Genomic DNA, 964520 nt, shown 5'->3' on the forward strand with positions numbered 1-964520 from the left:
AGGCCGAGATTTGGCGATGGAAACAATTAGTCAAAATGGGAATATAGTGAGAAAACACACCAATGGACATCTAAGGACATGGGGAGGACAGATGGACAGGTATGCGGACGATGCTAATGCAGATGCATGGTGCACGTGAAGTGCGAGTGGCTGCGCGCAGAATCTGCAAAGTAAAATATATGAAGTGCTACTGTGCAAGACGTATCCTTGGGATTAGAGCTGGAGTGTGTAGGGAATGTGGGAGAATTCGAGGGAAGTGCCTGTGGAGACGTGAGGCTCTACAGCGCAAGCGAAGGCAAAATACAAACAAGCGAGAGAGACTAAGGAGAGACGAGGTGAGACTACTAATAGCACCCTAACTAAGGTTGGCTGATGCTAAGGCAAAGGGTGGACAACTAATGCGCGAGACTTAGCTAGTCACTGCAATCAACAAGTAAAATTCCCTTGTATCTAAGGATACAGAGAAAGTGGGCGGAAAATTGACCCAGTACATAAGTAATAGAGGGGTATAAGTAAAATAACTAAGCGCCGCTAGGCATGCAGGTCCGATGCGACGAGCTGAACAGGCTATAAATAGTATGTGAGATATGTAATAGGGTCTCGGTTATGTGTGAAGCGCAGAGCCGAGTATTAGCGATGGAAAACAATTAAGCAAAATGGAAATATGATGGGAAAACACACCAATGGACTTCTGTGGACATGGGATGGACAGGCGGACAAGTGCATGAACAATGCAAGTGTAGATGTGCGAACATGCAAAATCTGCAAAATAAAACAAGTGTGCTAATGTGCTAGATGTATCCTGTGGATTAGAGCTGGAGTTTGTAGGGAAAGTGAAAGAATTCAGAGGGAAGTGTCTGTGGAGATGCGAGTCTCTACATCGGAAAAGCAGAGCATACTTTTATGTCAACCTAACTGGATTTGTCTAATTTGCGCCACCCTAGAACAGTAGGTGTTACAAGAACATCTAGACACTTGGGCCCCTACCATTTTTCTCCTAATCCTCCTCGTATCAGCCCTTGCATCATACCCTTACCCCGACCTTACCCTGGTCATCCTTGTCATCCTCGCATTCCCTTTCGCTCTCTACCTGTCGCTTCAGCAGAGCCAGTACATCTGGCCAGATCCTTTCGCTGACGAAGCATACCCATGCTCCGTTCCACCACCTGACTGATCCTGTGGACAGTCCCCTTGCCCTTACCGTCTGGACGGTAACCTATGATATAATGCACGACGCATCCCCTTTGCCCTGTTTCCTTTCTTGATCTCTGACTCGGTGCGCAGTCGCACATGCCACCTATACTTAGCTCCGCAGCTGCACGATCGTGCCCCTGCGTGTTTCACTTCTTATTCTGATCTTTGACTCACTTTCTTATCCGCACGTTCAGGACTCACCCGTGTCTCACCTTGAACGTGCCTTCCTTTTATGGTCATACCCTTTACCATTTACTTCTCTTGGTAGTACGAGTTATCATCCACTAATACGCTTCCTATCCTCTATATAAACTCGCTACCATGTAACATATTCCCTAACTTGAATCTACTTGGTTCTTGACCTCCTACTCTCACCAGAGTGATCCTTTCTGCCTCGCCAGCAGTCTATATTCTATCTTCTTATCTGCTCTTTGCGGATAAGCCTATAGTCTCGATCTTTACTCATCGACTTTGTCGACGAGCAAAGCCCCTGTTAACTAGTCGGACTTCTGTCCTTCTAAATTAACGACGATCTTATGATTAACCTTCGGGTGTCGTAAGCCTTGGCCGATATAGCTTATTGTCTCGCACCCGCTTGACATAAGCTACTCGATTTGGACATAGGCGTCAAATCTTACTTGCCAAGCCTCGCCAAGTAAGACCCCTAACCTTGGGCTAGCCCAAGGATGTCCTCAACCGTTGACAACACGCGCTCTGTTTGAGCGTCGCCAACAGATACCATCCAAGTCGTAACAGTAGGCCCAGAATGCAGAAGCACACCTTAGAGAAATTGAGCAGGGAGAAGTTCAGTTGTGGGTAATGTTTTTTTAGATTAGAAAACACACATTGTCCAAGCTAATGGAACATCCAGAAGAGCATTTGTTGCATGAAACACAAGCTGCTTGCTTAGTTTTATTTATACAACACATACAGTATTCACATGTAAATACATTTTCGGTGTAGAGCCTCGCGCCTCCACAGGCACTTCCCTCGAATTCTCCCACATTCCCTACACACTCCAGCTCTAATCCCAAGGATACGTCTTGCACAGTAGCACTTCATATATTTTACTTTGCAGATTCTGCGCGCAGCCACTCGCACTTCACGTGCACCATGCATCTGCATTAGCATCGTCCGCATACCTGTCCATCTGTCCTCCCCATGTCCTTAGATGTCCATTGGTGTGTTTTCTCACTATATTCCCATTTTGACTAATTGTTTCCATCGCCAAATCTCGGCCTAGTGCTACGTGCGCAGCCGAGACCCTATTACCTATCTCGTGTACTATATTTAGCTTACTCGGCTCGCTACATCAGACCTGCGCACCTAGCGGCACTTAGCCATCTTTACATATACTATCTCTTTACTCTGTTTTCGGGGTTGATTTTCTGCCCACTTTCTGTGTCTCTAGATACTAAGAATTTTACTCATTGTTTGCAAGTGACTATCTACAGTCACACACTTTGGTTCTCGGTCTCCGTCTTAGGCATCACCCAACCTTAGTTGGGGTGTTAACACTCGTCTTGTCTCATCTTTCTCTTGCTTCTCTTGCTTGCTTGTCTCTCGCCTTCGCTTGCGCATGCTACCTTCACATTGCGCACCTCAACCTTCACCTTTCACACTTGCGTGTTGTAGAAAGCTGATTCCCGCTGGGATCAGCAGAAATTGTACTACCTAGACAACAAATATTTAGGTAGATCTTTAGCACGACCTAGTCTGCTATACTTGCAGAGCAAGTGCGTTCGATCCTATAGGGGTAGCTGTTTGGTATTAGTTTTGATAGTTAGTTATCAATAGTAGGAAGCTAATCCGAAGCTAAGAACTACTTGTCCGAAGGGAAACTGTCGGGTCCAAAAATATCGGGGTCGGGTCGGGCGTCGGACTATGTGTCAGACTGTCGTGAATGCGTTGGATGATAAAGGAATGTGTCGGAAGTGTGTTGGATTGTCGCTCGAATGAATGTCGGATGTGTTGGAATGTTTTGGAGAAAAAGAGCAGATAGATATTTCACAATACAATAAAGTACTACTAATATCCAATGACTTCCATCCTACTACTGAGTAGGGAAAAGTAAGTAAGTCAATAGGTAGGAAGTACTAGATATTAAATAGTGACTATGTAGAAATTTGGACTGCTATAGGCGAGAGTAGTAGCGATATTTTGGGTCCGAAATCCTATGTAATAGGACATGTGGTACTGCGGACCATGAGAAAACATGTAATAACACTGTATACAATGCTTAGCAAGTCAAAAGGAGTAAATGTGCACCTAGTGGGGATAGATGCGACTGGACAGGACATAGGGAGGACTGGTGCGATGCGCGGGAATGTCGGGTTGGGATCGGACATGCGTCGGACTGTCGGAAAGTGCGTTGGGTCGGGGTAGTCGGAAGTGCATCGGACAAATACTGTTTGACATCAGTATCAGAATAGCTGGTTCTGAGCCCAGCGCTGCGACCATCGTTACAGCGTCATTGCATGCATTCGCCTTCCATACATCGCATTGTTTCCACTTCGCGCGTTACTTAGCCCTAGTACTTCATTAGTTGTTTGGTGTCCCTCTTTTACAAAGAGAGGTTTCCTTTACTCAGTTAGCTGCCCTTGGGACGACGATTTCACTCGCACCCATGTCTATCTGTGTTTGCTTAGCTTAGCACCAACTTTCCCCACAGTTTTCCTCATCTTCAGCGCACACTACATTTGCATCACGCACCTCACCCTTCACCTTTCGCACTCGTGCATCCACATATTGTATATCACATCGCTCTCACCTCACACTTTGTGCCTTTATTAGTCCTATTACTCTATCTCTAGTTTGGTGTCCCTTTTTTTATAAGAGAGGTTTTCCTTTACCCAGACAGCTGCCCTTGGGTCAACATTTTCACTCATGCCCAGGTCTATCTGTGTTTGCTTAGCTTAGCACCAACTTTCACCACAGTTTAGATTCCTCATCTTCACCAATCTTGGTGGATTGGAGAGATATGTGTTCCCTGGTTCTAATAGAATATTTTGTTCACTTCTGTCTGGTTGTGTGTGCTTTTCTAATATGTGACCTATCCAATTTGCGGTAATATGGAGTAGGTTTATGTGAACCTTCTGACACCACACTCTCAACTGCTCCAGAGAATAGAATGGTTCCTTGTTGCTACCTAACTGATCTATCAGAGTCATGGACAAAGTTTTCCTCTTCAGCATCCTCATGCCTCTGGGCAAGTCTCTGTAGTTGCCGTGAATTTTTTGATCTATAAGGCAAGAGTCTAAAAGCAGCTATTCCCCTTCTGGATATTGTTCCATCCATTTCACTTAATACATATGACCCTCCCTAAGTTCTCTGTTCTACTCTAAAGGGGCCAAGATAGCAGGGTTTTGTCTTCTGATTTAGTTCTTTCTCAATGCAGGTATTACATACTAGTACCAGATCTCCTGGCTGATAAGCCTCTTTTCTTAACCATAATTGCATATCATCTTTCAAACTGTTCCTTTGACTTGAACCTAGTGTTCTTTAGTGTTTCTGTAGCTTGCTCCAAGTCATCCGGGCATTTTTCTAACTGGTGTATTCAAAGTGCTAGCAAGTCAACTGAAGTCATTCCACTTGTAAATCCATCTATCATAAACATGACTTCTGCTAAAGAAAATGGTAATACTGGGTGCACTCCTTGAACAAGGTAGAATGCAGAGAAGCCTGTTACTCAGCTTGTAGTTACCCAATCTGAAAATAAAGTTTGAGGGATCTTATGGGGCCATTGCATAATGTTATCACCACATGCTTTGACTAATGCTTCTCACAATGTGAAATATCCTCTTTCAACTACTCTGTTAGCTTAGGAATTGTAGGGTGAAATTGTGACATGTGGAATGTTCACCTTCTACATGAGGGCTAAAAATGCACCTTGAACCTCAGGTCCATTATCAGTGGTTACCTGTCCTATGACTCCATATCTACAATAAAGATCTTCCCAAAAGAATTTGCTAAGAGCCCTGGCAGTAGGTGCTTTTAATGGTCTTCCTTCTATGTAGCAAGACAATTCATCTCTAGCTAATACAATATACTGATAGCCTTGGGCTGGAGGCAGATGCATAATATCAATGTAGACTTTCACAAAGATAGTAGAAGAAGTAGAAACTATGATAGGAGTGTGTATCTTCACTGTACTTCATATTTGATAAGGGTGACATGATTGTATGTGATGTCATACATCTGAAAATAAGCAGGACCAGAAGAATCTAAGACAGATAGTCTTCTATGTGGCTGCTTCGCCCCTATGTCCAAGTTTCTCATGTGCCTGATTCAGTATAGTTACATGTCTTTCCAGATCAAATATCACTAATAATGGTGGCCTAGCCTGCATTCTTTTGTACATTCTTCCATTCTGGACAAAGAACTTGACAGCCTTATTTAAGAACTGCTTCTTTGCTGAAGTACTTTCAAATGATGAAGTTTCTAAGGTCATAAGGAATTTGAATATATCTATATCCTTTAGGTTCTTCTCCTGGAAACTTGTTTTCATTAATACTGAGGAGAAAGGCATCTTCTTTTCATCTAAAGATACTGTAGTTTGAAAGCATGCTTGGGAAGTCCTGGTAAACAGTGATAACTCATCTAGCCAAGAGTCATCTTGTAGTTTGATACTTTCTCCCTCTCCTAGACCTTGTCTAGACAATGCACTGTTATGGACTTGGATAGTGTCTGTTGACGATACTCAAACAGAGCATGTGTCATCAATGGTCGAGGATGTCCCTGGGCTAGCCCAAAGTTAGGAGTCTTGCTTGGTGAGGCTTCAGCAAGCAAGGTTTAATGCTGAAGGTAAATCAACTCAGCTGTTGGTCAAGCCCAGAGTCACAAGAAACAGAGTTTAGAGCCATATCCAGAGCAGAGTCCAGAGCCGTGTTTAAAACCAAGTCCAAAAGAGTCATAAGTCTTATGGAAACATGAGTACAAGTCCGAAAATTAATAAAACACATCGTGTTAGAGCCGCAAGGAAAACACAACTAAAGCATAGCATTTTGATTCAGAAGTACAAAAACCCACCACTGATATCTACACTTCTCCCAGCTAAATGCACAAAGAAGAAATCCCTCCCTCCCAGAGGTAAAGGTGGACAGTTCATTAAGAAGATAGACCCAACTACAGAATTATCAAAATTTGCATCAGACAACTCCTCACTATTGGACACCCCAGAACTTAGTGAACGTGCCTTGACAGACAATGAGGCATCAGCATCAGAACACAAGGTCAACAAGCAATTGGAGGAATGCAAAGACAATGAGGAGTCACTGCCAGGAGTACCAGACCCATCTCTCATCATTCACATCCCAGAGCCCATACACTCCATTCCATTCCCATCAACTCAGCATTTCCATCAACTCACCGCCCCTACCATGAGCAAACCAAGACCGTTTCTAAAGAAAAGCACCATCTCATCACTCATACCGGCCCAAGTCCAATATCTGCTGATGGCAACTACACCAACACCAGCATTGTTCAGTGGGAGCAGCAATGAGAACCCACAGAATTTCCTACAAGAAGTAGAAAGATACATCCATGTCAGCAGAATCACTGATGAAGCAATGAAAGTCATTATATTCAGCATGTTTATATCTGCAGGTTCACAAGCAGACATATGGTGGGACACCTTAACAGCTGTAGAGACAGCTTCATGGGCAACGGTCAAGGCAGCATTCCAGGTGCAGTGGCTGCCCATAGTAGCAGCAGCAAAGTCCGCACAGGACTATCAGGAAGAGCTCCTCGCACTGAGACTCAAGGAGGAAGATGTAGGGGAACACATCATAGTAGCAGGTGTCTCAACCTGGTCACACTTACACTATCATGCATGCCTGCAGAAATTAGTCCAAGATGCAGGTGTAGAGAGTGCACCAGTATTTATCCACCAAGTTTGCAAAGCCCTTCCAAGTGTCATATGAGACCTCACCTCACCAGCGCCACCAGACTGGACGACATTCCTAGACAAGATCAAGAACACCAGCATCGATGTCGTCAAGGACAAAGCATGGAGAGAAAAGAAGAAGAAAGAAGTGGAAAAGGCACAGAACTTGAGAATTGCGAAACTCAATAATAGGCAGACAGACTCCGTCCAGAGATCCTATATCTGCAAATGCAATGAGCAACCATAGAGCAAGCAAGCACCCCATTCCTGCCAGTAGTCAACATGCAACCCAAACTTATCTACAACATGAACACAATGCACAATGCCATGCCTAGCCCAATGAACAACACTATAGCTTGCCGCCAAGTATGCTATGTTGCAGCAAATTAGAACATGAGGCAATGTCCAAGAGGCTTACCTCCAACTCAAGAGGAACGAGACACAATGCAAGCTCACATCAATGAGCTCATACACCACCCAGACACACCAGGAGGACAAGCAGCATACATAGAGCAAGTACGACAGTGGGAGACGCAATGGGGAGACAGAACCAGATGTTCAGAGCAGATGCCATACCCTCTAATGCCAGGAACAGTGCAGATCTGTTCAGGAGAGTGTTTTAGATGTGGTTCTACGCACCTAGTGAGGCTAGTTCGGATGGACAGGACACGGGATGGACAAGTGCGCGCGAAGTGCGATCGGCCGATGCGATGTCCGAAGGTCCGATGCGCCAGGATCCGATATGGAGTGGCTCGGACATGTGCGAAAGTGCGTTGGACATGTGCGCATATGTTTCGGGTGTTGACGTGAGTATGGAAATACGTGGTTTTGAGCCCAACGCTGTGACCATCGCTACAGTGTTGTCTGGAGCGCAAAAAATACCTCGATGCAGGGAAGTGTAAGTTGGATGAGAACTATAAACTCATCATGCCTAATGGCAATTGCATCGTCGGATGCAAACAGTTATTAAAGGATCGCGTAGATCGTATGATCGAAAGTGAGAAGAGCACAGATGCTAGCAGTGCTCATGTAGGTTTATGGTACCACACACCAGCCGAGGCGGAATGCATTTTGGATGTTGATCCATCCACATTCATACACACGATCATTGAGTCCAAGTCCAAGAAAGACGAGGATGAGTGTGAACTCGAGCGCGCTATCCAAGCCCTAGCATATGCAGAGGCAAAGGTAGAGCAGAAACGTGGAGTGAAAGCTAACGTGAGGGAAAAGAATGTCTGCTTTGACGGTGTTGCTGTTCCTAGCGAAACACGATCACGACCAGGTCTGGCATCGTGCCAGCTGACAGTCGAGGAGGAAATCATCTCCACGGCTATTCAAGCAACATCCAGTAAAGGCAAGGAGGTAGCCAAAATACCCATAGTAGTACCACCCGCACCGATCATGAGCGTGCAAACATCATTGTCATCTTCCGCGAAAAAGACTGCTAACGTTTTGCCCCCCCCAGTAGTAGCAGCAGCAGCAGTGCCAGCAGCACCCACGTCTTCGGGCACTTATTGTTTAACCTGTCCGCTTGAGGACAAAGGCGCCAAAAAGTGCATAACTGACCAGATCCTAGATGTCGCGATCAGCATTCCTGTATACAATGTCCTAGCTGTTTCGCCCGATGTTTGGAAAAACCTCCGCAACATGTCGACCAATTGATGGGTCACTGTCGCGACAGTCTCAGTCAACAAGCTGTCAAGTCATCCCATTTCGCATCATTGGATGCGCGAGTATGAAGATGTGCATTTGCGCAACTACCATAGGCGGCCGGACACTTACCTGTGTCCTCGATCAGGGCACGGAAGTCATTGTAATGTGAAGGGAAGTTTGGCAATCACTCGGAGTTGGTCTGCGCTCAGATCACCACATGCGCATGGAGTCGGTAAACACTTCACGCAATTCGACGCTTGGTGTCATCAAAAATATCACACTCGATTTCAGAGGAGGTCCTATGTACTTCCAAGTTCAGGTAACGGAGCGCGCAAACTTTGAGGTTCTGCTCAGACGCCCATTTTTCACTCTCACTTCTTGTCGCACGTTCAATCTCCCTAGCGGAGCGCAGGACATTTTATTAATGGATCCAAATATGCACAAAGAAATGCGCATCCTGACCCTCCCTTTGGTCAGAAACTGCCAAGTCACTGGTACACGGCGCGCCCTGCGGCAAAGCTATGCATACGCACTCGCATGTCAACATCGCCGAGATTGAGGGTCAGGATTTTTAAGTATCAATGATCCGCAGCATATGCAGGGAGACACTATAGAGTATTCGTGCTCCTCGCTCCGTCCGTCACACTCGTTTTATTCTTCATATATCGCTAATGTTCCTTCGCTCGCATGACAACAACCACTCTCATTTGCTCTCAAGGAGCAATATCACTACATCACATTCATTAATTCCGTCATCATCTCTCATTCCCATCTCTTTTTTGCACTCTTGTTTCTCTCTTCCGCAGTCCGCACTATACACACATCTAACCTCTTCCAGCTCGGCATTTCACATTGTGAACATAGCTGCGTTCAATGCGTGTTATGAATATGATCCTGTTATACACGCGCTGGTATACAAACCAGTCGCAAAGAAAGTTCGCAGCATGCTCGTGGCTACCCTGCCCAAGTATCACATCGTTTGCGAACTACCACCTGATCCTTTAGTAGGATTAATCCCGTTACCCACTCACCCCCCAGATTTTGTTCCAGGTATCCACCTCACGCAAGTGCACGCAGATAAGTTGAATTTCGATCCCGTGAACTGGCTATGGCCAGAGGAAGCTAGGCTAGTATGCTGGCTAGTCCGCACGCACAAACTCGTGTTTACTTGGGAAGCATCCAAGCGTGGCCACCTTGACGAAAAGTACTTCCTGCCGTATAAGATTCTGACAGTTCTGCACGCACCATGGTCGCAATGCAATATACTGGTTCCGCCGTCGACAATAGACGAAGTCACACGCATCATTAAGGAGAAAATCGTGTTGGGCATATACGAAGCCTTTAATGGCCACATATTGTTCGCGCTGGTTTTGTGTAGTCAAGAAAGACGGCAAATCGCTCCACCTCATTCATGATTTACAGCCGCTCAATGTGGTGACAATTCACAACGCATCAGTACCCCCCTTTGTTGAACACCTCGCTGAATCCTTCGTGGGTTACGTGATATATGGCATGATGGATTTGTACTCCAGGATATGACCAGCGCGCGCTTCATGAAGAGTTGCGCAATCTTACTACATTCAGCACACCTTTAGGCCCGCATAGGCTGACCACCTTACCACAAGGTCATACTAACGCAGCGCAGATTTTCCAAGGCGATGTAGCCTTTATTTTACAGGATGAGATTCCAAAGCACACACTTCCGTTCATAGATGATATCGTGGTCAAGTCCATCAAGACGCAATATGAACTCGCAGGACGGTACTTATGAGACCACACCTGAAAACCCCAGCATGTGTCGCTTCATCTGGGAGCACCTAACCGTCATGCATTGCATCTTGCAGCGGTTAGAAAATGTCAGTGTTATGGTCAGCGCAATGAAGTTCATTCTCACCACGCCAAGCGCAGTCATCGTCGGGCATAAGTGTACTTTCGAGGGTCGCATACCCAAAGACACCAAAGTCCAGAAGATACGAGATTGGCCAGAGCCTACCAACCAGTCACAAGTCCATGGTTTCTTGGGAACCTGCGGTGTTTTACGCATTTTCATCCATGATTTCGCGCACAAGGCGCGCCCACTAACTAATCTCACCAGGAAAGATGTTCCGTTTGTCTTCAGACCTGAAGAACGCGAATCGTATCAGACGCTCAAGGACTCAGTATTAGAGTCTCCCACTCTTCGCCGCCTTGATTACGAGAGTGAACACAAAGTTATTCTCACCATTGACACGTCCAACATCGTGATCGGCTTCATTCTGTTGCAAGTAGGTGCAGATGGCAAGCGATATCCTAATCGTTTTGGCAGCATAGTGCTGAACGAGGTGGAAAGCCGATACTCAGCAAGCAAAGCTAGAGCTCTATGGACTCTTTCGTGCAGTTTGCATATTCATTTTCGGAGTCAAGAATCTCACCATCAAAGTCGACACGAAATATATCAAAGGTATGATCAACAATCCGGATTTGCAGCCTAACACGACCATCAATCGATGGATTGTGGGCATTCTATTATTTTCATTCAAACTTGCTCATGTTTCTGCAACTAAGCACAAAGGTGTTGATGGTCTCTCAAGGAGACTGCTCACTGATGAGGATCCTCTCGAGGAGGACAATGACCATGAAGATTGGATAGATTGCACATACTCATTTGGAGTCGCGATACTAAATGATAGAACGCAACACATCACGAGCAGTTGCACAGAACTCATCCGCCATGCGCACCAGAACGCACACACATCCTTTGACTTGTGCACACCAGTACACCGCATCTTCCTAGACATTGCACTAGAAGAAAAGCCTGAACCAGTCATCCCTCGCTCAGAGGCTGCGCAAGCATTAGACGCGTCAGCTCGTCTTAACCAAAGAGTTTCTTATTTCGCGCGAACGACCTGCTGACCTTTCAGATCACAAATTCACAGTGTTTGTCAACTACGCCACATATTTCTTTGTTCTTGAGGGCAACCTCTGGCAAAGAGAATCCCATGGAAAGCACCAGCTAGTAGCACTGCCGCACAAGTGATATCGCCTTCTTAAGGAAAGCGCATGACGATCTTGGCCATAAAGGCATCTACACCACATGCGTGCGGTTGCTACTATGCTTTTGGTGGCCGCACATCATCGAAGACATTAAGTGGTATGTGTGAATGTGCCACGACTGTCAGGTTCGCCAAATGTGAAAGTTGCATATTCCGCCAACTGTTCCAATACTAGGAGGTTTATTTCACAAAGCGCACATTGACACGATGAAGATGCCCAGAGCAGGTGGATTTGAGTATCTCGTGCAAGTGCGCTGCACATTAATGTCGTACCCTGAATGGCGCATGTTGTGCAAAGAGAATACCAAAATGCTAACCGCTTTTATTTTTGAAGAGCTCCTTTGCAGATGGGGTCCGATCACCAAGATCGTGACCGATAATGGCCCCGTGTATAGACTCGCAGTAGATGAACTCGCGCGAAAGTACGGGATTCACCCGATTTGCATTTCGCTGTATAACTCGCAGGCGAACGGTATAGTCGAAAGACAACACCAAGATGTCTGGGAGGCCATCATCAAAAGTTGTGACAGTGATGACTCGCGATGGTATCAAGTTGTGCATTCTGTTTTCTGGGCTGAGCGTGTTACTATTCATCACGCGATGGGCCTATTGCCCTATTTTATGGTTCACGGCATCAAGCCTATATTTCTGTTTGACTTAGCTGAAGCTACCTTTCTCGCTCCATTGCCGAGCTGAGGTGCATTTACCACCGCTGACCTTATAGCATGGCGCGCACGCCAATTACAGAAATGTGAAGCCAATCTTGATGCAATCAAGGCTCAGGTAGTCAAAGCACAGTTCAAGTCTGTTTGCGATTTTGAGAAACACTTTGACGCTGTCTATCAAGTCGTATGACTTTGAACCCGGTGTGCTAGTTCTTGTCCGCAACTCCAAAGTCGAGTATGAACTCAGCAAGAAAACCAAGCCATGCTATCTCGGACCAATGATGGTCGTGCGGCACATGAAAGGAGGTTCCTATATGCTCGCTGAGCTAGATGGCACAATATCAAAACTTCACTTTGCCGTATTTCACGTGATACCATATTATCCGCACCGCGAAGATCACATATCCGTCACAAAGATGATCGGAACAGACAACAAAAGTATAGACCATTTAGAAGCTAACAAAACTATAGAACCCGATGAAGACAAACCCGAGCACGCACAAGATGAATAGCACGCAGAGGCTCGCTCATCACATACTCTGATATCCACACCCCTGCATTCCCAAATTCTGGACACTCACACTTGTACATATCATACCACAAATAACAAAAACATCGCAAAAATAAAGAAAACACAAAAACACAGTCTCGCTAGAAGTACTCACTCTCAGTTTTACCCCGGGTTTTGTCTGGCGACCTCAGTTTCTCTCTCGCACCTCACATATAACCCATGCATTCACTGATCATAACACAAACACAGACTCTATTATATCGTGCGCATCGCGCATAATACCCAAAACAGCATATACAGATAAGCTCTCCTAATTGACTCGCGCGTGCCACATAGACCTTCTATTTCAAACACATGAAGCCACGCTGTGCACATTTTACGTAGACTATACCTGATCACTATAATCACTCACAGCAGGAATAGACGCAGACAGTCGCACAAAGAAGACAAGTCAAGCACGAAGCTCACGCAATCACACGTATATCGCTAATTATCCTTCCTTTTCATCCTAACTATACCACGTTACTCACAAGTACTATTTCATTTATATCCAGGCCCAATGGACTCTTTGGACATGGACATGGAACCAGACTAGGACTTAGGCAAAGATCACATGGACTCATAATTGGCATGACGTAAAATGACTATATTGTACAGCACATAAGGAAAATGTATAGTAAGTGTGATTTGTGCACAGGCAGATGAACATATAGTACAGCACGAAGGCAGCATGCAGAGAAGAAGAAGAAAAAGGGTATAGTAGTATCTATCTACTTCCATGCCTGCTCCTGCCCCACAACGAAGTCATCCATCTCCTGTCCCATCACCCTCCATTCATCTGAGAAAGAGTAGAGGCGGTTTCTCATTGTGATGAGCTCTTGCTGCTGTTTGTGCGCCTGATAGTTCAGGTTGCGCATGAACCGGTCGTAGTTGTCCTGCAAACCACGCAACTTCTCGACCTCCTCCCACAGACATTCATTGTCAGCATGAAGGCGCTCATTGTCCAAATCATCAGCACGAATCCTCGAAGGCCCTGCGGCGGTGCGCACAGGCAATGGCTTTACCAGCCTGGGCACAGGGTGCACCTTCTTCAGCGCTTCCTGGACCTCCACCTCAGACTTGCCAGAGTTGTCGGCATCATCGGCCATGGTCGGCTCGACCGTCAGAATGTGCTCTTCAGCCATGTGAGGCACCTTGTGTGGCACTGCCGCAGTCTCGGACACTTTGCACTTGGTAGCTATCACAAATGTTAGAGTATTCGAAAACTAAAATAATGAGACCACTCACCAAAGTTGCACACTCAGTGTGAGTGTTCGCAAGGCCTGCAGCGCGCGTTCTTGCCCTGCAAGCACTTGACCCCACACTGCACACAGTTCTCGCAGGGAGGGTCTAGAGTCTTCAGCGCAGTCGACATACGCCCGCCAGCCTTCTGTCAACGCAGATCAGAAGTTAGCCAAACACAAGAAAAAGAACAAAAAAGCACTTACAGGTTTGCCCATGTCTGGGTTCTCCTCCCTCTCCTTTCCCTTCCCCTTCTCCTTCGCTGTGTGAGCCGCACGCGCCTCCGCCATGATCTTCTCCGCCACCTCCTTCCACCCGCTCACCATTTTCCTCGCCACTCCAACCCACTTGTTAAGGTCCTGCAGTATCTCCTTCTCCTCATCACCGATCAGAAGGAGCACCTCAGCTTCCAGCGCATCATGCGTGCAGACGCACACATTAGCCTATAAAGATGAGTATGGTCAATCAGTAAATAAGAATAAGACGCAAAAAGACACGTGCCACTCACCTCGAAGTGCGCCCACTCATGGAGCCATGACTCAATATCCTCCAGACACTCTTGGAGGAGCTCTGGATGCGAGCCCGACAACATGCCCACTGACGGAAGGAGTGCATTTCAAACACAGAGGATGTGGTTGCCAGCAGACTCAACAACAGGCGCAGGCTCAGGAATTTTCTGAGCCGGCTCCTCAGCCACCGGCGCAGCATTGATAGGTGCCTCAGCCTCAGGTGAAGGCGAGCAAGGCAGTTCAAGCAAAGATAAATCAAAGTTGGTCATGGTAAAATAATGAAAAGGGTAGTCATGGTTAATGTGAAAGATGAGAGAACAATGTGTTGCCACATAGTGCTCTTTTAAACACGCTAACCACAATTATGTCAGCATCCACGCTAATTCCCGAGGTCACGAGGCCAACCGCTGGCACTTTGTTTTTGGAATACGGACCGCAATCACGTGACACCTCTCGTCAAAATTTCTCTAAGTCCATTCGCGTGCACACGCTGACTGGGGACAGTCAGATTTTAAAAGTCTCCTGCTGTTGTAGAGCCTTGCATCTCCACAGGCACTTCCCTTGAATTCTCCCACATTCCCTACACACTCCAGCTCTAATCCCAAGGATACGTCTTACGCAGCAGCGCTTCATACATTTTACTTTGCAGATTCCATGCACAGCCACTCACACTATGCACACATCACGTACCCTCCTAAGCATTGTCCGTATACCCGTCCATCCATCCTCCCCATGTCCTTAGATGTTCATTGGTGCGTTTTCTCACTATATTCCCATTTTGACTAATTATTTCCATCACTAATCCTTGGCCTAGTGCTACGCGTGCAGCCGAGACCCTATTACCTACCTCACATACTATATTTAGCTTACTCGGCTCGCTACATCGGACCTGCGCACCTAGCGGCACTTAGCCATCTTTGCATATACTATCTCTTTACTCTATTTTCTGGGTCGATTTTCTGCCCACTTTCTATGTGTCTCTAGATACTAAGAATTTTACTTGTTGTTTGCTAATGACTATCCAAAGTCGTGCACTTCGGTTCTTGGTCTCCATCTTAGCATCAGCCAACCTTAGTTGGGGTGTTAACACTCATCTCGCTTCAGCTTTCCTTCATTACTCTCACTTGCTAGTCTCTCGCCTTCGCTCTCACTCGTGCGCGCTACCTTAGCGTCGTGCACCTCGTCCTTTGCTTATTGCACTCGCGTGTTCGCCTTTCGCACATCACATCATTTTCACCTCATGCTTCATGCATTACTTAGCTTTTGTACTTTATTAGTTGTTTGGTGTCCCTCTTTTTACAAAGAGAGGTTTCCCTTAACTCAGTTAGCTGCCCTTGGGACGACAATTTCACTCGTGCCCGGGTCTATCTGTGTTTGCTTAGCTTAGCACCAACTTTCCCCACAGTTTAGATTCCTCATCTTCACTGGTGGGCTTTCTAGAGAATGATGACACTATTTTCACACGACTCACAGATCCTTTCAATGCAAGTCAAATAGCCTTCATTGTTAAGAAAGTCCAATGATTTAACGGCAGAAGAGCAAGAACAGGTAGAGAAACTAACAGCATCATTTGCAGATATCTTTGTGGGGTCACTCGGAGAAGTAATACCGGTTCCAGGAGCTAAACACTCACTCAATATCCTGAATGGTGTCACCTTCTGTCTATGAGTCCATCAAAGAGCGCTTACCCCTCCACAGCTGCAATTTTTACATGGTAAGATAGATGAAATGCTAACAGCAGGTATTATAGAACGAGCACCACCAGACCGAGTGAAATGTGCAGCCACCATGGTACTAGCACAGAAGGTACACAAACATGGAGGCCTCTCACTATAAGAACTCCAGCATTGAGTCAACAAACAATGCCAACAGAACAGAGTACCACCAGTGTTTACACTACCAGAATGAGAAATCCCAGAGCACAATGCACCCCAGCAACCAAACAAACCACAGAAATGGCACATCTGTCAAAACTTCAACAAAGTTAATCGCCACACGGTTATAGCCCCCATGCCGCAAGGAGACATTTGTGCTAAACAACTTAGGCTCAGTGGTCACTGATATGACTCAGTCTTCAACTTTGCATCCGGATTCTATGCAGTCGAAGTACCTGAAGAATCAAGACTATACACAGCATTTTATGTTGAAGGAAGAGGATGGTTCTGGCACAAACACATGCCGATGGGGCTTACAGGCACACCATCCACATTTGCAGATATGACCGCTACTCACTTACATGATTTGATTGCAGATGGTACAATGGAATTGTTCATAGACGACGGGGCATGTGCAGCAGATACGTTCGATGAAATGATAGAGAAACTCATGTGAATCTTCCAATGATGCAGGGATCAGAAACTATCTCTCTCTCCATCTAAATGCAGACTGTTCATGACAGAAACTACATTTGCAGGTGCTACAGTAGGGCCACAAGGTGTTCAACCAGACTTAGAAAAACTGATGGCCATCGTGAACTGGATGCAACCAACTGACGCACTTAACCTCAAATCATTCTTAGGTCTCACAAGCCACTTCCGGGATCTCGTACAAGGCTACGCAAAATGAGAAGGTCCATTAAGAGACTTGGTGAAAATGGCCCCACTCCACCCACCATACACCAAGAACACCTACTGACGTATACTACGAGACTTCAAGTTAGCAGAGCAATGGACTGAAAAACACACCAGAGCCTTCCTAGACCTCAAAGCAGTCCTATTTTCACGTCTGATATTGCAAGCACCTCAATACGGCAGATCATCATTCATAGTGACATTGGACAGGTGCCAAGAGGGCTTAGCAGCAGTACTGTCCCAAAGAACGCGCACTCAGAAGCCCTCGGGTAAATGGTCAGAACAACTTTTACCAATAACATTCACATTGAAATGCACATCAGTGTCAGAGCAAAAGTACAAGCCCTTCCTCCTAGAATTTGCAGCCCTCAAATTCGGATTAGACAAGTTTTCAGATATGGTATGGGGCTTCCCAGTGGAAATAGAAACTGATTGCCAGGCACTACGAGATGTACTCCTCAATGACCATATGAATGTAGCCCACACGCATTGGAGGGATGGAATCCTCACACACCACATAATTGATGTCAGACACGTCCCAGGGAAACTCAATGTAATCACAGATGGACTAAGCCGACCATGGGAAGGACAACCAAGGGACATTGGACTATTAGATGGCAGTGATTGGACTGTTAGTGAAGACTTGGAGGCACACAGTGGTTTAGTCAACAATATTCTGTTTAGTACCTCGATAAGTGAACCACAGCTAATTACAAATTTACAGGAATGATTCATCAACAAACCAGTATTTTGAGAAGTCATTGAGTCTATCACACAACTCTACTCAACAGGATCGCTCAAAGACAGGAAACACGCAAAACACAGAGCATCCCAGTACATGATCAATGATGGGAAGCTATGGCAACTGCATGGAGGCACCACAGTACGAGCAAGAGACAGAGTAGAATGTGTCACACAAGAAGAGGCAAAACAACTTGTGATCAAACAACACAGTGAAAGAGGGCACTGGGGCCGAGACGCAATCAAAATAGAAAGGATTCAAGGGGAAAACCCAGTAGCTTAAGTTAAGGAATACTACTGATGTACATGGGGTTTATATAGGTAACAGGAAGCGGCGCAGCCATGTCAAGAAAGGTAATGAAGATAGTGAAATAGTACAACCTATCAAGATAGCAAAGATAGGTGAAACAACCATGCTGCGCATGATGATAGTAGTCATGATATAATCAAGAAGAGAAATGCGGACAGCCAGCTTGATAAGAGAATAGCCAGGCCTAGATGAGTCTAGAGTCTGTGCTATGGTTACAGAAAGAGAAAAATAAATAAGGGTTAAACATTATTGTAACACAGGCTACCAGGGCTTGAGTGGACGCTCCCTCTTCTATCACCTTCATGATTTCTCCACCCCTGCATTCACGTGGAGACCACGTCGGCACTATACACCTTCCAGTGTCTCCTTTGAGGGTGAGCGAGGGAAGAAGTATGCAAGCGCTAAGGGCAGGATGGTTGAGAGTGCATGGGCAGGCTGGAGGAAGTGAGCTGGTCAGAAAATGATGGAGTGCATAGCGACCATGTCCTTTCTTTCCCTCTGATCTGTTGCTTTTTTGGAGTATGGACCCAACACCATGAAATCATGATTTCACCTGGTCAGTGGGGATCTGCATTTGAAGGATGTGTATGCTAGCTATGTATGGCAGATGAAATATACGCGGTGTTTTGTGACCCCGCTTTGTAAATTTCTCTTATATCTTTGCAGCAATCTGACTACTTCATCAGATGGATCTCATGGTATACAGGCATTTAAAACTGATCAAATTATTCTTGGCTCATGACATTGCAGTGATGGTGGTAATACATTGTGCTCGAAAGAAGCTCTCCTGATGGAATTGATACACTCCACCTCTGGGCTAGTAGGACGTGCAAGGAAACCAGAAGATAGAGATAACACCGATATCATTGTGTTTACAATAAGTGAGCATCTTGTGTGCCTAAACATGATGTTAAACTAGAGAATAAAGCCTGTGATTTTTGGTGACACAACTCCTTGCGGAAGAGTAGTGAATACTGGTCCTAGTATATTCAAGGACTATCCATTGAACGATCAAATCTGAGACGAGCACAAGAACAAACTAACACAACATCAAAAAAATCGAATGCATAACAATAAAAAGCTCTACAGAATATGTCTGATGCATAAGGGTACATACTATTAGCTAGCATGTGTGATAGTCATAGAAGGTGTATGCCTTATACTATATTCCCATGGGTACTTTCCCGTGGGTGGGGGTAAGGGTATGGGTATCATATACCTGAACCCCCACCCATACCCCAGAGTACCTTTACCCACAACCCACATGGGTTACACATACCCATGCTGATCCCTAATTTGTGTTGGACCAAGGTTACAAATTATCACTATTTCATCTCTCGCAGCTGCAACATCCAAGAAATTTGTATTCTACTTGCACAAGACATCATTTCTAGGTACTCTGCATACACCTGAATTTTTTCGATGCCAGTTGAGCACAATGTTGAAGTGTTATAAAGTTTTGCATATTAGCAACTGTGTACATATTACCAGGAATGATAGTATTTATTAAGTTATACATCACGTTATCCTGAGAATTCGCTCTTCATCCAAATTCAAACCCATGTAAGTACCAGTCTATGATGTCACGAACTTTAGTTTCGCACACCTCTTGCCCGCGTACGCGCATTTGCATCGTGCTCATTTGTTTCACGCTATCGATTCCACGACCTAACCTGTTATTTCCCGCTCAATTCATCCTGCTGTCGTCGCAGCAGGTTTCCAAACATACACATATCTATCGAATATTGTCTCTCTCAGGCCCTTGCCCGGACCTGAGTAGTTATATGAATCCGCATGACCAAAATTCTTCTCTTCCATCCACACATCTGACCCTCAAGCCAATTATTATTACTGCTTTAACAGTCTTATCTCGCTGCTAATATTAGCCACGGACTTCTTCTATCCGTTAGTTATGTCTTATCTACCGTGAAGCGTTTGAGCTTCGCCATCTCTCATCTCTAACCCACTATCCATATGCCGCATTGGACTGCTCTAGCCGCAGAGAAGAAACAGAGGCAGCTCAAGTCCATTCCACAAGAGTGGCTTGTGACTCCGCCTCCACCCTCTACTCTGGATGTAACCGGTTTTCCAGAGTCGTGTGGCCTTCTGAATGCCCGAGAAATTGAGATCACCAATACTTTGGTGGATGTCTTATTGAAGAAACTTGCAAGTGCGGAATGGACAGCCGTGGAAGTGACTACCGCATTCTCCAAGAGGGCCATTGTTGCACATCAGCTTGTAAGCCGAGTTTCCAGGCATTTGTTCAACGATGTGGTATTAAGTGGCTGACGAGGTCAATTGCTTGACGGAAATCTTCATTGATCGTGCACTGGACCGAGCGGCCGAACTCGATGATTACTTGAAGAAAACAGGGAAGGTTGTTGGTCCTCTTCACGGGCTGCCCATCTCTCTAAAGGACCAACTATGCATCAAAGGACTAGAAACCACTATGGGTAGGTCTAATCCTGGCCTAGACTTAAAGCCTTGCGATTCACTGGGTTTTAGGTTATGTCTCGTGGATCGGGCAGTATGCAGACAAAAACGCAGTGTTGGTCGATATTCTGATTGAGTGCGGAGCCGTGCCATTTGTCCGCACCAACGTTCCGCAGACACTCATGGTGAGCCCGCCCCTGAAACCAAGCACTACTCCTGTGCTAAAGTATCTTCAGTGGGGAGAAACCTTCAATAACGTCTTCGGCCGGACAACTAACCCACACAATGTTTCCCTGACTCCAGGTGGGTCATCAGGAGGAGAGGGTGCATTGGTTGCCCTAAAGGGAAGCCCATTGGGAGTCGGTTCTGATATCGGAGGGTATGTCAATAATTTGGAAGTATCATTGGTATTAGCCTTCTGACAGCCTTCTGACAGCTCTATTCGTGGCCCCTCTGCATTCTGCGGGATATACGGCCTGAGGCCGTCATACGGGCGTGTACCGTACTGTGGTGCTCGCAACTCACTTGAGGGCGAAGACTCGATTCTCTCCGTGTTCGGTCCTATGACAAACAGTCTCTGCGGGCTCAAGATCTTTATGAAAGCTGTCGTTAACTCTAAACCATGGCTCAAGGACCCTCTTGCGGTTCGGAAGCAATGGGACGAAGACGAGTACGAACTCGCGGACCATGGGTTTGGTAAGGACCTGTGCTTTGCGATCATGTGGGACGATGGCGTCCTTTTTCCCCACCCACCTGTCAGGAGGTCTCTGGAAATGACCAAAGCGGCTCTCCAAAAGGCTGGCCACAAAGGTTCTTCTCATCTAATTCCTCTGCTAATTTATACTTATTGAGTGGCAGTTGTCGACTGGAAACCCATCAAGCACAAATTGCTTGAAGAAGTCGCGGTAAGTAAATGTGTCCTTTACTTTGCCAGTCTATTGATCTATTAGCATCGTGCAGCGGGACATCTTTAATGCCGGCTCTGTCGAGGACTACATGATCACGACCTCCAGCACAGGGGAGCCAATAATTTCCACGATGGAGCTGGACGACGCAGATGCTACGGTGCCATCATTCCGTCCGAAAAATGGTGGTATCACCGCATACCAGCTCTGGCAATTGCAGAAGCTGCGTCAGAATATCCGGAAAGAATATATAGACCACTGGAACGCAACTGCCTCTGAGACTGGGACAGGACGGGCTGTCGATGCTATCATTTGTCCAGTCGCACCGTTTGTTGCAACTCCCCATGGGAAGAACAGGTGAGTGTCTTTATAATTTCAAAGTCTCGCACTTTCAATGAGACGGTGCACAGGGACGCCAAATATACTACCGTTTGGAATGCGCTCGACTATCCCGCTGCGGTTTTCCCTGTGACTACTGTCGACCCTACTCTTGATAGGAAGAAATCTCCTCATAGTTTCTATGACGACTTCGATAAGGAGATATACGAAATGTGTGAGTGGTGCCAGCACTGAACGACCGCCCAGTTGATCAGTGATTTTCTGACACTAACAATCAATTCAGATGACCCAGAGAAATTCAAGAACGCTCCTGTTTCTTTGCAGCTTGTCGGTCGGACTCTGGAGGAGGAGGCGGTTATAAAAATGACAGAAATTGTAGATGCGGCGCTGGCCGCGGCCAAATAAGTTCGAGATATACCGAGACTTGTTCGAGACAGCAGTTATGAATATGTACAATACACCCACATCTCGATCAAGTACAAACGATTCAGAACTCATAACTTCGCTTCACAAAATGGTTGTGCCTCGTTTACGAAGATGCCTGCTGCGCCCATACCACTGCCGACGCACATACTTGTGCACAACAACTTTTTGTCTCTTCGGCGGAGTTCTGCAAGGCCAGTGACAACTTGACGAACCCCAGCTAATAATTGGTAGATGAGTAATAAAAGCTTCAAGACGACAATGAAACTCACTCATTCCCAAAGGGTGTGTCACGGCTATTGCCCCACCACTGCCAACAAAGTATCAGAACAGAAGTACTCAAGCTGGAGTGGCTTACTTCGGGTTGATTTTGTCCATAGAAATGCCAAGCTCTTCGACACAGTATGCAAATTGCGAAGCGAACGCTTCATTTATCTACGTGAAAGACGTTAAACCACGAACAGAAAGAACACAGAAGGCAGTGGTTGACCTCATAGATATCGATATCATCCTTAGTGAGACCAACTTGCGTAAGGACCTTGGGAATAGCGGCGATGGGGCCAATGCCCATGTAACAGGGCTCGACACCTTCGCCAGTAACGGTTCAACACGCCCTCAAACAGAAACAACAAATGACAAACCGACAACTGCGCTTCCAACCCATTTCCCGAGAATTTCCATGTTTTCCTTCTCCGCACGCTCTCTTGTCGTGAGAACTGCATAACGCAGCACCATCGCCAATACCACTTGCATTTCCAGCAGTGGTAGTTGAATCTCCCCAATCTTGGAATACAGGCTTTAGCCCAGATAGCATCTCCATCGTCACGCCAGGCCGGATTGTGTCGTCAACGGATATCACAGTCCCGCGGATTTCGACTGGAATGATCTCGTCGGAGAAGATGCCGGTGTTCAGTGCCTGTTCGCGTGATTAAGATGCAACATTGAGAAATTTGGACGTACAGACCTTGTTCGCGCGAGTATGTGATATGAGGGCATATTCATCTTGCTTTTGTCGTGAGACTTTATAGGTTTGAGCGACCATTTCAGACGTCCAACCCATAGGCTACATATATATTAGTGTTTGACCTATATAGCTCACCCAGACACACTTGAATGCAGTCGTGAGCCCGAGGAATTTTGTCGACAGATTCAGCAATGATAGGCGTAGGACGAGGACTGCGCAAAGATTAATATTAGTGTACCACTGGCACAGACTGTTGGAGACTCGCTTCAGTGTCATATTCTCCACTCCAATTGCCATGCCCATGGATATCTCGCCCGACTTAATATTATGGGCAATGTTCCGGATGGCCATAAGGCCGGATGCACATAGCCTGTTCACTGTCGAAATGGGAACATCGTGAGGAATGCCGGATGCGAGAGCAGCGGCCCGCGAGGAGTACATTGGAGAAGGAGGATGACATGTGCCTGCAGAAAGTTAATGCAGAAACACACAGAAGGGTACGGCTTCCACTCACCGACGCAAATGTCGTCAAGTTTCGCGGGGTCCAGCTTTGTCTTCTCAAAGGTCGCCTAAGATTCAGAAGGTTTTATGAGTTACTGTAGGTAGTCCACAAATAACCTGTCGACCTTGAGCAGAGCTTGCATCATTTCAGTCTACTGGGATATCCTTGAATTGACCCTTTCTGTTCTTCCCCATCGCAGTACGCTTTGCAAAGGTAATGACCACATCATCTGGATTCTTCTGCAGCACTGCAGTGATGCCCTTGCCGCTATGTGTAGAGACGTTATGCATTGTAGATGGGATCCTAGCACGCAAGACCGCAACGCTAGCCAACATGGAGAAAACTGGGATCCTCAAAAGGCATCGAGTGTGAGATTTAAGTATGGATCATATATGCGGGCCGGTAATCGGATCATCGTATGCATTTACGTCGCGTGTGCATTTGGATCAAAATATGTCACATGTGCATTGAGTTTTTACATTCCAGAACATTTCCGAGTTCGCAATTGGCTCATTGTCACAACCTCGCTGTTCTCGAGTTCATCTAAATCATCAACATCCAGCATCCCTCCTGGCAGACATTGGAGACTCGGCAAACTAGGAGTGTGCAGGACGTCCGCTTCTTCAGCTTCATCAGAGCTACAGTCGAACTCAGAATCCTGGAAGTACTAGTATAAGCGAAGACTCAGAAACATCAAGAAAGTTTACACCCACTGCCACGAATGCATCACGCTCATCACTGGCATCATCCGCGAATTTTGGATATGGAACCCAACCTTTATTTACAAACGATCAGCTAGGAAAGCGGCGATAAACAAGCACAGCTCACCCTCGACGTGTAGATAAAAGAAACGATCCTCTCCTGGAATGCAAGGAATGATGGCGGCTGATCCATTGCTCTCAACCTCTGCACAAGGGTCATCCGCACGCAGTGTGTTAGATAACCTGAAACTGGATGGATTGAAGACACTGCCAAGAACCCATGTGCCAATGAAGCGAAGCCACAATACCGTGCGGTTAGGTAGTTCATTATATGCCATGCGATCCATGATGGTGAACTGGCGCTGGTTAGGCCAGACCGCGACGAGAGAGATATCACAGTTGGACATATCACAGGTTAATGTAAAAAAGAAAAGAAAAGAATCAAGATGGCTGGATCATTGATTGCGAACAGGACCAACGATTGTCTCACATCTACTCCGTTTCTTCTCGACGTCATGCAAGTATTGCATCAAGACAACAGTTTTCGCATTGTCGCAGGTGTTGTATACGCGTATAGAGATCTGCTATATATCCAAGTCTTCATCCGGATCATCATCATCGATATCATCGGCAGAATCAGGGTCATATAGAATCGCCCCAGCTATTGTAACAGGGTTGCCTGAGGCCAAGATTAAAATGACTTAAGCATAAAGAAATGAAGCGTCACCTTCGTGTGCGTAAGGTAGGGGGACTTGGGCTCGCGATTTCTCCTGCGACGGCGTGAGATTTAGATTAAACGATACGTTCTGCGTTGGATCCGGTCGAGCCTATAGTGTGGTCAGATATAAAATTTCATGTCAAAGTGGCGTTTGTGCTCACCTCCTCTGTTTTTCTCCTGGTCCAAATGCTTTTAAGGCTGTCAAGAGCTTGCAGGTCGCACGGGACATCTCCTTTCCAGCCCTCGACAGTCCTCTCTGCACCACGCTTGCTCCCACCCCTTAGAAGGACTTCCACGACAAATTCCCTTGTGCTCTTGCTCGCCCACGCACCGGCACTCGTCCCATTGCCTTCAGGGCCATAAACCAGGCGCTCACTTTCATGTATACGCTCAGAGAAAGGAATGAAGACACTCCAAAATTTCTCTGCCGGACCAGCTGGTGGAGGATGTGTAAGATATGCAGAGGCTATGTGCGTAATGATGACTGGGGGATGCGCAATCAGATGAATAAGCGTCGGTGATAGGGAAGTTTGAGTCAGTAATTCAAGAAGAGGACTAGGCTGGAGGTGTAATGCGAGGATCGAAGGTCCTTGAAGAAGATAAGTAGGCACATAGACACCAATCGTGTAAACACACCAGAACGCGTTGTAATTAGCTCAAGGAGTGTCCGAATAAACTTGTAAGTTTTTGGTGTAGATCCGAGGTCAGATGCCAATGTATCCACCGAGTCAATGATCACATTCAGTGATCCCGGAGGTACTATAAGGTTTTTACCAGTCTGACAATCATGCTCGTCAAACGCGTTAAGATACTAACCAGAATTGATGCGAGCCAGGATCTCGTCCTGAGGACCGCACCACGGATTGTCATAGCCGGGAATTCGCTCAGTGAAGTCGAACGTAGTGATATTGGGAGCCTCATCGACATTCGTCAAGTTTGATGGTGGATGCAAGAAGCAGAACAGCAGAGTCTGAGTAGTTGGTCTAAAATTTGAGATCAGATTCCTCAAGATAGGATAACATGTCTGTGCGGAAGACGACTGAAGGATGATAAGTGGTTGATGTGGTTTTAATCCTGTTGGGTTGTTGATGACGGAAGGAAGTAAAGACATCTTCCATCAGTGAATTGACGACTCCTTGATATTGTAGCCGTGAGACATACTAATGGCCGCTCGTATGGTTCAAACCAGCTCATCCACTAGAACCACTCAAGTCCTCGACATAGTCTCCCCTAAACAGACCTTGATAGACAAAGAAGATGGTAGTTTTTAACTACGACATTAAATAATCGACTTTACGAGGCAGCACCTTCCTTTTCCCACTGTGTCCTCCGCAGAACGAATAGGTCAGATTTCCACCCATAAATACCAAACTTGCCAACAGGCTTCTCCAAAGCAAACCCGGCGTCACGTACGCACTTTTGAACATACAGTATTAGGGAATTAGTTGTCACCTTGATCTCTTTGACTGCTTTGTCCGCTTTGAATGCATGCTGTACGGCATGTGCGAGCAGGTCCTCCTGAATTCCTGCTTTCCTATACGGCTCCTCGATATAAAAATGACGGATTGTAGCGACGGATGATGTTCCCTGAGGTATTGTATGCTTCGACTTCAGGGATGAAGATAGCTTTCCCTTGTCCATAAGAGTGTCTTGCGACTGAGAGTTCTTCGAAGCATCGATGGCTATGAGACCGACGAACTTTCCGGCATATTCAAGGACGAAAAGGCCCGAGGAGGGTGATCGTCGATAATAGGTTGCGATGTCCGCGACATCTGGTCTTCGCAACAAGTCGAGAGACGCATCTTCGAAGTCTGCGCGGTTGAACCTGTCCAGTTAAATTATTGAACGATCTGCGATGTGTGCCGCAGGGTCAACATACCAATCCGCGAGGTAGAGTATAACGGCGCCCCAGCATGCAAAGGCTGGAAGAGGTTGCAAGTAACCAAGGAACCCGTACTCTGGTTTAGGCCACCAGTTGAGATACTGGATCATGATGCATGCCAGGGCAACCCAGACACTAAACGTGAATGGATGGAAAAAGGCTGCAAAATTATTTGGTCAACTCGTCGCGAAAAATTCAAGGTCGACACGTACTACTTCGATTTGCGACTGTTAGACCCTCCATTGAAGCCTTTCCGATGTTGAACTTGACCAGTTTGTCATCAGAAGGCTCATACAACCGAATACGCGCATCAGATTCTGTCATGATTGCACCGTGCAGATGGGAGTGAAGACGAAACAGCTCCTAGTCTCACCATCATGATTTGTAGCAACTTTTCCTCGCACGTTTGTCCAGGCAGGCACAATTCTTATACGATCCACAGCGGTGCTACCTTGGGATTCGGAAGTTCAGCAACTCCCTTCGAAACGCAATTTTACGCATGTGCAGTAGATAGTGCTCGAGGCAAACAAGTTCCAATGATGATCATTCTTGAAGACACTGAAATGATTTGACTTCGAATTCGCTTACTCTTGAAGTTACTTCACACACTTCATCGAACGTGGGTTGAACTGTTTTCCCGACCTGCCTGAAGCTACATACCGAACACTTCTCTACAGCCATGCTCATCGCCAAAACATTCCACGACGTGCCCAGCAAACTCGACAACGGGCGTCCTATCCGTATCTTTGTGGTCTCTCCTGTTGTCCCAAACTATCCACAAGCAAAGTTTCCCGGTAAGTGGCATGTCATTATCGTTCTTATTCTCTTGGAGCTGACCCAGTGCTTGTGGACGAGGATAGGTGTAGTATGTTTCAGGTGAGCCTGAGTTTGGTGGGCTGAAGTCACGCACGATCGTTCACATTCGTTAGTGAAATCTATCAAGTGACAGGGCCAGTGGAAAGGTTCGCTGGTCAGATCGCAAGCCAGGGATATGTGGTTGCTTGCCCATCGACCTACCATGAATTTGAGGGACCAGAGGCTATTCCGTACGATACCGAAGGCGTGTCTCGTTCTCTTCATCTTTCTATTCGTCGCTTATCACTGTCGATATCAGGAACCGATAGGGGGAACAAGTACAAGGCAAGCAACTTCACATCGTTGCGGTTTGCATTCTCATTTACTTTTGTATCAGATCGAGAAAGATATAGCTGCGTACGATGAGGTCAGCTTCATGGCTCTGTTGTCGATAGATCTCCAAATATCAAGTGTGGTCTAGGATGCTACGCTCTCTGTCGATCTTCTGGTTTCTTTGCCAAACTGCAACGGTCGCATTGCAGGTTTGTCAATGAGCCTTTGGTTGGCATACTAGATGTTGAGATATTCTTCAGCGACAGGAATGTGTTTGGGAGGACATTTGGTGCGTCTGTCAGTCCTACTTGTAGTGCCACATCTTTGAACATATAGAACACAGGCATTTCGGGTAAGCGATAGAGCAATGATACTACCAGCAGCTTTCGTTAAACTCTATTAAGGCTGCTTTTGATCCCCGCGTTCTATCCTCAGTCTGCTTTTTTGCGACTGATATTCACAGTGCGACTCTTGGCAAAGGCAAGAACGACGACTCTCTTGCACGTGTTCAGAAGGGGGATATGACAGGCAAAGGTGAACTCGTGGTATGTTTTTTTGCCATTTGAGAAGAGCAGGGACACTATTCTGAAACATTTTGTAGATGATTTTCGGGAAACAGGTACGTGAAGGCATTTAGGAGACGAGGCATGTTGAACTTAGTGCTGCTAGGACACGCATGTCCCTCGCGAAGGTCGTGATCTCATCCGCAAGACTCTTGAGAATGCCGAGGTATCTTGCTCTGTAAGTTATGTGGTTTCGCGTGCGTTTTGGAATGTTTACCACAAATACAGTTTCTGGAAGTGCAGGCGCAGCACGCGTTCATCAGAGATGAATCTTCCAAAGGTCGATGGGACGCTGCTCTCACGCGGTCCTTATTTACATTCATGATGGAGGTGTTTGACAGAACTATCGGGAGAGATCTCGGGCCTAAAGTTGACAAAGGGGAGAAAGTCGAACACGTGTGCTAGATCTAATATTATAGCCCATGAGGTATGAATTCAATAAATAGCCTCAGAATCTGGGAAGACACGTTGATTGCGAGGGAAGAGGGGACGATGAATAAAAATATTGATACAATTAAGTCCCTTCGTTCTTATTCGAGACAATATCTCCGCGACATTAATAAACAGGCGAGCGAGGCCACTGGTCATGACCTCGCTGCCAGCTTCGTTAATCGTGCATACAAATGATGATAGTAAACACATTGCAGGTATGAATACCGTATGGGTGGCACCAGAGAGACAGCAAATAGCAGAAGGCCGGAAAAAAAAGAATATGGATACGGCAGTTCTACATCTATTACTTCTTCTTGGTGGCCTTCTCCGCAGACTTCGTCACTGAGGAGAGAACCAATCAGCAAATTTATTCGCGGAAGGATTAGCCGGGGGTACTCACCCTTTCCGCCGGACTTGTCAGTCTTATCGACCGACTTGATGACACCGACAGCAACAGTCTGTCTCATGTCACGGACAGCGAAACGACCCAGGGGTGGGTATTCGTTGTAGGATTCGACACACATGGGCTTAGAGGGAACAAGCTTGACAATGCAAGCATCACCAGACTTGACGAACTTGGGGGCAGCCTCGAGGGACTTTCCACTCCGACGGTCGATCTTCTCAATCAACTCGGCGAACTTGCAAGCAATGTGGGCGGTGTGACAGTCAAGCACTGGAGCGTAGCCAGCACCGATCTGACCAGGGTGGTTGAGGACGATGACCTGAGCATTGAAAGAAGCAGCTTCCTTGGCAGGGTCGTTCTTGGAGTCAGAAGCAACGTTGCCACGACGGATATCCTTGACCGAAACGTTTCTAGAGATATATATGAGCGTGAAAACTAGGGAAACATATGACAAATGCGGACTTGACGTTGAAACCGACGTTGTCTCCGGGAAGACCCTCAACAAGTTGCTCGTGGTGCATTTCAACGGACTTGACTTCAGTGGTCACGTTCGTAGGAGCAAAGGTGACGACCATGCCAGCCTTGATGACACCAGTCTCGACACGACCCACGGGCACAGTGCCAATACCACCGATCTTGTAAACATCCTGGAGGGGAAGACGGAGGGGCTTGTCAGAAGGACGGACGGGAGGTTCGATGGCATCGATAGCGTCGAGGAGGGTCTTTCCCTTAACAACACCACCCTTGGTCTCCTTGGTCCAGCCCTTGTACCATGGCATGCTGTGTGAGACATGAGAATGTAATTAACCAGCTGATACAATAAAACTGACTTAGGGGACTCCTCCAACATGTTGTCACCGTGCCAGCCAGAGATGGGGACGAATGCAACGGCCTTGGGGTTGTAGCCGACTTTCTTGATGAAGGTGGAAGTTTCCTTGATAATTTCGTTGAAACGGTCCTCGCTCCACTGGATCCAAGTGTAAGTGAAATGAATGGTTAGTAGTGTCAACACATACCTTAGTCGTGTCCATCTTGTTGACGGCAACAATAAGCTGACGCACACCAAGGGTGAACGCCAAGAGGGCGTGCTCACGGGTCTGACCGTCCTTGGAAATACCAGCCTCGAACTCACCAGTACCACCGGCAATGATGAGGATAGCACAGTCAGCCTGGGAGGTACCAGTAATCATGTTCTTGATAAAATCACGGTGTCCTGGGGCATCAATGACCTAGAAAATCTATGAGCGGATATTACTAGGAAAGTCATCAGTAAACCTACGGTAACCATGTACTTGGGGGTCTCGAACTTCCACAGAGCAATGTCGATCGTGATACCACGCTCACGCTCAGCCTTTAGCTTGTCGAGCACCCATGCTGAAGATCGTTATCAGTGATATCACAAAATGTAGATTATCGAGCTGCTCACCATATTTGAAGGAACCCTTGCCGAGCTCAGCAGCTTCCTTTTCGAACTTTTCGATAGTACGCTTGTCGATACCACCGCACTTGTAGATCAAGTGACCAGTGGTAGTAGATTTACCAGAATCGACGTGACCGATGACTGCGATGGATCAGATCGGTGAGCTAGATGTAGATGATGAGGTACGCACCGACAACGTTAACGTGAGTCTTTTCCTTTCCCATTTTGAAGGATTTCTGTCCGATGAAGCGATCGTTAGTGATTGATCTTTCAGAAAGGTGGATTGGCAGTGATCATAGAAATCGGAGACCAGGTGATGCAAAGATCGCAGAATGGCATCGCGATGATGATAAGGACATCAGGGCATGTATTGCGCTAGTAACCAGGATCTTTTGAAAGATCAGAAAAGAAAAAAAGACTCACTTAAGTGTACAGAAAGAGAGAAAAAAACAGAGGAATGGGATGTGGTGGTACGAAAGAAAGAGAGAGCCTGATGATTTCGCTGATAGTTATACCTTCCCAAAGGAAAATTTTTATCAATCTGGTGATTTGATATGCCGCCGTGACTCCGCTCGGCACCGGCCGCGTGGCGCCGGACTGGCCGAGTCATCTTGACACTGATTCCCCTGAGGCAGACTCAAACAGACTCGAACGCCTCGATCGCATCGTTTAATACATTCGCAGATATGATTAGTCTATAGGGAGGGTTACGATGTGCTACTAGTACACCCTATCGATAGCAATGCGCGCTAGCTAGTTGAAACAGATCAATATTATGGGGCCTCATGGCAGATCGATGCTGATACGGTGAGATTTGATGGTTTGAGATGAAAAAAACGACATAAAAGGAGGTCCGACAGAGCAAAGATAGGATGAACGGATCCTCATAAGGATCAGTAAGAGTCTGATGGACAAGATACCTGCCTCATTGCCTTCGATTATGTGACACGTGCTGGAAACGCGCTCGGTTGTGGAGATAGGTGTTGATAATTACCGAAGGGCAGCTCCATCCCCCAACCCTTTCCCCCGTTCAAAAATCGACACTGCAGAATGTTCTCAAACGTAGGTCTTGCACTCACTTCCACTTGCAAGCAAGCCCTGACGAGGGCTGCAGCATCCCCTACTGCCCCACCTCCATCCTCCTCTTCTCCATCTTTCTCCTTATCATCGCCACACCGCTCATCCAGCGCAATAGATGCGTTCGCAAACGGCGAGGCCAAACCCTCTTGGGCGTCAGCTGCCGTAACGAAAGGGCATTCTCCTACGAGAAGGACGTATGCCACAACACCAAATGCCCATACATCCTGCTCCTTCCCGTGATATCGCTCCCCACGCAGGATTTCAGGGCCTGCATAATCCAATCTTTATTGGGTAAGCAACTGCATCGACAAGTAAAAGGCACGAGTATGGAGAAAACTTACGTCCCACTGAATGTGTCCCATCCGTTCTTCTTCACAAGTCCCGAACTTCCGAAGTCTATTAAAACGCATTTGCCATTTGGTCCTAGGACAACGTTCTCATCCTTTACATCTCGATGAACTGACAATGAATCAGTATATCGCCAAGAGATCTTGGAGATGGACTACTAACCTATTCCATGAGAGTGCAAGAAACATAGAGCATCTGCAAGCTGTCCGAGATAGCTGCGAATATCAAATGGCAAAAGTCCCTGGGGGCAAGCCTCGACAAGATCAAATAGATCTGTCGGAGGAGGCTCATCGGACGTCTTTTCAGGCGTGGAAGACGGTAGGACAAGATAGTAATAATGGTTGTCTTCGAAGAAATCTATCAGAGGGCAGATATTTGGATGTCCCTCGATTTCTTTTCCTTCTTCCCACCTTTCATCGCTGTCCATGTGAATACAATCTGGCTGAAAACGTGTCGCGTCCCCGTCGGTTCTAGCGGGAGACCGACGTCGTGATGGATCCCATGGCCTTACTGCGGGTAAGGTGTACGACGTTGATGATATAACAGACATGACGAATATTTCTATTGGTATCGTGCCAAACCGTGGATGTCGTTTCCAACAGTCAGCAAGGATGCGAGACTTGATTATTTGTTTCAAGACCAATGGTGGCTTGTCCCATTGTCAGACCGCAAGAATCAAAGTAGAAGTCTAGTGGATAAAACCTCACCCCAAGGGATCCATCTGTTTTGTATTCGCGTGCTCTTTTGACGAGGCCATACGCGCCTCGACCGATCTCACCTTCGATAAAAAAGTCTGATATGGTCTTGCTATCAGGTAATGAGGAAGCTTTACGAGCGGGAGTCGGAGGGCAGGTGCTCGCAACGGAAGACAGTATACTTCCTGTACTTCCTGACCGATGTAGAATCTTTGGCATCGTAGGAGGCGGTGAAGGCGGTTCTATTGGGGCTATCATAACGCGACCTGCGATGAGCGACACCCGCTGCTGTGAAGATCTCCTGCGAGGCCGTGACATGGTAGGGGAACGGGAAAGTGGGGGATGATGTGTTTCAGATAGAAGTGAGGTCGTCGAATGCAAGGACAAGCGCGATAGCGAATGAGACGGAGAGACAGATATCGGAGAGTCCGTTAGGTTGGGAGCAGATGTAGATGGGGACAACATCAATGGTTCACGAGCACAAGAAGTTGCTTGATTTTCGGAAAGCAAACGAACAGAGACTGGAGACATCAGTAGAGACGGTCGGGTGGTCATTGCGGACTTAGAGTCTTCAAGCTTTGGGAGATCCTGGGGAAGTTTTTTCTCCAATGCACATTTAGACTGCGATGTGACTTCAACTTCTTCTTCATCTTTCGTAGACCAGTCAAAGCCGCGACCTATCGATGTGACTCCCCAGCTACTTCCGACACTTGTCGACCTGCACAGCAAAGGGGGAGCTGTGGATAGCCAATGATCATCTTCATCGAAAGTAAAATCGATGGGGGTTGCGGCGAGCATGAAACTATGCACCAGTAGGCCCTTGCAAGACGCAAGGCGGAAAGGAAATATGCAAGGATGAGAACAAAGTGAGCGCCCGAATCACTTCTCTTTAATATGGCACGGCGGAGGAGTTGTCATCCGCCCGCCACTAAGATATTAGACCGGCATTGTTCTCACGCTTCTCCCCCAGAGGTCCAAGCTACCCCACCATGTCACTTACGTCTATTATTGTACTAGTACATTTAGTGATCAAAGTTGCTGGTACTTGACGTGAGTGTCGCCGAGGCCAGAAGTGACAATCTACCAGCAGAAATATGGCGTACCGAACACACTCCACCACATGAGTTCTGCCTTTGCATTGAATTCATCAAACATAGCCGGGACTCATTGCCGCTACCGATGCAAGCGGTAAACTCTAGCTGATTTCCTGCATTGTGACGCACAGGATATGTCCGAGCGCCGGAACCAACGCTCAGGGCCACTTTCAACTTGTTTATACACACACAGAATTGGAGCTGTCCATATTCGTTGACCTGAATAAAGAAAACAATTATCGCCCTCCAGGTATTCTTGCACTCCATGGGACGCCCGTCAGAATGTGCCACCAAACTTGTCTACGATCATCTGCTGTGCAGCGGTACCGGTGCGCGTTATTAGATACGTGAGAACAGGATAGCTATACACACTGGCAGGAAAGATTCGACCTCTCACACACAGCACCATCCGGTGTAAGCAACGTTCTTCATGTGACTTGCTCGTGCACGAGGAATTGTCACCATAGAGAAAGAACACATTCCTTCTATTTTGGACTAGGGAATCAGGAAATGTAGTGGTCTCCGACTCCCTAGACGTGACGGAAGTAAAACAATCGTTCCTTTTCTATATTACGCGGACAGGGTGTGAACTGAAGTCGTTGATTACAGCTCTGAGACTAAGAGCTCGAGAGAGTAGGAGATGGATAAGTCCATAAGACAGGTGTGTGTGGCATTGGTAAACACAGCCACTGCATTGTTTGGTTCTATTTGGAGCTCACACCAGTGGGCAGAAACCAGTGGACAAGTAAGCCGTCGTTCCACAAATCCAAAACTCACGGGTGAGTCTCTTTATGCTAGTGTCAAACGAGTCCATATCACAGTCCGATGTCGATAATATTCGATTCTGGAGAGTTTGAGTCAAAACAAGTCGACGGATGGATGGATTCATACTCGGATGCGTTGATGTGGTCACCCTGGAATCCGGGATGTTCACTGAAAGTCAAGCACTAACCACTCCTTTCAGACCGTCATGGCCATCAAGATCCCCATCGTCAAGAAGCGCACCAAGCATTTCAAGTGCGTATGAAGCAGCAGCATATCTTCATAAACCTAGGACTCACTTTCTGCAACACAGGCGCCACCAGTCTGACCGTTACCACAGTGTCAAGGAAGCATGGCGGAAACCCAAGGGTATTGACAACAGAGTGAGGCGTCGGTTCAAGGGCCAGCTCCCCATGCCTAAGATTGGTTACGGGAGCAACAAGAAGGTATGGATGCTCCTGCGCTGCTAGATGTTCATGCTCATGTTTTGTACTAGACCCGTCACCTTCTCCCCAACGGTCTTAAGAAGTTCCTCATCAGCAATGTAAAGGAGATTGACCTTCTCCTAATGCACAACAAAAGCTACGCGGCCGAGATCGCACACAACGTCAGCAGCCGCAACCGCACTATCATCCTCGAGCGGTAAGTGTTGATTACTTCTGAGTCTTGTGCTCTTTAAGATTCTGATACGTGTTGCTTTTAGAGCAAAAGTTCTTGGAGTGAAGGTGACGAACTCTGCAGCACGGCTGCGGTCAGAAGAGTGATTTGTTGTTGTCGTTTCTCATTTCACGCCATTCTCATGTATCCATTTCATATGCTGGAGATAATCTCGACATGCAAGCATGCTTCAGGCTGAATGATGTATCATCAATCCGTGTAAGATCGGTCACATGAGGATATTGTGCTATTTCTGTCACCTGCTGCTGATAACCTGAGATTGCCTAATGAGGCACACGATCACATCGCTCATTGATTCAAAGGAAATTGGCACTGGCTATCACTTTTAACTGAACCACCCAGCATGTCTCTTAAATCCAGGCATGAAAATGCTCGTCGTATACGCTCGTAGCTAACCAGCACCTCCAACAGACCAGCTGTATTTGCTACCAAGTTGTGGTATTCAGCCGATGGTTCGTTGCTCTGCCAAATCATCTACTTGAATACTGCATGTCTTCTTTCAAACAACAGGCGACACCCTTGACACAGAGCTCTCGAACTGGTTGGCTAACGTCAAGCCTACTGATGAGGACGACTTTGCACCGCCCGTGGCAGGCTGCAAAGCGATCATCGCTCCGTATGTTCTCACTCCTGGCTCTTCTTTGTTCCTCAGTCAGATCTACTAGCCACGCTGGTTACTCCTACTCTGGCCCTGCAGCTGCCTGGGCGTACAAGAGCATATCGACTACTGGAATGTGAGTGCTTCACTCCCAAACAATATCCTTGATGAGATGCACTACCGTGCAGCTCCCGAGTATTCATCCTAGGCCCATCGCACGCGTTTTATCTGGGTGGATGCGCACTCTCGAAATGCGAGACGTACGAGACTCCACTAGGGAACCTCGCATTAGACAGAGAAGGTACATCCTGCGCGAACAAACAGCCACCCAAATCTGACCCCAGATCCAAGTCATCGAAGAACTCTACAAGACCAAACGATTCGAGTACCTCCAACCACGCAGGGACCAAGGCGAGCACAGTATCGAGATGCACCTGCCCTATGTATACAAAGTGTTTGAGGGGTAAGCTGTTCCCCATCCATCCTTTCCCTATTTCGTTTCGAGCTTGGTTCGCAGGTCCATCGATGATATCAAGATCGTGCCGATCATGGTGGGTGCTATCGATCAGGAGCAGGAGGAAGAGTATGGGAAGATATTAGCGCCGTACCTTGAGAGGGATGATACGCTCTTTGTTATCTCTTCTGATTTTTGTCATTGGTGTGTTTTGGTGTTGTTAATTCATTGACATGTGTTTGATGGTGGGGTGCGATACATAGGGGTCACTCGCACTATGGATACACATTCTATTATCCCGAGACGATCCCTAGCAATGTCCCAGGTGTTCATCTACGCCGTAGCGGTCCGCGCCCATCACCCTCCCGACCCATCCACGCGTCCATTTCAGATCTAGACCACGAAGCGATGGATATCCTCACCCAACAACCTGCGTCTGCCGCACACGCCAAATTCGTAGCGTACCTGGAGCGCACGCATAATACGATTTGCGGACGACACCCCATCGGAGTATTGATGGGTGCGCTCGGTGCGCTGGAGGAGAAAGGCAAGCAGGCGAGAATGAAATGGGTGCGATATGAGCAGAGCAATCGGTGTGTCTCGTTTGATGATTGGAGCGTGAGTTATGCGAGTGCGTATGTCACTTTTTAGAGGGATCGGGCACAATGCGATCGTGATATATAACAACACCGTTGATGAACTATGTCTGACTACAGATACGGGTGTCTAGCGCTGGGTCCAGATTGCTGACCCGTAGTCTACCTGATGATAGGAAAACACAGCTAGACACTACGCGCTACGAGTCGATCTCAGCCCTGAGGAAGTTCTCCCAGACGACCATAACGCGTCTGTGAGACTAGAATGGGGCGTGAGGTGTGGATGGAATGAGTGGGAGGTTTTATAGCTCATCGGCTGATTTCGGGTGGAAATTGATTGTGTGCGATGAGAGCTGATTTTTTCATTGGACGCACGATAACGTGTGTGGGACTGAGATTGCGGGGAAATTTCTGATCACATCAAACATTTGCATCATGGCAAAAATAATATTGCATGAACCTCGAAAAAGACAGATGGAGAGGAACAAAGACAAAAAAAACAGACAAAACGAATCGGAGAAAATGATATGTATACGAGCGGGTGTAATCAGCATCGGTGTCAGTTCCAGTCAGTACACATTAAATCAAACCATCAATCGAGCTATTCTGCAACCTTGGGGGAGCCTATTATACGCCTATGAGAGTGAGGGGAATGCGGTCTCGTCGTCCACATTGATGGCAGATGCACCTGGAACGGAATGACCGTTCGCGCCACCGCGACCGCGTCCCCCACGGCCACGACCCCTTTCGCCACGGCTCCGCTCTCCGCCACCCCTGTCTCCACCACGGCCACCACGGCCGCCACGGCTTGGACGTTCGAAGCGAGCTTCGATCTCGATGAAGACTTTTTCATCTTTCTTGGTGCGAGCCTTTGGGGCAGATTTGGCCTGGTGGAGATGTGTAAGGTACGATTAACAGGTATAGCAAAGAGGTACCTTTCCAGCGAAATACTCCAAATCGTCCTTCTGCAAGGGTGCAGCGCCCTTAAAGATATCATCATCTGCGCCATCATTGGGCTTCCTGACATCCAACTTTGGGACGAGTGCATTTTCCTTCTCGCGCTGTTGTGCGAGGTACTGGTCGAGAGTGAGAGTGTTGTCTTCTTCTTCCTCTCTGTCACCGCGCCTTTCACGCTTTTCGCCTGATTGAGGCTTTTCGGTACCTTCTGCTGCGGAAGGAGCAGCCCAGTCATCTGCAGGAGGAGCGTCTGCAGAGGCAGCCCAGTCGTTTGCAGGGGCGTCAGCTGGAGCAGCCCAGTCATTTAGGCCGCTAGCAGCGTTCTCTACTAAAGCGTCATTTGTAGCGGCTTCCTCCGTTTTGCGTTCTGTCTCTCCATCATCGCCACCCCAAGAGTTGTGGACTTTTTTGTCAGAGTCGCTGGGTGAAAAGGTGAGGATAGGGTGAAGAACAAGGGAGAGGGGGGGGGACTTGCGTTTTACCGGTTTGACTGTGCCTGTCAAATGGACGGCCACGGCCGCCACGATCACCACCACGACCGCGACCTCTTCCACGGCCTTCTTTGCGCTCGCCATCGACTTTTGTTTATGAGATATGGATCTAAAAGAAAGAAAGTACTCACATCGCCTTGGTTTTGGCTCTGGAGCTGGTTGATCATCAGTTGGAGGGGCAGCAGATGGTGCAGCGCCTCCACGCTGGTAGTATCTACCGCCACGAGCTGCAGGGCCTCCGCGTCCACGAGTACGAGTTTGTTGTGATTGTGGAGCTGGTGCTGGTGTGGCAGGCTCTGCTGAAGGGGGAGGAGTAGATGGCCTGTCCTCTGTGAGTATAAGAAAGTAAGCAACAGGATGAAACGATAAAATCAAAACCTGCCGTCCAAGAGTGCAAAAGGGTTTCTTGTGGCCACCGACATGGCCGGTTTTTTAAGGATCTGTCAGAGTGAGGGATGAGATTAGAGTGCTAGTTGTGATGACCCCGTAAACAGGAACTGGGGTCCTTTCAAGCCACTGTACAGTTTATGACACGTGCAACGTATAAAAACCAGTCTGTTTCGAATTCAAAGTGTTACGCTTAAAAAAACACAGGTGAGTTTCATGAAAAGACGAATGGTTCTTCAGCTAACTAAAAAAAAATATCATAGCCTTCAAAAGCATCTCGACGAGTTTTACCCGCCTTTTTTTGGATGGTTGTAGAACTATGACCTTGAGACCGTCATAAATGGGCTGAAGAGTGATTTTTTATGATGGGACTTGGGTGCGGTGCGTTCGTAGTGGAGACTATTCTTGGTCGCCGTTTGGACGATATTCGCAATGTCTCGTTGTACAAGCTTTGATGTCCGTAGTAGTTCAATTAAACTCTCGTAAACAAGCATGTTCAAGAGTCTCTCACGAGTTCTTTCTCTTTCTTCAATGTCATGGCTGCAAGACGAATGGACATATCATCGCTCCTCTGCGACGACGACCACAACAACAACAACAACGACCAGCAACAGTCGTCGTCGTCGTCTTCACCATTAATCTATCAACCTGTTATTCTAGCCCCACATCTTCGTGGTAAACACGCACTACAGGGCCCAACTCATAATTACATACCAGAATTAACTTCGCCCAACATGCCACCAAGAACTATCGATGCCCTACTACACCATCCCTCACCACGTCCAGATTCTTCTCATTCTCATTCTTCAGTAAATGCTCTCTTAAATCCAGTTCGTTCGCCTTTCGTCAGTGTTCCTCTTTTATCACACCCTTTATCTCTTAATCCTACACAGTCAATGTCACATCCTCGAACAAGTCTTGACGCTCTCGTTCATGCTGCATCAGAGGAACGAAGGCGCATAAGCGCAGGTTCATCAACAAGTGAATCAAGTACAAGTCCAGTCAGCTTACCCCCGCCACGCCCTTATCCATTCTACATCACAGACGACTCACCTCGTCCACATAAGAGAATAAAAGAATCTCGCTCTCCAACTCCATCACAACACTCAGCTCCAAACCCAAGTCCAACAACGAACGCTCTCAGCTCAAGTCTCACAGGCCCTGGAATTCCACATTTATCTTCTCCATCCAATGTACCCTTGTCAGGTCCAGGAATAACACCTCCACACTATCAGCCACCTCTACATCGTTCCCCCACAATAGCACGTCATTCCCCTGTCGTTCCTACCCGAATGTCACCTATCGTATATGCCGCAATGCGCTCCGACGTTCCTCGTCTTGGCAGGGCAATATGGGATGAAGAGGAAGTCGACGATATCAGAAGGCGCGAGGAACCCCTCAGGCAGGAGCGCCAGCATGATAGAGAAGACTACGAGCTTCGGCACAGACAAGAGCTCGACCACCGCCAGCTAGACTTCCGCCAACTCGAGATCCGCCAACGTCAGGAACTCGACCTCCGTCAGCGTCATCCAAATGATATCATTCTCAGACAGCGCGAAGAGATCCTTCGGCAACAAGAGCTTGAGCGTTGGCAGGGTGAGAGTCTTCTTCGCGCACAGGAAGAAGCCGCTGCATGGAAAGTAGAAGATATGCGCGGGCGGAGAGACACATTGCATCATTCTCCCCGGGAAGACTCCCAACATCGGGACAGATCCTCACGTCGCCAATCATCTCTACATCGTCCCAAACGCGATACCTCTCTCCATCCTACGCGCGATCCCCTCCTCCACCCAGACGATATGGACCCTCGATATCGCGAACAACTGCTGAGGCAGCGCGATCAGGAACTGTTGCGTCAACAAGAGGAGCAGAGAAGGCAGGAGATAGAACGGGAGTTGCAGCGTCAAGAACTTGAGCGTCGGCAGGGCGAGGAACTTCTTCGACAGCAAGAAGAGGCTGCTGCTCGGCAAGTAGAGGAGATAAGAGTACGTCAGGAGCAACGCCGTCGGGAGGAAATGGCTTTGAGGCAGAAGGAGGCAGAGGCGAGGAGGCGCGAGGAAGAAGAGGCCCAGCTGAAGGCCAAGGCTGAGATCGAACGCATTCGTGCAGAAGCCGAGCAGCGTCAGCGTGAAGAACTCATCCGAAAGCGGCAGGAGGAGGAAATCGAGAAGCGACGTTATCAAGAAGAGCTCGAGAAACGGAGGGTAGAAGAGGAGCTTGAGCGCAGACGACACGAAGAAGAAGCTGAACGCAGACGCCAGGAAGAGGAGATTGAGCGCCGACGCCAGGAAGAGGAGGCTGAGCGCCGACGCCAGGAAGAGGAGGCTGAGCGCCGACGCAAGGAGGAAGATGCCCAGCGACGACGTGTTGCAGAGGCTGAACTACGTCAGCGTGCAGAAGCTGAGCTACGTCAACGTGCAGAAGCTGAGCTACGTCAACGTGCAGAGGCCGAGCGCGCAGAAGCTGTGCGTGCTGAGCTTGAGCATCGCCAACGCGTCGAGCGTGAACAGCGCCGCCGGGATGAAGAGCAGAAACGACAAGAAGAGCTCGAGCGGATGCAGCGCGAGGTCATGTTGCATCGGCAGCGAGAGGAGGCTTTGCTCAAGCAGAGAGAAGAAGCACGCAAGATCCGGGAGGAAGAAGATCGTGCACGCAAGCTGCGTGAACAAGCCGAGAGGAAGGAACGGGAAGACCTTGAACTCAAGCGTCTCGAGGAGCTCGAACTACAGGCTCGGCGAGAAGAGGCTGAACGTAGGCAGAAGGAGGAGACCGAACGCCAGCGTGCAGAGCTCGAACGCAGGCAATTGGAGGAACTTGAACGCCAGCAACGAGAAGCAGCCGAGCGATTACGACTGGCCGAAGAGGCTGAACGCAAGGAACGGGAAGCCCTCGAACGTGAGCAGCGGGAGGAGCTTGACCGCCAACGATTGGCGGAGGAACAGCGTCAACGAGAGGAACAGGAACAGCGTCAACGAGAGGAACAGGAACAGCGCCAACGAGAGGAACTCCAGTGGAAACAGCGTTCAGAAGCTCTGCGACGACAGCAAGAAGAACTCGCGCTTCAACAGCAGCAGGAGCTTGAGCGCCGACAGCAGCTTGAGCAGATGCATTTGGACGAACTCCAGCAGGATGAAGATATCGACACGAGTCCGTATACTGTGGAAGGCGACGACGAACAGCCACAGCCATCTATACCTGCCTCTACATCCGGCTCCCCGGCTATCCAAGCTTCGCCCCCGGCATGCGAGGATAGTGCAGAACGTAACTTGCCTCCAATGTATCGTGGTAAGACAAAGGTACATTCTCCGTCGCTCCCGCCTCCTCAACCAAGTAAGGTGGAGGAGCAGGAGGCGCGCCTTCCTTCTCCCATCCACGCCACTGCATCCTCCGCTACGGAAGGCCCACAATCCCCTTTATACCCGTCTTCCACCCGTGTATCTCCTGTTTGTCCCTTCCACTCTCCCAAACACAAGCCTGAGCCTTCTTCTATGGATGTAGACGAAGAGCTCCTGAGTCTTATCGAGGATCGCCCATCATCACATCACAAAGCTTCGCGTCCAAAACCCAAACCTTCGCCTTCTCCACAACGCCCATCTCCTCCAGATGATGAGCTCATGCCTCCTCCTCCTGCAGCGCCTACCAAAAAGAAGGCTGAGTCAGCAAAATCCGGGAAGAAGAAAGGGATGGCTGCTCCCAAGGTGATATCTTATTTCATTTTGCAGTTTTCAGATGACTCATTTTTGTGTTATAGCCCCCTCCGAAACCCAAGCCTCCACCAAAAGGGCGCGCAAAACCTCCTGCAAAGATAAAAGCCAAGGAACCTACGCCGAAAGATGTTCTTAAGAATAGTCTCTTTGCGAAGCATGCTGCGGCCTCACGGTCACGATCTGCGTCTGTCATGCCTGTCGACACAAAGGAGGAGCCGGAAGACGAGGACAGCGAAAGGGAGGATGATAAGCTGTACTGCGTGTGCAAAACACGATACGATGAAGATCGAGTCATGATTGCATGCGATCGGTGTGTGTTCCTTATTCTATTTTTCAAAAGCAGAGCTAATGGAATTGTGGTGTAGCTGTGACGAATGGTATCATACGCAGTGCGTCAACATGCCCGAGCTTGAGGTCGATCTTGTGGATCAGTTCATCTGCCCGGTGTGCATTCAAAGTGGGTCATCACTCCATGCAAAGATCCAACTTGTTCATTCCTTGGATGCGTTTGCAGCTAACCCTCACTTGCACCTTCAAACAACGTATAAGCGCCGCTGCTTTTTCGGGTTGAAGCATACAGATCCGTTGTCGTCGCATGCGTGCCACAAACCCTCTCGAGGTGCATTTTCCAAGTATTGTTCCGACGAATGCGGCATCAAGTACATGCAGATGCGCATTTCGCAATGGGAGCGTAGCGGTGGCAAACGCGACAAGCTATGGGAAAGCGTCAAGAACGCAGAAAAGCGTGAGGGCGTCGTCGTCTGTGCAGACGTGAAGATGGAGATCGACAGTAAGCCAACACCTACGCCTATTTCTGCACAGAAGCGCAAGGCGGATCGTGAAATTGCATGCTTGAATTTGCGCCTTGAAAATGTAGTGAGGGAGCGGGAGATGATGAAGCGTGAGATGGATATGGTGCTGTGGAGGGAAAAATTGGTGAAACTTGCTTCTGAGCGCGCGGAAAGCGTGGATGAATGTGGGTGGGATCAGAGGCTTTGTTTTGGTGAAGAGGAGTGGGATGATTTTGGTGCAGAGGTGTTGGAGAGCTACGAGGAGAAGGCAAAGGAGGAAGCATCAGATGACGTCATGCAGGTGGATGGTGTCACGACGAGTCATGGGGAATGGTGGTGTACGGGGAAGAAAAAGTGCGAGCGACATGCAGGGTGAGCACTGATTTCATGGATCTTGACGTGACGGATCTGATTGTGATTTAGGTGGCAAAAACTACGCGTTGCCGAGGTTGCTTTCGATAAGGAAACGAAGGAAACGATCCTCTCCACTCTCACCACTCGCGAACGGGAAATAAGGAAAGGAATCGAAGACATTTTATACCCACCAACAACGAATGCCTCTCAGGTGCCGTCCAAGCCCTCACTTCCAGATACGCCACTTAACGGCGCTAGCAAACCTCGGGTTAACGGGGAGGCTGTAGAAAAGGGAAAGAAGAAGAAATCTTAATCCACGCACTGTATTTCTAATACATCTTTTCTTGTTTGTTGTCAGAGTATTTGACGTCCTATATCGCTTTTTCACAGTTCTTGATAATGGTGTTTTTGTTTTTTGTAGCTTTGGCCTTTACCCAGTGATACCGCACATTTATGCTAGATCAACTCAATAAACGAATACGCCCATAGGCGGTATGCATGAGGAATGAATAAACAGTACTAGTACGATAGTCCATCAATAGCCATCGCCCTCACCACCCTCCTTACAGAACCCTTTCTGCTCATATAAGACCTTGGATTTGAAGTCTTCGCGTGCCTTTTTATGTGCGATATCCCTCTTATGATATGGATCAAGAACGGAATAGTCCACTTGTTGTAACGGAACATCATCCTCCTGATCGAGATCCTGCGAAAGGGCATCAACAACGTAAATGCACCTACCGCACGGCGCTCGAATACGTACAATTTCGCCAAGCAACACGACATTCTCTCCGCGTATGAGAAAGAGGCCGTGCCAGTGTTCTGCGAATGCTTTACCATGAAATATTCGCTCGACGGTGTCTTCGAGGACGAGGTTAGCTGAAAAAGCGGGCGAGTTGGGGAAGTCAGCGAACCTATCGTATGCTTGACAAAAACGAACTCACCGAATTGATCATAAGAGCGTAGTACACCGTGTAATTTTCGTCCGTCTCTGAGGACGACCAACATCTTTCCTGGGATGGACGAAAGAGTGCATATTATAATTGGGGGGGTAAAGTGATCATGGAGGCTTCAGGTCGAATGGTTGCCGTGCAGTTGACTGTGTAGACGTACTGTCCACGCAATCTACCAGTGATCCCGATGTCGTGAATGGGATTAAAGAATCCATGAAATGCAGTTAATGCTGCTCCCGAGCAGCGAATAAGTACTTCGAGATGTAAGGAGAGACCAAAAGTTAGAAGTCGAGATTTGGTGTTCTTGATATCCTTGGGGATGGCGAGGTTATTACGTTTACCTTACTAGCGAAATACAAGCTGATATGGCCGAGTCGTTAAGGCGAGTGATTTGAATTCACATCATCACTTGGGCATTGCCCGCGTAGGTTCAAATCCTGCTGTCAGCGAATTTTTTCGATCTTTGACTTTTTGTTTCGGTTCTGTTTCGGTCCAGCTTCGGGGCTAGTATCTATGAAGATGTACTCGCCGAATCAGCTCTCGAGTACACCCGCTAGAATATGATTGAGACGATCTACCTCGCTAGACATGGTCAGTGCATCTCTTGATTGTTCTATCTGGTATTCACCAAGTCTTAGGGTTCAGATTGAACTGGATCAACACTAACTGGTAAGCTGATGAAGATCAGGTCAAATTGCAATTTAACATACAGATACTACAGGAAGAGTCCTACGGGTCTTCCAAGAGATCCTCCCTTGGCCGCTTACGGAGAGGTACCATCGGACCGTTGGCAGGGATCATCAACTCATGCATGATTCTTAGGCTCAAGCACAGGAACTTGCAACCTACTTTCTAGCTATTCCCGAAGAAAAGCGCCCCACCATCATATTATCTTCGCCTTACTGTGAGCATACTACTTTTCGGTCTTCTCGGACTAAGACTACCTTAGATCGGTGTCTGCAAACATCCAAGCCGACCTCCCAAGCTCTTGAAGTACCCATCTATGTCGAACACGGTGGGCAAATCTAAGTAGCAACATACATCAGCTTATAGTCGGTCAGGATTGTCTGAATGGTATTCCCCTGTCGCTCCTGGCACTGGCTTGCACCCTAGGCCATCATCCGCTGCAGTCATGCAAACATACTTCTCAGAGATCGACCCCTCATGGTCCTCAATCTGGTATCCCACACGAAGAGGCGAAGACGTCGAAGTCTTGCATGAGCGCGCCAACGGTGTATTAGATTTGCTCGTTACAGAGATAGAAAAGCGCTTTGGCGTCAAGCATAAGAACATTCTTCTAGTCAGTCATGCTGCGACTGTCATCGTGATGTGTCGGGCGCTGCTAGGACAACCAGATCTCCCTTTAAGAGTTGGTTGTTGCTCAATCTCTGAGTTTTCTCGTAAACCAGACTCTTCGGGTGTATTGGGAGCTTGGGAGGCCAAGGCTTTGGCTTCAGGGAGCCACCTGAAGGAAGGTGCGTCCAGGGACTGGGGCATGGAGGACATCCAGATCGCAAATGGCAAGGTAGGTGTATGCGCAGGTGGAAGTCTGAGTAATACACTGACGAAGCGAATCAGGTTATATCAGACCAAGGTGTTCCCGGGACGCAAGAAGAAGAAGACATTTGTGGGCCCCAGATACAACGCAGTAGTTTGTGATAGTTCTCAAAGAATATGCGGTAGTGTTTCGGAAACCTTTGACAAGTTAGACCAGATAGAAGAATCAGTCGAGTCACGCAGTGGCATGTTTTAAATATGTCTGGATGAATGTCATCAATCTATTTTGCGAAAGCTCCCTCCATGACTAGTAGTGGACCTGGTCCGGCAGTATGATATTGCCCCCGACAAATCCCGAGCTATTGAATGACACTACGAAGATGTCGGGCTCGATGTATTGCCAAAGTACTCCCATTGACCAGGTAGTGGCTTCTCTTCTAGAGGCTCCCAGCTGAAGAATAAAGTCAATAAGCGCAGAAAGATATGCTAAATTTCAAAACGCACGCCTTCCATTCAAGCATATTCTCAGCCAACTTCAGCTCATCTTTAGCAATATCCAGCGACTCCTCGATTTGCCCTTCATCCAGCTGCTTCTCTACACTTGCAATATCTCCATTTGCTCCCTGTACAATGTTGAGTTTGTGTTTGGTGAGTGCCTCGACGCCCTGTCTGTAGACGGAGGTCGGCGGTATTGAAGCAAGGACGTTGAGCGTCGAGTTATAAGTGTTGGAGAGTTCTGGAAGCGGATTTTGGTGGACAGCAAGACCGACGATACCAGTCGTCTTCTTAGTGACTTGTTGCAGCAACGGACGCGTAAATCTGAACATGACGGTTGCTGTTTAGCAAGAGTGTTTGATTCTGTCTGAATTCGGAGTGCAAATCGAGAAGTCATCAAAACTTGAAGTTACAAAATTTCTCCTACACCGTCATGGCCTCATTAGCTCTACACCAAACGCGCTCGTTAATATCTACGTTCAGATCGTCATGGGCGCAGCTGCCACTTGCTGCTTCTCTAGCTGCCAATTTGGAGCTACGGCAAAAGTCATTCAGTTGGGCTTTGCCAGGCTTGCAGTCCCTACTCGAACTGCTCCCTCCCATCGTCCTCGCGGTTCCAAAGAGTAAAATTTCTCATTCGCGAAAGTCAATGCGCAGTGCAAATAAAGGACTTAAAGACAAACGGAGTACGCCCTCAGTTTTATTTATTTGCCTCCTCCCTTCGACTGACTGACTGTCCTGAAGATATCGTCAACTGTCCAGCTTGCGGAGAGCCTAAGCTCGCACATCATACATGCAAAGCATGCTATTCTGCAATAATGAAGCGTTTTAGAATGGAGACTAAGAGGCTGGCAACAGAGACGGCGAAACGCGTGAGCGGAGGGAGCTGGTCGGGGGCAAAGGCCCCGCTCATGATTGAGAGCCCGAAGGATTCGTGATCTCTATTGTATGTCCTCTCCTGACCTTCATGCCCCCATTATCTAATTTACTGGACAGTATTTCGCGCATTCCATGCACTGGAGTGGTTTGTGCTGTGGTCCCAACGCCAGTTGGGTAGATGATATTCACCGTACTTACTCGACGACAAACTCGTAATCATCACCTTCAAGCTGTTCGCTTTCTTCTTTTAAACAGAACATGACCGCGTGGATGTAACTTTTGCGATTTGCTATCGCAGTGCCCATTCAAGAAATGCAATGACTCACTGGTCGCCACTTAGGATGATGCATTGCAGTCCGAGTACAATAGTGGGGATGAAGTTGAGTTTAGTTCTCTTGTCAAAGATAGAAACAGGCCAAAGGGTGTTGAATATGGTCCTGTAGTATCCAGCGCCTTGCCGGCACAAAACGCAGATTATCGAGCCTAGCCTGTATCTTCCGTGACCACTTTTCCCGGCAGTGTACTACCTGACATCTGAGCTCTTCCAAAAGAGCACAGACAGGGTTGACATCAGTATCGGAAGTGAATGACGAAGGGTAGTAAGCGCATGGCTAGCATCACCTGCTGGTTGTATCATACCTAAGGTCCCGAACCACTGTCTTCCACTGGGGCAGCTCAGCATCTCGCCCAGAGGACAGCAATACCGTAGCAAGTCGCTGACGCCAATCGATACGTTTACTACTAACGCCTCTTATATCCCTTCCCCACGACTCTTATTCCAAGTCCCTCTTGTGTAATAAGAAGCGTTGGCACTGATTATCAGTCGATGTGCTCTTCATCTAACCGAGTAATCCGACCCCTCAAGTTGGAAGCTAAATTTGTGCACTTGAAGCTGACCACGGCGGAAATATGATCAGCGAAGAATCCGGATGAAAGTTATGACCCTCATTTCGCTGCAGAGTAGGGTTGCGAGAATTTTAATCCGTTGTGTATGTGTTTCTTCTTTTGCTTCGATTCGAGGCTCCCGGTCATCGGCGTGAGTGATGCTCCAAATCGTCTTTGCGGGTGCCGAAAACCAGGTTGCCTATCATTAACAGACAGCTCCTTCGAGATCACGCTCAAGGGCGTCGTCGACATCGAGTATATATGAACATGATGTTACATTGAAAACTATTGTAATGTGGTCATTAATGTCAAGACATGGCCATACTATCTATCCAAGTATGGAATGCGAAATCAAGAAGGCATTTCAAGACGAGGGTCATGCTAGGTCACTAGTCAAGAGCCATGATGTAGAAAAGAAATACAATATCTAGAAGAAATGTTCGCCCATAGGAAAGCTGGAATATTGACTTGCAATGCATCTATCCTCAAAATACAATGGAATAAAAAATAAATTGACGATTCCCTTTCATGGTCGTTTGAGCGATGCGAAACTTGAGAACGCTGCGAGAGAAAAACGGCGAGTAGGAACCCTCGAAACAATGGACCCCGAAAGTCCCCTCGTGTCCGCGGGTAGCGCTGTACGGGGTACCTCAACGACACCCTCAGCGATCGCTGAGGCACGCTCTCTAACGAGGACATAATGCGGAGAGAGCATGGGTATAGACCTCCTGCGTTGTTCAGGACTTTGTGGTGAGATAGGCGGAGAAAGACGCGTGTCGTATGACGGAGGACATGCGGAAATGACTACAATGCTCTCATCATCGCTTCCTGTGTGAGTGGTGACATCAAAAGCGCTGGCTTCGATGACGGCATTCCATCTACTTCTTTTGTCGCGCGTCACGAAGCGTTTGACGCGTCCGCCGATTTTTTTGGCCTTCTGCATGAACGTTTTTGACTTTATTGCAGGGGGTGCATGTGTATTCGCCACTTTCTGATTTAAGCCAGGCGGAGGCTGGCTCGTGCGTTCGGTGTGCTCCGCACTAGAGCCTGTGTCATCATATGCAGAAGGAGTCTCTGGCATGCTCTCTCGTATATTCGTCTGGACTGTGACACCTTCGCGCCATCGCTCAAAACTATCAATGGTAGATGGAAAGGCCGAAGTCGAGGTCGGTGCCAACGCCAGGCGTGCTGTAGTTGGTGAATAGGCTGAAGACATACAATTGAGAGAAGACGGTGCGGAAGGAGACGAAATCGGAGTACTGTTGAGGGATGTGGACATGCTTGGTAAGAGTGTGGCGGGAAAGGAGGAAGTGGGGGATGCGACACTCGAGGTGAGAGGGCTACTTGGAGGGCTCAGGGAAGGAATTGGACCGAAGAGAGCATTGCGGAATATACGGTCTGTCTCTGTATTTCCACCGAGATCGCTGAGCCAGTTGGATCCAGTAGAGACCCATAGATTATCTGGTAGTGTGGGCGGTTTGCCCATCATCAGCGTCATGGTGGCCTGAGGTTTAATTATACGAGATATTTTTGAAGGAGACGTATTTATGGTGGCAATGTCGCGATTATCATGTGCCTCGGGGGTAACGGGCATTGTTGCGAAATTGCTAGGAGATGTTATGTTGTTTGGATCGGATGAGAAGTGACTCGAAGATGGAGTATGGTCAAGACCAGGCGTAGATGGCATACTAGAGCTTGCGAGCTCATCTGGCATAAATTTCTTGCCGATGTACGAGGCTGGCAGGGGGGGAAGTAAAAAATCTGTGCCGAACGGGCAATACGCTAATGGTGGCATAAACTCCGGTGTTGGCACAATGACGCTAAGGGGACGGTCACACGCTGTACTCGTCGTGGGCATTTCAGGGGTCTCTTGCCTGGGCGAGGCAGTGATGACCTGGTCAGCGTTGTGTATAATGATCTGACCCTACTTAGAACTTCAATCAAACGGAAATTACTTTCGGATTATAAGAATCACGTACCAAGGAGGGAGTGGTAGACGAGGAGATGGCTTTGTCTAGCCAAGCACCTGGTATGAGTTTTGTAGGACTGGACATGAGAGTCAAACACAGAAAGAGTTAAACCGCACCTCGAGAAAAATATATAATTCAATTGGAATTCAATTGCCCTCGGACTTAGCACGGGACGTACGAAGAGGATCAACACAACCCAAAAAGGAAAATCTATTTCTCGGCAGTTCTACAAGTCACCTCTAACAGCTGCATCCACACTCTTAGCGAAGTACTCGATGTTCCTACCATTCAATCCTGCCATCGAAATACGTCCGTCCATAGTCATATAAATGTGCGCCTTCTCCGCAAGGACCTTGCATTGCTCCTTATTAAGTCCGGTGAAGCTGAAAATGAAAACCAGTCTGTAACAGCAAGGGTAATATATAGTAGTACACTAACCTGAACATGCCAATCTGGCTCTTTACGTGGCTCCACTCCCCAGGTGTACGGAAATCATTGCTCAACAGCTGGTACAAGCGTTCACGCATGTTGATAATGCGGTCCGCCATTCCCTTGACTTCGCCCTCCCATTCTTGGTAAAGTTCAGGGTCCGACAAAATCGTGTTGGCAATGTGGGCACCATGCAGGGGAGGGTTCGAGTACATCGGGCGCACAATAATCTTTAATTGACTGTCCACCCGCTTCCTCTCCTCTTCACTGGCGGTCGTAAGAGAGAACGCACCAACACGCTCTCCATACAAACCCATGTTCTTTGCGAACGATTGTGAGAGAGCAATCTGGTGACCTTGCGAGACAAAGTATCGCACAGCAAATGCGTCGCGATCAGTCGAGCCCGAAGCGAAGCCCTGGTATGCCATGTCGAAAAAGGGAAAATGTTTCTTCTCGGCAATTATGTCCGAAATATCTTTCCACTGCGACTGAGTGGGGTCAACTCCTGTAGGGTTGTGTGCGCAAGCATGCAGCAACACGATGGAACCTTCTGGAGCATTCTGAAAACGATGTCAACATGTATACTACATTATATGAATTGGGTTGTCATACTTGCAAGTCCTCCTTCAATCCCTCAAAGTCCAGACCGACAGTTTTCTTATCGAAGTACCTGTAATATTTAACCTCCAGGCCAGAATCCTTGAAAAGAGGTATGTGGTTGCCCCATGTGGGCGTAGGAACGTAAATAGTTTTGGAGTGCGGGTAGTGTCTTGCCAAGAAAGTGCCACCGATTCTGAGAGCACCAGTTCCAGAGATAGACTGAGTCACAGCAATCTGAGAAGTTGCGATGTTAGAAATCATGAGCATACTTCCGGGATTCAACCACAGCTCGCTCACCGCATTTTGGTTCCGTGGGACGCTATCAGCGCCATACGCTAATTTAGCTGCGTTGCTCGTGAATCCAGGCAACCCGGTAATTGGGAGGTACTCCTTGTCGAGCTTAGCAGCAGAAATCCTCTCTTCAGCCTTCCGGAGAATACATTATTAGCGTCTGCAGAGAAAATGTACTGTTATCCCGTACCTTCTTGACTGCGTTCAAAACGTACGGCTTGCCGTCTTCATCTCTGTATGCACCGACGCCAAGGTTAATTCTGCGGGAGTCCTTGTCGGCTTTGAATGCCTCAGTGATACCTGTACGAACGGATCAATCAATATTGTCAGTTTTCAGGCAACCCAGTTATTACCAAGGATCGGGTCTGGAGGGCCGGCTGGAACAGCTGACCAAGTCGAAAGAGGTGCAGCACTACGCAAAATGGCAGGCGCACGACGGACAGCGTTAATGGCCAGCATTAGTCCAAGGTTGAAATTAAACCAGAGAGAGAGTTAAAGAAAGAGGATTTGAGCGGTTGTCGAAGGAAAGTAAACTTTTATGGTGATGATAGCGAGGTCGGTCAGCTTTGCCGATTTCGGCGGTAGAGCGCCGATTAGAACGTGGGTTCAACCTGAAACCACCCACGCTAGGCTCATACACCAGTGCTGTTGATCATTTGGAGCCTCTAGCAACACCGGAATGAAGAGTAATGCGCATTAGTAGGTCGTATAAGAGCCCGTCAGCATCAGTCAAATTCTCGCCGTCTAGACTACTGCCGGGGCCCATTGGCAATAACAATTTGAAACCTAACCTCATGATAGGGTTACAGTTGGAGCGTCACAACAACCGCATACAAAATGAGATAAGATTGATTTTGGTTGACTCGACTACCTGACAGTAGACTCATCATCATGACTGACAAAGTGAACGAAATGCCAGCGAGGTACTGTGTTTTTTCTAGTGAATGACTGAGCTGATCATTCTTAATTCGCTTGACAGCCAGGATTCGGCCCCAACGCCGTAAGCTAATGGAATTAGTGGCGTTGCATAGATACTCAAAGATCCTTGCAGGCCACACAAAGACAACTTGGATGGCCCAAATGAATCCGAGTAAGTTGGTAGTACTGGTTTTGTTCCGATCCGTATTCTTACTATGTAGGTTCAGGGCAAACCTCGAGCCTTCAGCAGACAGCCCAAACCAAGAAGAGCAAGGCGAGGGAGGTCTGACTAAGAGTGCTCTGAAAAAGAAGGCAAAGGAGGAAGAGAAAGCTCGAAAGAAGGCAGAGAAAGCTGCAAAGGCCAAGGAGGCTGAGCAAGTCAGAGAAGCCGCAGAAGCTCCCGTAAGTTAGCTGCCATATTCTTGTGTGTCGCGTTGATTTCCGATCATCGATTATCGTAGGACTATGCAGCAGCGCACTATGGAAAGCTTCCTCTGCACCAATCCCAGTCGCGCCCCAATCGTAAGCGCACTGATATTGCAACTCTCAGCGCCAAGAATGATTCCGAACACGTTCTTTTTCGTGCTCGGATTCAAACATCACGTCTTCAGTCAAACAAGATGGCGTTTCTCAGTCTTCGCCAACGGACTGACACAATCCAAGCGATGCTTGCTGTCAATGATAAACAAGTCAGCAAACAAATGGTAAAATGGGCTGCTAGTCTTCCTGACGAGAGCATCGTCCTCGTTCATGGGACAGTAGTAAAGTCGCCAGAATCTATTAAAAGCTGCTCGATCGATGACGTTGAAATCCACGTCAGCGAAGTATGTATTTCATCTTCCCACCTGACTTTACTTCTGATCCCCCATCAGCTCTGGTTGGTTGCAGGCGTTGAAGGTCGATTGCCATTTTCTCTTGAGGATGCATCCAGATCAGAAACTGCCCCTGAAGTCGAGGGGCAATTCAATAGAGTTTTATTAGAGACCCGCTTGAACAACCGTATCGTCGATCTCCGTGTTCGCTTCATTTTCTATTCGATGATCAGTTCGTTTGCTCACTCGATCTGTAGACGCAAACGAATCAAGCGATTTTCAAGCTTCAACATGCCATTGGAGACTTATTCCGTGCCTACCTCAACAACAACGGCTTCACCGAGATCCACAGCCCGAAATTGATGGGAGCAGCTACCGAATCAGGGGCATCCGTCTTTAAGGTTGGGTACTTCAAAGGTCCGCTACTTGCGTTGACTCGTCTGTATCATTAACTTGACCATATCCCAGGTAGCGCGTTCCTTGCGCAGTCCCCTCAACTGGCCAAGCAGATGGCTATCGCCGCTGACTTTGAGCGAGTCTACGAGATCGGACCGGTCTTCCGTGCTGAGGACTCGAATACCCACCGACATCTCACTGAGTTCATCGGTCTTGATTTGGAGATGACGATCGAAGAGCACTACCACGAAGTCAAAGACCTCCTTGACGGAATGTTCAAGACTATCTTCAAGGGTTTGAAAGAGAAGTATGCAAAAGAGATCGCAGTAGTTGGTAAACAATTCGAGGCGGATGAATTCAAATGGAGAGACGAGACCTTGACTCTCACGTTTAGAGAAGCAGTGGACCTTCTCGTCGAGGATGGCGTTGACCGCAAAATTTTGGATGATATCAAGTGGGCGCTTTTAAAAATCGATGATAAATACGCTGATATCTGTGGGTTAGCACGGAGAACGAGAAGAGACTCGGACGGCTCGTGAAGGCCAAGTATGATACCGACTACTTCATCATCGATAAATTCCCCTTCGAGCTTCGTCCGTTCTATACCATGCCTGACCCTAATGACCCGGTACGTAAACGTGTCGAATTCATTTTGGTGTGACGTTTACTCTTTTCATACAGACCGTTACCAACTCTTATGACTTCTTCATGCGTGGCGAGGAAATTCTTTCCGGGGCACAGCGTATCCACGACCCTGAGTTCCTCTGCCAGCAAATGCGAGCAAAAGGTGTTGATCCTGAAAGCATGAAGGGCTATATCGACGGATTCCGTATGGGATGCCCTCCCCATGGTGGAGGAGGTATCGGTCTTGAGCGGGTACTCATGTTGTTCTTGAAGCTGAACAACATCAGGCGCGCCTCCCTCTTCCCAAGAGACCCCAAGCGCCTTGAACCTTAGAACATCCACGAATGGTACACACATAGATTAACACAAATAAATGATATCTACTGTTCGCCACATTTGTATCATCACATCCCAAGTGGCCCCACCCCCAGATTCTGAGTGTTGTGTCGAATTAAATTGTAAGGTGGAAGCGGGAAACGTCCATGCGCAATACATGATATATGTGGGTAGTAAATGTAGAGCAAAGATCGACACACGCAACGAATTTACAGAGCATTACACAGCAAATGATACTGAAATATTCGCGTTCAAATGAAATTCGGAATCAAAGCACTTAGGACTCACCATCATAATCCAGTCATATAAAACCTCGTATGTCACCGTCTGTCTCGTCTGCTACGACGCCTCTCCGACCGCTCGCTGTTCCCCTGACCAATTGCACCAGGAGGAATACTACCGCCTTCTAGAGCTGCAGCGATCACATCGGCTGGTAAATCAATATGGACACCCTCCGCATACGTGAATGCATCCAACGGTGAATATGCTGGCGGATCGCGCCTCATGAACGTCGGAGATCTCGCTTCCGACGCATCATCCGATCCTTCTGTTGATGCAGAACTAGTGAAAGCCTGCAGATGAATATCACGTTGATTGGGCGTGGGCGGATTCGGCGAACGGGGCGAATCAGGCGGTGGATGCACCTGAATCGTCAAGTCGGAACCTGCGTGTTGCATCGCGGCCAGGAAGTGAGTAAAAGATTCGCGCCGGAAGCGAGGGATGCTAAAAAGGCTGCTCGCACCTGCGGCACCTTCGCTTTCTGGCGATTGTGAACGCGAGGAGGTTGGTGACTGGGAGGGAGTGTCATCTCCGTCCTCCTGCTCGCTCTCGCCTTCTGGCGTAGGGTACAATGGAAGGTTGTTGTTTGGTGGTGTGTGGAAAGGCAGATCTGTTGGAGACAGATATCCTTGGACACTCGAAGGGTCTATACTGTCGGGCTCTTCAATGATGGGTGTAATGGGTGGGGGAGGGCTAGGCTCCCTAGTATGTGATGATATGGGTGCGCCTCTAAGTGGCGAAGAAGCGACAGGAATAGATGACGCTGAGATTGCATTGCTCGGTCTTCGAGAGCGGTGAGAACGTCTGCGGGGCGTGGAAGAAGTGCCTGGTGGGGAAATAATCGGTGCGCTGGGTCGTACGCCACCTCCCACGTCCAGTAGGATACTGCCTCGTTCGCTCCCATAAGCAGGTGGGGGTGCCAGAGTTCCCACGGTCGGAGCCAGACCCCACTTCTTTACGTTCGCCTCAATAAAGACGAAACCAGCTTGACCAAGGTTGACATGGACACTGCATGGACCGTCTGCTCCGATCGTGGGAAATAGATTGTAACGATTGAGGCCGATGAAAGCATCTTCCATCTTACGACCGTTTCTAGTGAAGAACACGGTTCCTGTGCGAGGACGATAACCAATGCCAAGAACATCGCCTTCTTTGAGTAGGGGACCGAATGGTGACGCAGTGAAGGGATAATTGTAACACTTGTCACCGTTGGAGTGGTAAGCGACGGAGAAAGGGTTTAGACCTGGAAGTCGGAAAGGTGGGTAGGGTTTGGTGGCCAGTCCAACGGCAACTGTAGTAGTTTCGGGAAGATCAAACATCTTGACTTCCCAATAGTAAACCTCGTTCAATTTGGGGAGGGGTAAATTTGACTGCACACACGAGGCGGATGCAGGATCGGGAAGGAAGGTGATTTCCGTGCGAGCATGAACCAAAAGTGAATTAATAGCTTCATAGTCGGGCTCAAACGACCATGCTGAGACACCTTTCTCCTGGATAGAAAGGAACTGAGATAATGTGATATCTGTAGGCTCCGAGTTCGGAGCATATTGCAATTGGTAATCTGAGTGAAGGAATGTCGCATGAACATGGGATGAGGAAATTTGAGAAACGAAAGAGACCTTTTGCTCTGAGATATGAACGTCGAACATTTTCAGAAACACTCTCGAGCCAGCGAGATTCCACGCCTTCAAAGCCTCCTTCTCCATCTATAAGTTCGTCTCGACTCATGTCGGTAGGGCCATCACTGTCTCGCAAGACGATACCACGTCGCCTACGAATGAATATAACACATACTAGAAAGATGAGGAGAATGAAAAGGAAAGTGGAGAGCACGATAAGCAAAGGCAATATGAAGAGAAGGGCATCTGGTGCAGGTTGCTGAGAACTGAAGTTATCTCTTGAGGGCAGAAAGCTATCCAGGGAGTTGTCGATGATGCTGACTACGGCCTGTGTGGCCATATTGACCAAGGAATTATATTTATTTTATGAAGGATGTGGAAGTGAGGTGAGTACTAGCGCAGTGTAGCTCTTAGCTTTGGGTGAACGGGCAGACAGGAACGTAATCCGGCATAAACCGAACCACTCCGAGTGATATGATTATTAATGAAGCGTGGGAAATACATCTTAAGCATTAACCTCTGCGATGAACACGACGCTCTTACCATCCGCAGCTGCCTCCCCGAAGACGCTCAAAAGAAAGGGATCGACGAGAAGACGCGCTCCCTCTCATATATCTCCACTTCAATCTCAGGAAACTCACGACGCTGCCCTACATGCCATTCGTAACCTTCTCAAGGGAAGAACATCTTACGATGCATTCCCTGTTAGCTTCAGGCTCATAGTCCTTGATACTAAATTGAATGTCAAGAAAGCTTTACAATGTTTGCTTCTCAATGGTAATACTTAATCGCTCCCATTCACCTTTTCTCACCGTTACCACAGGTGTGGTCTCTGCACCATTATGGAACAGCGAAAAGTCAAAGTTTGCTGGGATGCTCACAGTTTTAGATATAATACATCTCATCCAATATTATTACGACACAGCAAATTACGAAGCTGCTGCAGCGGACGTGGAAACGTTTAGGCTAGAATCAATACGAGGTACATATACGGGCTGTGCGGGGATCGTATTCCCGAAACTGATCATCTTCTACTCTGAACTTAGATATCGAGAAGAGCCTTGGCGTAGCCACCCCTCCAATGCTAGCGGAACATCCAAATAGTACCCTTTACAAGGCCGCCAGAGTATTAATTCAAACACATGCTCGCCGATTACCCCTCCTCGACTATGACACAGAAACAGGTCATGAAGTCATCGTTTCGGTGCTAACACAGTATAGACTTCTCAAATTTATCTCTATAAATGTAACATAACGCCCTCCGCCTCACGTAAGATTTTCACTCACATTACCTTTCTAGTGCACGAGAGAAATCCAGCAACTTCATCTCTCGCTCCGGAAACTCAAGATCGGTACCTATGTTTCATCAAATCCACCGCCCCCAGACCCGGAAAACCCGGAAACTCAGAATCCGTATTATCCCATCGCAACCGCTACGCTCGACACCCCTGTATTTGACGTCGTCCATATGTTCTCTGAGCGTGCTATATCTGCAGTCCCTATCATTGACCAGGACGGCGTTGTCGTGAATCTGTACGAAACCGTAGATGTCATTGTACGTCATGTCCTATTATGTGGATACCAAGTCTTACCCCTTTTGCAGACTCTTGTGCGTCTAGGAGCATATCAATCCCTTGACCTTACGATATCGGAGGCCCTTAACCAACGTTCTCCGGACTTCCCGGGAGTTGTCATTTGTACAGCTAGCGACTCGCTGGGAACACTACTGGAGCTAATCAAGAAGCGTAGAGTCCACAGGCTTGTCGTCGTAGAAGGAGATGTGAGACCTTATTTTGACTACACGCTCACAATACCAACCATAAATTTACAGGAGGAGGAGAAGAAAGGCGGAAAGAAAGGGCGCCTCCTTGGCATAATCACATTGAGCGATGTTCTTCGGTACGTTATCGGTGAGGTGGGCATCGGCGAGTCAGTCGAGGAGATTGCAACCCTGTCCACTGCCTCAGGCACACTACTCTCTCCAGATGTTATTTCATGATCATGGCGCAGTGTCAGTAGAATGAAGGGTTCGTCCAGTGTTTGGAGCTTTCGTTATTTTATGTGCCTTCAAATTCTCAGTTAGCTGGATCTGACTAGCAATTGTATGTTTTGCATGATCTGTACCAGTAGATGTCATAGGTTATACGATAATGTTGCCGTCTTTGTGGGAGTGACTGGTGAGCCCCTCTATGTGGCAAGCCGTCGATAGAGGTAGCTGTGAATAGTAACAAATGGCATGTGGACGGTTTGTGGTGTGCAAACTTGTGGCATGCGACCGCCTCATTGCACACAAGGCATTATACCACCAACCACCATGACAGCCATCCAAGCCGTCTACGTACGCGGGCACGAAGAACGCCCCGATCCTAAGCCTCATATTGTTTACCGCATCGAAATCCAAGCCCATGTCCGCTCATGGCAAATGTGGAGACGCTACTCCGAGTTCGTGGAGTTACACACAGAACTCACAAAGTCTACAGATTCTTCACCCCCAGCACCTCTACCACCCAAAAACTCCCTCGCCATCCTTCGCGGACCTTTCAGAGACAGTAGTGGCATGACCGAGGAGCGCCGGGCTGGCCTCGAGACATACTTGCGCGCCATCATCAGCGCAAAAGATGACAAATGGCGAGAATGCTATGCCTTCCGCGACTTCCTCGGTGTGCCAGTCGGCCGCCTAGGCACCATGGCCGAAGGCAGCACATCCTCCAAACAGTTCTCTTCTTCCTCCTGGCTCGACGAGCACCTCGAGCTGCAGGCTAAGATTCGCGATATCCGCGCAGACATAAACAAGCGGGATGCGCTCTCTGATCGGGGAGACGTCAGTGCGTCGCATACTGCGAATGTTCAAGCGAAGAAGAAGCTCGCAGAGACCCTTTCTCGAGTGCGTACGCTCAAGCAGGGCCTGCAGGAACTCGGCATGGCAGCTATGGCGCAGGGAGAGCTGCAGCGCCGTACAGACATGGTCGCACGCTTGCAGGACGACTGTGAGAAGCTGGGAAAGATGGTCACTGTTACTCGACAGGCCTCTCGTCCTGCAGCAGCCCCTGCCTCACGGGACTTCACGAATGTTGCTGTCGCTCCCGAAACGGATCGGGCTGCACTGCTGAACCTTAGCAAACCGGTCACGCGAGTGTTTGGGGCCAAGAAACCTCAAGAGACAGAGATAACGAGACCGCTTGACGATCAGGGTCTTGTGCAGTTGCAGAATACTCAGATGGAGCGGCAAGATGGTCAACTTGCTACGCTCACGCAAATACTACAACGACAGAGGCACCTTGGGGAAGCTATCGGTGCTGAGCTTGCGGTGCACAACGAGTTGTTGGATGAACTCAATAACGACGTTGAACATGTTGGGGCTAAACTCAGCGGCGCAAAGAAGCAGCTCAACCGTCTGGGATGAGCGAGATCAGGACGGTTTTTCAATGTTGAGTAGGGATGTTCGAAGTGCTATACATATACCAATAGTTGACATCTAGAACACATTGAATTAATGTAAATGATGATAATGATGATGCCTCGATGCTCCATGTAAACATAATATAGGTCTAGCTAGTCTCGATCCTTCTTCTCCAAATACTTACCGACTCCCTATGATAACTTGGTAAATCACATTTTTCAACAACATAAAGTAACCATACCTCAAAACATGCAATCATGATTCCGCAAGCTGGGGCAATCTTGGCTGTACGAGGAAGAATACCAGCAAACAAGGCAGCGGTGCCTTCGGTGCGAACGATGTGAGCCAACAGTGGTATTGTAGCTGTAGTCCGTGATGACATGGTTCCAGTCATGAGGAGCGCTTGCCGTCGGGTTTTCAGAACGTCGAAAGGTGAAGTTAATAATGACGCGGTTGTCCCACTGATAGCACCGCATGCAAAGGCAACGTATGCCCCCTTCTTTCCTCGCCTCTCGAAAAATCTTTTCCAGGCCTCGTAGCCCGCCCAATATATGCCACTAAAGGGCACATCACGCCACAAGGTAGGGCCAAGACCACGCCAAAGGAAGGGTATGCCTTGTTTCTGGACGATTATACGCACGGAAGCGAGGACAGATGGAAGTGTATGTGGTTTGTCGGGGGATATTGGAGTTGATTGCAGGTTGGTTCTTATGAGCTCTAGTGGTGAGAGTAGGGAAGTCAGAGAAGCACGAGCAATAATGCCAGCTACCAGAGGGACGAATGTGGGGGAAGGAATAAGGGGAGGGAGTACGTTTCGTAGGAGATGGTCATAAGTGAGCATGTATATCGATGAAGAAGGGACGCCCATGAGTCTGTCACACAATGAGAACTGCGGCTAAGAAATGGATTGAGTTAGCTTACAGTGTCGTGCCAGCACCTTTCCATAATCCTTTCATACCTTCTGCTCGCCATACATGGCGGACAGCATCAAGGAACCCATTCACACGTTCTGTGCGGTAGATGCCATGATCGAAAATGCAGACGACTTCTTCTGTGGCTAGCGGGCGTGCATACGAAGACATGTTGCGTACGCAAGGTATATGTGCTGGCTGACAGCATTTATTAAGTGGTGCTGGTGAAAAAAGAGGCACCTTAGGTTGAGTCTGAAGACGGGTCTTCACGACGTCGAAAGGAGTCACTGAACATGATAAATATATGATAAATTCCAATGAATTGAGAAATGACTGAAACGTACTTGTAAGTGCAGTCATCGTTGACCCCGTCGCCGCAGCTACGAGTTTAGCATGGAACGGATCCATTCCACTCGTTGACGGAAGAGGCTCGGAAGAGGAACAGAAATTGACGGCTTCACGGAATACCGGCAATGACCGGGAAATTAATTTTGTGCGGGCGAGTAAATAAACTTGTTGATCACACACAACAACCGACCCCCGGAAGCCTTCGCCAACTCAAGAAACTGATTTCAAGCTTCATTCGATCTTTTGATCAATATCCATTCAATCTTAGCAGACTTTGATAGTCTTCAAACTCAAAAGCAACAGGATTGCAAGCCTCGCTCACTTTACCTTCGATCATGACTGCTCTACCCGCCTCCTTTCAGCATGCTAACAAGGCTGCTATCGCCGCGGCTCTTGCTGAGAACTCAGCATCATTAGGAGCAGACGTAGAACCTGGTGAAATCCAAGAGGTGGATATGCAAGCACAGGCAGACGACATTCGCACCGTCTTCAGTCACCCTACCAACTTTAATGTAAAGGTGAGCAACCGAATTGACTTGTCGCTCTACGTTATTCAATTTTCTCCTATACAGCATCCTCTATACTCACCCTGGACCCTTTGGTTCGATTCTCCTGCTACTAAAGGCCGTAACCTCCCCCAAACTCCCATTTCTTCCTTCCCCCAAACTCCCGTTCCTCAGACCCCCAGTGCTGCGGCTGCACAGGGATGGATGGAGGATATCAAAAGAGTCGTCAGCTTCGACAGCGTTGAAGAGTTTTGGGGGTAAGTACTTTTCTCCTATCTCGCAGACTAAAAGCTCACCAAGGCATAGTCTCTACAATCATATTGTACCTCCCTCACAGCTCCCTCAAAAAGCAAATTACTACCTCTTCAAGGTTTGTGTGTCGTATCATCGTATCCTTGTTGACATAACGGCGCTTCCAGGAGGGTATCATACCTGCATGGGAGGACGAAGCAAACAAGAATGGAGGCAAGTGGAGTATACAGCTACCGAAAGAGAAGAATCGCAGTCAGGTTGATAAAATGTGGCTTTACACTGTAGGTCTCTCTTTCATCTCGTTCTCTTCTTAATTTAATGGCTCCATAAAGATGCTTGCTGCTATTGGTGAAACTTTCGATCCTCATCTCACAAGCGGAGAGTCCACTGAGCCCAATTCGCAATCGCTTATCACCGGTGTGATCGTATCTACCCGACCGCAGTTCTACCGTTTATCAATTTGGACGCGGCTTGCGCCATCTGGAGATGAGGACAAGTTACGTGACCGGATCGAAACAATTGGACGGCACTTCAAGATTAATGTACTAGGCTATCCCGAGACTCAAAGACTGGCCGGGCCTCTCGCCACCGAGGTGGAGTTCCTTTCGCACAAGGATTCTGAGAAGAAGGGGAAAGCGGCGAAGAAGCTTGTCATTTGAGTGGGTGTATAAGTTTGCTATTATATCGGTTGAGCAGTTATAAATAGATTTGCTGGATATGCGTGACTCATTTGTATGGAATATTCTCATTTCAAGCTGCTGCGACGCAATATTTCTTCGTACCTGAAGCTGTGCAGTGCTGTGCAGCCATGGCGGTGTGACGCTGCGCGTGACGCAATCAATGTGGCTGCGTAATATGATTGTCTCCTGTATAAAGACCCTATGACAACAGCTCCATACGCCATTAAAATCTCCTCTCTCTAACCAGGATGTCTGTATCAGGTTTTTTGTCATCGTTTGCGGACAAAGCACAAAGTGCCATCAGTCAGACCCCTCTCTCCGGCTATATCCCCGGCACCACCGATCAACCATCTGCCAATCAATCAGCAGGTCAGGGCGGCCATCGTTCAGTGGCTTTGGAGGCATTGCAGCATCAATTTCGCTCCATCGGTCAACAATATACCAGTACCACACCGGTGCAAAGAATTATCACCTCTGAAAAAGGTGTTGCAATCGATTGCGATGCTCTCGCTAGGGATGCAAAGGTGCAAAGCAAGGAATTGTACACATGGGGTCAGACACAAGCAGAAGATCTCAGGGATGGTAGGCCATCTCTTCTACAATAACGCAATCTGAGCTGATGATAACGTTCTAGTAACGGATAGATTGGCTTACTTGAACTTTGTTCAGGGATCTCTTGCATCATCGGTTGCGATGAAGCTCGACGGTGCACGGGCGCCGTTTAAAGCTCTTCGCGATGCCGAAGCTGTTCTTACTCCAAAGCGCAACTTCCGTGCTGGATTGCGCAACCAGATTTCTCGTATCGAGCATAATCAGGAGAAGGGCATGGAACGGAAGCTTTCTGAATTAAAACAGACGCTGTCCAAGGCTGAACACGTCGACGAGCCCCTCGAAAAGGAACTTGAGATCTTGAAGCGGAAGGCGGTTCGCGAGAGCGAATCGCAGAAGTGGGACGCTATACGCGAGGTAAATCACTTTGCGCTGCTATGGTGAAAGGTATTCTGACGCGATCCTTTTGCAGTTTGGGGAAAAATTAGTTCTATTGTCGCAGGCTTCTAAGCCTATCATTGCCGCCTTGCCACCAATTCCGCCTTCGCCTTCTAACCCTTACACAGGAGCCCAGGGTACAGGCGCTGCTCGTGCTGCGCTTCAGCAAGCACTTGATAACTATACCCCTGGGAGTACATACTTTGCCACACAGCCCGGCGCAGACCTTTCACGGGCTGACACCCAATCATTTGGGGAGAGTCACGCCTCTGAACTTCACAGTCTCGCATCCCATGATAGTCATCCGGGTGTACCCATCACACCTCCACCTCAAGAAGCAGAAAAGTCCGGAGATGCTCCAATTGACCCGAGCACACTCAATCTATCTCCTGCTCCGATTCCGGAAGATCACTCGGTTTCTTCCATCGTAATTCCGGAAGCTGCACCTCCTACGGTGGCTGAAACTGGAGTTCCCATACCTGCGAGTGCGAGTGGTCCAGGCCCCGCTAGCGGTTCTCTTCGTGACGTACGCCGTGCCTCGGATGCTGCGGGACCACGAAGTGGCGGTCTCCCTGGCAACTCACCATTTGATGATCTATATGGACAGCCACACGAGACCGCAGCAGAAGAGAAGAGTCGGCTTGAGCGTGAAGAGCGAGAGCGGGTATCCTCAACGGGGACACCCGGTACTTCTGAACATGAGTCTGCCGAGGAAGAGAAGAAAAGACTTGAGAGAGAAGAGAGGGAACGAGTTCTTGCTAACGCTGACACTAGCAGCGGAAATGCACGCAACAATGATGGTGAAGAGCTTCCCCCATACCAGGACATTGAATAAGTAGGGGATTTATTTCGTATCTCCAAGTTGTATATAGTTTGTATGTGATTCGTTCTTGACAACGCGGGAAACCAATCAGCAAGCATAACCTTAACCCTAATAAATCCTCAGGCATACTACGCACGGTCCCCCTTCCAAGTTGATTTACTCCAACACTACGTTGAAAATGGACACCACGGAACTCGAGACATATCAAGTACAACTCTCTCAGGTTGAGCTCGCGCTGCAAACCGATACTGAAAATGCCGGACTCCTCTCGCTCCGTTCGGAGCTCCAAGAACTTATCTCTCTCACCCAACAATCGCTCGCGCAAGCAGCTTCCTCATCACGCGCAGATTCCGTGCGTAAAACAGCCAACTCGACACCTTCACACACATGGACTGCAGGGAGCGACTGTCTTGCGAAATACTCTGGTGATGGGGGCTGGTATCCTGCACGGATTACCAGCGTCGGTGGGTCAGCAGAGAACCCCGTATACAGCATCATGTTCAAAGGGTACAATACGACGGAACTGATCAAAGGATCAGAAATCAAGCCACTACCCGCGAATCACCAAGAGAAAGCCACGGCGCCTAGTAAAAGAAAGCTAACGAAAGCTGAGGACGAGGAGAGAGATCGGAAGAAGAAGCGTAATGAGAAGAAACTGGAGGTTAAAGCTGCCAAAGCCAAGGAGCAACTGGCCAAGCAAGCGACGTGGCAGAAGTTTGCTAAGAAGTCTGAGAAGAAGGGCGTTCATATTGCCGGTGTGGCGGGGACTAGTATCTTCAAGACGCCCGACAACCCATTAGGCCGTGGTGCGTTTTTGAGGACTAGACTTGATTTTATTATTGCTGATGAGATGGGTAGTGGGTGTTACGGGGAGCGGGAAAGGGATGACGGAAGTTGCGATGCGAGGCAAGCATAAATTTGCGGCGACGGACGAAGGGAATGCGTAGATGGTAAGTATGCCTCGGAAGCGAGGGGGTATCGTGCTAATTGAGCGTCATATGTGATGCCTTTCTCCTCCTTGATCAGGATCTCATCACCGCTTTTCTTCTTTCACGCCTTTATTTATCAGAGACTTCGTTGCTGTCGGCACTTGCGAAGCCGAGGTGTAATCGTACGTTTGTTAAATGCGTTTATTTTGTTCATCGGACTCACAGTCGTGATACGTGAAACGGTGGACGACCAGTATAGGCTATGCAAACATCAATCGGTGGGCCATTAATAATATTGTTTTTTTTTATTTTTTACAAGTCGGAGTAGATTGCGTTTTTTTGATTTTGAACGATCTGGGTGAGCTGTACTTCTTTACCGCCTTGGACTTTTAAATTGAACCATGTTTGCTTCTCGTGACACCGTCGCTGGCATGTACCTGACCACCTGCGTCGAAGGCGTGATACAGCGCTTAACCATATGGGCAAACCTGTCAATGTAGAGTAAGATTTACTTTTAGAAATGTCGAGTCCAAACTCGTTTACGACGTAAAAGCGGGTCCCCTGATGAATGAAATCTGTTCCGAGTCTGTCGTCGTCTTCCACGGAAATAAGGCCAGTCAATCACGCTTCTTGATCACATGTAGGTTGACCCAGGCGTGGGGTGAGTCCGAGGGACCATTCTTGGATTGCGCCTCGACAGGTCCTTCTTGCGATTAATTGTTGACGGGGGAGTGCCTGCCCTTGGAATGATTGGCATATACGTGTAAATGGAAAACGCATTCCTCCTCGACTTGAATACTGCGTGCAATGAATCTAATGATCCACATGGGTGACGAAGCCCCCTGCCCAGGCCTGTCCATGACGAAGCATGCGCTACCCGACAGATTGATTAAAAATCGCTTGGAGCCCAAGCGTGCTTCAGGTACAATACCAATAATCAATTAATCAGAACGTCATCGTATCAGTCCCTCACATTTCCTCGACGGTCTCTAAATAAAAACACCCACAGCTGAATCATCTGACAAAGGAAATACAAAAGAAGAGGGAGGACAGTCAGAATTTTATGAGCGGGAACCAAATCCATCCTAGGCTGAACGGTAAACTCTTTTCTACTCTGAGTTGACCCGACGTTGGTCAACACCGCTCAACGATATCCCGGTTCCTAAATATTCTCTGCTACTACTACTACTAGCACCGATATTGGCCGACTCAGATGCGTAGCTGCTAGCCGTCTGGTCCATGACGTCAACAGAATGTCGTCTCATCGGAAATCCTGCTCCATGCGCTGCCATCACCTCGGCAGACAGATCCAAAAACTGCGGCAGAGTCGTCCTAAGCGCTCCACAAAGAATGGAAGAAAAGATAAACTCACCACCTGCTCCTCTTCCAGCGTATTTTCATGAAGCCCGCGATTGGTGTTTTGCATGTGCACGAGCAATGTCCTGATGCTGCGAGAGCTCAAACCCCGATAGGTAGAAACACGCTCAAGATCAAGCGGAAGCGTATTGACCAGACGCAGTTGTTCGTGCAAATACAAAACATAATGTTCCAGACATTCCAGATAGTGCCGCTTTTTCTCGTGCGATGAAATAGTATCACTGGAAAATATGGTCAAGATGCGAATTGGTCGAAACGAAATAACTTACGGATCGGTAGGAATGAACCCTATCTCTTCGGCAACGGCACGTTGTCGTGCCTTGCGTTGACTCTCTGTCTTACTCGTGTTAGGTACAGCCGAGGCAGGATGCTCATTGCTGCGTTCGCTGCTCTGAGACTGCTCGCGCTGTGTCGGGTGGGGCAAGGACGAGGAGCTTGAGATCGGAACAGATGACGTTGAAAGGTCTGTAAGAAGTTCCGAGGGGGTTGGGAAAAGAAGTTGGGGCGCATTTGCATAATAATCGAGGATGTCGGTGTTGATGGTCGTGGACGGCAGGGGGGCTTGATTTAAAGAAGGGGGGTATTGGTCATAGTACGTTTGCTCCACGTACGGTGGAGTGAGTTGACGAGAGGAGGTTGGTGGGTCGTATGGGGGAGCATGTAAATGCATCTGTGCCTGCGTCTCTGAGTAGTCGTATGATGGATATGAATAATTCAATGCGATTGATGTATCCTCAGGTAAAGCATAAACGGAATGTCGCCTGGTATAGTCCGAAGCTGGAGCAAGGTGCAAGCCAGTAACATCGGTGAATTGATATTGGGGATCAAAGTCAGGAGAAGGCTGTTGGTGAATGGGATACATGTTTGATGGGATGAAAAGTGGGTGAAGGAGGAGACTAAATACCTGTGGATGAATAATGCGGGATGACAATTGATTAGATTCTGTAGATCGTCATTACATACAAAGGCTAATTCAGTTGTTTTGAGATGGTCGGCTCGAATCGATCCTCGGGTATTCGCGGAGTTGAATTTAGATTGTCGCGGTCAATAATATTCATTGAATTTCCTCCACCTCATGTGCGCCGCGGGCCCGGATCGTGGCGTCAGAAGCACTCCCGGATAAACTGCGGTCAAAGCTAGTACGACGGAGAAGTCAGTCCCAAGATTTGGCGATCTTAATTTAAACCAACTCGGGTCTCTTACTCAGTATATATATCTTATTCATTATTATTTTTTCCTTCATCCCAATCAATTCTACAATGCCTTCATATCATCCCCCTTACCATTATTCAACCCACCAACGAACATCCCCATATCTCTTTCCACACGAGCCTTCCTTCATAAAGTCTAGACTATCCGAGAGCCCCGTATCTACAGACAAATCTTCCGATACTTCCTCAGTCGAACATCCATCCCGTGATAATTCACACAGAGCATCTCGTTTCACCATCGCCCACCCATACGCACGCCTTTACGCAAAGAAGGACGGCTCCAAGCGACGAAAAATATGGAATCACGTCCTCGAGAAGCAACTCTTCTCTCCTCAGGAGTTGTCCGTCCTTCTTTTCACTCTAATTCACCCATCCCATTAATTTCGTTTGCAGATCAACTATGGGCGCACCTCACAGGCGTACCATCTACATAGCCTCTCTCGAGGCGCACATCGATCGGTTACACAACCAGCTGCTCGGGATCGGCCTTTACCCAATCCCTTTCCAACGCCTCGAACCATACCGGGGCCTCAATTCAAAGACGGCCAAGGTAACAAATCAATTCTATATTTTTGCATTTTAATCCGCCTCATTGTTTTTATTTTTTATTCATAAAGAGTATGGTAGCGGGTTTACAACACGACGCTACGCACACAAAACTCAAGTTGCTAGAGCTAGAACGTTCGGTGCATTTTTTTTTCACGTCCACTCTCCTCCATAGTCGTATATTAAACAAGTCCGGCAGAATAATAATCTTCACAAGCTGCTCGGCACGCAAGCAATCTCGACGTCCTCCATTTCTCTCGAAGCAGACGTACGCCGTCATTCTATGGATTCATCCGGAATGGGCCTAAGCGCGAGGACCGCCATTAATTCCACTATCCCGATGATCATGGATCCCCTTGCATATTCGGCAAGATCATAAGTCCCCTATTTTGCTCCATTCCAGGGCTCCATGCGCTCGGAACCTGTCATTTGCATCTTATGTATTTCTTTAATCGCTTTGTTATATCGTACATAACCGAAGAAACGGCATTTCCTATTACTTTATGGTACTGCTTACGAGGCCTCCAGTATATAATACACCTCCTCATTTGCAAGGTTGAATAAACGTGTACAGTAGATATATGACTCCCAAATGTGACTACCTCGGGAAATGCCCATTCTCTTTCGTAATCGGGAGGCTGGCGCGAAGTAGTTGTCGGCAATTAACTGCTGAGAATCGAGCCTGTTCTCGGAAGGTGTCTATCACGGTCCCGGTGCTGCATTCATTTGAGCTTGATATCATTTCCCCCCTCCAAATAATCTGTGAAAAGTTCCAAGATTTGTGGCTCACATGCGCACTCGCCGTTCGACACATGCCCGGTACCCCACTTTTGGCTTGCCGAGGGTCACTGCGTGCCGCAAACGTTTCTATGGACGTACAAAGCGCACTCATCATTATCATTAATCATTCCCCGAGTTCCGGCTAACGCGAAGATCACTAACAAGTCCTTAAAACAGTATAGCCGCCCTCATGGCACTACTGTCCTAGGGTGAGTGTGATTTTTTGCCATTATCAGCGACGACGATCCGGAATTTCGAAAATGAAAGACCCTGATGAAAATGTGATATTATGATGGGAATCCGAACAGGATTGGATCTTGCGTTTAAACTCGTAATTCAACATATGGTCTTCAACCCCAAAAAAACAAAAACAAAAACAAAAACAAAAAAAATATGATTTTTTTAAGTTACTCCCATACTCCGCTTTTGTCAAGTTTGACCCGTGTGTCCTGCTTTGCTTTGCTTCCTTGCGGCCGTCCGGCTCTCTGCGCACCACGTTTGATGTGGTACTTTTTTTGCTGGCGCGAACGTTTTGCAAGGTCAGATGCGACTTTGTCCCGAAAAGCAGCGTCCTGCAGGCTCAGAGAAGCAGCCATTTTGGCCAAGGTGGAAGGCGAAGGCGAGCGCGATCGTGGGGGTGATCTTGACAGCTGAGACATGCGGCTGTTGGGCCGGGAGATTGGCTCAGGGGAGCCGAGTGTGTCGGTGCTTGGCCCGGGTTGCGAACACGATGGCACTTCAGTGCTTAGAGGTGTTTGCAGGTCGTCATGCTCTTGCATACCCGATTCACTGTGCTCGTCACCGGTTTCAACCTGGCCGTTGTCTTCGTGGCCGTCCGGAGTATCATCACCTTCGCTTTCTTCATTTTCTTCCTCCTCTTCCTCTTCTTCAGAGCTGTCTTGATCTGCGTCATCCTGAAGTTCATTTGCTCGAACAACTTCCATATACTACAGTGTTATTCAGGAGAGCTTAAAAAGTGTTAGGTGCAAGGGTTCTCACCTCCTCTAAAGTCTTTTGGTCCTTCTTCACAAAACCGCTGGCTGCAACCATGACATCCAATCGGAAATCATCATGTTCGCCATTTGATTCGGCTTTGACAGTCTTGAACCTGGGGTACAATGCACTTTCGTACTTGAAACGTCGGCGGAAGAAAGTACGTATACATTCCACATCACGATTGAAGTACCTTGATGAACATCATCAGGTTGTATCCGATAAAATCGATTATTGCGATTGCGCACCATTCAGCATTTTCATGCGACGTGCTGACCATCTGCGGAAAATCGATGACTACCGGTTCGCCACTCTCTCGTCGAATCAGAATATTGAATTCGTTATAATCGCCATGAATAAGCCCCGCGCGTGCAAATCGTACAATGATGTCCATTAACGTCGAGTATAACTTTCCCGGCGACGGAACGTCAGCGATCTGTCGTCTGGATCTACTATGAGAAACGAGGAGAGTGTCAGATGCAAGCGTGTACTTACAACGGATATGCATCGATCGCTTCCATAAGAATGCAATGCCTGGCCTGATCAACAGGCCGGGGGACCGGGAAATCATGTTCGTGAAGGATCTGTAGTCATTCCGTCATTAGCACGCTTTCAGTATATTGCATCGCAGGTCCTGCAGAAACCGAACTAGCTGACTTTCATAAAAGCCCACTCTTTCTGCGCCGCTAATCGTGACATATACATCCACGACGCTGACTTGCGTTTTCCCATATAATCTCTTTTTTCCTTGATGGCACGAAATGAAATACGGCCTAGCCTAATTCCATGAGTATAAAGTTCATGGAACCTGGCCTCGTCATCAGCTCACCTGTGTAGTTTGAGAACTAATTGATTACCCTCCGCGTCTGCAACTAGGTATACATCTGTTCCATTTGATCAGTCGCTCCACAGGTGAATATATTGAGGATCGCCAAGGCAAGCACGCACCAGCCTCTTTGCCGACGCCAATCTGATTTCCAACAGAGTACAACGAATCTCGCTTGGATAATGCACGCATAGCCAGATAATCATACCCGCCATACGTCAGCCTATATCCATCATCTGTCACCAAAAGTCAGGCTTACAAGGAAGAACGAACGAAGGGACATGTACCAACACTTTGAGTTTTGCACTTTGGCGACTAAATTGCGTTTCGCCAAACTCCCGATCAGCTTGTTGACGCCTCCATTTCGAAGGCCGGAGATTTGTACGATGAGTGGAGTTGGGACGACTTCATGGTTCTTCGATCCAATTTCTACCTGCGTTCGAGAGTTTTGAGATACGGCCATCATCAAGCTGACCAGGACCCCCTTACTTACTGAAGTTAGTACCCGAAATTCATCCGAGGTGATGTATCGCAGATCTGTTGCGTCGAGCTTCATACTTTGCTTGATCTTCTGCTAGCCGCGAGTATGGCACAAAGAGAAGTAAGACTCGAGCTGCACTGCGATAATCGAGCTGGGTAGAACGAAACTTGCAATCAAAAATCTCCGCAAACTACATAACATTGCCAAATTGGAAACCATAATAGTTATGTAATTGCTTATACCTTTCAATCAAGTAAATTATTGTTGGTTCTGAGCTCGCGCGTCACGGTGAAGACTACTCGTGGTATGTTTTTGGGATGTTGAGGCGATACTGTTTCGCTAAAATCGTCACAGATCGCGACCGTTGAATCACTCAATGATCTCGCATAGAATGCGATCCAGTGCAGTAAATAGAGCCAACAAGGTTTTCCGTGTCCTTGTTTGACAGAAAACCTCACTCGAACCATAGCTTAGGCGACTTCGACACAGCTGGAAGCATGCATTTCGACATCTAGAGAGTTGAATGGCACCAGGTATGTCCTGCCGTCCTGTAAATTGCGACACGTTTGTTCACACAACCCATCCGATTAGATTGCATTTCACCGTGAAGACTTCTTCAGAGCTGTCTGACGTTGAAAGCGAGCGAATATGGAACATTTTTGAGTCCAATATGCACCTGTTGTGAGATCACGCGATGTTTGATCTTGCATTTCATGATTTACCCCGCTCAGTTATACGACCTCTTCATTTGGCTGGGATCCTCGTTCGAAGAAGGAAGAGATGTTTCACCCACACGCTCGGCTCGTCTTATGTGAGCGATGCGATGATGCGCCCTCAGGTAGGGAATCAATTCCATCAGAATCTCGGATAGTTGCATATACTATCTTCCGGTTCGAACGTGAAGCTAAGCAAGACGTAGTGTATTGGTGGGTACAATGCTACAAGTTCGGAGACTCCTAGCTCATCGATCGAGGAAAGTTATGAACTCCAAGTGACCGAAGAATCTCGAAGATTTGGGGTTGGAAAGCTTTTGATGAGTTCTCTGTTCGACATTGGCTCAAGATGGAGGATGAAGAATGTTATGTTAACCGTCTTTAAAGGTAAGCCTCTGATACACGACCTGTACTTGTCCTATCCTCATAAACAGTAGCCAATAGTGCTGCGTCTGCTTTCTACAAATCTTTGGGGTGTGTCCACCTCATCTGCATCCCTTGCACTTCGTTGACCAATGAATTTAGCTTTGATCTCGACCCTAGTTCACCAGGATATGCAGAGGATGACTGGCAAGACGAGGAATCAGACTGCGACTATGTCATCTTGTCCAAATCTATACCGTGATTATTGATAATATCATCCTTAATTACAGGTACTACTAATCTAATAGATCTAAGGACGGGACTTGGTTGTGCGGAAACAGTTCGCGTGACCCTCTTACCTCAAGCCATCGTGTCATGCACTTCACTGCTACAATTCCCATTGCGGGCACGCCGTGTTAGGTGTGAATACCTCTTTCACTCTACCCGCCACATGTGGCGTGCATGCCACTATCAGATAGGTGACTAAGTCCTGTGGCGCACCGTATGTTTGTGCTTCTGGTGATAGGTCCACCCTCTATCGCAGCTAGCGCCGACCTTCCGAATTCTATCTCTATCTTTGCTTTTGGTGGTAGAACGGTTTACGGCCAGCACATGCGACAACTTTCGACGGCTTGCGACTTCTTATCCTCTTATACAACTCATCCCAACGTCTGAAGGTGAGCGAATGGTCCGACATCTCTCGTATATGTATAGACTCAAGTTCGTGCAATATGGTCGCTAGTCCCGTTTGGTTAGCAGTCTTGTGACATTCTGAGTGGCGTCATGGCATCACATCTTGCAAGGGTGCCACCGAAGTTGTCTTGGTAGAGCTATTTCTGCCCAGATGCTTTACGCTAAGGGTTCACATGGCTGTCAATAATCGAATAGGGTGTTCTTTGTCATCCCAAAGCAGAACATTCATTCTTCTTGGCTCCACCTGATGCGATATCCGATCACTTTCCTCTTGTAAGTACCCAAAGCAAGACTTACCGACGACATGGTCCAGAAGATCTATGCCGAATAGGTTCAGTCGACTTTGCTAGGACATTTTTTGCGACATCTGCTACGAGGTCGTAGACAAGTCGGGGGATCTGTGGTGTGGTTCTCGGAAAACATCAGACTATGTTGGTGATGTCCAGAATTCAAAGACCGCAATGTACCGTGGCTTTGCGCCAAGTTGGCGGGCCCCATCAATTCTCAAGCCCCGTTATAACCCCTTTGCTGATAAGTACTAGCCTGCTCTCGACTCTTTGCAGATTGAAAAAGATCATTCCCATTCGTCGCTCCCAACATCTTAAATCGCATGATGCACTCATGAACCTTTGAACCCTGCTTCCGCTCTCTCGCCGCATCATGAAGAACCCTGACATATAATCAGCATAAATATGCGGAGGAACCATTCGTGGTGTGTACCTTGCGGCCCCCTGTGCAGTTCACATATGGTCTCACTTAATCGATGTAATGGATTTGACATCCTGCATCAGATCCATTGTTTGGCTCGGTTGAGCCGAGCGAGATATATACTTCAAGTTGGCCTAGACTGCGATGCACCCCTCCTTTGGGCACCCGTTGGGCAGCAAGTCTCATCCAACGATGGTCACTCCCCGTCTGAGACGCATTGTGCCGATCCAGCCAATAGATCTGACATCTGGTGGTGCTTTGCGATAGCGCCAGGCTTGCCCATCAATGTACTTAAATGAGGCCGGCGTAGTCCAGGGTCATCTCCTCTTGTCTCTTGCAATTCAATCAGGAAACACCGAAACGAGATACACATTTAATTACATAGCCTCTGTCAACCAGTAAAGACTTTTGTTTCTTTTACTAACCTCCCAGGGCCGCTGAAATTTTCAGTATTGTGGATTATATTGCTGCTTTCTAAACGTCGTAAGCTTGAGGCCTGGGCAAATATTGCATGAAGACAGAAAACACAGACGGATTCAGAGTGTGTCGTGTTTGCATCTATTTAGACCAATCCACTTCGAAATTACCCGAGGGACACTGGAGAGTCGGTCAACTTCAAGTCAATATTCCTCATGCTACCGACTTCATCTTTGCGTGCGCTTCAAGTGAGAGTACCGCGCCGCATAGCAGGCAGGCGATTTGCTTCCCATGGCCCACCACAATTTAACGAGCCTAGTGGTTTGCTTTTTGGCGAAAAGGTGATGCTTGTAACGTTTGTTCAGGACCTCTGGGAAGCTGACGGGATGAGTGCTTTAGCCCCTTGCACCAGGACAAAAGCGAGTGAAAGAGGAGTGGGAGAACATCTGGTATGTAGGGATGTTCGGGTCTATGGCAATGGCTGCAGTGTTATTGTACTACAAGCCTGACACAAGGTGGGCGACGCATTTCTTCCGCTGAGCCAGCTCGTTCATCAGTCGACTTGGTCTATACAGTATACAAACATGGGCCTTAAGGGAAGCTAAGGAACGTATGGAAGCTCGCGGAGAGAAATACAAATACGAGCCATCATCATGAATTCTATCAACTACCTTACCACCTCATTCTGACAATCCATACCAGTTCTCAAGATAGAATGCATTGATTTCTAAACATCTATATGATAATATAAGTAATAACAAAGGTATGGCAGTTGAGGCCAGGTCTTGTATTGTCAGTCAAACTTGGAAGGTGGATAGTCGTTTATCTAGTATTACGATTCACGCCTCCCAAGTCGCTTTGTAACTCTCCAGCGTGAGCAGTTTATCCATCTGTTACAATAAGCTGCTGTTAGAATCCCTAGATAGACGTATGAATCACTCACTTCCTCGGGTGCAGAAAGTCTGATTTTGCACAGCCAACCTACAAGCATGATGTTGATGCTGCTGTAACTTGATCAAATATGAAAAAGCTTACCTTTTTCTTCAGGAGAGCGGTTTAAGAGTCCAGGTTCAGAATTCAGGCCCTCGTTCACCTCAGTGACTATGCCAGATACTGGTGCATACTGTATCAACGGACATTCATGAGTTATGAGTTACAAAACAATGGATGTCTCTTAACTATATCCGAAGCCGCCTTGACGCTCTCAACTGCACCAATCTGGTCTACAAATAGGTATTAGCGCGTCGTTCACCTATTCACAGAAAATGGGTACCCACCGCCTTTTGAGACCTTCGAGCCTACGGCAGGAAGCTCCACAAACACAACATCTCCAAGACTCTCCTGCGCATGATCTGTTATAGACACAGCACCCAATCCAGTCTCGTCGTCAAAAGCAACGACTTCGTGTTCTTCGGTATACTTTTTTGCTGGTTGAGACTGTCAGATAAGATTCACTTGGCGGATGGTGAGTTTTACTCACTAACAATAGTCCGACAACTGGGCATGCGCATAATAATGGAGGGACTTGTCCTCGCAGCCGTCAAGGACATCGTTCGCGCACGAGCAGCTTGTCTGATTGCAGAGAACATAATTAAGTTACTGAAGCCTAGCGAGCGTAAGATAGTAGATGCAAGTGGGGGTGTGAGGTGTGACAAACAATATTGGCATTGAACCTTCAAGCTTCAAACAGCCGACGTTGGCGGACAGCTGTCAGCCGTAGGGAAAATCACCAATAGCGGCTACAAGGCGGCTTCGTAAATAAACGACACACACATGTAGTGCAAGTGCAGAATGAACTCTGACTCAGAGTCTACTTTTTTGAACATGATGCTGAGGGGAGATGCAACAACACTACAAGTGAAGAGATGTAAGGATTACGACAGAATAGTATATAATAATCTAGTATTTTCATGCATACTCCAGGATCTTCGTGACGATACCAGTACCGACTGCATTGTGATTGTTCAGCTGGGACCTAGCGGAACTATAAACTCAGAACTTACTTGTCTTGCCACCTTCACGAAGAGTGAAGCGGGAACCAGCCTCGGCAGCAACATCGTGGACCAGCTCACAAACCATCTCGACATTGTCTCCGGGCATTACCTACAAAAGGTGTAAGCAACACACCAGAAAACGGCATAGTGCATACCATTTTCTCCTCGGCGTCAGGAGTACCCTCGGCGAAAGTCAGAGCAACGGTGATATCAGCAGTCCGGAGGAAAAGCTGAGGACGATAGTTGCTCATGAATGGGGTGTAGCGACCACCTTCATCCTTCGTGAGAACGTAAATTTGAGCCTGGAACTTCTTAACGGCCTTCATCGAGCCTGGGGCAATGATAACCTGGCCACGGCGGACTTGTTCCCGCTTGACACCACGTAGCAGGCAACCCATGTTGTCACCGGCTTCACCCTGAAAAAAGGATTAAAATAAACATGACGCGGATCACAAGATACAGTGCTTCGTACTCGGTCAAGTTCCTTGTGGAACATTTCTGTGAATTCATGAGAAATCCAAAATTTAATGATGCATTGGTATTGGTCGTACCGATACCAGTCAATGTGGTTTTGAAAGTGTTGCCAAGGCCAACGACCTCGACCTCAGCACCCTTAGTTGCAATACCACGCTCAACCTGTACAACTGGTGAGCCCAGAGAATACACGTTCCTAACGCGAAGCTCACCCGTCCAGTAGCAACAGTGCCACGGCCAGAAATCGAGAACACATCTTTGAGTAAAGTGTCAAAGCCTGTCCCTGAAAACAAATCTTGATATTACCTTCAATAGGCATCAAGAAAGGCTTCTCAAGGTCACCTATGAGATTGTTTTTTTAACTTTCCTGATCAAGAACCACACAAAAAACTGACGAGGGGGAACATCAAGCCACTCGTCACAGGCCTGGACAAGACTAAGAATCTTGTCCTTCCCTACGCTGTCGTCCCGACCTTCCAAAGCGGCCAATGCTGAACCCATGATGATGGGAGTGTTTTCACCGTCAAAGTTGTAAGTTGATAGCAGATCGCGCATCTCCATGTCAACAAGCTCGAGCATCTCCGGGTCTTCAATCATGTCAACCTTATTGATAAAGACAACCAGCTTCTTGATGCCGACTTGGCGAGCAAGAAGTAAATGTTCACGGGTCTGAGGCATTTGACCATCCGTTGCCGACACGACAATAATGGCTCCGTCCATTTGTGCGGCACCAGTAATCATGTTCTTGATGTCTGTGAGGGGTAGCTGCGTAAAACTGGAGACGTATGTGGGTAAGGAAGGACGAACAGTCAGCGTGGCCAGGACAGTCAATGTGTCCGTAGTGGCGCCCATCAGATTCATACTCGACATGCGCAGAGTTGATAGTGATACCACGAGCCTTCTCCTCAGGCGCCTTGTCGATCTGCGAGTAGTCCGTGAACTTCGCTGCGCCTTTATCAGAGAGAACTTTGGTGATAGCTGCTGTCAACGTCGTTTTGCCATGATCAACGTGACCTAAGAATAAAACCGAGTTAAAGCGCGTCAGAATGCAAAAAAAAAAAACTTGGCCTTACCAATAGTGCCGATGTTCATGTGGGGCTTGTCGCGGGAGAATTTGCCAGCGGCTTCCGCATAACCGCGTCGGTTGCCTGTTAGAATGCCTCAGACACGAACAAATTTGCTCCGAAAAGCATGATCATACCCCAGCTTGCAGCCGAAGGCAAAGAAGGGCCATACGTCGGCTTCCATGTTGAGCACCGGCAACGAGCATACAGTGAAGAAGCCCTCAAAGCTTAACAACCAGGACCCATTAGACATGTGAGGAAAAAGAGGAAAAGCACGAGATACCTCTTGAAGAGCCAGCAAGTTTGTTCGCTATTCCCCGCTGAGCTGCCAACCTAAACATACTTGTGTGCAAAAGAACGCTGGTGGCCCAACGTCTTGCGGGAAAATTGGAGACGATCGGAGAATGAATTCGGAGCGCAAGGAGTAGACTTTCCTAATCGGTATGGTATTTTCTAAGACTTGTACTACATAGACCATGGCAGACGACAGACGAGAGCTCGTCCGTAATGCAGTTTCGTTCCTCTCAGACTCTACGGTGTGCAAATCATAAGTTCCTTGAAGTGTACAACACTCATTGCGTGGATCAGGCCCAACAAGCGCCGCTTGCTCAGCGTGTGCAATTCCTTGAAGCAAAAGGCCTCAGTGGACCAGAGATTGATGAGGCAATGAAGCAGGCGGCAAGCCAGGCTACGCGCTCGCAACAGCCTCAGAATAATTTCCAATCACCATATCTCACATATGGATCAGCTCCCTATCCCAGCTATCCTTCTCAGCAATGGGACTGGCGCGATTATTTCGTTCGTCGTTTCACTCTCCTTTTTGTGGCGCAAGTTGTAACACATTCACTGTAGATAACTGCTGTGATATCGGGGTCAGTGGTGTATGGTGCCATTTCGCTGTTCAAGGTGAACGGTTTGAATCACTCCGTATTTCTTTCTTTTACCTTAGCTCCAGAAATATCTTCAACCACACCTCATTCCTCCCGCAGCGACAGCATACGAACAAGACCGCGATGGACTGACAGCACAGTTTGATGCTGCAGAGGCCCTCTTGAAAGAAATTCAGGCAGAAACCGAAGCCGTCAAGTCTGCGGTGTATGAACAAAATGAACGGGTGAACAAAGTCACCAAAGACGTTGAGTCGGCAGTAGTCGAAATGCGGGAAGGCGAGTCAAAGACGCGGGACGAGATGCGTGAAATTCGTGATGAAGTGGAGAATATCCGAGATATGCTACCTAAGGTAGAGCCGGTGATGTCGGTCATTTTTGCATCTCTCATTTTTCAACACAGATGATCGAGAAGAACAAGGAAACTCAGAAGGAATCCCTTTCTGAGCTGCAACAAGAACTCAAATCTCTCAAGGCTCTGCTGCTTAGTCGCGGGTCTGCTCCAATGACAAGCTCCCCTTCTACACCAATACCCTCGTTGGCCGGTAGACCATCGATACCTTCATGGCAATTAGCTAGCCCAGCACCAGTGCCATCTACTGCAGAGTCACTACCGAGCTCAACTTCACTGAATGGGTCGTTTACATCTCTCACCCAGTTGAATGGAAAAGCCAAGGAAGCAGAGATACTATCAAACGAATCTACATCATAAAATCATGTATTACATTTGTTCGTTCTATAGCAAGTTGTACTTTCAAACTGAACATGTGCTGGTGGAGCAATTTGGACAAGTACATTTCACCCCAACGACGTTTCCTTTGGCACGTGGGAGACTTGTTCGATCATTAATTGTCCAGGACCAAGTGCAACGACCACCACTGCCTACGCAGTTTGGTTCGAGTACTTCTGGTATCCCTGATGTTTTCACAGTTTCGGCAGGCAGTAGAAAGCTTTGCGCAGCCGCAGCCGCAGCCCCGTCGGTTCCAAGACCCCAACGGCGATGATAACCGTTTCACAAGCGGCCCACCTGACGCGCAGTCTACGCGACAGTCGCAATCTGCAAATCAACTCGCGGACGCTACGCTGAGTAACATGCGCAGGTCATTTGCATCACAGCGCCCTGGGAGTCCGCTGTCGCGATCTTCTAGTCCTGTCTCTTCATCTATCTCGAAGAGTAACAGTACTCCCGATCCTGGACTACGCAAATTTACTCTCGAAGAACGCCTACGCGCGTCATTCTCAGTCGGGGATGCATCTAATACTACATCGCCTGCTATTTCTTCGAGAGCTTCGCCAGTGTCGAGTTCAGTTGTGGTCACGCAACATCCACTCTCCCCCACGTCGATTCCTCTGCCAGCCTCACCTGTAATACTTCCAACAACAGCTTCTCCACCTCAAGTGTCTGACACCCAGCCAAGCGACCATCCGTCAGATCCTTCGCCATTTTCCCTCGCTGCAAATCACTCCCAAGATACTAGTGAAGAAGGCCCTCATGTTAGCTCAACAACAGAGGTTCCTCAAGCTCTAGTTCAGGTTCCACTGCCACCGAGCACAGAGGAGGCACCTGCCACAGAATACTCTGTTAGCCTCCCAAAACCCGTATCAGTTTCTACCGGGATAGAAGAACATCATCAGCTACCTAATGATCTTCCTATTGATACAGACACGGCACTTTCGTCAGAAGTCCACAGCTCAGATTCTGGAGACATTAATGGCAACGCCGATGTTCTCATTCACACAGCCCTATCTGCTTCCCATGTAACAGAAGTTCACAGCTCGGGTTCTGGAAATATCGATGGCAACGCCGATGTTCCTATTCATATAGACGCATCTGTTTCGCATGTATCAGAAGTTCAAGACTCGCATTCTGGAGAAACCGATGGAACTGCCGATATTGCCATTCATACAGACGCATCTGCTTCTAATGTACCAGAAGTTCAAGACTCGCGTTCGGGAGACGTCGATGGCAACGCCGATATTTCTATTCATACAGACCCATCTGCTTCACATACGTCAGAAGTTCAAGACTCGCATTCTGAATACATTAATGGCCACGCCGATGTTCCCATCCAAATAGAAGAATCTGCGTCAGACAGCAATGGCGATGGTGAAAAGATAGAACATGCTCCAGAAATCGCTGCTACTGTGCCTTCATCAAAATGCAGCGAAGCCGACGTAGAAGCTCTTCAAGAACGTCTAAGACTTGTTGAACAACGGTTTTCAGGTACTTCCTTGGTCGGACTATATGTTGTGCACATGCTTACTCTTCCAAGATGTGTCAACGTCTTTCAAAAAACTTCAGGCAGAACGGTCGGCTGTGGATGATGTCATTCTGGAATTGACTCCTTTGGAGGATGCTGATGATGCAACCGTGCTACGTGACTACCTGTCTAATATGAACATGAAGACTGAGGTGGGTGACGTGCCAGAATGTTTGCCCAGTTCTAGTCTCTTATCCATTCAAGTAGCTTACACAGGATGAACTGCAGCGTCTCAACGGAAAACTGACACGTAATGAAATGTTCGTATTGCTATAAAAGAATACTGACTTTCTTAAAAACAGGTCAAGAGGAACGTATCGAGGAGCTCAGAGATACTCACAGGCTTGAAACTAGGTCTCAGTTGGACCAGATCCACAAGCTTCGTCAACAGCTCAGCGAAGCAGAAGCCCTCGTTGCAGCCTCTCAAGTTTCAGCTTCTCTTACGGAAGAAGAAACAGCGAAACGGAATGCCGAGATTGAAAGACTTTCAGTCGAGGTTGCCAAAGCAAAAGAAGTGGCAAAAGAAGAAGAAGAGAAACGTGTTAAGGCAATCAGCCTCCTGAAGACTGTGAGACAGAAGCTTGTCAAAGCCGAGAAGGACAGAGATGATGCGCTGAAGGAAATCGGAGAATCTAAAGAAAAGGACAGGCAAGAACGAGAAAAAGAGAGGGTTGAACGAGCAAGGTTACAGTCGGAAATCGATGCAGTCAATGCAGAGCGAGAGAAAGCGGTAACAGGCTTAAGGACCCAGTTCGACAAAGAGGTAGCTGTTGTCAGGGACCGCAGTGAAAAGGAGCTTTCTGCCACCCGCGCACAATTCGAAGTCGAAATTGCAGCGCTAAAGGTCCGTCTAGATGGCCGTAACTTTTCCAATGATCTAAGAAATTGCAATACAGATGTCGCATTCAACGGAATTGACTCTTAAGAGGTCGCAGATCGCTACGTTGGAGGCATCTGTCAACAATCTTTCTAGGGAGAACAGGTCATTCTTTGAGCAACTCCAGATTCGGCAGGCCGAGTTAGAATCCTCTCAGCACCACGTCGGGACCCTCCAGAGTCAACATACTGAACTGCAGTTTCAGCTTAGGGAAGCACAGGATCGCCTTACTCTTCTCGCCGAGGAAATCTCGGATCTTCGAGGGGAACAGGAAACGCGACCGCATGGGCCAGGCGCTCCCCAGGAAGACGTCTCACAGCTCATTTCCACGATGGAAGCCAAGTACGAGGCCAGATTGGCAGAAATCAAGAGGAACTTGGTCCTCGCAGAAAAGGAGCGTACAGAGAGCGAAGCAGACTGGAGTCGCAAGCTCTGCGATAAGAGTAGAGAAACGGATGAACTGAAGATGACTCTGCAGTCTTCCGCAAAGTTACGGGAAGAGAAAGAGAGCACTACAGGGGTGCTGAAAACTGAGATCGAGAAGCTAACAGCTGAGGTGCAAAATCACCAGCGTCATGCGTTGGAACTTCAGCTACAGGTTGACCGTATGAACGATACTGAGGTACGGCTCGTGTAATATGCGCCAGAATGCTTTTTATGACAGGTACCATATAGGCATCGTTCCAGCTTCGCATCTCAGATGCTCAAGCAGAAGCCGAAGGTTACAAGAGCCAGCTTGAAAACCTGAAGGCTCATGAAGTACAGTTACGTGGTCACATCAAGGTGATGACTATCCAAGTTCCTTACTGCTCCATGGTCTCATAGCACTCGCAGACGCTCCGAGAAGAACTCCGCAAGGTGCAAAACTCAGCTGCTCTGCTTGAGCGTCAGCGCAATCCAGGAGTGGGTTATTGGACCTCACGGACCGAGAACACTGATTCTCGCGCGTCAATGTCATCTGGTTCTGATCTTCCATCGCGAGTTGCATCTCCTGGACCAACATCGCCCACCCCGTCCAAAGGCGATGAAGACATCAACCTGGAGTACCTTCGAAACGTGATATTACAGTTTTTGGAGCATAAGGAGATGAGAGTGAGTACAGAAGACCACTGAAAATGTTCATACTAAATCCATTGTTTCAGCCCAATCTCGTTCGCGTTTTGTCCATCATCTTGCGTTTTACACCACAAGAGACCCGGAGGCTGATAGCAAAAGTTTAGTGAAGGGATTATGATGAAGCTTTGAAAGATAGATAGATATCCTTATATTATTATACGTTACCGAGACGTATCAGGATGCGTTGGGACTTGTCAGATTCGCAGCCTCCTGTGGTGGTAACACCGTGCGACAACGCATTGACAACGCTCGAGCTCGCTGTTTACGACAGCGAGCTTGGATACTTTGACTAATTCTTCATCCTTTCTCTAGTTCTTTTGGTGAGACATCAATCGCTCGTCGTTTCGTGTTTACTTGGGAGTCATGGTGTCCGAGTCTGTAGGCACGCTAATACTATCCGCGATACTGAAACACAAGCGTTCAGTATCACTGCATTTTGGCGTAATAGTTGAGCGGACGACAGTCTCAACTACTTACACCTTGTCTGCATTTTGGTGACATCTGAACGATTGAGGTGAGTACCGTCATTGCGGCTAAACGTATAGCATAATTGACGTACTATCATAGTCATGAAGGAACTAGTTAACGTTGGTTCCTCCCGCCTTGCTTGTTGTCTTGGATCAAGAGCTCTCAGACAACGGAACCTCTGTAGGGTCATCATGCGTTCTACACAAGTATTTGGGTTTTTTTCTGAGGTTTATCGGGTTCGCCTATTGGCGTTGAGACAGCATCCTGCGAGTCCTTTGTTACCAATTGCTGTTTCCAGGCTTGTCGAACAATTGTGCATGCACGTGCAGTTCATTGTCCATGCATTGTCGGTAGGTGTTGCGCGTGCCAGTGCATACTTGTGACGCTGACTCTGTTTCTAATCTAGTCATTTTCAAGGTCTTAAAGGTTTCTCCAGCGTCATTTCTCCAATCAGATCCTTCCTCAACCTTTCTGTGAGGCTGAATTAGTAGCCGCTCATCGTGTTGCGCATGCAGGACTCTGAGTCGCAACGCCTCGAGACTTTGGCGCGAGATGTAGACCGCCATCGTGAAAGCCACCGACTGCAAGCTCATCATCGTTTTGATGTTGTTGACTTCCCTGTGATTCGCACTTTGTATTTTTCTTTTTTCTAGTTTTTGTTCGTCTACCTGTATCTAACGCAAGAGAGTCCATATCCTAAGATTGGGACGAACGCACCGAATTGAATAGGGTTAGAGGTCAGTAGAGGTATAGACATCAGAATGAGTGAGTACACAGGAACTTGGGGCCGTTGCGAATTTGAGTAAACAACTGGTCGCACGGTGTTACCAAGACAGGAAATTGCGCTAAAGCGCCCATAATACACAGCCACAAATATTTCCTCAGACACTGCTCGATTTATTAGTAGGCTATTGTCCATGCACATAAATCCTTACGCTGCTTGATTTTTATATTGTCGCAGAATTCCACTGAACAGGTCGTGGAACATCAGCACAAATCAAGCAAGGGCGGCCACAGTAGTTCTTGCCTGTAGCATGTCGCTCGCTGAGTTGACGAGGAACTCGTTTCAATGCGGGGTATCTCCGCAACAGGTGAGTAGTTTCTATCATGTAGTACATGCTATAATGGTGTACTGGAGCTTCTCAGTGGTTAGGATTATGCAAACTGCTTGTACAGCAACAGGATGTCGATGTCGGCTTTAGCACCGCTATTAGCAGTATGTGGCCTGCACACCGAGGATATAGACCCTAAATTGAATACGTGATCAACAGATACTATCCTTGAACTTTATCGTTTGTACCCCGCAGACCCTACCCTTCGCGAATACCTTCAGCTTGCTCTGAGTGACAGATCATTACTTTCGAATGCGGTCTTCGTTTCCACATTTATACGCGCTGCTCGGGATCCGGAACTTCAGAATGGGTCTACTCTGGATATGCTTTGCCGTCTAGCTCTTAATACACATTACACATCAGGATCATCGCCCGCAGGATCCATCATCCTCTTGACGGACTCTCAAGTTTCTGTGCTTTCCAAAGTACAAGATGCACTAGCTCTTTTGCGGATTGCCCACTCTCTTCCCCCTTCTAACTTCCATCATCTTACTGTATCAGCTTCTGAACTCGCGACCCTGCTGCTGTCTTGTGTCACTGACATGTCGCAGTTAACAGCTGCTCAAGCTATGATTTATCTCGGGGATGCGAATGATGTGCTGCAGTCATTGCGCCTTCCGCAGGAACTCCGGCAGATACTCGAGGGCTTCGTGTTATCTTTGAGCTTGCTCATGGGAGATGACGCAAAAGCCGTCAGAGATGCACAGATGCTGCACACTATGCAGCTGACTATGGGAAAAAATGACGTGCTTGGCGTCAATGTTGAAACTGACACCGTCACGTGTGGTCTGTTATTGCAAAGTCTTGTACGTATTTCGAGGCTATAACTCGAGCACCACTTATCCTTTGTAGGTGGCATGCCGTACCTGTGATTTTGGAGCAGGAAGTGATTTAGAAGCTGTTGCAGTAATGACAGGCACATTGCGGTGGACGTCATGGGCCCCAAATGTTTTTTGTACACAGCTACTTGTGGCTGCTCTGACTTGCGTCGCTCAAAGCTCTGCTAAAGATGGTCATGAATCTTCCTTTTCTCTGTGGAGAGCATTTGTAGTTGGCCGTGTAAGTTTTAGCGCAAGCCCACGGCGAGTATCAGTACAGCTTACCACCAACTCATGGTCCATAGCTTCCGCGGCTTCTATTTGCCCTCGAAAAAACTCTTGAAGCTCATGGAACAACGGAGGCGGATTGGGTAAGCATTTTTTTTTTTGGCAAAGTCGGGAAGGCTTAGCATGAACTACGACTCCATCAGCGAGCTGCAATGCATGCTGCATTGTTATCATTATCTCAAAGGTCTGATTTACTGACGCAATGTGATACTGTAGCCCGACAAGGCAAAGGACACGATTCCGGTCAGGACAATAACACATTGTATGTTTGATCGTTGTTCCGCATCCTTTGTGCTAATATCTCATTCTGAAGGCATAAATCGCTCATTGGCGAATTCATTCAACAACTTCTAGCCGTTGGGATTATTGACTATACATTCGCGGTCTCGATGGACCCCATGATGGTAAACGACCCCAGGACACGTTTACAGTCAGAAGCTTTTGATCATGGCTGTTCCATAGAAGTAAATCGTCACACCATACCTTCCTTGCTAATGATGACGAGACCTGCAGACTTATCTGGATTCAAAGCTCACTCTAGATTCAAGTCCAGAAGACACTTTGTCATTGCTGGAGAAGATTCGCCAAGAACCTGGCAGCCACCATTGTTTTGCTGCTGTGGTTCAGAAAGTAATTGCGAGGCCATTCATGATCGATTTCATCTGTTAATCAGGCACCTTTCAGCGATTTACGTCACACTCTACGTCTCTGGATCTTGAGCATTTGAGTCACCTAACGCGGACATTGTACCACCATGACTTCGCCTTAGAGATACTATCACTGCATCTCAAGATTTCATACTTGATTTGTAATGCACTGGAGATAATCTCGGAGTACGATTGCGAAACAGTTGGTATGTTCGCCACCGAAGTTCACGACATTCGTGCTGACAACGACTCATAGGTGATCCACAGACTGCAGTGAGCCATTTGGGCGATATAGTTCTATTTGCAGAGATGGTCTTGGCAAAATTCCGGGTATGTTTTCTGTCATCGGAATACGATTGTTCCTTGACATTCTTTGTCAAGATCTCATCGCCAATCATCAAAGACGGAAAGATGTACCGCACAGAACTTCTCCGATGCACTTCGAGGGTTTATCAGCTGGATGAATTAAGCCTAGAACACAAATCCGCATTTGCCACTTGGTACAAAGCAATTTTTGACAGCAATAGCGAAGGGATCGACGACGCCTTACTCCGGTAATGTGTTTCCGCCTTTACGATGGAACTTATGTCTCATTTCCGTGTAGTACAACAAAACCCCAAATTCTCCTGCAAATCTCCGCCACATTATTCTCGCAGGCGGCCCTGGCTCGCCAGGAAAACCGACTTGACAACGACACGCTGCAAACCGGTATGTCATATTTCCTTGGGCCGTTGCTTCGGTGGACACTCGTTGGCGTAATTCATGCCATGTTATTTGAAATTGGGCACAGAGCGTAAGTGTAACACCAGTCTCAAATGAATTCATTGTCGACACGTTTTCACTGCAGGCTTGTAGCTCCATTTCACCTCGCAATCGTACAAAATATTTTATGCTCTGCCCATTGTCCTATCGTTGTCCGCCGTCTTTGTAGTCCGAGCTGTCTCAGACTATTATCAAGTAAACGGATCCAAGCTTTCCCCCAGAGTCCAGCTCTGGATATCAGCGTTATACGAGCCACGTGCTTCCAAACCCTCGGAGTCAACAAAGACCGTGAGTAATAACTTGGAAGTAATCGTTTCCTCCTGCCAGCTCAATTGATCATCTGACACAGCATCTTGCAAAGCGTTGGAGGATCATCAGATCAGCCCTGCCACCAGATGGATGGACTTCCCAAAGCAAGAGATCCGCGAGGCACTCGCGTTAGCTCGGCGCCACAAGGCTCCTCGCATCGACGTTACACGGTGTCTCTCCGCCACTTCACCCTCTAAATTCCTTGATCTACTCTGGTCAGAGCTCAGTGTCGCTTCCAGTCTAGGGGAGATGGAAACATGCAGACGTTTAGCGACATTCGTTTTAGCCATGCCGCGTCAGCTATCATCGGCGCCACCCCTCCTTCCGATATCTATGTACAACGTTCTCCCTTACCTCATTACGGCTATAGACCAACAGCAGGCAACAGAAAAGGGTATGAACACACAGCTCCTGGTGACAATCATTTCATCCGCGCTCACCGCCGCACTACACATTGAATGGGCGGTGCAAACGGTGTGTGAAGAGCAGCGTTTTGTGCTCGGTCAACCAAGTGCTGCTGTCGCAAGGCGGCTTGCAGCTGATCTCCGAGCGCAGAAGCACAGTTCGTCTACTAGTGCAACTATTTTGCAGCGTCTGGGATCATCCCCTGCCTTCGTCACCAATTTTCCTGCATTTGTGATGTAAAGGGCTGCAATAATGTAGACAAAACTTCATGATAATTTATCTTGTGAAAATATAATTACGTCTTCCTGTCTGCCCTCTACACGGCCTTGCATTACATACTCGTCAGAACCAATTCCGTATATACCAGTGGCTTATAATATCTTGATATATACCAGGGTCTGAAACGCATAAATAGACATAGTAGTGGTGCTACACGCATGGGTAAACGTTTTTTAAACGCCTAGTGTGGGCGGAGCTGGCAACACAAGGTAAGTGCAAGCCGATGGTATGAAAGATAGATAAAGGACTCACGGCAGCAAGCGTTTTCTACCGGATCACAGTTTTGATCCGCTGGACACAGTATCAAACACGATGAATCCATGGATGTCTTGGGGGTGATCAGTCAAATGGGGATAACTATAATCGACGTAAAGCACGCACCCTCAAGTGGTCTTCTGGAAATATGTTTGGGTGGCGAGTATGGTACTCGGGTTGAATAGTACTAGAATGTATACCGTGGTAATGAAGAGCTTTTCTAATTTCTGCTGCAACAGGCATGAAGTCATGGTTTCGTGATGCCATCACGTGTACAGAGGCGACGATTTTGGATTCGGAGAGTTGCCACACGTGCAATTCATGGACGGAAAGAACCCCATCTACATTCAGAATGGATTCCCGGACATCGTCTAGGGATATAGCCGGCGGTACACCTTGAAGGAGAATGAAAGACGCGCTCTCGACTGAGACAGGTGAGTCGATGCCAAAGATACAGATAGGAAAATGCACGTACCCAATGGCAGAGCAGACGAAAAGATAATGGCAGTGATCACAAGACTAATGATAGGGTCGAAGTAAAATTTGTATTTCCACTCTGTAAGCCAGATGACCAAGCCGGTAGCGATGACTCCGACATTCCCTAGGGCATCGCCTAACACATGCAATACTAGGGCACGCATATTCATAGAGCCATGCGCGTGACCATGATGGTGGATTGTGTTACTCTTAGAAGACGGCGCTACGGTTATTTCGGATCCGAGGAGTGGGAGGCGCTCGTCGAACACGTGGCTGGAAGTACTCAATCGCCTCGTGTGCGGAGGCGGGGATGCGATGTCCTGAGCAGCTTGCACGACAGACGCACGCGTCGCAAAGGGGTGTCCAAACATCGACGAATATGAGCCAGAGCGCTCATGATTATCAGGCCGTCCAGATATCTTCCTGGGAGTGACATCATCGTCTACAGCTTGTTCTGACTGGGAGGTGCTCGAAGAACGTGTTGGGGTCGGAGAGGTCTTATGGTCGTGACTGTGTTCTAGACATAGAGTGGTGACATCTGAGCAGCGATAAGGATGGTGATGACGTCAGAACTGACCATGGAAGAGAAAGAGGCCAACAATATTTGATGCTAGACCGAATGACCCTACGATCACAATGAGACGAGGATTGGAAATTTCTGCGGGAGCGAATGGTGAGAAGTTCTAGAGTACATATGGAGTTAGCCCACCTGGTGTGCTGAAGAAGCGCTCCAAGGCTTCCATTGTAATGGAGAAGCAAAGCGCAAGGAGAAAAACCCCATTGACAAGAGCAGCGAGAATTTCGGCTCTGTGCCACCCATACGAATATCTAGAATCGTTGGCACTTTTTTGTGACAACTCAAAGACAAAAGAGAGGTTATGCATTATGCAATGGCCTGATGCGATTGACACCATACCTTAATGGCGTAGAGAGCAACCACAAGACTTATCACATCGCTGTTGAGGGATTTTAGCTACATGTCAGTGTAGGTTGAGGGAATACGGACTTGAGCATGTGAAAGCTGTCGGCGACAAGGGCAAGTGAACCAACAGCATAACCTGCGAGTTTAGCTCTTAGAATGGTCCTACTAGTGTAAGACAGAATATGAACTTACCTGCAATGAGTTCAATGAAGAAGAATATAACATCAATAATGAGCAACAACGTTATTCTCCCTGAGCGAGACATCCCGAAGACAGACATCGAATGGTGAGTAGTAGCTGGCGGCACTAAGTAAAGGCAAGCCATTCACCGCGGCGGAATAACTCACCACCGCTGCTTACATAAACGTATTGTGTGCGTTGAACATTTTTCGGCTGCCTTCGACCATCGTTTGAAGCAGGACTACAGTAGCATCTCGGTCCAAATCATAGACCCATCAGAAACCATTTACATAGGAAACCAAAATGACCGCTCCATCGATGGCTGCAGCTCTGGCTGCCTCACTTCCCGCCCCCCAGGCCGCACCAACACCTGCAGCCCCCACGTATGAAGCCATCCCTGCATCCATGTCCAAGGCGATCGACATCGAGGCTGAGATACCTCTTACATGCGTCCAGCTTGATGGGATAGTGCGTAATTTTGTGGATCGTCTCTGAGCCCTGTATCCCATCATTTACCTATGAACGGTTCTACTACTTCTACTTTTCGAAGTTTTGCGTTGGACTTATATTTATGTTATACTGACTCTTGAATTGCAGGTTATTACCAAAATTTTGAAACACAGTCGTGAGGCATTCTCGACAACCGCGCATGGCCTTCTGTTAGGCCTTGATCTTGATGGCATCCTCGAGGTGTCCAACTCGTTTGCATTACCGAACCATCACAATGATGATGATGAAAAGGCGACGAAATCTATTGGTGGGCCCCCCGTTACTATCTCCACGGATCGTAAGCACTGACAAAACGTTGCTGATGGTAGCCCGCTACCAGCAATCCATGCTGCGATCGCTAAAAGAGGTTCAAGGAGATGACAACGTCGTAGGGTTTTACCAAGCAACCTCACTTGGTGCTTTCTTCAATCAATCACTGATAGATACACAAGCAATCCACCAAGATAGGCTTAGACATGGCGGTGTTGTTATTGTTCATGGTAGTGTCACGTGGCTCTACCTGCAGACGCCACATGCTAACGAGGAGGTTTAGATATCTCACAGACAGCACGCGGAAATGCGTCATTCCGTGCATTCAAGCTGACGCCAGCATTCATGGATGCCTACAGGAGAGCTAATTTTAGTACAGCCGGGTATGTTTCTCATTTTGATCATGCTCCTCGATCGATTTAACTGAGTGAGATTTATAGGTTGATTAGCCATCGATTAACTTTCGCTTCCATACTTGAAGAGATTCCGCTAAGAGTCAGGACAAACGCGCTTCTGAGTTCGTATTTGAACACGCTTGCGACTCCCTCGACTTCCACGTTTTCGGATGCTCATCCGGGGGTGGCAACGACGTCAGCGATACCTCCGTCCTATTCAGTGCTTGATATAGGCAATGTGGGACTGACGAAGAATTTGGAACAAGTCGCCGAAGCGATCGATAATTACCGGACAGAAGAAGGCAATGTTGCGTATTTGTCGAGGCAAATCGCACGGGAAAAGCTTCGTGCGGAGACATATGTTGCGAAACGGAAAGAGGAGAATGCGCGACGGGTGGCGCAGGGATTGAACGCACTACCTGAAGAAGATGTAAGCAGGTTGTTCAGGATCCCGCCTGAGCCGAGCCGGTTGGAGAGCATGCTCTTACTAGGACAGGTGGATGCTTACGCGAAGAGTCTTGAGAGCATTGCAGGTACGGGATTAGTGAAGATGTATGCAGCCAAAGCTAGCTCTGGTGTATAAATTTCCTTGTATTCTACAGGGGCTAACCAATGATGGATTAGCGTTTTTCAAAAAAAAAAAACAATGCGAAGGTTACACGCCATTGTTTAGGGCAGTGTGTGTGACCTGCCATTGTTGGTACCTGACAAAAAAAAACAGGGTGCAGGACAACGGATACTTGTTAATTACCTAATATAGATTATGGGATGGGTATTTAACTGAGGGTATTTTCTTTACCTTTTACACATTACTTGGTGTTTGCCTTGCTTCTTCTTCTTCATCGCTCTTTCTTTTCCCTGGTGGTCGGCTGTCTTTTCTTGTCCACAATCTTTATTTTAATAGCTAGTATTGCTACTATAAAGTCACCCGTCGATCCTTCCAGTCGAACCAGCAAGAATCTTCTCCCCCCGCTCATTACAATGGCTCCCATCACGAAGTGCCTTGCTTTTCTCTCTCTTGTGCTCTCGGCTGCTGCCCTCACTTCCCCTCACATCTCCAGCGATGTTTTCAATCACCGTCGCGCTCTTACCCATGTCAACGTACAGGCAGTCACCGATAGTCAAGTCGATGCTCTGCCGGCTCCCAAACGTCAGCGTGCCCTGAACAAACGCTGCGTACCTAAATCATCTGGTAACTCCACTGTATCCTCTTCCTCGACATCGGCCTTCGCTTCCGTTTCTGCTACAAGCGTCCCGGTTAACGTTGCTCCATCACCTGTTGTAACCCCCTCTGCCCATTCCTCATCCGCTTCGGGGGTAACTCACGAAGCTTCCACTCCTTCGGCCACACCTACGCCCACACCTACACCCACGCCTACACCTTCCCCCAGTACCACCAGCGAGGCTGCGCAGACTACCTCTGCATCTAGTGGTGGTGCTCCGGATGGGTACCTCAGTGGCATCAACGCTGGGCAGGGTAACTTTTTCTTCATCATTGTCCCGTTCTCGGCTCATTTCTTATGGTAGGCACGTACTACGAGACCGGTCTTGGTGCTTGTGGTATCACAAATACCGACAGTGACTACATTGCTGCTGTCTCTCACCTGTTATTTGATGCCTACCCGTGAGTATCATACTCTCCATTCCTAGTCGAAATCTTATTTGGTGAACTAGTGACTATGATGGTGTGAACCCCAACACCAACCCTCTCTGCAACAAGCAAGTTACTGCTACTTGTAAGTCCCTCTGTCTCTTTTTATCGATCATGTTTTGACTTTAGTTCAGACCAGGGCAAGACTGTAACAGTTAAGATCACTGACCGGTGCACGGCCTGTGCGCTTAGAGACCTTGACTTCTCCCCCGCTGCATTCAGCACACTTGCGGATGAGTCATTGGGGCGCATCAACATCGACTGGTCCTGGAGCTAAACGTCTCGCTCTCGTTACGCCTTTATGCTTCCGCGACAAACGGCCATATAATGTCTGCTATGTTTTTATTCGTTATTCTTGCGGTCAAATGGTTCAAGGTATATATGTTCTGACTGCTTTCACGCCGGACGTCTCTCTGCTAGCAGAGAGCTTGGGATCGCTGTCGATTTTGCTATTCCCGCATACCCACACATACGTGCTACGTACTTAGATCACTGGCTGATTTCTATATACCTAGTTGATGGGCTGGAATGAGCGATTGTTGCCTGCTTGCAGTGCTTTTTCTTCTTGGCAGGCCTAGCTTTGGTTTAGGTCTTATTGTGTAATTTGTATAATAAAGTGGAATATAGATGCCTGCTATGTAACATGTAAACCCCGAGTGGTCGTGACTCGTCGCCATCTAAATCTTATCACACGGCATCCGAAATCGGGCTATCAGTTTTCGCATCCGCACTGCCGTTAGAACATATTTCGGCGCAGCAGTAGTTCAGCGACTCATGCCCGATACTTCTGCCCTCGGTCCTAGAATCGAGGAATTAGATTAATCGAGTATGATCTTTCATTTCCGCATCGATGCCGTTGTGCAAGCATTGTAATTACCACATGAATGTAGGTAATGTGATTGGTCCTTTCGGTAAAGTCTGCTGAAAGGCTGTGACTGACAGGCTCCCTTGAAAAAAACGTTGCCATACATCAAATCACGCCAACGAAAACGCGCAGTATCCCCGCGGTCTCGAACGATGTTATCCTTGCAGCGCAGCAGTCGGACCATGTGATGTAAAAAAAAACCACTGCCGCATCGCAAGGTCTCACGACAGCCCTGTTGCTGTCACAAGTTGCTGCCAATAAGATTCCTCGGGGGTACCTGATACTGCACTATCCACTGCAATCATAAGATTCTTTTTCTCTTCCCTCTCCGATCCTGCTGAGACCGAGAGAATCGTAACTACAAGGTCCACCGCTAACCTTCGGATAAGCAGTGAAGAAGTGGGGATTTTGGTGAACGGGCCAGGAAGCCGACCGCGAACAGGATGCGTTATCATGAAAAAGGGTGTGAGGCGGGTTTGCAATCCGATGATTTCCTATAATCACACAAAGGGACGGAATCACACATTCGTCAATTGCCCGTCGTTCCGATCAAGGACGCACCTCATGTTTGATCATGATGGAGCCACGTTGGAGGAGACGTAATAATGATCGGATGACTATCTAGAGCCGGGACGGTCAGCTGAAAAAAATGGCAATAAACTTGGCTAAAAAGATTACCTCGGAAGCAGCCAGGTCGTGAGTACCTATCTCCCAAAGCGTCTTTGGGAGGTGCAATATCCATTCTCGAAATTTATCCTGCTCCCCTGTGTCGCGCACATCGAAATGTCCGCAATAGTCTGCCTCTGTTTCGAGCTTGAAGTGATATCATTTATTCGTATTATCAAGAGGTGAGGGAAAATACATACCAAAAGAATCCGTGCTACAAATTCCACAGTGAGAGCCTTAACAGCAGAGTTCGATGTCGTCCTAATCGCTTGATCGAGCATCGCGGATAATACGGTGTCTGTTGGGGCCTCGCCTTGACTTCGCGTGTGGCTTTCCTTCGGCTGGTTTAGGAGAGCCCATATCGTGGGTAGCAGCGCGATGTACATCGTCGGGATTAGCGGCCTTGATATTTGTGCCCCAGAGTGATCTTCCCCTAGCAGAAGACGAGTGACGTATGTCCTGACTAGGCCAGCCTGTAAGTTTAACTTGCCCTCATGTTTGACATGAGAAACGTTTGATCGAGAAGTTGGAAAACGGGCTTTGCGCAAGATATCTCCTGCTGGTCGGCGGAAGGATACAAGAACTAATAGTGCTGTGAGTTCGCAGTAGATTACATTCAATTCTTGGAATGCATGTTCCACCTAGTTGTAATTAGCTGGGGAATCTCTATACAGATTGACGAATCATTACCTTGATTTCTCGGCGCGCAGGCCTGAATGGAAAGTACCCTGTCATATAACCGAGCAAGGTGCGTAGCTCGTCGCACAGGGTTTCCTCCTCGGCGAGGCTCAAGGAGAACCTGTCTTGCAATATTGATCCATAGAGCGTCCTCATGATTCGCGCCGTCACGGTAAGAAGGCTGAGCTCTGCTTCAGGAGGATTCGCGCTAGGTGAAAAGACAACGGGGGCGCAATCAAGATACGAAGCTAGTAGAGTCGAGTAAAGCGTTTGAGCCAAGTGCTATGGATCATGTGGCGTTGATGAAAGACTAGATGATGAGGATAATCGGTGACGTACGATGAGAGATGAAGTATTACTATTTAAATGCGTCAATGATTCAGTTTGGGCAAGTGATAAATCAGAAAGGTCATTTAAAGACCAAGCTGTGGCTAATGGCCCAGTCGTGAAGTTCGGCATACATATAAAGTCTTCGCGAAGGTGCCCAGCGTCCAGCTGAGGTTGACAATCAACCAACTCAGATTGGAATAATCGTTGGTAAGCATTAAATGGCCGAGCAGAGCGGAAAGAAGGAGCGAGGAACCACGTTGGTAATGTGACTGCGGCTGGGTCCAGGTTAGAAGTTGCATGATTTGACGGTCGCAGTTGTCGCGATACCGCATGAGTGAGGAATGCCGAAAGTGACTTCAGTACGATGAGCTTCGACTGCAATGCATGTCAGTATTAATCCTGTAACATGCTTGACGGTTTGGTCATACCTGCGACGAAAGAACCACACTAGCAGTCGATGTTGCCTTTACTTCGCCTTTGTGGGATGAGAAGTTACATGAGTTTGAGAAGCGTTGTAACCCTTACCTTCGGTGTCACCATATTTGGTTCCTGCGCTCAATATTCCCAAGTAACCTTCTAAAACTCTTTTTCCGTGTCCAGGATTTCCTTGAATCCAGCCATCGACTACGCTTTCTGGGACTAACTCGAGAAACAAGTCTAAGAATCGCACAGCATCAATCCTGATTTCTGGGAAGATATGGGTCTGGGCTGATGTAGTGAAAAGAATGAGCAATGGAACGTGAGGGATCAGGTCCTCCTGCATAAAAAAAACAGCTTAAACATTTGAGTGATCACGGTAAGTCACATAATACATCACCTTAGAAACAAGAGGCAGCAGCCAGCTCAAAAATGAAAGCAGTGTTTTTCGGACGCCTGCATCCTGTAGATGGTTAGATTTCATTTCCATGAACGCATCACTGGACAAACCTCGTCTCCGATCAAGCGGACACAAGCCCCTAGTAGTATGGTCATCGAAGATTCTACAATGTCAGGATGCAATTCAAACAACTCCCGGAAGCTTGAGATAGCATCTGTGAATTCAATAAGCTTTTAGCGTTGCAGGCGAATGACACATACCTTTCCGTGTATTCGCATTGTAGTGTTTCAGGAGCGAAACGAGGTCATCGAATGACTGTTTCCGCCTGGTGGTAGGAAGTGCAGTATCCTTCTCCACAGCAATACTCTGGGTGGGAAGTACAATGCCTTTGGCCATGAGATATATCCCGGCCCACGATTGCAACTGAATCAAATACTCACTACGAGCTTTGAATGAAGTATCCACCGCATTGCTTGGTAGCTGCTTGCCTTTACCAAGTTTCAATTTAGCTTTCTGTTCGTCAAGTTTAATGAATACAAATGGTCGGATGGATGAAGCTCACCGAGAAGTCGACCGCTTTCTCCTTCTTCTTTTTGGAGCTCTTTGGCATTATGCTTATAGCGAGAATGAAGGAAAACGCGTTTTACTATGATCTTGCCAAATGCTTCGGCAAAATTTGTCACATGACTCAGTTCACTTATCTTGCTTGCAAGGTCATATGCCAACCCGTTAATTCTGTGAATCGTCCTTATAAAAACTGAAACGACTGTATACGTAATCCAGTTTAAGCATATTGTAGTAGACTATCGCTGTGAGATGAAGGTAGCTGCAATCTACCACCCTAGTCTTGGGAAGGGATTCCTCATGAAATCGACTTTAAGATCCAAGCACAGCATATCCAGCTCGTCCGCGGTATAACCTTTCACAGCAACAGTGAATTTGGCTGCAAAAGATTCAGTGACTGGATTGACTATAATATACAGACTTGTGCGCACCCTGAGGGATCTCCTTTGGCAATGCAACCGTCTCGACTACAGTGTAATCACCCTCTTTGACTGGACACTGGATAGATGCGTTTGCGTTGCGTCTATATCTGACTTCAATCAAAATCCAGGAAAAAGCCACCAACCGACTTACGCTTCTTCACAGAGATCAAACGTCTTCGAGAGAAGTTTGATCAGCCCAAGTTTCACAACAACGTCGGCGAAGGCTCCATCCTGCGAATAGACGTGATGTTTTGCAGAATGTGATAATAAGAAAACTAACCTCGATTGGTTGTTGAGCAGTCGCCACAACTGTGACTGTCAGGTCTTGGCCCGGCTTAGGTGGGTCGGGAGAGAGGCTTATTGATTTCAACTGAACGGCGTCTGTTGGGGAGCCTGAAGCAGCTTAGCATATAGCTCATGCACTTTTATCAAACAGGTCTCACCACAATCGGACCATGACCAACCCTCCATTGTGTGTACCGGCTGATTCATAACTTCTTGTGACGGAGGAGAACTTGCAGAAGCAAGACCCGCCAACATGACGAGTAAAGAAACGGAAAATATATGAACCATGGCCTTGTAACAGTAATTCGAGTAAGAGCTGGGGGGGAGGCAGAGTACTTGTCCGGAGCTCAGCTAAAGCGGCAGAATGGCGTGGGAGAATTCTATGTTGGGTCGGAGCGATATGTGGCGATGAGTGTAAGACTTGGCATCGCTGCGCACCAAAGCAAACTTGCTTCCTTTCTCTTAACCAACCACCAAGGTAATTAACAATCCTGTAAATTAACCGGAGAATACTGATAGCTTGATCCTACCAAGCAGCGTTTACCTTCAAGGTTGACCTCATCCCCGGGTTGTACTGCCGAAAATGAAAGCTAGAGAGTATTGCTGTTGCGCAATCCCCTTGGTCAAAGCTGGCATATATACCACGTTGATCGAACAATTTTCTCTTGGAATTATCATAGGCACCCTTTCTGTTGGAACGCCTTCCAGTAAGTGGCTGCTACCCCTGGTTTCTAGTATATAACCTGTCTCTGTAGTTGTTGGAGCAGCAACTCCTTCATACGCCCCGACGCTCCTTGCAATAGTATGCTACGTGGGCGCTGCAATTCAAGTTCTTGGCTTCATAGGTGTATTTAAGGTATGGTGTTCTTATAATGTAGTTGCTGATGCTGAAGTTTGCATCAGGAAAAACACATACTTTTCCGCCGCTATGCCACTCTTCACTCCCTCATCACCCTTGCCGCTTTTGCAATTGCTGCGGCGTGGGTCATACTCTCAGCCACTCGTCACTCAACTGCTTTGACCAACTGCGAGAAGAAATACTATCCTACAGCATCCAACGGTAGCAATACTACCGAGGGTCAAACCGTCTGCGGCATCATTACCTGGATTGACGTCGGGCTGATGGCCGGTGCTTGGGTCTTCTTTGCTCTTGTGCAGGTGACTTGCCTATCGATTAATTATCCAGCAAACAGCTGATCGTTGCTCTACAGTCATATCTGTTCTTTGTTGTTTCATCTTACGGGACCGCCCAAACACGGGATTACGAAAAGTACGACGCTCTCAATGATACCACGAAGCCACTGACGGATAATATTCCGATGACTGATCGTGGTGATCCTTGGGATTATAGAGCATCTGCCGAATATGAGGATGGCCGCGGTCATTTGCGACACGCAAGTATGGCATCAACTGCGAATGCTCCTTTACAGAAAGAAAGATACGCCGATGGTCAATCTCATCTTACGCCGACCTATCTCCCTGAACCTCAGCCGCAAATTGAGCGGCAGCAATCGACACGAACTGCCCCTTTGAGCACACACAGCCCTCAGCCTGCTCCATATGCTGATGATTACTACGGCGCTGATAGTCCAGCTGTGCAACCTGCACCCACTCATCCCGGTGTGTATTGATCCTTCGGTCGCTCATCACAATCGCCGTTTGTGGTCGACTTGAATGAGCGGGTTTGTCGGTTCTCTTAATTAGTGTTAGCATTATAAGCTGATTCCTTTTTCTTAGCTTAAGGGTCCCTCGGTCGCCCAACGCCAAAACCATCACATTCTTGTAGCAGAAGAAAATTCTCTGATTCCATTCGTGAACGTTTATCTGAAGACTGTAGTATACCTCTATAGCGACACATTCCTCTATGTGGACTCATCTATTTCTACGACTATATATATTGACGTGGTATCTCTTGGCCTACTTCCAAAGTCATGTTTCTTCGTCGTCTTCCCAGGGCCCTATCTTTAGTGATATGTGCTGTGCAGCGGCAATGTTTCTCCACCTATCTTGTCGGCCATGCTCGGTCATTAACTGACTATGAAATGAGACATATGCCACTTTGTGAGGCAAGTGCCGAAGCAGAATTGTATCCTCTATCGTATCACAAATAACTCGTTCTTCTTCGAATAGGGGTACTGCATACCACGCATGAGTTATTTGTAACTTGAGCACTTGGAGCGAGGGACCCAGAGCTAGAATAAAGTTTTCACGCAGCTCATTTACAGTCACCAATGAGAGAGCAAAGTACTCTAACGTGGGCAAACTGCGGAGGCATGAAGCGATAGCTGCACTCGAGAGTCGGCTACTGCCCAATAGGACGAGTTTACGAAGGCGTGACCCAGGTCCCGCCACAAGAGATTCCAGATGGACGTTTCTAATTTCGAAACCAAGTCGATGACCTTGTGCATGAATGAAGGAATCGAGTTGGCAGTTGGGAAAACTTGTGTTGAAACGTATCTGGTCAAATGCATTGCTTGTGACGGCCCGGATGGTGAGATGGCGCAGGGCAGGAAAAGACGTTTTCTTGAAACGACAATCTCCTGATAAACGCAGCGAACAGATGCGGTCCGAGGAGATTGTTTGGAAAGGATTTGCCCTTGTGGACGGATCCAGGTGAAGTTCATATGCTTGCAAGAGGGGCTTATGACCCTTTGCAGCGGGAAACAAGGCTCCCTCGAAGTTCAGTTGATACCTTGGATATGACATTGGATTGAGTACAATGACACCAGCAGATATAACAATAGTATCTCACCTACATGAGATCGTATTGGGATAATAACGATGAATGTTGAAAACTCGTAATTTCTCCAGCGATACGAACTTTGCTAATACGAGATACAACCGAGAGGCTGGGCCAATCTAGAGAATGACGACATGGCTAATTTAACGACACCCCTGTCCAAGGCACACGAAGAGAATATTACATACCTGGCCGTGTGTACTCTCCAAGACACGTCCATCGTTGGCAACATCAGCCCAACGAACTATGGGCGCAGCTTTGGGCTCAGAATCCAGATAAGTGAGGTAGCGATCCACGTCCCAATCGTTTCGCAGGGAGACATACTTATGGAACATTGCGCGTGCTTCATAGAAGATCTGCCTGCAGGTATGAAGGATACGGATATGGTTATTGGAGGGTTGCTGATTTTGATTCACACGCAGGTGATTGTCCAGGATGGCTTGATAGACGAGGATACGAACGTCGTAAGGCAAGTCTCGTAGAGAGAGACGTTCTGTCGACATGTTGTGAAGGTTTCCAAGGTTGTGAAGCCATCAGTAGTAAAAGTAAAATATTGGTTATGATTATAAATTGCTGAAAAAGGCGTGAGTCAAGTTGATCAGCAGATTATCCCGAGGTTGACATTTGGAGGGAAAACGATCCATCAATCCGCAAGCCTCACCACTTAAGCATGGATCTGTCCTTCCCTGCTTCCGATCCTGGACTGGCATGTTCGCAAGCATCGGAGGCCGCAATACCTGCGCAATTCCCCCGCACGAGGACAATAAAACAAGCAAAACGTGGCAACACGCCTGACTCTACTTATTTGTTCTTGAGTCACCGTTGCCTTACTTCAGGAACTTCATGCTGCCCAAGCTACATAAGATCACCGTAACTTGCATCTCTTCATTCAGGATCGCATTCTTGTTGCCCTGATCATTCGACAGTCCAAATTTGACGTCTAAACACTGCAGTGTTTGGGCACGACTATACCGCGTGCCGTAAGGCAAACAAAAGAGGCCCGCGCATCAACGCTTCTCCGAGTGAAGTGTCATCCTCAAGTCGATTAATATTGCTATTCTGTCTGGTCCTCCTTTCTTCTTTCTCCAATCCCCATCCCAAAAGACTTCTACTTATCGACACTAGTCTGAGCTCCCGTAACTTTCCGTTTCACAACTATGCCTGCAATCACACAACCATATGAAGTCTTACTCGACTTCACAAACGACACGCATGACTGCGCAACGATCCAGTTACTGCGGGATTATGACCGGAATACTAGCGCAGTTGTTCTGCTACACCCGGGAGAAAGCCTCACCCTGGTCCTCGAGGCAGGTTCCATGTACAAATATGCTCTCAAATCACATTCCAAGGTTGCCAACGTGAGGTGCGTATACACTGCAAATATGTCGCTCGTTTCTCACATATATTGTGTACAGTGCACGAAGCTGGCGAGACATTCAGTGCGAAATATCGCATCTATTTGCTGCTAGCCCACCGTCATGGGCTTCTTTACGTGGGTCTACGGGTTCACCCGCCAGCGGCGTCACCGTTGACCGAGTATGGCGGGATTATCGGTTCAATGTTTGGAATGATGCTGTAAGTAATTACCATATCCACTGTCAAGTCTTAGTCTTACCTCCGTGCTAACCAGTGAAGCGAGCCCTTTTGACGAGATACTATACCCTGAGGGGCACCAGCCTTCATACGATACCAATCAGCATTTGCACGTAATCTCGTAACGTAAATTTATTTCTTTATTGTTGCTGGTAAACCTCATCTTGCAATTGAAATTCACGCCGTAGGATGATAAGCAATCAAATATTTATTGTTGTCGTCCTTCCAAATTGCGCAATCGACATTGTTTCGATGACACATTAAGGGTAATCAACCTGCACCGGCTCGTCCTCGGCGAGTGGAACTTCATCGATCTTCTTGGGCAGCGATATAGATGTGAATGCTGTATTTCAAGCCCTGTACAAATCAGTGCGTGAAGTTTTTCGGTGACTTAAGATAAGGTGGGGATGTCGGCCGGACTAACATGCCGGTGTGGGTGGTGCAATACGCAAGTGTTTGCCGGACATAGTAATCCGCCCCCATCATGATGCTGCAGGCTGTACGCTGCTATATGCTTGGACAATACATCACGTGAGAGTGATCATACCCAGCGTCATATGTATGAAATCCATTGCATCATGGCCAAGGATGCATATTTAAATCCCGGACAAGATGCCTTTCAACCTCCTGACACAACATGCAAGCCGCCGCCAACATAGCACAGTCGGTAGGTCTGCGTGGGATGCTCATCTACGTCCGCTGATGAATACATATCAAGCAATTGGGGAAGTCGCCTACTGTCGTGCAGCCGGAATACAAATATCGTGAAGACGGCTCAACTATGAAAGCCCTCGCATGGTTCGGTGCGACAGACGTTCGAGTCATCGATGCGCCTATCCCCGACATCACAGAACCGGATGACGTTATTGTTAAAGTAACAGGCACGACTATTTGTGGATCAGATTTACATCTATACCACGGGGAAATCATGGCCCTTCAGGAGGGTGATATTTTGGGCCACGAGGTCCGCATCGCATCTTCTTTGAAGACAAATTACTCAGTGCCCACATGCTTACCAGTTTATGGGAGTTGTCGATCGGATTGGCCTCAATGTCAAAAACCTCACCATAGGTCAACGCGTTGTTGCATCCTTCCAAATCGCATGCGGAAAATGTCGGTATTGCAAGGAGGGACTCTCATCCTTATGCGACAATACCAACAATTCAACGTCTGTAACCTGCTCTTGTTTCACACTGACGTACTAATATTCTCGTTACTAGTCTGCAGAATTACATGTATGGAACACGCGATGCTGGCTTCTTTGGATACTCCCACTTTACAGGTGGTTTCCCTGGTGGCCAAGCAGAATATGTCCGCGTGCCCTTGGGCGAAGTCAACCTTCTTCCTATCCCAGATAATGTTTCAGACGAAGAGGCTCTGTACCTCTCTGACGTTCTCCCGACCAGTTACCATTGTGTCGTTGATACTGGCGTGCAGGAAGGTGACACGGTCGGAATATGGGTTAGCATAATTATTCTGTCGTATTTTCAACCTAACTCCAAGCAGGGTCTTGGTCCGATTGGACAATGCTGCGCTCGTTGGGCAAAATTGAAGGGAGCATCTCGCATCATCGCTATAGACCGAGTTCCAGAGCGTCTGGAGCGTGCGAAGGAACAGGGTTGCGAAGTGATTGACTTTGGCAAGGTCAAGGACGTTAGTCAGAAGATCCATGAGATGGTTCCTGGAGGACTTGACGTCGCGCTTGACTGTGGTGAGTCTGCCATAAATGCATACAGTTCCATTGTTTGAAAGATTCTCAGGCACATTCCACGAGCCGAAGACCTTACTTCACAGAGGGATGAAGATGCTTATGCTTGAGACTGATGTCCCCGAGATCGCGAACGAGATGATCATGTCTGTGAGGAAGATGGGTCGATGCGGGCTTAGCGCTGCATATACTGGTTTTACCAACGGCTTTAACATCGGTGCGCTCATGGAGAAAGGGGTGAGGTTTATCGGCAACGGTCAAGCGCCAGTCCACAAGTACTGGAAAGAAATTCTGTACGACTACATCATGACAGGCAAATTTGACCCAAAATTGTGAGTTTCTTCGTCCTGCTTCAGGTGGTTCACTTCACCGAGTTTTTCAGCATGATATCTCATCGCGTACGGTTGGAAGACATGGCGAAGTTGTATGCCGCTTTTGACAAACGTGTAGCAGGTGTTACGAAAGTGTTTGTGGAAACTCGGTTCTCCTCACCGCCTTCCGATGGAGCTCCGAAGCTCAGTCAAGTCGATGACTGGGTGCGTTGAGTAAAGCGTCGGCGTCTGGTATCATTAGTAATTTTTTTCATACGTCTCTAGTAGTATTGTTCAGATGTATCATGTTTTTACGCATATTATGTTGAAGTCGTGGTGCTCGAGGAAAAAATCGGCATGCTAAATTTGTGTTGTCGTTACGTTGATCATACATGAAACACTTCACGATGAAGCTTAGAGCCTTGGTATAGCCATCCATGCTTGTGCAGTTGCCTGTGTTTCTAGTGTCCTGCTGTGCGGATCACTAGGCATTTGGATACGGTGGGGATGCTGGCCTAACACTACGGGGAGGACATGAAGAGGGATGCCATGCGAGCGAAAGGTCAATGGGTACTAAAGACACGATTGATGCATCGTGCACAGCATGTAAGCGTATTGATGAGTTCGAAGATCAGTGCGTGAAGAGAGGAGGCACGTTTGAAGGCATGAAGTACAGTTTACGAAGTGAGGCAGATGGTCTTGAAAATGATCGGATCCAAGTCTGTTTGGAGCAAAGATGCACTGAGTAATTCTGTGTCGATTAAAAGGGTACATACCTGAACTATATACATTCGTGGGTGACTCAAAAACCAAGCTGAGGATACGTGAAGGAAGGAATGAGGCGAGCGGGAGACAAAGCTGAGGCCCATCAGAATGTGCAACGAGGCGTGACAACGGTGACGCATGATGTATGTGAAAGTGTGAAATATCACGAGAAACGTGCTCAAGGGAATGTATTTGCGTGTCCCGGATGCGAAAAGTACAATCTCTTCGCACCGACGATACTCGGAGTAGATCGTGCGTTTGACCAGAAGTATTAGTTCGTGGTGTAGAGAATGAGGAGTCCTTACAATCGTACGAAGATCACATACCACAACAATTCACATGATGAGCATATCTGGAGAAGATTGAAGAGTTATACGCTCGAATATTATGCATGAATTAGAACCTAAGATTGTAATCAAACATGCATGAGGTATGATATCATGCCAGTGCATGCCTACCCCTCCAACGAGCGGGCCGACCGAGTGCACCTTGAACGAGCCGCATAGCAGGCCGACTATCTCCCGGTGATGCAACACCTGCACGGGCTGGCAAAACTGGGAAGTTGCCCACGAAGTTAGGGTTCCCTCGTCTCCGAGCTTTCTCCTTCTCCTTGGAGTTAGCCCGAATTTGCATTCTAGCTTCGGCGACTGGCTTGGCCAACATGGTTTCCTGCGTGTTCGCATATAATCAGGGTAAAGAACAGTGACAACAATTGAAATCTTACAATATAAGCTGAAGCCTTGGCACCTATTTCTGTTAATGCCTCTCGACCTCGATACTTCATGACTTTTTGAAGATTGCGCCTCGTCGTTGACCGTAGTTCACTGCTGTCAAATCCACCCAAGTTCAGCTCTTTTGCAATGGCAATCTCTGCGTGTGGGACACCGCTGTTGAGGACACCGCGAGGTGAGTTCCACCGAAGCTTCTCATTCAAGAGTTCCCGCCCTACTGCACGTGCAGTCATCTCCAATTTGAAGTCATGGGGATTGTCGACGAGCTCAAGGAGAGCAATGGGTGCATTGTCTCCGGCTCTATTATCGAGCCTATGAATTCGCGTGTAGCCCCCTGGCCTGTTTGCATAACGCTCGGCGAAGGTGGTGAAAAGTTTAGGAAGGACCGGAGGTTTCAGGATGAATGCTTGGGCCTGGCGATACGAAGTCTCGCTGTTCTTCTTCCCGAGCGTAATGATCTATTCACGGGTAAGCAGACTGCAAGAGATAAAAATGTGATCTTGCCTTCTCTGCCAGCCTGGCGGTGTCTTTGGCCTTGGGTAATGTTGTTCTAATCTGCTCGTGTTCGAAGAGGGAAGTCACAAGATTCCTATGGTATGTTCAACGCCAGGGTAACCAAAAATGAACCTGTTTTCCTACCGTAGCATTAAATTCCGATGTGAGGACGTCCTCGAGAATTTTCGAAAGGCCACTCCATGTTTCATAGCTGCCTAAATTCGCAACTTGCTTTGAAGAGCAAATGACACGAGAGGATGTGGCAGCCGACATACGCGCCGAAAATTGCTCACACGTGATCTAATGATGAACAACGATATGTATGTATAACAGCATGTACTTATACGTGCATAGATTTATCGTCCGTGAGTATGTGTACTACAATGTGCTGTATGTAACGCATGACAGTGGGAGCGACGAGTTTTTACGAGAGGGGAAGAGGGGAAATACAGGCATGAGAGTGAGGCAAGAAGGCGAAGGGAGAAAGATATGAACACGATGTAAGAGAGTTTTGGACGGAAGGAGACGAATGCACAGGCGGGTAAGAGGACAGTATCATCATGGTGTACCAGATGGCGTGAGATGATGCGCAAAACAGAGTACGGCTGAGACAGTATGCTGACAACAGCAAGACAAGAAGTGGCGTGGTGATGGGACATGATACATATGGTACGCGAGTGCGAGTAGGGACGCAGTTCCAGTTTTGAGCAGTCTCCAATACGAAAACAAACACCGAATTGTGTGTATAACAGATTACTCCTCTTGTTGCTGCTGTTCTCTACCGACCCTCCTCTCCTTCTCGCTTTCGAGTTGGTTGTAGAGCAGGAAAAGAGCCTTTTCGTTGGCCTCCGGAGTACCGACGATGGTAAACATCCGCTCACCCGTCTCATCATGTGGAGCTTTGGCAATGGAAATTTTGGACCCTGACAACCGCCGGATTTCAGTAATCTTGCTTCCGCTTCGACCAATAATGCATCCAACCATATCTGATGGTATGGATATGTTCTGTGTGCGCAGGTTGGCTGTTGATTGTGCAACGGTAGGTGAATGGGGCGAGGGTGGTGGTGAACGTCGGGCTACATCTCCATTGGACTTGCGAGCTCCAGCCGAATAGCCATTGGCTGATCGTCTCGTACCTGAGGTGGCATCACCAGCACCAGGATGGAATGGAACGGTGCCCTGACCCCTTTCCCAATCTTCCAGTAAGCACTTGCCAATCTCCTCGATGGCACGACCGATCGAATCAGGTGCGCCTTGTACTTCGACGATGCGCTCGGTTGATTGTGGGAGCATCTCCTTTGATGCCACCATGCGCGCCCCCGAAGCATCCTGGATAGCCTTTATTTTGCCACCGCTGCGGCCTATTATCGTACCCATGAGATTGTGAGAAATTAGAAGACGAATTGAGGTATGAGGCGATGACGATGATAGGGAGATGGGTGATGGGCTGGATGCCACAAGTTGGGAGATTATAAGGTTGTACGCCTGAGCCAGGAGCCACAACGTGTGAGCGCTAAGCCGAGTATATATTTGTGTTAACTTGCCTTTGCAACGGCTTCCACAGATCCGCCAACGGTAAGGACGCGCTCGTGTACACCAGGGATAACCTTACTGACGCCAGCTCTGACGCCAGTCTGCTCACGAAGATCAGCGACATTTTTCCCGCCTTTGCCTATGATGACGCCAGCTTCCTTTGTGTTAACAAGAGCACGAAGAGTTAATGTGTCATGAGCATTATTTGGAGAAGATGAACGTGATCCTGGCGGAGAAACTGATGTGACATTAAAACGTGAGTTGTAAAGATCACCCCTAGATAAAAAGATGAGATTACCAGAGGCGTGTCGAACTGGAGATTCAGCAGACATTATGAGCGAAAAGAAAGGGAGGGAGAGAGAAGTGAAGGGGGATGGAGGTGAAGAAGACCGAACTTATTTAAATGACGATGATGGAGGTTAAGATGCAAAGAAACGAAACTTGTTGGCAAAACTTGCCACCGTCGTCGATACCTTTTTGGGTACCGCTACCGTCCGATCACACAGCCACATCTGATGACGTTTCGTTTAAGGTCGTCTCTCCCAAACTGTTGTCAAAGTCAATTATTATCCTTCAGATTGTATCATATGCATGCCTAAAACTACATCTCTGTTGCAAGTGTTTTCGGTGGGGGTTCATCGTCATAAAAAAAACGCCAGCTCAGCAGAGATCGCATAGTTACATGCATGTCTTATGGGAACCATCATAACATAAAGTAACGCAAGCACATAGAAGATGAAGTAGTCTCTCATCCAACTAGTACCCCAGCGTCGTTAGTTTCTCAAAGGATGGCGCGGCATCCGAAACTGCCTTTTGGCGCAACTTCAGTGCTGTAATCTATGTATCATGTCTCAGTCAGTCTTGTTCGATGGAGCTTGCTTAGTTCACGTACCTTGCGCTGGTGGAAGGCCTCTGCCTTGATCTTCCTCTTCTCCTCAAGACGGTCCACAACATCCTTGTAGCCCCAGCCAACCTCGTGCGACAGGCGCTACATTAATTTTTATTTGTCATCCAAGAGATACGATTGAACGATTGAACAAACCTTAACAGTACAGTATTTCCGGCCGGGTTTCAACCGCAACACACGCAAAGCCTCAGGAACAACCATCCGCTTTTTGTGATCGTATGGTGGTGGAACACCCTCGAAGAGCTTCAAGCGCTCAAGAGCGGCAGCACCCCGAGGAGTCTTGTGGGGAGTCATACCACGAATAGCACGGAACAGAATTTTGGAAGGGGCACGGTGATGGAAAGGCCCAGATTTCCTGGGGTTGACAATATGGCGTTTGTGGAGGAAGTTGTGGTAACGCAGCTGGATATTAAGTGTATGCGTCTCGTTCATTGACTGGTTTAATGAAATAGCCAAATACCTTGTTGCGGAAGAAGCTACCGGAAATGTTGATCTCCTCACACCTCACGACAACAATCTTCTGGCCAGAGAGAATCTGTTTGGAGATTATTGAGGCCAGTCGACCAAGGAGGTGACCCTTGCCATCAATAATGATGGGTGTCGATGAGAAGGTGGCCATTACAAAGTCTATCAGAACGCGCCGGGTTCAGCTTGATAATAAGTGGCATGAATATTCCGCGCTCACCTAGGGGATGGAAATATATGTTCAGGAGTGTCTACACGGCGGATAGGATTCTTACCTTGAAGGTCTTGAGGTCGGTCGTTGTCGAATGTGGGAACTTGCAAGTCTCAGCCACTGTGACCAGAACTATGCAGTTCCTATCGGCAATTTCCGAACTTTTATGAAACTTCGTTTAAACGTTTCATTTGACTTGAACGTTTGCTCAAAAAATACCCAATGATTAAATAACATAGTGCTCTTTCTCTCTCGACCGCCAGCTGTGTTCGAGGCAAGTATCTTGAAAACAAAATACCCCCGCTTGGCCCATGGGGTGTTCCGGGCGACGGAGTCATTTGCTAGAGTCGGGATACACAACAAATTTTAATGTTGAGATATTATGTCTCGTGCTATTGTACACGCAACAGCGTCAGACCCTCAAATATCGGCACAGTTAGATTTCATATATTACCTTGTAGTCCCATGCCATCCGAATACTGCGGCCCCGGCAACTGAGTTAGAGGATTGCATGCAGGCGGTTGAATTCAATTGAATTGAAGGTGGAGGGTTGGGAACGCTTTGTACTATCCATAAGGCTGGCGGGCAACACACTTTATACATTCCCAGATCCGAAATGATCCTTGGCTGCCAATCCACAAATCTACGGGCCTTGGTTGATACAGCTCGCAGAGATGGCTGGTGGCGAACTAAGAAAGGTAATAATGAGTTTCCGACATATTCAGATATTTTGAACTATGAAGTGTTCGGGCATGTGCGCCAATGACAGTAGTTGCCAAGCCGGCATTCGAGTCATCGACGGAAGCGATGGTTCACTAGCATGCACCTTAATGAGCCGAGAGCCATTGAAACAATGGATTTCCACACAGACGTTATCCTCGGGTTTTTGGAACAACGGGTAATGGGAATATCACGTTTGACAGAAAGGAGCCTCAAACCACATAACGGCGTGAGTTTGGGATTGCAGCGTGCAGAACATCTCATCGCGGAATGGTGATGGTACATACGTACACATACACCGGCGGTGGTTCCGCGTGTGCACAGTGAATCTGATAATCGAACGTGCATCTGGATTTCATAACTTGGCCAGCGAGTCATACTTTACTGCTTCCCTTGCAATCCACTCTGCCGTCCCGTACTCCGTCATCGTCCATGCCTTCTCAGTGATCGCATGTTCCTTCCAATAAGCAACAACCCTCGGACGAGTCATTACTGCTGTCCACAATTGCCCGCCCAACGAAAAATTCCCTCCAGGTATGAGCTCCTTCTTGGCAGATGGGAACACTTGGGTTATAAACGTGATGGCTGCCGCCACTGTTGCATGAAGCGCAGTCAGGGGGCCCGTCTCTTCTGGCACTACTTTCATCTCCTTCTGCAGTTCTCTAAGTGCAGCTTCTGTGTTGCGCAGGTATCGTACGGTGATCGCTTTCCAAATCTTATCTCGTGATGGTGGTGCTAGCCAATCCTGTGTGGGTTCAACTTATCAGTCCACGCTCTCATCACAGTGACTTTGATTACCTCTTCCACGCTCAATTGCCATACCCTGTTAGTGAAGAATAAAGATGCTTCCGTGATCATCTGTACGCGCGTACGGGTTTGGAGTGGGAGGTCTTTATTCAACTTCCGGATGATCAATGCTTTAGCGCTGGTGCAGTTTATTCAGACTTACTGTAGCTCCTGGCGGTGCTAGGATCTCTTCAAGGTAAGACAGGATAGCTGAAGTCTCTCCAAGCACAAATTCGCCCCTTTGTTTAGAACTTTTGTTTGTTACTCGGAGAACAGGTACACCGCCGTATGGAAACATCGCGGGCGTAACTTGGCCTGTCTTCTTCATTTCCACCCACTTCACGGGGGGAACTTCCTCATACTCGAACTGGGTCCCTGAGTTTGCGAGAATGAGTAGCACCGGCTCACATCGGGCTCGTATAGGAAAATAGGTGATGTGAATGTGGTACATGGATGTGGATACCATGGAAGGTACGAACTATACGCGCTAGCGGAGGAACGCTCAGCATGCGTGAAACAATACTAAAATGATATATACCTAGCGGAGGAACGCTAGGATACATGAGCAAGAGTGAGATACGAGTGGGAAGAGAAATACACACCTCAGTATGCGTGAAACAATACTGAGGTGATACTACGAGCCAGCACGGTCTATATACGAAAGATAAGGTGAGCTTAGCTAATGAACCGGCGAAGGGAGTAGCGGAAAGATCGTATGGTCAAGAAGCAAGAAGTCTAGAAGACGAGTGCAGCGTAGGTGATGTCTAAAAGGTAAATCACGTCAACAACCGTCAATACGAACACTCAGCTGAACTGTTATTACTCGGACCTTCCTCGGTTCCTTCAGTTCCCCAGCAAACGAGGTACTGACACAGGCTCCCTATGATGTTCAGCCGTCAAGACCCTCCAAAATGGCCCTCAAATAGGCATACACCCTCACGTCATTCTGACTCTTCGGTTTGGGTAACACCTAAATGTGCTTACATACGAATGTGACGAGCGACTACCAAAACTCATCGCATACATCACTGATAGAGAATATGGTCACGTACCAGACCGAGACGCTCTAGATATACTGCTGTCCAATGCATAACATTGAAAATACGTTTGACAGTTGTTTATGCAGTCGTCATCAAATATATTGATCACAGGTCAACTGAGGTGCAGAGAATTGCTTCACAACTCTGTCTCATACGATTATAGAAAAAAACGGTTGTATAAATGAGTAGAAGGGGCTGACTAATGACTGTACTACCAATCCCTCAGTGAGCTACAAAGAAGGTCAGTAAATACATTGCAAAGACAAATGATGTCCTGACCTTCTGGTGTCTTTGCAATATATTCGATAGCTAAAGGACGTTCATTAGTAGACGGCCCATATAAAACGGTTGACGGAAGCGCACCTTGCTGTACGCTTTTTATCTCATCAGCTTCCGCATCTGGAATCTCAATGGCAAACTCCTGTTGAAGTATGTGTCGACGGAGTTCTCTGTGAATATGAACATGGCCACGCACCTCCTCTACCGCCATGACCACCTCAACTGCATCTAAGCTGTCAAGCCCAAGATCATCCGTGAATGAAGACGAAGTTGTGAGCTGATAAAGAGTACTGTCAATAGAAAAAGGTATCATCGGGTAAGATATTCAAACCTTGGCTGCGTCCACCTTCTCGAAGCCCTTCAGTACGTCCAGTATGCGTGTCTGTATGGTTTCCTTCGACAACCCTGCTGCTGCCGAGTAGTTCGCACGAAATGCCCATGTCTGTCTCGAGGACACCGCAAGAACGGGACGTGCACGAGTGACACTGCGAAGGGCAAGGCGAGTGAAAGACATGTTTTGCAAAGGCAACGATTTTAGAACCTGGAAAGAAAAGTTAAGAGGTCCGGCTTTGGCCGAAGGCATGTCTAGACTAGGATCACGTGGGCTCAAACCGCGTTTTTCGATTCTTGATGATTGATTGAGAAGTCTGAATTGATCATTATGATTCCTCAACCTCACCAGCAATTCGAAGCTGGCTCGTCTCGTCGCCCTCAGAATGCATACCAGCTTGAGGACGATAACCATTCTGCGTACACATATGCATCCTCCCAGGCTGCGATAGCAGGAAACGCCATAACAGCCGCACTTACCAACCCGTATGCTCAGCATGGAATGTCCCCTCATTACTATCAGGCATATATGCAGGCCATGCAGCCCGCGATAAATGCACAAGGATATACCTTATCTTCGACTTACATGCCTCAACACACCACTGGTGGAAATACTCTGCGAAATGCATCTCGTGAAATTAGCAATAATGTCCCCGCGCGGATTAACGATAGAAGGCCAAACTCCACCAGTGGCCAAATGCATGGTAGTTGGTACCAGCCTGGGAGCTGTCGCTGTACTCGTCAAGGTTGTGTGTTTACAGGCTCTAAGAAATCAGTTGAGACACATATGATGGACCGCCACTTTATCTTCCCCCCTGGATGGTCGAAAAAAGACGAATGGGATACCGATCCAAGCCTAAAAGGGTATGTTCAACTTGAATTTTGTCGAGCTAGTGACTTTGGATTTAATTCATAGCTTAGCAAACCTATTGCGATTCAGGGAACATCTTTAATCCTCGACTCTCAAGAAGCGATCGATGGTTGGATAGCAGAGCGCAAGAACCGGTTTCCTACTACACAGAAGGTCGAAGACAAGAAGAGGAAGCTGGAGGAGGCCGTCGCGAGAGGCCAGCTGACACCTGAAGACATTGGTTTACAAGGCAGAAGGAAGCGAAGACATGACGATTCATCATTTCGGGGTCAGCAACCAAGGGGTCGAGGGAGGGGTAGAGGAATGGGTCATGGTAGTCACACTAGTTTCACCATCTCAAGGATTCAAGATACATCATCACCGATGAAACGTCAGCCAGCACCTCTTCCCCCATCAATTCCTATGGAGCAACAGGATAGATGTGATTCAGACTCAAGTTCGGATGATGGCGCTCCCGAAGTCGTGTCTTCTAAGCTACCTCCGGCTGCAGAGGTAGCCGTGGTTTCAACACCACAGCTAAAGCAAGAACTGCAACCACAAGCACCACCCAAACCCATAAAAAAGCCACCTCAGCTTCAACCCAAGCCCCCGCCGCGAAATCCATTCGCATCACGACCTACCTTACTCCGGAGTGTACGCAGTGCTTGTGCCCATTATCTGTTGGACTGCGAGCTAATATATTCCATATATTCCGTCTAGTTGCTTCTTCCTGAGATTCGCATCACAGTATCAAACCTGTCTCAAGCGATTCGATTTTTGGTTGACAATGACTTTCTGCGAGGAGTAGAAATGAAGCCAGGCGAGGCGCAACAAACAATGATTGAAGTAGTGGGAAGCACTGGACCCCAACTTCCTCTCTCGAATGAAGTTCCAGGTGACTGCAGTAGAATAAGTAATATTATTGACCAAAACGCAGAAAACGAGTAAGTAGGGATGTGGTGTAGATTTATGCTGATAGAATTATCGTTCACCGTCCCGAGTCGCTCTCACTATCGCTATCACTGCCACTCTCACTGCCACTCCCATCCTCATCGGCTTCGACCTCCAACGTCCGTTTCTCAACTTCGAAGCCATAATCAGTCAATCCGGCCGCAATCTCGTCCGCCTTGGAAGGTGCGGTGACCACTGTTACCATAGATAGCTTCGAGTCGAACACAGGCAAGATGTGCTTCTTCAAGGCAGTAAGTACATCAGCCTTCTTCACGTCCTGGTACTTCTCTAGCATCTGCAGGTTGTGGTCCTGGGCAACTCCTTTGAGAGCTTGGTTGGTAAATGAGTTAACAGCCTATGACCACTGTTAGCATGATCCGAGCTCAAATAAACACACATACAGCTCGTCCAGCCGTTGCGACATTCTTGGTGACCCCATAGACAATGCTGCTTTTGGCTGCATCAAGAGCGGTCTCCTCCAGTGCCACCTTGCTTTGAATCAGTGAGTGCTATGATCAGGAAAACATAAAACACACAGTCCCATCAACTAGTCCGCTAACGACCTCTTTTGCTTGTTTAAACGCTTCCAGGCTGTTGGAACTCTGCAAAAGCATCAGGAAGGAAGTTCGCCATTCGCCAGCAAGCTGCATACCCGGTAGAGCGAGAATGTGAGCAAACCAGCTTCTCTATCTACAGTCATGTAGGCACCATAGGCGAGACCAGAGCCTCGGATAGAACGCTAACACATGCAATAAGCAAGATTCGGTTTTGCTCACAACGAGTTCACCTACCCAAAGGAAGCTTTCTGCAGCATTGAGAACCTCGAGAGCCACCCGAAGAGCAGGGAATTCAGGATGATCAAAGCCCCGTATTGCTTTCGTAGTGTGGTTGACAAACGAGCTTTCGATCGTTGGCAAGCTGACCACGGTAGCCTAAGAACAGGAACCGGTAAGAATACTACAAACCCGCAAAACAAAAGCACTTCGCACCTTGGTTGCAGGATTCTTACCCAATTCACTAAGGGTGTCGCTCGTGAGCTTCAGCGGAGCAAGTTTGGATTCCTGCGTGATCGTGAAATGATGCTGTTGTTGCCAGTCGAAGAAACACGCACCGGTAGAAGGTCCCCGAAGTGCTTTGACCAGACACTGCGTGGCTTGGGTATGTCCAAAACATTACCTGTGACCGATATCCGTACTCCAGTGGGATCCGTCACTGGTCACATTGTAAAATGAATGTCATGTCATACTTTCATGATACGTACGGTATTTCCTTAGTTCCTCAAAGTCCGCAACCACTGTATCAGGATCCTCTTGAAGGTTCTGAATAAGTTTCGGCACAAATTCTGATTGAGGAAGGATGGCGCCAGCAAGCGATGTCGAGCTCTTATCGTAAAGCATCTCGGCCCATATAGAGGAAAGAACATTGTTCCCATCACGCTTCAGTTCCGGAAGCGACTGCGCCAGCTTGGCAGCAGAAATCTGCAATCTACACCGCATGAGACATAAAAACTAATTGAATATTACAAGACCCTACCTTTCCTTGTCAAATATCGAATTGTATACGAGATCACGCAACCATGCAATGGCTGATTCGTATTGGGAAGTCTCGACCTTGAAGCTAACGCGCATTAATTCCGAAAATTGGTCGGATATACCGAGAACAGCCTCATACGAGACTGTCCCATCGTCGAGCTGGTTGACAACCTCTTCATGGCTGAGTACCTCTCCTGAAGCACGTTGCACAGGGAGCGAGAAAAACGCCGAGAGGTAAGTTGAGAGGTAGGGCCGTAGCCTATTGGGCAGCTTGGCCAACGAGAAGAAGGCATGGATAGCGACAAAGTCGGACTGGACAGTCTTGAACGTCATGGTCAAAATGAGATTATGAAACCTTTACCTTGACATGATCGTATTGTACGAACATGGAAAGCGGCGACCCATCAGACTGAATGTGCTTGGAAAGCTGAGATTGTCTGAAACTTTGCACAGTACTTGAACGCCCTTGGCCAGGCTCTTGAACGCACTGGACAGGTATCCAGGAGATGCTCTTCACATCCGGAACAGGGAACGACGTCAAAACATCAGTCGGTATTGGCTTCTCATGTTCAGCTTTTGCAGCTTCCAACTCCCGTTCTGCGACAGCAAGACCATCTGGACCAAGCGTCTCCCGCTGATCAGCAAGGCGAGCCTTTTCATGTTTCTCGAGCATCTCTGCCAGAGTTGCAGAAGGTTTGCCAATGACGACAACGTAAGGGCGGTTGATGATGTACCTAACGACTATTGAGCTATGTCGAGATCATTATCTGTCATGACTTACTTGTGCAGGAGATCCACCCATTGCGAGTTAGTCCATGTCCGCAAAGTCCTGTAATAATTGATTTCATCCAGGGCTGGGTGCATGTCCGAACCATCCGCAGCACCGTACAGGAAGTCACTTATGATGGCGCCCGAAAAAGTGTCACCTTTAGCCGACTCCAATTTGCTGCGAAGCTAGGTAATGTCAATAACTTCAATATTTGGTTAAGGCTTGGTGTTGCCAACCTACCTGGCGCTCATCCCGGTTGATGACCATGGACATTCTCGTCATATCTATACCATCAGACGCGATTCGTTTGAAACTTGCGACAAGCTTCTCATCAAAGTTATTCAATTCTTGGACAGGGACTGAACCAATGTAGATCGGTAGATCAACCATTGTCGCGCGAGTGTCTTCGCTAAAGTAGATGTACGAACTTACAGGGAACATCATCAGTCTAATACTATACCGAATATTGAATCAAGGATACTCACCAGAGAGGTGACTCGATTTCGATGTACTCCTTGTTCAAAGGGGCAACAGGTGATGATGTAAGGTATGTAGCAAGAATGTCTAAAGCCTGCGAAAGATTGTAAGCTCCGAATGAACACGTTTGTTAAACCACAGACTTTTCGCTCCATGAAGTTGTTTGGCGAGGGACCAGTATAAGTAATCAAAAGTTCGCCCTGGCTCTCGTCCTTCTCAGGAAACTCGACGATGTCCTTCGTGATTTGTTTGATGGGAGAACGGTTGGCACTGGCGGTCTCTAGGAAGGGTCTTTTCCAACCGTTCGGGCGGGGGCCATGGTCTTGACCATGTGAAATAATACTAGGTTCAACCTTGTCCTGCACTACAGCCAATAGAGACTTTGTTCCACTAGAAAGCTTCCCAGTAACGATCAAGGACAAATTATGCGGGACATAGTATGTGGCGTGATATTTCCTGACTAAGATCAAAAGGACGTTAGTGGAGGATGGACGCCAAAAGGGATCGACTCACTTTGCTCGACAGAAAGAACCCTGAGTGCTGACATGAGTCCACCAGTTTCGCTACGATAGGCACTCCCAAAAGGGTACAAGAGACGCTGCGAGCTGAGAGGCGAACATAAGCAGCAAAAACAATGGTACAGCATAATGACAGACCGAAGGCCCATGAGATCGCCCGACGTATTTTCGCGGCCCTGCATTTCACTGTACACAACACCACTATTCTCGCCCTTTGCATTGATGTGGTGAACCTAATCGCGCGTCAATATGTCTGGGAACAACAGCTCTGAAAAACTGCCCACCTCAGTCAAGAAGGCTGCCTTGGTCATCGTGGGATAGAGGATGTGATCCAGATATATGGGTAAAAGCTGAAGAAAGCCCTGCTCTCCAGCAGTTGAGGCAGTGTACGCTGGGAGAATAGGGTCGATGGGGCGAAGGAATACGCCACTGCGAAAAAGACTTACCAGTATGATCGGTGTCTGTCCATGCATTGGTTCCATGAGAAAACCCGCGATTTGCAAGATGGTCTATGATGCCTTTGTATGGGTATTTTTCCGAACCCATGAAGACGAGACTTCCAGCAATATTAAGCTACATTTGAAAATCGGTTCGACGTCCCACTTACTGCTCTAATGTGTGCGGGCAGCCGCTGTCATCGAAGACTACCATGAAGTTAGCTCCCGACGTTAGTCACAAGATGGAATGACACTGACTTTCGGTACCAACAACGAAGTAGCCGTTGACGATGGGTGCTGGCCAGAATATTAATGTTGATTATGTCGAACTAGTAGATGGCACGATGCATACCTTCATAATCAAGATGCACTATAGTGAGACCGGTGACGCGGCTCTGCCATCTTGATACGACGACATCAGTGTAGTCTAGCTTGACACGTTTAATCAGGTCGAAATTCCCATAAGCCTCAAAGTTATCATGGGGGGCAGCTGAGCCATCTAGAGAAAGTGACATCGATGAGACGGATGATTGGGAGAAGCGGCGAGAGGAAAGGAAGGGAAGATTGCGATTAGCGCCGGTTTGCAGTTGGACTGGTGATTTTAACAGTCCGATGCGTCTCCGAGAGAGAGAAGTCAGCCGGGACGCCGTTAACAGTCGCTGCATTCACTCGAGTTGATTTTTCTGAGCGGAACAGTGCTCTTTACGTCAGCACTTACTTAGGTCCAATTTTATACTACTTGCTCGTGCATGTGACTACAACCGAGGACGCCGTCTCCTGCATTCTCTCGCGCGCGTTTCTCAAGGCCATTAATGGAGACAAAGCGTATGTTTGATTACAAGCCAACGCCCGAGCAATTGGCTCTTGCAGAGGAACGGCGTATGCAGCGCAAAGCAAAGAAATTGCAGCAACAGAATACCCAAAATCATGCTAATCTCCCTCCACTGTTTCTCTCAAGGCCATGGAAATCTTTGCCAGTCACTCAGACTGCACCCCATTCCACCATCAAGGTCGTGTCCTGGAATGTTTGTGGATCTTTATTTTGTATTTCGGAACCATGATGCATCAATACTTTAGCTTCTTGCTCAATGTTTGATTCGTGCGTGATTTGCTTCACGCCCAGCGTGTGCTCAGTGACGGTCGAGGATAGGCTCGAACCTCTTTCCAACAAGTTCAAAGGCCCTTAAAACTTCTCACAGGGAGCCTATGATACATGCAGAGATTCTGTCCCATTCTGCAGATATAATGTGCTTGCAGGTTAGTTGTCAACCATCTAAGACGTCCACGTTCCCATGCCGAGTACTGCTACCCACAGGAAGTGGATCGCCTAGAAAAGCTTTCTCCTATTCTAGAACAAGCAGGGTATTCCTCCGCTCATGCTGCAGGCCCTGGAAAGCAGCATGGCTGCCATATTGCTTATAAGCAAAACAAATACAATCGAGTGGACGAACTTGTAATTGAGTACGACAAGCAGGAAGTGCGTGAGGATTCTTCCAGTCCTGCTGCACGTATTGGATCCAGTCGCGTTACTAGAAACATCGGTTTCATGGTCGCGTTGGCTGAAGTTGGTGCCGACCACCAAGGTGTCATTGTTGCAACCACCCATTTGTTTTGGCATCCTGCGTTGGTGCAAATCATATATCTTAACTGAGCCTACATTAATATGGGTCCACTGTTTCAGATTCACGTACGAAAGGGCAAGGTATTCCAGCTCATTCGCCGGACGAACATATCGCTGAGCTGGCTCACAGGCAGGTTGGTATCCTCATTCGAGAAGTCCTTAAATTCCGACAGTCTATGAAACTTGATCATTGGCCCTGCATCATCGCTGGTGGTAAGCACGATAAATTCGAATTGAAGGAGTGTGTATTGACTTCCTCGTGATTCTAGACTTCAACTTTACTCCCGATGACCCGGCATACTCCTTGCTTGTTGGCGATCCGCTTACTGAGGCCCAGTCTCAGCGTTTGCATATGTCTCGTGTTATCCATATAACCATTGATCCAACTGTACCACCAACTACCAAGAAGGCAGACGATGAAGAGGGAGATGGTTCAGAGGCTGATCCTGACAAGGTCATTAATAATTCCAGATTAGCCACTTCATCAGACGGACTGCTATCCGACCTTGAACTTGTGTCACTATTCAGAAATGGTGCCAAGCTTCGGAGCGCATATGATGAAGGTCAAAGAGCTCGGAGAGACAACGGCACCCCAGGTGATTTGTACACATTTGGCGAGCGAGTCTCTTTGCACCCGACCAGACTCGGAGCTCATGAGCCAATGTGGACTAGTTACACACATTACTGGAAGACGACGCTAGGTTTCTTCGTCTCTTCCGTCACCTTTTAGCTCGTTGAATTTGATTTTGTCAGATTATATTTTCTTCATGGACACACCCAAACACAGCATAAATGTGGCGGGCTACCTCAACCCACATCGTGCCACTGATATGGAAGTAGGCCTTCCTCAGATTGGCATTTGCGGAAGTGATCACGTCTCTCTTTGTGCGGAACTCCTTGTATCGTGATAGATTACAACGTCGAGGAGGTATGTGGCATAACCTGTCTAGGGTATTTCAAATGGAATGGAGCCCACCCAGCATTGGTAAATGGGCTGAAAAAGTAAAGGAAAAACCTGTTATGATAGACGGAAGGATGAAGAAAACACAGAAATAGGCACACGGACCCAGGTCCAGTGGAACACTACAATGTCCCAAATTATTTCGACCTGTCCGATCCTGCAAGTAATTTATCAAACAGTTCTTGAGCAGTTTGCTCGTTCCGAAGCTGGATCATGTAGATGATGCCTGTCCGTGCACCTTTGGCATCGCTGAGTTCAATGGCAACACCAGTCTTCCCCACTCGTTCCACGCCATCCGTAAGCACTATCGTCGAGATGAGAATGTTCTTCTTGTCTTTTGAGCCCGCTTCGACAACGAGTTGCTTGACATTAGTGGGCTGCTGATGATAGAGAGTCAGTTGCGCAGAGCCCAACGACTTCCATTGTGCGTGCTGTTGCTGATGGAAGACCCTGCACTTCATTCCTGTTATCGTGGGCTTGGCCGGACCCAAAGGCTTTCGCTCTTCAATCGGTGAAGTTGGAGGACTATGATCATGGTATACTGATTCGGTGAACGAGTTTGCTCTGGAACTGATCTGCTGCGATGGTAGGATAGGTCTCATTGAAGCGTTGTTGCCGCTGCCCACAGAACTAATAGAATTTGTACGTTGGCCATAAGGTCGTGATGGTATTGGCAGCCCTCCAGGTAAGGAGGGAAGTGGTGGTGCTGGACCCGGACCTGGGGCATAGTCATACTGAGAGCGGAGAGACCGCGATGATGCAGACTTATGGAGTCTCCCGGAGGACGCCTGCGGCTCAGACGGTGGTCGAGGAGGAGGAAGTCCATGAGGAGGACCTCCGGGACCTGCAGACCGAGAAGGAAATGGTTGAGGGTGATGAGGTTGTTGAGAAAAATTCATAGATTGAACTTGGGAAGGCGCGCTTTGTGGGGGGCGAAGATGTTGATGAATTGACGGATATTGAGGATTGAGAGATGGTTGATGGTGAAGAGACTGCATCGAGGAGTGACGTGACGATTTGACTGACGATTGATGATGCAAGGGTGGTTGTTGCGGGTATCCTTGAGCAGCAGGAGGAGAGTACATCCTGTGGGGTACGCCTCCCATGCTGGGGTCCTGATCAGGGAAGGGATGCAAAGAACCGGCACTCCGAGCTGGCGGCATGACCTGACCCAGACTGAAGGAGGAAGGTGGCGAATGTGTGGAAGCTCCTTGACTGGTAGATGGCTTGCGCATATTGTGAGGGACACCAGAAGAAGCAGGAGCATCCTGCAATGACGGCGCCCTCTGATCCCCTTGAAAATTTTGCGTCTGAGGCATACCAACACTTTCACTAGAACTGATGTTCCCATTCCCCCCCACTACTTGCCCTGAAGCAAATTGTCCTAAACTTGTTTTGCGAGGCGCGAAACTCTGTTGTGATGTGATGCGAGGCCTCGAGAAGTTAGGAGCAGAGGGGAGCTCGGAGGGCTCAGATTTGCCATTCAACACACTAGAACTAGGAGCTTGCTCTTGTGGAACGCCCTGTTGAGTGTTGTTGGCTTGTTCATGCGAAGAAAATACCTCATTTGCAAGAGGAAAATTAGCAACTGGCGATACAGGGGGACCTTTAGGCAAGGGGGGCACTGGTTCCGAAGCAATTCCGGATACTTCTCAAAATGTCAGTGGGCCATGATGCAGTCAGAGGTACATGCACATACTGGTTCTTGCAAAATCGATACAGTCCTTGAATTCCTTGATGATCTCGTCCCGGGATCGCGTTGAGATGGCCTCGAGGATTAGTGTCTCTTTCCTCATGATGGAAATCTGAAGCGCGTTATCTGCCAATATATTGAGGTTTTATTCGATATGATGAGCACGTTACGCACCTTGGTCAGGTACCTCAGTCACCTTCAGGACCTTTCCAGAAAGTGGAGGGTAGCAAAGCCGCATATCGGGACCGTCCACACCCGCTGCGACCCTGTCGTCCAAGGACATCTCCTCGCATATCAAAAACAGATCTGATAGAATAAAGACAAAGCCGTGCTGGTGAACAACATTCACGCCTGTCGAACGAGGAGTAAAATGGACAACGACATTGGCCGACAATTTAAGTTCTCTGGCATAAGGCAACGTTGGCGGAGACATTTGTAGACGAACTAGCTAAAGTATTTAACGTAAAACGATCAGTGAGACTCATCACCACGACGCCATGGGAATGAACGTACCTTGGGCTCCATGGTAAATATGTCGAGTGTCATATCTGTCGCCAAGCGTTTCTCCAGGTTAGCGATAGATGTAGGCATGGCTGGTTTGAAGTTGTGGTTGTGGCTAATGGATGTCATCCCTGTCCCCTGGGAAAATCGTTCTCTAATTGCATGTCAACATCATACACGGCATAACACCATTGTCCGTGCTCACCCGTTTGACGAACCGCTTCCACGAACGGACGTGGTTGCGCTTGCATTTCCTCCTCCAAATTGACCTGAAAGTAACTGGTCGTGCGTTGCATCAAATTGTGTCACCGGAGACATCGCTGGAGAAGCGATGGGCTCAGGCTTCTCGTCAGGGGTGACAGTCGGCAATGCGGAGGAGGCAGCGGGAGGACTATGGCCAACCTTAACCTGACATCTTCCGTCCAAAGTCTCCAATAGATCATCTAACTTCTCAAGAGCACCCGTCAATAGCCGATGATCGCTCCTGCCCGGTGTCGTGCTCTTTAGCAGTCTATTGTATAGTTTCCTGTAATATAAAAGACGACCCTTGGGCAACAGAAATAAGGCATCCAGGGTCCATAACGATGGGTCTACTAGCTGAGAGGACTGAATTGCAGCTATTGATGGAGGGCTAGCAGCAGAGAATGCCTCGATAACGCCAGGAAGCTTCACATTTGACTTGACAGGCTCCCATTGATCGAAACCAGTAGAGAATTTCTGACAGTACGTCGTGTAAGGTCGGTCAAGGTCATCGATCTTTAGAGCATATTCAGGATGCAAGAAAGTCTGCCTAATGCTGAACTCTCACCCATCGCATCAAGAGGTCACCCAGAGCTTTGGGTGAGGACGGATTAGCACCAATTTCTTTCAGTTTCTGTCCGCGTGTTAGCCACGCTATACACGTGAAAACGCGTTCCCTACCGCGAGGAGAGCGCGATTTGTCTTGTAGACACTCTCAATGCTGCGAAACATGGCGTCGAGCTCGGGTGGTGGCAAATTGGATCGTGACCATGCTGCGGCTATCCTCTACAAAAGCAATGAATTTGACGAGTCTGCAATGAATTTATGGACGCACTCGTATTATACCAGTCAAGTACTCCACGTAGATCTTTTCGCTCTCGATGAGATCGGTCAAAGGACTAGATTTTTTTGTCTTTTCTGTTTGGGAGGTGGGGGAGGTAGGAGACATTGGTGAGGTAGCAGGTCCGACTGCCATTGCAGGAGATGTGGGCGAGTCAAATCCTTGTAGCCGGTGTGAATATGTGCCTAGCATGAGATCAGGGCGAGAAAGATGCGTTACCTAGAGATGCTAGGCTTGGTATTGGAGGTAGTTGAGGACCGTTGTCATCAAGATGGGTATCCAATACAAGGCCAAAATTCTTGGGAGGAGGCGGTGGTGATATAAGTGGATCTGGTGGCGGTAAAGGAGGTAACTTTAGACCACGACGTGTGTATCCGACACCAATGGAGCCAGACATTATGATCGAACGGTGTGGCTGAGATCAGAACATCAGTCCTGTAGGCAAGTGACTATCTGTGATTCAATAAAAGAGGTAAGTGACAGTCGCGAGGATAACGTGCACAACGACTATTATTTCAATCAATTTTTGATATCTCGAGTAAGAGCGAAATCAAACATGGAATTTATTTGCAAATATTTTATACAACTACTTAATAACTGTTAATAAAACATTTAATAATCATCACATTGATACTACAAGATGTCATATCCTCAGCAGTGGCTCAAGTCTACTTTCTCCTCGCGGCCACGCACCGTCGAACTCTTACAGCCAGAGTTAGAGAAAGGCGTCATCACAAAACACGATTTTGAACTAGCGACCAGATTCCTGCCTGGAGTGCACAGACACTGGCCTGTTCGTCTGTTGTTCCGGTATCATATTCATATTTGACCGCGCATCCTTACGAACAGGTGATATATGGGGTCGGGGCTGCAAGCATCACCCTTGGTTATGGGCACTCCATAGCGCGTCCCAGGTGGTCTCACCCAAAGCTTGCGTGGGGTTCGAGCGCTGCCATCCTCGTCGGGTTGCTTTTTGGCCGAGTCAGACAAGTCTTGGCCCACAAACAGTTCACAGATGCTCTTGAAAACCCTGCAGGCTTTATAGAAGCGTTGAGCAATGTTGACCGCAAACTTGGCGGTAATGGGCAGTTGGGCTTCACGCTTACACGAATACGAAAGGATGCTGCACATTTGGACAACAATGCTACTTCCGGGACTAGTCAAGAGCATGGCCCTGAGATGGTCAGCGAGCAGAATTGGAAGGCATCTTGGTCTCAATCCGATGGCGAGTGACTGTATTGGTTCTGCTATATGACCTCCTGACATTTTCGCAGCCCCTTCACCCCAAGCAGCTCAACCAAAGAATCGTTGGGAGGAAATACGTGCAGCAAACGCACGCTCTGCTGGTTATGTGTCTTCGTGGGACACTATCCGACAACGTCATGAACGGAACAGATTACCTCACTCAACGTCATCGCCGAGTAGCGACCCACCATCGTCTGGAATGGATGATCGAGCAACAGAGCAAGCCAAGTTTGACGCTATTCTAGAGGCCGAAAGAAAGAGAGGACAGTCACAGGACTTTCGTGAATTTGTCTGATGCTAATGCACCGATGAAATATTTTTTTCAATAAGTAATGAGAACCAGCCACCAATAATTCAATGTATTCTAAGTAAGTGGATATGTGTAGTCCAGAGCAGTCAACTGTACAAGTAATGGTTAGAAACAAAGAAATACAAACTCGTGTGCGGTGACTCCGTCGCACTAATCCTCTCTTGGGAAAGAGCGGCTGCTGTAGCTCGAGGGGGACCAGCTGGGCAGATGACGGCAGTATGAATCTAACGAATCCGAATCTCGTATGAATATCGCGGGATCGTACTCCACTGAGTATGATATAGAGGGATTTGGCAAAGGCGCCATCTGAGCGTTTTCAGGTAACGTTGGCGTCGCAAACAATGTGGTATGAGAGAATGGATACAATGGAAGCCCCACCTCCAATGGCTGCTTCTGGCTTGTCAGTCGTACTATTTCTTCCATAAGACCTTGCAATAACTTCTCTTGGCGAGCTGCACCATGATGAGCGAGTTGTCTTTGATGAAAGAGATGTACGTACTACCTATTGGAGATTTCACCCCGTAGTTGATCATGGCTTGTCTGTCATACCAGTCAATAGAGGCACCACGAGCTTCCAAACGAGGGCGTACCGCAAGACGTTGATCTCTCCCCATACCTGGTCTTCTCTCGCATTATCCCCTATTTCTATGAAGTGCTTACAGACCTGGACCTGAACGACTGCGGCAAGGTACCAACAGATCTGGAGATAGTCAATGAATGAATGACTTCTGATTGGGAAAACTCAAAAACTCACTACGACGAATGGGTGCAATCGTGATATATCCAAAGAGGTCTCTGATAACTTGAAGTAGGCTGAAAGAATGGCTCTTGCTGCATTGATACATCGGCTCGTGGATATGCGATTCAAGTTGGTTAGGTCAAGATAAGGATTATGGAGTGTAATGGTAGCCCTTAAAGTCGATCTGTAAGAATTCATAAGAGGAAGGTAGGGCAAAGCACTCACGCATGCGGTATGATATGGACCATATATAAGTCTGTGTCCACTGAGCCATGATTACCAGGCAGTTCATTAGCGCCTGTCATTTTGAACATCGTCGGGAGGTTTTCTAGGAAGTCATTGTAGACAAGTCGATCGAGATCTGCAAAGCCAGATGATTGGAAAGGGTCCTGAAACTTGCTAGGTGCAGTCGGAGCACGCAAGTTTCGTCGGACATTAAAGTCTGTGACCCGACCAAACATCATGATGGCCTTGATTAGAAGAAGAAAAGAATCGGTGTATTTCGGCAAATGTGTGGTAAAGACGTCTTCCGTACACATGTCTTGAGGATTACTAGGCATTAATTGCTAAGACGTGAGGTCAACCCGGAGCCATCATAAGCTCTCAAACAAACGATAACAAATGCTCACCTCTGAGTCGAAATCTTCTCCTCGAAGAGGAAGCTCAGTTCCAATGTCCCTCTCATCAATTGCATGGATCCATCCACCGACCGATGCTATACGGTCAAAGATGATTGTCGTCCACCAGGTGCGACGACGTGACTCCAAATCTATAAGGTCCTTTGGGGGAGGAAGGTATCCCCCCGGTGATGTAGTGATGTGAGTGGAAAAAGTTCCTGGATAATTTAACCGCAGTGGTATAGCAACTCGAGTCTGGAATCCTGCAAAAATCCAAATTTCAACCCACCGTCCTTCTTGGTAGAAATACCAAGCAAGCAGGATGCACGCCTGAACGACGGGAAAGATGTCTTCGCCAGTGGCCATGGTTTTGTCAATATACTGTCGGGTTTTACTTGCGTGGAACTCCGCAAATTCATCACGTCCCGTGCCGTCAGGCAAAGTTGCCACATTGCGGGAAGACCATCTAGAAGCTGAAGCACACTACCTCTGCCGTCAATAAAATCCAAGATTAAAATCAGTGACGGATTTACTATTGCATGAAGTATGGCCGAGTGTGGAAAGGAAGAATCTCTAGGATCTAGACGTACGGCTGCAAGAAAAGATGGGCGATGAAAGATGCGAGGACCACAAGGATCGCACTTGAAAAATACATCTATACTATGAAAACTTTAGTGAACGCGATGGACAGAGCATCGAACCTCACTAGTGCTCCAAAACACTGCGCTCAGGAAGATCGGGATTCCAACCGGAGTATATAATTTCGAGAATAGTGTCAGTGGAACTCTTGTGCCGAACCTCTGGACTGTTGCTGTTGTTACGGGGATCAGAATCGTGTATATGACCTGGAATTGTACCGTTTTTTGGTAAAGGAAGCGATGGTGTATGAACAGAACTAGTTGCCGGACTTCCGGATTCAGGAGTCAAGGAAGACGAAGCTGATCCAGGGCGGAACTGACTGAAACGGCGTAGTAGTTGCTGAGATGGTCCTGACAGTCCATTGGTTCGATGCTCTTGAAGTTGCGTCTTCAAGTTCGCTGCAAGCGATTCAGTTGGCAAATAGTTAAATTGGTTATGCAACGTACAGATTTCTTCCTCCAGAAGCCGAATTTTTTCCAGAGCATTTGTATCTGGCGCCAATGCGAGACCATCTACTGGATCATAAACGCACTGTGGTTCTGCAGGGTGCCTGGGATCTGCATGTGAAAATCAGGAAACACATGCATTCATAGAGAGCGTACGCGTAGTCGGGCGGTGCAGGCACACTTATGAGGGACTGCCATTGCCTTATGTCCGGTGTGTCAGGCTATCTGGTTACCGAACGCCGAGAGCTATCGTACGCACTTCACACATGTGCCACAGTGGGGACGGGCAGCATCACATTTCTAGAGGTTTGGGTTCAACTTTTGACGAGCGATGACGGCTGATCACAAACTCACAAGTTTTCTCTTTCGACATGGCCGGCAAGCCTTTAAGGGATAGTAGAGACTCGGATTCCAATTTAAGTAGGGTGATATTGACAAATGCTTACCTGGTTTCTACGAAGTGCAGGGCGGTTGGATACGCTGGCGCTAGCGGTCGGGGTTGCCTTCGGCATTGGTTGATGGTATTATTGGCAGTGCCGCTCGTAGTATGGTAGTGATAGCTGGGTTTGTGGTTCTGTCAAGGCGTCGCGGGTGGGGGCAAGTCAAGGAGAGTTCTGGTTTTTCGGCAGTTATGAAATGTAAGCACCGCTCGCAGGGAGTATTTAGCTGTGGTATTGCCGACAGGGAGTTCGCCCTGCATCATGGAGATACCATCATTCAAATATTCATGCACGTACTATTTGGGTGAGCATCCTCGCGGACCTTCAATAATTTCAGGTACAAGAGAGCTGAAACGTTCTTTGCAGCAGGCATACCTACTTACTTGACTCATAGTATGTTAATGTAACGTTCATCCCCGCAGGAGCTGTATCATAGCTGTGCGAGATTTTTACAAATGTGTTCTTGCGTACAGGCTGTCGACAATATGTGAGTAGTACTACGAAGAAGCCACGGTGCCTTTCGAAAAAGAACAATATGGAGCTTAAGTCACCGCGGGGCTTTCCCGGCTGTTCCCACAGTTCGGTCCATCCCAGACGGAAGGTTTCAGTCATTGACTTACTACTAAGATCAATTATTTCCTTTCAACTCGGAGCGCTCACGGAAATACTTGACTGGTTCAACCTCGGTAAAAGGTGACTCGACGTGGGAGTGCGTGAGTCTAGTATGATATTAACACTGAAGAAAATGATCATAGTGGTAAACCATGATGTGCTGACGGGCTAGACTGAATGGTAGTACCAATGATGGTACTGGTACAGTTTGAGTAATCCGCAGAAAAGAATCAAGAACACGCGTGCCACAAGGCAAGCAAAGAAGCGAGTCCGGTGATGCGGCACTGGGAACCACCGTGGTCTTTAATTGAGTACCCTCGGAAGAATCGGCAACAATACGTACATAGTACTATTATCTTGCGTTAGGTCTGCCGATCAATATGTATGGCAGGGGTTACGCGTTTTGGGGCACTCATTTCGTGCGATGCTTGAAACGTACATCACGGCACTTCTATGGCTAGCGGGTAGACACATACCCTAGAGCATCTTTGGCCGAGTGCCACAGCAAGAAGTACGACATTTCAGGATCTCTCCCACCTCGAAGGACTTCTTGGTAGGCCGGCATCGACACAATCAAACATGATGACTGAAATGATTGTAATTGGCCGCCTTCGCACAGGCGTTACATGATGGATGATTAACTTGGTCTCTGAAGGGAAATCTATCGCGAGAACAACAGGATGCACGATCCTGTGCTGTTTTCAACCAAGTACTAGTAGAGCATTGAACAGATTGAAAGCTTACTCACGTTAATATCGAATCGTGAGTAAAATAATGGCTGCGCAAGTTCCCGCGTGACGCGGGGTGCATCTACCTCATGTTCAAGGAACTGTCGCTGTGTCAGCGCGGGCAACTTTCTCTGAGTATGTAGATCATAATGGATTCCGATCGGTTTAGGCAGTCTTTCGATTCGAGCCGATCGATATTTGTCTGAACCACCCACAGGGGATAAAACAAGCACTATAGCACATATGTAATCACAATAGTGCAACAGGTCTTCATCATCACTATGGAATATATGCAATTGCTCCATACGTGTATTGCTGACAACGGGTGACTTATGACCTGTTCTCTTGGTCAGCTGATACTCTGATAATATATCATTCGCTTACAAAACTGTGGCAACAATCCGCCTGGAATGTGCTGCGTGTCTGAATTCGGTCAAGTAGATCCCTAGAACATGAATGAATGTGAATAATTAGGCGAGCTATGCGGAAGAAACAGTGTTGACCTTGCCAGGTGCCGAGGTTCAGACGGCCATCAGTAATTGGGATCGAGATAGTGGCACCGATCAAGGATGTCTTCGTGTGAGATACACTGAAAGCACAGGATTTATGTTTGTGAAAGAGCGCCTTTTGAAAATTAACAAAGCACCATACGAGTCACTGTAGGCCACACGTACGTGAGTCTACGTATCAGCAAGCGGTGAACGTGGAATAATCACTCTGGGCCTTCGTCCGTGTGCTTCCAGTTAAGACTCTCGGGGACGATATTGTCTAGAGCCATGTCCATATCTGTTGAGTTGTTCAGCCAACATAGTCGTCTTCTACTGGCTCATAATGTCTCTCCTTTGCGAACGTCTGGAGCACCAAATAGGATGAGTGCTAACTCACAGACTTAGTACTTCACTAAGAACTAACCTCGATCATAATTTTCATTGATTGTCAACGCGGCTGACGTGTGTTGACTGACAGCGTTTTTGAATATCCAAGATACAGGCTACGCTACACTCACATGAAGAGGAAGAGCATTCCAACCTGTGCGATATATGTTCCGAGCAATGTTGGAGTAAGTGAAAACTAGCCGTACCTTTACGTCCTTGATACCTGGTGTGATCTGGGCGTATACCTCATCCGTGACAAGATGACATCCCTTTGGATCTTTGTGAAAGTGTAAAGGTTTTCTGCCAACCCATCGTAGCGAAACAGTAAAAGAAAGGTCAAGCTTTCACTGGCAAGATTCACACTGACTCTCAGGCTAGAGATCTCAGCGGGCGGTTGCAATTGGGAATTTGAAAATGACAAAGCTTATGTCATCGTAGCGCCCCGGGGGAGGCTCGTGACCAGACTTCCACGGATACTCCCACGGATGCAAAAATCACACCATCTCAAAAAACGCACGTAGCCTTGGGCAGAATTGGTTACGAGTTTGTTGTACACAAACGTTCCACGATCTGTGCAACCGGTGTCCAGCCAACGTTATCCAGAGGCATGTTCAGCCCTCTTTACAGCAAACTAGACTCCAGCTTCTCTCAAGTTCCTTCACACACAGCCTTCCGGTCAACGCCATCTATCTAGTCCGTTCATGCAGAATCTCGTTGGCTTTAGTCCACCCTGCCAGTCGGCCCAACGCTTCTTGTATTCGCAGGCCATCGAGGTCGCCGTAAGTTACAGGTGTTTCTGTTTACATTTAACTGGTCTATTGACGCGTGCGGAGCTAGTGGGAGCCGACAATGCCATCTACCTGCATGACACGAAGGCGTCGTATAGATAAGATCAGCATTTAATGTGACCACAATTTGAAATCAAAGAATTATCCCAGGCTGATGGGCAAAGTGCTGGAATGTCGCATTAGTGACCCAGGTGGGAGGATGGATGGAGGAGTGTAAGTCTGATACTATAATGCAGGTACATGGACAATAAATCTGTTGTCCAGCACACAAATGGTTCTCTCTTTGGCATGGCATGTTATGACATCTGTTTATATCCTGCATATGAATTCTTACTATCCGAAGTAAACAAGATGTCAGGTGCACCAGACAGGGTTAGGCTATCGGCGAGAGGAAGGCCTGAACCTTGTTAGAAAATGGAAGTGCCGCTTGAAGTCCGTGACAGAACCTTCCCCACTTCGTGCGCATGTTGTTCCATGTGTGCGTTGTTTCCCTCAAAGTGTCTGAATGACAGGTTCATTCCAAGGCACAACAGAGTACATTGATATGGTAAATGGGAACCTAACAGAAAAGGCATCAATCTTCCATGCCAAACCTCTTGGCACGATCTAAACCACCACGATTGCCTGGTACATTACGATTCCTACAATGATTAGCATAATGGCCCTTTTCTCCACACTGCATATGATCAGTATTTTCCTCGACAAACAAACACGCGGAGACAAACCTTGAAACACAACACTTCATCGAGGTTTCTACGAGGTGGTCCGCTACCGTTCGGTCCTCCACTGTGCGACATCACCTGCGGACCCATGGCTCCCCGATCGAAATCAGCATACCGACCATACCCTGGTGGCGGCGGGCCAAGATCACGATTTGAAGGCGGCGATGGAGGTTCATATGATTTAGGAGGCGGTAAATTAGGTTTTGGACTACGAAAAACAAAAAGAAGTCAAGCAAGAAGAGTGAGTATGAATTACACGCACTGGCCACGAGGGCAATCTGGACCTAGGGGGCACAAGCCAGTTAGGTAGAGTTGACAGGCGACACGGCGAACATGCTTGCGAGGGCATGCTGGTCCTATGTACAATATCAATACAATTAATCGACTCGACGTGACGAGTAATTTGACAAAGGCACACCTAATTTGCAGAACCCGCGTTTGTAATCAGGACATTCAACACGGCGTTCCTTGGGATGAGCATAGAGGCATTCATCTCCTGCTGAGCAATAACCGTACTTTGCATACCACCAACACTCTGGCATTCGCCTGAGATTGTACTCATGCAAGAACTCGCATGCATCGCCCTTTTTACACAAACCACGTAACCAATGTTTACAGACTGTAGCTAAACGTTCTCGCTCGCGAGGATGCGTGGGTAACTGCTTTGGAGGTTGAAAGTTTTGTGAAGATGGCGTTGTATGTCGCAAAGGACAGTGAAGTGGTCCCAATGGACATCCAGTTGGAGTTAACGACAAGCGACATATTTGATCGTCTTCAGGACTTGTCAGGTCTGGATTGAAAAAAACAAACAAGAGATTTACCTTTATCGAGTTTAAGACCGAGTTCATTTTTGACATACAGTTCTTCCGGAAAGTTGTTCTGATGGAACTGAGGATGGACGATGTCCTTGAGGGCTGATGGACCAGCTAACGGGTTGGTGGCCATTATTAACAACTTGAAGGCGGTGCAAAGAAGAAGATAACACGTCACGGGGTTTATTACATAAAACAGGGGCGACATGTTTATCAAATGTACGTAGTTATTAAAGGTTCGTCACACTAAAGATCAAATATCAGCTGACGAGGCAAAACGTTCCCTCAGGTTTGCCTCGTCAGGCTATCTTCCCTTCCATCATAGAACATGATGCCGCCATCGTTCAGCGTGTCCCTCGCTGATTTTTCAGCATTTTTTCTTGTCCTCATCGCACTGACATGGTTCTTGTCACGCATGTTGCTTGTCGTAAAGAAACCTCTTCCTCCTGGTCCTCCCACAGGTTGGTTCGGGAATTTTAATTTGCCATCCAGCTATCAGTGGCTTCATTATGCGAAGTGGAAAGAATTATACGGTAGGGCACATGGAATATCAAGAGTTATGTTCATGAACGAACTTATCTATCCGTAATGTTTACAGGCGACATCATCTATGTCTACGTTCTGGGCAACCCCATCATTGTCGTCAACTCGGCTCAGGCAGCAGAGGAACTTTTTGAGAAGCGGAGCAGGAATTATTCTTCGAGGTAAGTTCGTTTCATCACTTGATTTGTCTCTTGCGTAATTATGAAAAACACAGGCCCATCAGAACTATGGTGGTCGAACTGTAAGTACTGCTGTTGAATCGATCACTGATGCGTGGCTAAAAAGTCGTAGAATGGGATGGGATTGGCTCTTTTCATCAATGCCGTACGGGAGCAGGTGGAAACAACGTACGTGGCCAATTATAGCAGGCATGTAATAATGGATTTCCGCCCCTCAGACAGATCGCTCTTCCGTCGTCATTTCCACAGGATGTTGACGTCGGAGTATTACTCGGTCGTGACAAAGGAGACTTATACAACTCTTCGAAATTTGGCACATACACCGGATGATTTTGCTCACCACTTGCGCCGAACAGCTGCAGCCATCGTTATGAAAATCTCGTACGGACATGAAGTCTCGGACAAAGGTGACATTTACGTGACATTGGCGGACGAAGCGATGCAAGGACTTGGCATGGCAGGCATATTTGGCTCATTTATGGTAGATTATCTACCAATTTGTAAGTTGGCTACACGAGCTATGATCAACAGTGTTGACTAGTGTTCATCATTGCAGTGAAATATGTTCCTGCATGCATGCCCGGCGCAAATTTTAAGCGTCAAGCGTTGATATGGCGTAAAAAGACCAAGGCCATGATCGACCAACCATTCCAGGCAGTGAGGGAACGCATGGCGAACGGCACTGCTATTCCGTGTTTCGCGCAGAAGGAACTAGAGAAGTTGCAACAGGATGTAAATTCAGATCCCAACTATGAGACCATAATTAAAAATGTCGCAGGTATCTCCTATGCAGGTTGGTCATTCTTTTCATTGCACACATATGTTGACCCTAACGCGATTTTAGCTGGTGCAGATACGGTTCGCTGAAAATATTTGCGAGTTAACGGTCGCCGCTTATTAGAATTTGCAGACGGTGTCGACCTTGCTTTCCTTCGTTCTGGCGATGCTGGTTCATCCCGACGTACAGGAACGGGCGCAGCAAGAACTTGATGATGTTCTTGACATGGACCGCCTGCCAACGTTTGCTGACAGATCTAAACTGCCATTTATTGACTGTATTGTTTGGGAATGTCTGCGGTGGAATCCAGTGCTCCCTATGGGGTTGGCTCGCCTTGTAACTTCAGATGATGAATACGGCGGTTATTTTATTCCAAGCGGTACCTCAGTCTTGCCCAATACTTGGTAAGTCAACGTCGATAGAATGAAAAATAATGAAACTTAATACATCTATAGGGCAATCCTTCATGACGCCGACGTTTACCCAGATCCATTAATTTTCAATCCTGAGCGATTCTCAGACCAAAAGAGGAACGACGATCTTGGTATCAACAAGCTTCCTTGGCCCGCCTTCGGGTATGGAAGACGGTTTGTTACAGGAATACATTCATTTGGCCAAAATTACTCACTTCGTTCAGGATGTGCCCTGGACGCTGGCTAGCTTTTGAAACTATTTGGTTTTCCATTGCGTGCATTTTATCCGTGTACTCGATCAAGAGAAGCATTGATGAGGATGGCTTCGAGATTGTACCTGAAGTTGCATACACTTCCTCTTTGATTAGGTGTGTCATGTCGTTACTTTCAGAAGATGAGCTATTGACAATTACGAATAAGCCGACCCAAGCCTTTCAAATGTCGGTTTATACCTCGTTCGGAAAAAGCTGATCAGTTAATACAGGGTACTGCCCCATGAGCCTCAGGCTCTTTCCTAGTGATATCTTTTCGGCTTCACGTGCTTGGTGGATGAAATTCTGAATTTTATGATGTGACACGATATGGTGCAAGTGGAGCTTGCATGAAACGAATTTATTTGTAATTCTGGTTTACACGAATGTCTATACTACCATATGCCCAGAACTGTGGATTCCAAACCTGCTTGCCTTAATCTTTCGACAGCCTGGTTCACGCAATCACACCAGGTAACATCGCTTTCTTTTCCTCCTTCGGCAAACACTTCGAGAAAGTATATATCATGGAAAGTGGATGAATATGGGGATGGTCGTCGGTCTATGCGGGAGATGGGTATCTTGAGCGCTTTGATCGCCCGTGAAAAGTCCCATGACACCGAGTCTGTATCAGGCAAGAGACGGATCAGAGCACGCTTCTGGTGGATGGGTGGCGTTTGCCAAGGGACTTGAACGTCCACGCCATAGGATACGATATAAAAGCGCGTCATATTCGCTGCAAAATCTCAGCTCGTTTCCGTTGATGCATCGTCAAGATTACATACATTCTCCATCTTGAATGCCGGTGTGCAACACCTCCAGGCCGGGAAATAGCGAAGTCACGACCGTTGAACAAATTGCTGCACTCTTGAAGGGATCAAAATTGTCGGATGGTGGGCCGAGCAATGTACGAGCAGCACTCGCAGTCGAGTCTGTCGGCACAAGCGACGCTCTTGGGAGGATTTCTTTCAAAAACGCTTTACACTGACCCAAGGCCTGCAGTCATGAATTAGAAAGTGCCATATGCAAGAAAGGGTTTTTTTACTTGTTCGTGGCTGAAAACGTATTCGATGTCCTCGATTTTGACGTTTTTGCGAACGACCAGGGAATGTTTGATGGGCAAGTGCGTCTCCCCTCTCACAAAACTATCGCGACCGACGAATTCGCATCTGAGTAGGTTGTAGGTCTCGACCACCGACCCATTGGTACTATTTTCTTGTGGTATGATACCAAAGGGCAGCTCAGAGGATAGTGACTCGACGACGCCTAGAAGCGGCTGAGATCCGAATGAGAGTGACAAGGAGATAAGACCGACTTACCAGCGATAGTCTGCTTTGCGACATAATGTACAGAATCACCAAAAACGTCAAATGCCGCTTGATGGGAATATGTTCCGGGCGGACCTAGGAAAATCAAAGCAGGCATCGATACGGACATCGATATCATACGTTCTGTCCAGGTAGACTGCTCTACATACAAAAACTCACACACTGAGTCCGCTTAACGTTATAACCGTCGCAGTGAACTTCATCGCGGACAGTATCTATGGACACACACACAGTTTCAAGAAACGTTCTCATCAGCCTTGAATTGCATGAGGGCATGCATGCCGACTTTGCTTGCTTGCCACCTCAGTCGTCGTGCAGCCTCGGTTGCATAGTTGTCGAGTCATACCTGATTGTGGTACTATAAATGTTTTCGTATAGCTAAGGTGCATATGTAAACGAGTGACCTTGTAGTCGAAAATAGTCATTACAAAATGAATTGAATACATTCAAACGCATGTAGTGATCGTAGCACATCAAGATTCAAAAAAAACAAAAAAAGTACATGGAACTTGAGCTGCTAGAGTACTTCACGAACAAAGTCAAAACATGGCAAACTTTACAATACATTATATATTGCGATAACTTAATAACGAGACAGACTGTTACCAAAAAAGCTGGGCCGGGAAAGTTAGGGCTGGGGATTTATGTTATTTATCTTAAGGAAGTATGCCACGTCGGGCTGATTTGGACTCGTGTGTGTTTGCGAGACACTGAGAAGCAATTGCTGATCGGTGTCATTAGAAACTGGTCTCCCGTCCGCAGGAGTCGGATGCAAGGCCGTCGAACCAGAAACTTCCGGAATGCAAGCATCCAACATTCTGTGATATCGGTCTAAAAATATAACACTCAGTATTGGAAGCAAAGTCATCCGGACAACGTACATGCAAGGGGAACTCGTTCTGCCATCTTGCTCAATGCCATCCTGAGCCAAGAGTTTATTATTCGGACAATCACCATGCGTCACGCACCACTGACCTTACAAAGTCAAGCTCTGCCCGTAGGGTGTCTATTTGTTGGACACTACCAGTATTCTGGGCAGTGCGGAGGAAGCGGCCAAAACATTGACCGGAAAGATACCAACAAAACTAGTAAAGTAGATCAGATATAGGCGAGCCCAGGCTAGCTGTCACATACTGGGCAGAAATAGTCTAGAAGCCCAATATCATAATTCGTGGACCACACCGCATATATGAGTTCAAGAATTGCACGGGCACTCTCGAGTATCTTGGCAGCGGAAATGCAATTGGCCCTATCCAGATTGGCGTGAGGTTCATGAAGGAAAATGATCGATCTAGAAACACGACAATGAGCTTGCATATGTAATCAGAAAACTTCAACGACTCACACATGCGCGGTGAGAAAAGTCGTGTATAAGTGCATGTCCACCAGTCCATTTCTGAACGGGTCTTTCAGATTACTTGGAAACGATGACCGGAACGACACGAGCAACTGATCCAATTCTAGGAAGGCAGGTGATGACCGGATATCTGGCTGATCTCCATATCCCTGGGTTGCGAAGTTCCTCACCGGTAGGAATCTCGTGTCTCCCAAATTCGATTTGATCTTGTATCGGTGGTTAAAATTCTTGACAAAAGAAAGAAGCATAGTGCTCTTGATATACAGCGTGAACGAATCAGTGATGTCGGGGGGATGAAACAGCACCGCTTCTCTGACGTGACACCACTGCCGCACGTTATAGCTCACAGGTATCTAAGTAGATTATCAGCTAGCAGGAAGAAACGCGAGTGTTGTACTAACCCCAAACTCAAACTGCTCCATTGTGACTGGGAAAACTTGGGCGATATCATCATCATCAAGAGAGAGCGCCCAACCAGTGCCAGATCCATGTTGGCGATCAACCGCATACGCTAGCCAAAAGGTATTTCTCCGTGTTTCGTCCTCGATTGGAGTGCGAGGCGGCGGGATTATCGACATTGTTGGGGAGCTCCCAAGTAACGAACGAAAGGGAGGGCAAATGTTGAGTCCCAACGGTATCGCAACGCGCAAAGATTGGCCACTGCAAGTAAATAACTGCATCAAGGGCAGTTAGCGATATTCCACGAGGTATATGTAAATCATAGCAACCTCGACCCATCTGCCACAAGCTTGTTAGTAAAAAGAACATTCGATAGAACATGAACTAACTTCGAGTGACACCAATAGTACCACGTTAGTAGAACGTACGCTGGAAGACAATTAGTTACTACACAGCCGCTCACATGGATGCACTGACTTTGTACGCATTGAACTAAGTGATGACCTTTGTTCAAGGACTTCTCGACCGCTTCCTTAGCATGCGTTGCTTGTTGCTCTGCAAATGTATCAGGCAGCTCTGGCTGTGCGAATTGTCCTTCATCTGCCACAAGACGATTGTTAGCCAAATAGGCGGTGTAGCAATCAAAAGATGAAGGCTCTACATGGAAAGTCTGCAGCATTTGTCCGAGGTCCTCCAGCTGCAGTGTAGATAGCACTGACAGCGCATATAGCATGTAGAACGGGTGCAACAGGGAAATCTGGATGGTCTGGTGAGTATGATAGCGAAGCTATGAAGTTACCCCTGTGGAAAAGGCGGGATGCGTGCGGGTGGAACAAAAAGAACATATCGACTCTGGAACAAGATGTAAGCCAAATAAATTGATCGCGGAAACGACTTACAAATGACGAGTGAGTTCTGGGTGAGGTAGATTGACAGGCCAATGTGACCAGATGACGTCTGACAAGAGAATTGGGGCCAAAATTATAAGAACGAGGGGCCGCACGTACCCATGCTAGATGCAAGCAATGGAGCATCAATCCTGAGGCTTGTACCTTCCATGAGTTGCGAATTGCCATTCCAAAAGTATGGATTGACCGCCTGAGCATTCACGTCCAAATTAGATGGTGACAATAGTGATTCTAGGTCACTTGGGAAGTTGATCGTGGATGCCGATCCGGGACGTGAACTCGATGGCACAGACTGAATAGAAGCAGGCGAATTCTGGATAGACGAGAGAGCCGAACCGCTTTTTGGATTAGCATCTGGGGATGTCGTCTGTTCCTTTTGATTCAAAAGTGCCTCTAGCTCCTCTGAGGACGAGTATTTCTTGATAAGTCCCATGAATGAAGCAAGCCATATACGTACTTATCCGAGTCTCCAATCGCTCAAACCTATTCTTGGGACTATCTGATGGAGTAGTTGGTGTCTCCGTTGTTGCAACTGATTTGAGATTTGAGCGGAGGACCAATCTACCAGTGATGACGCGTACCTTCGTCGAATGTGCATTCCGGCCTTTCCGGCAAGTTCGCCCCAGGCTGTGCATGGTCGCGAGCATGCTTATGCGAGCGAACACACGTCGAGCAGGGTCGTCTGGCATCACTGGTGAAAGATTATTTGAGCAAAGGCAGCTCTCATCCAGACATGACTGTACCATTTCTTGTGGCGTTATTGGTCAGAATGCTGCATGAAATATCATATTGAAGCTCACCAATTTGCGTCTTCTGCACTGATGGCAGGCCTAAAACATAATTTGAGTGTTTTGGGAGGGAAAAAGAAAAAATATTGGACCTGATTTCTCTTGAGTACAGTAGCGCCGCCTGTTCCCGAGCCGACTGAACCTGGTGCTTTAGGCATCGATAAAGATTGGGAACGTGGTCGACTTGATAAGAAAAGAGAGTATGGCAGCGAGTAATTACAGCATGCAATCTTGGACCAACTAAGTAAGGTCCGCTAGAGCGAATAGCGCAAGTTGGGAGTCAAATGTCAAAGAATACAATGGCAATCCTGAAACAATCCTAAAAGTAACTTGCTTCACCATATCCGGGATAGACCAAGCCACAAGTCACTCAGACTCGCACTAAGCGAGCTACCGCTCATTCATACTAAGAACCCATCATTGACGGGAAGATGCAACATATAGGTCGTAACAGAAGCAACAACATAAATGGGCGTGATATGATAAAACAAAGAAAATCCATCTATATGAGCATGTGGAATGGCAAATCCACTCATACGATAACACAACCACGACCACTGCGCTTCTTTTCCTTCGGGGGAGGGTTCACTATAAGTCTCGTTAAACACATCTCGCGATGAGGATGAATAACCATGCTCACAAACAGCACGGATAACCTCATCAAACACGGTCTTTAGGCCCTTTTGCGATAGCGCAGAACATTCAAGATACTTGACGGCGCCAATATCCCTCGCCATCGAGACCCCTTGCGTGTACTGGATAGGCTGCATACGCCTGGGTAAATCAGGATTAAGAATAGATCTCGGTTAAAATGCCAGCCTTACCGGTCACGGAGTTTCTCGATGGTAGCAGGATCTTCACGCAAATCCAGTTTAGTGCCAACCAAGACCACCGAAGTAGATGGCGCATGATGTGAAATCTCAGGCCACCACTGGATTGCTGGGGTTAACAACAATAGCGAGTGTATTTTCACAAAGAGTGACATACCTTGGTTCTAACGTTCTCGTAGCTAGGTGGACTGACGAGCGAGAAACAGATCAAAAAGACATCTGTTTGAGGGTAGGAGAGTGGACGGAGACGATCGTAATCTTCTTGTCCAGCGGTATCCCATAGACCGAGAGAGATAGTTTTCCCGTCGACCATCACATTTGCAGAGTAGTTGTCGAATACTGATACTGAGTGAGACGGCAGCACTTTCAGGTCACCCACCGATCATACCTGTTGGCACGTATTCTCCCTATGAAATAACTTCAATGTTGCTTCAACATAAGAGTGCACAAAACTCACTGGAAAGGCATTTGTGGTATAAGAGATGAGAAGACACGTCTGGACCACCCATAAATCCCTCAACGCCAGAGCCTCGATGTGAAGGAGAACTTGCCTTGCCAACAGCACCATCGCCGACTACAACACCTGAATCTCGTGTTAGCTTATATTGACAATAAGCAAGCAAAACTCACATTTGATGTTGTGCATTCTGATTGAATCCTACTTGGTTGCCTGAAAGAGAAGCCCTCAAGGAGAGCAATGTGTGCGCAGAATCAGCGAGTGCTTGAATAGACCTGGTTGCAAGGAGATAAGCCCGAGCGGGTTGTGGCGGTCAGCGAACTGAAACAAAACTTCACAGATACGGGTTTAAACATACCTTTAACTTTGAAAGATGGTAGAAGGCAACGTGACGGATGGACGGGAATGCTTTGCACTTGGAATCGGTGCGACTAGGCTGTTCTTGCTTGTATATCCTTCTCTCCGCAAATGTACAATAAATGGATCAACAACACCTTAAATTAGGAATATTTCGTTCATATATCTCCGCTTTTTTCTCACATCCTCATGCGTCAATGAAACACGAAATGTACTACATTTTATTCGCAACGGCGTAATAAATATACTGGTACTGTGGGGCAGTCCACGACGAAGTAAAATTCGGGCGTTTGGACAGCAGTCAGATTAATCATGTTGGTAGATTTGAGATCCCACTCCGGGCGAAATCCGGCCATTGGGAGGCCAAATGACCACAAGACCGGCCGTAGGAACAAATACACGTCAAGGCAAAACAGTATACAAGTAAGGTAGGTTGGGCGGGAGGTACATGTACAAGCTGAAACAATTGCCAAAGCCAAGTGAGAAATTCTGGAGCTGATAAATAGCGGAAACCGTTCAGATAACGACATACAAAGGCAAAGCGGATCGAAAACTGGTAGAACAAACGAACAAGATCACTCATCAGGCTAACCAAACGTCACTCTGCGTTTCTTTAATGGTGGTGCCAAATCATCAATTAACACTCCCTCAACTTCCGCTTCATCCTTCTCCTCTGCTTCGCGATGGGAAGTAGAAAGATCAAACGGTGCCATCAACCCAATGCCTAGGCCGACGAGTCCGTCATTGGATTCTGACGTTTCATTGTCCGGTAAACGGAAATGTCTCATCACTGGGCTTTCCACCTCTGGACTAGACAGAGGCGGCAATATAACCCTTTTCTCGGGTGGGTGTCGCAAAGTAGATTCAAGCGGCTTGAACGGGCTCCCAAAGGGATCATCGCTGGTTAGGCGGGCAGGGCTTAGTATTGCTGGGTTGCTCAAGCTGCTCACCGAAGATGAGAGCGAGTTATCAGAAAGCCAGCCGCCCTGCAAGTCAAAGGAGTTGTTCATGGCAGTTTTTTTCCGGTCATGACCAAGCTTGCGACGTAGACCGCCGCCAAGTGAGGAGTCATTTAAGCGTTTGCGGAAGTCAAGGCGAGTAAAGACTGGCACTGGCGAACGATTATCAGAAATTAGGTGGCGTGGCGAAGGTCTGAAGATGATAGGAGAGCTTCCTTCGCTGAATATGCTGCCGAGGTCGCCAAACGTCTTTCCGCGGAAAGTGGTACTGCAGGGAGTATTCATAACACTCGTCGTACCAGTGCTTGGGGAACTTGAATCGTTAACAGAAGAACCTTTCGTTACAGGAGTCGCACGCGCGAGCATCGACAAGCAAAATTCCCTAGCCCCAGAATGAAGGGGGTGGCTTGGACTCGGGAAGCGCCAGGGCTGGTCTGAAGGAAGACGTGGTGGAGAGTGACGGAACGATGGCGTCAATGTCGGGTCGTAAGGAGACATGGGAACAGCAAATCTTGATGTTTTTGGGGATGCACTCGAGTCATCAGCTTGACCTCCCCGCAAATTATAGGAATCTGTCAGCGTGACTCCTTCGTCCAACAACTTTGCATGTTTGAGGACGGGAGGAGACGAAAGTGCAGGAAACTCATTCTGTTTAATGACAGGTGCAGAGGGAACGGGGGGATCATCATCATCGTCATCTGCATCATCATCGTCGTCATTATCCTCTGGGTCTGGGGTAGGTGTTATGCTATTTCTTAAGGATAAGTTTCTTGACTTTCTGGATTTGTTGTCTGGTCCCCTGGAAGCCCGGCGATCATCTGTGTAATTTTCCTTGTCGTGATGGTTATTTCGTTCCCCTGAAATGAGAATTAGTTATTAGGGGATGCCAACCCTCGAGCGTATGCTTACTGCCAGATCCGCGGCCACCGCGAGTGCGATCATGTCCTTCACGACGATTTGACATGGCAATTTTGTGTTTCTCATATACGTGTCGCCTCCACATGCTTTTTGCATTGACTCCTGCGTACGTTCTCCTGCAGAATGTGCAACGCAGCCTGGGCTCTTCCCCTTCGGGCCAGCCATCAGGGCCCAAAGCCTTGAGATCCTTTTTCTTGGCTGGGCACCATCCTCTAGGCGGTTCAAGCTGCGGAGGATAAGGAATTGCATCTGGACTGGTAGATGAACCGTTGACAAAATCGTTCTGATCTAAGAACCAATCCGGATTCGCAGCCATCAACGAGTAAGAGAGGCCTTCCGGGTACAGGTGAGCATTTGGAAAGGTAACGAACGGGGGATGAATGATAACGATATTCGGATCAGACAGTGAAGGATCCATCATGGGCATATGTTGAGCTAAAGATGACACTGAGTGCGTCCGCATAGAAGGTTGTAATTTGGGCGGCGGCGGGACGGGAACCGAAGAACCGTTTGGTGTATATGGCTTTGGCTTAAATGATGCGGCAGCAGGCGTGAAAAAAGGGAGGTCCGAAGTAGACGTCAAACGTCGTTTCGGAGCACGAGTCGCGTTCGTAGATGACGTGCTAGTAGATGAAAGCGAGGTACTCAGAGTGGGTCGCGTGTCTGACATGGCAGGTGACTGCTAGGCTATGTGTACCGATGATTACGCTTAAGCGCTGTGTATCTCCTGCCCAACACAACCAGTACTCACGCGTAAAAAAGACTTATGATGGTGTCTCAAACCACTTAAGATAATTAGATATTGGCGTGCGTGACGATGGGCGGGCTGGTAGGGGATATCACGGGAGGGGTCGCTGCGAAAACTGTCGAGGTGACGATGTACTCACTACGATTATTTCTCACATTTTAAGCGGAGCTGACACGTCTCCTTTTAACAACGCGTCCATCACGTGACACTGAATTTCGTGTTATTACAGGAAACAAATCTTGACGCTTCACACCAAGAGCCAACCAGAGCAGGGTAGTGCAAACGGTATTAATTAATTAAATGCTGATGAGACGTGGAAACAAATCCTCAGTGCCCCATTTCGATACTGTTGATGAGAATGTGTATCAGTATGGTCACACGGCTATCCTGGAGAGTTTCCGCCACAAAGGTCAGGATCTACTAAAGTACACGATGCAGCAAACAGAACCCTGGCAGGTGATTTGAACGACGCACTAAATCAAACCTACTGAGCTCGACTGCAACTGGAAGTATAAACATTTGTCGACAGAAGAAAGATACGCCCTGCAGCATGGGTGAGAAAAAATAGTATACAATGCGCATGTTTTCAAAGTGTCATATACTGACATAGTATGGGACAATGGCTCACAGCAAGGTCAAGGGTTGGGAACATTCTAAGTAATAGCGAATGGCTGATTTAGAGCGCCAAGGTAATGTACCTAGTCGACATGACAACATGAGCGTGCGCTGGAAGTCTTGTTGTTCGGCTTACCCAGCAATCATAACCATACCGCCCAAGGGAGTGATAGGTCCAAGGAATTTCAATCTGGATAATGAAGATATTAGAGCACAGACATGGATTATGTGTAAGGGAGATGCCGCACTTCCACAGAACAAGCGCTATGATGGAGCCGGAGAAGACAAAACCTCCTCCCGCAATTGCAGGACCAGCAAACTTGTGCGTCGAAAATCGAGGATGCATCGAGATCATAAATAAGGCCAAGCCATTGAATATCTTGGTGCTCGAAGTTAGAAAAGAGTCATAAAGTACGCGAGGAACAGTTGCAAACCGCATAATGAGACGCTGTTTGCCAGGCGTTCAATCCTTCAGGGGTGATTCCTGGCTTGCGCTTCAATCCATGAGAACCAAATGCCCCAGCAATCATTCCTGTAGCAGCTGAGGACCAACACGGCAGACGATATTCAAACTCTGTCAACTAGCTGTGCCAAAAGAGCTAACCAAGGATAGCCCCCGACTTCCAAAGGAGCGAGGGTGTTACAAAAGTCGAATTTCGCGGGAGAAGTGGTGTAGATGAGTTGGGAAACGCCATTTCGAAGAGTACTCTTAGTACCACTGTAGAGGAGTGTCGAGGGCTAACTTGCTCTAGTTGGTGATGTAATCAATGTACAAGGCGTTATATTGTTGCCGAACGTTTAATGTAAAAAGTTAGCATCAGGATTTATAAGTGCTTCCATCCAGCCATGGGTAAAGCACAGAAAAAGACAGGAAAGGGTCGGCTTGACAAGTATTACAAGCTTGCAAAGTACGCATTTTCTAGATCATCAGAATTATCACAGTATTCAACTCATTGCATCCAGAGAACAAGGTTACCGTGCGCGATCAGCCTTCAAGCTAATTCAATTGAACAAAAAATACACATTCCTCGAATCAGCCCGATGCTGCATTGATCTATGTGCGGCACCTGGAGGTTGGCTACAGGTGGCTAGCAAGTATATGCCAACAAATAGCGTTATTATCGGTGAGTGTTTTACAGACACTTGAAGATGATTCTTGATTCATTCATTCCACTCTACAGGCGTGGATCTTGTACCAATAAAGCCCATACCTCGTGTGGTCACGTTTGCTGCAGACATTACCACTACGCAGTGTCGTAACCTCATTCGTAGTGAGATCAAGGATTGGAAGGCGGATGTTGTTCTTCATGATGGTGCACCGAACGTCGGTACTGCATGGGTACAGGACGCATATAGCCAATCAGAACTTGTACTGATGAGTTTGAAACTCGCTGTGGAATTTCTCGTCAAAGGCGGGACATTTGTCACTAAAGTTTTCCGAAGTGTTGACTACAATAATCTTATTTGGGTCTTCAACCAGCTTTTTGGAAAGGTAGAAGCTACAAAGCCTCCCTCATCTAGGTGCGTCTTCTTATCCTGGTAGTGGTATCTGATATTTACGTGGAGATAGAAATGTGTCTGCTGAGATTTTCGTGGTCTGCCGGGACTTCCTTGCTCCCAAACACATCGATCCCAAGTTTCTGGATCCAAGACATGTTTTCAAGGACTTGTCGACTACTATTGCGTCTGGTGCAGACAAGGGTACATCTGCAAATAACGCACAAGCAAATGTGTTTCAACCTGAAAAGAAGCGCCGGAAACGTGATGGTTACGATGAAGGGGATTACCTTTTGTTCAAAAAGGCCTCTGCAGCTGACTTTATTCGAAGTGCCGATCCAATATCTGTGCTCGGACTGGTCAACACAATAACCTTTGAGTTGCCAGAGGAAAAAGAGTATGACCGTTAGTTTGCTGTTGTGCCATTTTGACGTGTTCTTCAGGTGGTTGCGGCTTGATATCACTACTCCCGAAGTTCAGGCAAGCTGTGAGGATTTGAAAGTGCTCGGCAAGGGTGATTTCAAGAATCTGCTCAAGTGGCGGACTGCGCTTCGTCAAGAAGTCAGTGGTGCCGTTTATTTCACTCGTCAAAGGTCGCTCACATTTGCCCATAGATCGGGTTAGATGTGAAGGCGAAGGACACTCAGGATGTCACAGAGACCGTCGAGATCACCGATGAAGTTGACGAAGAGCAGCAAATTCGAGACGAGGTTTGCCTTTTGGGCCTATGATTTTTCGTCCTTCTGACTCGTGTATTAGCTCGAAAGATTGAACGTCGAGGCAGCTGCGCGTACTAAACGTGAACGTCGTCGTGCAAATGAGATTAAGACCAAGACAATCCAACGAATGCAGCTTCAGATGACCGCCCCGTTAGATATCGGTCTCGAGCAAATCGATGCTTCGCTAGGAATGGGCCAAGAAGATATGTTTGATTTGACGTGCACTGAAAGGCAGTTGAGGAATAAAGGCGGGATTGGGATCATACGGGTGGATGATGACACGCCGGAGGATGAAGATGAAGATGAGGTGGTGGCAGGGGACGATGAAGAGGACGAGGTCCTCGATTCTGAGGAAGAAAGGGATCGAAAGGCGTCACGGCTTGAGGCAGAAATGGATGGCCTATATGATGCTTACCAAGAGAAGCTGAAGGAACGCGACTCGAAATTCCAGGCTAGACAAGCAAGGCAGAAGAACGGAATGCTGGAGAAATGGGATGGAATTCAGGACGACGAAAAAAGTGAAAGTGATGAGGAAGGTGGTTGGGATCGAATGGAGACCGCAAAGGGGGACGATGACGATTCCTCGGATGAAAGTGACGATGAAGAACACGAGACGCGAGGTCAAAAGAGGAGAAGACCTGAAGCAACAGAAATGAGGTCAAACAAAAAGGTCAGGCTCGTGACGAAGCTAGAGGAGCCAGCTGCAGGGAGTCGTATTTCCCAGGTATGGTTCAGTCAAGACCTTTTTGGCGGTGTGGAAGGTCTTGATGATATAGAGGGTGAAGAAGAAGGGGAAGAGGAGGATATAGACATGGCATCGGCGCAGCATGATGGTGACGAGGAAGAATGGCAGGATGATGTACGTCTGAAATTACTCATTTTAAGTTCCATGCTTATGAGATCGCCTAGCCTACTGCTTCATCTGATTGTGACTTCAAAGTTGTGCCCCAGCAGGACGGCGACGATATCGAAATGTGGGACGCTGAGGACGAAAACCAAGATGAGGCTAAGCAGGAGCATATCAGAAGTTTGTGCAATGAACCCATCTGGTATTTTCGATGACCACTGACCCATGTTCTAGAGCACGGTCTAACTACAGCGGAATCTGTGTCCATTGCTCAGCGATTAGTAAATCGCCAAACTACCAAAACGCATCTTCTTAATGACGGATTCAACCGCTATTCTCTCAACGCAAAAGACGGCTTACCGTCGTGGTTCTTGGATGATGAGGCAAAATACTACAAGCCAAATATCCCCGTGACTAAAGAAGCTGTAGCTGCTCTGCGAATGCGTCAACGTGCACTGGATGCACGCCCAATCAAGAAGATTGCAGAGGCCAAGGGGAGAAAGAAGCTACGGGCAACACAGCGGCTGGAGAAGGCGATGAAGAAAGCAGAGGGTGTGAATTCAACATCAGACATGAGCGAGCGCGAGAAGGCAAAGCAGATAGAGAAGCTTATGCGCAAAGGAACTGCAAAAACGAACCAAAAGAAGGAAACTAAAGTGGTTGTCGCGAAGGGCGCTCACAAGGGAGTCCAAGGTAGACCAAAAGGCATCAAGGGGCGTTATGTTATGGTCGATGCAAGGATGAGAAAAGAGGTAAATCCTTTGTGTGCGTTGATCTTGCAGAAGCTGACTGCTGTTGAACAGACACGTGCCAAGAAACGGAGAGACAAGGCAAACAAAAAGCGAAGATGAGCATGACCAGCTTACCACTACTACAATTAGTTTCATGCATGCTCGTACTATATTCATCACATTCATGACTTGAGAGCATCGATGATTAGTTCAGTGTATACGATAATGGTAAGCTAAGGGGCTGGGAGATCTGTATCGAGACCCTGGGCAGGGACTGAAACAGTGCTGATATGGTCACACGACATGAGGAACCGAGTCCAACCTTCACGACCTGCAGAATTATCGAGCGTAACCTAGTTCATGAATAAGCCCACTATAAATCCAAATCACATGGTCAACACACCTGACAAGTTGTAAACTTCTGGTTACTCTCCAAGTCCAACACACTTTCTGTTATGACTCGCACAGGAATAGACTGCTCCATGTTCTTGCCAGTCCCCGTTGACAGCTGAGGTGTCTCCGTAACTTTGCGCACACTTAAACTAGTCTGAAGGAAGTAGGTTCGACCGCGAAAGTTGAGTGTAACAGGTGGCTGTGGTTGAATTGCTTCACGATCTTGAGAAGTTAAACTGTCAATGATGGGATGAGTGAGATCAAGTATGGAAAAGATGCTTGAAAGAAGCGTACAAATTTCGAAGTTGCTCAGTATAATCAACGAGCAGCGCAGGCTGGTCACCTGCACCAACATATGCGTGTTCGAAGACAGTGAATTGAACGTCCATTGGACTACCCCAAAATTAGTCCATATCACATAAGATTGGAGATCAAACAAACCGATCAGGCATCATGATATCTAACGCGGATTCAGCGCCTTCGAGGCACGTTGCTTCAGAAACGTTGACGACCGCCTCTTGAAAGTTTTGCTCTGCGTGCTTTGGAGGTCCTCCTGGGGTGGCCGGGTCCTGAGATGGCTCCAGGGGGTGTGGGGGGTTATGATCGGCGTCGAGTTCCAAAGCTAAGTCACCTGCCAATTCATGTTCTGAGTCACTGTACTCAAGTGCTGCCGCTTTGGTCTCGGCCGTATTTGACGTTGAGAACTCCAATTCTAGTTTGATTAATTGCTGACGGAGACCATTCTCAAGTCGAGACTCTGGAAGCGTGCGATATAAGACGCGGTGTATGACTTTTTGGTTGGAAGGTGGCGAATTCAATAATGTAGCAGGGAGACTGGAAGTCCAGATTAACCTATGATTGAGATGACTGTTCAACAGACATACCTGGGAACGAACGTGAGCGCAGTATTTGAAGTGTCCAACCATTTGAGAATTTTTGATAATGTCCAGTTTCCCTTTAAGGGGGGAATAAGGACGCTATGTCCGGTCGGTGATGCAGACCCAAGAACGATGTGCCCAAAGCTTGGGTGACGTCAGAAACAGCGCCCTTGGTCTAGTGAGTGCTTACGATGCAGAGACCAGTCTCTCGTGACCAGGGGTCTTTGGAGCACTCAGAAGTAGTGCCTCAAGATCTGTAGATTCCCTTCGAGAAGACGTCAGTAGAAATCTCAACCTAGCTTAGGGGAAAAGCTAACTCAGTTTTCGTTACTACTTTTCCTTGCTCGCCTGCCAAGCCACCTGTTTTTGTCGCATCTTCGATGGCAGTACCACCGAGCCAATCTGCAACTCTGCGAACCCGGAAAGATGCACCTTTAATCATCGTCCAAGGTAAAGACCGAGGGGAGAGGAAAGGGTAGATAGAGTACATGTGTGGCATGAAGGAAGGCGCTACGGAATCCTCGGGCTTTGCCTTTGCTGGCACATAACAAAGAAGGGGTGAAGAATGGCCACCTTGAGTCTAAGCCGTCTATCAGTCTAGCAGGATAGGCAATATTCTTATAATGAGGCGGCTAACCTCTGTTGAAGCACGGATAGCAAGTCGTTTTGCAGTGTCCATTTTGTCAGTGTCTTTAGCACAAATCCTGATCTAAATGCACTTTCAATACTTGCTTAGATGATAAACAGTAGAACCTGCCTTGCCCTTGTGACCAAGGTTCTCCACATAGGCACCAGCAAGGCGTGATATACGTTGGACCAGGTCTTGACGAATAGGTTGTTTTGAGGGCAGTTCAATGATTTCATCAATGATACCCTCGAGATAAGTTAGTTTTCCAACATTGGCGTGAACTTCGGCAACCTTACCTTTTTCAGTTCACTCAAGTGCTCTGTGAGTTGCTTCATTGTGCCCCTGAATCCCTCCACTCGCAGGGCAAGTGGATTGGAAGCCAGAGAAATGTGGACATTATACTGCATGGAAAGCTGCAATAAGTCGGCGCCATCTAGAAATTTAGTCGTTAAAAGAGGAATGCCGTGAATTGATTAGACTTTACCTTTACCAAGAATGAGAAAAAGTTGACTTGGGTTGACAGAGAATGCTATGGAAGTCAGTTCAACATGGAAACGATATGTGGAACATAACTGACTCTTTATAACAACCTCTGTTTTATCTCTCTGCTTTCTCTCGATTTCCTTCAGGGAGGGCCAGTTCCACTGCTTCTCCATAATGGATTCCGCGTATTCTACTTTACGTCTGGAACTACGCGTCCATATAGGGCCGAGGTTATACAACTCTGTAAACTTCCGTAGCTGGTCCTTGCTGAAGGACCGACAGAGTGTGTCCAAGAGATTGTTATACTCTTCTGCATATTTGGACGACTCCGGTGGCGAGTGTCTCTTAGGTCTGCAGCGCTCTATGTCATCCAAAGTTGGTTCCAAGCCTGCAGCGTGTATCGAAGCGAGGTATAGGTCGACACGAGTCGGCTCTAGTGGATTTCGAGACTGGGAGGGTGTATCATTCTCCACTAGTTGCCCTTCCTTCGTTTCTCCGGAGGCTTTGGCCCGATTGAGCGTCGTTGTCTTCGCTAGCGCATTACTAGGTCCAGCAGATGGTGTTTCTGTTGAATGAAGGTTACTTATTGGAACAGCCGAGGTCGCGAGCGCTGCTTGTGACGAGTAGAGTCTGTGATGTCGCCAACGAAGACACGATGAGCACAAAGAGCGCGATGTCCGTAGTAGCGGAGACGACATTCAAAAAGAAAGCCCAGTGATCCACCCTCAGATGCTAACTGTCGGCAGGCAGAAAACTACTAACTATACTGTCACGGTCAGGTTCTATTTCGGTTCACTATTTCGTAAGTCACACTTATGTCACGAATAGTAATGGGCAGTCACCGACTGCGTTTCCGATGAACTGATCATGACGCTCAGCAAATCCTTAATGTCTAGTGTCAAACGGAATCAGCTAGTGTGACGATACCGTGACTTTCATGACTGCATGAGATGTAGGGATTGCGCAAACTAGTGGTAACTAATACTGTAGTACTGAACCGAAACGAATAGAGTTCATAGACTATACACAAAACACTGCCAAGTAATAAATTTAAGTATGTCTTCAAAGTTATTCAGCAGAACCAACTTCAGCGACATGGTGATCTGTGAGCGCCTTCTCATCGTCTTCCCCTACCTCACCTTCCCAACCATTATCAGCGAGGTATTTCATGAATTTGGCGTCTTCATCGGCGAGGTCAACCCCAGTCATGTCTGGGACGCAGAAATACGTGATCAGGACACCAGTTATGCCACAAATGGCGGCAATGATAAACGTCCACCTTCAAAGGCAGTTCAGTGGGTGGATTTATATCAAGAAAAACTTCTAACGCACTGTTTACCCAGATTGTTCTGTATGGGAGTGAAAGCCTGAGTGCCAACGGCTGCTCCAGTCTTCCCAATAGCAGCAGATAAGCCGTAGCAGGTGCCGCTGTTGACTAGTTTGTACTTTGCACTGGATCACCTGATTATCATGAATGACGTACCGGATTGGAGTCGCATATGACTCGGAGCTCGTTAGACCAAGCATATCACCGGGTCCCTAAGAAATGTGAGATGGAGTGCCACTGGGCTCATAAAAATTGCACAAATACCATGTTTCCGACTGATTGCATGAGCCCATAGCTATAAAAAATCGTCAAAGATGTAAAAACGAAATCTAGTGAGATAGCTCACAAAATGATGAATAGTGGTATAATTTTCGTGATCTTGTTGTAAGCCAGTCCAATGATGAGTCCAAATAAGAGGTATCCAGAGAAGCCGAGCATCATCTAAATACAAATAAGTGTGCACTTATGATCAAGGAGGCACTGCCCACCGTATTTCTTCGACCCAATCTATTACAGAGATAGGCACCCACGAAAACACCAGGGAGCGCGATTATTCCGAGAAGAAGTTGCCATTCTGCCGTCGACTTTATGTCGCCGTTGGGGATAACGCTGGAAATAATGGTACCCGAGAAGACACCGTTAGGGAATGTGACCTGGGGAAGAAAGATGTGAGATTTGCGAAAAGCACAATCGCAATACTTGGCTTACAAAATCGTAAAGAAACCTGTTTGCAAGATGAGATACAAACCAGTGCCTTTGATCCGAGAACGACTCACCAAGCCCCACAAGTTCCGATCAGCTCTCGCCAATAACGCTTGAATACGAGTCCATATGGGACGCGACCTAAAATCACATTAAAAACAAAGGGTATCAAAGTAGACTTACACATACGCTTGATAGCACCCTTGCGGTACAGCTTAGAGCTCAGCATGCGAAGACGGAAGAAGAATACAGTCAAAGGGAGCAATATGCCAATACCAAAGCACACGCGCCAGACCGTCTGTAGATGATTCTCTCCAGCAGCCGATAAGACAATCAGAAACACAGATACAGCAAGAGGGCCGCCGACCTGATTCGAATTGTTGAGATTTCCGTCAGAATAGCGCGAGCATACGCACGGATAGAACAAAGTTCGTGACCATGATGAATACTGCTCGCTTAAGGTTATCCATATTTCGGAAATTGGTACAAACTAACCTGGACCGCGATTTTTCTGTGCTGTCTCGTTCGCAGCTTCGCTAGCACTCGTGGAAGAAGCAGGATATTCGCCTCCAACGCCCTAATAAAATTGATCATGGAGAATGCATCATGAAAAATCTGCATACAACACCCGTGATTCCTCGAGCGATAGTCAAGAACCAAAACAATCCCTGAGCGCTTCCGTGCGCACCATGGGCCGCGGTACCAAGGATAGCACCGACGACAATCAGTAGGGTTGTCGAGACAAGGGCGACTTTGCGTCCCACCCTGTCACAAATCAAACCCACGAATATTTGACCAAGTACAGCACCTTTAAAATGTCGAAATCAGATATGGGCAGGGGCCGCATTCCTACTAGTACCACCACTCACCAACTAGCAAGGAATTTGAGACACGGGTAGACACGATAGATGTATAGTCATTTGGGTATAATTTCTTGAAAATAACCTATTAAATCAAGTCAGGAACTCTCCTATTACCTGCAGCGCCTGATGTTAACGAACGTTGCTCATCGTCATCAGATTATTTTGGTCTGTGGTAGATAAGGTGACCAATTGTTACGTATCTGTGGTTTAAAGCGAAAACATACAACCATCACTGATCAAACCAAAACCAGCGGCAAGGATGGTAAAGTATGCACTGAGCGACTCTTTTTTATCAAGGTCATGTGCTGCAGCCTTTATTTCCGCATCGTGGGCCTTTGGTGTAACCTTACGAAGGTCACCAGTCTTGGCATCAACAGAGTTGATATCTTCTTTATCGACGGACATACTGGGGGCGCCTATTATGATAGAAGAAATCGAGCTAGCTGGAGAGAGAATGAAGCCAAGGCTCACTTAGTAGATCCAACATTTTATAAGTGGATACACGTGGTGCAGTAGTTGAAACTCACTTGAGGACAACTGCATGTTACATATTTAGTACTGTAAACGCTCAATGTGGATCAATGCCTACACCCTAATACAGGATGCTCAGAGGCCTGAGGCCTAAACGTTCAAACATTCAACCATCATATCGATGAGAACAGGTAGAACGTGTCAGATGTCCCATATGGTGCACTGATCACTAGTACTACTTGGCGCATGTGCCAAATTGACACAATAAAATGTAACCCTAACCCTGGTCCTGAGGTTACTGCGTGCTAGTGATGGGAAGTAAATAGTATATCAGCTATTCCGCCTTACAAGGACCATCTATCATGGCCAGACAAGCTATGAAAAAACGCAGCTGCATACGTTCAAGCGTTTCGTCATAAGAAGCACTGTACGCAACGATGTTCAACCAATCCAACCAGTGATGCATCGCGGACAGTAAGTTTAACCGAGACCCGGTTGAAGTTCGGAGTACGAAAGGACAGTCCGCTGAGAAAAGGGATAACGTCTTATCGAAATTATGTAATTCACGCAAAAGGATACTCCGCTTGAACTTTACTTTTGTACTCCAAGCTGCCAACGAGAGTAGTGAGCAAGATAAAATGGCCAGTCTTAACGGCACTTCACACAACCCTATCGACGATGAGCTTGATTTTTCAGACATCGAGGCCAAGTGCGGACTTCTTGAAATTTTCACTTAACTTCTACTTACTCTCTTCCGCTTAGATATCGCGTGGACTTTGACGATGGTTTCGACAGTATAATCGTGGTCGACGGCGTACCCGTCATTGACAAGTCTAAGCTCGACAGGTTACTTACGAAGATCTGCAAAGAATTCTCTAGAAGAGGGGCTGTGATCAAGCAAGATGAGATCTTCGTACCATGGGATGACAATGCAGGAAAATCTAAAGGGTGCGCTCCCCCTAGCCCTATTGCTATATTTTTGAGAACTAAAGTGTGGTAGCTTCATTTTTGTTGACCTTGGCAACCCAGACGCGGCTGCATTTGCGGCCGGCGCAATGAACGGACATCCTTTTGATGCGAAGCATACTTTCCGTATCAATCGATTCACTGACATTGAACGCTATGCAAGCATCGACGAGACATACGTTGAACCCGCAGTGGAGGAATACCGTCCAAAGGTTTGACTTTTTTTCCGCAATTAAGATGTTAGACTCACTTTCCAAAGGAACATCTCCGAGCATGGCTCGCTGATTCTCAAGGACGTGATCAGTATGTGACTTACCGAGGCGACGACGTGGAAATCCACTGGCACGGGAAGCCCTCGCAGTGTGAAGTTGCCTATGCAAAAAAGGTATGTGGCCGTCCCAGCCATTATTGCATCCGCTTAATCTCTTGAAAGAATTGGACAGAACTCTACGCTTCATGGTCACCGCTTGGTACATACTTCGCTACACTTTTTCGTCAGGGTGTCCGCCTGTGGGGTGGGCCATCATGGGAACCCCAACATCGTTTTGCACACCCTCTCGTCAAATTGATGGACTTTTCTCCTTGCGAAAATTATCTTGTCACTTGGTCACATGATCCCATCTCAGTCCCCACAAATCTCCCTCAAGGTCCCGAATTCTTTTCTCCCGAGGACGAGGGCAATAATATTGCTGTTTGGGATATCAAGTCCGGTCACCTTCTTCGCACATTCCCCACCACGACTTATGAAAATGAGGATCCAGCACTGAAAAAACAAATGCAGTGGCCGGCCTTAAAGTGGAGTTCCGATGATAAGTTCGTTGCTCGTGTAACGCCAGGACAGCATATCAGTGTCTACGAGTTACCAACCATGGGTCTTCACGACAAAAAGAGTTTGAAAATTGAGGGGGTTGTGGACTTTGAATGGTGTCCTCACGGAGAGAAGGACAAGGAAGACGCGGAAAAGGCCGCGAAAACCGAGAAAACCGAGAAAGGTGCCAAGAAAAAAGAGAACATGCTTGCTTACTGGACACCTGAAGTCGCCAATCAACCAGCGCGAGTGACCCTCATTAGTTTCCCGACTCGCACTGTGCTAAGACAAAAGAACTTGTTCAATGTCACAGAGGCAGGTGTTGTCCGTCTTTTCTGTGGTTGGTCCAGTATTAAAGATCGATGTTATAGTGTAAACTTCATTGGCAAAATCAGGGTGACTTCCTTTGTGTCAAGGTTGACCGTCATACCAAGACCAAAAAATCGATTTTCTGCAATCTCGAGATTTTCCGGGTTCGCGAGAAGGATTATCCCGTTGAAGTTGTCGAGTTGAAAGGTGCAGAGACCCCTGACCTTACCAGATCATCCACTGACATGCCATATAGACACAGTGACAGACTTCTCCTGGGAGCCTAAGGGGGAGCGATTTGCTATTGTGTCAAGCAATGACCCAAACCTCGGTAACCCTGGGCCCGGAATTACAATTAAAACCGATATCAGCTTCTACCAGCTGGATCGCGCCAAGAATGATTTCAAACTCCTGCGTACGTAGTATCAATATCAGCTAGCTTTGCCTTTTGACCTTTTTTTCTATTTACAAACAGGCACACTTGCGTCGAGGACTAGTAATACGATACGTTGGTCTCCTCGAGGCAGACATGTAGTTCTTGCGACAGTTGGTTCATCGACAAAGTCTGAACTCGAGTTTTGGGATCTGGATTTCAACACTGAAGAACGTCGAGAAGGACAAAACGTAAAAGAAGAATGGGGCAGCGGCATTCAGCAACTTGGTTCTGCTGATCATTATGGTGTCACTGATGTGGAATGGGACCCTAGTGGGCGATACTTGGCCACCAGTGCAAGCGCATGGAGACACACGGTCTGTTGCATTCATGGTCGCCACTGCGCTGTGCTAATCGCTTTTGTGCCACACAGCTCGAAAACGGCTACGCTATTTGGGACTTCCGGGGACAAGAATTAGAAAAGCACATCCTTGATCGCTTCAAGCAATTCATTTGGAGACCGCGGCCCCGCAGTCTTCTCACAAAGGAACAGCAGCGGCTGATTCGTAAGAACCTGCGTGAGTATAGCCGTGCATTCGATGAAGAAGATGCTGCGGAAGAGAGCAATGTCAGCGCTGAGCTTGTCGCTCACCGTAAGCGCCTTCTTGATGAATGGAACGCATGGCGCGCACGGTGCAAGCGAGACATTGCGGAAGAGAAACGGAGTCGTGGACAAAAGCTTAATGGCGAGCATCACGAAGAAGAAAAGGAGGAGATTGAGGAGTGGATTGATGAGGTTATTGAGCAAAGCGAAGAAATTGTGGAGTGAATGTTCTGTGATTGGGGATGTATTTAGTCGGAGGCAGACATGCTGCATTCCCATACGCATACCCTATGTAGTCAGTCTTCGTCCATGGGGTTATCCAAGGCGGTGTTCCGTCAACTCTCGAGAGTTCTGTGTTACCACCTAACTGGGTTTCCGTCGGACTTCCCCACCGAGTACCGAATCTACCGACCCAATATCTAATCTAACATTCAATTCTTCCTCGTGGTCGCCGCTGACAGGCTAACCACGGTACTACCGAGAAAAAACAAAGTCATAGCCCTTTCAAGTTCTCCTGTTTTCCTTCTTGACGACGCTTGACATTTCGTTGGCGCTCATTTCTCAAGCATGGTACCTATCGGACCCTCACTGGCTGCCTCGACATCTGCCTCGATGCTATGGGCAACAGGTAAGCTTGATCTACAATTGCGAGTTACTTAGTTCCGACAGTACCATCCGCAGCCTCAAAAGAGTGGGTGATCCCAGCTAAACCCAAACCCGGGCGAAAGCCCAAGAAGGAGAGCTCTGCCGACCCTCCAGCCCCAAAAGATGATGAGGTAAGTGCTTCCTTATTACCCTGCGCTTCAGATTGCTGATAATGACCGCAGGATTCAGAGTCTGCAGATAGGCGTGTTCAAAACAGGTGAGGGGTGAAGCAGTCCTCTAATACCGTCCGCTTATTCTTAATTCAGAGCCGCCCAACGCGCATTTCGCGAGCGCAAGCAGTCTCAGCTTGCTGAGCTACAAGCTCGCCTTCATTCTTACGAACAGGGAGAAATTGAGCGTAATGTCGCACTCCAGAACATTGCGAAGAAAATGAAAGATGAGAACGAAGAGCTCAGAAAGGAGAATCAGATGTTAAAAGAAAAAATCGCTCGTCTCGAGTGGGAAGCAGATTCGAATGATGGAGACAGAAAGAGGAACAGGGAGAATGTTGCGGTCGTGCCATCACCTAGCATGTCCCCCGAACGACCTATCCGCAACAGCAACAAGCGAGCGAAGATGGAAGCCGAGGCAATGGACTCGCCGCAGGGCATTCCAAGTCATTTTACCTCCTATAGCCCCCCATCCACTTCAATGGCTTCCTCCCCTGATGACGGAACCACCACCAGCTTCTCCTCAGCAGGTCGTTCAGGACTTTTTCCCACACCCCCACCTTCCCTCACACACATGCTCAGCTATTCTTCATCGGAGCCTGTCCCAGCACTAGATGCACTGGATGCACTAGATACACAAGATTCAGCCGATTCTTTCCAATGTGTATTGTGTAGTCCAGAGACTCCTTGCGTTTGCAGGGAGATGGCTATGCAGGATGCCATTACTGACAATAATTTAAGTCACGTATCACTCGAACCAAAACATGATCATTCTGCCATCATGTCACCTATGGACCAATCCACGCAGATAGGGGTACCTGCATCTTCGCAGATGAACATCCTCGAGAACCTCCCGGCATACCAAGCGCCTGTCCCAATACGTCGACGAGTGCCGGGTCAGAGCACAAACCCAGTCTTCTCTGTGACTCCGATTTCAGTCTCACTCTCCGCCAAATGTTCAGGTGACCCTGCTAATTGCATGGCATGTTCAGACGACGCTTTCGGGAAAGCGTTCTGCCAGGCAATTGGACACTCCGTCAATTCGACATCACCGTGCATCGACTGTCCTCTACGGACTAACCAATCCGACAAGATTGTTGTCGGCGGTTGCTGTGGCGACATCATGAAGTGTGGATCTTGTGGCATAGCGCCCATGATTTCGTCCACGAATCCCCGCGCTGAGACGTCGATACCGACTGACGTTGCTTGGCGTCAGCTCAAGTCGCACCCAAATGTCGCATTCGCAGATCTGTCACTATTAGCCGAAGTGGTTGCTCGTAGATCCAAGTGCACTGGCTCACGGGTGGTAATATCACCGGCGCCAGGATCCATTACGCCTGAACGTAACGCACTCACTGGCATGGCAGGACATTCTCATCAGGGTGGATCCATGGCGCCAGATCATCATTCGGTTCTACTGACGGATCCACATGAGCGATACCATCAACAACAAAGAGAGCAGTCCTCACCACTAAAGCTCGTTCCGCAAGAGGTATTGATCGAGTGTGGACGTCGAAGAATGCGGGAGGTGAATGCGGATGGCGTCAGAGAAGCGCTCCGACTGCTAGATTCTAAGTTTGCACATGCTCGATAAGTCTCATGCTTGTAGATATTCTGTATGTAGTATGTATTAACCGCGTCACGTTACGAACATTCATTCCGACTTCCATAAATGAGTTATTTCTATTCCCCTTTATGTGGATATCCATCGTGTCTATCAATCTCACCAGAAAGCGGGCGAGACCCTGTCCACTGCTCAAATCGCATCCACTCCGTTTTAATTGACCTCATCTTCCAATGCAGCAGACGTTGCTGACGCATGGACAATTTGCGTCTCCCATGCTCTGGACTCAAGCCATAGGAGCGAAACGTCACGGCCAGCGTGCGGAGATCCGCGTGTTCCAGCTCGGGAGGGAATGGTTTAATTTGTGCCCACATTTCGCGTAGCACGCGTCTCGCTACTGAATATGCTCCCACAGCAAAATATGCATGGGCAACTGCATCGATGGAGGGCATATCAGGAACGATACCAACACGAATCATCGCACGGAAAGCCCGCATAGCTTCCTCTGGCTTTCCTTGGCGACCGTAGCCATTGACGAGAATGGTGTACATCACTGCATTTGGCTGGATGCCAGCTTCAAGTGCATCTTGAAGCACTTGTTTAGCGCCTCGCATGTCACCCATCTTCGCATACCCGTCCATAAGCGTTGAGTAATGGTGGATGGTTGGGTGAAGCCCTTGGTCCAACATATTTTGGAAAGCAGTTTGAGAAGGCCCCATATCAGACCCAGCAACGGCTTCATGCTTCAGCCTCAGTGCTATGGTAGCACGATCGCTTTGAATAGCCTGCCGGGAGACCGACTGCAGGATCGGTCCAAACCAAGATTTCAACCGTGCACGACGGGGGAGTTTGAGACCGGCCGTAGGATGATAGTGTTCAGTTGTGTCCAGAATACGTCCCTCCGAATTTTTGGGTTTGTAATTTCGCTTCTTGGAGTACTTGGCAGCAGTCGTATCCCACCCACATCCATGAACCATAAATTTCTCGCGACGAAGGATGCTCCGCAAGATGATGTGGATGTGTTGGATGGTGGGTCGAATCGAAGGGGATGAAAATGAACGAAGGACACGTATCAACTGACGAGGACCGGTCCCTTGTGCTCGTTCGAGGAAACTCATAAGAATTTCCACCGTATGACTATCTGGACTGATCCCAACAGTATGCATCGTCCGCAATATATCACGCATCGCTTTGAGGCCCATGACGTCAATTAATCCGCTCATCAGTGCATTGAATATATGCGCTGTTAAGGGAATACCCTGAACGTCAACAGGAAGTGTTGTCAGCGGTTGCACCTGCATCATGCTACAGAAGACCTCAGCAGCAGCAGTAGATCGCGTGTTCAGCAGCATGGCAACAATACTAATAGCTTCGCGATTATGCCCTGCAGCTAGATATCCTCGAATGAGCGCTGCTAGAATGGAGGTATCTGGGTGGACACCAGCTTGTTTCATGTGGTCTAGGAGTTTGAGCATGCGCGAAAGCTTGCCTTCTCTTGCCATATACCGCAATAGAATTGAGAAAGTAGCTGCATTGGGCTTTACAGCAGGGGGGTCTACGAGAGTGCGCTCGCCAACGAGCCCGGTGGTATTGCCAGATCCCATGGGATCTCGGCCGCGTCCACCAGGAAGATCGAATGCTAGAATAAAACGCGCTGCTGCTTCTTCGTCCCTCGAGTCCAAAAGCTGTTGCACGATGCTGTTGAGTACGACAGTGGACTGTCGCCCATCTAAATCGCGCAAACCCTCGAAGGCACGGATTTGCACTTTCAGGTCTACTCCAAGAGAACGATAGGCGGCGACGATAACAGCATGAGTAGAAGGATCCACGGGGAACCCAGCGACAGCCATCTTCTCTATGTACTGCTTTGCAGAATTTAAGTTTCGGTTCCGGAGGTGGCCTGAAATAAGGATATGAAACGTTCGCCTGTTTGGTAAGAGGTCTACGTTTGTGAACTCCTCGAACGCGTGGTCGAGTTGATCGTAACGTTGGTTCTCCACGAGAGCACGCATATTCCAATTGAGGAGTCGGACCGATGCACGGCCACAATGGCGCTTGGCGGTTGTAACTAGCAAGGGGATCAAAGCCCAATGGCTCCGGCTGGCTAGGTGATAAGCAACGCCCTCGTAATGATTTGGTTTCAAGTAACAGCCAAAGTGATGAGCAATATTCAGAATTTGTAATGCTCGTTGTGGGCGTAAAGTCGCGACCGCATCCTGTGCAAGACGGTTGACACACTCCCTGTCGGTAAAATACCGAGAATAGATGGGAACGTCCTTGATCCTTTTTACAGCTTCGCAATCCACCAACCCTCTCGCATGCCCAAGACACGTGTCGATGGCAGCTACCACTTCCTGTGGGTAACTGTCCAGAGTTCCTGTGGTAGGAGATTGCTTGGCTTTCGTAAAAGGCTGCGAGTCTGGACTGTGATAGTGAAAGGTCCGAACACTGAGCACGGGCAGGTTGAAAATTTCGTTTGGCACTGGTCTGACAGTCTGGCGGATGTGCCTTGGATTGAGTCACTGCCCGAGTTGAACATGCTGTATGGCGAAATTGACAGATGAAATGAATTGGGGTTCCAAGAGGAATGTGGCGACCGATTTGGACGGCTTGCTTGAGATGCTGCCTGTGAATGGGGCTGGCTCCCCCTAGCATCGACAGCCAGAATCGGGGAGGCTGTGAAGCTCGACCACCGTGGCTAGAAGTAAAACTTTGGTGAGTACTGAAAGCAAACAACTTGAATGAAAAAAGACCTTACAGGAATTGTAGAGTCAATGATATGGAGTTTCGAGCATGCAATGGCAAGCGTGCAGAGCAAAAGGTTCGATTTCGAAATCAATCGGAAAATTCCGGTATGCGACAAACCACAATGACCAACAGCCAAAGCACATACCTCAACCGCTCTAACTCTTGCAGCGCGCCATAAACAATATTAATGAACTATCTATCAACAGACGACCTGTGTTTGGAGAGTAACAGGTACTCTCAAAAAAACACTTGATATGATCGTAAGTTGAATGAAAGGACGGGGGGATGTCGCATTCAACGAGTGCTCGCACAAATATTAATAGCAGATTCTACTGGAGACGGAGGGAAAGCCTTCCCGACGAGCCTTCCCGATGGAGGCGGCCCACCTTGCTGGAGAGTCGAAACACTCAACGCCACCACAAGTGAGTTTCATGACGACGCTCAACTAACTCAACTTGCATTTACCGACGTGTGCGTGCAGGTGAATCAACGGCTCTCAGCGGTGATCTGTTCCCGGACATTTGGAATATGGTCAAGATGCCTCCCGCGATCATAGGAATAACAAACGGTAGCGGGTGATTCAGTCCGTTCGTCCGGGTCTCGTCGAGCCTAATAGGTTGAAGCGAGCAAGCGTTTAATCATTGAAAGGTCACATAAACGACATCAAGAAAGAATATAATTTGTATTGAGCGACCGCATGCCAGTGCCTTGGCATCGCCTGCGCGCTTGATCTGTTTAAAACTTTGCCTTGTTAATACATTTCCTCCGGAACCTGACCGACGACATTGCTAAAGTCAGGGAGGAGATCTTGACGTCTGAGAGTTTCTGCCAAATGGCTCAAAGGTTCACCAAATGCAGGTACCGAACTATGTGACATATCGAGAACCATCAAGGTACTTGTCTTGTCGGTTATTTTGATCTACAGGTCAGAGTCGGGCTTCATGAATTACAAAAAGATTTGGGGCGGGACTGCCATGCCGTCGGACTGAATTGCTGAAACACGTTTTTTAGATGTCTATGACACCGAGCGAAAGGTACATAGTATTTTTTTCGTTCCCGTTTGAACGAGTCACCGTTGCACGAGTCACTCCGGCATGATAGAACAAGAGCCAGTTGCTACGATGGTAAGAATACAAGGTCAATGATTGGAGGAAGGTTTAGCTCGGGCTGTACATACACAGGCAAAGTCTTAGTCATCACGTGATCCATTAACCTCCGTCCCTAACGGAACGTATCCGATGCGCGATGCAGCCGAGCTAAACTAGCAATATCTAGGCCTGGGATCTCCTCAACCTTCCGTACCAGTCTCGACAGGGTCTGACACGGCGATCGTTCTCGCCCGTGGCGTTTCTCAGGTCTGATCCAAGTTCACGACCTGGTATCCTTTTTTAGAGTCAGCTTATACGTTCAACTCGTACTGCGGTGTTTCGATCGTTTCAATATCTGACCTATCGCCGTGACTTGGAGGCTATCCGCAACGCGCCTAACAACCACCACCCGCATTCGTAAACAACTCCGTACCGGGATATGCTCTGACCCAAGCCTTGGGCCTTCGTACAGCATCTATATAAAAGCCCCAATGGCCAATCCTCCTGTAATCATTCCACCTCCTCTCCTTAATGTCTACTTACCTATCTCACCTCACAGTCCTAGAACACAGTGCTTCTTCCTACCCAGATGTTCCGGTCTTTAGGGTACCCCGATCAGATCTATTAACTGGTCAGGTACATGATTGGTCGTCAATAACTTACAGCCAGTTCAAGGATGACGTCGAGTTCACTGCTCGGTATTGGCGTCAGACACTTCAGTCTGACGGCGTACCAGAGTATTCGGTCGTAGGCTTATGGTATGTCTGTCCAGCCTTTCCTTCAACCTATGTTGCTGACGTCGTAACTTCAGGTTACCGGGAATGACATACCAGGATGTTCTCCATATTTATGGCCTTTCACGAGCTGGATATGTCCCTCAGCTCTTCAGCATTCGTTTGCCGAATCCTGATGTTGTGCTTGAACTGCTCAAGAAGGCAGGCGCCAAAGCATTGATATCCGATTCACAATTCCAGACATCGACTGCATCGTTTCCCCTTCCCGTCCATCTGGCGATCAAAAAGTCGGAGATGGCATCTTTTAAATATAACCTTCCTCCCATACGATCTAACTCCAACCCCGATAAACCGGTATTTATTTTCCACACAAGTGGCTCTACGTCAGGCAGCCCCAAACTCGTTCCTTGTAATTCTCGTTGGCTCCATGCGATTGTGGCAAAGGCCAAGGTGACTAGCGCTCACATAAATACGCGTGGACAAGACGTTTCCGTATGGATGTATGTCTATTATCCAATATTGCCCTTCCCTTCCTAATTCTTTTTCAGGGGCAGCATGTGTCACATTGGCCAAACATTCAGTGAGCCCTCCATTGAATTGTTGTGCTTCATTTTCTGACCTGATTCTAGTGCTCATTGGCACATTGCAGCACGGGTCTTGCGTCATTCAGCCGACCAAAATTGGGTTTTCTTCAGAAGAACTGATCGATATGATCCACCACTGCCAGCTCAATCGTCTGAACCAGTTTTCCACATTCCTTTCAATTCACCTTCGCAACTCGCGGCAAAACCGCAAACTTCTTGGGTACCTCCAAAGTCTTGATCAAATTTTAATCAGCGGATTGTCATTGCCTCGGGAGGACGAGGACTGGGCATACAAAAATGGATTGAAGATGAAGGTGAGATTCATATGAGCCCTTTTTGATCCTCAGCTTGACCTTGTAAAATTAGAACCTATTCGGCAGCACCGAATGTGGTGCAATGCTCCTCTCTATGGGTGGAAAGGGCCGGGATGCACCTCTTCTTCGTCCTATACCGGGAACATCTTACGGCTTTGTGCCCATTGATGCCGACACTCAGATCGAGTCAGGGCACAAGACGTCAGCCCAGATGTTGGAGCTTGTTATTCTATCCAGCTCTGGCGACTGCCCGGATGTGTCTTTGCGCAGCAATGACGGTCACTTCCACACCGGTGATTTATTCCAAGAAATTATGCCCGGGTCATATGCATTCCGTGGTCGTAATGATGACTGGATCAAGAGCGAAAATAGCTTGCGGTGCGATACAAAGTACGTTTGATTTGCTGTGTGATTCGAAGCCATTAATTTACGATGTTAGAGCGATTGAAGATAATATTCGAGCCACCTGCGGTGACCTCATCGAAGAATGCATTGTCGTGGGAACCGGACGTCCGTCACCCGCTCTTTTCGTTGAGCCTGCTCCCGGCGTCGACCACGAGAAGCTCAAGAGGGATATCATCCGCAAAACTCGCCAATTTCACTCCCGGCGCTACCTCCATGAGCAGATCACGAACCCGAATTTGATTGTTGTAGTGTCTTCGGGATCCCTTCCTCGCACTGCGACTAAAGGCAACATTCGGCGCAAGGCTGTTGAAGAGGCATATCAAGCCGAACTCGACAAGATCTACGCCTCTCTGCAGTAAAGCAGGCCACTATATCTTATCATAATTGAACTAATTGTTTTGGATCTAATTTATATCTATACCTTACTTTATTAACGCATATAACTAGCTACGGAACTAACTCCCAATCGACAACTGTAGCAGGCACAACTTTATATCAATCACTACATCCCCTACACAAGTGGAAGTACCTAGTCAAACCGAATACATACAATGTCGAATACTTTAGTATCAGCGGAATAACAATTCAAGAAGTCACGAGGGGCATCATAAATACCTGATATGAACGTTTTCAGGTGTGATGCAAAGAGTCAAACGGGTTATCTCTTGTTCTCCTGTAGTCCTGACGAGACCTGTAATTTCCCCCTTTTGTACCATACTTCTACGATACTCTACTTCCTGTTGGACGGCATCACGCAGGGAAATCTCTGGAGCAAAAGGAGGTGTCGACACCGGGAATAAGGTGATGTGGTGCGTAAGGGGAAGCGGCATGGGCGTCGGTGGAAGATCGCCAGTCATCGAACTGGGCAGAGCGTTCGCGTCACGGTTTTCAGAGTGAACAGGGAATGGATGCAAGTGTTGCATGTAAAACGTCACCGGTCCACTGGATCGCGAGGCGAGATTCAGACCCCAATTGGTCAATATGATGAAAGGGGCGTGGGACAAGCGAAGTCGACCAAGCGCCGTGAGCACATGATGAAGTGGGTTTACTGATGAAGGGTCTGGTTCCCTTTGGGGCACGTTGCGCATCTGCTCCATGATGAAACGGTCGGTCCAATAAAATGCGCTCATCGAATCCACGGCAAGAAGGCCTATTTCGTGTTCTGGTATGGAGGCCTTGTGATACGATGGGAGATGTAAAAGACTGGTGGCGAGTTGGAGAAGCGAAGTTGGCCGAAAGACATGTAGACGGTGCAACGATTCCTCAGCTAGACGTCGTGCCATCTCGATGTTGTGAGGCAGGGCAAGGGACAAACGGGTCAATAGCAACTGATGGAGTCTTGCGACATCAAATGATGCATCTGTGTCATAGATGACTGCGGCCAATCCATTACCCCCAAAGTCGATGGACATTTGCGTCGACGGAGCGATGCAGAGCAGTACGAAATGATACAAGAGATGGGTTTTTCCTGATGAAGCGGGACCCTGAACCTCTATGACATCTCCGCGGCTGAGGGATGAAAGTAGCAGTGGTGCAGGCGCATCACGTTCAGCTGAGGCGTCATGTCCGAAAGGCAGAGCTGATGACGTTCAATCACATAAGATATCAAATGGGGCGATGTGCTAGATCTCACCGTGTGCTACCCTTATGCAGGAAAGCAGCTGACTACTGATTGAGCTAAGTGACCCTTGGCAACGGAGACAGTGAGCTCACATTTTGGAGGGACTCTCGAGGAATCTCTTTTAACAAGGAAGCCATCCACGTTCTAAAGCGAAATGTCAATTCCGTATGCCCTAATGTAATGGACTTACTGAAAAATGTGGTCGATGAGGGCCACTTCAAGCCGCTACTCACAAGCTTATCCGAGTCCGCCTTATTATTCACATTAGTCACAATAATCAATTCGATAGCATTGATTGCATGTTTCTGCCGCTTCATTTTGCGTGCCATTGCCTCTAAGTAAGTACACAGCGCACGACATCACAAAGCGATGTTGAAACAGTGAGGGTGAAACTGAGCAGACATGTGACATAGTGTGACATTGTCCATCTATTGGAGCCTTGGTGTCTCTGGAATCTTCAGCGCTGTGATCATCACTAGCACTGCCCATCGACGTCATGAAACTTGGTTTGGAGGTAATAAGCGACCGGAGGAGCCACAACAGCCAGTGGCGACTCGTACTCGATCTCACGCACGCTCTACCACGCGCGGGCGTGTGAGCGCCCCGCCGCATTCCATTCGCAAATCCAAGGTCAAAAGCAAAAGCAGGCGAAGTTGGTTGATGAAAAGCATTGATCATTGTCGGAAGGAGTACCAGATATGCTTTCTTTTTTACTTCATTCAAGCATTTGCTCAGCGTGTCAGCCATAGTTTCCACTTTCTTCATGGACTCATACATGTTCCCTTTACCGAAAGCTTCGATACAAGCTTTCGGTGAGTACAGTACTAGATATCAATGACCATTTCTATCGTTCTCAGGTCTGGGATAGCTAGTGTACGAGTACGGTGTAGGTGATAGCCGTTTGGCCAAGACGCTCACGAGCTTCGTCTTTCGAGACAGATACGTGAACTACAGCGTTCGATCCGCTTGTATTTTGGGGGGATTTGGCATCAGGCTAGCATTATTGAAGATATGTGTGAGAGCATACGCAGACGCTATCACGATTCGCTCGTCGGTCTTGGATGATGGGGTACACCGCGATATGTCCCTACCAGACTGCTGAAGAAGACCAGTCATCGTCTACTTCAGTGGGATGCAGCCCTTACAGTTGATCCCTGCAGAGGATACATTAGGAAATGCCACTGACGAAAGGACGACCGCGCGAATGGCATCCGGATACCTCGAAAGTCCATTGAATGCACATCCGTACTCCTTCCGAAACCTCAGCAGTTGCGGAAATTGTGGAGTGACTTACTCTGTACTGAACTTGAAGTTGACTGGCTGGACGTTATACTACTAGTAGTGCTGCGGCGGTGTTCTCACCAACCTACCCGTTCTGGATTTGAAAGACATGGTTTCGCATGACAAGTTCAACTCTCACCAAGCACATACATACTTACAACGCATCAACTTATAGCTGGCCTGCAAGCCAGATCCATGTACCAATAACTTTCTAGGGCGCTCAGATACCAGCGTCACGCCACTCCACGCTGAACATCATTCGTTTGAACATTACTACCAGAAGTCATCATGAATAGCGCCCCAACTTCTCGGGCCACTCCACCGGGTTTCAGGCGCTCATCTAGTGCCGCAACGTCGCCTCCCCCCGCGAAGAACCTTTCTACATCCCGTCCAGCTCTGGCTTCTGTTCGTGCCCCAAATTCACAGGGTGCAGCACTATCACGCCGCTCTTCTATTAAAACAGCACCAACAATGGGACCAGAGTCGCGTGAATCGCTGAATATTGCGCTGAAGCATGAGACCGAAAGGAAGGAAGAGGTGCGTTCATAATTCTGAGAGAGAGTGCTTCACTGACCGCCGCATCAGTTGCTCGTCCAAGTCCAAAATAAGGATCAGACAATTGCTAGTCTGACAGCTGAGAACGACAGTGTCATGTCTGCTTTGAATTCAGCAGAATCCCGCTTGAATGAAATGTACGTTGATCAGGCACGGATGGAAGAAGAGATGGCAGCCCGTATCGAAGTCTCTGAAAAGCTGCGGGCACAAGTTAGGGAACTCGAGCGGGAGAAGCGAGATTTGCAAAGGCGATATAATGAGCAGGTCCGTTTTTGTCTCTTCTCGCACTTCATACAGACATGGATGATTTGTAGACATCAACATTCGAGGCAGAGCGCCAAGCAGCTTATGACAACGAACAGCACCTCAGATCACGGATTCAGTCTCTTACGCAAGCCCGCAAAGTTGCTGAACCGCCCCGATCTGCTGATGCAACCTACACGACGAATTCTTCTCGCCAAGATCCCCTCGACACCGATGTTGAGGCGGAGGCGGAGGCATCAGAAGTCGCTGTCCCCCAAAATCGCGAGGAACAACATCATCCTACTAAGCAGGACGTCAACGATCCGGAAAGCGAACCAGCTGAAATGACAGCTCTCAAACTTGAGCTCTCGACACTATCAACATCTTATACATCCTTGCATAGTACTCTCATACTTTTGCAAGCACAGCTCGTGGATTTGAAGAGAGTGAACAATCAATTACAAGAGGACAACGAGAGCTACATGATCTTGTTACGGGAGAAGACGTTAAGCGGCCAATTTGATCTCTTAAAACAAGTCGGTGGCACCCCAAACACAACGGACGGTGGATACAATGACGATGAAGTGATGGTAGACGACGCAGGCAGTCTTAGGAGCACGGGAAGGAGCCTATTGGATAGGGTCGAGGAAGAGATGACTGAGGATGATTTGGGGCAATCTTTCAGAGCTGATTCGCCATCTTCAAACCGCCATGGACGTCATGTACGTAGGAATGACTCGGCGTCGCATTCTCCCAGTCGAGCTCCGCATGGAGAGTCTCTCGCCGACCTCCCAATCACCGGTCCAGGACTTGACTTGGCTGCAGAACTTGGTCGTGCTGAGAACAAGGACATTCTCTGCGGAGATTCCATCGACGGCGATCGAGCTCTTGGTAGCAAAGGAAGACGAAATAGGGTACCTTCGGACACCAGAAAAGTCACCACTTCTGACATGCCAGAATCAAATGCAGACCTGGAAGCCCTACGATCAGAAGTCAAGACTCTCAAAGATGCCAACAAGGCACTTTCTTTATATGCGTCCAAAATCATCGACAGGATCATTGCAGAAGAAGGTTTCGAGCATGTCCTCTCAGTGGACTATGAGAAGTCTCCGGCCACACATTCCAAGTCTCTTTCTCTGAGTGCAACAACCACTGCCAGTACCCTAGCGAAGACATCTAAACCTCGACCACAATCAACCTTTTTCTCTCGAACAGTTTCGGATTCCGCCCCTACCCCCGCTCCCGAGAAGACGCCATCGTCGCCACCTCCCATTTCCGACACCTCTGTCCCGAAGGCATCTCAACGACGTTCTATGTCTATCGACTGGAAGAATTTCTCTTTGTTCGGCGGCGCAGAGAAGAAGCCCGAACCAGCCAATTTACGACCTCTCACGCTGAAGTCAACCTCCACACCTATGACCAGCGCACGCAAACTAGAGACCTATGAGGATGAGGAGGATCGGCGGGAAAGAGAGCGGCTCCATGCAACCATGAAACTCATGGGTATTGAGCAACCTGCTCCTTCTCCATCGGTGTCCATACAAAAGAGTTATTCGACCCCCGAGAGCCCTCAGACTGCTACAGCCAGTCGCTTTTCAATCTTTAGGTCACGATCCACCACTGGTCATTCCGACACTTCATCTGTTAACTCTGGGCCTTCGACGCACAATAGTCATCAAGCGACATATGGGCTTGGCATTATTGGTGACGGGCGGTCTGAACTCACGCATGAGGCTCTGGAGCAAGCCGAGGCAGAGAACTCCCTGGCAGCATTAGATGCGCATGAGCAAATGCTCATTGATGATATTGCCAAAGGTAGACCAGGAGGTTTTACTGAGCCCCCGAGGAGCCTAGGAGAGGAGTGGAGAAGTCGTAGAAGCAGGAGGAGCGGAGGTGGGAGCGGGAGTACGATTTGGAGTGCTGGAATGAGCCGCACAGGGGATGAGCCAGACACCTGAGTCTGACCTGCACTGTATATACCTTATTTAAATACCACAGTATATTTGTGCCGTGTTGTTACCATGTTGCGAATAGACAACTTGTAGATCTCATACGATGTGAGTGTTAATGGTCAATGGTTAATTCAAACGAGAGGTTGTGACTTGGTGGCGCACAATGACCACTACTCCGCAATGGTTTGATTAATAGAAGGGTGAGCCGTAAATTCATGTTGTCGTGGCGTTGGTCGTGCACATGCAGCGGCGGACCTGCAAGGCCGTGAGCGTCATGCCAGTGTCCAGTGACGTTGTACACACAAATACATTTCTTGGCGTCGTTCTAACAGCTGCTGCAATAGAGTTTGCGGACCGATAATCAACGGCCCGGGCAGGCCCCCATACACGAGGGTTTCTAAAAGAAAAGGAACAGCGAGATGGAAATGCAATTGGCACATTGTTGATCCAAGCCTGTATTGTACAAATTGCACTATCAAGTGTTGCCCTGACTGGTGATAGAGGCCAGGTCACTGGTTTCTACAAGGAGAATCGGTTGCTTCATCATCATGATGAAGTTCTGTACAAAGTATAATTAAATTCGCAAAGATGAGTTAAAATACCTACTCTGACCTGGCTTGCATGCACTGGAAACTGAACAGAACCTGAGGAACCTCGGAGAAACTTATGCAGTTGCTGTGTCTCGCGGAAACACATTGTCGGCGCAAAGGTCAAAGCCAGGACTAAAACAAATGCGCTGTAAACATACAGGAAGGTGCAACTCAAGGCAGGCTATGCTGTGCCGTAACCAGTGAGCTCGGGTGTCATGGAGATTTTTGCGGAGGCTGCGTATTTGAACGTACATTTGGCGTAAAAGGGAATAACTTGGACTTTACGTACGAGACGTTCGCGGAATGACGGGAGCAGAAGCAAGAGGTAGACCATGCCATCGGTAGGCGAGGGCAAAACGTCAATGTCAACTTCCTTTCTGCAGAACGTGCCCGCTGAGCATTATGTACGAGATCTGCTTCAATCAGCAAGCGGCTTCGCTGTCAATTTCTGCAAGATCACAAGTTCTCCGTACTGCCACGTTCAGGAATAACATGACAGGTCTGGGATAACAAGCGAGTAGCGAGCAAGACGACGATGCATATCAAGATAGTGCAGACCTAGACGCAGGTCAGGGCCATTTTCGATACAGAGACGGAGTTGCAGTCACCTGGAATTACAGATGTGGCTAAACAGTCTGGATGAAAGTCATCAATCACTCAACCACTGACAGTTTGCAAATCGGAAATAACGCCGACCTACGGAATAAAGGCGCGATCACCAAAAAAACAGCTAGCCGTATCGTATCTCCGTCACATTAAACGAATGCAGAATCCTGAAGTATGATGTAGCACATGCGCTGCGGTGTTTTAGCGCGGATCAAACAAATATGGGACCCGGATCACAACGACAATGAACGCGCGCAATACCTCCGGCTTGGAGACACGGGAAAAAGGTACTGACTCAATCTTGATATATCTGAGATTGTGCCGTTGGGAATTCCAAAGCAACAAAAAATGAAATAGTACTCTCCATGGAGCCTAGGCACAGAATAAAAGGAGATCGACTCATGCTCACCAGGTACATGTAGCCTAAGATGCTTACGTTCCTTTTCATCAATACAAATGCTTCTTATAGCACCACTGACACAGTCATCAGTGGTGATATATCCCAAACCTTCCCAAACGATCACACTTGAAACCTTGTGTCATAACACAGCATACAATACTGCTTGGCACTGTCGAAAGATATACAAGTCAGCGCTTATATCGCGCACTTTTTTTATTTGAAATCGGATGCGCACGTCCTGAGTGTGCATGCGACTGAAATGAATGCTGATATGTAAATGGGTTCGAATGGGCACACTCACGTGAATCATCCAAATTCATATCCATACGCTTCCAGGTTCCCGATCAATGCGCGGCATGACTTCCCCATGAAGAAGCAGATATGTCACTGGATGGTGAAAATCGGGGATGTCGGGATTATACCAGTGGTCACATCACCGTGCAGGTCTCAGAATATCGGGTATAGTCATGAATGTAGTAGCAAGCTCTCGTACATTTATATTATCATACATTGAGGTTATTGCGCATTTGGGACATCAGCACGCTTCACGAGTGTATTCTGCGCGTGAGTGCGGATCGTTTGAAATGGGTTCGACGAGTACAGTGGGTTTGAGAGTATCAATGGCTGTCGAAGTTTCTCAAGTTCCCTGAAAAGCGGATTAACACGAACAGACAAAAGTGAAGAAATTGTATGGACTCACAAAGCACGTTTTCGTTGGTTCTTGCTGAGCGGTATTCCCTTGCCCTCCCCAATCTGAAGCGTTTTTTGTTGAACTTTGTGAGGGCGAGCATCCTTTGTCTCCTCGGCCGCTGGACTACCTTGTTCTGGCGAGTCCACCCATATCTATAGCGGAAAGAACTGCGCCAATGGCATCAAGTCCGCCGCCTACTTGTTCTCGTTGCCGTCTATTGAACCGGCGTCTCTGCACTTTCGAGTACCGGGATGTTTTATATTTCAGCTCTAGAATACAGGATGAGAAGAGGAGCGATTATTACGAATATAGAGCGTACTTTCAATGAAAGCTTCGTGCTTAAGCTGTTGTTTCTCCTTCTTCTTTATTGAATGACGAGGCTCAGTAGCTGCTGTGGACATTTCTTGCAATATTACTTGCCCCTGATAAGCGTCGAGATTAAGCATAAGAGTAGATTTTAAAATCTTGTCATAAACACACTGAAGTCTCTCCGGCTGCACCTATTTCGACCGCTTCAACCGCATTATCTTGCACTGCAAATTGTCGCCGGGCGAGCTTAGCGGAGGTTTCATGGACTGAAATACGTTTTCTGCGCTCTCTAGGCTATAGTGGATATTAGTGAAATGTGTAACAATGAGGTTCATTGCCCACCATCTTGATAGATTCGACTCATCCAATGTCCAGTACATGACGTAAGATGCAAAAAGCTTCTGATCCTAACAAGTGTAAACAGATAGGTCGCTGCTTGACCATGTGCATGAGCGACGTCGAAACCACTTCATAATTTTAATGTAGCGATATTGGCGGTTTTTGTATCGGTTTACCCGGAGTCTCGAAAACCAAAATTATACATTTAGTGCTCTCTAAGTTTGGATCTAATCTAAGTAGTACAGTCGATAGTAACCAAAAATGAACTTTACATGAACCTCGCCCCGCAGTTTGGCACTCAATAAGATATTACTGCTCAAGCCGAACCCGGGCACGAGTGTCGTCCACGAAATCCTCAGAAAGGAGGTCACTGCCCTCGTTTGGCTTTGCGTTCTCGACGCCGACTGCAACGAAGGCTATGACAACCAGCAGGGCGCCTGCCAGTACTCGCGCTGCGGCAGGCTTCCCAAGGAAGGAGTCCCCGATGACCGCGACCGGAATGGTGAGACCGAGACCGACTGTCACCACTAAAGGTGTGGTCTTTAGCATCGCAATGACGTATAGGTAGTCGCTCGATAAGGTGATAAGCATCTAAAACATGTAAACTCCCAAGATTGAGACGTAGACGATGGAAACTCACATTCAACAAAATAATAACGACAGCATTATGAGTAGAAGGTATCTCAAAGCGCTCCATTCCAACCAGATGCAGAATGACACCCACGGGCCAGGATAGGACTATGTTGAAAAATCCCACAAACCCAAAGAATAGTTGCATGTCAATTCTCGACTCTTCCCTAATCTGAACCTTGAGGAAGACGACATAGAGAGCATAAAATATAGCCGACATCAAAGCCAAGAAGTCTCCCAAAACTGGCAATGAGGCAGCAACCTTGTAAATTATTGATGGCCCTATTCCATCTGGCTGGCCATCGAGAGACCCGTCAGATATAGCAACAAGGATCACACCAACAAAGCTTGTCACAAGCCCGTGAGCCGAATCATACATGAAGAAGAAAATAACCACATACGCAGTAAGCACAGCTCCAATCTTGACCAATGTTAGGGTTTCCACGCGGAACATACGTCCAACGGCAAGAGTGAATATACCTTCCAGGGATGTCATATAAGTAGAGTTGTTGAAAGACAATAGTACAACACACTCACCACTCGTGCCAGACAAAATTGTAGAGCTTGCAACGCTGGTGTATGCCAGAGCAGCATTCAAAGCCCAGTTCGCAATAAACCACAGGAAGCAGAATCCGAGTGCCAACCTTGCGGTCTCCTTCACGGTGAGTGGTCCATCGACCTGATCAATTGGAGCTATTAGCTCCACCTAGAGATGGTCAGAAGGGTCCTATCCAAGTGCGATAGAAAGTGTAATTACTGCAGGCTCAGCATCGATATCAAGCTCTTGCTCCAACGGCTGATAAGCCATGGTTGACCTGACGTCAGTATAGATTAGCAATAAGAATAGGTGACACCGTTTAAAGTTACCTTGCGGACTTGGGTGAACCCCATCGATCAGCCCATAATCTTCGTGTGATATATGGCAGCAAGTAAACGACAAATGACGCGGTGTTGGTGTATGTTATCCTGCGTCACGGTAAGTATTAATCCAACCATAAAAATAGGAATCGCTCTTACAGGAATGGCTTCTGGTACCCGTCGTCATACATGTCCTTTAGGCTATTAGTGTACATCACTGCCTGGAAGTGTGCTCGTGTGCTTACTTGCGTCAAAAAACTGGACGCAGTCCATAATAGGACAACCACGAAGAGGAGGCCGAGGCCGACAATGTAATTCTTGGTGTTAGCGTTCCTAAGAGCGCCTCCTGAGGGCTCGCTGCCAGAGTTGGACACGGTGGTCATCTGAATCAAAGGGTGACCAATGAAACAAGACTAGCACTGGATGAGCATGCGTACTTTATGCGATGAAGGTGGGTACGCCGCATGTGACATGTGTGCCCGTGTGAATATTGAGAGAAGACAGATTGAATGTCAGTACCAGTGGCACTTAGCACTCTGCAATAAATCACTGAACTAGATTTACCAATTCAATGATCTGGTCTTTAATGCTACTCTAGAACGAGTTGTTCCATTTTAATGGTACACGTGGATGAGGACAGGTATGTAGATAATACACCACGCTGAAGCGCCTAAAATGTTAATAGTCCGTGATAATGAAGAAATATACGCAGTGTAGCATGAAAATAATGGATCCATGTGGTATAAACTAGGATAGAACAGTATACGTGCCGCGTAAAGCGCTAAAATGGCCCGGGTATTGTAGGGCGAAAGCCAGCATACGACTTGACTTTCTCAAAAATCCTGAAGAGGCTGATGACAATGTTGATGCAATACGTGACAAGGCCAACTCCAACCAGGCAAATCAATGCAAGTTGATAGTCACACAGCGTATCTCCCACTCCACCCTCATTTCGTCCAAGGTTCGGAAGTGTTAGCTCTGGCCGACTGAGTTCGTCATACCATGCAATGCTTCTTGCCGAGGCACAGGGAATAAGAGAAGTGAAGAAATTGTCGAAACAGAGAGAAAACGCCGCGGACCATGCACAGATGAAACAAACTTCGAGGAGGGTATGTGCAAGTTTGGCAGATGTTCGCCATAATCCCATGGGGCGACCGAAATATTCGAGCTGTAATGGAATAAGATGGTGATGAGAAATCAAGGTGGAGAAACTTGCATATATCGCCACCATAACATGAACCAAAGTCAGAGGTGCAAATATTATCACCAAGGTTCTGGTAAATATGTGTTCATCAATTTATCACTTATCAAGCTGCGAAGTGACGTACGGAGAACTTCCTACGATTCCCATGATACTATCGTGCAATTCAACGATACGTATCCTGATAGCCACCGCAAGGGCCGCAGCTGTAAATGTTATATTGATGAATCTAAAAAGCTAGATCGCAGATTTATACACAAAAAAAGTGAATAGATAGCATTGCACTCACCAGTGGCACATATATATTCGTAAGAATGAAAGTTCTAAAACGCTTCTTTCTAGATATCCCAGAGTTAGACCTGTCTCCTGACTCATTATCTGAGTGATCTCCAGTCACCCCAAGATTGGAACAATCATTTGTAGGGAAATTGCGTGTTGGTTCCCATGGCGTGTCCCAACCAGGTGTTTTATTGCAAGGTAAAGTGAAAGGCGCGGAGGACTCGGCATGAAAATGCACAGCACCCTTCTCCGCTGGGGAGACCGTCTGAAATTCGGACTCATTGTGCGACTGGGGATTGAAGTACGATGATAAAGGTGGTCGATTTTGGTAGGCAGCACCTATCTTGCCAGCCGCTTGACTCGATGGCTCTCCCTGAGGTTCTCGAGAACGTGCGAACGTCCCCCACGGTGATTGCTGCTCGGACCAAATTCCATTTGATCCTCCCAATGACGAACGAGAAGCGGCGAGGTCGGATGGTCTCTGGTCATGTTCATGATAGTCATCATCTGTGGGAGAAGGAGGTTCGTCTTGCGCCCAAGCTATGGAAAAGTGGAGGACAAAGTAAGTGACACCGCTCGATTAACATTTAGAAGTTCATACGTGGTGCAGTAATGACTGTTCTTGCCGCTGAAGGTACTGCAAGTGCATGACTCCGGACTGATGCTGCAAGACTGCTATTTGACGGGATCGATGGAGGTTTTCGAGTACTGGCAGCTGATAGAGACATGGGCAAAGATAAAAAAAAAAAAGCAGAAAAAAATGAGGCTTAGGGCCCGGGACCAGCTAGTGCAGATTATATTGAACGCTGGTCGGTTATTGTTGTTCAGGCCATCCGCCGCTGTGCTGTCTATACACAGATTTTGGTAAATGTAGAAGTGCAAATATTGATCAAGTGCCGAGATGCCGGCCATGGTCGCACCAAACTCTGTTCAATGAGTCATTCAATTATCTAACACATGGAAGACGGTTTGCCCTCAGTGTCAGCCAGCGGCGCTGTCGGCTCAAGATTCATTTCTCAAAATGACCTAGAGGAGGCCAAGGCCCGCAGAGACGAACAGTGGAAAGCAGCATATGCCAGGTGCGCAGCAGATACTCATCGAAGTACAATGACACATAAAACTGAACTATACTAGGCTCGGACAGGTTCCTCCGCCGCAGCCTGTGGAAGATTCTTTCGATGGTCGAAGTCTAGCAGAGGTGAGTGACACTGCTTTTGCCTGCTGTGTTCGCTTGAAATCGACCCGCGAATAGAAATTAGCCGCGAACAGGGTACGTTACCACAGCTACTCTTCAGTTTGTGGATTAATAGGTTGGTTAGGCTGCAAAGCAGGAAGAATGGGAGGAGAAAACGAAGTTAGGCAAGTCGGAATGATATATTTTCATGGTAATCTTGACTTGCCCACTTGTAGCAAATCAATTTCGAGCACTAGAAGAGGATGAGATCATGTTTCTAGATTCTATCAGAGAAAAGCAGGCCGAAGAAGAACGCCTCCGCAAAGCACAGGACGGCGAGGAGCTTTCAGATTTCAGAAAGTATGCCTCCGTTCATTATTTTTCCGTCGCTGACATTGAGGATCCACAAAGAGCTGTTGCAGCTAGGGAAAATGACCTCAACAAGCCTACACAGCCTGTGACGCAACCACGAAAACAGAGTGATGATACTCCGGAGAAGCCTAAAGCTCCCGTAGTGACGTCCAAGAAAGATGTCAAGAAATCATTGAAGGGTGTCGTAGTGAAGAAGAGACCAAAGTCTCATGCTCCAACACCCAGCGAATCGAAGGCGAAGGAATCTAGTAAGAACATCGATGAGGATGCACCACCAGTCACAAAACGTCGCAAGATCTCCGGATCATGACACCACCATAATTCCATCTTCTGACATTCCTGTAGTTGTCATCGTGGATTTGTTCACTGTAGTATCATCTAATTCAATAACACGCTGCCCAGTCTTGACATTCCACTGTCCTCTAAATATAACACCGGAAGCATACATAATACATACTCATCTGTCTTCTCCGCGAGCCAGGTCTCATCCTCCCCGAGCTGTCGGTGTCGGTGTCCACCGTACATGGTTGAGATCCCTTTCCCCAGTCTGTCTCGTTCCCCAGCCAGACATTCGCCCCATCGCTTCTGCCCTTCTCGCTGCTGCAGTACCCATCGTAGTTCTATCCAATAATCTTTTTGCTGCAGGTGTCAGATTGCCAGGTGCGTCAGCTCTCCGTGGAGTCCAGCCTGGAGGGCCCATAGAACCTGACTTTGAGGAACCTCCTCGGGCTGGTGTGCGTCCGATGATTGAGGTCGGCCCCCCAAGTAGGACAGCTTTCGCGCGAAGGCTTTTTGAAGCATGTGCGGATAATCTGTGAGATAATGCTTCGCGACTCGACGGCGCAGCAATATGGAAAGGTGTGCTTGGCAGTGGCAAGGCTTCTGCTGGATCATCGGACTTTGATAATATCCGTGGAGTTGCATTTAGGGTCCCCCATGTCATGAGCTGATTAACGGCAGAAGGGCCTAGTTCAGCAGCGGTAGGTGAGGGCAGGCTGGGTACAAGCGAAAATTCATTGGTAGGGGATCGCGGTCGATCTAGGAGGGTGATTAGAAGAAAAACAGAACGATCAACGCGGAATGGAGCTTACATGGCGTTCCAGTAATGGCGGCATCAATTCGACTGCGAGTGGGACTTGGAGGGGCAGATGCAGCTCGTGACTGAGAATCTCCTTCATCCTGTTCTGGTAGACGTGTATTCAAATGCTTTATGATACCGAGATCATCGCTTGCTTTAGCTTTCGATGTACGTGGGTGGTACGGAGACATGTCGGCGTCAGGGGAGAACATGAGAGAATTACGGGCCTGGTATTCAGCACCTCAGCCATGAAATGACAATCTCGTCTGAGCCCAACACACCTTGAAATTCCAGCCATCAACGCCAGCTGGACGAGTATCTTTCCTTGGAGCCATAACGTCCATAGGCTCGCCCTCCTCAACTGCTTCATGAAGGATAGCCACCTCCTTTCCTTTATCGTTGTCCTTCGCATCTTGACCTTGACCTTCTGATTCCGTCGATGACTCTCCACTTTGCGTGATGAGTCCTGCGATAGTAGGGGCTTCGATCACAAACTTCTCTCTCACACCTGGTGCTTGGGCAGGCTCTATCATCATCTTCTCCCTCGCCTCGAGCATCCTATCCCTCTGATCCTCGACTCTCTTCTGTGCCTCCCATGCCCAGCCCCACCTCTCTTTCCTCTTCCGGTTCTCCTCATCCATAATCTGCGTAAAGCTAGCGTTGTCTTCCGAGGTGTACCGTGCCTGGAAGTTGTCTAGACTTATGTCTGTACTATACCGCTGACGTTTCGCAACTGGCTCCCCGTATGGAGTACGTAGCGGTGTCTCCGATGGACCAGCACCGTAAGGCGTCGCGGATGGCGTCTGCCACGGTCCTCTGCGGTAGGTGGCGGGGGTATTGTTAACTTCTTGTAGTTTACGCACAGATGCATTGATTAAGTGGGGGTCTCTCGATGATACAGCATCAAGGTATTCGTTGGTCGCGTCAAGATGTACGAGAGAAGGGAAAAAGTCTCTTGCTATGATGTGAGACAAGGCTGCTGTGTACTCATCTTCTTCGAGGACTTGTTGGGAATTTAGCGAGCGAGATGGACCGGGGGTAGACATTGTGCAGGGGAAGAGTGTGGCAGTACCCAGGCGAATGAACTTTACTAGATTGTCCACGGCGCTTCGTCACACTATTATGTCACACGTCTCCCAGTGAGGAACACGAGGTTATCGTGAAAATGTTTCAACATCATGGCCAGGATCAAGGCATCAGTGAGTATCTATTCAAGGGAACTGTACTCCATGCTGAAATAAATTCATAGCGGCCCATGTTCTGTATCCTCCAATGAAGATATGCGCAAACTCTCATTCATGTTTCTAACCTGTTTCATAGTGTCTCCGCTACCAACTGTGTTCATCTGTACAACGAGGCACAAGCCCTGACGACATGAAAATGTCACCCGTGAATGGCAGTTTAACACGACTGTCACGACCGAGAAAGTAGTATGGGATGCGTTCACCGAGTACGAGTCGCCGCTGGCTGTTGTAGCTCCTCCACTCGCTTATTACCTTCAAACCAAGTCGCATAACGTTGATGGGCAGTGATGTTCATAGTGCTGAAAATGGCGAGACACCAAGGCTCCAATCGATGGGAATTGCGATGTTGGCGCCTTCTAGCTCAGAGCAATTCGCATCGCTCACGAGCTCGCGCGTCAACTTAACCATTGAGTCTCTCATCCTCCTCAACCCTCGTTCCAGCATAGTGGTGACGGCGGCCATGTTTGGGGGGGTGGGCACTAAAGTCTGTAGAATGAACTGAGATGAATTTGAGTTTGGGACAGTGTTCTATTCTCACTTAACGTGCACTCTCCAAACGATGAAAACACGTGGTGTTTTCATCATTTGGAGAGTGCGCGTTAAGGTGATCGTCATATCCGGAGTCACTGATCTTCCTGGGATGTGCAGGTTGTAGTTATGGGTGCTGGGATAGATGATCGTACAATCATAAGGAAGGCTGGCGATGGCTAAGGTAAGGCATTTTTTTGAGATGGTTAAATGGCTCTTTGTGGGTATGTCGACAGTGAGAAGGAGATCGTTGTAGTCGTAAGTAAGCCTGATGGGTTGGATGGATTGGAACTTGCTTAAAGCAGCTCAGATGATTCGGACTCACCTCAGCTTAGTCGGTAATTGGTCCGCTTCTTGTATTACATAGAGTTCGCGCATTTTCGCACTGCCACCAGGCCTTTTCATACTCCACACCTTGAAAGTCGTGCACCCGGGCAATCTGTTTGAAGCAATCACATACAGGCAAAATTGCCGCACCGTCAATTTTTCTCTGCTGTACAGTGGGCGTTCTGAAAGGGCATATGGAGAGTTTAGATTGTGGTTACGTAAATGATCATTAGGAATAATTCACACGATTCCGCTGAGAAAAATAAAATGACAGATGGAAAGAAAGAAAATACGAGCACAGATCGGCTGCAGAAATAAACAAGTAATGTATCATGGTACCAGCGGAAGTGAAGACAAAAGCACGAAGTGTCGCTGGTAAATGGGTATTCGTTCGCTGTGTTCTGTCATGAATGTCATATGAGGCATGGATCAGCAGGTATACCCTGCAGAATAGTTCGTAAAAACGAGTGGGCATGGAGTGATGGTCCTCGAGACCTAAAATGCGAAATGCGTAGTCTAAACGATGCGCCACTCCAAAGTCAGCATAGCATGTCACAGACGAAGATTGAGATATTCAAAAGAAAAGTCAAGAAGCACCGCCACGTCCAAAATTGAGCACGTTGCTCCCAGACCTGCCCCGAGGTTTCTTGTCAGGTTCCAGTAAAATACCAGAGTCCTGACCAGGAAGCTCTAATCCGCCACTCTTCCGCGCACCAGTGATAACCGCAGGTCGACCAATCCTGCTCTGTGATAATATAGAGGCACTACTAGCAGAGGATGGAATTCTAGAGGATGCCCGAACTGTCACATTGGAATGCGACAAAGGGAGTTGTGATGGCGATTTTAAGTCCTTCTGGACTTTCCCGTTGTATGAAAACGGTCGTTCACGAGGACGGAATTCTGAATCTGATGAAGGGGTAGGTGACCCAGCATTGCTGGAACCTATGGAGGAACGTTTCGGTTGACCATATGGACCGCCGTGCAGACCAGTCCCTGGCCCGGTGGATTTCTTGTAACCAGTGACTCCTGGGCGAGAGATCGGAATGGGAAGGAAAGTAGGGGTTGCGGGACGAGATGAAGGAGTAGGGATGGAACTCATAGTTGCAGTCGTGCTGAGGCTTGCTCCGGAGAGGCGTGATTGAGGTCGACGACTATGAGTCATTGTGCTTTGGGCAAATTGATTGGGCTTCGAAAAAATAGGAGATGATGCTGACGAAGGGACTCCACCACGAAAAGCGCTGGGGGGTGAGGGACTGGATGAGCGTCTGTGTTCCTTCTCGGCATCCTTATTTGGAGAGGGAGTAGTATCGTCCATAATGAGAACCCATCCTGAATTATCATGGTTGGGAGTGGTCGCACCGCTCGCCAAAACAGTATCTACGCCAAGCCGCTGTGGAGTCGGTTTGCCAAGTTTGTTGTCTGGTATTACAGAACGTATAAAGGTACTCTTGGATGACAATGTAGAGGATATAGTGGATGTGGAGGGCATCGTGGATATTGTCACTCCCTGCCGCCCAGCATTACTGCCCATCCGCAGGCGAGGAACACGTGTATGAATCTTCTGTTCTAGATTCCTGACACGAGCACGCATTTCGGAAACCATTTGAACACCCTTGCTTCTGGATGCCATCATGGGTATGGCGGTGATGTTGGATATGCTAGAACTGGCAGTAGCAGCGGCAGGTCGTGGGACGAGGGCAGGAGCCCGAGGGGAATTGCGTGAAGTAGCAAGGGTTGGAAGGGTGGTCGAACGGGTCATTGATGAAGGCGAGGAAGTATTAGGGTTATGTTTGCTCAGCTGGAAACCTGCGCGCTGAAGTAGGACGGACTGTCCATAATTTGAGCTGGCAGCGGTAGAAGGGGGGCGAGTAGGGGTAGGAATAGAGGATTTCTCGTTGGAAGAAAGATCGGAGAGTTCAAGATCTGGCGGCGGCGGAGTACTAAGCAGATTATCATCCGATGAAGCCGTCGAAAGAGGAGGGAACAGTGATGAAGCGGTAGTGGAACTAGAGGTTTCGGTCAAAATGCTCGGTGCCCTAGAACGAGCAGCTGTTAGCTGATTCTTGAGGATAGAAATTTCTACAGATGAGTCTAGCAGGAAAGTGTGAGTGTTCTAACCCCATGCAGTCCAAGACGACGCACCTCGTAGCTCGTCCTTGACACGTTGTAGTTCTTCTTCCAAATTAGCCTTGTCAAGGAGTTCGTGCTCGAGCAATATCTTTTCCTCCAGCGCCTTGGAATATCTTGCCTCTATATCCGCCAGACTTGACGCGACCACGCGCTCATTTCTCTCGAGGTCATCGTTGCCCAACTCCAGGTCGCGCAATCTGACCTTCAATTTCTGAGACTCCTGCCTGAGCGTATCTAACTCTCGTTGCAGGGAGGTAGTGGTTGTATTGTGTGTGGTCTGTAGCGATATAAATTTGGACTTTATGAAGGGTTGGTCAGCGAAACTGGTTTCAACAGAAGACGCGTGGAGAAATACCTTCCATTCGTCTCGATCTAATTCTGTCTTTGCGACCTTGACTTTGAGATCCTGTTGTGCCTTCTCTGTACGGTCTATTTCCTTGATCAACTCCTCCTCAAGCTCTTTACTAGAAGTGTGAAATTCGTCGAGTTCGGCGCGAGTCTCTGCTAGCATATCGGCGACCTCATTATACTTCGCTTTCCAGTCCGTGGAGGAGTAACTGTTTGAGAATATCGTTAGAAAACTAGATTGAGTGTGGCAAGAAGGGTATGAGTACTCTAACTGGTTGTCTTCTAAGGAGGCCATTATTGGATCTCTGCGTAGGGCATCTGTAGGAGACAGAACGGCCGTCATGAGCCCTGTAAAGAAATAAAGTACAACCTAGAAACACAACCACTAGGTATCAAAGGAGAAAGGAAAATTGGTGGAAACAGGAGAAATGCTTGCAATTTGGTTCTTGACTTGTGCACTTCTGCTATGTGACATTTGGTTGACTCGGTGCCACACTTTGATTACATAATTCAATGACCTAATTTACAAAGTCTCAGGTTTCGCGCACTTGCGCTTTTCTATTCGTCCTGTCTTAGGACACCTCATCTCTTGCCATGAAACAGGATCCATCGATGCCCCTAGATGATGATCGGTTAGATTTCGTACACCATGGAAGCGAGAACTCCTACCAGCTTCACTGGTAGCAAAAATGACACCGAGGTCGTTCCGTGCAGTAGTGATGTAGTAACTGCGAGCATCACCAAGAGAAATCTGTAATAATTGAGCAAATCATTAATCACCGTGTTGACTGTATCAACTCACCACTACACCCTTGACGACATCTCCCCCACGAAAACAGTCGCTGATCTTTACCTTGTCTTTTTCGGTAGCTCTAACATCTTGAGTGCGTATAACACCATTGAATTCTTCACCAGCCGGTAGAGGGACACCATCAACAACTGAAATGGATACCATCGCCTGCAAGGGCGACAGGCGGGTGACTGTCCCTAGTACGACTGAATTTTCTGCCGGTGGGTGTGATCGTACACGAGATATTGCCAGGGTCTACACACATTGAAAATCGAGTATGATTTGATCGTCAAGAGAATTGACCAACAGATCCTTCGTATTGTGCGACACCAACTAGGCTTGCTCTAACTTGTCCATCCTTTAAGTATAAACCTCCTCCAAGTTTTGGTACTGGGCCACGAGGGAGGGATACTGGTTGACCTGGGAGTAAAATATCGGATGCCATGGGAAAACAATTGATGAGACCGAAAGCGAGCAGCTGCCGTGGAACGATGTACAAGGGAAAAATCGGGAGACCAAGGATTAATTAAGTTAACTCGCGTCGTTCGATCGGATTTGTTGCTATTTGGCTGTGACAACATACTTCAAAAATCTCAGCCCACTCTAACTATACTTCCGCTCTCGAGGAATTGCGCTTTTGCCCCTTCAGCAACAATGGCCTCCTCTTCTATCGCTCGCGTCCTTTCACGGCGTATGATTCTTATTCTTCATGCTGCTCACAACTAACATCATTCATAGAGATGCACATGTCTGCACGGAGACATGCCCTCACCAAGTTCTCCATGCCTGCCATGAGTCCTACAATGACCGAGGGTGGTATCGCCTCCTGGAAAAAGGCGGAGGGTGAAACATTCACCGCTGGTGACGTGCTTCTCGAGATTGTGCGTTTACCTAACCCTTGTTCTTGCTTCTATTCCGTTCCTCATGTCAGTTTACAGGAAACGGACAAGGCTACCATCGACGTGGAGGCTCAGGACGACGGTATTCTTGCTAAGATTATCGTACGTCAGCTTAAAGCTCAAAGCTTTTATCCTCTCATTGCCTTGTGCACATTTAGGCTCCGGATGGTTCGAAAAACGTCGCTGTCGGCTCGCCTATCGCCATCATGGCTGAAGAAGGCGATGACCTGGCAGGTGCAGCTCAATTGGCTGCTGAGCCTTTGGCCGCGCCCCCTTCCGCGCCCAAGAAGGAAAGCACACCTGAGCCTGCAAAAGCCGAGGAGGCCCCCAAGCCTACTGCATCCCAGGCCAAGCCTGAGCTTGCCAAGGGCGAACGGATATTTGCATCCCCCATTGCGAAGAAGATCGCTTTGGAACGTGGCATACCATTGGCCCAAGTCAAAGGCACTGGTCCTGAGGGACGTATCATCCGAGAGGACATTGAGAAGTATCAACCACCCGCGGCAACAGCCTCAGCATCCGTTGCCACTTCTTCGGCACCTGCTGCTTCCCTTCCGGAATATACGGATACCCCAGTTACCAACATGCGTCGCGTCATTGGCTCACGTCTCACCCAATCCAAGCAAGAGCTGCCCCATTATTACCTTACCGTCCAGATTAACATGGACAAGACGATGAAGCTCCGGGAGGTCTTTAACAAGACGCTCGGCGAGAAAGACAAAGCCGCTAAGCTCAGCGTCAACGACTTCATTCTCAAGGCGGTTGCATGCGCATTAAATGACGTACCAGAGGCCAACTCGGCATGGCTTGGAGAGGTCATCCGACAGTATGTACTTCCGCGAATATAAATTTATCAGGTTTAACTTACCTTGCCTTTAGGTACAAGAAGGCCGATATCTCAGTTGCTGTTGCAACTCCAACTGGTCTGATTACACCCATTGTGAAAGATGTCGGTTCAAAAGGATTGGCAACTATCTCTAGTGAAGCGAAAGCTCTCGCCAAAAAGGCTCGGGATGGCAAACTCACTCCTCAAGAATATCAGGTGAGTGAGGTAATTTCATGCTGATTTGAATGCAATTCATTGTTTCGATAGGGTGGCACGTTCACAGTGTCTAACCTTGGCATGTACGATATCGAACACTTCACTGCCATCATCAACCCTCCCCAATCGTGCATTCTTGCCGTTGGTACCACGAAGCCAACAATCGTGCCAGCTCCTGAGGAGGAGCGTGGTTTCAAGACCGTGAACATGATGAAGGCAACACTGAGCTCGGACCACCGGACGGTGGATGGTGCCGTGGGCGCTCGCTGGATGACCGCGTTCAAAGGTTACCTTGAGAATCCCCTCACATTCATGCTCTAAAAGTATAGTGTTTTCGGTCTTTGAGGTCCACCCATTGTTTCTAGACTAGATTACATTTATCTCATGCACACGTTATTTTTTTGTTGATTTGCTTTCAACAAACATAAAGCCTTTTGGCAAGTGCGGAGTTTATATATCCCCTATGAGTGTTCCAGACCTATGTCCGACTCATTCTTTCGCGGAGCTGAAGTACTACAATCAGGATTCAGTACACCCCCTGAGGCCTGAACTCTTCGCGACGACTTGCTAACTCGCCGCATCATTTGTCCTCCCAACAACTGATCGCGAAGGATCATGGATGCTGGGATGGCGCACGATAGTAACTTGAAAAAGTTGAACGAATATCTCATCGAAACTCTGGGGCAACTGGTCGAGGCGAAAAAGGAAGCTGCCGCCCTGCGCGAGCAAGTCACAAATCTAGAAAAGAAACTGACCGAGCACGACCGGCTGAATGCATCGAGGAAATTTGAGAATGATGAAGTACGTAGACGCGATGTTTTTGACGTTCCCCTCGTCTAATCACCTACAGCTTCGTGGCAGAAACGCGAAATTCGAGCTTGAGATGAAAAACACAGTATGTCGAATGCATATTGATGTGATTGCTAGAATACTCTATGTACTGACGCGTTGTTAGAATGCAGCATTACAGCTTGCAACGAAAGATCGCGATGTGTTAAACAGATCATTAGATGCGTCCAAGATGGATGTTACTACGCAGCAGAAGAGGGTGATTTCGAAACTAACAGTCATTGACCTGACGTGGCCTGACATTTGTTTTTCAGGCTAATACACTGGAGCAACAGCTTCGGAAATTAGATGAAGAAAAAAAAGCTTTGGCGCGTGAGCTTCAAGCAGCTGCACAGATTGTACGCGTGGATGTAGGACCATTTTCATTTAATATATTATCATGCCACATCAACTAACACTCCATCCAGATTGGCGTAAACACAAATCCTCTCCCAACTCCCCGTAGCACGCCCAATGACACCAAATTACCAGTCGTACGGGGGCCTTCGACAGCTGGGCCATCTCGCAACCGAAACGTCAAAGAAGAACAGGATATGATGGCGGATATTATCGCAGTAAACCCTCCCTCTCAGTTACCGCTTCTTCGAAAACAAACTATCGAAAACGTGCCACAACTAATTCCTGACCTTCCGGATGGTGGAACTGTATGTTTCACAAGACCCTTCATAACATCCCACATCGGGGGAGGGTCGCAAGCTCTCATTTCAAAGTAGGCTGTCCACTTTTGTGTGTGATCAACTTTGATGCCGTCAGCTAATGAACTCTTCAGCATCGCAACGCCAAAGTCGCTAGCACTAAAATTTGGTATTACAAGCTATCTTTGCCCGAACTTGTGGGAAAATCCTTGGTGTCCAACAAGCCCTGGCATGGCTGGGTATATGTTTGTTGGCTTAGGGGAGGAGATTCATTACTTCGTTCAGCCGGAGGTGCATGAACTCTTCGTTGGAGTTGCGAAAACCAACTACAGACTTATGGGCCGGTATCAGGCCCATCGTGTTGAACCCTTGACTGTTGAAGAATGGTTGACGCTCCCGCAAAAAGTAAGTATAATTAACCTCGAAGACATCCGAGTCATCCCTTGATTTTGGCCCATCAGGTTCGATCCAAGTACTGTGAAACTACACAACGAAAAGCAAAAGACTCACGTTCCATCGAGGGCATAAGCGCTGCTTATGAGCGTGGTGAACTTCGTGCTCCTTGCGTCAAATTGACATGTCTTGACTTTAAGGAAGACCTCTACAATAAACTGAAGGCGCGAAAAATGAGACAGAACAACATGACCCCCTCGTCATCTCAATGTTCCATTCAACAGGAATATCCCGTCACGCGCTCATCACAAAAACGCCGCTGCATCGAGACCGTCAAGGTTGACGAGTCTTCCATGGACTCTGACAGCGACTCTTCTGAATACAAAATGATCAGGCCTGAGAAACGATTGAGAGGGTAGATACTTACATAATTCGCATCATGATGGATTCAATCGACGACTCCGACCACTACATACTCTAGTCCACAAGGCCTAATAACTTTGTATCATAGCTTCGATTTCATTTTCCTGTGACTGTGCTTTTACCAAACGTTGAAGTGCGAGAACTAGACAGACATCTTGAACAATGCCAGGCCGTCGTCGCGAGTCTCCGCTCAAGAATCCAAGTTGAGATTAAAGTATTTCGTAACGAACAACACTCACAGACTTCGCCAGGCAGGGCGTATATCGCACTAGGACTAGAGGGGTCAGCTAACAAACTCGGCGCAGGAGTCATCAAACATGCTGTCGATGGATCGACAGAAGTGCTCTCTAACATTAGGCACACTTACATCACACCTCCTGGGGAGGGATTTCTTCCTCGAGATACGGCTCAGCACCATCGAAAATGGGCATTAACAGTGATTAAAGAGGCAGTTTCAAAAGCAAATATTACGATGCACGACCTCGACTGTATATGTTATACCAAAGGTTAGCTAAATCCCTCATGAAGTCTCATGTTTAAATGTTCCTCCAGGCCCCGGTATGGGTGCACCTTTACAGTCTGTCGCTCTAGTCGCTCGCACCCTCTCATTGTTGTACGAGAAGCCCCTCGTTGGTGTCAATCATTGTGTTGGACGTATGTATATCCAATCACGGTGTGCAACTTCCACTGATTTTGTGAAATAGATATTGAAATGGGACGGCAAGTCACTGGAGCTCAGAATCCAGTGGTACTATATGTGTCTGGTGGCAACACACAAGTCATCGCATATTCACGACAATGCTACCGGATCTTTGGAGAAACACTCGATATAGCTGTTGGAAACTGCCTTGACAGATTTGCCAGAGTGATAAACCTAAGCAACGACCCAAGTCCAGGGTATAACATCGAACAAGAGGCGAAGAAGTATTTTACTTTATGTCTGTTCATGGTATTTCGATTGACCTGGCGTCCACTCAGGGGGAAACGACTCGTCCCATTACCTTACACAACCAAGGGGATGGACGTCAGCCTGTCTGGCATACTGACTTCGATCGAAGCCTACACATCTGACCGTCGGTATCGGGCTCAAGACGAACCTTGCGAAGAGTCAGAAGATATTATCAGACCCGCGGATCTCTGTTTCTCCCTTCAAGAAACGGTGTTTTCCATGCTTGTTGAAATTACGGAACGAGCGATGGCTCACATTGGGAGCAGAGAGGTGCTTATTGTTGGAGGAGTTGGCTGTAAGATATTTGTTCTAACTCGTTATGGCCAACCTGATTGATCCATCTTAAGGTAATGAACGACTGCAAGAAATGATGGGCATCATGGCACAAGAGCGAGGTGGATCGGTGTTTGCGACCGATGAGCGGTTAGTTTTTGAAGCACTGATGATATAGTTTTCTTATTCACGAACTCGCAGTTTCTGCATTGATAACGGCATCATGATCGCTCAGGCTGGTCTACTGAGCTATCGCATGGGATTTCAGACACCTCTTGCAAAGAGCACCTGTACGCAAAGGTTAGTGCCTCAACACTATGGAGTGGTCTTGCAAAAAAATAATATTTTGTATTCAAGATTCCGGACTGACGAAGTGCATGTTGCATGGCGACCTTGAACGCTTGGATGCCTACCTATTCTATACCTATTCTACAATTAAAATATCGTCAGGACCTGTCTGTATTATTATTGTGCAATGTTCGCCAGCACAAGCTTCCAGTCCTCAGGTTCTCCTTTCATGTCTTGACTGAGCTGCTCTAGTCTCTGCCACCACCACCTGTGACTCTTTGCGTACTCTCCTGTATCATCTTCAGATACCCTGGCCTGCCAAGGCTTGTCAGCCAAAATGTAGTGAAGACATCTGATCTCTTCGTCTCTCCACAGCGGTTTGTGAATTAACATCAATGTCTTGAGCGCATTGTAACACCATGGCAAAGGTTTCCACTTTCCCCTAAATAAATCTGACAAGAGATCTTGGTCTGGGAATGACCAAGTTGACACCAGAGGTGAAGTATAAAGGTGATTGCGGACAGTTTCTGCAAGAGCCAGAGAAGGGTTGAGAACCACGATGCCGGAGTTCAGCTGAGTGTGCGGACGTGGGCTTGCTTCCGTAATGATCACTGAAGCAGTCAAACCAGAGGGGTGAGCCAATGGAGTATATGCGCAGTTCTCAGGGACCCTGGAAGACTAGATATGAGCTATTATAATGGTAAAATATCAAATGGCATACCAATCAGCAGGATAGTGGGGCAGCTTGCGTGGATTACATGCACACACATGCGCAGCAGCTATCCAGTCGTTTGGGAGATCAATGTCAAATAACTCGTCCATATTGCGCATCACGATCATATCGGCATCCATAAGGACGATACGCTATTCTCAAAGTACATGTAAGTCATGAGCGCTGCAAAATCTGAACCAAATACTTCATATTCTTTCAATTCAAATGCCCTTTATATCGCAATAAGTAGTCCGTCAGCTTCATAGCTGATTTGCACGCACCTCAGCTTCGTCCATGTATCAGCGAACCTTGCGTCATGGGTTGAAAGTGAATGTTTTCCCTCTGGAGGGCGCAGCGATTCGACGGGCCTCACGGAAATGCCCCTTCGCTCTAGGACACTCCGGGCATCCTGGGGTAGTGTAGGAGTGACCATGACAACAAGAGGGAATGCAGATGCCACAGATCTAAGGGTCGATTCGAGCACCAGAACGCCAGGTAAATAACTGGTTGCTGTGAGTAGAGTCACATAAGCTGCCCTTCTAGCCATCACGATCGATGTTACTGGGGTAAGGGATGGAAGCGAGCGACAAAGACAGGATAAAGCGGCAGTCTGAGTACTTCAATCGATTGATCAAAGCTCAAAAATACTACTGAAAGATCGGACAATCGGAGGTTACGGCCCTACTTAATTACAATCTTCTGATAATCCATTCTATATCGATCTGCACCAGGCGAAAAGGAGTTTTCGCACAAATATCCAACATATGTTTCGTGTACATGGGCAACGATAAAGTAAGACTGTCGCAAGGATAATATCTAAATGTAGTGCAAGAAGCTATCATAGAAAGCACTCAGTTGAGTGCACGACACGCCAAAATTGAAACCTACCGAGTGTCATGCTCGCTGTCCAGAAGTGCAATGATATCTTCCTCCCGTACAGGATCCTTGACGTTGCAGATAATCGTTCGCGTAGTGTCATCCATGAACTTCATAGCGTGCGTCCGAGAACGTGATGTCAGAAGTCGAAATTTCCGGATGAGTTTATTTGCGAGGGGTCAGCATGCATATTAACCTTGATAACCTCAGCGAGTTCGATTGACAGAAGCTTTTGATGAATCCCGCAGAAAACGAGGCAAGAATGGCTCGTGAACTACATGGGCTCGCTTACTATGTTGATTGGGGCTGTCGATAGCGGTGGACGAACCTCTAGTTGTTTAGAGTTTGACATTTAAATTAGGAAATTACCGAGCTCCTTTTTGTACCTTATTTACTCCTTTTCCCCTCGGCGTGTAGGATTTAGTACATAATCGTACGCCTCAAATACATTTCTGTAGATTTCTTAGCATGACCGCAGTGCACGTTTGACCACGTAGGATTCCAGATAAGAGATAGTGACTATCCTTATATCTTATTCGGTATTCTTCTCACTTGGACATAAAACATGCCGGATAATCCTCAAGCTTAGGTGTTTATATATATACTGACAACGGTCGGATCACATCATTCAGGAAATGGCAGTAAACGGGATCCGCTCGTGGATTAGATAGAGTAAATAATAAGACAATATTATACGTTTATGTTGTCTGGGTATGACTTGTCGACGACGCTTCTTGCGTAACGATATTCTTCACCCTGTTCTCTGTGGCCTTTCCTTTCAACATATTCTCTATAAAGTATTCGCCAGCCTAGCAACCATGTGTAAGAAGAATCGTCCGCAACGAAAAATAATTAATAAATGGCTGACCTTGTAACTACTGCGGACAAGAGGACCACTAGCCACATAGGCGAAGCCCATGTCATCAGCAATTTGCTTCCATCGGTCAAACTCGGAAGGTTCTACGTATCGGTCAACCTTCATGTGTCGCTTCGTGGGCCTCATATATTGCCCAAAGGTCACAACATCAACATTAATTTTGCGAAGCTCTGAACGAGGACTCAGCAATTATAATCTTGACACGAACACGCTTCAGCTTACCTCGTAAAGCATCCATGACCTGCTCTTCTGTCTCGCCGACACCAAGCATGATACTTGTCTTGGTGACGCGGACACCTTCCTTCTTCGCGTGTTCAAGCACCTTCAGACTCTGCCGGAAAGTTGCACGGCGGTCGCGCACAAATGGAGTCAACTCTTCCACAGTCTCGATATTATGCGCGTAGACGTCTAGACCAGACTTTGCCACGAGAGAAACATGTTCCAAATTGCCCGCAAAATCTCCTGTTAATGCTTCCACAAGAATCTGAGGCGCCCTGTTTCAAGTATCCTGTTGGTGAGCAGCGCAAACGAAGTCACTATGTAGCGTACTTTTGCTTAATCTTCATGATAGTCTCTGCGAAGTGATGTGCACCACCATCTACAAGATCTGCAAGGATAATTATAGACCTGTGATGTGGTCATGTTTGTAGTCAACGCACCGTCTCTGTCAACACTTGTGAGAACGATGTATCCGAGCCCCCATCGACTAATGGCCTCTGCTGTATTCTCAGGCTCGTGAGGATCCAATGGAGGTGGGGTGCGGGAAGTCTTGACAGAGCAGAATCTACAGCCACGAGTACAGGTGTCTCCCATCAACTAAAAGGAGTGGAATTAGTCAATGGACAGTAATTCCAATATTATGTAGCACACCATGATCGTAGCCGTTGCTGCCCTCTTGCCCTCCTCGGCAGTCGCGCCTTCCTTTCCACCCCAGCAGTCACCAATATTAGGACACCGTGCTTCCTCACATACAGTATGAAGACCGAGCCCCCTTAAGTCCTTCTTGATCTTGTTAAAAGATGCTCCGGAGGGTATCTTAGTCTTTAGAAAGCTGGGTAGCCGCGGTCTGTAGTGGATGCATGAACATTATTCCCGAAAAATCATGAAAAATCATTCGCACCCTTGGGTATTCCCAAGTACTACATGCTCTATGGGTTCTCCTGAGATGAAGTCGTCTAGTGATGGTCCAGAGACCAGCGCTTCACGGAAGCCGGATTTTGACTTCGGCGTCGAGGCTGATGGTGTTGCCAGGTGCCGAACTTGAGATAAAAGTCGACAACTGGAACGGGGGCGTAGAAGTGAGTTTGTGAGGAGCGAATTGGCTGACATTGTGATGGAGGACAGTTAAGTATTGTGCACGCATGTCATGTAATGAATCGGAATGGGACGAGCCCACGTCGACAAAAAAGGCAATTTTGGCCGCTCGCCGTTCGGGATCAAAATCCAAAAGTTGTTAAGTCACCCAAGTATTGGGCTTTCATGAACACGCTTTCCAGAAGGGAGGAGGACACGCTCCTTAAAACCACGAAAGCGCGCGCTTTACAGGAATGTGATCCAATAGTGAAAGGTTTGACCATGCATTCTAGCATGATCAAGAACACTTATACCGGCTTCATGTCACTCAGAATTCGCCAATTGCGCAACAGGACGTACGCTGTCTATTGCATGGGCTTGCAGGGACAAGTACAAAGCCTTACAGGAGTGTATGCTGCAATAGTGAGTCCAACCGCACTCGCAATACAATGTCCAGTATATTGAGTGAATGTATTTTCCAGCACAAGTGAAACAGCCATGGACGATGTCCGAAGGGAATATCTTCGATTAAGAGACCAACAGAAAACGCCTCAAGCAACACTATGAAGATGACAGGATGTCTTGATAGTGTCTTTCGCCTTCAAAACCGCAAGGCGTGCCATCAGGTGTACACACCATGATCATACACTATCCAAAGTCATATCGCTACACCAGCGTCCCCTTAGGCAAGGAAACATTGAATACTAGCAGAAGTACCGACAATAGTATAGACCACGTTTCATTACAGGGAATCTCAGCTTTTCTTTCCATTGTTGATGGTAAGCCATTGAGCACGAAGACCCATGAGAGATGAAATGAAACTGAACAAAACAATCTATCAGCCGAGCATAGTAAAAGAAACCATTGCCAAACTGACCCAGCAAAGCCAACAATCCCGTCGTTGACATTGACAAGACCCAAGTTGGAAGCGGGTATCAAAATGTCGAAAAGGTCGATAATGAATTGGTGGCGCGTATCTGCACGCAGGCTATGGGAATATTAGAGTCATCAGTGATGTAGTACTGATGGATTCAACGTACTTTTCAAGCGCGAGTCGCCTGACTTCTCTTTGAGCTTCATCGCCGAGGTCCTTTTCTCCCCAAGTCTGGGAGTTACGTAACTTCTTTGCGTCGTGAGCTAGTCGTCCGGCCTAGAAAACGGAAATTGAAGTTCAAAGCCATTATCCCAGCTGAATGATAAGTCTCACCTTCAGCAATCCATGTGTAATGCTGAATAAGATCCCAGCCAGCCAGAATCTGTTGGATGTCTTTGTAACCTTCTCGGCAGTGCCAGGCTTGAGAACAATAAACTTTGCGGCGTTCGCCTGTCAAATTATTTGTGAAGTTATAAAACTATTCATGGATCACTTGTCTTACCCACAGAGCTGTGTCATATGTAAGATACCCAAAGTAGGCGAGCTGCCGACCGATGCTGGCCACTTGTTCGCCAACTTCACCTGATGATGAAGCAGCACGCAATGCGGCTTGGAGGTGCTCGACAGGTTTCCCAAGTCGCATGACTGCACAAATGTCAAGCACGATGATGTGGCACACAGACAAACCTTACCTTTACGGACAATCCCTAGGTGACTCTTGAGAGCTGTCCATCGAGCAGCTTCAACTTTGTTGCCTCGAGAGAGGAGGAACCAGGCGAGGAACCGAGAAAAATACTGAACTGTGCGGTAGAGCTAGCGGATGAAACGGTCCGATAAGTATTCCGCTCCTACAAACAATGAAATCATACCTTATCCCGGCCGACATTAAATGATCCAAATTTCAAGGACTGAGAAACATAAGGGTGGAGAATGACCTGTGATGCAATTGTAGCCATGTCTGAGAAAAATAAATGACAGATTCTTGCAAGAAGATGGAGGTGTGCGGTGAATGCTACTTGAAGACTTCAGAGATCTGAGAAGACGGTGACCTGGCATGCCATTATCACGTGGATTCAAGTTGGCTACTTTCGTATACCCGACGATCTCGCATACCGGTGACGACGTCCTTATGCATATGATTTCAGAATTAGACTTCACAAGAGCAAGACAAGACAAGACAAGGGGAGCCATGGAAGGTCTCCTTTCGAGGATGTCAAAGGTACGAACAAAGCGTTTATTGAGCGGCTATCAGACCAGACTCGGACGTAGCAGTGATGATATCCGATGCCGGCGTATAGGCACATGCTGAAGCAGAGAAATACGGACCGACGTTCACGCTGGAATAAGTGACTGACAGCGGCGTCACGATGTCTAACCGAAGGCCACTACTGGGACTCATTCCCAGGTGTTGAACTTCGGTGAGTTTCTTGCGGGTGATTTCGGACGGCAAAAGCCGCGCGTAATTGCGCTGAAGAACTTGCGGGTGACACAAGCTTCTGTCCTGCCCCTGCCCCTCACTTGCTGCGCTTTCATCATTACTAGAGACTGCCAGTCATGACCACAGGCCCTTGGCTTCCCCGCCGAGTGAGTTCTGCGTTCTAGTTCTCACGTGACATACCACTCATTTTGTCATACTTCAAGCTCATCCATGTGATTCCTCGTCGAAGACTGTTCTCATCATCCGTCATGGTAGGTTAGGTTAATGAGCTTGTTGTGACAGGAAATAATGGTTGTGTCAGTCAAATCAAGCATTTCGCAGCGAGCGTGACACCTTCGGTGAGCTCCAGGTCCCTGCCGATCGTTATTGGGGCGCACAAACACAACGGTATGTATCGAGTCTAAGATGAGTGCTACTGAACATTTTCTACAGGTCATTACAAAACTTCGATATTGGTGGCCCATCGCAACGACTACCGCATCCTCTGATCAAAGCTTTCGGTGTGCTGAAGAAGGCTGCAGCCATTGTCAATGTTAGTTATGGTATGGACGCGAAGGTCGGCGAAGCCATTCAAAAAGCTGCTGATGATGTGAGAAATGATTTCCTAGGCTTCACATGTGTTTTTTGAGTTGATTTTCACTCCAGGTCATTTCTGGGAAGCTCATGGATCATTTCCCCTTGGTTGTCTTCCAAACTGGAAGTGGGACACAGAGTAACATGAACGTAAACGAGGTGAGCATAACAAATGCTCGATTAATTAATGTTGTTACTTAGCGTGGTCAACAGGTAATATCGAATCGTGCAATAGAACTCCTTGGCGGTGAACTTGGGTCTAAGAAACCAGTACATCCGAATGACCACGTCAACATGAGCCAGAGTAGTAATGACACGTGAGTCACTGAGTAGCTTACGCTTGTTTGCATGGGTTTAACGGGCATGTAGCTTCCCAACAGCTATGCATGTCGCTGCTGTGACTGAAATTACCCATTCGTTGCTACCGGCGCTGACGCAACTCAGGGATGCACTTAACGAAAAGGCTGAGCTTTTTAGCGGGATTATCAAAATCGGACGCACACACTTACAGGTATGAATAGGACGGCCTTCCATGTGGATGTTGTCTGATCGCTATTAGGATGCCACACCTCTGACGCTTGGCCAAGAATTCAGCGGATATGTCCAGCAAATCGATAATGGTATTGCTCGTGTCCAAAATGTCATTCCTCGCTTGAGCCTTCTTGCTCAGGGTGGCACTGCGGTTGGCACAGTCAGTCCGTTGACATCCAGCGAAAAGTAGAGATGCTCACGTGCCGTGCAGGGTCTGAATACCAAGAAGGGGTTCGATGTCAAAATTGCTGCCGAGATCTCTACCATCACGGGCTTAAAGTTCCTGACCGCGCCGAACAAGGCAAGGCAATTTACAGCGATTGTTTCGTCTGACTACTGACGAAGATCCGCAGTTCGAAGCTCTAGCCAGTCACGATGCCCTGGTTGAGACTCATGGTGCTCTGAATGTCATCGCGTGTTCCCTCATGAAAATCGCCAACGACATTAGGTTCCTTGGCTCTGGTCCTCGGTGTGGCTTCGGTGAACTAAGCCTCCCTGAAAACGAGCCTGGCAGCAGTATCATGCCTGGCAAAGTGAACCCCACGCAGTGCGAGGCTGTAACAATGGTTGCCGCTCAAGTTATGGGTAACCAAACTGCTGTTAGCGTTGCTGGAGCCAGCGGGCAGTTTGAGGTATTTGTATTTCATATGCGGCACATTCGTCATTCAATGCATCTACTATTAGCTCAACGTCTTCAAACCGGTTATAATCATGAACGTGCTCCAGAGCATCCGCCTTCTTTCTGATGGTGAAGTTTCATAACTCGATAACTCGTTGACGACCTGCTGATCCTTGTATGATCAGCCTCGCGGTCTTTTACCAAGCATTGCATAGTCGGCATCGAGGCCAATGAGAAGCGTATAAACTACCTCTTGAACGAGAGTTTAATGCTTGCAACGATTTTGAACAGCCACCTGGGCTATGATAGTGCGTGCTAAATATAACTCCGCGCGATTCCGGCCGAAGTTCATTGTACTTTGCAGACGTGGCCAAGTGCGCAAAGAAAGCGCACAAAGAAGGAACGACACTGAAGGAAGCCACTGTTGCGCTCGGATACCTGACACCTGAAGCGTTTGATGAGAAAGTGCGACCAGAATTGATGTTATACCCAGATGACATATAGTCACAAGATGGCGTTGCTGCATGTTATCTATAAAATGGAGATCCTATGATAGCTATGAAACAATGTGGAACAGCTGGTAACCAGCTCATGTCCATTTAATCGATAAAAAGATGTGTAGCTTACTGCGGCTGGTGTGAAGATCTGATAGAGAGAAGCTCGTCCGCCAAGAACAGCAAGGAAGGAACAGGGAATACAAAAAAGGCAAGAATGCTATATCCAACCGCAAACGAAATATACCACGTCAAATCAGTACAACTTCCCGTCACAGCACTCCCTCGTCTCTACTCGTAATTTGCACAGCAACATTCTTCCTCGTCATCCACACCGAGCTCACTTTTGAACCCGAAAATTCTTAGTCTGTGCTCATCACCGTCAACGTCGACCACAACTCCACTTTATTTAGCTTCTGAAGAAATATTCGGGCATTAGGTTGACTGCCACAGCGTCCTTCTCTTTACATCTCCTGGTCCCACGAGGCGACCTGTCTTTACAACACTTAAGTCGGCTACTGCCTCGTCATATCTTCCTCTCTTTGCATCTTATTTGTCGCTACTTTGGTTTTCTATGTCACTCAGCCGAATTCTCAATGACGAACCACCCCCGGCGAGAAAATCCGCTTCCTCACGTGGTGGTGCCATCGATCCTTCGTTAGCAGACGTGTCGCCTCTCTCCCGAGCCACAGTCATATCTCCTCATCCCCAAACTCTTCGTCGGAGTCCAACTCCTCTCGGAGAGCAGCCACCACTTCCTCGTGGATATTCCTACCAGACACCCTCTTATCAGGGTGCCGGAGGCTGGGATCCATACTCGGGTGATTATGTTCAGGGAGAGATATTCCCTCTTGGCCCAGGAGGCAACTATTATTCTCAGCGTGAACGGGATGGACAGCACCAGCCTCCACCTCCAGAACCGCGCGCATCTTCCGTGGGCGCTTACTACAAGGAAGGTGAAAATGAATCCGCATCGCGAAAACGGAGAAAGGCTGTAGCTCCAGACGACGACCCCGATTACCAACCTCCGATTGTAAAGCGCGTAAGTTTTATCAGTTATACATAGCACTCGATTCGGCTTCACTCACCTTCCTATTCTTATCCCCTAGGCACCCCGTCGAAATCCTCCTCGTGCAAAGGCAAATCGCCCTGAGTCGCCTCTTATGGAGGGAGCGGATCTTCCACCAGCTGCACGGGAGTATCATCAAACTGAAGAGGAACGACGTCTGGCATCTTCTGACCTGTCGGACTGTGAAGAAGTATGGATTGGTGACCTCAGCGATTATATCATAGAGACACATTTACGCCAGCGCAAAGTAGAATCGTGGTTCAATGCCAGTGTTTTGGTCAGTTCTACATTTGTGACTTCCTGTCCGTCGATTCACATTTTATCATAGGAACGCAACTCCAGCACGGCGCTGACACTATCACGTCACTACGTGTCCCGCATTGCACGGATGCCCCTCCCGCCTCCAACACCCCCACCGATACCTCCTTCTGTTGAGGAAGAGCTTCTATCCACTATTCACGCTTCCCCACCTCCCGATGCATATGAGTATGGAGCTCCAGATAACTACGGATCTGATTCCGCTAGATTTGGGGCAGAAGATGCGGCTCGGTTATTCGAGGAGTCTTACCTAGGTCGCAATCAGAAACACAAGGACTCACTCAAGCGTGGTGCAGATGGTGCAGATTCAGACGAGAGCAGTGACCTTGAAGTTCCTGTTTCATCCCGAAACAAACCTGCAGCGAAGAAACGAAAGGTCGACAAAGACTCTGCTTCAATCGCTGACGAATTCGAACGGTCTATCGGCGGGATCAGCCCTTCCAAATTTGCTTCATCAAAGGCGAAAGGGAAGGTCAAACAGAGTCTGCTGCGGGAAGCGAGCACGGACAGTGTTATACCGATTGCGACACCTAAAGGTCGTAAGAGGGGTGGTGGTGGGAAGAAGCTTTTGCCACCTGATACTCTAGAGGGTCTTGGCATTGGCTCCGCTGGAGCATCCGTCGCTGGAGACATCACGCCTTCGGCATCCAGGCCTGTATCGCCCGCGCTCACTGCAACTTCTGTCGTGTACGAGTTAGATGAGATCATTCCTCCTCTCAAGCGCGCTAAAAAGATTGATGAGAATGCTATGGCCAAACGATTGAAGAATTTGGAGGAGGCTCAGAAGAAAGTTTGGACAAACATCGCTCGGAGAGACGTTGCTAAGGTATGTATGGATCTTACAATACGTGTTGTTTGCATTCCCATCTCGTTGCGTAGGTGTACAAGTATGCCGCGATGGGTTACCAGGCTCGTCAAGGTCAGCTCAAGCGCTTGGCCACGCTCTCATCCATTCAAGCACGTCGGCCCTTCACGAAGACCGCAAAAGCTCAAAAAGATGTCCAAGCAAAAGGAAAACGCTTGATGCGTGAGATGTTAGTCTTCTGGAAGAAGAATGAGCGAGAAGAGAGAGACGTCCGAAAACGCGAGCAAAAGGAGGCCATTGACAGGGCCAAGGTCGAGGAAGAGAAAAGGGAGGCGGCGCGTCAAGCGCGCAAACTTGAGTTCTTGATCAGTCAAACCGAGTTGTACAGCCATTTCGTCGGCAACAAGCTCAAGAGTGAGTTCTATTTTTCGGTACTTTAGCGACTATTCGCTGACACTCATACCTCAGCTTCTGAAGTCCAAGGAGATACTCCTGAAACTTCGACGCCGGCAGGTGCTACTCTCGAAGACGTTGACCCATCAGTACTTCGAGAAATTGACTTTGATGACGGTTAGTTTTCTTAATCTGTATCTTGACAATTTGAAAGCTGAACGTTATGATCAGAGGACCAAACCAACCTGCACCGACATGCACGGCATAACGCTCAGGAGGCCATCGCTCTTGCCAGAGAAAGGGCTCAGCAATTTGACATGCAAGCTGCACTCGACAGGAAAACGAACGAGGCTTTAAAGCTTGCCAAGGCTCAGGCCCACATCAGGGATGATGATGAGTCAGGGCTCTCAGGCACTTCAAATACGCCTCTGGTTGACTGTATGTTTCCCGAATGCTCATGTCGAAGAGATTAACGATATTGTATACACAGTGGACTCTGATGAGCTCAACTTCCAAAATCCGACGTCACTCACCGGAGAACTCAAGATCAAACAACCGAAAATGCTCATGGCGCAACTAAAGGAATACCAACTCAAAGGTCTGAATTGGCTTGCTACGTTGTATGAACAGGGTATCAACGGCATTCTCGCCGATGAGATGGGTCTCGGAAAGGTGAGATTGATTAGAATACTGCACAACTTGCCTTACACTCCTTGCACCTTAGACTGTACAGTCAATATCTCTCCTTGCGTACCTTGCTGAGGTACATGACATATGGGGGCCATTTTTGGTTGTCGCACCAGCCTCCACATTGCATAATTGGCAACAGGAGATTACTCGCTTTGTGCCTGGTCTGAAAGCCTTGCCTTATTGGGGGAACGTCAAGGACCGAACCACATTGCGCAAGTTCTGGAGCAAAAAAGAAATCAGTTATGACAAGGACGCACCGTTCCATGTCCTGATTACAAGCTACCAATTGGTCAGTTGCCACGGCATACTGTTTCCAGCTGTGCTAATGTCTGTGTCAGGTTACTCAAGACCAGCAATACTTCCAGCGCGTAAAATGGCAATATATGATTCTTGACGAAGCTCAGAATATCAAGAATGCCTCCAGTGTACGGTGGAAAACATTGCTCGGATTCCAATGTCGCAATCGTTTACTTTTGACTGGCACACCAATTCAAAACTCAATGCAAGGTCAGTGAATTAAGGCAGCAGCTTGACTACTTGCTAAACTCCACATAGAGCTCTGGGCGTTGCTCCACTTCATCATGCCCAGTCTTTTTGACTCCCACGACGAGTTCAACGAGTGGTTCTCCAAGGATATTGAAAACGCTGCAGAGAACAAGGGCAGCAAGCTCAATGAACGTCAACTACGGCGGTTGCACATGATATTGAAGCCTTTCATGTTACGACGAGTAAAACGACATGTGCAAAACGAGTTGAGCGAGAAGGTATATATTCAATCCACTCATCAAGGAGCGATCGCTCACATCTTACCCAGATTGAGATCGATCATTACGTTGACCTTTCATCACGCCAACGTACTCTCTACCGTGCACTTCTGGCGAATGTATCTGTGGTAGATCTATTAGAGAAGGCCGCAAACATAGGAGATGCCGATTCTGCTCGATCACTAATGAACCTCGTAATGCAATTCCGGAAGGTGAGCAAGATCTGGTCTTACCATTTCTAAACACCGACTGACTTGTTTCAATGTAGGTTTGTAACCACCCCGAGCTCTTTGAACGTGCAGACGTGGTAGCCCCCTTCTCATTCTCTCGTTTTGGTCAATCTGGTCCGCTGAACCGTGAAGGCGATCTAATTGCTCTTCCTTACTCGACTCATAACCCTATTGAGTACCAAATTCCGGCGTTATTCCACCAAGATGGCGGGCTCATAGATGTCCCTTGTGAAAAGTCTGGATTGCGTAGGCGGTCGGACTGCACGAGTGCCCTTTTCAATATTTGGTCAACGGAGTGGATACATCGTTCGACATTAGATGATATTGAAGGTGTGTGGTGGTGCTTGAGTGATTGCCCCTTGGATGTAACATGTAACAGCTTCACCCGCGTTCGCATTTCTTCGACTCCTGAACACTACACCGAGTGATGTCCACGGTCTCCAGGTGTCTTCCTTCATGCGCAATTGGCTTCGGGTCCTTGAGGAAGAGAACAGGATTGTTGAGGATAGAAGGATCTCATCGTAGGCTGACTATAACTATTTCTCAACGTCCGACTGACCGTTTTCATAGGGAAGCAGAATTTGCAGCTCATGCTGGCGCACATCCGTTTAGCTTGAGCCCACGTCTCTCTTTGAGCCTGGATACCGCGGGAGGCCTACCACATCTTCTTGATATATCTTTAACAGCTTGGCAGGAGTCCAATCTAGCTCGACCAGCCTTGAGGTGGTTTGTGCCGCCGGCTGTAGCACCTCCAATATCTCTTCACTGCACAGATCGGACGTTCATAGAGCGTCAAGTACAGTTACTGGAGGCACCGATGGAATCGTTGGCATTTTACGGTCTCCCTCAGCACTTGCGGGATTTGCCTACCATTGATCAGGCATACCACACCCTAGTTCCTGCTTTATCCTCGGCAGGACTTGTCGGAAGTTCGCCTGCAGACCAGCTTCCATCTTCAAGCATGCAAATACCAGAGGCAAAGAGACTGATCTACGACTCTGCCAAACTCGCTCGATTAGATGCCCTCCTTCAGGAGCTCAAGGCTGGCGACCATCGTGTCTTGATATATTTCCAAATGACTCGTATGATGGACCTTATGGAGGAATATCTGATCTATCGTCAGTACAAATATTTACGTCTCGATGGCTCATCGAAGCTGGAAGATCGACGGGATATGGTGATGGATTGGCAGACACGGTCAGTGTTCGATTTAGGTTGTGTATTCTTCACTCTGATCAATTTGTTTCTAGCTCGGACATTTTCATATTTATCCTAAGTACGCGCGCGGGTGGTCTCGGAATCAACCTGACTGCAGCAGACACTGTTATCTTCTACGATCACGACTGGAATCCGTCAAACGATGCGCAGGCCATGGATCGCGCTCATCGTCTTGGTCAGACGCGCCAAGTAACTGTCTATCGCCTGATCACGAAGGGCACTATCGACGAGCGTATCATTCAGTTAGCTCGTGTCAAAAAAGATGTAACTATTTTTATTTTTCAAGTGCAGGACATTCAAATTGATGCCCTTCCAGGTGCAAGACATTGTGGTCGGCAACAAAAACTTCACAGACGTCACAAAACCCAGTGAAATTGTCCAGCTTCTCCTCAATGATGACCAGCTCGCAAACCTTGATAGTTCGAATACTGCGGGACCCTCTTCGAAGAAAGCAGGAAAACGTGCTGTAGGGGTTGTGGAAGGCCCTTCTGGTGATACTATGCGAGATCTTTGGAATGAAGAAGGCGATGACTTCTTTGGCCATTCCAGCAATAACAATGGTGCTGCCGCACCCCCTGAAGGCGGGGAAGAAGAGGAAGGGACAACAGTGCCAGCTAAAGGAAAGAAACGGAGAGCTGGTGCTGCAGCACGTCCGCGAAAAACGACCGGCAAGGGGAGTAGAAAGAAGGATCCTGGAACGGGGGATGTGACTCCTGCTGTGGACGCTGAGTGATTTTCTGTATTTTGTTGCTTTTACCTTTGCTTTGCTTTGTTCACGCACATTACCAACTTCTGTAGATTAATTCAAATCCGTATGTCCATGTAGGTCTGGCATTTAGTTACTTATTGCATGTTCTTATAATCTGTGATATTTATGTGGAATCATGATCGGCGTGAGAAATCTTAGATATGTATCCAGTTAATTGCACAAGTCAGTCACGCCCTACACGTCTTTTGCACACTACAAGGCCTAGTTCTTGATTGATCTACATCGACTGGCCCTCATGCACCTTCATTTGAACAGCAAAACTTCATTAATAACCTGGTACACGCTTCACTCGTCAACACTGATAAACCCGATTGCCGAGTCTGATAATTCGTGATTCAAACCCATATCCTCTCGACGTTCTCAATCTCTGCAAAGAATAACGACCAACGTTGAAAGGACAATAGTGTACTGGTGAGAGACGAAGAGAGGTGTTTGATCAATTTGATCGTTTCTGCTGGGAGTGGAGATGGCGAAGAAGAAGAAATCGCAGCTCAAACCGGTTGCGCGTGGATTCGCGACCACATCAGTGCCGAAGAAAGTGGTTGAAAATGAACAAAACACAGATGATACGATTGCCGACGCTGTAGTTGAAGAGCCCTCAACAAGTGATGCATTGCACCCCAGCACAGCTGCTCACGTCCAATCCGATGCTCCTCAGGACCATTCTTTCGACCCGGATAAAGTAGAAGAACAGTCTCTGCAGAACCTTGTCGACAAGTATCAGGAAAAAACAGAGAAAGAGACACTTAGAACCATCAAGGTAATTGAGCCAGTCGTTATGAAATCGTGCTGATCAGTTTATCTTTATCAAGGCTATTGAGGTTGACCGGCGGTTCTCCAAGACATTGCCTTCATTGCAAGTGGATTCTGCTCTAGTAGAGCGCATTCTCACATTAAATTGGGAGAGCCCTGAGTGTGAGTTGGTGTCATGCAACCTGTTGTCATAATAAGCGTCTTACCGTTCTTCACAGGCGAGAGAAAACTGTTAGAGGAGACAGAAGAGAAAATAGTGGCGCGACTTGGAATTACCTATGGAGTTCTGAGAAGGCAAGGCTTTTCACAGGACAGAGTAGATGAATGCCTCAGGGCAATCCAGGGGGTAGATCTGGAGGAAGCATACGAATGGGTTCGTCCATCCTCTACCCGTCAAGCCAGCTCTTATATTATTGTAGCTTTATATGAACTGCTCGGAAGATGAACTTGAAGAGAAAGGTGAAATGATTGTTGTCAATTGTAGCTGCCGTTCTAATTAGCATGTCAACAGTGGCTGAAGACCTTGACGACTCCAAAGTACCTCGAAGAAAGCGTAAAGAGCTTCAGTCTTCGACGCCAATAAGCCCATTGTCGCCATCCACCCCCTTATCACCTTCTCCAGCAGTGACAGCTGCATCAAAGCTTGATGCAAATGCTCCGGTGTTTGTGCCGGCGAGACAACGGCTAGCCTTAGATGTGGACTTGCCGAAAACTGGAATCATTCTTCCCGCCGAATCAACGAGGTCTTCTCCGTCAAGATCCAGTTCACCTGATATAGATGACCTAGTCGCGGAGTACGTCCGTATAAAGATGCAGATAACAGAGCTTACCGCCAGGGGCAAGCCATCGACTCACTATGACCCTGTACTAGTCCAGCAGCTCCAAGAAAAGCTAGTAACTTTGAAGTCGCACTACTTCTTTGACGAAAAAGATGCAGAAACGCAATATCGGTCAGAACGTGCTAGGGTTGATGCTCTTTTACTCCAGTCAAGATTACGAGGATCAAGTCCGAAGCTGCCGGCGACACAAGAGAAGAAAGTGGCAAAACCCCTCGGTGCTGGTTCACATGTTGAAAAACAAGACATATCTGTGCAGTCTGACACCCCTGATATCTTTGATCAACACGAGGAGGGTCTCGGTGGCATGCTTGAGATCTTGGATACTCTTCCTTCCGAAGTTGCCGGAGAAGGAGGGACCATAATTCGTGTGCGGGACATGGTCTTACCCAAGCACTGGTCCAGTAAAACACCGAAGACACTTTTAGCCGAGTTTGTCTTCAAGCTTGACCGGTACGCCGCGGTCACTTACAGTATAATTTCTGGGTCGAGTCGTGCGAAACGCGCATGTGTTATGGTCAACTGGGAGGGAAAAAAGATGGACGAGTGGGACATGCGTGATGTTGCTTGTCCCACTGAAATTCAGGCAGAGTACTATGTCGCAACGCTTGCTTTACATGCCCTTACGTTCCCTGCCACTGATGGCTTTGCGGTCGGGTCTTCTGGTGCTTTAGCCAACCATACGTCGTTCCGGTTACTGCCGCCTGTCTTCAGGGATTTATGGGATGAACTTGAGACAGACAGAAAGTTACGGGAAGATTTGATCAATCGCCAAGTTTGGGCGAATATTAGAAACATTGTTGAACAAAAGATTGATGCTCGTCCAATGGTAACGTTCCTCATTGGAATACCTATCTTTCGCACTGAGCTTTGCTTTTTAGTTACTGGAGAAAGGCACGAGGGCTACCACAGAGTCCAAAGACCTCACAACAGTTCGGATTCCGCCTCGCAATGACATCGGCTCCGATTATATTATTGCGGACTTCAGAGCGCGACAAATGCGACCTGCATATCAAGAAATGCTTGTAAGTGGGACTTGAGAAGTGAAGGTTTGATCAATATCTTAAGCTCTCTTTCATAGCATCACCGCAGGCAGCTTCCTATTGCGAAGTACAAGGATGAAATAATATCCATTCTTGACCGTTCGCAGATCCTTGTGCTCAGTGGCGAGACTGGCTGGTAGAGTGATATCACTTCTTAAATGGTACACCTACTTATTCTCTGGTTTTACAGCGGCAAATCAACACAAGTTCCCGCGTTCATTTTAGAGGATCAGCTGGCTCGTGGCCTCCCTTGCAAGATATACTGCACAGAGCCGCGTCGAATATCAGCGGTGTCTCTTGCTCAACGAGTTTCTCGTGAGCTAGGCGACTCTGCCGGTGCCGTTGGAACTTTAAGCTCGCTTGTCGGATATTCAATTCGATTAGAAAGCAATACTACGCGGAATACCCGCCTGGCGTATGTCACGAACGGCATCGCGCTCCGTATGCTGGAGGGAGGTACAGGCCCCAATGGTCAAGGTACCGCATTTGATGAGATCACGGTGAGCAAAACGTGAATAAGGGTAAAGGCGTAGCTAATGGTATCTGCAGCACATCATTATTGACGAGGTTTGTGCGGCCATCTCGGAAGCCTGAGCTCCTTACACGTTCAATTGTACAGGTCCATGAACGCAGTATTGAGTCAGACTTCCTTCTCATTGTTCTGAAGTCTCTTCTCTCCCAGAGATCGGATCTAAAGTCAGCACGCCTGCCTGAGCCTACACAGTTTACTGACCGAGTGCATCACAGGGTCATTCTTATGTCGGCCACAGTGGATGCGGACAAACTGTCTAATTATTTCAATGGATGTCCCACATTACATGTCCCAGGTCGTACCTTCCCTGTGGATGTCCGCTTTCTAGAGGATGCTATAGAGTATGCAGATTGGTCTATCCAAGAAAATTCACCCTATGCGATCAATCGTGAGCCAGCTTTAAATTATTCTTGAAATATACTCACTTGCTCGAATAATTCATCAGTACATGATAAATCTCACAAGAACAAGAACAGGGTTGAATGGAACGAAGATACTGTTTATGGCAGTGATGACGAAGAAACGCTAGTCGATGGCGGACAGCGGATTTCAAGCCAGTCTATGAGGCTGGAGAAGCGCTACTCCTATCAAACGATCAACACCATCAATCTTCTTGATGAGCGCGCGATTCCTTACGAGTTGATTCTTCGGCTACTGGAACGCCTCTGCTTTGAAGACAAAAAGAGCCATCATTTTTCAGCAGCTATCCTAATTTTCATGCCTGGTTTAGGGGAAATCCGGCGCATGAACGATCTTCTTACTGAACATTTCACATTTGGGGATGAAGACATATTCAGGTTATATCCGTTGCATTCTACACTGTCAAACGAAAATCAGAGCGCAGTTTTTGACATTCCTCCTCAGGGAGTTCGTAAAATCGTTATAGGTTTTTATTCATGCCTGCTCCTCGAAGCCAAGTATCATTTGCTCATTACTCCTTCGCAGCGACCAACATCGCTGAGACAGGCATTACTATACCTGACATCACATGTGTTATAGACACCGGCAAACATCGCGAGATGAGGTCGGTACCACCTCTCCCTCTTGAAGTCAACAATCACTGATAGCCTTTAGGTTTGACGAAAAGCGCCAGCTCAGTCGTTTGGTCGAAACTTTCATTGCAAAAAGTAATGCTGCTCAGCGTAGAGGCCGCGCAGGACGGGTGCAAGATGGATTATGTTTCCACTTATTTACCAAGATTCGTCATGATACATTGGTAAGACTTGGGCATTCCTGCGGTCAAATATTGCTGAAATCCTGTACTCAGTTGGCCGAGCATCCTTTGCCAGAGATGATGCGGCTCAGCTTATCAGACCTCGCCCTGCGCATTAAAATTATGAAGGTGAAAATCGGTACCTCCATCGAGGATGTGTTATCCCGCGCATTGGATCCTCCTACGCCGGTCAATGTGCAAAGAGCTATCTCAGCACTAGTCGAGGTTTGTAGACGCCAAGACCCTCGTGTTTGCCTTCCTCATCTGTCGCTTAGGTTCGCGCTCTCACACCGTCAGAGGACATCACTCCGATGGGTAGGCTTCTGAGCATGTTGCCTACGGACGTGCATCTAGGGAAATTTTTGCTCACCGCGGTATTATTCCGATGTCTGGACCCCGCACTCACAATCGCTGCTGCTTTGAGTTCCAAGTCCCCGTTCATAGTACCAATGGGTATGGAGCAAGAGGCGGACCGTGCTAAGAGTTCATTTCGCGTTGGTTAGTTGTACATTATACTATAAGACAATGAACTCACATTCACGTCTTCAGATAATTCGGACTTTTTGACGATCCACAATGCATTTTCGAGTTGGCGTAAAGCATCAGAGAATCCCAGTTTCGTGCGCAAATTCTGCCGGGTTAATTTCCTTAGCCACCAGAATCTTCAACAGATCGAAGAGTTACGTCAACAATTCCTAGGGTATGATGGTTTTGATACATGATCACTGTTGGGCTAAGAAGTTTGCTGCAGTTTCTTAGTCGACTCTTCCTTTATAACTGTTGATAGAAATTTTGTTCGAGAACTCAGCCGGTATGTAACAGTGTGTCTAACGCCTCCCCATCACTGATGCTTCTATCCAGTGCGCGTTTTGGTCGCAACCGCACGCGCTTTGTGAGCGTACCGCCGTCTCTGGATAGCAATGGATCCAATATTGCTCTAATTAACTCAGCTCTGACTGCGGGACTTTATCCTAAAGTGCTGGCGATCGACTCTTCCTCTGGGCAAATGCGCACTATATCGAATAATCAATCTGCTGCTTTTCACCCTACTTCCGTTAACTTTGGCAGGAAGCCCGCTGACTTTGGTGTTAACCATCTCGTTTACTTCACACTCATGTAATCGTTCATTACGATGACGGCTACAAGTCCTGACAGAGATTTACAGGCACTCCAAGAAGATGTATGCTTGGGAGACCGGACCCATCGACGATCTCGCTCTTGTGCTTCTATGCGGGGAGAGTGAATTTAAGGTCAGTACAACGTTCCACGTGAACACAAGACATTGACATCATATCGTACCCAGCCTCAATCTAACATGTTGTCTATTGACCGAAAAATCAGATATCAGCTTTCCCCAAAAGCCAATGTTGCGCTCAAGGTTCTTCGTCGACACCTAACCACGATGCTTGCACTGCAACTCCGTGGCAAACCGTTAACAGAGTCTCAAGTACTGTGGTATGATCTTGCCACTGCAGCGTTGGGAAAAATCAAACTGGAAACGGAAGATGACAGTGCGAAGCTGATGATTAAACTGTCGTGATGTAGCTTATCGGCCTCCGATGTAGACCTAAATAATATGATGTATCCTAAAGACCTAGCACTCACACTTGCTTGCATTCATGCATAATAAAGCTATATAAAAATATAACAGAGCACAGCAACACTGTCAGATGTCATAACATAGCCAAGACTTGGCTAACAACAAACATGTAGAGTAGTAAGATTACTCTTCATCCTCCTCCTCACCATCACGGCTGCATCTTCTGTGAGATAAAGTGCTTTGAGAAGTAAAGATTACTTACGCGATGTTGTAGAAACGCAACTCGTACGTATCCTTCGATGATGCGACCACCCGGATCCAGTCGCGCAGTGTGTTTTTCTTCAAGAATTTCTTTGTCAAGTACTTGAGGTAGCGTTTTGAGAAAGGGACGTTGGAGGTAACAGTGATTTTAGTGTTACCTGTCAACATAAGTAAGAACATAACAAGCTGATGTTGACAAAGTATATCCCACCATCCCGAACGATTTTGACATTTTCGCCGAGCTGACCAGACTTGCCCTCGACCTTTACACGATCGTGCAAGAACTTTTCGAAATCAGCGCCATCGAAGACGCCGTCGGTTGCTGGGCGAGAGTAGTCGATCACGAATTTGTGCTTTACAGCAGGGGCTTTTCCACCAGCGGCTTTGGGCTAACAAAAGAACAAAACGAGCGGAAGTCCGCAGGACATGAGCCTACTGAGAAGGTAACTCAGCAAAGCGGTGCCGGAACTGACCATCTTGAATCTTGGAAACGAGGGATGGAAGCTTGAAGTCTTGACGTTCGTTTCTTGCAATCGTGACTGAGAAAATTAGGTTTGCTGTATATATGTAACTGTACAGTTCCGAATCACGTTTCGGGAAAATGCCGATGATTTCAAGTTTGGAAATATCTTCTCACATGATATTTCTTCTCTGATCGAACGAAGAAATTAGTTTGATACTTACGGTCCTAGATCACTACTGGTAAAACTTTTGAGTGATGACTTCAACACTCTCTCGCGAGCAAGTTGCTTCTGCCCAGCTGCAGGGTGACTTTGCTATAAAATCTGAGAATTCGCAGCCCAAACTCGATACATCAGAATGGCCCCTCCTGCTTAAAAATTATGACAAGTTACTCGTTCGCTCTAGTCATTTTACACCCATACCGTCTGGAAGCAGTCCACTGAAACGAGACCTTGTCTCATACATCAAGTGAGTGTCCCACATGCGTTTTGTATTCAATACTGAGATCTTTGAAGGTCAGGTGTGATCAATCTTGACAAACCTTCTAATCCTTCATCGCATGAAGTCGTGGCCTGGTTGAGGCGCATTCTACGCGTTGAGAAAACTGGACATAGCGGTACGCTTGACCCTAAGGTCACTGGGTGCTTGATTGTCTGCATCGACCGCGCTACGCGATTGGTCAAGTCCCAGCAAGGCGCAGGTTAGTACACATCGATGCTCAGCTGTTCGAAACTCTCTTTACCAAAACGGTTTAGGGAAGGAATATGTATGCGTGTTGCGCTTACACTCAGGTCTACCGGATCCCACTGCCCTCCCTCGGGCATTGCAGACACTCAGTGGTGCGCTTTTCCAGAGGCCCCCACTGATCTCTGCTGTGAAACGGCAGTTGCGTATTCGAACGATATACGAGTCGAAGTTGTTGGAGTTTGATGAGAAGCGTAATCTTGCCGTATTTTGGGTGTCATGTGAGGCTGGTACATATATCCGAACACTTTGTGTCCATCTTGGCCTTTTACTGGGCGTGGGTGGACACATGCAAGAGCTTAGGAGGGTAAGGAGTGGTGCGATGTCGGAAAACGATGACATTGTGACCATGCATGATGTTCTGGATGCTCAGTGGATGTATGATAACACACGAGATGGCAAGTTTCTCCACTTGTTATCAGGGAATATTCTAATATCATTACAGAATCATACTTGCGTCGTGTTATCCGGCCTCTGGAGAGCTTGCTCGTGGGCTATAAGCGCATTGTTGTCAAAGACAGCGCGGTCAATGCAGTCTGCTACGGCGCGAAGCTCATGATTCCCGGGCTTTTACGCTATGAAGCTGACATCGCAGTTAACGAGGAAGTAGTCTTAATGACGACAAAAGGTTTGCTATATTTAGTCACATATTCAGGTATCCCTCTAATATCCTCGGTCAGGCGAAGCTATAGCTCTTGCTATTGCACAAATGTCGACGGTTGAGCTTGCTACTTGTGATCATGGAGTTGTTGCAAAAGTGAAGCGATGTATCATGGAGCGTGACACCTACCCACGCCGTTGGGGTCTTGGACCCATGGCTCTTCAGAAAAAGAAAATGGTCAAGGAGGGGAAGCTGGGCAAATATGGTGAGAAGAATGACGCAACGCCTGCGGAATGGAGCAAGGACTACGTGGACTATAATCGAGAGGTACGCGAGATTCTTTTGAGACAACTCGAGGACCCTAATCATCTCCTTCATTAGCAATCCGGCCCCTCCACGATTACCCCTGCACCCGCCCCAACAGTGGTAGTCGCAGAGCCTGTTGTCGAAACTGTTTCCCCGAAGAAAGAGGAAAAGGAGAAAAAACGAAAACGGAAGTCGGAGGCGGCCGAATCTGTCGCAGATGTGTCGATGGTGGAAGCACCTGCAGTGGAGGACGATGTTGATAAAGCAGAGCGGAAGAAGCGGAAGAAGGAAAAGAAGGAGAAGAAAGAGAAGAAGGAAGAAAGTGCAGAAGAGGATGATGAGGCCCGACGGGAGAGGAAACGGCTCAAAAAAGAGAAAAAAGCTAGGGAGTCAATGGCAGCTGCAGACGAGTAATTCTTTGGATAAAATCTGTGCTTTTATATGTTATTTCTTCTTGTATTCTGTGGTCGTTCCCCATGGTTTGTCACTCACATAGCTGAGTTTGGTAGGTATGAAGTTCGAGATGACGAAGTAACAGGGAGCTCACTGCTTTGCAATCCTTGACAATTTCGCCAGTGCCGTCGTTACGTTCGGCATATTCACTAAATACCAGTACTTGGTATACTTGGTATACTAAGTAGTAGTGTTATAAACTATAACTTATATACAACTTATTTCAGTAAGCAGCAAATTGGAATCACCGGTTAACCGACGACAGTCCAAATGCCATCCTAGAAATCAGGCGCCAGTTATCGAGCCCTAGCAAGGCTTCCTTCAGTACCTGGTGACTTCCCGTAGGCAAAAATAATGCAGGATATTAGAAACGCACCGTTTGAAATTCAACAGCTGAAACCTCCCCCTGCATACTGATTTTTACCGTGCGGTAAGCTTATCTCCACTTAGTACCTTGTTTTCATAGGCACTGATTTGGACGCTTCGTGATGAGCCGAATCGATGAGCCGAATCCCTGAGCCTGACATTGACGCTCGCCAAGGGACAGCGTGCCTCTCGAGTCCTTATCAATGTCCGACGGACAACTAGCATCCAATGCGAAAGTTCCCTCGGGGAATTTTGATACTCTGGCCCACCGGGCCAAGGCCTTTGTTGGACAGCAACAAGGGCCCTGGTTAAGCTGATAAAATGCACTGATAACCAGCCATGTTACGCAGAGCGAACAGGAGTCATAATGCGCAGGAAAGGTACCCGGGAACTGTCGGTTGTTAGGATGAGCGCGAAAACATGTTACAGACTGATTTGATGCATTGTGGAGTTTAGGTAGCGCGATACGAGGCCGATCCATGTTCGATACGAATGGGTGAAGTTTCGTGAAGCTGGAGATGAGTATGAAGGTGAATTGTCAAAGCCCGTGAATGCTCGCTTGCAAATAAAGCTTGTCAGCCTGGGGGGTACTCGTGGTGTGGTTTGGAGCGTCTTTTTCGGTTTTCACCAGTGCAGAACCTTCGCCGTCGGTTATCTTGTTGTGTGAACTTTAATGTTGTGGGGACGGTCTATGAAACGATATCAGAGACCAAGGCAACTAGTAGCAAAAATAATAAAAATAGACAAAATCCCATGAGATATGTGGCGCAGGGTACAGCCCTTTGATGCATACTACTTTCAACTACTGCCAGTGAGTAAGCACAGCTGATGCGTCAACACGTTCCGTATGCCGCCGCCGACTTATTCCACGAGGGGTCCAGGGCTCAGCGCTCAAGGGGCATGGCACTCCTTAATGTGCAAATGCTGCAAAATCCTGTTTGCACTGGGTACGGGTCACGAAAAAGCCCACTCCCGAGTGCATCTGTCATGGGATCGAATGATTTCCAGTTTTTGACAGGTCACAGCTACCTCCAATTGCCAGTGCATGCCAAATTGAAGGACTTCGCTATTGGAATCCGGCGCTCTGTAGGTTCGTAGTACCCGACTTCAAGGTGCATGCTCTCAGCGAGTGATTTTAACCATTTTGTTCGACAAGGTCTTGCATGCTCAGATAGTTCGAGCAGAACGACGTGCAATCAACTCGACAGACTGCCCCATTTTGTCGGTCCTGTGATCACGGGCCCACAGGGCTGTGGACTTTGACAAAATTAGAACGTCGGCTTGAAGCCTTTCAAGTTGATGGCTTTCTGCAAATGATTTCCCAAAAAGCGCCTGCAGTTGGGCTGTGTCTTGATGGCCCCTGTAATTAGCAGCCATGCGGTGATTGATATACTACCTGCTATTATCGATATGCGAATCATTTCAGCTTTTCCCGGCTGGCGGGTGTTGAAGAGACACATACACTGCCCGTTACCAGTACTGTTTCTGTGCCTCCCAAGCCATCATTCCTCTTCACACCGCAGATGTATCTGCATACTTAGAGTCGCTGTATTGTTTCACGAGAATCCCCAACCACATCTCAAAGTGACGATTTTTCTGTCTAGGCGACTTTCACCAAAGTTCTGAATCCCTAGTAGATCTCGTTTCTCATCAGAATGGTCGCAGCACCTGCACCTAAAGTGAAGATAGTAAAGTCTCTTCCTCGGTTCGACGTCGGTGAGTGGCGGGTTATCGTCTTGTAGATGCCTTGCGCTGAATCACCTTCAAGGTCCCGACTATGAAATCTTGTACTGTCTGGGTGAAGGAGCATATGGAACCGTGGTAGCCGCATCACATAAACCCACTGGCCGACAAGTAGCCATCAAAAAGATCCTGCCTTTTGAGCACACACTGTTCTGCCTTCGAACATTGCGAGAGCTGAAGCTGCTGAAATTTTTTTCGGAGACCTGTGTCAATGAGAATGTTCGTCTGTTCTTTACTCATAAATCAGGGATATGTTATAGAGTGGTCATTGTAGATCATCTCGATATTGGATATAACGAGGCCACCATCACTCGAAGAATTCAAGGAAGTGTACTGTGAGTTTATTCAATTCATCTACCCCGGTCTCGCTGACTCCTAGAAAGTTATCCAGGAATTCATGCAGACAGATCTTCACCGTGTCATACGGACGCAGCAGCTGACTGACGATCATTGCCAGGTGAATTTTGGTGACTCATCTGATATCCGATGTGACCTGATTGTTACTATCCAGTACTTTATTTACCAGATTCTCCGTGGCCTCGAATCTATACATAGCGCCGATATTGTCCACCGTGATCTAAAACCGGCCAACCTGTTGCTCAACGCTAACTGCGATCTCAAAGTTTGTGACTTTGGCCTGGCGAGGAGCGTCAAAGCAACAACCCCGGGCGCCAAGGAGGCTGGTTTGATGACTGAATATGTGGCAACGCGGTGGTATCGTGCACCAGAGATTATGCTTTCTTTCAAGATGTATACGAAGGTTAGTCTCTCACGATTGCACGATAGTCGCATCCCTCATCGTGCATGGTTTTGAAGGCTATTGATTTGTGGGCGGTTGGATGTATCCTTGCTGAAATGCTGACGGGTAAACCTCTGTTTCCCGGGCGCGACTACTCACATCAGCTGAATCTCATCCTGGATATAATTGGTATGTCCTTTTTTGATTTTGGAGCGAATGGCATGATGAACATTTGTGCCAAGGTACGCCAACCTTGGACGAGTTCTACTCGATCACTTCAAGGAGATCGAGGGACTATATCCGAACTCTTCCAATCCGCAAACGAAGGACGTTTCAATCGCTGTTCCCGAAAGCATCCCCCGAAGCCATCGATTTCCTGCAGAGAACTTTGGTATGACACCTTCTTGCTTTAAAACCGTTGAGCGATGGTATACATCTTTCTAGACTTTCGATCCCAAAAAGCGCTTGACAGTCAATGAAGCTCTCAACCATCCATATCTTACTGCATATGTAAGTTCAGATATATTTATACTCTCTGTCACACCTGACTCAGACAAATAGCATGACCCAGAGGACGAACCAATCGTAGCATCCCTTGATCCGAACTACTTCGACTTTGAGCGTGAGTTTTATTCAAATATTTCCGGTGTGCTCACTCACTCGGTTCCTGTTCTTAGAGCTCAAAGATGACCTCACGAAAACGGAACTGAAAGGTACGTGACTCCAGTCCTTTCAATAGCTGGTCTCTTCAACTGTCTGCAGAACTTCTATACGACGAAATCATGTCCTTCGTCCCGGCGATCTAAACTATGATATCCATCATTCGACTCCTAGCAACTGCACAGGTCTCCGCCATATATTATTAGCCTGAACTCAACACCACACTGCGGGATTTATTTCACTGATTTATTTATTTACTGTCGCACTGGTTTCGACATCATCACTATATACTTGTAATCTCATCTGCACGATAGAATGGAGAACGGAGCAAAGTAACAATATAGGAAAATGCAAAAATACATCGGATCTACTGAGACAGCAGTGTGTGTACGAATGATAATCAAGTATATTAGGATAAAAGGTAGATAGTCGAAACGACAGTAGAAGCAAAATAAGGGTCCAACGAGAGACTATTAGCGCCTGCCTCCAGCCCAAAAGCCAGTCGCTACACCCTCAACACCAAAATCACCAAACCGAGTATCCCCTTCTAACTCGGTCCCGTACATGGTACGACGTGCGGGAGGTACTGGAGTGCCCTCTTCCGTCGCCGCCGTGCGCAGTACAGTTAGTCCCAAGCCCGAAGCTACCTCATTGCTCGACGGCTGTCTCTGCATACCACCGGCCCACATCGAGGGATTTAGACCACTTTCTTGTCCACCCGTCGGTCCCCTTGACCTACTCCTGCCGGTCGTTCCAGAACTACCGCGGCGATGTCCGAAAATTCCGACCTGCTCTGATTGACGACTACGTGGTCGATCCACGTTATTTGCTGGGGATGGGGATGTTGGGGGTTCTGGATGCGGGAAGGTTCCCATTGCAGTGGGGAAAGTGAAACGAGCTGGTGTGGATGTAGGCAGACAACCAAAACGGAAAGCATCCAGAGGCGCTCCCATAGTCGTAGACACGCTCATCAATGGAGGTGAAGGTGGCACGAAGAAATCAAGGAGGCTTTCTGTGGGTGGAGGCATCTCTACGTAATCAGGATCACCAAATATGGGGAAACCAGGTCTTGCGGAGGATTGTGAGGGGCCAGAAATGGTATCTTGACTTCCCTGTGCACCTGATGATGGACCTGAACAGTCATCTGCATCCTCCGTAATGGCAGAGGAACTTAATTTCGCTCGCTTGTGAGCGGGACGAGCAATCCTTTTCGCAATCTCAGCTTCAGAAAGCTGTTCCTCCTGTCCAAGCTCAAAAAACGCAGTAGTATTACTGGCAGTAGAATCTCGAAGGCGTTTCCCAAGAGTGGTGCGAAAGCCAGGAAGAAGCGACACCCCCTGATTCGGGTTATCTGTCTCTCGCTCTTGATGACTGATTAAGCCATTTGGATTCGAAGAATCGCTAGACGTTGCCGATGACTCTGGCAAAGCATCACTGAAATCTAGTTAGTCGATGCAGCATGACAAATGATAAAAATTCTCACCTAAGAGGATCGACTGGACTGCGTACGCGTTTAGGGGTTGATGGAGGATTTGGTATCCGATGGGGAGTCTCTTTGGGCTTTTGAATTTCAGCAGCACAATGTCCAGATGCTCGTGCACGCAGGCCTTCAATTTCCGCCACGAGGCCCAAAATTCGTGTTTCGAATGTCTCTATAATGTCCGAGACTTTGTCTCTTAAGTCAGATAACTGAGCTTTCTGATCCTCCAGTTCCTTTTGTACTGGAGCAAGCTGCACAAGTAAGATAAATGTTAGACACCGTACATGTATTGGACTCACAGCTGCAGCCACAGCGTTCTCAACTATCTGTGAGTAGGAAGGCTCTGTTATGCTTGCGGGATGCGTTTCTAGCGGTATGGAGTGTGATTGGGGCACTGGCAAAGAATCGCTCAGTTCTGTTTGTTCTGATGCTATGGGAGAGTGAGCGACTCGACAACTTGAATTCGTTTATTTAATGGACTGACATGTTGCGGCGGGGATTAGCTCTAGCTCTGCAAATGCTGAGATCACTGATGGATTTTCGATAAAGATTAACGCTTACCTTCAGCGATGGGGTCTTCTGAAGGCTTGACATTTTTCATGTTCTTCGTCTTCTTGCTCCCTCGTGAGCCACTGACAGATTTAGTTACAGCACGGGCGCCGCTACCTCCAGCAATGATTGGTCGACCAACACCAAGACGATATTGAGTATCTTTGGCTTTGCGGGTTCTCGGGGTGGGGCCAACAGGGGCCGGCGGAGGTTTGTGTTCTTTCGGCTGCTGTTTCACTTCTATTTCTCCGATAGCTTCTTCACCTTCTTCTTCGTCTGTATCATGGATGATTACAGATCCATTAGAGCGACCACGAGGTCTAGCACCGGGTTGACTTATTATTCTGACAGATGTAGATCGTTGAGGCGGCTGCGGCAGAGTGCTTCGGGAAGGTTGGGGTCTACGCTTGTGATTAATTGCTGGATCGGTGTTAATATTGGGGTTGGCTCACTGGGATGTATCAAGCAGAAGGTCTATCAAAGCTTCTGTCTTGAGGTTGGCTCTTACACCGTATTCCTAATGAAGGGGATTTAGCAACAGGTATAGCATGAGTGATTTATCTAACTTTGCACAACTTCTGAATATCGACTCGCTTCATTGCCTGCAGGACCTCACGGCCTGGCACTGAAATCATTGAGAGATAGCGTTGAGATGAAGGGGAAGTGAAACGGATGGAACAAGTTGGTGCTTGTGGTTGCTGGTGCGCGCGTGGTTTAAGAATGGAAGCTACACAATAAACGGATGCCAATCCACAACGCGAGCCCAACCACAGTCACGTGATATCAGGATTCGGTTAATCCATTGAACCTCGACTTCGCGAGATGTTATTTGTTTTTTTTCTTCTTCTTTCTCTAGTCCACTAACACGATGACATCAACTTCCACAAGGCACACACCTCGCATTGCTTGACTGGGGTCACTTCCAATCTCACTCGCGGACACCCGGCCCGGCATCGACCCATGCTTTTAAATACCGTCATGCTCTAACCCAATTTCGGCTCACAACCTTTCCGCACTTCCGTCAAGATGCAGACGTTCACTCTTGAACAAGTTGCCCAGCATACTACAACCGGGTGTGTTACATACCACGTTTCATCAAATAACAATCATTCATCCTCACATTTTCAGCTCCTGCTGGGTCATCATCCAGAACAAAGTTTACGATGTGACCGACTTCATCTTTGTGGGTTTCGTTCATTTTTTTTTGTTGCGCATACGTTAAACTGATATGCACCAGGATCATCCCGGAGGGCCGAATGTCATCCTCAGATATGCAGGAAAGGATGCCACTGCTGCATACATACCTATCCATCCATCTGATGCTTTGGACAAGAACCTTGCTCCGGAAAAGCACCTTGGTACTTTAGACAACGAGTCAATAAATCGTCTAAAGGAACCAGAGAATAACAAAGTTCAAACCAAAGATGAGTTGCGTGTCGAAGAGGCGCTCAAGAACAAACCATCACTTCAGAGGATAATCAATGTCGAGGACATGGAAGTAGGGTATTCAAGTATACTATATACCACACTCTAATCACTGCAATCTGCAGGAGGTTGCGAAGAAGATCTTGCCGTACAGGGCCATGGCTTACTATTCTTCAGCCGGGGACGACTGTATAAGTAAGCATGTACTTTTTTCTAGTTGAATTGCATTTTCACGGCTGTCAACCGTACAGCGCATGTAGAGAACGGTCGTGCCTTTGGGCGCTTTTTTTTTCATCCTCGGATTATGAAACCTGTGTCCCAATGTGATACCTCGACGATCATACTCGGTTACAATAGCACGATACCCGTGTACATCAGTGGTGCAGCGCTAGCCCGACTAGGCCATCCATTAGGCGAGGCCAATCTTACGCGCGGTGCCTATAAGACCGGCATTATACAAATGGTGTCCAGCAACTCTTCTCTCTCTTACGCAGAGATATCCGCTGCACGTGTGTCCCCAGACCAGCCTCTCTTTTTCCAATTATATAAAAACGTTAACAATGTCACTGCCGAGAGATGCATAAGAGAAATCGAAGGATTAGGCTACAAGGCAATTTTCTTGACAGTCGATGCTCTAGTCGCTGGTAATCGCGAGCTGGACATCAGGATACCGCATTATCTCGAGGACTTTGAGAATCAAGGTCTTCCCACTCAGAGAAAGCCGGATGAGGATCAAGGCGAGACTGACCGACTTGGTACCTCTGGCGCACTTGTCGGAATGAATGATGCTGACATGACATGGGAAAAGGTGAGTTATAGCTTAGTTCATGAGAAGCCAGGAGTGACTTCCCTCTGTAGACGATACCATGGATACGAAGTATTACGAAGTTACCCATTGTCATCAAAGGTTTGTGCATCCACACCTTCATCTGTCACTCCGTTTCATCCCTGTTTCAGGTGTTCAATGTGTTCAGGTTAGTAGGTATGGCTCCTTGTATAAAGGTCCCAGATGGTGACAGGGGCTATCAGGATGCTGTTCTGGCTTGTGAAGCTGGTTGTGAAGGCATTGTGCTATCGAATCATGGAGGTATGCCGCGTATATTCACCTCCTGGAATCACTGAAGTTAACGCTATAAACAAGGTCGTCAATTGGAGTACTCTCTGCCACCAATCGAGTTGTTGTACAGGATACGACAGCAACGCCCTGACGTGTTTGAGAAGACTGAAGGCTGGTCTCCCGAGTATCTGACAACATTTCGCTTGAACTAATACACATCTTTGATAGTGTACATTGACGGAGGAATCCGCCGTGGAACCGATGTCATTAAAGCACTATGTCTGGGTGCCAAAGCTGTCGGTTTGGGACGCGCGTTCCTCTACGCCCAGAGTGTATGTTGTTTCTATCAAGTCGCATGTGAATAATGTCTAACTAGAATACGTAAAGGCATATGGTGAGGCTGGCGTGATTCATGTGGTACGTATCCTTCAACGCGAAATCCGCTTTGGGATGCAGTCGCTCGGTGTTCGAAACATCGGCGAGCTCGTACCGCAGATGGTAAGTACTAGTTGTGTGCTTTCTTACGTCTGTTAAACGACTTTCCTTGCAGGTTGAGCGTGTCGACTGGCAGCCAGTCACCCGTGCGAAACTGTAGATGATTGCAGTCCTGAGCGCTGAGCTACAACATCCTCTGTTATATGTACATGCCTACCGTGTATTTAGATATTGCATCTATAGGGGTCCATGTGGGCACAACAAATATTGTTGCTAAGTGATACCACCAGCCAAAGTTACTGCACAATTGTGGACATGTCTTGAATTCAAATTATGCAGAGCCAGCAGATCAGCATATTCGTCCTAACGGTTTGGTTCCATGGCTGACAATATAAGATGGCTTGTTTTCTTCACACTAGCTTAGACATGCATAAAACAGCGACCGATGCGTAACGTTCGGCTCCCCCATTCAAACGTAACCGAATAATAAAAAGCGAAGAAGTAGGTAGCGGGCCCAGTTGCAGCTGTGACCCTGCAAGACTTATATTTTGAGTCTCGAAATCTAGAACATGGTGTTCGCACAATGCGCCAGCTGGTGCCATCGCTCATCCTAGTATGTACTATTTGCAATTTTGCACAGAGCTGTTTTGAAGTTCGACCAAACAGGAAAGTGACTAGTCATGTGACCGCGACATCAATGTTCAACTGTGGCCTCGTGCGCGTTTTCGGCTCTCTTTACACAAATACTTTGTCTTTCACTTGCGTTTGTCGTGATCTTACCAACATTAACGTTACTGAAGTAATCCTTGTAGGTCAACAGATAAAGGATGGGCTTCTGTCGGAGGTGCGGAAATATTGTCATAGGAGAACGGTGCAAATGTGGTGGTACAGCAGTTGGTTTGTCCCATTTTATGCACCAGTAAACTGCTCATATCAAACGAGGTCTCAGCCCCCGTAGTACAATGGACAACTTCCAAAGAGCCCGCTGCAGACAGATGGTCTCAGACTTACGTTTCTCGTGAGAGGTCTCGACCTCCCAGCCGCGCACAACCATTCAACTCCGACTCCACCTCGCTGACTGCCGGAGAAAGTGTTACCCTAGATGCCTCGTCTTCACCCCTAGAACGTCTACCTCGAAAGTACTCAGATCCTTTCGGAAACCGCACCTCTGTGCACATTGGATCAGCTACATCGCGGCCTGCCTCACCGCTGAAGCACTCAGTGTCGTTAAGCAACATCCATCATGAAGCCCCTCCATCACCAACTACTATTTCCGCCGCTGCAGGAGTACTTCCTTCCCCATACGCGCCCGAACTCTCCAAAGCTTATGGGTCAGTTCTTCAGCCCAAAGAATCCCTTGCATCTTACTGCTGCGCTATCTGCTCTTCTGAATTCCCACCAGATGCGACCATATATCCAGACCCTTCTGCTCCTGCAATAGATACAGACAGATTCCTGTGTCGTCAATGCTTCATCAAGCACGGTGGATCCAAAGGCGACTGCCCTTCGTGTGATCGCCCAGTGCTCATTGTGAAGAGCGAGGGTGGTTTCGTGGAAACGTCAGGTCGTGTTTGGCATAAAAGATGCTTTCGCTGTGACGGGTGTCACAAAAACATTGGCGACACTCCTATGGTCGATCTACTAGGTCGACCATCCTGCGCAGACTGCTTCGAAAGTTGCTTGAATAGGGACAATACGCCTTCCAAACCTCACAAATCTCCAGGAATAGAGAGAATAGAGAAAAATCACGTAGGCCGCTTCCGCAGAGACTCGATAAGTTGGCAAGGAAGTCCTGCAATTGATGACCTAGAACAGCGACTTGGAATCATGAAGAGTAGAGAAGGTAGCCCTGTGATGGAAGAGCTCACCGCACGTTTAAATGCAGTGCTTAATCGCACACCTTCTAATGACGCATCTCCGACACCAAGTGCCCTTGGTGCCTCAACGTCGCGTTATACCAATGCGAACTATCGAGAAGAAAGTCCCATTCCTGGTCGCATTTCGGAGAGGAGGCTGCCCCAAACATTCTCTCCAATGGGGTCACTTTCCTCTGCCTTCGACAGTGTCGACTCAAGCAACAGCTCTCCACGGACTGAGTTTTGGCAGAGCAGAAGTCCCGATGCTGGTGAACGCAGGGTGACACCTAGCACAACCATTCGCGAACGGGTTGGGACTCCAGAGATGAGCGGATTTAGTCCCTCATCTGGGCGACCCTCTGCTGAAGCAATTGAGGAGATGAAGAGCCGATTTTTGCCACGATCACCTTCGTCACCTGGCTCGCGAACAAATGCGAGCATAGCTTGTTCCTCGTCTTCGCCTTCCTTCTACAGTAATTCTCCTGTCGGCAAACCCCTGGAGGGATCACGAATTCCGCTCTCGAGGCGGTCTCGCGGTTCTCCAGCACTTCGTAGCGTAGCTAGCACTTCAAGCCTGTCGTCTCCGCGCCTTTCCTGGGCTCCATCTACACCGGAATTAATGTCCGATATGTCAGACATTACGACAGAGGCTTCATCTCCATCTTCTCCCCTGCCCTTTAGTCCACTAGCGCGCCATGTCGACATCTTCGGCAATGGTAATACACTTTACTTGCCCGACAGACCCAACGACTCTGTTGAGTCAGAACATGACGCTCAAGAGGTTAATTCAGCACCGACACCAAAACCAGCTAAACACGCAGCAAATCAACTTTCTATCTCTGCCACTAGCCTCACACCTGATTCACTGTGCGCGAAGTGTGGGGGGTCCCTTTCTACAAGCAGAACAGCAGGCCGGTTTGTCACTGTCCCTGATGCTAACACTACAGGGCCACCGAAGACTTATCACCCCGAGTGTTTCAGATGTGTGATGTGCGATGGCCCCTTTAAGGTGTCTGGGAGCGGCCAAGCAGTCTTTGCCAGAGGGGAAGGAGGGGCTTGTCATGTGGAAGTCAGTCTCGTGCGTTCACTTATTTACCTGGACTATTGACTCACCAGTTGCAGTGCGCCCCTCATGAAAGGGCTCAGGTCAGATCCACTTCTGTTTCAGGTTCAATCACATCCGCATTCCCTTTGTTGCCCTCGCCCCCTTCACCGTCAGAATCACGTAGGGGCATTGAACGACCGACGGCATCGAGCGCTGCAAAGGCCGTCAATCGAGCCTCGATGGTAGCCACTACCACTCCCTACTCATCATCTCGTCTGGAAAGACCACCACCCAGGCCGTTTGAACCTGCAGTATTGACCACGCCCCCTCGTTTTGGCAGCTCAACGACATGCCCGGCATGTTCCAAATCCGTCTCTCCGATGGAGGTGGGTGTAGTGCCTGGTCCTCAAGGTTCTAGATGGCATGCGTCCTGTCTTGTGTGTGGCGGTAAGGGAGCAAACAAAGGACGACGTGACAAATTGCAACCTGGTTGCGGCAAGAAGCTGGACTCTGCTGCGAAGCGAGATATTGATGGGGGTGTCTGGTGTAGGGAATGCCTCGTAAGTCCACGCGATGTTCATCTTCAGATCTAAAATATTCATAACGTCATCGACAACCAGCTTCTGCTTCCCCTGGATCTGAGAAACCCTCAAGCAGACTCACCCACCAAACCACTTGTGCCATCACTGACGGGACGCAGCATAGGCGGTAGCACCTCCACATCTAGAGCCGTTCAACCTCAGTTCACAGGTACCACCACAATCGCACGTCAGTTTACAGGGTTGCGTGGCGGTGACGCAGCGCTTGCGAGACAATTGACCGGTGGTGGCTTAAGTCCGACGAAACAGTTGGGCACTGCTACACCTCGCCCCAGACCCAAGAGCGTGATTGGCATGAGAAGTGGACAGAGCGTAGATGAGGGTCGGGGGATGTTCTTAGTTCGGCAGATGACTAATGGAGGAAGTTCGTTTGGTGTATAAACTGTTTCAAGGCTCTGGAGTCTAAACTCAAAGGGACAATGATTCTTAGCAAATTCTTGGAGTCTATGATATGTAATTATGATCTTAACATAGTGTTGTGTGGGTTTATGTGAGGTGACGACGGACCACGGACGAGGGTGAAGTGGTGACCATCAAACGTATAAGTATCTTGTGAGAAAAGCTCAGCTACTGTGGAAAAATCCTGGCCATAAGTTAATCGTCAGGGCACTGCATGATAGAGAACAGCACTGATCTCGGAGTTGGATTAGCTTGTTTTACATTTATACTATGTATCACAGAGAAGTCGAGTGCATGCGGCAGCCACCTCAAAACCATTCTCAAGGGCGTAACCGAATGGCGATTGCAATCCTCAAATTCGCGAGAACGTCCGGGAAATGACAACTCCTCCAGGGCCTGTCCATCCAGTAGACTTCTAGGGGCTTGTTTGCATCGAGGTCTTCCAGTTTTATGGCGGAACCATCTGTGAGACTGGCGGCGGCTGATTGCTGGCGGCGAAGAGACGACACAGGTATTGAGCGGGGCGGGAAATGTCACCAACGGATGCGGAACAGGAAGGAACAGTTTTGACGGGCCGGGACGGTCATCACATGCATCACACGTCATCGCACTGTCGGCTCTCGGGAAAGTGTCCGCATAAGGCAAGTTCAGCATAGGGGAATTTTGGTGATGCTCTTCCCCTCTTCCCGGAGCTTCCAAGTAACCTCACAGCGCAACACCTCGAAGACAACATTCAACCCATCGAATACTCATGAGTAGCTTTTCCGGACCCTAATCATGATTACAGCTCTTTTTTTCCAAAGGTCACAAGCTACAAGCGCTCTGAAACTGATTTGACTGAAAATGTACGGAAAATTTTGAGATACGTAACTGGATCAGCTCCAGCAAATAGTAGCCATATGGTATGTGCTCTAGTGAGTTTCACAACTGATATACTTACCAAATACCACAGGAATTCCCTGGTGTGGGAGCGAAAGAATTCGAGATATTAGAACAGGAGCTAGACACAGGCCGCGTATTGACAAAGCCCAGGTTGAGTCGATTGATTTGTTTCTCTTTTGAGTGGTTCTGAAGTGGGCGCTTTAGGTTGACTTACGATTATAACCCAACAACTTCTTGAAGTCGACATGCCATCTATTCTTCATGAAGTGTTCTATGATCAACTGAAAGATTGCTTTGCGCTTGCATTCAACAGTCTCCCGTATCATCGCATGACGATTCGGCCTCGGGTCCACATGAACTATCAACTCGAGATGGAGGACAAGTTGGTCACGCCAGATATGGTCATATCGCTGACCGCCGCACGGGGGCCCGGCAATATTGTGCTTATTCCCTACCTGGGAGAAACGGCAATGACGGAGGAGTGGGATCATGTCTTTGAGAAGATGGAATCCATGATCGTTGAGTATCCAGATACAAAAACCTATATCTCGTCATGCATTCACCGACATGCGTTCAACGCCACGGGATTTCAACGAGCCTTTCAAAGTTGCAGATCACAATTGGTGCCATGTCGAATCAGTCGAGTATTTTATATGGATCAAAGGTGAGAAAGACAAAGCAATTGACATGCGTAATGGAAAGCCGGAGGACAGAGCGCATGGCGTAAGTTATCTTGCAATCATTGTACGCACTCATATATCCAAGTTTTTTGGCAGACCTTGATGCCCGTGGTACGCATGGACGAGGTTTCGAAGATTCTGAACCGAGGGATGGCAGAGATGAGAGACCTCTTCCTTGACTTTCAGAAAAAGCTCGATCCTCGGTCAGAGGCCAATCATTCTACTCTGCAAGATTTCGTCATTCCGCCCTTCCCTGTTGACTGGAATGTTGTTGCGCTCGGAATCCTAACCGCAGTGGACCTTACTGCTCATCGGCGCTACGTCGTTTGGCACTCGAGGCGTTTCAGACGCGCGAAGCGCTCTTGTGACTCGTCTTACGAGCCTTCGGAATCAGAGCAATGTCTTGGCGACCCATGCAGGTCACCTACCTAGTCGTAGATATAACCATGATCACATAGTCCCATCTTTGTAGTACGAATCAGTGTCGAGTATGGTATTGCACGAACTTTACGTTTATTCTTGAATCACTCGGGCTAGTATCCCAACGGAATCCTAGAGTTGAACCCAGGATCGCCGCGAACAAGCCCCTGGAGGCTGGTAGAAACTGTCATAATTATATCCTCGAAATTTATCATCCTCTGCACACTGAATCACTTGTAACTAGGGCTCGTGACCAAAAAATGCTGCTGCACAGGTGCCAAGTTGCTAAATTTGCGCCAGATCGGTACCATGACGGTCTTTCTCTTGCTGATGGGCCATAGATGCGACTGCACAGCCGGGTCGCGTAACTTCAGTGCTCGATAACTGGTTCTATTGATCATATTATAAAACAGAGCGTACCAGTGGTACGTTATTTTCAGGCAAAAGAACGTGTTGTGGTACACGACACGATGATCGGAATACCAGTTCCATTTGCTACGAACCTTAGGCTTATTGATTTCGGTGAAAGTTCCCGCCAGAACCCTTGAAATTACCCATGGAACCCAGGTCCGTGCCTGACGTCGAGAATGTCAAACTCTGGCAAGGTCTGGCTGACCGGGGCTAAAAGTACAAAAAAAATGAGTACAAGTCGTGAAAAGTGACGCACGATACTAAATGTACCACAGTTCTCCTACCTCGTATCCTCGATGGCAAGACTCGCAAATGGAATGCCGAACTGATTAAATACCTCAATTGAGTGATAACCGTGAGGAGCACATGTTGACAATCACAAATCCTCTCCATCAAGTTTCATCCCACTGTGTAGCTCCGTTCCTCGTAGTCCTCTTGTGAAACGACCTGGGTGTTTCCGCCAACGGAAGGATTCTTATCGGTCCAATCATGCCTTGTGAAAATTCAAAATTTGACTCGTGAGGCCTCAAAGCACAATTTGGGCATTGCACGGTGAACTTATTCACCTTTGTTTCCGATCGAAGTATTGTGGGTGCTTAATTCTTATCGCATTAACATTGTCGGATGCAGACTTCAGGATATACTGGGCTGAGGAGTCTATAACCGTTACACCAAAATGTAGAACACTGTTTCAGTATCAGCGGTCGCCGGTAGTTATATATACTGAAGGAAGTCAGGTGCTTACATCTACCGTCCCCTGTTACTTGTCTGAAATTTTTCGGCTCCCCGGAATTGCATCACTTCAAGATATAAGCAATCGCAGGACCCATGATAATCCCTGTGGGGCCCAGCTCACTGGCAGTGACATGAATATTCAAAGGAGTGAGCAACGGGAGCAGTGTGAGGAAGCAAAGCAGCCTATCAGGTGTTGGAACTAACAAAGATGAGCTTGAGGTTCGGGGTCTTGCATAGGCACGAGGGAGCCAACTTCTGGGAACTGAAAATTTTCTGACGAATATCAGGGATAAATGTCAATATGTAGGTAATGACTGCGGGGAAGGACGTCAATTTTATAGTTTTTTATCCATAGATACTCGATTGATGAACCTCTGCATTCTACATTCGCTTGCAAGTACTTGGGTAATAGACTTTCAAAATTCGTCGATGGAGCTTGAGTTTTCTGTTGATCTGGATAATGAGGCTGGTGGTAGTGCATTATGTAATGATAATTTTACGGAGCCGGCCGGTTATTATATTAATATCGATCATAATTTCCTGTTAAGCTACCCCAGGTTGTCTTTGCACAGCGCCTTGTTACAGGTTGTTACTACACGTTCCACATGGCTACATTCCGAAATCTGCGAACTATCCGTTCGTTGCTATTGTCGTTGTCTTCTGTTGTCAAGCAAATGATTTCTCTGCGTTAGAGGATCCCGCGATGTATTCAAGACAAAAAATAGATCCTGGCTTCATTATGTTTGTTTTCGCCCCCCTCATCCTCAGAAGAAGTTCCTAACTTCAAAGTAACGTTCCTTCCAAAAGTCGTTAGGCTAGAGGCGCCATTTTGAATGCTTGATATCATCAGTCTTTGCCCAGCTTTGCTCGCACACTGCCAGCTGGTTTTCACACCAGCTCACTGCTTCCCTTCTTTTTCTCGTCTAACTCCAGTTCATCTAGTTACTGGGATCAACTGTGAACAGCTTGACTCAACGCTTCCACTGCAAAGGCACACACGCCATTTCATTCCTTTTTGGTCATATCCGCTTCCATGTCCAACAATGCATCTGAGTCCTCGACGTGCAACTTGGGATATAGCTTCCTCTCTTCTGTAGCGTCGAGCAACAATGACTGCGATGTGAGTCCGATGACATAAGTTATTCGCCAAGCTCATGAAGGCTTCAAGATTGAATCCATATTATCTGACATTCCCTTCATCTCGGTCGGAATGTTAGCTTTTGGAGCATCTGCATTCTTTTTCTTCGTCAGACATTTCACGCTGTGAGTGGCCACGGTATTTCTTAACCGTCCAGAGCTGATGCTTAATTCAGCTCTGTCGTCTCCCTTTATTTTTCGGTGTTGCTATCTTTCGCAGCTGTCGTCATCGACCTGATACAAATCCTTATCCGTGACTTGACTCAGGTCATCGTACAGCCATTGATTACAACAAGGGAGGTTTTACTTGCCCTATCCCTCGGCCTACGTTTTCTGTCTTACTGGCTGTATGTCTCTGAGCCCCCTATCGGAGATCCCCGACATCCTCCATTCCAGGATCGATGGAACAACTTTCTCACACTCAGTTCTCGGGACAACGTCCACAGTGGCAGCTGGTCTCGGTGGGGTGCTCTAGGATTATATGTAAAGGTTACTTTGTTGGCCACCATCCCTACTATCGCCGCTTTGCAAATAATTTGGCGCGTAATTCAACGATTCCATATTTATGGCCCGGTGTATGCAGCGGATGTTACACTCGAGGTCGTGGTCTCCTTATTGCTTCTTCTGAAGATGCTATTCAACACCGTTCCAACCTCGTCGATTGCCCGATCGCACACTTTTGAGGAGTATGGGTTTCCCATCTTGGCGCTAACGTTTAATACTGGGATTTCCGTCGGAAACTTGATTTTCTGTAGGTTAAATGTTCATGCATGCGTTGCTTAACTGATTTTTTTTTCGGCAGTCGCATTCACAGAGTCAATACTTGGTCGACTTCTTCAAGCAATAGAGCTCTACATCTTGGTCGTCTTTATGATGATTCTTCACTTTCTCCGTCACAAAAAGACCCCAGCTACTTACCAACCCAGGGATTTGGAACTGTTGAAAGTCAAGTTGCCAGAACGGACCCGTGAATCGACATTCAGGCTATCCCCACCGGTGGTGTCTACACCCAGGCTTCCCAGTTCCGAAAATCAAAGCAGAAGTATAAATGCTAATGTCACCCGTCATTCTACGCTTGCCACCGTAAGCCGTGCTCCCTGGGTTTCATGGAGCCTGTCCCATGGTCAGTCAGACCAAGATGAGGAGAAAGCCAAACTATGGAACAAGAGCGAAGCTGGAAAGGGGGCCCCAGATCAGCCTGCCGTGGGTCAAGGCAGTGCCGCAAATCAAAGTATGACTTCCGTCGCTTCTGTTACGGACAGGGTATCCACAGAATGGAGAGACATTGTAAACGATTCTGTCTCCAACTTCCAAAGGCTATCTATGCTCGATACCCAGTCTGCAGGCACCAGATCTAGGAACACCTCATTGAGCAGTGGACAAATTTGGCATGCAGTTCGTGCAGACGTACCCACCCGCCCCCAACCTCTGAAGTTGCAGATGATTACTATCCCGCCGACTGCAACATCCTCCGATGAAAATGGAGCCGCCGTTGTCATGACTGCCCCTCCAGATCCTCCAGCTCAAGATTCGCCTATCTTTGTAATCAAGGGTTTCACTCCTCAACCTCCACAAGTTCCCAGCAGGCAATCTTCATCCGGCAGATCTCTTGAAGAACTGCTAGAACTGCAGAATGAACTAGATAAAACAATCGCAATGCTTCGACTGTTTTCTCCGAAGTCTCCAATTTCCTGCTCTCCGACCTCCACTTCTCCAAGCTCCCCTTCATCACCAAGAATCAGTTCAATTCAGGCTGAAAAATTGCGTCAGTCATCCTCCACCGGCGCGCAGACGATGTCCGACTTCTCTTTGAGCAACTTCCCCTCCCCGCCACTGTCGGCCTCCTGGGCTCCTCTTCCTGCAACATTGCCAGCTGTCAAATTACGATCAAAGGAAGACCATCTGACTCGTCTTCGGTTAGGTCAAGGCTCGATTTCCGACACTCTTGGGCTTCCGCTGCCAAGAATACCTGCAGCTTTGGAAGACATGCCTAGCTCTCCTCGTTCTGACCTCGCGTCAGACTCTCCCTGTCAGGAAGACAACGGAATGGTGCCCGCGGACGCAGGGCGATCTTATAGGTTCAATTCTGGCGGAACGCAGTACGAGATTACGTCTTTTATAGGTGGCAAGTCTTGATTCTTGAATTTTCTGAACGATTTCTAAAATATCTGTTGTAGATCTAACAACTCCTGCTAGCCACAGGAATGCGACTGTGTATAAGCCTTCGGATGTGTCTGGAGAGTGTGCGTTCAACCTTGACGTAGCTGAAAGCCACGGATCTCGGGAAGCTTCCCCCCACTTGTCCGTATTGCCTTTCTGTCCGTCGCCTTTGAGAGAGGCAGGAATACTGAATCTGCCATCACCCTCCGCAAGCCGTAGGAGATCGCAACTCTCAATGGAGACGGGGCTATCGCCTGTCTCAAATTTTGAGGAGGAAGTTTCAGTTCCGGACCTAGAGTCGTGCGTGCCTCTGGCACAACGTGGGATGCGACCTCTAATACTTCCGTCCATGACGCCTCATGTCCAGTCGTTAAATGTCAGGACTGGTATACGGTCGTCAAGAAGGTTGACTGGCCTCTCGCAGAGGCCACAGCTCGCACCGGATTTTAATGCTTCAAATCCATTACCTGAAGATGTACACACTCCTGGAGCATTCGAGCGACCATTGATTTTCCGTTCAAACGACGGATATTGAGACAGGTGTAAGATCATGGTAGCCGTATTTATTTCTAACGTTATGACCTTCGCTGGTCGGAGATGTTGACAGCTAGAGGCCTTATTCGTAGTTCCTGTAAATATGTTGTCGGACTCTTTGTAATGCACTATCTCATTTGTGGACGGTTACGATAACAGCACACGTTCGTGATGCACAAAATGATCTTTGTGCTGGTTAACGATACTATCATTCGACGGGAAATGCACAATTTACACTTATTGCTGAATAGCAACACAACAACAACACATATTCGTATCGGATCTACTGTAGTGTATACTTTAGGTCTCTGTGCATTAGGCCCAACAAGAATTTTTTAATTTTGTTGCGAGCTTGTTGCAGCGGCAGCACTGGAAGTTGAGGTGTCGAAAACACAATAGAAATGCACAATTTCGTCACACTATGTCACGCGCGGCACCTCGGCCAATACACAATGATATTCACAGTCCGACAGCGTGCAAAGCGAATGAAAGTCCAGTGTTCCGCACCGTTCATAACTTCAAGCTTCAATAACGAGCTCCAAATCAAATTTCATTGAGGGAATAATATCTAGTAATAAACACTAGGATGTGCTGAGTGATCATTATTTGCTGAAACTCTATTTAATGGTGCAGGAAGGCTTTTAGTTTCACCCCCACGCCATGTATCGATTGCATCCTTGATACGTTTTTCACGATCCTCGCGTGTGAGAGGAGGTTGTGAATGTGGTGAAGGGCGGTTGCGAAAAACTCGAGCTGTCCTTGGCATTGGTCGACTGTCCTTGTAATGTAACAATGTCCTCTGGTGTCTTCAAAGGAACAGATGCTGGTATGTGCCGATTCTGCCGAATGCAAAGAAAGCGGAGACTCAACCAAGCCGAGAGTGTGATTTCCCAATCTAGCCTGACCGTCACGCTTTGCTCATGAATCGCGAATAGCATGCTGTGGTGGTGTCCTATTGACATAGAAACACCTGGAGTAGATTCAGGATGGTGCATTTCACATATTTTGAACTTTCTGTGTTGATAGGTTAATGGGATCTGGGTGGATCTTGGATTTAGTGTCCAAAAATCACTCATTTTGGGCACACTCGCACAATGTTTCATCTCGGGAAGGCTTCACAGCACCGATTTTAAAATTTTGAATTGGTAGTATTATTGAATGTATGCTAATAATTGTCCACCAGCTGTTCCGAATGAAATATATGTAGAGTGGTGAGCTCTGGAGTGCATTGTGCATTATCCATCGATTGTGCATTCCGAATCAGGTGATAGTATGGGCGAAAGTAGGCTGGATCACGGTAGGACATGTACGAAACACAGTAAATTAGAGTTTTATATACCGACCTCATAGGTACTAGGCGCCGTTGCCGGCGATGACCTTGCTTGGATTGTCTGGGATTTTACTTTATTACTGGCATTTTTACATGGACCGTTGCGACAAGTTTGGTCTATGCGGACCTATCCTCAGGCTGTAACTGTAGTCCAGCTTGACGATTTTAAGAGCGGGCCTATAATCCTGACGATGCACACTCATGATTATTTCCACTAGGAAGGTATGTTTGCGCGTCTACCTTGCAATATCGAATTGATCTCTTTGACATATTTTATTTGTGCTATTGATCTACATGCAAAACTGATCACTTTTCATTTGCGCTCACGATCAGCCTCAGGCGTGTCTTCGAGTTCCGGAGCGCATTATGCAAAGAAATTTGGATTCAAAAACCACAAACTGCCGATATACAATACTGGTCATCATACATTTGTCGTACATATACGAAAATATGGAAACATTGCCAAGAGATAAAAGAAACAAGAGAAATCGTGCCTACATGTTACAAAAAAAATGAGCAGTCTTGTCGAGTACATATCGATAAAAGGAAGATGCGTCCACAAGTCACAGGCGGTCCATGATCTGCCAAGTAGATACCGGTAAGAGAAATACAAAGACAAAAGAGATACATCGAGCCATTTACATGATGGCGAAGATAAGAGAAGAAGCTTGAGATAGATGGATGGGAGCCGCGGGTGTGGCCTTCAACTCCAAATCGTGAGACAGGAAGGAGGCCGTCATCTAGTTGCGGTTGTGTCGGATTCGGTCGTAGGGGACATCCGACATCGAAGGCTGCAGAGATATCCAAGCGGCGCGGAGAGATAGATCGTGCGCGGCCAGAGGTGGCCTTCAACCTCGCGGGCATTGAAGCTCCAGGTCGTAGGGGACAGCGAGGGAGGCCGTTGCAGGTCTTCGGTATTTGGTCGTAGGGGACCTGAGGAGTAGCGATGTGCATAGTAGAGATGTCAGTCTTGAATAATGTCGATCGAGATTCCTGGGTTGGGCGTATTCCGGTGCAGAGGCGGTGAGGCAGTCGACAACGCAGAGGTGAGTCCGAGCTGGGACATGGCAGCTGCCCAGCCGTCGACAAGAGCAGTTTGGTCGCCGAGGAGATCGTTGTGCAGTTGTTCAAGGTGATCTACTTTAGGTCAACAAATAAAGTGGACGTTACCAAAAATCACTCACCTATGATAGCAGTGTGTTCCACTTGTTGCTTAGCGTAAGCGCGTTCGATGCTGCCACGGACAGCGACCACCCGTGTGGATCTAGACGCATGCTAACAAAACGATGAGTGCGGCACTTTGTTCCACAAAGAATGTCTATACCTTGTCTCTGCCCGGGCGGAAATTCCGATGCCGTTTCTTATCCGGGGGTTTCAGCTGAGGCGAGACAATCTGAGGCATATTGCTGCCGAGAGAAAGCGTTGCGATCGTTTGGGGTCCGTCCTCTGGGATGATCGGTTGGAGCTGCGTCCGCTGACTCGGAGAGGGTCCAGTCAAGTCATCGTCGTCCTACAAATATTCAAACATTAAGCGACAAAGCTGAGGCGACTGTACGACTTCATACCTGGGGACAAGTGCTTTCCTGAATGTCTGCGTCAGAGAGATCCCTCACGAAATCATTATCGTGGTCAACAAGAGTGGTGTCGGAATCGATTGAGAAGCGCTTGGCATTCTGAACAGGTGAGGGCGGCAGTATTGGCGTGCATAGTGTTGAACATGTATATGGTGAAGTGCAGTAGTCGGAGTCATTTGCAATGGGGTTCGGTGAAGTTAACAGGCATGGCGGAGTGCTGCAAGATTCAGTTGCGATTGGATTCGATAAAATTGAGTCTGATGCGGTAGAAAAATCGGACACTTTGCTGCCGATGAGAGGCGCGTTGAGCTCGGCCAAATTGTACTTCGGAGGGGGTTGAGCTTCTTTACTGAGGAGTATCCCGGCGGTCTTGTGGGAAGCTAGAACCAGGGCCGCGATAGAGATACATAATTCGGATATAACGAGGCCAGCGGTTACGTTCTCCGCTTCTTTGACGGCCTTGATCGTGCGATCCACCACAGTATGTTTGAGAAAGAAGGCTCCGAGGCACCCAGCGACGGTGACATGGGCAGCACTGTCGAAGATAGCGGAAATCATATTGTAAGGCGAGTTGAAGTTGAGAATAAGTCGTGAAGAAAGTAATGCACGTAAATCGAGGACTGGAAATGGGAGGTATTGCTCGCGGGCACGCTGTTCTTATACTCTGCCTTGTGGTTAAATCAGCACTGCCACGAAATAAACAAGCTCGATCGCGACGCGTTTAGTCACGTGTATGCAAAATCAGTTTATGTCAGCATTGTCGCTCAAGATGGAATGGCCCGAACATGCATGAGATGATGATTAAAAACTGCCATATCTATCCAAAGATGAGCTTCAGTCATCGGTTTCCTACCGACCTCATAGGTATGGTTGTTGCACCAGGGGCTCAAAAGATGAGGGATCTCACTATAAAATCCCCAGCCGTTATATCTCGTTGAATTTTTGATAGTTCTGAGTTGGCGAAAGGTGGCAGGACCGAAGCGAGTGCACTCTGGTCGAAAGCGAAGGTAGATAAGTCATGCTTGGACGGGATCGTCAACGTCAACGATCATTGTGTTCGACGAAGTCAGGTGTTAATTTTTCAAGAATTGTGATGGACATTTCACGGGGGTTGTATGTTTGAGCGTAAATTTGTGACCGATAACTAGGTTGACGAAGTATTAACGATGAGAGAAATGATAAGCAAAATGTATACCAGGCAGTATGCATCGGCAACGAAGACAGAGATGAGCAGGATCTTGACCTCGACAGTAATCTGCAGCAACATTGGTTTAGCATCATGATCATGTGCAAAATGACTCTTGAAGTGCTCGATTAGCGACCAGGTGTCCGCTTAAATGCTAGGTTGTATTTTTTCCGCACGCACTGCGATTGATGAGAGCTTGTGTGTAATATTCAGTGACATCTGCGTAATTTGTCAGCCTGAGTATGTCGATTATGAACTAACCGTCCTTGTTGGATATTTCATCGGTAAAGTAGGCATTGTGACATGACCGCCGAAACAAGCAAACTCTCAGCGGATACTTGTTGTTCATGTCAGGGAAGTAACCTGACATTGCCATGAAAGGGTTCCGATGTTGCTGTAATATCCGTGATAGATAGAGCCGTCAGTGCGTCAATAAGTATTATAAAGACATCTCGTGCTAATGCAGTTGCCTGAGGGTGGTACGAAGATGTGTATGAGAACACAACACAAATAAGAATGCTAGCGTTTTGAGCCAGACGCCGAGGGGTCGCGCAGATGTACGTAACCGTTGCGCTGTAACACATGGATGAATGACTCATACAGAAGATGCACCACGGCTGCACAAGTGTTGGAGACATGAGTGATAGACACATTTCCTTGAAGATGGGACCGGTCAGTCAGTAGAAATGCAAAGATGTCATCTTGGGGCCATGCCGGCCAGGATCCATATCCACCCCCAGGACAATGATCCTCATGACGCAGATGCCTTGGAGAGGTTCAGACTCAAAGTGAGTTGAGTGCCAGTATGATTTTTGCACTGATTACATAAGCGTGTTGACCAAAGATAGTATTTCGCAAACTTGGACTACTTACGGTGACAGTCTCAGCAATTGACAGCTGCTGTAGCTGCGCCAGCAGCAGTTTAACATTTCTATCGCTGCCCATTTATCACCATGCAGCAGCAGCAGGGGTTACAAGCTTATGCACAGCAGAACAAGGGTACTCTTGTCCCAGGTCAAACCATCTCTGTCAATAAGTACACTGTTCAGGTTGAGCGGTATCTCAGCCAAGGTGTGTCGAGTTCAACTGTGGCCTCCTCAAGTGTTAACATTTTGTTCAAAGGTGGATTCTCCCACGTGTACCTTGTCAGGACTCCCACTCCTGTGTATAACACGACACATCATGTTCTCAAACGCATTGGCGTTCCTAATGAGGCTATGCTTGCGGAGGTCAAGAAAGAAGTCGATATCATGGTTCGAAGCACCCAAGCTGCTTATTCGGTGCTTACTGAATCTGCCTGTAGAGGATACTGAAGGGGCACCCAAATGTAGTGCATCTGATCGATGCTGCCTGGCACAAAATGGCGACCGGCATGTACGAAGTCTTCATCCTTATGGAGTTCTGTCCAGGCAAGAGTTCTTACAAGATTTGCACATTTGATGTGGTCTTACTCAGATACAGGTGGTGGGATCATTGACATGATGAACAGACGTCTTCGCGAACGCCTCACAGAAGCAGAGATCCTTCACATATTTGTAGACGTCTGTGAAGGTGTTGCTGCCATGCATAATCTTCGCCCCGCCCTTCTTCATCGTGATCTGAAGGTGGAGAATATTCTCCAGGCCTCAAATAATGTCTTCAAGCTCTGTGACTTTGGCTCTGCCACACCAGTTGCGCCCCGACCGCCATCTACCACAGCCGAGGTTAGAGCTCTCGAGGCGGACTTGAACAGACACACGACACTACAATACAGGGCGCCTGAAATGGTCGACCCATACCTTCGCCGTTCTGTTGATGAGAAATCTGATGTTTGGGCACTCGGAGTGCTATTGTACAAACTGTGCTATTACACCACTCCTTTCGAAGAACATGGTCCCTTAGCGATTTTGAACGTACAGTACCGCATTCCACCATACCCCGTTTACTCATCGCAAATGAACACACTGATCGGTATGTTATTCTTCCCTTCCATCATGTCCGAATATGCTGAGTTATCGTTTAGCCTCCATGCTTCGCGAGCACGGCACACAACGACCTACAGTATTAGAACTTCTCGCTCAAGTGCACACCATACGGGGTACCAAATCGTGCTTCACCTACGACATTCCTCCGCCTCCGCCCCTTTCTCCTCGAGCTTTACAGTCTTCATCCACGAATGCTCTTGACAATCTTGTCTCTTATCGTCGAGCGCCAGGCATAGATACTACCATGCAACAAGCCCCGCCAGCTCAGCCCCAGGACATAGGTGCAGGCGTTCAAGCGCGTGATAGAGTACTAGAAGCTATTGCACCAATGCGTCGTGGCCGGCCATATTATTCGCAGCAACAGAATGACACCACTGTCCCCTCATCGACCTCCCAGCCTCCTAGTCCACCGAAGTTGCCGAAAAGGTCTGAAGCAGAGGAGGACAAGGCGCGGAAAGAGATGAAAAGCTCTCTTGCAGTTCCTGCTGGTGGGGGTATCAGGGCTCACAAATCAGGCGGTGTAACTGGGAGCGTTTGGAGACCCAAGATATCCGCGCCTCCTTTGGATGATGCGTGGAGTGTTGAAACGCGTGCATCAAAAGCGGTCTCAGATGATCCACCCACACCAGGGGTCACTGCATTTGATGACAATTTCGGAGAAAAGCTGTGGAGTGTCTTTCACGGTGCAAAGGCTGGAGGGACTACCGTTGTGACAGGAATGGAGTCATCCTCGAGTTCTGGAAAAGAGCGTATTTCCAAGCTTGCTCCCCCGCCTGAGGGGTCGCGTAACACAAGACTGATAGTCACGAAGAGTAAGGACGCGTTTGATGGTCTAGGTTTAACACCATCTTCGGCACCCACGCCTACTCTTGGAGAGGCGCGAAAGCTGAGGACTGGCCTTGCTGCGGTTAATGGAAACAATCGCGCTGTCATCACTTCTACTCCATCTATAAACCCCGCGAAACCATCTCTGGCCCCAATCAAACCAACGCCTTCGCCCCGTCCTCCAGCACAATTGACAACTACAAACGCTTCGTGGCGTTCTAGTTTATCAATGCAACCCCCCGCTTCCACCCCTCCCACGCTTCCACAGAGGGGCGAAATTTCTGCCGAGGCACGATTTCCTTCAGTAGAAGAGCTTGATGCAACATTTGGCGAGTCGGCACCTCGTGTCAGCCATCCAAGCTGGCAGCTCGAGTCCCCTGAGCATCCCAAGGAGCGCGAAAAAGTGGTTGATTTGTCCGAACCTTTCCTTGCACCTTCCCCGTCGTTTCAGCCGGTCTCTCAGCGCACCGTTCCGAGTACCACCCTTGGTTCGCGCTCAGAGCATGTCACCGGGGTGGCGATGCGCGATTCGGAGAAGGACAAATTTCAGAGGTCCGTTGGGCTGGGTAATGGCATTGGTGAAAACACGCCATCTCCGAAGCCCGCGTCATATCGGCCTATCTCCCGTCCCTCGCCTTCAAGGAGACATCGCAGCAGTATTGCTGTCAAAACCATACCTCAGGCACAGCTCATCGATGACATTGGTACTCAGGACCTTACTACCCCAGCTCCGGTGTCACGCAAACCCAAAGACTGGCTGACAGGCGATGTTGATACCCTCATCTCCCCAATCAAGGACGAATCTTTCGCTCAGGCTCAAACTAGAAACCTCCCTACAACGCCCGTTCTGCGCGAGTTTACGAACAAGCGATCATCATTCATTGAGGAGAACACAACAACCATACAATCACCACAGGAAGCTGTCGCCGCTCAGCAGCCTCCTCATCGAGTGAAGACTCCACCATCGCCGTCCAAGATGCATGCGCGAGGTGCTAGTGTTAGAGAGCGGAAGCAAAGCGCTCCTGTGACGCCGAAGAAACCTAGAGAACTGCCAGTGGTGGCGCCTAAACCCATAATTGCTGCTCTTGTACTGAAGCCGGACCTAGAGTCTCGCCAGGGAGTGACATCGCAGCCATTGAAGCGTTCATCGCAGGATGACTTAGATAGGTGGAGAGCTGTCCCTATCTCTGAGTCGCCAAAGCCAGCTAAGATTCATGATTCGTCGAGTGACGGGGAACAGGAGCCAGAGGATGCTGTTGGATGGGGAAAACTAGTTGAGAAGACGGGTTCATCGCGAAGACGAAAGACAAGGGGCCGGAAAAGTTCCGTGCATGACCTCGTTGATCTATGGGGAGGAGGTGTGGTGCAGACGAAAGAGCGACCAAAGGATTCCGTTCACAGTCCTGCCGTTGCTGCATTCAGCGATTCGACCAGGGACTTTGGTGTAAAACTACAAAAGAGCAGATCAATTGCCGTTCCTTTGATGGCTAGGCCGAGGCCTGCATCACCCCGAATGCAGTCACAGTCCTCAGAGCCCAATGCTTCCCAGCGTCGTTCACCAAGCCGGTCTCCCAGGCGACCTTTACCTCAGACAAAGCAGGCGTCTGGCACAAGCACCCCTTCGTCTGGCAATACCCCCGCCTCATCCTCTCGCGCGAGGCCGCAGTCTATGCTTGCCTTTCCAATGTCAAAATCTACTTCGGATGGAAAGACGGACACGCCGTCAAACCCTACGGGTCTTTCTGTTCCAGAAGACAACCCTCGCAGTCACGGCGCTCGGCGAACCTCAATAACAGACATGGTCCAGCGCTTCGAAGCTATCGGAGGCAAGGTCAAAAGTCCAGGTTCAGGTCAGCCTGTGATAACTCCCAAACCAACAGGTTTGAAGATGCCAACCTCGTCTACTGGTATTGGTCGTACTGTGGATGTCACGGGCACAAGCCCAAGCTCTCCGTTAGTATCGAGATTCACAGCCTCCAGAGCCATTACACCTGCTCCTGAAGGGTCGGGTCCTGGAGTTGACTCAGGGAAGCTACGTCCATCTGCGATTGATTTAGCCAGGGCGGCCCTTGCCGGTCAGGACCAGAGCAAGACAGACATGAATATAAGAAATCCTGTTGTAGGGTCACCCTTTGGCACACCCAGTCGATTCACACCTGGATCATCAGTAGGACAGACCAGTCCCCTAGACGGCCTTCCAGCATCACTATCTTTTTCCCAGAAAAAACCTTCCGCACCTCCGGAGGAGCCGCGCTCGCCATCGCCTGATAAACCTTATCAGGGAGTAGGGAAGCTTATCGACCAATGGCAACGTAAAACGGAGGTTGATTCACCTCGGGCTCCTATCCCTCGTAGAGGTGGTTATACCCCCAAACGAGCTGGTCTCGTCTCTGGGGAAGTTGGCAAGGACAGTTAAACACGTGCAATCACTCAACCTATAATATATTCGCTCGCGTTCGTTCACGTAAGGCTTGCAATAGCTTGTAAAGATAATTTATACAACAATCTGACGTGCTACAAGTTTTGAACCCTTGAGGCTCAACACCCATCGGGAATATGGGACACGCGATGATCTTGCGGGGACCGGGGACGTCGTGCTGTGTTTCCAAGTAATTGTCGGGCTACATCTCTGCCCTTCCCACACTCCCAAGCATCCTGATCAACAGGATAGCGATTGGCTTTCACTCTCTCGGTGTCACCAGCTATGCCAAGCTCTTGCGCCGCAGCATCGGCGCGGGCGAGGTTAGAGTCACCGGGGTGAATAAGAATAGCTTCGGGTTTTGACTTCGTTCGGCGTGTTTTGTGCTGCCATGATTGTGTAGGCATGTTATATGAGCCATCTTCACTCTCAGAGTCCGGGGGAGGACCTCTGATCCTATCATAGCTTGGGAGGGGGATCAACCTCTATAAGAATCTAGCTTGCGAGACAACTTACGCGGCTGACTTTACTGGGGCAGCATCAACGTACTCGAGGATGAATTGTCCGACTGACAACATGACGACCTTTTTAGAGAATAAATTTCTTTGCGATAATCTCACATGATGTGGCACTCACAACGGCCAGGATGAGACTTCCTCAAAGCCTTTTAGGCCAGCTTCCATTGAAAAAAAAATGCAAACTCACCCTATTTGGTATGACATGGCAATAAGCATGTAAATTCTAGTGATAATTCACGGTTCGACATTCTTTTTCCATGGATTGATGAAGATGCAAACTCACAGCCTAAGTGTCGTTGCAACGCCGTATAACATTGCTCTCCATACTGCTTTTGCTAATCGCGAACGACCGATGAAATGAGGGCCCCAATGCTTGCTAATAGCAAACGACAAGAATCTTGTGATGGTTCCAATGACTTGGAGTGGGTGAAAGGTAGAGTTTTTAACACGAACCTCTCAGATAGACATATGACAGAAGTCAGGAGGACACCGAGGATAAATTCCCAGACGGTCTTTAGGCGCAGAGAACTCAAGAGGATGTGTTCACCGAGGAATGAGAAATGAACGTAATCGACCCAGCCATCCATCACGATGTCGTGACTGCAGTGACAGTGGAGGTTAATTATACGTGTCGTGGTTAGTGATGACGTGGGTTCAACGTTCAGTGCCCATTCAATGCGGGACCGCAATAGTCCGAAAGGTAGTGTTGCCAAGTACTGCTACTACCAGATATGCCGTCACAAACCGCTCAAATATTGGAAGAATCGGGCCGCCGTTCAGTAGTACTCTTAGGCTAGTACCGTAGATATTGCATGACCACAAATGATACGGTGACACCGTTTAGTAGATCATCGCGATGACAATGATGAAAATTTCCATGATCTCCTTCAAGTTTGGCCTGAAGGCGTCCAAATTTTCGAGAAAATGTACATCTAACTTGAAGCGGATGACGGTGATGGACATCCTGTAAACTCGCTATCATCATCCCAGCGGTAGATCCAGCCAGTCACGGTGGACTTTCATCTACTACTAATACATGTTATAAGAGCCTTCGTTGGATAGTACAATGATCAGGAAGTACTAACAGTTACTAATTGGCTGACTTGGAGCTGACTATGCCAAAACTTGACATAGGAGCGTATGACATGACGATTGGTCGAGGTGGCCATGTTGTCAAGAACGTAGGGTTCATAACAAGGATTTGTCCGTGCAAGGCTGTAAATCTTCGCCACAGTAGTAAGACGCGAAAAAAGCCTTGAAGACCGGCAAATTGACGTTCACGCACAGGCTTATGCAAGCAGAAGGTGAGAAGAGACCTGTCAAAACATCATGGGGGGCGACGTGTGATGCCGAGAAAAGGTAAGAATAGGCATTGAACTTCTTGCATCTCTAAAAGCCTGAGTCTATAGGTCCACAAAGTAGTCAGTCGTTTAACCGAGTAGCCCTTTATGCATCAAATTGAATACATCCGTAGTTGTATTCTTTGCTTGTTTCGGGTTATAACCAACAAATTTAGCTGCTTGAAGACTATGTCACCTTACGCTTTCCGAGAGCGACACTACTAGCCTCGGAAGCCTTCCGCTTTCTCCATTCGCAACTGTCTTGATATTCGCAAGTGCTATCGAAGCGTGAGCAGCTTTCACGATGTTGCCTACTGAGGTAACTCACCCACACCGACCAGACTGTGCGAGTTCAACGCCTCTGGGCAGACGAAAGCCAAACCACCATTGGAGAACATCTCTAAGATATGCATCGAGCCGGTTCTCGTCCATGAAGAACTTCCTGGTACCTAATATGGTCGAAAGGCCGGAGGTATCTTCCTCGACTGGAGAGTCACCATTTTGATCAGGAAGGGTCCAGTTCTCCCGTAAGTCAGTTAACTTATCAGCCGCTGGAGTCATACGTAAGCGTTAGTATACTAAAATCTTCAATGAGGTTTCATACCGAGATCTTTCGTAGTGATCGACTGTGCATTGCGGTCGGGATTGTCGCAGGTTGCTGCAGGCAACGAACCTCGCACTACCGATATCGGCTCGGGATTTTCACGAACAGTGCTAGTGGGGTCAATAACCTCATCAATTAGAAGTTCTTCGCTTGATGCAGCACATATGATCTTTGAGTTGTGGTTCGCAGGCTGAGAAGTGCTAGCCTCTCCAGCGTCCTGATCAGGCGGGCGCAAACTTTCTTCAATGGCACGAGCTAAATCCAATTCCTCTTGGGAGGAAGACCTCGGGGGGTTATCAACTGCCATTTCATTAGATTCCGCCTTCTGTTTCCGATCATGAACCGAGTCCTTATTGACCCCAGCTTTCCGGTAGATAATTTGCAGCTCGGAATGGATGCCTCTCAGTCGTTCACCGCTACTCCGAGCCGAGTGGACGACAGACACCCATGCGGCAACCATGGAGTTCAGATCTACATGAAAAGGAAGGTCTGTTTGATCTCTTGTTAGCAAACCGATATCTTCCACAAAGTTCTTGGAAAATGATCGATGCGGATCGACAACTTGCTTTGCCCATAGTACATCAAAATCAAAGGTTTCCGGTGAGAGGAGCGGCGAGAGCAGGCGGTGGTAAAGCATAAGTTGCATCTGTGATGATATCGTATCCTCATCTGGGGGTAGCGATGATAGGCGGCGAGTCTTGTAGTCTACAATCGTCAAATCATAGAACGTGGGTTCGGGATGGATGGGCCTTGTGATTGAACTTCCTGCCACAGAAATGTCACAAATTTCTTCCTCGGTTGGGGACTGATCCGCTATGCAGGTCTCCTCGGGAGTAGACTGACGTGGACAAATAGCATTGTTTTGGGACGAGGACAACGATACGCGCTGCTTCTTCTTGACGGGAGATGATTCGGGGGGGATCGGACTACGTTTGACGGAATTGTGAAATTCATTTACTTCGGATGGAACACGCCGAGTTACTTCATCCTGCCAGATCAGACATATGTCAATCGTCCATTGACTGAGTGTGGGTGCGGAAATACCTACAATGATTCCGAAAACAACTTGCCCATGCGTAATTCCGAAAACTGGAAGTTCTCTCTGCATGATGTTATCACTAATGATGGTCGCCTCATCGTCGAAAAATTTACCGTTAGCCCCTCAGAAATTAGCTGTTCTAGGCCCGCAGTCAAATTGAAAAGACTGTTGAAAGGTTAGGAAATTGTTTGAGCAACCGGAATGCGACATTCATACCGTAACGCCCAACGCTCTTCATCAGTTGATGTACGAACATAAACTTTTTTCGGCCGCAATTCCAGCTCCAGAATTTTGTGAATAGACTAAAATAAAAGGTCGTTTCTTCCGCAAAAATAGCAAATAGTAAGACATACGGCCCCTCTCTTGAGTGTCCTGTCCTGCTGCTGTGCGACATTTTGTTTGACCTGAATTTGTTTGCCGTTTCTTGACTTAAAAGAGGGCGGTCGCTTTTCTAGCGGTTTGTGGCGCTCTCCATATAACCCATACTCATATTGTACTTCACACCTGTAATACAATGTAAGAAGGGGTGGATGAAGGACTGCCTGAACAAACCAAATAGGTGAGACAAGGTCTGTCACGGAAAACCCTTTCTTCCAAGATAAAAACTTCTCGAAGAGATTTATCGCATGATGTTGCAGGCGCATTCCAGAAACAGGGGTGCTAGTTAGCTGCAGGGCCTTTGTGTTAGCCGAGAGACGAGACACTCTCGTATTGGAAGTAGGTTTAGGGATTTCCTCAACAGGATTCGCGTCAGTCAGGGACTCAATAGTAATATGAAGTGCAGGTCCACCACCAAAGCTACTGGGACCCGCACGCTGCGATTCCAAAGTTGGACTGTCATCGAGTATCTTCGGCAAGGGAGTTTTCGTGACATGCACATCAAAACGAGCGAGTTCCTCCTCGGTGAATTCTGAAAGGTCGTAATGTTCAAATTCGTCGTCAGACATGTGGGTTGGAAGAATTCAGGTGAGTTCGCGACTGAGAATATATAACGATCACGTGATCCTAAGAATAAAAGATTTATTATATATAATTAAATAAAGGGTACCCGGTGCTTTCTCCTTCATGGATATGGCAAGAACCCATGATGCATCCAACTTCTATCAAAAATTTACATAAAGGGCCCCGGGTAGGTCATCTACAGGTCTTTATATCTTTCTTATCATTGTTCCATGCTTATCGCTCATGCCGACCGGCATGAAGCTTCTAGGGGTGTTGTGGCAGTTCACGTTGAAGGTGTGGAGCAGATGATTTGAATCTAGCCACAGCCGATGTGAGAAACAAATCTAGTACCCGCGTCTCTTTCAAACACTTCCAATATTCACTAATTAACTCTGCCCTGTACTGTCAGGACAACCGTGCTGTGAGAGTCTAAGCCGCTCTGCGTCACAACCTCACTGCCCTCCGAGTCTTCGTCATAGATTAATTTCAACTACAAAGCTTCTTTTACATCCACCTGTCTTTTATCTCGTTCGTTGGAGACTACTTTCCAGGTCTTCTCTATACATCGGTCAACATCATGAAGAACTGCTTCCTCGTTGTGCTTCTCTTTTCGTTTGCAGTCGCTGTGACATCTGCACTCGATGTCCAGGCTCGCAACCCCACACCGTCAAAGAGATATGCGCTCCCCCTTGTCAATCGGCAGCCAGGACCTTCCAAAGTCCCTAGTAAGCGATCCTTGGTCAACCGCGCACCCGATGCGGGGCCCTCTGCAGTTTATGTTGTTCGTGAGGCTAGTCCACGTCTCGCTGCTCGTCAAGCCTTTCCTTCAAAGTGGCTGTCAACTCGACAGTTGGCTGCTGCACCAGGCCTGTCTAAGCGCGCTGCTGAGAACTCCGCAGCTGCACGAAAGCGCAGCTTAGACGAACAGCACATCATGGAGGGTGCTGCGGTTTCTTTCTGTCTCGACGGGCTTGTAGCCTGCCCCGTCTTGAGCACACCTGGGCAATTCCCTCGCACATTTGCCGAGTGGGAAGCGATAGGGTTTGAGTGTGTCGATTTTGCGGCAGATCTCAGCTCCTGCGGGGGTTGTTCCAGTCTTGACCCTATCGAGTAAGCATCTGATGGACTATCTGATTCGACTTGGCTGACCACGGAATTTTTTTAGGCATGATTGCACGATGATCCCACATGTTGAAGGCGTCGCTTGCGTCGCTGGTGAATGCCAAGTCTCATCTTGCCAACCGGGTTATTCGGTAGAAGGCGATGGTCTCACATGTTCGCCAATTGCAACAGAGTAGGCCTGCAGATTTATTGAATATCTCTCATGGAATTTTCGTTCTTTCTATGCTATCTCAACACGTTCTCCTTACAGGACTTCTATCGGCTATTCTTGGACTATTGACGTTGTTGTGCTCCATACTTCTCGATCTTACGTTCCCCCACATGTTTCACGACTTAGCAGATTAGTTACGACTCTGACGTGTGTCTCCTTCGTTCCTATCTAGACATTGGCCACTCGTACCTTTTGCCATATAGTTTGCGGACTTTTGTTTTGATTGCTACTTGGTTGAGCTTCAAAGAAAAATACGTTGCGGACTGCTTCAAATGACCGGATCACCGGGAACCCATTTTTAGGGCAGAATCCTGTAAATTGTCTAGTCCTACATAGTAAATGCTGTATCTAGAGAATACCGGTCCAAGGGAAAATGTACACTCTTGGGAGTAGTGTGGGACTCTGTTCTACCTGGTGACCCTAGCTGTGGGTGCCAAGGCAGAAAACCTATAGGGATGTTAGCCAATTTTGGGTTTCTGCTTCAGACCATGACGTGTCGAGTCTGGCTAAGGTCGTCGGAATGTTCCGAGTGGGTTTGACCATGGCATGTGGAATCTATCATTTGTATTAGCCAGGAGTGGGTTGTCATATCAGGACTTGGCCAAGGGTAATTATACCTATAGCAGACATCGAATATGTTTGCCTTGGGCCAGCCCTGCCCTGTGGCGTAACTCGGATTGTTCAACATGCTGCGGCCTGTGACAGTCCTCAACCTAGATGCACAGTCATCGCTTGCAAAGTCTGGACCTAATTACGCCCCGAGGCACCCGCGTCAACCGTGCTGCCCGGGATTAGAGCATTCCAGACGTAGCATAGCTATAGAGCGTTTCAGAGTGCACTCGATTGCTAGTAGTATAGCAAAAATTTGCGCACCCTCCCATCCTGGCATCGAGTTGGCACGAGCTCGTGACCGGGCCCCTATATCTTTGTTGTCTGGATCGATGTGTGTTCGTTCGACATGTTGGTAGCATGCAAATATCGTGTCCCATACTATCCGAGTGCGAAATCTAGGTGCGCAAAGTTCAAATGTTGTGTATAAATATTCATGTCGTGCGACCTCGGGCTTTGTTCGGGCTCGGGAGAAGGAATTAAATTGGACGTCGTTCCACTTTTTAAGTCTTAGTATGGTTTGCCGTTGTTCGCGTCGAACCACTTCGACGTTCGTCGCCGAGCCCCCACGTCGACCCGCGGCACCAAGTAAATCATAAAGGTCTTATTATTTCCTCTCTCTTTTTCTTTTACGAATTTACGAACAGTCTTTGTGGTTCATCGTCCCCGCCCTGCATTGATACCACTGTTTATTCCATTGCTTTGCATGCCTCAGTGGCAACGTCGTTCACCACACGTCCGAGTCAAATATCCCTCCAGTGCCTTGGTCCATCTGAGGTACCCTACATGGATGCCTTGTAATTTCGTTTCACCGTCTACGCCTCTCAGACGCCGCCTTGATCTGTTTCTGCGACTTTCTCCACCTCCGAGTCGAGGCTGTCCTCACTTCAGGAACCTTAACGATACTTTCGTTCCCATGATCTTCATCATATTTGATAATTACGCATATGAACTTGGAGTCAAAACTGTGCTCGCAGGCATCCTCGCCTTACTACTCGGTCTCCTTGGCTTTGTTATCGTGAGTGACACCCTGATTTATGATGTTTTAAATATAGAACCGTGCAATAGAGCGTATTTACCCTCGGAGTAGTTTGGATCGTCCCTGCGATGGGGACGCAGGCACCTCCCTACCGAGAACCGATCCATCGTAGCCCGAAGAAGCTCCGTGGTCTTATATTGACTGCCTCCCCAGAATCTATGCTTCAGACCCTCCCGCCGATCCCTCCCGCGTCCAAGACTCCTTCCCTTCGGCGAGCAGCATCGTTTCCTGACCTCCATAAAACGCCTTCTCCCGAGCGACAACCCCTCATGACATCGAGGCATGTTTCTTTCAATATCGGAGCTCCAGAATCTCACAATCCAAGTTTGGCGAGGTCCGTCAGCATGAACCCATCCTCTATGCCGCCGGCAATTCAGCGTCGTTGGCCACCTGCAATGTCTTCATTCTCCAGGCGTCGGTCAACACAAGAGGAATCTCCTCCATCCTTACCCACCGTACGAGACGAAAGTAATACCACCGCGTGCAATCACAGATCGTCGCCCACCTCAAAGAGTACCTGTGTGCATGACCTTCGACTCGATTGTTCTGATGAGCGTGATGAATGCTGTCGTGGTGGTCGTCGAAATAGTTTGGCCTGTGATGAAGATGGCAGGATGAACCTACCTCGAGGGGACTCTTTTTCCGAAGGAACAACTTCTACGCGCTCATCCCGAGCCATATCTTTACGATTGCCATCTGTTCGGAAAGCTTTGAGTAGAAAACGTCGTCCAACAAGCGTTCCACCGCATACGCCTGCTATGGTCAACATCAACGCGAAGGAGCAGTCTCAACAGCAAAACCCTACAGCCGTGTACCCCGTGAGGACATCGTCGCCTCCTCTCTCCCCCACGTCCGGTGAAATGTATCATGCAGAATACGTGAATCCTTTCCGGACGAAGAAATCAAAGGTCACCCCCAGTACGTGTGCCTTATCAAAATGATATGATGTCGAACCAAATGTCAATTCACACTTGCAGAATTTGAGGGTTCGAAATCCAGTCGCAGGTCGAGGTTTTCATTGTCTGGTCCATGGTCAAGTACTAAACCTGCGGGTTTGTCGCCTGACTTGGCATCTTCCTCAACATCGCCAACTTGTAAGCACCAAGTTTTTCAGGTTTACAGGGACAATGTAATGATGGTTTTTTGTTAAGCCATTTTTTCGAACTCGCCATCTGCACTTCGTAAGACATTCACGAGCCACTTCACTCCTTTCTTCAAGTCCCCCGCTATCAATTCTCCTTCAAGCTTTGAGTCTCTCTCTCCCATGCCCTCACCGCAGCTACAGGTGAGCTCGCCGAAGTTGGCGGGCAAGTATTCATTGCGGTCTGTGCATCGCACGCAGCCATATGGTCCTCCTTGGAATGCTGTGATGCCAGGGCAATATCACGATCTGGTGAATGGCAGCCTAGATGACGTTCTTATCAAGGGACCACGTCACGGACACAAAGAGGCTGAGGACCGTCGGGGGTTCAAGTTGCACTCTCATACCCTTACGCCGATAGACTCATCTGAGAGCGAATATTCGCCCGACAAGCTTGTGGATGAGCTAGTTCAGCCTCCGTCGGAATTGACGCACTCTCAGGATGCCATTACAGGTGCCACTGCCGAAGTAGCTCAGATAACACCTCTGAGGCTTTGAAGTCCATCAGTGATCATGCGGGATGCGGGTCCACTGCATGCAGGCTTTGAAAAGCTGTTGACGTCCCATCGGATGAGTACAGCTAACTTATCCTGTCAGTTAGTTATGGCGAGTTTCATATGCTGTTTGATTAGTTAACATGCTAAAGATTCTTTAGTCAGATTTTTTCTACGTTGTCGCAATTGCACACACGGGCTTATGGTCGATACCACGTTCTTAGCATATATTCCTTACCATACATGTGCATATAGCATACGCTTGGGTCACGACAATTATTGATATAATCACATTTCGCAGCAGCCTCTATTGAGCTTCTCAACTCCAAGATACACATATTTCGATGCAACCCTCCCTACTTACTCTATAACCAGCAACCACTGTGAATTTGAGAGCCGCATTTTTGGCAGACATTATCCAGACAGTCCGTCATTGGCGAGGAGCGCGCCCATGGCATTGGCTACTGCACTGTGTTGACTCGCGCTTAACATTGATCCCTCTCCAATACATTGTTGCAATTGCGCATCAAGAAGACGCCTGTATATGATGTTCGAATATCAGTGTATTTGATATCGATGGGTGATAGGGACAAGTTACCTGAGGTGGTTCACCAGAATTCCGATGCGGGGCCATGCCTTCAATTTAACGACGTTGCCACCCATTCCAACAGTGAGACCGCCCGCAATGTGATTGACGGACACGGGTCCACCAAATAGAAGTAATGCATACGTCGGAACCTAATCGCAACTTAGCGCACCGAACACGATCACATCGAATCACACACCTGGGTCGCACCGCGGATAAAAACCTTGCTGGTCATCTGTTTCTGGAAGTACGCCAAAAACGGCGACTTCCACGTCGACTCTCCAAAGAGGGCAGACGACGGATGCAAAAAGACGCGCACACCTGTCAGATCGTGGATCTTGTACTCTTTCGCGGTATTTTCGCGCTGAACAGTGCCCGCTTGCACTTTATCGAACTTGATCGCTGAACGTGGAAGATGCACTTGAGCGACGCGAGGCCATAGGCCGCCGAGAATGACGGCTTTGACGATGTTTGTGTTTGCGCTGTTTGTGTTCAGTTCCTCTGAACTCGCTCTTGCGGAACGCGGGATGAAACCGAGATCTGAAAGAGAGGAGAGGAAGTCGCGGCGTAATGAGGTGATCTCCCTGACGGTCGCTATTGAGATAAAGTTCTGTACATGTCTGAGCATTTCTGGAGTTGTATTAGCATCAGAAAGTCATACCTCTTCACAGAAATGTCTCGACGCTTGTTGACTCTTGCCTTCAGACTGAAGGCGCATGCATTCATTGTACGCATTGACATCTGTGAGTAGATCGCTTTTGTCTTCGCCAAAACGTAATTTCGCACTACGTATGCAAATGAGTTCCGGACGTGGACATTGGAACGAGATTATTACTTGGTGGCTTCGTCCCTATTTTCCATAGGACTGAAGAATAGAGGTTTCGACGATAGGCAAGCTACGACCGTAAGAATTGGGTCAAGACATTGAAAAATCGTGCCAAGAACCAGCATCTGAAAGGCATCGTCAACAAGTCACTCTGTTCTATCTTCAATATACCACTAACCTTCCCGAGTCGTAAATCCACAGGTAACATCGACTATACAAAGAGCGCGTATCTTAGTCAAACAATGGACGCGTGATACCAAGCAGCAATCACGCACAATATGTCGCCCGAGAGCAGTCAAGCGGCCATCTGCATCAATGGCTCCAAGCTCCTGAAGGACATCCCAGGCTTTATCCATCGCAGACACTTCAGGAGGATCGATAGCACGATTCAGGAAATGCTGAAAAAGAAGCTAGGTCAATGCACTGTACCTATCACACGGAATCACTAACCTTCACATCCTCACTCTCGCGCATCACCTTCACGGTTAACGAAATGCTCTCCAACGGTGTTCGTAGTATTTCTGGTATTGGGAAACGGCCCATTTTTTCTTCCTGTTTGCGAGTATAAAGCTTGTAGCAAACCCCTGGTTGCATTCTACCAGCCCTACCCCTGCGCTGACGGGCTGCAGCACGCGTAACCCATTGTTCTTTCAAGAGAGACAGCCCGCTTTGTGGATCATAGCCTGTTTCTTTGACTCTTCCAGAGTCCACGACATAGACAACATCTTCAATGGTAATGGACGTCTTTGAAGCATTCAGCTGCAGGGACCAAATGATACAACGAACTGACCTCGGCAACGTTTGTTGCGGCAATGATTTTCCATCGTTTCGTATTGGCAAAAACAGCCAATTGTTCGTCGTTTGACAAGTTCGCATGTAAAGGTAATATCTCAGCCTTCTCACCAAGAAGGCCACGGATTACATTAATGCAGGAACGAATTTCTTGAACTCCGGGAAGGAAAATCAATATTCCACCTCGCTGTGACGTTGCAACAATGTGCTGAACAACAGCAGCAATCAACTAAGACAAAAATGATGAGTTTTGCTGGTCTAGTGTTGCAACATCAATACAACCTGATAGTCGATCCTATCCCCCTGCATAATATTTTGGATTGCAGTTGTCGTCTCTTCGTTGAGGCCCTTGGAACTGCAATAATCTCGGAATGCATGCTTCTCTGATTCTGATTCTTTCCTATTCGGTTTGACTGATGCCGGTTTATAGGAAATTGACGACATATAGTCTTCTAGATACCTGTGATAATTCATTTTGAGTGAGGACCGTCGTAGTCAGGCATTTGAGCAGTCGAGACAAAGACACTGCGTACATATCTGCGATTGGGTGTGTAAAGCCTGGGATAGTCAACATCGGGGCGTTGTTGAAGTATTTCACGAATGTTTCATGATTAATTGTTGCCGACATGAGCACCACCTTGAGCGTAGGGTGTCGTGCCAACAATTCCTTCAATTCTAGAAGAAGAAAATCACCATCTACAGAACGTTCGTGAACCTACATGCAGTCAGTCAGTCGTGGATTGTATTTTATGAAAGTTTGACATGTACCTCATCAACAACAATGTGTGTGACATCCTCTAGCCCATCGCCGGAGCCTAGCCTTCGTAAAACAACTCCAGTCGTACAGAAGAGCAACTTGGTTGCTTGGTTATGCTTGGTCTCTCCACGAATGGCATATCCAACAGAACCGTCGTCTATCCGTTCCGCAGAAACCCGCGTAGCAACGGATATGGCAGAAATTCTGCGAGGCTGGGTAACGATGATCGAAGCTTCAGCTCCGTGTCCCGAAAGTATCAAGGAATCTAGAATAAATTGTGGAACTTTAAATCGACGCCTCTCAGGAAATATTGCATGGACAAAGGTTAACTATGGCTTACGCTGAGTGGTTTTGCCACACCCTGTATATGTATTTCTTCAGCCTAAGGACTGGAGACGGATAACAAGCATCACCTGTTTCTCCAACCACAACAACTACTCGGTTGTGCCCGAGCAAGGTCAAAAAATTGTCCTTGGCAGCAAATGCAGGAAGGCGTCTACGAGCTGATAGCATCGTTGCATATGCCTGAGATTGGCACAATTCCTGAAAATCTAACTTAACCTGCAAATTCGATCGACTGTCACCGCGACGCAGCATTTTGTGACGTGCTGGTTCATTAAGACTGGTGGGTAAGGTAGCAGCCGCATGGACAGTGGGCGAAGAAATGGGCGAAGGTATCAAGAATTTTAATACTTCCGATACATCCGGCGAACCTTGGGACTGAACGTGTGCCCATTGTTCCTCGAGGACCCGCATTGCTGCCATAAGAAAGCCTTCTCCTGGCTCCATAAACTCATCCTGTTTCATTTCTTGCAACAGTTGTGAGAGAAGATGAAGTCGCATGTACGGCGGGACAGACTTGGATGTGATATACACAGGAGGATAACTGTGAAAGGAGTGATCAGAACAGGTCGGTAGCAAGACGTGTAACTCCACGGGCGCGCTGAACAAAGGCATCGATACATGATTCGCGTCGAGAAAATGGGCCCCAAGGGCCTCTACTTCGTCCGCATTACTTCGTAGACCGCCCACGACATTAGCCAGAATTATATCATCTGGATTGGCTTGGGCACCCGCACTCTCACCTAGGAGGCGATGGTCTAAAGAGGCTACCAGCAGATCCATATTCGTTACCGAGTGACTGTCAGCAGTACACTCCTTGACAATGCGTGAAGGAAATCCAGCCTCTTTGATAATTTTATCCTCTACCCATCGCTTTGCCAAGTCATCAGAGCCAGAGTGACCAGAGACAATAAATGGATCAGAGGAATTATTTCCAGGAAAGAAGCGCTCGGGAAGGTCGCATTCTGGGAGATGAAGAACTAGATGTTCTATGCACGCCTCCAGCGGGCTCATTGAATTCAACAAATTACCCCCGATAACCGAAGGTTTGGATAAAAAGGCCAGCGTATTGCGTATTTGATCAGACTTGAAACCTAAGTTACCGAGCTGCTGGGTAACAGCTGGTATGACCTCCGCAGGCAATACAGATGTCACAAGATCGTCACCAAAGTGCAGCGCATTTCCCTTGGAACTTTCGTTAATAACAACAGCATCTATCACTGAAGTTTAATTACCTTCTTGACAACATCTTCCACCAAATCTCGCAATTCAGTGGACATCCTCACTTCAGGGGAATTGGCAAACTCTTTTGACCCCAGCATCATGGAGGTTTTTGAACTTCCTTGTTGTCGATTTTGGGCTGCCTTCGCTTGTCTCTCATCTACTGCTCTACGTGCAGCAAAAGGATCAGCATCATACATCCATTTCATGTGTTCTGGAGCATTTTTATGTTCTGCTGCCAATTCGGTCCAGTAATCACGAGGTCCAGGTGGCAACACGCGATTAAGCTGAAGCCCATTACAAAACTGCCGGGTTACTCGTACTCAATCCTACTGGCCGTGTGAAGCATGACAAAAAGCACTGACACGGTACAGAGCGTATGTGGCACCCCAATGACGCGCTTCTAGTGCAGTCGGTCTCAAATAAAGTGGGTGAGGTTCGAGTCGGACACTTTCTGTCTGCGATGTTTTCTTATCAAACCGGGCGATGTGAACGACAAAAGACCAATCGTTGCCATGTTTACGCTTGCAAATCTTGAGCTATAATATAAGGCTTGATCAAATAGTCGCTCACCGTCTCAACGGTTGGTTTGTCCCAGCTACTCTTTTGGCACCTATGAATAAGGGAGTTAGCCTCGAAATCTGCAGGTCATGATGTTGCAGGGCACGTTAATGCTCTCGAATAAGCGGCAGGCATCATTTTCGAGTGCGACGGAACTCCTACGACAAAGGCGAAAAAGCACGCATGATCCATACCTTTCTTGGAGTAGACTCAGAGGGTACTTGGATCCGGGTGGGAAGAGTGGTTTTTCTTGTCCTGCATCAGCTGACTGCGAAGGTAAACCTGCGCCAGAGTTTTTGTTAGTCTTTGATGAATTTCCTGCGTTCCCAGTTTTCACGATGCCCTTGCGAGGAGGCATTAAATTCTTCAGCTTCTTCAAATTCCAAGTGAGCGCCCAGGATTGAAAGCCTGATCCGAGTAATTGAAGAGGTTAAACTTTTACAATTATGTAAGCACTATTACCTCACTGTCACGGACTCGTTCAGGTGTTACTCTCAACAACTCGAGCTCTCACCACAACCTTGCTATGGCAGACAATGACCTTTACAATCTTGAAGTACTCTCGCTAGTCGCCAAAATTACTCAGGAGATTGACAACTATACTGGCACTAACGATAAAACACTCGCTGAATTTGTCATTTCCCTTCACGACCAATCTAAATCACTTCCCGACTTCAAATCACATCTCAGTAATGCTGGCGCCGAATTCCCCGACTCATTCGTTGAGAATGTGGATCGTTTAATCCTGAGTTTGCATCCGAAACACAAGAAGAAATCTACTTTAGTTACTCATGACGCCTCAAACGCCGGAGAAGCGCTTGATCGTGAAAAGGACAAGCAGAGACGAATTTATCGTGGGCTCGCTATACCAGACAAGGAGATAAAGCAGGATGTACTCATGAAAGAGGTGGACGATATGATGGCTCAGTTTGAAGGTGTTGCGAAGCGGGCAAAAACAACAGACGAGGATGAGAGGCCTGCCAAGCGGGAGCGAAGAGACCGATCTCGGTCACGGTCACCACGTCGTCGTAGTCCAAGCCCTGACAGGGGTCGCAATTACAACTCAAGGAGGGATGATAGGAGGGGGAGAAACGGAGACGAGTGGCCAGTGTTGTTCAAAATATACAGTGGCCGAATATCAAGTCTCAAGGATTTCGGCGCTTTTGTGCAACTAGAGGGTGTTGCAGGGCGTATAGAAGGTGCGTAAAGCATTTTGGTCCTCAGCATTACTTTGTCAACATACTTCCAGGCATGGTGCATGTTTCAAATATTCAGCAGGGTGCACGTGCGAACTCCGCGTCGGATCTTCTCAGCCGTGGACAACAGGTCAAGGTCAAGGTTATGAGCATTGCGGGCAGCCGTATTGGTCTATCTATGAAGGATGTAGACCAAGCTACGGGTCGCGATCTCACTCCTCACTTGCGGATCAAATCTGAAACCGAGATGGAGGAAGAGCGCCAAAGAGCGGCTCGCGCGTCCTCTGGGGCCAATGCTGTGCCATTGCGCTCAAAAGACGAACCATCAGCGACTCGGTCTGCCAAACGTCTGACCTCACCTGAACGATGGGAGATTAAGCAGCTTATATCGTCTGGTGTCATTGATGCTTCCGAGTATCCTGACCTTGACGAAGACTTCGTCAATCCTGTGGCTCGAGCGGAGGTTGAGGAAGAGCTTGACGTCGAAATAAGGGAAGAGGAGCCGGCATTCCTGGCTGGTCAGACGAAACGGACTCTCGATCTCAGTCCTGTGAAAATTATCAAAGCTCCTGATGGCTCGCTCAATAGAGCCGCCCTCGGGGGTGCAGCTTTAGCTAAAGAGCGACGCGAGCTTCGTCAGCAAGAAGCTAATGAGCAAGCTGACTCTGAAACTCGAGACGTTAGTGCACCATGGCTCGATCCTATGGCGAAGGAGTCAGACAGAATGTTTGCTCAAGACATGAGAGGTCATCTCAAGGATCGAAGAGCTGGCGAAGTACCTAAATGGAGGGAATCGGCATTCAACAAGGCTACAACATATGGTGAAATTACAAGCCTCAGTATACAGGAGCAGCGGAAGAGTCTACCCATTTATAAGCTTAGAGACGCTCTGTTGAAGGCCATTGACGAGGTAAATCAATTGTTTTTCTGCAAATCGAATAGTTTCTGACTCACTTTTCATAGCATCAAGTCCTCATTGTCGTTGGAGACACTGGCTCTGGCAAGACAACGCAAATGGTTCAATATCTTGCTGAGGCTGGCTATGCTGATAGAGGACGCATTGGCTGTACACAACCGCGTCGTGTGGCTGCTATGTCAGTCGCAAAGCGTGTCTCGGAAGAAGTAGGATGTCGTCTTGGCCAAGAAGTTGGCTATACTATCCGTTTCGAAGATTGTACAAGTCCGGAAACAAAAATCAAATATATGACGGATGGTATGCTGCAGCGTGAGTCGTTGATTGACCCGCTCTGCAGCCAATACTCCGTGGTCATGCTTGACGAAGCTCACGAACGGACCATCTCAACTGACGTTTTGTTTGGACTTCTTAAAAGTAAGTTTGTGCACTTTCGTTTGGTCGACGTTTTCTGACGCCCTTGCAGAGGCCGTCAAGAAGAGATCCGATCTAAAGCTAATCGTCACCTCAGCGACTTTGGATGCTGAGAAATTCTCGAAGTACTTCTTCGGGTGCCCGATTTTCACTATTCCTGGTCGCACATACCCCGTAGAGATTCTTTACACCAAAGAGCCGGAATCCGACTACCTGGACGCGTCATTAATCACCGTCATGCAAATCCACCTGTCTGAGCCCCCGGGCGACATTCTCCTCTTCTTGACAGGTCAGGAGGAGATTGACACATCATGCGAAATTCTCTTTGAGCGTATGAAAGCGCTGGGTCCAAAAGTGCCAGACCTTCTTATCCTCCCCATTTATTCCGCCCTTCCATCCGAAGTACAGTCGCGTGTCTTCGAACCCACTCCTCCTGGTGCCCGTAAAGTTGTAATCGCTACCAACGTTGCAGAAACTAGTTTGACTATTCCTGGGATTTACTATGTCATTGATCCCGGATTCTCGAAGCAGAACGCATATGACCCGAGACTAGGAATGGATTCATTGGTAGTCATGCCTATATCCCAGGCACAAGCACGGCAGCGCTCTGGTCGTGCTGGTCGCACAGGTCCAGGAAAGTGCTATCGTCTATACACAGAGGCTGCCTACCGGAACGAGATGTTACCTACGTCTATTCCCGACATTCAGCGTACGAATCTTTCCCATACTATTCTGATGCTCAAGGCAATGGGTATCAATGATCTTCTTAGTTTTGATTTCATGGACCCACCGCCAGCGCAAACCATGCTAACTGCATTGGAGTCATTATACGCGCTTTCGGCATTGGATGATGAAGGCCTTTTGACTCGCTTGGGCCGCAAGATGGCCGACTTCCCCATGGAGCCGCCGCTTGCGAAGATGCTCATCGCCTCTGTCGAGCTCGGTTGTTCTGAAGAGATCCTTTCCATTGTGGCCATGTTGTCCGTCCAATCTGTCTTCTATCGTCCAAAGGAGAAACAAGGTCAAGCCGACTCTAAGAAGGCGAAGTTCCATCAGCCAGAGGGTGATCACCTTACCCTTCTGACAGTATACAATGGCTGGAAGAGCGCGAACTTTTCGAATCCTTGGTGCTATGAGAACTTCATCCAGGCAAGAAGCATGCGGCGTGCACAGGATATTCGCAAGCAGCTAGTGGGTATCATGGACAGGTGCGTTTAAATTCTTGAATGGTCGATTTCATAACTCTAACTATCTTGTCAGATACAAGCATGATATTTTATCGGCAGGAAATGACTATAACCGTGTGCGGAAAGCGATATGCTCTGGTTTCTTCCGGAATGCGGCTAAGAAGGATCCTCAAGAAGGCTACAAGACACTTGTTGAAGGAACACCAGTCTATATCCATCCCTCTTCCGCTCTCTTCAACCGCGCGCCTGAATGGCTAATCTACAACGAGTTGGTACTGACCACTCGCGAATACTGTCACAACGTCACTACTATAGAGCCGAAATGGCTCGTGGAAGTTGCGCCTCAGTTTTTCAAAGTCGCCGACGCCAACAAGATCAGTAAGCGGAAGAGGCAGGAAAAGATCGAACCATTGTATAACAAGGTATGTATCGCATCTATTCGAGACATGTATTCTAAAGCTCACGCATTTACTAGTACGAGAAACCTGACGAATGGCGACTATCGAAGGTTAAACGAAGTGCACGCTCGGTATGTAGACATACAAATGCTGCTTCGATTTGTGTACTAATCCTGGCAATAGAGTCAAACATTTGGTTAAAACCTCGCATGATTGTTGGACTATTATATCATTTATCTGTAACTGTAAAATATAATGCCGCCATTGACCAGCCTGCTGCGGTTTGCTGCTCGCTTGATGTCCATACTAGATCGCTTGAAAGATGTCTGATGGTGGCGGCATAGTTCTGATACTGCGATTGCTTGCTAGGCCACCAGAACTCGTGATGACTTGGTGATAACCGACAGATAATGAAAGTCTTAAAAACTAAGAACGGCGATTAGCATTTCTGAGAACGGATCAGCGATGAGATCACATACTGGTATATTTGTGTCGACGAGCATTAGCCCACAAATCGCATAGAATCAGCATCTACATAGTACTTTGCAACCTCTCCCGCTTTGACCACCGGTGCTGTTGGATCGGGCACTAACATGAATGATTGGAAGAAGACTCTAGGCTGCCCATCGACTGATTTGACTGGTGTCGATACTGGATTGCCAGCAGGACCGCGTCCATGGGTGACATTACCAGAGACCGTGACAAGAAGTGAGGGGGGTTGAGAGCCTGCGATGGCATGAAACATGTGTGAGCATTTATGTCGCTGCAGGGTATCACAAGAAACAGACCTGGTATAGGATGGCAATCGTAGGACTGAACTTCATGCTTGGTGCTTGGCATATCTTGGATAAGTTTTTTCACGCCTTCTGCACCCTGACATGGATTTCCGTTCCAGGTGAGGGTCGACGAGGAGCGATAGAACTTGGGGAGGTCATCCACCCTTGTAGGAGAGTCATATGTGGTGTAGTACAAACGGGTGAATGCGTCTGCTGCCCTCGTCGCGATCTCGATGCTTATCGCGGTTAAGATTAGGATTTTGATGATACAGGGTTTGATGATGACACCTACTCGTTTCGAGTAAAAGTTGTAGCCGTGGTCATGGTTCAAGACAAAGAATCATGATTAATGCTCACGCCAAGATTATTTAAATAAATAAAGTAATTTTGAGGAGAGTATGTACTATCAAATCAGTACGTCATTTTTTAGAATTCCGTTGGTATCGTATGTCTAGGAATAGGTAGCAGACTGAATTAATCTACAAAGAACCAAGTTGTTATGATCCAATCGAAAGATCCCAAAAGTTGCCAACGACAGACTGCGTTCTCCCCGGATCAGCGGCAGCGATGGCACAGGATGGTGGGAGATGTGACCCAAGGCACTTGTGGGCTGGTGAAAGGAGCATGGTGGATGCATTGTAAGTGTTTTTGAATAGTGTTTATAGTGATTTTGCGAGCACAGTCGTAGAGCTCGGGCCTTGAACATAAGATGGTTACTTAGTACGCCAGCTGAGCACTGAACACTAAACAAATCTTAACGAGTTGCTTGCCTGATTAACAACACAGGATCACCTAAACGAAAGACTTACACTCTTACACAGAGTCATGGCCTAGGGGGATCAAGCCAAGACTGTTAAAAGATAGACTTACCAGAAAGATAAACAACGGTCTTAATGCCAGCATGCGAGCTCCGGCAGTCTGTTGGGCGCAAGGCTCCAGAATGGTCACAGTTTCAAATACATAGAATCTTCTCACCGGAAGTTTTCTGGTGCACTGATGGCGAATGCCATATATATGAGACCTGGGAGGTTGTAGCCAGAGCTGCTAGATACGGTCACGGTTGTCATTAAATCATTGAATGGTTCACGGGTACTAGTACTGGGAGAATTAATGGATCCTCCTATAACACATTACGTAATAATTCCTGGCGGTTTAACCGTCGGGCCTCTGGGAACAAGTAACATCGCCGTGGGCGCCCAACATGGCGTGTACCGCATCCATTAATGTCATCCAATAACCATCCTATAAATTTGCACCAGTCCGAGTCCGGGGTAACAACCCCCTTGTCGCGGTTGCCTTCCACCACCACCATGGCAGAACAAATTCGAGTTGTTACTCTCAACTGCTGGTATGTTATCTCCGAGTCTCCAAGCTCGCGGTCAGGCTTATTCCAAGAATGACGCAGGGGCTTGAAATATGTCTCTAAAGACCGGCACGAACGAGTTACCGCAATAGCTAATGCACTCGCTCGCTCGGATTACGACATTATTGCTCTCCAAGAAATCTGGGTCGAGGCAGACTACAACGAAATTCGGCAAAGCGTCGTCTCTCGCTTGCCCTACACGAAGCTTTTTCATAGGTATTTCGTTTCTTGTCTGCCAGTAGTGGGTGCATAGGCTTATGCTATCATAGTGGTGCTCTTGGTGCCGGACTTGCTATCCTTACAAAATGGCCCATCATTGCTACCAGCATGACACCATACTCTCTTGTTGGCGAACCCACAGATGTCTTCGGGGGAGACTGGTTCGTGGGAAAGGGTGTCGGGAGCGTAACGATCATGCATCCTGTTCTTGGACAGGTCCAACTTTTTGTCACGCATGTAAGCCCGCCAACACATGTACTGTCTTTTGGTGCTGACAATGCACCCAAGTTCTGCGCAAACGGCGGAGAATCAGGTCCTGAGTACAATAGGACCTATCGCCTGGTAAATTCTTGGGAGTTTGCTAAAGTTACACGGCAAGCCGCTGAACTGGGGCGGTATGTTATCGCCGTGAGTTATATGATATATGCATCTCGAACGTTGCTGACACATAAATAGATGGGTGATTTTAATAGCATCCCAACAAGCCTCCCCATGAATGTCGTCCTGAACCACGCCGGACTGGTTGACTCGTGGGCGACTTCACATGCACACATACCCGCGCCCTCTGGGATGTTATCTCCCATAGAGGGCGTCGTCAACTATGGTGTCACGGCTGACTCACCTCTCAATTCTTATCGCGACTCAGAGCCCTCTGGTGACCCAATTGTTCGCAAATATCAAGGGAAGCGCCTTGATTATATCTTATTCCGGCATCCCAACCCCAACGGATCCAACGACCACATTCCCCGATTAACCTGCCGAGATAGTCAGGTTGTCTTCACCGATTCCATTCCCGGCAACTCATGCTCCTATTCTGATCACTTTGGTGTCGAGGCGACCCTAGCCATCGACACGCAGGCGGAGGTTAAACAAGATGATACGGCGTCATTGAAGGATACCTCGGCAATGTGGTTCGACTCCCCCTCTGAACTCTCTATGAATACCATAACCGAGGTGGTGAGCGCCTTCAACACATCCTATAGGATGTCGCAAGATCGTTCTCGCAAGGAATTGACTATCTTTGGAACGAGCATCTTGACGTTGATTGGTCTCATCATTGGATCCGCATGGGTTGTTGTTCCCTGGCTCAACCCAATTTTTGTCCTTCTTGTCATTTACTTATCGTGGCAGGCTACGACCAAACTTTACGAAGGCTTCATCTTTGGGAACTGGGAGAGGAAAGCTTTACAGAATGTTATAGAAGAGCTTGAGCTTTACAAGCAGATCCTGGCATCACAGACGCCACACGACTGGTAGAGAGTATAGTTTATCGATTGCGAACTTCCTATGTAGACAACGGAATGGACTATTTGATACATATATACACGGATGTGAATTATGCAAATAAAACTATAACGCTGATGCGTTTAAGGTGGTACTATACAAGGTAGGTAGTCGAGGCAACTGATGTCATAGCTGCCCAAGATGTTGCAAGAGCAGGAATATTGATGCCTGTATGCGAGGATTCGGAGGGAGATGAAGGATGAGTCGGTGTGGGTGATGATGTAAATTTTTTGCGATGAGTGGGCCAGTCCTCCGGATATTGAGATGCGACTGATCTCTCGGAGAAAACGGAAAGAGCAGACTTTATTCGGCGCAGAGCTGGGGTGGACGCCGCATGCCGAAGAACTCGGGACGGATCAGGGACGGCTACGCAAGGCGTGCTTGGTTCTGTTTCACTACCGCTGGAATTAGGAGTCTCCAAATCTAGCCAAGTATGACCCCAGCTTGGAGTCACTGCTGAGCTCAATTGCGTTTCATAACTCGCATCGATAGTTTCTCGAGCCATCTGTTCTTGAACCTCTTGCCATCCCGAGTTAGTCTCCACACCATCGCCGCGGACGACACGGACATTATCGTTGTCTGTGTCGTTCTCAAGGAAAGTCTCGGTGTCATTGTCTAAGGCCTGAGGCGAATGGATTTGGATGCGAGGCAACCTGTGTCGCACAAATTCGCGACAAGAGATGAAGGCTGTTGTTGCAACGTTCAAGAAAGGAAATGCTTGAAAAACGTGAACCTTGAAAAAACAATGATTAGTACAACAAACGAGTAAATCAATGAACTCACAGCATCTTCGTAGGTCTCCAACTGAACCTGTACACCGGCCAGTGAAGCTTTGTGTGAGAGAAGAACGATTTCGTCAAGCAGAACCTCCGCATCACCGCATTGGATAAGCATGGGTGGTAGTCCATCGAACTTGCCAAACAATGGGCTGGCGTACGGGTGGGTAATGTACTGCTCGAGTCCATCTCCCAGATACATTATAACGGGGTGCAAGTGAGCGGTCGGACCGGGCGTAGGAATAATGTCGTAGGCAGCATTAGTATCCCACGATTCGCAGCTCAAGGTCAAGTCTGTCATCATGTGTCAGACTACCTACAAAAAAAGTGCATCAATCGTCACATACCAACCCAGGGAGAGAATAACATGGCACCCCCTGGAAGAGTGTACCCATTGTCTCGTAGATAGAGCAGGAGTGCAAGGCCTAGTGCACCGCCCGCACTATCGCCTGCTACAAGTAAGTTTTCTGGCGGTACCCGCAAGTCATCCGTCAGGCGGAAGTAGGTGCTAACCACGTCGTACAACTGTCCAGGAAAAATCGTTTCCGGAGCAAGCCGGTAATCGATTGCTTGAATTGAAATGAGGCAAGAATGGCAGTGCAAGCTGTGATCAAGGGACCCACCAAATACGCGTGCGTTGGTATACTTGGACAGCGGTATGGTTAGCATCCTTTGTGCTGCGGCGCTAGACGAGTAATATGCTCCTGAAAGAAAAAATCAGACGCTGCTTTGTACAGAGGGCGCTACGAACTCACCGCCGTGAATGTAGAGGATGACTCGAGGATTGCCCCTTTCGAGAATCGTAATCGATTTTCGTCTGGTCGACAAAGCTAGTCCATTCCTCTGTTTTGCGAGTGGACTTGTAATCTGATTGCAAAGATTGCCAGAGTCTCTTCCCAATTATCCACTCCCCAGAAAGTTCACGTTTTCCGTCTTCTATCGCATCGCAAGTCTCCAGCAAGCCACGAAGGTTGCGTTTACGCACACAGAAGGTCACTGGAGTGACCAAAGCATCTGAGGGCAAGGGAACTAGCCCTCCGATACTCATTGCCTTACGAACCATAGCCTGGATTTATTGTTATTGCTAAGATTGCAAACGACACAGACGGCACTCACGATATCAGCCAGTGCAGAATGCCTCGAAACATCTCGCATTATACTAGAGAGGATGGTCATCTCAATGCCCCATGATTTCCTGCGGGGGCCCCAGACGTGGTGAGATATCACATCAAGAGCAAGGGATGATGCTGGATGCAAATGTCAGGGTCTAGAATGCATTAAATTATTGGTAGAATACTGTCGATGCTTACCTTTATTGAATGCGAAGGCAGGATATTTCCATGCGTCCCAAACTTTCATAGTGAAACCATTCGTTGTTTTGAGACTCCGGTCAAGGCGTGCAGACGCTGGGAAGACGCCGGGGGAATCAAATTCCTGTAGAAGAGCTACCGTCGAGGGTTTATTTGTTACTACGCTGGGAGAACTAGCATTGGCGCCGTGATACAGAAGTCGCAATGAATCCCGGAGCATCTTCGATGGGCAACGCTGCACCTTGGGACGGGTGGGGGGGGTGTTAAAATCCGGTGCTGTTTGGACGTATGCCAGTTAGAATAATGAAAATGATGACGATCCTTTCGTAACTTCACGGTGGGTGCTGCTCTTGGGAGTGCTCCAGTGTACATGAAACTCCATGACGAATTTCCGAATCGGCAATCACGTGACCGGGCATCACATAAATAATGCTGACTGTGATCAATGATGACTTTGAGCCATCCCTATAAGTTTGCCTATAGTCCCCGCTCAATCGTTCAGAGGTCATGCTGATTGGCCGAGCAGACCGTTGTTCTCAAAACAAAGGAATGAACTTGAAGTCTTAAGCACGTCCGGCGACTCGGACGAGACTGTTCGAATTTGGCAGGAGAAATTGTGGGAGAGCGCAGAACGGAAAGAATGGTGCTATGATTGCACTGCTACTTGTCGCGGTGCTTAACTATGTCAACACGAACTTCCCCTTGAGTCCACGATAACAGCAGCTAAAGTCACTCACAAACCGTGCCGTCCATTACCTGCTCAATTCGTGTGCGGTAATATCGGCCATCCACTTGAAGCACCCACAGTTCTTGCCAAGTTCGCGGTGGTGCATCGACCTTTAATTCTCCCGCGGATCCTGAGGCACTCGGGGATACGTGCAACAAGGGGCTAGATATGACAAGCATTTAGTGTCGAGTGATGAACAACACACATCAACCGCGTCGATGCCGATGTTGGTAGTGGTGAGTCCAAGAGTCGACGTTGGATGCCAAACATTGAAAATGACCCATGTTAGATATGTTCTGCCATCCACGCTGCTGTAGACGTCCCTGTCGCTATATGCCAGCCCTACAGAGTATTAGCTGCATCAATATTTTTGCGAACAACATACGACTGGAGAGCAGGCCACAGGATGATAGAACACTGGATTCTTGTATACCGATGGCGAAGTGAACGAGCAAGTTGCTTTTGTGGCTGATGTATCACATCGATCAGGCCTCAGGCCTCCAAGAGGTTGGACCGCACAACGTGTAGTAACGCGGTGAAGGAAGGCATTCATCCATATTTTTATTGGATCACTAAGGCCGCAACGGTAGATCGTAGACTAGTACATCAATTTGTATCGTTCGACTTGGACATAGTTGCGCAGTTGTTGGTCTAATTCGTTCCGTTCTCTGTGAAGCAACACTACTAGTTTGTGCACACGCAATTCGAACGCCCTAGACCCACATATCGTTATTGTGATTGCGCATATCCTCTAAAATCTTTGAAAAAAGTTGAAGGGACCTTTGCTTGGGATCAAGGAGATAGAGGTCATGCACGATTGTCTCACCACCTTTCACTTCAAATGCAAAAGGCGGGTACTCCAACAGTGGCAATGAAGGGTTGTCAACCTTGAAGTCTTCTAGTATCGTGTTTGAGTCCTCGGAGTCTTCTGGTGACTCCCACGTCTCTGACGATCCAATGCCTTGGAAAGTTGGGTCGCGCTTCTCCGACATGGTGTGAGTATGCGATGATGGGCGTTGAGTGATACAGTACACCCAACGACGACCATAAGCCATGATGACCCCCAAGTATTGTAAAGTAGGATCAGCGTCGAAAGCATGAGCAGCCTGTTCCCCCACTTGATCCTTCCAAAGTCTGGACCAATCAATTGATCTATAGCTATCTTTCGGCTCTGCTTTGATTTCAATTATCATGATAACCCGGCGGATTACGCTATCGGGTGTTGCTGGGTACAACTGCTGCGTGCGCTCGAGCATTTGCACGAAGTCCGGAACTCGGGCAGATTTGTAATTACATCCGATTGATAAACCAGTGCGTGGCCTGGATGGGGTTGATGGAAGGATGATGTTTGAGAAACTTTGTGTGGTCAATGATTGTGGCAAGGGATGGGCATCAACACGGGCGTGAATTATATCGGTGGACGCATGCTGAACACGAGCTCTCAAGGAATTGACATGATGAGTAGTAGGGCTTTCGAGGGCTAGGCTGAGGGCTAGGGGTCAATGTAGGCAGGGGTCCACCGAAGACCTCGAGTGATCTGGGACTGAAATTCAAGGTAGAACTGTGGGGCGTAAAGCGGGGCTTTTGAATATAAGAGGGGAGACTGCCTGCGGATATATCCGATGGAGGACTGTCCATGTTGATGTCCGAGAGAGATCTCGGTGATTCCAATGGTGAGTCAGAAGTATTGGTCTCTGGTGAGCTGCCACTACCATAAGATGCAACCAGTGAATACTGGGGAATGCACGTGCATGCTGTTTGGAACCCATCCGCATCATGAAATATATAATTCTGCAGGACTTTAGCCCATACCCCATACCAGGGGCACTCTCTTCCATCGGCTTGAGCAGCCCGAATGGATAGCGCAAGAGAGAAGTCACGCTTATTCAAGACAACAATCGGAGGAGTCTCCTGGGTAGACAGTTGGTTTTGCCCGGATTCCTAAAATTATGAAATGAGTATTGGATAATTCCAGTATTTGTGACGCTTGACTTACGCATGATGCGTCTGAAGTGGATAGGCCTTCACCAGCGAAAAGCCTCCTACCACCGCTGCGAGATGCGGAGGAAATCTGAATACCCACTGGCACTGAGAGTGGTTGGCGGAGCGCAATGGGAGAATCCAATATCGTAAGTCCCTGGGGGTACGTAGATGAGGGTGCTGAGCTTTGATTGGGTTGGAATGCTCTGCTGGAGGACATAGCTATGGATTGATTGGAAGTGGCTTGCGCCACTGGTGGTTAGTAATAGCGCGGCTATAAAGTGATCAATAGGACATCCACATCCACAGTACCGTGACCATCAAGCGAGAAGAACAATCCAAAGATCAAGATCACATGATATAAGTAGAAGAATTCCGAGTCACAATCATAGGACAACGCATTCCCGCCAAAGTCTGGTTCACAACGTGTGCAGAAAATTCTGATTGGTCACTATCATAGGTCGAGTGTGGTTCGGACCAGTCCGAGCGCGTTTCTAGCGTTCGGCTGCGGTTCCAGCAGCCATGCATGATATTTCTGCCCACAGAAGCCTATTGTTTAGTTCCATCAGCTGGTAGTGATCAAGACTGAAGAGTAGAATGGAGTAGAAAGGGTGGATGGGTACATATCGATGGTGGCGTGGTAGAGTGACACGGAGCGGTATAAATAAATACATCGAGGTTCACTGTTCATTACATAATTAACTCAACCACCTCGAAAATGCCCTCTGCAAGCGTTCATAATTTGGAACAAGATTTAAAAGCACTTCGTGTGAGATTTCGCATGAATATCATCTGTTTGGTTTTTACCGTCTCTCATTCAGATCTCCAACTCAAAAGAAGAGTCCAATTCGGAGCAGTGGGTGCCTGCCAAACGCAAAAAGGGCATACCTCAGTTCGTACTTTTGAGACCTCTCCCAGCTGCAAATGGGCATCGTCAGTTGTTCGGCTTTCCAATTACCCTCGAAGATCTTAAGCATCTGGCCACCATCGCTTTCAACCATCTTCGTCCAGGCGAAACACTTGATACCCCGACGTTCATGTTCTTTAACTTCCCTACATTCATCCAGCAATCTCTCCGTCTCCCCATTTGCACAGTGGCACGTGGCCAGGTGGATGGATCATCTGAGAATATTCCGTCTGAGTGTATGGCGACACCCACAACCGTGCAGTTACTTGTAGTGTGGAAGGATACAGATAGTGATGATTACTGTCCCACACAACGCCAAGTGCGTATCCTGGAGAGGAAGATTCGGCGCCCACCGGGATGGTGGGTGGATTACCATCACCCTCACTTTTGGGAGTACGTACCCATATCTCTTTCGAACATCATTCAACTGACTTTGATGTTCATTACTTATTTTAGTTGAGTGTCTCGCCTCCATATTTCCTTCTCGACGGTGATCGCCATATTTCCTATCTTACTTCAACCTGTTCCGATCAAATGTATTACCATCAAACTCATAGCTCGTGTGGCTCTGTGTATCATGCAAACGAATTCTGCGTTCTATGACCGGTCATGACCCCAAGAAGAGGTTCCAAGGACTCCGCCAGTGTCAAGGAATTTAGGTATCCATTACATGTGTAACATACAAACTCGATTGGAAATTGAAATTATGAAATTTCCATCTAACACTTCACCAAGTCGCAGTGAAGGTGTTCGCGAATTCAAAAAGTCAGTCCTTCGTATGCCGAATTGAATCTTCTCTTAGTGACCTATGTCGAGAACTTAAGGTGCGGCTTAGGCTGAAACCCCCGACTGTCGTACCACTCAGTGGCACATATGCTAGGCCCCCATTGCCAGCTCTCGTTTCCCAATGAATGTCAGCTGAAACATTACGTGCCTACATTGAGGAAGCTACTGCGATAATTATCTCCACTATGGTGAGATTGGTGAGCCCCTCCAATCACATTTTTAAACGAGGGTTTATGTTACTAGGCCAAGAGCGTTGATTGTCGTTCGTCGATTTGTATCACGACATTGTTTTTTGTTCTTGATGCCTATTTAGTTCACTCGTAGAACGTCATACACGGCGACCTTTATCATGTAAGTATTGTTGTCTTTTTGTGGATGTGAGACTCATTCGTATGGCCCAGGATAATGTGCTCATAGATGATTCAGGGAATCTACGCCTGACAAATTTCGGTCTCGCAACAGTCGAAGGTGAAGCAAAGTTACAATTGAATACGATGACTGCAGAACACAGTTTCGACACTCGATGGCGTGCATCAGAGGTAGTTGGAATCGAGGATGACCCTGAAAGACCAAATTTCAAGAGTGATATCTATTCATACAGCGGTGTCATATTTTTGTCACAACTCTCCAGCCCTCTGATCTCGTTGCCCTCGATCCTGCGGCATTTTTTCGTCTGGTAAACTTCTCTGGCAGAAGGACGTCATCCGGTACGAAGAGGCTCTTGAACAGCACATCGTCCCGCTGTTGTCCTTGTTCAATTCGCAAGATTCTGGGGCACCGCTGTCGCGCGTCATCACCCAGCTTCAAGACGACACTCTATCTTGTGTCCCAGACAGAGTATTAAACTCTCAACCTGATCGTGTTGTATCTGCCAGCAATCTCATTCATCTGGTCGCTGATCTTCAAACACAAGGGGACCCGGTCAGTACCTGACGTACCTTTCTTCTCTATGTTCACGAGATGCTTATTCATTCAGCACGGTATCTTCTTCTCATTCGATCGAAGCGATTGCGAATATATGGCCCAATTTTTGAACAACGTGCTCGAGACCCGGGAAGATGAATGGCGCGAAAATAGTCCGCAGTGGAAGCGCAAAATGACACAATATGATGCATACCTCCAAGGCACAAAAGAGTGAGAACGCAAAGCCGCACAAGCATCGAAACATAAGGTCGATGAGGAGGATAAGCGTGCTGACACGCAAGCATCCTTTAGACCTGGTGATCCCCAGTCAGACTTCTCGTCAAAGTACTTCGTACCCTGCGTCAGACCTCGACGGGGATATCGCGGATCTTACAAGGTGGAAACCCCCCTCCACCTGAATGGGCACGTTCCCGCGTTCAGCATGGTGCTTAAGGATTCCTAACATTATTTTAGCAGGTATACGTGATACAGGAATTGCCAAAGGAAATCCATAGCCATATTACACCACATATACACAAATATAACCGAGGAAGGCGTGCTGCGTCATCCATCTCCATCACAACGAGTGAGCTGAGCGAAAAAGGGCTGAGCACCGCAGCATGGGTGAGATGACTGAAAACTTACTCAATATCCGAGAGTACAGGCTGGTCTTGGTAGTTGCTTTGCTTGCGTCCATCACTAAACGGTACAAATCGAAGGCTTTTTTGAGCATGCCGGCCCCAAGAAGCGCAAGGATCAATTTCGTCCTAATTGTTACTTATGATATATGCCCGTATAAACGCCCTTGTATTCTCTTGATAATATTTCATCAACCTTATAGTGTATCTCAGGCTGGCAGCATCATGCAAACGGCTTATTTTACGCTAACATATTCAATAGTCATCGCCTCGACTGATAACCTCTTTAACGGTGGGTCGAAGAAGGATCGTATGCTCCTATTCGCCACGTTGAGAGACCATGTCTGATCTAGAAATTGAAAAGGCTTACAAATTGAGCAGTCATGGACCCCTTAGCATCACAGAGCGGTGGGTAGTCTTGAACGATTCCTTGTTGCACTAGATGGTTAAGCTAATGTTTGGGATGGATAATTAACGATAGAATGCCGAGAAAATTGTGCGACCAACCGCCAGTAGATATTTGGTTTCACCCACACGATCCAAGTACCGTCGGCAAAATGGAAGAGTTCCAAAATTCTTGCCAATTGACTTAAGTAGCGACTTGGCAGACATTAGTCTTTCAATTTATGGACGTCAATGATTGTCAGATTGCAGCAATAGGAACAACAAACCTTAGGGGAACGTGTGGAGCGTCAATGATTTTTGCATAATGCGAGCACTCGCCCTGTCAACGGAATGAGCCCCTCGCAAATTCATCCGCAAGCCAAGCCTACGCTTTCAACCACACGTCCACGACCTGTCGAGCCGAAGGTTTCGATAGCAAAATATTCGCCCTCCTCCATTTTTGTCTGATCATCGTTCTTCACGAGTTGAACCGATTTTCCGCCGTGTATCTGGTAAAGTCCTATAGAATGCCCGCTAAGGTTTTCTATCGACTTGACTGGAAATGTGTCAGAGGAGTCCGAAACACAGGACGAAAGATGAATACCCGGATATATTTTTCCGTTGACTTCAACCTCGTATGACTCCATAGTCTCTTGGATAGCACCTCCAATTTCGCCCAAGCGCGCATCGATACCGGATTCCTATACATACTCATGTGAACTGCAGTCAAACATATAAAGTTGGACTTGGTTTACCCTGATACCAGTATCAGTAGCTGCCTTAACTGCTTCAATGAGCTTGTCATAGGTAGGCTCAAAGTTGAGCGTGAAAGCAGAATCGACTATGCGTCCTTTTACGTGCACTCCTATATCGATCTTTAAAACATCACCGCTTTGAAGAACTTACCATCCATAAGCAGCAAATTCTATCCATTAAACACATACGCACCAATGTTGTCCCCAGCGTTTGGTGTGTAATGAGCAGCGCAATGATTCAAGCTGAGTCCAGTCGGAAAACCAATGCCCGACTCCAGTCCGTCTTCCTCGACCAGGGCACGGCTGCCATCTTCGATGAGGTTTGCAATTTCGGTCATGGTCATCCCGGGACGTATGTGCTTCCGTGCGCTTTGTCGAACCTGCCGATGAACTTCTGCGGCACGACGGATATTCTTGTAAGTGATCTCTGGGTCTTCCATTGCCATTCTTTCATCATAGCGCTTCTCTTCCGACGTCGTCCTCCATGCATTGCTGCAAACAAGACATTGTCGATCTCATTAAGGTATAACTTATGGGATCGCAATACCCACTCATCCTTGTAAGGCTGTATCTCCCCCTCTGGGTAAATACCACTCGTGAATATCTTCGACAGACCGACTCGTGGGGGATCTGACTGTTGCGCCTTTTTCTTTTTAGGTTTCTTTTTCTTCTTCTTTTTCTTGGTCTCCTCTAAATTTGAACATAAACGATAGTCTTGAGATCACTTTCAATTGGCTCACCTCCGGCGCCTGGCGTTTCATCTACAACTTCATCCTCTTCCATATCGTCCTCTTCGTGATCCTGTGGCACGAAGGTGTTCGGCTCAACTTGTTTATCATCCTTTGATATCATTGAAGTGTTCAATAACGAACGATATCAATTTCCACGGACAACTCTCATAAGCGCAGCGCTTACATCAGGGAATTGCAAATTTTCGCACGAGGCCACAAGCCCAAGACAAATAAAAGTCATTGATCTAGGTGACCATGAGAAAAGATAAGAGGAGGCTACGTAGTATACAATAATATCGCAAAAGGAGTCATGCCCCAATAAAAAATATACTCCAATACAAATACGGTTAACTATGCTCCAAAACCGTAAAGTGTGCGCCCTGAGCGCTTCAGTGCGTACACAACATCGAGAGCGGTAACAGTTTTTCTGTGTGCACGTCAATAGTTTAGCAGATACGATATTCACGAGTTAAAGGACGGCTCACCGTTTAGCATGCTCCGTGTAGGTAACGGAGTCACGAATGACATTCTCAAGGAAGATCTTGAGAACACCTCGAGTCTCTTCATAGATAAGACCAGAGATACGCTTGACACCTCCACGACGTGCCAGACGTCGGATAGCCTGCAGATAGTGTCAGTGCCATTGTCACAATGAGTACAGGGAATACACACGGGCTTGGTGATACCCTGAATGTTGTCACGCAAGATCTTCCGGTGACGCTTAGCACCGCCCTTGCCGAGACCCTACAGAATAGTAATGTCGCAAAATAGTGAGCTCTGCGGGTCAGAACCTAACTTCAAGTTACACACCTTGCCACCTTTTCCACGACCAGACATGCTTCAGAAGTGTGATGAGAATTGGCTGAAGAAAATGACCCTACTTCGACGTTTGCGAAGATTGATTGTGGTGGTGAGGAAGAAAGAGTTGTTTGTTTCTGTGCACGCGTTTCGCGTTTGTTTAATGGCCTTTCACGCATCACGTGACATAGAGATGCTGGCATTTTAATTTTGCTAATGTCAGGTCTTGACGTTCCAGAGTTACCAGATCAATTGACTGCTAAGCATCATGCTAGTGAGTGGTCAAAGTATAACAGAGTTCCTCTCGTCGGTATTACCAGTACCTGGTAATGGTCGTTTGGAGCGACCCTTAGTGACCCTCACATTCGCTCAATCTCTTGACGGGAAGATAGCAGGCAAGGAGGGCAAACAGCTTATTCTCAGCGGCAGAGAAAGCATGCTCATGACTCATTGGTATGGTATTGATCTAAAACTCACATATATCCCTATCCCTTACTATTCCCAAGGAAGGATGCGGACCAAGCACGACGCTATCCTAGTTGGCATCGGTACTGCGCTAAATGACGATCCCCAGCTAAATAGTACGTCCTAAATCTCATCTGCGCGTGTGACTTATGTAGGTACCACAAGGTCGCCATATCCCTGAGGATGAACGACCAAGCCATCTGCCTCGTCCTGTGATACTTGACGCAAACTTGCGCCTTAGACCAGACTGCAAGCTGCTCAAAAATTATCGGGAGGGAAAAGGTCGCCGTCCATGGGTAATTTGCGATGCTAATTTGGCCTCCGATGACGGAAGAAAATCCACCCTTGAGGACGCTGGAGCAAGAGTGATAGGCGTGCCCTCGGTGGACGGTAGGTCATGTTCTTTGCTATCTTGCGCAGATCATATCAATATTTTCAGGTTTCATCATGATCCCAAATCTCTTGAAGGTCCTTTACAACTTTGGAATCAAGACCCTTATGGTCGAAGGAGGTGCAACTATTATCGGCTCTTTCTTGGCGGAATCTGCACGCACCAAGCCTAATATCATTATTGACACACTCATCATCACAATTGCTCCAACGCTGATTGGTGACGATGGTGTCGGGTATGGGGGAACATTATTGGCTCCACAGGTACGAGAAAGGACGCGGTCATGCAGGATCATGGATTTTCACCTCAAGTTATATTAGATCCCCTCCTTGAAGCACATCCAAACTGAGGTCATGGGGCGAGATGTTGTTGTTGTCAGTGCATTAGAGTGAATTTTACTCGAGTGAGCGTTGGCCCCCATAGGATAGCAAGAAAGTACGAGAACAAAGAAGCAAGGCAGAACTTCGGACTTGTAGTAAGTTACGTATATACAATGAGATAATTGCTGGGTATAACAGTTGCAGTATGTGATACAGATCGACGCGGCTGTTCGATCCTAATAGGATATTAAGAATAAATATGCGATGCGAACCATTCTATCTACGGAAAAAGGCAGTATCCTGTGCGTGGTCGCATTTATTAGCAATGCGTGTCGCAGCTTCGAGTGCTCTCTCAACAAGAGCGCGGGAAGGAGAAGTGAGGGGAGTACTCTCCAATAGATCTATCCCCACAAGATGTGAAACGAGAAACCGTGGAATGAGAATGGAACATACCTCGATACAGCAAAACATATCTCATGACTCGCTGTGTGGGTTGAATTGCAAGATCCCGTACGCTTTGCTTCCGAGTTGGAGGCTCTCCCTTTGATCGACTGTGGGACTCGGCGCCACCATCATCAGGCACTTTCCAATAGTGGTCAAAACTCCGTTGTCTATCTTTGATTCTACTCCCTGCTTCGTTCATTAACGTTAGAAGAGGAGGAGAGGAACTAGAAGGAGCAGAGTTTCCACTCGACTTCTCCACCACAGTGAAGGGATTGTTTGTGGCGGAGAGCAGATACTTGCGCGAACGCCATTTCCCTCCCGTGATGGCTGACTCGCCTTCGTGGCTACCATCAGTAAAGAAGTTGCCTGCCACGCTGCACCACGAAACCAAAGCAGCTTCAATGTCATCTTCGCAAGCCATAAAGGCAGTGGATACGCCCCAAGCAGAGGGGTCATCAAGGAAGGCCTTTAGCAACACCTCTGATACTCGTATGAGGCCAGGAAGGTATGTCAACAACAGCGGAGGTGGTTGATTCACTGTCTAAATATATCACCTCAGTCACGATATTCCCTTCAGACGTCATATCGGTGACAAACCTGTCCTGTCTGGAGCAGCTTAAGGGCTCCTTGGTATTTTTTCTCCGTCCCGACGAGTTCTCGGATGCAAAGCAATGCCTTTTTGGCAGTAATCCAGATCGCAGCGTCGTCAATGTCCAACTCGACATCATCCAAAATCACAGGTAAGGGCGTCACAGACTCGGACTCCTCCGATCCGCATTGCAAACTCGAATGATTGGCGAGGTGATCTCCGAGTTGAAATGAATGGCTCGATCCTTGCTGAGAGAGTGGTATGCCACGGCTGGTGGTCCTCGGGACAGGAAGTGACTGATAGTCCTTGTAACTCCGTTTCCGTATGATTTCGAGATGCTCCACCACGGCTTCGTCTGATAGATTTTCATCCATTGCAATGGATATATTGATCTCGTCCGTGGGAACAACGCTGGATTGGGTATAATGTGAAGTGCCAGAAAATGTCGAGGCAGAAGTGCTCATTGGAGATGTACCAATCCATGCCAAAGATGCAAGTGCTTCAGTGCTGGGACTAGCTTTTGGAGTGCTTGATGTTGGCAAGGCAATGGATGCACTACTGTAGTGGCTTCTCCGCATGGGTGATAACTCGAATTTTGTTCTCCGATTGTGCCATGGTTGATGTATCGGCTAAAAGATCACAAGTTAATGATGGACCAGGTGCACTTGGTGTTGCGACTCACTATGTCTAGCCGTAATGGTAAGGGATGTTTAATGGGTGGCAGATAACTTTGGTCGTCGCGGACGTCCTTATCGGAGTTTGATCCTTGGTCGGATGACGCAGGGGTACTAGTCTCCTCTGACGCAAAGTGATATAATGATGAAAGGGGTGAACTTGAGGCACAAGAAACCGATAATGAGCGTTTCTTGATCAACTTTGACCCCTCTGTAGTACGAGCCTCCTCCGAAGTAATGCGATGTGACAATTGGGATGGACTTGAAACATGCGACAGTGCTGCTGATTGTTGCTTGATCAACTTTGACCTTCCAGGGGGAACTTCTGATCGAATATGGCCATCCTCTGACTGCGACAACGATGGTGTAACAGCACCGGCGGGATAGGGCGGGATACCGAGGACCACGGCGGGCGAAGTTTGGGAGGAATGAACTGAAGTCGCTGTCGGATGGCGATCGTTAGGATGGACATCGATATCGGTTTGCGATGATGGTTGGTGATATTTTTGGGATTGTGCCTTTAATTGAGGATAACGAAATCGCAGAGCACCACTCGATTCAGGTATATTGTCCCGAGTACGTGGTGCAGATTCAAAGCGAAACGATGACGGAGGGGATTGTGACTGTGATCTTGCATGCGTCGTGTGAGGATTTGGAAGGCTCGGCATCTTCAGCGTTGGCTGGTTGATGACGGAATGTTGAGGCAATCCCAGTTGCTTATGATATGTGCGAGGATCACCAGCCAATTGACTGATAGTGGGTGATATCGGCGAGGGGGGCATGTTTTGAATGCGCCTATATGCATTGCCTAGCCTTCCCTCGAGATCTCCACTCATTCTATGGGAGCTGTGACATGCTCCAGGGTAAGCGGCAGGGAGAACTGCTTCACCAGAAAAAGAGTTGGAATTAGCGCCTGGAGTAGTGCAACCTGCCTGAGAACTCCAGCTGGAGTTATGGCTGTCTCCATGGCCCTCCAACGAATTCTCTGGATGTGACACCCAAGACTCTTCTGTTGAAAAGGATAGAGCGCTTTCGGTACCGGTGATATCTTCGGATGTTTTACGCGGCTCAACTTGGAACACTGGGACAAAGACGGAACTGGAGATCTTGCTGCCACCCGGAGTGTCAGACTCGGAGCGTTTTCGAGGGGTTTCGTGAGGGACAGTCCTCCGGAAAGGTGATCGCAGTTTCGACCAGGATTTCTTCTCGCCTGGCATGCTGCATGAGTGCCGGTGGTAGCGAACGATGACAAGAACCACCCTTGAGAGTGGTTCGCTTCCCCGTACTCAGTTCAGTCCACCCGTCGGGATTTAAATAGATCCAGGCCTCGACTCTCAGAACCAGAAGCGGGGAAGACGGACGAAGACCGTTTTCGACACTTTCGAGTCTTACAAGACTGCTAGGACCCTGAGCCTGAGTACTAGCAGGGTTCTCTGTATCCTTGACTCTGAAGGGTGCTGCCCTTCCTGGGCCACGTCAAGCCTGAAGCGGGAATGACCTTCGTCCCGAACACGGCACAATTGCGACATCGGCCTATGTACGACGGTCAAAGAGTGATGTGATGATACCATCGAAATAGTTCGGCTCTCTTCACATAGTACTATTTGGTGGTGTTTTTTTGTTTTTTCCCCTCATTCTCTCGTACTTGGTGACCAGGCTGGTAAACAGACTGGCAGTGGTAAAACTGGATATTGAGCGGATTTCCAGGGTAACGTGATGTCTGGCCAATGAGAAAACAAGTCTTCGACGTGTGAAATAGAATACAAAAAGTATACAGTTTGTCTATCGACGGTTTACCCCACCAGTCTATCTCGTACTAACAATCTTTTATATTTGGCATATAGCTGTAATATTAATATTGCGAGTAGCGTCTTGCAATGAACGTTGCACACTCCTGAGCTGAAAGTCTTGTGGTTGGAGTGACGTTTCTCGCACATGTCTTAGCCATATGCCAGGTATTTGTACAGATGTGAATTCAGATAGCTTGTAATAGTACATGATAATAAGACTGCGGGTGTGCCGCTGCATATATGAGGACATCGTCAATAGAAAGCAAACAAGTTATCAATATCTTTATTCATCCTCTGAACCATTGCTGTCGTACAGCACAACGTACTCAAGGTTCTCTGGCTGGGAATGCGTATCCTGCCAGTCGGATCCATAGTCATCAGACGAAGGGACGCTGACCAATGACACTGACGATCCATCAGAGGCCCCATCATCCGTTCCGTCCGTCGTAGGTTTGGACGTTGAAGGATATGATGGTTCAAATAAGTGATCAACGGGACCGACGGAATGAGCAGACCTATTGTCCGATGATGACTTTGGCATAACCATAGAGGATGATGCTAAAGAAAGATCATCAGCTTCATCAGCTGACTGACGAGGCTCGGCGACAGTAACACTGCGAAAGCCATTAGTTCAAATGCAGCGAGACAAAGAACCGAACGTACTCAATCCAGACGTTAGGACCAAACCTTTGACCGGCGCCGTCCGTCAAATTCCAGTAACTGACATATCTACCAGGAGCATCAGGTGCCTGATAGGCAATGTCCTTTAGCGATTATAGATTGTGGCACACCCAAAAGACAAACCTTTAAATCACCAGTCCATACGTCAAGAGCTTCTCCGGGATCAACGCGTCCTACTTTGACAATCATCGAAGAGTCAGCTTCAGGTGAGAAAGACTCCCCCGCAACGAAGTGAATCTCAGTCGTCTCTGGCCAAGGCAGCACCCCGTCATTTAACATCCGCCAGGACTTAACGAACTCGGCACCGGGTGGAAAAATCTGGCCGTCAGGAACTGTCGTGTCGGACACAAAAACACAGCTGAGAGGTGTAATTTGGGCCTGTTGCTGTTCCGGGCTGGGCGTAGTAGTTATTTGATCATCTATGACACTGGAAGGGAAGGAAGGAAAAGTTGTACTGGATGGAGCGAGTAATTCAGGGGCTATAGGGGACGGTGTGCGGAAACCACGTAAAAGTGCAGCAAGATCCATCGGAGGACCATCAAAAGACAATGTCGGAATAGCAGGCGACACATCCTTGAGAAGGGACTCCGCAGATTCTTCAGGGCGAATTGCTTTGAGGGGAGAATTCGTAGGTTCCGCCAGCCTGCCCAGATCGGTTTCAACGACTTCATCTGAGTCGGCCACAGAACTAGGCGAATTTACTTCGGATTGTCTTGCTTCAGTGAGATGTTTCATTTCCCGATTAACTTTTGGCCAAACTTCACGAAAGATGTCAAGTGAAGGGTTCAGGTCGAGGGGTGGCGAGTTCACCTCAGCGGAAGGTCGATCGATCGTCCGGGACAAGTTACTATAAGGTGAGGTTGATTGTTCACGCTCAACAGCGAAAGGTTGCTGAGACTGGCAATTTAGAAACAGTCAGAAATGACGCCAAAAGCCAACAAGTGTTACACTGACCTCCACAGGCCTTACTGCCTGGTAGCAGGAACTGACAGAGCTGACACTTAATTTGGTGGGAGATAAGGAAGGTTCTTCATAGTTAGGGACGGGAGACTGCGGAGATTGAAGTAATTTAGCAGGAGTTAGACCATAACCCCAAGGGCCGACAGAGTTTTCACTGACGCAGTCGGGGCATTGTGCTAAAATGGCAAGAGGACTTAGGGACTCGAGAACGACCAAAGACGGCTCCCTTTCTTTTTTCACAGAAACCTCGGAGGAGGTGCGTGATACAGAAACGAGCGGAGGTTTCGGAAGACGGGGTTCAAAAGTATGGGGAGGGGTGCTTCCCTGAGACGTCCTTCGAGAATGAAGTTTAGTCATTCCGACTCTGTACACGGTAGGAATGACGGTGTCAGGAGTCTTCATCTTCAACAACGGATGAATGGAAGGGTGGACCGGGATAGGGAGGGCTTCGCAATTCTGACAGAGGTCGAAATCGGGACAGCTAGGGTGCATACACTACACAAAAATGCATGTGTTAGAAACACAAACATCGCTAATACCCGACTAGTCACCTTGTAACGGACACCACGAATAGGCTTGCGGCAAGCTGATAGCGCAGCTAATTATTTAATATCTCCAATCAATAGGACAGAACTTACAATCACACGTCGCGTAAAAAGTAGCTGTGTTAGTCACTGCATTGCGCATCTTGAATATATGTGAGACGGATTTCTCTTCACAAAAAGGACATTGTTACCATGAGATCGTTCGGCTTGCTCACCCGCACAAAGCCGTGATGGGGATGTTGCTCTCCAGTAATCCTGACCGCCAAAGTGTCAATGCTGACCATGCTTTGTAACAGAACACGTACTTGAAACAGTCAGCACAAGTATCAAAATCTTTCAAATCACCATTAGCACTCTTAGATCATCCAAAAATGCGCTTTTACCTGGACAATTAACACATTTCTGGATAATCATGAGTGGTAAGGAAGTGAGATGCAGAAAGCAGACTCACGAAGCGATCACCAACAATAGGAGAGTCACACATGTTGCATGCTGCGCAATGACGAATAGTCTCTGAGGTGCTCGCTGAAGTCGCTGCGGAAGTGAGAGGACCATCTGCGGTAGCACTACGACTATTTGGGGAGGTATCACGCTCCCCGCTTCCACTAAAGACCGTATGAACGAGCACTCGTCCGGGTGTTTCGATGTCGAAGAATTCATGGAACGGGTTGTGACTCTGTGCAGCACCTGACTCGAGACAGGGCGTGCACAGATCATAGTCTAGAATGGAGAATATATAGAGAGTGTGTTGTGACATTGGATCATATAATCTTACCAGGACAATCCAGGCATTTGCGCCTAACGCCAACAATTATTTCGTTGCAGCTGTCACAAACAATATTTCGGTGAATGACAGGAGAGTGTTGATTAGGCTGAGCATCAACAAGCTCCGTTCCGGCAGGCTGAGACTCTGCGGGTATTTCCGCGGCTGACGGTGTTATGGCGATTGACGGCACAGCTTCACGCTGCTGGACAACGTGAGCTGGTCCAAAACTGAATGTATGCATAGCACCAGATTTGGAGAAACAGTTTGGACACTAACAGATAGGTAAGCTAAGCAAATGTCACCAGCAAATAAAAGCTCTTACAACATAGTGCCATGGACATTTCACACACCCGTACCAACTTCCAGAGAACTCGTTCCTGCAGACAAAACACCAATGTGATGAAGTAGATTCCGTTGAGGTGTTGCACGATGCCTCTGACGAAGTATGAGCCTCGTTGGATATTCCCGATCCAAGAGGGGTCTGGCGATGAGATGTGTCGACTTGTGCTGAAGCATTGCACTGGCCAAAAGTATCGAGTATAATGCGATCAATATCTTGCCTGAAAGATATCAACAGGGTTTCCATTTCTGACTTCCCTTTGGTGATTGAGCAACACGGCTTAGGAGAGGCTGCTCGGGGCGAGAGAGAAGGAAGACTTGGAGAAGAGGGATGCCTATGTGGTTCTTGGAATATGATAGGCGGTGGTGGCGTGAATGAAGGCGAAATTTGAGACGTGAGGGTGCTAGAACGTTCAAGGGTAGGAAGTGGTCTAGAAGAAGGTGGGGGTGGATGAGCCGCTTTGAATGATAGAAACTCTTGGAAACGCGTATCGAAGGATTTAGTGGGAACCAAATTGGGTGGTGCAAGAGTCGGCATAAGTGTAGGAGGCGGGGGAATCGCCATAAAGGACAGAGGGGCAGAAACCTCCCGAGAATCTTCTACCGTTGCACTGGGTGCTTTGTGGGGAGTCTCGTCGAAGATGGAGAACCTGAGCAATGGGTTGGGCCAGCGCCTGCGTAAAGGGGCAATACGAGTGCTGTACTCTTCTGCGTTATGGACTTCTTTTCCAATTAGAATACGAGATGGCTGAGACGCGTCGGGAGAGAAAATGAGTTTAGAAAGATAATAATTATGGCTTATAGGAAATATGCGATACAGCTGCAAATGTGAAACGTCAGCGCTTCAGCAGTGAGAACAGATAAGCAAAGAACAGTAAGCATACCTGCTGGTAAAGCTCCTCGTATGTGGGGAACAAGACAGTCCCTGAGAAAGAAAACTTGCGGGTCTCGTTTCTATAAGTTGCCTTTACTGTGAACATGGTGGTGTTCAAGAGGAGCTGGTGGGGCGCCCGCAGCTTACGCAGTGATTTATATTGATCGCGCCGTGACAGCAGTGTGACCAAGGAGACGTGACGTATTGTGACGTGGGGCGAGTTGTGGCTACAATATTTATATCCCGGGTTCAATACACCCACCCCATGATGGCATATAATGCATGTATCTGATATCATTCCTTTCATTGGTCATTTTCAAGCGCCATCGATCAGCAAATGTCCTGCAATCATTCCGCCGCGACATTCACTAGCTCGGATAATACACCCTAGTAACCCCCTAGGTGAGGGCGCATAAATCGATACCATGATGTCCACAACATCGATTTTTTTTTTGGATTTGCCAGTAGTCTTATTGAACATATGTTCTCCAGCTGTTCCGAATGAAACGTACGTGAAATTGTGAGCTCTGAAGTGCGTTGTGTATTACCCATCGGATCAGCCGGGATAGTAATATGGTGTCACCAATGGAGGACTGTCCATGGGAATTTCAAGCTTGTTAGACGCTCTACAGGAAGAGATATGCCCACTACCCGAAGACAGAATGTATGGGTGCAATGGACTCATACCTCGCGTGCTTAACCATCCATGCTATTGCTTTCACGGAATGACTTGCGGAAAAAATGATATCGCCCTCGTTCTCTCTTCGCTTGACATCCATGACGACTTGAGTGGGTTCACCCCCGCGCGAATGCGTCTAGCGACTACTGTATCAAAGAAGAAATTGGTTCTCAGCTGTGTGACATCCTTCACTTGAGTGGGAAGCCTAGTAGGGGTCTTTGTACACTTCATTCATTTTGGCAGGTACTACCATGTGGCATCGTGCTCGGGAACAGCGCCCTGAACTGCTGAGGCCATTGTAGTGAAAATCAGTTTATTTACTTCCGGCGGTTTGATATTGGCTGCTGAATTCGACAGATGTAATAACCGGCAAATACTGTGAGCTCTTGATCAGTGATCACTGCAACGCTCATGATGAGCAAAAGGACAAATGTATTATGGTAGGCTTCAAGTAAGTGGCATGTGCGCAGCCGAAATATCTTTGTTCGATCGGCTGTTTGCGGAAAGAGTGTTAAATTTTGGTTCGCCGTAACACGGCAAGCACTTCTTTCTCCTACTTCGACCTTGAAGCCCGCGCTTGTTGGGAAGGCTCCTTCAATCAAGGACCTCTATAGATATTTGTCTAGAATCTCATAAAATATTAGCGATGTCGCATCTAGCACCTTCTGGCAAGTGGGACGCAAGGTATTTATTGTCTCGTATCATGTGGAGTTGATTTTCATTTCTGCTTTTCGAAGATACCTTGGCCCTGTCCCTCACGACTCTTCATACTATGCCAAGTGCATGCTCGGTGGTGTTCTTGCATGCGGTATCACTCACGCTGGTATCACACCTCTTGACGTGGCCAAGTGCAACATGCAGGTCAGTCCTATCCTTCCAGACACCGTGTCGCGTCTTATAGCTTTTGCGAACAGGTAAATCCTGCAAAATACAAGGGTCTCTCGTCTGGTCTTGCGACTCTCATTCGTGAGGAGGGTCAGACCGGTATCTGGAAAGGCTTTGGTCCCACCTTCGTCGGTTACTCGTTACAAGGCATGTTCAAGTACGGTCTTTATGAAGTGTTCAAGGACCAGTACATGAACTTGGCTGGCGAAGAGCTTTCTAACAAATACAAGCCCGCCATCTGGCTTGCCGGTTCTGCATCGGCAGAGGTCTTCGCTGACATCGCCCTTTGCCCTCTCGAGATGACGAAAGTCAAGATTCAAACCAGCCCTAGCGGCACCTTCCCCACTGCCTTTGGTGCTGCCCTCGCGGAGATGAGCAAGACCAAGGTTGAGACCCGCTATCCCTTCGGCTCACTTGTTCCGCTCTGGTCTCGTCAGGTTAGAACAGGCTTTTTCTTTTCTGATTGTATTGTTCATAACTTTTTCATACAGATCCCTTACACCATGGCCAAGTTCTTCTTCTTTGAGAAGATTGTCCAGGTCTTCTACACTCACGTCTTCACCGAACCCAAGGAGTCGTATGCCAAGACCACTCAACTCGGGGTCACTTTCGCTTCTGGTTACCTCGCTGGTGTTGTCTGTGCTATTGTCTCCCACCCGGCCGACTCCGTCGTCTCCCTCATGGGCAAGCCTGCAAACAGAGGCAAGAGCATTGGCACAATCGCGTCAGAAACCGGTTTCGTCGCGCTTGCAACCAAGGGTCTTGGCACCCGTGTACTGATGATCGGTACTCTTACCGGTACGTGGGCATAGTACTCTTTCAAAATAGCTAACCAACACATCAATCAAGGCTTCCAATGGTGGATCTATGACTCCTTCAAGGCGTCGATGGGTCTTGGCACCACTGGTGGCAAGTAAACTGCTTACTCGTCTGCATTGGTAGTGTCCGCGCTGTTAGTTAGTGCCCACATCCCTTCTTTGATTTGCTCATCTAATTTATTACGCAGGACATGCGATAGATCCTTTCACACAGTATACAGTTAGTTTACATCCATTCCCTTGTGATCCATACTGCTGTCTATTTACCCCGTACAGTCCGTATGTTCTCTGCCATGCAATAGATCACGATCACCTCACGATAATACCATGGCATCCTCTTTAGAGGTCTGCACCTGAGGGTAATTTTGAGCGAGCTATAAATTGTGAATATTCGCTGCTTGGATTTGTGTGCCGATTTTTTTTATCCCGTGCGGAGAGGCAGGCCGACGGGATCCGCGAGTCGCTTAGGTAAGCTTTGGTATCAGGACTGGTCGATTTCCAAATTGCCAATTAATTGATCAGCTCTTCCAACAGTATCTGGTACGATGTCATACGCCCTCCTTGCGTCCACGCGATATGACCCCCTTTTAATGTCATGCGCTTGGAACAATGATGTAGACGGGCCATCACCCTATCTCCTCCTTCATTACCAAGCAGACCGTCTCATCGCGTCTGCCGCGCTCAATGATCAGACTTTCCGTCATGGAACCACCTTGTCTAATGTCAAGGCATTATGTGACAAGGTTGTCCGTGAGCATAATGATTCTAGGGGGGAAACTGCGTTGAAGGTATTAACATTCAACGCAAGATTTGTGAAACACTAACTCACGGTCTCACCAGGTTCGCGTCGTTTTAAATCCTTCTGGAGAGCTTTCTGCAACTACAACCCCGGTTAAAGCGTTTACGGGCGATCCAACCCTTCCATCTCTCTTCAATCCCTCTACAGACCTACCCCCGACGCTCGTCCTTACCATTCATATTGATACACAGCCAACATCAGACACCATATCGCTGAAGACAACAAATAGGCGGGCCTATGACGACGCACGTATACGAGTTGGCCTCCAACCTCTAGGCTCGCTAGATCCACCAGCCAGCGATGCACCTGATGATGTGATCCTGTACAATACCCGGAATGTTGTCACTGAGTCATCTGTGTGTAATGTTGCATTCTATCGCAACCGTCGTTGGGTCACCCCTCCTTTGGCTGCTGGTTGTATATCTGGTGTTCTGCGACGATGGCTTATTGAACAACACCGCATTTTTGAAGCAGTAGAGGACGAGCTCACACTTGATAGCATCAAGGATGATGAATGGGTGCTTGTTTCTAACGGTGTCATTGGTTGCCAGTTAGGACGGGTTAAATTGCACACTTCAACCAAGACAAGGGTGAATCATTATGCCAAAGACTAGACTACTTTTGATGATATGCAGGAAATGCAATCTATGAACGGACCTCTGTATCTACGTCCATAGTATCTATGTCCTGACCATCAAACATTCCATCATCCATTTCGCTCAGGATATAGTCCACCACGAAACTATCCTGAACAAGGCGGTCCATTCTGGAAAGATGCCGTTCAGTGTAAGGAATCATGCTATCAACGAGTTCCTTCAATGCAGTGTTGCCGCTGGCAGTACTTTTCACGCTCTCTTGACCAGAGGATTGTAAGATACCTTCTTGAGCTTCGTCCGTAAATGCCGCTATGACATCGTCCGCCGATCTCAGCTTCATGACTGCATACAACACCCCTTGTGCCACTCCGCTTGTCTTAGCATTGGGGTTCCAGTCACGAACATAGCGTAGGAGGCGGGCAAGATCAGACCCGCCCAGGGTCCGTAGCACCTCATCAACTGCGCCATTGCCAGTTACCGATGATACATCAGCTGGAGATTCCGATGGGGTGGCACGAATGTCTTTGAACAAGGATAACAATCTCCCAGGCTGTTGCATAGCGAGGGCAAGTTGTATAGCCTTGCGATAGTCATGAAGAGACAAATAGTTCATGAAATCTTGCTCCCTGACGAAAGAGAAAAAAATGAGCTTGAACAAGATATGCATGACAACGTTCAAACCTCAAGACCAGCTCGGAACGCTTAGCCTCGTTCTCCTGTTCCTGTTCCTCAGTGCAATCTTGCCAAAAAGTCACTACAGAGTCAGCTGCTGCAGACACAATCGTACGCTCATTCGAGCTGACGGCGAGTGCCCAAACCTGTAGGTGGATTAATTTCAACTGGAATGAGAGAATGAGAAGTCTCACCTTATCTTCGTGATTGTCCATAGTAGCTGTACACTCTTCTTCGCGTACATTCCACAGTTTTACAAGGCCGTCGGATGCTGATGTAACGAGTTGCATGTCGTGATTGATGAAATCAACTCTCAGCACCGAGTTGGTATGTCCCTCGAATGTTTTCACGCAAGTGAAATCCTCCAAGTTCCACAATTTTACAGTCTTATCGCCGCTTCCGGTTGCGAGCACACGCTCCGAACGACCAAACCTGACCGTCCAAACGCCCCGCTTGTGGCCTTTACAGGTTCCCAGAAGTTTGATCTCTCCATTTGCAGAGCGGTCTCCAGTTGCACGTGAAAAATTGATTTCATATACTTTGGCTGTGCGGTCTTGAGATCCAGATGCCAAGAGGCGGTCGTTGGGTGAGACATCGAGAGAATTAATGTCTTTCTCGTGTGCTTTATGAGTGGTCAAACTCTTGCACTTCACGATGTTTTCGCCATGCTGAGAGGCATCGAATACTAGGGGCACGTCACCGATATACCACATCTTAATCGTGCGATCCTGACTACCGCTGAACATGAATTGCACACCCGTGGTGCCACCTTCGTCGGAAGTTCGCGACATTGCAATGGCGCCTACACTTTCTGCGTGACCTTCACAGATAGCAATGCAGCCCCATTCCGTTGGTAGGTCGTCGTTCGAATGTGCAGGCGCCCATAATCGAACAGAGCGATCTTTGCTTCCGCTCGCAAAGAGTTTGCCTCCCGCACCATGGTCAAGTGATAACACGATTTCTGTGTGACCAGCCAAAAGCCGCGCATCTAGTCCTGTAGCTGAATAAACCCGGATGAGGGATGAATTTGTAGCGAATGCGATGTGAGAATCGACAAATTTTGGGGCATTTGGAGACAGGAAAACCGCATCAACGATCTCGTCGTTGAAGCCGATGAGTTGTCGGTGGAGATTTCGGGTGTTCAAGTCGTAGAACAGGATATTCTGGTCTGCATGTACCGAGGCGATTGTTGATATTGACGGCAGGTAGCTGAAGACGTGCTGTCAGTGACAAAAGTACTCACTAGGGGAGTTGTACTAACACAGCTTCTAGAATCTGACGCTGCTCCTCTTGATCTTCAGTCAGTGGGTCTGCCACCTGGCCGAGGGAGTATAAGACAGAGGAACCCTTTACGTCCCATATCCGGACGATACCTTTCTCCCCAGCAGTGTAGAAACGCAGTTGGGAAGCACTACTACTAGGAACCGAGTCTCCAGCCTGCAAGAACCCAACAGCCTCAACGCGTTCCATAACAGGAATAGTTTGAGCCAGTACAGGTGAATTGCCTTTTCCTTTCCCCTTGGTGGCTTCCGCAAATTTCGCACCAGTCGACTTCGCGTGCAAGTTCCACACCAAAACAACGGAATCTCTTCCCCCGCTTATAAGCCATTTTCCGTCAGGAGTCACGTCCAAGCCCCGGGGAACAGAAACGTGCCCTTCGAGAATAGCGATCGGACGTAGTGCACCTTGATCTCCTTTGTTTGCGGTGGCTGTTAAATCAAATATCCGAATGCGAGTATCCACGGAGGCCGTGATGAGTTGGTGTATATTTTGTGGGACCACAACAGAAGGGTCTTGGGGAAAGTTGAACTTCAACGCGCTCACAATACCACCGTGCCCTTTGAAGACATGAGTAATGTAGCCACGTTTGATGTCCCAAACCTTGACAACACCGTCCGCAGAGCCCGAAGCAAGATATGTGGAGGATGGATCAATGGTGCAGACGTGTACGGGGGCATCATGTGCACGAGCAACCACGCGAACGGGATGAATTTTATTTTTTGCAGCAGCAGTGGGGACGTCGTACACGCGCAAAGAAGGAGTAGAAGTGAATATGATCAGTTGCGACGCCGATGGGGTCAAGCAAAGCGAAGTAATCGATTGAGTGTCCTGGATTGCTTCCGTCATCAATTATGGCGTTTTCTAACGTTTTGAGGGCGGAATAACTCACCCCTGCAAACCGACATATTTCTTCGCCAGTCAAAATATTGGTGAGCACAGCTTCCTCCGCAACACAAGTGATAAGTTTGCTCCCATCACCAGAGACCGCGACAGATCCGCATGTATGAAGTGGTCCAATAGAACGCTTGTTTTTGTAGCTGCTCAGAAACTCAGAGCGCTGGCGCGTGGAGACAATACGCAAAGGAACTCACACTGTTTTCAATCTGGATTTGCCACCTATGGATGCCATCTAAAATGTAACTTGAGTCGAGGCATATACAAAAATCACCGTCTCTGTCAAGTCTATTTGGTTTTGTATCCTCTAATTTCCTTTTTGAACTACTCGTCATCATTCCCCCGCAATATACTACATGTTCGAACATTCCTATGGAGTACTCGTGTGCACCAATGAATTGGGAAAATAGAGAAATTTCGTAGAATATGAATATGTTGAGTCCATTGTCGAGTCCCAGTGAGTAGCTGAAAACTAGTTATTGGAGAAGGAACCTCCACGAAGGATGAGCAGACGAGGAGTTCGGGTTCAAAGTCGCTGAAATGTGCTACTAGTACGAGGAATATGTCAATATCGATACATCAAATGAATACGAGAAGGAACAAACATACTTTATGTAGCTCGATGGTCAACCTGCCACTGACTTTGCATGCGTGCAATTGTGTCCTCTGCTACGCGCCTCAACTTAGCCTCCTGGTTTGCTAAGTATTCAGCTTCCCTCCTCTTTATAACCTCCTCCTCCAGCATCGCCTCGACCGTTCTAAGAGCAGTCTTCGCTCTAGCTGCCTCAGCCTGAGCTTCCGCTAGCTGATCTGATATCTTTGCCGAAACAGATATCGCATCCGCAGACTGCCTGCGTAATCCCGCCATTTCAATCTGCAATCGGTCCACGAGATTCTCATCGGAGTGTGTGATAAGCGCACGGGATGTCGAGGGACTTAGTAAACGAGAAGGGGCCTCGTTTAGTCCAAAAGCCCCAAGTCCTGCAAAGGATGATTGATGAGGGGGAACAACCATATCTTCCTCGCTCTCGTATTCATCCTCACTCATCTCATGTACGTCTGCACCTAGATCCATATCATCCTCGACATTTCCGTCATCATGGTTAGGTCCCCCGGTGCGTACGGCGGAAATGTTGCACGGCGGGATCGAGCGTCCCGAGCCCACAGCCAGTGAGTTAAGGGGAGATAGCAGATCAATAGATTTTCGAGGTCGTCCCCGTTTCTTCTGCTGAGTGGAGTTAGATGGGTCTTCGGCAGCCTTTGTAGGTCTTCCCCGCTTCCGCGGCCGCTTGGTGCCCGGGGGAGCAGAAAGATTTACTGTCCAGTAAGAACCGAAACCAGGGTCTGTAACAGGACGAGGCTGTTTTTCAAATAATCTATTCAAAGACAGGTGATGGCGGACAGATTGCTGCAATTTAAGGTTGGATGCATAAGTTTTAACCATCACACCCTAGTGCACTAACCTTCCATGTTGGCCCTGCAGTCCTAAAATACAAATATTTTTCCTCCATGGCAGCATATATCTCGCGAATAGTGAGACGTCTACGTGCACTGCCAAGAATTGCACATCGCAAGATCACTGGAAGAGTATGCTGTGGTCGCCCATCCGTATCTGGAAGACAGGCCAAAGTGTCGGGACAATTGGGATGAGGAGCATGCTCTTTGTATGGTGGATCGTATTGAGGAGATTCTACTGTTGCGTTGGCGCTGCCGTCCGAGGCGGGAGAGGAGCTTGTGGAAATAGGTTGTTTGGTTGTTGAGCTGTTGGCGAAGACAAAGGGGGTAGCAAACAGAGGTGTCAGAATAAGCCGCCAAAAAAATCCGAGAACAGGTCCACATACTGATACAAGCTTGTGGAGTCATCTTCTGGGTTCAACAGATTTTTCAGGCTCGACATAGTATTTCTGAGGGCGAAACATAGGTTCGCAGACAATTGCAATCGTTCAATTTAGAGGTTCTTGTAGGTCCATTACATAAGTTACATAATCAATGTTGTACCTTCTAATTGAGTAACAGGAGCAGGAGATGAGGGACGGTGGATAATTATTGGTGGCGTTTTACGCTAAGGAAACAAAGGTGATTAGCCCACTACATGCGATAACGATCATGTGGCGCAATCTGATACTCGTATGAATAGTTGGAGATGGGATTTTGGACTCTCCAGTCTTGGTCGTTTGGTAGAGGATAATCCATATTTATCAGCGAAGGTGCACTTGTGGATGATTCGTGATACGACTGAGATGAAGGCTGGCTGGCTCGTGGCCACCACTCGTAACCTGGGTAATATGAGGTCGAGGGTTCAATGCCAGGAATGTCAAGGCCAAGCATATGCGCCATCATTCGGGTGCTAATCTCCTGGATACCGCTGTTCTGTGGAGCACGTTCCCTTTGAAGAACATCACCAAACGCCTCACGCTGCAGCACGTCAGAGCTCCTTTCTCCAAACGCATCATCTGCCGCTCTCTTTTGACGATCAGGGCCATGCACCAAAGGTGGCATGTTGCTGTCAACCTGCACTCTAACACCATTAAGAAGATCCCGGGCCCTTCCGGCGCTAGGCCAAGTGGTCTTGGCTAAGGTAAGATTAGATGCGGATAACAGTGGCCCGGACTGACCTGCATCTCTTTCAAAACGGTAAGACATTGTCGCAGGCCGATATAAGCCTGGACATTTGATGGCCGGAGGGTTACTGGTAAGGGAAGAGGATTCAGAAAGGTGCATGTCCTTCGAAGAAAAGTACATACATGTTACGATGTGCATAATTCTGATGGAGCTTAGGAATTAGAAAGTGCAGAATACTAATACAAACGATAAAACAGACCCAGCACTGAGAATATATGATGATAAGAACGGTGAACTACATTTGATATTGAAGTTCTCGTGATACGTCGTTACTAGGTTGGAATCAGCGTATATGAAATTTTTTAGCTCGAGTACACATACCTATTGTGCTGACATAAGTGGCGGCACTTTGACAGAGATCGAAGGCTTTCAGGGAGGCTGTGTCAGGTCCGTTGGGAGGATTCTGCAGTATCTGTTCCGAGCTAGAGTAAGAAAGTCAGACTTGGACTTTTCAAGGTATCAAGGTGACACATGAATTACCCTTTCCAATCAGGAATACTGTAGAAGCATCAGTGACACCAATTGAATATTCCGACATTTAACGTACAACGCTCGGTGTAACAATAATACTGCGGACCAATATTGGATATGGATAAAGAGAACCGCCAGTGGCGGAGTATTTCGCTTGCTAGCTGGGTCGTACCGAATATTATCAGGAAGTTCGAGGTACCATTGGTCCAGCCTAGACTCCAAACTATTTAAGATTGCCCGCCGCGAGGTTTTTCCCGTCGAGCGAACGGGATAAATCATTGTCACAATGGAACCAATTATAACAGCTGCATCTCCATCAGTTATGCACGCAGTCTGCAGATAAGGAATACAAACATAGTTTCGCAGCAGCCCTGAAGCAGCTCATCGTCAGCGGTGTAGATATGTGCTGTGACGTCGCTAGGTCGCTCGAGATGTCTTCATCGTACTGCAGAAGAAAAGGTGAGTGTATAACCGATATGTCGTAGGTTTGAACGTACTTCAGCGGGATCCGGAAGAAGGGTATCAAAGTCGCCTTCACCGATGGATACGGGTCGACCTAGCAAGATGAATGGTTGGGTGCACCAAAGGAGATGTATGAGACATACCCATATATATAGAAGTGTATCTGTGAGTAGTCGTTAGTACAACATCTTCCCTGAGAGTGACCGATTTCGCACTTGTCTGCGATGCAACAGCCCCACCATATGTGTTTCCTGACTTGGTTCTCCTCAAGGGAGAACATTTTTCTTCCGTGAAATTGCCAGTTATCCGCAGCACGATTTAATCCAAGGTCCTGGGCCTACACGTAGCTAAGTAACCTCCCTGCATTCACACGGTTCATCATACTAACCATCCTAATCGCCATACCTGCAACGGGAAAGCCATAAGATAGTGTGCGTGTAATTTAATGACGCTTACACACCAATGTACAACCAGCCTTGCTCCATTGAACCTAGATAATACTCATAAACATGCCACTCAAATGATTTGCTTCAATCACAAACCTATCCCAAATTCACGATGGCCCAGAAGAAGTAAGGCTTGACAAGTAGTTGCGCGAGAACTGTGATAGACTTGCGCTGTCCCACTGGTAAGCACATGTATTCAAGACTGAAGATATTATTTACCAAGAGCTATCCTCGCCTGAGCAAGGTAGTCATTGCCAGCGTCCCACATCGCATCAATAGATTTAGCAGAGTTGTCATCCAGATAACGAGCGGCGATGGCAAATATAGCCAGCAAAAGCAGCTTGGTCAAGTTTTGTGAAGGTTCTGGGTTGGCGTACTGTGGAGTGCCCCTCGCAGCCTCTGGTGTAGCTGGATTACTACTTTGGCTGGCATGGTAAGCAAGGACCCGATGAATAGTCCTGTTAAGCAGCTTACTTTTGCTTCCTATATCACGGTCAGAAGAACGACAGATAAACACCAGAATGACAGAACTCACCACTCGCTATACTCTCTCAGGAAACGGCCCTTGTGAATTACGGGGAAAAACGGGTGTGCATAAGTGAAATACAAACCAACCAAATGATCTTGCACCGCAAGGGAAGGTAAGTTGACAACAACACCTTCGACTGGTGGAACAGGAATGGTGTTGGACTTTGCAGAGGGCCAAAAACGTGCCATAGGCAATTTCCTGTCATCACAGTCGTGAATACGCATAGAAGGAATCAGAATCAAAAACCGAACCATATTCCCCCCTCATTTCTACTATCCAAACGGGAGCTACGCCCCAAAAGGTGGAGACCGCTGACTTTGCCATGGTACCGAACCTAATAGAAGAATATGAGCATAGGTTCCAAATACAAACTCTACAGCTCGCTGACCTCTTGATTCTCATCCAGAGAGAGTTGACCAAAAGCAGTATCCGGGCCATTATTTTCATCTGTACCTTCTGATTCTATGATCGTGTTGGCTGATCGAATCAAAGGCGCATGAGGTAAAACCCTCACCTGAAAGTGCATCCATCGTGTACATTTCATTCCAATTTGGCTGATGCGGACCACTACTAGTTGACGGTACGTCGAGCCGCCGCCGTTGCTGCAAAGGAGGCCCGCTAAGGTTGTAGGCTGGCGAAACACCATGATGGTCGACACGTCCTCTCGTCAGGCTCGCGGATAGACGATCCTGCCACTCTGAAGTTGGTATGGTTGAAAGTGTATTGTCTACAAAAGGCGATTCGCATGGCATTCAAGTACCCCCAAGGCTAGTTACTCACCTCTAGATGATGATACAATTTCTCTTGAGATCCTGGACTGCCTTCGGGAACGAGGAGAATCACGAGCCGAAGCTTCGTTACTTCGAAATATACATGCGAAGAAGTCTTCTTTTGTCGCCCCTGCTGGCTGTGACAGTCTGCCCGAAGGTCCCTGTAGATTCGGATCAAACAAGTTGATCCACTTAATTGTTGAATGTACGTCATCACTTACAAACGGGCCTGTGTCTACTCGATTGAGAATTTCCCTTGCAAGATCATCTTGCATAATATCGGCTATGACTTGTCGTACTCGGGTATCCGGACAGGAGAGAACAGCACCGAGGAGGGACTCCACCTGATGCCATCGCTGTTCGATTGCTTGTATGTAACCCTTAGGAGGACCACGCTTATAACTGGGACCTGAAAACAACATCGACTTCCTCTTTGGCGCTCATGGAAAGAAGGCGGCTTACCCAGAAATGTACATGCTGCAATCAAATGGAGTAAATTGAGATGTATGGAATATCCCTCAGTTATGTTACGCACTGTTTCCCGCTATCGTACAGCTCTTGCAAGTACCAGCAGTTCCGGATGGCTCGCACTTGCTCTTTGTCTTTCTGCACTGATCACAAGCTAACATAATTCACTACAAGTTGAACAAGTGCCCAGACTGGGCGCACCTCTACTGCTGCGTTTCCTAGTTGCAAATGTTTCTTGATTAACTTCTTCATCAGAAGGTTCTGATTCGTTCCACTGGTGAGCGGACATGACGATCAGAGGAGAGTTTCGAAAGATGTCTGAGAGGTCGCGTTTATAGAAGGATTAATAAGACGCGCCTCCTCCGCTTTTGGGAATGCTTAAGTAAGCATGTACTGGACCGTCAATTTGATTTGAAAATAGACAAGCTTTACTCCGAGGGCGGAACCAATCGGAGGGGTTGCATTGACTAATGTGGCCAGTGAGAGTGAGCGGTGGCGTGGGTGTTTAGAAGTTAGTGGGGCCGTAGGACAGGTTGGAGCGCTGGAGCTCTTACAACCCTGCAGCTGCGCAGATAGGATTTAGGGGGTGTCTCAGTCGGAGTTTCAACATCACAGCCACACCGACATGATCTACAAGCCATGCTGATCATTGAACTTGTTCCAATATATCTCATTTGTCGACCTTGCAAGTTTCTTGCCCATAATATGTCTAACTGTGTTACTACCTACTTCTTATTTGCTTGTTACTCTTGTGTTTTGCAGACAAAGCCAACATTGTCTGCAAGCGCTGTAGTGTGGGTAATGATGACAGAAGGCTGTGATAGTATAATGGGTTTCAAAGTAAGGTCTAACAAAGTCAAAGTAAGGCATACTTGTTCAAACTTTGCAAACACTGCAGCAATATTCAAGCTCCACATGAAATATTCATGTTAGTGATCAATCTGATTATAGAGCATTTCAAAGTAGTAGATAATCGATAAGCCTATAGCTTGATCCTTCACCCTTCATCCTTCATCCTGATGCACATTTCAGAATGTAAACAGGTACTTCAGGCTCTCCAAGAAACCAACCAGAGCATGCAGCTTGCTCAATACCTCGAACTAATAGATATGTTGATGGACAATGACTCATCAAGTGAGATCACCAGTGTAGAGATTCGCACTATTGCAGGTCTGCAACGTGTTATACTTCAGTGCATACCACCTGGGTTTGCAGCACCAACTCGCAGCATCATTCCCTAGTCTTTTCCCAGCTATTTCCATATCAGGTGATGCTTTCCTGTGCACGACAGTTCTCATGCTCGCTTTCCCGCACTTTCATCACCCTATCATCCAGGAGCATCCACCCACTGTCCAGCAAGTCTCCCTGCTCACACTCGGCTCACTTAGCGAGACACATATATAGGTCCACATTTTTCACCCTTTACCAGATTACACCACTCCTTACCTTAGTGGAGTTCCCCATCATGTCCATAGCTAGAGTTAGAAGATATTAGCAGTCTTTTTGTTGTCACTCATTGAGCCTTCGTTCATTGCTACTTTGCATTTTGCATTTTGCATTCCCACACCTTCGTGCGAGTTTCATGCGCTTTGCTCACCCATTGCTCGCCTCGCACAGCTGCTGCGCGACTGTGGATTTGTCTCCCTTGCTTCCCCTTGGATTGAACACTGCTTGTCCCTGCAAGCATAGCAGACTAGGCATCACACTGATCACTATATCAGCTTCTTGTGTCCCTCCCTTGCATTTACCATTTGACCAACAGCTGAGTTGATTCACCTTCACTGGCGAGTCTGAATCTGACGATGAGGCAGAATCAGAGTCCAGCTCTGACTCTGGCTCTGAGTCTGATATATCATCGAACATCAGCATGGAATCCATTTCCTCCATAAGTTCTACCAACTCTTTTGATACTTGGATGTCCCTTGATGCCATCTGGGATGAAATTATGCCATCCTCCAATTCCACAGACACCTCCGGGCCTGTATTCAGTAGCCAAGTCTTTATTGAGTTCAGTAACACAATACAAGCACTTGAAGATGAAGTTGAAAAAGCACATACTCTCATTTCTTGACCCAAAGCCACACATGCACCACAGCTCCATCTACTTGATGAGTGGAGATTGGAAAATCCTCGGAGGTTTTGTCGCAAACTCCGAGTTGACCCCAATGTTTTCATTGAACTTGTCAATAAAATCACCCACTATCCAGTTTTCTACAATAATTCTAACAACACACAATTACCTGTTCCTGTTCAGCTGGCAATTTTTTTGAATGGTGCCGGCCACTACAGAAACACAGCAACAGCTGAAGATATGGGTGACTGGGCAGGTGTTTCAGTCGGGACAGTGTATAACTGCTACCGGCGTGTTATGATTGCAATCTTGCAGCACCACGACAATGTTATTCACTTTGACCCACTGGAGGCTAAAGACCAAATTGAGATAGATTGTGCGAAGGACTGGGTAGAAGAGCATACATGTTCGGAATGGTGTGGTGGATTTTTGTGTGTTGACAGCACACCCTTCAATGTTCACCAGAAGCCGGGATGGCACAGAGAAGGTTTCTTTGACTGAAAATTGAATTACTCACTGTCAGCACAGGTGAGTGATTGAGAAACAGAATTAAAAATTGGTACTAACCTTACATTAGATTGTGATCATGCCTCACAACCTTCGTATTGTCGACTATGTGATAGGGGTCCCAGGAAGTCTCCATGACGCCAATGCATTCTCAAGAACACGAATTGCATGACATCCTGAAAGTTTTTTGGGAGTAGATGAGTGGATCTGGGCTGACTTGGCTTATGCATCACGTACATGGTGTGTTGTCCCTTTTAAATGCCCTGCAGCTGGTGGTCTGAGGCCTGATCAAAAAAAAATTAATACACACCTGTCGAAAGTAAATCATCAAGCATACAGAGACTTGTATATGTGCTCATACCTAAAATGAAGGTCTGTGTTCACTCAGAACATTGCTATGGTTCCCTCAAAGGACAGTGTAGCGATGGTCGTGGCATTGGGCTCAAAACCACGTATTTTCATACTCACGTCAACATCCGAAACATATGCGCACATGTCTGACGCACTTTTGCACATGTCCGAGCCACTCCGTATCAGATCCAGCGCATTGGACCTTCGGACATCGCATCGGCCGATCGCACTTCGCGTGCACTTGTCCATCCCGTGTCTTGTCCATCCGAACTAGCCTCACTAGGTGCGTAGCTATTCCTGTGCACATTTTCTGACATTCGGACCGCATTATTACATGTCCGCAGCACCTCGTGTCTTATTACATAGGACATCGGACCCGAAATATATCGCTACTATCTTCGCCTGTAGTTTTCCGAATTTCTACGTACTTACTTAAATACTCTGTAGTGACCCGTAGCAATCATCATCCAGTAGTTAGGAGCCATTTCCTGACTCTGTGGATCACCCAGAATATTCTCGTAGTTCTTAGTTGCATTGCGAAATATTACCATTCGTTCACCGTCATACTCCGTCACTCGTTATAAAGTTTCCGACCCATTATTGTGAAGTCCGAAAGTCCGAAATCTCGGACATCGCACTTTGGCTTCGGACATTGGATAAGTACCTTCGGACATCATCGGATTACCTTCGGACATCATTTCACACCATCGGACATTCTGTTATTTGCATTACTGACACATTTTGACTACTAATACCAATTAGCAATCCCTTTAGGATTGAACGCACTTGCTTTGCAAGTATAGCAGCATAGGTCGTGCTAAGATCTACCTAAATATTTGTTGTCTAGGTAGTACAATTTCTGCTGAGCACAGCGGAAATCAGCTTTCTACAACAGTTCCAATCACTTCATGAGCTTAGATTTCCAATACAGTCACAAAAGGACCTCAACTATGCGAACATGTGGACACATTGTTGTCTTATTCTTCACAACCTCATTATCAAGATCAAGGAGGAGCTAGGAAAGAAAAGCACCAATCTACACTTTTGCAAGGAGTCACAAAGGCAAGGAAATCAAGATGTAGATGAGGAAGAAGGCAGTGGTGATGAGGGGTTTATCGGAACAGCTGGACAAATTTTTTGGAACACGTTGATGGGTCGGTTGCTTCATAGTGGAGTTTAGATGCCATGCACATCAAGAATGAGTCTGAAAGATAACATGTAATCATAGTACAGCATTGCAAGTACCAAGAATGTGATTAGCAAGGATAGTGAGCATCAAAGATGAAAACAGACACAGGTACAGATGAGCGGAGCGTACTTGTAGATGCTCTCAAAAGTGACTCACTGACCCTCCAACACATCACTGATCATGATGCCTGCCGAAGACTCTTGTCTTCCCGTGACCCCGTCATCTTCAGAGAAGCCCCTAGCGCTGAATCGCCCCACTCTCATGGACAACGTCAGTTCCTCAATTGTTGGATTGATCGCAAGGGTCTCCCTCGTCTCACGCTGGACGAGACTTCTTCAGCACCTTCTTGTCCTTGTCCCCATCCTTGTCCTCAGTGATTCCAATTATCATCCCCTGAGCCATCTCCTGGCCCTTCTCATTGTCGTCAGAAACTCCGTGTATTTGTTGAGGTGCCACTCGCCCCACCCTTCTGGAAGTTGATCGCCACACGGCAACTGGAAGAGGCGAATCGTGAATCTCCTCCATGAACCATACTTGCCAGTAGAGCCAGCATGCGTGGAGAGGTGAGTCCTGAATCTCCTCCATGAACCCTACCCGCCAGTAGAGTCAACACGTGTGAGCTAATTCCAGAGATAGCCCACCTCGGCCAGGTTTCGATGACTACGGATGGCCTTGTTGATGATGTAGGATATATTGGTGAAGTACCATATTCTGAGGGACAACTATAGGAAAATGGGGTGTATTCCATGTAGAGTGACAAATTCTGTACCTGTGTTCAATCAAGACTTGGATTCGCATTACACAATCTGCCGAGAGTTCAAATGAGGCCACTGACGTTAACTCAAAGGGAAGTATTTGATTGCTTTTGTAGCACCATGGAAGAGGAAGAGATCTGCTTGTAGCGTGCCTTGTTACGATTGCTAGATTCAGTCACGACGAGGCTTGTAGAGCACCCTCCTGAGATGTCAGATAGCCAATCATATTGTGAATAAAACTCCTACAAAACTGAAAACATATCTCTGCAGCATGATATAGCCCACTGTATGACTATTATGAGGCCCAGAGTGAAGCCATTATCAGCCTGGTTCAGATGAGATATAAATCTTATGCGCTTTATTTGACACAGACACCTTAATTTGTGTAACACTGTTATAACTTGCAATATTGCTTCATCAAGTTGTGAGTTCTCCAAGTCGTTTGTATGTGACTTTGACCTGATTTTGAATCTAACTTGCTCAGTTCAACCTATCCTCAACTACACAATGCTCAGGAAACATGGCATCAATTGGTCAGTTGGGTGGCTTGCTCCCTAAAGAGTTTTCTCGCCCTGAAACTACATGAATGTATGTTTGTCTGAGTTGCTAACTTCGTCCTTCATTGATTATCATGTAGCTAGCATGAATCAATGTACTTGTAGTTCTGCGCACATTGCTTCAACCACACGATACTCAGCAAGCATGCCATCAATTGGTCAGTTGGGTAGCTTGTTCCTTGTAGGGTTTTCTTGTCCTGAAACTACATGAATGTCTACATTTTGTTTGTCCGAGTCGCTAGCTCCATCCTTCATTAATTATCTTGAGGCTAGCATACTTGAATCATTCCACTGGTTAGTAGTTCTGCGCACATTCCTCAACTACACGATGCTCAGCAATCAAACTATCAATCAGTCAGTTAGGTAGCTTGCTCCCTGCAGGGTTCTCTGTTCTAAGTTTCTTATCCTAAAACTACAGACATCGTCTGTGTTCATTTGCCTGAGTCGCTAACTTCATCATTCATAATCAGGTACCATACTTGAATCAGCATAGTTCTGTGCACATTTTTGGGAGAGTTGAAGAAGTGGATGGATTGTATATCACACAGTAGGTACACTAATTACAAGTGAGCATATATAGTGTCAGAAAGCTATCATGTCCTCCTCGCACATGCCTGGTCTATGGGATCCCCGAGGGACTGCTGCAAGTGCTGCTAAGACCCAGAGACCACAGTCGTAGTCATTTGTCTGCAGAGGATTGAGTATTAGTGGATGGGCTACCCACCCTTTAAGATTAATATTATCCGAGCCACGCCATTGGTGAGCTATGAATGACAATCTTGCGATAAGACTCATAATGTCCTGTTAACATTGTTAGTTGAATAGTGTGTGAATCAAACTGTCACTGACTTTAACATCTGTCTTCCATGGCTGTCGTTCAGCCAGGCTATCGAAGAGATGGAGTTCTTTGGACAGAATATATATAGCACAAAATACCCAGTGTCCGACTGGAGAGGGGCGATGAATAAGTAAAAGCCAGATCTCTCTCTCCCAAAACAATGTCCACAATGTATTCCGCCACAGTATGTCATCTGACACATTGTATTGAATACGAGGCAGATCGTGGGTAGACAGAATAGCATAAGATCACATACGTGAGCTTGTCAGTATCTCAGAGTATAATAGTGCCACACAACCATTGATACATGTGTCATTAAGGCAGGAAGTGGGATGTGCCAGTAAAGACTATTCCGTGCATCGAATACCTGGAGTGGAAAGCCATCTTGGGCTGGTCGTACCTGAGTGAGGGGAGTGTTTGATGCTGACACAATGATACAATCCTGTGGACAGGGAGCTTTGAAAGAATCCGTGCAAAGATTCTATGTTGCTGGATGAGTACAGCTACCTATGGAGAGACGAGGACGTACCTCTGGAAGCTGCCAGTCAATCGTAAATTCAGGTAATCCCACAAGTTTGTCGTCTTCGTCATCACTAGCGGTATTGTTAGGTAAAATGTCCAAGAGGACAGCCTCTTCAGTAATCTCTTCAAGTGCAGAGGCAATATGTTCGTCAGTATCATCCTCAGGGGAGGGATCTGCGAGTGCCAATGAGGTTGGTACAAGCCTGTATGTGATGGCTTGCAATGGTCCTGTGCTCTCGGAAAGTGTAATAGCAAGATTGACTGTCATCTTAGCACTGCTGTTGAAACGAGTAGCAGATGCCAGTGGGGTAACCCATTTTCTCTGTAACTGGAGAAGGTGATCTCATTGTTGTTGGAGTGGGAATACGTATGTATGATCTTGTGAAATAAGTAATGATCATCAATGTAAATGAAATTACTTACTTGTAGGAGAGCAGAGGGCAAGTTCTAGCGCAGCAAGCTCACCTCCAAACCATCGACAAAGGTTATCTGCTTTGAGCCCAATGTGGTGCTGCTCTTCATGGCACTGTTGCTGTTTATGCAATGCTTGGATGCTATCTCTTACATCAGTGTCTTCAATCCAACGAGGGACATCTCCAACCGATGGAGTGATCTAAACATCCTCCATCAGTGTCTGATCTTTGCGGAGATTGGCAAGCTTAGTAGGGAGAGGAGTAGGAAGTGGGACACCCCAGGATGGGTCAAAGATGCTCTCCAGATACTCACAATAGGAGTTAAACTTGTGAATCGCTATCATCAAGGCTGGCTGGCGCTTAGCAATAGCCTTATGTGTCTGCTGATGTAGCTTTGTACCTTGTAGAATGAGTTAATATTCTGAGGCATCAAAACAAAAGGATTTTACATTACCAAGTGCCTGATTTGCACCACCAACTGCACAGTCAAGTTTGTCCCATTCAAAAAAGCTTCCTATCACTCTCTTCCAGATATTTATTTTGAGATCGCGCGCCATAAGAAGGGTTTGAACAAAATCCAAATCAACGCCCTGTAGTTCTGGAAATCTGTCGTGAACGTTGAGTGAGAAATATAATGTTTCAACCTTGCTCATCAAACGATCATGGCTGCGCTCGAGGCTCTCCAGAGCATCTAAGGTTTCTTCACTAGCCGAACCCTTCTCTACAATGGTCCATGTGAGTTGCAATGCCTTGTCCAATGCATCTAAATCAGCCTGCAGAGTAAGGACAACAAGCTCCTTCTTCAGTTGTGCAGGAGCATCTGTCAACAGGGATATGTTGATCTTAGTATGGAAGTGGTACCCATGGACTTACGAGCACGAATGGACTGTTGGGACTTCTTCTGATCCATCCACTGTTCCTGAAGGTCTCGAGCTTCAATACCACAATTATCTAAAACTTCTTGTGCTGCTGCACCCTGACCAATCACTCCACCCTTGAGCCACCATTTAATCCAATCGCCGAGATCTGCTCGCATCTCAAGACCAATGGCACCTGCTTGCCGGTCTATCAACCACAGACACTTCTGGCACTATCCATGAACTACAGTCAACAACTAATTGTCAGAGTACTAGTACCAACTCACCGATGATGACCTTTGAATGCCAATTAATTTGACAAACCTTGACCATAGTCTTTCAGTTCCCTCCCCATCTGAGAGGCCAAGACCAGTGCACATGCAAGGGTTATACTTGAGCTGACACGCCCACTTGTGGCCATATGCATGCATAGCCATGGTTAAAAATTGAAGACGCGAAGTCACTGAATTGGGGAGAATATCATACTATATAGATAGATAGATATAAGCTTGAAATGTATCTATTAAAGAAGCACATACTTGAGATAATGACCATGAGAGAACACAACCAACATCATACAGGGTGATGACAGTGGCTTCCTGCGGTAATAGAGTAAACAGATGCTCAATGAGTGCTACGGTGTATTTCTGTTGCACGCTAGGTGAATCAATGTTAGCAAAGAAGAGTGGGATATTGTGATGGCATATCAGAGCCATGATGCCCGTATCATCAAAGGAATCCATTGCAGCCTTCTGCTTCTTACCATCCACAGCCTCGTATGATTGCTTGCATTGGTCAATTGCCTCATCTGGCACTAAAGAAGTGCGAATCTTTGGTGTACATTTACGCTGTGAGAGGATGTGTCGCCCAACGTTGTCCACTTGAGCCTCGGAAAGAAAATATATGGGGTCGTAAAAGTGTGGACAGTCGCCCGCAGATTGACGATGTCAATGATGGAAATTTCCATCTGTTGCAATGTGTATGTCGCCACCTTCACTAAGAGGTCTACCAAAAAGGACACCTCCAAAGCAGGCTGGGCAATGCTGCATGAGAACGGAGGCATACTGACCTTGGAGCAATGTTGTACTGGATTGTGTGGGGGTGGTTACGCCAGGGTTCTCTTGAGATCAAAGTTTATGGGCCTCATGCACTTGTTCGCGACATATTTGAAGTGTCGCTTCAATCTGTCGTTCAACTTCAATTTGGAGGATGTTGAACCACTGGACAGCTTGGCCAAGTCCATGACAAAATGGTTCTTGAATAAGTTGGCCCTGTATTTTAATGAGAAATTGTCTGAAAGTCTGAAAAGTCAAAACTCACATCTGCATTGGTCATGAGAAAGCCTCTGCAGGGCATAATGGGTCTTTAGGGCATGGGCAAGCGCATGGATAGCGTCACATGAACGCTCAAACAAAGCACAATAGAATGTGAGTAGGTCTGTGGAAATGGCCATGCGTGGTTGGGAGGGAGCAGTAGGAAAGAGGCCATGGTAAATGAGGACTTGCAAAAGTGTCGAACATTGGCAAGCCAATACATCAACAGAAAGGAAATCTGGAATTGTCAATTAAGACAGCAGATGAGGAACGGACTACTTATGATCAAAAAAGAGACAAACTATGGAAAATTGTCGATGCGTACAACTAGGATGACTTGTGCAAGCAGATATGACCGGACAGACTTCTGGAAGAGCATGCCCATGCATCCTTGCAGAATATTTGAGATGAGGTTCTACCAGGTCGGTATAAGCACTTTCCAAGTGTTATATAGATTATTTGACATCTTGTTGGGCAAGATACGGCAATGCCCAAGGTCTGCCTTAGGCACGTCTATAGGGCAAGATGCTACTTGATCAGGCTGTGCTATCTCATCAGCAAGGTGACCATTATCATCGTAGTCATAACTTAGGGTATTGTCAATGTGACTAGTGGTATGGTCAATATCCACCAGGGCTTGAGATTCAGTAGAGCTGGGGGGTTCAGTAGTTGAAATTTGGGGCTGCATCAACGCAGCCATTTGGTTGAGGAGGCACTGATGCTTTGAGTTGATGCCAGGAATGTGAACAAGAGTCCATGTTTTTTTAGGGTCTCAAACTTTCTTTGGGCTTATAAAGTGGTGTCCTAGTCCCATAGATGTTGGTTGAGTACCACGTGTGTGGTAGACGGGCGGCATCGTGATGGACGTAGTGGTGTAGAACAAGAGGTAACAAAAAGGACTTAGGAAATAAAAATGACAAGCCTGAGCACCTGCAGAGCATAGTAGAGGTCTGACAGGTGCACCACATGCATGGAGCCTATCTGGAGGCTCGACAGGACGGGACAGGATATTGGCAAATGTCGTAGAGGTATATACGAGGTGAATGGGGAGGTGCTCAGGAGGGTCGCAAGAGGTCACAAGGCATATTATGTATGTGCTATAAATAGAACATCCACGAGGTTGGGTCTGCGAGACTATATACCACCTACATAATAATACCATCTAAGAGACCTTTATTGATACCGAGAACTAATGCCTGAGGTGGTGCTTAGAAGAATTATGATTCCTGTTAGATGATTGATGTACATATGATGTACTTTTATATAGAGAACCAACTTGGATGTGATGTATCATGTAGTTTTAGTTGTGTCGAAATGTTGCTCAAAAATGTAATTGTTTTCAAAATCCACTATGATCATTAGTAAGGCAAAGTGCCACAGGCACAGCAAGTATTCAAGGTCAAGACTTAAGACGCCCAAAGTAGGATGAAGCCAAAGGCCAGGAAGCCAAAAAGAGCGAAGCACTCTTTTTTGCTTCCTGTGCCAAAGGCACAACGGGTGTGTGCTAGTTACCAATTACCCCCTCAAATGCTCCCGAGCTTCTGTCAACATAGCTTAAATTAGAATGATCTAAGCTTACTAAGAGGCCTCTACACATGAGCCACGTGGCTGTTAATCAACTGCCAATTACGCTAGATATCAGTGACTCACGAAAGTGCTTGACTTAGATCGATCCAGACCGTCGAGCAGCATGAGCGGGCGAAAACTCAACCCCGAAGAGCAAAAGCTCCACAAAGCTGCGCTTTCCAGCCCAGACAAGGCGAGCTCAACTCTCCTGATCACCCATAAGAACCACACTGATCATACTCCCAATCATTCATCAGGTATTAACCTCAAAAGAAGCTGAAAAAATCATCCCAGATGTATCTGCGCGCACTGCAGCAGTCAACTTCCTTCTGGGAGCTGTGAGTACCTCCACACGAAGCATCTGTCGACGATCCTGACATACAAACACGAAGGGCATGCTCAAAGTCCTGTCCAATGCAGCAGGCATCATCTCCTTCCGAGCTGTGATGAAAAAGGAGATAGAAGTGTATGCATAATATCTCCATCGCATTATCCTGAGAAGCCCATGATGTGCATATCACAGGAAAAAAGATATGAGCGGTGAAGAGGCCATGGTACTTGGTCATATTCAAGCTTCGGCAAATGAAGGTGAGTTGCTACGTGTCGAATCAAGCGACAAGACTTACCTTGTTTCATGTAACGCACAGGCATCTGGACGAAACACCTAAAAGCCAAAACAGAATTGCACCAAACTGTCATCGATAGATGCCTCAAATCACTCGTTCAGAAGCAGCTTGTGAAGGCTATCAAAGCTGTCAGGGTATGTTCCTTCATTCAAAGTTTCTGGTACATCTCCTCATACGCCTGTACGCCAGCACCCAACCCGCAAGATCTACATGCTTGCGCACCTAGAACCTTCAGTCGAGCTCACAGGTGGGCCATGGTACACTGACAATGAACTCGACACAGAATTCATCAAGCTCCTCTCAACCGCATGTCTGCATTACATCCGGGACCGCGTATGTCCTTTCCTCTCTCTGCAATTCAAACTCACAGCATTGTTTTCTGGCAGTCCTTCCCAAAACAAAGCTCCAAAGCTTCCCAAAATGAATACAAACTCTACTCCGTAGGCACTGCACCCTCGTACCCATCTGCTCAGCACATCCAGCATTTCTTAAGTAAGAGCAAAATCACAGAGACGCAATTGGGCGTTGAGCATGTTGAGATGCTTTTGAGAGTATTGGAGTTGGACGGAGAGATCGAGAAGGTTAGTTCCTTGCTTCACTTCATCGCTCTCGTTGTACATGTATACTGATTGATTGGTTTATAGTTACCTGCGTTCACAGCATCTGCTTGGGACGCTACAGTCGACCCTGACGGTTCGGTTTCTGAATCTAGCCCAGACTCGGACTCGGAACTCAGATGCAGCTGCTCGCACAAAGCGTAAACGCAGCTCATCAAAAAAGAAGAAAGGAAGTAAAACTAAAACGCAAAAACGGCGGCGTATGGAGGAATCAAGCGGTCTCAGTGAAGGCGACAGTGATGATGACGAGTCTCAAGATGAGGAACGGCAGAGACAGAAGAGGAAGCGAAGGAAGAAGGAAGAGAGCGATGAGGAGGAGGATCGCAAGAGTAAGAAGAAAAAGAAACGAAAAAGCCGAGAACAAGAGGATGAAAGCGGGAGTGAAGATAGTGATGATGATGATCGTAAGTCCTCGACGTCTAAACGCAAGGGCAAGGGCAAAGGGAAGAAGCTGGATGATTCTTCTGACGATGATTCTAAATCTGAATCTGACTCCGACGATCATCGCTCGAAATCGAAATCGAGCTCAAAATCAAAGTCGAAGAAAACGAAAACAAAGACAAAAACAAAGACAGGGAAGAAGCCACCTTCAAGTTCAAAACGCGTTAAGTTCGAGCCTCCGGAGGTAGATGACAATATCATCGTCGGAGGAGCCTTTGTCTACCGAGCTATCCGCCAAGAACGAGTAGCGCTAGGATGGTCTCAAGCTCCATGCGGTAGATGTCCAGTATTTGACTTCTGTCGCGACAAGGGGCCTACGAACCCACAAGATTGCGTGTATTACGGGGAGTGGTTGAATTTCAAGGGGACGTGTGAAGGGGCGTCAGGGGTTGCGAAAGGGGAAGTAAAGTGACAAGAAGTACATGTTGGTAACGCTCGCGTAACTCTGTTCTTATACATGCGATATGTACCCGGTCTCAAGGATTGAGAATGATGACTTCCTTGTCCTTATGCTGAAAGTCTCATGCTGCGACAAAAAAACAGGCCCCGCGATCATTGCGCTCTCCATTTCAAAGCGACAGTGAGTAATGAATCATGCATAAATTTAAACAACTACGCGAAATGGATGAAGAGGTATTGAAGGTAATACAGTTGGAATAGCGAGTCTAGTCCTTACTAGTAGCATGATGGAATATAAAAATAGAGCATAGCCGACGCAAGAATAAGAGATCAGGATCCTGAGGCTCGGGTTTCGTTTGGATTCAATGAGGAGTATGTTCGAAGTAGATAGAGTACATCCTGGAGTATCATCCACATGGTTATATACACCCTCACTTTAGAGGGCTGTAAGAGAGCGGGAGCAGAATGAACGAATCCATGTGCGTCGCAAGCTGGGAAGTCTGAGTTTAACGTGTTACGGTAAGTACATTTCACAGAAAGGTTGTCCCACATACCTTAGACACGGTCTCTGCCCAACCGTCAATCTGCCATGCTTTCTCACGCAACTCTTTCCTTGCCTCGAGACTCCTGTTCACAGGACATCAGTACTATCAACGTGAAGTATCTATTGGTGAACGAACGGGTATTGCCACATGTGGTTCACCTGGTGTAATCTTCCAACCTGCGAGAACCAAGCTCCGACGGGTGCGACAAACTTGCGACGAGCTTCGATGCCCCTCCTCCTGCGTGAGCTTTTGTAAGAACGACATGACTTTTAAGAAAAAAGTTGAAACGGACCATGCATTCTCCCACTCAAGTAGTGTTCCCGGTTTTAACTGGTAGTTCCGAAGTTCGAAGATTCCGCCTTGGGCGTGGGGTGGTGCAGTGGGGAAGAAAGCAAATTCTTGCGTGAGCTGAGATGACCGTGAGGTAACGTAAGGTAGGAGGGCCTTGTACGCTTTGGCGTGCTAACAGATACGCGATGAGTCAATGCATACTCAAGATTAGCAGACTCGTACATCTGACGTTCTTATGAGTGCAGTGGTCTTGTCAAAGCCTGCGTAATTCTCGTATTCAAGTATGTGAACTTGACGTCACACGCAACATCAATACAATAAAAGCTCATGATGTCCTTGAAAAACATACCAAAAGTGTCCTGTTGCCCCACTATGGTTTCCCAACTTCCAGTCAGCTTGACATGTAACTGTGGATCATCCTTTATTCCGGCATAGTATTTCTCACTGGATAAATCAACCATTTTTTAAAAAAAGCGCCCTTTAAAAAAAAGAGAATTATTGTTTTACGCTGCAGCTTTGTACTCGTCAAGTGCCCCTGGCTGAACGCGATGAACTTTAGGATGCAAGTTGTTAGACAAAGTTTGGAAGCTCATGTTCGCTTCTCACCCTCGAAGCCGTGAACGTATTTTCCCCTAGCAACGATCCTTGAGTGCTGTTGAATCTCTATATCTCCTGCTTTCTTCGCTTCTGGAGATCCGTGGAGGATACTCTGGAAAACACTCCATCAGGACAACTGTCACAAGGTTACATGTGCGCTACCTGAACGGATATCGTTCTGCGCGCTCCAGAGAGCGCGACTTTATGAATAGATCTCTTCGCGAAGGCTGACAACATGATGGAAGCTAGATGAAAAATGCAGTGGAGATGGTTGGAGGGTTAACGTTGGAGAAGCGGTACAGGTGACAAGGTACTACGTAACGATATAAGCATTGATGTAAGCGACCCCTGAGTTTGCCCTGAACTAAAAATTTGTTCTAATTCCAGACAACTCCAATTTATTAACTAGAACTAATTAATATATTATGTTAACCACCGTATCCAAAATTCATAGATCATCCAGTGAGGGGAAGATGGTATATCAACCTGTAAACTTGCTCGGAAGAACCGATGGTTTATCTCCTGCGACTGCACGCTACATTCTTGCAATTTGCGAGGCCGGGACCTAAATCCACGAAGCCCAGTCAAATCGGTTTCTTCACATACCAATGCATGCGTAGAGACAACCTTAATACGCCAAGTTAGCATGATGAAGCCAAGTTGACCGAAGCAAATGAATTTACCCAGTTGACAGCATCTGAAGAGGATTCGAACTGGACATTGTGCAAAATGTCTACCGTTTCCCTCGTGACCAGTAGCGTTACTTCAAATGTGGAGCTTGCTGAGCCTATGGGTGACAGTATGTCCAGGCTTATGAAGTCACCCCGTCTTGCCGCTTACAAAAGAGATCAATCGACATGCTTCGACTTACATATTGCCCATCAACGTACGAAATGGACTGCGAAATGCAGTGTCCGGGCGGCCGTCGACAGCCTGAGAAGGAGGGAACCGCAAGTAATGCTCCACGGCATCCTGGCCCAAGGACTGGATGCTTCGTAATTCCTGCCTAACTATGTCATCGGTCAAGTGACTTCCAGCCTTCAAGTTTGATGGTAGTGATGCGATATTCGTTTGCAGTAAACAAGAATCGCCAAGGCACGGTGCTTGGGATATTTGATTACTAGCAGGGGCTACCGCATCAACTTCGATGAACGGTAATTTTGATTCAAGAGATATATCTGAGGCTCTGAACGCGCTCAACAAAGTGTCCAGGTACCGACAAGCATTAGTCTGCGTTTTCATGGTTAGTGTGATTTCATAATTTGCGTAGCAGTGCCAGGAAATTTCACTGACAATATGAATTCGATTACGTTCATCACCTTCCATTCCAGCTGTAAATGGTTGACCACCTCCTAGTTCGATACCTTGGTCGAACCAAACTTCAGGAATCCGATTGCTCAGGATCGTAAAGTAGTTGTCTGCCATCTTCATCTCATCCTCGGATGCATTCAAATGATGTAAGAGCGCCAAAAAGTCCACAGCTCCAGTCCGAGGCAGAATTGTACCATGTCCAAGCCATGCGAACGAAGTATGCGCGCCGTCGGACGTAACCGTTGCACGTAGTTGAGTAGATAGAACCTCATGTGGAGGCAGAAGGTGTATTGAGTGGTCAGGAGTTTCTAGAACCCGAGCATGTAGAGTGCGAATAATTTCAGGCATAACAAGGTAGTCATCATCCTGTAAATTCAAAAATTCAATTTTAGAAGCCCGGAAGAGAACATTATGTACCGACCTGCAAGAAACAGAAACGAGTGGTAGCCTGTTCGCACGCAATGTACCGAGCTTGAAAGTAGGCGTTATGAGGCGAGTTGTATATCTTCAACTTTTCAGAAGGGCAACCCGTCTTCGCGAAGGTCTGGCCAGAAAGAAGTTCAAGAAACGGTGTGCAAGTGATATCTCCTTCGGATTATTGTTCCACACCACAATCTCCGCTATGACATCCTCCAGCCATGGATCGCAAAGAAGACTGACGATCCGGACAACATTGGGGAGCCGTGACCAGTTCAAGATGACTGCCGTCACGTCAGGATTGGATTGAGACACTGAAACTGAGCTAACTCTTTGAACATTTGAAGACCTATTTGCTCCAATCAAGTAGCTCGCCGCAAGGGGACGACTAGGGCTAGCGAGGCCCTCCCATGGAGTCTGATCTAAGTTAGCCAGCTGCACATGAGTGCGTCGACGCGAGAGCAGATAGGCACAGAACAGTGCAGCAGCACAAGTAATGAGGAGACAACGAAAGAGGATCGTCCTGCGAACCATCGAACCAGTTGTCACGATGTTGCTTGTGAACACGCGAACCAATATATGTATAAATTAGCATCATGGCCGGGGTTTGGTAACTTTGTTTGCCGCTGCAGATACTAATTAGAGGCTCGGGTCTAGGCGGGTCTGCACACAACTCATATATCTGTTCCTTCGAACTGAGACTTGACTGAGACCCAAACTCAAAATACAAACTTGAAGATCCAGTGTATGTAACTCGGAACATCGCCAACTGCAGCGATACACTAGTATAATTAGCTCTGCATGCAGGACATACATTTGACTCAGGTCATCATTGCGAAGTGATATTACAATCTAGTCCATTCTACCTTTCAGTGTACGCGTGATGATCTTGTCCTTGGTACTATGAGGTAGAAATGAGATCAACGACAGAAAGCAAGCTGGAGCAGGAGGAGCTCACATGACATGGACAATTGCTCCCCAACCAGAGTACGCGTCTCTATCAACAGCATTTAAAAGCGTTTGCGAGATGGTTTCGAACAGATCTTCTGCCTCCAAATCTGGTTCCCAAAGACCCTCTGCTACACCAAACAATTTTGAACTCGCTGTACCAGCTACCACAAAGTCTTTTGCAAAGTTTAGACATCCTATGAGGTCTGTGGCTGCGATAAAGGGCTTGAAACCTCCAGAAGGCGTTTTCGATAGGCCAGCCATAACTGGTTCGATGAAGTAAGGGCCAAACCGATGCTGATAGAGCGTTGAGGAAACCAGGTGGGCAAACGTCTCTGGTTCTATTTCTCTCTCCTCCTTGATAGTATACATATTGACCCGATAGCGGAAGCGCTCCCGACTAGATGCCACCACGTTAGCCGGTGAGTGATAAAATCGACAGCAGTCAGCTCACAGTGTCGTCACGTCAGTGGCCAATCCAGGCAGGCCAACATATACCCGATCAGTTACAGGAAAGATCTAACAAACAATCACGCTTAGAAGGATGGGGGGTATCACATGAGGACAAAAACATACTCTCTGGAAATTTGAAGATATTCCCAATGCTTGACTTCCTAACCGCAAATCCGAAGCAATAGCGACACAATCTTTCCCTACCATGGCTATAACGGAGCCACCGTTGTATTCCATGATCGACTGTAGACAGTGTAAATCAGCATAGTAGAATATGTTAGGTCAGAGAGTGACTGACCATATTTGCTAGCTCTGGTTGGTGATTCTGTTATTTAGTATGAGAGAGACAGTACTTTCACTAGCGCGGCCACTGACGCGTCGCTCGTTTGGTGTTACATGCCTTTCCTAATTTGGCGTAATAATTCACCAACCATTGGCCCAGACGTTCTTCAGCGCTCAGCGCTCAGCCCTGAGGCCTGAACATGGATAGTAGCAAAAGTTAATACCAAATATGTCGACCTTAGAGCTAAAATGCTTTGATTACAGAGAGCTACGTAGTATGTGTTGAGGAGAGTTATAATCGCTACTGAGGAACGAGAGAATCATGTAAAGTCTGCCTAAAGTTCTGCCCAACCCCCGTCCACCTCTGGTTGACCCCCGAAGGTAGTCAACAGTAATACGATAACGCTAACCCCGAGACGCATACTCATTCCCCGGTATAGTTGCCCGATTCCCGTGTTTCTTAGCCATTTGGATTCGTCTTGCTTCTCCACAAACAGGTCATTAGAATCATTTTCTTCTGCGCGTTCCGTCTGCTGTCTTCTCGCTTTTGATCTTCGTTTAATAGGAAGGTCTGACCTCTCCTCAGTCACAATATGCCACAGTGCGTCCACGACACCATTGTATGGTACAGGACGTGTCTCGGCGCACGTACGCAGCGCCTTCGCCGTACCCCGTGTTTGTACCTGTAATCTTCTTCGGACAGTCTCGATGGGCAACGTGATGAGAAGGCTTGCCACAGATCCTAGCCCTTGAGCGAATGCCCACGTAACAGGGTTGGTGTCTGGAGCGACGTGTGGACCGAAACCAAGTCGAGGAGCGATCAGCGTGGGCATAAGGATGTGCAATAGAGGACGGAGACCATTGTCCAGAATAGTAGGAATGAGGAGTTGAGGATGAAAATACATGCTTCTGATACCTCCCTCTTGGGCTATTATCTGCCTTAATGCATCAAATGGCCCAGTATACGTCCGGTGGCGTTGCATCGCTGATTGGGCAATTAAGCGCGTCCGAACGAGATCCAGAGGCGAAAGCAGAAAGCCAGTGATTACATGCGATGCTACCGGCAAAAGAAGTGGTGGGCGATATAGCCCGACGGCTGACGACAAGAATACAGAATGCATAAGACTGTCGACGAATGTCTGCACATTGCTAAAAAGCACATCGTGAACGCAAGATGTGAATAGTCCTGCGCATATTAACCGAGATCAGATACAGAACACCATCAGAGGATAACGATTCACCTTTCCATAGCGAAAGCCAGCCTTCTCCACGGAAGGCAACGACACGTTTCACCATATCCCAAGTGCCATTCATACTACCCACAGGAATGATATATTCGGGGCGCGTTCCGTCTTCCAGCACAGACGTCCTGATTACATAGCCCTGATCATCAACGGGCTTTGGTGCGGGGTACTTTATGTGCGAAGCAGCGGGGTCCGCGAAGTAGGACTCGTCCTCGTTTGTAGAGTCGCTAAGCTAAGATGAAACTTACAACGATATAAATTACGCATGCCATATGCCCACCTACCGTTTCTTCCTCTTCTTCCTCCTCGTATTCTTGACTGGATGGCGCTGGAGCATCCTTGGGGATCCACTGAATTTGAAGAAGTAGCTTCCCTACTTCCAGTGGCATCACAAGTGCTGTACTTGCATACTGAAGCAGTGCTGAAGCAACTAGAGAGCGCAGCAGCAGGGACACATCAAGACTAGAAGGTTCGCTGAGGTCTAGCGAAGGAGACAGATCAAAAACTGAGTTATGCGCAGGACGAGTAGTCCATTGATAGCTGGTCATTGCAGAAGTGGCGGGTGCAGGTGTGCTTGCGTTTTGCATAGGAGGTGGAGGAGGAGGAGGAATGAATGCCCATGCAGACGAGGGAGGGTTGTAGAGATCACGAAGAGACGGGTTTGAGCTCATTAATTATCATGTAATGTGACCCCCCGAAATGAGAGAGTCGAGGACAGTCGGTTGCACTTTCCAGGGAACTGTTGATCTATGAGATGGCAAGAACACGCTTCTGACTTGATGAGCTTCTAAAACCTTCCAGCTAGGGCTAGAGTAAGTTTAACGGAAGAGTCGGATGACTGTCGGATACTATTGTCGTAAGCTAAGTGTACCTGCTGGCTGGGTCAATGTCACGTGACCATTCAAGCTTGACAAGCTTGAAGCACCATCGGTCCTTGACACACAATCAAGCGCTCCTATGGTCGCGACACTATTCGATCCCTGATGAATCTGTTATGTTTCGTACGTTTGGGACAGCTGTCAATGACATTCTCGGTACTGGAAATGTCAAGACGGGTGACTCCGTCCTCTTGAACCAGACGCCTGTGGAGTTTTCAGTCAACTATTTGTGAGGAGCATGCAGCGAACACAGGATTCGAGTTCCTAGTCTGCATTCTTTATCTTTACGAGTCCGATTCAAAACCTTAGGTGAATATCGAATTTCCTTTAGTTCCGCGATAGCTCACTGGGACACCACAGTAACTTCCTGCCCTATTCGAACGACAAGTCTTCGTATCATAGTAATCTCAAGGACATCACTCGCACGATGTAATCAATCTGCAGTCTTGATACTACATACCATGCAGCTACCAGGTATGCTCAATGACTTGCTGTTCTTGCTGGCCATGCTTCACTGCAGAGTGAGTGGGGTCTCTTGATGTCTACTGCAGTCCTCATCGGTTTTAGACTCTCCGCCAAACTGTTCGTATCCCATTGATGATTGACTCGTCGTTCGGTTCGAATTTATGTCATAGCCGTTCGTCAAGGTTAGTAAACATATCAATCCCGAGAGTTTGTCGAGAGTAAAGTATTCATAGACCTGTTCCAGACTTTTCAATTACAAGAGGTCACTGTCAATATTTAGTGTGCAGTACCGATAAGTATATCATCAATGACAAGGCTTGAAATCTAGATTCAAGAGGGGAAGAGATTGCCCCCGGCCCTTGATTCGAAAGGTTTTGAAGGGTATGTTTGAATTGACGTATTTTTGCCAAACCTTCAACGTGAATGATTGTTCGGTGAAAAACACTCATCTTTGTCTGCTTGTGCCGGACCGCCCTCTACCCACCTGTTCTCTGGTGCAAATGCAAGATCGACTGCCAATGGAATGAAGTAACGCCTGGGGACCGTGACAGCACCCTTGATATTGCACGCTGATAATTTGTCTTGTACCGCGCACAGCTTTGTGAAGAGATTATTGTTAGAAAAAGATCAGCAGGAAGATTTGTGACTTGCGAAGAAATGAGCTAGAGTCTAAATTAGAGTCCTGCATTGATCAAAAAGACAGTGCTCGCTGCAAGGTTCGAACTTGCGACCTCAGGATTACCGAGTATACACTCGTCATATGTATGTATGAGACCTGCGCTCTAACCAACTGAGCCAAGCGAGCCCAGGACTAAAATTAGAATTTGATTATATAATCAGACGTTCTTGAGAAAGTTGTTGTGCTGTGCTTTGGCACTAATAAACCTTGGGACAAGACTTCACAACTTAGTCTTGATCGTGATTGCACACAACCACCGTCAAGAACACGTTGCTTTGACGAGTCTGTCCTCACGGCCATTCATTGAGCACGGCCTCGAGCTGGCTCCGTGCCACAAGTCTTTCAAAATATCCCCCTCCCATCCTTAGCATTTGCTCGGATGACCAGTCGGAAGAGACAGGCCGCAGATTCTCTACTCCCAGTGCGTTCTGCCAAATACCAACGCACAGAAGAGAACCAAGGCATTTGGAATCGTTGGCGTCAACTCGGAACTGACGCATTCACACTTGGTTACGAAACGGTCCGCCTCGGATACCTGTCCCTCATGAACTGTGAGATTAGCTCTATTGCCAGACACGATCGTTCACTGACAACGTGTTTAAAGCCTCTCAAAAACCAGGTATATCTCAAGCCGTATCCAAACCTAATCAAACCGGCTCTTTACCCTCGCAAGCTACCCACCCGGCTTTGCCACCTCGTCCACCTATACCAGACGAGTTTCATAAATCCAAAGACTCGCAACCAGTGGCAGGTCGCTCGCGGCTTTCATATTCTTTACCATCGCGTTCAGAATCTTCCTCGAATGCAGTTAATGGAAACGGAAATTCACCTCCGTCGACCCTCACCGGACACACCTCAGTCACCCCGGTTCCTTCGACATCGAAGGAACACATTCAACACAGCCAGTCGTATGATTTCACAGGAAGTTCCGCGAACAGACGAGGTGTGGTGGGTGGTATTTGCCCTCGGCGGGGTCGAGATCATATATACGCACGTGTTGTGAGTGTATAAGCAGTGCTAACTAGTTCCTATATCTTACTATCCTTGATTCCGTAGCACAAAGCTAAAGTACAAGAAGATAGGAAAAAGGACCGCGAAGAGCTGGTGCAAGAACTCTTCCATTACAAACGTTCCACTGGTCAGCATGCCAGTACTTTTCTTGATGTTCTATCTCTCACTCTGATTAGGATATACCTCAGATTTTGACTCTTTTAAGTGTGCGTCCATTCTGTCTTGTCCATGTCTACATCTAATTTACATGAATCTCAGCTTTGATTAATTACCAAGCTCGACTTGAAATCCTTGAACGACATGCACTTTCCCGTACGTGGTTCGTATTACTTCAGTTTAGCGCACTTACGACGTTGTGCGTAGCTTCACCATCACTGACAGATCTGCGCGCAAAACAGTCTTCACCTGGGCGCTCCCGTAGACACTCGTTCTCAGATGTGAGCGTGTGCATACTTCGTTTGCTGCTGTGCTAAATTGTGCCAGGATGTTGATCCTGACTTCCTAGAACGTGCACTTAGAAAGGCCAAGAAGTCATTTGAGCTGTATGAGTGTATCTCTTGCAGTTTTCTCCGTCACTTAATCAATTTTCTACAGTCCACCACCCAAACCGTTCTCTCCCTCGCACGATCGTCTCCGTTTGTCGGCGCGCCACAAAGACGAGGCTATTGAGAAGCGTCTGCGGCCAAAGCTACCCAAGGCTCTTCCTCCTGACGCTGACACCAAAGTTAACGCGCTCCTGTGCAAGAAAGGAGTCATTTCCAAGGTCGCTCGAGAATCTGTTAATGATCGAGATTTATCTCGGTTACTGCCCAGTCAATGGTTGAACGACGAAATTATGAACTTTTATGGTGCGATGATCTTGACCCGCTCGGAGTCCAACCGCGACTCTACTGCAAAGAGAAAGATGCCGGATGTTCATTATTTTAGCACCTTCTTTTGGCCAAAGCTGAAAAATGAGGGCTATGAGCAGGGGAGGCTAGCGAAATGGACAAAGAAGGTCCGTTAGTGTCCAGTGAAATCGAAGATGATGTCTCATTCCGCACACAGATTGACATCTTTTCGAAAGACGTCATCCTTATTCCTATCAACCACAATAATTCTCACTGGACTGGGGCTGCCATAAACTTCCGTCGAAAGCGGATAGAGTCGTATGACAGCATGAATCTTGACCGACATCAAGTCTTCAAGGTACGTTAACTTGCCTTGGCGTGCCCAGGAAGGTCCTTATGCTGTCCGTCAAGACCTTGCGGAGTTATTTGGACTCAGAACATAGAAACAAACGAAAGAAACCTTTCGACTTCACTGGGTGGCAGAATTACAATCCTGAGGACACACCACAACAGGAGAATGGTTATGATTGTGGCGTGTTCACGTGCCAGTTCTTGGAATCCTTGTCTAGAGGGGAGGAAGGATTCCATTTCTCGCAGCGGGACATGATGTACTTGCGGCGGCGGATGATTTGGGAAATTGGTCATGCCAAGTTCCTGGATGGCCCATGACAATGGGCTTCCACGTATTGCTCTTTTTATATGATTTCATGATACTCTGTATTAGCATTTACTGTGGATACGGAAATGGGGTTATTGGATGACGAGAAAGGTGTGCTGAACAAGCAATTGATGATCCAGATATATCAATAGACGTCCGCAGTGGGTCAACGTCGAAACCACCATACAATGATGAAGAACCAGAATACAAACATGAGAAATACAATGTACCATAGCCATCGACAACCCTGCCGCTGTGCCATGTTGTTCATCCGACGGAAGGTGCCAGCTAGGATACCAGAGGTCTCCGCGAATGCGTCATTCTGCGGAGCACATGATAAGTTGGAAACCGCTGATGATTTAAGCAACAGCATGCACATACCATCTGGCTGAGTTGCACAGTCGATTCTCGGACCTCATTTCCAATGCCAACGGTGATCTTTGTATGAAAATGATGAGTTTAATGGGCGGGCGAGAACGGGAAGCACCACTTACATCCTTGAGCAGCTTCACCTTGGCTGCTAGGCCTTCCAGCGCCTCATCATTCTGACCTTCCAGGTCATCCACGTAGCGGTGGCCAGAAGGTTCTGGGTTCGGGCTGCTGTACGGCGACGAGCGTCCCGAAGCTGGAGGTGTCACACCCAGGAGAGCTGAACGATCTCGTAGCGCTGCATTTGTTGCTCTGTATCTGAAGCATTAATGAACAAAGTGAAAAGTAGCCCCCGGAAGTGCCTCACCTTTGGGACATATAGTGGTGTGTATGATACCAGCTGCAGCTCCACGCTTCCCGACCAACGGGTGAATTCGAAAGGGAATGACAATATAATTAAAAACGCTTTGACGAGACCTGAAGACGATGGATCCAATTAACAAAAGCGGTGAAGTACACTGTCTTCCACGTCACACGCTCTACCCGAGTTGCAATTGGTTCAGCTTGTGGTATATAAATCTAATTATAATGTCATCGATACATGAAAATATCCACAAAGCACAGGTAACCCCAAAGGAAGGTAAAAAAAAACGAATACCAGAAGTAACACAAAGCCTCCTGATCCAGTCGGAGAGCTTTGCATGCTACTGGCATGCGTGCAAATATATGCGTAAATACTTATACCTATAAATCAAGAAATTAAGGAACGCGATGCGAAGATGATATGTGAATGCGAATGTTGGTTGAGGCAAGGTTAGGATGAGAGTGGCAAATAGCGCTATAGAATACAAACAAGTCCGTGGCTGTTACGTACGTGCGCTTTCATTCGATACTCATCCGGTTTGGGTTCGCGCTCATTGGTCCTCGGTTCAAGTGTTGGGATCCATGTCCTTGCGAATGGGTTTTGTTTCTTGCAACTGTCAGACAGCGCATCAGTAAAAAAAAAACCATGAAGGAAAAAAAAACTGACTCGATGCCTTTAGTCCCCGACCGAAATTGCGCATCACCATGACGGAAAAGATGATCGTGATGATGAGAAGGACAATTGCGATTGCAGCTACCATTATCTTGAGCTGCCAGCAAAAATTATATATCAAAGGACTTACAGAACGTGGAGAGTGATTTCCAGTACAAGGCATATTGCGTGTCCCTGTACTGAAGGACCCGGAAAAGCTGAAACATCATGAGCAAACGAGCTCTGCATAGCAAGTTTGTTAAGAAAGCTCACCTTGTACGTAAAATAAACCAGGGCACCCATACTTCCAAACATAAACGTTCCCATCATCCACGTATTCTCGTGACGCGCAGCAAGGTGACCTTCGATGAGGAGGAGAATTGATAACGGGAGAGCAGCCCAGGTGACATAGTACTCCCAATCGTCCTTCTGGAGGACAAACCATATGAACTGCACGGAGAAGCCAACCCAAAAGAAAACGTCGAACTTGACAAGACATTCGAAAATCTGATATGTGGCATACATTTTCTTGATGCGACGGTCGGCACCCAGAAACTTGTACACCTTCCAGCCAAACTCGTTATAGATTTTCCAACCAAGACCAATGTATGCTATCTCCGCAGCGGATATGACGGCAGGTATGATATCAGTGAGAACGTTCACCGATACATGTACAGGCCCGGCGGAAGTGGTGGGAGAGTTCCTGATTTCGCCAATTTCAATAACGGCGTATAACAGGAAAAGAAGATTGAATATGCTGTAAACCAAGTGTCAGAAGTTGCTATTGTAGGCGAGAAGATGTGCTTACATGAGAGACATAAATTGCAGGGTATTTCGTGCATACACCGCATCGACCGCCATGACAAGTTGAAAGATGCTGGACCGTAAAATCGTGTCAGATTAAGACGCTGAAAGATGTTCAAACACGTACTGTGCAAGTGCGAATACGCTGAGATACACTGCCAATTTCCCCGAGTCGTCCTGCAATCGAACAAGCAAGTCGCCCTCGATAGCCAGATCCACTGCGGTCTCGATCACCACAGTCAGGACAAACAGTCGACATGCCCAGGAGTCTGGAAGAATCTAAATGAATTTCAGTAAAAACAACCGGTATCTGTGAAACAGTAGTGCTGACTTTCGCCCAACAACTCCTGGTGTCAATCGGCTTCTCCTGCTTCAGTGTTGGAGGATAGTCATGATTCGAAGGGTCCATTTCAGCATCTTCCTCTACAACTTTATCAACCGAATATGATCCTTTTTGATCCATAGAAAAAGAGCGGTCTCGTGAATCAGAATCATCCAATGGGTTAGTCGATACAGCAAAAGTTTGATGCCGTGAAGTTCTTGAGTATGGCTCCGTATACTGGTCAATGAGGTCGCTGAGGTCGTCATTATACGAAGACTTATAGTAGTCTGAAGAGGACGAATTGGGCTGTTGCGTGGATAGATAGTCTGTTGAGTGATCCCCGTAGGTTGTGAACGGGCGTGACATTGTTGGGAGATAGAAAGAGAGTTAGTTTGAGGGAATTGTGGATGTTTCGGGTCGTCCTGCGAGCGTAAGGGTAAAAAGAGTGTGAAATCCCAGCTTGGGCGCGATGGCAGTACTAGTCGTAGGAATAACCACCACCAGAAGCAACAGCTTTTGTGTTCGCCACCACTGTTCTAACCGTGCGAACAATTTTCCTCAAGCGCCCGAGTCTATTAAATGTGCTCGTGACCACAGCTGCGGACGCGATGATAATAATAAGTTTATATTTCAAGACACAATGTTACGAGCTAGTTATAAGTATCTGATCCGAGTAACAATGGGATGGCATGCCGGAATCATGAAACTCGCAGTTAATTAACGAACCTTTGTTCAAACCCTCGTCATAATAAGTTTGTCGCATTGAAGGTAGGGAGTTTGATTCCACAAACAGTTGTTTGACCTACCAATCTGTGTCTTTCATCTCCAATACTTGCTTGGAACACCGCAAAGGTAACCATCAAACAATGTGGGCAGACTCACGTGTGTCTCGAATCACATGTGCACAGAGGTGGAGCGATCGAGCTTCCCTCTTTAAATGAAGCAAATGTGGCGTGCTCCTGGTTTGACAGATATTTTTGAGCAACGGTATTCCTTGAACCTTGAAAGGAGTCGCCTATCATACCCCGAGTCGGCACAATGATTGACCATAGTGTGATTCACACCAGTCTGTGGATGAAAAAGTCGCCCAGGAAAGATCGTGATAATATGCAAAAGTTGCATGGCCTGTAATGTCTTTTGGACGCGCTGAGCGAACTTGAAAGGGACGAATGCGGTTCCCGAGCGCCTATGCATATTAATGAAACTGATATGTTTGCGCAAAGTACAGGTCACCAGGGTCGTTTGAGTCCAAGTTGCCTCTGGCAAAGAACCTGCGAAGAAGTTACATTAAACTGTGAGTGTGCCAGTGGACGCCGACTCACGAGTTTGCATTCTTCAGTAGGGTTAATTAAGTGTGGATCAACTGGTGTTCCGCGTGCTGATTGTATATGAGCAGCCGAATATGTCGCTGGTGCAAGGCAAACTTCTGCGTCAAGGATGCTGGGAAGGGTCAATCTTTCTATAAGGTAAGTGAAAAAATCCAAGTGTAATCCATACATAATATGGAGCAGCTCAAGTAACTCAGTATGAGAACCGCGAGTGGAGCTTCAAGCTTCAAGGCGGAGTTTGATACTAGTAGTTTGCCTTTTTAGGATTACCTTCTTTCACTTCAGCGCTGACTCCTCGATATCCGAGAACTCTAACTGGTAAGTTCTTGTATCTAAAATACTAAAATCGCTCTATGTAGTAGCATAATTGCTTACCGAAGGTGACCTCTGCTCCTAGATGGCGACACATATGGCCTCGTACGGTGGTCTAACCTCCAAATTGTACTGACAACCAGTGCTCCGAGCCCTGCTCGGGAACTTGAAATAGCATAGGCCCAAAGAAGTTTCTTGATAGGAACATTCTCTACCAGCTATGATCTCACTCTGCGCGCCTCTCCTTTGGCCGCCGATACGTCAGTCTCAGCTGCACATATGATAGGTACGCACTAGTTGCTTGGCCACACATCATATGGTGATAGATAGAGACATGCAAGCAGAATTTCAAGGAATATTGACTGCTTGAATCGAGTCGCACGGCCCGATTGCGACTCCACATAGATTCCAGAGGATTCATGCGCTCATCTCTCTCCCACACGTAGAATCTCAGCACCACTTGGCGGGGCTTGAAAGTCCCTATGTCTACCTCAAAGTTACTATAAAATTCCTCTCTGTGAGTGAACGTCTTTCACAGAGCATCTTCATGGATTCTCCGCAGTCGCAAGCTACTGACTCCCACCCAGAATTAATCACACTTCCTGATCGTTGTTGGTATCCATCCAATAAACTGCCTGTCACCCCATCAATTCTATCACATGATGTTCGCCATATCCATTCACTTGGCGCGAACATTGTAGTCGAAACTCCAGTGTTGACGGAGTCTTCTTCGAAAACCAGCGCAACTTTCAAAAAAACTATTACGCAATTGTCCCATCCTAGTCCCGACGATCACGAAAACACTTCCTCTCCTGAATCTTTGGTCAGAACCCCATCGACGGCTACGTGTGTGGACGTTTTCCCCACTGATGCGCGGAGTCGCAAAAATTCATTCGAACAGGAAGCAGAGATATCGACACCAAGCCTTGAGTTCGAGCATCTGACGCGAAGATTATTAACTACCTACTTCATATATTTTGTCTGCGGATGGGGTGATGGAGGTCAGTCCACGGTTTAAGTTTGGAGGCTACGCTCATCGCAATATTCAGTCACCGCTACCGTCCTCCCCTGTATGTTTGTCTTCGTTTCGCTCCTGGTATTTTGTTCAGCATTGTTTTATCAGATTTTGAGAAAGACTTTGGTCTTAATTATATGACGAGCTCCTTATTGTTTACAGGCAGTACAGTCGGGTAAGCTTCTCTCGCCAAAATATGTATAAAATACCGACAACTATTTCCTAGATCTGTGGTCGGCACCATCCTGCTTGAACGGATTGTCAATTTCCTTGGTCGATTTTATCCGTTTTTGGACCAACACACCTATCTACCCGTCGTTCCATTTTTTGATCGCCTATTCACCAAGAATGTGCCAGCAGCTCTCCCTTGTGGTGTCGGATATTCACCTGCAAAAGCACGATTTTCCTCGCTCGTCCTTGGATGTCTCCTTCATCCTCTGTTCTTTATTGTAATGGGTACCGCTCGTAATTATCCAGCATTACTTATGGCATATGTTATTGCCGCGTTTGCACGCTCTTTCTGGACCGGTGAGCGCTTGTTCTGATCGTAATATCTTCACTTACACGAGTTGTTTAGCGTCATCGTGAGCATCGCGTTTGGTATCTTTCTGACGCTAAAAAGTTGCAGGAATTTTTATGTTGTGTCCACACCCAAGAAGCCCCTTGGGGTTTTACTTGGATGTTGGTGTGAGCAGTGATACGTGTCTGTACAGTGCTGCTGCTCATGTCTTTCAGGCATTGGGTCGTTTTCGGCCCCGCTCGTGTGCCAAACACTTATGGCAGAGGGAATTTCCTGGAAGCATTTTTATCTTGGCTCCTTAGTTATTTCTGCAATCGCTTTGAGCTTGACGATCTTTTCTTTCCGTCCGACGCGCGACGAGTTTCTGGCAGACCGTAAGGTCGCACTCGACACCATGCAGATTTCGCCAAGTGCCCACATCCCGGGGACTGAGACGATGATACAACCATCTAATGCAGAGAAAGTCCGAGAATCCTCTGCCCGCAGTGTTGATGCCGAGCCCCCACCTAATAGTGCGCCTGCTGTTGCTGCACATCATCTGCAATACTGATATTCTACTAGCTCTCCTCTTGGCTCTGTCAATGCCATACCAATGGGCCTTTTCGTTGTTCGCATTTATTTACGGCGGTAGCGAGACTACTTTTCAAGGATTTGTAAGTGTTCATTTGGACTTGATCACTGGACAGAACCTTGAATGTATTCTTTCAGATCGTTACCTATCTCCTTACCAATCGAGTGTGTTCCTGTCGATCTGGTTTGCTACTGTCCCATTTTGAACATGCATCAGGGTTCTAGTCCGAACACCGTCGGGTACGTCAGTAGCGGCTTTTGGGGAGGCATGGCCGCTGGCAGAATTTTATGGGGCTATTATTGCACTGGGTCGGTCGCAGTGTATCGTCACGGCCTTGTCTCATTTTTGATGTGTTCGGTAGCTTGAACTTTACTCAACGCAAACGCATTATTCATGCATGCATGTCCGTAACTCCATTTATGACTCTGAAAATTACTGATTGCTAACCTTCAGAAGTTCGTCAATGAGGCCTGCCCCTCGACTGACAATCCTGACTTTATAACAATATCCAGGCGTTTCCTTCCTGATGACCATCCTCATTTGGCTTGTTGACTCGACAATCGAGAACGCCCTTTCATCTGTCGTAGTGGGTTTGATGTATGGGCCTATATTTCCTGGGACACTGGGCCTTTGTAACGATATCCTGCCGAGAGACGTACACATGGTTTCAATGGCTATTCTGTGGGTGGCCTCATCATTGCACCCCAGACATAACTGACCGCGACTTCCATACCAGCACTGCTGTTGCTAGCGCAGGAAGTGGTACGTTATTCGACTTGAGCCAGAATCTTTCAGGCTAACCGAAGTGTTTAGCCGTGCTCCCGTTCATTACCGGCATAATCTCGAACAAGGACGGCATGAGGGTCTTCTGCTATGTGACCGTCTCTCAAACTGTGTCCATGTTCGTCCTTTGGCTCTTCTTTCCCTCGTCTCCGCCCGCGCGCGTTTCAAGTCCTGCATGAACCTAGAGAAGCTATCAAGGAATGACGTGACTTGTAGATTCGGACATCAAATTTTTGGCCATAGAGTGGCGTGTATCAACTACGTAGTGTTTGATCCTGTGGAAGTAATTTGTGTCTACGTCGTGTACCAACTTCCTTTGGATCCACTTTCAATGCAATCAAAACAACAAAAATCTGCCTGTGTAGCATCCGTGATAAATGCTGTGACTTTCAAACCTCGTTGATGTCGACGTCAGGACCAGAGATCATGACCTTGATGATCCCTTTGCCATCGGGACTCTTGCCAATGCGAGTGATTTCAAATGCCTCACATGCCTGTCTGAATGGGAAACTATTGCGACTTTTAACACGACAATTGGATAGCATTTATAACAATGGGCGTACCGGTGCGACACCAGGGATTTGACGTCGACCTTGCCTGACGCAACGAGGGCGATGGCGAGAGGGTAGTCACCAGGCTTCGTTAGACAGTGATCAAGCAATGCCACGATGAAAATAGCGAGTGCTTACTCCATAACGCAAGGAACCCCTGACGACGAGCTCCTTGCACAAGGACAGCAAACATGTCAATGGTGACATCGCGGTTACCTATGCCGACCTATTCATAATCAATAAAGCAGACCTTTCACTGCTGTGGATTCCAAAGTACTTGGACGAAGGTACCACCACTCTTGGCAATCCGGATACCTGTCTGAATAGAGGCCTCTGCGCCGGAAGCATTCAAAACCAAGTCAATCGCCCGAGGGCCATGCTCAGCAATACCGAGTTTCTCCTTCATTTCCTGCGCATTGCGTATTGAAAATGCGACCCCCGACGCGCCCTTATCCATAGAAGGAGGTAGGAAGGTGTCAGTCACAGCGTATGTTTTAACAAATTCAAGGCGATCAGGAATGATATCTTCAGCAATAATACGGGAAGCGCCCAATGCTTTCGCGAGGGCCATACATAGAAGTCCAACTGGTCCACAACCAAAGACGGCGACGGACTGGTTTGACAGCAAAGCACCGAGATTCGAGACAGCATGGACTGCAACGGAAAGAGGTTCCATCTAGAACAGGGTTGAATGACAATAAATAAAAGTTAGTGTGCATCAGGAAAACGTAATTTGCTACGAAGTGCTTGGTAGCACCCTGTAACACCCTGTAGCGCGATACTTCCCGCTGATGATTTCATTAGCGTCAACTTCACAAGATAGTACGATAAGTAAGCGCGCGTGAATCTGGCCCTTGGTAGACTCACTCTCTGGAACTGGCTTTTGTTGGATCTCGACATCCAGGATGTCCTTGAGCACGAATGATGGGTTGTCAGACATGATGAACAGAACAGCCTGTGGAGCTTGGGAGGCAGGCTGGGGAAGATAACTGGTTCACAGGCCCGGCCTAGATCTGAATAAGTCCGATCATGATAATAACAAATGGGAAATAATGGCAGAATTGGAACAAGCCTCGACGAATCACGCGCAAACTGATCCAGCGCATCAAGTGAATGATGGAATATTGGCTGATTAAAATTGCAGGCCTTGGCGTATCACAAGTGCCATGCGTTGCGTCAATAGCGAGGAAATCATATCGTATACTCTTGAGTCACGTTATTCTGAGAATCCGCTCTTGATCACCTCAGGCTGCGCACTTGCCCACCCACGGCTTACTCAGAACCACATCCTGGCCTTCACCGAATTCCAGATAATTTAACAGATGACCATAAATGTGAAGTAACTGCGACTGGGGTTAGAACAGAAAAACTAGTTATGCATGATCTCAATACAATCACCTTGGTTTCGGGAAAGAGGTTTTTCCTGATGATGTCGTGTTCGTCCCATCCACCCATATCGTTCCCCGTCAAGCTTCACCATACCGGTATCGTGTGAACCTTACCAAGGTCGCGTCAGCGACACGGGCTTGAGTCGCCTTAAATCTCGGTCGGCAAAGCTAGCCAGAACTGCAAATGGAGTACAAGGATCGATCTTTAGTGAATCTGCAACAGCCGTGTCACGTCTGCGGCAGGCAGAAACGTGGCAGCGGACGCCAGGTCACAGAATGAATCAGTTGTTCTCTCAACACTAACAGCATGCAAATAGCATAAGTAGACCAAATTACAAAGAGTGGAGTGCTGCTAAGAGATGGATTCAGAGACGGTTCAAATCAGTAATTCATGCGGGAGAACCCATGAACTATACCTTGAACACAATACGACCCCACAGGTTATGATACAGAGGTCACAATTGAACACGCCCCTGCAAGTTCCACCGAAACTTGTGTCATTTGACAGCAACAACAAATTCTACCAAACCAATCAGAATCGTGCCCATAAGTGTATAAAGCTGGTCGTCGTCCTATAGTGTTCCCCGTCTTCAAGGAGATCCCCCTTGGAAGATTCTATATCACACTGCACACAAAATGCAGTTCTTGTTCCTCGTCATCGTTGCTACTTTGACAGCGTCCATGTCGGTCAGTGCATGTAGCCATAAAAGTTGCGTCACAGATGCAGATTGTTGCGATAACATGAGCTGTGCGCATGACATTGTGAGTATGAGCAGGTCGCAACCAGGATTCAATCACAATGACTCACCTATGCGCCTTAGAGTACAGGAGTTTCGTTGTGCATGATACCCATAACGCGTCAAGATTGAGCTGGCGGCACGTCTTCATGTTTCTGCTTTCGCTTTGGTATCATGGTTGCAACGTTGATGGCACATGTACAACACCTAGTTTGGAGTCAATTAGTACAGTTGTTCTTGGACAAATTTTCGTTTGCTCGAGCAATATGGATGTTTGAATTTATCGACCGTACCTAGTCTTGCTCGTTGTTCACCGTTTAAGTAGATCGAGGTGATTGTCAATATAGAAATGGATGTGATTCACTTCATATTCCCATGCAAACTGTACTCCATGTGTTGACACCCGTAAAAGCACCAGCATTTCCGCATCGTAAACTTCTACATTGAATTAGGACCTCTTCCTAAGTCCTGGCCCAGAACTACGTTGTGTCCTCTATGATACTCGGTTCAAGCTACTCCAGTTTTGTCTTCTTGGTCGATTGATAGGCGGCCCATCCGAATAAATGAGGCGTACGTTTGGGTGTTGCAGACTCGAGGACGTCGATATTGCCTAAAGCCGAAATCAGAGGGCAGCGCGCGCTGTGTGCCGGCGTGGTGTAGGGTGATGAGCAGCAAGCGGCTTGGATCATCTAGACCTGATTCTAGACATGGACTTGGAGTCCACCCCAAACACGGCATGATGTCACCCAGACTGGCTCCAGGCTGCACATCGATTCGCGCTGTCTAGAACCTAGCGTAATTGCAGAATTGACGACAAGATTCACTTTGAGATTCACTAAAACGTTATATAATAATTTTGCGTTTTTGTCATCTATAATTATTTATATTTCTATATATCTATTTGCCACCTCCGTGTCGCGTACTGAGTTGGTAACCACATCATACATGGCGTAGACCTTCAGCTTCAACTGTGATCCAGCCTCAAAGTCGACGAGAAGTACAGACGTCCAATAAATTCAAAAATCAATGTCACATATTGTATAATATATATAACAACAACATCGTCAGCGGAGAGTGTTACAGATTGGTAGGGTATCATGACCTTGCTTTCATAAACATGGTACGCAGCATGACTGGACTGATTCATGTATGCGCAGCAATAAATAGGAAGTGCTCGCACACGCAGCAATTCGGCGAGACGAAAAAAATGGTGATCAGCCGTCTGTGTCGGTCGACGACCCGGTCTCGTCGCCTTCGACGTCTGGCGCCATTGGTTGATGAGTAAGTAGACATGAATGTATGTAGCATCGAACCTACCGACAAGATAGTCTTGTTCAATTCTCACAGCAGGTGCAGGCGGTTGGGGTGGGGGCGGGGGCAGAAGTGGTCTTGGGGGACTCGGGCGCTTCTGCTGGGCGGCCAACGCACCCCTACCTGTCCCTGTCTTACTACCCTTGGGACGCCCACGTTTCGGTGGACCTGTACCTGCAACGCTCCTAGCTGATATCGCAGATGAGGTTGAGGCAATGGGCGTGCCCACAGATGATTGAGAACCTGGGGTAGAAGAGCGATCACGTTCAAGGAAAGAGGCAGTGGATGAGGAACGAAGTTTTGATGGGACTTTGGATTGGGAAGACGATGAAGGCACTTGAAGAGTCTGGATGAAGTCGGGTAAGAAGGGATAAAAGGATGAAAAGGACTCGCACGTTGCTTGCAATCGTACCGCTGCTGTCAGGGTCTGCTTTGAGGCGAGACACCGGTGACCCTGTCAGAGTGTCAGATCACGAAATGACGATGCAAAGCGCAAGTTACTTTTACCTGCTGTTTTAAGTTTCTTCGTGAGCTTTTTCGTTGGTGATGTCTGAGGCGATATGGGCTAGAACGACAACAATTCATCTCGGAGTCAAACAGGAGTTGCATCATCCCTACTCGTTTTCGCTTCAAATTGAAGTCTGTATCATCTACGACAAGTTTATCAAAACACCCCTTGAGCAGCAAAAAATGGAATTATGTTACCTGCTCGCTTTCCTTTGCCCTTTGCCCTGCCCTTACCATTTGAGTTATCATCCGAAACATTGCCATTTTCTGAACCTGGGTATGGAGACGCTGACCGGCCAGGTTCGATGGGAATCCTGGAGATATCTGAGTGCGTTTGATCGGTAACATTGACGTGTAGCTCACTTTGCCTTGAGATTTGTTCCGCGAGGAGCCGCACGCCTGCTTCCGGTCCCTGTCCCCATACAAGCGCTCAGGTGTGGGGCAAATCTATTGGAAGCAACCTAGAGCGACGACTTAGTTCAACATGTAAAGTTCATTGAGCCCTGTGCTCACTTGACGCTTGCAGACCATGCATTCAAAGAAAATGTTGCCGTCGGATTTGCTTCCGTTCGGAGTGTTGGTTCCAGTGCTTGAAGCCGTCTTTCCTGCGACATCGCCATGGAGGACGGACTGTGATTGCGGTGTTACAGTCTGGGCCCCATTTGGATGAACTGAGTTTATGGAGGAAGGATAATATGGTAAGGATAGTAAATGACGGACGAAAGTTCTAACATACCCAAGCCACACCTGCCAACAGGTCAGTGAGTTTCCACACTGGTGATGCATTGATCACGTACCGTGTGTGACATATACGACAAACTGCTCTACTGCGCAGAAGCTGGTGGTGAGCCTGTAGTGCCACATCCATTGCAAGGTCATCCAACATGGCTGAGAAGATCTTGGATGTCTGGTGCATGGGTTCTCGGTTAGCGCTACCGCACTAATATCAAACCGTCGGACAACTTACAATGGCTGATATAGCATCTTCGCGTTCTGTTTTTGACATGACTGATATGTGCCAGAGACTACCACGCGTTCGAGAAGCACTGCCAGTGGAAGCCGGATTGTTCACTGTTAAGTATTGGTTAAGTACTTAACAGACTTCGACGTTTGTGGAAACTCCGTTATCTCCGTGCCATTATTCGCTGGCCTTCAAATCAAATCGGATCACTAGTAGACTCACTACATTGAAACGTACCACCACCATGTCTACCAGTGACGCCTCTGTATCATCTACTCGTTCCCTCCAATCACAGGGACCTGTCAATGAGAAAGACATGCTATCAAGATCAGAGAGAACTTGTAAAGCCCCTGCGCATTGGACACATGAAGAAGAAGCTAGATTTCTCCAGTACCTACTCACCCATAAGGCTCAAGCTGGAGATACCATGAGCTTCAAAAACACAACCTTTCAAGCAGCTGCTGATGATATCAATCAATCATTTCCTGCTCAACATGGTGGGGCAAAGACTGCAAGTGTCTGCAAGACAAAGTGGACCAATGTAAGCACTATCACAATCATCCATTGCCGGCTGCAGCTTACTGTACACTATGTCTTGATAGCTAAAGGATTCCTACAATGCTGTTATCAATATCAAGAAAACATCGGGTTTTTCATGGAGTGATGAGCTTGGAGCAGGAATTACAGACGCACATGGGGACATTTGGGAGAAATATGTCAAGGTAAGTCAGCACACCAATGTTCAATATAGAACTCCCATTGAACTACCTGTGATACCAGAACAGTCCTGCTGCAAAACTGTTCAAAACCAAAGGGTTCTCGCACTTCAATACAATTGACCAGATCATGCCCCAAGGGCCAAGCACTGCAAGAGGAAAGTTCGTGAAGCATCAGCCCCAAGCCAGCTCAGCAATGCCCTCCGTTGCACCATCTGAATCGTCTTCCAGCATTCTCATGCCCCCTCCACTATATCCTCCAGGTCACACTCCCACTATGAGTAATTCCATGAATCTCACGCAACTCGTCTCTGCTACTGATGAGATCAACTTACACCAAGCATCTCCGCTGGCCCAGGTATCCATGATGCCTCCATCCTCAGGCTCACACTCCCGGCCACCTGTCAGTGGGCGGACTGTATCATTGACGTTCTCCTCCACTACAAGTGACTCAGGGCTGACAAGTGTCAGCTGCGCTAAGTATAAATTTAGTGCACTGCCGAATGAAGGAGAATGGCAGTCACCTGAAGCGGTCCCATCCTCCCTCAGCATCTGTAGCAGCCCAGCAGGAGGGTAGCACAATGCTGATGTCAATTGCAGACATCTTACCTCACATCATCAACAACCTTACTGCACCCTCTGAGCCTAGTGTTCAGACTGCTATGCAAGAGCAACCTCCCTCCACTGATCTTGGACGTGCAATCAATTTGCTTACTCAGACTGAGGGTTTGAGTATGGATGATGTTATGGAACTTACAGATTACTTATCGTCAAACCCAACTGAGGCCGTTGTGTTTGCTAATTTCAAGGGCGGAGAATACAGGACCATGTGGGCACAGAGGAAGCTTTCTATTATTTGTTGTGGTGCTACTAGTACTACCTTGTAAGTAGTAAATTGTACTAGTCTTTTGTCATGGTGCTGGTCATACTACAAGTGTTCTCATGTTCAAGTTCAAGTCTCACTGTTATTAGCTGCACTTTTTGTCTGTTGATAGTCTGTAATTCAAGAAGTATTGATACTGCCTAGTTTTACATTGGCACTGGTACTGCAAGTCCATGGTGAGCTCGTTCTTCTAAGTAATCCACCCACATGGCAGCCGCTATTTCATCATGACCCTGATCAGCTCTTCTCCTTTCTCTACCATCTGCTGGCCCATCAGCCAGATTCCCCTCCAATTCCTCAGGCAACCAGTGCACACCATCATCCATGTTATCATCACCAGTAATATCCAAGATCTCACCATCTAAGTTGAAATCTTGACCAAAATTAGGATCGCGGCGATGGATGAAATTGTGCAAGGCACATAGGGCCAATGGTAAACACGCCTGAATGTCCATACTATACTCCAGAGGGAGTTGTAAAAATGCGCCACTGATGTTTCATCACCCCAAATATGCATTTGATGATGTTGCGCAGTGAAGCATGGCAAAGGTTAAACAGTTCTTTAGCATTCTGTGGGCTTCAATAATTGTCAAATGCAAGATAAATAATGAAAGAAAACTGACGTGAGAGACACCTGATGCCATTCTTTGAGGTGATAGCGCACACCACAACATGGAACTAATAATGCATCACAAGTACCAAACCCTGCATCTGCAAGCAGGTATTTTCCTGCAGGTATCCGTAGGTCGTGTTGGCGTGCATCGTTCCAAAGTGCCACATCAGCGGATGAGCCGTCACAGCCACAGAGTGGATAAATAAACAGAGAATCAAAATTGCATATGAAAAGACAATTCTGAGATATGAAACCCTTCCAGTTACGCATGAAGGCCTGGTCAATACATGTGGTGAATGCCCGGATGTGTGTACCGTCAACTGCACCGATACAGTTGTCAAAAAAGCGAAAGTGGGGGTCATTTTGTATTGATAAAGGGATGGGGGAATTGATTGTCAGAAATTTAACTTGGGAGGAGTAGAAAGGGTCATCTGAGAAGAACATCAGCATGCGCTTGAAGTATCTACATATATAATAAAAATTAGTATATATAAATGGGAACAGAGTAGGAATATTTTACCTTGATATTGTGTCAGAGGACCATTGGAAATGCTCGCCAACATGGCAGGTTGACAGACCAGTCACACACATATATAAAAAAATGGCAAGTTGTTCCTCAACTGTAACTAGTGATGTGCCGGGCCTGGCTTCAGAGGGCTCAGGCCTGGCAAAAACCCAGGCCAGGGCCTCTCAATAAAAATCAAAGAAAATGATGAAAAATGATGTTTATTTATTTGAATACTAGTCAGATGGTATATCAGATAGCTCCAAATCCCAGGCAGTCCTCCCTTGAACACCAGAATCAACTTCCTCACCAACTTCTGGCTCTTCTAATGCTAACTCTAAAGCAGATGAAGGGGGAGGCTCATGAAACATAAGGTCACGATTGTACAACATGTCGTAAGACTTGGATAGCCTCCACAATATCACCCTTTAGGCGATTTTGCCAGCTTGGTAATAGTTAGAGCAGCAGCTGAAAAAGCACGCTCACTAGAGACTGATGTAGCCATGATAGATAAGTAGTCACGGGCAAGAGATGCCCATACTGGGTATTGCTGAGCATTCAACTTCGAGTGTAAATTAGTAGTGTAAGACACAAGGATATAAAATATACTTACCCCCCACCATTGTATAATAGACATGCTCTCCGGAATCAAGGTAGCGGTATTGAGATAAAGGTGGAACTCCCTTGCCCATGGTGATTGAGGATCAATAGGTGAGTCTTTGAGTTCACCTTCACTCTTGTCACTGGACAACTCACGAAGGAGTGCATTTACCTTGCCTACCCTCCTCTTTTTTGGTGAAGAAGGAGCTCCATGTTCACCATATAGCTCGACATGACATTCCTGAAACTACAAGGACATTAGTCAATGACCTTCACAAGTGTTTGCACTTACTATTCTCTCGGCCTCGTCGAGGGCCTCAGCATGTAAGGTCTTGCCCCAAAATCTCTTGAAATGGGTATCCTTCTGGGAAGGGTCAAGCACTAGAAAGTTTGATTGAATGAGAGTATGAATTGCTGGAGTGAACTTAACTTACACATAGACATAATATATGCCTCGCTCTCGGAAGTTCAATCATAATACTGCTTGATTTTCTCGACAGCAGCATTCAATGCTATATGAAAAGCCTCGTATCTTGAATTTGCGGAGCGTGATGACCAAGCCTTGTGTAATGCCTCGAGAGCTGGCAATGCTTGTTGAAGGGAAGGACCTCTATCTGAGGAGAAGCTCTGTTGAGCATTGTCGGCATGCTGAAATACAAGTTTGGAGTCAGTGACTGCAGTTGGACATAAAGAATAGACAACAAACAGCTAGAAGAGATGTAAATAGCTTAACACGATCCCACTCGGCCGTACTAAGTCTCAACTTGTCAATTTTCTTACGTTTTGCGAGGTTGCCTTCACGTAGTCCAACTTCGTATACAAATGTGTTGATATACTCAAAGAAAGTTAGTCTCAGAACAAATGTCATTGTTAATTAAAACATACCGCTTTCTTTTTTTCGGCGTGGTCCAGCATGACGTACGTAGATGACCATCGGATAGGCATATCTAGTAGTAGCTGAGATATGACAGGACTTGGGTTGGGAGGACGAGCTTGAATGTCCTTGAACAGCTGCTTGTGTTGAGCTGAAGATCATTCCTTGACTGCGATGGCACGAATGAGACCGACTTCGTCACAGCAACTGTTTTCTTGAGGTACAGAAAGGTCTGCATGCTGAGGGTTGTAGTAGGGTGCTTTGCTGTAGGTAGAGATGAGAGCTCGTGTTGCGAGATGAATGACATGAGCAAGGCACCTTCGTGATGTATATTAGCCAATGCTGAACAAGTAACAGGTGAACTTACCTGATGCAGCGCTTCTCTGGTATCCACATTCGACTGATGCCTTGCTTGATTTGATACGCAAATTCATCAAGCATCGTGTTGTTGTTGCTTGCATTGTCGCATGTAATATGGCCAACCTATGACGAATTAGTGAAAATGTAAGGTAAGAACTGAGTGAGCTTACCTTGTGTGCAATTCCAACATGGTCAACAATACCATACAGGGCTTGACCCAGTCGCTGTCCATTATGCGAATTGTTGAGTTGAGTGAACCCAAGAACTGCGCATTGAAGGTCCCAGGTAACTGAAGACACCTCCTTGATCCAATAACCTGTCACAGCAAAGTAACTGTCGATGTTACTTGCCTGCCAAGCGTCGCAGGTCAAGTTAACCTTGCCTTTGACAATCTTACTCTGTGTGATATAAGAAATGAGTAGCGAAGAAAGAAACATAAAAAAATAACTTGCATTAAGGCGCTCCTTTAACTTTGTCATTTGTTTCTTGAATAAGTCCATTATTTCGGCCCGTGTAGCCTTGTGATTGGGTATGTGGACACCGTGCACAGCACGTTGTCTTAATAACCGAGGGTCTTATATAAAGTCGTGTAAATGTAATGACACCACAATTACACTTTGGATAAGACTGCTTGCCAGTCCTCGATTAACACGGTCTACGACTTTTCCTATTTCATGGTAGATAACGTGTGAGTTCTTGGGAGGCTCGCTAAACCAATCTTTTTATAAAGATCAACCTAGCCGGAGCTTTACTTTTCTTTATTGAAACTCAAATCTCTTGTCTAGGAATAAGCTTCTAGACACGTAATTCGGTTTCTGGAATGTATTTGCCTAGGAAATTTCCTTCTAGGCTCTGGACTTGGATACTGGAACTAGTGAGACATGGTCTCAAATATACAATATATGTTCAAGATCACTTGGTCTATGGGACAACTAGTAAGACATGGTCTCAACTATATAATAGATGACTAAGATCACTTAGTCAAAGGGTACAGAGCAATGAGACAAAGGGGTCTCGAAGATGATATATATGACCAAGAACACTTGGTCTATAGCACTAGATAAGTTTCTAAGGTAAGAAACTTATAATCTCAAGGGAATTCTTTTCCCTGCACTTGTCTCACTTCAAAGGGACTAACTTTGCAAGTGAAATATCTGAGAGGCAGATTGCTACAAATGGGAGATCATATTTTTTGGGGGGAGAATGGGCTCTCCTTATATACATTTTGTGTGGGAAAGTAACCTAGGTTCACAAACAATAAAAAATAAGGAGGACCAATCAAAATATTGGGTCAAACCCAATAAAAGAATAAAATACAAGTGAAAGATGGAGCTATGACATCATTGTGGAGCAGAACATTCTGGAATGTGGAGTAATGACATCATAATGACATCAAGAGTGACATCATTGTGGAGCAAAAGATTCCAGAACCTTCCATGAGTGAGTCAGAGTGAGTCATTGTGGAGCAGAATATTCTAGAAGGAAATGACATCATGAATGATGTCATTGTAGAGTAGAATAATCTAGAGCTTGATGACATAATATCTTTCAACAGAATACCTGCAGGAGTATCTGTGGAGTCTTATGACATCATAATGACATCATACCCTATGGGTACAATTTTATGAAGTGTCAGGTGAGTCAAAGCATCCTAATGAAAAAGTAAAGTAAAGAAACACTAGAGAAAAGTAGGTAGCAAAAATAAGACAGTTGGCAGGAATTGAAACACGGTCTTTTTGGATAGGTTTTTTATAGGCTTTGTACTTTTCTCTATGGTTTTCTCTAGCCAAAGTGAATAAGCCAAAGGCAAGGCTATACCTTAACCTCCATTTCTCTTCTCACATCAACTAGGTCTAAATGTGATTCCCATCTCACATTAGACTTTTTCCGTCAAAACGTATTCAGATCATGAAACTTGGGGAAAACTGGAAATATGAACCATGGTTTGAAACCAAGGTATGGGTTGACTAGTCTGAGGACTAAGCTAACAGACTTTGTCTTTTGAGGGTCACCTAGTATTCATGTCCATGCATGATTCCCACATCATGCAGGACAACGTGAAGTGACATCTATCATCTTCTTGAAACTAGGGTGGTCCACAGCTTGGATGGGCTATGATAGGGACTAGAATAAGTGAATTAGATCAAATAAATGAAAAACATACCTGTCCAGTGAATATGAGCCATTCCACAGCGGCGTCACGAAACAGTGAGTCAGAGTAGGGAATAATGGCCTCATGAGGCTCAATCTCACGGAGATGGCCATCGAGATTATCTTGCTGCACACTCGCAACAGCAGCAGCAGTCTTGCGCTCCTTGATATCTTGAGGTAGCATTGAGGCGAATTTATTGGCCTTGCACCACTTGTGGTAAGCATCCTGATGGCAAGTGAGATGAAGATGTCAAGAACAGATAACAAATAAACTTACCGCATGGCGAAATGCAAGGTGATGGCGGCATGTTGACGTGTCACTAACTATTTGCGAGGGTGACCCCTTCTTCCTATAATTCTGTGAGTCAAGATTTGAAGAATGAAAAAATCACGTACTTGCAAGTTTCACAGTCTCATACATTCCTTGTCTTACCATCCTTCACCTTATGCGCATAGGACTTGCCGAAGAACGTGTTGACGTCCCGAGTTTTCTCCTCGCATTGAATCGCTGTCGTTGTCGTTCTCGTCATCGCCGTCACCAGTGATGTCAATGTCACAATCGATGGAGTCCTCATGTGTACCTGTATGCGCTAGAGTAAGAAGTTAGTAGTAGCATTAGAATTCAATGGTGAAATGAGTTGTGTGCTTACCTGTGTGTGTGTGCTGAATGAATGAGTCGAACAAGCGTCATCAATATCTGTGAAGGATGGCTCGCTGGCTCAATGAAGGCGCTTGACTATGAAAATAAAATAGTGAGCATACCGGCACAAAGATTGATAGTACTTACCCTTGTATACTGATTTGTTGGAATCTTCATTGTCCAAATCCTTGTCCTGATTTGAGAGACTTGGACTCCAGCCAGCGTCATCTGCATTTTGCTTGGCATTGCGTGGATTTGCCATGGGAGCAGTGTTTGGTTGAACCGGCCGCTGGACCTGCTGTGGCTAGTTAATTCGGGTGTTGCACTATTATTGGAATTGAGGAGCCGAGAAGAAGGTATGATTGTTCGTTTAGAACGTACTATGACGGCAGTAACTGCGTCATCATCAGACATGACTGTGAGAGTCATTCTCAGGCTGGGTATGTTGTTCAGCCGACTTCCAGCAGATGCGGTTGTTGCAAAGTTTAATTTAGTAACTACTGTACAGTACATTCTGGAAAAATCCATTTACTATGTAGAAGCCCTGGCCTGAGCCCTAGGCCATGGCCTATGAGACACCCAGGCCAGGCCAGGCACATCACTAACTGTAACACCATTGCGAGATTGAACAAAGCCATTGGCATGTAGAACTTGCAGTAGTTCTTCAAAAATCTCCAAGTTGACACCTAGACTGTGTCTGATCCTGTCTGGATGGCCTGTGAGGAGCTCGAGAACCCATGCATGACCTGTCAAGGCGGATGTATGGTATGGTATACTGACATGTGGAGTTAGAAAGATTTTGTAGTACAGAGCTGATATGTGAGCAACAAGGCAAGTAATAAGTAAAAGAAAACGATGGCGACGGAGATCATCCATCTGATACTAGCTACAGCTCGAGAGTGTCGATAACGCTTGTCGGACTGCGCACTATCTTGGTCCTTGAGGCAAAGATCCGGGATCATCCGGATGAATAAGGTGCTGTCACATGACAGCGAATGTTGAATATCGAATATTGAATACTGTGTCCGTACAGAGCCTTACACCTCCACTGGCTGACTTTATCCGAGTCGGACCAATACTTCAAGCTTCAAATCCGGGCCAACCCTCAGGCTATGATCTTCCAGTATATTTACCAATGGATCATTTCTTTTGCATCTCCACTTGTGCGAGTGACGGTTTTGCCCTCAGGCCATGATCTTCCAGTACATTTACAAACGGATCATTCCTTTTCCTTCACATCTCCATTGTGCGAGCGACAGCTTCGCGCGCAGCTCGCAAGTTCTGCCATTGACTTTATGCTCTCGTTTACGCCAGACTTTTCAGCGTTTGCTCAGATGCGCAAGAGACACAGACATCGTGGCGTTCTCAATGGACGCGATATCCTTGCTGGAACTCGTTTCTTATTCGCAGCTTAATCGCTGTACATGGAGTACGTACACCATAGTTGTCGCTAACCATCCAAGTTGGGATTACAAGGTTTTTGTTGCCAGCAAAATTTGATACTAGATGTGGTAATATCTCTCGTTATAAAGCTAGTTCATTTTGTTAAGAGTTCTCTCACTTGCGCCCAAATCTTTACCACCATGGCCCGTTGGCTAGTGATACTCTCTGCGCTTTTTCTATCGGCCGATTCAAGTGCCCAATCACACACGCGATTAGCTACGCATTCGCGTCCGAAATTAACTGTTCGCTCCCAGACAGACACAGCGTCATCTTCGCCAGCAAACACAACTATCATATACTCGGACCGTGCAAGCTACGTCAATGTTTTCATAGGCACAACCAATGGAGGACATGTTTTCCCCGGTTTGCTTCTACAGAGCAACCTTGACTTCTGCTGATCTTTGAGTAGGTGCCACTCTTCCGCATGGGATGGTGAAAGTCGGGCTTGACACTGATTCCCCGGGAAATGTAAGGCTATTGAATGTTTATTCTTCATGATGCCTCAAGTTTCGGACATCATACAGCAAGCGGGTTACGATGCCGATGCAACATTCAATGCTACCGGTTTTTCGCAGCTGCACGATTCAGGGACTGGTGGTGTGCGTATCTTGGGTGCTGCAAAATACTATACGCACTTAAAAGCTAATATTTCCTGAAGGGTACACCGCTATCCAACTTTAAGCTCTGGCCTCTGCCTGAATGCGACTCATTCGCATCCTGTAACACATCCTTGCTTACCAGAAAGACGTTACGGAAAGTCCTTCCTGATGGTAACCAACCACACCCACCTCATGGTTGTGTGCTAAATATAACGTCCTAATCATACTACAGGTTCTCCTGACGATGCTGGTTCGCCTGGTTACTTTGCGACGAATCTCGTATGTGCGAAATTACTTCACTGTGCTGCCGACTTAGTCCTTGCAGTCTACTGGCGTTCAGGTGGAGTTGACTGCTTCAGGTCGTACTGCACTTCACCGTTACACATTCCCGCCGTCGTCACGCGAACCTCGTATTGTTGTGGACATCACGAACGATGGCATGGACAACACCACAGCACCTGTTGTTAACATTAACCCTACTACTGGGCGCGTCACAGGTAATGTCTCTCAATGTTCCCTGATGTCCCACCTCACCGTCATTCTTAGGGGGAGGCAGTTTTGCTTCAGCGTTTGGTCCTGGAAGATACAAAGTCTATACTTGTGTAGATTTCAAAGGTGACGGTCATGACTTCAAGGCTCCCACTGAATACGGGCTTTGGCTGGGGAATACTCCTGTGCAGAATAGCACACAGGCCAATCAATTAAACTCCGGTATTTACTTGACCCTTCATCTTGGTATCTTAAAATGCATGGCTTGCAGGCTTCGCGTCTGAGATGGGTGCTCTGATGACTTTCCCGCCCTCTCCTAATTATATTCACACGACCATCCTTGCACGTGTCGGTGTTTCATTCATTTCCTCTGGTCAGGCCTGCGCCAATGCTGAATCAGAGATCCCGGACTTCAATTTCGATAAGACCGTCGCAACAGCACGAGAAGCATGGAACGAACTTCTATCCCGAATCCAAGTCGATACTCAGGGCGTGGACAAAGAAATTACTGAACTGTTCTACTCATCAGTGAGTACTTGAAATGTCACAATATGCCCGAGTTGCACGGGCCGTTAGTTTTACAGGACGCATATTTCTCCCGCTGATTGTAGGCTATGTTCCTTTTTGTAAGCACACGATCGTTGACCTGATTGGTAGACACTGGCGAAAACCCCAAATGGAATTCCACCGAGCCTTATTATGATTCCTTTTACTGCAATGTTGGTATTTTTTGTGGCATTGATACAATATCACTAACGCCCCGAGCGCAGTGGGACACTTACCGTACCCTGTATCCTCTAATGTCGCTTCATGACCCCGAGGTGTTCGCCCGCATCGTTCGTGGAATGATCAACATTCAACAGCATGAAGGTACACAATTATACTGTGAAGTATGTATGCAACTGATTCATGGTAGGTTGGTTGCCTGAGTGCCGTGACGCTACTCTTCAGCAGTGGGTCCAAGGTGGAAGCAGTAAGTTCTCGAACTAGTTTGCATGCTTCACCTCTAAAATATGGCCACAGACGGCGACCCTATTCTCGGAGAATTCTTTGTCAAGTCGGCAAGCATAAAAGCCAGTGTTGTATAGTCGCTGACTGCTATCGTAGATTTTATGAGCATGCTAGCGCTCTGAATGTCTCAGCTCATAGTCTGTACATTGCCCTTCTTGCTGATGCAGAAAAACAACCACACGACTGGGATCTCCAAGGAAGACAGACAACTGCCTGGAAAAAATACAGTTAGCAAATCAATATTTATCATGTGCCTCATCACGATCATCCTTCCAGACTTCATCCCTTCTGACATTGATGACTTGGGAGGTACCGCCACTAGGCAAGTCTCACGTACATTAGAGGTAGGAGTGTGTTCAATCTGCGACCTCATTCTCGCTTACTTTGATAGTACTCATTTGATGACTTTTCCATCTCGCAAGTTGCAAGAATTCTCAACAAAACGAATGATGTAGCCAAGGTTTGCCATTTCCCATGTGTGTGAAACTAGAACGTTAGTTTTTGCGACTGTAGTACCAAGCCCGAGCGGGAAACTTCATCAATGTCTGGAATGAGAAGGTCACACTTCCCGGAAATTCCTCGATCAAGGGCATGATGCAGGTAAGTCACTTTTACCCGTAACATTGTCAACGCAGCACAAGACTCGCTGATTTCCAGCCTCGCTTCGCAGATGGGCAGTGGAATTACACCGACCCTCGTCATTGCAGTGTAAATGATCCTCTCCATTCAACCTGTTACCTCGATCCTACAAACATTGATGGCTTCTATGAGTCATCTCCTATGGTGGTATGTATCCTTACTAGACTCCGTAATTATTTTCATCTAACAGCTTATTGCTCTCAGTATTCTCAAGTATGCATATCATGAAAATATTTCTTATCTTCATTGACAGACTATCCCTAGTATGTTCCTCAAGACACAGCCAAGTTGATCTCGTTGCAGGGAGGCAACGAGTCATTCATAAATCGACTGAACTTGATCTTCGATCAGGTAAATACCTCAACTGCAAGTGACGCTCGAAGATTGAATTGCATCCAGAACTACTTCGATGTCACAGATGAGCCATCTCAGCAAATTCCTTTCATGTACCACTACGTCAATCGGCCTGGTCTCAGTACCCGACGCTCCCGGATGATAATGGCTGAGTCTTACAATACCACGGTCAGCGGTCTTCCGGGTAATGATGATTCTGGCAAGTCTTGCAAAAGCTTCAGTAGACGTTGTGTCTGATACTGGCTCAGGCGCCATGGGCAGCTACGCCGTTTTCTACCTCTTGGGCATGTACCCGCTTCCAGCAACACGCCAATACCTTCTCGCTTCGCCCTATTTCCCAAAGGTCACGTTTTATAACCCGCTTTTTAATACCACGACGACGATCATTGCCAAAAATTTCACGGGCAACCCTCACAATGGCGTTGGTGGAACAGTCTTTGTCAAGGTCTGTCATACTTTAATCGCGTGTCTTTAACCTTCTCTTAATGAGAGCGAACTGCAGAGCGTGACTATCGATGGCAAGTCATGGCATTCAAATTGTTACCTAGACTGGGATGTCTTTATCAAAGGCTCCACCGTCGAGCTTGAGCTCACTGATGATATCAATAACACGTGCGGAGAAGGACCTCACGCTCTGCCCCCCTCCCTTTCGACTGGTGGATACAGTGGATCGATTTGAAAAGAAAATTGGGACCGATTAGGTAGACCACGTTCATATCCTGGTGCATTGCAATTGCCTTGTCAGACATTTGAATAACTGCACTTCCAACTCGCTGTATGACCATATATATAGTCTGCAGTAGGACGAAATACAATTTACTTCAGTAAACAGGACAAGCAGGCATATTTACATAAATCGAGACACAAGTGCATTCACTCGCAAAATTCGTGGTAAATTCATAAACAGGTCGTATACGCAAATGAGTGAAAGACAGGTTTGACGGCAACTTGTGTTCTTGTACATATAAATCACGAACAATCTAATGAGTTCCTTAGGGTAAAAAAGGCATTGATGGGCACGGTAGACCTTCTCATTATTTCTTCAATCATGTGACAATCTTGAGATGGTGAACACCGCAATGATCACGGCAGCAAGTGCACCAATACTGGCAGGGAGCAGCAAATCCTTCGGAATGCCCATCACCAGCTCCTCCTGCGGTGGTGCGTGTGCCCTTGCAGGGGGAGTCACAACAGGTTCAGGTATCGTCACAGCCTCTGCTTTCTCGACTTCCCTCTCTTCCTCCTTCGCAGCCGCATTCACCTCCGCGGCCTTTGCCTCACTCTTCTCTGCGCCAGCTCCGATCCAGTGCTTCCCGCCCTGGATGAATAGCACAACCCGATCTGAGCCCGCCGACCGCGCGATCTTCACCGCATCTGCAATATCCGTGTCGCTCGTGATGAGCACTGTGTCCGCATCCGCATCCGTGTACGATAATGTGAAATCTTCGGGGTCGGGCCGCTCATTGGGTGAGCCTGCGAATTCGGTGAAGAACGGGTCTGTCGCGAGCTTGCCTTGCACGATCTCGCGCAACATCTCGACGCTATCGTGTCGCGCCTGGAACCGGTGGGTGCGCCCACTTGGCGTACGGAATTTGAAGACGTATGTTCCATCGTCTACTGGCACGCTGGAAGTCGCACCTGTAATAACTGGAATCGCACCCTTACGCTTTCGCGAGTAGCCCTCGAGTATAGACTCGGGCTCCTCGTCGATCACGGAGGCAGAGTCGTTCGGATGCACTTCGGAGTGTGGGGACTGCTGAAGGCGAGTAATGTTATGCGTAGAGAGAGAAGGGCCGTCGGTGGGAACATGTGAACCAGAGACGACAGACTCTGTGTCATCGTGGCCACCAATAGAGTCGAAGAATCGGCCCCACATTGGTCCGCCTTCGGCTTCCACAGATTCACTAGGATTTTCCGTGCTCATGGCATTCATCTGAGATCAAATCAGCACAGATAAAGCTACAAATAGATTTTACCCACTTGTTCCAGAGTGGCGTATGTGAGTTTCAGAACATCAACGATGGCGACTAATCGTCCGTCGCTCTCGACAACAGGCAAGTTCAGATAGTGGCCATCTGGCGGCACGTTCAGCATAGGCAACAGCAAATATTGGAACACTTACTATGCATCTTCTTGAGCGCGTCGTGTACGCTCATGGAAGGAGGAGCGGTATCAGGATGAGGGGTCATTACACGGATAACACTACATATGCCTGCATCTAGACCCGCAGCGATGACGCGCAGGACAATGTCCTTGCTTGTGAAGATACCGGCGATCTTGGTATAAGAATCTCCAATACCTGGCGTATTTTCCATGACACAAACAGCAGTGACACGACGCTCCTTCATCAGCTTGGCCACCTCACGGACAGTCGTTTTTGGAGTGACAGTTGCAGGTTGCGTCCGCGAGTCCATGACAGTCGTGAGATCTGGCAACGCGGTTTTCTCGCGGAGAGCGTCGACATAAGCAAGCATAGCAGCAGCCTGTGGGTTTGAAGCTATTCCTGGACCAAGCTCGGATTGCACACCCGCAAGAGCAGTGTAGAGTTTCTCGGATGCAGAGGATGAACGCTCGACCTTGTTCAGTGCTTCGTGGAAGACCTTGGTAATATCAAGCAATCCGACGACATTGCCTTCTTCATTGCAAACAGGCTAGCCTTTGCATCAATACCGCTCACGTTCAGAGAATCAGGTGAGATCATACCAGGTGACGGAAATGACGTTGAACCATAAGCTGGAGAGCCTCGGTCGCGCTGGTGGTATCCCGGGTGACCATTGGGTTCCGGGTCATGATCTGACTGACCGGCGTGATATGGGGGTCAAGACCGTCAGCAGTAACCTGTAAACTGTCAGGACTGATTGTCAAGTGGAAAAGAATCAACAACATACTCTGTATGCCAGATCCTTTGCGGTAAATATACCACTGAGTCCTTCTTCATCGTCTACAACAAGGACGCAATCTGTCCGTTTCGCTGCACATAGCTGACTGGCCTCTGCGACAGTAATATTATCGGGAACGGTGAGAGCAGGGCTAGGCTTCAGTGCAGCGACTGTGCCTTTCGCAACAGCAGGTTTTGCAGCGCGTTTTCCACGGCCACCGGCATGATGGGTTGTGGAGATAGTACGTTTTCGGGCAAGCTCTGATTCTATTTTCTTCCGGATGGCCTGTGAAGGAGGGTTAGCGAGTGAAACAGCGCGGACGGACGTGCGGCGGTGGGATATAGTGTTTGCGGAGTGAGCACGTCCTTGGTAAATAGGTGATGAGGAACTCATGGAAGGAGTGTGTACACGTGTACGAAGAATGGTACCGACGGGTACCGTAAAGACAACCGCGCGTCCGGAAGCCGAAAAGCGGAAAGAATACTCACCTCGTCACGTTTAGACTGCTTTCTCCGGGTGTCAGCGACAGACGGCGAGATACCAGATACGTTGGACATTGATGCTGATGAAGGGTATTTGGGTGCTGGTGGGACTGGAGAAGAATCGTGATGGGGAGCTCTGTTAGCGGACGGTGAGTGAGATGACGGGACAGGAATGCGAGACATGAATTGTATTAAAAAACAATTGGACGACGTTGACAACGGTCGCTGTCGCTGCGGATTTGGTCTCTTGCCGTTGTCGTCGACGTTGCTCGCGCTGCCTGAGTCCGTTCGCTTGATCTTGCAAGAAGCAATATTTGGACTTTGGTCATGTTTGGTTACGGTGGCAGTGCATACTACTTTAGCTGAGCGCTTGTATGGGTATAAATATATTACGCCCTTGATGTTGCTCGCCAATCTAGACTACGTTGTCATTCCCAATGGTTGAGGCCTCGAGGGACTCGTTCCTCGGCCAGCACGCGCCGAGCCGTAGAAAAAATCATGTGACCAAGTCGAGACTCATCGTCGTCATCGTATCGTCATTGTAATTTTGCACACATATAATATGTGTTGTCTCCAAACAAGCGGCGCTAGCGTGTTCGACAGGAAACCAAATTCCACAACACCAAGATGAACTTGGGATATCATTGCGGTCTACGTACGCGTCAGTTTCTGACTGCAGGATTATCCAGACAGATTATCCCTTCCTTTCGCCGTGCATATACTGAAGCTAGAATTCAGACAACAGATTCCCAGCTCATCGTTCCTGCTCTCGACGCTTCTTTTCCTCATAGATGGCTGCGAGACGCTTGCCAATGCGCAGCCTGCGTGCATCCTTCTACATCTCAGAAGCTTCATAAAGCATCGGATATTCCCTCTGATATTCGTCCCATTCCTGATGGTGTATCTTTCCAGGACAGAGGCATACACGTCGAGTGGGTAGACAATCACAAATCGTTCTACGAGCATTCTTTCTTGGAACGCTACTCATCACCTTCGCGACTGTCGTCTTTTCACAAAGATGTACAACCGACATCTTGGGATGTATTTACCATCTACCAAGCGCCTGACCTCTATATGGCCTACGAAGCCATAAAAAACCCTTCCCAGCTTCTATCTGCCATCACACAGCTTACTCGTTATGGACTACTCTTCCTCACAGGTGTCCCAAACACCGAGCATACAAACGAGAAATGCGAGCTCCGCAAACTTGCCAATATTTTCGGCCACATTCGCCCAACCATCTACGGGGAGTTGTGGGATGTTAAGAACATCCACAACAGCAAAAATATTGCCTATACTGATCTTGACTTAGGCATGCACATGGATCTCCTGTACGTAGTTTCGGTACATTGTCTCGATGATGCTCTGATGATCCGACAGATACTTCGAACACCCTCCTCGATATCAGATTCTCCACTGCCTTCGCAATCAGGTCGTAGGCGGAACTTCGCGTTTTGTTGATGGTCTTCGCGCGGCGGAGACGTTGCGTGAGACCCATCCAGCAGACTTCGATACCCTGGTGACCACACCGGTCCCATTCCATTACATCAATGACAGACACCACCTTCACTACGAGCATCCCACTATCGAACTCGCTTCGTTGCCCCCAGCAATGGGCACTGGCTCATCCACAACCGGTATCTCTGCACCCGGCGTGCCAGAAATAAAGGACATTAATTATTCCCCGCCTTTTCAAGCTCCTCTGCTGTTAGATTCGACTCCTCCCGCATTTTACGGTGCCCTGGGACGCTACGCTGCTCTGCTTGATGACCCTACGAACTACCTAGAGTATACTCTGCGCGAAGGCGATGCCGTCCTATTCGACAATCGGCGGGTTTTACATGCACGCACTTCATTCATTGAAGATGGCTCCGATGCAGATGCACATAGCGAGACTGCTCGATGGCTGAAGGGTTGTTATTTTGAACCTGATACCATGCTAGATCGGGGAAGGGTGTTGAGGGCGAAGCTTGAGAAGGAATCTCTCTAGGATCATTAGGTCTGTGGTCGCTGTAGGGTTGAACACGACAACGGTAATGTTGCAGATGAGTCGCAAAGATATGTACGAGTGAAATTCGTCGTCAATATGTATGCATACCCTCAATATAACAAAAATGACTACAGCTTGCCCTTTTCTGCATTTTGATACAAGTTCAGCTGCATGTTCACGACGCGTGCCAAGGTTGCCAGTCTACGAGAAGTGAACGTGCACCACATAAAGCGGTTGTAGCCTCACGACGATCGCGTGACCACGTAGCTCAATTAAACACATTTGATACATATGCCTCGAGGGCAGATTCATGTGGATATACTTCTACTTGATGAACCCAGTAATTATAAGTAGCCTCTGTGATACGCCGAGGAAATCCTTTGTGATTCTGAAGTTCTCTATAGCGAGCGACAACTTATCAGCAGGGACGGTCGTGTAGAATAAACAAATAGGCCGCATGCACTGGAATTCTACTTTGTTCGGGTACAGTAGCGAAGACAGAGCCTCCTGAACTTTAAGCTCAGTACTCGCTTCCATTTTCATATGTTCTAGTAGCAACAGCCTTGCCACTCTTATCGATAAATCGATAATGCTTCAAACCAAAGTTGACACACATGTAGGAGGGCAGCTTCCGTAGCGTGTTTCCACCTCGTCAGCAGGACGTGACGACTCGTTCCTATCATCATTCAGGCCTCAGGTCTATGCCGGTCCTACTCAATCGATGGCTTGTACTGAGGGAGACGGTCTCCATGTTGCCCACTCTTACGGATCTTTGTGACCCAACACAGACATTCCGTCACTTCCGAATGATCAAAGTCACTTTCACATCCTGACTATTAGTCCTCGTGTATCCCTCATGCGGTATACGGCTGTGTATACCCTTTGCCCACTGAATCTAGATCATTTAGATGCTTGACTTCAACTCGGGCAGGGTCAACCGAGTTCACACACTTCAACGATTATAAGGCTCCTCCAACGCTTCCGAGTCTCCATCATTTTTACCTTCCCCAATGGATCCTTCAAGAATCAGAGAGAAAATCGGTCGCTTTCGAGTCCTCATCCTAGGAAGAGCGAATGCAGGAAAAACTAACATCCTGCAGAGAGTTTGTAACTCACGAGAGAACCCAGAAATATATAACAGTGCCGGGAGAAAGGTGAGCATCACGATATTAGTAGGAGGATGGGAGTGATGACTTAGCGATGGACATCAGATCGATGCCACAATTTTGACGCCTTCCACAGAGGTGGCTCGTGCTTTCAATAGATGGTAACATGGACTGACACGTTCTCAGCGCGGATCGCACGATATTGAAAATGAGATGGTGTTTCGAAGCAACCCAGGATTTGTCTTTCACGATTCACGTGGGTTTGAAGCAGGCAGCGAATCGGAATTTGAGCAGGTGAAGGCATTTATCAAGGACCGTTCAAAGGAAACCAAAATAAGCAAACAACTGCATACTATCTGGTAATCGCAACTGATCAATCACAAAATGCGCTGTCTCACGCTTTTAACATAGGTACTGCATCCCAATGGACGAGGCAAGCAGGGCGTTCACCAAGGGCGAAATTAAGTTCTTCTCTGAGTGCGACACCGGAAACAGTAAGTTTCCATATCCGACCGTCATTGAAGTTCAACTGATGCGCAGAATTACCATCCTCAGTTCCGGTGATAGTGTTGTTCACAAAATTCGATGCCCTCTACGATACCGCATATGCACAGCTTAAATCGAACGGAGCATCAATGGAGGAGGCTGAAGAACTGGCGCCGAAGCACGCCGAAGAGTCGTTTGCAATTGGGTCACAATTGAAGTTTCTATACCACTCCAAGGAGATTCAACACCGTCCAAAATGTCACATATGCCTCCCTAGTAAGTGGATGATTCTCAACTCGTGGATTTAATACATTTTGACGCTGATCTATTAGACATGAACAAGGACGATGCCGATTGCGGGCCATTAATCGAACTCACAGCTAGAACTCTGGATAACGAAGCGTTGAAGCAATTATTTGTGTCGACTCAGCGGACCCACTTGGAGATCTGCATGAGATATGCAGTTGAGAGGTGACTACTCATGATCTCATTTCCTGCCATTAGCGTCAGTGACTGTTATTATCCAGAATACTCATGAAATGTTTGAACTCTGGTGAGATAACGTATGAGTATCACGATCATATGATAGGGAGATTGGGCGCCTGGTTTCCACATGTCCAGGTAAGATTTTTTGGGATGTTTGAAGGTGACACTCATTTATACTGGGCATTTACTTGCAGGCAGTACGTCTGTTAATCCTCCTTCGAGCTCGAGCCATGCTGATCCAAGTCATTGCCCACTGTTCGCAGGATGTGAGTGTGTCGATCCTCCTTCGAGCTCGAGCCATGCTGATCCAAGTCGTTGCCCACTGTTCGCAGTATGTGAGTGTGTCGATCCCCCTTCGAGCTTGAGCCATGCTGATCCAAGTCGTTGCCCACTGTTCGTAGCGTGTGAGTGTGTCGATCCTCCTTCGAGCTCGAACCATGCTGATCCAAGTCGTTGCCCACTGTTCGCAGGGTGTGAGTGTGTCGATCCTCCTTCGAGCTCGAGTCATGCTGATCCAAGTCGTTGCCCACTGTTCGCAGTATGTGAGTGTGTCGATCCTCCTTCGAGCTCGAGCCATGCTGATCCAAGTCGTTGCCCACTGTTCGTAGCGTGTGAGTGTGTCGATCCTCCTTCGAGCTCGAACCATGCTGATCCAAGTCGTTGCCCACTGTTCGTAGCGTGTGAGTGTGTCGATCCTCCTTCGAGCTTGAGCCATGCTGATCCAAGTCGTTGCCCACTGTTCGTAGCGTGTGAGTGTGTCGATCCTCCTTCGAGCTCGAGCCATGCTGAATCAGGCTGTTGCTCATTCGTTAATAGCACGTGAGCGCATTTATTCTTTGTCGAGTCCCAGCATTCCTGACAAAAATAAATCTGCAGGAGGCAAGTAGATTGATTCTCTACCGACTTTAAGCCACTGACTGCATACATAGTTGCTCCGTTGACAGCTTGTGAGTGAGACTATCTTATGTCGACCTCCTGTCTTCCTCACCGATGCAATCGCTGAACTGTTGTCAGGGTGTGAGTGTATTAATTGTCCCTCGCTCTCGCGCCATACTGACCACAAAAATTACTGCTCTGTTAACAGATTGTAAGTTGGTGATGCACCATCGAGCTCGAGCCATACTAACCGAAGACGTTGCTCATCCGTTTACAGGATGTAAGCACATCGATCTGTGTTCGAATTGGTGCATCACTGACCAATCAAATTGCCGATTCCCGTTGACAGTATGTGAGTGTGTTCATCTGCCATTGAGTTCTAACCGACGACATGCTTGATTCGTTGATAGTCGGCGAGTCTCTTCACCTCTACTCGAGTTTTAGCCTTGCTCACTGATGACATTGCTCATCCGCTGATAGATTGTCAGTGTGCTGATCCTCCGTCGAGCTCGAGCTTTACTTACGACTGAAATCGCACGTCACTTAACAGACTGTGAGTGTTTTGATCTGAGCCTTGCTCGTGAACGACATCGCTGATCCATCAATAGGAAGTTGGTTTCTTCATCCTTCCTTGACTTCGGGCCATGCTGACCGAATATGTTACACATTGGCAGGATGTAAGTGCATCGATGCTCAGCAGAGGTGGACGACTTTCAATTTTTCGCCATGATCTGACCAGCTTGATCGGAGTCATCAAACGGAGATGCAGTCGAGGTTACTCTCTGTGGTATGTGCCATTGGTCGCAGATTGTACAAATTTTTTACGTTGCAAATTTGCCAGGCCTCTAGTCCATCACCCCTGGAGAACACTGTTCAGCTTGGTTCTGGTGAATTTTGAGGCTACGTTGCGATGAACCTGCTTATTGTCGATCATTTAGCCGTCGTCATTATCCTTGAACACTCTTTCTACATCAACGACAAGCGGCGCTATCTTCAGGACCAGCCGAGCTCGGATTCCTCTTTTCATGTCGCTCTCGAGCAGTACATGGCATCTCCGCATGCAGCTACCGTCAGGGAAGATGTGAGCGCTGCCGTCCAGGTATATGAAAACCGCATGAGGACTGCAGGAATCTTGTCTGCTTGGATGGCGAAGTTACCGCTTGAACGCTTCCAGAAGAACACAAAACAGGCCAGGGCAGGGTTAACCAAGACTATTCTTGATATCACTTTAAATCATCGCCTGCGTATGTTTCACCGTCATGCTGTCGTAACAATTCCACTGATCTACTTGTCTTCAGCGAGACCTTAATGGGCAATACAGAACAACGTTGCGGCTGGGAGTGGAGCTGAGGTGTTGTGAATGTTGGTCGGTTTCTTGAATGGTCGGAGATAGATTCAGGATGCGAAACTGCACGAAATGGTTGCATGATCGCACAATATGACGCTTTGTCTGGTATAGCCTAGTGTAAACGTGTTTGGAGAATGTTGGTCACCAGGTCGCAAGCTGCGCGGGTTCATGACCATTCCTTTTATATTTTATTCATGCTAGGGAAAGTCGCTACATCAGCCGATGACTATCTTTCTTTTCCTCCCTCTCTGGACTCCACTCAACATCTAATGAGTAGAAACTCTTCTGAAGCCAGCAGCGGCACAACTTCAGATGACCGGCTCATCTATCAGAGTCGGTCCAAAAGCTCATAACCCATTTGATATGTTTCGAGGGCGGATTCAAGTTGATATACTTCTGCTTGATGAACCCAGTAAGTGCGTCTGCGGTACGCCGAGGAAATCCTTGAAGATGGTCTTGATGCGATTCTGAAGTTTTCTATAGCGAGTGACAACTCGGCAGGGTCGTGCAGAATCCGATGATCAGACAAGATAGGTCGCAGCTGGAATACTTGTTCTGGCGCAGTGAAGACAGAGCCTTGGCGAACTCCTCAACATCTTCGTTCTCCTGAGTTTGCGTGAGATGATAGTATAGTAGAGACCCGCGCTCAAATCGCGGAGAAGTATATGGCGCTCAGCCGCGTTAACTGAGAGATTCGCGATACCGACTCATCAATGATCTTGTTTGAGACACTCACTGACATACAATTTTTATGTCATTTGTGGAGCACGAGGGAGGGGTTGTTAGGCGTGGTGTCGTGATGTAGATGCCCAGGTGGGGCACGATGTCAGTGCCTCGTGCATGAGGCTGATAGCTGCGGCGATGACATCACGTGTATTGAACGAATAAGGAGGGCGCCCTAGGTTGTCCAATGAGGTATGACGAATATCTGTGCCCTGTGGGGCACAGGCCCAGCGCTTCTACGTGCAAAAAGATGGCCTTATCGAAGTCATTAGGTTTGCACTGGTGATTGAAGCGGGACACGAGTGCAAAAGCTAAGTTGTCCAAGGTAGATCAGGTTGCGCCTCAGTAACAGGGCTCATTCCGACCTACCAGGCATGATGGCATGATGAAGTATATCAAATGCGCAAAGAGCGGGGGATGAGCTGCGTGGTGGAAGACAGCGGCTGTGTCTGATTGAGAACCGAACCTTCCGGCGCGCGATACGGCACGAACGGCAGAACGGCAGAACGGCGGTAAAGCAGACGGCACGCCGGACATCGAAATTGAACTAGAGTGAATGTTCCACCGACCTCCTCACTATTCGCTGTACGGGAACTCAAAGGCATCTTTAAGCTGCATGGACAACAACGATTACAACCGGGACAATTGCCTGGACTTCTTCCAGACATACAGGGACTGTAACAAAGCGTGGGTGAGACTAGCATCCTTATCGAGTCCTTGAAACCTTTGTGCTGACTATGTTCCAGCTGGAGCAGAGACGCGAGGATCGTGGAGCTGGCCGACCTACCCCTATATGAACCGAAATACCTAGCACAATATTGATTGATATGCACCTCGTCATTTTCACTTGGACCCGAATTTCTTTGCGCGGCATGATGTATCGTGAAGAAGACGAAATTTTTCCAGTATACGACAGGCTTCTTTAACAGCAACAAATGCATGTATGCAACTACAACCTCACGCAAGTTCTCAGAACATGAATTGTATTCGAAGTTCATACTATTAATCGTGTATGTACAAAATAAATGTAACAAGATCATGAAATAGGTATACATCGCGAGGAGATAATGAAACTAAATGGCCAGTGTCGTACCGGTAAATGAGAATACAAATCGACTGTCTGTAGAGAAGGAATGGGGAAAATGAAAGGATACGTACTACTAGTAGCGTAGTAATTACAAGCTGCGATGAGATAATGAGTTCAATGTCTGTCTCGTAAAAGTCAAGGAAGAAAACCGAATGAGGGAACGAAAGAGACAAATCCTACTGGTACATGCCAGACACGAGTCTATGATGAAACTGACCAGTCAAATGAAAATACAGATCAAGGAGGTAGTAGTGAAGAGAGTAAGGGGCGACTTGCTCTCATAGATGCGTGCGTGATGGTGGAGGTCGCATAATGGTAGGGATGAAGACCGGTTAGTTTGTCGTCAAGATTGGGTCGCAGGGGACCTCCGTTGTCGGAGACTCATGACGTGGGTATGCGTAGACTGGAAGTGGCCTTCAACTTCTTGGGCGGTGAAGCTCCGGGTCGTAGGGGACAGAAGGAGGCCGTGGTCCGAATTGGTCGTAGGGGACCTGACATCGGAGTGTAGGTGTGTCACTAGTAGCGCGGAGCTGGTCTTGAATCAGCCGGGCTGTGGGTGTGTAGAGATCGCAGGGTTCAGCGGAAAAGGCCAATACGTCTGGCTCCGCATTGTTGTTTTGGATCTAGGCTGTCGAAGTACAGTAGTCGTGAGAGGAGGCAGCTTGAGGTGCGGGGTGGCGTGTTTCGTAACCAGGATCAGAGGCTTCAGCTTAGAGGTGGAAGACGGGCGATCTCCGAGAGAGAGAGCCTCCATAATTCGAGTCGGCATGTTGGTGGGATAGCCGGGTCCAGGAAGAGCGACGCCAGGATCGGTAGATGGACTGTCTGAGAGAGAGAACGCCTCCAAACGTCGGGTCGATGTGTCCACAGAGTAGGCAGGCGGAGGACAATGAACCTTGGATGTCTTGTGGCGGTTGACTAGAATGAGTGGTCGAAGCTTCGAAGGACGAGGCAGATCATCGAGAGTGAGAGCTGTCATTTTGGCAATCAGAATATCAAGCACATGTTCCAGTGCATGGTCCTTCTGAGGCTGTATTTTGGAACGATCGTCCTAGAAATTCAAACATCAGGTAATGTGAAGTTTGATGATGCACTGTGTCTTACCTTGTGGACAGTGCTTTCGTTGCTAAGCGACTTCAAGTCATAGTCGTCAGCGTCACAGGCACCATCGTCCGGGAAAACGTCGGGAACTGAGTCGTCGTTATGGGGTACAAGAGTGGTGCTGGAATCGGTGGACAGGCGTTTGCAGTAGAGGTCCGGCGAAGTAAGAGTGATGCAAGGCGTACAAATATTAGAACCCGTGGTTGAGGTGGACGTTGTTTCCGTCGATTCGATTAAACGCAATAAGGGAGATGGCTGCAAATTAAACGGTTTTACAGTGGTGTTTTCATTAGGCATGCAAGTAGAAAATGGGGCGGATATTGTTTTCGCCGATTCGATTAGACGCAATTGAGATGGAGACGGAAATGGCTGCAAATGAGATGATTCAACAGGCTGAGGCGTGACAGAGGCGGTCACGTCATGAGTGGATGGAGGATTGAAGTCGGCGTTGGCGTTCTTTGAAGTGGCTAGCATATGCTTGGGCTCGTTGCCGAGGAGCCTCTGTGCAGCTTTGTCGGCGGCGAGAACCAGCGTAATCGTCGACAAGCAGACAGAGTATACAGCGAGGCCAGCGGAAGGATTCTTTGCTTTGGATAGGACCTGAGCGGTATTATCGACGACAACACGTCTGAAGCAAGAGACCGAAAGGAAGCCAGTGACGGCGACGCGGACAGTAATGGTCATGGCGGTAGAGAGAGTCATAATGGCAGACGATGGTTGAGAAGAATGAAGATCGTAAGAATATGCTGGAACAGATAGACACGGATAAACTGAGAGAAGAAAATATTTGCGAGGGCGCGCCGTATTTATACTCCTCGAATTTTCCTAGAAAATTAAAGTTTGTGTGGTGATAAACAAACTCGATCGCGACGCGTACGTCACGTGCTTGTAAAATCAACCAGTATATAACTCATGGCTTCACGCCACCACATGTGTTGACAGCATTCTTGAAGCAGAGTGCATGTGCTTAGGTTTCCTTCCGCGCCTCCAGCCGCAAATGCCCTGGAGTGGCCGCCCTCCACAGGTGTACCGTTCCCAGCTCTTTTAGCGCACGAGTCTACAGCAGCCCACGCGGAATCCTGGTAAACATAGTGTTGTGAGGCCGCTATCATGTCAAAAGTAGTCCCGCCGAAGCAGCCGTGTGGTGGAAGGGTGAGCTGACAAGATAGCCGATGACGGTCGAGGCGCACACTAAAGGCAAACCATGAGCTTATTGCGATAGCCGTTCACCCTGATGCTCGCAGCCAACTATAATTTTCTGCTTCTGCTGAGACATCATTCCTAGTGATGTGACACGGCACTGACCTCCTGTCGACTACGAGTGAAGAGAGATCCATAAGCCCCTTGCGATTACGCTTTTGCTAGTTAATATCTGTGTGATATGGTACCAGCGTTACGAATAAGATAAGAGACACCTATCAGCCAAGCGGTGGCATTCTTCGACAGGATACATGTCATTGACAATGCGTGCCGTCCACATGTGGCAGCGCATGCCATCCGCTCATGTATTGTGATTGAATCCTTTCTAAAGGCTTGAGTAAAAAATGGAAACTCAAGGATCCGAGATGGACAAACGGAATAAAGAGATTGGCAAATCGTCAAAGTGGGGACCCTTGGGCAACACTGGAGTAATTATCATATTGCCATGAGGCACTTCATTTGCCTGAAATCAAAGCATCCGTACGGAACGACATCAGAAACAGCACAGGACGTACATACGACTGAGCAACTAGATAACCACTTCCGACTCCAAAAAGGAGTGATTAATCAAGAGGTGGGGAGCGGAGGAGGAGCATCTGGCTGAGGGGCAAAAATCGGGTTAAGTGGGGGCGTCGTTTGACTGTCCTCGTTCAAGACTGTAGCGATGATAGAGCGTCCAGCAAGCGCCTTGAGACCTGTCTGTGCACCTTCGGCATCAACATACTTGACATACACACGGCCAACACCCGCAGCTTCAATTGCAGTCTGCTGTCCAGGCTCTCCAGGAGCCCATTTCGATTTGTCTTTCTTGACCGGCCGGGGAATGCGCAGATCTTCGACATTCCTGTATTTGGAGAATTCTTCTTTGACGTCCTCGTACAAGTCGCCATATTCGTCGTCATTGGTGAGATCGTCGGGAGTAAGCATGTTGAGCATGAGAAGGATACGTATGAGCAGGTATGCCTTCATGGATCATTAATACCGCCCTTCTACTGGCAGAAAGTCGTCAACGCCCGGGCTTTGGAAGGCGGTAGCTGGGGCCTGACTCTGGACAAAATGGGTACACCTAGCCACGGATAAATCCGCCGCGGTTCTGCCAGTTTCAAGTTCAGCGATCTTGGCGGCCACTTTTCGTCCGATCGCACTCGAAGCTGATCGATGCGAGCCTCGAATTCATTTGAATGTAACTATAATCAGAATCTGACTCGATGGAAGCAGACCTCTAGACACTGCATGATGCACTCCCATCACGGTTTGCCGCCTGTACAGCACCAGGTGCTTCTTTATTTGCTCACCAGTACAGGTCTGTCTTGCTATCACTGCTTGTTACCCGCTATTAATCGCCATCCAGACTATTAAACCAAGACGAGCGTTTGGTTTGGACTTTGTATCGACAAACTCAGGTGGGGCACGATGTCAGTGCCATGGCGTTGGTCGAAACGAACGAGGAGGTTGTCCAATGAGGTGTCACGATATTTGTGCCCAACAGGCCCAGCGCTTCTACGTGCAAAGAGATGGCCTTATTAGGTTTGCACTGGTCATTACGAGTGCAAAAGCCAAGTTGTCCAGGTAAATCAGGCTGTGCTTCAGTAATACTGGATCATTAATACCTAATCCACACCCAGGCTTCAGACAGTGATTGTTGGAAGGCGCTACTTAGAGAGATCAGCACGTACCGAACACCACCTGGCCGCGGATATATCCGCCGTAGTGCCGTACCTGCGCCAGTTTTTCAGTGATCTCTTCGTCCGATTGCGCCAGAAGCTGATTGATGCCGTGGCATGACACTGCAGCGCTGCGCCTTACTACATAGTCAGTATCGAGGCCACGGAAGAATCCGACTCTACCCTGGCAAAGGCAACAGCCTTGTACAACGATCATTTGTTCATCATGTGCTTCCTCACTCGCTTATCAGTACAGGTTGAGTCACCCGTTATCTTCCTGTATCGAGTAAAATGCTTCCCCAACTGATAGCGACTAGTGCTCGAATGCACACCAACAAATCTACATAGGAACCTCCTTCATATATATTCCTGAGTGCACTCCGCCCTATTGATGCAGGTCAACTTTGTTCATGCCCGATACAAATAGTGAGTCTGATAGCTCGTAATGATTTATGCTCACTATTCTCTCAGAGATCCTATTTGTCTTACTGATGCTCCCATTCCTTAGAGGCGCATACAGCATTAATATCACCGATTGCTTCATCAATCTCAGAAACAATTCAAACAACAGTTCCCATCCATCTGGATTTGTCAATGTAAACGGTGAAAATGTCCTGTCATCAGACATGACTGCAGTGGGATTAACCTACCATACGTGTTACACGTACTGCGGCTCTGGAACACAGAATCCCACCTGGGCAAACATATCACAGCAGTTCGGCGCCTGGCTATTGCCTTACCTTGCCCTCATTTCTCAGCTGCCTTTCGGTGCAAGACATAGAGTTGACAATCTCATGTCTGCCATCCTCACAGTCGGTTCACCAGTTCTCGCTGGTTACTCCATGATTATCACCATTCTCAACGCCAATTGGATCAGTCGTCGGTTCGAAGACCTATCTTTCCCTAACACTAAAGACGCTGTCCGCATCCTTATAAGCCTTCAACAAAGTCCACTGAGAATAACAAATGAAGACTCCCTGCTGAGCTCTCTCGTTGCCCTGCCACACAATGATGACTGGTGGCCGACCATCGCCGATTTTCTCGACTACACTCATACCTGGTCCATCGCATCTGTGACATCCATTGCGTGGGTTGTTGTCGCCTACCTGCTGACCGTCGCCAGCTCGCTATCGGACGTCCCCTCCAATATCAATACCAACGGTCAAGGGACAGGATCGGTGTGGTTGTGGCTTATCCCAATCGTTATAGGTTGTGTAAGGATTCATATCCTTTACGCCCCGACTATAACTTTACAATGAGACACACGGACACATGTCCCGTCAGCCACGTGACGTACTGATGCGAAGAAGCACCACGCTTCCCATCCGAGTCACGCGGATACAATCTTTTCTTCTTACCTTCATTATCTCACTACTTGACGACATTCAGCACGACCATTCAGTTGTCGCCACACGATACCCTTGCCATTACCAACATTCTGACACCTTTCTTTCGTCACCATCCCTCGTTCTACTTCGCCGTACCAAGAACAGTCAAACTTCTCGTCATTTCTGTGCTAACCGCACTGTCTAAAACCACCACTCATACTATACTTTCGTACTCTCCTTCGCTCCCGCTGGTTCTACCCTGTCAGGATCGCCGCCACTCACTTTCCGTCAACGTTTTCACCTAATCATTCGGCTTAGGTATACCCGAGGACCCTTAGCGCCTCACATTCTTAAACACACCTTGTAGATTGCATGAAAATATAAGTCTTCGTCCCCCCAAAACTAAAAACAGTCGTCCCTCCTTAAAGAACGTCCTCTCTCAGCGATTCCCTCCTCGAACTCAACGTCAGCCTTATATATTTGGAGCCCACCGCGAGGGAATTGCTTTCGAGCTGCCCTTGCACCCCTTGTTCGATTTATCGAACTCTCACTCTTTTGACCAAAAAAAAAAAACCCTTCACAATTACTAAGTATTATCATCCAAACGCGCAGATCCGTCTCCAACAGCCAACTGCGCTGGCTCTCCTGAAAAACACCTCTGCCCCAAAGAAGACCAGAACCCGCGCCAATACCATCACCACCGCCTACCCGCATTACTATCTCCAAGCAACGACCGCTCAGACTCCCCCCAATCAAATCGACGCTTATCGAACTCCAACCCGTATCAACAACTCAAGGCAGAACATAGATACATCAGACGTTCCATCCGAATCCTCTATCTCCGAAGACGATACCATAAGCCAGTTACCATATTTTAACGTTCTATTTCCGCCCCTTCCTTCTCAAACCACATTCGTTCTTAGACCCGCGACCTTTGACCCCGAAACCCCAAAACATCCTTCTGTACCTCCGCAACTCCATAACACCCCGACGGCCGCCCTCCCTACAGCCGTTCCCCTCATTCCGAAACCTCAGTTCATTTCAAACGAGTTGCTACCCGCACCAGCTCAACCAGCACCCACGGTAGTCCAACACCCTACTACTTCTCATCATATCCAAAAACCACTTTCGTCGAAACCTACGTCCACCATGTCGACAAACATGAAGGGAATATCCGCAATGCCAGGACCAGGCTCTAGCAAAGCCCCGTCCTTTAGTGGGGAGACGTCCGACTTACTAGAGTTTTTAGAACTGTTCGAAGACTTAGCCTCGTCCTGCGGACTCACCGATACCGACAAATGCAAAATGATAGTTCGATACGTCAACCTCGAGACCAAGAGGTTCTGGGTCACGCTCACGGGGTATGAGAGCAGGGATTTCAGCATCTTCAAAGCGAACATTATCGGACAATATCCGGGAGCGGCCAAAGGTGCAAGATACACCATTCGAGATCTCGAACGAGTCATTCTCAATACGGCGGAATCAGACGTTTCTACCGAAACGGAACTAGTGCAGTACTATCGTCAATTCCGTCCTATAGCAGTGTGGCTAGTAGCTAACTCCAAAATCTCGGAACGCGAGCGAGATCGTTACTTTTGGCAAGGTCTTCCCCATTCCGCTCGAATAGCAATAGCGCAACGACTGCAACACACTGAGGCAAACTATACCCGCAACGAAGCTACTAACTTCGAGAAGGTCGTCGAAGCAGGACGGTTTGTGCTCTCTGATGACGCGTTCGATGCAGATTTGAACGAACCTATCGCCTCTCGCATCAAGCTGATGAGAGACGGGCGCACGCAGAAGGTTCGACCATTGCGACAAACCTGGGATTCAGACGAGGAAGAGGAGAGAAAAGATGTTAGAAAGGAAGTCCACACAAGGCGCGTAGCATTCACACCACCCATCCCTCCCAAAGACAACTTCGACGAGGTCGAAGCCCTGGCTCGTAAAATGCACGGACTGGATATAGGCGACGCAGCATACTCTGGGTGCTATACGCGTCTCGCATGCTTAGCCCCTGCAGCTATTCACGGATGGGCATCCCCTAAGTCACGGCAGCTTGTCAACGCCGTATCAACTCAAACGCCACTATCATACCTCCCCCTTCCATCACTTTCGTCATCTCCCACCTACCCTTCCAACGCCACTTGCTTCTTCTGCGGAGGAGCTCATGTCATGCGAACGTGTTCGGTAGCGGGAGAATACTTACGGGCAGGACGGATCATTAGAGACGGCCAGTACTTTGCCTTCCCGGATAGGTCCCGTTTACGACGATTCGGAAATGAAACGTTCAAGCAAGCTATTGATTCAAGGTATTCGGCGACACCAAACGCGACACCTGCTACAGGAGCTAATTCCATTCCCGTCCAAACAAACCGAGTCGAGACCACTCCGCCCAGCCTCCACGGAAATTCCCTCCTCTGCCTTCATATCCGACTCGTATTTTATCCAGTGCGAACCAGTCGCTGGCAATCACGCAGTAATAGTGATGGTCGAAGAAGAGAACGAAGAGGCAAACGTACTGGCCATAACCAGGTCCAAGTCCAGAGCCGCGTCTGTCGTGGACAGCACCTCCGTTCCGAGAACTACCCTTCCTTCGCCTCTCTCAAAACCCGCCTCCCCGGATCCTGCAAAAACGAATGATACGGACACGAAGAAAGGGCCAGCGTACAAGTATGAGTCCAAGGCAGCCTCACCTGACGCAGCTCGACGCATCTACGAGACCATCCTAAGTACGCCCATTCCGCAACTAACAATATCGGACCTATTGTCGATTAGTCCGGACTTAAGGAAAGAAGCCGTCGAACACTCACGTACACATCGAGTTCCCACACCAGCCTCCACACTATCCACCAACACGTTAGCTGCACCCTCTCCAATATCGGTCGAGCATGCCACACCTCTGCGAGAAATACGAATAACGCTAAACGGGACGCACTCAGAGCTAGGATTGTTGGATGAGGGATCGGAAATTGTCGTTATTCGGGAGGACGTATGGAGGAAGACCAACGCCCCAATCAATCCAGACGTACGAATGCGCATGCAAACTGCCAATGGAGGATCACAGGAATTAGCAGGATGTCTAGAGATGTTAGAAATTGATGTCGAGGGAATTAAGACTTGGGCTCACGCGTATGTGGTTCCCGACGCGCCCTATCGCTTACTTCTAGGACGGCCTTGGCAGCGGCTGGTACGGCTGTCAAAAACTGAAGATATCAACGGAGTACACATCACGGTGCATGACCCCACAGATTCCAGCAAGGTCCGAATCGTTGCAACGACACCTCGCCCTTGGGCTCATCCTTCTCTCGCCTTAACGGCCTCGGTATTCGCACCTCCCCTCCTTCATCAGTCGCCTTCCTTAACTCTACCTGTCCCGCACATCCAGCCAACCAGCTCGACGAACATTTACCATGCTATCAAATCTACCAGCTCGACGGATATATACCATGCTACCCCCAAATCTCGTCTCGTCTTTTCCTCCTTCGCTGAGTTTCTTCTCCAGGCGCATTTCGATATCGACCCAGTCCGTCGCACTTTTGCCTACAAGAAGGTCGCCAATAAAGTCAAACCCGTCGCTACCACGATGCCTGAGCATGCGCGAATCATCCGCAAGTTTCCAGAAGACCCGCTCCTTTCACTTCCCATCCTTTTCCCTATCCCTCCAGCATTCACACCTGGCACTCGTCTCACTCAAGAACGCATGGACGAGCTCGGAATTTTCAAGAACGAGTTTCTCCTTCTCGAAGAACGGAAACTCGCGGCCCACGTCCTAATGAACAACGAGCTTGCTCTCGCTTGGGACGAGACGGAAAAGGGACGCTTCCGGGACGATTACTTCCCTCCCGTTGTCATTCCTACCATCGAGCACGTACCATGGGTACACCGTCAGCCACCTATTCCGCCAGGTATTAAGAAGGAAGTAATCACGCTCATCAAGTCAAAAATAGCCTCCGGTGTCTATGAGCCATCCAACTCATCCTATCAGTCTCGCTGGTTTTGCGTCGCAAAGAAGAGCGGAGCAGTCAGAATCGTCCACGACCTCCAGCAGCTAAACTCCATCACGGTTAAGGACGCTGCAACGATGCCGTACATCGAGCTCTTTGCTGAACAATGCGCCGGCCGTTCAATTTACTCAATGATGGATTTATTTGTAGGGTTTGATCATCGAGCCCTAGCAGAGGAATCACGCGACATCACGACGTTTCAAACCCCCCTCGGCACTTATCGACTCACCGTCCTTCCTCAAGGCTGGACTGACTCACCAGCGGTATTTCAGAACGACGTTGCCTTTATCTTACAAGATGAGATTGAGCTAGCACCGAATTTTCAGGACGACGTTAACGTCCTTGGACCCTGCACACATTACGAGTTACCTGATGGGTCTTACGAGTTCATTTCTGAGAACTCCGGTATCAGACGATTCGTTTGGGAACACTGTGTGGACGTCAACAGGGTTTTGCATCGTCTTCGACACGCAGGAGCCACAGTATCCGCAAAGAAATTATTTCTTTGCGTTCCCGAGGTTGTTGTAGTTGGACAGTGTTGCACATATGAAGGACGTATTCCCGACGAGACGAAGGTCTCAAAAATCATGCACTGGCCTCCCTGCACGACGAAAACCGAAGTACGAGGCTTTCTCGGAACCGCAGGTACCGTCCGCAATTGGATTAGAGACTATGCCCACATCACCTGTCCACTCACTAATCTTACTCGCGCTAATGTACCTTTCATCTGGGATTCCGTCACCCAAGAAGCCATGGAAACGGTCAAGCATGCTGTTTCTACCTCTTCCGCTATCCGCCCGATCAATTACTCCTCACAAGACGAAGTCATCCTATCTGTCGACTCATCCTACATAGCCTGCGGTTGGATCTTATCGCAGGTCACTAACGGAAAACGTTACCCATCGCGATATGGGTCCATCACTTGGAATGAACGCGAAGCTCGTTACTCCCAAGCGAAAATCGAGCTCTACGGCCTTTTTCGCGCACTTCGCGCAGCCAAAGTATGGCTTATCGGCCTCAAAACGTTCACTGTTGAAGTAGACGCCAAGTACATCAAGGGGATGATTAGTAATCCGGACATTCAGCCGAATGCGGCCATGAACCGCTGGTTAGCTGGAATCTCTCTTTTTCATTTCAAACTACGCCACGTACCAGGAACCAAACACCTCGGGCCTGACGGTCTTTCTCGACGACGACCAACGCCAGAAGATGACGACGGACTCCAGGAGACATCCGAGGAGATAGAGGATTGGTTAGATGAGGTTCTGGGATGCGCTATTTGGGCTGAAGGAGACTTAGAAGAAATTTTTGGAGGAACAAAGGACGACAGCCGACTTGTTTTCAATCTCGCAGCGCTACGGAACAGTGCTGACTTCAACCTTCCTACAGATGACACCACACGTCAGCGTGACCAGGATCTCCTCATCATCCTTTCCTACCTCCAATCGCTCTCATTCCCTTCGACAATATCGACTGCTGATCGCACTCGCCTCATCAAACGGGCCCACAGTTTTTTCGCCAAAGGAGACTGTCTCTGGCGCAAGCAATCTACTGGACGCCATCAGCTCGTTCTCTTCGGCTCGAACCGCGCTCACATTCTGATGGATACCCACGATAAGCTCGGTCATAAAGGCATCTACGCCACACGACGCACCATCATGGACAGATTTTGGTGGCCTTCGCTTGACAAGCACGTCGCTTGGTACATCCAAACTTGCCATCAATGTCAGCTTCGATCAGTCGAAAAAGTTGTTATTCCCCCTACTGTCTCTATTCCCGCGCCACTATTCCGCAAAGCCTACACTGATACTATGCACATGCCCACAGCACAAGGCTTCTCCTACATCGTACAGGCGCGCTGCTCCCTATCTGGATGGCCAGAATGGAGGATGTTGAGAAAGGAAAACGGCCGCACTTTGGGTGCTTTCTTGTTCGAAGAAGTCTTGTGCAGATGGGGAGGAGTCGAGGAAATAGTCACTGATAATGGAACGCCCTTCGTCGCAGCTTTGGAGTGGTTAGCAGCAAAATACGGTATCCGGCACATTCGCATCTCTGCCTACAATTCAAGAGCCAACGGAATAGTTGAACGATCGCATTGCACTATACGCGATTCTCTCGTAAAAGCTTGTAACGGAGACATCACCCAATGGCCATCTCTAGCGCCCCATACCTTCTGGGCAGATCGCGTTACTACACGAAAAGCTACGGGACACACGCCGTTTTTCATGGCACACGGTGTTGAGCCGCTTCTTCCCTTCGATATCACTCATTCCACCTTCCTTTTGCCCGACATCTCCAATCTGACCTCAACATCAGACCTCATCGCTTATCGCACTCGCCAGCTCGCAAAACGGGACGAGGACCTTGCACTCATGCACCAAAGGATCCTCCACAGCCGCTTCTCGTCTATCCGTCAATTCGAGAAACAATTCGCAAACGTCATCAACGACTACGACTTCCACCCTGGCGCACTCGTTCTAGTGCTCAACAAGAAAATTGAGGCAGCGTCTAATGCTAAATGCAAGCCCAGATATTTCGGACCAATGGTTGTTGTCTCCCGCTCTCAAGGAGGCTCTTACCGCCTCGCAGAAATTGACGGCACACTTTCCAAGCTGAAGTTTGCAGCCTTTCGCATTATCCCTTACCACCCGCGCTCCTCCACCTCCATCGAAGTCACACAATTCTTCGACCCGCAAGCTCTCGCAGGAATTAACGATGAGCAATCCTAGATGCGTTCTATTCATTTTTTTTCCTTTCTTCTCTTCCTCTCTCGTTTCACTCAAATTATTCTATCTTATTACGCATATTTTAGCTATATTGTTGGGAGATCGACCGAGGGCGGTCGATATTCAAAGTAAGGAGGGGATGTAAGGATTCATATCCTTTACGCCCCGACTATAACTTTACAATGAGACACACGGACACATGTCCCGTCAGCCACGTGACGTACTGATGCGAAGAAGCACCACGCTTCCCATCCGAGTCACGCGGATACAATCTTTTCTTCTTACCTTCATTATCTCACTACTTGACGACATTCAGCACGACCATTCAGTTGTCGCCACACGATACCCTTGCCATTACCAACATTCTGACACCTTTCTTTCGTCACCATCCCTCGTTCTACTTCGCCGTACCAAGAACAGTCAAACTTCTCGTCATTTCTGTGCTAACCGCACTGTCTAAAACCACCACTCATACTATACTTTCGTACTCTCCTTCGCTCCCGCTGGTTCTACCCTGTCAGGATCGCCGCCACTCACTTTCCGTCAACGTTTTCACCTAATCATTCGGCTTAGGTATACCCGAGGACCCTTAGCGCCTCACATTCTTAAACACACCTTGTAGATTGCATGAAAATATAAGTCTTCGTCCCCCCAAAACTAAAAACAGTCGTCCCTCCTTAAAGAACGTCCTCTCTCAGCGATTCCCTCCTCGAACTCAACGTCAGCCTTATAGTTGGCTGCAACTGTCCCCAAAATGCGATTATACACGCGTTAGAAAGGCCATGGACAACGCAGATGCAATGGCATTTGCAGCTACCCATGATGGAGATGTTGTAAAGGCGTCAGATCTTTCGGAAAGGCGAGCAGTGTCCATTGATACCAATATGGAAAATCCTTCGTCTCCCGACGAAATGTTGACTCCGCCCGTCTATAACTACGCCAGGGCCATTTCATGGTCTCGGTCGGCGGAGGATATCTTCGATGCTTTTCGAATAGCCTCCAACAATGCCAGAGTACACAGACCGGTCATGATTGGTGCTACATGGAAGAACACAAATAGAAGGAATTTTATTGAGCACGACAATAGGATGGGAAACGCATCCGAAGTCGATGCTTACTGCAGACTTCCTCTATATGCGGTACGGAGCCCCTGGGCTACAGGTATGTTCTTTCGCATGTTCGTGGCCTCGCTGCTACCCCTAGCTTTGCAATGGGCAACAACTGGATCTGCGATACTAGCTGTATATTTTACTCCGACTGTGGTAAGCATCATTCGATATGCGGTTATCTGCGCCTGTTGCTGATTAGCGGTACACGACAGGGCTTTGGTTGTAGATCTCTCGCTTACCTCGTCTATGGCGCATTGGCAACGATAATATGGGCGATGCTCGTCATGTCGAGCGTCTTGTCGCACTACGCATCCTCATACTCAGACAGACCTAGGAGTCCTTTCTTATCCACCACTATCAGTCTCGTAAAGGTATCATCGAACCTTTTGAGATGGGGAGGGAAATTGATGGCAATCGTCAATGCAATCTGGATAATTGCGACAGGGATGCTGCAGTTCACGAGTGTCTATGATAATTGTTACTGCGACTCGAGCGTGTTGGGGAGAGGGGCCCAACGTGCATATGTTATTGTCTTGCCCGATGGTTTAGACTTCAATCAAACCAAAGCTGCTTGGTTCGGAGCGTTGGCGTTGGCTGGGTCTGCTTCTTTGGGATTCATTTTTTACATGAGTTTGTTGACCGATCTTGTACCTATATGAGGTCTCCGACTGGACTATGCTTTACATAAAGTTGGATGTTCCTTGGTTTACTACACGCCTTTTGGATGACCAATCCGTAGTAAGTACAGGTATAGTAGTCTTGGGTAGACACAAATGGACAGGGGTAGCGACAACTATAGCGGTCGTATTCATGATGTACAAAACCTAGGATTCTCTTCGATTACCTCCTCCTCTTCTGCAGCACCTTTGGTCCCTTTCCCTGCTGTCTGAGTGTGTACAAGTAGTACGCTCCACCGATGACCAAAATTGCAAAGAAATTTGCTAGTAAAGGTATATCAGTTGCCTGCTCACTGCAAGGGAGCATGACATACCAAAAACGAACCCGAACACTCCCTGGAACAACTCCAGCACGAGAGTAGTGATGCTCTGTCCCAGCTTCAGTATGCTCTCAATCGTGCTTTGAACAAGCGCAAAGACGGCTTGGAACACAGCTAGCACAGAATAGAACAACGACACCCCGATGGCAGCCAAGGACTGCCCAAAGTTTGTCAACGCAGAAATAATTCGTCGCCATGAGTAGCTCGGTGATGGTCAAGTTACAATATTTAGATGGATTCTCGCAGTGGACCCCTTTTTAGTCAGTGGAGTAGTGGTCATCAGCGTCATTGCCAAGCACCTCGTCCTAATAATAATCTATCATTATACTTTAGTGCAAAAAAAGATGATAGAGAGCATTGCATATGTGTAGTAAGTGGGAAATGCCTCGGCGAACTACCTCATGTCCTTTCCCAAGAACCCAACATTTCTCATCCGCATTCACGCCCCGATCATTAATCCCTCCTAGCGGCAGCAGGCTCAACGACGGCACTGCCGCCCCACCTGGCAACCAGCTCCCGCATGCGCACCCACACTTGACCCACTGCTGGTGGAAGCGAAGGGTGATTCGTGAGATTCGTGATACGTTTATCCGCAAGCGTAATTGCATCACGCGTGAATTGCGAGTGGAAGTAGCGCTGATGGAGGAAGTTGGCAAACACCAACGGCATCATGAGCGAGTTGCGGAACAAAAGCGCCCCGAAAAGAACACGCGCAAAGATGACGAGCTCGGTTATGGCCACGACGCGCATGGCAGTGTCATAGTTAGCTGGATGACGTGTCACTTGCAAAGTTAACTGAATGAACTTGGGATCTTACCCTTGACCCAAAGGTGGAGCTTCTTCGCCAGGGGATGAGGCTGAGGTGGTCCTCCAGCAGCAAGCGGTGGGCCAGGAGGCAAGAACTGAGGCATCAAGGTCGTACGAGTGAACGTCAGCGCATGGAAAAGGGAAAACACGAAGTAAGGTAACAATGCGACTGCGCTTCATTAGCACCTGTGCCAACTCCAACGATAAAACCTACTAGTGACCGGCCTGGAAGTCCACCAGAAGATAGCCAACAAAAAGTATTGCACGTTCTGCGCGCACCGGTTATCCTCAGGAGTTCGAAAGGAAAGACAAAATAGCCTACCTCATCCGCGAGGGCCTTCCTGACATACGCCATGCTCGGCTGGGGAGTCTACAAGCACGCTTCAGTAAAACACGCTGTGCATTACGTCATGAACTCACACCAAGCGCCTTCCTGAACACGCAGCATTCACATCAACACGCTATCATCACGTTGGTTGGCACGCCGAAAGCACTCACTGGCAAACAATAAAATAGGATGTTAGGGCGCCAAGGAAGCTAGCTGTAAGAATTGTAGAGGGGTTGGTAAGAATGAGCCTTTGAAAGTTGAGCAACGAGCTGCGCACCCTTGTACCACCAGGACGAGACGCTCTTGAACATAATCCATGCTAAAAGATAACGGAATCCTGAGAGAAGGAGCAAAAAGTGTCCACCCGCCCAAAGATAGTGCTATTGAGAGTTTGGATAGAGAGTTAAACAACGGAAGCAAAAGTGCGTTAAGCCAACGTCGTCAGAACAGTTTGTTGTCAAATGAGAAGACTGACCTGCGTAGTTGCCATTATACTTGGAGTAGAACACTGAGTGAGTGAAAGGAGTAGTCGAAGAAGAAATTTTGAGCTGGCAGCAGATGTGTGGTCGGAGATGTCAGGCTTACGCCTGGTGTTCAATTTAGGGCAGGCGCAAACATACTGCTTTACACAATCATGATGTAGGCGCTTATGGATGCTTCCGGTTTCCGGGGTTAAAACGTTAATACTTCAAGTTGGACCTGCGTCCCAATGGCTGTAATATTACGCCAATGCAAAAAAAGTAGTAGACATAGCATCACGTCAAAAACCGTCTCAAATATCATCCGCTCCATTGTTGTCCAGACGCCTTTGCTCTCTTCCTTTCCTTTCCTTTCCGATACATCTCCTTTTCAACTGCTTTCTTGCCCAAAGTCTCAACCCGCCGTTCTTTCCCTTTTCTCCGCGGCTTATTCCGCTGGGACTCCTCCTCTTCCATAACCTCATCTGCGCTTTCTGCACCACCACCCAGTGGCATGTCCTCCCACTCTTCGTCATCTGCATCCACCTCATGTCTCTGCCGCTTTTTACCACTAGTAACAGGTTTCCCCCCACCGATATTGACATTCACGCGTGGGGGAACAGCGAACCCGAATGCTTTCCCTACCTTTGCAAGGTCCAGTGCATTAATGTCAAATATTTTCTTCAGCGAATACGATGCATATGCTTGCAGATACGATCGGAAACCATCCCTTGCCGACTGGTGCAAAAAGTAGTTATTTTGCAGAAGTTTCTCCAGCTATGTACAAAGGTGATCAATTCATTCATATCACAAAGCCCTGGAGCGCCCACCTGACTCTGCACATTCGCAACACGGTCCGTGGGAAACGTAAATTCATTCAGCGGAACCTTTGCTTCTTTGAGGTACCGCAGGAAGCCAAGTTCACTTTCTAGCAGGAACATCAAGCTCTTCCCGACCTTACCAGCACGCGCAGTTCGACCCACACGATGAATGTAGTCCCGTGGGTCATCTGGGGGATCAAACTGAACGATCCAGTCCACCCGTGGAATATCGAGGCCACGGGCTGCGACGTCCGTGCATAGTAAGATTCCAGATTCGGCATTTATGAACTCGAAGAATGTGTTTGTCCGTTTTGTTGTTTTTGCTTGCCCTGTGACGTACTGCGTCAGTCTATGACAGGGAAATATGGATGGATTAGAACATACATGTAAGTCGAGCACAGGCACATCGATGTAATTTAGCAGTTCACCGTGGTACTTGACCGAATTGCAACTCGAGAAGAACACAATAATTTTCTTCTTCAGGTTTTTTCTGAGGAAAGTGAAGAGAAGGAGGAAGCGGCGGTCAGAGGGGCAAACAACATATCCTTGTGAAAGTGTTGAGACGGTGCTTGTCGCTTCTTCTTTGTCGACATCGACGTGCAGAGGCCCGGGACGAAGAGATATTCGCGCGAGGTCTTGGACTTTTGTAGTTTGAGTGGCCGAAAAGAGCATGGACTGTCGGTCATCTATGCTGCAATTCAGTTCTATGCAAATGGGTGGGAAGTTGTAAGAGCGAACCATTTGGAAGAATTTTTATTATCTTCTTCATTTCCTCCTCGAAACCGATCTCCAATATTCGATCCGCTTCGTCTATCACCAAGGCTTTAAGATTTCGGAAAACAAACCCTTTTGTGTTCTACAGAAACAAAGTCAATACATCAATCTAGTATCTGCGAGTTTTTGAGGACGTGCCTCAAGATGATCTAGCAGCCGACCAGGGGTTGCAACAATCAAATTAACACCTTTCTCCAGCTTCTCGGCTTCGGCTCTCCTATTTGCACCACCGATAACGATACCAAAGGTCTGCGAGTGATGTGCCATGAGGTCTTTTGCGACCCCAAATATTTGCAGCGCCAGTTCTCGTGTGGGAGAAACGATAATAATTCCAGTACCTATCATAAACAATTATTCAGCTTCCTCGTAGGATAAAGTAAAAGCAGAACGCACCATTTCTAGGTTTGAACTTCATCCGATGTAGCAGCTCAACCGCAGGTATGAGGAATGCGAGCGTCTTTCCTGATCCTGTGCGTGCCGCACCTAGGACATCTTTTCCTGCGAGGAGAGGTGGTATAGCTTTGGCTTGTACGGGAGTCATTGTGGTGAAGCCCATATCTGCAAGGGCTTTGTTTGTTGGCTCTGAGAGCTCAAGTGACGAGAACGGTTCGCGGTCAGAGACATCTTGCTGAGGGTCCGCAGATGATGCGGTAGAGTCCCCTGCCATAGCTGTGATTCACTGATTTCAGTGAGTAGATATTCAAAAGTTTGAATGTAATAGATTTGTTGGATATAAAAATGGGAAGAGACCTAGAACCTGCAAGCGACGAAGTGTTATGTGCGTCGATCAAAGATTTCGAAAAAGCTACTCTCGGCAAACTCCGACAACTCTTTGGTATCGATGTCTCCGTCAGGCAAGTAATCGGACATAAGACATCAGAACATCACGACTTATACCGTAACCGCATCACTATAGCAGTATCACATGTGGTGGTCGCAGGAGTTGCATTAGGATTGGGCTACTATCTTGGGTTACGACTAGGCACTCAGGACGTCGCACCTGCCGCTCAACCTATACCACCGGAGTCAGAACCCAAGGACAAGGAACCACCCAAGGCCGAACTAGAGGTAGACAGTGAAGAAGAGGATGATGCACTTGCAGACGGGGATCTTAGCGCGGTCAAGGCAGGCTTCGTGCAACCTTGCAAATTGGTATGAGCTGGCATCTCATGGAGACTTCACTTGCTGACTTCGACTTCTGAAGGTCTTAGTCGTGCGAACAGATCTCAAAATGACCACTGGGAAAATTGCTGCACAGTAAGCACCACACGTCTGTCCTCAGGTCAATTGATAATGATTGTTTAGATGTGGGTGAGTGCTTATGATGCGACGCGGCAGACTATGTTGGATGGTCCAATAACTTTCAGACACGCAACACTCGCATGCTACAAGGCATTATCAAGGACAAATCCTGCGGTATGATTCAAATCATCATCCTTTCAACCTGGTCATTGAGTTGTGCTGTATACAGCTCATACAGCATTGGGAGAGGATTGGGTATGTGCTGGAAAAACTCGCTTGCCCTTCACTCATCAAACACTGTATTTCAGTCAAGCTAAAATTGCTCTCAAATGTTCGTCAGAGGACGAGCTCCTTGAACTCGAAGCAATCGCCAAAAGTCTCAATCTCTGCGCTCGATCAATACTGGACGCGTAAGTATTCCTTTCGAACATACATCATCATGCGTGTTCGCTGATCCTTTCTCTCAATGCAGTGGTCGTACACAGATCGCGGCAGGTTCCCGCACTGTTCTTGGTATTGGTCCCGGTAGGGCAAGTCGCTCTTCGTGGTAATCACACTGAGATTCTTTGCAGCCCCCATAGATCTCGTCGATCAGGTGACAGGTCACCTGAAGCTTTTATAATTCCGGCGGGCTTCTTATTTACACGTTGTACAATATGCTGATGTCAATTGTACGCCTGCATCGCCCAGTCAACTAGATTCGTTGGAATATGAGAATAGTGCAGTGCGAAATAATACAGATGAGTAGTTATTGTGCATGTTGTCTATGCTTCGTAAGTCTAGGTTGTGCGTCTAGGTTGTGGAGGCTTCCTCATTACTTTTCACGCTCATAGTACGTCACCGCTCGTTCCCGTCCCGCCGTTTCCTGCATTATCTATAAAGGCACGAACCGTGTCAGATCTCAGCATTGCTGACCAAGATATTGTGGACCTTACTTGAGCCAATGTTGATGAGACTGCCGGGGATATCGTTGACAGAGCCACCTGGTGCTATTCCACCCGTTCCGGTGGACACGTTCTCTGCGGGGGCGCCCTTGATGCCCTTGAACTTTGATGTCCTAAACTTTTTTGACCCGACCTTTTGGATGGCTGCCGAACCTGAGCTTCCCTCCCCTCCTGCTCCAGCGTTGTCTAGATGGAGAGTCAGATGGCGGGATACAAGGGTAATTGCCTCCCTTACTTGATGCGATGTTTACGAGACCGCCATCGCATATAAAATTCCCCAACGCTAAGGGGTCTGTACAGTTTGGGCTTGCACCGTTGATCGACCCGCCAGGTGCTAGCCCGCCTGTACCTGTCATAACGTTACCGATTGCATTGCGCGATGTGACTTTGCGAGGTGGTAGGGCTCTGACGCTGGCAGTGAGAGCGGTGAGAGCGATAATGGTATTGTAGAAATGCATGATGGCTTGGGCAGCGGGTGAAAGGTAAGATGATGAACGGAAAAAGGTAGTGGAAGTTGGCGGTCAAGAGGGGATTAACTAGATGAAATGTATACGGCGGGGTATTTATGGGTCTGCACGGGCGGTTGACCAAAACAAACAAGTGACCAACAGACGCGACTGGGTCACGTGGTTTGATTTCTGTCTAAAAAGTGTTTACAGCCACCTATTCATCTGTCAAAAAAGGGAAACTTCTGGAACACAATTTGATTTGCGTCACAGTTTCCGCTGTCGTTCGTAAGTGCGAAAATGAGTGGAGAGAACACCATCGCCGGCCTCACTTAGAGCTTGTCTCATAACCACTACCATTCAAGTTTTCTTTTATCCCTGCCGCACTCCCTCATTGTCTTGTATGGCCACTCTCACTATCGCCCGCGCCTATCAGTATGCATACCATACTTACCCGAATTATACTCTCGCTGTCACTGGCGGAACCTTGAATGCTCTTGGTGATATCGTTGCCCAGATTTCGCAGAATATCGTGAGTATACTCAATCTTCTATCTCATTCTTGGGCAACTCATGATGGACCCCTAGCTTGTTAAAGATCATGAGCCCAGACCCGGTTGGGATCCAGCACGTACACTGCGTTTCTTTTGTCTTGGAAGCGGCATGAGTAAGTCATGTGCATTTCGATAATCGGAGTAAACCTTGAATCATTTGCTTGCGAGGTCCTCTACTCGGCAGGTGGAATTTGTTCTTGGAGAGACGATTTCCTCTTCGAGCATGGAGAATTCAGCCCATCAGTTTCAGAGCTCTTTCAAAACGGGTGGCTGCCGACCAACTAATAATGTGAGACTTTCATCATTCGATGTCGTCGTAGGCTGACGCCTTGATCGCTAGGGCACCGATTGGGGTAAGAATCAGATTTTTGATCGCTACATTGAAGCATGGGCTCATACGCGTGCTACATAGCTCGTGTTGTTTATAGGCTCCATGGGTGTGATGGAATGTCGAAGTCCCAGGCAAATACACCAAAAATATACTGACATGTTTACTCCCGCTCTTCTAACCAACTGGAAGGTTTGGCCTATAGCGCAAGTAAGTTCAAGGACACTAGTAACTGTTCGTTGATGTTGAACTTGGTTTCTCACAGATGATTAATTTCCGATACATGCCACTGCCATATAGAATACCTTTCCAGTCCACCTGTGGTGTCTTCTGGACGTTATACTTGTCCACATTGAATGCCAAGCCACCACACAGGGTAGACGAAAGGCAAGATAGAGAAGCAGCACTGCAAGCAACAGTGTGTTAGACGACTCCAAAACTGGTTATCGGTAAATCCTGGGTAATATCACGTTCACATTGTACATAGATCTCATCATCATTTTCATATCTGACCTAATGTTGTCTTTACCTGCTCCTTGTTATATTTCTGAGATGTAGTCGCACACGTTCCAATGCTATTCATTGCATATTGTAGCATATCACGCTTAGGGTACATTTTGGGTACAAGCATCGCCAGATGTACTGGATTTTAAGTCTGCCCATATTTCGGCTTAAAGAATGCTGGGGGCAATTTTACCAGCACATCTGCCAGCGGCCGTTCCACCAACACCAGTTCCCCAGGCCCAAGGAAATCGAGTGCCAAGATGGGGCGATAATTCGTCACCATCCGCAACTTCCTTTCACTAGCCATTTCTCCTACTGCGACCGGGCCGGTCTGCCTGCGGCGTTTCCGTGACTGGCCAGTGTACTTGCCTTCCCAGTCCAATTCGAGCTTGCAAAGCCACGAGGACCCCCAAAAGATAGCTTCCTTGGGCTTGGTTGAGGGAGGTGCGATACCCGTCATTTCATCATCAGACGGGGAAGGAAGGGGTTCAAACGCGACTCCGATAACTGGATCCGGGGCGCTGAGGAACTGCGTTGGAAGACGAGAGTTGAACTCCCGTCCCCATGATGGCACTTCGCCGAGTTCTACGTGGAAGATGTGGATTGTGTTGTTGGGGAGAACGGCAAGGAGGATTTGCGGGTTGTTAGGGAGGAAAACCAGGACGCTGGGTGGGAGAGGAAGCGACGGCAAAGTAGTGTGGTACTAGCACAGATCAGCTCTACGCTACATTTTGGCAATGAATCAAACTCACTTGTATGGAATCGAGATTGAAGATGAATATTCGGCAAAGGTCGTCGGATGTGGCCAACCACTGGCCGTCAGGACTCACTGCCATCTTCATGATAGCAACAGAATCTATACCACCAACCGACTGTTCGCCCTCATCTGAGATTCCTTTATTAATTCCTCGCACTACTCTACCACTTGTGATCGACCCAGCGTTGCAATGTTGATTGAATGTCCGAAGTACGCTGGGCGCTTCCGAGCTGAGATCGATAACGAGGATGAGCGACGTTATTGCAGAGGCCATGATCAATTTTGAGGAGTCTGGGGTGAATGTAAATGATGATCCACCGGTCGAGACAGGATTTTGAGAGCTTTGAACATTGATTCGATTCTCCAATATTGATGCAAATGTCCGCACCCGGTTCGCTTTGAGGACACCAGCAGGCTGAAGTAAGGTAAATTAGGTAAAACATCTACATGATTAATTTCTGCACTGCTCACATTGAGGCTGAGCTGGAAAAGCTTGGCCTCGTACAGGTCGGACACGACAAGCCAACGCCCATCATCGGACAACGCGCTGGCAATGATATTTGTGCGCACGTTGAGATCCATCTCGAGAACTTTTTCCCAAGAAGTCCGCGTTTCAGGATCAGTTGATGGATCAACGCCATCCACGATCACATCCGAGTCTGGAATGCCTAGAACTCGCCATATATTGACGCCTGTCTCATGCATGCTTGCCACAAGGCGCGCTCTGCGAGAAATACACATTCCTGAGGTGTATGCGATGCGACGATAGTATGAATCCTCGAAAGTCGCGGTGACTCTTGTTGTGAGAGGGTTGACAATGCGAGGAGCAATGGCAGATGAAGTCATGTTGGCTGGTAGCGCAGGCGTGAGGGCAATAGACATGTCCAGGCCTCCAGAAGCTAGGACAGGTGCGACGTATGTCACATTTGCAGAGGGCTTTTGCTTGTAAGAAAGGGGTATGGGGGAGTAAGGTGGCCAGACCGCAAGAGACCGGACGTCGTGAGAGTGCACACGACGTGAGCCAGACTGAATCCATCGCGCTGGGGCGGAGGACAACACAGAAGAAGAATTTTCTGGACCGGTGGGAACATATGAGAACAACACAATTTTTTGGTCAACACCAGAGGTGAATACGGATGTGCCTTCCTGTAATACGGCAAGTTTAGTCACAGAAGAATATCGTATCAATAAACTTACGGGACCAATTGCAAGGCAAAGCACGTCAGCTCCGTGCGCCGGATAGCTGCAGGTTTGCGTGCAAGTCATGGAGTCCCAGAACTTTACTGTACCCAAAGAATCCCCAGAAACAATGGTCCCATCGCTGCGTCAAATTGGTTGAGTCGAAAACATGAAGCATTTTGCGCGTGCACTCACGCAAGCACGCCGACTGTCCAGACAAGTGTCCGTTCACCCTTCACCTTGTCTGTCCCCATACGGTCAGTCGATCTGCCAGTAGCGATATCCCACTTCCGCAAGCTGCTATCTGAGCCACCAGTGACGAGCCATGTGTCTGTCCATTCGTCTTCATCGTCATCGCTGTCTTCATCACTATCCGTTCCATTGTCAGTCTTCTTCGCCGTCCGCTGTTTTGGCGCTCGAGGTTTTGGCGGACCCCAAGCAATGCTCAGTATGCGACTTTTTATGCGATCGAATCGCCTGTGATGCTGCAAAGTATCCGCAACTAGGGATAGCAAGCGAACAGACCCATCTTCGCAACCCAGGGCAAGTAGTGTTGAGGCAGGATTAGCTGCGATGCTCCAGATGGCACCTCCCTGGGAGCTAATAGTTCTCTATAGTTCAATGTGAGTTTGGTGCTGACTATAAAAAGTAAGAGCATCGTACGCGAACACAGCTGTGAGATATGTTCCATTCCAGCAGTTCAGACCCACCACCTGAGCTGAAGAGACGAAGATCAGAGCACGAAGGTACGGTGTCAGATGGAAATATGTCCGGATAGCGTAGAGTAAAAGCTAGCGAATCTACTTTTGATGGGCATGGACCTGGAAGAGTCTAAATGCAACTTCAATTATTGTATCAAATAACAACACAAAGTGCTCACCTTGCGCAGTTGCCAAGCTTGAGGTGCCTGGATCTCTCCCTCCTCTGCAGTCCACTCGAGAAGGTCGATGTTGCCATTGGCATGGCCGACACCAAGTGTGCCGAACTTATCTTTCACTAGTGAATGCCTTTCCCGTTTCTTACCTTTGAGAGATGGTAATGGTAGCGGAGGAAACGCGAGAGCTGTGATCGGCGATGGCGCATAGTCGACAAATCTACAACGGTGGACAGCGACAGGTTTTGCCATGGCGCGAGCCTCAGTCTTCCTTCTGTCAACTTGGTCTGGTTGTTGGATATGCCTCGACCTTGTACATTTTTCTTCATTGCCTTTCTTGGATGCATCCTTTCAACCACGTGGCCACGCTTCATATTTTGCTCCTTATACATTTTCGTGATTTACTTGAACCTCTGAGTCCTCCAAAATTCTTGCTTTCGATTTCACTTGAATTTCTTGTTCTTTGCTAATATGTCTTTCCTTGGACGTGGTGGCCCTTCACCAGCCGGCGGTGTCAACCATGAACGCGTTGAAATGGCCATAAACGAGTGCGTGAGCTCCCGTGAAATTCCCCCAAACTATTGCAGCTGACTCTCAGGCCATAGAATCGACATGGTATCAGACGTATTTAACCGTATTGTTTCGTCCGTGACAGTTTTTCACAATTTATGTGGCCTTGACTTATTTCACGCGGGGTGTAGTTCATGTCATGCCAAGTGCATCAGTCCTCGCTATGCCGAAGGAGACCTCAACAAGGGCGAGAGCGTCTGCATTGATAGATGTGTGGCAAAGTTCTTCGAAGTTAACAAGAAGGTCGGAGAAAAGATGCAGAGCGCGGGAGCAAGTGCACAGGCTACGGGTTCAACAAGCTTCTCGCTATGAGCATCACCAGGCGAGGACATTTATGGATAGTTATGATGTGAGTTAGTCACTTGACTTTTTCTTTCTCACCTCGCTTACTCTTTCTTCAGAGTTTTAACTTGTTCTACAACGTAATGCATTGGTGCACAACCATTCACATCCCACCCATTAGACAAACATGTATCGGACGCATCCTACTTGGTAAAGTTTGGGAAACATTCCGCCAATGTCTTTGAGTGTCTGTTCTGGGCGTGCTCCTCTAGCCTGAAATGCATGCATGTACACTATCAGTACAAAATGCTTCTCCCCATATTCTCATTTGATGAAAAAGGACACTTACGCTGGTGCACGGGTGGTGAGCAACTGAGATGATGGAATCGATTAGAGTGATAGGCAGAATTTATGACCAATGACTTACAAAGGTCTGTCTGCAAGTCTGGCAAACAATGTTCTTTGCCGCTTCATTAACCTTGGTCCTACTTGTAGGCCCTTTGTCTGCGTTTTTTGAAGCATTGCGTTCACGCTTTTGTGCAGCTTTGGCGCCCTGGAGGCTTGTTAGTGGGCTAAGATCACTCATTCCTGCAAACTGGAGATGACCCACGTTTCCCATGGTCAAGCTAAGATACTGAAAAAAACGGAGACCGAGAGCTGGTACGGAAAGTCAGGAAAGAAAAGCGAAACAGAACTGGTATAACTTTGCGGGTGGAGCTCGACAACAGGACAAACACATGGTTTACGTAAGTCGTCTGATGGACTTAAATATTCTTATCTCCGTTATCTCGTTTATCGTAGAATCATGGCCATGGCCTAGGCCTGGTTTCGCACCAGTGTTGGTAAGCGGAGTCCCGAGAGACATATATGCGGATAATAAATAACAAGTTTCAAGTTCGACCAAGCGGAGTCATTGCAACCAGACTCGAGTCGTTCTTCCCCAAGCCTGGCCCATCAGAATAGTGTCCAGGGTGCGACACTCTTGCCATCATAACCTTCACTTCTCTTCCCGCATACCACCTTCCCTCTTCAAAATGGATCCTAAACTGGCGGCGATCATTGAGCAGGTCAAAGTAGACATCATCACTCCTACTCAGCAGCGCGACAATGCGAGACAACTGGAAGAAGTTTCCAGGAGTTTTATATGTAAGTTCAAATGGAGAATGGAGAATTTATTTAACTGAAGAAACGGTAGCCGATACTATTACAGGTGTGTTCTCCACTTTCATTGCAATTTGCCTGAATAGAACATCGTTCAGTGCCCACGAAGGAGATGTTCGCGTACGCCACACAGGCTTCAATCGGTGATGACGTCTTCAACGAGCCATCTACGATTGCCCTTGAGGCACACATCGCTAAACTCACAGGGAAGGAAGCTGCTCTCTTCGTAAGCAGCGGGACCATGGGCAACCAGCTTGCTATCCGCACGCATCTCCAACAGCCTCCCAATTCCATCATTTGTGACGTCCGGGCGCATATCAATAAGTTCGGGCCGTTGCTTCGTCCATCGTGACCTGGTGGCTGACTTGCCCTAGTTACGAGGCTGGCGGCGCGGCAATCCACTCGGGTGCTCTCCAGAACGCTTTGACACCTAAAAATGGCATGCACATGATTATGCGGTCGCACACTCTATTATTAACATTTGTGCAGGGCACCATTTGACTCTGAAGGACATCGAACCTCATGTAGTGTTCGGCTCTGACATACACAGGTATGGAGGTTCCGCATGTCAAGGATTTTTCTCAATGGTCGTCAGTGCACCGACGCGAATCATTTGCCTGGAAAATACGCTGAATGGCACGATCATGCCGCAAAGCGACATAATTGAGATCGCTGATTTTGCTCACAAGAATGGCATACTGATGCATCTTGATGGTGCACGTCTGTGGCATGTCGCCGCTGAAACTCAGACACCTATCGATGAACTCTGCGCACCATTTGACTCAGTCAGTTTGTGCTTCAGCAAGGGTCTAGGTCGGTATCGGCATTGTACCTACGAGTAGAGACTGACTCGCTGCAGGTGCCCCTGTGGGGACATGTCTCGTCGGTTCAAAGGCATTTATACAGAAAGCGCGCTGGTTCCGGAAGATTTTTGGCGGGGGGATGCGCCAGATTGGTGTTATCGCTGGATCGGTCGCTTATGCACTCACCCATAATTTCTCTCTCCTTCCTAGGGTTCATGCTCTAGCAAAGCGCCTACAAGCTGGTTTAGAAGAGCTTCAGGTCGGCATATCGAGTCCTGCAGAGACTTGCATGGTAAGTCCCATTGATTGTTTCCAGATCTTAACTTATGGTGCGAAATAGGTCTTTTATGATCCCTCCACCATCGGTGTCGAGTACTGGGAAATCATAGAACGTGCGGCTGCATTACCGCATCCCATTAGTCTTATGGGCTCTCGTCTAGTGGTACATATCCAAACGTCCCCCGAGGCAGTGGAAGATTTCTTGTCATTGATCAAAACTCTGAAGGAGGAGAAGGTCCAAGCAGATACTGTTCCCTTACCAGCGGACTCAGACGGGATGAAGAACTTGTACGTCAAGACTACGAGACCCTCTACATGATTCAACACATCAAGTGTGACGCCTGCTGTCCTTGTTAATCAGCAGTGTACTAGCAATTTCGAATGAGGTGTAGGATACCCATCCCCGGTGACCCGTTTATAAAATCGATACCAGTATAGCTACAAACTGTTCATCACGTCATGACACATGAGCTTCACTGCGTACTAGTAGGAACCAATCACCTCTAAATTATTTAGTTGATTTTCAACCTTTCAAATGAAAATACTAATATCTGTATCACCAAGCCGGAAATGATCCAATACACTTGATGATAGGCCTAAAATTGGGATACATCCACTAGTAAACTGTTAAAACTAAGCCGTTCATCGTACGTCTACCTATTGTGTTTATGTTTATTTACTCGAAAATAGACCAGCCTTAAAGCTTACTAGCTTAAGCGCCAGTGGCTAAGTTTGCAAACTCTCTTTCATTACACGTGATTGGGGTGAGGCGAGCATATGTGTTGGTGTCACAATCAACATGTAGTCCAACACTGGGGTAAGGCCAGCACAGGCGGTGCTTCAAGATATATGTAAGCCATCAATACAACTGCAACAGCAAAACCATACTAACTTACTGCTAGATAGCACCTATGTCATGTTTAGCAGTATCAATAATATTGTTGTGACTGGCCATAGTATCTGTGGGGGCCATGCACCACGATAGCAGATGAATCGTTCTCTGATTTCCGAGTCTGTACCAACATAAAGGAAATTAAACGGTAATGTTCAAGTTCATTATCCAATATTGACTAAGTAGGTTTAGATAATTGGATCATCCGCCTACGCACCGGAGTTCCGCAAGTCAGCAGGACAACATAATATAAATACCAGAGATATGGCACAGTCCTCCAATATCTCATTGACAAATGCCTTCCCTCACAGACGACCGTTTCGCTGAAATCGCGCAGGAAATTGCTTGCGACGTGCATACCAAGACTCAAGATGATGACAACATCATCAAGGTCCAAGAAATTTCGAGGACATTTGTGTGTGAGTGGTTTGCACCATTGCATGAGGGATTTGTTTCACAGAGCATCTCCAGCGGACACTATCACAGGTATTCTATTTCAATATGGAACACGAATCCACACTAATGGGATATTATTGTGATTAGTACCGACTGAGGAGATGAATGCCTATGCTCTCCGTGCGTCCCTCGGGGACGATGTATACTTCGAGCCATCCACCGCCTTGCTTGAAACTCACGTTGCGAAGATCACCGGAAAAGAAGCAGGCCTCTTTCTACCCACGGGCACAATGTCAAATCAAGTTGCCCTCAGGACTCACTTACAGCAGCCTCCGTATTCAGTCATCACAGATGCACAGGCCCATATATACCGGTAAGCTTGCTTGTCTCTCAAGAAATATTTCTTCAACGCTTGCTAGCATGGAAGCTGGTGGCGCCGCTTTTCACTCAGGTGCCAACAGTATCCCAATTATTCCCGCTAACGGTATGTTATCTCCAATTTAAACCCGTATTTCAAATTATTTAATGCTTATGACCAGAACATCATCTTACCTGGGAGGACATCGAACCTCGTATCGTATCTGGTACAGACGTCCATGTGTAAGTGCCAAAATAAATGTCGCTCGACCGCTCTAGTGACGCCGCCGTTGAAGTGCCCCAACGCGCATCATAGCGCTTGAGAATACATTGAACGGAACCATCATTCCACAGGACGACGTGATTGAAATTTCGAAGAACGCACGTAGTCGGGGTATCATCATGCACCTCGACGGTGCGCGCATCTGGCATGTTGCAGCAGAAACCGGATTGTCCATGAAAGAGCTCTGTGATCCATTTGAGTCTGTGAGCTTATGTCTCAGCAAGGGACTTGGTAAGACATGCTCAGTGACATTTTGTCGTTGACGATGCTCACCAACTTGCCTAGGTGCACCCATCGGAACTATACTAGTTGGCTCAAAGCCATTTATAACCAAGGCGCGATGGTTCCGAAAGCTCTTTGGTGGGGGTATGCGCCAGACTGGGTACATGGCTGGCTGCGCTGCCTACGCACTCACTTACAATTTCCCTATGCTCCCTCGTGTGCACGCCCTTGCAAAGCGGATGCAGCAGGGCCTAGAACAGCTCGGCGTTGGCATTTTGAGTCCCGCTGAAACTTGCATGGTGGGTGGTACTCTAATAAAGTTAGAGAATGCCGCATGAAATCGATAGTGACCTTCTATCAGTTGTTCTATGACCCTTCGCCTATCGGGGTTGAATACTGGGAAGTAGTCGAGCGGGCCGCACAACTTCCTGATCCCATTAAGCTGAATGGGTCTCGCCTTCTGATGCACATTCAGACATCGCCTCAAGCGATAGAAGACTTCCTAGGGCTCCTGCGCACGCTCAAAGAAGAGAAGACTGCTGCGGGATGGAAACCCGAGAATGCGCCGCCTAAGAAGAAAACCTTGTTCAGAGATGTGTACGTCAAGGCCGTTAGACCAGCGTAGATGTGAAGAGAATCGATGCAAGTAGATAGATCGACAATATGTATATATGAATCCGATATAAATGTGAAGCTCTACCCCTTCCCAATATAGCGTTGTTTTTCATATTGCTTCCAGAGTGCCTTCAACACGCTCTTCCCACTCGCGTCTAAGGCGCTCACCATAACAGCATCACGACTGTGCGTACCCATCATCTCGCACAACGAAAACAGGCCTGGCTCAAGCTCACGCCTCACATCCGCCCGTATGACGCACAACGGGTCGTTCACAGCGTCAATGTGCGCAGTAAGCACATAAGCAGCATGTTTAGCAAACGATTTGGACAGGCTCTCTGCCTTCTGCTCTGCATTGGGCTGCACGTGCACGCGGGGAACACTCTTTGTCGTCAAAGAGGTGAAGAGCCGTGCAAGTGCACGAGCTTCTGGCACACCCATGGGCTCAGATGGTGCTATCCACGATGGGAGGGTGTCGGTGACGATGCGACTCTGCTTTGCAGCTAGCTGGGGCCGTAAACTGCGTGTGCATGAGACCAGTTGGCGGAGGACCATTCCCAGATGAGGCAGAATGTGGATGACAAGATCGCGCCGCAGCCGAACGAGTGCGTTTAGGATTGCGGTGGAGGCGTGGAAGACCGCGGGTGTGGTGGTACTGTCATGTGTTGGAGACCCACGAAGGATCTTAGAGAGCAGGACATGGATGGGACCGGGGTCGACAGGGCGAAGAGCTGCAGGCTGGAATGAAGCGTCAAATTAGGATCGATGATAAAATAGACTACGACGCACCCTATCTGAACATTGCCGAGCCACAAACTCAAGGCAAGCTAACTTCAATACCACATGATCCGCGAAGAAATGTGTGTGTCCAATAAAGAGGTTCAAACACTGACTGAAAAACCCCTGAACGACCTTCAAAGTCCCTACGACAGAGTAAGAAAGGTGTTCAGAAATATTGGAAGCTATGACATCTACCTTGAGGTGCATCATGTAAAAAGACAGTGGCTACATGCACTAGACGCACGCATTGAGTCGGAGGAAATCGCGTGCTTTCAAGTGCTTCATATATTGTGTCCAATAGGTGTGAGAAGTCGTCGACTGAAAGATGCTTGCATCCGCTTGAGACGACTTCATCCAAGGATTTGATGTCTCCTACGTTGACCTCAACTTAGTTCGACCAATGGACCCGAACTGACAAAAACAACCCACCGGCTTCCGTAGAAAATATAGATACTCCTACTGCAAGGTCAAGATGCATCCTGCGGTCGACATTAGGCAAACAACGCAGTTCCTCAAAAAGAAGACCCAGTATTTCTGCAGAAAACTTGCATTTTTCTCTGTTTCGCAAGAGGTTGGCTGCAGCATGTTGACCATACCCAGAACTTGAAGTGGCTGAGAAAACAAAACAAGTTAGCGCTACCGAAATCAAGGATGCTTGAATGCTTACTGGCAACGCCTAACCAATGACCAAATGAAAGATGGCTTGCCCATACTTTGATAGTCCCGCTCGTGGGGAGTGCGTCGATGACGTTAGGGTGTGAAACTCGAGATAGTGCAACGTGCAGTTCTTTCATTGATGCAATTATCAAGTCGGGAAGACTATCGGCATTATCAGAGGAACTTGCATTTATACAGAATGACGAATGGACGCACCTGGAAACAGAAAAATTCTGTCTGAGACGCTCAACAAGCTGGAGCACACATAAACGGGGAACGCTCTCTTCACTAAGAGAACCAGACTGCGCGAGAGAGCAGAAGATCGAAGCACACGCAGCTGAGGCGGAAGGGTCTTTATCTGATGCTCGCAGGAGCGCACTGTTCGGGGGTCGGTAACCTTACAGAGGAACAGCGGGAAGACATACGCAATATAAAGTTCCACAAGATTTATTGTGGCCTCTTTCAACACCGCATTATCTGACACCATGCTCATAAGGTGCTGCACATAGTCCCTGGCGCTCTACAAGCACACGTCAGCCAGAACTAAAGAAAGCCCATGAAGACATACTCCGTGATCAGACATGTTTAGATACCCGAGTTTCCCCATCCGTTGAAGGAATACACGTATGTGCATGAGCGTTTGCCTCACATCTTCCAGGTCCCTTCCTTCGTCACGCTTACGTTTGCCCTTTGTTGTGTTCTCTGCGGTGATCGCATACAGCAACGACGAAATAGTGACATCCCCCTCCATTGCCCGGTGCACCAGTTCCACGCGAGCTTGTTTAGTGAGGTACTCAGGGGGAACATATAAGAGGATGCAGTAAGTGTTGCTGAGCTGATTCAATGCCGAACCTGTCATAGAATTAGGCGAGGATGTGAGGTATGCAAGAACGGAAACTGTTGTCGTTGAGTGGTAAGTATCAATATGGAAAAATGAAAACACTACGAGGAATCAGAGCAACGGATTATCTTACCTCGTATATTGCCCATCTCCCAAAACTGTGCATTGTGCAAGACACCCCAGAGAACATCTTTTGGCTGCAAGCCCCGCACATCCGGGTGACACGTAGACATGGGCGAAATAGAGAATATAAGTCCGATCAGGCGATCGAGGGAAGATTTAGACCCTCGAGCACTGCATGGTTGAGGTGTACATCAATCAATAGAACCACAAAGAGGAATCAAAGAGATAGCACGTACTCCACAAGATCTAACCACCGCTCGACGATTAGGTAGAGTACCATCAAGCCGTCCATGTTCTCCACTCGTGCCTCGATATACGCCAGGGCAAAATCCAACACAGTTTCCACTTCTACATCAGTGTCCGATCTAGAAGACCACGCAAAGAGAAATCGCAACTAAAAAACCCAATCAGGCCCTTCCAACAAAAGAGAGGAGGAAGACACACGATTTCAAGCACTAACTCGCCCTCCGCACCCTCTTCCATTTTGGCAACCCCCAATAGTCCTCGGATATCTCCCAGTTGTCTGTCGCACTTCCAAGCCAGCAGATGATACGCAAAACGAAGAAACGCAGCACTTGTCACTTGGTCTCCCCAGGAAATTTTAGAAGTCTTGTTACAAAGAAGCGAGCGAGCGGCCTCCATGGCCCATACGCTCGCCTCAAGCAAAGCCTCGCGGACCTCCGCGGTGACGAATGAGGATGGGAGATTCAACAGGAATAAAGCCGCAAACTTGAGAGTGAGGGAAAGTGAAAGTGCATGAACATCTACTTCCCACATGGCCTGCGAGGGCGCTGGACTCGCAGATGACGGGGCAGGGTCGTTTTTTCGTTGCTTTTTACGGGGCCTGTCTTGAATCTCGCTAGTTTTTATGAGTGAGGAAAGGTGTTGGTAGGTATTAAAAGTGTTTTTGAGAGTCAGGGTAATCTGAGCTGCCTCTTTTACTTGGGTAGGTGTGAGGAATGTGCGGAATGCTTGCGCGAGTGAGCAAAGGTGGGTAGGTGAGAGGATAGCAGAGGTACGTCCACAGCTGTATAATTCTTGTGGTGACGCAAGGGATCTGATGGAAGGAAGAGAGGTACAGGCATCAAAGAGCGCATGAATGTATGCGTGTAACGTGCGCGTCTTGGAGTGAAAATCGAGGAAGATGTCAAGAAGTACGTTGGCTGATTTGTGTATGGAGGAAGATGGGCGAGTCTGAAGAAAGAATCATCAGGAATGGCGGACGCATTGATTTGCAGAAAAAAGACAAACGAAGCGCAAAGCTTACCAATATCAACCGAGGAAGTACCCTTCCTGCTACAGGTTCAATTACATCATAGTCCATTCTCGCGAGTGCAGCCAGCACGTCCAAAGCCAAACGTACCACCTCTTCCTCCGCTTCCTCCTCCTCCAATATCCGCACTGCATCCTCTCTGACTGCCTCCACCTCTCCCGCACCTTGACTCGCGTAAATGCGCTCGCTCTCGATAACACTGACCAAACCCACTCTTGCATCCCAGCTCAGTTCGTTCTCGGCTAATAACTTGAGGCACGACGCGAAGAATGCCATGGATGACATTCTCATGTCGTTTTCACGGCTCTGTATGTTATTCTGGGAAGCAGGGAATAAACTAGTGCGGTACCGCCGTAGGAAGTGCGTATGGGTGCTGAAGAGGCGAGGTAGGAGCGGGATGGCAGCATTTATTGTGGATGATGAGTTGGACAAAGAAGTTAGGGCCGTGAATAAGCTCTCAGATGAGGAGGATGCACGAAGCGCGTCGAGAGAGAAGAGAGTCTCCGTTCCCTGCGGCGTATATTGTTTTATTCAACTGTGGAGATAGATGGGATGATGACGAGATTGCATGAATCCAGGATGAGAGATGATATTGGAGGAAGGTCGCGGGTAGCTATGCAAATGTCTTAAGTTTTTTTTCGCCACATAAAAAAATACTGGTACTGCGCACCTTCTTTTTGTTCCCAGCATTTCCTAGTGCTTCTCTATACGAAAATACGACTGTGTCACACATATCTCCCAATATCTCATCGTTAACCAGCTCAGCAGGAACGTTCAGTATAGCACCCAGGCACTCTAATAACGTCTCCACGCCAATTTTGTGGACACTTAACGGCCACAGGACAGAGAAGCACGGACACACGAGTACAAGGAGCTCTTTCGCCTTTGTAACTGGCAGCTTCGCCTAGGAGAGTAAGAATCGAGATTATAATTGGTGCAAGCGGTGTGCGATTAAGAAGAGAGCCAAGCCAGACTTTCAGGCCGCGTGCACCTGCCCCTTCGCTGCCATCTAATACCAAAACCTTACGAAGAAGGGACCAGTATCGCGCATCAATTACCGGATTGTCGCTGATTCATCGGTTGTCATAAAAAATGGCTGCACTCCGCATAAGCTGACACACCTGGTTTTTGATTTGTCTTTGAGCAGTCGGGTGAGTATGAACTCGGCGATGAGTTCGTGCTTATTTGGAATGTGAAGAGTAGCATCATCCCATGCTGCACAAGCGATTTGGATTTTTGGTGGGCTCCCTGGATTAGGTGGATCTGTGGGGGCTTTTAGGAGCCTAACAAAAGACTGGGCGGACAAGGGTGTTGTCATTGAAAGGGTATGAGCTCTGCCGCATCAATCATGATGAAGGAAAAGTTATAGATGTCACGTGACGGAATCATACATATGACTTTTTGAACAGATTGCACCTCCCATGGAGGGGTCACTGTATTATGTATATTTGAAACGCGGTTGATGCGTTGGTCCGAGCACTTTCATCGTCTGCTACTTCTCTCACCATGTCTGCTCAGAGCATAGCTCGCTGGAATGCAATTCCCATGTCTCGACCTGATACAGACACTCAAGAACAAGCACAATTTGTGCAAAACCAAACGAATTCTATGAAGGTACTCTGCCATATTTTCTGGCACGAATAAAACACCCCTACTGCCCTCCCGTGCATCCATCCCAGCGCTCTCACCAAGATGTTGATGACGACGACGACGACGGCGTCTCGCTAGTCTCAAGGTCACCGTCGCCTACTCCCGATGTAATGGACATTGAAAAATATGACGAATATGTCCGCGGTCCAGAAAGGGAGGTTATCACCATCGAGACCAAGATCAAAAGCACCAACAAGGGCTTTGCGATGCTCGCAAAACTTGGTTGGTCAGAGGGTCAACCGTTGGGACTATCTGCAGATGGCACGTTCAATCATTCCTGTCGTGAACTATATCGCTAATCCTTCTGCTGCAGCGCGCGTCGATCCTATACCATTTCATGTGAAAAATGATTTGACTGGTCTAGGAAAAACGACTCAAGATTTTCGAATGATCGAGACAACAGTTGCGGAAAGGCGCAAGTTGGACTCTGAGCGACAACGAAAGGAAACCGGGTATCAAAGAAAAGCACGAGAGGCGAGCCCAAACGTGCTAACGATATAACAGAGCAGAGCGTACTAATCTCGTTTCAGGACGATGCCGCCCGTCGGGCTGCACTCAAGTCGGAAATTTCAGACACCCTCAAACCGTTCTACTGTGCGCTTTGTGAGAAGCAATTTCAAAATGTCGCGCAGTATGATGAACACACAAACTCGTACGCGCATCACCACAAGGCACGCCTCCGGGATATGCAAGCCAACACACGTATGACTACCCAAGAAGATGTCGATAAGCGTAAGGAGAAAGAGCGCAAGCGAGAAGAAAAGGAGCTTCGCAAAATTGCCAAGGCTGCTGGGATAAAGATGGCAAAACCTACAGCTACACCAGCCATCGTTCCTCCTGCACTCGCCTCTGCTGCTGCAGAGGCGTCACTTCCATCTGAGGCTCAATCAAGCAACTTGAAGAAAGTTGGCTGGGCAACCGTATCAGCACCAGTTGAGCCTGTGACCGGTTTCAAGCGGTCAGGTTGGGCATCTTTGGATTCCAATGCGTCCTCTGCGCCTCTCGCACCACTTCCGCCACCGCCAGTGGCTAGTCCGCCTCCAACCTCTTTTAGCGCAGCTACGCCAACATTTCGCACTGGTGGCTGGACATCTCTTGATGTCGGTAGCTCTCAGTCCGTCAGACCGCCTCCTCCCGACAATACTGCAGCGCCACCACCTCCGCCACCCTATGTAACACCGCCTCATCCTCCAGTTACTCCTATGAATGCGTTCCCTCTAGGCGGTCGACCTCCAACCCCGCCAGCAATTGTGCGTCCACCTAGCGTACCTCTCCCTCCCTGCATGCCTCCGCCCAGTGGGCCACCTCCCTTGCCTCCCACAACAGGCGGCTGGGGACCTACTGCGCCCGTCTCAGATTCTAAGAGACGCGACCAAAGTTCTGCTTTTGCGCCGACGTTTTCCCAACCCGCGCCTCCAGCAGTAGCTGCTCCACCTACATCAACCAGTCTAAAGGTTGCGGTTCCGCCGCCTGCTGTTCCTCAAACGAGATCAGGCTGGCAGCAGTGGAAGCAAAATTCTGGGTCGAAACGGAGATAGAGTACATACATGCATCTATGTTTCATTTACTATGCTGATTATGTGTTCTGTTGCTCAACTCTTGGCCTATCTACGAAATATAAGGAACTTTTGGTTCCAGGTTTCGCAGAAATACTGGTACTCGCTTGGCGATCACGACGTGACGCTTGAACGCAACAACCTGATCTTGCCGATTCCGATGTCAGCCTTCTTGCTAGATGTTCAACGGCAGCTGGTGGCCCTGAACCGTGATTGACTACTGCCATTTCATTACGTCACCCTATGAATTGAATCAACTTTTGGAAAATCGAGCAGTCATGATTTATTGTAAGCTCAAATTTTGTTCCCGCACACTGGATGTTGATTTCATGTGCGTTTTGAGACTCAGGACTTGAAACCTCTTAATAATTGCTAGGATTGATTTTAGGACAGGGGTGTGATTTACTTATATAACATCTGCTTTAAAACAGCGAAAGTGGACAGCGGCCTTCGTCCCCTATTAAATCTCGTTGTATCACACTGTTTGTACCTCAGCGGTCCTTTCACCAACGTTGAGGTATGTTAGTTTTTATTCAGTTTTCACACTAGCTCATACAGGCTGTATCTATCTCTAGACTCAATATTCATAGTGGTCCTTTCACCACCGAGACCCGTCTTTTAGGTTCTACTCCTAACAGATCGCACATTGATCAATCGATCAACGCTTGAGACTATCATCTAGGTCTCAGTACAGGCATGGGAACTCGCGGATACTACGTGCTCCGCTATCGGAACATTTATTTCGCTCAATACCACAATTCTGATAGCTATCCAGAAGGGCTTGGCGTAAATGTGCTCGAGACCATGCAACATCACAATGCCATCGCGACCTATCGGCAGGTGTTGGGAGAGATACTGGACGGGGTGCAAAGTCTATCAGATTCTCTCATAATCATAGAAGGCGGTGATGATTTCTCGCCCCCATCCCGGGTGCGACCTAAAAATGACATCTTCATCGAATGGATCTATGAAGTAGATCTTGATCGCAACATCTTCCACATAAACGGGATGCCTTTTTTCTCCTTAGAATGCCTTCCGTCGACGTATGATTTTACTGAGTACGTTTCCGAAGACCATTACGGCAACCTAGCTTGCGCATCACGATGCCCCCCTGAGCACAGGTACAAGAGGCCAACACCACCGACCGTCAATGATTCTGGCATCGCAACGTACCAATCTTTTACGTGCACTGGATCTCATGTGGCTTTGAGCGACCTGCTCGCCATTAGTGACTTCCCATCTCCAGATGAACGTATTCGAATCTCGTTGCTAGAGGTCATGATTGGGCAGTGCATGGTTAGCCGAGCCATTGCCAAGCACGTCTACGATATCGAGCTTTTATTTGATCACAGCCAACTCATGGACGATCAGTGGTCAATTGCATGCTTCATGGCCAGCATCACGTTTGTTCCTCAGATATACGACAATATCAGTCATATTTACCATCTCGAGCCGAAAAGAAAAGAGTTCACATGGGTTCGCGAAGACACTGTTGTCTGCATCGCAACACATCTTGACGACGAGCGATGCTTACAGGCTTCTGTGTCACGCCTGATCAATGCGATCATGGAGCAGAAGCATAATCCTGGTGAATACTTTGGAATCGCGTTCTCCGTCTACCATTGTGCAATCGTCAAAGTCGTCAAAGACGCGCACACGACGACATTCAGTCACACAAACGCCCTCCAGTTTCTACCATCATTCTACGCATCTTCACCTTCTACGCCAGGTATCACTGCCCTCGCTCGCCTTGGCTTTCGCATCGACCCCGCACTCTTTGAGCGCGCTGTGGAGATTTGCTACCACAATCGTTTTCGTGATAAAACGAGGAAATTCGTTCAGGGAGTTGATAGCAGTGATGATGTGCCATCCAACACCACATGTCCACCGCTGCCTTTTGAGCTTTGGAAAGAGATCGCCCTCTATCTCTATTATTATGAGCTCACCCCCTTCGGATTGGTTTCGAAACTATTTCGTGAAGTAGCCTCGACGGTACTCCGCCATCCCCACGTCTGTGGATATCGCCTGGTCGCTGATTCCAGAACAAAAAAAATCAAAGATAAACGTCATTCTTTGCGTGCTGCAACTTTTTCTGCTGTACGAGCTGGCAACATTCCTGCTTCTGTGATCGTTGGGTTGCAGTTCAAAGGCGAAGAACCACAGAGAATAAACATGCCGCTCACCGTTAAACATGAATCGCTTTGGGTGCTCTTTTCAGCCATTGACGAGACGGTCCCGAAGACGGCTGATAAAAAGCTCGTTGGAGATGGACAATTAAATCCCTCGTAGTGTTTAGCACGACTAGGGGCTCTGATGTCTTCAATCCGGGTGCACACATAGGTTCTTTTGACTCCCGTGTAGTTGATGCTCCGTTACAAGTTAGACGATAGAAATTTCAACAGAAAATTTATCAACTCAAGTTCGCAATGCCATTTCTTTTTTGTTACATATTGTGCTCGCGAGTGCGATCTATATTGGTGCACCCAGTTTTACTGGCTTGTTGACGCGTCCCACGATCATTGCAGCATGCAGCAGCGTGTACTACTTGTACTCAGCACTCTGCATCTGGTGAGCAAGACCACGTGCTGCGTGAATGATGCGGGTCTTGGTCTGATTACTGTTCAGTGAGCAGCGAGACTCGAGCACAACTCCAGCAAGGGCAAGGTTGGAGCATGGATCCAACGGAAATATATACATTCTGATGAACATAGGCAGCATCATGGGCTGTGAACAGGCGCTGACGAGCTGTAATCAGAATATACTAGCTAGCTACAGGCTCGATGAATGGTAGGCCCATCGGCCCCAAAGCGGGACTGGATAAATGAACATGGTGACTGGTAGGAGTGATTGCAAAAGTTCTGAGTGGTTTCTTGTGTGGTGAGAGGATGAAATATAAGCCATACGCACATATAGCTATGTCATATTGGCCTGACAGTAAAAAATGAGGATCAAAATTGTGAATGATTGAATGCGTGATCAGAAATGAGGGTTGGGCGCTCAGGCTGTAAGCCGTGAAGTCAACTACATGGAAAACGTACCACCTCAAACTTCTAGTGCATTCTTGACCTATACGACCATTGTGAATTGTCAAGATCTGCTAAGAAACATATTGTCGCTAGTGATGATTTGAACTTTGTTTTGGATGAAAGCTGAGATGGAGCTGGGCCCAATAATTCATTATCTCTTCACCCGTAGTTAGAAACGAGACATCGACGATAAAATCCAGCCAGAAATTTGAAAGACACACGGATTGGGTCGAGGGAGCCACATATCTTCCAAGCGGGCAGCGGATGATGACATGTTCAAGGGACGGCTCGGTGCGGGTGTGGAACTTGAGGAGTGGGAAACAGATAGAGGAGGACTGGCAGGATGGGGATTAACGCAGACAATAGTGCTGTCTCCGGACAGGAGGGGAAGAAAGTGGTTAGCAGAAGTGTGGATGGTGAAGTGAGGTTGCAGGATATCGAAAAATCATCGGGAAATGCACGGGACACAAACAATGTGGTCTGTGTGCCGGAGTCGAGGTGATCAGCGAGTGGTGAGCTGATCATCCGATAGGATTGCAAGAGAGTGGGACATGGAGAAGGCAGAGACAATTTCCGGTTCAATCGAGACTGGGTACAGTCGGATAGAAAAACGCTTAAATCCGGGGTCATCCGATTCCTTGATTAGGATATGCTAGGAAGCTGTTTTTTGGCTCTTGCTCAGTCTTGTGCAATATCTCCATCCTCGCAAGCGTATCGTTGGACAAGACAGCTCAATTATGGAACCTCGACAACGGCCCACCAGTTTGCCACTCCACCACCCGTATTTCGTGGACTGTGCGTGATTTTTGGCAGACGGAAAAATACTAGCCACTGGTTGCGATGACCACAACGCGTATACATGGGATGTTATTGCACGATTCACCATACGTCGTTCATTGTGTCTCATCCACTATTGTCATCGTTCTCAGTCTTGCTTCCACCCTCTATCACCACGATCGCATGAAAGCACCCTTCGTAGCCGTGTTTGATCTTTATTACAACCCATACACCCATTTACTCACGATGCTACCCCATCCTGACCCCGCCCTTTCCACTGAATTCGGAATCATCCCTCTGGTAGACCAGGCAGTGCAGGTGTCGAACTTCCTTCAGTAGTAGTTGACGTGCAGCTCGCGTCCTCTATTGTCACGCAGTAATCCAGCAGCCCTTCTCAAACCCAATCATCTTCGCAACCGCATGCTATCTCCACCTCTACTACACCCCTCGTCACTACCACAACTCTAAACGCTTATCCTGATCGCTTATGGCTCTTTATCTACTGTGCCTCTTGAGTATACAGACGGTCATAATTAATATATCCGTCCTTTACGACAATCTATCCCAGTCTATCCCATCATCTTACATCCCGTGATGATACAACCATTATTGCATCTAATATATCTAAGCACGCATAACCGCCGGCATGTTGTCCACCACGTCATGCTGTGTCGTTCAATTCACTCTCTTATGAACTAAGCGTTCTGTACAGTGATAAATCATAGTTTAACCTTCGGTGCAATTCCTTGACTTGATAATGTTGCACCACCGTCAAGAAGGATATGCGCGCCTGTGACATGCGCACTGGCAGGAGACGCAAGGAAGAGTGCTAGACCAGCGAGGTCCGAAGGGTGGCCAACGCGACCCATGGGTTGTCCGGATGCGATTTTTTCTCCGCCTACGGTCTTGAATGCGAAGGACGTCATCTTTGTGGGGAATATCCTGTTGAGGGAATAAGCCGTGATTCAACAGAAAATATGTTAGGTACATACCCAGGGCAGATCGCGTTAACACTACGGACAGAGAAATCAGGACTAGACAGTATCAACTGGAGTTTCTACATACGTGATCTTCTGTGGTCCCAACTTGACAGCCAGTATTGATGTCAGATGATTCACTGCGAAGACTTTCAGCGTAGCTCTATACAACCTGGTCATTTCTTACCTGCGGCCTTACTGACACCGTCTTAAAGAAAACAGACATCATCAGGCTTATCACGTCGCATAACAAGATGACGCACAACTCCATGTCCCATTTCCATCTGCGCTTAACAGACTTTCCACAAAAGGTGTTACACTCGCAGTTGATGAAATGTTAATCACGCGGCCGGGATCGAATGCGCTCGCATCCTTTGCAAGCCAGGTTGATAGTCTACCAGCTCGTGAGTGTTTAAGACATTACGTACGGAAATAATGCTCACCCGGATGTCACTTGGCATACCGAAACTCAATAATGAACCATCGAAAGACAAGGCTTGACTCACAGTAAAACAAGCTTTTCACGTTCACGGCCATGACGTTATCCCACCCCTTGTTTTCCGGAACGTTTTCGAAAGACGCTCCCCACGAGATGCCTGAATTATTCACGAGGATGTGTAATTTCTTCGCAGGCTCTCGGGCCTCTAGAGCGGATATCAAAGCGTCTGTGCCAGCTTTCGACTTGGTATTGTGAGTGAATACCACATGTTGATAGTTTCCCGGGATGTCTACATACGCTGAGATTTGCTACGATGTATGCTGCGGATCCAGGGCCTTTGGCATTAAGCTCAGCCACTGTCTATGGGTTGTTGGAACTTTGACTGCGCTTGGGAAACTGATGCACGCACCTCCTTCAATTGTGATTCCTTCCTAGCCGCAATATAGACCTTTGCACCATTTTGTACGAGTGCTGAAGCAATAGTCTTGCCAATACCGGTACCGCCGCCTGTGACGAGGGCTGGTGGGACAATGCTTAGTGATCCATCAACGTTCAACCGTAGCACTGCCATGATACATACCGATCTTGCCCTTTACACTGAACAGCGACTGAACAGAGAGATCTAGAATACAACGAGCGCTCAAGTTCAGAATTTCGCAAGTATTTCACAAAAAAAAACGAGTACCAGGTGTGGACATGTTGTTTGTGAGACCTGAGGTTGACGGAACCAATTTAAACCCATGGAGGGGAAACACAGACTTCGGCAAGGTAGACGATGTATTAACCGAATACTATGGGCCGGGCCGGAGAGCTCAACGACATTAATGCCTCCGAATCGACAAACACGAATCAATTTCTGGGCTTACACCGTGACTTTGATGATCCTGCGCTACTGCACGAAGTTTTGCCGTACGACGTTCTGCAACATATCACTGTAAAGTTCTGTTCAAAGCAGACGATCGTCATCCATTTTTTTTTGTACACATCAAGCAGAACAAACGGAAATTTATTGTTCTATCTCGCCGATCGATGATCTTGGTGCAGTTCTGCCTATGATACTATCTCCTTGTCTGCCAGCTGTAACCGCTCTGCCTCGGATGGAACTCCTGAGTGCTTTCCAATGACCTATCTTCCTATTGCTGTAAGAGCTATGATTCAAGATCCCTCTGGCGGCAGAAACATCCCATATTACCTAGCACAAGTCACGCGTCTCATGCCTTCTCGCTGTTGCCGCTGCTTTGACAATATCGATATCTATCAGCGCATGCACGACCTTTAACGTACTTTGCGACTCGAGCAGTACGTCCAACGACACAAGCTGCTCAAGCCTTACTCGTGAGACACGTGAAGTATGAGTCATTTACTTTGCACTCGGAGTTCAGCTTCATGACTCACTTCTCGGATGAGCTTGGCTAACTGAACATGTGGTGACTGTGAGTTGTGTTTCTGCGCTGAGTTGCTGGATGGGCTTACTTTTCTACAAATTTCCCCGCTGCCTTGACCGGGCTCTTGAATGCAATCACTGGCATTGATAATTGTCACTCGTGCAAATATTATATGAATGTACAAGAAAACCGGCGAACTCGACCGACATCGAAGTGCTGTACAATATGCCCTTGAAGATGATTCAGAAGGAAGGAGGGGTTAGTGTTGAAGACACTTGAGCTTCGTCATTCCGCAAACACTGTTCATATTTGACATGAAACAGGCATATCTCAACCTTCAATTTCGCGCCTCGGAGTGGAAGATCTACTTTGCCAGATGCGTGCTAAAGGATTTACATTTTTAGAGATCAACAATAGTGTCATTCAGGGCTACGATAAGGATGTCCTCTGGACCTCCCGGCCATAGAGATCGTGTGTGTAATTCCATTGGAATTTATTTCAATACTCACTCTATTATTTATATCGCCTTCAGATCGTGTGGGGTGCTGGCTTGAAAGGACTCCAGATATCTTTATCGATATTGAGCGGCTTCGACGTTGGTCAGGTGCAAGCGTACCCTAAGTGAAACATGGACCTGTCGCAAATTTTATCGCATGCCCACAAGTTACGAGTTATCAAAAAACACAGTGCGCGATGGAGTCGTTTGGTTGACATGCTCCAAGTATGCCCGATAGTTGTTTGGCGGTTGGATAATCTGCCTTTGTGATGCAAATGGGGTGACACGATGTCAGGTAATGATCGATGTATCCACTAATGCTTTCATCGGTTGTGGAATTTGAAGTTGTGGATTGGACTGCCACTGTGCGTCCACAGTAGCCCATCCTTTATACTTCTCAATCGGGATTCCCCACATTTACATACAGTCGACCTCTTAACATCTTCTGCGACTCTTCACCCGTTCTTCATCATATCATGAATCCCTTCAAAAAATGGTTCCAAAAGTGAGTCGACCGACTTTAGATGATACTCATGGTCATAGTGCTAATCAATACTCCTCAGGTGCCAGGGCGAAAAAAAGCCATCGCTTAAGCACTCCAAATCAATGCCATTCAGACAATCACAAGCGAGCATGTTCGAGCCTTATGACGATCCTTTCAAAGCTGTGTACTATGGCAAGGCCACCCCTAGTAAACCTTCCGACATCGTGTACATCAAGCAAGCTCCAGGGATGCCAGACACCCATCCTGTGCAGCGGTACCCAGATGTTCACGATCATGCGCCAAGTCGTGCCCACTTCGACACGCGCGCCCACTTGCCGGACAGTCCCCCGCCACTTCCTCCGAAGGACGCTCGCTATGCTGTAAGAGCGACTTCGTTGAACTGAAAGAGCGTTAGGCCTCAACTACCCCCGCAGATTCGCAATATAAGCGATCAACAAGTCGCAAGGAGACACAGAACTATTCAACATTCCTCTTCAATCGCCTCCTTTTCGCAGCTCGCGGTCACAGCAGACCCCTTCCTTATCCGCAAAAAGCGGCGTGAGGTTACTGCTGATCAAGCTGTGGCGAATCTGCTGCGAACGCCTGATGGCCGGCCTCCTGTATTTGGGAGCAGTAGACAGGCAGAACGTGTGCGCGCCAAGTCGAGCGCTGGTCGCTCATACACCCCCGTCCCTTACGATCTGCTGCCAACAGCTGATGGCGGGCCTCCCGTATTTGGGAGCAGCAGACAGGCAGAACGTATGCGAACCAAGTCAAACACTGGTCGCTCATACACCCCTGTCCCTTACGATCTGCTGCCAACAGCTGATGGCGGGCCTCCCGTATTTGGGAGCATTATGCGAGCCAAGTCAAACACCGGTCGCTCATACACCCCTGTCCCTTACGATCCGCTGCAAACAGCTGACGGCAGGCCTCCCGTGTTTGGACGTAGTAGACAGGCAGAGCGTATGCGAGCCAAGTCGAACGCTGGTCGCTCATACACCCCCGTCCCTCCAGCTCCCCCAGTCCCCCTCATCCCTACCACCCACTACTTACCTCCGATGATCTCGTACTCCGTGCAGAGCTCACGCACAAACCTGAATCGATCCAGAAATCGGCGCTGATTTGTCTTGTCAGATGATATATCAATGAATATGTACATATCTAACTTAGTTTTTGGAGATAGAGTCTTGGAGCTGTTCTACCTACTCATGCACGTTGGATATATCATTATGGATATGGATATGATTATGACAAGAAAAGTATTTCCCGTTTGAAGTCATGATCAGCTTTACGCCATCTCAAAGTTTAACTGCTACGATTTATTTGGTGTAGTCAATTATATTACCGTCAGATATCATTCGCCATTGCAAGCTAGTGCAATTAACAATTTTTTATTTCCGTGATCACGATACAAGTGACAGGGGTAGTTGACGTTCTTTAGGGCTGGTATCGTGAGATCACCGAGTGAGGGGGGCCACGGTGGTAATGAACGAGGCATATTATCGCGACTCGTGACAAGAAGCGGGCACACCTTGAAGCTTGGAGAGTTCATTTACAGCGCAGGTAACTTGACTTATAGGCTGCGCGACACGGCAACGGCCAACTACCGGCCCGGCAGGGCTCCCGTGACCCGCAACTTATCAACACAACGTTGAACGCAGCATTCTAATTTCTGCAAGTACTTCTCTCTGTGCGGCGTAATAACTCAGATATAGCTCGTATGCTGATCATGGTCAGTGACACACCATGTCCCGGATGGGCCTTAGACTAAGTGAAAATTGCGGTGGCATTTCCTGTAAACATAAATTGGAGCTTGGACGCACCTGGGCTACTGTGAGTTACTTACCGTGACTAGCTTCTTAAAAGCAAACATCTCAATGTCTTCTCCGTTCTTATCAGAGTTTGATATCATTTTTGCTGGAGGTGAGTATTGACATTTTGCACACGGCGTTACTCCTTCAACATGGCCCAGGCGGCAGTACAGCTTGCGTTGTCGCGGGTCGCCTAGCAGCATGTGACTCCTCGCTCAGGATCTTTATTCTCGAAGGAGGTCAACACACTCTCAATAAAGCTGCGCATGTTCAACCCTACCAATATTTCACGCATCTGGCGCCGGCGAGTACTACGATGACATTCTACGTTGGAAATCCCTCACCACATCTCAACGGTCGTGCACCAATCGTTCACTGCGCTCGTACTTTATATAAGTACTGAAAGTTCAAAGTGCAGCACGGATCGCTTCTGCGGGACCAACTGATTCGTCCTTACGTATAGACATACAGCGAAAACATCATAATCTGTAAGCTTCACATCATCCTGTGGCGACGGCGATGGAGTAGGCATGCGATCACGGCAAAGTGCTAGAACCGTAAGTTCACGAAATCGAAGTAAATAACATTATCTAGATGTCATGTCAAATAGTCATACCAATCATGGCATGCTTCGCAACGTCCGAAGCAGCTGGCAAGTGTCCTTGATATAGAACGGGAGGTTAGAGGGCCTGGGGAGGAGCATTTGCCCCTCCTAAGGATGTGACATCACCACGATGCCAGTGTGTGCTACTTGAGTTCACTCTCTAGACGGAGTGAACTCGTTCCTTCTGAATAACCTACGAGAAAATCTCCGATGCTGCTTGGGGCTGGGAACCAGGCCTGGCTGATAATTACACAAGTAGCATCAGTAGAGACTGTCATCTTGAGGAAAGTCAACTAACCACTAGGTGTCCAGCAGCGTACACCCGTCTAAAAGACAAAATAATGAAACAATACGCATATATCTTGAAAGCAAGTCGAAAGAAAAACACTTACACAAAGGAAGTTGTCGACATTTTGCACGGCTGTAACAGGCGTGCCGTCGATTGTCATATTGGTGAACGGGGTGTTATGGAGCGTCATATTACCATACCAATCCATTGCTAGGACTGACGCATGACCCTTTCAATTGATGCGATGCTCCAGACAAAATACGTACTGGCCTACCCCTATCCAGTTGCAGCTATAGCCATTGAGAAGCGTCAAGCTCACGCCAAATATTTACCACTGAATATCAGCGTCTCCAGCCTATCCTTCCCCAGTAAATTAGGTAGCAAATGATGGAGTAGATGCACGTACTCAAATCAGGCGACCGAATTGATGAGTTAAATGACTAACTGTTCAAGCGACTGGCATTCTTTGAAAATGACTGACCTTCAAATAGAATCTGGAATGCAGTCCCCGCAAAGGCGCAGCGACTTCCGTGCCATTTACCACATCAGTAGTACCATGGGAGAATCCAAATCCAATTGGGTGGTCGATGTAGATTCACTGGGTGAGGGAGTCAGGTCTTGTGACACTATTGGAGAGCTGATGCTGAGATTATTCCACCAGAACTACTGTTTTGAGTCAGATTACATCCAAAACATGGTGCACAGAAACATACCATGAACATGTTTGTCCCAACGTCAATGTAACCTGAAATCTGCGTAACATTTGGAGTTGTGTCACAGATTTCTGACACAACGAAGTCCAGATGGATTGGCTTTGGATCGAATGTCGATGAGCTCTGCTTATGTGGCGTCAAGATTAGCAGAGATGACGCTAGTTATGCGTACGCCAGCTAATAACGCAATTCCGACTTGAATGAGCCTTCTCAGAACCACAGTAGTGCGCTGGTAGGGAGGTTTTAAAGTTATTAACTCAAGGTAAAAAAAAAATACTCTGGCAAAGATATCCGGCGATCAAAAACAGGTGCCCTCATGGCGGCGAAAAACCGATTTATGGCTAAAATTCTGATGCCGTACGTTGGCGCTCTTAACTTGAAGTTAGCATGAGCCACATGCTTCGAGTACTTACTTAGTCAAAGAGCATCTGGAAAATGACCACTCTAGTCTATGAACTTCTTGGAAGTCTAGGGTCAGTCTACCGTGACTAGGGCCTCGGTAGCTGGTTCAATTGGACACCGTTCGGTGACAATTGAGCCTGATGCTGACCTCTGCTGCGGGGCGGCAAGTGGGCCAGCCTGAGATGATTGCGTTCCTGTTGCTCATCGCATCGATAGATTATTCTCGCCGTTTTATCCATCAGCGGGGTGGATTGCGCTACAGAGCGTTACAGGGTGCTACAGAGTGCTACCGAGAGCACTCTGTAGCAAATTTGTTTCCCTGATGGGCCAGTCGTAGGTTGCACCGGCATTTCCCGTCCCAACACGCGGATGAGATGGAGATCGCGCGCGTTTGGAAGCACTGACAGGGAAAGTACTGGTGCAACTTCAAGCACTTAGGCTGACTCGGACGTGACTTCAAATGTAAGATAATGGAAAGAGGTTAGTTTCAAACCTTGACGGGAATGGAATGCATGGACCTTCAATCAGCATGCAGGTGCGGGCCCGAGCAAGTGCGTGAGTAAGAGGAATCAGGATTGGCGGGCACTCGCGGCACTAGTGATGAGCCTCGTTCAACGGTGAGAGTTTCGAACCTGGCCCAACGAAGGCCACAGTACGGAGCTGGGTATATTTTATCCCATTGTGTACTCCGATGATATTGGATCAGTACTCGGAATCAGACGAAGTCAAGGCATCGAGCAGGCACGGTCTACAATTGTGACAACCATCAGTCACGACTAGAATTAACTAACTACATTGCTGTTGTTTAATTTTGGTGGTGTATGTATGTACGTTTGCTTGCGAGAGAGCGGAAGAGATGAAGAGTAGCACAAATTCTGAATGTTATAAAGATCAAGACGACAGTCGCAATTAAAGGAGAACAATAAGCGGGGGGGTGAAGAAGAAAATTCTACCAACAACCCGACGAAGCCGCGCAAAAAAAAATATCAACCGCATACGATAAGCGACGTCGCAATGCAGGGGAGACGAGTTACTCCGACTCGCTGCCCGAACTGTCGTCTGAAGAAGAGTCCGATGAATGATCGCTGTCGTTCTGATGAGCTAGCGCAGGCGCAGCGTTGGGTGTGGCAAAGTTGTTATCATCGAAGAGCCGCATCCGCTCCTCCAGCTTGCGGATCTTCTCAGCTTCAGCAGTCTCGTCCATGCTCTTCCGTTTAAGGCCACCGGTACCCGTACCCTTGCCAGTTCGATTCCGTTTCTGCGTTGGCTGTCGTAGAGGTCGAAGGACAAAGTTGTACAACTTTGTGAGAACGTGCGGCGGTAGTATGTCGATCTCAAGTTCGATCTCCTCGGTGCTCTGCTTGAGTTGTTTATCAATACGATAGCACATACCTCCCAATTGACTCACATCACGAATTTCAGGAACGCCCTCATGGATGATTTGGATGACCTTCTCAAGTTTGACCCCGTCGAGACTGGTGATGGCCTCACTTAAGTCCTTCTTCTGCTCAAACGATAGTGCATCGTCCTCAGCCATAGGCTTCTTCGTCGTGGTCTTACGCTTATTCCCATTGGTCGCAGGTGCTGCCTTGGGCGCGCGAGAAGTAGCAGCCTTTGAAGTAGAAGCAACAGGAGCCTTCTCTTTCTTCTCCTTTTTCTTCTTCTCCTTAGCTGGCTTTGCCTTCAGAGCCATGAGATTACCGCGCATCGACTCAATTTGAGCCTCCATGGTGGCAATCCTACCTGTGTATATAAAGTACATTAGTGGATGAACGTGTTGGGTACATGAGGTCCACCCACGATTACGTTCTTCCTCCGATTCTTCATCTTCCTCCTCCTCCTCCTCTTCATCACTTGCATCCCGAAGCGGCGGTAGATTCTTCCACTTCTCATCAAACAACCGCTGCAACTCGATCCCTGCTTGGTTGACGGGCGTTCCAGCGGGGTTGAACAAGAAACAGTTGCGGATCATGAGCTTGAAGTCATCAAAAAACTTCGAGGCATTGGGGTACTCCCCGGCCTCTAGCTTCTTCCGCATGGTAGACATGTCCATGGGCTTCTTGATGACCCTATAATATGTCGGAATATCAAGCTTTACAGCATCTGTAGGATTTCATGAGCGGTCTCATCCCAAGGTATGAAATGACTTTGGACATACCAACAGGCTCATAGAACGGAGCAGCGATCGTTTGATGCTGCTTTCGTTGAAGATCACTTAAGATCTTCCCGCAATATTTCAGTTGCTCCCCTGTGCCATCGTCCTTAGGTACCTTGACCTTGCGCATTTTTTTCGGGACATCGGCATATGGTAGGTCTTTCGGAGGAGGTGGGTGGATTTCACGTTTCGGCCGTGCAGATGCCTGTTCGGCCTCATTGCGCCGAATGACAGGAACGGAAGTTGAAGGACGACGAACAGGTGCTGCTGCGACTTTCTTGGGGGGAGCTGGTGGTGGTGGAGGTGGAGGCGTGGCGATTTTCTTGACAATAGGAGGCTTCGGCTGCAACAATAAATCGCGCACGCAGCAAACATCAAAAGGAGACATACCTCGGCTGGTGGTGGAAGCTGCTTGATCTGCTTATCGAAGACAGCCTCTACATGTTTGCCTGCCTGAGCGATCACATGGTCCGGGCCATTGAAGGTGATGCAATTGCTGAACACGAGACGCACGTCAGAGACGAACTCCTCCGCGCTGTAATAGCGTGGAATGTTGGGACTGGTCTCTGGCTTGGCAGGATTAGATGCCATGAGCTTGCGCTCGATGGTGCTGAGGTCCATTGGATTCTTAATTATGGTCGGGTAATGGGGAATATTAAGAGCGACGGGGTCCACGGGATGCACAAATGCAGAAGCGTCTTTGAGCTTCTTCAGCGAGCGTATTGTAGACAGACAAAATCTGTGTTGCACGGGGCTGAGGGTCGATATACCGTTGCCCGTAGATGTGAACGTTGGTATCGGGCTTGATACAACAGTGTCACCATTTGTTTGCACAGAGGACGCTGTAATAGGAGGGGGAGAGCCGGTCTTCAGGGTCAAGAAAAAGAAAAGGGATTAGCACGCCTATACGGCGCACAACGAGCAAACAATGCTTACATTTGCAATGGACGCCTGATCGGCGTCTGAATATTTACGCGCGCGTTTAGCTGGGGGTGGTTTGGCTTCATCATCATCGACGGTGTCGGAGCGCTGCTGAGGAGAATCGAAGTTGGAAGTAGCACGCGATGTTGGTGGGCCAGCAGAGTCGACAGGAGCTGGTGATAAATGGGATGGTGAGTCATTGGAGTGACCGTTGGCGGTAGGGGGGAACTGGTCCATTTGGACATCTCCATCGGCGTCAGCGGTGTGTACGCCGTTAGTTGTGGGGACTGTATCCGAGTCATCAACCATTGTCTCCTCTGCCATCTTTACATCATCCAACAATTCGCCCTCCACTGGTCTTGGTGTTCCGCTCGGAGGATGAATGGGAATGGAATCTGTTCCGATAAGAACAAAGAAAAGAAAGAATAGGAAAAGTAACTAACCTGGATTGAGTGGGGTCGAAATTTCTACACAAGTTGAGAGCGTGTCAATGGTTTCAGACTTTAGAGAAGGATTATTAGAGTCTGAAGTCATTTGGTCAAGTTTCAGGTCTACAGAATTTGTTACATTTTCAAGTTAGCTGGAGATAAGTAATTAAGTTAGGGATCGCGTGCACCGTTGACAACATTGTCGCCGTTGACGGCGATAGAAAGAATCGATCGTTGTTCAGTGTTGGTCGCGCTGTGCTCTGTCGCGTTCATGGGTGGCGCGTGACTAATGTGTCACACAGCGTGACGTTTTCAGAGGAGAGGAGATTTTGGATTTGGGGGAATCGGAAGCCAGCCATTGGGTCTTTATAGGCGAACGGAATTAAGGTTTGACCTGCGCAGGGGCCACTAAAAATTACTCACACCTCAAATCTCACGTAGAGCAAATAATTGGAACTAATTCCTTCTCTAATATCCACAACCTCATAAGTCTGGTGTTCATCCATCCTCCTCTTCCTCCTCTTCCTCTGAGACGTTCGCAAATACGGGTTTGGGCTGATTTTGTCGCCATGCTGGTTAAATCCAAAGTAACGCCACGTCAGCCGGCCGATCAAAACAAATAACCCAAAACAATTATTTTCACACTCCGCTACGGCCCCTTCCACTTGCCGCAACCCCGCAGCCCAGGCTACCATTGAAACATGCTGCTTACCTGAAGTCCATTGAGGATCCTCGTCTGCCATCTTCGCATACTTGAGCAATGCCTCCCGTGGCTACAATCGTCAAAAAAGAAGTATGAAAGAAACAAATAGTTAGCCACCTTGGAAACCATCAAACAAAAGAAGATAAGGAGCACGTGATTACGACACCGCAGCAGCGTACAAGGCGCGAGAACTCCGTACTGCGAAGCGACGTAAGGAAGAGAAAGAGTACTCACATCCTCGTCGCGCGTCGTATCCCGCACCAAGTTCTGTACAACGTGCTGCGTCGCACTCGCACCAACTCGTCCTCCCCGACCTGGTCCTGTGACCGGCAACTCGGGCCTTCTGCTCTTCCTCGGATCCATGCGGTCCTTTTCCCGCTTCCTCTTCATTCCCTTCACTAATCCTTCCCCATCTTTGAACATTGGCAATGCATGTGGTGTCAAGATCGTTGGTGCGGCCAGTGCGTCCGACAAGTCCTCGATCGTCGGTCGCTTGGGGGCTCCCTTGGACAACAAGAGTTTCGCACCGTTCAAAGACCTCTCCGGCGAATACAATACTGAAATAGTACCGTTCGCAAGACCTGTAATAATTTGATTTATCTTGGAATGCCAGACCACTTTGACAGGTGTCGTGTCCATGTCGATCTCCTTCACCACACTGAGATCCTCTCGGCTGAGCAACAATAATTTGCCTCGTGCTCCCTTTGCAGGGGCTCCGGTGCCTGTTAGGATATGCTTTTCGTCAGGGCTGAACACAGCATTCGTGCCAGGATACAACGTAGTAGCCCCCGAATATGATGCGAGCGGTCGTTTAAAAGCCCGTAAATCCCACACTGCCTACGTCAGCCAAGCATGTCAACAAACCTGTATTCGTACGTACGCTTAACGGTGTCGTCCCCTCCTCTCGTCAGCACTGTTCTCCCATCAACAGAAAAAACCAGAGATCCAATATCTGTGCCTTTGGTGTGTGCGCCCTCGATCGTCATGTTTGGCCTCACAAAATTTGACGATGCCTGCCACATGTGCAGTGCGCCATCAAGGCAGGCTGAGAACCATCAATGATTACTTCACTTCGCGATCAAAGCGGACTTACCGCCTCCAATCAGCGTTCCATCGGTTGAGTAAGCGCACGTCGTTACCTTGGTCCGTGCACCACGTTCTTTTGATTTGACAACAATAACAGATTTCTGCTTCCGTTTGTTCTCGACATCCCATATTCTATTCCGTAATGTCAGAAGTTTTTCTTTGATAGCAGCGTGTGAGAGCTTGCCTAATAGTAGAGTCTGCCGAGCTAGTGATGAAATACTGCTTGTCCTTCGGATGCCACATGCAACTTGAAAGTTCCCCGACATGTCCGCTACGAAAGTGTGGAGTAAGCAAGCATGGTCATGAGTGATACAAAATGGGGCGTACGCAGTGTGCTTCATGTCCCTAATATACATATCACCCTTGACGAACGTTGCTCTGAGGTCATTCAAGCCATTCTGTTCTGCAACAAGATAGATTAAACTTACTTCTCCTCGCCCTCCCGATCAAACAGCTTGGCCTGGATCGTCCCTGAAATTACGAGGAACTGCTGGCCATCATTAGAGTACTTGAGATCGTTGACCTATCATTGAATGTCAAATGCATCCTTCCCGTCGCAAAACCAACGCACGTACATAGTAACTGCCTGCAGGTTCCCACGTCTTGAAGGACCTCGTTTGCGTCGTCATTCCACCAAAATCCCACAACTTACAATCATAGTCATGCGAACCGCTCAAAACACGTGCACCACTCGGATCTACTGTAAGCGCGGAAATCACCTTGGTGTGCTCTTTGAGCGTTGCCTCGTGGGTGATCGGAAAATCGGGGGTCGATAGCGAGGGAGCACTTGGGTCATATTCAGGCTCGTCGTCAGTAGAGGCGGTATCGTCATCATCGTTGTCTTCGTCGTCTACGCCATCAGCATCCTGTTGGAGAAAGCCTGACTGCGGAAGGGAAGGCCCGGGGTCGTCCGAGTCTTCGTCAAATTCAGATTGAGCCCGAATAGACACTGTGGAACTTGAAGGTCCATATACAGGGATCAAGGGCTTAGCCTCCACTTTGGGAGGCTGAGCGGATAAATGTATTAGACCACAATGGCAACCGAAAAACGATGAGAACTGACCACTAGCTCCTCACGTTTCGTTTTGTCGAACCTGTTGGGATCAAGCTCTCGCTTTTTGGTAGCCTTCCCGAATCCAGCAATTCCCATCGCAGAAAATACGTCCAAGCCGTCCATTGTGTCAGAGCTGGTTGTCGGTGTTGATCTGTGGTAGTGGAGCCAGCAAAGATTTGCAACCACAACCTAAATTACTTACTCCCACAATAGCCTGAAATGGAAACCCCGCCTAACTGTTGTCTTGAGGCTTTAAGAACGCTACTACATCTCAAGCCTTTCCTTCAACTTAACAAACAAATTCTGACCCGCAGCTAGAATAATTTAGCATGCTCAAAAGGCAACGTCCTGTAACGCCTCCGCCATTGCTGGACGAGATTCCATCGTTAATGCCGTTCCCTGATCGACCTATCAGACCCATACCACACCATGAGACTCCTCCAGACATGTTTCCACATGGATCGCTTGCTAAAAGACGCAGAATACACCCTCCAGTACTAGACGGTGCACAGAGAGGCTGGGGTAAACCACCTCCTTTATTCATGCCTCACACAGATGATAGCGATGGCGAAGAAGATTGGATAGATGGAGAGAATGACGCGGAATCTGGTCACTTCTCGGAATCACCGGACTATACAGAATACAGGCAGGCCAATACTATGCTACACGAAATGCATGCCCTCCACCAGCACAGGCTTATGTTTATCCAACCGAACTCGCAACCACCGTCACATCTATATTTGCCTCCGCACGCAGACTTCTCAGCCTCTCCACCGCCTATGGCCACCCATCCACATAATCTTTGGCAATCTACTCATGGAATTCGCCATTCTCCTTCTATTTCCTCCAACGGGAAATTATTTATACCAACACTGCCGGAATGCCCTTTGCCTGAGTTCTATTCCCATCTTCCCCATGCGGCACAAACCCATACTGAACCGGCTGCGCAAGCCCCGTTGGATTTTCACGAAGTCAAGTCTGTGAGAGAACGTTACGAGGATACCAATAAGTATGACTCGTGCCTTCTCTTCTTTTCATGTGGCGTAGCTGACTATTCCGAACAGATTACTGGGATCAGTATTCCTCTCCCGGAGACGGGAACTTCAAGAAGGCCCTCATTCCAGTACTCCTGTCATGGAGCGAGGCCACAGTGACTAACACCGGAACTTACTATAAGATCGAGCCCTCAGATCAAGTGCCGTGAACAAAGACCTACCATTCACCCGTCGTGATCGGCACCCAGGCTTTGATCCCATCATCATCCAGTCCGTCATCATAGATGTCTTTTTCATTACTCGTCCTTCACGTCTACTTTATTTGGCATGTTTGCATACTCATCTACATATGAGCATTCTGGGGCGCATTGTTTTTACACCACTATCACATACTGTACTATCGTGCATCGCAAATAGAGACTATCTGACATCACAATTAAACCGCAGCTTTCAAAAGATGGAGAAATTCCTACCCGCTATGGGTAGGTAACGAAGCTTCGAAGTACTATCAACGGAATCACCCCGTCAATCTATGGAAGCATCCGTAAGCGAAAGATCTTGCTTTGTATCTGCATAGGTGGAAGAAGTTGTACCCTCAATTAAGAGTTCGCAATGACAATCTATATCCGTAACAAGTCTACTCCTGTATCTGCGCAGATACACCCTCTAGGTGCAGGGAGACTTTCGTTCGGAGCATATCCGTTATCTCCTCCTCCAATAGCTCGCCAAGCCCTATTCCATCTCGTGCATATCGCCAGCCGTCTGATTCCGGTACGTAATCATAGCGCTTGGGACCACTAAAAATTCGCGTTTCATGAGTGGACGTTTATCGGCGAAATCAGGCATACGAAGCAAGCAAAGAAGTACGTCAGTGTGAAACATCCTCAATAAAACGATTGGACCCACCTGCGTGGAGAAGACAGCCATATTTGCTTGTTCGGCGGCTGCTTATTGATCACGTATGTCCCATGGGTCCCTAAGTTGAGCGTTAGGACGCCGCTCTGCAGAAGAAGCAAGATAGTGAGTCAAGGGCACAACCAGAGCCCAAATACAGGTATTTCAGAGCAAACTCACATGGTAATCTACTTCATACGCGTCATTTCCTACTGCGTCAAGTAAATCCTCGAGCCGTTCGAGTAAGGTTGTCATGGTTGCGTCAGAAAGTGCATGGTATCGCTCTATGGATAAATAACTGCATGCAGTATAGGGAGATAATTGGCCATCTTGAGTCGGATGGAGAAACTGAGGCAGTAGAAGGGAGCGGACCTGACATTGACCATGGGAGCAGGTGTACTCAATGTCCGTCTGCACACGTAAAAACGCGTGGCCACCGGAGCCCGTGTTGTCAATGGGGCATATCTTATTAGCAATGAAATTCTTTTCGCAGCTACATTCTGCCAATGCAAGCTCGTGCTTTTTGGAATGCGTCGAAGCAGGTTGCGGGGAAACATGAAGCAGCACGGAGTAACCGTGAGAACGACTTCGATCGGATCACGAGACAACGTGCACGTGCATTAATAAGTGTTCAAACTTCTTCAAACGTCGACCACGCTTTCAAAATCCACGCAGGGTTGAGAACTGGAAGGTCATTCTAAACTCATTTTATCCGCTATGGAAGAAAAATATTCTCGAGGGCTGTATTATGCATGTTGTGTTATTAAAATGTGGGGAAGTACATCAACTTGAAGTAGTAGACCCCTTGCCTCCTTCTCGTGACGTCCAGTCTAGCCACGAGCCTTCATAATTAAAAATGCTAGAGAAACATGAGTGCCCGTTATATCAAAGCACAGTAAAGATGGCCAGTCTGCGATCACTTACTTCTCGTATCCATTCCTCTTTGCAATATCACATGCACTAGCACTCCTCATTCCACTGCGACAGTAGAACACGACTTCTTGTTTCTTTCCTGGCTTCTCGAAACCATGCTGTGCCTTGAAGGCTTGAGGGGTAAGATGGAACGAGTTGGCAAGTACCGAGAGTGGCAGATTCACAGAGGACGGAATAGAGCCTTGCATAACCTCATCGGGCTCACGCACGTCAATCAGGTAGGCGTCCTATGAAGGACAGGATGGAAAAGTGGGTAGGCACAGGCATAATGTAAGAGTGGGACGTACTGCACTGGGACTGAGGGTCTTGGGTTTAACTTGCTCATATGCGAGTACAGGCCCTTGCCAATCCTTCTGGAGCTTGTCCTTGGCTTTGCGAGCGGCTTTCAGAGCATCGTTAGCTTTGCTCGACTCGTACCGCGCGAGGACCTGATAGATTGGTCTCGCAGTTTGACGCGCGAGTAGCGTAGGGCGTGCTGCACAGCGGGTGGTGTTTAGAAATACAGTTCGCAGCATCATATGGAGGGAGTAATAAGCGCTAAGCTGTTACATAACCCATAATCATACTAACCTACGTAAGCTGTATTATTAATGGAAAACTAATCACGTGATTAATTCGCTCTTTTGCCATTGGTTGTCGCAGAAATGCCGCAGTCTTTACCCTCCTCGCCAACACTTTATTCTTCAAATCCCATCATCTTTCATCATGCCTTCATCGCTCATCCACATCTGCGCTCCATGGGTGTCAGAATTCTACCTCCATGCTGTAATATTTGATTTAGCAGCCTATGAGCCTGCAGGTTCTTAGGAGCGAGCTACCGACGGCACTCAAAGAAACCACAGTATTGTGGTTTTTTTCTCTTGACACGTCGCAGCACAAGTGGGAGTGTTATCCTCAACAAACTTGTGCTGTGACGTGCCATTGCCTTACAACTAGTTCAGTCGGTCATCTCGTAGGTTGAATGTTTTTTTCGGGATTCGTCTCAGTTGCATTCCTTGTCCCCGCATCTCTATGGTCAAGGTTATTCGAGAAAGGGTCTACATCCATCCTGCCGTTATCCTCCTCGAGGTTCTGGGTCTTAATCGCTCTTGTGATATGATACTCATCGTACGCAAGTCATCAAATACTGTGAGAATATGTTTCCATTCCCAGTGTTCAGTGCTCATCATTAGGCGTTAGGAGCCCTTCGCAGGGACAACGCAAGTCGGGTTAGTCATCATTTCTCCCGCATATGCCGAGCACGGCTGAACGGCCGAAATCGTACCGATCGGACGAACCGTACGCAGGCTGGTTCGCGCCAGCTCACCTGAGGATGTTCCATGCGGTAACATAAATGCCATGGCCGTGACGTGTGAGCATTGCTATCTGAATCTGACTCACCTGTTGACGCGGCGGTGTCACTCCTGATTGATCCCATATGTTATCCGTCCAACCGCTGATGCAAATGGTGATCTGTCATAGTTTCGGTAACGGCTCTGTGATGACCTCTCCATCCCAAGAAGTCTCTTTGAGTGGCCGATTCACCTATGGCGTCTCGCAAGAAAGAATCTCAATATTTTCACAGAACAAGATCACTTGTCATTCAATATTCAGTGCTCTAGTTGTTTTCCAGATTTAGCGGTGCCTGAGAATAATCTCGGCAATCCCCGTCTTTCTTTTCAACTCTGTGTTTCCTACTTTCTAGGTACTCACGGTCACCTTAAGCTCTTGAATTCATCATGGATATGAACTCTACTACTACGACAACGATGACTATGATGATGACGCCCTGGTTACATTTCAGTGGTGGAGACTACTTGATTTTCAAGACTTGGATGCCTGAGTCGAAAGGTGCAATCACCGGCGCTTGCATTGCGCTAGTCGCGTTTTGTATTCTTGAACGTTGGATTTCGGCGTTCCGACGTCAAATGGAGATTCAATGGGGGTCAAGGTTAGCTATGCTTGAACACATGGCGTGATTAATGCTGATTCGCTTTGATCAGAGTGCTTGCGCTACTCTTACAAACGCAGCGTAATTCGGATGATGCCCAACACATCCACGATAAACCCAAAGATTCTTCCGATGGGATAGATGCGATTGAGAGGTCTTCCTCTCTTCCATTCACTCCAACGACAGTCCGCAGTCGCTCGAGGCTTGTGCCTCCCTTCATTCCCATGCAGGATATTCCACGGGGGATATTGCAAGCTGTTCAATCACTCTTTTCGTACGCCTTGATGTTGGCGGTCATGTAAGTCCCGCAACGCATGCCATTTTAAAGAGTCAAACTTAGCAAATATAGGACGTTCAATGCCTCGTATATCATATCCATCATTGTGGGTCTTGCCATAGGTGAAATTCTGTTCGGGCGAATTGGTCGCCTAAATGGAGGTCGAGTTTAGATGTGTCGAGGCCTACCTGACGAGCACTCTTTTTTTGTTGATTTTCTTGCTGGGTCCTTGCTATCAGTCGCTTTCGTGTGGTTGCTTCACCTATATGTTTATCTTGGATACTTCTCAATATACCATTATTATAATTTGACAACCAACTGTGCAACCCATACTATTGTAGTGGGAACCCAGTCCATGTTCCGAAGAGCAACTCATGATCCTATGTGATCATGCGGTTGTCGCCCGTCAGGTAGACGGGGCTCCTGTGGGATGGCATCTCAGAAATAGGTACTGGTTGAGCAAAAATTATCTTCTGTCTACCCGATCATACAGACCCGCAATGCTGTCTGGATTCTACAAACACACCTTTTTTATATTATGGCTTGTACTGGACGTCAGGTCGCTAACCATGCGTTCCTCCTGCCTGGTTTGTAGTATTGAATCAACAACTTCCCTGACAACCGGACTTCTACACTGTCATGATGATGCGCGTCCCTCTCCTGCAAGATATCATATTGTCGCCAGTCATGAAACTATATTATCGCGTCGTTCGTCTCTACCCAAGTAGATAAAAGATGAATCTCGCCGTATATCTGGACGGTGCAATCAATCTGCACACAGTGATAGCGCCGATGAAATACATCCGGCAAGGATTCTGCGTGAGTGCAGAGAACCCCCGATAATCCCTATATGCAATTAATGACTAGGTTAGAAATGAACAGTTCGGAGTCTGAAGGCGGATGCTGAGGAGGCATAGTTGTGACCCTTCCTCTGGAAGGTTCATTTTCCTCGGTAGATCAAGAAGTAGTTTTTGAAGCCTTTTTTTTTTCCAATTTTTGTCCTTTGCAGAGTGATACTCTATGTACGACAGTTCGTGTTAATCTAAGGGACTCCCAGTGTCCCTTTTTTGCATTTCCGGACGCGCGAATGCCCTGATGTGAGGCGTACCCCCATCAGTCCGCCGTTCCTGCCGGCCGTTTTAGACGCGCCGTCCGTCTGTGTGAGATGACTGGTACTACATTTATGTATGGTGCTATCATGGCGTAATTTGACACGTACTCGGTCGCAATATGCGAGCTGGTACAGGAATCGTGGGGTGTTTGCAACTAAATGTGAGGGTGAGCCTATGGGGGCATGATAGGCCGCTCTGTTGGTTGTTTGGTGACACCGCTTCGGGGAGGACTCCGTGTAGACGAGTTAAGTTGAGGTATTAGGTGAATATGTGCAGGTAGTGGATACAGGTGCGAGGCGTTAAATAAATGGAGAGGTGTCGGGCAGATGATGATGTGTATGTCGAGTATGGTAGAATTTGAAGCCTTTATGATCGGATGCTACTGAGTTCTCGAGAAGCCTGATGATGTGGTAAATCCGGGTGATGGCAATGAATTCAATGGTGATAGTGACTTCCTGTGCAGTCTTTCGATACAAAGTCAAAGATTGAATACCAATGTTATCATGAACTAATTCTAATTTGGATACATTTCAACGAGTCTACAACAGATGTTTTGAAGTCAAGTACTGGATTTCCTTTCGGCCGATAATATTTCTGATGTGCGACAAAAAAAAATTTTCATGTTGAGGGCATGGACCTGGGAGAAGCTCCCAAGACCCCCCAAGTTATAAGTGGCCTACCAGGGGGCAGTCGTTGCGACGAATTTTTCCCCCTCCTGAGGTTGATCGAGAGCAGTCTTTATTAGGGATTATCAGGCCCTGGTCCTGCGCAGCACTGTTCCAATCAGGTGTGCATGCATGACCAGGTAGCACGTACTATTAAGTACTGATGACTCGGACCAGGAACACAATAGACGCTACTGTCTCTCTCGGAGAAGACCGCGAGGAAGATGGAGTTAAAGGGAACCCTCACATTGGTGTGGCAGCCTGACTCAGTAGTACTTACATCAAGTCGCCGGAAATGTAAACTCAACCGATTTTAGAGAACGAAAGCTCAGTTAAAAGATATCATTAATAGAGCATTGCACATGGGTCCTGGGAGGCCTGGTGTATTTAAATCAGAACCAGCTACCATACAATATTTTAATGTTGTACCATAGCATGGCTACCGACTCATGAACCGGTTTGCAAACAAGAGCAAAGTGTGAAAAACTTTTTCGTACCTTGGCCTTAAATATGAATGAGCAGAATGAGTAACTGGAAGGAGGCCTTCAATTCTTTCTTGTGACTCTATAGTTTCTACAATTATCGTAAAAATGTTCCTCCCCCTCATTGCTATCGCTGTTGTCCTTTCCACAGCTGCACAAGCCCATTTCCAGATGCAATATCCTATTCCACGAGGTCCTTTCGTCCAAGACTTAGAACCAACGTTCTGTGGTAAGTGTAAAATAGTCTAGGCGTCTGTGTACATGATCTCATCTGATCTTACATAGACGGTTATACCAACGCCGTGGATAACCGTACCACATTTCCTCTTAGTAACGGGATCATCAACATGAACAGCGAACATCCGTTGTGGACAGGTAAGTAAAGGGAAGCCGCTCCTTCTTCGCAGAAGCTGATCGTTTAAAAATATAGCGGAGGTCTTCATCTCGACGTATCAAAACCCAGATAACTTTAGCGATTTCAATTCTAGCTCTGGTTATCAAGTTGTAGTTCCAATCTTCCAGCAAAGCGGGGAGGGGCTGTACTGTTTCCCTATCGATATCGATGCTGCTGCAGTAAATGTGTCTGGAATTCAAGATGGCGCCAACGTTACCATTCAGGTTCTATTCAACGGTGGCGATGGTAATCTCTACCAGGTAGGCATTTTTTTTCCCTATTTCTTCATTTATTACTATGATTATTAAAACGAACATCATGACAGTGTGCGGACTTGACTTTATCTGCTAACATGACGGTTCCTCCGGCCAGCGCCTCGTCCGGTTGTACGAACGTTTCGTCTTCTTCGACTAAGAGCAGTGCCGGTAAAGGGGTAGAAGTTGGAACAGGAATTTTCATCGCGGGAGTACTTAGCATGGCGATGATGCTACTTTCCGCTCTATGAAAGGGTAGTATACGGCATCTTCTCCAGCGGTGTACTTCAGCACTTCTTTTATGTATCCGTCAAATGAACCTGGGCAGACTTTTCATTTCAATTGAATTCCAACTGCGACTGCCTGTGCTTATGTAATGTAGACTGGATGACTAATCTATGTCCATTGAATATGTTTTGACAATGTTTTGAGCGCAACTCCAGCAAACGTAGACAAGCAACTTCCCTCTTGCTTCGCATCACAACATCATGTCTGGTCTAGATGATGACTACGACATACAGGATTCCACTCAACAGGAAAACGAAGAGGAGGACAACGAGCAGCAGTCACCCCCAAGGGCGAATGGGAAGGCTCGAGGATCCATTTATGACGCATTAGATGACGAGGAGGGAGACGAGGATGACGAGGATGATGAGGATGAGGAAGATGAGGAACCTGGAAGGGACCGTGGGCGAAAGCGCGCAAAGGTCCGTGCCCTTGTTGACCTGCACCGCTGTGGGTATTAATCCATTGCAGCACCGGCACAGACGCAATACTGTGAATCGTTTCCTTGATGTCGAGGCCGAAGTCGATACAGAGGAGGAGGAAGAGGAGGAAGAAGATGAGGCAGGTGGAGGTATGAATCATCTTGCTAGCCCGTTCATACTCACACAAACAAATCATCATCCTAGATGAGTTTATTGCAGATATTGGGCCAGAGGGCGATGAAGATGACGTGAATAGGCGCGCAGCAGTCAATGCACGGCTGGACAGGCGAGAAAGGGAGCTGAATGATCAAGATCTGGCCAAAATTGCCCAGAATCTTCACGAGCGTTATGGTCGAGCGGCAGTGCGGTATACGGGAGACATGAATGAAGTACCGCAGCGCCTGCTGATGCCATCCGTTCATGATGCAAGCTTATGGCAAGTTCGAGTCAAAGTGAGTTTCTCGGGGATTTTTCCTGATTACTGAGGATTAAATTACGTGGCAGCCTGGTCGCGAACGCGACATTGTCTTCAGTCTCATGAGGAAAGCAATTGATCTCGAGTACACTGCTCAGCCTCTCTCGATCCTATCTGCATTCCAACGTGACTCGCTTCCCGGTATGGTATACGTCGAAGCTCGGAGTGCCCAGCAGGTCAACCAGGCTTGTAAGGGTCTTGTCGGCGTGTACCCAAGTCGTGGCATTGTACTGGTCCCCATCGAGGAAATGGCTAGCTTACTGCAAATAAAGAAGCAAGACCTTACCGTGACACCCGGAAGCTGGGTGCGCATTAAGCGTGGCAAGTACCAAGGTGATCTTGCACAGGTCATGGACATCACAGAGAACGGCGAGGTCGTTGGCCTCAAATTCATTCCACGTATCGATCTGAACCCACGGGATGATGCTAATGTTGATGGTCGGAAGCGCAAGAAGGCTAGTACTGGGTTGACAACCATGCGACCGCCACAGTGGTTCTTCAACTACGAGGAGGTTGTAAAGGTTTACGGGCGCAAACAGGTCTTAAAGCGGAACCAGGTCTACGTCTTCCAAAATGACACATACAAAGACGGGTTCATCGAAAAGGACTTCAAGCTTAATGCTCTGCAGCTAGACAACGTCAACCCGACACTGGACGAGATTACGAAGTTCAGCCGAGGGCAGGATGGTGCCGACAACGAAAATCCGGTGGATCTGTCGATCATTGCGGAGGCGTCGTGGAAAGCGGCCATTGCGGTGCTGCAACCGGGTGATCACGTCGAGGTGTTCGAGGGCGAGCAGTCTGGTGTCTACGGTGTCGTCGATTCGATCAATCAAGATGTCGTGACTGTCACAGCTATTGGCGTTGATATCGATGGTCAGAAGGTGGATGTTCCCGCACGCAGCGTGCGGAAACGCTTCAAACCAGGTGACCATGTCAAGGTAATGACTGGTCAGAACGCAGACGAGACGGGACTTGTCATCTCGGTAACAGACAACGTGGTGACTTTCCTATCAGATATGTCAATGCAGGAAGTAATTCAGGTTTCGTTGACCGTTATTTGATTGATATTAATATTCTCGCAGGTTTCCGTGTTTTCCAAAGATCTGCGTGAGGCCGCCGAAGTTGGTTCTGGAACCAACGTTGTTGGCAACTACGAACTGCACGACTTGGTCCAGCTCGAGTAAGCCATTCACCCGGAATCTCTGCATGTATTCATTGGATTATTGTTGTGCAGCTTGCAAACTGTCGGTGTCATTTTCAAAACCGAGCGAGACTCCTTCCGTGTTCTTGATCAGAATGGTCAAGTACGATTGGTGCAACCTCATCAAATCTCGATGCGGCGGAACTCTGACCGTGCCATTGCTACGGACTCTGAAGGTCACGAGCTCCGTGTACAAGACAATGTGAAGGAGATTGAAGGAGAGGTCAGTCTCTTCTCGTAGCTTCTACTAATCCTGCAGTTTCAACGCTTTTACAGGCTCGTAAAGGCCGAGTGTTGCACATTCACCAGTCATTCTTCGCCTTCCTACATAATAGGGACATCCTTGAAAATGGTGGCGTATTCGTAACACGATGCCGCTCACTATCATCGCTCGCTCCAAAGGGTAACCTCGTCAAACCAGGGATGGACTTGGGCAAGATGAATCCCACCGCTGCTGGCGGCGCTCAGGGTGGCATGGTTGGTTCTGGTGCAATGGGGCGCGGGCCACGAGACCGTGACATCGGTGCCGTCGTAACGGTTGTCAAAGGCAATCACAAGGGGTACAACGGCATCATCAAAGACATCAATGGTGCTTTGGCGCGCGTGGAGCTGAATACAGGCAATAAAGTTATTACCATTGAAAAACAAAAACTCTATCGGAGAATGTAAGACAATTGCTGTCTGTCAGTGTTTCTCCTGCTTACCTCGAACTATAGGCCGGATGGCAAACTTCAGCCACTTAGTATGCCCTACCATCAACAAGGTCAACAACGAAATATGGGTCCCCCAGCCGGAGTACCGAGTCGGACCCCGAATCCATATACTGCTAGCCGTACCCCTGGTTGGGGGGGCGGTCGGACTCCGAATCCATTCGCAAGCGGGGATGGCAAGACACCTGCGTGGAATGCCTCGTCACGAACGCCAAACCCATATGCTACTGATGGTGGCAAAACCCCCGCATGGAATGCCTCGTCACGGACGCCAAACCCATATGCTGGTGGTGATGGTGGTAAAACTCCAGCGTGGAATGCGTCCTCACGGACACCGAATCCCTATAGTGAGCCATCGTGGGGATCAGGCGGCTGGGGTGGTAGTGCATCGCCTGCACGTCCAGCGGATTCGAGCTGGTCGTCTTGGGTGAGTTCCTTTTGAGTTTTGAATTGATTTAGGACTCATGAGCAATCAGAACGCACCAACACCAGCTGCTGCGGCAACTCCTGGGTTCTTATCTGCACCGACTCCTGCTGCCTATACAGGTGCACCTACACCGGCAGGCATTATGAATGACCCTGGTTCAATGTCTGCACCTACTCCAGGCGTTTCGGGTAACGAAGATGACCATGACTCAGACTTCGGTGAGCACAAGCAAAACGATTGAATGGCTTATATTTACACGATGATTAGGTTTGGTGCTACGTGACCCTTTGATTGCGAACAAAAAGGTGGTGGTGGAGATCCGAGGCTCGGCAGATGCAGGATGGCTCGACGGAGACTTGGAGTTCAAGAAGGGCTATGTCTCCTCAGCCTTCGCTTCCTTATCTGAGATAACAGCACTGTTCCACCCTCTGGATTCGCCAGGGGCCCCTCCGGTTCACGTACCGACAGTCTACCTTCAGCCTGTCCAGCCAGAGGAAGTAGAAGATCATGCTCTTGTTTTGCGCGGAATTCACAAAGGCAAGCATGTTGTCTTGAGAGAGAGTGCAGGACATGGAGTTTGGAAGGTATCGCAGTTCCAGGACCCAGAAGCATTCACGATTGACGAGGAGAAATTGGTGAAGCTTTACCATGTTTGATTGATCTCATATGTTGTTTTTACTCTAGTTGTTTCGTTGTTACACTAGTAGTTCCATCTTGTATAAATCCCATTTTTGTCCCAGACAATAAAAATGAACTTGTGATCAATTGTATACATGTCATATAGATGACCAAACACGTGTACTCCTGGAACGGGCAACAAGGGCCGTAGTGCTTGGAATCGATTGTTTATATTGCTTCTACAGTCTGAGCTCTCCTAGCCATGGAATCCAACTCGTACGTTGGCACATCCACAATACGAACTTTGCATGCTCCCCAAGAAGAATTAGAGAATCTCCCAGGACAATCCCAGCACTCGTCACCACGGTCAAGCGCCTTGGCCACTTCCCCAAACAGCCCTTCTGATTCAGTATCCTCATTACCTTCTGTCGGCTCTTCGTTCTTCTTTTCTTCCGCAGCTGCCAGTCCACCACGTTCACAGCCTCAGTCTAATTGCTATGCACGAGATTCTAGTACACAGGGGCTCATCATACCGTCTCTGACCCTACCAGCTCCATTGCGTTGTCCCACTCCTTTTGGAAAGACACTTGGAGACTTGAGGCTACTAGTCGTAGAGAGTGGTGCTGATGACCGCGAGCTGGTATTCAATATGCTCTTGGACGACAACGAGGATGTCGTGGACATCAGTGGATGGGAGGATTTCGAACACGGTTCGATTCTAAGAGCATCCACAGACTGGATCGAGCATCGAGATGCTCACGGACTCGAGAAGTTCGAGCCTGCAAAGAATGTCGAGATAATATCTATCGCACGACACGAGTTCGATAACGATGTACGTCATAGCATGCATGGTGACTTTGACTCGAGTTAACCTCTCCTCCTGACAGTTAACGAAATCATCCATATTAACTATTATCCAATCGCCATTTCACTCAGTATCTGAATTAATCGATCCACGATGCCAGCCATCTGCTGCTCTGGCTAACTTAGTCGCATCGCCGTGGTCACCATTGCACACCGCACTCATTATCCTATCCAACTCAGGTGAATACGAGTTCAATACACTGTGGTTACTATTTCTAACTCTTGCGTTTTACAGGCCCGTCTACTTCAGAGGACGGCCCCATTGACTTACTTACTCCACACATACCTGTCATACTCATGCGTCGTGGTCCAGATCATACGCATTTTCCCTCGCGTCCTCACATGTCTTCATTCAGGCCACGTTCAGCAGCTGCTCTTCGGAATGGCCTTTTTCGCTCACCAGAAACGCTTTCTTCACTGCGATTTGAAGCAGCAGAGCGCTTCCTTCGCTGGCGTGAAGTCGAGTGCGCCGTAGAAGGAATAAACGCCTCCCATCGGGAAACCATTTCTTTGTCCTCCAACGCACCTTTATGGAACAAGGCGAAATGGGAAGCAGAATGGGAATCTCGATTGTCCCAGGATGTTGCTGTCTCTTGCGAGCGCGAAGACCCCGTGAGGGTTCCAGAGCAACAGTGCTTTGATCCACTGCACTTATCATCGTTAATTTCGTTCTCTTTGTGCCTCCTTGGTCCTGCGACGAGACTGTTCAGCAGGAGCATTTCTACGTTTGTCGACAAGTTGGCAGATAGCCAGGTCAGGATGGCAATGGTGGGCAGTTTGTGTTTGGGAATTGGGATCGGGATGATGATACGATGAGGGACGGCATTTCAGAAGGCAGTTTGTCATGAGGAGCGTGCGTTCGCTTGATTCTCGTATACATATTGCGTTAATTTTGTAATATCCGTTTCATTTCACTATTACTTACTTACTGCGTATCTATTAGTGGTAGTTGGGGTGCACGATTCAGAGACAGTTCAGCGCGCGATTCAGAGGGGGTTGGGGTTCAGCGATTCAGTGCGCGATCTGAAGGCAACTCAGTTTTCGAACCGCGTGAAATCGCTAGGCACAGACGCTCGAGGATAGAGTGCTTAGGGGTAGTATTCATTCCAGACTTCGAGATCAGATGTACGAACATATTCATGGTTGTGTATTCTCCTGCGATAGTTAGATTCCAATGAACGGGCCACGTTGCGGCGCACATCAAGATACGAGCTCAAGGACGTAAACGATCACCCACATGTCATCCCGCCGACTTTGCTTAACACCAAGGCGAGCGATCAGGGCTTTGCCTTTATCTTCGCATGGTATACGGTGACAGTGATCATGGTTGCAGCACGGCCGCGAGGCTGAAATCGGTGATGTAAAATTGGAGCTTAAAACGATATTTATGTCACGGTGAATGTAACCGAATGCAAGTGGATACACTTAATCTGGGAAATCTACAACGATCAAGTCGGTCAGGCAGAGACATCATCGCCGCACCAACTGCTGCGAGTACACTGATTGGGGCATCAACATGCAGGGAGGCTGTTGCGGGTGGTGTATCGGTGGGTTGCTTGACTGGAACAATCATCCAGATAGGCCTCGGCAAGAATAGGGCTACTTTGTGTGCCTCGGGTATTGCAGATTGTGCCAACACGATGGCCTACATGATTGGCGAAAAGCATGGCGGATTACTGATACGGCACGTTTAATCAGTATGGCATACCACCGTATCTGCTAGTATTACGTGAAAGAGTGTAAATCGTTGGACCGCTACAGAGCCACGAGCAAAACAAAATGGTCTAGCCATTTCCTGTTCCCAGGAAGCCGCGGCAAAGAGCTCGCTGATACAAAGCCATTGCAGATCATAAGCACGCATATCCTGCATTTTCCCGACAAGCGAGCTGTTATTGATTAGTACCATCGTCGATATCACAAATATGAGTGCTGACCAGTAAGATTGTGGGTCTAGGAACTTCGGCCCATGATACCGAATGATTGCACCATTCGCTTCAATTTACCGCGTAAAAATTGGAGCCCACTTCGCTTACAGGAAAGAGTGTTGAGCACCTCGCAGCGCGTGAGAATACCTCAGCAAGCTGCATAATGTGGAACGAGGATATCTTGCCCGTCGCCGCATTCTGGTGCAGCGTGTCAGCCCTTGTAAGTTTTATCGAAGAAAACGTCAGACAGCACGAAATTGCTGCGCCCTGATCGCCTTCATCTGTCGGTGGGCCTCATGTATTGAAATCGCGGTAATCGGAGAAGAGATAAGGCAGATATGAGCAAGTTGACGTCTGTTCTGAAGTAATTTTTAATGTACGAGGCCTGAAGATGAGTCAAGAGGTGACCGTAATACGCCGTAGACACCGCGGTACTTGAAAGTCTCGGTGGTGCCACTGCACCTTCCGAACCTAACAAACATAAACAACGTCCGAGAGTGGGATTCACAGGCTTTATAAGACCAGTTTCCGCGGTTTGATTCGAAACCAGTGCCAAAATCATGATCACCTTATCGTGCACGGCAGAATGCGAAAAATTTTCATATCGAAGCTCGTCGAAACCAATCCCTTCATGTATGAGAATCACATGCCCGAGCAGTGCCCGAGAAGCTCTTGCGCAACCCTGCGGGCTGCGGCATGGTCGGATATTCAATGAGGACCCGTTCTCGGCTACACACAGATTCAAATTTGTTCAAACGTTCATGCACGGGAATTCGATACTGCTACTCATGACCAGAAAAGTATTACTCCCCCGCAGTGAAGCGCTTCTCAATCTCGTAAGAAGCCTTTGTCTCGGCCTCATTTGATCTTATCTAGAGGCCTGACGAAATCAGCTAGACTTGGCCGTCAGACTGTCGCAGTCAGCGCCCTTGCCGACCGAGTGGCAGTGCCGAGCGAGTTCTTATATCGATCCGAACAGCATTTTCCTCATGTTAGCGCATCTGTCAAAGGTAGCGGGATTACTTTGACCTTCTTCGCCGCAGCCATGAAGTGGTTCCGTCGAAAGAACGAGCAATCTTGGGAGGTTGTCGGTTGCGAGTGTATCGATCCTGTATCAATGATCGATGATGACAATGGTAAGTCAGTTTGGTTCTGGGCCTGTGAATCATTTCCCATCAAGCCACTCCCCATCTTACTAGAGCTTGATATCCTGCGTATCAAAGATACGGACACATGCGGGACATACATCTTTGACCTCGGCAAGCGTTCGCCCCAAGGCTCTGATTATTGCAAAGCGGTGCTTTTCGCCAGACAACAGTTGTTTCAAGAGATTGTGAAGAGCAGTTACAACATGTTAGTGTTGGAAAGGTGAGTGATTAGAATGTATACGGCATTGGGAAGTCGCCCTGATACGTTACACCTCGGCAGCTGGACGTTAACTCTTTATCGCAAGGGAAAGTCGCATCGCATAGAGGTACAATATGCAGGGCGACCAGCATATGTGTCAGGTAAACTGCCAACATTCCGCCCTCCACCATTCATGGCCGTCTTGGAGTCGCAGCATCTTTTTTCGTAATTTATTGACCACAACTGTATCTGTCGCCGAGAGTCCAGGCCATCGTATATATATATATATATTCCATCGTGTATTTTTTTCTGCCTCATGCTGTCCTACCACATCCTTGACATCCCAATTCGTTCATCCTTGCTCTACACGCCTGCCGGTCGTAAGGAACATGACGCACCATAACCAGAAATGAAGTACTTCGCAAGATGTGACGATCCCAAAGGACTAAGGGGTATCAGCGATTCATCGTGCATTACCTCAAGGAATTTGCAAATGCAAACTCTTAATTTTGGTGGCCCCTCGTGGTAGGGTTCTTGCCATCAGTGGGACACCTCGGAAAGCGGAAAGGCCCAAACCAGCCATAATTCAGTTCGGCCACTGGAACGTATATAATCTAACAGCGTCACAGAATGGCGCCGTAACTATCAAACTTCCAATAACTGTTCTTCTACCTCTCGGTACTTATGACCCTCAAGGGCATCTTTTCTCAACCACCTCCCATGGTCCAAGTCTGCAACCGCGTCTTGTCCGACTTCTGTCATAATCATTTTGGTACACAGATACATCTCGGTCACAAAAGTCATGCACTGGAGACGGAACGCGTTGAGAGCTCGTCTGGGCCGGCGCGTACACACGCATGTTTAGCAGATTTGAAACCAACAATCGTTGGTCCTAGGGTAGAACACAAGGACGAGTTCATCTGCAAAGGGGGTGTCGACGCTGGAAGACTCGTCAATCTAGCTCGTAAGGGTTTGTATTCGACAGCAAAGGAGATGGGTGGAAATGTACTCCTGGAAGAAAAGTCAGTACATCCTGTTTCCTTGTTCCGTTCGCTGCTAACCTACCTTGTTAGATGGGACTGCGAGATTCGGCATCCTAGATACCAACGCCGCGACCAATTCAAAGTCACAGTGAGTGTTCCGTTCCGTGTCAATTAGTACCAAGATCGATCCTTCCTATAGATTCATTATTCGGCCACGGTGGCTCGATCATGTTGTCCTGATGCACAGAGACCTGTTGAAATTGAAGCAGCCAAAGGTATCAAGGGATTAATGACTGTTATAGATCGTCATCCGGAATTTTGAGGGAAAAATTATTGTTTATCCACGGACAGCATGGGTTATGGTTGCATGGGTTATAGTTGAATATTGTATTCTTAGCCGTGGAGGATTCGGCAGATCATTGTATACCTTAGGTCCACACTAATAGCAGGGAAACATGGGAATAAAGAAAAATAGATATGTAGCACCACATTAGTAATTCATGTATATGACGTACCAGCACAATGACATATACTTGATTTCTATGCAAACACATTCCAAGGTCTTCGATATGGCAAGGATCAAAATTGGGAAAGTTTAGGTTTCCGCCTTCTCGATCTTGCTAGATGCCCGGCTCGCATATCCGGTCCAAGACTGGCAAATATTAATAACTTGCGAAAAATCTCGCGTAGATCATGGCTCACCTCATCATACAATGCCACATTTTGAATACCCAATAGCTTCAGTCCCAACCAGAGGACCCCCGCAGTCATACCACTTCCACAAGTTGTTGTGATTGGTCGTTTGCCTTGAATGACGGCTTCCGCGTGATCGCCTACGTGGCTCACTAATGCATTCCGTAATTCGGGAAGGGATAGGAAGGTGGAGTACTGCACGGAAGAATTAGGGATAGTACGAGTCTGCAGGAATGCAGTGAATGGCAGGGAAAACGAATAAGGTATGTGACCGGATGATAAGCCAGGCCGCGGTTCTGACTCTGTGCCTAGGAATCTACAAGCGTAAGGAGCCGTAAGCCTTGTCCGTGAAGTTCGCTATTAGTTTGCTCACCGACCACGGGAACGAGCGTCAACAATAAGTTCGACGGCTGAGTCCGAGTGAAGATCCGTAAATGAGTTTGACACCATTTGATCGTAGGCTGTTGGAGGCCGCAAGCTTGGACGACATTGGAGGATAACGAACATGAAGTCAACTCACACCGTATCATTCCCTTATCGAAGACAGGAGTGGGATAAACAGATTTACTAGCACGAACCGGCGGCTTAGCCTCAATTGGAAAACCCTCTGCCTCCCAACGTGGTAGACCTCCGTCGAGGACACTAGATTTCTCGTGGCCAAACGCTCTAAACATGAAGAGTGCACGTGGTGATGAAAATACTCCATGCGTATCATATCTGCGCAATGATACGGTTCAAAAGTACGCTTTGATGGGAGAAGTGTGAAACCGTACAAAATTACATGAGAAGTGGGCTCGATGCCGAATCCCTCTGTCATGACAGAAAAGAGGATTAGGAAATATGGTTGCAGTCACCAAAGTCAATTGGTCATACCGCAGGCGTCGGCAAAGTGACGTTCACTCGGAATCATATGTTTAAGACCAAGTTCATGGGGAGACGATACCTCATCCAGGTCTAGAAACTGCGCACCAGGGACACGCTTCTCTTGAAATTCTTCGTTGGCTTTCCGCGGGGAATTGGGCATGAACCAGCTGGAGTCCAGGATCGATACTTGTTTGGTATCAGTAGGAAGATCAGAAAGAAGCAGCTCCTGCAGCTGAGATGGTGATAACAACAATGGCGTCGACATTGATCTTGAAAAAGCTCTCTTCACCGTCAAGGAAGTTATCGGAGTGAAGCGTTTCCCAGCATTCACGCCATTCCGTGTCAGCAAGGCCAACAACATGGCAGTTGAATTTTGAAGAATAATTTTTTTTGAATTTCCACACTTGATTTTACCATGTAAGTCCATATTGGGCGGTACTCATACAGCTATTGGGTGCTGAGCGTCGTCCGTCCATTCACCAAAGTACGACATGCCATCCGACCAAAGCACTTGGTTGATCGCAGTACCGCAGGACGGCGATTCCGAGAGCCTCCTACCAGAAATCACAAACAAGCTACCTCAACATACCAGACTAGCAGAACTTGGCATTCCCTCATTCAAGGTCTTCATTTCGTATTCATCGGAGCAGGGACCAGCCATCTCATGAATCATCGTGTAGACAGGGACATTAGACTCCCTGATCGCCCTGTCAGAGGAGCTGCCAAAACAGGACGCGTTCTTTACGGCGACAGTCGCAAAGATTGTAGATACCCTCCGCAACTTGCTGAATAACGACCCGACCAAGCTTGTCCAGCATGTCCTTGTGAATGAGCTCAGCGCCGATGACTACGTACTTGGAGGTTGGAAATGGAACGATAGTCGATATGGAGTACAACGAAGTCTGCGAGAAATGGTTGATGTCCTGAACAAGGTACTTGCCGTGCATCGCTCCTGCAGGGGAGGTACTCATTTACGCCCAAGGAAATGGCGTCCATAGACAATGTGATGAAGGCCAAACTCAACAACTACAACCTCGTAAAGGGCTCCCTCGTTCAGATGCAGCGTAAGAAAACGTGAGCATGAATTCAAACACATAGCCGTCCTAAACAGTGCTAACCATTCAACACAGTGGAAACCTCTCTGTACGATCCCTCGTCGGCTTAGTATCCAAAGACGACATCATACAGGACTCCGAATACCTGGAAACATGCCTAGTTGCCGTACCAAAGTGGGTGCTCCTACATGAACGCTCGTCGACCTTGAGCAATTCAATATTCACCCTAGAATCCTCGTAAAGGAATGGAACTTAAAGTATGAGCGACTGACTAACATGGTCGTCCCCCGTTCATCATCGTATGTACCATCCACCCCTCTACGCAAAGGCTTATATACCCCTAAAAGACCCATAGCATCAGATAGCGAATACACCCTCTTCGGTGTAGTCATCTTCAAACGCGTACACGACGAGTTTATCCAGAAGTGTCGTGAAAACAAGTACGTCCACCCCACCGTACTCACCCATGCAGTAACACCCCACCAGGTTCATCGTTCGCGACTTTATCTATTCAGAAGAGCAAATAGCCAAAGAAGGAGAAGATCTAGATGTAGCGGACACAACAGAGAAAGAGCTTTGGGTAAGAGCCCGCCATCACCAACACCCTTGTTCTCACCGCCTCCACAGACCGAACTTTTAAGACTATCTCGAACGTATTTCTCCGAGTCTTTCCAGATCTTCTTGCATTTGAAGATTCTCCGTCTGTTTGTCGAAAGCGTGCTTCGGTACGGTCTACCCGCGAATTACGTTGGCCTTGCTATCAGGGTGTGTAGCGTTTCTCGGATCCGCTTCGCTTCCACTCACGATAAATCATTAGCCCGAGTCAAAGTACACCAAGAAGACCCTCTCAGTACTCACGAACCACCTCAGCTACCTCAGACCCCGCTCCTCGAGCCGTGCCCAGACACACAGCACAGCCGACGAGTTTGCAGGGGAGTACCAGTCCTTGATGGAACAAGAATTCTTTGATTTCGTCTTGTATGAGGTACCATGGATCGTACTCTAGTAATCGACACTTCCCCCAACAACCAAGTTAAATAGTTCTATTAGTGGAAGGATAACAATATGATCAGCCCACTACTGTAGAAATATCATTCGATGTAATGTACAAAAGAATCGGAGTGAGTGAGCAGCAATCACGTATAGGACACAGAGCAGCGGAACCGATAAACAAGCAGATCGATGATTGAAGATGAGAAAGGACGAGAAAAAAAACAACATCAATGTGGGTTCGGTTGTGTGATATCAGTCATGATGAGTGCAGATATTGGAAGGGAACGTAGAGAAGATCTCCTGGTACATTTTGTATAGATCCTGGATAGTCCCTGAGAGACCGACACTGATTTTGCGATCGCGTGCGAGCGAGAGCAGAAGAAAACAGAAAAAGAATAAACGATACAGATGCAGCTGTTACAACCCGAGGTTCGACATCACCCTCGAAACCTCATCAACAACATCAGCATCACTCCTAATCGCAGCACGCTGCGACGACGAGCCAATGACAGCCGATGACCGTGGACCATACACGCTCGGGAATGACGGCGCCGTTGCACTCGTCGGACTAGAATCCCCACCCGTGCCTCCACCCGTCGACGTCGTAGGCGATTCAGGCTGCGGCAGCCTATTACTCGCCTCTGTGATGCGCGAGAGCGAATACGTGAGGTCGAGTGACTGCGCACGATTCTGCAACGATCGGGGCTTGCTGATCTGTTCCTTAATTTTTGACTCAAGCAGAGAGTCCGACCCGCGCTTGAGCGCGTCTTCGGTATTTCGTCGTGTAGAAATCCCCGTGCCCTGGGTCTGTGTCATTAAGGGTGTGGGGATCGGAGATAGGAGACTCACGATCGGTGGTAGTGGTGTCCAGTAGTCGAGGCCCGTTCCTGGCGGACCATATGCTGATTGAGAGTCCTCATGCTCCTCTAGATCATATATGTACGCAGGAGCATTGAACAATGCTTTTACATCCGGCGATGAATTTGCCATCCTCAACCTCCGATCGCCCAGTATCTCCGAACGGGTAAGTTCAACCGATTCTATAAAATAATCGTTAGCATCTATATAAAAAAACAGCAAAAAACACTCACCATGCCTCCTCGCAGTCGACAACACTTTACTATCAAAGTGCGGGAATGCCTCCGCAAACGAATCACCCCGTTTATGCGTATGTGCCGTGGGCGACGGGTACACATGGACATTGTGGTTCAACAAGAATTGTTCCAACAGCTCCCTTGCCGCGAGCAAGAAATCCGAATTGCTCCTCTGGCAATGGAACTTGAATGAGTACTCGCCCACGTCCCCGACCGCGACTGCGCTGGAGGACGACGCAGAGGCGCCGTTGGTTGGGCTCGGCGTCGGCGCTTTGACGTTCGGGGTGATGATCACTTGGAACTCGCGCTTGATACGCTCCACAAAGGTTATGAAGTCGGCGGATGCGCATACTTTGGGAAGATCGACACTGGGCGGGACCGCCATATCTGCTTCGAAGGGGACGTGTTCCTGTTTTGACGTCAGCACCAAACTCAACATAGCAAAGAACACGCACAAGCAACATCGCAGCAGCAATCTGCACCTGACTCTCGGGGCCGAAAATCGTCACAACGTCTGAAGCTGTTTCCTTATCAGGGAATCGTACGCGCGAATTAGTCTTGGTCTCGATGTCGTGTATAAATATCGCCTTCTCGCCAAGCAGCGCGCGGTGGTATCGCCGGGGAATCGACAGCGTCTCGTTCACATAGTCCTTGTCCTGCGCCTCGTCAGCACCCACCTCCTAGATGCCGTGTAGAAGGGATAGAAATAGATAACGGAAAAGGAAAAGAGGGGACAAACAGGTGATGGGCAAAGCCGGACGCACCTTTGGGTTCACAATCTCCATCACGGACTGCTTCAGATTCTCCAGATTGATAGCGTTCTTCGAGGGCGTCCTTGCCACGACATTGTCCTCATTGTCATTGTAACCTCCCAGAGCTGCAAACTCTTCTGCGTTGCTAAACTTGACATACACCCCATACTTTTTCATTATTCGTTGGATATTCCGCCCGCCAATGCCGATGATGCGCTTGTGATACGCTTCGGGTACATGGAAGGATATCTCCGCCGGAAGCTCCTCTTGCAAGAGAGTGAGACCAGTGAGTACAGAAGCGTCGTTGCCAGAAACATCGATGAGGAAGTTATGATCGTTGAATGTCTCAAATTTGATCTTAACATTCGTGGTCTGCATGATTTTGTTGACCTTGCCATTCTTCTTCCCTGAGATGAATTCTCGGTGCTCATTGGCTAGCTCGACTTGGAAGCGAATTTCGTGGTGGAATGCCTGTATTGTGTGAGTGCATGGGCAAAGTGAGGAAATAATGCGCACCTTGACGATATCCAATTCTAGAATCATATTCACCGCAGCGCGTACCTCATACTCTAGGCCATGCATCTCGAAGCACATACTCTTGAATACGACTTCGGCACCAGTCGTAAGTGAGATCTGTTTCAGGAGCGTGGTAACTTGAGAAGAGTTGAGGGTCGTAGGCGGGAGAAGGACGTTGAACTGGATGGGTAGGAGCCAGAAGGAGGCGACGTAGTATTGACAGGCCTAGAGATACTCAATGATATGAAATAAGAAGAGAAGAGGACGCACGAGTTGCATGATAGACCGAATTGTACGCTGCACGTTCACGCGGTGATCTCCGAAGACGGTGATGAGGCTGGCGGAGCTGCCTATAGGCGGGAATTGGACGAACGTAGCATTGTCGCTCATGATAGACTTGAGGTCTTCAGCCCGGTCGAGGACCATCCAGTCGAGTTTGCGAGGGACAATGACGGTATCACGCGAGATGACGGATTTCCTCTGTAAAATGGTTAGAAAGAGGCACAAGGGTTGAGTGAAAGACGAACCTTGCTGAGTGACAACTGGTACAACATGTCCCTCGCCCTTTGTACTCCAAAGAACTCGCCCGTGATCCATATGGTGTTCTGAGGGTGACGGACGGTAGGTGTAGGTGTTGTATTTGAAACGATATCAGGACCGACCAATGCCTGCAAGGGCGAGGGGAAGTAAATGTTTGTAGCGGTCTCCTCCTGGATGCTCTGGAGAACGTGCCTCTTCCGACCTGCGACGATCGCATGGAGCTTCTGGTCGATCTCGCACATTTCGGAATGAAGACCGCTCTAAGTGCATTGATACGTCAGGTAAATAAGTTAAGGAAATTAGATTAACGAACGAGTTCGTCTAGCATGACCAATAAGCGGACCCTTGCTAATTCCGTAGCATCGCCTTGACCTGTGATGACGAGTTCGCAGACGCGTTCTGTTTCAAGACCGCTCCAACCTGCGCTATTAACACCGTCTGGGGGAGTTCGACTGCTTAGGGTAAGAGGGGAGTTTACTACTGCGATGTGAGCTAGAGTAGCGCCTGCGATGTCGTCCAGTTTACGACGGACGTCTGGTTTGAGTGTTGGTTTTGAGGAAGGAGCGTCTAGGATGTCAGCGCGGGCGACTTTGATAGCTGTGCGATGCTGTTGGGAAGATGAGATGAAGATGGGGGGGAGAGAAAAAGGAGACGGACTTGAACTGGACAATCTTTGAGTAGCATACCACGAGCAGCCATGACCTGCTGATAGGGTCCTGAAATATAAAAATTTGAAGCGCGGTGAGCATGGTCTGCTGGTAGGTAGGAAATGTGTAGGTTGTGGATCGACATTGCGTGTAGAGCGAGTTTGTCTACATCTTCGGGAGGTGCAGGGTCTGGCGGAAGTGAATTTTGAAACTCTGGGTGAATATGGCGTGTACGACGTGGATGAGTGAAGGAAGTTGAGTAGATGTCCATCGTTAGGGAGAGGAAGAGGAGTGAGAGGGGTATGTATGTTTCTGAAATTTAATAGGAGGGGTAAAGAAATTACCAAGTTGACTTGTTTGTTATATTGATTTAAACTGGTATCACACGCTGTGAACTGAAATAAAGAAGAAGAGGAGAAAGAGAAGGAAAAGTAAGAGGAGGTTAACGAAGACGACGTTGACGAGTGCTTGCACAACGTTGACGACGTTGACGACAAAAATGCACGCTGGGTTTCAATTTTATAAAATTACAAAGAGTCACTGCACAGACCAACGTCTAGACCTCTACATCAAATAACCTTCCGAAACAACCTTGTAGGACAGTGTTAAAATGCTTGTATGGTTCAGACGCTGATAACTTTTCACCGCATAAGTAACAAAAATGTTGGTTACACTTGATGCAAGTCATCTGCCGAGTGTGGGGTAAGGGGGATTCACAAAGAACTTCGAATATACTCACATGATTACACCCCATACTCTTCTCCACTCGAACACCGCATCCAGGACAGCTCGTACTACATCTTGACATCCACTCACGGTTCAATCTCTCCTCATACTTTAAAACGAGTCTCAAAACGTTCCTTTTACCCCACCTCCTCTCAATCTCACAACGTCTAACATCACCCTCTTCTAACCCCAGATACTCCATCACAAACGACTCCGTAACCTCCAACGGACACTCGCTGATCGGCCCGTGCCATGTTCGTCTACAAAACACACAAAATACAAACTCGCACCTCGGACACGTACGTAACCGCGCCCATCCGCTTTCTTCGTCCTCTTTCGGGCTCGGCACAGCCGTCTGGCACACAGGACAATGCACCATCCCAGGATCCCGCTCTAACTCCCTCTTTTCTCTAAGCCACTTCCATCTCTTCACCTCTTCCTCTTTAAGCACTCTTACTACATCCTCCTCACCAGCCTCGTGTCCCGCTTTCACGCATACAGGATCAGCACACCCGACCCGTCCAATATCCCCCTCCCTTATACACGAACCCCAAAAGTCTGTTAGACACGAACGGCAGAATACATGACCGCACCCAAGTCGCACACAATACCTTCCCTTGTATGCAGACAAACAGATCGCGCAGGAAAACGATGTTTCAGCAAACGCAGCATCCTGGGCGTGTGTATTGTAGGATTCAAGCAGCGGAAGGAGCGTCAAAGGCGAAGCGTTGATTATCGTGATGTCCCCAGGTTCCAGGAACTCTCCTCCGCTAATGAACGCTACCCAGACATAGAGAACCCCTTGCGAGTCATGCGTCCACATGCCAGTGAGCTGAGTGTACAGGCGACTGCTCGGATACCATCCATGCGTGCACGTCAGCGACGTAATACGGGGGGATGCACGTAACGGATACTGCGGAGGAAGAATCAACGCAAGCGAGAAATGCGGGAGCGCAATAAGCGGGCTCGTGGTGTGAGAACGGTTTTGAGGTGGTGTAGAAGGAACGATAGTTACACTTCGTGCCGGTGACAGTTCTATGGGGATCTCTAGCTTGATTGTACGTCCAAACGGCCCAGCATCGTTGGATATACATACATCTGGGAAGATCGACTACTCTTCACCAATTAGCTCTTGATTCAGTACTTTAACTCAGAATGCACCTTTAGCACCTCCCACTCCTCCTCTTGTATCATAGCGCACTCTTCATCGGAAATATACTCCTCGTCATCACTTGAGATACTCTCCGAAGAGCGATTCGATAACATCGTAGAGGACGTAAGGGCTGTAACCTAAAGGAACTTCAAGTTTCCACGAAGGTATAGTCCGAGTCACGTGCATTCATTGTTATGTCGTCTCTCAGCTTATTAGTCAGCATTTAGCCTTTGTGCTACCTTTCGAATTTGAAATCTGAAAAAGAACTTGTCTTCCTTCTTTCCCAATTTTATCACATGAAATTCTGCGTCGACTCTTCAAAGCTTCATGGCCAAGCTATCCATTCAATTTTTGAGTACCTGAAGCTTGAAGGGTCAGATGCCTCAAAGTTGATCAACGGTAATGGTTGCGGCACGTCTCAGAGTTGCACATCAAAGGCGCAAGTTCTATTTATTTTCCTTCACCTAGATCTCATGCACCGCGCGAAGGACGACGTGATGAATATACTTCCTGCAGGATTCCGCATTGATAGCGGGATATGCGAAGGGGAAAGGATCCACAGGATCTGTTTGTCACACCATACAACGCGCCAAACTTTCATGGAACGACTCGATTTGCCTATTTTCCGCTGCTGCGAACTCCCGCTGAAACTCTTCCATTCCAGCTTTTGCGAAGAGTACACCGGACGTGCTATAAGGTAATAAAACACCTTGCATCCCACTGTACGACAACAGGGATCGCACAGTCCTACCTGAACCCTCATATGCACGTTGAAATTGACAATGTCTCGGGTCCGACGCAAAGCGTCCTTGCTTCTATCCCTTGCATTTAAATTGCATCTAACATTTTTGTTGCTAATCATCGTCCTTTGAATCATGTTTCACTCACGAGATATGTGACAATGCAATGGAATTGAAGTATGTCGTTACCAGCGATGATGTAGATGTCTTGTTTCGAATTAGTCATGCTGACGGCGCGGGAGGGACTACAAGCTCAGTTGTCATTTTTTTCAAGAAGGGTGCGAGGAGTACGATTGCGTTACGGTGGTATATACCTCAAGTTTATCCTGCTGAACAGGATTTGCCTTGGTCGCTATCAACAGCAGCTCTTCGTCATTACTGGCTTGGCTTGCAGATGGTGAGATAGGCATTTGCGTATTATCTAGCATGGGTTTTATCTGACTAGTTGCTTGATCTAGATGTATGGTTTGTCAATTGGTCTTGTCCAGGTATAACGGGAGCTTGATCTGGTTGAGGCGATTATGCCGTCCTGTTTAGCAGCATCAGCCAGCTTCCAGCTTTCCACGACATGGGAAACTTTGGCCGACCCTATCAGAAGAAGGTCATCTTTCAATGTATACTAAAAACCATGTGGAAGATTGTTTTGATAGGTGGCTGAAATATTGCGCTGTTTCTCATTGACCTTTTTGGACTGGCAGCAGGAGATGCACTAAATTTCGCATATTGTTCTTTTGCCTTGTGACATGCATGGGCTGTTCACTCTTCTCCAGCACGCGCTTGACGACCCTTATCTACACCAAAGAAGAGAGTGCGCTTGTTGACTTGCGTATGTTCAGTTTAATTGGCATTGCAAACCCACTTCGATGCCTCCCCCTTCTATCTTTCAGCACGCGGCGCAGCATCCGGTTAGTCAAGCGTGAGCAGGATATATTGCAGCTTCACGATCATACCCATGTCACTGATAGCTAGCTCATAGGTGGAGGGAAACTTGCGTTGGCTGTGTCGACCACGATGACTGGACTCTCCTTCTTGCTCACAGCAAACAGAATGACGTCTGCGGTGCTCAGGATATTCCTGTACCTGCTTCCAGTTTTACACAGTGCGCACTCGATTCTCACCTCACAAAATACACATGTCGACCAGATACCAAATACATACAGGAATGCGATGCGGGTGATTTATCGAGTTGAGTATCATGCGCTGATTCTTCTTTAGATGTATGGAATTTTATGTGAGGTCTTCCCAACACCTCACCGTGGCACAGGTGAAGTGCTCTCTCATCAAGATTTCCGCGACACCGGTCGGTAGTAGTACATCAGCAGCCACGATAAATGGGTACGTTGTGATCGCGGCTTCTCTGTAATGCTAACGATGACTTTTGAGTTTTGCAGTCTATCTTTGTGTCTGCTGCGTTGTTTATTGTTGCGATCATCTTGACGATATTGCTTCATGTGCATCGAAGTGAGTTCGTGAATCTGGTGATCTGTGTAGTCCTTATCTTACGACTGCGGGCAAGATGGCTTTATGAGCCTCGTGCGCATGACAGACTCTAATATATAAGGTTTGAGACCGGGACGATTCGAATTCCGTGTCTAGATGTAAACATGCATCAAATGATCTATCTGTGATCAGTCGCGGATCAAACCCTTTGCAACGGAACATAACCGAATGAACAATCGAAGGGAATCAAACAACAAAATAAAAGAAAGCGCTGATATATCGTAGCGGGCACGTGCGAGTCCCTGAACTCGCTTGCCTACATTTAAGGTCACCAGGGGGTTGTAGCTCTGATAGTGATTTATGAGATCTGATATTGTCCCCGAGATCATGGGAGGTAGAGGGTGAAATTCAGCTGGAGTCCGGGTGCACGATTATCCACGCGAGACGCAGTGACGGTAGCTCGGCCAAGTCATGGCCCCGGTTAGGTCCATAGAGTCCTAACCCGCAGTAATTATTATCTGTTCGCGGGCGCTAATAGAGGATGAATTCACGACCGCGGCATTTTCACCTGGTCCCTTGCATCCTAGACTAATGTAACACTGCATTAAACTAGGTAATCATGTGCGCGATCCACTAATCAATAGAAGACCTCAAGGTATCCTCATGCGAAGGTAAGCTTGCAGTGATTTGAAACACCGATCCGATCGACTGTCGAACAATGATACCTATTCTGCAACACATCAGGGGTCTTTGTACACATCTGTACAAGCTTGCAGCTGAGTGCCTCCTGTACATGCTGGCACGAGCTGTACAAGTCCATCTTGTACAGCTCGTAGGCTGGTGAATTTTGATCAACAAATGCTAAAACAACTTATACAACCATAATATGGTACATGGTACATGTCACATTAGGCCACTGTAGTATAGCTCCTGAAGTAGCAGCTGACAAAGCACAAAGCAACATGCTTAGGTACAGGAAAGATATCTCTAGATTCTCTACTCTCAATTCAAACTGTATTCTAATTCTAAGACCTAGGTTCCCTGAAGATATAATTTGACGAATAAAGATAATTTGGAGGTCAAGATGTGATTCTGGCACTTTTGGTGTCGAAATTGTCATACTCTGATCACATGATCAAGCGAAGCACAGTTCACTTACGAGAATTTGATTCGTCGTGTCATGTGATTGTCGCGTAGCTCTTGAATAAACTGTCACGCGTTCTGGTCATTCGTTTCTTCCTCTTCGACACAACCTCGCAATGAGCTCGTCCGATTATGGATTTGACGATGAACTTGACTCAGCTGTCCTGAACGAACTGGACATAATCGAGGCCGCTCATCGTCCTCAAATTCGAAACCCTCCTAAGCCACTCCCACCTGCGACCAAGCCACCCAAATTCCTGGATGAAGAGGATTCATTTCTTGATCTTTCTCTCGAAATCGATGACGCGGAGCTTCAACGCATAGACACGTTCATTGATGCGGTGTATAAGGGAAATGCACAGCCAGTGGCAGGCCCAAACAAGAATGAGCGGCCTCCTTCCAAGAATACTATGCAACGAACCCTATTCGGAGATATTGTGCAACCGACTGCATCTTCCAGTAGGCAGAGTCCTAGTAAACGCTCCTCGCTTCAGCGGATAAGGTCGAGTCCCCGCAAAACTTTTGGCCAACAGGCGCCTCGGACGAAACAGTGGGACCATACTGTGTTTGCAAAGTCAGGTTGGAAAAACCCAAAGACTGTCAAGGGAAAGGGAAGAGATGATGGAGACGATGACCTGGAGAATGTCGAATTTGAGCAGTTCCCTGCTCCATTCATGTCAGGTATGTCCAGGGTCTTTTGGTTTGCTACAATTCATAAAACAGTACTGATACGTGTCTTCAGTTGGGTAAGCATGTTCTTTGAACACCGTCATACAATTCTTACACCGCAAATGCTTCGTTATTTCATCAGACCCGTGTGTATTTCGCCACAGCACGTGCACTATTGACTGACGTTCCTACAGCCACCTTCTATGAAACTCAAGGTCGACATGCTTGAAGCTAAACATTGGATATATCCCCTAAACCAACCAAAGCGTGACTATCAGTTCAACATCGTTAGGCACTGCTTATTTGACAACACCCTCGTTGCATTACCCACCGGATTGGGAAAAACTTTCATTGCGGGTGTTGTGATGCTTAACTGTGAATCTCTCGCGCTCTTATCAATCACAATCTAATTTCTTTTAGATTATCGTTGGTTTCCGAAGGGAAAGGTTGTGTTCGTTGCTCCAACAAAACCTCTCGTCGCGCAACAAATCGACGCGTGCCACCGCACGTGCGGCATTCCTGGTTGTGATGCAGCCGAGCTTACCGGAAACAATCCTAGAGCTTATAGGTGTAGGATGGTCTGTATCATTTTTACTCGGTCGACGTTTACGCTGACTCGGATTTTTGTAGTGGGCGGAAAAACGGATATTTTACATGACACCACAAACCCTCATCAATGATCTGAGTACGGAAAACTGCGATGTGCAGGATATCGTCCTTATTGTCATTGGTCCGTTACCTGCAGTAAATTACGTTGATCCGGCTTGCTAAGGGAAACGTGCAGACGAAGCGCATAAAGGAACAGGAGACTATGCCTATGCACAGGTCATTCGTTACTTGATGGCCAAGAATCCTCATCATCGCGTGCTGGCATTGACTGCAACGCCTGGAAGTACACCTGAAGCTATCCAGAGCATCGTTGATTCACTGCACATCAGTCACATCGAGATTCGTGATGAAAATAGTATTGATCTCCGTGAGTATATGCATAAGAAGGTCAGGGTCAAACCCGAGTTTCGAGTTACACGGCTGACGCGAGGATATCGACATCTGGTATAAAGGAAATCAAGCAGCACATCATCAAGATGACTGATGATGTTCTGAAAGCCCAGGAACTCCTGAAGGAGGTGATGATAGTCAGTAATTCTTCCTTTTGGTAACTCTTATTTGACGAGGGCGTATTGATAGAGCATCATCAAACCACTCTCTAGCAGAGGGGTTATAGACGTGGTGGATCCAGTCAAGATGCACCCTTATCGTGCCCAGGCTGTCATGCAACGCATTGGGGCTCAGCGGAACAGTCCTCACAAATGGGCATTTTCCTCGCTGTCTAAGCTCGGCGCATTAGCGCGTGCGATGGGGTACCTAGTGAGCACTCCTTACGACGTATATATAATCTTACCTAACAAGCCCGTGTGTATGGCTAGATGGAAGCCAGCACCGGCATGTGTCACAACTGCCTGCTGGAAATTTCAGCTGAAAAGGAAGACGATTCAGGGAAAAAGAAGGGTTCCGCAACGAGTGGCTTGCGTAAGGACAAGAATTTTATGGCTCTTCTTAGTGAGCTTGAGGTGCAGAAAGTCCGTCCAGGCGGGTACGGCATGCACCCGAAGATGGAGACGCTTAAGATGCTGCTGTTGCAACACTTCGGGGCACGGATGGGGGAGGGGGAGGAGACAAGAGCCATGGTGTTTGTAACATACCGGGAGTGCGTGGATGAGATTGTACATATCCTTAATGAGGAGCAGCCCCTCTTGAAGGTGACGAGGTTCATCGGGCAGGGCACAGATAAACAAGGCCGGAAGGGGTTTGCGCAGAAGGAGCAGCTTGAGGTGGGTCTAGAGTTTTGTCCTGTATGTGCGCTGATAGAATTATCGAAATAGGTCATCAAGAAGTTCAAGGCTGGTGAATTCAATGTGCTTGTCTCTACTTCTATTGGCGAAGAGGGTCTCGACATCGGGGAAGTTGACATGATTGTATGTTATGACGCACAAAAGACGCCAATTCGCATGGTATGTATACCGTTCAAGTCGTCCCTTTTACATGTATATAACTAATCTCCTGTCGTCATGTGCAGCTTCAACGCGTCGGACGCACGGGCCGTAAACGGGACGGCTATGTCCACGTCCTCCTCTCCGAGATCCGCGAGGAGTTAAATTGGGACAAGGCAAAGGACACATACAGCGAGTTGCAGAGATGTATCGTTCGCGGTGATCAACTTGAACTTTATGGCGACATCCCACGACTCCTCCCTGAACATGTGAAGCCCCAAGTACTCGAAAAGAAAATGGAGATTGAAGAGTACGTACGCCAAGAACACGCTCCGCGCAAGAAGAGCACAGCTGTCAACGACGAGGATTTGTCTCCAAAGGGCAAGAAACGCAAGCGAAATGATGATTTTGCTAGGAATATACCTCCAGGCGCAAGCACGGGCTTTGTCAGTGTCAAAGACCTGCTTATCAAGGGCGCAGCCGTGAAGAAGAGGAAGAAGTCAAAGACGAAAGGTTTTGATCCCACAGCTGCAGAAGACGACTCAACAGATATGGAATTGGAGGCTAATCTCATGGATATGCGCCGTACTGCCTCGACGCCTGCTGGTGCCAGTACAAAGAAGGACAAGTTGCGCAATACACGTACGATGGATCCATCTAAGAAACGACAGCCGGCAACGTCATGCAGAAAGGGAAAGGTGAAGCAAAAAGAACCCTTGACCACCAGCCAATTCTCCCGAAAAGGTGATGATGATGATGACGACGTTGAGATCGAGCAGGGCATCTCACTAGCTGCTCGCGAGGCCATCGCTCGTAAAACTCCTTCCCCCAAGAAAACACGCCCAACTTTGACTACATATCACTCGTCTTCACCCGCTCCGATTTTGGCTCGAGATCGTTTGGATAGTTCTGTGAAAACGAAAACATCTGCAGTTCAAGATCTTTCTTGTCGTCCTATCGAAGATGATGTGTTACTTTTAAGCTCCTCGGAAGCGGAGAATCCTTCAGGGCCAAGCATGTTGTCTTCGCCGCCGATGATTTGTGACGAGGACGACGTGATAGAGTTATCATCTTCCCCGCCGCCAACCCAAACTGACCCTGATCAAGCCGCAGAATCTTCATCAATGTCGTGTGGTCCCCAAAACTCTCCGACCGATATGTGCCACAAACGGAACGAGAGAAGTCGAGAAGGATCTCCGGGTCGCTTGCCATCACTGCCATCATCTTCAGACAGTGTGACAGGTAACACGCAAAGCATGGCGTGGCTACTAGGATCAGATGATGAGCCTGGCATCCAAATTCTGTCTTCTCCACGCATGACACCACTGCAGGAGCGCAGTCCTTGCGCGGATCGCCTATTTGACGATGAAAGCGTTGCAGACGGAAGGCGTCTTTCACCTGGGGCACTTGTAATGCAACCACCTCCTCTACCATGCCGAGGTATCGTTCAGTCGCCCGCATACTCTTCTGATTACGATATTCCTGATGCCTCATTCGCTGTGCGACCTGCTGGACGTTTTTTCAAGCCGCGTGCAGTAGCCGCAGATCTCGACTCGCCGGTGTTGGATGTGCCACCTCTTTCTCAACGGCGTTTGAAACGAAAGGATACAAATATCTTTTCTTGGGGATCAAGTCCACCTCCAAAGCGTAGCAAGCAAAGGCGGTTTGTATCTATGCGACATAACCCGTGGCTGGATGGAGAAGCAGCCCACTCTGGTGACGAAGCAAGTGAGGGATCGTCGCACTCGGAAGATGATGTTGAAAGTGATTCCGATCGCCAATTCATCAAGGATATCGCAAACACTCAGGTCTCTCCTTCTTACGATCAGTCGCTCGCTTATCGACGGGGTTTGCTCACACAAGCCCCGCTGGGGGGTCCCATGTTTGCCACCAGACCAGTGAAGAGGGGAGCATACGCCCAAGGTGAGAGCGCAAAGCGCCGCGCTGGTGTGTCAAGTTCTCCCGTACGCGAGGACGATTTGCCGGACGAATATGCCATCGGCAGCTTTGTCATAGATGATGACGAGGACATCATCTAATTGTCATGTCGAATATCCCATGTCGCGGTTCTGCAGTCGAGACTAGGTGTGGTCTTGTATGATCCTCACGGTTTTGATATTTCGTGCACTGACTCGAAACATATAGGGGGACCGGCAAATTCATATTTTTTCGAGTATGATACACATTAGTTGGGTGGATTGTGCTACAGAATGTTACAGGGTGCTATAGAGTACTCTGTAGCAAATTATGCTCCATTGGCAATCCGCGCTCAATATATAGACAATACAGTGGCTATTAGTATTAATAACGTACGTTTCGAAACCTAGAACCTTTCGACAGTCAGCTAGCGCTGGATGTGGTTGCTCATTCAGAAAGAGGGAGTGTGAATTTCTGTATTCATTGTGATATAGCGCAACAAGCAGATTCGTACTGTCAAGATCAAAGGCGGTGCCCGACTCAGAAGTTACGGAACTGGCGCTTGTGCAATGCACCTACTAAGTCGATGATCACCTGAGTACTATAGAGACTGATACCGTGACTTTACAGGTCAGTGGAACCAGTGTTCGCACAGCTAACTCGTACTGCCAAAAGTTTTCAGGCGGAATAGTGTACTCGAGCGCGGCGTTATGTAAATATTGAAAGCCGACGGCTTGGCAACAGTCAGTGGCAACCAGTGGGTAATGTGTCGGGGCGGCCCGTCACCGTCACAAAATCTTCAATGTCACAAGTACTAAGTAAAGTCCTACTACTAACGCCTTTCCTCATCGTCGCTCACGACGCTGGCCGACTAACTCGATATTAGTGATAGCCGATATCACGTAAATTTTGCGAACCGACGGTCTGGTCAGGTGGCGTCCAGACTCCAATTGAAAAGGAGTCGTACTACTTTCACCGTTTAGGACCTGTTAGGACTCTTGACCATGGATGAGCTGGTGCATCATTGTCTGCGAGAACTTTCATTCGATGGCGATCTTGGTACGTCAACACTATGTATTCTTATCCTTTTTCGCGGCTGTTTTTGGAGTGCCGATCGTGAAGAGGATCGTTCGAATCCCCATCATAACAACTCTTGAATATCGATTTTCTCGAACAGCATCTGATCTTCTGCCATTCCTGCAGGTTGTAACGTTTCCCGCTTGCGAGATTTCATCGTAGGATTCCACAGTCACGACGCTACCCACCCGCAGGTCGTCGACGATGCTTTTTGTGCGTTCGTCTGGTCCATAGTCGTCCAGCAGCCCACTGTCCGCGTTGGTACGGTTCCTCCGGGCGTATCATCTGAAGTGCACGTCGCTCCTCAGACCAGCGCAAGGCGTAAAGCGGCAGCTAAGGGCGAGGTACTTGTCGAAGAAGCTCCACCATCACTCACTATCGTTGAGAATGCACGCGATAGGTCATTAGAGGACCTAAAAGCAGAATATGGCGAAAATCTTAGGATTGCTGTTGATCCAGAGACTTCTTTTGCTGCAATCACAGGATCTCATATCAGAGTATGTAGCAATCGTCATTCAATTCAATCTGAGCTCACTGTTTTGCAGTCTTCGAAACTCAGTCCAATGGTTTATAGTGCTTTGCAATTCATCACAAGAGGTCGTGAACAAGGGGTTACGACTGTCGAGCTCGGACGTAAGACAAAGTACGATCAGAAAACCTGCTTTTATGTCATCAAACAACTACTGGAGCTTGGCTTAATGTATGTTTTGTTCTTTCTCTCTACAAGACACGTAATGATGCAAGGATAGTATCAAAGTACGGCGAGGAGGTGTTGGTAATCACTCCTGCATTCACAGATATTTTGTGGAGCGCAGCGCGTTCTGGCAACAGATTCAGCAAGAAGAAGCCAAAGATGACGAACCTGTTATTATTGGAGAGAGTCATCCGCAAGATGCAAATCCTATTGAAGATGGGACTCCCTCTGTTTTATCGTCGGAACTCGACTTTGAGCCTGTGGATTCCAGACATTTGTCTAGTCTTCCACTACTCAAAAATCGAATTATCAAGTTGCTGAAGGCGTCGCCGAACAATATCCACTCCTCAAATAACTTAATTATCACCCTCGTAGGTCATGTTCAGTTATGGTGCGGAGTCTTTGTTGAATCCATGCAGGGCTTTGTGGATCCAAACAAGACAGACCGTCGCTTCTTTGAAACTCGTCTGCGAGAGTTGATTGCACAAGGAGTGATAGAACGTGTGTTGGTTCCGAGCTCCAAAGTCAAAGACAGGCTTGTCAAGTGCATACGACTTGTCACTCCAGACAATCAACTCTCAGAGGGCGGTGTTATTCTTGCCCCTCAGGAAGGCGAGGAGGATGACAAGAAAATCATGCTTGATAATACATCTGGTGTGACACATCATTCATCTGTAAACTGTTCTAATTAGCCTCTCAGCTGGTCACACCGAGGTCAGGGCAAACCGCACAATCCAAAAACAAGTGTCGGATGTACTTGAAGAAGCAGGGTCTTCCGGCAGAACTCTTCGTGTAAGTCTCCACACGGCACGCTAGAGCAGCAATCCGACTTTGTTCATAGGAAATCTGCAGCGCCCTTGGCAACTTCGACAAACGCACTATTGAACTTCTTTTAACCCGAGCAGTCAAGAGTCGCCCTCCCGCTCACCTCAGCGATCTCGGGACAATGGACTTTATGGAGTCGTTTGGGCGGGAAAGACGACATCGATATTATACTCTAGCGGCATATACGATAATCATGGCCAGCGAAAAGCTTGAAGATACGACAACGTCATATGCTAATATTGATCTCTCAAAAGCCGGTGATTTCGCCGTGTTCCACGAGGCGATGTTTTACGATGACGATGAAACTCTTCACTGCTATGAAGACATACTCAAAGGCAAGGAGGGCAGAGTGAAGACAGGAGCTAAGAAGCGTAAAATGCCAGAAACCGAAGATCCAGGAGATGATGAAGGGGTTGAGGGTACTCCAGAACCTGTCCCAAAAGCCAAAAGGGGCCGTCCGCGGAAAAAGCCACGTGGCGAGGAGGACGGTGAGATATCTATCCCTCCGAAAAAGCGTAGTCAACTTCGCAAAAACCCGATTGCTGAGGAGTGTGATGGGACTTCGACGGTACCTAAGGTTCCCAAAAGAAGGGGCCGTCCACCTCAACAGAAGTCCGACACTGAACCAGCCATTCGCCATGCCGAAGTTCCAAGGAGTGAATCGATGGAGGGTGTTAATGACATTGTTCTTGCCGCACAAGTCCCGTCAGCACCTCCACCAGAGACCGGTGGACACCCTCCGGAGGGGTCGGGTATCACCGGCGTAGCTAGTTATCAGCGAGGAATGACTCCAACCACATCTCATGTTGTTCCTGAGCCCTCGACTTCAAGCCCGAAGGAAGGAAGTCATGCGTTACAGGAATCATCTGACTTGTCTTCATCGGCGGTACATGAGGATCCCGGTGACGAGCAACACCGTATCTGTCAAGCTGTGACAGGCACCGATGTCCAAGCTGCGGTACCTCGTACGTCTAATGGCGTCGCGCTTACGGCCGACATTGACAACCTGACGGAATCTCGTAATGGGCTTGTCGTAGAGGGACTCAAAGCCAAGGCATCTCGTAGAAAGCTGAAACCCCCAATTCGCAAGAGCGGTGCTTCCTCTAACCCAAGACTTGGAACTGTGGTAGAAGGAATATCGGCTGAAGGTTCTGATGATCGAATCGATGAATCAGAAGTCGTTCGCATTCCACAGCAAGCAGTAGATGATGCAAGAACCGATAGATTATTTGTCATGGATAAGCGCCCTTCCGAACCTATGATCATCGATCCTGCGCTACTGGATACGTCTTCTGTAAGTGAACCTCATGTTTGCTTTCGTATCACTCGATTAATGTGATAGTTAATGGAGGCGGACGTAATGTCCATTATGATAGGAGAGAAACGGAAGGGATCCCCACTGCCAGTAACACCTTCCCAACACAAACGCCCGCGAAATAAGCCTAGTGACAAGCTCAAAACAAATACGAACATATCTCATTTACGCCGCGAGAACGAATTTTATCGCGTAATCCAAGAATTTGGTGGTATTGTAAATCTGCAAACAAAACACTTTTTTGATGCTCACATTGCTCTGCTGAATGACATGGCTCACCGTGGAGAACCTGCAAGTGCACCCTCAGGAACTCGTATCGACAAGAGAACCGCAGAGGCCACCATAAAGAACATGGAAAGTCGTGGCCGCGTCAAAGTCCTCAAAACCACTATATTCTCCGTCACCGGAAGCACTCGGCCTGCCTCCCTTGTTCACCTCCCAGACACGCCTCAAGAGAAAATCAACGCATTCTTACATCATCTGAGTCACACCATCCCGGCTCCTAATGTTCGGCCTGTCAAGACATTTGAGGAACCTGTGGAATTTGGAGCTTCGAGCAGCATCTCGCAATGCACCACTCTACCGCTCCATCTACTGCACATGGAAAAATCTGGGAAAGATGATGCTGGACATCAGGTCCTTGATACTGCCAAGGCGGAGGAACTCTTCTCGTACGACTCTGAAACGATCCGCGACGTGCTACTTACGGAGAGAACTACGGTAGCGCAATTGTATGGTTTCAGAGTCGGGAAAGCGGCTCGGTTGCGGGACTTTCACGTCTTTACCCTTGGGTTACTCGAACAACACTCTTCGCCCCGTATTGTGTCCCGCGAGCATTCCATGATCGACATCTCCTTGTACCAACTCGACGTCCCCATTGCCGTCTATTGCTCATTCATTACCGTACTCAGTTACGACGAAGAACTATCAAAGCTCATGGCCTCCGTGGAGGGCAAAGAAACATTAGTCGGAGACCTGCCGGACCATATATCAGCAAAGCTGCAGGTGGGAAAGTTGCATTCCAAAACCCGTGTTTTGGAACTCTTAGATGCCCTTCGGCTTCTTGGACTTGTGACTCCCTACGAACTATCCACGGATGACAATGCAGATTTTACATGCACTCTCTCTGATGGCCGGACAGTTTTACTCAAGGCAGCCCCTTTTGACGGGTGGCGGGTAGCTGCACCATCTGCTGCGCCCCGATATTGGCGCTTCAATGAAACAGCGCCGTTACATCTCTGGGCTCTTTCGGATTCTTCCCCGCCTTACTGGAAGCATGTCTCGGTGAAATCTCGCTGTGATGGTGTAGCTTTTTGGGACGAGCTGCATAAAGTTAGCCGAGATGTTGCTTACGTGCAAAGCGCCGTTTGTCCAACGCACGGCACTTCGGGACCTCCAGAAAACACACCTCTTCTGCGGTTCCTTCGCCGGAGAGCATCTTGGGACTTGGATTACCGCTTTACTTGGCACCAGAAGCGTTATCTAGACCAATCTGTAGACCGCGCCACAGCCCGCAGTCCACTCGACGAAGAGGATGTTGACTCACAGCTGCAGCATATTTCCCATGTTCTTGGTGCTCCACGTGCGCCTATTGTCACTTACCTCAAAGGAGCCGCCGAAAAGATTTTGCGCGAAACGAAGAAAGCACGAATGAGGCAGAAACGAGATGGAGCAGAGCATTGTGCGATGCAAAACATTGAAGCCAAAACCATACTTCAGAAGAAGGCCGAGGAAGCGAAGCTTCAGAGGGAAAGCGACTGGGAGGCCCTACTTCAACGCGTGCATCCCGGACCTCTGAAGGGCACCATGGGCATCCGCATTCGAGCTGTTCACAATCGCTTTATGCAATCCAGCTCGATCAGAGATACGGATCGATGGCAACGTGAAATTGAAAACGCCGTACGGGAGGCTGAACTGGCTTCAAACAAGGTTATCGCAAGGCCGAAGGCGCTCGCGCTTACGCGCCCTATAGCTTTACCTCCTGTTGCAGCCAATCCTCCTGAGAAATCGGTGCATTTCCTCATAGCTCAGCAAGGACCACCTATCCACATGCAACAAATAGACAAGACGAGAGGAAAGAGCAAGACCAAGGAAGGCCAGTTTTGTTTATTTGCCTTTCTGCGCATTTAGACGTAACCATCTTTTGTAGACCAATCAGAGAATAAGACCCACCAGAGACGTTCTAGATTCCATTGGACTCGAGAATACGATGAGCTCGCCCGTGATACATCTGCTATAGTTCGTGCTCGATGTCGTGGTGGGGTCAAGATCGATCTTTCGGCTTTTGACCAAGTGTTTCCTGCTGTGCCTCGTAATTCTGTCCGTCTCCGTCTCTCGCATCTTCGAGAAAATACTGGTGAAGAAGTGTATATGTCGCGCCTCGAGGACCGATGGCATGACCTCTGGATTCAACATAGGGGTACTGAGCACCTTCCCGATGAAGATCCTCAAAGCCCGTCGAACTTTGACATAGTAAATCACATAGAGTTTCTTCGGAAGCATGTTGATAAGAACGCCTTGTAAGTTTACTTTTACCTGTCTAATTTATGTGGATGCTGACCGCAATTAGGAGAGTTGGTTATGTTGAGCATACAACTCGGACAAAGCTACCAGCATCAGTGGATGAAATCATACATCATTTCGATGTCCTTTGCAACACAACTATTTCTCCTGCTTGGGAATTTGTGTGGCAAGCTACCGTCGAAGAAGGCCGAGAGAAACAGTTTCTCCGACAGTCTTTCACTCATGGACCAGACGAAGTTCCATATCTCACGAACACAAGTGATGATGTAGTTCAAGTCGCGGAAGCTGCGCTAAAGGTGACAGTTGCTCGTTTGACCTGTCCAATCGCTTCTCACTACCTTTGCACCGTCGTATAGATGGTTTTTGGCATGTCTAGCGAGCATTACGATGCTGATTTGGCAGCGGGAATGCTCCATGGTGTAGGTGATCAGTCTGTGTCACTCGCAACCTCCAACCTTTTGCGCCGTGGAGTCCTGTCAAAGGTGGTTCGTGATCCCCAAAAAATGAAGCCAGGACGCACATTGAAAATATCAGACGTGTGAGCGAAGTCATTGATTGACAATTCTACTGATTGACACAATTGTAGCAACCAAAATGCCATCGGAGGCTCGATACATGGAGACTTATTTCAAGACGCTGTCGCTCTAGATGAAGTACTTGCAGAGCAGGTCGACAATATGGAATGGCCTTTGTTAGCTTCTGATGGTGACACCGCAGCACTACTCCAGCTAGTGTCAGAGGAGCAGGTACGTTGATGACTACGCTGCATTGTAGAAGTGTTGCACAGACAAGAACACAGGTCAATTTCATCATAGATACAGCACAGTCGCAAAATGCTCGAACAAGGCTTGACTGGAATAGCAAAAAAGCAGGTTTGTCTGGTGCCTCAATTGTAATTCCCTCCCTCTCACAGAGAATAGATGACAATGATATAGAGACTAGCATCCAAGTCTGCTTGAAACCACTCGATGGAGACGACAACGAGGGCAACGGATGTGCGATAACGCCTTTATGTGAGTTGCGCTTGGACCCTACGAACACATCACTCGACGAGATCAAGCAACATGGAAAAACGGTAACCCAAGCTGACGCTGCTTGCGCTGAAAAGATACAATCAAGAATCGTAGATTGCGCGCTATGCATCGAGTCGACGTTTTCCAAGTTTGTCGCTGGTCTGGATGGCGAACAACGAATACTGGCTCGAGATATCTTTGATCGAGCTAATGCGTCATTAGAATTAGGCTCATCAAAGTCGCACTACCTAGTATGCTTTCTATTTGGGCGTCGTTTGCCAATTTGTTGATCACCTTGTACTTTGAGGCTCTGGGTGCTGGTGATGTGGTTATGGACCTGTTACAACGAATGTCCCAAACCCTCCCACCCCTCATTCTCTGGGTTGGATACTCTGCGCCAGTTATCGTTTCCTGCCTTCATGTTCATGCTCGTCCTTGGACAGTGGAGATTATGAAGGAACCAAAAACTCTTGCCTTACCTCGACGTTGGCTAGATATCCGCGGCGGTACAATACGAGACACATGGAACGCTATCCTGCACGCTGTGGTGGGCGTCATTTTTTTTCATCCAGGAATTTCTCAGGTAAGGGTTTTGACAAATTTGTTCGTGTGCTTGATCTCAATCCGATAGACCGAGCTGCGGTGGAGGCTCAGGGCAGTATGTGACCGACAGGAATTCGTAGACATCCTATGTTTCTTGTACCGTGAAGAAGCCATTTACGCACGAGTCGGTACAGCATGCCCGACTGGCACCGTCTGGCCGGCGACATTAGATGATGGGGAGGAGCAACAGGTTTTCTGGTTCATTGGTAAGAACAAGTATTGGTATCAAGTCTAAATCATGTTCATTGGACGTTGCGATAACCATATTACTATGCTCATGTCAGTGTCATGGAATAAAGTTTAAAGATATTCACACTGTTTTTTGAACTGGTCTTGCTACATAGATGTGAGGCCATCTGCGCTTGATTCACTCACCAGTTTCGTTATCCGTGACCAGTACCAAGGCCTGAAGTTTATACTCTACCCCTACTCGCTATGCTCATACTCTTACAAGGAAGTCATAGCAATGGCGACCATGGCCTTCAGAGAGGAGAGCTAACAGTGACGTGTAGCAGTGTTTCAGTTTAGTTCTCGTGCATAGTGCTCGGGGTACAATATATACACTAGACGATGGTCAGGTATGTGTTATAATATTCAGATGCAATGAGGGTATACAAAATTTGCGGGGAGGACAAGTTGACATGTGCAGCAGGTACTAGGCATTTTCCAGGACTCTGACGGAGGCTGCCCAAGAGGTGCCTTCGATATTCCAGAATGTTGACAGGTGGATCTGATGAAACGAATACCCGTCTCGCCCTCCGATTTTCCACTGCAAGTGCGAGCTTTGAATGAAATGGCCATTATCACATTGCTGGTTGACAGTACATTAACTCAAATTTACAGAGGAGGAACATGTAAACATACGATGCAAAAGCCAAAAAAGTGATACGCAATTTGACGCGCGAGATCAGCCCTTGTGATGGGCATTTCGTTCGTCCCGATGTCGATCGGGTACTCCACTGTATCATATCCGGGCCACTAACACTGAACTTAGGCTTCGCAATCGATCGAGGGTGCGAACACTCACAGCTATGACGAGTTTGAAAGTCTGGACCTGAGTACGATCGACTGTCGGGAACATAATTTCGTGGGCGTCTTTCAAGTGCGGTCCACCGCCGGGCTGAAGACACTCCTCCAAAGGAACACATAGACTATTCTTTTCTGTATTCACCTGGAACATAACAGTCGAGGAGCCATCTCTGTTATACTGCGGAATGTTCATCGGAACAAACGCTTTCACACTGGGAGAGGTACTACCAGAAGACTGCATGGAAGGATTCTGGTCCTCGTTAATCATAGCGACAAAAACAACTATGCAGATAAAACTCACCGATGCTGAAGAGATGGGTATAACAAATGATGGATGATCACTTAATTGGTGAGGATGTACAACTTGGTGTATACCCAACGTGTTGTTATACATGGCGTAGGGGAAACGTTCATGACTGATATTCTGCTGCAGGTAGGACATATTGGTAAATCTGGATTGGATCGTCGAGCTGGGGTGAGTTACCAACATCCAAGCTAGCTATAACCATGCAGTCCAGGTCGAACCTCTCGAAGACCTCTCGGACCCATGGTCCCAGACACCAATAGTCTGAACTGAATTCATACAGCTCCATGCCAGAATGTTTGAGCCGGTCACGGAAAAGGAGGACGAGGATTTATTGTACTTCCAGTGTAATCTTTGTTCCTCGGAGACGAATAAGACAAACCGGACACTAGACCACCACTGGCATGTGAGAATGCTTGCAGAGCTCAATGGCTCCGCAAAACCTGTGCCGTCAACTGATACACAAAGGATGCCATGAAGTGTCTTGACCTTGTACGTAGACTCAGGCTTTGTCCAAACACTCAAGAGTACTGTCTCACTCCGGAACATGCGGAGTTAGTTGTCGAGGGAACTCGTAGATACAGTTCCCAGTAAACACTGGCAACTAAAGGCTCGCCTAGATGTACTCTTGAAGATGCGACTTAAAGACATTAGACTTGGGTGAGACAAAGCTGAAGGACAGGTGCCTACGGATAAAATCAGGTTGCTCAAGCTTCCAACACATGGAATCACCGAGTCCGGACCCACCAGTTATGTATCATGCCATGTATCAATGATTCAGGCAGAATGACATGACTTACATGTCTTGGCGTCTCAAAGCCAGCACGCTCTCCTACTAGTGGCGACTTATCAACTTGAAGCTGGCCGAATCTTTCAGGCCTATGCTGCACAATACTTGTTCCCCCTCACTATTATTTCCCAAAGGTCTGAGACGAGTCTCTTCTCTTTGTTTGGAATAGTAGTATGAATGAGGATGATGATGCGAGGGGTCATCAACACGAACCCCCGCCCGGGAGAAGAGAAAAGGGTTTTGCAGTATCTGTGAGTTTAACATCGACGTGTGTATCGGGAATTAGTTGGATGCAATGCGTCAAGCTACTCCTAACACCAAGTCTTATACCTCTTGTGCCCGACGCGGTCACCATGCTGGCTGGCACGTGCTCGTGAAAATACAAAAACACACGTCTCTTTGATACAGTGTGGGTCCAGAGAGGTGCTCATGGATAACCTTCTCAACAAGAAGGTACTATGTATAACCCACAAGTCCATATTTGACCATGAAGGGTCCCGCCCGGCGAGAGCGAATACAATAACTGAATACCCTGCGAAGTGAGCGAGTTATCGGACCTACTTTCATTTATTATCACAGAGAACAAAAGTCACGGTTTCCATGGGTGTCGGAGTCGTCGAAACGATCAAATTTCTCATCACCACGTCGTCAACTTGGAATGTCAGATAATGAGTTTAGTATGCATGGACCTACTAGAGCTACTACAGAGATTCAAGGACAAATTCAATCTCCGATACTTGACAGTCCTTGCATGTATGTTGAAACACCTTTTGATGCATCTCGTTTTCAGGCAAAATGTTCAATTACAAGGTGGATTTGAACTCGCCATTACTCGAGGGTCGAAACTGCAGTGTGGTCAACAACAGGTCACGCTGGTTGTCACCCCCAAGCCAAGCAGGTAGGGGATTTGTTTTGTTTTGTTTTAGAAAAATCAATTTCATTAAATCTTCGGTGTAGCATGTGCTGGACGCTTCCTTCATCGATCGTGTACCTGCTACTCGCCGACCGACATTTTTTGCACCAGGTACAGTCACTCAGGAGTGGAACAACCACGCATATGGCATCTTAGCGACTGTGTCCATCTCCGGATCTCTCCCTGGGTCCGATACAAAGTCCATGTCTGTCGACGATGGGCCTCTGAACTCTACACAGTTTCGAAAAAGGAGCTCTAAAATGTCTATTGAACCTTCCCCATCGACAGGCACCTATCGCAAGGCTTCGTCTGGGATGTCGGTTGATTCATTTTCTCCGAATATTGCTCGGCATAGGGCTTCATCCTGCATGTCGGTTGACGTTCCTTCTACTTATCAGAGCCGAGGATCGTCAGACCAGATGCTGATCGATGAGGTTCAGCACCATTATCCTACACAGAACCTCCCACAGCAGGTGTACGGTCACTGTGCTCTTTCATTTACTACTATATCGCCAACCGTGACATGTTCTCGCAATACTTCGGTACATTTCCCACAAGAAGTTGCGCTCACGTCAAGCGTTTTGCCACTCGCATCTTTTCCATTACGACATATCTCTCTATCGCATGAGGAAGTTTCCCCCTGCGGAGAAGCGAATTTGGCGTCGATCCCTTTGTCGCGATCATTATCCCTGCAACATGGGCACGGCCAGGAAAATCAAGTCCTCTCGCCAAAAACATCACAACCTAGCCCGATCACCAGCTCCCTTGCACATGTTTCTGGTCGTTCGGAATTCTCATCAGCTGCATCTCCCGGAACATTCTCCCCCAAACATGGGATTCTAGCTTCATGGGAAGGGAAAAGATCGTCCCACACGAGTTCAGATGCTGTTCATTGTCAATCACCTGCCAGTAGAGGTCGTATTCGTGCGCGAGAATCATCTTCAGGAGACAATGCTAGTTATAAGCGTTGTTGTATCCGACAAGATAGCCAACCTATTGTTCTTCTCTCCATCGATTCTCGTTCAGCACGCGGCACATCTCCGCAATCGCCTCATTCGCTCTCCCCTATCAATGAGGCTTGGCTCTTGCCTATGGATAAGCAACTGGAAATGGCCCGCGAGTTACAGCTGAAAGCCAGGTTCAGGAAATTCAAAGCTATCATCGGTGGGGCTGTCGACGAAATGGAGGTAATTGTGCCTGATCATAAGGACCACCGACAGCGTAAAATCGCACGCACGAACACGAACTCGGAGCCTTTTTCAGGGATTCCAGACTACCTGAGATCTTTAGAGCGTTACAATCCACCAAAAACCACACATGCATCCCGATTCCAACCCCGGACGTCATTTGACATTGGGAAGGATATTGACCATATCGCTCAAACCTGGACGAAGCTCGCGCTGTGCGATTCTCCAACGGCATTGCGAGGGGATGCCAGTGATGGACTCCTTAAGGGCGAAGTACCCTATCTTTCTTTATCCCCCCCAAGAATCAACGAGCCTCCCACGAGCCAAAGCAGATCACTATCCGTTCGTAGAAATGCAGGTCTTGGCGCAGTCACACAGTTCCAGAATGATGATGAAGTCGAGATATACATGGGAGATGCTGTGAACTTGGCCGCTCCCACGTTTCGCCGACGCAGGACTGCCAATGCCTTCGATGCCAGAGTGGCAATACCTCGACTTCCTAATAATTACTGTTCCCAGGGTGAAGATAGTTGATATGATAAGTACACAAATGTATACGGACTCTACACAGTGCGCACAGTACGGATGCCAGGAGGACATTTATGTTCATGTTATGTAAATCTAAACGTGACGAATTACAATAGTCTCGAGTTTCAACAAATGTACTTCACGATAAACGTAGACCACGGATTCACGATCGACTGTTTGACAGACAAAATCGAACGATGATCGGGTGTAACTTAGGGATTTACATGTTGCAACTCCAGGAAATTTTTTCGAGCTGCCAGCCGCAGAACTAAAATATACCGGCACAGAGTACAATACCAAGACACAAGGATCGCAGAGTCTGTACGATCAAAACATGCCCATACCATCTTCATCACCATCACCCCACCCACTGGCAATGACTTCTTCTTCTTGTGGACGGGGGGAGGGACGGCGTCCTGGAGACGGTGGAGTATTCGGCATATCGTTTGGATGAACGCCTTTTGTGGCGGCGGGTTGCGATGTGGACGTGGTGACGCCTTGCGGTTTAGCTTGCGATTGCTGAGCACTGTGCCACGAAATCTTCACTGGGCCTACTGTAGCGATAGTTGATCCTTTGGCAAAACCCTGACAAAATAGTGAGCACAAATCAAATGCGATGGATAATTTCTTGACCAACCTGCTCAGCAGCTGCTCTCGTCTTAAAACTGACGAGAACTTCATCATCGCCAATGCTCTCTGTTGATTCGAGCTGACCGGTAGTCTATAATTATCAATGAGCCACGCAACCAGAAGTGAAATATCTCGACGTACTTCATACCAATCCTGCAACGCTTGCAAGCTGTCTTCACGAACACCCTTCACCAACAGCTTCCTTGGGCGGTTGTCGAGTTTCATACTCGCCCTAGGAGGACCACCTCGCGGTGCTCCGCGATAGAAGGCACCACGCGTCCCGCGACCGCGACCTCTGTATCCACGATACGGTGCACTATACGAGACTTCAGGAGTGGTCTCCGGTATTCCAAGACTTGCTGCCTCCTCCTTTAATTTTGCGAGTTTAGCCTTGAGTTCCTCTGTAGACTCCCCGACGGCATGCAACTCAAGCTCTTTATCTAACCGTTCTCTCTCCTTTTTCTCGTGGTCGTTCTGAATAGTCAAGGCAGGCGAATGAACTTTGGCGGGGGTAGCCGACAGTGGTGACGGTACTGATGAAACTGTCATCTCTTCTCCCAATTTCCGTAATCTTGCTAGAATCACTTTCTTCTCCTCGGGAGAAGAGGTCTCTAATAAGGTCATTAAAGACTTCTGCTCCGATATCTGTCGTTCCAACAGCTTCTGCTTCGCTGCGAGCTCTGATACGGCGGGAGACTGGAGGGGTGGTTTACGAGTGGGAGTCGTGGCGGGCGGTGCAGGAGGCTGGGATGGTGCAGAAGGCATGGGTGTCTCACGTGCAGCCAGGTTGGCCAGTAGTGGTGCAGAGGCTGCTAACATTCGCGATCCTGTTTGCCCATGTCCTTCCATGGGCCGATGCCAAAATACTTTCACAAACCGGTTCCCAAACACAGCATCTTCCGACTTCCATGCAGCATGAGCCTCGGTGTGTTCGGCGAAACTCACAAGCGCCTTGGCAGTGCGAGCATCGATCGCAACATTGGTGACTGTCCCGAAACGTTTGAACCAACCATTGACAGCGTCAAGGCTAAGCTTGTCCTCTGGAATCTTTTCCACCACAAGTGTTTTATCTTGCCGTCGTTCTGGACGGAATGTCTGCGCGTCACCACCGAATATGCCTCGTCCACGAGGTGCACCACCCCTCATCCCTGCTCCGAACCCACCACGCGTGTTGTACGTTGATGGTCCTGGTACACTTGGAACACCCATCTCCACATCCATGTGTTGAACTGATTGCTGCTGCATAGGTGTGGAACTCTGAGGAATTGGGTCTCCTGCCGGTAATGCCGGCGGTGCAGATTCTGGAGGCAGCTGAGGAGTTAGGTCCTGTATGACCGGAAGTTCGCCAGACCTGTCCACCACATGAGAAACTTGACTGCCGTCCTCTTGCTGAGCCCTGGAGAGTAGAGGAGCACGTTGCGTTCCACGACCCAAGCCGATACCGGCCCCATTCGGACGCATATCCATGCGTGCCTCGTGAGGATCATAGGGGGCACCTTGAGGCATGCCGAAAGGTATTCCACCAAACATTGGCAAGAATGGTACAGCAGCATTCATAGGAAACATTTGCGATGGGACAAAAGCGTCTTCGCCGTGACTATACTTGCATAATGCACCACGAGCACAATATCCATTATCTGTAGGGACACGTTAGCGGTGTCTGTAGATCGTTACGGAAGAAGGAGCGCACTATGATAATCACGACATATTCCTTTTCTTTGGTCTGGGGGTTGATAATTTTGTGGTCGTCGGGTGTTCACACTTTGATTGCTCCCATTCATACCGCTACCCACTGTACTATTCATCACCATTCCTTGGCCCCCGGCCCTATTTTGGCCACCACTCCATGCACCAGTGGAGCGAGAGTCACGACCGTTGGGATACCGTGAAAATTGGCCTTCTGCACTTACTCGAGCACCTTTTGTGGGTGGGCGCCCGTCACGTTCATCGTGTTCCAGCGATCGTTTCTGCCCTCTTTCCGTCGGCGAATGATTAGATAGGAGGCCATCCAGAGGTATAGGAATCCCAGTATCTGCGGAATGCGAATGTGAGGGCAGCGAGAAAGAACTTGTTGGGTCGCTGGCAGTGTATGGGAGATACGTCTTAGTTCTGAGAACAGTGAATAATGTATCTATAAATGAGGGTCCCTCTGGGTACCGAATTAGGAACGAGACGCATAGATTGCAGAATTAATGCGAACCTTTCTCTAAAAACTCTTCCAACTGAGAGCTGAGCTCCTTTCGCATCTCATTTTCCGGGACATTGTGCTTCAGCAACGCGAGAACGTATTCAGCAAGTGCCCCAGGCTCCGCATCACATCTGTATATGCCAATCATTGTTAGAGATTATGAAGACTGAGCATCCGGTGATACGCACATTGGCTCCAGAGTTCGGACCAACCAAGGCTTTAGGTGAGTTACAGTGGTCGGATCGTAAAGCATTTTCACTGGAGAAAAAGAAAGAAAAGAAGAGTTAAACAACTAAACTGTGTATCTTGGGTTATCGAGGACACGAAAAAAATTACGGATGAAAGAAAAATAATGGACCGCCAGACTGATGCAAGTAAATGCTCAGGTGGATGCTCTGCTTGAGGCAACTACCAGGGATGATGATTAGTTCGCCTTGACTTATGACTAAGCTATGAGGCACACACATCGTCTTAGTCAGCCCCAGAGCTTATGTACTAGTCGCCAGCGTCAACAGATCATAATGGATCGCTGCTGGTCGATAGATACCCTACACTTTGTATACATCAAGACAATTAAACAAGTTACAGTACATGACATGCAACCATTGCTCCATTGCTTCTCGGTCTGAGCATCCGAATATCATTTAACATCCAATGGGCTTTGGACAAATGTCGGATATACACTGACTCGCCAAAAAGTCGGTATTGTCACACTGTCGTCCAAAATATACCCACGATGTCGTCTTCAAAACCGCAGTCAAAGTCCGAGTCGCTCGTGAGATGAGCTCTAGCATTAATCTGCACAAACGTTAGTGTGCCTCGTGTATCATTTCTGCGGGAGCCCCTATTCCAGAGGCCACCTGCCGCACTCGTTCAGGTCATCCGTCAACAGGAGGAGATCCTCTCGGCACAGATGATTCGAGCTGCAGGCATATTTGGCCGATTCCTGTGACTTGAGCGCAGAGGCCTCCCGTAAAGCATGTACAGCAGCATTAACTTCCATTGTCGTGAACAGCAAATCAGTGCAGATCGAGGAAGATTAGTCCATCGACTGTGACGGCGTGCATGACCACAAGCTATACTCGCCTGGTTGCCGCCGCTAGCCCATCTATATCCCGAGGTGCGCACCAAGAACGTAACCAGCGCGCGCGCCGGGTTGTCTGATCAGGTCCGTCAACGTGACACCATGAGCATGATTATTCGTGTGTAATGCACCGTCAATCGGAATTAAGAACCACCGTTTCGATACAAACGGTGCGTCGGTGGGCTACCACTGCCAGCGGTTTGGATCCGATGAAGGCCTGTCGACCTGGCCAATGCCCCCGAATGCATTAGCACAGTCAACATATAACTCCGGCAATTGAATATTATTCTGTTCTTGATAATACGCACTTACCAATGACAGAGAAGAACCACAGACCTAGACAGGAAAAGTCAGGCTAGCTAGCACATAAGGATGTTATAGAACCTTCAGCGTTACAACTAACTGATTCTGCCATTTTATGATCACCACCAGACAACTCTAGATTTCATTAAAAAGCACAAATAGATCCCCTGTTTGTAGATAAATGGCAGTCGCACTACTGCGCTACCACATAGTTCCAGTCGCTCTTAATAGCCCCCGTCTGGATACCCACCAGCTCTGTCCAAAGAGGTTTCGAGAGAGGACCCATACCGTCCTTACCAGTAGGAATAATGACATCACTTCCGTTGTACCCAATTTTGTCCACAGGTGTGACAACAGCAGCCGTACCAGTACCAAATAATTCGATAAGTCGACCCTCTTTTGAGGATTGGATAATCTCGCCCATATTAATTGGGCGTTCGGAAATCTTGATGGCATCAGGAAGACCTTCGAGACGCTTAACTCCCGAGGCATGGTTACGCGCAAGGGCCAACACAGAGTCGCGTGTAACACCTGGAAGAATCATTCCGTCGAGAGGGGGCGTAATGAGTTCAGTAACTACGAAGGCAACGGAGTCAACATGCGATTGAGACACGGCTGAGGTAAATGCTTACTGCCGTCCTTGTCCTTAATAACGACAAACAAGTTCATGGTGCCTACCTCTGTGAGCCAGTGCTCGGGACCATGTAGCCACAAGTTCTGCGCGTAGCCCTGTTTTGCTGCACTTTTTTGTGCCACAACACCTGGAGCATAGTTCGCGGCAAGCTTATACGCACCGGTACCTTGAGGTGCAGTGATTACAATATCCGATGGGTGAGCTAAGAACTTGACGTACCTCCAGGCGCGGCGCGGATGTAGTCTGTTGTGCCGTGTAAAGGTACAGGCTTGAACCCATGAGGGTAGTATGGTCCCACAGGGCTAGTGATCACGAAGAGTAGTGCTTCGGTAGGGGGCGCAACACCTAACGTGCCATTAGTGCCGACTGCAGGGTCTCTTAGTATGTGTCAACAACAAAGGTTACACTACTTACTGAATGTAGGTCGGATGTAAAGACTATGTCCGGGCTCCTTAGGTATCCACCGGCGGTCAAGGGAAATCAATTCCTTCATGCATTCAAGAAGCGCGTTTCCGTCGAATGCCTATTGGAGACAGGTATGAGCATCTGTTCAAAATAAAAGAATAGAGCGTACGGGAAGCGCTAGCCGCTTTGCGCTAACGTTCATACGTTTCATATTCATGTCGGGTCGGAACATCGTCACAGTGCCATCTTCATGTCTGTAGGCTTTCATGCCCTCAAATAGCGATTGGGCGTAATGAAGTACGGTAGAACTAGGGGATAGATTGATGGTGCCGACTAGAGCATAAGAGCAAATATATCGACAAAGGCTATGAGGAAAACAGTTAGACTCACAAGGTTCAATGCTGGGGGCTTCCCAGCCAGTAGCTTCAGTCCAGCGGATCTTCAGCATGTGATCTGACTGGAATCACAATGAGGTACAACACATGAGGAACCTGAAAAAATGACGCACAAATGTCCGCCCGAAGAGAAGGTTCTTGGAGGGAGGAAGTTCCTTGGGGTTCATTGTTTTGGTGACAGTGAGTCGGGAGAACTTCGTATAATGTTAAAAAGAATACAGATTAAAAAAATTGTCTATACCTCGATATCGAGCGGAACAGCAGCTTCCCCCGTCGTAGAGTCCCGATTAATATTTTGGGAGATGTACCGGCGCCCAACGGCACTAGCCCGCCCTGATGAGCGAGACTGTGTAAGCCTAGCAAAACGGAATGGTAGCCGCACAAACGACATTGCTGAGCAGTGAGCCCGTGGGTATGAATAATGCAGCGGATTAAGGGTATGCTGAGATATAGCTAACCAGTCAATTTTATACAATAACGTTAAGGCAGTCGACACGAGTCACGAGAGCTAAGCGTGGCACGTGGCTTATTACAGCTTTGCCGTTTTCAATTTAGAGCCCGCAGCGGCTCACCGAAATCACGTTACACTTGGTTATTTTTCTCTTTCCCCATCCATGAGTCTCGACTTACACTTTATCAGTCTGACGCTCTTCTCTCACTCTTGCGTGATATTCAGATGCAATTCTTGCCGCCATTCCACTTGCCCCTCCCGACTCTCCTTCCATAGTTACTACGTACGGAACTGCTGCAAGATCATCTAATCCCGCGTCTGGTTCGACCAAGAAACTAATCGTCTCCTCCCCAGCCATATTTTATTTCTCTCCACAGCATCACAGGAATCTGTATCTCTTCTCTTCAAATTGACACATCGGAAAATCTTCCTGTCCATGACGTCGGGTATCTCGCTAATCAAGGAACACTTGAAAGAGTCGCAGCAGCCGAAGCATTTAAAGACGCCACCTGGCAAAGGGCTCTAGTCATAGGGAAAGAACTGCTCAAGGATAGTTGCAATAGTTGGCCCAGCTCATCATGATTGCCTGCTATAAACACTTGTGTCTGCCCAGGAACACAACGTGAATCGAGCCTGGATGCGTTAGTAGATGACCCTGACTTGACCCTGACAAGATTCCTTGTCAACAAGAAAGTGATCAGAGTTTTCGCAATCAACTGTGTGAACGTCACCTTCTTTCATAAAAGTACAGCGCGGAACGCCGCATCGTGAAACGAATACGCAGATATGACGCCTCAGGTGGAAACGGAGGAAATACATTAAACAGCTAAACGCCACACTGGCTGCCCCCTAGCGCTTAGCGGCAGTACCACTGCAGAGCCCACCAACTAGTCAATACATGATATATCTAATATATCAATATCGTCTGCCCATGACGCAGAACGTGTTGTTATGATTGAGCTATCATGGGGCATTGTACGAACCAGATGAATTAATGAGTGTGGCAAGAGTGGAAGACACCAAACTATGCACAATCTTGTGCGGTGATTCGAGTCCACGGAAAAGGAGTCTGGCAGTGTGTGACTCATTGGCGTGCGGAAACACGTACATATAAAAAGAAAAACGTTATAGATGGCTCGATCAACTCATGGAGGGTTATCAGAGTCAAGATACCACAACAACTGTCATATATTATTCGGGCGAGATGCGGTCGAAGACTCGCGAGGTATATGACTCTTCAGAAGATGATTGTGAAACCACGAGAGGACTTCTCGTAGGAGGGTCTTGCTGATGTTGCGTGGCGTAAGATACGCCATTCAGTTGCTGGTACTGAGAAGGAATTGGGGGAACAGGAGGAGAACCAATCACAGATGAATGATATGACGAAGATGGTGTATGGCAGGAGGAGGTCCTCTGTCGAGGTTTAGAGGGTAAAGATCCGTGCGGGTACGTAGCAGAAATTGCGGCCGAATTTGATCCTGACCACACAATAAGCTCGAAAATTTACGGAGAACAAGAATAGTGGCAACTTACTAATATGATCAGAGCTCGCCGACCTGTGAAGCGGGGGTGCCCACATATCGACCATGGTTCTGTGCGTCTCGGCATTCACGCCCAACCTACCTGCTTCTGATCCAGAAAGATATGGATGTAGAGAAGGAGCGAGAGGGGCAGGTAGTACAAGTCTGACCTGGCTCATGGGTCCATGCGGAGCACCTACGATGGTGCTTCTTCCAGAACTCCTGCTTCGGATGGAGGTGCTGGACATTGCTAACGCAGGACCAGTATGACGAGAATACGGATGGGTAAGTGTAGTCTGTGATGGCGAACGTGATGAAATAGAAGCTGAGGGGGGAGTAGAGGAAATAGAACCCGAAGAGCTGCTACTAAAACGCCTGGCATGATGAAATGCGGGGTTTGGCGTTGGCATAACTTCTTCGTCATTCACTGGAGACGGTGGCACGCCTTGGTGATCGTTTTTATCCGCAAGATATAGACTTGATTGCGAATGAAAAGTCTGATTGTACTTTGTAGTGAGACAGGAAGAATCGCTGGCGGCGGGCAATAATTCATTTGACGGAGAAAGGTGTGAGGACAGGGAGTATGTTGACGATATGGGGGGGCGTGCAGCAAACTCTGTCAGCCGCTGCTTACGAAAGTGAGCGATAGGTTGCACGGGTGGTAGGGGAGTGGATCGTCGAGCCAACCGATGGCGTAGGAACCGAAAAAGACCGAACAAGATCAACATGCCCGCAAAAATACAAAGAACCACGATAATGGCAGTAGTTGTGTGGTCGACATTGGTGCCGCTAAATATTTTTGTGGCAAAGGATCCATGTGCTGAATTATAGTCAGATCTGTGTTCCATATTGAAAGGCAATAAAGAGCGTCGGATTATAAATGAATGACAGTGGAGGGGTAGACGGCACTGCTGTCACGGTCGTATATGTATGTTAGCCTCACGGAACCTGCGGAAGGACGTTAATCTATAACGTACGAATCGATGCTAGGTCAAACGGACAGCAGCGAGTGGACTAAGCCGTCTACCTGTTTGATGTTGGCAACGGTGAAAGGTGAAAGTTGTGTGAAAGCTTGTGAACGTGCATCCTGGAGCCCTGACAAGTGACGGTGACGACAGTTACGTAATTACATATCAATAATAAGAATTTCGGTTGCGCACTCGTTGAATGCACGTGTAACTTATGGCGGGCAACCTCCGCCCTCGCTCAACGCATTCTAACAGCATCACATCCAACACCACAAAGCATCAGCAGCCAGCATCACTTGCAAAACGTCTGCTCTTTCCGCATTTGCCACCAGGCTCAGACTTGCCGCCGTTGTTTGTTTCATCAAGCGTGCTCACCCGAACTTAACGCGGAGGCCTATGATTTTCTTGCGCTTGCTTTGCGTGCCTTCGTCAATACGTGGTGGACCAAGATTACTCGTTATGATAAGGAATTACTTCCAGAAATTATGATTGTCCTCACGACCGTCCTTCGGACACTTGAAACACGCCTGCTATCCACTGACTTTTCATTATTCGTGTTTTCAGTCGCCCCTGCTCTGATAACGCAACATTATCGCGACTACCGACATGCTGCGTCCAAAGTGTCTACCTCGTACGCAATGGGTGGTGCTATACCACTTCCACACCTCTTTCATCAACTGCAGCCTCACGTGGCAATATCTCCCGAGGGTAAAATTGACGAAGAATACTTTCGTCAGGCATTCGACCATGTACTTAAATCATGTCTACCTCCTCAGGATTATACTCCAGAGGCTGAGCGATTCATCGTGCGTGAAATCATCCTCAAGGTACTAGTGAAGGATGTTATTCCACGAGTCACCCAGCCTTGGTTTATTCAGAGAACAATTCTAGACTTGCTCGGTCCATCACTTGATGCAGAATCTGACAAGGTCTGCCACTTTATATATTGCTGTATCAAGCTCTGAACAAATGTCATTGTAGCCTCCAAACGTATCGTCACCGTCACATACTCATCACGCTCATTTTTCATTTCATTTCCTCCTTGTGTTCTTCCTCTCTGCTGTGCAATCCATCTCTGGGATGGGCCTATCCCTTGTTCAAACATATAAGCAAACGCTCAATACCATCAAACTGGTTAATCATTCTGCGCGCCCAACAATTAATCAACGACGAAGTGAACCATGGGGGAAAGCTCGTCCAGTTCCCATATCGCCCACAAGATCAATCTCACCACCTTTGTCATCATATGCTTCAGCCGCGTCGTCTACTCTGTCCCTGCATGCAAATATTCCTCAGCCCAACCCTCAGTGTTCACCCAGTGATTATGTTCGAGAGCCTCTAACAATGATATCCGAGCTGTTTACAATGCACGAGCGCTTTGCTACAAGCGCACTAATGCATACGTTATGCATGATCTGTGCGGCCACGACACCGTTCTTGGACCGGTAAGTAATGAACATCTTCAATGACATGCTTTCTAATCCATGTTCCTCAAGACTATTGAACCACTTACTGTATACTCGGATTTTGTGCGCGTCCTCTATAGTATTTGTAATACGACTTTCCAAGCGTACTTTATTCCCAAATGGATACCCAGGCTCGCCTCCGATCGATCCCACTCCAGAAGAACAAATTGCTATTCGCCAGCAGTTACTTCGGCGACTGCGCGAACAGGTGCCGGCGTTTCTGGCTCCCATCCTTGGATCATCGCCAGAACGCACTGTTGAGGAATTAATCAGCCCCCTCTGCGACGCTGCGTGTAATGCACACCTTGCTGTCTTTATCATGGACGCGTTATTATTGTCCATTTTCCCAGAGATGGGAGTCGAACGGAGTGCTGGGAATGCCGACGTGGATGTAGCAGAAAGGTTAGATGACGACGGAAAGGACTGGGTGCCAGGGATAAACCAAACTTCAACGTCGACAATGACTCCATAGCGATGTTAGGATTATTCTGTGCGATTTTTCAGAGTTTCCGATTCGGAATCATGATCAAAGATCCTCACATATTTGTCTGTATTTATTGACGTCACACGGTACGGTATATATGGTCTAGCAAGAAATCAAAACGCGTATTCCCAGCGTTTGTCCCCCTAATTATGTCCTCCATTCACCAACCTCCGAGCCCTCCCGTTCTCTACTCGTTTGAGTCCCAGAATGAGCTGAGCGAGAAGCTCGCTGCCTTCATCGCTAAAGCACAGAAAGAAGCTGTCGATAAGAAGGGCAGGTTCACTGTTGCTCTCTCAGGCGGCTCCCTGCCGAAACAGCTTTATAAGCTCATTGATAACCCAGCTGTAAAATGGGACAAATGGTATGGATTGATTCAAAGATCGTAATAAACATTCATCTCACAAATACAACAGGCAGGTCTTTTTCGCCGATGAGCGCTGCGTTCCGTTGGATCACGAAGACTCGAACTACAATCTTTGCCAGAAAGAGCTATTCAGCAAGGTCCCCATACCAAAAAAAAACATTCACCCCATCGATGTCTCCCTCTTGGACGACCTCGAGGAGCTCGCAGACGCGTACGAGAAAGCGCTTATTACCGAGTTTGCTCAAAAAGACTCTGCTCGTTTTCCCGTCTTCGACCTCATCCTCCTCGGCATCGGTCCAGACGGACACACCTGCTCCCTCTTCCCGGAACATCCTCTGTTGACGGAAGAGGACAGGTGGGTTGCGTACATCGAGGACTCACCAAAGCCTCCTCCAAAACGCATCACTTTGACATTCCCGGTTCTTAACCATGCTCTACGCGTTGCATTTGTTGCAGCGGGCGAGGGAAAAGCTGATGTTCTCAGCACTATAATTGATAACCCAGAAGTGGGCTTGCCTGCTTCTCGCGTCAGACCATCGCACCCAGGCCAGGTGTGCTGGTATGTCGACAACGCTGCCTCAGCCAAGGTCAAGTACCAGAGGTCGGAGTTCAAGCTATGAGTTTTTGGAAGGAAGGAAGGAAGGAAGGAATTGCGGAAGAAATGTGTCTTGTACTTGTACCAACCTTCGATGCCGCATCTTCACTTGTGTTTTGTCTCACTCATGCGTTTGTGATGTACGCGATAGAGAACAAGTATTACTCGACGTAATTGCAAGGGGTAACAAACGGCAAAGGTACCGTAGAGAGCATGACCAACAGAAAAAAAATCCCAGTCCATAGATTATCCATTAACAGTTGCACCCATAATTTTGTGTGCTCTCCCGGTCAATCTGGATTGGGTCCGGGTAATCAACATACCTATCACCTATCGTAAGCGAGATGGCCAAGCATGATCAAATAAACATACAGTTGTTCTTCTGCCTCTTGTTGCAGCGCATTCTTCGAGACGGTCTGGAATGCCTGCTCCACATTGATAGCCTCCTTGGCAGAAGTCTCGAAGTAAGGGATATTGCCCTTTGATTGACACCACGTCATAGCCCGCTTCTGCGTTACCTACAAAGCATGTGAGCAAATGAAACAGATGGTATGACGCTGCCTTCGACGGACCTGTCGTTTGTTCTCCTCCACATCGATCTTATTCCCCAACACGACAAAGGGGAAATTCTCTGGGTCGTGCGGGCTCGCCTGGATAAGGAACTCATCACGCCAGCTGTCGAGCGTCTCGAACGACTTGGCGCTGTTCACATCATACACAAGTACACAACAATCTGCACCGCGGTAGTAAGCCACACCTAGAGATTGGAAGCGCTCCTGTCCAGCAGTGTCCCAGAGCTGAGCATCTTAATTAGTGGGGATGACGTACTTACCCTACTATGATACGTACCTGCATTGTGACCAGACGGTCATCCACCATGACTTCCTTTGTGAGGCTGAGAACGGGTAAGAGCTGTGAACGGAGCCACAAACGGGAAAGGGCACTTACAAGTCGGCTCCAATGGTGGCCTTGTACTGGTTGCTGAACCGCTTGTTCACATATTGGTTCATAAGTGACGTCTTGCCGACACTGCACAAACGAGAGGAGAATGATAAGTTTGAAGTCCACGGGTCAAAGCTAAACGCTTTGCAGCACGCACCCACTGTCGCCTAAGATGATAACCTAACCGGACGAGTCAGCTACACAGTAATAAGACAGATTTGCAAAAGTAGTATAGAAAACAGACCTTGAGCAATACACGACCCATTTGTGAAAATTAACAGTTGAAAGTTATGTGCGAGGAATAAGAGCAGGTCGTCGTGCTGCACAGGCTCGAAATGGACGATGGTCGGTGGGGCGCCGGCACCGGATGCCATTGCCGCCCGTTTCATCTCCGCTTCAACTGCGTTATAGTGTTCCGATGGAAGCGGCCCATCCGGCAATGCTTCATCGAGTCACTTGTAATATTGTTCCTCTCACTAGACATCAACGCTCGCGACGTTTATTGGATCACATCCACTGCAGAAACATGACAACTCGTATTGCGCCTGCTGTCAGGAAAGTGATCCATCTGACCGACGCTGAGGATCATCTGTGCACTTTGCTTGACGAATTCACGCGCCATCTTCAGCAGAACAAGAATATCATAACAGCGTGCAGGATCAACGGTGGATGGGTTAGGGACAAGGTCAATTCGGCCTCTGTCATCGATTGGGCAAGCTCTTATGTTATTTCATTCATATGTTACAGTTACTGGGCATGGAGAGCAATGATATGGACATCTGTCTCGCCGATATGATGGGTATAACTTTTGCTGAAGGTTTCGTAGCATTTCTGTTTGAGCAGAAAAATCTTCATGTGCACAAAATCTCGAAAATTGAAAGCAATCCTGATCAATCCAAACACTTGGAAACTGCACGGACTACTCTCCTTGGCATAGACCTCGATTTCGTGAATCTAAGAAGCGAAGAGTATGCGGAAGACAGTCGCATACCAACTGAAGTTGTGTGTCCAAGGTCTCTTCGAAGATCACGCAGAACTTGACCAGATCGTATACAGAAATTTGGTACACCACTAGAGGATGCTCTACGGAGGGACCTCACTATTAACGCGCTGTTCTACAACGTTCATACTCGTTCAGTTGAGGATTTCACTGAAAAGGTAAACTCGTGTAACGGATGTCACTGGCATTGATGATACTGACACGACATGGGATAGGGTCTCATTGATTTACAAAATGGTATTATTCGAACTCCATTGCCGCCACGTGAAACTTTCCTGGACGATCCCCTGCGTGTGATACGATGCGTCCGCTTCGCAAGCCGCTTCGGTTTTGAAATAGAGTCTGACCTGCAGCAAGCTGCCCAGCTTGAAATAATTCAAGATACTCTGGCACAAAAAATCAGCAGAGAACGAGTCGGGGAAGAAATTGATAAAATGATGAAAGGTCCGTGCTTACCATCCCGCGAGAAACAAATCTCTATTAAGCTGTATAATGGTGCAGGGAAGGATCCTCTCCGCTCAATACGTATTATTAATGATCTCAAACTCTACAAATGCATATATCACGTTCCACCACAAATCACCAGCATTGCCTCGTCTACTCCGAAACCACAGGAGCTTTCTTTGCGTGCCGCTACCATTTTGCATACCCTCCTTTCATCCACCAGTGAGGACTCGATGTCTTTGCATCCTACTCTCCGGTCCTACGTTTTGCAAGAGCCCGGGTGCAAGGCACGCCTTTTCCTTGCAGCCAGTCTCTATTCTTATCATGGAATCACGTACCTGGATCCAAAAGGCAAGGAACACACTCTCGTCAAGTGCGCGATCCAGGATGGGCTAAAACTGGGTAGACAAAATCATTATTTGGATGGCATACCTGCCCTGTATTCCGCGTCTGACCTCTTGAATGGTGTTTCGCTGGAACAGGACAGGCTTAAAATGCCTTCGGAAAGGGTTGCTATAGGTATGCTCGATAATCATGCAAGCTGTATTCGACTGATGATGGGTGCATGTCTGTCGTCTAGGGCTTTTGCTACGGCAAGAAAGTGTCCATAATATACACACAAGTTCTCAATGGGCTAGCTCCCTTGTGTTCTCTCTCGTTTGCGAACTTGTCTCGGCATCTAGCAGTGAAGAAGCAGCAGACTGCGTTCAGCGTTACAACGCACTGACGCGCCGGGTCGAAGAGCTTGGTTTGGACAAAGCAGTGGATGCTAAGCCGATACTAGATGTGAGAATTTTTGATTTCACTACGCCTGCCTTTGGTTGAACTATCACAGGGTCAAGCAATCGCCCGCGCTATGGATGAAAATCCTGGTCCGTGGATGAAAGCAATGGTGAACAGGGTGCTTGAATGGCAGCTCGGACATCCCGATGGTACTCAAGACGACTGCCTTGCCTGGTTGAAGGAAGAGAAGAGTGCAGGACGCATCGACCTGGAAGAGCTAAAAGCTGCAACCATGGGCAACAAGAGAGTGAATCCAGGCAAAGTGATGTCTTCGAAGAAAGTCAAACGATGAGCGATTCAAATATGTACTAATCGAAAGGTATATATACAAATTTTGGACATCTAATGGCATGTATGTGCTAACTGTAACAAAGGGGTTTTCTATGAATACAGAGGAATTTACATGGTATATGACAAGAGTTGTGTTGGAGATCCGTGCTTGCTGGGTATGCAGAAGTGCGAGATGGGGGTAAAGTGGAAAAGAAATCGTCAATGTTGTGAGCGTGAGTGGTATATTACTTGAGTGATGTAAGTGTGTGTGAGAGCACAGAGCGAGTGTGTGAAATTTTTAGTTGAAGTGGATCCAGTCATTGAGGTCAACCTCGGGTTGCGAGTCTTTGCCGACGGGATCAATTCCCTCGAGCGCGAAGCTGGCTATGCCGTTGTCCTTGGAAGGGTTATGTGGGAACGGAAACGAAGATGGCACGGAGTCCATCGACGGTACGAAGAACTCATCGAGCTCGTTGTCCGGTGAACAGGATGTGAGGAAAGCAGTCCAAGGATTGGTGAAGACAACTGGAGACCGAGGAGGTGTCAACAGAGGAGAAGCACTGTCACTCGACAGGGGAGAATTGTTGTGTTCGATAAGGGGAGGAGTCGGGGGCAGCTGCAGGCTGGCGTCGAGGAAGTAGGATTCATTGAAAGGCGTGACATCGAGCTCAGCACCGAAGTAGGCAAGCCCTGCAGCTGGCTTGATGCCTGAGTAGAAGAGGTCAGATGTTTCTTGTTCTGCAACCTTTCCGACCAATGATGAGTGACATTAAGGTGATGGTGTATGAGAAATGGCATACCTTCATATCATATACACCATCGAGATTTAGAGTCGGTATTTCATCAGTAGGAACGAAGTCGTCCAACATATCGCTTGGATACAGCAATTCAGGGGTACCACTGAATTGTTCTGGAGTTGGTGCGGCCTCCCGGGAAGCAGGGGTCAGTGGGAACGGACAAGCACTCGTGGCAGCGAGATCAGGGCCTTCAGGGCGACACTGAGGGGTGGTTTGGCGCATGACTCGAGGACGAGCAGTGACCTTCTTTCTGCGATGTTCGCGCGATTGAACGGGAGGTAGAGCCCTGGGGACGACTATGGGTGCTTGTGGAGGAATGATGGGTTTTGGTATGATCTCGTCGTCCTCATTTTCAGACTTGACGTGTGCCATCGCGTGCGCCAATGCAGATCCCTCGACTCCTTTCTGCAGGAGGGTAGCGATCATGTCACACTTGGTTCTCTCCTCATCGCTGTTGCGTCTCCCCTTCCGCTTCGGTCCCGCGAGGGTACGATGAGAGGGAGAGTATTTATAGTTGGGATACATCTTCGCGTGTAGTGCTTTAGCATCTTTCGCCATCTGCACAAAAGGTTCCTTCTCGTCGTCAGACAAGTTACGCCATCTCTCGCCCGCTATGCGCGAAACGTTGCGATGGTCAGATTCTAAGCTTCTGAAATCCTCGTTACTCCAGAGGCAAGAGCGAAAGACGATGAAGGCATTGGGAGGGCGAGGTATGTGACCTTCCTCTTTTTTACGGGAGTGCGATGAACGATTGGGGAACGACAGCAAGTGGGAAAGGACAGGGGATAGTGACGAAGAGATGTGAGAGGCAGAGATTGGCGTCCCAACAGGAGATGGGGTGGTGGCATGAACCGAAGGGATGTCAACGGTCCTAACGCTTGAATAGCCCGACTGGGCGAAGTATGACCCTTCATAAACATAATCTTCAGCTGCGGAAAAGATTAGCAATCATTCGAAAACGTGTGGACCCATAAGGTCAAACAAGGAAATGATCGTCGTACCTGCAATCGGTGACTGATGTGATAATCGGCGAGATCGACGAACGACGTTGCGAACGTTGGGCATGATAACAAAGCTTTCTTGAGATGAATGTAGTATCCCGAGATAAATCTGAGGTAGGGACGTAGAGGCGTAGAGGAAAATCACGATGGATTAAGGAGCCCATTTGACCACATAATGGAACGCTTAAGAGCGTCAAGGCGAAAAAGCCTTGTATGGGGGAGAGCTAGTACGACCACTTTGCCCCGTCACCTCGAGGCTGCCTTGAGGTCACAAGGCCCTTGAGCCCTTCCATATCCGTCAAGTCTACTAGATTTCCGCTTTGCGACCGTTGTTCTGTGAAAGGAGCAGAATCAAGATACGAATAAGCTTCAAGAATCAATAGATTTTGATACAGGGCGATGTCAAAGTCTACGACCTACCAGTAAAACGTGCCGCAAAACGTGCCGCACTGGGATTCCTTGCCCAAGAACAGCGACCTTGAACTCACTTTGTAGCCTGATTTGTATAGCTCCTGGCGGACTCACCTATACAAAGATTCCCAGGGACTGCCTCGTGGAGATACTTCATCCCAGCGGCGCGGCGTTTTGCTTTGACACAATGCGGTTCGGGAGCAAACCTTCAGGGCTCCGAAACCTACGATAGATCACATCTTTCACATCCTCACCACCCTTCACCCTTTCACATTATCACATTAAAGGATTTGTTCATCGTCAGCCTCGCCATCGATTATCATTATGTACGTTCCGATCGAATAAGTCGTTATCTTGACCAGGGATCGAAGAAAATACATAGCATTTTCGTGTAGCTCAAAGAATTTTAGAACACCAGTACTGCCAATGCCGTCATGACATCTTCATCAATACTTGAAGCGACAGTAAAGACGACGTGCTTTTTAAATTTTCGAAAGAAGAATCATTTATCTCATCTATCCTCTTCCCCGACGTCGGTCTCACGGAGCTCTTTCTCCTTCCGCCTCTTCGAGCCCGCAATCATGTCCCTTTACATTGACATGAGCTAGAAGTAGTGCCCGAAGCTTTAAATGAACCAACCTCTTCTTAATCGCATCATTGCGACCTATTTTGCGGGCCGCATTCACGGTATCTGCTCGCTTCATCTTGCCCATCTGTTTTCGCTTCATTTTTGACGGTTTCGGAAGTTTGAGAATCCATTCTGGGACAGAAGAGCCTGACTGTAACAGCACGTTGGCGATACTAGGTAAGGGGTCACATCAGTTAAATGTCAGTCAAGATAGCCGAGCTTCACGTACGCTTTCAAGAAGGGTCCATCCTCATCTGTAAAATAAGTCACGGCCTTCCCCTCCCGCCCGGCGCGACCCGTACGGCCTGCAAAGATTAGGTTCTGAGACAAGATAATCACAAAGCAGGGGTGTACCTATTCGATGGACGTAACTCTGGACACTGGTTGGGAAATCGTAATTGATCACCTCCCGGATGCCTTTGAAGTCCATGCCACGAGCCATGACTTCTGTGGTCACCATTACCCAACTTTCGCCACGACGCATCCTGCTCACCGCATCATCACGCTGTTTTTTCGTCATTCCGGCATGAAGACAATCCACATTTGAAATGCCGTTCATTATCAATTCCTCTGCAAGCGACGTTGTTCTTGGTTGAGTGGAGGTGAAGACAAGCAGAGGTGGATTGTATGGTTGAGACAGATACGTTAGCAGACTTGGGAGCTTCGAGGCATCATCGGCCACATATGTAAGAGTTTGTGCAATCAAAGGGAGCGGTGTATCTCTAAAGAAACAAGTCAGCGGCTGTACATAAACATTCGGTGATCGGTCAGTACTTAAGACCAACAATAATTCGTATAGGGTTTCTGAGGATACCCATCGCAAGTTTCTCTGCGCCAGCAGGTAAAGTAGCGGAGAAAACCGCTTTTTGTATGTTCGGATGAGTGCATGCCGCGATAACTTCTTGAACTTGAGACAAGAATTCTGAGTCAAGCATTCGGTCGGCTTCATCTAATACAAGATGTTGCACGCTACCGATAAGAGTTAGCCACGTGAGTAGGACAAGTGGCTCGTGACGGACTTATTCAACTCCAAATTGCCTTCCTGAATAGAAGCAACTAGCCGAAGGGGTGTGCTGATGATGATGTCTGTGCAGTATTAATCTGGATAGAAAGTGTACTATGTATGAATGTAGCGTACCTACTTTGTCTCTAACGTTCTTGTCGCTCATAGTACTGGCTGTAGCTTTGCTAAACAGAACCGTACGCCATTTACGCCCAGCAGCCAGTTTCAGGCACTCATTGTGTATCTGATGTGCCAATTCCCGAGTTGGTGCAAGAACCACAGCTCTAACTCCACGACCTCCATCGTTCTTCAGACTAGATATCGGGGAACCGAGGGCAGACATGATGGGCGTCAGATATGCCAAAGTTTTACCTGTACCAGTCGGCGAAATGGCAGCGAGGTCACGGTGCTGCAGTGAAAGTCATCAGCATCCACCGAACCATAAGAAAGAACGTCTGACGGACTCACCTCAAGCAGAATGGGAATCCCATGAGCCTGGATTCCAGTAGGATGTTTGTAACTGTTTTCAGAAAGGTTTGATAGTAGACGCGAAGGGACATTATATCGTTCGCGCAGGTCCTCAAAGGACACAATTGGTTTAGGCACATCTGAGCCTTTGGCAGTCACGCGGTGTTTCTGCGTGGTTGGTGCCTCTTCCTCTGTATCAGTGTGATTATCGTCCAAGTCCATTGATGCATCCTCTATCTTCCGACGCTTGCGTTCCACCTTTTCTTGTTTGTCTTCGGCATGAGCGTCGCTCTCTTTGTCCCCAGCTTTCCGCTTCCCGGCAGAAGCTTTGGCATATTTAAAAAAGTCTAGCTCCGGAGGTAGCTGCGTCGAGACCCCCTTTCCTTTGACATCTTTTGGTGCCTTCTGAAAAGACATGAGCCACTGGAACAGCTAACGAATATATTTTCTTACGTTGAATATTTGAACATCAGACTTGAATCTTTGCTTGTCAAATCGTGCACCTCCCCGAGAAAGAAGCTGAAATGCCTCCATAATATCTGTCGAGCACAGCTAGCGAACGGTCAATGAGGATTACGGTGAACGAGTACGATGAGATGGCTAGTGGTCACGTGGGCTCGGACAGGCACTTTTCGATTCGATTAGAGCTAAAAAATTTGAAAGCAATCCAGACTTGATCCAGACACCAACTATTACATGAATTGCAGAAAATTGATACATAGATATCTTAGTTGCGTGCGCAACAACACCAAGTACTAGCTGTTGGTAGAGAAAATTTGCAGGTCCTAAGTTTGTCCCAAATATGTAGGTATTCTACGTTTCTGCCGGGCTAGCTAGTGTGAGTTCGAGTAAGCATCCACGATATACTCATCAGTAAATAGAGGGTGAAAGTGATATGAATCCAAGGTTACATGTCTAGGACATCTAGCGTCTTAATGACATTCATGTGAATGTTCAAGCGTCAATCCGACGACTTGTAGATATGAGGTGTTGTGTGCCTGACGATGTGCAGGAGGATTGAATATGGATTATGAGGGGACCAAGGAGGACCAGCCGCGTTTTAGTTGCTGTTGGGAACGAAGACGTCGATGTGCGGCCATGGGAGAAGCTTTCTTAACTTACCTCGAAAAAGACAAACATTAGGACGGTGTTAGGGCCAAGACGCATCCAAGCGGGCGTCCAGCCTTTGAACATGAATGCGGGACCTTCCTCGCGCAAGGAACGGACTAGGACCTCTATTGGACTGGCCTTGCCAGACTGGAAGCGACTGTCAAACTCCATCACAGGTATTCGATATTTGAAGGAATACGTACAGAGCCCATGATCCTTGTCCTTATGACATCAGCAGGAGAACATACAGCTTGAATCGTGAAACAATCAGTGGCATTCTGGTTACTTCATAGCTAGCAACTGACTCGTGCCGCATGTTCCAGCTGCAAGACTTGCAACCACGTGCAAGAAGAAACCATCATGGAATTGATAGTTGACCAGGGGTATAGGGTATTGCAAGAGAGTGGATTTAAAAAAGTCATAGCTGTCGAGACCTGATAAACTGGAACGGCGAAGGGATAATAACGCCATACTCACGATCCAACCTGTGATGTCTGTAGAGTATATCACATAAGCATTAACACTGATGGAAGATAACAAATTAATTTACATTCATCAAGACTGCTCGGGTCTTTGCGGTGCCCATGATCAGTGAACGTTAGGTGTGATGTCAAATGCACAAACTGTGTTTGTCCCGAGGCCGCGAGCAAGACCTTTCTGGCCATCCTCTTTCACTAAGGCAATGAATCCAGTGATAGCGTTGCGGTAATTGTAGCGCTTCTCTGGCGGACGAATGGAGTCACTGGTCATCCGAACCAGTAGAATATCTGCAAATAATTTATTTATTATGCATAGAATTAATATCACAGCATGTGTCGTGGACAAACCTGCTGGATTTCCTGCTATTCCTCCCAAACCGCCAGCCACGCTAGCTGCTAGGAGAAGCTTCCCAGGAGATGGAGAACGACCATCCTCAGATAGGAATCTTTTCATCTCCTCGTAGCTGCCTAGACGTACGAGGGAGTAGGTCATTTGACGCAAAAGCGAAGCGGAGAGACCGGTATAAACACTACGAAGTCCATCATTGGATATCGAGTGACGCAGAATATTGAGCATAGATGGACTTGGTACAGTAGAACCAAGACTCTGCATGCGCCTGTTGAGTGAGTATGAGTATGCCATCACGAGGGCTAGATGAAGCGTGCTTACACTTTGGCCAGGTCAAGGGGATGCGTAAAGCATGCAGCCACTGCAAGGTGTCAGGCGCGTTTCATTGGGGATGCACACAGTTGCTCACTGGATGCTGCGACGCCTGGTCATGGTGATCAGTGTGTTATAACCGACAAGTAATAATTTATTCTTACCTCCAAGCCTTTGAAATCAAGCCATATGGCCAGTACTTTAGTATATCTTTGAGGGGAACTGCTATGAAACTCACCAAAACGGATAGTTGGGCATCTTATTTCGGTCCTTCAGATACATGACACCCGCCTCCCCTTATAAACGCGAGCCCGCCTGTGTTGATACTGTACCGATTAAAACCGAGACATATGATGCGCCGTGTGATATCGTCGTTTGCTGAAAATTTAGGGTCTTGAGCCACAAAATTTGACCAATATGTCAATGAAATACACGAACAAATAAAGAAAAATCAAAAGTGCGTAAGTTTAACGCGGGAGACGGGAGGCCGTGCTACGCGTCGTCTGCACTGGCAAGAGGACCATATATTAGAGTGGAACACTTGGGTGTTTATTCTTACTTATCCTCGAGGATTGGGCAAGGGGCAGTTCAGTCACACTCACGAGGGTTAAGCAAAATATGCCCACTGTAGACACGCTTGCCCCACAATGCATAATGTTAGAGAAATACCTCAAAATTATTATAGTGACTCATTCTTGCGATGTGATGGCAGCGCCTTCCAATGCTCTAGTGATTAGCACTTTAGCAGCGACACAACCATTGTTCATGTTCAATTACTTCAAACAGTTGTTCGTCAATCAGTGGTAGAACGGGTCCGTGCACACGTGATTCCAAATTAGTAAGCGCGTTTAGAACAGCGCAGCATTTTTGTGTTTGTTCTTTAATCTCAACCTTCTCCTCCTCTTACTTGCTTTTTCTCCTTTTCTGTCGACGACTTCTCTGACAACCTCCTCTCTTTCTGCACAACAATGAGCTCCCACGACAACGAAGAACTTATCGACTACGAGGATGAGCACGACGTTATCCCCAACGGCACAGCTTCTGCAGCTCCTGCCAACGGGGCGGCGGCGTCCTCAGTGGATGGTGAGATGGGCAAAGACAAGAAGAACTTCTCGGGAATACATTCGACGGGCTTCAGGTTCGTTCTACATACATGTTGTTACAAACCATGGCCATCTGACAATTTGTCTTCTTTTTTCACAGGGACTTCTTGTTGAAACCTGAACTTCTGAGAGCTATCAGCGACTTGGGTTTTGAACATCCCTCAGAAGGTATATTTTAGTGATAAGTAACATGCTGTTCTCAACTCATGGAACTCGTTCAACAGTCCAACAAGAATGCATTCCTCAGGCTGTCCTAGGAATGGATGTCCTCTGCCAAGCAAAGTCCGGGCATGGTAAGACGGCAGTCTTCGTGCTTGCGACTTTGCAGCAACTGGAGCCAGTCAATGGAGAAATTTCTGTCATTGTCCTCTGCCACACTCGCGAGCTCGCTTTCCAGATAAAGAATGAGTACACACGTTTCGCCAAGTATATGCCAGATGTGCGGGTTGGCACGTTCTACGGCGGTACTCCCGTTCAAAAGGATGCGGAGATTCTCCGTGACAAGACGCGCTGTCCTCACATCGTCGTGGCCACTCCCGGACGACTCAATGCCCTGACAAGAGACAAAGTTTTGGATGCAAAGAATGTCAAGCACTTCATTTTGGATGAGTGCGATAAAATGCTAGAACAGCTTGGTTAGTCTCATCCTGCGATTCGATTTCGGCTACGATTCTGCGGTATCTTGGTGCCGGTTGCCGCCGCCGCAAGAGGCACTTGTCTCGTCAACGTCCCCTCCCTCCGCCGAGGGCGCAGGCGCCTAGTGCGCCCTGAAACGCGCTGTAGATGCAGGGTCTTGGAAACTTTGTTGGGTTGCTGAGAATACATACATAAGATATATCATCGTATCTCTCCCTCCCATCCCCCATACTTGTCATATCGTCTTTTGACGATTTTTGAGTCCATTCCCTCTCGAAATGTCGACAACAGTCTAACCGCATCTTCTCGTTGTTCTTTTGTTTGATTCGCAGACATGCGCCGAGACGTTCAAGAAATCTTCCGTGCCACACCTCACCACAAGCAGGTGATGATGTTCAGCGCCACGCTAGCGAAAGAAATTAGGGCCACGTGCAAGAAATTCATGGCAAATGTATGTAATGCACTCCTCCTGGATTTTCCTGCTAATGATTGCAACAGCCTTTGGAGATTTTTGTTGATGACGAGACGAAGTTGACTCTACACGGTCTACAGCAACACTACGTGAAACTCGATGAGAACGCAAAGAACAGGAAGTTGAACGAACTACTAGACACCCTAGAGTTCAACCAGGTACCACATCGTTTTACTTGAAATATGTGTTTATTTACGATTATCAGGTGGTCATCTTCGTCAAATCGGTCGCAAGAGCAGTCGAGCTGGACAAGCTTTTAGTCTCTTGTAATTTCCCTAGTATCAGCATCCATTCAGGCTTAGCTCAAGAGGAGCGGTAAGTAATCACCGTCGGTGGTTCTCTTGAATATCCTTGCTAAGTTCTTGCTATAGTATAAATCGCTACACTGCGTTCAAGGCCTTCGAAAAGCGCATCCTTGTTGCAACTGATATCTTTGGTCGTGGCATTGATGTCGAACGGGTCAATATCGTGATCAACTACGACTGTCCACCAGATGCGGACAGTTACCTTCACCGCGTCGGTCGTGCAGGTCGTTTTGGAACGAAGGGTCTAGCGATTACATTCCAATCAAGTGAGGCAGACCAACAAGTTATGTCTGCCATCCAACAACGGTTTGAGGTCGCTGTACCTGAGCTTCCCGACCACATTGATCCCGCTACTTACAGTAAGTGTCTACTAGTAGTTGTGTTCATGACTTTGAACTTATCTTGTTCCTTCAGTGACGTCTTAATTTCGTATACACGCCTGTTCAGTATTGTTTCCTCGTATCCCTCCTCCCAAACACCCCTCGCTTGTCTCAGCATATGTAATGTTATTTTAGTGGGTTGTCGAGTTCATCGTTGTGCTTTCTATCTCTTGATGAAATCCAAGTTCGGTGTAAGTTCTCAGTACGTTGTTCAGGTTGCAAGTACTGTAGATCAGTGCTACGTTTTCAACGAAACTTGAGCGTTCGAGTGAAATGTTGACATTTCAAGAGCAGGAACGAGAAACTCAGGTACTGTCTATGTTGCTGTATTAGTTGTGAGTCGTGACACCTATATTTATCCGGTAATGGGTGGCTTAGACAAGGCTTAGAAGTGATCTAAGTTTTGAGCTTTGTGCAACGCTGGTGATGCTCGCACAACAGACTTCTGTCGGCATACGGGCAAGGTGCGAAAAGGTCCAAGGCAGCAGCTCCGAGAGAAAGAATATCACGTTATAATCTAAAACAAGAGAAGATGGTAATTGAGTTTATGAACGGCACGTAAGGGTAGGGTGAGATTGTGGCTGAAGGTATACACACAATCCCGAGCGCTCACTGCCTTTTGAGACGAGGACGCTTTCTCGCGTGAAGCTCTCCCGCATGCGCAGAATCTATGCTCTTTCTTCCGGTGCTCTCGGATTCGACCCTGTAGGCGGCCTTCGGTCGGCTCTTTATGCGATAATGTCAATCCATGACAACCATTAAATGTGGTTGTCGCAGAGGAAACTCAACATGCTCAAGTTGTGGTGAAACGGGGATATCATTTAGCGAAGTCACATGGTCTGGCAACGTATATGTTGTGAGATATCAGTCCATTTTCCTGCTTAACTGAAAAGGTACTACGCGAAATTTGCTGGAGAGCGAGCGCCGCGATCGGGAAGGGGTTGTAAAATAGATAGATGAATACTAATTATGTAATACGAAGGCTACCGATAATTATAATCAATCCGCGCAACAAATAGATTTCTGCACTATATTTTCATATTGATAGTCGACTAGAATTTCAAAAATTCACTTAACCGCTTTTGTTTAGTTACTAGAGGCGCTCGTACTGGTTACTTTGTAAGTTGTCATCGAGCACTGAGCACTGGCACAACCGTCATCATCACGCGACATATACGAATAGCAGTGGGTTGCCATGTCCACAAGCAACACGGCGTCGAAGGCCGTAGCACAAGCACAAGCACGACTCACCCTTTCAATGACGACATCATGTGATAGTGTCTTGCATGGCGGGGGCTTCGTTGCTTGACAAGGAAGGTACAGCCACCTGGGTGGAGTATAGTACCACCATCACCATGTGCAGCTGAACGCGGGATCAATGCACGTGCGATGCTATTCCAAAATCTCCTCACTACATTTGTACCGTTCAGGTATGACATAGCTAGCATTATGGAGCGCCTCTCGAACAGTGTTGTCGAGGCAAGTGAATTGCCAATATCATCATATCATCTCATTACAATTGGCACGAGCTGCGGACGTCCAAAATGCTCGAGATTGGATACTACAAGCAGTGCGTTTCTTTTTTTGCGCGTTCCGAATGAGTCATGACTTTTGGTGTCCAGATGGCACTTCATTGTGTAGCGGCCAGAATTGGTAAGGCTCAAACTCAATCGGGATCCACACGCTCAGTATCACAGCGGGAGCTCACCAACTCAATTGAGAGGTGGCTTCTCAATCTTTGTCTGCCGGATACAGGCGCAAGGACAGGCTCAATGTAACTGTTCTGCGCTCGGCATCCACTCCTAGCACCAGCACTATTTCTCAGACTCCCACCATTATCGTCTCTGAACGAATGATGCACTCACCAGCACCAGAAACCGCGGAGGAACGCATCCGCAAGGAGCTTGAACAGGACAGGAAAGTCTCGATAAACTGTTTGCTGTCAATTCATCGTCATTTCTTTAACTTCCGAAGTTGAAACATTGAAGCCGGGGACTAGCACAACAAGTAATTCGAGGGACAATAAGGATCTGATGCACTAGCAAGGTAGTTCCCGACACCATTTGTCTAAAAGTAGAGCCTTGACTGGATACAGGACGGGGGCCTGGAATTCCCACAGCGGAGACAAGGCCAAGTTCAGATATAGGCGGTTCTTCTCTCAGGCTGAACGGCAAGATGCCCACACGACGTGCGTCGCAAGAAGCCGATTCAGTTGTAGTATGTGACGTCTTACCTTCGATGTGCAGGATGAACTGTCGAAGCTGGCGAGTACGAGAACGGCCCCAGACTAGTGACTTACCCGATATAGCATTAGTAGAGCTAAATTAGCCAGGCTGATACTTAATAAAGTGCTTGTGAACACCTCGTGAACGATGAGTCTAGGCAGCCATTGCCAGGGCTCTCCGGCTCACGGGTGTTGGTCTGAAGGGTAGGCCGGCTTCTCACCCCGAAAAAAAATTGAATACGCCCTGATCGAAGCATGCACGGAAGACATTTCGAGGTCCTTCGAGCTCGATGTAAAAATATTTTCCGAAAGAAAAATTCCCATGAGTCCCGACGGTACCTATTATAAGAGAACGAGACGTACCAGCGACCACTGATCTCCCTACTACCCTGTACCAGTACTGGCAGAAGAGATAGGCCGCCGGGACCATTACTAACACGTGGAAGACACACAGTCTTCATGAGACAGCAATCTTTGGAATCCTGTCCTCGGACATTTCAACCCATGTGACTCTCTTTCCTTTGGCGATTGACCTGAGGAGGGTTATTGGATGTCCCTTCAGTAATGTGGCAACTGGTGAGTGGACCAGGGCATAAGTTAGGGTATTGATACTTACGCCGGGTCATGAGTTTACCTGGGAGTTCGCGTAACTGGTGATGTGACTCGGATAATGACGAGTGGGTAAGTCCTTTTGATGATTTTCCCATTGGTTTGATGGGCTTCATTCAGAGCAAAATTTGCTTCCGTGCATGAATCCTCAATCAGTACATCTCTGGCACCTACGGATCAACCACAGGAACGTACCAAGACACTCGTACGATTCTGCTACATGTGATGAAGCTGTTCCAAATCTCCACGCTGAGAATAACCAGTTAGTTTCCCGAGTGACTCGAACGAGCGGGTGAGCGTTGGGCGGGTTCAACCACGTAATATTACGGACTTTGAAAGATATTTGCAAAAGATAAGCCATGAAATAAAATAATGTAGATTTTGCCGTTGAGGCCACACGACTCGATCGTATCAAAACCCGCAACCATAGATTCGTACCCTGACCGTAAAATTCATCAGGCAGTTTGTGCCTGCACGCGCATTAGGAACGACTGCCTTCCTGTTGTAAATTAGTCAGCAAGGGACCCCCTTCGTATGGGGTCAAGATAACATTAATTTACAAATTCAAATTCAAATGAACAGCGGCTTTACTTCCGTAACTGATCTGTTTTTATCCCATCCCGAAATCCGCAGTATTGCAGCGGATAAATATTAAATAGTCGCCCATTGAGTAAGCTCGGATTGCCAAATTCAAACATCCTAGTATATATATAATAAAAGAACTCCTCTCCCTCCGCACTCGCCAACAACTCATCACCCTCGGCTACACTGTGTTAATCCCTTTGCACAAGCTGCAATATGGGTTTTTGGATGGCATTCTCCTCAAATAGAAAGCCATGGGGGCTTCGCTGGCGGTCATCAGTTTGGTTCATCACTACAGGTGCGTTTTCCTTGCAATCATAAATTCATCGATTCAAATTATTTCACGCCCGCCAGTCGTTGGATTCGGTCAGTAAGCCTACATGTCACGATGCTACCCGTATTGATGCGTATTTTAGGCATCACTACAGATTTGTTGGTTTACTCCATCATCATCCCCGTCGTACCATTCCAACTGGAGCGTTTGTCATACCATAAAGTTTCGTCGCTCACAGGGTGGCTACTATGTGCATATGTGAGCTGAATCATCATTCTCATGAACCATCTCACTTATATCCTCTAGTCCGCCGGGTTGGTGTTGTGTAAGTTGGTTCCTGACATATCACTTTAAGTGGGTTTATCATTCCCACAGCCACGATCCCTATTGCCATGCACTCGGAGCGATATTCAATGAGACGAATACCATTGATCCTCGGCCTCGTTGCGCTCATTGGCTCCCAGCTCATGTTCATGGAGGCCCCTAATTATGCAGTCATGGCCGTCGCCCGTGTGTTGCAAGGAATTAGTTCCTCTATGGTGTGGATCGTAGGCTTGGCACTTTTGTGAGAATATCCGTGAGCATCATCACACAAACTAATTCATATTGTAGGTGTGATACTACGCCGGAGAAAGACGTTGGCAGTGAGTTACCCTGAAAACATCAATCTGACTTCCATCGATGAACTTTTGTCAGGGCAATTGGGCATCGCGATGACTGGCCTATCAGTTGGGTGAGTATGCTTCGACACTGTGTCCGCATTTTCTCACTCCTAGAAGTCTTCTGGTTGGCACACCTGCAGGCGGTGTCTTGTACTCTCGCTTCGGCTTCCGCGCCCCATTCATCTTTGGAGCGTCGTGTGCAGTTGTCGATCTTCTATTCCGTCTTCTTATAATCGAAAGGGACGTCGCATTGAAATGGGGCTATGACCCATCGGAACCTACCGCCGTAGTGCTGAAGGAGGCGCCGGACGCTTCTTCTACATCTGATATACAACTCTCTCCTATCCAAATAACTCATGTGCAAGGAAGCACTGATACAGGGATTAATGAAGTAGAAGAAACGATAGTTCCGGACAAGTCCATACAACCAAACGCACGAAAACTCTCCATAACCCACGAAGCTCAGATTCCAATACCACTACTCTCAGTGATTATTAAATTATCGCAGGCACCTCGCGCCTTGGTCGCTTTAACCATGTCATTCGTTTATGGGTAAGTATCATCAAATGTTACCGAAGAGAGTATTCACCGTTGCCACAGGCTTGTACAAAGCATGCAGGAGCCCTCCCTTCCGCTTCATCTCCAATCTCTGTGGGCATTCAATTCGGACCGGGTGGGCCTTGCCTACCTGGCAGCAGTCGTCCCAGCCTTGATATGTAGGTCTTAGTCCGAAAATGTGTCGTCTCGTCTTGACAACAGTTGCAGCGTCACCGCTGGCAGGTTATTACGTTGATCGAGTGGGTTCTCACTATATAACTTTTACATGTCTGCTCCTTGCATTGCCGTGGTGGATTGTCTTGACTCTACGGCATTCTATACCTCTATTCATCTTTGCTCTTGCCGCTCAATGTATGTTTACATCCTGGCTACATGCGTCGAGTTGACCTTTTTTGCTTAGGTTTCTTCGTTTCTGGTGTTGTCGCGCCAGTGACAACTGAACTTGCGTCTGTCTCTCGACAAATGACAGGTGTCGGATGTAAGTGATTTTAATGGAATGCGATTTTTCATTTCCTGACGTCGTACAGATGCTCATGTCTATGGCGCGTTCAATCTCGCGTTTGGAATTGGTACAGCAGGTGAGAAACCATGATCTCACTCTCGCATTAAGTTCTGACTTTTTCCAGTGGGTCCTGTAATCGGAGGACAGGTCAGCATCTATGCTAACAAATGCAAGGCCACGTTTTTGATCGGATGTTGATTTCTAGATATATGATCATGCTAGACATGGGTGGACTGCGCTTTGTTGCATCACCTCGGCGCTTATCGTCATCTGCATCACACTCGCGTTCTGCTACACTGGTGTTGATCCTTTGCTTGCCAAGTTCATGCGCCATTATTACCCAATTGATTCGTTACGAAAGAAACCAGACGAAGAAACCAACAGCACGGATAATACAAGCAGGACTCATATTATCAGCAGAGTTGGATCTGCATGATTTTGCATCGCGTGGACAATTTTTATATTATAGATATCCCTATTCACCTGGAAGTTCAAATGTTCATGTGTAGTAGCTAGCACAATACCGTAGCATAGATAGGCCAGTGGACAATAGGGAACACTGCATATTCTAATATTTTGATGGTACATTGCAAATCTGGACCGTTTCAGACCAGTGGTTGCAATTTGTACCTGCTTGTCACGCTATCGACCCGTCTGTCCCTTTGACTTCCCAAGGCTCACAGTCACATCATTCATTCCTTTATACTGTATCATACTGGTGTCTAGGCGTTAGCGGGAACTTGAAAAGTTGATACTTGATGAACCCTCCCCAACTCGATACCTCAAATTTTTCATCTCCCGTCCCAAACCAATCAAACCTCATGCCGGGTTCTGACCAACTCAATGCACATTCTGTCCCAGTAGACAACTCTGTCAGTATCAGTCGCCGACAGGAGACTCAGAACAGTCTGAGACAAGCCTCTGTAGCCCTAGATGCTGCATATGAGCGTGTCACACAACTCAGACACAACATCAACAATTTGCTCAACCGGATGCCACCGGAGATTGCGGAAGGACCCTCGCCCGCACGCGACAGGACCACAGAGTCCAGTATCGCACCCCAGCATGCTGCCTTAGTCCTTACCGGGTCCCACGCTCCAGAGTCCAACGTGGACTTCAACACGCGCGTTCAACGGTTGAGAACCATTATCAATCCCTCCGCCAGGCAGCGCCTGGAAGATTTCGAGAGCATGTCAAGACGCAGGAGAGGCTCCACTGCAGAGCGTCCATTAGAAATGTCACGCCATAGGTCTCAGTGGTGGGATACACCAGCTGATATACCCTCTCGGATACTCCCGCCTCACCCCCGTTCCCCTCCGCTGCCAGATTTGATTTTTCCTTCAAACAACAGAACACATCTCTCAAGCAGGGAAGAGCGTTCTGTCTTCCGCAGCGAGCCTGGGATCATAAATCCCGAGGATCCTAACACTATGATTGGGCGGCAAGTTGCAGCACGTACTGCCTTAGACAGTCAGAGTGCCACTGCCCCTCAGCTCGAACAACGACTTCAAGATCAGACTTCCGTCATTGCGCGGGATTTAGCAACCTTGAGTACTAGGCTTGTCATGCGGGGCGTTCGCCGCATAGAAGTTGCTCAGCAAGCGGAGTCTGAGAGACCAAGCCTGAACGATAGATCCGGTTTACAGGGACAAGGGGTGTTTCCGACCCCTTCGGGGACTGAGATGGACTGGGAACCCACCATACCACAATCAAACGATGATCCACTCTTGGCTCTTGTGCTCGATGTTGCGGCTGTGCCTGACTCATCAACGCGTCCTTCTCAGTCGTCGAGTGGTACGAGTAGGCGGTGGACTAGTGACCACGCCGACCAAACACTACTTATAGATGAACGGGGCCAAGGCCCCCATAGCGTGTCAGAGAGACCAACGCCTCGTTTTATGAATGCTAGGCCATGGCCTAGAGAAGTAACTGCGAACAATGCAGATGAGGCTTCGACGCCTTCAGGTGTCAGGCGTCGCAGGGGAAGAGGTATGTGAGTCTAATTATTGATTGTACTTCTCTGAAACTCAATTTCAGCGCGTCTACTTAATGCGGATGGGGATGAGGTTATTTCGGATGACGATGATGATGATGGAGTCGAGCGCAATCACCGCTCGCAGCTGCGTTTGATGTATGCGCTACCAGATGCCACTGTTTCATCTACATCACCTAGATCCGAGGAAGACTACTCCCTGCTATACACTTCCGCCTCCATTATGCATCCTCTGGACGATGATCCGGGAGAGGCTATACGCGTGCGTCTCAGCTCCCACCAGCAATCCAAAGAACATATTTTTTCTCATCGGTTATCTTCACGTACGTACTCACAACATGTTGACCCTTTGCCGGCGCCCCTTTCAGAGATGCTTCGTCATCCAACTGTTCCCACACAGGTCCCGCAGTTTATTCCAGTGTCTAAACATGCGAGTTTTGCGGGACGGTGACAAATTTTTATCGCTTTACCGTAGATTTTTATTCATATTTTGATGCTCTCTTTCTATGGCAACATACATACATATTCATATTTTGATTTGTCACTGGATGACTTCCCGTAGGCAAAAATAATGCAGGATAGATTATCATTTCACGCTTTAGCTAGGAAGGTGTGCTGCAATGCCGGTAAGTTGTTACGGTTATTACAGCCATTTCTCCCGCATCTTTTGGCCTACTAAGGAGAACCGTTGTACTGCGCCTAGTTATTCTCATTATCGTCAGTGATTCACCTTTGCTCCACGACGCTCAAGACTGTCGGGTTGCTAGCATTGGGCTTGAAGAACCGCTGGTGTATGTCACTATGTTTGATGCATATCCATTCGACGGCTAATAGGGAGGTACGATTCCACAGGTCCCGACGCACAAGGAACCCATCATGTCCGAGTCCAAAGGAAATGCTCTCAGGCTGGTGAAGCACAAGCCCCATCTCCGAGCAAGACATGCTGCCCGGTACTCGATCTCGAGTTCTTTGTTTCTGAGCTCCGGCTTCGAGGTGACGCACCCATACTGCAGCCTCATCAACAGGACGGGGATGTCTTTTGCTGGAATGGCGAAGTTTTCGAAGGCTTGAATGTGAGTCAGAAGCTTCTACCTTCGTGGCCAGGACTAATACCATTTTGACATAGGTCAATGCACATGAAAATGATGGCGCGAAACTCTTCCAAAGCATACACGCACACTCTGCAATGGACGATCTCCCTTGCCTATTGGGGAGGATCGAGGGACCGTGTAGTTCTTTTCGTTGCGGGCACACCTTTCCCTGCTGATGGAGTCAGTACGCAATAGATATGCATTCGTCTATTACCATGTAGGTTTCGCTGGTAGTATCTTGATGGATCTTCTGACGTTTACATGCATAGGTCGAATCTCCCAAATTATAATTTGCTCGAGACCCCCTTGGACGCCGTTTCTCTCGTGCCGGGTAAACTGGTATGCGCGTCCCGTTTCTTGATACCGCGTGGAAGGTACGAGGGGGATGCAACCCGACACGAACACGAATTCGCCAGCTTTGATGGCTTGGGAATATGGCGCGTTGGGCGTCGAAACGGATGTGATCGTAGACATTTGTCATTGTGTTTTGATAGTGAGTGGTAAAGCGGGGTGTCGTGTATGTCAAGCTGAGTCCATGCCAGACAGTGTACTGTCAATGGCATCAAGCCTGAGTGTACACGGTTATCTGCTACTTCCTCTACAGACTACAGGTACAAGCACACGCCCCAAGAGACATTCAAAAGGTAATTCAGCACATGTAAAGATGGAACCAGTTCTTCGAGTTGTACACCTCGCGTGCATGCCCCACCTGAGCCCTGCCTACGCTCAGCCTACGAGCCAAATTCGCGAAATTTGGAAGATGTTCGAGCCTATCATGACCTGGGGAACGTCGATTTCGCGCCAAAGGCTATTAGACGAGATAGAGAAGCACACCCATGACATTTACCCTCTACAAAATGTGTACGCTTGCAAGCCAAATAATAGTATGTTCCGTAGGACACCATTACACTTACAGGATCATGATGATCAAGTCAAATTTCTCGCGGTAGTCATAAAGTCAGTAGGAGCAGAATTACATCATCCTATTCTTAGCTGCCAGTGCGACGGCTACAATTTCAAGGACTCATGCGTTTGCTGATGCATTGGCTGGCGATCTTCGGTGTTTTCAAGACGATCAACGAGATTGAGGGGAAGTGCGCTGCTGAGTCTTGCCTGCGGCGATGACAGCATGTTAGATTTTTGTTATGAAATGTAATACTGCTCTAGATCTGTTGACAAGTGCCAAAGGCACCCCTCGCAGGAAGGTCTTAGATGATCTTTTAATTCCAAACATACCTGACGAAAAATGAGAGCATCCGAGAAATATGAGGGGAGTGCGCAGTTGTCCTATGTTAGAACAAGGTGACCTTCGCTCGTTGTAATTTATGGACACTGTTACAAAAGTAGACTTTTATATACGATATTCGCCGTATCTTTGTCTTCATTTCCTGCTCCGAATAAGCAAAGCGTATCATCACGGTTCTTCACGCGCGAAAGAGCAGTATACAGTTGACCATGCGCAAAAGGATCTGTCCTGAGATCGAGAACGGTGCGAGACAGCGTCAGTCCTTGGCAGCCGTTGAAAGTGGTCGCATAAGCCAATCTTAATGGGAATTGCTTGCGATTTACGGTCCAGCTAGACCGATAAGGATGGAAAGAAAACGTGATCCGTGGAATACAGTGATTCTCCAGATTGTTGAGTAGTTGGACCTGGACGAATCGACGATGTAGGGCGGTTATTCGTACACGCGCATTCTTTACTAACCCTTTTTCCACTGACAGGTTCCGTTGTATGGCGCATATGCAGTCGATTTTGAGGTCCAGTTGATGTGGCGGAATTCCGGGCGCAGTCAGCATTGCTAAGTAGTCGGGCGTTTGCTCTGGAGCATCCATAGGTGCGTGGTCCGCTTCTTTCAAGATATCCGAGCTTAGATAGCTATCTAGTTTTTTTTTCAGGTTTCATTTAGCGCATTACTATCCATTACTCACGATAATCACCAGGCATGGACTCCAATATTCTGTCGTTGAATTCGTCTACAAACGTGTTTCGTGGCGAGAGAAACGCGCGGTCGAGGCATGCGCGAGCATCGGCAAGTATGTGTTGCGGGAACAGAAAACTTTGCGCATCGTTGATATCCGTTGTCTTGTTCAGCAGCGGAAGGCTCTGTCGACTTCCGGTGGTATCTTTGTCGGAAATTTCCTAGAAGCATTGCAATGATGTGACATTGCAATTGTCATTGAGATGTCACTTCTACGATATCACGTGGTGTTCTAATCGATAAGAATAACTGATAATTGTGACAATTATCTTGTTGATGTTGACATGTTATTCCCACGATTGTGCGCGCCGTTTGAATGCATTGGAATGCGACTCCAGCACATCTCCATCGATAACGTTGATGTCCATATTCCCTTCATATTCTTGTATTCACACTTACTTTTGAGTTTTATACACCTTCATGCCACCCGAACGGACCTCGATCTGTGAAACATGCCGCCAGAAATTCAAAAGTCGCGGACTTGCTGCCCATCAAAAAGCCTGCAGGAGGGACGCTACACGGATGCAGGAAGATCTTGAGAGACAGAATGCTCGAGCAGGTGAGTTTTCTATATTTTGTTCCAAAAACACTGAGTATAATTCCTCTTGACAGCTGCTCAAGCACACACTGAGCTGTTGAACCTGGCTCAATCTCGTCCAATCCTGCATCAATCACAACGACCAGGCGCGTCCCAAGGTCTGATTCATTTTTTCATAGATTCGTGTTTTATTTAACAATTTGTAGGCTTTCATGCGGCTCCTGCTGCTTGTGAACCTACATTTGACGACTCGGAGTATGCACATCTCGATGAACTTGGAGGTATGTCAATTCTTTACTGTCAATAAACCGGTCGGTCATCATAACATTATATAGGTCTATCAAATGATCATGTCCTTCCACCTGCAATACAGCAGGATGATATCAGGACAGAGTATCATCCACGTAGTGGCATCCCTACAAAGACTGATCACTTTGCCGATTTTCGCTGCAACACTGCTGCTCCCTCGCTCGCACCTGAAAATACCACTCCCTGGGAACCGTTTTCCTCGCGTATTGACTTCGACTTTGCTGAACTGATTCTGAAAGCCAACCTCACGAAACTGCAGACGAACGAACTCATCGGTCTCATCCGTCGTGCTGCGCTTGAAAGATTCTCAGTCACCGACTATGACGGCATCTGTAAGCTGTGGGATGCTGCATCTTCACGCCATGCAAAAGTGAGCCTCTTCTGAGTACTGACTTATTACTATACCTCATTGACAATCAGTTTTCCAAGTACAGTTCAAAAAGGAAGTGATTTCGGTCCCACATAGGGACCAGGAGCACAACTTTGATGTCTGGTATAGGCCGCTCTGGGATTGGGCATGTGACTTGTTGAAAGACCCTCGCCTTGGTCCGCATTTTGTGTTCGATGCTCAACGGTTGTACAAATTTGACGGACAAGACTTTGTACGTTTCTTTGACGAGCCATGGACAGCTAATGCCTTTTGGGATTGTCAAGTATGTATGTGCTACTAAATTTGAATGTTCTAACAATGTAAATGCATGTTTCATAGTCATCCTTGCCGAAGGATGAAGGAAAGCCCTTTGCTTTCATTATATATGCTGATAAGGCAAAGCTCTCCTCGTTTGGTCGTCAAAAGGCATATCCCGTCATTGCACGATGTGCGAATTTACCTGTGGGAATACGCAATGGTGAAGGTTTCGGCGGCGGTCGCCTTGTAGGCTGGCTTCCGATTGTATGAGAAATTATTCAATTTGCTGTTGGCTTCTATGCTTATGACTTTTTGTAGGTCGAAGAAGACAGAAAGTATTCCGGGACTCAGTCCTTTGTCAATTTCAAGAATGTCGTCTGGCACGAATCATTCAAGCGTCTTCTCAAATCAATTGCGCTGCTCTCGAAAACCGGTTGTTGGGTCATGTGTTGGGATAACATCAAGCGTCTCTTTTACCCGCTTATTCTCATTTTATCAGCTGACTACGAGGAGCAGTAGGTGTATTGCCTTGTCATTATAGTTTTCTAATGGTTATTCTACAGATGTGTTATGGCATTGATACGCGGAACCAAGTGCAAATGTCCTTGTCCCGTTTGTCTCGTTCCTAGAGAAGAGCTTGGGAATGTACTGACATCGTACCCACTGCGAACAAGCGCGTCTGTTCAAGTGACAATCACAGAGGCTTGAAGTTTCAGTCGACAAGAAGACAAAGAAAAGTTATTAATGTCTCAAGGCCTCCGAGACGTAGACGTAAGTTCCTTTCGCTGTATTCTCATTCTCAACTCTAATTGATTCCTTTTAGAATGCATTTTCAGATGTTGCTCACACAGACGTCCATTCTGCAGTCTCATTTGACCGCTTACATGTAAATAATGAAGGTAATTTTTCTGACCATTTGTGGACTCAGTTTCAGGAACACATCAAATCAGTTGGTCGGCAGATACAGTCTGAAATCGATGTACAGTACGTTTTTCAACTTCGGGTACAGCAGCTACTGACTTAACAACTGGAATAGCTTTGACTTAATGCCTCGTTGGCGCAACATCAATCATTTTAAGCATGTCATGGACATATCATTTTCTGACGGCTCGAAGTATGAAGATATCTCTAAGGTAAGGTGTTTCATTGTCTCTCAATTGTACTGATTCTGATGGTTCTGTAGCTTATCGTATTTGCCGCACATGACATCATTGACCGAGGCACTCACACACTCCCTTATCTGCTCCTTCGATGCATCCGTGAATACGTGAACATCGACATGTATGCTGCTCTTGAAGTGCACACATCGGAAACCATTGCTGCGGGCCGTCTGGCCATAACGGAGTTCACACAACTATTGGAGGTCAGTTTCTTGTTTGAGTTGTGTTCAAGTTTTACTGACAATCCAAATTATAAGCGATATAGCGCAAAAGATGACTCAGGAAAGAATTGGGCATACCCGAAACGGCATGCATATGCCCACCTGTTCGATGATATTGAAGCAAAGGGTGCTACGCAGAATACTAACACCAAGCCAAATGAGAAGTGTCATGGCCCAATCAGACAGATTTATCTTCGGCGGACGAACTTCAAAAATATTGCTGAACAGGTGTGTACTCTCATTTATTCGTGAAGCGGGACAGAATTGCATTGATCTTACACAGGTACTTCGCCTCGACCATCGCTTCCTCATTGCGCATTCAATTCGTTTGGATATCGAGGATTATGATGACCTCATTGTGTCTCAAAAGGACCCTTCGTACTTGAGTGGTGTGGACAATGATGAAGACCTCGACAATGACTTGGACGTCACACTTCATGTTAAGTTGGGTGCAGCGCAAAACGAGCAAACATTTGCGGCCTTGGAGCAAGAGCATGCAAGCGATAATGCATTCAATCGGTTTCGCATCAAGCTTGCAAACTTTCTGAGTGATTCCCTCCCTGCTCACGGAATACCGCTACCTGGCGGAAAATGAATCAAGTTCATGCCTGACGAAACTGTATGTCGTTTTGTTATTTTCTGATTCACGACTAACACATAGAATGCAGGTAACCGAGCATCGCTTCGTAAAGGTCAACTATGAGTCCATTGTGGACTGGCGCACTGCTACAGACTATCTTCGATGTAGTCCCTCATTTCACAACTTCCCTCGATATGACTGCGTCATCCTTCAAACTCAAGCCGGAGTGATATTTGGGCGTTTACTGATGCTTTTCACTTGTGTCGTGGATGGTCAAACTCATCCAGTTGCTCTCGTTCATCCATATGATGCTCTGGTTGGACAACGCTCTCTCAAAGATAAACACTTTCAGTTCTGGCGTGTTCGTCAAAGACCAAGGATCTCATCCGAATTTTTTTCAGTTCACTCAATCATCTGTGGCGCAGCACTTGCAGAAGATCATAGCATCCAGGGTGATTACCTGGTTATTGACACAATTGACACTGACATGTTCTTGTGCATGAAGGTGATGCACAAGTCTGCCGGTCATGTGGAATGAAGAACTGGCATTGTCTTGTCTTATATCTCCGTCATGCTCACTCTCTGCTCGCTCGACTCTCAATTCTTGTATCCCCCCATCATGCTCGCCTTTCGCTCACCCATCACACTCACCTTTTGCTCGTTCGACTCTCAATCCTTCCACCTCAGTCATACTCACCTTCTTGGCTACCATCTCAGTCATGCTCGCCTTTTGCTCGTTCGACTCTCAATCCTTCCTTCTCGGTCATGCTCACCTTCTTGGCTACCATCACAAAACATGCTCACCTTTTGCTTGTTCAACTCTCAATCCTTCCACCTCGATCATGCTCACCTTCTTGGCTACCATTTCAGTCATGCTCGCCTTTTGCTCGTCTGACTCTCAATCCTTCCTTCTCGGTCATGCTCACCTTCTTGGCTACCATCACAAAACATGCTCACCTTTTGCTCGTTCGACTCTCAATCCTTCCTTCTCGGCCATGCTCACCTTCTTGGCTACCATCACAAAACATGCTGAGACGCTTTCCAGATTGGATATCGCAGCCGCTGGCTGCTCACACTCGCCGCGAGGAAGCCCATGTGTTCATTGGTGTCAACATAAGGTAATGATTACACTCTCAGTTGTGCCATGTAAGTGAACCACGCATGATTTTACCTGTTATCATTGGATTGACTTAGTCTATTCAGGGCCTAATTACCTTGTCACCAACATGAGGCATCGCCTAATCCCTTATATCAGGCGCCTCGAACGACTTTTTTTCGTTGCCTTTCCTTTCATCAAACTGCTCTGGTCATTTCTGCAATCACAATGCCACCATCGAGCACCATATCCCTCGCTGATCTCGAACAGGTATGCGTAGGCTCCGTCACTGTTGCTTATGTCTGAATCTTCAAACTTTTATTTCAGGCATTGCGAGAAACACAGCTCGAGTTGCAAGAACTCAAGGACGTCAATAAGGAGTTGACAGAGGAGAACAAGATCCTCAAGGCAAACCAGCCGAAGCGGAAGAAGAAGGGTCAGAATGCCTCCGAGGAGCACATGGCCTTCGATGAAGAAATCCGCTTATGTGGTCGCAAATATGGTGCCTGCTACGAAATGTTTGCACCAGACAGGCAACTTCTTCAGCGTCCCAATCCTGCATTCGCTCCACCTCTCAACGAATCATCACGCTATGAAATGCAGGCCTCAGTGGAGTCAGCCTTGCTCGCAGAGCTATTCAGTTTACTCCCATCGCACATCCACCCTCTGGTTGCGGATAATCACTTTGCGGATGTTGTAAGTAATGTCTTTATTTCATTGATTATTGCTGATAGTACTTTAGTTTGAGGATGCAATGAACAGTAGCCGTGCATCCGAAATCAAGAAACTGTGCTCCAAAGCTGGGCTTATCTTTGGTCTCTCTGAACAGTATTTCGCTGATATAGCGTATGACCGAGCAAGTGTACCTGAGATCCAGGGTCTCCTCGGTACCTCTACATCCCAGCGTATGCCCAAGCCTTTCCCACCCATCCTTTTCCCGAATCTCATCGAAGATCCCTCGCTGAAAACGGTCTTTGGAAATTGGGAACCCTTCGGCAAGGTGTGTGATTGTGTCTCTTAATTTAATACTTATATTTATCATATAATATGTCTTACCTGTCGTGTTTTCAGGCTATCCGGATTCTGCTGTGGGGTGAGAATGGCTTGACTGCGCTACGAGCAGGAGGACCTCCGCGAAATGGTAATAGGTGGGAGGTGACATCTTTAACACCCGGTTTGTTGGCGTGGGTGGGCGTAGTTGTGAGTTTTTGTGTGTCGGAAGAGTCTCACCTGATGTGTTTTTGTCAGGTTGTTTTTCTACTGAGTGCCGACAAGGAATTTCGCTATTCTGGCAAGGGCGAGATGACCAAGATCCAGTACAGCTATATGTTCACCTCATATAAGAAGATTCTTGTCAAGAACTGGAACACGGAGTACACACGCGACATTGTGAAGAAGCTGAATAATTATGTCTTCTCCAGAGGTTCGAGAACAACTAACTCAATGTCAGATGAAGAGGATTTCACCGCGGCTATGGATCGTGCCTTAGTGGGTGTGACTGAAGGCGAGGTGCGCACTGCGCAGCCTGAACCACTTACAGAGGACATTATGGATGAGACGGTTGCTGATGCCGAGGCTAACAGGGAGAGACCAAGACCTAGTAGTCCTCTTACATCTGAGCCCAATGATGAGGATGAAGTTAGTAACATTGTTACAGCACCTGCAGCTGCGAGAGGCTGTCGAGGAGGCAGAGCAGCCAGACGTGTTGTATCTAACACTAGTACCCGTACTACCCGCAATGCTCGCACCACTACTTAGGCTTGACTACATATGTATAATATAAGACCAGATGAGACACGCTTGAGTGGATTATCTAGAAAGACTTGATCACAGCATTGAAGGAGTTTACTTTGGTTAATTTGAAGCTGAAGGTAAATTTGGAGGCTTGCGTGGATACGTGTTCTGAGATTGAGCTGGATAAATGGGGAATTACTGGGGAGCACATCATGACTCCTTTGAGGACTGCGTCGTGTCTTCGAAGTATTGATATGAAAGCTGTAGAGTGGTCCTCTAATAGAGTTGGGGTTCCCATATAATAAAGCCCTCGTAGTCTAATGGTTTTGATTACGGACCATATCTAATGTTACTATAGAGTATATAGTCTAAGTCCCTAGTTCGAATCAACCTAAGTGCAAGTAATAAACAAGTGTATTAGTAAGATAATTAGATAATAGTAAATACATAGATAGTTGGTAAATCGTAGATAGTAAATAACATAGACAGTAGATAAATCGTAGACAGTAGATAAAAATAAGCAATAGATAATAATAGATGGCGAGATCATGATAGGATAATGACGATGGCCAGCCAGGGTACATAAATGGAATTCCCACGGATTGTAAGTTTATTTTAATGCCATTGTAATAATACAAAATTTAATGTTACAATGGGCATTGGCATGGTCATTGGCGCCACATTGCCATCGGCACCTGTCGGCATTTCAAAAACGGGGCTTACATTACTTTCCCATTGCCACGGGTGGGTTGTCATTGCGGCATTAGAATGCATTACAAGGCATTAAAATGAAACTCAGAAATTTCCGACATTCGCCAATGGCATCCACGAACGTGGTGAACTCAACATTATTTGCAGTGCGTATGGGTGTACACAATGACAGGATCCGTATCTTCCGCCACAACGGTGAAGATTTCACTGATGCCGCTTTCGAAGCACATTCTCCTGCTCCGCTCACGACCGCTGCAACTTGTCGAAAGTCTCCTAGGGAGATGAACGGCTTTCCTCCAAAAGCTGTGTGCGGTCGATTGCAAATTAATCGCATAGATCGTCGACGGACTCCCATGCAGCTTTGTTCATCATGGGAAGCTCATCCCAGATGACGGCTGCTACCTCGCGAATGAGATCTGCGCGTGGTGAAAAAGGTTCCGGACAGATTTAAGCCTCAGCCGACCTGGGGTCTTCTCCTTTGATGACCTGGTTGACCCACAGAGGAATTCATCGACCCTACCAGCCCTAGGTGGTTCCAAAGGGGTTCTCATGGGTCCTGAGTACTGAGTGACAGCGGATAGCCAGCAAGGCAAAGCTGATTAAGCATCCCCCTGTTCAGGCGTTCTTCCTGCTACTGCCATAAATAATGATATTCAGCATATAAAAGCAAGGCACTTTCAAGTTCCTAATTACATATACGAGTCGAAGTTCTTCAGATTTATCTGACTCACAGACGATGCACTTATCTCTGGTCCTCACCGTCGTCGCGGCTTTGACAGCATGTGTATATGCCAGTGACGCCGAAGCTGAGGGCTGTCCTGTTTTTTGCAGACATAATCATAATTGCTCTGCCTGTCCAACACGAAAATGCGTGAGGAACTCGCATCCTTGATATAACCACACAACTGACTGACATGGTATTAGCACGTTTTCCTATGTCAAAGATATTGAAGAGTTGAAGCCCACAGCCAAGCAAAAGTGATTATGGCATAGCGCTCCAATTGTCTATAGCATCCCATAACATCGCTTGAGAGCTATTAGTGGGCAGTGAGAGTGGAGGGTATACCGTATACAATATTACCGGCGCGGGTGTTTAAAGTTGGAGCTGTAGGACAGTGGCTGCAATATCAATAGGTTGGGGGGTCTTACGGATGTGGCGAATCCTGCGTAGATGTCTACCATAGCGTTGTCTCGAATCGATGATGCATATCTTGAACACGTGATAGTATGCGGTGCGCAGAATCAGATCTGGTAGGACGTGTGCTTATGTAATTACGTTGGCGGGTTCGAGGTCAGGTGCCGTCACGCGTCGCCCTTGGCCCTCAATGAGTCAAAACCAACTGTTTTATTCTGTTCTTTCCAGTGCCAAGTACCTGGGTTTGTCAAACTGAACAGAGAATTGGAATCTGAGCATGTTATGATCTCCAAACTCCAATTAATCATTATTTATTATCACAACATTCTACTACCATGACATAGCTCATATTGTATTCCCCCAGCAAACGGAAAGAAATATAATTCTGAAACTAAGACATAAAACAAAAGATCAAAACACCCATCACTGGTATCACTGCGCAGGAGATGCAGCAGCCGAAACCTGAGATTGAGGCTGATACGCTCCATAATAATTAGGCTGGTAAGTATACCCCCCTTGCTGTGCAGTACCGCCGGCAGCAGCTGTTCGCATATGCGGAGGGAGTGTTGGAGGGACGTAGCCACTAGCACCAGCTGCTCCTGTGTTCCAAATCGTGCCCGCAGCAGCCTGAAGTGGTTTCGCAGTGACGGTGTTTGCTACTGCGCGCTGTCCAGCTTGTGCAGTATTACTAAAAAACCCTGCATAACTCGTTGGGATCGTTGCAGATGGGGCTGCAGGTGCATTTGCAGTAGCAACTGCGCCCGTCTGAGGTGTCCCCGGAGCAGCTGTCGTGCTAGTACTGGCAGCAGCAGCCTGGGTCGGAGGTTGATACTGGTACCAGGAAGAGTAGGCGTATTGCTGTTGTCCTGATGTGGCGTATTGCTGATTAGCATAATATTGCGTAGCAGCTTGGGTCTGCCCTTGTGTGCCATATGAAGCGGGGTAGTAGGAGGGTGTCTGTCCTGGCTTGTACGGATAATTCCCGCGGTAGCCTGCTGCTGCATAGTTATACGAGTACTGGTAGTTCTGTGCAACTGCGGCTGTTGCGGCAGTTGGTGTAGCAGCAGCGGGCGTTGCAGGGGCAGGTGTAGTCGCGGCTGATGGTAGAGAGGGCACTGCGGTAGCAGTGGACTTGATGTAGAGTGTTGAGTTATCACGAAGGGCTGTTGTACGACCTGTAGGTAGGGTACCATACCAGCCTTGCGAGGGTGCAACAGGGAGCGTGCGATGTAGTTTGTGGAGTGTGGCGGAGGAGGGAATGAGTGGCACATCAGCGCTTCCCGACTGTCGAGGTCGTAGCGATGCCAGCAAGGTGAGTGACTCAAGAATGCTTTGAGCTGTAAGAAAATCTAAGTCTGACGAAAGAATCTCTCCAGGATGCCCTTACCAGTATCCCACTCTTCTGATCCTTCCTCGACTGGATGAAATCCCCCATTTTTCATCAGCCGTTGTCTCTGAAGCTCTTCTAACCGCTTAAGAGCTTTTGTGTTCCTATCCAACAGCTCTTGAATAGCATTCTCTAACTCTAAGCTCTTGAAGACAGACTTCAGGGAGGCAATCTGCTCTTTCGAAAGAAGGCCGTCCAAAGCCTCTTCGTCATCATCAAAACTCTCGTGAAGTGACGGGTCGATGATGTTATTCTGCTCCTGCTCCAACCCTGCCATAGGCGAACACTGTGCATCATCCTCAGCAGCATGCGCTTTCTCAGCAGCCCAGCGCTTCTTCCTATCCTCCCATCTCCACAAGACCTCCCCAAGAGCCTCTCTTCCAATCTCCACTCCTTCTTGGTCAAAGGTTGGAGCGAAGCTTGCATAGGGACCATAGTCCAAAAATGACCCACAGCTCACGTGCCGAGGGCCTAGGAGCTTCGACCGATGTCCTGGAGGCTTCTTCGGTACATAGGCACCCAGCGTCATTGGAGCCTGCATGTCTGTGGGAGTGATGGTCGACTTGGAGGTGACGTCGGAGTATGCAAGAGACGAAGGTGAGGGGAGGATGGCAACAAGTTCTGCGTTGGCAGTTTGAAGGTCTTTGAACTCTTTTGAGTCGGTTAAGAGGTCTGAGCCGAGAGATGACCACCAGGTGCCAGATGGGAGACGTTGCATGAGGGCATATTTCTTACCCTGTCCGGTGTGAGATAGTTTGTCAGGGAGGCTCAGGTTGAGAGGCGGTACATCTACAGCAGGGTCTGGATTGACTGGGATTATGGATTCGATGTCAAGTGGAAGCGGGACGGAGTGGAAGGATGCCTGGTTGAGGAGGGAGATGGCAAGATTACAAAAGCGCAGTTGCAGTACAGCAGCAGAAGATGGACGAGACCTCGCATGATGCACCTCTGGAAATAGACTCTGAACTGCGGACTAGAAGCCATTCATGAGTCAATTCGACGTCGGAGAATGCAAGAAACTTACATGCAGCACCCTGAGTGGGTGCTGTGATGAGTCGCTGAGAAGGGTACGTAGAGAACACGTTCCCGTTTGCGATTTGGAAGTGGAGGGTTCGGATGAATTTGTGGCGGGCACAGGAAAGACACGGTCGAGAAGACCTTGGGAGTCAACCCTGTAGGAGTGATTAGAAGATGAAGATGAATTGATAACAGTATTCGACTCACATTTCAAGGATTTCAAGGACCTTTTGCGCGATTGGAGTGTCTAGAGGGACATCGGCGACATGGTCGAGCTCGGGCATCTTTCCCTTAGACAACTTGTCGTCTGTTGATTCCTCCTTTATGCCATTCTCTCCACGATGCTGCTTTTGTGCAGGTTGATCATCGTCTGGGAGTGAAACGCGCTTGCGTTTCTTTGTGGATTGCTTTGCGCGTTGTGAAACTCCTGGATCTGGCTGTTTTTCCTTTTCATTCTGCTGTGTCGCTGAACGAGTGGCTCTAGCCATGATAGAAGTGTCCAATTCGTAGTTCTTATGGATTTTGAATGTGACGAGGAAAGATTAGGGGATGAACGCGTTCAGGGCTCAACGCGTCGATGGTCGAATTAGAATATTAATCCTCACGCAGACAACTTAGTCGATGTAAACCAAGTCTTCTCTGAGCTCTCCTCGCTCTTTTCATACTCCGATCAGTCTCACCCGCAAACAGGTTCATACTCCGATACCCCTCCTTCCTCGAGTCCAGTTCATGGCTACAAAACAAATCCTTAGAGCTCAGTTACGCTCGTATCCTGCAAATGGCCACTCTACGTACCTATCACAGGTCAGGAAAATAGTATTAGAATACTGCCAGAATCTTCCATCATCCACCAATACCCGTACTTTCATCTTAAATGACCTCCAGCGTGTTGCATGGCAGAACCCGCACGTAGAATTCGTGGTCAAGCAGCGCAACGGTCATGAACCAATAGCAAGGGGGTTTTATGGTTTTGTGGCTTCTTTTTGTCATACCGAACACTCGTCTGACTTGATCGTAGTTAATGGTCGTGACAAGGTCATTCCATTGCAGGAGTTCGAAGTTAATGGTGTTGAGAAAAAAGTTCAATTACTCCTCGACTCCTCGGGCGCGAAGATAAAGCAGCTCAAGAAAGGCCGTATTGTGGAGAGTACGACAGAAGCTGCGAGAGGTATTTGGAGTGGGCTGCATGTCGACACCCCGTTCAAAATATAGACGGGGTCATACTTTCCATATCGTACATTTTATTATCCCGCGTCTAATGGAATTCTGCAGCTCTCGCGATGAAGTCGGATTCCGTCAATGGAACCAGACTAAAGTTGTGATGATTGGCCGAATGATACATCTTTTTGGTGAGTCCGCGGATTCTGGTTCATTTCACCATTCCCCGCTATGTAGCATGGTTCCGCAACTGTTTCAATCTCCGTTTTTGTTGATCGCAAGCTCCACGATATGCTGCATGAGTGAAGGTCGGTGTTGACAAGCACAGGGGTGTAAGTAATGGGAATGATGGTGAGTGGAGTTAATTCACCCATGGAACGGAAAGTAAGCATACGCTTTTATTTTATATCTGAGTGAGTAGCTGATTAAAAACGGTCCAAAGGAGATTTTATCGTCAGTGGAGTGGCACTCTTGGCAGGGCGGGCTAAAAACTTGTTGAACAACTTGCACTGGCGACGGGCAGCGTTTATGGCAAGCCGGAACCTCCAGCTCGGACCTGCGTGTAATCTGACTACAGCCTCGGAGAAACTGATAGAACATATATCGTACACGTATACCAGCAACCGAGAATTCGGCATGAGGCAACCAGAACAGATAAAGGGAGACAAAATGCTATAGGGCTAGAATTCTTTCGTGTATTTTTTGTGTCATATTTCTTGAACAGTTCAATTTTGCCAATATACAGTTGAGGTAACCAGATGTTTCTAGGGTTAGGGCTACTGCTCTTGAACTCATGCCACCTATGTAAGTTAACTGCATTCACAACTACTTAGGTCCAGTGGTGACGCTGTGATTTGCAGTCGAGATAAGTTCACAATCCATTCAAGAGCGGTGGTCTGTCAAGATGTAGAGTTAAAGGGAGACATCACTATTGGGCCAGGCACAGTCGTACACCCCAAGGCTACCATCTTCGCAATAGCTGGTCCTATCGTAATTGGCTCAGGTTGTATCATTGAAGAGGCCGCCATAATAGTCAATCGCCGCAAAGAAGTGATGAGAGTTGGTGACAATAATTTGTTCGAGATTGGCTGTCGTATGTCCTTTCCCCCATGCGTGCCTTCAGTCGCGAACTTCTTCCACAGGCGTTGAATGTCCATCCATTGGCAACTTCAACACTATATCTACGCGTGCACGCGTCCACCATACTGTTCGGATATCAAATTACTGCGTCATTGGTACTGCATGCCTCGTAGTTCCTACAGATGACGAGACCCTTGACGACTACACGTCCATCTTCGGACCCGCTGCAGAAAGAAGGACTTGGAGTGGAAGGGGACGGATTCAAGAGGCTGATTTGAGGTTGAAACATGCAGAGTATCTTCGTGAGATGCTACCGAAGTTCAATCGACTACGAAGGGGAGACGGTGCTTGAGGTCTTTGTGCACGTTTTTTTATTGCCTGACAGGAGCATTGGTTGTGCGTGTTAGTCGGGTGTACATTCGCTGTCGGACGGGCATCAACGACATCGGTGGTGGATCAATACACATAATCGCCTGTCATTTCCAAGGCAATGACCTACGTTGGAATGACATGTAATATGGCATGTACATGGAGAATGACTGTAAGTCTGTAAGCGACAGAGATCCCCGCTGTCATTTTCCATGACTTGCTTCCCATGGTGTGCTGCACACGATGGGCCTAATCATGATCTAGATATTACACGCATGATGTGCCTTAGGTACCCGGAATCATTAACCGAACACGCCTTTGCCACCTTGCTAAATAGATGACTCACTGGCATATCCGGTATTCCGAGCCTTATCTTTATGCGTTCTTCGCCCTTATAGCCTTGCAACGTGCTCTCGGAATATCTTCGAATCACCCTTCCAGAATGCACGCTGGCTCTCTCACTCTCTGCAACTACCATGTCCGTCACTCGAACTTACAGGTTCAGCGTAAGCGCCCTTGCGGATCTCTTATGTCATTTTGGACTGACCATATATCGACTTTGAAAGCATTCAGAAGAGTTTGAGCAGCCCACCTACTTTTTCGCACCCGACGACGAGATTCTGAGAGATTGGCTGGATACTGATACTATAGTCAACGTAAGCTCATCCATCTCGTCGTAGTACTACCAGCCTCTCATGGACCGTCCATGCAGTCAATTACTGATCTCTCTCCCGTCAACACTTTGAGTGATCTAGCGGTGAGTTGTTAGTTCAATGTAACACGTGGCATCCCTAACACAAAGTCAGGACATAACAATTGAAGAAGAGGAATTCCGGGGTAATTACTCTTCAATGCCTTGCAGCCTTCGAAGAGTTCTGGTGCGTCTTACCTCCATGAAAGACTGTAACCCATAACCCACCTTTCTCATATAGACCCCACCTTTGGAGTGCGATGAATCCTCAAGTAAACGTAGAAGCATACTATTTGAGTCATCCATCCCTTCAAACCCTGGAATGCCCTCTTATTCGAGATACCGCTCGGAGTACCCCCGACCTTCGACACATCGTGCACGCCAAAGCGTCTCATCCATCGCCTCTTCCTCGACAGTGTACACAAAATCAGCTCCCGCTCCTGTGAAATCTATCCTCACTCGACACGATTCGGGAATCTCCCTTGCGACGACAACAAAGACATCTCGCAAGAAAAAGCGGTCTGCTCCGTCGGTGAAGTTTGTTGAAGCGCCAACGGTGTATCATAGCCATCAAGCCTATTCACCAATTCCTTCACCTCCACAATCCCCCTTGGCAACTCCGTCAGGTCAGAGCAAAAGTAAACCAAGTCGATGGTTCGCACGGTGGTGGAAACCCACTTTACCTCCAAGACCAATTATATCTGGCCCATATAGTCTAGCGCATACTGCATCGCTGGTCGATGTCTATAGCCATCGTTCCAGACCCACTCGATGTGGGAGACTGAAGCAGTTTTGGGTACGTGTAAGGAGCGTGGTTCGATAGTGTCTAAATCCGCCTACACCACGTAAGTCAATTTTCATCGAGTTATGGCGGTGATTGCAGACTGCGTACCTCCAGGTTCTTCCCTTACATGTCACCGTCGCTTCTCATTTCATGCGGGAGTGGACTTCTGCCTCGGACCTGCGCTTCTAAGAGGATAATTAGAAAATATATGAATTTGCCTAAGGTATTAGTTATGTCCACCCGTACGTAGACCGGACAAGAGCCGTAGATCGAGCTTGCATGTCATGTTTTGTCATACCCACACACTGGTACTCACTGCCCACACGATACACGCAATACTCTTAGCCAGAACATTCATATATTCTCGTCTTAACCATGTGTCAACGCATATAGTCTCAATACATGCACTACGCAGTTGTTCTTCGCGCTCGTTCCGCATCCCAGCGTGCACGCACTAGTATGGCGCCTTCAGCCTTGGAGCGCACAAGAGGAGGAAGGAGTTGCAAACGGGCAGCTTCCATGTGTGGTGGTAGGAGCGCGTCGTTACGGATAACCTGCGTATACGATGATGTCAGAGGCCCACTTCCAGGACAGTTCATATCCCATGAAGAGAAAAAATACATACGGAACCGATAGAAAGGAAGAAAGAGAAAGTCGCGGCGCTGCTAAGCATGTACTGCGAAAGGGTAGCTAGGAATCCTCGAGGACCGGAACCGTTTCTGTGCAACATGTTCGGTGAGTAAAAATGAAGGTGGAAGTCGGTTGGCTTCTTACCGAAGAATGCTGTATGATCCAAAAATGAAACCGATCGTCAGACCGACGCCTCCGCCCATCATCGCGCCCATTCTAAGGTAACGGACGTGTTTGAAAAGGATTATGTTATGGAGTAGCTATAGCTAGGACCTACTTCACTGTCAATCGGTCATAAGAAATTATTCTTAGACTTGAGATGTATGGTTGGACATACTTTTTTGCCATGTAGAAGGTTCTTGTGCTCTGTTCGCTGCGGGCATGGGCGGCATTGTAGTAGATATGTGAAAGTGAAATATGCAACTAGCTGCAGCGAATACTTGAGTATGTGGCAGAAAAGAGTAACTGCAATTGAGGCCGAGGTTACCGAAAACATGTCTGCATCTTCATCCCGCCTGCCTAAGTTTCCCGACGCTCAACAGGCTCAAATTGGTGCGTTATTTCATTGTTCTTGTATCAAGGAAGGCTGATAATTATACAGTAAGGGCGAACCAGAGAGATTTGTTCCATGTTGCATCGTTGAGGGAACAAGCAGAGTCAGTGCTTCGATCGTGGCTTGGTGTGTCCTCATATTCTTCCCTTGCCGCTGGCGCTGATGATGAATGATGAATGATGAATGAAAAGGTATACGGTGGCTCACGCGATGGGACAAGGAGGTTGAGCTAGCTGTGAAACTTATGTACTACGGACTATCCGTTGGTCGAGGTACTATATATGATCTTCTGCCAGGGTTCACCCTTTACTAACCGCACATTAGCCGTCCAGACTCTCGGGGAGGAGTACACGGATATCTGGGAAAACTCTTCTGACGGAAGAACGCCCTCGCGATCTCTCCGAGCTGCGCTTATCCTCCTCCCTACACTTCCTTCATATGTTCTCGCGCGTTGGGGTTCTCACATTGGTGCAATGAGTCCGAGAGTGGGCGAGTTGCTCCAGGCGCTGCAGGTATGTATGGAAGTAGGGACGGAGATCAACCTAGCGTTTTTCTATCTGCGGGGCACATACTATGATCTGGTGAAGAGGGTGCTAGGCATTCGACATGTGTGTCGTGTCTCGCTTTTTGATGGACAAGAAACTGATCTAGCTATTCGGTGACAGATATCTTCCATACCAGAAAACCCTCATGTTCGCCCACCGTCATATTCATTGCTTGGGATACTTATTGCGATACGCCTTCTCCACCGACTCGTCGCATTTTTGCGCAGTAGATCTCAAGCTGCTTCGGAAAAGTCCTCAGGGAAGCGTTCGTTGGACTCAACGAATGAGATGTTCATTGACGATCGACCTGCTTCGACCTTGCTTGGTGTTTCTGCCGCCGACTCTGATGTGAAGCCAGCGGAAGAAGATGAGAACACAATCTTAGACATCACGTCAATACCTTCGCATCAGCGGGCAGGGAGGACGTGCACACTTTGTCTAGAAGAACGAACAGATAGCTGTGCAACCGAGTGTGGGCACCTGTTTTGTTGGGGGTGCATTGTAGGTTGGGGACGAGAAAAGGCAGAGTGCCCTTTATGTAGACAGACACTCAGTCTTACGAGGCTATTGCCGATTTACAATCTATAGTGTGATGTTGTGTTCTGTTCTGTTCTGTTGCATTATCGGTTTGTCCTCGAGCATAGCGCGAACGTTTGGTGAGGTACGTCAGTAGCAGCACAAAATTATTATGATACATTGTAGGAGCACATCATATACCAATGTGTGCAGAAAGACAAGATTTTACATGAACAAAGCCAACATATCATACCACCTGTTGTATGAGGGTGATGTTATCGCCTTTTAGTAGTATACGACCTGGAGCCATATCAGGAATGCGTCCACAGAATCCATCAAGATAAGGGATCTCACCAAGTTCTCGTCGTGGTTTGGCGTCTTTGACGTAGACTTCTGTAGCCTCGTCGATCACGACATTCATGAATTCGTCAAATCCCTGAAGAACAGATGCATTATGTCAGTTCAACGGACCTCGAGATAATCCAAGGAAAGGAAAAAATAAGAAAGATCGCCGCGCGTCACGCAAACGCGGAGTGCCATGGCCTTGCCAGAGACGCGCCTCAACGCCCAACATGTTCGAAACTGAGAAAGTGCACGTACAATGATACGCCCTTCGATCCGCATCTCGATGTTGTCATACAGCCATATAACAACTTTTGTTCGCTATACGCATACGTCAGTGTCAACGGAGAGAGTGTTGCATGGTGGAACAGACCTGCTGCAGGTTTTTGAAGATCACATTCTGTGCAGATAAAGATCATCGGTGAATAGAAATCGACTTTGAATGGGGGGACATACAATGGGCTGCACCAACACTCTTTGTTGGCGTCCAGACATGACAGGCGGATATTTTTACGGGCGACGATGTGACGAGGCGTATTGCTAGCTTGCTTGCCTTGTCGTCGACAAAACAATTGCAGGGGTCTGCTTATGGCATAGTTTCCCACAAGTGTTTTGACATTGAAGTTTCGTTGACGCGTCAAAGCTTCTTTCAGAAGTAATCATGGAGGTAAGCACAAAAAGCTAAATACTTCAAGGGTATCGTGGTCCTGACAGTTCTCTAGGCATTCAGTCCCTCCAACTCATCAACCGCCGCGGCGGTGACCTTCATTACCTTCGTACAGGACCTTAAGCGCAAGACCAAGACATGGGGTCCTATGATAGACCTATGTGCCAACGGCGAGAAGACACTAGAGCGCTTTCGATACCAATTCCCAGATGACTGGCTATACAGTGATCAACTTAGAGGAGAGTGGAGTGCATACAACGAGATTCTCAAGAGAAAGAACGATTCCATTCAAGAGCAGCTGGGTACGGGGTTGTTCTCTTAGAGCTTGCATTATTATTTGACTCGTGATCTATTCTTGCAGCGGGCCTTCAACTTAAGATAGTCGCCGAAGACAAGATTGTAGAGAACAAGATCAACGATATCCTGTCGGAATGGGAACAGACACGTCCCGTACAAGGCAGCCTTCGTGCGGACACGGCTATGAACACTATTAACGTGTTCGAGGGGAAGCTTACTCGCGTGCAGGAGGAGTATGACCTCGTCTGCAGGGCAAAAGAGGCTCTAGACCTCGAGCTGACGCGTCATACACGCCTTGAACCAGTCTTCGAGGAGCTGCGTGACCTCAAAGCGGTGTGGACGGCACTTTCTGGTGTATGGAGCCAGATTGCCGACCTGAGGGAGATGTCGTGGTCCGTGGTGCAACCGAGGAAGCTGAGGCAGCAGCTCGATAGCCTTTTGACGTCGACAAGGGACATGCCCACACGTATGAGGCAGTACGCGGCGTTCGAATACGTCCAAGACGTACTGCGTGGACTTTTGAAGTCGAACTCACTCATCTCGGACTTGAAGTCGGAGGCACTAAAGGATAGACATTGGAAGCAGCTCTTCAAGGTTTTGAGACTTCCATCCCAGATCAGTCTGACCCTGTGAGTTGGTTCTATGCTATCACTTATCGGTACTACGTGCTGATTGTTACAGTATGACTCTTGGCCATGTTTACGATTTGGACTTGAAGAAGAATGATACTCCGATACGCGAGGTTATCATCCAAGCGCAGGGGGAGGTGGGTGGCATTACGATATTTCTTTCATTATGCTTAACACTCTCTTGAAGATGGCCCTCGAAGAGTATATCAAGCAAGTGAAGGAAATATGGACAAACTACACGCTCGATCTTATTAACTATCAGAACAAGTGTCGTCTGATCAAGTAAGCTATCTTCAGCAGGGCCACGCAGAATACTCACCATACTACTTCCAGAGGATGGGATGACCTCTTTAACAAGTGCAGTGAGAACTTGAATTCCTTGACTGCAATGAAATTGTCGCCTTACTACAAGGGTATGAGACTTGATTTCACGTTGATACCGTTCTAACTTGCTCCCAGTCTTCGAGGAAGAAGCAGGGTCATGGGAAGATAAACTCAACAGGATTCATGTACTCTTTGGTATGATTGTTGGTTATTCTGCTCTGTGAAATCCACTGAATGTTGTTTTAGATATCTGGGTTGATGTACAGCGTCAATGGGTATATCTAGAAGGCATCTTCTCAGGCAGTGCGGACATCAAACACCTCCTTCCGGTGGAAAGCTCCCGCTTCCAGAATATTAACGCAGAGTTCTTAACTGTGATGAAAAAAGTGTACAAGTCACCATTCGTCATAGATGTTATGAACATCCAGGGCATCCAGAAGAGCTTGGAGCGTTTGGCGGACCTCTTGAACAAGATTCAAAAAGCGCTTGGTGAATATCTCGAGCGCGAACGGTCTTCATTCCCTCGGTTCTACTTTGTGGGTGATGAAGATTTACTGGAGATTATCGGTAATAGCAAGGATATCGTGCGTATTATGAAGCACCTGAAAAAGATGTTTGCTGGTATTTCAACCATCAAGCTCGATGAGGACCTCACTCAGATCCAGGGCATGGCCTCGCGCGAAGGGGAGGAGGTTAAATTCACCGAGCCTATTTTGCTCAAGGACTTCCCCAAGATCAACGATTGGCTTGCAAAGCTTGAATCCATGATGCGATTGTCCCTTGCGGACCTTTTATGCGATGCTGTCACCGAGCTACAGTCCTTCTATGGCACTCCTTCTCCCTTGGAGGTGGACCAGCTCATGACGTGGATGGAGAAATATCCTGCACAATTGGTTACTCTAGCTGTTCAAGTTGCATGGACTACTGCAGTTGATGCCACTCTCGAATCTGGCAAGCTCCCAGAAGCGCCACTTGAAACAGTCTGCCAGGCACTCGACCTTCTTGCAGACATTGTGTTGCAGGAACTGAGCCCTGTCACTCGCCGCAAGTGCGAGCACCTCATTACCGAACTGGTCCACCAAAGAGACGTTACGCGTACCCTCATACAGCAACGTGTCGCAGACACTAAGGCGTTTACGTGGCTAGCGCAGATGCGTTTCTATCTGAACCGCTCTGTGGACAACCCGTTAAACAGACTTGACATCTGCGTCGCTGATGCATCGTTCCCTTACGGATGGGAGTATCTCGGTGTCCCTGATCGTCTTGTCCAGACACCGTTGACAGACCGAGTATACTTGACATTGACTCAGGCGCTTGACAACCAGCTGGGAGGCTCACCTTTTGGACCTGCTGGTACAGGTAAGGATGTTGTCTTTATTGTCCGACTTCTCAGACTAACGTAAATTCAGGCAAAACGGAGTCTGTCAAAGCTCTTGGTGTCCAACTGGGGCGTTTCGTTTTGGTCTTCTGTTGCGACGAGACTTTTGATTTCCAAGCTATGGGTCGTATCTTCGTTGGGCTTTGTCAAGTTGGTGCATGGGGATGTTTCGATGAGTTCAATCGACTTGAGGAGCGTATTCTCAGTGCTGTGTCTCAGCAAGTACAAAGCATTCAGCAAGGTCTTGTTGCGTTGGCGAAGAACCCTAACATTGAAATCGAGCTTGTTGGCAAAAGCCTCAAGATCAATCAGAACATCGGTAACAATTTTTTGATATACTGTGGAACTAGCTAATATATGCAAAAGGTATCTTCATCACGACTAACCCCAACTATGCTGGTCGGTCTCAGCTCCCACCTAACCTAACGAAATTGTTTAGACCGTACGTTCTGTCCTGACGGTTATGCCTCCCATTCTGAATCCATTGTTGCGCATTCAGGATGGCCATGACGAGACCCGACCGCGAGCTGATTGCCCAGGTCATGCTTTTCTCGCAGGGTTTCCGTACAGCAGAATCATTAGCTTCAAAGATTGTACCGTTCTTCAATCTTTGCGATGAACAACTCTCCCCCCAGCCACATTACGATTTCGGTCTCCGTGCTTTGAAGGCTGTGCTAGCAAGTGCTGGTATCTTGAAGCGTGAGCGTCTGCAGAGTGCGAGGTCCGAAGATGCGGATGGTGTTGTGGGTCTTTCCGATAACATTTCGGAGCAGATCATCCTCATCCAGAGTGTCACGGAAACAATTGTACCCAAGTTGGTTGCTGATGATGTTCCTCTGCTTACAAGGTAATTTTTGTTTGTTCTATAAAAATAAACGACTTACCCTGGACAGCCTGCTTGCTGATGTCTTCCCCGGTACCGACTACGTTCCGGTTGATCTCGATGCTTTGCGTGAGCAAATTCTCAAGGTTTGCGCGGAACGCCGCCTTGTCGACGGTGATCGATGGGTTTCCAAGATTCTTCAACTTTATCAGATTCAGAAGATTCAACATGGTCTAATGATGGTGGGACCTTCCGGTACTGGGAAGACCAATGCTTGGCAAGTTCTGCTTGCCGCGCTTGAGAGGCTCGATGGCATTGAAGGAATTCCCTATGTCATTGACCCCAAGGCCATGCACAAGGACGCGCTGTATGGCACACTCGATCCTACCACACGCGAATGGAACGACGGCTTATTCACCCACATATTGCGCAAGATTGTTGATGACGTTCGTGGTGAAAGCAGTAAGAGACACTGGATCATCTTCGATGGTGATGTTGATCCTGAGTGGGTCGAAAACTTGAATAGGTGCGTATCAGGACTGGGAAGTCCGGCGACTGTCTAACGCGATCACAGTGTGCTGGATGACAACAAACTGCTCACGCTGCCCAATGGTGAACGTCTGAACCTCCCGCCTAATGTTCGCATCATGTTCGAGGTCGAGCATCTCCGTTATGCCACCTTGGCCACCGTTAGTCGTTGCGGTATGATATGGTTCAGCGAAGACGTCATCGAGCCATCAATGGTCTACCGTCACTACCTCAACACTCTGTCGACGGTGCCCTTGGATGCGGATGATGAAGATGCTGTCGATATGCCTGGCCGTCGTACTGATCCACTGGCTGCAGATGCATCTCACTCTGCCAATCTTGCCACTCAAATACAGATCGCGTCCATCCTGGAGCGCTATTTCGGCGACGGAGATCTTGTTGACTCTGCGCTGACGTTCGCCGAATCTATAGATCACATCATGGACTTCACCTCGACACGTGCGTTGCACACTCTTTTCTCGCTGCTGAATAAGACAGCTCGAAACGTCATTGAATACAACCTGCAACACTCCGATTTTCCTCTTGCACCTGAAAAGGTAGAGCAGTATGTCACCAAACGGTTACTTGTGAGCATCATATGGGCATTCTCCGGTGATGCCAAACTCGACCTTCGGGCTGAGATGGGCTACTTCTTGGGCAAGCAAACTGGCATCGACCTTCCAACGATGAATTCCGACAATTCTATCATCGACTTCGACGTTCAAATCGCCACTGGTGACTGGATTGCTTGGCAGTCCAAGGTGCCCTCTATTGAGATTGACGCCCACGCCGTCACATCCTCAGACATCGTTGTACCTACCATGGATACTGTGCGCCACGAAGAAGTTTTGTACTCATGGTTGTCAGAGCACAAGCCTCTGATGCTTTGTGGTCCTCCGGGTTCTGGAAAGACTATGACCCTATTCAGTGCATTGCGCAAGCTTCCCGACATGGAAGTTGTTGGTCTGAACTTTTCCAGCGCCACTACGCCAGAGCTCATCTTGAAGACCTTTGAGCAGTATTGCGAGTACCGCAAGACTCCCAACGGTGTCATTCTGGCCCCAGTACAGATCGGTCGGTGGTTGGTTGTCTTTTGCGACGAGATCAATCTGCCCGCTCAAGATAAATACGGCACCCAACGAGTCATCTCTTTCTTGCGTCAGCTTGTCGAATGTGCAGGTTACTGGCGTGCGAAGGACATGGCCTGGGTCAAGTTGGAGCGCATTCAGTTTGTGGGTGCTTGCAACCCTCCCACTGATCCTGGACGTGTACCTCTTAGTCATCGTTTCCTTCGTCACGCTCCCCTCGTCATGGTGGATTATCCTGGAGAGGTTTCCTTGAAACAGATCTATGGCACGTACAACAGAGCACTGTTGAAAGTGGTCCCGACCCTGCGGGCATATGCAGAGCCACTGACGGATGCCATGGTCGCTTTCTATCTCTCATCTCAGAAACGCTTCACGACCGATATCCAAGCACACTACGTTTACAGTCCTCGTGAGCTGACAAGATGGGTTCGTGGTATCTACGAGGCTATTCGGCCTTTGGAAACGTTGTCTGTCGAAGGTCTTGTACGTGTTTGGGCGCACGAGGCCCTGCGCCTATTCCAAGACCGTCTTGTCACGGAGGACGAGAAAAATTGGACAGATGAACACATTGATAACGCAGCCATGGAACACTTCCCGACGATCAATCGGGATGAAGCCCTCCACAGACCTATCCTCTTTTCCAACTGGACCTCTAAATACTATATTCCTGTTGAGCGTGAGGAGCTTCGTGAGTACACGAAAGCTCGCCTCCGAGTCTTCTATGAGGAAGAACTGGACGTGCCACTTGTTCTTTTCAACGATGTTCTTGATCATGTCCTTCGGATTGACCGGGTATTCCGCCAGGTGCAAGGACATCTGCTTCTTATTGGTGTCAGTGGTAGCGGCAAGGTAAGTAATGCATTCTCATGTGCCAGTCTACATCTGACTTCTGAGCAGACCACACTCTCACGTTTTGTCGCATGGCTTAATGGGCTCAGCATCTTCCAGATCAAGGTCTCCAATAAGTATACCGGTGATGATTTTGACGACGATTTACGGACAGTATTGCGCCGATCTGGTTGCAAGGGCGAGAAGATTTGCTTTATTATGGATGAATCCAACGTCCTTGATTCTGGTTTCTTGGAACGGATGAACACGCTCCTTGCTAACGCTGAAGTTCCTGGTCTCTTTGAAGGGGATGAACATGCTGCGCTCATGACAGCTTGCAAAGAAGGCTCTCAAAGAGATGGCCTGATGCTCGACTCGCACGAGGAGCTTTATCGATGGTTCACTCAGCAAGTTGCTAAAAATCTTCATGTCGTCTTCACTATGAACCCGCCTGAGAATGGCCTTGCTTCTCGTGCTGCTACTTCTCCTGCGTTGTTCAATCGTTGTGTTCTTGACTGGTTCGGTGACTGGTCTGACCAGGCATTCTATCAAGTCGGAATGGAGTTCACGCATACCATTGACCTCGATCTGCCTTCTTACACCCCTCCCGCGCTCTTCCCTATCGCATACCGCGAGCTGTCCATGCCACCAGTCCATCGCACAGCAGTGGTGAACGCACTGGTTTACGTTCATTCGTCATTACACCAGATCAACCAACGTTTGAGCCGTCGTCAGGGTCGCTATAACTATGTCACACCACGTCACTATTTGGACTTGTGAGTTTCATCGTCCTCACCTTGGAGTGGTATTGAACATTTTTTACAGCATTAATCAATACGTTCGTCTCTTCAATGAGAAACGTGATGAACTGGAGGAGCAACAGCGCCATCTGCATGTTGGTCTCGACAAGTTGAAGGATACTGTCACTCAAGTCGAGGAGCTGCGCAAGAGTTTGGCCATCAAGCGATCTCAACTGCAAGCGAAAGATGCTGAAGCCAATGAGAAGCTCAGGCGCATGGTTGCAGATCAACAGGAAGCCGAACAGAAGAAAACTGCCTCAATAGAGATCCAAGCGGCCCTTGTCGAGCAAGATAAAAATATTGCACAACGTCGCTCCGTTGTCATGGCAGACTTGGCTGACGCAGAACCAGCTGTTTTGGATGCCCAGTCTGCCGTTAGCAGCATCAAGAGGCAGCATCTTCAAGAGGTCAGAACTATGGCGAACCCTCCTGAAGCAGTGAAGCTTGCCATGGAGTCCGTGTGTACCCTGCTGGGACACAAAATTGACAACTGGCGTACTGTCCAAGGTATCATTCGTCGGGACGACTTCATTCAGAGGATTGTCAACTTTGACACCAATAGTCAAATGACGAAACCCCTTCGCGAGCTGATGAAAAGGGACTTCTTGAGCCGACCTTCGTTCAACTTCGAAACAGTGCAGCGTGCAAGTAAAGCTTGCGGCCCCCTAGTGAAATGGGTTCTCGCTCAAGTACGTTTCTCCGAGATTCTCGACAAGGTGGAACCTTTGCGCAATGAGGTCCAATCACTAGAGTCGCAGGCAGATATGACAAAGAAACAGGCCTCCCAGATCATCACCATTGTCGCCGAGTTAGAGTCCAAAATCGCGACCTATAAAGAGGAGTATGCATTACTTATTAGCGAGACTCAGGCTATCAAATCGGAGATGGAGCGTGTGCAGAGCAAAGTGGACAGGAGCATGAAACTTCTTGAAAGTTTGTCATCGGAGAGAGGCCGTTGGGAGTCTGGGAGTCGCACATTCGATGCAGAGATGAGCACCATCGTTGGTGATGTCCTTGTTTCAGCTGCCTTTTTGGCTTATGGCGGCTTCTTCGATCAACACTATCGCGAGGTCATGTGGCAAGAATGGTCGAGCCATCTTCACGAAGCAAACATTAAATTCAAGCCAGAGCTTTCGCTTACGGAGTATCTATCGACTGCTGATGATCGCCTGAGCTGGCAATCGAAGTCACTCCCATCGGACAATTTGACCACAGAGAATGCAATCATGTTGAAACGATTCAACCGCTACCCTCTCATCATCGATCCCACAGGACAAGCCACTACATTCCTTCTCAACGAATACAAGGACCGCAAGATCACTGTCACCAGCTTCTTGGATGAGGCATTCCTCAAGGTCCTTGAGAGTGCTCTTCGTTTCGGCAATCCTTTACTTATTCAAGATGTCGAACATCTCGATCCCATCCTGAACGCTGTGCTGAACCGGGAAATCCGGAGAACGGGTGGTCGTGTTCTCATCCGCCTTGGCAGCCAGGATATCGACTTCTCTCCTTCGTTTACTATGTTTTTATCCACTCGCGACCCCTCCGTCGAGTTCTCTCCAGATATCTGCAGCAGGGTAACGTTTGTCAACTTCACCATGACGAGGAGTAGTCTCCAGAGCCAGTCGCTAGACCAAGTTCTCAAAGTCGAACGTCCAGACACTGAACGCAAGAGAACTGATCTGATGAAGGCTCAAGGAGAGTTCCGACTTCGCCTTCGCACGCTAGAAAAGTTGCTGCTGCAAGCTCTCAATGAATCAACGGGTAACATTCTTGACGATGACAAAGTCATCAGCACCTTGGAGACCCTCAAACGTGAGGCTGCAGACATTACTCACAAGGTTGAAGAAACCGATATCGTTATGAAGGAGGTCGAGCAAGTGACTGCGGAGTACCTGCCTCTGGCACAGGCATGCAGTTCCGTCTTTTTCATTCTTGAGCAACTTAACCTGGTCAACCACTTCTATCAATTTTCATTGCGGTTCTTCTTGGACATATTCGACTACGTTTTGCATCACAATCCTAATCTCAAGAATATATCCGACCATCATCGTCGGCGCGAGATACTCCTCAATGACTTGTTCTTAATCGTCTACAAGCGGACTTCTAGGGCTCTTCTTCATCGTGATCATGTAATGCTCGCCGTTCTTCTGGCTCAAGTCAAGCTCCGCGGAATGGAAGAGATCAGCGATGGACTGGAGTTCCTACTGGAGAGCGGGCAAGGCGTTACAGCTTCTATAGCTCCCTCTACAGAACACCCTACCCCTTCGATACTGACGCCGGATCAGATGATGCGTTTGGAAAGCTATGCTAAACAATCCCTATTCAAACCAGTTCTCAACAACATATTAGAGCACCCGGATGATTGGATTCCTTTCCTGCAATCGAGTAGTCCTGAATCTATCGTTCCAACGCCCTGGACGCCCAATACCCGTGAGTGACCACGCACTTCTATTGTGGGCGACCACTGATCAGATTGCAGCTGCTGTTGAAGCATTGCGTTCAATGCTGATTGTCAAGTGCCTTCGGCCCGACAGACTATTGCAGTCCACGGCCCTATTCGTCCGAAATGTGTTCCAGAACGACCTCTCATCCGATTTAGACCTGAGCGCCATGGTCGCGAATGAGGTGCCGGCGGCGACTCCTCTGGCCCTTGTATCGGTTACGGGTTATGATGCCAGTTACCGTGTAGAGAACCTCATACAATCTACCGGTGCACGTGCTTCCTCAGTAGCCATGGGTTCTCAAGAAGGTTTCACGTTGGCAGACCAAGCAATCGCAGCGGCATCCCGCCAAGGGACATGGGTGCTTCTGAAGAATGTGCATCTCGCTCCTACGTGGCTAGGACAGCTGGAGAAGAAACTCCAAACGTTGAATCCTCATCGAAATTTCCGCCTATTCCTGACCTTAGAAGCGAATCCTTCCATTCCTGTAAACATCTTACGCCAGTCACGCATCATCATGAATGAGCCTCTGCCAGGAATCAAAGCGAACCTCTTGGACTCGCTTGGATCCATAACACCACAGCGGCTGGCGCAAGGTCCATCAGAGAAGATTCGTCTGTATTTCCTATTGGCATGGTTCCATGCTGTTGTCCAAGAGCGTCTCCGCTATGTCCCATTAGGCTGGAGCAAGACTTACGACTTTAATGACTCTGATATGGCCTCGGCTTTCGGAACCATCGACACCTGGCTCAATGCAGTTGCTAAAGGACGTGCAAACGTAGACCCAGCAAACATTCCTTGGGATGCCCTTAAAACACTGATCAAGCAATCCGTCTACGGGGGAAGAGTTGACAGTGATTTTGATCAACGCATTTTGGATGCCTTTGTCGACAAGCTCTTTACGCCTGCTGCTTACAACGTCGACTTCAATCTCGTTCCAACCATCGGTGGAAGCCATGGGCTTGAAGTTCCTGATGGCACCAAACTAGAGCATTTCTTGTCCTGGGTTCAACGCTTGCCTGATCGCGAACCACCTGCATGGCTAAGCCTTCCTCCAACTGCAGAGCGTGTTATTGCTGTAGCGCAAGGTACACAATATACATCTACCCTGCCACCTCTCTAATTGCTTTGTTTTTCAAGGTAATGAACTGCTCAGTAAATTGCGCAAGATGCGGACTCTAGCAGATGATGACGAGCTTGGGAGTGCCGCTAGTCCCTCGAAAAGCCAAACCTCTCAGCAACCTGCATGGATGCGCAACCTTCACGAGCGATGCCGTGAGTGGCTTACGCAACTGCCTTCGGTGAGTTTCTTGACGTATTTGTTGTCCGCATGTTGTTCATTGTTCTATTTCAGACATTGAGCACTCTACCAAAGCAATCCAATGACAATCCTGATCCGCTTTATCGTTTGTTCTTCCGGGAGGCCTTGATCGGACGCAAACTTCTCGACCAGGTTTGCAAGGACCTTGCGGACGTGGTAAAGGTGTGCGATGGGGAACTGAAGCAAACAAATCACCTGCGAACCTTGATGAGCTCCCTGACAAAAGGTTTTTTGTCGCTACCCTTCTCTCATGCATCGAATACTGATGTATACTAGGAACTATTCCTTCTCATTGGAGGAGATACAAGGTGCCAAAGGCCATGTCCGTGTCAGAGTGGATTCCAGATCTGGCTCGTCGATTGTCTCAGCTTGATAGCATAACGAGTGTGCAACAAAATCTTTCCAACGTGGAGGTGTGGCTTGGTGGACTGTTCTTCCCCGAAGCATATATCACAGCGACCCGTCAAGCCGTGGCACATCGCAAACGATGGAGTCTTGAGACGCTTCACCTGCGCCTCGACATTGATCAGATGAATGATCCTGGTGCATTCATTGTTGATGGTACGCTGTTTCTTTCCTCTCCCTCTTCGCCAAACTCAAATAATGTGTATAGGTCTTATTCTGGAGGGCGCTGCTTGGGACGCCGAGAATGAAAAGTTGGTCCTCAATGACGGGCAAAGTGTCCGACTCAATGCTTCTCAAGTTCGCTGGGTGCAAGACGACTCCAGTAGCGAAGAACAGCCTGCCGATCTAGTCACGCTTCCAGTTTACCTCAACAACGACCGCAGTGATGTAATGTTTACGGTAGATCTGCCATTCGACAAACAATCAGCGTCGCTGGTAGCAATGAGGGCTGTTTGTCTCACCGCAAGGGGCTGAGTATTCGTTCGGCAGCGACCTAGATCTCTGACTATTGGCATACGTAATGTACTATCCTTATATCATGATACCATTCCTCTGTTTGCATTTCTGTACTTTGTGACAATCATGGACTAACATATGATGAACTGATAATCTCTCTTGCAATGTATGCTGCGTCTAGTTCAAGTCTCGCCTATAAACTAAATAAAAGACTTGGAATATCTTGGAATATGCATGGATGAGCAGGCCTATTGGTTTGCCTGAGGAGGAGCGTTGCGTAGGTGGTTACAAAACTTTGATGGAAATGTCGAAGAGTCGTGAATCTGTATGGACTGATAACACATAAACCGATGGTCATATAAGACGCAACATAAATTTGGATTTCAACTGTACTTTTTGTGCACACAACTCAAGCGCGTGTACGATATATTTGCTGTTATTCAAATTTACATAATATTTTTACTTTTACTCGTCGTCGTGTGCGTCAACTAAGAATTGACGCGTCCACCATCCGATGTAGTTCCGTCGGAACGAAATTTAGACAAATCGTACAACGGCGGAAGGTTTTTCAGGTTCTGAGTGCGTTGTTGTTGGAAATCTTGGTAAACCTGATCTTTGTTTGACCTCGAAAGGAATTGGATCGAAGCGCCCTTGTTGTCATCATTACTGGATGTGAGATTACCAAAGTTGAAGCTACAGTCGGCAAGGTCAGTACCAGGGTGGATATATGTCAATAGAAAAAAACTTACACGGAGTAGACATTGCGCATGAATATATCGCCAAGCAAGAAATCCATATCCGAGCCTGTACTCGACAGTTGCGGACGGAATGCAGAAGTGCAAACAGTGTATTGAGTATTGCCATCAGTAAAAGTTGCCAGCCTCGTCAATTCGAGAGGGTTAATGGGCAAATAATCGTTGCTGAGAGCCTTGTCAGTAGATATTCAAGATCAAAGACACTGGAATCACGAACCCGAATGAGAATGACAAATTTGCCAAGCCTAAACATGGCACGACCCAGAAATTTTGCCCGTTGGTTTGTATATGAATCGATCCGGTAATGGCACCGTATATCGCATCCACAGCGTCGGAGGGAATGTACGCCAAACTGGTTCCGCTGTCGATGAGAGAAATAGCAGTCCCCTTCTTTGAGCCCTTGACGACCGATTCAAGTTTGACGTTGTGGCCATTGACCTGCATGCCCGATAACGCGATAGTCCAGCGCGATGACGTCGAAGGCGCAAGGGGGTATTTGGGTGTCCCGGAGACATCCTTGAATTGTGGGTCGTATTCTCCGATCGTGATAGCACCTCCAGAGGTATTTTCATTATCGGTCGTGCGCTCGAGCGCCAAAGCCATAAAATTTGGTGTTGACGGATTTTGTTCAAAAAGGTTTGCTATTATAGGGCGGCCAGCCGTTTTCTTAATTTTTTTCTGAATCATGGATAGTGATATGAAGCCAATGCCAAGGATTCCATCGGCCCCTTGGTGGTACGTGTTGTCAACATTTAGAAATGCTAAAAATGATAAGGAGAGGTTGAAAACAGCTTTGATGAGAATCACCTTGATTTTGCACTTGATAAGTCCCGAGTTGAACAGCGGTATAAGCGATGTTTCCCGATGCGGAACCGATTCCATATGTGAGGTTGAGATTGTCGGATGTCTTGCTGTTTATGTTGATTTGTTGACCAGTGACCCACTTGCGTCGATACAATTAGTTTCTAATGAACCGTGTAAAGCAGAGCACTGCTCACCAGATCACTGGACCCAGTATCCAGCACCAGGTTAAAATCTAGATCGGAAAGGTCAATGAATGTAGCCCCTATTAAGATGAACTACATACCATGTCCTCCTACGTTGACCTGCCCGAGGTACTACACGGAGATTAAACATACGTTTGTGTTTGCAATGCATATACTCACCTCCAAGTCCGATTCACTAGTAACTGAAACGAGTGACCCAAATGTTGTGTTCGTGGCGTCGTTTGTCGGTTTATAATGAGCATTAAAATAAAATCCGACAGAATGGTCGTCCCTGACGATGGCGAGGGCGTTGCTTTCCAGAAGCTTGCCGCAGATGATGAGAACGAAGGCGAATTGCGTTAAGGACATACTTGCTGAGTTGAAAGAATGAATGAAAAACAGATAATGGGTTATCGGATTATAAGCATTCTATTCGACCTCCAAGTGAATTGATGACGTCGTGGCATTTGAGAACTTCTGAGACATTGCGAATCTGACCGCGGAATCATCAAAACTGAGGAGAGTGTGGTACTTTGTGAATTTTCTTTCATGGCGATCATCAAATCATTCAATCCATGACAACCTGAGGGATATAGCACGTCCAAAGGGTCGATGCAAGTGGTAGAGAAGGTGTTTGGCGAGAATTACAATTCGGACTGGAGCTTCGCAGGAGGCGAGCATGAGCCCGAGCGATGCATACCTAGGCTCTGGTTCTATACAATACAATGAGTCTACGCAATCCGAAGAACGAGCATTGGACGAATCTCGCATAACCTGCAGACTCTTGTCATCTGCCCTTTCATGTCCGAGCGAACGGAGGGGTGACCAAATTGGAATATTCCACTTCATCGATTAAATTCCCTGTATTAAAAGCACACGCCTTCAGAGCAAGGCCATTCACAAAGACAAGATCATTTTTCCTCAAGGGTCTTTCATCAGCGTTCCTCTACATCTATTCGATATCGCCAAAAATCAGGAGAGACAACATTCTTCGCGTTGCAGTGAGAACTGGGGTCCAATCGGTAGAAGAGTAGATCACATACCACTGAAGCTGAGCCGAGACACAGCTCAAAAGTCTACAGTAGTCCCTCCCGCCACCTCCAATATCTTCCAATCTACTTCAATCTGCTCCTGCTGGAATATTTCCTGTATTTTCCCAGCAATGTTTTCAAAATTATGAGTTGCAAGCGCAAGGATGGTCGGCCCTGCACCAGAGAGGCAAATGCCAAGTAGGCCAGGATGTGAAGCAGGCGTAATTAAGGAAGTGACCGCTGGCAGGCCAGGTATCTGAGATGGTGGTCAAGTAGTGGAACCTACACGAAATAAACTCTACGCACAAGAGTTTTTCGATACGGCTGATGCACACGATCTTTCATAGCCTCGAAAATTAACTCTGGATCTGGTGGTGTTTGACCGAGAGCTGTGGTGAGGACAGCTAATCGTTGCATATTAAAAACCTGCGAGGGTATAGGTGTTTTTATTTCAAGACAGTATACTTTATGAATATACAAGAACACATACCAGATCCTTCCTCGAGTAACTCTCTGGCAAAACAGCTCGCGCTTTTGCAGTACTGAGTTCAAATCGGGGTATAATGGCAATAGCTTTGATGCTGCTGTTCCATTTAAATCGGACGTAATGACCGATACCCAAAGGCGGAACAGGTGGGGAAAGACCCCAATCTTCTCCAGCATCAGGCGGGTATTCTGGAAGGACTTCAGAGAGGGGTACTTGTGCTGCCTCAGTAGCTTGTGGGTCTAGCTCTCTAAGGTATGATCCTACAAATCCTCCGACAAGCGCAGCTGTCACGTTGTCGGGGTGACGCTCGACCATGAGCGCATAGTCTAACATTCGCTCTCGGGAGAGATTGAGTTTCCCGAGACTGTCTCCGAGAAGAACGCCTGCAATGACCGCTGCCCCGGACGAACCGAGTCCGCGTCCAAAGGGTATTTGGTTGTGGCAGTGAATACTAAGGTCAGGAGGAAATGACCTATGGCCATTGCAACGTAGCACGTAGAGTGCTACACGAGTCATGAGGTTGCGATACGGGTCTAGCGGGACTTCATCGGCTCCTTCACCCGAATATGTGATCACTGGTAAGGTAGAGGTCTTCCCGATGGTGACAGTGAGGGTGAGATAGAGCGAAAGTGACAAGCCGACGACATCGAAGCCAGGACCAATATTGGCCGAGGTTGCTGGAACTCGTATTATAAACGAGTTGGCCATGTCTAACAATTTGACTACGAGGAGCTGATTTAGATGGTGCGCGCTTTGGAGTAGTAACGTGATCTCTAGCCAATGGGAAAATTTTGACGCGACGCGTCGCGTCAAATGTATTTATATGCACTTTTGGAGCAGAACTACCATCTCATAATGCATGAGTATGCAGGTCTATGCATTACTTATGCACGTGTTCTCGCTGCCCTGCAGTAGTATCCTGAAGGGTATATATTATGAGATTTATGTATTACGAGTCTGTATGCACTATCACAACACGAAGATTGACTCATGTGCAGTATGTGGGTGACACTCATGGTTGCGGGCGTACCTGCAGTGCTGGAATCCGTAGACACGGATGAGACACCCTAGGCAGTTGTAGGAAGCGGTGATTCGTCAATGGAGGTTGTTGTCTTGGTCGTGCCATTCTGGCTAGCGGCAGCAACAGTGAACTGATAAAATTGTCAGTAGCGAATTAAATATTACTGCAACTCGCGACTCACGTAGATCTGATCATCCAATGATCCGTGCTGCGACAAGAAGTTCATCGAAAACACAGCTTGGTCCATCTAAGGAAATAAGGGCAAAAAGAAAGGGTTCTCAGGATCGGACAAATCTACCGCAAAAACGTGAAAATCAACGTCGATAAGACCCTGGTAGCGGGAATTAATATTACAGCCACTAAAGTCTTTAAACACCCACGCCGGTAATATTGTACACCCCACTAATAGTTCTCGAGCGATGTTACTACGGGATGCTACAGACATGATCATGTTTGCAAGCAAACGGACAGCCCTCAGCTTCGGCGTCACTGGCATATACACATGCTGTTAAAGCAGCGACGACGGTGAGGACAAGGGATAAGCGCATTGTCTGTGAGGATGCTGATATGGTATCAGATAAATCTGAAGAACTTCGACTCGGATATGTAGTTAGGAAATTGACAGTGCTTTTCTTTTATACGCTTATGGCAGTAGTAGCAGGAAGAACTGCTTTGCGATGCCGACTGCCACCTGAACACTGACTTGAACGGGGATGCTTAAATCAGTTTTGCCTTTGTCCGCTGTATCTAGGGCGTGACATGGGTCGACCGGATGCTACCCGCAGGTAAGTTGAGAAATATGGTCATACCCGTACCTGTCCCGGGTCAAGTAGGTCGGGTACGGGTCTCTACCCGTGGGTGGTACCTGCGGGTGTGCGAGTCACCCGTGGGTGGTACCTGCGGGTGTGCGAGTCACCCGTGGGTGGTACCTGCGGGTGTGCGAGTCACCCGCGGGTACATTATATATCTACCCATTAACATAGAGCAATAATGAAATTGGGCGGGTACTACAAACACGCCAGAATTACTAGTCCCTATTATTGGAGGCCGAACCCGCCAACGTAATTACATAAGCACACGTCCTTCAAGTTCTCCCAATTCCGTTGTCTTCACAAGTACTGCAGGACGCACCGTATACTATCAAGTGTTCAAGATATGCATGACACGTTCAAAATTCGTTGCGAAGGAGCCTACTACTAATAGTTTTTTTTTTTTAAAAAAAAAATTCAGTTCATTGTCACTGAGCGAGATGACGGGCCACGCGGCTATGGTAGACTCATCTACGCAGGATTCGCCACATCCGTAAGACCCACCCAGCCTATGAATATTACAGCCACTGTCCTACGGATCCTCTAAATTCAAACACCCGCGCCGGTAATATTGTACACCCTCCACTCTCACTACCCACTAATAGTTCTCAAGCGATGTTACAGGATGCTACAGACAATTGGAGCGCTATGTCACAATCACTTTTGCTTGGCTGTGGGCTTCGACTCTTCAAGATCTGACACATAGGAAAGCGTCCTAATACCACGTCAGTCAGTTGTGTGTTTATATCAAGGATGCGAGTTCCTCACGCATTTTGGTGTTTTACAGCCAGAGCAATGCTTATCATGGCGGCAAGAAATCGGACAGTGCTCAGCTTCGGCGTCACTGGCATATACACATGCTGTCAAAGCAGCGACGACGGCGAGGACAAGAGATAAGCGCATCGTCTGTGAGGATGCTGATATGGTATCAGATAAATCTGAAGAACTTCGACTCGGATATGTAGCTAGGAACTTGAAAGTGCCTTGCTTTTATACGCTGAATATCATTATTTATGACAGTAACAGGAAGAACTGCTCTGCGATGCCGACTGCCTGAATACCGACTTGCCTTTGTCCGCTGTATCACTCTGGCTAAACTTTTGTCAGTGAACGCATGAGTCCTTGAAATTGTAGCTATGGGAACTGTAGGAGGACATAATTCTTTTCCTACAAAATATGACCGTGTATTCTACGAGAAATTTGACTTGTTCGTACTTAGCCATGGATGGTGATTAACAGGAGGAGTTCGTGACAAAATCGTGTCGGACTGCCTTCGCCGCATCAGGGGGTTTCGGCTGCTGCATCTCCTGCGCAGTGATGCCAGCGATGGGTGTTTTGATCTTTTGTTTTATGTCTTAGTTTCAGAATTATATTTCTTTCCGTTTGCTGAGGGGTAATACAATATGAACTATGTCATGGTAGTAGAATGTTGTGATAATAAATTGGAGTTTGGAGTGCTCAGATTTCAATCCTCTGTTCAGTTTGACAACAGTCTCAGGCTGTAGCACCCAGGTATTTGGCACTGGAAAGAACGAAGAATAAAACAGTCGGTTTTGACTCATTTGACCAGAGCCCCGCAGCAGGACCATCCTGAAGGGTATGTATTATGAGATTTATATATTACGAGATAGTCTACTGTATGCACTATCACAACACGAAGATTGACATGTGCAGTATGTGGTGGGTGTGGCACTCATGGTTGCGGGCGTACCTGTGGGTATCAAGTGCTGGAATCCGTAGACACGGATGAGACACCCTAGGCAGTTGTAGGAAGCGGTGATTCACCAATGGAGGTTGTTGTCTTGGTCGTGCCATTCTGGCTAGCGGCAGCAACAGTGAACTGATAAAATTGTCAGTGGCGAATTAAATATTACTGCAACTCGCGACTCACGTAGATTTGATCATCCAACGATCCGTGCTGCGCCACAGCGACGAGAACCGGTTGGTGGTTCATCGCGCTGACAATGGTAGACATCTTGTACGTCCCCTCAGGCAAACCACCAGTGATGTTGCCATAAAGTTGACCCTTTGCATCCGCCTTGCTGTTCAAACCAAGAAAATATGCGAACTTGGTGGGGTCGGTTGGGGTAGTCTGTGTAAGGGACTGAAGCGCCTCGATAACGATGTGGGCGTGACCCTGGATTTGCCCAGATGTAGGATCAATTTGCTGGGGAGCGGCAAAGTAATTGGTTTCCGGATTAACAAAGAACCCAGTCTCAATTCCTTTAATCGCCAGCGTCACCTGGAAGGTGGTGTCTGCTGGAAGAACAGCCAAATTGGTAGGACTGACAAACTTGGCACTGGGCATATTCGAGGTGGAAGGGATGACACCCATGGGAGCGGGGTTGCAGGAACCACTTTTGATCTGTTGACCGTTCGTTATAGGGAGATTGGATAAGGTAGCACAGAAGTTGATGAAGTTGTTGGTGGAGGTCAAAGAGGGAAATTGGCCAGCCTCGGAGGTGTTTGAACTCTGACCGTTCTGAGCAAAATTAGAAGCGACAAGACTTGACAGTAAGGTTAGGGAGGTCTGAGCATTTGAGCTGGAATTTGACCCAGCGTTTGTTATGGAAGTGGCTAAAGGAGCCGAGCTGGATGAAGTGGTCACATTGGAGGGGCTGCCTGTCGCACTCGTTCCGTTGGCAGTGGCACCGGTGGCAGCAATACGAGAGTTCAGGTCTGCTTGAGTGGTGCAAGTGATGCTGGTTCCAGCAGAGTTGACAAGAGGAAGTGCAGCACATCTAAGATAAAACATTGGAAGGTCGACTAAGCACCGACATTGGAACATAGTCAGATGAAACAAACTTACATCAAACCTGATCCACATGAAGTGAGGACGTACTTCCCGTTGACACACTGAGCAAACTCCCCGTTGACACAGGCGTTGCCAGATGTACACGGCGAGGATGCAGTCAAGGACTTGAACTGGTTGCTGAAAGCAAGAGTTAGATTATTGTTAGGGGACTGCGTGGAGTCAACGTGACGTACTTCAAGTTGATCGCATCAATACCATTTTGCAGCACAAAGCTTCCCCCACGGCGCTTGAGACTCGGAAGAGCGGTGGCGAAGGAAGAGAGCACGAGAGTGACAAAAATGGAAAGCTTCATGGCGTAGATATACTGGTATGTCGCCGACTTCAGCAGCAAAGGAGTGTGTTGAACGTTTGTCTAAGACCAGCTTGTGAAAGACGGCAGTCAATGCCGGATTGTAAGTTGGAAGCTAAGAAGGCGAAGCGAAAGAAGGCAGCAGACGCAGTCTACTTCGTCACTGACGAGAGTGTGATGAACACGGCGAGTACGAAATGCATGCCGTGGCAGGGTCTTTATACTTGACGCAAAGTAGTATCAGGAACAATGGAACAGGATATAATGGGTTCATGCCTCTCCTCCACAATAAAGAAGCACTCCGGTCATCGCCAACGGGAGAGTGTGTTGTGTTTTGCCGGGACTCATGTTGTTGTTTGAACGTACTTGGTCGCGGTTGATTGTAGTTCTTATTGTTTACCACTGACTAATACCAAACTTGGACTACATCTTCCACATGTCACGCAATTGGTTTTGTAAACCCGTTGCCTACTAAATCTTCTTAAGGATCGCCAGCCAGCGCAGAGGATAGTGAAAGCTAATACAAACAAGATGTTACTATGATTCTGTTTGTAATATCTGAATCAGCTCTGAGAACGACCCTCGTCGTCAACCAACCTTTTCGCGTTCCTAACGAACGGTGGCAGAACAAGGATATCCATTACTCTTCAAGGAAGAAGTAGTTGCCCGCGACTGCCATAACGATATTAAAAAAGTTACGAATGCCTGAAAAGGCTGAAACATACCCTTCTGCTCTTTGTCCTTGACGCTGTTAAGCTTGTTGACTCTTGGCCTGAAATTCGTGGGATCACGTCTGAACGTGACCTCAAGCGATGCCAAGAAGTGGTTCATTCCAGTGAGGAGGGACTGGGGTCTGCAGAGCGAATTAACCAAGGTGTGAGAGCATAATGTAGCACAAATTTCTTACGGCGTAGAAGTTGCTCGAATGGCAGGCTCTCCCTCAAAGACAATCACGCGGTCAGCCAGATATGTTGCCATGATGAAGTCGTGTTCGATGACGAAAGCAGTCTTCTTGGCATGAAGAATGAAGCTGAGAAAATATTGATCAAATCGAGATATAGACGACTAGATCGTTTGCTTACCGCTTGATGACCTTGCTTGCGATGATACGTTGCTCAGAGTCGAGGAAACTTCAGTTCTGTTATAACGTATTCATTTAGAGAAAACAAGATTGGCGCACCTGCTTGGTTCGTCAAGCAAATACACAGACACATTGGGTTTGCCTTAAGTCAGGTGTCAGCCAACGCGAAACGAAATCGAAGAAAGAAAGCACTCACCGAGTGCAAGGACAATAGCCACGCGTTGCAGCTCACCTCCAGAGAGCGTCTTCACATCCTGATCCATAATATTATCCAACGTCATTGGCTTGACCACGTCTGTTTGGAATTGTGGGTGCATGAAGGCCGCTTTAATTTGCTTCAGCAAAAGCATGCGGACAGTTCCTGGGAATTTTGGCGATATCGTCTGCGGCTTCAAGGACACTGCCAACTCCATTTTGTCTGCCTCGATGTCTGGCGTCGTCACGCCGGCAAGTAGACGAACAAAGGTTGTCTTGCCTGTCCCGTTTTCGCCAAGCATGACAATAATTTCCGAATCAGTGAAGCTACCAGACTCGACAGTGAGCTTGAAGTTGCCCATCGTCTTTGTCATAGAGGGATAAGAGTAATGACGGGTCTTGTCAATGATGAGCTCCTCAGCAGTCTCCATCATCTTGAAGCTCAATGACTCCTCGCGGAAGCGCAAATTTTCGGTGGGAATGAAACCGTCCAGGAAGATGTTGATACCTTGTGAAATAGTGAGCTAGTTCACAACGAGTAATTGGGTAAACTTTCACCTTCACGGACAGAATAAGGCATAGTCACAACACCATACATTGATGGCTTTCCGTAAAGACAACAGATAAAGTCTGAAAGATAATCCAATACTGACAGATCATGCTCGACGGCGATGACATAGCAGTCCGGAGTGAGTAGGGACCGTATGACCTCGGCAGCCTTCAACCGCTGTCTTATATCAAGATAACTCGAGGGCTCGTCGAACATATATCTACACAATACCGATTGTAAAGCGTGATTTATAATAGAATTGGGATATACGCACACATCGGCCTTCTGAATACATGACATGGCGATTGCGAACCTCTGTAGTTCTCCACCAGAGAGTGCTGAAACTTCACGATCAAGAACGTTGTTCAGCTCCAATTCATCGCACATTTTTTGCTTGTTGTCAAGCTCTAGTTTCGAGTCCAACATTTGTGAGACAGTCAGGTTGCCTTTAATTGCGCGAGGAATATGATCAACATATTGTGGCTTGATAAGAGCCTTCAAATTGTCTTCGAGAACCTTGGTGAAATAGTTTTGCAGTTCGGACCCACGGAAATAACGTAAGATTTCTTGCCAGTCGGGAGGATCCTGCCAGGTAGTAAAAGTCAATGCCGTCCTGGAACAACCCCACTAATATACCACTCACATCATAGCGGCCAAGATTCGGCTTCTGTTTTCCAGCGAGAATCTTTAGTGCTGTGCTTTTACCAATTCCATTAGTGCCAACAAGTCCAAGGACCTGGCCAGGTCTTGGTGTAGGTAGTCGATGGAGCTTAAAGGCGTTGGCGGTATAACGATGGGTCACTTGTGATTCCAAGTTAGTCGGTAAGTTAATGATGGCGATAGCTTCGAATGGGCATCTAAAAGTTCTCTCGATCATGTGAATGATCTTCGTAAAACGATCTACTCACTTCTTTACGCAGATACCACAACCGATACATAGAAACTCAGAGATGAACGCTATCTTATCTGTCGATTTTACTTCTATGCAAAGTTTGCCTGGAAGGTCAATTAGCATGAGCACTCCGCCAGTGCTCCGGGTGGAGGCGCACCCATTTTTACCACAGGACATGACTGCTCGTGAGCTGATGAGTGACTGATCTAATGGAACTGCTCGAGAGGAAGTGGTGCATCACCTTCTTGCATTCCTGGGCACATCGCTTTGGCTTGCAGCGATTTGCGTCTACAATGGCGATACGGGTAATTTTATCAGCCATCGTTGCAGGCTAGAGACGGCAGCTGGCTCTTGGATCTGATTCTTTGCTTGCAGTGATGACGGATCGGCACTGACAGCTGTAGTATGTAGTGTACTAGGTGACTCGGTGATACACCGAAGTTGATTGGCTGCGATAATTTATTTACATAAAAATGATTTATAAAAACTTGCTTGCTAATTATCTTATCTTATCTTCAAGCCATCAGGTAGTGCTGTCCCAGTTGTGACTTGTCGACTTGGACTACCATGACGTTGCCCGAGATCGTGACTGTCGATGCTGTACGTGTCTATCTCGTCAACGAAAAGGCTGAACAATAATAATCACGATTGTGGATTTAAATCCTCTCGCAGATCCTTTTCGATCTGGATGGGTAGTGGTCACTACCAGTCTTCTCGATCTGCCATAGCTGATCGCTGTACGCCAGGACGCTAATAGATTCCACTCCGGGTGTTATTTCAGCCTGGAAAACATTTGCGGAGGAATACAAACTTGGATCGCATCTTCCTATCGTGCAGAAAACTCATGGACGTAGACTTGCTGATACCCTGAAGGATGAGACAATATGCAATATCCAGGACACAGAGATTTTGAATGTGGGCAAGACTTTGTTCCATGCTTATTGTGATCCCGCTAATTCTGCAGAGCGAGATTTTGCGCTTCGAGGACCTGGTGATCGAGGGTAACCCAGTGGCCCTCGAAGGAGCCATCGAATTCTTGACTCAGGTAAAACTTTCGAAGTTACATATATATTGCATGATTGGCTGACTGCATCGCTCGAAGCTGGACTCCCACAATGACATGCGCACTAAGTGGACAATTGTCACATCAGGTAGTGTGACAATCTTGTCTTGTAAATGGTACACCGGAGCTCCCTAAACCATAGCTTCGAGGTACTATGCAACTCAGTGCATACCGAAATGCAAAATTCCGGTGCCTACGTCAGGATTTGTGACGGCAGATGATGTTAGTGAGGGAAAGCCAAAGCCCACACCATATCTTGAAGGAGCAAAGAAACTTGGGATTGATGTAACCAAGTGTGAGTCGGGCGATACCCGTTTCTTTGTGGTGCCTGAATTGCCCCAGGTCTTGTCATCGAGGATGCACCGTCCGGGGTGCAATCAGGAAATAGTGCCGGTGCAAAGACGCTCGCAGTTTGTACCTCGCATACACGTGAGGACTTTGAGAACTGTTCGGAGGAAATAAAGCGCCCCACGTATATCATTGATGATCTGACTAGGTGAGGCGCAATGTGCTCAGAAGAATTTGTCACTCACGAAAATAACTCGTAGAGTACACGTGACATGGGAGAACGGCAAGATTCGACTCACGATCGATACCCGTAGAGGACCCAATTCGGATTAGCAATTTTATAGAAAGAAATTCCCAATCCCCACAAATTAGTGGTTTCAGGATTTCTCGGGCTTTAAGGAATGATAAAATTTAAAGCGGGAGAGGGTAACAGACAAGCGATGATCAAAACTATGAGACTGAGGTTAGGGCTTTTGTTTGGTCCTGCTGGTATCGCGTGAGTTACAGTAAATCTATAAATCTATAAAGTAAGGGAAAACGGTGACGGGAAGGGACGGACGCTCGCATGGTTTCCACTTGCACCGCATAGATCTATAAAGTAAGGGAGAACGGTGATGGGAAGGGACGGACGCTCGCGTGGTTTCTGCTTGCACCGCGTAGATCTATCTATAAATCTATAAATCTATAAAGTAAGGGAGAACGGTGAGGGAGGGAACGGTCGCTCGCGTGGTTTTCGCTTGGGTCGCTTGGGCCAGTGTTTCTACCGCCAGTGGCGAGCCAACCATAAGACGTGTGAAGCCTATGGGCTAGCCCCAGGCTACAGCCAGTGGCAGTGTTCTGGTGATGGCGAAATACCCGAAATAGAAGGTAGTTCCCATCTGTGTGCAGTCTCATAGATCAGTCTTATCGATGGCAATATCAATGTGCGCTATCACCTCCACGCAACATTGTGTGCTACCCACTCCCAGCTTTTAGAATGAGCAACAAAAAGCCCAAAGACTGGTGGTGGGGATATTTTGATACCCACCCAGATTTTGAGAAGAAACTCCCTGTGGCCTATGCAAACGAGAAAGAGAGACGACCGAAAGTGATGTGTGGAGCCTGCAAGATTAAAAAAACGATTGACGAGCAGCAGAAGGATCGCAAGGAGCAGCGCCAAGGCCTGCGAAATGATGTGCGAACACATGATCAAATTATTGCATATTGTAAGTGTCTCAATACTACTTGCAGAAGTTCTGTTGGTTATATTTTTCAGTGTGGTCATGATCAGAGAGTCTCGTCAGAGACTGAAATTGTCCGTGGATGCATGGATGACCTGATACCATAGTCTCGCATCTCAATTCTTGTGATAATCAACCACTAGAAGTCCGTGCACAGGCACATGCTGTGTGTATCGAAAGGGGGTGGATCAAAGCACCGAGATCCACTCATGAGATTATTAGTTTGAATTCACCACAATTACTGGGAACCAGCCTTGGTCTTGATTCACCCATGTATATTCAACAATCGTTGCAGTTGCCTTCTCCACTTGTCAGATTGTTTGATGTTCCACCAGATTCAAGTAACCCATCCTCACGATCTCAGTCACCGCTATTATTCCCCCCTGCCTCATCTCATACCAGTAGTCCAGCATTTGGTGAAGGATCCCGGCCGGCCCCATTAAAACGGGTGCGGCAGATATCGCAGCCTCGGAATCACATGATAGTAGATACCCCAACTACAGGCGGAGGCACTCCTTCACGGCCGCACTGGACACCAGCTTTTCAGGAACACTTAGAGACTCATATTGCCAACATCACTGCATCATGCGGGTTCTCCCTTAATTGGATTAAAAATCAAGCAGTTTGTAGTTTCATGAATGAGTTTTTCCCCTTCACAAATTCAATCTCGAGTTATCAACTCTCCAATTGCATTATCCCACGTGAAGTTGAAAAGTACCGGCAAGCCGCCAAAAACTGCTGCCGTGGAAGTGATGCGATGCTCCAGACAGATGAATGGATGGGTGTAAATGTTCACTACCTGCTGGCATTCATGATCACAACAGCGAGTCGACAGGCAAGACTATTTTAACTGTTTCAAGTTTACCTATAGTGATTCAGAAAAATCAGGTCCACACGGTTTGAGTAGTAGATGTATCTGCTCAGTGCAAAACTGCACAACACCTCAAACTTCTCATGATCAGTGTCATTGAAGAGGTTCGACTCAACTGGAAGGCAAATATTGTTGCCGTTACATCAGATGCATCAGGTGAGTCTTGGGCAGCTCGAAAATGGCTTGTTGAGGAATTTCCATCATTAGTATCTGCAGATTGCTATGCTCACCAGGTAATTATGTCCAGTGTCTCGTTTGTCACTCCGAATTATTAATACTACTGTCGCAAAGATAAATCTTATTGTTGGTGACTATTTCAAGTCATCTGGTGGCACAGTTTACCTGGGATACTCAAAGAAAGCATCTGACCTCATTTCTTGGCTTCGAAGCAAGACACTTGTTCTAGCAACACTAAGAGATATCCAAGTTGCCCTCAATTCAACTAACTCATCCCGTCCTAATCGTGTTCTCACTGTAATCCGTGCAGTTTTGACCAGATGGACTGTTCATTATCTTGCCTTCAGACGACTTCTTGATCTTAAATTTGCACTCGACATTCTCGTCAGGCAGGAGAAAAGTCTCGGACAGGATTCAAAAATAGTTACGGGTGATGCTGCCTTGTGAAAAAAGGCAATGGAGATGCTGGGATTGATCGAAGACCCAGTGATGTGGATGACCCTGGCTCAGTAAAAAATCATTCCTTTTTCATTGAGTATCAGCTGAATCGAAATTTTCGTAGGATGGTCAGTCACCTGCAGCCCTTATCATTGGTAATCAACATTGCTCAGGCCACACACTGTTGTCTCGATGAAGTTTTGATCATTTTTGGCTTTCTAATATCAAGATATACTGCGCTACAAGGGAAGGCTTCATCAGTCGGAGAAAATTTGATGATTCAGGCTATCATTGATTCTCTCAAAAAGCACTGGAGCAAATGCGATCAAGATGTATTTCTAGCTGCAGTTGTTTTGAACCCTCTTTACAGGATCAAGCCCTTTGCTTGCCTTCGCAAATTTACCAATGCAGGACTCATGACATTATTTGTCAAGTTATGGGGTCGATTTTTCCCTAACACACCCTCTGATGAGTTTCGAAAGGAGTTCTTAGAGTATCTAGAAGGACATGGGGACTACGGCGAAGAATTTATAAATTGGGTGGACTTGGTTCGAAGTGCGGCCAAGGTTGAGGCATGTTTAATCTGTCTATAACTATTTTTCTTGTCACTCATAACATTCTGTAGCAAAAATGTCCCGACCCTCTCAAGATGTACGACGGTATACATTTTCAAGACGTCGAGCCAACACCATTGCAGAAATTCGCTCAGTGAATTTTTTCGATCTGCGCAAATTTGGCCTCTTGTGAACATCTTTTTAGTCTTTTTGGCACAGTACTCACAAAACTTTGTTTGCGTCTCAGTCTTAAAGGCCTCACAGACTTGGCAGAATTGCGCTTGCATTTGCGAGACGAGTATATGCAGATGGGGGACAAAAAGGGCTGTCTGTATCGCATAAGGAAAATCATCCCCGACCCACTACCCCCACCAGCCATTGTGACTATAACTCCTGCAGACTTGGACTCTGTTCCTGACGATCTATCATCAGAGTCTGAGCAGCCGGAAACACAGGATGGAGACACCACTGATGATGACCACTCACTTGGGCACATTGCATCCATTCTTGCACAGCACTCATTGGAAGACGAGGACCCCATAGACATGGGGTTTGCATTCAATGATATCCCCCTTCAACAACTTTTCAACTTCGAAGACGAGAGCTGGGTAAAAATGACTGAAGTGTTCAGGATGAGATCAATTGATGATGAATTCGAGTTTTACGAGTTAGTCAACATGGATGCGGAAGGTGAAGATGATGAGCAAATGTTCAATGACATGATGAGTAGTACAATCTAGCCTTTATCACCAGCCAATGATATCGTGTTCTTCCAGCTTAGTAAGCTTTGTTGCTCCTGGGAAAAGCCAACCACCGTCGTACCACCAGTGGCTAAGCCAAACCTGTTTTCCAGGCTAGTCAGTGGCTGGCCACTGGCGCTAGAAACACTGGCTTGGGCCGCTAACAGATGCTAAATGCCATGTGGTTTTGCTTACCTCGCTTAAAGCTCGATTTAGAAACTTGTGTGGCTGTCATGTGCATCTGCTGCCCGTTAGGGCAGCACACATTTAAAAACATCTATTATCTATGAAATTCAAAACATATACACAATAAATTCAACTACCATAAGAAAAGAAAATTGAGAAATGGAAAATGAGAATGGGAGAATGGGGGAGATGGGAGAACAGAGAAAATGAGGAAAATTGGAGAACAAGAGAACAGAGAACAAGAAAACAGGAGAAACAAAAAATGGAAGAATGGGAAAAATGGGAGAACAGGAAAATGGGAAAAGGGGGGAAAGAGGAGGACGTGAGGATGGGAGGACAAGTGAGATGGGATCAACACATTCAATTTTACTTTTACTTTTCTCATCTGCACAGAGAACAGGGAAACAGGAGAATGGGAAAATCAGAGAACTTATGAGGGGAACATAATTTGCTACAAAGTGCTTTGTAGCACTGTAGCGCAGTATGTCCTGCTGAGAACAGGAGGGTTCAATATATCTGAATGTAATATATCATGCTCAACTTGATGAATACAATATAATTTATTTCAAGACCTAAAATAATTATTAAAATACCCAAAGTAGGATGAAGCCGAAGGCCAGGAAGCCAACAAAGAGTGCGAAGCGCTCTTTTTGCTTCCTGTGCTGAAGGCACAATGGGTGTGTGCTAGTCTATAAAGTAAGGGAGAACAGTGAGGGAAGTACTGGACACTCACATGGTTTTCGCGTAGGGCCATGTGGGTTTCACTAAAGGTCATGCATTTTTTGCTAAACGCCATGTGTGAAGCACATGGTTTCGCTTACCTTGCTTAATCTTACTTTTGGAAATCTTGCGTGGTTTTCTCGCTTGTGTTTGCTAACAGTGAGAACAAAAAAATCTTAATTGAGAATTTCGAAAGGTAAAATTCCACAGTGTCCAAAAAAGCTACCAAACACGATATAGTGGACAGTGTTCTGCACGCCTACTGCGCCGCGCCCATAATATGGACAAACAACTCACTTTTCCTACTATAAGGGAGCAAGCATCGAGAATAGCAAAAGCATAACAGATTTCGGTTACACAATTGGTTACACAATTGGTTACATAATTTGGTGACACAAATCATTACACAATTGGCTGCTGCTTTTGTATAGAATTTCTCGAATTAAATTGCCCTCCCCTGCAGCCAAGTGTAACAAAGTGTGATACACTTTTTGTGGGTTTTGATTCTTATCAATGATGATAGAAATGACTTATTGATGGGCTCAGGCAACTCAAATTTTGCACTTGCTAAACAACCATTTAAATATCAAACATGGACAGAAATATGCCCATTCCGTGAGTTGCTGACTATATATTGCTACGTGCAAGGTGCATGATGCTAATGTCTGCACATGCTATTTAGAGATCACGAACATATTACCCTGGAGCGCGAGCGTCACTCCCAACATGAACGCGATAGAGTCAATCAACTCCAGATGACGTCCCCTACCAGGCGCAATCATCGACATGCTGCTCACGATAGGCCTGCACCTCATGTACCACAGCCAAATTTCATGCCAGCTAATGAACCACAAGCAGGGCCTGTTCCGCAACCTTTTGCATGGCAGCCTCCTGCTCACCTTCCATATGAACCGCTACCAGTTGGACAATATCCTGGCTTGCCACGTAATGCCATTGCGCATGTGCAACATGCTCATCAGCACCCTCCTGTTGATTATAATGCACGCCTGAATGAGCAGATGAATGCAGCTAATAATGATAGACGCCGCCAGTGCAACCATCGTAGGCAACAGGACAGAGAGGAGATAAGAGAGCAGGTGCAAGCAGAGCTAATGGCAGCTGGAATACAGCCCCAACAGGTACCTCATATCCATAATGAACCCGTTCAACCTGCTCCTGCTCCTGCTCCTGCTCCTCCTGTATATGGTGCTATTCATTATGAGGGCGCAGTTGGTCCTCACAACTTTGACAATCCTCTTCATTACTTTGTGCCTAATCCTGCACCGCCTTTGCATGAACCACCTGAACCTGATTATCATCAATTTAATATTCAGTTTTAGCAACATCTCCAGGCAGAGCAGATGGAACAAGAACATATTGGAAATGACTTGCTTCAAAGGCAAGCGCAGGAGGAATTTCATCGACATCAAATTCAGCTACAATTGCAGGAACGGGAAGCTGAGAGGATCAATAGAGAGGCTCAATGGCGACATGAGGAAGCTCTTCACCTGCAGCGGCAAGAAGCTGAGAGGATCCAAAGACAGGCTCAATTGCAGCAGCAAGAAGCTGAGAGGCTTCAGAGACTGGCACTATTGCAGCAGCAGGAGGCTCTTCACCTGCAGCAGCAAGAAGCTCAGAGGATCCAAGGACTGGCACAATTGCAGCAGCAGGAGGCTCTTCATCTACAGCTGCAAGAAGCTCAGAGAATCCAGAGACTGGATCAACATGCTTTTGAAATGCAGCAGCATGAAGAGGAGGAGTGCCTAGAAGAGGCATTACGTGAATACAATGATCCTACTTCTCAAGAAAATCACAAAGCTGATGAAGAAAGGAGAAGAGCTCAAGAGGTTCAACAACGTGAGGAGCATGAGGCAGAGGATCAAGAAGTTATCAACCACATTATTCCTATCCCTGATGGAGCTCAACCATACAGGGAGCCTATAAATATCCATAATCTTGGTCCTCTTAATGTAGAGTGCACCAAGTGCCATGCATTGCACTTTGCATCTGAAAGACTCTCAAAATCCTCCCTACAGAATCCAAAATTCAGTACATGCTGCTTGGAGGGTAAAGTTGTCCTCCTGCCCTTTCCACCATGGCCACCAGAACTGCAGCACACTTATACTGACAGGACATTTGTCTCCAATATTTGGCAGTACAACAGCGCTCTTGCATTCACATCGGTGTAAAGAGTAGATCCGGGCTGGGCTCTACTGAATGTGAGTCCCTAGTCCTGAGAGATGTGAGTATGCTTCGTCCCAAGAGACAACCTAAGAACTACCTTGATAATGCAAGGGAAGTCTTATACAGTTAGAGAGTAGACAAGATATTGGAAGAAAACCTCTTTAATGCTTGTCCGTAGTTCCAAGACTACTTCCGAAGTACTGAGAAGCTTGTCCGATGCGACCGATGGTAGTCCAAGGCTGCGAAAGTGTTGTCCGAAGTAGCACGATGCCTTCTGAGGCTTGCGAAGGCTGTCCGAAGGTCTATATATGTCGGTGTGTCGATGTGTCGGTATGTTGGTGCGTCAAATAACAGTATAAGACTTTGCACAACATCTGAAGGTTGGAACAATGCTAATCTATCGGGACTCAAGAATAAACGAAGTGCGGAATTGGCAGCAGTCTAGCCAGACAATTGTTCCGAATGAACAAGGATTGATTGCGCAGTTTACAATTATACTGAGGTGACTCTACTAATTACTACTCGAAGTATGGGAAGTGAAGTGTCCTATCAGTAGTCAGCGAGCAAGATTATATCCTACTTCCGTGAGAGGCCGGAATCCATAGGCAAAACTAGTAGCGAGATAAGCAAGTCTGAACCTATGTAATAAGCCGCGAGGCGTGCAAGAATGCAAGTATACATGTAATAAGCCGCAATGCATACTGCTTATACGTATTCCAAGGCTCCCGACAGGATGCCGATGGGATTGTTATCCATGTAGCACTAAGACGTAGTCAACATATAGTTAGAATAAAGGAAAACGCACCAGCAAAGTCAAAAGGACGAGGATAGGACATGGTATGGTAACTATGCGAGGTTCAGACGGGTCTCGGAACACGAGAACTGCCTGCGGAAGGTTCGGACAAGTGGGCGCGGCCTTCGGAAGGTCAGGGGAGGTTGGGAAATGGTATGAACATAGGTATTGGATTGCCTGGTTTCGAGCCCAGCACCACGACCATCGTTACATCAGTCAGTGTCGATATCGAGGATAGAGCCCTCCAAGGCTCTGGCCCCAATGCTTTTTGTATTCATGGATCTCTGCATCACCTCATGGGTAGTCTCATACCTCCAGAAGGCATTCAGCCTTCATATGCGCAACTTTATATCTACAATCCCAAGGAAGCCACCAACATTTGCGCCACTCGACCTGGAAATGAAGGTCTTGATTGCGGCATCCTCAGAGAACTCCATGACATGCTGTATTGAATCAATCCCTATGCCGCTCTTTACAAGCAGGCCTATCAGGTCATGCGAGAGAAGCCTCCAGAGCAGCACACGGATGTTTGTGCACGCATTCACTTCCAGCAAGGCACAGATGGTCAAAGATATAATGTTCCCACTGCCAATGAAATTGCTGTGATCATTCCTGGAGATGGATCTGAGCAGGTATCCAAAAAACGGGACATCATCTTGCGGCTTCAAGGAGGTCGACTCCAGCATATAAGTCAGCTCAGCCATGCATACTCCCCACTTCACTATGTCCTTCTCTTTCCATCTGGAGAGGAGGGCTGGCACCTTGGAATACCTCTGATTCTCCCCCCAAATACCTGCATGGTTGCAAAGAATGTCACTCAGCTGTTGTACTATGCCTATCAACTTCATCCACGCCCTGTTCCCATCTATCACAACAACATCTTTCGCAGTGGAAGATTGTTCCAGCAGTATATCGTCGACACTTGGGCCTCCATCGAACAGAGCAATTTGAACTGGATCAGGAGAAACCAAGAGCAGCTAAGGGCGGACTGCTATCAAGGCTTAGCAGATAATGTTCGCAACGAGGGTGTAGATGATCTGGCTCAGACAGGTCACTCCATCATTCTTCCCTCCTCTCACACAGGGAGCCCTCAATATATGCATCAGCTGCTTCAAGACTCCTTAGCCATTTGCTGTGCCTGCAAAAAGTCAGATCTCTTCCTGACGATGACCGCCAATGGAAGTTGGCCTGAAATCACAGAGAATCTCCTTCCTGGTAATGATTCTTATTTTATGTGTTGTGTATGACTTTGTGCTGATAATTTCTTATATAGGTCAGAGCGCTGTGGACCGCCCAGACTTGGTGGCTTGGGTTTTCTACCAGAAGCAGCAAGCACTGCTGAAGAAGGTTCACAAGGGCTACTATGGGAAGGTTGCTGGATTGGTGTACACCATCGAATATCAAAAGCGGGGCCTGCCTCACATGCACCTTCTGTTACGACTTGGATGGTATCTGTTGGCGACGCTCAAACAGAGCGTGTGTCGTCAACGGTCGGGGACGTCCTTGGGCTAGCCCAAGGTTAGGGGTCTTACTTGGCGAGGCTTCGGCAAGTAAGATTTGACGCCTATGTCCAAATCGGGTAGCTTATGTCAAGCGGGTGCGAGACGATACGCTATATCGGCCAAGACTTACGACACCCGAAGGTTAATCGTAAGATCATCATTAATTAGAAGGACAGAAGTCCGACTAGTTAACAGGGGCTTTGCTCGTCGACGAAGTTGATGAGTAAAGGTCGAGACTATAGGCTTATCCGCAAAGAGCAGATAAGAAGATAGAATATAGACTGCTGGCGAGGCAGAAAGGATCACTCCGGTAAGAGTAGGAGGTCAAGAACCAAGTAGATTCAAGTTAGGGAATATAGTACATGGTAGCGAGTTTATATAGAGGACAGGAAGCGTATTAGTGGGTGATAACTCGTACTACCAAGAGAGGTAACTGGTAAAGGGGATAACCATAAAAGGAAGGCACGTTCGAGGTGAGACACGAGTGAATCCTGAACGTGCAGATAAGAAGGTAAGTCAATAGTCAGAATAAGAAGTGAAACGCGCAGGGGCACGATCGTGCAGCTGCAGAGCTAAGTATAAGTTGCATGTGCGACTGCGCACCAAGTCAGAGATCAAGAAAGGGAAAAGGGCAAAGGGGATGCGTCGTGCATCATATCATAGGTTACCGTCCGGATGGTAAGGGCAAAGGGACTGTCCACAGGATCAGTCGGGTGGAGGAATGGAGCATGGGTATGCTTCGTCAGCAAAAGGATCTGGCCAGATGTACTGGCTTTGCTGAAGCGACAGATAGAGAGCGAAAGGGAATGCGAGGATGACAAGGATGACCAGGGTGAGGTCGGGGTAAGGGTATGATGCAAGGGCTGATACGAGGAGGATTAGGAGAAAAATGGTAGGGGCCCAAGCATCTAGATGTTCTTGTAACACCTTCTCATCTTCCTGGAGCCAGATTATAAGATCCATACCACTGAGCAAATTGACTCCTTCATCTCCACTCAGATTCCTGACAGGAACATCCATCCTCAGCTCTATCAGGTTGTGGAAAAATACATGCTGCATGGCCCTTGCAGTCCGCAGCGTTGCATAGAGAATTTGCAGTGCAAAAAGCACTTTCCAAAAACATTCTGTCCCCAGACCCTGATGAAGGATGATGGCTATCCCGAGTATGCGAGACCTGACAATGGTTGCACCATCCAAAAGAACAACATCATCTTCACCAACAAGGATGTTGTTCCACACCCCCCCAAACTGCTGGTGGAATTCAACTGCCACATCAATCTTGAGGTCTGTGCCTCTATCAAATCTGTCAAATACATCCACAAGTACATTTATAAGGGAAACAACCGCGCTACGTTGGAGATGAGAGGAGCGGCAGATGAGGTCAAATCATATCTGGACTTGAGATATATCAGCTCTACCGAGGCTGCATGGTGCATCTTCAAATTTTCGATGCATCTCGAATGGCCCTCTGTCTACCATTTGCCGGTCCACCTCAAAAATGAACAGATAGTGTTCTATGACCCCGAGGATGATGCTGAGGAAGTCCTTGAGCACGCAGAAGTGGAAGATACTTGCCTCACTGGATGGTTCAAAGCCAATGCCAATGAGAACTTGGTGGCAGCTGGAGCCCACAACAGCCTCTATCAGAATTTCCCCTCAAATTCATTTGGAGCAAAGGTGCATGGAAGATATGGGAGCAAGGAATGGCAATTGGAAGAATGTATGCTGCTGCGCCCAGCTCCAGAGAGCGCTTCTATCTGAGATTGCTTTTGACTGTAGTGAAAGGTATGATGTCTAAGACAATTTTTATCAATTAAGCTCACCATAATTTCAAGGGGCTACCTCCTTTGAACGCCTTCGGACACATGATGAGACTCTCTATGAGACTTTCAAGGAAGCGCGTCGGCACAGGGGTCTGCTTGATGACGATTACGAATGGATCCAGTGCTTGCGGGATGCCTCTCATATGTACACAGGAAATCACATGTGCAATCTCTTTGCCATCATCCTGCTGCACTGCAACCCTACCAGCCCTGATGATCTTTGGAACTGCTTCAAGGAAAATCTCTGCAATGATCTGCGTCACCACCTCACTCATGCACCGTTCAACATGCCTGACCCCACGGAGGAACAGGTACATGACTATGGTCTTCATCTCATTGATGGCGTGCTCCGCAAAAATGGCAAGTCTTTGGAAGCAATTCCTCAAATGCCAGTAGCTTGAATGGCAGAAAGATGGGGGGCCATGGAGGGCAACCAGCTCATCACTGAGCAGCATCAGTATGACCCGCAGGAGCTTCAGCAGATAGTGGATGAAGGAGTCCCTTTGCTTAATGTCGAGCAGAGGGTGGTCTATAATGCTGTGGTCAAGGATGCAATGAATCCTAATCAGCAAAGACCTGGACATGCATACTTTGTCCATAGCGCAGGGGGATGCGGCAAGACATATCTCTGCAAACTCATTGCTTCAAAACTCCGTGCTGAAGGAAAGATTGTCCTCTGTGTCTCCTCTGGAATTGCTTCCCTCCTCCTACCAGGCGGACGTATGGCTCATTTGCAATTCAAAATCCCCATTCCCATTAATGAGGACAGCACATGCAACATCAAACAAGGAGATGTCATCCATGAGCTTCTCAACGAGACCTTCCTCATCATCTGCGATGAAATTCCGATGCTCCATTGTCATATTCTGGAGTGCCTTGACCGCACGTTGCGTGATCTTCTAAACAAAGAGGCTGATTTTGGGGGAATAACCGTGCTCTTTGGCGGGGACTTTAGACAGACCCTGCCAGTGGTGACCCATGGATCCAGGGAGCAGATAGTGAGTGCTACCCTTTGCAGATCTCAACTCTGGCAAAAGCTTCGTATCTTCCACCTCAAGAGAAATATGCAGCTTGGTCAAGACCCCACCTCTGATGAATTTGCAAGGTGGCTCCTTGAAATTGGAGCTGGCGAGGGCACAAATGAAGATGGAACTGTGACCCTCCTTATTCATATGTGCTGCCCCAACAATGATGTCCAGTCTCTCATCAACACCCTATACTCTCCAGTTCTGCTCCCTGGGCAGCCTGCAGTGGATGATTCCTTCTTCCTGGAACGCACCATCCTCTCTGCAAAGAACACTGATGTGGATGAGATCAACACCACCATTCTTGAATCATTCCCTGGAGATAAAGCAGTCTTCACCAGTGCAGACTCGGTCTCTGAGAGGGAATATGATTACATTCCCACAGAGTTCCTTCATACCCTCACCCCATCAGGCTTCCCTTTGCACAAATTGGAGGTCAAAAAAGGTGTTCCCCTGATGCTGTTGCACAACTTGAACCCCTCCGAGGGCCTCTATAATGGAACTCGCATGATCCTGCTGTCTTGGACCATTCGCGTCCTCAAGTGTCGCATTCTTAGAGATGGAGTCAATGAAGCTTGCCAAGATGATCAGGACACAGTCCTAATCCCTCACATGACCCTGGATGCCACATCTGAAGATAACCCCATTCCTCTCAAGTGTCGCCAATTCCCCATTCGTGTCACATTTGCTATGATCATCAACAAGGCACAAGGTCAAAGTGTCAAGTGGGTTGGGCTTAATTTGTGGACTCCTGTGTTCAGCCATGGACAGCTCTATGTTGCATTATCTCGCTGCACTCACCCAGATAGAGTGTTTGCTATTTTTCCTGAGAATGAAGAGGGCTCAAAGACAACGAATGTAGTGTATACAGAAGTGCTTAGAAGAATTATGATTCCTGTTAGATGATTGATGTACATATGATGTACTTTTATATAGAGAACTGACTTGGATGTGATGTATCATGTAGTTTTAGTTGTGCCGAAATGCTGCTCAAAAATGTAATTGTTTTCAAAATCCACTATGATCATTAGTAAGGCAAAGTGCCGCAGGCACCTTGCAAAGGAGCCCAAAGCGCTCCTTTGCCTTGCTGTGCCTTTGGCACAGCAAGTATTCAAGGTCAAGACTTAAGACACCCAAAGTAGGATGAAGCCAAAGGCCAGGAAGCCAAAAAAGAGCGCAAAGCACTCTTTTTTTGCTTCCTGTGCCGAAGGCACAACGGGTGTGTGCTAGTCTATAAAGTCAACAGGAGGACAGGAGGGTTCAATATGTCTAATCCCATTAATTGTAATATATCATGCTCAACTCAATGAATACAATATAATTTATTTCAAGATCTAAAATAATGATTATTAAAACACCCAAAGGTAGGATGAAGCCGAAGGCCAGGAAGCCAACAAAGAGCGCTTCGCGCTCTTTTTGCTTCCTGTGCCGAAGGCACAACGGGTGTGTGCTAGTCAAGACGAACAAATAGCAAATTTTCTCAGTCTTTTCAGACGCGCGTTAAGTGCACCTCTTGCTCCACACTATTGCTGGTCGACATATGGACGCGCTCCCGGAAAGCAATTAAAGTCATGCTGGTTCGTATGCTGATAGTAGATTCGCACGGCGAACACAGGGCAGCATAATCATCCATATATTTGATACAGTATAGCATTTTGATGATTTGCACTTTGCGGGTATAATAGATCATATATTTCATAGACGATCCTCCGACTAGAATCTCTCTACTTCTTAGACTTCCACTGGCTTGCCGTGAGCCAACACGTATAATGCTTCTTTGTCCCCGGACTCGTCCACGAGAGCACGCAACATACCCTGTTTATTTTGCAATAGCTCCCATGGGCTGCCAAATTCGACCTGTATAGCTTGGTTGGTATGGAAACACGATACAAGATGAGATACTCACAAGTTTACCGGCATCGAGGACCATCTATCAAACAGATCGTAAGTCCTCAGTACATGATAGCCCAATTTCAAACACGCACAATTTTGTCAGCATCGATGATCGTCTGCAGCCGATGTGCAACGATAATCTGAGTCACGTTATTTAGCTCGTTGCGAAGAGAAGATTGGATGGCAGAATCGGTCTTGTAATCTGCAAAGAATTATAGCATGATAAAAATTCACAACGCGCAAGGTACACACCAATAGCGGAGGTTGCCTCATCCAATATAAGCAGTTTGCTTCCGCGGACCATAGCTCTAGCCAGGGCTAAGATTTGGCGTTGACCAACTGATAGATTCGTTCCCCCGCTTGCGATCACACTGTCTAATGTTAACCTCCCGTCCTCGGACTCGTCTTGAACGGAAGAGAGTCCAGAGGCGCGTAAGGCATCGTAAAGCACCGCATCATCGTGCTGATCGAAGAGATCCAAGTTCTGACGGAGTGTTCCGCTTAGGAGCTCGGGCTACGCGGGATGAAACGTATCAGCAACATGAACGAGCAACGGCACAAGGAACGTACAATTTGAGGTATGATGGTCACGCTGGACCGCAGGGCATTCAAATTGATCCCACTTGTCGGAATTCCATCATAATAAACGTTGCCTTCTGTGAAAATGCAGCGAAGGAGCGAAAGGGTCAAGGAACTCTTCGGGGCAGTCAATATAAGTCAAGGTAGATGACGCAAACAAGCATCACCTTTCCGCTTCCAGTTCGCCCCACTAAATTTGGATTAGCTATTGAATTGAAAGTGGAAGTAAGCTCGCGACATACCGATACCAACGCGTTCACCTGATTTGATGTGGAAAGACAGGTCCTGCAAAACTTTCGGTCCATCCTGCAAGCGATGATTAGGTAGAATACGAAGACATGATCTAATACTCACCGATGAATAGCGAGCCGACAGATTTTCTACGCGAAGATCACCGCTTGCAGGCCAGTACGCAGGCGGCTGACCGCCTTCGGTAGGCTTGGGCTCCTGTTCGATCTTGATATAACTATCGATCCGTTCCAGACTATTTCACGTAAGTAACAACCGGAAACATTTTGTGTCTGTGCTCACCTGTTGCCTACAAAAATCAATTAGACACAGAAGGAGTTATGTGAGAAAGTAGCTTACCGCTGACTTCCACTTCGTTGAGGATGCGAACCCACCAAAGGATCATGGAACTGAAACCGACTACAAGGTGTGAGCGAAATCCGCAATGGGCACACCGTGTAGATAGGATTTACCTGCCATGTTGAGGGAGAACCCAATGTTGGATGCTTCATGGACTCCGCGACCGTACACAAGATAAGCTGCAAGGGCGGCCGAGAATCCACCACCGATAGCATCAATACGGACACAAACCCAACTGAGAACATCCGTTAGCGACCAGTCGCTCCGCAACCAACACAAACGAACCGATTTAAGTTATAGAACATGCGCGCTGATTTAGTGTAGCGGTCGATGCGATTAAGAGATTCTTCTTTAAATGCCTGCTCTGCACCGTACGCGCGAATCGATGCTGTTTAATGACTGAGCTGGCATATCATAAAAGCCTGGTGTTCGCTTACTAAGTCCTGCAATAGCAGCCCCGAAGTGACCAAGGACTGGTGCTTTCGCGTTGCTCATCTCTCGCTTGACTGATAGTTGAGCTTTCATGTAGATACGGCCGATCCATCCACCTAGCAAGCCGATAAAGAGACCAGGCACGAAGAAGACAGGAGTCATCACTACAACGGCTCCGAGTTTCACGATCATAGTCACAGAAAGTTCAACAACCCAACCAATTCCCTGCGCAAACGGACCATCAACTAGATGGCCTATTAGTGAATGTTGACCATCTAGAAGCAAGCGACTGACCGGCTCTTATGTCCTGTGTGCACCGGGTGATAACTCGAGATGTAGGTGTCGTGTCTAACCACCTGTCCAATAATGAATGTACGCTTGACTGAAAAATCCAGAGAACATACCTTAGCGTTGTTCCAAGCACAGATTGAACGAGTTTCTTGTGAATGGTTCGTGACGCCCGCATTGAACCCCAATAGTACATGTAATATCCAATCGAATACATGAGACAGCCAGAGAGCGTAAGTAAGGCATATCCAGAGAGATAGCTTACAATAAAGGTGAGTAACAAATTCACGAATAACAACTACTCTTACAATTTGATATTGACCTCTGAGGGTAGATGATGTTCGTATTGAGATGCCCAGTACCCAAGGAACCAGGTTTGCACAGTGCTGGTGAAGTCCGTCAACCCTATCAGACCCACGAACGCGACCCAGAATAAGATAGGATAGTTTCCCCCCAAGCCGGTCAAGTAGAGCTTGACTGGAACGCAACATCAACAAGGCACCAAGAACTATGGAAGAAGAAACCAACAAGCTGGCCAGGAAACATGGCCCTCGGCAATTTCCTCAGACATCACTAACCTGCCGTCGGACTTGGCCTTCGGTTCTTCTGGGGTGCCCACGACCTGGGCATCTTCAATGAGGACTTCCTGTTCTTTAGTCATTTCGGCTGCAAGCTTGTCGTCCTTTGCGATGGCCTCTGATATCGATCCATGGCTGACAATCCGTCCGTTGGAACCCATAGACACGACGAAGTGCGCTATAGAACTCGCCATAGCAACGTTATGTGTCTGCACCGCCTCAGAAAAGGGGTAGTCAAAAGTAACCTATTGCACGTACCACAAGGATGATTGTTCGATCTTTGACCAGATCCCCTGCGAAACACTTATCTATAATCCACTTGGACGTGTGGACATCCAGAGCGGCCAAAACCTGTTTGTGTCCACTCACTAATAGTTCAGAATAGAGACAGAATGACCAACATCATCAAGCAGCAGTATGTTTGCCGAAGAATAGATAGCTCTTGCAAGGGTAATTCGTGCCTAACATGTTTCAGCGGCCGCATGCCCATTTGTGAAGAATGCGATTACCTTCTGACCGCCACTTTCAATACGAAGTCAGACTTGTGACAAACAAAAGCTTGTTGAACTTACCTTAGCGTAAGACCCTTTTCTCCAACTTCTGTTTGGTCACCCGCTTCGAACAAAGTCAGGTCACGCTCCAAAGCACACTGGTACAAGACTGCACTCATACATTTCAACAAACATTCACAAGAAACGCAACTGAATATTCACCTTTCTTGTATCGAATCTCGTCATAGGGCGCGCCAAAAATGACGTTGGCCTGAGAGCTACTTTAGCGTGTGAATAACTGCTTTTGCAATGTTACGTACCCGAATGGTTTCATTCTGGACCCAGGACTCTTGCGCGGCATAGGCTACACCACCTTTGCGAGGCAGGTTAAACCAAGATGTTGGACCAGACGGCGTGAAATGCATTTCACCTGGGCAATGGATTAGAAACATCTGAGAGAAGGTCCGGCAATTACTCACCGAGCAAAGCCATAAGCATTGATGTCTTCCCAGAACCTGTCGGTCCGACGACAAGGTTGATACGACCGTGTTGGAAGTACATCTCACCATCGATGCGAAGCCTGAACTTGCGCTTCGACGGTGTTAGCGATCCATGACATTCACTAGACCATGCAAAGACAGCGTCTCTGAAGCCGACGAGGTCAGATTCTTCTTCTGACTGGACAAAGAGCCGGACTCTGTCGTCGTCTTGCTCTGCATGGGCATCCAATAGTTCTGTGTCAGTCAGGAAACTGTTGACACGGTCCAGTGATACTTTGGCTGGAGAGTATCGTTTGTCAGTGATTTTGAAGCAAACAAAATAATTACCTTGAGTAAATCTTGGAACGGAAAAGAACACCATGCCCAACTGGTCTCTCAGGATGTCAAAAACTGTCAGAGGAGCAACACCAGTTACTCTAAAGAAGTGAATAATAGTATGAAGCTTACTTGTGATCGACGAAAAAACCTTGGAAGCTGGAATAACTGTCAGTCCAATAAATCACAACACAGCCTATACACTGACCAGTAAGGTTTTGTCCCATGATCAGAGTCTAAGAGAGATGGTCAGAAACTTGTTTTGCGTGTAATCGAATGCAACGTACGAATGTCATGTAAGAAGCCATCATGGTAAACACGGGAATTACGTAACTATATGTGTCAGTTTTCGTTGCCACACCAGTTAACATGGTAGACGTACTTCAAGATGTTGTTCAACAGTTCCAAGATCTTCGTCTTCCACGTCCAGACAAGTTCTACTTCTCTTTTCTCGCTGATCCTTGCGTCCAGTTTCTCTTCCCACCCGAAGAGTTTGATCATACGCAGAACATTCATAGCTAGGGAATCGTAAGCACCAGTTCTACACCTACCATTATACTCGACTTACTTTCAGTCACAGTTTGCACCCGGGCATCCGTCTGGAATCACGATAAGCATAGACCGACCAATGAACAAAAGGTCCAACCTTGTGCATTTTCTCTGCTTGTACCTTTTGGATCCTCTGGGCAACGTACCCAGGGAGAGGGAACAATATTAACATAACAGCCAAGCCGGCAAAGGCACTTGGTAGACGGCCATCAGTCAAATCAGACAGTAGTTTGACGACGCTCACCTCCAGCCGAGAATTTCGTACAACAACCAGATGCACATGCCTACTTGAAGTGGCACGTACAACGCTAAATGAAAACACGCATCAGAAAGCACGCGTGCATCAGAGCTAAAGTGTGACTTGCCGACCAAGAGGAAATCTCGTCCATCATTAATATTGTTCAAGTCAGTTGTGACAAGGTTATTAATTTTCCCAACAAGGTTGTCAGCACTCGAATATTGTTTCGGCGAACTGTCCGGTTCTTCTTTGACATTCTGGGACTTGTGTTTGTATTTTTTCGAGGAAGATGTCGATGAAGTCTCAGCACTGGCCTGCAGCGTCTCGTCGCCACTACCATCCGTACTTTCGTCTGCAGCAGCAGTGCTAGATCCAGCTACAGATGCGCTATCTGGTGTAGATGGTGCCGTAGACTCCCCAAGCTTCTTGTCGTCATCGGGAAGCTCAGCTTTCATTCTGATTCGGAGTGCATGCTCGAAGATCAGTTGTGTGAGAATACCCTCCACGCGCACAAGTGTGCGTGTCTAGAAAGCCTATGAGGGTGATGTCTAGTTATCAAACGATCGCACCCACCGCAATGTAAATATACCATTGCCATGCCAAGGAACCTACAAGTGGTCCGAAGAACAGCCAGGATATCCAGACCCATGGACGGACCACAGCACGCTCGCCTTTCGTTTCGACATAACTAAGAAAATCGCGTGACAGATGGCAGGAAATGTGGTAACCAAACCACTTACAGCAAAAGTTGATTGATTCCAATTGGAGCGGCTAGTTTTGCCAGTACCTGTCATAGGGGAACTGTCGGACATAGTCATGGGTAAGAGAAATTGCATACCTGGAGAACAATCATAATAGATAAAACTAAATACTCGATGCAAAACGTTTTCATCAGGCCAAAAAAGATATGTCGCCTCCGGCTCCCAGAGAAGGGGTCAAGATGCTGCAACGATTATCAACTCACCTCCTACGACAGGAATATCATATACTTACGGGAAAACTCTTCTTTTTGAGGTTCCTGGAATAATCATGGTCGGCCAGCGGGGGAAGTTCTTCGTGCGACAGGTGGGAAACTCGATACGCCTTGAATACAATGGGGTCCAACCAGGTATAGAAAGTCATAGACAGCCAAGAAGAAGTTTGCTCGGGGTGAGGATTTTCAGCGGGGTTCTTTAAAAATAAAATGATGTGAGCATCGGTGATGAAAGATCTATTGAATATGACATACCGCAAGGTCTACTGGAACGTATTGTCTCGGGCTCACGAGAGGGAATACGATACTTGACAAAAAAAGAATAGTCACTTTCGCCCACAATAAGCTCCCTTCTTTAATATCCTTAGGTTGTTTATGGAATGTGATAAGGGGCCAGAGATCCCGGTATGCAAACACCGCAAAGACTGCAAAAAGAAGAGTAGCCAAGTGATTGGACACCAGCCTGCTCCATCGGGGTTTCGTTGTAACTGAAATGAGCCCGAGAATGGATGCATAAGCCTGGAGGGAATAAGCGAATGGCAAAACGAATAACTACAAATCACCAACAGCAGTCATGCACATGGCGAATTGCAACCATTCAGCGCGAGAGAACGGAATGTAGCCATCCGAAGGACGGGGCCTGCGATGCTTTCCTTTGGACAGTTTATTAGCCCCGGTTGTGTGTTCTTCACGTTCCTCTAATATGAAAGAGGCCAATGACAATCCCAGAAACGCAAGACAACCGATAAATCTTGCAAACTTGTGTGCAAAAATGACCCAACCACCATGTTGGGAGATAAACACTTTAGCCTCGGAGAAAAATCCATCAGCTATAGTAGGTTCATCAAAGAAAACGCTGGGCTCTTCCTCAGTTTTAGGAGGTAGGAAATACGACCAAAGCTTTTGGACCGGCTTAGATAGCATCATTAAATGTAGCAAGAGAAGAAGCGCGGATGCAGCGGCAAAATATGCTGGAATCATGAGTGTGCTAGACCACACTCTGAGAATCGAGGGTGTTAGAAACTTCAGGCATCAGTTTGTAATATAATACTCACGCATTCACATTGCCATGACTTATTAGTCCCCACTCGAGATACTGAAAGGCGTCAGACTTCAAGACGACCTGCCATGATGGCACAGTAGGATCGGTAAACCGACTCCAGAGCGACATTTCCTGGGAGACGGGCTTGATCAAGTTGCGCAGTAGAAGCTAAAGCGGACCTGGCGGAAATCAACAGCTTTATAACGGGCACGTAATTAGGATGTCCACATGGTTCAACAGTTGTGGTCGTGCGAATTTCAATTTATCATGCCAAACAGTACCGAGGGTCCTTGTGTATCCCTGTTTGGATGTTGTGGGGAAATCAGGAGCATAGACTGTTGCAACTTGCTCGACACTGTCATGGCTGCTCCAACCGCGGATTCATTTACACCTAAGCCCGCCTCCTCAGAGCCATTCTTGCAACACGGACCAATTCTCCTGTTTGAACATCACCTTAAGGTCTTGACAGACTCATATTTAAGCTTCTTCCAAGAAAGGTTCGTCCACTCAGTCATCCCGATATGTGACACTGTCTAACACTGACATGATTCCCCCAGAAAACGTATTGAAGAAGTATAGTGAGCAATATCTGGTATATAGTATTCCGCGACACGTTCTGACACTCGTTTTAGTATCGAATCCTTGCTCAAACTTCACCGGAAAGTGAAATCCATCGACAACTATCTAGACGATCGGACAGATCTTAGCACTTCCAGGAGAGCGTGGAGTGAGATTCGGGATAACGTCGAGAGAGGTTAGTCGCACCTCAATCTCGGATCTGTAGTCCCTCATAAGCGATACAGAAGCACAGATCAGACAAGCATTTCTCGCAACACTTACGGTAGATGTTGTTAATGCCTTGACATCACTCAGGGTACGTCTGTCACCTCCTCTAGCGTCTTGTTGAATCTCTAATCGCTGAATGCTAGGAGACGCAGGAGCGTACACGCAAACGTATCAAAGAAGATTTGAAAGAGTCTGGCAGTGCCTACAATGACTATGCTGAGAATACATTACCAAAGCTGAAGCGCGCATACCTGAAAAAATGCCAAGAAGTCGAGGTCAGTACTGAAGCAGCGATTTTTTGCAATCACCTATTATGTGTTTTTAAGGATCACAAAGCTGCCGCAGCCGCCGCGCCCCCACAATCAATTTCTACTACTAGTACTACGCCATATTCAGAACAAAGCGGAACTACTTTGAGCACTTCGCGGTCTAATCCTAGTTTGCCGTCCCGACCTGTTGTTACTACCCCTCAGCCATTACGCCCCCTTGATAGACGACCCTCTGGAAGCGCGCCTGGACCACGTAATCGCTCACCATCTACTTCGGGCACTTTTTCTGATTTTGCTCAGCATGGTATGACGTCAATATGCCAGATACTGATTCTGACTTGACTCAACCAAGCACCTATTAGGAAAGAAACAGCTCAATCAACTCATCACATTCTTAGATAAGAGTGGTACCGTGAAGGAGAGCTTGGGTGTACGCTCAGAAAATAGCGCGCTCCGTGCAGTCCGCGCGAAACGAGAGGCTGATGAGGCTGGTAAGTGAAGTGTCGGTGTACGCAAGCTGTGAAAAGCTAATCTTAGCACAGATAGGGAGTACCGAAGAGGCGTTCATTGGCTAGAGACCCTTAGACTCAGGCGCACTAAGATTCTTGCAAGTGGTTACAAGGTAATTTTATCAAGTAGCTGGCATTATCCACTGGCAGCTGACTGGAAGACACCGTTCAGAGTCTGGAGACCTTTGTGTATGAATATTCGAATACAGTCAAGAATGTCTTGGAGAAATATCTTGATAACATGATGTGCGTGTATTTTGATCACATTACTTGCATTCGCAGTTCTGATTTTTTCAGTAGTGCAACTACCACAACACAGACACAGCTATCATCACATGGACGCTCTGTGGTTGACAAGATTTCACCAGAAAAAGATGTATCACTTGTAACGACCTTCATTCCTCGTTCATTGGCGTCGGCAATAGCCAAACCAATACTTTATTATAACTACAATGTTGGCGAATGCAACGACCTCATCTTCGGCTTTAGTCTGGTGGATTATGCCACTGCTCAAGGCCTTGGGGAATGCGATGTTCCAAAAATTGTGCGTATCTGTGTAGAAGAAGTAGATCAGAGGGGATTAGATGCCGAAGGCATTTACAGGGTAAGCTCTGGTGCGATTTTTGGCTTCAGATATTGATAGTCATAGCAAGGTATCGGGCAGGCATGCTGTTGTACAGGATGTAAGTCTATCAGCTTTTGCAAATCACATGCTTTTCATCAGCATTCCGCAGCTGCAACATAAGATAGAGCGAAATGAAGCCAGTTTCAAGTTTAATGCCCTTACTGACGATATTTATGCCGTATCCTCACTATTGAAGGTATTGTGATCTTCTAGCGATTATGTATTGTTATGACATTGACGTTTCATTTCTAGCTGTATTTGCGCGAGCTTCCGGAACCGTTGTTTAGATTTCCACTGCAAGATCGTATAGAGCATACGGGGGACCGAGGCAAGCACTCGGGAGTGTAATCCAGAAAATAATCTGATCTTATAACAGCCGAACACCAGTCGAATCACTTTGCCTTGCTACGTTCGAAGATACGGCGGCTACCTGCCGTCCACCGTGCGACTCTACGCGCTCTGGTTGAGCATCTCACCCGGGTAGCATCTAATGCGGATAAGAACAAGATGGACGCAAAAAACCTGGCGATTGTATTTGGCGCCGTCATCTTTGGTGAAGATGAAATCCCAAAGGGTGGTGACCTTTTGAGTGTTCAGTCATGGAAAGTGAGTCATCATTTATCGCTCGGATTGCCTGAGGTAATCTTGCTGAGTTCAGGACACGCTGATGGAGGACATGATTAACAATGCCCGAGATATTTTCGAGGACATCCCGCTTGCCGGCAACTCCCCTCCTCTGCCTGCTGCACCACTCGGTGAACCCATACCTGTGTACTCGTATGGTTCATCGTACACGAAGATTGGTAGCGTTCCTTTGAGGCCTCAATCTCCGAGAAGCCCAGAAGACTTCACTCCCCGTCTCCCTACACGACCGACAGGTAGCATACATCCTTCGCTCCGTGCAAACCCGGCCTCGCCGACACGCATTAACATGGAAATTCCTATGATACCATCACGAACTACTCAGGGCGGAGACGATGAGTCATTGTCGTCGCCTGCTGGTTCTGTGTCAAAGCGCACAGAATGGGAGATAGACACATCGCCACACTCATCACCTCACATCTCTCCTGTGGGCGAAGTGGCAACTGAACGAATACAATAGGATTACCTCTCTTTTGTTTCCAAGATAGAACTTTTTAACAAACACACTCTCGGGGTAATTGTGCGTTTCTCTGCGGATAATTGACGTCTACCATAATTATATTAGGCATGTTGAAATTGAAATATACTGTTACATGTTGTTAGTTGTGATCGACGACTTTTGTGTATCCACATATCCATGACATCGCTAAACATTACAAAGTTATATCTGTTAATGAGTGATATTGTTCAATCGCCCAGTCCATATCCATTTCCTCCTCTCGAGCTCGCTGGGCTTGCCAGGATGCCTGCCATTCTATGACGCGTGAGTGAGCCAATACTCTGAAAGGACAACGTTATGCATGGTCAGTTGATACGCCGAATAAGAATTCCCAAATTAATCCCAAACCTTGAAGGGTCAAACCCGATGACCTCCAGTCCTTCCAAGCTTGTGGCTCTCGAGAGGGCGACATATGCTTCCCAAAAGGCAAATCAGCTTCCATAGACAACAAGACATGGGCTCAATCATTCACCTTGCCCCTTCTCAAAGATCCTCCTCAGATCAACCTTGACTCGACTCATGGTTTGGCCCTGAGCCTTGTGAATGGACATTGCCCAGGAAAGCACGAGAGGCACCTGTACTCGTTGTGCTTCGTAGTTGCCTTTCAGGCCCTGGACGTCGAATGGTAAGGGCGCACAGAGAAGGTGCAACCCGTTCGTGAACTTGACGAGCGGAAATTTCTGGCGTTTTTCGAACGTGTGTTTGTTGAGAGATATTAGGCCTTGCGCTTTTGAATCAACATTAGCGATCTCGATAAGGCGCTTAATCGCTTCATGTGTGGTGATGAAGTCAACCACTTTGCCGAGTGAGCCATTGACCAGGCTGCCTTTCAAAAGGTTCTTTGAAGTATAGTCAGGCTTAATCAATATAGTCATTTCGAGACACTCACTCTTAGAAGCATTACTTGTGCGTCAACCTGAATGTGTAATGAATCAGGCAACATACTTAGAAATCAGCAAGAGTATAATCGCAACCAACCTTTAGCGATATTTCCCGAGGAACAACTAGTCTTTCTAACTGCCGCTCTGCATCATCAGCTGATATTCGCTTTCCATACATGTTAAAGCCCATAGACTCCATGGCGGTGTAGGTCATTACTTCTCCTGGTAAGACGTCGAGGTGTTCTTTATTACACGACTCAACCTGGCCCTTTAGTGGAAACCTGTGGACGATAATGACTACTGATATATCACAGCGAGGTAAGCTAGAAACTTACAATTGAGTTGGACATATGCCATCGGAGTACTCGACCGCACGGCTCAACTTGAAGAACTCTTCAACGTGCCAATCTTCCAATTGTCCTGACCTCGTCGCAGAGAGCATATCAACAAACTCTGCATTTCTGTAAGATGTCCGGAAAGCTGTATGGAATCTGAAATACCTACTAGTATCCTTCTGGCGGAAAACTTTTGTCAGCACAACTGGCTCGTCAATGCATCGAGACCAAGATAGCGAATCGAAAGTAAAGGTAGGTGGTATCATTGTCGTGGAATCTTGCTCGGGGACAGGTGGAAGCTGGAAGAAATCACCAGATATGATAAGCTATTCAACCTGTCAGAAACTAGAGGGTAACACAAGGACCAAGAGACAACTATTTACCTGTATACCCCCAAAAGGTCGGTCGCTTTCCCGGAGAATCCGACCAATTTCTTCCTACTCAATAAGTCAGTCAAATGAAGATGAAGTGCAGGCATGAAATCATACAAGCTTGTCAAATAAACGGCCATCCAGCATCGAAACTGCCGCATGTTAGTACAGTTATCTAACACTGTAGATCAAACATACTTTCATCAATTATAAGGGCACGAGTGTCTGTCCATCGTTGGACCGCCCTGTCACTTAGAATATCCACCAACTCCTCGACAGTTTCCTTGCCCAAGCCTATACCCGCCCAGGAGTGAATGGTTGAGCCACCGATGTTCATGCCTGCAATGCCTGTGGGTGCGGTGATGGCAACCCCACCGACTTTACGTCGCAGCGACTCTATTATTTCCCTCAATAGAACTGATTTTCCTGTTCCTGGAAAGTTATGCGTTGATTGCTTATCTTTGAAAGTGTACATGTAAGCTTACCAGCTGGACCTGTGAAAAATATGTTTTTGCCATTTTCAACGAGTCGAAGAACGCGTTGCTGTTCTTCAGACAACTCAATTTCTGGCGGAGGTGGAGGCGGCAGGGGAGGTTCAGCCTCTTGAAGAGGAATATATGGTGGAGGAGGCGTAAGTCTGTCGCTATTTGGTGGCGCTCGTAGCGTATTCGAGGGCAATTCGTCGTACTCCATCCAAAGAGGATCTAGTTGAGGTTCTGGATACCGTCTCACAGACTCGCGAGAAATTGTGTGCATAGACGTTGAGGCTGATTGATTGGCTTCATGCCTTACATCCCATGTAACTGTGGCTGTCGAATAGTGCAGCATGTTACCACATTCGAAGGACCGGAAGTAAGAATATACACCTACTACTGGTGGTTGTTTGAGTTACAGACACACTGGCAGATGTCGGTATGCCTGCTATGATAAGCCAATTGTTTGCTTCCTCCAACGTGTCGAATCCCTTCCCGCTAGCACCGCTAAGACCAAGGGTCTCAAACAATAATCAAACGACGAAGGTTGGGCTGACTCGGCAAGGGTAAACTTACTGCGATGCGAAACTATCACCGCCCGTCAACACTCGACCTAAGTTACACATCGATAGTTTCAAGGGACTTACATCATTGAAGTCTGAATAAATTTTTGGGCCTTCGCGGCCAATGCGCACAGCGTAGTATCGCGCTGGCATGATCACCAACAGACTGCTCGAAAGTTTCGCAGGAATTTTTGGCGGCGAACACTTGAAGTAGGTTACAAGTCAAACTTAAGTAGGCTGGCTGGTTGCGTCGTGACTCGTGTTCGCGCTAAACGCGTCTACAACTCCATGTCACGTGATAGAAATATCAGCCGAGGCAAGCCGCCCAAGTTTGTGATCGAGAACGTTCAGACTCTCACGTCGGTCAAACTTGAACTTGAAGGGAAGAAGTTAATGATCAGTCTTGAAAGCTTGACGATTCGCAACCGACATGTGTAATTTAAGGTCCATAATTTTGAAGCCAAGAGTGAAAGCGAGTACCTTCCAGAGAACGATGGCTTGTTTACCGAGTAACTTACAGAGAATAAATGTATGTCGTTTTGTGAGCGAGAATAAATATATATTGTTGTTCACCTGATGGCTAGCGGTTGCCCTACTTGTGAAGAACGACGGTATTCGCTCAGCGAGCGAGGGTCAATATATTGTTACTGGGTGAGCGAGAACATTAATCCATGTATTTCGCGCTTCAGCAGAAAGTCTTTACACGCGGATTTTGCCACTATTTTCTAGGTTTCGTCCTCATCTTACGAGTGCGTTTCCCCTGTACGATATGTCAATGAAAGTTAGTTGATGTCAATATAGTACATACCTATTGACCATAGCCTGTTTATGAGCCAGCTCCTTGTCAGCGATAGCTTTGCTGTCTCCGTTGACGACAGCAATTATCTCTCGGGCTAAACGTTCCTCCACCGTCTTGCCACTCTTGTTTTTGCTGGCGGACAATACAGCGTGAATGCCTGCTCTTACGCGCTGTTTTTCTGTAAGCGCGGCAGGTCTCACGACGCTCTTTCCTGAGCGTTTCTGTGAGATACACTTGACAGCGGGGGAAGCGGTGATGAGAGCATGTCGGAGGATAGGCAGCGGCGGCGCGCGGGTAAGAGCGTGAATATAAAGAAGAGTGCGGGAAACGATGCGCTCTGCCCTTGCCCGTTTTCCGTGATTAAGTAGGATAGATGCGAGGAAATGAAGAAGGGGATCAGATACTGGCGGAATGAGCATTTTCTGGGTTGGGGGTGTGGGAGGAGATAATATATTTGATAATGACGAAGTTTTCAAGTCGAGGGTTGATGAAGACCCCATTATAGAGTCGAGTAAGGATATACTATGGTTGACTGTTCGTGCATCGGTTGTAGAGCTATTAGCACGGGAAGCGAGGACTCGTCTCAGCCCGACTGATGGAGATGTGCGTTGAGGACATGAGAACCTTGACGCGTTAAACGTTGCTAGTAGGCGCATTAAGTCAGTGCTAACGATCACGAAGAAAATGATGAACCTGTACAAGCTTACTTAAGCATTCCCCGCCGGGGCAGCGGGATTTTAGCGATGGAACGGTTCCAGGGGGCCCGCACTGATCTGTGCTTGAGGCCTAGGCCTGATCGATTTGATCCCCCGGTCCGCGTGGTTAATTCTCATATCGAGTTCCTGTACATGTGTGTCCATACACGATATCATAGACGGCTCCCTGTGATGCCCTTCCGGGTACTATACCAAACCGTCACATCTTGGGAAACTCTGATGTTGACTGATTCCTTCCGCAAGAAGAATACGATTATCATTTACTCCTGCATTTCTTTTGCCATCATAAATATGTTCAGCATGATATTGATGAGTTATTAGATAGATACTAATCCTATGATTGTAAATAACCGGTAGATATCAAGTCCAATAGGCTTCCCGAGACTCGTCTCTGTCCATGGCCTCAGACTCGTCATCCACGTACATCTGGTCACTCAGCATTTCACATTCCATATTGTTATGCCACTCCAACACCCGAGGGTGCACCATTACTCTTGCAGCGAAGCGTGGTCAGTTCAAACACGAAAAAGCAGATTTTGAACGAGAAGCTCACTTGTTTGGATGAAAATTTAATACTTCTAAGGTGCTCATACTAGTAGCACGAGAAAGCGCAACATATGCTGAGGACGCGTCATCATGAACACGCATTATGACATTTCAAGAAATGTTTACCTTGGCCTTTCTCAAAAGTTCGCCCAAGGTCTACTTTCACCCTCTCAAGAGTTTGCCCCTGAGACTTGTGGACGCTCAGTGCCCAAGCCAATATCAAAGGAACCTAATCTTGTTCATTCGCCAACTTAAAGCGAACGTCAAACGGCTCACCTGTCGTCTTCTCGCCTCTATACCACCATCTGCATTATCGACGGTGAAGTCAGTTGGCACACAAAGTATTTCTCTGCCACACGTGAATCGGACAACGGGCCATTGCGAGTTGTCATAGTTGGCAGGGACCTCTGACTTGGTGGAGAGACCACCTTTAAGACCTTCTTCCGTGGCAATTGGAGTAGCGGTGCGCATAGCCTCCTCAGATGTACTAAATCTGACCACTTGTCCCACAGACCCGTTTACAAGCTCGCCCTGCACCATGTTCTATAGAGTTTTGTTAAACTCAGGAGCTCATGTTGGAAGAAGCTCACATTACCTTGATCAGCATGACTTGTGCGCCGACCTGCGATGTGTGAAATCAGGACATGCAAAAAAGGAGTACAAATTACTTTTAAATGGATGACTCGTTGTGCCACAAGCCTTTCCAACAAGCGGCCCATCTGTTCGAATGAAACAATATTGTCATTCGAATCACGTCCAGGTGTGTCGGTTGCCGGGTATCTGATTCCATCACCAGGCAGTGAAGTAAGCTTTCTTTGGTTTGCTGAATCAACCTCTGAGCGAGTGGGGTACCTATGAGAAATTTTGAGGCTGATAACGCAAACATATGCAAACCTCGTACAGTTGTGTTGGCCCGATACCATCCTCATACCCGACTGGGCGCGAAAGACTTAGGAAAGCTTGAACAGAAGTCTTATCCAACTTTCCAAAACGCATCGCGTTGAGCATGTCGACGAATTCTAAATTTATGTAGGTAGGTGAACGCAGAATCGTAAAGTATCGCTTACTTTGCTCTTTTTGCCGAAAAACTTGCGTTAGCACTATAGGCTGCTTGATGCAACGAGTCCAACTTTCCGCCTCAAATGCGAACGTTGATGGTATTTGGTTTCCGTCCTTGCCACGATCCGGCACTGGAGGAAGCTGGCAGAAGTCTCCCGAAAGTACCAGCTACAGGTTACAAACATATCAGAAGTCAGAAATTAAGAAGAAATAGTTTGGATTGTACTTGTATGCCACCAAAAGGTTTGTCTGATCGCCTTACAATGCGAGCAATGGCATCCTATTGTTCAAAGATAGCGTCAACTGTATGAGAATACAATGCTTTGGTAGCACCATACCAGTTTATCAAAGAGCTTTCCGTCGATCATGGACACTGTGTAATGATACAGTCAGCCTTTTCATGAGACAACCATTAAAACTCGTATGCCACAAACCTTCATCTATTATGAGAGTTTGGACGCATTGCCACCGTTGCTTGACCCGTTCAAACTTGGGCTGGCCAAGAAATTTACCTCCGAGCTTCTTTGCGTCTTCTAGACCGAGCCCGATACCCGCCCATGAATGCACGGTAGTTCCGCCAATGTTAACTGATGCTATTCCCGTCGAGGCCGTTATAGCGAGACCTGGGTGGCCCCGCCCACCACGCACTCGAATTATTTCCCGCAAGAGAACAGATTTACCGGTGCCTGGACAGAGTCATTGATGATGTAGTCAAGTCAGCTAGAATTACGCACCTGCAGACCCGGTAAAGAACACATTCTCGCCACGCTCGACTTTTCGAAGCACGTTTTTTTGCTCCTCTGAAAGAACAATACTCTCCGTTGAAGGTCCAGGTGTACATGTCTCAATGGGAGTCTCGCGTCCTTCAAAGCCTGTTGGTGGTTGCTTCTCTGCTTTCGCTTGATTGGGTCTTGCCACTCTTGGCTTGAAGGTCGATGACACACTGTGTCTAATAGACGACATAGTAGGTTCCATACTCGAAGCTGGTGATAAAACTTCCGAGATTTAGTAGCATCACCATTAGTCGATGAATTACTCACTTGGTCTAGTTAACGCAAGCCACTCTTCAGCCTCAAGGCGAGACCGGAAGCTCTTGTGAACGGCACCGGGCCAACGCGAAACCTGTTTTCGCATTATATGTTGGTATGTATCAGTCATGGTCTGCTTTATCATAGCTCACGTTCGCGTTGCACTGAAATGGACATTAAGGAGAGGGACGCGCTTCAGCTGAACCTAAGAGAAAACTCACCTCAGGCCAGGAGTCGTATATTTGTGGTCCTTCGCGGCCAACCCTCACAGCATAGTACTTCTTTGCTACCTTTGGCATTGTCTCTTTCATTCTCTCGAGAGCAATTCCAACCTGGTTTTGAACATGTGGATAGGAGAATAAGTTGCACTCCGAAGAAGTGTCCAAACATATGCATAAGTATCCAAACACAGATGTACATAATGGTCAATTAATACTTGTTGCAACAAATACAGTTGGCAATGGTCTAAAAGTACAACGAGATACTCAATACATCAGAATGATACCTTGATCAATGGGGATGCGCTGCCATTGTACTTATACAGTTTCCACAAAATTGGCCGGAAATATTCCCTCCTTGGCACCGACCTTTCCGGTCCACCTGATTCGAGTCATGAAATCGCCGCGGAAAGAAGGTGAAGAAACTCACCAGTCATCAGTACTATCACTCTTCTTTGTTATAATAATTACATCCCCTTTAGAGAAAGAAAGGTCGCCAGCCTACATGTGATCCGGTGAGCAGTGGCTCATCATAAGAGAGAAAAATTCATACTTCAACCGCGTTGAAATCGTAGAGTGCTATCGCACGACTGATACCTTCACCGGGAGCAACAGACGAGGCCAATTCTGCTTTAGTTTTTATGAATGGCGCCGCGCGATAGCTCGTGTGATTGTCTGATTCGAAGAAATTGTCGTCCGGTGGTGAGCTGGAAGCAAAAGGGTTTGTATAGTCCGCAAAGGAATGCCGATTAGAAGATTGTTTGACAAATGGTACGCTCGTTGAGCGCGAATGAGAACCACTATTGTCGCTCAAGCCCGAGTGTGCAGAACTAAATGGTGGTAGGGAGTTGAATGGCGATGCGGGGTCATATCGCTCCTTTACACCTGGTGGTGCAGAGACACTGTTAAAGGACCGGTGGTAACTCTGCGAAGGAGGCGCAGGGTCAGATTCGAACTTTGTATTAAAATCAAGCCCTGACTGTGGGGCGCGATCATCCCATGGAGTAGAGCCAACATCGACGTCCGATCCCCCGCTCGTAAAATACGATCTAGATCCACTTCTCTTTCCCCAGTGTTCCGGGGGAAAATCCACACCTTTTTTCTTCCTGCTCAAAAAGGAAGGGGTGCTGCCTTCACTCTTTGGGGACGCAAATGCGTAACCAGACTGTTCCCGTGATCCTTCGTCGACCCACTTCCGAGTTCCTGGCAAACCGGTGCATGATTCGAGTGTCTTCACAAGAGGCGAAGCCCACTCTGGACAAGGGACGGCTCCGCTGAGAAGCATCTTCGCAGTGACGTCTTGTTTGTATGCCAACGTATTTGCATCATGACGTTCAACGATGACAGAGCCCTCTATGGAAACTCCACCAAATAAGCCTCGCGTTTTAGAATAGCTGTACCTGCATAATTCAAGTTTGAGTTATTAATTAGTATATTGCTGTATGGTGGATGTCAAAGGGTGGGCTTACATGGCAGCAACCTTGCCACTGGAATTCAGGGATCCAATCGCTTCACCATTCCGCCCGAGAGGGCCTACCGCGACACTCATGTTGCCTCCCAAAGTGAGGTTGCCAGCAGACATAAAGGATCTCTAAACCACAAGAACACGAATAAGTGCCTAATGAATACCAAGATTGAATAAAGATTGACATACAACAGCCTAGAATGACATGTTAGCGAAGACACTCATCAATTCAGGAAACATAGACCAACCGAAGTTGAATTAAGAATAATCAAGAAATCTGTCATCTCCGCACCAAGCTGTCCACCAACCCCTACACCAGCTGAACCTATAGCACTTGGAGCTGACCATGCTAATCGTTGATAAGTTGTGAGCAGTACTGGTCACACGTAATATGCGAAGTACCCACATCCGTCATCAAGCTTCGCTATTACGATCCCCGTTCCCGCTCTTGCCGAGAAGAGGAAGCCTGCTTTGAAAACAGTGAAGATGGCAAATCCCTTGGCGTTCTCTAACACACCCCGAGGAATGACCTGGTGGTACGTCGATTGAGATTTTGCCCCCTGTGCTGCTAACAGCTATACTCACGCCGTCAAGACCGTTATTCTTGTTGTCCACGAATGAGGAAACTGGGCAAAGCGTCAGCACGCCCACAAAGAAGCTGGCAAATACTTACAAATCTTTGCTGCCTTGGTGCATTCTTTAGGTAGCGTCTGTGGTAGCGGCGTATTGAACTTCATAGTTCACTACTAAAACAGAGGAGAGAAGTAAGGACTTGGAGCGCCTGTGCTCCAGTGCAACTCAATCATGCACTTGCTGGAATGGGGAAACTGAGTGATACTAATACGTAGTATTACGCAGCATGATGTGGCGTGACCGTGACTCAGACCCATGTGAACACAAAAACATAGCTGCGAACATTTGATTGTCTACGCTGTTGACAATGCATGACTTGGATAATAAACGCCTATAGGACACGACTTCCAGCCGCTGTGATGGTCTAGCAATCTCCAACCGCCCATATTTGAACTCTGCGCTGGTGGCAATGATGTAGTCGGCGCTGACTCTGAATCATTTGTGTATTTTTGACATTCATCATCAAGAGACATTAAAGAATGAAGCCGCTCATTCATCACTGTCAGATCACCCGCATCCCAATGCTGAAATCCATCAAGAAAGGAGATGAAACTGGCCCTCGATTTACTCACATGCGGTTGTAATGGATGCGTGGTAGAGAGAAGCATATCAGATGCTTTCTGCAATTCCGTGAAACCCGAGCTCACCGCCCCAAGGAGAGCGGCCAACCTGTTGTATGCTGTTCGCATCAATGTAATAGCCGAATATCAAATTTGTACTCACACATCGATCTTCTTTGCCCCTTGTGTCTTACCCGGAGCAAGGGTGGAAGCTAGTTGAAGAATTAGATTCTTTCTGAGGCTCAACTCCCCATTTTCTTGACCATTGTCATATGCCTTGATAACCCATGCAGCCCATTTCGCGAGAGCAAGATGATACGAGGGGTCATTTCGAGATTCGTCTGCCTCCAACAAAACGACATCCATGTCAAATTCTGTGTTTGGCTGGTCATAAAGAAGGTTTTCCACAATCCGAGTGGTTAGAACAGATGGGAAGGTAGGATGATATGTGTGTGTGTGTGCCAACAACGGAGTCCATAATACAAGCGACGAGTGATGAGGTACAAATTCGTCAGACGGAAGGTTTCTCCTCCTAAGTGTTCTAGTCAATAGGAAACCCTGAATATGTGAAAACACATACTTTTGCGAGAGAGATACGAGAGCACCTTTCTCAAGCAAGGCATCACAAAGTCTTTCCAGAGCCCACTTTTCTCTGAAATCCTCTTGTTCGACGTCATTGTCATCGATGGTGCCCCACCCGTACGCATCAGCTGCAAAATCTGCAGCTAGTTTGGCTTCTGCGAGCCATCGCTCGATATCTCGCATGATAGCATCGATGTCAGGCTGATTTTGTTTGCGAAGGGAAGCGTCACGCGCGATAATCTTCGACAGTGTCTTGTATTGCTTTAAAAGTGGAGTAACCGGTCGTAAAGGTGGTGCCGTACTCGGCCTAGGAGCTGAAGGATTTATAGTGGGAAGAAAGTAATTGTGCAATAACCACGTCAGCGACTGACCGCGCCCAACAAATATGAACCATGATGAGAATCCTGGCAATACCTCATAAAAAGGCTTACCTCTCGTGCTGCTTCCCTGAGCATTTCAAGACTGGGAAGATCTTCGTGCGTGGCTGAATGCCTCAATTCCACTAACCATGAAGGTAATCCTAGTTGGGCGGCGATAGACGCTATAGATCTCGCATATGCTCCCGCTTGTAAAGGATCCACGAGACCATTTACCATTCGGATGATTGCAGCGGCATAGTTCTGCCTTACACTCAACCAAAAGGGATTCTGTTGTGTTTCAGAAGTATCAATCAATCGGGCCGCTAGAATAGATAGAGTGGATTCCAGCGCGTGAGGCAATGCAGTCACAGCTCTCCATGCCGACAACTAGACTCTGTCAGACAACCATCAAGAATATTGATTGAAGCCTCTCACTCTGTTGATTGCGAACTGTTTCGCCTCGAGATCACCTTCGTCCATGAAAACCCAAGAACAGAGCTGATCAAGCTCATTAATATTTGCCCATGGCACACGTCGTGGCAGTTTCATTTTCAGTGCCGACGCGGAAAAATAAAAATTTGTGGATGATTTGTCTGCAGAGAGGCCTGGAGAGGCTAATGATGTAGTGGCGGTGCGAAGTTGAATCTTGATTCAAACTTCGAACATCAAATTTTCCTCAAATGAATTTACACAATAGTTTTCTGTTCAAGTCGCATATCGCGAGCTGTGATGCATGATGGGATCATGTTGCTGGCGTTCTGTTTCACTGAGTTGGTCGTTATTCTCCCAGTCATAGCTTTTAACCTTTCAGCCCGAGTATTGGATGGTGCTTTCAGCTGGGGACGTGATTACGCCCGCGAGCACCGGATTATACAACGTTATTTACGCCCTACAGGCATCTGGCCTATCCCCACTGTTGATTTGCACGCTGGATTTGTTGCGCTCAGTGTGCGTCCATCAAGTTGCCATGGGATGAGCTGAATACTGCCACAGATTCCAGACGCCTGATGGTCAATCAACATATGACAACCGATTCCGCTTTTCTTGACTCCTCGGCACAATTGCTCTCTCCGTTGTGCCAGGTTCCAGCTCACGCTCAACTACTCAGATTTTCAATTACTACTGTCACATTTCTAGCATCCCCGAGCAGTTGTGAAAGCACCATCACACGCCCTACCCCCGTCACGGTGGTTTGCACAATGCACATGATATTGACTTGACTTTTATAGCATATCGTGGTCGGCGATAGTGGAGGACCGTGCTGTATGGAACACATGTCGGTCCTATAGGTGTTTTTACCGACGTGTTTCAAGGAGGTCCGATGATCGATCGTGCCGTATTGAAACACGTCTGCAAACCCGCGATTTTACATGTAAGCATGCGGTTCCATCAAAATGTGACATCCAGTGCAGTGTGCCTCCCAGTCACAGCACCTCGCAGTGGTCAGAGCAGATTAGAGGCGATAGATAGTGCTTCCCCATTCTGGTCCATATAAATAAATGCAGCATTCGCATACTCTCCCTCAGTTTGATACTCTTTTCCCACTTCAGTTTCTATGGCTCTCGACTTGGACACCCAGGGAATCTTGGCGGCGGCGACGATTGTGATGTATATTCCCTTCCTATTTACTTCGTTCAAGGTGGCGTCCAGGTGCGGTATATGGCAAGGTCGGTGGACCTCGTTGCTGGTTTTCTGCATCAGTAAGTCGTTTGGTATTCTGGTCGTACTTGTAGCTTTAATTCTTTAGCGCGAGTATTGGGTGGCGCTTTCCTTGTCGCAGCTCAAAAGGTTACTCCCTTGAACAACGGATTATACATTGCAGGTTACATGCTAGAAGTACTTGGCCTAGCTCCACTGTTGCTTTGCATGCTTAGTCTGTTGCGCTCGATGTGGGCCATCATGTTTTTATTTATGGATAGGATGAGCTGACACTATCATAGATTTGAGGGGCCTGATGGCGAACCAACAGATGAAACGATTTTCCATTCTTTTCGACTCTTCAACGCTGCAGCTGTACTCCTAACCGTTATTGGTTTCGCCATCGTGTCACATTCCAGCTCAAGTGCGAGCACCATGCGCAAGGCAGGTTTCCTCCTGTTTTCTGTGCAATACATTGCCCTTGTCGGCATTTGCATCTTTCTGTGGACCCAACTCCGCAATATCATGAAATACCGTAAGCAGGTAAGCTTTCCAGAGCACCGGCATATATCCGACTAATGTTGTTACGCTCTATCTTCAGCTCCTAAAGGCAATCTCTTTCGCACTTCCATTCCTGGCCGTTCGGACGGTATACGGCGTACTGTCCATAATCACTACGGACACATTTACTGGTTCAGCGACCTCATCCAATGCTAGCAGCCTGGCAGTGTTCGACTTGGTCACGGGCAACTGGGAAATCTTCCTCGTAATGGATATGGTCACAGAGTATGTGATTGTGATCATATACACAATCTCAGCCTTCGTACTGCCTCTAGACCAAGATTTCAAAGCTCCAGACTTGAGTGATGATGTGCTTCTCTTGAATGGGTCTTGATGGTGAAAATCGAAGCGCCGGTCGTGTTTGATTGCGAAGTAGTAAGTTGGTCTGATAAATATGATGGTATCATCCTGATGAATCATCTAATTTTGGTGTAATCAAGGTGTATCCGGAGTTGATTTCTTGTGCAGGATCACAAAGAAATGTTGTTGACGATCAAGGATCCGGCTGAGGGTGGTGGCCAACTAATGCATCAGAACAATGCGCAAGTTGCTCTCATGCCTCGTTGATGCCACTATCACTGCACTTTCGAGGCAACTTGGACTCATTTTTGGACTTTACGACGCCATGCTTTCAGCCTTTGTCTCGTACCTTTCACAAGTACATGCCATTTTTACTTACTTTTCCTTCACCTTTCATTCTCGTTAATACATGATATAGCATGCATTTTCGTATTTTTATAAAATTTTACTACTTTTGATCTCTAAATTTCCAAGCCCAGATATACCTCTATATTAGTTTATGGTTTCTCTCTCGAACGCATCTCCAGCTAAGTAGGCTTGGACTTTTGGACGACGTCGAGGCGTTCAAAGGTGATACATTGATGTCTCATCATTTACGCGTGGGTTGCCATGCTCGCGGTGCCGCCTTGGTTGTTCAAGGTTGTTCCGAGTCGATTGCGCGCGCCGTAACAATCAAGAGAACCAGTTCCAGATATTTGCTGCTGACGACTGGTCACGAAGGAAACTCGAACGGGTCAGGTTATTGGATCACTTGACCAGCGATTTGAGTTGTCCAAAATTGAAAGTACGGTCCTTGGAAATGATGATTGAATGATTCTTTTATTACTAGGCTCTAGTGGCTACACTCGAAGATGTCAGAGTTGCATAGTCAAGCACTTCCCAAGCTGCCTCGAAAGGCAGTGGCAAAGTCTGGGAGGCGCTCCGGCTTAATTGAACTCCTGGTATGCCTTTTCTTCTCCCATCCAGCCTAATACCCAAAGCCAAGGCTGGCTGGCTAAGAGTTACTCTGCAAAGGCAAAGCTAGCTGAAGGTTGTTAAGTTTGAAAAAGAAGAGAAAAAAATGCGTTCGCTAGTCTCGCATATTGATGACATAAGCGATCGTGATTGGCCTAACGTCGTTCTACGAAACTGTACAACCGATTACCGGTTACCGTCTATATAACGAGAGCAATATTCAAAACAACGCAAGACAGTTTCTATGTGGGTAACGTAGATGATCATGAAGTGGTTCAAGCATTGACTTGGTTGTTTACGACGGTTCGCATGTAAACGGGATCATCAGCCTCTACTTTGTAAAGCCAAAAAGGACCTATGGTGCAAAAGAGCTTATGAGTTTGAGGGTGCGTGATGGACAGATGATTGCATACCGACAGGATCGCCTGTAAAAAAAAACTTGTATAACATCATATTAAAAGTTAACCGATAGGTACTTACCATGATCATGATGAGTCCCTGTCCACGTTCCTATTACTCCGAATGCACTGGCGATGCCGCCGATTTGTACCCCTTCGGAACTAAGTATTGTAGATTATAAGCATTTTGACATTGCAACACCCTACGACTCACCCCCATTGAATGTGCGAATTGGCAATAGACGCCTGAAGTGACTCATGCCGCTTGGGTTTCGTATCTTGTGGAATGACTAATGATAACAGGACTCACAAATCGCCATCGTACTACGCCACCTTCCGACATGGCTACAGAGCCGACGATGGTCGCCTCGTTGCCATTTATGCCCCAAGATGTTCCAGTGAAATACAAGGTTGGGTAGTGCTTGCATGGGGAATCAGGGAAGCGGTTGAGTGTGTAGACTTCTGGGATTTCCTGAGCGTCTATGAGCGTCAGCTTGAGCTCAACAAGCCGCACAGCCTCTTCAAAATCTGGAGGGTCAAAATAGGTGCTATCTCGTTGACCGCGTCCTCTGTTGCCGTACTGCGGAATGTTTGAACATCAGGGTAAGCCTCACAAAGAAAATCATTACATTGAATGCTGATAAGCATGTGAATGAATGTTAGAGCTTAGAATACAAGTATACTCACCAAACAAGTCTCTGGTGGTACAGTGAGACACTTGAGTACTGGGCGAATAAAAGGTAAACAAAAGTCATACCGATAATCCATGAAGCAGACGTATCTCCTCCAGTGACCCTCAACACCAGCCCAATCACCTGTTGCTAGTCCTGTAGTGCCAGGAGCTGAATATGCTCGGGTAGCTTCGAGCCCATAACGCGGCCTTGCATCCGGCCAATCACATGGACGGTCAGAAAGGTTCATAGATACAACGTTGATAATTGACTCTATGTGAGTCCAATCCACTTCTCCTGCTATGACATTGAATGGACCCCAGTCGTTGTCTTGATGGTAATTCCGTAGATCATAAACCTGACAGCGACTCCTCGTCCTTATCAATTTCAATCTTTCCATCCCCTCGTCATCGTCATCGTCGTACTCGTCCAACGTCAGTGCAAGGTATGCTCGCAGACGAGCCAACGATTGGTTACTCCCTTCTTGGAAGAGTAATGGAGAGCGGCGAAGCATGTTTGTGGATTGCAACACTTCAACAACCCACAATAAATTGGGGGATGAAATGCGTTCATGTCCCCATGTGACGGGGGCTGCAGTGCACACCACAGAAATAAAGGTTTCGATGGCCGTCAAGAGGTCTTCAAGGGTTGGATTTGTGCGACAGGCGATTAACTGCGCCGCCAATCGCCGGTGTAGTTGCTTCCTCCAGTTGAATTGACCGTCTTCCTGAAATGGGGATGAGATCAGCCTAGGGTCATCGAAGGGGAACAGAAGGAATAATTGGCGCCAAAGATATTGATCTGGGTTCCCATAAACTAGGTGGCGTGCTTTTCGGCAAGTCTGAGAGAACGACTCAACGTCGTAAGGATGGCAAAGTGTAAGAGCCTGTTCGGTTATCTCTGACGGTATTTGGAGAACGCGACCCAGCCGCGTTGTCGCTGCCATTGTCGACACGAGTTGGTCGTTGATATGATGCTAGTAGGAACAGTGGGAACATGCCATGCACTTGCATGTCGCAGCTCTTCTATATATATTGCATGGGTGGCATACGTACGTATGTACTGCCTCCTTCTACTGACTACTGTCAGGGGAAGTCCCGACTCCGCGAATCTGAAGCAAGCCTATACACTCTCCGTCTATACGTACTTGGTGGTGGCCTCGACGCGAAGTCACTTGATCTATGATGATCAGTGTATGATGAAGTTGTGTTTGTACATATTTGCAAGAACCACGTACTAGTACGTAGTACTACTTCGTTTGTACTTTCTGCTCAGATCACAAGTCATGCATCGTCTCCTCATATACTCGCTTTTCATCTGCACCAGCCTTGCTTTTCAATTTCCCTTTAGTATCCCTCTTTTTAAATCAAAAGACTCTCCCCACGTAGAACAGGATCATGCTTCTCCAAGAATAGCCATCATTGGCGCAGGCGCAGGCGGCTCCTCAGCTGCATTCTGGATATCTAAAGCGAAGGAAAGGTTCGGAATTGACGTCGAAATTGACCTATATGAACGTTCAGATTATATCGGAGGTCGTAAGTTTCTAGCTTCCTGTCTGTCGAGCAGTGCTTATCTTTATTGATCAATTCCGCTTGTAGGCAGCACCGTAGTACATCCTTACGATGACATTACCTTTGCTCCGTTGGAACTAGGAGCTTCTATATTTGTCGACGCAAACAAGAATTTAATGAGAGCTTCCAAGGAATTCAACTTGACTCTGACAGCCTTCGAAGATGATGATGCAGACACTGGTATTTGGGATGGCCAGAATTTTGTGCTTGTGGTGAGCTGCTTTTTAGTCTAAACAAAATCTACCACAAATTCATGCGGAATCGAAGATGGAAAGCGGCAGTTATCTCAAAAGCTGGTGGGCAACCTTGAAGATATTATGGAGGTACGGCTACACCGCACCCACTAGAGCAAAATCAATGTAAGTCTCTTTCGCTCGTTTAATATTTACCGCGGGATTAAGAAGTACAGTGTTCAGTCAGTGATAGACCGTTTCCTCGAATTCTACACCCCCGAGTCTCCTCGTTGGGATGATTTATCAGTCTTCACAGAGAGGTTCCAGTGGGTCCCCATGACCAACCAAACTACCTCGGTTTTTTTGGAAGGCAATGGCGTCGCCCCGCTCTTTGCACGAGAGCTTGTTGAGGCAGCGACGCGGGTCAACTATGGGCAGGTGTGCCATACTTTCCAAGCAGTTTACTGCAATATCAATTAACTGACGCTGCATCAGAACGTGGACAAGATCCACGCCCTCGGAGGCGCCGCTTCAATGGCAGCAACTGGCGCATCTGGTGTTGTGGCAGGAAATTTCCTGATATTTGAACATTTTCTCGAGAACTCGACAGCAAAGGTCTTTTTGAATACGAATGTTAGAGTTTCTTTTTCTTAGAGTCGCGTTTTACCACTGACAATATTCCAGGTCAAGGAGATTCGACGGAAAACTGGCACTTCTTTGTGGACTGTCTACACATCAGCTGGTTCCCAGACATACCAAGGAGTTATCCTTGCTGCGCCTTTCCACCAGACTGATATCACCCTACCATCTGATCTGGCCGAACTCATCCCTCCGCAGCCATATGTGAATTTGCACGTCACGTTGCTAACGACGCCTTCCGAACACCCCAAACCGGAGTATTTTGGCCTCGCCTCCAATGCTCGGGTACCAGCAACAATTTTGTCTACCTACGAGGGTGCTCGAGCGGGCGGGGTGGAGCCCGAGTTTAACTCGATTTCTTACCACGGGAAAGTCCGAAGGGTGGACGGAGCAGCAGGAGATGCAGTCGCAAACCCTGAGTCGACCGTGAAAATTTTCTCCGAAGAGCGTGTCTCCGATGAATGGCTCGAGACAGTATTTGGTGATGTCAGTTGGGTATATAGGAAATTGGTAAATCATCACTATCCACATGGACAAGCTGGGATACTCATGACGTGATCAGTGGCAGGCATACCCTGTGTTGCTTCCTACATCAAAGTTTCCTCCTGTCAAGCTCGATCAAGGCTTTTATTATGTGAATGCTTTTGAGCCGTACGTTTGGAATGATGCTATTTCTTTTGCTTCCATACTGACGTCAACCTCGGCATAGGTTCATCTCGACTATGGAAACAGAAACCATAGCCTCGCGTAACGTTGTCGATCTACTCTTGCATGAAGTATTTGGAATTGGCATTTGTGGCGCTCAAATCTCAGGAACCGAAAACACAACTCAAACCGCAACGCCAGTTGACTTTGTGCTCGGCTGGGATTGTTAGATTGTCCAGGCGTCGTTGAACATGCTACCACCATGAGATATATCCTGTACCAGTGTTGTGAGGACTGCCAGCTGACGTACATAACTTGGTTCATAATAAATTTGTACACTGCCCATTTGATAATCCCTTTTCTTGTGGATGTGCCATAGCCAAGTGAGTACAGAACGGAAAGTTAGCAAAATCCTAATCCCTCAGCATAACGGGTGCAAACGAATCGCGTCAGGATGATGGCAATTTTATCGAGCCGTGTGGTTAGCCCTAATAAGTACTGACGAGCCGTTACGCTGCTTACGCATGTATATAAGTTCACCCTTGGCTGTTGCCTGCGTGAATTTGAGTTTCAAAGAACCTTGAGAAACGGGACATTCGAGCTTGCAGATAGTGTAGACAATAATATTATTTGAAGTTGCACATTGCAGGTGTACGATGCATACAGATTATTTTGAGGTGACGTGAGGCATGATAGTATTCATTCGTCATAGGGTCACCGACCCTAGATGTGGTAAAAAAAAAGAAGATGAAACGAGTCGTACAATGCGTGTAATAAACGCGATAGGGGAAGGTAGACCAGGGATGTGCTCGCTCAGTGAGTAATCCAAAGACCAAGCCCATATCTTCATGCAATCACGGAGATTCTATTCCCCCGCCCGTTCAGCACTTCCAGTTCAACGGGCTTTTCAAGCACATTCGAGTCACGACTGTCATGAACTTGCAGATTGCGCGCTGAAATTTCTTGCGAAATTGGTTGGCTGCGTACAGCACAAGCTATCGTTTCGAGCGTTGATTCGCGTGGATAACAGGAGACAGCGGGGTTCGGCTCCAGAACGTCACGCCATACTTCGATATAGTCGTTAGCGTATTCACCGATCTGGGTTATTTTTTTAGGCTGAGGGAATATTCAAGAGTATATCCATGCCTACCTCGACCTCGTCAAGACCGAGTGCCTCGTTCGCAGCTGCTACGCGTATGTGGAGGCCAGGGACTGTGTCGACATAATGGACGATTAAAGCAGTGACAACGAATGTATATATGCATGTCGCGAGGACATAGGCGAACTGAATGTAAAGCTGCTTCCAATTGTGGTCGACCCAGCCACCAACGACGTTCGTGTTGACGCCATCTAGGCCAATAACTTTTTCAGTAGCAAAAAATGCGTTTGTCATGAGACCCAAGATTCCGCCAATAGCGTGCTCGGCAAAAAGATCAAGTGAATCATCTATTGCGAGAAGGAACTTCACTAAAGGGTTGCGTTAGCATCCGCACTCCAGAGTGATGCAGTAGTCTCACATTTAGTTGCGAAGTTACACACAGCGCCGGTGATTATGCCCATAATGACTGCCGCCCAGGGCTCGATGTATCCTGAAGCAGGCGTGGCCGCAACGAGACCAGCGATGGTTCCTGAACAGAATCCGACCATACTATACTTCCGCTGCAGGCGGAAATCGATAAGGCACCAAACGATACCGCCAAACGCAGCAGCGAGCATAGAGTTCCACATGGCCATGACAGCGCGCAAGTTTGCACCAAAAGCGCTCCCACCGTTGAAACCTAACCAACCAAACCAGAGGATAAAGGTGCCCAGGTTGACCATGGATACATTGTGCGGTCTGAAGTTCTGGAGCTCCTTGTCCTGTCTACAGCCAAGCACCCAGGCATAGGCAAGACCTCCTACCCCGCTTCCGATTTCCACGGGACCTCCACCTGTGTAGATCACAGAATATCAGAAAATATGGACAACAGTGAGACACGACAAATTAACCTGCAAAATCAAGAACACCGAATTTGAAACCCCAGCCGTTTACGTTCCACGCCCAGCAAGCAAGGGGGCAATAAACCAAGGTCATCCAAAGGAATGTGATGACCATGGCTGGGAGTACCCGACCTCGCTCGGCGATCCCGCCCACCAATATTCCTACTGTGACGCATGCGAATTCCATTTGGTACAATGCGTACAATAGCGCGGGAATTAGAGGGGAACCCGGGGAAGGTTGGTTAAGGACGTTGATCAGGCCAAAGTTCGATAGGTTGCCCAAGAATCCGTTGGTTGCAGTTGGCGAAAATGCCAAGGAATAACCCCAGAAGTACCACTGAAAGATACAGACTGCATTGCTGGCAGAAACTACCCAGATAAGCGATAATGCGGATTTTCTTCTAGATAATCCAGAATACAGAAAAGCTGAGAATAACATGGGCATAAAGTGAGTGAATATAACCAAATGTAAGGAGGAAAAAAATGCAAACCGAGACCAGGTATCATGAAAAATACCAAAGTAGATGCCAAAATAATGAAAGAGACATCTCCACCGTCGAACCTGTGAGATATGAGATATATTGGCTTTGGAGACCTGTTGGCAGAATCGCTATTGCCTCACGGTGTGTCACCACTTCCTATAGGTAAAGCGAGATGACGAGTTTTACATCAGTGTCTCTGCTAAGTATTTGCTGGTGGGGACGCACTCTTTTTCATGATAGCATTTGACGCCTCGATGATGCTCGTTAGTGCCATCACGCTGAATGAGTGACGGGAGACGCTTGGTTGATTGTCTAGAGAGTCACGAGTGGGTATTATTCCACAGCCCAAGAATCATTTTATAGTCACAGCGCCTTGCAAGCATATATCTAGTCCGAATTTCATTGCCGAGGAAAAAAATGAATGACACAGCGTGTGAACAGTGGTGGTCACGATCTCCAGCCAAAGGGATGCGGGGATGGGCGATTGAGATCTGACGTGGCAGCTGGTTGCAGCTGATGAGTTACGATCGTCTGCTCGCATCACACTGTGGGATGCCACTACCGGGGACAATGGAGGTACGTGTCATGACATGATTGCAATCTGTCGTGGCATGCATGTGGCAGCATACATAAAAGTGCGATCGTTCCATCGATCATGGTAAATGATTATGGTTTTGAATTTCTCGGAGCTGTCAGAGTTCTTGAGCCAGCTCATACCTTCGTGCTATTGTCACCTGGTAGATTCTTGCTGTGGTTAAAGGGACTCGTGCAGGGCGCGTCAGCTCCTCCGCATGAATGCTCAAGTAAAAAGTGATATTAGTGTCTAATTTCGTGACAATGTAGAATGTTCCGACCAATCGTATTCTTTTGTATCTTCCTTTAAGGAGTCCACTGCTGCCAGTGGACATGGATGGATTGGGAATGTTGCCATTGTTACCATTCGTTGGCATCACGGTAGCAGAGATCGTCGACATCTGAACTGAAGTAGAACAAGACCGTGACAGTCTAATTGTAAGATAGTAAGAGCTAACTAGTAACCCTACTCAAATAATAGTTTATTTCAGGTATGGCAGATGTTGGATACGGTAGACTTGAGTCTGATTGTGTGCCGAGTTGCCGAAGTGCGAAAATTGCAGGGAAAAACCTACTGATATCGAGTATAAGTGACTACTGGAACGAAGGTGGACAGCAGAAGCTCTTACTGCATCTGTCTCTTCGGCGGCGGGCCAAGGCCACCAATGCGAGTGAAATAGCAGTGAGCTGACCCCCAGAGTCTTTTGCCTCAGCGAGGAGTGCAGCTGCGAGAGTTTCCAAGAGATTCGTTGTCTTGCTGCTCAGTCGGCGCTGACATACTGATTACTGAGTTATTGCGCACCGTGATGATTGTAGGTGTTTCCGAGTCTTCACCGCAGAGTGTCGGCAAGTCGTTCGGCCGTTTGTGATTCACTCTCCGCCCGTGCCAGCAGGTACACAATAAACCTTGACAGTGTATTTAGCCCTGCGCGCTCAAAAAAATAAACTGGCGAAATAAACTGTGTGTCGGTGGTTAACTTTCCTTGGGTCAGGATATTAGCGGAGTTTCGGCTAAGTCTGAAATTAAGGTCAGATGGACTATGACGTAAATACAGTCACGTGATTTGACAACAGAGCTACAACGACGTACTATGGTACGCGTCACTTAAGATTGGTGAATCTGGAGTAGCCAAACTGAGACGGACGTGTTATGCGCTTGCCTTCTCGTGTAGCATCCTCACAGCTACAGCCATTGTTCCCCGACAATTTCAGCTAGTAGAAGTCATTCTTGCAACGTTGAATGGCCGCGACAGCATAATTACAGGTGGTACAGGCTGCAGAAAGACATTTGGTAATGTCAATAAAACCAGAGTCCACAGAGCAATTGAGATCGGTTTCGGCCAGCATTGAGAGGTCTCCATCACGTTCGGGACATCCTTGAGACATTCTGGAATCCTCCTGAGTCGAGGAGCTTGACACTCACAACCGCTAACAAAGTGGTAACAATAATGGAACTATAATTGTTACTGGTCTTGGGTTCAATCCTGAAGTACTGATGGCCCGTAGTGGTGGTGATTCTTTTGGTATTCATGCTAAATACCACTCAATCAAATTCAGTGGTTATGTTGTCAATAATCAGTGGCCGTGCCATTAAAAGCCAGTGATTTACTGCATTGAATTCAGTGGCCATGTCATCAACAATCAGTGGTTAAAGCCACTGATATATATTGGGGATTCAATGGCCGTCGATTCATTGTACTATCTTATTAGTTTCAGTGGCTTTCAATGTTTTCTCCTACTTAAATTCGTGGGTTTTCCTTTCCACAGTGTATATGATTATCACACTGTGACGTACCCGTGCCCTCAAAACCCGTCAGAATAGAATCGCGGTGTTACTACCCCGTGCGGTTCCCTAGAAACGAGAGGCCAGACTGGGTGTCAGCGATCTCCGGTGACGTGGAATGGAGCGGTGGCACAGCGCTACACCAAGTTGGAAGCTGATGGGATCCAACTGTGCACCACTGCACAGAATACGCTCCACATGAACCCTGTGGCAACAGAATGAATTATACGCAGTCAATACGCAATGTGAGCAAATATTTTACATCACTGGGAATATGTGAAGAGCGGTAAGAAGATGAGAGGCGGATCGTCCTTTGCAGGGAAGCAAGGGCGTGATAACCAAATGTGCGTACGACAGATAATGACCCACATAGAAGGTATTATTCCCTCTCGTTCAGGAAAGCGTCTAGCTCATCATCGAGGTCTTGCTGCGTTCTTTGTGGACGTGGTGTTCTCCTCCCTCGACCCCTCGCTCTGCGCCAGTCTTCTTCAGCGTCAATTGACGGGTCAGCTAGTCGGTGCGAAAGCTGACCCCTCGCGCGGCGCGGCAACGGCGCAGAAATACGATTTTTTAGCTCCGAAGAATTGGACGCAGAAGTGCACTCCACAGTTTTGCGTGATCCACCCACATAGTCGGAGCGCATTTTGGAAGGTTTATCGTCTCCAAGAAACGCATCAAGATCATCATCCAACCGACGTCGTACAATTGAATCATCTCTCCTTCTTCTCTTCTGCGATACTTCCCCTCCCTCATCCTCTTTCCCGGCGGTTTCTCCATATTTCTTATAAAAGTTGCTTTCTTTCTTTGCGCCCTTCTTCTTTACATCATCGTCCTTAGCCCAACGCATGCGTACGACACCTTTTAGCCCTTGGCCTTTACCCAGACTCTTGGTGATTCGCTCTTCTGGTGGCCATAAGGTAATTGGAATGGGTTTTGCCGTGATGAAGCCATCTGCATCCATATCCTCTGTCGCAGATTTTTGGAGATACCGATGTGCAGTGCGCGCAGCGGCAGTTGATTCATAAACGAGGATGCAGCTATTGTCGTCAAGCCATTCAAGGCCTATGGGGGGCGTGTCGAAATGCGCAGCATATGCAAAGATGCGGGCAGTGGGCAGGTGGGAAATGGGGGTACCGGTGAGTAGCAAAGCATTTGCTCTTAGAGTCGAGGTCTTTTCTGATGAGCAGCAGAAAGTGAGTTACACGACAAACACGAAAGCTAAATGTTCGTCTTCACCTTCTTCCATATCTACGTCACTATCATCGTCCCCATCTGTGTGCTTGCGCTTCAGGGTCAAACAGAGACAGACTCCCGTGTCAGAGTCACTTTCTGAAAGCTGAAATTGACATACTGTTAGCGCACCTTGGCAATTCTTGCCTGGGCAGTGTCAGAGGGAAGGTACACTTTTGTATTCCCTATGCGGTTGAGCAATGTACATCGTTCTCGATCATTGGATGGATGAGTGGGAACTTGTGATTCATATGGAACAGCTTCATCGTATGACAATGTAGTGAGATCCGGCGCAGAGACCCCGTCAGGAAAATTATCCATGGCGTTCGAGACAAAACGAGTTGCTAGGAGCCGAACTTCAGGATGCTAATTATACACGAGGTGTATACCGCACCTGTTACCAAATTGGGTAATTTCTAGGCCGGTGGTGTCCAGTACTCTTTTTACCGCGACAACTTTCAAGCAATACTATTTTGCTTGCAACAATGGCAGCTACTTCAGGGGAGCAACCGGTCGTCAACAAAAACAAGAGACATCGCAAGGAGAAACGTAAGTTGTTCAATCTTAACAATCTATGAAGGCAACCGTGACATTGTGTTTCAGCATGGGACACCGATGACATCGACCAGTGAGCATTATCTGCATGTCAGTCAAATCACTTCTCATTGCATCTCCTCTCCAGTGTAAGCACCGTGATGGCATGTACTGTCGACGCGTGCTCAAATCCACTTTTACTTTAGTGGAAAGTAGATCCGTTTCAACCAGATGACAACAAAGGCGGTGTATTTTCCGAGGAATCTTCTTTCGCAACCCTTTTCCCAAAATATAGGGAGAAGTACCTGAGGGAAGTTTGGAGCGCCGTGAGCAAGGTTTTGGACTCACATGTGAGTGGTTGCATCAGAATCCACCATACTACGCCATTGATTCGGCATCCAGGGTATCGCGTGCACATTGGACTTGGTTCATGGGTCCATGTCCGTCCGAACGACACGTAAAACATTCGATCCTTACATTATACTCAAAGCGAGAGATGTCATAAAACTGCTCGCCAGAGGCGTTGCGATCACTCAGGCTCAGAAGGTAATGCAGGACGACATGGCATGCGACATCATCAAAATTGGCAATCTAGTTCGCAATAAGGATCGGTTTGTGAAACGGAGACAGCGGATTATTGGACCTGATGGGAGTACGCTGAAGGTGAGCCGCATCGCATAACCTCGACGGTCTGCATAAGCATTAACCTTTTATAGGCTATCGAGCTATTGACTCAGTGTTATGTACTCGTACAAGGAAATACCGTCAGCGTCATGGGTCCGTACAAGTCACTAAAGGAAGTTCGACGAATAGTCATCGATTGCATGAAAAACATTCATCCTATCTACCGCATCAAGGTGTGCCAATGGACATTTGTTGTTTCCGCAGCTTTAATGAATCATTCGCAGGAGCTCATGATAAGAAGGGAACTTGCAAAGGATCCAAAGTTAGCAACGGAGTCCTGGGACCGCTTCCTGCCCAAGTTCAGGAAACGACATCTAAAAACATCTGAAAAGACGAGCAAGAAGAACGAGAAACTCTCAGCTAAGGACGAAGCAAGCACCAAAAAGGAGAAACCAGCAAAGAAAGTGTACACACCTTTCCCCCCGCCACAGCAACCGCGGAAGGTAATTTCCTCTGTCGCTGTTTAGTAATTGGCGCTGAAATTATGTTCAGGTTGACCTTCAGCTTGAGTCGGGAGAGTATTTCCTTAAGCCCCATGAGCGGGAGGCCCAGGAAGTTCAAAAAAGAAAACAAAAAGTGCGTGTCTTATTGTGCGGTCCACAACATAAATTTACTTGATCTACAGCAAGCTGAGGCAACGCTTAAACGACGAGCAGAGCGGGCAGAGGTATATGTTGCTCCCAAAGAAGAAGCAGCCCCTACAGTTGAAGAGAAGCGAAAGCGACGGCATACAGAAGTGGATGGCGACGATGGGACGGCGAAGTCGAAAAAGAAGAAAAAGAAGGACGTTGTTGCAGAAGATAACTAGGCACAATAGACTCCCCACACCGTTCGTGTGCCTCCTACACGCAATCATGAGGAACAAGTTTCGAATATGTTGTTTCGCTTTAATTTCAACAGTTCTCTACCAGAATCACGATGGTCTGACAGTTGCTCGAAGGCTCACTTGAATGTATCTGCTAAAGTGTGCCTCGAATCTCTCCAATCGACGATACTACTTTCAACACATTTGTACATGTAGCATCACTTAAGTCGGAACAAAGTGCATTTGAGCAGGTGCTGAGGACTAGTGCGAGAGCGGAGAGCAATAATGACAATAACAGATATGTATGCCTAGATGTAAATAACTCCTGTCTGGTTGTGTGCATCACAGTCCGTCTATTGTACCTGCACTTTCGATCCCTCCGCATTCGCCTTCACTGCTGTATCTGCGTCTGCCTTCGCTGACTTCGCTGCATCCGCCTTCCTCCCTGTCATCGCATCCATCATGCCCCACAAACTCCCACTCATCTCCTGCGCCATTGCCTTCCTATCTTCCTCCAACAGCCGTTCAAACTCATGCTTGTGCGTCGCAATGTACAACTGCTCCTCTTTATACTGCCGCTGCGCCTCAAGGCGTTTCTGCTCGAGATATGTCAAAGGAATAGGCGAGTGCGAAGACTGCAGAATGGTAGGGTCAGTCGTTGCATGGGCAAGGGGTGAGAACAAACTGACTTCACTTGGGCCGCCAAACATGCCGCTCAGCGTAAACCCGCCTTTGGATAATCCACGCGCCTTGGTTTTCCACTCCTCGATATGCTTTTGCTTTGCCTCCGCCTCCTTCTCCGCGTATTCGATAGGAATATCTTTTCCTGCATACGCTTGGAGGATGGGCCGCACGTCAGGGGACTTGTAAATCGCAATGGCTATACAGGAAAATTCGATTAAGGTTGGTTGAGAAGTTTAAAGGTGTGAACATACACTCCAAGAAGGGGATCATGGCAATCAAGCCCTTGTCTCCGGGCGCACCAGTCCATTTGGGGATGACAATGGCGTTCTCGGGATGCGAGCTTACATGTTCCGGATGCGTATCAAGGAGGATAACTTTCGAGAGGTCACGATTGAGATAAGAAAGGTCCTGGGAGAAGGCAAGGTTTTAACGCATAGTTGACGAAGGAAATAAAGTGGAAGTTTAACAGATGAAGATACCTACCTTGACAATTTTACCGTCCACTGATCGTGTGGCTTCGCGGAAAAGCTTATAGGCGATGAAGAAATTATATGGGTCGAGTTTCTCAATTACGGGCATGGCGGTCTGTTGGTTCTGAGCATCAACTATCGTCATAATAGGGATCATACGTACATAATGGTGCTGGGTTGTAAATATCACAATTTCGTAGAACTGGGACAAGTAGGCAAGGAAATAATCAACGCCAGGGCGTTTGGCTGTCCGCCATCCTTGCTGTCGCTGAGGAGATATATAGCATCAGCGACGCTCCTGACTTTGAACGAGCTAACCTACATCCCACGTTGACGTGATAATGAGATCATCCATAGACAGCAGGAGGGTGTACGGTTTTTGATGAGGAGCTGGGAGAGGTGGCGGGAGTAGCTCTGTCCATTGGGGTTTGTTGAAGTACTATCAACGCAATTAATAAATCTATGAGCTGGTGTGCCGTAGGATTAGTTGTGTCACGTACGTCGAACAGTTCCCAAAACCTCGACTTCGTTCGTTCCCACCTTCCTGACGGAGCCTCCTCAAGCGTCTTTTTAAAAATCAGTAAACACGGAACGAGAGTCTCAACTATAGACGCACCTGTTTCCGTTCCTTTAACTCATCCGTCTCCCAATCCCTACCAAGATATACGACTTGCACACCGAGAGCAACTGCGAGTACACCAAGAGATAGACGTCCTAAAAACTGTCTTTTTCGCTCTATACTCGAGAGCGAGTCCTTGGATGACTTTGCACCGGTGCGCTGAGTCTTTTCTGGTTCTGGTTCCGTAGGCTGAAAGTCAAGGCTTGGGAGTGACGTTGGAGATGGAGAAGGTGGGTTTTGAGAAGGTGATGGAGGTGGTGTTGAGAAGTGACGGAGTGCTGGGAGTGCGCGTCGTTGAGCTGCGCTGCGCAGGATCACTGAAAACATTCCACTAGCAAGAACGTGAAGTACTTTTTAGCTGGCACTGCAGAAAGGAATGAATACCACTGTTTGGTTATGTTTGGTAGACCAAGCCACTAATATAGGACGTTTCAACTATGCCAGTGTCCAGCTTCAAGAGCACAGTGACAGCGATACTTACGCGTCGAAGGCCTGGCGTTGACTGTCAAGTGTCACTTTGAGGAGAGCTTATTTCAGTATGTATCTATTTCTCTTGGGCAAAGTCATGCTTTGACGACTAAACGCCAGAGCTTTTGTGTCTTGTCCCCGTATTTGCTTGCAAGTAGTACTTGTACAGACAACTGGTATGTCAGTGCTCACTTTTGCTATTATTAAATGTGTGGTTTGACCTCTATATTCAGCTGAAGGACTAGAACAAGCTACATATGGACTCTGCTACTAGGAATACACATTTATATCATCCCTCGCCGTGTCTTGTAAGTTAACGAATAAAAACTTCACAGATAATTCACAAGATTATTCCCGCCGCCTCACTCAACAGCACCAGCAGTCGATCCTAATCATTATGTAAGTCAAAATAGAGCTTGAATAGTATGGATTAGTACCTTTTCTTCTGCCGAATCTGCGAACATCCGCCATTCGACGCCATCGACAAAGCGCAGAGCAAATGAGTGGGGGATTGCTTCTAGTTCCTCGAAGCCCTCGTACCACTCTGCAAGTGAATCGATCCGTCCGTGTAGAGGGAGGACGTCCAAGGGATTCACAACCTCCTAGACATTCGTGAAACTCGAACGAAATGGGGATGAATTAGGCTCACCCTTGGATTTCCGTATAGCAACATCTTGGACTCTGCGTGGCCCAGTTCAAATGTGTAATATCGCCTCTTCCACGCCAGCGTGTTGGGCGGTTGTACCGTGACCCACCCTGCCATCTTGTCTGTCCCACTGGCGGAGAATAATTCCTCGTTCATGCGAGCAACTCTCATACGTCTCCCTTCCGCTGATCGTCTACGCTCCTCTTCCTTCTCACTGCACTGAGACTCGACGCGCCGCATCTGCTCTGCTCGCCACTGTTCCATTTCCTTCGTGTATTGCAGCCGCCGCTCTTTCTCTAGTCGTTTCCTCTCTCGTAGCTCTTGCAATTGCCGTTCTTCTGTTTCTATCCTCTCTCTCTCTATTCTCGCTTTTCTTAGTGCTGCAGCCCGCAGTTCCTCTTGCAGCATTGCTTTCCTTTCCTCTTCTTCCTCGCGCTGTAGGCGTTCTTGCTCCGCTTTCTCACGTCGTTTCGTCTCTTGGCGTTCATGTTCTTCCCTCAGCATGGCTTCTTTTTCCAGCTGGGATTGGCGTTGCGCTACCAATCTACGGCGCTCTTTCTCTTCGGGCGTCAATGGTATGGTAGGAGGTGAATATGCCTTGATAGGAACCCGGGGCGGCATTTGCTGGATGACGGGGATTGGCTGCGATGCGTGTTGCGGTGGCCGCGCTAGGACGTCAAGGTCGACATCGAATAGAAGGGGCTTCCTGCTACTGTATTCTTCTCCTAGAAAAGTGTGCCGCGTAGACGCTGATGCACGCCTGTAATCTTTGGGAGGTGGTGGTGGTGGTGCATCATCTGCGGGATCATGGATAATGTAGGGCTCGACATGCATGTTTCGATTCCTGCGGCGCAGCGTAAAGAGTTGCGTGAGGAAGCCGCTTTTGCAATCGTGTGTTGGGGAGGTGTTCATGGTGTTGATGTGTTAGTGAAGAATGAATGAGTGGGGTATCTTATAGATGAGCCGGTATCGTTAGATGATGATAGTAAAAAAAACAAAAGATGTGGAGGTGGTTGTAACGCCAGTTGCCAGACAATGCACACGCCTATCGCAATTATTTGTCCCATATGCGGTTGCAGGCAAGTTGTGGTTGCATACCTATTGTGCCTAATCCCCATCTGGCAATTACGTGGCATCGAGCGTCTTTCCAACCATAAAACTTTACAAGTCCGATTACAATACACCATGCTATGGCTTCAGAGTTCTCCAACCACCTTGCACCTTCGTGCCATTGTTTGTCGTCCATCAGCTAGCAGGTATCTTGCTGTGGCTAGATGGATTCACGCAGGACCTTCAACTTCTCCATACGAATCTAAATATGCAGAAAAGCTTCAGCAAAAAGCACAAGAGTGAGATGTGTCCTCCTTTGTGGCCAACTGCATGACATTGTACTGACAAGTGATCTAACTTTTATTCTTCGGTCTACCTGCACATGAATTTTTGACTCTGGGTCATCGTCACCACTCGTTGGCATCACCAGGCAGGGATTAGAATTATCTGAACTGAGAACGCGAGCAAAAGAAGCAGCTCGTCGTAAGGAGGTAGCCAATGTCAAGTCAGCGCGACTGTCGCAGGCGCATCCGCAAAGGTTGGACAAGTCACCTTCAGAATATCGAAGCAAGGTATCAGGAATTTCAAGTACCCGCAAAGATAGCTCTCCGGTGAAAGTAAGTGTCACCTGTGTAATAATTTCCTGGGCGGGACTGATTTATCGCTGCTTTCAGGCACTAGAATCGATCATAAACGTTCCAAGATTGATGTCAACCCCTCATACCGCAGAGCAAATTTCGGCCTTATGGACGACTTATCATGCCTCTCGCACAGGTGGCACGGGAAGGGGTTTTATCTGTGCATCAGTACCGATCAAACTCTATAACAAAATGCTTATCATAGGAAAACAATATCCCATGTTTGTCATGCCTGTCCCTCGGGAGGGCTCTCCAGCTGTATCACCTGAAGGCCAAGAAAGTGCGGTCGCCCACGAATTCTATTTTCTACAATGGAATTTTCACGCTCCCCCACTGCCTCCATCTGCCACCGGTCCCGACCCATTCTCTCGCGCCCCTCCTAGTAACGCAGCTTCCCTGCCCCAGACAGCGACAGTCTTGTTTACACCGCTCCAAGAGTACAAGCTTCGGCAGTCATTCGCTACCCCATATCTCATTCTAACATTCTACCCCGACTTCGCCCAGACACACGGAATAGTGCTACTTCGCGGCGAGATCACGCCAACAGCAGCTACGGCGGCCGCGATCCCAAGTCAAGACACGTCAACCGCTCGTTTTTTGCTGAGTCAGATCGATGCTCAGCTGCTCGCAATGGGCGTCCAAAAGTTTTATTTGTGGGGCAATGAGAGTGAAGGTAATAGTCAGAATGGGGATCAGACCGCTGAAAGATTACTCAGGCAGTTCCACGAGCAGCCCGATGAGTTCAACTGGGCAGATCTGCTTGAACATGCCCGTCTTACCTCCTAGAATGTCTTTATCTGTGCTAATGTCGCGCGGAGATTTGGATCATGGTAGAGCAATAGCATATCTGGGCAATCTACAAAGATAGGCGATCATCGGGATAGTCCTGCGTTGATTATGCAAAGATTGAAGATTCCTAGGGTCAAGGCAATGTGATTAACGGTGCCTTCTTCACCCACTCATTGTTCTTCAATTCTTGCACAACGAACAGTGCGAATCCTGCTCTTGTTAACCATATTCCTGTTTTCCCGTCTCCCACATAACCTGCAACGAATTTCTTGTCATTTGCCCCGCTTAGCAGGGGTACACGGACAATTGTCCAATCTAGATCATTTCCTTGGGTCCGAATCGTTTCACCGATGGCTACAACATCTTCATATGCCGTGCGTGCGAGGGTGGCCACGCCTTTAACTATTATAGACATCCGCAGACTGAATTTGTCGTTCGGATCTGTTATGCTTGGTGTCCCAAGTGCCAGCAGCCGACGCACGCCATGGCTTATCATAAGTTCAATGATAAGAGAATATGCCCGCGCAAGAGGTGTGCCCTTTGGGTGCATGGGTCCGCGCGAAACCGATGGCCCCAGAGCAGAAAGCACGGCGTATACGCCCTCCATGGCGGATGAAAGCGCTTCTCTGTCATCGAGCTCCCCTTTGTGGACTGTGACGCGGGGATCATGCCTGATTTCCTCGGCGAGTTTCTCTGGCGTGCGCGCGTATATGACCACGGTGTGCGATGCTGCCAGTGCTTCCTGGATGAGAAGCACACCCGCGGCGCCTGTTGCTCCCAGAATTAAGACGGGCATGCAGTCTACTTCTTGAATGGTCCGATTTTTGGATAAACTGAGCGCCCAAGTTACCATCGAGTATCACTGAGTTCAAGTTCTCATATTGACGTACCTTTCGGCAGGAAGGTTAATTCACTATGGTGGAGATAGCTGTAAATGTAGGCTGGGGTAAGAATGACCTTCGTTTATAAAGGTCTGCCCAGGGTAGACCAGTCGCGGTGCGGAGTGGGCTAGACAGCAGTGTCGTCACCGCAGCTCCACCTCATCATCGACATTTCAAAACAAGAATTAATCCATTGGATACATGATTTCACGAGCAAATATTCGACTTCTGCTCAACAACGGTTTCTGGGGCCCCAGTTATTTGATAATGCCATCTTATAATTATGTAATGAGTGCTCGCTGTGCGGCACGGATGAATTACAAAACCAATTCATTCAGCGTCAGCGGGTGGGCCTCTTAAGATGAGGTTTTTAACAGCACATAAGCTTTATCACGCACCTGCAGACGTCATAGTGCATAGTGAATGGAAATGATCAAAAGATCCTAGTGCCAGCCGTCTGTAATGAACACTACTGCTTCTATTAGGTCAGGGAAGGTGCCCTCAACCATTCCCCAGCAGCAAGTGCATCTTCCTCTAGTGCAAGAATAGCCTCTCCAAGCTCACCCGCGCTCTGGGGGTATAATTTTACCATATCCCTCCCATATAAGGTACCGAATGCATCAACAATACCTGGTACAACATCCTCCACCCGCACATCTCTTCCATTCGCTTCCGTTATGCATCCAGCCTTGACGTCAACTAACCCACACGCCACAACTTGTGCAAACCACTCCAAAGGCTCCTTTGTGACGTTCATTGCAAATCCGTGTGTTGTGAGTCGATGGCGTACTTGAACGCCGATACTTGCTATCTTCGTCACAGGGTCCAAAAATACACCAGTATGATCTGATGGTACATGAGTAATCCCATGCGTCCGCAGCAAATAAGACTGAATCATTTTTTGCATTTTGCAAATGTAATCACGGATGCCAATCGGCGGAGATGTGCGAGCGAGGTCTAGAAGTGGGTAACCGACGAGCTGGCCAGGTCCATGATATGTCAATTGTCCACCGCGCGCTGCTATGGAGAATTCTGCGCCAATCGATGTCAGGCGTGCGCGTTCTGCGTATAGTTCTTGTTCTGTTTGCCGGCGCCCAGATGTGTACACTGGGCGGTGCTCGAGTAGAAGCAGGATGTCATGATGAGATGATGAACGACGAGCAGCGAGCTGGAGTTGATGTATCTTTTCTTGGAGGAGGAGAGTTCGCGTATATGGTAGCGGTGTGCGGAAGTAGTGATATAAGACGGGTGGTAGTAAGGGCATCGAGTAGAACTCAACTACTATTAGATCTCAGATCATTTGAGTCGTTAACGTACACGTGACCGAGCAAAACATTGGTAAATACTCAAGCTAACTCAAACGCCAACACCGAAGGAAACTGTCTCAAATGTTCCACCCTACGTACGGGTACCCAACGCTGTCATTCCTAGTCCTTTTGTCCTAATGTTTAAATACCTATGATCTGTAACGTGGTGGTAATGAACTATGGTGGTCGTGAGTATATTCAATGATTAATGCTAATTTATTAATTGTCCAAGGCCTCGGGCGGACCAAGCCTTCACACGGAAGGAACGAGTGACTGTGTATAGATCTGCATAGCCTAGCCCATCTTCTGCCATCTGGGCGTTTTTTTGCGGCTGGTGCTTCCCCAAGCCATGTCTTCCTCATCAAGATATTCTGCTTCGACCTAATGGATAGTTAGTCAAGGCAAGTCATACAATCATAAAATGCAGCGTACGCCGTAAATGTCTTTATCTTCAAATCCAGTTGCAGCATCTCTACTTTTGACGTAGTCTTTTCTGGAAGGCTGTAAGTATAGTCCATGTCAGTAAAGTCACTAGCCGGCTAGTATGGCTGGACAAACAGCATCGGCACCATTGAAGCCGTGTCCAAAACAAGACTTGAAGGCTCGTGCGATTTTATTGAAGAAGCGGGGATCTTTCGTTTTTACTCCATGTTCAGCAAGGCTAGCATGGAAATCGTTATTCTGTCGACGATTAGATGTCAGCCCATTATCGACAAGCCCAGGCTACTACGCACATCTTTGCGTTGCATGAAAGTTGGTACAGATGGAAAGTTGACAATGAATCAAAGAGATGCGTAAGTTAGACGTGAGCTTGACGGCGTGGAGTGCGAGTGCAAGTAAGTCACACTCTCAACTCGGTTCGTGAAGAGAATTCTGATCTGCAACATCCAAGTTCAAAGACGTGTCACCTTATATCCCATCAAAAAAAACTGAATGCCGGGATCCACAGGCTTCTGTGACCTATAATAGATGAGTGGGTGTATAGCAAACAACTGCGCCGTCTCAGGCTACAGTATTATCTCCGCTTTTTTCCCATCGCGCTCTACTGATGTCACTGGCCCAGGCAGTGGCCCTCGTAATTGCATTCTTCCTCGGTGCCTCGTGGCAATCTGAATACGCTACATGCAGCGAGTTTGCAAGCTGATCTTATTCCCTCATATGCTCAGTTATGCGAGTTCGTGTACATGTCTTGGGGTCGCGAACCATGCTGACAATAATCCCTCGGACACCATGTAGATGCGAAGCGGAATCCCATAATCTCGCCCGCTTCGGAGCATTCTCGTAAAGTGGTGCGTATTTCTGGATTGCTGTGCAAATTTCCATTAGACCATCTCGTGCGCTAACGAAGTCTCGATCTCATCAAGCAAAACTCTTTAGGAACCAATCCCATTCATTTGAATTATCTGAGAGCTGAAAATGCAGATTCGGCCGATATCATAGTATGGGTCTCGAAATCATTAATATGGACCGCTAAGTCAACGTCTTGACGTCAAACGCAGTGAGTGTTATACTAGCTACTAACATATTTTTGTAGCAGTGAACAATAGGGTATGTCGGATAACTATCCGCTACAGGTCACAAGCTTGTTCCTCCCTGGATTACAGCAGCAATTCGGCTAGCTGACTTTTTGTAGGTGTCCCTCGGACGCATGCTATGTCAGCGAGGATCTTGTTATTCTCGTTTTTGCCGCCGCACGGAACGTCATTCTCCACCAAGTACCTCACAGAGTATTCCGCAGCTTGTTTGATCGTTACAACATTCCCCCGTCATTAGTGTACACGCTAGCCAAATCTTTGTAGGTATCGCGTGATATGTCAGCGAGGATCTTGTTATTCCCGTTCTTGCCGCCGCACGGCACGTCCGCGTCATTCTCCACCGAGTATCTTACAGATCAGTGGTGTACCAATAACAAAATTCTTGTATTCCGCAGCTTATTTGATCGTATAACATTTCCTGTTATTAGTGTACGTGCTAATTGAATCGCTGTAGGTGTCCCTCGGACGCGTGCTATGTCAGCGAGAATCTTGTTATTCCCGTTCTTGCCGCCGCACGGAACGTCATTCTCCACCAAGTCTCTCACGAATCAGTTGTGTACCAATAAGATTTCTTGTATTCCACTGCTTGTTTGATCGTACAACATTTCCTCGTCAATTTAGTGTACATAAGATACGTTAAGTTATATGCAGTCGGGTATTGGCCGATCCGTAAAAAGTCGCATCTCTTTAGAAAAGAGACCGGCGCCCTGACGGGCGTGTGCCCCATGACATGTTGTCATCGCCGAGCATTTCAGCCTTGATTATAACAAAATCGTCAAGTTAATTTTCTCGAAGTTTAGATATAGAACTTACATAACCGCCCACAGCAGGGATCCCCTCAGCAGTTGGGTACGGAGGAGGCGGCATCGAAGGAGAAAATGCCTGATGTGCTCATCAGAAATGATAGCGAAGAGGGATTATACAAAACGTACGACAGCGTATGTGATGTCGATGGGTGATGGATGTCCCTGAATTGAGTCACGAGTTAACTTTGAACTCTGGGAGCTACGACGAGATTTCTGGCAAATGGGCGGAATGTCATTGGCGGACCGTACATCGGCGAGTTGATGAACCACAAACCTTGCTGCTTATGGACATTCTCTTCAATGATTCGAAAGGCGACATTTTTTTTCAGAAGAAGAGAGGTTTTGAAGTGTTTGAAGTGTTTGGAGTGTTTAGCGGAGGAGGTATGAATGGTTTGACAGGGCTTTGGCAGCCTGCTTTTATACCACGAACCGCTGGCACCACGTTAATGAAACGGAATCATTTCCGCATTGAATCCCATCATGTCATCATGCTTCGGATCTAATGGCCCTTCGCAAAGATCTGGCGGTGGTGAGGCAACCTTTTGGTTTATGTTCCGCATTGGCCCGGAGCGCCGCTTGGCATAGTCAAGTCCGGATCCCCATTCTAAGCACGGGGAATAACGCATCGCCATGGCCTACTTAGTAGGTGGATATTGGACAGACCGTGTCCAAAATCATACATTCCGAGGAAGCTGACTAGTCTTACTTACCATTCGTAGTATAATCGGCAAGTCACGTTTATCCTGAGCTCCTTCTCACCGCTTACGCCTCAAGTATATTCTCGTAGTACTCCATATCTAAATATCTAGTGCAACAGAATAGTATGTACCTTTCTGTTCTTGTCGCCTGACCAGAGGACCCCTGATAATCCCTGCCCTGAATTATGAGCGGTCAATTTTAGGGTGGCCTGGAGGCCTCCGATGGAAATTTTCGTCCGGCCGCATGCGACTAAATGTAGTTTTACGCCCCGCTTCAGGGTGATGTCAACATGTTGCTAAGATTGTGCGCTCGAGAAGCTTGATCTGAGTCGTACTTGACAACAACAATTTTCCCTTTTTTGATACAAAGTTGAAAGATATTTGGGGCTAATTCTGACGGATCTTTTTCTATGAATCTAGTACTAGTAGCCACAGTCTGGCAGGGGGCAGGCCTGGCAACGAATTTCACCCCTGTGGACCCATCCTTAATAGGAATTATCAGGGTCCTCTGACCAGTGACGGCAAACGTTCGCAAGGCACTCGAATGATCCATTGTCTAATGATATACAGGCGGGTTTCCAACACGGTCAGGTAACTTTAGCCAAGCCCGTCAATCTGGGGTCGATTCCAACCTCGCCTTCCATACTCTCTTATTCGCCACAGTTTTGTCTAGTCCCGCTATAATTACCTCAGTCACGGACCCTACATAGCTGGATTGTACTAATATTGCCACCGCAGCATTCTGCATTACATAATATTGACATGATATCGCCGACAAACCCTATTTCCCCACACCACATATATAGCCGGGATTTTACCCAAGTTTTGCCGAATGAACCCTCACAATCGCTGTGTTAATATATATTTATTTGCGTGTGTGTGTTTTCATCGTCGCTGTCAAGCTAGCCACCTGACTTGAGACCGGGACTCGATGTCAAAACCGTGGAGAGCGAGGACTCCGGTAAGTGTTTTGGCGTTGCCCAGCAGATCACATGGTGCGCTCAGCGTGCCACATATGAGCAATTCCACGGGTCGTTCAGATGATATTGAAGTCTGTTTGGCCCGCCACTCAGCCTGAGGTTTCTGAATCATGGAGTAACGGTGCTGTGTTGGATTACATTTCAGTGTGCCTTAGGGTGCACGTCTTGGGAAACAACGGTAAGGCAGGCGCTGTGTACTTGCTGTCTAGGTTCTCCAGTGTGGGTTCAACCTGACGTGAGTGCTTTTTTGTCCATCTAGCCTTGGCATCGCGGCGACCAATAAATGAATCACCAAAGTTACTTTGTCTGCCAACCACTGTTCTAGTGCTCCCACAAAGCCATCACCAAGGGCGGAGCCGAGCCGAACCTAAAGAGAGGGCGGCTTTTGATATATAATTCTCCCGAACGTCCCCACAACCCATACTACTGGCTCACTAAAGTGCGCGAACTATACATTTAGTTTCCAGCAAGCTCACAATCGGCACCGAGAGATAGATGCATACATCGTCTGTCCCGGTTGCCTTGAGTATAGCTTACCGTAATAAGATAGATATCCCCGGACTTTTTATTTATTTTTGCACGTCGTACAGAGTCACAGACACCAAAGACGGTATCGTCGTCGTCGTCAGAGGACCCTGGATAGAGTTATCGCCTACAGACGGGGCCCTTGGAGGGCCTGGGCCTTTCCGACCTCCGGAGGCTGTCTGGAAAGCTAAAATCAGGCACCTAGTGCCCGCAAGCCACTCCGAAAGATATCGATTATGTCTCTGTATGAGGCCAGACTATGGGACACCCTCGGTTGATGATGCGCTTACCAGGCTGCAAGAGTGTCAGTACGGTCTTCAGAGCAATAACGCCGTTTGGAAAGAGACTGGGTGAAATCACATCGGTATCAGCCTGAGCTCAAGCAGTATAGCTCAACAGGAGCAAGCGATCGTGCGCATATTGTGTGGCATGCATGTACCGACAGAATGAGAATCCAGCTCTTGCGAATAGATCTGAATGGTTCGCATGAATCTTGATGACCGACAGAAGTTCCTCAAATCATGTATCCTAAATTGCCGCAGCAGAGACCATGAAAAGAAGACAGTCTTCTCTTCGTGAATTTAGCCTGGTTAAAGCCTCGAAGGCTTTTAGTTGGGGTGTGGCCGACTTTTGAGCTAATTATGCTACTAACTTGAAGTCCCTGAGAGTCCTAAAGAATTGTGAACCTTCTCTTCAGGATAATTAAATCCGAGGGAACTCATCCGAGTCTGCGACTGGTATCAACTTGTCCCTGGTTTACCACCGAGTCAACACACAGAACGAACATGATTTTGTCACCCGAAAGTTCTGCAGTTTACTCAGATCAACTTTGGAACGAGACGATGAATAGGAGGCACTTACTTCCAACTGAATCATTTGGGCTGTTGGTCACGGTATTTTTGGCAATTTTGTGCCAAGTTTGCGGGGAATGGTGTAGGTCCCAGGGTGGTGTGATTGGAAGAGGTCGATCGACTGCAAATGTTTATGACGAATATAGACTTGGGCTTGATCAATGGACCTAATCTTGACCGGTCAACAAAAAATACTATGTAGGCGACGACGCGACGTCTATCCTACTAGCATACCGTGACATTCTGGACAAGTTGTGCCCGGCGTTGTGCACAAGTCGGAGTCCGAATCCTTGTCATGTCAAAACCGCGAGCACCATTAAAATACCGTTGTCAGAACGTGGGTCGGCGACCATCACACTCTCCACTAGTACTTTCTTGAAGTTCTTTTCACCCCCAGGCCTCCATATACCTCCAGGCTGAATCCATTGTAGTGGGTCCAATGGAATTCCGACTTTCGCATGATACTGTGAACACTGCTCGCTTCTGCTCGAGTTATGGGACGCGTCACCCTTCAAGCTCTTTTGAATTTCAAACTTGAGACTTCCCGAGGCTATCGTGGACGTTGACAGACTAGCCGCGGCGATCTTCGGGTCTCTTCAGAAGACCGCTGCCATCTTGATGGATGCCAGATGCGAAGGACTCTAGTCACACCGGAAATTCAAAACCTCAAGACGAAATAATAAATTTTCAACCTTCTACTGTGTTTGCAACCCTGGATCATTAATTCAAATTGCTAGGATGTACGACAACTCGGCGCCTGGTGGACGTGGGTGCTCTTCGGTGTGGATGAATACAATTAAGGTGTGAATAACGTTTAACCTAGCCCGGTTACTATGTGCTGATCATGCATACAGAACAGCGATGGGCGGCGGTAGTTATTTCGACATCCTGTCCTTCACGTCATCTCTAGTTTCCCGCGCACTAGCAGCAGCCTGAATTGAGATCAGTGACTAACAACCCGTTTGCACTGCAATGATATATCACCTGATCGGCCTTTTGCTTAGCCTGCTCCATGGTTTTCCGGGTAGTCTGCTTTGCGTCTTCTGTCTTGTGTTTTGCCGAAGCCGTTGTTGAACCTTGTACCGATATATTATGGACAAATTCTGCGCCGCTGAACATTTACTCACCAAGCGTCTCCTTGGTCTTCCCCGCTGCTTTCTCACCTGTCTCAATGGCCGACGCAAGACCTTTGCCAACCTTCTTATTCACCTTGAAACAAATAAGCTTGTGAGGATAAACAGGTGTGCGGTGATATATACCTTGTCAGCCATCTCAGACACTTTCTCGGTGATCTTGCTAGCGGCAGACGTGGCATGAATGGAGCGGGTGGACGGTGCAGTGCAAATGCGGGCGTTGGAGGTGATGATGGTGCGAAACATGATGATATGGTGAATGAACTTGTCCGAACCGTTCTACAGTACTTGCACCAGGTTATGACGTCGGGAGAGTATTGATGTCATCGCACGTGCCAACTTCATCTTGCTCCACGCCGAAATTTGTGCTACAACGGCAAGTTACTAATGCACTGCTAAAATATCTGGCACCACAAGTGTTCACAGGAGCTCATGACGCAGGGATCATCATCTAGTGCCGAAATCTAAGGGTTCAAACTTTCAGACGTGGATCGCAGCGGGAGCGAGTGTATCCAATCACGGTGTTAACGTTGCCTCACTCATTCATCATTGGTAACCGCTACGCGTGGAACGGCTTGTCCCTAGACACATTGCCATGCACGTCGTCGTCTTCTGTTGTCGTAGATACCGGCAATTCTCGACCACAGTAACAGTGATTGACACATAGTAATCAACCATTCCGAACAGCAGCTCACAGGCCATCGTAACGTTCAAGTTATTTCCGTAATGACTTAGCAGCTAGAAATATCGGAACGACGACTGGCTGGAGCGGTTGTTTAAAGGAGAAGACCCTGCCAGAAGTGCAGATGAAGGGTAACCTAGGGTGACGGGAAAGACTGTCAGTGTGAAGGAGATAGTAAGTCTGATCAAGTTCTGATGCAATCCGTAACGCCCCAGATAATTGTGCAACAATAGTCAAGAGATCCTTGATGCGGCTAGCAGGAAAATGTAATGTCCCCAAAAATAAAAGCTGCTGCTCGATCAATACTCTAACTATCAAATATCCGCCATCACATCACTGTACATAGTTGCCTGGGAACACACCCTGGTCGCCATTAAGACGACCTGTCCACCAATCTTCCTGACTCTCTGTCTTGGTCACAATTTCGATGCGGTCACCGGTTTTAAAAGAAAGATCGCCGTCAGCCTAAAATGAAGAGGTGTGCAACGATGCATTCAAGAGATCAGCCGAACACGTACCTGGGCATCGAAATCATATAGGGCTGTAACATACTCTACGGCTGGCTCTGGCTTTGGTTTAGGTTTCAGCGGTGGGGGCGGAGGCGGTCTTTTTGCTGCAGCTGCAGTTCCAGCTCCCACATCATTTGAAGCGGCAGTGTATGGAGGAGGAGGAGCAGGTGTCTGGCCTGGCGGCGCTGGAGGTGGCTTCTTGATAAAGGAAGATGTAGGCGCTGTTCGGGATGGTGGCATTGAGCGGCTGCTCCCACTTCCAGCACTTGTAACGCTGGGCGAACGACCAATGGAAGAACCGACAGTCAACGAATTGCCGCCAGCGGCGCGATTAGCTTGCACGAATTTAGCTGGTAGTGAAAAATGATAAGTGAAGCAGATGACGGGTGAGAGTTGAGCGTACAGGTTGATATGAAGCGCTTGGTGACGCTGAGATCCTCAATTTGACTCCATGCATCCGTTCGCTTCTCCTCATAGTCAGCCTGGATTTGAGCACCAGGAACGTTGGTAACGTCGTATCGACCCTCCGCGAATGAATTCATTTTCTCAAGGAAAAGATAATAAATGTTGAGCCTGTTGAATTGTAAGACACTTGCAAAGAATGCTTCGAATAGCCAAAGACATAGACATACTGCATGTAAAAGAATGAATGGAAAAGAGGGTCGACGAAATGAGTTGCAAGTTGCATGAACCGCGGGAGATCTGTCTTGAGCGCGTTGTTAATGTAATCATACTCATTTGTGGCAATCTCGAAGTCTTGCTCAAGCTAATCATATAAATGTCAAAACGTGTCACTGACGAGAAGACACTCCAGCACCTACCTTGAACAAATTCTTCTCATCACTCAAACTCTTCTCTTTCTTGTCCCTCAATTTAGTAAGTGAATTATTGAATCGATCATAATCGACCAGCTTATGATCTCGTTTTGTAATGCTCTTCCTGATCAGCTTGAGGACACCCTGGAACTCTTTCACGGGTGCAACAATTCGTGATTCGATGAGTTCGAGTTCAGGGGAGATCGCAGAACGAAGTTCGTCGAGAGAAGTCGAGTACGGAGGAGTGTTTGCGATAGTTGCTTCGCAGGAGGGATGCTTGCCTTGCAAGTTATACTCGCTAGCTAGCGGAGAGAATATAAAATTGAAATGGTTGGCAAAACCCACAGAAGAAGTGAAGAGGGCTGAAAGTATGTGTAAGGATGGGGAATAGATGAGACGAGCATTATCAACATACATATAACAGATTCAGAGAATATCTTGGTATCTTTGAGCAACTTCTCTGTGGCTTGCTCGAGGCTGACGAAATGACGATTGTAGTCGTCGAATTCGGGATCAGAAGACTCTGACAGATAGTGATAGTTTGAGCGAGTGGTTGATGGCAAAGATTAGATCTCACTCTTTGCGAAGCCAACTTTAGATGTGACAAGGTGAGGCGTTCTGTAGAGATGGTCGTGAGTCGTCTTCCTCCACGCTGTTGCTCAGGCAGAAAGATGTGACAAACGCCACTAGTTGTTAGCATAAACTGAAAAGGGACGAGCTTACCGCTTGATTGCTTTGGTGAACCCCTTCATCTTGCAGTAGCGATGTCACTATTATCAGGCTCGTAAATTGACCTGATGCGGCTAAGAAATTCGGGCGTTTTCGGATAGATGAAGAATCTTCGAAGGCGGATTGAAGTACTGCGGTTGGTTGTGCTGTGCCCTATCACTGCAGCTGAGGATGACTTGTAACGGGCGTGACAACATCCCAAGTTGGGCTCGCGAACAAACAAATGAGCACAATGTGTCATTCAGTCAGTCACGGTGGTCCGCTCCGCCTGCTATGTAGTGCTCCAACAACTTAAACATCATCGATCTATTCACTGTGTCTACTTGAACCGAGATGCCTATCCAGCAACCATCAAATCAAATAAAGTCAGCGTTGAGCTGACAATGTCTTGGGGTTTTGCTCTGACGCAAGGTGAAGCACAGGCTCACAAATGTATCTATCGTACGCTTGAAGAAGGGCGGTAAACGATTTGAGGTATGGTGTAGATATACCATATAATGACATCGTCTAACAGCCTAGCTTTAGATTGCCTGCTACAAAAATAAGGTGCAGGAATGGAGAAACGGAGTGTATGTGAGCACATCCATATCATCAGTTCCGTGGCTAACGTAAGATCCATGCGCAGTGAGACGAATTTAGATGACGTCCTCCAAATTTCGAACGTCTTTATGAATGTATCCAAAGGCGAGGTTGCCAAGTCTAATGATCTCCAAAAAGCATTTGGTACCTCGACGGTAGATGACGTCGTGAAGGAGGTCTGTCATTATCAGCGTCCTTGGCCCCTTACTTATCGGTGTTGTAGATCTTAAAGAAAGGGGAAGTACAAGTGGCGGAGAAAGAACGTGATCACGATCTTGCTTCCCTCCGCAAGGAGATTGCTACAATAGTCGCTGAGAAATGTGTCGATCCGGCTACTCAACGTCCATATCCTGTCGGAATGATTGAAAAGGCTATGGCAGAAGCAGGCGTGAGTGTGAAAGCGGGCAAGAATGCTAAGAGTCAAGTAGGTGATCGTTCGTTGACATCGCACGTCGCGTTCTCACCAAGGAGTGACAGGTAGCGGAAACACTGCGACTCATCCAGGGTCATTCAACGCTACCGATTCAACGTGCAAGGATGCGGGTACGTATCGTTCTCCCGGCTGCTGAAGGAGAACGGTTGCAGGAGCAGCTTCGTGCGTTGGCTGAGACAGTCGAGAAAGAAGACAAGGGGGAATCCTGGGAAACTGTATGCGTTTTTCATCGTCTTATTGGAAAACTTTGACGAGATTGTTTAGGTTATGCTTATCGAGCCCTCGCAAATCCGCACGATCAATGAACTGTTGCAGAAGGAGTGCAAGGGAAAGGGGCGCGTTGAGACACTTACTTTTGCCGCAACCGCCGATAACAATTGAATTATTAATTATTGCATCGGTGTATCCTCCCGATGTTCAATTATGCCGACCGGAACAAGCTGACATTCGTCCATGGGTGAACTCCCCTCTATAGCAGATCTTATTGTTGATTCTAATTTCAAAACAACCGATGAAGTCTTTGCTGTTCTAGGCATCGTCATGAGGTCACGTAGTTATTTGGATCCAAAGTTATAACTTATATTGCTTGGTTCGCCATGTCCATTAGGTACGTTGGCATCATGTACGTATGCAAGATTAAAGCTAGGCTTATCGGTCCCGTACAGTGATAGTATATTTATAACGGTGTTCTTTGAAGACATGAATATGGATAAAGCCAGATTCTAATGTTATACTGATACGGTTTAAAAAAATCAACACGAGCAGCCTAATCTCTGACGTATCCCGCCGCATGCTGCACTTTAGGGTGCGAGGCCTACCCAGCCAGTCCGCCGGCCGTCTTGGACGCACAATTATACAAGGATAAAGTGACTATGGGGGTGCGTGCGAAGGAAGTAGTTCCAAACTTTCACCACATCCCCTCACAATGTGCCCTCTCAAAGCGCCCGCCATAAACCACCTACCACAACCGTCACATTCTTCAGTAAGTCCCATCGCATCATAACGACTAATACCCATGCCAGCTGCGAGCGCATGCATATGTCCTTGCTCGATTCTCGAGATTGCGTGCGGGGGCGCATCGGCGTCGTATCTAATCGATTGTCGTGCATGGCCATGTAGGATATCTTCTGATCTTGGGATAAATGCTGTACATTTTTACTTTAAGCATAAACTAAAAACATAGAGAGGTTTCGTACCAGAACGACGGCGGTTTCCCCCCACTTCACCGATAAAGGGAGGTGATAGGCTTCCGTTTAGGACAAATGGCCGCGGGTGCATCGAGGAGCGTGAGCCAAGATAATTCATGAAATATGGCACGATCTCAGCATGACCAGGTGGTGAATTGGCAATGATAGATCGAAATGCAGTAAGAAACAGCACGATATTCGGAACGTCTCCTTGAACTAGGGAAGGATGAGACTCATGCCTTTCGAGTCTAGTGAAAAAATTACCTCGTGTCGGGAAGTCAATATACGATGATTCGAGTAGTGCCATGTGTCGTGTCTTGTTGAGATTGACTGGAAATAATGAAGCAAATAGTAGGAAGCAGCAAACATGATTAACGTACTAAAAAATCTGCAGCGGTGGTCTTGAAAGTGACAAACAACCTGTGTGTGGCCAATCGTCGAAGTGACAAATCGTACTGGAGTGGGATGTTCGTGCGCGAGGCCACAAAAACACTCCCAGAAACAGCGTCGTCGCAGTAAGTGTGCTGCGATTCCGCTTGGTACGATGCGGAAGCCTCTGGAGATTGGACTGGGCGATTACGGGTGGGCATCCATGCAGAGAAACAGACAAAGTACATACTATGCAATCTTGACACATTGGCCGGCGTCACGAGAATAAATCACAAGCTCGGTGCTGCTACGCTGAGCAGCACACAGCACAGCTGTTGGAGACAGTGTATTCCGAGCAGGCATGGCAACCCACAAGATCCTATAGGGAAAATGCAAGTCTGTTTTATACGGCACAGCTGTTTACATTAACAATGTTTTGTTAGCCTGTCTGAAATGCATCAAGGTCATCAACAGAGTATTAGGCAACGCCCTTGAATACACAGCTGGCTGGCTGTCCACATACTACATATTCCTATTCTCTGCGGCGGAGCCCGCTGGGGAAGGTAAAGTGGCTTACAACAGTCTTGGAATAGGTTACCAAGCCCCCATATCGAGGCGTCGGTCTCGCACTTGGGCCGAATCGGTCCTGCTTCTCGTTGATGGCACCTGCCAATTTTGAAAAAACTGCAGTACCCCAGGCCATACTTTGATAATGATTATGAGATATCATTTAACCATGAGTTATAGTAAATGTGTGATACTTTTCATATAGCGATGAGAAGCGTGACTATGAGGGTACGGATGGGGCATGACTCGCATGAGGCAAAGAATTCGGTGTTGACGTTGACGTTGATCAACCAGTCGGATAACTTAAATTACAACTTGAACAACTAACACGTGACAAGAGTAAAATCGGGTTGTGGTGATTGGACATATGTAAGATGACCAAGCACATCGGTTTTCCTGAAAGATGCTGACTGCCCTTCTTCATTCTAACCGTCCGCCCACGATGCTGTCTTCACTAGGTCGTTCGTGTTCAGCACACAATGTCGTTCACTCAATACGTGCATCCACCATCTATCCCATTCATCGTCGTGCAATGATGTCCGCCTTAAGCTCTCAAACTCAGAGACCACTGGAAGCGCATTCCAGCTCTGATGCAAAGCAGCCTCTCAAAGATTCACCACCTGTTGTCGTACCCACTGCAAAGTCGCTATCATCCGAACCAGCTTCTCCGCAGGTAGCTGCTCGCCCACCACCTATACCAAAGGTAGAACGACCGCGGCCAACTATTCGGTCCACGAAGGCGGTATTAAGTATGGTATGTGCTGATATGATGGATTCTATGTGTACCAATAAGTTTGATCACTCGTTGCAGACACCGACTGCGATACAGCGGCTGCGTGGCTTGCTCAATAGTCCGACACCACAATTAATTCGTATAAGTGTGCGAAACAAGGGTTGTGCTGGCTTGTCTTACCACCTTGACTATGTGGAGAAGCCGGAAAAGTTTGACGAGGTGGTACAACAAGATGGGATCAAGGTGCTCATAGACAGCAAGGCACTTTTCTCAATAATAGGCAGCGAAATGGACTGGAAGGAGGATGCGCTAAGGTGCGTCGTTCACTGTTTTAGGTAATGCTTCGCTGCAGAACTCACATGATGGATTCCTAGTTCCAAATTCGTTTTTAACAATCCTAATATTAAGGATGCATGTGGATGTGGAGAGTCATTCACTGTTGCATAGTATTGCATATGGAGCACATCTATCACTACTAAATGTACTCTTCTGTGCTTCACAACATCTGTTAGTATTACTATTATCTACACACCACATTCAGTGTATCCCTATCATACGCACCTCACATATATTCAATGCATAGATGACAGCATTCATCTGAGCTTCCCACTCACCTTTCATACTGACATCACTCCTGCGCTGTCAGGCAAGATTTCGAAATTGTGACATTACGGGATAGTGAGTATTACAACAATCTAAGATCACAGTCGGAGTTTCTTTTCCATCTCGTTGTGAATGCTCAACGGCGGACCGCTCTCCATGCCTATGAGATACTCTCAGTCAGATCGGATCGCTTGAGGATCTGGAAAATTACGCACCGAGGAAAAAGTCGCTGGGGTCTAGACTCTCATCCCGACCCATCAAGATGTCGAGATGTATGTTTGACTGCGGCATGCCAGGCATATGAGGGCTCTGAAAGGTATTCAATTTGCATATATTCAGCACACGCGACAATACTCACGGCAGACACAATCTGGCGTTCCATAAGCAACCTCATAGGTACACTGGGACCGTAGAGATTAGCCAGCATGTGTAGCCTCGCGTTGTCCTGCGTCTCTTCCCACTATGAACGCCATCAGAAAGAAACACATTTTATAATAGACTGACAGCACACATTTGTAATGCGGTTCTCGAACTCGCCTCCTCTCGTCTCAGTTGCAATGCTACGGATTCCATACTGGAGGGTGTCATGGAGGCCTAGACTGCCTGCAGTATCATTTATGGACGCAGTTTTGATTTGTGAAGGTGGAATAATGCGATATGAAGGTTCCTATAGCTAAATTAGTTTTATCAGCCAACTGAACGATATGAATGCGCACCATAGTAGTGGTCTGAAAGCAAGTGCGTAGTAATAATAAGGACGCGTAGCCAGTGTGACAAGGGAGTGATCACGAGGGTAACTAAATGTCACGTTGTGTGACGTTCCCCACAAACGTGACCTTTGATGCACTAGAGTCGGTGACGATGGTCTCGAGTGCCTATAAGTAGGCTAGCTTGCGAACGAATCATTAAGCTTCCTGTCGTCAACGCCCATCATATGTGTGTTTCTCCAATTCACTTGTCACTGCATCGCTGATACAGTTATCGGATACAAAACTTTAGCATAGCCCAGGCCCGTTACTTATCCCTCCATTTGTGCTGGGAACGTCATCTACACTCCAATATGAGTGGTAGACCCGCGAGGTCATCTAGCATCCCCGTTCCACCACGGGGAGGCATTTCACCCGTTCGGAATATCGAGTCAGTCATATCAATCCCCTTTGCACCTTCCCCACAGTCCCGTCCTCGCCTTGTGAACCCGGGATGGCCACAACGTAACCCTACTACAGGTATCAGCAGCATCCGTGGATCCAGTTCTATGGCGGTGGCATCAAGCGCCCCAATGCGTTCGACAGCTCGATCATTCCCACAGCCAAGTTCTGCACTCCTTTCAGGCACAGGAGCTGCACCAGCGCACATATACTATGAACCGCGCGTGATTAGAGTCGACACCACTTGTCCAACCTCTCCACCTTCTCGTGCTCGTCGATCCAGTGCAACCGGTATTAGGGCGCCTAGCGCTCAGAGACCAGCTATGGCACACTCGAGTGCAGGTCCGTTCCCTCCCGACACAACACCCTTTCCTCGCCCGGCGTACCTTGACCATTCTGCGCTGCGGCAGCTTTTGCAGACAGACACTCCTTCTCAGTTTTTCTCGTTACCGAAGCCTGATCTTGCGGTCGCCCGTACTGAGTATGCTGGCGGAAGGAGGAGGGTACAGAGATCTCCCAGCTTTGATACCGATGAAGAAGACACTATCCCTCCAGGAGAAATGCCTTCTCGACAACAGCAAGAGAATAATCCTTTAATGTCATCCGCCCTCTTGTGTCTTCCAACTAGGTGGTGTGAGGAATATCGAAGTTCTATGTTAAGTGTTTCTGCAGACGGAAGGGATCTTACCTATCAAGGTCAGTAATACTGAGGCAGTAGAGTTACCAACCACGTTACAACCATTGAAACAGGTTCTCCAAGCAACTCTGACAAAGATGCCGCAGCTGCGCATACGATCTTCCCTATTCCTCCTGCCTGCGGCATATACTACTACGAGGTAGAGGTCACCAGCAAGACAAACAGCAACAAGGGGTGAGTGCCTGGTGCACGGAAATATGTGGTATCTATGTACTCAGACACAAATTCAGGCATATTAGTGTTGGGTCCGATTAAATTCGATATTCTAAAATTATTTCGCTGACATCCCTTTGTAGTCTTGTGAGCCGCGATTTTAAATTGACTCGCCTACCGGGGTGGGAGAAGAACTCGTGGGGATATCACGGTGATGACGGGTCGTCGTTTGCGGCGGAGAAGACTGGCACACCATATGGTCCCCAGTTTGGAGGTCTGTCTACTTCACGATGCACTTGAACAATTAACTCACTTTGTATTAATTAGCCGGAGATGTCATTGGTTGTGGTATCGATTTTAGTCAGAACCGCGCATTTTACACAAAGAACGGTGCTTTACTTGGTGCGCATCTTTCCCTCCGAGGACTTCTTTTATTCTGAATTCTCACAGGCTCTGTTTTCGATAATATCGGCAAGGATTGTGATATTTATCCAGCAGTTGGGCTTTGCCATCCCGGAGAATCAGTGCGGGCTAACTTCGGCCAAGACCCATTCAAGTTTGACATCGAGGATCACGTGCTTCAACAACGAAACACCACATGGTCGCGCATTCAGTCTGCGCCTTGGACGTGGCCAGTAGCTAACAGTGACAAAGATATTACTTCAACGACATCCACCGCAGAAACCCACGTGAAGTCCCAGATCAATGACCTTGTTCTTTCGTACTTGTCGCATCACGGATACGCACGTACAGCGCGAGCGTTTGAGGCGCAGTGTTCTGCTCGAGGAGGAATGTCAACATTAAGATTGTCAAACACGTTCCCTTCGTCTTCCACGAGTCGCGTGTCTGACCATGATCAGATCATGGATATGGACGACGTGCCCCAAACACCTACAATTGCACCTGCACCTATGGATGATATCGAGATCCGTACCCGTATCGTGCGTGCCGTACTCACTGGTGATGTCGACACTGCCCTGTCCGACACACGAACACACTTCCCTCGAGCGCTTGATGCGGATGCAGGACTCGTGCTCTTTAAACTGCGATGCCGTAAATTTGTGGAGCTTGTATTGGAAGCGGCAGAACTGAAGAAGCGGATGTGCGCAGAGGATGCAGAGATGAATGTAGAGGCCGATGGAGAAGACAAAGGAATTTCGGAAGGCATGGGGATGGACGTCGACGATGAGGCAGACATCTCCAGTACTGGAGCGACGAACGGTTTCGGTCGCGGCAGCAGTGCAATCCCTATCAAAGGCAAGCGTAAGGCATCGTTCGCCTCTTATTCGCATTCGGATTTGTCAGGTGTGATTGCTGCCAAGTATGGGACCGCTCTCGAGCGTGCGGTTGCGTACGGACAGGAGTTGCAATCAGAGTACAAAGACCGCCCGGAGATGCGCGCTATTTTCAAGCGTACAAGTGTGGTTGTGGCTTTTGAGGATCCCCTTGAAGCCGGTGGGGATGCAGCGGAGGTGGCGGGGCAGGGAGCAAGAGTAAGTCTTGCAACAGAAGTGAACCAGGCTATTTTGCGTGAGTTTGTCCTCGAGTTGATTCGATTATATTCTCATTTTTCTTGTAGTGTCGCAAGGGCGCCCTGCTCATCCGGCCTTGGAGAGGATATACCGCCATACTGCGGCGTCTCTCACGCAGCTTGCGCTGATTGGAAACGGTGCTGCTGCTTTCGTGGACATGCCCAGAGAACTCCTGGATGCGTGATCATATTTTGCCAATCATTATTTCGCTTCGTCGAGTAATTTTTCTTGTTATTGTAGGTTACATATTTTGAAATCAGCTCATGCATATCTCAAGTTGTAATGTGTCAATGAAAATTGGAAGTCCTTTTAATTGCATTCTTTAGTATATCATGAATACGCGCTCAGAGTCTTGTCACAATCCCCCACTGTGACCTCGCTTTGAATTTTACAGAAACGACTTTGGTTATTCGCATAAATTCTCATGATATACAACTCCGTTGTGCGCAGTGAATTGGTACAAACTTAAGGCCAGCTTCTGGTACTCGACCCTTCACATCATATAAGATGCCTTCACAATCTCGAGCATTTTGCCCAAAGCAATTAAACCAAAACTCTGAGCTCCAAACATCCTCGGTTCTTCTTGGAGTGTATCTTCCGCGACACGCCACGCCGCCCAAGAGCGCTTGAATGTTTCTCCCATACTTCGCTGTTCCGTGTCATCAAATTCTTCGCGGAAGGTCCAATCATCGTAATCATCCTCTTCATCATACATCTCTGTCTCGGATGCCGCCAAATCTTTAACTAGGAGCTCTGCCCTGACCGCACGGACGAGCTCACGCGTCTGAGATTATCGTTTAGGCATTTGCGGCACATGTCACGTTTGAGCACTAGGCTTACCTGCAAGTTCATCGCAGTGACTGCGTCTCGTCGACGATGATGGTCGGACCAATTTGCCATGATGGTCCCGCTCACCAATTCTGCTTCCGAAACATGACTGTCCTTGTTTTTCAAAATTGTGTGCGACTGCCCGATCACCAGCAGCTGTTCACAATAGGCTTCGAGTAGATATGTCATCTCCTCTACTAACTCTTGAGTTGGTTCGGTTAATCCCGAAAGACCAAGATTACGGAGGGCCACGCCAGAGAGCGCGTCCTCCACAGAAGCTCCATCAGATGGAGAGTGGTCCTCATTCCATTCTTGAGGAATCCACCTCTTCACTGGTACACGACGGTAGAGTTGTCCGAGCAGCTTTTTGCTATTATAGTACTGGTCGCTGTTGAGATCAGCGCCTTCTTTGGCAAGAAAATCAGGCCTTGGTTGATTCCTTGACTTGAACCTCGGAAGTTGGGTGAAGTTGACAGGTGTGCCGCTCTTCGGAAAATCGACTGCGTGCGATGCTAATTTCGCGAGTTCCATGCACTCCGCACAACCTGGATCCTCCAGGTCAGAAAACCTGAGGTGTTGTATGGCGATGGCACCGACAAGGTCCGCCTCGATCTACATTTCTTAATTCATTTTACAGACATTGAAAGTCCAAATGGGGCTCACATAGTCAAATACGAAATCCACAATATCAGAAATCTCACATGGGGCTTCTGTTCTTTTGATGGGTAATGCCTGATACTCTCCTGCTTGACTGTAATGCGTTGGCAGCAGTTTCGGCTGCAGAATGTTCAGACGTGCAGAGTGTATTGAAATACTCGGGCTTACATCAAGGATCACGTTGAAGTCGTCGCCATCAAGATCACCACCACCCAGACATGACGCAAGCGCTCGCTGACCCCTGTTGACGATGTGAGTCAGCATGTGTCTGTCGCAAGCCATCAAACAGGACTTACTCGCAAGAAAACACAATAACATTCTTCAGGTGTGCCAACTCTGGGCGGTTTACAGCCATCACGACCTGCAGATCGCCTGGATGAATCTGCGGGCTCCGCGTTACGGCGACCTGGCCCAGGATTTGCTCATTCAATCCTGTCCTTTCATCAAACACGACTGCGTAAACTTCTCCTTCCTTGAGGCAGTCCCATTCATCTGAAACACCGAGCAAGGTATACGAACCCGGCACTTCTATATGTGCGCGATACTTCAACTCCCGCAAGATGTGCGTTTCGATGCAGTGCAGGGAGCTTTCTATGAGCTCGCTTGCCCATTGTGACTGAGACGGTTCTTCTTCCGTGTTTCCAACATCTAGCTGCAAAATAGTCGCCAAGTTTCTGAAGAGAGATGGTAGATGAAACGATGCTCCCAGTCCATGTTGTTGGATAACTTTCGAGGCATCGAGGGACGACGATCGAACAGATTGAGCTTTGGTGATTGCATCGTCCTGCAGTTCAATGATTCGACTGGTATCCACTCCCAAGAACTCCATAAGTACAATGAGCGGACGATTGAGGAACATCGCTTTTGGTTTCGCTGATGTCGATTGGACGTCAAAAGTGAGGTTCTCCTGTGCATCAAATTTAATCTGCGATGGACGAAGGCGAACAAGGTTGCCTTCGAGTGTCGGATCCTGGACGACCATGCCTTTAGCGCCACCGAGACGAAATTGGAAAGCGGATGGAGTATTGCGTAGCTTGGCGGGTCGCTTCTTGCCTTTCTGCAAAGACCTCCATATGTCCTTTGCTAGACCGACCGATATGGGGCTACACCCATCTGTCATAACGTTTCCAGAGGGCGATTTTCTGTCGGGATAGTTATAATCAATCTCTTCGGGAAGAAGTGTCATCGACGGATCGGTGCCAGAAAAGGCTTGAGACCACCTTGCAGCCAAACGAGCGGGTTGGTGGACTAGTTTAGAGAAGTCGCCCTAGCAATTGCGTTCAGTCAGAGTCGATCGAGGCAATCAGCGACTCACCAGGTTCTGCCGGATTGATTCTGCATCCAGCAGTGTACCGCTATCATCGGTGAAGGGTGTCATGAACCACACCGAATGATCTCGCAGACCACTCATCGAATATCCCAAGAACTGGAACTGGCGTCCAGCAACGCGATAGCCTCTGAGCAGAATCGGGCGATACCGCTCCCTCAGAAGTTCGGTAATGGAAGAGTCCAAGTCCCGACGAAGCTTTGATCTATTCTCATCCTGAAAAGTAACGCGCAGGAAGCATTCATGGTGTTGGTATTTGCGCAAGACACTATTGGACTGGTCGGGGAGAGGTCCTTCTAAGATGTGCCGTGTCGGCGTTAGAATCAGATGGTAAGACTGGTATACACCGCTCTGTGGCGGTGGAGCTAGAAGACGGAGGGGCCTTTGATGCTCTCTAGTGAACTCGTGGATGACTTGGCCAAGAAGAGAAGTCAAATCCTCTCGACTGGCAGCCCATCGTGCCCGGCGTCTGCGGCGGGGTTTACGATTTGCGTTGTGTTCTTCGTACTCGGATGCAAAGGACTGGAAGATTTGTGGCGCATCAGGGCCATGTTCAGTGTGCAATGAGGTGATTGCCTCCTTCAACGAAAATATTTCCATGGGGGTAAAAACAAAATTCGCAACGGTCTTTTCTACCTGGAACGCAAGCTCGTATGGTATCTCGGAGAGAAACTCGTGGAGTTCTTCGACAGGATTGCTATTAGAAGTGTGGTCGTGGATCCGAACATGGGGCACTGGGGAGTACCGCAGATGAAGGCGATTGCGACATGCGTACATGAATGTTTCCGCATCTGATTGGCTGCTAAACTCCAGCATCAGACTATGGCTGCCGGGAGGCATAGGATGATGACGTGTCAAGCCCGCCAGACGCTGAGGGCTTGTATTATTAGTTCCATTGACCTCATTCTCCATGGAGAACACCGGGGGCGCGTCGGCACGAATGAAAATAATGTGGGTATCATCATCCTGGTTACCCACTAATGCTGCGATTTTCAGTTGCGCATAGGACACGATAGACGTCGAACGAAGGGCGCCCCAAAAGAGGTCGCCACTGTCATCTTCATGAGGCGTGACAGTGAAGCGCACCTGCCGACGCTCCAGATCACAGGAGACATTGGGTACACCAGGAAGGCTAAATTCTGAAGAAAAAGAATTATCCCGATTGAAGCGCCCAAATGAGTAGCGAAGGAGCGGGAAAGGCCTCGATTGCTGGAGAAGCCTTTCCTTCTCCTCTCGCAGCTTCACTGGGTCGACCCATGGAACAGTGTTCAATCTCATGATACGGGCATTGTTGATCGATTGCGTGCTCTTGTTGAGGAGGATTTGGCGGCCTTTGACGACAATCCCTGCGTCACCATAAGCACGCAAGAGAGATATGCCAGAATCTGTTGTGGGGAGAGCAAGGATGCCTCGTTTTCCATTCGGGTGTGTCTTGTAGAAGAGTTGAACTTCAAAATTAAGAGGGGAATCGGTTGGGAACGGGGGCTTGTGAAGTATCTTAGCAAATTCGAGCGTCAAATCTTCTTGGGTAACTGCAAAGGCGATGTTTCTCATAAAAATCTCCATCTAGCACAGTCCAAGTCAATACGGAGTGCGATTTCCAGCTGGGATCGCTCACTGGCCAGTACTCACCTTGTGCGATTGGTATCAATGGGATATGATTGGGAAAAGATGATTACTATCAGCTGGCCATCGGCAGTACTAGTATATAAGTACTAGTACTTTGCTGTGAGTCCAAGTCCCTGATCAGGGATATTAATAAATCACAGCATGTCCATCACGTGAAATCCTGTGGAACCCTTTCCTACCAACCACTCGATATATAACCAGGTCGAAGCTATCAGGTAGAAAAAGAAGTGCGCTTAGTCCAGCCGCCGTTTTTTCTGCCTAAAACCATCATGGTTTCTATCCGGTGCTCTCCGTCTGTTATCATGGTCTAAACGAGTACGATAAGGTGACCTTGACCGTGATCTTCGACGCCCAGTTCCAGAATTGCGGTAATCGTGATTCTTCTCTCGCGATCTATCGTCGCTGGAGAAGTCCCCCCGGCTCGGCCTTCCCTCCTTTGAGCGGCGACGATCAACTCTATCGTCGGGCCGGTCTCGCCATGATGATTGCTCGCCCCATGCGCGTGATATGCTAGTGGCCGCGTTAGCGCCAGACGCCAAGGAACTGCGGGCTCCTGGAGGAAATTGATCATTTTGAGGACAGTCTGCCCAAAAAGATTGAGTTTAATAGGATGTCCCTTAACACGCATGTCCTCACCCTTCTTGAGATGCGGACCGCCACATAAGAAACAACCGCCCCCTTCCGTGGATCGACCTCCTGTTTTCACTAGAACCAACGCCTCCAAAACCTCCGGTCCCCTGCGTCGTGTCCTGATCCACAAGGTGGGTGTACTTGGTTCTACTGCGTTTACCAAAGTTCTTGACTCGCATGACTTCGGGTAACATCGAGACATCTACCGTAGACTCAGTTGCTTCTGTGTAATCATGTCGTTTGAGGATTTCCTCATCCTAATCAACGTGTAAAATGATGGGAGGACATATATGAAACAAGTGCGACAAACCTGGTGGAAAGCACCCTTATGCCAGTACTTCTGGAGGAACTTCTGCTGGCCTTTAGGCTTCTCTTCTCGTAACTTGTTAGCCCGTTCAAGATCTTCTTTCAAGCGTTGTTCTTCTGGAAGGGCACGTCTCCGCTCAATCTCTTCCCTTTCCTCTTCACGTCTAAGTTCTTCCTCCTTTTCCTTCTTGATCCGTCCAAGCTCTCGCAACCGCCACGCCTCAAATTCCCCAGTGGGATCAACGCCGTCCGTATCATCAACATCAGGTATTACCTCTTCCTTCTCCTCTTCAAGGTATATAAGTATGATAATCGCGGCGGACGGATGAGAACGCACTTTCCAATAGTTCTCGTCGTATACTTTCTGCGACAAGGTCATGACTCTGCTTCTTCCGTTCTTCAGCAATTTCCTGTTTCCGCTTCTCTGCTTCCTCTGCTTCTAGAGCTATTGCATCACGCTCAGCAATCGTCTCCCGACCTCGTCTGTAGGGTCGGTGAATAAATGACTCAACGAAAGTGTGTTTGAAACGTACTTCGGAACAAAGACAGGTCGATATAATGGTTTCGAGGTTTCTTCCTCAGATTCGCTAGACTAGACATAATTTTAAAAAAACATGGTACATGCCTTGAGTAAACGTACCTCGCTCTCATCCTCTTCATCCTCTTCTTCATCTGGTGCTTCGTCCGACTCCTCCTCTTCCGACACGACATCTATAGCAGCGTTGAGCACGAAAAATGAGTCAGACCAAAAACAATGTCACGAACCCTCCTCCAGTTTGGTCCGTCCAGACTCTTCTCGTCCCGCGACAATAACCTTGCCGTCCTTCGAGATATTGACATCCTTTAGAGTGAGATTCATCGTCTTCACCACTCTACCCTGTTCCATCTTCACTGGCAGCGTCGTTTCCTCATCCTCATCCTCCTTGACAATGTCTTGCTCCCCACCAATGAGCACATCTCCTTCTTCCTGAACCTCGAGCTGCTCCTCTTCGTCTTCATCTGAGTCGGATGGAAATTCAGCAGCTCCTTTCGGTGCTTTACCCTTCCAATATCTGCCTGCTGCACGCGTTGGCTTTGATGTGTGTTTGCGAACTTGGGTCGCAAGTACAGTTGACATGATGGAAAGTTCAAGTTATTATGGACGCGTAAATAAGGACAAACAATCTCATCAAATGAATTTTACAAAGGAACGACCTTCGACAGGGGAGATCGATGAATTCACATCTAATGGAAACCATCGGGTATAGTGGTTGTCAACTTCTCAACGAGAGAAAAATGAGCTACGTGTAGATCTCCTGACTCAATCCATCTTTACCATAAGCAAGTACCTCAAGCGAATCTGGGATGGGTCATAAACGATGTACTAGCGAAATGTGAGCCAGAGCAGTAACGTTTTATGGCGATCACGAACCTCGTTGTACATAAGGAATGCACCAGGGGGGCTGATCTGCGATGCCTCTCCCTTGGGCATGTAAACGCCCTCAAGTTCTTTGTGGCCAAGCGCTATACCAGCATCTTGCCAATTGGTAGGTTGTGTTATCCCTACCCCTTTTGTCGCCCTGGCGTTTCGAACAACGTGAGAAGCCTGCAGGCGGAGCAGGTGAAGATTGCACTAACAATTTCTGGCTTTTCTTGCAATCTTCATCTGCATTGTAATTTGCATTGTTCATCTCGAGGAACGGTTTTACAGCCACCTCACAGAGGAGTAACACGCCGATTTTGTTACTCAAACTATCCATCAAGTTTAGTGAGACGCCCTTTGAGAATGCCGCATTACTCACCTAGCGTAGCAGTAGCCTGCAGACTGAAATGGCACAGATATTAAAAATTAATATTCGGAAATGCCTTTCCGAACTTACTTTTGACATCATCTAAGGAACAGGTTAGTTTACGGTATTGAACAAGAATATGGACAATCTAGTACGCACATCTGCAAAGTAGACACCTTTGCCGAACATGTAGCCTAAGTTGTACGTCAGTACACTGTACGTGTATAAGCAATCTGTAGTAACATACCCGTAACGGGCGCCTCCGGAGGGGCGATCCGAAGGCCCTGTTTGAGGATACCTGAAGTAAAGATGTGAGTCCATGATCTGTGATACATTTCACATTGCTTACCAGCGAAGTTGGTCGTCCTGGAACCGTGCCACAAGAGCATCCGATCACCAGCAGGAAGCTTATCGTAACCCTTCGCGAGCCATGCAGAAGTCTCTGTCCCTCTCTCCACCCTGAATGCATGTAAAATCTCCGACCTGAAGTGATGCGTCTGTCCATGTGTGTCGGATGTGTAGTGTGCGAGAGCCTTGAATTCAGAACTGTTTCGAGCGATAGGGTCCATTGAACTGAGACCCAGCGAACGGAAGTGCGCGTCCAGCGGGTTAAGTGGCTTCCCATCGTCATCAACATTGGTGGAGTTATTTATGAGTTTATGAGCGATTTCCTGAGATGACATGAAGTGAGCAAATGGATATGCACATATACGATTCGCATACCATGTCTCCCAGAGCGTCGACAAGGGTCAGTTCCTGTGTAAGTGTAAGCATGCAAATTTGTACGAAGCCACGTTTATTACCCTTTTCAAAAGGTCCTGATCCCTGATTACAGTGGGCCTCGTACGCCCGAACACATGAGGGATGATGCTGCCAGGAACTCAGAGCAATGAAGGATTACATTTCCACTTGACATACGAATAGTATTCCGAAGTAAGCGTTTCACAGGCGTTTTGAAAGCCACCCAGAGACTTCGCCATATCGCCGTCCGGATATTCTATCGCTTCCGCAAGTTTCTGAAATCGTTAAATTGATAGTCCCAATGTTTGCCTGATGATGAGCGAACCTTCAATGCCGCAAATCCATTGAGAATAGTTGACTTCGCGAGTTTGCCTGCAAGACTGTAAATAGCCGAACGACTCCAATTGAAGGACATGATATACCAAGGGGAAGCTTATTGGCGTCGTAATTCATCGATGACAAGTGAGCATCAATGAGTCTAGATTGATCAGTTGAGACTATGAGAATTTAGGCTACGACACTTACTTGTATGAGAAGATGAGATTGCAGAATGCCTGCCAAGAATTGTATTAGAGCAAATGAGAAAGTTGGTTTCTCGAATTACCTGCAACTCAGGTAATAACTTGGAATCCGGAACAGGTTCATCTTCTTTGGGGAATGCTACCACTACTTTCCGCCTTGCTATCTTCATCCTCAAATACACGCTCTGGGAGAGGATATCAGGTTTCTCCTTGGCGTTTGAACCTACGAACTGCGTCTACCTAGCCATGTATATTTCCCTGATTATCCAGTGTTCATGTGTGAGGGTTGAGCTTGCAGACAAATATTCACTTACCCTTCGCAGCCACCATGCCAAAGCGTTGGGGCCATGCAACGCCGGATTTCGACCTGAACTGCTTCTTAAACTCGTTAATGGCAGAAGCAGATGGCCACGGTCCCTTGATGTAATCAGTTTTTAGTATAGAATTCAAACGCTGGGACCAACCTTGGTTTGGCTTGCACCATTCTCACCAACGCGGCCCCAACGCGTAAAGAGGGAGCATTGGGTATCATTGCCAATAGGATGCAGCAGTTGTATCACATAGAATCTGTGTGCCTGGATAAGAATGAAAACTTCTCGAAGCACGCGAGTGCTCACTTATTCTTGTTAGAGCCAACCTCAGTTTGGTTGAGCATTGCATCCCAAACACTTTCAGCATTCGAGTAAACTTGATGTGTTACTAGACACTCTGGTCATTTCCACGCTCTGAACGCATACCTAGGACACTTACAAGTGAAACCGGACGTTGGATCTACCGGAGCAGCACCTCGTTTCACGACAGTGACCTAGAAGTTGAGAGGTAAGGCTATCTGGCTATATAAATTACGGGAATACTTGCCATCTTCTTCCCTTCGTTGTCGGCCTTTTTAACACTTGTGTCATCGTCCTTATTCAGCTTGGCAATTTTAGAAGGGGCGACATCTTCGCCGTCGTCGTCGTCGCGGACGCGCTTCGCCTTGGATGATTTTGGTTTGGAGACGGGTTTTGCTGGTTGGGATACTGAAGCTGCAGTGGAAGCAGGTGCAGCGTTTGCCTGCTTCGTACCAGCCCTAGTAGACCGAGGTGACACTGGCTTTGGAACGCCTGTGACGTCGGTGGAGGAGACGGCTTTCTTGCGAGGCATGGAAAAGTGGGAAGAGAAACAAATGATGAGAGTGGGGTTTAAATAATGTGCCCCTATCACCGACTGGAGGTGAGCGCGTTGTGGGAAATGGTACCATGGCCACCACGCACCGCCCTAAAGACTTATATGGTCAAATCCCGACACCCGCCCATCACGTGAGATGAGTATATTCCTAATTTAGAAACGCCGTGTTTTCGGTACCGCAACAAGTCATACGGCATTCTCCGGACCTCACGATTCAAACGTGCTGCAATGACTTGTAACCGGCCCCATTCCCGGACTTCTTCAATGTGGAGCAAAAATTCTCACCGACCCTTACCAAATGGGTGATGACCCTTACACTCGATGTGCAACGTGCCCCCGGCATCCAGCGGACACTGCCTTGACTCGATATCACACATTTCCATAAGCGGACACTAAATGTGATCACAACGAGGGATGACAGTTTAAATGGAGACTCGGATATCACGATGTGACATTGTGAAAGTGTGAGCATTAATTTTACCTCCAAGTTCCGCCACCTCCAATTTAACAGGTCCTGATTATAAAGGGCAGATATCGATAGTATGGTTTTTAAAATTTTTAGCACCCTACTCTTCTATTCCACCATCTCAGATGACAGTTCCTGACCCCCACATCATTGAGTTCGATTTGAACTCTATCTCATCTTATGGTGAGTACAATAGACTCTTGTCGTGGTTTTTGCTCTCCCGAACTAACAATTTAGCATATGCATCAGATCTTTTGGATCATGACACTGATCCAGCGTATGATTTATTATCACTTCCCCAGTTCGAGAGTCCTCTAGTCCCTCCTGATTTTCAATGGCACCAAGTTGAGTTGGTATCGACGCGCATACCTTCAAGTTCTCCCCAAGAATCAGTGTCCTCCTCGTATGCTTCCACTTCCTCGGCATCAAGTATCAATTCCGAAAAATTGGGTTCCGAACTTCCCTTCCCATCATCCTTTCCTTCCTCCGCAGCTCTCGCGAGCATGCCCATACCATGTTCTCGTGGCTACTCGCGTAGCAAAGACCCAGATCACGTCCCACGTCCGCGGAATGCTTTTATGCTCTTCCGCTCCGCCTTTGCCGCCGCGCAGAAAATCGGAACAAATATCGAGCGTGACAATCGACACATCACGCGTATAATCGCGCACTGTTGGAATCGCCTCTCCGAGTCAGAGAAACAGGTTTGGCGCAATAAGGCTGCAACGGAGAAAGCCGTCCATGCCATGAAGTACCCAAATTACAGATTTCATCCTGTCTTGCGTGCCAAAAAGCCTACCAAACGAAGAGTTCAGAGGAACGGCACAAAAGACAAGAGACGCTGCGAGCAAGTCGCTGAACTGCTTCTTGCAGGCAAGCATGGCGAAGAACTCGAGGTCGCAGTCAAGGAAATCGACGACACTATGAAAGTGACGACTTCCACATCATCCCCTGGTTCAAGAAGTGTGTCAGCATCCGAGGGCATGCAATCTTGTGAAGGCGACTTTGATGGATGCGAGATACAACCATTCCGCAGTCCCCTTTTGCCACCTACTAGCAAGTCTACTAGTCCTTCGATCCACGATATTACAGGTGCCACTCAACGTTCTCCACCGGTACGCATATTTTCTCTTGACATCTGGCATCCTCTCATCGTCTATATGCAGCTCGCGATGATTAAGACCATCCCAAAATCTTACGAATGTAGCGAGCAGCTCTACCAGGCGCCGTATGACACAAATCAATCAACATTGAGTGCTTCTCCGGCGCATCCATTGCTCCTTACCCAGCCTGATTTCCATCCTCTGTACCCACGCGCCCGGCTCTCACCGCTACCTGTGCCACTCTATAGCGAGCCCTCAACCTTGTTCATAAACTACGCAGAGAACGACGACGACAACATCTCCGCATTGTCTCCCTCCCCTCCAGACTTTTCTGCCTTCTCATGGGATACATTTTCAACGTCATGCTATACTACTAATTCATCTCACTCATACGCAACTTTTCCGTCCTATTGAACGTTTGTTGTGATTCAATATTATTACTTCGCTTCCTCGCATTCATCTGTAGCCTTTTACCTTTACTCTGCGATCATTGTATACATACAAAACCATTGTGGATAGACATACGGATATCGGAAATATAACCTTTGCCAACAACAAACCCATTCACAAGTTCCTAGACAAGGTCTCAAAGGCCTTGATGCCCTCTTTTCCCAACAACGTTGCACAACCTACGATCTTCGCACCGGCACGATTCATCCGTTGAACAGCTTCTGGGGATGTCACGCCCCCAGCACCAATGATGACAATTTCCCGCATCGCCGGGTCATCTGACTCCGCAAGAAGTCGTGAAAAGGTGTGCACATTCCCCAAGGAGAGTGCATGAATAGCCTCGCCTGCGAGGCCACCCAGACCCGGAGGCACGGCGAACAGAGACGTGTCCGTCTTAGCATCTGGGGTGGGGGTCTGATCAGCAAAGACGAGGCTGTTCCCGAGGGTGTTCGTGCACGTGAAGTAGGCGATTGGGTTTGTGGGGTTACCAGAACCGGTGAGGGTGTAAGATGAGATACATTCGATGAGATCATGAAATTGGGTAGCTATGATGTATGGTGGGAGCTTGAGCCCGATTGTAAGCGTGGAGTCATCCTGGAAAGCTTTTGCGAAGACGTCGAGATATGGCTTGAGAGAAGGAAGGTGATATGAGGGCGGAGGATGTCCTTTGATATTTGGGCAGCTAGAATTGAACTCAACAGCGATGCAAGAGCGCCATGTAGAGTTTGACGAGCGGATTTGTTGTATCGCAACCAACATCTCAGAAAGCCTCTCGGCGCTAGATTCCGTGATACTGATTATGAATGGTTTGGAAGTTGGTCCTTTTTCTAAGAACTTCCGAATCCATGCAAGATATTCATACAACGGATGGGGGGAATATCCGTACGAATTAAGGGAGGAAAGGGAATCCTTCATGAACGCTACCTGAGCGATCAACCTCGTCAGACATATAGAAGATTGTTGGAACCTTGTCTGCAGTACGTACAGTGTGGCTTTCATCTTCTTCAAAACCGTCCAAAGTAGCTGTTCTCGTGATCACAGCGCCTGTGTAAGGGCAGTGGTACAGTCCACTGAGCTGTTGATAATCTGATGCCCATGCACACGAGCAGTTCACCATGGAAGGTGACACATCAATGCTGCGAATCAAAACCATCGAGGATTGAGCGTTGAGCACTTGAGCAGTGGATAAATGGGATGAGCCGCCATGGCAGCATATTGATACGGGTGTTATCAGTCGAGAAGACCCTATTATTACAGACGTTGTGCCTTAAGTGGTCAACTTGGCTCGATAAGACTATACCGCTATGATCATCAATTCAGTCAGCTCCACTGATAGCCTCTTCTCCGCCGGCAATGGCACACTCGCAATTGTCTTGCCCAGCCGTCTCTCGAGCATCTTCTTTGATTATCTCTCTCACCTTCTCCCACATCGGTTCGATATAGTGCCAAGAAAAGGCACAACATCCTAAGGCATCAAAGGCAGTGATGGATCTTGCCACATTATCTCCTTCGTCTATGCACTTTGTGAATCAATTTCGAGGGATACAAGACCATGATTGGATCCAAGAATGCCCCCGGCCAAGTCAGGAACGAAGCTGTCTACATCTGTACCTGATGCTTTACCCTGTAATCAAACTCGACGTGGTGAACGAGAACCATCGGAGCGATGTTGGAACGATAATTTTGTTGGCGATCGCCCCCAGCGGACCTGAACGTGATGCTGAATAAGATACAGCCTAGAGACGATCTCTGACGATGTTCATGCGAGTTTGAATGCCCGAGGAACCAGTACGAATGATGTTCTCGGACTCTGCTGATTGTGAGGTAGTTCGAGTCACGATATGGACCTGAATATATTCCTCTAGCTGAGCCCATGAAGGGCAGCAACTTATTCTGCATACAATCCACGGAAATTGATGAGCTATCATTGCAGGTCTCTCAGTATGAGGTATTGCTAGTGATTGGTTACACACCAACACTTATCGTGCTTCGTGATCAGAGGATGGAACATGGGAAGACTGTTATACACGTTCACTTGAGTATTTCTTCCCTTTCTAGTACAGACTTGTCAAGTTTAATGAGTATGGTCGTACGCGACGGAAATTGTTGAGTAGGGGTATTATGAGCCGTCACTCGTGCAGGCTTTGCGCGCATATCAGTACAAAGGTTGTCCGGGAATGGAATACTTACCAGTCCTAGTCCATCCAAGACGGCTTCTACGATCCCAGCAGTGAATGAAGAACAGCTGAGTTGATTCATATCTTTAGGGACAGATATATGACGTTCAATTGGAGGATCATTGTCGATGATCATGTCTTGAAACGGAAATCGCTCAGCAGTCCAATAAGACGAATGGAGTGATCATACATTCATCTTCATTCTCAACGCTCTTTTCTATTGCATCTGCAGGGCGTCCAAAGACTGCTCTCCACACCTGAGTGTGGATGGACATGAGAGCAGGTAGAAAACGAATTTCTCGTTTCGGGGCTTTGGACGATGACTCTGCCCGCCAGATCATGAGTTCAAGGACTCGTGTTCCCGCGCGATAACCAAGGGTGTTCAATCTGATCGACACACGTAAGTTTGTTCGAGGAACATGATTGAAGTGCATGGTGGACTCACCGCCGTTCGAGATCATTGATTCCACTTACGCGTTTCTGGGTATATTGAACGACCTCAGAAAAAAGGAAGGCGAAAGCGGAAGCGGAAACTTCTGATGTCCGTGTTTTATTAAGGTTCCTGTCGTAGATATTAGGTCTGAGGCCTGGTTTTGGTGTGCCAAGAGCGGCGTTTATGGATGTCGCAGAAGGTAAAGAGAAACGTGTTGAGCTTGCAGTTGGTGAAAGATGTTCAGCAGAAGAGAGCGAAGAACCGGATAGAACAGAAAAACGAGGATGAGGCTGTTGCATGGTGGAATGAGGTTAAGTTGCAGTTTTCGGCTGCAATAACATCAATTACTAATTGGCGGGTCTGCCAAGTGAGCTCAGCAACCTGCCTGGCAGTGGATCAGTGCACCCTCCCAATATAATTATGCCACTCCTAACTACTTCAGCAGCAGAGGCTGATTTTCCATCTTCGTCTCGTATATTGCACATCTCTCCTTCTCTACCAAACCTTTATTCTTCCTCCCATAGACTGAGACGCAGCCGCAGCCCACCTATGAATACTGCTGCAGCGCTCTCCTCTATTGATTTGCAGCAACACATCTATAACTCTTTATTAGAGTCTCGCACTGCAGATGTCTCTTTACATGTCCATGGTACATGGGAGGCAATCTACGAGTTGCACAGAGTAATTCTCATACAGTCGGTTCGTAAAGCTCTCGTTTCTCGCCTCCCTGCTAAGTTGCACTTGCAGGGGTTCTTCAGTTCGCTATTCACGTCAGGCTTCCTGGAGTCCTCCCCTAAACTACGTAGCCATCTACAAGGACCGGAGGAAATTAACGTAACTTTCGATGACCGCAACATCACTCGTGCAGGTGTGTTCCAGACCCAATGTCGATAGCTCCACACTGATGACGTTTTAGCTTTTGAGTAGGTTATTCACCGCTAACCTTGTTAGCTTGGATTGATAATTTTCAGGATATGCATCGCACGACTATATGGTGGTGGTCCACCCCTATATGTCCCACCATCCCTCGTCCCGACAACATCCCAACCGCTCACTCCTTCCTTTTCTAGTCCTTCATTACCTTTCGATACACCCGAGGGGTATCAAACCGCCAGCCCTCAACTGTTACTCTCACTTCTGGCCACATCAGTCTACCTCTCCATACCCTCCATGGCCTCGCAAGCCGTCAACTGCATCATGAACACAGTCGGACCGTATACCGTTATTCCTTACCTCAATTTTGCTATTGGTAAAGCTATCGAAGCTGGTCCTGACCAAAAAGCTGAGGCAGCAGTGGGCTTGGAGAACATTGCACAGTTAGTTACCTCCGAAAGTCGCGCATCTATTACATCGCGTTCTCCTTTGCGCACATCGAGCGTCAAGCAGGATCCTGCCGATGATTTGTCCGATAAATTATTGGATCTAGATGTACAGAAAGAGGATCCTGCTGAATCTAATGAGGTAGAATCTGAGCCGGATGACGGGCCAATCCGCGAACCTCATTTCCATTATGGACTGTTATCAGACAAGATTGGCGAAGCCGCGGCATGCTGGATCGCCCGGTGGGGCGCAGATATGCTTATCCACGAAAAGAAGGCATCTCGTAATCCAGCACTCCCCGCCACCCCAGTTCCCGTCTTTGCGCAAAATGTGTCGTCGCGCAAGAGAGCCGATACGATGCCTGCCAAACCTTCACCTTCCAATGAGCCTACCGTACCAGAACCGCATGTGACTCCCGTCATCTGGGCAAGGGGTGGCTTAAATTCGAAGTGGGTGCGACATATTTTAGGCTCCGATCTGTTGTTTGTGAAAGGGGAGAAGGAACGTTACGATATGGCTTGCACTATCGTCGAGCTCAGGAGACGTCAGGGTATTGATGAAGAGGAGGAGAAAGACTGGGAAATGTTGTTCCGTGAAGGCATCTACTATGCCAATTTGGTAAGTAAAGATATTTCCTCTAACCGATCTTTGTGGCAAAATCTGACAATGACTTTTAAAGCTTGTGGACGATATCATTGCAATATCGCAGCATATCTCTCCTACCACGGGTCGTCCATTTGTTCCGCTTTCTGTTTTACAGGAAGCTCATTGGGATCAGTCATTACTGCGATGTCAAATTACAAACAAACCAAACTCCTCCTCTCCTTCGTCCCCATCCTCGAGCCCTCCACCTTCACGAGAGAAGGAACTCGGGTTGTCTATCACGACTGCCGAAATCCTTGCTCGATTGCCGGCTTCAAACTCTTCAGCAAACACAGTAGATAAATCATATCATCCTGTTGGACACGATTCATCGACACGCATTGGCGATAGTGGGAGCATCGAAGGTACTTCTATGGACCAACTCTTCGAGTCACCTCCACCATTGTCCAGTCCGATCACAGACAACAAGGCGCCTGTTCGTGCAACAACTACTGAGGCTGATTTCTTTGGTCTGAAGTCAGAACGACAAACCGCAATAGGCTGTATAGCATCTGACGCGACGGGTAAAGTGCGGTGGTCACCTTACCCTCCATTTAGATTTGCAGTGGAGTTCTGGGATATTGACGCACTGAAGGAGAAGTCCCGCCTGCACTCACAGACGATTTGGTACGCAGGAAGCTTGTTCAACGTATACGTGCAAGTTATTCGGAAGAAGGGCATTCAGCTTGGAGTCTATCTTCACCGACAATCGAACATTGATCCTATTCCTGCCCCTTCGGCGCCATTGTCACTCAATCGTACAGGACACGCACACAACAACAGAGTGCCATCATTACCACAACTTTCTACCTCGCAGTCTTCACCCTCTGTAGCCACGCACTATTCCCCCTCCATCCATCCTCCATCACGAAGCACGACGCCCAGTTCATCCCCACCGACATCATCCGGCATTGCTACGTCCTTTACCTCTTCACCGAGCACCATTCCGGCTACATCGCCTGCCGTTGCTCCAGTGCAGCCATATCGCGATCCCCGGCCTGCTATTACAGCTTACTTCACTATCTCTTGTGCCAGCTCTACTGGTTCATCTATTACGCGATTTACGAGCGTTCCGGACGTGTTTTCAGTCAGTCAAAGCTGGGGTTGGAAGTCGAGCTCTTTGCGAACTGAGTACCTAGAGGTTGGCCCTGACGGACAACCTGCCGAGCCTACGGTTCCAGCCCCAAGATTGAACAGCCTTCGCGCCACCATTGTTTTGGGCGTAGTCTAGTTCAGGTCGTCCCTGGTGTTTCACGTACATCGCTATATTTGCTATCAACTTGTATATTTGCCGATATATCACACATCATCTATGTATTAAGTTAACAGCCTGTTCGCATCATCGTCTAGTATGGAATAGTGCGTGGCAGTACATCCACCTAGCTAATGTTCATGTTAATCATTATTTGTTTTTTTGTGACTTGTCCCGATGCCATGGCCCTGAGCGCTGCCGCGTCAAGGCAGTTTGAATATAATCACGTGATTTCAGACACTAGAGGCCAGAGCGGCTCCCGGCTGACAGCTGGGTGTCATTTAAGTTTTTAGATCACTGCGACCATGTCCAAAGGCAAAGGCAAGCAAGTTGAGCCTATGGTGCTCCTGCCGCCAATGCCTAATCCGTCTGCAGGCAGCGCCAACCCCTCTGCATCTCTATCCTCCCTCTGGGGATATTTACTCCCAGCACTAAATCACATCGTCCGCTCGCCGACAAACTCAACTGAAAAGGCGCCCGTCATAGACATTTCATATCACATGGGGATACACACAGCAACTTACAACTATTTCACTATGCAAGTTGAAGCTGTCAGCACTAACAAGGAGCGGGAAAGACTTACGCCAAGCGGAACGGATTTGTATGAGCATATCGACAAGTACTATGCGGAAGTCGCTCGGGAACTGTTACTCGGTGCTCCCGAGGACGATTCATCTCTGATCCATTACATCGTCCCGTGTTTCAACCGCTACGCCGCTGGCGCACACTCCGTGAACCGTCTCCTCAATTATGTGAACCGACACTATGTGAAACGCGCCGTCGACGAAGACAGAGGCTGGCTCACTCTGAATGATATCTTTGATGCTGTTGCGAAGGCTATACAGGACGGGGACACAAAAGAGAAGATCACGAATAAGTTGAAGGAGAGGCGGACGGAGGAATTGAAGAAATGGGGGTGGGATGAAAGAGGGACGAGCGAGCAGCTTGCGCACGCTGAGTCGTGCGCGGAGGCGGCAAGTCCGCTTGACCGTGTTGTACCACTGTCTGCGCTGGCGCTTCGACGGTTTAGAACAGAATTTCTGGAACCTTTGCTGGCTATCCCCAAATTGAAAGGGAATAAAAGGAGGAAGGCAGGGGCACATAAAGGGAACGCTCCCAATTTACCAAAAGGGCGCCTTTCGAGAGCTGTCAGGGAGCTCCTAGAAAAGCAAGATGTGGATGTGGATGTGGAGGAGAGGAGGAGACTTGTGACAGAACTTGCAAACGCAATGCGCGTTACTGGTGTACGCGACGGACATCCTCTACGGAAGAGGCTGGATAAGTATTTATTAACGGGGACTGTATAGATCTATTATTACTGTAGCTTGACACTGGGAAGTAGAAACAATGAATTCCAGTGGTTTGAGCGCTGAACTCATGATCCTCAATGTGTGACACTGAATGTACCAATGTATTCATTGGCTAATACCATAGATTTCATTGACAGAGTGACTATGGGTGATGCTGACAATGGTATATGACTGTGGGTAGACAAAACACTAAAATGTGATGGTTAGGCCAATGAATTTTGATGACTTGACGCATGAATTTCAACAAATTGCTAAATGACATGTCAGTCTGAAAAGCAAAACCATAGCCCACCGCGAGGGTCGAACTCGCAGCCTTCAGATCACAATCGCCTAGCAGTAAGAGTCTGACGCTCTATCCGATTGAGCTAGGCGGGCGGTATAGCGCATCCCATTTTGAATGATTCCTGAGACTGACGTGTTGTGGAAGGCGACCTGGACGATGGTCATTGGTGGACAAGGAAAGTGGGGCACTTAGCTGCAAGCGATCGTACCGGTGAGGATGCCCGGAATACCGGTCAACGCATGTAATGAACGAACGAAATAAAGAAAAGTGAAATACTACACACTCGGTCGCCCGCCCACAGCGCATCCACCACTATTTCCCACAACACACCCCCGAGGCATTCCCCTTCCTCTTCCCATCCCCAATCTAACTCACTTTCATCCCTCACATGAGACGTCCCCGCCTCTAGAGCCTCTTCATCCTCCCACTTCACTACGCGCACCACGATATACTGAAATGCGTCGCTTACACCCATTCTGTCTTTGCGGATCTGAAGAATAGCTTTGGGAGGGTGGGGGGGAAGTCTGGGTCTAGTTGGGGTGCAGTGGGTGGAGTAAGCGGACGTTGGCCCCTCGTGAACAGACTCGGCGTAATAGTAAGTGCAGAAGATGCTGTAGTAGTCGTACTAGACAAACTCGTCATTCTCCTCCCTCATATCGGTGATCCAGGTTGGGACCCGTGAAGCGGAGACGACCGTGCGCTTGCATATATATTAGAGAGGGAGGAAGAGGGGATATGCAAAGAAGAAGAAGTTACACCAGAGCGGAAGGTTCTGTATAGAAATGAGCTGGCGTGGGGTGTCCAGGCCATTTTCCACTAGTGCGTACCCCAGCTACCTGATGCGACTGCATCGCTAACTTTTCCGGTTGATATATGGATAAAGATATCGTGGTTTGTGCACTCCATGAAATGCATCCACCCGACTCGGCAAGTGAGGAACCAATCTTCTGAAGAACACGGTGTGCCTGTTTGAAATATATGCTTGCAACACTCTGTATATATGTGCTGTTTAATCGAGTGATACCAATGGCCGTAATTCGTACCAATCAGTTGAAGCTGTCTCGCATCGTGCTTGGTTGTGTGTTTAGCGTCGTCGTGGCGTGTGCCACTAGTTGCACACAGTGAGCAAGGGTGGGCCAAAGTGGGGAGGATTGTACCATATGGGAGTGGGATTCATTGTGCCTGGCACCAGTCAGGGCATGCGCGTGGTTGAATAGGGTGACCGTTTGAACTGACTCGGACTCAAATAAGCATAATGCTACATTAGCTACCGTGACAATCGGACACCTCCATTGACAAGTTGCAGGATGCGGCTTCAAGAAACTAGCTAGTTGCACAAGGATAGTGTCGGCATCAGAATCACATTCTGACCATGATGACTACACTAACCTAGCGCTAGTGCTACTCAGTTCGAGCGCACCACCGTACACAAAAAGCATAGCCCACCGCGAGGGTCGAACTCGCAGCCTTCAGATCACAACAGCCTAGCAGTAAGAGTCTGACGCTCTATCCGATTGAGCTAGGCGGGCGATATCAGGGCGTCTACTCAAACCATCAAAAGCGCCACCTCACCTGAGACACTGAACCTTATCTCAGCCACTGTACAGTTCTTCCAAACACGGCAACTCTGCCATGGTGGGTGGTTTCTGGATTGGCAAACGCCTTCAACGCAAGCAACAGCCCGGCAAGGTAAGCCAAATCCTACGCCTTGTCGCTACGCAGTCCAACCTTCATTTTAGCCTCAAGCAAATAATCAAAAATGACCCACGACGCCGTTTGGTTCTCTCGTCCTAGAAAGTACGGAAAGGGTTCCCGCCAGTGGTGAGTCGCGCAGCCATCGTCTGCTATCATGAGTCGTTTAGCGATGGTTTGGGGATGCATAGCCGCCTCTGTGCGCACCAGGCTGGTCTCATCCGCAAGTACGGCCTTGACTTGTGCCGTCAATGCTTCCGTGAAAAGTCAGCTGCTATCGGTTTCGTCAAGGTGGGTGTCATGGCGTTCGAGCGTGTTGCAGTAGCTCATGTTCAACGAATAGAACCGGTGAAATGTATCCAGTCGTGCACCTTCATCTTATATCATCATTCTCTCGTCACACTTGATCATTCGGCCGTCTTGTATGCCACTATGATAATATGCCAACAAGACTAGCATGAAATGCACCTACCATCCAATGCGAAAACATTACCACGTACCAGGGGTGCAGGTTCGATGCTTGTTGTAGCAAATAAATGGGTCATCTTACTGGTTTGAACCATCATTGCTGCATTGAGTAGTTCAGTGCTATGAGGGTCGCACAAGAATCTCGTTTGAATGCTCGGACTGTCATTTTGAGCATAAAACCCGGAACACGACGTCATAGATTGGACAATAAGTACAGAAGGTAGTGCTGCGACGGTTTAACCATTAAACAGACATTGCTTTAGATGACGGGAAGATTAGGGCTATACAAATGGGGTGTGGCAGATAAGAAAGATGTATCAGAAAGCAACTAATAGCAATGGGGTTTGGAATATGCCGGTGCGGAAGTACAAATGCGCAGTGGTATGATAAAAGTCGGCCCTTGCTCATGATTGAAAAATCTCCTGGAAGATAGTGAGATCGAGCCGACGTGCTTGTGAGGTATTGAGCGTCGAACGTAAGGACATAGAATATACATTGAAACCATTAAAAGAGTGACTGCGCAGGTGCGCAAAGAACGAAAGAGCAGAAACGTCCAAAGCAACATGTAATGTGCCCGTTCGCTCTACATACCATAACCATAGCTCTGATAAGGATCATTCAATGACCCAGCAACACCAACCGTGCCAAAAGGGCTCACGTTAGCATATCCAGCAACGCCCGTGTAGCCAGAGGCGTGGGTATGAGGGGGTGTCAGACTCGCGCTATGAGGAGAAGTGCCTTGTAAGACATATCCGTCGATCGAACGCGCCTGGATGCCATGCATCTGGGGGCCAAGGTGAGAGTGTGCATAGGAGCCTTGACCTTGCATGCCATACAAGCCTCCCTGGGCATATACATCAGCCACGCTAGAAGGGTGTATTCCTTGAGGGATGTGCCGGGCCCCTGCGGAGTGATGACCGTGACCATGATGACCGGAGTTGCCACCATGGTGACCTTGGTTGCCCATAGGTATCATGCCCTGAGGAGCATGGTATCCGAAGTTCTCAGCGTTGGCCTGTTCCCGCTGCAACTTGTTTTGAATCCGCTTGCCGTAAGGTGTGTTGCGAATTAAAGGAAGAACTGGTCGAATCCCTTCGACGAGGAGCATACGCTGTGCAGGCTCGGCATAGTCCAACGCGGTCTACAAGAATGTCCAGCCCAAACTACAAATGCGCGAAAGAAAAATAGTACCTGCACGCAATAGTTGCCATACGAGTCGCGAAGAAGCTTCTCCAAGCGGGAGCGGTTGAGTAGCTCTTCGATCAAAATTTTCCTGGTACTATGTTCGGCAACACGGATGCACTAGTCCCAGTTGGCATGAGAATGATCATCAAGACGAAAAGGATACTCACTTTCTCAATGACATTGGAGCTGAACTTCTGGACGGAAAGTGCACAAACGTTTCCTGTGAATTGCCGAATAACAGCGTCGCTAAAACGATTGTCGTTAAGATCCAAGATATATTGCACAACCTGGTAACGTAATTGTCAGGCATTTAGACGGATGAGCAATGGGGCACCAACATAGTTGCCGTAAGGGTCTTGAACGAGCGTCAGCGCGTTGTAAGTTATTTCATTCACAAGCTGGACGCGCTGGTGATCCGAAGCATGATCGATGCAGCGCTGCAGCACGCAGCATCCGTGACGGTGGGTAGCGACCTCTACGCAGTTGGCAGCGACTGCGTTGTATATGAACTGCCAAACCAAAATCAGTTTCCCAACGCTACGGTGCAAAACCACCATACTCCTCACCTGGTTATCTTCTGGTGCAAGCTTGTTAAGACATTTTTGAATAACGTGGTTTCCATTGAGATCCTTGATGAGCACAACAACATGAAGGCTGAGCGCAAGAATAATAGAATGAATCTGAGTGTTGTATCTATGATCAGTCTGCATTCTACTGTAAGTCTGGAAGATAAAAATCCGCTAAAAGCGACTTGCCTGACGTCTGGTGGACAAGAAATCAATCATCTTCTGCACTGCCCGCGTACCGTGCATGTTCAACGAAATGTTAACGAGATCCTGAGCGACAGACTCGCAAATGACGTTTCGTTGATCATCTGTGGAGAACTCGAGAAGCTTTTGGCACAGGTAGTTGCCAAAGGGATCAGTCATGAGGTCCGCAAAGTGACCGAATGTTTCGCGGAAAATCATGTCCCTATGTTCAGGAACACCTTCCTCCAGCTTCTTTTGCAGGTAGCGGCAACCGTGCTGGTCTTTGCAAAGTGTGGGTATCTCGCCCTGAAGATCTTCTAGGCGTGTGCCAGCAAAACGGTTCACTGCATAAAAGATTAGTAAAACACAACTAGCTTAAGATGAAAAAAAGCCTTACTGTCCATATCACCCCTCTTGTGCTTTGGACCGTGTAAACCGTTCATCTTGCCATCAGCGCCATTAGCACGACCAATGTGCAGTCCATATCGCGTCCCGTTGTGGTGGTAAAGGGCGGTCGAGCCACTCGCACCATTGACGCTATTACCAGACCGGGTACTCGAGTCCAGGTCATACGAATTAAACCGACCGCTGTCCATCTGACCGTTCAACCCATAAACATCTTCGACGCCGTATTGTTCGAAACCCATTGAAACATTGTCGTACTGACTGGATGACATGCGAGAGAGAGATGGTTGGATGTCACTCTTGCCGGAGTCCTCGATTATCGGATAACTACCTTGCGAAGAAAGTCGTCCGCTCAAAGCCTGAGAATCTGGAGTATGGGGAGTGCCAGGAGTCTGCAGAAGATGCCCGTTGCCACCGTTCGCCATAGACAAAGGCGTTGCTGGCACTGAGCGTGTCGTGCTCATGGCAGGGGAGCCCCGTCTGGATCCAGGTACTTGCGCAGTTGAACCGAGGGACGCTTGCGGATGTTGACCTGCATGTGCAGTCGCAGCGCCACCGCCAAGGGTGGCGGTAGTAGACAAATCAATAGGCGAAGATGTCAGCGTCAAAGTTGGGTTGGTAACGGTGCGGCGATCGTTACGGGAGCTCAAGCCGTCGGGTACGCGTGGGTTGTTGGAGAATTGAGGCCACTCAGAGTGCTTGTCACCTCTTGCAGAGAATGAATTACGTGGGGATGTCTGGGAACGATGAGCGAGATCCAGAGCAGCAGACGAAGTAGTAATCTTGCGTTTGGGTGTCAGTTTAGAGCAACACAGAACGCAGATTAAGTACCCTGTTGGCATAGGATGCAAATTTGTCCTCGTCAGAAGTTGGAAGATGCCTCATTGCGTCTAGAAAATATGAGAAGGGTAAAGCAGGCGTAGATATTACTTACTGTGCATTTCCTGATCCAATTGCTCATCGAGCATCATTCCCACATTATACTGTTGGCCGCGAGAGCGCTCCTCCTCACTGTATCTCCCGCGTGTCAAAAGTGAATGTACCACGGCGCTAGGGCTAGGTGTCGCTCGAGATGGACGCTCTCCAACTAAGGAGATACCTTGCAAATGACTAGCAAGTTCGTCGTCGTGACTGCTAGCTGAAGTGCGACGACTGGCTGGCATGCTTTTAGCTCCAGCAGTTCGTCCATAGTGACCATTCATTCCATGACTAGACCCAAGCTCTGGGGATCGATGAACAGAAGGTGCGTAAGTGACCGACTTTCGTTTGTCCGCAACGGCGGAACCAACAGCCTTGGAAAGCGTCTCCGCGTCCACAGAAGAGTGGGAGAGAGCCGCCCTAACAAGATTGTCACTGTTCAAAACCGCATTCACTCTTGGAGGGGTAGTGGGCGCCGAGACTGCGAGATGGGCTGAAGCAGTCGGATCATAAGGAATGCTAAGCAACTCCTGCGCCTGCTGTTGCTCGAGTGCGCGCATTTGATCCTCGAACATTTTCCGTTGCAATAACCTTTGACGCTCGTGCTCCAAGCGCTTCAGCTCAATCCGCTTCGGAACGGAAGGTCAATTAAAAGGAAAAACGAAGGGTGGGGACTATGAATAAGACTCACAGCCGACATATCAGGCATGTTAGTACCCAGTCTCGCAGCCTAGAGAAACGATGACGTATTGTGAAAAGTGAGACGGTAGAATGAAGAAAAACAGACTTACCGAGTCTGCGAGATCGAGGAAAGCAGGAGGACTCTGCTTTCTCCCATCTGAGGAACGATTATCGGTAGAAGAATTAGGGTTTTCAGCGGTAATCATTGCGAATAACAAAAGAGGTTGACAGCTTTTCTTCCAAAGGTGTGAACGACAGAAAACAGATCGAGGAAAGCGACGAGGGATTAGAAAATAAGCCTAATTGCACACAAAGATCCTGAACGGAGGATGTGAGTCAGACCAACCTAATAAAAGTAAAGCGCGTCGTAAGTACCGACCTGCAAGCCAATTTTGAGCCTGTCTATTAGGATTGATGGTACAAAGCTGCTTAGTGGGCTGAATGATTGAAATGTCAGAGAACAAGTGGAACGTCGTGCAAGGTGGAGAGACACACCTTTTTTTCAATTCTCCAGTTTTTAACGACTGAAACTCGAAAGGGAGAACGTTTGGATTTGAGTAGTTATGAGCAGCGTATTTAAGGCACTTCGCTAGCCGGCGTGGGTGAATTAGCAGAGCAAAAATCCCGGAAGGACCCCGTTTTTTTAAAAGTCCGCTGGAACCGCGAGTTCAGGGAGGACTTACGATACTGACAACCCAATCTTCCGTAATCGCCGATCCTCCAAAAGTTATTCAAGAGTCCTTTCAAAACAAATCTTCTTCAATTCATTCATTCATTCATTCATTCATACACATATACTTGTACTAGACATGCTTCAGTGCTTTTTGGTTCCAGTCTCGATACTAGAACTTTCGACTTCCATTCTCTTTCATTAACCCAGGTTGGACCCTTCACGACGATCGAAATATGCACTTTTGCTAGACTAAACGTAACTTATACCGGCTCTGCCGTTGTATAAACTAACAGAAGCTCATAACCTTGCTTGCCGCCCGCGGTTGTTTTGCGGAACTCGGTCCAGCGTCCGCTGTCAGTCAAACTTTTGAAAACAGCGCGCTTCGCAAAACGAAATCTGTCCTGCAAAAGTTCGCTTTCATTAAGATTCATATAAACACGTCGCGGCCCATCTACATAAGGCCCTAATATCACGAAGCACGCGAAACAACAGTGCAGGCCGCAGCCGCAGAAGCATCACCCATAGCTTTCTCCATCGGCTCCTTTGCCCCTTCACTAATGCTAACCTCTCCTGGCTTAACATTCTTACCTTCCTCGCAATCCATCACAAAACCCCGGATAGTTCGCCGATCCTCGTCCTCCCCCATCCTCAAATTCGGAGCCGGTAACCCTGTTGTTGCACCCGGGACTCCATCTTGCGCCTCACAGCCGGTCTCAGGGTCCAGTTTCACCGACGCCCGACCGACAGCAGAACCGTTTCGTGAACGTAAAAATCCCGGCAGGGGCGGGAAGCCAATTGATAGTTTCGAATACCGAGAGAAGGTACTACCCTCAGTTAATGATGTAGTTGCCGTGGGCGTAGTCGAGCCGCTCTCGGATGGGGTAGTGCTCTCGGCCTCAACATCCGCAGGTAACTCGTGCAAACTATGATTAGCTTTTGGACTGTCTGGCGTAAGCACTAGGGTAGGAGGCAGCGAGTTCACCCGTAGGGGTGTTGCAAGGCCAGAAGAAGCCGGCGAATCAAAAACTCGAGAATTGCTTTATTAAACAGATCAGGTAGTGAGAACAAGTTGCAAGCCTTGACTCACTGAACGCTTGCACATTCACCATCAGTAAGGGTCAGGAGCAAGTTTTTCAAATTAGGTAGCGTATGTCGCATATCCAGCGCTCGTAAATCGCGATCTGCCATGAGCTGCCACCATTGGCAGAGTCAGATATCAACGGACATGGCCCACAATCGAACTTACCATTTCGATATCCTTGTTGAGCAGGAACACGCCATACTCGAATCGATATGTGTCAACGCCCTTCGAGAATAAAGGAAACCTAATGCATCTGGTCAGCTGATAGAAATGTAATGCACGAGGCGTTAAGTTTACATTCTTGGACCAACCATGGCCGAGATGTCATCTCGGATCAAACTCCGACTCCCTATACAGGTGATAGGATACGTGAGGCCTTTGCCCATATAGATGGCAAGGAGCTGTACTAGCTGTGCAGCAAAACCTAGCGCGGTGGCTACAGCATCTTCAGTCACTTCCTTGTGGGAGGCTAGCGACAATGGTGGGGCAGGCTCTGTAGAGTTGAACGGAATAGGCAACGGAACGGTGAGAATCGTAAAGAGTAGCTCCGAGGAAGAGAACAATTCAATAGGATATAACCATGATAGCGTTGAGATCAACGACGTTCGTATGACCAAAAGACGCGCCCGAAGGGCATCAAGACACCGCCTATAAATTTGCTAATCAGCTTCTACTATCGTTAATACGGAGGAGGACAAACTTCTGCTCTGCAACTTCCACAGCAGTCTGCCGTAGGTCGGCCTGGTCTTCTCTATGCATCGACTCGGCAGTCGCAAGTAAGTCTCTCCGCTGTTCTAGCCTCTTTCGGCGAGAAGCAATATCTCCGCGTACTATAAAGTAATAAGCACGGGATACATATCGGCAAGCGTAAGGGTCTCACACAGACATGCCCGTTCCAAGATCTCTTTCGCTTCAGATTGTCGATCGTCGATACGCGCTTCACGTTCCGAAGCCTCCCGGTTCTATTGGATCTCATTTAGAACTGTTCGCGGGAAATAATCCGATCATCATGCACGTACCAATATCGCGAAAACATCATTGTTCAATGTTGTATCTATTTGCCGCATCACATCCGCAAGCGACTCCTCGTGGTCGACGATGCTTGACTGGAGCGTAACGAGCCTAAACGGCGATGTTAAAAGAAGCATAATATTTCCATCATAAGTTACACTGACTGAAGTAAATCTTGCGAACTCGCAGTTCTAGCATTTGTCCTGCGTGATCTGCGCGATCTGTTAGGCTGTTCAGAAGGCGTCTGAGTGATATGAAAGTGTGCTGGTGTAGCCTGGTCGGTAGAGTTTCCGAACTTCCGAATTCCTGTCTCTGGTTCAGAGTTGTACGCAGTCGGAGAAGGAGAGCGTGAGTGCGAATGGACTCTCGAGACTGAACGAGTTGGCAAGTAGAATGTTTCTGTGCAAGTAGAAAATGTTATGAAAAGGGTATTGGATGGGAGGCGTGGCGGATGGGCCTCGAGCTGATGGTGTAATTATAATCTATGAGTAAACAGTTCAATTACGCATACCTCAGGTTTCAATGGGACAAGGTCTGCAAGGTTGACATTCCATTGCTCTAGGACAGTCCATTTGGGTCCTTCTCTAGTGGGATCAGTCACCATCTCCTTTTGCTTTCCTTTGCCCTCCAGTGGAGCTCCACCGGTAGGATGCCGACAAGTCTTCGCCCATAGCTCAATCTTCACCGTATCGGCACACAAATCTGTCCAAGGTGCAAAGTCGAATTCTGACTGTGCCTCGATCACGAAAGAAGGATTCGTCGAGGGCCGGTGGATAGGTGATATATAATTCGGCACGGTACGAAGCAAAGGTGGTTCTGGAGACGGTGGGGAAGCTGGAGGTGATGGGAGTTGGTTCGCTGTGAAGCTGCGTGGAACAGAAGCTGAGGACTTATGTGTTTTAGGAACCATGCGTGGCGCAAGGGACGCTCCTGCTGTTCTGACTGGCGGCGTACCTTTTATGAGGGAGGTGGGAGAGCGGATTGAGGAGGAAGGTTCTGGTCGAGATAACGGTATAGCCTTAGAGGTCTCCACGCTGTTCGGCCGTGATAATTTTGAGACTTTTCGCGCACTTGTCACCGAATTAGGAAGGATGAGTTCATTGCAGGTAGAAGAGCGTGCGCGTGGAGCACTTTCAGCGCGAGTTCGTTGCATGGTGGACGATGAAGACGGGAACGGAAAAACATCCGGAGTGTCCGGAACAGTGATTGTAATGAAGGTCTCCACGAGGCGGGATTGGACAACTTTCTCCAAGGTTCTCTGCGAATAATCGAAGAATAATGAGGAAGATAAACCGGTGGACAAGGTCGAAGGGGGCTCGGTATTCGAAGGTCGAGGAGGGGGCATTAATATTGGTCGTGGATACACTGAGGTACGAGACCACGGAATTGGTGCGTGCTCGATTACTTGGTTTTATCGTAGGTGCGGTGGCACTGGTTGAAATGGTGCGGGAGATGGTGCTGCTCCTTTGCGTGGGCTCTACGCTCCCTCCTGAGAAATTTACCTTAGATTGGGCTCTCCGACGACCTCTCTCATCGCCATTTTCCAATATTAAAGCATGATCATCTAAGCGAGCACTTTGAAGGGTATTGACAGAGTTTGTGGAGATCCGCCGTGAACGTTTTCGTGAAAGTGTTATATCAAGGTCGTCAGAGAGGTTTCCCAGAGGCGTAAATTGAGAGTGTTCAGCTGGGCGAGCGAGAGCCGAAGCAAATGCATCTCGGACGGGAAAAGGTGTTAGATTGCGAACTTGAATAGAACTTATGTGACGCAAACGTCTTTGGGAGCATTCCTGGTTGTGTGACGTTTAGGGAACAAGGGTAAGAAATATCTATGAACGTACCTCAAGTTCGACAAGGACGTTGTTTGAGCTCGTCGTTTGCGCTATATCATGAACAATATGTGGCATATCCTGTAAGTATGTAAGGTCAATGAGAGCGCTGTGATGAGTCGGGTGTCGGAGGACTTGCCACTAGGCAGACTTTCCAAATTGGGTGTAACATATCTTTGACCCGTTTCACTAGCCCTTCAGAATCAGAAATAGCACAGGGCGCTTCATGCCGCCAAAACAAAAACCACGTAAAGCTGTAAAGGCGCCTAAGAGCGCATCTTCCCAGGTCAAGTCACCACAGTCAAAGGACGCTCCATCATCAGACTCTGCCATGCCTCCTCCACCCGTACCACTCAAAGCCATGGCTATCCTCGAGCCTGAGATGAATGCACTCATGGATTGCTTAAAAGTAAGTTTAAACCTTTAAAATTGTTACTATCAAACACTATCTCAAATCCTTTTGACAGAACGCAGTGGTAAAAACTGGTCAAATTTATTCCTTTCATGCCGATTCCCGAAGACTGTGCGTAGCTTAATAATATTCGACTATCAGTGTACTAACTATCGGTAGTGGTATTAACAAATATGCTCCATATCCACCACGTTCTTTGACGGATTCCCTCGGACGTGAGGTCGAAAAATTCGATCAACTTTATGATGCGATGGAATCGCGTTTGGTGAGTTACCACATTCTCCAAATCGTGGTGCGTCTTCCAATAATGTCGAAAGCTTCGAGCGATTGCTGTGCTAGAACGAGACCTAGCTCGTGAGCAGCGTCGTGCTCGCGAAGCCGAGAATGCCGCAATCGCTACTCGCACTCGTTCTAAATCCACATCAGAGTCTCCAACCACACGCAAAGTTCCTTTACCTCCACTGGAGGTCAACACAGATGTCGTCATGGGTCCACCAGCTCTTCCCGCTCAAGCATCTCCTCCCCAAGGTCTTGCGAATCCCAGTCGCCGCGGATCAACCATTTCCCTATCATCCTTACACCGCCCCCCATTCCCTCTCAAACTAGACCTTTCTTCATCCTCCCTCCGAATGTCCGCAGAAGAAGCCGCTTTATTTTCTCAGAGTTTACCTTCTCCGGTATCCCTTGCGCCCAAATCAGCTCGTCCTTCAGCTCAAACGGAGTTAGACCTCATGGCTGCATTTGCGTCTGCAACTGCAGGTTCTTCGCAACACGTTGACATTGACTTAACTGTCGACGATGATTCCCCCCTGCCTCCTATCGATGCGTCCTTAGGAAATTCAGCAGACAAGCCAATTGAGCTCGATCTTGACTCCATCGACATGGAAATGTCAACCATGACAGACCTTTTTGGAGATGGAACTGAAACGGGTTCGGGAGAGAACAGTGGGGTAGAAGGCATATTCTCCCCCATCATCCCTGATTCTGGAGCTTCAAACCCCGCAAAAGAGTCCCAAGAAGGCGGTCTTGACATGGAAATGCTTGGCACACTATCAGCAGTGGATAACAGCAACCACGGCAATGACGTGTTTGGACCATCAGATTCTAATGGACTGCAATCTGGACAGCATTCCACGCTTGGCGTCCAGAGTGCTCACCCTGGAAATGTGGCACCTTCCCCCAGTGCGATTCTCGCAAGTTTCGCCACTTCTCAATCAGATGGGACAAGTCACCAGCCTCCGGGTGGGGACGGCAATTTCGATTTGTCTACTCTTGATCTTGCCAACTTCGACCCTACCTTCTTCCATCGACCCCCAGATATGAATTTGATGGATATGGAAGCGTTGCTGGACTCTATGGGTCAGGGCGGGGGCAACTCTGATGGCCCAAAACCACCACCATGAACTCACCACGAGTAGCCCTTTACTTGCAGTTAAGTAGCAGCTTTCCCAAACTTTACAAGTTAAGGATGCGACATAAGACGTGATTTTACGACAAGCTACCGGAATGGTCTAAGGCGGGCTTCATATCGCTAGCCACCGCTTATCGATGTCCAAATGAGTGACCTTTATAGCCACACCTGTCTGCATATTCCTCCTATCATTGGACATACGGTGAACGTATTCTTTTCCCAAAAGCAACTAAACGACGAATTACGTGCTGACTTCTGAGCTTCGTAATTACAGCCATTACGTTAATGCTGAGTACTGAACGCTCAGATTGGTGGAAACTGATGTGTACGCTTGCACCCGGGCCATAATTCCAAAAGAAGTTATGCATCTTGATCTTAGTAGGTCGATTTACGCATTTGATTCACTGCGCTATAGAACTCGCAAGTATAAAGTAAGATGTTTGGGCTCGATGTTACGACAGCAGAAGCAGAGCGAGTCTCTGCGCGTGGACGGCCATGGTGGTCTTTCGTTCATTCGTTTACATTTCCCTGCTGTGTGTAGCAAATCTTGTGGAAGCAGAAGGGCTTCATGGCCTTCCTGGCCTTCCTGGGCCCTTTCATCGACATGTAGCCCGTCATCTAGGAGAGCCAAGGCAATTCGGTCAGCCTCCAAAGGCAGCGAGGTCAGTCAAGTGCTGGATCTTCTTTCAGTGGTGTTTAATGGTGGAAACGAAGTTATGCACCCGAGTCTTCTACTTCTCAAGCATCCAGTAGCAGCGGAACATCGGCATCGGGATCTCCAGCGGTCACTACACCTTCGGCTTCTCTCGCTTTTGCCCCAGGTGTTCAATTTACGAGTTCTTTCACGTCTATCACGAGTGCACCTGCTAGCAATCCAACCCAAGCACCAAATTCAAGCGCTTTACGAGACATCGCCATCATCCACTCTCGAAGATTGGATACAATCATTGACAGCATCACAGGCGACCCGAGTAATATATCATCTTGGTTCGTTGCTCTCGACAAGCTGCCCGACTACGCTAAAGTCAACCCCGTTTCAGGCTCGCAGATCTTCAGGGCGATGGTAAATGGCCGGACTCTGACATCGACTATACAGCTGGCTGTGGTTCTCGCAATGCAAGCTGGCCAGCTTCAGTTCATTGGGTTCGCATCAGTCAGTTGCCCGACACTCAACACCATGAGATTCTCACTCAGTGTACATGTGCTTCTCCACAGGTACGATAGCTGCTGCTTGGCATGGGGGACTCCTAGGCTACGATCAATACGTCAACAGTTCGACGTTATTCACTGCCATAGGCAACGCCATGGACTACTGGTTTAATAATGACTTTACGAACGTCGGCTGTCTTGTTGAAGGAGGCACCGACAGCTGTCCTTGCGGCACACCTGGTTACTGGAACACGAACTGGTATGCCAACGTGCGCCTAAAATTTGATTCCAGCTTCCCAAGGCCTGATAATATTGCCACAGGTCATCCTCATCCCCGGTCTCGTTGCAGAGTCATGTCTTCTCCTCAATGACACCTTGACATATACACAATTAAATAACTGTAGCAATATATCCCTACGTGCGTATGGCACGTTCGATCACGGATACAGCTTTGAGGCTGGAGCAAATATCTTGGACATGGCTCAGATCGGTCTGGATCAAGGTCTTCTCGTTACCAATGTTTCTTTGCTCTCGGACGCGTACAGGAGAGTCCATGATATCATCGTCATACAGGAAAACATTAGCACAGCAGTTGATGGGGTTTGGATCCCTGAAGTCCTGGTATTCTCAATTTCTGAACGAGTATTTTTGATAGATCCAATCGGACGGCTCCTTCAGTCAGCACCTCGGGTTGCTTTATAACGGAAACTACGGGAAGGACTTGTACGCACATATTTTCTTTTGTTTCGTGTACATGTTTTGAGTTTGCTGCATAGCACTAATGATGTTCTCGTTTTCGAGACTGCGGCAGCCGGGACTTCATTCACGGCTGAGAGTAAGGCAAGGGCAGCCCTCGAGACATTGGTCGACGGAAACCGATGGATGATAAATCTTAATGTCGGAACACAGGTTAGTGCATGGATTTCCTGCCCTAGTAAAAAGCTGAATGGTTATTTTAAGGTTTTACACTGGGATCTTGCAAGTCTCAGCCACAATTACTGCTAATCATCTCTAATGGATACATGCAGAGCTCAGTGGGTCGCTTCATAAGCTCACCGGTGGCCGCTGGGCAGTAGGTAGTCACCTTTCGATGCAGTCCAACCGCGTTGACCTCCTTTGACGTAGAGCAAGTTCTGGTATCCTAACAAACCTCTCGAAGGTGGAAGAACTTGGTGAGAATTGGAATTCGGACGTTCTCGTTAACTTTGCGAAGAGCCTTTTGTCGAATACAACCCATGCAAACGTGGGAGGATTGCTTGGAAACCGTATGTTTCATAAGAATGATTATATGGTAGGCCAACCAGAACATGCACCTCAAAATTACATTCAAAAACTCCTAGGTTACTCGGGGTTCTGGCTATGTTACGTCTCTCAAGATGTACTCAACAAGAACCAAGAATACAGAATGTGCGAACTCACAGAACGTAAGTCCTCTTCCTTCATCAGAATCATCTCACTTATCCCACGCAGCTTCTTGGTTTCCATCTTGCCGACGGCGTTGTCTATACATACCTCCAAGGCGACGAGTACGAAGACATAGCCGCTGTTTGGGACTGGAATCTCATCCCAGGTATCACCGTCGACTACGATGCCACGGTCCTCGACTGCCAACACACCAAATATATCGGAAAGGAAGCATTTGTTGGTGGTGTCAGTGACGGACAAGTCGGCGTCGCAGCAATGCGCTATACCAATCCCATGACCGAGTCCTTGTCGTGGCAAAAGACATGGTTCTTCCTCGAGGACGACGTTCAATACGTGATGATCGCCAACATCTCCTCAAAGACAGATGCACCTGTGTTTTCTGTTATTGACCAAAGACGTTTCAGCGGGCCTGACGTGTTTGTCAATGATATTAGCACTTTCGGGGGGAACTTCACAGACACCCACACATTGTGGCATGGTGATGTCGGGTACGAGTTCCGAGGAGTCAATGGAACGTATGATCTGTCCCTAGAATGGAGCAACAAGACAGGTAACTGGTCCAGCACGGGTGTATTTTCTGGTCAAGAAACAGTCGAATTGTTCACTGCTTGGTTGCACCACAAGGACCTCAGCGCCCCCATCTCCTATGCTATATACCCTGCAGTTGACTACGGTACATTCGCTCTCAAACGCGCATCTACTCACTTGACGGAGATTCAGAACGATGCCTCTGTGAGCGCTCTTTTGGATGAAGATCACTACACTGTCTTTGGTGTCTTCTGGGACGCAGCGGGCGGTTCGTTCATATTCACTGACGAGGTTTACGGTCCCATGAAGATTGAATCAAGTGCTCATGCTGCCTTCATCTACCGCATAGATACGGGCAACGTCACTGTGGCTGATCCATCACAAAGCGCGTCGCACTTGACCCTCACAATTTCCGTGGAAGACGGACTGGGAGGACCTTGTGAATGGGGAGGGAGAAGCAGTGTTACCGCGCATTTTGACCTGACTGGTAGCGTTTTGGTAGGCAGCAGCGTCAGTCAGAACTTGAATTACTAATAAGAACTCTCTACATACATGTTTGTATCATTCACATATACATGCCCTCACGCACATTCATAGACATTGCTGGTCGTACAATCATTAGTGCACTTGAATACTTATCATGACATACCCCAATCATACCATCTTGTCCTTCCAGTCTACCAGCTCGAGGTCGGCGATGTGGACTGTCGGCACTTGCCGAGGGTCAGGCTCGAAGTTGAAGTCAAAACATCAAAGTCAAGCTCAACATCCGGGTCAAGATCAAAATATCGTAGTCACACAGAAATCAAAGACATTTTTTGCAAAGCGAAAAAAACAATTTGTCCAGTACGGTCCCTTATAGAATACGAGTTCAATTCCCTCAGGGCTATGATAAAGCTCCTCCACAACAGTACTGTAGATGTGTAAGACCATCAGGGAATCTGTCCCTCCTGAATTTCTAATAGATCACGATAATTTTCGATAAATCTGGAGTATTATTTCAATTTATGAGCTTTAGGACGACTAGGAAAAATATGTTTCCTAGGAAGACTTTTTTACCTCCTCCTCCATGATTTATAATTATCAAAATTAGTTGATATTTCGCGTAAAATCATCGTGAATTGCAGATAATTGCAGGAAGTATATATCAAACTTAGGTTTGAAAATCATGTATATCAGACAGCATTACAAGAAAAAGACTAATATTTGATTAAAAGACGCGTATAAAAGTCAACACAACCAGGACATGCAAACAGGAGAGATCAATGAATCAGTAATATTTATGGGTATATATCAGCGCCCTTCGACCTAATCCTCAGCCATTCCATCGAGGTCAAGTAGCGCCAGTGCATCTTGATGCTCACTGACCATATGATCGTTCCCCTTTCGTTTCAAGACCCTTGTAGCAGTGTCAGTATTGTGGCACCATGCACACCAGTGAAACTTACTGTACAGCTTCATAAATGTCGGCCATCATGCAGTGAAACTTCCCAGGTGCGTCCTTCTTTAAGTTCTTGAGGAACTTGATGTGAAAAATATATGTTTCACTGAATTGATTCCCAGTAAAGTTGAACTTTCCTGGTGAACCGAGTGTCTTCCAGAATGCATACACCTTGAGAACTAGTCAGTATAAGATGAATACCTAGAAATAAGGATATTACCGCTGTTGCCACGAGTGCTAGTATTGAAATTGGTATTTCTGGGCGATTGGCCTTGTTACGACTGATTTCGATGAAGCACTCAGTGAACTTGACACCAATAGACTTTGCTCCAATGAAGACTCCGTCACATAAGAGAAAGATCAGTAGGTCACCCTGGTAGGGCTTTTTCCCTATGGGTGATGCATCGTCATTGGCCTGTTGAAGAGGGATGTAAGTTGAATGACTGAGGTAACTGAGCAGCGGTAATATGTAGAAGGGAATATGATAGAGGATGGAGCAGTGGACTGAAGCGGTGATATGTAGAAGGGAATATGATAGAGGATGGAGCAGCGGACTGAAGCGGTGATATGTAGAAGGGAATATGATAGAGAGCAGAGGACTGAAGCGGTGATATGTAGAAGGGAATATGATACTAGAGAGCAGAGGACTGAAGCGGTGATATGTAGAAGGGAATATGATACTAGAGAGCAGAGGACTGAAGTGGTGATATGTAGAAGGGAATATGATAGAGGATGGAGCAGCAGACTGAAGTGGTGATATGTAGAAGGGAATATGATAAAGAAATGGATGTTAGGGAGCAGCGGCAATATGTTAGAAGGGAATATGATAAGAACTCACAGCAGTGATATGTAGAAGGGAAGAAATGGACAGATAGCGGTGATATGTAGAGGGGAATATGATAAGAATGAATAAGGATGGAACTAACATCAAACCTCAAGGCATATACATAAGCATGCTTCTCCATAAGTTTTTTTGCCTTGACTATGTTCTGGCTGAGACAAAAGTAGCTATTGATGTTGGCACATGCGGCCATTTTCAAGTCACAGCACAATAAGGGAATGCGCAGCTCGACCTCAATAGTTCAAGATAGTTAGACAATATATTTGAGATGTGCAAAGGACTTACCAAGCTAGCAAGGTGAGAAGCATACTGCACATCTTTTTGAAGACATTGTTTGATGGCATGTATGCCAAGATCCTGAGCCACCTTCAACAAAGATTGCAACGAGATCTGGTTTTTATCAACAAGTTCAGGATAAGCATTGATGAAGACAATGTGACACTTGGCATCAATAATCACATTCCGAATGACTTGACGAGTTTCGTGGTTTTGATCAAGTAATTTGATATTACCCTTCTCCGTTTGAATGAGAGAAGCGACATTCTGAGCTGAACGAGCTGCGGAGGTAGGTTTGGGGGCGCCTTCCAAATCACTGGAGTAGGGTTCTGAGGAATTGCCACATGTTGTACTAGTTTCGTCTACAGACTCTGAAACAGCATTGTCGACATCGCGCCATGTTGGAATCTAAATTGGAGTGTTTGTGGGTGAGGGATTATGTCAGTCAAGTCTAAATGACCAGGGCTCACCTCTGCAGTGTGTTTTTGGTCCCGGGCAGACTGGGATTTTCCACATGATCGAACATCGGACTTGACCTTGTCGGCGACAATGGAAGGGACCTTCAACCGGATCAGTGCCTTGCTTACTAAGTAAACAAGTATCACTAACCTCATCAGAGAGCATCATGGCCATGGTCTCTGGTTCCTCGTTGTCACTCTCCTCACGCCCAGCATCTGAATCATCACCATTGGCGATTTCCACCTGCTCACCATCGGAGTCGAGCTCATCATCATCAAATAATGCAGTAACATCCTGCATGGCATATGTGCGACGGAGTTTGTTAGGTCGATACAAGCCTGTGCACGTATGCCATGAGTAAGACATCCTTTTGTGTTATCTAGCCTACTATCACTAACCTTGAGGTTTCGCAGGTTCAAGTTCTAAGTCCGACTCAATGGCGTCAGAATCACCTCCATCCTCCTCTCTATCATCCTCCGAGTCATTCGAAACTGAACGCTGATGCTTACCATATAGTTTGGAAGGCAATGGGGCCACTTTTGTAGTGCATGGCACATCCTCTGAGTCGTTCAAAACTGAACACTGACACTTACCACTTAGTTTGGAAGGCAAAGGGACCATTTTTGTAGTGCACATTGTAGTGCGTGGCACATCCTCTGATCAAAGGTGAGTATTTGATTCATGCATGAATAAAAAAATGTTACTGTTGGTACTGATGACCTTTTTTGCTTGGTGCTCAAGTGCTGGCCCAGCTTGACGAACTTTCCTTGACGTCTTAGGTATCCAAACTGAACTCACAGGTAAGCATTATATTTCAATCTCATTCAAAGTGGAAGTGCTTCCTTACTAGCAGTTTTCTAAAGCTTTCTTCTTCGCATTTTCGTGGCTCGCAAGTTGAAATACGTGCGGACATGGTATACTATTTTGAAAGGACAGGAAGCTAACACAGATCATTGGAAGGAATGTTAACACGAAAGAGTGGGCAGGAGATTGAAAATTTGGAGGGTGCTATTCAACTTCATTCAATTTATTAGTACATGGCGGTGCATTGCATTCCAGGGCAGTCGTTTTCGGAAGTGTTTGTCGTGAGCATGGGTTCAATTTAAATTTTACCTCAGACTCACCCTAGGAAAATAGGTATAACATTGATCGTAATGCCAGAACTCGGGAGGACATTTGCACAGTGAGCACTGGCAATCTCTGCTTCCCTACCTGCATTCACCCACCACACAATGTCGACGCAATGTCCTGCTTGTTCCCATGATGATTTCACAGTCACCGGTCTCAGTCAGCATCTCGCAAAGAGCCGCAATCCACTTTGTCAAGCACTTTACCATCAGTCATGCTCCCAAATATACACACAAATGGAGCCGAACGATCCATATCATAACAAGTTGGAAGAGTTTGAAATGGATGGAGGTTATGGCAAGGATGAGTTTGTGTGGGCTGCAGAGCAAACCAGTGGTAGTTATGCAGATGATGATGACTCGGATGTGTCCACCGTGGATGATGATGAGCTGAATTTTGAAGCAGAATGGGAGCCTCCGGTTGAAGGGGAGCCTCCAGTTGAAGAGGAGCCTCCGGTGGACGAGGACGAGGATGAGGACGATCAATGCAATAGTACTTGCTGCCAGGATATTCAATTACATGTGCAAGGTCAACATGGTTGTGTCATCGTACCCTACCCAGATCCACGTGCTGGCCAACAAATAACCAATCAAGCAGCCAACTGTCATGCTGCAAACATGGAATATGGGGCTCGATTCAACGCAGAGCAGGAGAATCTGTATCATCCTTTCACTTCGAGGATGGATTGGGAAGTTGCAAGATGGGCCAAACTTTGTGGACTTAGTTCGACGGCATTGTCAGACTTGCTTGCAATTGAAGGTGTAAGGATATCATTTATTCTACGAACATCTGTAATTAATGTGTTATAGGTCTGTGAATGCTTGTCGCTGTCCTTCAAAAATGCGAATGAGCTGGATTCACTCATTGACCATGAACTTCCAACTGGCCGCCCAAAGTTCAAAAGGGAACAGATCATTGTCGCCGGCAAAGCATTTGATGTCTATTACCGCAACGTGATCAAATGTGTCAGGTCACTGTATAGTGATCCTGACTTCGCCAGATATCTGGCTTTTGTCCCTGAGCGGCATTATGCTAATGAGGATAAGACAGTTCGGCTCTTTCATGATATGCATACAGGCAAATGGTGGTGGGATACACAGGTATGTAGGACTGAATTATGTCTACAGGATATTATACTTACGTGACGATACTTTAGAAAAAACTTGATCAGCACAGTCCGGGCGGCACCATCATTCCCATCATTATCTCGTCCGACAAAACACAATTAACCTTGTTCCGCAACAAGGCTGCTTATCCTGTCTATCTCACTATTGGCAACATCCCAAAAGAAATTCAACGCAAGCCTTCATGCGGTGGTCATATCCTTCTGGCATATTTGCCATGCACATGACTTGAACATATTACCAACAAAGCTTCGCTGTGCCGCCGAACTATGGCAAACTTATATCATGCTTGCTTACACTGTGTACTCACTCCACTGAAATCTGTTGGACTTGATGGACTTCGTATGGCTAGCGTGGATGGCGCTCTCCGCCGTTGCCATCTATTATTTGCTAGCTTTGTCGGTGACTACCCAGAGCAGCTCCTTGCTACTGGGATCAAGTTCGGAGAATGTCCAAAATGTGATGTTGATGCTGATAAAACAGGTAGCAACACAGCACCATTTCATCTACAGAAAATGAGCAAGGTGCTTGATGCCCTCGCTGCTCTTGATGATGGGAATCTATCCTTTGTTCGTGCTTGCTCAGCTGCAGGTATTAAGCCCATTGTCCATCCTTTCTGGGAAGATCTCCCATTCACCAATATTTTCCGTGTGATCACACCGGATGTGTTGCACCAGCTACATCAGGAAAACCCTCCCGGGGAAAAAATGTTATAATTCAGATAATTCTAGATAATTACAAGAATTAGGAATAAAATTGCTAGAAGACGATAATGTGGGATGCAAATATCAAGAATTACTTGAATATACAAAAAGTGTATCTATCTAAATACGAATTCAACCAAAAATCGTTACAATCATCTAGAACCGTATCACTCGTCCATTCTCGTGGGACGACAGCACCAAAACTTGGTATCAGATGGACACTACGCACAATGTTTGCCAATGGCACAATACTTGCCAATTTTTCACCACCACGGAACGATCGCGAGAGCTCATAAAGTCCGTGGCGTCGATCGGGAGCTGAAGAGAATGGTGTAAACCACTCGATGTAAGCTAAGTGTTTGGGTACCTGGACTGTTGGCGGCACAAGGAGCAGAAGTGACTTTGGTGGTAATGCAAAAATGACTCGTACTTGGCCAACACGGAAACCTAGACTCAGTCGACGGTAAGTAATTCGTAACGTAAATAGTGGTGGTGAAACATACCTTGTATACCAGCGCTAACAATATCAGTATTCGGACCGAGACTCACAAGAGCTGTATCTGACCGACAAGCCAATGGAGAAGAACCTGAGCTCTGTTGTGGTCTGGCATGCACAGAGTCCAATGTGACTGTTGTGTCGCCGTGATCACGAGTATCCACCGAGAGCCACTTAATCTTGTGGAAAACTGGAAGACTTCGGAACGGGAGATGGACGTCATGTGCCAACACATCCAGTGTTTGACTAGAGAGGCATGGATCATTAGCGTGGCTGAGTTGTGTGATATAGCGTGCAAGTGCTTCGTGGAAATAAGTAGCGCCGTAGTCTTCAATCAGCTTGTCTATATTGATGGCCTTTGCACTAGGGTGCTTTGTCATCGTCTGAAGCCGACGGAAAGACATATCAGGAGGACATGAGTGGTAGGGCTCAGACTTGTGATTGCCAGCAAGTCGCCAGTTGATGTACTTCTCATAGCGCAGAACCTTCTCCTTTCGTTCGAGCCAGCGTGTCATCTGCAAAAATTCATCTTTATGGTTTGTAGCACAGTAAGGGTCCTTGGCATAATCAATATGAAGTCGTTTGGTGTACTCTGTATTATAATTATCCGTCGTACCCAACATCATTATCATGAGAGTGTAGTGGCGCATTGCATGCAGTTTTGGTAGATTGAAATTGTTTCGGATACCCAGCTCGACGAAAATGTCCTTATTGTTGTGAAAAAGATCGAGCGCGTCGTCCAGCAGCTGCAGGGTCTCTGAGCTATGACAAGGATATTGTGCAAGATAGAGGAAATTGAGTAGACCCCACACGGCTCGTAGAAGTCGACCTGCATTTATATTATTGGGCAATCAGATACCAATCACGATACCAAGGAGAAAGTGGCAGATTTGTGCATGTTCAGCACCGCTTATATGTGACAGGCTAGTGATGCCCTTCCTAAACAGATGGATATTATGGTTGGGAGGAAGACGCCGACAATGAGCATCTATTTTGACAGCTCCACAAGCAGCCGACAGCCATCCTAAGAGGTGCTTAATCAAGCCTTGATATAGTTGGTGTAATACGTCTGGTGTGATCGCACAGAAAATGTTGGCAAACGGGAGATCTTCCCAGAAAGGATGAACAATGGGCTTGATGCCTGCTACCGAGCAAGCACAAATGAAAGATAAATTCCCTTCATTGGGAGTAGCAAGGGCATCGAGTACCTCCATAAATGAAATAGTGCAGTATTGCTACCTGTTTCAGCAGCATCGACATCGCATTTTGGACACTCTCCAAACTTGATTCTGGTGGCAAGGAGCTGTTCAGGGTAGTCACCAACAAAGCTAGCAAATAATAGATGGCAACGGCGGAGAGCGCCATCCCCACTAGCCATATGAAGTCCATCAAAACCAACTGACTTTAGCGGAGCGAGAACATGGTTCAAACACGCATGATATAGGTTTGCCAGAGTTCGGCGATGCAATGCTTTATTGGTGATGTGTTCAAGGCATGTACACGGCAAATATGCCAGGAGTATATGTGCGCCACGTGATGGTTTGCATCAGATTTCTTTAGGGATGTTGCCAATGGTGAGATAGACGGGATAGATGGACTTGTTGCAGAACAAGGTCACTTGCGTTTTGTTGGATGAGATAATGATGGGAATGATGGTGCCACCTGGACTGTGCTGATCCAGCTTTTTCTAAAGTATTGTAAGTAGATATCACATAGTCATAATCAGCCCTCTGTACCTGTGTATCCCACCACCATTTTCCTGTATGCATATCATGAAAGAGACAAACTGTTTTATCCTTGTCAGAATAATGCCGCTCGGGGGCAAATGCAAGATATCTTGCAAAATCGGGATCACCATACAGTGACCTGACACATTCGATCACATCGCAATAATATATGTCAAAGGCTTCACTGGCGACGATGATCTGCTCTCGCTTGAAGCGGCTACTCGGAAGCTCATGGCTGACAAGTGCGTTCAACTCATTCGCATTCTTGAAGGAGAGTGACAAATGTTCGCTGACCTGTGATATTCACTGTTAATTAAGACTTCATAAAACAAATAATAACCCTACCCCCTCGATTGCGAGCAAGTCTGAAAAAGCCGTCAAACTGACTCCGCGAAGTTTCGCCCATCTGGCGACCTCCCAATCCATCTTAGAAGTGAAAGGATGGTACAAATTCTCCTGCTCCACATTGGCAAAATGAGCCCCGTATTCCACGTTTGCAGCATGATGGTTGGCTCGATTAGCTATTTGTTCGCCAGCATGCGGATCTGGGTAAGGCATGACCATGCAGCCACGCAGCCCTTGCACACGTGCTTGAATATCCTGGTGAGTATTGTATTGATCTTCGGCCAGGTCTTCTTTGGCCAAGTCTTGACCAGGGTCGTCCATGCTACTGCTGTTGTCCTCTTCAACTGCTTCAACCGGAGGCTCCCATTCAGGTTTGGCATTCAACCCATCATCTGACGCATCATCGTCTGCATCGTCGTGACCACTAGTTTGCTCCCACACAAACTCCGAATCATCAGCCCGTGCAAACTCCAAGTCATCCTAACCATATCCTCCATTAGTATTAGGCTCATAGTAAGGATCGTTGGCGTTGCGACTGATGGTACAGTGCTTGACAATGTGGGTTGCGGCTCTTTGCAAGGTGCTGACTGAGACCCGTAACCGTAAGATTATCACGGTAACAAGCAGGGCATTGTGTGGACATGACTTCCTCCTGAATTCTGGTAGGAGTGAACTGAGAGGACGAAAGGCGAAAACTTCCTCCCGAATTGGTTCCTAACACTGGAAACTTCCTCCCAAATTCTTGTGGAGGGAATGGCAGGTGGCTCCTAGTGCTGGGAAGCGAAAACTTCCTCCCAAATTTTGTTTCTCTATTACGTAGCGAGGTACAAGCGGAGGAAATAGAGCTAAGTCTATGAGCGAATGGTAAACGTGACGTTCACACCTCTTCCTTCTCTGCTGCGACGACATCCAATGCCCTTGGCAATTCGTCGATACAGCATTTTCTTTTCTTCTCTTTCTTTAAAGAGTCAATATCTACACAAAGTCATACCCTACGAAATACACTCAGTTCCTTTCAACTTACTCACTCCATGGCCGACCCATCATTGGAAGTATGCCCTGATTTTGCCGGTGAATTCTACGATGCAATCTGCGCAGATCTCGCTGCAGGCAACCAACGCTGAACCCCAACAAATCATCGACAGACTGGTTGAGACCTGGATGGCAGGCCACGACACGAGAGTCGCAGAATGGAATAGATGCCAGGATGAAGAAGCACAAGAAGAAGAAGAGATGCGATTAGTGCATGCAGCTAGAGAAGAGGAAGAACACCTAGCAAGGCAAGTCGAGGAAGAGAACGAGCACCTCGAATCAGAGAAGAAGAAGCCCAAGATGAATGGTTTCAATGTAGCATCCACTATCGGCAATGCCATAGCGCCGTGTCCCTCCCAATACGCCATCCAAAAACTAAACAATTTTGAATATATAGAACTATGGTACTTCTCCCCCAATGGCTGCAAAGAAGCCATGAAGATGTCGTGTTCCATCGCAGACAATACCTTCAGCCTAACCAAACTCGACTGATCATCTAACCATCCACCCGACCTCTGCCTCCAAGGCCTCCAAAGCAGCGCTCCCAGACCATGAGCTATCCTTCTCCACTTTCCTTCGAGCGAAGAACTTGTTTCTTATGCAAGCAAGCACTGCTAAATGGCCTCAAGCAAACCTTGACGCCCTTGCCATATTTTTCTGGCACCTTGAGAACCATGCCATCCGAAACAACAGCGAAATAGGCGACATAGTAATCCTGCACTATGCATCACGCGTTCGCCAGGAGTGGCATGACCAACTCAAATGCGATGAAGCTTTCAACATCGGAATCATCAATGAAACCCTCCTCCGCACCATTAATGAAGAGATTTGGGACCGAGTTCGCTCCAGATCCTTGAATACTGTGCAGTAATTTTTCCCTTGCTACTACACTGCAACAATAACTAACCAGCCTTGCATATATATTCCCCTCTCTCTCCCTCTCGCCACCACCACCAAAATCCGAATCTTTCTATCCCCGCACCTTGACGTGCAGATGCCCACTTATATTTCTTGTGGATGCCTGCATCCCGTCTCACGCAGATGCCTGCACCTCTCACACGGATGCCTGCATGTACTCTCATGTGGATGCCCGCCTTCATTCTCACGTGGATGTTTTCACCTACTCTGGCATCACGCCCACCAGTTACCCAGCTCTGAACCTCCGTCATCCCAACGCCTCGGTCATCACCGAAGGGCCAGTTATAGAGATTCATTTGAACCTCATCGCCGTCAATCTCGTTCCCACTCCCCAATGTGTGGAAGCAACCCAAAGAGAGCCGACAGATCCCCATTGCCTGACAAAGGCAAACAATGCAACAAGGGTTTTTCCTGTGGCACAGGTTCCCGCAGCCATTCCACCTGCGCCATTTGCCTTGGCCATTTCTCGCATGACATCCAATGCTGCGACTCACACAACTTGTGGGACAAAACCACCCCTGCCCATTCACGCCGAGCCCAAGACGGACAGGATCATCAGTGCAAATGGTCTCCCACTCTGTTACAGATGGCAGAGACCCGGAAGTTGCCTTGCAGACAACCACAACTCCGCACACATTTGCTCCGGATGTGGCGACAAAGACCATGGAGCCCAGTCTTGCCCTCAAGGCAAGAAAACTTAGAGCCCTTACCCCATACCACCCTAAAGCCTGGCGCCTGGCGCTGGAAGAATTCAACCTCACATGTAAATACCCGCATATCCCACTGTGCCTCGAAACTGGTTTTTCTGGGGGCATCCCCACTATCACACGTACATACACACCCGCCAATAATCAATCTGTCATTGTACATGCCGAAGCTTTTAAAAGCATCATTAATAACGAATTCTCCAAGGGCCGCTTCATTGGACCATTCTCAGCAGAAACTCTTGAAGGGATCATTGGGCCGTTCCAAACTGCTCCCTTATCCATCATCCCCAAGCCAGGTAAGCCGGGAAAGTTCTGGATCATTCAGAATCTATCACACCCAGCATCCCCCACCCCCACAGTCGGATCAATCAACTCAAGAGTCGACTCTGATTTATTCCCCTGCACGTATGGCACCTTTGCAACCATTTGCTGTTACATCCGAGCTCTACCTCCAGGCTCCCAGGCAGCCATTCGTGATGTCGCTGAAGCTTATAGGACTGTCCCCACACACCACTCGCAGTGGCCAGGCCTCACGATCCGCCTTCCAGGCAAAGACTCCTTTGCAGTGGACACTGCCTTTTGCTTTGGATTCGGACCATCAGCTGGCACTTATGGAAATGTCGCTGACGCAGGTGCCAACATCCTGCGAGCTACAGGCCTTGGTCCTCTGTCCAAATGGGTGGACGACCACATCTTTTTCCGAATCAGACGAGAATCCCTGGAAGAATACAACCAGAAATGAGCCCTCTGGGCCAGCCAAATTGCGTCCAATGGCAGAGCTATCATCAAAGGCAGACGAAAATGGTACAAGGGCCAATCGCTACCCGATGACTCAACAGAAGAATTCGACGAAGATTGCGCCTTCCTGATCAGAGATTTCTCGGCCTCCTCACCTTGCTCAGCTGAAGACATGCAATTCACATGCTGCATGGCAGACATTGACTGCAAGTCCACTCCTCTGGGCATCATATGGGAGACCTTGAAGGACAAACCATTTAGTCCAACACCCACCTTCACGGGTCTCTTATGGGACATCCCAGAGCTGCGCATCACCCTTTCCCCAGAAAAGATTGCAAAGTACCTGGCAACTATCGAAACGTGGCAAACATGATGTACACACACGCTTCCCGAAGTTCAGAAATTGTACGGCAAACTTTTGCATGCAGCCCTTATCATTCCGTCAGGCCGGGCCTACCTCACCAACCTCGAGTGCATGCTGGGAATATTTAAAGACCTGCCCTTTTCTTCCTCGCACCCCTCCCCTGTGACACCCAAGCAGACCTCAGCTGGTGGAAGAAGACCCTCAATTCTCCACAGCTGTCTCGTCCCGTACCCGGCTTCTGCCTTGTCCATGAATTTCACGCCTACTTGGATGCTAGCTCTGGCTATGGGATCAGCATTCTCATCAACAGGAGATGGCGCACTTGGGAGCTCATCCCAGGTTGGAAAAAGGATGGACAAGACATTGGCTGGGCAGAGAGTGTCGGTTTCGAACTCCTCATCCTCACAATCATCCAGTTCTGTAACCCCTGGCATTTATTTCAAGGTTTACGGAGACAATCGGGGAGTCGTGGAAGGTTGGTGGACAGGCCACAGTAGGAACAAGGCATGCAATGAAGTCTTCAAACGTGTGCATCGTGCCACCAGTGACGCTGGCTGCACGGTACTCACGAGATATGTCCCAAGCAAAGACAATCCCGCAGACAACCCCTCACACGGTGTATATCCCCCCGCAGATTAAATGCTCCCTCCAATCGCTATCCCCCATGAGCTCCACCCCTTCATCGCAAATGTCTCCGAAAACCTCGTTCACTCAAAAACGCGCCATCCAAGGGCATCACACAAACAGGTTCTCCCAATGGGCAAAGAACGACTCCCAGCAGAAACCCAGTGTCGCGCCCACCTCAATCGAGAGCTCGAAAGGCGCGGAGAAGAATGTTTCAAAGCGGCGAAAGACTAGTATGTACATGAATCCTCCTCACCAGAGTTCAACATTCAATCCAATACAGCCTATAATCCTGACCTTGCACCTCTACCTTCGGCACTCAGACCCCAGTGCTCAGCTAAAGACAGACTCTACTTGTGGATTCCCACATCCCCACACACACCAAAAGACTCGCATGGAAGGCATCTCCCAGTAACTCAAGTCGAAATCGAACGGATTCAGCGAAGTCATATTGCATGCCTTTGCTGAAAGCACTCGCGAATCCTATGGTTCAGGACTCCTCGTCTTCCACGTCTTCTGCGACAGCAAGTCAATCCCCAAGAATCAGTGCGCTCCCTGCAAGTCAGTGTCCTCATTTCATTGTTCATCACCAAGATGGCAGGCCATTATTCTGGGAAAACAGTGTCAAACTATGTTCAGGGTGTACGTGCATGGCATATTGTACACGGCATCCCATGAACACTTGGTGGTGATGTAGAGATTGATTCCTTATTCAAAGCTGCCATCTCCCTCACTCCACCCACCTCGAAGAAGGCCAAACACGACCCATACACCATCACCCTAATAACCGCCATCAAAGAATAACTCAGCCTCAACTGATCCCCTCGACGCTGCTGTTTTTGCCTGTCTAACCACCATTTTCTTCACTTGTGCCCGCGTCAGAGAATTCACCATCTGTCGTCTCGACGCTTTTGATCCCGCAATCCATGTCAAACCTTCTGACATCCAAGAGGCCCAAGATCGCCAGGGTCTGAAAATGACTAATTTCCACCTTCCCTGCACCAAGACATCAATCAACGGCAAAGACGTCTCATGGGCCAGACAAGACAGCCCTTCAGATCCAGAAGAAGCACTGCAGAACCACTTGCGCATCAACGATCCCCCACCTGACAGCGCGCTATTTGCGTACCGTCACAAGAACTTGCACCGGCCTTTGACAAAATCAAACTTCCTCAAAAGACTCGCTACTGCAACCAGAGCAGCAGGTCACAAGCCATTGCAAGGCCACGGGATCCGCGTTGGTGGAACACTCGAGTATCTACTCCATAATGTCCCTTTTGACATCATCAAGGTCAAAGGAAGGTGGGCAAGCGACGCCTTCCTCGCTTACCTCCGTCGACACGCACAGATCCTAGCGCCATACATGCAAGCCACTCCTGCACTGCACGAGGAATTCCTACGATATACCCTGCCTCCTGTCCATTGAATCATCCTTTCACCCATCATCAGTGAGTATCACTCTCTCCTCCTAAAAAATGGGATCTTCACGATGTTCGCTGCATGTGTCGTCGAACTCCTAGAATTTGGGATAGCAGCTCACTTTCTTTCCTTAGGCAGAGTCTCTTCGTGGCTGGGAGGCGCTACGCGCCTTCACCCGAAACCTTCCCTACATCCTACCATAATCTCACCCTTGTACAAACTTAACATAGCGATTGCAATTCCACTCAAGTTTGTCTTGTACTCCCTCCCGCTCAAACAACACGAAACATGAACCTCAAAGACTGGTGGCAGGTGGTTCCGTAATGACAGATGAAAAATTCCTCCCGAATACTTGTGGCAGGTGGTTCCTAGGCGCCAAAAAGCGCAAACTTCCTCCCGAATTCTCGTGGAGGGAATGGGAGTGACAAACTTGAAGCGCGAACTGCCTGGTCTGAGGTAAATGTTAAATTGAACCCACAGCTTCACTCGACGAAATACTCACCAAAGTTAAGGGCCCCATGTGGGCCCGTTACTAAGTTGGACTGCCTCTGATGCCCCCTGAAATGCAATAAAAATTCAGCAGCACCCAGCGCCCTCAAACTTTTCATTTCCCTCCCCACTCTTTCGTGTCACCATTCCCTCTAACATTATTTGTTAGCTTCCTGTCCTTTCAATCAAGTATACCATGTCTGCACCTGTTAATTCCCGCGAGCCGCGAAATGCGAAGAAAAAAGCTATAGAAAATGCTGGTAAGCAAGTGTCTTCAATTTGAATGAGAAAAATTTCACCTACGAGCAAGTTCAGTTTGGTTGCCTAAGCCAACAAAGAAAGCTCATCAAGCACCTCAAGTGCCCCCTGGTCTGGAATGCCAAGCAAAGAAGATGAGCAGCCTGAGTACCAACAGTGAATTTTTCAATGCCTACATGAACCAAATAGTACTCACCTTTGATCAGAGGATGTGCTGCGCACAAAAGCAAATGCACTGTGACCTGCAAAACTGAGTACATCAATGAATCTATAGTACGAAATTAGTACTGACTTGAATCACAGAACATCAACACTCATTGGAGACCAACTTGGAGGAAGAGGAGGAGGATGGGGGTCACCTCGAGTCTAGTGGCAGTGAGGCGGACTTGGAACCTGTAAAACCAAAGCCTCAAGGTTAGTTATAAGCTAAGTATTGCAAAAGGAAGTCTTACTCATGGCATAGGTGCACAGGCTTGTATTGACCTAACAAACTCCGTTGCACATATGCCATGCAAGATGTCTCCGTATTAGTTGATACTGACGAGCTCGACTCCGACAGTGATCAGGTGGACTGCCCTGTCATGGCGAATGGTGGTGATATGGATGAGGAGAGTGAGCACGACGAACCAGAGACTACCGCCATGATGCTTGCTGATGAGGTAAGTGATAATAGTTTACTTAAGCAGTGACTCACGCTGTCACAATGACACAAGATCCCTTCGCTAGTCACTGACAACATGAAGCCCAAGCAGGTTGTTCAAATGCACAGGAAATCACAGTCTGCCCGGGATCAAAAACACGCTGCGGAGGTGAGTCTGTTCTTATTCAAAAATGCACTGTCTAGTCTAGACTTGACACAATCTACTAGATTCCTACCTGGCGCGATGTCGACAATGCTGTCTCAGAGTCCGAGGAAACTACTACTGCGGGCAGCGAACCCTCGGAACCTTACTCCAGTGAATTCAATGGTCCCAAAAAACTGACCTCTGCAACTCATTCAGCTCAGACAATCGCTGCTCTTCAAATTACTTGATGTTACAAGAACATCTAGATGCTTGGGCCCCTACCATTTTTCTCCTAATCCTCCTCGTATCAGCCCTTGCATCATACCCTTACCCCGACCTCACCCTGGTCATCCTTGTCATCCTCACATTCCCTTTCGCTCTCTATCTGTCGCTTCAGCAGAGCCAGTACATCTGGCCGGATCCTTCCGCTGACGAATCATACCCATGCTCCGGACGGTAACCTATGATATGATGCACGACGCATCCCCTTTGCCCTTTTCCCTTTCTTGATCTCTGACTCGGTGCACAGCCGCACATGCGACTTATACTTAGCTCCGCAGATGCACGATCGTGCCCCTGTGCATTTCACTTCTTATTCTGACTTTTGACTTACCTTCTTATCTGCATGTTCAGGATTCACTCGTGTCTCACCTCGAATGTGCCTTCCTTTTATGGTTATCTCCTTTACCAGTTACCTCTCTTGGTAGTACGAGTTATCACCCACTAATACGCTTCCTGTCCTCTATATAAACTCGCTACCATGTACTATATTCCCTAACTTGAATCTACTTGGTTCTTGACCTCCTACTCTCACCAGAGTGATCCTTTCTGCCTAGCCAGCAGTCTATATTCTATCTTCTTATCTGCTCTTCGCGGATAAGCCTATAGTCTCGATCTTTACTCATCGACTTCATCGACGAGCAAAGCCCCTGTTAACTAGTCGGACTTCTGTCCTTCTAATTAACAACAATCTTATGATTAACCTTCAGGTGTCGTAAGCCTTGGCAGATACAGCTCATCATCTAGCACCCACTTGACGTAAGCTACCCGATTTGGACATAGGCGTCAAATCTTACTTGCCAAAGCCTCGCCAAGTAAGACCCCTAACCTTGGGCTAGCCCAAGGACGTCCTCGACCATTGACGACACACGCTCTGTTTGAGCGTCACCAACAGATACCATCCAAGTCGTAACACTTGACCAGAACTACCAGACTCAGCGAGTAGTCCGGAATGCAATTCTTGACGCCAAGTGTCACATTATCTTTATCAATGCTTACCCAGAACTTGTTGACAAAAACCAGATCTCACTACAATCTTTACTAACTGTGGCCCAGAATCTTGATGTACCCGCCATCAAACAACGTCTTTGGACAGATGTGCAGTATGCCGCTCACCTCAGTAGCTTAGTAAGTTCTTTGCATGTCTCAAATATTCTGTTTTTTTTTCAACTATTTTTCATTACTTGAGGTTGAGCCATGCATTCCATTATTGCGCCGTGACTTGAAAATGACTGCATGTGCCAATATTGATGGCTACTTCCGTCTCGGCCAGAACATAGTCAAGGCCAGAAAGCTTATGAAGCAGCATGCATATGTGTATGCCTTGAAGTTCGATGTGAGTCCCATCCTTGTTCATTCCACTGCTGCTCCTTTGCTTCACACTCAGGAGCAGGTTTCTTTATCATATTCCCTTCTACATATCACCACCACTCCTTCGCTTCGGTCTAACCAACATCCCTCTTCCATAGACCAATGATGATGCTTCGCCCATCAGAAAAAAACCCTACCAGGGCCAGGGTGACCTACTCATTTTTCTACTATATGACAGAGTCTTCAATGGTGTGAAGTCCATCGGCATCAAGTATGCGGGGCGCTTTGGTGAAATAGCGAGTAACAAGGGTAATCGCCCCAAAATACCAATTCCTTTGTTGGCACTCGTGGCAATGGCAGTAATGTTCTTCTTGCTAGGTCTTCATGCTGCTCTAACTCATTTTCAATGTCTATGCAGCCCTTTTCTGGAAGACGCTTGGTTCCCCAGGCAAATTCAACTTTACAGGTAATCAATTCAGTGAAACTTATGTTTTTCACGTCAAGTTCCTCGAGAAGTTGAAGAAGGACGCTCCTACGAAATTTCACTGCATGATGGCTGATATTTACGAAGCCGTACAGTACGTTTCGCTAGTGTACATGGTGTTGTTTCAACTCAGATACTGACACTACTGGAAGGGCCTTGAAACGCAAGGGCAATGATCATCTGGCCAGTGAACATCAAGATGCACTCGCGCTACTCGACCTTGATGGGATGGCTGAAGATTAGTGGGTCGTATGGTGCTGATACATATCGCAGATTCGTTGTTCCTTGGTTCACTCTCCATACCCATAGATATCGCAGATTCGTTGTTTGCTCGTCCTCTCCATACCCATGAATATTGCAGATTCATTGTCCAGCTCCTTTTTGCATACCGCGGTTGTGGTGATTTTCATACACATCATTTAATCAAATATTAGTCTTTTTTCTGGTAACATTGTCCAATGTGCGTGATTTGCGAACCAGAATTCAACAAATACTTGCTGCAATTCATAACATTTTCGCGTGAAATATCATCAAATTTTTGATAATTATAATTGATGGAGAAGGAGGTAAAAAAGTCTGTCTAGCCTGCATAATTCTTCTAATTTTCCTAAAGCCCCTAATTTGAGGTAATAATCGAAAATTATCACAATTTAGTTAAATTTCCCTGGGGAGGTTTTTCCTGATGTATATGAAGGCCTCGTAAAGCATCTCTTAGGATGGTTGTCCGCTGCTTGTGGACCAGCCGAGATAGATGCTCATTGTCGGCGTCTTCCCCCCAACCACCATATCTGTCTGTTTAGGAAGGGCATCACTGGCTTGTCGCGTATAAGTGGGACCAAACATGCACAAATATGCTGCTTTCTCCTTGGTGTTGTCATTGGTATCCGTTTGCCCAATAATCTGAATGGAAGCCGACTTCTACGAGCAGTGCGGGGTCTACTTGATTTTCTCTATTTCGCACAATATCCATGTCATAGCTCAGAGACCTTGCAGCTGCTGGACGACGCACTCAATCTTTTTCACAACAATAAGGACATATTTATTGATCTTGGTATACGAAACAATTTCAATCTACCAAAACTGCATGCAACTCGCCACTACTCTCTCATGATTATGATGTTCGGTACAACCGATAATTATAATACGGAGTACACCGAACAACTTCACATTGACTATGCAAAGGACGCTTACCGGTGCAACTAATCACAAAGATGAATTTGTCCAGATGACACACTGGCTCGAACGAAAGGAGAAGATTCTCCGCTATGAGAAGTACATTAACTGGCGACTTGCTGGTGATGTCGAGTCCGAGCCTTACCATTCACATCCTCCTGACATGACTTTCCATCGGCTTCAAAAAATGACGAAGGACCCTAGTGCAAAGGCTGTCAATATTGACAAGCTTGTCGAAGACTATGGCGCTACTTATTTCCGCGAAGCGCTCGCACGCTATATCACACAACTCAACCACGCCAATGCCCATACTCAAATACTGGATGTGCTGGCACGCGATGTCCATCTCCCGTTCCGAACTCTCCCTGTTTTTCACAAAATCAAGTGGCTCTCAGTAGATAGTCGTGGTCTTGGTGATGCAGCAGTCACGTTGGACTCTGTGCATGCCAGACCACAACGGACCTCCGGTTCTTGTCTGTCTGCTCGTCGTTCGGATACAGCTCTTGTGCGCCTTGGTCCCAATACAGATGTTAGTATGGGTATGGAAGGTGTGTTTAGCCTTCACTATTTACGAGGATTCATGTCACTCACGGTTTGACTGAGTCTAGGATTGCGTGTTGGCCAAGTATGAGTCATTTTTTCATTACCATCAAAATCACTATCACTCCTCGTTGCGCCAACGGTCCAGGTTCCCAGCCACCTAGCTTATATTGAATGGTTCACGCCATTCCGTTCGACTCCTGATCAATGCCACGGACTTTACAAGCTCTCGCGATCCTTTCGTGGTGGTGAAAAGTTGACGAGTATTGTACCATTGGCAAACATAGTGCGTAGTGTCCATCTGATACCAAATTTTGGTGCCGTCGTCCCACGGGAATGGACGAGTGACACAGTTCTAGATGATTGTAATACTTTTTGGTTGAACTCATATTTAGATAGATACACTTTTTGTATCTTTAAATAATTCTCGATAATCGCACTGTATTTTATCGTGTCTTAGTAGGTTTACCTCTAATACTTGTAATTAGATAGAATTATCTGAATACCAACTTTTGTGAAAATTATAAGATTTTTACCTCGGGAAGGTTTTCCTGATGACATGGCTACTATGATACTAGCGATATCGGTGTGATCGCAATGACGCATACCTGTCGTGTTATGCGCCGAATTGGTCAAGGCGTGATGCACAGACGTTTCAGATACATAGTAGCGCCATTCGCTAACTCGAATGTATTCATAAGCAACAGTCATCTTTGTGGTTACACTGCGCCTCTCCCTTCCAAAGAATTTTGATATCGGGCCATATAAACGGTGAAGTAAATGTGAGGTTTAGCAGTGGCAGCTTTGTTGCCAAGGGTTCGTGCTGCGGCTGGGAAGAACTTTCTACCCTTGCAGAACTGGCAGAACCTGACATGCGCGGAAGTTCTGCCACATTCTGCCACTGGTTCTGCCCACAATACTAGCAATATGGCAATGTGCTGGCATTAATCGTAAATATGTATCCATTTGAAGGCACATCGACGCAACAGTAATTCCGGAGAACAACATAAAAGCCAGCCGTCTTCCTACTATCGCCTTCAGAATTACCTGATCCCGCACACACTATTCGCAAACAATGCATTTCTCCTCCGCAATTGTGCTCGCTGTCATTGCTGCTTTAGTATCATCAAGCTCTGCCATGCCCACTACTAGCGATGCAACTAGGCTCCCCGCTCACAATCCGAAATGTCCCTCAGGCTCAAAATGCGACACGAACCCAGACTGCCAAGTTGAAGGATGCACTGAATTTTGCGTGAGTATCAGCATTTTCCTGGACCTGATAACATAACTCACCTGCATGACAGTACCGCATGAGGGATGGGTGAGTCACATTCTTGATTTTACATCGGTGGAGTATGGCCGTTGACACTGACACGCGAGTTAAGGAAGAATATGTGTCAACCTAAGTGACACACTGTGCATGTAGCAGCGTATCACCGCACTTTGGGGCAAAGTTTTGGTCAGGAGATGTGGGGGAAACGTCAAAGAATTCACATCATAACCTTGATATAAACGAGCAACAATGATCTTACTTTTTGTCCAAGCCGTGCGATTGAGAGATTTCCGACATACACCTGCCAAATTCGAAGACGCTCGAGGTTCGGTTCATTTCGACCGAGGTTCAAAGCCGGACTGCGGCAGCTAGACGAAGCCAACAACGTGCTATTGGCAGATGTGGAGATAATCATGTTTCATTGTGAAATGAGTGAGGACGACTTCGAGATTATGAACTTGCTGATAAAAGATGCGACAAGAAAGAACAACCTCTTCCTGACTCCTGAGATTTACCAATTGCCGCAAGTGAAATCACTGTTCTGGAGTCACCTCTGGTCTTTGATTGAAATCAAGAGGCAAAGTGTGGAAAACCCCGATCAGAGTGAGTTGCTGGTATGCTCCAAATCCGTAGCGGCGGGCGAACCCCCCGACTGTGCCTAGTGCAGGACTGTTCCGATACCAGAACTGAGTACTGAGCGCTGAGCGCTGACTCGGAGCTGCAGCCTTGGCCCTTCAAGGAGGCCTGTCACGGTATTGACCTCATGTCACAAAATGACTCACAATAATACAACATGGATATGACTAAGCCAGACTCTTTTGTACTCTTCCCAACGAGTTTATCCCCGCCAGTCAAAATTATCCTGCGCTATAGTACATACCACAACCACACGTTCCCTACTTCAAAAGTCACAGCCGTCTACATCACTTCTTCAATCCATTCCCAAAATATCAGCAAGATATCATGCGGGCGAGCTCGCGTGTCGCAGCTGGCCTTGCTCTGGCAGGTGCTTTGCTGACTGGTGTTGACGCTGCTATTCAGGCGGTAACTCGTAATGGAAGATACCTTTATACTGCGGACGGGAACAGGTTTTATATCAAAGGTGTAGCTTATCAGGAGCAAGGTAAGGACGTAATGGTAAACATCAAGTCGACTTGATGTTTGCTACCGTCAAATGTCACGTCAATGCTCACAATAACATGCAGGTGCGGTAGTCGCGAGCGCGAGCAATCCCTTTCTCGAGCCATCTACTTTTATTGATCCCCTGTCCAACGGCACTGCCTGCACCCGTGATCTTCCCTACTTGCAGGAGCTTGGTGTCAATGCTATCCGTGCCTATAGCGTTAACTCATCGTTGAACCACGATTCTTGCATGGAAACATTCAGTAATGCTGGTATTTATACTATGTGGGTACCCATGAAGCATTTTCAGCCTACCAGTCCATTGACATCGTCTAGCATCGATCTTTCTCTACCTGGAAATGGTTCGATGGACCGCGACGCGCCGTCCTGGACCACCAATCTACTTGATTTATACATTGAGACCATCAACGTCTTCTCAAAATACAACAACGTTCTGGCTTATAACGTTGGAAATGAAGTCGTCATCGCAGCTAACGGCACCGCTGCTGCTACCTTCGTCAAGGCAGCTGCTCGTGATGTGAAAGCATACCTGTAGGTTAAACCTGAATCTCTAAATCGGCTCCTATGAGGCTAAATGTCTTTTCTCCTAGTAATTCTATCAATTCTGGTGCACTCGTTGGCTATGCGTCTATTGATGGAGATGCTACATGGCTTGACCCTTTGGCTAACTATTTGTCCTGTGATCCCTCTGGGTCAAACTCCGGTGCAACTGCCATCGATCTATTTGGATTGAATAACTAGTCAGTCTGAATTATCAGTATTTCATTTGTTGATTATTAACATCGTGCTGCAGCGAATGGTGTGGAAATTCAACCTTTCAAGCTTCTTATGCCGGTGTAGAGGGTCAATTTGCGGGTTACAATGTGGCAGCCTACTTCAGCGAATTTGGGTGCATTACTTCTCCCCCTCGTCTGTGGACAGAAGTCGGGGCGCTTTTGAGCTCGGAGATGTCTCCCGTTTGGTCTGGTGGTGTCGCATTCTCTTACTTCCCAGCTACGAGTGCTCAGGGACAGTTCGGTATGGTTACGATCTCACCTGATGGAAGCACTGTCACTACAAGCAGTGATTTCACCAATCTACAGAATCAGTATGCTGCTGCGTCGCCGCCTAATTCGCCTTCGCAGAGCGCTGCAGGTACTGCCAGCTATCCATCGTGCCCTCAACAGAACTCAACTTGGATTGCTTCGACCACTCTTCCTCCCACACCTAACTTTGCTGCTTGCCAGTGTCTCGAAAACAATCTCAGCTGCCAGTTCACGCCTTCGACCAATAACTACACAGCAACCGTTGGAGCGTTATTGGATTACGCGTGCAGCCTCATTGGACAGTCTGGCGGATCATGTAGTGCGATTTCTTCTAACGGGACAACAGGGCAGTACGGTGCGGTGTCTGAGTGCGATCCCAGTGAGTCCATAATACAAGACGCTGCGCAACGCAAACTCTAATCATTTCTCATAGCTATAATGTTGTCCTATGTGATGAGCGAGTACTATATAGCAACTGGGGACAACGCTCAATCGTGTAGCTTCGGTGGGAACGGAACAGTCAATAGCAAGGCACCATCCAGTGCCAGCGCTGCGAATGCCGCGGCATCGTCCTGTCTCGCGAGTGCTTCGGGCACGTCCGTCCCCACTCTCCCTGCAGGAGCCCCGAGTCCCGCTGGATCATCATCGAGCTCGGGTAGCGGAAGTGGTAGTTCACATAACGCCGCATCAATTGTTCTCGCTGATGCTAGGACCCTGATGGGCATGGGAGTTCTTGTTGCAGCTGGTATCGTTAGTGGACTCTGGACCATAGCTTGAGGACCTTTTTCGAAATTCAGTTGAACATGATGAACTTTTATATAAATGGATGGTTTTTTTTCCACAGTATTAGTGTATATGCATTGGTCTACTACCACGATACTATCCTTAATATTTGTAGACTTATATCTGCCCTTGAAATTTCGCCGCCCCAAGTCTGTTTGAACATGTTTTGTTTATAAGTGTGGCAGAGTTTGTTTGTTTATGACATGCTCTGTTGATCCCCTGAAATCTTTTTCAGAATATTTTTGCACCAATACCTCCAAGATGGCTGCATCACCGCTAGCAGCGCAAGACACCAATGACAAATGGGGCTTCGGTGAAGACCCAGATAACATGGGACCTATGTCCAGTGCTGACCCCCTCGTCGACGACGCGCCTCTGGCAGCAGACGAAACGACTTCCGGGCAAATGGCCAGCGGCTCTGGTCATAAACGTACTTCCAGCGGTGACAACGGCGTTTCTGGCAGCAAAACCGACTCCGGTCGCGAAAAGTTATCCAAGGTGCTTAGGTCTCCTCTTATTCTTGTTGAATCCTCCGCTAGCTTGGATCTCTACCGCCTGCGCAAAGATCTTGTATCCTGACTATGATACTGGGCGATTAGTTGGTTCTGCGACTAAGCGATTTGCTACACCTGTCCCTGGTCGCTAAACCCTCACGTCGAAATTTTGCGTGCAAATTCCTCTGTTCACTGGTCTTGCCCTTGTCTTCTCGCTGTTCTGATTCGCTTCATTGTCTGGCCTCATGTTAAACACATTGTGCTGCACAGCCGAATAAAGTATACATTGGCGGTTTACCAGACCACACACGCCAAGAGGACCTCCAAAGTTGTTTTGGAAAGATTGGCAGGATCACACATATTGAATTGAAGTACGTTCTTTCATTTTTCTTTAGGAGTTGGTTTTTATCTAACGTTTGTCGTATAGAATTGGCTATGGTTTTGTCGTGAGTTTATAATTGCCTCTATTAACATGAGCGACGTCATGGAGGCTTGTGATAGGAATTTGATACCCGAGAGGCTGCCGAAGAAAGTGTTGCCAAGTACAACGAAGGGTACTTTATGGGCAACAAAATACGAGTGGAACTTTCCCACGGTCGCGGGCGCGCTACCAGGCGCTCTGATGATCCCGGCGCTTGCTTCAGATGCGGTGAAACTGGCCATTGGGCCAGGTATGTAGTTGACGATTACGGTCATTTGTTGCTAACAAATTTGCAAATAGGGAATGCCCTCGTTTACAATCGTAAGTCGTCTTAATACTGCTGCTAAGACTACTCACTCTTTGCCAGGCGTCCTCCTAGGGGTTCTTCTCACGAAGTGGGGTTGATTGAACGATTACCACCTAGGGATTACTTGCCTCCTAGAGACCTTGGTCCCCCGGCGCGATACCCTCCTCCACAGGATGCGAGGTATTATGATTATCCGCCGCCGCCGCCGCCTCCTGCCAGAGATTTTCGGCGTCCCCTCTCGCCTATAAGGGATCAGAGAGATTATTTTACAGGGCCGCCTCCACGCCCGCGCGATTACGATGATTATAGAATGAGGGGACCTGCGCCGCCACCTCCTTCTCGGTATGATCGCCCATATGACAGGGATTTACCACCGAGAGGCTATCCTCCACCAAGGGACTTTGATCGGTATGAAAGGCGTCCTCCACCAGATGATAGGTACCCTCCCACGAACTCCAGGCCTAGGACACCTCCTGGTCCCCCTCCTCGCCGCGATGATTACGATAGATCACTCCGGTATGGCGCGACATCTTGTTTTGTGGTTGAAGTCTCATTATCTCCAAGGGATTACATTCCTAGGCCACTAACACCACCACTACGCCAATCGGACTACCCTCGTTCTCCCGAGCAGTCTCGCTATCGGTCAGTTCTTTATTGTATCATGTTTTTATAATTCCTCATGTAGCCAGAAGTCGCCGCTCAATGAGTCCTCCACCACGCTCTGCACATTATGATACCTACCCTAGCGCCAATGGATATTCTGGCGACAGATCTGGTCCTCCGAGGGACGACAAGCGTGTCAGAGACTATCCCCCTCGCCGTGACCCGGAAATTGGCTATAGGAGGGCCTAACCATGTGTTTTTTTTTTGCTCGGCGACTTTGTTTGTTGAAAATTATATATCTCATTTCTTGTTTTGTATATCTGTTATATGCTTACTTGTAGCTTTCTTGTTTGCCTCTTTCCATTCGCCCCTTCGCCTGCTTTGTTTGCACATTAGCAGATATAAACTCGTCTTAGATTCTAGTAGTGTTGCTATGCAGCTATTTGCCGTAGTGGGATGATCAGAAGCGCACTCCCTGCCCCCTTCTTTCACGTCAACGAGTGGTCGTTGCTTTTTTACTAGCAATAATGTCATTCCACTACAAAAGCAGACATTTGAACACTAATGCAATATCTTTCTCGTCTGCTCCTCAAATAAACACACGGGACATCATTGCAGTATATAGTTGACCATGAGCAGTTAGACTTAATGTAGACCTATTATCTGTATTCCAACTTGTGCATTTCTCACCGATCCCTGTTCGACCGAGAGGTTATGGCACATAGGCAATTTGTTTCGAGATCCAGTGGATGGGGACGAACCTTGCAGTAAGCATCGCCAAGCTAGTTGGATTATTATGTTTGTTCCTTCGGCCTTCTCGTCTGGGGAACGCGCAAAAGAGCTAGCGAGAATCTGACGCACTTGTATGTGATAACCCTGAATTCAAGCCGCAAGCAAAACTTGGAGACGTTTGCCTCTTCGCGTATGCCATTACATCTATCTGGTGTGTAGGTGATAAATTGTAACCAACTAGACCTGTATGCACTAAGTGGAGGTATATATAGATTCTAATTGGCGCCAACATTCTCGACAGCAAAGGTCCTTAGGATCTCTTCAATCGAGAATCATAGAGTCCATATCTTTACTGTGGCGTCGCGTCCACCCGACACGAGGTACCGGTCCATGTATCGTAGGCGCTCGACGGGTTGCGTATGACCGTTCGTGGAAAGAGACGAGTGTTGCATACTCGTGCGATTGTAGATCTGCGGATACAGAGAATTAGCACCCAAAAATACTCACATATAGCCAAAAAGTCCACCTTCACGCCATTTTCACCAGTAGCAGCAATAACTTTGCGGGTGTCGAACTGCAGCGCAGTCACAGCATGATCATACTTGAGCGTTTCGAATGTACCGCCTGTTCTGACGTCCCATATCTTAGGACACAGTTCAGAACATCATTAGCCAAAGAAATCAACGTGCATACCCGTATTGATTTGTCGAGACTGCCACTGACAATATGCATCTCATCGAACTGAAGGCAGGTCACTGGACTGGTATGTCCCATTAACGTTCGGTGAGCCTGTCCCGTCCGCACTAGAGATAGAGCTTTCACATCAAATGCGGCAGAAATGGCCAGAAAAACTTACTGTCCCACATTCGTACTGCCCCGTCCCCGCTACCGCTCACGAGTCCATAGCCCCAGAATTGGACCCCACCCACGAAATCTTCGTACATATCCCAACTACCGTCTGCGGAAGGGGGTGTAGGAACGGCGAAGTGCCCCGCAGAGGCAGCGGTAATTGGGAAGTTGTGATTTGGTATGCCATGACCTGGTATAGTGGGCTGTGCATGGGAGATAGCCCATAGGATATCCATTGTCATGACACACTGTCCAGTCGCAAGATCCCATTGACGAAGTGTCTTGTCCGAAGCACCAGTGACCTGCATGCGAGGTGAGATGACATGAAGCTAGAGAACAAATGAAACATTTACCAAACACTCATCCTCAAAGTAAAGTGCAGTGACAGCCTTACTGTGCCCTTCAAACAACCTGATGCACGGTCCAGTCTGGTCAGTCGTGCCTGCTTCGCTAGGTTCACTTGAACGAATTCCATTCGGCTTTTCGACCAATTCCCCATCATAAGCAGTACCCTCGTCCTCCTCCGCAACATCGGTTAGACCATCCCTCTCCCAGTCTTCTTCATCTACCAGTCGAAGGTCCCAAAGGCGCACGCTGCCATCCTCTGCACCGGTCAAGCAAAGGTTATCCTCAACTTGTATGCACTTGACGGCACCACGATGCCCACGCAATCGTCCGATTTCAGAGCCTGTCATCAAATCCCAAAGCCGTGGCTGGGAGTCTGCTTGCGATGTGCTCACTAGCGTTCCGTAAGGTTCGGAGAAGTCGAGGGCGGCGATTGGTGTGAGGTGGCTTTCTAGGGTCTGCGGCTAATTAGACAGGATTTCAAATGATACTGGATCTGAACGCACCATGAATGCTACTCCTGGTGGGAGCTCGTCATGTTCTGATGGTAAGAAAACGGGACCTTAAGACTTGATAAGTATATGCAATAGCCAAATTCGTAACAGCTGTACCTCTCCGCCGCCGTGAAGGGGCAACATGAGGTGCTGGTGTGGTCTTGGTGTTGTCACTCTGGCGGAACGCAGCTTCCTCGAATTCTATTCGTTCCTGCACGCCCTCGACTGTCCACAGGTCAGTGAAGTTTCATATGCACAATTCAATTGGCTCTCACGCTCATCATCCAATTCCAACTCATCCTCGTGTAATTTTAAGAGGTCCTGTTCCAGACTCTCTCTTATTGAGTCCAGCGCTTTGATTTTATTGTTAATTTCCGTAATTTCACTGTGAATTAGACTCTGCAGCACGTTAGAAAAGTCGGGATGTGGGACATAAACATACCCGTCGAACATGAAGATTCTCCTTGTCAAGTATTATCTCCTGAGTCTGTCGTCGAAGTTCGTCCTTGCCAAGTGCCTTTGCTGCACTAAGGCTCTCCCTACCCCGTCTCTTCCCCTTTCGTTTCCCTCGCTCATCAAGACGTGAAACCACCACCATATCTTCTTCACTTGCAATGCTTCTCTCCTCTTCATCTTCCATCATCAACCCTCTCGCACTCATCCCTAGCTTTTTCAACCCAATCCTCGGAGTCTCGACATTTCGCATTTGTTTGCGCCGTGTCCGGTTTTTCTCCGAACTCGGAACAGTGGCATTAAACCCGCGAAGTAGGCTCACGTCAGATGCAATACCTCCCGCTTCTGGAATCTCAGCATCCAAGAGCTCATCCGTTGCCTCGACAATCTGAAGGTCTCGTGACGTGATGCGGCGGGTACCGAGGGTCAAACGCATTGGGGCGCGTCCGAGAGTTGCAAAGTCCAGCCGGGATCCTCCAGGAGCTGAGGCACCAAGAGAACCTCGCGAACGTGAAGACACAGTTGCCGCTGCATTTATCATACGGGGAGTCATTATTACCGGGGCAACTAGAAAGAATATATTAAGTGGTTGAGATGAATAGTACTGCATGTTGCTCACGGTCTGTAAGAATTCGCGAGGAGTCTTTCTTCTTATTATTGAAGGGCGCAAATAGAGTTTTGGACACCAAGTCCATCTTCCTGTGGACTGTGGACTGTTCCGGGTCCAACGATGCACGGGTAATGTCTGGCCGGTCGGCTGACTTTCCCTTAAACTTTGAGGACATCTAATCGCATTCCGCACGAACGCGAAAGAAGGGGGAACTGAGTGGGATAATGAAGATGCTTATATGCGAAGGAGAGCAAATGCAAGTTTTCTGGTTCTGAATGCCTCTGCCGGGACACCATGACTGAAATTCACACGCTCGACAGCATTCACAGAAGGCACAAACATGAAAATATATAACAGGTTACAGAAGTAGTGCTTGCATAGTCTATAATTAAGATATTGATACAAGCTGTGTTAAGTAGCATGCGTCCTACACTAATTTTCCTGTCCACCTCAAGACCAATGAAAATCGAGGATGAGATCAAAGCCATACGGATTAAGATCATATTCAAGTGGTCGACGAGGGGGTGACGGCGACGATGGGGATGGCTTGGAGCTGGAAACTAACGTTGTTGTCAGTGTAGGTGTCGTTGCCGTTGACGGCTCCGTATCTGTGATGGGTGGTGATGCTTGAGCCTCTGTTTTGCCCAACATCGAACGGAGCGCTGATAATGTGGACTTCTGGGTAGGTATGACGTGCACGGTGTGATGACTTGCTGGGGAATGCGTCTCCTCAGATGATGGTGTTTCTTCCTCAGCGTTTGGTAGCTCATCTGCTCCGGTGAGCTTCTTCGTACGATCCTTCAGCTGTTGTACCATATCTGCAGCCAGTTTCTCCACACTTTCCCTCTCCCATTTCCGCATATCATATGATTCAAAAATTCCCGAAGTGAAATCGCACCAGCATCTGTCGTTGACGCGAATTATGGGTGGAGTGTGTTCACGCAAGTCGAAATTGGGTGGCAAGGTTGCATTTAATGCGTCATAAAAGGTGGTGATATTGGAGGACCATGGAATTGAGAGGCGCGTCTCCAATGGGAATGACTGCCAATAACAAGACGACAGAAAGAGAGCTCCGAGAAGTACAATGCAGTAGAAGCTATAGATATGTCAGTACCACCTCAACGCGCCCATAACATAGTAACTTACCATGGTTTCGCGTGCAAAGCTAATGAAAACAGGAACAGCACCAAAAAGTATGGTTGAGCAGTTGGGAGAGGCAAAAGTAACAGCGGTAGGAACCACCTTGTGCACCTATTTGATACAGAAATCACGATTAATAAGTCGTTCTACCTCTGCTTCAACAACTCACCACATGGATGGCGATTTCTGACTGTTCTTGGTAGTATGGCACAATACTACAATTGTAAACATCTCAACTCAAATGCGTGACCGGTGACGAAAGACTCCGAAGTCACAACTCATTAGCACTCCAAATAATGTACAGGGCATCGATATAAATATAAGGTCATAAAAAAATTAATGTTAAATGCTCCAAGTGCAAGTACTCTCCCGTAGTCAGACCCTAAAAGAAGGAAGTCAGACATTACTTGTTCGAGACGTGGATGAGGGGGGTCATAATGCTGTTCCCCGCTCGAAACTGGCCCGAATTTCTGAGGTGTATTCATCGTATTATGTTACTCCTCAGCTCGTATTGTCAAGCACATCCACGAATGTAATGACACACCTTTTTGTTGGACGCCGATTCCGCTCATTGATACAAATAATGTCGCGTTCATCCTCATTGAGTGTCTTTCGGGAGAATTTGCCTTTCCTGTCAATGCTACGGTGTCACGTCATTGTCAGTGTCGCAAGGGAAAGCAGAAAGTGCAAAAACTTACTCTCTGTTGATCTTGGCAACCACTCTATCAATGGCATCTTCAGTAGGCTTGTTGTCAGCATGAAGTAGAGTATTGGCATCTCGGTGGAAGCTCTCTGCAGTCATCCATTGTTCAGCAGACGGGATAACCCAAATTGCACAAGAGCATACAACAAAAGGGTCGGCAGAATTGACCTGTCCACCTGATGGATCGAAGGCTATGAGAGCAGATGAATTGCTCCCAGTGTTCGCTGACGCTCTAGCCGGGCAGCACTTCTCACCGTCATCTTTGCTCTAGCAGACTCTTGAATGAGGGAAGCACGATTGAATTTCGTAGATGAACGCTGTAGTAGAGTGAATGATAGGTACGAGGCAGGCACTGGGACCACGCACCATCTTGGCTCTCAGCTGCTCCGGTTTTGCTTTTTTTTACCTGCCGTCATCGTGAAGTCCTCTGGTGCCTTTCCTTCGCCATCCAATGAAGACATTTGTTAGCCTGCCCGGCCCCAAATGTCCATCGTTCAATGTTCATGCTATGGAGCTTTGATGGAGCTACTAGTGCTATGGAAGGCGACCTCACGTGACGTTGTGTGGCTGCGTTTGCCGATCTAGCTCAGCAGGAAACCAGATGATTCTTCGTCTTTCTGTTTGATTCGAAGACAACGTTTATAATCTCTCTCTCAAATTTACAATCATCCCAGACGCGATGACAACACATCCTGAAGTTCTATGGGCTCAACGTAGCAGCGAATCTTCTGCCGAGAAGGTGTGTCTTGATTTTCAAATTTCATCTTTAATCATTCCTCACAGTGCTGATGATCCACTCCGCGATTGCGCGCCAGAACGTCATTTGGTTGACTGTAAACGTGCCAGACATTGACGAGACAAGTCTCCAATATAAATTAACATCTACCGAGATTTCTTTCAAGGCAGAGTCAAAAACGTAAGTCAGCGCTCTATTGACCCGTTGTATTTGTCGCTCCAACCTCATCTACCGACATCAGCGACAAGAGAGCATATGCATTCTCGCTCCCGCTATTTGATGAAGTAGACACAGAAGTATGTTTCTTTATCACACCATTCAAGTACGTGCCATTGATCATCTCCTAGGCGTCTTTGAGCAAATTGAGCTCGCGCTCTTTCACGGCGGTGCTACGAAAGAAGGCCCTCAAGGCTGAGTACTGGCCACGACTAACGAAGGAAAAGACGAAGCTGCCATTTGTCAAGACTGATTTCAGCAAATGGGTTGATGAAGACGAGCAAGACGGTGCCTCTTTGGAGGACGATTTCGCCGGTATGGGAGACATGGGTGGTATGGGCGGTATGGGAGACATGGGCATGGGTGGAATGGGAGGTATGGGCGGCATGGGTGGCATGGGCGGTATGGGAGGCATGGGAGGTATGGGCGGCATGGGAGGTATGGGTGGCATGGACTTCAGCAAGGTGGGTCACTCTTGGAAACATCTACATCGTACTGATCACACCCAATCCTCAGATGATGGCTTCCATGGGCGGAGCTGGTGGTGCCGGCCCATCAGGCACAGATGAGCCCGCTGACTCTGATTCTGATGATGATGGCCCACCCCCTCTTGAGGATGCTGAACCTAGTACATGATCGATGGATAGCCCCTAAAATTGGAAAAACTGTACGCTGTAGACACGACTCTGTTGTTTGTCATTGCCAATGAATTTGCTTATTGCACTATCGTTCTTGCAAAATCCAGCAGGAATAAGTAGGCATCCGTGTGTGCAGGAAAATTATTGTGTAGGTATAAGACAACTTCGTAGTAATGTCAGTTTAGGTAGCACGATAGACTAGTTGATTTATTTCCGTGCACTGTCGACCATTGTATCAAGCACCAGATTTGGCTTATGCTCGTACTACATGTGTTCTGAGTGGCGTTTATATATGCCACGAGATGCGGTTCGTATTTCTTGGTGACAATGGACATGCGACTCATCCGAACCAAACCACGTGTAGGCAGCCTACTTACATGTGCATAAACGTAGTTAATATCGAGGTTTTCCCCAACAGCTGCTTCGCCACCGATATAAGTTTCCTAGTGCTTCATAACAGCACACTGATGTACTTTGAAACATCATAACTAAAATAAATACTCCGACGGATCCTCGACCAAATATCTCGAAAGCATCTCTCTAAACAGTATTGCTAGTCAATACATCTACACGTTCCTGGAAGATAATCGAACTCGTGTTAGAGATTCTGCGTCGGAATCGGCCAGGTGTTTAGCGTGATATTGCCGAACGCTAAGGATGAGTCGTGGTCCCAGCACGAACATCTGCACGGACAATAGAATTTGAAAAGCACCATTGAGTATCTCAGCTCCAATAGAATTTGAATTCTACAGAAATAATGAACAGTTATTACAAGCAGATGTCAGTGACAGGCCGGCGCACCTCGAGCTCTGGAGAGAGAATGACAAACTGGAAGCAAGAGACACACGCAAAGCTAACAAGTGCAGAACTTGAGCAGAAAAAAATAGTACATTCACATGGAAAGCTCACCTTGCAAAATACAGCACGTGAGATTTTATCAGCACCCTGAAACAGTCCCGGATGGTCGATCCACTGGTTAATGGGTTGAGTTGTCGCAGATCACAAGAATGTTTTGCAGCGATCCAGACTGAAAGACACAGTGCAAGAACTTCCCAAAGAGTATTGAGCATCCAAATCATTGATATCAAAAGTTGACCATCTCCCTCAAATCCGTCATCACACATATGAATGCCAGAAAGTATCAGCTCCTCTGGTGATTGTCCAATGAGCTGTGTTCTTCGATTAAACAAATAAAGCTTACCCGCTCCACTATGGTACTTCAGTACTATTATCGTGATTACTCCGCCGGCGATGTTTATAGTCAGGGAGATGATAACAAGGAAAATAAGCATCCTCTTAGATCTCCTGTACATGGCATGCAACCGAGCAATCATGATAACTTGCGTCATGTTTCAGTCGAGTCAATATCACTGAGGTATTGCAGCTGGGTAACTCGCCGCTCAACATGGCAGTTACGACCACATTTGTGCCGTTTATTGTGTAGTTTATGATATTGCCTGAAACATCCAATTAACGATCACTCCCATGATAAGATCAAACGCTCAAACTCACACCTATCGAAGCATTATGTTGAGCCAAGTACCATGGTCAAAATCTCACTCACCCCTACAAATGAATGTATTCATCGGAATGGAATGAAATGGTTGCGAAATACTCACTGCATCTGTCAGAGAGACGAATTTCATATTTCCTGTCTGCTGTCGGTCATAAGAATTGAATACGGTGCGCATGAAACATACGCAGTATATTGATACTGATAATAAGAAATGGGATATTGGTACAGCAACAACTTGTTGGCCTCAATGACATACACAGAATATGGTATTCCAATATAGCGTACCTAGAAGATTTTTGAGTCAGCACACCGTCCAATTAAAACATGAGGTACGAACAACCAGGTAAAGCACAGTCATGAGAGACCAGCGTTGCGTCTGTCGCGAATTCGTTGTTTCTCTTCTGATATGGAACTGTCACTCACCCAAATCAGTTCGATCTATAATATCATTCTTAGCAAGTACTTTGGCTGCTCCGGCAATAGAACCGACCTACCTCTTGTCCAAGTGATAGTACTGGAAATATCATGAGAATGAGTGTCAAAGGTTTTCGAACACTGTCCTGCTCACCCCAGTCGTATACCACCACGAGGCCTGCGGCAACTGCAAAACCATCAGTCAAGGCTAGATCGAGACATCACCAACTGATATGACGAACCCGTCCAATAGCTGTAAAAAAGAATGAGATTGGTGAACGGCCACCAACTGGGATCATTTGAGACTACGGTCATATTTGAAGGTGAGTGTAAGCGAATGGGGGTTATAAAGATCTTGTGTTGGGTCTGTGCTGTATGGCCATAATGGTGATGGTCATTTGTTCCACTTGTAATTAAAACAGAGTCTGAGACGACTGGAAAACACATGTTCTTGATTATGTCAACAATATTATGTCATACATAATTAAAAATAGCTAACGCCACAGGGGCTTCGGAAGATATTATCTCCGAAACATCCGTTAACCGGATCGGAACAAATGACGTCATAGTCAGTTCCGTCCGCAAAGTGCTTAGCATCCGCATTTATATTGGCATCACATCGTATAAAACGAAGCTTTTAACATCCATCTGCCCATCACATCAACTCAACTCATTTCTACAACTACTCTTCGATTGTCAACTATGAACCAAGTTCTCAGCATCACCATGAAATTCATGGATCTCCCTGCCGAACTGCTGTTACACATCTTTGGTCATCTAGACGTATACGATCTGGTCCGAGCACGCAAAGTAAGTTCAATTTTTTTTGGCCTCAAATCACTAATGAAGCGTCTTTAGGTATGCAGCGATATTCGACAACTCATTGACTCTTCCTCGGAGCTTCAATACTTGATCGACATTCGATACTACAATACGATTCCGTCCTCGCTGCCTGGCTGCGACAGCGCCATTGCAACACGTCGTCAATTGCTTCGCAACAGCGAAACTGCGTGGCAAAAAGTCGAATACTCTCAAAGGAATTCCATCCCATTGTCTTACTCTCCCGACAATTACCGTTGGTCGTGCGGCATTCTTGGAATCCCAGCAGAAGCTCTCGCACAGATAAAGTTCGTCCAGGCCACACTATCAGATAAAGACACCCACACCATGAACTTGCGACAATGCATCTGCAAAATAGACAACACGGCTTTCGAGGGTTATAGTTTTTCGCCCACACAGGACCTCGTAGCTATCCTTTCCAGAACACTCCGTGGGTGAGTGTACTCTTCCATCTGTCGATGCTATATCATGATTAACGAAAACAGAGAGAGTCATGCGTATGACATCTCTTTCAGATCACTTTCCGAGGATAAAGTTCATCCTGACGCTGCATTCCCCCTCTTGAAAGCACTCGACAATCAAATTCATCCAGAGCGCTTCGACTCCCCCTATACGCAAACCATGATCTTCGGAGACTATTATGGCTTGTTCTGCAAATTTGCTCACAAAGAAGATGATAGTCTGGTCGATTATTTGCAAATTTGGAACTGGAAGTCCAAGGATGCTTTTCAGGTGAGTTCAAGTCTTCTAGCTTTGCTGTTATTTACGACCGAGTTGAACTTGCAGTGCCTCGAGGTTTTTGACGCGTGGTCCGGAACGACGAACTTCAGTTTTCTAACCAACGATAGGATTCTGGTCGCCAATTCCAGTGAACTACAGTTGTTCTCCCTCGACCCAGCCGATTCGGCCAATGCGATCCGGCTCGTTGCCAAATTCTCCTTCCCTGCACTGCGGGACCCCTTCATCTTTCACTATATCACCTTCAACCCTATTCCGTTCCACACCAGCACTCATAACCAACTCATCGCTGTCAACATGTGCATGTCAGCGCCCACGACCGATACAACCCCTTATTTCACCTTCTATATCGAGCGGAAGACTATCTTGGAGCTCGAATCCACCTACATCAGCCGTTATGGAGAAGCAAGCCAAGATTCTCCTAATTTGCCTTGGTCTGCCTGGGGCCCACAGAACACCCGATTCTTCGAGAACTCTTATAGCTCTTGCATCCACCGCATCTTTGGATTCCGTAGCGCGGAGTTGATTGGTGATCTCGTCTCTCATCGAGGGGATCTACAGGCACGATCATTACGCATCCGCGACTTCAACCCTCATATGGTGACGGACTTCAAGGCTGGGAACATCATTTCGCATCAACGACTTGTCGAAGGCGAAACACCAAATTCTGCCCTTTTCTTGGAGCCTCTGGGACCTGGCCTCCCGTATCTCGAGACGATTTCTCAGGAAAAATTCCTTGCGAGTGATATGACCATGGAAGCAAACAGGATAACGTTGTTATCCCTCAAAGTGAGTCATCATCGACTACTGGTTATGGACATGGCACTTACGAAAACGCAGGGAAATTTGTATAATGCTTCACATAGCATCGAAATGCTTGATTTCGAGTAAACATTTACTACACTGAAACTGTTCAATGTACTTCATCATTTCAATATATTTGATTGATTTCTTCCTGATATTGTTGGAAATTCGGATGCGCTTCGTGTTGCCATTACATCAACATTCTTTCATCGTCCTCAGCTAGACTGGCTGGTCCTCGTAACTTTGTTTCAGCAATTAATTGACCTGACAAGAAATGGACGTGCTTTACACTACTAATAGGATGTTTTTGGTTACATCAACTGAGACTTCTACTACGCAGAATTCAGAGTCACAAAGCTAGTCGTACGCTCTGGAATTCAGTCATCAGTGAATCGATGAACAAATGAATATTAGTATTCACATAAAGCAATGTAATTTTAAAGCACCACACCAATCTTCGTAAATCTGCTGACCCAGGACCGCTTTCACATGAAAATATTTGACATTGTCGAAGTAACACAGGATTTGCAAGTACACTAGTCCAGTAGTACTACTTGCTTCGCGAACGAGATTTAGGTGAGTAGCAGGTGCATCTCTAGTAGTCTTTGGAATTTTCTGCGAGCGTTGTTTGTAGGGTGCCGCTGGCCTCTCCTGTGGCTTGTGGGTTTGGGCATGCATGTTTGAGGTAAAGGAAGACGAGTTTTTGAATTTTGACACCTGTATTCACTTACATAGCTGTAAGTATATTGAAGTAGGTACTGATATGAAGCAACACTGCGGGCCTAGACCACCCAAATAAGGCCTCTGATATAACGCAAAAAGTAGTTCCAAGGCTTATGCGTTATGCATGCATGCATTATGAGCAAGTCTACTATACACACTTCTGCTCAACACCTCCGTACTTGACGCTACAGCAAATCGCACAGCTACAAGGCTTAACGGTAGCCATAATGTACCGTACCGAACAGTAATACAAAAAGGGATTGTCGTTGTTATAACCCGCGAGGTATCCGCAACCGTACTCTTCTGCGAACACCCGTACTTAGTACGCGGTTTGAGGTCAAAACACGTATGCTGAAGGTATTCACCAGGAATGTTGCATGGCATGTTCAGGGGGTTTTGCACTATAACCCACAGTACTGGCATTGTGGCAGACATAATCATAATGGTGAGTGAGATGAACTTCATTGTTGCACTTCGGTTTGGATGATGTTTTTTGTTACTGAAATAACAGTGACCACTTCGCTTTTATACATAGCCTGACAGCTGGCAACTTCTTCAAAGGTTTTACAGACAAATTTAAATTCCTGTTAATCCTCAGCCTCATTCCTTAGCCATACCCAAATTTGAAAAGTAATTGTCAACACATGATGATGATGAACCTAGTATTATGGGCAGAACTAGTACGATCAATTGGTTCTCCCGGAAGAAATGTTCTGCGAGCATGGCGGATGATAAGCAACTTGAAGTTTGCCTGCAGGCACGTTCACGTGACCTCGCTGACCTGGCACGTCCCAGTAACACTCTGACAACGTGCATTGAAATTTAAGATACCTGCGTCCAGGGATCGCCACTCGCGGAGCTCGCATTAAATTCAACTGAGCATCAGCTGTGAATCGGTGAACAAATGCGAGTGTTGCATGCACTGAGTTAAAATCACCTCAAGCGGGCGCTTGTCTAAGTAACCAAAATTTGACAGTTCGAATTCCAAACAGTCAAGGGCTTGGCGAAAGAGAAAGCTGACGCCAGCAACTAGCGCGTTTTATGTTTACCATCCTTTTCTCTCGGCATGAGTTTACCTGGTACCACCCATGGTAAAGTTATCTCACAAGTGCATTGCCTCATGCCGTCAGGCTACTTGCAATTGCAAGGAGCCAACATTCAAACCAGAGCCCTCCTGTCAGTCAATCCCTCAACTCGTTCGCACTCTCAGAGTACTCGTATAGTTCCTCCTAGTTTTAGTGCAACTCCGAGTCAGTCAGGTGGGTGTCCTCCACCATTGATACCGTTTAACTGACTCTCGTAGTACTACTAACCACTGCAGGTGTCATTGAGAGTGTTCTCGGTCTGGTCTTCGCACATGGTTTGGCCCTTGCAGGAATTATTGGAGGGGCTTGGAGTTTGGGTTCTTTGGTTCATCCGCACGTGCAAATCCAAGGCAAACGTCACAGAATTCAATGAATCTTCCTCTCTCCTGCATTCTGAACAAATACGAACTGACTTTCAGGTGAGGAACTTCGTGCCATTCACGCCTACCCAATGCCACAGGACTGATCGAGAAGGGTGAACAGAGGGACGATACCACCACGTTAGACAACGAAGCACTACTCTGTTCCATCTGTGCAAATCTGAATTTTTATCAAATCTTCCTTAATGGCATTCCGGAGGAGGAAATCATTACGCTCGATTATCTCTCGTCCATCTTACAAAAATCATATCAATGCAGCTTCTGCCGCCTTATATCCTTGCATGTTCGCCGAACGTGGATGTTGGACGAGTTTCCTCACGTCGATATCTCAGGGCTCGAATGTAGGATGTTCACGATACATTGTGGCTGTCTTCAGTTGGCTTCTTATCCCCCATCCAAATTTCGTTGCTACCGCCTCCAAATCACGATGGAAGGTATAGAGGACCTTTGGAAGAAATATCCAGCTTTCAGAATAGCAGGCGGGCTTAACATCCACCTCATGCAAGAAGACGCTTTCAAGTTTGGAAGACCGACCGATCTTCATTGTCGCAGGGTAAAAAACACTGTGGATATCAAGATGGTGAAGAAGTGGATCAAACTGTGCCAGGGGAGCCATGGAGATATGTGCAAAAGTCTCTCGAGAATAGGCGAACATGACGATAGAAAACTGCCGGGGTTTGTGAGAGTGGTGGATGTAGTATCGATGTCCGTGGTTCCTGCACCTTCTGGTTGTCGTTACATCGCCCTCAGTTACATATGGGGAGGCATCGGCGCAGAGTATTGGACGACGAAGAATAATATAGCAAAGCGCGGAACGCCTAGCGGGTTGAACGCGGCAAAGCTCCCTGATACCATCACTGATTCTATTCTATTCGTTCGACAACTCAGTGAACGTTACATATGGATCGATGCTCTATGCATCATTCAAGACGATCCGGAGGACAAGTTTGCTCAGATACACAATATGGATTTGGTCTACGGCCTTTCTTATCTCACAATAATCGCTGCCGGTGGCTTTACGGCTCGAGACCCTCTTCCGGGATGCCGTCCACAAACAAGAACGCAACAGCATATTGAAGTCGTCCAAGGACTTCATCTCTATGCGGCACCTCCGAGACTTAGGGAGGCTCTTGCTTTGTCCGCATGGAATACACGTTGTTGGACCTATCAAGAGTGTGCGCTTTCCCGCCGAAGGATATACTTTACTGGGCAGCAAGTGTACTTTGAGTGCCAATTTGATGTCTTATGTGAAGACATCATCGCTGAAAGCAAGTGTGACTCCACTAGTTTTCTCAAGGTTTCGCGGGCAGAATACTTCCCTCAGTCATTGAACCCATTCACGAGTTACATGACGGCCGTGAAGAAGTGTACACGGCGCAATCTCACTGTAGAATCAGACGTCGTCGATGCTCTCACCGGAGTGACAAATGCTTTGGCAAAAGCGTTTGGGCTCGGTGACCCGGACAGATCTTTTCGCTATGGAATGATGTTGACGGACCTGCATCACACGCTTCTCTGGCAACACAATCCACATACACCTCGTACTCGTCGTTCACTCCCTGATGGATGCAGTTCACCCTGGCCTTCTTGGGCATGGGCTACGTGGCGTGGTGCTGTTGACTACATGACGGAGCATCGGTATTTGGTGACCTATTCTGAGGATGCTTGGCTTGTGGACTACTTTGGCGACCCTTTGGTGGTAGAGATGTTTGTCGATCCGTGGTACATCGTGGACCATAGTGGCATTATATTGCAGGTTGATGTACGCAGGGTTTCCCGGCGGGTCGTTTTGGTTCGCGAGACAGAGGGAGAAGTATCCGCATATTCTTCCCCGCGAGGGATTATAGACCCAACAGAGATAACCTCAGACATCCATCGAACGCTCGTCCCTGGCACCCTCATTTTCCGCACGACTTCCAGCCACTTTGCCATCGCACGGCGACGTGGTGAAGAATCACATGCATCTATTCATCACGGTCTTTTCGATATTCTCTCCACTTCCTCCCCTCCTACTTGGGTCGGCACTGCCGTCCTACCATTGGACGTTACCCTGCCAAATTCCCTTGAATTCATCGTCCTTTCCCGTACCGATCTGCGCGGCACGTACAACGAAGAGAGGTTTCAGCATTACCACGAATGCATGCTGCATGTGATGGCCGTTGGTCAAAATGAGGCGTTGATGGAACGTATTGGGTTGGGCGTCATTCATGAAGCAGCCTGGATTGCTTCAGGAGCGCAGGAGAAGGTGATATTTCTTCGGTAATGTTTGGCGGTGATGGGCCGTTTTGTTTGAATGAACAATTCCATATTCATTGTCCTTCGGGAGGGCCCGACTTGTTGACTCTACTTGGCCTAAATGCGGGTGTGACAGGATGCAGGGAACTGAACTGCAGGATTCATGCCGTCTGACAATGCAGGGAATCCAGGCAGTGCCAGCATGTCGTGGGCGGTTGTCATCACGGTCCATTGTGTTATTACCGTCGCTTCTCTTGCAATTCCGAGATACTGCCTCATCTTAGTCACCGTTTCACCTCCCTTGTAGTAAGCTAGGAGATTCGAAATATTGGCCCGCCCTAGCGGGAATAATTCGTGCCAATAGCTGTTTTAATTGTGCATTTGTGTGTGCTGTAATGGGTAGACAGTGCACATATGTCGGCGGCTTTTCTGCGCCATAACTCTGTAAAGTGAGCACGAACCTCTTGTTCAATCCGAGGGAGTGTACTCCGCCCAAACGCGCATTAAAGCTACGTCCACAATAGCTACCGATATCTAACCTGACTGGCATCTGACCAAAAATGCAAAACCCATTATTGCGGTCCAAGAATGATGTATGTGTCTAAAAAAATTAAATGAAAATCCTAATGGGGGGTATAAACCAAAGTCATATGCTAAAACAAATCACCACGATCAGGGTCGCGGACGAGGGGCAAACTTCATAAGACATCCGTCTTTAGGGAATAAAGTCGCAATTATCCTGCAAAACTCGTTAGCGTGTGGTCAACACGCGCACTATGATACTCACTGGACTTGATCGCTTTCGGGTGTCGTGTAGTGCTCCCAGTCCATCAACACGCTTGCAATGGCAAGAACCAGTCCGATGTTCATCGTCGCGTACTCTATACCAATACATTTGTGGGGTCCGCTACCAAATACCAAGTAGTTCTTCGGGTTCATGTTAGCGGAGCTGTCGGGATCGAGCCAACGCTCAGGGATGAGCTTGTCGTGCTCGGGGAAAACGGAGGGATCGTGCAGGGAGTTGTAGAATGAGGGTATTACCATGCTATTTACAGGAACAATATAATCATTAGAGATAGGGAAAGCCTTTGTCGTCCTGTAAGGAACCTAAGCGAAGGTGTTTCAGTAAGATAGCGTAAAGTTCACACGAATTACAAACCATGGTTACAGGTGGCTTGACACGCATGCTCTCCTTGACAAACGCCTTCAAATATGGCATTTGCTGGAGCATTTCAAGGGTGATTGGTTTGTCGACGTCTCCAGCGCGAACGTGGTACTGTTCCTCCCTGATTTTGGCCAAGATGTCGGGGTTGTCTGCCAAATGCTGGAACCCGTAAATCAAGCCACTGCTCATGGCATCCTGCGACGCAAACAAGAACGAGAACACAACCATAGCCATCTCACGGTCGCTGAAATCCTTACGGCCCTTATACCCCGGGGCCTCCAACTCCTTGACCCATTCGTCAAGCATACATTCAGGCTCGCAGCCATTGGCGATAGCAGTTTTGGCCTTGGATGCGGCAAGCTCCAGCCACTTGCTGGCGACCTTGCGGGCTTGTATGGCTCTATATACTTTTGTACCAGGGATGGCCAAAGGGAAGTTGACGAGTTCAAGGGCTTGTGTGATGTCCCAGTATTTCTCGCTGATCTCAATAGCGCCATGCTCGGGGATGTGATTGCCGCAGAAAACACGAAGGGAAGTGATCATGTTGAGGTTGCGCGCGGTCATCATAATAGACTGTGGTGAAGGATCTTTCTGCGCATCTGCAAGCCATTGCCTGAAGTGTTGGCGAGCAATCGCATCCTGAATACCAATGTAGATACTAAAGTGCAAGTTAAGAGGGAAAATCGTATGATGTGAATTATTGAAAGTACTGACCTGAGAGCTTTGCGCGTAAATAAAGTGTTCAGGACTTTGCGATACTCGACGTGAGATTTCCCAGTGAGAAATACCCAATTGTCAGGCATGAGAATTTGCTTTGCTGAGTGCACCAGGCAAGGCTCAGCATGGGTAGGAGAATTCAGGATTTTCCGCGAATACTCATTAGATGAAGCCATGACAATGAAACTGAGAGCACGTTTGAGAAGAGCAGCAAATCATAACCAAATGGAAACCAACATATTAAACACACTTATAGCACTTAACGCGCCAGAGTTCCACTGTTTCATGTAGCCCTCCATGGTTGGTTTCATGGAGTCTGCAAACTTTCCGATAATTGGAATTGTCCATGGGTCGCCAGGCAAGTGCTTTTTCTTGAATCTGTAAACAGACTGTTCGAGCACGAGGAGAGCACCGACTATGGCAGCGGTTGTATAGAACCAGGTTGCAGACTTTGATTGAGGGATAATGAAGGTTGGGATGGGAATATCAATGAATGGGTTGGAAGTGGCAGATGCTATAGGCGGAACCACGGAGGATGCGAATTGGCGGATAAATGATGCCATGAGCCAATCAAGTGAAGAGGTGAACAGAAGTGCCGTTCGTAATCCTAGTAACTGCAAGAAGGAATAAGCGTAACAAAGGGCAAACTCAAGAGCTTTAAGGCAAAACAAACCTTCGCATGATTCTGATTGGCTGGAATACAAAATCAGTCGATTGCAACCCTGGGAATGGGCGTTAGAGTGCAGTCCGCAAATAGCCGCATTGCAGCCTGAGGCATGCCAGTATACGTACCATTGAGCCCTGGAGCCATCCCTGAAGTCACTGTCCTTAGATCTAATAGTCAACGTACCATCGAGCTTTGAAGACTGTCCTTGAGTATGTGCCATCTCATCATGATGACAAATATCGAGGACGGAAACCTGGCAGACGGCCCTGCCAGGATGGATTCCCCTGAATTTCTCCAAACCAGTCTCGGATCACCTGGGCATGGGTCTGCATTGTTTTTTTTGGAAGATGTCGGTAGCTAGAAAGGTGAGTTTTCTGCGTCACTGTTTGCTGACAGTTAGTGACGTGGCTACTTTAAGCGACTTGCTCCCTAATATCCAAGTAGAGCTTAGAGACTCAGCTCCATATCGAGACACGACACGAGCGTCTGCGTTAGATGGATGATATCAATAGTGCTCTTGCCAATGACATCCGCGCATGACATTGCTGCTTTCCTCTTACTGGAGGGAACGACTAGTATCATCCTTCTTTTTTCTATAGGTCTAATTGACACCCCCAGCCAAACCATATACAAAAAGGAAGTCGTTCCTTCTTGCTGCCATGGCAAGCCAGGCTCGTGTTCATGAAGTTATTGTGTCTCGAATTTCCAAGTTCTACTTCTTTTCACCACTTCAGTAGGAACAATTATTCAAGCCGCCTATATTGGCGAAGCACACTGGATGGTGGTATTAGTCTGAAAATGCCAGCGTTCCAGTACATCCATTTTAGGGCATGAAGCTCATCGGGCGGATTCTAGAGGAGCTCGTGTTCTCTGGTAACTACCTGTCTCTCAGGGAAATGACCAATTTCTGAGCGTCAAGACTTGGATACTCGGTATATTCTGTGGAAGGTTATCGCACTGTGTTGGTTGTTGGAGGAAGTGTTTTACTGCAACTTGCAGTAAAACACTTCCGCCAACAACCATCGACAGGATCAATCATAGAGGACCGTTTCGCGGCACATGTTTTATTTCGCAAGGTGAGCTCGTGATTTGAATTTTGTCAGTTCTGCGTGCGTTTGCTTTGTCGCTTACTACTTTGGTGATTTCCCTCCAATAATGAACAGGGGCCTTGAACAGATGTCACTTACCTCAATTATTATTTCTGTAGAACTCGCTCTGTGTAGGAAGTCAGGTTGATTCTGACATTCTCATGTTTTTAGGCTTGTGCAAGTGTTTTGTTAGAGAGTTTAATGTCCAGCTTTTGGACGACTCCAATGAAGGGGGGGAGGAGTTCTACTGCTGAATTTCAACTGGCGATGATGCCTCGATGATGTTTAGGACGGAAGTGTGAGGCTAGAATTGTAGGCGACGAGCCTTTGCTTTGTCTCTATATCTGTCACCTGATCCTGATGGAAAAAACAACAAAGGGGGACATCGCAGCTAGCTAACGTTGAACTGGTGTACTCTTCTAGAAACTCCAGAGCCTCGTGTTCGGCCCAGACTGGGGTGGTACCTACAAAGATGATGTTCTCATGACAAATTTGGGTTCACGTTTGAGCTCCCAATAGTCAGTCTGAAATAGCCATCGCAAAGTCCATCAGAGCCAAAGACACTTCTGGAGCTCCATATTGAAATCGCAAACCAGATTGTATTCCGATCAGCCACGATAGGTAATTCCAAGGCCATATGAAATTGATTGCTCACATATCTTGAAGCACATGCTCCAATGATAACCGTCGACAAAATCATCATGAACCTGGTGCCTTAAAACCCTTCAACCACTCCATGACGAAAACAATCATCTCTCCATGAATCTTTCTAATCTCTACAGGCTCGTCGCTGATATTCTTCAATCCGTACTCATCATAATGATGGACAGCATCTGAATCGACAGCCGTCAGATGCACACCCATACAGTAGTCAATACGTACTTGGAATAAGCTTGAAAGGTTGGAGGATTGTATCTTCACGGTCAGCTGCGTCATCGCTGTGAGGCGTACAAGGCCTCCAAGGGTCAACTTTACACGGGAATTAGCATGTTGCGCCCAAGTAAACACCGCGATAGAGAGAACTGACCCTCGCCATCGATGATAGCTAGCCTGTCAGCAGCAATCGCGAAATCACCCAATGCGTTCACAGCAGTGATATTGGGCATGGGCGGTACAACGAAGTACTTCCCAGCCGGGTAAGCCTGGTCAAAGTCTATGTGAGTCCCGCCGCTTGCGCGGACCAACTCCGACGTACCTGTTTGCAAATCTTCGACGAGTATTCCAGCGTCAACAACTTGGAGACGATTCGTGGATGGGCTGGGTCAGGAGGGGCGGTCTAGAATGAAGGTGTGCATGCATTCATGAACCAGCGCGTGTTTGACAACTCACCGAGAAGAAACCCCATTCTGTACAAACCTGGAACTGCCACAACCGCCATTCCTGGTCTAAACCAGTGGCAAGGAAATTGCTATCGTTGTAGGTACCGAAACACTATTTGTTGTCTTTCATCAGGAAACATTCGACATACGAGGATGAGACTTACATCCTCGACAGTCGTTTTGCATTGTGAGACATAGTTCTACTGGTGCTCAGAAATCACGTCCCACAGCCATATTCAGTGGCCCTTACCTCTTTGATGTATTGAGCGTAATTCAGGATCGAGAAGTCGAGCTTGATGCCACCAGGAAGATGAACGAGGCGGTCTTCATGACCGACGGGTAACGACGAAACACTACCATTTCCAAAGATAGGCTTATCCAAGAAAGCGCAGAATTGGTCAAATTTAGTGCTTCCTACAGCGGGGTCCCAGACTTTATCTTGCCAATAACCAAGAGGAGACTAGTTTTTGCACCGTTAACACACGCAGATGATTCACAGTGTTAAAGACGTACCTCCAAAAGGGAAACGAAGTCATCGTCATGCGCCAGACCCTCGAGACCGAACAATGACTTGATAAAGCGCTTTGCAACAGGAACACCTAGGAGGGCATCGATTGTTAGGGTGGCGTGCTCGAGTTTCTTTGAGCATGCGGGGTCTGCAGCATTTCGAATGATCTCGTAATATTCCCAGTTCGATAGCGTGGCGTGCGTCACGCCTGTTGGCAAAGTCAATTCACAGATGGTGTAAATCGTTCTTGTAACTTACCGCTGGAAGCAATTGCGCCATAGACGAGTTCGGGATATAAAACTTTCATATGAGCTGCTCGAGCGCCGGCATAGGAACCCTGTTAGTGCTAGTAAGGAAGGCTATCTCATTCAGCAATTATAATGACTTACACCATAGTATATCCATGGAGTATTCGGAGCTGTCAGATCCTCATCGATACCAGGAAATTGCACATTCGCCATGAAATGAGCCGAGTCAGCCGCAGCTTGATCATTGTTCAACCATCTAGACTCCGTCAATTTTCACATGCGTGTGATATGTGCATGCAGGTAGTTCACCTCAGGTTATCAGTGGAGAAGTCTGAGACGGGTATAGACTTCCCTGCACAAGCATGGGTACGTCTAATGCGGGTGACATTATATCAAGTTCCTCGGGAGCTCACCATAATAACGGTGTTCAAGTACGATTCCGACTCCTCCTGTCGCCCTGGCCAATATCTCGACGATACCAGTATCTAAGAAGGGAATACGGTCCTCGCCGCTGGTCTCACCGCCATCTAGTACGATTACTGGACCACCAGAACCTGGGGTATAATGTCGGGTATTGATCCAGTACCGCTGTTTGAACGTGTCTGATGAGTTTGCAAAATGATCTATGGGCTGCGTGAACCATTGGTCCGGGAACTCATTAGGTTCTTCGATGTTGTTATCTTGGACGACTAGAACTGGTCTTTGGCTGATATGAGTATGCTTTTCTCCTCCTTGGTTGGCGAGCCTCCAGAGGTTGACTCCTTGAGCGCCATAAGCACGAATGTAATCCGCTCCGCTTGCAGATGCTGCATTAGCTGTGAGCAAGAGGGTTGAGGAAAATAGAGCGATGGGCAGCCTCATTGTGCCCCCTTGGTTTCGAAGAAAATTTAGTTACTAACCAAGTTACGCTAGCTACTTAGAGTCGGCGAGTTTGAGTTGTGAGTAAATTCGGTTCCACGACTTTCAACAGTACATAATGTAAGTACGTTGGTGGGAAATGACGCATCTTGGCGGACGTAGGCCGCCGCAGTCCCGACTCTGGATTCGGTCAACGTCCAAGCTACCCCTCCATAGATCGAGAAATTTTCCGCTTCAAGCACAACATCGAATTGAACTTTCTAAGTTCCCTCTTCAAGTTCCAGCTGTGTTAGTTTTATGCACAAGACTCATTGGCGGTCCCAATTGAACAACTAGTACATGCAGCAGAGTTGCGTACAAGTATTGGAACTCCGTCACGACGTGAGGTTGTGAATTTTACTTGGTACTTTCCATCAATCGTCCCCTCCAGGCTTGCCAATTCCCGGATTTTCTGCCAAAAAAGATCTCATCGGAGTCAGGCTGTATAATTAAGTGCGTGGGTCCTTTTTTTCACCGCCAATCTCCAGGGCATAGTTCTGCCAAGTTCTGCCAGCTGGCAGAATTGCTTCGAATAGTTCTGCCCGTAACACACTAGTACTAAGTGCATTTTCCCTTCAGACCGATAGAACTCGACATGGTGAGTGCTCTCGGAGATTCAGAAACATATCGTTTTTCCCAAAAAACAATTTCATGTGTTCACATACAGTTCAAGAAAAGAAACGGCGTAAGAAGGATTGTGGGATGATATTTCGAAACACGAGCGTGTGAACCGCTACACTGAAGGAAAGAGATGTCCGAACTCAATCGGGACCTGAACGGGTCGTCTAGTTGCATGTTTGAAAAAAAGGGACTGCAAATGGACAAGTTCTTCCTGCCGCGTCACCCGGACCATGAAGAATAACTTTATCCAGCACGAAGTATAAAAAGTTGTCTTCCTAGTGACTGAGCCCATACCACATCCACATTTTCTCTGTCCTCGCAGTTGCTGCTTTGATGGCATCAATGGCATCCGCCAGTCCCATCGACTCTAACCTTGATGTTGATCCTACCGGAAATTGCCCTACAACGTGCTACATTAGAAATTGCTGCGCTGGGAAGTCTTGTCAAGCAAAGGGCAGCCCATCAAATGTGAGTATAAGTATTTTGCATCTTGAATTCAAACCACATGACCTACTGGCTTGGTAGCCCGTGTATTTGTGTTTGTAAGTCGAATGAGTGCCATCATGATGTCGCGAAAGTGAACCATAGTGAGTCGTGTTTCTACTTTGATCAACATCGGTGCAGATGATGGCTTATCATTGGTTGATATCAGAATTACTACTAGCTTGGTGTTGAGTTAATCAATGTCTTGCTTCTCGGAGATCTTGGAAATCTTAGATAGTACTCGAATACATGAGTTTTGTACTCGGTGTATAGTGAGCAAGAGGGTTGAGTGATGACCAGGCTCGTTGTGCCTCTTGGTTAGTAGTTACTACCAAGTCATGCTAGTGAGTAAGTTCGGTTCCACGACTTTCAACACAGTACTTTGGTGGGAAATGACGTGGGCCGCCCCCGACTTTCGCTCTGGCCACTGGCAACGTTGAGAGTCGAAAGTCAAGGCCTGGAATTAATGAATAAACACGGTTGTGCCACGTAGCTAACAAAGTTGTCACCGCGTCACCTACACCCGCGCTGGGCCTATTTTATTATTCGAGCCTTTCTTTCGTTCATGTCGAGAGAACTGGCTTAGATGGCGTCATGGGTCTAGAATGCGGTCTGGCCCTTATGACGTCAGACCCCGTGACAAAGGATAAGCTTGTATCAGAGTCCGAAATTCAAAAATTCAAGGCAAGAACGTAATTACATTCCTCACGGTCACTGAGGCCAGGTGCCCTTTGTCACTGTTGTCTGCGATGAGCAACAAAGATTTCTTCACAAGCGTACCATTCTCAGGTCAACAGGGAAGAGGACACCCAACAGATCAGGAAAATGTCGCTTCATTTGCTCATGCTATCGCAGCACGCTTCGGATCCGCTGATCTTCTCACCGCACGTATTCTCCCCGACGAACAACAACAACAACATTCCCAAAATTTCATCTTACCTCCTAAACCCACTCTTCCACCCTCCTCCAAACCCGTACCATCATCGTCGTCGTCATCCACCTTCACACCACTCAACCCCTCCGACCTCGCACCTTACCTCGCAGACCCCTCCACTCTCATCCTCGATATTCGCCCACATGCAGCTCATACCGCCGCCCGTATTCACAGAGCCCTCTCCCTTAGCATACCAAGCACTCTCATCAAGCGCCCTCTTTTTGGTCTCTCCAAACTCATTCAGATGCTCCCTTCCTCATCTGCTCGCGCAAAATTCGCAGCATGGCCGACCGCAAATCACATATTGGTATATGACGCTGATTCTGCCCTCGTTCCAGAAACAAGTAATATTGCTGGTCTGCTCAGAAAATTTCGTGCAGAGGGTTACACAGGTGAACTCGCCTGGGTAAAAGGCGGGTTTCAAGCTGTTTGGCGGGATGCACGTAACTGCGCCACAACCGACCACCCTAGTCCGGATGAGGATGATCCAGATGGCACTCCCTCCTCTGGAGCATTGCGCACAAAGCATCTCCCAAAAGCTGCCTTTTCGCTTTCAACGACGACAGCTTCAAATGCAGCTTCGGGTACACCTGCAATCGCAAATGCTGCCAACCCTTTCTTTGATACCATTCGCCAGAACTTGGAACTCAGTCACGGAATCACGGAACGTATTCCTCTCCGTCTTCCCAGGCGTGTACGGCGACGTATCAAAGACCTCCCATTTCTTTGGCTTCAAGATATCGCTGGTCGTTCTGCCCTTCGTCCCTCCCGCTCTTCTTCATTTCCAGGGGAAACCAGTGTAGAAAGCGGCAGCGAAAGCTCTGATGATCCACATGATTCTGATCCAGACTCGAATGACCCTGACGTTGAGGAAGGCGCTGAAACTCTTGCCATGCAGTTCTACCGCATAGAATTGGCAGAGCAAAGGCGTCTGAGAAGCGTCATGGAGCATCATGCACGGGAAAGTGAGGTCAGCGTGTATGCCCTGGGTGAGGGTGGCCAGGGTATTGCCGGTGCACGTTCTGCCACTGCAACAGGCGTAAAGACCCTTCCTTCCACCCCCGTGCAAGGCGCATTTCCATTCAGTATTACGGCAGGCGTCGAAAAAGGAGCCAAGAATAGGTGAGCCTTTCTGTTCTTATTATGTCGTGTTTGTTTCGAGGTCATTCTGTTCCTTCATGGTTGTATATCTCCCGACGTTTTGGCTCCTTATCGTGTCACCGGCCGGTGTGACACGGCACAGGCTCCACTCACGTCATCACTTGATGCCTTTAACGTTCCGTTTGGCTCTTTTGTGTGCCAAAACCGCTTCGTCAAGCTCTTGCTAATTTATGATCCGATGGTCTTGGATGGGGTTGTCTTGATGGCGATGGTGGTTCTGCGAGTGTCATTGTAGTCATCGCGCATTTCCTTGTATTTAAAAACTTACCCATATTAACACGACGTCTTTCTTCCGCGCGTCCTATCAAAACCACAACCCAAACTCATTCCGTTTCTTCAGGTACAACCATATATGGCCCTTCGAGCATGCGCGTGTTCGTCTTCATGATGTCCGTCACCGAGGGTCATATCCAGGGTATAGCCCCAAGCGAGACAAGGACGACAAGAAAAAAGTCGCCTCCGTCGGTCCAGCTGGTGGGCCCACTGGCCCCGAATCGAGTGTCACATTTGCATCTTCGTCAGAATCCCAATTAGCCTTACCTTCAGCTACTCCGTCGCCAAATGTACCAGAAGAGGATCGGAATATGCTTATGGGCGTCGATAGAAATCTCACATGTACTTCGTCATCGTCAGGTATGCCACCTCCATCTTTTGGGTTGATGACACCGTCCTATTCGCAATCCGTTTTCCACACACCGCTTTCCATGCCCGTGACACCCTTCGGCCCTCCCTCATCTACTCTGACGCGGGGGGGTATACCTATGACATCCCTCCATTCATTTCCACGCAGTAGTGGTGGTGGCGGACGTGACGCCTACTTCCCAGTCGTCCCACATTTAGAGACTTCGCACTTCCCTCCGATTCCAGAAGATGCGCAGCTATCCCCGCCTCGGCTGGACACGCGTGCGCAACAACGATCGGGAGGTTTTCTGTCACCGCCTAGTTTGAGCACTCTACCAAGATCACCTCAGAGTGCAGGGCCCAAAACTGTCTCACCATTGATCATACCCTCTTACACACCCCCTGCCTCTCAGCGCGAGATGTTTAACTTGACGTTGCCCTGTGGATATATCAGCCAAGGAACGATTTCGGCCACGAGCACGATTTTTCCACAATTCAACATGACGGTGGTTCCCCCGAAAGATACGCCACGGGACCCCTCACCTGTAGATGATTACGTGAACGCGTCGTATGTGCAGCCCTTGGGCACACGTAAACGCTACATCGCCACGCAAGGCCCATTACCTGCGACATTCATTGATTTTTGGACGTGAGTTCTGTTTGCTATCAATGTTCTCTGTCTTCGTGAATGCTAATGAGACATCAGTCTTGTCTGGGAACAGAACGTTCATGTAATTGTCATGCTCACGCGCGAGATTGAGAATGCGATGGTTAAATGTGGGACGTACTGGGTAGAGCCATCCTATGGACCTCTTCAATTACAGCTCCTCGACACCTCTCCGCCCATTTCACCTTCTGTTCCCTCCAACAGCTCTGCTGACATTGGATTCTTCATGTCCCCGCGCGAGCGTGATAAAAGCTCGAAGCAGCCAAGTATAGTCGTGAGGACCTTTGTGCTCAGCCATCGCGGTTACCCAGCCATTCCGCCTAGAAAAGTGACGCATCTGCAATATCTGGATTGGCCCGACATGAATGTACCTGACGATCCTCGCGGCGTGCTAGAGCTCGTGAAGCGCGTCGAGCGAGCTGTCCAAGAAAGCACTCCAGGTCCATCCCCCACTGGTTCTCACTCAAATTCCGGCTCCTTCTCAGGATCCTCTGGGTCCCCAGGGTGGAGCTTTGACTTCTCATCGCGAGGAGAAGACTTTTTTTCGTCCCCGCCGCTTGGAGATGCTAGGAAAAAGCACGGACGCAAGGGATGGCGGCATCCTGACCTGGACTCGAAGACGGGCATTGCTGCGTTTGCGCTTGGTTCCCCCCCGCCTGTGCTGTTACATTGCTCGGCGGGTGTGGGCAGGACGGGCGGGTTTATTGCTATAGATGCTGTATTAGATGCGATTAAGAGGGAGTTGATGCAGAGGAGAGAAACCAGGGCTCGGGCTCAGGCTCGTGCGAGCGTTGTTGTTGGCGCTGATAGGCAGGGGAGTGAGAGTGTGGTTTTGGAGAGTGGAAGTGGGACGGATATGGTTATGAACCAGGTGAAAGAGAAAGAGAATCCGAAAGGGGAGAAGATTGTCGGGACTGTCCCTCTCGTTATGGGCGACCGCAAGAAATCTCGTCGTCATCACCCACATAAAAGTACAGTCAAAGAAGGCGAAACGAGCTCTTCAGAGTCGCTTGTGGTGCACGTGCCTTTTACAGAAGAGACTGCGGGTTTAGATACGAGATGGCAGAACATGAGCTCATCGACGAGGGAGTGGGCTGAGCAAGTGTTGGACCACACGCGTCCTGGCGAGGAAGAACAGGAGGCGGGGTTGCCTCCACCTTTGCCCCTCTCGATGTCTTTAAGCTTGCCTACCCCTTGTCGCCAAGGCTCGCCCGGGAGCGCGTCAAATAGTAGTGGACCGTCTGCACTGAACTCCGCTGACGATTCCGTAGGGAGTAATAGTGGCAGTGGCATTGGTGTGGACGTTAAGGCCGGAAGCGGACGGTCTGGCTCTGGCTCTGGAAGCAGTGGCAGGAGCAGCGTCTCGGGAAGTGGTAGCGGTGGGGCCTTCCCACCCTCCTCATGCGTCTCCATTTCTGTCTCTCACTCCGGGTCTCCATCAAATTCAGGTGTCGACTCGATCTCCGCTTGCAACTCGGGCTCTGGCACGAATACATCCAACTCTGGATTTTGGAGTAGCACTGGCGGAGACTCAGGATTAGCGGGCTTCATGCGCGCTCGTCTGAGAGATAGCTCAGCGACCTCGCTTTCGAACATGAGTTCTGATTTTTCGAGCGAAAAACTTCCAAGGTCACTGGCCCAGCCATCGGCAGTACGTATCAGCCCCGAAGAGGAAGATGCCATGGACGTTGATAGGCCTCCGCGTTCTTCATCTGCACCGCTGCAGCCAGCGAAGAGTGATGTTATTTCGAACGAATCCAACGCCTCCCAAGCCAACAATTTCAATTTGCGTCCCCGGGTACGCCAGATCATCGGTTCGTCTCCTATAGCGAGTTTCTCCACGCCCGCATTTCCCACGACAAGTGGGACCGGTGGTGACCCTTTTTTCGAGGGTGAGGACCCTGTTTCGCGCACGAGCTCGGCCCCTAGCTCGGATGAGCTGTTGAGCCCCCCAAGAAGTTTTGAAAGCGGCGGGAACGCGGATGTGGAAGCTGCCAGTGGTAAAAGTAGCCTTTTATCGTCAGATGAGTCGGAAGACGTGGTGTTGTCGAGGAAGGCGGAGAGCAGGTTGAAAGCGACTGAAACAACCTCTGCGGATAGCGCTGCACCAGGCCAAGAAATGATAATCAAGTCCGCCAATACGCCTAAGGAACATAAGCCCATCAACAAGACCCAGCCCCCTGTAGCACAAGTTGCTGCTGCGCCGTCGACAATGCCACCCGTGCCTCAGTTCGTCGAGGAGAAGATTCCTGACGCCGAGCAGGCATCATCTGAGTTGGACCAACGTACGGCGGGTCACACTGTGATCGACTATAAGCTTCCACGACAGCTGCATCAGGATCTGTCACCTGCACCATTGATGTCCCATACCAACCCCATCTGGACGGTCGTGCAAGACATGCGCGAGCAGAGGATGAGTCTTTGCCAGAGCTTGCGACAATATGTATTCGTGCACGCAGCGGTTATCGAGGGTGCCCTTATGATCATGGATGAGGAGAGAGTGTTGTGGGGGGAATTTACTGAAAGCGAGGGGAGTCCTGCATCGGTGAGTGTCAATTATCAGTGGGGGGAGGGGTGATAATGATATCCGCAAGACGCCCTCCAAGAATTCCGGTAACGTCGAGATCCCTAGCGTAGGACGCATTCAATGTTCCCAGGATCGGACGCGCTCGTTCCCTGCGGGCATGCAAAGCTCAGCTAGCAGCAGTCAAGTGCACCATACGTCGTCGCCGTCAAAGTGGAAACGCGGTCCCAGCCCCACCGAACTACTTAGGGAAGACAAATCTTTTGCGAAACGCCCCAGTATCAAACGCAGGACACTTAGCGACGAAAGAATTCTTCCCGTTTTCGAGTTAGCCACCGGCGCCCCACAAGTCTTGCCAAGTGGAACTGGTGGAGTGTCGAAAGTCGAAAGTGGGAACACAGATATGGGACCCATGACACCGGAGTGGAGCACCGCCGCGAAGTAGCGATCCAGCAACTTTTGCTTGCCGAGAGCCACTAGAAGTAAGTCCGCATGCTGGTTTACCCGTGATCTCTTCATGGACGGCTTTTTCAGTTTCACGATTTGATGCGGTCTATGATTGTTTCCTATTTGCTCCCACTCCCGCAACCCACTACCATTGTGCTCCTGCAATCCCATGTCCATGATGTCTATCTCCTCCAATGTTACCTACACCCGGCTAGCAGGCTAGCTTGAACTTGCACCAAATCTCTATGATGCGGAAAGGACACGAACGAGGGAAAAATCTCACTCACAACAACGCTACCCATCATGCGATCCCTCGAGGAGACGTCCTGTCTCTGTTTCCTTTGTCTTTTTGTAGTCATAAATTAACGCGACCCCATCCCATAGATGTACATCACTCACCATCGTGCAACGCTAATATCCATCTAAATATCCACCTCTTGTATCCATGCCCCACCAGTCTTCCGTGTAATCCCCTAGTTAACGAACTGTTGTGTTTAGACGTAGCTACATAGTTTGTGTGCAAGTGTCGAGAATTCCCAATAAAACTTCACTTTTAAGCTGAAGTACTGATGTGACGCAAGCGAGCTCCACTCTTCTCCGTTTTGCGACACCTGCCTTGTTTGTTCCCTTGTGGAGCAGGGTGGAGCTTACTACTTGATATCGTTGCAAGTGTGTTTTCCGAAAACGAGGTTCTACACCTGGATTTGGACCGCCGTGAGGTCTGTCGTGGGTATTGAGCACTAGGGTATCACGACCATAAGGCACTGAGCCGGACAACCATCAGTAAGTTCTGATCTAAGAAGAAATTTATACCGATCCCCCTCCCCAAGAACTTTAATTGCGGCAGTAAACAGACAGGAGTATGAATGGCATAACGAGAGTGCGTCAACTTTGGTTAGCAACTTAGCACGAGGGCCTGCGAATACAGGTGAGCGAGCCATCGACTCGGGGTGCGCTGGGCAGTGGGGTGCATGGAAACACCGAATTCAAAAAACCCAGGCCTATCAGACCAGGGGAGTTATAAATTTACTGGGAATTAGAAGAAACCCGACCGCCTGGCGCGCACTCCTGACCGGATGGAGGGATCGGAGGCGAGGAGGTAATGCAGAATTTGGCAGACGCCGTGTGGCCCAGGTTCGCTGGTTCAAATTCCAGAAGGTCCCGGACTAGTAATGCATGGTACTACTAGTGTCTGAGGTCGGACTGAAATCTTGTCGCGATGCAATCACAGTACCTTTTTTTTTTCCATGGCTGTCAGTCTACTACCAGACGTATCGATATAGGATAATACATGCGATAGACCGCAAAAATACACTACGGATCCGTTCCGCTTTTCCGCAATTTTCTTCAAAGCAGGGAAGCTCACAGGGCAGGGGGAAAGCATTTGGTCTAGGTTCAAAGGGCCGTCGAATGGCAGCAGCTCAATGTAATTGGAATATCGATACCTGAGACTTTTGGACTTGGTGCGCTGTTTGACCATGGTTCAGCTTGCAGAAGTGCAAATTGGAACGTTGCCATGTCATTTCCTGAAGGGATCCGCTATGAGGGAGTTGAGGACCAGCTTGATCACCACCGCTTGGATTGAGTATCAAATTTACAAGGTACCGATCGCCATTATCCATCATTTATCCGTCACCCTTTCACCACCGGTTGAAATGGACAATGCACCTGCCCAGCCCGGGGTGATAATAACCTTCTCCTAGTTTCGTGGTGGTATGAGCCTTGTTGACGGGGTAAGAGAATGGTCGTTATCAGTTCACGAGTCGTACGACGGTGTTCAGTGTTAACGATGATGGCAGCCTGAGAAGTAGAGGGTATCAGAAGCAGAGAAGGTACTAGAAGGGGGGAAGGTATTAGCAACTTGGGACAGACAGTCACCAAGAACTGAGTATGAATACTCACCTTTATTTTCGACCCGCCCGTCAGCCCCCATCATAATCGAGAACGGCTCCGAGTGTGGTATGATTTTTCGTTGCATTGTTTGTCCCCTTCCAAATCAATAATCAAGTACTCAACGAAAACAAAAATAATGGGCAAACATATGGCTTCCAAGTGCCGATAGCATCCTACCATACGTCGTAGCTTGCAATCATTTTGACAGGGACGTTAACAGTAAAAGCTTGTGTGTTATCCAAAGTCATGGCCCGGGCATGAAGGAATCAAGCATTATTAGGCGTCCTGCACCTGACCAGAGTAACGGGGGAGTACATGTCTCTGTTCATTATCCTGTTAGCTATGTACACCGCTCCAGTATATTAAATTTATCTCATCTTCGTTGGGCTGCGCGTCTAAAACGGCCAGCGGGAATGGCGGACTGGTGGAGGCATGCCTCATACCAAGCCATCTGCGAGCCCAGAGATGCGCTGGGGACGCTGGAAGTCCCCTGGACTAGATAGAACAGTCCTCCGGAGTATAACTCTCCATGGGACAGAAAATTTGAATTAAAAAAATCATTAACCATGAGATTAAAACTTGAAGTATAAGCCTGACTACGATACATCCAAAATTCAACACATAAAAATTCCCGTTAGCTAACAGGCTCTGACCGGTTTGGAACACGTTGGCCTTCAAGACAACCATCACAAGATTGTCCGCATCCACAGCCGTCAGATGGACAATCACACCGTCCCCCACAACACTCAAGCTTTGGCACGGTCACTAGTCCGAATGCTGCTCCTCGCTCCTCGTATTCTTTATTTGACTTTGCGAAAAGGTCGGTAGGATATATTGTAATGTTCGTTGGATCAATCTCAACCCCAACTTTACGATTCACTGGAGGAATGGGTAGGGACGCGGCCCGCGCGAAAAATTGGTCGATCATGCTGCTTCCAGTAGCACCTTGCCCTAGAGTTGAAAGATCAATGCCTGCTGAGTGGTCGATGCAGTTAATGCACCCTTCAGCACAATCTTTGTGCTCCTTCAAGGCATGAACAGGCCCGCGATGCTCCACGCAGCCTGGACAAGCACACCGAAGTCCGCAGGTGCACCCGGACCCAGCTATTGAGTTGACAGCGCTGAATGGAGGGATTGTGGGAAACTCTGGTACTGTCATCGAAGACGAAGGTGGCGTTGACGTAAGAGTGTAAATATGGATAGGGGGGAGATCAGAACGGACTGATGGAACGACTCCTGTTTGGGCGTCTATGGTACAGCACGACTTCAAAGATACAGAGGATTTTTCGGAGCGTTGGGTCGTTGGACATGATACGATATCCTCACGGATAAGTGAGGCTGCTTTGGCGAGGATGGCTAGACCGTTTGGAGATGATTCAGTTGCAGGTGGTGGGGAACCACTAAGAGGCATGGATCGGCAGCGGCCCATGCACTGCCAAACATTCTTACAATGGCAAGGGTTCAGCAGTGAATCAACTAGAGCCCTGCAAGTCAACGTGTGCGAATGAGTGAGTAAATGTTTATCATTACCTGTCTGTCTTGTATTCGCAAGCTGCGAGGAAGACGAGGTTGACAAGGCATCTGATATTCCATTTGGCAGTGTAGGCACCGTCTGCATGAAGCGTTTCGCTGCGAGACTCTCGTTCAGAAATGATAGTATTAGTACGTCGATATGTGTGACATACGTTTCCTGTCCGGACGAGCTGCTGGTATAGGAATTTTGTCGATCATCTCCCTAGGTTTACAGGTGCACTTTGAGTGGACTCGCTTTGAGTTTCGCAGTTCGCGGCATGTTCTACACTGGGATACCGGGCGACCTTTCTTCTTCACTTCAAATAGCGGACGTTCAGAGTGATAACAAGAAGAGGATCGATGTCCTTTGATGCAAGACTGGCTGTGATGTCAAAGTCAATACCAGCACAAATATAAAAATCAAAGAGATGTGGCCCGTACCAGGCAAACTTCTTGTCATTGACGTGAACCTGAACAAAAGCGTTATGAGTCGGTCGAAAGGCTTTCGAAAATTATGATAGGGTATTATTCACCATAGTGACCAATGTCTTCTATACAGCTGAGAGTGGAACACCGTAAGTCGGTGAGTGCCAGAAACAGTGTGAAGATATATGTACTCATGATAAAATTAGAATCATGGTTAACCCCTTACGTAAGCTTGGTACTGTGATGGTCCCCTGGAAGCTCCGGATCGGTTGGCTCGGCTGTGGTTCACTTCATCCAACATATTTCTTCGCAAATCGGTTATGCATACGTTCGGCATCGCCTAGAGTCTCTGACAACTCGTGATACGACTGCGTCAACGCCACTACGGCAGAACTGTTCATGTGACATTACGGCGCTTAGAATTCACACCATGCTCCTGTACGGTCAATATCGGCTATTCGTATCAACCCATCCAGTGACTACTACCAGGTTCAAGGCTCCCTTCCAACCTAAAGTTGACCAAGTTTTTTTTTCGATTCCCTTCCAAGATGTCGTGCGCAGCCGCTAGCCCTGCCAAACTGGACATAAGCGGAAGGCTTACTTTGGCACTCGTGACATCAGTACTCCAGGGGCATCATTCATGAAAGTAGGCGATAACCACGCTATTCTCCAGCTACATCCGACCTTTGCATTATTGGCCACAGCCTATTGTGGACTATGATGCAGGTTTCTATGAAAAGGGGAATCACAGGTATTTGCTCAATCCACCCTACTGGGTTATATCGCGTTTAATGTTTCTCCTGAACACACTCGAGACTGGCTTGGCGAGGAAATACACACAATTCGACTTCGCATTGTTGGCAAGACGACTCGGATGGAACCAGTCAGCACTGCCCAGCATGTATGCTGTCGAGTGATAGCTTCGCAAGGCTGGTGAGATACATTCCGTAAGTTCCATTCGCATCGTACTTCTCAGGCCGTGCAATCTTAACATACTTTCGCATTGCGCCCGTGCTCGAATTGGTCCTCACATAACTTTATAAATTTCCTCACCACAAACACGTTAGCGTGTCAACGAGAACATACGACGTCTAGAAATACCAAGCCAGGGAAAGACATTCGCAGCTGTGCGACACTACAAACGCCGCTCGTACCCACTCCCTTCCAGCACACTTTCTAGGTGTATTGTAAGGCAAGCCCTGGTCCACCACAAGACTATCGACAGGAGTCTCTCCCTCCAATATCGCCCATCCTTCAAACTATGCACTTGCATATCGACTATATCCTCCTTCAATGCAACCTCGAATTCGCCTTCCGTTCGAGTGAAAATAACGCTCGAGATTGATTCTTGCTATTCTCGGTCATCATATATGACGTGCCGAATGAAAGGGCCGGAAATGCGGCCTCGAGGTCATCTTTGACGATGTTCATTTGGATCTGTGCAAGTAGGATAATCGGGAACACGGATGATGTTCTTAAACTCGAGGCCATGGTACATGCATAGGGTATCGCAAATCAATTCTGTGCAGATATCGTTACAATGATTTCCCCGTCAGAAAATCAGGGTGACCTCCTGGGGTTGTTTGTGATGTTGATGGTTTGCTTGCAGATAGCTAGCTGAGGAACCTGATCTTTCGGCTCGGAACAAATCAATGTTTACAGTGTGAGGGACTTGCATCTGGTGTTCGAAACGGCCAATTCCCTGCTTCAGCACTGGCCACACACGCATTATCGTATTGGTATGTCTAAAAATACAGAACACCATGCAGATGTGGGTGCGTTGACCCGCCTAGACCCCGACTCGGAGTACAGCCTTGGTTCTTGAGCAGCGCAATACGTCCTACATTGCTAGCACTGACCAGGAGCTTTCTTTTCTTTCCGAATGATTGGCTCGATGTCAGGATGATCCGACCGATTCTCCTCCCCCACCGATGGACAAATACATAAGACCCTTGTCTTACTCCTACAATCATGTCAGGCAGAGCCGGCCATTTTAGTATATTTCACGCACACAGAAGCGGTAAGGGGAACAAAATGAAATCCAGTCTCGATAGGAAAGTAGCTGTAGCTGGGTCTCACACTTGCTGACGTGAATGCGTCCACCATGCTCGCCGCGTCATGCGTTTGGATGCGCTGGGTTACTCAACAAGAGGTGTACCATTACTAGTGTGTAGCTCAGCTTGATGGTGTGTGCATGCCGTGTCTTCCATTTTTACCGCTCTAAACAAGCACGAAATGTATCTGTTTGTTACCTGAGAGGGACATTTATCTACCATACTGTGCAACGATTGGTTTCGCAGAAGCAATTCGCACGACTCCGGTGTGCGTGCTGCACCTGAGCTTTACCTGAGCATTAATGCCCGGTACTTGCATAAAGTATGCAACAAAAGACGTTGCGTATGTATGATAGGGTATTAAGTGACAGGATGCCGTTGTAAAGAAGTGGTAGATCAAGGATGACCATTGATATTTTCAGGAGAGGCACGACAGATAAAAAGCCAGAATCGAGCCCAGCGCAGAGGGTATTTTATCGTTACGTAACTTGAAGTAGCGCTCAAAGTTGTGTTAGCGACAACGGGAGGCATCGTAGAGACAGCGGCATGCAAAGCGCTACTGGATTGCTGCGTGACAGTGCTATTGGAAGGGTGTGAGCTTCCTGCAGCAGCGTTTGTTCGGATTGGCCCAGGGACTGGCCTCCGTCTCTTTCTTTCCAAAGCATTTATCTACGTCACATGGGATAGAGATCGAAGGAGAAGAAGGAATTGAACATTGAACAGGGATGAAGTGACATGCGCGTTTGGCCTGGCAATTCGGGACGTCAACTAGTCCGGGGGACGCCACATGTGCAGCTTGCTTCTATGTGATGGGTGTGGGTGGTGTTGTGCAGACAACTAAGAACGTTTGATGAAAACAGTACTCAATGAGACATAATTAACGACGTGTATCATAGGCCGCGCAGAGGAAGCACCCAAACCTAGGCCTCATTGGTGATTATGAGTCGCATTCTGTCATTCACAATTTGGATCATTATTTTATTGCCTGGCCACTCAAATCATACATCCATATTCTCGGCCAACTCCTCCTCGAACGCGCTCGCCATCACCAGATCGTTGATCCTCGACACACATCTCTTACGCAAGGCGTATATTTTACCGTGTTTCTCACTACATAGGACAGGGGCGCAACCAACCACAATGTTCCAAAGGTCTCGTTCAAAATCACATTCACACTAAATGCCTAGTGTTGTGCGAGAAGGACCAGCTGCGCCTATTTCAGTAAAATATTGCTTTCGAGCTTTGTTCTGTTTTCGACTGCGTTTTTTCTCTGCACTGTAGTACCACCCCACCTACTCCCGCTCGTAGTGCACCAGAATCATGGCGTTAATTGACATATATTTGTTCATTTATCATGGAGGAATGTACTAAGAATCCGTTGTGCGACACTCGCGTTCTGATGAAAAGGAAGAACTTACTTATTCTCGATACTTGGCGTCACGGAAAGATCCAGTTGGACCCGGAGCCAGTGATACTCCATCCGAGTCCGAGATTGCCATGAGACTACTGTGCTTGCATCCTTGGCACATGCATATTTCCGACGTCGTCGTGCATCGCCTAAGATGTCTTCGGAGGCCTACCTTCGTCCCGTGATATCATACACTGGTTGCGAACCCTAGTTTTATGAGAAGTTGAGGCACAGTATGACTGAAGAACGTTCCGGTTGCCAAAGAGGGTACCTGTATATTGTCTCCTTACCTTCGTAATTGTTGAAACAGAACGTACCCTCGTACGTACTACGCATCATATCGAATGCGCAAATTGGCTGTGAAGAAGGCACCGATCTGCGTTTGTGTTTCTTGAAGTCGGAGAGTGAGGATCAAAAAGCACAAGATGTAAAAATTGCCAGTCAAGATTATGTAAAGTTTATGCATGAAGTCAGGTCGTTCGTCAAATTATGACTTTCAAGCGGAGGCAGAAATCGAGACCAGCGTTCACGGTCTCGGGCCGAGTCGACGTCTCAGCTTGGTCGCGTCTTCGACGGCGACCTCCTTCTTCCTATTACTCAGCGTGCAGTGCGCTGTCTTTCATTTGCGTCGATTCTGCGAGCTCTCTTCGTCCTCCGTTTTGTTGCCCGTTCGGCTCTTGACGTGTCGTTCGTCCTGTCGTGGTTTTGAGTGGTCTCTGTGGCCTCCTCACGGTTCACCCTCGGACATTGGTTCTGGGCTGGTAGTAGGGATCTTCCCTGTGTAGCCTGTACACTAGGATTCTTTCCTGTAGCACGTGCTGCCTGTGCTCTAATCTGTCCGCACCCAAAACACGCAGGCGTGACTTGGATTTCTCTCCCTCACGCCAGGGACATTCTCGACGACTTTATATTTTTAGATAGGCTCCTAATGAACGTTTGATGTTCACCCCATCATATGCGTGCCTGAGCTACAGTTGCGCTCCGCGATCATTCCTTTCTCTCCGATGCTCATAAATATACTTACAATCGTAGCTTCCACGTGCTAAAACGCTCCTCCAGATGCACCAGACCATACTGCGGACTACCTCGCGATATCGACTCATGCCATTGTATCTGTAACGATACATGTCCGTCGAAATGAGTTAGCACGGGAGGATTTTCCTGATGACTGCAGGGTATTGATAGACAGCTTCGGATGCAGTGCCTCGCAATTACACTGTCATCATAGCTTTTGAATAGACCCCAAGCACAAGATAAGGCGAAGCATATGGCGCATCTCCGCTGTGTGGAAGATTAAACGAAACTGAACGCGACATTGTAAGCAGTGAGGGAAATGATACACTTATATTCAAATTTGACACACTATTACCCACAGTGCACAGGCCTGGCAACATTGACGTAGGAACGTGCAATCGGACCACATGACCGGGGTGTCGTAGCTGTTCATCATTGGTGCCGGTGATACGGCGGCCTTTAAGACCACGTTCGTTTCTGACTATGACCTTGGTCCTTTGGTATAACCAAGCCACAATGCTGCTATAGTGTCCTGAACCACGATTGCAGTTTCATTGAGGTACGATTACAACCGTGAAAAGAGTATTATTGACAATTGTCTGGGATCTATAGCCTCGAACGTTCTTTAACTAGTCGGGGAATTACGCCGTGGTGCGTTCATGGGCACATGACGAGCGCTTTTGACTCAGAGTCGGAAAAGATAGGCTCCCACGCAACAAATATCAAAACATTCACATGCACATCATGATCACTTCACAAAATTTGAAAGCCTATAAGTATCCTGGTGCGCACACAATGCTGAACCCGCCCTCCGGTCCATCCACTACGTGACAAGTTCCAAGCATGATTGTCCCATCAATCGTCGCCCTTGCTGTTCTTGCCAGGACTGCATCAGCAGCAATCGCATCGACCTTCACGGCACCAGCTCCTGCGTAAGACTTGTAAGCCTTGTTTATGAGACACTTCTGACCTCAGTCATATAGACCGACTTCTGAATCACCATTCTATGTCGGTGCTGCAAACTCCACCATCACCAATACGCCCGTCGTGAACGGAAAGGTCTTTGACCGTTTCATTCAGATCTGGTTGGAGAACACCGACTTCGCCACTGCAGCCTCTAATCCAGTCTTCAAGTCCCTCGCTCAGCAGGGCATTACCTTGACCGGGTACTACGGCGTAACCCACCCAAGTGAACCAAACTACCTCGCCTCAGTTGGTGGTGACTTCTTCGGTTTGGCTGCTGACGCATTGGAGTACATTCCTACCAACATGTCCACTATCGTGGACTTGCTCGATCAGAAGAACATTAGCTGGGCTACTTATCAGGAAAACATGCCCACGGATGGCTTTGAAGGATACAACTTCACAAATTCGGACAATTATACTTACTACGTGCGCAAGCACAACCCATTGGTCATCTACGAATCCGTAGCGAATATCAGCACCAGATCGGCACGCATCAGGAACTTCAACGACTTTGCCGTCGATGTATGCGCTCGTTTAACCTGTGATCTCAAACATTGATATATTCACCCTGGAATAGCTTGGAAACAATTCGCTTTCTCAGTGGATTTTTATTACTCCAAACCTTCGCGAGTATGTCCATCTTCAAATCACTCCTTTTGGATTATCTTAATAAATTCATACAGCGACGCTCACGATACTAATGTTGCATATGCCGCGTCCTGGCTTACCTATTGGCTCTTGCCCTTGCTCCAAGACTCGAGGTTCAATAACGACAGGACGCTTATCTTGCTCACCTTCGACGAGTGCGTTTCTTCCCATTGTATTATGTTCGTTGAATCTAAAGTCCTTGTTTGCAAAGAAATGAGACGTATACCATTGGTAACAATGTATTCAGTCTCCTCCTGGGTGGAGTTCTCCCTGACGGCCAGAAGAATACCACTGATTCAACGTTCTACACACATTACTCAACGTTAGTATCAAAATTTAACGTAGGCACCTGACTGACTGATCCACAAACAGACTTACAACTGTCCAGAATAACTGGGATCTCGGTAACCCTCGGTCGTCAAGACACTAACAAGACGGTGTCTAGTGCGTACCCTCTGCGCATTTTGCACTTCATTCTGATCCTGTCATCCAGATGTTTTCGACTTCGTTGCTTCGACCACATTATATAAGAACAACAACCTCACGGCTTCCTCTGTTCTTCCCGAGCTCAACATCACTGGGACCCATCCCAGGAGCGTTGAACCCTGACTACTACGTCCCCTATTTGGCACCCACGAACGGCACTGGTGGTGGTAGTGGACCGACCTTTGTTGCTGCTAACGTCAACATGTCGCTGAACTCGGCTACTGCTCCCGCACCAATCAATATAACTACAGCTGCAACCACCAGCTCTGCTGCTGGTCTGACGAGCAATGCAGGCGGCATGCTTGCTGCAATTGCTGCTGTCGCAGCCGCGGCAATGCTGTTCTAGCTGATATAGCTATGTAGTTGTTGCGGTCGAGTTTAAATTTATCCCACATTATATTTTTTGGTGTGTGGCAGAGTGCGTCGGGCAAGGACATTGATAGCCTCACTCGATTCTTATTTTATTCTTCCATTTTATTTCTCATGTGTACAAGAATAGAGATGTCGTTGTACAAGATACATGCCAGTTAGCATCAGAGGTCCAAATGCCAAACCTCAATCAGTTATCAAGATCCATCCACACGTCGATGAGCTCCCAAGTTTTCTTTCGCATTCTCGTCCAGGCCTCTCGTTTCGCTCGCACACAGTCTGAGCACCAGCCTTCTTCTGTGTCCCATTTGATGTCAATCAGGGCTTGAAGTCCACACAAAGGGTCAAACTGATACTCCTCGTACAGCCCAGAGTCGTGCACGCGCCTCTCCCAAGCGTCTTGCTTCCAACACAGAGATGGACATCCAGGGAGACGTGAAGTAGAGGGCGACATGGAGATCCCGGGCGTCTCCTTTGACTGGTTTGGGCATTTGAAGGAACGATCCATGCGCACTGCAACCTGCGACCAAGTCGAGATGAGACGCTCTCTCATGCGTTCCAAACGTCTTTCATCTGCGCGGGTGATTTCCCGTGACACTTCTCCATCGTCGCCGTCCGAGTCCAACTCGCCGTCACCAAGACCATAGCCTGTTACCCGAACCATTTCATAGAAAGCCCTCTTTAAGACGCTTTTGATGCCACAAGCAGACGCGAGAATCACGACTTCCACTGCGTTAGATTTAGTTTCCGTTGTGAGATCCGCGAGAGATGAAGACCAAGCATTCTCTAAAATTTTCACAGCGAAAGCTCGATACGCGTTAAAACGTAATTCGGTTGCTGCGCGAAGGATAGCAGCCAAGACCCGGAATGTAGGGGGGACGAAATGATAAACCCTGTGATTTGCAGTGAATATGAAACCAAAATGGAGAGACGCTATCCTTCCATTGGGTTCCTATCGAGCTGTAGCAATGCCTCGAAGTCTGTCGATGTGACGTTCGACAGGTGGTAAACAATACCATGTTCGTCGCCTTCGACTACGACACAGTCGTCCATAACCACATCTTGTTCATTCAAGAGGCGAGCAAAAAAGGTTGACTGATCAACGAGCCTAGAACGGTGGAGTCTGAAGAGCACCCCTCCAACCTCGACGACCGTGTTCCCATCAAGGAGCCAGAATTGTTCGTGTTTATGCGGTACAGATGCAGCTAATTCCAACTTTGAACGCTTTGCGGGGCGGAGGTCATCCTCTTTAAAGCTGTGAGATGATTCAATGGAATCTTCTTGCAGTGACCAATCACATGTCGAGGAAAGATCGATGCTCGGGTCCAAAGGAGTCATAGGTTCATACGATGGCAGGGGGAAAGGTTGAGACTGAGAAGGCGCGCAAGGAGGTCGTAAGGATGGAGTACCCCTGAAGGAGCTAGGGGGTAGCCTCTCTTTTGACTTAGCTTGAGGCGCATTGCTGTAGCCAGGTCTAGGAGATACTGGTAACGACCTCGCGAAATTGGCGTTTGCTGCTTCGATGTCGTTCCACAGAGAAGCACGAACTGAAGCGTTGTCTTCATGGTTGTTTTCAACCTTTTCTTCGCTGCCTTCAACTTCGACACCTTTGTTTTCATCCTCATCCTCATCTCCACTTTCACATTCACTTTCATCTTCTTCGTCTTCGGCTTCATCTCCATCTTCACTTTCTTCGCCTGGGCCTTCCTCGCCTTCCCTTTCTTCTACATAACCTAGGTCAAAGTCGCCTTCGCGTATGGAATAGTCTGTCTCAGTATCGTCGTCTTCATCTTCAGGTGGTTTATAATCTTCATCGACGTCTTCGTCATCGCCGTCATCATCGACTCCTATTACTAAAAGGTCGGATGTCTGTGGTTCTCGAAATTTAGCATGGACGTTTGTAGATTTTTCGCTTTGATGTGATGACAACTGCAAATGAGCTTGTACTGACGAAGCATGACCAATGTGACTAGACGCCGACAGCGCTTTACCTAGTGGGGCCATTGTTGTTGTGCTGGTCAGAAGATGCGTGCCAGTGTTTGCGCGAAAAATATACTTCACGTGACGTTGACTAATTAGCGGCGCTCGAAGAGTTGCTTACGTGACAGGAAAGTCTAAATTCGGAAAATCCCCTGAAACACGGTTTTTATACTACTAACGTTTGGGATGGAAAGAAACGGGTAAGTACATTGGCCGAAGCCCTCTGTATAGTTGTGTTTAGAAAAATATTTGAGTGCAGTAACGGTTTGGGCAGAGCAGCTCTGGGTGGGACAACTACATCGACAAGGACATCCCAGAGAATGCTAATAGCGGTAATGCAGCCTGGCCTGGACACCAGTGGAAGAGTGTCAAGGAGGTATTGGAATTGTAGGCCTCGAGAGCGGCTGCTAGTTCATCTGCATTTTGAGCTGTTGTATTACGAGCTCTCTCTTTAGTCTAGAGCTCAACCGTCTTTACGTTCAACCGTTCGACGTACATCATTCTCTAAATAGTAATTATCCAGTGAGCATGACTTCCAAGAAAGTACAAGTACACCTAGAGACTGCACACTAATTGGCTACAATACCCCCACTTTGCTGTGTGCATTGGTCACTCAAATAAGATGGTATCTGCAACTCCTGGACTTTGCTCGGCAGATCCGCAAACTGCATCAGCAGCCCCGCAGCCATGTGCCAGCCAATGTGACAGTGGAACGCCCAGAGCCCCGGGTTGTCCGTGATGAAGCGGATAGCGACCCAACCGTAGCCGGGAAGAGTCAATGTGTCGCGTCTCGGCGGATTATTTGTATTGAGCTTGTGACACCCCAGATATGTAACTGCCATCACCTTCGCCAATAATCCAGAATATGTGCCCATGAAGATGGAATCTACACAGGGTGTTAGTTAAAAGAGACTAGGGCTGATGTAAAATCAATGACACATACGGGTGGCTACTATCATCATAATTATTCACAATTAAGTCGAAAACAGTGATATTGTCGTTGACAACGACAAGTTGATTTGAGTCGAAGGCAGTCTGAATCCCGGCTTTTGACATCTGCAGCAAAGTAGGATTTGTGGTATCACTTAGCCAACTCGTGCTGTTTATGAATGCCAGCGTTTGCGTTCCACCAGATTGAACTGTTTGCTCAAAAGACATGAAGACTTGAACACTCTCCGTGCTGTTGGGTGGGTCCATGGCAATTTGGGGTACGATCATTGTACTATTAAGGTCGAGACAAAGGGCGGGGATTGCGTCCGACCAATCCTGGGTGTTGGGTGTCGTTGGCGAGGCACCGTATGTCATCGTAGCCAGCACCATCGTGTTGAGGTTTGGATTACTGAGTTTGTAGCAAGAGCTCTGCATCTCTCCACGTACATTGTACGATCCTGCCGTCTGATTTGTTGTCAAGATAACAGAGTAGCGCTGCGCGACATGGATAGGGACACGGTGCACATCCACAGGTACAAGAGATGTTCCATCTGCTTCAACAACACTCAGCACATGCGAGTCGACGCTAAACATGAACTCTGTCAGTGTGCCCATATTGATAATACGAAGTCGATAGCGTAAATTTGGTTCAAGATCAAATGAGGAACCGGTCATTTTGCCGTTGATGAGACCGCTATCCGGAGGAGGTTCTGCCCCAGGATTGATTCCACCATAGTTAGAGCCGTCGATCCCAGCGGAGCTCAAGTACTGAGTGAGCAATCCGGAAGACATCACATCATACCAATCTAAATAAAAAGAGTTTCCCTGAGGATACGGACAAAAACAAAATACTAATAAGAAGTGACGAACCCGAAAGTATGACAAGTGCCTCGCGGTCATATTGGCCAAAAATAGGCTCGTTGGGAGAGTGAATTATAAATGGTCCGTAGATGCCGTCAGTGTACCTTGTTTTATTTGGGTCAGTCTCAAGAATAAACTTCCATGTGCTGCAGATGCTTTACTGTGTGGATGCATGAGCATGGTACCAGAACGTGCCATACTGGTTCGGATTAATCGTGAAACGGTAGGCTAAATATGTTAGACTCATAGAACGCGGCCACAAGAAGCAAACTTACTGTAATTCATTCCCGGAGGAATAGGGCACTGAGTGATACCGCTTGTGCCATCCATGTAGTTGGTCCCGTTTTGAAGTTGACCATGCCAATGAATAGTGGTGCCGTTGGGTAATTGGTTGATAACGTTAACCACAAGCTCATCACCGCTGTTCACCTCAATAATAGGACCAGGGAATTGGTCTGAAATTCCGAAATCAGTAGGATCATCATCATGTAAGGAGTAACATGGCGTACTGTTCACCACTAACATAGTTCTCTCGGCACCATCAGGCGAGCCGACTGCTTCAGATATGACGAATTCGTAGTATCTGGTTGTCGTTGCATTCGTGACAACAAAACTCGGGTCCAGAAGAAATGAAGAGTTTGTCGTGACATAGCTCATATTCGACGTCTTCTTCTTCAATCCCAATCCGAGCCCCAAACCAAGAGCCAAAGCAAGCACGACTACAATGGCGCCAGCTATGCCTGTGATTATGAACAATTTTCGACGACCTATTGGAAACTCTAGTTGGAATTAATTCAAACAGGTCTGACGCGAGTCTACGAACCACTTCGCCTGATGGGTGTGATACGGGCCCCGTTTAGAGCCCGACTTTCATGGTCGCTCGAGCTACCCTCCTTTGAGAGCGACATCGAGATAGAGATCGTGAAAAAAATGTTTGGCCACTGAGGTGCTAATCCACTCTATACATATGGGCTAGAGCCTGAGATCCATGGATGCACGTTCGTAGGTATTATTGATATTTGAAGACAGGCACGGATCAGTGGTAAAGATATCCATCTGTATGATGGGATTATGAATGACTGAGGATGGTCCTTTCGCACACATACAAATCCACGCATTTGGTGGGAAGCAAGTGGGAAAATTCGATGTGTCTGCTTGGAATTGGCTTGGAGAAACTTGGAAGCGGGCGCCCGGCGTCGGCATACTTTTGGCAACACGCGCTTCAAAAGGGTTTTCATCATAAAGCGGTGTTCTAACGCAGTAGGAACATACCCCCTTGGCTGAATAGGGCTGGAAATTTTAGCGCAGCGTGTCTTGCATAACAAGACATATGACGTGTCACGGGGAAGAAGGGATCGACTCCGGAATCGCGCCTTGTGTACGATAGCATAGGACTGGTGTTGCAAATAACTATATGGAGTCCAGACAAATGACAATTATAATCAAAAAAATCCAATGCGACACTCCAGCATCACAATTCAACCAAATCGTTCTGCGTCTCTCAGCACTAGTGGTTTCACAACACGGTCCCAATTCTCTGACCAAGAACCCCACTCCCAGTTAGCACCTTCTTGGTGCGTGTGATGGTGGACACGATGCTCGACATTGAGCGGTACCTCTGATGCCTGCTGCAAATTTGTCCGTAAGGAATCAAGTGCAGGTGACGAAGGAAAAGAAGCGAGGAGGGTCTATGGTGCGTAGTCAGTCTCCGTCGATATCATAGAGAGGAAAAGTCCCACCTCTAGATGTTCTGCAAGCTGAGATGCATTCTTAAAAACTAAGCCATTAACACCGTCTTTGACAAGCTCCGGAAGACTATGAATGCGGCTATCAATATGGCAAAGGTCTAGGCACGCAGGTTCTCACCATGCAAAATCGAGCGCACAAACGGGGAGTCCGCATCCAAACATATCAACGATTTTCATCGGTAAATCGAGCGCGGACGAACTTGAGTGCAATGAGACGCCTAAGTCAGCAGAGCCTAGATAAGATCAGTAAGCGAACCTGTGACCGTGCACGAACGGCTTACCCAGCAAGAGGGGATAGTCTTCGGCTTCAAGCCATAAACTCGTGCACCTGACATAGTGCCAGTTTTTTTGCAAGAGTTCCACTTCTGCCATGTATCGGTCTTTGAGTGGCCCTTTGCCTGTGATAACCATCCATATGTGAGGCAAGACTTGTCGTTCGTTTGAACAGCGTTTTGATTGCGAGTTCTCGCACTTCGTAAGGTTTACTTTACAAGCACGAGTCTCGTAGAGTTTCAATGCCTCCAAGAGAATGCCAAAGTCTTCGTCTGGAGTCCATGACGTACTACTCACCAGCAGCGCTGGGCGATCTTGTCGAAGACTGGGCGTACTCGGGGAGCTAAAGGCGGATGCGGAAGAAGCCGAATATGGTGGAAATCCATGTATTTCAGTGAGTTGAGTCGTATAAGGCGGTGAAGCACTGGGGAGAAAATCTGCAAGTGATGGCGATAACGAGCGTCCCAGCCGTATAAATAACTATATCAAAAGTGTCAGATGCTATTGGATATGAGAGTCACCTTTATACCTCATGGACTTCTAGAGGCGGACACTTGTGAAAGTGGCTGGGTGGACGATCATGCAAGACTGACTTGTGTCCTCTGGAACCAGCAATTAATCGTAATTAGATAGTGTAGGCAATCAGACAAACATCAAGCCCCATTCCTGCTCCAGATGGTTTCGCATAGCATCTGTGACGAACAGGTGAGCGTACGCAGACCTGCCGAATATGGTCTCAAAGCTAAAGGAGGATGGTAAAGAACACTTGACACAAATTATGATGAACATACCGTTTGGCAATATTGACGAGCAGATGATTGTCTCCCAACTTCAATGCGAGAATGCTATACCCGAGGTTATGCCAGTCAATGATTACTTTACTTCCCGTTATCCCTCCGATAAACCACACTAAAGCGAGAGTGGGAATACTTGGAGGATTCTGCAAAAACATATTTGAGTGCTGAAGGTTGCAGCCACGGTTATATCCATACCTGCACCATGATAAACTCGGGCGGGCGAGGTATGTCATAGACTAGCATGTACAGAATGGTGACTATCTGGTACATAATTTTGATCGGAGCGGCTAGAACAAAAGGAATCCGCGTAACGGGTGGTGGTGCTTCTGACAAGTATGACAACCTGATATTCGAGAGGGAGGTTAGCGAAAGTATCGGCTTAGAGCCTGACGTGTCGAGCGTCAGTCTGAACAAATCCAATAACAGAAGTTCTCACCTTTGTATCCAATGAGATGGGTGTCAAATCCCAGCTTCGCAAAACTTTCTGCATGATACATCATTCGTGGGCTGCGTCCCACATCGCCTAGTACGAGAATGGCGACTGAGCGCAATTTCGGGGTTTGTCGCACCTTCTGGAAGACATTTATCACAAAAAACACTAGGACCGCAAAAAAAGATGATGCTGCAAATATAAAGAAGTCGTGATAATAACGACTTTCGTTTGCTATCATCGCATTGAAGACTCAGGGTATGGACAACACAGCCACCACCACATATGGACCGGCTGCATTTATGTTTGTTCATATTTTGAATCGGCATGCTGGTGAATAAGCAGCGAAGGAGCACTGATACTTTGCACATACTACTAGAGTATACTTACGACCGTTATGTCTAGGCTTGTCTCCAAATCTATCAGAGCCCTGCCCAGCGCACGCTCTGTCTCGAACCGCACCATCGAGTCTGCAGTTCGGTCCTGGACAAGATCAATTTCATCCACGCCTGTACGCGCAGCAGTACATCGCGGACCCACTCTCGCAACTGCCTCAGGCATCCACGCCCCAAAAGCTGCCTCATCATTTGGCGTAGCATCCTCACAATGTATGTATCTATTTTTGTGTCTGATATGTTCTTATGAACTATTGGTATACGTCCAGGTCGATCCATGTTCATACAGACAGAGGTCACGCCAAACGACGATTCTCTTAAATTCATACCTGGTGTAAGTGTCATGGGCGAAGGAACAGCCGAGTTTCTTGACACACGATCAGCGTTAAAATCTCCACTTGCTATCCGTCTTATGGGCATTGAGGGGGTCAAGGCTATATTTTATGGACCAGATTTCGTTACTGTGTCGAAGGACAGCGAAAACCCATGGGCAGTAATCAAGCCGGAAATCTACTCAATACTTATGGAGCACTTTTCTGCTGGTTTGCCACTTTTCCGGTCGGAAGAGGACAAAGAAGCGGCTGGCCCCCAGGACACTCAGATTCTTGACACGGACTCTGAGACGGTAGCAATGATCAAAGAGCTGCTTGAAACTCGTGTCCGTCCAGCGATCATGGAGGACGGTGGTGATATAGAATATCGAGGATTTAGTGATGAAGGCCTCGTGAAAGTCAAACTGAAGGGAAGCTGTAGAGGGTGCTCGTCTAGCACTGTAACGTTGAAGTCGGGAATTGAGAGGATGTTGATGCATTATATCCCGGAGGTGAAGGTGTAGAGCAGGTGTGTTCAAACTTCCTTGCAGCATTTGCCTCTAGCTGATGATGAACCAGATCTTGGATGAAGAGGAGGTCATTGCATTGGACGAGTTTGCCAAACTCGAGGAACGGCTGGCGAAGAATGGAAAGAATAAAGATTCCAAGTGAGTCGCTCATGGCGTCAGTGGTGGATTAACGAGTTTACTCGCACAGGATGGCGCGGTATATGTCCGTATGAGCTTATCCACCCCCGCCCAGGACGATGACTTCCCTGTCCTTAGTACTTACCACCATAATTGACCTACAATCCACGAGTTCCTCTCACTATTGGTAGGCTTGAGCTGGATGCTAAAATGCGGATATTCCTTGTTGGAAGTGCAAAGCTAGTTCTAATACTTTCATTTCGGTGCAGTGCCCTATGTAAAAAAATAGTGGCAGGTATAGGAGCAAGGAACATGCTCAGAACGCAGGTTCTGGGAAGACGCTTATAAAACTATTTCGAATCTCCACTAGTTATTCATGATCTCTCTCGTGCAAATTACCACCTCAAAACTACCACTTCACATTGCATGATCCGGACAATGCGAAGCCCCGACTGCCCGATGAGGTCTTAGCTTCTTGATAGTCGTCCCTTCCAAGTTCTATCTCAAAGGTGTCCATACGTGCACAAGTACTTCCGATAGCACCGACGGCCATATTTACATTCACCATCATCTCAATACCAATCAGACGCTCTTTGGGGTATTTATGTTCTCTGTTCTTCAAGAATAGTTATCGTTGACTACGTGGACACTTGTTACCTCTGCGATGGCAACTTTCGCTAAATCCTCCTTTGACAGCGCCATCTATGCGACTTTCAGACCGACCTACCCTAGGTCCCTGTTTGACTTCATATTCCGATACCACGAGCTCAATAAGGGTGCAAGATGGGATAGAGCAGTCGACCTTGGTTGTGGGACGGGTCAGTTCAAGCTGTGCTCAATTGGAGGGCTTGGACTCTTGACCTACTATTGATCATTCTGGATTTCAGGTCAAGCAACGGTCGAGCTTACACCCTTCAAGCGCGTCACTGGCGTCGACCCAAGTTCTAAGATGATCGAAATCGCTCAAAGTACCCTCAAGAACACGCCAGCGAATACCGGTCAATATGAGTACACACAGGCGAGCGCAGAGAGTCTAACATTCTTGGAGGATAGCAGTGTGGATCTAGTCATTTCTGGTGCGTGTGTTAGAAGTAGAAACTACCCTTTATTCATGATGCCTGCGTGGTTTCAGCCCAGGCGTGCCATTGGTTCGATTGGAATAAAATGTGGCCTGAGCTCGCAAGGGTGCTGAAGAAGAATGGAAGTGTTGTATTCTGGGTATGTATTCCCATCTACGAGCCATTACTTGTTCAGTAACTCTCAACATTTGCTTTACTTAGGGTTACTCCCAACTCCGTTTCGCCCGCTATCCGTCACTCACACAAAGAATCAACGCTTATGTCGAAGGCACGGACCCACTGAACAGCATTGGCCCATACTGGGAGCAACCTGGTCGCTCGATTTTAGATAGCCACTTGATCGAGGTGCCAGATGGCAATGAAGTTGTACCTGGCGCGTTCAGTAATTTCGAGAGAGTCTTCTTCACAGGTCTGTCTTAGACTTATTTTTACTCGACACCGCACTGATACATAGCAGGCGACTACTATCCATCTCTCCCCTCCCCACGCTCTGTGATCATGCGCAAGAAGATGACATGGGACGACTTGCTATCATATTTTAATACGTGGAGTGCATTGCACACGTTCCGTCAGCACAACCCCACGGATGGGGAGAATCCGCATGGAGATGTTGCAGTGCGGTTCTGGAAAGACCTTAAGGATCGTGTCGAACAGGAGGATGGGAGAGTGGTGGAAGGACATGATGAAGTAGACATTGAATGGCCGTTGGCGGTGGTAATGGCCAAGAGAGCGTAATAGTGCTGGAGGGTGGTAGGTATTCTTTTCTTGGTGCCTTGCAGATCATCAGACTAGAGACTACTTATGTGACATCACAGGTAACGAAATTGCAATCAAAAAAACTTGAACATGCTGATATAGACATGTTAATGACTGTCTTTTAACCGTCCTGGGTATGAATTGACCGAATACAAACTTTATTGATCCACTGGAACACGTCGCTCGCATTTAACGACGAAGAATTGCGGCCGCTGTACATGATTTCGACAACTCACAATCAAACATGGAGCTTTGTGTTAAGCGTGCCATTGCGTGAGTCGCAGGGTTGCAAATCACATTTTGTTCGACGTCATCTAGAATACTAACTTATTGTGCACATGAACTATCTAGGACGCTCAATTATGAAAACTATCATTTTGACAACTGCTAAGTAGTGTCAACATGTCAAAGATTGATTCGATTTGACCGTGCCCTGGTAATGATGCTCCAACTGTAGGCATTCTGATAAATTTTTCTTGATTGTAGTGTCCATTGATAACAACTAGTACGATTGTGATTTATGAAGTTCAACCAGCATGGACAACGCCGATGACTTGCCATCACTGTTCGCCTGGTGACAGTACGTGAGTGCCTTGATAGTTTTAGTCCTTGACCCGCGCTCGTGATTTCCATGCCTCGCTGCCGCTGCTCGCATGTTGACAGGGTGTAAGTGCCTTATGGTTTATAGTCCTCGATCCATACTCACCATCCTCATGCATTGCTGCTACTTTCCTGTTGATCAGAACGCGAGTGCCTTGATGGTATTTCGGATCTCATCATATCGCGTTCTCTTTGGTACTACGTAGACTTAGACTTGCGATTAGCTGTTCATCATCATTTTCAATCATGAGAATTTGGCAATTGGCTCGGTATGCTTCGATGCTGAAGCGGACAGGCACGGCGACTGACACCATTGTCGATGCTCATGGGGACGGCACGGCGTCTGGGAGTAAGTCATACACATGAAAGTCTGGAAGGTAGCGGTAGATCTAGAACAGACAAATCATCCAGGAGGCGAACACAGCGTTGTATGATCGTCTCGTAGTTGAGTATAACCTAATTATTGTCTCGACTAAGGGAAAGATATCAGACAGAAAGCCGGGACCGCACCATGAAGTGTACTATGTCTGCACGGTTGTTATCGGGTTCATTCTTTAGGTGACCATCGACCATTAAATGACGCCGTGAGTATGATGTCAGTGAGCAAACTTTGTGGAACTAGCCCGATCAGCACGCCGCGAATGCGAGAACGGTAATAGCCAACAGTGGACTGACTAGCTGCAATCATTGAACGCTACCATACAGGCGTGTCTCAGAGTCACCTTACCAAGGGGGAAATGGTCAACTTGAGATGCAGGCAGTAAGCATAAAAATCAAATTTCGAGGGGAATTTCAATTCTACAACTTTAGCCTGCTGCTCCTAATATACTATCATTCCGGGTAATCTGCAACATGCATGTAATATGCAAAATGTTCAAAACACCACAAAGCACTGCTCAACTCACTTCAAAAAAAATTCATGCATATGTAGACTACTTATATATGATATACTGTCCAAGTAAAATGAAAATTTCTTGAGTGTTGCAGCTGCGAGAGATGAAAAAGTGGTAATTTGTAAGCATGCAAGAACATAAATCACCCACATCCCATAGATCCTGCAGGTATATTCACAAAGTTATACCTGGAGCATAACATGATCACCTTGTCAGGATTACAGTGCACAATTTTGATAAAGCTCATCTTGTCATTTTAAGATGCTATAGAGGAAGAATTGACGACATGTCTGAAAACGTGACAGCCAGATAGGAGAGTGTGTAACAAATTCAATCTCCTCTACGGCACACTCGGCAAGTGCACAAAGTCTTGCATTGTCATCTCTTGCATTATTACAATGGCACCAAACTGCAGACCTACTACCAGGCAGAAGAAAGCTGAAGAAGAGATTCGCGAAGCCAACTTCACTGCTGCTATTCAGGCTATCAGAGAGAAAAAGGCCAAGAACCTCCGAATAGCAGCTGCAGAGTTTAAAGTCTCATACCATACTCTTTGTCAACGGGCACAGAACCTCACTAAACCTCATTCAAAAGCCCACAAAAACCTCCAATTACTTACTGAAGGGCAGGAAGTAACAATATGTGACTGGGCCAAGTATCTCACCATGACAGGTCACCCTCTCTCCAAGCGCAACCTTCGTGCAAAGGTTTATTTAATTCCTCTCGTTCTCGCAGGCGGCATGTTGAAATCGGCAATAACACTACTGAGTCAGTACCGCAAGACACGCTGATTCATCAAAATTCGATGCACGCACCATTTGGCACCTATCAACCACAGCCTATCCCTCAACCCTCAATGTCACACATAGATCTTCCCTCACTCGGCAGGTATGTGCCTCCACTCATTCCCCAATTTGTGCCGGCAGCTGGTAACAGAGGGGAATTTCGAGTTGGTGCTGAGGTACAGATGTATGATGGCAGGAGTCAACCTTATTCAGGACCATATCAATGGCAGTACACTCACAATAATAATTACATGGATCATGATGCATAATGGTTGATGACAATATATTGCTGTATTCCAGACCAAGCTTCCAGTTCGACGACTCAGTACTCAACGCCAACAGATCGAGAGCACTTGCGCAGTGTGGAGAGTCAAAGTTGACTGTGCGGGTGCTATGCCGAGGTGTGACTCGACGTGACCATATTTTGCAGATTAGCAGTCAGACCCTGAATTTTCTCGGCTTTCATCCGACACCACACCACAACGTCCTAAAAATGAGGAAAAATGAGATCTATATAGAGGCGGTACGAATCTACAACACTCTAAATTCGTGGAAGATAATATGAAGTGGTTGATGAGCTACAAAAGATTTGCTGAAAATGTTGCAGATTACCCGGAGTGATAGTAACTTTCGAAATTTGGTTAGAGACGGAACTCTGTCCACGTAAGAATGTCGATACTTTTCCAGCAATGTGGCTCGGCTATATACAAAGTGGCACGATTCGTCCGTTGGGGTAACGATAACAGCATTCGCGAATGATCAGTAGTCATCATCATCATGGTTACTATGATAGGTATTTGAGACATGCAAAGTTTGTGTAGGGTTCATGCTTACTCAGGATAGCCATCATTGAAAACGCCGAAGTCACCATGCATCTCCTGTTGAAGAGAGATAGATCAAGTAAAGTTCTATTTTTCTTTTTTTTTAAAAATGTGGACATACTGCATCATAAAATGGGTCTTCTTCGCCATCATCGTCGATGGGTTCCCAAGGTGGGTCGACAGCCACCCATCTACAAGTAGGTTATTAGACCGAGTCATAAGGCGATTTCGACTCACTTCTCGATCGAATCGTCAATTTTCTCATTTCCGCGTTCACTGGGAGGCACCCAGAACTTTGAACGAGGCTCCTTTAGCTTATAGATGGGCATGTATTTTGCGCCCGATTTGCTTCCTTCACGGTAAACACCATGGTTGGTTCCTGAAGACCAGGTGAAACTCGTTGCTCCTCCAACATCAACAACCGGTACAATAGGCCCGTTGGCTTGAAGTGTCACGGGGAATTTTTCGACTTCTGTGCGAAGTGTGAACAGCGCAGAAGAACTTACACTTGCCGGGCTTACCAGTGGTAGACATGTACATCGCATATGCTGCGCAACACGTCACTTTGGTGACTACATACTTCTCTTTGAGGACATCAGGTCTGGACTTGATCAGCCTGATGATGCGCTCATCGTTGGGAATGCTGATGTGTGTTGCCTTCGCTGCTCGCCTCATACCATCGGACTCAAACTCGACTTTGAGGGCAACCTTCCCTGCACCAGGCACGGTGCTGTAACACAGTCAGATATATACCTAAAAACTAGATATTCAGCACCTACGCTTCAGTAGCTGTGTCGACGTTCTCGACGGTGGCACCCACGATTGAACGATGTATGTGTCGTTCCCTTCCGTTTCTATGGGGCGTAGTGCCGTGTCCGTCATGTCGATATCGACATCGTTCTGCAATGTGTAAAGGTTCCCTTCCCATTCGAATTCTCCAGTGTCCTTGTTGACCATTCCATAGTCGCCTACCTATGCCTGTCAGGTCAATAGAAAAAAAGTGGGGCCTTTATGCATACATTGATCGCCGTTAGTGGATCCCAGTTGACGAACTGGTATGTAGGGGTGTAAAGGAGGTCCATAAACTTCCGTGACTCGGACCTCATCGCAACGATATTGCCGTCAGATGGGCAGGTTCTTGAGACCATGGGCAGTGTAGACTTCACTATATATTTTTGACCGGCGCTATGATGTATTAGATAATGAACGATCTTGAAAGAGGTCACAATTACCCATCAGTGCGGGCTCTACAGGATGATAATTGACGTTACTACGAGACAGAAGCCGCAGAAAACAATGCGGAAGAAGGGCAGTGCTAGCGTTAAGTTCATGAGCTGTATCCTCACAGCTTCCAAGTACATCCCAGTATTTTCCTTTCGGATGTTGCAGGTTGAGCAAGTTCTTGTTGAAACATCCAGAACCGACGAAAGGCATCAGACACGTCCAGGCGGTCCAGCTCCACGCGCGTCATTCTGGATCATGCACCAATCGGACTTCTAAATAACTCACGGCAAATCGGCACCGTAACTCGTGACTTGTGTTGAGCGCTGGGCCACCATACTCCAAGAACCTCACTGGGTCCTTGACATATATTCGATGTTCAACGTGCACAATTATAACCTCATGCGATACGGTGTCATTGTCTGACAGCAGCTGTAGGTAATGTCCTTGTCAAACTTTCAAGGCTGGCGACATTCAGACAGTGCTTCGCAATAGGCTGCACGAATTCGTGTGAAAGTGTGGAATGCCCTGCGCTTAGCCTCAGCACTCAGCCTTATTTATCGTTTTGGCTATTTTGATCGATATCTCAATCTAGAATGCGCGTCTGCTGCCAGTGTACAAATCTCACGCGCACTGTCCACGAGGCTATGGGTAGCTCGGTATTTTTCGACTCGCTTCGGTCTTGTGAACTCATTGTGGGTGCTGTGTGCGTCCTGTGCTGAGGCTGGCTCCCTCCTCTATAATCCTTCAGGAAGTCAGGTACTGCAGTATTTCGTGGCCCTCAGCAAATATCTTATTCTCAAGTGTTAGTTTAGATCTATCCCTCAGCCATCGTCATGGCCCGCCGTCGACGTGTTACCTTCGAGTCTTCAAGTTCGTCAGAATCAGACTCTGATTCAGACTTTTCTTCAGCCTCATCGCGCAAACCCTCCCCTACTCCTCCAGGAGAGAAACCTGCTCCCAGTGCCGAGCCCTTGAAAGGGAAAAAGCGTAAGCGTAAGTCGTCAAACAACAAGACGAAGAGTTCAAAGCGTCCTCGGTCGTAAGTCGTTGTGTTGTACAGCACATGTATGGAGTTAATCTCGCATTTTCAGGCAAAAAAGAGACGAGTGCGCATATGAAGCACTGATCATATGAATACATAACAATATGCGTATTGTTTAGTCAGGAGACAAGCCACCCAAGACATATCCAGGATCCGGGAGAGGTACACCTCAGTGGAGTGCAACAAGTCCTCATTACTGGTATGTAATATCAATCTCCGTTTAGCACATATTGACGATTTCCAAGCCATCCGCGCAACTGATCTCACCCTTGGTCTCCGATGGATTCCTGCTGGGTTCTATGCGTTGGTCGAGGCTGACGGTGCTGAATACCAGACAAGCAATAAATCTGCACACATAGATCAGGCTGTTGTCGAATGGCACGAGCACATTCTTCTGTAAGTTGTCTTTAACAGCATCCGCCCTGCAGGTATTGAGAAAGTCTAGGCCGCGCGAGCCATCCTCTAAAGTTCGGGTTAGCGTGTATGCATCATTTGAAATGGGCCCCATGCTCTGTCATGGAGAACTCCTCCGCACATTCGAGATCTCCGTCGGAGAACTACTGGATCGCAGCAAAAAATTTCATCGTCAGCTTTGTCTATTGCGAGTAACACCTGATGGATGCTAACGAGTATCGTAGCTATAATCTTTGAGCCAAAGGAGGAGGAAGTCGTATCCGCCTGTACTTCACTGTTCATGACAGTGGAGCAGCGACTGCCTGATCAAAATGATACCGCAGGTCTATGCCCCCTTACTACTGTGAGTGATTGATTGAGTCGGGCACTCTGATGCTGAGACGTGTAACATGTAGGTTACATCGGGCGATATGGATTCATTAGCATTAGAAACTGATGCCGGACATCGTCTTCTCATACAATACCGCAGGACGCAGAACAGTGGGGATCTCGACCAATCCATAAACCACTTTGAACGTGCATTGGATCTCTGTCCCATGGACCATCCCTACCGCCCCGCAGCACTCTTCAATCTAGCCAGCGCAAAGTTTATTAGTTGCCAAGCTAATGGGATATGCCTCGACGTCGACATTCCTATCTCTTTTTTTCAACGTGCTCTTGATTCGCGTCCCATGGGTCATCCAGACAGACCTACCACTCAACTCCACCTTGCTATGTCTCTGCTCTCTCGCTTCGCGAAATACGGCTTTCAAACAGATGCAGACACAGCTGAAGAGTTACTGAGCGAAGTCCTCGATGTCTGCCACTCCAACAGCCACATTTACAGAGCAGCTTCAGTTACAATTAAAACATCTGCTCTGCGTTTTGCCGGAAACATTAATGCAAATGATTTTGAGTGGGAGCGGCGGGCAGCATCTGTGCTTCCTCTATCGCCCGATCAACTGGTTGATCGAGCAGAGTGGTGTTTGCAGAGAGATGAACCCCATGAATTAGATGAAGTGATATCTCTTCATGTTGACGCACTGGGGTACTACAACACCAGGCATGCTTGTCAAGCGCAGTTGCTAAGTAATTTGGCGCTCATGCTGGAAGCTCGCTTCCAGCACCCAGGGAACGACGAAGACTTGGATGATGCTATCGCACTCAACAGGAAAGTGCTGGCCTGGCGCCCCGTCGGTCACCCAGATCGGTCCACATCATTAAATAACCTCGCGATTCATCTCTCCTCTCGTTTTGAACACCGAGGCAACGATGAAGACTTAGATGAGGCCATCGCACTTGACAGGGAAGCACTCGCCTTGTGCCCCGTCGGTCACACAGATCGGTCCACATTATTAAATAACCTTGCGATTGATCTCTCCTCCCGCTTCAGGCACCAAGGCAATGACGAAGACTTGGATGAGGCTATCGCACTTCACACGGAAGCGCTGTCCTTGCGCCCCGTCGGTCACACGGATCGGTCCGCATCATTAAATAACCTCGCGATTGATCTCTCCTCCCGCTTCAAGCACCGAGGCAACGAAGAAGACTTGGATGAGGCTATCGCACTTCATACGGAAGCGCTGGCTTTGCACCCTGTCGGTCACACAGATCGGTCCATGTCGTTAAATAACCTTGCGAAAGAACTCTCATCCCGCTTTGAGCACCGGGGCAACGAAGAAGACTTGGATCAGGCTATCTCACTTCATACGGAAGCGCTGGCTTTGCACCCCGTCGGTCACACAGATCGGTCCATGTCGTTAAATAACCTCGCGAAAGAACTCTCCTCCCGCTTTGAACATCGAGGCAACGAAGAAGACTTGGATGAGGCTATCGCACTTCATACGGAAGCGCTGGCTTTGCGCCCTGTCGGTCACACAGATCGGTCCATGTCATTAAATAACCTCGCGAAAGAACTCTCCTCCCGCTTTGAGCACCAAGGCAACGAAGAAGACTTGGATGAGGCTATCGCACTTCATACGGAAGCGCTGGCCTTGCGCCCCGTCGGTCACACGGATCGGTCCGCATCATTAAATAACCTCGCGATTGATCTCTCCTCCCGCTTCAAGCACCGAGGCAACGAAGAAGACTTGGATGAGGCTATCTCACTTCATACGGAAGCGCTGGCTTTGCACCCTGTCGGTCACACAGATCGGTCCATGTCGTTAAATAACCTTGCGAAAGAACTCTCATCCCGCTTTGAGCACCAAGGCAACGAAGAAGACTTGGATGAGGCTATCGCACTTCATACGGAAGCGCTGGCTTTGCACCCCGTCGGTCACACAGATCGGTCCATGTCATTAAATAACCTCGCGAAAGTACTCTCCTCCCGCTTTGAGCACCGGGGCAACGAAGAAGACTTGGATAAGGCTATCGCACTTCATACGGAAGCGCTGGCCTTGCGCCCTGTCGGTCACACATATCGGTCCGCATCATTAAATAACCTCGCGTTTCTTCTTTCTTCCCGCTTTGAGCACCGAGGCAACGAAGAAGACTTGGATCAGGCTATCGCACTTCATACGGAAGCGCTGGTTTTGCACCCCGTCGGTCACACAGATCGGTCCATGTCATTAAATAACCTTGCGAAAGAACTCTCCTCCCGCTTTGAACATCGAGGCAACGAAGAAGACTTGGATGAGGCCATCACACTTCATACGGAAGCGCTGGCCTTGCGCCCCGTCGGTCACACAGATCGGTCCATGTCAATGTGTAGCCTCGCAAGTTCACTCATTTCCCGCTTTGAGCATCGAGGTAACAGAGAAGACCTCGACGAGGCACGCGAGAACCTCCGTTGTGCATTGAATCTGCTGAGCCAACATGATCCTTATCGACTATTAGTCCATGAATCGCTAGCCAGTGTCTATCTATCATACCATCATTCAGGGCTTGACGACATTGGTGCGGGCGAAGATACGGACAGCCTCGATGTTGCTATGCATCACCTCAAGACAGCAGCAAATGTTGTCTCTGGAGGCCCGCTATCCCGCCTACAAAAAAGCTTCCGCTGGGTTCGCTATGCTGAACAACACAGACATAATACTCAGTTGGAGGCGTATGAGACTTCGATGAAACTTATGGACGCTTACATGTCCACGACAGCTTCAGTATCCTCTCGTCATAGGGCCATGAAGGACTTCCCACTGGCACTTGCCGTGGATGCTGCATCGTGTGCTCTTCGTAGCGGTGACGTGTGTCGTGCTGTTGAGTTGTTGGAGCAAGGCAGGACTGTCATCTGGACCCAGATGACACGACTCCGCATGCCTCTTGACGGTCTCCAGACACGCGGTGATCATGCAGCGGCCCTCTTGAAGAGATTCAGAGACCTTAGCTCCCTCCTCGATAAACCTCCTGCGAGTCAACCAGACGCAACCTCAAGAGTCAACGTAGACGCAGAAGAAACCCGGTACAGACGTCTAGTGAAGGAGTGGAACAGCGCTGTAGAAGAGATCCGGACGATCGAAGGCTTCTCTCGCTTCCTCCTCCCCCCCTTATTCTCCGATCTTCAAGAAGCAGCTCGTGAAGGGCCTATCATCGTACTCATTGGAAGCAAGTCGTCTTGCCATGCCATTATCATCCCACACAAGCAAACTCCGATCAGCATCCAACTCTCTACCAGCATCGAGAAGCTCCAAATATTGGTGGACAAGCTCCATCGCACAGATAGTCCAGCGCTTAAAAAAGCCTTGACCGAGTTGTGGGATGACGTCGTCCGCCCGGTGGTCGAGAATCTGGACGGAATTGCACCGCGAGGTTCTCGAATATGGTGGTGCCCGACATCTGTCTTCAATTTCTTGCCGTTGCACGCCGCTGGCGAGTACAGGAAACAAGGACGGTTCCTTTCACATCTCTACATCTCTTCATACACGCCATCGCTCACCGCGCTGATCAAGGCTCGCAGAAGTCATGACAGGTCCCCCTCGGTACCCTTCGTTGCCATTGGTCAGGATCACCCAGCCGGTGCCTCATTCACCTTGGATGCTGTGGAGCCTGAACTGGAATTGGTACGGAGCCTTTTGCCTCCTCCCCCAACTATTTCGTTTTCCAAGATCACTAGTGTGGATGCCACAAAATCGAGAGCACTATGCGCATTGCGAGACAATACTTGGCTTCATCTTGCGTGTCACGGGACACAGAACATTGCCGAACCCTTCAAATCGGCCTTCCTTATGCGCGACGAGCCACTTTCGCTCCTCGACATCACACAAACAGATCTGTCTCGGCATCAATTTGCGTTTCTTTCTGCCTGCGAAACCGCAGTAGGTGACCGCAATACTCCTGATGAAGTGATACACCTAGCGGCTGGCCTGCAGTTTGCCGGGGTCAAGAGTGTCATTGGAACATTATGGAAGGTCAATGATAGTACCGTGGAGCGCTTAGTCAAGGCGTTCTACAAAAACTTTTGCGGGGATGGCACGATGAACTCGAAACGAGCTGCCCGGGCGCTGCACCGAGCGGTCTATTCGCTAGGTTCTGACCAAGACATACCTTTGGACCAGCGCATATTGTTCGTGCATATTGGGATATGATCGATACCGTGCGTCTTCCCACCTTACCGATCAAAGTATTTTTGACGACTTTGCATGTAGCATCCAGTCATGGCCACGCAAAACCTGTTGCCAAAGACTTCAATATTCCAGACTTTGAAACTATATACCCACACGATATGGACACTTGATTTTGATCTGAATTTGTATTTTCTAGTTTGTTGCCTCGAAGCTAAAGGTGATCGCTCTTAAGGTGAACTGATGGTTTGTGGGTACTATTATGATAAGAATGAAGTTGCACAACATTGATCTGGCATAACACCTCATGTTGCAAGACGCAATTTGCGATGATTAAGGTTTCGAGGCGTGAGGGCGTTGAATGCACTCTCACTTACCCTCACTATTACTGACTGATGCTTACCAAAAGGTGAGGGAGTTCTAGCGAGGGAACCACAGTATGATCATTTTCATTTTCTGGAGTTCGTTGCGTCCAAATCAAGGGGTGAACTTTTTAATGCAAACGGCTGTATCTCTCTTGGGTATCGAATTTAGGCTAAGGCATGAGGCTGAGGATCAACAAGAATTCATCTGTATCGGCTAATGCATGAGGCCTGAGGATTTACAGGAATTTAAATTTGTCTGTAAAACCATCCACCGTCTGTGTATAAAAGCGCGAAGTAATCACTGTTATTTTAATAACAAAGAACATCATCCAGCCCTCTCCTTCGAAGTACAACAATGAAGTTCATCTCACTCACCATGATGATTATATCTGCCGTAATGCCAGTACTTAGCGCAGTTATAGTAGCAAAAGTAACCCCCGACGGCATGCCATGCGAGTTCAACAAGGGCAAGTTTCGTGAGTACCTTTAGCATACGTTTTTGACCTCAGACCGCGTACTAAGTACGGGTGTTTTCAGAAGAATACCATTGCGGACTCCTCGCGGGTTATAACAACGGCAATGCATTTCTGTATGAGTGCGAGGAAGACTCTAAGATTCATGATTTGATTGATGATTGCTCCTGTCCGACTTGCTGTAGCGTCGAGAACGGAGGTAATCCTCGTTTAGGCGGGCACTATACATGCAAGCAGTAGTGAACTGATGGAAATGTGAGAAGGACATATATAACAATATTTACATAGTCAACATCAGCATAATTCTGCTACCGGCTGTTGCATTATGATACTTGGCTTTGTGAAGGAAAGCGGAGATTTGAATTCACATGCACAGGTTTGCAACTTGCCAAAGGCTCATGGATCACCTAAACTCGAGATCGAGAGAGGTCAGGCTTTATTGAATAGATATTGAAGGAGGCTCTGCGCCTGCTGGAATTGGTCATTTTAGAAGTGGTCTGTTCTCTGAACTTCAATATAAATGCTGTGTATAACATGTTTGAATTACAAGGACATGATGCATGATGAGCGGCATCGAGTTTCAATCAGACTCGGACACATTTATGTCAAGGCCAATGTCAGTCAACTTAGTTGTGATGTCCTGAAGGTCTTTGGTATTTGTTTTCACTACTCCCTCAGAGGCATTGTCATCGACAAATGTTTATTTGATCCGAGTCATGATATAAATCGTCACTACGACATTAAATAAATAAAAACCTATTAACATATCTATGAGTGGTAGGTAACCTTGTAGACAGATGCTATAATGAAGATGGTATCATTGAATCCATTGAACCGACATATGCATCCCGCTTCGTAACCGAACACGACTCTCATTCACTGGTGCCTCGACGCTCACACCAGAGGCCTGCTCAAAGGGTATTCGTCTTGATACGATTCTGGAGACTTGTAGTCTTCGTTGAGGGGCAGCACGATGCCTGCAGCAGAATAGATGATCACAACGGCATACTCCATGAGCATGTCCATTACGAGGTAGATTTGCCATTCGCCTGTGAAGATGTTGAATTTTGCCAGGTCGCCAGTGGGGGGTGCGGCAGTTCCGGTTATATCAAACGAGCTCGAAGAGAACGTGGACAGGACGCTGTAGAGCGTCCGAATGGCCAGGAATGGAAGTGCGATGGATATAGCCTTCAAGAGCTAAAGATAAGGCGTAAGAAAATGAGTTGTATAGATGACAATTGCTCCGGAAAGCTCACCTGCTTGCGGTATCTCATGATAAATCTGACTTGAGTCCATGCGTGGAAGCAAATGGCGACAAGGATGATGTATAGGACACAAAAGAGGATGACACCAGCCCTGCGCATGGTTGTGCCTGGATCCGAGCTTGAACTGGAACTTGTCGATTCAGAGATACCGGAGATGTTAAGGATAAGAGCGATGGTGCCGAGGAGTTGAAGAAGGCGGAATGGTCTTCTATATCTCGAAAAGCCATCAGGAGATTGGAACCTATAACGATAGTGTTCAGCGCATTCGACCTAAAATGGCAACTGGATGAACTTACATCGAGTGTAACAGACCAAGGGTGCAAAGCAACAGTGGAGACAGGCCAGATGATTCTAGGGCGTAGCCACCGATGTAAAGTGAAATATTTGCGGGCGTGATGTCCTCAGCTGCGACAAGCAAAGAACCACCTAATACTCGGACTGAAGGCATAACAGGGTCAAAACCATAACTTCAACGATTGAAACGACTTACTGATGCTGAATACCAATAACAAGACCCATCCATCACCTCGTGATAGGCCGTACTTGTAGACCAATCTGAGGGAAATGAACAGGAAGGGAATATACATTGCGATGGTCACCGCTGCAAGGATGCCTTGGGAGTCAAGAGCCATTATTACTGAAGAACTGGAGTTCAGGAAAGAGGCTGAATAAAGATATGGGAGATGATGGCATAGTTGTCAAAACTGTTTGCCTTTTGAATGAAATGTTGGCGGTGTCAGGACTCAGATATCGGACAAGGGTCCGTAAGCGCTGCGCTGTGCTGCCTCGTTGTGTTCATCTCCAGAAAGCTAGCGGCTGTGAGAGGCTGTGATATCGGAAACAAAGTTAAAGCGGGCGCAGATTCCAGAATAGGTGCTGCGCAGATAGTAATTGAAGTCAACCTTTCGCACTAAAGTTGAAGCAATTTGTACTGCGGCATCACAGAACCATATGTCGGTCCACGAACACAGCCGATAAAATTACCTTTGGCTGGCAGGACAACCAGGTACTAAACCCTTCCGCTTCCGAGGTGTCACATAATATGATAGGGAACGCAAGATTTGGCGTAAGCAAGAGCAAGTATGGTGACCAGTGACCATTAGTGTCTGGGGTTGTTTGTATTCGATGATGGATTGTAATGGAAACCTTCAAACACACGCTAAGTGGGTGCAAACAAATGACTCAATCAGCTCCGGTGGTAGATTTAGACTCCTGCTTTGAACCTTTCCCTCTGATCAAGTTCCAGCTGTTTTATGTACATGAAACTCCGTCACGACTTGAGGTTCAGCGTGACTTGTACTTTCAATAAAACATGTCTCTTATGTCCAACAAACATATTGGAATACTCAACTTCGAAGCAGGTGGCTATTTGAGAAAAATAAGTAGATCCATTTCTTCAAATAAGTGGGAAAAGGAGTAAAAAAAGTAAACTCGTGATTTACTGATGGCCTACATTTGTTATGCACATCGTTATCCCGCCGTTAAGACCTCCGTCGTGGACGCTACAGCACCTTGCACAGGCGCAATCCTTCAGGTTCACCAAAGTGTGGTTTTTGTTACACCAAAACAGAAATGGATTGCCGTTGTTATAACCGGCGAGTGTTCCGCAAGCCCACTGTTCTGCAAGCACCCGTACTTAGTAAGCCAGTCTGAGGATACATGTACGCTGAAGGTATTCACCAAGCTTGTCGCATGGCATGCCGTTGGGGTTTTTTTTTGCTATGACTGTTCCACACAATACTGGCAGCACGCTAGACATAATCATAATGACGAGTGAGGTGAGCTTCATTGTTGTACGGGTGATGTTCTTCGTTATCGAAATAACGGTGATTACTTGGCTCTTTTATACACAGACAACGGGAAACTTGGTCAAATGTTTTACAGACAATTCTATTCTCCTGTGAATCCTCAGGCCTCATGCATTAGCCGATACAGATGAATTCCTGTTGATCATCAGCCTCAAGCCAGAACAGTGTTACAAGAACGTATTGCCGTGGTAAAGGTACTGTAAGGCTGCTTGATTGAGTTCGACGGGGAATGATTCGGACCAAGAGAGAATGAGTGAGGGGAGTTTATTCACTCGTGCTATTGAAAGTAGGGACCGACTATTTGTATGTAAGTGAGCACAAAGGGAGTTCCATAAGTAGTACTTCAAACCGGTACAAAGGGAATTCCATAGCTGGTGTCCGTGGCTAGCAGAGTGACAATTCCTTACAGTACTATGTGTATCTGCCTCCTGATTTCGGAACTCTAATCGCATCTCGTCTTCCCGCCGTTAAGGCCTCCGTCCTGGACGCTACAGCAACTTGCACAGGTGCAATCCTTCAGGTCCACCAAAGTGTGGTTTTTGTTACACCAAAACAGAAATGGATTGCCGTTGTTATAACCGGCGAGTGTTCCGCAACCCCACTGTTCTGCAAGCACCCGTACTTAGTAAGCCAGTCTGAGGTCAATACATGTACGCTGAAGGTATTCACCAAGCTGATCACATGGCATGCCGTTGGGGTTTATTTTTGCTGTGACTGTTCCACACAATACTGGCAGCACGCTAGACATAATCATAATGACGAGTGAGGTGAGCTTCATTGTTGTACGAGTGATGTTCTTCGTTATCGAAATAACGGTGATTACTTGGCTCTTTTATACACAGACAACGGGAAACTTGGTCAAATGTTTTACAGACAATTCTATTCTCCTGTGAATCCTCAGGCCTCATGCATTAGCCGATACAGATGAATTCCTGTTAATCATCAGCCTCAAGCCAGAACAGTGTTACAAGAACGTATTGCCGTGGTAAAGGTACTATGTGTATCTGCCTCCTGATTTCGGAACTCTAATCGCATCTCATCTTCCCGCCGTTAAGGCCTCCGTCCTGGACGCTACAGCACCTTGCACAGGTGCAATCCTTCATGTCCACCAAAGTGTGGTTTTGGTTACACCAAAACAGAAATGGATTGCCGTTGTTATAACCGGCGAGTGTTCCGCAACCCCACTGTTCTGCAAGCACCCGTACTTAGTAAGCCAGTCTGAGGTCAATACATGTACGCTGAAGGTATTCACCAAGCTTGTCGCATGGCATGCCGTTGGGGTTTATTTTTGCTATGACTGTTCCACACAATACTGGCAGCACGCTAGACATAATCATAATGACGAGTGAGGTGAGCTTCATTGTTGTACGAGTGATGTTCTTCGTTATCGAAATAACGGTGATTACTTGGCTCTTTTATACACAGACAACGGGAAACTGGGTCAAATGTTTTACAGACAATTCTATTCTCCCGTGAATCCTCAGGCCTCATGCATTAGCCGATACGGATGAATTCCTGTTAATCATCAGCCTCAAGCCTTAGCCTGAATTCGATACCCAAACTGCATAATTGTCGACTCAAGTTACTTACTATGTAAGTAGAATACGATTAGTGCGGACTTCCATGGGGATTGTACCGTTCCCGAAGGGATAGTAGTACCGGTCCTTGAATCGCGCGATGGTGCCCCATAGTACTAAATTTAGCAATTTAATGTACTGGCAACCAAAATACTAACAGCGGCTGAACAGCCTCTTGGCGGTGCAAACAAATTGGCACAGACGAATTCTCGCTCGCACGACGCTGGATCTGTTCAAGTAATCCAAACACCAGTGCTCGGCAGAGTTCCGCGCCTCAGTCATGGTGGACTTTTGGGGATGCGACGAACCGTAGCCACATGTTTGTCGGTAGGAACAAGGATGCGATTCGGAGACACGCCACTTGATTCTATATTCAGGCTCAGCGGTGGCAAGCTATGGACGCTGCGGTCGAACATGAGCAAGATTAATATTAGGCCCACCCTATCATCATGCCGCGCGTAACGTGACGTTTGAGTGGATCCGTGACAGTTGTATTGATACCAGGTCGTGATGATCAAGAATAACAAGGTTTGATAGCCATTGAAGAGAGCCAGCTTCCTAGTGGGTGTTGGGTGCGCCCAATAGGATGAGGTCGGATGCGTACGAGACCCTTTCAAGTTGTTGCGGCCAGTTCGGGGTTCTGCATTTCGAGTCGAAGGCTTGAACCGGAGTTCGAACGCCTTATCAATTTAAGGGTTGCTTGAAGATTCTGCACCATACAAGCACTAAAACCGCTAAATAGGGTTCAGGGTAGATCCTCACTGACCACGGTCACAACTAAGGCCTGGGCTGCTATACAACAAGCTGAGACGGAGCTGGGCCCAATAGTTGATTATGTCTTCACCGCAGGAAAAAACTTCGATAAAGCTCTGCCAGAAATTTGAAGGTAACACCGCTTGGCACAAGCGTGCTATACATTTATTCTGAATAACGGATGATGACTTGTTCAAGAGACCGTGTAGGTAGTCGTGTACTTACCAGACATGACCATGTTTACGACTGGTGGATACGACAGGCCGACTTCTGGATCACTCGAGTCCCCAGTCAAATCTGGCATGAGAAAACAAAGCTTGTTCAGTGGGCACAAATATATGCAAATCTGTGGCAGAGCACCAACAGAAATTGTTGTGTTCCCTTTCTGAGCACTGGCAACACCATCATCGCCTTCTGACATCTGTTAGCTCAGTACCTTTAGGCAACATATCTCAGTATAGGCAGGCGAAACAGACATCTCCACTATAATAATAACCTCCTTCAGTGATCAATTTCAGATGCATCCTTGAGCCCACATCGATCTTCATCCATGATGGCAGATAATGATAATCACCAACTTGAATCTGGCAATTCTGGCTGGCCGAACAATTGTTCAGAGGAGGGTGAACCCCGAACTTGACCACAGGGAACATAGTAGGTCGAACAGAACGAAATATAGACCGGACCCAGTAGTTAGTTCAGTGTCCGAACCCGCTTCAGACGGCAGCAACTTGCATCTGTGGAGTGACGATTGCGCCGTTCTGTCAAATTCAGGAGGTTCGCCTTTCTAAACGCAACGCCTCGAGCGCCGCGGGGCCTGGCACTTACTGCTTTTTGTCCGCCATGGTCTCATACAAAAGGCAGGTAACCACCCAACCATTTCCCTTATCTTTATTTCTCCTTCCTCGACTCTCGGTTTTCAGGAGACATGGCACTCAACTCTCACGGAATTCTTGCAGCGGTGACCATCGCAATGTATGTTCCCTTCCTGTTCATTTCCATCAAGTTGGTGGTCAAGTACGGGCTATCGCGAGGTGATGGATGGGTCTTGTTGTTGGTATTCAGCATCAGTAAGTTGTCTTAATTGTTGAAGTTATAGTTTTAACCCTGTTATACCTTCAGTCCGAGTATTGGGCGGTTGTTTGCTTGTCGCAGCTGAGGAAATCACGCCAGCAAATACTTCACTATACATCGGCGGTTACGCCCTGGAGGCATCTGGCCTATCCCCACTGTTAATTTGCACGCTAGGTCTCTTGCACTCAGTGTGCGTTCATCCAGTTGCTATTTCAGATCGAATGTGCTGAACACTATTATAGGTTCCAAACTCCCGATGGCTTCTCGAGATATAACAGACCATTCCGCCTTCTTCAACTCCTCGGTATGGTCGCTCTCATCCTTGTCATAATCGGGATCTCCGACGAGTCAAGCTCCAGTTCCAGCTCAAGCTCGAGTGGGAACACCATGCGCAGGGCCGGCGTCATCCTTTTTTGCATCCTATATATTATCCTCGTCGGCATTTGCATCTTTTTATGGACCCAAATTGGCTCTGCCTTGAGATATCGCAAGCAGGTGAGCTTTTCGTGGTACTATCATCTATCTGACTCGTATACTTACGTCTCATCTTCAGCTTTTGAAGGCTATTTCCATCGCACTTCCATTCCTGGCCATTCGGACAATCTACAGCGTCCTGTCCACGTTCTCTTCGAGCTCGTTTGCGATAACCACTACTGGGACCACCGAAGCCAACACCGGCGACCTGGCAAAATTCAACATGTTCACTGGCGAATGGCAAATATACCTCGTAATGGACATGCTCATGGAGTATGCCATTGTGATCATCTATGCTGTTGCAGGCCTCGTGCTGCCCCTCAACAAAGATTACAGCTCTACGGATTCGTCTCAAGACGAGTATCCCTCGAGAAGGCCTCAGTTGTCAGCGTCATGGAGCCGGTGAACGAGAGTCGTTTCCAGTTACCAAACGGTATGTCGGTTCAATGGATTTGATGATACCATCCTCTGATCCATCTATTTAAAAGCTCACATAGCGCTCGTAAATATCAATACAATTAACCATCATGTATGAGCATAACCGCTGCTCCCGATTGAATCAACACTAATACAGCACGCGCTTTTACCAGCCATATATACTGGTACTTATGTAGATGAAAGGGCGATACTTACACATGTCATGCAGTTCGAAACCTTTCCAATATTTTATTTGACCTTAAGATTTGATTGCCTCTTGACATGACAGTTCACTTTCGGGTCTCGTGAATGGGCCAATGTACTTAACATTAGCTAAAGCACTAGCAGACACGATGTGCTCCCTTTCCGCCCCCAAAGTTCAATCTGACGTTCATCGAATTTCAATAATCATTGTGCCTGATTAACATTGATGATGTTTACATGGCCACGCGCAGGCGACGACTAGCAGTGATCCAAAGATACCATCTTCACTGGCTCCACGAATGTCAGGCCTATCGTCAAGATATCACACCCCCGCGAGGCGGACTGTTTGGAAGCCACAATGTCTTCATTGCAAACCTATGCAGGAATATTCACGCGTGATGTTATGCCAAAGTTTGTAAGGAAATGAGTATCTAGTATTGGCGACTCGGAGATGACAGGCGTCGTCCATGGATGAGTCGTTGAACTCGATCATGCACGAGGCCCAGCCATGATCACGGCTTCCTCCAATTATCAATGATGTTCATACAATTTTCCTTTGTTTGTATGCATACAAAGCAAGAACCTATATGCACGGTATTGGGCACATGGGGTAATAGCACAAGCCATCGTACTAGGCATACAATCTCTTTGTGTACCTGCAAAAAAAAATCAGGGACACATCCGCAACGGAACATCATCAACGTTACTCACGAATGCAACCCATGAACACCCCCTTCCACCTGGGCACTCGGCGTCCTTACCTCGAATCTCACACGACCCTCCTTCACACCTGCCTGTAGCTCTGAGACACTGCGCACGCCAATGTCCTGGAGACTGTGCTGGACACCGACGTGTAGGTATGGAATAAATGCCTTGACGCTGCCTTTGTCTTGGACGTCACCCGACACACCCTGAGCGACTTTGACCGCGGAGGACTCGGAAAAGTAGCGCGACGTGGCAGCGTTCTCGTGTGGCTTGCTCGAAAGGTGTGAAGTGTACTTCGTGGAACCAGGCTTGCCATTTGCCTGACCAGACGCGCCAGGTCTACCCTGCTCCATGGCCTCAAGACTACCCATGCCTCGGTAGGACTTCACACGCTTCCCATCGTGGTAGAAGTACTCTCCCGGAGCTTCTGTGGTGCCTGCAAGAAGCCCTCCCATCATCACAGCGCTCGCACCGAGGGAAAGTGCCTTGACAATGTGCCCGACATTGCTGATACCACCATCTGCAATTACTGGGATACCGAACTTGGATGCAAACTCGGCAACAGCAAATACAGCTGTAGCCTGTGGACGACCGACAGCCATAACCTCCTGCGTGATACAGATGGAGCCGCTACCCATGCCGACGCGAAGAGCGTCCGCCCCAGCAGCGATGAGGTTGGCAGCTTGCTCACGAGTGACGACATTGCCTGCGATGACCTCAAGCTTGGGGAACGTCTGCTTGATCCATTGAATCATGTCGATCTGGAAGATGGAGTTGCCCTGCGATGAGTCAAGTACGACGATGTCGAGACCAGCCTCGACGAGAAGCTCGAGGCGCTCTTTATCACTGAGTCGCGTGCCGACTGCAGCTGCGGCATATAGCTGCTTGCTGTTAGGGTCCTTGCTAGCAAGTGGGTAGTTTTGGTTTTTGAGGAGGTCAGAGCGGGCGAGGAGAGAGGTGAGACGACCTTGTTCATCGACGATGGGGAGTTTGCCCTTTTTGGAAGAACGGAGGATCTGGTTGGCCTCTGCGAGCGTGACACCCTGGGGAGCAGTGACAAGAGACGTGGTCATGACCTCGCCGAGGAGTGTCTCAGGCGACTCAAATTGTACGTCGCGTGAGGTCACGATACCAACAAGTTTAGCTCCCAGATGTCCAGTTTCTAAAGAATGCGCATTAGATTTTGATCACACGAGCACGATGGGCGAAGTGGAAGATCAGATGGCCAAAATGAGATGATATCCGCAAATCACAGGTAAAACCCGTTACTCGGAAGAACGAAGGTTATTGGAAAAGGAGTTCATCAAGGAGACGCAGGTGAAACGTATAACACACCTGTAATAGGAATACCACAGAAACCAAGACGTGCCTTGACGTCAAGGACGTCTGCAACCGTATGATTTGGAGAGAATACGACAGGATCCGCGATGAAACCATTCTCGTGCCTTTTAACGGCTCGAACCATAGCCGCTTGAGATTCAGGAGACTGGTTATGATGAATGATACCGATACCACCTAGCAGCGCGAGACTGATAGCCATGTCAGTCTCGGTAACGGTATCCATAGGACTGCTCATGAATGGGGTTCTGAGAACGACATTACGAGTGATTCTGGTATCGGTGATCACATCAGACGCAGGGAAATCGATCTTTCCGGGAAGCATGAGAAAATCGTTATAAGTGAGACCACCATGGATGCGGGAATCCATGAGATCCTTGACAGAGAGACCGTCTAGGCATTGATAAGATGCTAGATGGGCGACAGCGTCTGAGGAAGATAGGACATTTGCTTTCGATGGGGCGGGCATTTTAGCCAAATTGTGGAAGTGGGCAAAGCCCGCAAACAACGCGTGACGCTTAGACTTATATAAGGTGCCATTTGGACAGCGAATTCCATTTTCAAATTTCGGATTCGTGGTCACATGCAACATAATTATATAAGCTGGGTTACCGTATCAGGTTCCAATACGATAACGATCATCAGCGCTGTACGACGACCATGCCAGCTGCTACCCTACAACAACTTGACTACGATGGACCACTTGGGATGGTGCAACGAGGGCGTATACAGCGCCTGATGTTTATTCTAATTGCTGTTGTTGCCCAGGCCCTCATAGACTATCAGACACACTTCCTAACCTGCCATGTGTGCATACCCTATCACACATCTGCTTTAACAGGCGAAGCGTGGGTGTTGGAACTCATGGTCGGTCACCCTGATCGCATCAAACACAATCTCAGTTTGAACCTCAATGTTTTCAATGGTTTGTTGGAAGTCCTACAAGCCAATGGGTTTGTAAGGTCCCGCAATGGAGTTTCTGTGGAGGAACAGCTTGCAATATTTCTGTACACCTGTGTCACAGGGTTCTTGACCCGCCATATCAGAGAAAGGTTCCAATGTTCATTGGATACAGTCTCACGGTAAGTAGAGAATCAATATTGTATTATAATTCGTCTAAGATCAAACTTATGACCCTAGGTACTTCAAGTGCATGTTACTGTTCTTTTCAACACCTCCGTTTTACTCCTCACAGGTTCAATTTCCTAAACACAACACTCCCATCTCTCCCACAATCTTAGATGATGCGCATGTCCGATTTTTTGATCAGTGCCTTGGTGCTGTTGATGGTTCTCACATCCGCACATTCACCACCATTGAGGACCAGCCATTCATGCGGAACCATAAAGGATATCTCTCCCAGAATTGTCTTTTCATGTGCAACCAAAGCAAGGGTGCAGTGGAAAACGAGCATCACGAGCCAAGAGATAGCGCTGGAACAGAGAGAGTGGGTCAAGCACGTCATCAGATTCCTGAATAAAGACATGGTTTCCCTCAAAATGTGAGTCTGTTTTATCACGCTGAAGCAAAAAAAAAAACTCGACTCAGAGATGCCAACAGAAGAACAATGTGTGAGTTTGTCATAATCACGCTGAAGGTTCAACAATTCAGATGGTTAGTCTGAACAATGTTGGGTCTTGCTGCCTAGCTACGTTGTCTAGAAGACAGTGTTCGACCCTAAAGGGTTTCTGTACTAAGTGTTACGACTTGGATGGTATCTGTTGGCGACGCTCAAACAGAGCGTGTGTCGTCAACGGTCGAGGACGTCCTTGGGCTAGCCCAAGGTTAGGGGTCTTACTTGGCGAGGCTTCGGCAAGTAAGATTTGACGCCTATGTCCAAATCGGGTAGCTTATGTCACGCGGGTGTGAGATGATAAGCTAAATCGGCCTAGGCTTACGACACCTGAAGGTTAATCGTAAGATCGTCGTTAATTAGAAGGACAGAAGTCCGACTAGTTAACAGGGGCTTTGCTCGTCGACGAAGTCGATGGGTAAAGGTCGAGACTATAGGCTTATCCGCGAAGAGCAGATAAGAAGATAGAATATAGACTGCTGGCGAGGCAGAAGGATCACTCTGGTGAGAGTAGGAGGTCAAGAACCAAGTAGATTCAAGTTAGGGAATATGGTACATGGTAGCGAGTTTATATAGAGGACAGGAGACGTATTAGTGGGTGATAACTCGTACTACCAAGAGAAGCAATCGGTAAAGGGCATAACCATAAAAGGAAAGCACGTTCATGTCGAGACACGGGCGAGGCAGAATGTGCTAGATAAGAAAGTGAGTCAAAGGTCGAAATAAGAAGTGAAACGCGCAGGGGCACGATCGTGCGGCTGCGGAGCTATCTATAAGTCGCATGTGTGTCACGAGTACCTTTAACAAATCACTATTCTTTCTTGAATCTTCCTAAGCGCCAATACACAGCACCTAAGACAAACCCTAATCCTACCCTGAAAGCGTCTACCAGTTCAGAGATTCCCTTAGCGCCCACGACACGTGTCTTCGATGTGACTGATGAAGAAGACGAGTTCTTTGATTGTGATTAGATTAGATAAGATACGATAAGATAAGATACGGTCACGTGATGCTTCCTTAATATTCTACGATGTTCTATGGTACGATTCCCTTTCTCTTTTTATGATTGGCTAGTAGTTGTAACTCAGCTTCAATCTCCGTTTCAATAGTTGTATATAGTTAGCACGTCTTGGTCGATAGTTCTCTAGTTCAAACCTCTTGTATCTACATTGTAGCAATCCAAGACGTACTTGCTCATCGTTCCTCTCGTCCGATAACCTTTGTTTGAGTCCTAGTCTCTGCCCAAGCGTTTATTCGTTATTTGGGTTGTGACATTAGGTTTGAACTATAGGAGACTCCGACTCTCGCATACCGCTCGCATTCATCACTATATCCTTTGAATACTTGGGAGACCATTAGGTTAACCAATGATTCAAACGATCATCTCTATTCGTCGTTACACGTGTCTCTTAGCTGCATACCTGCGCGAGACATACGTCTAACACCCACCACACGTTTTATCATTGCCCGGTCTAAACAACCGCGACTCCTTTTCTTTGAATCCCTTTCCTTTGCTCACTTGAGCGTTTTCTCTACCAATAGTCTTTCGTAGTTAGTAGTCCTATACCAGGCCCTGCCGTACATTGCAGCCGCCAGTATACGGAGGTGTTGACGACATTAGGTGTCTCGCTACAACTTGAAGTGCTGGCCCAAGACCCTGCCTGCTTCACGTTACTATAGTTTCCTTTTTACGATTACCTTTTCCTTCGTACGCACGTAGTACCTTTCCGTTAAGTTTAGTAGAACTGTCGCATCTGCGGATAGTCTTACCATCATTACCAAGAGGATTTAGATACGGTGTCCAAGTGAGACTCGCACTTGTAAGCTTCGGCTGGAAGAGTGATAACTTGTCCTTGGTCCGTACCCTTGTCGGTGATTGAGAAGTAACACACACGAAGCACACCGCGTTTTTCTCACTTAACGAAGGTGTAATTTACGTACACTTCTTTTAGTTAGTAGATAGGGAAGTGTCAGTAGGGTTGAATAAAGAACCCTTTGACCCTGAAGTACGTGGTAGATCCGATTAGTATCGGGGACCGCTTCAGCTTTCCGTTTACTTACTCCTTTTTCCCTCTCCCTTAATCATCATTCCTTTTCGGGTGGACCGTTACGACTCGTCCACCACTTCATTATTCCTTTTCCGGAAGGGCCGTTACGACTCGCCCTTCAAACTTCTTACGTCATTAGTAAAGCGGGTTCCAGAATACAACTGGTACAATGACTAAGAAAACCTACTCCTTACATGAGTTTCACGCACTTGATGAGGCTATGAATGGGCCTAAACAGCCGTTCAATTGTTACAAATGTGGAAAGCCAAATCACATTGCACGAAACTGCAGAACTCCGAATTCCCTCCCTCCCTCAGATAGCTCCGCACCTCCCTAGTTGGTTCCAAGATTTCCTAGCTCAGAGAGAAGCAAAGAAGAAGGAATCAATAATTCCCAAATGGTTCAAGGACTGGACCATATCACCAGAAGGCAAAGAGATGTTGGCGAAGATAAAAGCCAAGGCAGACGCACTTGCCAAAAAAGCATCAGAACCGCCTAAATGGTTTAAAGAATGGGAAGCTTCTAGAAGAAATAGAATCTTAGAGGAACAAGAGACAGACAAATCGGGCAGTAGATACTCGATCCTTGCGAACTTTGCGGATGTAGAAGAAGTAAATCTAAAGACAAAATCAGAACACTTCTATCTTCCAATTACGCTGAAAGGAAAGAACAAATCTGCAGATTTGAAAGCTCTTGTAGATTGTGGAGCATCTACGCTCTTTATCAATGAAAGATTTGTCAAGGAGAACAGAATTCGTTGTAGAAAACTGCTGCGTCTGATCCAGGTTAAAAACATTGATGGATCTCTTAACGCCTCGGGATCGATGACCCATTTTGCCGAACTAGGTCTTAAAGTTGGCAACCATGAAGAAGAAAAAGTAGCATTCATGGTTACAGATCTAGGAAACGATGATGTGATCATTGGGATCGATTGGTTGAGATACCACAACCCTGAGATTGATTGGAATGCAGGGAAGTTTTCGCTTTCACGGTGCCCGGTGAAATGTGAAACAAAAAAGGAGAAAAGACTCCGAAACAGGGCTGAGAAAAAGAAAAAGTCGGAAGAAGTCGATGACGTACCCGGCTTGTTGCCTACTATGGCAGATCAAGATGAAGAGGAAGACGTGGCAGTTAAGAGAACGACCATGGAGGAAATAGAAGATGAGGAGAGTCCTGAAAGATTATGGATTCGATACAAAGCCTCGGTCGCCACGGAGCAGAAGGTAGCAGAAGAAGCTACTAAGAAGAAGCAGTCGGTAGAAGAAATGGTACCGGACTGGCTTCATGATTACCTGGGAGTTTTCTCAGAAGAAGAATCTAAGCGCTTCCCTGAAAGAAAAAAGTGGGATCATACGATAGATCTTAAAGATGAGGGCGATCTTCCGCCAAATGCGAAACCTTATCCATTGTCACCCAAAGAGATGGATACACTGAAGGAATGGTTGAAAACCGAGACTGCACTGGGACGTATCAGAAATTCACAATCTCCAGTAGCAGCACCTTTCTTCTTTGTGGCCAAAAAAGATGGAAAACTAAGACCGGTAATGGACTATAGAAAGCTCAATGAGAAAATGGTAAAAAATGCATATCCGCTACCGAGATCTCAAGATTTAATTGATGCTTTAACCGGTGCCACGATGTACTCTAAGATGGATGTACGATGGGGGTACAATAATATTCGCATGAAAGAAGGAGATGAGTGGAAGGCGGCTTTCAAAACGCCGTTTGGTCACCACGAACCGACCGTGATGTATTTTGGACTCACGAACTCACCTGCGACCTTCCAAACCATGATGAATGAAATTCTGAGAGACCTGATAGATGGCAAAACAGTAGTCGTCTACATTGATGATATAATGGTCTTTACGAATGGAAATAGGGAGCAGCACCGAAAGGTGGTACGAGAAGTCCTGAAACGGTTAAAGGAGAACAACCTGTTCTTGAAGCCTGAGAAATGTAGCTTCGAACAGTCTAAAGTCGAGTTCCTCGGATTAATCGTGGAAGAAGGCAACGTGTCGATGGACCCTGTGAAAGTAGAAGGAGTATTGAAATGGCCTGTTCCCAAATGCGTGAAAGGTATCCAAGCATTCATGGGCTTTGCCAACTTCTATCGAAGATTCATACTTGGGTTCTCGGGGATAGCCAGACCAATGAATGATCTGCTGAGAAAAGATGTCAAGTGGGACTGGACGGAGAAGCAACAGAAAGCTTTTGATGAACTTAAGAAACGTTTCACAGAAGCTCCCGTTCTAGTTATGCCAGATGTTGAGAAAAAGAAGAAAATAGAGACTGATGCTTCCGATTACGCAACAGGAGCAGTTCTCTCTCAACTGATGGAAGACGGATTATGGCATCCAATAGCATACTATTCCAAATCGATGAATGATGCAGAAAGAAATTATGACATTCATGATAAAGAATTGTTAGCGATCATTAGAGCGTTGGAAGAGTGGAGGCACTATGTGCAGGGAGCACCTCACCCAGTTGGAATATGGACGGATCATAAGAACCTAGAATATTTCATGACGAGTCAAAAGTTGACCAGAAGGCAAGCTAGATGGAGTCTTTTCCTAGCGGAGTATGAATTTACACTCCAACACAAGCCTGGCATGGTTAATGACAAAGCAGACCGTCTTTCTCGGAGATCAGACCATAGAGGGGGGGTAGAAAACGATAACTCAAATCGCATTCTTTTGAAACCGGAATTCTTTACCGTAAAAGCTGCTAAAAGAGGTCAAGTTTTGGTGCATGGAGAAGAGAAGTTACTCCAAAAGATACAAAAATGCACAGAACGAGAGCCTGAAGTCGCTAGAGCGCTAGAAACACTAAAAGCAGCGCCGGTTCAATTGCGTAGAGGAATCGAAGAGTGGAATGTGGAAGATGGATTGGTGTTATTCAGAGGATTAGTTTACGTTCCAAATGACAAAGAGATCCGCCGAGAGATATTGGAGTTGTTTCACGACTCTCCACCGGCTGGACATCCTGGACGAGCTAAAACCTTAGAATTAATTTCCAGAAACTATTGGTGGCCTTCAATGACGAAGTATGTCCACGATTACGTAGATGGTTGCGATAGGTGCAAACAAACGAAAGTGCTCCCGAGTAGACCAACGGGACCTTTACAGCCAAATGAAGTTCCAGAAGGACCTTGGCAGACAATCACCTGTGACCTGATAGTGGATTTGCCGAAGAGTGAAGGGTGTGATAGCATATTCGTAGTTGTTGATCGATTTTCGAAACAAGCACACTTCATTCCCACCACTAAAGACGTAGACTCGAAGGGTATTTCCGAGCTATTTCTGAAGAATGTATGGAAACATCACGGAACACCGAAGAAAGTGATCTCAGATAGAGGAACTCAGTTCATATCAAAGTTCATGGGACAAATGTCAAAAAGATTAGGAACGAAATGGCCTGCGTCGACCTCCTATCATCCCAGAACCGATGGACAGACTGAACGCGTAAATCAAGAAGTCGAACAATACTTGCGCATGTTCACGTCATATAGACAGAATGATTGGGTATCTTGGCTGCCGATAGCAGAGTTTTCACATAACAACGCAGTCACAGTAACCGGTCACAGTCCGTTTAAAGTTCTCTACGGATATAACCCAGATTTCACGATACATCCAAACTCCATGTCCGTAATCCCCGCCGCCGATGAGAGAATTGATCAGATGAAAGAAGCAAGAGATGATGCCGAAAATACTCTTAAGATGGTCAATGAGCGCATGAAGTGTTTCTACGACAAAGGAGTAAAAGAAGCACCTCAGTATAAGATAGGAGACAAGGTCTGGCTTGACGCAAAGAATCTTAAACAACGTCGTCCGAGTCAAAAGCTGTCAGATCGTCGTCTAGGTCCCTTCGAAATACTAGAGAAGATCGGTGAAGTGAACTACAAATTGAAATTGCCGGAAAAATATCAGATCCACCCGGTTTTCCACGTAGAATTGCTTACGCCATATCACGCATCTCGATTAATTCCTCATCCTCCTCCAAACCGACCACCTCCAGAATTGATTGACGATCGGGAAGAATTTGCTGTAGAAGAAGTACTAGATAGCCGATTGTTCCGAGGAAAGCTGCAATACCTAGTGAAATGGGAAGGATACCCGAAGGAAGAGTCATCTTGGGAGCCAGAAGAGAATTTGAAGAACGCTCCAATTCCTTTAGCGGAGTTCCATAAGAAGAATCCCACGGCCTGCAGCCGGAAAATACCGAAGAATCAAAGGCTCAGTACTGTTTACAGAAGATTTCAAAAGATGGAGAGAAAAGAATATCCGACCTTCATTCGTTCGTGATGACACTCACCTTAGAGAGGGGGTAATGTCACGAGTACCTTTAACAAACCACTATTCTTTCTTGAATCTTCCTAAGCGCCAATACACAGCGCCTAAGACAAACCCTAATCCTACCCCGAAAGCGTCTACCAGTTCAGAAATACCTTTAGCGCCCACGACACGTGTCTTCGATGTGACTGATGAAGAAGACGAGTTCTTTGATTGTGATTAGATTAGATTAGATACGATAAGATAAGATATGGTCACGTGATAGCTTCCTTAATATTCTACGATGTTCCTATGGTACGATTCCCTTTCTCTTTTTATGATTGGCTAGTAGTTGTGAACTCAGCTTCAATCTCCGTCTCAATAGTTGTATATAGTTAGCACGTCTTGGTCGATAGTTCTCTAGTTCAAACCTCTTGTATCTACATTGTAGCAATCCAAGACGTACTTGCTCATCGTTCCTCTCGTCCGATAACCTTTGTTTGAGTCCTAGTCTCTGCCCAAGCGTTATTCGTTATTTGGGGTTGTGACAATGTGCGACTGCGCATCAAGTCAGAGATCAAGAAAGGGAAAAGGGCAAAGGGGATGCGGCATGCATCATATCATAGGTTACCATCCGGACGGTAAGGGCAAGGGGACTGTCCACAGGATCAGTCAGGTGGCGGAACGGAGCATGGGTATGCTTCGTCAGCGAAAGGGTCCGGCCAGATGTACTGGCTTTGCTGAAGCGACAGGTAGAGAGCGAAAGGGAATGCGAGGATGACAAGGATAACAAGGGTAAGGTCGGGGTAAGGGTATGACGCGAGGGCTGATACGAGGAGGATTAGGAGAAAAATAGTAGGGGCCCAAGCGTCTAGATGTTCTTGTAACACTAAGCTCAAAGCTCAGAGAGAGAGGAAAACTACTAAGACTCTGACTGGTGGTGCTGGAAACTGGTGAAGAGGTAATTTCCTTATGTAAGCTACAAAATAGCAAACATAAGGTAAAGACAGTATCTACAAGCCTAGTCAGGAATGAGTCTCTACAACACAATCCAATGGCATCTGACCAAGTCAGTTCTCCCAGCCAAAGCAAACCATAGAATCCAGTGACGAGTTGTGTTATCCACAAGAGATTGTCAAACGTGAGAGGGTGAGACAGCACAGTGTAAGCCCAAAGAAGATCATCCTGCAAAGAGGACTCTTCCGAGAGACTGGTTTCCCAAAGCGGCAATGAGCACCTTGCAAAGTGCGTTTGACTGGACGAGATTGGCGGGCAACTTTGACATGAGGAAAGTGAGGTTCTAGCTGGCTAACAATGCTGGATAGATATGATTTGATGGACCAAGGAAGAATGTGATGACTCATGAATGTTACAAAGAACAACAAAGTATCAGGAGTTGGTTCTACTGGCAAATGGTGAAGATTGCAGAAGGTTAGATACGAGTTAAGGTGAGACAAGTAAGCATGAGTTGTGCTGAGATCCAAAGCCATTCCCAGACAAATGGAACACTCAGATATTAAGCATTCCAATGACCAGGCCTCCCTAAAAGGTTGCCTGGCCTTCGTACTCGAATGGATCATGATCTTGCTGCCCCCAGCATATTTCAAGGGGGTGTAAAGGTGTGGATCCGAAGATCCAGAGATGTAAGTATTGCCTCAGCATTTTGCCATTGAGACAAATGATCTGCTACCACATTCTGCACTCCTGGGATGTGAAATACCTGAAAGTCAATGCCGGAGGAAATCACAGCATCCATAGCTGTCATCAACATCCAATTGAAAGATGGAAGGGCTACCAAAGAATTGAAGAGAGTGACAGTATCTAAACTGTCAGTAAAAATAGCAAGTCGCCCATCTTGAGGTAATTGTAAGACCGCATCAAGGATGGCAGAGGTGACTGCTAGAGCTTCAAAGAAGAAGATGTCGCAGGAGGGCACATAGGAAGTGAGTTTGGACTGAAAACCAATGTTGAGTGAGGGAATCCAGAAAGCTACTCCATCCACTGATGTGTCGGTATAAACCTGAAGCACATCGTCTGGTAGACTTTGGTAACTCCATGACACTGACTTCAAGAAGTAAACACCATCTGACGCTTCTAAGTGTCTCACAATCCACGTAAGCTCACGAGTGACATCGCGATTGACCCATAAAACTGCCCAAGATTCCTGTTTACCTGCTGTCTTTGCATATAAAGCAGAAAGGCCAGGTTGGAGTAAGGGATAAACATTCAGGGCCCAATTCAAATGCCCAGCAAGCCGCTGAAAATCTCATAGAGACCTCCACGTACCTCGCTGCACAAAGTCAAGAAGGGATTGAATGAGAATAAGCCGAGATTCATCAAACATTCTGACTCGCATCAGATTCGGGTCCACGTCAAACCCGATTACCGGCAATTCTGATCCAAAAATCTGCTTTCACTCTTCATGTGGTAAACCAATAGCGTCCCAGAGCTGAAGAAGTCGAACAAGACTCCTAGGAAGCATCTTCTTGTATGGAGAGTACAGCTCCATAGCAGCAGCTTCCTGGAAGGAGAATGAATTGTTGACATAGATATAGAGAAAGAAGAGCAAGAGATTGAAGATTGCGATCCAAGTTACCAATGACATGAACACATGAAAAATTTGTTGCAAAGTGTGTCCACCAAACACATTTCACCGATCTATGTAGCATCGACCTTGAAAGGTGACAACTTGTTTAATTTGCCAAAGTGGGTGCATTGGCATTTGACGGTAAGCTTCTGAGACATCTGCCTTCCAAATGACAAGGGGAGTATCAGGATTGGTTTGTTGAAACACTTGAAGACCATTGCCAAGGTCCTGGACATTGTCCAAGGTAACTCCAGTGATGTCTTTGTGCTCGATCATTGAGTTGAGAGCGAACTTCCCTGTGCTGTGATCTGTGACCAGTCGGTGCTTGTTTGAGTTTGGCTTCAGTACAGCATGAATGGGCATGCTGTACATGCCAGGAAGCAGATCAGGTCCAAAGGGCTGAGAATAACGACCAACATTAACCTCTTTGTTGATCTGCGAGCGCAAAAATTCTTCTTCAGCAGAAGTTTTGGGAGGACGAAAGGATTTATTGTGAGTTAAGGGCCATTTGTCAAAATGAGTGTTAGCGAAAGGCCAAAAACCTTCACTAAGACTGGTACAGACTGAGTCGACAAATGCAGGATTGGGATGATGCGTGAGTAGAGACTTAAAGACGTCAATGCAGATAGGAGTTGAAACTTTGAAAAGATCAGGCCGAGATTTAATAGTTTTGAGTGCCTTGAGATTTTTGAATTCAAACGAAGGAGGACGAGGCATTGGATCAGCTGAGTCCATAAAGCTGTTCAGCTACAGGCCAACATGGAGGGACTCCAAACGTGATCACATATTACAGTGACATATTTCTGAATTATATGGGTCACCTGACCTACATAATATCCCATATAAGACAGGCCAGCGGACTATGGGCTGATGTTATGTATATCCCCAATGTTGACAGATGGGCCGGGAGGGATATTATTTCCGATGGAAATGGGTGGCCCCATCTACACTGATATTATATATATCCTTGAAGATGTTGGGTGGGCCGATGTAATGGTTTATTGTATAGATGGGTGGGCCAACATACAGGAATTATTTTGTACATGGGTGGGCCGAGGGAGCGGTGGAATATGTATTATATAGACGGGTGGGCCAATGTAAGGGTTTATTGTATAGATGGGTGGGCCGACATACTGGAATTATTTTGTAGATGGATGGGCCGAGGGAGTGGTGGAATATTCATTATATAGATGGGTGGGCTGATGGAGGGGGATGTTATATAGATGGGTGGGCCGAGGTAGTGAGATATCTGTCTGACATTCATGGATTACCAAGTCCCAGATGCCCAAAAACCGAATCCCAATGTGCAACATCCATTCTGGACACCCAAACACCCGAAGCTTGAGACTGGAAACTGGAAACTCATGAAAATGTGTGAAATTTCTATTTCCTGACACCAAACACATGAACACCTGAACACCCAAGCCTGAAGCTTGAAAGTCCATTTATCAAATCACCAAGTGTGGAGTGCTGATAAACCCGAAGCCTGAGACCCAAAATCCAAAGCCCGGAACCCAAAAGTATGTATGCAACATGTCCATTTTTCATTCATTGCACAAATCACCGTGTGTCAAGTGCTGAAACCCAAAACTCAAGACCCAGTACACAAATATCTATTTTTCAGTCATTGCACAAATCACCGAGTGTCAAGTGCCAAAACCCAAAACTTGAAACCCGGTATGCAACATGCCCATTTTTCATTTACATTAAACAAATCATTGAATGCCAAGTGCCGAGGCCCAAACCCTGATGTCCGAAGCCCAAAACCCGAAGCCTGAAACCCAAAAATATGTATACAACATATCCATATTTCCCTCACTGCACAAATCACCGAGTGTTGAGTACTGAAACCCAAAACTCGACACCCGGTACACCAATTCACCAGGTGCCAAGTGCCAAGTGCCAAGGCCTGAAACCTGACATCCTAAAGCCCAAAACCCAAAGCCTGAAACCCGAAAATATGTATATAACATATCAATATTTCACTCATTGCACAAATCACCAAGTATCGAGTGCCAAAACATGAAACTTGAGACCCGGTACACAAATCACCAAGTGCTGAGTGCTGAGTGCTGAGTGCCAAAACCCAATGTCCGAAGCCCGAAATCCAAAGCATGAAACCCGAAAATATGTATATAACATATCCATATTTCCCTCACTGCACACATCACCAAGTGTCGAGTACCGAAACCCGAAACTCGACACCCAGTACACAAATCACCAAGTGCCAAGTGCCAAGTGCCGAAGCCCAAAGCCTGATGTCCAAAACCCAAAACCCGAAGCCTGAAACCCAAAAATATGTATACAACATATCCATATTTCCCTCATTGCACAAATCATGGAGTGTCAAGTACCAAAACCCAAACTCAACACCTGGTACACAAATCACCAAGTGCTGAGTGCTGAGGCCTGAGCTCCGATGTCCGAGGCCCAAAACCTGATGTCTGAAGCCCAAAACCCAAAGCCTGAAACCTGATAATATGTATGCAACATATCCATTTTTTCCCTCATTGCACAACTCACTGAGTGTCAAGTACCAAAACCTGAAACTTGAGACCCGGTACACAAACCACCAAGTGCAGAGTGCCAAGTGCCAAGGCCTGAAACCCGACATCTGAAGCCCAAATTCCAAATTCCAAAGCCCGAAACCCGAAAACATGTATGCAATATTTCCATTTTTTACTCATTGCACAAATCACCGAGTGTTGAGTGCCAAAACCCGAAACTCGAAACCCGGTGTGCAACATGTCCATTTTTCACTCATTGCATGAAATACCAAGTGTCAAATGCTGAAACCTGAAACTCAAAACCTGGTGTGCAACATGCCCATTTTTCATTTACATTAAACAAATCATTGAGTGCCGAGTGCTGAGGCCCAAAACCTGAAAACATGTATGCAACATGTCCATTTTTCATTTATGGCACAAATCACTGAGTGTCGAGTGCTGAAACACAATACCCGGTGCTACAAATGGACATGAATTCTGTATTTGTGTGTATTATCCATTGATGTAGGGTTCAAACAACTTGGGGATTGTATTGACTACTGAGTGTCGGTACTTCGGACTTGGGACTCGCTAGCCAATATAGGCAAAGATAATGAAAAAATAGAAGTTGTTGTCCGAGTCTAGGTGAGTGTATTGGTAGTCTTTTCTTGTCCATCGGTTATCATTTGACCAAGATATAAGCTAAAGAATTCCGAAACATTAGTGAGAATGAAAAATGAAAGTTATAGCCCAAGTCAAGGTGAGTGTATTGGTAGTCTTTTCTTGTCAATTGGTTATTTCATTACTCAGTACTCGGTACTTAGAAATCAGTACTCAGTACTTGGTCCTGATACTCGGTACCTGGTGTAATGATAGTCGCAGCACTGGGCTCAAAACCTGTGTTTTTGATACTCACTGTCGGAAATTTCTGAGTTTCATTTTAATGCCTTGTAATGCATTCTAATGCCGCAATGACAACCTACCCGTGGCAATGGGAAAGTAATGTAAGCCCCATTTTGAAATGCTGACAGGTGCTGATGGCAATGTGGCGCCAATGACCATGCCAATGCCCATTGTAACATTAAATTTTGTATTATTACAATGGCATTAAAATAAACTTACAATCCGTGGGAATTCCATTTATGTACCCTGGCTGGCCATCGTCATTATCCTATCATGATCTTGCCATCTATTATTATCTATTGCTTATTTTTATCTACTGTCTACGATTTATCTACTGTCTATGTTATCTACTATCTATGATTTACCAACTATCTATGTATTTACTATTATCTAATTATCTTACTAATACACTTGTTCATTACTTGCACTTAGGTTGATTCGAACTAGGGACTTAGACTATATACTCTATAGTAACATTAGATACGGTCCGTAATCAAAACCATTAGACTATGAGGGCTTTATTATCTGGGAACCCCAACTCTATTAGAGGACCACTCTACAGCTTTCATATCAATACTTTGAAGACACGCAGTCCTCAAAGGAGTCATGATGTGCTCCCCAGTAATTCCCCTGTTTATCCAGCTCAATCTCAGAACACATATCCACACAAGCTTCCAAATTTACCTTCAGCTTCAAATTAACCAAAGTAAACTCCTTCAATGCTGTGGTCAAGTCTTTCTAAATAATCCACTCAAGCGTGTCTCATCTGGTCTTATATTATACATATGTAGTCAAGCCTAAGTAGTGGTGCGAGCATTGCGGGTAGTATGGGTACTAGTGTTAGATACAACGCGTCTGGCTGCTCTGCCTCCTCAACGGCCTCTCACAGCTGCAGGTGCTGTAACAATGTTACTAACTTCATCCTCGTCATTGGGCTCAGATGTAAGAGGACTACTAGGTCTTGGTCTCTCCCTGTTAGCCTCGGCATCAGCAACCATCTCATCCATAATGTCCTCTGTAAGTGGTTCAGGCTGCGCAGTGCGCACCTTGCCTTCAGTCACACCTGCTAAGGCACGATCCATAGCCGCGGTGAAATCCTCTTCATCTGACATTGAGTTAGTTGTTCTTGAACCTCTGGAGAAGACATAATTATTCAGCTTCTTCACAATGTCACGTGTGTACTCCGTGTTCCAGTTCTTGACAAGAATCTTCTTATATGAGGTGAACATATAGCTGTACTGGATCTTCATCATCTCGCCCTTGCCAGAATAGCGAAATTCCTTGTTGGCACTCAGTAGAAAAACAACCTGACAAAAACACATCAGGTGAGACTCTTCCGACACACAAAAACTCACAACTACGCCCACCCACACCAACAAACCGGGTGTTAAAGATGTCACCTCCCACCTATTACCATTTCGTAGAGGTCCTCCTGCTCGTAGCGCAGTCAAGCCGTTCTCACCCCACAGCAGAATCCGGATAGCCTGAAAACATGACGGGTAAGACATATTATATGATAAATATAAGTATTAAATTAAGAGACACAATCACACACCTTGCTGAAGGGTTCCCAATTTCCAAAGACCGTTTTCAGCGAGGGATCTTCGATGAGATTTGGGAAAAGGATGGGTGGGAAAGGCTTGGGCATACGCTGGGATGTAGAGGTACTGAGGAGACCCTGGATCTCAGGTACACTTGCTCGGTCAAACACTATATCAGCAAAATACTGTTCAGAGAGACCAAAGATAAGCCCAGCTTTGGAGCACAGTTTCTTGATTTCGGATGCATGGCTACTGTTCATTGCATCCTCAAACTAAAGTACTATCAGCAGTAGTCAATGAAATAAAGACATTACTTACAACATCCGCGAAGTGATTATCCGCAACCAGAGGGTGGATGTGCGATGGGAGTAAACTGAATAGCTCTGCAAGCAAGGCTGACTCTGCTGAGGCCTGTGTTTCATAGCGTGATGGTTCATTGAGAGGTGGAGCGAATGCAGGATTGGGATGCTGAAGAAGTTGCCTGTCTGGTGCAAACATTTCATAGCAGGCACCATATTTGCGACCACATAAGTGGATTTCTTCGTCGAAGGCCATGTGCTCCTCGGAGGCATTCTGACCCTTCTTCTTCTGCTTTGGCTGGTTTGCCTTGAGGATCTTGTTCTCCTCCGTCAACTCCTTATCGACGTCCTTGAGTTCTTGCAACTAGAGCTGTGTTTCTCACAATGCCTGAAATAAAAGTTTGAAGATTCAGACATAAGCAACAGTGACGGAGCCTACACATACCTGTTCGAGATCAGCGAGGGATATGGTGCTCGATGGTGGCATTGTGATTGCAGAAATGACCAGAGCAGTTTGATGAAAGGAAAGGCAACGAAAAAAAGTTGTTCGAGGTGCCTGATATAAGGGATTAGGTGATGCCTCGTGTTGGTGACAAGGTAATTAGGCCCTGAATAGACTAAGTCAATCCAATGATAACAGGTAAAATCATGCGTGGTTCACTTACATGGCACAACTGAGAGTGTAATCATTACCTTATGTTGACACCAATGAACACATGGGCTTCCTCGCAGCAAGTGTGAGCAGCCAGCGGCTGCAATATCCAATCCAGAAAGTGTCTCAGCATGTTTTGTGATGGTAGCCAAGAAGGTGAGCATGGCTGAGAAGGAAGGATTGAGAGTTGAACAAGCAAAAGGTGAGCATGACCGAGATGGTAGCCAAGAAGGTGAGTATGACCGAGGTGGAAGGATTGAGAGTCGAACAAGCAAAAGGTGAGCATGTTTTGTGATGGTAGCCAAGAAGGTGAGCATGACTGAGGTGGAAGGATTGAGAGTCGAATGAGCAAAAGGTGAGTGTGATGGGTGAGCGAAAGGCGAGCATGATGGGGGGATACAAGAATTGAGAGTCGAGCGAGCAGAGAGTGAGCATGATGGAGATATAAGACAAGACAATGCCAGTTCTTCATTCCACATGACCGGCAGACTTGTGCATCACCTTCATGCACAAGAACATGTCAGTGTCAATTGTGTCAATAACCAGGTAATCACCCTGGATGCTATGATCTTCTGCAAGTGCTGCGCCATGGATGATTGAGTGAACTAAAAAAAATTTGGATGAGATCCTCAGTCTTTGACGAACACGCCAGAACTGAAAGTGTTTATCTTTGAGAGAGCGTTGTCCAACCAGAGCATCATATGGGTGAACGAGAGCAACTGGATGAGTTTGACCATCCACGACACAAGTGAAAAGCATCAGTAAATGCCCAAATATCACTCCGGCTTGAGTTTGAAGGATGACGCAGTCATATCGAGGGAAGTTGTGAAATGAGGGACTACATCAAAGATAGTCTGTAGCAGTGTGCCAGTCCACAATGGACTCATAGTTGACCTTTACGAAGCAATGCTCGGTTACCTGCATTCTATGTGTTAGTCGTGAATCAGAAAATAACAAAACAACATACAGTTTCATCAGGCATGAACTTGATTCGTTTTCCGCCAGGTAGCAGTATTCCATGAGCAGGGAGGGAATCACTCAGAAAGTTTGCAAGCTTGATGCGAAACCGATTGAATGCATTATTGCTTGCATGCTCTTGCTCCAAGGCCGCAAATGTTTGCTCGTTTTGCTCTGCACCCAACTTAACGTGAAGTGTGATGTCCAAGTCATTGTCGAGGTCTTCATCATTGTCCGCACTGCTCAGGTATGAAGGGTCCTTTTGAGATGCAATGAGGTCATCATAATCCTCGATATCCAAATGAATTGAATGTGCAATGAGGAAGCGATGGTCGAGGCAAAGTACCTGTGTAAGATCAATGCAATTCTGTCCCACTTCACGAATAAATGAGAGTACACACCTATTCAGCAATATTTTTGAAGTTTGTCCGCTGAAGATAAATCTGTCTGATTGGGCCATGACACTTCTCATTTGGCTTGGTATTAGTATTCCACATAGCACCCTTTGCTTCAATATCATCGAACAGGTGGGCATATGCATGCCGTTTCGGGTATGCCCAATTCTTTCCTGAGTCGTCTTTTGCGCTATATCACTTATAATTTGGATTGTCAGTAAAACTTGAACACAACTCAAACAAAAAACTGACCTCCAATAGTTGTGTGAACTCTGTTATGGCCAGATGGCCCACAGCAATGGTTTCCGATGTGTGCACTTCAAGAGCAGCATACATGTTGATGTTCACGTATTCATGGATGCATTGAAGGAGCAGATAAGGGAGTGTGTGAGTGCCTCGGTCAATGATGTCATGTGCGGCAAATACGATAAGCTACAGAACCATCAGAATCAGTACAAGTGAGAGACAATGAAACACCTTACCTTAGAGATATCTTCATACTTTGAGCTGTCAGAAAATGATATGTCCATGACATGCTTAAAATGATTGATGTTGCGCCAACAAGGCATTGAGTCAAAGCTATTCCAGTTGTTAAGTCAATAGCTGCTGTACCCTGAAGTTGAGAAACGTACTGTACATCAATTTCAGACTGTATCTGCCGACCAACTGATTTGATGCGTTCCTGAAACTGAGTCCACAAATGGTCAGAAAAATTACCTTTGTTATTTACATGTAAGCGGTCAAATGAGACTGCAGAATGGACGTCTGTGTGAGCAACATCTGAAAATGCATTCTAAAAGGAATCAATTAGAGTTGAGAATGAGAATACAGCGAAAGGAACTTACAGTCTACGTCTCGGAGGCCTTGAGACATTAATAACTTTTCTTTGTCTTCTTGTCGACTGAAACTTCGAGCCTCTGTGATTGTCGCTTGAACAGACGTGCTTGTTCGCAGTGGGTATGATGTCAGTACATTCCCAAGCTCTTCTCTAGGAACGAGACAAATGGGACAAGGACATTTGCACTTGGTTCCGTGTATCAATGCCATAACACATCTGTAGAATAACCATTAGAAAACTATAATGACAAGGCAATACACCTACTGCTCCTCGTAGTCAGCTGATAAAATGAGAATAAGCGGGTAAAAGAGACACTTGATGTTATCCCAACACATGACCCAACAACTGGTTTTCGAGAGCAGCGCAATTGATTTGAGAAGACGCTTGAATGATTCGTGCCAGATGACATTCTTGAAATTGACAAAGGACTGAGTCCTGGAATACTTTCTGTCTTCTTCAACCTACAAAAAGTCATAAGCATAGAAGCCAACAGCAAATCAAATAATTTCTTATACAATCGAAAGCCAGCCTACAAGGCGACCGCCACTGAAACCTTCACCATTGCGTATTCCCACAGGTAAATTCGCACATCGTGCAATGACAGGATATACCTTTTGATGACCAAATGAGGAGAGCTTTGCCTTATCAGCATATATAATGAAAGCAAAGGGCTTTCCTTCATCCTTCGGCAAGGATGACTATGAAACATGCATTTACATTGTTAGAACATTCAAATTTAGTAGCACATACATACTTGACAATCCCAAAAGGCATTAGCTGTCCATGGCTCGTCAAAGAAACATACAAAGTCTTGTCTGTCAAATTTGTACAACCGTTGAGCATCAAACACAAAATGCGGACCAAGACGAGGGTCTTTCAACAAGTCACATGTCCAATCCCAGAGTGGCCTATACCAGACATCAAAGTTGTGCTCCTGGTCCCTATGTGGGACCGAAATCACTTCCTTTTTGAACTGTACTTGGAAAACTGATTGTCAATGAGGTATAGTAATAAGTCAGTACTCAGAAGAGGCTCACTTTTGCATGGCATGAAGATGCAGCATCCCACAGCTTACAGATGCCGTCATAGTCGGTGACTGAGAATCTTTCAAGCGCAGCACGATGGATGAGACCGATAAGTTCGTTCATCTGCAGTTTCGTGAGGTTGGCTTTCAGAATCAGTTCAGCAAAGTCGAAGTCAATACACGAGGAAAACGGTTCCCAGGGAGTGGTATTTTCAGGTGCGAGCGAGGGAGCAGCAGTGTTGCAGCGAAAATCAGCAAAGTGGTCAGTCTTTGTAGGGATGCCACTACGTGGATGATACTCTGTCCTGATATCATCCTGCTGTATTGCAGGTGGAAGGACATGATCATTTGATAGACCTATATAATGTTATGATGACCGACCAGTTTATTGACAGTAAAGAATTGACATACCTCCAAGTTCATCGAGATGTGCGTACTCCGAGTCGTCAAATGTAGGTTCACAAGCAGCAAGAGCCGCATGAAAGCCTAAAAATTGTTAAATAAAACACGAATCTATGAAAAAATGAATCAGACCTTGGGACGCGCCTGGTCGTTGTGATTGATGCAGGATTGGACGAGATTGAGCCAGGTTCAACAGCTCAGTGTATGCTTGAGCAGCTGTCAAGAGGAATTATACTCAGTGTTTTTGGAACAAAATATAGAAAACTCACCTGCTCGAGCATTCTGTCTCTCAAGATCTTCCTGCATCCGTGTAGCGTCCCTCCTGCAGGCTTTTTGATGGGCAGCAAGTCTGCGACTTTTGAATTTCTGGCGGCATGTTTCACAGATTGAGGTCCATTCGGGTGGCATGAAGGTGTATAAAACTCAAAAGTAAGTGTGAATACAAGAATATGAAGGGAATATGGACATCAACGTTATTGATGGAGATGTGCTGGAGTCGCATTCCAATGCATTCAAATGGCACGCACAATTGTGGGAATAACATGTCAACATCAACAAGATAATTGTCATGATTATCAGTTATTCTTATCGATTAGAACACCACGTGATATCGTAGAAGTGACATCTCAATGACAATTGCAATGTCACATCATTGCAATGCTTCTAGGAAATTTCCGACAACATTAAACAGTATTTGTCTGACGCATCCCTGACATTCCGATCCTGATCCCAACGCCCGACCCCGACCTGAAAGTTTTGGACCCAATGTTTTTGCATCAGACTCATCCTTCCTATGTCCTGTCTAGTTGTATCTATCCCCACTGGTGCATATTTACTTGTTTTCGCATTATTGAATATTACAGACAGCATTATTACATGTAAGCATAGACCATTGCACTTTTGACATTTTTCACGATTTTCAGTATCTTGCCCTTGCATCCATGATCCAACCTTTCAATATATAATGAGCATAGCTTATATTATTGCCTCTTATGACCAAGATCAGCTCACAATAGGCTGGAGTTTGTGAGCTAGTGTGCATACTTGCCATTTCTCCTGATAAGGGGCCCATACCTTCAAAACATTGAATCTTCATGAGCAAAAACCTGGAGTACATTGAAAATATATTAAGTATCATAGACATAAATTTACAGACAAATCCACCAAGAATTGAGTACTGAGGAAGTGAAGTAGATCAGAAATGGAGTGTGGGAAACTTCAAAGACCCAAAGCATCGAAAATGGTTAGTGAAGCAATAATAGGACTTTAATGCTGAGTCAACTCATGTTTTCACTATATCCCTTCCACCCACCCCCTACCCTCAAGGCAGTAGGCAGTATGGGTTCCTTAGGTAGTTTACAACCTATCCTACATATTTTTAATGAAATCTTTGGCCTGAATCATCTATAAATGTGACTTTGTAAAAATATGTCTATTGTCACATTTCACACATATGCCTGTCATTACATCAATCCTTCATGGATCTTTCTAAACTATTAGGGCTATTATAATGGACATATATGGGTGTTATTCCAGGTTTCTGATCCCATCACAGGCTTGTCATGTTGGATATCTCAACATAATGTGCAAGTCTCACTATTAATATTCATTCTTTTATCTTTATGCTCACTTACTGCACACATGTACAAATGCATGCCTCATCTTTACATCATTGCTAACATGCCAGACAAATATATAATCCTCATACCTGCATCATCCTACCTCAGTCTATTTGTTCTCAGACTGAGGTATGGCTATACATTCATTATCATACTCGACACTGACTAACATTTAACGTAGTCTTCAAATAATCCCCAATTGACAAGAATGACATGAGTATGAAAATCAGTGGTTCCGAGCCCAGCACTGCGACCATCACTACACTGAGTACCAATACTTGGTAGGACCACCAATACACTCACATAGACTTGGACTATAGTGCAAAACGGGAAAAACCGACCTCCGCCACAGCACCAACACAGATCCCTTTCTACATCGCCCCATTCCGTCCGATTTCCACCAAAACTAGTGGAAACACCTCTGTTCGAGCCTAGTGACAAACCTATCTGATTACTTTCTTGAAATTCTTAAATTTTAAAAAATGACGGTCTCAAATTGAGACTTCCCACGCCACCAGCACCGCCACCTTCCTTATTTGGTAGTCGCTCCTCCTCCCCATTGCTTGCAGCGAAGAAAAAACATGTTTGTGGCCTCTGCTGGACCGTTGTAAGTGTACGAAATACATGTACTTATTCAGCGTAGTTCAATGTATCCATTTCGGCCATGATTCCCGCACCAACTTTGCGATGCGAGCGGTATTTCTTCACAGCATATTCAGCTTGCTTAGCATCAAGACCCTTCCTGCACGAACGCGGGTGCTGAGAGACCGGAGGCGAACTATAGCATTGAAATGCTCACCCATAGGCGTCCATATAGCGCCATGTTTTGCGGTAAAAGGCCCGGATGACTTTGGTAGGGCATGCACCCAGTATCTCAGGAACAAGTCTCCTCGCAGTTGGAAAAGTGCCATCTGCAAGCACTCGTAAGCCTGCCGGACTTGTCAGAATATCACTAGATGGCACAGGACTGTTCAACTCACGGATTTTGACCCATCCCCAATACATCTCAATTGGATTTAGCTCACAATGGAACTTCGGCAGAAAATAGCACTTGTGCCCAGCAGCCTCGATGACAAGCTGCAACTGAGGCTTCTCTGCAAGAAAATCGGCCTGGAGTGAGAGCACCTTGCGCATGCAGCATGTTGTCGACTCGTTCGGACGAAGATTGTCTTCAGGAGCTGCATTTTCGTCCTCGGCATCATCAAATAGTGACTGCGCAGCAGCACTTCGAGCGAGCGCGTCATGGGCCTTTTGTGACATCTTGCATGATGCGCAGTCACCAATAAGGGCTTTCCCATTGTTTCCAGCACACAACCTGTCCCAAAGGCCGCGCTCTTCAAGCACGACCTTCATCCCTTTCGGTTGGTCACGGAATTCGTAGAATGGATGGTCGGATGGTAAATTCTCCGCAAAACACATATCCTGAGCCACTCCACGAAGAGCAGGGTTTGGATTGTCAGCAGGAATAGTGGTGGAATGCATGCGACGCTGCTTGCCACCAGGTTTGACGTTCATCTCGTTCGCATTTAATGCGTTCACCGTGAAAGCACCGTGAGCAGCAGATTGATCAAAGAAAAACTCAGCGACGGCATCGGGATAAGTCCACTCGAAGAGCGGAATAACTTGTTCAACCAAACATTAATTAGCACACATCATCGTGACAGTGTAATGCAAATATTGCTTCGTACCTGTTGAACAAGCATCTCAGCCGTCCACCAACCATCTGCATTCTTTCCTGGAAAAATTATCTTGCGAGAATCATAACATTTGAGGTGTTCGTTCACAGGCAATGTGGTGTCCTCGGCTATCTAAGTGACAACATTAGTCAAAGAACCACAAACGTGAGAGCTGGAAAAACCTGTTCTTCCGACAGACTCAATCGACCTGTCTCTTCTGTTATGAAGTCCGACACATGAATTGCTTTCCCTTGACCCTTCTTTCGCAGTGGCATTTTCCCCTCCTTTGTCCAAACCCTTTGCTGCAGTTCATTGGACCTGAATATACTCTCGTCATGATGCACCGGAACATGTTTTCACTCGCCAGGAAGCAAAGTTGGCTCTATGACGTCTAAGGTTTTGTCATCATACGTGTTCCGTAGGTGTTCATTCTCAGCCACTTGGGCTAAAAATGCTTTTCGGTATTCCACGACATCAGCACGCTCGTGGCCATCAACATATATCCCCTTCTTTACACTGGTGAGCTCATAGCCTAATTTCTTCAACCAACGTCTCGCACAATTTTCGGAGATTGTGTTTTTCCCCAGGTTGAGACCCAGAGCAGGAATGATTGTTTCATTGACTTCGTGCTGAAGTTTGCGTGGCGTGATCTAGTAAGTAACATCAATTCTCTATCATTCTTTATGATTGGGTGCACTACTAACTTTTCCAGCCTCTTGTACAGTCAAGAAACGACGAACAGATTGGTGCACTCGCTCGTTATTCAACAGTGATGGGTGTGCATGGTGTTTTCCAGCTTGAGATGGTGGGAGGGTTCGGAATCTACAGATGTAGATGACAAGGCGATGAATCATGCAAGCAAGGTAAGGCCCCTTACCCACAGACTTTGCAATAGCAAGGCTGGCTCGTGTTGCAGGATTTTTGATGTTGGGGATTCGCCGATAGCACTTGAGCAACTCCAGGTAATTTCTGACAGCATGGAGCTTGAATTGTGCACTGAAAGACTTGTGCTTCGTAGCATCTTTGATTAATCCTTCGATGACCTTGCCTATTGGAACATCGAGAGGATCCAGCTCATCGTCTGCAGTAGGATCGAGGAATGAGGCAGCCTCTGGCACTGGCTCTGTGTTATTGTTAGATGTAGTGGTGTCTGACAGCAGCTCAGGGGCTGTGTTGCAAGATTGTGTTGGTGGTGCGGGTGGCTCCAAGAGATTGACCCATTGGTCCGAGTTTTCCATGTCAGAAGGTGTGTCCGAGTCTGACTCGGAGGATATGCTATCTGACTGCCGAACCTCGATAATAGGCTGGGAAGTATGTGGTACTACCGAAGCAGAGGACTGAAAGTAATTGCTGAGTTTTGCTGTCCCAACTGCTGCTTTGCAAAGTTTGCTTTGCTTTCGGTAGAAACTGCTTCGGCTTGTACCAGTGTAGCTGCCCTTGGCTTTAAGAGGGGCAGCATCGAGATGGTTGACAGGTTTGGTAAATATTTTCTGCCAGAATTCTTCAGCAGCGGCTAGTATCTGGTGAGCTTCGAATTCTTCAGTACCCTCCTCATCAGATGCCTCGCAACTTTGGGTATCACCAGCAGCCTTTCGTTTCTTGCCACCATCACCATGATCCAAGTTGTCATTGACAATAGGATCCTCGAAGTCAGAGATGGCACCAAGGTCTGTGATGTCATGCTCTAGTAAGCTGACAATCCAGCCTTCACCATCCGCGTCTGAACCTGAATCTTCTTCGTTGATATAGTCCATGTCATCTGGGTCCTCGACATTGTCAATATAATCTTTACTGAAGAATTTGCTGCCGGGAGCTCGCTGAGCCTGGGCCCGCCGAGCCTTCTTGTTTTTCCGGGGCATGTTTAGACGGGAGATTGGCGCATGAACATATTGTTTTTTTTGTGAAAAATTGGGACTGCTTACATAATCTACGCCAATTTTTTTTATTGCAGATTCATGATCTTTTGACCCAGTTGCACGCCAAAAATGTCAAAATTTTCCTTATCACACCACAATCGAGTTTGCAACAGAGAGGCCTATGCTATCTGTTTTGCACTGTACAACCTTCATTAAGAAAGTTAAGCATAATAATAATTTTCAATTTTTCATTATCATTTTCCTATATTGACTAGTGAGTCCTGAGTCCCGACACTTGGTAGTCAATACAATTCCCAAGTTATTTGAACCCTACATCAATGGATAATACATACAAATACAGAATTCATGTCCAGTTGTAGTCACATGTACCGGGTGTTGAGTTTCGGGTTTCAGTACTTGACACTCAGTGATTTGTGCAGTGAGGAAAATATGGATATGTTGTATACATATGTTTGGGTTTCAGGCTTCGGGTTTCAGGCATTTGATGTCGGGCCTCGGCACTCAGCACTCAGCACTTGGTGATTTGTGTACCGGGTCTCAAGTTTTGGGTTTTGGCACTCAACACTCAGTGATTTGTGCAATGAGTGAAATATTGATATGTTATATACATATTTTCGGGTTTCAGGATTCGGGTTTTGGGCTTCCGACATCGGGTTTTGGGCCTTGGCACTTGGCACTCAACACTTGGTGATTTGTGTACCGGGTGTTGAGTTTCAGGTTTTGGCACTCGACACCCAGTGATTTGTGCAATGAGTGAAATATTGATATGTTATATACATATTCAGGTTCCAGGCTTCGGGTTTCGGGCTTCGGACATTAGGGCTCATGCCTTAGCACTCGGCACCTGGTGATTGGTGTACCGGGTGTTGAGTTTTGGGTTTCAGTACTCGACACTCAGTGATTTGTGCAGTGAGGGAAATATGGATATGTTATATACATATTTTCGGGTTTCAGGCTTCGGGTTTTGGGCTTCGGATGTCGGGGCTTGGGCCTCAGCACTTGGCACTTGGTGATTTGTTTAATGTAAATGAAAAATGGGCATGTTGCATACCGGGTTTCTCGGATGTTGGGGCTTGGGCCTTGGCACTTGGCACTTGGTGATTTGTGTACCGGGTGTCAGGTTTGGGGTTCCGGTACTTGACACGTGGTGATTGGTGCAGTGAGGGAAATATGGATATGCTGTATACATATTTTCGGGTTTTGGGCTTCGGACATCGGGGTTTGGGCCTCAGCACTCAACATTCAATGATTTGTTTAATGTAAATGAAAAATGGGCATGTTGCATACCGGGTTTCAAGTTTTGGGTTTTGGCACTCGACGCTCGGTGATTTGTGCAATGACTGAAAAATGGATATGTTATATACATGTTTTTGGGTTTCAGACATCAGGGTTCGGGCCTCAGACTTTGGGGTTCGGCCCTCAGCACTTGGTACTTGGTGATTTGTGTACTGGGTCTTGAGTTTTGGGTTTCAGCACTTGACACATGGTGATTTGTGCAATGAATGAAAAATGGACATGTTGCATACATGCTTTTGGGTTCCAGGCTTTGGATTTTGGGTCTCAGGCTTCGGGTTTATCAGCACTCCACACTCGGTGATTTGATAAATGGACTTTCAAGCTTCAGGCTTTGGGTGTTCAGGTGTTCATGTGTTTGGTGTCAGGAAATAGAAATTTCACACATTTTCATGAGTTTCCAGTTTCAAGTCTCGAGCTTCGGGTGTTTGGGTGTCCAGAATGGATGTTGCACAATGGGATTCGGTTTTTGGGCATCTGGGACTTGGTAATCTGTGAATGTCAGACATATATCTCACTACCTCGGCCCACCTATCTATATAACATCCCCCTCCATCAGCCCACCCGTCTATATAATGAATATTCCACCACTCCCTCAGCCCATCCATCTACAAAATAATTCCAGTATGTCAGCCCACCTGTCTATACAATAAACCCTTACATTGGCCCACCCGTCTATATAATACATATTCCACCGCTCCCTCGGCCCACCCATGTACAAAATAATTCCTGTATGTTGGCCCACCCATCTATACAATAAACCATTACATCGGCCCACCCAACATCTTCGAGGATATATATAATATCAGCATAGATGGGCCCACCTGTCTCCATCAGAAATAATATTCCTCCCAGCCCATCTGTCAATATTGGGGATATACATAACATTGGTGTCATTACACACTCCAGCTCTAATCCCAAGGATACGTCTTGCACAGTAGCGCTTCATATATTTTACTTTGAAGATTCCGCACGCAGCCACTTGCACTTCGCATGCACCATGCACCCGCGTTAGCATCATCTGCATACCCGTCCATCCGTCCTCCCCATGTCCTTAGATGTCCATTGGTGCGTTTTCTCACTATATTCCCATTTTAACTAATTGTTTCCATTGCTAATTCTCGGCCTAGCGCTACACGTGCAGCTGAGACCCTATTACCTATCTTGCGTACTATATTTAGCTTACTCGGCTTGCTACATCAGACCTGCGCACCTAGTGGCGCTTAGTCATCTTTACATATACTATCTCTTTACTCTATTTTTGAGGTCGATTTTCCGCCCACTTTCTGTGTGTCTCTAGATACTAAGAATTTTACTTGTTGTTTGCAAGTGACTATTTAAAGTCGCGCACTTCGGTTCTCAGTCTTTGTCTTAGCATCAGCCAACCTTAGTTGGGGTGTTAACACTTGTCTTGTCTCGTCTTTCTCTTGCTTCTCTTGCTCGCTTGTCTCTCACCTTTGCTCGCGCGCACTACCTTCGTGTCGTGCACCTCGACCTTCACCTTTTGCACTCGCGCGCATTCACCTTCTGTACATTGCATTGTTTCCGCTTCGCGCGTTACTTAGCCCTAGTACTTCATTAGTTGTTTGGTGTCCCTCTTTTTTTTACAAAGAGAGGTTTCCTTTACTTAGTTAGCTGCCCTTGGGATGACGATTTCACTCGCACCCGGGTCTATCTGTGTTTGCTTAGCTTAGCACCAACTTTCCCCACAGTTTAGATTCCTCATCTTCAACTGGAGCCCACTGCGAGGGGCACTACTGCGACATCTGATAGAGTACTCAGACCCAATGCGCATCGGTTATTTCATGCGGATATTATTGCGTGCATTGATGAAGCCATAGAAGAACTACCCGACGGTTCACTTTTCGCTACCATACCGCCCACAGAAGAATCCGCTAATGACACGCTGCATCTGGGACTTTCATTTTTCGGCGGCGCAAATGAACGACAACCTTTGCCCATCACATCTTCACCCAGAGAATCAATCAAGGAAGAATTGCTCGATGATTTTGCATCCATAGACGCGCCTAGGGGTAACATCCCAGGAAAATTTCACAGCACGCCTAAAGCGGAACAGAAAGCTAGATTCGCCATGCTAACACCTATAGATATGCTCACGCCACCGCGTGAAGAAGAAGAAGAAGAAGAGTCAGATTCACCCATCAAACCTGAAACAGTTCAAGTCCTCAACCCGCCCGTATCGATACTCAACAGACACGTAATCGGTGCTCTCTCAAGTGTTTACGCACCGCAAACCGCATACATCGCACCTGCACCAGTACCCGCACCCACAATCGCCCCCGTCGCCCCGCAAGTCACAATGACTACACCTTATCACATGCCCATTCGCAGCACTGACTGCGCACCGTAATTTGACAGTACCACCGCTAACCTCCTCAATTTTATAGATGCATATGAAGAACACGCCGATCAGGCTGGTCTCGCTGGTCTTGATCGCATCAAGCAGATCATCCACTATCTTGCGCCCGCCGACAAAGAACTTTGGGCATGTCTGCCCAGAGCGAAGGTCAGCAACTACAACACATTTATATGCGAAGTAAAGGTAATGTACCCTGGCTGTGAAGGCAATTGTCGCTACACAGTGTAATGATAGTCGCGGTGCTGGGCTCAAAACCCGTGTTTTTGATACTCATGTTAAACAGTATTCGTCCAATGCATCCCCGACATTCCGATCCTGATCCCAACGCCTGACCCCGACCTGAAAGTTTCGGACCCAACATTTTCGCATCGGACTCGTCCTCCCTATGTCTTTTCCAGTCGTATCTACCCCCACTGGTGCATATTCACATGTTATCTACAAAAAGGTGCAGTACACATGCTCTTTTACATACATTCGGACCTGATTTTGCGCTACTGTTTTCGCCAAATGCACTCCGAAATCCTACATAGACACTATTTAATATCTAGTACTTCCTACCTATTGCATTACTTACTTTTCCCTACTCAGTAGTAGGATGGAAGTCATTGGATATTAGTAGTACTTTATTGTATTGCAAAATATCTATCAGCTCTTTTTCTCTGAAACACTCCAACACATCTGACACTCATTTGACCGACAATCTGACACACTTCCGACACATTCCTTTACCGTCCGACGCATTTCCGACAGTCCGACGCCCGACCCGACTCCAATATTTTCGGACCCGACAGTTTCCCTTTGGACAAGTAGTTCTTAGCTTCAGATTATCTTCCTATTATTGATAACTAACTATTTAAACTAATACCAAACAGCTACCCCTATAGGATCGAACACACTTGCTCTGCAAGTATAGCAGACTAGGTCGTGCTAAGATCTACCTAAATATTTGTTGTCTAGGTAGTATGATTTCTGCTGAGCCCAGCAGGAATCAGCTTTCTACAATGGTCAACGACCTGAGCGCAGTCGCGCGAAAGTACGCTGCAATGCCAATGCCATCTGTCAATGAGTTGAGCTTGTACTATCGCGATTTCCACAAGATAATGCAGCTGCTCTTAGACAAAGACAGAGTAGGCTTGGCAGAACACAATCACATATTCTTAGAAGGATTGCCTAGCAATGTGCAGATGCAAACACGCACTTGCCTACTAATTAAGTTTCCAGACCATCATCATGAGGACCCTTACCCATGGAAGAATGTCTACGATGCAGCGATATTCTGATTACCAGCTACGGCGCCCGCCTTGCCTGCACCCATCACCAATGCGCAAGTCACAGCACCATTAGTGAGTCTACTCCCCACGGTCACATCGACGCCAGCACAACAGCCCGCGCAAGGTTCGGTGACCAAGTGCAAATATCAGTGTCCGCGCACTACTCAAGTGTCGGATGGTTGCATGTTCTGCGGCAACCTTGATCATTTCATTGCACATTGTCTGGAGCGCGAAAAATACCTCAATGCAGGGAAGTTTAATTTGGATGAGAACTATAAGCTCATCATGCCTAATGGTAATCGCATCATCAGACACAAACGGCTATTGAAGGATCACATAGATTGTATGATTGAAAGCAAGAAGAGCATGGATGCTAGCAGCACTCATGTAGGTTTATGGTACGATGCGCCAGCTGAGGTAGAATGTGTTTTGGATGTTGATCCATCCACGTTCGTACACACGATCATTGAGTCTGAGTCCGAGAAAGATGAGGATGAGCACGAACTCGAGCATGCTACCCAAGCCCTAACATATGCGAAGGCAAAGGTAGAGCAGAAGCATGGAGTGAAAGCTAACATGAAGGATAAGAATGTCCACTTCAACGGTGTTGCTGTCCCTAGCAAAATGTGATCGCGACCAGGTCCGGCATCATGCCAGCTGACAGTCAAGGAGGAAATCATCTCCCCAGCAATTCAAGCAACGTCTAGTAAAGGCAAGGAGGTAGCCAAAATACCCATAGTGATACCGCCCGCACCGATTGCGAGCGCGCAAACATCATCATCATCTTCTGCAAAAAAGACCACTAATGTTTCGCCCCAGTAGCAGCAGCAGCAGCAGTGCTGGCAACACCTGCGTCTTTGGGCACCTATTGTTTAACCTGTCTGCTTGAGGACAAAGGCACCAAAAAGCGCATTACTGACCAGATTCTAGATGTCGTGATCAGCATTCCTGTGCGCAATGTCCTAGCCATTTCGCCCAATGTTCAGAAAAACCTCTGCGACATGTCAACCAATCAACAGGTCACTGTCGCGACAGTCTCAGTCAACGAGCTGTCGAGCCACCCCATTTCGCATCATTGGATGCGCGAGTATGAAGATGTGCGTTCGCGTAGCAATGATGGATGCATCGTTGCAGATCACTTCGCGCCGCCAAGGTGTATTCGCGCAACTACCATAGGTGGCCAGACACTTACCTGCATCCTCAATCAGGGTGCAGAAGTCGTCGTAATGCCAAGGGAAGTTTGGCAATCACTTGGAGTTGGTCTACGGTCAGATCACTGCATGTGCATGGCATCGGTAAATACTTCGTGCGATTCGACGCTCAGCATCATTGAAAATATCCCACTTGATTTTGGAGGAGGTCCCATGTACTTCCAAGTTCAGGTAACGGAATGCACAAACTTTGAGGTTCTGCTTGGCCGCCCATTTTTCACTCTCACTTCTTGTTGCACATTCGACCTCCCTAGCGGAGCACAAGACATTTTATTAACGGATCCAAATATGCACAAAGAAATGTGCATCCTGACCCTCCCTTGGGTCAGAAACTGCCAAGTCATGGTACATGGCGTGCCTTGCGGCAAAGCTATGCATATGCACTCACATGTTAATGTTGCCGAGGCCGAGGGTCAGGATTTTTAAGTTTCAATGATCCGCAGCATATGTGGGGAGACACTATAGAGTGTTTGTGCTCCTCGCTTCGTCCATCACACTCATTTTCTTCTTCATATATCACTAATGTTTCATCACTCGCGTCACGCATATCGTGCGACAATAACCACTCTTGTTCACTCTCAAGGAGCAATATCGCTACATCACATTCATTAATTTCATCATCATCTCTCATTCCCATCTCATTTTCGCACTCTCGTTTCTCTCTTCCTCAGTCTGCGCTATATGTGCATCTAACCTCTTCCAGCATGGCATTCCATGTTGCGAACATAGCCATGTTCAATGTGTGTTATGAGTATGATCCCATTATCCACATGCGGTATACAAACCAGTCACGAAGAAAGTTCACAGCATGCTTGCAGCTACTCCACCTGAGTATCGCATTGTTCGCGAACTACCGCCTGATCCTTTAGTAGGACTAATACCATTACCCACTCACCCCCCCTGATTTTATTCCAGGTATCTGCCTCATGCAAGTGTGCGCGGATAAGTTGAATTTTGATCCCGCAAATTGGCTATGGCCAGAGGAAGCTAAGCTAGTACACTGGCTAGTCTGCATGCATGAACTCGTGTTCACTTGGGAAGCATTAGAGCACGGCCGCCTTGATGAAAGGTGCTTCCTGCCATACAAGATTCTGACAGTTCTGCACGCACCATGGTCGCAGCACAATATTCCAGTTCCGCTGTCAACGATAGATGAAGTCACGCACATCATGAAAGAGAAAATTGCATCAGGCATATACGAGCCTTTGATGGCCGCATATCGCTCGCGCTGGTTTTGCATAGTCAAGAAAGATGGCAAATCACTACACCTCGTTCACAACTTGCAGCCACTCAACACGGTGACAATTCGCAATGTGTCAGTACCTCCATTCGTTGAACACCTTGCAGAATCTTTTGCGGGTTATGTGATATATGGTATGATGGATTTGTATTCTGGATATGACCAGTGTGCGCTCCATGAAGAGTCGTGCGACCTTACTACGTTCGGCACACCTTTAGGCCCACATAGGCTGACCACCTTACCACAAGGTCATACTAATGCAGCACAGATCTTCCAAGGCGATGTAGCCTTTATTCTACAGGATGAGATTCCAAAGCACACACTTCCGTTCATTGACAATATCGCGGTCAAATCCATCGAGATGCGATATGAACTCACAGATGGTACTTATGAGACCATACCCAAAAATCTCAGCATGTGTTGCTTTTTCTGGGAACACCTAACCGTCATGCATTGCATTCTGCGGTGGCTTGAAAATGTTGGTGTTACAGTTAGCACGATGAAATTTGTTCTCACCGTGCCAAGCGCAGTCATCGTTGGGCATAAGTGTACCTTCAAGGGTCAAGTACCCGAAGACACTAAGGTCCAGAAGATACGAGATTGGCCAGAGCCTACTAACCAATTGCAAGTCCATGGTTTCTTGGGAACCTGCGGCGTTCTTCGCATTTTCATCTGCGATTTCGCGCGCAAAGCACGCCCGCTAACTAATCTTACCAGGCAAGATGTTCCGTTCATCTTTGGACAGAGTCTCCCACTCTTCGCTGCCTCGATTATGAGAGCGAGTGCAAAGTTATCCTCGCTGTTGACATGTCCAACATTGTGATCGGGTTCATTCTGCTGCAAGTAGGCGTGGATGGCAAGCAATATCCTAATCATTTTGGCAGCATAGTATTGAACGAGGTGGAAAGCCAATACTCGCAAGCAAAGCTAGAACTCTACGGACTATTTCGCGCACTTCGGGCAGTTCGTGTATTCATTTTCGGAGTCAAGAATTTCACCATTGAAGTCGATGCGAAATATATCAAAGGTATGATCAATAATCCAGATTTGCAACCTAACACGACCATCAATCGATAGATCGCGGGCATTCTATTATTTTCATTCAAACTTGTTCATGTTTCCACAACCAAGCACAAAGGTGTCGATGGTCTCTCAAGGAGGCCGCTTGCCAATGAGGATCCTCTCGAGGAGGATGATGACCACAAAGATTGGATAGATCGCGCATACTCATTCGGAGTCGTGATACTAAATGATAGAATGCAACACATCGCAAGCAGTTGCACGGAACTTGTCCGCCATGCGCATCAGAATGCGCACACATCTTTTGACTCACGTGCACCAGTACATTGCATCTTTTTAGATGTCGCACTGGAAGAAGAACCAGAACCGATCATCCCTCGCTCAGAGGCCATGCAAGCGTTAGACGTGTCGCTCGTCTTAACCAAAGAGTTTTTTATTTCGCGCAAAAGACCCGCTGACCTTTCAGATCACAAATTTGCAGTGTTTGTCAACTACGCCGTGTGTTTTTTTGTTCTCGAGGGCAATCTCTGGCAAAGAGAACCCCACGGAAAACACCAGCTAGTAGTGCCGCCACGCAAGCAATATCGCCTTCTTAAGAAAGTGCACAATGACCTTGGCCATAAAGGTGTATACACCATGTGCATGCAGTTGCTACTATGCTTTTGGTGGCCACACATCATCAAAGACATTAAGTGGTACACACGAATGTGCCACGATTGTCAGGTTCACCAGATGCGAAAGTTGCATATTCTGCCAACGGTTCCGATACCAGGAGGTTTATTTCGCAAAGCGCATATCGACACGATGAAGATGCCCAGAGCGGGCAGATTTGAGTATCTCATGCAAGTGCACTGCACGCTAATGCCATACCCCAAATGGCACATGTTGCGCAAAGAGAATACCAAAATGCTAACCACTTTCATTTTCAAAGAGCTTCTTTGCAGATGGGGTCTGATCACCAAGATCGTGACTGATAACGGCCCCATGTACAGACTCGTGGTAGATGAACTTGCACGAAAGTACGGAATCCACCCAATTCGCATTTCACCATATAACTTGCAGGCAAACAGTATAGTTGAAAGACGACACCAGGATGTCTGGGAGGCCATCATCAAAAGTTGCAACAGTGATGACTCGTGATGGTACCAAGTTGTTCATTCTGTTTTCTGGGCCGAGCATGTTACTATTTATCATGCGATGGGCCTATCGCCCTATTTTATGGTTCATGGCATCGAGCCTATATTTCTGTTCGATTTAGCTGAAGCCACCTTTTTCGCTCCCTTGCCGAGCCAAGGTGCATTTACCACCGCTGACCTTATAGCGTGGCATGTGCGCCAATTGCAGAAATGCGAAGCCGATCTTGATGCAATCAAAGATCAGGTTGTCAAAGCACAATTCAAGTCTGTTCGCGATTTTGAGAAACACTTTTGCGCATCTATCAAGTCATATGACTTCAAACCCGGCATGCTAGTTCTCGTCCGCAACTCCAAAGTCGAGTATGAACTCAGCAAGAAAACCAAGCTGCGCCATCTCGGACCGATGATGGTCGTGCAGTGCACGAAAGGAGGTTCTTATATGCTCGCCAAGCTAGATGGCACAATATTGAAGCTCTGCTTTGCCGCATTCCATGTGATACCATATTATCCGCGTCGCAAAGATTGTGTATCCGTCACAAAGATAATTGGAATAGATGATGAAAGTATAGACCATTTAGAGGCTAACGAAACTATAGAACCCAATGAAGACAAACCCGAGCGTGCGCAAGATGAATAGCGCACGGAGGCTCGCTCATCACACACCCTCATATCCACACCCCCACATCCTCAAACTCTCGACACCCGCACTTGTACATATCATCCCGCAATCACAATAACAAAAAAAACATTGCAAAAAATAAAGAAAACACAAAAACACAGTCTTGCTAGAAGTATTTACTCTCAGTTTTACCCCGGGTTTCATCCGGCAATCTCAGTTTCTCTCTCGCATCTCGCATATAACCCGCCCATTCACTGAACATAACACAAACACAGACTCTATTATATTGCATGCATCGCGCGTAATACCCAAAACAGTATATACAGATAAGTTCTCCTAATTGACACGCGCATGCATAACCATCCACATAGACCTTCTATTTCGAATGCACGAAGCCACGCCACACACCTTTTAGGTAGACTATACCCAATCACTATAATCACTCACAGCAGGAATGGATGCAGACAGTCGCACAAAGAAGACAAGTCAAGTGCAAAGCTCACGCAATCACACGTATATCACTAATTATCCTTCATTTTCATTCTAACTATACCATGTTTGCTCACAAGTACTATTTCATTTATATCCAGGCCCAATGGACTCTATGGACATGGACATGGACAAAGGATCAGGACTTAGGTGAAGCTCACACGAAAATGTTCGGACATGACGAGAACCCGATATATTCTTGTATGTACAGCGTGAAGTGTGCACGCGGAGAGACACAGGCATATAGTACACGTGAGAAGGCGGCGTGCAGAGAAAAAGAAAAAGAAAAGAGTATAGTAAGTGTCTATCTACTTTTGCGCATGCTCCTGCCCCACAATGAAGTCATCCATCTCCTGCCCCATCACCCTCCATTCGTCCGAAAATGAGTAAAGGCGATTGCTCATTGCAATGAGCTCCTGTTGCTGTTTGCAGGCCTGGTAGTTGAGGTTCTGCACGAAATGGTCGTAGTCCTCCTGCGAGGCACACAACCTGTCGACCTCTGCCCGAAGATGCTCGTTATCAGTGCGAAGGCGCTTGAGCTCCGAATCGTCCACGCGAACCCTCGAAGGCCCAGCGACAGGGCGCACAGGCAATGGCTTCACTGGCCTGGGCGCAGGGCGCACCTTCTTTGGTACCTCCATGACCTCAACCTCAGACTCACCAGAGTCGTCGGCATCATCAGCTGTGGTTGGCTCTACCATTGGCGCACATTCTTCAGCCACATGAGGCATTTTGCGAGCAGGCCTGGCAGCCTCAGGTGCCTTGCGTTTGGTAGCTATAAGCGATTATCAGAACAAAAGAACTAAAAACAGAAAGATGACTTACCAAAGTTGCATGCCCTGTGCAAGCACTCACAAGGTCCACAGTGTGCGTTCTTGCCCTGCAAGCATTTTATGCCACGCTGGACACAGTTCTCGCAAGGAGGGTCAAGCGTCTTGGGGCTGGTCAACATACACCCCCCCGCCTTCTGTCAACACAAATAAAGAGTCAGCCAGACATGACAGAAAAGGTAGAAATATACTCACAGGCTTACCCATGTCTGGGTTCTCCTCCCTCTCCTTTCCCTTTCCCTTCTCCTTATCTACACAAGCCACGCACACCTCCACCATGATCGCCTCTGCTGCTTTCTTCCACCCGCTCACCATTTTCCGTGCCACCGCCACCCACTTGTTCAGATCCCAGAGGTCCTCCTTCTCCTTGTCTCCAATTGGGAGCAATGTCTCGGCCTTCAGCATGTCGCGCATGCAGATGCGCGCATTAGCCTGAAGATAAGTCCCATCAATCAATAAAAACATGCAAAGACACGTGCCACTCACCTCAAAATGTGCCCATTTGTGGAGCCACAATTCGATGTCCTCCAGACATTCTTGGAGGAGCTCTGGACGCAAGCCTGAAAGTATGCCAACCGACGGCAACAGCGCATTCCAGATGCGGAGCACGCGGTCACCCTCAGATTCGACGACAGGTGCAGGCTCAGGAATTTTCTGAGCTGGCTCCTCGAGCATTGGCGCAGCCTCGACAGGCGCCTGAGCCTCAGGTGAAGGCAAGCAAGGAGGGTCAAGTAAAGTTAAATCAAAAGTCAACATGAATGAAAAGAAGGTTAGAATATCGCGATTAAGGCGAAAGATGAGGAGAACAACACGTTGCCATGTAGCGCTCTTTTAAACGCGCTAACCACAATTATGTCAGCATCTGCGCTAATTCCTGAGGTCATGAGGCTGATCGCCAGCGCTTCATTTTCAAAATATGGACCACAATCACATGACACCTCTCGTCAAAATTTCCCTAAGTCCATTTGCATGAAGCGCGCGCGCTGACTGGGGACAGTCAGATTTTAAAGTCTCCACTGTTGTAGAGCTCGTGCCTCCAAGGCACTTCCCTCGAATTCTCCCACATTCCCTACACACTCCAGCTCTAATCCCAAGGATACGTCTGCGCGCAGTAGTGCTTCATATTTTACTTTGCAGATTAACATGCAGCCAAGACCCTATTACCTATCTCGCATATAATTTAGCATACTTGGCTCGCTACATCGGACCTGCACGCTAGCGGCGCTTAGCCATCTTTACATATACTACTCTTTACTCTATTTTGAGGTCGATTTTCCGCCCACTTTCTGTGTGTCTCTAGATACTAAGAATTTTACTTGTTGTTTGCACAGTGACTATTTAAAGTCGCGCACTTCGGTTCTCAGTCTTGTCTTAGCATCAGCCAACCTTAGTTGGGGTGTTAACACTTGTCTTGTCTGTCTTTCTCTTGCTTCTCTTGCTCGCTTGTCTCTCCCTTTGCTCGCGCGCACTACCTTCGTGTCGTGCACCTCGACCTTCGCCTTTGCACTCGCGCGCATTCACCTTCTGTACATTGCATTGTTTCCGCTTCGCGCATTACTTAGCCCTAGTACTTCATTAGTGTTGGTGTCCTCTTTTTTTTACAAAGAGAGGTTCCTTACTCAGTTAGCTGCCCTTGGGATGACGATTTCACTCGCACGGGTCTATCTGGTTTGTTAGCTTAGCTTAGCACCAACTTTCCCCACAGTTTAGATTCCTCATCTTCATCGGACATCCGAAAGAAAAACCCAAAATGTCCTCGTTAAGGACTCTTCTGGTAGTGTACAATGTTAGGATGCATTCATCAATAGATGGTGCAATACACCTTACATCTGTCGGATGGTAAGTGAAGAACGATGGATGGTCATCGGACATCAGAAACAAAACAACCTCAAGATGTCCTCGTTAAGGACTCTTCTGGTCATGTACGATGTTATGTGATTTCGTCGATAGATGGTGCAATACACCTTACATCTGTTGGATGGTGAGTGAAGAACGATGAATGGTCAATTGATGTCTGGAATAGATACCACTGAGATCAGAATGAATGCATAACTGTCGACTGCTGCCAAGGTAAAGCTTTTTCGCACGAAATCCCAATTGATATATATCTGACAAACTGTTGTATATATGTGTTACGATTGGATGGTATCTGTTGGCGACGCTCAAACAGAGCTTGTGTCGTCAACGGTCGAGGACGTCCTTGGGCTAGCCCAAGGTTAGGGGTCGTACTTGGCGGGTCTTCGGCAAGTATGATTTAACGCCTATGTCCAAATCGGGTAGCTTATGTCACGCGGGTGCGAGACGATAAGCTATATCGGCCTAGGCTTACGACACCCGAAGGTTAATCGTAAGGATCGTCGTTAATTAGGGACAGAAGTCCGACTAGTTAACAGGGGCTTTGCTGGTCGACGAAGTCGATGAGCAAAGGTCGAGACTATAGGCTTATCCGCGATGAGCAGATAAGAAGATAGAATATAGACTGCTGGCAAGGCAGAAAGGATCACTCAGTTAAGAGTAGGAGGTCAAGAACCAAGTAGATTCAAGTTAGGGAATATGGTACATGGTAGCGAGTTTATATAGAGGACAGGAGACGTATTAGTGGGTGATAACTCATACTGGGAGAGGCAATCGGTAAGGGTAAAACCATAACAGGAAGGCACGTTCGGTCGAGGTAGAACGTGCTAGATAAGAAAGTGAGTCAAAGATCGAAATAAGAAGTGAAACGCGCAGGGGCACGATCGTGCAGCTGCGGATCTAAGTATAAGTCGCATGTGCGACTGCGCACTGAGTCAGAGATCAAGAAAGGGAACAGGGCAAAGGGGATGCGTCGTGCATCGTATCATAGGTTACCGTCCGGACGGTAAGGATAAAGGTGACTATCCACTGGATCAGTCAGGTGGTGGAACGGAGCATGGGTATGCTTCGTCAGCGAAAGGATCCGGCCAAATGTACTGGCTTTGCTGCAGCAACAGGTAGAGAGCAAAAGGGAAGGCGAGGATGACAAGGATGACGAGGGTAAGGTCGGGGTAAGGGTATGACACGAGGGCTGATACGAGGAGGATTAGGGAAAAATGGTAGGGACCCAAGCGTCTAGATGTTCTTGTAAAAATATGCAAAAGATGGCCTTTCAAGTTGAAGCACAAAACAATTTTCTGGCCGCACGCTCGAGTGAATACACTGACGTTGTCTGCAACTGATATATAGTTGACAACTATTAGATATATCAAAAAGATGACCTCCGAAGTCAACACACAAGGTGATTTTCTGCTCAGGTGCTCAGGTGAATTCATCATCGTTCCCTGCAAGATACTGGCATTTATGCTCACATAAAAAATTGTCACTGACGTGATGGAGATTTGGTACAAAGCCTTACAATTGCACTGTTGCCTGACAAGAGAGATATTGGGGCAGGTGCACAAATGGTTCCACCTTCCCCTTCAAGTATGAGTTTGAGCATTATATAGACCGCGCACTGGGATATGAACATCAGGAACTGTTGTTTCCTGTATCCCCGACCTCCCACGTTAGTGGAGGAGGGTCTTGTCGAACTCAAACATTTTCCCATCTCTTAAATCCTCTGCCAACTCTACCCAATTTGCTTGGGTTGACTGGCATCAAACCCTCCTGCACAACATGTTCTTGTATGATGTCTTACTTTGATGATGTCCATGTACTTTGCCCATCAACCTGCACGATGAGCACGTGCTTTTGGTGAGAGTCCTATGAAATAGATACGGGCCATTGAAATGCTCAAAAGACTCTTGATGTCGTACTTGGACTTGGATGATGTCGATGTGCTCTGAACATGAACTGCACAGAATAGGACATTCACTGGGCTTTTACTCGATCATTGCTTTTTTTTCCTGACACAGTGAGGGTCCCTGCTTTTCTTCCTTCGCCATCATGTCATCTGCAGTGCTAGACCTAATCGAGTTATATGACGGTGAAGGAGCCATCATTTTTAGTAAGTTTGTCTGCCCAGTCCTGATGTACAATTCACCAAAATGCAAGGCTGATGGTCCTCCTGCTCAAGGAAGTCCAACAAGGAAGGCAGCTAAGACAGGCATGTTGTCCACATAGTTGGAGATTCTGGTATCATTGGATGAGGTCAGATGTAGGCATGTTTAAAGAGGCCGCATCATTCAGGCATTCAACTGTCTGGGAGGTTTCTGGTTTGCTAGAAGTACTGGTGGTTTCGTTGAATATTTGTTGTAGTCTGTCTTATACATGTGTGTACTCTGGATGAAGCCCATTCAAGACAGGCAGTGTGAAGGCAGGCAAACCGAACGTCGGCTGGGGTAACTACTAGAATTTCAGGTTGCATGGAGGTGTGCGAAAACGGAGTCAGGGACTCGGCGCGTAGGCGCCGTTACGATAAGGTCAAATATTAAAATGTAACGATCAATACTATCATTCGACGGGAAATGCACAATTTACACTTATTGCTGAATAGCAACACAACAACAACACATATTCGTATCGGATCTACTGTAGTGTATACTTTAGGTCTCTGTGCATTAGGCCCAACAAGAATTTTTTAATTTTGTTGCGAGCTTGTTGCAGCGGCAGCACTGGAAGTTGAGGTGTCGAAAACACAATAGAAATGCACAATTTCGTCACACTATGTCACGCGCGGCACCTCGGCCAATACACAATGATATTCACAGTCCGACAGCGTGCAAAGCGAATGAAAGTCCAGTGTTCCGCACCGTTCATAACTTCAAGCTTCAATAACGAGCTCCAAATCAAATTCATTGAGGGAATAATATCTAGTAATAAACACTAGGATGTGCTGAGTGATCATTATTTGCTGAAACTCTATTTAATGGTGCAGGAAGGCCATGCAGGGGGTAAGGCATGTATCTGCCAGTGGACGGCCCAGCATGTAGCCGGTGGTGGGAGGGTCTTGTGAAGTTCGAAGAGGACGAGCCCCTTCTGGGGCTGGCACTGGCTGCATGAATCGTGTCTCGCGACCTGGATAATGGAGTGGGTATGCAGGTGGTGGATTAAATGAGGGGAAGGGTAAAGGACCGTTCATTTGCTGTGCCGCTTGACTCGAGAAGGGAGCGCCGTTACTATGCATAGCTATTCAGACATTATCAGCAACAAAATAAACATGGAAGTAAGTGAAATACAACCATGACTGATGCTTGGAACGAGCTGCTGAGATGGTGTAGCTTGAATGGGAGCAGTATGGTCAATTCTTGAAGATCCAGCATGACCGTTTGACTCATGGGGTGCCCGATTTCCACGAGATGTTGTAAAGACCAGAAAAGCGGTGGTCCTGGCGTAGGTCGGGAGTATTCTCCAAGTGTCCTTTGATGCGTTCTAAAATTTCAGACTTCGTGCCCTCGGTTGACAGCGAAAGAGCAGTAGCAATATCCTCCAGTTCTGATTTTGACTTGGCGTTGTTTTGCATGCGCCTCGTCTCGTGGCAGAGTCAACCCTTCACATCTCCTACGCACTGTGGAATATATGTGCTCGACACCATGCATCTTGGCTGCTTGTAGGAGGCTTTTAGTTTCACCCCCACGCCATGTATCGATTGCATCCTTGATACGTTTTTCACGATCCTCGCGTGTGAGAGGAGGTTGTGAATGTGGTGAAGGGCGGTTGCGAAAAACTCGAGCTGTCCTTGACATTGGTCGACTGTCCTTGTAATGTAACAATGTCCTCTGGTGTCTTCAAAGGAACAGATGCTGGTATGTGCCGATTCTGCCGAATGCAAAGAAAGCGGAGACTCAACCAAGCCGAGAGTGTGATTTCCCAATCTAGCCTGACCGTCACGCTTTGCTCATGAATCGCGAATAGCATGCTGTGGTGGTGTCCTATTGACATAGAAACACCTGGAGTAGATTCAGGATGGTGCATTTCACATATTTTGAACTTTCTGTGTTGATAGGTTAATGGGATCTGGGTGGATCTTGGATTTAGTGTCCAAAATCACTCATTTTGGGCACACTCGCACAATGTTTCATCTCGGGAAGGCTTCACAGCACCGATTTTAAAATTTTGAATTGGTAGTATTATTGAATGTATGCTAATAATTGTCCACCAGCTGTTCCGAATGAAATATATTTAGAGTGGTGAGCTCTGGAGTGCATTGTGCATTATCCATCGATTGTGCATTCCGAATCAGGTGATAGTAGCAGAGTTATGCTCATGCTTGTGATTATGTACTATATATTGCCATATATGTCTTTCTAATTTATCCATGAGTTCACTGATGTTGATTTCGCAATTTTTGGGCACACGAACTGCTCTCATCCCCATCCATCATCATTCTATGCAACACACTAGGTTCGATGGACACGAGCCCGCATTCCTCGCTGCATATCCAGAGGCCACTGTGGGCCACACAGCTTTGCTTCGGGCAATCAACCGCGCGAAGAAGGAGCGCGGGGATATCATCCCTCGAAAGTAGTGAGTAATACTTCTCGCACGCTGCCACTGGCCATGACCTGCGCTGACGATTTTTAGACGCTTCTTTTTCTTTTTTTCAACCCCAAACACCTCGAAGTCCCTCCCTTTTGTTGCCCAGCATGCAGGACGGATGGCTCACACATTCGAAGCCATTGTCCCTCGTTAATTCAGGCCAAGTCTCGTAGGTCCGTTCAATTCTAACTATATCAACTTTGAGCTCGTCACACTACTAGTACCTACTTAGTTACTGCTCCATACTGTACATCCTTCTGCCCCTAATGCTCAAGCCTTTCGTTCGTTCACAGACTTGCCTCCCTCCCGCTGGCACTCGCTCGCTTTTCCATCCGTTCCTCCCATATCCGGCATCGTTCCCGCGAGTTCGTCCCTCTCGCCGTGCGTGCGCAGCACCCCGACCACGGCGGGAGGCGGGGGTCACGTATATGGCGAGCCAAGAGGTAGATTTTTCGACCTCAGTAATGGTAAAGTTGCCAGTGCCAGGTCACATCTTCCAAGGATAGGCTGCCTTTTTTTGAGTTGCCTTCGCGGCTAGACATAATCATAATGGCGAGTGAGGTGAGCTTCATTGTTGTACTTCGAAGGACTGGGCTGGGTGATGTTCTTCGTTATTGAAATAACGGTGATTACTTGGCTCTTTTATACACAGACAACGGGAAACTTGGTCAAATGTTTTACAGACAATTCTATTCTCCTGTGGATTTTCAGGCCTCATGCATTAGCCGATACAGATGAATTCCTGTTAATCCTCAGCCTCAAGCCTTAGCCTAAATTCGATACCCAAACTGCATATGTGAAAAATATAATTGTCAACTCAAGAGTCAAGTTACTACTAATCTATCATCTACACGCTGCAGTCCCGCAAAGTCGGTGCTCTTTCTTTCAAGACCCTCACCCCAGTCCTAGGCAATCTCCGCATCCATCATCATCTTCTAGTCGAGCAAACTTGGTCTACGTATCAATCTCATCAATTCGGGTCTCACGGCCATTAAGATTGTCACCACAAGCGGAGGAACGTCCCAGAACTAATAGTTCTAATCATGTTTATCTGGCCCTCAGATACGACCAAGGTGGATCTTGGAAGATAGAAACCGATGGAAATTGCCCGGGCTTTTCCTTACTATGTGTCTTTGAGGATCACTTAGACGTGTTCGAATATGGAAAAGGTATAATCAGTAATGATGGTGTATTGAGGTGAGCTGCGAGGGAGGGAGGGCTTCCTCGCAGTGACCAGAATGCAGGTGGCCTCCGGGCCCAGTTGATTCGGAATCTTGGGTGGAGTCAGCGAGGAAATGTTGAGTCGGGAACGACGAAAGAAAGGGAGAGGAGGGTGGGGAAATAAAACAAGCAGGGCGATACTTCTGAGTGCGAACGAATGTTGTGGCACTAGGCGTCAGGGAATTTGGGGTGGGCTGATTTGCCCAGCTGATTTGCCTTGCTAATTTACCGTGAATGACAGGGTGAATTTCAGACCCTCGAAAACGGGGTGTCAATTTGGGTGAATTTGGGTCCTGATTCAGTTCGGCTGGTTTCGGCTGGACCAGTGCAAAAAGCTTAATTTCTGAACACGCTGGCTCGTCATAGTCAAAATATATAAGTTGATTTGGTTGCCGATTCGGACGATCACCGAGAATCCGAAGAATTGTGAAGTTCGAGTCGCAGAAATATTGTAAATATTGTCCTCCCCATCGCAAAGCTAAATGCAACAACATCTCAAGGAGATTGACTCCACGAGAGGCTCTGCAGGCATTGAAGGTCGAGCTCAAGGAGTATCACAAAGGAGCGGATCCTTTCAACCGTAAGATTCGCAAGCACGAGAATGTTCGAGACTGGTGGTTAGCTGTTCAAAAGGACGAAAACGCACGAGTTCTTGGGGTAACATTCATTCAATCTTTTTTTTTATTTGACTCACTCTTATGTCCAGGCCCTTGCAATCAAGTTATACTCCGTCGTCCCAGTGTCGATGGCCGACGAGAGGACAGTTTTAACAATCACGTGGCTTAACAGCCCCACTCGGAGCAGACAAGACATCTCGACATTAAAAGAACATATACAGATTCGTCAGTGGCACCGCTGGCAAGCTGACGTGAGCAAAGAACCGACAGTCGCTCCTTCCGTCAAATGGCGAGATATGTATGCAACCATCCACGGTAAACCTGAGACACCACCTGTTGTCCCGCCACCTACTCGACCACCTATCGTGACCGCGGACATCATTTCGAGCTTGACCAACGAACATCAAGGTAGATGTTCAGACTCGGATGATGAAGACGGGGATTGGCGTGATAGCACGGACTATGTGGGTTTAGCTGGCATGAAAAGCACGGAGTTCAATGTGGGTAAAGACATTGACATATCATCCACGTACCTCCTCGATATTCTGTCAGACCACCCTGTACAGCCAACAGCTGCTCGTGGAGGTCCGTCGACGCCAAAGGTGATGGCCACGACTTCGTCCTCGACACCGATGGATGATGAGTGGGCGGAATGGAGATAAGCAGCTTCGTTGTATATTACGGTCAATTAGACCAAATTTACCTGCAAATCAGCGCAAATCAGCGTCAAAGAGCTATGGGTGAATTTGAGTGAATTTGCTTTCATTTACACTCGTCAATTAGGCCCTCACTGTGGGTCGTGCTAATTAGCCGGTCAACCAGAGCGGGATCCCTAATTCCCTGAACCCTATGTGGCACGGAGACAAGAAGCGTAGTGCCACGTCCGACGTTCGCTCGAAGACCAAACTCTATTCCTCCGCTCGTACCTCGTTACATAATAGACTACCAACATTTCTTCTTCGCGCCATTAAGACCTCCATCCACGACATAACAGCAACCCGCACAGGTGCATGTTTGCACGACCTCCACAGTATGGTCTTGCGCACAGTAATACATATACGGTTTGTTGTTGTTATAACCCGCGAGGAGTGCGCAGGCCCACTGTTCTGCAAGCACCCGTACTTAGTACACGGTCTGAGGTCAAAACACGTATGCTGAAGATATTCACCAGTGTTGGTGCACGGCCCGCCGCTGGGGTCTACTTGTGCCATAACTGTGCGGCACAGTACGGCAGACATAATCATAATGGTGAGCGAGATGAACTTCATTGTTGTACTTCGAAGGACGGGGATGATGTTCTTTGTTGAAGTTAAAATAAGGGTGATTACTTGGCTCTTTTATACACAGACAACGGGAAACTTGCTCAAATGTTTTACAGACAATTTGATTTCCTGTGAATCCTCAGGCCTCATGTATTAGCCGATACAGATGAATTCCTGGTAATCCTCAGCCTCAAGCCTTAGCCTAAATTCGATACCCATACTGCATATGTGAAAAATTTAATTGTCAACACATGATAGTGCAGCTACGGTGTTATGGGCAGAACTTACTATTCTGATCAAAATGGTCCGGCCAGAAGAAATGTTCTGCGAGCATGGCAGTTGGTAAGTAAATATATTTTATTTTGATGGTACTAAGTAGAAGTATCCGATACAGACTGCCAAGTCCCATCATCGTTTGCATCACGGTCCGCGACCACGATCTCATTACCTACTGCTGCTCCAGTTACTACTAATCTATCGTCAACACGCTGCAGTTCCGCAAAGTCAATGCTCTTTCTTTCAAGACTTAATCCCATCCTTACCCCAGTCCTAGGCAATCTCCGCATCCATCATCCCAAAAATATCTTCCAGTCGGGCAAATTTGGTATACGTATCAATCTCATCAAGTGACATCGGGTCTCACTGCGGCCCTTAAGATTGTCACCAGAGACTACTGCAAGCGGAGGAGCGTCCCAGAACTAATAGTTCTAATCACGTTTATCTGGCCCTTTTTGATGCCACCTATCGAGAAAGTGATGCAGCCTTGAAGTGTCACCTGAGACATGGTCAAAAAAGTTCTATGAACAGATGCGATACATACCCGAAACATATCTGTAACTGTATTGATTTCGAATATGTTCCCCAATTTGAGCAGCATCTGTTACGGACCCTTACTTGGCTGGGTCTCAGGTGTGTATAGCTCGTGCTACAGCCAGCGGTGAATTGATATCGATGCAGACGTCGCTCGATACTGTGGTGTTTGTGATCCGCAGGGATTTTCTTTTGATGCCCGCCTCCGACTGGTTTGGGCCTTATGGCTTTGGAAAGCAAAAAAAAATGACTGATTAGACGAGACAGTGATTATATGATGAGTCAAATATTAGGCGTTATTCTAAACTTCTACTACTTCTTGCTGAGTGCTTGCAGCTGGACGAACTCGTAATAGTCTCCTTTCCGCACAAGAAGTTCATCATGAGTTCCAGATTCGCTGACTCTGCCTTCCTTGATAAAATGTCTGTAAAGTAGTCAGAAAATGTTCACGAGTGACGATGCTCTCGATCGACTCACATGCGATCAGCGTTCTGGATAGTCGAAAGACGGTGGGCGATAGCAATGGTGGTGCGACCTTTGGCAGCTTTGTCAAGAGCCTCTTGTACTACCTTTTCAGAATTCGAATCAAGGGCTGATGTAGCTTCGTCGAGTAGAAGAACCTTTGGGTTCCGAAGCAGTGCGCGAGCGATTGCTATACGTTCTGCATCACGATTTCAGCGCAAAGGAAGATATCTTTCATGAATAATACACACGTTTCTGACCTCCAGACAGCTGGGATCCCTTGCTACCAACTTCGGTATCGAACCCACTGACATTAACACGTCAGTAAGTCCAGAGTTTCGTAGTATTGAGGTCTTACTCTGGAAGCGATTGAACAAAATCTAGTATATTGGCATCACGGCAGGCAGCCTCAATTTCTTCTTGCGTGACCTTGGATTCTGGTCTGGCGGCACCAAGTAAGATATTGAAGCGGATAGTTCCTGCGTACAAAGTCTGCAAGGCAAGCAGTCAGCTCCCTCGACCAAGAGACCAATATCATGACCGTATTCACAGGTTCTTGTGATACAAGCGAAATCTGCTGTCGATATGCCTTGACGTTAAATTCATCAATAAGCTCTCCATCCAGCGAGATCTGTCCGGACAGTGGATCGTAGAAACGCTCTAGTAACTGAATGCTAGATGGACTCTCAGCAACCTGTTCGAATACGGTACAATGGCGAGACTTACACTGTGCTTTTACCGCAACCGCTAGAGCCGACTAGGGCAACATAGGTTCCAGGTTCGACGGTAAGCGAGAGACCACGAAGAACCTTCATTCTGGGACGGGTGGGGTAAGCGAAACGGACATTCTCCAGCTGTATGCGGCCCTTGATAGTCTCGCTCGGAACACTTTTGCCTTCGGTTGACTCTGCATCAATCGCAGGAGTTGAATCAAGGAGCCTGATAGTAGCTTCGGCGGCCCCTTTCGCCGATGACATGTCAGGCACGAAGGTAAAGAAGTTACCAGCCTGCATTGAGGAAAATACCGTGCTCTGTCAATGCGTTGTTCGCTTCAGTAATGTCCAGAGGTCGACGAAACAACCATACCACTAAAGCAATGAAGAATGATTGTGTGGATACCTCCGATCGCGAGACGAGCGTCGCGCCATACCAGATGACTAGAGAAATCACCCAGAAACCCATGGCCTGAGAGAGTGCATACAACAAGTTGCTCCAGAGCGCTGTCCTAGTGGATCTTCTGATAGGTCCTTCCAAACTCTGTCTATAAATATCAAGACAGTGCTCTTCTCGGGTTAATGATGCAACGGTGCGAATGGCTCCCGCAGCTTCACAGGCAATCTGAGCAGAGCTTTCTTGCGCTTTTTTGTTCCTCTGATCTTTCAGAACAACTACTTGCTAGAAGACGTTTAGCACGATGAGCGTTTTTCAGGCAGGTCACGTACCAAACGTATATAGCCACCGCACACCAGGACAGGGACACATGCTGATTCATGATGAAATTTGTAAGAGCAGTGCGTAAATTGGGAAAACAGGACCCACCCATGCCAACAATAGCCACCTTCCAGGCGTATGCAAAGCCAATTGCCAAGCCAATAACTAGAGTTGCGACAGATTGAATGATTCTAACCAAAGTCAGTCATTAGACCACTTTGGAATGAATGGCGATACTCACGTTCCCAGAGTTATGCCAGCAAGACCATTGATCCTCTGGGGGTTTTCACTCAAGTTTGAGGTCAGAGTGCCAGTCTTAATGCAGACTCTGATGAGGATTCTGTACGAGCTAGAGAAGCTATGAGACTCACGCTATTCTTGTCGTCGTCAAAGTGCTCAACTGTTTCGATGAGTGAGAAGAGTGAGAAAATTAACGTAGCGATTGAGCACTTACTGTCTTGTCGGAGGATAGCTTTGAAGCTCAATGAACGGAGCTTGGCAGTCAGGATAGCAGCAGCAGAAGCGAAGAAGTAGTTCTGGAAACCCATACACAAGGCGCATAGAATGGCAAGAATGAAAAACCTGGCTCAAGTTAAGTACCAGCATGATCTCCAATAAAATATGTCAACTCAACCAGAGAGCATTTCGGTCTCCTTCGTAGCTGCGCTCAGAATTTGTGGTCGCGCTAAAGCCGGAGACTCCGTATCCTGCCAGTGCATGCCAGGATCAATGGCGTCCGTTTTGATTGATGACAGGACTTACCATAGATTATACCAGAGGCAGGATAAGCGGCACCATTACCTGTCGAAATGTATGAGCGCAGCCAATGACATGTGCTTCGCGAACTCACATATGGCAAAGAAAGATCCAATCAAGTATCGGCGAAGCACTCCGCGGTGAAGACCAGCAATTCGTCTCATCAAATAAAATAGACCGTATTCTTCCTCTAGGGCCTGGTCCTCTATTCTTTCTTTTAATTGACTGACGACGTCGCTTCCGATAGAACGAATGGTGCTCTTTCGATCGAGGACCTCTTCTGACCTAAACTTTTCCAAATCTGTCTCGTCATTTGATATCACTGCATCCGAATCGTCATCTTTGTGACTCTCGCGGAGAGATTGAGCCGTGACGAGACGAGAGTATGCGCCATTCTCGTCTGCCAGAAGTTCCGCATGAGTCCCTCGCTCCAGTACGAGTCCCTCGCCCATGACAAGTATGCAGTCTGCATTTTTAATCGTTGACAAGCGATGAGCGATGGTGATGGTAGTCCGGCCGGCAGCTGCCTTGTCCAGAGCATCTTGTACGATCACTTCTGAGCGAGTATCGAGGGCACTCGTTGCTTCATCAAGGAGCAAGATTCGTGGATCCGAGACAATAGCTCTCGCAATGGCGATGCGCTGTTTTTGCCCTCCTGATAACAGAAAACCTCGCTCACCAACCATTGTGTCATATCCCTGTGGCAGGTGGCTAATAAAGCTATCGGCATTGGACTTTATGCAGGCTGCTTTGATGAGTTGGAACTTTTCCTCGTCAGATGCATCCTCGTATTGTGTGCCAATGAGACCGTATGCGACGTTGCCCCTGATAGTCGTCGCGAAAAGCACAGGCTCTTGCGAGACTAGACCGATCTGAGAGCGTAACCATTTGATATTCAGTTCTCGCAAGTCAATTCCGTCAAGCGTAACGGAGCCACTGAGGGGATCGTAGAAGCGTTCCGTGAGAGATACGATCGTAGATTTACCAGATCCAGATGCGCCAACAAGAGCAGTGGTCTTGCCAGCCGGGAAGGTGATGTCGATGCCTTTGAGAATTGGAACATCTGGGCGAGACGGATAGTGGAATTTGACTTCCTCAAACGTAATCTCGCCAGAGACCTTTGAAGGCTTGAGACCTCCTGGGTTTGCAGAGTCGATATCAGGGACACGCTCGATCGTAGCGAAGAGTTTGGCGGCAGCACCGCAAGCGCGTGTGATGGCTTAGTAAGGCACAATGAGAATTCCGAACCAAAACGTGGGACCACAATTACCTTGTAATTCAGGCGCAAGCAGGGCAAGAGACATAGATCCGACTAAGATGGAGAAGAAGACATTTACAACCTGTCCGGCGTTGACTGCCAACCAATGTTAAATGCATTTTTACGACACAGAAAAAGTACAAACCCCGGCCCTCATTTATGAGAGTAGTTCCGAAATCGAACGCCAGCGCATATCCAGCGTAGTTCACAAAAAAGAGGCAGCCTAAACCCACACCTTGCCAAATACTAGCTTTGATGTCAACGATGCGAGTTACGTCAACGTTCTTATCGTAAATTCCTGAAAAGATGTTCTGTGTCCCGAAAGCTTGCGCGGTGCGAACTGTGGATATGACCTCTTCTGCAAGACTGCCTGCCTCAGCAATGTGCTTCAAGGACAATCTGGCAATGAACAGAGATCAAAGCTTCAGGACGAGCTTTGCAGCAAGTACACTCACTGCGTGTATTTGGAGAGAACTGTTTTCATGGTGCCGCCTATGATTATGATGCAAAAAAAGATGGATGACAATGCAAGAGCAAGACGCCATGACCGGACAAATGCAATAATAAAGCCAACGACGAATGAGCTGATGCAAGTGACTGCAACAGTGACTTTTTCGGATATCCCCAATTGTACCAAGTCTATTTCAGAGCAAGGTGACTCCAAACATCCACCTTTGAAAAGCACGGTATGACTTACGAGTATCGGTTTGGATGCGCGTTGCAACCTCTCCAGCCCCCACATCATCAAAGTAGGCGATTTCCTGTCTAAGGGTGGCCTGAAGATACCTCTCTCGTATTCTCTTCCCATTAGCCTCTGAAGTATAAACCCAGGTGTACATGTACATATACGTGGAAACAAACATCGCGATACCTGGTACGAGTTCAGGTGGGTACTAGGTCGGATTCTTATCGAATCAAGAACTTACCAAGATAGACGAGGTAAGAAGCATCCAGACTGGCATTATGAACAAATACGGAAGAAGCAGCATCCAGTGCGAGCTGAGCCTGCGCAATCTCGCTCGCATTGTTAGACTGTAGCGATTGATAGTAATCGTTCTGAGCTGAATTAAATGTAACGAAATCTTGGGTCATGTCGCCGAATACTAAAGTCATTAGAGGCTATGATAGGAGATAAGAAGATGTAGCTGGCGGATTTGAAAACTCACTTGTGAAGCGCCAGCTGCCACAGCAAAGATTACGCCAAAAAGGTTCATCAGTATTTCAAAGCGAGTTGAATACCTGTGAGGGTCAACCATCACGTTCGGTCAGAAAATTGGGATGATCTCACCGAAATAACGATAAGAATGAGGCAGAGACAGGTGTGTCTACTGCGTCCGCGTTCTCGGCTTTGTTCTCCATTTCCTTGGATGCTTTTTTCTGCCAGGGGAGAAAGCCTCGGATTCCCATTGAATTCTCTTTCATGTCCAGAGTAACGTGGTCCGAGGGCGAGAGCTCCTTTGAAAGAGCAGGTTTCTTTTCGTCAGTAGTGGCCGAAAGGCCCTCTGGTGTGATATGTGACGCGAGTGAAGCGGGTTCTGTACTCATGGTCGAGCGTACTTTGAGTGGGCTTGATATTTGCAGAAAAAAAAACTATGCATTTATGTAGGTTACTCGATGCGGTTCCGAGGGTGACCGGGCGGCGTCAACGAGTCAAGTTCGGTAAACTTGAGGACGGTGTCTTGCGTGAGAAGTGAGGAGCCTGCGGAATGATTAATTGATCCGGGGAACATGTACTTACCTCACGTAGCTGTAGCCTAGGACTCGGAGTACAGGCTGAAGCCACCGTGTATGTAGCATGTAATAGTAATACCAGTATAGTAGCCCATACTCATTGCATTCCTCATCACATCGTACGCAGCCAAAGGAGGATTTCACTGAATCAAGTATTTTTTGAGCATTAGATCGGACCATTGACTGCTTGTCCATGTCAGTCATTATGATGGTTGCATGACAGGCGCTTAAAAGGCAACTCAATCATTTGCCGAGTGACATGCTTATGCCATTCCGTTGGATAGTGAGTCAACTTGAAACTTTACTTGACTCAATCGTCAGCGCCATGCTGATAGGCTGATACAATGACTCTATGGATCTAACCATTTACATGATCTGAGACTGTTCTGGAACGTAAATGTCCTATAAATATTTGCGAGGTATTTGAATTGCGCATTCTGGCGTGACGGTCTCGCCTTTTTGCGCGGGGAACAGGAATCGATAAGATAGCAGATGTGGTAATGAGTACCCTTCCCGGCTTGATGGGACAGGAACCCCACCCAGCTCAAGCTGGAGTTTGCTAGTATGTCTGAACTCCGTCGGGACTACAGTATAGGTACTTGAGTGGCTTGTAGGCTGTTGGAAATATCTTAAACGTCCACGACGCCATGTCGAAAGGAGTGCGACATCGGACACAAAAGGTCCTTGTACAGACTTGTGCTCGCGTTTGACAGATACAACTGCAATGTATATCATGCAAGCGCCATACCCTACACATCCAAATTAACTTCAAGCTAAAACATTGGGCGCACATACCTCTGGTCTGACGCAATGATTCACGGTGACGAGCCTCGTCATCACTGCTCACAAGAGGTGCATCCCGTTAGTTGCCGCACCGAGCTTCTCGGGACAGACATCCCCTTGACCACATTCAATGTTGTTGCAAAGCCACATGTATTTGTGCCGAGGTTTGTGGAGAAAGATCAAATGGATGGCTGGGATAAGTATTGGGAGTCCAGTGTTATTTTTGTTAACCGAGAGACACAATACTGCATGTCTTACACACCAGATACGTACGAGCATCGGCAGGATGACGATCACCCTCAAGGAGCAGTTGACCGGGAAGAGACAGGTTTACAGTGCGTTGATGCTATGTTGACGAGGATAGTGGAGTAAAGTTGTGTCAGGTAATTCATTTTTGGGCTACGCGAGGATGATGTACTTCCGCCTTCCATAGTATGGTAATGTAGATTCACCCTACAGTATGGGCACAGTGCTGTGCATCGCTACGATGGATCAGTGTAGGGGTCGGTGTTGGCTGGGGCACCAATAGAAGAGGGGTGAAAATCACAGTGGTTGGTGTCAGTGATCACAAATGTTCTGGATAATTTCCCGTGTAGTGAGACACGGTTAAATGTATGCCTTGCGTACGAGTTGTGGTCGAGCGAGCATTGACCACTCGGAGATGACGAGCGCGCTCGAGGAGTTGGCTGGGAAAATGTGGATTTATGATCTGATGCATTATGATTATGATTGGCCAGGCAGTAAAAACGGGGATCAAAACTGTGAATGATGAATGGGACTCATGACCACAAATGCGGCTCTGGCGCTTCAGCTGCACAACATATAATACAACCTGTGAAGTAATTACGAAGATGTCGCATGCAAAACGTACCAGCTCAGTGTACTCTTGACCTATACATCCATTGTGTCTTGGTGTCGATATGTGCTGAGAAACATCATTGTAAGTGACGGTTGACACTTTGTTGGGTGAACACTGCGACTGAGCTGCGCTCTATAGTTGATTATGTCTTCACCCATCATTGGAAGGCAGGAAACATCAACGATAAAGCCGTACCAGAAATATGAAGGACACGCCAGATGGGTCACTAACGTCATACATCCGCCAGACGGACAGAGGATGATTACTTGTTCATTTGACGGCTCGCTGCGGGTATGGAACTTGAAGAGTGGGAAACAGATAGGAGGCAACTCGCAGAACGGAGATAGCGGAGTGCGGACGATAGCGTTATCTCCGGACGGGAAGAAAGTGGTTAGCGGAAGTGATGATAGTGTTGTGAAGTTGTGGGACCTCGACATAGGCCAATTCATCGCGAAATGGACAGGACACACAAAAATAGTGTGGTTTGTGTGCTGGAGTCGAGATTGTCAGCGAGTAGTGAGCGGATCCTTCGATGGGACTGCAAGGCAATGGGACGTGGAGAGTGGAACGACAAGCCTTGGTTCGATCAAGACTGGGCGCATAAACGTGTGGAAAGTCGTCTACTCACAGAACATGACCATGTTCGCAACTGGTGGAGGCACCTTCTCGATTTTTAATACCGAGCACCTGGTCAAAATTTGGGATACGAAGACAAACGAGCTCGTTGCAAGATTGCCCGATAAGGAAACCTTTAACGGCCACAGAATTTGATTTGCGATACTATCTATATACGCACCCATGGCTTCGAGTTCAAGAACATCATTCGTGCTAGCTTCACGGGCATCCAACCTCGCACAGATCCAAACGAACATAGTCAGAGATGACCTCGAGGCTGCATTTCCGGCCTTGTCATTCGGCACATCATTTATGACGACCGAGGGTGATAAGAACCAATCCCAAGCGTTGTATCTACTCGGAGGGAAGGCGCTATGGACAAAAGAACTTGAAGTTGCATTGAAGGAGAATGTGGTTGATATGCTGGTGCATAGTTTGAAAGATGTGCCCACGACCCTACCGCACGGCTGCGAAATCGGGGGCTATATTGGAGAGAGAGAATCCTGTTGATAGTCTCGTGGTGAAGCACGGCTTGCCTTACAAGACTCTCGAAGATTTACCAGAAGGGAGTGTCGTGGGTACTAGTAGCGTTCGGAGAGTCGCGCAGTTGCGGAGGTCTTTCCCTGGTTTGGTGTTTTTAGACGTCGTGAGTTTTTGCAGCCCACGAACTTATCGGAAACGCTAACATGTTTGCAGCGGGGAAATTTGTAAGGCTATGTGTTTATTTTCAAACCAAGCTCAATATCAACCCCAGAAACACCCGTCTTGCGAAGCTCGACGCCCCCGATGGTCCTTATACGGCGCTTATATTGGCCAAAGCCGGTCTTGTACGGCTAGGCATGGGGGATCGTATCACCGTAGATCTCACCGCACCAATACTGTTTCACGCTGTCTCTCAAGGTGCTTTGGCAGTTGAGATCCGCGCGGACGATCAAGAAGCACAAGAATTGTGCAAAACGCTAACTCACGAGGAAACACAGTGGAAGTGCCTTGCAGAGAGAGCATTGTTGAGAGAGCTGGAAGGTGGATGTAGTGTTCCTGTTGGCGTCTCTACGTCGCTATCGCAGATTGATAAAAGCGATGGGAAACTGACGCGTGCAACCCTCGAGATAACGGGCTGCGTCACATCACTTGATGGTTCCGTTCATGTCCAAGATACTCTTTCGCAGGAAGTTAAAAGCATACAGGACGCGGAGGAGCTGGGTAGAAATCTTGCCATAAAATTGATGTCGGACGGTGCCAAGGCAATACTGGACGACATCACCCAAGATAGACGGAAGAGGGCTAATGAAGCAGAATAATCCAGGATTCGTAATTGTTAATGTTGGAAGTTGCTTTATATCTCGTATACAAATGTACAAAATGTATTCGTCAAAGACAGACGCGTTTTGCGTGTCTCTTGCAGTTCAAGTACGCAAGATCATGAAGATGATGAACCAGCAATCCTGAAGAGCAAGAAGAATTATCTACCTTCCCGCGAGCGCCTGCAAATCCCTGGATAATTACGAGTAGCAGGTGACTCTAAAGCAGGAAGGAATCAAAGACATTGAAGATCAAAAAAAACTTGCAGAGCGTTCTTATGGGGGACGGTTCTTTGCGTATGTTTACATCTTTCCCGATCTGGACTACCGTTAACTCTCAGTAAACCAGTTAAGGACATATATCAGACTTGGACTCCAACTGGCATGTCCTCAATCTCGTCTCGCCGTTTACGCAAAGAGCTCAATGAAATACAAACAGAAGGATGTCCTACAGGTACGCAATTTTATGTGTCATCCAATATCTAACTGACCTACCCATCGTTCATTACAGGCATCACACTACTCAGCGCTGACAACTTCGAGACGTGGTACTTCTCCATAGAAATTCTGGGCGAAAGTTTATACCAGGTCTGATAGGAGTTCACTTTCATCATTCATAGATCCTTACAAAAATATGGTCAGGGGGAGGTATTCAAGCTCATGTTTCGCTTTGACCCAAGCTACCCCATCTCGGCGCCTGCAGTCCAGTTCGTCGTCAACCAGGAATCAACGGCACCTGTGCATCCTGTGTGTATAACTATAGCTCACATTAACGGTGATAACTGATCGTTGATTAGCATGTGTACTCCAATGGACATGTGAGTTCGCTACATGCCGAAATCAGCGGGCTGTGATATGTCTGATGCATCGTAGATTTGCGCTTCCATCCTCGGAACAGAATGGTCGCCAGTTCTGAGTGTTTCTGCTGTGTGCGTCACACTGCAGAGTATGCTTGCATCATGTAAAGTGAGTTTTTCCTCGGTATTCACGATACAGCCGTTTTAGCAACACGGAACATGTTACAGTCAAAGGAACGGTGAGCTCTTATTTCATTCAACGGCAACTTCCATTGATAACGTGGACTCCGAAGGCCTGTAGACAATGACAGGTACGTTCGGTACGCACCCGATAATCCAAAGAAGGTACGTCTCGGCGCTCTATTAGACTTTATATAGGAACATCTGAACTTTTTCGATGTGTAGACTCGTTTCCACTACGACGGTAAGTGGCAGGTGCACTGCATATATCCGTCGGCTTATGGCGTCTGTTCTGCCTATCTGCTCAAACAATTAGATGATACGTATGTTCTCATTCTCGGTCACTCATGGTCAACCACACTGATGTTTTTCTTGATGATCAGGGTGTAGAGGGTATTGGTAGTTGTTGGATGTATCTTGGGCCTAAAGGCAGATGTTGTACTACCAAAGGGATCTTCGGGGCAGTGCGAGGAGTCATATTCCAGTTTTTCGGGTCTATTCATGGAATCTTTGCTATGACGGAACTCGGACCCCACAGATGACATTTGTAGACTCTGTGATTGCATGCTTGATTTCCACAAGCCCTGCCCGACTTTAATCCGCCTGTTTATTTGCGGGCGTTGGTGAGAAAGACAGCTTGGTAACTAGTTGGTAACGCGTGTTCGACAGATTTGAAGAGATAAGTTGATAGCTGCAGGCTTAATCACCTTGGTGGGAGTCTATACAAGCTTATCAATCTTTTCACGAAGGGAGATTCCAGCACAATATTAGTACCAATAATGTCAGGAGATGCTTGCCATTCGATCACAGGTATAAAGCAGCTCAGCGTCCGAAAAGTAGGGTCTATTATACGCGCTCCGTGCTTTACCGGAGCCTATCAATCAACGTTAGGCACGTATGGTTCTACCAGCATCTTGCTGAATTCCTTCAACTTCTCCGGACCGCGCACTTCTTCTGTTAGTAATGGTAGCTGGACGATATGGAAGAATTCGTCGTAGAGCTCGTGGGCCTCGGCAAGATACTTTTGCTGCATCTTTCTTCGGACTTGACAATGCTCGCAATTGGATGCTAAAACAATATTAAAATTAGATTACGTGGAGTAGGAGCGGATACTTGCATGTCTTAGGGAAGAGCAGCTGGTTGACGACGATGTTATGCGTGTCGATCTCATAAGCCGTCAGTTCCTGAACGAGACGCTCCGTCTCGTACAGGGACAGGAACTCGGAGATGCAAACGCAAACGAAAGTTGTCTTTTCCTGAAAACAATATGAGATAGTTCCGGTGCGTTCAATGACGAGGCGTACAGGGTCCTTGAATTGCGTGTTGACTTCGTTAATCACAGCGCGCATAGATTCTAGCTTTGCAAACATATCCTCCTGAGAATCCTGCTGGCCGCCCATCATACTCGACATCTGTCTGATCATGGGCCCAAATTGACCACTGAGCGTGCTGAGTTTTCCCAGGGCCTTCTCCAGTACAGTAGGAAACGAAAGGAAACGGAGGGTATGACCTGTCGGTGCGGTATCAAACACGATGACCGAATATTCCATCGACTTGACGTGTCTGTGAAGACATTGTTTAATCAATGGAACTCGGAAGTTAGGCGACGACGAACTTCATGATCTCAGCAAAACTCATTGCCTCGTCAACACCAGGAATGGCGAATGCAAGATCCTGCATCATCGAGCCCATCATGCCATTTGAATCAGCTGTGGTTGTGAAACGTCAGCAGGACAAGAGTGGTGTTGTGAGATGTCAACACGTACATTGCTCGACCATCTCCTGGATTGCACTTGTAGGATCGATTTCCATAGCGGACAGGTTATCGAATCCATTGACCTTTGTCGCGTCTTTTGAGAACTTCTGTCCGAAAGCATCCGATAGGTTATGTGCTGGGTCGGTGGACTATAGCTGAGGATGGACATCGGCCTCTGAGACCGTAGATGTGACAACGTACGATGAGCAGCACCGATTCTCGGCACTGAGCAAGTTGGATGGCTAGCGAACACGAGGTAGTTGTTTTCCCTGTACGTATGAATCAGGTTTATAATAGTTTAGATTCAAGGAGCCACGTACCGACACCACCCTTACCACCTGCATCGCATCCGAGTCGACCCCAGGGTGTCAATGAGCTGGGTAAGTGGCTGTGATAGTGAAGCACATACCGCAGAATATCCATTTCAAGGATTTTTGATCTAAAACATTTTGCAGAGTTGGTGGTAATGTTTCTTCTGCCATTTGAGATGCTCGAAAGTTGTGAAGAAGATGAAGTTTATTGCACTTCTCTGAGTACAGTGAAGCCTGATCAAGCCGCGTTTGGACTAGCAACCTCTTTCAGCTTCCATACCCTACTGCGTCATTCTACATCATCAGCAGAATAAAATTAGTACGTCAAGAGTACGTGTTCAGCTTTCACTCTGGACACCATGTCAGAAAACACATTGTCATTCAGAGGTTAGTTACTCGAGACTTATTAGTGCGAGTCAGACTCATATCCCCCCAACAGCTTTACAACTAGCCAACGAACAACGGACTGCTTATGGTCTCCGGTATAATGATTTCACGCGATACAGGAAGCACTGCGCCAATAGGACACATCGTCTTCGGTCTACCCTCAAAATGACCCATGGCAAGGGCCGAGAATTCAAGAAACTGCCTCCCTTAAGCACAGATAACATCAAGGATGGACAGTGCGTGCTATATCACATTTCACATACCAAGAATTAATGAATCTCGAATAGCTTGGAGCTTCTACTCCTTGAGTCAGAACGTGCCTGGGCTTACTCTCAGGATCTCATCACCCAGTCCCTTCAGCCAGCCAATGAAGACCAGGCTGGAACCCTGCGGCATAGTGCTACAGGGCGCTTCCGCCGTGCAGTACACTGGTCGACGCAACTTCTATCGCACTGTCAATCTCTATATTCGTCTTCACATCTCTCCGCAGAAGGGCTCATGCAGATCACTATCTACACACTCATCCTCAACGGTCGCTTCCTGCGATACCGGGATAACTTCGAGGACGCATTGATCCAGCTTAGCGTTGCAAGGCACCTTCTCGACGAACTTGTTGATCGTGCTGCGACAAGCAGAGACCAAGCTCTCGCAACAGTATTTGCAGATGACATTGGCCCTGAAATCAGGTATTGCGCACATGAGCTTGGAAGGGAGAGGGCTTATGATGTAGATGCGATCGCTGCTGAGTTGTCGGAAAAGCATCGAGGGGAGATCGTAGAGGGATGCGATGCTCTGATTGAGAAATTTAGGCAGGAGGGAGAGGTGGCTGGGAAAGGTGAAGGGAGGAAAAAGTTGGCGACTTTGATGTGGGAAGGACTGCCGGTGCCGGTGCGCAATCCAGAGTTGGTGGATGTGTTGCTGCGGGTGCAAGAGGCAGAGGCGAAGATTACACAGTCACGCGAGCCTGCTGGGGCAGAGGGCGCTAGCGATAAGGGGAGGAAGGGCAAGTCTGGTGGCCATGGGTCCAAGAAGGGCGTTGCCGCATATGATGCTATTCTCCTCGCTCTTAGCGATGCTGAAGAAGTGGCCAGGAAATTGGTTGAAGCACAACAGGTGTGCCGTCACCCTCGTCGATTCGTGTCTATCACTGATCAACTCGATAGAATTCTGGAAGTTCATCTACCTCTGCGGCCGGCACACGTGATATCCAATTTGTTCACGCTTACATTGTCTACCAATTGATCTCTCGTCGTATCCAGCGTGATCTTCTCCTAGTCTCTGCTCTGCTCACCTCGCATCGACCCCAGACCACTCCAAAGCCAAAGAAAGAGCATGTCGACGCCCGTCTTTATCCAGCAGTGGTTAAGCTCCTGGATACTGTTATCCAAGGTCTTGCCCAGATGCGCAACTTGAGCATTGTGGACGAGAGCCCTGACCTAGCGGCTGCTGTTGAGGCTCGTCTCACATTTACCAAAGCCCGCAGGTAAAGATCAACTTCTTTCGTATCAATTCCATGCACTGACACTGTTTCAAGATGTTCTTATCTCGCACAATGCTATGTAGCCGTGAAAAAATACGCCGAAGCGCTCTCATTGATCCAACACGCAACCATTTATCTCCGTGAAACGCGTTCTACGTTGTCCATCTTCTCAGAAGACCTTATCTCCTCCGCATCACCCCCCTACTATCCACTCACGTCTTCTGATCTAGACGCTCTAGAATCTACCATCACTCAAGATGGCCTGACGATCAAAAATGAATGGTTTGCGTACAACGGCGGTTCCATCGATGCGGACAACAAGACGTACAAGAAACCATTGTTTTTCGACATCGCATTGAACTATGTGCAGCTGGATATGGATAGATTGCTGGAGAGGGCTGGGAAGGCACCAGCACCGGTACTCGTTACCGTGCAAGCCGTACCTGCGAAATCACGTTTGGAGGAGGTGGTGAGACCCGAAACACCAGAACCACAGGCGCCTGCGAAGGGTGGACTTAGCAGTTTGCTTGAGGGGTGGTGGGGACGGAAGTAAGGTACGACAAATTTTTATGAAATCAAGTACAGTAAAACATACACAAAGCAAATGGGTAGCATATAGTCAGACAGCTACTACATCAAAAAGGAAGCTCCACAATCATTGCGTGATGAACTAAGATGCAAGGGGCTCGTCAGGCAACCTTCATCGACAGTTAAAATCAACTTACTGCTTCAGATGCAGACTCGGAAAACTCAGATTGACCCCCCAATTTCATTGCCTCGGGCTCACTAATGAGACTGAGGCTGCGGCCAAGCTTTTGCACCTCCTGCCAGAACTCAGAGTTTCCGGCTTCCTTGAGACACGATCCCTTCAGGTTCCTCAGGAAACTGGTAACAATGAGCATGTGAGTGTCCAGGCGATTCAAGTACTTACGCATTCCACGTATCAATCTCATCCTCCTTCAAAGATGTATCCCGCATAGCGATCATACACTCAATCATCTCTTTATGCCGCCTCGACGCGAACGGCCTCAATACCACCTCTTTGATTATGACGCCCATATCTTCCACAGCCTTCGTCACCACGTCCCCTTGTGCAAGGTTTGTCTTGAAATCACGCAGAGGATAAGTCGAGCCTATGATACGGCCCGGCGCACGACCAGGGTCCACATCAGGCGACATCGAGCGTTCTGGGGTAGGTAGCGCGTTAAATGGCCGCTTTTCGAGCAGAAGTGGCTCCTGGTCTGATTCTTCTTCCGTCTCAGAGTCTGAAGCGGCGGATTTCTTGGCTAGGCGTGCGCCGAGTTCGAGGGAGACGGGTACTTGGGACGCGGCAGGTTTTTTGTCAAGGAGGAGCATGTCTTCGTCTTCGTCCACGGCGCGGACGTGACCATCTTTGCGGACTTTTGTGGCTTTCTTGGGTACTAGGTGAATGAGATAAGTATGAATATCAGGTGAATCATGGAATGGGAAGTAATTAAGCGCAAACCTTCTTTGACTTTGAACACTGCCTTGCATTCTGCAATTGCGTCTTTGCTAGCTTCGAGCGCCCACCGAGGAGGGTTGATGTATCTGAGGAGTTCTGGATGGGGTGGCGGAAGGGGGTTACTGGTGATATCGTTCACGACTGCACTGTGAAAAAGCGCCTGTTTCGTGCGATGGATAGCGGGGTTGTAGGACTGTTGGGTGTCGTACCATGGAACTGGTTTCCTGTTTGAAACTAGTTCAGCACAACAAAGAAAAGCGTCTGGTGAATTGAAAGCGCACCCTTCATCGTCTTTCTCCCCTGAATCCATGATATCCATGGAATCGATAAATCTGCCCATGGCTTGGAGTTGATCTTCTGTGGGTAGGTAAGGGTGCTTTGTAATTGATTCGCCATTTTTTGATACAAGATTCTCGAGGGAGGCGAAGGTGTATTTCCGGACATCGTCTGCGAAGGGCATCTATCATAACCAAGAAGAAGTTTGGTTCAGGTGGAGGGTAGAGAAGGATGGAGGGAAACGCACTTGCACCCACAGCAGATAATCAATGTTTGGATCAACGCGTGCCTCTAAAACGCCCATCTTTGGGTCCATACCATCCTTAGAGACCCAGCGCGCGATAGCGAGGACGCCTTTCTCATACATGGCTTGTACTATGGACGAGAGCGCGACCTGCTGCTGTGGTGCACCGGGGTCTGCCCATATATACTGGACTTCACCCATCGCCAGTTCCCGGCGGAACTGTATCTGCGTGAGCTACACACATGGAAACAAAAAGTGTACGTACGTTCTTCGCATGGAAAAATCCGCAAATGTCGATACCCTTTCTTGTGTTCAAGCGCGGGAACTGCCCATCAGGGCACGGGGCATATGTGGAGCCGTATTTGAAGCCCCTGATGAGCTGTTCCTTCTCCACCTTTTCGAGGTTCTTGTCCTTATCTTCCTCATCATCACTGCTCGTATCCATCTTATCCTGTTCTTCTCCCCCTTGTGTTGAGTGGTCGATGTAGTACTCGCTACGCATCTTCAGCTGTGCAAACACCGTCTTATCTTCATCCTTATCGATTTGCATTTGATCGTCATTTTTTTCGCGTCGCCCGAACTTTTTCCAGCTCTTGGGGCGCGCAAGGGCTGTGCATTTGCTGGCTTTGACGAGGATTTCGATGGCTTCCTCGGGTCGCACGTCGACATCACCGAGGCGGAGAACAGTCCCCATGAGTGCGGATTTGGTTTCCTTCATGTCTGGTCTAGTGATTTCTTGGAGAGCAAAGACACATGTTCCGACGAGGCCATTGTTAAGGGCTGAGGTGAGCTTATGGTAAAATGCTTCGTTTTCGACCTGACGGGAAAATAGATTAGATCTAAGAAGCTGGAAGGGAGGAAATGTACCTTGATGGTAGACTTGTCCTCCTCGTGAAAAGGAAATTCGTCATCATCAAAGTCGATACCGCTGATGAAGTACAAATCAGGGCAAGAACAGAAAATTGAACGAGTAACATACATGATAGTGAGAGAGATATCAAGAGAATTCATTTTCTTGACTGTCGCCTCCCAGTCCTCGATTTCCATCGGACTCTGGCCATCTGTCACGATGACAATTTTGCGCGTCCATGTGCGCTTCTTGTTGAGGTAGATGTCCTGTGTTTCGATGCCGACGATGAGAGCGTCAATAGCTACAGAGAATAAGACATAATAACCACAAGGAGTTAGTAAGTACACACGATCTCCCGAGTACTCCGAAGGCTGGAGGGCGTCGAGCTTGGCGAGGGTCGCTGAGTTTGGTTGTGCGATAGGAATGTATTCTAATACATGTTGGTATCCGCCGTTCTTTTCGTGAATAATATTTTCCGTCTCTGAAATATAGTTAGTACACTCGTGATGCGTACAAGAAATGGAAGTGTACCTTCAGAGCCAAATAGGATGACGCCGCATTGGTCCGTTTTGCGGCCATTGAAAATCTGTATTGCTGTGAGTTGATAAGAGCAAGTTGTTGTTTATTCAACGTACCATTTCTTGGATCTTGAGCTTTACGAATTGCAATGCCCATTCAAGGTTGGTCATCTCTGTGGTGCGCTGCTCCCCGTTGGGTGTAGGGGGTAATTCCACGGATCTTGTTGCACCCATCGACGAAGAGACGTCGATGAGAAACATTGTGACAGTGTACTGTCAAACATTTGAGAAATGAATTACTATGAAAAAAATAAACATACTCCTGCACGTTCAGCTGGCATGGTGGTGGTAAATTGATAGCAAACACGTCGGTTGAGACTCAGAAACGCGTCAATTAGGGATGAAGCACGTGACCGTCGTGACTTGCTGACAACGGGCTGCGCAAAACTATTTCCCACGACATTCCTTCTTCTGTTTTTGACCTCTTGAGGAGGAGCCGAGAGGCACCGTACTAGTAGGCCGGACAAGCCACCCCATGGCCATGCAAGGCCAACTCCCAATACAGCCGTTAGGTCACCAACAAAATTCATTCACTAATAATCAACAGATGCAGTCTGCAATGAACCAGCAACAGCAGCAACAGTTATCGCCTGCTCAGCGTCAAACATATGCGCAACGTTATAATATGATTCTTCAGGTCAGTGTTAATCTACTATAAAGATTGACACGTCTTTACCGCCTTTCAGCGCATTAAAGAACTCAGACAATCAGGCGCCTCAATGGAGACCTCCCCTGAACTTGCACAGCTCGTCAAGCAAGTCAATGTCTATCCACAAGGACATCAACAACAAATGAGTCAGTCTTTTGAAATCTTTGTACGAGGCTGAAAACTCAAGATCTTTAGCTAAACAATCACACGCAGACCAGTCACAATCGAACGGCCACCAACCACAACCACAACCATCTACTGATGGGCTCATTAATGGTGCTGCTCTCAACGGCCATTCTGCACCACCGTCTGTTCCAGCACCTTCCATTACCCCCGTGTCATTCACTCCAGATCAAATATCTGCTCTACGTGCTCAAATAATGGCCTTCAGACTCGTTACCCGCGGTTCCCCCATCCCAGACCACCTACAGCATGCAATCCGCATTCCCAACACCGCTGTCCCAGATCTCGAGAAGCTTCTCCAAGGCCCAGACGCGCCCTCTCGTATAGTCGACAGTGCGGCTAAAATACAGAAAGGCCACATTGCTCCGCCTCCACCCACTGAAACACCTGTCACAGTTGAAGTCATAAAAGAAGAAGAGCATGGTCCTCCCATTGACCCTGCTGATCTTCCCAAAGGTCCTTTTCTTGAAGATGCTGTCAACTCCGGCGTGTACCCGTACAACGCATTCAAACTTCCCTTCTCCCACCTCGAGCGCCCACCCAACGTCGACCCCACTATGGTCGCAACGCGCCTCCAGCGCCTCCTCATCCCTTCTATAATGCCCGCAGGCCTCGACGTACACCAGATTATCAACGAGCGTGATCGCTTCATCGAAGCACGCGTCCAACAGCGCATTAAAGAGCTCGAGGAGATCCCAGCCACCATCGGTGATGGAAACTTTGATTCTCTGGCGGACGTCATCCTCGGCTCGCACAAGCAAGAGCCCGCCAATGACAATCAGCAACTCTCAGCGTTGTCTCCACATGGGAAGCTACGTGCAATGATCGAGCTCAAGTCCCTCAAGGTGCTCGAGAAGCAACGCGTCATGCGCGCCGTTGTTGCGGAGCGCCTGATCCAAGGCACTCTGCTCCCACTCAACCGTGTGGACTTTAGACGAGCCCGCAAGCCTACACTCAGAGATGCACGCATGACCGAGCAGGCGGAACGCAAGCAACGTATCGACCGCGAGAGGCGTGCGAAACACAAGCACGTCGAGCAGCTCGGCGTCATATGTCAACACGGAAGGGACGTCATTGCTGTAAACCGTTCTGCGCAGGACCGGGTTGTCAAACTGGGGCGTGCCGTTTTGTCGTTCCATGCGTTCACTGAGAAAGAGGAGCAGAAACGTATCGAGAGGATATCGAAGGAGCGTTTGAAGGCACTCAAGGCGGATGATGAGGAGGCTTATATGAAGCTTATCGATACAGCAAAGGATACGCGCATCACCCACTTACTGCGGCAGACGGACGCCTATCTTGATTCGCTCGCGCAGGCTGTCGTGGCGCAGCAGAATGAGTCTGGCCCCTTGGATACGAACTTTGACCAAGAAGAAGGCCCTGCAAACGAAGCCACGTTTGGCGCCCAGGTCAGTGCTGATGCCCAGGATGACAAGGGTAAGGTGGACTACTATGCTGTTGCACATCGCATTTCGGAGAAGGTCTCGAAGCAGCCCGGCATTCTTGTCGGCGGTCAGCTCAAGGACTACCAGCTCAAGGGCCTGCAATGGATGGTCAGTCTTTACAACAACAAGCTCAATGGTATCCTTGCAGACGAGATGGTGAGCAACGTCATTTAGGTTCTTCATATTGCTTCTCACACGATCGTAGGGTCTCGGTAAAACCATCCAGACCATTTCGCTGGTTACCTTCCTCATCGAGGTGAAGAGACAACGCGGTCCTTATCTAGTCATTGTGCCTCTATCAACAATGACGAACTGGTCTGGCGAATTTGCAAAGTGGGCGCCGACGGTGAAAATGATCTCGTACAAAGGCAACCCTGCGCAACGTCGCAACCTCCAAGGCGACTTGCGGATGGGCCAGTTCCAGGTTCTGCTCACTACATACGAGTATATCATCAAGGACCGGCCTATTCTCAGTAAGCTCAAATGGGTTCATATGATTATCGGTGAGTGCGTTCGAGCATTTTCGTCGGTTCTCGGTTGTTCATCTTCGGTATTAGACGAGGGACATCGCATGAAGAACACCCAGTCGAAGCTTGCGCAGACGCTCACGCAATACTACCATTCCCGTTATCGCCTTATTCTCACTGGTACCCCCCTTCAGAACAACCTTCCCGAACTTTGGGCCCTCCTTAACTTTGTTCTTCCCAAGATTTTCAACTCTGTGAAGTCATTTGACGAATGGTTCAACACGCCGTTCGCAAACTCGGGCACAGGGGACAAGATCGAGTTGAACGAAGAAGAGGCTCTGCTCATCATCCGGCGGTTGCATAAGGTGTTGCGGCCGTTTTTGTTGAGAAGGCTGAAGAAAGACGTGGAGAGTGAACTTCCAGATAAGGTGGAGAAGGTGATCAAAGTTCGCATGAGCGCCTTGCAGAGTCAGCTGTATAGGCAGATGAAGAAGCACAAGATGATCGCCAATGGAAAGGATGCGAAGGGGTACGTTGTTTTTGTTTTCGGTGGAGCGGGTGGGACGTATTGCTGATTTTTTGTTCTCTAGCAAATCTGGAGGTGTGAAGGGTCTGAGCAACGAACTCATGCAGTTGCGCAAGATCTGTCAACATCCGTTTTTGTTCGAGAGCGTCGAGGACAAGGTCAATCCCACCGGGCTCATCGATGATAAATTGGTCAGGTCGGCTGGCAAGCTTGAGCTCTTGTCGCGTATCCTTCCCAAGTTCTTTGCAACGGGTCACAGGGTACGTTGCACCCTATAATCGCCTGAGCTACACTGATTACTGTGTCTATTAGGTTCTTATTTTCTTCCAAATGACGAAGGTCATGGATATCATGGAAGATTTCTTGAAGATGATGGGCTGGAAGTATCTCCGTCTCGACGGTGGTACGAAAACAGAGGAGCGTGCCTTGCATGTACAGCAGTTCAATGCGAAGGATTCGGAGATCAAAGTTTTCATCTTGTCGACACGAGCTGGTGGTTTGGGTCTCAATTTGCAGACTGCAGATACGGTTATCATGTGCGTTATCTCTTGTGGTTGCATCGTTCTCTATGCTGACGTGCAGGTTTGTAGCTTCGATAGTGACTGGTGAACAAGCTTCTGGCCATTGTCTAGACAGACTTGCTGATGATAATGCCTTAGGAATCCCCATGCTGATCTTCAGGCTCAAGATCGTGCTCACCGTATCGGTCAAACCAAGGCTGTCCGGATCCTCCGTTTCATCACGGAGAAGAGTGTCGAAGAAGCCATGTATGCTCGTGCGCGGTACAAGCTCGATATCGACGACAAGGTTATCCAAGCCGGTCGCTTCGACAACAAGTCGACGCAGGAAGAGCAGGAAGAATTCCTGGTGGGTGTCGCAGAAACTTTCATACACATAACGGATAACTAAATGTGTGGTATGCAGCGGTCCATCCTCGAAGCAGACCAAGAGGAGGAGAACGAAGAAGCTGGTGACATGAACGACGATGAACTTAACGAGATGTTGGCGAGAAATGACGAGGAGGTTGAGATTTTCCGCAAGATGGATCTCCAGCGAGAACGGGATGCGTTGGACGCATGGCGTGCAGTCGGCAACAGGGGGAAGCCGCCGTTGCCGCTCATGCAACTTGAAGAGCTACCTGATTGCTATCAGACGGATGAACCGTTTGAGCCAAAGGAGATTGATGATGCTATTGAGGGCCGCGGTCAGCGCCGTCGTAACGTCGTCAATTATAATGATGGTCTCAGCGATGAACAGTGGGCAATGGTACGTCTTGTAGGATGTTATGATGTACGAGTGCTGATTGAAATTTTAGGCTGTGGAGGACGGCGAGGATTTGCAGGAACTCGTTGACCGTGCCCGTGGCAAGAAAGAACGACGAGCTGCCAACAAGCTTCTCAAAGACACCGACACGCCTGGTCGTAATACTCCAGCGTCAGACGTGGGTGTCGGGCGCAAGGTGAAGAAGGGCAAGGGCAAAATGACTGCCAATGACTATGATACACCTGGTGCGGCTGGCAAACGGAAACGTGGGATGAAGTCCATGTCCGTGACACCTTCGGTAATCGATGATGAGGAGGAAGAACGTGACATAGTGAGCTGATTCTGAGTGCTTTTTCAAGAAAAAAACTGATGGTGGCGCGGGCATATAGAAACGACGCAAAACGAAGGCGGGCGACCTATCGCCTGCAATAAGAAATGAGATGAAGAAAGCTTTCAATGAGGTTCTTAGAGCAGTTCTCGCTTGTGATGACAAAGATGGGCGGAAACGTTGCGAACTTTTCCGGGAGCTCCCTGACAGGAGAGTGAGTAACGAAGTCTGGTTTCATTCTATACTGATATACTGACGATACGATCAGGATTATCCCGATTATTATCAATTAATCACACATCCGATTGCCTTGTCCACACTTCGAAAGCGGGGTAACACTGGATACTATAAGAGCATCACGCACTACAAAGAGGACTGGAAGCTGATGTTTGACAACGCACGGACGTATAACCAGGAGGGTTCATGGGTATACATAGACGCTGAAGAGATGGAAAAAGTTTTCCATAGCACTTTGGAGAGAGTGACTGCTGGGACGGGGCTACCTGGAGCCTCACCAGCTCTACTAGGTGGACCCTCAAGCTCTGCAGCATATGACTCCGCGCTTACGCCTATGGACGAGGATGAACGGCCGCAGCGGGGCAGGGCTCGGAGTGCTGGTCGCAAACAGGTGATCAGCGATGATGAATACCTGACGCCGAGTGATGATGAGTAGATATTCTTTTACTACGCCATCCTTTGTCTTTTTTCGTGTTCTTTCGTTCATTTTTGACACCATCGTTTTTTGGAGTATTTGTATTGGTACACAATATCATCATATGTATCCTCGAGCCCGCGTCACATGCATCGGGTCATGTCACAGATTCAGATTTCGGACACGCATCGAATCGGTGTTGTTCAGGATACAATTAATTAACGCCAATATGAGGAAGTTGGCTTAGCCAGCGGATGCTCGAGCGCACGCAACGTGGCAATTAATTTAGAGTATCTAAGCGGCCCTAGTCCCCCTCCCGAAGCCTTGGTCATAAACACTTAATTTCAATAGCAGCATCCTGACCTAGAACCTTTGCCTTTAGCCGGACAGCCAGGCCAATATGCACTTATTGAATACTACGAGCGGTTTCAGCTGGCGATGCACCATGTGGCACGCTCTCACACGTTCCTGCGCTGTCCAAAGTTTCACTGGGCCTGAGGCCTGAGGGATTTGAATTTATCTGTAAAACCATTTTAGTGAAGTTTCCTGCTGTCTGTGTATAAAAGAGCAAAGTAATCACTGTTGCTTCAATAACAAAGAATATCATCATCCAGCCCTGTCCTTCGAAGTACAACAATGAAGTTCACAGACATAATCATTATGTCTGCCGTAATGCCAGTACTGTGCGGCACAGCTATAGCACAATTAGACCCCAGCGGCACGCCGTGCACCAACACTGGTGAATACCTTCGCATACATGTTTTGACCTCAGGCCGTGTACTAAGTATGGGTGCTTGCAGAACTGTACGGTTGCGCATACCTCGAGGGATATAACAACAACAATCCGTATATGTATTACTGCGCGCAAGACAACACTGTGGAGCTCTTGGCGGAATGCACCTGTGCGATTTGCTGTACCGTCGTGAATAATGGTCTTACTATTGGCAAATGCCAATAGGGAGTTCTAGGTACACTTGGTTAATTTCTGTCATGTTTTCAGTGGCGATGGCCAATACTCATACTGTACCATTTCATCCTTGTGTGACAGTGACATCAAAACCCAAACCGACACCGGACCATGTGACATATGACAGGGTGTCAAATTTCGACACAGTTGTAATGGTGAAAATTGCATTACATTGCGCCTTAAGCAAAAACGCGCTGTAAGTGTTTGTGCGTGTAAATGAAACCAATTTGGCTTCCGCTATGACGAAAATTTGAGATGTGAATCGTGTGTGACAAGTGACAGGTGCCCAAATGTAACCTCTACGTGACAGCAAGCAAGAAGCGGACTCCTTAAACGCATTTAGTTGACCCGCCTTTCTCAGGAATACCTCCGTTCTCGACGTCACAGCAAATCGCACAGGTGCAATCATCAACGTAACCCTCGATAGTGGAGTCTTCCGCGCACCAACCCAGAAACGGATTGCCGCCGTTATAATCATTGAGGTAACTGCACACGTACTGTCCTGAAAACACCCGTACTTAGTACGTGGTCTGAGGTCAAAACACGTATGCTAAAGGTATTCACCAGGCTTGTCGCATCGCATACCAAAGGGGTGTACTCCTGCTACAACTGCGCCAAGTACTGGCATTACTGGCAGATGTAATCATAATGGTGAGTGAGATGAACTTCATTGTTGTACTTCGAAGGAGAGGGCTGGATGATGTTCTTTGTTATTGAAATAACAGTGATTACTTCGCGCTTTTATACACAGACAGCGGGAAACTTCACTAAAACGGTTTCATAGAGAAGTTTGAATTATTCAGGCCTCAGGCCCAGTGAAAACCGGACAGCGCAGGAACGTGAGAGCATGCCACATCATGCATCGCCAGCTGGAACTTCCTGTAGTATTCAATAAGTAAGTGCATACCGCGACTGCAGTCTCTCCCGCTGATGGTGCGCCAGTACTGTAGTTCCATGTACATGTATGTATATGTTAATTCAAATTCCATGTTTCTCCTAGATCCTCTCCAAAATCCGCGCCGTTGTATGGAGACACATGGCAGTAAGGAAACAGGGGAAGTGTTAATGACATGAAAACGAAATTCATATTAATATTAGTGTCCCAGATGCTATAATCACTGGGACGCTAAGCGTCGTCGAACCGTCGTGCAGCCCAATGACATCCACAATGAGTCTGATGGACCTTATGAGTCCCGGGGCTTTTCCCCGGGCAATTTCATACGTAGTAGAATAACATGATCCTCTCCGATCGCGAGTTGGGTATCGAATTTAGGCTAAGGATTAACAGGACATTAAATTCGTCGGTAAAACATTTGAAGAAGTTTCTAACTATCTGCGTACATATAAAAAGAGAAGTAATCACTGTTAGAAGGACATCATCCAGCCCAGTCCTTCGAAGTACAACAATGAAGTTCATCTCACTCATCATTATGATTCTGTCTGCCGTAGTGCCAGTAGTACTTGGCACAGATATGGCACAAACACCCCCCAACGGCGATCCATGCGACAAGCCTGGTGAGTACCTTCATACATGTTTTGACCTCAGACTGCCAGTGCCTACTAAGTACGGGTGCTTGCAGAACACTACGCTTGCGGAAACCTCGCGAGTTATAACAAGGGCAATGCATATTTGTCTTACTGTTTGTTAGACCACACCTTGGTGGTCCTGCAGGATTGCACCTGTCCGACTTGCTGTAGCGTCTGGGGCGGAGGTACTATCGGCAGGCAGACGAGATGTAATTGAGGATAATGCCTTGAAATTGTCCGGCAAATCAGAAAAAGCCCCGAACAATTTCCATCGGTATCGAATTTAGGCTAAGGCATGAGGCTGAGGATTAACAGGAATTCATCTGTATCGGCTAATGCATGAGGCTGAGGAATTTCAATAAATTTGTTAGTAAAACCATTTTAGTGAAGTTTCCCGTCGCTGTAAAAGAGCAAAGTAATCACTCTTACTTCAATAACAAAGAACATCGCCCAGCCCTGTCCTTCGAAGTACATAGTGGTGCCGAAGTCCGGTTCGGTTCGGTTCTTAGGCCTCTAAATGCGAACGCCGAACTGGACCATCGGTCGCGTTCAGGCAAGGAGGACGAACGCTGAACCGGACGCTGATGAACGCGTTCACAAGCGTTCGGTTCGAGTTCAGAACGCGTTCGAACGCTCGAACGCTACATATAAATTGACAAAAATTGCAAGAAATACATGAACAGTAAATGAGTAGCTAAATTTCGTCCATGGCAGAGTGTTCGTGAGCAGCAGCAAACTCAGCTTGAACCGTTGCGGAAATATGGCCTTGACGGTACCCACTTTTCAACAGCTGTAGGGCCTGAAATGTTGTTGGCAACAACCGATTACGGCGCGTGGTCCCAGTGATGCCGCCACTCGAAAACGCTCGTTCAGATGCGACGGCAGAGCCTTGAATAGCGAGGTAATCCTTTGCAATGCGAGAGATGGTGGGATATTGAATGGAATGGTGCTAAAGGCATTTTAAGTCAACTTGCAAGGAAACACGATGCGAAAAAACTCACGCCCCACCACGCCACTATATTCTCAACATCTTCTAATGGGGCAGCAAGGTACTCGTCGAGCTCCTGGTGAGGTCTTCGATTTGCGGTGTCATTTGCGACACGAGTTTTGACAGCATCACGCATCCAGCTATGGCCGTATGACCCCTGGCGAGCAAGCAAGGAAGGAGCCACAGCAGCTGGCTCTGCAGTGGCGGGCGAGACATTGCAATGATAATATTTGTCGAAAACCTTCCGCAAGCTTCTCATGCCCTCGTCAAAGTCACAAGGCTCCCATTTACCCTTCACGTATGCCACCTTATAGTTAGGATCGAGCGCTACATTGTACATTAGATAGGGCATCATAATAAATAAAATACATACCGAGGCAAACGAAATAAACATCAGTTTCGTCGATTTTGTGGTACCATTTGCGAATATTGTCGAGGCCAGAGTTGATCGCAGATGAAAAGTCGTCAAACTTTGATGAACCAGCCATGTTTTGCCAAGTTTGTTGGAGATACTCGAGGACTGGAATCGTGCGCCATACGGTAGGTTCGCGAGTCGCTGAAAACGATTGTTGAGCATTGGCAGGTTCCTGGTTATACAGTAGGTTAATACAACATTTGAGACTCGACTGGACACTCGCACATACCTGAAGCACGTCATGCATCAGTTCCAACTTCTTCCATTCTTCGGCTGAAAGCTTGAACACTCCATATGACTTGCCCCACAATTACAAAAAAAAAAAACACTCACCTCGTCCTCAGACACGATAAGCTCGACAATGTAATCCATTAGACCGGTCTTGGTGAATTCAGGAATTTTAGCCGTAAGGGAGGCATCTAATGTTTGCTGCGCTTCGTCAGTTGCTTTGCAGTTAGGAGGTATCGCCCGATCATGCATCTTGATACCTCGTTCGTTGCAGCGGTTGCGGTATATTGGAAAGTGACACTTCGCGTTTCGAGCGATATGGGTGCGGCAAGTCGAAACACTGCCTTTGAAAAAGCAGTGATTGGTGGGTACATCATTGGCTCTTAAATTGACATTAGTTATGCATGTGACATTCAAAGTAAAAGTAAAAATGTACCTGCAGATCTTGCACCACCAGCCGTCTTCGGGTTCTTGGGTGTGCGGATTGATGTGTCCCTTCTCCTGAGTAAATACTACCTTCAAATCCCCACTGCACTCCTCTTTCTTCTTATGCTTGCGATCCTCACGATCCTTGTCTCCAAATACCTTGGTCCACTCATAAGCTTCTTCGGCCTCTTCTTCATCATCTGAGCAATCTTCTAGTGCAGGGGGTTCGTCATCATCGTCATCGTGGGACCCATGTTGCACTCGCTTGGGTGTGGGCTGTCCTTGGGGAGGCACTGGAGCCACTCGTTTGGCAGCTTTGGCTGGAGCTGTGTTGCCAGCATTGCAGATTTTTTCTGTCGGTTTAACGGCTCGGCCTGAGCGAGACACGAAGGCAGTTAGCTTGCCATTGGATGCAGGAGGCGGAGGTGGAGCAAGCATGGGGGTGTCATCGTCGGGATCATTGTACCAATCGATGGCGCTAGCGTCTTTGAGTTGGCCATTGGATCCAAGTGCGCAAGACATTCTCGCAGCCAGAAGGGTGAATATTGTACCTGTAGTAGCTCATTTATACCAAAATTTGTGGTTAGAGATTAGAAAAATGCGACGCACCTTGAACATATTGTTGCCATGCAATGACTGCAACAGTTGATTGATGTTGAAGCAAAAGCAAGTACCTGAACGAGCATCCCAAAGATATGTTCTGAACATAGATTAAATTATAATCCTAATAACGATTAACATAGGGCTTACCAAAACATTGAATAGATCACAGAGGAAGTCAGACGTCACTAACAGAAATGCATTCAGTCTTTTGGTTGTGAAGTAAGAGCCGTTCTGGAGATCAATGCTCCCAGAACTGCCAATGGCCATATGAGTTTGTTGCCAGGTGATCAGAAAAAATATTAGGATAGATGGATAGCAATAAGCTGAGGACCTCAAGCGGATCATAGACAGAAGGAAAGAACCGTTCGAACGCGTTCGAACGGGTCCAGACGGGTTCACAAATCTGAGGCACCAGCCGAACGCTGAACCTAATAATAGGTTCGGTTCTTACCGTAGGCTGAACCTCGGACCGAACGGACAGTCCGGTTCGGAAGGGTTCGCGTTCGAACCGAAGTTCCGAACCGGACTCCGGCATCACTAGAAGTACAACAAGATCTTTGGGTGATGCTCACCCGTGGAGAGGATGGGTGCCATTTGGTCTTCGCACACTATATTTTTGCTCGCTGCGGGATGACTACCGAATCTGTGGATAACTTGCTCGGATAAAAAATGTGAGTCACCGTAGACAATACTTCTCAATGGGCAGTTTGTACTGCTCTCCAAGTCGCAAGTCTAAGTGACCCATCTCATGAACCTGTGATGATGGGTCGTCCCCCAGGCAGGTCCACAACACCCTGTGTCTCATGTTGCTTCTTGTTGGTCGGACAAGACATGATGGGCGTCATGCCAATAAATTTGTTGCAATGGTTGTGCATTGTTCATACACACAAGTTAGACATGATGACGAAAGAACCACTACTACGAGAGACTAGGACTAAGTATGTATTGGTACACAAATTATGGTCTCCAGACAATTGAATCTTCCAGGCCCTCGACGTTAAGAGCAGGTCTCTCTTTTCGCACGCGAAATAGTTTCTTCTCTGCAACGATTCCCTTATAAGCCATCTGGAACTTGGCTTGCATATCCTTTGTGCTGCCGGGAACTTTTTGAATGAATTCTCCAACCTCCAAAACCGCGCGTTTGAGGGCGTCGATATCTCGGGTACGATGATCTGGTGAGGAAGGCTCTAGCTTTTTGCGCAGTTGCAAGCCCTTTTTGAGGAGCGATCTGTAAACAAGACTGCACGTCAATCATTGCATGACGCTGGGTAAATTTTGACTGACGTGATCTCGCTTCTCTGCTTGCCCAATTTCTCGAGCTCTTCATGAGACACCATATTGAGAAGGTCTTTCGTCTTCTCTTTGACAGCGTGAGTCAGAGTTATGCCCCTTTCCAGGCACGCCAGAAGGTGGGGCAATGGTCCAAGGAAAAGAAGACGGTAATAGCTTGGACGCCATTCAGAGGACCTCGTCTCCTTGAGGCATGTCGTGAATATCGCATTGATTTCTGCATCTACCGCAGAACCTGAACGACGCCAGATGTAATAACGATATGCACACTGAATCGTGTGAGCTGCCCGGTCCTGCTCTTCGGATGGCCCGTTGGAACGAAGGGACTCATCTTGCACAGGCTCAAGTAATGTGAGGGATGTGTCAGCCTCGTCAATATCTTCCATGTCATCAGTAACCTCGGAATCAACGGCGACTGGAACTTCTTTCTTTTCTACTTCCTCTCCGTGGGCCTCCTGAGGCATCAGCTTCAAGTTCTCCTTCTCGGCCTGACGAACCTTTACATCATCTTTGGGACGCTGCATGCGAGGCACAAAGGTAGCTGCCTCCGGCCTCGGCGTAGACTGTGCAGCGACCATATGCGAAGAAAGAAGATAGGGAATGTCACTAGCCTTTTCGTAAAACAGTTGTCGCACCGACGAGATTTGAGTAGATTGCCTCGTCTTGTGAACAAGTTGGACAAGATCGCTCGCAGCAATGTTGGTATCGAAATCCAGAACAGCTCGCAGGTGGCCATCCAAGCGAGGCATTTCTCTGCCGGGCAAAAGCGCCATGTGCTCAACAACGTCCTCCACGAGTTTTCGATAGTATGCAGTGCACTGAGGTTTATTGCTTGTGTACAGACGAAGCATAATCGAATTCACTTTGCGCTTGACCATGGGGTATCGTGTGTTGTGAGCAACTGTTACAACAGATTAAAAGTTGTTAGTTGACGACGAGTTGAAGTAGACGCACCAAGGCAAAGATTTCTGCAACTGTGGATGAGTAGGGATGAATAGATCATTGTATACAGGGTGTTGACTAGACTTACAGCCGGAAGATGAAAATATCGCGAAGTAACGGTGTGATACTGGTAATATGTGCAAGCCACAAAGAACCTGCCGATTCATGAGTGTTAAACATGGTCTGCGGAGTGTGCAAAAGTTCTACCCATGGCACTATCCATGCGCAAACTCCATATTAGATCCCCTATCGCATCCAAGAGCAACCTCATTGACTCCGGTTCGACGTCTTTTTTCACAAAAAACTTGTGGGGGAAGACCAACCAGTTTGATGGAAGAACGGCACCGTGCAGTGGAAGTTTGTCTAGCGTTGGATCCATTCTGTGATTTATAATGAAAGAGGAGAGGATATCCTCAATGCAGTCACATAGAACAGATAGATTGACGCGTAAACGGTTGTTGAGGACATGCCTGCAAAATTTTTAGCATGTGCATATGAATACGAGATGTAAACTCACAGTAGAAACAAAATTCCCGATGATATACTGCTGGGAATAGCTCCTCGATAAGAATTGAGCATGTCCATCACCAGGTAGCGGTTATCTGGCCGTCGGAGGAGCTCGGTAAATGTCTTTCTGTTGACACACTGTGCCTCAGCAATGTAGGCGGGAGCATCATTCCGATCAAAAGCGAAACTCAAACTAGTGATTTTCATCAAGGTCGTCAGAGATTGAGAGCTCTTGAACGGGTTCAAACTATAGAAAGATTCGCGAATCCAGAGCACTCTCAGGCCAGCTAAACCATGTGGAATGAGGGTCAAATTGAGGTCCGCAAATGAACCTTGAATGAACAAGGGTGGAGCCAGCGCTTCGTAAAGGTGTTCGAGCCAATCCCTCATGCTAATAACAGTATCAGCATAGACTTCGGCCGCAAACAATACACTTGGCGCACCTTTCCCATTGTTTCGAACTAGGATGCGCGGAGTACAAGAGTTGTAAGATGAGAATCAATTGCATATGGATCGCGACGTGGGTGTTGTACTGCGTGCGGTCCATATTCGATATCGCAACATGGTTCTGGGGGCATTGCTCTCTTTGGCACGTCCCAGAGACAATAAATGGCAAGCACTGCAAAAAGACTGGAGCGTCGCAACACATTTTATCGAGTTCCAAAACCTTGTCCTCCAAGACAGCTCGAATGGACAGATGGATCAGTTCTGTTGCATTTTTACGAGAGGACTTATATCCGGATGGATGTATCGAGACCAGACGGCGGTTCCGAGGAGTTCCCTTCACATTGTCGTACAGGAACGTCCCACTCGGTATTAGAAACTCGTCGCCCGGCAGTGGCACAATTGAAAATAGTCTTTGTACATCGCATTCGTGGCGTCCTAAGGGGTCAGGCATGGTCAAATTTTGATACAGTAGTCGCGCATAGGTATGAAATGTTTCAAGAAAGATTGCCATTTCATGGTGTTGGAAAGGACGAATGTCTGTCAGTCGAGTGAAAATGTGATCCAGGCAAAGGAGAGCGGCAGTGTGATGATCATGTTCCTGGAAGATAAGGGCAAGTTTCTTTAACGACTCATGATCTTCTCGCAAGATGCCCTGAAACATCAAGATCTGCACACAGATCAGTTCGGTTGGTCCGTTTCAGCGATGTGTGATATATACCAAATTATGAGTCGTTGACTCCAGTTTCTTCATTTGCAGCTGATCAGCGAGGGTGATAGCGCGCCGCACCGAGTGGTCAAGAACGGCGGCTTTTGGCTTGATCCTGAATGAACATTTGCGCCACATAAATTCCAGAAGAGTGTCAGCTGCACGAGCAGCTGAATCGATCTTTCTGTCATCCTTGAGAAACGCTTGAACTGCTTCTATGGGGCGATTCTCTGATAAGTGTATCTCGGCGACCTCGTAGTACATCGACTGAGACTCCAAAAGGGCAGCACGGGAACCATCCAAGTCGTATTCCTCCAAAAACTCGAGTTCCTCATCAAACGAAGAGAATAGTGGCACAGGGGCGCTACACGATTACCATTAAACCAAATCATACTAAATTACGGTCACTTACTGATCATTGCTTCTGCTGCAGTAATGAAGCCGACATACCATCCACAAATCTGTCGCGGTCTTTTCAGGTATCACAGCGCGGTGGTCCGTAAGGACATGGAGCACCCTGTCAAAAGATCCAGCCTTGCGATATCTCTTCGCAGCTAACTCGAACTCTTCAGCCTCGAGATACTTATCAGCAGCTTTGAGGTCTTGTCCCCCTCTGACATGGCAATCTGCCGAGGTGCGGTGATATTGACGTTTCTCGTTGCCAGTAGCAGCTGCGGCACAGTCAGAAAAGGCTTCTGCTGCCGCATTAAAAGCCCTTTGTTGAACGCTAAGCAAGGCCACTCCGACACTGGAACGTGCTGCCTCTCGTAGTAGATAAGCTTCGCAAACCTTCACTTCGCGATGCAGGCCAGCGCGCTCGAAGCAATGAATAGCCTGCGAGTAGTGCTTGTGCAAGAATAGTGAGCGCCCGGAGGATGCCCATTCTTCCGGAGTGGATGATACAGCTAGAGGAGAAACATCCGTGCTGTGGGCACAGGTGTGGATCAGATTTTGAGACTCCCACAAAATCTGGAAATAGATAATCATTAAACCAAGTAGCACACAAGATGCAGGTGGTCTAAACGCACACGCATAGCATCAGACTTATCGGATGTATCAAAGATCCATACGTTCTTCCTTGCACGGGTAATCCCCACGTAGAGGAGTTTCAACTAATAAAAGTAAGTGATATGCTTTCCTTGATTGATGAGCGGTGTACTTGCCTCACTGCATATTGCAGCGTACCGTATCTCATCACGATAAAAATCTGGCGCATAACCTTGGCCCTGCACCCCGTTGAGAACTACCCGCCAGCGTGAGGCATCTACGGCGGAATCTCCGAAAAAATTGTACAGTAGAACCTGGCCGAAATAAGTCATCCGTCAGATAGTTAAGGTCAGTTTTCTCACATCGTCAAACTCGAGGCCTTTGCTGTCATAGAGCGTCCTGAGCAGGTGCGCGAACATAAAAACCATGGAGCACAGATGTTTGTGAGATGACTCACATTATCATTCCAATATTTCCTACTTTGTCTTGCACGGTCTTGACTGCTGCTTCATTACGCACAAGTATGCCTATAGAATAACTTTTCATAACATAACGGAACTTTAAGCAGAAACTGCTTACATTGGCGGGCTCCAAGCTCTAATTTATTCGCACTGCAAATATCTCAACAGAAGAACGATGAACATTGAGGCAGTCTACTTACCTCTCCCCGACCAAAAATTGTTTAAGGTGAGTGTCATTATCCAAGTGCGTGAAAAATACTGGCTTCACTCCATCAACCACCCCCTTTTCAGGTTGGAGGTGATCAATTGTATTTGGCCAGAACTTCGTGATGAGCTCGATGACAGAATGAGCACAGTTCACAATGCCATTGTGTGATCTGTAGTTGGTACCCAATTGAAACATCGTTGGTTGATGCGCAGGAGCTCCAGTGGGGGTGACCGAGCTACTGTAGCGCTGTAGGAAGATATCAAATCACACACTGGGAAACAAGCACTGTTTGCTAACCTCCATACGATAGACAAATGCTTTCAGGTCATTGAATCTGAAGGAACTTCCGGCAGAGATCGTCTGCGCAGTATCCCCAGCCCAGAAAAGACCATCTGAATTCCTACACAGTCGCCTCAAAACTAGAGCAAAAAGTTTTTTCACACTCTTGTATTGAAGGAAAGATGACCTACCCAACGCATCGATTAGAAGATTGTCTTGCGCCTCGTCGACATACCTTGTGTAGTCAATCAGGATCTAGAATTAGCCCGACGAGAGATATACATACATATATTCAACCTGTTGACCAGGAAAATTTTTGTTTTGCAAGGCCTTGAGTATCGAATGCGTGCTATATGGAATCAATTCTGGGTTCCAACGAGGAGCAAAACGGCCCGTACCGATCCGCTACATCAAAGTGGCGTTTCTGCTTCTTGAATTTCCTGTAGCTCTCGAATATATCATAAACTCTGTTTCTCTGGTTGGCAAAGACCGGATTGGAGCGACAGGGAAGACAGAGGTAACTTGGACGGTCAAGGAATCCATCCGGAAAGCCCAACGCCTGTTCGGAGCCTTTGATGATACCTGTGAGGCGGTTCAGTAACTACTCGATTGGAGATGGATTTGACTTGCCCATAAACTCGCTGAAAATCAACCATGAATCTGGGTAGGACACGTGAGTGACCATCTGACAGGAAGGAAGCAGTATTACTCAGGTTCTTGGTGAGTCCCTGCGGAAAATGCGGCCAATATTGCTTTTCGAATACATCATAGGTAACGAACGAGTCATACGCTTCCATGTCATTAGATTCGAAGAACAGCTCAGCGCTATGCCTCGTCTCTGGATCGTCCATGTTGAAGATATCGCCTGCGATCATCTTTGCCAGCTACACAAAAGGAAGTTTGAGACGGTCTGTGGAATACATGATGACATACTCGATCAAAAGTCACGAATAAGGGAAAATGTTTATCCTCAAGTTCGCTGTATCTCGCCGGTACATTCATCTGCGACTCGGGAGCATCGTCAGGATCAATAAGGTCGTCCTCGAAGCTTTGTGCCTTGAGTTTTGCAATTTCGGGCAATGTATAGCCTGACATTGCCAGGGACTCGCGAAGCCTTGTGAAGTATTCTTCTACTTTTGTTGCCAGCATTCTAGATTTAGTGACGAAAATTTGACGTGGCTTGGGCATGTCATTGGCGCTTAGTTCCCAGGCTCGCTGGATCCCAAGGATCTTGAACAGCATTGTCGTCGTTTTTCTAGTGGCCATGAGATAGATAAGTGAGCAATGTCGAGCACAATGTACTTACCCTGTGCCACTGCGACCCAAAACATAGCATGATGTAGTGCACTCGACAATCTTTTGTTCTTGCGGACTGAAGCGATCTCAATCACTAAACTCATTTTCAAAGCAGTCCTTGGGACATACGAGAGCATGAAGACGTGGTGTACGTCATGGTTTGCAATGAGACCTTTTGCAAGAATGAGATGATGTGGATGACCGAGTACAAGGTTACTCACTATGCAAAAAAGTCTGAGGGATCGTTATTAAGTCATTCTATATCGAAGAACTATACAAATAAACGTACTTGGGAGAATGTAATATATTTCTCCAAGCTAGAAAATCGTCAATCCTCAGTCATCCAATTGTAAGATATTCATTCATACACAAGCAAAGAGTGAAGCTACACCACAGATCAATCGATGTGCTACCGACAGATGCAAACACTCAACATGCTCCATGTCCTTGGCACTAAGATCCAGTGGGCTTGCTAGAATCTCTGGCTCAGGTTCTGTCGGCGGGAATGAGGCCGGCAGAATAGCATTGTCAGTTCGTTTGGTACGAAATATGCATCTGATAGAGCAGTGACTTAGTAGGTCGCATAATAGATGACAGGTATGCCCAACCGTCTGCGATATTCTGCACCCCTGCGTGCTAGATGGTTTCCCAAGGCATTCCATATTCTGCCGAGCTCAGAGTGTCTGTAGATCCCGTATACTTTGATGACTGTTATCCGTGTGAGTGATGACAAAGATTGCTGTTCATCCGTGATGCATGATGGCGCACCCTGTTTCTCAGACTATCAAGGATCGGTCTCAGCATTATGTGCCGGTCTTTTATGGAAGAATCACATACCTCTCCACCCTGCTCAGGGACGCAATCAATCTGGTACTGTGATAAAAAATAGGTTATATCCCTCCCAGAGTTTCTAAGAAATGACGTCTACCACCAGCCGTAAATCTTTAGTCATCTTGGCTTCAAAGATAGGAATGCCTGCATCCGGTCCATTGAGTCTCTTATGATTGTCAGTCGAAAATTGGCCACGCGAGAGGTGTCTGCGGTAATTATAAGATCAGTGGTATTGATGTCATCAAAAGACGGACTTGATCTTCTTGTAGATAATCTCGAATATTTTTTTGTCTGCTCGGCGATGTTCGCGTAGATGTTTATATGCTCCAGTGGATATGAGGATTTGCCACTCTCCAAACGCGTTCGCATTGTCGAAGTAAAGAGCAGCCTTCATGGGCTGTACCATTGGATACGCAGTGTGTTCTGTTGAGCTCTCGGCGTCTTCGGGGAACGAGACTTGGGGCGCAACATCTTTAGCAGACTCTTCCACACTTGGGAAGAGCAAGGCTTTGATGTCACCCACTAATTCCGTCCTCCGCAGAAGCGAGAGGTAAAACTTGGGGAGGCTGTCAGGGAACGTCGAAAAGTACATCATGAGAACACACACCGAGAGAATTTTCTTCAGTTCTGCGAGTATGTCGGTGGACAACGACATGGCCTCCTCACTCGTGGAAGGCACATTCATGCCAAGTTTGACGAAGAGTGATGCATCGATGGTCACATGATCATTCTGGCAATCACGCTTGCGCATGACTCGAGACGCTTGCGTGTTGATGACCCTGTCATCAGGTTTGGGATCGCGAGCGTTCGTGAGCAACTGTACATCAGCAAATTTCATGGCGCTCAATGACCAAAGCACGGGCTGTGTGCCCTCAATGAAGGCCCGGTAGCGACCGATGTCCTTTGCAACTTCCCTCGACAAAGACTCGATTGGCAAGGCTAGAGCGTAGATGGACACGTTGTCCAGCATCTGGCATGCAAGGGATGATCGGTACTCGTTGGCATCTGTAGGAAAGTCGACCATGATTTGTGAGACCATTTCTGTAGAGCGATCCCAGACTATTCAGGAAGTCAGTTAATGTCATGGAAATGAAGTCTGCGAGATACCAGAGACGATGTATTCAAAAACACGAGGGAAAGAGAGCATACGCTCAATTGCAGGTTGTAATCCGCTGTGACCTCCTAAAGCGTCTAAGTAAGACAAGGCGGCTGTGAGGCCTGTTTCGTGAGCCAATTGATCGGTTGAAAACAGTTCCGACATGAGCAGTGTAGAGCTGGAACGGTTCATCACAGGACTTTTGAGTACGTGAAAGGTTGGTACACCAAAGGTCGCGGCGCGAGGGCAAGCTCCTCAGGCGTAACTTAAAGCTTGCAAAGGCGTTGACGTCATATATGGCCCAGACCTTTCAGAATTTTCGCAAAATAGACTTGGACTGCCAAAAATTGAATTTTGAGAATAATGATAGTTTCAGCTTAAGTGGAAAGAAGAGATACCGACGCAACATGTTCGATATTCACTGCTGCGAAGTATATGGATGCGATTCCCCAGAGCAAGCGGTGTCAAGACCTCTCACTGTGGACTTTAAAAAAAACCGAATTCACGGACTTTGCTACTTATTAGTCAGTTGCTTTCTTGAAACGGATTAGCCAAAGTTACTAACGTTTACATGCACATCTGAATCTGAAGGGCTGGTTGACTTGGGAGCCAGTGTGGCATGGCGAGCTGATCGGATAGAAGGCCAACAACGAGATCCGCAAGGTTTCTACTTGTGCCAAGAATTTAGACAATGATTTCGGAAAACTTGTTCAAGTTGCAAGGTTCCTACCAGTGAAATGTATCTTGCGCACTGTTCTAATGCTTCAAGTTGGACTTCGAACTATCGCAGTTGGATCAGCGAGCGGCGTGCAGCCTGACCTTGGTATGGGCCAACGCAAGGGGCCGTACCGTGCTAGCTCAGGGAAGTTCCCACATAGAGTGGGTTGTGTGTATGAACGCCTAAGATAATAACCCGTGTATTGTCCACTTTCGTTAACGTTCGTTCTCTCGATCGTGCACACACTCATTACGGAAATACGTACTGTACAATTAGTACTACAATGATACACAAACGAAATGGCGGTCTCGACCAAGTCAAATCAATAATCGTCGATATCCTCGACATTCAGAACAGGTTTCTCTTTCTCCTTTGGTGCGTGAACCTTTTTCTCTGCAACAATGCCTTTATAGGCCATTTGAAAGTCGGATTGCATATCTTGCATGTTGCCGGGAACCCTCTGCATGAATTCCTTGACCTCTAGGACTCCGTGTATGAGCGCGCCAATGTCACGGGCGCGATGGGCGGGTGAGGAAGGTTCGAGCTGCTTGCGCAATCTCAGTCCCATTCTGAGGAGCGCTCTGTAAACAGGACGGCGTTAGTCATTGCATATTGCCGAGTAAGTGTGGACGAACGCTATCTCGCTTCTCTGCTTGCCCAACTCCTCAAGCTTTTCATGAGACTCTTTGTTGAAAAGGCCTTTCGTCTTCGCTTTGGTAGCGTGAGTCAGAGAAATGCCTCGTTCCAGGCATACCAGAAGGTGGGGTAATGGTCCAAGGAAAAGGAAGCTGTAATAACCCGGACGCCATTCAGAGGACTGCGTCTCCTTCAAGCATGTTATGAATATCGCATCGATTTCGGCATTCACTGCACGACTCGAGCGACGTCTAACGTAACGGCGGTATGCATTCTGAATATTGCAAGCCGCCTTTTCCTCCTCCACCGATGGTCCGTTGGAGCGCAGTGACTCATCAAGATCAGGAGCAAGCAACGACACTGCCTCATCCAAAGTCTCCAAGGCATCACGGGTCTCGGGATCAGCATTTGCTGTAACGTCTTCCTCCTTTTCATCACGGGTCTCGGGGTCAGCATTCGCTGTGGCGTCTTCCTCCTTTTCTTCTTCTCCCTCGAACTCTTGAGGTTCCGATTCTGTTATCTCTTTCTCGTCGTGCTGCATGACCTCTGGTTGATCCTTGGAATGTCCCGAGCGAGGTACAAAGGCTGGGGCTTCTACTCTCAGAGTAGACTGTGCGATCACCGCGTACGATGAAAGGAGATGAGGGATCTCGATGATCTTCTCGTATACGAGCCGTCGGACTACATAGACTCGGGTATCCTGGATCATCGTTTTGTGGACAAGATGCACCAGGTTGCTCACTCCTTTGTTGTTGTCGAAAGCCAGGAGAGCTCGCAGAAAAGCGTCTGAGGGTGGCGTCCGTCCCGGCAAGGGTGTCATGTACCTGACCACGTCGTCCACAAGCTTCCGATAGTTAGCTGGACGCCAATTCGAAGGAGGGTTATTCTTGTGCAGAGCAAGAATGATATTGTATACTTGGGCTTTCATTAAGCGATTCCTGATGTGGTGAGCAACTAATGAACCCAGTTCAGTAGCCAATAGGTTTTGAAAAGAGACGGTAAACGCACTAAGGCAGAGAACCCTGCAGCTGTAATACACGTGATCAGTACTAGTATGCGCATCGTCGTCGAAAAAATCTTAAGCTGGACTCACATCCGGGAAATGAAAACATTGCGGATAATAGGCGTAAATTTTGTATGGTTCAACCAGAGAAATTCTGCCTAATTATAGTCTCGGAGCTCTGAAAAGTCGAGAGACTCACCCATGCCGGCTTCTACGCGCAATGCTTCGACCAGCCTCCCTATCTCGTCAAGAAGCTTGCCCATCAAAGACATATTAGTCTCTTTCTCCGCAGTGAATTTGTGGGGAAGCAGCAGCCAGTTGCATGGAAGGACAACGTTATGAAGGGGAAACCTATTAAAGCTCGGGTCCATTCGGTACTTGATTATAAAAGCGCTGCAGATATCCTCGATACAATCGCACAGTACGGAGAGGTTGGTATATAAACGATTATTGAGAACATGCCTGAATTGCACTTAGTTTATTGCAAGTAGAGACAAAAAAACTTACAGAATATATATAATTCCAGATGAGATGCTGGTGCTGGTAGCTCCTTGGTAAGAACTGAGCAAGTCCTGAACCATGTAACGGCCGTCCCACTTGCGAAGAAGTTCTCGCGGTCCGGAGACCGTACATTTTGCTCGAGAGATGTAGAGAGGTGCGTCGTTCTTGTCGAAAGCGAAACTTAGACTGGTTATCCCCATCAACACCGTCAAAAATTGAGCCTGGGTATAGAATGGGTCGAGCGAGTAGAAGGATTCGCGGATCCAGAGCTTCACGACTTTCATACCATCTTGACGAAGAGGCATCAGGTTCATGTCAAGGTCCGCAGGGGAACCTTGAGTGAAGAAGGGTGGATTGATGGCTTCGTAAAGATGCTTGAGCCAGTCCCTCATGCTGATAAAGTCATCAGTATGAGTACCCAGTCATAAGCCACCTCCAGGCGCACCTATTGCGTCGGTCAATGCGTGGGTGAGCAGAATACATAAATTGCAAGATGAGAATCTGCCAGATGTGGATGGCAACACGGCTATTGTAATACCGACGATCCAATTTCGATAGTGCAACATGCTCCTGGGGACAGTTCTCTCTTCGACATCCTCCAGATATCAAGAATTGCAAGCATTGCGAGAAAACAGGAGATTTGCAACACATAGCATCGATCTCCGACACTTTGTCTTTCAAGATCATTCGAATGGATCGTTGTAGTAGCTCGGTGGCATTTCTACGAGAGGCTGCATACCCAGACGCATGTTCCCTTACCGCGATGCCTTGACGGAATTCTGTTACACAGTTGTGGAGGAACGTTCCATCTGGTATGAGAAACTCGTCACCAGACAACTGCACGATGGAGAACAGTCTCTGGATACCCCTATGTTCCGAGTCCATGGGGTCAGGGATGGTCGAAATAAGATACAGCACTCGCGCATAGGCATGAAATTGCTGAAGGAACCGTTGCATTTCATCAACCGCAAAAGTTCGAATATCTGTGGTTCGAGAGAATATGTGGTCCAGGCAAAGGAGAACCGCTGGCTGGTTATTATGTTGATGGAAGTTGAGCGCAAGACTTCTTAATGGCTCATGATTTCCGCGCAAGATGATCTGGAACATTGATATCTGGATGTCGATCAGTCCAGCTGTTCACTTAGAGACTGTTAATACGTACTAGGTCTCGAGTTGCAGGCGCTAGTCTGCTCGCGTCCAGCTGATCAGCAAGAGCGATGAAATGCGACATTGACTCGTCAGCAAGTGTTTTTGCAGTGATTCTAAAGGAGCATTTGCGCCAGAAGTATTCCAATATAGTGTCAGCCGCACGAGCAGTAGAATTGGCGTTGCCATTGTCCTTGATGAATGCCCGAACAGCTTCCAAGGGCCTATTCTCTGACAAGTGAAGTTCTGCGGCCTCATAGTACCTTGAGTGAGATTCAAGCAGAGAGGCACGAGCAAAATCAAGATCATAGTCCTCCAGGAATTCGAGTTCCTCATCGAATGTCGAGAAGAGAGGCAAGGGAGCTCTGCTCAATTGCTATTGATTAAAGACATTGTGGAGAGTCTAATCTCAAGACTTACTTGGTGTTGTTCCTGCTGCAGTAAAACAATCTGCATACAGTCCATAACTCCGTCGTAGTTTCTTCAGGGATAATCGTGCCATGATCATCAAGGACACGCAGGGTCTTGTCAAACCGTCCAGCCTTGCGATATTTCTTCGCTGCTTGCTCAAACTCTTGAGCATTGAGATAGGCCTCGGCAGCTTTAAGATCATCTCCTGCTCGAACATAGCATTCCGCCGAGTTACGATAATATTGAAGCTTCTGACTTCCTGTCGCGGTCGCACCACAATCAGTGAAGGCGTCGGCAGCCGCGTTAAAAGCTCTTTTTTGGTCGCTGAGTAAGGCCACTCCGACCCTAGAACGTGCGACTTCTCGCAGTTGATATGCTTCACAAACCTTCACCTCACGACGAAGGTTAGCACGTTCGAAGCAGTGGATAGCCTGCGAGTAGCGCTTGTGCGAGAATAGCGAGCGCCCGAAGGAGGCCCATTCTTCTGGAGTCGAGGAGACGGCTAGATGAGGGACATCAGTGCCCGGGGTACAGTTCTGGACCTGATCGCGAGAAGTCCAGAATATCTGAAGGGAAAGAGTCGTCAGATCGAGTTAAGCTAACACGCTACCCTAAACGCACACGCATCGGGTCTGATCTATCAGACTTGTCAACGATCCACATGTTTTTCCTTGCTCGAGTGATTCCCACATAAAGAAGTTTGAGCTTACAAAGGTAAGCCGTGGTTTATTCTGAGGATCGGTGTGCCTACCTCGCTACAAACCCCAGCATATCGCGCCTCGTCACGATCGAAGTTCGGTGCATGTCCTTCACCGTCTACCCCATTGAGCACTATGCGCCATCGTGACAGATCTACAACAGAATCCTCGAAAAAGTTATACAACAGTACCTGACCGAAGTCAGACATCCATCAGATAGTCAACTTGGTTCTCTCACATCATTGAATTCCAGGCCTTTGCTCTCGTAAAGCGTCCTGCATATCGATGTGAATATGAAGTCACACCGCAAAGGTCGTCTTAATACAACTCACATAATCAGTCCAATTTCACCAACTTGTTCTCGCAACTTTTGACGTGCTGCTTCGTCACGCACGAGAATGCCTAGATACCTGGTCAGTGTGTGAATGAAATCTCCAACCAATGAATTTACATTGCTGCGCTCCGAATTCAATGTGACTACCACTGGAAGAATCTTCAGTAGGAAAAAGAGAGAAATCGTCCAGGCCCACTTACCTCGCCCCGAACAAGAACTGTTCATAACGAACAGTGTCTTTATCCCAACCAGTAAAAAATACAGGCTTCAGCCCATCAACCACCCCCTGTTCTGGCCGAAGGTTATCGATTGTGTTGGGCCAAAATTTTGTGATAAGTTCGATCACAGAATGCGCGCAGTTGACTATTCCACCGTGTGATCTGTAGTTGATCGCCAATTGAAACATCATAGGCTGATGAAGACATGCACCAGCGGAATTGACCGTGGTATTTTGCTGCTGCTCTAATATATCAATTCAGGCTCGAGTTAAGTTTACTGTCTGCTGACCTCCACACGGTAGAGAAACGCTTTCAGATCATCAAACCTGAAGGAACTTCCTGCAGATATTGTCTGTGCGGTGTCCCCAGCCCAGAACAAACCGTCCGGATTCCTGCATAACTGCCTCAAAACTATAACGGAAAGTTCTTAAGGGATTTTTGTCGACGAAAGATGGAGTAGCTACTTACAGAGTGCGTCGATCAGAAGGTTGTCTTGCGCTTCGTCGACATACCTAGTGCGCGTGGTCAGGGGCAAGATATACTGGTAGGGATAACACATACAAATAATCGATCTGCTGGCCAGGGAACTTCTGGCTCCGCAAGACCTTGAGTATTGCATGCGTACTGTTTGGGTACATATTGTGACATTACGTGAGTGACAAGGAGGAAGAAGTCGTACCGGTCTGCAATATCATGATGACGTCGCTGCCTCTTCATTTTCGTATAATGCTCAAAGATGTCATACAAAATTCCCCTCTGATTGGCAAAATTTGGGTTAGAACGATGAGGAAGACGAAGGTAGTTTGGGCGATCGAGAACTCCTTCAGGACAGGTCAGGGCGTGTTCGGAGCCTTTGACGATCCCTGTAGGTATATTCAGGAACTGCCAGCGTCAAGATAATACAAATTAGCACTCGCCCATGAATTCGCTGAAAACCAACCACGGGTCTGATGGGGTAGTGTCAGTACTTCATTATCATCACAAGAGAAAAGGACACTACTTAGACTCTTAGTGAGATTCTGCGGAAAATGAGGCCAATATTGATTTGCAAATACGTCATAGGTGACAAAACAGTCATGCGCCTCAGCATCGTCAACATTGAAGAAAAGACCTGCACTATCTCTTGTTTCGGAGACATCCTTACTTAAGATATCTGCCGCGACCATCTTTGCCAGCTACATAAAAGATCAGCTTAGGATCTGTCCAGATGACGGACTGGGACGTACTCGATCGAAAGTCACAAAAAGAGGAAAGTGTTTATCCTCAAGTTCGCTGTATTTCATGGGTATATTCATCTGTGATTCGGGCAAATCGTCGAGATCAACAAGGCCCTCCTGAACACTTTGTGCTTTCATTTTTGCAAGTTCCTCCAGAGTGTAGCCCGCTAATGCCAGAGATTCGAGAAGCTTCGTGAAATACTCTTCCACTTTCGTGGCGAGCACTCTGGATTTGGTGACGAAGATTTGACGCGGCTTCGGTAATTCAACGGCACTCATCTCCCAAGCTCGCTGGATACCGAGAATCTTAAACAGCATGGTCGTGGTTTTTCTAGTTGAGTGCGATAAATAAGCAGCTCATATCAAAGACAGGACAGTTACCCCGTGCCGCTGCGGCCCAAGACGTAACATGACGTGGTGCACTCCACAATTTTTTGTTCTTGAGGTCTGAACCAACATCAATCAGAAAATTCGTCTCACTGTGATAGAACTTACGTCAGTATGAAGACGTGCTGCACGTCTTGGTTTGCGATGAGACCTTTTGCAAAGGTAAGAAGAGGCGGTAAGCTAACTACATAATCACTCACTACGCAGGAACGCCTGAAACAAGAGATTATCAAGTCAACAATCGCATGCCTATAAAGCGCATCTATGAGCTTACTTGGGAGAACGTGACATATTTCTCCAAACTATAAAATTGTTAGACGGAAATGAATTTGCGTAAGGATGACAAGATTCATACACAAGTAAAGAGTGAAGCTATATCCTGGATCAATGACCGCACAAATGACAACTGAAAATACTCAACGCGATCCATGTCCTTATCACTCAGATCGAGTGGGCTTCCTGAGCATTCTGACTCGGGTTCAGCTGGTGGGAATGATGCAGGAAGAATCACGCTGTCATTAGACAGGGCTGGTCTGTTCCGAAAGATACACCTGCACAAGCAACGATTCACTGAACTGCATCAGGAGCTGTAAAATGGCCTCACCTTCTACGATATTCTCTGCCCTTGCGTGCGAGATGGCAACCCAAGGCATCCCATATTCTGCCGAGCTGAGCATGCGTATAAATGCCGTATACCTTGATTACTGGAGTTCATATAAGCACAAATGGTAGACGCATGTAATTGCCCTCAATAGCTCACCTTGTCTTTCGGACTGTCAAGAATTCAGTCTCAGTATCATGCTCAATATTGGTGTAAAAGCGGCCTACCTGTCCATCTTGGTCAGGGACACAATCGATCTGGTACTGTAAGAAAAGGTCAGTCATATCCTGCTCTGAGCGACGTATGTGAAATTACACGTACTACTAATCGTAGGTCCCTTGTCATCTTGGCCTCGTGGATAGGTATGCCTGCATCTGGCCCATTAAGTCGCTTGTGATTATCATCCGAGAAATGGCCATTCGATAGTTGTCTGTGGCAACGATAAGATCATTACAGCGAAATTGATCGGAAGACAGACTTGATCTTCTTAACAATGATCTTGAATATCTTCTCATCTGCTCTACGGAATTCACGCAAATTCTTGTAGGCTTCCGTAGATATGAGGATTCGCCACTCTCCGAAGCCGTCCGCGTTCTCGAAGTAAAGCGCAGCCTTCATAGGCTGTACCATTGGGTACGCATTGGGTCGGATTATCGGGCTCTCGACATCCTCGGTTGACGAAATCTCAGGCGCCGCATCTTGGGCAGAATCTCCCACGTTTGGGAGGAGTAAGGCTTTGATGTCGCCTGCCAATTCCGTCGTCCGCAGAAGCGAGAGGTAGAACTTACGAAAAGCTGTCAGGGAAAGTGTCAAAGCAAGCGAATATACTCACCGAGAGAGCATTTCTCAGCTCCGCGAGAATGTAACTAGTCAATGACGCGGCAGCCTCGCTCGTGAGAGGCACAACAACTCCGAGCCTCACAAAGAGCGACGCGTCGATAGCCGTATGAGCTTTCAGGCGATTACGCTTGCGCATTTTCTGAGTAACTTTCTTCTTGACGAATCCATCATCAGATTCGATGTCGAAGGGATCTATTTCGTCTTCAAATGATCCTGCACCAGCAAATGACATGGTGCTCAACGCGCAAAGTACGGGTAAAGCGCCCTCGACGAAGCCTCTGTGGCGGCTGATGTCCCTTGAAACATCCATCGCTAGAGATTCGACTGGAAAAGCTAAAAAGTACATAGAAAGACTGTCTAGCAGCTTCTTCGCAATGGATGCTGAATATTCTTGAGAGTTCGTTGGAAAGTCTGTTATGATCTGTGATATCATTGCCTCGCGGCGATCCCAAACTATTTGAGAGTCAGAGCTATTGACGCCCGAAGAAAGTCTGAAATACCAGAAAAGATATATGCAAAAACATGGGGTGATGACAACATATGTTCAACTGTGGCTTGTAATGCGGTTGCTCCTGAACTTGAGATTGCGTCCAGATGATGCAAGGCGGCTCTGAGGCCTGCCTCGTTAACTATTCGGTCTTTGGAGAGCAGTGGGTCTAACATAGTCTGTTGAACAGAAGGAGCTTGAGGTACGAAAGGCTGGGGAACTTAGACTTGAGTGGTATCAATGAGGTGGTACAAAAGGCCTCGAAGCAACACGTCTGCAACGAGGTTGTCCTTTATATTGTCGAGCCAGCGCTCTGTTCGAATTTCCAAACAGGTTGAGGCGCAAATAGCACACCCAAATCGACACCTACATGAGCGACAAACTTGGACCAGCTTGTGACCCCTTACGTACGTGTAAACGGTATATGTGTGACCAATTATAGATCGGCTCTCAGCTCTCTTTAACAGGTCACCTTATACTCGTCTGAATGGTGCGTCTGGACTATCGTTGGCATGTGCAAATTATGGATATGATTTAAAGGAACGTTCAAAGTTTTCAACTATCATATGATTGATGAAATTCGCTTATATTACATAATTAAAGGTGCTGCGGCTACTCCCGCATGCTGTGGCACTGAATGCACTTCAACAGGCAAGGTCGCAGTGACTTGGACGCACTACATATATCGTCAAGAATCCCTGCTCACTGGCCATCTACTAAAGAATTCATCTGGTTTGTTTTTTAACCATGTAGACGGATAAGTGGATCTCATTACCTAGAAAAGATATTCTAGAATGCCTCCCCCACACTATGATTTCCTCATCAAGGTAAGCACGCTGCATACGCACTCCAGACTTTGCCCGCATAACCTGCTTTGCAGCTGCTCTTGATTGGCGACTCAGGTGCGTTTGCACCGTGGTTTTAATATATTTCAATTTCCAAGTCGTCGCTTAGGTGTTGGGAAATCCTGTCTTTTGCTCCGCTTCTGTGATGATGCGTGGACGCCATCGTTCATCACCACAATCGGGATTGACTTCAAGATCCGCACAATCGAGCTAGATGGAAAGCGAATTAAGCTTCAAATTGTGCGTGTTCTCATCCCAATACAGTCATGAACTGTTCGCTTTACAAAGCTGACTCGTATCGTACAGTGGGACACTGCTGGTCAGGAACGGTTCAGAACTATAACGACTGCGTACTACCGTGGAGCAATGGGCATTCTTCTTGTGTACGACGTCACAGATGAACGATCATACAATAGTATGTGCTATTAGCATCTCCACCACTATTGTCCCACCCCAATACACATCATCTCTAGGTATCCGCACTTGGCATGCTAACATCGAACAACATGCTTCAGAGGGTGTCAACAAGATACTCATCGGGAATAAGTCAGATTGGACAGACAAGCGAGCCGTACCAGAAGCCCAGGGACGTGCACTTGCTGATGAACTTGGCATGAAATTTATGGAGACGTCTGCCAAGGCGAATGAAGGTGTAGAAGAGGCCTTCTTTACCCTTGCAAGGTTTGTCGCATTGTGCTACATTTGTGGAATCGATTTCAATTCCTGACTATACAGAGACTGCAAGACTCGGCTTATCGACTCACAAGCAGACTCAGCTGTCTCAGTAGGGGGTGCTTCCAACGCAGATGGATCAGTGAAAGTCAACCAACCTGCAACTTCAGCGTCGATGGGTTGCTGCTCATAGACACCTACATTGGACCCTAGTACAACTCGAGCTTCTCTTGTTCATCTTTTTGCAAACTATTTCATGTTACCTCCGTATTCCCCTTCCATGTAATACTGTTCTACCACATGACGCGGTGCTGTCGACTGAATATCTTCGCTAGTATCTGAAGCAAGTGCTTTGACCCGTTACGCAGTGCTAAAAGTGCGAAGTTTCAATTATGTAAGATGCACATACTCCAAATTAAATGATGCCTATTGTCTAGACCAAATTGGTGTTCCGCGTCCGGATTCCGGAAGCGATATTCTGTCTGATCATCCATTGTCCCGGGCCATCATCTCATCAATGTCTGAGTGAGGTCTATGCGAGGCCTTTATAAACCACATTCTGCAATCTTATAACGAGATAAAAAAAACAATGCGTTGTAAGTACTTCAATCATATTTCTGGTGTTTGAGATGTTCCTCTAATCTACAATCTTCAATGTCCGAACAAGGTGAACTTGTTTGTTCACCGTGACGACCGAGCGCCCAGTACTCAAGAACTAGTCGTGGCGTCAACCATATCACACCAATGCCAAAGCAGAAACACCACTCACTTCACTGTCACGACTCACGATAGCTTCGAGCTCGGCTCACAGATAATAGATATCGCCCTAGTGACCAGGCCAGTGAGTCACGGGGTTATAAAGATGAAAACTACTCATACTCACTTGGCGGTCATATACTAACACAGTGTACCGCAATCGCATATGCAATAACTAGCCGAGTCGTAGCTGCAGCTGACGAGACACATAGTGTCACTATCAGTGCTGACAGGAGCCGCTAACACTGTCAAATTGAAAGCAGCAACAACGGCGAGAACGAAGGAGAGACGCATTATTAATGAGATGCGATATGGGATCCCAAAATAATTTACAAGGGGACGGTATGAAGACAGCTTGATTTTATATCCTGAATAGTATTTTATGCAAAACCTGTCCATCCGAAAGCTGAAATACCGTTTTAAACAGACGACATTTGTATTAATGCCCCCACATTGCCAGCAGACCTCAGATTTGAATTCCTCCGTCCACAACAACGATTGTCTTGACAGCAGAACACTATGAAATGCTGGTAATGTGTAATTTCAATCCGAAACGTTGTTGTATCTGGCCCACGATAAATACTCTACTGATTAGGAAGTATATACTAGTAGACCAGTGGTGTCACTGTCGAGCAGACTTGAAGCTTCTACGGCGAAGGGGTTGAAGTCTTCCGCCGCAGATGCAGCCTCTCAGGCTTGCACAAGCATTACGCCCTCATCGGCGGGACGTATTGCGCTACCGAGTGTTACAGGGTGCTACAAAGTACTACAAAGCACTGTAGCAAATTTCGGCGGCCGGCCTCCCAGGCAACAGGGCTAATGATCGTGCTCTCTCGGTCTCAGTGCACATCAGGGAAACCCTTCTCAGAGAAATTTCACTTTATCGTGTTTTCAATAAATTATCTCAAATTATAGAAGATTAGATTATGCACATCTAAAGTTGCCGGGGTGCGTTGGGTTCGACTGATGCCATGCTGGGAGAGGCGGTAATATTATATTAGCGAGTCGTAGTATATACCACTCGAATCTTGGCCTCTCATGCCTTCTGATCCACTCGTCTGGCCGGAGCGTCACCAATTACTACTTAACGCTTTGTTTACCAAGCCCAAACCAAGCCAAATATTAAGGGTCAGGTCTAGATAGAATGCGAATGAGGTAATAAGTTCCCGCGCTTGCAGATTTTCTTGTAGGGACGTTTTCACTAGGTTCGGCGTTGCCGAATCTGACCTTGCTTGCCTGCGTGGACCCGGATTTTCTCGTTGCGTCGCAGTGATATTCGTGTCAGAATAAGATAGTCCTCATTCAAACACCACTAACAACGCATATGATGTTGTCTCGTATTCCGAGTACTATCCCTTACGCTCTATTCGTGACGGTCCACAATTTCGTGATTTTTGTCTGCAGCACTCAACTTCAATGTAATTACTTAGCTACTTCACTCAGTATATTCTATATACTATATACTAGCATATTCCAAGTGGAACGAAACAAATCTGTTGAGAAATGGTGGAGATCGTGTTTTCAGCGTGACAGCAGCCAAAATCACGATTTCAGTGTCACCTGCCGAGGCTGCCGACGTCGGACATTGAATTTAACAGCGTGTTTCATTGCAGCTGCAATCCGTGAGCGCGTGAGCAAGTAGCGAGCGCTGAGCTGGGCTCAATCGCTATGCCATGGGACGTCACCGAGGCAAGCTGGCGGCGTCTACTGACCCCGAGTACGAGTCCAGGATCCAGGCTGCACTCATGGGTGTCACAAATGGCACTTACAAGAATATTACAGTAGCTGCAAGGGCACAAAAGGTATGATTGTGTATTTTTCGAGTTCCTGCAGTGCTAATTTTATTGTACAGGTCGCACGGCAGACTCTTAACGACCGGAGCAAGGGTCTACATATGTCTCGCAGGGATTTTGCCAAGTCACAGCAACTCCTCCAGCCATCGGAAGAGGAAGCTGTCAAGGACTGGCTGGCTCATGAATCTGGTGCCGCACGCCCTGTGCACCCTCGTGATTTACGTGCCCGGGTCAACGAGATTAGTGGAAGGGTTCCCGGAAAGCATTGGCATCGTCGTTACCTCGCTCGTCACAAGAAGTCTATTTCTACTCACAAGCCACGGAATCTTGACCCGAAACGTGCTCAGAACTTCAACAAAACAACTGTTGATGGATACTTCACGCTTCGGATCGACCTCGATAAGAAATATAATGGTATTCCCGCAGCGCATAATTGGAATATGGATGAGAAGGGCAATCAGATGGGAGGTGGTCGGAATGGTGATGGGTCAAAATTTATTTTTGCAACCAAGGACCGTGATTTCTACCGTCAACATAGCGATAATTTAGAACTTGTGACGATTTTGGAATGTGCAAATGCAGCTGGTGCAACAATGTCACCGTACTTTGTTCTGAAAGAAGGTCCTTTGCCCGACGGCACAGACCCGAGGCTCGAAGGCATGTGTCCCTGCACCACATCCACCATATTTTTTTGCTCAACCCGCGCATCCGAGTCCGAGTCACGGACTTCATAATCCATCTACTAGTATGCATCAATACCCACATCCACATACATTCCCTCAGCAATATTTTACACATCATTAATGATTGCATTTAGTTCTATATAATTTTTCGGTACATACTGTAGCTCACAGACTTATAAGTAGCGTCCTAATCAATCACTGTTGAAGTTCACGAATCCCGAATCACGAATCACGAAGATTCTAACGTCTGCCGAGCGGACTGTAGATTCGGCCAGTGTGACTGTCCGTTACTATTCGTGACCTGAGTGTGACTCACGAAATTGTGGACCGTCACGAATAGAGCGTAAGGGATAGTACCATATGACCTTGCTTTGCAAGCAAGGTAATCTGACACAGTCACGGTGCCAGGCTAGTGAGTCACGGGGTTATTATAAGGATGAAAGCTACTCATACTCACTTGGCTCATATACTACCTACAAGGCTGTATACAACAATCGCAGATGCAATAATCATCGTCGCCGCAGGGGTCGCATAGTACAGGCTGACAGGAAACGCTAACACTGTCAACTTGAAAGCCGCAACAACGGCGAGGACGAAGGAGAGACGCATTATTTGTGAGATGCGATATGGGATCCCAAAATTATAATTAGAAGGGGACAGTATGAAGACAGCTTGCTTTTATATCCTGAATAGTGTTTCATGCAATTTGATGCAAAACCTGTCCATCCGAAAGCTGAAATGCTCTTTTAAACAGATAACATTTGTCTCAACGCCACCGCATTGCCAGCAGAACACTAGGAAATGCTGGCAATGTGTAATTTCAATCTGAATGTTGTTGTATCTGGCCTACGGTACATCACACGATGATGATCCTTGAAGTTGGGCTCAGGGATCTCATGGATACTGGGTGGAAGAGTCTCATCATGCATGGGGAAACACGAAACCGGATACCGGGAGATCAGTAGTTGGGGCTTAGCAGATCTAAATTCTAAAGGAGAGTACTCCCCAGTTATACTAGTGCTCTCATTTTCGGAACGAACACCACGCAGTATCATATAGTGCTGGACCAACCACGTCAGTGACGCAAAACCTAATATTTAGCCCTGGACCTGTACTACTGCAGGCCATTATACGTATCTCTGTGGATTTGCCAAGGTCCTCCGGGTATCCCAGGTCCTTATTTTAGTCAGAAATACAGTTGAGTTTACATCTCCAACTTGATGCACTCTAATCAGGCTGCCTGACCATCGTAAGTAGGAATCCTTCCGTCTCCGTTTTCCTTGCCGCAGTCACAGTCATCTTTTTGCAAACTATTTCATATTACCTCCGTATTCCCCTTCCATGTAATACTGTTCTACCACATGACGCGGTGCTGTCGACTGAATATTTTCGCTAGTATCTGAAGCAAGTGTTGCTTTGACCCATTACGCAGTGCTAAAGTGCGAATTTTTAATCAAGATGAACATACTACAAATTAAATGATGCCTATTGTATAGACCAAATCTGGTGTTCCGCGTCCGGATTCCGGAAGCGATATTCTGTATGATCATTCATTGTCCCGGGCCATCATCTCATCAATGTCTGAGCGAGGCCTATGTGAGGCCTTTATAAACCACATTCTGCAATCTTATAACGAGATAAAAAAAAAACAATGCGTTGTAAGTACTTCAATCATATTTCTGGTGTTTGAGATGTTTCTCTAATCTACAATCTTCAATGTCCGAACAAGGTGAACTTGTTTGTTCACCGTGACGACCGAGCGCCCAGCAACGGAGTACTCAAGAACTACCTATGCGTCGGGGCGTCAACCATATCACACCGATGCCAAAGCAGAAACATGACCCACTGTCACGAAGATGCCTCACACAGATAATAGATATCGCCCTTTCAGGCCAGTGAGTCACGAGGTTATAAAGATGAAAATTACTCATACTCACCTGGCGATCATATACTACTGGCTGACATGTATCACCAGCGCAGCAATCAGAAGTGAAGTTGCAGAAGAAGGGACAATCAAGTTGACTATCAGCATGAGCGCTGACATGAGACACTAACACTGTCAGCTTGAAAGCGGCAACAACGGTGAGGACGAAGGAGAAACGCATTATCTGTGAGATGGGATTTCAAACCAATTTAGAAGGGGACAGTATGAAGACTGCTTGCTTTTATATCCTGAATAGTGTTTTGTGCAAAACATGTCGACCTGAAAGCTGAAATACTTTTTTTAAACAGACGATCCACCACATTAATGCCAGCAGACCTCATATTGAGTCTCCTCTATCCCGGCAACAATTTTCTTGGAAGCAGAACATTAGGAAATGCTGGCAATGTGTAATTTCAACCCGATTCTTGTTGTACCTGACCTACGATACGTGACACCATGGTGATCCAAGGATCTCATGTATACTAGGAGACATTCAAAATACCATTATGCATGAGAAACGCGAAACCGGATACCGGGAGATCAGCAGTTGAGGCCTAGGAATGGTGTTCCTGATAGCGCCAGGAAAACTTTACACGCTTTGGCGGCGGTCATACATGCCTAATTGGAATGACTCTGCAGTCACGCAAAATCCTTGTATGACGTCTTTCATCAGTGTTATCACTGTGTGCAGATTTGTCTTGTCGTCCAGATTCCCCAAACTCTTCTTCCCATTTGTCCACTTTGTAGACACAAATGAGGTGCGGTACGACTGCATCAGTGAATTCACATTCCTTATCTCGATCCCAGAATATATCCGCTATTCGAACATCAGAAGATTTCCCACACACCTATTGATATATATGGACAAGCTGATCCCTACCGTCCTGCGCTCAATAGCCCGAGATGCCAGTGCGTAATTCTCCACTGGAGCTCACCGTGGCCATGTTCACAAAATGATGTGTAGGACCTGAACATCAATAGAATCTATGTCAACAGAACGAAGCAAAAGTGTGCGGGGCACGTGCAGACAATCTGCAACAAGTAGCAGCAAGCGCGAACGAAAAATGAGCGGCAGCAGGTGATAATGAGTACAGATGCTAATGAGCAGGGACAAGCGCAGGCAAGTAGGAATGCATATGGATGGGTTTGGTATCGTTCGGCAAAGCTCGGTACATGCTTAGTACACAGCATCACAAGCACGGCTGCTACCTTAGTAGTGGTATGCGGTGTACAACGTGTGCCCCACTTTGAACGTCCCTATTAAACGACTTCGAGGCACAAGGCATAGTGGTCGATGGAAAGTACATCCGGATTGCGACCACGGGTAAAGTTCGACTTCGTCGGGGCGGCGCTACGTATTGTCATATACGACTGAAACACGACAGGGCAGCAACGTTTCAAGTAGTCACGAACGCACTTACCCCAGGATCAACACCATTGTGATGGTACATAACGTCAGGACATATCAATGCTATGCTTCTTTGGGACAGGGCAGGCGGGTCGGAAAAACCAACTGTGGCGGAGGAGCAAGGAAAGCTTGAACAGCTTTCAACTACACATCATATTCACGGAGATACAGCCAGAGCCGCATGGGGCGTGTACGCTGTATTCTTCAGCGTTTAGAGAAGTGGGTTCGAAGGAGCATGCATCTCAATCACGATGCTGCATTCAGTAGTTCTGGTGACGAAACCTTTGTATATTGCATCTGCATACAAAGACAATAAAATATTGGAGCGCTGTGGCAGCTAGATCCAGTGGGCGTAGGGAGCAAAAGAAAAGCGATGAACAATGGCCCAGTGTTCAGCAAGTCTTGATTGTATCTCATTCGGGCTTGTGTAGCATCAGTTGATTGTAACGGAGCCATACATAGCTGACAGACATGATACAAGTAACAAAGTCGTCCACTGGGCAAAGTTTTTGAACGAATAGTCCGGGAAAAAAGAGATTGGTAATTACCGAAAGCGGTGTTATGGCACCGCCACCGACAAGATTACTAGTTCCATTTGTAGGTTTTAAGGATTTCATTGACTTGCTCTAATGCTCTCATCTACCCTTCCTTCCTCCCCGTATTCAGACTTTCATTACTTTTCATTTGAAAACTCTTCGAAAAAAATACAGCAAATGGTCCCAGACATATGTGTTACTACACGCCGCGCCTGGAAGTCACAGATGATACGTGAACAGGAGGCTGCAGGTTCACAGGCACACCTATCACCCCCTACCCCAGTTTCTGCCGAGACATCGCCAGAAGCAGATGATCCAGCTCACTTTGTACATATAGCAGGCCCTTCAAAACGACCTAGAATATTGTCAGTCGCACCCGAGCCAACATTACGCCCCCCGAAGTCGAGGAAACGCGCGACTATGAGCGCGTCTTCGTCGCGTACTCAAAGTCGACAACGTTCCGAAACTCTCGATATTGAGTCTATATATCGAAGCAGTCGTTCTCGGTCAACATCAACCTTTCCTGCAGCTGATCTCCCTCACCGACAGCTGTGGATCGCTGAGGATGGTTCGCCAGGTGAGAACTTTGTCAGTGCCGCGTCTGTAGTAACGATATTATCGCGATCATACAAAACTTGTGAGAATCCATGTATCACATGCACATCTCATTCGAATTTATACTCATTGCAGATTTCAAGAATTTGGACGATCCCAGCGACACGTCATTTGAAGCTGAATCTTATCCTGCCACTGAACTCGAGTATCCTAATGTTAATGCCTGTGAGACGTGCGTGTTGTGCGGTGACTTATACTATTTCTTGCTGATCTACCTCACGTGTAGCTATTATTTATTGGCTCCCAAGGACCCAGATCACTACAACCCCATCATGTGCCTAGAACAATCATTATATACTATTTTCGAATGTGCGTTACTACCGTCGTCAGTTGTGAGCACGGATTCTGATGCAATACCAGGCTACCTTACGCCCCCGCAGCAAGCGTTATTTGGAACATTACCCACAGATTTTCTACAGGATGTCGATAATACGCCGCCGTCCTCACCACTCACACAGCTTTCGGGTGATTCAGAACAGTCAAGTCCTGAAAAATTCCCTTCGTATGACCCTCGTGGAGTGAACCACTTGCGTATCCTCCAACGTTCCATCCGACGGCGTGACGGTCCACTGTTCCTTTCTACGATACAAAACATTAACCAGCTCCTCCGTGCGCTGAAATACCCATCACTCCCATCTGACCCGTTTGCACCTGCACCTCCTAATGTACTTATAGAGGCCATCAAAGGTTGGCCATCAAACGAAATCCCTAATCGGGTTCTCATGCGCATAATCGACGAGACGTATCAACGTTCCGTAGGCCCACATGCTCTGAAGTTAAATCGTTACGAAGCATTTTCGAGCGAGGTGTATGGCGAATTGATGCCCTCATTCACGTCGGATATCATCGCCGCCACACGTCTCCACAAGGATTCCTTATTTATGGATTTAGGGTGTGGCGTTGGAAATGTGCTGGTGCAGGCGAGCTTAGAAACGTGCTGCAGAAGCTATGGAATTGAGATCATGCCTACGCCTGCGGAGGTGGGGAGAGAGCAGCTGAGGCAGATGAAGAAGCGTTGTAGGATGTGGGGACTGTCGATGGGAGAGGTGGAACTAGAGGAAGGAGACATGCTGACCAGTCAGAGAGTGACTGAGTTGCTACCTCAGGCAGATGTTGTACTGGTCAATAATAAGGTGTTCCAGCAGTCGTGTCAGTGCATTTCTTTTGTTTGTGACAAGCATATTGATCACGTAACAGTAAACGAGGCTTTACGTCCGCGGTTTCTAGATTTAAAAGAAGGCGCCATTGTTGTCTCCTTGAAGCCGTTTGTCTCTTCCCTCAATGCACGCGTCACTGAACGTAACGTGAGTGATGATATACATCCACTTCACACTTATCTCATGAATCTCGTAGGTGGATGATATAAGCGCGATCTTTGATGTAATTGAGCGGCCCTACCGCTCTGGCGGTGTTTCATGGGGCAGTGGAGGTGGCTCGTATTATCTACATCGAGTTGACCGGGAAGGCTACGCGGTCATCAAACAACAGTTTGAAAACCAGCGCGCGAGGAGTGCGCGTGCTTCACGGCGGTGATAATCTAATAGACATTTACTCTCATGCCGTTGATGTTGCCCTGTCGACATGTACGAGCCGCCCTGACATATTACTCAGGTTAGAGGGGATGATGAAAGCGACATTGTTATTCTCTCGTCTGATGCCATGGAAGTGTAGGATCCGGAAGCGGAGACGACGAATACATGAGAGTTGAGAACAGCAACGTAAAAGACAGATTGATCCTGCATATATGATATTAATTATTTGTGCAAGCCTTGTTCCTGTCCTTTGGATGGAGGCAGGATCGCAAGCCCCTTGATAAATACCACTCGTTGAAACAAGCTAGGAGAGGAGGTTTTGATTTCGCGTATTCACTCGGCAGCGCTAGACTCGGACCTAGTCGCAGGATCCAGACGCAGTCTCTACATCACATATCACCGCTGCGGTCTTCTATAGGAAAGAAGCCTTCCTCTTCTACTCTGCACCATCTGATGCGCCGATCAATGGGACCCTGTTGAAGTGGTAGTTTTGAGATGGTAATTTGCACGAGAGAGATCAAACAGTGAATAACTAGTGGAAATTCGAAATAGTTTTATAAGCGTCTTCCCAGAACCTGCGTTTTGAGCATGTTCCTTGCTCCTATACCTGCCACTAGGAACACAATTTTTTTTACATAGGGCACTGCACCGAAATGAAAGTATTAAAACTAGCTTTGCACTTCCAACAAGAATACCCGCATTTTAGCATCCAGCCCCAGCCTACCAATAGTGAGAGGAATTCGTGGATTGTAGGTCAATTATAGTGTTAAGGACAGGGAAGTCATCGTCTTGGGTGGGGGTGGAGAGAATGCCAGCATCAATCGACTTGTGCAGGTTAAGCATCAGCCGCGAGATTAGAGTAACAGACATGCTATTCCGAGGGCAGTCAGACTTTACCCATGTATATCGCACCAGCCACTCACCAGCTAGTAAATGTGCTCAGAGAGCCCATGATGATATCCTTGCCGATCACTCGTAAATAGTCATCATAGATATATTGTGCAGGTTGGTGTGCTCACTGGATAACACTGAATCATTGAAGCTGTGAGTGCGCGACCCAACCAATAATTCATCTCTTGACTTACGTAGTATGTCAGGATGTTCGGTATATTGAACAGTGTCATCACTCTTAAGCGATAGGGGTCAGATTGGCTTGAATCACGACCTAAGTAGCAATCTCACCCGAAGTACATCACACCTGCATCCTGTTGGTTCAGTGTTTACGATACTGATGTAGCAAAACACTCACCGTCCTGAAACATGACAGAGATGATATTCCTTCTGGACCTCATCAGAGATAACCGCAGTAATCTCCTGATTTTAAAAATCCTAGTCACTGTGAGGACGAAGATGAGAAGTTCATAGAAAAATAAGGCCACCCATGGGATTCCGAGGCCTGCAACTGAATAAAGCCATGGCATCAAGCTACATGCAAATATGTTTAGAGTTCACTGACTAATGGTTCTGCGACAACGTTCAAGTTTGAGCAGGCGGGTAGAATCATGAAGAAGAAGATGTACCTCTCTGCTGTATATGTTTGATAACAGTATCCTCCTGGCAAGATAGTCACGGTGCTTGGATAACGACCAAATGCCTCTGTCTAGAAACGATCAGTCGACTCCATAGTCAAACATCTTATGCAAACACGCACAGACACAGAAGCTCCTCCCACAAAGGCAAGGATGATAATTATCAACAAAGCAAGTAAGCGTTTGCTACGGCCGTAGAGAGCATAAATGCGAAGACTCAATATGACTTAAAAATTTCAGTAAATGAATTCTCAAAATAAACGATCCACTCACGGCAAATGATAAATGCTTGAAAAAAAACGAGCACTTGTTGTGATAGCGTGTATGTCGGACAGCTAAGTTTTTGTTAAGCAGATGGACAGACATTCGAGAACCAGGATCAAACCTCTGCAAAAAAAAATCGTGAGCCTGCCATGTAAAGACATGTATGATGAAATGTAGCACCTCAGCTGAGGCAGGCAGGAAATTCCCAATCAAGGCATAGGCATTTGCCAGCAGAGCGACATAACGATTGAGCAGAAACAACGCTGAAGATAACGCCTTCGGACGACACCAAATAAAAACGATTTCTTCTGTGAGGGTCGCCATATGGTCGTATATCAGGATGACTAGTAGATCGTGGTGTTAAGTTCCTTATAGCAAAGATAAAAATCCTAATACCATTTGGCACCAGCATGGTGTAGTTGGAGTAGGACAACAACCTGGCAGTACTAGTCGCTATCAGCTGTCAAAATACATGGTGCCGATCTATGAATGCGCGACTCACACTTGAATGACACTCATTACGATGAGGCAATATGCAGCAGAGGAGTATTCAAGTTGAGCATGCCAGGCGCAATATTATATATCATGTACCAAACATTCATCCGCAGATGCCATCATTCGTTGACCAGCCACGTTGCTGCGGCAAACATTCCACTGGTTGGCAAGTCCAAAGCATCCTAGAATGTATCAGGGCTATGTCTGAGTCGGTGTTACCAGCGCATGGACTACATGGTATATTGCATGCGTTCAGGGCTGGCATCTGCCATTTACAATCAATGGCATTACGTACGGAATAGCCCCACGGTGAGAACCGAACGTTGATTGGGCCGCCATCCTAGGGGCCAGCTCCTGTAAATGCAATCTAGGCGCCTCATGTTTCATACAGCAAACGTGGACTTTGGCGTTCACAACAGCCAGAACGTTCATTCCGTTGAATCCACTGGCACTTCTGCCTGATTTTCGAGGAGTCACGTTTACTACAACAAATCGACCCATCACATATGGACCAGGATCGATGACAGACACTAGACTTTAACGTGTAACTCGCCGCATCAGCAATGCGCCTTGAAGTTGGCATTGTATTTTTACTCCTTGATGTTCAGGGTCTAGGCTAGTCTTCCGTAAAGCTCCCGCGATACATATGGGCTGCATCAGTTTGCATTAAGCCTGAGACCGGTTTGAGGGGCTTCTGCGGAGGATATAGCCTAAAACTAGTATTTCACGCAGCAAACCTGTTTTACATCATGGTAACTAAGGATTTCATGCCTTGTTCGAATATGTTCAAGCCTCCTTTACAGCCATGAATTGCTTGATGAAAGCTCGATCGGTTCTCATGAACATCTCCATTTCATAAAAATATCTACAAGGTAGAAACAGCTCGTTCACATGATATTCATGGATTTAATCATAGGTAAGACACTATCCACGTCGTCAACTTCTCCATCACCAAAAATCTCCCTCATCAGGTCCGCAGTAGTTTGCATTATTGGCTCAGAAGCTTGGGCAATCTCTGAAGATTTATTTCGGTGAATAGGTTCTGCCTCGTACATTGCTCGACATGGGTGGTGATGGGCAGATGGAAGTTCTTGAGCTGCGCTCGTATTAATGTCGACCTTAGTAGAACGAGGTCGCGGACGGGGATCAGTCGTCTTTTTCGACGCCAGCCCCCTCTCAAACATGCTCGGGACACCAAATTCGCTATAAATGATGTGCTTCATGGAAGTGTTATCTGCACCGATCGAAAAGCCTGGAGTTGCATTGGACTGAAAACAAGATTCATCCTTGAAGTCTGCCATCTCATGGTCCACTATAGCGTCGATATGGGAATCCACTAAAACCTGGACACCTAACGACCATTGTGGCTGTCGTTCATTGTAGCTGCGCTGGTATGAGTGTCGAGGCCTCACGAAGGGCAACATTTCCTGGGAGGTTTTATCCCCATCGCGAATGCCAGTGATAGCTCGCTTGCGCTTTGGACTAGAATCTCTGCACTCGTATTCGTCGTATGCCTCTCCGTGCATGCGCTGGCGAGCATAGTGCGCATGAAGAGCTTTGAGGTCTGGTGTTGTTGATTGCCGAGAAAGGTTTGGCGAAGCATATCTACGCTGGAGGGTGGTGCGCGTCTGGATACGTTTCATCCTGTCCTCGAGTGTCCAAAAGTGCCCATTTTGTGAGCGTGGCTTCAAAGGATACCTTGATCTCAGAGTTGAGGGGTAGCGGATTTGAGATAATGGAGACCACGACATCTCTTCTGCATTAACTAAAAGGAATCTAGCCTTTAGTTCCGCCTAAAGATAATAAGTGAGGAGTCATGGAAAGTTCCGTGGGACATCTCACCCATTGATTTGCGGCATATCGCAAAAAAGCTTCCTGTGCTTCCTGAGCATTGATGTCATGGTTTGGGGAAGAGATAAAGACTGGAGGTTGGCAGGTGTCAAATTGAACGATCATGGTAGCCAGCTACGAGATTGCACAGGATTGCTGGAGGATAGAATATAGGAGCAAGTAGGACAGTATGTCGTACCGGTAGCTAAAAGATGAACTCCACATCAGCGTGACCAGTGGTCTCGGATGTCTCAGATGCATCATTCCAGTCTGAATTACAACCTCATCAAGGATGTTTCCCATTCAAGCAAATGGCTTCAGTATATTGGGGGGTAAGATATGTCTGCATGGCAAATATGATCAAGGATTATAAAAGATATCATACTTAGGACTCAAGCTGAGGGAGAAGAGAACTTCAGTACTAGTAAATCGTGATCAGCGCTCGTACCAAATCGGCTCGCTGGGGTTCATTATTTAGCTACCATGCTTTCATCGGACAGCTCAGTCAGATTAATCATGGGAGAGCGGTACACAGACATGCGATGACTGGCGAGATGAGGGGACTTGGTCATTGCCAAATGTTCATGTGCCGCCGTCAGGTGTTCTTCGGGGTGGCTGTGCTATCTTCGAACTTTGAAAGTGAAAGCGGAAGGTAAAAGCGAACTCACCTACTGCTCTATATCAGACCATGGTACGTACAAAGACGAATTTTCTATACATTCTACTAATTGTCGTTTTATAACTAATTAGGCCCGCAATGAAGAAAAAGCACAGTCGATGCTATACCGGTTCCGAGAAGCTCAAGCAGCTGAGCTTGGCCTTGGGACGCGCGCAGATCGTCGTCCAAAAATGGCGAGCGCCTGCAAAAGTCTTAGGGAGTGCGAGCGGTGGAGAGGTGAAATTCTGAGGGAACTAAGCCGGAAAGTGTCTAAGATTCAGGACGGTACGACATTCCGCAGGACACTTAGAATTCGACTGAGTTGACATGAACCTTTGCCAATAGCTGGTTTGACCGACTATGAAGTTCGAGATGTAAACGACGAAATAAATAAATTAATGCGGGAGAAGCGACATTGGGAGAACCAGATCATTGCGCTGGGAGGTGCCAACTATCGTCGGAATGTGGCCATGCTGGATGATGATGGGAAGGAAGTACCTGGGACAAAAGGATACAAGTGCGTCCTTTTGATTTTTAGCTTAAATTGTCGCTGATACAATGTTAGGTACTTTGGCCGCGCTAAAGATCTCCCAGGCGTGCGCGAGCTCTTTCAGAGCAAAAAGCAAGAGCAAGAGGAGGAAAACCAAGCGCTTTCATTCTATTCCAAGTTTATGAATCAAGGTCCCGCGTACTTTGGTGACCTGGACGAAGCAAATGGAAAATTGTTGGAGCATGAGCGTGAAGCAGAGGAAAAGGGTACGTCGTGTCTAGATTGTAGATGGTTTCGATTTCTGACATGTATCTTGCAGAATGGACAGACGAATATACGAACGTCCGCGAGATCCTTGACCTCCCTATTGACGACCCAATACCTGACATACCTCGTGGATCGGGGAAAGATGTCGAGATGGACGCGGCGGATTCTGTCGCCCCTTCATCTGGAGGCGCAGACTCAATGCGCGCGCACGCGAACGCAGCCGCTGCTTACGTGGGCTTTTTATCACCAGAAGACCTGATGTCTCCGAGACTTCCTACTAGGGAGGAAATGGAGGGCGTGTTATTAGCCCTCAGGAAACAAGCCCTGGTGGAGGAATATTTTGGCGAGTAGTTGTTGGTATGCCTACTGATTTACGCTGCTCCATCAAGCTTCGACATTAGAGTCTTCATCTTCACCTCAACTACCTGAGCCAGGGGAAATTGACGCAGTCTTGATGCGCCTGAGCTATCGGAATTGATGTCTCAAAGCTCGCGAAACATATGGTGCTGGTATTGATGGACACGACGAGTAGGTGCTCGACGCACAGATTATCCAGAAATCGAATACATGTATGATATTGTTGCCGTAGGCCATGCATAGTAGTTCAACACAGTAGAATTGCAGCAAAATGAATCTGCGTGGTCTTGTATTACTACATCATCTCACCATGAACTCGCACCGTCAACTCGTCCAGTATGGCGACCTAGAACAATCTCAACAAATCAGTGTTGTCTCAGCAGCAGCTTCTCGTCCACGTCAATCACCTCCATCCAAAAAACGCAAGAGGTCAAACCAAAAAGCCAAACGTCCCAGAAAAACTGCCCACTGGTATGAACCAGGAGATGACCAAATGAACGACGACGACGCCAGTACCCATGGTGAGGATGGTGAAGTTGAAGAGGAGGAGAGTCGGGAGCTCACACACGAAGAAATATGGGACGACTCTGCGCTCATCGATGCCTGGAACTCTGCCACAGCAGAATATGAGGTACGTCCAGCAAGTGCTCTTACATCTGCCGCTCTTGACATCCTTGCAAGGAATTTCACGGGAAAACGCAAGACTGGAAGTCGACCACTGTCAAGAAATCTTCGCTGTGCGTAATTTTATTCATAAAAAATATGATCTAATTGTGTTCAGATGGTACAACATCCCCTATAATAGTTCGAAGGAGAAGGCCAAGGCAACTAATTCAATAAAAGTGGCGTCTGCAGAGGCCGCCAGTCAGGCTGCCGCAGTTGAAGAGGAGGACTCTGCTCCACTTGATTTCGACACGTTCGTCCCATCGTATGATCCTTCGCTGCCGGTACCATCTGAGGCACCCGCGGCACCCGAGTCCTCGTTTTTCATACCTGCACCTTCGAACACTATGGTAAGCCGCGACGAAGCTTTCAGCCGTGCGCTAAGTGCGATGTATTGGGGCGGATACTGGACTGCAGTATACCATGTAAGTCCTTTGCGAGCTTGTTGCAAAGTACTACTTGCTCATCTGCCTGCTTGCAGTGCCAAAATCAGCATTCCTATCAGGAGGATGTCGAGGAGCAAGATCATCAGGAATACGAAGATGATGATGAAGCTCTTGAAAATGATCCTGAAGATCTGGTACCTACGCAGCGATAATTGCCAAATAGTTATCGGAAAGGTGCAGATCCCTGGTGTGCTACGGAACTGAAGGTGAGGACCCAAAGTTACGGGATCATTCACTGCTCATCTGTGAGCTACCTGAGGCTGTGGTATATTAATGAGCAATTCAATGACATCATTGGAACGAGTGGATGGGCATATGCATGCGATAGCGTGTTTGGAAGACGACGAGCTAAGAGAGCAGTCCTTCAGGAATATACGAGAAAATGGCCTCGACGTGATCACATTATCATAAGAAGAATAATGGTCCTCAGGCCATCAACTATGAGACTGATGTTGAGCAAGTGATGAGATGTGCAGGTATGGCAGTCTGGTGCGCGCGCGGTCCGTTTCTCCAGGATCTCATGACAATGCTATAAACAAAGATTGACAACATACAGAACTACTTCTGACCATATTTTATAAAGCAATCTCAACATCCAATCTCGCCAGATACGAGTACACATCAGGCGACATCCTGTACTTAAGGATACCAGCAAACACCATCACCGACCTCGATTTTTTCCTAAGCGTCGTCAATGTCTGCAATGAAAATATCGTGAGGACACGAAGAATGATGTAGCTATTGAATACAAACCATTTGCCTCGTAGTTTCTGCTGTAGCAGAATTTTTGATGGATTGGTGTACTGCCGCTAATGCCTCCATTGTGAGCGGTAAATAGACTTGTAGATTACGTTGCAAGGCATCGTGCAAGTCCTTGAATTCCTCGGCCTTCCGAGTAATCTTTGCAACATCCCCATCGAGAGGAATGAGATCCGTGGACTCCATAATCTACAATAATCGTCAGTATCTGATGGGATTAAAAGACTGGGATAAGATCGTACCTCAAGCACAACATCAAATCGCCCAGAGCCCTTCGCATTGAGCGCTTCCCTGATGCGCAACAGTCTTACAGCAGCATCTCGATCCTTGCCCACTGCCCGGTTCGTGCGCTCGTAATGTCTCAAAATCTCAACAGCCGTGCGTTCGATGATTTTGCCTTTATCGGTTTCACCTGCTGGCTGCGCCAGGGTGTTGCCAAGTGCCTGGGCAAGACATGAAATGACAGTGCCGTAGTCCCCTGCGAGGTTGTAGAGCTTGATCGCCTCGGGAATACGGTCGTTTTCCTCGGAATCGCGGGCGGCACGGATGAGGATCTGTTCGTTGTACTGGGCGGTATTTTGTAGATGGAGAAGGGCAGCGCCCTGTTCAATGATGCCGCTCTGCAGGAGAAGCGAGTCATGTTTATAGTGGTAAGTGAATAAAGAAATGGAACATACGAAACGCGTGCCATCGGGTCTAAATCCACCGACAAGCTCTTCCCAGGCGGGACCTGAGTGAGCGAGCACGATGATGCGCCTCACGAGCTCCCAAGCGGTCTCTACAATTTCTCTGCCGACACCGTCGCCTTGATCCGCCGAGAGACAGACGCAGTAGACATACTGCAGCGCTTCTTTCGCGTCCATCTTAACGAACTGGCGTACATATCGCCAAACGAGCATTGGCAAGCTGAGTGCGGGAGGTGAGAGTGGGGACAAGGTTACTGAAAATCTAGGTGTGTTACATGTAGGTGCAAATTTTGAGTGCATACGTACAGGGACTGATGTCAGATGTTTCAGCACGAGACGGGACACGTAGAAGTCCATGGTATGCAAGCGCGATAGCAAGGTGAACAGCTTCGATTTCTGTTTCTGGGTGCTCCCATAGTGCAGCCACAGACTTGAATATGATCAGGATAGAACTCAGATATGTGTGATGTTATGCTTACACGCTCAAACTGGCCGCACATGAGCAGGACACCAGGCCACACACCCTTCTTTGCACCGTCGAAGTGGCGCTCTCCATAACTCAGGAGGACTTCAGTGAGTCCACGGAGGCCACCTTCTTCCTCTTCATCAACCTTCTGCGTGTCAGCTTACATTCTTTGCCACAAGAAATGCGCACCATTGCAAGCTGGAACCACAACCAATCCTCGGTCGTCATTGTCACTTGTGATACTGTTCGCCGTGAAGGCTCGAGTTTGCCCATGAGTTTATAGAGTGCAAGCTTAAACGGATCTGCAGATGCAGAATGCAACATGTGCGCATTGTATACTGTTTGCAAGTGGTCACGATGTGGTTTGGGTAACCTGGAGAGGTGATTGATACATAAAAGACATCATTTCTCATGGAAAAAAAGTTACCGTCTTTCTGGTGACTCGACCCATGAGCGGAAGTGGCTCATGAAACTGTCTTCGCGATTTTCAATAGCTTGCTGCGACTTCAAGGCTTCATCAAGGGCCTCTTGTGCGTGACCGGTGCGTACAAGGTAGTACAGCTTAGCCCACAAAGGCTGACCAGCAACAAGCTGTGTGACTGTCAGATAGGACAAAAGCTTCAGTATAAATTGTGCCGACCTCTATCCGATCTTCCCACTGCCCGTTTTTGTAATATCTCATGAGCAGGAAGGCGCGTATTTTGTTTCCTACACTAGGGTCTCCTCCAAGGCGGGCTTCCATAGGTCTCGACTGGATCGTGCGTTCAATGATATCCCAAAACTGGTCCTCAAGCGCCTCTCGTGAGCCTTTGGCAATCTGTGTCCGCAGAGCTCCAGCCTCCCGGGAATCACTATCCCCAAGGTATACCCGTGCGTATTTGCGCTCGAAAAGCGGGGCGTTCAAGATGTGAGCACCTGCATGCTCCACAGGGGGTAGAGCAGGGGGTTCACCAGTGATCTTTGCAAGCACATGGAAGTTTTGAAATATTTGTTGCGAGGAAGGCTGTATGCACAAAAGTGAGACAACTCACAAACACGTGAGAAATACGTACCTCTGAGTTTAAGCTGGCAGCAGCTTGCATAAGGAGATGGATGATGGGACAAGATGTTCCGCGCAACCTTGCAGCGTTCAGCTCGCTGATTGCACGGTCATATGCCATCATCTTACTCTGCATCTGGAGAGTCAAACTGGGTCCTGTGCTTGCCTGTTTTATATTGTCAGTAGATCAACGCTGCATATTCAGAGTCTAGCTGACCGCTAGCGCTGCCTTTCCATGGAAGCTCTTTTTCATTTCAGCAAGAGCTTTGCTATCACTGGTAGCACGACCTCCCAGCTCTTCAAACACGCGTCTCTTTTTGGCCTCCCAATCTTTATGGCTGCGCTCCTCAAGCAGACGATAAAAATGCTCCTGGGTTTCCCTACGACCTTCTTCTATTGTTGAGATAAGATTCTGTTCGTGAGCATGACGAAGATAGCCTGCAACATCTGTATCTTGGAGGGGCTGGAGGGGAGAGAAAGTTGTCGAGGTATTCAAGTGTGCGATAGAGTTAGCAAGGGCAGGAGCGTCAACATGGGCCTGTGCCAAAAGGTAGTTTCTGTCATGGACGTTAAAACATATTGCTTGACATGTTTATTTGCTCACGCTCGGTCAGCATCGCTTGATGCTCCAGGTTGTCGTGACACGAGCCGACGTGACTGTGCCTCTATCTGATCTAGTGAAAGGTTGACGGAAGGAAGATCAGGCCGTGAAAGATGCGAATTCAGAGCTCTTGACGAGTTCAGCAATGAAGAAAGGTCGGAAGCCATTGTTAGTGTTGTCGAGCTCGATGGCGCACTAGATTAAGATAATTCTTGGTTGATCCAGAGCTTTGGGTTTCCTCAGGTCTCCAAGTTTCCAGCGTATGAAAGATGGAAACGGTCAACGCTTGCTAAGTCGCCGGAGATGATGTTCGGGAACAAAAGGTATGAAAACATGTCACGGGACCACACACGCCAAATTGGATCAGTTCAAGTTCGAGTTGTAGTCATGCATTAAATTTAGAATTAGTTGAACGCGTCGGTTTGCCAAAAAGTTCAAGTTCAACATAACTTCTTAGTCAGTCCACAAACACTTATAACGCGTCTTTGACTTTATTCCTATTCTTCCACGTTGCATGGCGAGAAGGAGACGAACGACGACTACACGTCCAGGCACATTCGACCCAGAGGATGCTCGGCATGTCAAGCACACCCGCATCGGCGTATGGGACCTCTATGAGGATCGCCAGACTGATATGCCACGCATACCAGGCTCATCAAGATTGGAGACGTACGCACAGATAGTCCAGAGCATGCCCCACGTACTGCGCATGTTAAAGGATATACTCAGCATCAAACAATGCTGCCTGCTACTCTCTGTATTCCTAGTGGTGGAAGTCTTAGCTTCCCTCACACCCGCCATCTCCTTATGGTATGCCCTGAAGCTTTGTGTGACCTTTAAACATTCAAAACGCCTTTGCGCAGGTATTCCGGACAACTGCTGCGCCTTGTAATACCCTCTGTTTCCGTCTGCACTGCCCGCTTATATATCTCTCACCCAGGTAGAGACTGCAATAGAGACACGTACTGTGGACACAACAGTTCTTATTCATGTTGCAGTAGGACGCGTCGCGTGCACGGTCGCGACGCGTCTTCTCCAATACGCCCGAAGTCGCATCGTCATCCCTATAAACATGTCCATTAAACAATTCTATGCTGGGCATATATTCCACTCAATGGCACGCCTTGATGTTCCCACATTTGAAGATTCCGCTGTTCAAAGACAGCTCGAGTCCGCATGGGCGTCCCCTTGGGGCACTAGCGTTGCTTGGGAAACCGTCCAGAGTACAACGAACGTCATAATGACTGTTATTCGTCTGCTCTCTCAGGTTTCGGTTCTATTTACAGTTTTGCGCCAGCAGCAAGATGGACCCCTCCTTGCAATTCTCAGCTTCTCGCAATCTATATTTCAGTGGTACAGCACAAGCAAAGGAGTGTTTGGCTCCTTAGGTAGGTCAGCAACCCATACTCAAAGCATGTCATTGAGCCAGACATATAGTTTGGGCGGCTACCACGACTAACGAAGATTATGTTCGCATGCAAGGCCTTAAGCACTTGGTCAACAACCCTTCACACCGAAAGGAAATTGTCGCAGGTAACCTCGGTGAATATATCACTGCACGTATGTCGATGCATCTTGTCGAACAACCTTATTTTGACGCGTACCGAGACCAGAATTCCGTGAATCCGCCAAGCGCGTTGGCGATGATGCTGGCGAGTTCCCAGAGTTGCGTCGAGCTCATACTATCAAAGATCGTTTGAGTTTCGCGTCCGTCCTTCGCGAACCAATGCGCGAACTACCCCAGGTATTTAACACCGACTTCGAAATTGAAGGAGCTGACCAAACCAACTAGATCGTCTTCACCCTACGCGCAGTACAAAAACCAATGACCATTCCTCTCTCGTTGGCATCACTCACACTAATCAATCAAACATCCAACTCGTTCAGCACTACGCTTTTCTCGCTGTTCGGAGAGTCATTCTCTCTCGCGGAGCAGTTTGCCAACGTACGCAAGTTATACGAAATCGAGAACGTGCAGAATAAGGTAGTGGATGGTGCAGAATCGTTTCCCGAGAACCAGCAGGCTCTCAAGAATGGTGTTTCTGTTGAGTTCAGGTTGATTGCTATTCTTGATGTTTTTCAACCGTTTCTGATGCATGTATCCCAGGAATGTTTCGTTCCGATATCCTGGTGCGGAGAAGTATGCTCTCCAGAATGTTTCGTTCACAATTGGAGCTGGTCAGCTTTGCGTAAGTACCGCATCTTTTGCGATGTTCTTCCTCACCGTGCTTGTAGATTATTGTGGGGGTGAATGGCTCTGGCAAAAGTACAATCCTGAAACTCATCTGCCGCATCTACGACCCAACAGAGGGTACTATCTTTGTCGATAACCGTGACGTCAGGACCCTCAAACTAACAGACCTCCGCGCTGCCATGTCCATTCTCTTTCAAGATTACACGCACTTTCCCCTCTCGGTGAGCTTCTCCCTCGTATATCCCAGACGCAAAATATCTGACAGACACAGATAAGCGAGAATATCGGACTTGGCAACCCTGCCCTTGCACACGACCTCGATAAGGTCCGTGAAGCTGCTCGTTTGGGCGGCGCAGAACGCTTTATAGATGAGCTTCCTGACGGATTCGACACCTACCTTGACCGCCCAGTTAAAGACTACTACGCAGGCCTGCCTGAAGGCACCACGACGCTCTTTGGTAGATCGGTCGACTACTCCCGCGTGCGAGGTGTTGGAGGTCTCCGTGTTTCTGAGGCTTCCAGTCTCAGCGGTGGGCAGATGCAACGACTTGCAGTGTACGTTTTTGTTTCAAACAAAACCAGGGTGCCAGTGTTGACTGTTCGAATAGATCCCGCACGTTCATGCGCTCTTTGGTCTCCGAGACGGAGTCTTCTGCAGGCATGTTGTTATTCGACGAGCCGAGCGCCTCTTTGGACCCTACGGCCGAACATGGTGCGCTGCAGTACATACCCAATTTAGGATAACTGACACTTCTCTCGAAATAGATCTTTTCGAGCGCCTAAGGAAGTTGAGGGGTAACAAGACCATGATATTCTCATCGCATCGATTCGGGAACCTCACCCGACATGCAGATCTCATCTTGTGAATTTTAGTCTGCTTCCATCTCAATGATGGTGCTAACATAGGCCTTACAGGTACATGGACGAATCTGTTGTCCAGGAAGAAGGCACGCATGACGATTTATTGAAAAGAGGGGGAGAGTACGCTCGTATTTGGAATTTACAAGCGCGAGCTTTCATTTAACGAACCAGAGACGGACTGCACGCTAACCAATACCGCGATGGAACCACTCGTGCGCCCATACATGGAATTGTCCAAACTCCAACCCATGGCAGTGCGTGTCAGTGAATCTTATCGTAGTGCGCCACACAGTCATTCACTCAAGCTAAATGCGTACAAGGACATCTCACACAATATTCCTGAAATGTTAATGCATGCACGGCCTCTCGCGCCTGTAGTCACAAGCCGGTGGCACGTGGCAAACGAGACCCTTTGATACCATACTCATGCACAAAGGCGATGTGAGGCAAAGACCCCCAATGCACACATCTAGCCAGAGCAGGGCACTCACAATCCCTATATCAAGGCCATTTCGAACACCAATATCCGCGAGAAATGGCGTTATCATAACACTACACATTCATCACATCATTTGATCACCACAGCCTAGCGTTGGAAGACTAAGAAATTCGCCATAGATACAGTTCTGATAGTAAGCTTAAGAGGAAATGATGCCTCATGGCTGTGCGTCTTATGAAACAGCCTTTGGGCGCTACGAAGAAGGATAAAGATGCCGAGTAAGCCGCCATCTGTAGATACCCAGTGCTTATCGTCCGTGCTCAACACCACCAAGCTTGTCACAATGGCAGAAGAAGCGGACCAGCCCATCGTTCCAAAGACCGAACCTGTTCAAACGTTTGAAGATCATGAAAATACCGATACCGTACTCGCACTTTCAGTCTTTCCTGATGGACGACATATGGTGACGGGCTCGGCAGACAGGATGCTTCGTCTGTGGGACTTGGAGCATCGCACTGTGCTGAAGAAGATAGAGGGACATCACGGCCGGGTGCGAGCAGTGGCAGTGGCAGCATCACAAGACAGACAATTGATAGCTAGCGCTGACAATGGAGAGGTCGTTTTCTGGGACAGAGACAGTGGCGAATCTCTCACTCCTGCCATCAAAGCCCACTCCACATACATCCGCTCGCTGGACTTCTCACCAGACGGCATGATGTTGGCGACTGGTTCGATGGACCATACGGTGAAGTTATGGAACACGGAAACGTGGCAACAACAAGGAAATCCAATCAATTGTAAAGCAGAAGTCTACACCGTTCGGTATTCGCCATCAGGCGAACTACTTGCCATTGCAACAAACTCTGATATCCAAATTTGGAATCCACTGGGGACAAGAAATCGCATAGCACACTTCAAGGACCATATGCACAAACTCTACGTAGGGATCACATTGCCACTCGCCTGGATACCCGATGGCACACGGCTTCTTTCAGGCGGTTGTAGATTGGATCCAACCATAAGGCAATGGGATGTAATTACGGGGCAACAGGTCGGTGATCCATGGAGGGGTCACAACCACGACATCAACGCCATTGCCGTGAACTCGGATGGTACTCTGGTCGCCTCCGCGTCTACAGATCACCATGTTCGCCTCTGGCAGCTCTGGGATCGAAAAACTATTGCCATATTCCGACACTCTAGCTTAGTACGCTGCATCGCATTCTCCGTAGATGGCAAGCGTATCATTAGCGGAAGTGATGACAAGAAGATCTCGGAGTGGACAGTACCCGAGCACGCTGGGGGTGATGTCAAAGTATGTGTCTATTCTTGACTCATATGACTTATTGTGACTTTTGTCATGCAGATGCTCACTATAAACACGATGGCACGCAATGCATGCATAGCTGGGGACTTGTATAAAGCCGAAGAGCTACTAACACGAGAGATCGACGCCATTGCCAATAAATACAACTCCTATGCTAATCGCTCATTTGTTATGGCACGAAAGCGTAGATGGGACCGTGCGCTTCAGGATGCTTCCAAGGTTAGACTGACTTGTAAGGTCCCATACCGAAAGCTAATTTTGATCGTGACATAGTCCGTCGACATTCAACCCTCGTTCACGGGCTATATCTCCAAGGGCATTGCCCTCTGCGGGAGAAAGCAGGTCCGGGACGCGATCAAAGCATTTGACCTCGCATCCATGTTTACGGGCGGAGATATCAAGGCCAATCATTTCCTTCTCTTGGTCAAGGCAAGTTAAATGATTCTTACATACTCTATACTTCATTATTGTTCATTGTCATTGTTTTCAGGCTGCGGCACTTTTCAATGCAGATCAACACGAGGAGGCGATGATACGCGTCCAAGAGCTGGCTGAAGCTTGCCCGAGTGCTGATACTCGTGCGTGTTGGGTTGTGAAGGTTAGTATCGTCTAATTATACAAGCCCGAGTCCGTGCATTGACTAAATTTCGCGTACCAGGCATATTTACACGTTGAACTTGGAAACCACGCCTCGGATGATGCGCGTCACAAAGAAGCTGCTAACCACTTCACTGCCGCTGTCAATATTAGCAGTTCCTTCTCTAAATTAGCCATTCATTCCAAATATGAGGACTTTGTCGTGGTGCGTTGATAGCCAAAATACTTTTCACGACCAACCTTGTACTCTTTGCAGCTCTTCGGATGGGACCTCAAATCCTTGTGGGAAACTGCCAACAAGAAACGGTGTTTTGCACTCCTTAAGGCAAGTAGAGTTGAAGAAGCCCTCGAAGCACATCGATACATGATGGACAAGGGTGATGAAAGTACAAAGGCCAATTGCCTTGATTGGTCCACTGGCAAGTTTTCTGTGAAGTCAGTCGCGCCAGTCCTCACCCGCATTACACACAGGCTTCAAACAGGAATGCAGTGCACTCTATCTCGCTGATGGAGACGCCGCGCTCAGTGCTAGTGATTACGAAAAAGCTATTACCCTCTACTCGTCAGCGATCGACCTGGCCGCTGCAAACGACACCTTTAGAAAACGCTGTGAGGCAAACGTGAACATGAAGTTATGGGAGAATGCGCTTCTCGATGCGCAAAAAGTACGAGAATCATCTATAGTTCCGTAGACAATGCTCATCTTTGTGACATATAGGTCGTTGAACTCGACCCTTCGTCTCACATTGGATACGAGCTGAAACATACAGCGCTTCACGGCCTACAACGCTATGATGCATCTATCGAGGCCTTCCAAACCATGCTTCTTCAGATAGAAAACGCCCCAGAGACGCAAATACGACGTAAGTCCCAAATAATCACATGTATCGAGACGCTTGACTTCTTTGTACAGAAATGCGCCAACAGTATCGTAGTCCAGCCGAAGCAGAACGTGATATCCGAGAGGTCATTCACAATCAACTCACCGACACCCCACTCCGTCTACTTGACACCGCCACCGGGCTCTTGTGTGATCGAGAGGCGCAGATCAGCGTCTTCAAAACGAGTACAGAGTACAAGGAGCTTGTTTCATCAACAATAAAGGATATGGACCTCCGAATGGAGCGTATCGCAGAAGTGGTGACGAAATACTTTCGTTGTGTCATGCTCTCACACCGGTGGGAGGAAAAGGAAGCACTGCTACATGACATACAGGATAAAGTCATATACGAGTTGGAGGCAGTTGGAGGCATTATGAAATTGCAGTCATTCTGCAAAATTGCTCGCGAGGCGCATTATCGCTGGGCATGGATGGACACGTGTTGCATCGACAAGAACAACAATACCGAGGTCCAGGAATCGCTCAACTCCATGTTTATCTGGTATCGCCACTCAGCGCTTACGATTGTCTACCTGTCGGATGTTCCACCTTCGTCCAAGGCTGGTGCATTGGTAAAGAGTGCTTGGAACTCGCGAGGGTGGACCGTTCAAGAATTCCTGGCTCCCAAAGTCATTCTCTTTTATCAAAGTAACTGGACTTTATATCTCAACGACCACTCTCCCAACCACAAGGAATCCGCTGCGATCATGCAGGAGTTGGAGGATGCGACGGGGATAGATGCACACACCGTCATTACTTTTCATCCAGGAATGACAGGTGCCCGAGAGAAACTGCGATGGGCGTCAGCACGTGTCACCACTGTGCAAGAAGATGTTGCATATTCATTGTTCGGCATCTTCGACATCCACCTACCCGTGATCTATGGAGAGAGGAAGCAAAATGCACTCGGACGGCTTTTGCAAGAGATCGTAGCTCAGTCAGGTGACATCACTGCCTTGGACTGGTCTGGAGAATCATCGGAGTTCAACAGTTGTCTGCCAGCTAGCATCACATCGTACGAAGGTGCAGCGTGCAAGCTGTCATCACCGTCCGAAGATGAAATTCAGACATCGATCTCCATGCTGCGAAACGACGTGACGGCAGAGTCGGCTTCGGAACTTTATACCCGGCTTAGCAATCTCAGCGCTCCTCGTTTCGCGCATCGTCGGCTAGACCTTCCTTGCATAGTATTCTCTGTTACAGAAATCAGACGGAGCCAGGCTGGAGACAGGCAGTCATATGAAGTCAAGGCAGATGGGTTGTATGATCTCTCGATCAGAACGGGGGAGAAACTCATTCTCTTTTCGCCGGCACGACCCATTCAAAAGGCCGTATTTCTTGTCCGCCCGTGGAATCATCATCTCCTAGATGATACGCAGAGAGTTAAAGATGGGTCCGTTCCCCAGTCCGCCTTACAAACCGAAAATTCGGGGCCAGTTGATCTGGACCCTTACTCGCGAGATTTGCGATTGATTGTTCGCCTTGGGCAGGAATTCAGTGCATTTTTGCTAATGCAGCAGCGTGGCAGAGAATATAAGAGAATCGCATCGGATCGAGACATCATTGCACAAGTCAAAGACATGACTTCTATTCATAACATGACGGACGTTAGGTCACTAGAGATATTGTAGCGAGTCACCAGGCTTGTCGCATGGGTCTACTTGTTCTATAACTGTACCACACAGTACTGGTATTACACCAGACATGATGATTATGTCTGTGAACTTCATTGTTGTACTTCGAAGGACAGGGCTGGATATTGAAATACCTGGGGTGATTACTGCATCTGGGACACCAATATTAAAATAAATTCCGTCTTAATGTCATTAACACCTCTCCTGTTCCCTTACTGCCCTCCACAACGACGCGGATCTTGGAGAGGATCTAGGAGAAACATGAAATTTGAATTAACATGTACATGGAACTACAGTACTGGCGCGCCATCAGCGGGAGAGACTGCGGCAGTCGCGGTATGCACCCACTTATTGATTTCAGCTGATGTGGCACGCTCTCACGTTCCAGGATGCCCTGTCCGCCTGGTGAATACCTTTAGCATGACCTCAGACCGCGTACTAAGTACGGGTGTTTTCAGGACAGTAGTACGAGTGCGGACACCTCGCGGGTTATAACAACGAAAATCCGTTTCTGTTTTGGTGCCAGAAAGACTCCATTATCTTTGATGACGTTCGTGATTGCACCTGTCGGACTTGCTGCAGCGTCGTGAACGGAGGTATTAATATTAACGGCGGGTCCACTACATGCAGTTAAGGAGTCAGGGTCCCGGTAGTTAGTGCTTAGTAAACCGGAAACATGCGCAAACCAGCCAAACTTTTCTTGAAATTTTTGAAATTTAGTAAAATGTCGTTGTCGTTTGAATTATTTATCTATATACGAGCTTAAGGTGCAAAATGGACAATTAGAAATTCGATGATGTTTATTTCGAAACGCTGGTCTGCTGGAGCGCCAATTTCAGCCTTCCTGCTGTCCGTTCGGTGCCAAGTACATCGATAATCTCAGGGAGGCTGGACCCCGCTTTCATCCCAGATAGCGCGTACCTCAAAGCAGTCTTAAAGACTTTTGACTTCAGGCCTGTTTTCTCGCACGCATCGTGCAAGAAAACTGCAATGTCCGATTGAGTCGATGCCGATGAAGACTCGAGTTGCAGAATAACTCGTCGTAGCACATGGTTTAGAATGATGTAAAGCGATCAGTAATGCTGATTACTGACAGTGCGCGACTTGCCGTAGTCGTCGGCTGATATTCCTCGCTTCATGGAACGCGCTTCGGGCAATTCTTAATCTGGTTCTACGAAAATGAACGGAGCGATTGTTGGAACATCATGAAGATTTGTGATGCGACCCAGGGAGCACTATATCTATACGTTCATCCAGAAGGTAACGCATGCTCACCTGCAAGACGCTGATCACACGCGTGATGTACTCCACATTTGTGTATTGACTAGGAATGCCGAGTTAATAAGGGTATAACTAATAGACGAACAAGATACCTATCAGGGAAAGCGGCCTTGACAATATCATGTACTCGTCTTGCCTGGAAGGCAATGCCCTTTCCAGCTCCGCATGAGGTGATGTTTGTTAAGGTATGCAAGCTTTGCGGGATCAAGAACATTCCTGCGATGCGTAACGAAAGACAGATCATACTACCAAATAGACCTGTTGTAAAACATGCAAAAAAAACCATGAAATAGTAGCAATGTACTTGGTCGATGAGTTCTGGAAGTGTCAAAAGGGTTGTACTGTCAGGAGGTTGAGTCGAGGGCGTTCTGGGTGGGGAAACATGCCCATTTTCGTGGTGCACGCCCCATCCAGCCAGTGTAAGCCAATATAAAACACCTTCCGGTTCCCAACCACGGCGCTATGGAAAATGGGCGTTCAAATCAAAGTTCGTAGGTAAATGAAAGCGGCGTGTCATAAAGTCTGAGACAGACACATCTCCATTGCGCTTTGACATCTTTTCGGATTCAAGAGGATGGGCAAATGTGCAAACCGAGTGAGTTTGAGACCCAGATAAGAATACAGATCGAGGTGCAGGGGTAGTGAAGGTAGCCATTCCTGGAATGCATGAAATTCAAAGGACGTCGTGTCATAGAGGTATGGAGACCTACCTCTCCGCGGAGAACGTGTGTGATGTTCATCTCGTGATCGTCCACAACAGACGCCAAATGGTGCGTGGGGAACAGATCAGATCTAAGAAGAACGGGATTTGTTGGAAGTGAAGCATGTGTATCCCTCAGGATACCGAAGACCATATCGGTAGGTGAAGCATGGTCTGGGAGGTTGTCACCCTGTCACCTGTAAGCATGAGGTCTGACAACACAATAGATGTACTCACATTCAGTCTGACAATTGACCTCTCCTCAGCACGTACTCTCCGTGCAACTTCTTCCTCGGTGAGATGGAGGCAGGACTTGTCATACGTGGCATTGGACCCTGCGCGTGCAAGCTTCTCGCGGGTGGTAGCAAGTTTATTGGCAGAGCAAAAGCACCGATATGCGTGACCAGACTATGAAACAGCAATGGTTAGATAAAGAAGGGAGAAGCAATTAGCACACGACGAGCCTGCGTGTATAAGAATGGTAAAGGTCGCGTCGTTCTGACTAGCGGAGCTTAGTATACGGGGCATCAACAGGTTGTGAGATACCGACTTGAAAATACGGCCCATGCGGACCATCCATCCCAGGACCTAGATGAAGATTATTTGAGCTGCTTTGAGCCAGAATGTAACATACACCTTACCGAAGTCATACGGAAGACCAGCCCATGCTAATGCATTCCTAATATTATCCACCGCGGTCAGTACATATCTCGCCTGGGTCACATATGAGTTTTTGCCACGAGAGAAACATGGAACTGACCGCGTCAGTGTCTTCTATTCTAAGAATCCATTTGCCTCCGCGAATAGAGAGCGGTTCTGAGTCCACCGAGGTGAAGAGCACCAGTAGGAGATGGCGCAAATGTCAAGAGAACCATGTTTGAGGTGTTATGTTATTGATGAAGTCAAAGCTCGACAATAATCTACTCACGTCCCGGACTCCGTGCCTAACGCTACTACTACTAGTAATCATCTGCGCTTCGGCTCATTGCTCCCAGTCTCACGGCCATCTGCAGGACTCAAACATGCGTCCTTCGAGTTTACAACATTATCACACTTTTCAGCTAATATCATGTCCCATAAATCTTACACATCACACCGTCTACTTACTATATCTAGGTTTCTGTGGAACTAAGTCTATAGAATCTGACACATGTATTCAAACCATATTAGTACTTGGTATTGACGCTGGGGCGAGTAGACATGGCCGGTTGCGCGAGCCCTACCACCTTGTGATATCGACCTCAGCTTCTCCAAACAGGCTCGTTTTTTTGATTACAAAGTCCCCCTTGGAAAAATCCTCATCACCTCTCTCATATAAACCTGGAAACTCCCTTCTAAGAAACCTAAGAATATGCGTGTTGATTTGCTCGAATTCGAGGAGGAAGCCGTCGTGGCCATCAGGTGATGGGATGACTACAAGTTCTGCGTCAGGTATGTGTGTCGCGAGTTCCTTTTGTTCAGAAGGAGTAAACAAGCCGTCTGTTTCGACGCTGATCACCAATGCACGCGGGGGGAGAGTTGCAATGACAGCGGCAAGTGCAGTTGATTGTGCCGTCGGTGATGGAGCATCTTCGGGAGTGGAGGTCCGTCCTCGGGCGATATCATGCGTATCCAGCTTGCGGGTGATATGGATGTAACAATTAGCGTCAAAGCGCGCCACGAACTTGGCACCTTGATAGCGCAAGTATGACTGCGCTGAAAAAAGTGGAGGGGGTGAGTTATGTCTCATGCCGTCCGGCCCTTCTGTTGGAGAATGAGGCGGAGATGATGCGGTTAAGTGTTGAGTTTTGGGGCGTGTACGGGTCACATTTTGGTGACCCTCATTATGAGCAGCAAGATCCTTATCAGCGAGCGTAATAGAAGGTGCGACAGCGCTAGATTCCGGGACAGGGGTAACTTGAGGGCGACGTCCAAAGCGACTCTCAAAAGAGTCGCGCGACCGATAGGTTAAAAGTGCGGCCATCCGAGCAGCAGCCAAACCCGTCGAAGGCTGTTTCGTATAGTATCCGTCGTCATAAAGTGGATCGCTATAAATGCTTTGACGTTGTGCCTCTCCCCAACTGATACACCACGCAGAGTGTCGTGCAGACGTAGCCAAAGGAATAATATGGCGGACATAACCTGGAGGGGTGCACATAGGCCATTCGAGTACAGCCATTCCGCCCATGGAGCCTCCAATGACTACAGCGACACTAGAAATTCCAAGATGATCAAGAACGAGCTTATGCAGTCTGTCAATGAACCAGGTCAGAGACCATTCAAGATATCGTGAGACCGCTCACCGCACGTCATCACGTATCGATGTCTGAGGGAATTCTGGGCCATAAGGCTTCCCCGTCTCTGGATCGATTGTCACAGGAGAAGCCGATCCATATGGTGAACCCATAACATTAGCACAGAAAATGAAGAAACGATTGGGGTCAAAGGCCTTCCCACGACCGATAAGAGGGCCCCACCTGGGATGCATAAGAAATGTTTTGAAATAAAATGTCAAAAGATCTCACCAATCTTCTACATCCGCGCTGCCAGTGAATGCGTGGCATATGATCATAACGTTGTCTCTACCGTCACTCAATTTACCCCAAGTCTTGTAGGCGACCGGGACCTCCCGCAATATCCTCCCATTCTCAAGTGTAAAGGATGGAACGATGATGGTATCCTGGTCGACCAAGGGTGCGAGGACAGACATGAAAATGATGAAACCCTACGCAAGGTACGTACTTGATTACTAACATAGGTTATGTAATAACATCAAGCTTATCGTCCGTACATAGAACAAAATGTGAGAAAGTAGGATAAATGATGATATAGCGTGCACAAGTAAAAATGCTTGTCAACTTGAAATTGAGTCGGGTCAATCTGTCCTTCAGAATCTATAATCTACAATATCTCTAGTGTCCTCACGTCCATCATATCCTGAATAGAAGACATTTCTGCAACGTGCGCAATGATATCATGATCCGACGCGATCCTCTTATATTCCCCGCCGAGCTGCTGATATAGCAACAATGCATTGAATTGCTGCCGAAGGCGAACAATCAATCGCAATGCTTGTGAGTAAGAATCCAGATGAAGCGTCCCCTTTTCTCCAAGAGACCCGTCGGACAGATCTGGCAAAGCAGACTGGGGTTCGGATGTGTCCTCAACGCTCTGCGATTCGTCTGCCAACGCAGACAGCTCGAGGAGATGACGGCTCCAAGGACGGACAAGTAGGACTTCTGTTTGCATCAGTCGTCCAGGCCAAAACTGCTTGAGCTGATCCTTCGTTTTGATCGATAGATCACGCAGCCCATCTGCCTTGACTTCATACGTGATATATGACTGTTTATCTTGAGTGGGGTTCTGTCTGATATGTGTGACACGGAATACCATGCAGGGTAGTTGCAGCCGGCGGTACGCAAAACGAGGAGGGGATTGTTTGTTAAGCAGGGCATAAAGTTCCGAAGCGGAATCCACAGACACGACATCTCGCAGTGAAGAGACTGACGTCTGGATTTCATCTTCGGAAAGAGGTGGCGGCACATATGGCGGGTACTGGTACGAGGCGATCTCAGCTGGCAGACAACTATTAAACTTTGATGGTTTTCCGACCCAGTCAAGGGCAGTAATGTCACCCGACTGAGCCACGATGTCCTGCAAGAGCCGTCCAAGCGCGAATTGCTCCTTCTCGCCATAATAGACAGATAGGCGGACGCCGAAGATACCAAACAATGAGTATGCGATGTCTTCCTTCCTCGTTGTGGTACGCGTCGACGCCCATTTGAGTTTCTCTCGGGCATTACTCATGCTTGGATGGAAGTTGGTGAGGGACTCTTGATCTATGCCCGTCGCAGCCCCCAACTCCTGCATGATAGCAGTAGACATTTTATGGTTAGAAGAGTGGTCGTCGAGATATGGTGTCCAATCCTTCTGATAGAAAAGAATGACTTTGGGAGCCAGTAATTCTTGAATCGTCCATCCTCGCCTGTTCCAATCACTGTTCGTCAGTGCGCCAGACTCGCGAACATCCGACAGGTAGACGATCGTAAGCGCTGAGTGGCGATACCAGACAAACATGGAATTGAGTGATTCTTCGAGTTCCACATTGTACTGCTTGTCGATGCAGCATGTGTCCATCCATGCCCAGTGATACCCCAAATCACGAACGACTTCGCAGAACCTCTGCAACTTCACAACAGTCCCAACTGGATCAAAACTGTATATGGGCCTATCCTGGATCTCGCGCAGTGTCTGCTCTTTTCCTTCCCACCTATGTGATAGCGTGACACAACGGAAGTACTGCTCTACCACTTTTTCGATGTGCTCCGTTCGATGTTCTGCGCGTTCCATTGTGGATAACAAGAGCTCAATGTACTCCGAGCTTGCGCTGAATACGTCTATCTGCGCATCTCGATCACATAATAACCCAGTGGTGGTGTTGATTAGACGAAGCGGCGCGTTTTCTAATTGATCCTTAATAACCATTTGAATGACTTCTTTTGCTTTTGATTGACCAAGATAATTTTGGTGTAACTCTGAAGAAAGAGTCAAGCTTGTTGACAGGTGGGTTATTTGAAACTTACTTCGTATTTCCGATCCGGAAGTGATGCCCAACTTGTGCATGGTTTCGAAGGCGTCGATGGCTTCATTAAAGCGTTTCAAGCCGCGAAGCGCTGCACACTTCAACTTGTATCCAGTATACGAGGAAGGGTTGAGTTCGATTGCCTATGTATCACAAAAATGAGTGTTTGATCACAAAATAACGAATGCTGTCGCACTTGTTGCAAATCGGGAAGTGCATCTTCCCATCGCATTCTTTCCAACTTCGCCTCACCCCGCCTCACCAAAATGATGTCGCTTACGACGCCCAGGTTGATTGCCGCCGAATATAGGTTAATAGCTTCTTCATAAGCTCTCGCTCTGAACGCTGCATGTCCGTCATGAGCATAGCGGTCACCACACTGACGCTTGAAAGCTGCGTGGAATGGAGGTGAGGAGTGTACCTGATTGACGTTACAGAAAACTTGCCAGTAGACCAATCAAGGCAGTTGGCCTTTGTACTTTCGTTACATTTGTCCATCATGTATCGGTGTGCTTCGAGGGCTTCTTCAAGCCTGCTTGCCCGAAGAAGTGCAAGGCACCGTTTCTTATTTGCAGTTTCCCACAGGGATGTGAGGTCCCAGCCAAAGAGCTGTAGAAAGCATATAATTGATCGTGAAAAATATTCTTGGTTGTGTCACACCAACGCACCATGACAAAGTCATCATATTTGGAATAAATAGCGAATTTGCTTGAGGAATCGCTGGCCTTGATAGCAGCAGTGAAGTGTGTAACAGCCTCATCGTGACACGTATTATCTGAGGCACGGATTCCGAGCTGAAGACATAGATATGCCTGGTGTACGAAGTTTCAAGAAAATCAGTACCAATGTGCGGGCCTGGGCTTGATGAAGCATTTTACTCACTTCCACAATCAAACACGCACGAGTATCGGCTCTCGGACAAGCTTCAGTCAGCTCTTGGACGCGCAGAAGTGCCTCCTGATGCTGTTCTGCATTAAAAAGTGTGATAGCCTGAAAATAACAATGGACTATGGAGTATGTGAGAATCATCGAACCTACCTTGATCAAGAGAAGGAGATGATTGGCATTCAGATCTCCGTTCGTGAACATAGAAGCGAGGTCAAATGCCCTGATTGCATCCCAGACCTGTTTTTTCCCGCCGAGGGCAATGCCCTTGGAGATATAGCCTGTCAGGGAGGGTCGAATAGTGAGGGACTGTCATGACTAAAATCAACTTTCATGATGCGGGCCAACATGGGCAAATCAGTCTAACCTTGGAAGCATCATCAAGCGCACGGCCCCAGTCGTGCTTCCGCGCCATGACAAATGAGCGATTGGCGTACGAGTTGTAGTTGTTGGGATCAGCATCGATCTCTTTTGTTAGCAGTTCTTCAGCTGTAGATAAGTCCCTTTTTATGCATGGGTTTATAGTGAGGATCTGCACGGAGAAGGTTACATTAAGCTATAAATCAAGAATAGACACGTGCCTTAACATCACACAAAGCGCGTTCGGGTATTGACCACTCTGAAATTTTCTTGTCATCACCTCCACTAAGGATGCGTTTGCCATCTGCAGTAAATGTCACGCAGTGCACCTGGCTGCTGGAGTGCCGGAATATAGCGATAGTTTTTCGATCCCAGAGCCGCCAGAGGCGAACGTCATGGTCTGTAGACGCGGAGGCGACTAGCGTACCATCAGAGTTCATGGCAATGGCGTTGATATCGTGACGATGGCCTTCCCAGGGATCGCCGACCTGCTGCCCCGGGGTAGATAGATCCCATTCCCGTATGGTTGGATCTGGTCTACAGCCGCCTGAGAGAAGCCCTGTGCCATCGGGCTTCCAAGTAAGTGGCAAACTGGTTCCTACGTAGATTTTGTGCACGCGATTCTTGAAGGTTGCTTTGCATTCCCTTGTCCCCAAATTCCAAATTTGAATATCAGAGGTTGTAGCAATGGCAAGTAGTTCGCCTGATGGTGAATATCGAACGCTATAAACTTCCGCATTACAGTTGATTGGATTTCCTCGTTGCTGCCACGTCTCTGTGTCCCACAACTTCGTCATGTGGTCTGATGAACCAGACACCAACGTTTTGCCATCCAGTGAAAAGTCCAACGAACGGATGTATGACTCAGTGGGGTGGGCTTTGATGGCAGGAGTGAGAGATTCGCCAGTATCTCTATTCCAGATGATTATGTCCCCGTGGTCGGCGCTTGCTATCAAATTTCTGGCTTGCGATACTGTCACTGCCCGTACCATGCCTCGATGCCCTTCCATCTTCTTGAATAAATCTGTGCCATTCTCCATGTCCCACAGGCGAAGCATCTTGTCTGTTGAGCCTGTCACCATATGTCGTTGATCTGGAAAGACTGCGACTGCAAGTACGGTATTAGTATTTTCAAATGTTCGATCAGGCGCATCTGTTATAGTGATAGGTTGCGTTGTTTCTTCTTCCATTGTTGTGGACCTCGACGGTGTTGCACAAGGATATGGGCACTGTGGGTATCTTGAGCTACAGATGCGGCGGCACAGCGCTTATTGTATTACCTATGATACGGAACAATTGTAGCCTAGGGTAAATTAGCTGCACGTGATAGACTCGTAACCAGTCTGGACTAGTCAGACACTTAACCTCACAACATAATATCTTTTCATGCCTTTCACCTGCCCATGCCACAATATCAGCCACCTGTTGAGCCTTTGATTTGGACTGTCAATCCTTCAAGCCTCGACATTGACGAAAAATCCTTGCAGTCCTCAAACTTCTTCGGATGACAGTCATGGACTTCATGTTGCACTCTACATGACTCGTAAGTACTGTGTACCTCCGCCATCACTGGCATCTGTCAAATTTCAAACTCCTCGCTTCGCCTGCCAAATTTCGACCTACGTCAAACATTCACACTGCGTGTTACTATGGGTTCCCTGTACATCTACGTTTGATTGTACTTCGACGGACGTGTCCGAGTCTTATGGAAAAACTCAACACCTGATACTTCCCGAAAGAACGACTCGGAGTACGATGATCCAACTGATGACAGGCTCAGTCCTTTTGCAGCATAGTGCTAGTGTAGTATTCGGGATTCGCCTAGCGCCTTCCTCTCAAACCATATATAATTCTTCAACGTACTTCTGCTCTCCCACCAGAGTCAGACTCGGAAAAGATACGAATGGCAACAAGTCCAGACCTCCCCCCTGTCACGATCACGCGCACTCGTCTTGGTATATGGGACCTCTATGAGGAACTTGGAAAAGAGTTACCACGCAGTCCAAATTCATCAATGTTGAGGATGTTGGTCCAGATACGCGATAATACGCCCTACGTAGCCCGCATGTTCAAGGAAATACTCAACATCAGACGAGTTCGGAAACTTCTTCCCGCATATTTGGTAGTGCGAGTCTTAGACTCTCTTATACCTGCCGTTTCCCTGTGGTATGTCACAAAGATTTAAGTGATTCCCTGCATATTCACATCATATTTATGCAGGTACGATGGACAATTACTCCGACTTGTAGTGCTATCTTTGTTTCCAATTTACTTCACACTTATCTTGAACCTAGGTTGAAACTGCGATGGAGACACCTACTGTTGACACAACAGTAATCATTCATGTAGCAGTAGGACGTGTTACATGCGCACTTGCGTCGCATCTTCTCAGACATATCCAAAGACGCATGGAAATTCCCATAAACATGTCCATCAAACAGTATTACACTACTCACACATTCTACTCGACGGCCCGCCTCGACCTACCCACTTTTACAGACCCGGCTGTCCTGAAACAACTCAGCTCTGCGACACAGCAAATGCCGAATGGGATCACCCTTGCATGGGACGCTGTTCGGAGGTTGGCGAGCCTCGCAACGACAACCACTACTATGCTCTCTCAGCTTTTTGTTCTGTATGCAGTCTTGCGGAAGCAGCAGAATGGACCACTTCTTGTGATTCTTGGCTTCTCGCAATCTATGTTTCGCTGGTATAGGACACGACCATCGGGGGACATTTTCTCTGGCATGGGGGGTAGGTCAAAAATCGACGCTCCATAATAGACTCGTCTGAGTCATGAATCCATGTAGTTTGGGCCGCGACCACGACCAATAATGATTATATTCGCATGCAAGGCCTCAGGGTACTCAACCTTAGCTCTGCACACCGTAAGGAGCTTGTCGCAGGCAACCTGAGCGAATATATTACTTCACGTATGTTGACATACCTTCCAAGACAACCTTATCTGATGGACTTATCATGAACCAGAATTTCACGAATCCGTTCAGCGCGTCGGCGACGATGCGGCCGAGTTTGACGAAGTGTATGAGGCTCATTCCACGAAGAAGCGCCTGAGCGTCGCCTCCATGTTCCATGAAACAATGCACGAGTTGCCTCAGGTAGGCAAGATTGACAAGGCAGTCGATGAATCTGATCCAATGAACCAGATCGCATTCATGCTGAGCATCATGCGAAAGCCGACGACGATTCCCCTCTCTTTTGTGTCACTCGTGCTAATCGAACACACATCTAATTCATTCATTTCAACACACTTCTCCCCGTACGGATTGTATACTCTTGCTTCAGTATTTGCTGGTATACGCAATTTATATGAAATCAAAAATGTGCAGAACAAGGTGGTGGATGGCACGGAACGGTTAGCCGAGAACCAGCAGTTCCTCAGCAGCGGCATTTCTGTAGAGTTCAGGTGCCTCTACTATTCGTTGCTTCTTGTAGGCGTTTCTGAGGCATATAATGTTTCAGGAATGTATCGTTCCAGTACCCCGATAAAGAGAGGTATGCTCTCCGGAATGTTTCATTCAGGGTCGAGGCTAGTCAGCTTTGTGTAAGTCCCTCCACTTTTGCTATCCTCTGTATAACCGTGATTGCAGGTAATTGTCGGAGGGAATGGCTCCGGAAAAAGCACAATTTTGAAACTCATTTCTCGCATCTATGACCCGACAGAGGGTACGATTTTTATCGATGACCGCGATATCAAAACCCTTAGACTTGCTGACCTCCGTGCTGCCATGTCCATCCTCTTCCAAGATTACACGAACTTTCCCCTCACGGTGAGTGTAATCTTCACAAAATTCAGAAGCGCAATATGCCTAAGCATACTCAGATACGCGAGAACATTGGACTTGGCAACCCCGGTTTCGCACAAGATGATGACAAGATCTGTGAAGCTGCTAAGATGGGCGGCGCACGAGACTTCATTGAGGAGCTCCCAGACGGATTCAACACCTACATTGATCACCCTGTAGAAGATTACTACGCGGATATCCCTGAAGGCGCTACTGTTGACTATTCTAGTGTGCGCGATATGGGGGGTCTCCGTACTTCCACTGTTTCAGACCTCAGCGGTGGGCAAAACCAGCGGCTCGCAGTGTACATGACCATGCTTTGATCTCTCGGGTGCCTGTGCTGACTGTTTAAGAAATGACTAGCTCACGCACATTCATGCGTTCCTTGGTCACCGATAACAACTCTTCCGCTGGCATGCTGTTATTCGATGAGCCGAGCGCCTCCTTGGACCCTACGGCTGAAAACGGTGTGCTTCCCTGTTTCTGGGTCAAGTTTGAGAGTTTTATACCTTCCGGAATTAGATCTCTTTGAGAATCTGCTGCAGTTGAGGGGCGACAAGACAATGATATTCTCCACTCACCGGTTCGGGAATCTCACTCGACATGCAGACCTCATTTTGTAAGTTTTGGTTTTTCTTGAATATTGAACGCAAAAGTGATATGGTCTGCAGGTACATGGACGAATCCCTCCAGGAACAAGGTACGCACGATGGACTATTAAGGAAAGGGGGAGAGTATGCTCGTATCTGGAATCTACAAGCGAAACCTTTTCTTCAATAAACCGGGACAAGAGAAGCAAGCATTTCGTGAGTTCGAGTCTTTATCTCAGCATTGGTTCTCGGGCTGACGTGTGTCCAAGGAGAAGGCACGCACGGCGAATTATTGAAAAGCTTGTATGTAGGATCTACAAGCGAAGGCTTTCATTCAACAACCCGAGACCACACATTGTACAATAAACCGGACTGTGATATACCACCCTCACGCATACACCGCGGCGATGCAATAGTCAGGAAATACTACATAGAAAAATATAGCAAGATGCGAGAATAAAGTGTGAGAAAGCAGGATAAATGATGGTCTAGCGATGCATAATACAAATGGGAATCGATGAGTGCTAGTTCGGTCAACTGGAAGACGTTTGCTGCTGTTGAGCCAATGACTTTGCCTTGAATGTCTCCAAGATATGATGCACACCCTCTGGCTCTAAAACAACCTTTGTCCCATCACATCGTGCCTTCTTTGTGAACTCCGTACATAGGTGATTGATATCGGCGTCCTAAAGAACTTGCGTCAACAAAAGCCATCCTACCAAACGATTAGACGCCGACCTTAAACTGAGGATGCGACGTGATTGTCCGCCACGCTTTCAGAACATCGATATTCGCCGGACTCTCCTTCGTCTTCGGGAATTGTGAGCCCTCGCAAGAGATCATACTCCCACCTTGAGAAAAGTCGCTTGTCTTGCGCACCGTAGGCTGTGAGAATGGCGGACTCGTAAATGGCGAGTCACCGGATGCAACTATATGCTTGGCGATATCCTCTCTCGATATAATGGGCCCACCGGGATTTATATTGGATGACGGCTCGGACGCCGAAGGTGGACTTTCGGCGTCTTGTCGGGACATCGTCCAGCTGAATGGACTTTGACCGTTTGACGTGCTAGCCGACGACGGTGACGGTGCGGGATGTGCGGAAAGGGGGGAAGCCATGGAGCTTTGTGAGGATATGCTACTGGATGGTGATTGCGCGTTCCCGTTCCCATTCCCGTTTGCGTGTGTCACGGGACTTCCGGTGGGTGCGGGCGGACTCTTCATCAGTGTGCTGAAGTCAACAGGTCCTTGGCCGTTCATGAATGTCCCACCGAAAAGCTCGTCTAGGCTGTGGTTTTGCATGTAGTCGGAATGAGCTGATGGTTGTGAGAATTCTGCTGGGGAATGGCCATTCCTTGTGCTGTTCCAGGAATTCGAAGGTGAAGGGAAACTGAACGGGAATTGATTCAAACCGTTAGAGGTGTTATTGATGGTTTCATTGCTGACAGGACCATTACTGAACGAATTGGAATCGGTATCGGCAAACGACATGAAGAATGTATTAGTGGCGAGAGTCTTATACTGGTTGGGAGCTGGCAGGGCATATTGGCCATATGGTGAATTCGAAGAATCGACTTGCATTGGACCTGAAGGAATTTCATCCATTGCATTGAGTAATGCGGGATCGAACGTTGTCAATGAACTCCAATCAATGTCGCTAAATGGCTTAGGGGAGGAAGTGCGGGGTGCGGGAGCGGGTTGTGGTACTGCTGGAGGGGAGCCAAAGAAGCTAAATGGTGCTTGGACTGAAGGTGACGCTGATGAAGAAGCTTGTGAATGATCGATTGGTTTCGGCATTGAAAATGTGAATTGGGCTTGCTTGAGAGCAAGGTTCTCCTCTTGAAGGCGTGCAAGAAGATCTCGTAAATTGGAATTTTCATTTAGCGCATCCTTATTCTTTGCCTCAAGAGCGGCCACTTTATCCTCCAACTACGGCCCGTGAGCAAGAGCAACGGATTTGAATTAAATTGGTTAACCCACATCCTTGACATGCTTTTCCTTTCGTTCTCGGAAAGCACGTTGAGCAGCACGATTTTGTTCCTTTCGCTTGAGGAGCCGTGTGTCATCCTTGAGATAATGTGAATTGAATTGATTGTAGCTTTGGAAGGCGAGGGGAGTACGAACCTGAGACCCCGACTTTCGTCTGGATGCTAACCCTTTTTTTGTGTCGCTTGGGTCATCAGCTGCATATGAAAATGAAGGCTTAGCCGTCAGAGATAAACAAGAGGAATAATAGATTACGGACCAGTGTGTTGATTCTTTGAACTTGGACCCTCCTCCATGTCGTCATCGCTTGCTTTGCGCTTTAGTGCGGACTCCTCGTTGTCATTTCCACGGGAATAAGTAGACTGATGCCTCGAGCGTGGATGATTGACGCTGTGTATACTTGGTGGGCTTGGGCTGCTATCATCAGAGGGCGGTGTATGACCTGGCAGAGGGGGTTTCTGTATGCTCTGAGGGTTTACGGCGCCGTCAGCGGCATTGACGTCAGGGACTGTATTTGGGTATTGTTTTTGAAGGAGAGCTAGAAAGTCGTCGTCGCCAAGCTGAGAGAATTGAGATGGAGTTTGCGATAGATCCCAGAAGTTGTTCATAGTCGGGAACTCCATGACGAGATTATGGAATCTTTGATGTGGTAGAATAGGGAGAATGAGCTAGGGATTAACAAAAGTCAGGGACCCACTGTGGGCGACGATGGTGAAGAAGAAAGAGCAAATGTTAATAGTGAGAATGAAGTTAAAGCAGTCAAGTCAGGAGAATAAGATACGAAGTATGCGATCACGGTCACTTGGTATGACAAATCACAAGTTTACACCCCCCCTCGTGAGTTTTTTTTTATTTATCTTCCAATAATAACGTTATATTTCAGTACGTAGTCGTCAGTGCGGCGCGGCAGTGACGCAATGATTTGGGGGGTCATGTTGCTGACTTGAATTCCGGTTTGATCGTTAACAATCTGAGTTTGATGAATGCAGCCAACTTTTGCCATTGCACGTGCGGGTCCGCGGTACTCTTTGACTCGAACTGAGCACCCCCGCTTGTCGGGTATCATCAATGTCCGAGTTTCCAAGGCTACTACAAAGTACACCGGTCTGCTTTCGCTACGTGTCAGATGGTACGCTCATTTTGCAAACAAGCTGTAAGAAGTTCCATCCGCCTGACCCACGTCGGATCAATGTTTAATCCCAGTACTTATTCTCGCCTGCCATAGCACCAGGATCGTATTCACAGCTGAACTTTCCTTGAGCTTCGTTTCGCTGGATTTTCCCTAGCCTGGTCAACAACATCCCTTTGCTGCACCCCGAGGATCATCGCAGCTCTTGGCTCAAAGCTTCCCTTTATGGATAACGATCATAGAGGGTTTGTCTGCCTGAGCTGCTCCTTCCCCAGCACTTGATCCCACATGCACACTAACTGTCTATAGTTACCGCTTCCAGCCGAACCCTGTCTCGCGACCTATTGCTCGTCCGAATTCACCGGTTTTTGGCTTGCGATTTTGGGACAAGTGAAACCTGCAGGTGTTATCTGCCGCAATCGATGCCGTTATATTACCGCTTTCCGCAGTCCCTTGTTGTTTTGACTCGAAATGTCTCACGCAGCTTGTCAAGTCGGTGAACAAAGGCCATGTAGTTTCTGTACGTTCAACTCGCAGGGATACAGACCTTTGCCGTAGTCACCGTATCAAGTTGAGAAGGGACGCGCATGCTCCATATGTACATAGTTCCTCATTTCAAACGCCTAAACTGCTGTTTCTGATCGGAACATGAGCCAGTTTTGCTTGAATGACCGAGTCCTTTCTAACCCCCAGGACCGCTTTGATCGACTATCCCGATCATGATCGTGCTGGAGTGTTCATTGGCTGATTGTTCGGTCACGTGTATCCGAGAGGTTCCCATTGGCTCAGCTATGTCTCTGACACGGTCCGGGATATTCGCTAGCGACAGCGTGGAACAAGCATTCTGCTTCACCCCCCTCTGACCTGATTTGCCATCCGAGGCACACACACTGTCGGACCACGTCCGCCGACCCGATTTTGAAGCGTCCATCTTATCAGATCAACTTTTCGAACATTCTTGTGCCTGTGTGCATATGGTTTAACACATTCATTGGTTTCGGCAGTACTAGTCCTGCAACTTGCGGTTAGCACAATTAGCAAACCGATACGCCTCCTTTCAGCATATTAAATTATCCATGTGACATGGGCAAAATGATGTACAATAAGTAAGTGTGTCGTCGAAATGTGTCTGGTATCAATATCGCTCGAAAAGGTCACTGAAGCACAAGGATGGTTAGCTTCAGCGGATATGGACGGCGCACAAACCACGCACATAGTATTCAATCTCTAACTATCGTTGTCAAGCGACGGGCCGTCGTGAAGTAATAATGAGCATAATAACCCTTGAGTGGCGAAAGTACGCACGAAAAGAAAGGCCACGTTCCGGGGCCACAGGATGTTCAGACCAACGGGGTTATATATTTGGGTATTTATTCCCTCAATCGTCTCCTTTAACCGCCGCATCTCCTGTGCAAACTTTGTTCAGTAGGTACGCCACACGGGGGCACAAAGACAAACCTTATCATAGTGTGACGTGAGGAAAAGTGTCGAGAGGTGCAGGGTAGTAATTGCAAGAAAGTTGTATATGAAAGAGTGGCGGGCACTATATGCTGATATTAGAAGTTCATTAATGTCGTTGATGGTCTCCATGAATTGAGTCGGAGTTATCTGGCAAGTTGGAGTTAGAAAGCCAGCGTAAGGGTGGATAACAAGCGTGCAGTACTCGGCCGTCAAGTTCAACGGGATATGATGAAGAGAACTGAGTCAGTTCCCCCGCACTATAATCCCTTTCAATGCGTACAATTTCTCGAGGGTGGTGAACACCAATCTGTCCAACTGGGGGCGTTCCGAATGCCGAGTCTGATGCAGGTGGTCTATAGTAGTATGTCGAGTGAGGAATCAAGGGTCGCCGATGCCTGTGTTGCAAAGTCAATATCAACATAGAAGAAAACACTCAAGAACATACCCATACATTGGAGACTTTGGAAGCGAGTAAGATTCAGGTTCTAGGCGGTCATCGTTCTCAGCCGGTGGATCAATGAAGTCCCAAGGCTGAGGTGAAGGCTCCCTAAATTCAAGATTTAGATGCGTTGGTTTGGGTTTCGTTCGTCTTCGAGGTTTCTTATATGTCTCTGAACCGATATCGAGGCTATCACGGTTGTGTAAGGACAAAGCATCAGCCATGACTGGCGACTCCACATGTGCAAGGGGATGCCATTCATGGTCGACAATGTCTATCTCCTCCAAGCCTTGATTTTCGTCATTTTCCAGTGGCGGTGTGAGGATACGTGCGCTCGTGCTGTCGGTGGTGGGTACGCGAGTGAGTGGCGGGCTTAGTGGCAGTTGCTGGGTTGCTGTTTCCCTGTGCTTCACTTCCAAACTATCCAATTCCACCTGCTCTGCACCCGGAGAGTCCTCGTTGGTCAAGTCCATGTGTGTCCACGAGGTTGTTTGAGACAAACGTGGCTGGGCTGAAGCAACGAGGCTGGACGTAGCGGAGGAAGAAGACGACTGCGCATTATGAGTCGTTGGCTCTGTGGATGAATGAAACTGTTGGGGATGTGTATGGAATGTCGATTCATCGTTCATGGGAATTTCAAGAGATGTCATGACTTGTCAATGTCGCATTGAATGTGCAAGGTGGTAAGGTTGGCTGGCTGCAGGCGTTAGTCAGAGCAATAACGGACTCTTTGGCAGTGAATGCTCCGGGTAGATGTAAGATATAGAATGAGTTTTTGATTCCTAGTACGAGTTTTGGTCACGGTAGGTCGGATGTTGTGCTCGAAGCGGAAATAGATTTGGTTGCAGTTGATCATCTCAACAATTACACACATTAATTGGTACTTCCTGCATATTTCATTGGCTCCTGCTTGTACATTAAATATTGATTGGCATCTCTCATTGGTTTTAGCTGTATTTCAGCAAGCTCGGACTTACCCCATGATCCAAGTGAGCAAACACGTCAGTGACCCTAATTGGCTAGCTAGGTTAACTATAGCAATACCATTCTTAGGGGTGGCCCTGGGGAGCCTCCGCAATCCTCGCTGGCACAGCTCTCAACGGCATCAGATACCTTCTATCTGCCAGATTCCAAAGATAGTTAGCGGAGGGCACTGCAACTGGCACCCACTCATATCAGCAGACACGCCCAAACCTTGAATATTGCGGCCTTGAAACCGAAGAAGGCACGGCTGCAAGGCGTCTTCGCCGTCAACGAGAGGTGAACTTGTGGCAAGCAATTTACCAATGCACTACTAGCGGGATGATAGCTGCAATGCCTCCTCAGAAGGTTCCAGGAATCTCGCATATCAATAGACGCACCTCTTCCTTCTAGAGTTGAGGTGCGCTTATAGGCGACTCGCGAGCGAAGGTGACAGGTGATAAATAGATCAAGTCCACCGACTTGAAGAGCTTGTGCAAGGAAAAAGATGAAAAGGAGATGGGTCCATCCCATTGCGCAGATGCTTGCGTGATAATAACCTATGTGAAAGCAGTCAATAGATACACGCAGATTGTACATGGCGATGCTACGGGGGCGCGGTACATTCGCGCAATCTGAAATAGACCTTCCCTGTAGAACACGTTTACCTTGATTGAGACTTGTCAGGGTCTAATCAGAAGGGTAGGATTCTCGATGATTTACCAGCTCTGTCAAAGAAGGTTCAGTCATGCAGCGTGCGTTTTGTGAGAAAAGAACGGCGCGGAACGCCTTATACGTCTGTTTTCTACAGCAGCATATACTTTGTCCCTGAGTCTCCTATGTAGACAATAAGAAAATGATCGTTCCTTCTACGAAGGCACGACGTGCCGTGCGCCAAAGGAGTCGACATGCCTGAGCCTTATCGAATCGCGTTCAGAGAGGTGGTTTGAAGCTGCTCCGATCCATCTATGCATCACTATCATAGGCAAGGTGGATGGAATAGAACGACTCAAGCTTACTAGCAGAGGAGGAACTTGAAGTTAAGGTTGGATCTAGAATTCGACTCTTCTCTTCTTGCCGTAAATGTTGAAACCCGTCCATCCAAGTTGACGGAAATTTGGATAGGTTGGCCCTGCAGGTGATTAAGAACCTAATTAACTGTCAATGTCAAAACGAAATGGGATGACTTACCATATGCCTTTGTACTCCCGGCCCTTAGACCTCAGTGGTAGTTATCAAACGTTAAAACTACAAGGAAACTGTACAACCACCAACTCAGTCCATATTACATTGACTCACACTATTACATAAACTCAGTCACCCTGCATTGCACAAAATATGGTATTCGCAGCTCGACAGCTTGTCGGACAAGTGTGTTCAACGTATTTTACATGCAATTGTTGATAATTATCGTATTATGCGATACTGCATAGCTGCTTCGTCAATGCAATCATAATAGGGTCGATCAAGCTCCAAGCCTAAATAGCAAGCGCATACAAAAACATAGTGATATTCGACCGGTATTAAGGAGGAGTAGGTGCCGTTCTTTCTTGCGAGCGAGCGGGAGATGTGGTTGGCTTCATTGGTGGAGAGCCTGCTGCTGGGTTCATGACCTCAGAAAGCTTTCCTCGCGATGGAGGAGTAGAAGAACGATGGGAGTCGAGAATCATCCGGTCATCAGATGGAGAAGGCACACTTGATGCAGGTGACAGCGTGGCAATGGGAGGAAGCGCGATAGGAGCAGATGGACTGACATGCGATGCATGGCCAGGTCCAATGGGGCGGGGATGAGGCGGAAGCACTACAGCTAGCTGCGGTGGACTAGTCGGGTAGTGAGATTCAGTATGACGTGAATCAGGAGAATGCGAGGGCTGGGTACGGAAGGGCATAGGCGATGGTCGCGACGAAGGTATGGGAGTGTGTCGTGAACCTGATGGAGATGACGCGCTATGCTTGCTACCATCCACCCGAGATCGCTTCGTGTCCATCTCATCCGGGACCGGGCTCAGAGGACGCTTGAGGGAGCCTGACCCTTCGGGGGGTGAAGGACGGCTGCGCGAAGAAGAGACAGAGCCACGATCTGTGGATGACGATTGCTCGGGTCGGTATTGTGAGAGGTTGAGAAGCGTCTCTATGCCTTCGTCATAGTCATCATCTACTACACGTGAAGGTGGACGAGGCGTCGCACTCGTAGGCGATGGTTGCAATGACCGACTTCCCGAGGAAGACGTCTCAGGTCCCTCTTTCGCAGAGAAAGAGCTGATCTTGAATGTAGCAGGCATGTTCGAAGGAACGCCGTTAGAATCTGACCGACTGGAGTCATCCTTGGCGCGTCGCTGCCTTCGCTTCTTCTCCTTCTTAGGCGCCTCGCCAATGACGCCGGTACCAGCAATGCTCTGCGTGTCCGAATCCTTGCTATCCTTCGTTGGCTTCCGTTTGCGGTCGCGCGAATCAGGAACAGGAGTGGGTCGTGGGCTCTCAGAAGGGCGCGAGTTGCTCCCCATATGATGAGGTAGTGCATGTGGAGCGCCTTCCGGCGAAGTTGCGAAACCCATCGACTGCCTACGTTGTTCGTGCAACTGACGTTCCCGCTCATACTCCCGCGCGTCTCGCTCCTGTTCGCGTGCAGGGTCGTATCGCCAGTGGCCACCCTCAGGAGGACCTGGTGGTGCAGGTGAACGAGGATGAGGGGGACCGCTAGGGGGCTTGGAGTCCCAGTACGCACGAGATGGGTGTGCGGACGGATGTGCAGAGCGAGGAGACGTTTCCATTGGACTGTGTCCACGAGGACCGGGAGAACGTGAGGGATAATAGGGTTGCTGCGAAGGATGTGAGGGGTACTCAGGGCGTCCTCGACGCTCTCGTTCACGCTCCCATTCACGATGATGTTCGGGAGGTGGCCCGCGACGATCCCATGCCGTATCATGCTCTAGGCGAGGTGCTTCACGAGGGTAATTAGGCGGCGATCGTTGTGACAGGCTGGGCTGGGCAGGTCCCACAGGTTGCCTATTTGATGGAGGATAGTTGGGGTACCCAGGACCTGGAGATCGGACACGTGAATTGTGTGGTGGCGGTGGCGAAGCGGATGTCGATGGGACCCTGAGCGGACGGCCAGGGAAGTGGTCATTGTATTGACCAGGACCATGAACGGCAGAATTACGGAGCTCTTCCGTTTGCACCTGCTGCTGGGGAACAGGGTGATGAAGGAGGAGGGTTTGGTGACCAGTTGGCCCACGACTTGGCCCCTCACGCGACGAACTAGTGTAGTCACGAGGATGAGATGGACGATCAACGTCCATAGGCGCGAGTGGTGTGTGTGAAGGCATGTGGCGACTCTCGTCCAACACTACAGGTGGTGGAGGACCACCTCGGAACGGACCAGGTGATGATCTAGAAGCGGGAGCAGGTGCAGGGGGCGGCAAATGAAGATTGTCACCGCTAGGCGGGCCGTTTGACTGAGGGCGGAAGATTGGGGGACGAGTTGATGTCGATTGCAGCAGGAGAGGAGGGCCGGTGAGTCCTGGGGGAGGAACGACAGCGCTGGCATAAGCGGTAGGGTGCACATCCTGAGGGCCTGGTGCAGCAGGCAGCTGACCACCAGTCGCTTGGGCGTTCTTGAGAAGCTGGAGACGCTGTGAAATGATATGGTTTCCAGGGTCAAGTTCGCTGGCACGAGCATAAGCATCGATGGCGTCTGAGATTTGATTGTTGCAACTCTCATAAAGGCTGCCCAAATCAAACCAGACCTCAGAGATATAAGGATTGATGCGGATGGCACGCGAATATGCGTCAAGAGCGTCACGAAATTGGTTGATTTGGAAGTAAAGAACACCGATCGAACACCAGAAAGTGGGGTTACGGCCATCGCGGTAAACCGCCTGCTGGTAGGCTTCGTAAGCCTTATTGTACTTCTGGCCAGCCATGTAGGCACGGCCGAGGAGGTACCAGCTTTGAGCGTCTGAAGGGTCTGTATAACGGCATCGGCACGGAAAGTAAAGATAGCTAAATTGCAATAACCCACCAGCTTCCAGGCTCTTAGTCAGGTACTGGATGGCAAGTTCTTGATTCTGGAAAGAAGATCCATCTTGGTGATACAACCACCCCAATTGCTGTAGAACTTTTGCGTGCCCAGGGTTATCAGCCACGACACGTTCATATGCGTCCTTAGCGCGGACATGCTTCAAAAGACGATGAGTATGCAGAAAATGTTGCACAGGATGGGTAGGGAGCTTACGTCTTTCTGTTGTTCGTAGACATGCCCGATCTGGAACCAGATGTCCGCATGGGCGAGAGGACTTGGAGGATTGCGGAGGATGCGATCAAAGCAGGTGAGTGATTCCTCATATTTGCCCTGCTGTTTGTAGATTATGCCGAGACGGAAGAGAATTTCATTTGCCTTGTCAAAATCTAATTCTGCGGAATGAATATCAACCAAGATATGGTTCTGGAAGCAGAAGAGGGCCAACCTTTGTCCATCTTCAGGACAGAAGCGAAGGCCTCTTCAGCGTGGTCTAAGGAACCATAACGGTCATAAAGTATGCCGATACCGTACCACAGTTTTGGATCCTCCTTGGCGTTGACATGAGGACGGAGAATACTTGTGAATGAGAGTAGGTTGAGTTACCTTTGGATTAGGGAGGAGGTACAAAGCCTGTTGATAAGCGGAGTAGGCCTTCTGCAGATCATCCTGCATGAGATAACAATGGCCTGTGATAGAACAAAGGGTATTATGAGCGCATACGGATATGTAAGGGTGAGATGAACTAACCGAGTGCGCTCCATACTTCGCCGTTGTCTTCTTGTAATTGAAGAACACGTTGGAAATACTCGACTGCCTAAAAGAGAAAGATGATGACATCAGCGTACTGCCACGTGAGGATCTGAGATAAGGATGGGCGCAAACGAAAAAAGACTACCAAAGGGATATCCTCGGAGGATATCGGCTTCGACGCGGGATTGGCACGAAATAGCATCAAGGATTTTTCCTACCTTTGGATAATTTTCCTTGATCCGCGCGATTCCCGCAACTTGTGTAAGTCCTGACAGGGACATCGGGTTATGCCGTAGTGCGTTTTCATATGCTGTGATCGCATGTTCCAGGTCGCCCATCTGCTCCGCGACACGCCCTGGGAACAATAAGAGGATTAAACTTATTAGCCGATTTTTCTTTGGATGAAAACACTTACCGATCAAAAGCCACGTTTGTTCGTTGGCCACTGCCAACTTGTGAATGACGCTTGATTGAGGTGGCACGACGCCGTTTGAGGCGGTAGCGTTTGGGATTACGACGGGCGATACGATCGCATGAGCTGAACCATTTGAGAGAGCTGGCGTAGTAGGCAAGGCAGCTGCATTGCCATTGATATGAGGTTGATGAGTTGGTGGTGGAGGTGGTGGTGGAGGTGGAGGATGTGTGAGGATAGCATGAGGATGAGAGTGAGGAGGTGGGTCGTGCATGCGCACGTCCCTGTCCGACTGACGTTGAATGTGTCTATGGGACATGACGATTGACGCCAAGTGGATTGGAGACAGAAGCGAAGAGGGGAAAGTTGTCAAACCTTGGAGGATGATGTATTATATATGAAACTGCGGGAGAGGGGAGATCAGGGCCTTGGCCGTCGGCTACTTTCACGTACTGATCTCGGCTCTTTTCGCATGTGGAGTTTTCATGGAAGCACTTCCAATCTTGGACTATAGCGTGAGTTAAAGAGCTTAACGGTCGAGTCCGAAAGCGGTAATAGAATTAATCGCTGTCTTTCAAAAAGATGATTGAAATGCCAATCCGCGTAATGCCGTGCCATGTTCGGTATTTTTACGGCAACCCCTTTTGACGTCTTAGATCTGGAACGATCTCGGAGGCGATATTTGTGTTGTCAGCGAGTTTGTATCCAGGGTCTATTCATTCCACTTCTGGAAGAGCCCATTTCTAATTTACCCTTCACAATAGCCAGGTACCCCTCCTTAGTGGCGTATGTCAATCTTGATCTTGTTATCATTTTAGGAAAATGAAATATGGCATGCTTCTTCTACTACTACTTTGGCCGCCGCCGCATCTCTCGCTTCGCTAAAACAGTTCACTTCCATCCGTCATGATCTCTAATCTCCACGTGTGGTTTACTACTACTCCTTAGACTTTTTGATATGATGCGATGTCACGGAGAGTAAGAGTTCAACCCGTCTTTCTCGGTTCCCTTCCTTTTTTTTTCTCCAAGAAGAAGACCACCACGTGTAGTAAAGAAGGTGTCCCGCGCTGACTTCGTTTCAAGCACAGCGCTGGTACTTGATCGCCTCACAACCATGAATGAACGCGATCCTCCGACCGGATAGATCTACCTCCGTCCTAGTCGGTGCGCTTCGGGTTCAACACTCATCAATCCTTCTTTGCCGTGGTAACAATAATAATTTTTGCGCAGTTTCCACTAGAAGTTCATTTGGCAGTACTTAGTGGCAATGACCCTCCAGTCTTACGTTAGGAGCTTTCCCCTACAACGGAGAAGCGCTTGCAAGACCGTGCGAAGGATCGTCAGGTTTATCGGACCGGTGAATAAGACTTTCCGTCGGAGAAGTTCGGAAGAGAACGAGGTTGGATGCCAGCAGGCACATTTCTCGTAGTAAAGTTGGGGCAGCTTGGGGCTGTGTACTGCGGTGTGGGGGCGTCTGACCCAATGCGACGGGTTGGTACATGCACCGATGGGAATTAGATCAGACTAAGCGGCGCCGCACAGGGTCCCGGCAAACATGTAAACGTCGTTCAAGCTGTTGATTGCAGGGACGGATACACCGCTTACTACTACCACATTCAGACTGACTGCACCCGTATGACTCCGCGGGAGATATCAACCAACGTAGGACTACGTATGCCCACGGTCTTCTGGCTGATAGCGCTTCTACGGCCAAGTTGATCTTCCACCATGCTTGAATAGGTAAGCATGAACGATAGAACGGCTCATCGAGATGCGTTCCCGTATTCGTCATGTGACGAACACCCCCATGACTTTGCTAAAAGTCCGTGCCCTATCATTCATTGTAAAATATATATATCTGGGGTTTCACAGCTTTTTTGAACGCCTGATTTCATTAATAAGGTAAGGGATTCCTCATTGGTCACGGCGTGCTGCTCCCGTTCGGTTCGACTACGATCTGATATCGCAGACGACCGTCGCCATTCATTCGGAAAGTCTCGACCTGATCCAAACAATATCCGACTCGGAGAATATAAAATACTCTTTGTTTTTCAATTTGCCGCAAAAATTTCGGGGGAGATGACATGGCCAACCTATACTTTGAATAGCAGTTGCCACCACGCGTCATATTTATTCCTCAAAACAAGGTTATTCGGCAGTTGAGAACGGTCTGGTGACTAAGGTGAGAAACGCTTGACATGCTGTCATTGACGTTGCAATCTGAATGTCATAGGACAAAGATAGCCGATGATAACTCGTACTAGTAATTACTCTTTGTATGAAACGTTTGGTCACTTCCTAATCGAACACGTACTTCGAGCTGTGGCGAACGGAATATAGGGCAGCTCGGGCGGGGAAGTGAAGAACTGAGACGCCAAAGATAGACAAGCGTGAAGCCTAGGGAAGATCCGTGGTCATTTGGCAGATATGAAAAGGCCATCATGAGATATTCCCTAATTCGCTTATAACGCACCCATAGATCTCCAGTGGGTTGATCATGAACGTGGTGGCCTGCGGTGTCTCGGAACTGAAAGCCCTGTCAATTCTTCCACGCATTGTTTGTCATTGTTTGCTGGCCTTGTCGTGTTTAACACCAAAGACTGGACATCAATTGCCATTCAATTACTGCGATGACTCGTGAGTCACCACCTTTTTTTTTTCTTCTTCTTTTTTTGCAATATCATCTCACTGATAATCTAGGAGGAAATCAACGAGAAACGGATCGGGCAAAGGCCGCCAAAAAGCAGGCCGCCTTGAACAAATCCAAAGCAAAGGAAAGTAATACATCGCTGGCAAAGCGCAAAGAAACGTATGTGTCACATTCTCGTATCGTGAATGATGATCTTACATGTCCAATACGTACAGCGATGCAGAGATTCTAAGAGCGAAACAGAAGGCATGACCTTTCAGTCGTCACATCTGTCCTGGTATCGTTCAGCTCACTCTACTTGATCGCAGAAACGAGATGAAGAGAAGGCTGCAGAAGCCGCAGCCAACGCAGCCAAATCTATCAAATAACAGGAGCCTATGGTCAGGTGTTCTGACCATGGTCTCTGATTGTTATCGGTTGGGGCGTTTATCTTCCTCTAGCTGCGACACATATGCGATGGGTTTACAATAATTTTATATCAAATATGAACTATGTATTCGTAAGCTGAGCGTAGGGCTCCCTCGCAACAGAGATAATCGCACGCAGATCATTGGGGCGATTAGTCAGATCACCTGGATTCTCCCTGGCCCCAAAATTGGTGTTTTCGAAATGACTGGCTCAGGAGATTTAGATCTTGAGATTGCGAAGGTATCAAAAATTAAAATTTAATGCTGTACATAAGTACACATATACTATGACAAGAGACAAGGGACGCCGTCCCACTGCCAGTGCCAGGCTGTCTCCCAACTTAAAATCGACCAAAAAGTGACATGACCCTCGGATGCCCCACATCCGACAGAAATGAAGGCTATATTTATTAGTAACGGGCTCCGGGTCTCCGGCATTGCAATGGCTTTACAGCTAAACCGAAAACGAATAAACAAATATAATTAGGCCTATTTCAAACACGCGATCCCAAACTTTGTTCCCATAGCAGGTCCTGCGTGCTCACCGGCCCACGACAGAAGCAGCCGCAATTCATCCTTGTTCCGATCATCTCAGAGCCCACAGCCCAATAGGCAATTTGACTCATTTACTCGCCAACTTACTGGTCCCCCATTAGGAACACCCCGGATCCATCCGGACCACTCAGTCAACTCACTAGTACATTTAACCTACTAGCTCTGGTCCAGACTCGACTCGATCGATGTCTATCCAACGTGTCGCATAGATTAACTGTCATAGAAAATAAACCAATCATTTCACTTTAATCGCCTGTCCGTCTTCTCCACGTCTTCTACGAGGTGCATCTCCGAAAATATCGTCATCACTTCCAAGCCCAGAACCCCGAGGTGCCAGCCCAGAAGCAAGGTAATGATGAGGAAACGGTGTCATAGGGGGAACTGGGTACCTTGACGGAGAATGTCCACCTTCATGACGTGAGCGGTACAGGGAGAACTAAGGAATTCACGAAGACCGTCAAGAAAGTTAGTGATGTCAACGTAAAAGCCTGCCCACCAATATGTAATCAGCACCGCGCACTCATCAGCAGGAACTCGCGTGTACTAACCAATGTTTTCCAGCTAATAGGCTCCACAAAACCATTGATGACATCCGCAATGAGTTCTGCACCTACTCGAGCACGACCAACCATGCTTGGATCACGATCCATACATGTTTTCCAAGATGCACATTGTTGGATCATGGCAGGCACAGGGTTATTTTCACATAGGTTGTTCCTGTACTGTGTAGCACACATGCCGATCTCTTGCACGATATCTGACAAACAATTCATTTTAGCACACACTTTGACAGGGATGAAGATCATACATACCCATCGAATATTCTGAGATCCGATGTTCGACATCACGTTGTACTGTGAGAATGAACTGCACCAGGAGATAAAGAAACACCACGACAAGAGACAGATTAAAAAAGAACTGTAAGTATCTTCAAAAGTGTGATCAGCGCACACTTGGAAAGAGTACATGCAAATGACCTCACCCTAGCAAGACCTGTGGCGTATCTGCCCGTGGCGCTGGGTTAGCCGGCATGTTGAGCGTGTAGTGGTTTGATGTGTTTCGTGTCATGAGCCCGGCATGATCTGCATCGCCATCAATTTCTTCCTCGCTGCCGTACCCCAGGTCGTCACGTAATGATACAACGTGTTGGCTTTTTGTACGAGCCTTCTGCCTCGAGTTAAAGACCCTTCTGAGCGCCCCTGTGGCAACTATTCTCCCGTTTTCTTTCTCAGAAGCCTCGGATTTAGGAGGACTAAGCTCGGACATGTCCACATCGCGCACCTCCTGCACAGGAAATGCTTTCTGAGGCGAGAAATTCACGGGAGGCACCCACGGGTAGACTGGAGGAGTCTGCAGTGCTGGAGCCTGGAAAATGAACGGCACGTTGCGGTTTTCTCCAAATATGGGAGTTGGAGGTGGCTGAGGAAATGCCGGACTCGTGGGTTGAAGGTCATCAAATGGACCTGGCACTTGTTAGCAAGGTTAGAATTCAGAAGGAATGAAAACCCACGTTTTCGGGGCGTATTCAAGCCATTATTAGCCCAGACTGGCTTCGTATTACTGCTTGGTCGAGACGTAAACTGGAAGTCCATGGGAGCCTCCGTCGATCTCTGTGCATGCGTGTGAGTGCTCATAATGTGTGTTAGCAGAAGTAAACAGCTGCTATCAAGGCGCCTTGTAGGCTGAATGCCACAAAACGTGGTCAAACAGGTAGAAGGTGCGAAAGGCCTCCAGCTGAAACGCCGACGGGTTGAGTGCAAGTTGCAACACGTACGAGCGTGACAACGACGCGTGTGTCACAGAATTACCGTACGCATCACACTCATTACAAGTTTCCGTCACGTGGTAGACAGTCCTAAGCGTTAGTGCATTTTCCTGTGTTCATTAAGCTCAATGTTGTCAACAATGAGAGCTGTTCCATTAAGGGCAGCACTAGCAACAGCTAGGAGTCAAGCAAGAGCAGGCCTACTACCGTCTGTACGCACATTGCACCATATTTCCAGCACATGGGGACCACCGTCGGCAAACCTCGTGCCCATAGTCGTCGAACAGACAGTAAGTTAACTCATGCATTCTTCGGTTGTCTCCAGCTCAGCACTCTACCTCATGCGTGCAGGGAAGAGGCGAGCGATCGTATGACATTTTCTCTCGCCTACTGCGTGAACGTGTAATAATGTTGTATGGACCTGTACGTCTGCCATTCTCCCAAGCCTCAGGTTGAATTAATTCATGTCTTTGGCTTCCAGATACGGGATACAGATTCAGCCCTGACCGTTGCACAACTCTTGTTTCTTGAAGCTGAAGACTCCTCTAAACCAATCCACCTATACATTAACTCCCCTGGAGGAAGCGTGACTGCAGGGCTGGCCATATATGATACAGTGCGAGAGTTCTTTTGTCTCTTTTCTAGCCAAACTAACATTTCAAAGATGCAGGTTTGAAACTCCGCGGGGTGGCATTATTTGCATCTAACGCCTGCTGTCCACTTTCAGTACGTTTCTTCGCCAATACACACCTATTGTGTGGGACAAGCATGCTCCATGGGATCCCTATTATTAGCAGCGGGTATGTCCCTTGGAACTTCTTCATTTGAAAAGATGTCACTGTGGTCTAGGTGAAAAGGGAAAGCGCCATTGTCTTCCTAATGCCAGCATAATGATCCACCGTGGGTGATGACAGTGGCGGCGGCGATCATCACATAACTCATATTGCTCGCTTGCAGAACCTTCTGGAGGCGCTTCTGGGCAAGCTTCCGACATTGCGATTCACGCTAAAGAGATTTTGCGTGTGAGACATCTACTGACAAGTATATATCAGCGACATTGTGCCAAAGTAGAGGAGAGTGAGACATCAGGGCTGGAGCGATTCGGTAAGGCTCTCTTCCTTTGCCAGGTGACCATATTGACTCGTATTCAGAGAGGGCTCTGGAGCGAGATTATTTCATGACGGGCAAGTTTCCTCATATATATAATGACGACACATCTCTCACAGAACATTTTTAGCACAAGAAGCTCTTAACTTTGGAATTGTTGATGGCATTCTGGAGAAGAGGCCAAGCTCCGAAGGCAATTCAAATTTGGATGATACACGAACTTAAAGCCCTTCTTATCCCAGATGGGCGCGTTATAGAGCTAGCAATGGAAGCCCCTTTCGCCTTTTTTGTAGTGTTGTCTACGCCCGTGTAATCTTCGCTGGTGATGGGGCAGGATAGTATGGCTTTGCTTACACGTGAAATGGACTGATGCAGCCAATGCTGTAAGTTTCTAGATAGCCACCTCCCTGAACTATGTGGTATTGAAGACGCCCACCTCCATTGTGAAAAAACATTAACCGCAGATCCCCGTTCTCATAATGATGAAGGGTAGATTCCCAGGTCGGCGCCTCCCCAATTAATCTATCTATCTGGCCAACATGTTGTGTCGAGGGCGTAATACCCTTTATTAGGAATGACCCCTTGCATAAACTAACAAACATTGTCTTGATCGATCTATATGGCATGCATTGAAACGATGGTGCTCTCCAAATCGCACGCACGGATGCCAATCCATTCCTCACCCATCGCGCGATCTCGTGGCGTCGAGAACACCCCTGTTTACATGTTCACATGCGCAGTCATCTCGATCGCAGGATGTACACTCATCCATCACTTGATCTCTATTCTCGAGTGAAACGTGCAAACTGAATTGTTGTGCGGATCCTCGACGTGTGGTATACGTGTCGGGCCTGGATCGCCTCCTTGGCCTGGATACTAGTACGACTTGAAGATTAACGCGGATAGATCACAGGATGGTTTAGCAAGTGTACCCGATGAGTATCATGATCGAATAAGGGAATACCAAATAGCCTTTGCCATTCCAGGTTTCGCATTTTCGAACGAAAAGTTCCATGCTCATGTGCGCTGTGCGTGGGCCGCAGCAAGTCCCCTTCAAGGTACGCCTACAATCTCAGATCCCATGGCTTATCGATATTTCAACACAGCCATTCGTGTGAGATCCCACACGATCCGCTGATGCGAATACTTGCGGATGTCATCGGGTATGGCGGGACACTACCGAGGGACAGGTTCTAGCCAACCAAAGCATATTTAGCTACACGGATGCCCTCATTCCGCTGGCTGTTACTCGTGGATAACCTAACTTTGCAATTGGACAGGACCGCGATCAGAACAAGCTTACACACCCACACCTTGTTGCCTTTTCGAGTCTCTGCCAGTGATCATCCCGCCGGATCAGACGTAACAGCGATTGATCAAGGGAGCGAACTACGGGTTTGCTTTGAACTGACCTCGCGGTGATGGCAGATTCTAGGGATGGTTTAGGATGTGACAAGATAGACGATGAGATAGATGAAACTATGACGCCGCTCAGTGGCAGGACGGGTTGGTTATATGGAGTAACCTGGCGCCAACCGCTACATATTAATTGAATGAGGGGGGCAGTGATCTCAGGTAATCTCCTTCCCAATAATCAAATACAAGAGCCAACATTATGGAGACTGTGACTCAATAGATAGCCAAATATAGCTCCCTTGACACTGCATCTGATTGATGGTAATAATCTCGACATCTGTGATCTAGCGAGACCAACTACTTCAGTACAAGGAACACCGCACTCGTGTACAGCAGAAAAAAATAACTTGGCAAGGAGCTTTTAAAAAAAAACCAAATGAATGCAAGCTCACAGGGCACCAGATCCTGGCGCTTCCATCGTGCGCGGACCTATTAAGTGACCATGATCTAATGCATGCTGTTGCGAGAAAGGAAGTGGCGACGATTGCCCCCTCCTCCCCTGCCATTACCTCCCTGCCCCCTACCTCCTTGCCCTCCACCTCCACCCCCTCCGTTACCTCCGCCCCCTCCATTGCCTCCACCTCCTCCATTGCCTCCACCTCCACCTCCATTACCTTGACCGGAGGCGTCAGTGGGTGAAGCAGCAGAGCTTCCCACAGTCGAGGATGCTGCAGAACCACCTCCAGCACCGGCGGCAGCACCGCTGGGGTTGGCATTAGCGTTATTACTGACAGTAAACTAAATGGATGATGAGTGCATGGCAAACATGTGTCCCGGGAATGAACGCACGTAGACTGCATCATCAAGAGATCCGTGCTGTGCAATAGGCACCAAGACCGGCTGGTGATTTGCAGCACTGTTGATCGTCGAAATCTTATATGTCCCTTCAGGAAGACCATTGGTCACGTCCGCAGTGAGGATGCCATTATTAGCCGGGTCGTTCAGGCCCTTGAAGAATGAGAACTTGGTGGGGTCGGTCGGCGTCGTCTGTGTGAGCGAGTCCAGTTGCTCAATGACGATGTGGGAGTGTCCCTGGATCTGCCCTTGTCCGTTTAACTGCTGAGGTGCGGAAAAGTAGGTTTGTTGAGCATTGGTAAAATGCCCTGTCTCCATGCCTTGAATGGCGAGAGAGACAGTGAACGCCTGGTTCGGCGGGATAACGTCGAGATTCTTCGGATTGGTGAACTTGGCGGAGGGCATGTTCGCCGTGGAGGGGATGGAACCCATAGGTGCGGGGTTGCATGACCCACCAGCAATCTGCTGGCCATTGGTGATCGGCTCGTTGGGGTTCGTCAAGCAGAAATTGATGAAGTTATTCGATGAGGTGAGCGACGCGACCTGGCCAGCAGTAGGTTGACCTTGACCGTCGTTTTGGAAGCCCGTCGCGATGACCGCGGGGTCAAGAGCTGAAGAGATACAAATGAATACATCGAGCAAAAAAGAGTACAAAGAACATACTCAGGGAGCTCTGTGGATCACTGCCACCATTACCTCCGCCGCCGCCTCCTCCGCCTCCACCACCACCACCACCACCACCACCACCACCATTTCCGTTGCCATTTCCGCCACCGCGCTGGCGGACAACTAGACCAGGCTCAGGAACGACGAAGCCAGCGACCAGCGAGGCAAAAGCAGGTAGGGACAACAAGAAGTAGGAAAGGGTGTCTCATTTCGAAGAGAAAATACAACAGGCTTCGCAGAAGCCGAGAAAGAATGATCAGGGGAAGGGTCCTATAAATCTGCAGTGATGTTAACCATCTTCCTTAACGAAGGAAAGCAAAAGGGTGATACTCACAATAAAACAGCACCGCTGCTAAAGAGAAGGCGAACAAAGGAAATAAAGTGAACGGTCTGACATTTATACTGTACAAAATTCCAGGCTGCAGACAGCGTGCTCCTCGCTTTGAAGGTCACCACGGGAACTGCAGCGAGCGGCATTGAAGCCACAAAGACAAAGTCATCGACAGCATCGCAACAGCCATTCGGCACTGTCAAATTTCAGCAAAGTCTTGAAGAAAGTGCTCCAAGTGATCGCAGTGAAACAGCACTAGATAGTGTGGAGAGAAGAGTGGACTCACTGCCAAATCGGGGATGTCGACATCGCAACAGCGGTGTTGTTTAGCAACTGATTTGTCAGCAACAAGTCAAAAACAGCATGACTGATAAGATCGAAAACACCAAAGGACCTTGAGCCTCGAGGGAGTCCACGAATGCCCCAAACCTCAAAGTAGACTGGATTTGAAACACCCAGAAAATTTATCACCCACGAAGAACGGGCCTTGTCTGTAAGATGAACGTGGTGGGTGGTCGGAGGAGGCGGCATTTGCAGAAGACTGTCAACGAGACAAGACACGTATCATACATGGAAAAAATTTGACAGCCACGTAAAAAGGATCATCGGTACCTGAGTCTGGTAGGCAGTTTCGCAAAAAGCACCGTTCGCTGGTACGAGGCATTTGTGCTGAGGGAGCATGTAAAATAATTATTACACGGCAGACGCGTTCTACTCATACTTAGTAGACGTTTTTACCATGAATGACGCGAGCGTGTCTATTTCACTGACCGCATGGTCCTGGAAATGTCGCTCTGCAATGGCAGCAAGGATGGTTTGGATCTCAGCAATGTCCGCCAAGATAGGCGTGCGACTCTCGTTTTCCTCGAGCAACCGGGAGCTTCGTCTGCGGCTTGGATCTTTTGTATCTCTCCTTAGCCTGTTCCCAGAAGTGGAGATCGTGGTGAATGGACTAAGGCCTCGCGGATTCTGTCGTACAGGGTCAAGAAGAGAATCGGGAGAAGGTGGATCTGCTGCGATCAAGGGTGATGGGTACACGGGTGGAATGAGACTGAAATGAGAGAGGTAACGATAAAGCCCTGCGGTTGACATGTTTCTGAAGTCAATCTAACGTAGAATGCATCAATGTCATGGTGGCCGGTGTCATATGTGAATCCTCTCACTGCGCTCTTTAGGTCATTATCCGCAGACTTATCCGCCCTTCTGCTGACTGTTGTGTTGTGTTCCACTCTCTTTCTTTTGACGCGTGGCTCTCCCTCTGCCCTGTCCGCCGCCTGTCTCTTGGTCCCTGCGACTCCAAAGTAGGCTGCGTCGTCATTTGGCTTCTTACGGGCCTGTGGACGCGATCGTGAGCCTGATGTCGAACTGGCGTTGGCTGATAATGTCGCTACTGCAGACATACTTTGAGATTGGTTTGAGAAACACTGCGGACTAAATTTCTGCAGCCGCTGATGTTCCCACGGCGCTTATCATTTCATCATTTTGGTTAGTTCTCGATTTTTGAAGCTGTTTCATTAACAACCACTAGACTGAGGCTCTGTAGGACTAGCTCGGCTGGATATATAGGCCGTTTCATGGTTTAGAAACGCTTGCTAGCCTAAAGCGTTGTTAATCGCGACAAGTTCGGCTCATGTCGCAGATAAATAGAAAATAATCTCATACGATTCTTGTCACTTGAGCTTCTCGCTGGCTTGTCTTCAACCAACAATGTCTACCTTTGGATCCCTTTTCCGCGTAACTACCTACGGTGAGAGCCATTGCGCCTCTGTAGGTGCGATCATCGATGGATGTCCTCCTGTATGAGTCATTTCCGCTGGTAATATAAATAAAGGTTCACGATATCCTGCAGGGACTGGAGCTATCTCCACATGACATTCAGGTGCAGCTGAGTCGCAGAAGACCAGGACAGAGCAATCTTACTACACCTGTGAGATTCTTTTCTATTTGTGTATAATGTTCTCATCCCGAAGTCTGTGATAGAGAGATGAGAAGGATCTTGTGCATGTGCAATCTGGCATCGAGCAAGGCGTCACCCTTGGAACGCCCATCGGCCTCCTCGTAAAGAACGAGGATCAACGTCCAAAGGATTATTCTGAGACGGATTTGTACCCTCGCCCAAGTCACGCAGACTACACCTACCTTGAAAAGTATGGTATAAAGGCTAGCAGTGGAGGCGGACGTAGCAGTGCACGAGAAACTATTGGTAAAAATATCCCATCTGTGACGTTCCTCAGGGTCTAAATCAGGATGTTCTTTGTACAGGTCGTGTTGCAGCGGGTGCCATTGCCGAAAAATATCTCAAACAGGTGTTTGGCATTGAAATCGTCGCATTTGTCAGTTCAGTTGGCAAGATCCACCTGCCGTCCAACGTAGTACCGTTGTCCATCGCGGAAGTGGACGGGGACGAGGACAACGATGACGTGGCAGACGCATTAACGCCTGAATTTAGACAGTTACTAGCCACGATTACCCGAGATGAGGTTGACAAGCATCCCACACGCTGTCCTCATCCAGAAACTGCTGAGCGGATGACGAAGGTGAGCATCATATTTCCTATGATGCCTGTCGTGATTAGTGACCAACTGCTTATGATCAACAGCGCATTATCCGCGCTAAAGAGTCTATGGACTCTATTGGCGGGACAGTGACATGCGTCATCCGTAATGTCCCTTCAGGTCTTGGAGAGCCAGTTTTCGACAAGTTCGAAGCAAAACTTGCGCAAGCTATGATGTCAATTCCTGCCACGAAAGCTTTTGAGGTCGGCTCAGGCTTCAGAGGAACAGAGGTTCCTGGAAGCAAGCATAATGACACATTCATCTTAAAAGACGGTAAACTCGGCACTTCCACCAACTGGAGTGGTGGTATCCAAGGAGGTATTACCAATGGCGAAGACATTTACTTCAGGTACAGGATTTCACCTCTCTCAAGTCGTCCTTCACTCACTTTTTCTTATAGGGTTGGATTTAAGTCACCCGCAACCATATCGCAAGAACAACACACCGCACAGTACGATGGTACACCAGGAACACTCGCTGCTCGCGGGCGGCACGACCCTTGTGTTGTTCCTCGTGCTGTTCCCATCGTCGAGACCATGGCAGCCATCGTCGTCATGGATCAGCTACTCATTCAGAACGCACGCAAGGCCGCCGCTGGGCTGCTTCCTCCTATTACGACACTCCCGCCCACTATGGTGATGCCATCACATTGATAACAGAACAAAGATCTCGATAGAGTATATAGACCAATATCTTTCAGCAAGAACGTTTTGGGTATGAAATGATGCTAATATACAAAGGTTGTCTGAACAACATAGCGCGAAAGCAAACATGAAGGGTCAGCAACCAACGTTGTCACCATGCCTGAGCGGTATTTCCTACATGCGCTTGAAATCAAGAAATGTTATTCCTCGACGTCAGAGTCTACGCAGAGGCAGCAAACAAGTGATTCAAGTTGCCACCACCACCACTGAAAGAACGTGAGCAACTCAAACTGTGCAGGTGACTTGGTTCCTCACGTGGCGGTTTAGCACTCTTCCAGGCCACTTGCCAAAAGTTTCCTCTATCACACGTTCTCGCTGCCTCTCCATGTCCTCGTCCATCATATTATCTTCGTTATATCCCCTTGCGTACGAGTACCTGCAAGGGGGTCGTAAGAGTGGCGTGTGTTCGTTCACAGGACTATGATATGGTTCTATTGGTTTACTGCTGTGTCGTGCTCTCCGCCGACCAGTAGGCGATGATGGTTCTGAAGCATAGTTTTGTGCTGCAATGATACTTACTCGCTGGCCTAACGGGCCCCATCCTTTTGAACTTGCAGCATTCGCAGAGCGCAATGGTGCAGAAATGGATGAACAAGGTGAGCCTGATATCGACGAAGCACCAGACGGCAGTCCATCGGAAAGTCGTCTGCGACGCATGCCAGCAGTTATGCGCACACGAGAACGAAAGTGAACCCGTGGGCAGGATCGATCATTAGAGCCCTGAGGGTCATCTCCGGACACCGTTAGCTACGTTCATTGCATCGAGACTAACTGAGCACCCCAGATTCTATGTGACGACGTGCAGGCTTACATATGGTCGAGGTCCATCGAGGGATAGACGTCTTTGTTTAGAACGACGTATGAAATCAATCGTGTCTTCGTAACATTCCTCGTCCTCGGAATCAAATGTACTAGTAATGCTGTGGCGGCGGCACGCTTCCCTTGGGTCCCTACTTTTATCCTGCTGATTAGGGATGATAGCTGATTCCTCTGAGAAATCGATTCGTAATGATTAACCCAAATGAGAAGATATTGCGTGAGGTCAGACGGGGACAGAAGTTTCATATCCACATACCTTTTATTTGGCTTTTCCAGCTCCTCGCCAAGTTCCCCTGAGTATCACCCTGGGTCCTATTGCCATTCTGCATTGCTGTAATATCCGCTTTGAGCGCACTGCTAGTTGCGATACTCGCGGGAGACATGCAGACGGTGGTTACTGTTGGTATTTGTGTGGGGAAAGCACAAACCAGCTACGCACTTGGTCGCAGTCGATTGGTGAGGTAATATAGCAGGGTAATAGATAATTTATAAAAAGATTAGCATATTTCCGCTCACGTGCCACACATAATTTGTTCAAGTCGTTCATGTAGTAGCGATTTATCAGTGAGAAGACATCATCTAAGTAACTATTGTCCTGATAAAATTTCCTCGATGGCTTGCTGAACCATAGCAGCATCGTATTGAGGTATTCCGGAATTAGGTGCGCATTCGGATCTTTTTCCGACTAAAATACACTTGATGCCGAGTGTCTGTATAGTAACAGGAAATGATAAGTCTGATAGTGGCCAGGGGTAGAAACATGAGGCAGCGGCTCACGGTAATAGCTTCGACGTCTACTGCTACCTTTGTCCCCTCAAGATATACCAGATGGGTGATGAACGCTGAGATCGGATAAAGTGGAACGTTTCCTGGCCCGTTTGGCGGGTATTGCGAATTCAACACCGAGGTGATAGCTCTGCGCTGTTTGAGATCAAGATCCCAGGGCAAAATAAGGAATCACCTGATATAGTCGACGGCGGTGTATCCATCTGTTTCTCTATCATTACTGCCGTTCACTGTTGGAGATGCGCATTGAGTCTAGGTCACCGGACAGTGCCGCAGGACCTACACAGAAGCGCCTTGACACGTAGGAACCGAGATCCCGCGATCGCAGATGCTACGCCGCGGAGAGCCAGGCAGGGAATGATGCTGAACATTCTTCATTAGGAAGAAATTTTGAGTCCCTGGATCGCGCACTTGCCTCGTCCACAAAGATCCACACGAGTACACCAACACCTCCGAAGTCGATAGGTTCTTGATAAATTGAGGGTTTGGTTTCGGGTACACTTCATGGCCATACCCATTGATATAGTAGAGTCCTGATCCAGGATGGGTGCCGCGAATCAAACCCTGACCAAGGTTACTCACTACATATCCGAGAATGGAGAGGCTCATATCCGCCTTCTTTGGCTTGTTGACTGTACATAATGTTGAACCGATTCTGTGGTATGATCTCGCCTAGTCCATCTATGGGAGATAGCGGGTCAAATGACAGCAGCTCTGAATCAGAGAAGATTGCAGGAGCCACTGGATGAGATATTTCACATTGACCCAGCAGCTTCGTGCCATCCTCCTACAAGTCATGTCAAATTGGACAAACCCTGATCTGAATAGTAGCACAGACCAATTCCGCTGCAATGGTAGTTATATGATTCGTCACGATGACTGGCAAGATGTTGGCCTTAAAATCGTGTTCAGGGATACCATTTCCATTCATTCATTCATTCATTTGTTTTATGATAAACACACCTGGCTATTCGTCATTGTGGAGAATAAAAATATTGCGGACGGCAAGGACCGGAAGAAGCCCTGAGCACCTGCCAGGAAGTAGTTTCCTATGCTGTGGGACGTAGGCCTGAGTCAGTACTAGGAGTCTCACCGAGGACAACTACAACCGACCTTCCATTCAAGAAGGAGAAGTGTTTGTGTGCTCGTTTGAGGACTTCGTTCTCGAAGTATACCAGGAAACCTAATCAAGGATGTGAATATGCCGGAGTTGGCGTCCATTATTAGCATTACCTCGGATGACTTCCTTCCGGTCGTTCGGGATGCCCGACCACAGAGGACTTTGTCCTTCGATGATGCTCCGCCATTCAGCGCGTGCTTCATTATCAGACACGTTCGATGGTAATCTGTAAGACAAAAGGGTGCGCACGGCATCGAGAGGCGAACCGAGAGGAACCGGAGGGATCAATCTGACAAGTCTTGAGCGAATGTCACCTTAATTTCCTCATGAGCATATCCGAGTCTCAAGCTGAGCGCGAAGTGCTATTCACCGATAGATGGTCCACCGAGTACCCTGATTATCTCACTAGACGATCCACCGTCGTCCGAGACCGGAAGAACATAACATGCATTTTCGAATGCAGCGCATATGGAGTTCCCGCCCGAACCACCGGATATCACCAAGAAAGAAATTTTTGAGCGAGAATTTGCGTCAGATACACGAGGTTGATTCTGGAAATGGTCATCGGTTACTGGTCTTCTATCCCATGGCCTTGCACTATCTTGGTGCAATGGGAGGTCGAACACGGATGAGTTCGAGCTGTCCATCCAGCAATTATAAGTGTTCAACTGGGAGTTCAGGTTGAGAACGAGCGCGACGGTATAGGATAACCGAAGATTAAACACTGAGGGCACTAAACTGTTATATGATGACAACGTAGGCGCTGATGATCATTGACGCGCACGCAACCTTAGCTACATCTATTATTATCAGTCATGAATTGCATTACTGCGGTTACCCACGCACTCTGTTCTTACATTAACTCATTATTTCGTCATGCCTCGTAACTTTGCAGCCTTACCGGGTTTTTACCGAACCCTCTTCTTGTACATTGAACCAGGTCAGAATTCCTCCCACTGGCCTGACTCACACTCAAATGACAGAATTACGGTCATGCTACAGTGTCGACCATATCACCTGCCGTCTTGGCGTGGTTCTTTCCAGGCGCCTCCTGGTTCCACCATGAGCTGATACCAAGTGCAACTGCTGCTTCCGAGACGCTAGATGCTAGGACTACGATGGCTATCTGGCAACTGGGAAACTGTGCGGTTTCCACGTCTACTTTGTCCATTTGACCCAACTGAAGGATCTTTAGGCTACCTTCTGCTAGGTTTAATCTCATCTCTGGTATTCAGAGCCGTCCGAGATGCTCTTCCAAATAATCCGGGGGCTCAGGAGCGTATACTTGGAGCAAGTTTTACTGCACTTGCGCTAGCAGATGTAGGCGCTCTCTGTTTCTCATACTTATCCACTCGTTTAAGCAGTTGCATCATAGGTAACACAGTAAGTTTTAGTACCCTGCAAGTGTTTGCCCTACGCAACACATTTCAGTATTGCTGCTTCATTCATTGGCCTCCCCGACGAGCTCAAGTACTCCTATGGCAAGTGGAATCCCATGACCCATGGCAATATCACGTTTGTAATATTCCTCTTGAGCGCAAGGTATGTCAAGAGCAAATGCATCACCAGACTGTTCTCACAAACCACTTCGTAAGACTTGCCTGGTTCGCAGGAGTCGGTCGTACTACATATTACTACGGGAAACGGACCAAGGTGGATTGAGCACCTGAACTGCTATCTGTAGATTAGGACACTAGGCGGTTCTACGTCCGACACAACTTGTATGTGGAACCTTTAAATCTAACTTTACTGTACAACTTTAAAGTACGAACGTAAATCTGAAGACATCTGATAATGATGCAGTACAAGTCCTATCAGTGTCCAAGTCCAAAAAGGTCAGAGTATTTGTGGGGAATCGAAACCCAGTTTGCAAGTCGATCGAAGTCTGGTAATGACTCCTATGCGTGGTGAGCATCAGGTGTTACTAAAAATGGGTATCAACAGTACAATGGCCGCAGACATACAAGTTTCCAACAGGCGGTAGGCAAAGAAACGCCTCTACCGCTAAAAAGTACAGAAGTAGGTTTGTGAGATTCCAACAGGCATTTGGCATTGATATTCCTGTTACGAGGAATTCTGAGACGCTCCATGAGCTGCAGCCTTGTTCCTGACTAGTAGCGCATCGCAAACTGGTGGTAGGTATAGACTGTAAGCAAGAAGTCAGTCGTAGGTTTACACTATATACCATCACGATTCAGTAACTCACCTGCTATGAGGCGAAGCTGTGCACCACTACAAAGCATGTGATGAGATTGACCTACACGGGCAAGTGCGAGACGCAAGACGAATGTGTAGCAGCTGGCGTGTCCTCCACCTGCAATGCTATCCCCTTCGTGATCCGGCATTGACAACATTATTTGATCAGCTATTCCACAAGTGACCGGTTTTGGGTGGCATCTCGATAAATGGAGGCTGTGAGGAGTGGGGAACGCTGTCAGGCAGAATGAATCTTGTGCCCATGAGATCACATTCCAACTGATCCTTATCTTTGGTGCTGCTAGGGAGTGGATACGGTGTTGATCGGATATGCGTGAACTCGAAACTGCACATCTCAGCTGCCAGACCTTTCCAGTACGTCATCAACACGAGCATCATCTTGACTTGTCAAGGGCCACGTCAGCTTCGAGGATGTCAATATTGTGGATGACACAGATATTGGTAGAATCTACCTCCGGAAGTTTTCATATTTGCGTCTCGCTGTTGGATATAAGGTCTTCGAAGGAGTAGTAATTTCAAACCTTTGCGGTTTCAGTGTTTTGCATACGTAAGAGACGAGACTCTGGACATCAGTATTAATAAAGTAACAAATAATGGAGGCATCTTGGCTTACTTCTAACATTGACTTAGAATGAGAAAGAATAGTCGACAGGTAGCCAATCAAAAGTGACTTCTGGTGACAGATGGGATCTGATTGTTTGGGAGATACCTCATCAGACGAAGGAACCCTCGCGCAGGAACTAGCATCCTGGGAATACCCCCATCGTTGCACCCCCCGATCTGTTGAAGGTCAACCCGCAGTGATATCGCAATCCATCTTCTGTGCCCCTGACTCCGCCAGATGGGTTCGATTGTTGCTCGGAGTCAAACACACTGCAATAATCTTGGACGAGACCATCTCAGATGAAGGAATTCTCGGCTAGGAGATCTCGGGTGAATAGAAATGCCTCATCATTGTTGCATCGCCCGTTTCCGCCAAGGCCCACCCACAGTGATGTTGTAAATTGAGTGTGTCGGTCACCGGCTGCATCCGACCGTTGCACTAAGTTTGATGATCATGTACCTCAATGTTCGTCGCTTGAGAATAGCGCCGCGGTCGAAAATGCAAATTAAGTGGCGTCGACTTTTACATTGTCAAAAGCGGGATAGCGAATGTTGCCTATCCATGGATCAGGGAGAATGGCGGGAATTTGAATGTCAAGCGTGGGGATCGCAACGAAGGCATGGCCCAGACTGACAGTTCCTGATAGTCGCACTGGCCAAAGGAATAGTGACATCGGCGTCACCGGCGTTCATTTCAGGCTTGTCATCAATTGCCATCGCGGATCGAGATTCAGTGAGCCGTGATGGTTGCGTCCCTTTGAGTCCGCGTAGTCTCTTCACAATGACAAGTAGCAATGCTGATAGCGATACATTCCTGTTCCTGTCTCTCGCAGATAATACGCGAAAAGCTCGTTTGAGCCTGGCGACCGTCTGAGAATATGCCGAGAGAGTCGAGACTCGATTCGAAAGGCAGCCGGCGCTTGGCAATGAAGTCAGGCACATCTTTTGATGGCAGTAAAGTTTGTTTACTACCACTCGGCACAACACCTGGATTGACAAATTTCCGACATTCGTGTTTTGGCAGTGAGATGGCGGCTTCCCGATCTTGACGTCGCGTGATCTTGGATGGGGAAGGATTCCAACCCTTCTCCTACATCCAAAACAGGAATGTCTTCATTTGGTACCAACTCTCTGTGAATGTTGTACTAAGCGGTGACTACACCCAGCATGAATGATAGGCCCAAATGCTGTGCCTTCACCCGTCCTGGTGGTAAACATCTCAGACTGAGTTACGGCGGGGAATTTTGTGTATTCCTACCCATGGTAAGCGTGAATACACAGCGTGAAATACTGTTATGAACCGCGGTTGACTGCGTAACGAACTTTGTGCTCATCCTTTTTTTTCGTCTGGTCCCATTGTTACGAAGATCCTGCAGGCAACAGACTCTTTCCAGTAGGACATTGTGTGAGCAAGCGCGAGGGGCTTTTTGGCGTGAAACGACAATGCTACAAGTGCAACCATGTTGTTTGGCGTGAAACGACAATGCTACAAGTGCAACCATGTTGTTTGGCACGGGCCACAGACATGTATCGCGGGCTATTTGAGTTCGAAATCCATAGCAAAGTTACAAATTGCAATTCAGTGTAAAATGACTTGAAGTGTCGAGTCAGCGGCGAGGGACCAAGTATTTGAGGAGGCTAAAAAGATATTGAGATTCGAGGCATATGTGACCATCGGTGAACAACTTCAGCGGAGTTGTACGTAGTACATAAACTTGAAGTGTGAGCAGAGAGCTTGGGATTCTCAACAAAAGGATACCTCAGTGAGTACCCACCACACGTCCTGTCACGTGTTATTGACATTGGACTGTGTCGTGACTCGTGGGACACAAAATAACCTGCTCTCCCTCATTTGCTTCCATAGACACATAGATCTAGACAGGAGAATGTCAAAGGATATAATACCTCAGGAAGAGCCCAAAAGGTCCAAGAAGGATAAAAAGGATAAAAAGGCCAAAAAGTCTGCCGATCCTGTCAGCGAGGAGACCAGAGGTCTGCATTCTTCATTACCGCCTGCAACCCTCCTGACCGATCAAGACAAGCCAGCTGAAAAGAAGGACAAAGAACACAAGAAGAAAAAACATCATGATCCTGAGGATATTACTGCTGTTTCAGAGCGTGCTAAGATGGATATAGATCCTCCAGAAGGTATGTGTCCTAGACGTATCATGGTATGGTCTGCACAGTTAAGCATTTCTACAGGACGTGTCAAGAACAAGAAGAAGTCAGTAAAGGCAGTTTCTAACGTTGAGGAGTCTGCGGTTGAGATTGCTGTTGATGTGCCATCTGGTTAGTTTTTTTTTTTTTTTTTTTTCATCCGCTCGAATTTATGAAGTAATACAACCCAGACCCCAAGGACAAGGAAAAGAAAAGAAAAATACACACTGAAACCTCAGGTGATGCAGATCCAATTCCAGGTGAGATTGATCAGGATCAATGTACACTTAGTCGTTCCTCCATCCTTACATACTCACAATAGACGGTGAAAGAACTTCGAAAAAGCTCAAAAAGCGCAAGCATGATGGCACGCAAGAGACAGACTCGGCAGACAAACCTAGCCCCTCCAAGAAGCACAAGAAGAAAAAACACGATCACGAAGCCGACACCCCCTCTGCTAACGCTGCGATGACTTCTCAACAACCGTTGTTAGCTACCCCATCCTCACAGCCATCAACAAAATCGTGTTCTCCTGCTGAAGCAGAAGCCTTTCTGGAAAAGCACAACATTACCATCAGTACCCAGACGAACAGTGATGCCGTCATACCTGTAATATCGTTCGACCAGCTCAACATACCGGATGGCCTACGTGGCGCATTTACTGGCTTCAATGAGCCTACTCCAATACAGGCATGCACATGGCCGCCTGCGCTCAAAGGGAAGGACGTAGTGGGAATTGCGGAGACGGGAAGGTATAATTTGCAGTTTTGCATACCATTGCACCTTAATGCTTATGTCTCGACACAGCGGAAAGACTCTGGCATTTGGAATACCTGCTCTCGCACAGCTCATAGCTTCGCCCCAAAAGCCTAAGAAGAAAGAAACCACAATCTCTGTACTTGTCGTCGCCCCGACACGTGAGCTTGCGATCCAGACTCATGACGCACTCTCTGCGCTGGGCGCACCATTTGGCATTGCTAGTGTCGCGGTGTTTGGTGGTGTCCCGAAGGACCCGCAGGTCAAAGCACTGGCAAATGGAAATACGGATGGGAAGATCACCAGAATTGTTGTAGGAACGCCCGGGCGCATAATCGACTTGGTTAACGATGGTGTCTGCGATCTGAGCAGGTGAGTTTCTTATTCATCAACGGGATATCGACATCTCAAGCATTGCTTGGGAATTGTGCAGGGTGAATTATCTCGTGTTAGATGAGGCTGATCGAATGTTGGATAAGGGATTCGAAAATGATATCACGAAAATCATTTCGTATACTATTCAAGGGGAGGGACGCCAGACCATGATGTGTGAGCACTTTCTCCGTTCTAGTTCGCGTTTCAAATTACTAATTCCAATCTCAGTCAGTGCAACTTGGCCTGAGGCTGTTCGTCGGTTGGCGAGTTCTTTCCAGCACAATCCTGTTCGAGTCACAGTTGGAAGTGATGATCTCACAGCGAACAGTCGCGTTGAGCAAGTTGTTGAAGTATTTGATGACCCTCGTGAAAAAGAGTGTGTATCTCTCGATCTTTTCGTTATTTGGTCTCACTTTTGGTAGCAATCGGCTTCTCAAATGCCTCAAAGATTTGTCACATAAGAAAACGTCACGCAAAGGCTCTGATGAGGCGCGCATCCTGATTTTTGCGCTCTACAAGAAGGAGGCAACGCGTATCGAGCAATCGCTGAGGCGCGCAGGTTACGACGTTGGTGCATTGCATGGAGACATGTCACAAACTGCACGCATGAACGCTCTCGAAAAATTCAAGACCGGGGAGACGGGTTTACTGGTGGCCACGGATGTTGCTGCACGGGGGCTGGACATTCCCAATGTTGGAGCTGTAATAAATTACACCTTTCCGTTGACACTTGAAGATTACATCCACCGAATCGGACGTACGGGTGCGTATCGATTCAATTATTTCTAGTACAGAGTCTGACGAGCCCAATCCACTCAGGTCGTGGTGGGCGCTCCGGTAAATCTATTACCTTCTTCACTGGAGAAAACCACGAACGAGCATTGGCTGGCGAGCTTGCACGTGTGCTTCGGGAAGGCGGTTTCGATACGCAGGCAGACAATCTGAAACAGTTCCCGATGACGATCAAGAAGAAAGGGCATGCGGCATATGGGGCTTTCTTCCGTGATGATATAACTGCTGCGCCCACGAAGATAGTGTTTTAGTAGTGCTGGGAAGTGCAACTGCATGGGAATGTCCATCTAGTTTTTTATATAATGCACGGCAACTGTGCATGTAGCTATATGCTTCAGGCTATGTGGTCAATTTTTGAGCTTTGGCAAATTTGATCAGCAGCGAGCGGCAACTCGCCACTATTCTGAATTGTGACGCGTGTTTCATCATCGTCGTTTTTGCAGCCAGGCCATCATTGATATTTCCGTGTCAGCAAGACACAGCAAGGCTCACAGTCAGAAATCATTCCCAGCCAGCGTCTAATCTCTCGTGTCAATCGACCATGATGGGCCTTTTCAGCCAGGCTGGATCCCATATCAAGAGGGCACGCGGTCTCTCCGTGGACGATAGGGCGCCAGAAGACACAGAACCTGACGATACTTCAATCCTGTCCGTCATTCTTCTTCTTCTACTTACTCATTCTTACAATAGTCCCATGATCGTCCTTGATACTGATTCTGCTTTCAGAGATGAGAATGAGGGATCTATTATTCTTTCGCTCATATCCCAGCTCAGGTGCGTGCTCTATGTTGCGTTTCAAGGCTTCGGTTCTGACACCTAGACAAGAGTTGGGATGGATCTGTCCAAAGTAACCTTTCCTACGTTTGTGCTTGAGCCCCGGAGCATGCTCGAGCGCATCACAGACTTCATGTCGCACCCGGATCTCATATTCGGGCGAGTACACCGTTACCTCTCCAGATCTCAGGCATAACCCCCTGCCCAGTGCTGAGAAATGCGACGATCCAGAAGAGCGATTTACTCGCATCCTTCAGTACTACCTCGCTGGCTGGCATATCAAGCCAAAGGGCGTAAAGAAACCGTGAGTCTCCGCCCCTTTTGCATCAGCAGCCCTTGGACAGCGAACGCAGATACAATCCCGTTCTTGGAGAGTTCTTCCGTTGCAGATACGACTATGCAAATGGTACACAAGGTTTCTTTGTCGCTGAGCAGGGTACGTCGCTTGTGCAGATGATAAATGCATGCTGCTGCTCACCAGTCCATTCTTCAGTATCACACCACCCACCTATCTCCGCATTCTTCTACATTTCTCCTGCAAATCGCGTCTGCATTATCGGGGAGCTCAGACCAAAATCCAAATTCCTTGGCAATAGCGTCTCTACCACCATGGAGGGTGAGAACAGAATCACGCTTATGGGCGTCCCAGACGATGGCGGTGTGTAGTCCCAGCCTATTATGCATGCACATGGACAGACATGCCCTTACTGACTATGCATGGCAGAGTACGTAGTAACGATGCCTAATATGTATGCAAGGGGGATTTTATTCGGCAAAATGGTACTGGAGCTAGGTGACACGTGTCTAGTGAAGAACGAGAAGAATAGACTCTTCTGTGATTTAGAGTTTAAAACAAAGGTCACTGCCCGGCTCCCTGTATGATTGCTATCTAACACTGTTTCAGGGCTTCTTCTCTGGAACATATAACGCAATAGCTGGTCGTGTACGCCGAGGAAACTCAGACACAGGCGAGGTGTCGGGGCGGTGGAGTCACGTTATGGAATTCAAGAGTATCAAGGTTCGCCAAAGAACCGTCTTCTCAGTAGCAGCCTCCTGATTTAATTTCAGAGTGGAAGCAAACGCGTACTATTTGATGCTGCGAAAGACGGACAAAACATAGCACCGAAATATGTACCAGACATACAACAACAAGAATCATACGAATCACGACGGTGAATATGTCTTAATTGACTAGTTGGATATGCGGCTGATAGCGGTGCCCGAATGCGCAGCCTATGGAAAGACCTTACGCAGGCTATCGAGGAGAGGAATATGGAACGTGCCACGGAGGCCAAGAGCGCAGTGGAAGATGCCCAACGCGAACTGCGCCGCAAACGAGAGGAGAGTGGAGAGAAATTCGTTCCTCGCTACTTCGAGAGGCACGACGGACGGTGGGAGCCTAAACTCGAGTAATGCAGTCTTGCACGCTTCTGCATGACCTCTCTGATGCCTCTTCTAGGATTCCTCGAGATGATTCTTCTGAAGCTATAGATGCAGTGCAAACCTGGATATGGCCTCCTACGGCAGAATAGCGTTGACCTGACATATACCTTTTCATCTTGACGTTTATCTGCTTTTGCTTTGCTTGTGTCTTCCATCACATTTACATTTTATCCCACGCAGTTGTAACATAATGCGCATCCGTTGGATTGTACCTGTAGCAAAAATTGAAGGGTATATATACACCGATGGATCCAATGAGAGTACCAGATGTGAACATGAGTGAATATATAGAAAAGGAAATGCGGTAGACTACGGCTGAAAAGCAAGGCCATCATCGATTAGATCAGGATATCATGAGGTTGAGCAAATGAAGATTGTATCGAATTAATTTACGAGTACCAGCCGTCGTCATCCGGTACAATTGAGATTGTACTTGGCGTCGGAGACGCGACTGACCGCAAGGAGTGTTGAGAAGTGAACGAGACCACAGATTGAGGTCGATATGATCCAATGGGTCGCCTAGGCTTAGGAGTGGCAGGTACCACAGAACCAAGCTGGTAAAATTTATGCGGTGCATGCATTGAATCTTGAACGGACGGAGACGATCTGGGAGGAGTATCGCTACGAGGTCGGTGAGAACCATTCATCTGCGCGACTGGTGTACTTGATCTGTCCCCAGAAAAGACGGTACTTGAACGTGAATCAGGACGAGGGGGGAACTGTTTATGCCCAATCATGGTATAGGATGATGCTATGGATGGGGTAGTCGCCTTGGCCTTCGAAAGGTCAGCCTCAAGCCGAGCAACTTGAGCTTCAAAGTTCGCAACCTGATCGCGTAACTTTTGCTCTCGGTCCTGCAGATTAGACATCAATCAGAATGTAGCACGCGGAACTGCTGTGATTCCCACCTTAACAAAGCGGTCCTCTGCTTCCTTTTCTTCCAGTTGAAGCTTTGCAAAGGAATAGTCCGCATCAAGTTGAGCATGAGCTTGCTCCACCTCGTCGAGCCTAGTACGTGTCATCTCCAAGTTATGCTCATACTCTTTCGCGCGATTCTCCCACTCAGAGGACCTCTGTTGTGCTTGAGTCAAGTTCTGTCTGGCGGTGATTGCGGTGCGTTCAGCATTGGAATTTTTTTGTTCCTGTTCCCTGAAACGTTTTTGAAGCGCTGTGTGCTCGCTTTCGAGGCTACGACTCGTACGTCGGAGTTCCTGAAGTTCTTCATTGCCAGCCTGGTTCATAAGGGTAGTGAGCACGCTAATTTGCTCAGCCGCGCGATGGAGGTCGTCCCAATGGCTCTGTTGCGAAAGCAGATGCCCGTGCTCTTCCTGGAGGAGTTGAAGAGTATGCATAGCCAAGGCCTTCTCTTGTGTTACAAATTTCACTGATGCGTCCAATTCCCCAACCTGACGTGCCATCAGACGACGAACGATACCAACAAGAAGAGCGATGTACCTTGGAATTGAGGTTGGCTTGCTCAGCCAATGCCTCCTTGTTCGCCTTCTCCAACTCGCTAATGCGTTCCTGATTGGCATGTGTTGCAACATCTGAAGCTTTGAGGCGTGCAAGGCTTTGGGAAAGCGCTCCTTCCAGTTCAGAATTCCGCGACCCGATGGCAGCAATATCTGTGCTCTGAGTTTTGATAGTGCTCTGGAGTTCTTCAATCTGAGCACGGAGCCTATCTCTCTCAGACTCAACATCTTTGAGGCGTTGAGCGAGGTTGTCTCTTTCCACTCGGACTTGGCCATGGGCTCCACGAGCCTTCGCTAGCTGTACCTGGTGTTCAGCATTCACTGCTTTGAGTTTACGGATCTCTTCCTGGTCTCTTTTTGAAGCGTCCCTAGAGACTGCAAACTCAGCATGAGCAGTTTGAAGAACGCTGACGGCTACATGTAACGCCTCAGGTAGCGCATTCATGCGTTCAGAAAGATCCTCGCGGAGGGACCTGTGCATCGAGAGAAGCTCGTCGTGTTGTGTCGAGGGTAGATGAGTGCTATCCAGGGAGCCGATAGCATCTTCCAACCGGTGAATAGCTGATAGGACTTCTTCGATACTCTGCGACGATGCTTGGGCTTGCAGCTCTTGATTACTCAGCTGCATAGCGCACTTGATATCGTCAAGTTGAGCAGGGAAGCTGGCGACAATGGCATGGAGATTAGTGTGTTTTGAGACAATATCATCGCTCTTCTGGACAATGAGTTGCTGAGCCTCATCCAGAGCATCTAGCTTGGGAACCACATCATCGATCGAGCGGAGCAGACCAGAGACTCCCTCTGTGACTTTGCCTGAAACGACTTCTACGTTGAAAGCCTTGTCGCGAACAGCAAGACGAGAATCCAGACGCTCCACCACTAGGTCAGCCACTTGTTCCTTGATTTCATGCGCATCGATGGGGGCAATGATACGGCGGACTTCAGCAGTGATTTGGGCAATTACCTCACCGGTATCCAGCGTCACCTTGGGCAGCAGAGGTATGATGCTGTCCACGATCAAACCGGCAGTTTCCCGTTTGTCGGCTGCGAGGTCAATCAACTGTTCGATGTTTGGCTTAACGGCTTGACTGAGCTGAGCGGTGAGGACACTATAGTCCACAGCTTCAGGTCGCAAAGCCTTAAATGTGGGTGCCAGAGTATCCACAAGATCACTAATGAGGGATAACCGTTCAGGCTTGTCTGCGAAAGGAGCCGAGTGTTTGTCGATTTGTGACGACAGCTGCTCAATGTTGTCAAGAATGACCTGCGTGTTCTTCTTCGACAGTTCCAAAGTGGCAACAATATCTGTTGATGATCCCATAGGTCCAGCTTGCTCGAGGCGTTTCACGAGCTCACGCAACTCTGTCTGTATCAACAGTAGACCCTCTGCTTGGCCTCGTTGTACCACATCGCGGATGACCGCAAGGTCAAGTTCACCACGGGCGTCCATCTGGCTGTCGTCGAGGCCACGAGCAGCAGACTCCTGAAGCTGGGTACGAAACAAGCCAACAACTTCCGTGATCATATCTTCTGTGGCAGGGCTGATGGAGGGTCCACTTGTCGATATTCTGGCCTGGGCGAGCTCAGCGCTGAGCGCTTGGAATTTCTGGGTCAATGATGCCTCAATTTTATCCTCTAAAGCTTGCACCTCGAGACGCTTTGTGAGGTTAAGGGCCGGAATGGAAACATTTGAAAGCTCCGAAGCGTGAGAGTTGTGAGCACTATGCAATGCAGGCAACGAGGAGCGACGTTTAATAGCAGGCGTAAATATGTCAGGAGACTCGAACAGTTGACGTTGTAGTCCAGGGTCAGTGATAAGCCCCGATTGCGAACGCTGCTGTAACATCGAGATGGCGGGTGTTGCAAGATCGTCGAGGGATGGTTGTTGCGAGTGTTCGAATATCTCGCGGGAACTTAGCCGAGAGCGCACAGTACGGCGAGTTTTTTCATCACCCACCAGAGCCTTGAAGACACCAGCAGGCAATGTGTTGCTGGGAGTGGGATTCTTGAAATCCAACGGGATAGGCGCGCGTTTCGGCCGGGTAGGTGCAATCAACGGAAACGTGCTTGGAATGCCAAGGAGGTCGTCATTCTGGGGTGATTCGAAGTTGCCGGCCATATGTGCATGTCCAGGTATCTCAATCTCCTGCACTCCATCCTCATCAGGCAAGGCAAGGGTGGAGAATCCAGAAAACGTGAGGGGTTGCAGTGGACCAGCACTTGTGTTAAAATCTCTTGATCCCAACGTCCATGGTGATGTAGGAGCAGAACGACGACTGCGCGGAGTTTCACCCAATGCAGGGAATCTAAATGAAGCCATATTCTCTTTGCCACTGCCATCCTCATCCTCATCAAATGATGAGCGGGATCCACGACGTTGCCTCTTCTCGCGGCCTTGTTGAGCACGTGCCGGTGGGACTGGCAGAGGCCGCGAAGGTTCAGGTGCGGGAAAGGCCATACGAGGCACCCCAGGTGGCGGACGGAATGTGAACCCTGTGGGTCGGAACTCTTGTGCAGCCGCATTGAGTGGCTTTCCGAGGGACGGAATGCGTGTATGGCTAAGGGTGGGAACTTGCACTGGTGCCATCTCGAGGGACCATGAACCAGACTGCCTGACTGAACCAAACACGAAAGGTTTAGCGTGTGGATTGAGCGCCCCAGATGAAGATGACTGTGGGATGGGGGCCGGTCCATCATTGTGGATGTCGAGCTGCTCAGAGATATTGCGCGAGTGAGCGAGGGCGGGGTCATGCACCGAGTATTGTCCTGATTGACCACGGGAGTGGGGGACAGGGGGGAGAGGTCGCCTTCCAGTTGTAGATGCTGATAGTGGTCTAACTGGGAAATCCGCCGGATCCACGTCAAGGAATGCCGTATGCAGTTCTCCTCGGTGATCCTCCTCGCTTGGATTCGAGACAATATCGTAGTCACCACGTAAAGACACGCCCAGTCCACCACCCGGGGGAGCAGGAAAGTTGGGGAGACGTCTGGGTTTCTCAGCTTCATGCTTTCTTTGGCGCAAAATACGGCGTTGCACCCGGTTTTGACGAGCCCGTTCTTCGTCTGAGGGATTAGACCACTCGCCGATGCTCTCCTTCAAATTTGTCAAACTAGTGCGTGAATAACCCAGAAATTGTAGCACATACCTCGTCATCTGATTCTTTATCTACGTGCATGTCCTCCGATCCCGTCCACTCTCCGACCGCCTCTTTGTCAAGGTCATCAATGCCTGGATTGCCAGCCGGACTCTGGATGGGAGCTAACTTAACCTCAGACAATGCACCTTCCGTGACGCCACCAACCGACCGCAATGATAGTGCAGCCGACAGTCGCGAGACGTGTCTCGAATGCAACCTGCTCAGCGCAACCGATGTCGCATCTCTCCCTGAATCTTGGCCATCAAGTCCTTCCACGTCAATTACAGCATTGTCATCCGTGCCAGCGGGTACTTCTTCCTCTGGAGGCTCTTCCTCTTCCGGGATGTCGAGGCCGAACCCGCGTATGAAATCAGGACGACTGCTTCCGCGAGAGATACCGGAAGGAATAAGAGATGGGACAGAAACTGGGACACGACCTTGTGGAGCATGGATACCTTCTATAGGAACAGGAAATGGCTCGGTAGTGAAGTTTGTTTCGATGCTGTCGGAGCCGAGGACTGCGTTCGGACCAAAAGGATTGAATGCCGCGCTTGGAATGTAGAAATTTTCTTGGAGCGGGGGGTGTGCAAGGGACAGACTATGACCATGCCTATTTTGGAATCGAGGAAGTTGATGTGGAGAGGGAGACAAGTTAAATGGTGGCTGAGGCGAATGCGACAGAGGATTTAGTGAGGACGCAGTCTGTGATTGCTGCAATTTGTTCAACTTGAAGTGCAGCAGGGATGGGTCGGCAGGAGATGAAATCTTAGACACATCATGACACGCCGTAAGGAAAATCGATGTGAGACTAAGAAAAAAAGATACATACTGATGATGCGCGCGCATGAGGAGCGTGAATAGGAAGGGTACCTCCTGAACCTCTCTCTACACCCAACCTCTCAAGCTTCTGCTCGATAACATTCAGCTTCATAGCGTCCCACGCAGCCTGTGGAAGCGTCAAACACAGTGCTGAAGAAGCTCAGAGGCCTGCGCACCTTTCCAGGAAGAAACACGTCCACCGTATCAGGTATGTCTCGCCGCCATGAATCGGGTGGATAGAGCTCATTTGAGGTCATCTCAGGTGCAATAATTTCTGGTTCTTCCGCGTTTCTTGCAGCTACCGGTGTTCGTGCCCATGGCGGACGCGTTGATAGTCCAGCGACATTTCCTTGGATCGTCTCCACTGGTATGTTTACGATAACCTTCTTGCCCTTTGGGGCAGGAGTGGGTGCAGCATGTGGAGGAGGCAAGGGGCTGTGCTTACGCCCTGGTCCTCCGAGAGGTGCTTTTGGTGGACCACCTATGCTAACGCTTGGAGTTCTTCTATTCCGAGGAATAAAGGGTTGTCCAAATGGCGGGCCCATCTGCGGCGGAAAAGCAGGACCCAAGGGAGTCATGGGAATGGCACTCGGAGGTGGGTAACCTGAAAAATGTGATATACTTGCATGTCCTTGGTGATTCGCGTAAGTGGGACGAGCGGGAGCAGGAGGTGGTTGATGAGGAAAAAAAGATTGCATAGGTGTTTGAAGCGGAGGACCATTCATAAAATACGGTGGAGGATGAAAACTATGCTGAAGAGCGGTAGGAAGAACAGGTGAAAACATAGGTTGCCTGCCGTCAAAAGGCTGCTGCATGGTAAGCATTGGAGGTATGCTAAGCCTAGGCGGCAGCGGCTGATGCGCATGCGAATCCATCACGCAGAAATTATGTTTCTGCAGAGACGCTGAACAAATTGGCGCTGAGTGTCAGCACTTTTGCAACAACAGTAGACTGAGCTTTAAACGCCCTAAGAATTTTCCTCTGGGTATCTTGAAACCAAAACATACGCAGGAGACGCGCACACTGCTGCCCTTGGGCTACGCTGGAAGTCTGGCAGTCAGACGTGAACGCGTGAACGAGAAGAACAATCAAACGAAACATCAAGAGAATTACGTCCGTTATACAAACCACGTGGCTTTACCCCGAATTTATCTATATAGTTACAAGGTTATAGAAAAATCGGCATACAAAACAGCAGCGAGGAAAAATTCAAAGAAAATAAGTCATAAGTATGTTAATGATAAACTCAGTCTTCCTCGAACATAGACACATCTTCCATCTCTGAAACAGAATCTGACTCTATCTCAATATACTTCTTGGTCTTTGCTCGTGCAGGTCGCTTCGGTGGTGGTGGTGGAGCATCTGAGTCGCTCGCAATGATGATCTCGTCATCACTCTCCGTTTTGGCTACAGCTTTCTTCGCAGGAGCCGGCTTGCTGCTCGAAGGTTTTCGAACGACAGGCTTTTTGGGCTCTGAGGGGCCAGGTGGTTTCTTGTCGAAGAAGTCGGTCACCGGAGTGGTCTTCATCTTCTTAGCCGCAGGCTTGATGTAGTCTTCATCGCTGTCCTCCTCTGCCTTGAGACTAAATAAATGGTTACTGATTAATTCCTTTTGCTGAAAAAAAGGCTACCTTTTCCGTTTGGGAGGTTCTTCCTTTGCTCTGGCTTTAGCTTTGCCCTTGCCCTTCGCTTGTGTAGCTGAGACCATATCGAACTCTGAATCAGAGTCTGCCTTCACCTTCTTCCGCCCAGTTAACGATTTACGATGTTCGAGCGTTGCTTGCTTCTTCTTGATCTTCTTACCGTTGGCATCGAGTAAGGACTTATTCTCAAACTCTTGACATGATTTCTGATATGGAACACTTCATCTCATGTTCTAGGCAACAACAAGGTGAACTCACTTCCCACTCCTTCAGGAAAGTATCCAGGTCCTCATTCCAGAGATCATTGGGCTTGCGCTCGAGAAGAGCAAGAAGTTCAGCATCCTTGTCTGCCGCTTGTTGCATGAGTTTTTCGATCTAGATAATGTTCAGAGTGAAAATCAACGAAGACACTGGGAATCACACCTTCTCCTTCGTCAAGCTCCAGATGGCCATACCAAGCAAGTAGTCATAGTCGGTAGTTCCAACATCTTTGACAATCTCTTCTGCCTCATCCTCTTCATCTTCGGGCTGGACAACATCCTCTGTCTCGCCAGCAGCTTTGGCCTTCGTCACTTTGGGAAATGGTCGGAACTTCAGCCTGCGCAGCTCAGCCATAAGGTCGTTCTTCTTCCGATTTGACACGACAAGCTCTTTGTCCACAATCATCTTCACGAACCGTGCCTGGTTCGAGAGGCGCTCGAATTGTATTTGCAGTTCATTCGCAAGGTATTCCTGCGTAACAAAAGAACATAAGCATTTCAAACCCCTAAATTCCCATGAATTACTTGCCTTTCGCTTCTGGTAATATGCAAGCCTTTGCGGGTAAAACTCCTCAATGACCTCCTCAGGAGATGCGTACTTCTGGATCTTCCCCTCAAAATTGAACGCCATCATGTTGCTCGTATTGATCTTGGACGTGAGCTTGAAGAACTCTGTGAGACCCTGTTCTTCAGCCTTCTCTAGGTCCTTCGCAGCCATGCTAATCACGAAGTGAATGTTCACATTATCGTGGTGTTCCTTGTAGTCCTGTTGGCTTATACTTTAATGAAAAAACAAGACGACGCCTAAATTTGTGACCACCTTGATAACGCCGTCACCTTTCTCACCAATCATAGCCTCGAGCTCAGCCTTGTAGCTTTGAGTCCACTTGTGAATCGGGAGCTCTGTAACCTCGACGGTGGTGTCATTGATTTTGCGGACGATACCAGTGACGTCGTACTTGTGGTCACCAACTTTCTTAATTGTGCCTTTGAAGCCACGCCACCAAGGCAACATCGTGACCATATCTTCGCCCGCCATCAAGCGACGCAGATTATCCACGATATCAACAGGGTTGTAGCAGGGAATTGTCGTGCTCCAACCTGATAAATAGTAAGATCGCTGAAAATATTTAATTGATCTGCATACCAGTTCCAATGCCCTCAGCGCCGTTCACCAGAATGAGCGGGATAACAGGCATATAGTACTCGGGTTCAATCCAGTCACTGTCTTCTTTCAGGTACGTCAACAAGGGAGCATCTGCGGGGTTGAAGACAGCGCGGCTCAAAGCAGATAGCTCGGTAAAGATATAACGAGCCGAAGCATGGTCCTTACCGCCCTGGTCGCGCGTACCGTACTGACCATTGGGCAGGAGCAAGTTCAAGTTATTGCTACCAACGTAGTCCTGGGCCAAGTTCACAATGGTCATAGTCAAACTCGCTTCACCGTGATGGTATGCAGCAACCTCAGATATATAACCTACAAGTTGCGCAACCTAGATGGACAATTAGAGTTTACTGAGTGTGTGGAACGGTGTACATACCTTGATTTCCTTCTTCAGCTTACGCTTGAAGCAACCCCAGATGACTTTGCGCTGGCCGGGTTTGAGGCCATCCGCTACTGACGGTATAGAACGAATGTTATCTGCCATAGAAAACAGGATCAACTCTCGGTTAATGAAATCTGAGTAGGGAATCTCGTCCATGTTGTGGTCGAGGTATGTCCCAGGCTATGCGGCACGGATGAGTATATGATAGTATGCTCTTAGATGCTCATTCACCTTGAACTGGCGGAGCCATTCCTTTCGATCATCAGCTTTCTTCTTGCTGAAAGCAAGGTCAATTAGTGCCCTGTCGCCATCTTGTGTTGTTGCAAAAGGGATCATGTGCTTAGCCATGTTGCTGAAGTAATAGCGAGCGTCGGAGTCTTTGCTTGTTCCAAGACCCTAAATCATGTTTAAGAAGGGCAGAAATTGCCATGAAAGTAGAAGAGACCTTGTAGTACTTCGAGTCCCACTTGTGAGCATCGGGGGTATCCTCCAGCCACTGCTCGTACTCTGGGATAGTGAAGAAATCTATCCGTTGATTCCCTTTCGTTACCTTCGCACACATGAGCAGACGGAAACATCCCAAAAGAAGGTCGCGTACCCTCACGATAGGTGTCACGAACTCAACTAAGAAGTTCGGCAACTTCAATAACGACGGGTAGAAATGATCCAAGAAATTGATAAGCAGACCCTTGATGTGAGATCCATCATGATCCTGCGTGCAAAGTGTTAGCTTGCTTATTAGAGATCGATTCCATAAGAGGACCGACCTGATCCGTCATGATCATCAAGCGTCCATAGCGCAAACTGCTGACATTGCCGTATTCCTTGTTGTGTTGGAGACCCATAATCTTCTTGATGTTCTGTATTTCTTCGTTCTTCATGATCTGGTCATGCTTCGCTTCCCTGACGTTGAGCAGCTTTCCACGGAGCGGGAAGACGCCGAAATTGTCACGACCAACAACACCCAGTCCGGCCACAGCCAAAGCTTTCGCAGAGTCACCCTCGGTTAAGATTAGTGTACATTTTTCAGCGTGTTTCGTGCCTGCGTTGTTTGCGTCGGCGAGTTTCGTCATTCCAGTCAATCTGCGTGACATCGTTAGATCAATATTGTTTGTACAAAACCTCTCACCTATTACGCTTGCTTCCATCAGTTTTCTTGATCTGCTGGTCAGCCTTGAACTTTGCCCAGTTAAGAACGTGATCAATAATCGTTGATTTTTGAACTGAACAAGGATGAGAGTTCAAAACATGCAACTCCACGAGATACGTACCTTTCTTCATGAACTCTTCGGACAATGTAGGCTTTGTGCCGAACTTAGAGGCAGTCAATGTCAACGTCTCCTTCGTTTGACTGTCGAATGTCGGGTTTTCTATGAGAGCGTTGACAAAGATCCACATGTGGTTCTTAATCTGTGCAGGCTTCACTGTCGCGCCTTTGTTTTTCTTTCCGATGGCAGCGATGACGTTCTTCGCAATCTGGTCTGCCATGTGATTGACATGCGTACCGCCCTTCGTGGTTGCGATGGAGTTGGCGAAGGAGACCTGCTGGAATGTGCCATCTGATACGGCGAACGCTACCTCCCACCGCGAGCCAATCTGCTCATATATCATGGCTGGCTTTCCCTGCGCAGCCCCTCCTGATGCCTCTGCAGCCTCTGCCGCAGCAGAGTTGAGGTACAACTCGACGTACTGCTTGAAGTTCTTGATCTTTAGACGTTCGTCGTTCAGGAAAACCTTCACGTCCTTGACCGTGCCCGCAAGATCATACACGCGACGCTTGAGTAAAGATAAGGTATCTTCGTCGATAGTCTGCATGCCAAAACGCTTCAAGTCCGGCCTAAAGGTGACCTTCGTGTACTCCTCGCCCTTTCCGTTCTTGGTGATCTTTCCAGCGCCGACCTTGCTCATATTGTTCGTCCATGTCTGCTTGTATTTCTGGCTGCTGTTTTTGTCTGCAGTCTCGACGGTGAATTCATGGGAATATATGTTGGCAAGCTTGGCACCGTAACCATTACGGCCACCAGTGAGCTTCTTCTCGTCGTCATCATAATTGGAAGAGGAGAGCAAGTGACCAAAGATCAACTCAGGGATGTACATTTTTTCTCGCGAGTGCATTTCGATAGGAATGCCCTTGCCATTGTTGTAGACAGAGATGATACCCAGTTCGACGTCAATGTTCACTTTAATGGTATCCATGCTAGGGTCGTTGATCTATGGCAGTCAGTTAGCATGATAAGTAATACACTAGAGTCGCGCACCACACCTTGTTATCTGCAGCGTTGACAAGAATTTCGTCCACAATCTTGAAGAAACCCGGGACATATTTGACCTCTCTATGAACCATGCGCTTGTTCTCCGAATCATACGTCCACATGGGCACCGTAATTGTCTCAACGCTTCCAATGTAGGAATCAGGGCGTTTTAAAATATGCTCCAGTTGAGATAACTGCCAGGTTTTTTGTTGTTAGCAACGGATTGCTAACGTTCCAGCATGCGTACTTTGGTGTAAGTTTCTGATGCTGTCTTATTCTTCTTTGGCGGGGCTGGTGCCTTCGGTTTGGATGACCCTGCACTCTCATCGCCTGAATCAACAACTTCATCGACGTCCATTGCGCTGCGGTCAGCATTGTCGTCTTTATCCACTAGTACGTTCTTCTTAGGTACAGCCTTGGGTTTCGCAGGAGGTTGTGATGGTTTTGATGTAGATTTCGTCGGGACGGTCTTCTTTGCTGGTGCTTTTGTCTGCAAAGTGGCACTGAGTCGCGCTTTTGACAATTTATCAAACACGACTCACTGTCTTTTTGACGGGTGGAGCGTAGTCCTCGCTCTCTGTACCTGAGACATTTTCGAGGTCGAAACTCTCCCCTTCTGAAGAGCTCATTGTGGAAAATAAATCGCCCACTCGCAACCGTTGATGATGGATGAAGCCAACGCTAATAGGAACAAAACGCGGTCGCGTCACGGCTTCTGCCAAACGCGTCAGCACGTGACGACTGCACCACAAACTCATCTATTTTTTGATAAGGAAGAATCTCGGGTTGGGGGAAATATTAAAAGTGGAAAATAGAATACACCCGCAAATTTTGTGACTTTACATAAGGAACAGTTGACCGATTCGTACATAAGCCAAGTGAAATGCGCGACTCTGGACTGACACTCAAGGACTGCACTTCATCTCATATCTCGGGCAGATTAAGCGACATGTAGTGATGACTGATCGGGATCCCCATACTACATACACAATTTACCATCACGGTCGTGCTTTGATGTTGTTGACAATGATGCTCTGTGACCAGAATATCAGTGCATGACCGTCGCCTACACGATACTATGCAAACCTTATATGCTTGTACATCACCCTTGAACTTGGTCACTGCACGATCAGCGCACACCCACAGCTAGATAGACTTAGAGAGCAGCCAATATACACCAATTTGCGCGTGCTTACCTCCTTTGCAACTGTGGTGATGAATCGCTCATCGTGAGAGATAACGATCACTCCGCCATTCCAAGTACTCAACGCCGCCATCAGCGCATCCAGACCCTTCATTGAACGGTCAGTAAAAGTGAAGAAATAGAAATATTGGTATGTACTGTACCTCAATATCCAGGTGGTTAGTAGGCTGGCAGGCATCAGCAGAAATCATAAACTATAATCTTCTGTACTCGCCTCGTCCAATAACAATATATGAGGATTTTGCAATGATAAGGCAGCAAACGCGACACGAGACTTCTGACCCCCAGAAAGCGTGCCAATAAGCTGGAGCCTGTTGTCCTTATGAAAAACTGCAAGCAGGTCACAAGAAATTTGCGTACCCTGTCATTCCACTAATCTGGAAGTTCCCTAGGTGGCCTCGATATTCTTGTTCTGTCTTTCCTGGGAATTTAGAGGCCAGGAACTGTACAGGAGACATAGTAGGATCGAGTGTGTCAACATGATGTTGCGAAAAATATCCTCTACAAAGCAAGTGAGCAGGTGATCAATAAAATGCAGTGACGACTCACATTCGCAGACGACCATTCCGATTCAAGTCGCCACTCAAGGGTCTTAGCTCTGCAGTTAGGAGTTTAATACTACGTATCCCGACCAACTTTTAGTTGTATTATTGTTCTTCGAGGCACGTACTAGTACCACTTACAGGGTTGATTTTCCAGCTCCGTTCGCGCCAACAATAGCTATTCGCGAATCCAACCCTACATCGATGTTGATTCCTTGGAGGAGAAGGTTTTCAGGCGTATACCCAAAGGTGACCTCAGACAATTGGAGCAATGGTGGCGATATCTTCTCTGCATCAGGGAATCTAGTGGCTAGAATGTCAACTCGCTGCACTGGGAACGAGAAAGATTTGTGGTCACTTGAAAGTTTCACCCTCTTCTTCCTCTGGAGGTTCTAACTCAGGGAGCTTCAAAACGGTCAGTCAAGGGTCTCAACTAAGCTAGGCAAAACACCCACCTTTTCCAACATTTTGATTCTCATCTGGGCCTGCGAAGCTAAGCAAAAACGTGTTAAAAATCATGGCAATCGCTGATTTCAGATTCCTACCTCTGGCTGCATTATATCTCCATTTGTCGATGAAAGCCTGGAGGTGTTTTCGATAATCCATTTGTGTTTCGTATTCTTTTCGCATATTGCGGTCTCGTTCAGACTTAGTTGAATAGAACTGGGTGAAATTCCTGCGAATTGACTGCTGTTAGGAAGCACACCCGTCTGGGCTTGAACTAGACGAACCCTTTATAATAGTCTAGTCTACCAGAGTGCTGGTGCACGATATCAGTCGCAACAGCGTCTCTGCAAACAGTTGTATTTCAGGCGTAAAATGAATATTGCTGCACACTGACAAGAATGCACGATCGTGAGATCTGTCGAAATCGTGAGAAAGATAATATCAACTCATACACCCACTCAACTAACACAACAAGCAATGTACCGGGCCATGTTTGAAGGTAATCTTCCAGCCAAGCCAGTGCATTGAGATCGATATGATTTGAAGGTTCATCAAGCAAAAGAAGAGCAGGCTATATCCATTGCACGTGCTTCAGAGCTCTGTTGAACAATCAGGGCTTGAGCAGCGTACCTTCACAAATAATGCACGTGCTAGTGCAAGTCGCATTCTGAATACGAGATATCGGACACTGCCATGTCCCAATGATTTTACTCACCTCCAACCTCCACTGAATGTCCTTGTAGGCTTAGATTGGTCTGCCTCGCTGAAACCCAGCCCTGGAGGTTTCGTATCATAACGCATTATATGGCATAGAGAGATCGACGTACCCGCGAGAAGAGTGGCTGCCCTCGAAGGACCACTCTCGGCATCCATATCACTTAAACGAGCATGCACTTCCGCCAATCTTGACGAAGCCTCCTCCCTAGCATCCTCGAACCGTTTATCGTCGCCTTCCTTTTCCAGCGTAGCCAGGCGGGCATTCAAAGAACCTTCCTCCTTCAACAGGTGATCTCTCCAAACGTCAGCTTTGAGAACAGAATCGAGAGCGGTTGTATCATCCCCGACAATCTATACCTAGTTCACACACAGGCCCATATGTAAAACAGTGACTTACCTCTTGTTCCACGAACAATATGGTAATATGCGCAGGAATAGGTACTTCCCGCATAGCGATATGCTTCAAAAGGGTGGACTTTCCGACACCTGATAAAGTTGTATAGTCATACCAACAAGTGATAAATTATGAAACTTACCATTGCGTCCTATGAGCCCATACCGACGACCATATGCTAATGTAAGGCTTGCTCCTGATCTAAATGAATCCCTCACAACAAGTATCACGGAAATCGAAAGTGAAACGCACAGTATACGATTGGAACCAAAATTGACGTCAATTGAGGGCAGATGTATATCTTTGCTCTTGTTTTTGGCAGCATTTGCCGCTTCTAAGGGGTTGATCTGAAAGAAGATGTTGAATGATCAAGTTGAAAAAAGCAAGCTCAAGTGAATCACCTTCATAAACATCTCTTCATAATTTTGCTGGCAAACCCGTAATCAAAATGATGTAGATAGAGTTAAATATCTCAACCAACCTGCTTGCGGTGTTGATCCAGCAGTTTGGACCCTTCATAGAGGTCACGACGAGCACGTTTCTCTATTTTGGCCTGAAAGCCGCCGTTATATCACGGCTGTATGACGCAGAAGGCTGTTTATACTTACCTTCAGTTTGGCTTCTTGTTTCTCAAGCTTTTTTACATCTACCCTGGATGCTCTGTGCAAAAACATCGCTGAGTTCAAGGCATGCATAACGACACAAGGGTACAGGCTCACTTTCCCTTATTGATGCTCTCGAGGTCTACGCCTTCTCCGAGCCCAATGGTGTTCGACATAGCACCGACCTTGCTCATATCCATAACTTTATCAAGCTTCATCAACTTTGGTCGACCGCTATTTCTCGCCCGTGCACTCAGCTGCTCGGCAAGGAGATCCCGGAGACGTGCCATCAACCTCTTGACGTCGTCTGGATGATTCATACCCAATGAATCCAGAATGTCATTGGCCACTTGGAGAACATCTTCCTCTTCACCAGCATCATCAACCAGATAGCCAGAAAGATACTGCACGATGAGTTCTTCTGTACCAGGGAAGATGGAGCGTATTTCTTCTGCAATCTCTACGGAGGCCATCCTTGCTCGCCAGTATAAGATGAAAAGATGCTGAGTGACGGAAGTTACGAGCTAGATGGCTAAATATAGAATGTGCTTCCATATCTAGTTAAGTTGCGGCAGGCTGCACCTGCGTAAGATACTCACACTGGTTCAAACGACCTTCAAAGCTTTACATAGAACTTCACCGACACCCACTCCGACTCCAAGTCTCCAACACCCCCATCCACGTCTACTTCCGCGAGAGCTAAATGCAGTCCCTTCCCGCGCCCTTTTCTTTTGCCTCAACAAGCTCAACGGATCTTCATAGATTGCATCAATGTGGAACAAGTCCCACAGATGCCGTCATGCGTGATACTACATTCGCCATCCTGCATTGGGAAGAAGTTATGTTTGAAGTCAAACAAGAAGAAGACCACCGGAGAGGCGTATTCCAAGGGTGAAGACAGCCATGCCATCACTTTGTGCACCGTCCCGATAGTCCTGCATTCGCAAGGAGAATATGCTGATTCTGATACATTTTCAATTGCAAAAAGAATCTTGGCCGAGAATCACCAACTTCAGATGTTCTCCTTCGTGAAAAAAAAATCAATCCGGTAGAAAGAGAGCAATGTGGAGAGAAGTTTGCAGCCGGACACTCGACGACTGCTGCAAGGCCCCTTCCTTCTTTTGAGTCGTATTGCATACTTGTTGTCCATCTTACCACTTAATAACCCCGACACCTTCAACCGTCTAACTGAGTTTTCAGCAATGGGATTCGAGTTCAACGTTCAGTAGCCACTCCACAACTTGAGCTACCGTGAATTGACGTGTAACTTGAGGCTGAGATAGTGCTATAGTTTTATGTGTTTTTTGGTAGCTTAATCTGGAAGGTGCCTAATTGATGACCGTCAGCTCAATATGCCACACCACGATATTCGAAAAATTGCGTACACTGAGGTAGAGTGGTAATTTCAGGAACCACCGTCCCTTGAAACCCGATTCGAGACAATGCACCTCGAATAATCCCAGCAGGAAGTGCGACATACTTTGACACACGTCAAAGCATAAAGAAGTCTCATTTCAAACTGTTAACATACCAGCTTGGCTCGTTTGAGGGCTTCTTGTCGACCCTCCCATGAGGAAATTCGAGCAATTGGCTTAAAGGCGTTATCTTGAAGAACATAGACACCCTACAAATTTTTCAACGCAAATCCCTGGAAGTCATGGACCAATTTCTTACTCTGTGATTCGTACGCAAGTTGTCAACTTGTTTTTCCCAGCAAGAGACCCAAAGATCTTTGCAGACAAACTTAATAACGTCTAGAGAGTCGCTGAACAGTGGGCGGTCACGGCAAAGCCTTGGAGACAATTAGGATACGAAACTGGTTTTAAGACACCGCACCTCTCCACAAAGTTACCCCCAATGTGCATACCGATAGTTTCCAGCCTGGACCTCACCCCCTCATCCTCCTCCCCAGGCCCTGATATCTTACCTGATGTGCTACTACCACTGTCTCTCGGATTCTGTTGTTTTGTCGTTAGTGGTGGTGGAACCAGCCCAGCGTCGACCATGTCGCGCTCGATTTTTTTTGCTCGAGCAGAAGCGACTGCTGATGAGTCACGAAGGGCATTCACAGCTTCGATCAACAAGTAATCCATGGCTGCACCATCGACCATTCGAGCAGGAGGGTCAGCAAGGGCGCTGAGTGCGCTGGCTGGTACCGCTTGCATTTGAAGAGAGTTTAGAGTGATACACTGTGTAATAGGAACTTAGGACAGAATACGGTCCAGAAATGCTTCTTATGTAAGTACTACAGATCCCTGATAAGGAGTTATAGGGAGTTATAGTGTTTGCTTTATATATAGACATCGACCAAAATATCATCTACTTCATCGAGAATCCATTGGATCATGTTAGATAACGGATCGTCCGCACATGAAGATACAATAAGAAGATCACAGGCTCTTCAAAGCTTCGCATGCTGAAGGACAAACTTCGATGATTTTTTCGACTTAACTTTGTCGACATCTGCAAGCGTAACAGGCCGGCATTCATGAGCATGATTGTATCCTAGCCTGATATACCGTGCAGGTTAGTGAACTATATTCAAATATGGGCGTGCTTACCTAGTCTGGCCGTCGATACCCCCTGCTTTGTAAAACTCGGGCCTGCGGAGTAGACTAACGACCACTGCACCCCCAATACCAATGTTATGAACGAGACCAAACTTGCCCCGCTTGTCCGGAATGTCGAATAAACCAGGTGCTTGCATAGGTCCTGCCACTAGATATTAATCACATTAGGGAGACCACGAAAGTGAACACATTGATTGCCACACGAACATCCACGCAATTGCACTGCCGAAGTGACATTAGAACAATATCGCCAATAAACGAATGCTACTCACTTGTTATATAGAAATGCATACCCAGACCAGTAGCCCCGAGTGGATGTCCTTTGGCTTCAAGACCGCCGCTCGGGTTTACAACATACTTGCCACCGTACTACGGAAGGTTCATTTGCTGCGAAACTGAAAGAGGAAACTCTGACCGTATTATCGCCCCTTTCAACCATCTTATGGGCCTCATCGGGGGCGCAAAGTCCAAGGGCAGGATATGTAATGAGCTAAGGGAGGGTCATGCCCTAAACCATGTGACGAAAGACGGACTTACTTCGTTTGCAGAAAAACAATCATGCAGCTCAACCACGCCAACCAAGTCACGCCCTTCACCGTCGGCAAAGCCAGCGTCTTTGAATACTTTGTCAGCACATCGCTTCGACATCCCGTAGCCAGCAACCTCCATAGCGCTTTCAGTATCATACGCAGCAGGGTCGTCCGTCTCGAGGCCTTGTGCAACAATTTCAATGGCTTGATTTTCCAATGCATGAGCATGCACAAAGTCTTCTGATGCGATGATACAGCAGGCTGCACCATCCTAATGCATGTTGAGTGTCAAGTACGTGAGAATGGGAATATTATTACCGATGTAGGACTGCACATGAACTTCGTGAGTTGAGCGGTGATTTTAGGTGCCTGTAAGACTTGTTCAACTGTCCATCCGTTACGGAACTGCGAATATGGGTTCTTGACGGAGTGCGCGTGATTCTTTGCGGCTAGAATACGTTAAACACACATGTTTAGTACGAGGGCCGCATAATACCTATCATGGCCAGGTGTTTGACTTCGGCACCGAATTTGTCCATATATTCTTGTCCTGCATTGCCAAACATTCGCGGAGCACCTGGACCGAAGTTTGTTCCGGAAGCAAGAGTCTTTTCGAGGGCTATGGTTCGCTTGCTAAACAAAAGGGTCGGTGATGGCCTGTCAGGGAAGTTGCTCCCGAGACTACCCGCCGCCATACGCTCAAAGCCCAACGCGAGGGCGCAGTCAACCAGGCCTGACTTTACAGCGTTGTTTGCATGGAACAGTGCAGTACTTCCGGTTGAACAATTATTATTCAGGTTGGTGATAGGAATCCCGGTCATTCCAAGGCCATAAAGAGCTCGCTACACCAATTAGCATCGTGAAACTGAATTGAAGAGTGCCATACTTGACCACTTGTAGAATCACCGTAGCAGTAACCCACGAATGCAGTTTGTACTGCATCATATGTAATACCTAGGAAGTTCGAATTGTGGTTTTGAACAAATTGTCTCTATATGCATAACTCACCAGCATCGAGCAGCGCCTTTGTGCCTGCTTCAAGTCCCATCTACACATGAATGGAATTGGAAAACGTTCATTTCATGTATATCATAGATTCTGCTTACGTCCTCCGTTGTCCTCTGCGCTCTGGGCTGCGTACCGAATGAATTGAATACTTAGTAAGGACTGGCAAGATTGAATTATTGACCTTTATAAATGCCGTGCATCCACAGCCAATGATAAAAGTTCTCTGGAACTTGCTCTGAGGCATGTTAAGATGTTCGCGTCTAAGGGTGCGAAAAGCTATTGACATCGCGGAAGCAAATATATATAGGACCGGTAATGTGGAGGCCGAAACCGGTCCTCGCAAAGCATTTGAATTCTGAATACGTCATACATATTATGTAACCGTGGGACTAAAAATCCACTGGCATCGTTTAAGAATTAAAAGCTCTCATGATCAGGGATAACATTTTCGTAATCTTAATGTTGGCTACACCACGGCAGGTAGCATTTAAAGCAAGACACCACACACTATGTGGTACGAACTCGAATGGCGGCGGGCGCGGCCGTTTAAATGTGAGCGGTTGGACACAGACTAAGTAAAACCAGACACCTCAATATAGTACACTAAGCCAGAGGACTAGACCTTGAAGCTGAAACTTAACCAGCCTGATTGCAGATGCAGAACCAAGGCATATTTTTGTGGCTCATCGGACGTATTGTGCTACAGAGTGTTACAGGGTGCTACAAAGCTCGGTAGCAAATTATGTTTCCCTAATGGACTCTGGGCTCTAGCCGAGTAAGGCTAAGGTGAAACCAGGCTGCTATCAAGCAAGTAGAACAGAAGAGGAAGAGAGGAGAATCACGTCGTAAATTCATCACCATCAAAAAGATAATCAATAAGGCGCCGCACGACCTATATAGGAAATCGCCAAATTTTTCTTGTCTCATAGAACGTTCACTCACTTCCACATTGACGCTATTGCCAATGAGTCGGTACTGTGATTTTAGAGATATATTAGGTGGCCACAGAAACTCTTGGTTGGACTCTGGCTCCTCGAATCGAAATATCTTCAAGAGTTCACTAGGAGTAAAATACCGAAGGTGCAACTGATCTAGGATACGAACGGCGTCTTCAGCTCCTCGCGACTGAGCTTCAAGAAACCTATCAAAGACCTCGGTGGTCTGCCTTACTTCAGTCCAAAATTCAAGTTTCCACATTGCAACTGTAAACTCACATCAAGGTCCTCATTCGCCTGAAGGATGGAACCTGCACGCTCAACGAGTTGTGTATAACCTAGGGTAAAATTGGTAAATAAGACAGTCAGTGCTAGAGCAAACAAACCCCTCGTGAAACAACAGGTCCGCTGACTGGATGGCAGTACGATGTCGAACAAACGACCCCACTTTGAAAGTACTCGATCGTGGATTTTGTGACGTATAGGAATTTCATCCTCATGTGCAGGGTCCAGATATTCATGTAACGAGTGTGCAGGAATGTCTGATGCAGTTCCTGGTATCGTCTCGTGGACTCGATCGAAGTGAGATTCCTGAAGGCCAGAGAACCGGAGGGGGGATAATTTCGCGAGAAGGTAGTATCTCAATCGCGAATTCGGGATACCAAACTGTATAGGAGTGAGAAGAAATTCAGCAACAACGTAGCCGAGCCGTTGGAGGGAATCGACTAAATGTCTCCTTGTCATCGAGTCCTTGACAATGATACGTCAATATTGAACAATGTATGACATGGGATGAGGTCGACTGACCTGGAAGCTTGCTACATTCTCGATGAGTATGTAGCGAGGCTGCAAGTCCTGGGCAGTGAGATCCGGCAAAACATGGTTGATCAAATGAAGAAACGACTTTGCTCTGGGATCAGCCTCTCCTCTAGCAGCAGTGTTCAGAATGGTATAAGGTTGGCACGGTGGGGATAGGAGCCAAACGTCGGCATGCAGATATAAAAGATCTACCGCAGAAAGGGTTGATATGTCTCTCTATGAAAGGGATACACGACGTCGCACAGGTCAATGGCAGACAATCATGTATCAAAGATCGACCTACCCTGATTATTAATTTGGCGTCATAGTTAGCTGCATAAACCTGGCATGCAGTCTGATCCCAGTCAAACGCTTTCACAAGCGAACACGCTACACGACTTCGGCGAAGTGCGAGATGTAGGCCACCTAATATGTGACTTTAAGAACAGCTCGATCGCAAATATTGATGTCCATAATCACCTATGCCACTATAGAATTCAATGGCGCGCACGGGCATGAAGTTGAAGTCTCTCTAGAAGAGCTGATCACAGTGAAATTGAAGTGTCAATTGACTCAAATGCATCATTTTCGGATCAACCTGTGGTTATGTAATCGTCGAGGTTGCAAACTAATTAGAAGATAAACTCATTTGTCTTCAAGTTCACCTTCAATCTTTCCTCAATTCAGTTGTGAAGGGCTAGTCAAGACAAAAGAAAGAGTCTGCCGAATATTGATAGCTTGATCTATCTCTCACAGCTCTTGCTGCTGTTTCCGATCCTTGGTGTATCCCTGAGGTAGCCGCAGCCACAGTCCCATGGCCATGTCTGACAAATTCGTAAAAACGAGCAACGAGGTCGCACCTCCTGTGACAGGAAGTAGTATATCGCAGCCGAGCGTGCTGAGGACGCCAGATATGACAGAAACAATGTGGCCCTCGCATCTCACATGCCACCAAACCCCTGGTCCAACGAATGAGTATACAGAGAGGGGGCATGCATCATCAGATGATGCTAGGTGAGTACATGGTACATACGAGTACGGATACGTGATTTGACACATATGATAGTCCAACAAGGCCCGTAAATGGCTTGCTACCTCCCTTTTCAAGTCAACATGTACATCTTCCTACGCCGCTGAGGTGAGCATGTCCGCTTTGATAATCTACCCTATCTGTTCACTGTCGCGAGTGGCATTTGCAAATCTGCAAATCTTTCATTTTTACTCACTCAAGAAAACTTGATACCCGCGTCCATGACACTAACTTTATTCTTCTTCCAGCCCCAGTAATCTTGGTGTATACGGGCAATCGAGTTCACGCAATATTACTCCCAAAAGTCAAATGTGAGTATTACGTTTAACTTTCTAAAGGAAACAAAGTAGGAGTAATTCTGTGGTACAGCTTGCTGGAGGACATCATGCCAACAGATTCCAGATCCATCTCGTGAGTGTGACTGACTGGCTTAATTCAATATGAACTAGATATTTGATGCAGGTATCATGCTGATTCATCTCCGACATTTAGGCCCCATAAAATGATCACACCGGATTCTAGGTATGAATTGATTTGGTCTCATGTGCAGAGTCATTATGTTGAGTTTCAGCCCACTTGCTATTCGTTCCCGTGCAAACGGACCTCACGGAAAGAACGACGAGAGAAGGTATGTACACCTTATCGGTCTCTCATGAATGTTGCTTAATCCCATTAGTCACTCGCCCCCTCGGATTACAAGAAGAATGCCGCCCACAGGGTTGGTCTATTCACAAATGTTGACCACGTTGTAATACTCAGCACTTTTATAGTTCCGCAAATGGATCCGTCGGGGGCACAGAAGAACATTCTCCCAGTCTTCGCATCTGTGTTGCGCAAGATAACACATGCAGTGCGGCTACACAACAATCAATGGAGGTCATGAATACCACTCAAAATAGAAAACGTCCAGCATCACAAGCTTCATCTGCTGACTTCCTACCTCCGTCTAACAGCATTTCATTACCACCTTCTGCATCACAGGAGCTTAGCGAAGAGGTCGGAGGGGAGATGGCTCGGATCCGTGCACAGTTATTAGAGAATCAGATCAGCCTCACACGAGAAGCGGAGGCACGGAGGCCTGACTACCTCAAGCGTGCGAAGCGTATAGAGTCACCGCCCCCTCTTGATGTAGACGGCATAGAAGGACAACGGGCAACTGCAACGATCGGAGTAACGGAAAGTCCTATCAAAGGCCGGCGTTTGATGTTATTCCAGCAAACCTCTGACGAAAGCTTTGAAGAAAGTTTGATGGCAGGAGGGTACGATCGTTATGTATGTACCGGTTCCAGCTGGCCTCGGCGAGCATGCTGACTCCCCTACTACTTCACTATTCAGCGTACGGACTTGCAGCGATCTGGGGATCCTGTGGACCCGGATGCTTCTGGAGAACTTGAAGCACTTCCTTTGGTCAGCGAGCAGGAGCTTCGCCAACAGAACAGATTATCTGCATTCCGAAGTTCCTCCCATGTTCCTTCACGGTCAAAGCTAGCTCCAGTTGACGTGGAAGGATATGGCAGAGTCTTGATGGATATTGGACCCTCTGATCCACCCAGTCCAAATAAACTAAGCCCATCGAAGAAGAGACGTTACCGAAAGAAAAAGAAGACACCTTCTATGGATGAATCAAAGGATCAAAGTACTTTCCCTTTGCAGCTGGAAGCAAATGTTGATGTTCCGAACTGGCCGGACACACAATTTCCATGGCGCTTACGTTCGGAGCAGTGCAGCGATTTTTCCAAAATGAAGGAGGAACAACGCTTGCGGTACATCGAAAATTTTCTAAACCGTGATTCGGATGATGAAGACGATGAAGAAAGCTTGTTTCAGAATCAAACAGCGCGTTCCAGGTTCGGTAGCGGTAGGGGCAAAATGTACCCTCTTTTCGCTCGTTCACAGAATCGAGATTGTGGTCCAACCACGGTATCCGTTGTTCCAAGCGATCCAGCTGATGCCAGAACCGCATTGCTGTCGAAGCGATCGATCAGACAGTTCTCGTTTCGACGAGCGCAGCGTAAATCCACCGACGATGACATTGATGATGAAATTGTTTGTATTTGTCGAGGTAGTGATGATGGCCGAGAATTGGTTCAATGTGACGAATGTCATACTTGGTACCATCTACAATGCATTGGCATTCGAAGTGTTGCAGACTTGGGCAAGGAGGAAGATCCCTGGTTTTGTGGCAGTTGTGCCAAAACACCCCCTCCAGATATCTTACCGTCATTCGAGCCGACGTTCGTGCCAACTGAAGAGAAACTGAGGCATGACAAAAGCTACGACCCACCCTTCTTTCACCCGGGCCTTAACCCTTCGCCAGCAGTCCCATGGAGCAGCTCTCCACGTCCACCCATGACCCCACCTGGCCGAAGGGCGGGCCCTTATTTTTCCTCTGGTTCTTCCTGGGATGAAGCATCTTCCCAGCCTGGTCCACAGACACCGCAACTTTCCTCTCGAAGTGTTCGTGTGTACACAACGACGCCAGGTTGTGCTGAGCTATTCATGGCTGACGAATCTCCATTTGATCCAACATCGACACCTTCACGCGGTATCAAGTTTGGCGCTCCCTTTGCAACACCAAAGAATAATTTTTGGCAGGGACGCGGTCCTGAGTTGTTCCACACGCCCACTAGACCTGGCGAGGGCATGTCAAACCGTCGTTCTGGACATCATTTGTTGGGAGGTGCAGATGATTCGCAACTTCCAATTACCCATCTCTCCTCTGGCCCTGACATCACACCAATTGGTCGTAATTTCGCCCCTGTCGGGCGTCTCGCAGAATCTCCACTAGCTGCGAAGAATTTGCGACGTGGGCCAGGCGGCGGACGGTTTCTGAACGAACATTTTGACAGCGCGAGAGGAGGACGTCGTAGTTGATCATTCGCTTATGCTTTCGTGAGATCGTATGTACTGCTTTCAACTTTAGCTGCTTTTGATTTTATCCTACTTGCCACACCCACTGTGTTTATTGGAAACATACACTACTTTACGTTACTGTATGAACCCATTGTCTTTCCTTACATGTTGAGGCGCTCACCCTTAAATCTGTCGAGGTGTAAAACCTTCTTACGACGTGAATGACAGTAAATCGCAGATAAGTTGAAATTTGACAATGCAATATTCGGCCCTGTGGCATGTGTAGCGGCCGAACCATTTCCCAGGGATTTTCCCGACACTCCGTAAAACTCCGCGGCATTGATATACGTTACAAAATCGATTTGGCTTTTTGTTCGTTTCCACCGAATCCTCCAATGACAAGAAGCCCGTCGAGCGGCCTCGGGCGGCTCTAGCAAAGGTTGTTGCAAGGGTCGGCTAATTACAACATACTAGAAAAGTCCAATTTTTGAAATAGTGCCGGTTGCAATAACGGTCTCCCAAATATTCCCACGACAATGATGGGGATTCGATATAACTTGTAGCAACGGAAGACATAAACTCGGTGTTGCGGCCTGCACGCTTGACACTTATTTTCTTCACCACAGTTTCTTCCGCTATGTCTGTTCTTCAAGTTGCTACTGTACTGGCCAACCTTGCTGCCAAAGCACAATCTACGATGGCCTACGCTGGCTCATTAACTTCTAATGAGTCAGAATGCTCCTCTGACGCATCCTCTCTAGCCGAAGGTATTAAGTACTGTCGGGAGAAATATGCTGGGTTTTTTTCTGACAGATTTTGTAAAGGCTCTTCCCCAACATCAGACTCCCGCCTCTATCTCGCCTTGCCCCCACGCACCAATGAGCATCTGGCAGTCTTATTGCCAAGGAGTCTCTGGAAGGTGCAGTCCAATGCTGACACTCCGTTGCCCAGTATACTGATCTTACCGTACTCAGCCTGATTCTCTCGCTAATACATGTGACAATTTTTATTGCCACATCAAGTTCTCGGTCCTTGAACGGCGTCATGTGAGCTCGAATTTTACATCTTATTAGTTAGATTAGAACGTTAATTGTACGTGACAGCATTGCAGAAAGTGCGGTGGCGTTTTTTGCCACCAGTGCACCACCCGTTCGACACATTTACTTGACGTTTCCAATCTTGATTTCCTTCATCCTCCGCGGAACGTGCCTATCTCCAATTACGATAGTCCAACGTCACCAGTTCTCGTGAAGAAGGTCTGCGATGACTGTTGGGACCAGATCCATGGCTGTAATTCGCCTCGCACTCCAGACCGTACCCCATCCACTCCTATGCTTGTCAAGTCTCCGGTAGATTCTAGAGCTCCTTCTCCCAATTCGTCTGTTTGTGCATCTCCTGTGGACAGCCCAGCACCCCCCTCTCGACCGGTTCGTGTTGTCCGAAGTTCATCTCATTTCAGCCCCGGACATATTCCATTACCCACTTCTATCTTATCTCCTACTGAATTTGAGGTCCCACAACCATCATACGGCGAACTAGACGCATACCCGCTACGGAGGTCTAGCATCATTTGTAAAGCAACAGGCGGCGGTCGCTGGGAACCCAAACATTCACCTCCGAAGATCGGTATCCGGATACCTGGATACAAGGCACCATACGAAATTGAAATGGAACGAGAAGAACAAGAAGAACGCCGTCGCTGTCAGAATCCTGTTGTGCGAGATGGAGGTTTGTGTCAGTCTGTTATCCGTGCGCTCCATATTGAGTCGAGTTACAGACTTTCAATATCGATTCCGGCAGGACCGGGTCGCGGCTAGTCTTGCCCGCACTGCTTTGTGTTTTTCCACTTTCTAGGTTGTCTGTTTTTGTTACCGATGTGTATATCGCGTCAGCTGTGTTCCTTCATCGTGCATAATTGTTTCCTTTTGTTTATACGTAATCTTATGGTTCATTTCTCCATACTAACCTACTTGTTGTTTATTTATCATATCGCCCGTCTATATCTCACTGCATCTACGATACCATTGCTTGATTGATACACTATACATACAATTTGTATACACTCTTGCTATTCATTCGATTTATCACTAAGTATTCCCCTAGGGAGTCCGTGCGCATCTAAGTAAAGCTTTCCTGGAATTTCCTTTCTTGGAATTACACTTGGAGAATTTTACAACTTTTAAATAGAAACCTTCGTTTCCCTCTCTTCGAAGGAGTAGGCTGGCTAATCCCGTCGTAATGCTAGCCCTACGTCGTGTTCAACCCCGAGCCCTTGGTTTTACGCGACGAAGTACAACAAAACAAGTGGCTTTCACGTCGACAGCTATAGACACTGACGGCTCGCAGTCTCAGTCATCCGCAGAACCCGGTGCACCGCAAAAGTATCAGTCTCGTGCAATTAGAGCACGCCGGCCTAGAATTTCGCTGCAACATCCGCGTGAATGGAATAGGCCTCTCGCATTCGGTGTCCTTCCTGCATTCGATGAAGCACTGAAGATTATCAAAGAGGATTCAATAGCGCTCAAGGATGAAATAACGGCTTTGGAGGGAACCATTGCGCGTGAAAAGGAGACACCTCAGTCTGACCAGCATGCGTTGCGCGTGCTGGAGGATAAGCTGAGAATTCTAGAAGTGCAGAGCGAGATAAATTTTCCCCAAGTGAGGTGGAAATGTGCCAATGGAATGGGTAAGCAAGTCCCTGACTGGACGTTGCATCATGTTCACAGTCCCTCAGCGGACATGTCCAAAGCCGTCGACAGGCATCTTTTGGAGCAGCGGTGGAGGAAAGAGGGTGCATTAGATCTGTTGGTAAGTATGCATCGAGCTGTTCGGTAATGTTTCTCAATCTTATAATTTGTAGATGGAACGTATTCACCAGATGAAGATTGTCCCCGACGTTTTGCCTGATCTTCATCCCTCGTTGGACCTCCGGGTCAATTTTCCAAAAGTAAAGTCGAATACAGGGCTTCAGGCGACTGTGTCAAAGACCGTGTACGGCCGCGTTGAACCAGGAGTATTTCTTCTTCCAGAACAGGTATGTTATGCAGGTCATTCGCGCAGCCATTCTGCTGACAATGTCTCAAGACTGTAGAGCCTCCTAAGATATATGCAACCGTTTTTCATCCAGAGGAGCGACTATACACTCTTTTGATGATTGATCCGGGTCAGTCGGTATCAAACTACAGGTAAATGGCACTGACACCAGTAACAGATTTTCCTGATGAGACCAATAAAACATTCCAGACGTATCTGCATTGGCTCCAGTGAGCAATAGGCTTCCCTTTCATTTCGTTGACTGACATCTATTCAGACCGAATATCCCTCTTTCGAGCGTTTCTCCCTCCCCAGTGCCAAACCTGAACACCCATACTGCCTATATACCACCTCACCCGCAACGTGGGACTACGTATCACCGCTATACCATTCTACTCCTCCCCCAACACTCCCGTCTATCTATTCATATGGTTGCGAAGGACAAGCGTGCAGGCTTTGACGTAAGAGCATTTATGGAAAAGCATGGTCTAGATAAGAATGTTGGTGGAGGTGCTCACATGTGGCGAGAGATTTGGAGTGAAGGAGTTCCCGCGGTTTACAAGGACATACTCAGTGAGTTTCGAAAAGTCTTTTTTCTTCTTCAAGAATAGAACTCACGTCCTTTCCAGAAACTACGGAGCCGAAGTTCGGGAGAATGCCTAAAGCAGACCGATATGAGGATTTTAGAGGGAAGAAGCGGTATGTGTAAACACTGGACAGGGGTGTCCTTCGGTGATTGCCAAGGAAGCAATACTTCTTAACTTTGAAACTCATTGATCCATGTCATCCCCGTTGATTCCTCTCACGCGATGATTTCATACCTGTTTTATACAAAGACCGGTTCTTCAGCATCATGTGTTCAGGCATTAGATAACGCATATTGACAATTACATAAGATGAGCGCTGGCTCAGCTAATGACACCCCTGGCTGATTTGCGTAATAAGATGACAAGGTACATATCCTTTGGCATCTGGTTTATGTACAACAAGATGGAATTTTGTGTAAAAAATTATTTTATAGCATTCCTTTGATGGTCTACGTGTAGACATTGATGGACGAGAATTGAAAGTAGGCGTTTGTGAAAGCGGTAGGATTGTCTGCGAATTGTAATGAGGGGTTATACTAGACATTGGGTGAGCACTTACTGTCAACGTAACTCACGCAGTCCGACGGACATCCAGAAGCAGCATAGACGGCTGAGCTACCTGCCCAGTCGCCGCCTGCGCACTGCATTAGCCTGGAATAACACCACAAGTCAAGCAAAACTCGCAGAACGTCAAGTTAATGATAATGTTGTTGGCATCAAAATGAGACGCGAGGTCACAGTAGGTGTTAGGAAAGTAAGCGGCAGGAGTTCCCTGGCAGGCGGCGAGTATGTAAGCAGTTAATCCAATAAATGCAGACACTCTTACCCAGAAGTTGGTGTCGATGAGCCATGCACCGCTGGTAGCGTCGAAGGGAGCAGATTTGTCGTCTCTCTCCCAGAACCAAACCTTGATATGGCTATTTGTGCGCTCCATAGCATACCTACAGAAGAACCTGTAAGGCGCAAGAGTATTACTTATAATTTGCAGTAACGCACCATCCTCCATCAATACTGTTGAATGCTGGTCCAAAACTGCCGTAGTCTTCTGTGAAGTGTACACCACAACCCAAATTTCCATCGACTGTTGCATTTTAGTGAGAGATTGAGATGAGCAATGGTAACCTCACCCGTAGTGTCACAATTGGTTGAAACTGTCGTGCTAAACAGTTGGAACCTTAGGCAAATGGTTTGTGCAATGCCGATTCGAAACATACCCTAATTGGTCAGTGGAAGCTGGCATAGAGCAGTCTGCGTGATAACAGGAGTTAAAAATGACACATCTGTAGAATCATACTGAACCAACTAGGGCTAGTGTGGAGTGTCGACTGGTTAGGCTCCACATTGTTTACGCCTTCGACAATATCAACTTCACCCTAGGAAAAGGGATCTACATCAGGATCAGAGCTATCAGACTCAAGGAGAAAAACAAACACCAGCAGGCCAGTCAGCTTCGTTGGTTTCCCAGACAGCCTATGATCCATTACTATAAGCTTACTTTGTCGGCGCCAAGTGACTACTTACAGGCCATGTTCTGTGTTGAGAGAAATACACAACCCAACTCCCCAGAAGAACAAAAAAGGCTCACCCGCATCCCTCAGGCATATGCTGCATATCAAATCTGTTGTCGAAATTTATTAGTCAATGACATATTCGTGAGGGATCGATCACCTACACGACAACAGTGTTGCTTGTACTGGCGATTAGATCGAATCCTGACGGAATTCCGGCCTGGCCCGCTGGAGGTCAAGACTGTAGTGTCATCTGCGCGCATAATGAAGGTGTTGCTCGTGGCATAAGTCAAGTTGAGCATCTGAGCCGTTTGCTGGTCAACATATATCCTGTCTTTCACTAAGAAACAGAAAAAATTGCGTGCGGGGTAGACATACACACGCCCATTAGTCGGGTCGGCGATAGCCTCGAAATTGAAAGAGCTATAGAAGCCTTCGCCAACGATACTGTCATCGAGAGTATAGACTGCACCTGCCAAGGTCAGTGCAGCAAGCGAAGCAAGAATGAAACTGGCATTAACGGTGTTAAGCTTCATGGTGTAAGATAGCCTGTAGGACAAGGCTACCATCCCCTGCCCGCTCTCAGTATTTAAACCTATCCGTGATTCCTGACGGGTGGGGAGATAATTTTGAGCTCGTGATGAGTCCATGTGAAGTATACCATGCGGCAGAACGGGAGTCATGCCTCCCCTAGGTTGGGAGACAACCCTTCGGAAACAACGAAAACATTCCAGCCTATTGGATTGACACAAGTGACAGCATGATAGCGAAAAGCCACCTTAAATCATGGGAAGGAAGCATGTGCTAGTGGTGGAGAAGCATTCAAACACATAATGCGCACTCGCAAAAGAGACCGCCGATCATGAGAGATCCTTGAATAAAAAAGTGCAGCGTTCGACCGCCGGCCGGTTCAAGTTACTGTCTTTCAAGACAGTAATAATTGTGATTTCCATATCGGTCACCTGCATGACTAGTCATATGCTTCCAGGGTATCTGATGGCGTTTTTTTGCAGAATAGTAAATTTGAGTGACTGTTTCAATCGCGAGTGCCGTGGATCAGAACTAAGTTAAAATTGTACAATCAACTCGTGACACCATTTACATCCCAGAGTAGCAGACCTAAAAGTAAAACGCACCACAGAGACCATCTATTGCAGCGGGGCTTTCACTGCGAAATCTTGACAACGCGTGTGCTATTCCGACAACATTCCGACGTATGTACGCCTCTGATCCAGTGGGCCTAACTGGCACAAGATTTTTGAATCGTGTGACTTGGATCTATCACAAGCTTCATTAATGGTGCGACAAAAAGATCGCGGTTGCATACGTATATAGACCGTCGTAGATGTTTATCATGTAAAAAGCTAGGGTAGTTGAGGCATTGAACATTCGACCAAAGTCTCCTCGGAATGATCAGAGAGATCAACAGAGACCATGCCCAAGACAATCATAGAAATAACGCGGTCCGTCGTTTGCTAAAATCATGAGTGGATGATCTTGCTTGGAAGGGACTTTCAAGTTCTCAGGGCTGGGCCTCGGAGCATGTGACTGTTGAGCCGCTGACGTAAGACTATATCTCCTCCAATAGCCTATGCCGCACTGTGAAAGGTCTCCGTACTAGTCAGGCTCTTCCAAGTACTAAAGCCTACGTGCATCGGCAACCTCTTTAAACAATTCGACGACTGGATAACCCGGACTGAGTTAGGTGGATTATGTCTCCGAATACAGACGATGGGTTCAAGCATCAGGTTGCCATCCAACTTTCACGAGCATTGAACCTCGTAAACCCGAACGACTTACTCGCAGAGCGTGTCATTGACATAGCTAAAACCAACTCCGCTGAAGGTTTTGCCAAAGGTAAATTTACTGCACCGGAATCCAGGTACGTTCGCTAACACATTGTTGCAGCGGCTCGGGCGTTTGGCAAGTTTCAAGATTCTTTTTTGACCGAACTGCATGACGAAATCTTATCGCATGTCAAGCAGGAGGCTTCTGGACTTGCTCCTCGTCCTGTCGAGGGTATAACAGTCCATGACAGCGAGGTGCTCGAGCCTGATCCAATCCGGCAAGGCGGCCTCGTGAGGAACGACACAGTACGTTTTATCAACGCTCAGTGTTCTATACAGTTGCTCATAATCTACAGAGACACACTTTTCGCCAGCCTGCGAAGCCGATTGAACCACCCACTCCTCGAGGCTCTTTACTCGGCCTTGATCGACTAGCGAAAGAAAAGAGGGAACAGGCCCTATCCGAGAACGGCCCTCGAAAGAAGCCGAGGCTGAGTGATGACACTTTGTTCAAAGGTGTGACAAGTTTGCGGCTTCCTAATGTCCTCTCACCTTCTATCCAGTCCCCAGTTTGCCAGTTGGTCGAGGAAACAGTTTAAGGCAGCGAGGAGAAGAGACACCATCTCACCCAGGCGGTCTGTCGGATCCCGCACGAGCCCGCTTGGAGGAATACCGACGAAACCGCGAAAAACAGAAAGGTACGACTATTATATCCTGCTATGGCGTGTCGTTTCTGACCACAAAGTAACTCTTTAGAAGGAATCACTGCGGTGCAGGAGCAACGGCCTTTCACTTCTCAAGGACTTGGAGATTTTCAACGACGATCAAATCGGGATAACGATAGGGGATGGGTTCGACGAGGCCATGACAGGGATCGGCAAAATGAACGTGGCTGGGATTCTACACCCCATTCAGAGCGTGGTAGTAGCAACCGAGATGCGCCTAGCGTCCGTGTTCCCAATGTAGGGTGGGATTCAACGCCGAGACGACAAGAGGGTGAAGGATCTGGCTGGGGAGGGGCAAGAAATCGTGCTTGGGACGCGCCGACCCCGCGCATTCCGAGAGGAGGAAGCCCAGAGGATGATGGACTTCTTGGTGTTGATGTGAGGGAATGGGAGGAGGAGCAGCTGCGGCTGGACCGTGATTGGTATACTGGAGCAGAAGAAGGTGGTGTTGCTGGAGACGAAGAACATAACCCTTTGGCGCAGTACGAGGATCTCGCCGCGCTGAAGGACGCAGAGATTTCGAAAAAACAAGTCGTATGTAGTTCTCATCTGCAAGTAGCTTAGTGTTGCTGAAGTTTTTTTTGCAGAGGAGAATATCGGCCAGGCAAGCCCAATATGTGAGACTTGACATCCGCTCCACATCTTCTTTTAGTTTTTGACTTTCTCTTTAGAATGCAGATAACGACCTCTGGGAAGCTAATCGGATGCTGACTTCCGGTGTTGCGACCCGTAAGGAAGTTGATCTTGATTTTGAAGACGAATCTGAGTCGACGGTACATGTCATGGTGCATGACATCAAGCCACCTTTCTTGGATGGTAAGACAATCTTCACGAAGCAACTTGAGCCCATCAATCCAATCCGCGACCCTACGAGCGACATGGCCATCTTTTCAAAGAAGGGAAGCGCTTTGGTGAAAGAGAAGCGAGAACAGGCGGAGAGGGCAAAGGCAGCAGCCAAACTTGCATCTCTTGGAGGCACACAGCTCGGCAACATCATGGGCGTGAAGGATGAGGAGGCCGAAGCTGAAGGTGCGTGGTTACTCTCTGCCCTTGTGGCGCAGCTCGAGTTGGACATTCACGTAGTCCATTTGGAATTTTTCGTGCAGCTCTGGCAGAAGCAAAGGCAAAATCTGGTGAGAAAGAGGATTATAAGGGGGATTCTAAGTTCGCTAGCCACTTGAAGGCTTCCACTGGGGTCAGTTCGTTTGCGAAGAATAGAACACTGAAGGAGCAGAGAGAGTATTTGCCTGCATTTGCATGTCGAGATGAGCTTCTTAAGGTCATCCGAGAAAACCAGGGTTAGATTTATGCTATGCAGCTGCGTCTATACTTCTAACATTTATGTTCTATAGTTGTCATCGTCGTTGGAGAGACTGGTTCTGGGAAAACTACTCAACTGGCGCAGTTCCTTTATGAGGATGGGTACTGCGCATACGGTCTCATTGGTTGCACTCAGCCGCGTCGTGTAGCCGCTATGTCTGTAGCAAAGCGTGTTGCTGAGGAGATGGAGGCAAGCGTTAAATTGATCTTCTTGATTTTTATGTTGACCCCTTGTTCAGTGCAAGCTTGGTTCTACCGTTGGTTATGCGATTCGGTTTGAGGACTGTACATCTGCAGAAACCAAGATCAAATGTACAGTGTCATGTCTCTTGTCTCTAGCCTAACTTATCTTTTTTCTAGACATGACAGACGGTGTTCTTCAGCGAGAATCTTTGAATGAAGGTGATTTGGACCGTTACAGTGTAATCATCCTGGATGAGGCACATGAACGTTCACTAAGCACTGATGTTCTTATGGGTTTACTTCGTAAGAGTACGCCTTGTTATTGCCCGGCTAGACAACCTTGAGTTCATCATTTTTCTAGTCCTGTCTCGGAGAAGAGATCTAAGACTCATCGTCACATCGGCAACCATGAATGCTGACAAGGCAAATGTCCCCTCTAACTGTTCTGGCAATCAGAGACTGACGTGATCTCAGTTTTCTGCATTCTATGGTAATGCCCCTTGTTATACCATTCCTGGGCGTACATTTCCGGTGGAGATGTTTCATTCAAAATCACCTTGCGAGGACTACGTAGACAGTGCTGTGAAGCAGGTTCTCCAAATCCATCTTTCGCTCCCCCCTGGTGATATCCTTGTATTCATGACTGGACAAGAAGACATCGAAATTACGTGTCAGGTTATTAATGGTATGCGATATCAGATGTTAACAGCACATATCCTAAATTGTTTGTATAGAGCGACTGGCACAGCTTGATCAGCCTGCCCCTCTGGCAGTGCTCCCAATCTATTCACAAATGCCTGCCGACCTGCAGGCTAAAATTTTCGAAGCCACTCCTGATGGACGAAGGAAGGTCATCGTAGCTACTAACATTGCCGAGACTTCTTTGACGGTCGATGGAATTATCTATGTGGTGGACGCGGGCTACTCAAAGCTTAAAGTGTATAATCCAAAGGTCGGAATGGATGCTTTGCAGATCACACCGGTCAGCCAAGCCAACGCCAACCAGCGGACTGGGCGTGCCGGCCGCACAGGCAGCGGGTATGTGTTCATTTTAGCTGTAGGACATCAATTCGCTGAACTTTCTGAAGGTTCTGTTACCGCCTGTATACAGAAATGGCGTTTCGCAATGAGATGTTCCCTAATACCATCCCAGAAATTCAGCGCACTAATCTCGCCAATACTGTTCTGCTCCTCAAGTCTCTTGGTGTGAAGAACCTTCTTGAATTCGACTTCATGGACCCTCCTCCCCAAGCCAACATTATAAATTCAATGTACCAACTTTGGGTATTAGGTGCGCTGGATAATCTTGGCGATTTGACGCCCGTGGGTAGGAAAATGTCCGAGTTTCCCATGGAGCCCTCCATGGCTAAGATGCTTATTGCGTCCGTGGACATGAAGTGCTCGGCAGAGATGTTGACCATTGTATCCATGCTCTCAGTGCCAAGCATCTTCTACAGACCAAAAGAGAGGATGGAAGAGGCCGATGCTGCACGTGAAAAGTTCAACGTACCAGAGAGTGACCATTTGACTCTGTTGAATGTTTTCAACCAGTGGAAGAGCCATGGGTCAGTTCGTTCATCTTATTATTGCCGCAGGGTGCTCAATATAACTTGTAGATTCCGTGATGAATGGGCTACGCGTCATTTTCTGCACCCAAAACTGCTCCGCAAAGCCCGTGAGGTAAGGGCTCAGTTGGAGGATATCATGAAGTTCCAGAAGATGGAGATCATTTCTGCTGGCACAGACTTTGATGTCGTCAGGTACTGTACAATAACTGTATCAATTATGTGGCATTGACCTTTTCGCAGGAAAGCTATCACTGCTGGCTATTTCCACCAATGTGCACGTGTGAAGGGCATTGGCGAGTATGTAAATATTCGCACTGGTCTCCCAACGCATCTGCATCCTACAAGTGCGCTTTATGGTCTTGGGTGTATGTGATTGATTGTTCTGTTTCTGGGTCTCGCTGATGACAACGACAAAGATACCCCCACATACGTTGTTTACCACGAGTTGATCCTGACTTCGAAGGAGTACATGACCCAGGTCACTGCGATTGATGCCATGTGGCTAGGTATGTTACTTCGTCTTACACGTTCATCTCGGGAAATATGAACGATGATTGTAGCTGAATTCGGTGCGGTGTTCTACTCGGTCAAATTCAAAGACTTCGACGATCGTGGAATGCGGCGACAAGCCGATCGAGAATTCTCCAGAAAAGCTGAACTGGAATCGCAAATCGCGAAGCAAAGGGAAGAGTACGTGAACGACAATCTGACGAAACGGCTTTTTTTATTCACGCTTGTTGCAGTTATGCACGGCAAGAGGCAGAGAAAGCTCTCGCAGTCAAGGTTTCGGGTGGAAGCAGCTCAAAGATTATTGTGCCCGGAACGCCGAGACATCTTGGCCTTGCAGGCAATCGGGTTGGACAGACACCTCGAAGACGAGTCGGGATATGATGGATGTGCTCATTCATAGGTTGCTTGCGTGTTTCATATTATCAATATTGTTGCCTCGTCTGTCGCATTCTGAGTTAAATATGTGTATACAATTAGGTTCAAGGTTCGTCAGATTTTATTGGTTGCACGTGACCTTCGCTGGCATATCGGACAAGGCCGGCCGAGTGACTCGGTATTAAGCACTAAAATTTATGTGCTTCTTAAGGTCCCTTCTCAACTTTTTCTTCACTCAACATGGCATCCTTCGCGTCGCGTTCAGTTGCAACCCTACGTGCTGCTTCTCGCCGTGCACCTCGTATCGGAGCAAGCATTGCAGCCAAGCCTGCACAGAGCGCGTGCTATTCTTTGCTTGCTCGTCAGGCTTTGGCAAGCACATCGCCCCAACTTGCCCTTAAGGTAAAAAAAAAAAAGTATTGGCGTGACTGGTAAATGCTGACGGTTACACTTACATAGTCCGCTGCTCGGGGCGTGAAGACACTTAACTTTGCTGGCACCGAGGAGGTTGTTTACGAGCGAAGTGACTGGCCGCTCGCGAAGCTCCAGGATTACTTCAAGAATGATACCCTTGCTCTCATTGGCTATGGTTCTCAGGGCCACGGTCAAGGCTTGAATGCTCGTGACAACGGTCTCAATGTCATCGTTGGTGTCCGGAAAGATGGCGAGAGCTGGCGGCAGGCCATGGAGGATGGTTGGGTATGTTCACCTCTGCTTCGGCTTTTGAGCACCTAAACTGGTATGTGATTAGGTTCCCGGAGAGACCCTATTCCCGATCGAAGAAGCCATCAACCGGGGCACGATTATCATGAACCTTCTCTCTGACGCAGCGCAATCACAAACGTGGTCCACCGTTGCACCATCTTATCACCAAGGGCAAGACCCTCTACTTCTCGCACGGCTTCTCTGTCGTATACAAGGAGGACACCAAGGTTATACCTCCCAAGGATGTCGACGTCATCTTGGTTGCGCCCAAAGGCTCTGGCCGTACTGTCCGCACCCTATTCAAAGAGGGTCGTGGCATCAACTCTAGTGTGGCCGTCTTCCAGGACGTCACGGGCAAGGCCATGGAAAAGGCTGTTGCCATCGGTGTCGCTGTAGGCTCAGGGTACATGTACGAGACCACCTTTGAGAAGGAGGTTTACTCCGACCTCTATGGTGAACGTGGTGTGCTCATGGGTGCCATCCGTAAGTTTACTCTCAATGCAAGATGCACACGTTTTCACTTGATGGTGTATCAGAGGGTCTTTTCTGCGCGCAGTACAAGGTGCTTCGTGCCAACGGCCACACTCCTTCGGAAGCCTTCAACGAAACTGTCGAGGAGGCCACTCAATCTCTGTACCCCTTGATTGGACAGAAGGGGTATGTGTATATTTCCTTTTGCGCACCTTTCTCTCATCGTTTGTAGCATGGACTACATGTACAATGCCTGTTCCACGACTGCTCGCCGTGGTGCTCTTGACTGGGCACCCATCTTCGAGAAGACCAACACGCCTATCTTTGAGCAATTGTACGAGAGCGTCCGAAACGGTACAGAGACCCGCAAGTCCCTCGAATTCAACGGCCGCTCGACGTACCGCCAAGATCTGGCCAAGGAGTTGAAGGAGATCGACGACCAGGAGATCTGGCGTGCGGGCAAAACCGTGCGGTCGCTGCGTCCTGATTACAAGGCTGAGTAGATGGGGTCATGGTTGGATTAGAGCAGCTCTTGCTCACATTTACTTTTGTTACGAAAAGCGCCAAGGTGGTGCATGCACGCTATATACTGTATAAAAGCGATTTTTGATTTCGCGTTATGACCTATTGATGATATTACAGCCCGTATACAGGTTGTCCATACCTCCTGCCCTTTCGTAGCTTGGTGGCTCTCGGGTGGGGCTAAACCTTCTTATACAAAAACTGTCAGTTGTGCCTTTACAAAGAGACAACACTTCAAACGATGGTGAAGAGACATCTTGTCGAGTCGTTGGGTGAGAGCCCTGGCTTTCCCGGCCCGAAACATGGGTCCGTACCTATGGCGCAAGGTGAGCTGTGGGGGCGGAATGGGTCCGATCAGCTCGATGAAACTGGAAGCAACCTTTTATAGAAGCGTATGCGTCGGACAAACGATTGAAAAGGACATCGTCACGCTGAAGAAAAACATATATTGGTTAGTTAGTGAGTTTGTCGGGGGCGGCGCTGTGATGGTGGGCAGGATCAAGAAACCCTGCGTCACCTCGCATAGACCAAATTCCATGCCTGTCTCGTGCCTCGGCTGGCTTAGCACACCATCTGCCCGACCAATCTTTGTGCTTGGAGCTTGGGTGTTGATGCAAGCAGCAAACTGCTACTAGAGTAAACTGGTTAGACTCAGATATTGGTCACTGAGCTTGTTGGTGGTGACTCAGCATTTGGGATGTTTGGACCGAAGTGATTCGTCAGGTATATCCACCTTGCATCGCAAGAGGCTTGCTGATACAGTCACTGCCATCAGGGGTTTGCACTGGGGAAAACATCGCTTGAAAATGCTCTGGGAAGATTCAAGCTGACCAAGAAGCAGACGCGACTTCACGCAGACCTTGGGGTCTCCCAGCGTACATTCGCTCATTGGTCAACTCGTGAAGCAATAGGAGCGTAGCGACTTGCCAAGGATGTAACAGCAGCACGGATTCTTGGCGTTAGGGCCATAATTGTACTTTACACCACAGATAAGTACACTCGTCTGGGCCATCCCTAACACGAAGATTGCACAAAAACTCTGGAGGACAAGCATCGTCGGCTCATGGGCAGTCACCGATTCAGAAGTAATCGGTTTGTACGAGGGCCACAGGGAGTTCAAACCCACTGCAAAGATCACTGGGAAAGCATCAATGAACTCGGGACGTGCAAAGTCCATACTATTATCATTGTTATCTATAGCATGGGTGAGGCCCTCAGAGACATCTATTAATACTTTACCGCGTTCAGATTCTTTCACAAGCCCCGGCCTTATGGTCAAAAGTGGAGATGATATTTTTTGACATGCGAGATGGATGATTGTTATTTTCTGACGCGTAGGTTTCTCCAGCTACACAGATTTCCGTTTTACGACGCATGGGACAACATGAGATAGTATTACTAGGTCTGTGGTTTGTACATTCAATGATTAAAGTGTGGTGATCTTATACTCGTCCGAGGGCCGTGAGTTACATAAATATATCGTTATTGTGTGTAGGACAAGACGTCAGACAATCCTATAGTATATACTATCATGACAATAAACGGGAGGAGGACGAGCAGAAATGTTTCAGATTCATTGAAAGTGATCTGCCACAGTGCCACGGATACACTAGATATTAATGGAGTATGGTGGAGCTATCAGGCGCAGTCCCTAGTAACCTAAGATCTTGACCTGCCTTGAGTCGACTGCAAGTATTAGTATCATGGCGGCATCACATGAGAACGAGGTGCGCCTGGCCCATTCATCACCGCTAGACACCTTGGTTCGGCGAACTTCGTCCAAACGACAGGCTGTCCGACGGAAAGAAGAATACGAGACTCGGAAGCATATCATTAATTCCTCTTTGCCTGTGCCATCTTCCTCTCGGTCAACTGCCAGTGGGTTTCCAGCGTCGTTGCAAGTCCAGAATTTCAATGCAACTTCTCCGCCGAGGCCATATGCAACTAATCCGAGAGTGCCCGAGTCTCCTCTGCTACACTCGCAGTTCCGTAACTCGACAGCTAGCAACGCTGATTATCTTAACAGAAAGTCATTTCTATCATTGACGGACGAACCAAACGGATATTATGACGAACTTGAGTCATATTATGAAGAGAATAACATGCATTCGCTACAAAGTCACACCCCCAGCGCTTCCATAGACAGCCGCCGTGCTTGGCATACTACAACGGCAGAACCTGCCAGTGGTTCCGCGAATGCGTTGAACACACAATTCTCGCTTCATGACATGCGTCTGGCAAACTCAAGCACTCCCGTTCCAACCGTCGTGGTTTCCAAACCCCAGGATATCGACAAACAGGTTGTCAGCAGTGAGCCAAAACTTGGCGGAAGGTCACCCATAGTCGGCCCTACTCCCCGCATAAACTTCTCCAGGCCAGGCAGACCACCGATATTCTCTTCTGAAGAGCAGAAACGCCAGGTTCTTGAGCGAAATTCACAAAGAGCTCGTTCTCCACGCACCACTCGTACCCCGCTTTCGCTTGCTCCAATTACACCCCAGACGGGCGTCAGCTTTTCTGAAACCCGACTTCTGTCGCCTACGCCGCAATCTGATGCGTGCTCGTCAAGGTCATATCTTCAACCAAACTATGCTGTTTCTTCCCCGTCTCTCTCATCTCCCTCCCATGTACACCTTCCCTCTCACCCGCCATCTGTACGTCCAAGCTCACCAGCAAGCTTGTACTCCACGTCATATTCGTTTTACCGTCTGAGCGATGGCTCTCCATCCCCAACTGGCAATTCACAATTTCCTACCCATTCACCTTCCCCGTCGAGCAACCGTTCACATCACACCGAGCCTTCTACTCCACAGGAATATCTTCAGCTAGGAATACAATACCACGAAGCAAACAAACTACAAGATAGTGCATTTTACTTCGAGAAAAGTGCAAAGGAACAGGGTGGGTGTGGGATAGGGATGCTCATGTGGGGATTGACATTGAGGCACGGGTGGGGATGCGAGAAGAATGAGAAAAGTGGGTTTAAGTGGTTAACAAAGGCCGCGGAAAGCGCAGTAGATGATTTGGGCAAGGCGAGAGAAGGCATGGACGTAAAAGCTGTTAGAGTGAGTTTGGTCTGTGATTGTATATGAAGTGCTGATGAATCCTTCTTAGTCGGAGCTTATACTAGCGATTTATGAGGTTGGGCAGTGCTTTTTTCATGGCTGGGGTATAGCTAAGGACTACAAGATGGCAGTCGTACGTCGTCACTAATTGTCTCTGGACTTGTGCTAATAATTTCCAGAGTTACTATCGAGTTGCTGCCAACCTTGGTGACGGGGACGCACAAGAAGATCTCGCTTTTTGCCTAGCCAATGGCAAAGGGTGCAAGAGGGATAAAAAAGAAGCTGCTAGGTGGTATCGCGCGGCTGTAAGTGCAACCAGCGTAGGTCTTGAAAATTACACGTTAACGTGGTTCTGTAGGTCGAACAAGGTGCCAGCGACGTGGGGATGGCGTGGATCTACAAGGATAAATACAAGGGCTAGCGTGCTGGCCAAGGATGAATAATCCTGCGCCATGGAACAAATCAGCCCTGTGCATTATCAGCGACGCCCGCAAAAGGCCCATATTTGGCTGGATCTTCACAGCAGATAGTGATGAAAGGGCTCCTCGAGAAGGAGAGATCATGAAATTCTGTCACATGTGCCCATGAATATAGGAGAGGTGGACAGGACAATGGATATACCATTTGGACAAGTTATTTAATGCATGTATCTTCGAACTGCAATCTACATGTACAAGCTTTTGTTATCCTTTCCTTTGCCATTTGAAGTACTCTGTTGGTTAAACGCTTCGACATGAAGGACAAGGCGCCAGGGGAGCATGACTTGGCCGACGAAGCGACTAGCTTCGTTTCCCAGAATGTACTCCTCAGTGTTGACAAGGATGATATTCAACAATTGGTCAGTGCCCATGAATGTGCCAATGAAGACTCGATTATCAGTCGTCGAGATACGAAGGGTTGTAGTGAGCAGAGACTTGAGTGCTGTGGTAGACGGACACGTGCTTTGGTCAGTGCTTGAGGGCGACATTGATGGTGAAGGCAACGAGGATGATTCAAGTGAGGCCATAACGTGCAAGTAGTAAAGAAGAGCCGATGCTGGAAACTCGCACGCTAACTGCCATCAAGTTACAAAACTACAAATTTAATGAACCCTTTCGCCAGCCCAGTGTCGCTTGAAGATGCAAGGTCAATATAACACGCCAAATACTCACAAGTATTCTGTTATTCTACCAACCTACAATGAGCGCAAGAACCTCCCAATTATTATCTGGTTGCTGGTGAAGGTCTTCGAGGAACAGTGCGTTCTGTCTGCTTCATTTGCTGAAAGTCAGACTGAGTACACCAGCCAGCTTGCTTGGGAGATCATCATCGTAGACGATGCGAGTCCGGATGGGACGCAAGATGTAGCCATTGAAATGGCAAGGGCTTATGGCGAGGACAAAATAGTGAGTCCAAATGGATCGCGCGTCGAGGTTTGACTCATTGTAGGACAAGTTGCTCAAACCACGGGCAGGGAAACTTGGACTCGGGTAAGTACTGAGAGTGAGTATGAAAAACAAGTGCGTCGTCAACTTGTGCGCAGGACTGCATATATCCATGGGCTCGACTTCTGCACTGGTGACTTTGTGATAATAATGGATGCCGACTTTTCGCATCATGTACGTGCTTCAACATCCTTTGACGAACAAGTTCTGATGTGCATTCATCCGGTCAGCCCAAGTTCATTCCACAATTTATCAGGTGTGTTGTTCTTTTCTTGACTTTTCTCTCTTAACAATGTGTAGATTACAACAAGCACACAACCTCGACATTGTGACGGGAACGCGATATCGCTCAACATCCACTCCATACCTTGCTGAAGCTCAGCCTGGTGGTGTGCACGGCTGGGACTTGAAGCGCAAATTAGTCTCACGAGGGGCAAATTTCCTGGCTGCCACTATGCTGAACCCCGGAGTAAGCGACCTAACCGGCAGTTTTAGGTACGTAAATGATTGATTCGGGAAAGTGGACTGAAACTTGATGCCGGTGTAGACTGTACCGGCTGCCCGTACTTCGGCATATCATTTCACTGACACAGTCCAGGGGGTACGTGTTCCAGATGGAGATGATGGTGAGAGCACGGGCGCTGGGGTATACCGTTGGCGAGGTACCAATTACTTTTGTGGATCGGATATTTGGAGAAAGCAAGCTCGGCGCGGATGAGGTTGTGGGATATGCAAAAGGCGTGTGGCAGCTATTCAAGTCGGTTTAAAGTACTACGAACAATGCATAAGCCTTGATTATACTGTGTTCCGTTTTTTAGATGGTGAACTCGGAATAATCATCAGAGTTTTTCAATACTATCCCTCACGGCTTCACCCTTATAATGGTTGTATGTGTTACATGCGAATGAGAATTATGTGCTCCTGGTGTGGCTACAGGCATTCACTAACTAGCCATTAGTATAGGACTCCTCCACGGCAACGCTCGGCGGGCTGTCACCAGTGGCTTTCAATGAACTTCATCATTTCTTAACAAAAATTGGTCGTTCAACCATTAGAAATATTGATCTAGTTGTGAATTACGTGTGTAAGAATTGTGGGGTAGAAGTGGTGTGGATGACATCATATTTCCATCTTTGTCAGCCTTTCGTTTAGGCATTCTAAACTTTCATCTCACATCTAGATTCCAAACCACCTGCACGATTCCTGCACAATGAGTTTGCTACAAGGCGTGCTTAAATCGCAATCTCAAACGTATGATTTGAATGGACTCTATCCATCTTCCAGACAATCTCAGCCTGAGGATGACTCAGATGATGAGCTCGTTGGCGTGGTATGTCCTTATACCGTTCACTCTAGTGTCAATTATTCAACATATTCTCAAGTTCTCACTACCAGGGACACCAGCAAGGTCAAGGGGACCATCGCGCCCCTCATCGCGCCCTGTATCACCCACACGATGGGGTCTTACTCGTTCTGCGAGTGCACTGCCATCGAAGGGTCTCTCGAGCGACCCCCTAAAGGCATTTCCAACTCAAGTATCGCAAAATATTTTCCAATGGCTTGGGATATCTGAGCTCGCAAATTGCGCTAGGGTATCAAGAAAGTGGAACAAGAGTCAGACACTGAACTACAGTAATTCATATATACATCATCTAGCTTGCTGTATGCTAACGATCTGCACTGTGTTGCAAGTTTGGTTTCAGCATTATAGGAAGGAAAATTTCCATGATGAAACTCTTCCTCCTGGAAAGTGGACTAGAAGAGAGTCGAAGCAAAATTGGGTGGATAGTTTGTCTTCCTGTATCTGGCTGCATGACTTGATGATTTGTTCTCAGCGGATAACCTACATTAAATTTGTGTCGAATCGCTCGCCTCCATCATCCCCGTTGCCTTCGAGAGGCTCAGGCCGCACTTCACCGTCACAATCAGGCTATCAAACGCCAAAAGAACTTAGAGAGGAGCAATGGCGACAAAAGGAGCTTACTCAAAGTCGGCCAGGCAAATTGGAGATGAGGGAAATGTACAAGGAGCTAGGCGGCCGCAAGAGCCGGACCAAGGGAAAGCTGGGAAGTTCTGGGGGTCATAGAGATCGGACGGGTTGGGGAGAAGGAGACGACGACTAACTTGAAAGACAATATATGTACATATAAATTTATTGCTTACTTGGAGATTATCGAAAAGTGGTGGTGTACGATGCATCTATGCGATATCACATTCACTGCAGAAATACATTGCAAATTACATTTGCCAGGGACACCCACACATTCGTTGCGCATGCTGTAACGGCTGCGTTTCCCGCCGACTAGTCTGAATTCTGTTTACAATAAATATCTTTGTCTACAAACATGTTGTCAGCTTGCATTCACGTCACATCTGTTTTTGTCATCGCAGCGGGTTTGTCACCTAGGATAATTTGGGTAGAACATGAGATTCGTAGGACATTCCCATCGGTGCATAATCGATATCCACGATGGTAATGAATCTGCAGGTTTTTGCCACATCCATCCCAGACATTTTTCTGTAGTGATTTAATAACCTCCTAATGTTGCTCTACTAACTGGGAAAATGCCGAGCGCATCGACTTGATAAAATGTAATATATTCCTTGTTTCATTTAGTTCATTGAGTAGTATGGGGAGATTTGGCAGTGGTGGTGTGGTCGTTATCACTGGTTGGCATATGTAAGCACCACCTTTCCAGATAGGCCATTGACTGGCATACCTTGATTTGATCTGGATGCAACGTCGAGCACAAAGCTGAACTCACGGTCAATGTCAAGCTTGTCAATGTGCGTGAATCGAATGAGGAGCCGGTCCTTCTCTATTCCCTCAATGTGACAACGTAAACGGGTTTCGCAGGCATTTAATTCCGGTCCTGTTTGTGCTGCATGCATCTCCAAGGTCTGCTGCTCTCGATATTTCTCTGCACAAAGTAGCCTAATCAGCACAGGCAAGGAAATTACAATGAAAGTACCTACCTCTCTTCAAATTGGCAGTTAGGGCACGATATTGCTCTATCTCTGCATCCACAGACTGGCAGGTTTCACGGATGGATGCGAGATGGCGTTTCAGAGCGACAATAGATGACTCGGCTTCTCGGACCTCCTCCTTTTCCCTTTCCATTACTGAGAGACGTTATTGCTGCACAATTACACACTACGGCAAGCATGACCACGTACCAGCAAGCAGCTCAATCTCCTTCATCTTGCACTGATTAGTTTCAGCCTTTACTGCAGCAGTCTTTTCAGCCAGACGTTTCTTGTCCGCCTCCTGAGCATTCCTATGTTTGGTGATCTCTGCTACGGCGCGATTTGCATAATTGGTGACCGCTCTAAGAAAATTAGACGTAGAAGCTTCATATGCGTGCAGGCGCAGGTCGACAGAAGGACTAGGCTCTGCAAGGATTGAAGCAAGATCAATATGAGTAGGACGAACTTGAGGCATGTTCAATCAGCGATATTGGTTGTAAAGTCACAGTTTCGGAGTCTCGGACTCCTCCAGGCTCCAGAACGCGTCTGTCATGTGACCGTATTGATCAATTAAACAAAGTAGGTACTGAGGGCTCGCATCTTCATCGCACAAAGATCGATAGGCCAGGAACATCTAGGATATCAACCGAGATATGCTCTATGGCTCCCCTTCCATCTAGATCAGATTCACCCCAATATCGAGACATACATATGGACACGGCAAAGGGCATCACATTGGGACTTCGGGACATCCACATGAGTACCGCAAAGCCTGGCGGCGGCGCATGGTCTGACGACATTTCAATGGACACTGCACGAAACGCGACAACCATGAAAGCGGGTGGATTTCAGCTTTGGGAGAGGGAGTTGCTTCAGAGCGCCGAGGTCAAGCGCAAGGCCACTGTTGCCCAACTATGTGAGCATCCCACTCTGAGATCTTCCCCGATCTCATCTTCTATGTTCCTGCCAGTTTTTCTCGACTATTACTTCATGAACCTTGGATATATCTCATCCAGGAAGGAAAGGAGGGCACGCTTTGACGCAGATACTACCAAAAGGCAGTTAACAGCCGCCGAGTGCGCAAAGGAGTTCAAGTCGTATTGCGGGCGAGAGAGAGTTATTCTGAGGAAGCGCAGAGCAAAGCTAAGGGTTGACCAGTTTCATATCATTGCACAAGTCGGGCAGGGTGGTTATGGTGAAGTGTTCTTGGCACGGAAACAGGACACGGGAGAGATATGCGCTCTCAAGAAGATGAAGAAACGTACATTGTTCAAGATGGACGAGGTTTATTATCCCGCTAGTATATCTGCGTAAAGACTGATGCATTACAAGGTACGGCACGTCCTAGTGGAGCGCGACATCCTCACCGCAACCAAGACACCCTGGCTCGTCAGACTTCTGTACGCATTCCAGGACGCACAGCACGTATATTTAGCAATGGAGTATGTTCCCGGAGGCGATTTTCGTACTCTTCTCAACAACTCTGGCGTTCTCAAGGAAGAGCACGCAAGGTTTTATATTTCAGAAATGTTCGTCGCTGTCAACGAGCTTCACAAGCTTGGTTACATTCATCGTGACTTAAAGCCGGAGGTAAAACTTCATTGCATTCGCAAGTTCCGTAGCACTGATTACACCTCTAGAATTTTCTCGTGGACGGCACCGGACACGTCAAGCTGACTGACTTTGGCCTTGCCACAGGTGCCCTCAATCCCAAGCGCATTGAATCGATGAAGCTGAAGGTCTGTCTGCAGCCCTGAATTCATCCTGTGCGCCCTAATATTTCTCAGCTCGATAAAGTGAAAGACGTCCAAGTCGTCTACCGCTCTACCCTGGAACGTCGCTCCATGTACAAATCCATCCGTGCTGAAGACCCACGGTATGCGGACTCCATAGTTGGCTCACCCGACTACATGGCGCCCGAGGTCCTCAGAGGCAAACCATACACTTATTCAGTCGACTATTGGTCACTAGGTTGCATATTCTTCGAATTTCTTGCTGGTTTTCCGCCGTTCAGCGGTAGCACGCCAGAAGAGACCTGGACAAACCTGAAGAACTGGACAAAGGTACTGAGAAGGCCAGAGTATGATAAGCCCGAAGACTTGATCTTCAACTTGACGGATATTGCATGGGATGCTGTGACCAGGTACAGGGCTTGCTACTGCACGCTGTCTGACGAAGCTGATTTCCTCTTGTTTCCTGGTCAGGCTCATCTCGCACTCAAGCGTTCGATACTCCACTCTCACACAGGTCACAAGCCACCCTTTCTTTGACGGGATGCAGTGGGAGGACCTCCGCTCAACACGCGCACCGTTTGTGCCTGCTCTTGACTCCGAGATTGACACTGGGTACTATGATGATTTCACTTCTGCGGAAGACATGGCCAAGTACGCTGAAGTGAAAGACAAGCAGCGAAACGTAGAGAAGGTAAAGGAAAAGGAAGAGCCAGAAGCACGAGGTGTCTGGGTCGGCTTCACCTTCGGTAAGAATGGTCCAGGAGGAAAACTGCTTGGTTCATTGGATTTGAGTCAAGATGACGGTGGAGCGTTGGCTACTATATTTTGATATCTTGGTACTTTCGCTGATGTCTTATACGTTACGTGCTCACCATGAGGATTTGTTCCATATTCTCCAACCCTCCAACCCTATCCGCGCCGGCGCAGTTATCATGGAGAAAGCCGGCGGATTCCCTCGCAAGGCAGTTGGGGTAAATCGACGGGTTCAAGCTAAACATGCGGTCCGCGTGGCTAGTTGTGCAGGCGAGAACGACAGTAGCTAAGACTGCGTCATGAACCATGAATCAGTAGGCTGGCTCAAAGTAGCCGCCTAACTTCGCCATGAGGTGTGCAAAACAGTGTTCATCAGGGAAAACCTCTCGTGCAAACTTAGATATGAGACTAATTACTGATAACTATGTTAGATTATTTGACAAAATTTACACTTGGCAGGTAAAAACTGTAAATGGGAATCTGTCGCGCCCGCCGCCGCTGACTAAGCGCGCCCATCCCGCCGGGTTTCTGCCTCGTTGTCCGAGTCGTCCCTTGTCGTCCTTCAACGTCGAAAGACTGATTGTCGAACAGGTGCAACGGTACCACGGCGCAGTGGATAATATTAGTAGTCTGTTTGAATATAATAGTGAGCATGTTTTCAGACTGAGATACTTCGGTTGATTTATGGATCACTTGAGCTTACTAGCACTGAAGTGAAAGGTCCGCTTTGCCGGTGGGTCCTCAGATTTACTGATTTACGGGTTTACGACAGATTTACCAGATTTACGACCAACTTTGGGTGGTCCTGCACTTAACTCCTGCTTAACTCGCCTTAACCACCCAAAAGCTTGACTTAGTTCATCTGTGAGCCTCCTCACACACTTTTTAACCTCCGAAAGCTTGAACTGACTGTTGGACAGCATTTTCTGGCTGGAAATGTGGTGCACTCTCTGTGGTTTGCCAGCCATGGTGAGGACCAAGCCGAAATCATGCAAAGGGCCTCCTGCCCCTCATGCTGCAGAGGCCAGCCCAAGGAAGCAACGGAAGGGAGCAGTGCCCACGGGAAATACCACCCTGCCAGCCATCAACAAAGTCAAGGAAAGGGCCAAGCAACAGCACAAGCATGCAAAGAAGATGCACGAGAACTACAATGGGTATGTGGAACGAGGACAGATGTGGCTGAAGGCACATTTTGCTACAAGCAGGGGTGCCGTGGCAAGTATGGATTCAGAGACAATGTCTATCAGTACTGATGCCTATGAGGACCCCACATTCAGAGATGCTCTTGAGAGGATTCCCAACCAACATTCTGACAAGGCCCTCACACTCCTCATCACCTTCAAGTGTTTCCATGAGAACTGTGGCCAGAGCACGTGTGATGGGACCTACTCAGCCTTCAAAAAGTTCTGGGAGGAAGCGTGAGTGCCATATTTGTGTCAGTGAGTCTCATACCTATGATTTTTGACGGAATGTGCCATCTAGGGATGGAGATACCTACTGTGGGAGGTGGCATTTCAATGAGGCACACCTGTGCTGGGAAGGAAACCCTGCGTCGTCAGCTGAGGTTCAGGACATCATCAAGTCTGTCAAGCACAAGACCAGCAGTGAGGGTGGGAACAGAACTCACTCAATTGCGATGTCAAAAGGATTCATGGATCGAATCCTGGCCTGGACCCACACGCTCTGCCTGCCGGAGACATTCCTTGGGCTTATGAGGTCAGTTCTGGCAGCAGATACGACGGACACAGAACTCCTCACACTGGAATCACGTGAATTGCTCACAAAGATGACAATGTACCAAGCATTTAGTACAACAGCCTGGAACCTGTGGACAAGGTCAGCTCACTCAATACAGACTGTTTGCTAATTTTTGAAGCAACCTGTGGCAGGTGCTTCGAGCTTATCAAACTGAAACGGAAAGACTTGACCATCGATTTTTTCCAAGTCGGCACAACATTCACAAGATATCTTAATGGTGAGAAACTGTGCTCGAAGGACCTCCACACATATTTTGAGGTGTTTTTGTCCAACTGAAAAGGCTGGCAGCGGAGAGTCGACAAGGGCACGAAGGAACCAGACCTACGAAGTGAGTGCCTAGTCACACCAGTTGTTTGTCATAACTCGAACATTAACCTCCTGCTGCCCTCATCATCAGGCAACCGGTACAAGCTCTACCCACAGCCAGACCTACCAGGCTGTGACTGCTTCTTCTGGCTCTTACTCTGGCTTACTTTTCTTGAAGTTGCCTACTATGGTCGAAAACTCGAGCCTGAAGACTACATCTTTCCTGCAATAGGTGCAAATGGCATTGTCCACTGTGGTGAACCTATCTCGCACGACACTGTTCAAGCATGGATCAATGAGGCAACCACAGAAGCAGGAATCCCACGAGGTGCAGGTGACAACTTCACGACCCACACCTATCGACGTGGTGGTGCACAGTGGCATTGGATGTTTGCACCTATTGGTCAGTGCTGGACTCTCGCAAGGGTCAGGTGGTGGGGTTCATGGGCAGAGAATGAGAATGTGAGTCTTAGATTGATTCGAAATTTTCTGTTTCTGAACGAATTACTTTTAGCGTGACACACTCATCCGGTATCTCCTTGACGAACTCTCCACCTATGAAAACGACCATAGTGATGCCCTCTGTCCAACACAGCGTGAAGCTGATGCATCTCTGCTTGGAGAGCACTTGCTTGTCAAGCCCATTTGCATCCAAGACCTGCAGTCAATGCATGACTGCATCTCAGCTGATGTTGCAGGTTTGCGGAGTGACTTACACACCCTCGCAGCCACGCTCTACAATGGGCAGCTGACTAACATGCCCGACTCACCCAGCAGCACAGGCATGTGCAATGCTCCGCTGCACTCGTCAACTCCACCGTCAAATCCAGGCAACCCCCCCTGCACCCCATCACTCATCCCAGTTACCCAGCTCTGAGTCTCAGCCATGCTGCCCCACTATTCCCACCTCCACTCTTCCACAGCCCTCTGCACTCACTTGAATCACAGACGGCGCCACTGTTCAAGTTGGTTCCCACTCACTGGTACTACCTGAGAAGGGACTCGTCATCCCTGATATTCCAACATGACACCCTGATGGGAGCCACACTCCTAGAGCTGCCTCTTGGAGACAGATTGTGAAGCACTGGACAGATGGTGACCCCGAGCACGGATTGCTACTTCCACTTTGAGATTGGCCGCCTGAGTGGATCCGCGGGAAGAACAAGAAGTTTTTTGCGATGAAGTACCACCAGTGCTCGGTGATCGCACTGGAGTTTCTCGACCGGTAAGTTGATTTCGCAATTTTTGGGCACACGAACTGCTCTCATCCCCATCCATCATCATTCTATGCAACACACTAGGTTCGATGGACATGAGTGTCACGAGTACCTTTAACAAACCATTATTCTTTCCTGAATCTTCCTAAAACGCCTAAGTCAAACCCTAACCCTACCCTGAAAGCGTCTATCATTCCAGAAATACCTTTAGCGCCCACGACACGTGTCTTCGATGTGACTGATGAAGAAGACGAGTTCTTTGATTGTGAATAGATTAGATTAGATACGATAAGATAAGATATGGTCACGTGATGCTTCTTTAATATTCTACGATGTTCTATGGTACGATTCCTTTTCTCCTTTTATGATTGGCTAGTAATTATAACTCAGTTTCAATCTCCGTTTCAATAGTTGTATATAGGTAGCATGTCTTGGTCGATAGTTCCTTAGTTCAAACCTCTTGTATCTACATTGTAGCAATCCAAGACGTACTTGCTCCTCTCCTCTCTTGTCCGATAACCTCAGTTTGAGTCCTAGTCTTCGACCCAGCGTTAATTCGTTATTGGGTTGTGACATTAGGTTTGAACTATAGGAGACTCCGACTCTTTGCACACCGCTCGCACATCTTCATCATCATTACACGTTTCCATTGCCCGACCTAAACAGTCGCGATCACTTTTTCTGAAACCCATCCTTTTGCTCGCTTGAGCTTTTCACGAATAGCCTTTATTAGTTAGTAGTCCTATACCAGGCCCTGCCTTACATTGCAGCCGCCAGTATACGGAGGTGTTGACGACATTAGGCGTCTCGCTACAACTTTGAGTGCTGGCCCAAGACCCTGCCTGCTCAACTGTTACTATAGTTGCTTTCATACCTACATCCTTTCTTCATACGCACGTAGAACCTTTCGTTAAGTCTAGTGGAACTGTCGCATCTGCGGATAGTCCTACCATCGTTACCACGAGGATTTAGATACGGGATTCTAGTGAGACTCGCACTTGTAAGCTTCGGCTGGAAGAGTGATAACTTGTCCTAGACCTGTACCCTTTCGGTGACTGAGAAGTAGCACACACGAAGCACACAGTGTTTTTCCCACTTAACAAAGCATAGCTTTACGTACTCCTTTCTAGTTAGTAATTAGGGAAGTGTCAGTCGGGTTGATTAAAGAACCCTTTGACCCTAAAGGACGAGGTTGATCCAGTTAGTACTGGGGACCCCTTTAGCTTTCCATTTACGTATCCTTTTTCCCTCTCCCCTTTCACCATCTTTCCTATCCGGAAGAGCCGTTACGACTCGCTCTTCAACAGTCATTAGTGAATCGGATTCCAGAACGCACCTGGCACTATGGCTGAAGTCAACGAGACAGAAATGGGACCTGAGAACCCCCCAAGAACCCCAAGAACAAGGACCTCAGGGACCACAACCACAAGGCATAGCGATGCCGGTGGAATTCACCAACTATGTACAGAATGCCATCACAATGGCAACACATGATCTATACGTGAGGACACAAGAACTCTCAATCA

The 964520-nt window shown here is 47.6% G+C and overlaps 357 protein-coding genes and 4 non-coding genes across 361 annotated transcripts; 173 read left to right on the top strand and 188 right to left on the bottom strand.

Annotated features, from left to right (window-relative positions):
* Positions 1-6122: 6122 nt before the first annotated feature.
* EDB93DRAFT_1244672 (uncharacterized protein) lies at positions 6123-7325 on the top strand (the record flags this gene model as incomplete). Its single annotated transcript, XM_041452239.1, has 2 exons — positions 6123-7104; positions 7159-7325. The coding sequence occupies 2 exons, from the start codon at positions 6123-6125 to the stop codon at positions 7323-7325; spliced, it is 1149 nt and encodes a 382-aa protein (XP_041313641.1).
* Positions 7326-13709: 6384 nt separating this feature from the next.
* Positions 13710-14998, bottom strand: EDB93DRAFT_1244675 (uncharacterized protein; the record flags this gene model as incomplete). Its single annotated transcript, XM_041452240.1, has 6 exons — positions 13710-14176; positions 14240-14302; positions 14356-14368; positions 14427-14663; positions 14729-14817; positions 14845-14998. The coding sequence occupies 6 exons, from the start codon at positions 14996-14998 to the stop codon at positions 13710-13712; spliced, it is 1023 nt and encodes a 340-aa protein (XP_041313642.1).
* A 4944-nt stretch (positions 14999-19942) lies between these two features.
* EDB93DRAFT_26478 (general amidase) lies at positions 19943-22558 on the top strand. Its single transcript, XM_041455895.1, has 9 exons — positions 19943-20588; positions 20644-20803; positions 20856-20968; positions 21020-21162; positions 21220-21593; positions 21642-21688; positions 21744-22045; positions 22099-22241; positions 22311-22558. Exons 1-9 carry the CDS (start codon positions 20325-20327, stop codon positions 22430-22432), a joined length of 1668 nt encoding a protein of 555 aa, XP_041313643.1. The 5' UTR covers positions 19943-20324; the 3' UTR covers positions 22433-22558.
* Positions 22522-24206, bottom strand: EDB93DRAFT_1237161 (3-ketoacyl-CoA thiolase; the record flags this gene model as incomplete). Its single annotated transcript, XM_041451392.1, has 12 exons — positions 22522-22670; positions 22723-22760; positions 22809-22885; positions 22941-23038; positions 23092-23153; positions 23176-23366; positions 23415-23513; positions 23560-23626; positions 23653-23878; positions 23929-23983; positions 24026-24051; positions 24092-24206. The coding sequence occupies 12 exons, from the start codon at positions 24204-24206 to the stop codon at positions 22522-22524; spliced, it is 1203 nt and encodes a 400-aa protein (XP_041313644.1).
* Positions 24207-25201: 995 nt separating this feature from the next.
* On the bottom strand, positions 25202-26446 carry EDB93DRAFT_1260686 (uncharacterized protein; the record flags this gene model as incomplete). Its single annotated transcript, XM_041454176.1, has 5 exons — positions 25202-25296; positions 25345-25444; positions 25497-25924; positions 25972-26094; positions 26152-26446. The coding sequence occupies 5 exons, from the start codon at positions 26444-26446 to the stop codon at positions 25202-25204; spliced, it is 1041 nt and encodes a 346-aa protein (XP_041313645.1).
* A 182-nt stretch (positions 26447-26628) lies between these two features.
* On the bottom strand, positions 26629-27541 carry EDB93DRAFT_1073991 (uncharacterized protein; the record flags this gene model as incomplete). Its single annotated transcript, XM_041445061.1, has 3 exons — positions 26629-27160; positions 27215-27377; positions 27430-27541. 3 exons carry the CDS (start codon positions 27539-27541, stop codon positions 26629-26631), a joined length of 807 nt encoding a protein of 268 aa, XP_041313646.1.
* A 355-nt stretch (positions 27542-27896) lies between these two features.
* On the top strand, positions 27897-29313 carry EDB93DRAFT_1237164 (dienelactone hydrolase; the record flags this gene model as incomplete). Its single annotated transcript, XM_041451393.1, has 9 exons — positions 27897-28015; positions 28147-28279; positions 28410-28439; positions 28494-28554; positions 28606-28634; positions 28750-28890; positions 28947-28964; positions 29015-29086; positions 29137-29313. The coding sequence occupies 9 exons, from the start codon at positions 27897-27899 to the stop codon at positions 29311-29313; spliced, it is 780 nt and encodes a 259-aa protein (XP_041313647.1).
* Positions 29314-29644: 331 nt separating this feature from the next.
* On the bottom strand, positions 29645-31387 carry EDB93DRAFT_1099339 (translation elongation factor EF-1 alpha; the record flags this gene model as incomplete). The annotated part of the gene is made up of 8 exons (XM_041446918.1): positions 29645-29682; positions 29741-30153; positions 30206-30523; positions 30574-30710; positions 30760-30972; positions 31023-31117; positions 31170-31304; positions 31354-31387. The coding sequence occupies 8 exons, from the start codon at positions 31385-31387 to the stop codon at positions 29645-29647; spliced, it is 1383 nt and encodes a 460-aa protein (XP_041313648.1).
* A 416-nt stretch (positions 31388-31803) lies between these two features.
* On the bottom strand, positions 31804-34287 carry EDB93DRAFT_1112504 (kinase-like protein). The gene is made up of 4 exons (XM_041448139.1): positions 33299-34287; positions 32754-33240; positions 32585-32702; positions 31804-32525 (listed from the first exon to the last, which is right to left on the bottom strand). Exons 1-4 carry the CDS (start codon positions 34082-34084, stop codon positions 32102-32104), a joined length of 1815 nt encoding a protein of 604 aa, XP_041313649.1. The 5' UTR covers positions 34085-34287; the 3' UTR covers positions 31804-32101.
* Positions 34288-35350: 1063 nt separating this feature from the next.
* On the top strand, positions 35351-35906 carry EDB93DRAFT_1074817 (ribosomal protein L32e; the record flags this gene model as incomplete). Its single annotated transcript, XM_041445122.1, has 4 exons — positions 35351-35397; positions 35456-35588; positions 35639-35784; positions 35846-35906. The coding sequence occupies 4 exons, from the start codon at positions 35351-35353 to the stop codon at positions 35904-35906; spliced, it is 387 nt and encodes a 128-aa protein (XP_041313650.1).
* Positions 35907-36086: 180 nt separating this feature from the next.
* On the top strand, positions 36087-37863 carry EDB93DRAFT_27303 (UPF0103-domain-containing protein). Its single transcript, XM_041455918.1, has 8 exons — positions 36087-36180; positions 36232-36272; positions 36331-36436; positions 36486-36554; positions 36607-36719; positions 36770-36881; positions 36936-37076; positions 37136-37863. The coding sequence occupies exons 1-8, from the start codon at positions 36164-36166 to the stop codon at positions 37521-37523; spliced, it is 987 nt and encodes a 328-aa protein (XP_041313651.1). The 5' UTR covers positions 36087-36163; the 3' UTR covers positions 37524-37863.
* A 32-nt stretch (positions 37864-37895) lies between these two features.
* Positions 37896-39437, bottom strand: EDB93DRAFT_1112514 (uncharacterized protein). The gene is made up of 5 exons (XM_041448140.1): positions 39299-39437; positions 39048-39245; positions 38901-39003; positions 38404-38845; positions 37896-38355 (listed from the first exon to the last, which is right to left on the bottom strand). Exons 1-5 carry the CDS (start codon positions 39336-39338, stop codon positions 38104-38106), a joined length of 1035 nt encoding a protein of 344 aa, XP_041313652.1. The 5' UTR covers positions 39339-39437; the 3' UTR covers positions 37896-38103.
* Positions 39438-40619: 1182 nt separating this feature from the next.
* Positions 40620-44468, top strand: EDB93DRAFT_1099343 (uncharacterized protein; the record flags this gene model as incomplete). Its single annotated transcript, XM_041446919.1, has 4 exons — positions 40620-43001; positions 43055-43320; positions 43376-44173; positions 44225-44468. 4 exons carry the CDS (start codon positions 40620-40622, stop codon positions 44466-44468), a joined length of 3690 nt encoding a protein of 1229 aa, XP_041313653.1.
* On the bottom strand, positions 44344-45489 carry EDB93DRAFT_1112532 (Sm-like ribonucleoprotein). Its single transcript, XM_041448141.1, has 5 exons — positions 45269-45489; positions 45100-45168; positions 44919-45034; positions 44414-44861; positions 44344-44366 (listed from the first exon to the last, which is right to left on the bottom strand). Exons 1-4 carry the CDS (start codon positions 45321-45323, stop codon positions 44691-44693), a joined length of 411 nt encoding a protein of 136 aa, XP_041313654.1. The 5' UTR covers positions 45324-45489; the 3' UTR covers positions 44344-44366; positions 44414-44690.
* EDB93DRAFT_t1 lies at positions 45468-45557 on the top strand. Its single transcript has one exon. It is a non-coding gene; the product is annotated as a tRNA-Ser (tRNA).
* EDB93DRAFT_1112536 (histidine phosphatase superfamily) lies at positions 45505-46853 on the top strand. Its single transcript, XM_041448142.1, has 7 exons — positions 45505-45699; positions 45747-45777; positions 45830-45881; positions 45931-46012; positions 46058-46123; positions 46170-46633; positions 46687-46853. Exons 1-7 carry the CDS (start codon positions 45669-45671, stop codon positions 46765-46767), a joined length of 807 nt encoding a protein of 268 aa, XP_041313655.1. The 5' UTR covers positions 45505-45668; the 3' UTR covers positions 46768-46853.
* EDB93DRAFT_1112539 (NADH2 dehydrogenase) lies at positions 46854-47456 on the bottom strand. The gene is made up of 2 exons (XM_041448143.1): positions 47110-47456; positions 46854-47056 (listed from the first exon to the last, which is right to left on the bottom strand). The coding sequence occupies exons 1-2, from the start codon at positions 47430-47432 to the stop codon at positions 46978-46980; spliced, it is 402 nt and encodes a 133-aa protein (XP_041313656.1). The 5' UTR covers positions 47433-47456; the 3' UTR covers positions 46854-46977.
* Positions 47457-47533: 77 nt separating this feature from the next.
* EDB93DRAFT_1237174 (uncharacterized protein) lies at positions 47534-48038 on the top strand (the record flags this gene model as incomplete). Its single annotated transcript, XM_041451394.1, has 2 exons — positions 47534-47786; positions 47845-48038. The coding sequence occupies 2 exons, from the start codon at positions 47534-47536 to the stop codon at positions 48036-48038; spliced, it is 447 nt and encodes a 148-aa protein (XP_041313657.1).
* A 1230-nt stretch (positions 48039-49268) lies between these two features.
* On the bottom strand, positions 49269-51071 carry EDB93DRAFT_27957 (uncharacterized protein). Its single transcript, XM_041455948.1, has 3 exons — positions 51013-51071; positions 50844-50950; positions 49269-50788 (listed from the first exon to the last, which is right to left on the bottom strand). The coding sequence occupies exons 2-3, from the start codon at positions 50916-50918 to the stop codon at positions 49391-49393; spliced, it is 1473 nt and encodes a 490-aa protein (XP_041313658.1). The 5' UTR covers positions 50919-50950; positions 51013-51071; the 3' UTR covers positions 49269-49390.
* On the bottom strand, positions 51061-52613 carry EDB93DRAFT_1074225 (pyridoxal phosphate-dependent transferase; the record flags this gene model as incomplete). The annotated part of the gene is made up of 6 exons (XM_041445079.1): positions 51061-51217; positions 51273-51823; positions 51876-52097; positions 52161-52289; positions 52345-52454; positions 52508-52613. The coding sequence occupies 6 exons, from the start codon at positions 52611-52613 to the stop codon at positions 51061-51063; spliced, it is 1275 nt and encodes a 424-aa protein (XP_041313659.1).
* Positions 52614-53014: 401 nt separating this feature from the next.
* Positions 53015-55278, top strand: EDB93DRAFT_1112547 (aspartyl-tRNA synthetase). Its single transcript, XM_041448144.1, has 9 exons — positions 53015-53154; positions 53206-53244; positions 53300-53474; positions 53534-53896; positions 53945-54088; positions 54142-54301; positions 54353-54734; positions 54785-54908; positions 54962-55278. Exons 1-9 carry the CDS (start codon positions 53099-53101, stop codon positions 55235-55237), a joined length of 1719 nt encoding a protein of 572 aa, XP_041313660.1. The 5' UTR covers positions 53015-53098; the 3' UTR covers positions 55238-55278.
* On the bottom strand, positions 55279-57575 carry EDB93DRAFT_1112549 (SPRY-domain-containing protein). Its single transcript, XM_041448145.1, has 4 exons — positions 57139-57575; positions 55983-57080; positions 55529-55904; positions 55279-55476 (listed from the first exon to the last, which is right to left on the bottom strand). The coding sequence occupies exons 1-3, from the start codon at positions 57476-57478 to the stop codon at positions 55561-55563; spliced, it is 1782 nt and encodes a 593-aa protein (XP_041313661.1). The 5' UTR covers positions 57479-57575; the 3' UTR covers positions 55279-55476; positions 55529-55560.
* An 87-nt stretch (positions 57576-57662) lies between these two features.
* Positions 57663-59137, top strand: EDB93DRAFT_1244693 (CBS-domain-containing protein; the record flags this gene model as incomplete). Its single annotated transcript, XM_041452241.1, has 6 exons — positions 57663-57915; positions 57962-58120; positions 58185-58384; positions 58439-58693; positions 58742-58918; positions 58970-59137. 6 exons carry the CDS (start codon positions 57663-57665, stop codon positions 59135-59137), a joined length of 1212 nt encoding a protein of 403 aa, XP_041313662.1.
* Positions 59138-59452: 315 nt separating this feature from the next.
* EDB93DRAFT_1244694 (PX domain-containing protein) lies at positions 59453-60541 on the top strand (the record flags this gene model as incomplete). Its single annotated transcript, XM_041452242.1, has 1 exon — positions 59453-60541. The coding sequence occupies one exon, from the start codon at positions 59453-59455 to the stop codon at positions 60539-60541; it is 1089 nt and encodes a 362-aa protein (XP_041313663.1).
* Positions 60542-60615: 74 nt separating this feature from the next.
* On the bottom strand, positions 60616-61919 carry EDB93DRAFT_28084 (mitochondrial carrier domain-containing protein). Its single transcript, XM_041455954.1, has 4 exons — positions 61794-61919; positions 61460-61736; positions 60780-61410; positions 60616-60729 (listed from the first exon to the last, which is right to left on the bottom strand). Exons 1-4 carry the CDS (start codon positions 61855-61857, stop codon positions 60691-60693), a joined length of 1011 nt encoding a protein of 336 aa, XP_041313664.1. The 5' UTR covers positions 61858-61919; the 3' UTR covers positions 60616-60690.
* Positions 61920-62132: 213 nt separating this feature from the next.
* EDB93DRAFT_1244696 (cap binding protein) lies at positions 62133-63214 on the top strand (the record flags this gene model as incomplete). Its single annotated transcript, XM_041452243.1, has 5 exons — positions 62133-62315; positions 62370-62560; positions 62610-62673; positions 62723-62836; positions 62888-63214. 5 exons carry the CDS (start codon positions 62133-62135, stop codon positions 63212-63214), a joined length of 879 nt encoding a protein of 292 aa, XP_041313665.1.
* Positions 63151-65140, top strand: EDB93DRAFT_28229 (Eisosome component PIL1-domain-containing protein). The gene is made up of 3 exons (XM_041455959.1): positions 63151-63817; positions 63870-64201; positions 64257-65140. The coding sequence occupies exons 1-3, from the start codon at positions 63484-63486 to the stop codon at positions 65055-65057; spliced, it is 1467 nt and encodes a 488-aa protein (XP_041313666.1). The 5' UTR covers positions 63151-63483; the 3' UTR covers positions 65058-65140.
* Positions 65141-65223: 83 nt separating this feature from the next.
* On the top strand, positions 65224-65992 carry EDB93DRAFT_1074450 (uncharacterized protein; the record flags this gene model as incomplete). Its single annotated transcript, XM_041445096.1, has 2 exons — positions 65224-65851; positions 65904-65992. 2 exons carry the CDS (start codon positions 65224-65226, stop codon positions 65990-65992), a joined length of 717 nt encoding a protein of 238 aa, XP_041313667.1.
* A 1265-nt stretch (positions 65993-67257) lies between these two features.
* Positions 67258-67892, bottom strand: EDB93DRAFT_1052351 (uncharacterized protein; the record flags this gene model as incomplete). Its single annotated transcript, XM_041444700.1, has 3 exons — positions 67258-67290; positions 67347-67572; positions 67621-67892. Coding segments are annotated over 3 exons (531 nt in total), but the record flags the coding sequence as incomplete, so codon positions are not given.
* A 637-nt stretch (positions 67893-68529) lies between these two features.
* EDB93DRAFT_1112575 (uncharacterized protein) lies at positions 68530-69727 on the top strand. Its single transcript, XM_041448146.1, has 4 exons — positions 68530-68903; positions 68956-69112; positions 69180-69248; positions 69308-69727. The coding sequence occupies exons 1-4, from the start codon at positions 68611-68613 to the stop codon at positions 69485-69487; spliced, it is 699 nt and encodes a 232-aa protein (XP_041313669.1). The 5' UTR covers positions 68530-68610; the 3' UTR covers positions 69488-69727.
* Positions 69728-70021: 294 nt separating this feature from the next.
* Positions 70022-72370, bottom strand: EDB93DRAFT_1112579 (RIO1 family-domain-containing protein). The gene is given in 10 exon segments (XM_041448147.1): positions 70022-70253; positions 70267-70835; positions 70888-71074; positions 71130-71324; positions 71377-71465; positions 71539-71659; positions 71711-71765; positions 71830-71943; positions 71999-72140; positions 72201-72370. 9 exon segments carry the CDS (start codon positions 72261-72263, stop codon positions 70296-70298), a joined length of 1506 nt encoding a protein of 501 aa, XP_041313670.1. The 5' UTR covers positions 72264-72370; the 3' UTR covers positions 70022-70253; positions 70267-70295.
* Positions 72371-72723: 353 nt separating this feature from the next.
* On the top strand, positions 72724-73526 carry EDB93DRAFT_1073702 (acyl-CoA N-acyltransferase; the record flags this gene model as incomplete). The annotated part of the gene is made up of 5 exons (XM_041445033.1): positions 72724-72869; positions 72920-73114; positions 73167-73288; positions 73339-73375; positions 73427-73526. 5 exons carry the CDS (start codon positions 72724-72726, stop codon positions 73524-73526), a joined length of 600 nt encoding a protein of 199 aa, XP_041313671.1.
* A 1709-nt stretch (positions 73527-75235) lies between these two features.
* Positions 75236-75828, top strand: EDB93DRAFT_1112591 (ESSS subunit of NADH:ubiquinone oxidoreductase-domain-containing protein). Its single transcript, XM_041448148.1, has 3 exons — positions 75236-75423; positions 75482-75597; positions 75658-75828. Exons 1-3 carry the CDS (start codon positions 75298-75300, stop codon positions 75737-75739), a joined length of 324 nt encoding a protein of 107 aa, XP_041313672.1. The 5' UTR covers positions 75236-75297; the 3' UTR covers positions 75740-75828.
* Positions 75829-75921: 93 nt separating this feature from the next.
* On the bottom strand, positions 75922-76671 carry EDB93DRAFT_1074758 (glycine cleavage H-protein-domain-containing protein; the record flags this gene model as incomplete). The annotated part of the gene is made up of 6 exons (XM_041445117.1): positions 75922-75972; positions 76026-76063; positions 76118-76205; positions 76262-76305; positions 76360-76509; positions 76563-76671. 6 exons carry the CDS (start codon positions 76669-76671, stop codon positions 75922-75924), a joined length of 480 nt encoding a protein of 159 aa, XP_041313673.1.
* Positions 76672-76772: 101 nt separating this feature from the next.
* EDB93DRAFT_1260754 (translation elongation factor Tu) lies at positions 76773-78955 on the bottom strand (the record flags this gene model as incomplete). Its single annotated transcript, XM_041454177.1, has 11 exons — positions 76773-77031; positions 77086-77185; positions 77232-77492; positions 77549-77574; positions 77628-77712; positions 77763-77833; positions 77946-78302; positions 78358-78564; positions 78624-78698; positions 78752-78841; positions 78898-78955. 11 exons carry the CDS (start codon positions 78953-78955, stop codon positions 76991-76993), a joined length of 1371 nt encoding a protein of 456 aa, XP_041313674.1. The 3' UTR covers positions 76773-76990.
* A 135-nt stretch (positions 78956-79090) lies between these two features.
* Positions 79091-83859, top strand: EDB93DRAFT_1074061 (uncharacterized protein; the record flags this gene model as incomplete). The annotated part of the gene is made up of 14 exons (XM_041445066.1): positions 79091-79150; positions 79203-79412; positions 79467-79520; positions 79570-79854; positions 79905-80107; positions 80806-80928; positions 81052-81725; positions 81775-81914; positions 81970-82012; positions 82065-82606; positions 82659-83261; positions 83315-83422; positions 83474-83731; positions 83782-83859. The coding sequence occupies 14 exons, from the start codon at positions 79091-79093 to the stop codon at positions 83857-83859; spliced, it is 3381 nt and encodes a 1126-aa protein (XP_041313675.1).
* Positions 83860-85257: 1398 nt separating this feature from the next.
* EDB93DRAFT_1260764 (mediator complex subunit Med5-domain-containing protein) lies at positions 85258-89179 on the top strand (the record flags this gene model as incomplete). Its single annotated transcript, XM_041454178.1, has 14 exons — positions 85258-85314; positions 85370-85439; positions 85495-86141; positions 86188-86394; positions 86459-86524; positions 86585-86703; positions 86755-86905; positions 86955-87071; positions 87126-87294; positions 87345-87418; positions 87470-87642; positions 87693-87881; positions 87936-88138; positions 88200-89179. The coding sequence occupies 14 exons, from the start codon at positions 85258-85260 to the stop codon at positions 88802-88804; spliced, it is 2847 nt and encodes a 948-aa protein (XP_041313676.1). The 3' UTR covers positions 88805-89179.
* Positions 88911-91096, bottom strand: EDB93DRAFT_28826 (cation efflux protein). The gene is made up of 10 exons (XM_041455980.1): positions 90858-91096; positions 90690-90794; positions 90582-90633; positions 90492-90531; positions 90285-90432; positions 90153-90233; positions 89574-90092; positions 89225-89523; positions 89096-89171; positions 88911-89039 (listed from the first exon to the last, which is right to left on the bottom strand). Exons 2-10 carry the CDS (start codon positions 90775-90777, stop codon positions 89017-89019), a joined length of 1326 nt encoding a protein of 441 aa, XP_041313677.1. The 5' UTR covers positions 90778-90794; positions 90858-91096; the 3' UTR covers positions 88911-89016.
* On the top strand, positions 90847-92617 carry EDB93DRAFT_1112622 (translation initiation factor 3 subunit 3). Its single transcript, XM_041448149.1, has 5 exons — positions 90847-91145; positions 91275-91434; positions 91496-91666; positions 91720-91819; positions 91877-92617. Exons 1-5 carry the CDS (start codon positions 90981-90983, stop codon positions 92412-92414), a joined length of 1134 nt encoding a protein of 377 aa, XP_041313678.1. The 5' UTR covers positions 90847-90980; the 3' UTR covers positions 92415-92617.
* Positions 92618-94132, top strand: EDB93DRAFT_1112626 (RlpA-like double-psi beta-barrel-protein domain-containing protein-containing protein). Its single transcript, XM_041448150.1, is given in 5 exon segments — positions 92618-93189; positions 93202-93308; positions 93359-93455; positions 93506-93567; positions 93617-94132. The coding sequence occupies 5 exon segments, from the start codon at positions 92813-92815 to the stop codon at positions 93757-93759; spliced, it is 786 nt and encodes a 261-aa protein (XP_041313679.1). The 5' UTR covers positions 92618-92812; the 3' UTR covers positions 93760-94132.
* Positions 94082-97476, bottom strand: EDB93DRAFT_1112631 (uncharacterized protein). The gene is made up of 14 exons (XM_041448151.1): positions 97401-97476; positions 97279-97351; positions 97099-97224; positions 96949-97052; positions 96839-96901; positions 96547-96778; positions 96450-96496; positions 96031-96396; positions 95704-95973; positions 95214-95654; positions 95026-95160; positions 94909-94968; positions 94452-94841; positions 94082-94403 (listed from the first exon to the last, which is right to left on the bottom strand). Exons 1-13 carry the CDS (start codon positions 97446-97448, stop codon positions 94569-94571), a joined length of 2238 nt encoding a protein of 745 aa, XP_041313680.1. The 5' UTR covers positions 97449-97476; the 3' UTR covers positions 94082-94403; positions 94452-94568.
* A 76-nt stretch (positions 97477-97552) lies between these two features.
* Positions 97553-98528, bottom strand: EDB93DRAFT_1217230 (ML domain-containing protein). Its single transcript, XM_041451080.1, has 5 exons — positions 98268-98528; positions 98105-98217; positions 97976-98055; positions 97834-97925; positions 97553-97781 (listed from the first exon to the last, which is right to left on the bottom strand). Exons 1-5 carry the CDS (start codon positions 98395-98397, stop codon positions 97672-97674), a joined length of 525 nt encoding a protein of 174 aa, XP_041313681.1. The 5' UTR covers positions 98398-98528; the 3' UTR covers positions 97553-97671.
* Positions 98529-98692: 164 nt separating this feature from the next.
* Positions 98693-99740, top strand: EDB93DRAFT_1074177 (uncharacterized protein; the record flags this gene model as incomplete). Its single annotated transcript, XM_041445073.1, has 4 exons — positions 98693-98816; positions 98865-98965; positions 99013-99267; positions 99321-99740. 4 exons carry the CDS (start codon positions 98693-98695, stop codon positions 99738-99740), a joined length of 900 nt encoding a protein of 299 aa, XP_041313682.1.
* A 304-nt stretch (positions 99741-100044) lies between these two features.
* EDB93DRAFT_1260793 (uncharacterized protein) lies at positions 100045-101788 on the bottom strand (the record flags this gene model as incomplete). Its single annotated transcript, XM_041454179.1, has 3 exons — positions 101020-101788; positions 100862-100968; positions 100045-100801 (listed from the first exon to the last, which is right to left on the bottom strand). Coding segments are annotated over exons 1-3 (1197 nt in total), but the record flags the coding sequence as incomplete, so codon positions are not given.
* A 218-nt stretch (positions 101789-102006) lies between these two features.
* EDB93DRAFT_1237198 (uncharacterized protein) lies at positions 102007-102485 on the top strand (the record flags this gene model as incomplete). Its single annotated transcript, XM_041451395.1, has 3 exons — positions 102007-102215; positions 102268-102427; positions 102462-102485. The coding sequence occupies 3 exons, from the start codon at positions 102007-102009 to the stop codon at positions 102483-102485; spliced, it is 393 nt and encodes a 130-aa protein (XP_041313684.1).
* Positions 102486-102815: 330 nt separating this feature from the next.
* Positions 102816-104845, top strand: EDB93DRAFT_29736 (chaperonin 10-like protein). The gene is made up of 7 exons (XM_041456012.1): positions 102816-103112; positions 103164-103409; positions 103465-103613; positions 103666-103906; positions 103952-104156; positions 104206-104485; positions 104536-104845. Exons 1-7 carry the CDS (start codon positions 103083-103085, stop codon positions 104696-104698), a joined length of 1314 nt encoding a protein of 437 aa, XP_041313685.1. The 5' UTR covers positions 102816-103082; the 3' UTR covers positions 104699-104845.
* Positions 104846-105518: 673 nt separating this feature from the next.
* Positions 105519-106732, bottom strand: EDB93DRAFT_29538 (ribosomal protein L17). Its single transcript, XM_041456006.1, has 4 exons — positions 106600-106732; positions 106465-106549; positions 105954-106418; positions 105519-105898 (listed from the first exon to the last, which is right to left on the bottom strand). Exons 1-4 carry the CDS (start codon positions 106662-106664, stop codon positions 105668-105670), a joined length of 846 nt encoding a protein of 281 aa, XP_041313686.1. The 5' UTR covers positions 106665-106732; the 3' UTR covers positions 105519-105667.
* Position 106733: 1 nt separating this feature from the next.
* Positions 106734-108506, bottom strand: EDB93DRAFT_29504 (cytoplasmic protein). Its single transcript, XM_041456003.1, has 3 exons — positions 108287-108506; positions 108000-108226; positions 106734-107940 (listed from the first exon to the last, which is right to left on the bottom strand). The coding sequence occupies exons 1-3, from the start codon at positions 108318-108320 to the stop codon at positions 107209-107211; spliced, it is 993 nt and encodes a 330-aa protein (XP_041313687.1). The 5' UTR covers positions 108321-108506; the 3' UTR covers positions 106734-107208.
* A 30-nt stretch (positions 108507-108536) lies between these two features.
* On the bottom strand, positions 108537-109685 carry EDB93DRAFT_1112652 (60S ribosomal protein L13a). The gene is made up of 5 exons (XM_041448152.1): positions 109581-109685; positions 109356-109522; positions 109031-109297; positions 108881-108976; positions 108537-108825 (listed from the first exon to the last, which is right to left on the bottom strand). Exons 2-5 carry the CDS (start codon positions 109512-109514, stop codon positions 108745-108747), a joined length of 603 nt encoding a protein of 200 aa, XP_041313688.1. The 5' UTR covers positions 109515-109522; positions 109581-109685; the 3' UTR covers positions 108537-108744.
* A 2505-nt stretch (positions 109686-112190) lies between these two features.
* EDB93DRAFT_1112655 (acyl carrier protein) lies at positions 112191-112950 on the bottom strand. The gene is made up of 5 exons (XM_041448153.1): positions 112728-112950; positions 112593-112673; positions 112481-112538; positions 112397-112426; positions 112191-112347 (listed from the first exon to the last, which is right to left on the bottom strand). The coding sequence occupies exons 1-5, from the start codon at positions 112908-112910 to the stop codon at positions 112340-112342; spliced, it is 360 nt and encodes a 119-aa protein (XP_041313689.1). The 5' UTR covers positions 112911-112950; the 3' UTR covers positions 112191-112339.
* A 278-nt stretch (positions 112951-113228) lies between these two features.
* EDB93DRAFT_1073715 (uncharacterized protein) lies at positions 113229-114524 on the top strand (the record flags this gene model as incomplete). The annotated part of the gene is made up of 3 exons (XM_041445036.1): positions 113229-113590; positions 113648-114230; positions 114297-114524. The coding sequence occupies 3 exons, from the start codon at positions 113229-113231 to the stop codon at positions 114522-114524; spliced, it is 1173 nt and encodes a 390-aa protein (XP_041313690.1).
* Positions 114525-114564: 40 nt separating this feature from the next.
* EDB93DRAFT_1074655 (Metalloenzyme, LuxS/M16 peptidase-like protein) lies at positions 114565-118775 on the bottom strand (the record flags this gene model as incomplete). The annotated part of the gene is made up of 21 exons (XM_041445106.1): positions 114565-114882; positions 114929-115015; positions 115064-115129; positions 115180-115266; positions 115319-115459; positions 115517-115588; positions 115633-115739; positions 115789-116012; positions 116061-116371; positions 116421-116793; positions 116841-117013; positions 117069-117255; positions 117314-117399; positions 117449-117765; positions 117819-117910; positions 117962-118056; positions 118108-118214; positions 118270-118379; positions 118431-118467; positions 118519-118557; positions 118613-118775. 21 exons carry the CDS (start codon positions 118773-118775, stop codon positions 114565-114567), a joined length of 3192 nt encoding a protein of 1063 aa, XP_041313691.1.
* EDB93DRAFT_29854 (Endonuclease/exonuclease/phosphatase) lies at positions 118613-120884 on the top strand. The gene is made up of 8 exons (XM_041456017.1): positions 118613-119285; positions 119338-119359; positions 119411-119517; positions 119576-119883; positions 119942-119962; positions 120012-120094; positions 120151-120582; positions 120635-120884. The coding sequence occupies exons 1-8, from the start codon at positions 119073-119075 to the stop codon at positions 120787-120789; spliced, it is 1341 nt and encodes a 446-aa protein (XP_041313692.1). The 5' UTR covers positions 118613-119072; the 3' UTR covers positions 120790-120884.
* Positions 120885-120979: 95 nt separating this feature from the next.
* Positions 120980-124252, bottom strand: EDB93DRAFT_1074364 (uncharacterized protein; the record flags this gene model as incomplete). The annotated part of the gene is made up of 8 exons (XM_041445089.1): positions 120980-122490; positions 122542-122661; positions 122710-122983; positions 123049-123190; positions 123242-123792; positions 123845-123910; positions 123958-124062; positions 124112-124252. 8 exons carry the CDS (start codon positions 124250-124252, stop codon positions 120980-120982), a joined length of 2910 nt encoding a protein of 969 aa, XP_041313693.1.
* Positions 124253-124706: 454 nt separating this feature from the next.
* Positions 124707-125740, top strand: EDB93DRAFT_30480 (uncharacterized protein). The gene is made up of 3 exons (XM_041456035.1): positions 124707-124910; positions 124967-125342; positions 125392-125740. Exons 1-3 carry the CDS (start codon positions 124758-124760, stop codon positions 125655-125657), a joined length of 795 nt encoding a protein of 264 aa, XP_041313694.1. The 5' UTR covers positions 124707-124757; the 3' UTR covers positions 125658-125740.
* An 82-nt stretch (positions 125741-125822) lies between these two features.
* EDB93DRAFT_1073536 (uncharacterized protein) lies at positions 125823-128625 on the bottom strand (the record flags this gene model as incomplete). Its single annotated transcript, XM_041445019.1, has 13 exons — positions 125823-126124; positions 126172-126212; positions 126263-126372; positions 126427-126583; positions 126637-126977; positions 127041-127511; positions 127562-127688; positions 127735-128065; positions 128114-128217; positions 128270-128314; positions 128373-128413; positions 128468-128497; positions 128560-128625. The coding sequence occupies 13 exons, from the start codon at positions 128623-128625 to the stop codon at positions 125823-125825; spliced, it is 2166 nt and encodes a 721-aa protein (XP_041313695.1).
* Positions 128626-130273: 1648 nt separating this feature from the next.
* EDB93DRAFT_1237209 (uncharacterized protein) lies at positions 130274-131080 on the bottom strand (the record flags this gene model as incomplete). The annotated part of the gene is made up of 6 exons (XM_041451396.1): positions 130274-130338; positions 130397-130482; positions 130610-130679; positions 130806-130838; positions 130923-131045; positions 131077-131080. 6 exons carry the CDS (start codon positions 131078-131080, stop codon positions 130274-130276), a joined length of 381 nt encoding a protein of 126 aa, XP_041313696.1.
* Positions 131081-131896: 816 nt separating this feature from the next.
* EDB93DRAFT_1112709 (uncharacterized protein) lies at positions 131897-133276 on the bottom strand. Its single transcript, XM_041448154.1, has 5 exons — positions 133100-133276; positions 132697-133050; positions 132541-132634; positions 132282-132486; positions 131897-132232 (listed from the first exon to the last, which is right to left on the bottom strand). The coding sequence occupies exons 1-5, from the start codon at positions 133221-133223 to the stop codon at positions 132131-132133; spliced, it is 879 nt and encodes a 292-aa protein (XP_041313697.1). The 5' UTR covers positions 133224-133276; the 3' UTR covers positions 131897-132130.
* A 55-nt stretch (positions 133277-133331) lies between these two features.
* EDB93DRAFT_1112717 (cytochrome P450) lies at positions 133332-135695 on the top strand. Its single transcript, XM_041448155.1, has 11 exons — positions 133332-133623; positions 133689-133794; positions 133848-133874; positions 133925-133980; positions 134031-134312; positions 134369-134605; positions 134657-134670; positions 134723-134994; positions 135046-135177; positions 135228-135371; positions 135424-135695. Exons 1-11 carry the CDS (start codon positions 133419-133421, stop codon positions 135500-135502), a joined length of 1554 nt encoding a protein of 517 aa, XP_041313698.1. The 5' UTR covers positions 133332-133418; the 3' UTR covers positions 135503-135695.
* Positions 135650-136679, bottom strand: EDB93DRAFT_1074165 (Prephenate dehydratase-domain-containing protein; the record flags this gene model as incomplete). Its single annotated transcript, XM_041445072.1, has 4 exons — positions 135650-135990; positions 136040-136250; positions 136300-136520; positions 136574-136679. The coding sequence occupies 4 exons, from the start codon at positions 136677-136679 to the stop codon at positions 135650-135652; spliced, it is 879 nt and encodes a 292-aa protein (XP_041313699.1).
* A 41-nt stretch (positions 136680-136720) lies between these two features.
* EDB93DRAFT_1217278 (uncharacterized protein) lies at positions 136721-140192 on the bottom strand (the record flags this gene model as incomplete). Its single annotated transcript, XM_041451081.1, has 15 exons — positions 136721-137413; positions 137464-137504; positions 137558-137667; positions 137717-137873; positions 137928-138292; positions 138341-138613; positions 138668-138677; positions 138728-138767; positions 138816-138938; positions 139000-139190; positions 139238-139295; positions 139346-139648; positions 139704-139778; positions 139828-139937; positions 140047-140192. The coding sequence occupies 15 exons, from the start codon at positions 140190-140192 to the stop codon at positions 137211-137213; spliced, it is 2205 nt and encodes a 734-aa protein (XP_041313700.1). The 3' UTR covers positions 136721-137210.
* Positions 140193-140566: 374 nt separating this feature from the next.
* EDB93DRAFT_1073973 (small GTPase Rac1) lies at positions 140567-141432 on the bottom strand (the record flags this gene model as incomplete). Its single annotated transcript, XM_041445058.1, has 6 exons — positions 140567-140622; positions 140675-140808; positions 140859-140965; positions 141022-141203; positions 141253-141271; positions 141322-141432. The coding sequence occupies 6 exons, from the start codon at positions 141430-141432 to the stop codon at positions 140567-140569; spliced, it is 609 nt and encodes a 202-aa protein (XP_041313701.1).
* Positions 141433-142265: 833 nt separating this feature from the next.
* On the bottom strand, positions 142266-143973 carry EDB93DRAFT_1074637 (uncharacterized protein; the record flags this gene model as incomplete). The annotated part of the gene is made up of 2 exons (XM_041445105.1): positions 142266-143494; positions 143547-143973. 2 exons carry the CDS (start codon positions 143971-143973, stop codon positions 142266-142268), a joined length of 1656 nt encoding a protein of 551 aa, XP_041313702.1.
* A 524-nt stretch (positions 143974-144497) lies between these two features.
* EDB93DRAFT_1112741 (uncharacterized protein) lies at positions 144498-145697 on the bottom strand. The gene is made up of 5 exons (XM_041448156.1): positions 145523-145697; positions 145353-145459; positions 145167-145297; positions 145055-145108; positions 144498-145001 (listed from the first exon to the last, which is right to left on the bottom strand). The coding sequence occupies exons 1-5, from the start codon at positions 145611-145613 to the stop codon at positions 144980-144982; spliced, it is 405 nt and encodes a 134-aa protein (XP_041313703.1). The 5' UTR covers positions 145614-145697; the 3' UTR covers positions 144498-144979.
* A 2-nt stretch (positions 145698-145699) lies between these two features.
* EDB93DRAFT_1217287 (Spb1 C-terminal domain-containing protein) lies at positions 145700-148982 on the top strand. The gene is made up of 10 exons (XM_041451082.1): positions 145700-145826; positions 145882-146042; positions 146100-146439; positions 146489-146812; positions 146859-146976; positions 147030-147125; positions 147175-147993; positions 148044-148161; positions 148216-148733; positions 148785-148982. The coding sequence occupies exons 1-10, from the start codon at positions 145765-145767 to the stop codon at positions 148830-148832; spliced, it is 2604 nt and encodes an 867-aa protein (XP_041313704.1). The 5' UTR covers positions 145700-145764; the 3' UTR covers positions 148833-148982.
* On the bottom strand, positions 148898-151869 carry EDB93DRAFT_1196743 (uncharacterized protein). The gene is made up of 12 exons (XM_041450892.1): positions 151189-151869; positions 151096-151140; positions 150908-151044; positions 150741-150857; positions 150621-150692; positions 150301-150563; positions 150174-150248; positions 149990-150127; positions 149547-149939; positions 149400-149498; positions 149116-149341; positions 148898-149065 (listed from the first exon to the last, which is right to left on the bottom strand). Exons 1-12 carry the CDS (start codon positions 151790-151792, stop codon positions 148946-148948), a joined length of 2289 nt encoding a protein of 762 aa, XP_041313705.1. The 5' UTR covers positions 151793-151869; the 3' UTR covers positions 148898-148945.
* Positions 151870-151970: 101 nt separating this feature from the next.
* On the bottom strand, positions 151971-154391 carry EDB93DRAFT_1260885 (MFS general substrate transporter; the record flags this gene model as incomplete). Its single annotated transcript, XM_041454180.1, has 15 exons — positions 151971-152373; positions 152427-152522; positions 152578-152633; positions 152686-152716; positions 152768-152862; positions 152910-153074; positions 153130-153145; positions 153198-153264; positions 153313-153490; positions 153540-153571; positions 153619-153700; positions 153747-153931; positions 153993-154068; positions 154125-154153; positions 154211-154391. 15 exons carry the CDS (start codon positions 154389-154391, stop codon positions 152163-152165), a joined length of 1500 nt encoding a protein of 499 aa, XP_041313706.1. The 3' UTR covers positions 151971-152162.
* A 640-nt stretch (positions 154392-155031) lies between these two features.
* On the top strand, positions 155032-158067 carry EDB93DRAFT_31629 (translation initiation factor eIF-3b). Its single transcript, XM_041456057.1, has 9 exons — positions 155032-155166; positions 155220-155405; positions 155458-155635; positions 155683-155808; positions 155857-156546; positions 156603-156747; positions 156797-156955; positions 157016-157290; positions 157347-158067. The coding sequence occupies exons 1-9, from the start codon at positions 155096-155098 to the stop codon at positions 157740-157742; spliced, it is 2226 nt and encodes a 741-aa protein (XP_041313707.1). The 5' UTR covers positions 155032-155095; the 3' UTR covers positions 157743-158067.
* On the top strand, positions 157739-159971 carry EDB93DRAFT_31495 (uncharacterized protein). Its single transcript, XM_041456052.1, has 4 exons — positions 157739-158145; positions 158199-158293; positions 158345-158379; positions 158429-159971. Exons 1-4 carry the CDS (start codon positions 158085-158087, stop codon positions 159924-159926), a joined length of 1689 nt encoding a protein of 562 aa, XP_041313708.1. The 5' UTR covers positions 157739-158084; the 3' UTR covers positions 159927-159971.
* EDB93DRAFT_1260897 (uncharacterized protein) lies at positions 159855-162435 on the bottom strand (the record flags this gene model as incomplete). Its single annotated transcript, XM_041454181.1, has 2 exons — positions 159855-162320; positions 162389-162435. The coding sequence occupies 2 exons, from the start codon at positions 162433-162435 to the stop codon at positions 160016-160018; spliced, it is 2352 nt and encodes a 783-aa protein (XP_041313709.1). The 3' UTR covers positions 159855-160015.
* Positions 162436-164263: 1828 nt separating this feature from the next.
* On the top strand, positions 164264-166128 carry EDB93DRAFT_1073556 (uncharacterized protein; the record flags this gene model as incomplete). The annotated part of the gene is made up of 6 exons (XM_041445023.1): positions 164264-164490; positions 164544-164966; positions 165015-165046; positions 165096-165364; positions 165417-165754; positions 165804-166128. 6 exons carry the CDS (start codon positions 164264-164266, stop codon positions 166126-166128), a joined length of 1614 nt encoding a protein of 537 aa, XP_041313710.1.
* Positions 166129-166251: 123 nt separating this feature from the next.
* EDB93DRAFT_31749 (uncharacterized protein) lies at positions 166252-167803 on the bottom strand. The gene is made up of 4 exons (XM_041456064.1): positions 167581-167803; positions 167483-167534; positions 167403-167430; positions 166252-167348 (listed from the first exon to the last, which is right to left on the bottom strand). Exons 2-4 carry the CDS (start codon positions 167525-167527, stop codon positions 166375-166377), a joined length of 1047 nt encoding a protein of 348 aa, XP_041313711.1. The 5' UTR covers positions 167528-167534; positions 167581-167803; the 3' UTR covers positions 166252-166374.
* Positions 167804-168791: 988 nt separating this feature from the next.
* EDB93DRAFT_1217307 (uncharacterized protein) lies at positions 168792-171691 on the top strand. Its single transcript, XM_041451083.1, has 3 exons — positions 168792-169208; positions 169257-169490; positions 169541-171691. Exons 1-3 carry the CDS (start codon positions 168960-168962, stop codon positions 171425-171427), a joined length of 2370 nt encoding a protein of 789 aa, XP_041313712.1. The 5' UTR covers positions 168792-168959; the 3' UTR covers positions 171428-171691.
* A 1541-nt stretch (positions 171692-173232) lies between these two features.
* EDB93DRAFT_1112789 (ribosome biogenesis protein SLX9-domain-containing protein) lies at positions 173233-174513 on the bottom strand. The gene is made up of 8 exons (XM_041448157.1): positions 174360-174513; positions 174189-174311; positions 174028-174130; positions 173907-173977; positions 173718-173860; positions 173511-173663; positions 173319-173463; positions 173233-173255 (listed from the first exon to the last, which is right to left on the bottom strand). Exons 1-6 carry the CDS (start codon positions 174360-174362, stop codon positions 173534-173536), a joined length of 573 nt encoding a protein of 190 aa, XP_041313713.1. The 5' UTR covers positions 174363-174513; the 3' UTR covers positions 173233-173255; positions 173319-173463; positions 173511-173533.
* Positions 174514-174535: 22 nt separating this feature from the next.
* EDB93DRAFT_1112791 (uncharacterized protein) lies at positions 174536-176420 on the bottom strand. The gene is made up of 8 exons (XM_041448158.1): positions 176090-176420; positions 176004-176038; positions 175854-175952; positions 175744-175801; positions 175524-175692; positions 175388-175466; positions 174997-175333; positions 174536-174947 (listed from the first exon to the last, which is right to left on the bottom strand). Exons 1-8 carry the CDS (start codon positions 176225-176227, stop codon positions 174666-174668), a joined length of 1197 nt encoding a protein of 398 aa, XP_041313714.1. The 5' UTR covers positions 176228-176420; the 3' UTR covers positions 174536-174665.
* EDB93DRAFT_31739 (uncharacterized protein) lies at positions 176409-178228 on the bottom strand. The gene is made up of 4 exons (XM_041456062.1): positions 177926-178228; positions 177335-177864; positions 177173-177282; positions 176409-177118 (listed from the first exon to the last, which is right to left on the bottom strand). Exons 1-4 carry the CDS (start codon positions 178050-178052, stop codon positions 176626-176628), a joined length of 1260 nt encoding a protein of 419 aa, XP_041313715.1. The 5' UTR covers positions 178053-178228; the 3' UTR covers positions 176409-176625.
* Positions 178229-178281: 53 nt separating this feature from the next.
* Positions 178282-179180, top strand: EDB93DRAFT_1237231 (N-terminal domain of NEFA-interacting nuclear protein NIP30-domain-containing protein; the record flags this gene model as incomplete). Its single annotated transcript, XM_041451397.1, has 5 exons — positions 178282-178403; positions 178459-178522; positions 178577-178594; positions 178644-178683; positions 178735-179180. The coding sequence occupies 5 exons, from the start codon at positions 178282-178284 to the stop codon at positions 179178-179180; spliced, it is 690 nt and encodes a 229-aa protein (XP_041313716.1).
* Positions 179181-179248: 68 nt separating this feature from the next.
* Positions 179249-181049, bottom strand: EDB93DRAFT_1217317 (nuclear protein DGCR14). The gene is made up of 3 exons (XM_041451084.1): positions 180230-181049; positions 179962-180175; positions 179249-179908 (listed from the first exon to the last, which is right to left on the bottom strand). Exons 1-3 carry the CDS (start codon positions 180992-180994, stop codon positions 179355-179357), a joined length of 1533 nt encoding a protein of 510 aa, XP_041313717.1. The 5' UTR covers positions 180995-181049; the 3' UTR covers positions 179249-179354.
* A 1116-nt stretch (positions 181050-182165) lies between these two features.
* EDB93DRAFT_1318132 (uncharacterized protein) lies at positions 182166-184977 on the bottom strand. Its single transcript, XM_041454854.1, has 4 exons — positions 184792-184977; positions 184533-184734; positions 184190-184475; positions 182166-184138 (listed from the first exon to the last, which is right to left on the bottom strand). The coding sequence occupies exons 1-4, from the start codon at positions 184866-184868 to the stop codon at positions 182634-182636; spliced, it is 2070 nt and encodes a 689-aa protein (XP_041313718.1). The 5' UTR covers positions 184869-184977; the 3' UTR covers positions 182166-182633.
* On the bottom strand, positions 184978-185826 carry EDB93DRAFT_1112805 (uncharacterized protein). The gene is made up of 4 exons (XM_041448159.1): positions 185623-185826; positions 185328-185570; positions 185195-185276; positions 184978-185143 (listed from the first exon to the last, which is right to left on the bottom strand). Exons 1-4 carry the CDS (start codon positions 185758-185760, stop codon positions 185049-185051), a joined length of 558 nt encoding a protein of 185 aa, XP_041313719.1. The 5' UTR covers positions 185761-185826; the 3' UTR covers positions 184978-185048.
* Positions 185827-185858: 32 nt separating this feature from the next.
* Positions 185859-187732, top strand: EDB93DRAFT_1112811 (dihydrolipoamide acetyltransferase). Its single transcript, XM_041448160.1, has 6 exons — positions 185859-186006; positions 186054-186196; positions 186254-186316; positions 186373-187040; positions 187094-187256; positions 187308-187732. Exons 1-6 carry the CDS (start codon positions 185970-185972, stop codon positions 187575-187577), a joined length of 1344 nt encoding a protein of 447 aa, XP_041313720.1. The 5' UTR covers positions 185859-185969; the 3' UTR covers positions 187578-187732.
* Positions 187733-189591, top strand: EDB93DRAFT_1112813 (uncharacterized protein). Its single transcript, XM_041448161.1, has 7 exons — positions 187733-188057; positions 188107-188151; positions 188212-188304; positions 188360-188455; positions 188513-188814; positions 188875-189145; positions 189202-189591. The coding sequence occupies exons 1-7, from the start codon at positions 187872-187874 to the stop codon at positions 189550-189552; spliced, it is 1344 nt and encodes a 447-aa protein (XP_041313721.1). The 5' UTR covers positions 187733-187871; the 3' UTR covers positions 189553-189591.
* A 44-nt stretch (positions 189592-189635) lies between these two features.
* EDB93DRAFT_32287 (peptidase M22 glycoprotease) lies at positions 189636-191209 on the top strand. Its single transcript, XM_041456090.1, has 8 exons — positions 189636-189758; positions 189808-190062; positions 190109-190210; positions 190261-190480; positions 190535-190800; positions 190853-190928; positions 190980-191078; positions 191136-191209. The coding sequence occupies exons 1-8, from the start codon at positions 189719-189721 to the stop codon at positions 191173-191175; spliced, it is 1098 nt and encodes a 365-aa protein (XP_041313722.1). The 5' UTR covers positions 189636-189718; the 3' UTR covers positions 191176-191209.
* Positions 191210-192566, bottom strand: EDB93DRAFT_32277 (glycosyltransferase family 8 protein). The gene is made up of 4 exons (XM_041456089.1): positions 192060-192566; positions 191984-192008; positions 191788-191930; positions 191210-191736 (listed from the first exon to the last, which is right to left on the bottom strand). The coding sequence occupies exons 1-4, from the start codon at positions 192323-192325 to the stop codon at positions 191244-191246; spliced, it is 927 nt and encodes a 308-aa protein (XP_041313723.1). The 5' UTR covers positions 192326-192566; the 3' UTR covers positions 191210-191243.
* EDB93DRAFT_1324475 (uncharacterized protein) lies at positions 192418-192982 on the bottom strand. The gene is made up of 3 exons (XM_041455011.1): positions 192851-192982; positions 192667-192764; positions 192418-192613 (listed from the first exon to the last, which is right to left on the bottom strand). The coding sequence occupies exons 2-3, from the start codon at positions 192755-192757 to the stop codon at positions 192468-192470; spliced, it is 237 nt and encodes a 78-aa protein (XP_041313724.1). The 5' UTR covers positions 192758-192764; positions 192851-192982; the 3' UTR covers positions 192418-192467.
* A 216-nt stretch (positions 192983-193198) lies between these two features.
* EDB93DRAFT_1112821 (uncharacterized protein) lies at positions 193199-194957 on the bottom strand. The gene is made up of 7 exons (XM_041448162.1): positions 194652-194957; positions 194402-194597; positions 194191-194347; positions 194081-194138; positions 193754-194025; positions 193523-193701; positions 193199-193463 (listed from the first exon to the last, which is right to left on the bottom strand). The coding sequence occupies exons 1-7, from the start codon at positions 194858-194860 to the stop codon at positions 193353-193355; spliced, it is 1182 nt and encodes a 393-aa protein (XP_041313725.1). The 5' UTR covers positions 194861-194957; the 3' UTR covers positions 193199-193352.
* Positions 194958-195158: 201 nt separating this feature from the next.
* On the top strand, positions 195159-195391 carry EDB93DRAFT_1073946 (uncharacterized protein; the record flags this gene model as incomplete). Its single annotated transcript, XM_041445054.1, has 2 exons — positions 195159-195247; positions 195307-195391. Coding segments are annotated over 2 exons (174 nt in total), but the record flags the coding sequence as incomplete, so codon positions are not given.
* Positions 195392-195578: 187 nt separating this feature from the next.
* Positions 195579-196654, bottom strand: EDB93DRAFT_1318137 (peroxisomal biogenesis factor; the record flags this gene model as incomplete). The annotated part of the gene is made up of 7 exons (XM_041454855.1): positions 195579-195645; positions 195702-195812; positions 195865-195974; positions 196032-196148; positions 196201-196343; positions 196391-196511; positions 196568-196654. The coding sequence occupies 7 exons, from the start codon at positions 196652-196654 to the stop codon at positions 195579-195581; spliced, it is 756 nt and encodes a 251-aa protein (XP_041313727.1).
* Positions 196655-197252: 598 nt separating this feature from the next.
* Positions 197253-199363, top strand: EDB93DRAFT_1244753 (fumarate hydratase; the record flags this gene model as incomplete). The annotated part of the gene is made up of 13 exons (XM_041452244.1): positions 197253-197282; positions 197340-197387; positions 197438-197523; positions 197569-197725; positions 197782-197868; positions 197923-198026; positions 198079-198220; positions 198269-198400; positions 198452-198562; positions 198594-198872; positions 198925-198988; positions 199045-199167; positions 199224-199363. The coding sequence occupies 13 exons, from the start codon at positions 197253-197255 to the stop codon at positions 199361-199363; spliced, it is 1503 nt and encodes a 500-aa protein (XP_041313728.1).
* A 1153-nt stretch (positions 199364-200516) lies between these two features.
* Positions 200517-205573, top strand: EDB93DRAFT_1073844 (SNF2 family N-terminal domain-containing protein; the record flags this gene model as incomplete). The annotated part of the gene is made up of 15 exons (XM_041445046.1): positions 200517-200699; positions 200751-201566; positions 201620-201959; positions 202014-202115; positions 202170-202376; positions 202429-202610; positions 202663-202917; positions 202967-203135; positions 203184-203392; positions 203443-203604; positions 203661-203952; positions 204002-204143; positions 204193-204819; positions 204873-205104; positions 205157-205573. 15 exons carry the CDS (start codon positions 200517-200519, stop codon positions 205571-205573), a joined length of 4335 nt encoding a protein of 1444 aa, XP_041313729.1.
* A 502-nt stretch (positions 205574-206075) lies between these two features.
* EDB93DRAFT_1260983 (P-loop containing nucleoside triphosphate hydrolase protein) lies at positions 206076-211526 on the top strand (the record flags this gene model as incomplete). The annotated part of the gene is made up of 21 exons (XM_041454182.1): positions 206076-206369; positions 206422-206524; positions 206581-206735; positions 206782-206821; positions 206874-208027; positions 208080-208223; positions 208280-208377; positions 208432-208741; positions 208791-208808; positions 208861-208937; positions 208989-209161; positions 209219-209659; positions 209719-209797; positions 209848-209989; positions 210041-210211; positions 210262-210484; positions 210536-210686; positions 210738-210797; positions 210848-211102; positions 211152-211236; positions 211290-211526. The coding sequence occupies 21 exons, from the start codon at positions 206076-206078 to the stop codon at positions 211524-211526; spliced, it is 4410 nt and encodes a 1469-aa protein (XP_041313730.1).
* A 183-nt stretch (positions 211527-211709) lies between these two features.
* On the bottom strand, positions 211710-212263 carry EDB93DRAFT_1237243 (ribosomal protein L22e; the record flags this gene model as incomplete). The annotated part of the gene is made up of 4 exons (XM_041451398.1): positions 211710-211740; positions 211789-211945; positions 211999-212176; positions 212261-212263. The coding sequence occupies 4 exons, from the start codon at positions 212261-212263 to the stop codon at positions 211710-211712; spliced, it is 369 nt and encodes a 122-aa protein (XP_041313731.1).
* Positions 212264-212469: 206 nt separating this feature from the next.
* On the top strand, positions 212470-214314 carry EDB93DRAFT_1217349 (putative rRNA pseudouridine synthase; the record flags this gene model as incomplete). The annotated part of the gene is made up of 6 exons (XM_041451085.1): positions 212470-212717; positions 212765-212949; positions 213005-213391; positions 213439-213621; positions 213674-213921; positions 213976-214314. Exons 1-6 carry the CDS (start codon positions 212506-212508, stop codon positions 214312-214314), a joined length of 1554 nt encoding a protein of 517 aa, XP_041313732.1. The 5' UTR covers positions 212470-212505.
* Positions 214315-216374: 2060 nt separating this feature from the next.
* On the top strand, positions 216375-218007 carry EDB93DRAFT_1244758 (CMGC MAPK protein kinase; the record flags this gene model as incomplete). The annotated part of the gene is made up of 11 exons (XM_041452245.1): positions 216375-216435; positions 216488-216681; positions 216737-216797; positions 216846-216919; positions 216974-217222; positions 217279-217390; positions 217444-217592; positions 217646-217711; positions 217763-217823; positions 217879-217914; positions 217964-218007. 11 exons carry the CDS (start codon positions 216375-216377, stop codon positions 218005-218007), a joined length of 1107 nt encoding a protein of 368 aa, XP_041313733.1.
* Positions 217892-220662, bottom strand: EDB93DRAFT_1112868 (uncharacterized protein). Its single transcript, XM_041448163.1, has 7 exons — positions 220457-220662; positions 220343-220407; positions 219903-220291; positions 219826-219852; positions 219641-219771; positions 219345-219592; positions 217892-219295 (listed from the first exon to the last, which is right to left on the bottom strand). The coding sequence occupies exons 1-7, from the start codon at positions 220523-220525 to the stop codon at positions 218335-218337; spliced, it is 1890 nt and encodes a 629-aa protein (XP_041313734.1). The 5' UTR covers positions 220526-220662; the 3' UTR covers positions 217892-218334.
* Positions 220663-220697: 35 nt separating this feature from the next.
* On the top strand, positions 220698-223153 carry EDB93DRAFT_1112871 (FMN-dependent dehydrogenase-domain-containing protein). Its single transcript, XM_041448164.1, has 12 exons — positions 220698-220963; positions 221019-221073; positions 221128-221388; positions 221441-221510; positions 221567-222123; positions 222174-222222; positions 222273-222289; positions 222345-222402; positions 222457-222543; positions 222601-222704; positions 222760-222870; positions 222923-223153. The coding sequence occupies exons 1-12, from the start codon at positions 220917-220919 to the stop codon at positions 222965-222967; spliced, it is 1461 nt and encodes a 486-aa protein (XP_041313735.1). The 5' UTR covers positions 220698-220916; the 3' UTR covers positions 222968-223153.
* A 481-nt stretch (positions 223154-223634) lies between these two features.
* On the top strand, positions 223635-226688 carry EDB93DRAFT_1073811 (uncharacterized protein; the record flags this gene model as incomplete). Its single annotated transcript, XM_041445042.1, has 4 exons — positions 223635-223704; positions 223757-225732; positions 225786-226268; positions 226329-226688. 4 exons carry the CDS (start codon positions 223635-223637, stop codon positions 226686-226688), a joined length of 2889 nt encoding a protein of 962 aa, XP_041313736.1.
* Positions 226689-228155: 1467 nt separating this feature from the next.
* Positions 228156-228700, top strand: EDB93DRAFT_1244762 (uncharacterized protein; the record flags this gene model as incomplete). The annotated part of the gene is made up of 2 exons (XM_041452246.1): positions 228156-228311; positions 228365-228700. The coding sequence occupies 2 exons, from the start codon at positions 228156-228158 to the stop codon at positions 228698-228700; spliced, it is 492 nt and encodes a 163-aa protein (XP_041313737.1).
* Positions 228701-230447: 1747 nt separating this feature from the next.
* On the top strand, positions 230448-233851 carry EDB93DRAFT_1196810 (uncharacterized protein). Its single transcript, XM_041450893.1, has 5 exons — positions 230448-230954; positions 231003-231097; positions 231148-231722; positions 231774-233096; positions 233149-233851. Exons 1-5 carry the CDS (start codon positions 230868-230870, stop codon positions 233664-233666), a joined length of 2598 nt encoding a protein of 865 aa, XP_041313738.1. The 5' UTR covers positions 230448-230867; the 3' UTR covers positions 233667-233851.
* A 1927-nt stretch (positions 233852-235778) lies between these two features.
* Positions 235779-237200, bottom strand: EDB93DRAFT_1112921 (uncharacterized protein). Its single transcript, XM_041448165.1, has 4 exons — positions 236561-237200; positions 236320-236505; positions 236180-236270; positions 235779-236132 (listed from the first exon to the last, which is right to left on the bottom strand). The coding sequence occupies exons 1-4, from the start codon at positions 237125-237127 to the stop codon at positions 235960-235962; spliced, it is 1017 nt and encodes a 338-aa protein (XP_041313739.1). The 5' UTR covers positions 237128-237200; the 3' UTR covers positions 235779-235959.
* Positions 237201-237980: 780 nt separating this feature from the next.
* On the bottom strand, positions 237981-238522 carry EDB93DRAFT_33489 (uncharacterized protein). Its single transcript, XM_041456123.1, has one exon. The coding sequence runs from the start codon at positions 238406-238408 to the stop codon at positions 238106-238108; it is 303 nt and encodes a 100-aa protein (XP_041313740.1). The 5' UTR covers positions 238409-238522; the 3' UTR covers positions 237981-238105.
* A 113-nt stretch (positions 238523-238635) lies between these two features.
* EDB93DRAFT_1112926 (uncharacterized protein) lies at positions 238636-243009 on the top strand. Its single transcript, XM_041448166.1, has 5 exons — positions 238636-238826; positions 238878-239008; positions 239059-239164; positions 239217-239705; positions 239758-243009. The coding sequence occupies exons 1-5, from the start codon at positions 238709-238711 to the stop codon at positions 242958-242960; spliced, it is 4047 nt and encodes a 1348-aa protein (XP_041313741.1). The 5' UTR covers positions 238636-238708; the 3' UTR covers positions 242961-243009.
* EDB93DRAFT_1112928 (uncharacterized protein) lies at positions 243010-244193 on the bottom strand. Its single transcript, XM_041448167.1, has 6 exons — positions 243935-244193; positions 243765-243878; positions 243669-243704; positions 243600-243615; positions 243480-243547; positions 243010-243428 (listed from the first exon to the last, which is right to left on the bottom strand). Exons 1-6 carry the CDS (start codon positions 244066-244068, stop codon positions 243083-243085), a joined length of 714 nt encoding a protein of 237 aa, XP_041313742.1. The 5' UTR covers positions 244069-244193; the 3' UTR covers positions 243010-243082.
* Positions 244194-244796: 603 nt separating this feature from the next.
* Positions 244797-247435, bottom strand: EDB93DRAFT_33550 (exonuclease V a 5' deoxyribonuclease-domain-containing protein). Its single transcript, XM_041456124.1, has 8 exons — positions 247017-247435; positions 246818-246968; positions 246681-246766; positions 246578-246629; positions 246474-246527; positions 245426-246413; positions 245150-245372; positions 244797-245099 (listed from the first exon to the last, which is right to left on the bottom strand). The coding sequence occupies exons 1-8, from the start codon at positions 247409-247411 to the stop codon at positions 245009-245011; spliced, it is 2040 nt and encodes a 679-aa protein (XP_041313743.1). The 5' UTR covers positions 247412-247435; the 3' UTR covers positions 244797-245008.
* Positions 247436-247824: 389 nt separating this feature from the next.
* Positions 247825-249065, top strand: EDB93DRAFT_34198 (uncharacterized protein). The gene is made up of 2 exons (XM_041456143.1): positions 247825-248516; positions 248572-249065. Exons 1-2 carry the CDS (start codon positions 247984-247986, stop codon positions 248702-248704), a joined length of 666 nt encoding a protein of 221 aa, XP_041313744.1. The 5' UTR covers positions 247825-247983; the 3' UTR covers positions 248705-249065.
* A 1073-nt stretch (positions 249066-250138) lies between these two features.
* On the top strand, positions 250139-252026 carry EDB93DRAFT_1244769 (uncharacterized protein; the record flags this gene model as incomplete). Its single annotated transcript, XM_041452247.1, has 5 exons — positions 250139-250366; positions 250417-251305; positions 251365-251481; positions 251539-251672; positions 251730-252026. 5 exons carry the CDS (start codon positions 250139-250141, stop codon positions 252024-252026), a joined length of 1665 nt encoding a protein of 554 aa, XP_041313745.1.
* Positions 252027-252231: 205 nt separating this feature from the next.
* EDB93DRAFT_1261112 (P-loop containing nucleoside triphosphate hydrolase protein) lies at positions 252232-257465 on the bottom strand (the record flags this gene model as incomplete). Its single annotated transcript, XM_041454183.1, has 18 exons — positions 252232-252560; positions 252621-252760; positions 252808-253218; positions 253270-253393; positions 253444-253559; positions 253613-253645; positions 253710-253832; positions 253885-254178; positions 254225-254455; positions 254509-254686; positions 254760-254941; positions 254995-255266; positions 255324-255344; positions 255397-256510; positions 256561-256851; positions 256912-257079; positions 257120-257159; positions 257302-257465. 18 exons carry the CDS (start codon positions 257463-257465, stop codon positions 252437-252439), a joined length of 4026 nt encoding a protein of 1341 aa, XP_041313746.1. The 3' UTR covers positions 252232-252436.
* Positions 257466-257633: 168 nt separating this feature from the next.
* EDB93DRAFT_1074210 (P-loop containing nucleoside triphosphate hydrolase protein) lies at positions 257634-261559 on the top strand (the record flags this gene model as incomplete). Its single annotated transcript, XM_041445075.1, has 6 exons — positions 257634-258306; positions 258357-259213; positions 259267-259633; positions 259683-260838; positions 260891-261239; positions 261293-261559. 6 exons carry the CDS (start codon positions 257634-257636, stop codon positions 261557-261559), a joined length of 3669 nt encoding a protein of 1222 aa, XP_041313747.1.
* Positions 261246-262657, bottom strand: EDB93DRAFT_34505 (uncharacterized protein). Its single transcript, XM_041456150.1, has 4 exons — positions 262284-262657; positions 262004-262227; positions 261695-261941; positions 261246-261641 (listed from the first exon to the last, which is right to left on the bottom strand). The coding sequence occupies exons 1-3, from the start codon at positions 262313-262315 to the stop codon at positions 261718-261720; spliced, it is 480 nt and encodes a 159-aa protein (XP_041313748.1). The 5' UTR covers positions 262316-262657; the 3' UTR covers positions 261246-261641; positions 261695-261717.
* A 644-nt stretch (positions 262658-263301) lies between these two features.
* EDB93DRAFT_1073676 (Endonuclease/exonuclease/phosphatase) lies at positions 263302-264830 on the top strand (the record flags this gene model as incomplete). Its single annotated transcript, XM_041445031.1, has 5 exons — positions 263302-263339; positions 263397-263570; positions 263624-263810; positions 263862-263981; positions 264030-264830. The coding sequence occupies 5 exons, from the start codon at positions 263302-263304 to the stop codon at positions 264828-264830; spliced, it is 1320 nt and encodes a 439-aa protein (XP_041313749.1).
* A 68-nt stretch (positions 264831-264898) lies between these two features.
* Positions 264899-267353, bottom strand: EDB93DRAFT_1112999 (Alpha/Beta hydrolase protein). Its single transcript, XM_041448168.1, has 7 exons — positions 266944-267353; positions 266750-266880; positions 266411-266699; positions 266257-266337; positions 265981-266202; positions 265641-265927; positions 264899-265590 (listed from the first exon to the last, which is right to left on the bottom strand). Exons 1-7 carry the CDS (start codon positions 267161-267163, stop codon positions 264952-264954), a joined length of 1869 nt encoding a protein of 622 aa, XP_041313750.1. The 5' UTR covers positions 267164-267353; the 3' UTR covers positions 264899-264951.
* A 602-nt stretch (positions 267354-267955) lies between these two features.
* Positions 267956-269073, bottom strand: EDB93DRAFT_33892 (uncharacterized protein). Its single transcript, XM_041456129.1, has 2 exons — positions 268394-269073; positions 267956-268338 (listed from the first exon to the last, which is right to left on the bottom strand). The coding sequence occupies exons 1-2, from the start codon at positions 268924-268926 to the stop codon at positions 268269-268271; spliced, it is 603 nt and encodes a 200-aa protein (XP_041313751.1). The 5' UTR covers positions 268927-269073; the 3' UTR covers positions 267956-268268.
* Positions 269074-270368: 1295 nt separating this feature from the next.
* EDB93DRAFT_1244776 (uncharacterized protein) lies at positions 270369-272709 on the top strand (the record flags this gene model as incomplete). Its single annotated transcript, XM_041452248.1, has 5 exons — positions 270369-270419; positions 270472-270876; positions 272037-272264; positions 272320-272477; positions 272559-272709. The coding sequence occupies 5 exons, from the start codon at positions 270369-270371 to the stop codon at positions 272707-272709; spliced, it is 993 nt and encodes a 330-aa protein (XP_041313752.1).
* An 81-nt stretch (positions 272710-272790) lies between these two features.
* On the bottom strand, positions 272791-275009 carry EDB93DRAFT_34111 (methionine aminopeptidase 2-like protein). Its single transcript, XM_041456138.1, has 12 exons — positions 274764-275009; positions 274575-274713; positions 274217-274515; positions 274024-274169; positions 273873-273969; positions 273658-273824; positions 273556-273608; positions 273392-273500; positions 273255-273335; positions 273136-273202; positions 272892-273080; positions 272791-272837 (listed from the first exon to the last, which is right to left on the bottom strand). The coding sequence occupies exons 1-10, from the start codon at positions 274873-274875 to the stop codon at positions 273140-273142; spliced, it is 1266 nt and encodes a 421-aa protein (XP_041313753.1). The 5' UTR covers positions 274876-275009; the 3' UTR covers positions 272791-272837; positions 272892-273080; positions 273136-273139.
* EDB93DRAFT_1113041 (histone-fold-containing protein) lies at positions 274906-275738 on the bottom strand. Its single transcript, XM_041448169.1, has 4 exons — positions 275565-275738; positions 275427-275498; positions 275240-275376; positions 274906-275181 (listed from the first exon to the last, which is right to left on the bottom strand). The coding sequence occupies exons 1-4, from the start codon at positions 275589-275591 to the stop codon at positions 275106-275108; spliced, it is 312 nt and encodes a 103-aa protein (XP_041313754.1). The 5' UTR covers positions 275592-275738; the 3' UTR covers positions 274906-275105.
* On the top strand, positions 275735-276894 carry EDB93DRAFT_33902 (dihydrofolate reductase). The gene is made up of 5 exons (XM_041456130.1): positions 275735-276005; positions 276063-276133; positions 276183-276407; positions 276457-276671; positions 276729-276894. Exons 1-5 carry the CDS (start codon positions 275821-275823, stop codon positions 276798-276800), a joined length of 768 nt encoding a protein of 255 aa, XP_041313755.1. The 5' UTR covers positions 275735-275820; the 3' UTR covers positions 276801-276894.
* Positions 276895-277004: 110 nt separating this feature from the next.
* Positions 277005-278135, bottom strand: EDB93DRAFT_1074765 (uncharacterized protein; the record flags this gene model as incomplete). The annotated part of the gene is made up of 4 exons (XM_041445119.1): positions 277005-277129; positions 277182-277279; positions 277376-277713; positions 277770-278135. 4 exons carry the CDS (start codon positions 278133-278135, stop codon positions 277005-277007), a joined length of 927 nt encoding a protein of 308 aa, XP_041313756.1.
* A 2256-nt stretch (positions 278136-280391) lies between these two features.
* On the bottom strand, positions 280392-284587 carry EDB93DRAFT_1324500 (uncharacterized protein). Its single transcript, XM_041455012.1, has 13 exons — positions 284401-284587; positions 283500-284336; positions 283187-283448; positions 282863-283131; positions 282795-282813; positions 282717-282744; positions 282603-282666; positions 282505-282553; positions 282418-282452; positions 281861-282361; positions 281030-281803; positions 280889-280974; positions 280392-280839 (listed from the first exon to the last, which is right to left on the bottom strand). The coding sequence occupies exons 1-13, from the start codon at positions 284494-284496 to the stop codon at positions 280509-280511; spliced, it is 3351 nt and encodes a 1116-aa protein (XP_041313757.1). The 5' UTR covers positions 284497-284587; the 3' UTR covers positions 280392-280508.
* An 884-nt stretch (positions 284588-285471) lies between these two features.
* On the top strand, positions 285472-287353 carry EDB93DRAFT_1113060 (mitochondrial carrier domain-containing protein). Its single transcript, XM_041448170.1, has 6 exons — positions 285472-285753; positions 285807-285930; positions 285984-286391; positions 286446-286752; positions 286804-287240; positions 287307-287353. The coding sequence occupies exons 1-5, from the start codon at positions 285716-285718 to the stop codon at positions 286869-286871; spliced, it is 945 nt and encodes a 314-aa protein (XP_041313758.1). The 5' UTR covers positions 285472-285715; the 3' UTR covers positions 286872-287240; positions 287307-287353.
* Positions 287318-288185, top strand: EDB93DRAFT_1074435 (aminotransferase; the record flags this gene model as incomplete). The annotated part of the gene is made up of 2 exons (XM_041445094.1): positions 287318-287560; positions 287613-288185. The coding sequence occupies 2 exons, from the start codon at positions 287318-287320 to the stop codon at positions 288183-288185; spliced, it is 816 nt and encodes a 271-aa protein (XP_041313759.1).
* A 15-nt stretch (positions 288186-288200) lies between these two features.
* Positions 288201-291291, bottom strand: EDB93DRAFT_34783 (U3 small nucleolar RNA-associated protein). Its single transcript, XM_041456157.1, has 6 exons — positions 291212-291291; positions 291010-291157; positions 290101-290948; positions 289034-290048; positions 288849-288985; positions 288201-288793 (listed from the first exon to the last, which is right to left on the bottom strand). Exons 1-6 carry the CDS (start codon positions 291247-291249, stop codon positions 288217-288219), a joined length of 2763 nt encoding a protein of 920 aa, XP_041313760.1. The 5' UTR covers positions 291250-291291; the 3' UTR covers positions 288201-288216.
* EDB93DRAFT_1113065 (uncharacterized protein) lies at positions 291267-292936 on the bottom strand. The gene is made up of 4 exons (XM_041448171.1): positions 292856-292936; positions 292478-292775; positions 291624-292422; positions 291267-291562 (listed from the first exon to the last, which is right to left on the bottom strand). The coding sequence occupies exons 1-3, from the start codon at positions 292909-292911 to the stop codon at positions 291625-291627; spliced, it is 1152 nt and encodes a 383-aa protein (XP_041313761.1). The 5' UTR covers positions 292912-292936; the 3' UTR covers positions 291267-291562; position 291624.
* EDB93DRAFT_1113070 (fungal-specific transcription factor domain-containing protein) lies at positions 292937-297106 on the bottom strand. Its single transcript, XM_041448172.1, has 25 exons — positions 296984-297106; positions 296850-296936; positions 296777-296791; positions 296536-296723; positions 296325-296475; positions 296059-296271; positions 295933-296006; positions 295796-295878; positions 295551-295742; positions 295490-295498; positions 295235-295440; positions 295112-295186; positions 295030-295059; positions 294958-294974; positions 294785-294906; positions 294713-294732; positions 294605-294663; positions 294462-294552; positions 294184-294412; positions 294117-294134; positions 293958-294058; positions 293836-293908; positions 293759-293778; positions 293630-293703; positions 292937-293582 (listed from the first exon to the last, which is right to left on the bottom strand). The coding sequence occupies exons 1-25, from the start codon at positions 297069-297071 to the stop codon at positions 293103-293105; spliced, it is 2715 nt and encodes a 904-aa protein (XP_041313762.1). The 5' UTR covers positions 297072-297106; the 3' UTR covers positions 292937-293102.
* Positions 297107-298919: 1813 nt separating this feature from the next.
* EDB93DRAFT_1073969 (uncharacterized protein) lies at positions 298920-299354 on the top strand (the record flags this gene model as incomplete). Its single annotated transcript, XM_041445056.1, has 1 exon — positions 298920-299354. A coding segment is annotated over one exon (435 nt), but the record flags the coding sequence as incomplete, so codon positions are not given.
* Positions 299355-302794: 3440 nt separating this feature from the next.
* On the bottom strand, positions 302795-303007 carry EDB93DRAFT_1073972 (uncharacterized protein; the record flags this gene model as incomplete). The annotated part of the gene is made up of 1 exon (XM_041445057.1): positions 302795-303007. The coding sequence occupies one exon, from the start codon at positions 303005-303007 to the stop codon at positions 302795-302797; it is 213 nt and encodes a 70-aa protein (XP_041313764.1).
* A 980-nt stretch (positions 303008-303987) lies between these two features.
* EDB93DRAFT_1237264 (uncharacterized protein) lies at positions 303988-305558 on the bottom strand (the record flags this gene model as incomplete). The annotated part of the gene is made up of 6 exons (XM_041451399.1): positions 303988-304185; positions 304261-304377; positions 304507-304805; positions 304859-305021; positions 305130-305327; positions 305382-305558. 6 exons carry the CDS (start codon positions 305556-305558, stop codon positions 303988-303990), a joined length of 1152 nt encoding a protein of 383 aa, XP_041313765.1.
* Positions 305559-306196: 638 nt separating this feature from the next.
* EDB93DRAFT_1054328 (uncharacterized protein) lies at positions 306197-306352 on the bottom strand (the record flags this gene model as incomplete). Its single annotated transcript, XM_041444731.1, has 1 exon — positions 306197-306352. A coding segment is annotated over one exon (156 nt), but the record flags the coding sequence as incomplete, so codon positions are not given.
* Positions 306353-307776: 1424 nt separating this feature from the next.
* EDB93DRAFT_1113072 (RNA polymerase Rpc34 subunit-domain-containing protein) lies at positions 307777-309953 on the top strand. The gene is given in 9 exon segments (XM_041448173.1): positions 307777-307914; positions 307979-308059; positions 308114-308187; positions 308245-308309; positions 308369-308481; positions 308537-308680; positions 308734-308928; positions 308992-309045; positions 309065-309953. 9 exon segments carry the CDS (start codon positions 307846-307848, stop codon positions 309815-309817), a joined length of 1548 nt encoding a protein of 515 aa, XP_041313767.1. The 5' UTR covers positions 307777-307845; the 3' UTR covers positions 309818-309953.
* Positions 309933-311474, bottom strand: EDB93DRAFT_1318160 (NIPSNAP-domain-containing protein; the record flags this gene model as incomplete). The annotated part of the gene is made up of 9 exons (XM_041454856.1): positions 309933-310304; positions 310359-310431; positions 310485-310586; positions 310642-310811; positions 310863-310930; positions 310990-311084; positions 311148-311193; positions 311247-311349; positions 311400-311474. 9 exons carry the CDS (start codon positions 311472-311474, stop codon positions 310236-310238), a joined length of 801 nt encoding a protein of 266 aa, XP_041313768.1. The 3' UTR covers positions 309933-310235.
* A 198-nt stretch (positions 311475-311672) lies between these two features.
* EDB93DRAFT_1261230 (uncharacterized protein) lies at positions 311673-313719 on the bottom strand (the record flags this gene model as incomplete). The annotated part of the gene is made up of 6 exons (XM_041454184.1): positions 313161-313719; positions 312970-313092; positions 312531-312914; positions 312128-312467; positions 311921-312072; positions 311673-311864 (listed from the first exon to the last, which is right to left on the bottom strand). Coding segments are annotated over exons 1-6 (1530 nt in total), but the record flags the coding sequence as incomplete, so codon positions are not given.
* Positions 313720-313817: 98 nt separating this feature from the next.
* EDB93DRAFT_1237267 (20S proteasome subunit beta 3) lies at positions 313818-314667 on the bottom strand (the record flags this gene model as incomplete). Its single annotated transcript, XM_041451400.1, has 5 exons — positions 313818-313866; positions 313924-314313; positions 314368-314432; positions 314490-314609; positions 314665-314667. 5 exons carry the CDS (start codon positions 314665-314667, stop codon positions 313818-313820), a joined length of 627 nt encoding a protein of 208 aa, XP_041313770.1.
* Positions 314668-314849: 182 nt separating this feature from the next.
* On the bottom strand, positions 314850-316736 carry EDB93DRAFT_1113082 (mitochondrial carrier domain-containing protein). Its single transcript, XM_041448174.1, has 3 exons — positions 316177-316736; positions 315890-316124; positions 314850-315834 (listed from the first exon to the last, which is right to left on the bottom strand). Exons 1-3 carry the CDS (start codon positions 316561-316563, stop codon positions 314984-314986), a joined length of 1473 nt encoding a protein of 490 aa, XP_041313771.1. The 5' UTR covers positions 316564-316736; the 3' UTR covers positions 314850-314983.
* A 61-nt stretch (positions 316737-316797) lies between these two features.
* EDB93DRAFT_1113085 (uncharacterized protein) lies at positions 316798-317841 on the top strand. The gene is made up of 4 exons (XM_041448175.1): positions 316798-317079; positions 317131-317291; positions 317338-317417; positions 317469-317841. Exons 2-4 carry the CDS (start codon positions 317232-317234, stop codon positions 317554-317556), a joined length of 228 nt encoding a protein of 75 aa, XP_041313772.1. The 5' UTR covers positions 316798-317079; positions 317131-317231; the 3' UTR covers positions 317557-317841.
* Positions 317842-317938: 97 nt separating this feature from the next.
* Positions 317939-318040, bottom strand: EDB93DRAFT_t4. Its single transcript has one exon. It is a non-coding gene; the product is annotated as a tRNA-Met (tRNA).
* A 253-nt stretch (positions 318041-318293) lies between these two features.
* EDB93DRAFT_1237269 (cysteine proteinase) lies at positions 318294-320424 on the top strand (the record flags this gene model as incomplete). The annotated part of the gene is made up of 10 exons (XM_041451401.1): positions 318294-318465; positions 318519-318913; positions 318971-319052; positions 319102-319131; positions 319184-319237; positions 319289-319362; positions 319409-319467; positions 319520-319922; positions 319973-320113; positions 320167-320424. The coding sequence occupies 10 exons, from the start codon at positions 318294-318296 to the stop codon at positions 320422-320424; spliced, it is 1668 nt and encodes a 555-aa protein (XP_041313773.1).
* Positions 320425-320501: 77 nt separating this feature from the next.
* Positions 320502-321412, bottom strand: EDB93DRAFT_35564 (uncharacterized protein). Its single transcript, XM_041456172.1, has 4 exons — positions 321150-321412; positions 320908-321100; positions 320795-320851; positions 320502-320735 (listed from the first exon to the last, which is right to left on the bottom strand). The coding sequence occupies exons 1-4, from the start codon at positions 321158-321160 to the stop codon at positions 320580-320582; spliced, it is 417 nt and encodes a 138-aa protein (XP_041313774.1). The 5' UTR covers positions 321161-321412; the 3' UTR covers positions 320502-320579.
* Positions 321315-323499, bottom strand: EDB93DRAFT_1113089 (uncharacterized protein). The gene is made up of 7 exons (XM_041448176.1): positions 322933-323499; positions 322729-322880; positions 322606-322674; positions 322071-322554; positions 321949-322015; positions 321813-321899; positions 321315-321759 (listed from the first exon to the last, which is right to left on the bottom strand). The coding sequence occupies exons 1-7, from the start codon at positions 323287-323289 to the stop codon at positions 321665-321667; spliced, it is 1311 nt and encodes a 436-aa protein (XP_041313775.1). The 5' UTR covers positions 323290-323499; the 3' UTR covers positions 321315-321664.
* Positions 323500-325715: 2216 nt separating this feature from the next.
* EDB93DRAFT_1261276 (major facilitator superfamily domain-containing protein) lies at positions 325716-327977 on the top strand (the record flags this gene model as incomplete). The annotated part of the gene is made up of 10 exons (XM_041454185.1): positions 325716-325753; positions 325805-326116; positions 326207-326265; positions 326314-326583; positions 326660-326751; positions 326807-326833; positions 326886-327021; positions 327182-327350; positions 327406-327431; positions 327483-327977. 10 exons carry the CDS (start codon positions 325716-325718, stop codon positions 327629-327631), a joined length of 1278 nt encoding a protein of 425 aa, XP_041313776.1. The 3' UTR covers positions 327632-327977.
* EDB93DRAFT_1261278 (uncharacterized protein) lies at positions 327483-328943 on the bottom strand (the record flags this gene model as incomplete). The annotated part of the gene is made up of 5 exons (XM_041454186.1): positions 327483-327962; positions 328016-328089; positions 328142-328219; positions 328281-328679; positions 328761-328943. 5 exons carry the CDS (start codon positions 328941-328943, stop codon positions 327842-327844), a joined length of 855 nt encoding a protein of 284 aa, XP_041313777.1. The 3' UTR covers positions 327483-327841.
* A 2009-nt stretch (positions 328944-330952) lies between these two features.
* EDB93DRAFT_1113127 (uncharacterized protein) lies at positions 330953-333019 on the bottom strand. The gene is made up of 11 exons (XM_041448177.1): positions 332914-333019; positions 332744-332853; positions 332683-332693; positions 332460-332617; positions 332310-332407; positions 332145-332260; positions 332058-332089; positions 331947-332004; positions 331835-331893; positions 331446-331785; positions 330953-331389 (listed from the first exon to the last, which is right to left on the bottom strand). Exons 1-11 carry the CDS (start codon positions 332950-332952, stop codon positions 331343-331345), a joined length of 1068 nt encoding a protein of 355 aa, XP_041313778.1. The 5' UTR covers positions 332953-333019; the 3' UTR covers positions 330953-331342.
* Positions 333020-333147: 128 nt separating this feature from the next.
* EDB93DRAFT_1261280 (uncharacterized protein) lies at positions 333148-334510 on the top strand (the record flags this gene model as incomplete). Its single annotated transcript, XM_041454187.1, has 4 exons — positions 333148-333448; positions 333510-333629; positions 333688-334177; positions 334224-334510. The coding sequence occupies exons 1-4, from the start codon at positions 333152-333154 to the stop codon at positions 334508-334510; spliced, it is 1194 nt and encodes a 397-aa protein (XP_041313779.1). The 5' UTR covers positions 333148-333151.
* A 4991-nt stretch (positions 334511-339501) lies between these two features.
* Positions 339502-339841, bottom strand: EDB93DRAFT_1074534 (uncharacterized protein; the record flags this gene model as incomplete). Its single annotated transcript, XM_041445102.1, has 2 exons — positions 339502-339570; positions 339623-339841. Coding segments are annotated over 2 exons (288 nt in total), but the record flags the coding sequence as incomplete, so codon positions are not given.
* Positions 339842-339933: 92 nt separating this feature from the next.
* Positions 339934-340663, bottom strand: EDB93DRAFT_1099440 (uncharacterized protein; the record flags this gene model as incomplete). Its single annotated transcript, XM_041446920.1, has 6 exons — positions 339934-339959; positions 340043-340131; positions 340191-340199; positions 340260-340272; positions 340397-340553; positions 340631-340663. 6 exons carry the CDS (start codon positions 340661-340663, stop codon positions 339934-339936), a joined length of 327 nt encoding a protein of 108 aa, XP_041313781.1.
* Positions 340664-341350: 687 nt separating this feature from the next.
* Positions 341351-345568, top strand: EDB93DRAFT_1113139 (glycoside hydrolase family 92 protein). Its single transcript, XM_041448178.1, has 24 exons — positions 341351-341678; positions 341740-342055; positions 342102-342160; positions 342217-342291; positions 342351-342462; positions 342524-342570; positions 342617-342788; positions 342838-343002; positions 343052-343308; positions 343357-343387; positions 343438-343499; positions 343551-343650; positions 343697-343753; positions 343804-343837; positions 343888-344018; positions 344068-344135; positions 344183-344251; positions 344305-344391; positions 344449-344577; positions 344635-344643; positions 344695-344781; positions 344830-344983; positions 345033-345229; positions 345287-345568. The coding sequence occupies exons 2-24, from the start codon at positions 341833-341835 to the stop codon at positions 345461-345463; spliced, it is 2502 nt and encodes an 833-aa protein (XP_041313782.1). The 5' UTR covers positions 341351-341678; positions 341740-341832; the 3' UTR covers positions 345464-345568.
* A 129-nt stretch (positions 345569-345697) lies between these two features.
* On the bottom strand, positions 345698-348525 carry EDB93DRAFT_35816 (CBS-domain-containing protein). The gene is made up of 6 exons (XM_041456178.1): positions 348152-348525; positions 347673-347948; positions 347488-347622; positions 346907-347435; positions 346765-346859; positions 345698-346717 (listed from the first exon to the last, which is right to left on the bottom strand). The coding sequence occupies exons 1-6, from the start codon at positions 348326-348328 to the stop codon at positions 345827-345829; spliced, it is 2103 nt and encodes a 700-aa protein (XP_041313783.1). The 5' UTR covers positions 348329-348525; the 3' UTR covers positions 345698-345826.
* EDB93DRAFT_1073600 (uncharacterized protein) lies at positions 348340-350135 on the top strand (the record flags this gene model as incomplete). Its single annotated transcript, XM_041445025.1, has 3 exons — positions 348340-348366; positions 348884-349476; positions 349526-350135. Coding segments are annotated over 3 exons (1230 nt in total), but the record flags the coding sequence as incomplete, so codon positions are not given.
* Positions 350136-350959: 824 nt separating this feature from the next.
* EDB93DRAFT_36067 (uncharacterized protein) lies at positions 350960-352924 on the top strand. The gene is made up of 10 exons (XM_041456189.1): positions 350960-351289; positions 351347-351379; positions 351428-351600; positions 351653-351735; positions 351797-352003; positions 352060-352198; positions 352255-352348; positions 352408-352479; positions 352546-352623; positions 352822-352924. The coding sequence occupies exons 1-9, from the start codon at positions 351146-351148 to the stop codon at positions 352576-352578; spliced, it is 978 nt and encodes a 325-aa protein (XP_041313785.1). The 5' UTR covers positions 350960-351145; the 3' UTR covers positions 352579-352623; positions 352822-352924.
* A 928-nt stretch (positions 352925-353852) lies between these two features.
* EDB93DRAFT_1244804 (uncharacterized protein) lies at positions 353853-354398 on the top strand (the record flags this gene model as incomplete). The annotated part of the gene is made up of 4 exons (XM_041452249.1): positions 353853-353876; positions 353931-353976; positions 354028-354333; positions 354388-354398. 4 exons carry the CDS (start codon positions 353853-353855, stop codon positions 354396-354398), a joined length of 387 nt encoding a protein of 128 aa, XP_041313786.1.
* Positions 354399-355716: 1318 nt separating this feature from the next.
* On the top strand, positions 355717-355957 carry EDB93DRAFT_1074062 (uncharacterized protein; the record flags this gene model as incomplete). The annotated part of the gene is made up of 2 exons (XM_041445067.1): positions 355717-355851; positions 355907-355957. 2 exons carry the CDS (start codon positions 355717-355719, stop codon positions 355955-355957), a joined length of 186 nt encoding a protein of 61 aa, XP_041313787.1.
* An 831-nt stretch (positions 355958-356788) lies between these two features.
* EDB93DRAFT_1099445 (uncharacterized protein) lies at positions 356789-358032 on the bottom strand (the record flags this gene model as incomplete). The annotated part of the gene is made up of 2 exons (XM_041446921.1): positions 356789-357298; positions 357352-358032. The coding sequence occupies 2 exons, from the start codon at positions 358030-358032 to the stop codon at positions 356789-356791; spliced, it is 1191 nt and encodes a 396-aa protein (XP_041313788.1).
* A 1188-nt stretch (positions 358033-359220) lies between these two features.
* On the bottom strand, positions 359221-359460 carry EDB93DRAFT_1041500 (uncharacterized protein; the record flags this gene model as incomplete). The annotated part of the gene is made up of 1 exon (XM_041444565.1): positions 359221-359460. A coding segment is annotated over one exon (240 nt), but the record flags the coding sequence as incomplete, so codon positions are not given.
* Positions 359461-360546: 1086 nt separating this feature from the next.
* EDB93DRAFT_36717 (uncharacterized protein) lies at positions 360547-361706 on the top strand. Its single transcript, XM_041456204.1, has one exon. The coding sequence runs from the start codon at positions 360665-360667 to the stop codon at positions 361469-361471; it is 807 nt and encodes a 268-aa protein (XP_041313790.1). The 5' UTR covers positions 360547-360664; the 3' UTR covers positions 361472-361706.
* A 7301-nt stretch (positions 361707-369007) lies between these two features.
* EDB93DRAFT_1073334 (uncharacterized protein) lies at positions 369008-370041 on the top strand (the record flags this gene model as incomplete). The annotated part of the gene is made up of 2 exons (XM_041445009.1): positions 369008-369535; positions 369595-370041. Coding segments are annotated over 2 exons (975 nt in total), but the record flags the coding sequence as incomplete, so codon positions are not given.
* Positions 370042-370301: 260 nt separating this feature from the next.
* Positions 370302-370594, bottom strand: EDB93DRAFT_1113191 (uncharacterized protein; the record flags this gene model as incomplete). The annotated part of the gene is made up of 1 exon (XM_041448179.1): positions 370302-370594. A coding segment is annotated over one exon (258 nt), but the record flags the coding sequence as incomplete, so codon positions are not given.
* EDB93DRAFT_1196891 (uncharacterized protein) lies at positions 370595-372117 on the bottom strand. Its single transcript, XM_041450894.1, has 8 exons — positions 371990-372117; positions 371792-371894; positions 371685-371727; positions 371607-371619; positions 371509-371556; positions 371401-371455; positions 371197-371355; positions 370595-371146 (listed from the first exon to the last, which is right to left on the bottom strand). Exons 1-8 carry the CDS (start codon positions 372002-372004, stop codon positions 370833-370835), a joined length of 750 nt encoding a protein of 249 aa, XP_041313793.1. The 5' UTR covers positions 372005-372117; the 3' UTR covers positions 370595-370832.
* Positions 372118-372201: 84 nt separating this feature from the next.
* On the bottom strand, positions 372202-374376 carry EDB93DRAFT_1113202 (P-loop containing nucleoside triphosphate hydrolase protein). Its single transcript, XM_041448180.1, has 6 exons — positions 373961-374376; positions 373706-373905; positions 373532-373649; positions 373178-373479; positions 372803-373132; positions 372202-372749 (listed from the first exon to the last, which is right to left on the bottom strand). The coding sequence occupies exons 1-6, from the start codon at positions 374232-374234 to the stop codon at positions 372294-372296; spliced, it is 1680 nt and encodes a 559-aa protein (XP_041313794.1). The 5' UTR covers positions 374235-374376; the 3' UTR covers positions 372202-372293.
* Positions 374377-374390: 14 nt separating this feature from the next.
* On the top strand, positions 374391-375582 carry EDB93DRAFT_1113208 (peptidyl-tRNA hydrolase PTH2-domain-containing protein). The gene is made up of 8 exons (XM_041448181.1): positions 374391-374421; positions 374484-374719; positions 374772-374824; positions 374873-374878; positions 374935-374983; positions 375039-375064; positions 375118-375219; positions 375282-375582. Exons 1-8 carry the CDS (start codon positions 374409-374411, stop codon positions 375358-375360), a joined length of 564 nt encoding a protein of 187 aa, XP_041313795.1. The 5' UTR covers positions 374391-374408; the 3' UTR covers positions 375361-375582.
* A 41-nt stretch (positions 375583-375623) lies between these two features.
* EDB93DRAFT_1099450 (uncharacterized protein) lies at positions 375624-376211 on the bottom strand (the record flags this gene model as incomplete). Its single annotated transcript, XM_041446922.1, has 3 exons — positions 375624-375683; positions 375725-375939; positions 375989-376211. The coding sequence occupies 3 exons, from the start codon at positions 376209-376211 to the stop codon at positions 375624-375626; spliced, it is 498 nt and encodes a 165-aa protein (XP_041313796.1).
* A 233-nt stretch (positions 376212-376444) lies between these two features.
* On the top strand, positions 376445-377661 carry EDB93DRAFT_1196898 (uncharacterized protein). Its single transcript, XM_041450895.1, has 6 exons — positions 376445-376731; positions 376787-376865; positions 376921-377041; positions 377093-377105; positions 377165-377290; positions 377346-377661. Exons 1-6 carry the CDS (start codon positions 376603-376605, stop codon positions 377505-377507), a joined length of 630 nt encoding a protein of 209 aa, XP_041313797.1. The 5' UTR covers positions 376445-376602; the 3' UTR covers positions 377508-377661.
* On the bottom strand, positions 377662-380701 carry EDB93DRAFT_1113216 (WD40 repeat-like protein). The gene is made up of 7 exons (XM_041448182.1): positions 380401-380701; positions 380184-380351; positions 379716-380131; positions 379539-379662; positions 378813-379487; positions 378337-378756; positions 377662-378287 (listed from the first exon to the last, which is right to left on the bottom strand). Exons 1-7 carry the CDS (start codon positions 380644-380646, stop codon positions 377730-377732), a joined length of 2607 nt encoding a protein of 868 aa, XP_041313798.1. The 5' UTR covers positions 380647-380701; the 3' UTR covers positions 377662-377729.
* Positions 380702-380711: 10 nt separating this feature from the next.
* Positions 380712-381466, top strand: EDB93DRAFT_37013 (Tim10/DDP family zinc finger-domain-containing protein). Its single transcript, XM_041456211.1, has 3 exons — positions 380712-380942; positions 381000-381038; positions 381096-381466. Exons 1-3 carry the CDS (start codon positions 380866-380868, stop codon positions 381274-381276), a joined length of 297 nt encoding a protein of 98 aa, XP_041313799.1. The 5' UTR covers positions 380712-380865; the 3' UTR covers positions 381277-381466.
* Positions 381096-381983, bottom strand: EDB93DRAFT_1113222 (At2g23090 like protein). Its single transcript, XM_041448183.1, has 4 exons — positions 381857-381983; positions 381674-381799; positions 381596-381618; positions 381096-381519 (listed from the first exon to the last, which is right to left on the bottom strand). The coding sequence occupies exons 1-4, from the start codon at positions 381863-381865 to the stop codon at positions 381450-381452; spliced, it is 228 nt and encodes a 75-aa protein (XP_041313800.1). The 5' UTR covers positions 381866-381983; the 3' UTR covers positions 381096-381449.
* Positions 381984-382036: 53 nt separating this feature from the next.
* Positions 382037-384136, top strand: EDB93DRAFT_1113223 (pyridoxal phosphate-dependent transferase). The gene is given in 9 exon segments (XM_041448184.1): positions 382037-382392; positions 382442-382456; positions 382506-382731; positions 382782-382846; positions 382897-382957; positions 383003-383220; positions 383267-383502; positions 383551-383971; positions 383982-384136. 8 exon segments carry the CDS (start codon positions 382281-382283, stop codon positions 383806-383808), a joined length of 1191 nt encoding a protein of 396 aa, XP_041313801.1. The 5' UTR covers positions 382037-382280; the 3' UTR covers positions 383809-383971; positions 383982-384136.
* Positions 384137-384676: 540 nt separating this feature from the next.
* EDB93DRAFT_1073881 (pyridoxal phosphate-dependent transferase) lies at positions 384677-386264 on the top strand (the record flags this gene model as incomplete). Its single annotated transcript, XM_041445048.1, has 8 exons — positions 384677-384800; positions 384853-384867; positions 384925-385150; positions 385197-385261; positions 385317-385377; positions 385431-385648; positions 385703-385938; positions 386001-386264. 8 exons carry the CDS (start codon positions 384677-384679, stop codon positions 386262-386264), a joined length of 1209 nt encoding a protein of 402 aa, XP_041313802.1.
* A 71-nt stretch (positions 386265-386335) lies between these two features.
* EDB93DRAFT_1244817 (Urb2/Npa2 family-domain-containing protein) lies at positions 386336-391246 on the bottom strand (the record flags this gene model as incomplete). The annotated part of the gene is made up of 15 exons (XM_041452250.1): positions 386336-386992; positions 387044-387177; positions 387230-387406; positions 387464-387646; positions 387702-387853; positions 387908-388069; positions 388117-388211; positions 388260-388588; positions 388666-388826; positions 388892-389049; positions 389100-389849; positions 389923-390438; positions 390599-390832; positions 390903-390996; positions 391050-391246. The coding sequence occupies 15 exons, from the start codon at positions 391244-391246 to the stop codon at positions 386336-386338; spliced, it is 3999 nt and encodes a 1332-aa protein (XP_041313803.1).
* A 188-nt stretch (positions 391247-391434) lies between these two features.
* Positions 391435-393116, top strand: EDB93DRAFT_1073826 (uncharacterized protein; the record flags this gene model as incomplete). The annotated part of the gene is made up of 4 exons (XM_041445045.1): positions 391435-391542; positions 391608-391857; positions 391892-392064; positions 392109-393116. 4 exons carry the CDS (start codon positions 391435-391437, stop codon positions 393114-393116), a joined length of 1539 nt encoding a protein of 512 aa, XP_041313804.1.
* Positions 393117-393594: 478 nt separating this feature from the next.
* Positions 393595-395584, top strand: EDB93DRAFT_37221 (uncharacterized protein). The gene is made up of 2 exons (XM_041456217.1): positions 393595-393651; positions 393710-395584. Exon 2 carries the CDS (start codon positions 393831-393833, stop codon positions 395421-395423), a length of 1593 nt encoding a protein of 530 aa, XP_041313805.1. The 5' UTR covers positions 393595-393651; positions 393710-393830; the 3' UTR covers positions 395424-395584.
* Positions 395585-397466: 1882 nt separating this feature from the next.
* On the bottom strand, positions 397467-399051 carry EDB93DRAFT_1261327 (NAD(P)-binding protein; the record flags this gene model as incomplete). Its single annotated transcript, XM_041454188.1, has 11 exons — positions 397467-397879; positions 397930-397950; positions 398003-398054; positions 398102-398122; positions 398178-398308; positions 398358-398367; positions 398421-398595; positions 398651-398713; positions 398763-398872; positions 398934-398975; positions 399039-399051. The coding sequence occupies 11 exons, from the start codon at positions 399049-399051 to the stop codon at positions 397657-397659; spliced, it is 861 nt and encodes a 286-aa protein (XP_041313806.1). The 3' UTR covers positions 397467-397656.
* Positions 399052-400508: 1457 nt separating this feature from the next.
* Positions 400509-402140, top strand: EDB93DRAFT_1113273 (uncharacterized protein). The gene is made up of 3 exons (XM_041448185.1): positions 400509-400739; positions 400798-401098; positions 401153-402140. The coding sequence occupies exons 1-3, from the start codon at positions 400711-400713 to the stop codon at positions 401840-401842; spliced, it is 1020 nt and encodes a 339-aa protein (XP_041313807.1). The 5' UTR covers positions 400509-400710; the 3' UTR covers positions 401843-402140.
* Positions 402141-402465: 325 nt separating this feature from the next.
* Positions 402466-403137, top strand: EDB93DRAFT_37860 (uncharacterized protein). Its single transcript, XM_041456224.1, has 3 exons — positions 402466-402516; positions 402577-402644; positions 402694-403137. Exons 2-3 carry the CDS (start codon positions 402599-402601, stop codon positions 402933-402935), a joined length of 288 nt encoding a protein of 95 aa, XP_041313808.1. The 5' UTR covers positions 402466-402516; positions 402577-402598; the 3' UTR covers positions 402936-403137.
* A 105-nt stretch (positions 403138-403242) lies between these two features.
* EDB93DRAFT_37693 (uncharacterized protein) lies at positions 403243-403927 on the bottom strand. Its single transcript, XM_041456223.1, has 5 exons — positions 403907-403927; positions 403692-403780; positions 403529-403635; positions 403435-403462; positions 403243-403376 (listed from the first exon to the last, which is right to left on the bottom strand). The coding sequence occupies exons 3-5, from the start codon at positions 403631-403633 to the stop codon at positions 403330-403332; spliced, it is 180 nt and encodes a 59-aa protein (XP_041313809.1). The 5' UTR covers positions 403634-403635; positions 403692-403780; positions 403907-403927; the 3' UTR covers positions 403243-403329.
* A 1643-nt stretch (positions 403928-405570) lies between these two features.
* EDB93DRAFT_1237289 (Bromodomain-containing protein) lies at positions 405571-407940 on the bottom strand (the record flags this gene model as incomplete). Its single annotated transcript, XM_041451402.1, has 6 exons — positions 405571-405897; positions 405949-406279; positions 406337-406643; positions 406699-407038; positions 407086-407562; positions 407632-407940. The coding sequence occupies 6 exons, from the start codon at positions 407938-407940 to the stop codon at positions 405571-405573; spliced, it is 2091 nt and encodes a 696-aa protein (XP_041313810.1).
* A 602-nt stretch (positions 407941-408542) lies between these two features.
* Positions 408543-411010, bottom strand: EDB93DRAFT_1237290 (transcription factor; the record flags this gene model as incomplete). Its single annotated transcript, XM_041451403.1, has 10 exons — positions 408543-408616; positions 408757-408817; positions 408982-409580; positions 409628-409792; positions 409841-409965; positions 410018-410104; positions 410161-410211; positions 410262-410356; positions 410409-410840; positions 410897-411010. 10 exons carry the CDS (start codon positions 411008-411010, stop codon positions 408543-408545), a joined length of 1803 nt encoding a protein of 600 aa, XP_041313811.1.
* Positions 411011-411216: 206 nt separating this feature from the next.
* Positions 411217-412045, top strand: EDB93DRAFT_1244825 (uncharacterized protein; the record flags this gene model as incomplete). Its single annotated transcript, XM_041452251.1, has 2 exons — positions 411217-411896; positions 411952-412045. The coding sequence occupies 2 exons, from the start codon at positions 411217-411219 to the stop codon at positions 412043-412045; spliced, it is 774 nt and encodes a 257-aa protein (XP_041313812.1).
* Positions 412046-412222: 177 nt separating this feature from the next.
* EDB93DRAFT_37580 (Frataxin) lies at positions 412223-413358 on the bottom strand. Its single transcript, XM_041456221.1, has 6 exons — positions 413177-413358; positions 412957-413060; positions 412789-412883; positions 412476-412679; positions 412356-412412; positions 412223-412302 (listed from the first exon to the last, which is right to left on the bottom strand). The coding sequence occupies exons 1-4, from the start codon at positions 413331-413333 to the stop codon at positions 412520-412522; spliced, it is 516 nt and encodes a 171-aa protein (XP_041313813.1). The 5' UTR covers positions 413334-413358; the 3' UTR covers positions 412223-412302; positions 412356-412412; positions 412476-412519.
* Positions 413359-413418: 60 nt separating this feature from the next.
* On the bottom strand, positions 413419-414254 carry EDB93DRAFT_1113335 (Rhodanese-like domain-containing protein). Its single transcript, XM_041448186.1, has 3 exons — positions 413997-414254; positions 413701-413936; positions 413419-413635 (listed from the first exon to the last, which is right to left on the bottom strand). The coding sequence occupies exons 1-3, from the start codon at positions 414225-414227 to the stop codon at positions 413560-413562; spliced, it is 543 nt and encodes a 180-aa protein (XP_041313814.1). The 5' UTR covers positions 414228-414254; the 3' UTR covers positions 413419-413559.
* A 1212-nt stretch (positions 414255-415466) lies between these two features.
* EDB93DRAFT_1074157 (Ctr copper transporter) lies at positions 415467-416088 on the top strand (the record flags this gene model as incomplete). The annotated part of the gene is made up of 3 exons (XM_041445071.1): positions 415467-415633; positions 415692-415937; positions 415989-416088. 3 exons carry the CDS (start codon positions 415467-415469, stop codon positions 416086-416088), a joined length of 513 nt encoding a protein of 170 aa, XP_041313815.1.
* Positions 416089-418206: 2118 nt separating this feature from the next.
* On the top strand, positions 418207-419256 carry EDB93DRAFT_1318187 (uncharacterized protein). Its single transcript, XM_041454857.1, has 4 exons — positions 418207-418404; positions 418461-418550; positions 418606-418829; positions 418895-419256. The coding sequence occupies exons 1-4, from the start codon at positions 418284-418286 to the stop codon at positions 419072-419074; spliced, it is 615 nt and encodes a 204-aa protein (XP_041313816.1). The 5' UTR covers positions 418207-418283; the 3' UTR covers positions 419075-419256.
* EDB93DRAFT_1217485 (uncharacterized protein) lies at positions 419257-423115 on the top strand. The gene is made up of 10 exons (XM_041451086.1): positions 419257-419530; positions 419580-419679; positions 419735-419982; positions 420035-421039; positions 421091-421188; positions 421243-421432; positions 421486-421874; positions 421926-422346; positions 422396-422564; positions 422614-423115. The coding sequence occupies exons 1-10, from the start codon at positions 419312-419314 to the stop codon at positions 423000-423002; spliced, it is 3228 nt and encodes a 1075-aa protein (XP_041313817.1). The 5' UTR covers positions 419257-419311; the 3' UTR covers positions 423003-423115.
* A 111-nt stretch (positions 423116-423226) lies between these two features.
* On the top strand, positions 423227-424644 carry EDB93DRAFT_1237295 (uncharacterized protein; the record flags this gene model as incomplete). The annotated part of the gene is made up of 3 exons (XM_041451404.1): positions 423227-423796; positions 423852-424008; positions 424064-424644. The coding sequence occupies 3 exons, from the start codon at positions 423227-423229 to the stop codon at positions 424642-424644; spliced, it is 1308 nt and encodes a 435-aa protein (XP_041313818.1).
* A 2154-nt stretch (positions 424645-426798) lies between these two features.
* EDB93DRAFT_1073537 (uncharacterized protein) lies at positions 426799-427329 on the top strand (the record flags this gene model as incomplete). The annotated part of the gene is made up of 3 exons (XM_041445020.1): positions 426799-426889; positions 426953-427121; positions 427182-427329. 3 exons carry the CDS (start codon positions 426799-426801, stop codon positions 427327-427329), a joined length of 408 nt encoding a protein of 135 aa, XP_041313819.1.
* A 491-nt stretch (positions 427330-427820) lies between these two features.
* Positions 427821-428405, top strand: EDB93DRAFT_1073978 (uncharacterized protein; the record flags this gene model as incomplete). The annotated part of the gene is made up of 3 exons (XM_041445059.1): positions 427821-428122; positions 428174-428231; positions 428283-428405. The coding sequence occupies 3 exons, from the start codon at positions 427821-427823 to the stop codon at positions 428403-428405; spliced, it is 483 nt and encodes a 160-aa protein (XP_041313820.1).
* A 273-nt stretch (positions 428406-428678) lies between these two features.
* On the bottom strand, positions 428679-430001 carry EDB93DRAFT_1073608 (Rhodanese-like domain-containing protein; the record flags this gene model as incomplete). The annotated part of the gene is made up of 6 exons (XM_041445026.1): positions 428679-428735; positions 428786-429092; positions 429150-429237; positions 429297-429493; positions 429550-429586; positions 429650-430001. The coding sequence occupies 6 exons, from the start codon at positions 429999-430001 to the stop codon at positions 428679-428681; spliced, it is 1038 nt and encodes a 345-aa protein (XP_041313821.1).
* Positions 430002-430131: 130 nt separating this feature from the next.
* Positions 430132-431701, top strand: EDB93DRAFT_1244833 (ATPase V1 complex subunit C; the record flags this gene model as incomplete). The annotated part of the gene is made up of 8 exons (XM_041452252.1): positions 430132-430263; positions 430321-430572; positions 430623-430714; positions 430771-430869; positions 430926-431135; positions 431182-431275; positions 431323-431460; positions 431513-431701. 8 exons carry the CDS (start codon positions 430132-430134, stop codon positions 431699-431701), a joined length of 1206 nt encoding a protein of 401 aa, XP_041313822.1.
* Positions 431702-432105: 404 nt separating this feature from the next.
* EDB93DRAFT_1318195 (cytoplasmic protein) lies at positions 432106-435730 on the bottom strand (the record flags this gene model as incomplete). Its single annotated transcript, XM_041454858.1, has 10 exons — positions 435248-435730; positions 434904-435197; positions 434578-434850; positions 434321-434530; positions 434051-434275; positions 433547-434005; positions 433238-433438; positions 432780-433191; positions 432538-432728; positions 432106-432495 (listed from the first exon to the last, which is right to left on the bottom strand). The coding sequence occupies exons 1-10, from the start codon at positions 435506-435508 to the stop codon at positions 432106-432108; spliced, it is 2916 nt and encodes a 971-aa protein (XP_041313823.1). The 5' UTR covers positions 435509-435730.
* A 14-nt stretch (positions 435731-435744) lies between these two features.
* Positions 435745-437269, bottom strand: EDB93DRAFT_1113386 (uncharacterized protein). The gene is made up of 3 exons (XM_041448187.1): positions 437125-437269; positions 435977-437074; positions 435745-435925 (listed from the first exon to the last, which is right to left on the bottom strand). Exons 1-3 carry the CDS (start codon positions 437227-437229, stop codon positions 435794-435796), a joined length of 1335 nt encoding a protein of 444 aa, XP_041313824.1. The 5' UTR covers positions 437230-437269; the 3' UTR covers positions 435745-435793.
* A 3226-nt stretch (positions 437270-440495) lies between these two features.
* EDB93DRAFT_1113395 (uncharacterized protein) lies at positions 440496-445349 on the top strand. Its single transcript, XM_041448188.1, is given in 13 exon segments — positions 440496-441120; positions 441137-441139; positions 441250-441254; positions 441303-441483; positions 441529-441686; positions 441739-441838; positions 441893-442104; positions 442170-442244; positions 442297-442476; positions 442536-442940; positions 442992-443120; positions 443186-445194; positions 445245-445349. 12 exon segments carry the CDS (start codon positions 440556-440558, stop codon positions 445136-445138), a joined length of 3966 nt encoding a protein of 1321 aa, XP_041313825.1. The 5' UTR covers positions 440496-440555; the 3' UTR covers positions 445139-445194; positions 445245-445349.
* A 671-nt stretch (positions 445350-446020) lies between these two features.
* On the top strand, positions 446021-453506 carry EDB93DRAFT_1324544 (uncharacterized protein; the record flags this gene model as incomplete). The annotated part of the gene is made up of 16 exons (XM_041455013.1): positions 446021-446075; positions 446220-446590; positions 446639-446793; positions 446843-447158; positions 447207-447441; positions 447488-447579; positions 447629-448906; positions 448955-451031; positions 451077-451446; positions 451497-451746; positions 451807-451988; positions 452037-452196; positions 452250-452322; positions 452371-452714; positions 452771-453046; positions 453095-453506. The coding sequence occupies 16 exons, from the start codon at positions 446021-446023 to the stop codon at positions 453299-453301; spliced, it is 6441 nt and encodes a 2146-aa protein (XP_041313826.1). The 3' UTR covers positions 453302-453506.
* A 61-nt stretch (positions 453507-453567) lies between these two features.
* On the bottom strand, positions 453568-455039 carry EDB93DRAFT_1113402 (uncharacterized protein). Its single transcript, XM_041448189.1, has 5 exons — positions 454584-455039; positions 454397-454522; positions 454094-454345; positions 453931-454044; positions 453568-453877 (listed from the first exon to the last, which is right to left on the bottom strand). The coding sequence occupies exons 1-5, from the start codon at positions 454686-454688 to the stop codon at positions 453722-453724; spliced, it is 753 nt and encodes a 250-aa protein (XP_041313827.1). The 5' UTR covers positions 454689-455039; the 3' UTR covers positions 453568-453721.
* An 818-nt stretch (positions 455040-455857) lies between these two features.
* On the top strand, positions 455858-457823 carry EDB93DRAFT_1099474 (uncharacterized protein; the record flags this gene model as incomplete). The annotated part of the gene is made up of 3 exons (XM_041446923.1): positions 455858-455942; positions 455980-456044; positions 456147-457823. The coding sequence occupies 3 exons, from the start codon at positions 455858-455860 to the stop codon at positions 457821-457823; spliced, it is 1827 nt and encodes a 608-aa protein (XP_041313828.1).
* A 160-nt stretch (positions 457824-457983) lies between these two features.
* On the bottom strand, positions 457984-461051 carry EDB93DRAFT_38695 (uncharacterized protein). Its single transcript, XM_041456235.1, has 6 exons — positions 460824-461051; positions 460648-460766; positions 460138-460596; positions 458589-460084; positions 458455-458538; positions 457984-458402 (listed from the first exon to the last, which is right to left on the bottom strand). The coding sequence occupies exons 1-6, from the start codon at positions 460886-460888 to the stop codon at positions 458145-458147; spliced, it is 2481 nt and encodes an 826-aa protein (XP_041313829.1). The 5' UTR covers positions 460889-461051; the 3' UTR covers positions 457984-458144.
* A 1029-nt stretch (positions 461052-462080) lies between these two features.
* Positions 462081-463970, bottom strand: EDB93DRAFT_1196965 (aminotransferase). The gene is made up of 8 exons (XM_041450896.1): positions 463698-463970; positions 463570-463650; positions 463452-463518; positions 463231-463394; positions 463071-463179; positions 462876-463022; positions 462655-462822; positions 462081-462598 (listed from the first exon to the last, which is right to left on the bottom strand). Exons 1-8 carry the CDS (start codon positions 463845-463847, stop codon positions 462216-462218), a joined length of 1269 nt encoding a protein of 422 aa, XP_041313830.1. The 5' UTR covers positions 463848-463970; the 3' UTR covers positions 462081-462215.
* Positions 463971-465098: 1128 nt separating this feature from the next.
* EDB93DRAFT_1244841 (uncharacterized protein) lies at positions 465099-466275 on the bottom strand (the record flags this gene model as incomplete). The annotated part of the gene is made up of 2 exons (XM_041452253.1): positions 465099-465385; positions 465441-466275. The coding sequence occupies 2 exons, from the start codon at positions 466273-466275 to the stop codon at positions 465099-465101; spliced, it is 1122 nt and encodes a 373-aa protein (XP_041313831.1).
* A 327-nt stretch (positions 466276-466602) lies between these two features.
* On the top strand, positions 466603-468485 carry EDB93DRAFT_1113415 (PXA domain-containing protein). The gene is made up of 4 exons (XM_041448190.1): positions 466603-466762; positions 466788-467324; positions 467377-467840; positions 467892-468485. The coding sequence occupies exons 1-4, from the start codon at positions 466610-466612 to the stop codon at positions 468331-468333; spliced, it is 1596 nt and encodes a 531-aa protein (XP_041313832.1). The 5' UTR covers positions 466603-466609; the 3' UTR covers positions 468334-468485.
* Positions 468486-468494: 9 nt separating this feature from the next.
* EDB93DRAFT_1099477 (uncharacterized protein) lies at positions 468495-469329 on the top strand (the record flags this gene model as incomplete). Its single annotated transcript, XM_041446924.1, has 2 exons — positions 468495-468706; positions 468759-469329. 2 exons carry the CDS (start codon positions 468495-468497, stop codon positions 469327-469329), a joined length of 783 nt encoding a protein of 260 aa, XP_041313833.1.
* Positions 469330-469557: 228 nt separating this feature from the next.
* Positions 469558-470511, bottom strand: EDB93DRAFT_1073934 (small GTPase superfamily; the record flags this gene model as incomplete). Its single annotated transcript, XM_041445052.1, has 7 exons — positions 469558-469627; positions 469677-469822; positions 469877-470101; positions 470154-470199; positions 470253-470333; positions 470404-470426; positions 470491-470511. 7 exons carry the CDS (start codon positions 470509-470511, stop codon positions 469558-469560), a joined length of 612 nt encoding a protein of 203 aa, XP_041313834.1.
* A 261-nt stretch (positions 470512-470772) lies between these two features.
* Positions 470773-472957, top strand: EDB93DRAFT_1261421 (uncharacterized protein; the record flags this gene model as incomplete). The annotated part of the gene is made up of 7 exons (XM_041454189.1): positions 470773-470931; positions 470994-471248; positions 471303-471404; positions 471462-471690; positions 471748-472209; positions 472271-472476; positions 472526-472957. 7 exons carry the CDS (start codon positions 470773-470775, stop codon positions 472763-472765), a joined length of 1653 nt encoding a protein of 550 aa, XP_041313835.1. The 3' UTR covers positions 472766-472957.
* On the bottom strand, positions 472904-474685 carry EDB93DRAFT_38983 (uncharacterized protein). Its single transcript, XM_041456238.1, has 3 exons — positions 474542-474685; positions 473544-474469; positions 472904-473488 (listed from the first exon to the last, which is right to left on the bottom strand). The coding sequence occupies exons 1-3, from the start codon at positions 474603-474605 to the stop codon at positions 473042-473044; spliced, it is 1437 nt and encodes a 478-aa protein (XP_041313836.1). The 5' UTR covers positions 474606-474685; the 3' UTR covers positions 472904-473041.
* Positions 474686-475463: 778 nt separating this feature from the next.
* Positions 475464-477585, bottom strand: EDB93DRAFT_1074408 (P-loop containing nucleoside triphosphate hydrolase protein; the record flags this gene model as incomplete). Its single annotated transcript, XM_041445093.1, has 9 exons — positions 475464-475539; positions 475592-475753; positions 475810-475885; positions 475935-476302; positions 476355-476549; positions 476600-476666; positions 476719-476992; positions 477052-477456; positions 477505-477585. The coding sequence occupies 9 exons, from the start codon at positions 477583-477585 to the stop codon at positions 475464-475466; spliced, it is 1704 nt and encodes a 567-aa protein (XP_041313837.1).
* A 58-nt stretch (positions 477586-477643) lies between these two features.
* EDB93DRAFT_1113459 (mitochondrial carrier) lies at positions 477644-479839 on the bottom strand. The gene is made up of 13 exons (XM_041448191.1): positions 479740-479839; positions 479540-479679; positions 479466-479473; positions 479399-479413; positions 479311-479350; positions 478989-479257; positions 478786-478928; positions 478712-478732; positions 478639-478655; positions 478467-478585; positions 478365-478411; positions 478174-478308; positions 477644-478118 (listed from the first exon to the last, which is right to left on the bottom strand). The coding sequence occupies exons 2-13, from the start codon at positions 479581-479583 to the stop codon at positions 478080-478082; spliced, it is 897 nt and encodes a 298-aa protein (XP_041313838.1). The 5' UTR covers positions 479584-479679; positions 479740-479839; the 3' UTR covers positions 477644-478079.
* A 345-nt stretch (positions 479840-480184) lies between these two features.
* On the top strand, positions 480185-482579 carry EDB93DRAFT_1113467 (P-loop containing nucleoside triphosphate hydrolase protein). Its single transcript, XM_041448192.1, has 8 exons — positions 480185-480439; positions 480505-480572; positions 480629-481039; positions 481373-481491; positions 481539-481670; positions 481718-481827; positions 481884-482176; positions 482232-482579. Exons 1-8 carry the CDS (start codon positions 480270-480272, stop codon positions 482240-482242), a joined length of 1314 nt encoding a protein of 437 aa, XP_041313839.1. The 5' UTR covers positions 480185-480269; the 3' UTR covers positions 482243-482579.
* Positions 482580-485659: 3080 nt separating this feature from the next.
* On the top strand, positions 485660-488210 carry EDB93DRAFT_1113482 (major facilitator superfamily domain-containing protein). The gene is made up of 14 exons (XM_041448193.1): positions 485660-485910; positions 485967-485978; positions 486029-486144; positions 486193-486211; positions 486262-486451; positions 486499-486530; positions 486583-486619; positions 486666-487100; positions 487149-487264; positions 487314-487457; positions 487507-487584; positions 487634-487684; positions 487733-487755; positions 487814-488210. Exons 1-14 carry the CDS (start codon positions 485829-485831, stop codon positions 488042-488044), a joined length of 1566 nt encoding a protein of 521 aa, XP_041313840.1. The 5' UTR covers positions 485660-485828; the 3' UTR covers positions 488045-488210.
* A 373-nt stretch (positions 488211-488583) lies between these two features.
* EDB93DRAFT_39579 (uncharacterized protein) lies at positions 488584-490170 on the top strand. The gene is made up of 4 exons (XM_041456259.1): positions 488584-488866; positions 488935-489402; positions 489454-489597; positions 489646-490170. Exons 2-4 carry the CDS (start codon positions 489039-489041, stop codon positions 490050-490052), a joined length of 915 nt encoding a protein of 304 aa, XP_041313841.1. The 5' UTR covers positions 488584-488866; positions 488935-489038; the 3' UTR covers positions 490053-490170.
* Positions 489914-491089, top strand: EDB93DRAFT_39554 (uncharacterized protein). Its single transcript, XM_041456258.1, has 6 exons — positions 489914-490227; positions 490305-490392; positions 490454-490674; positions 490728-490828; positions 490888-490909; positions 490962-491089. The coding sequence occupies exons 1-6, from the start codon at positions 490222-490224 to the stop codon at positions 490980-490982; spliced, it is 459 nt and encodes a 152-aa protein (XP_041313842.1). The 5' UTR covers positions 489914-490221; the 3' UTR covers positions 490983-491089.
* Positions 491090-493091: 2002 nt separating this feature from the next.
* On the top strand, positions 493092-496645 carry EDB93DRAFT_1237319 (uncharacterized protein; the record flags this gene model as incomplete). Its single annotated transcript, XM_041451405.1, has 13 exons — positions 493092-493230; positions 493545-493888; positions 493953-494171; positions 494228-494410; positions 494465-494661; positions 494710-494823; positions 494857-494917; positions 494970-495130; positions 495183-495279; positions 495330-495509; positions 495564-495755; positions 495811-496046; positions 496189-496645. 13 exons carry the CDS (start codon positions 493092-493094, stop codon positions 496643-496645), a joined length of 2580 nt encoding a protein of 859 aa, XP_041313843.1.
* Positions 496646-497945: 1300 nt separating this feature from the next.
* Positions 497946-498700, top strand: EDB93DRAFT_1058322 (uncharacterized protein; the record flags this gene model as incomplete). Its single annotated transcript, XM_041444783.1, has 2 exons — positions 497946-498203; positions 498275-498700. Coding segments are annotated over 2 exons (684 nt in total), but the record flags the coding sequence as incomplete, so codon positions are not given.
* A 565-nt stretch (positions 498701-499265) lies between these two features.
* On the bottom strand, positions 499266-499554 carry EDB93DRAFT_1113498 (uncharacterized protein; the record flags this gene model as incomplete). Its single annotated transcript, XM_041448194.1, has 1 exon — positions 499266-499554. A coding segment is annotated over exon 1 (193 nt), but the record flags the coding sequence as incomplete, so codon positions are not given.
* Positions 499555-501066: 1512 nt separating this feature from the next.
* On the bottom strand, positions 501067-503841 carry EDB93DRAFT_1113501 (uncharacterized protein). The gene is made up of 4 exons (XM_041448195.1): positions 503395-503841; positions 503195-503342; positions 502171-503143; positions 501067-502120 (listed from the first exon to the last, which is right to left on the bottom strand). Exons 1-4 carry the CDS (start codon positions 503673-503675, stop codon positions 501216-501218), a joined length of 2307 nt encoding a protein of 768 aa, XP_041313846.1. The 5' UTR covers positions 503676-503841; the 3' UTR covers positions 501067-501215.
* A 75-nt stretch (positions 503842-503916) lies between these two features.
* On the top strand, positions 503917-504399 carry EDB93DRAFT_1073813 (thioredoxin-like protein; the record flags this gene model as incomplete). The annotated part of the gene is made up of 2 exons (XM_041445043.1): positions 503917-504154; positions 504206-504399. The coding sequence occupies 2 exons, from the start codon at positions 503917-503919 to the stop codon at positions 504397-504399; spliced, it is 432 nt and encodes a 143-aa protein (XP_041313847.1).
* Positions 504400-505113: 714 nt separating this feature from the next.
* Positions 505114-505912, top strand: EDB93DRAFT_39802 (trimeric LpxA-like protein). Its single transcript, XM_041456260.1, has 3 exons — positions 505114-505149; positions 505206-505438; positions 505488-505912. Exons 1-3 carry the CDS (start codon positions 505139-505141, stop codon positions 505775-505777), a joined length of 534 nt encoding a protein of 177 aa, XP_041313848.1. The 5' UTR covers positions 505114-505138; the 3' UTR covers positions 505778-505912.
* Positions 505913-507616: 1704 nt separating this feature from the next.
* Positions 507617-508365, bottom strand: EDB93DRAFT_1113516 (reactive mitochondrial oxygen species modulator 1-domain-containing protein). The gene is made up of 4 exons (XM_041448196.1): positions 508233-508365; positions 508044-508115; positions 507895-507988; positions 507617-507823 (listed from the first exon to the last, which is right to left on the bottom strand). The coding sequence occupies exons 1-4, from the start codon at positions 508289-508291 to the stop codon at positions 507677-507679; spliced, it is 372 nt and encodes a 123-aa protein (XP_041313849.1). The 5' UTR covers positions 508292-508365; the 3' UTR covers positions 507617-507676.
* A 28-nt stretch (positions 508366-508393) lies between these two features.
* EDB93DRAFT_1073504 (Pex12 amino terminal region-domain-containing protein) lies at positions 508394-509585 on the top strand (the record flags this gene model as incomplete). The annotated part of the gene is made up of 5 exons (XM_041445016.1): positions 508394-508451; positions 508501-508578; positions 508644-508724; positions 508777-509060; positions 509118-509585. The coding sequence occupies 5 exons, from the start codon at positions 508394-508396 to the stop codon at positions 509583-509585; spliced, it is 969 nt and encodes a 322-aa protein (XP_041313850.1).
* A 42-nt stretch (positions 509586-509627) lies between these two features.
* Positions 509628-510440, bottom strand: EDB93DRAFT_39889 (Sm-like ribonucleoprotein). The gene is made up of 5 exons (XM_041456261.1): positions 510312-510440; positions 510229-510255; positions 510114-510176; positions 509868-509949; positions 509628-509813 (listed from the first exon to the last, which is right to left on the bottom strand). Exons 1-5 carry the CDS (start codon positions 510348-510350, stop codon positions 509761-509763), a joined length of 264 nt encoding a protein of 87 aa, XP_041313851.1. The 5' UTR covers positions 510351-510440; the 3' UTR covers positions 509628-509760.
* A 38-nt stretch (positions 510441-510478) lies between these two features.
* Positions 510479-522121, top strand: EDB93DRAFT_39967 (dynein heavy chain and region D6 of dynein motor-domain-containing protein). Its single transcript, XM_041456264.1, has 20 exons — positions 510479-510522; positions 510578-510824; positions 510884-511448; positions 511501-511585; positions 511636-511730; positions 511782-511861; positions 511908-511967; positions 512019-513131; positions 513182-513469; positions 513517-513592; positions 513650-513997; positions 514044-514499; positions 514548-516438; positions 516487-517193; positions 517243-519650; positions 519700-520749; positions 520802-520962; positions 521016-521208; positions 521259-521543; positions 521596-522121. Exons 1-20 carry the CDS (start codon positions 510517-510519, stop codon positions 521859-521861), a joined length of 10380 nt encoding a protein of 3459 aa, XP_041313852.1. The 5' UTR covers positions 510479-510516; the 3' UTR covers positions 521862-522121.
* A 141-nt stretch (positions 522122-522262) lies between these two features.
* On the bottom strand, positions 522263-524122 carry EDB93DRAFT_1333948 (aspartic peptidase domain-containing protein). Its single transcript, XM_041455271.1, has 7 exons — positions 523765-524122; positions 523686-523716; positions 523597-523634; positions 523406-523541; positions 522816-523359; positions 522593-522763; positions 522263-522536 (listed from the first exon to the last, which is right to left on the bottom strand). The coding sequence occupies exons 1-7, from the start codon at positions 523951-523953 to the stop codon at positions 522332-522334; spliced, it is 1314 nt and encodes a 437-aa protein (XP_041313853.1). The 5' UTR covers positions 523954-524122; the 3' UTR covers positions 522263-522331.
* Positions 524123-524515: 393 nt separating this feature from the next.
* Positions 524516-525871, bottom strand: EDB93DRAFT_40001 (ribosomal protein S5 domain 2-type protein). Its single transcript, XM_041456268.1, has 4 exons — positions 525106-525871; positions 524922-525041; positions 524628-524871; positions 524516-524573 (listed from the first exon to the last, which is right to left on the bottom strand). The coding sequence occupies exons 1-3, from the start codon at positions 525808-525810 to the stop codon at positions 524653-524655; spliced, it is 1044 nt and encodes a 347-aa protein (XP_041313854.1). The 5' UTR covers positions 525811-525871; the 3' UTR covers positions 524516-524573; positions 524628-524652.
* A 298-nt stretch (positions 525872-526169) lies between these two features.
* EDB93DRAFT_1333950 (uncharacterized protein) lies at positions 526170-527079 on the bottom strand (the record flags this gene model as incomplete). The annotated part of the gene is made up of 4 exons (XM_041455272.1): positions 526593-527079; positions 526422-526558; positions 526305-526370; positions 526170-526253 (listed from the first exon to the last, which is right to left on the bottom strand). Exons 1-4 carry the CDS (start codon positions 526669-526671, stop codon positions 526170-526172), a joined length of 366 nt encoding a protein of 121 aa, XP_041313855.1. The 5' UTR covers positions 526672-527079.
* A 1241-nt stretch (positions 527080-528320) lies between these two features.
* EDB93DRAFT_1113528 (uncharacterized protein) lies at positions 528321-530405 on the bottom strand. Its single transcript, XM_041448197.1, has 4 exons — positions 529921-530405; positions 529742-529864; positions 528824-529673; positions 528321-528772 (listed from the first exon to the last, which is right to left on the bottom strand). The coding sequence occupies exons 1-4, from the start codon at positions 530037-530039 to the stop codon at positions 528689-528691; spliced, it is 1176 nt and encodes a 391-aa protein (XP_041313856.1). The 5' UTR covers positions 530040-530405; the 3' UTR covers positions 528321-528688.
* Positions 530406-530676: 271 nt separating this feature from the next.
* Positions 530677-532613, bottom strand: EDB93DRAFT_1060591 (P-loop containing nucleoside triphosphate hydrolase protein; the record flags this gene model as incomplete). Its single annotated transcript, XM_041444818.1, has 9 exons — positions 530677-530708; positions 530762-530889; positions 530944-531066; positions 531119-531166; positions 531217-531259; positions 531314-531820; positions 531871-532082; positions 532137-532447; positions 532506-532613. Coding segments are annotated over 9 exons (1512 nt in total), but the record flags the coding sequence as incomplete, so codon positions are not given.
* Positions 532614-532743: 130 nt separating this feature from the next.
* On the top strand, positions 532744-533089 carry EDB93DRAFT_1073967 (uncharacterized protein; the record flags this gene model as incomplete). The annotated part of the gene is made up of 2 exons (XM_041445055.1): positions 532744-532890; positions 532979-533089. The coding sequence occupies 2 exons, from the start codon at positions 532744-532746 to the stop codon at positions 533087-533089; spliced, it is 258 nt and encodes an 85-aa protein (XP_041313858.1).
* Positions 533090-533267: 178 nt separating this feature from the next.
* EDB93DRAFT_1113539 (HAD-like protein) lies at positions 533268-534730 on the top strand. The gene is made up of 8 exons (XM_041448198.1): positions 533268-533354; positions 533427-533446; positions 533501-533669; positions 533719-533799; positions 533857-533905; positions 533960-534112; positions 534160-534313; positions 534366-534730. Exons 1-8 carry the CDS (start codon positions 533322-533324, stop codon positions 534436-534438), a joined length of 732 nt encoding a protein of 243 aa, XP_041313859.1. The 5' UTR covers positions 533268-533321; the 3' UTR covers positions 534439-534730.
* Positions 534731-535803: 1073 nt separating this feature from the next.
* On the top strand, positions 535804-536471 carry EDB93DRAFT_1073669 (uncharacterized protein; the record flags this gene model as incomplete). Its single annotated transcript, XM_041445030.1, has 2 exons — positions 535804-536152; positions 536230-536471. 2 exons carry the CDS (start codon positions 535804-535806, stop codon positions 536469-536471), a joined length of 591 nt encoding a protein of 196 aa, XP_041313860.1.
* A 22-nt stretch (positions 536472-536493) lies between these two features.
* Positions 536494-537404, top strand: EDB93DRAFT_1074526 (uncharacterized protein; the record flags this gene model as incomplete). The annotated part of the gene is made up of 2 exons (XM_041445100.1): positions 536494-536803; positions 536884-537404. Coding segments are annotated over 2 exons (831 nt in total), but the record flags the coding sequence as incomplete, so codon positions are not given.
* Positions 537405-537523: 119 nt separating this feature from the next.
* Positions 537524-538105, top strand: EDB93DRAFT_1073712 (uncharacterized protein; the record flags this gene model as incomplete). The annotated part of the gene is made up of 1 exon (XM_041445035.1): positions 537524-538105. A coding segment is annotated over one exon (582 nt), but the record flags the coding sequence as incomplete, so codon positions are not given.
* Positions 538106-539603: 1498 nt separating this feature from the next.
* Positions 539604-540351, top strand: EDB93DRAFT_1244869 (uncharacterized protein; the record flags this gene model as incomplete). The annotated part of the gene is made up of 2 exons (XM_041452254.1): positions 539604-539626; positions 539694-540351. The coding sequence occupies 2 exons, from the start codon at positions 539604-539606 to the stop codon at positions 540349-540351; spliced, it is 681 nt and encodes a 226-aa protein (XP_041313863.1).
* Positions 540352-540478: 127 nt separating this feature from the next.
* EDB93DRAFT_1244870 (uncharacterized protein) lies at positions 540479-541002 on the bottom strand (the record flags this gene model as incomplete). Its single annotated transcript, XM_041452255.1, has 2 exons — positions 540479-540774; positions 540810-541002. The coding sequence occupies 2 exons, from the start codon at positions 541000-541002 to the stop codon at positions 540479-540481; spliced, it is 489 nt and encodes a 162-aa protein (XP_041313864.1).
* A 6769-nt stretch (positions 541003-547771) lies between these two features.
* On the bottom strand, positions 547772-555042 carry EDB93DRAFT_1113551 (uncharacterized protein). The gene is made up of 37 exons (XM_041448199.1): positions 554818-555042; positions 554330-554762; positions 554018-554281; positions 553783-553959; positions 553628-553732; positions 553530-553576; positions 553363-553477; positions 552917-553313; positions 552796-552859; positions 552649-552745; positions 552571-552601; positions 552385-552520; positions 552290-552335; positions 552207-552238; positions 552015-552103; positions 551667-551966; positions 551508-551617; positions 551410-551458; positions 551269-551356; positions 551098-551137; positions 550955-551047; positions 550647-550905; positions 550427-550595; positions 550235-550378; positions 550125-550186; positions 549836-550075; positions 549684-549786; positions 549512-549633; positions 549368-549458; positions 549165-549294; positions 549053-549116; positions 548978-549000; positions 548802-548927; positions 548484-548745; positions 548324-548433; positions 548245-548268; positions 547772-548195 (listed from the first exon to the last, which is right to left on the bottom strand). Exons 1-37 carry the CDS (start codon positions 554931-554933, stop codon positions 548070-548072), a joined length of 4884 nt encoding a protein of 1627 aa, XP_041313865.1. The 5' UTR covers positions 554934-555042; the 3' UTR covers positions 547772-548069.
* A 122-nt stretch (positions 555043-555164) lies between these two features.
* Positions 555165-558095, top strand: EDB93DRAFT_1073989 (uncharacterized protein; the record flags this gene model as incomplete). The annotated part of the gene is made up of 15 exons (XM_041445060.1): positions 555165-555301; positions 555362-555382; positions 555437-555558; positions 555608-555678; positions 555734-555865; positions 555917-556163; positions 556222-556350; positions 556402-556481; positions 556541-556614; positions 556669-556972; positions 557022-557051; positions 557103-557189; positions 557246-557335; positions 557381-557599; positions 557652-558095. 15 exons carry the CDS (start codon positions 555165-555167, stop codon positions 558093-558095), a joined length of 2187 nt encoding a protein of 728 aa, XP_041313866.1.
* A 1822-nt stretch (positions 558096-559917) lies between these two features.
* Positions 559918-560091, bottom strand: EDB93DRAFT_1067536 (uncharacterized protein; the record flags this gene model as incomplete). Its single annotated transcript, XM_041444928.1, has 1 exon — positions 559918-560091. A coding segment is annotated over one exon (174 nt), but the record flags the coding sequence as incomplete, so codon positions are not given.
* Positions 560092-561187: 1096 nt separating this feature from the next.
* Positions 561188-562251, bottom strand: EDB93DRAFT_40808 (ribosomal protein S7 domain-containing protein). Its single transcript, XM_041456285.1, has 2 exons — positions 561566-562251; positions 561188-561517 (listed from the first exon to the last, which is right to left on the bottom strand). The coding sequence occupies exons 1-2, from the start codon at positions 562210-562212 to the stop codon at positions 561496-561498; spliced, it is 669 nt and encodes a 222-aa protein (XP_041313868.1). The 5' UTR covers positions 562213-562251; the 3' UTR covers positions 561188-561495.
* Positions 562252-563037: 786 nt separating this feature from the next.
* Positions 563038-563443, bottom strand: EDB93DRAFT_1074251 (uncharacterized protein; the record flags this gene model as incomplete). Its single annotated transcript, XM_041445083.1, has 2 exons — positions 563038-563361; positions 563414-563443. Coding segments are annotated over 2 exons (354 nt in total), but the record flags the coding sequence as incomplete, so codon positions are not given.
* An 879-nt stretch (positions 563444-564322) lies between these two features.
* On the top strand, positions 564323-564781 carry EDB93DRAFT_1073525 (uncharacterized protein; the record flags this gene model as incomplete). The annotated part of the gene is made up of 2 exons (XM_041445018.1): positions 564323-564559; positions 564602-564781. 2 exons carry the CDS (start codon positions 564323-564325, stop codon positions 564779-564781), a joined length of 417 nt encoding a protein of 138 aa, XP_041313870.1.
* Positions 564782-565256: 475 nt separating this feature from the next.
* Positions 565257-567426, bottom strand: EDB93DRAFT_1113566 (uncharacterized protein). Its single transcript, XM_041448200.1, has 8 exons — positions 567262-567426; positions 567174-567214; positions 566995-567118; positions 566837-566937; positions 566593-566714; positions 565677-566523; positions 565554-565624; positions 565257-565505 (listed from the first exon to the last, which is right to left on the bottom strand). The coding sequence occupies exons 1-8, from the start codon at positions 567323-567325 to the stop codon at positions 565442-565444; spliced, it is 1434 nt and encodes a 477-aa protein (XP_041313871.1). The 5' UTR covers positions 567326-567426; the 3' UTR covers positions 565257-565441.
* Positions 567427-567457: 31 nt separating this feature from the next.
* On the bottom strand, positions 567458-569361 carry EDB93DRAFT_1113567 (Las1-like-domain-containing protein). The gene is made up of 6 exons (XM_041448201.1): positions 569158-569361; positions 568795-569109; positions 568362-568729; positions 567945-568313; positions 567794-567890; positions 567458-567745 (listed from the first exon to the last, which is right to left on the bottom strand). Exons 1-6 carry the CDS (start codon positions 569269-569271, stop codon positions 567515-567517), a joined length of 1494 nt encoding a protein of 497 aa, XP_041313872.1. The 5' UTR covers positions 569272-569361; the 3' UTR covers positions 567458-567514.
* Positions 569362-569378: 17 nt separating this feature from the next.
* Positions 569379-569710, top strand: EDB93DRAFT_1113569 (uncharacterized protein). Its single transcript, XM_041448202.1, has one exon. It carries the CDS (start codon positions 569452-569454, stop codon positions 569701-569703), a length of 252 nt encoding a protein of 83 aa, XP_041313873.1. The 5' UTR covers positions 569379-569451; the 3' UTR covers positions 569704-569710.
* A 472-nt stretch (positions 569711-570182) lies between these two features.
* On the top strand, positions 570183-571561 carry EDB93DRAFT_41406 (uncharacterized protein). Its single transcript, XM_041456295.1, has 5 exons — positions 570183-570422; positions 570470-570611; positions 570663-570903; positions 570962-571296; positions 571362-571561. Exons 1-4 carry the CDS (start codon positions 570278-570280, stop codon positions 571253-571255), a joined length of 822 nt encoding a protein of 273 aa, XP_041313874.1. The 5' UTR covers positions 570183-570277; the 3' UTR covers positions 571256-571296; positions 571362-571561.
* Positions 571562-572450: 889 nt separating this feature from the next.
* On the bottom strand, positions 572451-574190 carry EDB93DRAFT_1244879 (uncharacterized protein; the record flags this gene model as incomplete). The annotated part of the gene is made up of 8 exons (XM_041452256.1): positions 572451-572530; positions 572589-572600; positions 572656-572735; positions 572788-572819; positions 572884-573153; positions 573203-573210; positions 573261-573271; positions 573331-574190. The coding sequence occupies 8 exons, from the start codon at positions 574188-574190 to the stop codon at positions 572451-572453; spliced, it is 1353 nt and encodes a 450-aa protein (XP_041313875.1).
* Positions 574191-574476: 286 nt separating this feature from the next.
* EDB93DRAFT_1197046 (FAD/NAD(P)-binding domain-containing protein) lies at positions 574477-576650 on the top strand. The gene is made up of 8 exons (XM_041450897.1): positions 574477-574779; positions 574843-575027; positions 575083-575174; positions 575225-575426; positions 575484-575621; positions 575673-576137; positions 576190-576278; positions 576337-576650. The coding sequence occupies exons 1-8, from the start codon at positions 574530-574532 to the stop codon at positions 576500-576502; spliced, it is 1587 nt and encodes a 528-aa protein (XP_041313876.1). The 5' UTR covers positions 574477-574529; the 3' UTR covers positions 576503-576650.
* A 257-nt stretch (positions 576651-576907) lies between these two features.
* EDB93DRAFT_41534 (ammonium transporter AmtB-like domain-containing protein) lies at positions 576908-579096 on the bottom strand. The gene is made up of 5 exons (XM_041456304.1): positions 578960-579096; positions 578262-578890; positions 577790-578203; positions 577423-577739; positions 576908-577370 (listed from the first exon to the last, which is right to left on the bottom strand). The coding sequence occupies exons 2-5, from the start codon at positions 578695-578697 to the stop codon at positions 577119-577121; spliced, it is 1419 nt and encodes a 472-aa protein (XP_041313877.1). The 5' UTR covers positions 578698-578890; positions 578960-579096; the 3' UTR covers positions 576908-577118.
* Positions 579097-581469: 2373 nt separating this feature from the next.
* Positions 581470-582641, bottom strand: EDB93DRAFT_1099506 (uncharacterized protein; the record flags this gene model as incomplete). The annotated part of the gene is made up of 3 exons (XM_041446925.1): positions 581470-582266; positions 582327-582426; positions 582453-582641. The coding sequence occupies 3 exons, from the start codon at positions 582639-582641 to the stop codon at positions 581470-581472; spliced, it is 1086 nt and encodes a 361-aa protein (XP_041313878.1).
* Positions 582642-582805: 164 nt separating this feature from the next.
* Positions 582806-584346, top strand: EDB93DRAFT_1074498 (ribosomal RNA assembly protein mis3; the record flags this gene model as incomplete). The annotated part of the gene is made up of 9 exons (XM_041445098.1): positions 582806-582869; positions 582924-582948; position 583003; positions 583061-583204; positions 583257-583517; positions 583571-583711; positions 583763-583981; positions 584031-584114; positions 584164-584346. The coding sequence occupies 9 exons, from the start codon at positions 582806-582808 to the stop codon at positions 584344-584346; spliced, it is 1122 nt and encodes a 373-aa protein (XP_041313879.1).
* Positions 584347-584592: 246 nt separating this feature from the next.
* On the bottom strand, positions 584593-586558 carry EDB93DRAFT_41630 (HAD-like domain-containing protein). Its single transcript, XM_041456308.1, has 8 exons — positions 586114-586558; positions 585998-586063; positions 585820-585936; positions 585661-585765; positions 585511-585612; positions 585279-585435; positions 585033-585223; positions 584593-584978 (listed from the first exon to the last, which is right to left on the bottom strand). The coding sequence occupies exons 1-8, from the start codon at positions 586441-586443 to the stop codon at positions 584697-584699; spliced, it is 1350 nt and encodes a 449-aa protein (XP_041313880.1). The 5' UTR covers positions 586444-586558; the 3' UTR covers positions 584593-584696.
* Positions 586540-588324, bottom strand: EDB93DRAFT_1113615 (uncharacterized protein). Its single transcript, XM_041448203.1, has 5 exons — positions 587235-588324; positions 587024-587187; positions 586818-586974; positions 586705-586760; positions 586540-586652 (listed from the first exon to the last, which is right to left on the bottom strand). Exons 1-3 carry the CDS (start codon positions 588140-588142, stop codon positions 586925-586927), a joined length of 1122 nt encoding a protein of 373 aa, XP_041313881.1. The 5' UTR covers positions 588143-588324; the 3' UTR covers positions 586540-586652; positions 586705-586760; positions 586818-586924.
* Positions 588325-588873: 549 nt separating this feature from the next.
* On the top strand, positions 588874-589704 carry EDB93DRAFT_1073366 (ATP11 protein-domain-containing protein; the record flags this gene model as incomplete). The annotated part of the gene is made up of 2 exons (XM_041445011.1): positions 588874-588897; positions 588955-589704. Coding segments are annotated over 2 exons (774 nt in total), but the record flags the coding sequence as incomplete, so codon positions are not given.
* A 136-nt stretch (positions 589705-589840) lies between these two features.
* On the bottom strand, positions 589841-590503 carry EDB93DRAFT_1073788 (NAD-P-binding protein; the record flags this gene model as incomplete). The annotated part of the gene is made up of 1 exon (XM_041445039.1): positions 589841-590503. One exon carries the CDS (start codon positions 590501-590503, stop codon positions 589841-589843), a length of 663 nt encoding a protein of 220 aa, XP_041313883.1.
* Positions 590504-590748: 245 nt separating this feature from the next.
* Positions 590749-591885, bottom strand: EDB93DRAFT_1318232 (lipoyltransferase). The gene has a single exon (XM_041454859.1). The coding sequence runs from the start codon at positions 591850-591852 to the stop codon at positions 591070-591072; it is 783 nt and encodes a 260-aa protein (XP_041313884.1). The 5' UTR covers positions 591853-591885; the 3' UTR covers positions 590749-591069.
* Positions 591886-595865: 3980 nt separating this feature from the next.
* EDB93DRAFT_1099512 (uncharacterized protein) lies at positions 595866-596793 on the top strand (the record flags this gene model as incomplete). Its single annotated transcript, XM_041446926.1, has 6 exons — positions 595866-595895; positions 595975-596092; positions 596124-596149; positions 596240-596353; positions 596382-596452; positions 596505-596793. 6 exons carry the CDS (start codon positions 595866-595868, stop codon positions 596791-596793), a joined length of 648 nt encoding a protein of 215 aa, XP_041313885.1.
* An 894-nt stretch (positions 596794-597687) lies between these two features.
* On the bottom strand, positions 597688-598735 carry EDB93DRAFT_1113653 (uncharacterized protein). Its single transcript, XM_041448204.1, has 4 exons — positions 598550-598735; positions 598418-598499; positions 598275-598366; positions 597688-598222 (listed from the first exon to the last, which is right to left on the bottom strand). Exons 1-4 carry the CDS (start codon positions 598667-598669, stop codon positions 598166-598168), a joined length of 351 nt encoding a protein of 116 aa, XP_041313886.1. The 5' UTR covers positions 598670-598735; the 3' UTR covers positions 597688-598165.
* Positions 598736-599438: 703 nt separating this feature from the next.
* EDB93DRAFT_1074050 (uncharacterized protein) lies at positions 599439-601181 on the bottom strand (the record flags this gene model as incomplete). The annotated part of the gene is made up of 8 exons (XM_041445065.1): positions 599439-599570; positions 599624-599964; positions 600018-600187; positions 600247-600380; positions 600436-600791; positions 600845-600952; positions 601007-601047; positions 601153-601181. 8 exons carry the CDS (start codon positions 601179-601181, stop codon positions 599439-599441), a joined length of 1311 nt encoding a protein of 436 aa, XP_041313887.1.
* A 237-nt stretch (positions 601182-601418) lies between these two features.
* Positions 601419-602777, top strand: EDB93DRAFT_1113660 (Shwachman-Bodian-diamond syndrome protein). The gene is made up of 6 exons (XM_041448205.1): positions 601419-601523; positions 601581-601632; positions 601684-601727; positions 601784-601913; positions 601961-602161; positions 602215-602777. Exons 1-6 carry the CDS (start codon positions 601492-601494, stop codon positions 602419-602421), a joined length of 666 nt encoding a protein of 221 aa, XP_041313888.1. The 5' UTR covers positions 601419-601491; the 3' UTR covers positions 602422-602777.
* A 1958-nt stretch (positions 602778-604735) lies between these two features.
* On the top strand, positions 604736-605473 carry EDB93DRAFT_1074231 (uncharacterized protein; the record flags this gene model as incomplete). The annotated part of the gene is made up of 3 exons (XM_041445081.1): positions 604736-605047; positions 605105-605340; positions 605401-605473. 3 exons carry the CDS (start codon positions 604736-604738, stop codon positions 605471-605473), a joined length of 621 nt encoding a protein of 206 aa, XP_041313889.1.
* A 236-nt stretch (positions 605474-605709) lies between these two features.
* On the bottom strand, positions 605710-606509 carry EDB93DRAFT_42285 (proteasome maturation factor UMP1-domain-containing protein). The gene is made up of 5 exons (XM_041456319.1): positions 606346-606509; positions 606141-606296; positions 605988-606089; positions 605845-605938; positions 605710-605789 (listed from the first exon to the last, which is right to left on the bottom strand). Exons 1-5 carry the CDS (start codon positions 606346-606348, stop codon positions 605728-605730), a joined length of 417 nt encoding a protein of 138 aa, XP_041313890.1. The 5' UTR covers positions 606349-606509; the 3' UTR covers positions 605710-605727.
* A 399-nt stretch (positions 606510-606908) lies between these two features.
* On the top strand, positions 606909-609343 carry EDB93DRAFT_1073770 (uncharacterized protein; the record flags this gene model as incomplete). Its single annotated transcript, XM_041445037.1, has 6 exons — positions 606909-607473; positions 607528-607648; positions 607771-607901; positions 607955-608029; positions 608078-609157; positions 609207-609343. 6 exons carry the CDS (start codon positions 606909-606911, stop codon positions 609341-609343), a joined length of 2109 nt encoding a protein of 702 aa, XP_041313891.1.
* A 173-nt stretch (positions 609344-609516) lies between these two features.
* On the bottom strand, positions 609517-613963 carry EDB93DRAFT_42539 (RdRP-domain-containing protein). The gene is made up of 7 exons (XM_041456325.1): positions 613604-613963; positions 611960-613537; positions 610941-611911; positions 610813-610885; positions 610651-610764; positions 610000-610599; positions 609517-609943 (listed from the first exon to the last, which is right to left on the bottom strand). Exons 2-7 carry the CDS (start codon positions 613535-613537, stop codon positions 609653-609655), a joined length of 3627 nt encoding a protein of 1208 aa, XP_041313892.1. The 5' UTR covers positions 613604-613963; the 3' UTR covers positions 609517-609652.
* Positions 613629-615674, bottom strand: EDB93DRAFT_1113677 (splicing factor, Prp19-binding domain-containing protein). Its single transcript, XM_041448206.1, has 8 exons — positions 615302-615674; positions 615177-615247; positions 615070-615128; positions 614874-615019; positions 614541-614824; positions 614328-614487; positions 614237-614305; positions 613629-614183 (listed from the first exon to the last, which is right to left on the bottom strand). The coding sequence occupies exons 1-8, from the start codon at positions 615651-615653 to the stop codon at positions 613834-613836; spliced, it is 1491 nt and encodes a 496-aa protein (XP_041313893.1). The 5' UTR covers positions 615654-615674; the 3' UTR covers positions 613629-613833.
* Positions 615675-615836: 162 nt separating this feature from the next.
* EDB93DRAFT_1073935 (poly polymerase catalytic domain-containing protein) lies at positions 615837-618710 on the bottom strand (the record flags this gene model as incomplete). The annotated part of the gene is made up of 21 exons (XM_041445053.1): positions 615837-615899; positions 615948-616095; positions 616154-616267; positions 616318-616340; positions 616396-616407; positions 616465-616499; positions 616553-616603; positions 616655-616976; positions 617029-617061; positions 617109-617175; positions 617224-617321; positions 617372-617418; positions 617469-617524; positions 617572-617600; positions 617651-617738; positions 617795-617825; positions 617882-617984; positions 618032-618134; positions 618185-618266; positions 618318-618372; positions 618414-618710. The coding sequence occupies 21 exons, from the start codon at positions 618708-618710 to the stop codon at positions 615837-615839; spliced, it is 1857 nt and encodes a 618-aa protein (XP_041313894.1).
* A 470-nt stretch (positions 618711-619180) lies between these two features.
* EDB93DRAFT_42643 (uncharacterized protein) lies at positions 619181-620789 on the top strand. The gene is made up of 4 exons (XM_041456328.1): positions 619181-619198; positions 619261-619383; positions 619438-620312; positions 620364-620789. The coding sequence occupies exons 2-4, from the start codon at positions 619326-619328 to the stop codon at positions 620712-620714; spliced, it is 1284 nt and encodes a 427-aa protein (XP_041313895.1). The 5' UTR covers positions 619181-619198; positions 619261-619325; the 3' UTR covers positions 620715-620789.
* Positions 620790-620864: 75 nt separating this feature from the next.
* Positions 620865-621903, bottom strand: EDB93DRAFT_1074687 (uncharacterized protein; the record flags this gene model as incomplete). Its single annotated transcript, XM_041445110.1, has 2 exons — positions 620865-621674; positions 621736-621903. 2 exons carry the CDS (start codon positions 621901-621903, stop codon positions 620865-620867), a joined length of 978 nt encoding a protein of 325 aa, XP_041313896.1.
* A 698-nt stretch (positions 621904-622601) lies between these two features.
* Positions 622602-624055, bottom strand: EDB93DRAFT_42833 (NO signaling/Golgi transport ligand-binding domain-containing protein). The gene is made up of 5 exons (XM_041456332.1): positions 623373-624055; positions 623118-623314; positions 622941-623065; positions 622728-622892; positions 622602-622671 (listed from the first exon to the last, which is right to left on the bottom strand). Exons 1-4 carry the CDS (start codon positions 623657-623659, stop codon positions 622782-622784), a joined length of 720 nt encoding a protein of 239 aa, XP_041313897.1. The 5' UTR covers positions 623660-624055; the 3' UTR covers positions 622602-622671; positions 622728-622781.
* EDB93DRAFT_1197093 (uncharacterized protein) lies at positions 623728-626801 on the top strand. The gene is made up of 5 exons (XM_041450898.1): positions 623728-624059; positions 624108-624228; positions 624277-624283; positions 624332-625298; positions 625360-626801. Exons 1-5 carry the CDS (start codon positions 623781-623783, stop codon positions 626551-626553), a joined length of 2568 nt encoding a protein of 855 aa, XP_041313898.1. The 5' UTR covers positions 623728-623780; the 3' UTR covers positions 626554-626801.
* Positions 626802-627963, top strand: EDB93DRAFT_1113696 (uncharacterized protein). Its single transcript, XM_041448207.1, has one exon. It carries the CDS (start codon positions 626880-626882, stop codon positions 627879-627881), a length of 1002 nt encoding a protein of 333 aa, XP_041313899.1. The 5' UTR covers positions 626802-626879; the 3' UTR covers positions 627882-627963.
* Positions 627964-628169: 206 nt separating this feature from the next.
* Positions 628170-628259, bottom strand: EDB93DRAFT_t3. The gene has a single exon. It is a non-coding gene; the product is annotated as a tRNA-Lys (tRNA).
* Positions 628260-629606: 1347 nt separating this feature from the next.
* EDB93DRAFT_t2 lies at positions 629607-629696 on the bottom strand. The gene has a single exon. It is a non-coding gene; the product is annotated as a tRNA-Lys (tRNA).
* Positions 629697-629816: 120 nt separating this feature from the next.
* On the top strand, positions 629817-630261 carry EDB93DRAFT_42638 (ribosomal protein S14). Its single transcript, XM_041456327.1, has 3 exons — positions 629817-629988; positions 630051-630150; positions 630203-630261. The coding sequence occupies exons 1-3, from the start codon at positions 629927-629929 to the stop codon at positions 630209-630211; spliced, it is 171 nt and encodes a 56-aa protein (XP_041313900.1). The 5' UTR covers positions 629817-629926; the 3' UTR covers positions 630212-630261.
* A 456-nt stretch (positions 630262-630717) lies between these two features.
* On the bottom strand, positions 630718-634724 carry EDB93DRAFT_42695 (ARM repeat-containing protein). Its single transcript, XM_041456330.1, has 12 exons — positions 634645-634724; positions 634376-634583; positions 634276-634314; positions 633601-634213; positions 633498-633556; positions 632659-633448; positions 632268-632605; positions 632079-632192; positions 631851-632021; positions 631680-631799; positions 631519-631629; positions 630718-631468 (listed from the first exon to the last, which is right to left on the bottom strand). The coding sequence occupies exons 2-12, from the start codon at positions 634469-634471 to the stop codon at positions 630911-630913; spliced, it is 3009 nt and encodes a 1002-aa protein (XP_041313901.1). The 5' UTR covers positions 634472-634583; positions 634645-634724; the 3' UTR covers positions 630718-630910.
* A 590-nt stretch (positions 634725-635314) lies between these two features.
* EDB93DRAFT_1113719 (uncharacterized protein) lies at positions 635315-638999 on the bottom strand. Its single transcript, XM_041448208.1, has 11 exons — positions 638872-638999; positions 638395-638820; positions 637542-638345; positions 637195-637493; positions 637039-637141; positions 636900-636981; positions 636720-636849; positions 636317-636667; positions 636185-636263; positions 636026-636129; positions 635315-635975 (listed from the first exon to the last, which is right to left on the bottom strand). Exons 1-11 carry the CDS (start codon positions 638935-638937, stop codon positions 635408-635410), a joined length of 3012 nt encoding a protein of 1003 aa, XP_041313902.1. The 5' UTR covers positions 638938-638999; the 3' UTR covers positions 635315-635407.
* A 43-nt stretch (positions 639000-639042) lies between these two features.
* On the top strand, positions 639043-641066 carry EDB93DRAFT_1113721 (uncharacterized protein). Its single transcript, XM_041448209.1, has 4 exons — positions 639043-639268; positions 639327-639382; positions 639431-639536; positions 639589-641066. The coding sequence occupies exons 1-4, from the start codon at positions 639086-639088 to the stop codon at positions 640672-640674; spliced, it is 1431 nt and encodes a 476-aa protein (XP_041313903.1). The 5' UTR covers positions 639043-639085; the 3' UTR covers positions 640675-641066.
* EDB93DRAFT_1113724 (polysaccharide lyase family 8 protein) lies at positions 641067-644459 on the top strand. The gene is made up of 12 exons (XM_041448210.1): positions 641067-641344; positions 641397-641669; positions 641723-641835; positions 641898-642100; positions 642153-642431; positions 642487-642554; positions 642608-642740; positions 642792-642809; positions 642860-642903; positions 642957-643122; positions 643172-643255; positions 643302-644459. Exons 1-12 carry the CDS (start codon positions 641178-641180, stop codon positions 644316-644318), a joined length of 2565 nt encoding a protein of 854 aa, XP_041313904.1. The 5' UTR covers positions 641067-641177; the 3' UTR covers positions 644319-644459.
* A 633-nt stretch (positions 644460-645092) lies between these two features.
* Positions 645093-647714, bottom strand: EDB93DRAFT_1099530 (uncharacterized protein; the record flags this gene model as incomplete). Its single annotated transcript, XM_041446927.1, has 11 exons — positions 645093-645183; positions 645233-645396; positions 645446-645640; positions 646152-646298; positions 646352-646750; positions 646813-646902; positions 646952-647139; positions 647200-647292; positions 647420-647457; positions 647522-647589; positions 647649-647714. The coding sequence occupies 11 exons, from the start codon at positions 647712-647714 to the stop codon at positions 645093-645095; spliced, it is 1539 nt and encodes a 512-aa protein (XP_041313905.1).
* Positions 647715-648033: 319 nt separating this feature from the next.
* Positions 648034-649769, top strand: EDB93DRAFT_1099531 (uncharacterized protein; the record flags this gene model as incomplete). Its single annotated transcript, XM_041446928.1, has 4 exons — positions 648034-648690; positions 648739-649029; positions 649086-649245; positions 649303-649769. 4 exons carry the CDS (start codon positions 648034-648036, stop codon positions 649767-649769), a joined length of 1575 nt encoding a protein of 524 aa, XP_041313906.1.
* Positions 649770-649848: 79 nt separating this feature from the next.
* EDB93DRAFT_1237363 (uncharacterized protein) lies at positions 649849-652646 on the bottom strand (the record flags this gene model as incomplete). The annotated part of the gene is made up of 8 exons (XM_041451406.1): positions 649849-650204; positions 650261-651082; positions 651113-651430; positions 651493-651655; positions 651839-651940; positions 651990-652274; positions 652326-652436; positions 652473-652646. 8 exons carry the CDS (start codon positions 652644-652646, stop codon positions 649849-649851), a joined length of 2331 nt encoding a protein of 776 aa, XP_041313907.1.
* Positions 652647-653356: 710 nt separating this feature from the next.
* On the top strand, positions 653357-653849 carry EDB93DRAFT_1099534 (uncharacterized protein; the record flags this gene model as incomplete). Its single annotated transcript, XM_041446929.1, has 2 exons — positions 653357-653377; positions 653424-653849. The coding sequence occupies 2 exons, from the start codon at positions 653357-653359 to the stop codon at positions 653847-653849; spliced, it is 447 nt and encodes a 148-aa protein (XP_041313908.1).
* Positions 653850-658812: 4963 nt separating this feature from the next.
* Positions 658813-660119, top strand: EDB93DRAFT_1244917 (uncharacterized protein; the record flags this gene model as incomplete). Its single annotated transcript, XM_041452257.1, has 7 exons — positions 658813-658876; positions 659178-659288; positions 659338-659349; positions 659406-659533; positions 659588-659683; positions 659743-659830; positions 659881-660119. 7 exons carry the CDS (start codon positions 658813-658815, stop codon positions 660117-660119), a joined length of 738 nt encoding a protein of 245 aa, XP_041313909.1.
* Positions 660120-661166: 1047 nt separating this feature from the next.
* On the top strand, positions 661167-661976 carry EDB93DRAFT_1244918 (uncharacterized protein; the record flags this gene model as incomplete). Its single annotated transcript, XM_041452258.1, has 4 exons — positions 661167-661331; positions 661408-661627; positions 661668-661827; positions 661886-661976. The coding sequence occupies 4 exons, from the start codon at positions 661167-661169 to the stop codon at positions 661974-661976; spliced, it is 636 nt and encodes a 211-aa protein (XP_041313910.1).
* Positions 661977-662604: 628 nt separating this feature from the next.
* EDB93DRAFT_1113727 (uncharacterized protein) lies at positions 662605-663947 on the top strand. Its single transcript, XM_041448211.1, has 3 exons — positions 662605-663454; positions 663539-663709; positions 663734-663947. The coding sequence occupies exons 1-3, from the start codon at positions 662908-662910 to the stop codon at positions 663868-663870; spliced, it is 855 nt and encodes a 284-aa protein (XP_041313911.1). The 5' UTR covers positions 662605-662907; the 3' UTR covers positions 663871-663947.
* A 427-nt stretch (positions 663948-664374) lies between these two features.
* EDB93DRAFT_1113733 (uncharacterized protein) lies at positions 664375-664848 on the top strand. Its single transcript, XM_041448212.1, has 2 exons — positions 664375-664698; positions 664762-664848. Exons 1-2 carry the CDS (start codon positions 664522-664524, stop codon positions 664810-664812), a joined length of 228 nt encoding a protein of 75 aa, XP_041313912.1. The 5' UTR covers positions 664375-664521; the 3' UTR covers positions 664813-664848.
* A 647-nt stretch (positions 664849-665495) lies between these two features.
* On the top strand, positions 665496-667889 carry EDB93DRAFT_1197111 (carbohydrate-binding module family 43 protein/Glycoside hydrolase family 72 protein). The gene is made up of 6 exons (XM_041450899.1): positions 665496-665842; positions 665925-666126; positions 666178-666393; positions 666453-666602; positions 666656-667266; positions 667321-667889. Exons 1-6 carry the CDS (start codon positions 665683-665685, stop codon positions 667662-667664), a joined length of 1683 nt encoding a protein of 560 aa, XP_041313913.1. The 5' UTR covers positions 665496-665682; the 3' UTR covers positions 667665-667889.
* On the top strand, positions 667890-669774 carry EDB93DRAFT_1113741 (uncharacterized protein). Its single transcript, XM_041448213.1, has 7 exons — positions 667890-668168; positions 668435-668535; positions 668592-668610; positions 668666-668835; positions 668886-668906; positions 668953-669408; positions 669457-669774. The coding sequence occupies exons 1-7, from the start codon at positions 667932-667934 to the stop codon at positions 669563-669565; spliced, it is 1113 nt and encodes a 370-aa protein (XP_041313914.1). The 5' UTR covers positions 667890-667931; the 3' UTR covers positions 669566-669774.
* A 517-nt stretch (positions 669775-670291) lies between these two features.
* On the bottom strand, positions 670292-673265 carry EDB93DRAFT_1113752 (WD40-repeat-containing domain protein). The gene is made up of 10 exons (XM_041448214.1): positions 672988-673265; positions 672358-672935; positions 672191-672314; positions 672033-672140; positions 671928-671983; positions 671430-671879; positions 671084-671378; positions 670921-671030; positions 670754-670870; positions 670292-670697 (listed from the first exon to the last, which is right to left on the bottom strand). The coding sequence occupies exons 1-10, from the start codon at positions 673151-673153 to the stop codon at positions 670560-670562; spliced, it is 2142 nt and encodes a 713-aa protein (XP_041313915.1). The 5' UTR covers positions 673154-673265; the 3' UTR covers positions 670292-670559.
* A 41-nt stretch (positions 673266-673306) lies between these two features.
* EDB93DRAFT_1197119 (uncharacterized protein) lies at positions 673307-674338 on the bottom strand. Its single transcript, XM_041450900.1, has 3 exons — positions 674288-674338; positions 674125-674229; positions 673307-674074 (listed from the first exon to the last, which is right to left on the bottom strand). Exons 1-3 carry the CDS (start codon positions 674290-674292, stop codon positions 673429-673431), a joined length of 756 nt encoding a protein of 251 aa, XP_041313916.1. The 5' UTR covers positions 674293-674338; the 3' UTR covers positions 673307-673428.
* A 1068-nt stretch (positions 674339-675406) lies between these two features.
* EDB93DRAFT_44058 (HSP20-like chaperone) lies at positions 675407-676561 on the top strand. The gene is made up of 6 exons (XM_041456373.1): positions 675407-675560; positions 675637-675737; positions 675799-675853; positions 675905-676106; positions 676149-676237; positions 676290-676561. The coding sequence occupies exons 1-6, from the start codon at positions 675501-675503 to the stop codon at positions 676407-676409; spliced, it is 627 nt and encodes a 208-aa protein (XP_041313917.1). The 5' UTR covers positions 675407-675500; the 3' UTR covers positions 676410-676561.
* Positions 676562-678987: 2426 nt separating this feature from the next.
* On the top strand, positions 678988-681094 carry EDB93DRAFT_1113785 (uncharacterized protein). Its single transcript, XM_041448215.1, has 5 exons — positions 678988-679151; positions 679200-679615; positions 679667-679913; positions 679968-680708; positions 680760-681094. Exons 1-5 carry the CDS (start codon positions 679044-679046, stop codon positions 680808-680810), a joined length of 1563 nt encoding a protein of 520 aa, XP_041313918.1. The 5' UTR covers positions 678988-679043; the 3' UTR covers positions 680811-681094.
* Positions 681095-681182: 88 nt separating this feature from the next.
* EDB93DRAFT_1113787 (uncharacterized protein) lies at positions 681183-681911 on the bottom strand (the record flags this gene model as incomplete). The annotated part of the gene is made up of 2 exons (XM_041448216.1): positions 681183-681749; positions 681812-681911. The coding sequence occupies 2 exons, from the start codon at positions 681909-681911 to the stop codon at positions 681595-681597; spliced, it is 255 nt and encodes an 84-aa protein (XP_041313919.1). The 3' UTR covers positions 681183-681594.
* Positions 681912-682527: 616 nt separating this feature from the next.
* Positions 682528-685306, top strand: EDB93DRAFT_44242 (heterokaryon incompatibility protein-domain-containing protein). The gene is made up of 3 exons (XM_041456386.1): positions 682528-682705; positions 682768-682950; positions 683006-685306. The coding sequence occupies exons 2-3, from the start codon at positions 682804-682806 to the stop codon at positions 685172-685174; spliced, it is 2316 nt and encodes a 771-aa protein (XP_041313920.1). The 5' UTR covers positions 682528-682705; positions 682768-682803; the 3' UTR covers positions 685175-685306.
* A 180-nt stretch (positions 685307-685486) lies between these two features.
* EDB93DRAFT_1113789 (cytochrome P450) lies at positions 685487-687697 on the bottom strand. The gene is made up of 5 exons (XM_041448217.1): positions 687266-687697; positions 687026-687214; positions 686306-686969; positions 685934-686253; positions 685487-685885 (listed from the first exon to the last, which is right to left on the bottom strand). Exons 1-5 carry the CDS (start codon positions 687589-687591, stop codon positions 685819-685821), a joined length of 1566 nt encoding a protein of 521 aa, XP_041313921.1. The 5' UTR covers positions 687592-687697; the 3' UTR covers positions 685487-685818.
* A 1665-nt stretch (positions 687698-689362) lies between these two features.
* EDB93DRAFT_1113798 (peptidase S28) lies at positions 689363-691875 on the bottom strand. Its single transcript, XM_041448218.1, has 12 exons — positions 691272-691875; positions 691168-691210; positions 691000-691114; positions 690869-690947; positions 690616-690818; positions 690353-690562; positions 690267-690302; positions 690113-690214; positions 689979-690059; positions 689811-689925; positions 689666-689752; positions 689363-689616 (listed from the first exon to the last, which is right to left on the bottom strand). Exons 1-12 carry the CDS (start codon positions 691717-691719, stop codon positions 689483-689485), a joined length of 1653 nt encoding a protein of 550 aa, XP_041313922.1. The 5' UTR covers positions 691720-691875; the 3' UTR covers positions 689363-689482.
* A 1733-nt stretch (positions 691876-693608) lies between these two features.
* EDB93DRAFT_1074770 (uncharacterized protein) lies at positions 693609-699211 on the top strand (the record flags this gene model as incomplete). The annotated part of the gene is made up of 10 exons (XM_041445120.1): positions 693609-694763; positions 694839-694915; positions 695295-695347; positions 696098-696224; positions 696282-696697; positions 696806-697081; positions 697127-697388; positions 697524-697983; positions 698518-698742; positions 698837-699211. 10 exons carry the CDS (start codon positions 693609-693611, stop codon positions 699209-699211), a joined length of 3426 nt encoding a protein of 1141 aa, XP_041313923.1.
* A 2463-nt stretch (positions 699212-701674) lies between these two features.
* EDB93DRAFT_44470 (copper fist DNA binding domain-containing protein) lies at positions 701675-703316 on the bottom strand. Its single transcript, XM_041456394.1, has 5 exons — positions 703152-703316; positions 703060-703088; positions 702792-703000; positions 702637-702735; positions 701675-702582 (listed from the first exon to the last, which is right to left on the bottom strand). Exons 1-5 carry the CDS (start codon positions 703152-703154, stop codon positions 701741-701743), a joined length of 1182 nt encoding a protein of 393 aa, XP_041313924.1. The 5' UTR covers positions 703155-703316; the 3' UTR covers positions 701675-701740.
* Positions 703317-708363: 5047 nt separating this feature from the next.
* EDB93DRAFT_1244932 (phosphoesterase family-domain-containing protein) lies at positions 708364-709966 on the top strand (the record flags this gene model as incomplete). Its single annotated transcript, XM_041452259.1, has 7 exons — positions 708364-708452; positions 708504-709008; positions 709064-709116; positions 709170-709289; positions 709346-709456; positions 709523-709571; positions 709628-709966. 7 exons carry the CDS (start codon positions 708364-708366, stop codon positions 709964-709966), a joined length of 1266 nt encoding a protein of 421 aa, XP_041313925.1.
* Positions 709967-710236: 270 nt separating this feature from the next.
* On the bottom strand, positions 710237-711156 carry EDB93DRAFT_1069111 (uncharacterized protein; the record flags this gene model as incomplete). Its single annotated transcript, XM_041444945.1, has 2 exons — positions 710237-710927; positions 710990-711156. Coding segments are annotated over 2 exons (858 nt in total), but the record flags the coding sequence as incomplete, so codon positions are not given.
* A 1033-nt stretch (positions 711157-712189) lies between these two features.
* Positions 712190-715094, bottom strand: EDB93DRAFT_1113854 (multi-copper oxidase laccase-like protein). Its single transcript, XM_041448219.1, has 8 exons — positions 714584-715094; positions 714270-714527; positions 714036-714215; positions 713922-713988; positions 713770-713864; positions 712913-713705; positions 712790-712855; positions 712190-712758 (listed from the first exon to the last, which is right to left on the bottom strand). Exons 1-8 carry the CDS (start codon positions 714666-714668, stop codon positions 712539-712541), a joined length of 1764 nt encoding a protein of 587 aa, XP_041313927.1. The 5' UTR covers positions 714669-715094; the 3' UTR covers positions 712190-712538.
* Positions 715095-717271, bottom strand: EDB93DRAFT_1113865 (glycosyltransferase family 33 protein). Its single transcript, XM_041448220.1, has 9 exons — positions 717015-717271; positions 716774-716964; positions 716573-716721; positions 716434-716523; positions 716311-716383; positions 715790-716261; positions 715627-715741; positions 715500-715575; positions 715095-715448 (listed from the first exon to the last, which is right to left on the bottom strand). The coding sequence occupies exons 1-9, from the start codon at positions 717247-717249 to the stop codon at positions 715239-715241; spliced, it is 1611 nt and encodes a 536-aa protein (XP_041313928.1). The 5' UTR covers positions 717250-717271; the 3' UTR covers positions 715095-715238.
* Positions 717272-717340: 69 nt separating this feature from the next.
* Positions 717341-718704, top strand: EDB93DRAFT_1113869 (scaffold protein Nfu/NifU N terminal-domain-containing protein). The gene is made up of 4 exons (XM_041448221.1): positions 717341-717616; positions 717673-718232; positions 718279-718382; positions 718432-718704. The coding sequence occupies exons 1-4, from the start codon at positions 717406-717408 to the stop codon at positions 718454-718456; spliced, it is 900 nt and encodes a 299-aa protein (XP_041313929.1). The 5' UTR covers positions 717341-717405; the 3' UTR covers positions 718457-718704.
* Positions 718705-719025: 321 nt separating this feature from the next.
* On the top strand, positions 719026-720175 carry EDB93DRAFT_1099552 (S-adenosyl-L-methionine-dependent methyltransferase; the record flags this gene model as incomplete). Its single annotated transcript, XM_041446930.1, has 5 exons — positions 719026-719179; positions 719249-719437; positions 719494-719579; positions 719642-719849; positions 719898-720175. 5 exons carry the CDS (start codon positions 719026-719028, stop codon positions 720173-720175), a joined length of 915 nt encoding a protein of 304 aa, XP_041313930.1.
* A 1925-nt stretch (positions 720176-722100) lies between these two features.
* EDB93DRAFT_1113906 (uncharacterized protein) lies at positions 722101-722978 on the top strand. The gene is made up of 2 exons (XM_041448222.1): positions 722101-722457; positions 722559-722978. Exons 1-2 carry the CDS (start codon positions 722355-722357, stop codon positions 722741-722743), a joined length of 288 nt encoding a protein of 95 aa, XP_041313931.1. The 5' UTR covers positions 722101-722354; the 3' UTR covers positions 722744-722978.
* A 255-nt stretch (positions 722979-723233) lies between these two features.
* EDB93DRAFT_1244938 (uncharacterized protein) lies at positions 723234-724377 on the bottom strand (the record flags this gene model as incomplete). The annotated part of the gene is made up of 7 exons (XM_041452260.1): positions 723234-723258; positions 723309-723352; positions 723417-723486; positions 723533-723767; positions 723817-724025; positions 724071-724267; positions 724315-724377. 7 exons carry the CDS (start codon positions 724375-724377, stop codon positions 723234-723236), a joined length of 843 nt encoding a protein of 280 aa, XP_041313932.1.
* A 1375-nt stretch (positions 724378-725752) lies between these two features.
* Positions 725753-730592, top strand: EDB93DRAFT_45233 (CHAT domain-containing protein). The gene is made up of 6 exons (XM_041456418.1): positions 725753-725760; positions 725807-725957; positions 726007-726146; positions 726200-726318; positions 726371-730488; positions 730541-730592. The coding sequence occupies exons 3-5, from the start codon at positions 726059-726061 to the stop codon at positions 730478-730480; spliced, it is 4317 nt and encodes a 1438-aa protein (XP_041313933.1). The 5' UTR covers positions 725753-725760; positions 725807-725957; positions 726007-726058; the 3' UTR covers positions 730481-730488; positions 730541-730592.
* A 1596-nt stretch (positions 730593-732188) lies between these two features.
* On the bottom strand, positions 732189-733191 carry EDB93DRAFT_1073789 (uncharacterized protein; the record flags this gene model as incomplete). The annotated part of the gene is made up of 4 exons (XM_041445040.1): positions 732189-732491; positions 732551-732800; positions 732856-732997; positions 733050-733191. 4 exons carry the CDS (start codon positions 733189-733191, stop codon positions 732189-732191), a joined length of 837 nt encoding a protein of 278 aa, XP_041313934.1.
* Positions 733192-737461: 4270 nt separating this feature from the next.
* Positions 737462-738905, top strand: EDB93DRAFT_45469 (uncharacterized protein). The gene is made up of 6 exons (XM_041456427.1): positions 737462-737557; positions 737657-737767; positions 737820-737961; positions 738014-738266; positions 738325-738678; positions 738734-738905. The coding sequence occupies exons 2-5, from the start codon at positions 737671-737673 to the stop codon at positions 738649-738651; spliced, it is 819 nt and encodes a 272-aa protein (XP_041313935.1). The 5' UTR covers positions 737462-737557; positions 737657-737670; the 3' UTR covers positions 738652-738678; positions 738734-738905.
* A 172-nt stretch (positions 738906-739077) lies between these two features.
* On the bottom strand, positions 739078-741425 carry EDB93DRAFT_1217701 (IMP dehydrogenase/GMP reductase). The gene is made up of 3 exons (XM_041451087.1): positions 740907-741425; positions 739578-740733; positions 739078-739522 (listed from the first exon to the last, which is right to left on the bottom strand). The coding sequence occupies exons 1-3, from the start codon at positions 741376-741378 to the stop codon at positions 739498-739500; spliced, it is 1653 nt and encodes a 550-aa protein (XP_041313936.1). The 5' UTR covers positions 741379-741425; the 3' UTR covers positions 739078-739497.
* Positions 741426-755832: 14407 nt separating this feature from the next.
* Positions 755833-756551, bottom strand: EDB93DRAFT_1059645 (uncharacterized protein; the record flags this gene model as incomplete). The annotated part of the gene is made up of 2 exons (XM_041444802.1): positions 755833-756258; positions 756330-756551. Coding segments are annotated over 2 exons (648 nt in total), but the record flags the coding sequence as incomplete, so codon positions are not given.
* A 1021-nt stretch (positions 756552-757572) lies between these two features.
* On the bottom strand, positions 757573-761361 carry EDB93DRAFT_1261699 (uncharacterized protein). Its single transcript, XM_041454190.1, has 15 exons — positions 761148-761361; positions 760888-760916; positions 760494-760837; positions 760211-760429; positions 759972-760154; positions 759721-759917; positions 759464-759672; positions 759251-759398; positions 759101-759197; positions 758860-759050; positions 758689-758808; positions 758621-758624; positions 758234-758569; positions 758150-758184; positions 757573-758104 (listed from the first exon to the last, which is right to left on the bottom strand). The coding sequence occupies exons 1-15, from the start codon at positions 761288-761290 to the stop codon at positions 757735-757737; spliced, it is 2625 nt and encodes an 874-aa protein (XP_041313938.1). The 5' UTR covers positions 761291-761361; the 3' UTR covers positions 757573-757734.
* Positions 761362-777021: 15660 nt separating this feature from the next.
* On the bottom strand, positions 777022-778299 carry EDB93DRAFT_1244953 (uncharacterized protein; the record flags this gene model as incomplete). The annotated part of the gene is made up of 4 exons (XM_041452261.1): positions 777022-777488; positions 777539-777680; positions 777739-777975; positions 778030-778299. 4 exons carry the CDS (start codon positions 778297-778299, stop codon positions 777022-777024), a joined length of 1116 nt encoding a protein of 371 aa, XP_041313939.1.
* A 5458-nt stretch (positions 778300-783757) lies between these two features.
* Positions 783758-786937, top strand: EDB93DRAFT_1324627 (uncharacterized protein; the record flags this gene model as incomplete). The annotated part of the gene is made up of 3 exons (XM_041455014.1): positions 783758-783963; positions 785700-785856; positions 785906-786937. The coding sequence occupies 3 exons, from the start codon at positions 783758-783760 to the stop codon at positions 786476-786478; spliced, it is 936 nt and encodes a 311-aa protein (XP_041313940.1). The 3' UTR covers positions 786479-786937.
* Positions 786938-788006: 1069 nt separating this feature from the next.
* EDB93DRAFT_45860 (P-loop containing nucleoside triphosphate hydrolase protein) lies at positions 788007-793722 on the bottom strand. The gene is made up of 23 exons (XM_041456447.1): positions 793534-793722; positions 793084-793473; positions 792962-793034; positions 792722-792914; positions 792493-792666; positions 792251-792434; positions 791941-792194; positions 791808-791891; positions 790632-791756; positions 790544-790582; positions 790416-790488; positions 790236-790363; positions 790153-790181; positions 790023-790096; positions 789890-789972; positions 789793-789833; positions 789440-789745; positions 789077-789381; positions 788901-789024; positions 788709-788842; positions 788602-788657; positions 788366-788549; positions 788007-788312 (listed from the first exon to the last, which is right to left on the bottom strand). Exons 2-23 carry the CDS (start codon positions 793338-793340, stop codon positions 788201-788203), a joined length of 4032 nt encoding a protein of 1343 aa, XP_041313941.1. The 5' UTR covers positions 793341-793473; positions 793534-793722; the 3' UTR covers positions 788007-788200.
* Positions 793723-795966: 2244 nt separating this feature from the next.
* On the top strand, positions 795967-797084 carry EDB93DRAFT_1237386 (porphobilinogen deaminase, dipyromethane cofactor binding domain-containing protein; the record flags this gene model as incomplete). The annotated part of the gene is made up of 3 exons (XM_041451407.1): positions 795967-796227; positions 796277-796429; positions 796521-797084. 3 exons carry the CDS (start codon positions 795967-795969, stop codon positions 797082-797084), a joined length of 978 nt encoding a protein of 325 aa, XP_041313942.1.
* Positions 797085-797445: 361 nt separating this feature from the next.
* On the top strand, positions 797446-798603 carry EDB93DRAFT_1334006 (ubiquitin-conjugating enzyme/RWD-like protein). Its single transcript, XM_041455273.1, has 9 exons — positions 797446-797538; positions 797596-797672; positions 797727-797831; positions 797882-797902; positions 797958-798050; positions 798110-798120; positions 798175-798226; positions 798287-798384; positions 798445-798603. Exons 1-9 carry the CDS (start codon positions 797469-797471, stop codon positions 798449-798451), a joined length of 534 nt encoding a protein of 177 aa, XP_041313943.1. The 5' UTR covers positions 797446-797468; the 3' UTR covers positions 798452-798603.
* A 179-nt stretch (positions 798604-798782) lies between these two features.
* Positions 798783-800515, bottom strand: EDB93DRAFT_46338 (anion-transporting ATPase). Its single transcript, XM_041456462.1, has 8 exons — positions 800227-800515; positions 800138-800155; positions 800019-800086; positions 799828-799966; positions 799677-799770; positions 799366-799624; positions 799179-799311; positions 798783-799129 (listed from the first exon to the last, which is right to left on the bottom strand). Exons 1-8 carry the CDS (start codon positions 800297-800299, stop codon positions 798939-798941), a joined length of 975 nt encoding a protein of 324 aa, XP_041313944.1. The 5' UTR covers positions 800300-800515; the 3' UTR covers positions 798783-798938.
* Positions 800488-802548, top strand: EDB93DRAFT_1244961 (uncharacterized protein; the record flags this gene model as incomplete). The annotated part of the gene is made up of 5 exons (XM_041452262.1): positions 800488-800515; positions 800568-800751; positions 800803-801628; positions 801679-801998; positions 802050-802548. 5 exons carry the CDS (start codon positions 800488-800490, stop codon positions 802546-802548), a joined length of 1857 nt encoding a protein of 618 aa, XP_041313945.1.
* A 51-nt stretch (positions 802549-802599) lies between these two features.
* On the bottom strand, positions 802600-805756 carry EDB93DRAFT_46267 (SPOC domain-like protein). Its single transcript, XM_041456459.1, has 13 exons — positions 805687-805756; positions 805484-805639; positions 805380-805434; positions 805198-805329; positions 804978-805149; positions 804866-804926; positions 804264-804815; positions 804002-804217; positions 803760-803938; positions 803482-803702; positions 802927-803416; positions 802721-802880; positions 802600-802665 (listed from the first exon to the last, which is right to left on the bottom strand). The coding sequence occupies exons 1-13, from the start codon at positions 805705-805707 to the stop codon at positions 802651-802653; spliced, it is 2430 nt and encodes an 809-aa protein (XP_041313946.1). The 5' UTR covers positions 805708-805756; the 3' UTR covers positions 802600-802650.
* Positions 805757-805836: 80 nt separating this feature from the next.
* Positions 805837-811144, top strand: EDB93DRAFT_1197167 (SNF2 family N-terminal domain-containing protein). Its single transcript, XM_041450901.1, has 13 exons — positions 805837-806063; positions 806113-806221; positions 806271-807856; positions 807906-808203; positions 808258-808696; positions 808758-808953; positions 809006-809229; positions 809284-809298; positions 809353-809560; positions 809618-809959; positions 810009-810287; positions 810346-810498; positions 810553-811144. The coding sequence occupies exons 1-13, from the start codon at positions 805902-805904 to the stop codon at positions 810955-810957; spliced, it is 4416 nt and encodes a 1471-aa protein (XP_041313947.1). The 5' UTR covers positions 805837-805901; the 3' UTR covers positions 810958-811144.
* A 2160-nt stretch (positions 811145-813304) lies between these two features.
* On the top strand, positions 813305-813706 carry EDB93DRAFT_1114030 (uncharacterized protein). The gene is made up of 2 exons (XM_041448223.1): positions 813305-813418; positions 813484-813706. The coding sequence occupies exons 1-2, from the start codon at positions 813310-813312 to the stop codon at positions 813645-813647; spliced, it is 273 nt and encodes a 90-aa protein (XP_041313948.1). The 5' UTR covers positions 813305-813309; the 3' UTR covers positions 813648-813706.
* A 3496-nt stretch (positions 813707-817202) lies between these two features.
* Positions 817203-825115, bottom strand: EDB93DRAFT_46990 (uncharacterized protein). The gene is made up of 32 exons (XM_041456476.1): positions 824652-825115; positions 824299-824600; positions 824142-824250; positions 824051-824086; positions 823982-823994; positions 823822-823921; positions 823648-823768; positions 823582-823598; positions 823503-823530; positions 823435-823447; positions 823343-823385; positions 823224-823289; positions 822851-823172; positions 822627-822801; positions 822548-822577; positions 822316-822499; positions 822204-822266; positions 821936-822038; positions 821631-821884; positions 821549-821580; positions 821427-821496; positions 821332-821368; positions 821146-821283; positions 821011-821094; positions 820395-820951; positions 819995-820346; positions 819273-819943; positions 818840-819220; positions 818530-818792; positions 818411-818477; positions 818335-818348; positions 817203-818281 (listed from the first exon to the last, which is right to left on the bottom strand). The coding sequence occupies exons 1-32, from the start codon at positions 825081-825083 to the stop codon at positions 817338-817340; spliced, it is 6021 nt and encodes a 2006-aa protein (XP_041313949.1). The 5' UTR covers positions 825084-825115; the 3' UTR covers positions 817203-817337.
* Positions 825116-826001: 886 nt separating this feature from the next.
* EDB93DRAFT_1324636 (uncharacterized protein) lies at positions 826002-834791 on the bottom strand. The gene is made up of 36 exons (XM_041455015.1): positions 834749-834791; positions 834351-834650; positions 833843-834303; positions 833489-833793; positions 833332-833440; positions 833238-833273; positions 833170-833182; positions 833014-833113; positions 832831-832960; positions 832765-832781; positions 832684-832711; positions 832610-832622; positions 832518-832560; positions 832404-832469; positions 832032-832353; positions 831806-831980; positions 831723-831752; positions 831485-831668; positions 831367-831429; positions 831274-831317; positions 831095-831216; positions 830788-831044; positions 830705-830736; positions 830586-830655; positions 830492-830528; positions 830307-830444; positions 830177-830260; positions 829565-830121; positions 829161-829509; positions 828444-829111; positions 828005-828391; positions 827697-827959; positions 827588-827651; positions 827503-827522; positions 826494-827448; positions 826002-826439 (listed from the first exon to the last, which is right to left on the bottom strand). Exons 2-36 carry the CDS (start codon positions 834511-834513, stop codon positions 826181-826183), a joined length of 6564 nt encoding a protein of 2187 aa, XP_041313950.1. The 5' UTR covers positions 834514-834650; positions 834749-834791; the 3' UTR covers positions 826002-826180.
* A 143-nt stretch (positions 834792-834934) lies between these two features.
* Positions 834935-836297, top strand: EDB93DRAFT_1114071 (rab-type small GTP-binding protein). Its single transcript, XM_041448224.1, has 6 exons — positions 834935-835164; positions 835218-835239; positions 835292-835422; positions 835489-835597; positions 835656-835863; positions 835918-836297. The coding sequence occupies exons 1-6, from the start codon at positions 835132-835134 to the stop codon at positions 836045-836047; spliced, it is 633 nt and encodes a 210-aa protein (XP_041313951.1). The 5' UTR covers positions 834935-835131; the 3' UTR covers positions 836048-836297.
* Positions 836298-843374: 7077 nt separating this feature from the next.
* Positions 843375-845102, top strand: EDB93DRAFT_1217726 (S-adenosyl-L-methionine-dependent methyltransferase; the record flags this gene model as incomplete). Its single annotated transcript, XM_041451088.1, has 6 exons — positions 843375-843591; positions 843645-843741; positions 843796-843878; positions 843930-844718; positions 844767-844873; positions 844923-845102. The coding sequence occupies 6 exons, from the start codon at positions 843375-843377 to the stop codon at positions 845100-845102; spliced, it is 1473 nt and encodes a 490-aa protein (XP_041313952.1).
* Positions 845103-845796: 694 nt separating this feature from the next.
* On the bottom strand, positions 845797-847635 carry EDB93DRAFT_1114116 (uncharacterized protein). Its single transcript, XM_041448225.1, has 10 exons — positions 847397-847635; positions 847291-847340; positions 847016-847238; positions 846900-846965; positions 846753-846816; positions 846622-846701; positions 846347-846526; positions 846187-846229; positions 846025-846062; positions 845797-845972 (listed from the first exon to the last, which is right to left on the bottom strand). The coding sequence occupies exons 1-10, from the start codon at positions 847411-847413 to the stop codon at positions 845822-845824; spliced, it is 912 nt and encodes a 303-aa protein (XP_041313953.1). The 5' UTR covers positions 847414-847635; the 3' UTR covers positions 845797-845821.
* A 577-nt stretch (positions 847636-848212) lies between these two features.
* Positions 848213-849845, bottom strand: EDB93DRAFT_1114127 (uncharacterized protein). Its single transcript, XM_041448226.1, has 2 exons — positions 849232-849845; positions 848213-849182 (listed from the first exon to the last, which is right to left on the bottom strand). Exons 1-2 carry the CDS (start codon positions 849343-849345, stop codon positions 848277-848279), a joined length of 1020 nt encoding a protein of 339 aa, XP_041313954.1. The 5' UTR covers positions 849346-849845; the 3' UTR covers positions 848213-848276.
* EDB93DRAFT_1217731 (Isy1-like splicing factor) lies at positions 849846-851274 on the top strand. Its single transcript, XM_041451089.1, has 5 exons — positions 849846-849910; positions 849970-850162; positions 850223-850394; positions 850443-850633; positions 850687-851274. Exons 1-5 carry the CDS (start codon positions 849908-849910, stop codon positions 850983-850985), a joined length of 858 nt encoding a protein of 285 aa, XP_041313955.1. The 5' UTR covers positions 849846-849907; the 3' UTR covers positions 850986-851274.
* A 27-nt stretch (positions 851275-851301) lies between these two features.
* Positions 851302-852252, top strand: EDB93DRAFT_1244973 (uncharacterized protein; the record flags this gene model as incomplete). Its single annotated transcript, XM_041452263.1, has 4 exons — positions 851302-851622; positions 851673-851728; positions 851773-852079; positions 852136-852252. 4 exons carry the CDS (start codon positions 851302-851304, stop codon positions 852250-852252), a joined length of 801 nt encoding a protein of 266 aa, XP_041313956.1.
* Positions 852253-852675: 423 nt separating this feature from the next.
* On the bottom strand, positions 852676-855818 carry EDB93DRAFT_1074331 (nucleoporin-interacting protein NIC96; the record flags this gene model as incomplete). The annotated part of the gene is made up of 12 exons (XM_041445086.1): positions 852676-852798; positions 852854-853048; positions 853102-853479; positions 853537-853799; positions 853852-853975; positions 854025-854156; positions 854201-854384; positions 854439-854602; positions 854652-855014; positions 855064-855216; positions 855268-855607; positions 855655-855818. 12 exons carry the CDS (start codon positions 855816-855818, stop codon positions 852676-852678), a joined length of 2583 nt encoding a protein of 860 aa, XP_041313957.1.
* Positions 855819-856057: 239 nt separating this feature from the next.
* On the top strand, positions 856058-858961 carry EDB93DRAFT_47672 (P-loop containing nucleoside triphosphate hydrolase protein). The gene is made up of 12 exons (XM_041456500.1): positions 856058-856461; positions 856515-856539; positions 856592-857039; positions 857089-857211; positions 857265-857395; positions 857444-857706; positions 857759-857840; positions 857887-858066; positions 858117-858400; positions 858454-858557; positions 858611-858707; positions 858761-858961. The coding sequence occupies exons 1-12, from the start codon at positions 856166-856168 to the stop codon at positions 858867-858869; spliced, it is 2142 nt and encodes a 713-aa protein (XP_041313958.1). The 5' UTR covers positions 856058-856165; the 3' UTR covers positions 858870-858961.
* Positions 858962-859344: 383 nt separating this feature from the next.
* EDB93DRAFT_47699 (uncharacterized protein) lies at positions 859345-863675 on the top strand. Its single transcript, XM_041456501.1, has 9 exons — positions 859345-860460; positions 860512-860691; positions 860746-860901; positions 860963-861070; positions 861131-861274; positions 861326-861488; positions 861541-861734; positions 861788-861932; positions 861983-863675. The coding sequence occupies exons 1-9, from the start codon at positions 859417-859419 to the stop codon at positions 863578-863580; spliced, it is 3732 nt and encodes a 1243-aa protein (XP_041313959.1). The 5' UTR covers positions 859345-859416; the 3' UTR covers positions 863581-863675.
* A 708-nt stretch (positions 863676-864383) lies between these two features.
* EDB93DRAFT_1237399 (uncharacterized protein) lies at positions 864384-866439 on the bottom strand (the record flags this gene model as incomplete). Its single annotated transcript, XM_041451408.1, has 14 exons — positions 864384-864619; positions 864674-864716; positions 864759-864818; positions 864859-864907; positions 864957-865015; positions 865169-865324; positions 865394-865420; positions 865575-865754; positions 865802-865972; positions 866022-866066; positions 866115-866152; positions 866206-866278; positions 866325-866359; positions 866391-866439. The coding sequence occupies 14 exons, from the start codon at positions 866437-866439 to the stop codon at positions 864384-864386; spliced, it is 1221 nt and encodes a 406-aa protein (XP_041313960.1).
* Positions 866440-866596: 157 nt separating this feature from the next.
* EDB93DRAFT_1197187 (Alpha/Beta hydrolase protein) lies at positions 866597-868254 on the bottom strand (the record flags this gene model as incomplete). Its single annotated transcript, XM_041450902.1, has 3 exons — positions 866597-867795; positions 867847-868020; positions 868069-868254. Coding segments are annotated over 3 exons (1372 nt in total), but the record flags the coding sequence as incomplete, so codon positions are not given.
* Positions 868255-868268: 14 nt separating this feature from the next.
* On the bottom strand, positions 868269-872628 carry EDB93DRAFT_1217741 (uncharacterized protein). Its single transcript, XM_041451090.1, has 8 exons — positions 871592-872628; positions 871378-871542; positions 871008-871319; positions 870794-870937; positions 870572-870734; positions 870322-870518; positions 870127-870268; positions 868269-870078 (listed from the first exon to the last, which is right to left on the bottom strand). The coding sequence occupies exons 1-8, from the start codon at positions 872558-872560 to the stop codon at positions 868445-868447; spliced, it is 3726 nt and encodes a 1241-aa protein (XP_041313962.1). The 5' UTR covers positions 872561-872628; the 3' UTR covers positions 868269-868444.
* Positions 872629-873273: 645 nt separating this feature from the next.
* EDB93DRAFT_1073554 (P-loop containing nucleoside triphosphate hydrolase protein) lies at positions 873274-875956 on the top strand (the record flags this gene model as incomplete). The annotated part of the gene is made up of 12 exons (XM_041445022.1): positions 873274-873536; positions 873591-873618; positions 873665-874124; positions 874181-874303; positions 874359-874489; positions 874538-874797; positions 874854-874935; positions 874982-875161; positions 875215-875480; positions 875540-875643; positions 875699-875795; positions 875848-875956. 12 exons carry the CDS (start codon positions 873274-873276, stop codon positions 875954-875956), a joined length of 2103 nt encoding a protein of 700 aa, XP_041313963.1.
* Positions 875957-875960: 4 nt separating this feature from the next.
* EDB93DRAFT_1114156 (uncharacterized protein) lies at positions 875961-878552 on the bottom strand. The gene is made up of 5 exons (XM_041448227.1): positions 878012-878552; positions 877891-877949; positions 877747-877833; positions 876505-877695; positions 875961-876452 (listed from the first exon to the last, which is right to left on the bottom strand). Exons 1-5 carry the CDS (start codon positions 878373-878375, stop codon positions 876300-876302), a joined length of 1854 nt encoding a protein of 617 aa, XP_041313964.1. The 5' UTR covers positions 878376-878552; the 3' UTR covers positions 875961-876299.
* A 1509-nt stretch (positions 878553-880061) lies between these two features.
* EDB93DRAFT_1073330 (Golgin subfamily A member 7/ERF4 family-domain-containing protein) lies at positions 880062-880763 on the bottom strand (the record flags this gene model as incomplete). The annotated part of the gene is made up of 4 exons (XM_041445008.1): positions 880062-880112; positions 880187-880288; positions 880340-880489; positions 880545-880763. The coding sequence occupies 4 exons, from the start codon at positions 880761-880763 to the stop codon at positions 880062-880064; spliced, it is 522 nt and encodes a 173-aa protein (XP_041313965.1).
* A 2239-nt stretch (positions 880764-883002) lies between these two features.
* Positions 883003-887410, bottom strand: EDB93DRAFT_1114163 (TPR-like protein). Its single transcript, XM_041448228.1, has 8 exons — positions 886928-887410; positions 886731-886867; positions 886510-886576; positions 886366-886448; positions 886208-886310; positions 885976-886154; positions 885763-885919; positions 883003-885708 (listed from the first exon to the last, which is right to left on the bottom strand). The coding sequence occupies exons 1-8, from the start codon at positions 887241-887243 to the stop codon at positions 883265-883267; spliced, it is 3486 nt and encodes a 1161-aa protein (XP_041313966.1). The 5' UTR covers positions 887244-887410; the 3' UTR covers positions 883003-883264.
* A 1978-nt stretch (positions 887411-889388) lies between these two features.
* Positions 889389-890187, top strand: EDB93DRAFT_1114167 (uncharacterized protein). The gene is made up of 4 exons (XM_041448229.1): positions 889389-889561; positions 889625-889733; positions 889790-889820; positions 889883-890187. Exons 1-4 carry the CDS (start codon positions 889555-889557, stop codon positions 889940-889942), a joined length of 207 nt encoding a protein of 68 aa, XP_041313967.1. The 5' UTR covers positions 889389-889554; the 3' UTR covers positions 889943-890187.
* Positions 890188-890771: 584 nt separating this feature from the next.
* On the bottom strand, positions 890772-892170 carry EDB93DRAFT_1237403 (Di-sulfide bridge nucleocytoplasmic transport domain-containing protein; the record flags this gene model as incomplete). The annotated part of the gene is given in 6 exon segments (XM_041451409.1): positions 890772-890972; positions 890992-891024; positions 891085-891293; positions 891349-891464; positions 891519-891999; positions 892047-892170. 6 exon segments carry the CDS (start codon positions 892168-892170, stop codon positions 890772-890774), a joined length of 1164 nt encoding a protein of 387 aa, XP_041313968.1.
* A 271-nt stretch (positions 892171-892441) lies between these two features.
* Positions 892442-893633, top strand: EDB93DRAFT_1074357 (Clp protease-domain-containing protein; the record flags this gene model as incomplete). The annotated part of the gene is made up of 9 exons (XM_041445088.1): positions 892442-892591; positions 892653-892724; positions 892783-892917; positions 892966-892971; positions 893029-893101; positions 893151-893201; positions 893259-893405; positions 893453-893489; positions 893528-893633. The coding sequence occupies 9 exons, from the start codon at positions 892442-892444 to the stop codon at positions 893631-893633; spliced, it is 777 nt and encodes a 258-aa protein (XP_041313969.1).
* A 1429-nt stretch (positions 893634-895062) lies between these two features.
* On the bottom strand, positions 895063-896433 carry EDB93DRAFT_1114183 (uncharacterized protein). The gene is made up of 3 exons (XM_041448230.1): positions 896203-896433; positions 895614-896148; positions 895063-895562 (listed from the first exon to the last, which is right to left on the bottom strand). Exons 2-3 carry the CDS (start codon positions 896049-896051, stop codon positions 895272-895274), a joined length of 729 nt encoding a protein of 242 aa, XP_041313970.1. The 5' UTR covers positions 896052-896148; positions 896203-896433; the 3' UTR covers positions 895063-895271.
* An 894-nt stretch (positions 896434-897327) lies between these two features.
* Positions 897328-898016, bottom strand: EDB93DRAFT_1074561 (uncharacterized protein; the record flags this gene model as incomplete). Its single annotated transcript, XM_041445104.1, has 2 exons — positions 897328-897723; positions 897780-898016. The coding sequence occupies 2 exons, from the start codon at positions 898014-898016 to the stop codon at positions 897328-897330; spliced, it is 633 nt and encodes a 210-aa protein (XP_041313971.1).
* Positions 898017-898199: 183 nt separating this feature from the next.
* On the top strand, positions 898200-899962 carry EDB93DRAFT_48507 (chorismate synthase). Its single transcript, XM_041456520.1, has 6 exons — positions 898200-898413; positions 898466-898543; positions 898597-898819; positions 898879-899153; positions 899216-899520; positions 899572-899962. The coding sequence occupies exons 1-6, from the start codon at positions 898324-898326 to the stop codon at positions 899822-899824; spliced, it is 1224 nt and encodes a 407-aa protein (XP_041313972.1). The 5' UTR covers positions 898200-898323; the 3' UTR covers positions 899825-899962.
* EDB93DRAFT_1114199 (uncharacterized protein) lies at positions 899926-901215 on the bottom strand. The gene is made up of 4 exons (XM_041448231.1): positions 900951-901215; positions 900687-900865; positions 900131-900622; positions 899926-900081 (listed from the first exon to the last, which is right to left on the bottom strand). The coding sequence occupies exons 1-4, from the start codon at positions 901075-901077 to the stop codon at positions 900016-900018; spliced, it is 864 nt and encodes a 287-aa protein (XP_041313973.1). The 5' UTR covers positions 901078-901215; the 3' UTR covers positions 899926-900015.
* A 66-nt stretch (positions 901216-901281) lies between these two features.
* Positions 901282-903247, bottom strand: EDB93DRAFT_1074229 (uncharacterized protein; the record flags this gene model as incomplete). The annotated part of the gene is made up of 11 exons (XM_041445080.1): positions 901282-901404; positions 901472-901610; positions 901656-901710; positions 901764-901852; positions 901905-902013; positions 902063-902267; positions 902319-902375; positions 902444-902534; positions 902594-902663; positions 902714-902914; positions 902971-903247. The coding sequence occupies 11 exons, from the start codon at positions 903245-903247 to the stop codon at positions 901282-901284; spliced, it is 1416 nt and encodes a 471-aa protein (XP_041313974.1).
* A 141-nt stretch (positions 903248-903388) lies between these two features.
* Positions 903389-904311, top strand: EDB93DRAFT_48662 (uncharacterized protein). The gene is made up of 6 exons (XM_041456526.1): positions 903389-903540; positions 903603-903743; positions 903796-903920; positions 903976-903983; positions 904032-904142; positions 904196-904311. The coding sequence occupies exons 1-6, from the start codon at positions 903477-903479 to the stop codon at positions 904260-904262; spliced, it is 516 nt and encodes a 171-aa protein (XP_041313975.1). The 5' UTR covers positions 903389-903476; the 3' UTR covers positions 904263-904311.
* Positions 904311-904837, bottom strand: EDB93DRAFT_49039 (uncharacterized protein). Its single transcript, XM_041456535.1, has 3 exons — positions 904807-904837; positions 904565-904746; positions 904311-904498 (listed from the first exon to the last, which is right to left on the bottom strand). The coding sequence occupies exons 2-3, from the start codon at positions 904651-904653 to the stop codon at positions 904360-904362; spliced, it is 228 nt and encodes a 75-aa protein (XP_041313976.1). The 5' UTR covers positions 904654-904746; positions 904807-904837; the 3' UTR covers positions 904311-904359.
* A 2420-nt stretch (positions 904838-907257) lies between these two features.
* Positions 907258-909845, top strand: EDB93DRAFT_1114224 (P-loop containing nucleoside triphosphate hydrolase protein). Its single transcript, XM_041448232.1, has 10 exons — positions 907258-907412; positions 907467-907568; positions 907623-907709; positions 907769-907837; positions 907900-908329; positions 908385-908705; positions 908767-908882; positions 908937-909084; positions 909131-909471; positions 909528-909845. Exons 1-10 carry the CDS (start codon positions 907307-907309, stop codon positions 909749-909751), a joined length of 1944 nt encoding a protein of 647 aa, XP_041313977.1. The 5' UTR covers positions 907258-907306; the 3' UTR covers positions 909752-909845.
* On the top strand, positions 909846-911960 carry EDB93DRAFT_1114231 (uncharacterized protein). The gene is made up of 11 exons (XM_041448233.1): positions 909846-910148; positions 910227-910274; positions 910326-910433; positions 910483-910578; positions 910628-910710; positions 910768-910932; positions 910999-911132; positions 911179-911292; positions 911343-911446; positions 911507-911683; positions 911734-911960. Exons 1-11 carry the CDS (start codon positions 910042-910044, stop codon positions 911804-911806), a joined length of 1209 nt encoding a protein of 402 aa, XP_041313978.1. The 5' UTR covers positions 909846-910041; the 3' UTR covers positions 911807-911960.
* Positions 911961-912106: 146 nt separating this feature from the next.
* On the bottom strand, positions 912107-917870 carry EDB93DRAFT_1074728 (uncharacterized protein; the record flags this gene model as incomplete). Its single annotated transcript, XM_041445115.1, has 6 exons — positions 912107-912571; positions 912626-913123; positions 913173-916283; positions 916336-917091; positions 917156-917272; positions 917322-917870. 6 exons carry the CDS (start codon positions 917868-917870, stop codon positions 912107-912109), a joined length of 5496 nt encoding a protein of 1831 aa, XP_041313979.1.
* Positions 917871-918391: 521 nt separating this feature from the next.
* On the bottom strand, positions 918392-923476 carry EDB93DRAFT_1237413 (DNA topoisomerase; the record flags this gene model as incomplete). Its single annotated transcript, XM_041451410.1, has 17 exons — positions 918392-918728; positions 918777-918994; positions 919047-919163; positions 919212-919520; positions 919578-919814; positions 919869-920149; positions 920196-920541; positions 920590-920775; positions 920827-920991; positions 921041-921145; positions 921194-921307; positions 921363-921678; positions 921725-921818; positions 921867-922806; positions 922859-923041; positions 923095-923337; positions 923390-923476. The coding sequence occupies 17 exons, from the start codon at positions 923474-923476 to the stop codon at positions 918392-918394; spliced, it is 4278 nt and encodes a 1425-aa protein (XP_041313980.1).
* A 249-nt stretch (positions 923477-923725) lies between these two features.
* On the bottom strand, positions 923726-927410 carry EDB93DRAFT_49213 (P-loop containing nucleoside triphosphate hydrolase protein). The gene is made up of 24 exons (XM_041456545.1): positions 927353-927410; positions 926871-927301; positions 926760-926811; positions 926633-926704; positions 926553-926579; positions 926294-926498; positions 926155-926243; positions 925868-926108; positions 925756-925816; positions 925671-925707; positions 925508-925611; positions 925435-925455; positions 925325-925384; positions 925139-925269; positions 925049-925086; positions 924952-924998; positions 924735-924896; positions 924601-924669; positions 924412-924552; positions 924266-924362; positions 924195-924218; positions 924044-924139; positions 923934-923993; positions 923726-923881 (listed from the first exon to the last, which is right to left on the bottom strand). Exons 2-24 carry the CDS (start codon positions 927224-927226, stop codon positions 923846-923848), a joined length of 2226 nt encoding a protein of 741 aa, XP_041313981.1. The 5' UTR covers positions 927227-927301; positions 927353-927410; the 3' UTR covers positions 923726-923845.
* A 537-nt stretch (positions 927411-927947) lies between these two features.
* On the bottom strand, positions 927948-929252 carry EDB93DRAFT_49673 (NO signaling/Golgi transport ligand-binding domain-containing protein). The gene is made up of 5 exons (XM_041456561.1): positions 928590-929252; positions 928428-928545; positions 928285-928377; positions 928139-928232; positions 927948-928081 (listed from the first exon to the last, which is right to left on the bottom strand). Exons 1-5 carry the CDS (start codon positions 928916-928918, stop codon positions 928047-928049), a joined length of 669 nt encoding a protein of 222 aa, XP_041313982.1. The 5' UTR covers positions 928919-929252; the 3' UTR covers positions 927948-928046.
* EDB93DRAFT_1114253 (thiolase-like protein) lies at positions 928969-931122 on the bottom strand. The gene is made up of 12 exons (XM_041448234.1): positions 931043-931122; positions 930960-930986; positions 930862-930901; positions 930740-930807; positions 930350-930695; positions 930172-930302; positions 929861-930124; positions 929739-929813; positions 929596-929692; positions 929531-929545; positions 929315-929471; positions 928969-929263 (listed from the first exon to the last, which is right to left on the bottom strand). Exons 1-12 carry the CDS (start codon positions 931103-931105, stop codon positions 929155-929157), a joined length of 1392 nt encoding a protein of 463 aa, XP_041313983.1. The 5' UTR covers positions 931106-931122; the 3' UTR covers positions 928969-929154.
* Positions 931123-931510: 388 nt separating this feature from the next.
* EDB93DRAFT_1114257 (S-adenosyl-L-methionine-dependent methyltransferase) lies at positions 931511-933155 on the bottom strand. The gene is made up of 7 exons (XM_041448235.1): positions 933075-933155; positions 932899-933020; positions 932604-932831; positions 932183-932546; positions 932076-932134; positions 931804-932022; positions 931511-931753 (listed from the first exon to the last, which is right to left on the bottom strand). Exons 1-7 carry the CDS (start codon positions 933109-933111, stop codon positions 931700-931702), a joined length of 1083 nt encoding a protein of 360 aa, XP_041313984.1. The 5' UTR covers positions 933112-933155; the 3' UTR covers positions 931511-931699.
* Positions 933156-933229: 74 nt separating this feature from the next.
* Positions 933230-936715, top strand: EDB93DRAFT_1114262 (uncharacterized protein). Its single transcript, XM_041448236.1, has 9 exons — positions 933230-933608; positions 933661-933732; positions 933873-933935; positions 933994-934035; positions 934087-934146; positions 934196-934252; positions 934301-934342; positions 934395-934896; positions 934960-936715. Exons 1-9 carry the CDS (start codon positions 933409-933411, stop codon positions 936496-936498), a joined length of 2577 nt encoding a protein of 858 aa, XP_041313985.1. The 5' UTR covers positions 933230-933408; the 3' UTR covers positions 936499-936715.
* Positions 936716-936863: 148 nt separating this feature from the next.
* On the top strand, positions 936864-938666 carry EDB93DRAFT_1114266 (FYVE zinc finger-domain-containing protein). Its single transcript, XM_041448237.1, has 5 exons — positions 936864-937244; positions 937302-937396; positions 937452-937523; positions 937581-938205; positions 938255-938666. The coding sequence occupies exons 1-5, from the start codon at positions 937115-937117 to the stop codon at positions 938329-938331; spliced, it is 999 nt and encodes a 332-aa protein (XP_041313986.1). The 5' UTR covers positions 936864-937114; the 3' UTR covers positions 938332-938666.
* Positions 938667-938715: 49 nt separating this feature from the next.
* Positions 938716-940219, top strand: EDB93DRAFT_1074371 (phosphatidylethanolamine-binding protein; the record flags this gene model as incomplete). Its single annotated transcript, XM_041445090.1, has 7 exons — positions 938716-939163; positions 939212-939285; positions 939338-939511; positions 939562-939640; positions 939683-939740; positions 939788-940083; positions 940140-940219. 7 exons carry the CDS (start codon positions 938716-938718, stop codon positions 940217-940219), a joined length of 1209 nt encoding a protein of 402 aa, XP_041313987.1.
* A 327-nt stretch (positions 940220-940546) lies between these two features.
* EDB93DRAFT_1074823 (glycoside hydrolase family 16 protein) lies at positions 940547-942141 on the bottom strand (the record flags this gene model as incomplete). The annotated part of the gene is made up of 13 exons (XM_041445123.1): positions 940547-940608; positions 940657-940748; positions 940778-940869; positions 940924-941038; positions 941094-941178; positions 941225-941256; positions 941312-941345; positions 941401-941470; positions 941529-941567; positions 941619-941628; positions 941683-941702; positions 941770-941935; positions 941984-942141. 13 exons carry the CDS (start codon positions 942139-942141, stop codon positions 940547-940549), a joined length of 975 nt encoding a protein of 324 aa, XP_041313988.1.
* A 1048-nt stretch (positions 942142-943189) lies between these two features.
* On the top strand, positions 943190-948207 carry EDB93DRAFT_1114283 (pre-mRNA splicing factor). Its single transcript, XM_041448238.1, has 20 exons — positions 943190-943462; positions 943514-943698; positions 943749-943908; positions 943956-944090; positions 944149-944651; positions 944705-944734; positions 944789-945146; positions 945224-945415; positions 945470-945627; positions 945677-945749; positions 945798-945929; positions 945982-946043; positions 946095-946305; positions 946355-946658; positions 946709-947185; positions 947237-947380; positions 947429-947553; positions 947605-947694; positions 947749-947878; positions 947932-948207. The coding sequence occupies exons 1-20, from the start codon at positions 943318-943320 to the stop codon at positions 948077-948079; spliced, it is 3762 nt and encodes a 1253-aa protein (XP_041313989.1). The 5' UTR covers positions 943190-943317; the 3' UTR covers positions 948080-948207.
* A 106-nt stretch (positions 948208-948313) lies between these two features.
* Positions 948314-949752, top strand: EDB93DRAFT_1237422 (6-phosphogluconate dehydrogenase; the record flags this gene model as incomplete). Its single annotated transcript, XM_041451411.1, has 6 exons — positions 948314-948475; positions 948533-948772; positions 948825-948926; positions 948949-949261; positions 949315-949435; positions 949482-949752. 6 exons carry the CDS (start codon positions 948314-948316, stop codon positions 949750-949752), a joined length of 1209 nt encoding a protein of 402 aa, XP_041313990.1.
* A 2625-nt stretch (positions 949753-952377) lies between these two features.
* EDB93DRAFT_1061393 (HCP-like protein) lies at positions 952378-953248 on the top strand (the record flags this gene model as incomplete). Its single annotated transcript, XM_041444832.1, has 4 exons — positions 952378-952836; positions 952886-952969; positions 953016-953141; positions 953195-953248. Coding segments are annotated over 4 exons (723 nt in total), but the record flags the coding sequence as incomplete, so codon positions are not given.
* Positions 953249-953500: 252 nt separating this feature from the next.
* Positions 953501-953803, bottom strand: EDB93DRAFT_1073509 (uncharacterized protein; the record flags this gene model as incomplete). The annotated part of the gene is made up of 1 exon (XM_041445017.1): positions 953501-953803. One exon carries the CDS (start codon positions 953801-953803, stop codon positions 953501-953503), a length of 303 nt encoding a protein of 100 aa, XP_041313992.1.
* A 63-nt stretch (positions 953804-953866) lies between these two features.
* On the top strand, positions 953867-955217 carry EDB93DRAFT_1114293 (dolichol-phosphate mannosyltransferase). The gene is made up of 6 exons (XM_041448239.1): positions 953867-954073; positions 954122-954221; positions 954271-954305; positions 954359-954472; positions 954561-954755; positions 954808-955217. Exons 1-6 carry the CDS (start codon positions 953955-953957, stop codon positions 955025-955027), a joined length of 783 nt encoding a protein of 260 aa, XP_041313993.1. The 5' UTR covers positions 953867-953954; the 3' UTR covers positions 955028-955217.
* A 194-nt stretch (positions 955218-955411) lies between these two features.
* EDB93DRAFT_50555 (uncharacterized protein) lies at positions 955412-956506 on the top strand. Its single transcript, XM_041456577.1, has 2 exons — positions 955412-955590; positions 955643-956506. Exons 1-2 carry the CDS (start codon positions 955471-955473, stop codon positions 956381-956383), a joined length of 861 nt encoding a protein of 286 aa, XP_041313994.1. The 5' UTR covers positions 955412-955470; the 3' UTR covers positions 956384-956506.
* Position 956507: 1 nt separating this feature from the next.
* Positions 956508-957760, bottom strand: EDB93DRAFT_50597 (chromosome segregation protein Spc25-domain-containing protein). The gene is made up of 4 exons (XM_041456579.1): positions 957438-957760; positions 957237-957383; positions 956981-957181; positions 956508-956927 (listed from the first exon to the last, which is right to left on the bottom strand). Exons 1-4 carry the CDS (start codon positions 957700-957702, stop codon positions 956800-956802), a joined length of 741 nt encoding a protein of 246 aa, XP_041313995.1. The 5' UTR covers positions 957703-957760; the 3' UTR covers positions 956508-956799.
* Positions 957761-957813: 53 nt separating this feature from the next.
* Positions 957814-960117, top strand: EDB93DRAFT_1114304 (AGC/NDR protein kinase). The gene is made up of 6 exons (XM_041448240.1): positions 957814-958143; positions 958198-958511; positions 958560-958817; positions 958868-958966; positions 959015-959370; positions 959432-960117. The coding sequence occupies exons 1-6, from the start codon at positions 957888-957890 to the stop codon at positions 959787-959789; spliced, it is 1641 nt and encodes a 546-aa protein (XP_041313996.1). The 5' UTR covers positions 957814-957887; the 3' UTR covers positions 959790-960117.
* Positions 960118-960267: 150 nt separating this feature from the next.
* On the top strand, positions 960268-962654 carry EDB93DRAFT_1217825 (uncharacterized protein; the record flags this gene model as incomplete). Its single annotated transcript, XM_041451091.1, has 9 exons — positions 960268-960359; positions 960412-960446; positions 960495-960577; positions 960634-961131; positions 961196-961549; positions 961603-961688; positions 961752-961799; positions 961869-962239; positions 962292-962654. The coding sequence occupies exons 4-9, from the start codon at positions 960650-960652 to the stop codon at positions 962652-962654; spliced, it is 1704 nt and encodes a 567-aa protein (XP_041313997.1). The 5' UTR covers positions 960268-960359; positions 960412-960446; positions 960495-960577; positions 960634-960649.
* Positions 962655-964520: the final 1866 nt, after the last annotated feature.

The sequence above is a fragment of the Suillus bovinus genome (genome assembly GCF_016758785.1).
Source record: "Suillus bovinus strain UH-Sbo-P2 chromosome Unknown EDB93scaffold_1, whole genome shotgun sequence".
Taxonomy (NCBI): domain Eukaryota; kingdom Fungi; phylum Basidiomycota; class Agaricomycetes; order Boletales; family Suillaceae; genus Suillus; species Suillus bovinus.

Coding starts and splice junctions, on each gene's coding strand:
- EDB93DRAFT_26478 (XM_041455895.1), top strand. CDS start 20,325: ATGCCGCATTGGACTGCTCTAGCCGCAGAGAAGAAACAGAGGCAGCTC. Junction 20,804..20,855: donor AGGACTAGAAACCACTATGG/GTAGGTCTAATC, acceptor ACTGGGTTTTAG/GTTATGTCTCGTGGATCGGG. Junction 20,969..21,019: donor ACGTTCCGCAGACACTCATG/GTGAGCCCGCCC, acceptor AAGTATCTTCAG/TGGGGAGAAACCTTCAATAA.
- EDB93DRAFT_1112504 (XM_041448139.1), bottom strand. CDS start 34,084: ATGCTCGCCGCAACCCCCATCGATTTTACTTTCGATGAAGATGATCAT. Junction 32,703..32,753: donor CTTGCACTCTCATGGAATAG/GTTAGTAGTCCA, acceptor ATTCATTGTCAG/TTCATCGAGATGTAAAGGAT. Junction 32,526..32,584: donor TGGGACACATTCAGTGGGAC/GTAAGTTTTCTC, acceptor TACCCAATAAAG/ATTGGATTATGCAGGCCCTG.
- EDB93DRAFT_27303 (XM_041455918.1), top strand. Junction 36,273..36,330: donor GTTGTGGTATTCAGCCGATG/GTTCGTTGCTCT, acceptor TTCAAACAACAG/GCGACACCCTTGACACAGAG. Junction 36,882..36,935: donor GTATACAAAGTGTTTGAGGG/GTAAGCTGTTCC, acceptor CTTGGTTCGCAG/GTCCATCGATGATATCAAGA.
- EDB93DRAFT_1112514 (XM_041448140.1), bottom strand. CDS start 39,338: ATGTCGGTGGCCACAAGAAACCCTTTTGCACTCTTGGACG. Junction 39,246..39,298: donor CCCTTTTGCACTCTTGGACG/GCAGGTTTTGAT, acceptor TTATACTCACAG/AGGACAGGCCATCTACTCCT. Junction 38,356..38,403: donor TGGAGTATTTCGCTGGAAAG/GTACCTCTTTGC, acceptor CATCTCCACCAG/GCCAAATCTGCCCCAAAGGC.
- EDB93DRAFT_1112532 (XM_041448141.1), bottom strand. CDS start 45,323: ATGGATTCTTTAATCCCATTCACGACATCGGGATCACTGGTAGATTGC. Junction 45,169..45,268: donor ACTGGTAGATTGCGTGGACA/GTACGTCTACAC, acceptor CGTCCATCCCAG/GAAAGATGTTGGTCGTCCTC. Junction 44,862..44,918: donor TCGTGTTGCTTGGCGAAATT/GTACGTATTCGA, acceptor GCCCTTTCGCAG/GATCTCGATCAGGAGGATGA.
- EDB93DRAFT_1112536 (XM_041448142.1), top strand. CDS start 45,669: ATGATTGAGACGATCTACCTCGCTAGACATG. Junction 45,700..45,746: donor GATCTACCTCGCTAGACATG/GTCAGTGCATCT, acceptor ACCAAGTCTTAG/GGTTCAGATTGAACTGGATC. Junction 46,634..46,686: donor TCCAGATCGCAAATGGCAAG/GTAGGTGTATGC, acceptor GAAGCGAATCAG/GTTATATCAGACCAAGGTGT.
- EDB93DRAFT_1112539 (XM_041448143.1), bottom strand. CDS start 47,432: ATGTTCAGATTTACGCGTCCGTTGCTGCAACAAGTCACTAAGAAGACG. Junction 47,057..47,109: donor AATATGCTTGAATGGAAGGC/GTGCGTTTTGAA, acceptor TTTATTCTTCAG/CTGGGAGCCTCTAGAAGAGA.
- EDB93DRAFT_27957 (XM_041455948.1), bottom strand. CDS start 50,918: ATGTCCAGTCCTACAAAACTCATACCAGGTGCTTGGCTAGACAAAGCC. Junction 50,789..50,843: donor CGTCTACCACTCCCTCCTTG/GTACGTGATTCT, acceptor AGTTCTAAGTAG/GGTCAGATCATTATACACAA.
- EDB93DRAFT_1112547 (XM_041448144.1), top strand. CDS start 53,099: ATGACTGAGCTGATCATTCTTAATTCGCTTGACAGCCAGGATTCGGCC. Junction 53,155..53,205: donor CAGGATTCGGCCCCAACGCC/GTAAGCTAATGG, acceptor AGATCCTTGCAG/GCCACACAAAGACAACTTGG. Junction 54,909..54,961: donor TGCCTGACCCTAATGACCCG/GTACGTAAACGT, acceptor CTTTTCATACAG/ACCGTTACCAACTCTTATGA.
- EDB93DRAFT_1112549 (XM_041448145.1), bottom strand. CDS start 57,478: ATGGCCACACAGGCCGTAGTCAGCATCATCGACAACTCCCTGGATAGC. Junction 57,081..57,138: donor TTCATATCTCAGAGCAAAAG/GTCTCTTTCGTT, acceptor TCCTTCACTCAG/ATTACCAATTGCAATATGCT. Junction 55,905..55,982: donor AGAAAGCGAAGGTGCCGCAG/GTGCGAGCAGCC, acceptor TGCAACACGCAG/GTTCCGACTTGACGATTCAG.
- EDB93DRAFT_28084 (XM_041455954.1), bottom strand. CDS start 61,857: ATGGATCCGTTCCATGCTAAACTCGTAGCTGCGGCGACGGGGTCAACG. Junction 61,411..61,459: donor AAAGGTGCTGGCACGACACT/GTAAGCTAACTC, acceptor ATTGTGTGACAG/ACTCATGGGCGTCCCTTCTT. Junction 60,730..60,779: donor TCATGATTGCATGTTTTGAG/GTATGGTTACTT, acceptor AAGTTATCATAG/GGAGTCGGTAAGTATTTGGA.
- EDB93DRAFT_28229 (XM_041455959.1), top strand. CDS start 63,484: ATGTCTGTATCAGGTTTTTTGTCATCGTTTGCGGACAAAGCACAAAGT. Junction 63,818..63,869: donor AGCAGAAGATCTCAGGGATG/GTAGGCCATCTC, acceptor ATAACGTTCTAG/TAACGGATAGATTGGCTTAC. Junction 64,202..64,256: donor AGTGGGACGCTATACGCGAG/GTAAATCACTTT, acceptor ATCCTTTTGCAG/TTTGGGGAAAAATTAGTTCT.
- EDB93DRAFT_1112575 (XM_041448146.1), top strand. CDS start 68,611: ATGCCTTCATATCATCCCCCTTACCATTATTCAACCCACCAACGAACA. Junction 68,904..68,955: donor CTCTTCTCTCCTCAGGAGTT/GTCCGTCCTTCT, acceptor TTTCGTTTGCAG/ATCAACTATGGGCGCACCTC. Junction 69,249..69,307: donor TGCTAGAGCTAGAACGTTCG/GTGCATTTTTTT, acceptor CAAGTCCGGCAG/AATAATAATCTTCACAAGCT.
- EDB93DRAFT_1112579 (XM_041448147.1), bottom strand. CDS start 72,263: ATGAAGCTCGACGCAACAGATCTGCGATACATCACCTCGGATGAATTT. Junction 72,141..72,200: donor AATTTCGGGTACTAACTTCA/GTAAGTAAGGGG, acceptor TCTCGAACGCAG/GTAGAAATTGGATCGAAGAA. Junction 71,466..71,538: donor AAGAGTGGGCTTTTATGAAA/GTCAGCTAGTTC, acceptor GAATGACTACAG/ATCCTTCACGAACATGATTT.
- EDB93DRAFT_1112591 (XM_041448148.1), top strand. CDS start 75,298: ATGCTACCGACTTCATCTTTGCGTGCGCTTCAAGTGAGAGTACCGCGC. Junction 75,424..75,481: donor GTTTGCTTTTTGGCGAAAAG/GTGATGCTTGTA, acceptor TGAGTGCTTTAG/CCCCTTGCACCAGGACAAAA. Junction 75,598..75,657: donor TACTACAAGCCTGACACAAG/GTGGGCGACGCA, acceptor TGGTCTATACAG/TATACAAACATGGGCCTTAA.
- EDB93DRAFT_28826 (XM_041455980.1), bottom strand. CDS start 90,777: ATGTCTGTCTTCGGGATGTCTCGCTCAGGGAGAATAACGTTGTTGCTC. Junction 90,433..90,491: donor TTGCTCTCTACGCCATTAAG/GTATGGTGTCAA, acceptor TTTGTCTTTGAG/TTGTCACAAAAAAGTGCCAA. Junction 89,172..89,224: donor TTCCAGAAGACCACTTGAGG/GTGCGTGCTTTA, acceptor ATCACCCCCAAG/ACATCCATGGATTCATCGTG.
- EDB93DRAFT_1112622 (XM_041448149.1), top strand. CDS start 90,981: ATGACCGCTCCATCGATGGCTGCAGCTCTGGCTGCCTCACTTCCCGCC. Junction 91,435..91,495: donor AAAGGCGACGAAATCTATTG/GTGGGCCCCCCG, acceptor TGCTGATGGTAG/CCCGCTACCAGCAATCCATG. Junction 91,820..91,876: donor GCTAATTTTAGTACAGCCGG/GTATGTTTCTCA, acceptor TGAGATTTATAG/GTTGATTAGCCATCGATTAA.
- EDB93DRAFT_1112626 (XM_041448150.1), top strand. CDS start 92,813: ATGGCTCCCATCACGAAGTGCCTTGCTTTTCTCTCTCTTGTGCTCTCG. Junction 93,309..93,358: donor TGGCATCAACGCTGGGCAGG/GTAACTTTTTCT, acceptor TTCTTATGGTAG/GCACGTACTACGAGACCGGT. Junction 93,568..93,616: donor CAAGCAAGTTACTGCTACTT/GTAAGTCCCTCT, acceptor ACTTTAGTTCAG/ACCAGGGCAAGACTGTAACA.
- EDB93DRAFT_1112631 (XM_041448151.1), bottom strand. CDS start 97,448: ATGCCAAAGAGCTCCAAAAAGAAGAAGGAGAAAGCGGTCGACTTCTCG. Junction 97,053..97,098: donor CAATGCGAATACACGGAAAG/GTATGTGTCATT, acceptor TTGAATTCACAG/ATGCTATCTCAAGCTTCCGG. Junction 96,902..96,948: donor TCCGCTTGATCGGAGACGAG/GTTTGTCCAGTG, acceptor AACCATCTACAG/GATGCAGGCGTCCGAAAAAC.
- EDB93DRAFT_1217230 (XM_041451080.1), bottom strand. CDS start 98,397: ATGGTTCATATATTTTCCGTTTCTTTACTCGTCATGTTGGCGGGTCTT. Junction 98,056..98,104: donor CTGCTCAACAACCAATCGAG/GTTAGTTTTCTT, acceptor GTCTATTCGCAG/GATGGAGCCTTCGCCGACGT. Junction 97,926..97,975: donor TTTGATCTCTGTGAAGAAGC/GTAAGTCGGTTG, acceptor AGTCAGATATAG/ACGCAACGCAAACGCATCTA.
- EDB93DRAFT_29736 (XM_041456012.1), top strand. CDS start 103,083: ATGCAAGCCGCCGCCAACATAGCACAGTCG. Junction 103,113..103,163: donor CCGCCAACATAGCACAGTCG/GTAGGTCTGCGT, acceptor ATACATATCAAG/CAATTGGGGAAGTCGCCTAC. Junction 103,907..103,951: donor GTGACACGGTCGGAATATGG/GTTAGCATAATT, acceptor AACTCCAAGCAG/GGTCTTGGTCCGATTGGACA.
- EDB93DRAFT_29538 (XM_041456006.1), bottom strand. CDS start 106,664: ATGAAACATGGAGTGGCCTTTCGAAAATTCTCGAGGACGTCCTCACAT. Junction 106,550..106,599: donor CATCGGAATTTAATGCTACG/GTAGGAAAACAG, acceptor AACATACCATAG/GAATCTTGTGACTTCCCTCT. Junction 106,419..106,464: donor CCGCCAGGCTGGCAGAGAAG/GCAAGATCACAT, acceptor ACCCGTGAATAG/ATCATTACGCTCGGGAAGAA.
- EDB93DRAFT_29504 (XM_041456003.1), bottom strand. CDS start 108,320: ATGTCTGCTGAATCTCCAGTTCGACACGCCTCTG. Junction 108,227..108,286: donor TCCAGTTCGACACGCCTCTG/GTAATCTCATCT, acceptor ATGTCACATCAG/TTTCTCCGCCAGGATCACGT. Junction 107,941..107,999: donor CTGTGGAAGCCGTTGCAAAG/GCAAGTTAACAC, acceptor CTCCTGGCTCAG/GCGTACAACCTTATAATCTC.
- EDB93DRAFT_1112652 (XM_041448152.1), bottom strand. CDS start 109,514: ATGGCCACCTTCTCATCGACACCCATCATTATTGATGGCAAGGGTCAC. Junction 108,977..109,030: donor GGAAATACTGTACTGTTAAG/GTTTGTTCAATC, acceptor AAATTAATGTAG/CGCCTGTCGCACGAGGTTGG. Junction 108,826..108,880: donor AGGCCTTCCACCAGCGCAAG/GTACGTGAACTA, acceptor CATGATACATAG/ATTACAGCACTGAAGTTGCG.
- EDB93DRAFT_1112655 (XM_041448153.1), bottom strand. CDS start 112,910: ATGTCTTTCACTCGCCTTGCCCTTCGCAGTGTCACTCGTGCACGTCCC. Junction 112,674..112,727: donor AGAAGGTGGACGCAGCCAAG/GTTTGAATATCT, acceptor ACTCTTTATCAG/CTCACAACTTCGTCTTCATT. Junction 112,539..112,592: donor TGGTCATGGCGGTAGAGGAG/GTGCGTGGCCAT, acceptor ATACTTCAACAG/GAGTTTGCCATTGAGATTCC.
- EDB93DRAFT_29854 (XM_041456017.1), top strand. CDS start 119,073: ATGGAGACAAAGCGTATGTTTGATTACAAGCCAACGCCCGAGCAATTG. Junction 119,360..119,410: donor TCTTGCTCAATGTTTGATTC/GTGCGTGATTTG, acceptor GGTCGAGGATAG/GCTCGAACCTCTTTCCAACA. Junction 119,884..119,941: donor CATTTGTTTTGGCATCCTGC/GTTGGTGCAAAT, acceptor CCACTGTTTCAG/ATTCACGTACGAAAGGGCAA.
- EDB93DRAFT_30480 (XM_041456035.1), top strand. CDS start 124,758: ATGTCATATCCTCAGCAGTGGCTCAAGTCTACTTTCTCCTCGCGGCCA. Junction 124,911..124,966: donor GAGTGCACAGACACTGGCCT/GTTCGTCTGTTG, acceptor CCTTACGAACAG/GTGATATATGGGGTCGGGGC. Junction 125,343..125,391: donor ATCTTGGTCTCAATCCGATG/GCGAGTGACTGT, acceptor ACATTTTCGCAG/CCCCTTCACCCCAAGCAGCT.
- EDB93DRAFT_1112709 (XM_041448154.1), bottom strand. CDS start 133,223: ATGGCCACCAACCCGTTAGCTGGTCCATCAGCCCTCAAGGACATCGTC. Junction 132,487..132,540: donor CCAGATTGCCCTCGTGGCCA/GTGCGTGTAATT, acceptor TGTTTTTCGTAG/TCCAAAACCTAATTTACCGC. Junction 132,233..132,281: donor ATGAAGTGTTGTGTTTCAAG/GTTTGTCTCCGC, acceptor GATCATATGCAG/TGTGGAGAAAAGGGCCATTA.
- EDB93DRAFT_1112717 (XM_041448155.1), top strand. CDS start 133,419: ATGATGCCGCCATCGTTCAGCGTGTCCCTCGCTGATTTTTCAGCATTT. Junction 133,875..133,924: donor AGAACTATGGTGGTCGAACT/GTAAGTACTGCT, acceptor AAAAAGTCGTAG/AATGGGATGGGATTGGCTCT. Junction 134,313..134,368: donor GGTAGATTATCTACCAATTT/GTAAGTTGGCTA, acceptor TCATCATTGCAG/TGAAATATGTTCCTGCATGC.
- EDB93DRAFT_1112741 (XM_041448156.1), bottom strand. CDS start 145,613: ATGGCGTTTCCCAACTCATCTACACCACTTCTCCCGCGAAATTCGACT. Junction 145,460..145,522: donor GAAGTCGGGGGCTATCCTTG/GTTAGCTCTTTT, acceptor GTTGGTCCTCAG/CTGCTACAGGAATGATTGCT. Junction 145,109..145,166: donor ATAGCGCTTGTTCTGTGGAA/GTGCGGCATCTC, acceptor TTCATTATCCAG/ATTGAAATTCCTTGGACCTA.
- EDB93DRAFT_1217287 (XM_041451082.1), top strand. CDS start 145,765: ATGGGTAAAGCACAGAAAAAGACAGGAAAGGGTCGGCTTGACAAGTAT. Junction 147,126..147,174: donor AGCAGCAAATTCGAGACGAG/GTTTGCCTTTTG, acceptor CTCGTGTATTAG/CTCGAAAGATTGAACGTCGA. Junction 148,734..148,784: donor ATGCAAGGATGAGAAAAGAG/GTAAATCCTTTG, acceptor GCTGTTGAACAG/ACACGTGCCAAGAAACGGAG.
- EDB93DRAFT_1196743 (XM_041450892.1), bottom strand. CDS start 151,792: ATGTCGTCTCCGCTACTACGGACATCGCGCTCTTTGTGCTCATCGTGT. Junction 151,045..151,095: donor TTTTCTCATTCTTGGTAAAG/GTAAAGTCTAAT, acceptor CTAAATTTCTAG/ATGGCGCCGACTTATTGCAG. Junction 150,249..150,300: donor AAAGTAGTAACGAAAACTGA/GTTAGCTTTTCC, acceptor GTCTTCTCGAAG/GGAATCTACAGATCTTGAGG.
- EDB93DRAFT_31629 (XM_041456057.1), top strand. CDS start 155,096: ATGGCCAGTCTTAACGGCACTTCACACAACCCTATCGACGATGAGCTT. Junction 155,406..155,457: donor AATGCAGGAAAATCTAAAGG/GTGCGCTCCCCC, acceptor AAAGTGTGGTAG/CTTCATTTTTGTTGACCTTG. Junction 156,748..156,796: donor TGAAGTTGTCGAGTTGAAAG/GTGCAGAGACCC, acceptor CATGCCATATAG/ACACAGTGACAGACTTCTCC.
- EDB93DRAFT_31495 (XM_041456052.1), top strand. CDS start 158,085: ATGGTACCTATCGGACCCTCACTGGCTGCCTCGACATCTGCCTCGATG. Junction 158,146..158,198: donor CTCGATGCTATGGGCAACAG/GTAAGCTTGATC, acceptor TACCATCCGCAG/CCTCAAAAGAGTGGGTGATC. Junction 158,380..158,428: donor GATAGGCGTGTTCAAAACAG/GTGAGGGGTGAA, acceptor TTCTTAATTCAG/AGCCGCCCAACGCGCATTTC.
- EDB93DRAFT_31749 (XM_041456064.1), bottom strand. CDS start 167,527: ATGGCTTCCTTGTTAAAAGAGATTCCTCGAGAGTCCCTCCAAAAT. Junction 167,431..167,482: donor CTCGAGAGTCCCTCCAAAAT/GTGAGCTCACTG, acceptor ATCAGTAGTCAG/CTGCTTTCCTGCATAAGGGT. Junction 167,349..167,402: donor CTGCATAAGGGTAGCACACG/GTGAGATCTAGC, acceptor GAACGTCATCAG/CTCTGCCTTTCGGACATGAC.
- EDB93DRAFT_1217307 (XM_041451083.1), top strand. CDS start 168,960: ATGAATAGCGCCCCAACTTCTCGGGCCACTCCACCGGGTTTCAGGCGC. Junction 169,209..169,256: donor AGACCGAAAGGAAGGAAGAG/GTGCGTTCATAA, acceptor CCGCCGCATCAG/TTGCTCGTCCAAGTCCAAAA. Junction 169,491..169,540: donor AAAGGCGATATAATGAGCAG/GTCCGTTTTTGT, acceptor GATGATTTGTAG/ACATCAACATTCGAGGCAGA.
- EDB93DRAFT_1112789 (XM_041448157.1), bottom strand. Junction 173,978..174,027: donor GCACGAAGCTTTCATTGAAA/GTACGCTCTATA, acceptor CCTGTATTCTAG/AGCTGAAATATAAAACATCC. Junction 173,664..173,717: donor AACCAACGAAAACGTGCTTT/GTGAGTCCATAC, acceptor TCCGCTTTTCAG/GGAACTTGAGAAACTTCGAC.
- EDB93DRAFT_1112791 (XM_041448158.1), bottom strand. CDS start 176,227: ATGACCACCGTGTCCAACTCTGGCAGCGAGCCCTCAGGAGGCGCTCTT. Junction 176,039..176,089: donor CGTCCAGTTTTTTGACGCAA/GTAAGCACACGA, acceptor AATAGCCTAAAG/GACATGTATGACGACGGGTA. Junction 175,953..176,003: donor GGGTACCAGAAGCCATTCCT/GTAAGAGCGATT, acceptor ACCGTGACGCAG/GATAACATACACCAACACCG.
- EDB93DRAFT_31739 (XM_041456062.1), bottom strand. CDS start 178,052: ATGTCTCTATCAGCTGCCAGTACTCGAAAACCTCCATCGATCCCGTCA. Junction 177,283..177,334: donor CGAATATATATGTGCCACTG/GTGAGTGCAATG, acceptor TCTGCGATCTAG/CTTTTTAGATTCATCAATAT. Junction 177,119..177,172: donor GGAATCGTAGGAAGTTCTCC/GTACGTCACTTC, acceptor CATATTTACCAG/AACCTTGGTGATAATATTTG.
- EDB93DRAFT_1217317 (XM_041451084.1), bottom strand. CDS start 180,994: ATGTCTACCCCCGGTCCATCTCGCTCGCTAAATTCCCAACAAGTCCTC. Junction 180,176..180,229: donor TTGATGGCTGGAATTTCAAG/GTGTGTTGGGCT, acceptor GCTGAATACCAG/GCCCGTAATTCTCTCATGTT. Junction 179,909..179,961: donor CGCCATTACTGGAACGCCAT/GTAAGCTCCATT, acceptor TCACCCTCCTAG/ATCGACCGCGATCCCCTACC.
- EDB93DRAFT_1318132 (XM_041454854.1), bottom strand. CDS start 184,868: ATGACGGCCGTTCTGTCTCCTACAGATGCCCTACGCAGAGATCCAATA. Junction 184,476..184,532: donor TAGATCGAGACGAATGGAAG/GTATTTCTCCAC, acceptor CCCTTCATAAAG/TCCAAATTTATATCGCTACA. Junction 184,139..184,189: donor TGTCAAGGACGAGCTACGAG/GTGCGTCGTCTT, acceptor CTTTCCTGCTAG/ACTCATCTGTAGAAATTTCT.
- EDB93DRAFT_1112805 (XM_041448159.1), bottom strand. CDS start 185,760: ATGGCATCCGATATTTTACTCCCAGGTCAACCAGTATCCCTCCCTCGT. Junction 185,571..185,622: donor TCGCACAATACGAAGGATCT/GTTGGTCAATTC, acceptor CAATGTGTGTAG/ACCCTGGCAATATCTCGTGT. Junction 185,144..185,194: donor TTTTGCTACCAGTGAAGCTG/GTAGGAGTTCTC, acceptor ATCATCATCTAG/GGGCATCGATGGATCCTGTT.
- EDB93DRAFT_1112811 (XM_041448160.1), top strand. CDS start 185,970: ATGGCCTCCTCTTCTATCGCTCGCGTCCTTTCACGGC. Junction 186,197..186,253: donor GTGACGTGCTTCTCGAGATT/GTGCGTTTACCT, acceptor GTCAGTTTACAG/GAAACGGACAAGGCTACCAT. Junction 187,041..187,093: donor CTTGGAGAGGTCATCCGACA/GTATGTACTTCC, acceptor CCTTGCCTTTAG/GTACAAGAAGGCCGATATCT.
- EDB93DRAFT_1112813 (XM_041448161.1), top strand. CDS start 187,872: ATGGATGCTGGGATGGCGCACGATAGTAACTTGAAAAAGTTGAACGAA. Junction 188,058..188,106: donor GGAAATTTGAGAATGATGAA/GTACGTAGACGC, acceptor AATCACCTACAG/CTTCGTGGCAGAAACGCGAA. Junction 188,305..188,359: donor TTACTACGCAGCAGAAGAGG/GTGATTTCGAAA, acceptor TTTGTTTTTCAG/GCTAATACACTGGAGCAACA.
- EDB93DRAFT_32287 (XM_041456090.1), top strand. CDS start 189,719: ATGCCAGGCCGTCGTCGCGAGTCTCCGCTCAAGAATCCAA. Junction 189,759..189,807: donor GTCTCCGCTCAAGAATCCAA/GTTGAGATTAAA, acceptor AGACTTCGCCAG/GCAGGGCGTATATCGCACTA. Junction 191,079..191,135: donor AAGAGCACCTGTACGCAAAG/GTTAGTGCCTCA, acceptor TTTGTATTCAAG/ATTCCGGACTGACGAAGTGC.
- EDB93DRAFT_32277 (XM_041456089.1), bottom strand. CDS start 192,325: ATGGCTAGAAGGGCAGCTTATGTGACTCTACTCACAGCAACCAGTTAT. Junction 192,009..192,059: donor GATACATGGACGAAGCTGAG/GTGCGTGCAAAT, acceptor TGCGATATAAAG/GGCATTTGAATTGAAAGAAT. Junction 191,931..191,983: donor TTGAATTGAAAGAATATGAA/GTATTTGGTTCA, acceptor CTTTGAGAATAG/CGTATCGTCCTTATGGATGC.
- EDB93DRAFT_1324475 (XM_041455011.1), bottom strand. CDS start 192,757: ATGACACTACGCGAACGATTATCTGCAACGTCAAGGATCCTGTACGGG. Junction 192,614..192,666: donor GACAGCGAGCATGACACTCG/GTAGGTTTCAAT, acceptor TTTCTATGATAG/CTTCTTGCACTACATTTAGA.
- EDB93DRAFT_1112821 (XM_041448162.1), bottom strand. CDS start 194,860: ATGTCAGCCAATTCGCTCCTCACAAACTCACTTCTACGCCCCCGTTCC. Junction 194,348..194,401: donor CAGCAACGGCTACGATCATG/GTGTGCTACATA, acceptor CACTCCTTTTAG/TTGATGGGAGACACCTGTAC. Junction 193,464..193,522: donor TTGTCCGCAGTAGTTACAAG/GTCAGCCATTTA, acceptor CATGGTTGCTAG/GCTGGCGAATACTTTATAGA.
- EDB93DRAFT_1112868 (XM_041448163.1), bottom strand. CDS start 220,525: ATGATTTCAGTGCCAGGCCGTGAGGTCCTGCAGGCAATGAAGCGAGTC. Junction 220,292..220,342: donor CTTCTGCTTGATACATCCCA/GTGAGCCAACCC, acceptor TCACAAGCGTAG/ACCCCAACCTTCCCGAAGCA. Junction 219,772..219,825: donor GCTAATCCCCGCCGCAACAT/GTCAGTCCATTA, acceptor ACTCTCCCATAG/CATCAGAACAAACAGAACTG.
- EDB93DRAFT_1112871 (XM_041448164.1), top strand. CDS start 220,917: ATGCAGACGTTCACTCTTGAACAAGTTGCCCAGCATACTACAACCGG. Junction 221,074..221,127: donor ATGTGACCGACTTCATCTTT/GTGGGTTTCGTT, acceptor GATATGCACCAG/GATCATCCCGGAGGGCCGAA. Junction 221,511..221,566: donor AGCCGGGGACGACTGTATAA/GTAAGCATGTAC, acceptor TCAACCGTACAG/CGCATGTAGAGAACGGTCGT.
- EDB93DRAFT_1196810 (XM_041450893.1), top strand. CDS start 230,868: ATGTCCAACAATGCATCTGAGTCCTCGACGTGCAACTTGGGATATAGC. Junction 230,955..231,002: donor CGAGCAACAATGACTGCGAT/GTGAGTCCGATG, acceptor GAAGGCTTCAAG/ATTGAATCCATATTATCTGA. Junction 231,723..231,773: donor CGTCGGAAACTTGATTTTCT/GTAGGTTAAATG, acceptor TTTTTTCGGCAG/TCGCATTCACAGAGTCAATA.
- EDB93DRAFT_1112921 (XM_041448165.1), bottom strand. CDS start 237,127: ATGATTTCCGCTATCTTCGACAGTGCTGCCCATGTCACCGTCGCTGGG. Junction 236,506..236,560: donor AGGAAAGCACTTGTCCCCAG/GTATGAAGTCGT, acceptor GAATATTTGTAG/GACGACGATGACTTGACTGG. Junction 236,271..236,319: donor TCCGCCCGGGCAGAGACAAG/GTATAGACATTC, acceptor TCGTTTTGTTAG/CATGCGTCTAGATCCACACG.
- EDB93DRAFT_33489 (XM_041456123.1), bottom strand. CDS start 238,408: ATGTGTCTATCACTCATGTCTCCAACACTTGTGCAGCCGTGGTGCATC.
- EDB93DRAFT_1112926 (XM_041448166.1), top strand. CDS start 238,709: ATGCAGCAGCAGCAGGGGTTACAAGCTTATGCACAGCAGAACAAGGGT. Junction 239,009..239,058: donor AGAAAGAAGTCGATATCATG/GTTCGAAGCACC, acceptor ATCTGCCTGTAG/AGGATACTGAAGGGGCACCC. Junction 239,706..239,757: donor GCAAATGAACACACTGATCG/GTATGTTATTCT, acceptor GTTATCGTTTAG/CCTCCATGCTTCGCGAGCAC.
- EDB93DRAFT_1112928 (XM_041448167.1), bottom strand. CDS start 244,068: ATGGATGGCTGGGTCGATTACGTTCATTTCTCATTCCTCGGTGAACAC. Junction 243,879..243,934: donor GTCATATGTCTATCTGAGAG/GTTCGTGTTAAA, acceptor AACCATCACAAG/ATTCTTGTCGTTTGCTATTA. Junction 243,705..243,764: donor GTTGCAACGACACTTAGGCT/GTGAGTTTGCAT, acceptor AATTATCACTAG/AATTTACATGCTTATTGCCA.
- EDB93DRAFT_33550 (XM_041456124.1), bottom strand. CDS start 247,411: ATGTCTGACGACGAATTTGAACATTACGACCTTTCAGAATTCACCGAG. Junction 246,528..246,577: donor TAATTTCTGAGGGGCTAACG/GTAAATTTTTCG, acceptor AACATCATGCAG/AGAGAACTTCCAGTTTTCGG. Junction 246,414..246,473: donor AAGTTGTTTTCGGAATCATT/GTAGGTATTTCC, acceptor CTGATCTGGCAG/GATGAAGTAACTCGGCGTGT.
- EDB93DRAFT_34198 (XM_041456143.1), top strand. CDS start 247,984: ATGAAGAACTGCTTCCTCGTTGTGCTTCTCTTTTCGTTTGCAGTCGCT. Junction 248,517..248,571: donor TCCAGTCTTGACCCTATCGA/GTAAGCATCTGA, acceptor GAATTTTTTTAG/GCATGATTGCACGATGATCC.
- EDB93DRAFT_34505 (XM_041456150.1), bottom strand. CDS start 262,315: ATGACCACGGCTACAACTTTTACTCGAAACGA. Junction 262,228..262,283: donor ACAACTTTTACTCGAAACGA/GTAGGTGTCATC, acceptor AACCGCGATAAG/CATCGAGATCGCGACGAGGG. Junction 261,942..262,003: donor CGATTGCCATCCTATACCAG/GTCTGTTTCTTG, acceptor ATGCCATCGCAG/GCTCTCAACCCCCCTCACTT.
- EDB93DRAFT_1112999 (XM_041448168.1), bottom strand. CDS start 267,163: ATGCTCCGGGATTCATTGCGACTTCTGTATCACGGCGCCAATGCTAGT. Junction 266,700..266,749: donor ATTCTGCACTGGCTGATATC/GTGAGTGCCGTC, acceptor CAATAAATCCAG/GCTATGGTTCGTAAGGCAAT. Junction 265,591..265,640: donor TGGAGACCTACGAAGATGCT/GTGAGTTCATTG, acceptor TGTTTTTTCAAG/GTTCACGTTTTTCAAGCATT.
- EDB93DRAFT_33892 (XM_041456129.1), bottom strand. CDS start 268,926: ATGCTCGAGCGCACGCAGCAGTTGTACCCAGCAACACCCGATAGCGTA. Junction 268,339..268,393: donor CGCAATCACAATAACGATAT/GTGGGTCTAGGG, acceptor GTTGCTTCACAG/AGAACGGAACGAATTAGACC.
- EDB93DRAFT_34111 (XM_041456138.1), bottom strand. CDS start 274,875: ATGATATCAAAGGATGATAAACAAGTTGAGCCGAACACCTTCGTGCCA. Junction 273,825..273,872: donor CAACGGAAAAATATATCCGG/GTATTCATCTTT, acceptor ACACATTTCCAG/TCAAGTCGATAGAAAACCTT. Junction 273,336..273,391: donor AAACCAAATATCTACTGGCG/GTTGGTCGCACA, acceptor CCCAAACATTAG/CTTAACCATCTAGTGCAACA.
- EDB93DRAFT_1113041 (XM_041448169.1), bottom strand. CDS start 275,591: ATGTCTGGTCGTGGAAAAGGTGGCAAG. Junction 275,499..275,564: donor GTCGTGGAAAAGGTGGCAAG/GTGTGTAACTTG, acceptor ACTATTCTGTAG/GGTCTCGGCAAGGGCGGTGC. Junction 275,182..275,239: donor TACACGGAGCATGCTAAACG/GTGAGCCGTCCT, acceptor ACGTGCACACAG/AAAAACTGTTACCGCTCTCG.
- EDB93DRAFT_33902 (XM_041456130.1), top strand. CDS start 275,821: ATGCTAGTGAGTGGTCAAAGTATAACAGAGTTCCTCTCGTCGGTATTA. Junction 276,006..276,062: donor AGCATGCTCATGACTCATTG/GTATGGTATTGA, acceptor TTCCCAAGGAAG/GATGCGGACCAAGCACGACG. Junction 276,672..276,728: donor GAACATTATTGGCTCCACAG/GTACGAGAAAGG, acceptor AAGTTATATTAG/ATCCCCTCCTTGAAGCACAT.
- EDB93DRAFT_1324500 (XM_041455012.1), bottom strand. CDS start 284,496: ATGTTCACAGTAAAGGCAACTTATAGAAACGAGACCCGCAAGTTTTCT. Junction 283,132..283,186: donor CAAATGCCTGGATTGTCCTG/GTAAGATTATAT, acceptor TCTCCATTCTAG/ACTATGATCTGTGCACGCCC. Junction 282,362..282,417: donor TTCGTGGTGTCCGTTACAAG/GTGACTAGTCGG, acceptor ATTTTTGTGTAG/TGTATGCACCCTAGCTGTCC.
- EDB93DRAFT_1113060 (XM_041448170.1), top strand. CDS start 285,716: ATGTCGCATCTAGCACCTTCTGGCAAGTGGGACGCAAG. Junction 285,931..285,983: donor TGGCCAAGTGCAACATGCAG/GTCAGTCCTATC, acceptor TTTTGCGAACAG/GTAAATCCTGCAAAATACAA. Junction 286,392..286,445: donor TTCCGCTCTGGTCTCGTCAG/GTTAGAACAGGC, acceptor TTTTTCATACAG/ATCCCTTACACCATGGCCAA.
- EDB93DRAFT_34783 (XM_041456157.1), bottom strand. CDS start 291,249: ATGGCATCCATAGGTGGCAAATCCAGATTGAAAACAGT. Junction 288,986..289,033: donor TGGACAATCACGAAGATAAG/GTGAGACTTCTC, acceptor ATCCACCTACAG/GTTTGGGCACTCGCCGTCAG. Junction 288,794..288,848: donor CGTTCCGAGCTGGTCTTGAG/GTTTGAACGTTG, acceptor CTCTTTCGTCAG/GGAGCAAGATTTCATGAACT.
- EDB93DRAFT_1113065 (XM_041448171.1), bottom strand. CDS start 292,911: ATGTCGAGCCTGAAAAATCTGTTGAACCCAGAAGATGACTCCACAAGC. Junction 292,776..292,855: donor GACTCCACAAGCTTGTATCA/GTATGTGGACCT, acceptor CTTCGCCAACAG/CTCAACAACCAAACAACCTA. Junction 292,423..292,477: donor CTGCAGGGCCAACATGGAAG/GTTAGTGCACTA, acceptor CTTAAATTGCAG/CAATCTGTCCGCCATCACCT.
- EDB93DRAFT_1113070 (XM_041448172.1), bottom strand. CDS start 297,071: ATGTCCGCTCACCAGTGGAACGAATCAGAACCTTCTGATGAAGAAGTT. Junction 296,272..296,324: donor AATTGTATCATCATCTAGAG/GTGAGTAACTAG, acceptor CGCCTTTTGTAG/ACAATACACTTTCAACCATA. Junction 295,187..295,234: donor TCAGGCGAGGATAGCTCTTG/GTAAATAATATC, acceptor CCAGTGGGACAG/CGCAAGTCTATCACAGTTCT.
- EDB93DRAFT_1113072 (XM_041448173.1), top strand. CDS start 307,846: ATGAGCGGGCGAAAACTCAACCCCGAAGAGCAAAAGCTCCACAAAGCT. Junction 308,310..308,368: donor TCAAGCTTCGGCAAATGAAG/GTGAGTTGCTAC, acceptor TGTAACGCACAG/GCATCTGGACGAAACACCTA. Junction 308,681..308,733: donor TGCATTACATCCGGGACCGC/GTATGTCCTTTC, acceptor GTTTTCTGGCAG/TCCTTCCCAAAACAAAGCTC.
- EDB93DRAFT_1113082 (XM_041448174.1), bottom strand. CDS start 316,563: ATGAGCTCAAACCCGTCTCTTCGTGATCTCTACAACCCTCCCTCGTCT. Junction 316,125..316,176: donor AGGAAGAAGAGGAAGAAACG/GTAGGTGGGCAT, acceptor GTTTCATCTTAG/CTTAGCGACTCTACAAACGA. Junction 315,835..315,889: donor CTGGCTTTCGCTATGGAAAG/GTGAATCGTTAT, acceptor TAATATGCGCAG/GACTATTCACATCTTGCGTT.
- EDB93DRAFT_1113085 (XM_041448175.1), top strand. CDS start 317,232: ATGCAGCTACCAGGTATGCTCAATGACTTGCTGTTCTTGCTGGCCATG. Junction 317,292..317,337: donor TGGCCATGCTTCACTGCAGA/GTGAGTGGGGTC, acceptor CATCGGTTTTAG/ACTCTCCGCCAAACTGTTCG. Junction 317,418..317,468: donor TGTCATAGCCGTTCGTCAAG/GTTAGTAAACAT, acceptor AAGTATTCATAG/ACCTGTTCCAGACTTTTCAA.
- EDB93DRAFT_35564 (XM_041456172.1), bottom strand. Junction 320,852..320,907: donor AGGTGAAGCTGCTCAAGGAT/GTAAGTGGTGCT, acceptor TTTCATACAAAG/ATCACCGTTGGCATTGGAAA. Junction 320,736..320,794: donor CTGTGCAACTCAGCCAGATG/GTATGTGCATGC, acceptor TGTGCTCCGCAG/AATGACGCATTCGCGGAGAC.
- EDB93DRAFT_1113089 (XM_041448176.1), bottom strand. CDS start 323,289: ATGTCACGCCCGTTCACAACCTACGGGGATCACTCAACAGACTATCTA. Junction 322,016..322,070: donor TGGTTTATTTTACGTACAAG/GTGAGCTTTCTT, acceptor ATGATGTTTCAG/CTTTTCCGGGTCCTTCAGTA. Junction 321,760..321,812: donor TCGGGGACTAAAGGCATCGA/GTCAGTTTTTTT, acceptor GCTGTCTGACAG/TTGCAAGAAACAAAACCCAT.
- EDB93DRAFT_1113127 (XM_041448177.1), bottom strand. CDS start 332,952: ATGTCAAAAACAGAACGCGAAGATGCTATATCAGCCATT. Junction 332,261..332,309: donor GGAACAAATCTCAAGGCAAA/GTGAGCTACACG, acceptor AGATATCTCCAG/GATTCCCATCGAACCTGGCC. Junction 331,786..331,834: donor GCGGTACGATTGCAAGCAAC/GTGCGAGTCCTT, acceptor GACTTCATCCAG/ACTCTTCAAGTGCCTTCATC.
- EDB93DRAFT_1113139 (XM_041448178.1), top strand. CDS start 341,833: ATGGCCCGTTGGCTAGTGATACTCTCTGCGCTTTTTCTATCGGCCGAT. Junction 343,754..343,803: donor GTGGGTCCAAGGTGGAAGCA/GTAAGTTCTCGA, acceptor ATATGGCCACAG/ACGGCGACCCTATTCTCGGA. Junction 345,230..345,286: donor GTGGAACAGTCTTTGTCAAG/GTCTGTCATACT, acceptor AGCGAACTGCAG/AGCGTGACTATCGATGGCAA.
- EDB93DRAFT_35816 (XM_041456178.1), bottom strand. CDS start 348,328: ATGTCTCGCATTCCTGTCCCGTCATCTCACTCACCGTCCGCTAACAGA. Junction 347,949..348,151: donor AGCAGTCTAAACGTGACGAG/GTGAGTATTCTT, acceptor CCTCCTTCACAG/GCCATCCGGAAGAAAATAGA. Junction 346,718..346,764: donor CATACGCCACTCTGGAACAA/GTGGGTAAAATC, acceptor ATTTGATCTCAG/ATGAATGCCATGAGCACGGA.
- EDB93DRAFT_36067 (XM_041456189.1), top strand. CDS start 351,146: ATGGATCCTTCAAGAATCAGAGAGAAAATCGGTCGCTTTCGAGTCCTC. Junction 351,290..351,346: donor ATAACAGTGCCGGGAGAAAG/GTGAGCATCACG, acceptor GATGGACATCAG/ATCGATGCCACAATTTTGAC. Junction 352,349..352,407: donor CCTGGTTTCCACATGTCCAG/GTAAGATTTTTT, acceptor ATTTACTTGCAG/GCAGTACGTCTGTTAATCCT.
- EDB93DRAFT_36717 (XM_041456204.1), top strand. CDS start 360,665: ATGCTCACTATTCTCTCAGAGATCCTATTTGTCTTACTGATGCTCCCA.
- EDB93DRAFT_1196891 (XM_041450894.1), bottom strand. Junction 371,728..371,791: donor CTCGTCCTGGTGGTACAAGG/GTGCGCAGCTCG, acceptor CAATTCTTACAG/CTAGCTTCCTTGGCGCCCTA. Junction 371,456..371,508: donor GGAAGGCCCTCGCGGATGAG/GTAGGCTATTTT, acceptor CGGTGCGCGCAG/AACGTGCAATACTTTTTGTT.
- EDB93DRAFT_1113202 (XM_041448180.1), bottom strand. CDS start 374,234: ATGGCAGGGGACTCTACCGCATCATCTGCGGACCCTCAGCAAGATGTC. Junction 373,906..373,960: donor GAAGTTCAAACCTAGAAATG/GTGCGTTCTGCT, acceptor TGTTTATGATAG/GTACTGGAATTATTATCGTT. Junction 373,650..373,705: donor GGCTGCTAGATCATCTTGAG/GCACGTCCTCAA, acceptor TTGTTTCTGTAG/AACACAAAAGGGTTTGTTTT.
- EDB93DRAFT_1113208 (XM_041448181.1), top strand. Junction 374,720..374,771: donor TCGTGCAACCTTGCAAATTG/GTATGAGCTGGC, acceptor CGACTTCTGAAG/GTCTTAGTCGTGCGAACAGA. Junction 375,220..375,281: donor GCTCGATCAATACTGGACGC/GTAAGTATTCCT, acceptor CTCTCAATGCAG/TGGTCGTACACAGATCGCGG.
- EDB93DRAFT_1196898 (XM_041450895.1), top strand. CDS start 376,603: ATGGCCACTCTCACTATCGCCCGCGCCTATCAGTATGCATACCATACT. Junction 376,732..376,786: donor CCCAGATTTCGCAGAATATC/GTGAGTATACTC, acceptor ATGGACCCCTAG/CTTGTTAAAGATCATGAGCC. Junction 377,291..377,345: donor AGGTTTGGCCTATAGCGCAA/GTAAGTTCAAGG, acceptor GGTTTCTCACAG/ATGATTAATTTCCGATACAT.
- EDB93DRAFT_1113216 (XM_041448182.1), bottom strand. CDS start 380,646: ATGGCAAAACCTGTCGCTGTCCACCGTTGTAGATTTGTCGACTATGCG. Junction 380,352..380,400: donor AAGCTTGGCAACTGCGCAAG/GTGAGCACTTTG, acceptor AGTTGCATTTAG/ACTCTTCCAGGTCCATGCCC. Junction 378,288..378,336: donor TCAATCTCGATTCCATACAA/GTGAGTTTGATT, acceptor GATCTGTGCTAG/TACCACACTACTTTGCCGTC.
- EDB93DRAFT_37013 (XM_041456211.1), top strand. CDS start 380,866: ATGTCTTTCCTTGGACGTGGTGGCCCTTCACCAGCCGGCGGTGTCAAC. Junction 380,943..380,999: donor GTTGAAATGGCCATAAACGA/GTGCGTGAGCTC, acceptor CTCAGGCCATAG/AATCGACATGGTATCAGACG. Junction 381,039..381,095: donor GTATTTAACCGTATTGTTTC/GTCCGTGACAGT, acceptor CGCGGGGTGTAG/TTCATGTCATGCCAAGTGCA.
- EDB93DRAFT_1113222 (XM_041448183.1), bottom strand. Junction 381,619..381,673: donor AGACTTGCAGACAGACCTTT/GTAAGTCATTGG, acceptor CCATCATCTCAG/TTGCTCACCACCCGTGCACC. Junction 381,520..381,595: donor CTCACCACCCGTGCACCAGC/GTAAGTGTCCTT, acceptor CATGCATTTCAG/GCTAGAGGAGCACGCCCAGA.
- EDB93DRAFT_1113223 (XM_041448184.1), top strand. CDS start 382,281: ATGGATCCTAAACTGGCGGCGATCATTGAGCAGGTCAAAGTAGACATC. Junction 382,732..382,781: donor GTCCGGGCGCATATCAATAA/GTTCGGGCCGTT, acceptor GACTTGCCCTAG/TTACGAGGCTGGCGGCGCGG. Junction 383,503..383,550: donor GTCCTGCAGAGACTTGCATG/GTAAGTCCCATT, acceptor GGTGCGAAATAG/GTCTTTTATGATCCCTCCAC.
- EDB93DRAFT_37221 (XM_041456217.1), top strand. CDS start 393,831: ATGGGAACTCGCGGATACTACGTGCTCCGCTATCGGAACATTTATTTC.
- EDB93DRAFT_1113273 (XM_041448185.1), top strand. CDS start 400,711: ATGAATCCCTTCAAAAAATGGTTCCAAAA. Junction 400,740..400,797: donor TTCAAAAAATGGTTCCAAAA/GTGAGTCGACCG, acceptor AATACTCCTCAG/GTGCCAGGGCGAAAAAAAGC. Junction 401,099..401,152: donor CGAAGGACGCTCGCTATGCT/GTAAGAGCGACT, acceptor CTACCCCCGCAG/ATTCGCAATATAAGCGATCA.
- EDB93DRAFT_37860 (XM_041456224.1), top strand. CDS start 402,599: ATGTCTTCTCCGTTCTTATCAGAGTTTGATATCATTTTTGCTGGAG. Junction 402,645..402,693: donor TGATATCATTTTTGCTGGAG/GTGAGTATTGAC, acceptor AACATGGCCCAG/GCGGCAGTACAGCTTGCGTT.
- EDB93DRAFT_37693 (XM_041456223.1), bottom strand. CDS start 403,633: ATGGATTGGTATGGTAATATGACGCTCCATAACACCCCGTTCACCAAT. Junction 403,463..403,528: donor ATGTCGACAACTTCCTTTGT/GTAAGTGTTTTT, acceptor TTTGTCTTTTAG/ACGGGTGTACGCTGCTGGAC. Junction 403,377..403,434: donor ACGCTGCTGGACACCTAGTG/GTTAGTTGACTT, acceptor TGTAATTATCAG/CCAGGCCTGGTTCCCAGCCC.
- EDB93DRAFT_37580 (XM_041456221.1), bottom strand. CDS start 413,333: ATGTTTCCCCGCAACCTGCTTCGACGCATTCCAAAAAGCACGAGCTTG. Junction 413,061..413,176: donor CGTGTGCAGACGGACATTGA/GTACACCTGCTC, acceptor ATTTATCCATAG/AGCGATACCATGCACTTTCT. Junction 412,884..412,956: donor CGTATGAAGTAGATTACCAT/GTGAGTTTGCTC, acceptor CTTCTTCTGCAG/AGCGGCGTCCTAACGCTCAA.
- EDB93DRAFT_1113335 (XM_041448186.1), bottom strand. CDS start 414,227: ATGATGCTGCGAACTGTATTTCTAAACACCACCCGCTGTGCAGCACGC. Junction 413,937..413,996: donor AGACCCTCAGTCCCAGTGCA/GTACGTCCCACT, acceptor TGTCCTTCATAG/GACGCCTACCTGATTGACGT. Junction 413,636..413,700: donor AAGAGGAATGGATACGAGAA/GTAAGTGATCGC, acceptor ATGTTTCTCTAG/CATTTTTAATTATGAAGGCT.
- EDB93DRAFT_1318187 (XM_041454857.1), top strand. CDS start 418,284: ATGTTCCTCCCCCTCATTGCTATCGCTGTTGTCCTTTCCACAGCTGCA. Junction 418,405..418,460: donor CTTAGAACCAACGTTCTGTG/GTAAGTGTAAAA, acceptor GATCTTACATAG/ACGGTTATACCAACGCCGTG. Junction 418,551..418,605: donor CGAACATCCGTTGTGGACAG/GTAAGTAAAGGG, acceptor TTAAAAATATAG/CGGAGGTCTTCATCTCGACG.
- EDB93DRAFT_1217485 (XM_041451086.1), top strand. CDS start 419,312: ATGTCTGGTCTAGATGATGACTACGACATACAGGATTCCACTCAACAG. Junction 421,189..421,242: donor CACGACTTGGTCCAGCTCGA/GTAAGCCATTCA, acceptor ATTGTTGTGCAG/CTTGCAAACTGTCGGTGTCA. Junction 422,565..422,613: donor TGACCATGACTCAGACTTCG/GTGAGCACAAGC, acceptor CACGATGATTAG/GTTTGGTGCTACGTGACCCT.
- EDB93DRAFT_1113386 (XM_041448187.1), bottom strand. CDS start 437,229: ATGTTATCGAATCGCTCTTCGGAGAGTATCTCAAGTGATGACGAGGAG. Junction 437,075..437,124: donor AGGAGTGGGAGGTGCTAAAG/GTGCATTCTGAG, acceptor GGTGAAGAGTAG/TCGATCTTCCCAGATGTATG. Junction 435,926..435,976: donor AGAGTATGGGGTGTAATCAT/GTGAGTATATTC, acceptor CACACTCGGCAG/ATGACTTGCATCAAGTGTAA.
- EDB93DRAFT_1113395 (XM_041448188.1), top strand. CDS start 440,556: ATGAGCTCGTCCGATTATGGATTTGACGATGAACTTGACTCAGCTGTC. Junction 442,245..442,296: donor TCCTGAAGGAGGTGATGATA/GTCAGTAATTCT, acceptor GCGTATTGATAG/AGCATCATCAAACCACTCTC. Junction 442,941..442,991: donor CGCAGAAGGAGCAGCTTGAG/GTGGGTCTAGAG, acceptor TTATCGAAATAG/GTCATCAAGAAGTTCAAGGC.
- EDB93DRAFT_1113402 (XM_041448189.1), bottom strand. CDS start 454,688: ATGGAGCTGTATGAATTCAGTTCAGACTATTGGTGTCTGGGACCATGG. Junction 454,346..454,396: donor TACCCATCTCTTCAGCATCG/GTGAGTTTTATC, acceptor AACGAGGACCAG/AATCCTTCCATGCAGTCTTC. Junction 453,878..453,930: donor ACTTTTTTGGCTTTTGCATC/GTATGTTTACAT, acceptor ACTGTCAACCAG/CAATGTGATAATGGCCATTT.
- EDB93DRAFT_38695 (XM_041456235.1), bottom strand. CDS start 460,888: ATGCTTTACGATCCGACCACTGTAACTCACCTAAAGCCTTGGTTGGTC. Junction 460,085..460,137: donor AATATGTCGTGATTATCATA/GTGCGCTCCTTC, acceptor GTGTCCCTACAG/ATAATGGATATTGTGCTCGT. Junction 458,539..458,588: donor CGTTGCAGGATTGGTATGAA/GTACGTCGAGAT, acceptor TGATAATTATAG/ACTACCGGTCAGCTCGAATC.
- EDB93DRAFT_1196965 (XM_041450896.1), bottom strand. CDS start 463,847: ATGTCGTTTGTGCGGCTACCATTCCGTTTTGCTAGGCTTACACAGTCT. Junction 463,651..463,697: donor CTGTTCCGCTCGATATCGAG/GTATAGACAATT, acceptor CATTATACGAAG/TTCTCCCGACTCACTGTCAC. Junction 463,180..463,230: donor CAAAGCGGCTAGCGCTTCCC/GTACGCTCTATT, acceptor TGTCTCCAATAG/GCATTCGACGGAAACGCGCT.
- EDB93DRAFT_1113415 (XM_041448190.1), top strand. CDS start 466,610: ATGGCGGGCAACCTCCGCCCTCGCTCAACGCATTCTAACAGCATCACA. Junction 466,763..466,787: donor CGTTGTTTGTTTCATCAAGC/GTGCTCACCCGA, acceptor CTTAACGCGGAG/GCCTATGATTTTCTTGCGCT. Junction 467,841..467,891: donor ACGACACCGTTCTTGGACCG/GTAAGTAATGAA, acceptor ATGTTCCTCAAG/ACTATTGAACCACTTACTGT.
- EDB93DRAFT_38983 (XM_041456238.1), bottom strand. CDS start 474,605: ATGCCCAACGTTCGCAACGTCGTTCGTCGATCTCGCCGATTATCACAT. Junction 474,470..474,541: donor ACATCAGTCACCGATTGCAG/GTACGACGATCA, acceptor TCTTTTCCGCAG/CTGAAGATTATGTTTATGAA. Junction 473,489..473,543: donor ATGGTGTATATGATATGAAG/GTATGCCATTTC, acceptor TTGGTCGGAAAG/GTTGCAGAACAAGAAACATC.
- EDB93DRAFT_1113459 (XM_041448191.1), bottom strand. CDS start 479,583: ATGTATCTGAAGGACCGAAATAAGATGCCCAACTATCCGTTTTG. Junction 478,929..478,988: donor AATAGCAGGAAATCCAGCAG/GTTTGTCCACGA, acceptor AATTATTTGCAG/ATATTCTACTGGTTCGGATG. Junction 478,412..478,466: donor AGCTGGAACATGCGGCACGA/GTCAGTTGCTAG, acceptor TCACGATTCAAG/CTGTATGTTCTCCTGCTGAT.
- EDB93DRAFT_1113467 (XM_041448192.1), top strand. CDS start 480,270: ATGAGCTCCCACGACAACGAAGAACTTATCGACTACGAGGATGAGCAC. Junction 480,440..480,504: donor ATACATTCGACGGGCTTCAG/GTTCGTTCTACA, acceptor CTTTTTTCACAG/GGACTTCTTGTTGAAACCTG. Junction 481,492..481,538: donor GCAAGAAATTCATGGCAAAT/GTATGTAATGCA, acceptor TGATTGCAACAG/CCTTTGGAGATTTTTGTTGA.
- EDB93DRAFT_1113482 (XM_041448193.1), top strand. CDS start 485,829: ATGGGTTTTTGGATGGCATTCTCCTCAAATAGAAAGCCATGGGGGCTT. Junction 487,458..487,506: donor CTTTGCTCTTGCCGCTCAAT/GTATGTTTACAT, acceptor TTTTTTGCTTAG/GTTTCTTCGTTTCTGGTGTT. Junction 487,685..487,732: donor GTTTGGAATTGGTACAGCAG/GTGAGAAACCAT, acceptor GACTTTTTCCAG/TGGGTCCTGTAATCGGAGGA.
- EDB93DRAFT_39579 (XM_041456259.1), top strand. CDS start 489,039: ATGATTGGGCGGCAAGTTGCAGCACGTACTGCCTTAGACAGTCAGAGT. Junction 489,403..489,453: donor TCCTTCTCAGTCGTCGAGTG/GTACGAGTAGGC, acceptor CACTACTTATAG/ATGAACGGGGCCAAGGCCCC. Junction 489,598..489,645: donor CAGGCGTCGCAGGGGAAGAG/GTATGTGAGTCT, acceptor ACTCAATTTCAG/CGCGTCTACTTAATGCGGAT.
- EDB93DRAFT_39554 (XM_041456258.1), top strand. Junction 490,675..490,727: donor AAGTTTTCGAAGGCTTGAAT/GTGAGTCAGAAG, acceptor ATTTTGACATAG/GTCAATGCACATGAAAATGA. Junction 490,910..490,961: donor ATGCATTCGTCTATTACCAT/GTAGGTTTCGCT, acceptor TTACATGCATAG/GTCGAATCTCCCAAATTATA.
- EDB93DRAFT_1113501 (XM_041448195.1), bottom strand. CDS start 503,675: ATGGCTAGAGCCACTCGTTCAGCGACACAGCAGAATGAAAAGGAAAAA. Junction 503,144..503,194: donor ACCCACTCAGGGTGCTGCAT/GTAAGTTTCTTG, acceptor AATGGCTTCTAG/TCCGCAGTTCAGAGTCTATT. Junction 502,121..502,170: donor ATCAGAAGAGTGGGATACTG/GTAAGGGCATCC, acceptor ATTTTCTTACAG/CTCAAAGCATTCTTGAGTCA.
- EDB93DRAFT_39802 (XM_041456260.1), top strand. Junction 505,439..505,487: donor TTTGTTCGAGATTGGCTGTC/GTATGTCCTTTC, acceptor CTTCTTCCACAG/GCGTTGAATGTCCATCCATT.
- EDB93DRAFT_1113516 (XM_041448196.1), bottom strand. CDS start 508,291: ATGCCGCCCATGCCCGCAGCGAACAGAGCACAAGAACCTTCTACATGG. Junction 508,116..508,232: donor TCTACATGGCAAAAAAGTAT/GTCCAACCATAC, acceptor CCGTTACCTTAG/AATGGGCGCGATGATGGGCG. Junction 507,824..507,894: donor TCTTCCTTTCTATCGGTTCC/GTATGTATTTTT, acceptor TCGTATACGCAG/GTTATCCGTAACGACGCGCT.
- EDB93DRAFT_39889 (XM_041456261.1), bottom strand. CDS start 510,350: ATGTCTGGACGCCAACAAAGAGTGTTGGTGCAGCCCATT. Junction 510,177..510,228: donor TCTTCAAAAACCTGCAGCAG/GTCTGTTCCACC, acceptor GTATGCGTATAG/CGAACAAAAGTTGTTATATG. Junction 509,814..509,867: donor CAAACCACGACGAGAACTTG/GTGAGATCCCTT, acceptor ATATGGCTCCAG/GTCGTATACTACTAAAAGGC.
- EDB93DRAFT_39967 (XM_041456264.1), top strand. Junction 511,586..511,635: donor TCATCCAAGCGCAGGGGGAG/GTGGGTGGCATT, acceptor ACTCTCTTGAAG/ATGGCCCTCGAAGAGTATAT. Junction 513,998..514,043: donor GATGTTCCTCTGCTTACAAG/GTAATTTTTGTT, acceptor TACCCTGGACAG/CCTGCTTGCTGATGTCTTCC.
- EDB93DRAFT_1333948 (XM_041455271.1), bottom strand. CDS start 523,953: ATGTCCTTAACGCAATTCGCCTTCGTTCTCATCATCTGCGGCAAGCTT. Junction 523,542..523,596: donor ATACTGGGTCCAGTGATCTG/GTGAGCAGTGCT, acceptor TATCGACGCAAG/TGGGTCACTGGTCAACAAAT. Junction 522,537..522,592: donor ATGCGCAATGTCTACTCCGT/GTAAGTTTTTTT, acceptor TGCCGACTGTAG/CTTCAACTTTGGTAATCTCA.
- EDB93DRAFT_40001 (XM_041456268.1), bottom strand. CDS start 525,810: ATGGCCAACTCGTTTATAATACGAGTTCCAGCAACCTCGGCCAATATT. Junction 525,042..525,105: donor GTTACTCGAGGAAGGATCTG/GTATGTGTTCTT, acceptor ATACCCTCGCAG/GTTTTTAATATGCAACGATT. Junction 524,872..524,921: donor AGCCGTATCGAAAAACTCTT/GTGCGTAGAGTT, acceptor CCACCATCTCAG/ATACCTGGCCTGCCAGCGGT.
- EDB93DRAFT_1113528 (XM_041448197.1), bottom strand. CDS start 530,039: ATGAAGCTTTCCATTTTTGTCACTCTCGTGCTCTCTTCCTTCGCCACC. Junction 529,674..529,741: donor TCATGTGGATCAGGTTTGAT/GTAAGTTTGTTT, acceptor GTTTTATCTTAG/ATGTGCTGCACTTCCTCTTG. Junction 528,773..528,823: donor CGTTGGATGATCAAATCTAC/GTGAGTCGCGAG, acceptor CAATTTTATCAG/TTCACTGTTGCTGCCGCTAG.
- EDB93DRAFT_1113539 (XM_041448198.1), top strand. CDS start 533,322: ATGACGTTGCCCGAGATCGTGACTGTCGATGCT. Junction 533,355..533,426: donor AGATCGTGACTGTCGATGCT/GTACGTGTCTAT, acceptor ATCCTCTCGCAG/ATCCTTTTCGATCTGGATGG. Junction 534,113..534,159: donor TGGGATTGATGTAACCAAGT/GTGAGTCGGGCG, acceptor GAATTGCCCCAG/GTCTTGTCATCGAGGATGCA.
- EDB93DRAFT_1113551 (XM_041448199.1), bottom strand. CDS start 554,933: ATGTCGCTCTGGAGTCGGTTTACCGATCCTACTGTGCCATCATGGCAG. Junction 549,295..549,367: donor TCTCACATAACTCCTTCTGT/GTCTAATTGATT, acceptor TACGTGAAATAG/TCTGGAACGGATCGATAGTT. Junction 548,928..548,977: donor GGCGAACTGGAAGCGGAAAG/GTGATGCTTGTT, acceptor ACTGCCCCGAAG/AGTTCCTTGACCCTTTCGCT.
- EDB93DRAFT_40808 (XM_041456285.1), bottom strand. CDS start 562,212: ATGCGCCTACTAGCAACGTTTAACGCGTCAAGGTTCTCATGTCCTCAA. Junction 561,518..561,565: donor AAACAGGCTATGGTCAATAG/GTATGTACTATA, acceptor CATATCGTACAG/GGGAAACGCACTCGTAAGAT.
- EDB93DRAFT_1113566 (XM_041448200.1), bottom strand. CDS start 567,325: ATGAAGTTCAATACGCCGCTACCACAGACGCTACCTAAAGAATGCACC. Junction 566,938..566,994: donor AGCGAAGCTTGATGACGGAT/GTGGGTACTTCG, acceptor ATCAACGATTAG/CATGGTCAGCTCCAAGTGCT. Junction 565,506..565,553: donor AGTGATAGTACTGATGACTG/GTGAGTTTCTTC, acceptor GACTCGAATCAG/GTGGACCGGAAAGGTCGGTG.
- EDB93DRAFT_1113567 (XM_041448201.1), bottom strand. CDS start 569,271: ATGAAACTGCCACGACGTGTGCCATGGGCAAATATTAATGAGCTTGAT. Junction 569,110..569,157: donor AACAGTTCGCAATCAACAGA/GTGAGAGGCTTC, acceptor GACAGAGTCTAG/TTGTCGGCATGGAGAGCTGT. Junction 568,730..568,794: donor TCAGGGAAGCAGCACGAGAG/GTAAGCCTTTTT, acceptor GGGCGCGGTCAG/TCGCTGACGTGGTTATTGCA.
- EDB93DRAFT_1113569 (XM_041448202.1), top strand. CDS start 569,452: ATGCATGATGGGATCATGTTGCTGGCGTTCTGTTTCACTGAGTTGGTC.
- EDB93DRAFT_41406 (XM_041456295.1), top strand. CDS start 570,278: ATGGCTCTCGACTTGGACACCCAGGGAATCTTGGCGGCGGCGACGATT. Junction 570,423..570,469: donor GTTGCTGGTTTTCTGCATCA/GTAAGTCGTTTG, acceptor TTAATTCTTTAG/CGCGAGTATTGGGTGGCGCT. Junction 570,904..570,961: donor TCATGAAATACCGTAAGCAG/GTAAGCTTTCCA, acceptor CTCTATCTTCAG/CTCCTAAAGGCAATCTCTTT.
- EDB93DRAFT_1197046 (XM_041450897.1), top strand. CDS start 574,530: ATGCATCGTCTCCTCATATACTCGCTTTTCATCTGCACCAGCCTTGCT. Junction 575,175..575,224: donor CCCACTAGAGCAAAATCAAT/GTAAGTCTCTTT, acceptor TAAGAAGTACAG/TGTTCAGTCAGTGATAGACC. Junction 575,622..575,672: donor AGGTCTTTTTGAATACGAAT/GTTAGAGTTTCT, acceptor ACAATATTCCAG/GTCAAGGAGATTCGACGGAA.
- EDB93DRAFT_41534 (XM_041456304.1), bottom strand. CDS start 578,697: ATGCCCATGTTATTCTCAGCTTTTCTGTATTCTGGATTATCTAGAAGA. Junction 578,204..578,261: donor CGGTGTTCTTGATTTTGCAG/GTTAATTTGTCG, acceptor TGATCTACACAG/GTGGAGGTCCCGTGGAAATC. Junction 577,740..577,789: donor GTGTAACTTCGCAACTAAAT/GTGAGACTACTG, acceptor GCAACCCTTTAG/TGAAGTTCCTTCTCGCAATA.
- EDB93DRAFT_41630 (XM_041456308.1), bottom strand. CDS start 586,443: ATGTTTTCAGTGATCCTGCGCAGCGCAGCTCAACGACGCGCACTCCCA. Junction 585,613..585,660: donor TTACAACCCAGCACCATTAT/GTACGTATGATC, acceptor CAGAACCAACAG/ACCGCCATGCCCGTAATTGA. Junction 584,979..585,032: donor TGTTTGGCGGCCCAAGTGAA/GTCAGTTTGTTC, acceptor ACCATTCTGCAG/TCTTCGCACTCGCCTATTCC.
- EDB93DRAFT_1113615 (XM_041448203.1), bottom strand. CDS start 588,142: ATGAACACCTCCCCAACACACGATTGCAAAAGCGGCTTCCTCACGCAA. Junction 587,188..587,234: donor TTGCTATACGGAAATCCAAG/GGTGAGCCTAAT, acceptor CACGAATGTCTA/GGAGGTTGTGAATCCCTTGG. Junction 586,975..587,023: donor CGCAGATTCGGCAGAAGAAA/AGGTACTAATCC, acceptor TACATAATGATT/AGGATCGACTGCTGGTGCTG.
- EDB93DRAFT_1318232 (XM_041454859.1), bottom strand. CDS start 591,852: ATGCCCTTACTACCACCCGTCTTATATCACTACTTCCGCACACCGCTA.
- EDB93DRAFT_1113653 (XM_041448204.1), bottom strand. CDS start 598,669: ATGTTTCGCACCATCATCACCTCCAACGCCCGCATTTGCACTGCACCG. Junction 598,500..598,549: donor TGTCTGAGATGGCTGACAAG/GTATATATCACC, acceptor ATTTGTTTCAAG/GTGAATAAGAAGGTTGGCAA. Junction 598,223..598,274: donor CTAAGCAAAAGGCCGATCAG/GTGATATATCAT, acceptor ATCTCAATTCAG/GCTGCTGCTAGTGCGCGGGA.
- EDB93DRAFT_1113660 (XM_041448205.1), top strand. CDS start 601,492: ATGCCTATCCAGCAACCATCAAATCAAATAAA. Junction 601,914..601,960: donor TAGATGACGTCGTGAAGGAG/GTCTGTCATTAT, acceptor TCGGTGTTGTAG/ATCTTAAAGAAAGGGGAAGT. Junction 602,162..602,214: donor GCAAGAATGCTAAGAGTCAA/GTAGGTGATCGT, acceptor AAGGAGTGACAG/GTAGCGGAAACACTGCGACT.
- EDB93DRAFT_42285 (XM_041456319.1), bottom strand. Junction 605,939..605,987: donor AACGCCAGATTGTGTCTGCC/GTGAGTATTGTC, acceptor AATACCTTTCAG/AGCCCTCATATGCCTGGCAT. Junction 605,790..605,844: donor CCCCAGCGACTTTTTCCTCG/GTGCGTAATTTT, acceptor AGTATCTCATAG/GCATGGAGAGCGGTCCGCCG.
- EDB93DRAFT_42539 (XM_041456325.1), bottom strand. CDS start 613,537: ATGGAGATTTTTATGAGAAACATCGCCTTTGCAGTTACCCAAGAAGAT. Junction 610,765..610,812: donor ACTTCAACGTGATCCTTGAT/GTAAGCCCGAGT, acceptor AACATTCTGCAG/CCGAAACTGCTGCCAACGCA. Junction 609,944..609,999: donor TCACTGCGATGAACTTGCAG/GTAAGCCTAGTG, acceptor CGATAATCTCAG/ACGCGTGAGCTCGTCCGTGC.
- EDB93DRAFT_1113677 (XM_041448206.1), bottom strand. CDS start 615,653: ATGTCAACTGTACTTGCGACCCAAGTTCGCAAACACACATCAAAGCCA. Junction 615,248..615,301: donor ACGGACCAAACTGGAGGAGG/GTTCGTGACATT, acceptor ACGCTGCTATAG/ATGTCGTGTCGGAAGAGGAG. Junction 614,825..614,873: donor ACGACGAGAACTATTGGAAA/GTGCGTTCTCAT, acceptor TATACCTTGAAG/AGGAGAAGGAAGAGGTAATA.
- EDB93DRAFT_42643 (XM_041456328.1), top strand. CDS start 619,326: ATGACAGTTCCTGACCCCCACATCATTGAGTTCGATTTGAACTCTATC. Junction 619,384..619,437: donor GAACTCTATCTCATCTTATG/GTGAGTACAATA, acceptor CTAACAATTTAG/CATATGCATCAGATCTTTTG. Junction 620,313..620,363: donor CCACTCAACGTTCTCCACCG/GTACGCATATTT, acceptor GTCTATATGCAG/CTCGCGATGATTAAGACCAT.
- EDB93DRAFT_42833 (XM_041456332.1), bottom strand. CDS start 623,659: ATGCAACAGCCTCATCCTCGTTTTTCTGTTCTATCCGGTTCTTCGCTC. Junction 623,315..623,372: donor ATCAATGATCTCGAACGGCG/GTGAGTCCACCA, acceptor TGTGTCGATCAG/ATTGAACACCCTTGGTTATC. Junction 623,066..623,117: donor CGTTGAGAATGAAGATGAAT/GTATGATCACTC, acceptor TTCCGTTTCAAG/ACATGATCATCGACAATGAT.
- EDB93DRAFT_1197093 (XM_041450898.1), top strand. CDS start 623,781: ATGCCACTCCTAACTACTTCAGCAGCAGAGGCTGATTTTCCATCTTCG. Junction 624,060..624,107: donor GAGTAATTCTCATACAGTCG/GTTCGTAAAGCT, acceptor TTGCACTTGCAG/GGGTTCTTCAGTTCGCTATT. Junction 625,299..625,359: donor GCATCTACTATGCCAATTTG/GTAAGTAAAGAT, acceptor TGACTTTTAAAG/CTTGTGGACGATATCATTGC.
- EDB93DRAFT_1113696 (XM_041448207.1), top strand. CDS start 626,880: ATGTCCAAAGGCAAAGGCAAGCAAGTTGAGCCTATGGTGCTCCTGCCG.
- EDB93DRAFT_42638 (XM_041456327.1), top strand. CDS start 629,927: ATGACCCACGACGCCGTTTGGTTCTCTCGTCCTAGAAAGTACGGAAAG. Junction 629,989..630,050: donor GGAAAGGGTTCCCGCCAGTG/GTGAGTCGCGCA, acceptor GGGGATGCATAG/CCGCCTCTGTGCGCACCAGG.
- EDB93DRAFT_42695 (XM_041456330.1), bottom strand. CDS start 634,471: ATGATTACCGCTGAAAACCCTAATTCTTCTACCGATAATCGTTCCTCA. Junction 633,557..633,600: donor ATTGGATCAGGAAATGCACA/GTAAGTAATATC, acceptor CATATTTTCTAG/ACGCAATGAGGCATCTTCCA. Junction 632,022..632,078: donor TTGCACCAGAAGATAACCAG/GTGAGGAGTATG, acceptor TTGGTTTGGCAG/TTCATATACAACGCAGTCGC.
- EDB93DRAFT_1113719 (XM_041448208.1), bottom strand. CDS start 638,937: ATGCCACATATTGTTCATGATATAGCGCAAACGACGAGCTCAAACAAC. Junction 636,982..637,038: donor ATGATGTTTTCGCGATATTG/GTACGTGCATGA, acceptor GAGATCCAATAG/AACCGGGAGGCTTCGGAACG. Junction 636,668..636,719: donor GTGGAAGTTGCAGAGCAGAA/GTTTGTCCTCCT, acceptor GCAAATTTATAG/GCGGTGTCTTGATGCCCTTC.
- EDB93DRAFT_1113721 (XM_041448209.1), top strand. CDS start 639,086: ATGCCGCCAAAACAAAAACCACGTAAAGCTGTAAAGGCGCCTAAGAGC. Junction 639,383..639,430: donor CATGCCGATTCCCGAAGACT/GTGCGTAGCTTA, acceptor AACTATCGGTAG/TGGTATTAACAAATATGCTC. Junction 639,537..639,588: donor ATGCGATGGAATCGCGTTTG/GTGAGTTACCAC, acceptor TAATGTCGAAAG/CTTCGAGCGATTGCTGTGCT.
- EDB93DRAFT_1113724 (XM_041448210.1), top strand. CDS start 641,178: ATGGTGGTCTTTCGTTCATTCGTTTACATTTCCCTGCTGTGTGTAGCA. Junction 641,670..641,722: donor CCGAGTAATATATCATCTTG/GTTCGTTGCTCT, acceptor ACCCCGTTTCAG/GCTCGCAGATCTTCAGGGCG. Junction 642,904..642,956: donor TCACCGGTGGCCGCTGGGCA/GTAGGTAGTCAC, acceptor CCTTTGACGTAG/AGCAAGTTCTGGTATCCTAA.
- EDB93DRAFT_1113727 (XM_041448211.1), top strand. CDS start 662,908: ATGCAAAGGACGCTTACCGGTGCAACTAATCACAAAGATGAATTTGTC. Junction 663,455..663,538: donor TGTTAGTATGGGTATGGAAG/GTGTGTTTAGCC, acceptor GCCAAGTATGAG/TCATTTTTTCATTACCATCA. Junction 663,710..663,733: donor TGGTGGTGAAAAGTTGACGA/GTATTGTACCAT, acceptor TGGCAAACATAG/TGCGTAGTGTCCATCTGATA.
- EDB93DRAFT_1113733 (XM_041448212.1), top strand. CDS start 664,522: ATGCATTTCTCCTCCGCAATTGTGCTCGCTGTCATTGCTGCTTTAGTA. Junction 664,699..664,761: donor AAGGATGCACTGAATTTTGC/GTGAGTATCAGC, acceptor GTACCGCATGAG/GGATGGGTGAGTCACATTCT.
- EDB93DRAFT_1197111 (XM_041450899.1), top strand. CDS start 665,683: ATGCGGGCGAGCTCGCGTGTCGCAGCTGGCCTTGCTCTGGCAGGTGCT. Junction 665,843..665,924: donor TGTAGCTTATCAGGAGCAAG/GTAAGGACGTAA, acceptor AATAACATGCAG/GTGCGGTAGTCGCGAGCGCG. Junction 666,394..666,452: donor CGTGATGTGAAAGCATACCT/GTAGGTTAAACC, acceptor CTTTTCTCCTAG/TAATTCTATCAATTCTGGTG.
- EDB93DRAFT_1113741 (XM_041448213.1), top strand. CDS start 667,932: ATGGCTGCATCACCGCTAGCAGCGCAAGACACCAATGACAAATGGGGC. Junction 668,169..668,434: donor GTCGCGAAAAGTTATCCAAG/GTGCTTAGGTCT, acceptor TGTGCTGCACAG/CCGAATAAAGTATACATTGG. Junction 668,836..668,885: donor GAAACTGGCCATTGGGCCAG/GTATGTAGTTGA, acceptor ATTTGCAAATAG/GGAATGCCCTCGTTTACAAT.
- EDB93DRAFT_1113752 (XM_041448214.1), bottom strand. CDS start 673,153: ATGTCCTCAAAGTTTAAGGGAAAGTCAGCCGACCGGCCAGACATTACC. Junction 672,315..672,357: donor AGAATCTTCATGTTCGACGG/GTATGTTTATGT, acceptor AACGTGCTGCAG/AGTCTAATTCACAGTGAAAT. Junction 672,141..672,190: donor GTTGGAATTGGATGATGAGC/GTGAGAGCCAAT, acceptor ACCTGTGGACAG/TCGAGGGCGTGCAGGAACGA.
- EDB93DRAFT_1197119 (XM_041450900.1), bottom strand. Junction 674,075..674,124: donor GCTTTGCACGCGAAACCATG/GTAAGTTACTAT, acceptor ACATATCTATAG/CTTCTACTGCATTGTACTTC.
- EDB93DRAFT_44058 (XM_041456373.1), top strand. CDS start 675,501: ATGACAACACATCCTGAAGTTCTATGGGCTCAACGTAGCAGCGAATCT. Junction 675,738..675,798: donor TTCAAGGCAGAGTCAAAAAC/GTAAGTCAGCGC, acceptor TACCGACATCAG/CGACAAGAGAGCATATGCAT. Junction 675,854..675,904: donor TTGATGAAGTAGACACAGAA/GTATGTTTCTTT, acceptor ATCATCTCCTAG/GCGTCTTTGAGCAAATTGAG.
- EDB93DRAFT_1113785 (XM_041448215.1), top strand. CDS start 679,044: ATGAACCAAGTTCTCAGCATCACCATGAAATTCATGGATCTCCCTGCC. Junction 679,616..679,666: donor CTTTCCAGAACACTCCGTGG/GTGAGTGTACTC, acceptor TAACGAAAACAG/AGAGAGTCATGCGTATGACA. Junction 679,914..679,967: donor AGTCCAAGGATGCTTTTCAG/GTGAGTTCAAGT, acceptor TTGAACTTGCAG/TGCCTCGAGGTTTTTGACGC.
- EDB93DRAFT_44242 (XM_041456386.1), top strand. CDS start 682,804: ATGGTTTGGCCCTTGCAGGAATTATTGGAGGGGCTTGGAGTTTGGGTT. Junction 682,951..683,005: donor AAATACGAACTGACTTTCAG/GTGAGGAACTTC, acceptor CTGATCGAGAAG/GGTGAACAGAGGGACGATAC.
- EDB93DRAFT_1113789 (XM_041448217.1), bottom strand. CDS start 687,591: ATGGCATCATTTATCCGCCAATTCGCATCCTCCGTGGTTCCGCCTATA. Junction 686,970..687,025: donor TTTACGCGCAAAGCTCTCAG/GTCAGTACTTTC, acceptor CTTGCACTTTAG/TATCTACATTGGTATTCAGG. Junction 685,886..685,933: donor CCCGAAAGCGATCAAGTCCA/GTGAGTATCATA, acceptor CGAGTTTTGCAG/GATAATTGCGACTTTATTCC.
- EDB93DRAFT_1113798 (XM_041448218.1), bottom strand. CDS start 691,719: ATGAGGCTGCCCATCGCTCTATTTTCCTCAACCCTCTTGCTCACAGCT. Junction 691,211..691,271: donor ACTTGAACACCGTTATTATG/GTGAGCTCCCGA, acceptor ATGCTTGTGCAG/GGAAGTCTATACCCGTCTCA. Junction 690,819..690,868: donor TGGCGCAATTGCTTCCAGCG/GTAAGTTACAAG, acceptor CTTTGCCAACAG/GCGTGACGCACGCCACGCTA.
- EDB93DRAFT_44470 (XM_041456394.1), bottom strand. Junction 702,736..702,791: donor AGCTCGTCCGGACAGGAAAC/GTATGTCACACA, acceptor AGAGTCTCGCAG/CGAAACGCTTCATGCAGACG. Junction 702,583..702,636: donor TGCGAATACAAGACAGACAG/GTAATGATAAAC, acceptor GCAGGGCTCTAG/TTGATTCACTGCTGAACCCT.
- EDB93DRAFT_1113854 (XM_041448219.1), bottom strand. CDS start 714,668: ATGTCGCTCTCAAAGGAGGGTAGCTCGAGCGACCATGAAAGTCGGGCT. Junction 714,528..714,583: donor CACACCCATCAGGCGAAGTG/GTTCGTAGACTC, acceptor AGTTTCCAATAG/GTCGTCGAAAATTGTTCATA. Junction 712,759..712,789: donor GGCAGTTACATATCTGGGGT/GTCACAAGCTCA, acceptor TAATCCGCCGAG/ACGCGACACATTGACTCTTC.
- EDB93DRAFT_1113865 (XM_041448220.1), bottom strand. CDS start 717,249: ATGATAGCAAACGAAAGTCGTTATTATCACGACTTCTTTATATTTGCA. Junction 716,722..716,773: donor CCGAGTTTATCATGGTGCAG/GTATGGATATAA, acceptor ATGTTTTTGCAG/AATCCTCCAAGTATTCCCAC. Junction 715,742..715,789: donor AGACTATCCCCTCTTGCTGG/GTAAGCCGTTCG, acceptor GATCTTATCTAG/GCTCTGCTGACTTAGGCGTC.
- EDB93DRAFT_1113869 (XM_041448221.1), top strand. CDS start 717,406: ATGTCTAGGCTTGTCTCCAAATCTATCAGAGCCCTGCCCAGCGCACGC. Junction 717,617..717,672: donor TGGCGTAGCATCCTCACAAT/GTATGTATCTAT, acceptor GTATACGTCCAG/GTCGATCCATGTTCATACAG. Junction 718,233..718,278: donor ATTATATCCCGGAGGTGAAG/GTGTAGAGCAGG, acceptor ATTTGCCTCTAG/CTGATGATGAACCAGATCTT.
- EDB93DRAFT_1113906 (XM_041448222.1), top strand. CDS start 722,355: ATGACAGGTCACCCTCTCTCCAAGCGCAACCTTCGTGCAAAGGTTTAT. Junction 722,458..722,558: donor ATCGGCAATAACACTACTGA/GTCAGTACCGCA, acceptor TGTCACACATAG/ATCTTCCCTCACTCGGCAGG.
- EDB93DRAFT_45233 (XM_041456418.1), top strand. CDS start 726,059: ATGGGCCCCATGCTCTGTCATGGAGAACTCCTCCGCACATTCGAGATC. Junction 726,147..726,199: donor TCGCAGCAAAAAATTTCATC/GTCAGCTTTGTC, acceptor CGAGTATCGTAG/CTATAATCTTTGAGCCAAAG. Junction 726,319..726,370: donor GTCTATGCCCCCTTACTACT/GTGAGTGATTGA, acceptor TGTAACATGTAG/GTTACATCGGGCGATATGGA.
- EDB93DRAFT_45469 (XM_041456427.1), top strand. CDS start 737,671: ATGTATGTTCCCTTCCTGTTCATTTCCATCAAGTTGGTGGTCAAGTAC. Junction 737,962..738,013: donor CTAGGTCTCTTGCACTCAGT/GTGCGTTCATCC, acceptor ACACTATTATAG/GTTCCAAACTCCCGATGGCT. Junction 738,267..738,324: donor CCTTGAGATATCGCAAGCAG/GTGAGCTTTTCG, acceptor TCTCATCTTCAG/CTTTTGAAGGCTATTTCCAT.
- EDB93DRAFT_1217701 (XM_041451087.1), bottom strand. CDS start 741,378: ATGCCCGCCCCATCGAAAGCAAATGTCCTATCTTCCTCAGACGCTGTC. Junction 740,734..740,906: donor CTGTGGTATTCCTATTACAG/GTGTGTTATACG, acceptor CGCATTCTTTAG/AAACTGGACATCTGGGAGCT. Junction 739,523..739,577: donor GGTGTTCATGGGTTGCATTC/GTGAGTAACGTT, acceptor TTTTTTTTGCAG/GTACACAAAGAGATTGTATG.
- EDB93DRAFT_1261699 (XM_041454190.1), bottom strand. CDS start 761,290: ATGCCACCCGAATGGACCTCAATCTGTGAAACATGCCGCCAGAAATTC. Junction 760,155..760,210: donor ATGCCTTTTGGGATTGTCAA/GTATGTATGTGC, acceptor CATGTTTCATAG/TCATCCTTGCCGAAGGATGA. Junction 758,185..758,233: donor AGTTCATGCCTGATGAAACT/GTATGTTGTTTT, acceptor CATAGAATGCAG/GTAACCGAGCATTGCTTCGT.
- EDB93DRAFT_45860 (XM_041456447.1), bottom strand. CDS start 793,340: ATGAGTACAGAACCCGCTTCACTCGCGTCACATATCACACCAGAGGGC. Junction 790,489..790,543: donor TGCCTCTGGTATAATCTATG/GTAAGTCCTGTC, acceptor ATGCACTGGCAG/GATACGGAGTCTCCGGCTTT. Junction 788,550..788,601: donor GCTGTCTGGAGGTCAGAAAC/GTGTGTATTATT, acceptor ATCGTGATGCAG/AACGTATAGCAATCGCTCGC.
- EDB93DRAFT_1334006 (XM_041455273.1), top strand. CDS start 797,469: ATGTCCTCAATCTCGTCTCGCCGTTTACGCAAAGAGCTCAATGAAATA. Junction 797,539..797,595: donor AACAGAAGGATGTCCTACAG/GTACGCAATTTT, acceptor CGTTCATTACAG/GCATCACACTACTCAGCGCT. Junction 797,673..797,726: donor TGGGCGAAAGTTTATACCAG/GTCTGATAGGAG, acceptor AAATATGGTCAG/GGGGAGGTATTCAAGCTCAT.
- EDB93DRAFT_46338 (XM_041456462.1), bottom strand. CDS start 800,299: ATGGCAGAAGAAACATTACCACCAACTCTGCAAAATGTTTTAGATCAA. Junction 799,967..800,018: donor GAGAATCGGTGCTGCTCATC/GTACGTTGTCAC, acceptor CCTCAGCTATAG/TCCACCGACCCAGCACATAA. Junction 799,771..799,827: donor CCAGGAGATGGTCGAGCAAT/GTACGTGTTGAC, acceptor TCACAACCACAG/CTGATTCAAATGGCATGATG.
- EDB93DRAFT_46267 (XM_041456459.1), bottom strand. CDS start 805,707: ATGCCAGCTGAACGTGCAGGA. Junction 805,150..805,197: donor TTCGGAGTACTCGGGAGATC/GTGTGTACTTAC, acceptor TATTCTCTGTAG/CTATTGACGCTCTCATCGTC. Junction 803,703..803,759: donor GGGGAGAAAGACGATGAAGG/GTGCGCTTTCAA, acceptor AGTTTCAAACAG/GAAACCAGTTCCATGGTACG.
- EDB93DRAFT_1197167 (XM_041450901.1), top strand. CDS start 805,902: ATGGCCATGCAAGGCCAACTCCCAATACAGCCGTTAGGTCACCAACAA. Junction 809,561..809,617: donor AAGAGCAGGAAGAATTCCTG/GTGGGTGTCGCA, acceptor TGTGGTATGCAG/CGGTCCATCCTCGAAGCAGA. Junction 810,288..810,345: donor AGGAGGAAGAACGTGACATA/GTGAGCTGATTC, acceptor GCGGGCATATAG/AAACGACGCAAAACGAAGGC.
- EDB93DRAFT_1114030 (XM_041448223.1), top strand. CDS start 813,310: ATGAAGTTCATCTCACTCATCATTATGATTCTGTCTGCCGTAGTGCCA. Junction 813,419..813,483: donor CGATCCATGCGACAAGCCTG/GTGAGTACCTTC, acceptor GGGTGCTTGCAG/AACACTACGCTTGCGGAAAC.
- EDB93DRAFT_46990 (XM_041456476.1), bottom strand. CDS start 825,083: ATGGTCTCACAAATCATGGTCGACTTTCCTACAGATGCCAACGAGTAC. Junction 824,251..824,298: donor ATTATCTACAAGAAGATCAA/GTCCGTCTTTTG, acceptor TAATTACCGCAG/ACACCTCTCGCGTGGCCAAT. Junction 821,581..821,630: donor CAATTTTTGGTCGGGGAGAG/GTAAGTAGACTG, acceptor AGATATTTGCAG/TGCGAATAAATTAGAGCTTG.
- EDB93DRAFT_1324636 (XM_041455015.1), bottom strand. CDS start 834,513: ATGTTAGACCCACTGCTCTCCAAAGACCGAATAGTTAACGAGGCAGGC. Junction 831,430..831,484: donor CATCATGATATTGCAGACCG/GTACGACTTCTT, acceptor GTACCCAAACAG/TACGCATGCAATACTCAAGG. Junction 830,529..830,585: donor GGTGAAATTGGACTGATTAT/GTGAGTTGTATT, acceptor ATCGATATGCAG/GACGCTTTACGAGAGCAAAG.
- EDB93DRAFT_1114071 (XM_041448224.1), top strand. CDS start 835,132: ATGCCTCCCCCACACTATGATTTCCTCATCAAG. Junction 835,165..835,217: donor ACTATGATTTCCTCATCAAG/GTAAGCACGCTG, acceptor CCTGCTTTGCAG/CTGCTCTTGATTGGCGACTC. Junction 835,423..835,488: donor AGCGAATTAAGCTTCAAATT/GTGCGTGTTCTC, acceptor CGTATCGTACAG/TGGGACACTGCTGGTCAGGA.
- EDB93DRAFT_1114116 (XM_041448225.1), bottom strand. Junction 847,239..847,290: donor CACCATGCTGGTGCCAAATG/GTATTAGGATTT, acceptor ACGATCTACTAG/TCATCCTGATATACGACCAT. Junction 846,063..846,186: donor CGAACATCCTGACATACTAC/GTAAGTCAAGAG, acceptor GTGATCGGCAAG/GATATCATCATGGGCTCTCT.
- EDB93DRAFT_1114127 (XM_041448226.1), bottom strand. CDS start 849,345: ATGATCGTTCAATTTGACACCTGCCAACCTCCAGTCTTTATCTCTTCC. Junction 849,183..849,231: donor GATATGCCGCAAATCAATGG/GTGAGATGTCCC, acceptor TATTATCTTTAG/GCGGAACTAAAGGCTAGATT.
- EDB93DRAFT_1217731 (XM_041451089.1), top strand. Junction 850,395..850,442: donor CCTGGGACAAAAGGATACAA/GTGCGTCCTTTT, acceptor ATACAATGTTAG/GTACTTTGGCCGCGCTAAAG. Junction 850,634..850,686: donor GCGTGAAGCAGAGGAAAAGG/GTACGTCGTGTC, acceptor TGTATCTTGCAG/AATGGACAGACGAATATACG.
- EDB93DRAFT_47672 (XM_041456500.1), top strand. CDS start 856,166: ATGGCGAGAAGGAGACGAACGACGACTACACGTCCAGGCACATTCGAC. Junction 856,462..856,514: donor ACACCCGCCATCTCCTTATG/GTATGCCCTGAA, acceptor GCCTTTGCGCAG/GTATTCCGGACAACTGCTGC. Junction 858,401..858,453: donor CAGATGCAACGACTTGCAGT/GTACGTTTTTGT, acceptor CTGTTCGAATAG/ATCCCGCACGTTCATGCGCT.
- EDB93DRAFT_47699 (XM_041456501.1), top strand. CDS start 859,417: ATGCCGAGTAAGCCGCCATCTGTAGATACCCAGTGCTTATCGTCCGTG. Junction 861,071..861,130: donor GTGCGTGTTGGGTTGTGAAG/GTTAGTATCGTC, acceptor TTCGCGTACCAG/GCATATTTACACGTTGAACT. Junction 861,735..861,787: donor CGCTTCTCGATGCGCAAAAA/GTACGAGAATCA, acceptor TGTGACATATAG/GTCGTTGAACTCGACCCTTC.
- EDB93DRAFT_1217741 (XM_041451090.1), bottom strand. CDS start 872,560: ATGGAAGAAGAAACAACGCAACCTATCACTATAACAGATGCGCCTGAT. Junction 870,269..870,321: donor CACTTCCCGATTTGCAACAA/GTGCGACAGCAT, acceptor TGTGATACATAG/GCAATCGAACTCAACCCTTC. Junction 870,079..870,126: donor TTCCGGATCGGAAATACGAA/GTAAGTTTCAAA, acceptor CTCTTTCTTCAG/AGTTACACCAAAATTATCTT.
- EDB93DRAFT_1114156 (XM_041448227.1), bottom strand. CDS start 878,375: ATGGAGTTCCCGACTATGAACAACTTCTGGGATCTATCGCAAACTCCA. Junction 877,950..878,011: donor TTCAAAGAATCAACACACTG/GTCCGTAATCTA, acceptor TTTCATATGCAG/CTGATGACCCAAGCGACACA. Junction 877,696..877,746: donor AGGAAAAGCATGTCAAGGAT/GTGGGTTAACCA, acceptor CACGGGCCGTAG/TTGGAGGATAAAGTGGCCGC.
- EDB93DRAFT_1114163 (XM_041448228.1), bottom strand. CDS start 887,243: ATGTCCCATAGACACATTCAACGTCAGTCGGACAGGGACGTGCGCATG. Junction 886,155..886,207: donor TGTCCTGAAGATGGACAAAG/GTTGGCCCTCTT, acceptor TTCATTCCGCAG/AATTAGATTTTGACAAGGCA. Junction 885,709..885,762: donor GACTAAGAGCCTGGAAGCTG/GTGGGTTATTGC, acceptor GCCGTTATACAG/ACCCTTCAGACGCTCAAAGC.
- EDB93DRAFT_1114167 (XM_041448229.1), top strand. Junction 889,734..889,789: donor CTGGCAAAGCGCAAAGAAAC/GTATGTGTCACA, acceptor CAATACGTACAG/CGATGCAGAGATTCTAAGAG. Junction 889,821..889,882: donor TTCTAAGAGCGAAACAGAAG/GCATGACCTTTC, acceptor ACTTGATCGCAG/AAACGAGATGAAGAGAAGGC.
- EDB93DRAFT_1114183 (XM_041448230.1), bottom strand. CDS start 896,051: ATGGGTTCCATCCCCTCCACGGCGAACATGCCCTCCGCCAAGTTCACC. Junction 895,563..895,613: donor CTCTTGATGATGCAGTCTAC/GTGCGTTCATTC, acceptor TCATCCATTTAG/TTTACTGTCAGTAATAACGC.
- EDB93DRAFT_48507 (XM_041456520.1), top strand. CDS start 898,324: ATGTCTACCTTTGGATCCCTTTTCCGCGTAACTACCTACGGTGAGAGC. Junction 898,414..898,465: donor TCATCGATGGATGTCCTCCT/GTATGAGTCATT, acceptor GATATCCTGCAG/GGACTGGAGCTATCTCCACA. Junction 898,544..898,596: donor AGAGCAATCTTACTACACCT/GTGAGATTCTTT, acceptor AGTCTGTGATAG/AGAGATGAGAAGGATCTTGT.
- EDB93DRAFT_1114199 (XM_041448231.1), bottom strand. CDS start 901,077: ATGTCTCCCGCGAGTATCGCAACTAGCAGTGCGCTCAAAGCGGATATT. Junction 900,623..900,686: donor TCGATGGACCTCGACCATAT/GTAAGCCTGCAC, acceptor CAATGAACGTAG/CTAACGGTGTCCGGAGATGA. Junction 900,082..900,130: donor GAAGAGTGCTAAACCGCCAC/GTGAGGAACCAA, acceptor ACGTTCTTTCAG/TGGTGGTGGTGGCAACTTGA.
- EDB93DRAFT_48662 (XM_041456526.1), top strand. CDS start 903,477: ATGCCTCGTAACTTTGCAGCCTTACCGGGTTTTTACCGAACCCTCTTC. Junction 903,744..903,795: donor TATCTGGCAACTGGGAAACT/GTGCGGTTTCCA, acceptor AAGGATCTTTAG/GCTACCTTCTGCTAGGTTTA. Junction 904,143..904,195: donor ATATTCCTCTTGAGCGCAAG/GTATGTCAAGAG, acceptor CCACTTCGTAAG/ACTTGCCTGGTTCGCAGGAG.
- EDB93DRAFT_49039 (XM_041456535.1), bottom strand. CDS start 904,653: ATGCCAAATGCCTGTTGGAATCTCACAAACCTACTTCTGTACTTTTTA. Junction 904,499..904,564: donor CTACCGCCTGTTGGAAACTT/GTATGTCTGCGG, acceptor CACCACGCATAG/GAGTCATTACCAGACTTCGA.
- EDB93DRAFT_1114224 (XM_041448232.1), top strand. CDS start 907,307: ATGTCAAAGGATATAATACCTCAGGAAGAGCCCAAAAGGTCCAAGAAG. Junction 907,413..907,466: donor TGTCAGCGAGGAGACCAGAG/GTCTGCATTCTT, acceptor AAGACAAGCCAG/CTGAAAAGAAGGACAAAGAA. Junction 907,710..907,768: donor TGCTGTTGATGTGCCATCTG/GTTAGTTTTTTT, acceptor AATACAACCCAG/ACCCCAAGGACAAGGAAAAG.
- EDB93DRAFT_1114231 (XM_041448233.1), top strand. CDS start 910,042: ATGATGGGCCTTTTCAGCCAGGCTGGATCCCATATCAAGAGGGCACGC. Junction 910,149..910,226: donor CCTGACGATACTTCAATCCT/GTCCGTCATTCT, acceptor TTCTGCTTTCAG/AGATGAGAATGAGGGATCTA. Junction 911,133..911,178: donor ATTTAGAGTTTAAAACAAAG/GTCACTGCCCGG, acceptor ACACTGTTTCAG/GGCTTCTTCTCTGGAACATA.
- EDB93DRAFT_49213 (XM_041456545.1), bottom strand. CDS start 927,226: ATGGCCTCCGTAGAGATTGCAGAAGAAATACGCTCCATCTTCCCTGGT. Junction 925,817..925,867: donor GGCAGCCACTCTTCTCGCGG/GTACGTCGATCT, acceptor CGAAACCTCCAG/GGCTGGGTTTCAGCGAGGCA. Junction 925,612..925,670: donor CACGTGCATTATTTGTGAAG/GTACGCTGCTCA, acceptor CAATGGATATAG/CCTGCTCTTCTTTTGCTTGA.
- EDB93DRAFT_49673 (XM_041456561.1), bottom strand. CDS start 928,918: ATGCAAGCGGTACCAGCCAGCGCACTCAGCGCCCTTGCTGACCCTCCT. Junction 928,546..928,589: donor GGGGGTAACTTTGTGGAGAG/GTGCGGTGTCTT, acceptor ATTGTCTCCAAG/GCTTTGCCGTGACCGCCCAC. Junction 928,082..928,138: donor AATTACCACTCTACCTCAGT/GTACGCAATTTT, acceptor GTCATCAATTAG/GCACCTTCCAGATTAAGCTA.
- EDB93DRAFT_1114253 (XM_041448234.1), bottom strand. CDS start 931,105: ATGCCTCAGAGCAAGTTCCAGAGAACTTTTATCATTGGCTGTGGATGC. Junction 930,125..930,171: donor TCATGTGCAGTCCTACATCG/GTAATAATATTC, acceptor AACATGCATTAG/GATGGTGCAGCCTGCTGTAT. Junction 929,264..929,314: donor GGTATCGACGGCCAGACTAG/GTAAGCACGCCC, acceptor ACGGTATATCAG/GCTAGGATACAATCATGCTC.
- EDB93DRAFT_1114257 (XM_041448235.1), bottom strand. CDS start 933,111: ATGCCCGTGCGCGCCATTGAATTCTATAGTGGCATAG. Junction 933,021..933,074: donor TGAATTCTATAGTGGCATAG/GTGATTATGGAC, acceptor GTCACATATTAG/GTGGCCTACATCTCGCACTT. Junction 932,547..932,603: donor AGAATGTAGCAAGCTTCCAG/GTCAGTCGACCT, acceptor ATCATTGTCAAG/GACTCGATGACAAGGAGACA.
- EDB93DRAFT_1114262 (XM_041448236.1), top strand. CDS start 933,409: ATGGCCATGTCTGACAAATTCGTAAAAACGAGCAACGAGGTCGCACCT. Junction 933,733..933,872: donor CATCTTCCTACGCCGCTGAG/GTGAGCATGTCC, acceptor TTCTTCTTCCAG/CCCCAGTAATCTTGGTGTAT. Junction 934,253..934,300: donor GGAAAGAACGACGAGAGAAG/GTATGTACACCT, acceptor TAATCCCATTAG/TCACTCGCCCCCTCGGATTA.
- EDB93DRAFT_1114266 (XM_041448237.1), top strand. CDS start 937,115: ATGTCTGTTCTTCAAGTTGCTACTGTACTGGCCAACCTTGCTGCCAAA. Junction 937,245..937,301: donor CGCATCCTCTCTAGCCGAAG/GTATTAAGTACT, acceptor GATTTTGTAAAG/GCTCTTCCCCAACATCAGAC. Junction 937,524..937,580: donor CGGTCCTTGAACGGCGTCAT/GTGAGCTCGAAT, acceptor TGTACGTGACAG/CATTGCAGAAAGTGCGGTGG.
- EDB93DRAFT_1114283 (XM_041448238.1), top strand. CDS start 943,318: ATGTCTCCGAATACAGACGATGGGTTCAAGCATCAGGTTGCCATCCAA. Junction 945,930..945,981: donor TATGGGTTTACTTCGTAAGA/GTACGCCTTGTT, acceptor TCATTTTTCTAG/TCCTGTCTCGGAGAAGAGAT. Junction 947,186..947,236: donor AACCAGTGGAAGAGCCATGG/GTCAGTTCGTTC, acceptor TATAACTTGTAG/ATTCCGTGATGAATGGGCTA.
- EDB93DRAFT_1114293 (XM_041448239.1), top strand. CDS start 953,955: ATGCAAGGTCAATATAACACGCCAAATACTCACAAGTATTCTGTTATT. Junction 954,074..954,121: donor GTGAAGGTCTTCGAGGAACA/GTGCGTTCTGTC, acceptor TGAGTACACCAG/CCAGCTTGCTTGGGAGATCA. Junction 954,222..954,270: donor CTTATGGCGAGGACAAAATA/GTGAGTCCAAAT, acceptor TTGTAGGACAAG/TTGCTCAAACCACGGGCAGG.
- EDB93DRAFT_50555 (XM_041456577.1), top strand. CDS start 955,471: ATGAGTTTGCTACAAGGCGTGCTTAAATCGCAATCTCAAACGTATGAT. Junction 955,591..955,642: donor ATGATGAGCTCGTTGGCGTG/GTATGTCCTTAT, acceptor CATATTCTCAAG/TTCTCACTACCAGGGACACC.
- EDB93DRAFT_50597 (XM_041456579.1), bottom strand. CDS start 957,702: ATGCCTCAAGTTCGTCCTACTCATATTGATCTTGCTTCAATCCTTGCA. Junction 957,182..957,236: donor AACTGCCAATTTGAAGAGAG/GTAGGTACTTTC, acceptor TACTTTGTGCAG/AGAAATATCGAGAGCAGCAG. Junction 956,928..956,980: donor TGCATCCAGATCAAATCAAG/GTATGCCAGTCA, acceptor TATGCCAACCAG/TGATAACGACCACACCACCA.
- EDB93DRAFT_1114304 (XM_041448240.1), top strand. CDS start 957,888: ATGGCTCCCCTTCCATCTAGATCAGATTCACCCCAATATCGAGACATA. Junction 958,144..958,197: donor GGCCACTGTTGCCCAACTAT/GTGAGCATCCCA, acceptor TGTTCCTGCCAG/TTTTTCTCGACTATTACTTC. Junction 959,371..959,431: donor GCATGGGATGCTGTGACCAG/GTACAGGGCTTG, acceptor TTTCCTGGTCAG/GCTCATCTCGCACTCAAGCG.